This window comes from Pelodiscus sinensis, chromosome 5 (genome assembly GCF_049634645.1).
Source record: "Pelodiscus sinensis isolate JC-2024 chromosome 5, ASM4963464v1, whole genome shotgun sequence".
Classification (NCBI taxonomy): Eukaryota; Metazoa; Chordata; order Testudines; family Trionychidae; genus Pelodiscus; species Pelodiscus sinensis.
This window is the reverse complement of record NC_134715.1, coordinates 19,612,827-20,654,349: the sequence shown is the minus strand read 5'-3', so window position 1 is coordinate 20,654,349 and position 1,041,523 is coordinate 19,612,827. Positions and strand designations below refer to the sequence as shown.

The window sequence follows — 1,041,523 nt, the reverse complement described above, 5'->3', positions numbered from 1 at the left end:
ATGCCTCATTTAACAAGCATTTCATAAAGTCTAAACACAAGACTATACCTCAGTTTAATGTTCAGTGCATGCAAGACGTTCAAGCTAGACTTAGGCGAGGAGAAGGACCGTCAGAAAAACTGAAATCTTGTTATTTGCCAGAGATTGCTTACAGGTCTAACTTTAATACCAAGTAGCCAAGAATTGATACCTTGATGATGCAGTCATGGGTGTGGAGCATATTATGTGGCCATGAATAAATTGTTACGTGTGCAGAAATACGTTCATATTCTTCCACACATTTCCACATATTTCTTCTATCCAACTTTGTGAGCAAATTCCTTTTACTTGTAATGGCCTGACAACCTTTGTAGTGTTTCTAATATTGTTTTCCAAGATGATGAGAAGGAAGCTTAAAAAAAAAGTTTCACAATAATAAAAATATCATTGATGAGTAGGAGTGAATCCAGCTTTCTAAATATATAGTTGTTTTTGCCATTGTGGTACTCATTTTTAAAAAAAGCATATGCAGAGCAAACTCATGCGACTTACATTAAACATTCTTGTAACTTTGGTATAATTTGGTTGTACCACTTCCTGGGACTATACTATTGGAAACTATTGGAAAAAAGTTACAAAAACCCAGCAAATTGAATCTGCCAGTCTAGAGGTCCCTCTGAGGTTTCATGGGTTTCTATCTATCAAGTGGCTATAGTTTTTTTCCACGCAAAAATCACTTTGAGAGAGCAGAGTAGAGCATTGTTTGAGCACAGGATATGGGTTCATATCTGTGATTAGAATCTGATACAGCTCAGTGGCCTTTCCAAATTTTCTTTTGTTTTTAAGAGCTCTAGGGTTAGAACCAAACTCCATTGAAGACATTGGCAAGGTTGTCACTAGATTCAGGGAGCTTGTATTGAAAGGTGTGAGGAGAGAGGTTGTAACATTAGTAGTCACAGAACTATAGTGAAAGTAAATGTTGTCACATAGCTTCCAAAGCATCATGGATATGTGTTCATAGTTCCTAGAGACTGTTCCCATCCCTGAAAGAGAACAGAAGGGCTAAACTTCAGTGACCTTACTGTTTGTGCATAGGAAAGGGGGAGAGGGGTTGGGCAGAGGTCTCAGTGAGTGAGTATTAGCAATGAAATATAGAGAATAAACTGGAAGGGGCACAAAGTCATACTGCAAAAGAAAAGGCAGAGATAAAACTAGAAGGATGATGGATGGATGGATGGATGGATGGATGGATGGATGGATGGATGTGTATATTCCCAAAAATATTAAGGGAATATTTGGAAAAGATTGAAAAAGGGGAGATTGGAGCTAGGCAACAAGGGCTAAAATTAAAATAAAAACTCACTGAAAAATGCAGGTAGGAAAGGGCTGTACATAAATAGACAATATAGTGTTTACAACCATTTGAATATGGTTCTAGATTGTGAATTTCTTTAGAATCTGGCTCCAAAGTCTCAAGACAGAAGACTTAGGGTGTGTCTAGACTTAGGTTGTGTCTAGACTACATGCCTCTGGTGACAGAGGCATGTAGATTAGGCTACCCGGCATAGGAAAATGAAGCGGCAATTTAAATAATCGCTGCTTCATTTAAATTAAAATGGCTGCCGTGCTGTGCTAATCAGCTGTTTGTCAGCTCAGCGCGGTAGTCTGGACGCTCCGCGGTTGACATCAAAGGCATTTGTCGACCTCCCCGGTATGCCTCATGGGATGAGGTTTACTGGGGAGGTAGACAAATGCCTTTGATGTCAACCGCGGAGCGTCCAGACTACCGTGCTGAGCTGACAGACAGCTGATTGGCACAGTGCAGCAGCTATTTTAATTTAAATGAAGCAGCGATTATTTAAATTACCGCTTCATTTGGGTATGTCTAGCAAACTAATCTACATGGCTCTGGCAACAGAGCCATGTAGTCTAGACATACCCTTGGGAGCCCAGTTGTAGGCACCTAATTTTTTATAAAATCTTTACCATAATGCCCATTCCTGCCTTGGGATCAATACTGAATTGTCCCATGCTGGGGAGCCTCCTGGTTAACTTCGGGGAAGAATAACTTAGTATCCTCTAGTCCTGACAAAGTGGCAGCATACTTCTCCCCCCTGCCACCAATACTAGTCCTGCTAGCCAGCAGGAGGGATGGACAGAGGACTAAGCTACTGCTCCACCAACTCCTCACATCCATCCCCCTTTCTGCTAGCCTCAGTAGCAGCCCCTATCTTGCTGGAGTCCAAGGGGATTGATTGTGGATGGCTCTTAATCAGGCCACACAAAAGGCAAGTTCTTATTTTGATCTGTAACTATGCCCCCACATGAGCATGGGGCCAATATTGCCTCATAATCAATGGAAACTAATAAACAACAAAAGAAAACAAGCAAGGGTTTAAAAATTAAAAAAAACTACCAAAACACCAGATCTTTTTTTTTAAAGCTTTTTCCTCCACTTTGTCACTGTGTAGTCCAGTTCAGTCCCTGACCCTGTATAAATACTGACTTAGCACTGAACCATGACCGCTCTCCATTCCACCATTATAAGGCTCTATTTATGTACAGCATCACATAAGCCCTGTACCAACCCTTTGTCCTTCAGGCCATGTCAGCGAGGGAGAGGATGTGTGTAGGACACATTACACCCTAGCTCTCCTATAATTTTCTATCGTGAAAACAGTACAAGTAATTTTGGTACATGCTTAAATAATCTTGTTTATTACCAAACATGCAAATATACCTTATCAACAAAGATGAGAACATATCATCAGAATGACCACACTGGATTAGGCCTAAGGTCCATCTTGCCCAGTTTCCTGTCTTCCAACAGTGGCCAATGCCAGGTGACCCAGAGGGAATGAACGGAACAGGTAATCATCAAGCGATCCCTTTCCTGTCACCCATTCCCAGCTTCTGACAAACAGAGGCTCGGGACATTATTCCTGCCTATTCTGGTTAATAACCATGGATGGACATATCTTCCATGAATGTGTTTAGTTCTTTCTTTTTTAACCCTATGATGATGTTGCCTCTTGAGAGCGAGGGTAAAAAATAAAATGTGAAGAATATTTTTTCCTTCAGAGCAATTGAATTTCCCCTAGAGCAATGGTAGTGAGCATTGCTGCATTGTCGTAAAGCATGGAGGGCCTCTAAAATACTGGAGCAAAAGCTCATCTGTGCATATAAGTCTTTCAGCTGGGACATACATTTTAATTCACTGTGCCTCAGCTCATTGGATTGAATCTTTTGTCTATTTCGAGCCAAGTTAACTTCTTGTAATGCTTTTTTTCCTGTGCCACATGGTAAGAATTTAATTAAATCGATGTATTAACTGTTTGGAAGTTGCAGCTGAAGTATCTATAGTAAATGTCACACTGCTGCATTCTCACCCTAGGTCAGAATTTAAAACTTAAGATAACTTATGATTTATCATATCACTAGTGATATTTATTATGATTATTTATTAGAATGTAAGCTAAGACTTCACAGCATGGGTGCAGAAAAAATGTTTTGTATATAAATGCAAGGTAAGAAATGCTCAACAGGACAGGGAGCATAGAATCATAGAATCATAGAATACTAGGACTGGAAGGGACCTCGAGAGGTCATCGAGTCCAGTCCCCTACCCCAAAGTACTGTCTAGACCATCCCTGACAGACATTTATCTAACCTACTCTTAAATATCTCCACAGATGGAGATTCCACAACCTCCCTGGGCAATTTATTCCAGTGTTTGACTACCCTGAAAGTTAGGAACTTTTTCCTAATGTCCAACCTAAACCTCCCTTGCTGCAGTTTAAGCCCATTGCTTCTTGTTCTATCCTCAGAGGCCAAGATGAACAAGTTTTCTCCTTCCTCCTTATGACACCCTTTTAGATACCTGAAAATGGATATCATGTCCCCCCTCAGTCTTCTCTTTTCTAAACTAAACAAACCCAATTCTTTCAGTCTTCCCTCATAAGTTATGTTCTCTAGACCTTTAATTATTCTTGTTGCACTTCTCTGGACCCTCTCTAGTTTCTCCACATCTTTTTTGAAATATGGTGCCCAGAACTGGACATAATACTCCAACTGAGGCATAACCAGCGCAGAGTAGAGCGTAGGAGCATTCAATTTGACATGAATGTCAGCCATGCTATGTGACTATCTTTCATGACATATTAGCTGGAATAGGCCCAAAAGAGGAAGGGGATTTACAGAACTCAATTTGTTTGACAACTTTTGTCTTAATTTCCTTGAGCCTCATCCTTCCCCCATCTGTAAAATGGGGATAGTGCCACCCCTTCACATCACAGATTGTTATAAAGAAAAGTTCACTGTTCGTAAAGCCCTCAGCTACCAGAAGAGGACCAGAGAAAAGCACTGAAGGAAATTAATAATTGCATATTCAGTACAGGTTTTGCCCAGTTTGCAGCATATAAGACATGGTGAATGATCACGATTAAAAGGAAAAGTGTACAAATATAAATTCAGTAAGCACTGCACATTGAATGAAGCTGGATTCCTGTGGAGGGGAAATGTGGTCATATAATTCATAAACAACCTTAGTTCTGGCATTTCATAACTTTTAATGTTTGGCCTGGCAACCTTAACATTCTTATGTTGTTGTTTGTCTGTAACATATATTTCACTAAATGTAGACTCCATTTAGGAGATGTGTCCCCATCAAATTTCAACCATGATTACAGAGACTAAATTTATTAGCATGACTCTGCTGAGCATGTATAATTTACAGGATGATGGAAATGATCATTGCTATTTATTTGTATTGCAGTAGTACAGAGAGATTCTGAGACTAGAGCCTCATTATGATAGGCCAAATAGATGAATGCACAAAAGTGATGTCGTACTAGTGTCCGCATTTTACAGACACAGAAATAATGTGATTTGTCCAAGACAATCAGCTAGGAAGTCTGGCAAAGCCAGATCTCCTGAGTCTCAGTCCACTGGCCTAACTTTAAGACCCTCCTTCCTCTCGAATGTTTCTGTATTGGTAGTTTTGTGCACTATGAACTATTGAATATGCGTGTTCCTGAAGTGGTGCAGTATCAATTCCTTCTTTTTTTGAATTGTTACAGATTTATTTTGAGAGTTAGTTTGTGGAGGTTGTTAACAATTTTGCATCTTTCAAATAATATAAAATAGGAAAAACTTTTTTAAAAACTCCCAGCATTCCACCGAAATAATTCACTGTCTAAATTTATAAAGAGCGACAATGTTTTTTTTTTTATATAGATCTGGTAGTTTCTCAGCACTGCTCCACTACCAAAACTAATATTTCCTAAGTTGCAGTGCACTGCACATAGAGAAGTTAATTGAAGATACTCAAACTTACATTTATTAAGTGAGGCAGCATTCATAAAATGCCAGAAATCAGCACTTTAGGAAACCTGCCTCACTTAATAAATGTAAGTTTGAGTATCTCAAATGAATTGGTTTGCCTGAAGTGCACTACAGCGTGATATGTTTCCACGTGTAGAAAGTAAAACAACTGTAGCACATAAACTGTCACATGACTTGGAACATGCTAAATTATCTTTTTATAAATAATTGTATATTCTCATTTATTCAATAGAGTAGAGAGAGTTCTCAGATACTTGTGGGGGAGAAATGGAGTTTCATTTAATCCCCAATCGGCAGTAAAGTAGTTAAAACAAAGGAGTAAGAATGCTTTTGGTAAAACCTGGCTTCATTGGCATCAATGGCAAAACTCCCATCCACTTCATTTTACCTCTTCATTCTAATTCTGGTTCTACCACCAATTTACTGTGTGCACTTGGCCAAGTCCTTTAATATCGTTGTATCTTTAACTATAAAATAATGTATTAGTAATAATTAGCTCCTTCACAGTGTGTTGATGTTGGCTTATTAATATTTATCAAATTTTTATGAGATCCTTAGGTGAAGAGTGCTATGGAGGGAAGATGTTACTGTTAATAATAAAAAAAAATCAATATTTTTAGTTAACAAGGGAGCAATGTGGGGCTATCTATACTTACATAATACATTCAGGAGTGGTTAGGTTCTTCATTTTGTGTGTTTGTTTTTCAGTTTTACAAGGGGTGATTGGGTCTTGATAATCACCAAAAATGTGTTAGGTAATTTAAGGATAGCTGCTGCATGTTCAGCAGAGAAGAGAGACAAAATCGTAATTAACTGGGATTTTAGGTTAACCAAAGGACAGCTAGTTACATGTGACTGAACTATATTTAGCTAATACTGCTACAAAAGATTCTGTAAAGGTGAATTAAAAAATTAAAAGCTGCAGGCACATAGCCATTTTCTGAGGGCATGTTAACTGTCAATAAAGTTACAGTTGGAAAAAACACTGACCACTAGAAGCGTAGACAATTCAGCCTTATGGTGGCATTTCCACAACAAGCTTTAAAGTTCTTCTCAGGCAGCAATCACAAGCTTAACTCTGGCCCTGTTGGGGTTTGATAATGCAGTAGTCTCTGATTTAGACAATATGGTATAATATGCTAGTCCAATTTTACAGAAACATTTCACTTTGTCCCCAAACCTAATGTACCAATTTTAAGATAAAATATTTTCAGGAATTTTAAACAGGGAGACAAAAGCAGGGCTGTATTGGATTTTTAGTTGCTGTCTCAAGTATATAGTGGCTAATGTCATTCCATAATAGCTAACTCAAGAAACAGTTTTATGTGGGGTTATGCTAAGTTAGTAACTGTACATAGTGCTAGAAACCATTTTGTGATCATTCTGTATTTCCTTAATGTGAAACTTGGCAAGGGAGGGTCATTAAAGTGCATTGGGCATGCTGCAGACAGCACTCATAACGGGCAGAGTAGCTTAATTTTGGAACAAGGCCATATGCTATAGATTTAGCATTGACTGGTAACTATTTGAAATGATTTAATCCTAAGTTTTTTCCATACAGGGATGATAATGTAGATCATTCCTTAGGGTTTTTGTTTTTTTGTCTCCATTACTTAACTGGAACAGAAATGCCACCTATACAGAGAGGGAGAACGAGAACAAGAAGGAGAGGTTGGAAGGAAGAAAGAGAGAGAGAGAGCAAACAGAAACACACAGTCAACAAACTCAAAGATTTTTGAACCATCAGGATCAAGGTAAAGAGAATTCTTCTATTGGAATCCCCTAAGTGACGATCTAAAGAGATCTAAACAGAAATTCACCAATGTGAATCATTGAATCCTAGGGTTGGAAGAGACTGCATGAGGTCATTGAGTCCAGCTCCCTGTGCAAAGCAGGACCAACACCAACTGAATCATCTCAATCAGGGCTTTCTCAAGCCTGGACTTTAAAACCTCTAGGGATGGAGATTCCACCACCTCCCTAGGTAACCCATTACAGTGCTTTACCACCCTCCTAGTGAAATAGTTTTCCCTAATATGCCACCTAGACCTCTCCCACTGCAATTTGAGACTGTTGCTCCTTGTTCTGTCATCTGTCACTATTGAGAACAGCCTCCTTCCATCCTCTTTGTAACCCCACTTCAGGTAATTAAAGGCTGCAATCAAATCCCTCCTCACTTTTCTCTTCTGCAGACTAAATAAGCCTGGATCCCTTAGCCTCTCCTCGTAAGACATATGCTCCAGCCCCCTAGTCATTTTTGTTGCTCTCCACTGGACTTTCTTCAATGCGTCCACAATCTTTCTATGGGGGAGGGGCAGAATTGGACGCAATACTCCAGATGTGGCCTTACCAGCACCAAATAAAGGGGAATAATCACTCCTCTAGATTTGCTGGCAATGCTCCTCCTAATGCACCCCAATATGCTGTTAGCCTTCTTGGCTACAAGGGCACACTGTTGACTCGTATCTAGTTTCTCATCCACTGTAATCCTCGGTCTTTTTCTGCCAAACTGCTGCTTATCCAATCAGTCCCTAGCCTGTAACAGTGCTTGGGATTCTTCCTTCCCAAGTGCAGGGCTCTGCTCTTGTCCTTGTCGAATCCCATCAGATTTCTTTTGGACCAATCTTCCAGTTTGTCTAGGTCACTCTGGACCCTATCCCTACCCTTCAATGTAGCTACCTCTCCCCTTGCTTAGTGTCATCTGCAAATTTGCTGAAGGTGCAATGCATCCCCTCAACCAGGTCATTAATAAAGATGTTGAACAAATCTGGCCTTAGAACCTTGGGGCATTCCACTTGATACTGACCACCAAATAGATATCGAGCTGTTGATCACTACCCATTGAGACTGACAATCTAGACAGCTTTCTCTCCATCCTACAGTCTATTATCCAGTCTACACCTCTTTAGCTTGCTGGCAAGAATACTGTGGGAGATCATATCAAAAGGTTTGCTAAAGTCAAGATATATCATATACACCACCTTCCCCATATCCACAGATCCAATTACCTTGTTATAGAAATCAGTCAGGTTGGTCAGGCATAGCCCCTGGTGAATCCATGTTGACTATTCCTGATCGCTTTCCTTTCTCCCACACGCTTCAAAATGGACCATCAGCCACTGATTTATTGGTGCTTACTTGGGGCTGGTTCTGAGTCACTACATTTGGAGAATGCAATCTGGCAGCAGCTAGTTCCATGATACCTTCTGTGGGGAGATAAACCTACAGTTGCCTCTGGGTCTTTGTTATGTGAATGATAAGCTGTCTGGTATGCTCAATGAATAACTCGATCACTTCCAGGGTGTAAGTGTATTGTCCCATCTAGTGGCACTGAAACAACTCACAGAGAGACTAATTAGTCTGCTCTATAGCCTTAGCTAATAGCCAACTGACTTTTAGCTTGTGCAGTAGTTCCTCATGTACTAAATTCCAGAGGTCCCAGGTCCGATTCTGTCCACTGATGACCGGGGTCTGTTGGTGTTACAAATGCATTTCATCAGTTGTGTACAGTATAGAGTCATAGACTACCAGACAGAACTGGAAGGGACCTTGAAGAGATTACCAAGTCCAGTCCCCTGCCCTCACGGAAGGTCCAAGTGGAGGCTAGTGGTGGGAAGGGATAGGGTTTATGGGATGGTGCTGGCACACCTACCCCCACACCAAGCCACCAAGTCTCCTGGGCTGGACTGCGAATATACTGCAGCCTTTACATGGCCTGCAGTTTGAGACCACTTTAAGGAGATTCTTCGACAGACTCAACAATGAATTGTAGCTAAATTACTAAACAACACTAAATTGTAGCACAAATTCATGAGGAGACTAATAAGGGCACTGGAATGGGTGGTGATGGGGAGGTGGTAGGTAGTGCTCTGAAAATCTATGAATATATGCTTTATATTCTCAGGTATTCACATCCATGGTTCATTTTTTGTGGATATGGATGTAGATACAAATTTTGCTCTTGAACCCTGCAAATTTGCAGATATTCACTTTATCTGCAGATATGGATATATGAAGATCATTTCTGCAGATGCAGATAGAGATACAAATTTTGTATCATGCATGGCTTTAGTGTAGGGGGCCATGACTATACTCTCCTACTTTTATCCTGGGTGAGTGCCAGGAGGAGTGGGCAGAGAATTTGGAAGGTTAGGGTGGCTTAGGGTGGGGTCATGGTTTGGGTATCTTTGGGCCAGTTTTTAGGAAGCTTTCACTCCAGCTACTAGTATGGGTAGATACTTCTAATCAGCATTGGCTACGTCTCCACTGGCATGATTTTCCGAAAATGCTTTTAATGGAAAACTTTTCCGTAAAAACCATTTTTGGAAAAGTGTGTCTAGATTGGCAGGATGCTTTTCTGCAAAAGCACTTTTTGCGGAAAAGCATCCGTGGCCAATCTAGACGCGCTTTTCCGCAAAAAAGCCTTGATCGCCATTTTCACGATTGGGGCTTTTTTGCGGAAAACAGTACTATGCTGTCTACACTGGCCCTTTTGCACAAAAGTCTTTCGGAAAAAGACTTTTGCCCGAACGGGAGCAGCATAGTATTTCCGGAAAAGCACTGATAAGTTTACATGAGATCGTCAGTGCTTTTCCGGAAATTCAAGCGACCAGTGTAGACAGCTGGCAAGTTTTTCCGGAAAAGCTGCTGATTTTCCGGAAAAACTTGCCAGTCTAGACACAGCCCATGAGTAAGGGCTGAATAATCAGGCCCTAAAATATAAAACAGTGAGCCTATTTCTTCATCAAGATATGGAAAAGCACAGCAATGTGGAATAGAACACATAATCTAGTGGAAGGGTATTGATTCAGACATTAGAGTTCATTTCAGAGCTATAACAAGAGATCATAAAGAAACTATAAAAAAGAGTGAGGGTGGCAGAATCTAACCTATTTTTACTAGAGATAGTTAAAATAACATATCCTTGAATCTTCACACAACAACTAAACCAAACCCAACCCTTCACTTTTATCTACATCTCCATGTTCAGATTCCAAATAAAAGTGGAACTGTGGAAATGCTGTAAGAGAGATCTTTTTCCTCTGAGTATTTTCCATCTGGACCAAAAGCAGACATTCCCAGAAAACATCTGAGAATGCCTGTTGTTATAAAATTTCTTGCCCCATTTTGCAGATACACCAGGTTGTGGTAGTCTGGAATTTATTCAGTCATCTAAAATTTTAATTGTCTTATCTGACATGAAGATTTGATACCCTTGTGTTATTGAAGCTAGTACCAATCAGCAATTCTACAAGATTAAAATTGATAGATGTGATGTTCAATCACATGTAAAAAGAAAAATTCCTCATGCTTATCCAGGAGTGGGAATAATTTTTTGTCAGGGGCCACTTCGGAAATTTTTAAGTGGCCCTGGGCCACACCACAAGGGGCGGGACCTCTAGCGGAAGAGGCGAGGGTAGGATACTTCCCTGCTTCCCCACCCATAGACCATGATTGGTCTTGGGGTGGGGGAATGCCTTTCCCCTCCCTAAGGTTCCTCCTAGGCGCCCATGCCCCTGGCAGTGGAAGGAGACTTTGTATGCTCCCCTTTCTGCCCCCAGGCCAATTAGGGCCTGGGGACAGGGGAGCACTCAAAGCCTCTTTCCACCCTGTCAGGAGCATGTGGTTCTAAACACCGTGCACTTCTTGCATGGCAGGGGCAGGGTGGAGGAAACTTTGCATACTCCCCCACCCCCAGACCCTAATTGGCCTGGCTGCAGGGGAGCAGCAGGGCTTCTGCGGGCTGGATCAACCTGCTTGGGAGGCCCTTTTGCCACTAAGGTAATTAACTTAAAATAGGTTCTTGCTTTGGGCATGAAGATCTAACCCATAGAAAAGACAATTGTGGAAAGCAAATGTGTATCTGAAAAGCCAGTGAATTAAATTTCATTTGTGGTTTTTGTGATCATTTTTTATTTTCAAATCTGTCTATAAGAAAAATCTGTTAATACTATATGTTTATGTCTTGACCATCCAAATGTTGGTAGGATGGCAAATCATTTCTGCTGTTGAATCATAGCAATGTCATCTCTTCATTTCACTCAATTAGCATAATGAAGTTTGTATAAGCTTACTGGAGTATGCTGCTTAAGCCATGCCATTCTTTCCTCTTTCCCTGCTTTTATAAAATGGTGATTATTTTATTTTTTGTTATTTTATGTTGTTTATTTTATTCTCCTGTTCACTACACATCATCCCAGAAGAACCTTCAATTAGGATTCTGTTTGCAAGTATGAATGTAGTCCTGATCTTTAATAATAATAATAATAAAAAAAAATACAGTATGAAGCTGGAATAAAGCTGAATAATTTACAATGCTAATTAGACAGAGGAATAAATTTTAACAATGTGTTTATACGTTATTGGGAAAATAATTTTCCACTTTGTTTCTCTCTAGTACAGTCCTTAATGACTGCAGAAAATCTAAATGTAATTTTCTTTGTTTGCATACTCTCGGCTCCTAATAGTGGTTCACAGGTCTAGACAATGGGGCTATTTTGGGATTCCAGGGGTATCCCGAAATAGCTACCCCACATCTTTTAAATGCGTCTGTTATTTTGAAATATTTTTCGAAATAACAGGTGTGCTATTTCGGCATCCCTATGAGGGTTCAGGGATGTATCAAAATAGCATGTTATTTCAAAACTTGGCACTGTGTAGCCATGCCAAATTTTGAAATAAGCTATTTCAAAATACAGTGAAATAAGATACGCAATTTGCATAGTGCAAATTGCGTATCTTATTCTGAATTTAGGGTGCTGTATAGACAGACCCCATAAATGATTTATTTTTTTCTTATTTATTGTGAGTAAAATGTTGAAGTTCTAAATGGCACTAAAACAACTGTTAGAATTTCCTCTAGCTATCTGATAGTTAAATATAATTATTCTAAACACACATACACCTATTGCAGCTTTAAATTGTGACGATGTAGGCAGAATCAACCTGGGGAGTATTTTGAATTGAGGACTGTTATATTTATATAATGCTGAGTACTGGCCTTTACTTACCAGTTTTTGTACCAGTTTATCTGTAATTACAGCTGTGAAAAGGGAAAGATTTGCAAAGAAAACAAAGACTGTGATTCTGTGGGACACAGTAGACCAGCAGGTTGACATCTGTGAATTATGCAAATTCGGGAACACAAAACTATGACCTAATAAGCAGGCCATATTCAGGCTGGAGTAGGGAGTGGGAGAAATGCTTTTGTCTGATAATTATTAAACTTGGGAGGGAACTTATTCCCATGGTGCTTCTCAGAGAGGAATAGTTTGTTTTGCCTTGCTTTTTCAAGTGGAAACATAAGTGTGAATTAAAAAATGGCATGCTGAGTTTTAGGAGTGGCTTTTTCTATCTCTGCCAGAGAAAAATGCTAGGTATAGGCAACTTGTCACTGTTTTTGAAGCTTGAATGCGCTTTTTATGCCCTTATGGTGAATAGTAAATAATCTAATGCTACTTGTGATAGAAAAATTATGAATAATGCTAATAAACAGCATGTTTGCACTGCTGCACTCCTACCCTGACACATTACCAGCTGCTCCTTGCACTTTGATTTGGTGCGGGATAAATTATTGCTTTATTGAGAATATTAGATGCTAATTTATTCTCAATGGGAACATATTTCCACAAGTATGACTTTATTTTTTATTTTGGCCATGATCCTTTCTAATGCTGCTAGATAATTTATGCTGGTTATATATAAAAGTACTGGCTCAGTATAGGAAAGAGAGCAATCTTTAAGCTTGAGAGTATTAATTTCAGTAGTATCCTTCTCTAAACCCACAGCCAACAGTAATAACACAAAAAAATGCCATCAGTGGTTCCTAGGCTCATCATCAATGTAGATTTGGATGGAAAGTGGATCTGGAGAAAACAAGAAAAATACAACAGTTATATCAACATTATATTTTTGGGGAGGCTGGTCACAAAATTTGACTGCAAGCACCTTTATAGCCTAGGGTAAATTTGGAACCTGATCCTTTAGATCTTAGCCATTGAGTAATCCCATTGACTTCAGTTGGACAACTTAAATGTATATAGCCCAGAGAAACTTCCTCTGATGCCTGGGAGAAGGGATACTAACCAAATACAGTGTTATAATACTTTTAGTAGTAAGAAAAGTACTTGAGGTCGTGCATAAAATACAAACATAGCAATAAATAAATAGTGTTAATTAACAGTGTTAAACCAAAAATATTTATGCAATGCTGTCCATAAAAAGTAGTGCACTCTTGCATGAAATATGATTTAATAAGAATTAGTAAGGAATTAGCACACATGTATATTTACCTTAAACATCAAGTTCTGACCACTTGTAGGTGATAGTAAAACTACAAGGCTCAATGGTCTGATTTGTTATTCCAAATTACTTTTGTTTCTTCTCTTTTTCATAGTTTTATGATCAATAATATCTTACTACAAACAAAAGGGGGAAAATGAATGAGAACTTGAATTCTACAGATTTTTTTCCTGAGAGTTCCTTGTTTTTGTTTTTCGAGAGACACCTTTGCAGTAGTACATACATTGGATCTCTTTTCCTTATCTTTTCTTGTCCTAGAATTTCCAGTCTTAATTGCATGGTAGTTATTTTCACTGAGCAGACAAATCATGAATTGTTCTAGTCTACTTGCAATGCAATTTTGCCAGAAACCTATATTGTCCCCTTGTTGTGTCACAGAAAATGTTTGTCTTGTATTTTTGCTCTTTAAACTGGCATGCTACAAAGGCACTCTATGTAGCAATAGCTCCTGGGAGTTTTTCACTTATTGATTTATATGTTCTATAAAAATCCCTGAGTCAGCATAATCCTTTTTTCTCTCACTCGTGGAAGAATTTAAATAGTGAATTTGTTGACTAGTAAAAATCCCTCTCTATTAACTCTGAGGCTATGTCTTCATTGCACACTTATTTCGAAATAGCTTGTTATTTCAAAATAACAGAGTATGGCTATGTCTAGACTGCAAGCCTCTTCCGAAAGAGGCTTTTTCTAAAGTATCTTTCGAAAAAGCCTTTTTCGAAAAAGAGTGTCTAGACTGCAAGCAGTACTTTCGAAAAAGCAAGCCGCTTTTTCAAAAGAAAGCAGCGAGTGAGTCTGGATGCTCTCTTTCTAAAAAATCCTGTTGGCATTCAAGAACGCCTTTTTTCGAAAGAGCACTTTCGAAAAAAGGCATTCTTCCTCATGAAATGAGGTTTACCACCGTCGAAAGAAAAGCCGCGTTCTTTCGATTTAATTTCGAAAGAACGTGGCTGCAGTCTAGACGCAGGTGAAGTTTTTTCAAAAAAAGGCTACTTTTTTCGAAAAAAAACCCGAGTCTGGACACAGCCTGTGTGTCTTCATACCAAGCCCATTATTTTAAAATAATTTTGAAATAACGGGCTTCTTACTCCAACTTCTGTAACCCTCATTTCACAAGAAGTAAGGGAAGTCGAAGGTTATCTGAACTGCACAAGTCTGATGTGGAAAGACTGAAGAAAATTAACAGTGTAAATAAGTACAATGACATTGTTTATAATAACATCATCCTGTGTGTTCTGTAAAGGAGTGGCTTAAGCTCAAAACTGGTTTTGGATTCAAGTTTTGCCCAGAAAAGCAGGTGGTTGGTTGGCTGTTTTTTGCCAAAAATCTGACTTGGCCTAGGAATCTAACCCCCAGGGAAGGGTTAGGGTTAGGGTTAGGAATAGCTAGGAATATTAAATGGAGATAGGTGTCTCTTCTAGCTTTGAGTCAGGAGCTTTCTTCTTTCTGAGGTGTGAGCTTAGATCCCTTCATGTCCTTGGTGTTTGCTATTGGGTAACTGAGGAAGCTCCCCTCTCAGCATGCTGGTGTTTGAGAACTACAATTTTCATGCTTAACTTTTCCTATGCATTGTCCAGGGAATCTGTACATCTAACTCAGGGTTGTGAATTCTGTTTGGCAGCTGGGAACTAGGAGTTGTTGCATCTTCTAAGTCTCCCAGTGAATCCCATGTGCTATGTTTCATAAAGGCTCCAAATTTCATAAATGTTTTCTGGGTAGAACCTAACTCTGAGGCACTGTTCTTTGCTATCACAAGTTCTGTTGTAGCTCTAGTATAAGATTTCCAGGCTCTGTTGGCACTGGCAGTCTATACAGTCTTTAATGAAAGCAAATTAGAGACTTTCTAAAGTGACAGGATCACTTCAGTAATGTACAGATAAGTGTTCAAGTGAAATCTAACAGCTCTCCTTCTCCAGAAAGAGTATTAAAATAATTACTCCCTTTTTTGCAAAGTGATATTTTATGTACCAGCAATTTCTGAAAGGAAGGTAACCTAAACTATAACAGGAGGTGAAATGTGCCAAGCCAGTGCTTTTCTTCTTTCACTCGAACACACAGAAATCAGAACAATGCAGCAGCCCCAAACTCTGTGTTCTAAACAGAATATGTCTATGGGTAAATGATTTCATTCTCATGTTCAAAAGGCCATGGGTCTAACCAGAGCTTACCTGTGTCTTTTGAATATCATTCAATATGTGAATTTCTTACCTATCATTAGGACAGCAATATGAGATCCTTGTCCATTCTATTTTTTCTAATTTTTTTTCATTTGCTCTCTGACAAATCTGAGTCCATTATATACATTTCTACCACACAAATTAAATACAAGAAAGTGGAAAACACATAATATGATATTAAAGATGCAAAATAAAAATCCTCACAATTAAAGAGATGTGAAAGTTGTATGTCAGTTGGAATATATTTCTTTTCCTGGATATATTATGGGATAAGTCATGACATAGTGTAGTATTTTAATTTTCACATTTAAATCTAGAAGGGTGAATAACAAGGAATAATTTGCTGACTCAAAATATTTCAGGCCAGATGCTTGTAACTCCCTTGGGGTATGTCTACACTGCAGGACGAAGTTGAATTACGCTATGCAACTTCAGCTACATTAATTGCATAGCTGAAGTCAAAGTAGCTTAACTTGGCCTTTGGCGCTGACTACACTGCTGGAAGTTGAAGGAAGAATACCCTTCCTTTGACTTCATTCACTCCTCATGAAAACATTATTAGCAGCATTGACCCGAGTGCCCCTCTCACTTTGTATTAGCTATCTTAACTAGACTGCTAATTTGAACCCTGGAAGATCAACGGTGGCAGCTTCAATCTTCCTCTGTAGTGTAGATGTACCCCTGGGCTGCTACACAAAGATGGTGTAACTAACAGTGTCTCCAGTGGAACTAGATCTCTTTTCCATACCCATTCCAGATCCCAAGATACAGGATACACTGGGGGTAATACAGAGGGAAAGAGAGCATGGCCTGAATCCAGCTGTGCTGACACCCCCTGCTTGCTACAAGTACCTGTGACTCAACAGTGTAGTTGAAGCTACTCTAACTTGACCTGGGTCTGAACTAGTTGCTAGCTGACTCCAGGATAAGGAATTCTACCTTTGTCCACTCTCCTTCAGGGAAAGTTAAATACAAAACATTCTTTTTCTCACAGGTAATTAAAAAAACAGTTGAAAGTAAACAGTCAGTTCCTGTCTCTTACTATAGCTATGGATTCAGAGATCAAAGGGAATATTAATATTTAGATGACTCTTGGGTGGTGTTGTCTAACTGTCTTTAAAAACAAGGAGTTCTGTGGCTTTTTAGGGACTAATCGATTTATTACAGCATACATTTGTTAGTCTCTAAGGTGCCACAGGACTCTTCATTGATTTGCAGATACAGACTAACCCTTCTGTCTCTTTACAGTTTGTAATACACTGCTTAATGGATAAACTACTTTAGGTTAATCCATGTAATTAATTAGTGGTGATATTTGGAATACAGAAGCTTACATGAAAAACCTATTGTTCAGCCAGATTTGTATGGTCAAGAGGCTGCTAGAAAGCTATCTAAAGGAGTCTTGAGACCTGATCCTTTCATCTCAGATGTTCTTGATGCTTCATGCAAGCGAAGCTTAAATCAAGAATGAGATCTCCAGTCCCATCTGGTTCACTCTGAATATGGACATTAGACCATAACTTATGGACTAATTCTGAAAGAACTCTTTGCAATTACAAAGCTCACCATCTCTGCTATGAATCTCATCTCAAACTATACTCATGTCTGTATGTATATTGATCAAATAACCAATTATCTCTCTCTTCTTTTTACAATAACTATTAGTTTAGTTAACAAAACTTGGCTGTAAGTGTATATTTGGGTAAGTTTGGAGTACCTGGGAAGTAATGTGTCCAAAAATTTGGGCTGTGTCTAGATTGGCCACTTTTTCCATAAAAGGAGCCGCTTTTCCAGAAAAACTTGCCAGCTGTCTACACTGGCCGCTTGAATTTCTGCAAAGTGCTGACGATCTCATGTAAGATTTTCAGTGTTTTTGCGGAAATACTATGCTGCTCCCATTCGGGCAAAAGTCTTTTTCCGAAAAACTTTTGCGCAAAAGGGCTAGTGTAGACAGCAGAGATTTGTTTTCTGCAAAAAAGCCCCGATCGTGAAAATGGCGATTGGGGCTTTTTTACGGAAAAGCGCATCTAGATTGGCCCCGGACGCTTTCCCGCAAAAAGTGCTTTTGTGGAAAAGGATACTACCAATCTACACGCGCCTTTCCGAAAATGCTTTTAATGGAAAACTTTTCTGTTAAAAACATTTCCGGAAAATCATGCCAGTCTAGACGTAGCCCAATTGGAGTTGGTAGAACTATCTTCTGTGATTAATAAGATTTTCAGTAATTCTCCTCATATTTGACTTGGGTAGCTGGGTGAAGGCTTAAGGCTTCTGTTGGAGAGGAAGAAATGCTTTCAAACTTATCCTAAGCCATGACTGGCTATGATGCCATTGGGACCACTTGGTTTATACGGTACTGCACAGAGTAGCCACACTTCAGCCCAAGATCTGGGCCTTTATATGTAGGGTTGGTAGAATCTGATTTTTATTTTTGTAAATTTCAAAAGGTAAAAGTGAACATTAATAATAAATAAGTCTTTCTATTTTCTATTTACATTTTCAATTGTTGGAAACTATGGGGGGGATCAGACAATTAAGAGATAATGAAAGTAGATGTTGAGATTCAAGATGTTAAAGCTTTCTAGCAATTCAGACACAAATTGTGTCTTTTGACGTGGTGTTAACAAAGTAAATAGTTTAGAGTTCAATTTAAGGATATCAAGCAACACTTTTCTTACTTTGCTTGACTGTAAATTTGTTGTCAATGGAAATATTTTTTCATCAGTTTGTGTGTGTCCAATGAAATCAACATTTACCCGTTTTAAAAAATCTAATCCTTCCAAGGCTATTTATATTTAATAGAACATAAGTTCTTAAACGATCAGAAATGCTGACAGTACTATATGGTTTTAACGCATAGCAGGCCAAATTCATCCCTACTGTAATTTCATTGGCTACAGAGGACATGCTTGTTCTAGTAAATCCTGAAATGGAATATCATAAGTTCTTAAATCACTAGTAACCTGCTAAGGATTGTGCATTTATGAAAGAAATGTATCCCTTCCAAAACTTGTACATGGTGGTTCAAATCTGAGAAGTGAGAGTGTATAGTGTGGTACCTTCTTACTCAATGGATTTGCTGCCTCTATGCACCCAGAATCATATCAGCTGGTTTTAGTTGCTAAACTAAGGTTTTCTGCTTAATATTTCTATAGAACTGGAGAGCCATCAGACCTTAGACAAGCTGAGTTGGAGTCTATAATCAAAGTCCCAATCCAAAATCAATGATGACAATGGAACATCAAAGAGTGTCATCAGATACAGATAGTCTAATTTGTTCTACAGAGCATTTATTACTGGAAATTACACAATGGCTATAACAAATCCAGCTTAAGGGGAGAGTCATTATTCACCTTTGGGGTTATATTGGACAAGGAACAATCTATTCCAAAGTGATCGCGTTTGATCAAAAAAATTAAAAGGTAATTAACATCATGAGTTTATCGAAAATAGCTCCTGTCAAACTAACTTTATCATTTTTTATTAAATGACATTTGGCAGAAAAGGTAATGGGGTGACTCTAATACACTTAAACTGGTATAAGCCATTTGACTTGGTATCCTGACATTTTTAAAACAAACACGGCAGAGATTAAATGGATTAAAAGATGGCTAACTAACAGGTCTGAAAATGTAACTATAAACTGGGAATCATTATGAAACAGATGTTCCAAATTATGTTCTGCATGAACTGGTTCTTCACCCAACTCAATTGAACATTTTTTATCAGACATGGAAGAAAACATAAAATCATTACTGACAAAGTTTGCAGATGACCCAAACATGGGGGTGGGAGGTGAATAATGAGGAGGACAGGAGACTGGTTCACAGCAATCTGGATTAATTGGTAAACTAAGCATAAGTGAACAGCATGCTTTTTTAATACATGTAAATATAAACATCTAGGAACAGAGTATAGGTCACACTTACAGAATAGAAGACTCTATCCTGGGAAGCAGTGACCCCCTAAAAGATCTAGGGCAGGTTGGTAGATAATCAGTTGAAAATGAGCTCCCATTGCTAATCTGTGATCACAAAGGCTAATGGGATTCTTGGATGCATAACCAAGGGAATTTCATGTAGGAATAGAGATGATATTTTATCTCTATATTTCTATTTGACCACTGCTGGAACGCACTAGTTCTGGTGTCCACAGTTAAAGGATTTTGATAAATGGGAGAAGGTTTCGGGAAGAGCCGAAAGATTAAAAGATAGAAAACTGCCTTTCAGTGGTAGACTCGAGGATCTCAATTTATTGAGCTTAACTAAAAAAAAATCAAGGGGGGGACTTGATCATAGTTTATGACGAGAGCCTTGCATGGTTACAAAATTTGTATTTGCATCCAATCTGCAAAATTGGTCTGTGGATTCTGTTGGAAATCCACAAATATAAAGCAGATATCCATAGATTTGCAGAAGTCTATGAGTACCTAAACTGGGAACTAATATTTGGTAATGGCCTCTTCAGTCTAACAGAGAAAGTTCCAACACGATCCATTGGCTGGAAGTAAAAGCTAGACAAATTCAGAAATAAGGTGTACATTTTTAACAGTCAGCTTATTTAACCGTTGAAATAATTTACCAAGGGTCATGTGGAGTTTCCATCACTGGGAATTTTTAAATCAATATTCAATGGCTTTTGTCTAGTAGATCGGCTTTAGGAATTATATTATATGGCCTGAGCTGTACAAGAGGTCAAACTAGATAGAGAAAAATGATTCATTCTGGCCTTCAATTCTATGAGTAAGATCCCCTATGCAATTTTGACAGAATCAGTATTGGGAGTAGCAATACACTTTAAAGCTGGTGCTTATTGATATGTGCTGAAAAGTGCATACATTTAAAATGATCAGTATATCTTTCTAGCCCTAAATCAACAGTCCATTTTTTATTCAGCAAAGCATGTAAGTATATACTTAACTTTAAGCAAGTGCTTAAGTCCCAATGGGTTTTGCTGACTAGGGATAGATGTAGAAATGTTCTTGAATGCTTTACTCATCTAGAAGACTGAGCTTCCATCTTTCACCAACAGAAGTTGGTCCAGTAAAATATATAAACTCAGGTACTCTATCTTAGGATACATCTATACAGCAGAGGTAAAGCCGAAATAAGCTACAGAACTTGAGCTATGTCAATTACGTAGCTTAAGTCGAAGTAGCTTATTTTGGCTTTTGGCTCTGTCTGCGCAGCAGGAAGTCTGAGAGAGAACACTCTTCCTCCTACTTCTCTTGCACCTTGTAAAATGAGGGTTACAGGAATCAGAGTAAGAAGTCCTCCAGCTCAACATTATTTCAACATTATGTCGAAATAACTGCTTGCTGTGTAGACGCAGACTATGTTATTTCAGAATAACATTCGTTATTCTGAAATAATGCTGCTGTGTAGACATAGCCTTATTGAACTGACACACCTAAGTGGAAGAACAGTGAAATTTAATAAGATTATGCTGCACTTGCACAAAATACACTTTCATATATTTGTAGATGTATTGGCAAACTGGTTTCATTTTGAAAGGTCATGTTTGTTTTTGGTGATTGGGATAGTAACATGACAAGTTTAAAATTGCAAAGTTCAGCTGTTTTGAATTCTGTGTAGGCAAAAAGGTGCTTTCTATTTTAACTTTCCCCAAATTCAAACTCAACTGAATGAATTTTGCCCAAAGAAAAAGATTACAATTAACTGATTGCCAGAAACCCACCCTGGGGCATGTCAACCCCAAATGAGAATTCTCGGAAATAGAGGTGATGGTAGGAAGCTGTTTGTGTGAGAGAATATGTGCATGCTGCAAATAGTATTAACAATAACAAGTGATACCAGGAGCCTGTTGAATTTGCAGTGTAATATGCATGTGAATCAACCCCGTTGGTGTACAGATGTAATACTACAGAGGCTAATAAAAATTACAGAAGTGGGAAATGGATCCACAGCAGGCAAAATCCAGAATCCAGTCCAGCAGCCCCATAATCTCCCTTGGAGGTTGCTCTGTATCACTCTATGCTGCCCATTGACATATCACCCAGTGCTTTGCCACTGACAACAACCTTGATACTACATTTGTCCACTTCTTCTACTGCCATCTTTGTGATTTCTTTTGTGTTCTATGCATAGAACATCATTGGTTCAGCTGGTCTACATGGTCATTTCCCTCTCTGTGTTTGTGTTCCCCCTAAACACCCATATGTGAGAAATCCACCAAGCAAGACATTTTTTATCTTTAGAGGTTTTTGTAACTTTTTCCAGCATGCTATGCTTGTGCCTCACTGAGGCTATGTCTAGACTACCTTCCTCTTTCGAAAGAGGAATGTAAATTAGGCAAATTGAAAGTGCAAATGAAGCGCGGATTGAAATATCCTGATCTTCATTTGCATAGTCATGCCAGAGTGCTTTTTCGAAAAAGGGTTTTTTGAAAGTGAAAGTGCAGTCTAGATGTGGTTCTTTCGAAAAAAAAACCCCTTTTTCGAAAAATCCGGTAGTCCTGAAAAAATAAGTATGGTTTCTTTCAATAAAGGGGGGAGGGGTGAAAGAACCACGTCTAGACTGCACTTTCACTTTCAAAAAGCCCTTTTTCGAAAAAGAGCTTGGATGCAAACATGCAAATGAAGCACAGGATATTTAAATCTGTGCTTCATTAGCACTTTCGATTTGCCTAATTTACATTCCTCTTTTGAAAGAGGAAGATAGTCTAGACGTAGCCTCAGTGAGGTACAAGCATAGCATGCTGGAAAAAGTTACAAAAACCTCTAAAATAGTGTACCTGTAATGTACAAACACAGAACAAACAGGTGACAACATGAATAAGCAGGTGCTTAACTTTAAATATGTCCCCTTAAAGTGATTAAGGCTACCCCCATGCTTTACATAAAGAAAATGTGTAAGTGCTCAGCAGGAGTGGGAGCTAAACCACCACACTATTTCAGTGATGTCCTTCTCCCTTAGACCATTCCCTTCTGTCTTGTTACCCATCCCCCTTCAGTTCTCCCAATTTATAAGCTTGTAAACTCTTCCAGACAGAGATTCTGTTATATTTGTTAATGGGAGATTCCTGTCAGACTTTAAACACATGGGCCCAAGAACTATGCTGATTTATCCTAGCTGTGAACATTGGGGGCTATGTCTACACTGGCATGAATTTCCGAAAATGCTTTTAACGGAAAAGCATTTTCGGAAAAGCTCATCTAGATTGGCAGGATGCTTTTCCACAAAAGCACTTTTTGCGGAAAAGCATCCGTGGCCAATCTAGATGCGGTTTTCCGCAAAAAAGCCCTGATCGCCTTTTTCACGATCGGGGCTTTTTTGTGGAAAACAGCACTATGCTGTCTACACTGGCCTTTTTGCGCAAAAGTCTTTTGGACTTTCGGCATAGTTTTTCCGGAAAAGCACTGATGATTTTCCGGAAATTCAAGCAGCCAGTGTAGACAGCTGGCTAGTTTTTCCGGAAAAGCAGATGATTTTCCGGAAAAACTTGCCAGCCTAGACACAGCCAGGCTGTAGAGCCGGGCCCTAAACTTGTGAAATTTGAATGTCCTCCACAAGAACCCAAAAGTGGGATAAAGAAAAGAGTGTTTTCTCTCTTGCTCATTTCTATAATCTCCCATTTTTTTATTTTTACTTTTTTAAGGGGAAGAGAGAGTGGTTTGAATAGAATGAAAATAAAATCTTATTGTTTTACCATTCTTCCACATAATCAACAGAATTAAAACTTTTTTTCTCCTTATCGTTGCAATCATGTCTAAATTTATCTTTTCCGTTCAGGTTCAGATGGTTTCTATTTGCCTGTCTTCTGCACTCTTCAGACTACACACACCCCATACATACAAATAGACGGATAATGCACAATGTAATTTCCCACTGACTACAACAAGGTCTAAATCATAGACACTGTGACTCCCCGGTGTGTTAAACCACTGAGGAGACGAGACTGTGCACTGCAGGCAGAGTGGCAACCCGCATTATCTCCCTTTCTGACAATGCCTGACCTGTGATTTTTGCACAATGTTGCATGTAAGCCCACCGTAGCCAAAAGCAAGGCCCCGTGTATGCTAAATAATGCGTCTTAACTCATTCCAATCATTTTATTTCCAGTCCTCATCAGGATCCTGGATTAAAACCTACAAAAAAGGAATGGCTTGCATTACACATGATTTTCCTTATTATTCTCTCAGTGGCTCTCCTTTTCACTGCACATGCAGCAGCAGGTGTTTGCTTTATTTAACACCTCATTGGATGAGCCCACAGTACTGATAGAGCAAACTGTGTTACTACTGTGCACCAACAGTGCTGGCAGTTGCTGCTTTTGTCTCCCCCTCCCCCCTTTGCACTGAAGCAGAGAAGGGAATAGCTTGTTAAAGATGATAGCCCTTTTAAAACTGGATGGCCCAGGCATCACAGTGGGCTTTGATTTTTCTCTAGGTTAGAATTCTGGTGTTAGAATCCACAGGGCTCTCTGCATGTTGGTTGCACCTTGTTTGATAGAGCTACTGTCACTGCTGTCCTCCTTTCATTCCTGCAGGTATTCACTGTCTCTGGGGAGCACTATCTTTGTGAGAATGGGAAATATGACACTGCAGGATGGAACTGTAATGTTAATGGGTCACTGACTGACAGCTGAGCCTTCTCTCTGAGGTATCAAGCTGGCTGTCACTGCCAGGAACACACGATCTATGTCATGAAGGGTGCCAATTTAATTTTGTGGCCTGTGTTGTACAGATATAGCAGCTTTTAAAAACAGTCTTTGACAAGGCTAAAACTGACTCAGACATAGTGCAACACTTAATATGCTAATCAGAAAATAATTGCGCTGGATCCTATTAATTTGTGTTAGGTAGCCGTAGAATGGCAAGGTGAGGGAAATTTAAGGTACATTATGTTATCTGTAACAAAATTCATTATTATGCTGCGTGCTAGTAAATAACAAACCACAAATAGCTTTTAAAAGCTAAAATTGGCTGTATTTGTTAACTAAAATGGGTTTGGCAGCTGCTGTCAAACTACTGCTCTCAGTAATTAGCTTTTTGCCTTTTTTTTTGCCATTTTAGTACTGTACATACCATTTGAATACAAGACAATATCATATGTTCTGCATAGGCAACAAGATATCCTTCCTTTGCTCAGAGCAAGTTTCATTGTTTGTCACTGTTTCCTAAAATGTTTATTCCCCACCAGGGCTAAGTAGTCATTTACATATACACTATCACAAATTAGTTTGCCATAAAAACCATAAATCCAAGTTTTTAATTAATGTCAAATCTCATTTTGAATCTATGCAGAATTAAGGAAAAACAGATGAATACTTTTATAAGGCTTGTGGCAGACTTTAGATTTAATTGATTGAAAAAAGCCTAATAAGAGAAGATAGTGATTATGATAATTGTCAGGCATGTCACTATGATATTTTTCATTTTGTGGTTGATGGATTATTTTTGTAATAATTCCTAAAACTGCCTTTAAAGACATCATATGTATTGCCAGGAAGAGTACAGAAAATGCACAAGATCATGCATGAAGAAATAAAATGAAGCAGAATGAGTATGGAAAAGGACAATCAGTGTAGACTTATTTGATGAGAGGTTTTTTTTTAAGTATAATTTAACACTAGAAAAGGTGTCTGGATATGGATAGAAATAATTGATTTATTGGTTATGAAAATATTTTCTCTAAGCAAATTATTGACAAACTGATCCTGACTTCTAACAATATATGTATTCTTCACTTGATTTCCCTTAATTGAATACTCCAGAGTTTGACTGCAAACTATGTATTAACTATTTGGCATCCAATAGTTATGTATTAGCTGCTTAGCCACGTGTTTCTACTTTTTAATCTTATGATTAATATATTTTAAATAAAAGGCACAAATATGATCCAAATTGAAGTCATTAATTTAAAAGGGGATTGTTCCATAATGAAAAGTGAATAAAGCACTTTCAGTATTCTTGGTATGAATTGCTGAGCAGAGCAAATCACTTTTGCTGATATTCATATCTTTTAAGATTTTAGTACTTTAGTGCTAAAGTAATGTTATTTAGTAATAACATTACCTCATAAATAATAGTGGGGTTAACTTCTCAGCTTTATTCACATAAATATTTTGTGAATTACTTCGCTGTAACAACAGAGATGGTTTTGCATTTTTTACTTGAATTTCTCAAAGATTTAATCACTAAAATAACTGGAACCAATCTATGTTTTCCTCTGGCATGAAAATACAGAAATTGCTATAATTTAACTCTGGCCTGCATTAAAACATTTAGGCTACGTCTACATTGGCAAGATTTTGTGCAAATACTTTTAACGCAAGAGTTTTTACGTTAAAGTATTTGCGCAAGAGAGCGTCTACACTGGCATGTGCCTTTGCGCAAGAGATGTGCTTTTGCACAAAAGCATCCATGCCAGTGTAGACGCTCTCTTGCGCAAGAAAGCTCCGATGGCCATTTTAGCCACTGAGTTTTCTTGAGCAAGAAATTAACGTTGCCTGTCTACACTGGCCTCTTGCACAAGAACAGTTGCACAAGAGGGCTTATCCCTGAGCGGGAGCATCATAGTTCTTGCACAAGAAGAACTGATTTCATACATTAGAATGTCAGTGTTCTTGTGCAAGAACTCCCCACCAGTGTAGACAGGCAGCATGTTTTTGCCCAAAAGCATCTGCTTTTGCACAAAATCATGCCAATGTAGATACAGCCTTAGGATATAATAGATGAGCGTCATGTCTTTCATTTTCCATTTATTTCTGTTATTGGCTCTCACAGAAGAAAAAGCCAAAGCCTGCCTGTTCCTTGTGAGCTAGGGATGGGCCAATGCAATGGGCTTCAAATCTGACTTGTGGCTAATGCTCATGTTCAGGATGTTGTTGGTGCTATTTTAATAATAAAGAAACCAATGTTCAATGGGTCAGATAAGTATCTGCACTGTGTCAAACTTCATAATCATTTGATGTTTGCCTTTCCTTATCAGTATCATACTTAAAAATACCAATGACCACGTACTGATTAGCTACTCTTAAGAGTCTTTGGTCCCCTCCACTGCCTTAGTCTAAGGAAGCAATACTGAGGTATAATCCTAGAAATGGTGTCAGAGGGCTGTAATATCAAAGGGTATGTTTACACTACAAAGTTAATTCAAACTAAGAGCCGTTAGTTTGAATTAACTTTAATAGCGGCTATACATGCAAACCGCTATTTTGAATTTAATTCGTAATAGTGGAGTGCTTAATTCAAACTAGGTAAACCTCATTCTACGAGGAGTAACGACTAGTTCGAATTAAATAGTTCAAATTAAGGACTGTGTAGCCACTTAATTCGAACTAGCTGGAGGCTAGCCCTTCCCAGGTTGCCCTGGTGGCCACTCTGGGCCAAACCAGGAAAACTCTTCTGCCTCCCTCCCAGCCCCGGAGCCCTTAAAGGGGCACAGTCTGCCCATGGTGCCCGTGCCAGTTGCAAGCCTGCCAGCAACCAGCCAGCAGACCCTGCACCTGTCACAGCTTGAGCCAGCCACCCGCTGCCACCCAACCCTCCCCCTCTTCCCGGGACCAGGCTGGCGGCTCCCGGGAGCCTGCCCAGGTCCGCAAGAGGCGGGCACCCGCCTGGTCCAGTGCACACATCGTGGACCTCGTCCACGATCTCCGCACTAGGCACAGGAAAGCGGCCATCTAGGGCAGGAGAGCTGCCAGCCTGCCCACCCAGGAGCAGGTTTGCATGAAAATCAAGGTGGTCCACTGAGACCCCCGACCCTGAGCCCTGAGCTTAGAATGGCTGTCCTGGGTCAGACCAAATGTCCATCTAGCCCAGTAGCCTGCTGACAGCGGCCAACCGTAGGGACCAAAGACAGTGACCAAGCCATTTGTCTCATGCCATCCCTCTCCAGCCTTCCACAAACTTCGGGCAGGGACACCACTCCTACCCCCTGGCTAATACCACTCCATGGACCCAACCTCCATGACTTGATCTCACTTCTCTTTAGCCTTCACAGCCTCCTGCAGCAAGGAGTTCCACAGATTGCCTATTTGCTTTGTGAAGAACAACTTTCTGTTATTAGTTTGAAGCCTGCTACCCATTCCTTTCCTTTGGTGTCCTCTAGTCCTTCTATTATGGGAACTAATGAAGAACTTTTCTGTATGCACCCTCTCCACCCCTCTCATGCTTTTATAGACCTCTATCCTATCCCCCCTCCATCTCCTCTTTTCTAAGCTGAAAAGTCCCAGTCTCTTTAGCCTCTCTTCATATGGGACCTGTTCCAAACCCCTCATCATTGTAGTTGCCCTCCCCTCTCCCACTCTCTCTCTTCCCCTCTCCCACCTCCTTTTTCCAGTCTCCCCCAGTTTTGGTCAATAAAGAAAGATTCTATTTTTGAACACACATTTTCTTTATTTTGTACATCAGGAAGGGGGCTAGGGAGGGGTAAGTGGAAGGAGACTATGGAGGAATGGGGTACGCGCCCCCGATGGGGAGGACTGGGCTGGCTCTGTGGTCTTCTGGGGGTGGAAGCTCTCCTGCAGCCCTCTGATTTCCTCCTCCCTCCGGATGGCAGCCTGTGGCATGTGCAGCCGGGGTGATGGCCGAATGCTGTGATGTTCCGCGTGTGGGCACTCAGGGCACTCCAAGCCAGGACTGCTTTGCAAGTGGGGAACCCTGAAAACTGTATGTCCAGGGTGGGGGTCGGGTCCCTTTAAGCACAGCCTGAGACAGCAGCTCCACGCTCTAAGTCCTCATCTGATGCCCTGCCGGCACTGCTTCCGGCCATCCTTAACCTCTGTTCAGGGTCCACTCTGTGTGGACATGCTAGTTCGAATTAGCAAAATGCTAATTCGAACTAGTTTTTAACTCTAGCTGCGCTAATTCGAATTAGCTTCGTTCGAATTAACTAATTCGAACTAAGTTAGTTCGAATTAGCGCTGTAGGGTAGAAATACCCTAAATCCTAATCTGATGCCCTGCCAGCACTGCTTCCAGCCATCCTTAACCTCAGTTCAGGGTCCACTCAGTGTGGACATGCTAGTTCAAATTAGCAAAACGCTAATTCGAACTAGTTTTTAACTCTAGATGCACTAATTCGAATTAGCTTAGTTCGAATTAACTAATTCGAACTAAGTTAGTTCGAATTAGTGCTGTAGTGTAGACATACCCTCAGCTAGTAAGGGCCATTCATGGTTTCCTGTTTGAAGTGTGGACATACTCATATAGCCATAATCCAGTGACATGGAAGGGCAGGAGTTACGGGGTTATCTACTGTGCATCCTTCCAACTCTTACAAGTTGCTTTCCCCAGCATAAGCTACCATCTGCTCTGCTTCCTGGAAAGGACCTGGCAGTGGATTCTAGTTATTATTGATCTTCTTCCAGTCCTTTTGAATAAGCAACAAGGAGAATTTGGCCCTGCAACCTTTTCTTCTGTGATTGACAACTGATAGCTGTTGTCATTGTTTGCACAACGAAAAGCAATGAGACTTTTCCTGAAATAAGCTAGCCTTTAATGGTGCAGAAACTTGTTCAACCACTAAGAAATCTTCCTCTTCATCAGAATGTAGCAATCATTGACTATATCTGAGTGGGAGGTGAGGCCTTTTTGATGTTGTCACAAAAGTACACCAACTCCTACAGGTCTGCAGCTGAAACCATTATCACTTATACACTTTGAAACATCTTGCACCAATGGGCCAGTCAATGGGGCTATGCCACCTTACAACAGCAGAGACTTAGATCCATTATACTGAATGGCTACATCTAGTCTACATCCCTTTTTCGGAAAAGGGATGTAAATTAGACGTATAGCAATTGCTAATGAAGCGGGGATTTAAATCTCCCGTGCTTCATTAGCATAAAAATGGCTGCCGCTTTTTTTCGGCACGGAGCTTTGCCGGAGAAAAGCACCAGTCTAGATGCTGATCTTTCAAAAAATAAATCCTTTTCCGAAAGATCCCTTATCCCTCTTGAAATATCCCCTATCCCTACATCTAGACGTAGTCAGTGTGTTCAGTATAAAATCCCCAAAGGAAACAAAGACCTCACCCTCTGCAGGTGTGGAATGTGGAGAGGGGCATATGGAGGTGGAGGTGGTATGATGGAGAAAAGGTGACTTGTTTAACTTGCTCTTCCTTCTAAATGCCACGCTGCACTTTCAGCCCCAGTCTGTGGCCCTTTCAGTTATTTTTATCCCATCTTCCTGAGAAAAGGCTAAGTTGAGAGCTGTTCAATAGGCTAACTTATTTTTATTAAATAAGAGTTAAAAGTAGCTGGAAGGCCACAAACTGCTGCTGGAAGGGAGGCTAAGTATCTCAGGGCCAAGAAGAGGATGATAAATATTAGTTCAAGAACAATCCCATGGGACAGTCTTTACTGGGTCTCCTGAGGGAGCACAGAGGTACAGGCTGTGAATAATTCCTTAAGATGGTGTCAGAGGTGTCAACAGAATTGCTGGGCATTTGGGTGGGGTGGAGGCCAGGCTCTGTGATCCTAGAAGGGGTGTGGCCTTGGGAAGAAGGGTGGGGCTGAGGGTAGCCAGCCCTCAGCACCACCAGGCGCATACCACATCCCTCCTCTCCCCGCCCCCGACATCCTGCCGGGCACAGAGCTGTCCGGTGCGGACCATGTGCTGCTTTGGTGGCAATTTAAAGGGCCCAGAGCTCCAGCCACTTCCATTGATCCAGTTCACGTGACCAGGGCCCTTTTGAATCACTGAGGCCTAGGGCATCTGCCCCTTTTTGCCTCTGCCTGTTACAAGCCTGGATAGTGCAGATCATGCACCATTCTGCAGCATAGCTACTTTTGTGGGTCAAACTGGCAATAGCAATATGGTCCAGTCTCCTCTTCACCCTTTTTCCAAAGAGAGCAAGAACCAAGCATTTCCTGTATCTAGTATTGTAAACGGATCGTGTATAGCTCCCTCACAAGGTCCTATTGCAACTTGGTCCTAAACTACATTTTCCTTATGGTTTTTTTTTTTAATCTTTAATGGTGAATAGAATTAATGAGCCACAGTATTACAAAAATGTACCATACAGAATTTGAGCACTTCTCAGCTGGCTGAAGGCACTTAGCTTCCAACCTCATGCTTCACCACACACTCAACGTGTGTACAAATAGTCTCCTAATGCACATCCAGTCGTGGCTTATTGCTATAGCAGTTATTCTCAAATGCATCCAGAATATGCACTTGAATAGTCATGTCTTCACATTCCCATACAGTAACACATGCAGCTTTATTACTTACACCCACGCATGCAAACATGCGTGATGGCTTTGTAGTTGGGCAATCATAAAATATCCCAGCAAAAAGTTATATTCATCAAGGAAGTTTACATTTTACAATAACAAAATAAAATCTTCTCTGTGTAAATACAATTTCTCACTCTAATTTGTTCCCAAGTCTTCACTTTGTCATCTTCCCTAACTGCTTGCCATCCACTCTTGCTTGTTATGCTTTTATATCTAATTCTCTCTTTAATGGTCATACATCCCTTAGGGTATGTCTACACTACAAAGTTAATTCGAACTAACAGATGTTAGTTCGAATTAACTTTAATAGGCGCTACACTAGTGCTCCGTTAGTTCGAATTTAAATCGAACTAGCGGACCGCTTAGTTCGAACTAGGAAAACCTCATTTTATGAGGATTAAGCCTAGTTCGAACTAGCTAGTTCGAATTAAGGGGTGTATAGCCCCTTAATTCGAACTAGTGGGAGGCTAGCCCTCCCCAGCTTTCCCTGGTGGCCACTCTGGCCAACACCAGGGAAACTCGTCTGCCGCCCTCCCGGCCCCGGAGCCCTTAAAGGGGCACGGGCTGACTACGGTGCCCGTGCCAGCTGCAAGCCTGCCAGCACCCAGCCAGCAGACCCTGCACCTGGCACGGATCGAGCCATCCACCCGATGCCCCCCAGCCCTCCCCCTCTTCCCGGGACCAGGCTGGCGGCTCCCGGGAGCTTGCCCGGGACCGCAAGAGGCGGGCACCCGCCTGGGCTAGTGCAGACATCGTGGACCATGTCCACGATCTCCACACTAGGCACAGGAAAGCGGCGGGCTAGGACAGGAGAGCTGCCAGCGTGGCCACTGAGGAGCAGGTGTGCAAGAGAATCAAGGGGGTCCACCGAGATCCCCGACCCTGACCCCTGAGCTTACAATGGCCGTCCTGGGTCAGAACAAAGGTCCATCTAGCCCAGTAGACTGTCTGCCGACAGTGGCCAACCCTAGGAACCCTGGAGGGGATGGACCGAAGAAAGTGACCAAGCCATTTGTCTCGTGCCATCCCTCTCCAGCCTTCCACAAACCTTGGGCAGGGACACCACTCCTACCCCCTGGCTAATACCACTCCATGGACCCAACCTCCATGATTTGATCTCACTTCCCTTTAAACTCTGTTCTAGTTCTAGCCTTCACAGCCTCCTGCAGCAAGGAGTTCCACAGGTTGACTCTTTGCTTTGTGAAGAACAACTTTCTGTTATTAGTTTGAAGCCTGCTACCCATTCCTTTCCTTTGGTGTCCTCTAGTCCTTCTATTATGGGAACTAATGAAGAACTTTTCTGTATGCACTCTCTCCACCGAACTCCTGCTTTTAGAGACCTCTATTCTGTCCCCCCTCCATCTCCTCTTTTCTAAGCTGAAAAGTCCCAGTCTCTTTAGCCTCTCTTCATATGGGACCTGTTCCCAACCTCTGATCATTTTAGTTGCCCTCCCCTCTCCCACCCTCTCTCTTCCCCTCTCCCACCTCCTTTTCCCAGTCTCCCCCAGTTTTGTTCAATAAAGACAGAGTCAATGTTGGAAGACACGTTATCTTTATTTTGTACATCAAGAAGAGGGGCTAGGGAAGGGTAAGTGGAAGGAGGTGAGGGAGGAATGGGGCATGAGCCCCCGATGAGGAGGACTGGTCTGGCTCTGCGGGCTTCTGGGGGTGGAAGCTCTCCTGCAGCCCCCCAATTGCCCCCTCTCCACAGATGGCAGCCTGCGGCAAGTGCAGCCGGGCTGATGGCCGAGTGGTGTGATGTGCCCAGTGTGGGTAGTCCGGGCAATCCAAGCCAGGACTGCTTTGCAAGCGGGGCACCCCTGAGAACTGTCTGTCCAGGGTGGGGGTCGGGACCCTTTAAGCACAGCCCTCGGCTAGCCTGAGACAGCATCTCCATGCCCTAAATCCTCCTCTGATGCCCTGCCGGCACTGCTTCCGGCCATCCTTAACCCCGGTTCAGGGTCCACTTAATGAGGACATGCTAGTTCGAATTAGCAAAACGCTAATTCGAACTAGTTTTTTAGTCTGGATCCGTTAGTTCGAATTAGCTTAGTTCGAATTAACTAATTCGAACTAAGTTAGTTCGAATTAACGTTGTAGTGTAGACATACTCTTACTATTGCTTGAAATTTACAGGGGGATTTCCTAATCTTGCTTCTACCTACTGGGGTGGAACTCTTTATGCTTTCTCTCCTTTAATCTGTTGCTGCCATCTCTCAGAAAAGAAAGGGTAGAAGACTCAGACTCAAAACCATGGCCATCCTGAATGACTGTTTCTGCTCATCTCCATATGTGCGTATTCCATATTTTGGCTAACATGTCAAATTATCTATCACTTACTGCATTTCCATCACTTATTACAATAGTTGGTTCTTCCATTATCCTTCCACCTGTTTCTCACTGACATTCCAGCTATTTTTGACCTAACCTATACTCCATACATACCTGCCATTTAAGATCTAACCATGAATTATTACTATACTACTCTTAATATGAATACGCATCACACCCAAACTTCACAAAGTCCTTCACAAACATAATGAAATATCTAGAAAGGTACAATATGGTAACTATTTCCATACAGATTTCTGGAGCATAAATATGTTCCAGTACACTTCCCCATGAGCTGTACTTTAAAGACAAACAAAGCTAAGACAAAATAATGGTATGACAGTTTTGGAAATGGATGAGATGGGATTTTTAAGGAAGATAGGTCAGGAGTGACTTCTGAAAGAAATGACTTAAAGATTTTGCAAGTGGGAGGCTGAGGGGAAAGGATGTTTGATGGACAAGAAGAAAGAGATGTAATTATAAAAGACAAAAAAGCTGACACACAAATAGCAATAAAATCAAAGAACTGGCCTAAGTTTCAGGAGTGAAAGGAGGGGCAGGAAGAAAGATGCAGGTACAGGAAAATGGACACAGTTGATACATGCACTAGGATCTTGAATTCAGTATTCAAGAGCTTCAGCTAAAGTCTGATGTGGTCAAAGCAACAAGAGACAAGGACAAATTGAGGAGTGCCACTTGAATAGACTTGGGTGGAGTAGCCTGACAAGGGAGAAGAAAACTACAGTAAACAAGGTGAAGAAAACTTAGAAGGGGTCAACTGTATGGAATTAAGGAAAAAGGCAATTTTAGTGGATACTAAAAAGGAAGAAGAGACCAATCTTAACATAGATTGGGAATACAAAAACAAAAGTAACATCAATTTTCAAGCCTCCTAGAGGTCAGTGGCAGTGGGGAAGTCAGACACTAGGGCTATGTCTAGACTGCAAGCCTCTTTCGAAAGAGAGCGTCTAGACTGCATGTTGAACTTTCGAAAAAGCGGCTTGCTTTTTCGAAAGAAAGCATCCAGTGAGTCTGGATGCTCTCTTTCGAAGAAGCCCTATTTACATTGAAGAACGCCTTCTTTCGAAAGAGGAACTTTCGAAAGAAGGCGTTCTTCCTCGTGAAATGAGGTTTACCGCCATCGAAAGAAAAGCCGCGTTCTTTCGATTTAATTTCGAAAGAACGCGGCTTGAGTCTGGACGCAGGGGAAGTTTTTTCAGAAAAAGGCTACTTTTCCCGAAAAAACCCCTGAGTCTGGACACAGCCTAAGAGATCCAGAAGGAAAGATGTGGGCTGCGTCTAGACTGGCATGATTTTCCGCAAATGCTTTTAACAGAAAAGTGATCTACAGTGTCAAAAGCACAAACAGAAGCCCACGAATTGCCCCTTTTATTTAGTGATTGTTTTTTCCTCTCATCTATCCAGCTAGCATCTGAACCACTGCCTAACATTAACTCCTCTATAAGCACAGGCTGATCATGTCATCTAGGCAAAAGGGAGCATAAGTCCCCTTCATTTTGAGGGCGTCTTTTATTTAAATATGAAAGCCAAACAAAGGGGAATCAATTCTGACGGTCTAGAGAGGATGTTCCTAGTGTGACTAGATTATTAGACTCATATCACCCTCCCTGGGACTGAGACATCATACTCCAATCTAGCTACAATACTGTATCAGCTGTATAATTCAAAACTTATTTAAATTGTGCTCTTTTCTCTTTATTATGCACTCATCTGATAATGTTTTCTGGAGTAATTGGAGGGTGGAGACAAAGGGAACTACATAGCGGCTATGCACACTGTAAAGAAGTAGCAATTAAGTAAAATGATCTTTTGGATAAAGAAAAATTAGGAATCAAGAGACCTGGGTTTTATTTCCCACTTTATGCCTCACTCTATCTAACTTTGGACAAACCAACTACCTGATCTCTACCCTAGTTTTCCCACCTGCAAAACTGGATAATACTGGCTAACCTCAGAGGGAGAGGCAGGTCATAGGGAATGAGAACTGATGGTTGGCTACACTATCAAGTGACTGGACTTGATAACTTAATCTGGTATGTAAAGCAAAATTAGATGGTAATGATCAAACACAGGAGAGAAGAGAATTTTTATTAAAACTGGGACAAAAATACCTTGGTCCTGCCAACTCAGGCAGAGCGCCCTATCACATTGCTGCTAGTAGTATGCTCCTGTAAAATCTGGACAGATGGCCACCCTATGCATTCCAGGGCAAAAGTCAAGAACTCCTTTTCTTCTCAATATGATTTCCATCTAACAGCATGGATATATGTAGAGCAGGTTAATGTAAGTATTTGAAGAGGAAAGATTTGGTGGCACATCAGGACCCCAAAGTGGCCTTATACAAAGTAGGTTAAGAGACTAATTCTGAGCCAGCCCTGACCACAAATTTAACCTACAGCCTCTCCCTGCTTCCGACTCCTCATACCTTAATAATATCTCAACCTCTGGATCTTCCTGTCCACTCACTGACACCTGTCCACTGATTGTTCTACTGCTGCCCCCTGTCCCAGGTGAGGGCAGTTATTCCCAATCCAATCTGCTCTGTTCACATCCATTATCTTCCTACACTCAGATGTTGTGGGTCAAAGGTAAGTGATAAGTGGCAGTGTGACCTGGCACACAGAGCTGAAAATCCACCTAGGGGTAGCCTAGTTGTCCCTCCAATGTGACTGAGGGGTGACTGGGCCAAACCTAAGTGATGCCAAAATTCTGATTACACTATCAAACTGAAACTGACCAGCGGCTGACTCCAGGAAGTCTGGGGCAGAGCAGCTGGGGTGCTGCCGGATTGGTCCCGCCGCGCTGAGGGGCGCATCCCCTCCACTCCACCTCAGACCCATCATAGCCCCCTTCCAATAGTCTGGCATATTTGATAATCCGGCACCCCCTGGGTCCTAAAGGTGCTGGATTATCGGAAGTTTACTGTACATCTGCACAAAGTAGATGTAAAATGCTACTACATCAGAATTCTCTGCTCCCCTACTCCAGTGGTGTGCAACCATTTTTCAACCACGACCCCCATATTTTATTGTAATCATGTTGCATCCCCCAAGGTAATTGGAGCAGCATGGCACAGCACTTAGATCCGGGCAGCTGGGTCTTATGCCTACCACTATGAAGACCCCCCCAGGAAGACATGTGCAACCCCCTTGAAGGTTGCGACCCAGGGATTGCGCACCGCTGCCCTAATTCGTCTTTTTACGTCCACTTGATACTAGCACTGCAGAAGTGAAAGTGATTCCATAATGTGTAAAGTGCTGAGAAGTCAGGCTCTGTGTGGGCCTCTTTCACATTCCCTGTGGCAGGTGTGAAGCAAACCAGCAAGCGGGGTGCTCAACACAAGTCCCTTAACTCAATGCAGTTTCTCTACTTGAGTATAGTCACTTTTACCTTAATTTGGTTAAGCAACAGTTTTTGCTCAGCCCATATTTGCAGACCTCTAAATCTTTCTCTTCTCCTCATATGTGATTGACATATGAGTATTTCCTAGCTTTCCACATGAAAATTAATGCACAAATAATTAAGATGTACACATAGCCTGTGAGAACAAAAATACACATACATGAAGGGCATTTTTGCTAAACAGAACTTTTAATATTGTCCCATAGTATTGAAATATAATACATTAACTACTACTCATGAACAATATGATGATGGAAATATGTTTCCAGGTTTCCTGCTGCACCTGCAGAGCTATTTTGGATTACTAATTTAAATGAAATCTTGTACCTATTGTGATACAGCAGAGCCAGAGAGCAGTGGGAGAGTGCTAGAGGGGAAATATAAAAGCTGTAGGCTCATTAAGGGGTAGTTCCCTGTAGACCAGGGAAGAGTACTACAGGCTAATTGAAGCACCTGTAGGCAATTAAGGCCCTGACAGGAACCTAATAAAACTTGCCTGTATCTGGGTGGAGTGAGGAAAAGTAGAGGACTGGAGTGTAGGTGGGAAGGAGGGATGTGAAGGACCAGACAATCAAGGTCAGAGGGAGAACCCTATCCAGGGGGAGAAGATGTTGGGTAATTGTCAAGTGTTGAGAAGGGGTAGGTCTCAGGTTGAGACCGTTTCCTGCTACCCTTATCTACCACTCAAATAGCTGGGACATTGGGGTCCAAGAGTTGGGACAAGGGGTGATGTCCTAGTCCCCTGCCAAGAAAAGTAGGCAACTCACCCTAGCAACATCAGCCATTTTGGTACATTATAGAATCATAGAATCATAGAATAATAGGACTGGAAGGGACCTCGAGAGGTCATCGAGTCCAGCCCCCCGCCCTCAAGGCAGGATCAAGCTCCGTCTACACCATCCCTGACAGATGTCTATCTAACCTGTTCTTAAATATCTCCAGAGAGGGAGATTCCACCACCTCCCTTGGCAATTTATTCCAATATTTGACCACCCTGACAGTTAGGAATTTTTTCCTAATGTCCAATCTAAACCTCCCCTGCTGCACTTTAAGCCCATTACTCCTTGTCCTGTCCTCAGAAACCAAGAGGAACAAATTTTCGCCTTCCTCCTTGTGACACCCTTTTAGATATTTGAAAACCGCTATCATGTCCCCCCTTAATCTTCTTTTTTCCAAACTAAACAAGCCCAGTTCATGAAGCCTGGCTTCATAGGTCATGTTCTCTAAACCTTTAATCATTCTTGTCGCTCTTCTCTGTACCCTTTCCAATTTCTCCACATCTTTCTTGAAATGTGGCGCCCAGAACTGGACACAGTACTCCAGCTGAGGCCTAACTAGTGCAGAATAGAGCGGCAGAATGACTTCACGAGTTTTGCTTACAACACACCTGTTGATACAACCTAGAATCATATTTGCTTTTTTTGCAACAGCATCACACTGTTGACTCATATTCAACTTGTGGTCCACTATGACCCCTAGATCCCTTTCCGCCATGCTCCTTCCTAGACAGTCGCTTCCCATCTTGTATGTATGGAACTGATTGTTCCTTCCTAAGTGGAGCACTCTGCATTTCTCCTTATTAAACCTCATCCTGTTTACCTCTGACCATTTCTCTAACTTGCTAAGGTCATTTTGAATTATGTCCCTATCCTCCAAAGAAGTTGCAACCCCACCCAGTTTGGTATCATCTGCAAACTTAATAAGAGTACTCTCTATCCCAATATCTACATCATTGATGAAGATATTGAATAGTACGGGTCCCAAAACAGACCCTTGAGGAACTCCACTTGTTATCCCTTTCCAGCAGGATTTAGAACCGTTAACAACAACTCTCTGACTACGGTTATCCAGCCAATTATGCACCCACCTTATCGTGGCCCTATCTAAGTTATATTTGCCTAGTTTATCAATAAGAATATCATGCGAGACCGTATCAAATGCCTTACTAAAGTCTAGGTATATGACATCCACCGCTTCTCCCTTATCCACAAGGCTCGTTATCTTTTCAAAGAAAGCTATCAGATTAGTTTGGCATGACTTGTTCTTCACAAACCCATGCTGGCTATTCCCTATCACTTTATTACTTTCCAAGTGTTTGCATACGATTTCCTTAATTACCTGCTCCATTATGTAACAGTAAAGCCTTATACTGCCTATTTCCAGTGTAATTGTTCATAATCTGTCCTAATAAAGACAAACTATGGGTCTAAGAGTTACCTTTAAATCAATAGCTTAGCTTTATTGCCTCTTTAGCAGCTGTCCCCTGTCCCTCAGTAATATCATATGCCTTTCCCTCAAGACAAAAGTGCATCATTTTGGCCAAAACTCCCAGCACTGGACATCAGTGCACAGCATGGGATCCAATCAGCTTGTAAACTGAATGCATACCGTTAGAGTCAAATAAATAACTAATGAAGGAAGGAATGCCACTTAACATAATACAATTATAATATTAATAATTGTCTACATGTCTGAAGCCTATGTCCTGAATGAGAGAGGGAGCAGGGTAAAGAGAGATATTCGAAGTCTTTGGGAGTTGTATCAAAATATTTAAGAAATAACATTCTGGGCCACATTTCCTGGCACACTTCTCTAGCCATTTACTGCCAGAAAATGACTGACCTGGATGTCACTAATGCTAAAATACATAAATAAATTAGCCCATTATCTTCTTCATTGATGATAAATTAAATGTTGCAGGGGGTCTGGTAAGTTGTTCTGGGTTTTTAACTAGCCGTTAAAGTAACTAGTTGGAAGCAGTGACTCCAGATTTATAAATTACATTTGTTCTCACAATCTTAACAACTGATGTTATTAAATTGTTTGAAGAAACAAATATTAGAAAGGCCTTACATGTAGCTAATCCACAGACAAACTGAAACTGAGCAAAAACGGTTTTGGTGATATATTTGTCAGCTTCTGTTGAAATGTTGAGAAATATCGAGCAGCTCTAAAATGTAAATGCTGCTTCTGTAAAATGGTATTTTCTAACTTTAAAATGTCCTTATGCTAGCAAAGACAATGAGCCTTCCAAAACAAGACGTGCATCTTTATTGTAATCTCAGATCCTCAGTTGGGAGATGCACTGACCCAGAAATTCATGGCACCTGGCACTTCGTGAGAATGCATAAAGTGGTCCTGTTCTCTATGATTTCTGTGCCTGCTCCATCCCAGAGATGATATGTGATTTGAAACTGGGAGCATTCCTGTTCCATGTGCATTTCAGCTCACAGGATTTTCATCAATTTCAAAGCATAGTAGGTTCCCAAAAGAGAGGGAAGGCAAAGGGATGGCACAGCATTATCATTTGTATGCACAATGGGTGATACTTTTTGGTGCATAGGCCTTGTGCTGGCCTTCTTTCATGGAAGTGAATTGTACTCTATGGAGGTTTCTTTTTTTCTCATCCACAGAAAGATTTGGCATTTTAAGTATGTACTATCATGCTTGTTTTGGTGAATTTAGTTTTGTTTATCTTCAGGACACTTTAAAAAAATGAAACATTAATTGAAGAGAATGTGATCCTATTTTCATGTCCTATTTATTTTACACAGCTTAAAATGTCTTTGCCAAGAAAAAGCTACTAACTTTTTTCTTATTTTATTTCCCAGTGAAATTCTAGATATAGGCCTGAATTAAAGCTATGCAAAAATGAAAACTATTTAGGCATAGCAGCAGTTGGTGTAACAATTTCTAACAAATTTAGAAGTTTAAATTTAATCTAAAAGAATTATGAAAATGCCATTCGGGCTCCTAAATCAGTTTGGCATTGGAACAGTGAGCACAGTAATGCCTAAATAGCTTTACAAAGCTGGGCTTCACTGCTTGCTCTCATGTGAACAGCACAGATAAGACACCCGGAGGTTTGTTCCATACAAACACTCTTCTGCTTCTTTCTCCAAAAAGAAAGGAAGATATAATAAATGTTCTGTAAAAACAAAATGCTTTACTCTTCTAATTATTTAGCTGTTCATAAGATTCTGACAAACATTTCATCTCACATGGGAGGATAAATCCAATTGTTTCTACCACACCTACTGTATATAATTATACACCCTCTGTTGCTTTTGCATTGTTTAGTCTTTAGAGCTTTGCAGGAGTGATGCCAGTGGATATGCTGATGAAGGTGTTGAGCTAATTAATGTATAATAAAGTAATGGCTTGGTTTATCTCTGTGCTTCCACACACCCATCCTGATGACAAGTTCTCTTTATGAATAAGCATCCATGCCGGAAAAAAATTACTGTGTACACAAGGCATTTGGGGAAAGATGTTAATTTGACAAGATTACAAAATTAACTTGCCATATGCTTTCCTTTGAACTTTGTGAAATGTTTATATTTTAGATTCAGTTTCTTAAGGAAGTGATGAAATTTCACCAGAGGGCACCCTCTAAAGATCCTTTTTGTACAGAGGAGGGTTTGGTCTTGGTTTTCTGTTTCAGAGAAACTTCACTATAGGTCCAATGAAGCCTGTATCCATCAAACATGACTACCACAGCTTGAATTTTGAATCATTGACTCCCACGGTTGCCATGGTGTTCAAAGATCACTCAGTACTTAAGCTGCTTGCAAGAGATCTGCTTCATACTGTGTTTGGTCTCACCAGGCTGTGCAGAACAAGAATTTCAGAGCACTCCACCTGGATACTTCCCCTCTGGAAAACACAGCTCTTAAAGACACAGTCCCCAATACTGCATCTTTCCTTCCAAGCCAGAACTTAACAACAGCCACACAAAAAACCACCCTACAAATACTTTTAATAACACTAAATAATAACATTCAGTTAGTCTTTGAGGTGCCTTGCAGTGTTGCCTGCAATGTAGGGCACCCCTAGAACAGCACACTATTGCTATTGCTGAGCCAGAAAGTGTGGTTGATGGTATGGCCTGGTGGTTAGGACACTCACATGGGGGATTGGGGAACAACTATGTTCCAGTGGCTGCGTCAATTAATATTTAATTGTTTATGTAAAATGGAACATCTTCAACAGGAGACAGTGAGAGAGACCTACTCTAGAATAGTCAACAGTCTGGTTTTTAAAGCATTTCTTTGGGATATGAGAAACCCCTAGCCTGCAAGAAAAAGTGTTTCATCCTGGAAAAGTCAAAATTGCCCAGCCTTTGAAAGCACAAGCTCCAAAATTGTCCAATCTTTTAAAGCACCTTTTGAATTTAAGTCCAATCCAAACTCAAATACCCTTGTTCCATCTCCTCTTCTGCCCCTTCTCTGAGACTCCACCCCGCCCCACCCCTTCTGCCATGGCATTGCCGTGAACACTCCACTTAGCTTATGTTTGCATTTCATGGGGGTATATTTACCACTATAAGTCCTGATTTTTCCATTTATCCACCCCTGTCACTTTTTTAGTGCTAATAACACAGTATCTTGTGCATTTGTGTCCAGCTTAAAATAAACAAATGTCCCATTTGCTTTCAGGTTGATAATCCAATTATCTTCTTCTATAATCATCTCTTGCTCCTGTGAAAAGCTCATCTGAGCTAGTGGTACCGTTGTTGTTAATCACCTTTGTCCATGCTAAGCAATGTCTGCAAGTTCATGAAAGCTCTTGCAAAGTGATGTAAATGATGGAATTGCTTGCATTTTTCCCATATACTGCACATTGTCTTGGCTTGTGTTGGTTGCCACAACATAATTAGCTTCATGTGCTGTTTTTGCTGGATTGTTACTTAGAGCACCAGATACTTTTCTGCATTTTGGATTATCTGTCATTGACTTGGTATCTGTGACATGTCCACCCTCTATAAACTTTGTTTTGGACTGGGTGACTTCATTGGCTTGGCAAATTCTAATTGTCTTATCAGGGGTTAATCTTTGATCTTCCAGTAGTCTCTCTTGCTGCCTTTCTTGTTCCGAATCCCAATCATGATCTGGATCTCAAAAAAGATCTACTGGCATTAGAAAAGGTTCAGAGAAGGGCAACTAAAATGATTAGGGGTTCAGAATGGGTCCCATATGAGGAGAGATTAAAGAGACTGGGACTTTTCAGCTTGGAAAAGAGGAAACTAAGGGGGGGATATGATTGAGGTATATAAAATCGCGAGTGGTGTGTAGAAACTGAATAAGGAAATGCTATTTACTTTTTCCCATAATATATGAACTAGGGGCCACTAAATGAAATGAATGGGCAGCAGGTTTAAAACAAATAAAAGGAAGTTCTTCTTCATACAGGGCATAGTCAATCTGTGGAACTCCTTGCCTGAGGAGGTTGTGAAGGCTAGGACTATAACAGGGTTTAAAAGAGAACTAGATACATTCATGGAGGTTAAGTCCATTAATGGCTATTAGCCAGTATGGGTAAGGAATGGTATCTCTAGCTTCTGTTTGTTGAGGGTGGAGATGGATGGCAGAAGAGAGTTTGCTTGATTCAATTCACTCCCTCTGGGACACCAGTCATTGGCCACTATGGGCAGACAGGGTACTGGGCTGGATGGACCCTTGGTCTGACCCAGTATGACTATTCTTATGTTCTTATTGAGTACTACAGCCTTCCAAATTCTGTAGTTAGTTCAGACCTTGAAGTTACAATCCACAATACCATAATTACTGGAACATTAACACCTTACAACAGCAATTTTTCAGGACCTGATTTAATAAAGGACTAAGGGTCCAAATGAAAAAAGCTCTTAAGCATATATTTAAGTCCATCCTATGATATTACACTCCATGTTCTTTATGAAAACGTGCTTGTGATATGAATGTAAATAACTAAGATATGCTTTATGCTAAATAACTCATGTAAGCTATCATTGGAAAGGTTATGATTACTGAATATGATTATGCTAGTTGCTTGCATGTATCATTTTTAAGATAGGAATATTGGCCATTTATCTGTATTTTAATCATGCTACTTTGGGTGACGCTTACTGCTAAGAGTTCAGATACAACAATGGAAAAGATAGATAGGGCAGATGACCCATCAGTGAAGACAATGCACTATGAAAAGGGTTGGCCTTCCTACAGATGTTTCATACTGTCACTGACTTTTGGACTTTATTATGCTATCGAGTCAGGTGACCTGATCCCCTGATGATAACCGGCATCTTGAATGGTTCAATTTTTCTACTCAGAGGCACGGAAATCAAACAAATGATTTCTGCCTTATGGAAAAACTTATATAAGGTGGGGGAGGAAAACAATCAAGTTCTCCACCAAAGAAAAACTTGAAAGCACCCAGAAACAAAACTAGGAGTGGAGGTGAGAGAGTTTCTGAATCCAAACTGTAAAAATACCTGGCCTGTGATGGAATTTACCTAAAAAAATATCAAGGGTGATGAATTAGTATTTGTATCCAATTTATTTAATGAACCAAGCATAGTTTGCATGCTTTGCTTTATTTAAGTAGTAATCTGCTTTGTTCTATTTGCTACATCTTTCACACTTAAAATATACCTTTGTAGTCAATAAACTTATTTTTTGTTTACAGTAATCCAGCTTACATAGTGGGAAGGAGGGGCAGAAAGTTATGTATACCTTCCTCCACATTGAGGGAAGAGGTGAATTTCAGATAATTTGGGGCTTGCACTCCAAAGGGAGGTGGACAAACATGTATGCTGCAGCAAGTCTCTTAAATTGAGCCTGACCACAGATGTTCTTGTTGTCGGTACCCTTCTGCACAGATTGGCAAAAAAGATGGGATCAATGGTATCTTATCTACTCAGGTGACATCGTCAGGGGTCTAAGCCATCACACACCCTATTCGGAAAAACACTGAAGCAAACATTTATATTTTAAGTATGGGCTTCAGGCTTATTGATATCAATGGTACTGAAACACAGGCTTAAGTAATTTGCTGAATAAGGATGAACTACTGTATTGGGGTCTCTATCATGTGCTGAGTTAAATGCATGCTTGAGTTCTTTGCTGAAGTGAGGCCTATAAACAGAAGCTTATAAGAGCTGATTGAGTAATTCATAGTGAATAACTTTGTGAATTTAGTTGTTTTTTCTGTTTGTGAATTGTTCATAAAATTGGATTTGTTTAGTCTTGAAAAGAGAACCGTGAGAGGGGACATAATAGTTTTCAAGTATATAAAATATTGTTACAAGGAGTGGGGAGAAAAATTGTTCTTCTTAACTTCTGACGATAGGACAAGAAGCAATGGGTTTCAATTGCAGGAGGGGAGTTTGTACATTAGGAAAATCTTCCTAAATGTCAAGGTAGTTAAGCACTGGAATAAATTGCCTCGGCAGGTGGTAGAATCTTCATTGTTTGAGATTTTTAAGAGAAAGTGAGACAAACACCAGTCAGAAATGGTCTAATGCTTAGTCTTGCCATGAGTGCAGGGGATTGGACTAGATGACCTTTCAAGATCCCTTCCAATTCTATGAGTCTATAAGCATTATGTGACTTTCTCAAATGTACTTATTTTTCAAAATTTAATCATTAAATAAGCTCTGCAGATAAACGTGATTTATAGAAAGTTCATGAACAATGAGTTGCAAATATCCACAGAGCGTCTATTTTGAACACTAGATTTAAGCTGTGGTTGTTTAGTTGTGGGTGGACATAGAGGCTTCCTAGTACTATTACTGTTCTTTGAGTAGATGATTCTGACTCTTTTTAGAATTACTTTTCCTATTCAAATACTATGATTTGAAAGCTCACAATTCCCTTCCTGCAAATATTTGTCAATATTTACTCAATTGTAATGTCCATGGATATTCTTTCCAGGATGGCAGCTCACTAGTCATAGAAAATTAAATCCACATAGTTTGTGAAGTAAATTCAGTTACATTATTCAAGAAAATATTCATGGAAATTGTTTTTAAAATAACGTCCCAGATTCTGTTGGAATTTTAACTTACACATTTACACTACATTAAAATAGTTCCAGACTTTAATATTTGATTTTCACTATACATACTGCATAAATTGCAATTTTGTTTTCATTACTATAAATATAGTGTCAATTATCCACATATTTTAATCCACCAAGCGGTTATGAATAGACTGATTTTTAAAAAAAACATATTTTAATGTAAAAACTTAAAAACAACATTTTTTTCAGTTAGAGTATGTCTACACAACAGCATTATTTCAGAATAATTGACGTTATTTTGAAACAACAAAATGCACATCTCCACAGCAAGTCATTATTTGGAAATAATGTCCAAATGAAGGACTTCTTACTCCAACTCCTGTAATCCTCATTTCACAAGGAGTAAGGGAAGTCAAAGGAAGAGTATTCTTCCTTCAACTTCCTGAAGTTGTGTATCTTATTTCAACTTTTGCCCTACAGTGTAGATGTGCCCTTACAAACTAACACGGCTACCCTTCTGAGGGTATGTCTACACTAACCCCCTGGTTCAATCTAGGGAGGCTAATGAGGACAACTGAAATTGCAAATGTAGTGTGTGGGATTTAAATATCCTGTGCTTCATTAGCATGTTCCCAGCCAGTCGCCATTTTAGAAATTGACTAGCCCGAAGTAACTGCCCGCGTCTACACAAGGCAGTGAAATGGGATTCTGAATTAAAGCCCTAAATTGAATTAGCTGGTAAACCTCATTCCAGGAGAAATAACAGCTAATTCAATTTAGGGCTTTAATTCAGAATCCCGTTTCACTGCTGCATGTAGACGCGGGCAGTTACTTCGGGCTAGTTAATTTCTAAAATGGCAACCTGCTGGGAACATGCTAATGAAGTGCAGAATATTTAAATCCCACACTACATTTGCAATTTCGGTCACCCTCATTAGCCTCCCTAGATCGAAGTAGGGGGCTAGTGTAGACATACCCTGAGATATTTCAATGTAGGTGTAAAGGAAGAGGTGGGTCTAAGAAAAAATACTTTTAAACAATCCAAGAAGCATGTATTTTGTGAAAAATCAATATTTTATGAAAATATTTCAAGTTAAGCTAAAGCTTTTTATTTCCCTTAATATCTAATAATAAATTATTTTCACAACAGATTCTTCTGCTCAAGGTAGTTTTACTTTATTTTATTTCAGATAGTTCATAGAAATGTCTTGGATCATGATAATAGAATGCTTGGGGCAACTTTCAAATAATAATTTTTAAAACCTCTTTATTGATTTTTACATTTAGACACTAAACAAATGTACATTAAATCTTTGGAAAGCAAACAAATGCCTACATGGAGCAGAACAATCAAACAGCAAAAAACACAAGAATTAAAATATGTCCCTGAGCTAAGGGAATACTAGTACTAGAATAGCACAATAAATTCTAGCCATTCTCTTTAATGAGTTTCTAAATGAGCATTAACATTTTCTTTAATACAAAATAGGTTGATCTGATAACCAGATTCATGGCATCATTTAAATTAGCTATCAACCATCTTCTGTGAATTAAGAGCAGTTAGGAAATGGGTTATTAATAGACTGTGTGAAACTGTGAAGATATTTTCATGGACATTTGTGTATTTTTGCTTTAGATGATTTCAAATGGCATTTTGATTTGTTAGTCCCTGAGTGCCATTGAGCCCCATCTTAGTTCAGTACAGGGAGGAGAAAGGTACTATGTTTGAAAAATATTTGACCTGAAAGCTAATCAAAGTTCAGAGTCATGCAGATGTTCCAGTTGGAAATAGTCTACATCAAATAAAATATTAAATAATTTCTATTGTGTTTATTTACAAAGTGTGTGTAAAGTCTAGCTTCTCAAATACAAGATGAACCAAGAAGAAAAGGAAGAGATTCTTTGTTTACAGCCCTAGTTCTCTTTAGCTAACAGAACCAAAGGCTTTCTTTCTCTCTTTCTAGCTTTTTTTTCCGGGATCACACTGTGCCCATTGGCTACTGCTTTGTTTTCTTGCTTTTTGCTTCTGTCCAAATAATTTACAAATACTTTAGGGACCACTCACCCACTGCTAAAATGCAGGTGCATGGATAACAAAGGATACCTTTTTCAAAGCATCTGAAATTATGTAAATGTCCCATTAACTTTGACTGGGACTTAGTATCCTAAGGGCTAAACTCACAAAGGTCAACTTAAATACCTACCTGCCCCTTCAGGTATCAAAGTGCAAAATTAATGCACTACTAACTTTCACAGAACCTGCACTCAGCTGCCACCTAACCCTGTGGAAGTCTAAAGTTGCTAGGCACTGACGCTTCTAGTGGTAAAGTTCTAAGTGCTCAAATGTCTGCCTGAGCACATACACAAAGCCTTCTAGGTCATGCCACCACCAAACTGATCAGCACCTAAGCTAACACACACCTAAACTCCAGCAGGGTTCACAAATGAAGCATCACTTTTAATCGCACCTGTGTGGGCCAATCCCAGTCCCAATACTGAGATGTCTAATTTCCTCTTATGAATCTAAGTGCCTATGCCAGGATGAAAACGAGATGTAGGCGTCTAAGTCACTTTGATGCTTTTGAAAAAGTTTCCTCATCACCTTCTGACAATTACTAAAAATTAATTTGGTCTCACTGACTGTGAGGGTCCAGGGTGAGAAACAGCTCTGTTTTAAATTTGCGTGCCAAAGTGTGACAAGTCAGATTCCACCTCTGCGTGTTCAAATGCAATAGGTGGCTATTATAGGTAGTAGGGACACTTAATTTGCTGATTTGATCACCCAAATCTTGGGTTGTCATCTTCCTTTAAAGAATTCCCTCTGACATAATGAGGAGTGGCATGGATTGGAAGGTAGATATTGTGTGGTTAGGGTTAAATAGTTAAAACTAAAGGATGCTTCCTTACCTGCACTCAGGGCTCCAAGGCAGACTCACAAAGAAAAACATCTGCTGTTCATTTCCGACTGCTTTGAGCAAACACAGCTCAGCCTTTGCCTCTTCTCTGTGACAACTTCAGTTTTACTTACCTGGGAATGCACAAGACTTGATTGCTAAAGGTTATGCTGAAATAGAACACAGCTTTCTGCTAGGTTTATTTCATGCATCTGCACCCAAAAATGTCATGCTGTAACCTTTTTTTAGCTTGCCTTTAATTTTGCTTTCATATTCTGTACTAATTTGTCCTTTCCCCATACGATTTTGGTGTCCAATATTTATTTATTCATCTAGTTATGACTTTTGAAAATTGACTGCTGCATTCCATTTGCTTTAGTTTGTTCTGATTACTGTTTCATTTTCATTTACCGCTACTAAGTGGAAGAAGCAAGATCAATCATTATTAATTAGAACGGCATTTTGGTACCATTAAGTTTGTAATACAAATGGATAAAACCTAGGCAACTCATTGTAAATGTGTATACACCTTTCTTGGCTTGTTATGCTGACAGCAACTATTTCTGTATGTGTAGATAGAACACATTATGAACTGGGGGGGGGGGGGGAGAATGATGTAATGCAGGGATGGACAACCATGAACAGTGGGCTGCATGAGTGGCCCTCCACCTCTGTGGTCCACAGCAGCCCATGGCCAACTGGGGTTCCACTTACAGCCCTGTGGACCCCATGACACCCCCACCCCATTCTCATACATCTCTAGTACACCAGGGCACTGGTGCCCTCTACTTACCTGCTCCAACACTTTTGGAGTACACGAATCGCTTGATTTGAGCTTGTTACCCACTCTACCCCCTCCCTCCCCGAGCTGGAATGCTGTGAATCAGCTGTTTCAAGATGTTTGAGCTCTGGGAGGGCAGGCTACAAGTTGCCCACCATTCATGGCATGTTTATGCACAACAGGCCAAGCTACAAACAAACTATCAGTTTTAACTTGCTTCTGTAACAAATTGTGAGACACCTGTAAAATTACAAATAGTTTTTATATATATGCCAGTTTTTTTCCCCTTGAGAAACTGTCCTTTGTCTTTCGTGTACTGCACCTTTGAATGTAGAGGAGTCTGTTCCTGCTGCAGAGGCTACTGGCATTTTGTATTTCATTTGGAATGAAAAGTGTATGAGGGTGAATCCCTCTGCCTGCTTTCTTTCATATAGACTTACTGTTTGTTCTTAAATTCTTCCTTGTTTACTTAATCTGAAATAAGTCATCTAAACTGAAAATGCATGGTGAACTGTTTTTGTAGATGAGAAAGAAGAACACTTTGGTCTAGTCCCTGATCTATATATCTAGTTTTGAAGATGAAGATCTACTAAGTTATAATTATTTGCTCAAGGGGTGTTCAAAATGACGTATCATCACTTTATAAATTAGAATAAATCTTCTCCCATATTGTTGGAGTGAAAGTAAGTTTTAAAATGAATATTAATATATTTAATGATACCTTTATTCACATAAGCCTCCAAACTGAAATTGTCCTTCTTCTTAGCATAAGTACTGCATGCCTCAGGTAGCACATGATCAGGCTTCATCACCCAATTTGGTCTGCTGGTTCAATCATTAACTTCCCTGGCTACTCCATGCCTCCCCACATTGTGGTGAAGGAGCATTAATCAATGGGGTTATTTCCATGAGTAAAGGTTTACATTAGATCTATAAAGAGATGAAATGGCCTGTGAGTTCTTTGAAATCTATCTTGGATTCAGTTTAGTTTCTGTTAGAGTACATCTGGGGACACTGAGCCTGTATCTAATGTCAGTTATGCCAGAGAGAATCCATTGTAATACAATTGACTTTAGATATTCTGGATTATACCAGTATTATGAAGATCAGAACCTGGCTTGTTCATTGTGTGCACCCTGATAGACTAAACACACCCTACTTATCTCACAGCCATTCATAAACTCTCAAAAGTGCACTGCTATGACTCCATGACTTACAGATTTCATAAAGAAAGTATTTAGAGAGAATGTCAACCCAGTCCTCTAAACTCGCTTCCCTTCTGCTGTTCACTCTCAAGGTTTTCTCTTTTCCCTTCTCTCACAAGCAACCTCTCCAGGGAGCTGAGAATGCAGGCAACAGTGAGCTGAACTACGTTGCAGGCAGCTGAGAATGGTAAATGGCCAACATCACTGAAGAGGTTTGGGAATCCTAAACAAGATTCCAATTCAGAGGGTAGTTAACTTGAGAAGTATCTCAGCACTGACACTCCGCAGAACCTTTCAAGCAGCCAAGCTGCTTCTAACAGAACTTAGCTGCACAAGGTGCAGTCAGTACTTGCTTGCTGGCCAGCTCCCTTGTGTATAGAGACCAGCTGGTACTTTACAGCGCTGTAGCTTTCTAGCTTAGGGATGTGAAGAAACACATATACCCAGCACAGCAAGTTACAGCGCTGTCAAGCACCTATGTGAACTAGGCTCCAGCTGTGGAGGCTACTCCCCTCACAGATGTGTTTTACATAGAGTGCTGGGAGAATGCCCTCATGCTATGGACATGCTCTCCATTTAAAGTGCTGTGGCTATGCTTTAAACTTTTAAGTGTAGACAAAGCTAGTTGGTGCAGACACTGAAGCTGAAACTCTGGTTTCTTCAACACCAGATTACACTGAAGAGGCTGACATGTCAACTCTCTCTCCTAAGGCTAATCATGTCAGCGCAAGAACCTAGGAAATGTGCCTTCAAGCTTTGGGGTTCGATCTAGATAGCCATGAAGACAGGAGGCAGTGGTCAGGGAGACACTGTGTACCCTGTATAAACAGCTCAAGATAGTTAAGGCCAAAGCAGATTCTGAAGAACTGCAAAAGGATCTCACAAAACAAGGTGAGCGGGCAACAAAATGGCAGAAGAATTTCAGTGTTAATAAATGCAAAAAAAAAGCATATTGGAAAGCAGAATCCCGACCATACGTATAAAATGATGGGGACTAAATTAGCTGTTACCACTCAAGAGTGAGATCTTGGAGTCATTGTGGATAGTTCTTTGAAAACATCTACTCAGTGTGCAGCAGCAATCAAAACAACAAACAGGATGTTAGGAATCATTTCAAAATGGATAGAGAATAAGACAGAGAATATCTTATTGACTCAGTACAAATCCATGCTTCATCCAAATCTCAAATAATATGTGCAGATGTGCTTGCCTCAGCTCAAAAAAGATACCTTGGCTTTGGAAAAAGTTCAGAAAGGGGCAACAAAAATGATTAATGGTCTGGCACTGCTGCCGCATGAGAAGAGATTAATAACACTGAGGCTTTTCAGCTTAGAAGAGAGGAGACTAAGGGGAGTGGGATGTGATAGAGGTCTATAAAATCATTGCTGTTGTGAAGAAAGTAAATAAGGAAAAGTTATGTACTTGCTCCCATTACACAAGAATTAGGGGGTCACCAAATGAAATTGATAGGTTACAGGTTTTAAACAAACAAAAAGAAGTATTTCTTCATATAATGCACAGTTAACCTTGCCAGAGGATGTTGTGAAGGCTCGGTGTTGAAGAGGGTTCAAAAAAGGACCCAGATAAATTCATGGAGGATAGGTCCATGAATGGCTATTAGCCAGTATGGGCAGGAACAGTCTCCCTAGCCCCTATTTGTCAGAAGCTGGGAATGGGCAACAGGGGAAGGATCACTGTTCATTCCCTCTCAGGCACCTGGAATTGGCCACTGTCAGAAGACAGGATACTGAGCTACAAGGACCTTCGGTTTGACCCTGTATGGCCATTCTGACTTCTGATGTATACACTCTTGGCTACGTCTAGACTGGCATGATTTTCCGGAAATGCTTTTAACGGAAAAGTTTTCCGTTAAAAGCACTTTCAGAACAGAGCGTCTAGATTGGCACGGACGCTTTTCCGCAAAAGCACTTTTTGCGGAAAAGCGTCCGTGTCAATCTAGACACGCTTTTCCGCAAAAAAGCCCCAATTGCCATTTTTGCGATCGGGGCTTTTTTGCGGAAAACAAATCTCAGCTGTCTACACTGGCCCTTTTGCGCAAAAGTTTTGCACAAAAGGACTTTTGCCTGAACAGGAGCAGCATGTTATTTCTGCAAGAAGCACTGATTTCTTACAGTAGGAAGTCAGTGCTTTTGCGGAAATTCAAGTGGCCAGTGTAGACAGCTGGCAAGTTTTTCTGAAAAAGTGGCTGATTTTCTGGAAAAACTGGCCAGTCTAGACACAGCCTCTTGATTGACTGGAAGACTTGGACAATCAGAGTTTGTGCTATAACACCTTAGCTGAACCTCTAACTTTATCCGTCTTTAGAATGTTAGCCTAGGAAGAAAAATAATCTGGCATTTTCTGTAGTCAGATGATATTCTAGCCCAGAGGTGCACAACATTTTTTCCACCGTGACCTCCATGGCTAGACCCAGGCGTTGGCACTTAGACCCAAGCAGCTGGGGGCTGGGCCTGGCTGTTGGCAGCCACATGGCGCAGCTCTCAAATCTGGGTGGCTGGGGGCTGGGCCTGGCCATTGGCGGCTGTGCAGCACTGCACTTAGACCCAGGAAGCTTAGCTCTTTGGATGTAGCAATAGATGCAGAACTTTGACTTTGTGTTTCAGTGAATATCTACATTTGTTGTCTCAACTGTTAAACATTGAGTTATGCCAACAGCTTAGCTGCTATTTTACATGCTCTATATGACACTTCAGCAAGAACAATTGGTGGGAAAGGCTGAAGGCCAAGTAGGGCAATGACTTTTATGTAACTGGTAATTAACTACTTGTAAACACCCTTATTGGGGAGCTGACAGTCTAGCTGGGCCCCTGGTTAAGGTGGGGAGGCAACTCTGTGCTCCCAGAAGGACCTGGGGTGAAAGGACCAGGGAGTCATCCCTTGGTGTTGCCCAGGTTATACTGTGTGTCCCATCCCCACAAACCTTGCCAACATCTGCAACATGCCACCCAGGGATCTGGATTGCAATGTTCCAGCAGCAGCCAGGAGCCCCCAGACCTGTTTGAATCACTGGACCCCATGGCAGTCTTTGCCCGTTCCCTGTTGGTGGGCCTGACTCTCATTATTATCTGTACTGTGAGAAATGAATAAATGAAGAAAATAGATTTCTCTCCTTTATTAGATATCCATTGAAGTCTGTGATTTGTCTTGTTTGCTCATCTCTCCCTAGCAGTTCATGGCTGGGAAGCAGGCTTTCACTTTCAGAGTTCTGCTGGGTGCATACTAAGTTCTGTGTTTTCCCTCACACAGATCTACTTGCCTGTTTTTCACTTGTGACTAGTGAGTTCAGATGCCTCCATTTTTGGGTATCCAAGTTAACACACTTTAAAGGAGTCCTGGTTTTTTTCAGCAAATAGCAAGCATGTACCCATGGCAAAGCAGTTTGATTTAAGGTGTCTAAAGTTGGGCATCCAAAAATGAAGGCACCCAAAAAACACTAGTCACATTTGAAAATTTACTTCAGCGTATGTTTCTACAGCAAGTTGAATCCATGTATGGCCCAGTTCAATGTAAAGTTGCTGGTACCCTAAGGAAAACCTGAAGAGATCCAGTTCTCAAGTTTTCTAATCCTATAATTGAAAAATTGAGAGAACTTTTTTTAAAAATCCAAACATAATTTTGGTTTTTAGTTGATATCTCCTATATGTAAAGCTTCATTACCATTCATCATCATTCCATGCCCGGGCTAAGTTCTAAAGCAAATTAGTGGCAGCAATAGAAGAACTTTTATTCAGTATCAGGTAGCTATACCAAGTAGCATACTATGCTAGTAGCATTACTCTACTAAGGAAATTAAACTCAGTCTACATTAATACAATACATTGCTAAAATTCCTGCTAATACCAATGCAAACCAGGACTCTGAGGGTATATTTACACTGTTGAGCTATTTGGGGATACCAAAAGTATCCTGAAATAGCTACTCCGTGTCTATTGAAGCAGCCCATCATTTTGAAATAAATTTTGAAATAACGGGAGACTTATTCTGACATTGCAGTAACCTTCTTTCCATGAATATTAAGGAGAATTTCAGAGTAGCAATCATTTTGAAATTTAGCACAGTGTAGATAGTGCCAAATTATTAAATAAGCTAATTTCGAGCTAAGGGTGTTGTATAGATGCATCCTAAAAGATCAGGCTATATCCTAGGAATCCTGAAAAATAAAGTAAAAAAGGTTAGAGAAACCATTACTCTACCCCAAAGCAGTATTTCACTTTCTTTCATGTCATCTGCCTTCCTTAGAGTTGCCTATGTTTAACTAGGGAAAAAAATGCATCTATTCTTTACATCTTTGTGACTAAAACTGGCCACTCTACATTCTTCTCCTCTTCTTAAAATGAAAAATCCTATCTTGAAAAACACCAAAACTTTATATCTTAAATTAATTTGAGTTTTGATTGACTGATCTAACATACCGCTAGTGCATTTCTACAACTATACCCTAAACCTTTCAAAATAAGTGCTAATATTTCTTCATATGACTCTCTTCCTATCTTTGCACATGCTATTTGTTATGTATTACTTATTTGTATTATTGCAGCACCTAGCGGCTCCACAATTGGATCTGGACCCCACTGTACTAGATAGACATTGTACAAATAGATGGTCCCTGTCCCAAGAAGCTTTCTAATTATAAGACAACATAGAATCCACTTCATGCAAAACAAAAGTAATTAAACCAGACTACATAATGCAAATAAAGAATATACAGCAAAATATTGGGAGGCTAAAAAAGATGCATAGTTAAAAATCATCTCTAGCACTTAAAGCAGGAGCGGGGACCTTTTTTGGGTCAGGGGCCACTGACCCACAGAAAAATCAGTTGGGGGCCACATACAAGTGAGAAGAAAAACAAACCCTCACTAATGTGGCTCTCAACTTAGAAGGAGAAAGACGCTACCCATATTCCCCCCCCCCACACACACACACACACCAGAGCTAGGGAGGGGGCAGCCTAGTAGATTGTGTGTGCTCTGGCCCCATAGTGAGAAGGTGAGAGGACTGGAGTATCAGCGTAAGCTCCTCTATGCTGTGGGGGAGCCTAGAGCCTCAGGGGCCGGATCCAGGCAAGCCAGGGGCCGCATCCAGCCCTAGGCCTGAGTTTCCCCACCCCTGACTTAAAGTGTGGGGGGTGAAAAAGCTTTAGTTGCAGCCAGTTATGTTACAGGGCACTAATGGGTAACCATCTGTCCCCCCCCCCTCCAATTTATACACACGATCCTGTAGCTACTAGTATTCTGTGTGTGAAACTTCCAATGAATTACTTTTGTACAAACATAGAACAACTACAGAGTAGTATGAAATAGTGTAAATGACATACTCAGGACAAACCTAGTGTGAAATCCTGTCTTTTGCATCACTAGCCCATTATAAGCCTCACCCTACATTTCATTGTGAAAATTTGCATATAACTTTGCACATTATTGCATCAAAGGCATCTTTTGTGAGAATGTTATTCCTAAAGAAAGCGTGACTGGTGATGTCTGTTAACCCAAGTTTGTTACATTGACTTTGAAAGAAAAGTGACATGAATGAAAGCTAGTGTTTTTTCAGCATGACCTGCACTATTATCCCATCTGGCTGCTCTGACTCTCTGAATTTAAAAGTTTGGATAAATGGACAATAAGAAAACAAACAGCTATCCGCACATGGTCATTCATGAAACTTTAATTTTGATTATGCATATTGTATGGGCCAACTAAATCAACTTGCATTTATCTAAACACTTTACAGACTGAATCAGAGATTCAATTTTTATAATACTTAGATCTATAAGAAAAGTCACATCTCTAATTTTTTATCTCTGTTATAGTAATATATACCAGAAACCAAGTGAGCTATCAAAATTATCTGCATGATTAAAATTTCATCACTAGCTGGTACAAGGAAAACAGCCTCTGTTCCTAACTTTTTAGCATCAGTTATCTATCTGGCTGCCTATTTCTCAACAATTAAGGAGTCTCTGCACTGTTAGGTTAATTGCTGAGCAAGAGAAAACATCTTTTCAAGCTTTCAATACAGTCCAGTATTGAACATCAAAATTATATTTCCTTTTAATAACAAGAGAAAAGTAAGCAGATATCAAGGTGGCAAAAGAACAGCAAAGTAAACACTAAACACAGAGCAAAGTAAACACCAGGTGAAAGACAAAAGGGTGGAAGAATTGATTATGCCACTTGGCTGCTCTCCTGAGGAAGATAAAAGAGGCCAGGATATGCTCTGCTACTCCCTGCATGTAGAAGTCAGACTTGGAAACAATACTTTGACATCTCTGCCATGCAGATAACTCCAACAAGCAAGCCTGCTGATTTAACTATTCACACTTTGTATTTTTTTTTACCCACTGATTGACAGCTACAGAACATATTCTACTGGCTTGATCTTTGTATACTAGTTTTAATAAAAAAAAGGGACAGAAAGAATTAGAAGAGGAAATGGATGAAACTGAAAAGAAAAATGATTAAAGGAAAGATAGAGACTCTAAGAATCCGGTATTCTGCCAAGATTGTGCAAGAAGAACGTGAGCCTTAGTGTGCAGGGCCGACAGTTGTTAGGCCTAAGAAATCTGAACCTCCTCAAATTTGTGCTTTACAAAAAGTGTTGGGAAATGAAACTTCAGAAGAACTGTGCAGTCTGGATTGGCAGGGTTTCAAATGTGGGGTTACAGATTTGATGGTAACTAACATTCCTGAAAACTCCTAACATGGCAAATGAAGGGACAAATCCTGTAACATGCTGTGCACTCTCAACTGCCATTAAATATAAGGGCAGTTGAGGTTTCCCAGCAAAGAGGCAATGTTTAGCAGCTTGCAGGATCAGACTCTAAATATCTATAAAGCATTTTGCTGATAGTAAGCTCTAAACTGAAGACATGAGTTAACAGTCATCTAAGGAAGGAATGTCTGTCTCTCTGAGATATGAAGTGTAAAGCCTGTTAAATCAATTCAACCATGAAAGATAAAGGACAGCTGATTGTTTGAGATGAGGGGAGGTTGTGTGTGTGTGTGTGTGTGTGTGTGTTGTAAACTTAGACATTGTTTCACACTTTACAATTATTTCTGGGAGCAGTATGAAATAGCAAGCTGCATGGGGGAGCGGGATATTGGACTACAGTCTGATCTGGGAAACCAAAAAAGAGTGAGGCTGCAGCAGAAGCCTGAGGACAAACTGTGCTCTTAGGTATGCAAAGGCAATGACCGCTGCTTTCTCTAGAAGTTGCACAGGAATGTCTGAAGGCAAAATTTGGCTCTAAAGATTAAAAGCTTGATCATGACATCCCAAAAAGCCAAAGAGAATAGACAGACACAAAAAGCCGTACAGAAAATTGGAAATGGGATATGGCCCCAAGTTCTATACAAATATTGTCCACATTACACTCAAAAAATATACTGTCTCTTGCACAGATATGTGACTGATCAAGCATCCATGTGTCAGCATACTTACATGGTTTGTGGTGTGGTAAGATGGTAGCTTCAAATAGATTCAAGTAAGTAGAGTGCTCTAGGAAGAAATGGAAAAACTCATAAAAGGAAAAATGTATTTCTCTGAAGATGGGAAGACAAAATAAAGGAAGATGAAAACAAAATCAAGCAAAAAAACTGCACTATAAGAGAAAAATGCATTATCTGAAGTACCAATTAAAGGCATTACTAGGCTTAGGATGCCCATAAAACAAAAATGCCATTGGAATAACCACAATGAAGAGCTGACTAATGGCAAAGAATTGGGAAATTAAGAAGAAACTCTCTAAAAAGGAGACCAAAAAAAGGAGGGGGGGGGGAGAAAATGGAGATAGCTAGTACTATGGGGAATAGGACGGAGTGCAATAGTAGTAGCGATACCTTACCTTCATCCAAAGGCAATTTTAAAAAAGGTGTGTTTGAATCAGGCACAACCAGTATTAACATCCACAGGAATCTCTTCTTCACTGATTTGTAGACATCTTTGGTGTGAAGCAGGGAGTCAGACAGGCAAAAGACACAGCAAACTGCGCAATAGTGAGCTGGGAAGAGAGTTGTTGCCAGAAGAGTCAGGCATACTCCAGGGGGGAATTGAGCAAGTGTTGAGGAGTCGACTCTGTGATCCTAGAAGGGGCGGGGCCTTAGATAGAAGGGGTGGGGCTGGGGTTAGCTTCTTCTCCAGATCTTCAGTGATGCCTGGGGTTAGGTGATGGTTTAAAGGCCACTATCACAGGGCACTTATTTAGAAAATGCTGTAGGGCACTATTAACTTTTGAATCGCTGGGCCCCAGGACAGTTACCCCCTTAGCTCCCTCTCCTGCCATGGGTGGGCCTGGCAAACTCACACTCCTACAAAAACTGTCATGGGATCTTTGAAGTCTGTTCAAACTAGACAGGACTTCAGTTGTTAACATCTTCTCCCTAACACTCACATACAATTCATTAAAAGTAAGGAAGTGGGGAGTGTCACAGGGTCTGGAGTGATTCACAACCCTGAATGCCAACCTCAGGGAAAATTGTCAAGAAGCAGAGCAGACAGCCCAAACTGGTGGTATGTTCTATCATTATATTTCACCAATGTACCGGTACCAATTGTGAACTCTCAGATCACTGTAACAGTCTTACACTGGGGTCACAAACAGTCTTCTTGTGCATTCTAATTCATCTTGTCACCCAAGCAACCTACACTTAGTAATTGCTTACCTGAATATTTGATTTTTTGTGTGTGTGTTTCCTCCCAGGCCCAAGACACCAGTCATTTACCTCAGATCAATTTGTACATCAGATTCACTCCAAAGATAGAGATGGTAGTCAGTCCCATAGTAAACTAAGGATCCATTAAAAATGGAAGTTCTTTTCAAGTCAAAGCAGGCAACACCAAAACACAGATGAGTTACAGTCTAAGGTTCCAAAATATGACAGAGATTAGTAATCTGTCCGCTGAATGTCTCTTACTACTTATCCATGTTGACTTAGGGGAACTCTGCTTTTGTTTCCTAGCTCTACCCCTATAGAATTCAAATAACAAAGAGATTATTTCTTTTGGTAAACATCTTTGTGTTCTTCCCCCAGAATTCATACTATGGGAGGAAGACTCCTGTATGTAGCTTCTTTATGGGTGGACAGGGAAATCAACAAAGTTTTTGTCCTATAATGTCCCACTTAGTCTTTAATGGTCAGGAAAACCACACTTTCTGCATAGGTCCACAAGTTCAAAGTAGGCGTTTTATATTTATAAAACAAAGCTCACATAATATCTCATGGCATGGGATACAGCCATTATAAGAAAGATAAAAGCACACAGCAAATTACAAGTAATTTAAAGACTCTAAATACTAAACATATTCTTATAAGTCTAGCACCTGTCTTGAACAACACTGACATACAGGTGAATTAGTCTGACTTCCAGCTATGTATTTGACATTCCTCAGCTAACGCCTACAGACTTGAAAAAGCTGGCACCTGGTTTCCCAGCATCACAGGTTTATCACTGGTGAAGAGAGATCCTACACCCAATTAAGTCAAGGAGAGAAGAAATATTGCCTGAGGGTATGTCTACACTACCCCGCTAGTTCGAACTAGCGGGGTAGTGTAGACATACCCTTACTTACAGGATTATCCTCTTACGACACTCACTGCTATTTGACTACCTCACAGCCATCATTAGATTTTTCCCCAGAGTGGCCCCCTAGAGGTATGGAAAAATTATCCCTGTTTCACAGATGAGGACTGAAGGCCAGAGATTAAGGGACCAATCTTTCAAAGTTAGGAAATTGTCATACACAGTGATGTGCACTCTCAGTTCACCTTGGAACTATAGATTTCTAAACACCTCACAGAAGACTTGCGAGCACATTAAAGAATGTGGCCTAAGTCACTGGCCCATTCTCAGGTACTCTATGGCCTTGTTATACTACTCCAATTGTAAAATATTCTAAAATTGATGTAAATATTATTTCATTTCCTCCCACTAAAATTAGTGACTAACTTCCATCATGGTAATGCTCCTCCCCTCTGACAAATAAATGGATACATTTGTAGACACAAGCCTGATAGTATATGAAGTTCCTCTAAATACATACTGGAAAACATCCCAATGTTGTTTGTGTGTCTGTTTTGGAATGTACTGAGAAAAAGTAGCACTGTTAACTGTTAATGATAGTATCATTAATAAGGTGAAATTTTCACAGAAAGATGGGCATATACTGTAGCTCCATTTAGAAGATTTCCTATCACTTGTGTCTTATTCCTTTTACCATTTTTCACATGCAGTCACTGTTCAAAGACTTCTGTGATGCAGGGTGTCCTGCCTTCAAAGATAAAGCTTATATGGAGATCCCTACACAAGGGAAAAAAATTCTCTCTTTGAAATTTCATCTTTCAATAACATGCTCTATCAGATTTTTCTGCTGGAGGATCTCTCCCTTAGATCTGCTGTCTCTACAGCAAAAATGTAAAAAGACTTGGGCTGATCTTCCTCTATCTTTGGGGGAAGAGCAGCTTTCTACACGTGTTTGTGTTGACTAGAAGAAAGAGAACTCATCACAAGCAGCAATGGAAAGAAGGTTGTTTGGTAGTCATGGATCATGCAGTGAGTTGAATAGCAGCTGAACTCCCCTCCAAACTAATGTCACACTAAGGGTATGTCTACACCACAGTGCTAATTCGAACTATGTTAGTTCGAATTAGTTAATTCGAACTAAACTAGTTCGAACTAACGGATCCAGACTAAAAAACTAGTTCGAATTAGCGTTTTGCTAATTCAAACTAGCATGTCCACATTAAGTGGACCCTGAACCACGGTTAAGGATGGCCGGAAGCAGTGCCAGCAGGGCATCAGATGAGGACTTAGAGCGTGGAGCTGCTGCCTCAAGCTAACCGAGGGCTGTGCTTAAAGGGACCCGACCCCCACCCCGGATAGATAGTTCTCAGGGGTGCCTCGCTTGCAAAGCAGTCCTGGCTTGGAGTGCCCTGAGTGCCCATCACAGCACTCGGCCATCAGACTGGCTGCACTTGCCGCAGGCTGCCATCTGTGGAGAAGGGGCAATTGGGGGGCTGCAGGAGAGCTTCCACCCCCAAAAGCCCGCAGAGCCAGCCCAGTCCTCCCCATCGGGGGCTTGTACCCCATTCCTCCCTCACCTCCTTCCACTTACCCTTCCCTAGCCCCCCTTCCTGATATACAAAATAAAGGACAATTGTGTTCAAAAATAGAATCTGTCTTTATTGAACAAAACTGGGGGAGACTGGGAAAAGGAGGAGGGAGAGGGGAAGAGAGAGGGTGGGAGAGGGGAGGGCAACTAAAACGATCAGAGGTTTGGAACAGGTCCCATATGAAGAGAGGCTAAAGAGACTGTGACTTCTCAGCTTAGAAAAGAGGAGAATGAAGGGGGATAGGATAGAGGTCTATAAAAGCATGAATGGGGTGAATAAGGTGTATCAAGAAAAGTTTTTCATTAGTTCCAATAATAGAAGGACTAGAGGACACCAAAGGAAAGGAATGGGTAGCAGGCTTCAAACTAGTAACAGAAAGTTCTTCTTCACAAAGCAAAGAGTCAACCTGTGGAACTCCTTGCTGCAGGAGGCTGTGAAGGCTAGAACTAGAACAGAGTTTAAAGAGAAGTGAGATCAAGTCATGGAGGTTGGGTCCATGGAGTGGTATTAGCCAGGGGGTAGGAATGGTGTCCCTGCCCAAAGTTTGTGGAAGGCTGGAGAGGGATGGCACGAGACAAATGGCTTGGTCATTGTGTTCGGTCCATCCCCTCCAGGGTCCCTAGGGTTGGCCCCTGTCGGCAGACAGTCTACTGGGCTAGATGGACCTTTGGTCTGACCCAGGACGGCCATTGTAAGCTCAGGGCTCAGGGTCAGGGGTCTCAGTGGACCCCCTTGATTTTCATGCACACCTGCTCCTGTGTGGCCAGGCTGGCAGCTCTCCTGCCCTAGACGGCCACTTTCCTGTGCCTAGTGCGGAGGTTGTGGACAAGGTCCACGATGTCCGCACTAAACCAGGTGGGTGCCCACTTCTTGCGGTCCCGGGCAAGCTCCCGGGAGCCGCCAACCTGGTCCCAGGAAGAGGGGGAGGGCTGGGGGGCATTGGGTGGCTGGCTCGAGCCGTGCCAGGTACAGGGTCTGCTAGCTGGGTGCTGGCAGGCTTGCACCTGGCACGGGCATCGTAGCCAGCCCATGCCCCTTTAAGAGGTCCAGGGCCAGGAGGGGGGCAATAGAGTTTCCCTGATGTTGGCCAGAGTGGCCTCCAGGGAAAGCTGGGGAGGGCTAGCCTCCCACTAGTTCGAATTAAGGGGCTACACACCCCTTAATTTGAACTAGTAAGTTCGAACTAGGCTTAGTCCTCGTAGAATGAGGTTTACCTAGTTCGAACTAAGCGCCCCGCTAGTTCTTATTAAGTTCGAACTAGCGGAGCGCTAGTGTAACGCCTATCAAAGTTAGTTCGAACTAACGTCCGTTAGTTCGAATTAACTTTGTAGTGTAGTCATACCCTTACTTCCTTGTACTTTATAGAAGTCATTGGCTATTTATTTTCAGTTTGGGGAGGTATGTTTGACCAAATAGCAACTTTCCCAGACCAAAATAGATTATTTAATAATTCACTTTTTGAAGGCTTGGTCACTTTGCAGATAGAATGTTACAGTTGCCTCACCAGAGTGGTTTGGTTTAGGGGATAACTGCATTTATTAGTAATTATGAATAATAAATTATTATATTATGATTTATTAAATACTGAGCTGGAAGAGTAGTAGAACTTTTTCTAAATAATTCCACCCAATGTGTCAGCTTGGTGCTACAGAAACAGTACGTTTGACTCTAAAGAGTCTGAGAGAAAAGGGAAAAGGTTGGAACTTGCTCCATTCCTTATTGCCAGCATAATGGAGTGGATTAGTTCAGTGGATTAGAGTAAAAGGAGCTTTGATGTTTTAGGATGAAACTAAAGGATATTTTTCACATATACTGTGTGGCTTGTAAATGCTGCTAAGTTTATCTAAGGTTTTTCAAAAAATTGCATACTAACATGAATGCACATCACTCAGATATCAGAGTGAGCATACACGCCATGAGCTAAACTTTCCCTGTAGGTGACTGCAATGGGGTTGCAAGGGAGTAACTGATGGAGAATGTGGTCCTTTATAGCTGTTTTCTCATGTCCTTTCTTGCCATCCATTAAGAGTTCTGTATTTTACCTGCTTATCATTAGATTCTATCAGAAAATTGCGCAGCTTCAGGAAAAGCGGGGAGCAAGAGTGTCTGAGTGATTCTTAATTATCATTCATTTAGAAATATTCATGACTGAATATTGTAACAGCATTAAGAGTTCCTGACTATGGATGTTAAAAAGCATTTATTTGTTTAAAGGTGTAACCATTCAGAGGCTTTTTTCTTTAAAAAACAATGATGATATCGTTGATATCCTGAGTAAGCCAAATTCAGAGATAATGCATACGGTAGTGTAAATTAGACCCTCATAAACTCCTACTTATACCCATTATGCTTCTAGACCTACTTGCACTTCACATCACCTCAGTCTAAAGGAGCTTAAGTAAATGTAAAGGAGATTAACCAAACACACAGAGTTGTAACATATCTCTGGGTTTCGCTGTTTGGGTAGGCAGTTATAGTTGGTGGCAGTAGATCACATTTTGGGTTTTGTAAGCCTGGGATTGTAATACATGTAAAGAGAATATGAAATGTATTACAAATGTATTGAAAAGAAAGAACATACAGAGAGATTGAATGAATATTTTAAAAATACAAGTTGATGTGATGCTATAATTTAATATAATTCTAAAGTACATTGAAATAAACAAAATATATCCCAACTTCCCTACAGAAATAAACATAAATCTCTTTGAAAGAATTCACATGATGCACAGCAGTTTTGGAGAAGTATTGTAAATCACATATCATTGTGGGTGACTGAGATGTCCATTAAACAGGAGAAGTCATACAAGTAGGTGTTAATCAAGCAAAACCAGACATTTTTTCCTTTCTTTCCCCCATGTCTTTGGATATATAGGGCATTCACCAGTCTTTGCCATTTATTCCGGTGTTGTGCTAGTCTTTTCAGGCTTCTAAATGTCAATCTGGCTTCCTTCTATATTGTTCTTTATAATGTTTCACTAGGTTGTCCTCTTTTTCTCAAAAAACAATGAATAGTTTAGTAGCACCTCAAATACTAACAAAACATGTAGATGGTATCATGAGCTTAAATGGACATAACCCACTTCTTCAGATGACTGGAGTATTAAAAGTCCAGATCCAAGAATAAATAGGGAAGGATGGGGGAGGAGGAGAAAAAAGACAGTCAATAGATTGTTCAACTTACAAGAGGCTGATAAGAACAATTAGCACCTCCATTGTTTGGTTGGTTGGTTAAATCATTAGGACAGTGGTCACCAACCAGTAGATCGGGATCTACTGGTAGATATTAGGGTACGTCTAGACTACATGCCTCTGGCGACAGAGGCATGTAGATTAGGCTACCGGACATAGTAAAATGAAGCGGCGATTTAAATAATCACCGCTTCATTTAAATTTACATGGCTGCCGCGCTGAGCCAACAAACAGCTGGTCAGCTGTTTGTCGGATCAGCGCGATAGTCTGGACGCTCCCCTGCCGACATCAAAGGTATTTGTCGACCACCCAGGTATGCCTCATCCCAGGAGGTATACCTGGGTGGTCGACAAATACCTTTGATGTCGACACCCGCGCGTCCAGACTATCGCGCTGAGCCGACAAACAGCTGACCAGCTGTTTGTCGGCTCAGCGCGGCAGCCATGTAAATTTAAATGAAGCGGCGATTATTTAAATCGCCGCTTCATTTTACTATGTCTGGTAGCCTAATCTACATGCCTCTGTTGCCAGAGGCATGTAGTCTAGACACACCCTTAGAGCCTCTGACAGGAGATCTTGACTGGCTTGGCCAAAAGGCTATCAAGCCCAGCACTTCAGCTGTCCCCCCACCCCCCAGACTGCTGCACGTCTCCTGCTCTTTGCCTTGGAGCTGTCCCCTCAGGAACCTCCTGCTTGCTGTGCAGGGCAAGGGAGACAGAGGAGGGTGCTGATGTTAAGATGCTTCCTCTCCCACCCTTTATCCTATCTCCACAGAGCAGAGAGTGAGCACAACAGGGCTTGGGAGGGAGTTTGCTGGTGGCTTTTGGGAGTGGTGCAGGGCTGGGACAAGGATGAGCCTGTCTTAGCCCCCACTGCACCACCACACAGGAGCCACTGAGGTAAGCAGGGCCCAGCTGGAGCCCACATCCCAAAACCCTACCCCAGTCATGAACCCCCTCCTACAACCCAAGCCCCTGCCATAACCCTGAGTACCCCTGCATCCAACCACCTACAACAGCCTGCACCTAGATCCCCCTCCGGCATCCCAACTGCTTGCCCCAAACTCAGATCAGAGTCCCTCTCACACTCCAAATCCCTTAATCCAAGACCCGAGCCTGCATCCCAACCCACTGCCCCTGCCTGGTGAAAGTGAGGGAGGATGAGGAAGGGAGGGAGGATGGAGTGAGCAAGGGTGGGGCCTCAGAGAAAGGGTACAAAGGAGGCAGAGAAAGGACATGTGGGTTTGAGGTAGATCTTAGATTGCACTTAAATTCAAAAAGTGCTTAAAAAGGTTGAAGACCCCTGCATTAGGATGTGGAAGGTAGTGTGCAAGGCAGCCCTTATCCTTGTTCATTCCATTCTGATAAGAATCAAAGTTGTAAATGAAGTTAAGTTCCAACCCTTCCCAGTGCATTTGGCTTGTGGAATTGGCCTGAAACAACACTGTGACTTGGAGATCCATTAATGAGTGCCCAGGCAGGTTAAAGTGTTCTCCAACAGGTTTCTGTGTGTTGCTTTTTCAGATATCTGATTTGTGTCCATTAATTCTTTCCTGTAGAGACTGTTCAGTCTGGCCAATTTACATGGCAGTGGGGCATTGCTGGCATTTGATGGCATAGGTTACATTAGTGGATGTGCAGTTAAATGAGCTGCTGATGTTGTTGGGTCCAGTGTTATCACCTACAGCCCACAACTTAAACCCCTCCAACATATTATCAGCAATCTACAACCCTATCCTGGAAAATGACCCCTCACTCTCACAGACCTTGGAAGAAAGGCCAATCCTCACCTACGGACAATCCCCTAACCTCAAATAAATTCTTTCCAGTAACCATGCCACACATCTCCATCATAATCATCCAGGAACCCATCCCTGGAATCAGTCCCGGTGCCAACTCTGCCCACACATCTACACAAGCGATTTCATCACTGGAGCCAACAATATCAGTCACTACATCAGGTCTTCAGAGTCACAAAACAGTTCATATATTGTTTGTAATAATGTTTTTAATAATTTTTTCAATTAGTTGACGTTGTTTTTATTGTCATAGCAAACTCCCAAACCATTTTAAGTATACATTTGATTTAACTTTCTTAAATTCTCAATACTAACCAGAGCACATTTAGATTTTTGGCACAAATCAGAACATCATCCTTCTTGATTTCTGAATACCATTCTTAAAAGAATATCTGTTTGTTTATTTTGTCTTCTAATATATTATAATCACTTCTTAATTTTGAAAGCTTGGAAGAAACCCTATCAAACAAGTTTTTTTTAGAGCTGAGATTCCTTTATCTTCCCTTTAGCTACACACACATTATGTCTAGTTTTGTAAAATTTTAATTAAAACAAACTGGAGCTAGTGCAGATCAAGTAAAATAAAGGAGCTAAGCAGTTTTTATGAAAGATATATACTCTGACGACAGTATCTTGCATGAAAAGCAAATTCTGTAGATATTCATATTGCTGACATCTTTGTTAATGGAAAAAGATTTTTAAGGGAGCTGAGTGGGAGTGATTGTTCAGTGTATTGGATGAAACTTCTCTGCCCTGACCACTAAGCTTCTGTGCTACAAAATGGAGCACGTCCAAAGAAGATCTTTGTTAGACGTGTCAGTGATGGGCAGTGTGGCCTCTTGCTATTTTAAGATAAACTGGACCTGATTTTCAGAAGTGTTAGGAACCTGCAACTTCCATTTACTTAACTTGGATTGATAGGCCCTCACCTGTTCTGAAAATTGAAACTTCCATGGAATTACAGTAAATCACTACCCAGAGAAAATGTGGATGTGTGTGGATGCTATAATGCTGATCCTTCATGAGCATGAAGGTGGGACCCCTGTCATTAACTTTTCTCAGGGTTTAAAATCAAATATAAGAATATATAAAATCAAATATAAAATCAAATACAAGGAACACTATTCTCAAAAGACCTAAAATTGTTTTCTCTATTTCAGGATTTTATTTGGTATCAAAAATAAAGGCAATACTGTATTTGTGGTTTTAAATTATGGCTTCCAAGAATGTACAAGGAAAATGGAAGCAGCTCCTTTTTCACATAAGGGGAGGTGAAGACTATTTCTTGGGCAGTTCTTAGTGTCTCTAATTCTCACTGATTTTGTCGGGAGCTGTAATGCCACTTCTCTGAATGCCTCCACCGCTGCTCTGTAGCAGCTGAGGAAGCCACCTAAGGGGAGTTTGTATTTTCTAACGGAGCATTAACTCCTGCTCTGATATCCTCTGAGATATCAATATTATACCAGTAGCTAGTGAAATCAGTGATTAATGACCGAGGCCATGGTACTGTAATAGGAGTTCTAAACTTTTGTAGCTTCTTACTAATCTTGGGTGACAAAGGCCAAGAAATGAAGTTTGACGTCTCTGTCTCTGTTTTATTGTATGGTGCAGACATTAGGTTCTATTTGCTCAAATATGCTGATATGTCTAGGTCTGTCTCTCATTCCATTTGTACAAGTACTTCTATTTTTCTTGGATCTGCTCAGATGCCTTTGTCACTGAGTGTGAGTCCTACATAGTTAATTTCATTCATTCACTTTCTCCTGTTCAGTTTCAGATTTTTTGGTGCTTTGCAACATGTTACACAGTCTCTCATCATAATGCTCTAAATATTCTTCTCTCTGCCTCCATTTCCTTCCAATACTCAAAGACCCAAGACATTACTCCTTGCTTTGCTTCAGATACTCAGATAATATTGAAGGGAACTTACTTTAATTTAAAGGTACCAAAAAGGGAGTTGAAGATGCAGGTCCAGATTCTTCCTTCCCTGTTCAATTAGGAATAACCTCTTTGAAGTTAACAAAGTTATATTTCATGTCATTGGGCCATTAAACTGGAATCATGAAAAGTAGATGGAAAGTATATTTTTAGTGGTGAAGACAATTACCATTGGAACAAACTATAAAGGAAGTAGTGATTTCTCTATCTCTTGTAGTCTTCAAATCAAGACTAGATGCCTTTCAGGAAGATACTTTATAGTCGAAAACAAGGAATACATTGGTTAACTTTTGTGGCCTGTCTTATACAGAAGTTCAAGTTAGCTGATCTAACAATACCATCTGGCCTTAACATCTATGAATACTGGAGAATGTCCCAGTAGCTCTCTGAATATTTCTAAATTATTATTTCAGGATTTTTAAAGTGTGTTGGGCTTTTTCATAGAATTTTGAAAAGAGGTTTTTCAGGCTAGATGTAAAAAAAGGATACTTCTTCAGTTATCATGTCAAAGAGCTTCATCTTTATTTCAGTTAAGCTGAATTTATGGCTATTTCGCATTGCAAGCTGGAGGATTCCGGTGAATCTGGCCATATATATACTGCATGTTTAAAATAATTTTCCCATTGTCATGCTGGTGACAATTTATCACAAAAGATGTCTAAATTTTGTTGTGGAAAATATTACTTGCAACGATGCTTGAGTATAACTGCTACGGATGACAAAGCACGCATACTAGAAGGAGGGGGAACTATCTCAAATGTAAATGTTAATGCTAGTAACATTGCATGTTAAGCTATTTATCCCTGAAACAGATAAATTCATGCATCTTTCAACATCATCTGATAGCTCAAGGTCAGTTATATAAAACTCTGACTTCAGTGACTCAAATCAGACTACTGATAGTTCTCTATGACAGTCAATTAGTGTAAACCGTACTGAATTCTGAGCAAATATTAACTACGCAAGTATCTACTATATAGACTAGAGTGAGTGACAAGACTGAGTACTATTTTAAATTTTGGTAACTGAGCACTGTTTACCAGTAATTAATCATATTATCTATGCCATTTTTTACTTAACAATATGCTAATATATTCTGAAGATGTTTACTTTTGATTTCAGTAATTATTGATGTCATCCTTATTGTTAAGGTTTAAAGAGGCTTACCATTATAAACTTTCTTTTTCCTTTTTCTCACAATTGTCTGAACCTCTTTTTGAGCTGAAATTCTATATGTTTTTTCCTAGTCCAAAATTCTGAACAAATTGTACTGTGGCTTTGGTGAGCTGTTGAAATGTAAACAAAAAAAATCCATAATTTTTGTATAATCCAATCCGATATTTTTCAGGTAACTTAAAGGTGGTTTCAATTGGGCCTTTAAAATCAAATCTGAATATTTGTTCTAGTAGTTTTAAAACTGTGAGCATTTAAATATGGCAGTTTTGTGAATGGTCCTTAGTTATGTTCTTCTAACATATTTTAAGGATGCAATTATTAAGGATGCCATAGTCAAGGACACACTATGACTGATATTCAGTTGAGGCACTTCTACAATATTTATTATCAGAATATGGATGCCTTCCACATTTAGGAAAATACATAAAGACTAAGATGTATCAATTAAAGTTTGTGCCTATTCTTATCTCCTCTGAAGTAGAGATAGCCACAGTCTGAAAGTAGCTCCCCCAAAAGTTCTATCTCCTACATATATGAATTTACCTCAGAGGAAGTCTGTTCCATTATTCCCCAAGAGCAGGAAAAACAATGGCAGTTGTAGTTCTAAATGGTGAAAGCCTTTTAGGTATCCTGAGCCCATGCTGCTTAGCACTTTGAAAATAAGACTCAGACTTAAGTTAATTGAGGAGAAAATAAAATCTTGAAAGCTTCCCAAGTTCAGTATATCCAGGTACAGGAATATACACCTACAACTGAAAACTCCTTTTACGCTTTTAACTGTCACATGCTAAATAGCCCTTTATCAAGGAACAATAAGGGTCATTGAGGTTGGTAGGTTAAGGACCCATCAATGTCTCAGCCAAAGACAACTTAAATGCTTGAGTATGCTAAGTTAAGACTGATTCTTTTAATGTCACTGGATTCTAAATCTACTGAGCTGATAAGCTCCACAAGGTAATGAGCCAGTAGGAATATGAACTGTTAGAAAAATGTCAAGGAACTTGCAGACTTCACTGCTGAAGACGACTTGACCTTGTAATGTAAGTGCTACTAGCTGAATAGGCAGATCAAGGACTTAACATATATCTATTGATAACATCTGCAAAAACTCCAGCTGTAATTTCATAAACTCCCCTCCAGATAGTTTTCCCTTTCTTTTCTTCCCCCTTAAAAAATAGAAAAATTAAATAGAAACCCCTTCCTCACCCAGTACTCCCTGGAAATGCAAAAACCTAGCATTAAACATGCAGCATCAACAAAAATCAGGTGGTTCTTAAGGTAAAAAGATTGTCTGCGTTGCTGCATTAGCTAGATTGCACATTGGCACTGTTTTATATTCCTCTTCTCCTTGTTAAATGGTTTATGGTTTATGTTTTAAATATGCTAGTATATCTAAAACTGTTGTGAGGATCCAGCTTCTTCTTTGTCTCTCCTCAGTTCTACCCTTTAAATTATATCTTAATGTAGTTCATCCTGAAAATGCTTGACTTAATGAAAAATATAAATCATTCTAAAGTAAGGAAATTTTGCCTATGGTAACAGTCTTTGATTCCAGGGCTTTATTGCTGTGTAATATCCCTTGCAATTTTTTCAAAGACGCTTGTTGAGATTGATCCCTAGGATATTTTGGTTTGCCTATTAGGTTGCTCCTCAAAAAGAGGCTATATTATTACCCAGGGAGAATATACATTGTATTTTAATCCGCCTTTGAAACAATATGGGCTAGATTTTTACTTGATACAGATGCCTGTACAAAAGAGTAAGGTTTTGTTTACATGGGAATGTTGCACATACCAGTTTCAAAACTAACCTAATTAACCCAATGGAAATTCCTGTGTGTACACTCTTCTTTTGGTTTATGTACAACTTATTCAGGTTTACCTGAAATATGCTCCCAACTGACTTCAACTGAATTGACATAAGAGTGTCCACACAGGGTGCCCAGGTTTAACTCAGCCATTTTCACAGGGTAATGTATCTAATGAGCATATATGCTGTGATAATGAACTAATGATGTTCCACTTATGTTGTTTTAGGACATTATCACCTAGGTACATGTTCACAATTCAATGGGAAAAAATTAGCAGGATATAGATTTTTTTTTCTGTTCTGAATTCTTAGTAGTTCTCTAGACATATGTACTCTTCTAGTGAGAGTATGTTGCATTGTAGTAGCATATGCAAATTGAAAATGCATTCCAGTGATGGTAGTTGCTGCATACAGTCATGCAAAGGTAGTTTGGACCTTTCGGTATCCACAATACAGAGTGGACTGATGCCTAACATCCTTGAGGGGATTTTCTATCTAGGGATTTTGCTTCAAATATTGCTGACTCATGAAACTCATAAGGAGATGTTCTGAGTTCTGCAATTCAAGAAGGCAAACAAATGAACATGTCAAGTGTGGGATGACAACATAGTAAACTTTGTGCCAGATCATGTGGAGGGATGTTCTGAAAAGGAGGACCATGTTTCCATTGATTATTCAACCAGTTCATATTCAGATAATGAGGAAGTCATGCTCAGCCATAGTATTAGACTAGAATAAATAGAGATGAGGATAACTTCTTTGTCACTATTAAATTCGCAGCAGATCCACTGAATAAACATTTGAGCTGTGTTAGAACAATCTGATGAAACTGGACATCAGATCATATGCAATGAAATGCATCCCCATGTCAGCAGAGAAAAGTTGTCGGCAGTGCTCTGGTTTTCTGGGCCACTCACCTGATTTACTATGTTCCGAAGTAGGGCAACTCTGTAATAATGGTATTGGAGCTGCATCATGGCAAAATATAGAAGGAGACAAAGGAAACTAGAAGTGCTATTAAGTATCAGAGAAATTAGTCTGGATCTGCAAAAGTGACAAGAAGCACCTTATAGACTAACAGATGTATTGGAGCATAAGCTTTCGTGAGCAAAGACCCACTTCGTCAGATGCATGTAGTAGAAATTTCCAGAGGTAGATATAAATATGCAGGCCAGAATCAGGCTAGAGATAACGAGGTTAATTCAGTCAGGGAGGGTGAGGCTCACTTCTAGCAGCTGGGGAGGTATGAACACCAAGAGAGGAGAAACTGCTTTTGTACTTGGCTAGCTATTCACAGTCTTTGTTTAATCCTATACTGATGGTGTCAAATTTGCAGATGAACTGTAGCTCAGCAGTTTCTCTTTGAAGTCTGGTCTTGAAGTTTTTTGCTGCAGGATGGCTACCTTTAAATCTGCTACAGTGTGTCCAGGGAGATTGAAGTGTTCTCCTACAGGTTTTTGTATGTTGCCATTCCTAATATCCGATTTGTGTCCATTTAGTCTTTTGCGTACGGACTGTCCAGTTTGGCCGATGTATATAGCAGAGGGGCTTTGCTGGCACATGATGGCATATATTATATTGGTAGATGTGCAGGTGAATGAACCAGTGATGGTGTAGCTGATCTGGTTAGGTCCTGTGATGGTGTCGCTGGTGTAGATATGATGGCAGAGTTGGCACCGAGGTTTGTTGCATGGATTGGTTCCTGAGTTAGAGTTACTGTGGCGCGGTATATAGTTGCTGGTGAAAATTTGCTTCAGATTGGCGGGTTGTCTGTGGGCGAGGACTGGCCTGCCTCCCAAGGCCTGTGAAAGTGAGGGATCATTGTCCAGGATGGGTTGTAGATCACTGATGATGCGTTGAAGAGGTTTTAGCCAAAGACTGTAGGTGATGGCCAGTGGTTTTCTGTTGGTTCTTTCTTGGGCTTGTCTTGTAGTAGGAGGCTTCTGGGTACATGTCTGGCTCTGTTAATCTGTTTCCTTACTTCCTCGTGCGGGTATTGTAGTTTCAAGAATGCTTGGTGAAGATCTTGTAGGTGTTGGTCTCTGTCTGAGGGGTTGGAGCAGATGCGGTTGTACCTTAGTGCTTGGCTGTAGACAATAGATCGTGTGGTATGTCCGGGATGGAAGCTGGAGGCATGAAGGTAGGCATAGTGGTCAGTAGGTATTTGGTATAGGGTGGTGTTTATGTGACCGTCACTTATTTGCACCGTGGTGTCCAGGAAGTGTATCTCTTGTGTAGCCTGGTCCAGGCTGAGGTTGATGGTCGGGTTGAAACTGTTGAAATCATGGTGGAATTCTTCCAGTCTCCTTCCCATGGGACCAGATGATGAAGAAGTGGTGTTGATAACACAGACAATCTTTCAAGAATGTACTCCTGCAAGGGCAAGAAAAATAAATGGCCAATGATTCTTTTCTTCAACATGCTTAATATTGCTGGCATTATAAATTCCATTATTTGGGTCAGCAACAATCCCTTCTTGGCAACACACCTGACTGAGATAAAGAAGGTGCTTGTTTCTTATCAATCAAGAAGAACAACAGATGCACATATTAAGAAAAAAAGCCTTGATTCTCATCATCTCACCATGTCTAGCTCTCATTTCTTGGCTATCATCGAAAACCAGCCACCATAGGAACATCTACCAAACTAGACTGTGGACACTACCACATTTGCACACGGTCAGCTGACTAGAAGAGTCACAAATAATGTGGAGAATGCAATTCATTTATATGCACTGAAGATTGTACATTGATGCTGATGTGCGAACATTAAATATGGGCTCACAATGAGACTCATACAAGTTCTTTCAGTTTGCTAGTTATATACATTTTTTGAGCTAAAATATTAAGGAATTGTTCTTAATCAAATTTCTATTATAGGCACTAATCTAAGAAGTTGTACCTCTAACTGCCTATTACAGGGGCACATGAGATGATTAGAGGATTAACTACACAACTTCATGCCCACACGTCATTTTGCCAATTCAAATTAAAAAAAAACCAGCATGAATTTGGCAGATGCATTACAAAGTGAAAGGCCACATTTCAACCTGGCTGCAATAAAACTCTTAAATGATGTTTAAGCCTCATGGGCCCCTTGTTCTGTGTTTCTGTGAGGATGAAGTAGGCTGCATGGCAGAATGAGTAGTTTTCATAGAAAATATCTTAGCTAGTACAAAGAAGCAACCTTGTCCCCTTCTGTATCTTTTGCTGAAGTTAACATTGTCTTTGTGCTTCTGGTATTTTGTAGCCTTACCGCAAAACACTGAGTCAAAGTAGTGTTTCTTTTGTCTCTTTGTTTTTCTGTCCTTTTTCTCAGAGCCTTGAACTCTAGATTAAATGTGGGCCTTGAATCAACCAGCTGTGCTCTCAGGATTTAAGAAGATGGCACCCTCATTAGGTTTTCAGAGCATATAAGAACTGATTCTTTTCTCATTTACAATGATGTAAATCAGGCATAATCCCATTGTAGTCACTGTAGAAAACTGGTTTAAATGAGATCAGAATTGTCCTCAGGCTTTCAGACAATTGGAAAAGGAGCAGCAGTGTTTCTTCTGATTACTATTAACAAAAGTGTTCTTCCCCACACAGCCTTTTTTTCCCAAAGTAGCAATTTCTTTTGAGCTTTTCTTACCTTTAAGACTCCTCTTGAATGAGGACAAATGAGATTGATACTCACTTTCATCAGCAGCCCTGTGTTGGAGCATCAGTGTTGCTATTGATATGCACTCACTGTTGGTTCAGAAGCAATTGTGCCTCTTTTAGGTGTATGGCTTGAAAACTTCTGGGGAAAAAAGAATTTCTGAAAGCTCAATTCAGTAACACAGAATATGCTATGTGACTAGACTTAAATGACAGATAGCTTTAAAAGACAACAGGGCACTTGATGATTACCTAGTCTGTTCATTCCCTCTGAAGCACTTGGCATTGACCATGGTGAGAAGACAAGATACCGGGCTGTACGGCCCTTTAGTCTGACAGAATGGCTGTTTTTATGTTCTTAAAACAAAATGCTTGGAAAATCAATGCTTCCTCTCTTTTTCATGCCACGTTCTGAGTTCAGGGTATGGTGTTACTTTTGCAAAAGTTGATGATAACATCTAACACTAGAGCAAGGAAATGTTTTTGATTTGATTGTCATCACCATTATCAGATCTTAGATGTGAAACCTGAACTTGGGTCCTGGCATGTGAGTGAAGAAAGGACTACTTGTCACATATTTTGTTCTGCATTTTAACTTTTAACTCTGTAAAATGAGAGCAAGTCCCTAGCCTGGATCACAGACTAAGTAATAGGACTCTGAAATCAAGCATTCCCATGGAGCAAAAAGTAAAATTCCAGTGGTACCTGTGTATCCATTCCACTAGGAAAATGGGTAGAGAATCCACAAGCTCATCTGCTGCATCTTTTCCAAAATATCTTTGCTATGTCCCCAAAATCTTTTATGTTGAGATGTAAGAAGTTCTGCAAAGTACTTTGCTGCAGACAGCAGAGGGAGTGGACTCCCTTCATGGGATCCTAGCATATTCTTTCTCCTTTCCTGCTCAATCATGTACCTTTGGGCTTGTCTAGACTGCATTCCTCTCTCAAAAGAGGAATGCAAATGTAGCAGATTGAAAATTCAAATGAAGCGTGGATTGCATATCTTCATTTGCATAATCGTGTCAGAGCGCTTTTTCAAAAAAAGGGTTTTGGGAAAAAAAAACCCTGCAGTCTAGACGGGGTTCTTTCGAGAGAGAACCAGTGAGATTTGCAAATCCGCGCTTCATTTGAATTTTCGATCTGCTTCATTTGCATTCCTCTTTCGAGAGAGGAATACAGTCTAGACATAGTCTTTGTGATTACCAAGACAGGGGAAAGACTTATCCAATAGCAATTATTCTGTTAGGCTATGTCTAGACTGGCATGATTTTGTGGAAATACTTTTAATGGAAAAGTTTTTCTGTTAAAAGTATTTCCGCAAAAGAGCATCTAGATTGGCAAGGATGCTTTTGCGCAAGAAGTGCTTTTGCGCAAAGCATCCATGGCCAGTCTAGATGTGATTTTGCTCAAGAAAGCCCCGATCGCCATTTTAGCCATCAGGGCTTTTTTGCGCAAAACAATTCTTCCCTGTCTACACTGGCCCTCTTGCACAAGTATTCTTGCTCAAGAGGGCTTTTTCTCGAGCGGGAGAGTGAAAGTATTTGCGCAAGAAGCACTGATTTTGGGCATTACAAAGTCAGTGCTCTTGCGCAAAATCTTGCCAGTCTAGACGCACCCTTACTGATTTGGTACTGGGGGGAGAATTTCAAATGTGGAAGGCAGTGCAAATTAGATTCCTTGGGCCTAATTCTGCCATCACTTACACCAAGTTGAGTGGGGGCAGAGCTATACGCTTGCAATCACTAAGAACCTGATTCTGCCATTCTTTTTAATGGTGAGTCATATCTTATACCCCAAGAAGTCCTATTCAGTCACTCACATCCTTTACTTATGTGCAAAGATGTCCAAGTTGCTTTGTATTGCTTGCTGGTGAGCTGAAGAAAGGCATAGATTAAAGTAGCTTCCATCCTCTAAATTATACCTGCTTCTGACTCTATGGCATGTGATACCCACTTAGAGTGTATTATGAATTAGGAATGTAAAGGAGTAGTTGACTACCTGATAAGCATATACTTATCGGCTAGTCAAGTCAACTACTCATTTCTCCCCCCCTTGCTGCCTCTGTGTTAGAGGCAGCAAGGGAGGGAAGCAGGAGCCAGTGCTGGGGGGAGCCAGATTAAAAGCTGGTTCCCCCCAGCACTATCTCTGTGGTGCAAAGGGGGCAGGAATACAGAGTCTCAGTGTCCCGGAACCGGCACAAGTGTAACTAAGTAGTCCCAGTTTGCACCAGCTTCGGGATGCTGCGACTCTGCATGTTAAATGTAGTAAGAGTCTGCATTTAAAAAGCAGAGTCACAGTGGGGTTAGCTCCCGGGGCCAGCACAAGCTGGGCCTGCTTAGTCACTTCCCGCAGAGGTAAACCCACTGCAGATTTGCAGTTTAAATGTACTCAGAGCTGGGCTTCTGTGTGTGTGCAGCTCCCACTACATTTAAACTGCAGAGCCATAGCAGGGCTAGCGAGCACCTCCCCCATTACTGACTAATTGAGTAGTCGATGGAAATTCCATCGACTACTCGATTAGCTGATTAATTGCACTTTAACATTCCTATTATGAATGTTAGAAAGACAATGTAATTTATACAATCTTATGCATCACTTCCAGATACATTTATTTTAAAAAACCCTGAAGATGTTCTGTTTATATTTAAGGCATTGAATTTTCATCTTAGAAACAAACCCACCTCCTCTAGCAAAACTGTCCATATTCTTGTACAGGAAAATGCAAGCCAAATTATTCTTTACACCAAAATACATACAAGTATCTAAAATTACAATAATTTGTTCTGTCAGCATGTAAACAGATGTCAGCTGACATGCATCTAGCTGTAATCCTCATTCATTGGAATTAGCTGTTTGTACACTGTGTGATTCAGAAGGCCAAGACACAGCAAGTTTAGAAAGAATACATATCCCAAGAAAAAATTAGTCAGTTACAAACTCTGTATGGGTATGTCTACACTTGTACTCTTTTTAGAGAAAGGGATGCAGATGTAGACATTTGAAACTGCAAATGAAGTCGGGATTTAAATACTCTGTGCTTCATTTGCATTATCGTGTCCAGCCGCTATTTTGAAATAGCACTATTTTGAAATAACAAATGTTAAGATACGGTTATTTCGAGAGAAGGGCTTTCTCTCAAAATAATCACGTCTTAACAGCGTCTGTTATTTCAAAATAGCGTCATAATGCGAATATGCAAATGAAGTGCAGGATATTTAAATCCCAGCTTTCATCTGCAATTTCAAATGTTTTCATTTGCATCCCTCTCTCGAAATAAGGTGCAAGTGTAGACATACCCTAGGTTTCTAAATATGATTCATTTATTTGTACAGTAACTCAACTAGTTTGTTGCTTATAGTCCAGTCAGTCACCTTTCATATCCTTCCAAAACAGTGTCTTTGATGATGATATGAAAGATTAGATGTAGATTTATACCAGATTTGCATCAGAGGAGAATCAAGCTAATATGGGCCAATAATGTAAACATTTGCTCATGCAAATAATTAAGTAAAACCATACTGACTTGATTTTCCTCTGGTGAAAATCTGGGAAATTAACTTCACTGCCATCAGAGTGTGAAGGTATTGAGGATTGGCTCTCACAAGCCAAGTTTTATCATCCTTCTTTGGGAAAAGCTTCTAGAGACAGGAACTCTATTGAATGTTTAGCAAAATATACATAGACATTTATATAGCTGGTAAAAGACTAAAGCACAAATACCAAATAATATGGTTAAAATAAGAGAGAGGAAGAAAAACAAAGGTTTACATCACATTCTTTGTGAAATTATTGTTTTTTCTTGTCATGTGTTCTTCATATATCATAGAATCATAGAATACTATGACTGGAAGGACCTCGAGAGGTCATCGAGTCCAGTCCCATGCTCCCATGGCAGGACCAAATACTGTCTAAACCACCCTGACAGACATTTATCTAACCTACTCTTAAATATCTCCAGAGACGGGGATTCTACAACTTCACTGGGCAATTTGTTCCAGTGGATAACTACCTTGACAGTTAGGAACTTTTTCCTAATGTCTAACCTAAACCTCCCTTGCTGCAGTTTAAGCCCATTGCTTCTTGTTCTATCCTCGGGGGCCAAGATGAACAAGTTTTAGCCCTCCTCCTTATAACACCGTTTTAGATACCTGAAAACTGCTATCATGTCCCCCCTCAGTCTTCTCTTTTCTAAACTAAATAAACCCAATTCTTTCAGCCTTCCTTCATAGGTCACGTTCTCTAGACCTTTAATCATTCTTGTTGCTCTTCTCTGGACCTTCTCCAATTTCTCCACATCTTTCTTGAAATGCGGTGCCCAGAACTGGACACAATACTCCAGCTGAGGCCTAACCAGCACAAAGAAGAGCAGAAGAATGATTTCTCGTGTCTTGCTCACAACACACCAGTTAACTTGGATAGAAAGATGATGTCTGTCACAGATACACACCAGTTAATGCATCCCAGAATCATGTTTGCTTTTTTTGCAACAGCATCACACTGCTGACTCATATTCAGCTTGTGGTCCACTATAACCCCTAGATCCCTTTCTGCCATACTCCTTCCTAGACAGTCGCTTCCCATTCTGTATGTGTGAAACTGATTGTTCCTTCCTAAGTGGAGCAACTTTACATTTGTCTTTATTAAACTTCATCCTGTTTACCTCGGACCATTTCTCCAATTTGTCCAGATCATTTTGAATTATGACCCTATCCTCCAGAGCAGTCGCAACCCCTCCAACCTTGGTATCATCTGCAAACTTAATAAGCATACTTTCTATGCCAATATCTAAATTGTTGATGAAGATATTGAACAGAGCCAGTTCCAAAACAGACCCCTGCGGAACCCCACTAGTTATACCTTTCCAGCAGGATTATGAACCATTAATAACTACTCTCTGAGTATGGTTATCCAGCCAGTTATGCACCCACCTTATAGTAGCCCCATCTAAGTTGTATTTGCCTAGTTTATTGATAAGAATATCATGCGAGACCATATCAAACGCCTTATTAAAGTCTAGGCATACCACATCCACCACTTCTCCCTTATCCACAAGACTCATTATCATATCAAAGAACTGAGGATCTCGTAACTGAGGATCTTAAAACAGGTTCTACATTAGATATATAGTTCAATGCTAATCTGCAGATATATTTTTTTAGTATTAATAATTCTTTTAAACAGTACTTATTAATAGAAAAAGGGTTTTACAAAGGAGGTATCAGTAGCCCTTTTTTTTAGAGGTGGGGAAACTGAGGCTCAGAGCAGTGATGTGACTTGCCCAGGATCACACAGCAACCAGTGACAGAGCTGATAATAGAATCCAGATCCCCTGTGTTCCAGTCAAATGCCTTAGCCACTCAGATTTACTTCCCCTCAGTATCTCCAAGAAGTATAAACCCAGAAAAGAGACAACATCTTCCATGAAGATTCATCTATGAGAGAATAACAAGATTGCTACTTTAGTGGTCAGCTTTCAATGAAAAACACCTGGTCCTTTTGAAAACTAGGATTTCCATTGATATCATTCTTATTTTCTGAGTCTCCATTTATTTCAAATATGAAGTTAACACCTGCATTTGGGTGATGATAGCATAAAACAGAAGTTCCTTATATATATAGTTTTAGTATATTTACCTCATCACAATAGAAACATCTATTGATTTATCTACATTAGTAGAAGGGGTTACTGCCACTGTTTATGGGGATTTCATTATAAAGATACTTGTCTGCAGGTTCCTAATTTGATTATGTGATGGGACCCCTGTGTCTTCATGAAGTCCAATTCACTTCAGTGGGGCTCCATGTGGGTACAAGTGTTACGTGCACAAAGTACTCACTTTCTAGAGGCACCCACCCTTACCCATTCCTAGGATTCAGGTGTAACCTCTCAATATAGGCACTCACCCTCACCCATTCCTAGGGCTCAGGTGTAACCTTATACTTTGTGGGTTTGAGGAGTCTTTTACCAGTGAAAGAGTCTTACACTGTAATATCCTACTTAATCTCTATTTATTAACAATCATCAAAAATAGATGCACACGCCAGGCATACAGTGCTCACCACTCCCAATAAGACAGATGAAATCAGGATCAGGTCCATCTGGGGGACTCCAGTCTCTTCACAATGTCATTGGCACAGGGTTGAGATCTGGCAGCTTTGATCTTGGAGTTGTGTCCTGGAGTTGGTCCTCAAAGAATTTCCTTTTGGGCCCTAGTTTACATAGTGAAACCTGAATCCTGCTTACCTATACCGTAACCAATTATTTTAGTATCATTTTACTAACCAGTCATAACATACTGTAACTGAATTACCTAACCAAGCATACCCCACCACCTTCTTTGGGTACGTCTACACTGAAGAGTTTTTTCAGAAAAATGGCAGTTTTTTCGGAAAAATTACACTTACGTACACACTGCAATTGCATTCTTTTGACAGAAAGATTTTCTGACAGCGGTAAACCTCTTTCTACAAAGAAGAAGCCTTTTTCCAGAAGAGCTCTTTTGGAAAATGGCATGTGTGGACAGGGAAGAAGGGTTTTTTCTAAAGAAGAGACCTCCAGGTGCCACTCTGTCCATAGTAATCACAACTTAAATGCAAGATAGTGTTCAGTCAACGTGGACGTGATCTTTCAAAAAAGCAGACCACTTTTTTGATGTGCTTTTGCTGTGTGGACGCTCTCTTTTGAAAGAAGTTTTTCTGGAAGAGATCTTCCAGAAAAGCTTCTTCTGAAAGAAGCCTGCAGTCTAGACATAGCCTTTCACTTATACCTAGTAAAATTAATCATCCAGCAGACAAAAACAATTAAAAACCAGACAGAGACCATACAGACAAACAATAGGAAAGTGAGGACCATAATTATAGAATGAGGATTCTGCAACCTCAAATATTGATAAACAGTTTCTTTGCCAGATGAAATGTTGTTAAACTTAGAGGCTGTGTCTACACTGGCATGAATTTCCGGAAATGCTTAAAACGGAATACTATTCCATTTTCAGTTTTTCCGGAAAAGGAGTGTCTACATTGGCAGGCTGCTTTTCCGGAAAAGCCCTTTTTCCAGAAAAGCATCTGAGGCCAATGTAGACGTGCTTTTCCGGAAAAGAGCCCCAATCGCCATTTTCGCGATCGGGGCTTTTTTCCGGAAAAGACTACTGGGCTGTCTACACTGGCCCTTTTCCGGAACAGTGTTCCGGAATAAGGACTTATGCCCGAGCAGGAGCAGAATAATTTTTCCAGAATAGCGGCTGATTTTGTATAGTAGAGCATCATTGTTTTTCCGGAAATTCAAGGGCCAGTGTAGACAGCTCGCAGCTTATTCCGGAAAATCGGCTGATTTTCCGGAATAAGTGGCCCAGCGTAGACACAGCCAGAGGGTTTTATTACACATCTTGAGATCTGTTTATCTGGTGATAGTGGGTACCATTAGGACAGGGTCTTCTTAATAGCCTGGTGTGACACTATTTTAATGCAATTTAAATGGAATGTAAGTATGTGATTCCAGGCTTTACAGCTAATGGCTGCTGCTCTTCCTTCTGCCTGCAGAGGAAGGCTTTAGGCCTACTAATATGGCTACAGGCCTTCCAATATGGCTATAGAAAAACCATATTGTTACATAAGGGTCTGCCTTAAAGGAACCCAAATTAGTCAGAACTAAGGGCTAGGGATAGGAAAAAGAAATGGAAATCAAAAGTTTCTAAATTGTCCAAGTGAACTATAATTCTTGTATAAGATATATAATTTGGAAACTTCTGATATTAGTTTCACAACTCAAAAGTGAACACAGTTTTAAAAACAAATGTTGGAAACCTTGATTTCCACTGCTGTTTAATGGGAAAGCTGAATCTCCCAATCCTATGCATGTTAATAATGTGCTGTTCCTTGTAGTTAGATGTAGTGATTATAATGTGGATGATGTCACAGTGAAGTTATCTATTCAGAAAACAGACAGAGAAGGCCTAAATATTAAATTCCTTAGATGTTACCAATTTGAAAGTAGGGTGAAGTTTATTTTACCTCTTTATGGATAGCAGTGGTTGAGATCTTAAGAATACTGATTTGATTTTCACTGCTGCTGTGTAAAGCTGAGACAAAAATACCCTGACAGTTCTCCCTGAACAAAATAAAGAACAGGCAGGATTACTTTGAGTGGATTTGCCATGTCTCAGAGGCCTCCTTGACCTTGTTTAGTGGCTCCTTAATGAGACTACTGATAAAAATTTCAGCATGAGCCTTTCAACTATGACAAGACTGACTCCTAACAGCCTCCTCAACTCCATAAAGCACATCTCCAATTCTCTAGTTTGTCTTCCTGATGCTATTCATTGTGGTTTCTGTCCCCTCACAACACCCTGCTTAACTAACCTTGAGAAAAGTAATTATGCACTCACTATTGATTAGTAAGGATCCATATTTAATTATGTGTAACATGTTCCACTCTCAGAGTTTTAGTTCTTTGTTCATTGATGCATGTCAGGGCAGGTTGCTATGTGCCTTCTGCCACAGCAGTAGTGATCCTCACACTATAATGGATTTTCTACCTGCTTTAGGTTGCACAAGGAAGAGAGTTATTTCCTGCTTTCTTCAAGAAGCTAGTGGACCAGTCTTTTGGTGCACATGTCTAACCAGTCATTCCTCCTTCTTGAGCTTTTCCTTGTATTTATTTACTAGTACATTTACCCAGTGTTGCCTGGGTCCATAAGGAGGTGCTCAGGAAAGGGGGCTAGTGATGTGGGGGTGCAGTAGTCAGGGTTGGGGGTGAGGAGGGTCTCAGCACAGGGGACTATGTGTGTAGGAGGGATGGTGGGGGGGACAAGGCCCCCTGACAAGATTCATACCAGGGATGCCTCCTCTTCCCCTTTGCTTCAGAGTGACAGCAAAGTGCATGGCCTGTCTACCTCCTGTACTCCCTAATCAGAGTGAGGAATGCAGGAAACTGTGCACTTTCCCATCACACCGTGACAAAGGGGAACAGCTAGCAATGTCCAGCACCTGAAAGGTGGGAGGGCTTGAAACTGGAGCAGTCCTGGATTGGGGGAGCATGCCCCAATTAAACTCTTTCTCCTTTCTGATGATTGTCTCTTTTCTGTATCATTTTATGAGAAGCCATCCCATTCCAACCAAACCCTGACCCTGCTTTAAGTTAGGATCAGAGAAAGCTGGATACCAGACTTGGTGGTCCTAGCTCTTATTGTCTGAACCAGAGGAGTTCTTAAACAAACAGATGGACAAATTCTCTCAACTGTATAGTAGATTGACCAAAGGGTAATCCTTGTATATGTTGACAAGGCTAGAGCAGTGCTCTAGCATTTGTGTGCAGTAACTGTGGTGAGCACCTGAGGAGAATTAAAATGCTACACGCGGACATTATTTTATTTTATTATATTTTATTGTATTTTATTAGTCACAGAGACTGTTAGATCAAATTTGTATAAATCAGAACTTCTTTCTTTGCTCCTAGACTTGCTACAACAATAAACTTTGCCAGGACAAAAAGAACATGTAATTAAAGCCACCCTTTTCCAGTGCTTACACACCATGGCTACGTCTAGACTGGCATGATTTTCTGCAAATGCTTTTAACGGAAAAGTTTTCTGTTAAAAGCATTTGCGGAAAAGAGCATCTAGATTGGCACGGATGCTCTTCCACAAAACCACTTTTTGCGGAAAAGCGTCCGTGCTAATCTAGACGCTCTTTTGCGCAAAAAAGCCGTGATCGCCATTTTCGCGATTGGGGCTTTTTTTCTCAAAACAAATCTGAGCTGTCTACACTAGCCCTTTTGTGAAAATGGGAGTAGCATAGTATTTCCAAAAGGGGCACTGATTTCAGACAGTAGGAAGTCAATGTTCTTGTGGAAATTCAAGCGGCCAGTGTAGACAGCTGGCAAGTTTTTCCGCAAAAGCACCTGCTTTTGCGGAAAAATGTGCCAGTCTAGACACAGCCCATGTGTTAGTACTTTTTACCCACAGCCTCCTTAGGAGTTAACTACTTGTGGTGTTAACAGTCAATATTGTTTAAAATAATTCAGAAAAGTAACCTTTTTTTAGATGATTGTGATTATATCATAAATAGAGATGGTTCCCAAGCAAATCCCCAAATTTAGCCTTAACCAACCCCCCAAAAAATCTCAAAAAGAATTCAGACTAAGGCCTTTGCATCCCATGAAACCATCCCATGGGTTTTGTTCCAGGTCAGATTGAAAGCCAGAAGGAACTGGATGTTAATTCAGTAACTTACTTTGATCTGTTTTCACTTGCAACCACTTAAATCCTACTTTTATACTTAATAGAAAACACTTATTTTATTATCAAGCCCAGTGTAAATAATTGTTACCTGGGGAGCAACCACTGTACATCTCTCTCTTTCATTGATAAAGGGGACTGACCTCCTTAAAAACTATCTCTGTATAAAACTTTTTCACAGAGTAAGACTAATTTATTTTGGGTTTTGGTCCCTTTGGGGGATTGGTTTCCTGAGTGCTAAGCCCTTGTAGCTGAGCCCTCCCGGAACTGAACTGGTTCAGTGTTTGTGTTGCTCTGTAGTTTGGCTGGGAAAAACCAGAGGATCTGTCCAAAAAGGACAGGGTGCTGGGAAGCCCCAGAGAGCAAGAAAGCAGATGTCAATAGCATGGTCAGCACAACAGAGGACAACCCTTAAGGAACTTCTGTGATTCAACCCAGCACACTTAGATTTCTTTTTACTGTAAAATATACAAGACAAATTACTGTATTTCCAGCCTTTGAAAATTTGTAATCATAGATTTTTTTTCATAGGCGTATCTTTGAAAGAAATGAACACCTAAATTCCACCCAGATATGTATGCATGCACATTCAAACAAGAACTTGATTATATTCTTATAATTACCTATTGTGTGCACAATTGTAGCTTTAATTACCTGTTTGCCTATTCATATGACTATTTTGTAGGTGGTTCCTAGGTGACTGTTCTTTTTTTACACTTAGACCTGAAAAGTATTGTCTATAGAGTATGTATTTTGATTGTTAATTTGTTGTGAAAACATTTTTCTTTCATATCATTTTATATACATAAACATTTTCCAAAATATTTTAACCCCTCCCAAAATTGTAATTTCAGTCTATCAGACGGTAATGAAGAAACCAAACCAGCACACTGTGCTTTTATTATGTAATTTATATTGTGTCCTAAGTACACCTGTATTCCAGAACATCTCACTGAATGCAATACAGATAGTTCAAGAATAGCAGCAAGAGCCTGGAATGATCTTTCGTTTACTTAGTTCAGGTTTCCTTGCATTTTGCTTGACTTGATAGTGCTACATATCTAGTAAATGCCAAATGACAAGAGACATAGGGAAGAAGTATGAGTAAGAGAAAGATGCATTATTTGGGTTTGAGAGTCATCAATCATATCTCGGCTGACAACCACAAACGTAAGAACATGCCAGCAATGCTATGAGAAATCTTGTGGCCTTCTTGACCAATCTATCAAACCTATCAAACTCTTGACTTGTTTGTAATGGGAGACATAACTTCTGGCAACACTAACAGAGAAAGAAGAAATTTTCAAATTTCATGAACTTTCAAAGGTTGATCTGACTTCTGGAAGGCCAATAAGTACTAGAGACAAGAACATATATATACAAACAAATGTTAAACTTACTCACTGCATTGATTGAAACCTAATACCCACTTTGATTGCCCTAATCAAGTTACAGGTTAAGGTGAATGCATGCAAAATCAAGTCTAGGCTCATAGGCCCATCACTTGAGGTAAGGATGGAGGAGAGGGGTAGTGTGTCATAACTGTTCAAAGATACATTGTAAACTTGCTTGAAAAATAAATGTATGGAAAGGGACACAGAAGTCAAACCTTATTGCTCTCTAACCAGTGCTCTCAATTTATCAAAGTACAGTGATGTCCCCCAGCAACAATGCAAGGAATACATTATACTCTGTTTATGTAGAATGTTGTTTTTATGAAGGATTCTTCTGATCCTTCCTCTCAGGTAAATAGGGTTTAAGGTGATATGGGATATGAAAAACCTGGGCAGTGAAGAGCTCTCTCCTTCACTCACACTGTAATCATTGGCACTGATTTGAAACATTCATTAAATAAATCCCAACTGGTTAAAGCAATTAATGACTGTCACATACGGACCTTCATCCAGTCCAAGCTCCTGTGGATCTGGGAATGAAGAAGCACTCTTAATCGTGGTGGTACAAGGGAAGAGAGGATTTCTTGTTTTTTCTTTGGTGATGCCCCTACCCCCAACCAGCTGAAGAGAAAACACTGAAAGGTCCCTGATAGTGATGTAAGCAGTCTCCTGACTCTATCCGAGGGCTGGGGGGAGGTGAGACAGCTGCTGAAAAGGGGTATGTCTACACTAGCTCGGTAGTTCAAGCTAAGTAGGCAAATGAGGGCAACCAGAGTTGCAAATGAAGCCCAGGATTTAAATATCCCGGGCTTCATCTGCATCTTCCCGGATGCCATCATTTTTAAATCCCCCTTAGTCCGAACTCCGTGCCCGCGGCTACACGCGGCATGGAGTAGGTAGTTTGAATTAGGATCTCTAATTCGAACTACCGGTACACCTCGTTCCACTACCTACTCGAACTACCTAATCCGTGCCACGTGTAGCCACTGGCACGGAGTTCGGACTCAGGGGGGATTTAAAAATGGTGGCGCCCAGGAAGATGCAAATGAAGCCCGGGATATTTAAATTCCGGGCTTCATTTGCAATTTTGAATGCCTACATTAGCCTCCCTAGTTCGAACTAGGGGGCTAGTGTAGACATACCCAAGCTGGGTAGCACTCCTTTTCACAGTGGCCTGAGCTGGCCACAAACAAAGGCTGTTGCAACAGCAGCCCCTGTGTGTTGGGAACCCCTGCAGACAGGGACTACTGGCCATGATGCAGCTCCTGTCCGCAGTGGCCTGACCTAGTGCAAACAGAGGCTGTTTTGGCCCAGCATGCAGTTTGGCTCTTGCTACATTTAAACTGCAGAGCCACAGCAGAGGTGGGTCCTGGACCCAGGGCAAGCCAGGACTGAGCCGGGCTGCCTTCCCTTATTGATGGGTCGAGTATTTAATAACAATTCTATCAACTACTCGATTAGCCAATTAACCACATCTTAATGTCTCTAGTACCTGGGGAGTTCTCAGCAGAAAGATATTTACTTTAGGGTTATGTTTGGGAAAAGGATCAGCAGAAAGAACTAGAAGAGGATAAAATGGAAATATTTGAGCCGTGGTCTACACTTAGGAGTTATTTTGAAATAATTACTCTTATTTTAAAATAACAAGTAGGGCGTCCACACTACAAACCCCACTATTTCAAAATAAGGAGCTGGTTCTTTTGAAATAATAACTTGCTTCCCATGAGGAATAATGCTCATTTTGAAATAGTTATGTCGAAATAGCAGTAGTGTGGATGCTCTGCTGCTGCTTTTTTGAAATAACTACTCCCTAGAGTCATTCAGAGTAATTACTCCCCAGTGCTTCCTGGAGGTAGTGTGTCCACATTAAGGGATCCTGTCTTAGACTAATTTTGAGGCTTCCCTGTAGTGTGGATACACTATTTCAGAATAGGAGTTATTATTCAAAATAATGTCCTAGTGTAGACATTCCTAGAGAGGAGTCCAACCAAATCCTTGGAGATAAAAAGTAACAGAACTATTATTCCTTAACAATAGAATGGGAAAGGCGCCGTTGGCTGCCATTTAGGAAAAGCTTATACAACATTACTTAAAGCCTTAGGGCATGGGTCTGCAAGATGCTGAATGACTAGTGCTGAGAAATGCTTAGAGCCCACAGCTCTGAGTAAGACCTGTTCCTAATGTAGCCCGTTAAAATGGCTCCCTCTGAGGAGTGTTTCAATGTTGTTTCTTCAGCTGGGCAGGAGGAGAAACTAGGGAGAAAAAAGTGTTCTCACTTCTCTCTGCATGTAGAGCCAGATGGCAAATTAGAATTCTGATTTGTGAAAAATTTAGCAGTTTTGAAATTTGGTTTCATTCCAGTGTGATACACAAGAGAGAGAGAGAGAATCCATCCTGGACCTGAGAAACCTCCTTTACAAATAAACATTTTTTTGCTGAAAAATTCCCAACCAGCTCTACTTGCATGAGCTCCTTCCCAGATGGAATTAAAAGCTTGAGTCACAGACAAGCCTGTAGAGAGAGCCAGCAAAGTACTGCATGCACCACTTAAAATTTGCATGTTTTCAGACCTTAAATAGGATCTAAAGCAGGGGTGGAGAATAATTTTCAAAGTGGGGGGGGGGCACTTAATGAATTTCGGAATGTGCTCATAGGCCAGCTCTACCCCTGAATGGGGTAAGGCCTATGGCGGAAGGGCTGGGGCTGGTGACTAACCTCCCCCCTAACAGAGCTATCTGGCGCTGGAGGCTATGAATTAAAAATACAGCAAAGGGCTCATGGCTCCCTACCCAGGGTTACAGTGGCTATTTAAATTGCTTGCAGCTCCAGCCCCTGCCAGGGTAATGCCATGACCAGGAGCCATGAGGTATTTAAATAGGTATTTAAAGCACCTGGAAATTCAATGACATGGGATGCAGGATAGAACTAGAAAGCAGTCAGATGCAGTCTATGGGCTGGATCGAAGTGTTTGGTGGTCCAGATCCAGCCCCCCGAGCCACATTTTCCCCAGCCCTGATCTAAATGGTACATGGATTCCAGAGATCTTGTGCTGCCCATGTGCATAGAGATATATTTCCCCAACCCAGCACCTTTCAGGAACTGGACCAAAAATCTTCCAATATAAATAAAGACATAAAGATACAAACGGCACTCAGAGAACATTAAATAAATGTGAGGATTGACATGACATTTAATTTTAAAAAGTGTCCTGGTTAGCTTCTAAATTACAGACCAGGAAGAAATGCTTCTGATGATATGGTAGCAAAAATCAAATAGAAAAGCATTGGTGATAGTTGTGTCAAGTATAGTACACAGTGTGCTTTCAGATTATTCCGTTGATGTCAAATGCCAAGCAAACTATATAATGCTGAGCTTTGAGAAACTCTGAGTGAATAAGTATGTGCCTACCATACTTCATATATAAACTAAATGCTAATACTTCCTTAGTTGCTTTCTGAAATGATATTTTGACAGCAAAGATGCTAGCTGAAAGTAAGTTACTATGATTGGTGCAGACAATGTCTGAAAAGTATAATTAACCCTTTTTATTTAATGCTAAATTTTCCCACTGCACAATGATAATTACAACTGCCAAACTTAGTAGCATACAAACTGCATTTCTCCAATTTCATTGCTTAGTGCTGGTTGTGAAGCAGATCCAAACTATTAATTCACTAGTGTTCTCACAAGTAGTTAAGGCTCAATGTTTTATAAAGAGCAGGTCAACTATGAGCAGCTTTAATTGCACACATTTAGAGTGAAATACTGTGGAATTCTGCCAGCTTTGGAAAGGAAGAAATGTCACCTCTCTCAACATCCTTATTACTGGTGGTGGGGAAACTCCAGTGACATCGAGAAGCCTGCATCTAGTATTTTGGATCCCTTGCAGTCAGGTGTCTAGCTCAGACGAGGAAGCAACACTATATCAAAGTCAAATGTTCATTCTAGTTGTGTTGGACCTTTTGATGGCCTTTGACACTGCAGATCATAATGTACAGCTGAGTTATGAAACATGACAGCTATGGGTAGAAGGAGTTGTGTCCCATTAGCTTAGTGTGGGCATTGGTCTACATCGGGGATACTCAATTTTGGAAGCCCCTGGGGCCACAATGACACCTCACAGCACATACCGAGGGCCACAACTTAACTGTAGTTGCATATACATGCACATATATATGCGAATATATGCGAACAGCGTCTTTCACACTGACAGGCATGAATACAAAGATTAAGGCAAGACTACACAACACGCAGGCCCCATTTACGTCAGTTCTGCTTATATTAATAAAAGTCAATATTTACCTGAATCCCACCCATATGACAGCACTTTTAATGAGCAACGACAGTCCTGGAATTTAACTACAAAAATGAATATCAACAGAAGACCATTATATTGACTACTTTTTTCTTTTGGCTCCCACCTGCGGGCTGCATGTTGAACCCTGCATAAACCCAAAGTGCACCGTGGGGCCTCAAATAAACGGGCTGTGGGCAACATATTGAGTAGCCCTGGTCTACATCATCTTCCCACTAAATGGGCACATTATGCTATGGGTCTGATTCTGAGGTGCACGCCACTGGCCTGTGGGGCTGGGATAGAGGATGAGGAAAAGTTGCCTTTTGAGAGAACTTTTGTGCAGCCCATATTCCTGGGGGCTTTTTAGGGCCTGCTCATCTCCTGGTGTAAGTTAAAGCAGTCTCGGTGTTACTTCAGTTATGCTTTACTTTCCATGCCCTTCCTACCCCCAATGGGCTTTAGAAAGCAAAGAATAGCTGTAATTCAATGGGACCTGGTCATACCTGCAGCACCTACTATAATGAGGCCTGAGAAATGGGCTGGGGTAAAGCCAGTTCTTTATTTGCCAGGAAGAGCCCCAGCACAAAGGGCTGTTTATACCCAGTTTAAGGTTGTTTTGCTCTGCCAGAGCAATGTAAAAGCACCTCAATGTGAATTGGATTCTGCAGTTCCCCAGTACCATAATGGGAATGGGAATGAAGAGCAATTGGCTAGCATTCAGTCCTAATAGGAGGAAGTTTGGGAGAAGAGAAAATGTTTTGAAGAAACAGATATAAAATTGACCTCGCCTGCCCTAGAAGCATGTCCACCCTGAAATGTGTCAGAAATGGCAAATAGTCTTAATCCTCCTTTATTTGTTGCTCCTTTTAGATGCCCAGGTAGAGCAGAGGCTCCCAGGAATTCTCTTTGCCTCCATCAGCTGGCCAAAATGCCATGCTTATTCTTCTTCAGCATGGATTTAGTGACAGTGAACCCCCTCTCACATTCCCTCACATAGTTATTATGGAACAGGGAGGAGAACTGTATTCTTTCGGGATAAATGATGGTCTTTAATCATGTAGGGTGTTGGGACAATAAAGTGATAGTACTAGATAACTGTCTATACATAAAGAGAGAGTCCAAAGGAGACATTTATCAGGGGAAATCGTATATACAGGACTGAGGTCATGACATTTTCTGTTACCTCAGTAATATTGCTCAGGTTTTTCGTTACTTGCTTTTATCCCTGCTGAAGTCCATTTCCATGCTATCATTTGTGTCAGTTGCTTTCTATATGACTTCCCAAGGCTCAAGCTTTCTGGCTTCCTTTCCTTACTCCAGGGGTGAGGAACCTCAGGCCTGGGAGCTGGATGAGGCCCTTGGCTTGCCTGGATCTGGCCCCCAAGGCTCAAGGAGCCTGTCCCCCCCCTGCTGCCCCACCACGGAGTTGGAGCATGCAAAATCTACTAGACTGGTTTCCCCCTAGGCTCTGATGTGCATGGGGAATGTGGGGAGTGTTTTCAGTCAGGGCACTGTGTCAGTGAGGGGCTTTTTTGTTTTGTTTGTTTTGCCTTTCACTTGTGTGTGATTTTTCTATGAGTCCCTGCCCTACTCTTTTCCTTGTAAAAAAAAAAAGTTATAAACATCACTTCATATTCAAATAACTTTAGTAGGTCTCCATTAACTTCAGAGGCCAGTATTTTAAAACTCTCCATGATTTCTCTTCAGCCTATTTCATCGGCTTTTTCTCTCTCCACTCCCATCCCTTGTATTCTATCCTCGTCTTCAGCTGACCTCCTTGCTGTCCCTTCACACGGCTTGCCACCTATGGTTCAAGACATTTCTTTGCTGCAGTTCCTGCCATCTGGAACAACTTTCCTGTACCTCTCTGCCTCATCAACTCCCCCTCTATTTTCAAATCTCGGCTGAAAGTGTATCTTTTCTCTCCTGTCTGTGCTACTTACGTTCTCTCTTTCTCTGTAACTATTTATTATTTAGCATGTCAACTATATTATTTAACTCTGTAAAGTATTTAGAGATGAGATATGCATGAAGATGCTATACAAAATAAGGGTGGGTCAGGCAATAGGAATTTTGAAACTTCTCACAAGAAGTAGTGCCCTGATCCTTCTCTTTGCCCTGTTTTTTCCCCAGTGTAACTAATTCCCTTAACTTTTACAACATTATCACGGATTTATGTCAATGCACATAAAGGAGAATGGGACACAATTTGTGTTAAAAGACTTGCCAGCTGTTCTGGCCTGTCCATAAATGGGCAAATTCTGCTCTCACTTGTCCTGCAGAGTGGACTCAAGGGCTGTGTCTAGACTACATGGCTCCATCGACAGAGCCATGTAGATTAGTGTTGTAGGCAAAGGGAAATGAACCGGCGATTTAAATAATCACTGCTTCATTTAAATTTACATGGCTGCCGCGCTGAGCCGACAAACAGCTGATCAGCTGTTTGTAGGCTCAGCGCGCTAGTCTGGGAGCTCCCCTGCCGACATCAAAGCCCTTTGTCGGAAGCCCCGTTATTCCTTGTGGGATGAGGTTTACCGGGGCTGCCGACAAAGGGCTTTCATGTCATCAGGGGAGCGTCCAGACTAGCGCGCTGAGCGGACAAAGAGCTGATCAGCTGTTTGTCGGCTCAGCGCAGCAGCCATGTACATTTAAATGAAGCGGCGATTATTTAAATCGCCGCTTCATTTCCCTTTGCCCAATAAACAAATCTACATGGCTCCATCGACGGAGCCATGTAGTGTAGACGTACCCAAGATGAGGAAAATGCAGGGACAACCTAAAGCCACCTTTAGTACAGTAAAAAAGCAGATGCTGCAAATAAATCTTATCTACTTAAGTAAAATACTGGCAAATAAATTAGATTTTGTCGTCTTTGAAGTACAGTCTTTTTAAAATGCTCACGGCTATAACTTTTTAATCTTTACAGTATGTTATACTAAGCATCTGAATACAGGCAGTCCCCAGGTTACGTACAAGATAGGGACTATAGGTTTGTTCTTAAGTTGAATTAGTATGTAAGTCGGAACTGGCTCCAGATTCAGCCGCTGCTGCTGAAACTGACCAGGGGCTGACTACAGGAAGCTGGAGGCAGAATTGCTCTGCCCCCAGCTTCCTGGAATCAGCCACTGATCAGTTTCAACAGCGGCTGAATCTCGAGCCTGAGACAGAACAGCTGGGCTGCCAGGTAGGTCCCTGCAGGACCAACCCGGGAGCACCCCAGCTGCTCTACCCCAGGGTCCACAACAAAAGCCTGGTCTGCTGGGGGGGGCGCACTAGCTGCTCGCCCCCCCCCAGCAGACCAGGGACACCGGGAGCAAAGCTGCAGCGGCGGCGGGGTGCCGCGCCTCTGAGGCTTTGCTCTGAGATTCAACCTCAGAGGCGCGGCACCCTGCCGCCGCTGCTGCTTTGCTCCCAGTGCCTCTGGTCTGCTGGGGACGGTCTCCAGCAGACCAGGGACACCGGGAGCAAATCCGCAGCGGCGCCTCCACCCCTCCGCCTCCCCAGCTTTGCTCCAGGTGTCCCTGGTCTGCTGGAGACGGTCCCCAGCAGACCAGAGGCACCCGGAGCAGCTTTTCTCGCCCCGGAGGTCGAGGTGGCGGGACCGCTGTGCTCTGGGCGGTCCCGCTGCCTGCGAGCTCCGGGGCGAGAAAGCCCCATTCGTAAGTGCGGATCCAACATAAGTCGGATCCGCGTAACTCGGGGACTGCCTGTATATTCAGAGCAATCAATGATGTGTACACGTTTTGAGTCATTGAACACTCTAAATCGGGTGGACAAAAGCCTGCCTAGGGCTTTGATCCAGCCCATGAGGCAGTTCCAAGCCCTGCCCCCTAGCACAGGGGTCAGCAACCTACAGCACGCATGCCACTTATGGCACACAATCAGATTTTCAGGAGCATGCAGAAGGGAGCTCAGTCCCACCCCTCCTCCCCCGCGCAGTGGCTAGAGAGCAAGTTAGGCTGCAGTGGGAGGAGGCAGTACTGGGGCTGAGGCTCCTCAGCGGCGCCTCGGCTGGGACTGGCCACACGGTCCGGGGCCATCCCTGGTGGCTAGAGGTGCCACTGCCACAGCAAATGCAGTCTGGGGCCAGCTCTGGAAGCTGGAGTTGCTGCTGCCACAGCCACTCAATCCGGGGCCACGTGACCATGGCAGCGGTACCTCCAGCTTCCAGAACTGGCCCTGGACCATGTGGGCCACAGTCTTGGGACCTCCGGGGCCAGCGTGGCTGCAGCCATTTCTGCAAAGGGGAAAAAAGCCAGGTATGGGACTCTCTCATGCCCAGACCTCCCACCCCAATCCCTTCACTTCCTTCCCTCACCAAGACCCAGCACCCCCAGCTTGCTCCAATGCCCTCCCTTGTTCTTACACCCTATCTCACACACTGCAGCCTCTGTTGCTCCTGCTCCCTCCACCAGGCCAGACACCTTACTCCCAACCTGCTTCTGCACCCCACCTCCGTCCCAGATCCTGCATCCCATTCCTATCCTACTTCCTGGCAGTCCTATCTCGCACACTGTACCCCTAATTTTTATCCCTACCCCAGAGCCTAAGGAGGTCCATAAAATCCACTAACTCTGGTCTACTCTGGCCTTGAATCTCAGTCCTTCCCTTTCTTTCCCCTCATTCCATGAGGCTGGGGCACCAGAAGAGTGAGGTTTCTCAGTTAAGGCCACATCAGTGAATGTTGGGAGTTATTGAAGGAGTTTTCTTGCTTCTCACTTGTGTGGTCCACAGCTGATTTTTCTGTGGACCCCCAACCCAAAAAAGGTTCCCCATCCCTGCCATAAATCCAGAAAACATTGAAACCTTTTGTGTTAGACATAATATTTTACTTTATTTAAAATGAAGTTTGATAAACAAACTTGAGAATATTAAAACACTTAAGGTATGCCTACACTACAAAGTGAATTCGAACTAACAGACGTTAGTTCGAATTAACTTTGATAGGCGCTACACTAGCAAACCGCTAGTTTGAACTTAATTAGAACTAGCGGAACGCTTAATTCGAACTAGGTAAACCTCATTCCATGAGGACTAACACCTAGTTCGAATTAAGTAGTTCAAATTAAGGGTTGTGTAGCCACTTAATTCGAACTAGTGGGAGGCTAGCCCTCCCCAGCTTTCCCTGCTGGCCACTCTGGGCACCACCAGGGAAACTCTTCTGCTCCCCTCCCGGCCCCGGAGCCCTTAAAGGGGCATGGGCTGGCTACGGTGCCCGTGCCAGGTGCAAGCCTGCCAGCACCCAGCCAGCAGACCCTGCACCTGGCACAGCTTGAGCCAGCCACCCGTTGCCACCCAGCCCTCCACCTCTTCCCGGGACCAGGCTGGTGGCTCCCGGGAACCTGCCCAGGTCAGCAAGAGGCGGGCGCCCACCTGGTCTAGTGCAGACATCGTGGACCTCATCCACGACCTCCACACTAGGCACAGGAAAGTGGCCGTCTAGGGCAGGATAGCTGCCAGCCTGGCCACCCAGGAGCAGGTTTGCATGAGACCCCCGACCCTGAGCCCTGAGCTTAGAATGTCCGTACTGGGTCAGACCAAAGGTCCATCTAGCCCAGTAGCCTGTCTGCCAACAGCGGCCAACAATAGGGACCCTGGAGGGGATGGACCGAAACAATGACCAAGCCATTTGTCTCGTGCCATCCATCTCCAGCCTTCCACAAACAGAGGCCAAGGACACCATTTCTACCCCCTTGCTAATACTACTCCATGGACCCAGCCTCCATGAATTTATCTAAATTCTCTTTAAACTCTGTTCTAGTTCTAGCCTTCACAGCCTCCTGCAGCAAGGAGTTCCACAGGTTGACTATTTGCTTTGTGAAGAAGTACTTTCTTTTATTAGTTGAAGCCTGCTACCCATTCATTTCATTTGGTGTCCTCTAGTCCTTCTATTATGGGAACTAATGAAGAACTTTTCTTTATGCACCCTTTCCACACCACTCATGCTTTTATAGACCTCTATCATATCCCCCCTCAGTCTCCTCTTTTCTAAGCTGAAAAGTCCCAGTCTCTTTAGCCTCTCTTCATATGGGACCTGTTTCAAACCCCTGCTCATTTTAGTTGCCCTCTCCGCTCCCACCCTCTCCCTTTCCTCTCTCCCACCTCCTTTTCTCAGTCTCCCCGAGTTTTGTTCAATAAAGAGAGTTTCTATTTTTGAACACACGTGTCCTTTATTTTGTACATCAGGAAGGGGTGCTAAGGAGGGGTAAGTGGAAGGAGGTGAGGGAGGAATGGGGTACGAGTCCCCAATGGGGAGGACTGGGGTGGCTCTGCGGACTCCTCGGGGTGGAAGCTCTCCTGCAGCCCCCCGATTGACCCCCTCCGGATGGCAGCCTGTGGCAAGTGCAGCTGGGCTGATGACCAAGTGCTGTGATGTGCCAAGTGTGGGCACTCAGGGCACTCCAAGCCAGGACTGCTTTGCTGTCCCTCATTGACTTAGACAAGTGAGTGGGGAACCCCTGAGAACTGTCTGTCCGGGGTGGGGGTTGGGTCCCTTTAAGCACAGCCCTCGGCTAGCCTGAGACAGCAGCTCCACGCTCTAAATCCTAATCTGATGCCCGGCCGGCACTGCTTCCGGCCATCCTTAACCTCTGTTCTGGGTCCACTCAATGTGGACATGCTAATTCGAACTATTTTTTAGGTCTAGATGCACTAGTTCGAATTAGCTTAGTTCGAATTAACTAATTTGAATTAAGTTAGTTCGAATTAGTGCTGTAGTGTAGACATACCCTTAATCTGTTTCATAATTTAAATTAAACCATTCTCACTATCTACAGCTGGTTTAGAAAATAAGGTCACTATACCCAGCCTGCCCTTGCCCCTGGTTCCCGCAGCACATAGATCCGTGAATAAGTTAAATTTCAGTACGCCACTTCTGAAAGGTTGCCGACCCCTGCATTAAAAGGTAAGATCTGTATTTTCATTTATTTATTAATGAAGCTGCTGTAAGTAGGACTTTTATTGACTTTAAAAAGTATCATTGGCACTCGGACCCATACATAGAGGCAAGTAAGTCAAATCTCAGCACTTCACCTGATAGGTTGCTGACCCTGGCCCTAGTGCGTTGCCTGGGAGCTGGAGATGCAAGCCCTTTCAACTGCTTCTATTCAAAGGGTTCGTGCTTGCTGGGTAGCTGCGTTGCCTGGCAGCCACCTGATAGGTGCAAGCCCTTGAAACAGAAGCAATTGAAAGGGCTCGCAGCTCTCAGTCCCATGGGCCCATTGCCTGGAAGTTGCCCAGAAGGTGTGAGCCATTTCAACTGCTTCTAGTGAAAGGGCTTGTGGCTGCCAGGCAACAGGTTAGCAGAAGGGCCAGGAGCTGTGAGCCATATTATGTGAATTCTAAGCCTCCACCCCAGACTACTCTGGGAGGAAGCTAGCCCCCAGCACCCTCCCATCTGCTCCAAGCCCCTTCCTTTGACCAGAAGTCACAGGGTAGGGATCCCAGGAGCAGCTGAGCTCCCAGCAGGGTAGTTCTCAACCCTGCCCCTTCTACCCGAGGCTCTGCCCCTTTTGCCTAAGTCCCCACCCCTTCTAGGTCAGTCCACAACCACTTCTGAAATTTGTGAAGTGGCCTCCCTTTAAAAATTATTGTCCACCCCTGCTCTAAATTCACCCATCTATCTTTGTCACACACACAAATGCACACTTTGAGATTTGGCTACACTTGTTGCACTAAAGTCTTTAAATTGCTAAACATGCCTTTATTTCAAATTATGAATCTTTCACACTCCAGAGCTAGAGCTAGAACAAATCAGGCATCAATGAGACATGGTACATGCTGCCCCTGGAGGCTCTGCCACGGGCAAAGAAGTCAGGCATTGTTGATTATTAAAGTGGCTTTCTGTATATGTTGGCTTTAGCTGACTAAATGCCTCATCCAAAAAGCCCATTAAAATAAGGGTCTTTCTGTTTACTTCATTGGGCTTTGGATCAGGCCTGTTTTGCACCATATTTAAATATATCTTGAGGTTTTGCTGGTCTCAAAAACTAGATCAATTTATTCCCAGATGCACTTTTCAAAAAATAATTATTTTCATTTTCCATGTGACCTTTAACATGGACAAGTATGAAAATTTTGTGGGCAGCTGGCTTGGTCCTAGAAACTCCAGACCGCCCATGCATAACCTTTCTTGAGTAGAAAAAAAATTCAAATTGATTTGGATGTGAGCACAACTAAAGGGATTGAAATCTGGCCGAGGAGACACTGGTGACCCTGAAGTGACTTAGAGTAATTTTAAACACCAGTGAGGACAGAGACATAATAAGAACAGAGAGCAGGACTGTGAGCAGGAATTACAAAGTGAAATTCAAATTACAAATGGCAAACTAATAGATCCAGACCAAATTCTGCCTTTACTTGAATCTTGTGTAATCTCCTTGTACTTGATCCTTCTCTTGTGCTGGTTTTAAATATAAAAATTGGATTGGCTTCAGGGAAGCTACTCCTGATTTGCTCCAGTGTAAAAGAGAGAAAAATCAGATCATTAGACTTCAGGATGGTTACATGGGACATAAATTGGCAGCAGAGGATAAACAGCTCAAAACACACTAAGTCAACAAGAAGTCCATTTACAGGACCTCTCTTCCATTCAGTGCACAGGATAAACACACAAGCTGTAGTATTAAGATTGTACAACCCTATATCTGGCCTTGGATTGCTTGATTTTGCAATCTAAAAACAGTTGTGGAGTTTTTATGCAATATTTATATTGCTTGGCTAATTATTAATAAATGAGGAATGTAATTTTTATAATCCTCTAGCAACACTGTAAGTTAAGATCTCAAACATGAAACAGAGTGAGAAATTAGGAATGATGGTTTGGAATTGGATAGAGAAGAGTTTCAATTTAACATCAGGAAACACTTCACAGCAAGTTTTATTGGAAGGGAATCATCTTGATAAAAGTCCCAATTCTAGGACATGTGAAGCTAAACTGGACAGAAGCACTGGAGAAAAAATACATGATAGGAAACAATCTTACATTGGAAGCAAGACAGAATAAGATAACCTTAAGGTGATATATATATATATATATATCTACTGTGAATCCTGCTAGGATTTTAGTAAACCACTTCTTTAACAGGGATAACTGGAGCCACAAAAATGGTTTATGCAAAATGTTATTAGGAGAGTTAATTACCTAACTTCCCAATTTCTTAAGGCTCACTACTCATTTGAAAATTCTCACACACTGATATAATTAGAACCCAACAGCAGCCTAGTTCAGGCTGGCTGTCACACATGTAGGATGGCTGCTATGTACAAATGACAGCAATAAATACACTATTAAAAATAGCTCTCTAAAGTCTAGGACCCAGTGTACTCCTATGGTCTAAGCAAAGAATGAAGAGCCAGTAGGTCCTGCAGTCAACTCAAGCTGCAAAACAAACAAAAAACTTAGTTTTCTTCCACACCCACCACAAGTATACCAAGATGCTGGATCAACATTATGCAGACAAACGAGAAACGTTTTGCATTGTATCGACTCTTGTATGTAATTCATTATGTAGGTATATAAAACAACCTATATGTCATTTTTATTTAACTAAATGGAGCAACTAGGATTAGTGTGCATAAAATGTATGTGTGCAAAATTTACATGTATGTAGTACTGAGATAATTTATGTAGTCAGTACACAGTTATGCATACTGTGCCAATACAGGGACTGATTCTCCTCTTTTGATGGGGTAAATCTGGTATAAACATTATTAGTCAGGTGACTGGAACTGATATATGATTTCTTTACATAGCAGGGGTGGAGAACCTAAGGCCTGAGGACCAGATGTGCCTAGATCTGTTCCCCAATTCTCAGAACTCTTGCCCCCCTGCATAACAGAATCTGCACTGATGCTCCAGCCCCAACACCGTCCCCTCCTGCAGGTCTGAAGCACACAAAATCTACTAGCCTGGGCCCCCTAGGCTCTGGTGTGCGAGGAGAATTTAGGGATTGTCTTTTTCCTCCTCAGTCAGGGGCCACGTCGGTGAGGTTTGTTTTTCTTTTTTTGTTTTTTGCTTCTCACTTGTGTGCAACCCCCGACTGATTTTTCTGTGGGTGAGCAGATACCAAGGATGGAAGTTTCATTCTGTGCATGATCCGGAGGTTTCAGAATTTGGATTTGTTCTGAATCAGACTAAAAATTTCAAAATTCTCCTTGAAGGAAATTTTTTTAAAAAAACCCACCTTATTTCAAGTTGCTAAAAATGTTTTGTTTTGACACAGTCAAAATATTTCACTTTGTTGTTGACTTTTATAAAATACACCACAAAATAAAAAAGTCATTTCAAAATAAAAAAATGTTGGTTTTCACAATGTTAATTTTGTTTTGCTTTTCTAAAAAAGAAATTCCATCTTAACCAACCCAATTTTTCAAAGTGTTTCAGTGTAGCCTCATATTCCATCAGAACATGCTCCAGCCCTGGGGAAGCTGGAGATGGTTGCCTGGATGCTCCCAGGGCAGGTGGACAGACATGGGTGGGACCCAAATCCACAGTCCCAGGTTTTAGAGGGTGCTGCCTTAGCCATTAAGCCACTGGGACCCACCTTACTCAACTTTCTCTAAGTAGCTGTACTCACAATACCAGGTTTATTTATCAAAGCACAGTACGACCCTACTCTATGACTACACCCACGGAGTTTAAAACCCACTAGGGGGCTGTGCCCCCTGTTCGCTATTCTTGCCAACCCTTCTCTCTCTCGGGATAGGCAGCTCCTGATTTCCCCCCACCCATTGTGGAGAGCCAGGCTGAGGTGTGGCAGCCCTGGCCAAACACAGCTCTACCTCCATCCCTCTCCCCCGCAGCTGCTGGGCAGAGCCAAGGCCACCTTAGCCCCGCCCTACCCTCTTTTCCCCGGCCTCGGCAGGGTCTTTCCCCCAGCCACTGGGGGTTAGGCTGGGCAGTGTGGCAGGCCTGGCTGGAGGCCATGCGGCTCCCGCTGCCTCCTCCCGCAAAGGATGGGGAATGTGTGGAGGCCTTGTGACTTGTGGCTCCCACAGCTGCCCCCAAAAAACGGAGGGAGGAAGAGGCCATGTGGATTGCAGCTTCCCAGAGCATAAGGGAGGAGGGAGGCCATGACATTGGAGGGAGTGAAGCATGATGTCACTCTGTAGTCCTGCAGAATTTTTTTTTTATATTTATATATGGATTTCTGAAAGATATCTACTAAAAGAAGCATTTTATATCCATGCTCTGCAAGTTATACTGGCTTCCAATTCACTTCTATTTGTAATATGAGGTTGGTTTAAACTTGAAAAGCCTTCAATAAGCTGGATCCTGGAGCCCTCTGAGACCCTCTGACATTCCTTCTCACTCTCTTGCTCATTCTCTCTCTCTCTGGGTGCATCTAGACTGGCAAGATTTTGCGTAAAAGTGGCTGCTTTTGCGCAAAAACTTGGCAGCTGTCTACACTGGCCACTTGAATTTGCGCAAGAGCACTGACGTTCTAATGTAAGAATTCAGTGCTTCTTGCGCAAATACCTTGACGCTCCCGCTCAGGGATAAGCCCTCTTTCACAAGAATACTTGCCAGTGTAGACAGGCACCTTAAAATGGCCATCGGAGCTTTCTTGTGCAAAAGTGCATCTATGCTGGGCACGGATGATTTTGCGCAAAAGCATCCATGCCAATCTATATGCTCTTTTGCGGAAATACTTTTAACAGAAAAACTTTTCTGTTAAAAGTATTTCCGCAAAATCATGCCAGACTAGACGCAGCCTCTGAGAGGCTAGGTCTACACTACAGAGTTGTTTTTCAAAAACATCTGGACGCTCTCTTGCGCAAAAGCGCATTGCTTTTTCAATGCACCTTTGCAGTGTGGACACGCTCTTGTGCATAGGGTTGCCAGGTGTCCGGTTTTCTACCAGACAGTCCGGTATTTACACCGTCTGTCTGGTAGAAAAATTCAGAAAATACAGGACATGTGCAATGTCCAGTATTTTGTGAATTTCTGGCTCGGCACCGGAGGGAACGCTGGCGGGGCTGGGTGAGCAATTGGGAGGCAGAGTGCAATTTGCTTTGGGAGCCCTGTGGTCACGTGCAAAAGCCAGGTTGGGTAGGGTGGGGCGGGGGCCAGGACTCCCAGCCACTCCCCCCCCGGCTTTTGCATGGGACCAGAGGCTCCCAGAGCCAATCACGGCCCCGCCTCCCAGCTGGTAGCCTCTGGTTGCAAGCAGAAGCAGGGCGGGGGGAATGACTCTCAGCTAGCAAGTAAAGGGAGTCCCTGCTGGGGGCATGGCCGGAAGGACTCCAGCTGCGGCCAGTGGCTGCACGTCCCCCTCGCCAGGTCTGCTTCCTCTGTCCCCCCATCCTTCCCTCCAGTCCCACGACCCCTGGCCCCCCCAGCTCTGCTTCCCGCCCCCTCTTCCTACCGGCCAGCCCCGTGGCCCCCGGACACACACCTCCCCCACCAACCCCGCCTCCCGCCCCCCTTTCTCCGGGCCCCCTTTCCTGCAGTCCCCCCTGCCAGCTCTGCTTCCCACCCCCTTCCTCCCATCTAGCCTACCCCCACCCCCCGCCAGCTCTGCTTCCCGCCTCCCCCTCCTCCCAGCCGGTCCCCCCCTCCGCCCCCTGGACAAGTGTGTCCAGTTTTTTAGCAGTGTCTACCTGGCAGCCTTACTTGTGCACAAAGTTTTTGTGGAAGATCTCTTCCGCAAAAAGCTTCTTGCACAAGAAGCCAGTAGTGTAGACATAGCTAGAGAGAGAAAGACACTAATGCAGATTAAAGTGATTTCGCAGAACTCTTTCAGAAACACTGGTTTAGAGAGTTGGGTGAGGGGTAACTGAGATTGTTGATTATTTTCTTTTTTTACACATTGATCTATTTTTGTTGCTCTTGAGAAAAATTAGTGCAGTAAAAGAAAATGAGAAATGTAAGACTTTTGCATATCTGAACAGGAAAGGTTTGAAGCTCTTGTTACCATAACAGCTGCTGAAAATGATTCTTATACACTCTTTACTGTCTGATTTTTATTGTTATCATTTTACCTGAGAAACATATATTACTTTAGTATTTACAGCATTTGCAAACCTCTGGATGACTAAACGAAAGGAAACAAAGTATTCCACAACAGTTGAGTGGGGGGAGAAGGGAGTTTTTGCATAAAAGCAGCCTAAGATTAAGAAAAGTGTAGGTTAAACTGCAAGAGGTATTTACAGGATTGAGTCAACAAATCAGCTTTAGCCATCACCATACGTTTGCTTTGGGACCATCTGTAACTCTATTTCTGGATTGTTTAATCATATTTATAGGGACTGATTCTCCTCTCATTTATACCAGTGTAAATCAGGACTATCTCCAGTTTAGTCACTGTTTCAGATATGAGTGCTATAACGGAGAGGTGAATCAGGCCTACAGAAAATTAAATACATGCTAATTTTAAACACCGCTTTAATTAAATATAATAAAACAGCTTATAAGCCAAATAAAAATGTGCATAAGACAGTCAGTCCATAGGTTTTGGATCAGATCCACAACTGATGTCAACCAGCATTGCTTTTTTGAAGTCAATTAGGAGAAACTGATTTATACCAAGTGAGGATCTAACCTAACAGTCTCATGGTTGTAATTACTCCCACTATCAGTGAACTGGATAGTACACAACAATTTCTGTGAGTCACCACTTGACTTTGTAAAGTGAATTCATTTTGGCCTTATATGCTGGGCCATGCCATGCCTCTTGTGTGTTTGCACTCTGTGAGTATTGAGATAACAAAATTACCCTGATTTCAGGCTCTCGAGTAACCACATGATAAATTTGCATGTGCATGCATCTATTTGCTTTTATGCACATCCAGAGCATGAATGCGTGCATTTTTCACCAATAGAAGTTGCTCCAATAAGAGAGATTACCTCACCTATCTTGTCTCTTTAGTATCCTGGAGTGAATACGTCTACAACAAGACTGAAAACAGTATATTCGGTCCAGACCTCTCAATAAATTCAATACAAAATAATTTTGGATAAAGAATACATTGGAGAAAATCATGACATGTGGAGATAATTCGTAAACAGGAAAAGAGACTACATCAATTTGATAAATTACTCATTTCACATTACTCAGATCTGCATAAGCAGGAGGCACATTGTGAAAGCTAAGGGACTGAAGGGGGATAGAATTATAAGGTCTATTTCCCAATAGAAATTTAAAGTGAGTCTATTTCCTACCATGTGCAAGAACCCATCTAACAATAATTTCCCAAAGAGCTTCCACTATCACCCAGCTTCCAAGAGGTTATTTTTTTAGTTTGAGAGAAGTCTTCCCTGGTGGTCTAGATAGCTTTAGAGTAAGAATAGTGGGCTGGGCTGGGCTGAGCCAGACATTATCTTTCTGGTGTCTGGCAATGAACAAGACCACACTTGCAAATTGCTCAGTCCCATGGGATGCTGACACCCTCAATTCACATGAATTTCATTGTGGGCTGTAGGTCCACAGCACCTAACAGGGAATACTGAGTGTTTCACAGGAATGACTCCTACATGCCAAACTCAGAATGGAGTCTAAATTGATTAAACTCATACCTGCCTAGCCTCCTTAGCGGTTATAGTACACTAACTTGGAGTCCCGATGGACATACTGAAAATAAGTCTGGACTATACCACAGACCTATATTGGTATAACGACTTTGCTCCAGGATGTGAAAAAATCCAAATCCATGAGTGATGTGGTCGTACAGACTTACCCTCCCCATGTAGACAGCACCACGTGAGGCTACGTCTAGACTACAATGTTTTATCGGAAAAAGGTACACAAATTACACTCTGCAATTTGCGTACTTTTTTCCGATAACTTTGTGGGAAGAAGCTTTTCTGAAATTTGGCCTGTCTACACTGGGCCAAATTTCGGAAAAACCTCCTCTTTTGGAAGAGCCTTTCTTCCTCGTGGAAGGAGGAAGATAGGGCGTCTGAAAGTGCGCGTTTACTCTTCTGCAAAAAAAAAGCGTAAAAGCAGATGCATTCCCTGGATGCAGCAGAGTTTTCCGGGATACCTCTGATATCCCGGAAAAACCCTGTAATCTAGACTTAGCCTCAGGGTGTGTCTAAACTACATGGCTCCGTCGATGAAGCCATGTAGATTAGGCTGATCGGCAGAGGGAAATGAAGCCGCGATTTAGCCTAATCTACATGGCTTCATCGACGGAGCCATATAGTTTAGACACACCCTCAGAGAGAGTTTCTCCTGCCTACATAGAGACTGTCTCTTGAGGCGACAGATTCACTATGCCACCAGGAGAGAGCTCTCACCCATCACGTTGAGCATCTTTGAAGCTCACCCATGTCTATATGTTGTGACGGGGCAGCCCCGCCCGCGGCGGAGAGCCCCGTCTCGGCCGCCCTGTACAGCGGGAGGCCGGGCGCACCCCGCCACTGCCCACGCTGTTCGGCGGCGGCGAGGAACGCGTCGGCCTCAGGCGCACCGGAGGACATCATCCGGGCGCCCCGGAGACTAGGCCCCCGTCGCCCCGGCAACGGGCAGACACCCCGACGCGAGGGGCGGGGACGACGCAGGACGCCGGGGCCGCGTCCCCGGCGCCAACTTCAAAAGGGACCCGCGGCCCCAGGGAAAGGGGGGGAGCCGGACAGCGAGCGGAGCCGAGTGGAGCACAGCCCAGCACAGCACCCCCGGCTAGAGGAGCGACGCAGCAGCAGCTGCCCACCGTCCGGCTTACAGATACACCGGACCGCAGCGAGTTGGTGAGCTCGGGAGCAGAAGGGGAAGGAAGCAGCCCAGGGCAGAGTCAGGGATGACTGGTGGGCTGGCGAGTTAAGGGGTCGTACCCCATCAGCCGGGTTCGGGTCGCTTGGACCAGAACCCTTAGGGCCCTGGGCTGGGGCCCGTGAGAGTGGGCGGGCCCGGGCCCCCCTTCCCCTCCTGCCTTGTTGCGGGGGGGAAACCAAAGACGAGCGTCCGAATAGGAGGGACCTCGGGAACTGGGACTCAAGGACCGCAGTGAGCCCTCAGGGGCAAACGCCACGAGGCGGCTTGGGGGCGCCACAGGGCATCACAGGTGGTGGAGAATGTGGGTGTAGTGGGGGTCCTACCCTGGACGTAAGGGGCTTTGGGAAAAAAAAAAAAAAAACTTAACCCCCCCCCCCTCGGGGAGGGAAGGGGGTGCGAGAAGGGTTAGGGAACACTAACAGAGGGGTTTGTTTCGTGGTGTTTGCGGAAAAAGGGGAGTGGCGACCACGCCGGGACCCGCCATGGATCCGACGCAATTCATGGAATGGGTTAAGGAGACCCAAAGGCAGAATCAACAGCAGCAGGCAGCCTTAATCCAGCAGCTTGCCACCCAGCAACAGGAGCAGCAAAAACAACTGATCCGGGAGGTAGCCGAGCAAATGAAGGCGCAACAGGAAGAGTGGATGAGACGATATCCACCGACGATGGGGACCCCCCTGAGTCCAGTATGCCACGAGGAGGAGGGGCCAGCAGGAGAGGGGGAGGTGGCACGGCTGCCCATACGGCTAACTAAGATGGGGCCGGCCGACGACCCCGAGGCATACCTCGCCACCTTTGAGAGGGTGGCGACGGTAGCTCGGTGGCCAGAATCCCACTGGGCTACACTACTGGCCCCATACCTAACAGGCCCGGCTCAGTTAGCATATAGGGGTCTAAGTGACCGCGAAGCCTTGCATTACTACCGATTGAAGGAGGCCATACTCGACCAAATGGGGATCACGCCCGAGACACACCGCCAGAAGTTCCGGGGTGAACCCTACAGCGCCGAGGTCCGCCCCCGGGCCATGGCCCAGAAGCTAAGGGAGGCCGCCTGGCGCTGGCTGGAGCCCGAGCAACACACGGGGCCCCAGGTGGCGGAACAAGTCGTCCTGGAACAATTTGTCAACATCCTCCCCGCTGGCGGACAGCGATGGGTCCGCCGCCATCATCCCTCCACCCTCCAGGAAGCCGTGGTGTTAATGACAGACTATGAGGCTGCCGAACGGGCCGATGGGCGCGACCGCGGGCGGAAAGCAGCCCCCCCACCACGTACTGACATCGGACGGGGAGTCCAAAGGAGAAGGAGCCCTGAGAGGGATGGACAGCGGAGATGGACCACCGCAGGGAGGTCAGCACCGGGCGAGGAGGGGCCGCGGGAGGCGCCGCAACCCCGGCCCGAACCCCCCCGGCGTCAGGGGCCGGCCACCCCGCCTCCGGCCCGTGGGGCCTGCTTCCGCTGTGGCCAAGAGGGGCATTTCATCAGGGACTGCCCCTATATGGACTGTTCCTACGCCCAGGCCCTGGCGGGGGCCGAACCCGAGGCCAGCGACGGGCAAGGTAAGATACTAAGGACCGTAGGAATAGGGGACAAGACGGTGGTAGCCCTTGTCGACTCCGGCTGCAGCCAGACGATTGTGAGAGCCGACCTACTCCCTGAGGGAGGACCGCGGGGCCCACCAGTCTGGGTACAGTGCGTACACGGCGATTCCCACCAGTACGCAACCGCGTGGGTCCAGATATCCGATGGGGACCATCAAGGGTGGTGCTACGTGGTAGTCGCCCCCAAGCTAGTGTACCCAGCTCTCTTAGGACGGGATTGGCGGGGGTTCCGCCGGGCCCTGAATGCATGGCGGGAACTAGGGCCTCCCTAGAGAGAGGAGGGTATGATCGGGGACTCCCGCCCCGGCCCACAAGAGAGCGAGCCGGGAGGACCGCGAATGCTTGAGCTAGCGGACGGTGACTTTATACAGGAGCAGCGGGAGGATCCGTCACTCCGGCATGCATGGAGTACCGCCCGGGATCCGCAGGACGAGGACGCCCCACAGGCCGAGGGGCCGACCGGCCCATACTTTGAGGTACGACACGATCGGTTGTACCGGGTGGACAGGGGGCGGGGAGGCGATCCTGGGGTCGAGCAGTTGCTCGTGCTGAAAAGGTATCGACAACGCCTCATGGAGCTAGCCCACGCTAACCCCTGGGCCGGGCACCTGGGGGCAGAAAAGACCGTACAGCGTATCATCCGACGGTTCTACTGGCCGGGTATCTTCCGCGAGGTACAGGACTTCTGCGGCTCTTGCCCCGAGTGCCAAAAGGTCAGGCCTAAAGGGGTGCCCAAAGCCCCCCTTGTGCCGTTGCCCGTGGTGGGGGTGCCCTTCGCGAGGGTCGCCATGGATATAGTCGGCCCGTTAGACAAATCTAAAACCGGGCACCAGTATATTTTGGTGCTATTAGACTACGCTACCCGATATCCGGAGGCCGTCCCGCTCAGAAACGTGCACGCCAGCACCCTTGCCGCGGAACTCGTGAAAATTTTCGCCCGAGTGGGGCTGCCGGAGCAGATTTTGACTGACCAAGGGACCAACTTCACCGCGAGACTGACGAATGAGTTGTGTAAGCTGTTGCGGATCGAGCGGCTGAAAACGGCCATCTACCACCCACAAACGGACGGGTTAGTAGAACGTTTTAATAGAACGCTAAAGGAAATGTTGAGGAAGTTCGTAGGGCAAGAACCCCGGGACTGGGACACGTTGTTGCCAGCACTCCTGTTCGCGATACGGGAGGTGCCCCAGTCCTCCACGGGATTTTCCCCGTTTGAACTGTTGTTCGGCAGGCACCCGCGGGGGATATTGGACATTATTCGTGAGAACTGGGAAGAACAGGGGACCCGAGTACAGGGGTCGGTACAGTATGTCTTGAACCTCCGGGAAAAGCTGCATAGGCTAGGGGAGTTCGCGAAAGAGAACCTAGAGCAGGCCCAAGCCAAGCAAGCCCGGTACTATAACCAAGGAGCCCAATTGCGGGTATTCGACCCGGGCCAACGGGTCCTGGTGTTGCTGCCTACCCCCGGCTCGAAGTTGTTGGCCAAGTGGCAAGGGCCCTTCGAGGTCCTGAGGCGAGTGGGGGACATAGATTATGAGGTTAAGGTGTCGGGGAAGAAAAGTGACACACGTGTCTACCATGTTAACCTCTTGAAAGCCTGGAAGCAGCGGGAGGCCTTCTGGATTAACCCAGTGCCCCCCGACCCGGAGTTAGGACCCGGGAACCTAGGCGAGGCTGCCCCGCCCCAGAGCTTCCCCACAGGAGCCGAGCTGAGCGAGACCCAGAGGAAGGACCTAGAGGAGTTGCTACGGACCTTCGGGGATGTCCTGACTGCCGAACCGGGGCAAACCACCCTCATCCACCACCACATAGAGACAGAACCCCGGAAGACGGTGTGTGAGCGAGTACGGCCCGTGCCCCGGCGGATGTGGGAGACAGTGCGAGGGGAGGTACAGAAGATGCTCCAGTGGGGAGTCGTGGAGGAATCCTTCAGCGAATGGCGCAGCCCGATAGTGCTCGTCCCGAAGCCCGACGGATCACTGCGATTCTGCATTGATTTCCGTAAAGTCAATGCGCAGTCGCGCTTCGATGCCTACCCCATGCCGCGGGTAGATGAATTGCTAGACCGGCTCGGAGGCGCCCGGTACCTGTCCACACTGGATCTGACCCGAGGATACTGGCAGATCCCCCTGTCACCAACCTCCCGAGAGAAGACGGTCTTTTCGACCCCGTTCGGGCTATACCACTTCACCCGGATGCCCTTCGGGCTACATGGCGCAGCCGCAACGTTCCAGCGCCTTATGGACCGGGTGCTGAGGGAACAGGGAAGATGGGCGGCCGCCTACATCAACGACATCGTCGTGTATAGCCACACATGGGAAGAACACCTCCAACACATAGGGGCCGTGCTACGAGCTTTGCGGGAAGCCAGTCTGACGGCGAATCCACGGAAGTGCTGCTTCGGGGAGAAGGAGGTAGTCTATCTAGGGTATGTGGTGGGACGGGGTCAAATACGCCCCGTGGTAGAAAAGGTAGAAGCCTTGAAGAGCTACCCCCCACCCAAGACAAAGAAACAGGTACACCAGTTTCTCGGGCTAGCCGGATACTATCGGCGTTTTATCCCGAACTTCGCGGCAATAGCAGCGCCACTAACGGACTTAACTCAGGCCGCGATGCCCCAGAAGGTGGGCTGGTCGGCCGAGTGTGAGGTAGCCTTTCGGCGGTTAAAAGAGAGTTTAAGTCGCGACCCGGTATTGGCCCAACCTGATTTTAACCTCCCCTTTACGGTCCTAACAGACGCCTCCGAGACAGGGATTGGGGCGGTCCTGTCGCAGGGCGAAGGAGAGGAAGAACACCCGGTGGTGTACATCAGTCGCAAACTCTTTCCGCGGGAGCGTCGCTACTCGACCATTGAGAAGGAGGCCCTCGCGGTGAAGTGGGCCTTAGACATGCTAAGATACTATCTTTTAGGGGGACGGTTCAAGGTGATTACGGACCACGCCCCACTTTGTTGGATACAAACTATGAAGGACGCGAACCCGCGCCTGATGCGGTGGTATCTGGCCCTCCAGCCGTACGCCTTTGACGTTGCCCACCGACCTGGCGCGCAGCACCAAAATGCGGACTTCTTTTCGAGAAGGTACGAGGCAGACTCAGAAGAGGAGGGAGGGCAGTTAGAGGGGGGTGTGTGTGACGGGGCAGCCCCGCCCGCGGCGGAGAGCCCCGTCTCGGCCGCCCTGTACAGCGGGAGGCCGGGCGCACCCCGCCGCTGCCCACGCTGTTCGGCGGCGACGAGGAACGTGTCGGCCTCAGGCGCACCGGAGGACGTCATCCGGGCGCCCCGGAGACTAGGCCCCCGTCGCCCTGGCAACAGGCAGACGCCCCGACGCGAGGGGCGGGGACGACGCAGGACGCCGGGGCCGCGTCCCCGGCGCCAACTTCAAAAGGGACCCGCGGCCCCAGGGAAAGGGGGGGAGCCAGACTGTGAGCGGAGCCGAGCGGAGCGCAGCCCAGCACAGCACCCCCGGCTAGAGGAGCGACGCAGCAGCAGCTGCCCACCGTCCAGCTTACAGATACACCGGACCGCAGCGAGTTGGTGAGCTCGGGAGCAGAAGGGGAAGGAAGCAGCCCAGGGCAGAGTCAGGGATGACTGGTGGGCTGGCGAGTTAAGGGGTTGTACCCCGTCAGCCGGGTTCGGGTCGCTTGGACCAGAACCCTTAGGGCCCTGGGTTGGGGCTCGTGAGAGTGGGCGGGCCAGGGCCCCCCTTCCCCTCCTGCCTTGTTGCGGGGGGGAAACCGAAGACGAGCGTCCGAATAGGAGGGACCTCGGGAACTGGGACTCAAGGACCGCAGTGAGCCCTCAGGGGCAAATGCCGTGAGGCGGCTTGGGGGCGCCACAGGGCGTCACAATGTACAGCACTGCAGCATCTGATGAAGACACTCTCTGCCATTGGGAGTTTGCTAGTTGGCATAATAAGTGCACAGAAGCACTTATGTCAATGTAATGTATGTTGCTCATAAATTATGCCAACATAGACTATAGTGTAGACATAGCTTTCTACAGTAGCTAAGCTGCATTGATTCAGCAATACAAGCATGGGTTCAGATCCCTGGTTCAGATCTCAAACACATCAATATAAAATCTATTCACTTCAACTACTGATTACACTGCAATGAATTAAATCTGAATCCATTAGTCTCCCTGAGACTTACTTATATGCGTAGGGTTCAATTAAGAAGTAATGTGCAAAGTGATGTTAGACCCGTAGACCTATTTATACCCACTCTACTCATATGTAAGGAAGTCCACATTGCTGTATCTTGCACACCAAAAAGGATAAAGGATGAGTAAGACTGTGTACTAAAATGGAATTAAGACAACTTTAACATGCTTCTTCCAACTTTGCATTTAATAAGTTCCACCAATTTAAACCCCCTTACATGTGGCAAAATGAGTGTAAGAGACTCTTGACTCCTTTGTACACAGCATCTTTGAATATGGTTGACCAATACTACCACAACAGTCACTACTACCAAATGTAATAAATGAGTTTTCCATCTGATTTTGGGCCTGAGACACCTTTCTGCAAGAGGACGCCTTACCATTATTTTTTCATATTCAAAGGGAAGAATGTTCTGCGCAGCAAGTAATAAGAACAATGATAATAAATTATGGAGGAATATACAGTATTCTTCAGAAAAGCTTACTTTCAGGGATCAGAATATTGGGATTGTTTAAATACTTTTTGGCAGAAGCAGGTATTATGTGTGATGCTTTTAAAAAACACTCATTCCATAGTGCAGGTAGAATAACAATTTCTCCCCCAGAGAATACTCAAGTGACAGACCAAGTAGCGCTAAGAGAAACTTTGAGATGAAGTGTGATTTCCTCAGCCATTATCAGCTGCACTCCTGCGACTAAAATGCATTCCTCAGGAGAGAAAGCAAAGCCAGCCAAGCTTCTAACTAATTTACAGGAAATCTTTTTCTCCTTGGGAAAAGGGCAAGGAAGAGCAGTAGGTGGAAAAATTAACTTTATTGAGATCAAACTCTCAGAACTCAAACTGACATGAAACAGTCAATTATAGCAAAAACATAGTATACCAGTCACACAACAGGAGATAAGGATTTTTGTCTTCGGTGGAGCTATGCCAATTTACATCCAGTGCGGACTGGCCCCCACGCAATAGAGTTTATGTAGTAAGCTAATAAAAAAAATAGTTGCTTTATCTAAATTATGACTCATTCCATCAAATTGCTATTTCTGACATAGGGCAGCTACAACAAATATTATTCAATGCATTGTCACCAATAGACAGTAGTACTAGAATGCATTTCTACAGCATTTTCTGTGAGAGGATAATAAAACTCATTACGGATAGCAACAACCCAGGTTTAGTGGATGATCTGGTCCATTAATTTCAGTAATTTAGTTTCTAATTGCCACTCCCCCAGTCAGATAAATAGGAATTATTATGCTCCTTTTACAGATGGGGAAACTTCTGGAATCCATTCTGTGTTCGCTAGGCCAGTGGTTTCTAACTCTTTTTGTCCTCATGATCCAATTTTGTCTGTGACCCAATATAATTTGTCTTGAGTTTGGGCTCTGGGGTGGGGGTAAGGATGAGAACTTTGAGGTATAGAAGGGAGCTTTGGGAGTAGTCAGGGCTGGAGCAGAAGGATCTTACCTTGACTGGCTCTCGGTCAGTGGTGCAGCGGGGGTGCTAAGGCAGACTTCCTACCTCTCCTGGCACAATAGACCATGCTGTACCACAGAAGCAGCCAGCAGCAGATTTTCAGTCAATGGGAGTACAGAGCTAGTGCTCAGGAAAGGGGCAGTACGTGGAGCCCTATGTACGCCGTGCTCTCTCTTCCCCCACATCTAGGAGACAGGTCTGCAGTCAGCTAATTTTGGGGTACAGCGCAGTCTGCCTTAGCACCCTCTCTGGTCACCTGATCACCTGCAGCAATGAGACCCAGTGCCTGACATTCCATGACCCAGTACTGGGTTGCAACCCCTTGTTTGAAAGCCACTGCACTAGCCATGCTTCCAGATACTCACAGTGTCAGCATTTTATATTGTCGTTCAACTTATGTTCCTTGGGCTGTTTGGTACAAGATTTAGTTGATGGACGATGCAAATGACAAAAAGCAAGTCCATAACTGAACTTCCCTTTTAGAGTTGAACTATATTTCTTATTGTATTGCAATATTTGTAGCTTTAGGCATCTCTACCTAGGGCTGTGTATGTTTTGAAGTCTTGTATTCTAGTTATATCGCACAGTCTCTGTTTCCATATCAGTACAGCACAGTAAAATATCATGGCATTTTGTCAGTATGGATCTTTCTGAATGATACACAGAGACAGAAACTGAGTTACATGATAAGTGTTAAAAATTACCCAGTGGAGCAAAATTGTACCTTAACAGTTCTTTTGGTAAAGTCAGGGTGTTACTCAAAGGGGCATTTTTAAAATTACACTTCTACCTGGATTAGGTTTGGGGTTCATTTTTTCAAACACAACACTGGGAGAATTATGATAACAAAAAGAGATGGAAAAAATACGCCATTTTCCAGTTTGTTTACAATTGTGCATTAGATGGCACGTTGTACATGTGTCACTTTCTAAAGGGTATTTTAGTCACTTTCCCTGATGGAAGTGGTGGAAGAAAATTCCCAGTGTGACAGGAAAGAGAATAGATCTTAATCTTCAGAAATTGGAAGAGGAGTCATGAGTAGGTTTGCGAATACAGCTACAGATTGCATGTGCATCCGTGATTTTGGTGCTTGGATTCAGCACGTCAGTATCTCAAAAACGGAACACATACAAAAACAAACCAAAATGAGTAGCTACATTTGACAATGTGGAAGTTAGTGTTTTAAACACCGAAAAATCTGTGTGGGGGTGGCTGTCTTTAAACATAGCCAGCCTGGTCCTATTTAAGAAGAATCAGGCAATCCAGAGGATTCTAGAAGGAAGAAAGAGGTGTAGGAAGCAGAAAGATTTGTATCCTGATGGGAGCTATGATTTATAATGAAAGAAAGTTTTAATGTTAGAAGTACCTGTACGATAGATAAACTGCACACAAAGAGCTGAACAAATTATCTAGGACTGAGGTAAAAAGATCCCTGTTTTTAAAATGCAAGAGAACATGCCCTGCTGTGAACTACAAGAAGCCAAAGAAACCTGCTCTGAACTACAAACAGAGGTATCAGTAAGAAGAACTCTGCCTTAGCACAGCAGTAAAAGAATTCTGCTTTGAAATACAAGTAGGGGAAGAAATCCTATTGTACTGTGAGATAAAATGAAGTAGGAAATATGCTTCCAAAAAACAAAGACAAAGCTGGATTTAGGAACTTGAAAAGGAACATACACAAAAAAGTAGAACTGTAAATACAGCAAGAGGTTTAAGTTAGAAGTGTGGTCTCATGGATGTTGCATAGGATTGGAAGCCAGGAACTTCTCGATCCTGAGTCTTCATTGAATCATCTCTACCCTTACCAAGTTACTTACTTTACCTGCTTCAGTTTTTCCTTTTGTAAAACATAGATGTCTATACTCCAGCTTCACAAGGATGTTACGAAGCACACTGTTTATACAGTGCTTTCAAGATGTAAAGCTTTAAGTACATTCTAAATATTATTATTATTATATGTATAACTCATGATTACAATACAAAACAGGATATAAAATACTGCTATAAAACAGAAAAGATAAAATAATTTTTATATGGAAACAAAGAGAAACTAACTTCCCAAGAACAAAGGATCCTGTGTTAAAGCAGAAAGAAAATGGATGCTCATTGCGGCTGTGTCTAGACTGCAGGGTTTTTTCAAAAAAAGTAGCCTTTTTTCAAAAAAAGTCACCTGTGTCTAGACTACAGCCGCATTCTTTTGAAATTAAATCGAAAGAACACGGTTTTTCTTTCGATGGCGGTAATCCTCATTTCAAGAGGAATAACGCCTTTTTTCAAAAGTGTTCTTTCAAAAAAAGGCATTCTTGAATGCAAACAAGGCTTATTTGAAACAGAGCATCCAGACTGCCTCGGTGCTCTCTTTTGAAAAAGCAGCTCACTTTTTCGAAAGAAGGGGTTGCAGTCTAGATGCTCTCTTTCGAAAGAGGCTTTTTTGAAAAGAGGCTTGCAGTCTAGGTGTAGCCTCAGAGTGAACCACATGGAACTAACTTGTCACAAAGTTATTTATTGCCTCAGTCCCACCTAGAAACAAAGTTGGCTTCTTGCTGATGTCCTGTCATCCAGGGATAGACATAGCATTTCAAAGGTCAGCAATCTTCCACAACAATGAAGTCAGAAATGTTAAAGGGGAGTATGCAAAATATGATTCCAGAAACAGCATAGCTATGTCTACACTAGCCAGTCTTGCACAAGAACATATGCAAATGAGGTGTGCGCAAGAGCCATTCTACCGCTCATTTTCAGGCAGAACGGCTCTTGTGCAAGAGGGTATTTTTGCGCAAGAAGGAGCTGTGTAGACTGCTCCTTCTTGTGCAAAAGCCCCTTGAATAAAATGGTGGCTCATTAAGTATGCAAATGAGGCACGGCAATATTCAGCACCACACCTCATTTGCATATGCTCTTGAGCAAGACTGGCCAGTGTAGACGTAGTCATGATTAGTTTAGAACAGAATTGGAAGGTTGGGCAGAATCACTTGGGAAATTCCATGGTATCTATGACCATTACAGTATATATAAGCCAGGAAGCTTCATTTCACTGATTTAACAGAACACTCAGTGAATAATAGCACCTGTTTTGATAAGTAGACAAAAGAGACTCGGTCATGCCAAAGAGCTCCTACTGAATACTTCAACACAAAGTAAAATGTTCTCCATAAAAACCAGACATTTTCTATGGGGTAAGCAAATGCCCCAAGATTAAATGCATATCCTGACCACCCAACTACCACTCCCAACTAGTCTTGTGCCTTTGATATTTTCAATAGACCTGGAGAAAAATGACACCAATTGTATATGTATGCATCTTTATATGTAATAACTAGAGCTAAGAGAAGATTTTCTATTGGATGGTCTACTAAGAACATTGGAGTGATATGAGGAATATGTAAAATCAATGTGACACGGAGCAAAAAGGGTCAAAATCCAAAGTAATCATATCCAAATCCAAAGTAGGCACACACCAGAGAAGAGTATACATGAGACTAAAAGGATCAGAAGTGTTAGTGCTCTGCAGAAGCTTTTAGCCAAATTAAAATGAATGTCTAGTCACGGGATACATGTATTGCATCTGCAGCCAAGGCAAATATTTTAAAGAAGCAAGCTAACCCTTATAGACTAAAGCATATTTCCAACAGGGGAAATAAATCTAAATAGGAGTCCAGCTACAATGCACTACATGGAACATGAGTCCATCTGAATATTACCCCATCTTCAGGAGTGAAAGACAATACAGTCAGCTCAACTCAGAAGCCAGATTCTGTGTTTATTTATATCAGTGTAAATTCAGATTTGCTTTATTGTCTTCAGTGTTCTGGGTATTCACAAATGGGGTTTTCTGGCATCATTCAAAGGCATCAAAACAAAAGCCTCTTCAAATACTCATTCTGCCTCTGTTATTTGGTACACTGTTACACTTGAGTTTTGTGGACTGCTTTTGTTCCAGGTGTCCCTGTGATGGATGAATATGCTTATATATGTCTTCTCAAATGTTGTTTCTGTTGTACACCAATTTAAAATGAAATGTTTTTAATCAAGCTGTATTGAATTCCTCTTTTCACAACATGTGGAGATCTTTAATTCTTCTCTCAGTTTGACATTACTAAGGGCTTCAGAACTGCTATAGTGCTACTTACTGGCTCCAAACCAGTTGTTCAGAGAAAGAGCCTAGAGAGCCTTGCTGTGGCTGTGTAAACAACATAGTTCATGCATGAGCTATTACCCCAAATTTCATACCAATTTCTTCAGAGCTCACAAAAGCATTGGGGATCTTTGTTGCAAAATGACAACTGCCTAGGGCCAACACGGTTCTTCTTTGCAGTTCACGATGACACTCAGGCTATGTCTAAACTACATTCCTTTTCCAAAAGAGGAATGTAAATGAGCCCGATCAAAAATGCAAATTAAGTGTGGATTTACAAATCTCATGCCTCATTTGCATAATCATGTGGGAGTGCTTTTTCGAAAAAGGGTTTTTCGAAAAAGAAACTGCAGTCTAGAGAGGGTTTTTTCGAGAAAAAAAAACCCCTCTTTTTCGTCAGAATTTGTTCTCCTGAAAAAATGAAGTATACGAGTTCTTTTGAAAAAGGGGTTGTTTTTTCAAAAGAACCCCATCTAGACTGCAGTTTCTTTTTCAAAAAAGTGCTTTCAAGTGATTATGCAAATGAAGCATGAGATTTGTAAATCCGCACTTCATTTGCATTTTCAATTGGGCTCATTTACATTCCTCTTTCGGAAGAGGAATGTAGTTTAGACATGCCCTTATATTTAACACAGGATACTGCTAAAAATAATAAAATCAAGGCCTATCTGGGTACTCACCAAAAGGCTAGGTGTTCTACTCTTCAAGAGCAAGACCGTGTATCATATGACAACAAAGAGCAACAAGACATGATCTCACTCTGAGGGCTTGTCTATACAATGGGATAGAGTTTGATCTCAGTTATGCAGCTTCAGATATGTGAATAATGTAGCTGAAGTCAATATACTTAGATCTACTTTCCATGGTGTGTTTGCAATGCAGTTTAGATGGGAGATGCTCTCATGTCAACTCGGCTTGCACTTCTTGTTGAGGTGGAACACGAGAGTCAACATGAGAGTGATCAGTTGTTGATTGATCTCATCTATACTAGTTGAAATAAATCAACTTCCACTGCATTGATCGCTGCCCCATTGATCTATCCTATAGTGTAGACCTGCTCTAATCCATCTTGCCTTAAGATTTTGAGGAAGCAATAAAGTATAATAAAAGGTGCATAACAAGGATATGTTGTCACACACTACAAATTCAATTTTAAAGTGATCCTTGCATTATGAGCATTGAAATCTCACCTGCTAACAGTAGGGTTAAATTTGGGCTAGTGATTATACTCTTTGTGCAGTTTCACCTTCCTTGGAAACTTTTGGGATTACACAAGTGCAACTAAGGTCTCCAGAACTGTACATTTACCTGCTTATCTCATGTAACAAGTTTAATTACACTGTGTTAGCTATTTATTTTGGTCTTTTGACCTATTTGGAGGATTTGATATTATTTCTGAACAATTTTCCTGCATGCTCTTTACCTACCCTATATTTTCTAAGAGAGTTGTCATGTTTCTAAATACTAGGGATGAAAATTTGTATATCTTTAAATATAACCCATTCTAGTTAAGAGAAAATCAAAACCCCAGGCAAATATATGAAAAGAAAGAGAAAGAGAGAGGCAGCATCTAGACTGGCAAGCTTTTGCGCAAAATCTTGCTGCCTGTCTACACTGGCCATGAGTATTTGCGCAAGAGCACTGACTTTGTACGGTACAAAATCAGTGGTTCTTGCGCAAATACTCTGACGCTTCCGCTCAGAGATAAGCCCTCTTGCACAAGTATTCTTGTGCAAGAGGGCCAGTGTAGACAGCCAAGTTAATTTCTTGAGCAAGAAAGTCCGATGGCTAAAATGGCCATCAGACCTTTCTTGTGCAAGAGAGCATTTACACTGGCACAGATGGTTTTGCGCAAAACATCCATGCCAGTATAGACACTCTCTTGTGCAAATACTTTTAACAGAAAAACTTTTCCGTTAAAAGTATTTGTGCAAAATCATGCCAGTCTAGACACAGCCAGAGTGTATTAGAAAGCAGTAGCCTGTGTATGCTGACTGGAGCCATTTTAAACTAAAAGAAACAGTTAACAGAAGGAGCAGTAGGTTTCAGACTTGTCTCTACCTGGACATCTACTATGATTTCAGCCATTCTTTTCCTGACTGGTGCTATATAACAATTTGGAGAACCACCTCTTACTCCAAAAAGAAGGCTCCCAGAAGAATATCTTTTTTGATTCTTCAGTGACAATAACCTGTGTCTGCCAACACAAAGCTATTCAGCTAGGACTCCAAGAAAATGACAGCATCCCCAGGTTACATGAAGATTGCTGCCCCATCGATCTAGCTCATAGCGTAAACCTGCCTGAATCCATCTAGCTTCAAGTTTATGACAAAGGAGTAGAATCATAGAATACTAGAACTAGAAGGGAACTTGAGAGGTCATCGAGTCCAGTCCCCTGCCCTCATGGCAGAGCCAAGCACTGTCTACCATCCCTGACAGGAGTCTGTCTAACCTGTTCTTAAATATCTCCAGTGATGGAGATTCCACAACCACTCTAGGCAATTTATTTCTGTATTTAACCACCCTGACCATTAGGAAATGTTTCCTAACATCCAACCTCAACCTCCTTTGCTGCAATTTAAGCCCATTACTTCTTGTCATCAGAGGCCTAGTAGAAATTTTTTTATCCCTCCTTCTTGTAACACTCTTTTAGGGTATGTCTACACTACAAAGTTAGTTCGAACTAACTTTCATAGGCGCTACACTAGCACTCCGTTAGTTCGAAATTAATTCGAACTAATGGAGCGCTTAGTTCGAACTAGGTAATCCTCATTCCACGAGGATTAAGCCTAGTTCGAACTAGCTAGTTCGAATTAAGGGGTGTGTAGCCCCTTAATTTGAACTAGTGGGAGGCTAGCCCTCCCTAGGCTTCCCTGGTGGCCACTCTGGCCAACACCAGGGAAACTCTACTGCCCCCCCTCCCAGCCCCTTAAAGGGGCACGGGCTGGCTACGGTGCCCGTGCCAGGTGCAAGCCTGCCAGCACCCAGCCAGCAGACCCTGCACCTGGCACGGATCGAGCCAGCCACCCGATGCCCCCCAGCCCTCCCCCTCTTCCTGGGACCAGGCTGGCGGTTCCTGGGAGCTTGCCCGGGACTGCAAGAGGCAGGCACCCGACTGGGCTAGTGCGGACATCATGGACCTCGTCCACGATCTCCGCACTAGGCACAGGAAAGTGGCCGGCTAGGGCATGAGAGCTGCCAGCCTGGCCACCCAGGAGCAGGTGTGCAAGAGAATCAAGGTGGTCCACTGGGACCCCCGACCCTGAGCCCTGAGCTTACAATGGCCGCCCTGGGTCAGACCAAAGGTCCATCTAGTCCAGTAGCCTGTCGGCTGACAGCGGCCAACCCTAGGGACCCTGGAGGGGATGGACCAAAGACAGTGACCAAGCCATTTGTCTTGTGCCATCCCTCTCCAGCCTTCAACAAACCTTGGGCAGGGACACCACTCCTACCCCCAGGATAATACCACTCCATGGACCCAACCTCCATGACTTGATCTCACTTTCCTTTAAACTCTGTTCCAGTTCTAGCCTTCACAGCCTTCTGCAGCAAGGAGTTCCACAGGTTGACTCTTTGCTTTGTGAAGAACAACTTTCTGTTACTAGTTTGAAGCCTGCTACCCATTCCTTTCCTTTGGCGTCTTCTAGTCCTTCTTTATGGGAACTAATGAAGAACTTTTCTGTATGCACCGTCTCCACCCAACTCCTGCTTTTAGAGATCTCTATCCTATCCCCCCTCCGTCTCTTTTCTAAGCTGAAAAGTCCCAGTCTCTTTAGCCTCTCTTCATATGGGACCTGTTCCCAACCCCTGATCATTTTAGTTGCCCTCCCCTCTCCCACCCTTTCTCTTCCCCTCTCCCACCTCCTTTTCCCAGTCTCCCCCAGTTTTGTTCAATAAAGACAGATTCCATTTTGGAAGACACGTTATCTTTATTTTGTACATCAAGAAGAGGGGCTAGGGAAGGGTAAGTGGAAGGAGGTGAGGGAGGAATGGGGCACGAGCCCCCGATGGGGAGGACTGGGCTGGCTCTCCGGGATTCTGTGGGTGGAAGCTCTCCTGCAGCCCCCCAATTGCTCCCTCTCCCCAGATGGCAGCCTGCGGCAAGTGCAGCCGGGCTGATGGCCGAGTGGTGTGATGTGCCCAGTGTGGGCACTCAGGGCACTCCAAGCCAGGACTGCTTTGCAAGCGGGGCACCCCTGAGAACTGTCTGTCCGGGGTGGGGGTCAGGACACTTTAAGCACAGCCCTCGGCTAGCCTGAGACAGCATCTCCACGCTCTAAGTCCTCCTCTGATGCCCTGCCGGCACTGCTTCCGGCCATCCTTTACCTCGGTTCAGGGTCCACTTAATGTGGACGCGCTAGTTTGAATTAGCAAAACGCTAATTCGAACTAGTTTTTAGTTCTAGATGCGTTAGTTCGAATTAGCTTAGTTCGAATTAACTAATTCGAACTAAGTTAGTTCGAATTAGCGCTGTAGTGTAGACATACCCTTAGATACTTGAAAACCGCTATTATGTCCCCTCTCTGTCTTTCTCTTTTTTAAATGAACAAGCCCAGTTCTTTCAGTCTTCCTTCATAGCTCATGTTTCCTTGACCTTTAATTATTGTTGTTGCTCTTCTCTGGAGCGTCTGCAGTGTCTCCACATTTTTTTTACATGTGGTGCCCAGAACTGCATACAATACTCCAACTGAGGCCAACTGATTAGTGCAGAGTAGAATGGAAGAATTACTTCTTGTGACTTCCTCACAACATTCCTGTTAATGCATCCCAGAATCATGTTTGCTTTTTTGCAACAGCATCACACTGTTGACTCACATTTAGCTTGTGGTCCACTATGACCCAAAGATCCCTCTCAGCAGTACTCCCCTGTCAGCCAACGGTCAGGGCAGTGTGTATGTGCTATACACCCGAGACTTCAACTGTTGAGACCGGGGTCCCTTGCAGCAGGCAACCTGGAGGAGGCTGACGGTTACCCAATAAGTGTACAGGGAAAGCTTATTACACTTCAGATTTTAGCTGCTAGAATCTGTGATTCCTTTGCAGCGGGCAGCCTGGGAAGGCTGAGAAGTGCCCCAACAGATCTGCCACCTGGGTGTGACACAAATCCAAGCGCCCAAGCTCTTCCTATACTGTGTGTGTACTATACCCCCGAGACTTTAACTGCTGAGACCAGGGTACCTTGCAGCAGGCAACCTGGAGGAGGTTGACGGGTGCCCAATAAGTGTACAGGGAGAGCTTATTACACTTCAGATTTTAGCTGCTAGAATCTGTGATTCCTTTGCAGCGGGCAGCCTGGGAAGGCTGAGAAGTGCCCCAACAGATCTGCCACCTGGGAGTGACACAGATCCAAACGCCCAAGCTCTCCCTATATCTGTCCCTTAAGACTGGCTGAAGTTCTTTTAAATTGTGCCTGGTTCTGTTACAGCAACTGAAGGAGTCAGGTTAAAGCTTAAACAGTTACAGGTTTATTGAGGAAGCTTATAAATCATATGGTTGCAATGGCTATTGTTCTATTTCTTAACTGCTAGCAAAATATAGATCTTAAAAATGGTTACAAAGAAGATAAAGATAGGAAAAACAGAAATAATAGTACCAAGTAACAGCTTAATCTTTAAAGAGCTCTAAGTCTGTGTACACTTAAGACAGAGGACCACATCCAGGTACAATTTTTACCCCCTCTCGACTCCAGCATGTCAGGCCAGGGCCGGTCCATCAATTCCTAGGAAAGATGAAAATACGAGGTGGGCGTCCCCATAGAACCTCCAGAGGTCAAACACCTAACCCGACTAGCAGGTAGAGGGTAGAATGACACTCAAAAGAGAGTATGCTGCTGTACCCATATTTATACCCATGGGGTCACGTATTTCTCTTTCTTGTCTGTCATGCCAAATGGTGCTGGTCTGTCTTTTGTGAGACCAGTTCTTACAAGGGAGTTGTGAACTTAATTTACACTTGTAAGAGAGATAACTAAATTGGAAGTACTGGGCATTCTTTTCTCAGTGGGAAATTCCTCTCCCAGGGACTGTGTGTCCGTATCAACATGGGTGCCAGCCGGGTACTTCTCGCAACCTCGAGGCCAGCTTATTGCCTTAATCGCTCTCTCTCCTCATATCTATGTTTTCAGCTTCTCAGGATCAGATGAGCCAGCATAGACTATGCTGGTTTTATCGCTCCTTCTCTGTCCTGTATGCTTCAGGAACCTCAAAGAGGCAAATAAGATGGATGAGATGGGGGGGGGCTGTCTGGCTACATCCCCCCCCCCCCCCCCCAGACAGTTGCTTCCCATTCTGTATGTGTGAGACTGATTGTTCCTTCCTAAGTGGAGTACTTTGCATTTGTCCTTATTAAACTTCATCCTATTTACTTCAGACCATTTCTCTAGTTTGTCCAGATCATTTTCAATTTTGACCCTATCCTACAAAGCACTTACAACCCCTCTCAGCTTGCTATCATCTGCTAACTTAATAATTGTACTCTCTATGCCATCATCTAAATCGTTGATGAAGATATTGAATAGAACCAGTTCCAAAACAGAGCCCTGTGGAACCCCACTTGTTATGCCCTTCCAGCATGACTGTAAACCATTAATAACTACTCTCTGAGAATGGTTATCCAGCCAGTTATGCTCCCACTTTATAGTAGCGCCATCTAGGTTGTATTTCCCTAGTTTATTGATAAGAAGTTTGTGCAAGGCCATGTCAAACGTCTTACTAAAGTCTAAGTATACCATGTCCACTGCTTTTCCCTTGTCCACAAGGCTTGATACCCTATCAAAGAAAGCTATCAGATTGGTTTGACATGATTTGTTCTTTACAAATCCATGCTAGCTGTTACCTCTCACCTTATTTTCTTTCCAGATGTTTGCAAATTAATTCCTTAATTACTTGCTCCATTATCTTCCCTGGCACAGAAATTAAACTAACTGGTCTGTAGTTTCCTGGGTTGTTCTTATTTCCCTTTTTATAGATGGGCACTAGATTTGCCCTTTTCCAGTCTTCTGGAATCTCTCCCGACTTCCATGATTTTTCAGAGAAGATAGCTAAAGGCTCAGATACCTCCTCTGTCAGAGTATGATGAAAGATGCAAAACAAGGCTGGGTTGTCATCCACTACAAATTCAATTTTAAAGTGATCCCTGTGTCATGATCCTTGATACAGTGCTAGCAATTGCACCTGCTAGAAGTAGGGCTAAATTTGGGCTAGTGATGATACTCTCTGTACAGCTTCACATTCATTGGTTCTACCCCCACATTCTCATACAGGGAGTAATCCAAGGATGTGCAAGGATGTGTAGGAAGAACATGTGTTGCTTTGATCATATTCAGCCCTCCTCACTCAGGGCCTGTGTCCATAAAGTGCAAGATTATGTTAATCATTATTTTTTTACCTTTGATATGGGAAAGAGTCCAGGGTTTTTTTCCTCTATACATTTATTTTTGTTGTGTGCTGGCTTTCTGGACACTGCTCTTACTAGGAGGTGTTTTTCAACATATTTTTTGCTCTGCATATAAGTACTTTAATATAAAATATATACATTAAATGTAACTGTGAATATTAAATTAAAATGTGATGTTTTTGTCAACTGTAAGTGATTCTCAAACCAGTATTTGTACCTCAGATGTCTGTGGGACTCTGCAGGCTTCAAGCACCCAAACTTCCCAATCCTGGAACTGTGCAATCTGATATATTCTGTAGGGGATTTCTTTTCTTATAGAGTGACTTTCGTAGCATAACACTGAGTTCTGGTAAAATCTATTTCCCTTCATACATGCCATGTGGAATTTTAAAGCTCTTGTTAGTCTGATTTCCCTCTTAAAACTCCAATCAGATATATTGTGAGAAAAAATGCAAACTAATAATAATAATTTAAAATTCAATTGTCTTTATCCAGTGGAAATGTAAGAATACAGGGAATAATTATTTCCCGCATATATCTTGTGTAGTCACATGAGCCTATGTAGGGTAAATGCAAAGTAGGCATAAAACCTTACCAAAACATAATGATGCTGTTTTATATCCAGTCTGTGTTCACTTTGCACAAATTCACTATATAAGCCACAGAAAATCAACCCCATTAAATGTCCTGTGTAACAACTTTCCAGGGACAGTTCCTCAGCTGATATAAATTAGTGTTGTTCTACTGTTTCCATTAGCCAAAACTATTTATTGGAGCTGTAATAGGATGCTCTGCCCCTTTGAGGACCAGGATGCCTAGGGCTACCCAGCCCTGTTCAGTTGTTAGACCCAGGCTATCCTGCAACTCCTAGGGAACCCACAGAAGCATTAAGAGGTACAGTTTGCTTCTCAACAGTAGTGGTGGCAGAAGGTCCAATACCAGCAAAAGGTTCCTGAAATGCCTGGAGAAGTGGGCTCCAGGGAGTCTTACTGGACCTAACGAGGGTAACTCAGGCATGCCTGGCTGTAGGTTGCCAAAGCTGGGGATAGAGAATGCTCCTGTGCCCTTCCTTTGTGCCTTTGAGGGAGTGCTGCTGGCTGGGAGAAGCTTATGTGGGCAGCCAGGATGACGACATTTCTGATGGGAGAGGCCCAAGGAGTGTATCAAACCATGAGGGATGAGCAGTCTGGATCATACGATGAGGTAAAAGCTGGCATTAAGATAAACGGGAATCTACTCTAGAAGCAAATCATCACCTGTTGTCAAGTCATTTCTAATGGTGAGCATGCCCCCATCTAGTGACCTAGCAGTTGCAGGACCTTGCTACTCATTTGCTGGGTCCAGAAACTAATTCTGAGGAGAGAATCATGGACCTACCAACCCTGGAACAATTCTTGGAGATCCTATGTAGGCACTCAAAGCTGGGTAAGTGGCTTTTACCTATTGTCTGTGAGGTAAAGTGATGGAGAGAGCAGAGGCCTATGGGCGGAAGTTTGAGTAGCCAAAGTAGGAGTGTCTCATCAAGTAGCGCAAGAAGAGAAAGTGCCCTGAGGCAACCAGAGAAAACTCTCAAAGTCTTAGAGGAAGAACACGACAGACTTAGCTTGTGTCAGTAGCCCTCTGGATTTAAGATTTTTTTAAAAAAAATGATATTTCCATCATGGCTCACAGAAAAGTAAAAAATTCATTTTAAGATGTCTCTCTCTCCAAGAAATCAAAGTGTTTTTCTCTAACTATTCTGCAGGTAGGTTCAACAATTCAAGATACTAAAAGCAACAACACTGTGTGACTCCCATCAAGTACTCAGAATGGCTGGAAACTCAAAATGCATCACAAAAAGCCACGATGATTTTCATTAGTGATGGATAGTATATTGGAATTTGTATTTTACTTCAGCTACAGTTTATCGGGTAAAAAAAATGAACAAATTAGCACAGTGGGTCTCTAGTCCATAACTCTGTATTACTGCAATACACATTAACAACAACAATTAATAGTAAATTGTACCATGTTTGTGAAGGCAGTTCAAATTTGAAAATTTGTTCATTTTTAGATTAATTTCATGTTGAAGAGTTAGTAAAGCTCTATATAAACTGGGTGAGTTATGCTAAATGCAGTTATTCAAAAGAATGAAGAAACACTAGCTATTTGGTTATGATATATAATGAAGAGAAATACAGAAATAATAGCATATTCTCCCTGCTCACACCCTTTAGAAAATGCAGCCTTTACCTTGCAAAATTCATTCTATTCTATTTATATCTCACTGGACAGAGCTATTTATATGACTATTTAATTAGTGACTGTTTTCTGCATTGCAGTCCCCTTCCTTTATTTAGGAGTTCTCTGAATTTACATCAGCTTGACAATTAAAGTTCCAGACTAGTTACAAAAGCCTTTTATATCTGGTTTTCATTAGTTCATATTAAACAATTCATTGGCTTGATTTTCACTTCAGTGGGCCTTCTCATAAAATCAACTTAGGCATGATCATATAAGAAGTGAATTAATACATCAGCAAATACACTTCCTAGGAGACTGTTTTCTCTCACATTTTATTATTGTGCAGATATGCTTGTCAGTCATGTGCAAGATACACTGAGGCCAAGAGGACAGAAAAGACTATGCAATTTTACGTCAAAAAGAATTATTTGAAGTTGCGATCAGACTTCATTTGCTTAAGCAGGTGCATAGTCAGCAAATCTTTAATGGGAAGAAATACCCTTTGCTTGGTGCCACTAATGCTGCAATAATTCAGGGTCCCAGCATTTCCATTTTACATTAATAGTCTCAGATAAGTTTATAACTCTGATATAATTTTTTTGCTTCTTTCAAAAATTTGTCAAATTCTTGGCCTGGTTGTGGATTTTAAAATTTGTTTTACCAATTTGTGGGTCAAAACGGTTTAATTAATATTAAGTTCAAAAAGCCTGGAGGAACAAAAACAATACTTAGCATGTATCAACCCCATAACATTTTTCAAATGCTGTATAAATATTACATCTTTGTTCACAGTGCACCTGAGAAGCATGTAGAGGTCTGGGGCCCCTAAAATTCTCCTGTTTTGCAGACAATGAACCTTTTTCCTTACAGGAACTCAACATTATTCACCAGAAACCCCTGTAGGCTAAGTGGAGTTTCAAGGCTCTGAGGTTTTATTTATTATAAGCCCTATTTAAAAGATAGGGAAAACTGAGAAATAAAACTTACAGCTTGCCCAGTGTTACAGTGTTTGTCAGTAGCAGATGCAAGAATAGTATTTCTGGATCCTAGTTCCATGCTGAGTCCAATAGACCAAATAGACCAACAGACCAAATAGTCTGAGTCCAATAGACCAAATAGTCAAATAGACCAGTAGTTCATGCTGAGCTCAAAAAAGATGGCTGAGGGAGGTTTGCCTCATTTGTTATGTCCCATCTCCATGTCAACAAGTCACATAGCAGTAAGGTCAGAATAGAAAGCCCACCCATGTGTGTACATGGTAAATGATATTAGAACTGTCATATGTCAGGTTGCCATAGCAGACCATTGTGCATGAGTCCCCTCCTCGGATCCCCTGTTTGCTACTTCAGTGTTAGATGGGGAAGGGCAGCTAAGTGCTGATGGATGTGAATGCAGCTAAGTGCTGCTGTATGTTTTCAGATTGTGCTGTAGCACATGATAGCCTGCAACCTAAATATGGAGAAACACATGAACCAGCCTATAATAGTATTTCTAAGAAGAGATCCTGGTATTGTATATACAATATTCAACAAAAGTTGTTCTACTATCTTTGCCACATAATGTACATATTTTATTATTTTAAAATTACCTAAATATTTATAGTTAAATTTATCCAATATTTACCAAAGAAACTTTGTCTGGAACATATTGTTATATTGCCTATAAACAAAAAAGTGGTATAATTACATAGCTACCCAAGAGATGGTTCATGTGTTAATTTATACTGATTTTTTAAAAAACTCAATATTATAGTTATATATTTCCCTGAGAGACCACAAAAGCAATATATTAAAAATACATGCCCTGAAAATATTAACAATTAACTTTATATATCACACAAATGGGACAGAGACTTTCAGAACTTGTTCCATTTGAAGACACATGGCCTTTACACCACTATAATCCATTGACTTAAATGGAGTTACTTCTGATTTACACCTGTGTAACTGAGTGGAGAATTTGATCAAAGGCTAACTTTTTCCTCTCCATAAATCATTCTGTTCTACCTGGTTTTGTCATCCTTGACTTCAAATGTTCTAGCTAAACTGTCAGCTTGTTAGATCCTTGACACGGAACCATATTAAACCATAGACTTTTGTATAGCGCCTGCTGCATATCCAAAATCTGTGTAACTGAAACTCAAATTAGCTGATAGAGTAGTTTCATATGAATCTGTGCCTTTTTGTGATAACCTTTTGCATTTTCAGCAGGCAAAAAAGTCCATGGTGTAGTCAATTTGTGCATGTATCTATACAAAATATAGAAATTCACATATCCAAAATGGGACAAATCCTAGAGCTTTGGTATGGGGAGACACAGCCTTATGATTAAATGAATTTTTTTTTTTTGAATTTCAAGCAGCCGATTTTATCCTACTTAGTTCCATTTAACTTTAATATAATTTTTGCATGTTCCCTTTAATTTGTTTTCAGTATTTCTATCTTTTAATTTTACAAAGGGGAGTAATTTGAACTAAAGTTAAATGTCTTTTCCCTTCCTGTGCATGTAGTGGGATCATATATGTTTGACATCTCTGCCTGTAGCTACGGAAAAGGCTACAAGTCTTTCCCACACGTGCAGAAAGGGGGTCTTTTCATTACTGGGACAAAATGAGGATTGTTCCACCCTCTGACCCCAGTTAATAAATGGCTTGTAGGATTGTACTTATATTCCTTACAGTAATGTTTTTATAATTCATAGCATCAATGTTACTGCAGTTTTGCACAACTCTGACATGGCTGTTCTACTTCATGATATTTTTATGGGAATAAAATGAAAGGTGTCTGCTGGCCAGGTGCCCCAGGTCTGAAGGCAGTGACCTAGGAGCAGCAGCACAGAAGTAAGGATGGCAATACCGCGCCCCTCCTCCCCTAAATATCCTTGCAAGTCCCCTTCAATTCTCTCTTTAGGACAGGACCTCCAATTTGAGACATTCTGGTCTCTCACAGTGAAATCTCTATAATATAGGGTACAAGCACACAAAGACCAGGTTACATGAGAGGGGAAAGACCAGACTTTATGGTCCATGATGTACTTTTCATGGCTATGAATTTGGCAGGGCCCACCTGTACAGAATTAGTAGCAAGGGCAGTTTTCACATCAGCAAGAACATCATCCAGAACCAAGTGGAATTGGTTACATGGTGGAAGTCCTGATCAGTCCAAGAGACAGTCACCAAAATAATGCTGAGTATTCTGCATGACAGAAGAGGCTACCAAGGGGCAGAAATGTTCACACATTCCTCCCCAAACACTGAGGTGAAGGCATAAGGGGCCAACAATCAGAGCCAGAAGACAAGATTCAGGACTAGAGCCTCTCCTTTTCCAACCATACTGTTCAGCACTGCGTCTGCTCTCTCCTGACCCTGGCAGCCTCCAGAACACTGTCTTCTTGGGACCGCAGGCAGGTAGCATGGCCAGAGGCTACTTGGGAGAGTGAATTAGTGGATCCCCATACCATGGAGACCTGGAAGCAGTACAGCAGGAGGACAGAGAATCCACTTCCCCCACCAGGTAATGGTGGAGAGCAGGTGCCCCTAGACTGGGGATGGGGTGGGGTTGAGTCATATGGGGGAGTCACATGTGGGGCTATGTGGGAGATGACCTTTGCTGGTGCTCCGTTTGCATCCCTCCCTTCTACTCACCAGAAGCGCTGACACTCTGCAGAGAAGCCTAAAGGGGAATGGGATTTGCTTCTCTGGGAGAGAAAAACAATACCCTAATTTTACTTACATTATTCATTGCCCAAACAATTAATAGTTTGGTAATGTGACTGCATTTTAAAATAAATTAGTTTCTTTTAAAACTAATAAAAGAAAGTTCTTCTTCACACAGCGTGTAGACAATGGCTAGACTGAAGGCTTCTTTTGAAAGAGGCTCTTTTGAAAGCATCTTTCGAAAGAGCCTCTTTCGAAAGAGAGCGTCTAGACTGCACGGAGAAATTTCGAAAAAGCGGCTTGCTTTTTCGAAAGAAAGCATCCAGTGAGTCTGGATGCTCTCTTTTGAAGAAGCCCTATTTACATTGAAGAACGCCTTCTTTCGAAAGAGGAACTTTCGAAAGAAGGCGTTCTTCCTCGTGAAATGAGGTTTACCGCCATCGAAAGAAAAGCCGCGTTCTTTCGAATTAATTTCAAAAGAACGCAGCTTGAGTCTGGACACAGGGGAAGTTTTTTTGAAAAAAGGCTACTTTTTTCGAAAAAACCCCTGAGTCTGGACACAGCCAACCTGTGGAACTCCTTGCCAGAGGAGGCTGTGAAGGCTAGGACTATAATAGAGTTTAAAGAGAAGGTAGATAATTTCATGGAGGTGAGGTCCATAAAGGCTATTAGCCAGGGGATAAAATGGTGTCCTTGGCCTCTGTTTGTCAGAGGCTGGAGAGGGATGGCAGGAGACAAATTGCTTGATCATTGTCTTTGGTCCACCCTCTCTGGGGCACCTGGTGCTGTCCACTGTTGGCAGACAGGATACTGGGCTAGATGGACCTTTGGTCTGACCCAGTATGGCTGTTCTTATGTTCTTATGCATTCTTTACCTGAACTGATGCTGTTTCATTTTATTCCAACGGGAATTTTATCAGTTAAACATGCTTTCCTTCATGAGATTGAAACATTTCTGTGATTGGGTTTGTAGTAGTTGTCTCGTATTCAGAGTTAACAGCAGTCAGATATAGTGTTAATATATATTTCCTGAGTGGTAATAAAGCATGTGCTCTGAAAGCAAGGGGGTACAGGCAGGAAGAAGCCTTAAAATCTCCTTTCATTATCCCAGATCTTTCTCCAATCTAAAAGCGTAATTTTGTTTTTACCCACTGAAAAATGTGTTCAGAATTTTATACCACCTCAAAATACTTTGCCCCAGAACTTTGTCAAAACTCCTCCATCTTCCTCCTCCTAACCAGCTTTCTTATTGTAGACTGCACAGCAAAAAACGGTATGTAGTATCTTGGGGAAGATTTGTTTCTCCATCTGTATACATAATATATTAGACTAGATTCAAAAATAGTAATAATAGTAGTTGAGATTTAAATCTTTCTATGCACATACCAAGTATTCTCATGAAGTAAACAAATTATTCCCTGCAAGAAACAGATAGTACTGAGGGACTCCACTGTTATAAACAGGGAACAAGAAGTCTGACCTCAGGGGAAGTTTGACGTATGTTCAGTATTGCAAGACACTCTGATATAGGCCACAGGCTGAGCCACCAACTTAAGGTCTTTGTTTAGGGTATAGCCCCAAGAAAGCTGATCCATTTAGGCAGCTTAAGACATTATCAGAAAGATAACCGAGTAATGTGATGGTGTGCAATTTTCCTTGACAGGTAAAACAGGAATTTAGAAGCATTAGAGGAGCTCACTCCAAAGATGCTGAAAACTGAATGCCATTAATATAGTATTTGAGACAGACATCTTTGGATGTAAAATTGACTCTTTCCATCTCATCTGCCAATACTGCACCATCTATTTATTATTTTTGGATAAAAAAAATACTGCCTCTAGAGAGCCTGAAAATGTCTAGAGAGATTGTGGATATGGGCAATATAGAAATGCACGGGTAATTATATTAATTAAATAAGGGCTAAGAAGCTAAGGCTCATATTTTCAGAAAAGAATACTGATTTGGAATGGCTTAACTTGGATTTTGGGGGGCTCAACTTGAAACAAGTAGAGCTTACTAGCCAAAGGTGCTGAGATTTCAGGGAGCATCCCTCTGCACTTTTGAACATCAGAGTATCGTTAGGCATCCAAAAATTTAGGACTACAATTACAGTACTGACCACATCTGGAAAGTTCTGTTTCCACCTGCACGCATGACATTTAGCACCTCTCTACAGCTAGCTAGATGTGCTAGCTAACACCAGGAATAATTTGCTTGTGAGCCATGAGCATGAGCTGAAAATCATTTCTCTTCATAGGCAACAAGAGTCTTCAGAGTCACAGTTTGCCTTTAAATTTAAATTCAAACTAGGATTTTCAAACTAGGATTTTCAAAAGAAAGATATAATGATTGATAGTTCTCTTCCTGTGTGTACCACTTGTATTCACTTCCTAATAAGATATTCCTGACCTGCAGCAGGTTATCACCAACTTGTATATTGTACCATGTTCAGAGCATGTGCCTAATCACTTTTTAAAAAGAAGAATAAAAAGATGATTTTGATCAACTTCAAAAGTACTTGGAACTGACAAGCACAGGCAAAAAAAATCTGTTTGTCAAATGTCAGTTGGATGAAAATATCTTATTTCTTATACCGGTCTGAAATGATTAAAGTATCTTTTACTTTTTCAGTGATTTTTATTGTTATTTTGACTATTAAAAAAGGGGAAAGGATTCTGTTTGATGATCTGTAAAGTTTCAAAATCATTATCAGTTTGAGAGAAAAAAATGTCAGGACTAAAAGGAAGACGGAAAAACTTTTCTGTTTGCTGCAGCTAATTACTGCATCTACCCTGGTAGAATTGTAACTATGCACAGAGCTCTGTGATCGTAGTGGAGGACAGCAGGGACAAAAACAAAACTCTGGGTGCTTATTTTGGAAGTTTTATGCTTCATTTCGTATTACCTTTTAAAGTATAGAAGCCTTTCAAGCATGAGTTAGACCAAAACAGTGCCCTAAACTGTGCTCTGCATTTAAACTGGTGGACAGGAGCCAAAGCTGGTGGTACTGGACAAAAACAACAGAGGGGAAGTAGGAACTCTGCAGCATGTTTCCTTGTCAGCTTGTAGAAACTGTATGGAGGTAAGAGGTAAACCAGGGGGGATCGTCTGCATACTAACTAGCTAATCCACTTCCGTGATGGGGCCATTATTCAGATGAGGAATGAGACAGAGAGATTAAGGCACCAATTCTCCCAGTTATACCCTTCCTGCCTAAAAAGTGTTTTACTCCAAAAACAAACATAAGCTAATATTATCTCCTATTTTAAAAAAATGTAAAAGATATATTAACCAATGTCAACAAGCTTTTCAGATATTTTTTGAATGTATATGTTTAGCTCCCAGTGAAGTCAATGAGAATCATATGTGAGCACCCTGGAGTAGAATTTGGCCTACAGTCTGCAATAGTCTATAAATATTTCAGTATCATTTTAAAATGAATTAGGTGTCCTAAATATACTTAACTATTCATTCATTTAATTGCTGGTAGGATGATTGTTGTGCATTAAATACAAATTGATCCCTATAGGAGGGTAGATGCCAACTTCCCTCTAATGAGCAATTGTTGGGCCCATTATGTAGAACAGAGATTTCAAACTATTCAGCATGCCCCCTAAGGTGGAGTACAAAGAACATTCAGAGTGGAGGGGGATAAGTGGACCAGTAGACCTCCAACACACCTCAATGGGCCATCCAACCTGTGCGTCAGCATAAATATCTGCCGCAGCTACACTGATTTCTGCTCCTGGCAGCCTCTGAGCCCAGTGTTGGCTCCAATCTCAAAGGCTTCCCTGACCCTCAAAAATCTGGGAGGAAGGAGCAGTTATTGTGTCTATCTTTGTCAAGGTTGGAGGAAATGCAACCAAAAATTATAATTCAAAGATCAAAAAGTTTGAAAACTGCTTTTTTAGAGACCATCAGTTTTCCTAGTTCTCTTTAAATCCTGCTTTTAGCTTGGCTATTTCACAGACAGGATATATTTTTTGGTTAATAAACTCCTGCAATTATGGGAAAATTCAGACATCCAAGTTCATTTTCTTCAGTCTTTCTGGTAATAAGAAGGTGTTGTTGATCCATAGGGAGTCTATACTCTCTCGTGCATTGGCTTTGTCCTTTCCTATTTGAAATATCTCCAATTGTCATTGTGGGAAATTGTTTACTCTTAAGGAATCAGCGAAGTTCCTATCTTCTGTTGCCAGATCTGTTTAATGCAATCCTGGAAGATGGGCAACACTGTAGCCTATCAAATTACTTGCCTATTATGCTAATAATATGGTCATGTTGATTTAGATTAATCCATTAATATATTAATGGTTAGATTTAGTATAGAGGGACTAGTTAAGAGCTGTAATGCAAAAAATCTGCTAAAGGCTGGTCTGCAGCACAATGTGGCATGCCTGCCCAATGCCTCAGACTGGAGCAACTAGGGGTGGGAGGAATGGCTTATCTACCTGGCCAGAGGGCTACACTCAGGGGAGTGGGAGGCAGGCATTGCAAAGCTGCTCTCAGCATTCCCACAGGCCCTTTGTGGTAGCTTGACAGATGTCTGGGTTCATGTGTAAAACATGAGGCCTTATGTCTGCCCATTGCAGTTTGGGAAGGCCCACTGAATACTAGCACAACAGCACTCAACTCCTGGGGGCGGGGGGGGGGGAGGACTTTGCCATTGACCAGCCTGGGAACTGATCTGTGCCCTTTCTTAGCTGTGGATGGCATGTTTGTAAATAAGAGTGTACCAAGAGCCCCAAATTAGTGGTCCTGCTGCTTGTAACTGTCTTTGTGCATATGCTGCTTGATATGGTGCCCCTGGCTGGTAAAAAGTCCTGCCTGCCCCCACACAGCCAACCACAAGCCTGTAGATGCCATTGCACTGACTGGGCTGTGTGGCAGTCCAGATGCCATTGGGTGTAGGAGCAGTATGGGTGCAGTACAGCCCAGCCCAACCCAAGGGCTGTCTGGTGAATTGAGTTCCCCTGCAGTGAAGTGGTTCCTGCTCTAGGGTATAACAAAATGGTTCAGCCTCTGAATGCACTTTCCAATGAATGCCCTGTCTGCATTACAGCCAATTAGAGGGCAGGGTTGCACTTGAATGAAAACACAGACAAGCTCACGGTTCAGGTCAAGTAATATGGGGTTATATTTTATCTTTGGTCCAGGCTGTAACAGGCCATTTGCAAAATCAGCAGAAGCTGAGGTTAGTAGATGTCCGTGGTTGAGACATGGTCTCACCCAGATACAAGTCATAGCTTATTTATGGTTTTTCAGGACTGAAAAGGGGAACTTATGTCTGGGACCTTTCACCCACATAGGATGGTAGGAAAAATACTCTCAGACTCAGCAGAGGTATCATTATATAAAAGTCCCAAAATGATTGGTTCAGGCAAAGTTGACTAATCAGGACACAGATTGCGATAGATGACTACAAAGGCCCATAGTAACGAACTGACATATATGATAATAAGTTGAGAGCAATGATACATTGACCTATAGGAAAAGGACACTTCAACATTATAAACATTCCCTACTGACTATGCATCAAACATGTCAGGGTCAGCTCCACATAGTATAGAAGAGGGACCCCAGCCTAGGGGCAATAGGGAGAAGAAGATGTAGTCCTTGGAAGGGCCAGAATGATGGCCCCTGATGATGATGGGGAAGGTGAAAATAATGAGAAAGATGATGGGCTAACACCTGAGATTGTTCTAGAAGGAATGATGAAGTAAATGGTGAGGAAATATGAATGTACATTCCCTGTCTTATGAAATTGGGGTCTTTGTGACTGTGCTAACTGTATTAATAAACTATATTTGTAAATATACAAGAGTTTCTATAGCGTGAGTGTTGCTACTGTGCACATCAGGGCTCCCAATCATAGAATAATTGAATATTGGGTCTGATCCTGGGACAAAGAACCTGTCAACCCTAAAGGTGGGTGTGACTGCTCATCGGAGAGCCCCCGACAATGCACCCTCATCTGCAGCCAGATGTGACCCTCCTCCAGCCAGTAGAATAGAAGGCTTTTCTGCTTCTCAGAGATACAGTGCAGCATAGGCTCGATGTTGACATAGGAGCCGGGGCAGACTGCCTTAGTCCTCTGAGGGGGGAAGGGCCTGCACCCCCTTCCTTAGTCTAAAATCATCCTCCCTTCCTCTAGCCTAGTCAAGACTAACTCAACTCCCAGCAACTGGTCCCTTAGCCCCCAGGCAGCCACGCCCCTTACTTTGTTCAGATAGCCTCCATCTAGCCTGGGTGTCAGGTGGCTGGGCCATTGCTTACACGTCTCCCCTCAGGAACCCTCCCCCGCTGGGCACTGGACACAGACACACACAGAGTCTCTGCAGACCTGCATAGGGCAATAGGGGGTTACCCACAGCACAACACAGCAACCAGTGAATGCAAAACCAGAGTGGATCCAGGGCCACAAGAGTGGGCAGCACCCCCAATACATCACAGTGGGCAATTAGAAATGTAAACATAATCTTAGATCAGGCAACAACACTGCCTTGTGGGTGTTCATACGTGTGTGTGCGTGTGCGTGCACCTCTTCATTTCTCCCTCCCATCTCATCAAAACCATATAGTGCTGTGTATATGTTTTGTCAGTTCCTAGAAGGGATAAAGATTGGATGAGAATGAACTGACTGAAGTGCAATACAAACAAGACCAGAGTGATTCTACTGAATTATTAATTTGAATTCTAAAACAGAGAATATCAATTGAAGTTGTAGCAATACAAGGTATAGTAAGAAAAATATAAAAAAGTAAAGGGTAACTTTTCTGGAACCTCTGAACTCTCCTCATGATGAAACATGATGAAAACTCTGAAAAAAATATCTATCAGCTTTTAAAACATACTTCCATTGATCATAAAGTTACTGTGTGAGACCTGATACAAAGCTCTTAGGGTATGTCTACACTACCACCCTAGTTCAAAGTAGGGTGGTAATGTAGGCAACCGGAGTTGCAAATGAAGCCCGGGATTTGAATTTCCCGGGCTTCATTTGCATAAAGCCAGGCGCCGCCATTTTTAAATGTCCGCTAGTGTGGACTCCGTGCCGCATGGCTACACGCATCACGGACTAGGTAGTTCGGACTAGGCTTCCTAGTCCGAACTACCATTACTACACGCGGCACGGAGTCCGCACTAGCGGACATTTAAAAATGGCGGCACCCGGCTTTATGCAAATGAAGTCCAGGAAATTCAAATCCCGGGCTTCATTTGCATCTCCGGTTGCCTACATTACCACCCTACTTCAAACTAGGGTGGTAGTGTAGACATACCCTTAGACATCAGTGATAGTTTTTCCATCCATTTTAGTGGGTATTTAACCAGACCTTAAATGCCTAACCATGCATTCCTTTTGCACACAAAACTACACCCCTAAATCAATGAGGCTACATCTATGCTGCGATGTCCCCATGCTACAGAGCAGGACTATGTGGTCGCTTTTAACCTTTCTCATTTTTCCTTATTCTTTTCTTTTTAATCAGTTGCTGTTTAATAAATTGTATTTGCTTTGAACTGTATGTAATGATCAGTGAGTCAAGAAAGCATCCAGTGTAAAGAGAGCACCCCGGAGTGGGGATACCCTAGCCCCTGCCCTTATTTTTCCCAGATATGACCTTATTTTTCCCAGACTAGAAAAGGAGCAATGAAGGGAAAGAGGAGAGAATATATATTCACCACAAATTTCCAATTAACATCATTTGCTATATAGAGAAGGGTACTAAACAAGTAGGTAATATATCTTGTTTTCTCAAGTTGCATTGCTCCTTTAGCAAGGACTTTTATGTATTTAGGGGTGGTGTGGAAATCCATCAACTGCCTAAGGAAACTTGCATAGATCCAGCTCAGACACACTCACCCAAGAACCTACAGCTGCAATAAACCCCATTGCCAACTCTCTCCACACATCTCTGTAAGCAATACCATCACAGGACCTAACCATATAAGTCCCAACATCAGAGACTTATAAACTGCAAATCCTCTAATGCAATATATGCCACCAAGTGCCAGCAGTGAGACTGCTTTGTATATTGGCCAAATTGGATAGTCTCTACAATAAAGGATTGACAGACACAAATAAAATATTAGAAATGGTGACACACAGAAACCTGTAGGGGAACATTTTAACCTGCCTGGACGCTCCTTAGTGGATTTAAAGGTAGCTTCTACCACTTGCCACCTAATTTATTCCTGGAGAGGTAAGTATTGACGCTGGATACCAGTTCAGAGTGGTGGAACCATCTTGTTATGGAGCAGTAGGACAACGAGGCTTGGCTCTGAAACCTCTGTATGCGGAAGTCCACGTTCCAGGAGCTGTGTGCCTGGCTCGCCCCTGCCCTACAACAGCAGGACACCCACTTGCAGCCCGCCATCCCCCTGGAGAAGTGGGTAGCTATTGCCCTCTGGAAGGTGGTCACCCCCAACAGCTACCGCTCGGTGGGACACCAGTTTGACATGGGGAGGTCTACTGTTGGGGCAGTCTTGATGGAGGTAAGTCACTCTCTGGGTACAGCCCATAGGCGACTGGATAAGGGGGACAGTCAGGACCGGGCAAAGGGAATGGAGGAGTGGTAGAAGCCTACAAAAACTCATGAGTCTATATATGAGAGAGAGAGAGAGAGAGAGAGAGAGAGAGGGTATGTCTACACTACAGCTCTAGTTCGAACTAACTTAGTTCGAATTAGTTAATTCGAACTAAGCTAATTCGAACTAACGCATCTAGAACTAAAAACTAGTTTGAATTAGCGTTTTGCTAATTCGAACTAGCAAGTCCACATTGAGTGGACTCTGAACAGGGCTTAAGGATGGCCGGAAGCAGTGCCGGCAGGGCATCAGAGGAGGACTTAGAGCGTGGAGATGCTGTCTCAGGCTAGCCGAGGGCTGTGCTTAAAGGGTCCCGACCCCCACCCCGGACAGACAGTTCTAAGGGGTGCCCTGCTTGCAAAGAAGTTCTGGCTTGGAGTGCCCGGAGTACCCACACTGGGCACATCACACCACTCGGCCATCAGCCCGGCTGCACTTGCCGCAGGCTGCCATCTGGGGAGAGGGGCCAATCGGGGGGGTGCAGGAGAGCTTCCACCCCCAGAAGCCCGCAGAGCCAGCCCAGTCCTCCCCATTGAGGGCTCGTACCCCATTCCTCCCTCACCTCCTTCCACTTACCCTTCCCTAGCCCCCCTTCTTATTGATGTACAAAATAAAGATAACGTTTCTTCCAACATTGACTCTGTCTTTATTGAACAAAACTGGGGGAGACTGGGAAAAAGAGGTGGGAGAGGGGAAGAGAAAGGCTGGGAGAGGGGAAGGCAACTAACATGATCAGGGTTTGGGAACAGGTCCCAGATGAAGAGAGGCTACAGAGACTGGGACTGTTCAGCTTAGAAAAGAGGAGATGGAGGGGGGACAGGATAGAGGTCTCTAAAAGCAGGAGTTGGGTGGAGAGGGTGCATTCAGAAAAGTTCTTCATGAGTTCCCATAAAGAAGGACTAGAGGACACCAAAGGAAAGGAATGGGTAGCAGGCTTGAAACTAGTAAGAGAAAGTTGTTCTTGACAAAGCAAATAGTTAACCTGCAGAACTCCTTGCTGCAGGAGGCTGTGAAGGCTACAACTAGAACAGAGTTTAAAGGGAAGTGAGATCAAGTCATGGAGGTTGGGTCCATGGAGTAGTCTTAGCCAGGGGCTAGGAGTGGTGTCCCTGCCCAAAGTTTGTGGAAGGCTGGAGAGGGATGGCACGAGACAAATGGCTTGGTCACTGTCTTCGGTCCATCCCCTCCAGGATCCCTAGTGTTGGCCGCTGTCGGCAGACAGGCTACTGGGCTAGATGGACCTTTGGTCTGACCCAGGACGGCCATTGTAAGCTCAGGGCTCAGGGTCGGGGGTCTCAGTGGACCCCCTTGATTTTCATGCACACCTGCTCCTGGGTGGCCAGGCTGGCAGCTCTCCTGCCCTAGACGGCCACTTTCCTGTGCCTAGTGCGGAGATCGTGGACGAGGTCCACGATGTCCGCACTAGCCCAGGAAGGTGCCCGCCTCTTGCGGTCCAGTGCAAGCTCCCGGGAGCCGCCAGCCTGTTCCCGGGAAGAGGGGGTGGGCTGGGGGACATCGGGTGGGTGGCTCTGTGCCGTGCCAGGTGCAGGGTCTGCCGGCTGGGTGCTGGCAGGCTTGCACCTGGCACGGGCACCGTAGCCAGCCCATGCCCCTTTAAGGGGTCCGGGGCCGGGAGGGGGGCATAGAGTTTCCCTGGTGTTGGCCAGAGTGGCCACCAGGGAAAGCTGGGGAGGGCTAGCCTCCCACTAGTTCGAATTAAGGGGCTACATACCCCTTAATTCAAACTAGTAAGTTCGAACTAGGCTTAATCCTCGTAAAATGAGGTTTTCCTAGTTCAATCTAAGCGCTCCGCTAGTTCAATTCAAATTCGAACTAGCGGAGCGCTAGTGTAGCGGCTATGAATGTTAGTTCGAACTAACGTCCGTTAGTTCGAACTAACATTGTAGTGTAGACATACCCAGAGAGATTATTATTAGTCTCTAAGGCTACATCTACACTGCAGAGTTTTTGTGCAAAAACTTGTGGAGTGTCCACACTACAAGTGTGTTTTTGTGCAAGAAAAAGTACAGTAGATCATCAGAAGACAGGGCTTTATGCACAAGAGTTATTCCTCTTTCTATGAGGAATAAGCCTTTTTGCACAAGAGCTCTTGCACAAGAAACCCCTATCGGAAAAAGCATAGGTGCTCTGATGGCCATTCCTCATGAATGAGATGACTTTATTTGCTTTGCATGGCACAATTTTTTTCCACTATGATCTCGGTTTTCAAAACAATGGCTAACTCTCATTCTCATACTGATAGATTCTGCAAGGAAGTGGCTTTGTAAGAGAATGCTTATTTCAATATTTTCTGATGCGAAAGCAGAAAACATCAGAATCAATTTCCCTGGCTTCTGTTAGTCTGCCTCAGTTCTTCTGGATGGTACTAGCTGTGGGAAAGAATTGTGGGTCCTCATACTGTCTTAAGCATAGCTTTTACTTTCATTTTAATGTATTCACAGTGTGACTCCTTTGCATGGAATGGGAAATCATTTAACATATACTGTATAATATAATAGTCCCTGATATCAGTGGTGCATGGCTGGATACTAAAATCAACAGAAAACTCAGTCACTATATACTGTTATCACATTTTTATCGTATCACTTTTCCATTATGTAAAATTGATTAATGTCTTTGGTTAGCCCAATTTCAGCATAAAGCAAGGTATGAGTTATTCTAATTTCTTGTCTGGACATAATTTAAAATGCAAAAAACAATCTCTTTGTAGATATTTATTGTATTTAGTTACTACAATTCCATATCAGATTTAAAATTTTGTATGGTACAAAGTATATACTTTCATATTGTAAAGTAAAGCCCAGTCTCTGTGCCAAGAAAATGTTTAGGAACCTAAGTGCCAGAGATGTGTACACAGAGCTTTTTTTGTGATGGTGCTGCCTGGTACGCTGTATTGGCACCTCCATACGCAGTACCAGCACCTCCAGTTAGAGCTCGACAGCTTTTCCCCCTGGAGTACCAGCACCATTTTTTTAAATAAAAAAAGCATTGTGTGTACATATAAGTAAGTATTTATTTATTTCCATTCACTGAAAATTATTAGTTTAGAGTCAAGATTTAACATTCCATCTAATGATATTTTAATTCACTTTAATTATTTATGTACTTAAACAAGTTTCAGTTCAGTGTTTCTATTAAACATAGATTTAAAATGCTCAAATAATTCACATGCTAATTTTAAGTTAAGATGGCAATAAACATTGTCTAACAGTAAAATAAAAACAAAAAAACTTCCTATGAAAATTCTAAATACAAATTCATCAGCCCTTTAGAATGTTTTATTATTTACACTAATGAACTGATGAGCAGAATTTTCAAAATCCCTATAATGAAAACCTCAAAATATAATGATCTAAGGGAGATTACCTTTCCCCTTCTTTCTGTTAAATTTTCACTCAGTGGCTGTGTCTAGACTGCATCCCTTTTCAGTAAGGGGTCCCTTTTCAGCTTTTAAGAGGAATAAGGGATCTTTCGGAAAAGGCTTTATTTTCTGAAAGATCCGCGTCTAGACTGGAGCTTTTTTCCGGCAAAGCTCCGAGCCGGAAAAAAGTGGCAGCCATGTTTATGCAAATGAAGCGGAGGGGATTTAAATCCCCGCTTCATTTGCAATTGCGATGTGTCTAATTTGCATCCCTTTTACTGAAAAGAGATGCAGTCTAGACACAGCCAATATGTGTAAGAGGAAGTGCATGTTTAAATTTTCAGTGTGAAATTTCAATTGCCTTAAAATGAGAAAAAAAAAACCAAGTATGAATAGATTTCCAGAGTTCAGTCATTATTCTTGGGATATAAAACTGTTTTTGAACTGTTAGATATAACAAAGCTATTGTTATGATTCTAATATATTTGTGAAGAAATATCAATAGTTAAGGAAAATTCAGTTTCCCAGCTGCATACAAAACTGTGCTCTGCTATATCAAAATGAGCACAGGTGCAATCACTAATAATGCAGAAAGCATAAGTGCACCACTTGAAAGGGATGAGTAATTCACATCCATCATGTTCTTTCTGCTATCCCATTAAAGTCCCACTCATTGTGGCTGCAGTATCGGTTCATTTTCATTTCTAATTTCTTCCCTGTTCCCACAAACTTTTTTCTTAAGGTAGGTCTACACTGCAGGGCAAAAGTAAATAGGTCTACACTGCAGGGCAAATTAAGATACACAGCTTCTGCTAGGTCAATTGCCTAGTTGAAGCCTAAATAGCTTAAATCAGCTTTTCCATCTATACAGCTGGAAGTCAAAGGAAGAACACTCTTCCTTGAACTTCCCTTACTCCTCATGAAATGAAGGTTACAGGAATTGGAGTAAGAAGTCCTCCATCTTAACATTATTAGGCTTGTTGTGTAGACGCACATTTTGTTATTTCAAAATAATGTCAGTTATTCTGAAATAATACTGATGTGTAGACATATCCTTGTAGGTTACACCACTGGAAAGAGAAGCTCTGAATTCAGTTGGCATAACATTTTAGAAGATGTTTACACCACTGATTAGCGTGTAGTGAACATGTAGGAATGGCCCCCCACAAAATCATGAAAGCTACTACTCTATGCTTCCTACTCTTTATCTGCTTGTCTTTATCCAGTTACCCTGCTCTCTGGGGTCCTCTACTCCCAGGGAATGCTCCATCATCCTATATACCGACCTTGCCTCAGTGACTCACTGCCAGTCATCATCTAGCCCCTACCTCAGGGGCAAACAGCAGTCCAAAATGGCCACTCATCATTGAGAAAGGGGTGCTGGTCTGCTGCTTCTTCCTATCCCCACTACTTCCTAGTACTCTCAGGCCTTGCCTCCAGCCCTGCATCCTGGGAGTGAGCTCAGACCAGAGCTCCCCAGTTCTGCCTGCCTTTTCTCAGCACTGCTCTGTCTCATGAAACCTCCAGCTTCCCTAGCAAGCAGGTCCTTCCCGCTCCACAGCTAGAGCAAGAGTATCTGTTCTCCTCTGCCAGGAGCCCTTATTTATACAGCCCCAGCTGGACCCTATTTGGCTGAATCTGCCTCAGCAGTTGACTCTGAACTCTCCGCCCTCTCCCAAAATGGGGTTTTAACCCTAAAGGGCCAGTGTGGGGCAGATGCTCTATCACAGTTGCTTATTAGCAAAGTTGTTTTATCCTGAAATCTCCAAATCAAAAGTGTTTCTTCATTAAATAAAAACATCTAAGAGACATTCTCTGAGACCTTGTAACTCATTTCATATTTACTGGTTCTTTTCAAAACCATTGACATACAATGGCAAATGTGTCAGTTTCTGCACATGCCAAACTTCCTCCCCGTTTATCAAGACTGAGCTTGAAAAGAGTTCTTGACTCATTTTGACTGATACCATATATAATCTTCTGATTTCCTCCCTGATGTATACATCAAGGAGGAAATCAGAAGATTATATATGGTATCAGTCAAAATGAGATGACGAACTCTTTTCAAGCTCAGTCTTGACTCTGTCAGTTTAAATAGATTTACAAAGTGAAAGGAAGTTTATCTTAATTTCATCATTTGATTTTGCCATTACGTTAGAATACTTTTGTTCACAGTTAAGAGCAGATTATTTTCAATATAAGGAACCCAAAAGTAATCTTTGAACTTTGCTCTTGGCTAGATATGCCATTTAAAATAAATGCCGCTTCTGAATTTAAAGGAAGGTTATTTTGTTTGGTCAGCTGTTGTATTTATTCTCATCTGTAAATCTTTCAGCGATTGATAAGTCAAACAAGCTTAGTAATACTGTATTAAGCTTTCTTACAAATATCCCATATAGAGTTTGTAATAAAGAGAAGAAATAGAAATGTTTGCATTAGCATAATCACAAGCACAGCAAAAAGATCATTATGAGGTAAGAGGGGAAAAAAGTAGAAAATCTGCAAACTAGGTCATTCAGTATATGTTAATTCACTATTTTCTTTGGTAAAGGAGATTTTTGCACAACAGCTACTCTTTCCAGAAAAAATAAAACTATGTTGGAAATATAAAATCATTCCACAGTTGTCTTTAACTCCACAAAATATATATACATGTGTAAACAGACACTAAGGCTTTGTCTACACTACATGCTTTTCCAATAGGCAATGCAAATGAAGCATTTTCTCGCACTCCATTTGCATTCTTTTTTTCTTTCTGTTTTTGCACAAGGGGTTTTTTGCAAAAACAAACAGTGTGGATGTTTCCTTTTTGCACAGAATCCCCTTTTTAGCCCAAGATCCTTATGCCTCTCTCATACAGGGGACGTAGCAGTGAAATTCTCTTAATTTCCTTTATTCCACTTTGAAAGAGGTGATTGTCAAGAATATCTGATTTACAGCACATCATAAAATAGATACTTTTGCTTGAAATATAATCAAGAAATTTAATAATTAGTGTATTAAAAACTAATAGCAATGTTTACTTTAAACTAAGGTTTGATTTAAAACTTCCCTGTAACACCAAGTGAATAGGAAAACTTTTTAAAAAAAATAGATTCAATGAGAACTCTTGGGTCAATATTTATATTCCAGGCAGTATTAAATATACAGACACATACTTTTTGACTAAACCATATTGGAATATACTTGTCCAGTCCTTTCCTTTCTGTGGAATTTTCATTCTCCACAAAACTATAAGATGTGTATTTGTTTCACTTAAGTTCAGTATTATTCTAAAAGATTTCCCTGGTGAAAATAAATGGGATTTAGGCTCTCAAGTACTTAAATTGTTTATCAAAGTAAGTCTTAGGCTCCTCAATCACTTAGGCCTTGCAATTCTTGGTGAAGTGGTGCCTAAATATCTTTAAAACCTAGGCCTTATTCTTCCTGTGCCTCAAATGCTCCTTTAAAATGGGAATTATCATAATATGCACTGTGGTAACAGGCTATATAAGTTTCATAGATACAGATACCTTCTTTCACGATGGGTCATGTATTACTCCACATGTAATTTTCTCCACTTCCTATTTACTTCTGTGGGGTATTGACTCCAGAAAAATTGCTTTGATTGTTCATGAAGTAAGGGAGCATGCAACATGAGAAAAGGTATCCAGATCTTACCCTATATGACTCAGCAATAAATTGTTCTAGTGGTATTTAGTTTGCCCTGAGGTTCTATAAAGAGAACAGCTGCTGAGGAGAACTGTAGCTTCTGCAAGAGAGAGACAGAACCAGAACAAAGAAATAAATAAAAGAAAGTAATTGTGTAGAAAACCCAGAATTTGTGCCTTGCCTATGGGCATTCTGACTTTAGTCTAAACAAAGGAAGTCACACAAACAGAAAGAGGATATATGAAAAAAACAGGACTATGTAGCACTTTAAAGACTAACAAGATGGTTTATTAGATGATGAGCTTTCGTGGGCCAGACCCACTTCCTCAGATCAAATAGTGGAAGAAAATAGTCACAACCATATATACCAAAGGATACAGTTTAAAAAAATGAACACATATGAAAAGGAGAAATCACATTTCAGAACAGAAGGGGGATGCGGGGGGGAGGGGGGGGGGAAGGAAGGTAAATGCCTGTGAGTTAATGATATTAGAGGTGGGGAAGGGGAGATGTCTGTGAGTTAATGGTATTAGAGGTGATAATTGGGGAAGCTATCTTTGTAATGGGTAAGGTAGTTGGGGTCTTTGTTCAGCCCCCTGAGGAGAGTGTCGAATTTTAGCATGAATGCCAGTTCAGAGGATTCCCTTTCAAGTGCAGATTTGAAAGTCTTCTGAAGTAGGATGCATGTGATTAGGTCATTGAAACAGTGTCCTTTCTGGTTGAAATGGCAAGAAACTGTTTTTTTCTTTGTGATCCTGTCTAATGTCTGTTTTGTGGGCATTGATTCTTTGGCGAAGTGTCTGAGACGTTTGTCCAATGTACATAGCAGACGGACACTTTCGGCACATGATAGCATAGAGTATATTTCTGGATGCGCAGGAATATGTATTCTTGATCTTATAACTCACTTGGTTAGGCCCAATAATGGTGTCAGCAGAGTGAATATGTGGACAAAGCTGGCAACGGGGTGGGTCTGGCCCACGAAAGCTCATCATCTAATAAACCATCTTGTTAGTCTTTAAAGTGCTACATAGTCCTGTTTTTTGTTTCAGCTACACCAGACTAACACGGCTACATTTCTATCACAATATATGAAAAAGAGGCTTTTTCTTATCAAGAACTTGCTTTCCTTCTACAGACATTTTCTTGTATTTTTATTAGTTGTTTATTACCAGCTTTTGCCAGTCATTACCATCAAATCTCTGTCCTCTAGTTAATTTCTCATAAGGCCAGTAGTGGATATATCTGTCTTCAATTGCATTCACTGCATTTCTTTTTTTCCTCACAGAAATCATACACTTCTGTTTTAAACAAAGGAATAAATGAGATTTGTTCTTTGTGAACATGGCAGACACCTTTAGGGTATGTCTACACTACCCCGCTAGTTTGAACTAGCGGGGTAATGTAGGCATACCGCACTTGCAAATGAAGCCCGAGATTTGAATTTCCCGGGCTTCATTTGCATAAGCGGGGCGCCGCCATTTTTAAAACCCCGCTGGTTCAAACCCCGTGCAGCGCGACTACACGGGGCACGAACTAGGTAGTTCGAACTAGGCTTCCTAGTTCGAACTAGGAAGCCTAGTTCAAACTACCTAGTTCGTGCCCCGTGTAGCCGCGCTGCACGGGGTTCGAACCAGCGGGGTTTTAAAAATGGCGGCGCCCCGCTTATGCAAATGAAGCCCGGGAAATTCAAATCCCGGGCTTCATTTGCAAGTGCGCTATGCCTACCTTACCCTCCTAGTTCGAACTAGGAGGGTAGTGTAGACATACCCTTGGAGATTAAATATCCTTAGACAGTTTGAGATCCAGAATCTCTGGGTTGGAAAATATAAATATTTTGAGCAATACCTCAGTCCTAGTCTAACTGCCTCTTCTGTCAATTACTGTTCTTTCTCCATTTAAATACATTGTTCTTTGTTTGCAGGCAAGTCTGGCCATAATGATTTGCCTGAAGTAGCCAGGAATTCTTAAACTTTTTCTTTTTTGGCATTAGTTTCTCAACTTTTTCTTTTTCCCAAAGCTGGATATTTTCATCATATAAGGTAGCTCATTTGTCTCTGTAACTCCTCCATTCAACAGCATGCTACTGCTGCTTGGCACATAGCCCTTTAGCTAGCAGAGCCAATTAACTTCTCCCTTTTTCGGCTTAAAGATCTCCCTCCTTCCCATTCTTACAATAGGGTTAGCCAAAGTACATATTACCTTCTATAAATGTATCTCTTGAAAAAGTATAAATGTGCCATGGATTGGTTTATTTTTGTCTTGGAAAATCTCAATTAATAGAAAACTATAATTTTCAGCCTTACTTTTGTTATAGCCATATATTTTATTAGTACACGCCAACATTCATACTTTTATTAAAATATGAGGTAGTCGTGTGTACTTGAATACATATAGCCAGATGAAGTGATATTATAGGTTCAACATTCACCTCATTCATTGCTTTGCCTGTTGAAAACCCAAGATCCTGCAACAGTCTGGAATTCTGATCAGTGGGATCCTGCAGAACAAACAGTACCACCTCTGCCAAAAATAATCAATCCCTTATAAAGCACTTTGAAAAGTTATGTGAAAAATTTGTAAGTGAACACTTGTACTGGGCAAATATAATCCTCTTTGAAATTCACCTTAGTACAGACAGACAGGACATAGCCAATTTATACACTAGATAAGTCATAACATTGTTTCTAACATACTATCGAGGGAAGAGGTGATAAACAATATCCAACCATGTATTTGGCAAATATAATATTCTATGTGGTCAACATTGAAAATTTTTTGGAAAACAAATGGGAAAATTTTCAGTAAGTGTTCATGATTTTTAACCCAGTGTTTTGATCAGTTTTTGTTTAATTTTGAAATTCAAAAAAATTGAATTTTAATTACAAACAAGGATAACTTTTTTAATCTTTTGTTTTTTTAATCAAAATTACAGTGTCATTTGTTTTGGTGCTGATTTATCTTCAGATAGCTTATCAATTTTCTGGGCTACAGTCTATTACAAATATTCATCAAGGCTTCCAACAACTTCAGTGGGCATTGACTCATGCCCTAATTGCAATTCATTGTTCAAGTTATATGATTGGGCACATATATCACATGGTAGTAACTGAAAATCACTTAAACTTTGCCAATAAAGGGAATGCCTAAAAAAAAGTAGGGATTCAATTCTATCAAGGAAAGACTAGTCTGGAGAACATAATACCAGATTGAGAACAAGGAATAGTATTTTATTATACTTGGCTAGGCATGTGCACTTCAAATTTTAAAATGACTATGTTCTTTCCTTACTAAGGGAGAGAGAAAGCTATAAACCAGATTTAGTAGCTATATAACAGAATTTTACTTTCCCTATTTTGTCTTATTCATCCAAATGTAATTCACTGTATATGCCAGACTTGCTTTTACTTGCAAAACTTGTAACTATTTCCTAATTCTGCTCATTTAATTTTCTGCATGGTAAGGGTGCAGCTATCGGAATTTAGAGAACATCTGTGTATTTTCTCCATTTCTTATCTCTACCGACTGCAAGCATAAAAATCCATTGGTACCCAATTTATGCCACTGAATCACCAGCCATTCACCACTATCTTTAGTTGCATGACACACAAGAATTCTCAGTGTTCAGAAGGCCAGAATACATCCAGACACACCCCAGCAGCCCATTACTAAATACTACCTATGCAAAGATGCTGACACTTGGCAGACTGTCCTTTCTTTAGGTGAAAAAGTTCTTGGAAGCTAATAACTTCTATGGATTCATCTTTCTAGTACCCAGGGCCATCCTTAGGATTTATGGGGCTCTACGCAGAACTATTAAACTGGTGCCCATATGTCCATCAGCAGCTGGAGGGGGGAAATGACTGATTTTTAGAGATGTGATTTTATAATTTTCAGCAACACACTAATGAAATATTTTTAAAACAAATTTTAAAACTAAGGTCTTGAAAACTAACACAGTAAATTCAAAAGCCGAGTTAGTCTGTACAGGAAAAACTTAAAAAACAACAAATAGTCTGGTAGCACTTTAAAGACTAACAAAACATGTGGATGGTATCATGAGCTTTCGTGGGCACAGCCCACTTCTTCAGATGACCAGAGTGTTGGATGTCCAAAACTAAAATAAATAGCAGAGAAGGGGGGGAGGAAAAAAATTGGAGGGGGGAACATGAAGAGGCAATGGGTATAAAAATACCAAGGGGAAAGCTGAGCTGGAATGTAACAGGAAAGACAAATAGTCTATAAGTACCTAAAGACTAGATAGTCAAAAGAGGCAGATAAGAACCATTAGTAGGCAATTAGGGTACATCTACACTGCACAGCTATTTCGAAATAAGCTATTCCGGAATAGGTATTCTGAAATAACTTATTTCAAAATAGCATGTCTACACTGCAGGGAAGCCTCAAAATAGTCCAAGGCAGACTTCCCTAATGTAGATGTGCTATCTTGATTTAGACCCCCAAGAAGCAATGGAGAGGAATAACTTAGAATGGCCCTGGTGAGGGACTCTTTCGAAATAGCAGCAGTGGAATGTCTACACACACCTTATTTCAAAATAGCTATTTCAGAATAGGCATTATTCCTCACAGAATGAGGTTTACAGATTTCAGAATAAGCCAGCCATTATTTTGAAATTATTTTGAAATAACGGACTGGCTGTGTAGACACTCACACTATTTTAAAATAACAGTGGTTCTCTCAAAACAACAATGCTCTGTAGACGCACATTTAGAGAGGAAGAGTACTAACACCAGTTACTATACAAACAAAGAACCATTGGCACATTGTTTGGTAGGTTGATAATGTCCCAGCCATCCAGTATCTTTATTTAAGCCCACGTTTCTCAAACTGTGGGTACCGACCCCTCAGGGGGTTGTGAGCAACTTAGAGGGGGTAACAAGCAACTCAGAGGGGGGTCACGGTATTACAAAGTTTGAGAACCCCTGATTTAAGCCATTAGCATGAGTATCGAACTTATGAATGAATTGTAGTTCCAGTCCTTCCCTGTGTATTTGGCTTGTGGAACTGGTCTGTAACAAAACAGCCACTTGAAGATCTGTTAATGAATGCCAAGGCAGATTGCAATGTTCCCCAACAGATTTTTGTACGTTCCCTTTATAGATATCTGATTTGTGTCCATTAATTCTTTTCCATGGGGACTGTCTAGTTTGTCCTATATATATTGCAGTGGAGCATTACTGGCATTTGATGGCATAGATTACATTCCTGGATGTGCAGTTAAATGAACCTCGGATTTGGTGGCTTATGAGGTTGGCTCCAGTAATGAATTCGCTTGTATAGATATGTGGGCAGAGTTGGCATTGGGGCTGATTGCAGGGCTGGGTTCTTGGATGTTTATAATGTAGCTGTAGCATGGTTACCAGAGAGAATTTGTTTCGGGTTGGGGGTTGTCTATAAGCAAGAATAGGCCTTTCCCCCAAAGCCTCTGAGAGTGAGGGATCATTTTCCAAGATAGATTGTAGATTGTGGATAATGCATTGGGAGGGGTTTGAGTTGTGGACTGTAGGTAATAACAAGTGGAAGTCTGTTATTTTCTCTTTTGGGTCTGTCTTGAAGTAGTTCATGTCTGGGTACTTTTTTGGCTCTGTCACTTTGTTTTTTCACTTCTCCAAGTGGGTATTTCAGTTTTAGGAATGCTCTATATAGATCCTGTAGGTGTTTGTCTCTGTCTGTGGGATCGGAGTAAATCTGGCTGTATCTTAGGGCTTGGCTGCATACAATGGTTTGAGAAATGTGTCTGGGATGGAAGCTGGAGGCATGAAAGTAAGTGTAGCAGTCAGTGGGTTTCCGGTAGAGGGTCATGTCCATCATTTAATTGTACTGTGGTGTCCAGGAAGTGGATTTCTTGTGAGGACTGGTCCAGGCTGAGGTTGATGGTGGGGTGGAACTTGTTGAAATCCTTGTGAAATTCTTGAAGAGTCTCTTTTTCTGTGGGTCCATATGATAAAGATGTCATCAACGTAGCATAAGTAAAGTAAGGGTATTAGAGGGTGAGAAACCAATGGTGTATACCTGGAGTTTGCAAATGCCTGTTAAAAGGTTTCATTACTGGAATGGCCCTTTCATAGGTTCTATGTCTTGCTAATAGATCCAGTGGTACCTAATTTTCAGGTGCCTTATGCAACTGCATATTCTGCATATGGGTAAGGCTAGCTCTGCCAGTAACTTACTGAGAAGCAAAGGCTGCAGTACATCATTCCCATAACCTGCAAGAGTGGTGTTTGCTGCAACTGAGGATGTGGCTTGTTTTTTGTTATATGGAGTCCTAAGGAGAGGCAGGCTGCTCCAGGAATGGTGACCCTGTGCCTGGGAATGTCACGATTTCTGAGAGTGAAGCACATGATAAGGTGACTGTGTCAGAGAATGAATCCCAACATGCTCCAAATGTCTTTGGGGATGTTGGTTTGGGGGGCTTGTGCCCCCCCTTAATAATCAGGTGGAGTTGGCATGGCTGATTCAGTGGCTCCTGATGCAGAGGCCTCTTGGCCTGAGCCTGACTATGAAATGGTGCTGAGCTCGCCAAAGTGGAAAACAGCTGACACGGGCTGCAGTTCTGAGGGTGCTGAGAGTGGTTCTCTGGTTGAGGTCATGGAGAGCTCTCAGGTAATGATTTTTGGCCCTTCAGTCCCACTGGCTTTCTCCCTTTGGTCTCTTGAAAGTTCCTCAAGATGAACTCACAAATTCTTTGGGTCCTGAATTCTGTGAGGAGAGATACACTCTGGATGCTGTTTGTAGGTGCCTAGATGAAACTAAAGGGAAATGTGGAGTAGTAGTAACAGAGATTTCCTAACCTTAGTCTGTTTTTGTTGGCCTATCAGTATACTGGGAGATGTCAAACTCAGAAAGAGAGACACAAACATGAATGGAATAAATTGAGAGACTGATCAAAGTGTCATCTCTTTGATCAATTGAGATGTTGAGGATTTATGGATATGGGAGAACTTGGTGGTTTTCTTTGACTTTTGGGGGTGGGATCTGTTTTTTTCTATTTTTTTTCTAATGAGTATTGGTCTGATGGATAATTTAGTATGAGGCTCTGTTATAGTGAAGAGAGTAGGTGCATTAAACATTTAACATCTTTTTGAATATCTGTGCAAGAAGAAGGGGGACATTTTGTTTTTGCAAGAGATGCACATAGATGCATACAACCACACTGATTTACTTCTTAATTGCAGAAGGAAGGTATTTCTGAATCATGGGTGCACTGCAAGCATAGGGTTTGCCATTCTCTCTGTGGACAAGGTAAAGCCCAGTTTGGTGGTTGTGTAGAAAGTTGTTCCAGAACACTTGACAGTTCAAGCTACTTTTGAGCAATATCATCTCGTTTGATTAATGGCAGGAAAATGTCTGTGATCCAATGGCAGGAAAAGACTGGTTGGCTTTTCTTTTTCTTCTTTTTGTAGAGCCTTTTTCAGACTTTGTATTTTGTTGCACATTGTCCCATAATTGACAAGTTATAATGACTTTTAAACTATAGAACCTGTATTAAGGATGTTTTCTCACTATGTGAATCAAGCATGTAACAGATTAATTGTGCGAGGGAGGGATCCTATTACCAATTGCTAAAATGTGTTATTAGATTCACACAGTGGGAGGAAAACCTTTAAACAGATTGTAGATTTAAAAACATCATCTGTTGATAATCATTGGACTGGAAGGGACCTTAAAAGGTCATCTAGTCCAGTCCCCTGCACTCATGGCAGTATTAAGTATTATCTAGACCATTTCGGACAGGTGATTATCTAACAGCATTAGACCATTTGTCTAACGGCATGGTATGCAATAAAATGCAGGTATCACACCAGTCATTTGTCACACATTTCCAGGTTTGAGAGGCATAGAATCAGGGATCACAAAGGGTATGTCTACACTACCCCACTAGTTCGAACTAGCGGGGGTAATGTAGTCATCCACAGTTGCAAATGAAGCCCGGGATTTGAATTTCCCGGGCTTCATTTGCATGAAGCCGGCCGGCGCCATTTTTAAATGCCGGCTAGTTCGGACCCCATGCCGCGCAGCTACACGCGGCACGGACTAGCTAGTTCAGACTAGCTAGTTCGGATTAGGCTTCTAATCCGAACTAGCTGTACACCTCGTTCTACAAAAAGAAGAAAAAGAAAAGCCAACCAGTCTTTTCCTGCCATTGGATCACAGACATTTTCCTGCCATTAATCAAACGAGATGATATTGCTCAAAAGTAGCTTGAACTGTCAAGTGTTCTGGAACAACTTTCTACACAACCACCAAACTGGGCTTTACCTTGTGGAACGAGGCGTATAGCTAGTTCGGATTAGAAGCCTAATCCGAACTAGCTAGTCCGTGCTGCGTGTAGCCGCGCGGCACAGGGTCCGAACTAGCCGGCATTTAAAAATGGCGCCGGCCGGCTTCATGCAAATGAAGCCCGGGAAATTCAAATCCCAGGCTTCATTTGCAACTGCGGATGACTACATTACCCCCGCTAGTTCGAACTAGTGGGGTAGTGTAGACATACCCTAATTACTTATCTATAGCATGTGTAAATGCAGCATTGATATAAGAATGCCATGATGTGCATTGTACAGTTGCACACCTGAAGTAATACATTGAATGAATTGTATGCTGTTGCTGATGTGCAGTTGATAGCATCTATCTTCATTTGGTTCTTGATTTTGGATAAAGAGCGATGCAGATATATTGTTCCTTTTTCTTGCGTATATTCTGTGTTGTGCTTTGCCTCTACATTTAGCTTGAGAGGTACCTCTTCTCTGATCCAATAGCTCTGTGCCCACTTTACAGGAGTCATATTCTTTGAAAGATTTGGTTGATTAATGACAGGGAAGTTCATGAGTTAGATCAGGGCTACTCAACTTTGGAAGCCCTGCGGGCCACAATGATACCTCACAGCACGTGCCAAGGGCTGCAACTTAAGTGTGGTTGCATATACATGTAATATACAAATATATGCAAACAGCTTCTTTCACACTGACAGGCATGAATACAAAGATTAAGGCAAGACTACACAACACACGGCCCCATTTAAGTCAGTTCTGCATATGTCAATAAAATGCAATATTTACCTGATTCCCACCCATATGACAGCACTTTTAATGAGCAATAACAGTCCAGGAATTTAACTACTAAAATGCATGTCAACAGAAGACCATTTTATTGACTACATTTTTGTGTTGGTTCCCACCTGCCCGTGGGCCACACGTTGAGCCCCACATAAACCAACAGTACACTGCAGGCCGCAAACAAATGGGCTGCTGGCCATGTGCGGCCTGCAGGCCATGTGTTGTGTAGCCCTGATTTAGATAAAGCATGAGATGGTTTTCCCCTGCACTCTCACCTCCGCTCCCTCCAAAAGTGAAAGGAGTAATGTCATGCCATTTTTTCTAAATTTTCTGTTTTACCCATCTTTAGAGTTGGTAAAATAGCAGATGTGGGGAGAGGCAGATGAAATAACAAACTGTTGAAATTCTTCCATCTTTCTTTACTAAATGTTAATTAAAAAGTCATTACAATTTAGAAATTCAAAAGTATTCACCAATTTTGCAAACTTTCTATCTACATGGCTCCACCAAAAATGTGGCAGGCTTTCTATTGACAGACTAGCAACTAGTAATGACTGGCCCCATTGAAGTCTTCATTGGCAAAGCTCCCCTTGACTTTGTAAGGAGGTCAGGATTTCATTCTCTGCAACACTGGGAGTAATAATGTTTGATGTGGAATAAAGATTTCCAGTAGGGTTGATGCTGACATGAGCCAGATCACTCCACTGGTCTGCCTATTGAAGAGAAAAATGCCTGTGGTGACCACTACAACAAACAAATGACAACGCAAGTCTAGAAGTGGTGTGAGAAATTCTGGGATTCCTGAAAGGAGACCACCTTTTCGGGAAAATGGTTAACAACTCATTGTGATGTTGCTCCACTTAAAATGGACATGATTTCTTCTACCTGCCTGAGAGAGATAAACATAAAAGCACTGGAAGGCATGATGTCTATATTCATTTAGCAGTGCCTAAATGCAAGCTTCAGGCAGTGTTGTGCTTCTTCGAGCAGCACAGGTACATCATTGGCATCACAACAGCCTATGTGTTCACAAATACTTTTTTGCCGTATTTGTCTGACTGAAATCTATTATATCAATTCTCTTCTCTCTCATGCAGCAAATGCTTTTTAGCACTGTAGAAAACCCAGGAACATGGAACCAAGAATGGATTAAAGGGTAAAGTTATTCTCTGTATCTTACTTATTAAGTCTCTAATTTTTACATTTTATGCCCCATTATTCTTTGCTGAATCAGAAATCTTCCTAGAGCAAAAATTAAGTGGTGCATATGCTTGCTTCTATTCCAGGTGAAAAATATCTCATTAATTTATTAGGCTTTCCTCTTCCCCTCCGCATCTTGGAGCCTTCTGTGGAGCATGCAAAAAAAGGGGAGGGAGGAGGACATTCCGGTGTTTTGTTTTGTTCTTTGTCTAACTCTAGCTTTAGCTTTGATCATGCAATGCATATCTTACCCTCTACCCCTTCTGAACACATTAACTTCCACTGTATGCCATAAAAGCAGAAATACATTACAATGCAATTTTACAACTATTTGGTGCTACTCCTTTTATATGTCTCAGCTCCTTGTGCCAGAAATGCTCCTTCTACTGGCTCTTTAGTATATCACAGTGCAATGTATAGAAAATACAGCACTTGCCAGCCTGATTTGCCATTTCCATGCATCTTGAGTAGTCAGTCATTTATAGCTGCACAAAATACTGCTAGTCTTTCTGGTAACATTTTATACCCACTTTATTTAGATGTAAGTGATTAGGGTTACACAATGTTGACTGCAATGGAGAGAAAGGCTGCATTTGTGTTGTTGACTGTCTATTTTTTATTTAGTAATAGAGAGGTAGCTGTGTTAGTCTGATCTTCCTAAAAAAAAAGTTTTTCCTTTTATTTTTTATTTGTAATCCAAACTTCATACAGCTATTAAAAAACCTCTGAACCATGAAACACAAGTTTTTCTAGGCTCACTTACAAATTCCAGGTTGGGACATTCCTTTATATCCAGAGGCAAATAAGGACTTGCCTAATAGTATCTGTATCTACCTCTAGTAAAGTTTTGAGTCAGAATTTCTCCTCCATCTCTTACCTCACTGCTTCTGTTTTCTGATCCTGCCACACTTGCTCAGCATCAGAGTTGAAAAGACTGAAACTCATGAAGCAAAATAAAACCTGCTAATGTTGTGTCCCTTTTGTAGTGTCCTCAGAGGAGTATAGAACAAGGAAAAGCTCAAGTCTCACTCAAGGGCAGTAGAGTAGGAGGAAAATCAGTGTGAAGAGGATGGGTCATTGGGGATGGTGCCGTGGGAAGGTGACAGTTTAAAATGCACTGTGTATTATTTATGGGAACAGGTGGAAAGAGAGGGAGAGAAATGTGAAAGGGGAGGAATAAATGGGTGTGTGATCCCTTTCAATTTATAGTTTCAAAAAACACAAATGAGAAAATAGAGCAAAACTTCAGACTCTATAGGCCACAAAAAAGGAAGATGTATTGAACTACCTTTTTGTATACTCACATACAAAGTGATGTGACTCTCTTAGCAGCATGGTTCAGGCACCAATTTATGAGCAAGCAGTACCGTGAAGAAGTTACATAAATGACATGCTTATTGTGTGTTAATTCCCAAAACATCATCCCAACTCTGCTTAACATAAGATTTAAATATTAGTCAGTCGCCTTTCATCACAATAATTTATAAAAGGCACGCTTATAACTCCCCCATGCCCATCATACCAGCCTTGTTGGTAATCTCAGTAGAGGCAAACAACCCAACGGATCATACAGTTTGAAGAAATATCCTTCAACCTCAGGATTGAGGCAGGTGAACAGAGTAATATAGTGAACTTGTACTACTGTGGCCTGTCTTTACCTTTACACAGATTAACAAAATGTTACTGTCCAGGGTTTATTGTTATTTATTGTTTGTGTTATGGTAATGTTTACATGGAAACATGTAAATGGGCCCCTGTTGTACTAAACATCATTCAAACACAGCAATAGACAATAGAATCATAGAACACTAGAATTGGAAGAGACCTTGAGAGTTCATCGAGTCCAGTCCCCTGTCCTCACGGCAGGACCAAGCACTGTCTTTATCATCCCTCATAGATGTCTAGCTAACCTGCTCTTAAATAACTTGTCAGTTTGACACACTTCATGGATACTCAAATCACATAGCATATTGTTAAAAAATTGCTTAAAGGACAAGAGGAAGGAAATCTTGTAATGCTGGAGATTTAAATGGCTTTGGGAATTATGGAATCTTTTTCTGATAGGCTGGGTTACACAGGCTGGCAGTCCCAAAAGCTCTCCCACCTCCAGTTTGAAAGGAAAAGCTAACTTCACTTGTAGCCAAATGAATTAAAGTCACTTGACCTTAAAGGGGGGGGAGAAATATAACCTGATTCTCTACTTCCAATCCACACTTGTTCCCATGCAGAGACCCTTCATACTCTCCTGAGTGTATTAATAAGCATTTCTCTGCAAGGCATAGTAACAGATCAAAATATGGTATCCAGTCAAAATGGTAAAAATGGACCAATGCAAACAAGATGCCAGTAAGTGAATCAGGTTAATTCTTGAATTTGTGACAGCTGAACTTTGTGACTGTTCTGCCTCAACATAGTCTTATAGACACTGCCCAGGGTGAGGACAGTAGAGTATCTGGACTGCAGGGAGTAATTGGCCACCACTGCACCCTTTCAGGGTGACCAGCCTACTGCTGTGTAAGAGGAGCTGGTGCATGGCTCAGTAGATAGATCACTAAGAAGGAACCAAGTGTTGCAGACAGTGCTGATGGTAACAGAAGTTTGTATCAGCACTGAGGTGGGGGCACTTTCTTATTGGAGGTACTTGTGATGGGCTTTTCACATTCCTTTAGGGAATATGCTTATAAATATGGCATAACTGGAATATGGTTTATGTGAGATACTTCATGTGAGATCATTGGAAAGGTTGTAATCTATTGAATATGATTATCCTATTTATATGCATGTATCAATTTTTTTAGATCAAGTTAGCAATCTTGACCTGTGTATTTGTAATTGCATATTCGCTACTTTGGGTCACCTCCACTGTTCCGAATTCAGGATTGTGATGGCCATTAGCAAGAGACAATGGGCCTAACCTTCCTGCAGAGTTGTGGGTCAGCTTGTGAAGTATGGAGACAGGGGCCTTGCAGAGATGTGTGAACATGACAGCATATGTTGGGATCCATCTTGCATGCTGGATTTTTCCACAAGAACAGAGGGAAAATTTAGACAACACAAATGATTCCTGTCTTTTGCAAAACCTATTTAAAGATGAAGCAAAATACAGGACTATGTAGCACTTTAAAGATTAATAAGATGGTTTATTAGATGATGAGCTTTCATGGGCCAGACCCACTTCCTCAGATCAAATAGTGGAAGAAAATAGTTACAACCATAGGGTATGTCTACACTACAGCGCTAATTCGAACTAACTTCGTTCGAATTAGTTAATTCGAACTAAGCTAATTCGAACTAACGCATACAGACTAAAAAACTAGTTCGAATTAGCGTTTTGCTAATTCGAATTAGCATGTCCACACAGAGTGGGCCCTGAACCGGGGTTAAGGATGGCTGGAAGCAGAGCCGGCAGGGCATCAGAGGAGGACTTAGAGCGTGGAGCTGCTGTCTCAGGCAAGCCAAGGGCTGTGCTTAAAGGGACCCGACCTGCACCCCGGACAGACAATTCTCAGGGGTGCCCCGCTTGCAAAGCAGTCCTGGCTTGAATTGCCCAGAGTACCCACACTGGGCACATCACAGCACTGGGCCATCAGCCCGGCTGCACTTGCCGCAGGCTGCCATCTGGGGAGAGGAGGCAATTGGGGGGCTGCAGGAGAGCTTCCACCCCCAGAAGCCCGCAGAGCCAGCCCAGTCCTCCCCATTGGGGGCTCATACCCCATTCCTCCCTCACCTCCTTCCACTTACCCTTCCCTAGCCCCCCTTCCTGATGTACAAAATAAAGGACAATTGTGTTCAAAAATAGAATCTGCCTTTATTGAACAAAACTGGGGGAGACTGGGAAAAGGAGGTGGGAGGGGGAAGAGAGAGGCTGGCAGAGGGGAGGGCAACTACAATGATGAGGGGTTTGGAACAGGTCCCTTATGAAGAGAGGCTAAAGAGACTGGGACTTTTCAGCTTAGAAAAGAGGAGATGGAGGGGGGATATGATAGAGGTCTATAAAAGCATGAGTGGGGTGGAGAGGGTGCATACAGAAAAGTTCTCCATTAGTTCCCATAATAGAAGGACTAGAGGACACCAAAGGAAAGGAATGGGTAGCAGGCTTCAAACTAGTAACAGAAAGTTGTTCTTCACAAAGCAAAGAGTCAACCTGTGGAACTCCTTGCTGCAGGAGGCTGTGAAGGCTACAACTAGAACAGAGTTTAAAGAGAAGTGAGATCAAGTCATGGAGGTTGGGTCCATGGAGTGGCATTAGCCAGGGGGTAGGAGTGGAGTCCCTGCCCAAAGTTTGTGGAAGGCTGGAGACGGATGGCACGAGACAAATGGCTTGGTCACTGTCATCGGTCCATCCCCTCCAGGGTCCCTAGGGTTGGCCACTGTTGGCAGACAGGCTACTGGGCTAGATGGACCTTTGGTCTGACCCAGGATGGCCATTGTATGTTCAGGGCTCAGGGTCGGGGGTCTCAGTGGACCCCCTTGATTTTCATGCACACCTGCTCCTGGGTGGCCAGGCTGGCAGCTCTCCTGCCCTAGACGGCCACTTTCCTGTGCCTAGTGCGGAGGTCGTGGACGAGGTCCACGATGTCCGCACTAGCCCAGGCGGGTGCCCGCCTCTTGCGGTCCCGGGCAAGCTCCCGGGAGCCACCAGCCTGGTCCCGGGAACAGGGGGAGGGCTGGGGGGCATCGGGTGGGTCGCTCAATCTGTGCCAGGTGCAGGGTCTGCTGGCTGGGTGCTGGCAGGCTTGCACCCGGCACGGGCATCGTAGCCAGCCCGTGCCCTTTTAAGGGGTCCGGGGCCGGGAGGGGAGCATACGAGTTTCCCTGGTGTTGGCCAGAGTGGCCACCAGGGAAAGCTGGGGAGGGCTAGCCTCCCACCAGTTCGAATTAAGGGGCTACACACCCCTTAATTCGAACTAGTAAGTTCGAACTAGGCTTAGTCCTCGTAGAATGAGGTTTACCTAGTTCGAACTAAGCGCTCCGCTAGTTCGAATTAAGTTCGAACTAGCGGAGCACTTGTGTAGTGCCTATCAAAGTTAATTCGAACTAACATCCGTATATACCCATATATACCAAAGGATACAATTTTTAAAAAATGATCAAATTTATAACTATTTTCTTCCACTATTTGATCTTAGGAAGTGGGTCTGGCCCACGAAAGCTCATCATCTAATAAACCATCTTGTTAGTCTTTAAAGTGCTACATAGTCCTGTATTTTGCTTCAGCTACACCAGACTAACACGGCTACATTTCTATTACTATTTAAGGATGAGTTATCGAAGTCATCAGTTCTCTCAGGCTACCTACCCAAGATGACTGCTGGAAACATGTAAGGCAGAACAGGGGGAAAGACTGGACCTAGACTGGAAAGGCATCTACTCTGTTTAGAGATTATTGGAACCACATCAAGGGTGAGACCTTAACTGTAACCAGTTCCCTTAGGCTATAAGGGAAAAACTATTACGTTTTTGTGCAAAAACAGCTGTTTTTGTGCAAAAATTGATGGCATGTCCACACCTCAGGCATGTTTTGGCGCAAATGCTTTGGCTGGTAGAGTTATTCCTCTTCCCATAAGGAATAACTCCTTTTTGCACAAGAGTTCTTGCGCACAAAGGTGTGTGTGGATGCTCAAGAGGGGTTTATTGTGCAAAAAGAGCCTATCAGAAAAAGTACAGGTGCTCTAATGGCCATTCTGTGAATGACAAGCAGAACTTTCTTGCCCAAGAGTGTCCTTACAGTGTGGACGCTCTCTTGTGCAAGAGCACATCGCTTTTGAGATGCGCTTTTGATGTGTGGACACACTTTTGCGCAAGAAATTTTTGCAGAAGATCTTTTCCGCAAAAAGCTTCTTTCGCAAAACCTTGTGGTATAGACAAAGCCTTAGTGCATTAAGTTTAGTTTTAGTTCTGGAGGAATTCTGCAATAGTTGCCTTTGGAGATATAGAAAAATTGCAGAATTCCCCAGGACTGTAGTTTGTATGTTGTTTTATTTTGCTTAGTGACCAACTTTGTTCCATGTGTTATGTCTTTTGATTACTTAAATCCTATCTTTTATACTTAATAAAATCACTTTTGTTTCTTAATAAACTGAGTATAAATAATTATACCTAGGGGCCCAAGGAATCTGTATGCATATCTTTCTTTACATTGACCAAAGAGATCAAATATCATGAGCTTGTACTGCACAGATCTCTAGAATGTAAGAACAGCATAAGTGGGTCAGAACAAAGGTTCATGTAGCAGTATCCTGTCTTCTGACAGTGGCCAATGTCAGGTGCCCCAGAGGGAATGAACAGAACAGAGACTCATCAAGTGATCCCTCGTTTGTCACACATTTCCTGCTTCTGAGAAGCAGAGGCTAGGAACACCATTCCTAACCATCCCGGCTAATAGTCATTGAGGGACCTATCCTACACAAATGTATCTAGGTTTTTTTTTTAACCCTGTTAGGGTGCAACTACATTGCACTGTTATTTCAAAATACCTACCATTATTTCAAAATAAGAATGTAAGCATCGACACAGCAATTCCGTTATTTCAAAATGAATTCGAAATAACAGATGGCAAATTCCGACTTCTGTAAACCTTATTGCACAAGGAATAATGCCTATTCCGAAATAGCTATTTTGAAATAAGATGTGTGTAGCTGCTCCACTGATGCTATTTCGAAATAGCCCCCCAGGAAGGCCATTCTAAGTTATTCCTCCCCAGTGCCTTCTGGCACTCTAAATGAAGATAGCATGTCTACATTAAAGAAGCCCGCCTTAGACTAATTTTGAGGCTTCCCTGCAGTGTAGATGTACTATTTCAACATAAGACATTCGAGAATAATTATTCTGGAACAGCTTATTCAAAATAGCTGTACAGTGCGGTCATACCCTTAAAATCCTGGCCTTCACAACATCCTCTGACAAGAATGACTGTGCATTGTGTGAAGAAATACTTCCTTTTGTTTTTAAACCTGCTCCCTATAAATTTCATTTGATCCCTATAAATTTCATTTGATCCCTACTTCTTGTGTTATGGGAACAAGTAAATAACTTTTCCTTATTGACTTTCTCCACACCAGCCTTGATTTTATAGACCTCTATTATATCCCCACTTAGTCTTCTCTTTTCTAAGTGGAAAAGTCCGAGTCTTTTTAATCTCTCCTCCTAAGGTATCCATTTCAAGCCCCTCATTATTTTTGCCCCCTTCTGAACTTTTTCCAATGCCAAGTTGACAGCATAAAATGGATTCATCTGAGGTTCAGCTCCCAGAGGGATTGTTACTTGATTGCTGGGAAAAGGTCTCATACTGTGCTGCTTTCAGTGTGTTTGCAGCTTTGGGGGTGTGGCCCTATGCCTGTCTATGCTAAAGCAGGCTGGGGACTTAGGTTCAGCAAGATGGGGTTACAGGGTATCCAGGCTGTCAGGGCAAGCAGGCTCAGGAGAATCTTAGCACATTAGGTCACAGACCCAAGAGGATACCAGCCCATCACTGTGCTACCTAGAGACATAAAACCAAGCACCTAACTATTTGTGGATGTTACAGTTGCAAATACACACTGTGAAAAAGTGAATGTTAGTGCCAGCACTTTGCCCCATTTCCAGTTTTGGCAATTACATTCTGCACACCTACAATTCTGCGTGGTTCTGTCTTGGTATGATTCTTCCTCACTCCCTCTACCAAACTGTTGTTAAGAGGTTGCACTAAAAAGTAGCTTAGCTTCTAGGACTAGAAGCTTGTGCCATCTAGCATATCAGAAAAAAAGTTTATTTGGCTTCCAACGGCATTTTATATCCCCCAACATTACAAGATTTTCCCCTCTTGCTGTTTATGAAACTTTTACAAATATGCTATGCAAGAAAACATTTTGGAATCTTTTGGAAAATAGTCTGTGATGTTTACAAGACCTTCTTTTAAGCCTGTGATGTTTAATTCAGGCATAGTACTATGTAATTACACAAAACACGCACACACACAATAAAAGTAACAAAACTACTGGATGGATTCTTTTCAGTATACAGTATTTTGAAAACCTGTGCTGTGAAGAAATGCATTTTTACGCTGATGAGATTTTAATTAGACACAGTTCCCATTAGCTAAGATTAGAAGCTGGATTACATCTCTTGCATTTTTGAAACATTATATGATGAAAAAGATAAGTGATCAGAGAGAATTAACTGGAAAAGTTTTACTGCATCTAGGGATTTTCTAAACATTTGAACAAAGATAACTGACTTTCATCCACCCCTCCTGATGTGTTTGGATTTATCAGCATGTTTATGTATTGGGAGATCTTTGTTTTAAATATTTATAGGGTGCAAGCTCCTTAGGCATTTAGAGGAGGCTTTGTGAATTCATCATCATGTTTGTATTTAGACATATTTTACTGAAACATTTTGGCATCAATGCAAAATGATCCTTGAACCCATTTTGGCTTTAACATCACTAGGTTGTATGAAAAGAAGGGGGTTCAGTAAGACATGCACTGCTGGAGAGAACTGTAAATTTTAAGCAATATGCTGCTGTTAATAATGAGGAGTGTTGTATTAGCCATGTGGGTGTGAGAATATTAGAGAAACATGGCAAATAAGATAATAACTTTTTTTGTATTTGACCCACTTCTGCTGGGGGAGAGACAAGCTTTTGAGCTTGCACAGAGCTCTTATTCAGATCTGGGAAATAATATGGCACTGAAATCCAGGACACCTATGTTATAGGTCTGTACACACACACACACGGGAAAAGCAGGTCACTAGCTACCTATTTATGTTAAAATGACCTATAGACAAACATTTTCCCAGAATCCTTCTGTGATTAGCAATGAAGAGATGGAAACTTCCTTATTCTGCATCTCTCTTTCCATTGCCTTCAGCTTTCTTGCCCTGCTTTTCTCCGTTCCACAATCCTCTTTCACTTCCTATATTGCTTCGCTTCACCTGGTGTCCCTCCACATCCTTCAATCTGAATAAGATGCACGGGCTATCATCAGGCTTCCTCATCAGGCTTCATCAGGGCTAAAGATGTTTAAGGATAAGCCTCAGTTCCAAACTCTGGAATTTGGGATCCACAATATTCACACATGCCAATGTGGGTTTAAGTTAGTCAAGCAGCCTGCTTTCAGCTGAGGGATTCGTTTGTCCTCTTGGGGTAGTTCCTTCCTTGCCTCCCTCCTCCAGTAATTCTGAGAGGGGGAGAAATGAAAAAGAAACGAACGAGAAAGAAACCACCATTGGGATTGTGCCTGCTGGGCCTCTTTGGAATACTAGTCCATGGTGAACACTCCTGGAAAGTACTTCCATGAGGGTCAGTTACACTCTCATGAGTACGATTCCAAGGCAGAGAGATCAGCCTCAGTGTTAATGGTATTTAGAATTCATCTCCCTAGAAAATATGTCGGGATTAAAAGTGGCACAACACTTTAACCACAGACACAGGAACTAAAAATGCACAGCCTGGCTGGAACGGCTGCCCTTTACACCCACACAGGCTTAACGTAAATGCTGCCAACACCCAGGCCCATCTGTTAGAATGGAAGTTAACCCAGTTATATTTTTTTTCAGCCCCTTGCCCTAGGTTATGGCCCAGACAACAAAAGCTTTAGCTGTACAGGTTTGGAACAAAAGTCGCACTTCGTGTGCTAAAAGATTTTTGACAAGCTGACTATGATGTCTTTTGACTGAAGCAAAATGCAATGACACCAGAAATTGCCATTTTATTTGTGCGTGTGCATGCACATGTGCATGTGTGAACTATATTTAATTCTTGTTATGAACAGAAAAGAGCTCATGCTGATGAGATTTTAATTAACCACATTTCTGTGCCAGGACCAACGCATCAGCACGGCATGCCTGCATACACTCTATCACACCTGTTGACATTTAAGTTCCAAAAAAAACTTGTGAGCAAGACAATAGCCAAGCAGCAGAAGACAGGTTCATAAGACACTGAGGTGCCAAAAAGACAGATGGCGTGCCGCAGGCCCTTTACAAAAACCAGGAAAGCCACTTGGTCTCTCTGAGTGTGTGTCACAGTAAAGAACTGCTCCCAGGCAGCCCAAGTACATCTATTGATACCTGCGGATAAACAATAAAAGAAATTAATTAGATGAGACATAAACTGGAGGCTGCTGGCCAAAAGGAAACAATCTCAAATGGTCAGTGACAGGGCATATGATGCTCTGGCACATGGAGCAAGGACTCACCAAACTCTTAGGGTGGTGGTTGATGATGATCATGATGATGATCACATAAGGGCCACATGGAAGATCTAGGTCACCATTTTAGAAAATCTGTACAAACATCTAATACGACAGTGGGCCCTGCCTTGGAGACCTTAGTGTCAATAGACTATATGGATAAAAGGTGAGAGAGGGATGGGGAAAGGGGTAAAGTGACTTGCCCCATGATCACCCATCTTGTCAGTGGGAGCGCTGGGACTAGAACCTACATGTCCTAAATCCCAGCTCCATGCTCTCCACTGGCCCCTGCTGCATCTTCGATTAAAATCTCCCTTGGCTGTGCTGTGCATGCTTATAAATGAAAACAGATGAGTTAGTGCTATGAGCTTTTTCAGAATGGCAGGTGCTATAAAACTAAGATATATTTACAAGCCATCTGTCGTAAAAACAGATGATCAGTTTGGAATGCAAGTTGCACGCATTGGGCAAAGGACAGAGACACTGTTTTGCAGCTATGATCTGACTGTATTTGTCAGCTCTGAGATACTTTTTTTAGGCCTGGTAAGTTTGCTAATTAGCTGTCAAAATGGAAATCTGGACTGACCACAATTCAATTTTTAAGTTTAGGAATGTGACCTTTGTCCTTCATCCTTCTAATTCATTGATTTCAGTGTGAGCTGATGAGTACTGCACTCTTGGGCCTAGCTTTGACCACTCATTTGTGTAAATCTTAGTATTTGGCTCCAGTGCTGCAGTCATTATGGTCCAAAATCCAGTTTTTCCTATAAGAATTTTGAATGGTAAGGACCATAGGCTCTCATGAAGACTTGAATTAGAATTACATGAAGACTTGAATTACAAATTTGTCCAAGAGTAGAATCTTTTGTAGAAGTTTTATTTAGAATCAAAAAAATTAATGTGACAGGCTGTGCTAGGACAAAGCAAGAATCACAAATATGTGATTTTGTCTCTTGGAAAATATATTATCGCAAGCTTGTTTTTAGACTAGCAGTTTTGATCTGGGCAAATTCAATCTAGATATTTCCCAACCAAATATGTTCATCATCCAAACCAGTTTCAAGATCATTTCTGAGAGTGCTACTTATTTGCCATGGGAATACAAACTAATCTGGAGGGGTACGTCTACACTACAGCGCTAATTCGAACTAACTTAGTTCGAATTAGTTAATTCGAACTAAGCTAATTCGAACTAACACGTCTAGAACTAAAAACTAATTCGAATTAGCATTTTGCTAATTTGAACTGGCATGTCCACATTAAGTGGACCCTGAACAGGGCTTAAGGATGGCCGGAAGCAGTGCCGGCAGGGCATCAGAGGAGGATTTAGAGCGTGGAGATGCTGTCTCAGGCTAGCCGAGGGCTGCGCTTAAAGGGTCCCGACCCCCACCCCGGACAGACAGTTCTCAGGGGTGCCCTGCTTGCAAACCAGTCCTGGCTTGGAGTCCCCGGAGTGCCCACACTGGGCACATCACACCACTCGGCCATCAGACCGGCTGCACTTGCCGCAGGCTGCCATCTGGGGAGAGGAGGCAATTGGGGGGCTGCAGGAGAGCTTCCACCTCCAGAAGCCCGCAGAGCCAGCCCAGTCCTCCCCATCAGGGGCTTGTACCCCATTCCTCCCTCACCTCCTTCCACTTACCCTTCCCTAGCCCCTTTTCTTGATGTACAAAATAAAGGACAATTGTGTTCAAAAATGGAATCTGTCTTTATTGAACAAAACTGGGGGAAACTGGGAAAAGGAGGTGGGAGGGGGAAGAGAGAGGCTGAGAGAGGGGAGGGCAACTACAATGATCAGGGGTTGGGAACAGGTCCCATATGAAGAGAGGCTAAAGAGACTGGGACATTTCAGCTTAGAAAAGAGGAGACGGAGGGGGGACAGGATAGAGGTCTCTAAAAGCAAGAGTTGGGTGGAGAGGGTGCATACAGAAAAGTTCTTCATTAGTTCCCATAAAGAAGGACTAGAGGACACCAAAGGAAAGGAATGGGTAAAAGGCTTCAAACTAGTAACAGAAAGTTGTTCTTCACAAAGCAAAGAGTCAACCTGTGGAACTCCTTGCTGCAGGAGGCTGTGAAGGCTACAACTAGAACAGAGTTTAAAGGGACATGAGATCAAGTCATGGAGGTTGGGTCCATGGAGTGGTATTAGCCAGGGGGTAGGAGTGGTATCCCTGCCCAAAGTTTGTGGAAGGCTGGAGAGGGATGGCACGAGACAAATAGCTTGGTCACTGTCTTCGGTCCATCCCCTCCAGGGTCCCTAGGGTTGGCCGCTGTCGGCAGACAGGCTACTGGGCTGGATGGACCTTTGGTCTGACCCAGGATGGCCATTGTAAGCTCAGGGCTCAGGGTCAGGGGTCTCAGTGGACCCCCTTGATTTTCATGCACACCTGCTCCTGTGTGGCCAGGCTGGCAGCTCTCCTGCCCTAGGCGGCCACTTTCCTGTGCCTAGTGCGGAGATCGTGGACGAGGTCCACGATGTTTGCTCTAGACCAGGCGGGTGCCCGCCTCTTGCGGTCCCAGGCAAGCTCCCGGGAGCCGCCAGCCTGGTCCCGGGAAGAGGGGAAGGGCTGGGGGGCATCGGGTGGGTGGCTCGATCCGTGCCAGGTGTAGGGTCTGCTGGCTGGGTGCTGGCAGGCTTGCACCCGGCACGGGCACCGTAGCCAGCCCGTGCGCTTTAAGGGGTCCGGGGCCGGGAGGGGGGGCATACGAGTTTCCCTGGTGTTGGCCAGAGTGGCCACCAGGGAAACCTGGGGAGGGCTAGCCTCCCACTAGTTCGAATTAAGGGGCTACACACCCCTTAATTCGAACTAGTTAGTTCGAACTAGGCTTAATCCTCGTAAAATGAGGTTTTCCTAGTTCGAACTAAGCGCTCCGCTAGTTCGAATTAAGTTTTAAAACCCCGCTGGTTCGAACCCCGTGCAGCGCGGCTACACGGGGCTCTAACTAGGTAGTTCAGACTAGGCTTCCTATTCCGAACTACCGGTACACCTCGTTCCATGAGGTGTACCGGTTCCACGAGGTGTACCGGTAGTTCGGAATAGGAAGTCTAGTCCGAACTACCTAGTTCGAGCCCCGTGTAGCCGTGCTGCACGGGGTTCGAACCAGCGGGGTTTTAAAAATGGCAGCTCCCCGCTTATGCAAATGAAGCCCGGGAAATTCAAATCCCGGGCTTCATTTGCAAGTGCGGTATGCCTACATTACCCCCCTAGTTCGAACTAATGGGGTAGTGTAGACATACCCTCTCTTCTTTCTTTCTTTCTTTCTTTCTTTCTTTCTTTCTTTCTTTCTTTCTTTCTTTCTTTCTTTCTTTCTTTCTTTCTCTTCATAGTACAATAGTTTACATCAACAAGTTCCAAATCACCATGTAATGTAAGAGACAATGGTGGCAGCATACATTTTTCACACAAGTCTATTTCTTCTTGAACTTCATATGTCATTGTATTTCAAACAGAAACTACTTTCCTCTCCTCTTTCCATTCTAGAGAGAATTTCACTTCATTAAATGCGTATGTAGTGTCAAATGCTTATCTGAAGATGCTCCCTTGTTTTGAGACATTCTTTAGATTGCATTTTAAGGTTGATTTTTGTGTATTTTCTCTCTATAATAGAAAGTCATATACGTATAAGAAATGAAGTCCTTCAATTCAAAGTACTGTATCAGCTCACATAACATTTAGTTTTGTGAATTTTCTTGCAGTGAAGTTCAGTTAGGAACTCAGAAGATTATTGTGTCAGTGTTACTATTTGAGGGATGGCCGTATAATAGCAAATGGCAATAAATGTTTTTTTATCTAGATTTATTTTTAGAGATGAGTCAACTTAGGTTTTCCTAATGCCCATGTGTACCTGTCAAATACCCAACAATCTGCGAGCTATTGAAGTCATGTTTGAATATTATTCCAGACATCCAGAAAATACAATACAAAAATGAGTATGAGGGAGCAGAGAAAGGAGGACCCAGCATTCTAGGGGCTAAAGAAAGCATCTGGGCCCAAATAGCCCCGCTCCACTGTATCTGCAACCTTGGTAGCAGCTTTCTTTAACCCTGGGGTTCTTGGCCCTCCTTTCTCTGCTCCCTCACATTCATATTTCTATATTATTTTCTGGACCGCTGGAATTATATTCAACATTACTTTAATATCGGGCCTGAAGGGAGGAGAAAAGAAAGGAGCCCAGCTCAGTTTGGGGCTGACTAGTGAGAAGGCTGGAGCCTAGTTCAGAAGTCTAAGGACACAAACCAGAACCTATGTGCTCAACAGATCCGGGAGCAAGTAAGCCCCACCCTACCTCTCTGGGAAAAGGGGGAACCTACTTAGAATCCGCAACTATGGTAACTCTGGATAGTTGGGGCTACAACCCAGACGTAAGGATTTGAACAGGGAGTGGCTCAGAGTTCCTGGGCCTGGAGCATATGGGGCATGGGGCCAGTGCCCCCTTTTTCCACTCGCTTACTCAGTGACATAGCCACTAGGCTACTTGGCTGCCAGGAACCTGGCCACAATTAATCAATATCCTTCAGTGCTGCACTATAAGTTCTAGGTGTCACACATTCAAAAGCAGCAGTTCCAGGAATGATTTAATGGTGTGATGCTGACAGCAAATTAAGAGATAGCCCAAGTTCCAGTTCCCGGGTACCATTTTGGCAGGTCAGCATCCACCACTGTGTTTGATAGCTCTGCGACTTTCTTTGGTTTTGGTTTACTCAGGAATAGGGGGCAATGAGATTTGCAGTCGAATTGCATCTTTTTGACATTCATACACACAAGTGTGTGCAAATTGTCTTGTTGCCTGCTTTAGATTTCTATTTCCCTACACAGACGTCCTGTCACTATAAGTTCTAGATCAGTTGGTTGTTGCTACCCTTGAAGCTAGGACAGGCTTGCCAATGGTGGGGGGAGGGGCGACAAAGGTAGCACTTTCCCGTGGGCCCAGGTGATTTAAAGGGGCCCAGGGGCCATTGGCAGCACAAAAAGGCTATGGTGGTCTCCACTCCATTCCAAGGAGCAGCCAACACTGACCCTGCATCTGCAGCAGGGTGGGAGGAGGAGCAGCAGCAGATCTCCACATGCTGTCCCCTCCCCAGGTTCTGACTCCGTAGCTTCTTTTATCTAGGAACTAGTGAGAAGGCTGGAGCCTAGTTCAGCAGTCTAAGGACACAAACCAGAACCTATGTGCTCAACAGCTCCGGCCTGTACAGCGACCCCCTGTATTGCCCCACCTAGGAGCCGCTACCAGAGGGGTGTGCTTGCTCTTGCACCCCAAACTCCAGCATCAACCCAGAGCCTACCCATATCACAGACCCCTGCCTCAGCCCAAAGCCTACACCCCCTCCTGCATCCCAACCCATTCCTTAGCCCAGAGCCAATACCCAAGCTCTCTCACAGAGTCTTCGCTGCCTCCTGCACCCACACTCTCTCCCAAAACTAGAACTTACCAAATATCAGGCAGACCATGTCCACCTGGGCATGGCTTCTGCCTGTCTGGTGGCCCAAAGACTGTTCTGCCCCAGGGCCCAGTATTGCTGTCAGAGGCTCTGAGCTGGGATATAGGTAGGATTGCCAGATGGTTTCAACAAAAATGCTGGACACACTTGACATTACATCACAATCTACATTACATCTTATTTAGAAAATACCGGACTTTTCTATTTTCTCAATTATATTTTCTCAATTTGTTTCCCGAACAGAAAGCTCAAATACTGGACTGTCCAGTTCAAAACCAGACACCTGGCAACCCTAGATATAGGGTATTCTCTGAAGTGATAGTGTGAGTGATCAGTCTGTGTGCTGCCGATGCTGTTGCTGAAGTTGGAAAGTGCTAGCAGGAAGTTAGCCAAAAATATTTTAGGAAGGCTAACATCCTTATTTAAAAAAAAAATAACAAAAGGAAAGGGAAGCAACATTGAAGAAATTTAAAAAGTTAGCTAACAAAACCATGCCTTCATGGTTAATTTTTGTTTTATTTAAAGAACAATTTCCATGCCAAATGACAACTTTTCAACCTCAATCATTTTAGCTATAGAGGTGTTTGGGAAAAAAATCAAAATACTTTTCTGATGGGAAAAGGCTGAACCACTTTGGCTCTAATATTGAAGAACCTTTGGGCAGAAGCAAAATATAATGAAACTTTCACCTTTTGAGTTAAAATGTGCTATAACCATTTGTAAACAATTATTGCAGAAGAACCCGATTTGGAAATTTAGCCCCAACCTCTACTCTTGAAAACACATGTGAATAACTTGAGCACTAGCATTATTAGCAGCATTGATTCCAGTGGGACTACGCATAATGTATAATTGTTTCAAGGCTTGGTGCTTTCATTTTTAGAATTTTTTTAAGTGAAAACTTTGAGGAAAAATGACTTTTTTTACAAAAGTATAATTTTACTAACTAATATTGGTGAGACTTTTCTATTTTTAATTAAAAGTTTTATTGATCAGTTTTACTGGTTTTTAGTTTAATTTTTAGATTCCTTTTTTTGCAAATTTCTCTCTGCCATCACCTTACCTTTGCCATTCTAATCACATGAACACAGAATCTGTAAAAACATATGCATATATTTAAAGTATGTGAGTAATTATACTTACATGCATAAGTCTTTCCAATCAAGGATCTTAATGCATTAAATATTTAATTTGTCCTTTATTAATAAATATAAAAATAAAAAATACCTAGTTAACACATTCGAAGGAAGATTATATTTCCTCATTTTCAGGATGATTTTACTGTTGTTATTTCTATAGCACTGCTTCTAGGCATTTTTTACATTTTACTTTTTTTTCACGTTCCATTTTATTTCTTTCTCTTTTTTCCTTTTCTTCTTTATTTCTGGACTTTATGACTCAAGACTCTTTTTATAGTCCAAGCAAAGCACAGTGGTTTTAGCATTCTATTTTGAGTATCATTAAAATGTATATAAATGCAGAACTGCACAAAGTACAACTGTAATGGAAGACAAACCTCAACCAGTCACAAATGTCACTGCTTTACACGGAAAACTCTGCTCACAGTGCATTTAAGAAACATGCTGGATATTGTGGGGTGGCATAACAAACACTAAATTACCCATGTATTTCTTTTATAATTCTAATACAAAGCATGTTGTAAACTTGGAGTTAAGGAATGCAACAGTAAACAGTATAATCCTTATAGAAAGTTCATAAGAGCATTAAATATAATTACATTAAATTTAAAATGCTTAGATCCTAATCCTGCAGACCCCTATGTGTGTGTGACACTTTACCCACTTGAGAATATTTGCATAAAGATAATCACATCTGTACATATGTGCGGTACCATGTCTTAAAAACATCATAAAGAATTAACAAGTCCAGAGTTAGCAAATATTCTATCCCACAGAAGTGCATACCTGGATCACCTGGATTGATCGGTCTTCAGCTGTCACTAAGATTGCGCTGATCACAACACATCCACTATTCTTCTCGCACTCTTACCTTTCTTCTCCACGTTCGTCCAAAACCTTTAACAATGTCATCTTCCCATCTTCTTGGAGGCCGACCAGATGGTCTTTTCTGTTCTCGCGGGTACCACTCAGCAATAATTGCGGTCCACCTATTGTCCGTGAGCCATGCTGTGTGGCCTGCCCATCGCATTTTGTTATGTCTGCTTTCCACGATAATATCTTTCACATCGCTTCATCCTCTGATCATTTCATTTGGAATACGATCCAGAAGGGAAATTCCCAACATAGCTCACTCCATTGCCCTTTCAGCTACCAATAGTCACTGCTCTTCTCTCTTCGTCAGTGCCCATGTTTCGCTGCCATACAATATGGTTGGCAGCACAAGTGCATACATTCAGTGAATAAATCTCAGAGGGACTAACCAATTACAGAGACTGCAGAACTGGAATTCATCCATAAGTTTAATACTGTTACCCTTTCATTAACTGGTTGGTGTATTAATAGCCAATTTTTCCTGTCTTTTTCACATCAAAAGCTATGAATAGGACACTGAATTAGCCTCATTAACACAGGTTCTGCAATTGACACAGGTACTTCTGGGCTGTGTCTACACTGCACCCCTTTTCCAGAAAAGGGATGCAGATTAGACACATCAGAATAGCAAAATCCGCGGGGGATTTAAATATCCCCCGCGGCATTTGCATTTACATGGCTGCCGCTTTTTTCCGGCTTGGGGATAAGCCGGAGAAAAGCGCCAGTCTAGACGTGATTCTCCGGAAAATAAGCCCTTTTCCGGAGGATCTGGCTTGGGGATAAGTCGGAGAAAAGCGCCAGTCTAGACGTGATTCTCCGGAAAATAAGCCCTTTTCCGGAGGATCTTTTATTCCTACTTTCAAGTAGGAAAAAGAGATCCTCCGGAAAAGGGCTTATTTTCCGGAGAATCACGTCTAGACTGGCGCTTTTCTCTGGCTTATCCCCAAGCCAGAAAAAAGCGGCAGCCATGTAAATGCAAATGCCGCGGGGGATATTTAAACCCCCCGCAGATTTTGCTATTCCGATGTGTCTAATCTGCATCCCTTTTCTGGAAAAGGGGTGCAGTGTAGACACAGCCCTGGTGTGATATATATCTTGGTTTCTGTTATTTACACTCTAACTCATCTGATGAAGTGGGTTTCACACACAACAGCTCATAATTCTATATATTTTTGTTAATCTCTAAGGTGACCCAGGACTACTTGTTATAGTCAGTGAATGACATTACAATGTGAAAACTCACCTTACAGATTTTGTTATTCACAAATACAGCTTTCACAATGAGTCATAAGATTTGCAAAGTCGTCAATCTTTAATTGTCTATATCTGAACAAGAGGTTGTGAATCTCCTGAAATTTTTAGGAAAAGAAATCTATTGCCATCAAGACTTAACCCTAATGTTTTGAATTTATAAACATCTTTTTAGCTTACAAGACTGTGAGTATCTCAAAATTGACATGTAATGGTTCCCAGTTTGCAACTATAGTCATGGAGACACTTTCTGCCTCTCCATAATTTGGTTTGTTTATAAACTGTTTATGAAATTTATAAGACTGACAGCTTTGGAAACTCTTCATCCTTAAACAGGGCTACTGTATCAACTGGGCTACTGAAATCTTTCCAATCTTTCTGAACATCATTACATTGGCCTCCCAGCCCACTGTCCTTGGCCCCCTGTCCTCTGCCTTGCATCCCTACCTCCTGCCCTATTCCCCCACACAACCTATATCCTGACCCCCCAAACACACTCCCTGCCCTGAGCCCCCCAACCCTGTCAGCCCCCTGCCCACACTCCTTCACCTCCTTCTCAAACTCTGAGCCCCCGCCCTCTGTCCTGACCCCCCCCACCAAATTCTGTGATCTCACAACAAACAAACAAACAAACAAACAAACAAGACTTCAATTAAAGACCCAAGCAATGCCAGGTACATCTGCTAGTATTCATATATTTTTACAGTTTTTTATAATAATAATAATAATTATTATTATTATTATTATTATTATTATTATTATTTTACAGCATTCATCAGCTCTACATAAGATTGGGCATCCATTATTTTAGGCACTATAGAATACACAGACATGGGCTTTGCCCCCAAAGAACTGAGTTTAACAAATGTATTTGCAACAAACATGGCTTGTAAACTTCAAAAGCAAGTGAATTCCTCATCTGAGACCATATGACTCTCTTCCCAATCTATTATGTCTTTCTGTGTTATGTCAGGCTGTATGTTACCTAGACTCTTCATTCTTTGGGTTAGATACTGTACCTCTTAGGAGTTGTGTGCGTACATCATGCTGTATTTTAACAATGGTGATCATTAATCAGTGGAGCAGTTTACCAAGATTTGTGATGGATTTGACTTTAGAGGGGGTTTTAAAGCAATATTGAATGTTGTTTTAAAGATTGTTTCAGTTCAAATAAATTATTTTGAGGGTGCTTTATGACTGATGTTATACAGGAGATCATGGCAATGGTGGTAGCTTTTTCTATGGCCTCTTCCCTCCTGGAAACGGGGCTCCCCACTAAGTATATTTCACCAAGGCCCCCAGGACTTATTCTGCAATTTATTTTGAGATGAAACTCTCATAGCTAAATTAATAGGATTACTCACTTGAGCAAGTGATACCTAATGTGAGTAAAGGTCACAGATTCACTCCTCTGCTCTGGGAAGGGGGGCCAAAGCTGAAACTCAAGGACTTCAGTCCCAGGCAGGGGGCCAATAACCCTCAGGCTCTGGTTTTGGCCCTGGCAGTGGGGCTTGGGCTTCAGTCTTGGGTCTCAGAAAGTCTAAGGCAGCCTTGGCAACCCCATTCATTAACACTGGACCTATAATTGACCATTTGCTTTTATGTATCCTAGATCCTGTAATGCACTCCAATTCTTCTGATGTAGTAGTTTTACTTACAAAAGCTCATAACCTAATAAATGTATTCGTCTCTAAGGTGCCACAAGACACATGTTGTTTTTAAAGTTACAGACTAACATGGCTGCCCTTCTGAGACAACCCCATTCAAAAGAGTTTCAACGCATTTTAGAGTCTCATCCTGCAGTTTGAAAGCCAGTGTTCTATACTAAAGTTCCATACTCTTGTCTTGGATCAAATATTTCCTTGCCTTGTAGAAACCTTGTGATCCTAGTTGAGCCAGACTTGTCAAATGTTAGGGTCTTAAGTTTTTCAAATTTGTAATAGCACTTAATTTTCCAATTGCATGGTACAAATATGTACTCTACATATATAATCCATTATTCAAACCATTACTTGATTCCAGCAAGAATCTGCAACTAATTGGATCACCATCAATGAAACATTTGTAAGTTTATCCTGTAAGACTAACTCAGCTACCCCCTGAAGCTTATAAATTTTGGTAACTGTGCTTTTTTACATCTCTCCTTTAAAACCTTACAAATCTTTTCAGTTCAGAGATTTTTGTATAATTTAGATGTAAGGAGCCAATTACACTATCTACAGTTCACAAACAAGTAGAAGACAGATTTGGAATGGAGGCCTTGAAGACTATTATCTTTTCTAAAATTAGGAGGCAAAACCAAAGTCTTTGCCTGAATAACTTTATAATTAATGTCTGTCATCAGTTGGATAGAAAACTGATAAACTCTCCAAGTTATGGAACAGACCTCTGATGCTGATAAAGCCAGTCCAGATCTGAGACTAATACTAATCCTTTTTTCCAGACTCTAAGTTTAGCATTGGTTTGGATAAGGATAAATGATTAATGATAGGGTTGTGGTCGTGAATAAACAGATTTTACTCGTAAGTCCATATGTATACTAAGTCTGGGAAAAACAGCTAGGAGAATAAACATACTGAATATAGACTTGCCTTTTGCTCCTAAGATCTTAAACACTGGAGCTTTTAATTCTATTATAAACATTAAGGGCACACAGTATTCCTAATGCACGGGGAACAGAATGGCCTTTCTAATGCAATGAAGGGACTGAGGCCTATGAAAAAACACATTGAGGCTACATGAGAACTTTCTTCTCACTATATAGGCTCTCTATGGCTATGTCTACACTACAACTTTTTTTCAGGAAAAGGTACACAAAACGTGCTCCACAATTTGCATACCTTTTTCTGCTTTTTTTTTTTCGGAAGAGGCTTTTCTGAAATTTGACCGTCTACACTGGGCCAAATTTTGGAAAAAAAATACGCTTTCAGAAGATCTCTTCTTCCTCATGAAACGAGGAAGACAGGGCTTCCGAAAGAGCGCATCTGCTCTTCCACAAAAAAAAAGTGGAAGAGCAAACACATTCCCTGGACGTGGCAAAGTTTTTCGGTATCCCGAAAAACCCTCACAGTCTAGATGTACCCTATGTCTGCAATTCTTGAGCACAGCTCCCACAGAAAGAAGTGGGTGACAAGGACAAGAAGTCAAGGAGCAGCCCTCTATCAAGCGTGACCCTCATACAAGGCAACTAAATTCATAATACAAACTATATTGTAAACCAATACTGTCCTGACAGCTATAACTCATAGTCCAAGTAACTCATCTTACTTTTTCCTACTCCAGGAGAGAGTATGGACAGGTGGTTGGCAAGAACACCCTTTCAAAGGTGCCATGAAATAGACTGCTGTACTTCCTGGTCTGTGGGAGACCTGCGGTGGAACACAGCTGAACCAAGATCTACAGGAATTGACTTTGTTCATCCCATGGGTCCTCTGCAGGAAATAGCTATTACCCGTCAGAGGAGATAATACAGAGGAGCAGGGGCTCAAAATAAGTCATATAGCTGCAAAGGTTAAATTTCACCTATTGTCACACAGAGAGAAGGAGAGCAAAGTCTTAAGAGTGAGCAAAAAATATTTACTGGAAAACCAAACCTAGGGCTTCTAGTCACTACAGTCATTCAAATAATAAATAATTATAATGTTTATAATTATAATATTGCAGTTTTCAGGTATCTAAAAGGGTGTCACGGGGAGGAGAGGTGAAAATTGTTCTCCTTGTCCTCTGATGATAGGAGAAGGAGCAATGCGTTTAAATTGCAGCAAGAGAAGTTTATGTTGGACATAAAGAAAAACTTCCTGTCAGGGTCCATCTACACTGCACTCTATACTCAAAATAAGATATGCAATTTGCTTATTTTTATTGTAATTTGAAATAGCTAATTTTGAAATCTGGCATATCTATACAGTACCAAATTTCAAAATAATGCATTATTTTGACACAACCCTTAAGGCTCATGGAACTAGGCTACAGGGATACCAAAATAGCATGCCCATTATTTTGAAAAATATTTTGAAATAACAGGTGTGTTTAAAAAACGCAGGGTAGCTATTTTAGGATACCTCTGGCCCCACTGTCTAGACATTGGAGGGTGGTGAAGCACTAGAATGGGTTACCTAGGGAAGTAGTGGAGTCTCCATCCCTAGAGGTGTTTACGTCTCGGCTTGACAAAGCCCTGGCCGGGTTGATTTAGTTGGAATTGGTCCTGCCTAGAGCAGGGGGCTGGACTTGATGACCTTCTGAGGTCTCTTCCAGTTCTATGATTCTATGATTCTATATCCTCAGTGTGGTTAAACACTGGAATAAATTGCCTACGGAGGTTACGGAATCTCCATCACTGGAGATGTTTAAGAGCAGGTTAGGCAGACATCTAACAGGGATGATCTTGGCGGTGCTTGGTCCTGCCATGAGGGAAGGGGACTGGACTTGATTTATCTCTCGAGATCTCTTCCAGATCTAGTATTCTAAGATTCTATCATTCTATGATAATAATAATTCTAAGTGCAAGAGCAGTTAATTCTGCAAAAATATAAATTGGCTAACAAACTGAGTGTAGCTCATTTGTTATGTATGTCTGGTGGAAACTAGACTGTCTGAAAAATAAGATTTCAGATACAGAAGGGAAAATGCTAAACTACTTCTTGGTTTATGGCTGTGTATAATTATTATGCTAGTATATATTATTATCCACATTGTTCCAAATAACAAGATTTTGTTGTACAAGAATATGTTGTGTGGCTGTTTTACCTTGTTGCATCCACTATACTCCTCCCAGTTGTTCACCTTTGTAACATAAAATACAGTTCTTCATTTTTAGGTAGCCAAATCTTCCTCCCCTGTTAAAAAAAAGAGGATGAAAGGCAGAGCTGACCTGTGCTTACCAATTGTTTGGGGGAGGTGGGCACAGAGTGAAAGCAGCCAGATTCCGCATAGTTACTGAGCATGCTCAATACAAGCTGAGTAGCGAATCTCGGGATGCATGTGGAATGTGGGATCTTCTTGTAATAAAACAACTCTCCGTTCAGTGCCACCAATCTCTTTCACTTCTGCACAAGATATGCCTCTATTCGCTTCTCTATACATTCCTCCATAAAGCCTGCGGGTATGTCTACACTACCCCCCTAGTTCGAACTAGGGGGGTTTATGTAGTCATACGGAGTTGCAAATGAAGCCCGGGATTTGAATTTCCCGGGCTTCATTTGCATAAAGCCGGCCGGCGCCATTTTTAAATGCCGGCTAGGTCGGACCCCGTGCCGCGCAGCTATACGCGGCACGGACTAGCTAGTTCGGATTAGACTCCCTAATCCGAACTAGCTGTACACCTCTGCCAACAGAGAAGAGCACTGGGTCCAAAGAACTCTTCTTTGGCCTACCTGTTTTCTTATAGTATGCTTCTATGCCTACTTTTGAAAGTAATTTGTTCCACGAGGCGTACAGCTAGTTTGGATTAGGAAGGCTAATCCGAACTAGCTAGTCCATGCCGCGTGTAGCCGCGTGGCACGGGGTCCGACCTAGCCGGCATTTAAAAATGGCGCCAGCCAGCTTTATGCAAATGAAGCCTGGGAAATTCAAATCCCGGGCTTCATTTGCAACTCCGTATGACTACATTACCCCCCCCTAGTTCGAACTAGGGGGCTAGTGTAGACATACCCTCAGTAACCTCAGATGCATTAAATCTGGACCCATGGATTTGTGTATGTCCAGCTTTTCTAAATAGTTCTTAACATGTTCTTTTTCCACCAAGGGCTGTCTACCTCCTTCCCAGACTGCTTTGCCCAAGGCATTTGTCTGGGAGCTCCTTGTCCGTGAAGACAGAGGCAAAGAAAGCATTGAGTACTTCACCTTTTCCCACATCATCTCGCACTAGGTTACCTCCCTTATCTAGTAAGGGTTCCATACCCTCTCTGATCACCCTGTTATTGCTAACATGCCTATAGATACCTTTCTCATTACCCTTCACATCTCTTGCTAGCTGCAATTCCAATTACGCTTTCGCCTTCCTGATTCCTCCCCTGCATTCTCAAGCAATAGATTTATACTCCTCCCTAGTCATCTCTCCAAGTTCCACTTCTTGTAAGCTTCCTTTTTGTGTTTAAGATAACCAAGCTTAAATTTCCCTGGTAAGCCAATCTGGTCGCCTCCCATATTTGCTTTTCTTACTGCGCATCGGGATGGTTTCTTCCTGTGCCTTCTTTAAAATACTGCCAGCTCTCCTGGATTCCTTTCCCCTTCATGTTAACATCTCAGGGGATCCTTCCCATCAGTTCTCTAAGGTAGTAAAAGTCTGCTTTTCTGAAGTCCATGGTGTGTATTTTGCTTCTATTCTTTCTTCCTGTTGTCAGTATCCTGAGATCTACCATCTCATGATCACTGCTTCCCAGATTGCCACCCACATCTACTTCCCCTACTAGTTCCTCCCAATTTGTGAACAGCAAGTCAAACTGTGCATGACCTTAATCGGTTCCTTCAGCACTTGTAGGATGTTATCCTCAACCTTCTCCCAAAACTTCCTAGATTGTCTGTGTACTGGTGTATTGATCTCCCAACACATGTCAGGGGGTATGTCTAGACTACATGGCTCCATTGATGGAATCATGTAGATGAGTTTACTAGACATAGGAAAATGAAGCAGCGATTTAAATAATCGCCACTTCATTTACATCAAAATGGCCGATGCTCTGTGCCCATCAGCTGTTTGGTGGCACAGTGCAGTAGTTTGGATGCCTTTGTTGACTGCTCCATTATGCCTCGTGGAATGAGACATACCCAAGTTGATTAAAGGCCCTTATGAGAACCAGGGCCTATGCTCTGGAAGCTTCTCTTAGTTGTCTGAAGAAAGCATCTTCTATCTCATCCACCTGATCTGGTGGTCTACAGCAGAAACCAAGCATATCACCCCTGTTACTTCCACCTCTAAACTTAACCCATAGAATCTCATTAGGCTTTTCTCCCTCTAAATACTGGAGCTCTGAGCAATCATACTGCTCTCTTACATACAGTGCAACTCCTCCTCCTTTTCTCCCCCGCCTGTTCTTCCTGAACAGTTTATACCCTTCCATGACAGTGCTCCAGTCACGTGAGTCATCCCACCAAGTGTCTGTTATTCCAATCAAGTCATAGTTCTTCGACTGTGCCAGGGCTTCTAATTCTTCATGCTTATTTCTCAGGCTTTTTGCATTCATGTACAAACACCTTAGATAACCAGTTGATTGCCCTACCTTCTTTATTTGAATCTGGGGTCCTCCTTTGTTGCTCATTGTGCCTTGTGTTTCTTCCCAGTATCCTAGAGGATGTCTACATTACAAAGTTAATTGGAACAGCCGTTAGTTTGAATGAACTTTAATAGGGGCTACACATAAAAACCGCTAAACATAGGGGCTAAACATAAAAAACTAGGTGTACAGCTAGTTCGCATTAGGAAGCCTAATCCGAACTAGCTAGTCCGTGCCGCGTGTAGCCGCGCGGCACGGGTTCCGACCTAGCCGGCATTTAAAAATGGCGCCGGTCGGCTTTATGCAAATGAAGCCTGGGAAATTCAAATCCCGGGCTTCATTTGCAACTCCGTATGACTACATAACCCCCCCTAGTTCGAACTAGGGGGGTAGTGTAGACATACCCTGCCTTTCTCTACAGCCTTCAGTCATGGAAAGGAATTTAGCACTACTCATAGAAGCACCAACTCCACAGTGATTTCTGGCTGGAAATGGGGTGGTTTCCCCAGTGAGCATGTTATGGAGTATGTCTGCTCCCACAACGTATCCCCTCCTTTTCATCTGACCGTGGAATTGAGATGGAGGAGTTATTAGAAGCTGAGAAACAGTAGGGATTGCTATACACCTTGTCCCATTTTCTGTACTCTCTGCCAATAGAGAAGAGCACTGGGTCCAAAGAACTCTTCTTTGGCCTACCTGTTTTCTTATAGTATGCTTCTATGCCTAATTTTGAAAGTAATTTGTTATATCAAAGAGTAACAATGAATAATGAAAGATATTAGAGTTGTGGAGTTAACACTAGTACCCTATTTTTCATATTAGATGCCATATCGCCTCTGACAAAAAGTGAGTAAGCCTTGTCTTGGCCATTATAAAAACAATATTTGAATCTGCTTACATCTCATCAACTTCTTAAAGACCCAGTGGATAGTTTTATTTAATTAAAAATGAATATTTTTATAGAGGATAATGTAGAATATTAAGTTTTTATTAATAGATTACCATCACCTAATTTATGAACTCATGTGGTATGAAATGAACTAAGAAATTCAGTGCAAGCTACTTAATAATCCTTGAACATAGATCTACAAAGATTTCTAATAATGGAATATATTGTGTACTATCACAGCCAAAGAACCAACCATTATACAATCATTTATTTGATATTAGTTTCCAAGGTGTGACTCAAAATTGAAACAATATATATATAAGAATTATAAACCTTGAATTAAAGATGTAATAGACTGGACAGCTGCTGATAACCTTTAGTGCTCCAGACCAGATATAAAATACTCTGGACTGTTGTATTTATAGTAAATGTAGTCTTGCAAATAAAAAGACTAAGCCTGCAAAGCTTTCTGCACAAGTTACTTGTATGAATACTCCTAAAGGACCTGATATTGCTCCCATTGAAGTCAGTGGGGCTTAGTGGGAAAAGGAGGCCTAAAATAATTAAACTTTACTCAGGATAAAAGTTTCAGTAATAAATCATGCTGTGATATCACTGAATTGTACATGATGGGTTTATTTATCTATTCATGTGCTAATTCTTGGATTGCAAGGACTGTGAAGCAACAACTGTTTCTTCTTGTGTTTTTATACAAGATGCATCACAATAGGGTCCTGGATTCAAGGTTCAGTTCTAGGACTGGTTTTGTTCAATCTTTATTAATGACCTGGATGAGGGGATGGATTACACCCTCAGCAAGTTTGCGGATGACACTAAGCTAGGGAGAGGGGTAGATACGCTCGAGGGCAGAGATAGAGTCCAGAGTGACTTAGACAAATTGGAGGATTGGGCCACAAGAAAGATGATGAGGTTCAACAAGGACAAGTGCAGAGTCCTGCACTGGGGACAGAAGAATCTCAAGCATTGTAACAGGCTGGGGACTGAATGGCTAAGTAGCAGTTCTGCAGAAAAGGACCTGGGGGTTACAGTAGATGAGAAGCTGGATATGACTCAACAGTGTGCCCTTGTAGCCAAAAAGGCTAATGGCATATTAGGTTGCATTAAGAGGAGCATTGCCAGCAGATCCAGAGATGTCATTATTCCCCTTTATCCGGCTCTTATGAGGCCACATCTGGAGTATTGTGTCCAGTTCTGAGCCCCCCACTACAATAACGATGTGGACGCATTGGAGGGCAATAACGATGTGGAGTCCAGTGGAGGGCAACCAAAATGGTTAGGGGGCTGGAGTATATGAACTACGAGGAGCAGCTGACAGAGTTGGGTTTGTTTAGTCTGCAGAAGCAAAGAGTGAGGGGGGATTTGATAGCAGCCTTCAACTTCCTGAAGGGAGGTTCCAAAGAGGATGGAGAAATGCTGTTTTCATTAGTGACAGATGGCAGAACAAGAAGCAATGGTCTCAAGTTGTGGTGGGAGAGATCCAGGTTAGATATTAGGAAAAACTATTACACTAGGAGAGTGGTGAAGCACTGGAATGGGTTACCTAGGGAAGTAGTGGAGTCTCCATCCCTAGAGGTGTTTAAGTCTCGGCTTGACAAAGCCCTGGCTGGGTTGATTTAATTGGGATTGGTCCTGCCTAGAGCAGGGGTCTGCACTTCATGACCTTCTGAGGTCTCTTCCAGCTCTATGGTTCTATGATTCTATGATTTGATTCAATATACTCCAACTTCTGTAAGTCATATGACTTGGTATCCCACAACATGTTGATTAAAAAGATATAAAATGTGAATACCACGCATTGCATAGATTAAAAGCTGACTAACTGATACACCTCAAAATGAAATTGTAAATGGGGAAGCACCATCAAAGAGTTTTTAGTGGTATCCCTCAGAGATCTGTTTCTGACCCTATACTATTTAATATTTTATTAATTACTAGGAACAAAACATAAAATCATTACTGATAAAGTTTGCAGATCACACAAATGTAGATGGAGTGGTAAATATTGAAAGAGGACAGGTCACTGATACAAGTGATCTGAACTGCTTGGTAAACTGGGCATGAGCAAACAATATGTTTTAATATGGCTACATCAAAATATATACATCTAGGAAAAATGTAGGTCAAGCTTATGGGATGGGAGATGCTATTCTGGGAAGCAGTGACTGAAAAAAATTGGGGTGTTATCAGGTTTTGGGGATCACCCAGACCGGCAAGAGCTTCTCTCATCACAGTGTCTTTATACTATGTTGCTATGGCTTACAACCCTAACACCAATAGCCTACCTACAAGCAAAAGATTCACATTCTGGCTTCCATCAGCCAAATTACTCCTTGCAGAGTGACCTGAACAGCCATTCCAGTCCTGGTGAGTCTCCCCCAAACTGTCTACTCTGAGTTCTAGACACTCTGAATTTTCCCTCCAGTTTGTCATCCCTGACAAAGTGAAATCTATTCCCCAAGATATTAATTCACTTTTGAACATAAACCCCATACAGTTTGCACAATGGAAACCTGCTTGTGATAAAAATAAAGCTTCAGAAGGGTAGCCGAGTTAGTCTGTACTGCAGGGGTTTGTGATACTGCAACCTCCCTCTAAGTTGCTGCAACCCCCCTCTAAGTTGCTCGTGACCCCCTGGGGGGGTCGGGACCCACAGTTTGAGAAACACGGCTGTACAGGATAAACTTAAAAAACAACAAATATTCTGGTAGCACTTTAAAGACTAACAAGATATGAAGATGGTATCATGAGCTTTCATGGGCACAGCCCACTTCTTCAGATGACCAGAGTATTGTATGTCCAGAACCAAAATAAATAGGGGAGAGGAGGGAGGGAACAAAAGGAGGCAGTGGGTATATAAATATCAAAGGGAAAACCGATCTGGTATGTTACAGGCAAAACTGATAGTCTAGTAAGTTTACTTAATAGAAACATCACAAATTCAGAAATGAAATAATAAAGAAAAGCCAGTACTGTTACGCAACAAAGAAAAGACACAATCTCAAGTTTTTCGCTTCCATATTAAATAAATTTCCCTTTCTAATACAAGTGACTTATTGCCTCTGACCAGTTTCCCAACATACCCTTTGTCACAGAAGGCATCCAGTGTTTCATGAACACCACCCACCTTAGATGCTGGCCCTCCATTACTGAATAAAAACTCAAGGGTTTCTTATTTTTTTCTCCTGGTGTGATGACTCATGACCATTCAGTCGGGGAAATGCCCTTCTTTCTAGGTTTTTCAATATTGGGGTTTTTCTTCTCAATGTATTTACATTAACTTTAGTGGTCCACCATTGTCTCTTCCTGGCTAGACAATGGATGCGTACTTGAAGTTATTTTCATGCAAACAACTGTTTTGGGAAGAGCCCCTCTCTGCTGTGAAGTGTATTAAAAATTGTAGCACAGGTCATGAGCATAGAATTCTATATATATAACTTCATAGAATCATTCTTACGATTTGTATACAACTCTTATAGGGTTCAGAACATTATAAACTTTTATAAGACCTTACTTGTGACATATTTTGTATGCAACCAGTTGGTTCAGTTGGTTCCTTTTCAGGGTTCTCCCACTTCCACAGCAAAACTCTCATCAAAAGATCTAATGCAATCCTTGGAGACTTGAGTAGGACTAGGGAATTGATTTCTCTGTGTTTGTCACTGATGCAACCTCTGATGGATAGTGTCCAGTTTTTTTACTATAATGTATGAATTATGTTGATATATCAGAGGATTCAGAGAAGGGCCACAAAAATGATTGGAAAATTAGGAAACTTGTTTTACAATGATAGATTCAAAAAGCTAAATCTAGTTTAACAAAGAGAAGGTTAAGGGATGATTTGGTAAATCTGAAAGAATCTACATGAGGGAAAATATTAATGGGTTCTTCAGACCAATAGAGAAATGTATCACATGATCCAATGACTAGATACTGATGCAAGACAAATTCAAACTGGACATAAAGCATACATTTTTAAGAGTGAGAGTGATTAACAACTGGAACAATTTACCAAAGTTGTGATGGATTCTCCACCACTAACAGTTTTTAAATCAATATTGGATATATTTTCTAAAATATCTGCTCTGGGTATTATTTCAGGGAAATTCTATGGTTGGTGTTATACACAAGGTCAGATTAGATAATCACAATGGTCCCTTCTGGCCTTAAAATCGATATATTATTTTTCAACTCCAGTAAAGATAGTGTATTTTAGCAGAATATATGTCATCTAATTATTGCTAAATAATTGAGTTTGTTAATTTTGTTACCTAATCTAATAATAATGCTTCACAGAAATTATTATAAAATAATAATGAATGATGACTCTGAATATTATAAACTGACATTATTAAAATTGTAGAATAAATTTTAAAGAAATTCCCATTTTCCTGTTGTTTTTACACGTTTGTTTTACTCCTTTATCTCTGAATTTATAAGCAGTCAATATCCTCATAGCTTGCAGTCCTATACAAAAGAATATTCTTCTAATAAGTTAACAGCGAATTTCTAATTAAACAGTATAATATTTGCTTTAAGTACAGGGATTTATTTTTGATTGTGTAATTGAAGTATTATTGTTGCTGCCACCAAGATATCAAAATAAAAAGCCTCCACCTGTAGTTTAAGGATAGATTCAAATAGGCTTGGTCTACATTAGGCACTTATGTTGGTATAATTACATCATTCAAGGCGGTGGATATTAGGGACATGAGAGGATAACCAGTAGAGGCTGTCAGTGGGCCCAGGAGCACCGCAGGCAGGGGCTGCTCTAGCTGGGCTGCAGCAGTCCCTGCCAGTGGTGGGGGGGTTAGGCTGGAGTAACCCTGCCTGCTGCTGTCATTCTTAAATCGGCTAATCAGTTAAACATCACATTTAACCGGTTAACCAATTAAATGGGATTTTACATACCTAGTTGATGTAATTAAATGACACAGTTATTCTAGCCTAGACCCTGCTGAAGAAAGCACTGTGTCAATTAGAGGGCTTCTCCTGTCAACACAGTTACCACACCTCAGGGAGGTGGAGCTCTTGGGTCAATATTTTCACTGCAGCATTACAACAGAGTTGAATTGGTACAGCTACACCTCTACAGCATTGTATGTACAGAAAAGCCTTTAGACTCAATCTTCAAGTCATTCATAGGATTTCCTTAATGACAGCACCACACATTTTGTTTAGGAATTTGATTATTTCTCTAATTACTCTTTTTTTTTTGTATGAGCAATCAGTCTGGCCTTATGGCACCATGACATCTAATCCATCTCTAAAATCACAGCCTACTAAGAAGATGCAAGGGAACCATCTACTCGAGCTGGTCAGATTTTTCACAATTTCAACCTTCCATAAAATAAATTTTGAGTTTTAATTTTAAAAGTGGAGATTTTTTTCAATATTTTTCCTGATTTTTTTTAACCTTAGTTAGATGTTTAGGGCCCACATTGTTAATAACTTTGCTTAATGAATATTTTCTTCACATAGCTGGTGCACAAATTTACAAAGAGATTTTATTATAAGAAAAGTTTGAAAAGGTAGAAGATGCTTTTGAGCAACACAGAGACAAAGAAATGTTTAACTCATTTGTGTATATGTGTATTTTTTCTGTCTGATCTGCACTGCAGCATAATATTCCGATATGTTAACTTTCTTTGCAAGTTCATTTCCTAATAATAAAAACATCTTAGAATCAAAGAATCCAAGAATTGTAGGACTGGAAGCGATCTCAAGAGATTACCTAGCCCGCTCCCTTGTACAGAAGGTAGCACTAAGTATTATGTAGACCTGCTCTTAAAAATCTCAAATGATGGAGATTCCCTAAGCAATTTACTACTGTGTTTAACTAACCTGACACTTAGGAAGTTCTTCCTAATGTCCAATTTAAACCTCCCTTATTGCAATTTAAACCTATTGTTTCTTGACCTCTATCCTCAGAGATTAACCAGAACAATTTTTCTCCTTCCTTCTAGAAATCATGTTTTATGTACTTGAAAACTGTCATCATGCCCCCTGCCCCCAAGTCATTTCTAGACTAAACAAACTCTTTTTTTCAGACATTACTCAGAGGCCATGTTTTAGACCTTTAACCATTTTGTTGCTCTCCTCTGCATTTCTCCAATTTGTCCATATATTTCCTAAAATGTGGCACCCAGAAATGTACACAATACTCCCACTGAGGCTTTATCAGTATGAATAGAATATAGAATTTCTTCTTGTGTCTTGCTTACAATACTCTTTCTGATGCATACCACAATGACATTTGCTCTGTTTGCAATTGTGTTAGAGTGTTGTGTCATATTTAACTTGTGATCCTCTATAACCACTAGATTCTTTTATTCAGTAATTTTGAATTTTAATCCAGTCCTACAAAGCATTCACCTCCTCTCCCAATTTTGCTTTGCCATAAAACTTATAAGTATACTCTCTATTCCATTATCTATATCAATGATGAAAATATTGAACAGAACTAAATGCCAAACCCTGTGGAACTCCACTTGTTATGCCTTCCAGAATGACTGGAAACTGATAACTAACCTCTCAGAATGATTTTCTCACCAGTTATGCACCCACCTAATTTATGGGAAGATCATTTGAGGCAACATCAAAAGCCTTACTAAAGTCAAGATACACCACATCCATCTCTTCTCCTCTATTCATTAGGCTTTTTACCCTGTCTATTAGATTGGTTTGACACTATTTATTTTTGACAAATCCAGGCTGACTGTTACTTGTTATCTTCTATGTGTTGGCCGATCAATTGCTTGATTATTTCCTCCATTATCTTTCTAGGTATAGAAGTAATTCCCCAGGTTGTCCTTATTTCCCTCTGTTTTTTCACTTATATACACAACCGTATATAGGTGAAAAGTTCAAAACCACTTCTGTGAATATTAATATCAATTTTTAAATATTTTTATTTTGACAATATTCCTACCCTCTTTTTGTGTTTATGTTTACTTTATGTGACTTTAGCAAATGAGTTAACAAGCAAGAATCATCACTAAAACAGGGATTCTAAAGTGAAAATTTGTAAAGGGAAATTTTTGATTTCATATCATAAGTACATGCACAGGGTACCTGACTCTTACATGCCTCTTGTCCTGCACAGTAAGTAAAAACAAATTGAATGTTATACTTCAGATGCTCACAGTGAATTAAAAACATAACATAAGAACATAAGAATTGTTCATGAATGAGCTACATGAATTCACAGAAATTATTCAAACAAATTTGAATTGTGAATAAATACAAATAAAATTGATTTGTTCACTGAAAATTTACAAAAAGAAAGAGAGAGAAAACTCTTCAGATACATTAGTTATGAATTATTTGCCCCGCTTTTGCCTAGGGTAATATTTTAAAGAGTGTCATAGTGACCTAGGAGCCTAAGTCCAACTGACTTTCATTTAGATGTAGATTCTTTAAGTACGTAAGTCCCTTTGATAAAGGAACTTAGGTACATTTGAAGTTTTATCTGTAATCACTAAGGGTCTGTTTCTAAGCCTCGAAAAATTCATGCTGGGTACTGCCTCACTCCACAAGTGTTCCCATTGACATCCACAGGACTATTTGCACAGGCTTCAACATGAATGAATGCTTTAGAATCTATTCCTAATGTTGCTTTATGTAGTGGAAGTGCTCCTTTAGTTCAAGTTGCTTAGATGTGTGACTTTGAAGAAAGACCTTGAGTTCTGTCCCTGCTGCCATAGTGAAGCCCTGAAATGTCAAGGTGTTCTGCAGTAGAGTGAGTACTATGAAGTCTTAGGTTGCTATGGATCTGCTACAGAAACCAATCAAAAGCATGTTTCAGCCAAAAAACCCCACTATTTTTAGCACAGCACCCTACTTATTCTTATCTTCTGAAAACTCCTTAATGTGATCCACTTAAGGAGTGATCCACTTACTTCGTTATTAAGTGAAATATTTTACTCTTCCAGCCCTTCTTTGGCTGGCAATGTATGTTTTGGTACACAAAACTATTAATATTAAGTTCCTAGGGCAAATTTAGCACACTAGGACATTATGTATGGACATTCTCAGAAAGAGTTTTGTTCCATAAACTAGCAAACAAAATAATGAGGGTATGTCTACACTAGAAAGTTAGTTCGAACTAACGGACGTTAGTTCGAACTAACTTTCCTATGCGCTACACTAGCGCTCCGTTAGTTCGAACTTAATTCGAACTAACGGAGCGCTTAGTTCGAACTAGGTAAACCTCATTTTACGAGGACTAACGCCTAGTTCGAACTAGCTAGTTCGAACTAAGGGCTGTGTAGCCCTTTAGTTCGAACTAGTGGGAGGCTAAGGCTTCCCAGGTTTCCCTGGTGGCCACTCTGGCCAACACCAGGGAAACTCTATTGCCCCCCTCCCGGCCCCGGAGCCCTTAAAGGGCCACGGGCTGGCTACTCACTTTGTGCCAGTTGCAAGGCTGCAAGCACCCGTGCCTGCACAGCCTGCACCTGCCACACTATGAGCCAGCCATCCGAGGGCTCCCAGCCCTCCACTGCTCCCCACGACCAGCCTGGCGGCTCCCGGGAGCCTGCCCGGGGGCGCAAAAGGCGGGCGCCCGCCTGGTCAAGTGCGGAGATCGTGGACCTCATCGAGGTTTGGGGGGAAGCCTCCAATGTCCACGATCTCCGCACTAGCCACCGGAACGCGGCCGTCTATGGACGCATGGCTGCCAGCCTGGCCGCCAGGGGCCACCAGCGCAGCCGGGAGCAGGTGCGCTGCAAGATTAAAGACTTGCGGCAGTCCTACTCCCGGGCCTGCCTGCCAGGGGCTGACCCGGAGGCCTGCCCCCACTTCCATGCCCTGGACCGCATCCTGGGGCCTCATGCCGTCCCTGCCCCCCGGGACGTGATTGACCCCGGGGCAGAGGGACCGCTCCTGGACACCGAGGAGGAGGAAGAGGGCTCTGAGAGCCAGGAGCCTGCTGCCAGCCTTCCCAGGACCCGGGACCCCCGAGGCACCCCACAGAGCCGCTCGCCTGCATCATCAGAGGCCGGGGAGGCATCCACCTGTGAGTACCCTCGTGTTCCCCTTATGTGTACGGGGGGCTGGGGCGAGAGGGAGCCCCGGGACCGTGCGCCTGGGCCTTGCCCACTACGGAGCAGCAGCTGGGGATCCTGCAGGGGCCCTGGCCTTGCAGAGGGGAGCTGGGTTTCACACACCTGGGCCCCTGGGGTAATTGACCGCTGGTCTTCTTGCACCACAGCTGCAGCACCGGGGACTGCAGGGCGCACCACCCCGCCTGCAGCAGCCGCCCGCGCCCGGGCAAGCAGGACAGCCAGGAACCAGGAGGACTACCAGAGGCGGCATCTCCGGTTCCTGGACCGACAGCTCCGTCTCCAGGACCACTGGGTCCAGGAGGACCTCAGGCTGCGCCAGAGGAGTCTGGAGGCCCTGGAGGAGCAGGGCCGTGCCCTGCGAGGCCACCTCCAGAGCCTGCTAGACCGCTTTCCATTTCCTCCTCCCCCTGCTCCCCCTCTTGCTCCCCCTCTTGCTCCCCCTGCTCCCCCTCTTGCTCCCCCTCTTGCTCCCCCTGCTCCTCCTGCTCCTCCTGCTTCCGCTCCTGCTTCCTCCACACCCCCTGTCCTCTCTGCCCCCCCCTCCACAACCATTCCCCACCGACGCCCCCGGACCCGCAGTGTGGCGAGACGGGAGAGGCACCCAGACTCCCACCCCTGAGCTTTCCTTTCCCTTCCTCCCTTCCCTCCCCTCCCCTTCCAGCTCCCTCGTCCCAGGTTTCCCCCTCCCTTCTCCCACCTTCATTCCTCCCTCCCCCACCCCAGTTCTCTGAAATAAACAGACGTTTTTGTTGGAAAAACAGGTGTCTTTATTTGACAGTAGGTAGGGAGGGGAAAGGGGAAGGGGGGGGTAGGGTGGAAGAAGGCCCCGGTGGGGCATGCAGGGAGAGGTCAGTCCTCCTCCTCCTCCACCTGGAAGCTCTCCCGCAGGGCTTCCCGGATCCGGATGGCCCCCCGCTGGGCTTCCCGGACGGCGGCGGTGCGGGGCTGACCGTAGTGTCCAGCCATGCGGTCAGCCTCAGCCATCCAGGCTGGCAAGAAAGCCTCCCCCTTCCGCTCACACAAATTGTGGAGCACACAACATGCCGCCACCACGGGAGGGATGTTGTGCTCGGCCAGGTCCAGACGGGTGAGGAGGCATCGAAAGCGGGCTTTCAGTCGCCCGAAGGCCCCCTCCACCACGATGCGGGCCCTGCTCAGCCTGTTATTGAAGGCCTGGCGGGAGGGATTGAGGTGTCCCGTGTAGGGCTTCATGAGCCAGGGCTGCAGTGGGTAGGCGGCATCCCCCACCAGGCAGACGGGCATGTCCACGTCCCCGACCCTGATGTGGCGGTCGGGGAAGAAGGTCCCGTCCTGCAGCCGCTGGCACACGGAGGAGTTCCGGTACACCCGGGCGTCGTGTGCTTTGCCGGACCAGCCCACATTTATGTCCGTCAACTGTCCCCGGTGGTCACATACGGCCTGCAGGATGACGGAGAAGTACCCCTTGCGGTTCACGTACCGGGACGCCTGGTGTTCCGGGGCACGGATGGGGATGTGCGTCCCGTCGATGGCCCCCCCGCAGTTGGGGAAGCCGAGGGCGCCGAATCCCCGGATGACGGCATCCGGGTTGGCGAGGCGGACCACCCTGCGGAGCAGCACCCGGTTGATGGCCTTGACCACCTGCGGAGAGAGACACAGCAAAGCGTCAATCAGTGGGGCGCCCGGGTGGCTGGGAGCGTGCGTGCCCTGGCAGTGCCCCGCGCCCCACTCCCGGAAGCAACCCCCCTGGCGGCGTGTAGTACGGCCGGGACAGCCCGACCCCTCCGGTGCGGGGCGCTTTCGCCTCCTCCCGCCCCCCCCTTTGTCCCTGGGGCGGCCCATCCCCTCCTCGCAGCCCCCCTCCCCCCCGGCTCGGTGGCCGACGAGCGCCGTACCTGCATGAGCACTGCTCCGACAGTGGATCTCCCCACGCCGAACTGGTTCCCGACGGATCGGTAGCTGTCCGGCGTGGAGAGCTTCCAGAGGGCGATGGCCACCCGCTTCTGGAGGGGGATGGCGGGCCTCATGCGAGTGTCCCTTCTTTGCAGGGCAGGGGCGAGCCACTCGCAGAGCTCCAGGAAGGTGTCCCTCCTCATCCTAAAGTTCTGGGTCCACTGTCGGTCGTCCCAGCGCTCCAGGACGATGCGGTCCCACCAGTCGCTGCTGGTGTCCAGACGCCAGATGCGGCGGGGCACGCCGGTGCCGGGGCGCCGCCGCGGCTCCTCCACGGCCCCCAGGGCGGCCAGGCGGAGAGGCAGGGGGCTGACGTTCCCCAGGTGGTGCCAGGCAGCCTCGAGCCATTGCTGGCAGGCTTGCAGCAGCAAGTCCAGAACGTGCACCAGAAGGTGCAGGGCGAGCCGTGGCTCCATGTTGCCACCTGCGGCGGCCCCCCCGAAGGGAAGCACCGACACAGACGGGCACAGAGACCGACGCTTTGCTGTCCCTCGGCGAGGTTGGCAAGCAAGCAGGAAAAGCTGAGAACCGGCTGTCCAGGGGGGGTCCCTTTAAGCACGAGCCTCAGATAGCCTCAGACAGCAGCCACACAAAGCAACTGCTGACCTGATGCCCTGCCAGAACCGGTTTCAGCTGCCCTTAAATGCCCCCCTGCGTCCAATCAGTGTGGACGCGCTAGTTCGAACTAGCAAAACGCTAGTTCGAACTAGTTTTTAGTTCTAGATGCGCTAGTTCGAACTAGCTTAGTTCGAATTAACTAATTCGAACTAAGTTAGTTCGAACTAGCGCTGTAGTGTAGACGTACCCCGAGTTTGGCAGCTTGGGAGATATTATCCTGCTCCCGTATGTTTCACTGAATAGAAAACAATTTTTCCTCAAACCAAGACTCCAAAATTTCACAATATAAGTGGTCTCTCTCAGCATGAATTAAAACTTGGAGATATTTATTGAAAATGATTTTACATTAACTTTTGAAATGTCAGGCTTCTGGGATGAACAAAATGAGTGCAATTTCTGTTAGTTATTTACAGTACTGCATGGTATGAGAGAGAATAGAACAGAATGGAGTAGCTTATTCAAACTGTGAGAACATTTACTAGTGTGAGCCATGTATGTCAGTAAAGTGTAGGACATGTGATGCACCTGCTTTTTTCCCATTGTGCCATACCCCAAGGTTCTGCCATAAACTAAGAGCAGCATGACAGAGCCTATGGGCATGGCATAGTCAAAAAGCAGGTGCATGATACACCTTTCACTGGCATGCATGCCATATGCAACTAAGCCTTGCAAACGCCTCATTTAAAAAATCTTGCAAACCCTTATTCAGATACTGAATATTGTTTTATATATTCCTCATTATTTCATATTATGCTGAAAAATCAAATGAAATTAGCGGATACAGAACCTGATTCTGCATCCCTTATTCATAGTGTTCAGAGAGTGATTGTTAAGGATAGCCATGTAGCTCCACAATGGAAATGCATGCCTGTGGAAGCACTAACCCACTCTGCCCACCCCTGGGAGCAACCAGACACAGGATAAGTGGAATATGGGATTCACCTGGGGAGTATAGCATGGTAGGTTTGACTTCAGCCCACCCTGGGAGCACCCAGACAGCCAACACAGGCTGCCTGAGGGATGGACCTACCGCCCACATTAGGAAAGCAAGATAAGGGACCCTTGGGAGGTGGGGTGGCTTCTGGAGTGGCTGAGGGCATAGGGCATTCACCTGGGAAGCATAGGGTGGTGGGCTTGAGCCTTGTCCCACTCCTGACCCTGGGAACAACCTGAGCAAGCCAAGACTGTCCATGCCTCTTCTGTCCAGGGCTCAACATTTCTGAGAATTAGATAGGTGTCTAAATATGATTTTTGGAGCCTTACTTTAGGCTGTTTAAAAAAAAAATCTTGGCCTTCCTCTTTATGTTTGCTATAATGGTCATGGGATTTATTTTTAGTTGTGTAATCATTTCTATTAGTCACATTCATGAACCTACTTTTTTTTAAAACTAAAAACGGATGGTTCAGATAAAAGTTTTGTCAACTTCTTAGATCGAAACCTGTCTCTGATACTGAATCTTTCACTGGTCTTGCCCAAGCTACTTGGTTTCCCAGTCTGAGTTCCCAAATCTATTAAATTGGAGTAATACTTCACTTTCTTAGGGGGGGCGTCTACACAGAAGGGCTTAACTCAAAATAAATTATGCAAATTGAGCTACGTTGATTGCATAGCTTATTTCAAAATAGCTTATTTTGAAATTGGGAGTGTCAACACAGCACTTATTTCAAAATAGAGCACTCTTCCTCTGACTTCCCTTACTCCTTGTACAATGAGGGTTACAGGACTTGGAGTAAGAAGCTTGATAGTATTTTGACATTATTTTTAAATAACTGCCTGTTGTGTAGACGCGGACTAAGTTATTCTGAAATAACATTTCTATGTAGATGTGTCCTTACAGCGGACAATATAAGAATAAGTGAAGCACAGATTGTTGCTGGCTCTTGACATAGAGAAAGGGTGAAAGTAGCCTTCTTGTTCAGGGCCAGGTACAAATGCAGTCCTTGTTATCTGCAGAGTGACTTCTCTGCATGGTCCTCTCCCTGCCAGTGCCTCTTGGGATGGGTGCCATCTCAAAAGTGGAGAAGCCACACTTCTTTTGCCCTTGTCCTGACCCTGGGCCAGCAGAATGGCCTGGGTACATAGGAGAGGCAATGATGCCATGATGCATCTCAAGGGCACACTGTACCCCTTAAGAGCACTCAGATCTCATCCTATTAGGCACAATATGGCCCCAAATGATTTTCAAACACTTTTCAGCTGAAACGCTCTATATAGAGTACTGTCAATGACAAATACCTTTTAAACCACTATACGCCAACATTTTTATGGCTGACCTGGAACAACGCTTCCTCAGCTCTCGTCCACTTACACCCCTTCTCTACCTACGCTACATCGATGACATCTTCATCATCTGGACCCATGGGAAGGAGACTCTGGAAGAATTTCACCATGATTTCAACAGCTTCCACCCCACCATCAACCTCAGCATGGACCAATCTACACGGGAGGTCCATTTCCTGGACACCACGATACAAATAGTGACGGTCACATCAATACCACCCTATACCGAAAACCTACCGACCGCTATACTTACCTGCATGCCTCCAGTTTCCATCCCGGACACACCACACGATCCTTTGTTTACAGCCAAGCACTGAGGTACAACCGCATATGCTCCAACCCCTCAGACAGAGACCTACACCTACAAGATCTTCAACAAGCATTCTGTAAACTGCGATACCCACACGAGGAAGTGAGGAGACAGATTGACAGAGCCAGACGTGTACCCAGAAGCCTCCTGCTACGGGACAAGCCCAAGAAAGAAACCAACAGAACACCACTGGCCATCACCTACAGTCCCCAGCTAAAACCTCTCCAACGCATCATTAGTGAACTTCAACCCATCCTGGACAATGATCCCTCGCTTTCACAGGCCTTGGGAGGTAGGCCGGTCCTTGCCCACAGACAACCCGCCAACCTGAAGCATATTCTCACCAGCAACTACACACCGCACCATAATAACTCGAACTCAGGAACCAATCCTTGCAACAAACCTCGGTGCCAACTCTGCCCACATATATACACCAGCAACACCATCACAGGACCTAACCAGATCAGCCATACTGTCACTGGTACATTCTCCTGCACATCCACCAACGTAATATATGCCATCATGTGCCAACAATGCCCCACTGCTATATACATCGGCCAAACAGGACAGTCCCTACGTAAAAGAATCAATGGACACAAATCTGATATTAGGAATGGCAACATACAAAAACCTGTAGGGGAACACTTCAATCTTCCTGGACACACAATTGCAGATCTAAAAGTAGCCATCCTGCAGCAAAAAAACTTCAGGACCAGACTTCAAAGAGAAACTGCTGAGCTACAGTTCATCTTTAAGTTTGACGCAATCAACTCTGGATTAAACAAAGACTGTGAATGGCTTGCTAACTACAAAAGCAGCTTCTGTTCTCTTGGAATTCACACCTCCAGATCAGCTGCTAGAAGTGGGCCTCATCCTCCTTGATTGGATCACCTCATCATCTCCAGCCTGATCCTGGCCTGTATATTTATTCCTGCCTCTGGATATTTCCACTACATGCATCTGACGAAGTGGGTCTTTGCCCACTAAAGCTTATGCTCCTACACTTCAGTTAGTCTATAAGGTGCCACAGGACTCCTCGTCACCTTTTAAACCATTTTCTCCAATAAACAGTTCTAGTTACAGCAGCTTGAGTTCCATGCTGTGTTTCACACAGTAGCAGAATGTGTTGTCAGGGGGCTGCCTTGTAATGGGATATGCTGGGCTGCTCCCCAGGGAAAAGCCATTTGCTCAGCATTTCCTGTCAATAAGCCAGTATCCAGAAGAACAGTGACTACTCCATATCCTACACTAAATTACTCAGGTCTTGCTCATCCCCTGCTTAGCATCTACTTCGTCACATCTTAGCAGCGAAACAGAGGAGTCCAGCAGCTACTTTACATCTAGACATGGAGTAACTGTCCTTGTGTTACTCTTGTTCTGGGTTCAAAGCAGCTACGTTCCCATACTTTTCCACTGATGGTTGAGTTAGGCTGCTGGGTTTGTAGCTACAGGGGATGCCAAGACTCATTTGAAAGGCTACCTACCTTGTAAGTGGAATAGAGCTATTTCATGAAATCTTCCTACCCACTGATTTCACAGTGAGCCCCAAACAATAAGTATCAACCACAGGTATCCCTGGATCATCAAAAAGAATTGAACTACATTTAATAGAAAACTCTGCCCCTGTTCCTTCCAATAATAGCAGATGTGGCAAGCATTTTGCCCTGAAGTGGTCATATTTTCTATATACCACATTTTTAGGCATTCCGCTTTAATTTCTATCTTTGCAAAATTTCTCCTGGAATTCTAAACAATTGAGATAAAACATCCCAACTTTAACAGATTATACAAAAATGTCTAACCAGTGTCATGTGTAGGAAAATTCTTTATGTACGTGCCACCTACTCAGCCACCAGCATAAAAGCTAGGGCTGATGTGTGGGAAGGAGGGAAAGCGCCATAACTAGGCATAGGGTTATTTGCTGTGATGTGCTTCATGGATAAGAATGTACAGTAAATGATTAGGAAACAGTACTTTTGTGAAGCAATTTTGGGGGACATCTCTGACATGTCAGGTTCAGCCTGTTGATGGAAGGACCTACTAGAAGTAATATAGGATTGTTCGGAAGGGAAGATGAGAACTGATAGGAACCAGAAAGGAGTTAGGTAGCTTTTTATATCCCCTATTTCCACCATGACTTGCCATGCCAGTGTCTATCCTGAGCAGGGCTCAAAAGCTGACATAGTGGCCCCTCCCTCCAATCTGGGAGATTCCACAGACAGATCTCTTTCCCTTCATGCCAGAGTCCCTTTCTTTTCCCCTCCACGCTGCTGCCACACTCCCAGAACCAGAAGTGGGGCTCCCTCAGCAAGATTTCCATGGGATGGGCTTTCTTCCCCTCTGCCCATATGGGGTTATCTCCCTCTCCCTGCATCCTTCCACCCCCGGAAGCAACGAGCTCCTGGCCTTTGCTGCCAGCGCTCTGGATAGCAGCGGCCAGCCTCCTATAGTTCTGACTGTACTGACCAAGTCCTTTTGTCCCTCTCCTAAACCTTCTCCACCTCCCCCCCCCCCCCAACAGCAAAGCAGGTTCTGATCTTCAGCGGTAGCAGTAGCAAAGATGACCAAGTGACCCCCATGTGTCACAGGTTCATGGGTAGCAGAAACGGAGACAAGCCCAAACTGACATACTAATATGTCAGTAACTGCTACCGGGAGCATATTTGGGAGCAGCTGCTTCTAACTCCACATCGGACGTAGCAAGGAGAGTCCTGCCCAGGAATCCAGCGCAGGTTTTGCTGCTGTCTGCGGAAAGGCAGAGCCCTATTGGATAGAAAAATGTGCCTTAGCCGGGGCTTCGCTCTCTGTCTTTGCGTGCCTGCTCCTCGTACAGTGCAGAGAGAGGCACCCAGCCACGGTAGCCGTCTCTGACCGTCTCTCTCTCTCACGCACACACACACACATAGAGTTCGTGCTACATTCATCTATATTAATTTCCGTATTACACAGTCACGCTCTCCTAGACAAAGTTTAGGCTGAAAGGCTCCCGGGTATTTGATTTCACCCAGACAAGCAGGGCTCGAGGACTGAGCTCTTGATATTATTATATCGCAATAGGACCCGAGGGCCTTGAGAGGGAAAAAAGGGGTGCAGAACCCCACTTTGTCGCTTGCTGCCCCCAATACTCCATGCAGGGCCGTCAACACTTTGAATGAGGCAGACTTCAAAACAAATATCGCGAAATCAGGACTTTTCCTTGCATAGCCTACCTGGTGGCAACTTTTTGTTATTGTTGTTCTGTTGCTGAATTAACCGGATAATTTACAAAAGAGTAAAATGCCAAGATAACCAAAATACATACCCAAGAGGGAAGGCACAAGATAAATATATAACAAAAGCAGACCTCCTCTTGCAACATTGTTGTAACTCTTGTTCTTTCCATCACTTCTCCACACACCTTTGGCTGGCATCCACAGCTATGCTATGTCTCATATAGAGTTAGAGTAACTATCTGTTGTGCTTAAAGCAACGTGCACACCTGTAAAACCATAAATAATATGTCTCCATTGGGTGTGCACTGGCAATGGTATGTACGGTCTTATCATATAAATACATATTCTACATATAGCTCAGGATAAAATAATTCTTATTCCCTCTTTTCTCATCTATGGTATGAGCCCAGTAAAGGAAATGACTTTGGGAATACCATATTTAGTTATAAGAGCTCTCTCTCAATGTGGTGGCAACAGAGGCATTCCTCTGTGAATTCTGCAGATGGTACAGTCAGGAGCAAATAATAACTAGGCAAATATCTGATAGTGGGCCTGAGCATTTTGCTGTACTTCTGCCTACTCAAAAATGTTTTTAACACTATTCCCTTGGAATTTAATTCAAAATGTGGGAATCTCCTGCCTAATGAATGAGATTTAAGGGTCTAAGAGGGAGAGAAGTGTCTGAGAAACTAACTGACCAACTAAATGACTGTTTTCCTCCTACCTCGTATGGTAGAAAAAGGCAGAGTGGGTGAAAGGGCCACTATTGCTATCTGGATTCCTATCCGGGCATTCTAACATTTTATGCTGCTTCCTGCGGTAGAGGCCAGATTTGGCTATTTACCCTCCCTCCCATCTCCCAGACCATATCTTGGGATGGAAAACAAGACATCCCTTTGTGCAGACAGAGAGGAGAGGCTGTTCCTTCCCCCGTGGAGAAGGGAAAGGGGGGGAGGGAGAGAAAGATCTATTTGAGGGATGAAACTCATTTCCCAAGGGGTAAAAAATCTGGCCCACTTCCCGATAGCTCAGCTACCTCCAACAGTCTTCCTCCCTATCTATGTCTCGGCTCTCTCTTCTCACCTGGTTGGGGGGGGGGCGGAGCAGCCACCTGTATGGGGCGGCCTCCTCCCTACATTCTGTGAGTCTGTCCCTGCCTTTGAGACGGCTGGTGTGTGGGCCCTGTAGAGCGGAGCTTCTGCCCTGACGCTTCAGTGTGCATAGTCTCCTAGTTCTCGCCCAGCACCGGATCGAGAGCAGGTGCTAGGCTCACTCCTCTGCTGCAATGAAACACGCAGGCTGCAGCCGTGATGGACAGAGAAGCACTTCTTGGTGCATCTGTACACGTCTTGTAATCAAACGGGGGGTGGGAGCGCCCCTTCTTTTCCCTGGCTGGAATTTTGGTACCTGGCTAGTGGGTGAGAGGTGTATTAGAGACAGGCAGATCAATCGATCCTGGCAGGGGTTCTCCTGCCTGCAGTCCCCAAACGGGTGGGTGGGGTCTGCAGAGGGCGGGGGAGCCTCTCTCCCCAATCCCCCCAATGGTTTCTCCTAGCTCTTGTTCTGCCCTTTCAGGTAAGCTGCTAGCAAAAGAGCCCTTCTCCCGCCTCCTGGCAAGCAGTAGCGGGGCATGGTCCAGTCCGGGAATCCGGCGCGGGTTTTGCCGGTGTCTTTGGGAAGGCAGAGCTCCATTGGATGGAGCAATGTGCCTTAGCCAGGGCTGCGCTCTCCCGTGTAACATTCAAAGGAGGGAGCGAGGGGCAGGCGCGCTCTGAGCCTGGCTCCCCCATGCACGGGGCTAGGTGCGCGTGCAGCTCGCTCGGCGCTACTTTGCGCGCGCTCTCTGGCGCACATGCCCATCCACGCACTCCCAGCCGGAGTTAGGATGCTGCTGCCGCCTCTTCCTCCCCTGCCAGACCCAGCTCCCGCAGACTTGTTCCCACGACTATGAAATGACCAGTCCTCTTCACCTCGCAGCCGCCGCCTGGGCACCTGGTCTCCTCAGCGCAACCTTGAGCAGAGTCGGGGGGAGCAAAGGGCTCCTCGCCTCATCTCTCCTGTGCCTGTGCGCGGTGGCCACGCCAGGGGGGCTGTGAACGCGGCGCAGACTCGGGGCCCGGTAGCCGTTGGGCTCCCCACACTGGCTGGACGAGTGGCGGGGCACGCAGCCCCTTGAAGAGGAGAGAGGCTCTTGGAAAGCTGCTCCTCGCTCTTCTCTCCCCCACCCCACCCCACCCCTCCATTGCCCAAAGAAAGTGGAGTGCGGGGCTTGCTTCTTCCCGAGGACTTCAGCTGCTGCTGGGGGTGGGTGGTGGCGCTTTTCCTTGGCTTGCTTCGCTCACCAGCCATGGGGAAAGGGCTGGAAAGCACGGCTGCCCGATGCGGACTGGGACTGGGATACTTACTGCAAACGTTCGTGTTACCTGCCCTGGCTATCCTGAGTGCCAGCAGCACGGGCTCCGCAGCGCAAGGTAAGCCGCTCGGAAGGGGCTTAGCTGCCCACCCAGGCTCTCCTCCTTCAACTCCGCCTTAGCCAGCCACCCTATCTATCTATCTATCTATCTATCTATCTATCTATCTATCTATCTATCTATCTATCTATCGAGATTTGCGGGTCCACACATAAAGGGACAGACAACACCGAGATGTTCTTTCTCGCAATGCGCCCAACTCACTGAAATGACCAGGGGAGCTTTCTCCCGGGGGAAGCACCAGGAGCTGACCCTGCTCTGATCCGTGTGTTCTCTGCGTCTCTCTGTGCATTTAGGCACATTGAGCACAGTTGTGACGATTCCTCTGTGTGTGAGAAAGAGAGAGAGATTGTGATTTCCTCCGCACACATGCACACCCATCCTCCCTGCCCATGCTGGGGAGTAACTTAAAGAGCAAGAACAGGGGGAATTGACAGTATGGACTCTCGGATCCTCCCATTCCGGGAGCAGAGAGAAGAGGAGGTTGGGATCCGCATGGAGTGCAGCCCGCAGCCTACGTGTAGTGTCTACTGCTAGTGCAGAGAAGTCCGAAATCCTCCTGGAGCTAGCTAGAGGCATCCCTCTCTCCCCTTCCCGAGCTGAAATGGCTTTGCCGGATCTTGGGAAGACAGGGAAGAGAGGAGACAGACCCAAGATGGGTCTCCAGTAAGGGGACATGTAAGCTCCGCAGTCCTGGGTGGTTGACTGTCATCAGTGGCAAAGGGAGCGATGGGCCGGGTAGCAGTGGCCGCTGACTCCCCGGGGAAACACCTGGGGAGGGCAGCCCGGAGCTGCTCTGCACTTTCCATACTAACTTGGGCACTCACATCTCCTTGCCTCGGGCCCCCTTTCCTCTCGTGCTTTTCCACTGAGTGATCGGTGTGTGATGTGTGTATAGCGCAGCTGGTGTCCCTGATGGGTAGCTTGGGTAAACAGGTACTGTGATTTGTTTAATCACAATCATTTCTTGGGTCACCTACCTGACAAGTTCGTGTAAACAAATAAAATAACCCTCCACCTCTGTAAGGAAGGCTCCGCTGCCTTATGCTTTTACCCATACTTCCATTTCACACCGAAACTCAGGATATCATTCGAGCTGTTGTTTGCATCAGTTTCTTTGGACTGCAGAACCGCAAGCGTAAGGAGAGAAATTGACTTCAGTGGGAATTTGCTGAGGTGAAAGCCAGGCAGTCAAGAGTACCGTGAATGTGTTGATGTTGGTGTTTTATTTGCAAGCGTCTGCTTGCAGCTCTAAAATCTGTATAATTGGGAGTGCTGGAAAGAGACTTTCTCAACCTGACTAGGATGAATGAGTTTAGCGTAGGTACCAGATAAAGACACATCATGTTCAAAAGGCGGTGATCCGGCGATTTGAGCGTAGAACTCGGCCTTAGGTTTTATCACATCAAATCAAGAGAAGAGATCAATCAACGAACAAAGCAAGTTCGGCAGAAACGTCAAACAGGAAGATAAACTGGGCAGGGCACCACATGAATGGCAAATTGGAAGTGTTCCTCGTGTTTCTTTGTGTATTCCTTTAGACATCTCTGTGTCTCTGATAGTCAGAGAAGATTGGGAAGTTGGTCCTTTCTCCAATCTGTGCAGAGAAGCAGACCCTCCTTTTATACTTTTTTCTTCCTTGCCCAAAATACAATATGCCCAAAGGGAGTTAAAAAGTGTAGAGTGTAATGTCATTATTTTAATTTGCTTGTTCTGTTTTCTATAAAAAAATGTCCCTTTCTAAACTATCATTACTTCCAACCCTTCACAGTGAATGTTTAGCTACTTCTTGAATATGCCATAAAGGGCAGTGAATCCATATGTTGCTAGTCCTGGCCAATTCACTACAGATAGTTTCTGTGTAACACTATTTCTCTCTCATACACAGACTGCACATAAAACTTTGTTTGTCCCTTCCTCCTCTCCAACTCCCTCTCATTCCAGAAGTTATATCAGTAATCGAAAGAATGGACATGGGTTGCTAGTGTGTCAATGTGGTCAATAAATGTTGGGGATTAGTTGCTCGTGTGTGTGTGTGTGTGTGTGTGTGTGTGTGTGTGTGTGTGTGTGTGTGTGTGTGTGTGTTTAATGAAGATGAGGTTCATTAAAGCATTTGAAAAAAAACGGCTCGCATAGTTACCAATAAAAAAAAGAAAGATTAGAAGTTGATACATTTTTGTCACAGCCAAGCAATAATATATTTTAGGACATAGATTTTACTGGGGAGTATTGGCACACTGTACATGAAGGAATTCTTTTAAAAATGTCTCAGTGGAGAGATACTTGAGAGGACTCTGCAGATCTAACACTGTATAATCACTCTGTGAATAAAATCACACTAATTTATGACCTTTTTGACAATACTGTACCAAAGTGTTGCTAATGGCTCTGGGCTCCCAAGGACTCTGATGCCACAGGCTGACTGTCATGAATCTGAGAGCTTGCTTGTTTTTTAGGAAAGAGTGAAGATATATGTGTTGCATATTATGTTTCTCTCTGTAGCCATTCTCATCAATTTTCTGTCAATACAAGGGATCTCTTAATCTATTCTCAGATTCACCCTGAGACTTGGGGTTAGATAGCATGAGTAGAGTACATCAGAAACTTTATCATGAAAAGGAGGTTTACAAGAAAATAAATGAAATAAAATTTGGTGGGCATTGTGTTGCTTTTTTTCTGTTTTGTTGTGCCATCATTTTGTATAATTGGTTCACATCTGAATCAGGCTACATGATATGTGTATAGAGATATTAATGGTACTGTGTGTTGGTAAACCTTACAGAGTATGTAACAACGAATGTTATTGTAGAGAAGGGGTCATGAGGAGAAAGGATCCCCTCACTAACCTCACTTTTTATATCTTACATGTTCCATTTTTGCTACTATTTACATTTTTTCTTAGTAACAAAATTATTTGTAATAAACAGAAAACTCTGGGCATGACTCCTTGCACACACCAGAGTAGGTAAGAAGAGGATCAGGCCTCTAGACCTGAAGAAGGTATCAATGTAAACTATGAAAATACTAGTATACACAGAATATAGCTGAGCTCATGCAGTGAGAGAAAGAGCATGAGAGGTCACTGGCAACTCTTTCGTTTGTGATAGAAAGTTTATTACTTGCCAGGGTGGAAAAATCCAGAGAATGTGGCCAGGATACATTGGGGTTTGTTTGGGATTTCCCCCTCCCCCACAGATTTCTCTTTCCATTCCTTGTTTGTTAGAACCAGACATACAATTTAGATGCAGATCTGGATTTGTGATCTTTGTCAGAGTTTGGGAATCTTCAGATCTGGTATCTTGCTTTGGTGAGCTCTATATATGTCATATTCCATTTTCTAATGGTGCTGTGTGAAAGAAAGGGAGCTACAATTTACCTGCAGCCTTGTTATGAATTTTTCTTTCAATGAAGGATTGGGTAAAACATTTTTCCACTTTATTTCTTTACAAAAAATATTATTGGTTGATTTTTACTCAGCTTTAAATCCAGAGGCCTTCTCTATTTTTGTCCATTCTCTTCCATCCACAAATAAGTTCACTTTGTGTCTACATTGCTTTGATTGTTTGTGTGACCAGTAATAGAAAATGGCCAATTTGGAAATCCTTTCTCTCAAGAACACATAATCTTCTGATCTTTGGAGGAATTGGCACAAAATCAATACTAGTTTTGGGTTTTGCAAAATTCAAACCCAATTAATGCTATTTTTTAAAGAATTTTGTTCCCAGTTTTTCTCTTCTTTAGTATGTAGACTGAAGGAAAGAGTCAGGACATTGTTTTAGTTTTACTTGGTTCTAATACTGTTTATTCATAATTATTAAATGCTTTTGTCCTCCCTGCTCCACCCCTACCCCTTCATCTTTTGAAGAAGGGTAAGGATGCCTTGGGCATTTCTGCAGCCCTCTCTCCTTTTCTCTTTCCAATCCCTCCTGGAAAATAAGTCCTCTAATTGAGTAATTGGTGGATCCCCCCCCCCCTCCCCAAGATGCATATCTCTGTGTCTCAGAATGTCAGTGTATATGCCACTGAATGGAATTACTAACCAGCAACAGAAGAACATACACTTTCTACTTTACTCACTGAAATATTCTTCTCCAGTTGTCATGAAGTCATATGAAAAGCCCACAGCTTTTTAGTTAAGGGGTAATCTACTCCAGAGCTCCCAAATCCAAATATCCCCAAACATTAGAGAATGGGGTTTTAGCAAACCAAACTCAAATCGTGGTCTCATATTCAAGATTGGGGTTCCTCTCTATAGTGGGACCAGTGCAAGATTTTGGAAAATGCCCAGGGCAAGAATTTGACCTATCCCAAATTTTGAAAGAGGGGATGTTTATATCTCAACTGAGAGCTGAATTAACCGACCTAGGCTTATCTCCAGTAAGAGTATTTGTTATTTCCAACTGCCTGCTTGGCGTGACTAGATTGATGGGATTCTGATTTTGCATGTACCAATTTAATCCACATTAAAGTTTTTCAGAAGTTATACTGCAGCTTCTATTATTACTTCTAAGGCACTCGGACATCAGAGTGCTGAGGAGTTACTAAGATTTTTGGGCTAATAACGATGTTGTGAGAGCTGGGCTGCAAACTGAAAGTCAAAGGTGATGTACAATACAGGTTTTGTTTTAGTTGATCATTAACAACAACAAAAAAGAAAAACAAAACCCCAAAAAACAAAAACAAAAAACCCCAAACCAACCAATCAACCAATCAAAAAATGCTAAATCAAACAAAAACAAAAAGAAAAGAGAGAGAAATGTTGTTAATCTTAACCCCCCAAAATCTAATAAAGTTAAAGTGATAATTTAAAAAGAAAACCACAAGAGCTGTATTTGTAGATATTTGTCCTAACTCTGTGTACCCTGTATTAGCAAAAGCAGCAGTCTGAAAATGCTTGGTGCGGAAAAAGTGAAATATAACATGTGAATTTACTAACCTTTTGGGGATGCACTTTTTAATTAAATACCTAAATGCATCTTGTTGCTAAAGGAGTGTGTGTGTGGGTGGGGGGGAGACTTAATTATCTTGATGCATCAGTGAACCGCTTTTATTTGATAGTGTGGATGTACCAGTATTTGTATAAGTAAAGAAAGTGATGAGCAATATTTCACTGTGAAAATTAATTTCTTTTAAAGTCATGTGCCTGTGCAGGTTTCAATGACATTAATCATTTTGGGCCAGATTTTGCTATAACTTGCTCCAATTTTAGTATTGAAAGTAACTTCATTGAAATCAAAATAGCCCATTAAGTGTACTTGCTGAGTGAGTGGCAACACACTCAAATCACAGTAAAATCAATGAGGTCAACTGTGAGTAAGGCACTTCTCATAGGGAATAAGGGATGCAGAATCTGGCCTTTTTTATCACTATTCAATAACTAGCACCAGATTACAACACTTATGAAAAAATATAAACATTGAGCACAGCACCATTTCTGATGTCCTTCCATCTTTGTATGACCAAAATACATGGTTTAATTTAATCATCCCAAAGAGCAACATTCTTGCTTCTCTTGAGTTTAATAATAATAGTATGCAAATCATTGATCATGTGGGATTTTTAAAATCAGTTTCAAAACTTTGTCTCTTTATTGTATTCTGGGGAAAACTTTGTATGTAATATGAATAGTGTAAAACTGAATACATCATTACACATATTTAAATGATTTTCTTAATTTAATTTTCAAAAACATTGTGTGTTCTTGAAAGCACAAGTAAAGCTATGTTTCAAAATGTAAGCAAATCAGTTCCACAGCTGGCCTGCAGACCAGAAAAGAAGAAAATGTGCATTATATTTATATTAAAAGACATTTTCAAGTGACTATGCTGACGTCTGTACATTAGTAAAAGACTGATGTTGTGAGTAGCAGGCTTTTTGGCTCAGTCACACAAAGTGCAGAGAAACCCAATTCCCTCTGAAGTCAGAAGGAGTTCAGAGAGCTTAGAACATTAGAGCAGGCTTTCTTACCATGCATGATAAGGCCAACTGTGCTTTGAAAAAGAACCTAAATGTGGACATTTCATTCAGCATAGTAACAGTCATCTAGTTAGCAGTAACCCATTTTATAATGTATTACATGTTTGTTTCCTGAAGTTGAATTCATTCTGTCGTCTTTTAAGAATTCAAATGAACCCGATGAAATTTTTGAAGAATCAGGTCCAATTATCCTTCTGGAAAATGGTACAAACAGTGCTATTGTGGCCTACTGCAGGAAAAATAGGCTTCAGTTAAAAATTTCTCTAAAAATTATAGTTGTTTCTTTACAATGGGCCAAATCCTATTTGCTTTACTCAGAAAGCACCTTGGGAAGCTGGTTGTAAGTCAGAGAGGAGGATTTAACCTAATGTAAGGAATCAGTTGTACAAAAGCTTAGGTAGCTTTTTAATTTAAAAAATATTTTTATTTAAGCCATCTGAGTACATTCCTCTCTAAAATAAAGGTTAATTTAAGCTTGAGTTCTCTTTCTTGGGGTTGTGATATGTTTCAGTGTAATTGTATGAATGTCAGTAAAGAACAGGAGATACATTTTATTTTTATTTTTATTGTTTTTGAAATTGAGAGAGAAATGTTTTAGTTTGTCAAGTGTACACATTATTAGCCACCCAGTGGAGGTGTTCAAGTTTAGCAGGCAGCAATCTTGGCGTCAGTACTGATAAAACAGTAATTACCTTGCCTGTCATTTTCATTAGCCATTTTTGCCTTCAGAGTCTTCTTGCAGTGATGAAACAGTGTAAGCTTTTAAAATGTAAGTCAGGGATCAAATGCAAGGAATAAAATAGACAGGCAGGGTTTTTCCAGTCTACTGCAACCACCACCAACATAGCCACAGAATAGTGTTGTACGAAAGCATAGTTCACTGCCAACATTTTTCAAGGACTGGGGAAGAACAGTGATGTTGTAATTTACTACATGTACTCCACAGAATCCAGTTTCAAGATCAGATGTCCTTTAAGCATTCCATCATAATATTGTATATCCAACAGGCAATCTTAAGGAAATGACATTAAGCCCTTGGGATGCACATTTCATCCAAACAATGACTTAATTTGCATAATTTGATGTCAGTGTTTTGAATTTAAAAAAAAAATTACATTGAAAATTAAATGTAAACTGGAATGTGTCAAACCAACAATAACACTATTCCTTCCATGATCTGCTGGCATTATAGATACTACATTTCCCTATGCTAAATTTAACTGTCGATCCACTTGCAATATTTATAAGCTATGGGTAAAATCCTGAAGGTTCAATAAGACTTCCCTCTTTTCATTAAACATAGTCATTTTGCAGTGGCACTTGCATCTTTTCTTTTAATCTTGTCACCATACAGGAATACACAGGCAATGAGATTTCAGTAATGTAACATGTGGCTGTAAGATGGCAGGCAGAGACACTATTTGAGATAAATAAAATAAAGTCCCAACTCTAGCTTAGAAAGTCCCTTTCCTCAGGGCTGACTCTGTTAATATAAAGAAGATTAAAAAAACAAGAACAAAGCAACTCAGAACAGTTGGTAACAACCACCAAAAGCCTATCCATCTTTTAGAAAGCTAGAAGGGGAGAGTATATAATCTTATCCCAGATAGTCATTGCTTCTGAAGCTTCTGTAGCTTAACCCCAAATAATTTATTTTATAATCAGGAAAAGTGGCCAGTCCTTGTAACCTATTGCACACCGACATCAGCAGAACCCCTTTTTATGTTACCACACAATTATTAAAACAAAAAAATCAGAGCTGACTAAAATTTTTGTTAACCAATTGGGGGCTCTTCCACAGACTTCCTGCTGTGTAGACAGTGCCAAAAGTCAAAATTTCGACTTAAGCTACGCAATTGATGTAGCAGAAGTTGTATAGTTTATTTCAGCTTTAGTCCTGCTGTGTAGACATGCCCTTAGTGGACAGTTTGGCCCCTGGTGCAAGTTAGAAGTCTCATAGCTACCCTAAGTTACACTAGTTTGTAATAGCTTCCTGAGGACCATAACACCAGCAGGGATCACTGGACCACAAGAGTGTTCTAGCTAATTTTGCTCCTGCCTGGTATTTTCCTTATGCTGCCATGATAGAAAGAGTTTTTGCAGAAATGGGAATGTATGCTGATTGCAAATATCCCACACTGGAGGAACCTTTAATGAAGGGGTGGAGAACTTTCAGCCTGTGGCTCACATGTGGAACATCAAGGTTAGCTGCTGGCTAACCACCAGACACTTTATTTACCTGAGTGTCTGAAGGCATGGAGCCCTACAACTTCCAGTGACCGTGGTTCACCCGTTCCTGGCCAATGGGAGCTGTGGGAAGTGGTGGTCCAGCCAATAGGAGCTGCAAGCAGCAATTCCTATGGATGCTCAGGTAAACACAGCATCTGGAGGTCTGCCAGAAGCTAACCTTAATGAACCATAGGCTTTAATGCCTTTTGGGGGAACTTTTAGCAAACCTTTGCATAACATGGGATGAGATCTCTCCTAGTGCACATTAACTGTTTAATCCCCAGAACCGCTTTCTGAGCTAGGTAAATGTCTGTAATTGTACCCATTCTTGCAGATGCAAGCACAGAAGGAGAGATGTAAGAGGATTTGCTCAAAGCCACAACACAGTATCTTGTATCAGAGCCAAGATTAGAACTTGGGATTCTCAGATGCTGAAGATCATGTTCATTGGTCCAGACAATACTGCTGCTTGTCTGACAATTTGTAAGACAGATTTCACAAAAGAAATGCTACCATGACAGATATAACATTACTTTATGAAATTTGAAATTATCCTTGCTCATTTATGGCTTATTTGTATGCACTGGTAGTGTCTAAAAATTGTAAGTATTAAAGCCTAAGGCCAAACTGTATTTCATAACTCAGAAATAGGAACTTACTAATTAATATGATTGCCTAAAAGCTGTGATAGGAGCCAGAGGCCTGGTTCTTATTTCACTTACATTACTGTAACTCCTCTGAAGTCAATGAAGTTACTCAGAATTTGCAGAATCTGGTTCAGTTGAGTTACTTTGGTGGAACACCTCAGTGTAAGTGGAATTAGAGTCACACCTTTCATCTTTACTTTTGATTTACTAACATATTACCTTACTGTTTTATGCATTTTAATCAGTCAGTTTACACTCATACAGATCTACACAAGTCATATACACTGTGAGGTTGTTTAAGAAATTGAATCAGCACCTTTTTATCTTGCTGAGGTAACATAATCAAGTTTATATGCTTATAATCTTATATGCTTAAAGATGCTTATATGCTTATATGCATTGGTGGTGTCCTTGCTGAGGAGCTCAGAAAGGTTCAACTGACCTCACAACAGCTGAGCATTTTGCTCATTATTTGGTATCTACCAATCTCCTTTCAGCCATTTTCACGAGGCAAAGTAGCTTTATTTTTTAGTCGCATACTGACTGAGAGGTTGAAATGTTAAGCCACGTGGATTAACAGTGTATCCTTTGAGAAAAAGAAAGCTTGGGTTTTTCTTGATCCCCTGGGTGCTGGATGTAATTGTTAGAGAAATCTTGAATTCCATCAGTTATATATTCAAAGGAACATGCAACCAACCCTTCTGAGATCCTTCAGAGGAGATTGATTCTATCTCAAGCTGGTTTGGAAACTTGTTAAAACTAACAGTCTCAAAGATGTTTCTTCACTTGCGTCTGGTACATTTCTGGTACAAAAATGAATAGTGGATACTCTGGGAACATACTTAGTACAAAAATTCTTCGAGAAAAATAGCTCTACCGTAAATTTGCTGAAATGATTATGGGTAGATGATTAATTGTAGTCTTATAAAATGTTTCATTTATTTATTAGCTCTAAAATGCATGGTTTATCCTTGCCCAATCCTAACATATATATTTTTGTTGGAAAGCTTACAGTTGAAAGAAAATAATGTGATAACACTGAGGTTAACTGCTGTTCAGTCAGACAAAATCTGAGGAACAAATAATTAGGACACAGAAATGCCAATATAGCAAATGAGCCTTATTCTGTTCACAGTTTAGACTATCCTTATGTTGGTGTAATTTCACTTACTATATTGGAATTACTCCTAGTTTACACCAGCTAAGTGAAAATTTAATCATGCCCAAGGTCTCAGTCTGCCTTAGCCTACTTTTTCTTTGTAAATTTAACTTACACTTTTGCCAGTTTGCTCTAAACTGGTACAGACACATTCTTCTCTCCTCCCTTAACAACATTAATAATGATTTTCTGTGTCAGCCTTATTTCAGCAATTTTATAAATAATGAGCTTCCAGGAATAGCAAAAAGTAACTACAATTTAAGAAAGTCACAGTGCCACAAAGGTGTCCAAAGTGAATTCTGAGGTTCACATGTAGTTTAGATGAGTGCTATAATGAAACCCACAGCACCTCTTTCTAGGGGATAGGGCATTCGCCTGGGGTGCAAAGGGTGACGGTTTCTAGCCCCACCCCAGGAGCTGCCAGACTTTCTAGTGCTGTAAGGGGAGGCAAAATTGATTACCTACAGGTTTTATTGCCAGTTAACTCTGAGTATTTTCAGGTCCATGATAATATGGTGGGCCTGTAGAGTAATTAAAACATATGGACATGGGCATGGACTGAGGTCCAACCCTCAAGCAAGTTGCCAATACAATTCTTGATGTCTCATGATTTGGGAATCACAGTAATAAAACCCTCGTAGTCCCCAGTATCTCATTATAGCAGGAAGAGAATACTAGCTAAGGGTGCATCTACACAGCAGGACTTAACTCAAAATAAGCACTCTTCCCCTGACTTCCCTTACTCCTTATACAATGAGGGTTACAGGAGTTGGAGTAAGAAGTCCTCCAGCTTGACAGTATTTCGACATTATTTTGAAATATCTGCCTGTTGTGTAGACCCAGACTAAGTTAGTTTGAAATAACACTAGTTATTTCAAAATAATTTTACTGTGTAGACATACCCAAAGTGACTGTGCAGTTCAGATTTCACTCTTTGCCCACATATGTGATGTGAAAGTGTTAAATGGAGAAGAACGTGATTTTCTATTCATGCATTGGGCTCAATACCTTATTCTTTTGGGTCAGAACCTGCCTGGATAGCTACTGATCCTCAAAATGTTTTTTTTTTACAAATGTGTGCCCTGATTTTTTTCAAGCCATCATTCTTCTGACAAACTTATTTCATGAAGTCATCCTAAACATGGCTCCAGACTGCTGCTTTCTGCCTCTTTATCAGTTTCTGATGTCTAGAGCAACTTTTTCATCTCTAGTTCAGTTAAAACTGAACTCCATAGCTGTTCTTGTGTTCCTCACTGCTGAACTGAAATGAAATTAGGGCACTATTTGCTCTATTTTCTTAATTAAATTAACTGTGATCAAAGTGCTAAAAAGTAAGCCAGGAGCTGAAGGTTACATTATTTTCCTCTCTCTCTCTCTCTCTCTCTCTCTCTCTGCCTGCCTCTGGTTGATACTGAAGTGGCTCTCCAGCTTCTAAAAGATTAATGTCATTGTTTAAAAAAAATGACTATTGGCTAAATTTTACTTCCAGTGATTCAGCATGTCCTTTCAAGTCTATGGAGTTACTCCAGATTAGCATCTTAGTATTAGATAGCAGAATCTGGCCAACTACATGTACATGTCCACATAAATATATGTAACATTTAACTGGTTTAATGACTTCCTGCCTGAGCACTCAGTGGGCTTTGAACCTTAGACCTTTGGCACTAAAAACATGGGCTTCTACAATTTGAGCTAAAAGAATATCACAGTAGCTGGTATCAATAGCGGGTTATTATCCTCTATAAGGCTATTCACTAGTGTGCAGTATGACATGGATAAACACTGTACATATGCACTGTAAAATACAAAAGCTGTTTAGCTTTGCTAGTTTCTGTCCATTCCTTCTCCTGCAATGTTTCCTTATAGTTCTTATTTTCTCAGAACAAAATAAATGTTATACGTTTATTTTATGTATTGAGCATATCTATTGGATGAAACCTTTCAGCTGTGCTAATTTATTGACTTTCTTCATAAACATTTCTGTGGTTTGTAGTCTCCAAGGGAAAACCTTACATTTCCACTTATAAGAAATCACAGGATGAAAACTGAATTAAAATGACTAAGTGACACTGCATGGACTATTCATCTGCTACATCTTACTGATGAGCTTTGTTTATGAATATTTGCTTTTCAAGAAAAAGTTTTCACTTCAAAGAGCATTTGATACACTATTTGGACCAACTCCTATTCTCTTTCTTATCCACCTTATCTCACAAACTACCATGGAACTTGCTTGCTTAAATAAGGCAAGCAATATTTGGTCTTCAAAGACAAAAGTTTAACCATCAGCAGCACAAATGCAGAAAATGGATTTTGCTGGGATAGGCTGGGCTAAGGTTAATAAATTGGCTTTAAAGATAACAACAGATTCCAGCGTCCTTGGGTTTGTTTTGCATTCAGTGACAGTCACTAAATCAGAGAAAGGAATGTTCAAACAACACACTTGAAGAAAAGTGAATTTTATAGAAAGGGTCCATTCCTGCTAATAGCCAGTAACTGCACATAACCCCACTGACATTAAAAGTCCATTAGCTAAGCCCAGTTTAAACAGCAGCTGATGCTATGTCAGCTAAATGTACATTAGAATTTTTCATGTAATGCAACAATAGCACTTCTGTAATTTTTCTAAAACTATGTACATTAAAGAAAGCAAATGTCATCTGATAGTAATAAGATGCAGAGCTTACATTAAAGTGGGGAAGGAGCAGTAATCAAACTAAAATAACCATCTGGCTACATTAATTAGAAGCATGAAATGGTAACAAGAAAAGCCAAGGGTCACAAGTTTGAGAATTAATGTTAAATCAATATTGTTTTGAAAAATTTAGGAAATTGTGCTTCTGAAATTGGCATGATGGGCAGAAAGGTGGATCTGAGTTTGGTTTTGCTCATTACAAATATTACAGTATGCCCTAGTTCAAGAAAATTTTCCATTGAAGTCAATAGGAGATTTTTTTTGAACAAGGAGTACTGAATTGGATTCCAAGAAAAAATGGTACTCTCCTAACATATCTGAAATATGTCTGTTTGCAATCATTTGAACCTGTCATGATGCAGTGTTTGTGTTCAAAAGAGCTTAAGTTATGGTTAATCATTATTAAAGCAATTAATGTTTAGCCCTGCTTAAGCTGGGAAATAATTTGTAGAAATGCTTGATACATGTTTTCTAAGAAGAAAATAAAAGTTATAAATGACAATGTAAGGAAAAGTAATGTGTTCTTTATAAAGCTAATTACTCATATTTAAAATCAACCATAAGCTCTTAACATAGAGAGCCCACTAAAGTACAAAGAGCTTAGTTCCCAAATTATATTGGGCACCAACCCCATTTTGATAGATTCTAAAGTTTCCTATGAAAACAGATAATTGTGCTACAACTATAATGCCATTGTGGATACAGACTGAGAAGTTTTTTAGTAAGCTAATGTGAGAGCTGAGAACAGAACAGTAATTAATCACTTACAGTCACATTCTCAACTACTGTGAAGTATTACTATAATCTCCTCCTCCCCCTTTTCTATTATCAGTCCATTAGTGAAATCCTGTACAAGTACCAACAAGAGTAGAGCTGTCCTTAAATACATGGCATATCCTCAGCAAAAACCCTACATATATATTCACAACGGTCACTTAATTTCTCAATGCTCTGTGTTAGAATGCAAACTTCTTTACTCTTCCTTTCATTAGCCTAGCCTTCATTTTTATTTTCCAAATTTGAAGGCATTTTCATCAGTATTGTGCCCAGAACAGATCATGTGTTAGTGAACCACAGAATTTAAGGAGGGTAATTTAATTGCATTTTTTCCCTTCTGGAAATGAACATGTAAACATATTACTTGCACTAAAGTCTGTTTTTAATTATAAACAGTGGCTTTTTCTTGTTGACAGATTTTCACATGGAAACCTTTATTGGATCTGAGAAGACCTTTTTGCCATCATTAGCTCATTTTCCTTAGTGCTTTTATCAAATACAGTAAAATACCATTTGTAATTAATTCTGAGCTTGCATGGACATATTCAATATAATTACCACACAAAAGCCTGTTTACTAACATATTGCTTGGGAAACCTGTCTGAATATAATCTGCTCTGTGGCACATATAAACCAGACACTAATAACAGCTGCAAATATTTCACAATATAGTTAGGGAGCTTTGATTTTAATTCTAAGCTCATTTTAGGATTTTAGGGATAAAGCATAGGGCAGAAGTGACTTTTCCCATGTTTCCCCTTGTTTCTTGGATGATTTCTTCCCTTAGAGATAAATACAAATCATTACTGTATTTTATTACAAAACTAAATACATACACATTTATGAGCTGGGAGTATTATGGAACTGAATTATGTTAGCGCTAACAAGATGATGCTGTTTAGATTGGATCTGGACAATTGCTGCATTATAGTCATGAATTTTTTTCATAGCAATATGCATTGTAATGCCAATACACTTTGTCTTTCTGAAGGTTTTACTATTTGTGTCTCATTGGCTGGGTATTTGTGTATTGTGTGTGAAGGAAGATTTTTGCTTGAGATGTATACATAAACCTGTTAAGTGAAAGTAACTGTGCAAATAATTCCAGACCCCAGCAAGCTATGCAAAATTTTGATAACCACAAGCCAGTTCTTGAGCAGAGTTTACGTGGCATTAATGCACACAAAAGTCCTATCAGGTTGTGCAAACTTACATACTCTGGACCAACTTGTCTAGGAAAGTTTAGGCTTGATGGTAACTATGAAGAGGAGGAAAGGGACCATAGCCACGCCATAGTGAAATTTACGGAGTTTCCTGAGGCCAGCAAACTCACCTTTATGACTTTCTCCTGCATTATTCATGATCCATTTGCCACACATTTCCACCTCCATCCCCCAAAACATATACATTGAAGATACAACTTGTGGGGGATTGGAGGAGGTCAGTGAAGTATTACTATAATCTCCTCCTCCCCCTTTTCTATTATCAGTCCATTAGTGAAATCCTGTACAAGTACCAACAAGTGTACTTTGCTTCTTTTGCTCCTTCTCTTCTCCGCTCTCCAAGATTGCTAGAGGATGGATGTAGACTCTTTCACCTGTTCAGATTCTGGGGTTTTAATGGAATTACGAATTTGGGAGTGAGGTCTTTGGGTCATATGGGCTATATCTAGACTGCAGTGCTTTTCTGGGATACCAGAGGTATCTCAGAAAAGCAATGCTGAGTCCAAGGAACTGTGTATCTTTTTCCACTTTACTGTTGAAAGAGGCTTTTCTGAAATTTGGCGCATCTATATGGTGCCAAATTTTGGAAAAAAGTCCTCTTTCGACACATCCCTTCTTCCTCATAAAACTAGGCTTCAAGGGATGGCAAAAGAGCGCATCCACTTTTTTGGAAAAATTTCCTTAAGCGTAGCAATTTTCTAATTCTCTCTCTCTTTTTTTTAAGGAGCAGAAGTACCAAAGCACATTTGATAGGAATCCAGGCATTAATAAAGAGTCTTTGACACTAAAAAATCATGAAAAAAGTTTTCTATCTTTATAAGATCTTGTCCAACTTAAAAGGACCACAAGAAAAGACATGTTTCTAGAACAGCAATTACTGTGTACAATGACTTTTATGGCTAATAATTGCTTTTATTAATTTTTAAAACAGTACATTTTGTAGATATTTTCTTTTACAATCATCTTCTAAGCTAACCCATCCCCACCTCTGCAAATCCTAATAATTAAAATGAAGACTGTGCGTCAGCATTGCCCCTCACTGCTCAGGGCTGTTTGTTCTTAAGAAAGCATCCTATTTAGGATCAAAAAATGATATGAACTTTTCCAGGCAGGTTTACTGTCTCACCAATACTATGTTTTTACTATGGAAATGATGAATACATTTTGATTATCTTATAGAAATTGCTCATTTAAAAATAAAGTTATATTTCCTTCCCTCCCTTTTCCTTAACTAGACTATGTAAAAACAAACAAACAAGCAATACCTTTGTCAAATTAGTGGTTTCAAAAATGATTTAGAAATAACAAAAAAAAGGTTTATTTCTCTCAGGAACCAGAGATTTCTAAGGGTATGTCTACTCTACCACGCTAGTTCGAACTAGCGGGGTAATGTATGCATACCGAACTTGCTAATGAAGCCCGGGATTTGAATTTCCCGGGCTTCATTAGCATAAAGCCGGCGCTGCCATTTTTAAAAGCCGGCTAGTGCGAACCCTGTGCCGTGCGGCTACACGCGGCACGGGCTAGATAGTTCGAACTACGTAGCCATTCCGAACTATCTGTACTCCTCATTCCACGTTCTACGTAGTTCGAACTATCTAGCCCGTGCCGCGTGTAGCCGCGCGGCACAGGGTTCGCACTAGCCAGCTTTTAAAAATGGCGGCGCCGGTTTTATGCTAATGAAGCCCGGGAAATTCAAATCCCGGGCTTCATTAGCAAGTTCGGTATGCATACATTACCCCGCTAGTTCGAACTAGCGGGGTAGTGTAGACATACCCTAAGATATTGCAGTTCTTCTTTTATTTTTGTTTCCTTCTGAAACATATTAGACATTGTATTGGGCATAAAGACAAGAACAGTCAATTTTTTAATACAAATTATATAGTAAACAGAAAATTCTTTCTCCTCTAATTAGCTATTGTCTGGAAATTTTGGATAGGAATGAGCCTATTTATTAGAGTTGGTTTGTGGGGATTTTGATCCGCAGACTAAATAAAATGTCACCTTGGGAATAGTATAGTATATATTTAATAGATGTTCCTACCTCATGAATCACAGGAAAAAGGCACATAGGCAGCCTTTTTAAGGTCACCAAAACATGTTATGGATTATGCTACTTTAAGCAACAAAGGGAAGATTATAAAGTAACTGCTCCTTTTTGTCAAGGTTCCAGTAAACACACAGCTAACTCATCCTGTGTAATTACTACAGGGAATTGTGCAATGGTCTCTTACTGATAGTTGTTTGTAATCAGGTAGACTGATTCTTGCTGTGAGAGGGCCCACCCTCACTTCAGTAGAGAGGAGGCTTACAAACTCCTCTGGTCTCAGCCAGCACTAACCAGATGTACCTAGAAAGCCTGCTCTGTCTGGAGCGGGGAAACTTAAAAAAGAGAAAGCCTACTCCAGGAAGTGGCTTTGAATAGGAAGACAACTGCTCTGCCTCAGACACTGCTGGCCACAGAGACCAATCAGCAAAGAGTCAGATAGTCACCAACCTTACCTCTCCTGAGACAGCACAAACCAGTGTGAAGCAGGGCGACCCAAAGAGAGGGGTGATGGAGGCAGAATCTCATCCTGATTAAAGACAATATATTCACAAAGCTAAACCCCAAAAGAGTGACCAAAAAGACTGCCGAAGAGACATGCTACTTTTAAAAAAAAACCTCTGATTATACACCCTTTCCTAAACCCTTCCCCTTTGGGAAGGAGAGAGAAAGGGAAGCTTTTGTATATTTTGTTTTGAGAATCTGCTGTGTGCTACAGATGGGGGAATGATATTTTAAACAACTCAAATTATGGTCTAGTGGGGACTTTGAGGAACCCCCAACCTACCACAAGTGGTGGAGAACACAGGCATAAGTATACCTGGTCGACAAGTTTAAAAGAAAAGTCATAGAACAGAATAAAGTTAAGTAGGTCTGAGCAAGATGGAAGTAGAGTGGGGATATAAGTGGCTAGCAGAGATGGAGCATTAGCAAGCTACTCAGCAATAGCAGTTTCATCAGCAGTTGCTGAAGCAGTGGGGATCACCCAGCAGCAAGTTGAGTTTCATGCAGGAACAGAAAAATGATCGTACAGTGAGTTGTGCATATGAACAACTTGTCTCCATAAACAGAGAAATAATGGAGTCTCAGTGTTGGACAAACAGACAAAGACAATCATGGCCCAGCTGCTGGTGCCATGTGGGTACCACCCAACAGGACTGAAGCTTGCATACCTGGACACCTGGAAAAAAGACGGAATTGTCACAGGTATTAGCCCAATTTTACTGGCCAGGCATGCATCAGGAGGTTTGTAAAGAGTATATTGTTCAACCTGCCTGGAGTGTCAGTTAGTCAGCTACAAAGTGATTCTGAAGGGGTCCTTGGTCTCTCTTCCCTTGTTTGAGACAGTCATCAGAACAACCAGAATAGACATGACCAGGCTGCTAGAAAAGACTTCATCCTGGCTCCACCCCTTCTGTTTGAGGCCCCGCCCCTCCAGTGCAACCTGGGGCCACTTCAAAAATTTTTTTGCCCACCTCTGACCTATGCTAAAAAGAGCCAATTTTTCCCTTGAATTCATGCTGAACTCTGACACCTCAAATGTTAGACTTAGCGCTGTCCTCTCACAACACTTCAGAGGGGAAGAATATCCAATTCTCTATCTGAGTAGGAAGCTATTCCTTGGACAAGAAGGAATACTCAGCCATTGAAAAGGAGGCACTGGAGTTCAAATGGGTCTTATGTATTCCTGTTGGGTAGCCTTTCCTCCATCATCACAGACCACTCTCCCCTATGCTGGATTCACACCTGGAAAGACAAGAACCCACATACAGTCTGATGGTATCTTGAACTACAGAGCTCTATGTAGTTTCAGAGTGCAACCCCCGGGAGAAAAGGACTATGTTAAGGTTGATTTCTTTTCACAGGAAATTGGAGCTGGAGATGACCTATACCATAACTACCTTTCAACTTGTGGGTTGGGGGGAGAGGTCTCAGAGAGGGCACACCCTCACTCTAGTGGAGAGAGAGTTTATGAGCTCTTCTGGGATCAACCAGCACTTACAGGTGCACCTGTAAATTTTGCTCTGCATAGAAGGGGAAGCTTAAAAAGGGAAAACCCTGCCCCAGGAAGAGGCAGTGAACAGGAAGAAGCCTGCACTAACTCAGAGACTGCTGGCACAGGGACAGATCTGAAAAGAGGAAGACGGTCACTGGCATTGCCACCACTAGGCCTGGATGGCAGGAGAGGCTGGCGGGAGATCCTAACCATGATAAAAGACCTGTTGATAAGCCAAACCCTAAAAGGGTGACCAAAAAGACTGGTGTATGGGGCACACCTTTTTCTTTCCTTTTTTTCTTTTAATTCCCACCTCTCTCTGGGGAAGGAGGGCAAAAAGGACCCTTTTGTTTCTTTTGTTTGTAGAATCTCTTGTGTGCTACAGACAGAGGAAGGGCATTGTAAACAACTCAGATGACTCAAGGGAGCTCCCAATCTACCATGCTTGCCTTGACATAAAACAGAGGAAGTGGTTAAGAGATAGGCCTGTAATTATCATCAGCAGGTGACCAGAATGGAATGTCAGAGAGTTATTTTAAGAGACAAATATTGCTGTAGGAAAAACTTCAGGACTGTCAAGGCCAGACCACAAGACAGTTAAATGAAAACTGGGTGGATGGTTAAAGAGTGGAGGGATTTCTTTGAAGGCCAAAAGAAGAGGCAAATTTAGTTTAAGTAGACTTTTGGAAAGTTCTTCATTTTACAGTTTACCTACAGCACTCGAGCTTTGTGCAAGTGTTTGAAAACTGATTATGTTATTCTTAAAACTACTAGAAATATATGAGATGTAAAATAAATATACTTAAGAAAAACAGGAAGGCTGCGTCTAGACTGGCAAGTTTTTCCGCAAAAGCAACTGCTTTTGCGGAAAAACTTGCCAGCTGTCTACACTGGCTGCTTGAATTTGCATAAGAACACTGACGATCTAATGTAAGATTGTCAGTGTTCTTGTGCAAATACTATGATGCTCCCACTCAGGGATAAGCCCTCTTGCACAAATGTATTTGCGCAAGAGGGCCAGTGTAGACAGGGGAGTACTGTTTTGCGCAAAAAAGCCCCGATGGCAAAAATGGCGATCGGGGATTTCTTGCGCAAAACTGTGTCTAGATTGGCACTGATGCTTTTCCGCAAAAAGTGTTTTTGCACAAAAGCATCCGTGCCAATCTAGACGCTCTTTTCCGCAAATGTTTTTAACAGAAAAACTTTTTCGTTAAAAGCATTTGCAGAAAATCATGCCAGTCTTGACGCATCCGAAGAGAAAAGGTTAACATTCATCACAGATTGTTTGATGATTTATTTTCTATGAGCCTGATCCTGCAACATTTTCTAAAATCAGGATTCTTTATTTATATGAATAATCTTGTTGAAGTCAAAGAGACTCCTGGAGCAAAAACAGTATTACTCTCAGAAGTACAGATTTTCAGGATTGAGGGCCATCTTTGCAGTGGAACTTCCTAGATTTCAGTAATTCTTGTAAACTTTGAACACAAGAGGAAGATGAAGAACTAAACGAAAATATGTGCAAGTCTCACATATGAGCAAAGAACTCACTAAAGAGAGTGTGTATGTTATATATAATTAGAAATGTCTGTCTGTCTGTGAGTCTGTTTGTTCAAGAACTCCCAAATGATAAGCACTAAGACCACCAAATTTGGTATGAAGATTCTTTTTATCCTAACTTAAAGCAAAGACTTGGTTTAGTCATGCCAAGAAAAGGGAAGCACCTGGAATGGAACGGTTTTCCATAACATGGAAAGGGAGGAGCTCTTTGGAGGTATGCAATATTAAGAGTGACCTCTGTGAGGCAGCCACACAGCAAGCAATTGGCCAGTAGGGCTGGGGCTCACCTTCTTGTCTGACACTACATCAGGTATGTAGCCTCCCTGCTCCAAACCCTCCCTCCGCCCCAACCCTTGAATGCAACACCAGTGGGGGGAGGAGGGAAAAAGCCCTGCCAGCCATGGGGGTAGGGTGTATGAAGGCCCCTGCTGGCTGGGGTGCAGGAGGGCTGGGGAAGAGAGAAAAGGCCCTGCTAACCAGAAGGGGGGCAAGATGAGGAGGGAGAAAAGGCCCCACCAGCAGGAGTGGGAGAGAAAGCCCCTCCAGATGGGACCCCCCACTCTGAGCCCCTCCTTACCCCAACCCTAACTCTCGCACCCCCACATACCCAGCCCCCTGCCCTGAGCCCCTCTTCAACCCCCCCATCCTGACTCCTGATCTCCACATGTTCCCAGCCTTATGCCCTGCCCCCTTCATCACCAAGGCCCTGCCCTGACTCCAGCATCCTCCACACCACCAGCTTCACTTTTATTATATAAAAAGAGAGCGGCACAGAGATCTGTCAGGGTTTTTGTTCAATATTTAACATTGCAGCTGGGGAAGGATCATTTCTTATCAATAACTTTCCTGCATTGATGCTAACATATGCATAATTTTGGTGGAACCATTGGGTACAAAGAGTTGTATGTTATATAAATGATAGTGATAAAACAGATGCAAGAGCTCTTTGGCATCACACCCTGTAAAACTCTCAAAAGAAATGCAAAAGGTTGAAACCAAATTCTGTAAAATCCTTATTTCTGTGAAAGCCCTAATAAAACTTTGAATATGAAAAAACATATGCAAGTGCTCAAATTTAAGCATGGGAATAATCCCATTGAATCTCAGAATGGCTGCCCTTGTGCTTACAGCTTAGTTTTACAGGATTGTTGGGGCCTAAAATGAGTGGCACCATTCAAGTCAATAATAGGTTAAGGATTATTCCCATGATTAAGGGATGTCAGGACTGGGACACAATTTTTGTCAAGAGTCAGGATACGTCTAGACAGTAGGGCTATTTCAGGATACCCTGCATCTTTTAAACATGCCCATTATTTCAAAATATTTTTCAAAATAGCGGATGCACTATTCTGGCATTCTGGTAACCGTCATTCCACAAGGGTTAAGGGATGCCTCAAAATAGTGTATTGTTTCAAAATTTGACACTGTGTAGATGTGCCAAATTTTGAAATAAGCTATTTCAAAATACAATCGAAATAAAATATTTCTGTGTACTGTGTAGATGCACCCTCTGGCTCCCATCATAGAAGTTTTTGATTATCTATGTATTTATATTTTTCTGTACCTTAAAGAGAAATCAAATTTCATTTTATATGGGTACGCGAGAAATTTTATTGATTCCTTTTTATGAGGCATTAGTGAAATCTATAGAAGCCTAACAAAAGCGTATAGTTAAGTTTGGCAGAATTGCCCGTCCTTTTCACATGTGCAAAAAATAAATTACAAAGTGTTCATTTTGGCTGTTTAAATTGTGTGGGAGTAAGTGAATTCATGAGATTGAACACCTCTTAGTAGAAAAAGAGGGCATGATATATCTATATGACCCCATTAATTCCAAAATGTGCTTAGCAGAGATTTTTTTGAATACTTTGTTTTCCTGCCTAATGGCTCCATATATTTATCACTATAAAAACAAGCAATGAAGTCAATCACTCATTACACCTTGCCAGAAATGCCTTCTGCATTCCCAGTGGTAGTATGTCAAGATCTTGTCCTACTTAAAAAGAACATGCAGGATTTACTCTGGAAATGTACCATTATGAGCCAATCCTTCGCAAATATATGAAGCAGAGAGCAACCTTAAAAAGTTAAAATAAACTAGTCACACTTGACCTAGTACACTATAGTAGCAGAGGAAGAGATTGAAAGAATTGGTGTGTCTAAAGAGCTGTGGGGTGAACATAGAATATGGCAAATTTGATTAAAAAGAAACATTGATCTAAAAAATGCATAATAAAATTTGGACAGAATGTGCAATAAAGTATTTCAGGAGGAAATAAAGTATTATGTCTTTTTCCAACTATGACAAATTAATGAGACCCATGTGAAATCTTTAAAGTGAAACTTAAAAGTATGTGAAACTTATCTGACTCCTGTTTTTGGGTTCCATGTCAAACTCAGACCACATTCATCTAGATTAAGTTTACTAAGCTTTGCTAGCCTTTCAAGGGAGTATGATCAGATCTTTCATGCATTTTTATCTACAGAAGTCAAAGCCGTTCACAAAGCTGGGCAAGTATTACTCCATTTTATAGATGGAAAAACAGGAAAGTAGGCAGGCAAGGCCAATGAGTGATGACTCTTAGGGTATGTCTACACTGCAAGCTTCTTTCGGAATAAACTTTTCTGGAAGATATCTTACGGAAAAGCTTACAGACAGTCCCCGGGTTACGTACAAGATAGGGACTGTAGGTTTGTTCTTAAGTTGAATCTGTATGTAAGTCGGAACTGGCGTCCAGATTCAGCTGCTGCTGAAACTGACCGCCAGTTCTGACTTACATACAGATTCAACTTAAGAACCCCAAGCTTCCCCAAGTCAGCTGCTGCTGAAACTGATCAGCGGCTGATTCCAGGAAGCCTGGGGCAGAGCAACTCTGCCTCGGGCTTCCTGTAGTCAGCGCTGGTCAGTTTCATCAGCGGCTGACTTGGGGACGCCTGGGGCAGAGCAGCTGGGGTGCTCCTCGGCGCTACTGGACCAACCCAGCAGCACCCCAGCTGCTCTGCCCCAGGCGTCCTGATTCAGCCACTGCTGAAACTGACCAGCAGCGGCTGAATCAGGACCTGGGGCAGAGCAGCTGGGGTGCTGCCGGGTTGGTCCAGTAGTGCCCAGAGCGGCGCTGCAGGACCAATCAGCAGCGCCCCAGCTGCTCTGCCCCAGGGTCCAAAACAAAAGCCTGGTCTGCTGAGGGGGGGGGCACACTAGCTGCGCCGCCCCCCTCCCCCAGCAGACCAGGGACACGGGAGCAGAGCCGCAGCGGCAGCGGGGTGCCGCGCCTCTGAGGCTTTGCTGTAGCAAAGTCTCAGAGGCGCGGGACCCCGCCACTGCTGTGGCTTCAGTCCCGGTGCCTGTGGTCTGCTGGGGATGGTGCCTGTGGTCTGTGGTCCAGCAGACCAGAGGCACCGAAGCAGCTTACGAATGGGGCTTTCTCGCCCCAGAGCTCGCAGGTAGCAATCCACCACCTCGACCTCCGGGGCGAGAAAGCCCCATTCGTAAGTGCGGATCTGACATAAGTCGGATCCGCGTAAGTCGGGGACTGCCTGTATTTTGAAATATAGAGACCACAATACAGGGAAGCTTCAAAAGTAGTCCTAGGCAGGCTCCCCTAATGTGGATGCGCTACCTCGATTTAGAACCCCAGGAAGCACTGGGGAAGAATAACTTTAGAATGGCCCTGGTAAGGAGCTATTTTGACATAGCAGCAGTGGAGCGTCTACACACACCCTCTTACGAAAAAGCTTTTTCAGAAAAGAACTTATTCCTTGTGGAATGAGGTTTACCACTGTTGGAAAAGCCATCCATTATTTTGACTTTCTGTCTAAATAACACAATTGCAAAGTGGACACTAGTATTGATTTTCCAGAATAACGGCCCTTATTCCGGAAAAACAGTGCAGTGTAGACATGTCCTTAGTCAATTCAATGTGCTGGGTAGTGCTAGGAAATTTGTGCTAGGAAAAGCACTAGTGTATCTTACTTCCAGTCTATAGCAAGCAGGAACCCCTGGCTAGAATGTGACTCTGAGGGCAAGTCTACATTAGGAAATTATTTGAAAATAACTTATTTTGAAGTAATAATTCCTGAAATAACTATTTCAAAATAGTGCGTCCACACTACAAGGCAGCATTGAAATAACGCAAAATGATTTTGAAATAGCACATCTACACAGATTGGAGACTGTATCGGATTTAAAGCCCCCAGAAGCACTCCAGGGATGGCACCAGGAGGGCAGACACTTCCTGTAGCTGCTTGCTGAGGGACTCCTCTCAACAGCCGCATCTCACATGCCACTTCTCTACTGCCTACCCACTCACTGGACACCAAAGTCACACTTTATGCCCTGGTTGCCCTTGAGAGGACACTACAGCACTCACAACATGGAGTTGGAGTTGCTGTAAAGAAGTGCCAGGCTCACAGGCCCCAGGCCCCATGCTGCACTTCATGGCACAGTTCATCCACACTACCCACATGCTGCTTCAAGACGATGATAACCAAACCAGACAAGGGGATCTCTTCACCCAGGCCCTGGCACTCCTGATACAGCAAATGATTCTTAATCCCCTGTACACTGTTGAGCTCTGCTTCTGGCGGAGGGAGACCAGTTCCAACTGGTGGGAGTGCATTGTCCTGCAGCAATGGAATGACCAGCAGTGGCTCCAGAATTTCCACTTGCAGAAGGTCACCTTCCTGGAGCATGGTGAGTGGCTCACCCCTGTCCTCTAGTGACAGGACACCTGGCTGAGACCTGACATTCCTTTGAGGAAGCACGTCGCCATCACCCTATGGAAGCTCACCATGCCAGACAGCTACTGTCCATGGGGAACCAGTTTGGCTTGGGGAAACCCATTGTCTGGGCCATGCTCCTGCAGGTAGTCAAGGCCATCAACACCATATTGCTGTAGACGGTCATCACGCTGGGGAACGTCAACCCCATTGTGGATTGCTTTGCCGCCGTGAGCTTCCCCAATTGTGGAGGCACCACAGACGGCATGCACATCCCCATCCTGGCCCCTGACCACTATGCCTTAGACTCAGGAAGGGGTACCTCTCAATGGTGCGGCAGTACCTGGTGGACCACAAGGGCCAGTTCACAGACATTTACGTTGGGTGGTTGGGGAAAGCATGCAACACCTGCATATTCCGGAACTCAAGCCTACTCTAGAGGATGCATGCTGTCCCATTTTTCCCCAACTGCACCTCAGGGTCAGGGATGTGGAAATGCCCATTTGCATCCTGGGTGATGCAGCCTACCCCTTGCCTACCCTTTGCTCCCTACACAGGCAGCCTGGACCCCATCAAGGAGTACTTCAATGCCAGGCTCAGCAGGTGACACATGATGCTCAAGTGTGCCTTTGGCTGCTTGAAGAGGAAGTTCATAAGTCTCCTCACCTGCCTGGACCTCAGTGTCTCCTCACCTGCCTGGACCTCAGTGACTGAAACATCCCCCAGGTGTTGGTGACCTGCTGTGTGCTCCACAACATATGTGATATGGAAGGGAAGACTTTCCTGCCAGAGTTGGGGGGCAGAGGCCAAGCGATTGGCCAGAGCTTACAAGCAGCCAGACACCAGAGCCATCAGGGGAGCACATCAGGGGGCTGTGCTCATCTAGGAGGCCTTGAGGTAGAGTTTCAGCTAAGGCCACCTATAAGACTCTCCCCTGTGGCTCTCCACAAGGGGCCCCTGCATTGTCCCTGTGTGCCTTTCCTTCTCCATACCTCCCTTCCCACCTTCCCTGCAGACCTTTCTTTGAACAAACAACTCTTAATTTTTTTTATTTGGGGAATATACAACAGGGAAGGCACTGGAGAAATAATCTAGAATGGAGGAGGTGGGCAGGAGGGCTCAGGGATGGGGCTGAGAGTGCTGCCTGCCTCGGGTACTTTGGAAGGCTTTGATTGCCTGGCAGGTTCTACCGCCACATGATCAAAGGCGCTGGCGGCCCCTGGGGAGGCTAAGAGGAGAAGCCAGGGGTGTGGGTGCAGGGGCAAGTGTGGAGAGTTAGGAGGGTGGGGATATGGGGTGGCAAGTATGGGTAAGGGGAGTTGGGCAAGGAGTTAGAGGAGTGGGGATGGGGAGCATGCATCCATGTGCTCCATGACAGACGTTATGGAGGAGCACATGGCCACCTGCTGGCATGACAGCTGCTCCCTCATGGCCTTCCACTGCTTTCAGTCAGCCTGTCACTCCTCACATTCGGCAGCCCACTCCCAATGCTCCTCATCAAACACTCGGATGAGGAACCGGAAGCGAGCCATCTGGTCCCGCAACAGGTCTTCCCTGGTGCGCTTTCTGCAGCGGATCCCACTGAGTCAGGAAGATGGCATGGGAGGTGGTGGTGGATGCGCCATACTTGCAGCTGACCCAGCTGTGAAGAAAAGTGAAGCCCAGCCCTAATCTCTGAGCTGACACTGAAGGTCTTGGTCAGACGATGGCAATGTGCTTTGAGAGGGGCCATCTGTTGCCTACATAGAGGGCACTTACCTGCAGGGGCACAGACATCCTAAGGGAGCCTCGCTTCCCCCCAAAGCCAGGGGACAAGCAGGCATGGGAGTGTGCCAGCCAGGCCAGGAGCTTGGGGTGGGGGGGAAGGGAGAATGGCACTGGTGGCGTCCCACAGAGACAGAACTTTTATTCCTGCCTGCTGGAGCACGAGGGCATGTTGGGGAGGTGTGTAAGTGGCAGAGGCCACTTGCTAAAGAGAACGCTACTGGGGTCCCTTCCTTTTCCTCCCCCCCCCCCCCCCAGCAGGTTCCCATGCAGGGTATCAGTCTCCTCCACCTTGCCGCACTTGACCAAGCAGATGCTGCCCAAGTGCAGGTATCAGCCTGTGCCATGTTCGGCACTACTGTGTGTTTCCATGACCCCAGCCTCCTTAGTGGTGGCTTGTCATGGGAAGGTATACCACTACGGAGTCCGAGGTAAGGCAGGCCTGTCCAGGAACCTTGTGAGAAGGATCAAGGGGTTTCTGCCATGGAGCTGAGTTCTCCGGACTAATGCTTCATATGCACCCATGTGCACAGGCTGCTGTGTGACATTCTCCCCTCCCCCTCAGGTCAAGAAGTCCAAGAAAGGAGCGCGCAGCCCCTTGCAGCAGGCTGCCTTTCCCTGCATGTGTATAGGGAAAGTTATGGATTTCCCCTGAAGTGCCTTCACCAGGATTGTCCAATCCCTGGGAGACATCCTGGAAGTGGGGGGACTGGTTCCAGGCTGAAGATCATCTCCTGGCTGGTGGGCATGGTGTCCTAGCTGGCCTGTTCCTCCTCCACAACCTCACCTTCGTGGGAGCTGATGCCAGGCGTGTCCTGGCTGGAGTCGATGATGATGGGATGAGGGAGATGACCAGCCTCCCTCCCAGGATGGCATACAGCTGCTCAAAGAAGTGGCAGGTATGTGGTGCCACCCCAAAGTGAGAACTCCCTGGGCTTAGTGTAGGTCTGCCAGAGTTCTTTGATTTTCATACGGACCTAGTTGAGGATCCACATGTGTCCTTTCTCCACCATCCAGCCATTCCTCCTTCTGGCGTGGAGATTCTGGAGGTTGGTCCTCTCCCCCCAGACCTCAATGAGGTCCAAGATCTCTGCATCAGTTGAGCCAGTGCCCTCTTTCGTCCCTGGCCTGGGGCATCAGAGGGGGCTGCGGGAGGCTGGCAGCCATGGGTACTGCAGAGGGAGTGCTGGGATACAACATGGCTCCAATGAAGGATGATGCTGTGTGGCATAGGGCTAGCAAGGCTGTCCAGGTGCCACAAGCCTTTTCTTTTTGCCTGAAGCTTAAACTCTGCAGGAGAAGGGGAGCATTGGAGTTGTCAGGGGTGTGGCCAAAGCAGCCACAAGTACAGCTATGACAGGCCCCTGGAGGCCAATTATTTCAAAACAGCAGCAGCTGAGCGTCAGCACTAGTGCTATTTTGAAATAATAATTTCAAAACAAGTGTCATTCCTCATGAACAGCAGAAGTTGTTATTTCGAAATGACCAGACCATTCTTTCAACATAACAGGCTTGGTAGTGTGGATGCTCCGCTTGTTATTTCAAAATAAGGGCTGAGTTACAATCTCTGCTCCAGGATGCTTTTGGTGCAGCATGACTGTGTTGTCCTTTCATCAGGGCTCGTGGTAACTGCATTCCAGCCCTTTCTGATTGCCAAAGCACATACAGTAGGTCAGTCTTTAGAACTTCAGTAGGTCAGTGTCATCATCGTTAGAATTAGAGCTCCAGCCTCCTGACATCCAATCTTTTGCCTTTTTCATTGGAATGAGAAGAACACTGGATGGAACTAGAAACTACAGAGGAAGCGTAGAGTTTGCACAGCCCTGCTGACCTATTTTAGTACTGATCTGCTACTTATTTGCCAGGAGTGTGCATCTTTCTCCAGCACAGATCTCTGTATTAGTTTGTGTGGTTATTTTCTCTTGTGACATCATCAAAACTTTGCTATCTTATCTGAATAAGAATTTACTTTCCCCTACCATCCCCATTGGATTGGAAACCCCTCTCAAAACTAAAAAGCCCAATTTTTTTCTAACTTGAGGCTTTGTCTACTTTGTATTTTTAGCTTTAGAACAACTACATCAATGTAACTACTCTTGTGCCATCTTCTAGACTTGTTGCACTGGTATAAACTAAGGATATTAAATATCAGTTAACTGAATAGTCAATTAACTTCATGAATTCTTATCAGTTAGTCGACTATGCTATAATTCCCAGGGAGCCCCTGTCCAGGAGGAGGTGTCTGAGCTCTGGGATCTGGCACAAGCCGGACCTGATCCCAGCTGTCTTCTCATCTGGCTCCTAATACACTTTAAATGCAGAGCCACGGGGCGGGGCGGGGCGGGGGGGACAGTAGGTCCAGGACCCAGTGCAAGCCGGGACTGAGCTGGGCTGCTGGCCAGCCTGCTAACAAATTTACTGGCAAGAGGTAGGGGGAAAATGTGTGTAGTCAATAGCAATACTCTATATGCTTTTGCTAATCAGTTAATCGACTACACTATTACATCTCTAGTATAAACCATGACTTATATTGCTACAAAATATACTGGTTCAAAGTCAGGGCAAACTGCACTATACTGGAGCAGTGAATCTACACAAGGGGTTTGAACCTGGGATAAATTGTACTGATGAAAGTCATGGTTTACACCAATGCTACACTCTGTCCTAAGAGCTTTTGTTGCCTCAATATGGTTATGCAAGATGCTAATGCTCACTCCCACCCTCAAACAAGTTCTTGCTCTGCCTAACTTTACCCCCTCAGGTCAGCTCTCTTTCCAACTAAAGTTGAGAGAAGCTGGGTTCTCTGCAGCTTGTCAGTGTTGCTTTTGACTTACCTAGAGGGGTCAATTCATAGCAATACAAAGCTTTCTATTTGCCCTTTCTTTCCTGCCCAGAGACTGAAAAGTGCCATCCCTTAGTGCCTGGAAATGAAGGACAAAATCGATTCTAGTGCACCAGTCTCTATCACCCAGCACTCTTGCTATGCAGAGATGTGGGCTAACAATACAGAAGTAGTCCTCCACTCAGTATTACTGTTTTTGTTAGCTACCATGAAGTTAAGACTAGACGTTACTGCATCTCTCAATTACCAACTTCACATTTGTCAAATGAGCATAGATCAATTCTCCCTCTCTCTCACTCTTACTCTCTCTCTCTATTTTGTAACGTAGTTTTACATGCTTTAATGTTTGTTTGGATTTTGAGTAATGGTCACCTTGGTGCTCTGGTGTTTATAAAATGATGTCAGGGCTGGAAGGCAACAGTCTGCAGTGTATTAGACTCCTTTTCCTCTCTTTGAAAGATATGTCTAGAAAGACCATTGCCTAGATCTTTGTGTGTGGGAAAAGCCGTGGAGTCAAGCTGAAGTATTCTTCTGGGCTACTGTAAGTAAACTGTAGGAACTAGCTGAATAATAAATCTAAACCTCTTTACAACTTCTAAATGAATCAGCTAAAAGACAGGCAAATACATCTGAACATCCTCCCAACTCTTGATTTCCTGAAGTGTAAATAGCACAATGAATAGGAGCTGCTGCTCCTTTTTTTTTTAATGGAACATTTTGGATAGATTTCCTCACAGGTTTAAGATGTAGATGCCTTTGTAGGTTTATTTTGACTGAAAGGGAAAGGGATTTTAATATCCTCAAATACCGAGCATAAAGGATTAACCCTTTCCCTTCAGCTGAGCTACTGAAAACACTACTTTATTGACCAAATCAGCATTATTTTATATTATTGTAAAGATTAAAGGATTCCAGGAAGAGTTTGTAAAGCTTAACTATTATTGCATTTTACTGCTTCTTAAATGTAAACAATAATCCTAGCATGCAAAAAAAAAACAAAACAAAAAAAAACAAAAAAAAAACCTTAAAGTAATGCATAGTAGAGGTCTTTTGAAAAAGGCTCAAGACAGGGAGCAGAGGGGAAAAGCCACCTTACCAGGGCAGAGACTTGAACACTAGACCTTATGATTATAAGTCTGATGCACTACCAGGTGAACTAGCCATGTGATGGCATGCCAAGGAAGTCAGGCATAATACAGTTTTGTAAGAAAAATAATTCGAGAAACAGAGACCAAGGGACAGGAAACTAAAGAGATGGATGGATCCACATAACGAGTCAATCTGCCCCCTTTGAATGCATATCATGCATCTCCAAAAATTATGATTAATGGCCCACCTCAGAAGGTGTAGTAACAGGGATCCATTGACCTTCTGGAGTGGTTTCAGAGATAGATATGTGTGTACAGTGAGCAGACAGATTGGTGTTGGGGTGTGCAAGACAGGAGGTATCATGCTGAGCTGTCTTGAAACTGTTCTGCAAATCCAGCTGTTAGGCAAAATCAATGGAAAGAGAGCTGGTTTTAAGCATCAGAGACACAGCTCCAAACAAAGATAGCAGCATATAGCAATCAAAGATGTTTTGCTGCCAGGCATTGAAAGCCAGATTTACATTTCTGATGATTCAGCTTTCTTTGTCCCTGAACTGTGCATAGCATGGTTTATGTGTTTGCAGGTGAGTACACCTACTGCACATTTGTACTGATTGCTAATGATGTATGTAGCTATCAGTGAAACAAAATCGCAATAAGGCTTCTTCCACAGATATTGCTGTGCAGCTGTGAGTCTGGAGACCGACATATGAGCCAGGTCACCATGGCAACCTTAAAACTGGAAAGTGGACCACGATCTTCAAAGGCACCTAATGATTTTGGGTATGCCATTTGAGACACCTCCATGGGTCTTAATTTTCAGAAAATGCTGAGCACCCCATCCTATGAAAAGTAGGCTCTCTGAGGGTATGTCTACACTACCCCGCTAGTTCGAACTAGGAGGGTAATGTAGGCATACCGCACTTGCAAATGAAGCCTGGGATTTGAATTTCCCGGGCTTCATTTGCATAAGCGGGGCGCCGCCATTTTTAAAACCCGGCTGGTTCAAACCCCGTGCAGCACGGCTACACGGGGCACGAACTAGGTAGTTCGAACTAGGCTTCCTAGTTCGAACTACCGTCACTCCTCGTGAAATGAGGAGTAACGGTAGTTCGAACTAGGAAGCCTAGTTCAAACTACCTAGTTCGTGCCCCGTGTAGCCGTGCTGCACGGGGTTCAAACGAGCGGGGTTTTAAAAATGGCGGCTCTCTGCTTATGCAAATGAAGCCCGGGAAATTCAAATCCCGGGCTTCATTTGCAAGTGCGGTATGCCTACATTACCCTCCTAGTTCGAACTAGGAGGGTAGTGTAGACATACCCTGAGTGAGGTATCTCAGTTTGAACAAATCAAAACAGAGGCACTGAAAATCATTGGGCAACAGAGGGTGGATTTCTTGTTGATTACTATTCTAATCATTCCCTTTGAAGTACCAGGCATTGGCCACTTTCAGAAGACAGCATACTGGGCTAGTTAGACCTTTGGTCTGATCCAGTATGGCCATTCTTATGTTCTTAAATTAGTTACTGTTTGTGGTCTTGGCCCTATTGTCAAGCTCTCTATGTATTGGCTTATGAGGAGAAGCTTACTTATAAGAGGAGACTGAGGGAACTGGGCATATTTACTCTTCAGAAGAGGAGGAACTAAAGGAATTTGATAGCAGCTATCAACTATGTGAAAGGAGGTGAGTGATGGAGGATGGAGCCAGCCTATTCTCTGGTGGTGGATGACAGAACAAGAAGCAATAGTCTCAGGTTTCAATGAGGAAGATCTAGGTTGGATAATAGGAAAACTATTTCACAAGAAGGATGGTGAAGCACTGGAATTGGTTGCGTAGTGCGGTGTTTCCCAATTTTATTTGGCTACAGAACCTTTTTAAACTCAAAAGAATGATTAGGGGTTCCACAAAACAGTCTTATATATGAAGGGTGTCAGAGCAATCTGGGAATGAATGCGGGGTCTTGGCCGGGAGAGGAGAGTAAGTGAGGGGGATTTGGGTGTAGGATCTGGGCACGAGGTGGGACGCTTACTTGGCTTGGCATCCTGCTGCAGCAGGGGAAGCCTCCAAGCAGCACGTTCTTGTTCCCCCAAAAGGGGGGCGGGAGAGGAAGCTTGGTCCCCCCATCCCTCCCATTCAGTGAGGATATCACCACAGCTGCAATACCAGGTCAGCCTTCCCGCTGGCGGGGCGGGGCGGGGGGCTGTAGAAACCCTGACCTTCCCTGCCAGACCAGACTCTGCTGCTTCCCCAGCAGGGTGGGGAGGGGCATGAGGGAAAGAGAGTGGCAGCGCATGGGGGGCAGCGGGCTCGAGTGCACCCCGGGGAGGGAAGTAGCAGAACCCAAACGCGCTCCAAAGGGGGGTGACAGAGCCCGAGCACACCTTGAGGGGGAGGGGCAGAGCCCCAGCCGAGTTCCACGTAGCCTCAGCCAGGCTGTAGGCAGCAGTTTAAAAATCCTGAGGCTCAGACCCAGCCACCCCTCTCCTCCTGGCGGCGGCGACTGCTGTAACAAGCTGTCACCTGCACACGTGGAGGAGGAGGCTGCGCGGCACTGGAGTCGGGCAGTCCTGCGGGGTCAGCAGGGGGCCACGTGGTGCATGGTGGTGGGGCAGCCACAGTGGGTGGTGGAGCAGCCAGAGCTGTGTGCTGCCAGAAGCCCACCCCAGCCGGCAAAGCTCTAATGGGAGCTGCCTACGGGCTCTGCAGCGGCTGGGGGAGTAGAATTTTCTCGCAGAAACCTTAGTTTCACTTCACAGAACCCCAGGGTTCTGCGGAACACCATTTGGGAAACATTGGCCTAGCGAAGTGTTGGAATCTCCAGCCTTAGGGTATCGAACTCAGTAGATCCTAATTCGAACTACCTACTCTGTGCTGCGTGTAGCCACGGGCATGGAGTTTGGACTACGGGGTATTTAAAAATGGCGGCACCCAGGAAGATGCAAATGAAGCCTGGGATATTTAAATATCCCAGTTGCCCTCATTTGCCTACCTAGCTCGAACTACCAAGCTAGTGTAGACATACCCTTAGAGATTTATAAAGCCAGGCTTGACAAAAACCTGGCTGCAATGATTTACTTGGGGTTGGCCCTGTTTTGAGCAGGAGGTTAGACTAGATGATCTGAGGTCTCTGCCAACCCTAATCTTCTATGATTTCCTGTACCTATTGGCTCCTTCTCAACCTCCCATTTCCTCCGTTGAAATCCATTAAGCTACACCACTAGCACATACAGCCTTTCGCTCATTCTAGTGTGACATTTATTCCTGTGTCTGAAATTCAGGATGGTTCACAAAATTGATTGTGGGGCTGTCACTGTGGTCCTGTCAATTACTTCTGTGGGCTTCTCTATGAAGTTGGAGGCTTCCCAGACATGCTACGTCTCTTCTCCCCTGTTGTGCTCACGTGCTTTTCTGCACTAGAGGATTTACCATTTCTTGACAATGACTATCAGCTATGGGCAGCTGAAGTGCAGCTGAATAAGGTTTAGCTACAGTTGTAGACTGTGTTCATCATAGTTTTAGAAATGGGGGTTAAAACCTGATTATGTGACATTATATTTTCCTGGATTGTTCTCAGCACAGATGAGGGGAGTGGTTACCATTGCTGCCTATTTCAGCTCCAATATAAAAAATCTAGCTTTTTTAAAAAATGAAGAACAGATGTTCTAGACCCAGCTCTGTAACATTAAATAATTACTGCCTACCGAATCTGAAATTATTACAATGTACTTTGACTTTGTGAACAACTTGTGCTTTTTCCATCATGAGCATTAACAGGAGACAAAGCTGTGCAGGTCAGATAAACACCCCTCTTTTCATGTCATTATTGCCTAACTAAGCCTCTTCCTCTGAAAAGTCCAGTAGCGGTGTTGTACACATGTCAAACAAGCAAGATGTGCACAGAGGATTGGGAGGGACATGCCATGTATTCACTGTATTGCTTTTTCCATGTGATCTTCATGGTCTTCGGTGCAATTTGCAGCCATTAGGACACCCTAATAAACCAAACCAATAACAAGAATTGTCCTAAATAGTGCAGACTTTATATCATTTTTGTAAGAAATTATACTATGATTTTATAGGAGGACAACTGAGCCCATGTAGTTTTCACACTTCCTTTCTCACACAAAAATAAAGGCTGCACATCCACAGCAAAATGGCTCCAGACCAGTAATTGTGCTATTTATTTTGCCTAACTCATTATTTTATTTTGTGTTTATACATGGGGAATGCATTCTCAATGGCATTGTCTCTAAATGGTGTTGTTGTGATTCCACCTGATAGTAGAGCCAATGTTAATAGTTTCTGAAACTGCATTAGCTGAATGAATCAAACATACTGTTGGCAAAGTTGCTCCAGGGTTTTTTGGCATGTGGCATGTACTCACTAGCAGAAGACCTAGTGCTAGATGAGGCTTTCTCTGTGTATTTTGTAACCAGAACTGAATACATTTTTGGTTTCAGAAATGGTGTCTTCAGGAAGCTTTCTAGTTCATCTCATTTATTCTTTTGGTAGCTCATTTCCTGCCTATTATTTTTAATTGGCACAAAATGATTTCTGTTGGGTTTTTTTCATGAAAAAAATCAAAATAAAGTGTGGTGGTCTCAGTTTTCCTAAATGTTATAATAACCCCCTGCAAGTGCCTCAAAAGAGTTTGAGCTCTGAACATTTGAAGGAAGTGATGGAGAGAAGGGTGGGTGGAAATATGGAGATTTATGCACTTTCGGCCTTCATTTCTTGCCTGCAGCTGTCAGGTGGTACAAAGACACAGTTTACAGAATTGCCTTTGAAGAGAACAATATTAAAATCAGAATCTTTTAGTAAATCTTTCAGAATCTTTTAGTGGATCTTTTAGTAAACTTTAAGATTCACACTAAGATTAGTGTGAAAGTTAAGAAATAATAAAGAAGGTGGGAAAATTATAATCTTTGAACTTGTCCTTTGAACTTTGACATTTCTTTCTCGCTGTATTGAACTTACCTTTCTTTGTAGGGTTACCAATGGAATGTGCACTACTTAAGTCTACATAAGCTTTGCTTGGTCCTTTTAGAGGTGAATATCATTCACAAATATAATTTGTTTTAAGAAGACAGGAAGAAGACGTGGGTTTTTGTTTAAATTTTAATCTCTTTAATTATGTATCTTTATACTCTAACTCTCACCTTAATATTGGAATCATTGTATCTACTTTCATTATCTTAAAATCTCTCTTTGTCACTATAATAAATATGCTTCAGTCAGTTAATATATGTACAGTACTCTATACTACAAATAAATCTGTTTTAGCTAATTTATATATGACATATTAAAAGCATGGACTGGGAAAGTGAAATCATATGTTAGTGCTATTGACCACCTTCTGGTAATATGGAGAAATATTCAACGTATTGTATTACTCAGTCCATTTCATATTAAAAATGAATTGAAACTCAATTTTAGAAAAAAAAACAGCTTTGTGAAGTGAAAAGGAAGTAGTATGCCCTACCCTTGGATAATTTACTCTAACATGTTTTGATGGGAAAACAGCAAGTTTATTTTCACTGAAATGGACTTAGCTCATTTATATGGGCATTACAATCAATTGTAGTAAGATAGGGTATGTCTACACTACCCCGCTAGTTCGAACTAGCGGGGTAATGTAGGCATACCGCACTTGCAAATGAAGCCCAGGATTTGAATTTCCCGGGCTTCATTTGCATAAGCGGGGTGCCGCCATTTTTAAAACCCCGCTGGTTCGAACCCCGTGCAGCGCGGCTACACGGGGCACGAACTAGGTAGTTCAAACTAGGCTTCCTAGTTCGAACTACCGTTACTCCTCGTGAAATGAGGAGTAACGGTAGTTCGAACTGGGAAGCCTAGTTCGAACTACCTAGTTCGTGCCCCGTGTAGCCGCACTGCACGGGGTTCGAACCAGCGGGGTTTTAAAAATGGCGGCTCCCCGCTTATGCAAATGAAGCCCGGGAAATTCAAATCCCGGGCTTCATTTGCAAGTGCGGTATGCCTACAGTACCCTCCTAGTTCGAACTAGGAGGGTAGTGTAGACATACCCATAGATATTGTCTGGATAAGCAGCATGGTGAGGAACTTTATAGCCTTCTACTGCAATACAAATTAGTGAAAATGAATGTATTTTTCATATTTACGTATTCAATGTGCCATTTATACCAGTTCTGTGACTCCTTATTCCCCTTAGTGCCCCTTACTCACCTAAAAGGTGCCATTAAAGTCTAATAGCATAATAGTTACTCTCACGAGTAAAAGTTTGCGTTGGACGCCTAGAAAGTGCTTATATTCTGTTCTACAATAACCCTGCATAAAGGATGATAAGAAAAACAATTATTAAAAATCTGTCCAATGAGCAGCTCTTTGTTGTTTCTAAGTAATATCATGCAGAGATGTAAGAGAACAGGCAGGACTTGTGCTGTGAGGAACAACTGACAAAAAGCATATCTAATTTGCAATGTGAGGTATTAAAAGATATAGTCGCCTAACTTGACTCTTTAAAAGAAAATGTTCAGCAAAGAGGATAAAAGAATAAACTTTAGGGAAAATCACTTTCTGAGTCACAGAGAGCACTCAATATACAGGCAAAATTGACTACCTATATATGTGTATTAATGTGATATTAATATGTGTATTAATGTGATAAAAAGAAAGTACACAATGGTCGGAACACATTTTTTCTAATGGTTAAATACTTGCAATTTTACTTCTAACTGAATCCAATAGAACACATATTAAATAGGTTATTTGGTACATTTATACATATGGTTGTTTAGAAAATTCATAATGTGTGTGTGTTGGCGTAAAGATTCTATTGGCAAAAGTTCAGCTTTTCCTCCCACACTAATATCAGTAAATGGGGAATAGAAACCTGGCTACCCAACCCCTCAGCGTTTTTGAAAATCCCCAGCCTAATTTGGTTGCTCCTCTAGAAAGCAGATCTTAATTTCTTTGTCACAGATTTTGCAGAAAAACATTTGTTGACATTTTTAGAATGTTTGTTTGTTTGGGGTGTTTAGTTATGTTTTGTTCTGAATGATGGGCCTGACTACAATTACACTCAGATCAGAGGCAATCAAAAGTATCTCCACTCAAGTCAATATATTTTTAGTGGCGTAAAAGTACTTTAAAATGAGAATTAGACCAAGTGGTAAAAGTGCCTTTTTTAAATCCTGCATCTGTTAACTCATGTGCCTTTGTAGGTAACTTAACACATATGCAGACAGATGAGGGAAATAATAAAATAATAATACATAATTAATAATAATGATACATTTTACAGCCTTCTCTGTAAATGACATTGTCAGATTTAAGGTCTACTATATCGTGTGGTCTTCCAAGACTTAAAACATGTTCGGTGACCTGCTATAGATTTCCTTCCTACTAGTAACAAGGGTGGGCAATGATTTTTGATGGGGAGGCAACTCCAAGAATTTGGTAAGTGGTCGAGGGCTGCACTCTGCCCCGGGCTCTCAGCATTCAAAGACGCATGCATGGCCCTGCAGACGGCTTTTCTGAGTGCTGAGTGGGAGCAGGGCAGGCAGGGAGCTGGCTGAGGCTTTCATATGGGCTCTGGATCCAGAGATTTGGCAGGCCATATTTAGCCTGCGGGCCATATTTTGCACAGCCATTTGCTAGTATAACTCAACTAATTTCTCTGAAGTTGTTCCTAATTTAAATTTAGGATAAGTGAGATGCCAATCAGGTCCTAATCTATACTGTTGAGAAGCAAGGCTTTTAGCTCTCCAGTGTCTGCAGTAAAATAAGGCCAACAACTTGTGTTGCGTAGTTGTTGCTGTGGGTGACTGGAACTATGTAGGAAGCTTTCAGGGTATTTGCAATATCTTTGCGCATGGAAATTTTAATTACTACAAAAATAATTACTTTTAGAAAATTGGCCCTTTTTGCTTAATGTTTTTTCTGCTTTATATTCATGATCGGTAGCTGCCAGTTTCTTCTATTCCCCAAGCAAAAACAAAATGGAAACACAAAACTGAACTGCAAATTAGTTTCACTCTGGCATAAGCTCATACTTTCCTTTTAGTTGCTTCCTCTCTCATAGGGTACGTCTAGATTACAAGCCTTTTTCGAAAGAGGCTTTTTCAAAAGATTCTTTTGAAAAAAACTCTCGAAAGAGAGCGTCTAGACTACAACCACTTCTTTTGGAAAAGCAAGCCGCTTTTTCGAAAAAGAGAACCCAGGCAGTCTGGATGCTCTCTTTTGAAAAAGTCCTGTTCGCATTCAATAATGCCTTTTTTCGAAAGAGCACTTTCGAAAAAAAGCGTTATTCCTCGTAAAATGAGGTTTTCCATGGTTGAAAAAACTGTCGTGTTCTTTCGATTTAATTTTGAAAGAACACGGCAGCAGTCTAGACACAGGTGAAGTTTGTTAGAAAAAAGGCCACTTTTTTTGAAAAAACCCTGTAGTCTAGACACACCCATAGTTAGATGAACCAGTTTTGAAAAATTAACCCCCCGCCCCATCATGCTCTCATCTGATGTCCCCCAATCAAGTCTGAATTTTTTTGTTCACTTATTTTAACATATTTGTAGGTAAGGGGAGAATGGAATAACAAGTCCATTTTCTCAGTATTCTGAAAACGAGGCCAGACAGTTTTATGAAATAAGCTGTTCTCATCAGATTTCCAGCCATATTTTACAGCCTTTGGATTTTCAGCTGCCCTTAGGATACACATGCAAACTTCTTATTCCTTATGTGGACCTTTTGAGGTTTCCTGTCAAAGGCTGTAATATTTTCTACCTCCCAGTGCAAATAGAAATGTGCTAATACTGATTAACGAATATATTTGTCAATAAGTCACTGAGTTTAGTTCACTATGATTTATTGGTTTATATTATTCATTATTTATGAATATTCAGTAAGCATCTAGGTATTATTCAAAATATTTGTGAAACCTGAAAGTTTTCTGAGTTTTAGAGTGAATGATTACTTGTCTGCAAATTCATCTTAGAAGTGTACGATTCATTATTTGCAGTTTCTTGTTTTATGGTTCACAATATTGAAGTCATCCAATCAAAGAGCAGGAGCCATATTATATGACTTATGTGCTTGTCCATGCACTGCAAATATCAAATAGTGAATAGCCAAAGTGAAGAGAGTGAAAATTGTTCATTTAATCAATTCACTGAATACTTAGAAATAGCAAAAATAGTTGAATAAAATAGGGATCAATTTGCAAATTAATCTAAGAAAGAAGTGCTGTAGTATGCATATAGCTTGTAAATAAGGACCTATTCACTGTGCTGTTCATTTTTGTTGCTACTTCTCATTGTTATTCTCAGCCATTCAAAATCATGGTAGTTCTTTATAAAGGCAGATTTGTCTTATTGGATTTCAGAAGACATGAGTTCGAACAGTTCCGTTATCCCCTTTGCATTGTAGATCACATAAAAGAAATAACTTTTCATAAAACAAGTGAAAAGAAAAATTACCTTGCTTGCTGTGGAATAAAACCTTTTGTAAAATAAAACAAGGACAATAGGAATCATGGTATGGATTCAGGATTTCTCATCATTGATGGTTAGTGAAAACTAGTGTGAAGTTATAAGTGATTAAGTCTTGTCCTGAACTTCCTTCACCTGTGCACATTTATTTTTTTAAAAGGTGTCAGTTCCATTGAAAGGTGATGTTTGTATTCTGAAGCATTTCTGTTTACTGTGTTGATACTTCTGAGGAAAGTGGGTCAGTGAGGTATAACGAAAGAGAAAATGACTACAAAATGTTGATATGCTCTTCAATTTTATTTGGAGTCATTTCTACTATTAGATCCTGGCTACAGCATAGCATAGGGTATACTTATATCAATTTACAATAAAGGTTGTTACAAAATGAAACATGCTAAACCAATGTTTAAAGTCTCTCCATGGAAGCAGGAAAGTGTACATTGCTTTCAAGGAGAATTACAGCTCCTAAATTGCACATGAGCCTACAGGGTTGTTGATTTTTTTTTTAAGAGGATCCTCAAAAAGATATCTGGTCTTCTCATCTTAAATGTATTTGAAAGGGATAAAGGAATAAGCAGTGGATGTTCTGCAGCATATGATTTATTGGGAGTTAGAATATGAGCCATGTTTCTTGAGACACTGTCACTGAAGATATTCAGGCCAATCTGAAAGACGATTATGTAACCTCCATTCTTGGAAAACTGGCAGAACAAGAGATTTCCTCTGGTACTGTATCAGAGCTTGTATAGGGAGTGCAGGGTTATCTTAAGTAACACATTTGCTATCACTGTTGATTTCTTTCTCCCTTATGTAAAAGAAAATCTACTCTCAGAGTACAGATAGTATTCTCTGATCTTAAAGCAAATGCAGTTGCTAACATCTTCCAGGATCCTGACCAAAGGAAGAAAAGAGAGTAGTAAAATACACACCCTGGACTTCAGAAAAGCAGACTTTGACTTCCTCAGAGACCTGATGGCAGAATCCCCAGGGATGCTAACATGAAGGGGAAAAGAGTCCAGGAGAGCTGGCAGTATTTTAAAGAAGACTTATTGAAGGCACACGAAGAAACCATCCCAATGCGCAGAACGACAAGCAAATATGGTAGGAGACCAAATTGCCTTACCAGGGAAATCCTTGGTCAACTTAAGCACAAAAAGGAAGCTTACAAGAAGTGGAAACTTGGACAGATGACTAGGGAAGGGTATAAATTTATAGCTCGAGAATGCAGGGGAGTTATCAGGAAGGCAAAAGCACAATCAGAATTGCGAGTAACAAGGGATGTAAAGGATAACAAGAAAGGTTTCTAAAGGCATGTTACCAATAAGTGGGTGATCAGAGAGGGCGTGGGGCCTTTACTGGATGAGAGAGGTAACCTCGTGACAGATGATGTGGGGAAAGCTGAAGTACTCAATGCTTTCTTTGCCTCTGTCTTCACAGACCAGGACAGCTCCCAGACAAATGCACCATGTGATGCAATATGGGAAGAAAGTAGACAGCCCTTGGTGGGGAAAGAACAGGTTAGGAACTATTTAGAAAAGCTAAACGTACACAAATCCATGGGTCCAGATTTAATGCATTCAAGAGTACTGAGGGAGTTGGCAAATGTCATTGAGGAGCCTTTGTCTATTATCTTTGAAAAGTCGTGGAGATTGGGAGAGATCCCAGATGACCAGAAAAAGGCAAATGTAGTGCCCATCTTTAAAAAAGGGAAGAAGGACAATCCAGGGAACTATAGACCAGTCAGTCTTATCTCAGTCCATGGAAAAATCATGGAGTGAATCCTCAAGGAATCCATTTTGAGGCACTTGGAAGAGGAGAAAGTGATCAGGAATAGTCAGCATGGATTCACGTAGGGCAAGTCATGCCTGACCAATCTTATTAGCTTCTATGTTGAGGATATGGGAAAGTCAGTGGATGTGATATACCTTGACTTTAGCAAAGCTTTTGATACAGTCTCCCACAATATTCTTGCCAGCAAGTTAAGGGAATATGGATTGGATAAATGGACGGTAAGATGGATAGAAAGCTGGCTAAAAGGTTGGGCCCAGCGGGTAGTGATCAAGGGCTTGATGTCAGGTTGGCAGTTGGTTTCTAGCTGAGTGCCCCAAGGTTCGGTTCTAGGACCAGTTTTGTTCAACATCTTTATTAATGACCTGGATGAGGGGATGGATTGCACCCTCAGTAAGTTGCAGATGACACTATGCTAGGGGGCGAGGTAGATATGCCGGAGGGCAGGGATAGGGTCCAGAGTGACCTAGACAAATTGGAGGATTAGGCCAAAAGAAATCTGATGAGGTTCAACAAGGACAAGTATAGAGTCCTGTACTTGAGACGGAAGAATCCCAAGCATTGTTACAGGCTGGGGACTGAATGGCTAAGTAGCAGTTCTGCAGAAAAGGACCTGGGGATTACAGTGGACGAGAAGCTGGATATGAGTCAACAGTGTGCCCTTGTAGCCAAGAAGGCTAATGGCATATTAGGGTGCATTAAGAGGAGCACCGTCAGCAGATCTAAAGAAGTGATTATTCCCCTTTATTCGGCTCTGAGGAGGCCACATCTGGAGTATTGTGTCTTGTTCTGGGCTCCCAACTACAGGAAGGATGTGGATGCATTAGAGAGGGTCCAGAGGAGGACAACTAAAATGATTAGGGGACTGGAGCATATGACCTATGAGGAGAGGCTGAGGGAGTTGGGTCTATTTAGTATGCAGAAGAGAAGAGTGAGAGGGGATTTGATAGCAGCCTTTAATTTCCTGAAGGGAGGTTCCAAAGAGGCTGGAGAAAGGCTGTTCACAGTTGTGACAGATGGCAGAACAAGGAGCAATGGTCTCAAGTTACAATGGGAGAGGTCTAGGTTGGATATTAGGAAAAACTATTTCACTAGGAGGATGGTGAAGCACTGGAATGGGTCATCTAGGGAAGTGGTGGAATCTCCATCCCTAGAGGTGTTTAAGTCTCGGCTTGACAAAGCCCTGGCTGGGTTGATTTAATTGGTATTGGATCTGCCTTGGGCGGGGGCTGGACTTGATGACCTTCTGAGATCTCTTCCAGCTCTATGATTGTAAGCCCTTTAGTAGCCAGGAATTCACAAAGCTTTGATACTAAGTCTGCATGATGCAGTAGAATGAATGCAGCTGACACTGTATACAGATACTGTAGTTATGAGACCAATTCTGAAGTCTAATATACTTCTTACCTGACTAGTTTTGAAGTTTAGTTACTGAGTAACAATATTTATAATTCACAACTAATTCCCTACCTGCCCTGAGGAGTATATTTTCAAATACCAACTACATGCTCAGATAAAATGTCTGATTTGCAAATACTTCATAATGCCAAAAATATCTAAAATAATTGAATTTTTTTATTCAGGGAATTCTGTTTATCTGTCTCTATAGAGGGATGAAATATAAGCCCACACATTTGGCTTCTTAGATTAACATTTTCTAAGACTTTTAATGTTCTTCTTCTCATATTATCTTTCATCTCCTAAATCTGAGAAAATGATTATCAGAATGGGCTTCCCTTGTTTTAATTCAAGAAACGATGTTTTGCCCTTATAATTCACAGATTAGTTATCTGCAAATACATTTTCTTTGCCTTGGGAGTATAAGGGAGATTAGGAGGCATGGGGTTTTAAGATATAGGAGTAACTACTGCAATGTAGCTTTAAAGAGGTAGAGAGAGGTGGAATTCTAGTGAGTTGGAGTTACACCCACTTATAGCAGTGCTTACTTTGATCCCTGTACTGTAGCTTGCGTAAATTTCTAGTCTTGTTAGTTTTATGGAAAATGTGTGCAATGCATGCTGGATCATTTGACTGCCAGATTCAGTTAGCTAAAGCACTATATACCAAAGGACATAAAAGCAATATATCTAGCAATGGAAATTGCTGCTATTGATTTTTGTCCCATAAATTGACCTTATTTTTAGTAATAATGGTATCACATTATTACACATAAAGATTCAGTAGAAGTGCTTTTTCCTTATGAGCAGAAGTCACCTGATGATTCCTTATGATCAAAATCCAAATGATGTACAGGGAAAGATTAGGATTTTGCATTGTGAAAATACATCCTGACCTCAGGCAGTGGCATTTAAATATTTCACATTTCCAAGGAAAATATGTTGATAACAGTATTGCTTCAGTAGTTTGAATGCAATAGGAATTTTCAAACTTTGGCCAGATTAAATATAGGTCCTGCTTGTTGTTCAGATCATTTTAATGTTCCTGTAACTTGGCCATCTTTTAGGGAGAGTTTCTGTATTTATTAACCTCTGCAGAGATGCAATTCAGACAAGTGTGGAAGGAGTGCTTGACACGTGAAGTCTCTGCTCCCATTAGTTTACTGATGCTTATTCCAGAATTTTGAAGCGAAATCCAGTTTGGTCATGGGTTTCAGATTCCCCTGGACATGCAGTCTGTTCAGAATAGTTCTCATTGTTTTCTGAATTGTTGTCCTCGATCTGTTACTGATGTGGAGTATCTTTAATCCCCTTGAAACAGCACATATGGCAGCTCCAGGAAAAATAATATAGTGCAGCAAACCAGCCTGACAAAGACTGAGTAATGTGGAACATTTTTTTGTGCAGCCCCTTTGCCCTCCCCGTCCCCAGCTTTTTAGACTGAGGCACGTAAAAGGTGACACCAGCTTACTGCATTACTTCCAGCACCATCCATCAAACAACAGTAGCAGCTTGAGTTCATCCTTGCTCAAGCTGCTGCTGCATTGAGGGCCAGCAGTACGGTGTATGCACTGTTGTCAGATGAAGAGCTGCACACCCTTTCTATGAAAGCTCACAGATTCTGGGTGGCCAGATACGAGAGAAGCTGTCAATGCTACAGAGTGGCTTGTGTGAAAGCCTGTGGAAAATGAGCTCTTAGAATGGTGGTACTGTCTGAATCAGTTCAGATAATGAATCTGTGACCTCAGCTGTCACTCAGAACACGATTCATGCCTGGTTTTCTTTTTCCCACTGAAGATTTAAAACAGCTCATATGGGGAGCAAGGGGGCCTGAATAACTTAGGTGACTTGTGGTGGGTGCCAACTGGATCAATTGGCTTGGGCTCAGGCTCCAAGGCTAAAAAAATCTCTGTGTAGATGCTAGGCTGCAGCTGGAGCCTGAGCTGTGTGGTCCTGCAAGGATGGAGGATCCCAGAGCTCAAGCTCCAGCCTGAGCCCCAACATCTACTCTGCTGCTTTTAGGTTCATGAAGCTGGGTCAGCCATAGCCATGCCACAGGTCTTTTGTCCCTCTGTAGATTAACCAGCAGTTTGAATCCAGCCTGGTTAGGAAGGAGTTTGGCGGCCTTATCAGAAATGAGCTGGTGATATTAGTGGGCAGGTCTCAATACCTCAGAAACCGCCTCTGGCATGAAACAGCAAAGTGTTGGCAGAGAAAGTGAGGACTGCCTGAGCCATAAAGGCTGAACAACTTTTCACTCTTAAGATTGTCTTCATTGCTGTGTTAGCCCACACTCGTACCATGACGTTGCTTCTGACCCCCTCTAGTCCTCATACAAAACCTGAGTTTGGTGATGCTTTAAATCCAGGTTAGTTGGCCAAGTGAGGGACATGAAGTAGAGCCCAAATTTCACTTTCATTCATTCTGGTCACCTTCCCACAGGCTTAATCAATCACATACTGATAGTTCTCCAGAGCACATTCTCCCATGTGCTTGGACAGACAGCTGAGTTATCCCATGAGTCACTTGCAAAAAATTAGAGGGCAGCTCAGCTTTCTGCTACACAAAGAACCATGGGATATGCCCCTCCACAAGAGAAACACTGTGAGGACTCTGTAACTTGGGTATGGTTTTGCAGTATGAATGCTCACACCCAGGCGCAGCTAATGCATGTGCTCAAACCAGGGCTGATGGTCACCTGATCCTGCAGTGAAGACAAACCCTTTCTCTAACTGAGAGTTAGATGCATTAATTGGATAACTGTTGAGAAGCTAGTACTACAGCTGACTGTGCTAAATGTGTCTGTGTATAAACAAAGGACTGCCTTAAATGAACAAATAGGTGTGTGGGAAGAGGGATAAGAGGGTACTCACTGTAAAAAGTGAGTTTACATTAAGTAGTCACAGGTTACCAGTACCTGCCTAGCCATTGTTAATCATTTAACATCAGGAAATGCCAGAAATCTGATCAGCAACCTGATTTTCCAAAATTGCTAGCCTAGTTTTAAGATCAGATTTTACTTATGTTTTGGATATGCTGCCTAAATCCACACCGTGTCTTGGAATTGTTTGAGGATGGCCCAACTCTGAATAGGCTATGGCACAAATCCTGCAGAAACAGGAGCCCGTAATGGGCCCGGGCCTCGGTAGAGTCCATGACATATGTACCAGAGTTAGTTAAGAGTGTATTATTCTGTATTGTGATGTGCAGAGTGGTCTGTCAATATTTTTAAAAGGCTTAGAGATCTGCAGCTGAGAGGTATAATATAAGTACAAGGCATTATTATTAAAGCTGCACAGCAGTTTGTTAATATAACACAGCACCCAGTTTGATCATTATTCTAGTTATATCAACTTCTGAGAAACAATACTCACATTTAAAGATTTGTAGCATTTTTTTCTTTTATTTATATGAAATACTTATGTATAGCTAATGAGACAGCACACTGGGAGTAGAAAACTTTAGCATTACATCTCCCGCTAATTCAATATGATTGTAATGTGCACCATTTCTAAAGCTATTACTGTCATATAACACAATGAGTGACAAACACTACTTAGCATACGGATAGGGGCAGCATCTTCAGCTTTAATCTACCTAATGCCCCCACTGCAAGATATAAATAGATTAAGAGAGAAAATCCAATATTGTCTCCATTCTCCCACCAGAGCGATACACATTAGTTGTTCCTTGCCATCTAATTGCATTACATGGCAGGGATGTGATAAAACATTTAATGGGAGTCACAATCATCTGTCACTTCCCTTTAGATGGATAACAGCAACGTTCAGTATGATTTACATATGGTTCACTTGTACAGGGATCATAGTGCTAACCCACATCCAGGAAGTTGCATTTTTTGCTTATGGATTTTCTTTAATTAGAGTTAAAACAAAAGACCAAGAGTACACAGGCCCCTTGAGGTACTTAAATTAATCCCTCATGAAACAAGCCTGGGTCTTTAAAAAAAAGTCTTGAGTAGCTTAGGCCTGAATTCCCACTATGTTGCTCCAGTGTTATGGTAGTGTAACTTCACTGAAATGAAACTGGAAGACTAGCAGTGAATTCAGCCATTTATATTAGGCTAAACAAACAGTTTTCAGAAACCTTCTTTAGTTAACCTCCACTTTTGTTTGTTATTTAGAGAACTCACACAAATCTCCTTCAAAGAAAATATACACTAAAATATACTTCCCCGTCCTAGTTGGATCTAATAATTGAACTCAATAGCAAATCTAAGCCTATGTCTACACGACAGAGTTTTTTCAGAAAAACGGCCATTTTTCAAAAAAAAACCTTCACTTACATCCACACTGCAATCGCGTTCTTTCGGAAAATAAATTGAAAGAACAGCAGGGTTTTTCCAACATTGGTAAAACTCTTTCTATAAAGAAGAAGCCTTTTTCTGAAAGAGCTCTTTTGGAAAAAGGCGTGTGTGGACGGGAAAGAGGGAGTTCTTTCGAAAGAAGAGGAAAGAAGAAAAAGTGGCCACTCCATCCAGAGTAATCACAACCTAAATGCAAGATAATGTCCATTCTGTTATCTTTAAACTCTCTCTTTCAAAAAAGAAAATCACTTTTTCTATGCTCTTTGGCAGTGTGGATGCCCTCTTTCGGGACAAGTTTTTTCGAAGATCTGTTCCGGAAAAGCTTCTTCCAAAAGAAGCCTGCAGTCTAGATGTAGCCTAACACTTCTTTCAATAGGAGCAGGGCTGGTCCATCACTTATAATCTACAAAAACCACGAAGATCATGAAACACATTTTTAATGTTTAATCATTCAAAAGAAAAGCTAAAGTCCACAGTAGGTGAGTTTCTACTGTCAAAACAGAAAATTCTCTGGCAGGAACACTCATGTAAAAAGAGATAATGGAGATTTCAGAAAAGCTGATAGGAATGTGCATGTGTGTGTATGTGTTCATTTGTCTACTGGTCTAACTCAGCCTGAACCAGAGCCTTGAATATGAACCCTCACACAGTCAGAAAAATTCTGATCGGGATCCAGTTTCCCAGATCACCCCCATCTCTCACTGCAACTCAGTTTGACTCTGCTGTTGCTAATGCTTCCCTCTGTGACAGAAGATGGTCCATTGAGAACTGTAATTGAATCTTGTTGTAACTTGGTTTGTAGAAAAAGTTCCCTTCTGAGATAGTGTCTATATACACTAGGGACAGATTTCAAAATCCCCCTGCTCTGCTAATACCACTTCACCTCCATCAGTGGATACCAGTGTCGGAAGCTCTAAATGGACCACTGGCTGCTGCCACTAATTTAAGCGTTCTGTCAGTTAAGACTTGCTCTGAGTAGGGTTAGATGACAGTGTTTACATTTTAAAACAGGGTATCCAGAGGGGATGTAAAATCCTGCTTAATTGGTTAACTGGAGCAGCCTCTCTTGGTGGTGGGCCTCAAGGGAGGGGAGCAGAACATGGTGGGCAGGGAGCTGCTCCAGCCCCATGGGTTAACTGGAACCAGTAAACATCATCCATTAAGGGTGATGCTTCCTGGTTAATGTTAACTTTTCACATCCCTATTGCCCAGTATTATTGAATTGGAGTTAGCAACTAGGTGACTTTTTTGAAAAATTCTGTAGTGTAGACAAAGTATAATAATGAGATTTAGTGTGAGTTGTGGTGATGGCTTTGTAATTTAAATACTGCCTAAACAAGTATAGGAACGAGACCACCAACTCATTTCACACAGACAACCAGAAAAACCTCAGATAGTAACAGCTTTCTGTCATTATAAATCTGAACTGGAGTAGAAACAAGAGCCTCAAGGTGACAGGCTCTGTAGCCCATTAACAATCCCCTGAGGCCTCTTGTCCCCCCAGCTGAGCCCATTTTTTACTCCTGCTGGGAGCTTATTTCATATTCCTATTTGCTGCACTTCCGGCTCAGGAGCAGTTTGTAGAGAAAGTACATTCTGACACTCTGCATTAGAGCCCAGAGAGCAGTTTGCCATAGACCTCCCCGATCTGACTTTCCTATTGATTCTAAGAAAGATGATCAATGGAAAATATTTTTCAATTTAGTTTTTGCAAGTTGTGCAGGGAGGAAATAAATAGGGAATTTTTTTAATTGAATTTCACTTTTAGGCCTCTTGGGACATTTCATCCAGTGATGGAACAAGAAGAAATCAAGCACTGGGTCTCCCTGCATTTAAAATAACTCCTAACAATTGTGTTCAATAAGGAAGAAAAACAATCTGATATCAAAAAAGCAATGGGAGGGGAGAGATTCATTTATTGATAAAATTGCCTTTGTAGTTTGCCAGTGAGGTAGCATTATAGGATTCTGCTAATATGACAAGGTCAGTTCATGTGGTTACTATCTGCATTGCAAACAATTACCAAAGGTTGTAAGGCAGCTTCTCTTGTATGAATCACTAAATCATTAACTTTTCTGTCACTGAAAAAGTATCCTAGATACTGTGTGTGTCCTCCTCAATCAATATCCCCAGACTGAGTATCTATGTCCTTTATCTCCCACAGGAATAACTAAACCATTCTGCTAGTTCCAAATCACTCAGCTAATGGGCATAGGAGTAGGGACCTTAATTGTCCCTGACACCAACACAGCCACTTTTCTTTTTTGCATATCAATACTATACATCTCTGTCAGAGAGGAGGCAAATTGAGTTACGAAAATGCTAAGGTTGGTCTCAGAGTACATTATATTGAATTTGGGGCATACAGACTTGATTCTGTTAACATACCTCAGAATTTTAATATCCAACTGAAAGCAGTTATTTGTCATTCATTGTTGAGGTTGTCTAAATTACTCTTCTACAAACTCATATAATACAATTTCAGCAAAATCTACCATATTTCAAACTCCAGCTATGAATCACTGACAAACCTAATTTTTATTCTAGGAGGAAAGAAAAATAGGAAAACACAAAAATTGATGATAGATCCTGCATAAACAAAACCTAGTAATACTTTGTGATTTGTTTGCTGAAAAACATTCCCTAGTATACATAAACCAGGAACTTTAGTCAATCACACATGAGCCAGATTGCAGTGACGAGGCCCTCTAGTGGTTCATCCTGCTGAAGTAACTTGAGATCTAAAATTGGATTCTGACCAAAATTTTATTTAGGGTGGTTGTTTTTTTTTCTAGAATTATTGGATAGTTGAGTTTGCTACTTTAGATGTTTGGAGTAGTTGAGAGGAAAAGATGTAATTTTAAGCATAAAATATTTTGTAGTGTTTTATTTTGCTAACATTTCTAATAAAGATTTAATATATTAAGAAATATTTAAGCATTTTTATGATTATATTTACCAGCAACTCTCCATGTCATGATGATTTTTATGGTTGTTATACAAACAATAAATATTATAACTATTATGATTGATCTCTTTGCCATACAGCAAAAGAAGGAATTTAGAAACTGGAACACAGGTTAGTAATGACTGAAAATGTGTTTCTTTTCTTTTTGTTTGTAGCAAAGTCTTTGGATCTGGATTATGTGGGTGTTCTAATTGCAATGTCTAATCTGTGGTTTTTAAAAACAAAAGATTAATTTCCTTATATTTGATATTCAGTGATGGAAAGATTTTGCAAACGATCCAAACCAGTTAAATCAGCCTAGAACACTAAGGATATGCCTATACTGCAAGCTAAAGTCAAGTTAAGATACACAAGATACCTTAACTTGACTTTTGGCACTGTCTATACAGCAGGAAGTCAAAGGAAGAACACTCTTCCTTCGACTTCCCTTACTCCTCATGAAATGAGGGCTACAGAAGTCGGAGTAAGAAGCCCATTATTTCAAAATTATTACAAAATAACGGACTTGCTGTGTAAATGTGCACTCTGTTATTTTGAAATAACATGAGTTATTTCAAAATAAGATTGTAGTGTTGACATAGTCTAATACAACTCCAAAATCCCCATATTTCTAGGTAGTTGGAGAAATAAAATCTCTGTTCAGAACAGTAACCACCTCAGATCATGGATATTAGTGTTTAGCAGCTTCATTGACTTTTCAGATCATCTCTCGACAGTTAAGAACATAAGATCGGTTATACTGGGTCACACCAATGATCCATCTAGCCCAGTATCCCATCTGCCGACAGTGGCCAAGACGAGATGCCCCAGAGGGAGGGAACACAACAGGTAATCCTCACATGATCCCTCCCCTGTCACTCATTTCCAGACAAACAGAGGCTAGGAACACCATTCCTACCTATTCTGGCTAAGGGTATGTCTACACTAGCCCCCTAGTTCGAACTAGGGAGGCTAAAGAGGGTGACCAAAATTGCTAATGAAGTGTGGGATTTAAATATCCTGCACTTGATTAGCATATTCCCAGCTGGTTGCCATTTTGGAAACTGACTAGCCTGAAGTAATTGCCCACGTCTACACGTGGCAGAGAACCGGGATTCCGAGATAAACCCCTTAGTTCGAATTAAGTGTTAAACCTCATTCCCAGGTGGTTCTGGGTGCATATCAGCCTCCCATACTACACTTACTGCTTCCCTTCTGCCCTTCCTCCCTCCTTCAAAGCAATGACAAACAATCATTTTGTGCCCTTTTCCCGCTGGTTATCCATACAGATGTCACAGTATGGCAAGCATAGATCCCACTCAGTGCACACAATTGTGGCAAGCATTGCAAACACCTCACACATTGCAGTCAGACCTGCGCCAGGAGCTGCCTGTGTGAGGAAGAACATGAGGAGGCCATGCACACAGATGTGCAGGGAGCCATTGAATGGAGCACCTGACATTTGCTGGTAACCATTGAGCATGTTGACACAGCAGAACACTGATTCTGGTCCCAGAAAACATGCACAGGCTGGTAGGCAGTGTTCTCTATAAGTTGTGCACGTGGGTGGCCATCCAGGAGAGATTCAGGTGCTGTTCAGCTGACTAGCAGAGCTCCCGCAGCCACTCAGAGTCACCCGTTTGAGTTGCTACTGGTGGTGCACATCCTACGTCTAGACTGTAGGCTTCTTTCAGAAGAAGCTTTTTTCGGAAGATCACTTCCAAAACAATTTCTTCCGAAAGAGAGCGTCCACACACAAAAGAGCATCTAAAAAGCCATGCGCTTTTTCAAAAGAGAGAGTCTCACATAAAAGGCCACCCGGAACCACTTCAGCCAGGGCTTGAGGTCACCAGTTGCTTCCGAGTGCTAGTGCCAGAGCCTTACAGAGACACGTGCTAAAGAGACTCTCCCCCCCCCCCCACCCGGGACAGCCGTATCTCTGCTTCTGCTGTGTGCTTGATACCTCTCAGAGGGACAGCAAAGTTCTCACAGTGCCTGCTGTGGTTTCCCTGCTATTTTGGACACCACAGCTTTTCTCTTGATGCCATGGAGCCGGAGCTGCCCCTGGGCATGTGATGGCCCCACACGGCCATGCTGCAGTTTTTGCAGCACTTTGTGCCAGCTGCCTTCCTGGTCCTGAATAAGCTTGAGCCCCGAGCTTATTCTTGGGACCCTCTAACTGGATGTGGGTGCTACACTCTGGCAACCGCACCCCACAGTGGAGAGGTGTTTCTGGAAGCTCGACACCAGTTTGGTCTGGTGGGACTGGCTGGTCGTGGAGCGGTGGGACAACCAGCAGTGGTTCCAAACCTTCCACATGCGGAAGGCCACCTTTTAGCAGCTATGTGCCTGGCTCGCCCCCACCCTCCGGAGGCACAATGCTCACCTGTGGCCCAACATCCCCCTGAAGAAGCGGGTCACAGTCTCCATCTGAAAGCTCACCACCACAGACAGCTACCGGTCTGTGGGCAATCAGTCATGGAGGTAGGACACTCTCAGGCTGAAGTCCCTGCATGGGAGGGGGGGTGTCCTGGAAAAGGGGGACCCTCGGGAAAGGGGGTTTGGAAGGTGTGGGGGTGGAGTGGGGATGGGAGGGATGCCCCGTCTGGGGGGTTCTGCAGTCTCACCCTCACACAGCCCTGCTGCTGGAGAGGGGGGTGGCTTGATAGGGGTGACTCCTGAGGTGTTTGAGGGGGGGAAGAAATGGGAGGGGTATGGGCACTGCCCAAGGGCTCAGGCTCTCCCTCTCTCATTCTCTGTTTTGTGTGTTTATTTGTTTCCTTCTGCAGGTTGTGAGGTTCCATCAATTCTATCCTACTGCGCAGGGTCATCCTCATGGGAGACCTGGACCCCATCGTGGCCGGATTTGCTGCCCTGGGGTTCCTGCAATGTGATGGAGCCATTGATGGAACCCATATTCCATTCTGTGCACCAGAGCATAGACCGACCCAATACATAAATCGCAAGGGCTACTTAGCTATGGTGCTGCAGGCCCTGGTCGACCACTGTTTTTCCGACAAAACTCTCACACATGCTTTGGTGCACAAAACAAAATTTATTCCACACATAGATGAAAAAAATTAAAGGGAGCTTTGCTGATGGGACTGCATAGTTATGCAGCTATGGGATGATGACCAGTGGCTACAAAACTTTTACATGCATAAGGGATGATAGCCTAAGCTGTGAGCCAAGTGCAGGGAACCTACTAGCTTTTCTTGTAAATTTCACAGCTCTAGCAGCCATGGAATTGACAAGAATTGTAGCCAACAGCCATGCATGAAGGCATACTGCTTCACCTTAACTACACCCCTATGACTCTGCTGGAGGTGGACTTACTATGTCAGTGTAACAGTCAGTAGTAGAGCGCTTAGCCTGGTCTACACAGAGAGGTTAGGTTGAAGTAAGCTGCATTAGGGCGATTTTATAATGAATATGTCTACACCACCAAGCCCTTTCCATTGATTTTAAGGACTTTTAAAATCAACTTCTGTACTCCACCTGGATGAGGGAAGTACAGGCAGTCCCCGGGTTACATGGATCCGACTTACATCGGATCCCTACTTACAAACGGGGTGAGGCAACCCCACACTAGCTGCTTCCCCCCAGCAGACCAGGGAGATGCGAAGCTAGCGCCCCCTCTCCCCCGCAGCAGACCAGGGAGACGCAGAGCAGCTTTTCTCAGCAGACACCTCAGCTTGAGAATAAAGGACTGAGGGAAGTGAGGTGTGGGAGAATAAAACTGAGCTCTGGAGAAATGTTTGGCTAGAGTTTCCCCTACAATATGTACCAGTTCCGACTTACATACAAATTCAACTTAAGAACAAACCTACAGTTCCTATCTTGTACGTAACCCGGGGACTGCCTGTAGTGCTAAATTCGACCTTCTAGGGTCAAATTTAGGCTAGTGCAGATAGCATGTTCATGCCAACTCTGGAAGGTGTCCCAAAGTACCCCAAAGTGACCTCTCTGGCCAGCACGTTCAACACAGATACACAGGAAAAGCCCTAGGAACTTTTCAATTTCAATTCCTGTTTGGTCAGCATGGCGAGACCAGCAGCACACCTGACCATGAATGTCCAGGGTTGCAAACAAGATCCATCATGTGGCAAGCAGGCTCCTGGTTACCCAGACACAAGAATGTCAGTTTCATTGCTAGTAGTTTCATTGCTAGCAGTTTCTGTGCTAAGCAATTGAGCTTATGCAGGGCTCCCAGCTAGGGCTCTCACTTTGGGGTGAATGGGGGCTCCAGCTGTAAGCTCCAGATGCCTATCAGTGCCCCACAAAGCCCTTCTTCAGTCAGTGTAAGTGTTCCTCTTGGTGAGGATGTGCTCCACCCACAGTGTGGGCATTAACAGCTAATTGACTTACACATTGTCTGTATAGGTTGGGCCTCCCGGATCTGGCACCCTCAGGACCTGACTGGTCCCGGATAAGGGAGTTTGCCAGACTAGGGATGATCTAAGAGGAGGTGATGGGGAGGGTGTCAGCTTCTCTTCTGGGCTCCCATTAATACAGTTATTGTTCATGCATACAGTCACATCAATCATTAAATAAAGGAGTGTGAACAGCATGCAGCAGTACTACCAAACTGCTTGAAAAACACATTTGGCTTAGGTCCACTTTAGATGTAAATTAGTATAATTCTACTGAAGTCAGTGGAGCCATGTGATTTACAGCAGCTGAGAATATGGCTCATATTCCATATTCTTGGAGGTTGGGGGTTTGCATTAGGATTTTGCTATTTGGTTTGGTAATTGCTTTTCTTAAGGCTCACATCCAAGAGGTCTACATTCAAAAACAAAACAAAACCCCCCACCGTTCTAAGATCAAACAAATTCAATAAACCAATATAAACAGTTTTAGCCCCATGGCATCTGTTTTTACAAAAATAATACACATTTATACAATATACAAAGCATTTTTGTATGACTCCACCAGTGGCAACAAAACTTTCTTAAGTTGCTGTTTTATACTATGAAAACAGACAGACATAAAACACAGAGTTAGAGGAGAAAAGAATGCACTGAGCAGAACTTATTTAACAGCTACTTCAGGAGAAAAATAAAGCCAACGAACTGAAAGCAAAAGGCATTACCTTGGATGTCTCCTAACATTGTTATGGTAGTGCCATATCAGTCAATAATACTGCTCATCATTTTAAAAGGCTATGCTCCATGTTGATGTACATATAGCCACCCTTCATTAACGTTAAATATGTAAGAAATAATAGCGGTCTCCAAGAAAAGGTAGGCACACACAAAGTTGCTCAAAAATTCAGTCACTTGGATAAATTAGTTCTGGCAGAGAGGGAGAGAGAGTGTAAAAAATGAAGTGCAGAGAGAGACACAGAAGAAGCACAAATTGAGAGACATCCAGAACAACCAGTTGGTAGCACAACCCTGAGAAAAACCTAGCATGAAAGTTTTTTTGGAGTGGCGGAGTGTTCTGGGAAATAGAATATTGAAATTCTTTGTGAATGTACAAGACTGAATCAAGAGCACCAGACTCCCTTGTCAGTTTATTTTCTCTGCTGGAAAAACCTACAAGATCCCAAATTTTGGCTAGCTGCTTTTGTATAAAAGGATAGAGACCCCCTGTTCCCTGTAAGCTGCCACACAACTACCTACTTAGCCTTGCACAGGTGCTCTGGGAGGCTGCTCAAGGTGGAAACCTGAGCCCCCCCCTCCAACCTGCTGCAGCCCTGCTCCAATCCCACTGCGGCTGGAGTGTTGCAGCCCAGCCCCAGGCTCAACTCTGCTCAGGAGGCCCGGCCTCAGCCCCAATCCCACTGTGGCCTGGCCTTAGCCCCGACTCTGCCATGGTCGGCACAGCATGGCCAGGCTCCAGCCTTGAGCCTGACTCTGCTGTGGCTGAGATGGCCCAATCCCAGCCCTGGCCCTGGCCCTGATCCTGGGGTGGATTTGCCCCAATCCTGCTGTGGCTGGGGTGCCCCAATGCCAACCCGAACCCTTCTGTGGCTGGGGAGGCCTTGCCCGAAAAATGGCACAGTGGGATGCTGGGAGGAGAGAGCTGGGGGAGTCCTCTCTCAGTGCAATAGCCCTGAAGCACCCTCCTTTAGCCCAGACCTCTCTAGCGCCTAGTCCTGTCCCAGAACCTGCACCCTCAGCCAAAGCCATAATAGCCTTGCACCCCAACCCTCTGCCCCACACCTGAGCCCCCTCCCATGCTGTGAACCTCTTCACTCCTTGCCACATGAATTTTGTTAAGTGCACCAATATGAAGGTTAAGTGTCAGCATTAATTCCACTTAGTGGTGGGGGAAAGTAGAAATTCTTTCACAAGGACGTCCTATAAGTTTCATACCAGAAGGCCAAAGTTAGAATGGAATACAGTAAGATACAAACAAAGAGATGTCAAAGAGGGTATTTTATTAATAATATACTTTTTGTAAGAACATAATATTAATAAGTGCTTATGGTTTAAAACTTAAAGTGCACTGTTAAAATAACAAATTAATTCTCATCATTCCATTGTGAGTTATATCATCATCCCCATCTTAGTGGTAGAAAAACCAGGAAACACAGGGATCTTATGTGACAAGGCCACGCTGAGATCAATAGAATAAGAATTAGAACACAAGTGATTTTGGTCCTGTTCCTTTGCTCAGTACATCACTGAGAAGTCTTTCATGAGAATTCACAAACCATGGGTGTGTCTAGACAGCGGCGCTATTTCAGAGTAACTTCCAGTATCCCGAAATGGCATTTTCCATGTGTTGCCAATGTGTTGATTATTTTGAAATAGCTTTTGAAATAACAGGTGTGCTATTCCACTGTCCCTGTAAAAGAGTTAAGGGACATTTTGGAATAGCGCTCTATTTCAAAATTAGTGTTGTGTACATAGTGCCAAATTTCAAAATAAGCTATTTCAAAATTAACTTGAAATAAGCTGTGTAATTTGCATAGCTCAAATTGTGTAGCTTATTTTGAGCTAAGGGTGCAGTTTAGATGCACCCTAAATGTGCTCCGACAACAACAGAGAAGTTTCTGGGGATCAGAGTGATATCCAGCTGAATTGCAATCCGATACACAACAGCATGGAGATTGGAACATTTTTGCTAAAGAAGCTGAAGGCAAACATGAAAAGTTCCATGATAATTTTTATATCCATGCAGGGCAGATATAGTTTTAAAGATTTTATCTGTAATCATTTGGAAAGGGTATGCTGGGAGTTGCTAAATATTTTTCTAATATGTTACCAAACCTATCATGTTCATAAGAGGCTGTGGGAGTCAGCTACTCAGTCCTCTGTGTATTCTTACCTTTAGTCCTCTGTGTATTCTTACCTTTCTTTTAATGTGTTCTTAAAGTGCTTAGAAGTTTTTTTGCATCTTCTGTGTCCTTGTACCTTTGGCATTTGTGTTAGTGGGTTTGTAAAATTATACTTCAGTGATCACTGAAGTTTGAAATTGCAGGCAGCATCTCTTTATTACATCACTTTGATGATGTTAAAGGCTGTCAAGTAAACAACAAAAACCCCTTTGCTTAGTGCAATTAAGGTTTCTGCAAGACAGTACATCTCTGGTAGTTTATGCAATCATTGCTCTCTTAATATGACTCAAAGAACATTTTATAAGATACTTTAGGTGTAATTTACCATTGAACAATGCAAATTAAACATTGTCTTTTCACATGCCCAAAAAGCTGACTAAAAACTGTTGACTGGTGAAACCACAGAACACTTACTTAATGTTAGAACATATTATCATAAAACAAATTGATAACTGCAATATAGTAGTAGTATGTTCTCCTTTAGAAAACAACTGGCATGTTGGACATGTGATATCTCTGAGTATCAGGGCTTAAAAATCAAACTATGAGTCAAATTCTTAGAAACATCTGTCTTAGTCCTATGGAAATTAGAACCCAGGTTTGGTTTAGTACATTCATAACTTTATACAAGTTTGACACTTTTCAGAGCAGGCTGTGTCTACACTGGGAAATTTACAAAACAATTCCCATATGAATCATGATTAGCACCAATGTCCTCTAGCACAGTCTATGCTCCCAGAGTCAGACCAGTTTTCAGCTTCATGTCATTTAAACCTTCTGAAAGTGTAATTGGTACAAAGGTAAAAATGAGGTCTACTGCTGGAGCTTTGTCTACATAAGGGCTTCTACTGCCACTGACTATGCTAGTGGTGATGGAATTTTATTTGTTTTGAAAATTCCCCAGGGTGGGCAGCAAAAATGAGACTCAGGACTGCAGATATTTTAATTCTGGTTATCTAGAAAAATGTATGTGAAACAGCCAGTTATAAACCATGGATTAAACAACTATTTACCTTGTTGGGAAATATAAGGACAAGTCACTGAGACTGAATGTGCCTAGCTCACCTTGTTTGTCATTGCTTCCAGCAGGCACAGTTGGTTAAGGGATCCTGAATAGAGCAGAGTGGGGGTAGAGCATCTATATTTTGCTGAGAATGGTCTATGGTTGAGAATTCTTTATAGAGGGATCAGAGGTGTCTGGAATACTTTCCAAAGATGAGCAGAGACTACTATAGAACAGTAGACAGGGCAGAGTTGCGTTAGGAGCTTTGAGGCAGGTGACGTAGAACTGAGGTAGTTTGGGCTGAAGCATTGGGGAGAGCAACAGCCTACCTAAGGACTCTAGTGTGGGTCTCCCTGCCCAGCAGTTAAGGCTGAAATCACCTTAGCTGGCTCAGGTGGAAGAGCTGCTAGAGTAGCTAGGCAGCACAAGCCTTGGACTTCTCCGGATCAGGACAGCTAACTGTGAGTAAGCACTTGGGAAGAGGGAAGTGGCTTGAATACTCCAATCCCTCATTTTTGCTGAAAGGACTGAGATTGGGATTGTGTTTAAAACAACCCAAGGGGGTGGAAGTTTTATTGCATAAAACATATTCATTTAGTAATTGGTTTCACAAGTTTATTCTGTTGTCCTTTCTTCCTCCTCCCATAAAGTTCTCTGTGTCTTAAATCCCTGGATTCAGTATCTGCAAGTGAGGAAGTAGTGCTTGTCAAGGGATCCCAAAGTAGCAAATACAGTTTCCCAGGTCTTGGTGGGGGTGATTTCAAGCTGGTGTTAATTAATGCTTTAAGGAAACCATGTAAACTGAACCCTGTCCTTTGCACTGCCCTGAGTGCCTGACTCCAGGATTACATACAGAACAGGCGCAGCATAGAAAATGGCATTCCATGCTTCCCTGTATTGTCTTGTCACTAGGCCTTAACCCAGACTTAGAGGGTTAAGAGGGTAAGTCAGCTCCTCACTTTGACTCTTCTGATGCTGTCAGTTTTACTAGAGACATGGGGGCTGAGGAGCTCTGTGCTCATATAAACACACCTCCTGTCCCATCTAGTGGCACTTAACCCACTTAGAGAGCAAGAGATGAGTGTGTGCTCTACAACTTTAGCTGAGAGCCAGCTGGCTTTTAGCTCAAATGGTAGAGGCTCATGGTTTGGTGGGAAATAGCCACCAAAAAGCAATTTATTTTTGTTGCTGTGTTTTTTGCAAGGCTGAAGGAAAACAAAATTTGCCAGATTTATTGTGTGTAAACCATTTCCATGGTTATTCTAGAGTGGCTGCAGATTGCGCTGGATTTTAACCTCTAGTAACCAGTTGCCCAGTAAGCATCACTATTAATGGTTAACCATTACTCGGGAGCAGTCCCAGCTCACAAGGGCTAGGAGTCAGCAGCCTTGTGTGGGGCAGGAAGCAACAACCTAGAGAAATGGGGGAGGGGACTGTGAGCCAGCAGCCCAGCACCCACCTGGTTTAATCAATTAACTGGTTAAACTAACATTTAACCAATTATCTAACGAAACAAGATTTTACATCCTTAATCCAGATGGGCATTTTCTCATGTACTGCTTACCCTGCTCCTGTGCAGCTCAGAAAGATGACAATGAATCTGAAGTCTCAGCATTTCCTCTGTGATTTGCATGCTCCTTCATTTCTTTCCTGAAACTGCTTTTACCTCTGGACACGTCTACACAGCATGGCTAAACTCGAAATAAGCTACACAATTCGAGCTACACTAATTGAATAGCTTAAGCTGGCTTCCTCTGACTTCCCTTAGTCCTCATACAATGAGGGTCACAGGAGTTGGAGTAAGCAGTCCTCCAGCTCACCATTATTTTAACATTATGTCGAAATAACTGTTTGTGCATATATGTGGACTATGTTATTTCGAAATAATGTCAGTCAAAATAACTGTTATGTAGACCTAGCCTCTGTGAGCTGTTAAATACCTACTGCCTTCCACCTCAGAGGTGGCTGCCCTTCTGTGTTCGCTCAAATAATTCCTAAATAGCAGGTAAAGATTAAGGCTGCCCCTGCATAGATGGAAGGAGAAGGAGAGGGTGGCTGTGGATGACACTGCAGGCTGAACCTTCCTTGTCCAGCACCCTTGGGACCTGAGTGGTCCTGAACCGTAGAGTTTACCAGACAAGGGGAGGTCAAGGCTTCCTGCCCAGGTGTACAGCTCTGCTGCCAGATGTGGCTGTGCTCTCTGCTGCCTGCTACTGCCTCCAGCTCCACAGCCTTCTAGCCCTGGCTGGAGCTGTGACCCACACTGTGCCAGGCCTGGACAGAGGACAGTCCCACTGCCTCCAGCCCCGGCTGGAGCTGCACTTCCCAGCTCAGCAGTCTCAGCACGGCCGTGCTCCTGGCCACTGGTCCCACCCAGGCTGGGGCTGCACTCCTTGCCGCCAGCCCTGGTCAGGGCTGTGCTCCCCACTATGCCAGCCCCGCTGAGGATGCGCTTTCTACCGCCAGCCCTGCTCAGGCTGCACTTGTGAAACTGGGCAGTCGGGGTTCTCTGGTCCAGATGGTCGTACCAGACCAGGGATGTTTCCTGACCAGAGAATCCTGGATTTTAGAGGTCCAACCTGCAGTTTCATTCTAGCTGCCATGGGCAGTGCTAGGTGTCTGTGAGGTGCCCCTCCCTGCCAGTGCACGTCGCCCCCATTTAAAAGATAGCAGAGCTGCCTCTCAATTACGTTCTTTTGAAGCATAGGGAGGGCTTCTGGTGAATCAGCATGTGTGCTGTATGTAAGAGAGAGACACCATCCCCCCCAGCCCAGTATACAGTGTGTATATTGCTGTGAGAATGTTAATGGCTTTGGGATGAGAAGATCTGTATAGATGTATTACTATTTATAACATTAGATTATTTTTATTTATTTATGAAGGTACTAAAACTGCCTGTTTATGAAATGCTGCTTCATTTTTCCTAAAGTGAAGTGAGTAAGCAGTTTTCAGTAATTAATACAAAATGTGAAGAAGCAGCTAATGGTCTTAGCCCAGTCTTTGCCTGACATGCATAAATGGGGCTTTTCATAAGTGGGTGTGTGTGCGCAAGTGTTTGCTTTACTTCAAATGTTATGTCACAAAATGAGCAGAACAAAAAGTGTTTGTGAGGCATACTGTACAGTGAGGAAGTGAATTCCTGAGCTGTATAGCTAACTCTGCAGCAGGGCTTGAGAGCACAATTTCTGAGGCTGAATTATGGTCTTTGATGAGAGCAGGCTACAACAATGTACTCTTTGAGAGCCTTGCTAAATTTCGGTTTAGTCGCTGAAATATTTCCACAGTTTATTTTTTTAGGCTCTCTTCCATGGCTGCTTGCTCATAAAGACCTGGCTGTGGAAGGAAATTGGGCAGGAACTTTTGAATTGGCCTCTTGTTTGCCCAGCTCTATTGACCTGTATAAGGGGCTGTGGCACTTGAGGGACCTTGAGTTGCTTGTTCGCAACTGCTTTAATCGATACATTGTTCTCAGTTAATAAATAATTAAAAATCAAATTCAGATAATGGACCAGCCAGCCTTGCTCAGGAGGTGAAAATCTTTAAGCGGGGCTGTTGGAAGATGGTACTTATAGCTTACTGCCTTAGCCTTTCATTGTCAATGGGAATTGTTTTGACTGGGAAGGTGATATACTGCTTCTTAAGTTTAACTCATTAGGTAGATACCAAGAAAGTTGGGCCTATTTTAAGGAGTAAAATTTTCTTTTGAGACTTGTTTCATTTTCTCTTAATTTTTACAGAAGACAGAGGATGTATAATCATAAATAGAAATTTTTTTTACCTTTTCCCCCACACATGCATTTGAATTTCAGGCACACAAAAACGAGACATTATTTTTGGTTTAAAAGATCAAAGATGCTGGACCAAATTCTGACTCCTCACTGCTGCACTACAGTAACAAAGAGCAGTTTGGCTCACTGAATTTAAAAATATGCCAAGGAGGTTGTAACTGTGAACTTGACTGTGGTCTCACTTACACCAGTGCAAATCAGGGGTCATTTGTCCAAAATCAGTGGAGTTACACTAGAGCAAGCTACTGTGAGATCAGAATCAGGCTTTGCATCTTTTACAATATAAAACAAAACTCGGTGCGGAAGGCCTGCATAAGTTAGATGTCTTTTGAGAGGTTAAGTGATGAGTATATTCTGGTCCTCTGCAGAGGGGTGATTTTCACAGAGAGCCAACAATAATCTTTTAAACAGCTGTGATGTAACACTCAACAATTCTATAATCAGGGGTCAAACAGAATCCTCTCTTTGTGTAGTTTTGTAAAGGACAATAGCGAAGTCTTTGGATTTCTGTACCAGGAAGAAATTTATCTCCTTTGTCAGTCTAACTAGCTCGAGTGTGTTGTTTCTGTTTTAGAAGAATAATTATTGGCTTTACAAAGAAGTGACTTTTTTCCCCCTGCTATAGACCGTTAAATATTACAAAATTTGGTGCACTGAAAGATGCCTTGTATCAGCTAAAACTGATGATGATGAAAATGTATTGACATTTTTTTTGGCACACTGTTATAAAGCAAAATTCAGAAAGGTGCATTTCAAGCCACAGCAAAAGCATTTATGCTAAAATATTTGCAGCAATAACCAGACAAAAAAGGAAACTGCTGCGGAGAATGGGGGAAATGGAGCTGTGAGTGGTAAGCAATAATAGATTTGTTAAGTAGCTATTTTCATTCTGAAATTACAGTAGGGGGTGGAGGAATCTGGTAAACTATTTGAATCAGGGAGCCTATTTTCTGATATAGCAGGCAGAGGACCAGGGTAGCATGGAAAGAAAGCAAAAGAAATTGTGAAAAATCTTCCAAGATGCTTTACATCAAATTGTTAATACTGGACTAATTTCTAACCAGGGGTTTTCAAACTTTGGGCTGTGGCTGTAAGGGTAAGCCTCTAGCTGGCAGCAAGACTTTTTGTTTATCTGAGCATCTGCAGATATAGCCACTCACACCTCCCAGTGACCGCAGTACACAGTTCTGGGCCACCACTTCCTGCCGCTCGCATTGGCCAGGAACGGTGTACTGCAGCCACTGGGAGCTGCAAGTGGTTATGCTTGTGGACACTTAGGTAAACAAAGAGTCTTGCTGCCAGCTAGAAGCTTACCCTTATAAGCCACAGCTCAAAGTTTGAAAGCCCTCTATTCCCCTTAACAGCATCCCCAAAATCCTGTTGTTTGTGTAAAACTTGTATTCACTTATCCAGAAAGTGCAAGAATAGCACATGGCCTGGGGATAGTACTGAAAGCAGGAGATATTAACTTTTTTTTATGTAATAAAGGAAGAGCTCAGAGGGGCAGGAATCTCATGGGAGGGAGGAGTTAAGGAGTATGGGAAGGATTGAAGAAACAGGTATGTGTGTGTACAGTGTCTAGTGCACTTGAGTCCTGGTCCATGGCTTGGGCTCCTATGTGCTATTGCAATACAAATAATAATTCTAATCCTATAAGCCCTTCTCCCACATCGGCTAGAAAGAAGTACATCCATGCTTGAGCATGCAGAACTGGTAGCTGCTGTCTTGCGCTCATTGCTTTCACAGGTACCTCTTTTGCTGTGTGCCTGCAAAATTCCATGTCTTTATATGCAATACGGTACACTTGTACGTTTTGTTGGTGCGATTGGATGGCCAGTTGTCAAAGGATGGTTGAAAGATAGTACTAGCACTGGATCTAAGTAATGCACATTTCTACAGGTTTTACAGGAAATGAGTGACATCAGAATTCCTGAGGCCAGAATAATATCCTGCCTGCTGCCTTTTATTCTCCTTGACACTCCAAAAAAGAAGAAAAAGAGTGGTTTGGGGTTAGGTTTGCAGAGTGTGGGAATTACAGACTGGGTTGTTTACCAAATTCATGGGGAATTATGATGAGTTTTTTTGCAGGGTTTAGAAAGAATTAAATGTTGAATAGTGTCATTTATTTAAGGTAAGCTAAAAAACTAATGAACAGAAAGTCTTCCTTAATCATACCCTTGGACTTATTGAGAGGAATGTTGAAAGAAGAAAAGAGGTGTATATATCTTTCCATAAAGATATTTATTAATTTTCAGATATATAAATACAGATTTTTTAAAAATTAAACCTGAACAACCCAATGTTCTTGAATCAGCACAAACAGGTGTAAATCATGCTTGCTATAATTTTTCCTGGTTCTGCACTCACCTGCTAGCAGGATGGGATGAGGATGTGGGGGAGGAATAAGGTTTGAGGAAACTTCTCTTATACCAATAGCATGGCAAGAACCTCTCCAGGAGAAAGGGAATATGGTTTATATACCCCAGGAGGAGTTAGAAATTCTGCTGGGTCTGTTTTGAATTATCTTAGGTATATACAGATGCAAGTTATCTTTGTCTGGTGCTCAGATACAGTACTCAGGTGATAAACACTTTAGAAATATTTTAGGTGGTCAGGGATGGCCACTCAAAGTCTATAAGCATAAACATCATAAACATTCCTGCATGGGCAAGGCTATTCAAAGGAATAAGCTAACAGAGACTGTGCCTAACAGAGACTCAGCTCTTAGAACCAAAGCTGTGTCAACACAGTCCTGTTGCTAAAAGTCAGCATGTGTGAATGCTGTTTGTCAGTACCTTTGCAGACAAAATACTTTCCCTTTCCTGCCAACAAAGCAGTGCATACACATTAGCATTTGTCTACACTTACACATCAAGATTTTGTCCGGGGGGGGGGGGGGGGGGCAGTGTTAAGCACCCATGAACAACAAAAGTTTTGTTGATCAATTGCAAGTGTAGACAAACCATAATACAAGACAACTAATTATCTGCCTCTATTTTCAGCTATTGGGAGGCAGTTTACTTAAGGTTGGCAGTAAGGTTTCCTGTATTCAAACCAGTGTCAATTAAAAAAAAAGGCAGTGGATAAAGTTCCCTAGTGAAGTTGTTTGGTTAATGTCAAGCATCACAGTCTAGGGAGGATAATAGCTGATTAGGTAGAAAATTGTTTGGCAAACAGGAAGCAGTGTGGGAGGCTGTACATTGTAAATTGCCAGGTTTGAAATAGGGTTATCCTGAATGGTTAGTTTCAGGAGGCCTCCTTTGGAAACAGATGTAAATAATTTGGATAAGAAGGGCAGATGCAGAGATAATTAATTATGAATAGTAACAGGGAGTAAAGAGAGCCATCAGCGAGTGGAATGTCTGTTTTATGGGAAAGATCCTGGTGGTAATCTGACTTAGCTGTTTCATCCACTTCAGGGGAGTTATATCCTACTGTGGATCTGGCTCTTTAAAGTGCAATGCACTAATAAGGGGGAGGCAGCAGTAATAAATAAGCCACATATGAAATGTAGAGGTAATGTCAGAATAAAAAAATCTTCAGATCATTAGAGCTGGGTTGTAAGATTAAAACAAACAAACATGACTGTGAGATTCATCAGTGGAGAGGAAGACGACAAATGTGAAGAAATTGTTATTATTCAAGGCACTAAGATTCAACCTTATCTGGAATACAAGATTCAGATTCGCTCAAGTTTTCACAGGCAGTCTATTATTGCCTTAGAGACGGTGTGACACATGGCAACCAGGATGAATTTTAAATCTATTTTTATAGAAAATCTAAAGAAACAGGAGTTTCTCTCTTTGGAGAGGAGAACAATTTAGCATGAGCTAACGTTCATTTAAAAATATAAAAACAAAGGCTGAAAAAGCAGAATCAAATAATCTATTCATTTTGGCATTGGGTTAAAAAAAAGTCTGTCCAATCATAACAAAATTATGACTAAACAGGGGAATTCAGAAAACTATTTTACTCAAAGGGAAATAAACATAAGGACTATATTGATGTCCAAAGCTATCTAAGCCAATAGTGTGCATGAGTTTGAGAGACATGTGGCTACGTCTAGACTGCAGGCTTCTTTCGGAAGAAGCTTTTCTGGAAGCAATCTTCCGAAAAAACTTCTTCCAAAAGAGCATTCACACTGACAGAGCGCATCAAAAAGCAATCCACACTGAATGGACATTATCTCGCATTTAAGCTGTGATTAATATGGACAGAGTTGCCACCAGGGCACCTGGTGCTTTTTCCGCTTTCCTCTTCTTTCGAAAGAACTCCCTCGTCCCCGTCCATACACGCCTTTTTCCGCAAGAGCTCTTTCGAAAAAAGGCTTCTTCCTCTTAGAAAGAGGTTTACCAATGTCGGAAAACCCCGTCTGGTCTTTTGACTTTTCTTTTTTTTTTTGAAAGAATGTGATTGCAGTGTGGACGTAAGTGAAGTTTTTTTGGAAAAATGGCCATTTTCTGCATAAACTCTGTAGTGTAGACATAGCCCCAGGGGGAGAGAGAGATTTATGGTAATAGAGGGGAATTGAAGGATACAATGAAAAAAGCAAGGAAGTGGGGATGAGAAACTTAAAGGGATAGACAGGATTTTGTGGGCCCACTGTTCTTTTACCATTGGATGACTCCATGTGTTTGTAAGGGGAGATGTGGTATATATTTTTCAATTAAAGAATTGTAGTTAAAAGAAGTGTGTTTAGAACATTATTGAGAATTTTACATTTTTCACTTTTATTTTACTTTGAACTAGCATTTGATTGAATTTCATTTCACATATTACCTTTACCAGATATGAATAATGTCTGCTCCAGCAGCCCATGGAACAGATCTGCAGCTGATATGAATTGCCAGAGCTGCATTGTTTTCCATGGAGTTCATTGTACCAGCTGAGGACTGGTTCCTTATGTGCACGTGACTTCCACCAAAGTCAGTGGGAGTTCTACCTGTGAAAAGAATCACAGAACTGGAAGGGACCTTGAGAGGTCATCAAGTCCAGCCCCCTGCATTCATGGCAGAACTAAGCACCATCTAGACCAAGCCTGGGCAAAATACCCTCTGGGGGTCAGATCCAGCCCACCAAGCAGCTGGTTCTGGCCCATGGATGCAGCAGGGAACCTCAGGCAGACTCCCTGCCTGACCCTGACATGCTGCTGAGCGAAGCTACTGCAGGGCTCTGTTTGAACTAGAGATGTAAGGGAGTAGTCTCTGATGACTCCCTGATTAGGATTGAGTACTCGACTTCTCACTTCCCCACTTCCCTGCTGCCTCTGTATGAGAGGCAGCAAGGTGTGTGTGTGGAGAGAGGGGAGGAGGAGGACAGGAGCTGGTGCTGTGGGGAGCCAGCTTAAAAGATGGTTCCCCCAGCAGCATCCCCCTGATGTCACCTGCCCGCCCCGCCCTGCACTGCTGCCTCTATCAGAAGGGGTAGAAGGGATATGATAGGGGATGATGCCACGAAGCAGCCCCTGTCCATGGCAGCCCAGAATGGCTGCAGGAAGAGGCTGCTCTAGGCAGATCTTGCCACATTTAAAATGCAGAGCCACAGTGGTCCCAAACCGGTGTGAGCTGGGACTGTTCAGTCCTAGCTCGCGCTGGGTCCATGAGCTACCCCCGAGTGGCTCTTACTACATTTAAAATGCAGAATCACAGTGGTCCTGGCTCGCTTTGGTCTGGGACCTATCCCCAATACAGCATTACAGTTTACATGTAGTAGAAGCTGGGTTGCCTGCAGAGCCGCAGAGGGGGTAGCTCCTGGACTGGCGTTAGCTGGGACAGAACACCTTCCCTTATCAACTAATCCTGTAGTTGATACAGATTGTATTGACTAGGGATGTTAAATGTCGGTTTATTGAATAGTCGATTAACCTCAGGAATTCTCATCAGTTACTCGACTATTCTATAGTTCCCAGTGTGCTGCAGACCAACTTCCGAGGCGCTGCTGCCTCTATATTAGAGGCAGCAGCATGGAGTGCCGTGAGGGAGCTGGTCCCCTCATGGACCAGATGCCTGTCACCCCGCGCTGTTGTCTCTGATACAGACGCAGCAGCACAGGGTGGCAGCAGCCCCTGTCCAGAGGGGAGGGATCTGAACTCCCAGACCTGGCACAAGACAGAACTGAGCCAGGCTGTCTGTCTGCCCGGCTCCTAATACACTTTAAATGCAGAGTCGCAGCAGGGATAGGCCCCATTTGGGCTGCTGACCAGCCTGCTAAAAAATGTACTGGAAAGGGGTGGGGGAAATGTGTGTAGTCTATTAACCAATAAGCTTTTGCTTAATCTACTATACTGTTAAATCCGTAGTATAGAATACACAATTACATCCTCTTAACATCCTTAGTATGAACACTTGTGAGACATAGAAGATGCTTCGTGCACTGCTCCCACCTCCAGCACAATCCCATTGGTTGGTTTCTGGCCAATCGGAGCTGCCTGTTTTCAACAGGCAGCTTGCGAACCACCCTCCTTCCTCCACTCAGGCTTGGAACTGTTAAAAAACCACATGGCCCTGAAACCAGTGAAGGGGTAGGGTAGGCAGGGAGTCTTCTTGAGAAGGTGGCTGGCTGGGAGTCAAGCAGGTAAACCTCCCAGCCAGAGCCTGCCTCTGGCACTCCAATCCTTTGTCCCCCTACCCCACATAACTCAAACCCTCTGTTCCCTCCTGTCACAGTATTCCATCCCAGATCCTGCATCCCAATTCCCTGCCCCAGGTCACAACCCCTTTTTGCCCAAGGTCACAACCCAAACCTCTCCACCCTGGCCCCCTAACCCAGGTCACAACTGTCTCCTTCACCCAAACTCCTTCCTTCCCAGACCATCTCTTGAACTCCTATCTCTTACTACAAAATCCCTTCTGCACCCAACCTCCATCCCAGACACCGCACCTCCTCCATCGTATATATAGTAGCCCAGCGTCTGTGAGTCTGTAATGCTGACGTACATGGCCATGCCCCCGACGATGTACGTCAGCGCCTCACTCCCCTTCCCTCCCTTTGGGGCCCAGCTGAGCAGCACAGCATGAGTGCCGCTCAGCCGGGCCGCAGCAGGGGAGGGAAAGGGGTGGTGGTGACGTACATGGCCCCACCCCCTAGCCATGTACATCACCGCCCTCCCTTCACCTCCCGCTGTGGCACTCAGCTGAGTGCTATAGTGCCCCTCAGCTGGGCCGCTGGGGGAACCAGCAGCGCAAGGGGCTGTTTGGGCTCCCCCGCGGCAGGAAGGGAAGGGGGAGCAGGGCGGTGACATACACGTACATGGCCCCACTCCCTGGCTGTGTACATCACTGCCCCGCCCACCTCCCTCGTGGCTGACCAGGCAGCACTCAGCCGAGTGCCATGGCAGGAGGGGAAGGGGAAGGGGGGCAGGGAGAGATGGAGGGGAGAGAGAGGCAGGAGGTGGAGGAGAGCTGAGAGAGAGAGGGGAAGGAAGTCAGAGGAGAGAGAGAGAGACGGAGTGAGAGAGCTCAAGAGAGAAGACCTGAAAATCCCATCTTATGACAGGCTAACTGGCTAGTTAATATAATGGAAGAGACCAGTCCTTGACCACTTTCTAAATTCCTGGAGTGCCCCCCACCATCAAAAATTATTGCCCACCCCTGACTAGACAGGTGTTTGCTAAGAGCAGGTTAGACAATCTCCAATGATGGAGATTTCACAACGTATATTTAGAGCTCTGCATGGATACAAATGTCTATCTGCAGATAGACATTAGAATCTGCAGAGCTCTACTCCTGAGAGACAGGGCCGAGGCAGTACAGCCACACTGCCAGGAGAAGCTGCTGGCTCCCAGGTGCAATGGGACCACACTCCTCTCTGTTGGCCATAGTGTCTTGGGAGTAGAACCCTGCGGATACTTAAATATATTGTGGATGTTCACACCCACAAGTAGACATTTGTATCTGTTCATGGTTCTCTATATATCTACTCCTGACAGGAAGTTTTTCTCAATATCTAACCTAAACGTCCCTTGCTACAATTTAAACCCATTGCTTCTTGTCCTATCATCAGAGGTTAAGGAGACTAACTTGTCCCTCTCTTCCTGGTAACAACCTTTTAGGTACTTGAAACTTATGTCCCATCTCAGCCTTCTCTTTTCCAGACTAATCAAACCCAGTTTCTTCCCTCATAGAACATGTTTTCCAGATCTTTAATAATTTTTGTTGCTCTGCTCTTGTACGTTTTTCAGTTTGTCCACGTTTCCTGAAAATTTTGGCACCTCTGGATCAGGCCCTACGTAAAAAATACTTATTTAGTATATCTATAGAACAGGCATACTTAGTCATGCATCGGTTTCATTTTCAAAGTGTTTTATAAAAACTTGGTTAAATTCTGCCCATCTTACACATTGCTTTGCATAGAGCAGAAGCAAGTCTCCATCTTCTTGTATGAGTGTTGTTTTGTTCTCAAGTGTGCAGGCTGCAAAATAAGTCTGTGGGTTTAGAATTAGCTTGCCATAGGAAATAGGGTTCTAAATGGGATTCTTAGTCTGTAAGTATCTTAGGTCTAGTCTACATTGTACCTTCCCCACCACGCTGATCAATCTAACCTATGCAACTTGATTGACGCAAATAGCATAGCAGAAGTCGACATATTTGCCACGCTATCTTCCACATGGTAAGGTTGGTGGGGGCTTCTCTCCCATTAGCTACTCTTTTCATTCTAGTGGAGTTCCAAAGTCAACAGGAGAACTCTTGGAGGTCGCTTTGTAGCAACTAAGCAAATGAGGCAAATCAATTTCTGATGGATCAATTAGTGCAGCATCAATCCACCGTGCAGTGAAGACAAGCCCATAGCCCACAGTACTTACTTCCCTTTTTTGGTTTTGATCCTGTTATGAGGTAGGAGTAATTCTGTGGTCCTGAAGCAGTGTTCCCCTTAATTATGTCAATTGTGTTTCTACACACAGCATTCTACTTTTGTGCCATGAAACATTAGGTTTGCAATGAATCAGTTTGACATCCAGATCTGGGATACAGGAATCATCCTGGCTCCTCATCCTTTTCTCCACTAGACCCCAGCATTTTGTGGTACCTCTGTCTTTCATTTGTCCCCACAAATTAGTCTAATACTTAACACATTTATATGATCTAGGAGATAATAAATAAAAGTAAAACAAGATTTCTGGTTGGTTCAGCTTTCTTGTACCTCGTCAAGAAACTGGGCAGGGCATGAAACACTGCATCAGATCCTACCCTGGAAAAATCAGTTTCATAAATACCAATCACCCCCACTCTCTAACAATCTTCTGTGTTTTAAAAGAGGCACTGTTGTCCTCTGAAGCTCAGTCTTGTCATTTTAATCTATATTCTGAATACTTCTAGGTCTGTCATCTTCTAATAAATTGAGGGGGTGTACAAGCACCAATTAACTGCTTCAGCTTTAAGGCTTGTGCAAATGACATGGGATGGAAGTAGTTATAGGCTGGTCTTTTGCCAGAAGTTGTTACTCATGTAATAGACATCTCTATCAGTAGCAAAAGGCCTTATAATAATGTATTTCAAAATAAAAAAACAGTTAAGCAGACATTCATCACTGAGAGCATTTTCAAAGGAAGTGTCAGACTTGTAATTCAAGACCGCTTCGAAGCTGGATCCCTGAGAGCAAGAGAAACACAGCCACCATCCTTTGTGTCCTTTGGTTTTCCCCATTTGCCTTGTTTCTGTCACTGAAGATATATGTTTTGCCTAATGCCTATAAACCAAATGCCTAAACCTGCAGCCCTTAACATTCTAATGATCTTAAATGAGAGCTTTGCTTGAGAAAAGACAACGGGATTAATCCCAAATAAGAAGCCACTCTTCTTATTTATTTCAGTGGGCTATGGATAGGGCTCATTACTGGGAAAGACTTTTTCCCCATATGGTTCTGCCCGTGCACCTCCATTCTGACTTGCAACAGACATGCTGTTTCAGATGCATTCAGTGATGCTGTTTCTAATGTCCCTTTGAGAGATGGGACTAACAGACCCATTTCCATTTGGGAACCAAGGCAGGTTTTGAACATGAGTTTCTATTGGTGTTAAACTAGTGCATTAAGTATCCCACTGTACTTGCAATGGAATGGAATGTTTTCTGACACTCATTTATTTCCTTGTAGCTGTTCATAGTGTAGCATAATGCTTTTTAGTGTCACAGGAGTGAAATACTTTGGTTTTAGTGTACAATGTAGATTGCCAGAATGTAAAAATTCACAATGCCTAGAGACAACACGATCAAGGTACCATTAGTAAGACAACATTTTGTTTTTAACTTCAGATAACTGGAAAATGAAAATTGCTCTCCAACATTTCAACAAGATGTGCTAGAAACTATTAGCTTAAGAGTTTTTTGCCTGACAGCATTAATTTCCTATTCATTTCATTAGCAGGATATTTTTGGTGGGGCTTCTAAATTACAGCGTGCTCCTAACTGTCTAGTAGCTTCAGGAAAAACATGTAATAGCTCTCCTTAATCAAAATAAGAGCAAGAGTCTTGTTTATTCCTTTGAAGAACTGCAGATTACTGGAGCTTGCTTTCACTTTTTAATGCTAAAATAACACCGTTTTTAAAACGTGTAAAGATAAGCAGGAGATATGCAGCTAGTTACTGGTTCCTAACGTATGTGTGCTCTCATTTCCCAGTTGCTTTATGCCAACATCCCTTTGATGGTTTTCACCTGCTTTTCTATTTTGTGACATGTACTACCAAAAAGGAGTTAACCATTAGCTAAATAAAACAAAGTTTTGTCTGCGAGGAACGTTGTGCTAGATACCTATAAACTTTTAATCAAACAGTTATCTTAATCTCTTCCTCAAGAAAAAATTCTGTTTGTTTTGCTCATGTGAATAGTCCAATTGGATCTGATTTACTACTGCCTTGCACTCTGCATAGTTATCTACACCTGTCCACAGTGGATGACAGTCATGACCATTTTTTCAGTCACTTAGCATAAGTGTAAATGATAACACAAAAATGCAAGTGATTGGAGAATCAGGATTATTTATGCTTGTGGGGCTTTTCAGGGAGGATTTGTCTACAAATGGGTATATCTCTTAAAATAAATCTTCTAAAAGTTTCCTCTATGGAACCTTATTCATGTTTGGTTTGACCTGGCCCTATCACTGTTTTTAAGAATCAGATTTTGGAGATGTTTTGTATTATGGAGTTGTAATTTAGAATCTTTCTTCTTATGTTGGATCTTTGCATCTAGAATATTGCTCCTTTCCATTTCTTTGGCACCTGTGTGTACAACTTGACAAACATCAGTTAAGCTATAGAGATGCATTTATTAGAAAATTATTATTTTACAGATAGGCAAAATGAAGTACAGAGAAGTTAAATACCTTTGATACAATCACAAAGCAAGTTACTGGCACAGAACCCAGGAATCCTGCCTCCTAGTTGTTGGCTTTCTATGTTTACATATTGTACTTACATTGCCTCTATTACCATTATACCATAATGTTTAAAATAGCTATCTTCACAATTTTTCCTAAGATAAAGACGATCCCCATTTCAGAGGTATAGAGACCCAATTCCACAAAGGTATTTATGCTCCTAATTTCTACTGAAGTCAGTGGGAGTTAGGAGCCTAAGTACCTTTGTGGACCTGGGCCAGAGAGAATAAGGGCCAGATTAGTTGTAGGTCTGTAGGCACCTAAAGATATACATCAGTTCCCCCTTTTTACACAAGCACCAAGCTCTCCTTGAGTTCATTTGCCTAAGGTCAGACAGGAAATCCTTCTGGAAAGAGGCAATTTGAACCCAAATCCCAGGCTAGCCCCAGGGCCCACTAGTTCAAAGGGGACTATGGCTCCCAGCCATCACTACTGAGGCAACGACGGTGGCTAGAGCCCTGGACCCTTTAAATCGCCACTGGAGGTCCACATGGTGTACTGCAGAGCCCAGGGGCATGGTCTGGGCAGCATTGAGGACCAGCTGCCCCTAAGCCAGCCCTGACTCTTTTGCCCAAGGCCCTGTACCTTCCAGGGGCATAAAGCTGCCCCCTCCCCCCACACACACACCTTGCCCAGAAGCCACAGCATGTCTGTGAGCTTGCCTATTTATTAATATTGCCACCAAGTACATAATGGCACACTGAAAAAGCCAAATATAGAAATTAATTCATGTGCAGTAGATCATTTTGTTTTAGCTTCCTTTGTCTTAGACAATGAGCCTGAAGACTTACTAAATAGAAGAGAGAGGAGTACTGTCTGTGGAAAGAGGTTTGAGCTCCTGTAGCACATATGCTAGAAGTTTGGAAACTCTGCCCAAATTCCATTTGTGATTAGAGTTGTAATGCTGTTGTGCTTTTAAGGGCTTATTAATTACATTTACAAAGTGAAATAAATATTTTGGGGGGGATAATGCAGGGCAAAGGCCATGAAAAGCCATTGTATTCTTGTGTATCAGACATATGGAATGCAACATGTAGCATACATGTTTTATGTTGTATTCTCCATCTGGCTAGTTACTGAAGGCTTAGATTTTCTTGGGCTTCTTTCAGTTATTTACTTTAATCTTCTGCCTTTTATAGAAAAGATTATCTTACAAACTGGATTCTCAATAGTGGATAAGTGTTTTTATGGTATAATCCTGTGCTTGCTATCTAATTCTCTTAAATGTATGTAACCCTTCTGCCAGGCCGAGTAAATAGCAGCAGCAAGGGCCGGGTTCAGTATCTAGGGGTCTCCTCCCAACGAGGTAATACAACACCGGCTCGAGCCCCCATCCAGTGACCTGGGAAATCTTACATACACCTCTGGGTGCCTCAAAAGAGGCAATTCTTCCCCTCTCGCAAGCACAGAGCCTCAGTATAGTAACAAACCTTTAATAACATGAGGTAACCGACATCTGCATTAAATTGGGGAAACACCACAACTCGGATTTACCAACCAAACAATGAGCAAAGGCCCTCCCCCCAGCGACAAATCTCCCCAACGTCCCAAAAGTCCAACACCCCAAGAGTCTCAGCCCTGGGTCAGTGCCGTCCCAGGGTTCAAAAGTCCACAAGTCCACCCGGCAGGGTTTCACCATCCCAACCTGGAGGGGTGGGGATCGATGCACCTTACGTGGCCCGGCAGTGGCTCCGCCTCTCCGTGCCGCCGCCGTCAACGCGAGTCACTCCGCCACACTCCACTTGTCGTCAGGTAAGCCGCCTCCACTGTCCGGCTCCGCAAATCCGCCAACCGTCTCGGTCCACGCTCCGAGCTGCCCGCTGGTTGCTCCTGCCGCTGCTCCGCCAGCTGCTGCTCCTACCAGCCGCAGTCAGCCGCTCTGCTGTCTGCTCTCAGGTCGCCCTGCCAGCTGCATCTACTGTCCGCCTGCGCTTGCTGGTTGCCCCTTGCAAACCGCTCCCCTCAGCAACAGTGATTTCAGCTCTTGTCCACAGCTCAGCAACAGTGATTTCAGCTCATAACAGAGGAGCCTTAGCCTTAGCCCACAGCAAAGTTAGCTCCACAGTTCACAACTAGACTCCTAATGGAATCTAAATTAACTCTGATATTCCACAGTGGAAAGAGGAGGGAGTGCAATCAGTGTTGTTTAGGCCCTCAGACAGGGCCCCACCACCAGATACCAAGACCCATCCCCAACCTCTCTCAATTTGACTGGGTTTGGAACCCATGCCCCTTGTCTAGCGAGTGCTACTTAGTTTATGGCGAATCCCTCTGTCATAAACAGTTCCACCATTCCATTGTCCTTGATTCGCATAATCTGGGTAACAACACTTTTATCCCCTCTGCCTCAATAACAGAGAGACTGGGGCTCCCACAGTGGCCAAAGTGACGATTTGGGCTGCTGTGGCACATACTAGACAGGGTGGGTGTGTCTATGCAAATTGGGCTCAGCCCCTGAAGTCTCTTTGCACCACTTGCCACAGGATAGAGTTTACCCTGACCCTGCTTACATGTAATATTTCCCCTGACATACATAAACCCACACAGAATTTCTTGTCATCTTTTTGTGAGAGTGTCTCACGTAGAAATTCTTTCCTTATTACACTCAGCTTAAGAGCTCAAATGCAGTATCCTTCAACCTTTTCAATATGGAGGACCAACCATTCCATATTCCCCATGAACTTTGTTCCTTTTAGATGGTGCCAGTTCCAAAGTCCAGTTGATTGAAAGTCCACTGAAGAATTTCCATTGACTTAAGTCCTTTTTATGCATCCCATTACTGTAGTATTTGAGCACCTCACGGACGTTAACAGATTTATCCTTGCAACATCATGGGGTAGGAAAGGGGATACCATCCCCATTTGACTGATAGGAACTAAGGTCTAGAGGGTGGGATCTAATTAAGGGACTGGGTATTGCAATGCAGAGCATTACAACACCCAGATTTTTAGGTACCTAAAAAATCACAGGAATACCACAGCAAAGCACGAAGTGAAGTACCTAGGTTCCCTATACAATGAATAGGGAGAGAGGCACTTGCAAATACTAGTCACTTATGCTAGATAAGAAGCTGCTAAGCTAGCCAATGGGAGAAGTCAAGCACAAGTTGGTATATTATTCCCCTCTCTTCTCTCAGAGATCAGTGCCTAAGTCTGGGTTGCAGGGAAGCACCTTGATCTGCTTTGCGATCCATGAATAGGAACCAGCCACCGCAGGCAGGCAGCTTCAATGCCTAAACGGCTTTTTCCAGAATTTGGTGTCTACCTTGCTCTATAGAAAACAGCCAGGGGAGGAGAGGGAGGAGACATGGTATTTATCCACCATAAAACCTTTAGTCCAATGGCTGAGCACACTCATAAGTTATATGAATCAGAGGTTCAGTTTGCCTCTCACTGCCAGAGGGGGAGAATGCCACTTGCAAGAGGTGTGCTGTAACCATATTCTGATGTCTGGATTCCTCAGTCTTTCCAGTTGAATTTGGTCCACTATACTTAAATAATGAGAGTGACTGGAGCTGGTAACTCCCACCTCCCTAGTAGATGCTCTAGTTAGTAAACAGGCTTGTTTGTTCGTGTTCTCTCTCTCGCGCTCTCTCTCTCTGACCCATCTGACTCCATATTTATCCACAATCAAATGCTCACTGGCCCAGAAGGAGGAAAAAAGAGAGTATGAGAGGGACTTTCTCCCTGGGTTCCCATCACCTGCTGCAATGGCATTTTCTTTATTTTGCCACAGTGGACAGGAGAGACTGACAGAGCCCTACAAGAAAATATCTGATAGATCAGTGGTTAGAGAACTTTCCTCAGGAAAAAAACAAACATTTTTTTTTCCCTCTCAAGGAGAGGGGGAAATTGAATGTGGTTCTTCCACAGTGAGGTAACTACACTAATCAGTTGGCTAAAAAGTTACAGGGGCATCACCATCTCCTCTACCTCTTCTGGCCAGATTTTGAATGGAAACCAGTCTGGAAGGCCGGGGCGGATATAGGGCAGGGTGAGCGGGGCAGCCGCCCCGGGCCCCACACTTCAAGAAGCCCCGCGCATGCACCATGGCAAAGGGGGGCCCCGTTAAATTGTGCTGCCCTAGGCCCCGCAAAATGGTCATCTGTCCCTGCTGGCAGGCATGCTCACTCAGCAGCAGCCTGCTGGATTGGGCCCCGCATGCACCATAGGCAAACAAATGGCTATCTTCTCCTAGTTTGTGAATCACATGGGAGCTTAAGGAGGAGAGATGTGCTCAGACACCTAGAGGGGGGCAGCAGTGCACATCCCCAGGGTGTAAATCTTAAGCACTGAGGAAATGTTTACAACAGAAAGCTAGGGGACAGATGATAGGCATGTTTGGGCCCAGAGATTTGAGTGATGGTTGAGCTTGGCTGCCTTGCAGTGTGTCTCAAATTTGGCTTGGCTGCCTTGACCAGCATGAGAGAGTCTGTTGTAGCCATGCACCAGGTATGCCAGAGATATTGCTCCTATGCCGGGTGTTTTCAGGCATATGGCCAGATGGGAGACTTGGCTGTCTAGGTTCCGTAGAAGCACAACACCTAAGTGGAGTTTAGTTTGCTTTGTGCATGGTACCTAGCAGGACTAAGTGTCTTCCTCTGTGATCTTGGGCTACCAGCAGCAGAGCAAGGAATTGAACACTGGGTGGTTTTCTTTGAGTCCCAGGCATGCAAGCACTCTAGCCACTGAAGTGTTCTCCATTAGTTGGGAGGGAATTTAGGTGGTCTCCTTATTGTCTGATACCATCAGGGTTCTGTGCATTGCACAAGAGGAAGTGCTTGTGTCACCAGCCCTGTCATCTCCGAGTCTCGGGCAAAGTGCATCACAGCTCTGAAATTTCCCTGCACTTTATCCGGCCCGGGGATCAGCTCACATCAGTTATGATTTTGAAAATGAACACCACTTCTGCTTCTTCCTTGCATTGCACGTACTAGTGCGCCCCCACTCCTCTGTGAAGGACAAATCTGGTCTCCCCTGTTATCCTAGATTTCAAGCTTGATTTCATGCAGGAAAGAAAAATCTTTTAAAGTGAACTCAGTCCTCTGTGCAAGGGCCACTTAATACCTTACGCAAATCACTTTAAGAAGCTTGTGGGAGTGTGTTTAGTCTTCCTACTAGATTGAAAGGGGTTTAGGTTTCCGCTGATTGACCACTGAACCCCTCCCCTTCTCCCAGCTCCACTCCTCTGGCCCAGATCAATGTCAGTAGTTAAATGGATCAGTTATTTGAAAGCTGTCTGTTGACCTTTCCTTCATGATTGATTGCATAAAAAGTGCACAGGAGTGAGGTTTCCAGCTAGGAGAGCAGTGGCTGCTGACTGCTTTCTCTCACCACTCCCAGAAGACCACTAGGATTTCCCTCAGAGGAATAGCCTGCTTGCCTAGATGGAGGACCTTAGAGTGCTCTCACATAACAATAAAGAAGCTGAAAGCCACATCTAGTCTTCCTCAGTGGCCTAGAGGAATTATTTATGAAGAGAAGACAAGGGTTGAGTGGTTTACTGGCCTTCAAAACGCTCCCTGACCTGAGGTCTGCAATTGGAGAATCACAAGAGCCCTGTATGACAGTTGCCTCAGGGTGTTGGCCTGTGCACTATAAGCGTGAGGAGAAGCGACTGACGGGAAAAGCATAGGACATCTGGTCCCCTCCCTCCCTCCCTCCAATACACACGCGTGCCCCTGCTCTTGTGCCTTGTCAGCCCTGAGAAATAATTAACTTTTCTACCTTTCAGTGTGTATTGAAAATACATTTTTTTCCCTACATGCCTTATAATGTTGAAGGCTCTTTGTGCAATTCTCTTTCCCATTATGCTTTCTCTGTCTAAAACTAAATTTTGTCAGGGCCTTAATTTGCTTTAAATCTCCTGTAACCAGCTCCATGGTAACGATTTTGATTTGTGGTGCCTGGACTGTTTTAGCTGCTAGGGATTATGTTAGCAGTATGAATAATAAACCCACCTTTAGCTCTTAAAATAAAGTTTGACAGTGCAGTAAGTGACGTTTTGTTTGCATGGCGGCAGAGAATACAAATTACCCTAATTCAGGAAACACAAAGCAGATAGACCATGATTATGTTGTATGCATCACCCAGTTATAGTCTCTTCTGCTAGATCAGTAATTCGCTGCCTGAGCTCTCTCTTAAATCACTTACTTAATAAACATGTAAAAATACTAGCCTATCGTAGGGCACAGTGTCACAACTCATCTATGCTTAACCCACATTTTCCAATCCAGCAATGTGCAGCAAGTAATGAAAAGCTTTATAATGGTATTGCTTGAGTCACATTAGAAGGAGCTGCTGTGGGAAGAACATGGTGCTGCATGGATAACTAGAGATGAACCAAAGCAGTGACAAAGAGTTTGTGTACCATGGAAGGGCAGGGTATAAATGCCAGCATCAGTGGTCCCCAAACTTTTTACCTTATAGCCCTCATAGGCTTGCAGCCACAACCAGGTGCAGAGCCCAGGGCATGGCACAGGGCCAGCAATGAGTCATGGAGCCCAAGATGTGGGGCCAGCAGCCAGGGCTGGGCAGGCCAGGAGTTGAACTGGCAGCACTACATCCCTACTGCCTCTGGGGTCTGGTTCAGGCCCCAGCCATGGGGCGCACCCCACTGATTGAAGACCACTGCCCTAGATGGGCAGATCAGATTAAGGTTACATAAATAGCTAGATACGGTGGTGTCAGATATTTTACCAATTGGAGATTGTGTTTTATAACTTGCCAATGAAATATCATAAAAGGCAGGCTATTTGGGCTGCTCCCCTCCCCCGATGATCTTTTTGTAACTTCCCAGTACTGTCAGCTTCCACATCAGCTAGGTCCACTCTAGAATTTACAAAGACAAAACAGAACTGGAAGGGGAGCTGGAAGAGGGAACTTGGGGCAGACTTTTGTAAATAGTGTAAGGAAGATTCAATGCCGAGAGGAGGGTTTGACAGGTGGATGACCCTCCCTAGAGCTTTGTCATCTAGAGTGGTGAACTAGTGGGACTGCTGCTGAATAGGTTTTTGATAAAGGGCCGGAGGGATAGGAGTATGACCTGGGGGCTGCTCAGCAAGCCCAATGGGTTGAGTCCTCAAGACCAGTGTAGAGTGGGGAAGAGGTCATGATGGGCTGAATGCTGGAAGAAATGCTGCCAAACTGGGCCCTCAAAACACATCGGGTTTGGGCATCTGCCTCCTTAGCTCATGCAGAAGACCTGCCCTGCCTTTCAGTAGTCTCATGTGGGCAGGTTATACTTATGTAAGAGCAGGGGCAGATGATCATTTTGCAGGGCCCAGGGCAGCACAATTTTGAGGGGCCCCCCTTTGCCACGGCGCATGCATGGGGCTTCTTGAAGTGTGGATTCCAGGGCAGCCGCCCTGCTCGCCCTGCCCTATATCCACCCCTGTGTAAGAGCGTCCTCAGCAGTTGTGCTGCCTCCTCAGTTGTTCTTTTGTCCTGTGCTATCCAGCTACCACTCTCCATACCCCACTCGCTGACCCACCCTTACCATGCTTTTGATGCTGGGCCTGCTAATAGAGCTGGCACGGGACTCTTGCAGTACCTTACGCCAGCTGGTAAGGCCCCATTTACAGTGTGTATTATTTGTTCCTTTTGATATCCCTTTATGTTCTCAGTGTTGCTGTAACTGAGAATTGGGCTCCAAAAGTTAAATTACAGAGGAGAAAATAACCGCCTGACCTATGTGAAAACACCTCTAACAGATTGTGACCACTAATATTCCCCAGCCCCTGTACTCATCAAAGTCAACAACACCATCCTATATATAGGATCATTTCTGATTGTTTAGGACAGACATTCCCACGACCAGCTGCCCTACTGGGAGCTGCCGCCAGCTCAGAATTCACATTAACACAATTCCATTCTGGTGGTGTTTGTAGATAGCTGATCCATGTCAATGTGCTACTGGCTGCTAATCTTAGTCAACCACAGGTGCTGCTAAGCAGTGTCTAAGGCCTATTGTCCATTCAACATCGGCCACTAAATGATGTTTAAAAATGACCAAGAAAAGATGTAGCTGCGTCAATAAAAAGTACAGGGCTTCTGTTGTGTGATAGCGCTTCTTGTCAAATTCTGGTCCAAACTAATAACTTAGTTATGCTCTGAAGGGTGAGAATCAAATAGTGACTTATTGAGTTAGAAGAAAGTGAGATTGATTCAAGCTCTGAAAGTCATGTAAGAAGTAATGGACAACTTATTTCTGCTCTTCCTCTTTCTGTAACCTAGTTAAACAGGCTCCATCTTCCCTGACTTGAAATAAAAACAACAAAATAAAACCAGCTGTGGCAGCTGCCCTGCTTGCTCCCAAATACAGTCTGAACTGCCTGTGTGCTAAATATGCACCACTGTTTGTGTCTGGCCCTTGCCAATCCCGTTGTAGTTACATATCACATGACAGATAGTTGCTTTTCTTGGAGTGGGCTATCTGAGAGACAACCACATTCTCAGTACCCTTAAGAAACATTTCACTAGCCAGTTTTAGCAAGAGTTTTGTGTGGCACAGGTGATGCTGGTACCAACTCTCCACACTGCAGAAATGATGACAAAAAAATTCACAGACTGAGAGCTTTTTTAATTTAATGTAAGTTGTTCAATAATGTTCTGTTAATTCATGCTAGAGAATAGCACAAAAAAAAAGTCTTTTTGCCCTTCTGCCAGGATCACTCTGACTGTGTTTATACATTACTAACAGAAGAGTAGTGATAGAAATGTAGCCGTGTTAGTCTGGGGTAGCTGAAGCAAAATGCAGGACAATGTAGCACTTTAAAGACTAACAAGATGGTTTATTAGAAAAGCTCATCATCTAATAAACCATCTTGTTAGTCTTTAAAGTGCTACATTGTCCTGCATTTTGCTAACAGAAGAGTGAGTGTCTTTAGTGTAATTTGGTAGCCATATGGACTTCCTCCACTCCCCTGTTTTTGTAGTGGTACTCTCTCTTGTCCTTTTTACTTCCCCCTGATTAGAATTAGGGCACTTTTGGCTCAAAAAGAGATGGCTAGAAAATGATATGAGATGCTCTGTCCACATCAGAGGCTGAGGGCACTGCCCTAGCAGTTCTGCCAGCCCCTGCCAAACTGAGAATATGGACAGCACAGGGTAATCTCATATTAAAAAAGCCATGTACTGCAGATTGAAAACACAGGGAACTGGAACTGAAATCCTAATCACTCAGATTTCAGGCCACAGTGGCCTAGCCCTCCCAACAAAAGAAGAGCCCTTTTAGGTGGTAGCACTAACAGATCTCTTATCCTCTCTGGGAGCTTGCCACGAGGAGCCCATACTCAAAACTACACACGGGCTTTTGGTTTTTTGTAAGCATTTCAGAGCACTGTGAGCACAGTTATAGTGTTTACTTGCATCTTCTTGTGGTCTGTCAATATTACTGGCTTGAGTAGCTATCCCCTGTACTGCTGGCAAGGCATTGGACTAGCTCCCATAATGTCTTACCTAACAATAAAAAGGTAAAAGAAAATATTTTAATGACAGCTACTATGTTTAATGACCTTGGACCCCATCTCTTCTCATGTTGAAATAGTGACCAAGATCCATATCTAACACAGATTCAATACAGTGCAACTCAGGTGCACTCTAGTTAAGCTTCTAGAATTGTTTCACAAATGGGTCCCATCTTTGCCTAATAACTTGCATTTCAAAACACATTTCATGTGAGGTTCTCAGTGTGCTTGGAAGAAATTGATTCATTTAACTTCCCAATAGTTCTCTAAGGTTCTTATCCCCATTTCCCCTACAGAAATATGTCTGATTTAGGTGCCTCCTGCTTCCACCAGATAGTATAGGTAGAGTTGTTTTGCTGGTCATGAGTTTTGTAAGCCTCCAGACCTGGTATAGACACACTCTCTCATGTTCCTGTTTGCTGGCATATCTTCAGGTTTTGTAGTCCTTCTCCTTAATGAATACAATTGTTTTGAATAAACCAACTGTAATTCTTTCTTGGTTTCTTTCATGCTGTCTCAGTGCACACAATGACTTTAGAAATTTTAAAAATTAATGCAGGTCACACCACCATGCTTTCTTATTAAAGTTTCTTGGTGAATTTTGAGTTCATAATTATGCTTTATCATATTGAAATATAGCACCTGCAGTGAGGGCTTGGGGTTTGTTTGTTTATTTTGTTTGTATTAATGCCAAATCTGATGTTTTCAAAAGAGGCTGAAGATGAAATTAAAATGAAAGCAGAGACTACATAGCTGTTGTTAGCCATGAGATTTATTTTATGAATACCACAGCTGACCTGCAGGTTTAAATAACATTGATTGTTACACTTTAAATTTGAGCTAATGGATTAATGACTTGCAAAGCTCTAAGTAGCCAAAAACAATAAGAATCTATGAAAGATGTGGGTCTCAAGCTATGGATTCTGCTGACTTTTTCTTTAAGTGGGCTCCTGCAAAGCATTGCACAGAAAAATAGTACTTATAAGCAATTATTCCAATTTATTGCTTAGAAAAATGCCATTTTATAACAGCATCCATTTCTGTGTTTTTAACACCAGAAGCAGAAAACATTAAACTGATTCCTAGTGCTTTCAATTATAATTTCTCAACATAAGAGGCAAAACTTGCTTCAGTTTATCAGAAGGTAGCTTACCTAGCCATCCTTCTAAATTGTTCAACTTAAGGGAAAGGCAGCTGAGTGAGTAGAGATCAAAAAGATATTAGAAACATCCTACCTCCCTTCCAGCATTGCGTTTGAAATAAATTCTGCTCTCATTTCCCCACTAAAGCCATTAGAATTGTGCACAGTATAAGGGAGGGCAGAGTTTGGCCTTGTGTTCAGTACATTTGTGATTTTAAATGTGCTGTTTGCTTCATGCTTTTATCATCCTGAGTAAAATGTGCCAATATATAAATCCTTTCAAGACTTGAAATATGACTAAAAGGTCACTGTTTAGAATACAGAGAGACAGTACAGCACATGAGACTCTGATTATCGGTTCTATGATGAATATGTTGACAAGCATTAGAATTTAATAATTAATCATGATAAAACAAAGGAGTGTTAATAATTTAAAATCTCCTAATGCAGAGTGGTAAACTACTTGTACACACGGCTTCTGTTAAGTTTTTACTCCTGAGAGAATTATGTGCCAAAAAAATGAAAATCATGCATACAATGTTTTTAAATTCTGCAAAATACGGCAAATTTTATTTGTCAATAAATGTGGCTTAAACTTGGCAATGGGAAGGGACCACTGCCTGCTGGCAGCATTGAAATAGGAGGTTACTCTGAGGCCCCCATGTCCACAAGTACAGGGACTTGGCACTGATCCTGACATAGAAAGAGCAAGAGCTGGGCCTGCCCCTTTGTATAAGGTGCACCAGGTGTGGCTGGGTAGGTTCAGCCCAGCATGATCCAAGTATGGAGGGACTTCATGTGGGGGGGATCCAGGTGTGGGGTTTCTGTGTGTGAGCAGTCTGGGTACAAGCAGCTCAGTGGATGCACAGAAGCTCATTGGGGAGTACCAGAGGCAGCGGGGCAATAGGACTGCAGAAGATCCAGATGCAGCTGGTTGGGAACCAGTAGGGTAGGGATCTGGAGGTTGGGAGGCTTGTTGAAGGGGTCCAGGTGTAGGGAATAGGGCAGGGTGAAATTTTGATGAGCCTGCTTAATGGGAGAGCCCCAGGGCCAGGTTCCCACTTCTGTCTGTGATTCCCCTATTGCCTTTTCTTCTCCATCACCCTCTCCTCACTCCCACATTCCCCTCCTTTGCCTTATTCCACCCTTTTCTTCCTCACTGACTCCTTTCCCTCATTTCCTACACTCCCCTTTCCAAGCCCCACCTCAGGCTCTCACTGTTCCACAGAAAACAGTGCTTTACACTGAAAATGTGGCTATGGCAGGAATGTTGGGGAAGAGATTTCCCAGCGCTCTATGTAAACCATCTCTACAAGGTGAGTCCCTAACAGTAGGCTGGTTCACACAGGTGCTTTTCAGCACTGTAACTTGCTGTGCTTCGGGATGCTTTTTTTTTTTTTTTCACACCCCTGAGCTGGAAAGTTACAAGTGCTCTAAAATACCAGTGTAGACTTAGCCTAAAAGTTAGCTTGTGTGAACATTGTTTTCTGCACTTTTGTCAACAAAATACTTCCACCTTCTACAAGGGCGAGGGGGCTTCACTCCTGCCAACAAAGTAGTGTTCACGCTGTCACTTGCTGCGGCAAAACGTTGTCATTCATGGAGAGAGGGTTAAGCACCTGTGAACAACAAGTTTTGTCAATGAAGTGCAAATGTAGACATACTCTTAGTTTCAGTCCTGTATTAACAACCAAACATCCCACCCTCTCAATGTTTAAAAAATGTTCAAGAGAAAGAAAATGATTTCTTAGAGCTCTTAAAACATCTTTTGACTAGGGATATAACATTTCATTTCATTAGTTAACTGTTTAAATGTTAAATTTAACTGGGAGCAAGCAGGGGGACAGTCCCACCCCATGTAAGCCTGCCCACTCCCAATCTATGAGCTTGCGCTGGCTGGGAGCTGCCTGTCCCCCCTCAGTGCAAGGCTGCAGACTTTCAGCCCGTGCAGGCTGTGCTTGGTAGGGGGCTGCTCCTGGGTAAAGTTTAACAATTCACAACCCCACTTTTAACCACTTTGACCTAATAGAGTGTGTGTGTGTGTGTGTGGCCAATCTAGATGTGCTTTTCCACAAAAAAGCTCTGATCACCATTTTCACAATTGGGGCTTTTTTGCAGAAAACAGTACTGTGCTGTCTACACTGGCCCTTTTGCACAAAAGTCTTTCAGAAAAAGACTTTTGCTCGAATGGGAGCAGCATAGTATTTCCAGAAAATCACTGATGATCTTACATGAGATCGTCAGTGCTTTTCTGGAAATTCAAGAGGCCAGTGTAGACAGCTGGCAAGTTTTTCCAGAAAAGCAGCTGATTTTCTGGAAAAACTTGCCAGTCTAGACACAGCCGATATGACTATAAGGAGTAACAATTTCATAATACTTATATGCTGTAGTTCTTGTTAATAATTATTAGCTTCAATTCTATAAGCCAGAAAGGGCACAATATTATCTTCAAGAACAGGAGAAGAGTTGATGTCATTTGAAGAAATATACATTTTTAGTCAGATTTCAGCTATGTCTCTCTAATTCTATTTGGGGTTTCAAGGTGGTTTTTGTTTCTCAAAATCTGGGACAAATTTTAGAAGCAGTAGAGATTAGTTGAAAGTACAGGATTGAAGGAAAAACCACAAGTCATTCCTACTGCCAATGATTTATCACTTTATTGCATATAAAACTCAAACACTTTTTCTGTCCTGCTTTCTAGCTGCTACATAACATCAATAACTCTACATATATCTTCTGGGCAATCTGGGGACTAGAAGAGAAATCAAGTCTCGCTTGTTCATGATTTTTTTTAAATGGGGAGTTGTGTTTGATTTCTGGCCAACAGAAAGCTCTTTTACTTTAACTGTCTCTGCCCAGTCAATAATATTACAAGTATTCTCAAGACCATCATTTAATGCTTGTAACAGTGAGATCATTCCTTCAAACTGTTGGTCAATTAAAACTGCATCTTGTATTTCAGCTTTTAACCATTAAACACTTTTCTATTTTTAAACTGCAAAGCAATAAAATAACCTACATGATTTAATTATTTTTACATCAAACAGTCTGTTTAGAATTTAGATATGTCAGCCACCAAGCATATATATAATTTTACCTGCTTTCCATTTAACTCTTGGGTGTTCTGGGAGTTACAGTTAATATTTAGTTATGCAGCATACCGTTCTTGCATCATTCTTGCATTTTCAGTGGCAATGGGGACCCACCCTGAAATCCATGACAGTGGGCATTACAGGCAGAAAAGGAAAAAGAGCCCAACACCACAAAGCCTGACTTCTCCTAGGATTTGCTTAGTGTCCTCAAATCATATCTATTTATGGAATTTGTCCCTTATATATTAGACAAAATCTAAAAGCCACCTTCCCTTTTTGTTTGCTTCCACGTCATTATTTCCTAGTTGTAGTTTTTATTTCCAGATTGTTTGGTTGTTGTGTGGTAGCAGTATGATTGATACATAATACCAGCAATTAAATAAATCAGACCAAAAGAATATCAAAGCAGTTCAATCTTCGAGCTTATCTATTTTATATTACTTCCACATAATAACTGAAATTGTGTGCCCAGATAAAATGGAAAAGAGAGCTTCCCCAGCCCTTGAACAGTTTATACTGATAACTAAAGAGAATGTATTTTGAGTTGAGGTGAATGTATTTGTGTGAAAGATCCCACTGACACTGTTGGATAGATGGATTGGTCATTAATGGTAGAGAAAGTAACACAGTGAAGATCATAAAACATAGTTTTCCTAACGAAGACCTCAGACTACAACTAATGTAACTGCCTGACAGTTTCCCAGATTTATCAAAAACACTTCTTGTAGTTAACTGGACTTTAAGTGGTTTAAGGACGTTTTATTATCAACATTTTGGTTTTGTGTGAAATAACTCGAGAGAGAATTTGCAAAGAATGCAGGCAGGTTTTTTTGTTTTGTTTTGAGGAAGTGGATAATAGAAAGGACTGAAATATTCTACAGCATTAGGAACACAAGCAGAATATTGTTACTGTGCATTATTTATTTGTTCACAATAGCATTCACAATTGTTGTAGGAGATTTCTGGACATTCAAGAAGGGACCAACCATGCTCATGATCAAACACGGGGGAGGGGGCGGGCAGGCTGCAAAAGGAGAAAGGAAAGGAAAGAGGAAGGTTCAAGGGGAAAGAGCACAACAAATTGGGATCTTTAAAATAAAAGTTAAGTACATTCACTGTAGGCCAGGGTGACTCAACATATGGCCCATAGGCCACATGTAGCCCGCGGCCCATTTGTTTGTTTCCCATTTATTTGTAGGCCTGCGGTGTGGTTTGGATTTATGTGAGGTTTGACATGTGGCCGGTGGGTGGGAGCCAAAACAAAGAAGTAGACAATATAATGGTCTTCTGTTGACATGTGTTTCAGTAGTTAAATTCCTGGACTGTCATTGCTCATTAAGAGTGCTGTCTGATGGGTGGAAATCGGGTAAATATTGCATTTTATTAATATCAGCAGAACTGACTACTTGAATGGGGCCTGTGTGTTATGTAGTCTTGCCTTAATCTTTGTATTCATGCCCATCAGTGTAAAAGAAGCTATTTGCATATATATTTGCATGTATATGCAACCACACTTAAGCTGCAGACCTCAGCATGTGCTGAGAGTATCACTGTGGCCCTCAGGTCTTCCAAAGTTTAGTAGCCCTGCTGTAGGTAGTATGGCAAAATTGGCTCTTAATGTGGCATGACTGATTAGTTTAACGATTTGTTTAGTTTCACTGTCCAAGCTGAGGGAAACACTTAAAGGCCCTATTTAATCAAAGCACTTAAGCATGTGCTCAAGTCAACATTATTTAGCTATTACTTAAGCTCTCTTTTCTGTTTTAAGTATGGAATTCAGCACATGCTTAAAACTTCGATTCAGGTAAGCACTTATGTGCATAATTTAAGTACCTTAAGCACATGCTCTTTAATGAATAGGGGCCTTTTAAAAATAGAATAAATGATTTAAAGCAAATCAGATTTTTAAAATTATGTTAGCTTTAACAATGTAAGGTGGGAAAAAACAGGTAAATTGAAAGTACAGATACTGGGCCAGGTTCTCAATTAATTTCAGTCTGCCTTCCTTAACTGAGGATTCAGCCCATCATGTTTATCTTGACAATGTCTCTTGAATGTGTTATAAACTATTCAAGCTGGATAATAATTTCCAAAGGGATCTTTTCTGCTTCATCCTATGCTCTGCCTGTGTGCTGCAATTAAGGAATTTAATAGATATTGCTAAATTGTGTTCCTATAGAAATCAGTAAAAAAAAAACCCAATAATTGCATAATTGAAGGCCAGTTTGTGTCCAACGTGGCTTCATAGATTTTCATTTTCTAGAAAGTAGGATCTTCCAATTTGAATTTTTTGATACTCCTGTGCTTTAAATAATGGTTGCTTGAAGGACAACGTAATGCAAGACAATATGGATATAATATTAATTGTCCTCAGAGTTTGAGATCCATAAATATCAAAGGCAAACACAGGGCTATCCTTGTATAGCTCATTTGCCCTCATGTGCCCTTCTCTGAACTCTGGAATCTGCTACAGTCTTTCTACACTTCCAGAAAGCCGTAACTCGTAGGATAAATATGATGTTGTGTGCAGTACATTAAGTAACTGACGATGTTTAAAAAGTACTGATATTTGAAACTGCCTGGTCCAGTGTTTGTTCTCATAACCCTCTTTAATATATGAATATTGTGATTTAAATTATACAAGATTTTGGAACAGTCCTCATTAAAGAGTTTATTTAGTGTCTGTGAGAGAAAGTCTGGTTATATATGTGTGCATTCTTGTTCCCTCTCTTTCGTGTAATATAACATTTTTAAAAGAGAATTTTAAAATTCTGCTCTCTTGAAAATTCTCTCTTCCCAGAAGACATCTAGTCATTTTTCAGGTGAATTAGTGGCAGAACATTAAGTAATTTACACTTTTTATAGGAATTTCCATCAGAGGCATTTCACTAATCGGATTTCATACTGAATTTAAATTGGAATATAAATTTTGCACAGTAAAATGTCTGTGCTGATGGAAGGAGGGCAGAATTACAACTGAGAGATATTCCAATCTGCATCTATTTTAAGACAACTGAAATGTTACATCAGCATGGAGAAACTGCTTAGGGTGGGAATGAGTTTGTTTACTTTGTGATACATTTTTTTTTCTGTGGTTGTCTGACAATACTGAACCTTGAATAGGCAGGTCAAACCTGCTGCAGTCTTTTTCAATTGATTTAGGTCAATATTTTAAAACTCTGCATCAGTTTAGCTGCCAGGATATAGTTGCACCACTGTAGCACTTCAGTGAAATTGCTCCGACACTGACAGGTGCAGTTGATCTATGTATGCGAGCAGTGGTAGTTGCATTGACAGAAGCCATTAACATAGTGCTGTCTGAATAGGGGGTTAGGTATGTACATCCTTGAGTGGTGCAGTTCTATCAATAAGAACTGCAGTGTACACCTGGCCTTACTGTGTGTTCCAGTGCTATTGATAAAGCTGGGAAGTGGCTCATGTTGCTAAAGCTTTTGTCTGCACTATAAGCTTTTGTTTCCACAAACTGCCTTTTGATAACAAAACAGTCTGAGCATACCCACTGCAATGCCGAGTGGGGTGGGGGGGGAAGACACCAGTTTCCACTCCCTTCAAGAGACTTTTTTTTCTTTTCCCCTCCCTTTATTGTGGACAAAAAGCTAGTGTAGACAACACTGTTTGTTTTGTCCCCTGAATTGTCTTGCACCAATATCCCATAACTGGTACCCTGATTGCTCTGCTAAGAGTTTTGATTTTTGCTGCCCTGCAGGCATTTGTGCTCCCCTATCCCCTTCAAAGAGCTGGGAGGTATCTGACTATGCTGGTCTCTTTGTGGCTGAGAAGGCTGAGAGAGAATTCAGAGGGAATCCCAATATGACCTCACTGATCTTCAGACTGAGATTTGTCTCAGGAGATGACTCTGTTTCAGGGGGGACACTGACAGCTGTTTACTTCTGGCACCAGGCAGTGCTCTTTCCCATCTCCCAACCCTCCCACCATGCTTCTGGAGAACTGTTATGTTGCTCTGAATACAGGAGACAAGGAATCACCCCCTGCAGCAGAAGAGAAGCCTTGTATCCCCAAGGCTGGGAGGTCTGCAGTCACCAATGCGAGGAGGAAACATAGGGTAGTAGTGGTTGGAGAGTCCCTTCTGAGGGGATGGAGGCACCCATCTGTCGCCCTGACATATCACAGGAGGTATTCTGCCTGCTGGGGTTGCCAGGTGTCTGGTTTTGAACCAGACAGTCCAGTATTTGAGCTTTCTGTTCTGGAAACAAATTGAGAAAATATAAATGTCCGGTATTTTCTAAATAAGATGTAATGTGGATTGTGTTGTAATGTCAAGTGTGTCCGGTGTTCTGTTGAAACCATCTGGCAACCCTATGTGTCTGCCAGAGGCTTGCATCCAAGATGTTACAGAGGCATTGTCAAGGATTATCTGGCCCTCTGACTACTACCCCATGCTACTCATCCATGTGGGCACAAATGATACTGCAAGGTGTAACCTGGACTTTAGTAAAACTTTTGATATGGTCTCGCATGACTTTATCAATAAACTAGGGAAATATAACCTAGATGTGGACATTATAAGGTGGGTGCATAACTGGCTGAATAACCATTCTCAGAGAGTAGTTATTAATGGTTCACAGTAATGCTGGAAGAACATAAGTGGGGTTCTGCAGGTTTAGGTCTGTTTTGGAGAAGGTCTAGAGAAGAGCAACAAAAATGATTAAAGGTCTAAAGAACATGACCTATGAGGGAAGACTGAAAGAACTGGGCTTGTTTAGTTTAGAAAAGAGAAGATGGAGAAGGGACATGATAACATTTTCAAATATCTAAAAATGTGTTACAAGGAAGAGGGAGAAAAACTGTTCTCCTTGGCCTCTGAGGATAGGACAAGAAGCTTAAATTGCAGCAAGGGAAGTTTAGGCTGGACATTAGGAAAAACTTCCTAATGGTCAGGGTGATTAAATACTGGAATAAGTTGCCAATGGTGGTTGTGGAATCTCCATCAGTGGAGATATTTAAGAGCAGGTTGGATAGACATCTATCAGGGATGATCTAGATCAGGGTTTCCCAACCTATGGGTGGGGACCAAAATATGGGTTGCCATTACATTTCAATTGGGTCACCAAGTGTCTCTCCAGGTGGCTCTGCCCCCTCTTCTTCCTCCTTTTTTGAATTGCTTTGGGTCACCAAGTCTTCCTGAATTGTCAAAATGGGTCCCCATCTGGAAAAGGTTGGGAACCGCTGCTGTAGGGCATTACCCCCAACATGGAGCCAAGCCTCAGGAGGTTTTGGAAGTTCAGTTCTCAGTGGCACATGGACAACAGATGTATAACTTGAACTTAAAAACTCCTGTTGGATATTCGGTTCTCTTGTATGGGTTCCTGGCATTGCCCTTGTGTCCAAGCTACAAATGAACCAACAGTGTGACACTGTTGCACAAAAAGCAAACATGATTCTGGGCTGCATTAACAGGAATGTGGGGAGCAAGACATGAGAAGTCGTTCTTCCACTCAACTCTGCACTGATTAGGCCTCAGTTGGAGTATTGTGTCCAGTTCTGCCCACCACATTTCAAGAAAGATGTGAAGAAATTGGAGAAGGTGCAGAGAAGAGCAACAAGAATGATGAAAGTTCTAGAGAACATGGGCTATGAGGGAAGACTGAAGGAATTGGGCTTATTTAGTTTGGAAAGAAGACTGAGAGGGGACAAGACAGCAACATTCAAATACCTACAGGGGTGTTACAAGGAGGAGGGAGAAAAATTGTTCTCCTTGGCCTCTGAGGACAGGAAGCAATGGGCTTAAACTGCAGCAAAGGAGGCTTAGTTTGGACATCAAGAATACTTCCTAACTCACACCGGAATAAATTGCCTATGGAGGTTGTGGACTCTCCATCACTGGAGATATTTAAGAGCAGGTTGGACAAGACACCTGTCAGGGATGGTCTAGACCAGGGTTTCCCAACCTATGGGTCGGGACCCAAATATGGGTCACCATTACATTCCAAAAGGGTTGCCAAGTGTCTCCCCAGGTGGCTCTCAAGGAGCCATTCACACATTTTTTGAATTGTCCTGGGTCACTAAGTCTTCTTGAATTGTCAAAATGGGCCCCCATCTGGAAAAGATTGGGAACCGCTGATCTAGATGGTGCTTGGTCCTGCTGTGAGGGCAGGAGACTAGACTTGATGGTCTCTCAAAGTCCCTTCCAGTTCCAGAGTTCTATGATTCTATTATTAATGTTTTGGCACTAGGCTATCTTTCTGAAGGGAAAAAAAAAAAAACTTTTTAGTTTGTGATGCTGGCTGACCAGATGGTAGCTCTCACAAAAGTCCCTTGACCTCTCTGAATACTGACAAAATACATCGCTGGAAATCAGTCTGACTCACCTGTGTGTTAGTATTATTAAAATAGGTATTACAGTTATTACAATGTGTTTGTTTATGGAATACTTATAAATTGCTACAAGTATTAATATCATTAATATCTGTACCCCCATATTATAAGTATTATAATATTTATTATATTGAGTGTTTTCATTGTAAACCTCTATAACTGTGTAAATCATCAAACAGAAAAGGAGCATTAACTAATGTAAAATGCTGGCTCCCTCCAGAAAGTGTTAGATTCTGCCCACCAAGAAGGCCCACTGAAACCAAATGAGGCATTGTGAAACAACAAGGAACACAGACTTTTTAATTGCTTCCCCCTACACACACACCCATGTAGAGGAGACTTGAGCTTGAACTTTGGGGGAAGGGAATAAAAATCCTGACAAGAAAGAACTCTACGTTGCTTGGACTTGGAGAGGGCAATATTTGCAGACATAACTGAGGGATCCCCAGCTTAGCCTGGGCTAGCCCTAAAGGGCATATAGAGCTTGCTTACTATAGAGGCTTCTGCTGCCTTTTGGGATGAGGTTTACCTGGGTGGTCGACAAATACCTTTGATGTCAACACCCGCGCATCCAGACTATCGTGCTGAGCCGACAAACAGCTCATCAGCTGTTTGTCAGCTCAGCGCGGCAGCCATGTAAATTTAAATGAAGCAGCGATTATTTAAATTGCCGCTTCATTTTCCTATGTCGGGTAACCTAATCTACATGCCTCTGGCGACAGAGGCATGTAGTCTAGATGTACCCTAAGTCTGCAACTTAATTGTGTGTGTATATTTGCCTGCTTTAATCTTGTAAATAAGTGCAATGTCTTTTTCTTAGTGCATCTTTAGACAGCCAATCCTATAATAAACGATCTTTCGTGTAGAATCATCATGTAATTGGGAGGTAAGCGACTGGCTCTTTGTGCTGGAAGTAACCTGAAGATTACTGTGATTAATTTTTTATTGTTATTTAAGGGACCATCCATCAGAAAAGAAGGCTTGCCTGAATGGTAGGATGGACAGGAGCACAAAAGCAGACTGTCCATAACTCCATGTTAAGCATGTAATAGTGCTTGAGCAGTTCACACACTTGATACTTGGATTGTGAAATCTAAGTCTAGAACTCACAGCCAATTTGGGGTTTGTGGTGCAGTTTGTATCAGTAACCCCAGGGCAGACTTCCTAAGCCTTTATTTCAGGTGAGGCCTGTGTGGTCTCAATAGAGTAAGGGAAAAAGCTTATTCTATAGTAAAGAATAAAATTGTCAAACACATAGATGGACATAATTTGTTGGGGAAAAGTCAACATGGTTTCTGTAAAGGGAAATCATGCCTTACTAATCTATTCGAGTTATTTGAGCGGGTCAACAAACATGTTGACAAGGGGAAGTCAGTGGATGTAGTGTACTTACATTTTCAGAAAGCCTTTGACAAGGTCTCTCACCAAAGGCTCTTAAGTGAAGTTAGTTGTCATGGGATAAGAGGGACGGTCTTCTCATGGATTGATAACTGGTTAAAGACAGGAAACTAAGGGTAGGAATAAACAGTAAGTTTTTATAATGGAGAGAGGTAGCTAGTGGTGTCCCCCAAGGGTCTGTACTAGGACCAATCCTATTCAACCTATTTATAAATGATCTGGAGAAAGGGGTAAACAGTGAGGTGGCAAAATTTGCAGATGGTACTAAACTGCTTAAGATAGTTAAGACCAAAGCAGACAGTGAAGAACTTCAAAAAAATCTCACCAAACTAAGTCACTGGGCGCCAAAATGGCAAATAAAATTGAATGTTGATAAATGTAAAGCAATGCACATTGGGGGAAAAAAAATTATCCTAACTACACATACAAAATGATGGGGCCTAATTTAGCTATAACTACCCAAGAGAGAGATCTTAGTCATTGTGGATAGTTCTCTGACAACATCCACTCAGTGTGCAGTGGCAGTCAAAAAAGCAAACAATGTTAGGAATTATTAAAAAAGGGATAGAGAATAAGACAGTGAATATCTTATTGCCTCTATATGGGTATGTCTATACTACAGCACTAATTCGAACTAACTTAATTCGAATTAGTTAATTCGAGCTAAGCTAATTCGAACTAGTGCATCTACAAGTAAAAACTAGTTCGAATTAGCATTTTGCTAATTCGAACTAGCATGTCCACATTGAGTGGATCCTGAACCAAGGTTAAGGATAGCCGGAAGCAGTGCGTGGAGCTGCTGTCTCAGCTAGCCGAGGGCTGTGCTTAAAGGGACCCGACCTCAACCCCGGACAGACAGTTCTCAGGGGTTCCCTGCTCGCTTGTCTAACTCGACGAGGGACAGCAAAGCAGTCCTGGCTTGGAGTGCCCTGAGTGCCCACATTCGGCACATCACAGCACTCAGCCATCAGCCCGGCTGCACTTGCCGCAGGCTGCCATCCGGGGAAGGCGGTCAATCAGGGGGCTGCAGGAGAGCTTCCACCGCGAGGACCCCGCAGAGCCACCCCAGTCCTCCCCATTGGGGGCTCGTACCCCCATTCCTCCCTCACCTCCTTCCACTTACCCCTCCCTAGCCCCCCTTCCTGATATACAAAATAAAGGACACATGTATTCAAAAATAGAAACTCTGTTGAACAAGACTGGGAAAAGGAGGTGGGAGAGGGGAAGAGAGAGGGTGGGAGAGGGGAGGGCAACTAAAATGATCAGGGATTTGGAACAGGTCCCATATGAAGAGAGACTTAGAAAAGAGGAGACTGAGGGGGGGAATATGATAGAGGTCTATAAAAGTATGAGTGGTGTGGAGACGGTGCTTAAAGAAAAGTTCTTCATTAGTTCCCATAATAGAAGGACTAGAGGACACCAAATGAAATGAATGGGTAGCAGGCTTCAAACTAATAACAGAAAGTTCTTCTTCACAAAGCAAATAGTCAACCTGTGGAACTCCTTGCTGCAGGAGGCTGTGAAGGCTAGAACTAGAACAGAGTTTAAAGAGAAGTGAGATAAAGTCATGGAGGTTGGGTCAATGGAGTGCTATTAGCCAGGGGGTAGAAATGGTGTCTCTGGCCTCTGTTTGTGGAAGGCTGGAGATGGATGGCACGAGACAAATGGCTTGGTCATTGTTTCGGTCCATCCCCTCCAGGGTACCTAGTGTTGGCCGCTGTCGGCAGACAGGCTACTGGGCTAGATGGACCTTTGGTCTGACCCAGTACTGCCATTCTAAGTTCAGGGCTCAGGGTCGGGGGTCTCACTGAACCACCTTGATTTTCATGCACACCTGCTCCTGGCTGGCCAGGCTGGCAGCTATCCTGCCCTAGACAGCCACTTTCCTGTGCCTAGTGCAGAGGTCGTGGATGAGGTCCACGACATCTGCACTAGACCAGGCGGGCGCCCGCCTCTTGCGGACCTGGGCAGGCTCCCGGGAGCCGTCAACCTGGTCCCGGGAAGAGGGAGAGGGCTGGGTGGCTGGCTCGAGCCGTGCCAGGTGCAGGGTCTGCTGGCTGGGTGCTGGCAGGCTTGCACCTGGCACGGGCACCGTAGCCAGCCCGTGCCCCTTTAAGGGGTCCAGGGCCAGGAGGGGGGCAGAAGAGTTTCCCTGGTGGTGCCCAGAGTGGCCACCAGGGAAAGCTGGGGAGGGCTAGCCTCCCACTAGTTCGAATTAAGTGGCTACACAGCCCTTAATTCGAACTACTTAATTCAAACTAGGCGTTAGTCCTCATGGAACAAGGTTTACCTAGTTCGAATTAAGCGCTCCGCTAGTTCGAATTAAGTTCGAACTAGCGGTTTGCTAGTGTAGCGCCTATCGAAGTTAATTTGAACTAACATCTGTTAGTTTGAATTAACTTTGTAGTGTTGACATACGCTATAAAACCATGATATGCCAACATCTTGAATACTGCATACAGATGTGGTCGTCGTCATCTCAAAAAAGATATATTGGTATTAGAAAAGATTCAAAAAAGGGCAACAAAAGTTATTAGAGATTTGGAATGGGTCCCATATGAAGAGAAATTACAGATACTGGGACTTTTCAGTTTAGAAAAGATGAGACTAAGGGGAGATATGAGGAAGTTCTATACAATCATGACTGATGTGGAAAAAGCGAATAAAGAAAAATTATTTATTTATTCCCATAATATAAGAACTAGGGGTCATCAAATGAAACAAAAGGACGTTTTTCTTCATGCAGCACATGGTCAGCCTGTGAAACTCCTTGACAGAGGATGTTGTGAAGACCAGAAATTTATCAGGTTTCAAAAAACAACTAGATAAATTCATGGAGGATAGGTCCATCAATGGCTGTTAGTCAAGATGGGTAAGAATCATGTCCCTAGCCTCTGTTATCAGAGGCTGAAAATGGATGACAGGAAAGGGATCACGTAATGATTACCAGTTCTGTTCACTCTCTCTTGGGCATCTGGCATTGGCCACTGTTGGAAGACAGGATACTGGGCTAGATGGACCTTTGGTCTGACTCAGTATGGCTGTTCTTATGTTCTTAGATACAGAATTACTTTTCCTTCTTTTCTCCAGTCCTTCAAGAGAAAGGCAATGAGTTCTTTTTGAGGCCTTTAGCATATTTCTCCCTTCTGGAAATGCTGTAGTGTGTGAGTTAAGTTTTCAAGGTAACACAGCTGTTGCATTTGGCAATAGCACACCAAAAGTGAACTCCTTAGAATGATTATTCTTGCTTACAGCTCCCATAGAGCATCTGCCTTGTGATAAATCACAGTCAAAAATCCAGTGGTGATGAGGCAAGTTACAAAAAGCCTGAAAAGTGAAAGGTGAAGACAGTGGAGGGAGGGAGCGTTGATTTGATTTTGATAGCTGCTACACAAAGTGGGCTAACAAAAAGCATTAATGCCCCTTTCAGTTTGCTCAACAGGAGATTGACTGTCAAACAAGAGAGAAAAGGGCCTGGGTGAGGTATTTGCTGGCTATAAGACTGATGACTTATTATGTCTGAATGGAACCAGAGTTGCCTGCCGGTGGATGTCCTAGTGTACCAGAACAGAGGCCTGGGCACTTACTCTTGGTGGGAGATCATGAAAGAAAGGCAGCAAAGGACTGTTGTATGCAGTGGGCTGGCAACAGTTGGCATGTGGGAACTGCTACAGCTCCCTGCTGATGTTCCGTAGATTCCATTGTGTTCATCTGAAAACACACTATTCTTGTCTGAGGCACGGCAAGGGGGCACTTACAGCTGCTGTGTGGGATAGCAGAGAAGCAGTGCAGGATTGAGTGAATGTCGTTCTGACGTGGCCTTTTGAGCAGATACTTAGCACAACAATGTCTCCATGCCACAATTGCATTTTTATGATGATGTCTTGTGTCTATGAAGGGAAAAAGGAACCTGTTTCTAAGAAACTGGTTAATGGTTTTATTGACTGATTCATTATGTCAGAAAGACAAAGATAAAGTGAAAGATGGTCTGTATATTTTTTTTGCCTCATGTAATAGTGTTAATAAGCATGGGGGGATAGGTGGGAGGGGAGGGGAGAAGTAGTATTTAACAGGTGGTAGGCCTGGGTAAGACACAGCTTTCAACTGATAGCACTTGCATTGTGTGTGTGTTAGTATTAGTGTTATTTTCACCCCCTTTTACTCAGAAACAAAATATTCCTAATCAGGTCTTTGATTTTGTAAGTTCAGAAGAAGCCACTGGATCATGATGTCCTGTATATCACAGAACACCAACATTACCCAGCATCTGCACACTTAACTGAAATTAGAAGTGGTTTTACAGCCTACAGTAGACATTATGTGTAAATAGCAGAAAAAGGAACAAAGGTGCACAAATGCCTGAAGCTCCTGCAATGGCAGGAAATGATTGTGAGAGACATTCAGATAAGCCTGGCAAGTGACCCACACCCACATGCTGCAGAGGAAGACAAAATCCCCACTCGCTAAAGTCACTGCTAGTCTAACCTGGGGGGAAATTCCTTCCTGCCCCCACATATGGTGATCAGGTGAATCCAGAGCATGTGAACAAGAAGTACCTGAGACAGAGAATGCTCAGGTCCACTTCAGAGCCTTGGCTCATCCCTTGTGTCAAGGGCTATGTCTAGACTGCAAGCCTCTTTTGAAAGAGGCTTTTTTGAAAGATACTTTAGAAAAAGCCTCTTTCAAAAACGAGCATCTAGACTACAACCAGTACTTTCGAAAAAGCAAGCTGCTTTTTCGAAAGAGAGCACCCAGGCAGTCTGGATGCTCTCTTTTGAAAAAGCACAGTTTGCGTTACATAGCGCCTTTTTTTCAAAGAGCACTTTTGAAAAAATGCCTTTTTCCTCATAAAACGAGGTTTTCTGAGGTCGATTAAACTGCCGCGTTTACTTTTGAAAGAACGTGGCAGGGGACGTTTTTTCAAAAAAAGGCTACCTTTTTAAAAAAAAAACTTGTAGACACATCCTGGGACTCAAGTGCTTCATGCATGGTTATCTAGTAACCTAATGAGTTTGGCTGGGCCCATTGAGTTCTTAGTAAGTGACTGTGCTTCCTGATTTGACAGAATTGCCAGCTCATTCTCATTTAAGCCTTGTAACAAGCACAGAAGCAGCTCAATAAATTCTAGGCTGTGCTGTGATGCACCCAATGTATGGCATTTAATATCTGAAACCATATCATGAAGTATACTCCAGCCCTATGAACTGACGTTAAATATATTACATTAAGTCATGAGCCAGGCTGGTGGCTTCCTTCAGCCCTTTGCCTCTGCTACTATGTTCTAGGTTCATTATCTCTGTGGACTTCATTATGGGTTTACTATGCTACCAGAGACACTTAGTTATCCTGACTGTGATGGACCTCTTGATGAAGATGGGCCATTTTATTCCCTGTTGCATGGTTCTCTCTGCCAGTGAAATAGCATAAGTCTTCCTAGATCACAGCATGCTGGTATGAATTACTTTGGATCAAGGTACCCAGTTAATGTCTCATTCTGGCAGGAATTTCTCCACTTTCTTGGCACCAAGCCCTTCAACTCAGCAAAGGCCAAATGGAAAGAATCAGTCAGTACCTCCGCTATTTTCTGAATTTACATCAGGATGATTGGATTCCACTGCTGCATTTGGCTGAGTGCACATACAGCAATTGGCCCATGCTTCAACTCAACAGAGTTCATTCATTTATAATTAATTTTTAGTGAATTTTCATCCAGACTTATCAGAAGACTACCGTCCTGACAACCCTGGACTTGGTCCTTATTTATCAAATATACCAGAAACTCAGAAATCACTTACTTGATTCTAAAGCATTTTAAAAGCACCGTGTTGACCAAAAGCATCAAGCCACTCATAATTTTACCATAGAACAAAGTTTGGCTCTTGATCTAGAACTTGAGAATAGGATAACTATCACCAATACTAGGATAATCTGACAAGTAAACCTAGTGGCCTTTAATCTTCAGCTCCCAGAATCCCTCAAATTATCCCATCTTTCCTGTTTCCTTTTTTCAAGTCATAGCAACCCCTTTCCTGCTTGAGTGAGCTCACCTACACCCTCAATAATAGTCTAAGGGCGAGAAGCATATGAAGTTCATATGGTCCTAGAAAGGTGAGGGGGAATTTCCTCTATCTAATAGTTTGGGCCAAAGGAATGATTCTGCGAAATAGAAGTAAATGTTCATACTCCTGGTATCCTGCAGAAATTTCATCAAAGATATCCAGACAATTAAGGACCACGAGACACTAGAAAGAGCCCTCAAGCAGCTGGAGGAGTGGTGAGTTTCCCTTTGGGTACCACTGAGCCCTCTGACTTAGTAGCCTGGGCTCCCTTTCAGCACTTTGCTGCTGTGATAAGCAGTAGACCACTCCTGGTCCTACATTCCTACCAGCCAGCATCCACACAGGCAGGATCACTCCCAGCTGCAGTTTCATACAGGCTTTGGCCAACCACTGCATGAACCAATAATAGAGAGGCTGCAGCCAAAGTAACCCCAGCTCCCCAGCTTAAGATCCCGAGCTATACCATCCTGCCCTAGTTAAAACTGTGCCAGCATAATTTATTACCCTTAAGAACAGCCATAGACCAAAGGCTCATAGTCCAATATCCTGTGTTCTGACAGTGGCCAATACCAGATACCCCAGAGGGAATAAACAGAACAGGTAAACATCAAGTGATCCATTCCTGTCTCCCATTCTCAGATTCTGATGAACAGAGGTTGTCCAACCTGGCTAATAGTCATTGATGGCCCTATCCTCCATGAATTTATCTAGATCATTTTTGAACCCTGTTATAGTCTTGACCTTCACAACATCCTCTGTCAAGGAGTTCCACAGGTTGACTGTGTGTGGTTTAAAAACTGTTATCCATTCATTTCATTTGGTGATCCTACTTCTTGTGTTATGGGAAGGAATAAAAACTCTTCTTTATTCACTTTCTCCACACCAGTCATGATTTTATAGATCTCTATTATATGCCCTCTTACTTCTCTTTTTTCCAAGCTGACATGTTCCATTGTTAATCTCTCAGTTCACTTGTCCCTCAACAGGGAGAGGAATATAGAACAAGCCTGTGTTAAAACAAGCTGAGATTTTTTTTTCTGCCCAGACATTTTTCTTAAAGGCCCACTGGTTTAGATTAAAACATAAAACAAGACTATTAAATACAGAAATAGATTTTTAAGTGATCACAAACTGATAAAGGCAGATTACCTAGTAAATAAACAAAACCATAAACTAATCCTAAAAATTGAATGCTTGGATGTGAAATAGCAATTTCTCACCCTGACTGATGATATAAGCAGACTTTCAAATTCTCAAGGCACAAGCTGCACTTGCTTTGGGCTCCCCATCTCTATATCACGTCCTTTTCTTTTGGAATTTCTTCCCAGTGTTCATTTTGGGGGAGCGAAGAACAACAGATGATGTCACTCCCTGCCTTATATAGATTTTCCATATGGTGCGAACCCTTTTTTAAAAACTTGGCTCCTAGAACAGTTTGTTGAAAAATACAGGTACTCAAAATGGAGATCAGTGTCATGTGGTCCAGTCACATGCCCTATTGTGTCATAGCACCCATTACTTACAGTCTGTCTGTAACAGTGGTCTCCAACCTTTTTAAGCATGAAATCACTTTTTGAATTTAAGCGCAATCAAGATCTACCTCAAACCCAAATGCCCTTGTGTGGCCTCCTTTGTGCCCCTTTTCCAAAGCCCTGCCCCTGCTCACTGCATCCTCCCTCCCTCCCCCATCCTCCCTCACTTTCACCAGGTTGGGACAGAGGGTTGGGGTGCAGGTTCTAGTCTTGGATTAAGAGATTTGGAGTTTGAGAGGAGCTCTGAGTTGAGCTTGGGGCAGGCAGTTGGGGTGTCAGGAGGGATTCTAGGTACAGGCTCTTGGAGGGCACTTGGATGCAGGGATGCTCAGGGGTAGGGCAGGGGCTTGAAGTGCAAGAGGGGGTTCATGACTGGGGTAGGGTTTCGGGATGTGGGCTCTAGCTGGGCACTACTTACCTCAGGTGGCTCCTGGGTGGTGGTGCAGTGGGCCTAAGCAGCCTCATCCTTGTCCTGGCCCTGCACCACTCCCAAAAGCAGCTAACAAACTCCATCCCAAATCCTGTTGAGTCCCCTCTCTGCTCTGTGGAGAGAATATAGAGTGGGAAGGGGGCAACTTGACATGAACACCCACCTCACTCCCTTCTGCCTTGCACAGAAAGCAGGAGGCTCCTCAGGGGACAGCTCCAAGGCAAAGGGCAGGGGAGGAGCAGCTGAAGTACCAGCCCTTGATAACCTCTTGGCCAAACCAGTTAGGATCATCTGTCAGAGGCTCCAAGATCTACCAGTAGATCCTGATCTACTGATTGGTGACTGGTCTACAGTATTCTCAAGAAGGTTCATCAGATGGGGGAATTACCTTCTGGTAAGGCCTATTGTTTTTCCTAATGGCCCATTACCCTGAAAAGGTTCTTCACAATCAGCTGTCTGGATAGGAAGTATTTCACCACCTGGGTGTCACCCAGGTGTTACCACTTTTGAAATGCAGCTACTTAATCAATGCTATAACTATCATTACAAAAATGACATAAGCACATAACAGGATAACCAGACTCAGGAAATCATAACTTTTCCAATGACATCAACATGATGTATCTTGCACAAAATGTATTATAAGTATGCCATTATCATATCCTAATATTACTTTGACAAATATAGGGTGTAGTGTCACATGGGGACTGTCAAACTCAGCTGGCTCTGGGGATGGTTGCTTGGCAACCCAATGTATTTTGCAAGGGCCCAGAAAGCTTTCACTAAGTGACAGTTCTCCTTGATTGGACAGAAGAGCCAGTAGATCATCATTTAAGCCTCATAACAACAGCTGCCCAGTGGTTTCTCAATGCATTCGATGCCTTCTGCACTGGATCTGCTTCCAAAACCAGTCCTCCTCCTGAACCACCTGATTCCTCTTTGTAGCTAATAAACATGTTTATTGTTTTATCTAATCCAGTGTGTTCAAACTGAAGTGTCAATGAGTAACGCCATTTGGGGTAACAAGTGATGTGCACATTATTCCCCTTATGGAATAAAGGATGTGATATATTTTTACTGCCCACGGAAATGGTTAGCTGTACAGGATGTACTTTTATGGGGAAAGGTCTGGGACTTGGGAGGTGTTGGGGTTCTGCTGCAGCATAACCAAGGCTGCTAAAAGTGAGGATGGGGCTGACTAGCCGCAGCACACAAAAAGATAGCCGGGAATGACGCACATGCTGGAAGCTGTTTGTGAGCAGCCCAGCTTGGAGGCTACAGAAGCAAAGCAGTATAACAGGCAACCCTCAAGGCAGGGGTGACACAGCTCCTCAGTGGTGTGGATTGCACCCTGGTGTTTCACAGTTGCAATGCCTATACCCCGGTGTGTGACAGTGTCCATACAGGGGGTCAGACTAGATGATTTAGTGGTCCCTTCTGACCTTAGAAATATATGACTGTGACTTGGTGACATGGGAGCTGCATCCAAATTTTACAGTAACTAGCCCATATGAAACTTAATTACTATGCATTAAGCAGTCTTAGCTAAGGTTAAGTAGCATTCAGCTGATGGACAGAGGAAAATCAGAAAGAAGAATGGCATTTCCTTTGTATTTTTTTCATTTCACTGCCTCCCTGGATGCTTACATGTTCTATGCTATCAAAAATTGTAGGCAGGCTGTTACATATTTGAGACACAACATATCTCAGGGAAGCTAGTCAGACATGATTTCAACACTGAACCACAGTCAGCCTGTTTACTCAGGGCACGTCTATACAGCAGGGCTAAAAACAAAATAAGCTACACAACTTGAGCTACGTCAATTGCATAGCTGAAGTCAAAATAGCTTATTTCATCTTTTGGCATTGTCTGCTCAGCAGGAAGTTCGAGACAGAGCACTCTTCCTCTGACTTCCCTTACTCCTCATAAAATGAGGGTTACAGGAGTCAGAGTAAGAAGTTCTCCAATTTGACGTTATTTTGATATTATCTTGAAATAACTGCTTGTAGTGTAGATACAGACTACGTTGTTTCGAAATAACACTGCTGTGTAGACATACCTTCAGATATTACATGGTTCACTTTAGATTCAAATCACTTTGGTATTAGAGAGAAATTTGTCTTTGAAGCTTTGCTTCTCAGGAGACAGTCCGTGGAGTGGAAGACCAAGTGTAATCATATTATACAGTAAATGGTATGTATCCCAACTGGGGGCTCATGTATTGCAAGTGAAAGACAGACAAGTGTAAGAAGATTGTATGTGTTCCCAAGGTTGCCATCAGGACATTACCACCCTCTTGTTCCGTTCTTTCTCTCAGGCTTTCCACACATTCCTGCTCCTCACCATTCTGATTCTACAGTAATGCACATCAATTTAATCAGCCGCATGGATGGAACACACACACTTGTACCAACTTGTACAGCACACAATACAGGTGCTTTTATTTTGGCCCAAATGAATACCAACCAGAAAACCTTACATGGGGTATGTGTGAATGCTGAAAATATAAATGGTGCCTGTCCTGATTCCCACTTTTAATCTTTTAAGACCATTTTAGAACCAGTCTTATTACCTCCCTATCCAGGCTCCACCTTTGTTAGGGGCATGTTAGATAAACAGCCTTCACACGTGCAGAATTGCTGGCTCCCAAGACTTATTTCCATTACTTGTGTCAGGACACTACTAACGAGGTATGAAATCATTCTGACCATGAGACATTTTCTAAGCAAAGTCTCCTCCAAAACAAGCAGGCATTATGGGCCTGAGGGAGAAGTGAAAGCTGCATAGCATGAGGAGAACCTAGGAGAGAGATATTTGAAGGCTCTGAGTGGTGTTTCTGCATTTCTTCTCACATTTGGTTTGTTTCTCTGCTTTTTGCTGAGAGGCTGGCTTTTAATGCAAGAGGGCAGCAAGGCTTTCTCTGATGTAAGCAAATTAGCAATGAATATAGTTAAGGAGAAGCAAAGACGTGTTTGGTTTGTTCCACTTGGATATTGTTTTAGCTGAATACATAGGCTTCAAAACCATTTTATCAACGTGCTTTAGAAAAATGCTGGGTTAAGATCCATTACTCGGAATTGAACCAAGTCCTGCAACTTTTTAACTTCCGATCCTATTACAGGTTGAACCTCTCTAGTCTGGCACCCTTGGGAACCTGACCAGTGCCAAACTAGAGAATTTGTCAGAGGAGGTCAATATTGTCTAGCAGCATTACCAACACTTCCACTGCTTACTGGGACATTTAAGGGTAAATTAGAGTTAAATAACAGCACAGAGTACTCCAGAACTGGTGGCTGTAAACAAACTTTATGGGGTCACAGGAAACTTGGCCATACCCATATAAGTGGACATTCGGCTTATTAAAATCATGCCATACTACAGGGCTACGTCTACACTGGCCCCTCTTCCGGAAGGGGCATGTAAATTTCACGAGTCGTCGTAGAGAAATCCGCGGGGGATTTAAATATCCCCCGCGGCATTTAAATAAAAATGTCCGCCGCTTTTTTCTGGCTTTTAAAAAAGCCGGAAAAGAGCGTCTACAGTGGTCCCGATCCTCCGGAAAAAGTGCCCTTTTCCGGAGGGTCTTATTCCTACTTTGAAGTAGGAATAAGACCCTCCGGAAAAGGGCACTTTTTCCTGAGGACCGGGGCCAGTCTAGACGCTCTTTTCCGGCTTTTTTAAAAGCCGGAAAAAAGCGGCGGACATTTTTATTTAAATGCCGCGGGGGATATTTAAATCCCCCGCGGATTTCCCTACGACGACTCGTGAAATTTACATGCCCCTTCCGGAAGAGGGGCCAGTGTAGACGTAGCTCAGATGTTGCCAGACTAGAGAGTTCTGGATTAGAGAGGCTCAGCCTATATTTATGTTATACTAGCACAGAGGTGGGGAACCTAGTACCCACAGGCCAAATCTGGCCCCCTTGCTTCCTATGATCTGGCACTATGGGCCAGAAGTTCCAAGCTTTGGAAACCCCACCCCTGAGCCTTGCTGGAGTTGAGTGATGTGTGTGTTCTTTTTTGGCTTCTCAGTTGGGAGCCAGATCAGTGAGGTTTTTTGTTTATTTTGTTTTGTTTTTGGTTGATTTTGCTTGTTGGGAACCAAGTTAATGAGTTTGGCATTTTTTTTTAATACTCGTGTTTGGCTTCTGACTGATTTTTCTGCAGGTCAGTGGCCCCTGCCAAAAAAAAAAAAAAAAAAAAAAGGTTCCCACCCCTGCTCTAGCACCTATAGGACTTGGTAAGATTGGGGCCTAATTGTGTTCGGCATTGCACATACACCCCTCTGAAGAGCTTACAGCTGAAACAGACAACGAATGAGAGGAAGGAAGCACTACCTGTTTTCTATAGATAGGGAACCTGAGACACAGAAAGATTAACTGACTTGCCCAACTTGAAGCTAATTTGCACTACTGGATATCTGACTGGAGCGACAGATACAGAATCTGTGTTGTTCTTACTGAAACACAGCATGGAATTAACATTAAACTTAAATAAACAAACCTAAATTTAAAAAAAAATGCCAAAGTCATCCAGGAATTTTGTGAGAGAGCTGGCAGCTGAATTTGAATATCTCAAGTCCCACGTCACTGCCTTAACCACAACTTTTCAATAAAGTAGTAACAGCAGATGTATTTGTCATCCCAGAATTGGGGCAGTATTTTTGCTAACCACCCCATAGTGCTGTTAAAAGTTGGCTATTTAACTCTTGCTAACTAAAGCGTAGCCCAAGAGGCTTCTAAAGGAAGTAAGTGCTAGAGCAACAGAACAAAAAGAATGAGACAGTTTACCAGCACAGAAGGGAAATTCTTACTGTTGTAATCTGGATGGAGCCTGAAAGGCACTCTCTCTCCATTTTCTAGAGGAAAGAGGTTTTGGGGGGAGGGGATGGCTGGGGGTAGGAGAGGGCGTCGTTGATGCACTAATGGATTCCTGAGCATATGTAACCATACACAGAGAATAAAAATTAGTGAGAGGAAATCCCCAAAAAAGTCAGCAACTTGGATAAGCACCTATCTTACTTGAAATGTCCCAGTGCTTTGGATTTGCAAAGCTACTCTGGAAATCCTCATAGAATGGAATTCCCTGTGAGATTTCTGGTACTTCCTTTTTTTGCTGAGCTGGAAACATGCTTAAACAATCTCTCACCCTGTATTTTGTCTTTTCTGTTTCCAGATGGACTTGGGAAGAAAGGGAGCACATAAAACTGAAATAATAATTATGGGGAAAGGGCAACTGAAACATTTTGAACCTTAGTTTAGGTTGGGGGATGTGCAAAAAAAAAATACAGTACATATCTTCTCGTATGTGAACTGACAAATCCGGAGCAGCTCCGCTAAAGCAGTGAAATTATCCCAGTATAAAATAAGTGATAAATTAAAGAAGAATCAGGTGCATAATATATTTATTAACCAGCCTTGGATACTTCCTCTATTTTGCAGTGCTAGTCCATGACAAATTAAAATAAGCTCAACATGAAAAATACTAAATAATAAAATGATGGAATTTAATCACCTGATACTTAATCATTGAGTCTGGGTGTAGAAAAATAATATAATATGATGTCTTTATTAAGAGGGAAGGGTATGCCAGAGAAAGGACAATTCTGAATGGTCCATGATTTGAAACCATGACTGTTCTTTAAATAAGTACCAGAAGCAAAGCATTAAACTGAGTTCAAACTACAGGCAGTCCCCGGGTTACATACAAGATAGGGACTGTAGGTTTGTTCTTAAGTTGAATTTGTATGTAAGTCGGAACTGGTACATATTGTAGGGGAAACTCTAGCCAAACATTTCTCCAGAGCTCAGTTTTATTCTCCCACACCTCACTTCCCTCAGTCCTTTATTCTCAAGCTGAGGTGTCTGCTGAGAAAAGCCACTCCGCGTCTCCCTGGTCTGCTGGGGGGGCAGTAGCTTCGTGTCTCCCTGGTCTGCTGGGGGGAAACAGCTAGTGCGGGGTTGCCTCACCCCGTTTGTAAGTAGGGATCCGATGTAAGTCGGATCCATGTAACCCAGGGACTGCCTGTATAGCTGATCTGTGCTGTGGCCCTGTATATTAGACAACTGCTGACATGATATTAAATTTAAAAAAAAACACAGCAAAAAAGACTTCTGGCTACCGAAGGAAGTCTAGTTGCTTCTGTGGAAGACGAAGGTTTATTTCTAATTTTTTACAAGACTTACCACTTCTTTATGATTCCTGGCCCCAGATGCCATCTCCCTAGAATGTGATAAGGAAGTTTCCATAAGACTAGAAACTGGATATTGAGATTTCATCAGAACAATGTGAGAATGTGGTACTGCCTAGGAAATTCAGGAGGCCAATACAATGAACAGCCATACCTAAATGATCCAGCACAAGGGGTTCAATGGAACAGGAAAAAATCAGGTTCGTTATTGTATGACAGTACTTTCCTATCTTTGTGGAAGGCTCCATAAAGCAGTGGATGAGATGTGGTGTATTATGAAACGTAGTAGATCATACTCTAGGTCTGATCAGTCAGGTATACTGATAGGCAACATTGTATTTCCTACCTGTATATCTGTCTGATCAATCCTATAGTATGATCTACTACATTTCATAATACACCACGTCTCATCCACTGCATTTTTAAAATCATTTGGAGCCTTCTACTGGGTATGTCCATATTGTGATTCTGACTCGGGCATATGAATCTATATGCTAAATAGCACTTTAGATGTTGTAGTGCAGATTTGAATGTGGGCTGTACAAGCACTTTGGGAACCAAAGAACTCTGTTAGCCTGCTCTGAAGTGCATGTAATCACATCTATGCTGTGCTAGTGTAGATATGTCTACTGAGCTGCAGTCACACTTTGCATTGCAGTGTAGGAAGTACCTTTAGACCAGGGGTAGGCAATAATTTTTTGCCAGGGGCCACTTTGGAAATTTTTGAAGTGGCCCAGGCCACACTGGAAGGGGCGGAACCTCAAGCAGAAGGGGTGGGGCCAGATTATTTCCCTGCTTCCCCACCCACAGACCATGATTAGACCCTAAGCATCCATGCCCCTAGCAGTAGGAGGAGATTTTGTGAACTTCCCCCTGTCCCCATACACCGATTGGCCTCAGGGCGGGGGAGCAGCAGGGCAGGCTGGATCAACCTGCTTGGCAGGCCAGATCTAGCCTACAGAGGACCTTTTGCCCACCCCTGCCTTAGCTGGCCAAGTAGTCAAAAGAGGTAAAACATGGAGTAAGGCCCCAACTTTACACCCCGGTTCAGTACTGCCCAGCTATGGTGGAGGGAACATGGCTACCTATATGATACTTGGTGTGAGCAAGGTGGAAGGGAAAGATTGGAAGTAATCCTGGATCTGCTCCGCACCACACTCCCATACATTAATTGATCAGAGCATCTGGGCAAGTGCATGGTGGGATGCGGGGTACAGTAAGTAGGTGAGAGCATGTATGAACAACATGAGACATGCAGGGAATACAGTGGCTGACCAAAAAGAAGGAACGACAGCCTCAAGAAATTAATATCTTATTCAGGTTTAATGAGATGAACAACCTGATCACAAGAGACTACTTCTCTAATTTCTTCCAAGTGGATTACCTCAAGGGCATCTAGATAGAACAAGTATTAATAAACTCTGTCATGCATATTCTGGCAGATGTGACATAGAAAATAGGTTATGATCAGACAATGGACCCCACTACACAGCCAGAAAGATTTTTAAAAAATGTAAAAAATGGGAACTCTAGTACAAGGCATTATTCCTGGAGACATTCAAAGTAAAAAGAAATCATCCCTTGCTGGTCATGATGGGCAGCCATAATGTATCTTCCTATGGGAGACTAAAATATGATAATAAAGGCTTATCTGCCAAAGAATCAAGATAGTTATTCCAGTAATTAAAAGCCTTTTATAACAAAATGGAAGAGCAAGGGACAAATTGCACAAACTATGAATTGTTCTCATTTTATTCATTAAAGGAATGCAAAATAGCACTATGGACTAAACCAAAGTACTAAATCTATTAAGTACGGGAAAGGAAATCTAGATCTAAACACTGGCCAGTGATGTAAGACAGCTGTTCAAATTGTCAATATTTTGATTTGATGCACAGATCACATGGTATTGTTTCTGATCCCAACTGGATCTAAATAACTTTCAGAATCTAGTTTCCAATGCAGATGTTCTCAATTATAAATTCAGTTTTTGCTTTCTGTATACCTTTTGCAATACTCTTGTTAAATTGCTGCAGGTAAACTATTTCTAGAGTATATTTTGGAAATCAAATACATAATGGGAGTAGAGAGAGGTAGAGTAAATTTATCTTTAAAATTTTAAAAGAATTTTTTGGAATCTTTCTTTTTCTCTGTATTTAACCACCCAGTTATCAACATGCTGGTGACAAAAAGCTGTGATTCAATAGCTACTCCAGTGCTAACGATTTCTGACAACAGTAAGCAATTAGCTCCCACAAGTCTGACCTTTCACATGCTCAGATAACCTCTATAAAAGGAAAGATGTAACAAGTGATATGAAGACCAAGAGGAGGCACACCAGTTCCACAAGGGAAATATTTAAAGGAATTCCAAGGAAGTAGAATGAGGTCAGAGGGCACGTTTTGAGGTGGGAACTTGAAGGCCTAACCTGAGTTATTTACGTTGCTGTAACATTACACTGACTGAAAACACCCTTTAGTTATATACCAATGTCTTTATTGCAGCCCTATGCTAAGTATATGAAGCAATTAGTACAAATAAGCTACAGCATTACTGAACATGAGCATATATATATTTCTTTAATTTTACAGCAATAGAACAGGCCAGATATCCTTGTATATTATATTTAATGAGAGAGAGAGTCTACTTTTAATGAAGTCTCCGTGCTCTGCAGTGCACTGAATGCAGATTTGCTAGTTAATAAAGCCCTAACAGTGTTTCTGTTCATGGAAAATGAATCTGAAACGATTGTCAGATTATCTGTTTGGCATGCCTGACTGGTGTCTGGAGTGGCTTTGCTAATGTGCTATTACTCAATGTCATTAACCCATAGAAGTGATTGAAAGGTGAATTTATGTTTGCATCATGCTGTTCATAATAGGCGGTGCTCTGGATTAATAGTGTCCTGTGAAATGATGCTGCACAGAATAAAATGAACCATTCATTTCAGAGAGCACATGTCACTACTCCATGAAGGTTCCCTTCTGATGTGTATAGTATCCAGACTCTGAAATGACAGCAACAAAAAGTTTCCTGTAAAAGAGATGCATTTGTTTGCTATTTTGTTGGACATTAGAAACCTGATGTTTTTACTGTTCCTAAGGGAAGCCTCCTATTTTGCCCCTCTGCAGCAAAAGCCATATTAAATACTCTAAAAATATTCTGTGAAGAATATTTATAAAAATGTTCCATTAAAAAAGTGAGGTTGGTGAGAGAAATGCAAAATAAAGACTTTCACATTCCTTTAGCATGACTTTAAATGTGAATGGATTATTTAAGATGGCCATGTCCTACAACAGTTACTCCCTTCCTAAGTATGTGTACTTTTTTGTTCTATTCGTAAGATAAAGCATCAGTATTAATTTGGTTTAGGCTAAATTGCCAGCTGGAGGCTACTTAATGCTTTCAGTCCCATGCTATTTTTAAAAAAATAACATTCCTTTTTTTTCCCCCCAAGGATTATTTGCTCAGTATAAATTAGCATCCATACCATTCCACTTGAATGTTTCTTTCAATTGAAAGGAGTCTGCAAGGATTTGTCCAGGCTTGTAAAGGAAAAAGGAATGTTCTGTTGCCTATTAAAACAAGTAGAATAGAAGGGAAAATAAGCTATGACTGTATTCTGTGTTTTCTGGAGATCAACTTCTTTTGAGTGTACAACCATGTTTGAGGCCTGATGTGACTAATGCTTTGCTTGTACAGCCAGTCCCCAACTTACAAACGCATCGACGTACAACCAGCCACACTTACGACCAGCCTCCCATGAAGCGCGGCCCCGACTTATGAACAGTGATCCACACTTACGACAATGCGGTCCCATTGAAATGAATGGGGTCCAACTTACGAACAAATCGAGTTACGACCAAATGCTTGGAACATAACTCATTCGTAAGTCGGGGACCAGCTGTACTGGTTTTTTAAATAATTTGTGTATTATAAAACGCATAGAAATGAACTGGTAGCTTTGTTTGTGCCACACTTCACAAAGGGCAGAAGAGTATGATACATACAGTATTTCAAGTGCTTTCAAGGACCCAGAGAATGGACTTTGACTTGACAACATTAGGAACATGCTCCTCCAATCAAAACTTCCATTATCTTTAGAAAGAGGTGCGCTTGCCTGATAGTGTAGTAGGAGTCCACCTCAAAATGTTACAGAAGAAAAGTTTAAAGATCTATCATGTAAGTGAAAATTGTGACATTAACAAATTATAGTAAAGGAAATAGCAGGGAGAGAAAACTTGATCTTAAATGAGAGGTGTCATGGTAATAAATGGCATCTGAGAGCTATGTTGACAGGCTAGTGTGTCTTGGATGAGGGTATGGAAAACTGCATGTCAGCAGTATGGCAACACTTCTGTGTTATGCACTTGATTTGGATACTTCTCAGCTACATATATTTCCTAAAAAATGTGTTAGGTTAGTGCTCATTCGTGTAGGAAGCATAATCTGATAAATGATGGCAATATTCTGTAGACACAAAAAATAATAGATCATACCTCCTGATCTTATTAATTACTGTTGTATTTCTTCCATTTAATCAGATGGAGACCGGTTATGTATTGTCATGTCTCATAATAATTGCATTAATAAGTATAATTTTTACAATAATGAGAACTGAAACCGAACAGCAGTAACCCCTAAATTATGTTGCTTAAAAACAGATGCGTGCAGAGCAGTCTTTAATTTCCTTACTTGTGCTGCTTTGCATTACAGCTTAAATATACAGACTCTTCTTTTGTGCATTAATTTATTTTATTTTATGGTAAAACAAAAGAAAAGAATCCTAAGAAGTTCATCCATATTGACATGATAGATTACAACAGCTTCTCCAGGGGCACACATTCATCATAGACATTTAATACATACATTTAATCTCCTGGATTTTAAACAGAATCCAGCACTATTTACCAAATTAATTATCACTGCTCTTTAGGAAAAGAATTATGCTGAAGGCAGTTTTAAAACCTTTTGTATTTTAATTTTTTTTAAATCTAAATATTGAAATCAAAAGGACAGTGTACACTTACCTGCACAAAGTGGATTGCGCCCATATTTCGCAAACCAGAACTGTTCTTTCACTTTAACTCTGGAAAAGATTTCTATGCCAAATGGATTTTTATTTTTGTTAACTAACAGAACACTTTCTGAGCATTGCACACCCAATGGCAAACAAAGTGACATAGTCTGTCCTATAATGGCACCCAGATAAAAGCTGTAGAGGTGAGATATTAATATATGATCATCTAGTTCTGGAAATCATTAAGTAAGCCCAAAATTGTAGTGTTGTTCTTTTATTAAATCATTATGCTACTGAAAAACCAACTTTGTGTAGCTTTAGTATATATGAATTGTAGACAAAAGTCTTGATAATTCAAACAGTTAATTTTTTAAAGGGCAAGAAGTAAATTAGAATTAAAATGCATTTCTTATTTTTATTACTACTGTATAACTTAGGCTATTCAAACCTAGAGAATGTTAAAAATCACTGCTGGAGATGTTAGTATAGTCTTTCATTTCACTCCCAAAGGAGAACAAAATGATTGTCTTTTGTCTCTTCCTGCTGAAGTCTGTGACATTGACTTAAATCTGAGCAGGATCAGGCCCCAAACTGTTCAGTTTCATTGTTGTCTCTAGTCTCTTATGATTCTTTCTTCTCTTTCATTAACAAAATACTGTTGTGTTTCATTCCCAGTGCTGCATGACCCAGTTAAAATGGTAAAAAAAAATATCACAGATTATGAAAATAAAAAACAACCTCCATAAAATATATTTAATGTTGGCTGTGGGTGGAAGAATAAATTATCTTTGGTTTAATAGTGGGAAATGCCTCTGTAAAATCTGTTCAGAACATAACTGTTTGTGTCTACAACAGACTGACAAAGTTCCCTTGACTTTAATAACTTATTTTCATTAAACATATACAATATATTGTGTTTAAAAAAAAACTTGTCAAGAATTCTTTCAAAATAATTTTGGTGACATTTCTAAGTAGGCTAAGATACATTAATTCCTTGCCAGGTTTCTATTGCTGGTGGGAGAGAATGGGATTGAGCCAAAAATCAATTTAAATATGTACCTTTCTCCTACTGTGCACTCTTCTACTCATGCAATCTATTAATACTCCAAACTTAAAATGTATAAGGAACAACAAACAAACTCTTGTTTTGTGTGGAAATGCCTTCTATATTTCATTTCAGGACACATTTAAATTCACTCTATAATTTCTAGGAAACCTCCACTAAACTACTTATGGCAAGATCAGTATACATGTTGAATATCTAATTCTAGATGCATTCCCTTCAGCTAATTTGGGTGCCTTCAAATAAAATAGGAAATTTTGTTTGGGGAGGACCCCTCAGTAGGAATGGAGAAATTTAAGAATCCCCTGCACACCATTGACTCTTTGCCCAAAACTTGAACTAGAACTTTTGGAAAATTCAGACCTGTTCAGTTAATGCTCAGTTCCATATAAAAATAATAAGTGCCTCTGCGGAGAAGGCTTACTTAGTTCACTGCTGAGTGCCAGAAGAGGCAGAGGTGTTGGCTGAACAGTGGCCCTTTGAGGAGGAAACCTGCATAAATGGAAGAGCAGATCTTCCTTCCCTATGTCCCTTAAATCAGATAAATAGAACTCTGGCTTGTTAGAAGAGGTTATTATTCAAGGAGAGGTGTTGAGAAAGCAATGTACAGTGGTGGGAGCTGTTCAAAGATTCACATTATTCAGATACGTGTTGAGTAAATGTCTGAACTTTAGGGTGCTTGTGTGAAGTGTGCCTTGGAAAGAAAAGACTTCTCTCTCTTTCTCATATAATCCAGGCTGTCTGAGAACTGAGAAGGCAGCAAACATGGTAGAACCCTCCAAGGGGCTGCGTTTCACTCTTACTTGGATACATTTTATTTTACGGCTTGAAAGGCCAGCCAAGGGAAGGAGCTGGCACTGATCCTCTTGTCCACATGAGAAACCAACCCCCCCATCACTTTCTCGGAGTGCCCTGGGGGCTTTGTGATTGTTCTATTTTAATTTTTTATTGTTGTGTTAGCTTAACCTGCAGCTGACCCATACAGATTTCATTGGAGCAGCACCACTTAGTAGTAATGCGTTTTCTGACACCCTGTAGAAATTATGCTGCCGGTCTTGTGGTTTCAGCTGTCAGTGCTGGCATAAGTTCTGTCTGGAGCATCCCCTTGTGAGGAGCCTTGTACAGGATTTCTTTCATTATTTAGCACCTTCCTCATGGCATTACATTTGAACTCTAGAACTTTTCAAGTCCACTTACTTTCCTCAAGTTTGATAGGTGCTTGCTAGCCCTTGGAGTGCCTCACAGATGAAGCCAAACAGGTTCTCATGGCTGAAATATGCAAGAGATTCAGCTCTTGGCAGACATCTTTAAAAGAAAAGTGGATGGAATGATTTTTCACTCCATCCTTGACTCCTCCCTCAACACATGCCCCGCTCATATATGCCCAAGAGAGAAAAGGAGAACAAGCTCTTTGTCCAAGAGTGGATGAACACAATTGATGTTGATGACAGCAGTGCACATGTGCAGGGTTGTGATTGCATTCAATTTCCAGTGACTATGAATGTGTAAAATGTCCCAGTAATTTTAGGTTTCTGTGAGGAGGAAACCATTATTTTGGGAGCACATGCTTTAAAATTCATGTAATTCAAGATGTGTTCTAACAAAGCAGTGTAAAAGTGATTTATACAAAGGCATGCAAATCATTCTATACTGAAGACTGGCCACCCCAAAACTCTGCACAATATCCCTAATTCTGCATCAAGAACTATACAGGTGGACCCCTACATCAGCCTGGACCATCAGTGAATAGAGTGAGGTTCTGTGTGAGTTCAGAGTGGTTCTCAGAGGAATTCGAACCTTGTGTCTATTTTGACTGCTTCCACATGCATACAGCTTGTTCATCCTTCACATTTTAGAGATGATAGCCTGAAATTCTGGCTCTCTTAAAGTCAATGGCAAGGTTCTCATTGACATCCGTGGGTCCACGATTTATCTGTCATATCTGACATAATTTCCAGGGATTTGTACTGGTCTTCAAAAGCAGCAGTTGAAGGGCTATTTCATAATGCCTGCTGATACGCATTATGGTTTCTTCAAGTGGGATTTGTAAGAATGACTTAGTAAAATGTAGGTGCAGAAATGCTAACAAAAGAGGCTCATTACCATGCTGATTGCTGATTTATCTGGAATACTTCGCTCCTCCCACCAAACATATTCCTTCAAGAAATCAATTTTAATTTACAAGAAAAAAAATCCAGAAAACTAAAATAAATGTGCCTGTTTCAACTGAACCTGTGGCATAGACCTGGGATCGCCAAAATCAGATGAACTTGGGATATTTTCCATTTTAATATCTTTTAGAAATAGCAGCAGTGTGTATAATTGAATGGCAAGCAAAACAAGTACACGCTTAAAATGTAGTGTTGGTGTTGGGCTTCAGTTTGGAAGGAATTCTCTTGGTTGATTATAAACCCTGCAAAAACACAGGAACAAACTCCTGAGTGAGGTGGGTGGGAGAGTGGGAGTGTGCATACTGGCTAACCCACTCGAAGAGTTCTGTGCGGCTCCATTACACCTGTTCTGTAGTCAGTGTGTTCATTCTCCAGTGCTAGCAATTAGGCAGCTCTCATAAATTAAAAATCTTGCATGAAAGAGGAAGGAAAATGCCAATAAATACTTGATGCAATTTATGCCACAATTGCCAGGGCAAAACTGATTTAAGGGGGCAATGGATGGAAGAAGCTCCATGAGGAGTTCCCCTCCCAGAGGTTATCCACCCACTCCCTCCTCTGCCCTGCCCCGCGTTTATCTAGTTTACATTTGTTCATTGTGGAGCAAACAAAGGGGATTATGGCAGCAGAACTTGTGAATCCTTCAAAATCCACATTGACCCATGGAGCTGGGCTTCTGCAACAGGTCAAGGGATCCTGCTTCCTCTGGCTTCTCAGCATCCTGGCTGCACTAAAACTATGATAACAAGACAATTGCAGCAGCAGCAAATTGTCAGAGGGACAGGAAAATGGTACCATAGGGGCAGTGTCACACACGATGGGAGAAATCAGGATAGAGATCAGGGTTTGGAGAGAGAGGCTAAGAGGCGGTTGTGTCTGAGTAAGAACTGCGATATTGGACCCTAAATATATAGGAGCTGTCCAGGAAATGACACCCTGAATGCCTATGCCTCACGTAAGGAACGGCAACTGCAGCAAAAAAGATTTAATATTTATGGTGAATAAATAAAGGACAGGCTGAGATACCAGACAAGAATGTCTCTTGTTTGGTGATTAATTGAACTATTAACAAAATAGATTGTGATTCAGGCAAGCAGAGACTTTCTATTACACATACTATATTCTAGACAGAAGGTGTACATGGCTTCAACTGGAGCAGCTATTGGGGCTGGCCTGGAACAGTGGGGGTCACGGTGCCCAGCCACCAACTCTGGAGCTATTGGGACATTGGGGACCTCTCCCCTGGGGCATCAGGGTCACACTGCCCAGTTGGTGGCTGCTGGGTGACTCTCTGGGGCTGACGGAGTGGTGGGAATGCATTAGCTCGCTGCTCCCCCCGCCCATGGTCATTCTGGAATATAACTTGTCCCTGCTATCACAGCCCTCTCTTCCTGTTTGCTGAGAAACAATCCATGCACATCTTATTGTCCTGGCACAACCAAACCCTGTTTTGATAAGGGGAAGCTGCATACCAAATTTGGTAGTTCTAGCTCTTAGCATTTAGGAAAAGTTCTTGAACAAACAGGCTGACAGACAGACAGACACACAGACTCTCAAAAAGATATAGTAGATAATATAAGCTCCCTGAGTTTGTGTTGCCTAGTTCACAGGAGATGTACATATATAGAATGCCTTGGTTGTGCCTGGGGCACACAAGGACAAGAGTCCCACTCTGAGGAGGTTGTAGCCTACATTGAATTCAGAGCTAATCTGTGCCTATGAATCACTTAGATTTAGAAGACCTAGAGGCCTCATTTAATACAAGAGGCAAAGCAATGGTAAATGGGTGTTAAATTGTAGCATTTCTCAGTAATTTAGCACAGGAGTAAATGATTACACAAGGGGCAAAGCATGGTAGGCTAATGCCCATGAATGTCAAGGTCACCTACTAGGCATAATCCACTGCATAATCCAGTTTACTGAAATAATTCTAATAGCTTGCTTGCTACTCAAAATTCTTTCAGTCTAGCAGCTCAGCTGACAGACTCAATGGGCCCCTGAATAAGGTACAGGGGAGAGCAGCTCTGTACTCCCAGAAGGGGTAGAACCTAGAACAAAAGAGTAAGGGCCAGGGTAGCCCACCCTCAGAGTCACCTGGACTGCACCCACCCATCCCCTCAGTGTAGTCCAGAGTGCAGCATTTGTGGCTCTGCAGTACACTGTGTGGGGTTCCAGTGGTGAATTCAAGTGAGGCAGCCAGTAGCCCCAGGTCCCTGTGAATTGCCAGACCCCAGGGCAATTGCCCCCTCTCCTGCCCATTGGCAAGCCTGCAATCTAGGATTTCTTTTTCTAGCATCTCTTAGCGAAAACATTGATGTCTTGGAAAAACCTGCCTTCTTGGGGCATGCCTACACATCAGGGCAAAATAGTATAGCTGAATTCGAAATAACTTGATTTGGCTTTTTGGCACAGGCAGCAGGAAATCAAAGGAAGAACACTCTTCCTTTGACTTCTCTTACTCCTCATAAAATGAGGGTTACAGGAGTTGGAATAAGAAGCCCTCCAGCTCAATATTATTTTGAAATAATGGCTTGCTATGTAGGCGTGCACTTTATTTGATTAAAATAATGTCAGTTATTCTGAAATAACACTTCTGTGTAGACATAGCCTTGGTGTTGACTACCAGGCCTAGACTTGCTGAAGTTGAGAATATTACATACTATATGACTGCCAACATTTTCAAACTTTTATGTGCCTGAAGAGTGCTCTGTGAAGTTTGTCAGCATTTCTATTATAAAGCCCTCATTTTCAGGACAAATGTAAGTTCTGACCATGAAAGTTTTCTCCCTACTAAATACAAAATTTCCTTTTGGTAGCTTTTGTAAAATCATTTGACTGCTTTCATAAGATACATAGGCTGGAAATATAAACAACAGAATTTGTGAATTGCTTTTTTGGTGGGGAAATGGGGAGTTGGCTTTCCTGACTCAGAAAAATGGCTTGTACCTCTATATTTGGCAATGACTTTCACCACTTTAATATTAAGTACCTCATTTAGAAAATGTTAAAAACAAAAAAGTGATGCTTCTTTTTCAGAGAAATATTATATGCTTGTTCATAGTTTTTTTTTTTTTTTTTAGAAAAAAAAATCACAGCTCTCTGACATGTCATGGCAATGATGTGCACGCTACAAATTGCTCAAGTCCTTATTCATCCCATATATTGCAGTGGCTCTAGAGCTACTGTTATCTTTTGTAGATCTACAAAGAACATAGTTGTTCAGGCTTTGGGGGAGTGAAGATATGTCTGAGACTTGGTTTGTTTGGGGAAAGGAGAGGCATTAATAAAATCAATAACAAATTGTATGGCTGGTTAACTTCAGCTTCATTTTGTGAGTGAAATGATGCTTGTTGTTATGTAGCATTACCATACACTGAAAGGTGTCAAGTTTCTCAGGGGAATTACTTGTGCCAGAGAAATCCCAAACACAGAGTGGCCTTACAAGAGGACTCATAATATGCTGGTCAGTTCAATTGGATTCATTTAGAAACTAATCCTTATATGGGACATACACAGTACTGTTTTCTTAAAATAAATTAATTTAAAATATTAATTTTATGCACATAATTACTGCATGTTTTGAAAATTATTGTATATAATGAGCATATGCAATAGGTGTATGAGTTATTCAATATTTAAAAATAACTCAAATGCTGAAAACCATTAATTGACACCCTTGCTTAAATTATTTGCTTAAATGGACATGGACATTGCACTAACTTCTCAACCCTAGTGGTGTCTATATAAGAGAGGATTCAGGAACTTTGACCCTGATCCAGCGCTCATTAAAACTGAAGGAAAGCAAACTAGTATAATATACACGGGGCCAGATATTACAATCTGATTCTGAACTATATGGACATTTGCCTACGTTAAGAGTTCAGGATTCAGTCCACATTTGGCCCACTCATGCAAACACTGAGCTCTGTGGTAGACCCATACGTCTGAATAATTTATCATGTAGGAGTTTTCAGGCCCTAGATCTGAGGAACCACTGCATACTGATGCCACAGTTTTGATGAAACCACATACAGATAATAGTCCAAATTCATTTCAAGTGAAACTTTGTTGACTTCAGTGAAGTCACAGCTGAGGTGCCTTTGGCTCAGAATTCAGAACCGGGTGTTTGCTGTCATGCTATTCCCCATCAGTTCCACAGAGAAGACTTCTCTGGCCTCCATTCGCACACAGCTCCCACATGGAGTGAAATTTACCACTTGGGGGGGAGCGGAGGGATTCTCTATTGCTACTTACAGGAGGTTTAGTACAAGGACTGCTGCTCAGGCTTGTAGACTTAAGACTTTTTTTGTGCTTCCTGGATTCTAGAATGCCTCAGGGGCCTGTTTTAACTCACAGTAACTTCCCCAAGGCTACTTATAGGCAGTTCTATAGCCCAGTGTTTCTCAACCTTTTTTTATAAAGTACCCTCCTTTTCAAAAAAAAAAAAAAAGTACCCCTAGTACCTACAATTTTCAGAGAGAGACAATTTTTTTCTACCATTGCAACACATTTGTTTAAACAACTTAATCGTAGCTGGGCAGGCGATGAAATTTTTGGGTGTAAAAAGTACAAAAGTAATAAAGTGCTGCAAAACTTTAAACGAAAATTCCATTTTCTTTAAATTTCAATTGTGTTGACGTACTCTCCAGACTTCTCTCAGCTACTCCTTAGGTTACTTGTACCACTGGTTGAGAAACACTGCTTTAGCCCAAAGTAGCTGGAGTAGTGTCCATCCTTGCCCCCTGAGACACTTTCCAGGGATTACCAGTCCTGCACCTCACTGGAGTGATGTGATCCCAAATGTTGTATTTTTTTAATGGGAAACTAAGTGGGAGTTGGATGATGGATTTTCCCTTATTTCCACTCTCACAACCTCTGGGTAGGCAACTGTGGCCTCTCTGACCAGTCCTTAATATGATCTAACATGGAGCCGGCATTGGCATCATAGAGGGGCTTTGGTGCTTGTGCAGCTGTTCTATCCATGGGCCCCACTATGAGTCTTTGGCCTCACACACAGGGCCAGATTAAGACCTTAAGAGACCCTAAGCACTGAAAAAGATTATGGTGCCCCCCATATGCAATTCAAAATAAAAACAATACTAAACCGTAAAATCTCTTTTTTGGTGTCCCTGCTTTGCTGGTGCCCTAAGCACGTGCTTAGTCTGCCTATTGGGTAATCCATCCCTGCTCACACAGGATCTTTTACTTGCCCCTCTCCAATAGAGTGGATTTCACCTGTGAAGAGGAGACTTGATTTAAATGAGACCTGATTCCACAGCTGTGCCCTGCACAGAAATTCTGTTGGAGTGAATTGGAGTCTCATACACTGAAGGATGGTGAGATCAGGTCCCGTGTTTAGTGTGCTTAGCGATATTTAAATTGCACTCCATAAAAATGTGGTTAGTGACCTTTTCGTAAACCCTTTCATACTTGTTCTTTATCTTTTTTTAATTCTTGATTCATTGTTGTTTCAAAAATATTTAACAGAAGGTCTGTGACTGACATTTCCAAGTGTAACCGGGAGAACAAAATTTCAGTTTGACCCTGGCACCACAGCTGCTGAAATATTAACAGCATTAAATGCAGGTGAATTGGAAATGTGTGTGCAGGCCAAAGATTCCTCTAGGCGGTTTTATTCTGGCTTGCTTGTTCCTTTACTCATTGCCACGAGACTGGAATCTCATCAGCCTCCCTCACCCAAATGAAGAGTGACAGGGGTGATGAGGATCGTGGATATTGCAACAGCATTTCTTTGATAGCAAAAGCTGCCTGTCTGATAAGATTTAACAGGCAATATGAGTTTTTCAGGAAATACAAAGCCACCTTTGAAAAGTGCAGAGAAACTCCACAGAGAAATGTTTGTACAGTTTCTTGCTGATACAGTCTCTCTTTCTCCCTTTCTTTTTTCATAACATATATGTAATTAATGCTCAAATTCACATTTGAATTAAAGTAGGCTTCTGAAGCAGTGTTCTCAAATGATCCTACTTTTCAGAAGCGTGTCTGAAAAAGAACAAATTTTAATCCCTTGAGAATATGTAACTGATACATATGCATTGGCAGATACACAATGGGCCAAATTTGTGTTTGGTGTAACTCCGTTTACAAGGGATGAATTGTACCCAGTAGTTTTAATTAACCTGTTCTTTTAAACAGGGGCTCTCAATCTTTTCAGACTATTGTATCCCTTTCAGGAGCATGGTTTGTCTTGCATATTCCCAAGTTTCACCTCATCTAGAAACTCACAAAATCATACATAAAAATGCCCTAGAATCACTGCACAGTATTACTGAAAAATTGGTTGGTTTCTTATTTTTACCATATAAGTATAAAAAGTACAAATGGAATATAAATATTGTACCTACATTTCATTTAATAGTACATAGAGCGGAATAAAAAAAAAGCTGTACAAAATTTTATTTTGTACTGATTTTGCTAATACATTTTATGTAGCCTGTTGTAAAACCCGATAAACATTTAGATGGATTGGTGTACCCCTGGAAGACTTCTGTGTAGTTTCAGATGTACTTGAGTGAGAATTCCTCTATAACACCACTTTTTCAATGGCACTTTTTTCTGTGTGTGTATAATGGTACTACATTTGCATATGGAAACAGTGTTCTTGAATATATAAGAGTACAGGTCCACCAAGTCAATGTCCACTTACTCTCAAAATGGAACTAGCTATGTTTGTAAAGCAGGACTTTTTGTAAATTTGAGCCCAGTCCCATAAAGGTTTATGCATATGAATAACGTTGCTCCTGGGAGTAAAGTTACTCATGTCTAAAAGTCTTTTGGACATCAGGGGTACACCTTTTTCAATAAAGGGATGTAAATTAGACGTATCGAAATTGTAAATGAAGCTGGGATTTGAATTTCCTGTGCTTCATTTACATAATGGCAACAGTGGCTTTTTTTTTCCCCGAAAAGCTGCTTTTTGGAAAAAAAAACCCGCGGTCAAGACGGGAATTGTTTAACAGAAATGCCCTGTTTCAAAAGATCCTGGAACCCTCAAAAAATGAGGTGTACAGGATCTTTCGAAATGGTGCATTTCTGTCGAACGATCCCCATGTTGACCACATTTTTTTTCGAAAAGCTGCTTTTCGAAAAAAGCCGCGGCCACCATTATGTAAATGAAGCACAGGATATTCAAATCCTGGTTTCATTTACAATTTTGATATGTCTAATTTACATCCCTTTATTGAAAAAGGGATGTAGTTTAGATGTACCCCAGGGCCTTTGTGCCGTAAATGTGAATGTTCATAGCATTGTTTTCAAGTGGTTTTTGCTGCATGGATGTTGAGGTTCATCTATATTAGGGTGCTGACAGAGAATGACAGATATTTCTGTGGGCTTAAGAATCTACCAAGAGATTTTCCTTTTAATTGATTTCTTTGGGGAGGGGAAAGTCTCGGACATTAGTTTAGAAAAGCAAATATTGAAATTAACCATGTTATCTAATTTAGAAATTCATTCAGCTGCATATTGTGAAAAGCAATGTGGAACATTCTCACTATGCTAATATTAGGCAATAGGTACTTGTAACTCGTCTATTTTAACAATACTGCAAGGATTTATATTTCAAAATGGACACACGCCCTTTTTTGCAGCCATTAGGATTGTTAATTTCCATGAATGTCATACAAGCTCTCTTGCAAAACTAGTTAATGAGGTGAAGCAATCATTTTGGCATGACCACATTTAGAGCATTGGAAAATCTGCTGCATACATAAACAGTTTTTTTACAAATGTATTAATTAGCCTGATTTTTTTAATAATGTAAAATGCTAAAATTAGCACTTAAATGATCTATGTCCTAGACATGAATTTCAGTACTAATTGCCATTAGGGAATTAATAAAAAGCCAAAAGCCAACCATTTTCTAAAAAATTAGCTATACAATGGGGTTTACCCCCTCTCCTCCCCACCACTTTTTCCTGACTCTTTCTCTACTTCTTTATCCCATCCGTCTTCCCTCCCCCCAGCCACTGCTGCACATGAACAGCTCTTGCTGGTATTCTTGCAGAGCTGCCAAGAAACTGTGAACAAATTTAATGTCTGAATAACTACTTGGTCTCCCAGTGACCTTGAAAAAATTAGTTTGCGTCATTAAAAATTCATAGAAATGAAATTTTTGTGAGGAGACTGGCACATGCAAAATTAGTACTTGTTGAAATGCAGCTGGAGTAATTCAACCTAGTGAACTTTCCAAATTGTAATTCTTCTGAGAGCTAATTGTACCCACCTTACAACTTCAATTGAGTGTTGCTATTTGACTTTCTAAAATAATATCATCCTGTATATCATATAATATGTATGAATAGGTAAAATGCATGTGCAATTTCATAGGAGCAGAGTGTTTAAATATTTTTAGCATTGACATCAGGATATTATTTTAACGGGATGCAGTGACTGTGGGAGAAAAGGAAATTATAATGGATTGTGTAACAATCTTTACTGTATATCCTTTGGGAATTCTGTATAGATTAGGTTAGCAATGTGTTCTACTTGTGAGGAGTTCCAAACCAATATAGTATTTCCCAAAGACTAGGCTGTTCAAATTAGGTTTTAGATCTAAAAATTATTTCAAACTACTTTGTCACTCAGAGCTATGAAAAATTTTGCACACTGAACACCATAGTAAGATTGATCTAACCCTAACTGCTGCTGTAGGTATGTCTTGCTGGACAGAAAGATTCTTCTGTCAACCTAACTTCCACCTCTCAGAGAGGTGAACTAATTTAATGGAAAAGCCCTTTCTATTGATATAGGGAGCATCTATAATGTGGTATTATAGTGGCTCAACTGCAGCACTACAGTAGTGCCACTGTAGTGTAGACAGTAATTACTCGTTTAACATGTGCCCACTTAACACATTTTCACAGTAACATGATTTTTTTTTTTTAGGGAACGTTTTTCGAATAACACGGCTGTCCCCAAAATAACACGAAAATATTCAAGTGGCGGACTACTTTGTGCAGCAGTATAAGTTGATGAAAACAGTGGTAATATGCATGAGTGGATGAATACACATGGTCACAGTGCTCCTCTGCTCACTCACGTGTTTATCTTTGTGTTTTAACAAACTGCAGCGACTTGTGTTGCTAGATATCTCAGCACCAACAAAAAACTGACTTTGCCAACACCACCTGAAATGCAACCCCCACCTTTCCCATTATTTTTAATGGGAAAATTGACCCCCGCTTAGCATGTTTTCGCTTAGCATGAACATTTTCAGAAATGAATCTATAGTGTTAAATGAGGAATAACTGTACTCTCATTCTAGAAAAGGTCCACAGGTCAGATCGGGATTTAAATCCAAGGTTTTCAGATGTCATGTGTTTTTCTGTTTGGATCGGAGGCTCCAGCACAGACTAGTGTCTGCTGTGACAGAGATATACATGTTGAACTTCTGTAAACTGGGCAACATACATGTCTCCAGCAGGACTACAGATGTTCCATGACCAGAGAGTCCCGGCAGAGGGCTGGTGGCTGGGAGTCCTGCAGGCTGGTGACAGAGAGCTTGGCAGGCTAGTGGCAGTAAGAGCTTGGCATGAGGCAGTAGGCCTACCCAGCAGGACCAGGAGTCTGGCACACTGGGAGCTGGCTGCCCAAATGTGGCCGGGAAGTAGGGCATAGGACCAGCAGAGTAGAGGAACTGGTGGTAGTGGGGAACCAGCCAGGAGGCTGGTAGCTGGTCCAGGACTGGAGGTATGACCGGTAGTAGAGGAGGGCAGGTATGACCTCCCCTGCTCTGGCAAAATCCCTCATCTGGAACCAGTCAGGTCCCAAAGGTGTTGGACCAGGGAGGTCCAACCTGCATACCTGTCTTCATGCTACATGTTCACTGCATGATTTTTTTTAAACAAATAGGCTACGTCTACACTGGCCCCTTTTCCGGAAGGGGCATGTAAATTTCACCTATCGTAGTAGGGAAATCCGCGGGGGATTTAAATATCCCCCGCGGCATTTAAATAAAAATGTCCGCCGCTTTTTTCCGGCTTTTAAAAAAGCCGGAAAAGAGCGTCTACACTGGCCCCGATCCTCCGGAAAAAGCGCCCTTTTCCGGAGGCTCTTATTCCTACTTCAAAGTACTGTACTTCAAAGTAGGAATAAGAGCCTCCAGAAAAGGGCGCTTTTTCCGGAGGATCGGGGCCAGTGTAGACGCTCTTTTCCGGCTTTTTTAAAAGCCGGAAAAAAGCGGCGGACATTTTTATTTAAATGCCGCGGGGGATATTTAAATCCCCCGCGGATTTCCCTACTACGATAGGTGAAATTACATGCCCCTTCCGGAAAAGGGGCCAGTGTAGACGAGCCCATAATGTTTGTTCCTCTTAAATTCTAACAATCATCAGGGGAAAGCTAATAGAAGCAGAACTGAATATGTACAACTAAAACCATAGAATTTTAGCAGTAAGGTTCCTTATCTTCTGATCCAGTGAACAACAAGATACAATTTTTAAAAAGTGCCATTTGCAACCAGTTCAGGGACACAAAGCACAAAATCTATAGAAACTGTTGGAATCTATAGAGCTGTTGGAATACTGTCACTGTGCACACACAGTTTTGATTTTCATTTGGTCCTTACTTAAGCAAAACTCCCAATGAAATCATTAGTCCATAGGCATTGACTAGGAACCCGTTGATCTGGCCTTCTGTTTTTATTGTAAGTTTGTTATTTGGGGAAGAATACTGATACAAGTGCAAGTACGAGTACTGGACTGGATCCAAAGCCCATTAAAATCAACGAGAGTCTGTCCATCAGATAAATGGGCTTTTGATCAGGCTACACATGAGCTACGGGAATAGAAAACTATTCCTTTTTATTATTAAAATTCATGGAAGCTAAATCATGATGTCATTAACACCAGTGTAAATTGGAAGCAAGACTACTGATTTCAGAAGAGTTACTGTGGGTTTACCTTGGGATAACTGAGAGAATGTTGCCTTGAACAGAACAGAACTGAACTGAGAGTCTTTATTCCGGTACTCCATTCTCAGTTGGAGAAAGAAAGCACGTGTCAAAATAATGCTGTTCCACCAATTTCCTCACTTATCTCTCAAGCAGAGCTGGACATTTCTTGAAGGGTGTACTCAGAAGTAGGAATATTTCTCTAACTAAATATTAGTTTGTGCCACCAAGCTCAAAATGTGTCCTTGAACTCAACTAAATTGTACAATGCCAGCTCCGACTCAGTCAACGCATGCACAGTGGTCCATTTTGCTCTCACATCCTAATTAAAAAGTCATTGCTCTCAATAATGTTTACCACCATTGCAGAACTGAAGTGGTAAGCAATTTAGACTGGATACGGTAGAATGAAAATAAGTTTGGCTACTTGATATGTTTTCATGTTAGGATGATCATACAAGCACACATTTGGGGAACCAATTTCAATCCCTATTGATTTTGTTTTCCTCCTGGTTTTTTTTCTTAAAACATAACATGTCATGTTGTGGGGCTGTCTCTGCTGCTTGATGGCATTAACATATATTGGGCCACCTCTTGTGCAGAACTGTCCCGAGGCAAATCCTCTAGTGGTCTGGGATGGAAAGAGACTGCAATTTACGGAGTCCATTATAACCTCTGGATGTGTAGAATGATAATGGAAGTGACAGAGGTGCAGCTGAAAATTGGCTCTTAATATTTTATGTGTTAAAGCTGAGGATTGGGAATCTCACGCTGCTCTTCAGGGAAAATGAAGTGATGTGTGGGGAGGGGTCATCTTTTTTCAGAAACAAAAATTCAACCACTGGGCAAATTTTAGTACTCTATTTTGGAGGGCAAGTTATTTGTATTATTTGAAATGTGCTTCATTAGTAATTTTAAACCAATAATAATTGCATGAAAAATTATGAGAACTGAACACATTTATTCAGCATTTATAAGATGGTAGCATCACTATAATTACTGCAGTGAAGCTTTTCGAAATATACACATAGTGTTGCTTTCTTTTTGCCAGTGTGTTTAATTGAAGGACAAGCTAAAGTGTTTGCCCTGAAGCAGCATCTTAAAATTGCGGGGAGGGTTTCCTGGTTGGAGCTTTGCAACCAGTTCTATTTCATCACTGCTGTATAATGTTTACAAATTGTGCTCTTATATCAAGGCAAAATATCCTCACCAAACTATTAAACAAGATTACCATGCATCCATTCGTATGTAATGGGAAATGGATACAACAATCTAAAAATAAAATAGTTTCTTCTTTTAAGTGATGTCTAATGAAAATAGCAAATTAGCTCCATCACCCTTCACCAATTCTTGCCCACAGACATACTAAATCTTCTTGATCCTGATTACAAGCAATAGCCAATTATATTGGTTCTTGCAGATTGGATTTATAAATTTCTCGTGTTTTCATAGAAGCTGGATACTTAGGGTTGAATGCAGCTGATGAGTGTGTATTCACTGACTCCCATGGAAGGAGAGATCATTTAAATGATTTGGGAGACTTTTCCCTTTCAGATTGATCTGTGTGACTACATCTACACTGCACAGCTATTTCAGGATACTGGAAGTATCCCAAAATAGCTATTCCGTCTATTGAAGCAGCCCATTATTTTGAAATAGATTTCAAAGTAACGGGCAGCTTACCCCGATGTCTCAGTAACCCTCATTCCACGAGGGCTAAGGGGCATTTTGGAATAGTGAGCTATTGCAAAACACACTCAATTGTATTAGCTTCTTTTGTACTCTTCTTCTCGACATTGCGTAGCTTCTTTCGAGGTAGGGGTGCTAATTAGATGCACTCTGTGTGAGCAAACACTTAAGGGTATGTGGAAACTGCCAAAAATATTTTTAAAAGTATTCTTAATGTAAATTTGCTAACGTGGGATAAAAAAGATATGAAGACAAGACCCCTTGGGTAAGCCAATGGGGACGCCTGAGTTATGGCTCAAGCTGCTAACCAGAGTTAAATGCAGAGTTGTGGTAAAGAACATACCTTTTATTTGCGATGTTGTTACATAGAGAATCAGATCATGAGGCAGTGAACAATATTTCCAAAACAACCTAAGATTCCGGTTATCTATTCTGTCCTCAGTAAAAGTGTCATTAACTTTTCATAGCGGAGGTTTTTTTTTTTGGGGGGGGAGGTTTGGATAGAATTGCATCCCTTGAAGAAAAGGTATACTCTGACCAGAGTTGTGCCTTACATCCAGCAATGCACTAACCTACTTTATGACTTACATCTAGCTTCCTTATCATAGAATACTAGGACTAGAATGGATCTCGAGAGGTCATCGAGTCCAGTCCCCTGCCCTCATGGCAGGACCCAGTACTGTCTAGACCATTCCTGTTAGACATTTATCTAACCTGCTCTTAAATATCTCCAGAGATGGAGATTCCACAACCTCCCTAGGCAATTTATTCCAGTGTTTAACCACCCTGACAGTTAGGAAATTTTTCCTAATGTCTGACCTAAACCTCCCTTGCTGCAGTTTAAGGCCATTGCTTCTTGTTCTATCCTCAGAGGCCAGGAAGAACAATTTTTCTCCCTCCTCCTTGTGACACCCTTTTAGATACCTGAAAACCGCTATCATGTCCCCTCCCAGTCATCTCTTTTCCAAACTAAACAAGCCCAGTTCTTTCAGTCTTCCTTCATAGGTCATGTTCTCTAGACCTTTAATCATTCTTGTTGCTCTTCTCTGGACCTTCTCCAATTTCTCCACATCTTTCTTGAAATGTGGTGGGCAGAACTGGAGACAATACTCCTTATGAGGCCTAATCAGCACAGAGTAGAGCGGAAGAATGACTTAACACCTATTAATGTTGGTGTTGTCTCTTATAGAAGAGATTATGTTCAACATAATCACAGGCAACTTTTCATGGTGGGTTTCCTGCCTGTCTGTTCTCTAATCCCTATCTTTGAGATTACTTTTCCTGTCCTGTGCCAGTAAAGTCTGCAGCAAAAAGAGGCTCAAACCCAAAAGCCTGAACACAAACTACTTTAAAGTTGTTCCTGCTTTAAAGGATTGCAGGCTTTGAGGATAATACAATTGGAGTAGGGTTTGGACTGAGCAGTGTTCATTCTAATTTTTTCCAGTTATGTGTGGAATAATTTTGTTATGTGCATCAAGTCATGTGCAGATGTGCACCACCATTAGAAACGCATATTGCCAGCTGTGAGTGCTCTGCTAATAAGTTGGGTGGCATTTGAATCTCTCCTGGGTGTCTGGCCAAGCACTCAGTTTAGAGGGAACACTGGGCCTGGAGTTCTATACCTGACTACACCACAGACTTTCTATGTGACCTTGAGCAAATTGCATAATCTCTTAATGCCTCAGTTCCCCACCTGGGCACAAGAAATAAAACTACATCCTCAAAGGCCTTTTGGGGAGCTACATTCTTATAAAATGTTTGTGATACTCATGTACTACGTCAAGGAGATGATATAAGTACATAGATGGTTTGCTTCTTGTGATACTTGTGTGCATTGTGCTTTACAAATACATGAAGATGTAGACTTTAAGAACTACAGTCTACACAGGCTTAAAGATCTGAAAATGAACCCAGATCCCAGGTGTTGTGGTTGACCCTGTTTCTGTTATGGGTAGAGCTAAAGTCACAAAATCATCTCCAACTCTTGGTTGTTTGTATGGCTAGTTTCAGTTCACGAGGGTCACAATTTGCAGTAGCTGACTCCAACTGAATCACAGTAACAGGACTGTCAGTTTGGGAAATAGGGTAAGTTGTCAGTATAATGCACATCTGACATAATTATGTTACAAAAGGTACAGAGTGTTGGGGGGGTTTTATTAAAAATGTTTGTTGTTGAAGTGAATGACCATGGATACCATATGGGGACAAACATAATATAAAATGAACACCTTCCACATCATTCACAACTCTTTTTTTAGCTTGCTCTGTTTAAGATGCAGAATGGAACACCACCTTATTAAGGTTTTAATTGACTTAATTTGAGAAAAAATCAACAAAGAAAAGAGCAAACAACAACCGCTTTAATCCCAAAAGGAACTTTCTCAGTGTATAAACAAACCACTCTGCTCAGATGGTATTATATTTTAATGGATATATGAATGCCTTATTTGTATGTCCCACTCTAAAACCGTTGTAAGTGAGCAGTCCATTTTTCTAAGAGAAAGCCATTATGTAGATGATGAAAGATGCACAAAAATGTGCAAGGCATTTCAAGGAGCATTGGGGCAAAGGAATAAGGGAAACAGTAGAGAGACCAAGGGGAGAGGGATAATGCATGGGTGGAATGGGGGTGAGTATGGGAAGTTAGGCTATTAAATTCATATTCCATGTCACCATAGAAGTAGGAAATAAGTTGCTTAGAAAAGAACATAGATGCCTTTTTCCTACCTTTTAGAGGTTTAAGACACCTGAGCCACAGCTTCAATATTTGAATCCAGCTTCAGATTTTGAATCCTTCAACCTTTGGGAATATTTGCATCTGGGTTTTGGATCTGGGTCTATCTCTTTTGTTTACTGCTGATAATAAAACAGTTCAGGATATTTTTGCTTTTACCAGATGCGTCTATTGGTGATTTGGAATACCTTTCATGTAATAGATTAATTCTGGTTTCTCAGAATTAATGTGTCAATATATACATACTGAGAGAATTAAGACTTGCCCACGTAGCTTTGGCAGGTAGGAGCTTCAGTGTAACCTAGAACCCCCGCATTGGCTCTTGATATTTTCTGTTGTTTGACATTGGGCTGGTCACTTAACCTCTATTTTCCTCTTATGTAAAATGGGAATATTAAGACTTACTTGCCTCAGAGTAGGACTGTGAGTAAAGATGGTTGAAAAATTTAAAAATAATGATAATTACTGCAGATACAAGTGTTCTATTTGGTGCAAGTCATAGGGTCAAATTCTTTGTTATTTATGATTTTTTAGATAACATCAGAGAATTTATGAAAAATATTTCTAAATCCACCAAATTTCCTGAACTTTAGCATCAAAAGTGTTGATATCTCCTACTTGTTATTAGCTTTTTATTATTCACCCGTTTTAAATTATTTTTAATTCAGTCAGAGGGGAAAAACAATACTATGTGATCTCAGTGATCAGGAATCAGAGGAAGTCAACAGTTTGCAAACAACGCATCATCTAAAAATTATTTTCTCAAACTATCCAGCAAGCACATAAAAATAACAAACGCGTTAAAATTATTTCAAAGTGAGTTCACAAACTATTAAAGCGGGAGGGCAGGGAGGCAAATTCATAAAAAATAAAGTCAGAAGGGGCTCTGCATAGATTAACTGGGATGTTTGTACCTGTATAGTCTTTTGAAAACACAGCTGCTCCAGTGAGATAATATCTGCCACCTACAGCTTGGATGAGCAGAGAACACTGTGTAGTCAAAACTAAACTACATTTTCTCTGTCCTAGGTCTGCTGCTTTTCTCAGAGACTGTCTGGACTACAAAGATCAATTGTATCTTTTTTTGATTTACTTCTGAAAGAAGCTTTTCCAAAATTTGACCTATCTACACGAGGCCAAATTTCTGGAAAAAACCCTCTTTTGGAATGTCCCTTCTTCCTCATAAAATGAGGTATACAGGGATGCCAATAAAACGCGTCTGCTTTTCTGACACTTTTTTTTTTTTTTTGAAAAGCTGATGCATTCCTTGGGGATGAGCGGCGAACTCTCCACTGCTTTGCAGGGAGGTGGGGAAAGCCCCGCGCAGCTGCTGGCCTGTAAGCAGGGGCAGAGGAGAGGGGGCAAGGTGTCAGGCGAGGAGGAGTCAGCGGGGAACAGCGAGGTGAGCAGTAAACCTCCGCCGCTTTGCAGGGAGGCGGGGGAAGCCCCATGCAGCCGCCAGCAACGGGCCAGCTGGGAAAATTGTGTTATTCCGGGGACAGTCGTGTAATTCAAAAAATGTTCCCTAAAAAAAATCGTGCTATCGTGAAAACGTGTTAAGCGGTCACATGTTAAATGAGGAATTACTATAGTTACTTTACTTATAGCCATCAGCTCAAATTTAGGCAAGCCTGGTTCAAATCTTTATTCTCAAGTTAGACATATTGTGCCTGATCCCATAGGGTTTCAATGAGATTGAAGGAATGCACAGCTCTTAGTACAGGGTTGACTTTCACCTTGTGGACACAGGATACATGATCACTATCACCTAGCTACTAATAAATGTTAGGTTTGAATTTTTCTCACATTCAAGAAGCCAAAGCTCAGATAACAAGGTTATTAGAGAGCCAGATGGGTTTAATGTTAGACACTGTATATTCTGTTATATATGTCTTGTTGTATTTGTGAATTTCCTGAAGAGTTTATATTACATGGCACTATAGCTTTGGTACAAACATGTTGCTATCTGCCTTTATAACTGTACAAAAAATTGGAGTATAATATTTTATTAGTTAATAGAATGTATTTATTTAACAAATGAGATAAAATTAATAGTATTGAGATTGTGCCAAATTCTGAGAAAAGATTAACTTAATCCACCAACTAAACAATATTGGAGAATGATTAAACCAATTCCCTCCTATTGAAAAGAGATTCAAAGAATTAACCACAATGCAGACAAAGATACTTGCCTAGGGAAATACTTAGAACAGCCCAAGAGACGTTCCTGACAGATTTAATCCCTCCAGTTTGCTAAGAAACTCTAGGAGCAGAAACACTCTGTGTTGCATCTTGAAGTCCTAAACTGTTGCAATCAATAAATTGCTTTGTGTCGTGTTTTGTTTGTTTTGCAAGTGAAAAATAACCACAGTTCATAATTTTCTAATCAAATCTCTGTCATCTGTATTATTTTAAGCAGTCAAATCCTCAACTGTGCTGAGCACTTCCTTAGGCCAATGTTGAACTCCTCCGTTCCTCAGCCCGTTCTGTGCCAGGCCAGTCCCCAACTCCCTGCGCTGAAAGTAGAGTAGTCTGATGGCTGCTCTAAGTTGTACTGGCTACCCGTGATCCAAAGATAACACCCCCAACAACTTAATGTTTCAATTCCTCACTTTATTTTCCCACCACCAGTGATGAGCATAGAGGTGGTAGTAGAAACAACACAAGGATGGCTTTGTTACCCTAAGTTTTGCTTGTACTGGGAAGGGGATCCTTCAATAGCTCGCTTAATGGGCTTTAGGTTTTAGGCTGAGCTTTGCACCAGCAGTGTGCCAAAGAACTTCCCTAGTGTAGGAGGAAATCTGTCTGTAGTGTTGCACCTTGGATTTGAGCTCTTGTCTCCTGTAGGCAGTTCTTCTGGGATTCCCAACTGTAACTTTGCAAGTCCTGGCTGATCACCTATTGACAGAATAGGTCTCCAGAGTTCTTCCATTGCAATCTTTAGCATGAAGAATTTCTGCTTAGGTCATACTTAAAAGTAGTCTGCTTCCCACCTTTGGCTTCTCATGAGCATCACTAGAGGCTCTCTGCAATGGAAGAAACTAAAACAGGGTTTTAAAAAAGACTCCAAAAGGAAAATGGAAATCCTGCATAATTCCTTAGAATCCTAGGGCTGGAAGAAACTTCAGGAGGTCATTAAGTCCAGCCCCCTGCCCAAGGCAAGACCAACACTAACTAAATCATCCCAGCCAGGGCTTTGTCAAGCCGAGACTTAAAAACCTCTATGGATGGAGATTCCACCCCCTCCCTAGGTAACGCATTCCAGTGCTTCACCACCCCTCTAGTGAAATATCAGAGGGGTAGCCATGTTAGTCCAAATCTGTAAAAGTGGCAAGGAGTCCTGTGGCACCTTATAGACTAACAGAAGTGTTGGAACAGAAGCTTTCGTGGGCAAAGACCCACTTCATCAGATGCACGTCTGACGAAGTGGGTCTTTGCCCACGAAAGCTTCTACTCCAACACTTCTGTCAGTCTATAAGGTGCCACAAGACTCCTCGCCACTTCTAGTGAAATAGTTTTTCCTAGTATCTAACCTAGACCTCCCCCACTGTAACTTGTGACCATTGCTCCTAGTTCTGCCATCTGTTACTACTGTGAACAGCCTTTCTCTATCCTCTTTGGAGCCTCCCTTCAGGAAGTTGAAGGCTGCTATCAAATTCCCCACTCACTCTTCTCTTCTGGAGACTAAACAAACCCAAATCCCTCAGTCTCTCCTCCAGGGGCAGCCCGTGGATGTAGGCAACCTTGGCAGTTGCCTAGGGCACTGCGTTTAACGCAGCACCCAATGATGACATCACGCCATTGAAGGCTATGGAGGCGGGGGCACCAATCATGCATTCCTCCTAGGGCACCAGTTACTGGCAGGTCTCCTTGAGCCGCTCCTGCTCTCCTCATAGGTCATGAGCTCCGGCCCCCTAATCATTTTGGTCACCCTCTGCTGGATGCTCTCCATTTCATCCACATTCTTTCTATATTGGGGAGCTGAGAACTGGACACACTACTCCAGATGTGGCCTCATCAGAAATAGTGTTAATCTCTGGGGCTTTCCCATTGCAAGAGAGAGAAAAGCAGTAGAAGAACAAATGTTTTTTGAAATATGGGATGATAGTCATCTTCAGGTTTTCTCTGCAGCTGGAGTAAGAAGCAGGGAGATAAGGTAAGTGAGCTAATATCTCATCCTGGATCAACTCTCTTTGACCACCTTTAAAAGTTGATCCCATAACAAAATTTACCTCATCCACCTTGTGTGTATCATGTCCCAGGACCAACATGGCTACAACTTTGCAAACAGAAATAAGAAGTGAGTTGAAATTGCATCAAACTGTGAACAGGATGAGCCAGATGACAGCTCTGTCATTATTTTAAATTGGATTTGCTCTTCACCTCATGACTGACATACTCAATGCTTCACTTTCAGAGCTGTCAAGCTCTTCTACCACAAATATCTTCACATCCAGTGAAGTTACCATTAACTGTCCCAGACATACAGTCATAGGTACTGAGATCTGGATTCATACAGGAACCCTGGAACTGGAATTTTGAGGAAGTTTGCACCTTGAACGGGATCTAACCTTTTATAGTTTGAGTTTAGTTCTGTAATGGACCTGACCCAGCACCCTAAGTCCAAAAGACTGAACAGAAGAAACTTTGCATCTGGAATATGATCTCAACTTCACAGCTTGCCCCCTCTGTATTTCCAAAGACATACAAATGGGATGCGCTGTCAGCCTATCTTAGTGTGCACGCACAGGAACAGGGACAGATTTAGATTCCATACACAATGTTAACTGTAGTATTTCTTGACCTGCTTTCCATAAGCACTCACAAGTTCTCAGAGCATAGAAGTTTTGAGAAAATCTGATAGAACTTGATGGATAATTATGTTTAGGGTTTGTTAGTAAGTGACTGTTAGTTTAAATATTCTTTTCCCTCTTTCCATCATAGAAATTCCTATTCTGTATCAGCTTTATGTGTAGCGTTAAAATAGACAACTTAATGGGATGCATGAGTAAGTGAAGCATTGGGTGAGTAAAAGGCAGAAAGTTTCATTATGACTACATTATTGGTGCATGTATTCTCTTCTGAAGAGAAACTAGTAAACTAGAATGTTTCTTTTAATTTTTGTTAATTGGTTGTTTACAAGCTGCGTCAAAATAGTAACTCATACATTGCAAAATGTCATTCTGTCTTGTGTTGGTCAAAGTGATGACCAACAAAAAATAATCATCATTAAGTATCCTAACTGCTGTGGTTAGATGAATCCTTCTTTTACAAAACTGTTTTCCTTATAAAATAATTAAGCACAATTTTGATGCACGCAAGGAACTTTGAGGCCAAAATTAGTATTTAATATGCAGCTAAAGAGTTGAACAATCTTGAGTGCAGTCTTATTGAGCTGCATGGAAGAGATCTGAATAACTAATAGCAGAGTAAGAACCGCACATACAGTTCAAGTTTGGTTCTGTTGGGTTTGCTGGGTTTCCACGCAGAGTGCATTGCTTTTTGCTTTTGACATATAGGTTTGAGCTGCTGGAAGCCCCTCAGGCTTTGGGTGGATTTGACACAGCCTTACTTAAACTTGATTTAACTCTCTTGGATCGAAGATAGCTTTTACTTGATGTTATCCTTACAAGAAGTTGTTAATTATACTTACCATATTCCCTCATTTTTCCCTAAGTGAGTTGGTGCTGCTCTCTGTAGCTTGTGGTAGCAGCAGTGTTTTATTTTCCCTTACACAAATGTAAAGTAGAGACACGTTTTATTATTTGTTTGTTATTTTGGTGCACATCTTGAAGAATACTCAGCATAATGGATTATTTACTGTGAGAATTTAAATGGTTGAAAAGAGGCTTAGCTTGACACGTGAACATTTAACTATGACTGATGTGCATTTGGGAGTGTTATTTGTCTCACCACATGACCATGCAGAAGGAAACCTCAGTCATTTGTAGGATTTTAAGAGCTAAAAAGACACTGAGGAAGTGTATTGGAATATCTACTGAAGAAAAGGTGACTAGAAAAATGTCTATATCCCTATATACCTGAGGGAGAGGAGCTGAGGTTGCCCTGTTCTTCTCAGCCTACCATGGGCTGTAGAGTTTTATCAGGTTGGGCTATGTCTACACGATGGGGCTTTATCGGAAAAGGGTACACCAATTTCGCTCCACAAAAAAAAATTGCGTGCTTTTTTCCTATAGTTTTTTCGGAAGAGGCTTTTCTGAAATTTGGCCTGTCTACACTGTGCCAAATTTAAGGGAAAAAAACCGTCTTTTGGAAGAGCCCTTCTTCCTCATGTGGGAGGAGGAAGACATGGCTTCCGAAAGAGCGTGTCTGCTCTTCCGCAAAAAAAAGTGGAAAAGAAGATGCGTTCCCTGGACATAGCAGAGTCTAAACATAGCCTTGCTGTACAAAAACTGCTTGCAGATAGTAAGAGGGGAGCAAGGACGGCAGCTGCTGGCAGGAGAGGAGGGTGAAAGATATGTTTGTAGCAATCTTTACACCAAAGTCCTTGAGCAATAAAATATAACCAAGACACTGTTAAGTGGTAAAATGCATCCACACTGCACATAGAGCTAGAAGCTGAGCTAGAAGCTGAGCTAGAAGCTCTAGGATCACACTATGCAGGTGTGATCCTAGAGCAGTTCCTTTCATGTCAGTGGACATAATCCTGGATTTGTAGTAAGATACTTGTGAGAACAAAAGTTGAACCACCTGTTCAGGTATTAAGCAGGTCTGTATCGCTCATTGCCTGGGTGGGCCATGCTTGAAGGCAACCGTAAATCACAGTGAGAGTAGAAGAAAGGGAGACAAGGTAAAGGTCTAGCTGTAAAGGTCACAAAATGGAGATGAAGTCTGTCTCACATAATTTTTCCATTTTAATACCAGAAGGGACATTTTGATCATGTAATCCGACCTCTTGTGTAGTATGGGCCAGAGAACTTCCCAAATAATTCCTACAGTCTGTTTTTTAGAAGAACAACCAATCTTCCTTTTAAAATTACCAGTGATGAGGAATCCACCGTGACACTTGGTAAATTGTTCCAATAATTAATTATTCTCATGGTTGAAAATGTACACTGTATTTCCCGTCTGAATTTGTCTAGCTTTCACTACCAGCCATTGGATCATGTTATACCTGTCTCTGTTAGATTGAAGAGCCCATTATTATATTATTCATGTACCAGGGTGGGCAAATACTAGCTCATGGACCAGATTAGGTTCACCAGGGTTAGCCCGGTGGGCTGGTGCTGCTAGATTTGCCTTCACCTCCACAGGTACAGGTAATTGCTGCTAATGTAGGCTGCCAAGTACTGTTCCCAGCCCCCATGTGGAGGAGAGTAAAGCCACTGATCTAGGCAAACAGGTGTGGAAATGTAAACCGCCCCCCCCCCCCCCCAGTTCTATTTAGCTAGAAAAGTCTTTGGGATGGGGACTGTTTCTTGTTAATTATAAATGCAGTGCTGAGCACAGTGCGTTCCTCATCTCAACTGAAGCATCTAGGAGCTGCTATAATACAAACTGTTATTTGTTATAATTATAATACAGATGATAATATTGCAGAATATGTTACCAGAACTGATATAATACCTACTGCTGTACAACATAAGAACATAAGAACGGCCGTACTGGGTCAGACCAAAGGTCGATCTAGCCCAGTATCCTGTCTACTGACAGTGGCCAGCACCAGGTGCCCCAGAGAGGGTGGACCGAAGACAATGATCAAGCGATTTGTCTCCTGCCATCCCTCTCCAACCTCTGACAAACAGAGACCAAGGACACCATTTTATCCCCTGGCTAATAGCCTTTTATGGACCTAACCTCCATTAATTTATCCAGCTTCTCTTTAAACTCTATTATAGTCCTAGCCTTCACAGCCTCCTCTGGCAAGGAGTTCCACAGGTTGACTACACGCTGTGTGAAGAAGAACTTTCTGCTCTATCCTTTCTATATATTTTATATCCCGGTATGATTGTGTCCCACAGATTTTCCTCATTCCACCAGGTTTCAGTGATGCCTATTATGTCTATCTCCTCATTTAATACGAGGTACTCTAGTTCACCCATCTTATTAGTCAGACTCCTAGCATTTGTGTACAAGCACTTTAGAAATTTGCCACTGGTTATTTGTCTGCCCTTCCCTGATGCATTGGATTCCTTTCTATGCAGTTGTTTGTCAGCTCTGGCCCATGGTTTGCCCTCTCCCCTCCTCTCTTTCCGACTACAGCTTAGAGAATCTCTATCAACGGATTCTCCTCTAAGAGACGTCTCTCTCCAATTTACGTGCATCTCCGCACCAATCGGCTTTCCCCCATCTCTTAGTTTAAAAACTGCTCTACGGCCTTATTAATGTTTAGTGCCAGCAGTCTGGTTCCACCCTGGTTTAGGTGGAGCCCATCCTTCCTGTATAGGCTCCCCCTCTCCCAAAAGTGTCCCCAGTTCCTAATAAATCTAAACCCCTCTTCCCTACACCATCGTCTCAACCACGCATTGAGACTCTGAAGCTCTGCCTGCCTACCTGGCCCTGGCCCTGGAACTGGAATCATTTCCGAGAACGCCACCATAGAGGTCCTGGATTTCAGTCTCTTTCCTAGCAGCCTAAATTTGCCCTCCAGGACATCTCTCCTACCTTTCCCTACGTCATTGGTACCTACATGTACCACGACCACCGGCTCCTCCCCAGCACTACACATAAGTCTATCTAGATGCCTCGAGAGATCCGCAACCTTCGCACCAGGCAGGCAAGTGACCATACGGTTCTCCTGGTCATCACAAACCCAACTATCTATGTTTCTAATGATCGAATCACCCACTACTAACACCGGCCTCTTCCTAACTGGCATTCCCTCCCCATCAGAGGTATCCTCAGTGTGAGAATATACCGCAACATCCTCTGGGAGGAGGGTCCCAACTACGGGATGGTTTCCCTCTGCTCCCATTAAATGCTCTGTTCCCTTGAGACTTTCATCCTCCTTAAGAACACTGGGGCTCTCAGACTGGAGGTGGGACAGTACTACAGTGTCCCGGAAAGTCTCATCAACAAATATGTAGGTTACATTTGGTTTTTACTGAGATAAATGTTGAGGTTTAATGTAGAGGTGCAAAGGGGTATAGTGTTGTGGACATGAAGCATTCATGTTACTTTAGTATCTTCCATGGTGTATTTCTGTTACCTTGTATATCTGAGCTGTCCCTTTTTAAAATTGAAGGGAACAGAGTGCACTGGCTGGCAAGATAAATCTGATTTTCCTGCACTGCTGACAGAATTGCTGCAGAGTTGTTCTCTAGTAAGAAAAAGGGTAAGAAAAAGTAAATGGTGTTTCCACATAGTAACGCTCCTGTATTATGTGTGTTGCTTTGTTTCAATGAATGAATAAGGTCTGCATGGATTATTAATGGAGTCAGGGGCACAAGTGAGCTGGCTTTTACCCTGCCATTATCTCTAACGTGCAAATAAACTACAACTAAATTACAGAATTAATCACACTAAAGTCCTGGACCCTGATAAGGGTCCTGCCACTCTATTTTTATTTATTTTGTGCCTGGAAAACAATTTAGTTCTGTTCCCCTGGATGTGCCTTTTGCTTTCATTGCAGTATCATATGGCATTCTGTTAGATCTTATCATTATGGCTACATTAACGTGACAGAACAGTATTCTAGTGATTATATCCACCTTATTCAACTCCATTGCTAAATGAAGTGGGACAAGAAAGCTAATTTGCTGTGGAGGAAGGGTTCTTATTAGCTAATCTACCCAATCTCTTGTCCAAGAGAAATGCATTCTATGTGATACAACCCCTGATATTTTTTTTTAATGTACAGCTTGTTTTCTGAAATCACCAATAAAGCAAAAAACTAAATTCTGATTAGCATCAGACCTCAAGAGACTCTCTGGGTGTTGAGGATGATGAAACTGATTGGCAAAATGTTCAGAACCTTTTATCGGAACCTTGCTGAAATTGGAAAGGAGCCGTATTCCAGTTGTGGTACAGGTATAACTAAGGCTGTGTCTAGACTACACCTCTCTGTCGACAGAGAGATGTAGATTACGCATGTCGAAATTGCTAATGAAGCAGGGATTTAAATATCCCACACTTCATTAGCATAAACATGGAGGCCGCTTTTTTCGACACAGAGCTTTTTCGAAAAAAACGGCAGTCTAGACGCAGATATGTTGAAAATAAACCCTTTTTCAATAGACCCTGTAAACCTTTGAGGAATACAGGATCTGTCAAAAAAGGGTTTATTTTTGACAGATCCGCAACTAGACTACCGCTTTTTTTTTTCGAAAAAGCTCCATGTCGAAAAAAAAGCAGTGACCATGTTTATGCAAATGAAGCACGGGATATTTAAATCTCTGCTTCATTAGCAATTTTGACGTGCTTGATTTGCATCCCTCTGTTGACAGAGGGATGCAGTCTAGACATAGCCTAAGATTTCAGAGAAGCAGCTTACCTTTTGAGAATGCCATCATTCAGGCTGCAGTACTTGTCTGCCTTACTTTTGCAGGGGTAGGAAAGCTGGTTCTGGATCTGAGAACTGTCACTTTCCCTGTCTGGATCTTGGGAAGGGGTAGGGGTGCCTGTCATTAAGGCAACTGAGCCTTGGGGTGGAGGGAATCCATGTGCAGAAGGTTCCTTCTATGTTAATCGTGACTTGGCAAATATTTACATCAAGACTGAATGAAAGCTGAAAAATATTTTAGAACATCAGAGTTACAAACACCTCAGGAATGGAGGCTATTCATAACTCTGAAACATTCATAACTCTGAACAAAACGTTATGGTAGTTCTCTCAAATGTTCAAAACTGAGCATTGAGTTAATACAGCTTTGAAACTTAGCCATGCAGAAGAAAAATGCTGCTTTCCACCACCTTAGATTAAATAAGACTACAGGTTGGACCTCCCTTGTCCAGCACTCTGGGGACCTGAGCGGTCCCAAACAATGGAGTTCACCGGATGAGCGGAGGTCCAGTCTGCCTGTCTGGCTGAGGGCTCTGCTTCCAAGTGGGGCTGTGTTTCCTGCCACCTGCTGTTTCCCCTGCCTCCAGACCAACACCATGCCAGGCGTGGCCAGGGCTGCAACGCCCTCTGCACCAGCTCCAGACAGGGGCTGGCTCCACTGCCTCCAGCCCCAATAGGGGCTGCGCCTCCTTCCCCCTCACTCCCAGCACTAGCCTAGGCTCTGCACCCTGCTGACTCCTGCCCCAGCAACGGCTGAATTCCCTTCCACCAGCCCCAGCCAGGACTGCACTCCTGCAATGCACCAGCTCCAACTGGCCTTGTGTGGGGCTGCATTCCTGGCCCCCAGGCCCATTACCTCCAGCCTTGGCTGGGGCTGCACTCCCTTCCACCAGCCTTGGCCCAGGGCTCTGTTCTCCACCACACTTGCCCCTCTGGGGCTGTGCTTCTGAGCCTGGGCAGCTGGGGTTCCTTGGTCCAACAATATTCGTGGTCCTGCCGGACCAGAGAGTTCCAGATTGTATAGGTTCAACCTGGAGCACAAATTTCTTACCTTGTCAAATCTTTTTTTTTAATTGTCCCTTTCTTAAAAAATAGTCTATGTTTAACACAGTACTGTGCTGCACAGTACTTGCTTTATCTCCCTTTTTCTTCCATGCTGCCTGATTCACTTCTGGTTCAAAATACAGTGCATGGTTGACTGGAAGATTAGTAAATCTGGTGTTCCTATCTTTAAAGTTCTATTGTTCCTAGATGTGGGTGGTGAAACGTGTGAACCATTCTGTGTATTCTACTGATTTTTTTCAGTGACTCTTCTTCAGCCACTTTCATCCTTTTGTGATATTGTTGGTGAATAGTTGAGCAATTTAATTTTTCTTTGAAAATGTGTTCACAAAAGGTCTCTTTCAAGGCTGCAGGAACAAATAATCATTCAAGAATCACTTGCATGTTTATCCAGTCAGGGAACAGAAACATGTCTATGGACCTCATACTGATTTCACTTACAGTGGTTTAAATCAAAGGGACCCCACTGAAGGAAATGGGATCAACATTAGTATAAAACTGGTGGAATATCAGAATCAGGTCTCCTGCAATCATTTGAAACAGCTCCATTTTTAAATATATACACCTATCCCATACGTTGACTGATGCATGGTGGTCCATTAATAGGGCTCAGAGGCACTACAATCATACAAATAAAACACAATAATTAGGAGAAAATATTAAAATACTTGTTTTACAAACTCATGCTCTCCTCCTTGGTGGGTTAGCTCAATCTAATAGAGTCTCTAGAATCATGATGTTGGCACAAGTTCAACAAATAAAATATGAATTTAGTGTATATAAGAGGGTAGAGAGTCATCTGCTTGTGCTGACTCCTCCCCTCCCCCCCCAAAAAAAGCAGTTTTGCTTTTCCTCTGGGCAGCAGTATATCCATAAAGCATCCATTTCCCCTCCAGAAGAAGCCACACCCTTTAATGGGTGTCTGCAGATATACAACATAAAGACCCAGCCAGTTCAGTAAATCTCTTACAATATATTTATAGTGGTCACAGTACAAAGATCAGACAGAAGGAAATTATGATCTGAGTATGAAAAGCCTGCCCAACTATTTCCTGAAAAATATTCCCTCAGCTATAGTTAAAAACTGATTAAAGACATCAGCATTTGAGCCTCTGGAATTACTTACATGAGCCAGGATTTCAGGATTGGGCCTATATAAAGTCTTCTGTAGAAAAATACACTTTCTCCACTCATTTGCATGCTGTTGATATAGAAGGTTTGCACTCAGCTAGGTCTATTTCATGGATTTCATCTGCAGTAGAGAAAACCCCGCAAGTGTGAGGAAACTGAGTGAGACTATTTCATGCTAAAAATAAGCAAAATAAGATATGAAACTTAAACACTTTAGATGTATGCAGTATTGTACCACTCATTCTGGGATTGCTTTATGGTCTAGCTAAACGTAAAAAAGCAGGAAAACCTGTTTAAGTCTGCTAGCCCATTCTGAATGCATGCTGTTGTACCCAAATATGGTAGCTGATAATGGATATGGGCCCATTCACTGATGTAATACACCATGAGAGAAGACCATATGAATTGCAATATCTTGTCACAACAGGGTATATTAAGAACAGAATTGTGGACTTAGCTCTGCATTTCTCTGCCTTTGTCAATTTAAGTCTGACCACAGATGCTGTCATTTTAATGCAATTTTAAAATTTAATATATTTTAAAATTTTAATAGTCTGACTTTCCATTAAAGGGAATAGGGTGTGTGTGGAATATGTTAGTACTGTAGCAAAGATAGTAGATATGGCTAAAACCAAAACATCAGATAATACAACACCTGAAATTTGGAAATTTCAAATTCAGATGTACATCAAGCCTAAAATTATACTTTTAAATCTACATCTATGCATTGGTTTTGATTGTGTCTTATATTGCTAATGGGTCTGATTTAGGGAATCTAAATAAGGATTTAGGGGCATAATTTAGGCTGTTTTAATTCCAAACTTTGTATTTTCACCAATTTCTATTATGTAGCCCATGGGGATACAGACAGACACACATACAAGTGAGTGCAATCAGCAGAGATTGCATATTCAAAAGCATTCCAATACTTTCATGCATCAAAACTTTAGGGAGAGTGCTCTTAGGATTTGCTTCTGATGGAGTACAGTGTCTTTCATACAAATTTTATTTCAAAACACTTCACAAAGTTTCGTAATAGTTACAGAATGATGTGCAGCATCTGCTTAGGGTGACACTGTCATGGTTAATAAATTCAAAGCAGATTCCCCTTCCCACCCACCCCATCCCCACCCTCCTTTTATACCTGCAAATATCCACTACATTATTTCCCATGTTTTAACTCTCTCCTCCCACCATTCTTTAAAGAAATAAATATAATAAAGTTTTGGAGCCAATATAGCCTGAATGAACCAGTACCAAAGAAGTGAATGTATACATATCAGGGGGCAAAAACATTCAGGAAAGGAATAGATACATGTTTCCAAATCGTTACTGCTGACAGCAGTGGGGAAAAATACATATGTTTTTAAATTATCAGAAATACATATCTTGACAGCATGCTTTCAGGTACTACAACTATCTGCACGTAGACTATCGAAATGCCATACTGTAAGCTGTATTCAAACTCCCACTAACATCTCTGAGAGTGTAATTACTAAATAACAGTGCTTTGTATAATATGTATCATTGTTCTACACAATTATAAAAAGCAGAAGTAAGGCAGGTTTCTCTGTAACTAGTCTGGAAAGTCTTTCTACCAAGAACAAAAAGGGTGGCATACATATTATGGACTAAAATCCAGATCCTGACAAGACTTATGAACATGTTAAACACAACACACTGTGAACAGTTACATAGACATACATGAAATTATTTAGAGGATAAAAGCCTGACCACACTGACATCAATGGCAAGTCTTTGGTCGGTTTGAATGGGGCCAACCAACAATTCATCCCCGGGGTATGAAGTGAAATATGTATCTAAACTTTGCAGTTTTGGAGCATTAACTCCACACTGTACTCTCAGGTTCAGCCTTTCCTGAAGTCAATGAGATTGCATAAGTGTAAAGGAGGCACTACCTGTCTGAAATATTTGTTGTCGTTTTTTGCATGAGCCCCTCTTAAGGGCTGGTTCTGGATTAGCACCCAGAAGCTGATTTAAACAAGGCAGCTGCTGCAGCAGTGGCCAATAAATAAATAAATCCTTATTTGATACTTTCTGACAAGATAACTTCTGTGCGAGATAATTTAAAAGCAGATTAGGTCAAGATTTTCAGTCTTGGTATCCCAAGTCAGGCAATCACATTCATATAAAGTACCAAATAAAGTGAACTTTTTGCGGGGATACTATGACTGACAAAGTTGTTGCATAAATTGCTGGTTTCGTCCCCTTGGAGGCTAGTCTGATTTACCCCAAGAAGAGAGTCACACTTTCAGGCTGGGTCCAACTCAAGTTTATTGGTTGCAACCAAGGTACGGCTAAGGAACTCAATGTTCAAAGCAGAGCCGACCCTGAGCGTTGGCTAAGCATCCTTTTTTATACTTTCTTTAACTTTCTTATCTAACTTGGCACGTCTTGATTTGTTACCTTAGCTTCGTGTTACCGCGTTATTGGTTAGCATATTTCAACTCTATTCCATTCAGTAACAACCACCAGTATAGCTTACTTAAGCAATAGCAATTAGCAAATTTCCCTAACTCAAGTAATACGTGTACTCCAGTCCTTGAGAAATGGGTCTAAACAGCTAGTTCCCCTTTTTCCTACAGCTTCTAAAACATGCGCAATTAGCTAAATGATATGTGCTGTTTCAAGCTTAAGTAATGGAAGGGGGAAGAAGCACACATAGTTTTTATTATATTTTACTACAAAGTGAAGTCAATGGCCACTCTAGGTACTTTTCATATCTACAAGAATCCATCCATGCTTGTTTAGGAGCCAAGGTACAAATGTAAGTGCCTGACTTTAGGTACCCAAGTTACAAAATTTTGCCATAAACTATTATTTAAACTAGTGCTGTGCAGAAGTAGATTGTCAGAAGCTTCACTGTTCTGTGCATGTGGATAAAATGAAACATGTAAGTAAATCTTTCCACAGTCAGTGCTCAAGTCAAGATTTGAATCCCTCTGTCTAGAGTTGAGTAGATCCCTAGTCTATTGTATGGATTAAATTTGTCTGCAACATCATGGCAGTAAATGTCTAATTTAAAAACATAATTTAAATAACTTTATTAAAACCAAATTTGCATTTGGACTAATACAACTTTTATGCCAATTTCTGGCCTGATGCTATGCAAAACGACTAAGTTATATGCTCCTGGAAGAAAGGGATTTATAATAGAAAGGTTGACAGACTTCTAATTCCAATTGTCTTTAAAATGCAGTTGAACTCAATTGAAAGTAATGATCTCATGCTTTCATGAGTACTTTTGAAAATTCAACTACTCCTTTATATTTAAATGTCAGTGAGCTCTAAGAGTTAATTTTGTTTTCAATGTTCAATGCACTTTTAATTGTGTTTCATGTTTTCTTTTATGATGCCATCCACCTGCCTGTGATAAGTTAGGGACATCTGCTACCCTTGATTTTGCACAAAACTCTCATTGACAACGTTGTGATTTCAGCATATGAAAAGAACAGAGCATAACCCATGGCATATTGCTAAAACATTTTTGTTGTTGTTTATCTTTTTTCTCATCATTTCTGCGGCTATATAATAATGCTAAAAGGAACACTATAATTTGTGTTTTCAGTTTTGCAAATACTGATTCTGTTTTGCTAATAACTACCCACCCTTAATTTCAAAGAAAAAAAAATATCATTCTCTATTGAAGTCCTGTAAGCAACCAAGTATAAAATCTTGAAATTTAGAGTGTTATCAAAAAGGCTGTATACTGGCGAAAAACATGATGGTTAGACAGACTGTGAGGGAGAAGGGAGAGTACGCTACTTGCTATGCAATACTCATAGCACCAGATTTTACTCTTATTTACAGAAGTGCAAATCCAAAGTAGTTTTATTGATGTCTGGATTTACACCAGTATAACTAAGCAGAATTTGGTACTGAGAGATCTTTATATGGAACAGGAAAAGCAGTTGTTTGAATAAATTGCCTTTTTCACCTTCTCTACAGCAGGACTAGTACAATAATCCAGGAGGATAGGCAAGTGAAAAAATATAGGACCAGCAGTGGGCCTGGCCTACTATAGCCTATGTACTGCACCTAAGGGAAAGAAAAGACTATACTTTGTCTATGCTTGGCTATACTTACTTGCAGATTGATGCTCCAGAGATTGATCTTCTGGGGTTCAATTTGGCAGCTCTAGTAAAGACCCTCTAAATCAAACACTGATGGCAGTGTGGTACTCCCTGGGATCACAAGGAGTAAGGGAAGTCAATGAGAGAGTTTTTCCTGTCTACCTCCCAACAGTGAGGACATCACAGAAATTCAGCTTAAGATATGTCAACTCCACCTATGCCATTTTTGTAGCTGGACTTATGTATCTGAAGTGGACTTTCTCCCTAACTGCAGACCTGGCCTCAGTTCTTTGACACTGTTCCTTCAAAACCTTGCACAAATTAGTACAGTAATTTTTATTTATACTAGTCTTCCTATTGAAATCAATGGGAATACATTTGACATCAGCTAACTGGTTTAAAGTTTCAAAGAAAATATATCATCTTTTGAAGTCCTACAAACAACCAGTTGTGATATCTCAAAATTTAGATCAGTATCAAAATCCCATTGAAATCAGTGGAAATAGTCACAAGTCATATTTTGCCAGATCATCTCATCCATGTTTCACACAATAGGCATGACCAGTTTCCAATGTGTGACGGTCTCCTTTTTTACTTCTACTCATAGGTACATACAAAATATCAGAAAAAATAATATTATAGATGCAGAATATAGCACAGAGACCCCACTGAAAAATGCAAGGAATTCTTAATTTTTCTGCGGTGTGCAATTTAAAAAATCTTTAATAAACAAAAATCTTGTTTTCTTAGATAATGTGTCTTGCAAGCCACTGGGAATGTTAAATTACATACACAGATGAGCTTCAGTACAGTGGTAAGAAGGTTTAAATATAAGTGTTCGGCACTGAAACTCAGTTTGCATTTTTAATAGGCTTGTTTAGTAATATACAATAAACCTATTATGGTTATCAGCATGGTACATTTATGGAAATATAACTATTACAGCTTCATAATTTTTTTTCAATAATAGAAACTGGTGATAAGTGAAGGAATTATACAAAAGATTCAGTTTAGGTTATATTAACTCTAGAATGTGCTTTTCTTACCATAATGTCTGATTAGTTTGGATATTTATATCAGGTTCTTTTCCCCTTTTTATTTAGTTAGTGATAGTACTCAGACCTAATGTCTTGGTATTGAATTTTTAAACTAATCTAAAGAACAAGGAAGAGAAAATCTAAGCAAATGACCTATCAAGATTAGGGGCAGTTTATACAGAGTTTACAGACATTTCAAAGAAAGCTCATTCGGCTCAAAATGAGATTTGGAAATTTTCCATGTGACTTTTGCTTCAGAGTTATACTCAACGATGTATTGGAAAATAAGTTTAAAAAAAATAAAATTGGTATAACTGAGTTTGGCACAATGACCATCTTGCGTAAAATGTTGCTCTGTGCGTGTCTGCTTTAATACAGTTGAATAATACAGGTTGAACCTCTCTAATCTGGTACTGTGGTCTGGCAACATCTATGGTCTGGCATGATTTTATTTAGCCAGATGTCCACTTCTCCTTGGTGTGGCCAAGTTTCCTGTAAGGATTGATTACAGCCACCGGTCTTGATTCTCAGTGTTCTGTGCTGTTATATAGCTTTTAATTTACCCCTAAATGTCTTTTAAGAGCCCAGTAAGAAGAAGAAGTCTTAGTAATGCTGCTAGACAATATTGACCTCCTGTGGTCTGGCAAATTCTCTAGCTGACTACCCGTCAGGTCCTGAAGATGCTGGACTTATTTTAAAGTAGACAAAGTACCACCCTGTTAAATCATTGTTAGAGCAGTAGAGTGTGTCCTGTTACTTTCTCTTGCTTACAGACAGAGGCTTGGTGAAATGGTCTTCTCATGAGCAAGTGAATTAAGCTTTCTCTCTCATTTTAACCCTGTCTCTTAAATAAGAAAAAATACTCATCTTTCTCACAGGGACTTTAAGAGGATTAGCTACTGTAAAATGGTTATAAAATGCTTTGAGGAGATGGAAAAACTACTATATGGGGGGGAAACTACTATATAGGGGAAAAAACTATGTGAAGTATTATTACTTTTCATCAGGATGGCCACCACCTGCTGCAGTGTCTGGGGTGCCAATTTTAATAATTAAAAGGCTTATTTCCTGACACAGCTTTCAGTTTTACACTCTCTGCCCATAGAAACTTCAGGGTTTCTCTGCTGCTGAGGAAATGGCTGCATATTTGTTTCAATGGAAGAGCTTGCTGCCCATCCAACCAACGGGTCTGTGGAATGCAATGCTGGCAGGTGGGAATGCAAATTTCACTGAAAAGCCTAGAGAGCCCTGGGACAAGCAAAGCCTGTTCTGCCTGCTGAGGCCTATCCCTATATATTTCTTGGCAAGTGGGCAAATCTGCTATGATGAGTTAAGACAGCTTGGTAGAATGGGATGATGGGAACAGGAGTTCCTGCAGGGCCCAACACAAAGTCCCAGCTCTAACGGTTGCACTGGCTTTTATGCTGTAGAAATAGACTATGCAGGATTGAGCATGGGGTGGGGGCAGATAAATAAATAGCTTCTTTGAGCTGAAGCTTCATAGTCACAGTGGGGAGACTGATATGCGGCTGCTGTTTTCAACATTATTGCATTTCACTGAACTAGAGTTTGGAACCACTGAGTGGGAGTCACTTTAACATCTTAGTACAACTAGCTTGCCCTCTATGTAAAGCAACACTTCCCATGACATGGTGGGAAAAAGAAGGGCAGGAGGTGAAGGGGATGGGGAAATAAGTTTTGGATTCTGGAATGAAGGCGACACTATAGCTTCATAGTATTGTTGACAAAGCAATCCTAATTCTTCCTCACTGCTTTCATATTGCCAGTTATGCCTTTATGATTTATTTGAGTTCTTTTAAAAATTTATAGAGGGCCTCCTGCCTAGTTCCTCAGTGGTTACTTACAGAGTTAAACAAAACAATAAATTACACAATGGACAGCATTACAGAAGCACTGTCATGTTGTCAGGAAGTAATAACAGATAATCAGATGGAAGACAAATGCCTTGTTCAGTGGTACCTGGACTTGGACTGCCAGGAACAGTGAGTTCTAAAGGCAGAAGCCCTCCTCTGAGAGAGTCACACTGCTCATCACAGGCATTTAATCCTAGGTGCTGACAGCAAAAGCCTCCCATTTGATAAATAGTAACAGTATAGTCACTGATTTTCTTATTACTGGACGTCAGTCATGGTTGGTATCTGCGGGTACTTGTGGTGTTAGCATTGCAATGTAGGTTCTGCTTGTACACATCTGACCTCTTTTAAAGGGTGGCCCAGTGAGATTCTGAGGATTCCCCACACCTCCCCCCCCATTCATTCTGGGGGTCTGCTGTTTCCTCCGTTTATCTATTAGTTGATTGTGAAAATGCAGCATAGTGCTGTTGGTAAACCACATTACCTAACCCCAGAAACCAAGTTAAAGAGCAGTCCCATCCCCAATGTAATGCTTCGGAAGCCAAAGGTGTTACAATGGGGATTAATTTTCCCATTTGAATCTGCATCGTGGCTCAGACTGGATGATCGCACAATTAGCCTTTCTCCACTGAGCCCATTACTGCTGATTAAGCTGCCATGCTCTAGATTATTTTATTCTATTCATGTTATTTCCCTTAAAGGATCATGGCTAGTGCAGGATTAAATTATAGAAATGAAAGTGGCCTTACTGGGAGCCTGTTAAATGATGGTGAGAATGCCAGTCTATTTCATAGCTTAGCTTTTAAAGCTCCTCTGCTATCACTTGAGTAATGCATGTTGATTGTTACAGAAGAGGCAGAGATTTGTTTCTTTGATAAGTTGCTTCCTGCCAGGAGCAAGGTAGTATTGTGTTTAGGTGAGCGTCAAATAATCATGCTAGGATGGAGGTACTTTGTTGTTTACAGTTCTCATACATTTTCAGTGCAAACCTTTTTCCCTTTTCTGATGATTGTTCTTGCTGACTCTCCAATCACGAGACAGGGTTCTTATATTAATCTCTAAATCAGAAGAATTTAGATGCCTCTTATGAAAGGATTTGGTCATGTTCCAATTGAAATATATGCAGCTTTGACCAACCACTGTGGGATCTGCTTTTCTAAGCATGTCACAGAGAAAAAAAATATGTGGATAGCATATTCTTAAGCAGAAAGAAGCCCTTTGTAATTTCAAAGTGTATTCTCTTCTGATGTTGGCAAAAGGCCATACTCAATGGGTTACATATAACAATAATATGTAAGCTATATAATATTTACGTAACATTAGAAAAAAATAGATACTTGTGATGTCCCAAATAGAGGGAAAGTACTTGGGGTTGTAAAATAAAACAAAAATTAAATGTTTAAAAGAGAAATGGGGGAAAAGTTTCTCCCCCTGCCACCTTTAAATAAAATTAAACTCAGAAGGAAGTTAGATTACTGTTTATGTTTATAACTATGCTCAGATCAATGGTACTTGAGGATGATGAAGGCAATGGCTGAGCACCTTTCTAGGGTGCACTGCTGCTAATTAAAAACAAGAGATCAACAGAACAATTGTCCAGGAAATGCAAGTACAGATTGCAGAAGTAACCTAAAGGGTCATTCCAATTTGTAAACTGTCTTGAGTGGAATCAAATTTTTGAAAAAAAAAATCTCCATAGCTGCACAAATATTCAAGTGAATATTTTCATTCACGTGGACATTTCTTTCACTTATACAAGGCTGGCATTCTGAGTGCTTGGCATTCTGAGTGCATGATGGCACCAAGGGTTGAGAGTTGATATGTGAGAGCCAGTAATTCCACACTGTTGGTCATTCCATGTATTTTCCTCCAGCACCAGTTCCTCCAAACAGCCGCACATTGGTTGTGCCTTGAGCCCCTCAATGCTTGTGAATCTGGGTTTCCTTTACTTTGTAAGCAACTCTTTCATGTTCTTCTGGCCAGTTTCCATTTCATTCCAGAAGCTGCCTGGCAAGCTGGACAAAGTCAGACACCAACATCCATATTTAGGCAGCTTACGCCAAGTGCCTGGTGTTACAGGTTGCAAAGCATGAATCCTCTCTGCACTCTCCAGTCTGCACAGACACTCAGCAGACTACACCAGTTCAGCACAGAACAGCCTGCTCTCGAAAATGTACTGAGCCCACTCTGCGAACTGGTGCTTCAGAGCTTGAGTTCATCTTTTCTGAGAACCTCCTCCCAGACAAGTGCATGGCTCTGCAAATTCATGGAGGGAGTAAAGTCCCCGGCACAAAGACTGCAGTTATGACAGGGTAAGCAAGATGGGAGACTCCCTTTGCACCTTTAAAGTTTGTCACAATCTGTATTTAACCTCTGTTATGTGCCATTTTTTGCAACAAGACTGGAAAGGAAAGAGCCTTGAGCCGTCTAGCTAGATTCCTGGATCTCTCACAGAACCAAGCCACCAGTATCTAGTCTCAGCACATGAGAGAAACTGATTTTCATCATAATACTTCCTTTCGCATGAAAAAATAACAGCAGAATGAGGCATGTAATATGGAAAACGTGGGGGAGCAGCTGTACTAGTGTCTGACTGCTGCTTAGCAATTCCCCACTCCACTAGCAATTAAGTGGTGATTAGAACAACCAGAGAGAGAATGAGAGATCGTTTGGAGAAGTGGCAATGTGTGACAAACAAAATAAAACATCAGTAACAAACCCCCTAGACCCCCACACAGCTTGCATTCCCACGATGAAGTCTTTTTCCATTTCAGGTGCATATTAAAACAGGAAAAAAACTTAAAAAACAACTAGTCTGGTAACACTCTAAAACTAACAAAACATGTAGATGGTATCACAAGCTTTCGTGGACACAGCCCACTTCTTTAGATGACCAGAGTGTCACTTGAAGAAGTGGGCTGTGCCCATGAAAGCTCATGATACCATCTACATGTTTTATTAGTCTATAAAGTGCTACCAAACTATTCGTTGTTTTTTAAGTTCTTCCTGTTGACTAAGTAGGCTACTCCTCTGAAACATTAAAACAGAAGTTTGCTTTCACTGTCTCTAACACACATCTTCAAAGAGAGCAGACAGAAAGAACAAGCCAGAGTGTACATTAACCTTCAGGTCAAAGAATGGACAATAGAGTATTGCATGTCTTGTTCAAGTGTTCCCCACTTTTAATCACCAATTCAGTCTTCCTGTTGACTTCTGTGTGTCTGAGCTAATGTCAGAGCAAACACATACCAGAAGCCTATAAATGCAGCTAACCTGAGTTTTTTATATGAGGACTATATTGACTTTACTGCTAAAAGCTGAGTGCTTGGCCTTGCTTTGATTCATATCCGTAAACAAACAACCACCTAAACATTTATGCATAGAACCTGTCAAAAGTGGAGGGATAGGGAAGGAATCTTTATTTTTTTTCAAACTTTAAATGTGGGTGGGTGACATCGATCAGCACTAAAAAGCTGTCATCTCAGTGAGCAACTGGATTTCATTTCTTTTTTGTTTGACTTCTCAATCTGGATTAACTTGCAAAAAAGAGAAACGCTACCACTCAAAGCAGGTAATGGACAGGAAATGGCTTTCACTGTTCAAGTACTTGATCTAATCCAGACAGTCCACACAAAATGATTAAACAATAAACCCCACTTCACTGTTAAGGAATGAGTAATATTTGTTATCTGAATGGAAAGATAAAACTAGGTGCTTCAAGAGGAGACCTGCTTATTTGAAACTCTTCAAAGGAGAATTTTTGAGAAATGTTAATGAAATGTTATCAGTAATATAGCACCTAATGAACTATGAGAAGACGACTTAGCTGGCAAATTTGCTTTAAGTGTTTCTGTCTCCTGTGAAAGGTTTGCTTGGGGCCCCCTGACTACTCTTGCTTAAATAAACAGAGCTAGGGGAGAAAGCTTTTAGATCTCTTAACAAGGAGCCATTACTAGAGGCTGAAAGTGCAGTCCATGAAAGAAACGAACTGTTACGGGGTGGTTTAGGGCTAAGGATCAGGGTAGTGCTGACACTGAATAGTGGATAATAGGCTTCTAGTGGTCAGATTTTACAGGAGACTGAGGCAAACTGTAGCAGCTTTGTCAGAAAAACAGAGTTACTGGGTTTACCCACTTGACCTTTAGACTGAATAGATGGACTTAAGGAGATCACAAAAAGCTTTTGCAGAAAAATGGTCTGCTCCATTCTTCTGATGCCTGAAGCTCTTTTGTGGGAGAAGGAAGTGGTGGGCTACTGCTCTTGTAGACCTTTTGAGTTTGTTTGCCTTTATGGATTCTTTGAAGTCTTTGTATCAAAATGTATGCAAATATAAAGAAATAATTTGATGGAAGATTCAGGAAATGGTGGTGTACCTGTAATTGCTACATTTCTTTCCCTTTAAGGAATGTTATTTTAAATAATAAAACCTATTTAAAGAAGATTCATGTGCAGAACAATATATATTGAATACAAAAGACCCAGGGCTTCATCCTGCAGATTTGAGTCCAGAGAAATCTCCATTACAGTCAGACCATGGTAGCTTTGGCTGGGTAGTATAGGGATAGCAGGATCAGACCCCCTCAAATGTTTAAGTAGCATAGATGATGTGTGTCAAACCAATTTTAGCTTGAAGGTTGTGATGATACATTAGGACACATTCTGTCTTTAATTAAACTTGGTCAAATTTTTGACTGAGATCCGAAGTTGGCCCTCCAAGTGAACTCACAAAGGCTATGAAGTTTATAAACACATGCACGCGCACAGACACTCACACATACACGACACATTAACAGTAGTGATACAGTTAATTCAAACTCTATCTTTTTTTTCAATGAACAATGGCATTTTTTAAAAAACTGAAAACTTCTGCAAAAAACTTTCCTTATTACAAAATATTGTTTTTTAAAATGAAAATACTGCACTATCATTTTAAAACAATTTATATAGCTCTGTTTTGAGCCCTCTAAAATGAAAATAAACTCAACATGTTTAGGAGGGTTTTTTTTTTCAAATTTTCAGACAGCTTTAAGTCATGAATCTTTCATTTCCTGTTTTTCATGGGATTTTTAATATCTTGTTTTTTCCACTTCAAATTCATTTACAGCATGTTTTCAGACATGCCATGATTCTGTTCTTCCTCTACTTGTGTGAATGTATTTCCCAGTAACGCTAATGAGAGTTATGGACACACAAGAAAGACAGAAGAGACTGTACTTAAAAGAGATCTTATTTTTATTTCTAATACTAACATGGGCTCTGGAAAGGAGTGCAGGTGGCATATATCCCCTAGTTTTGGCAGGTTGAGTTTCTCCCTAGATTTGACCTTTCATTAAAAAGCTATACATTTCTAGCTCTTTTTGCTTCGGAGGAAACGCCAGCTTTGAGATGTCATAGGTAATTCATTGTCTCTGTCACAGTCAGCCCAGGACTGGCCTTTGAAGCCCACGGACCGCACAGCTGCAGGTACACAGTTGTATTTTTTAAAACACCTCAACCAACTTGAAAATGAGGAGTTCTGCCACTGGCACACAGGCCTTTGTGATCTCACAAAGGCTATGTCTACACAGCAGCATTGTTTCGGAATAACTGATGTTATTCTGAAATAGCATTGTCCGCATCTACACAGCAAGCCATTATTCGACATAATGTCAAAATAATATTGAGCTGGAGGACTTCTTACTCCAACTCCTTCTAGCCCTCATTTTATGAGGAGTAAGGGAAGTCGAAGGAATGGCGCTCTTCCTCAGACTTCCTGCTGTGTAGACAGCACCAAAAGCTGAATTAAGCTATTTCAAGCTACGCAATTGTTGTAGCTCAAGCTGCGTTGCTTATTTTGGCTTTAGCCTTGCTGTGCAGACGTGTCCTAACTGCTCCATTGAGCTACCAGTTTGGTCTCTAGCTACAAGGGGGAAAGGCAACTCATCTTTACCACCTGGAGTTTTGTACTGGGGAGGGAGGACAATGGAGAATAGCCCAGGAGGTAAAAGAGAGGACTGCAGTGTTGTAGAGTATCACAATTTTATCATGCATTTTGTGGAATTTGGTGGTTTTGCAAGAGCCCATACTTCAGCTTTTCACTTTGAAAAGAAAAAGACAGTTATTAGCCCTTGGGGTGTGCCAGATATTAAATGTGATCTCTAAACATACCCAAACCAGCCAGCAAATAAGAACCCCCAAATTTATCGTTTTTAAATCTCCTGATTTCTAAAACTATCTGATTTTTTTTTGAGGACATGACTTGGGTTTTTTGAACCCTGAGGCTGTCAGTGCAGCGCTTGATCCATGAGAGCTAGCAGTGGCAAGGGGAAGTAGGTCCGTAAGAAACAGAGGAAACGTATTCAATATTTCAAAATTTCTTCATATTTTAATGTTGTGGCTCTTCGCCATTGTTGACTGGCTGGTGATGGGCTCAGTCAGTGAATAAGGGAAGGAGGGAGCAGCCACAAGTTCTGTCCAGTTTTGTTACCTTCTAGAGGGCACTTGCCCATCAGACTTTTTCCTAGGTTGACTCTGGCTTTGTGGTCCACTTTGTTATCCTGTTAACTACAAATGACTTTTATCCCTTCCTAATAATGTCAGTGTTCCTGTGTTGGTGGATTTGAATGTCAATGGGAGTGTGAGTATGTAAGAGGGAGAGATTTTCCCTCAGTGCTACAGATTGGTAGTACCAAAGGTGAAGTTGATGGAAAAATATTTCTTCTGGTTTTGTCTGTTTTATAAGAAAAATAAATAAAACCTGCATTGTGCTATTGTGTCGTGCTTTTGTTTTAAACATTCAGATTATGGTAACTTCTCACTTACGGTTATTAGTGTTTGGTTCTTAATCCCCTGAAACTCCATTATGAATCCTCTTTTCATAACAAGTACCTCACTGTCATGTATGCAAATGTCTTATCTCCTGAGAACATCCAGGCACAAAGGGTGCCTTTATTGAACACTTAAAGGTATGTTCTGAGATTGAGTCTTTCATTTAGCACCAGTCCCTCCCTAGGAAAATCAATAATGTCTCTATACTTGTCAGTGAGTTTTCTGTTTTGTTAGTTTCGTCTCAGCATCAGAAAATCTAAAGATACATTTCTGCTTTCAGAGAAGCATCTCATTACTCAATGTTTGGAGGATCCAGAAAGAGAACAGAGGGAACTGCCCCTCTCTTTCAGTCTGCCTTGTTTGCGATTATCAGCAATGAATGCCTACATCCCAGTTAAAAAGTTTTACAAATTACTAATTCCCCATTTTAAAAAACTACTCAAATGTTTCATATTTACCATCATACATTCAGTTTGTCAGAAGCAGGCTGTAAGCATGCAGGACTCGGGCATGTGTTCTGCTAAAGAGTGTCTTTGTTCCTTTCCAGCAGTGGCAGCTGAAAGAGCTGAATTTTTTATGATGTGCCTCTCAGGCCCATGTTGGGCTTGATTTGCAAGACCCAGCTCCTAAGTATCCATTTATTCAGCTGTAGGTAGCCTTTTTTTTTTTTTCTTAAGGTGGTAAGAACAGTAGTGAACTCAATAAACCATCAATGGCCCTCACTATACAATTAATTGAAGAGACTAGTGTACTAACATATGCAATGTGAAGCCTGTCTGCATCTGCTCCTGAGGTCTTTTTGAGGGAGATACTACGACTTCATTAGGCACACTGCGTCTGACTCTAGACTAATTGAGCTGTCATAAAGAGTAAATCCATTAAGAAGGTCAGATATGTCTGTTTACACAAAATTCTCAATTTGCAAAGCAGCATTCTTAAGAGAAAATGTTGTCCTCAGTCACTAGACCTCCTGACTGATGGAGTGAGGGGGGGAAGGGAAAAGGTTAAGAAGAACCGAAGGAAAGAAAATGAAAGGAAAATTAAAGGAAAAAAGAGCAAGAAAATATAGGGTCTAATTGAAATTAGTAGGGTTTTCATCTTAGAGAATGTATTCTTAACAGATTGCTGCAGCCCTCTGCCTCAAGGTTTTTGATTAAATTAATGACAGTAGAGAGAGGCTCTATTATTGTTGATGTTTCTGGAGGGAAATTTTACATAGTCTCTCCCCTTTCCTCCTCTCCTAAACCTCAGGTACGATGATAGAATCATTAATTGGGGCCACAATAAGCCAAGAGGATGAACTTTGTATTACTATGCAAATGTAAGCAATCTAGGAGATTAATATTTCATGTGTGCCTATTTTAACAAGGAGTGTTTCGATTACAGTCTGCTTGTCACTCAGCTGGGAGGCTGGTTGAGAGGGTTGTTGCCATAAGCAAGGTCTTGAACTTATTTTTGTTTCATGCTGGCTGCTATCTTGGGACCAGTCAGCGAGTCCAACATGCTATGTTATGCGGGCTGCTGCTGAAGCTATATGACCAGTGTAATGAGGGAAGCATCTGGGGGAGGTACACAGTGCCTTTTTGAATACCATTGTCTGTTCCAGTGGTAGAGTCTAGAACAGAGCATCAGCACCTCTTGTCAAACTTGTTTGTCAAGGATGGGGATTGGGAGAGAACAACGGGACCCAAAATGGAAAGGCCAGCAATAATTGTGAGAGCTGTTGAAATACTTTCTTGACAGCCCTCCTAGCAGGTATGTAGGCAACGTACATAACTGTTAATTTGCCAGATCCAAATACTGAATTATCATCTGACACAATGTTTTGTATTTATGTACAAGATTCCTTACAGCTGCCTTGAAAGGAGGACCATGCATTTGATAGTCATCTGCTGCCAGATGTGGTAGTCTGTGGACAAGGAGAAGAGAGCCCTGGGCCATGCCCACAATTTGACATGTCATGATCCCGTAGGACCATAGATTGCCAACAGCCATGTTAGGCTGAATCCACAACCTGGAGTTTCAGAAAATAGTAAAAGTTTTGTGGACGGGTCCTGTGCATTCTTCTTCCACCTCCTTCAACCTTGAACAGGGCAGCTGTAATTATGCCCAAATTAACTAAGGCTCATACAATATTTGTGAGGTGGATAAACATTGGTTTACCACAATGAGTAGGTGGTTAATTTGAGTATTCTTGAGTAGAAAAAACAAAACAAAAATAAACCTACGACTTTAAAAATATTATTTTGTTTTTCAAATCTGGGGTAGTCACTGTTTCTCTTGTCTCTTAGATTATCTCTGATTGCTTGAGTCTATATTCCGTCTTTGTGTCTCTCTCTCTCTCTTTCCCCCCTTTCCCTCTCCCCCCTTCACCTTTCAACAAATGCCTGGCTCAATCAATGCAATAAAACAGCAGGTGTGTGTCAAAAATCCCCACTTATGATTGTGTTCCATACCATTTGCCTAGCTCACATCCCATCGACAAACAGATTTTTCAATTTTCTAAATATGTTAACATGAAATCTTTAACAAAATTGCTAGCATCTGTCCGCTGAGCCCACCTCATCTTTTCTCCCACCAGTGAGTCAATTCCACCCCCAATCTTTGGTGTTTTTTTTTTTTTTTAAGAATTTAGTCTTGTTTAAAATAAAACCATTTTCTTTGTTACTCATTGGCAACCATTGTGTCCTTAGAACACAGTTGCCTCAATCCATGTTTTAATATAGTAGGAATGCTTAGATATGCATTGGCAAGTGATCTAGGGCAATGGCCATTCTCTGCCTTCCATAAATCATTTTTATCATTCGTTTATCCAGTCTGTTATTTGGCTACAGAGCCTCTGAAGTGGGGGGAGGAGGGTTATAAACGTGTAATGGCTGAAAAATTCACCCCTACATGCAGGGGGAGGATATAGAGGCAGCATGTAGGTAGAGGAGGCTCATGTGTAACCATGAAGGTTAACTGGAGCCCAAGCTCATTGATTAACCATTTAAATGACTGTACAATCACATCCCTAGTCTTTATGGTACTGGACAACTAGACAAATGGAAGGGGCAGTGACTGGCAGACAACATAGGTCACAAAATAGTAAGAGCCAGTCTTACTGGGTTAATAATGGGGTTAATAAAGGGTTAATAATGGGGCCCAATGGAAAAAATGTCATTGATCCATGCAGAAGATAAAAAGGTTGATGATATAAAAGGACTCTTCTTTCTAGGTAGTTTGATTGTTACTGAAGTTTGCAAGCAAAGAAAACTAGGATGGAAGAAGAAAGACCACTTTTTAAGAAGTTTATAGATGGCAGACAGCTACATGAAAGCAAATCTGTTGGAGCTCCAAGCACACACAACTAAAGAATTCTACTTGGTCACTAGATGACACAGAGATATGTCAAGCTTTCAGTGTAAGAGTTTATAAAATAGCCTGAACTCTTGGCTTCAATTTAACTTTAAACATTCCAACTGAGTACCAAAGGAAAGAATAGATATGGAGAAAACAGACTAAAAATAAACAAGCTTGACAGAACCTTTGCATTGGGGGGTGCATGTCTTTCACCAGACTTCAGCGTTATCAGCTAACGCCTTCTCAATTGAAACGTTTATCTTATAAGATAAACTATATGCAAGAAAAAATGTGTGATACACTGAGGGGAAATCCTCAGATAAGTGAAGCCTACAGCTGAGAGAATGAACAAAGGGTAGAGCTCAGAACCTTATTATTTATTAAATATTCATATTCTGGTAATCTTCAGAAACTCAAATCAAGACTGGGGCCCCATTATGCTTGGCACTGTACACACCCATTGATTTAAACAGATTACAACCTAGACTATACAAAAAACAGATCTAGAATTAAATCTTATTATGGAAGAACCATATTGCCTGTTATCTCATTGATGGCATGTAAATCTCAGCTCCAGGTGCCGGTGGTGGTGTTTTTATAGCATGCAGATTTGTTTTCCTGCCCAGCAACACTCTCAGCCATCCCTTGTGGGAGTGGAATTAACATTCTATCTCGGAACTGGACATCTTCTCTTCATAGACACGCTTTCCTTGACTTTACATGTTTCAGCCTTAATTTACTAGACTGTGTCGCTATTGTTACACCTTGGACCATGGCATCTCTTGATTAAGCACTTTGTGTTAGGGAAACTTCCATACCCACTTTCTATCATTTATTTTTCATGAATTATCTTGCCAAGTTTTTGATGATATATTTGTGTTTAAACAGGAACTTACTGCATTCACCATGCTTAATCATTCAGGACTTAAGCTGAGGGTCCAGGGCGGGTGGGAGGATGGGGGAATTAATTAAACTTGTATATTATTTCAGGTGTTCTCTAATAGCCTTTGAGCAACTGTGACCAGAAGTTACAGAATATTGGTACCAATTAAGCAATATATCTGAAGAGTCTTTAAAAACAGAAATACATTTGAACCTCTTCAACCTTGCAACTTTGGCAAATAGGCTATGCCTGATTATGGAATTTTCTGGACCATGGCTGTTCATACGTACATTTTGTTTAGAAGGTGAAAATAAAAACATTGTGTAAAGAAATGAATTTTTATTTCAGACATGTGGTCTTGGAGGAAAGGAGGGTGCAGAAGCATGCTGGGGTGGAAGGGCAGGGTCTGGGAGGAAGGGAGGGAGGATGCATGAAAAGAATGTGGGTTTGGGGTCTGGGCATGAGTGGGATAGGAGTGGGTTGTTTACCTGTGGGACACATGTGGCTCTGCACCCCCTGCCACTCCCAGGCACTGCCCTCCACTTCTGTGGCACTTTTGAACTATTCTGAGAGCATATTTACTTAAATGCATACTCCAGAAAGAACCTGGTATACAAGATGGATGTTTCAATTGAACTGAACTCTTTTTCTTTTTCAGACTTTTGAGTCTTTGGGAGGCAGGGAGACAGGCTTGCATTGCTGAGTAAGATGTGTGTACATGTGTTTATTCTAGAAATGACTGTACTTGTTTCTAGTGTTGTTTCATAGGTGAAACAGGAGAAGTCTTCTACTCCCTGCTACACATCAGCTCTGATGGATTGATGTACTGTGCACAGGAAGGGGGGAGGGAAAGGCATGTCTAAAAATTATTTCCCATAGCCTTGAGAAGAACAGGACATATTATTCCCCCCCCCCCTTTTTTTTATAAACTAACACTGAAAACTTTACTTTTACTCCTTAATAGATAGCTGTATTTGATTAAGCTCTTTAAACTGCCTAAATGGTCAGGTGTCAGAGATATATGGGTAGCTGGTGTTTGTTTAGTAAAAGATGTTCATGTTATTATAGTAAAAGACAGGCTCCAGTAGGTTATAAATACACTTTGTTCCCTTGCATCATGCTGCAGTCCAAATATTCATTTCAGTCTTTTGGTTGTTTGCTTTCTTATATTCCTTTTATTGTAGTTCTTTCCTCTCCCAATTATTTTACTGATACAAGAACAAAATCAAACACCCTGGAGACAATACTCCTTGCAGAACTATGGAAACATAGCCATACATAATGATTTTCATTAAAACATTTACAGTCGTCATTTGCAAGTAACTGATATAACTGTGTTATTTGAATACCATGAGTTACAGGGCTGTGTTAATTAGGCAAAAATAGGGATCACTATTCCATATACCCTCTCCAGCCTACAGTGATGTTAAATAGCAATGTCAGGTTTTCAATACACTTTCAATATTGCTTAAATGCTTATTTTTTGAGGGTGGGAAGGGAAATCTATTTGTTGAGGGAGTTGCAGAGTTTCATCAAATGGGAAGCTGATGCTGAAGAAGCATGATATGGATTATTTATCTGTCTGCCCATCTAGATTTTTATACCATGCTGGTCTCAATGACATCTAAGGACCTCTCTATGAATTCCAAATAATTTGTGGTCAGTTCAGATAAGCTCCCAAGAAATGTGTATGTAGATACAAACCCCCTCTGAAATAACCAGACCTCTAAGGCCTTAAACATTGTGTTGGAAATCATAGAATATCATCTCTTCTATGTGATTCACCATTCTTCTTGCTGAAGGGTACACCAGAAATCCCATAAGAACCACTTTTTTTAAGGTAGCTTGGCAATATTCTCTGCATATCTTAATCTCCTGGAATTTGGGTAAATTTGAATCCAAAAAAGATTTGGATTTGGATATTTAACCTCTTAGGTCTCTCTCTCTGCAATATGTAAAATCTGAAAAAGCCTGAACTTTGGAAAGATTCTGGATCTGAGCATCGTAATTTGGAACTATCTCTGCTTTCAATTCTATTGACAGTACCTCTGAGAGAATGACACTTCACCATGGGCCAACATGCAGCCTGTGGAGCATGTAAATTCCAAAATTCCACTTAAACCATTTCCCACTGAAGCATGGGAATTCAGTGCATCTGTACAGTCTAGGGATGTCATCGTGAAGACAACCATGTGATTAACCAATGAGCCTGGGCTTATCGGTTAATCTTGTCGACTACATTCATTTTCCCCTTCCCCCCCCCCCCCCCCACACACACACCACCCTGCCTGCTGCCTCTGTATCAGAAGCAGTGCAGGGTGGAGGGAGCGGGAACCTGTTCTCAGGAGGAGATGGCTTAAAAGCTGGCACCGCACAAGCACCAGCTGTCCCCACCCCCCACCCCAGTGCTGCTGCCTCTGATAGAGAGGCAGCAGCACAGAGGGTGAGGGGGATAGGTGGGTGCCAATACACATGGGGAACCAACTCTGAAGCCAGCTTCCCATGAATATCGGCTCCTGTGGACCTGCAGAAGTGGGGGGACAGGCAGGAGCCAGTGCTGTGGGGAACCAGTTCAAAAGCTGGTTCCCCCAGCACCCAGTTTCCCAGTGCTGCAGCAGCATGTGGGGAGGGCAGAGGATGCTGCCATGAAGCAGACTTTGTCGGCAGCAGACCCGAGCAGCCACTGTCCATGGGGAGCTCACACCCTCCCAGACAGATGCTTCTGCCACCCCACACTGCTGCCTCTGATACAGAGGCAGCTGCATGGGGTGGTAGCAGCCTGGGCTACCATGCAGCTCCCTCGGAGTGGGGCCAGGAGCGCAAATATACATCTAACCGTTAAGTTTTCATGCGGTTAGCTGACTAGTCAATTCTAGCTGAATTCCTTGAAAGGGTGCATAAAAATGGAAATAAAAGGACATTTTTTTTAAAGAGAAGAGTCATGGAAGTGATATTTTCCCCAATTTATCCTAAAAATTTAAAAAAGAAACTGTTTTACCAGCTTTCATAATAGATAACATTACAAGGATGAATTTTATCATCATATTACTATGTAATCTGTATAATTCCTTTGGTTGCCAAAATGGCTCTTACTACATTGTTATCCATACAGATTTCACTCCTTAGAAAAGAAATCATGTTTAATCTCTATCTGGGGATTGATCTATGAATAATGCAACTCTTCCCCAAAGTAAAGTTTAGGTAACAACCTGATAAATTCTGGAAGAAATCATAAAGAGACCACAAGTTCTCATCAGACACAGACTGACATAAATAGAGAAGCACGTACAATATGAAGATAATTGTGTTATGAAGAGAATGTGCCCTATCTATTATTCCATTGACAAGATGAAATTTATCAGCATGACATTGCAGTGACCTTACAATTCACATGTAGATAATAAAGGCAACACTAACATTAGCACATAAAGTTCACATTCTGAGTATATATGTGACCTATTCAGCACAATCAAACTCTGAAGGCCAGATTCCATTGGTGGAAAGCAGGGCAACTGATCTCACAGTCTGCCCAGAGGGGATGGGTACAGAGTACCCTATGGCCTAAAGCTGAGCAGCAACCCCAAAAACGTATGCAGTGGTAATCAGGGAGAGCATGTGGCCAGGGCCCCCAAGGGATGTACGGTTCAGTTCATCACCTTAACCACCTGCATTAGCAGAGGTTGTCTGGAACCTTTTCTAGAAGACAGCTTAGGACAATGGTGGGAAATTGCCCTTAGGATATAGGGAAACGCAGCTTGTTTTCTCTTTGACCCTAGGGGTGAATGAAGCTTCTCATCGCCAGAACTGTTTCTTGATTTTAGGTCCATTTGCCTTCAAATCTATGGTAATCTTGAGAAGAGTTCTATGAACATCATATAGTGACCATGCTCATAAGAACATCAAACAAGCAGAGCTTACAAACACATATGGAGGGAGATACGCAGAATCCACTAGGAAGACTACTATGAACAATACCATGTGAATCTAATTTAGTTTGTGTTTAGCATTAGTCTGCATTTAGCATCAGTGCTCTGAAAGTGCCTATGAGGGTGGGAGGATGGATAGATTACACAACTAAATCTGAAACTGTCTCATTTTAGGCAGAACCCAGAACTCATGCCCAGTCTGTCAGAGTTTGCTCAGACTGGACATCTTTCAACAAATGGATCAAGCATAGCTGGGCTGATTGTCGCGTGGATCTCGGCTGAGTTTTGAGTAAATTTGTGTCAGTGCATGATTTCAGGTGTTAAAGTTTTACGTGTCAGCTAGAGATACATCAAAAATGCAAGTTAGATTTCAACATCCTGAACATCTTCTGGAGTTGGATGGACTCTGATTCCTGATCCTGATACAAAGGTCTAACTAAAACCATAGATGCAGACATGTTCCAATGTTGGGAAAATCAGAATTTGGCTCTATATTTTTGCAGTTGGGCCCATATTGGCTTTTAACCCCAAATCAAGCAAAGCAGGTTCACTTTGTTTCGGTGAGTTATTTGAACACACATAGCAGGGTGAAATTCTGGGGAATACAACCCACAAAGAGAAGCCATTAAAATGTGAAATCAATTGAACCTGATACATTTTTCTGTCTGGTGCCACGCTGTGATTAACTGACTCTTCTGGGGTGAGTGTATCCATAGTCATTGGGCCCTCTAAGTAAGTTATAAAAGAGGAAGGTGCAAGTGTGATAATAAGGCAAAAGTGGATAACAGGAGGGAGAGTGCATGTCATTATCTGAACTTCAAGAGACTGCTACTTTCTTAAAGCTCAGGTCATTCAGGTATTTGAAAATTCTCCTTATTTGTATGCAGTGCCAATTTATTTTAAAATGGTGAATTTGTGTGGGTTAATATGGCCCACGTTACAGAAAGTGTAGAACCAGGACACCTAGGCTGCGTCTAGACTAGCATGATTTTGCACAAATACTTTTAACGGAAAAGTTTTTCCGTTAAAAGTATTTGCACAAGAGAGCTTCTATACTAGCATGTGCCTTTGTGCAAAAGATTTACCTTTGCGCAAAAGCAACTGTGCCAGTGTAGACGCTCTCTTGCGCAAGAAAGCTCTGATGGCCATTTTAGCCATCGGGCTTTCTTGCGCAAGAAATTAACTTGGCTGTCTTGCGCAAGAACCACTTGTGCAAGAGGGCTTATACCTGAGCGGGAGTGTTGGGGTATTTGTGCAAGAACCACTGATTTTGTACAGTACAAAGTCAGTGTTCTTGTGCAAATACTCGCGGCCAGTGTAGACAGGCGGCAAGATTTTGCACAAAAGTGGCTGCTTTTGCGCAATATCATGCAGTCTAGACGCACCCCCAGAGAAAGACTGTCAGAGTCTTACCTGGCTATTCAGATCATTAAGGCAAAGTAAACCACATCCCTTTTGACTCATGCTGAAATTAAGATTATGACTATCGCCAAGAATCCTTGTTCCCCACTACAAGTGTGTGGGAGGGTAAGAAGTGGGAGGAACTTCCATTGGCCAGCTGCAGAGGAAGGTGTAACCTGCTCCAGATAGAAGGGTGAAGTAATTTACTCCCCATGCAGGATAAGGAGGGAGCAAAAGAGGAATTGTAATTTCTCTGAGTTATAGTCCTTTCTCTGGTCTACTCCTGGCACTGTGCAGCTAAAGCACTGCCAGCCCCTTCCTCAGATTATAAAGTTTGATCCTCCTGAGCTTTATTTAAAAAAAAAAAATCCCTCCAATCAGGCCTATTGTCAGCCAGATAATTGCACAAGAAGGATGGAGAAGCATGTTGGAATATAGGTCAGAGACTCTGTCCTATATTCTGATTTTGTTCTCTTCTTTTTAACAAGCACACATTTACCAAGCTGCTGATAAAAAGAAGAGCTATTTTAACAATGTTCCATTTCTGAATGTGCATCTGCCAGCATTTTAAAACTATTTTTACAGAAAACAAGCAAAAATCGATGGGTTTAGAAATGGGTATAAAGCACATGCAGGTTTTCATAAATGTAAGCAGTTCTTGGCTCTATCCTCCCAGAAATTTCACAGGTGCTAGGAAACTATTTTTAAAATGCAGTTTTAAAATGTTTTCTTCCAACACTTTGGTCAGTACAGTACCTGACAACCAATTTTTAGTTAATGATTTTCTTTCCTTTTTTTGTAAAAATAGAATCAGGTTTATATTTGCTCATCGCCTTTTACATAACTTTTTTTTTAGTATGTGTGATGTATGTCTATATATGCATATAAATCTTGGATTAGTAGAACTTAAGTTAGCAGACTCTGGGTTTGTTGATCTAGAGATTGTGCATCTCAACTCATTTGTAGCCATAGGTTAGAAACTATTGAACTCTGGGTTGCAATCTGTGGCTCTGCATTCTATGGTTCAGTCCTCAAAAATGCATCTGTTCTGGCCCCTTTGTTCGTAGTGCAGTGTGGGAAAACTTGAGTTTTCACCCAATTTAACAGTCCAAGGTGCAAAGAAAGTCAGCCCATGGGATAGTGGGGTATGTTCAGTCGACTTCCAGAGCACAAGTCCAGGGAAGCTTTGTCTGCACTGTAAAGCAAATAGGGCTTGAACTTTGGGTTCTGGCTTGACCCAGGTTCAGACCTGTCATACCTAGGATGTCCTGGGATCCTCAGTCTAAGTCCGGTGTTCATATGATTTGTGCATAGACCGAAGGAGGCTAGGGGTACATCTAGACTAAAGGGTTTTGTCGACAGAAATTTTGTCGACAGATACTGTCGACAAAGCTTCTGTCGACAAAGAGCGTCTAGACTACATTCAGTTCTGTCGACAAAGCAAGCTGCTTTGTCGACAAAACCCGTAGTCTAGACACAACTCTACATGCAATAACACCTTCTGTTGACAGAACTCTGTCGACTGAAGGCGTTATGCCTCTTAAAATGAGGTTTACCAGCGTCGACAAAACTGCTGAGTTCTGTCGACGTTATGTCGACAGAACTCAGCGGTAGTGTAGACGCAGGTATAGTTTTGTCGACAAAAGTCCACTTTTGTCGACAAAACTCTGTAGTCTAGACACACCCTAGGTTGCTGAGTTTGAACCTGGAGGGTACATTGCAGTGTGGACGTGTCTTTAGATTCTCTCACCTGTGCACACTCTTCTGAGTGACATTTATTCTACATACCTGCTGCATGAGCATGATATAAATATAAAAAAAGGCAACTATGGTTACTCCTTGAGGATGCACCTTACATCATGAGAAATTGGATCACATTTTGTATTGCTTTAGAGATTCTGAAGAGAACTAAACTCATGTAAACCGCAAACAGCTGAAAAGTCCTTCCTACCCAAAGGTAGATTACTTTATTTTTAATAGCCTAGCCCTCTTGGCATCTGATTCGATAACCTGGGTGTAATAGACACAGATGTGTGCACGCACACATACCTTTGCAGTTCAAGGCTTTTCTTGCCCCCTCTTCAGAACCGGAAACATAAATCTTGTTTCTCTAATAAAGACATTTAAAGCAGAAAGTTATGATAATATTCCCTATATTTCTAAGTTAGGTCTGCCATGGGAAGTAGGAGGCATTTGTCTTTCCTGTCACTTGGCCTCCTTGCTTGGGCCCCTGGGGACAGCAACATTTGGTTTTCCTGAAATTTTCAATAAAGGACAGGCAAATAATGTCTTTCTCTACGCCACTTTTCCAAGCTTAACTCCAGCAATGGTGTCTTGCAGGTACAATTAAACCATGCTGTTGCCTCAGTTTAGGTGGTCATTCTTATTGCAGCATTTGTCCCTTTCCTGACAAATCACATTATTCCTGTGCCCTCAGACCATTAGTGGGCCCTGAGGGAGCCAGGTGGTGATCATGAGTGGCTGATCTTGCATTCCTCAGCCCTGAGGCAGAAGAAGTCTGACTTAGAGAGGTCCTTTGATTCTGTGTATTAGTTAAATGGGGGGATGGAAGAAGGACAAAAAAGAAACTCTGTTGAGTGCTGCCCTATACCTCTGAGCAAACGGCTGTCATCTATTTAATGTTTAGAGTATATCCAGTGCTGTCAGAAACATTCAATAAGTGCCCCACTTTTGTGCCTCAGGCTTGATTTTTTTTCTAGCTGAAGGTTGCCATGTTATACCCTCTGTCCCCCTCCTTCTTCCATCTGTGAAGTATCCTCTTTCATTCACTCTTCAGTCTCCACAGCAGCAGCGGGTTGCACCACAGAGTTGTTTTAACATGAACACCTCCTCATAAACGTCTCAAATTGTGCTGAATTTTTTTTTCTTTTAGAAAATGTACAGCTTGGGAATAGCAGTGAATTGACAGCTCTAGAGATTCTAGATTTCCAGAGGAGGGATGGCAATGGTGGCAGCAACATGGACTTCCTTACATTGCCCCACCCAATGTGTCTCCACATATTTCTGAAGGTGCCACTTTTTAGAGAAGGATAAATCTTTGTTTAGTTGTGGGCTGCTGCAACAAGAATGCTAAGTATGTTGGGGTGTGTGTTTGGGTGAGCACTTGTCCAAGAAGAACTAGACTAGCACAATCAAGCTTAGTTCAAAGGCTACAAAAACAGCCATTAGATAGGAAACTCGGATGCTTCTGAGCTTAGTCACGAAGGACAAATTCATTCTTGGTGCAACTGCATTAAAAAGAAGTAAGTTACACTGAAGAATAATTTCACTTGCAGAGATTACAGTGATAGGGTCCATAAAATTTCAAAAGATAGATAAAAAGCCACTGATCTCAAAATGAAAATCTTCATAGCTAATTTCTAACCTCCTCAGCTGTGCAGTGACCAAGTGCCCTTACAGTGCCTTGAAATAGAACTTTTAAATTTGATTCTGCAATAATCCACTAGTACATCCATAACACACTGGTCAATGTGTGTTACCTCTCCCACTCTGAGCTCAGTCCACAGAGCATGTGAGCCTGTAGCAGACCAGGGCTGTAGAGTCTGGGTTTTTTGCTCGCATTTTTAGAGACTTTTAGCTTGGAAAGCCCTTGGTTCACTCCTTGGTATGTTGGCCAAAGTGGCAGATATCAAAGGTGTCTTTCTTTTATTAATCTAAAATAGCCTAATAGAGAGTGAATTATCACAGAATCATAGAAATGTGGGGCTGGACATCATGTCCAGCCCTCAATACTGTGGCTGGACCAACCAAGCCTAGAGGACCATCCCTGACATGTTTGTCCAGCTTGTGTTTAAAAGCATCCAATGATGGTGATTTCACAACCTCCCTTAGAAGCAAATTACAGAGCTTAACTACTTATAGAGCTTTCTAACTTATAGTTAGAAAAATTCCCCAAAAGCTCTCTTTCTGCCAATTAAGCCCATTACTTCTTGTCCTACCGTTTCTTCTTTCTAATTGCCCTTTACATATTGGAAGACTGTTATCAATTCCCCCCTCCCTCAGTCTTCTTTCCTCCTAGGTCAGGTTATTGAAACCTTTTAACACTTTCAATGCATTCCTCTGGACTTTCACATTTGTCCTAATCTTTCCTAAATTATGCTACTCCGTACACATTACTTTAGCTGGGGCCTCACTGGTGCTGAGTAAAGTGGGGCAATTGGCTCCTGTGTCTCACATTGGACACTCCTATTAATATAGCCCAGATTCGTATGAGCCTTTTTTGTTTTGTTTTGTTTTTGTAGCTGCATCACACTAACAACCCCCGTTCAGGTGTTGATGTACTATATAACACCCAGGTCCTTTCAGCAATTCTGCCATTTAGCTAGTTATTCCCCTAGAGTTGCCATCCATCTAGGATTGGCCGGGAGTTTGAGAATTGTCCTCCATCTCTCAGTGTTTTTTGAAAGCAATCCTGGAGATTGAAATAAGATCTTTTAAGAAAATGACTTTATATAAAAGTTCCCAGAATAGCTTCAGGCAGAGTTGGCAACACTATGTTCCCCATGTAGATTACCACATGGAAGGTGAATTCTAGTACCAGGTGGCATGGTCTTTCTGAGACCAGTGACAGTTTGGATTTACAGGACAAACATTCCCAGGTCATTGGTTTGAGTATTGAGCCACTATGTTTCTAAAGTATCAGAGGGGTAGCCATGTTAGTCTGAATCTGCAAAAGCGGCAAGGAGTCCTGGGCACCTTATAGACTAACTGCAGTGTAGGAGCATAAGCTTTCGTGGGCAAAGACCCACTTCGTCAGATGCATCATTTTTGCCTACGAAAGCTTATGCTCCTATACTGCAGTTAGTCTATAAGGTGCCACAGGACTCCTTGCCGCTTATGTTCCTAAAGTATCCCAGCACATTCAGTATTAAAACTAGATTCACACTTCATATTTCTAACTTCACATATAAGAATGATATGTGCACAGACATAAGATACACAGATTCAGCAGATTGTAACTTTAAAATTGATGTTGCATAATGTATTTTGCATAAAGTGTCTTAGAGCTATGTATTTTCATAACACACATTTTATAAAACGGGAGGGGGCATAATGCCTATTATCCTCTAGGTCAGGGGTGGGCAAGAGAGCCTCCACAGGCCAGATCCGGTCCACTAAGGAGGTTAATCTGGCCCATGGATGCTCTGCCGCTCTGCTGCCCCCAAGTCAATCAGGGCCTGTGGACAGGGGAGAGCACGAAGTCTCCTTCCCTGCCAGGGGCGCGTAGCAGGGAGAGAGAGACTTTGCACGTTCCCCTGCCCAGGCCCTGATTGACCTGTGGGCGGCGGGAGCGTTCACAGTCTCCTCCCACCACCAGGGGCACGGGCACCTAGAGGGAACCAGCTGGTGGTTCTTTCTGGCAGAGGTGGGAACAAAAATTTCACACACTCCTAGGCCAGTCAGGGTCTGTGAGCAGGGGAACACAGAAGTGTCCTGGCCCTGCTCCTTCTGCCCAAGGTCCTGCCCCTTCCAGGACGGCCTGAGGCCACTTCAAAAATTTGTGACATGGCCCCCTTCTAAATTATTGCCACCCCTGCTCTAGGTGCTTACAAACTGATTGCTTAATGGTTGGCTCCAGTATCTTTGCTGGCATTGAAGTTAGGCTGACTGGTCTTTCTCTACTCCACTTTCCCAAGCTTAATTCCAGCAAGTATGTCATGGGGAAAAGAAACATACAGCAATCTATGGCTAATTTTGTGGTGTCATCATTTTGGACACTTAAGAAACATTTGAGTGTCAGTCCCCGTAATACACGAGGTTCGAAGGGATGCCGGAAAGGATGAGACCACAACTGGGGGTTTCAAAAAGTACAAACTGATTTTATTTTGATGGCGCCAGACAATCATCAGAATAAAAATTAAACAGATTGCCAGACAACACAAAACAATTCCCTGAGGCTTTTCTAAATCACAATAATTCCCAATAACTGCCCAGGGGTTAGGAACAGTTGAATTAACACTGGTATTATCCATAGGGCTGACTATTTACACAACTTTATACAAGGAAACAGTAAAAAACTTAAACCACAACTATTTATAAACTAACTTAGTAACTTTTTAGCCACTGTCACTTGGCAAGCAATAAGGACAACTAAAAAATCAATTAGGATAGGGATGATGGCGGGGGGGGGGGGTGTTATACCAGTTCTGGAGACAGCAGGAACACAAGTACCGGTCACACACTCATAAACTGTCTCCACTCGGGTCGACCAACTCGGAGTACGCTCAGTAAGACTCAAGAGCGGGGGGTGCAAGGCGTCTGGGTGATCAGGCCAGGCGTTCACTCAATGCGAATCCCCAGTGAGAGAGGGGCTGCCTGCCTGTTTTATTGCCTGTGAACTTATCACCCCATAGGTTGGTTTTTGCTGCAGTGGGTGGAGTAGCAGGCCTGAGCACCAGTCAGCCCACTGGCTGATCTGTTACTGCAATGGGTGGAGCGAGCAGGGGAAGATTATTAATTTACATGCCCTTATATGGAAAACACTCCACCTCACAGACAGAGCCCCCTATACCAGCCTCAGAGGTATTACAGGCTATGGCTCCCTGCGACGGGCAGTCATTTCTGATGTTCTGTCTCGGACATGCCCCCGTGGCTGTCCGGAGCAAGCGGTAAGGGGGTTGCCTAAGGTGAGAGCGCACGTAAGGGTAATCAGCAAGAAGCCAATTGGGTAAATTGAGGTTCTGGTGAGCTGCTGTCTTCAGAAAGGGGAGAAAGGGAAAAGTAAGCAACAGTAACAGGGAAAGCGGAAACAACTCTGTGGATAAGAGCTTTTGCAACAGCAGTGCCCACTAAAAAGGCTAGTAACACAAGAGCACATACAATCAACCACTGCTTAATGGTGGATGCCCAAGTACTCAGTCCTCAAGAGGAAAGTTTTGTTTGCCACCAGTCCCATTCTTCCCGCTGTTCGCGAATCTGAACTGCAAGTGAGGTCAGCTGTTGGGTGATGGCTGAAACGTTGTTCCACCCGGGCTTGAAACGCAAACGGTATTGGTCCTTAAACCTGGGGTCAAGGTCCTCGAGTGCCATACAAAAGTCCTTCTGCAATATAACCTGTATCATTATACGATTCTTTTCGGCATAATGAGCTAGTACAGTAAGAGCCAAATCGACTTGTCGAAACCCTTCAGCGGTCAAATTAGTGAGGGCTTCGAGATTGCGGGACATTTGGTAACATATCCCCAAACGAAAGATTCAGTGGCAGACTTAAATTTTTTCCATCTTGATGGTTCTCGTCGGCTCCGGAAGTCAAACAGCCGGTGGGGGGCTCGAATGGGTTGGTACCTGAAAAACAAAAAGGGGACAAACAACGCCCTCAAGGCGGGCTAATTAAGATCGAAGAGAAGGCCAATTGTGATGGACTAACGTAGGTTGCTTCAACGCTATTTAATCCCTGTACAAAGACTATCTTTCCAGTGGGGGTGTGGGGCATATCGGGGGGGATGATGGATACCTGTGCCCCCGTGTCTAACAAAAAGGGGATAATTGTCTCGTTTTCGGTAGTCAGGTTTTGATAGGGTCGAGGGTCATTTAAATCAGGCCGAGTGACCGCTAGGCACTCGGCCTCTCCCCGTTTTTTGGCTGCGGGGGAATAGGGCGATCTTCCCACCCCAATTTCACAGCCAAGTCTTTCTGTTGATCACTATTCATTTTCCTAATAGCTTCCTTGGTGAGTCCCTTACCCAATAAAAATCCAAAAATCTTACGCTCGATGAACGAACGCTCGGGGTATTTGGGTTTGGGCACCATTTTGGACCCTTTCACCAGAGTAGAGGGGGTTGCAAGTAGGGCGGCCTTTAGTGTTGCCCACTTCACCCTCTCTACAGCGTCGTATAGTCGGCCAATAGGTTGTCCTGTGTATCCCCTTAGCCACAGAAGAGCCCCTGTGTCGAGATTAGGGCTGTTGTCCACGGCTAGGGTAACAGCCGCATCTTCTATGGGAATCTGAGTGGGATCATCAACAAAACGAAATGGGTTTTGTGCTACCGTCTGAACGTTAGTTAAGTTGAGGGGGTGTGCGGTGGGATCCCAGAGCAGAATAGAACTCCCAGCGATTGCGTACATAAGGGTAGTGGAGTTATTCACACAATCAGGTGGCATCTGTACTGCGCGAAATCCCCCTTGTATTTGGAGGTGCGCGGCAGCTGCGGCCGTTACAGGCCAATGATTATTCGCTGCCAATACTCCCCCCATAAGGCCCCGCGACCAACTCCCGGTACGGGTTAACGTTAAGGCTTCCTCCCGGTCAACCCAGTCACTCCCCTGTTCCAAGGCTAATCTCCCTACCCAGATTATAGGAGGCTCATCCGGACGTCGGGCAGTGTCCGTGATGAACTCCTTCATTTCCGCCTTGGTTCGGGGGCGGGTCTCAGTTACCTGAGAGGTATTCCCCTGACCATCCATTTTTAATCGGGTTACAGTCACAGGGAGGGCCTCCGGTACAATCAGGTCGGGAGCTGTGGGTATGGTTGAACTCAGGGTAGTCAAGCCAGAGTAAATGTTTGGTGGGTCATGAGAGCCTTGGTATGGGGGAGGAAGTTGTGTCTCTAAAGGAGGTGTCTTTGGCGCCTGAGGGGAAAACTCCGGTTCTCCCTCCGACTGCGAGTGCGCCACCCCACGGGCGCAATTTGTAACGGCCCCATGGTAGACGGTAACTTTATCAAGGGCTGTTGCTAGGGTATTGCAGATGGCAGCCAGAACATCCTCTGATTTATAAGAATCGGGGCGTAGTTTTTTAACCTTTTTTATCCCATCTAACCTTTGGACCAATCCTATTAACAGGTGGTGTGCAGGTGATCCATGTGGGGCTCTTGGCTCGGGGGCCAAGATGGAGGGGGCTACCCCACAGAGTTTAATTACCCTGTTCACCTCTTTCCAGAGGCTAAGAGGGTTTGAATTAGGGGCTGTCTCACCCACTTGAGTGAGACACGGTTGAAGGCTATTATCAGCCGGGGTGGCCCTGAAGGTGGGATGGCAAGTTAGCAAGCAGCCCACATCGCTCAACCCCAAAGGAATGGTGTAGGTCCTACAATCATGGCCGTGTCCTATGACACAGACCCAGTCAAAAGTGTTAGGGGCCCCTTCGCGCTGTCGAGTACAGAGGAGGTGGTATTGCAAATGATTAAACTGATCCTCCTCAGAACCTGGGGTCTCAGCTTTAGCCCAGGGGCAACTATCAGAGTTGTCATGGTCTCCGGGGTTCCGGCATCCTGTTCGTGACGCCATGTCAGTCCCCGTAATACACGAGGTTCGAAGGGATGCCGGAAAGGATGAGACCACAACTGGGGGTTTCAAAAAGTACAAACTGATTTTATTTTGATGGCGCCAGACAATCATCAGAATAAAAATTAAACAGATTGCCAGACAACACAAAACAATTCCCTGAGGCTTTTCTAAATCACAATAATTCCCAATAACTGCCCAGGGGTTAGGAACAGTTGAATTAACACTGGTATTATCCATAGGGCTGACTATTTACACAACTTTATACAAGGAAACAGTAAAAAACTTAAACCACAACTATTTATAAACTAACTTAGTAACTTTTTAGCCACTGTCACTTGGCAAGCAATAAGGACAACTAAAAAATCAATTAGGATAGGGATGATGGCGGGGGGGGGGGTGTTATACCAGTTCTGGAGACAGCAGGAACACAAGTACCGGTCACACACTCATAAACTGTCTCCACTCGGGTCGACCAACTCGGAGTACGCTCAGTAAGACTCAAGAGCGGGGGGTGCAAGGCGTCTGGGTGATCAGGCCAGGCGTTCACTCAATGCGAATCCCCAGTGAGAGAGGGGCTGCCTGCCTGTTTTATTGCCTGTGAACTTATCACCCCATAGGTTGGTTTTTGCTGCAGTGGGTGGAGTAGCAGGCCTGAGCACCAGTCAGCCCACTGGCTGATCTGTTACTGCAATGGGTGGAGCGAGCAGGGGAAGATTATTAATTTACATGCCCTTATATGGAAAACACTCCACCTCACAGACAGAGCCCCCTATACCAGCCTCAGAGGTATTACAGGCTATGGCTCCCTGCGACGGGCAGTCATTTCTGATGTTCTGTCTCGGACATTGAGAAGCTCAACATTTTGCCATACTTAAGGATTTAGTCTTCTTTTTCTTTTCTATTTGTTTTACTTACCTGAGGCACACCATGTACCTTCAGACAGAGATCTCTTCACCTATATCACATCAGTAAGTGTCTCAATGTAATAATTCTACCATTCTCTTGGGTTAAATAAGCAGCTAGGTTCCTGTCTGTCTAGGTAATACATTTTCTTACTAAGCATCTAATGTCTAGACTTCCAAATGCAGTCATGCTATTGATTTTTGCATTTGGTAAACATCATACTTGTCACAAAGAAGAAGGTTCTCTTCTTTAATAACTTTCTAGGGGTAACCAGTCAGGTGAGTTTTTACCATTCATTGATATCTTTCATATTTGCATTCATAGATGAGACACACCGTAAAGAAGATCTGAATGTTAATTGAGCTGTGTTGAATTAATTTGTGTTTTAAATGAGAACTATTGCAGTGCTTGTGTGGAAACATTGGTCAAAGTGGTCAGAGAGCTCTTAGATTTCCACAACCTATTGATCTTATATTAAGCTCTTCAGCCTGCATATGTGTACGTGAATTCACATAAGTTACATCATGGAACAGCTCTAGGCCTCTTGCTCAGTATTGGTCATCAGAAGATGTGGGTGTGCCCACAAAAGTTGGTACTATTGTAAATATTTTTGTTAGTCTCTAAGAGCATGTCTAGACTACATGGCTCCATCGATGGAGCCATGTAGATTTGTTTACTCAGCAAAGGGAAATGAAGCGGTGAATTAAATAATTGCCCCTTCATTTAAATTAAAACGGCTGCCGTGCTGTGCCGATCAGCTGTTTGGCAGCACAGTGCTGTAGTCTGGACGCTCCACGGTTGACATCAAAGGCATTTGTCAACCTCCCTGGTAAACTTCATCCCACGAGGCATAACGGGGAGGTCGACAAATGCCTTTGATGTCGACTACGGAGCGTCCAGACTACAGCGCTGTGCTGCCAAACAGCTGATCGGCACAGCGTGGCAGCCATTTTTAATTTAAATGAAGCGGCGATTATTTAAATTGCCTCTTCATTTCCCTTTGCCTACAACCCTAATCTACATGGCTCCGTCGATGGAGCCATGTAGTCTAGACGTGCCCTAAGGTGCTACGAACACATTACTGTGTTTTAAGTTATTTTAGTAACGGACTAACATGGCTTCCTGTCTGAGAGAATTTTTGAACAGGAGATGCATGTTAACACATGAAATGAGGCAAGTTACTCATGTCCAAAAGCCTTGGCATGTTCTGACCCTCAGTACATAATAAAAATGCTTGATTACTGTCAGTAGCATTGAGATAGATTGATAAGTTATTAAATTAGAACAGGAGAAGCGTTATGTTAGAGCTAAGTGTCATGACTGGAATGAGGGGCTGATCCCAGGCCCAAATCCTTGATCTTCTGAGGCCCTGACCCTAGAAGTGACTCCCTGTGGGCAGACTTCTAAGCCTGTGTGGAGCTCCATTGACATGTGTTCATGTGGAGTCACTTGCAGGATATAATTCTCCCCCCAGACAAAAATCTTTTTGAAGTGCCGAAGAAGGGCAAAAATTCTATCTAGCAGTTAGTACTTTTACTAGATGTTCTTTTCAGTGGCCATGGGGGGGGGGGAGAGATTTTTTTTAAAAAATGCAGCTTTCCCCCTACGTTGAAGCCAACAGATTGAAATATTTCAACTCTTCAGTGGATTTAACATTTAGCTTACTCCTGTTTACTGGACACATTGGTAACAAGAAATGGAATAATTTTCTACTTCTCTGTGTTAGTAGTGGCTAAAAAAATGATCTCTCTGTTTATCTCCAAGCTCCATGGATGTGTCCTGATACTTGAAATAAACACATTTACTAGGTTTATATATATATATGCCACAAAAGCAGATGAAAGTTTTCCCTGCTTTGCTCAAAGAAAATTTTAAACCATAGGAAAATAAACTTAGCACTCTTAAGAAATACTTTGGTTGATTGAGGCATTCTCAAGAAACAGATATTCTCCAAATAAAAACAACAAAATAAGGATGTCTTTATGTTCATTCATACTTAGTAGGGCATGTAAGCACATGTTTTCCTGGAACATAGCCTCCTACGTCACATTGTTGCTTTTTGAAAAATGTTCCCTGAGCCACTAAGTGAAAGTGTCTATATTATAATTAAGTCTGACATTCTCATAAAGTTGGTCTTACAAAGAGTAGTGTGACATCAAACTTTTAAATCTGGAAGTTAAGATGGAAGTTACTTTGTAATACTTTTCTCTTCTTAAGGTCACCAAGCTTGTCCCAGAATGAAACAAAAAGCAAAGTTAAGAAACAAGTTACTGAATTTACATGGGCCCAAAATAATCTTGTAACAATGGAAATCCAGCTCAAGTGATTATTATGGAACAGAGTATTTGCAGGCAAGATGCAAAACAGAGATTGACAGGTTTGAGGAAACGTGAAGATCCAAATAGCCAAAAGTATAAAGGGAAATATCAGAAAAATATATAAATGTGTTAGGAGTAGTAAGCTCTCAGAAATAAGCAGGTTCAACCAGCATATTAAAGGATAATCAAAGGGGATAAGGAAATAAGAGTCATTATTGTTGCATTATTTGTTATCATTGGTCTTCACAGAAAACACTGAAAACATAATGGCTACGTCTACACTGGCCACAATTTCCAGAAAAGCCATGCAAACCAGGTAAGTCAGGATAGGGAAATCCGCGGGGGATTTAAATATCCCCCGCGGATTTAAATAAACATGTCCACCGCTTTTTTTCCGGCTTGGGGAAAAGCCGGAAAAGAGTGTCTAGACTGGCGCGATCCTCCGGAATAAAGCCCTTTTCAGGAGGATCTCTTATTCCTACTTCAAAGTACTCCCCCGCAGATTTCCCTATCCTGACTTACCTGATTTGCATGGCTTTTCCAGACATTGTGGCCAGTGTAGACGTAGCCAATCTGAATGAGTTACTCTTCACAGATAGTAGCTGTGAAACAGTGTAATTTGTAGAGGAATCAGAAAAGATCAATTTGGGAAATTTAATCTCAATAAATCATTAGGACCAGATGGCATTCATCTGAGAGTTCAGAAAGCATTGAAGACCAAGGTAGCTGAACTACTAACAAAAAAATATGTAACATGTCATTGACAGCAAGTTTGTATGCTGCATCTGAACACTATAACAATTTTTTTAAAAGACAGGTACAGGCTAAGGAATTGTATATAGGCCGAGTCTATTCAAGTTTATTTCAATTCCTGGAAAATTGTTTTTAAAAGGTAGATTTATAAAGCATTTAGATGATTAAATTTAAGCTAGTTTATACAATCTACTAGAATTCTTGGACAGAACTAATAAAAAAAAGTAGATAGGAGAACATTTCTTCAAAATACTTTATAAAAATTTTTTCACCAGTCTATTAAGGAAATTTATAACTAGAAGGTGAGAGGTAACATCATTTCCTGTCATCAATTCACAATTGGTTGAGAGAAAGGAATAAATACCCAAGTGTCAGAATGGAAGGAGGTTGTTAATAGTATGTTACTGCAGGAATCAGTACTAGAACAGAGGTTGTCAAATGCACATAATATTGTTAATGATTTAGAAAAGCATCAGAGGATGAGATGGCTCATGCCACTATATTAGTCTGTTTAGTCCAGGGCTGGGGCAAAATGCAGCTGGAGGGCCGGATCTGGCCCACCTAACACTTTGATCCAGCTGACAGCCTGCATCTGGCTGCTTTCTATTTGTATCCTGCTGCCCATACTACCAAATTTCCAGGTGGTGACTCAGGTAGCAGGATCCTATTGAAATGGCTCCTGACTCCCGGTTGTAGCACTAGCCTACCTTGGGCCGGAGCTGCGAGCCTTTTAAATAGTGGCAGCAACCCGGGTAGCTGTCAGACAACACAATAGCGGTGGGAGCCCTTTGCTCTGTTTTTACTTCAAAGCCTCTGGTCCCACACAACTCTAGGGGGAGGCTAATCCCCACCCCTGCCCATTTGCCCAGGCCCCATTCCTTCTGGGGGTGGAGACTGCCCATGACCAGTATCAAAATTCATTAAACAGCTCTCCTGCAAAAATTATTGCCCATCCTTGGCTTAGTTGATAGTGGAAGTTGTGAGGTACATTGTCCAATTACCTAGTTTTGTTAGATATTTCAATGTAGTTCAGTACAGACAGGTGCAAAGTAACACTCATTTGAAGGAATGATTTAACATTGCTATTATATGCAGATAGGTTCTAAATTAACTGTAGGGATAGATAAAGGGACAGATTATGGCTGCTGCATTGCAGGTGCACAAGGGAATGTCCCTTGTAATATAATAGATGAGATCAATGGTGCATACAAGTCTTTCTTCTAGAGCAGGGGTTGGCAACCTTTCATAGAATCATAGAATATTAGAACTGGAAGGGACCTCGAGAGGTCATCGAGTTCAGTCCCCTGCCCTCATGGCAGGGCCAAATACTGCCTCGACCATCCCTGACAGACATTTATCTAACCTACTCTTAAATATCTCCACAGATGGGGATTCCACAACCTCCCAAGGCAATTTATTTCAGTGTTTGACTACCCTGACAGTTAGGAACTTTTTCCTAATGTCCAACCTAAACCTCCCTTGCTGCAGTTTAAGCCCATTGCTTCTTGTTCTATCCTCAGAAGCCAAGATGAACAAGTTTTCTCCCTCCTCCTTATGACACCCTTTAGATACCTGAAAACTGCTATCATGTCCCCCCTCAATCTTCTCTTTTCTAAACTAAACAAACCCAATTCTTTCTGTCTTCCTTCATAGGTCATTTTCTCTAGACCTTTAATCATTCTTATTGCTCTTCTCTGGACCCTCTCCAATTTCTCCACATCTTTCTTGAAATGCAGTGCCCAGAACTGGACACAATATTCCAACTGAGGCCTAACCAGCGCAGAGTAGAGTGGAAGAATGACTTCTCGTGTCTTGCTCACAACACACCTGTTAATGCATCCCAGAATCATGTTTGCTTTTTTTGCAACAGCATCACACTGCTGACTCATATTCAGCCTGTGGTCCACTATAACCCCTAGATCCCTTTCTGCCGCACTCCTTCCTAGACAGTCGCTTCCCATTCTGTATGTGTCAATCTGATTGTTCCTTCCTAAGTGGAGCACTTTGCATTTGTCTTTATTAAACTTCATCCTGTTTACCTCAGACCATTTCTCCAATTTGTCCAGATCATTTTGAATTATGACCCTATCCTCCAAAGCAGTCACAACCCCTCCTAGCATGCTATTATCTGCAAACTTAATAAGTGTACTTTCTGTGCCAATATCTAAATCGTTGATGAAGATATTGAACAGAGCATGTTCCAAAACAGACCCCTGTGGAACCCCACTTGTTATATCTTTCCAGCAGAATTGTGAACCCATTAATAACTATTCTTTGAGTATGGTTATCCAACCAGTTATGCACCCATCTTATAGTAGCCCCATTTAAGTTGTATTTGCCTAGTTTATTGATAAGACTATCATGCGAGACCATATCAAACGCCTTACTAAAGTCTAGGTATACCACATCCACCACTTCTCCCTTATCCACAAGACTCCTTATCCTATCAAAGAAAGCTATCAGATGTGGTGTGCCAAGATTTAACTTTTCCCATCTTCTTCAATGCAAGCTCTGCCCCCTGCCATCCTGCCCCTGGCAGAGGGGTATTTCTGGATGGGGTGCAGGTGAAGTCATAGCAGGACTTCATTGGGGGAGTATTGACTTATCCTATTCTACAGTGTTAATAAAGGGCACCGTAGGCTGTGTCCCCCGGTGCCTTTATACAACATCTCAGTTATCATTGTTGAGTCAGACAAACTCCTAATACTTCCTAGTATGCTTCAGGCTTGTAAATATAAATGAGTCCAGGATCTAACCATGAGGTAGACATCTGATTGAAGATGTCTGCTCAGCAGGTAGTGGTGGCTGTCACAAAGTGGATATTAGACTGAATTAAGAAGGGAATAACATTATAATGCCAGTTTATAAATCAGTAATATATCCTCACTTTGAATATTGTATCCAGCTCACTTGTTTCATTCCCAAATAGTGCACATACTCTTTTCAAGTGAAATGATTCAGCTGAGTTTGTAGAGGATGCCAAAATGTTGCCTTACTAATCCTACCTTCCTAACCTTCCCTATCCACACATACAACCTATAACCTTCTCTGCATCTCTTCTTTTCCCAGCATATAGAGCAAGAGAAGGTTAACCAAAGATGAAAGGTATGGATTGAAAAGGGGGGGGGGAGATTTCTTTATACAAAAATAAGGGGCATTCTGTGAAATGGATATCTGTTGATTGTATGAGTCTAGCTAAAGGATTTGGGGAGGGTTAGTGAGACAGCACTTTAGCATCCTCTCCAAATTTAATTGACCCCATTTCACTGAAAAAATGCATGAGAGGGTGGAGAAAAGGAAGGCATATTTGTGTTTCCCACTCCAAGCAGAAACAGAGTCCACTCCAGCTGTGTATTCCTTTCCCTCCTAACATCAGTCTGCATCATTTATATTTTCATGGCTAGTTTCATAAAGAAAAAGACTAGAGACTAGAGATTTTAAAAATCCAGCCTTTTAACAAGGGGCTCATAGGAACCTCTTCCAAATCATCAGTGATTGGTTGAATAGGAAAACTGCCTCCTTGGAAAGGTTGGATTGACAAATTGTTGTAGTAAGTAGGAAGTGTTTTGTTTGCTTTGTTGCTTTTATGCTTTCTTTTTGTTTTGGGTTTTTTTTTGTTTTGTTTTGTTTTGGGGTCTGTGTTTATGTTGTTGGACTATGAACAGCAGTTTCCCTGCTTAGGATTACAAAGCACATCTCTAAAATGAATGTTTTATGTTTTGGAATTTCATGGAGAGACAATATTTTCTTCTATATGATTCAGGGAATTTGAGATGTCAGAAAAATGCTTTAGAATCCTCCAAGTTATTAAATGGATCTATTTCTACTGTGACTTTCTCTAATTAGATAAAAAACAACTTCCCATCAAAAAGGCTATGCCTTCTGCAGCTCCCCCATTCCCAGAATGAACTGTTGGCAGAAAGAGGACATTGCTGAAATTGTTGCTGCCAATTATATAGTAAAAATCATTCCACTGAGAAAGGATTGACCAAACTTTATCTCATTAAGACAAAGTCCAGATGTTTTGTTTATGTGTGGTTTAAAATCAATTCCGTAAATTCTTCCAGCTACATATAATTTGGAACAGAAATAGAGTACAAATGGGTATGGCTCCCCTCTTTTGTTTTAATTTATAAGTGAAATGCTAATTTCTCTTCCAAATACAAACTTTAAGAAGGAAATCAATTGGATGGCATGCAGGAGACATTATAGAGAGAAGTTACAGGAAAGATTGTGAAGGGGGCTCTCTAGTAGGTAGGAGGAATTATGAAAAATGTGTTTCAGACTCAGTAATGTTGGATAAATATGATCAGGTAGCAAATTCTAGTCTTGATTGTCAAATTCTAGACTTGATTGTTTTCTGTTTTAGAGTCATCAAGGTAAAGGGGGGTGAGAAACCAAACACTTTCAAGTCTTCAACAGGGGAATATTTCTTCTTGTGTGTTGAGATGGGAAATAGTTTCTTCTGATTAGCCACTTGTCTGAGAGCACCAATACAGGGTTTGATCATAGACACCGTATCCTTTGTCTCAATTTACACAGAAAGGTGGAAGAAAATGCATTTAGACAATTCTTGCTGGAAAATTGTAGCTCAAAGGTATAATAAAAATGCCAATTCTACGAAACTGAAACTGGCCTTGGACACATTAAACTATGAAGTATGAGAAGAACCCAGACAATTAATAGCGAAACTGCTCTTAAATATAAATGAGAATTTAGGCTAATGTTTTTGATGATAATCTTTGTAATAGTACCATAAAGAGATCTGTACTTCTGGCCGTGAACATAAGAGCTTATTTAAATGTCCTCTATTCCCTCAAGACTAGGCTTAGATATTTGAAGTGCACCATTATGTCAGTCATTATTTCCTGAGCACATTGACAAAGTTGAACTTCATTTCACCTAAGTACTGAATTTAGCTGGAGGCTGTATCGGCACCATATTGTACCAGCATGCCTGTGAGTATAATGTAAAATGATATGAGATATCTAAATGCTATTGGTGCAGAAGCTTCTGCTTCTACTGCAAGTGGATGTCACAAGCTCTCTCTCTTTTTTTTTTTTTTTTTTTTTTTGGCCTGGAAGATACCCTTCATATATATTAATCAAAAGTACACCTCACCTCTCCATACACTGAAAGCTCTCAGCAAAAGCAGTTGTTCAAAAGGAATGTGCTTGTAAGGCCAAGCTATGGACAGAATCCTCTAGTCTCTGTTTTGAGTAATTCCTGTAAGCTCTCTAAAGTTGTCACCACTTCGGGGATTTGAAGTCATTGACTACAAAACTTTGTGGAACATAGGATAACTAGATAGCAAGTGTGAAAAATCAGGACTTTTTTTTGTGGGGAGTGTAAAGGTGGAGGAGAGGAGAAGGCGTGATGGGTATATATGACAAAACCCCTAATATCAGGATGTCCGGTCACTCTAGCATAACAACATTGCTGGAGAACACTCAATACGCTCTTATTCCTGCAAGTATTGGATTCACAAGGCAGTAGAACAAAAACTAGGATCCCAGTCTTCTCCCATTGAAATAGTGCCATTGACTTCCAGGAGTATGATCCTACTCCCACTCTTGTATTTATAATCACTGTTTTCCTCCCTTACGACCAACTCAAAATCCCACTAAAATCAGTGGCATGGCTCCAATTGATATCAGTGGAACTATTGTGATTTGACTGATTTGTATAAGAATGTGCTTCCTCCTTTAAAAAATGAGAGCTGATATCATTTCATAAATCTGGCTTAATTCAACTTTAATGTAAACTAGTACAGACATGATATATATTTAGTCTCAATAAGTGATAATAGAGAGTTAAGAAATATCCAACTTCATGTATTTATTCTGCCCACTTACTGTTACTATGTCAGCTTAAGGAATGAATAGAAGTTTCTTAGGTGGAGAAAAAAAAATTAATGTATTTTTGCTTTCTAGGTGTTGTAAGTCCAGTTGTTTTATAACCGTGTTTTCAGTTCAATTTCTGCATTGTGAGTCTACAAATTGGAAATCTCGGCAGAACTTAGGCACTGGCTTCCACTCTATGTGTTCCATAATTGGCAGTGTAGAGAAAGGGGCACATCTTCATTATACCAGCAGGAGGTGCTTTTTCTAAGGAAAGGGTTAATTAGCTTTCTTAGGACAGGGGAAGAGAAAAGACTTAAACTGCAACAGCTGTTGTATTAGATGAGGCTTTTTAAGAAAGCTTTTGAGATATTGCACCCTCCAGAGTTAACTTTTCCTGCTTGAATTTCACAAGCTCACTTTAAAACTTGTGTTTCAAAAGGTTGTTTTTTTATTTTTAGTAACGTTTTATTAGAGTCTGTGTGGAGAAAAAAATGCAATAACTTTATTTTTATGGTGACCTGCATTTTCTCCTGTCATATAAATAAGAGAATGGCTCACCCGGGAAAAGAAAGAGGGGATTTAAAACAAAATAATAATTTATAAAATACATTACCACAAGATAAATACATTTCTAAGCACATCTCATAATCTGCCAGCCTTGCAATGTATAAAAAGCTTATCGCTGAAAGCCATTAAGGGAATTAGGACTATACAATACCTCAACACTACTTCATATTGACAGAAGGACTGACCAATGCAAATTATCTCCCAAGCAGATGAATTTACTATGAAACTACCTTGGTCCTAATGAACTGCTACAGCAGCGGAAATCATCTATACATGCTCTTGCTGTATTGGCTGTTTTATTTGAAACCTATCTATGGAATTTCCTTCCCATGTTGGTCTGAAAGAGTTCACATTTTTTAGCCTTCAGGGCCTGGTACTAAGGTTTTCTGGCTTTAGCTCTGTGAATGGAGTAGGGCGTGTTTAAGCCCTGATTTATTAGATGGGATTCTAATTTTGTTTCAGTTATATTATAGTTGGTACTGTTTGAATTTGTACCTGTTCAAGAGAGAGCTCTTCAGATTTTGATCCAGGTTACACTGGTGCAAGGCTGGAATAACTCCCTTGACTCTGATTTCACATTTGAGAACAATAAGTGACCCATTTTGACGAGTGCATTGTTCAAAATTAATAAGTCAGTGCTGCTCTCTCCATTTGGACTTGTCAAAGGGTGAGGAGAGGGACATGCAAAGGGGTGGCTGCAGAGAGGTGGGGGTGTGGAGGACAGCAGGCTCAGTTTGAATGTTTGCCCTTTGAATTAATTCTAGCTGACCTACTTGAGCAATGATTGAAGAATTTTTTTATTCAGTTTGCCCTGATCTATCCCCTGGTGAGGATGTGCTTGTTATTTTTTAATGAAACCATTTTCACAGCCTGTTGTTTTAGGTGTTGAGAATGTAGGCGAGTGAGGTTATTTTTTGGTTCACATTCTATTTTCTCTTTCTTCAAGGTTGCCAGCACCACTAAGTTGCTTTTAACTGTATCCTCACAGCAAACTTCACCTTCCTTTCTATCAAAACAGCAGGATTGTTTTCACAGCAAATAAAAATAGAGGAGGAAAAAATCGATTTAAAAAAAAACCCTTTCTCGTATAGAAAAAAACAATTGTACTGTATGCTTCTGTCTTTTCCTATGATTCATATAAAAGTTTATCTGAGGTACAGCGTCTGCCAGAAGTAAACTTTGCTGGCCTAATTCATTCCACATTTCTAGATGAATTGTATATTAAGCATTATATGCCCAAGTAACTGTGAGAAATATTAATAATTCATGCCTTGTATTGTGAGGTTGGACAAAAAGAAGCTGCCATATTGGTTGAAAACATCAATCCAACAGGTCTTTCCTGCCTGCAATCCAAATTTTGTCCTCGGCCCTTTCCACACACTCTAAATACATATGTACTATGCCTCACAACCAACACAACTAGTCTGGTATAACTGTGCACACAGAATTCAGAGAATCTGTGATCCTTGTGTGCTAGGAAGCTGTACTACACAAAAGGGCTACGTCTACACTGGCATGAATTTCCGGAAATGCTTAAAACGGAATAGTTTTCCGTTATAAGTATTTCCGGAAAAAGAGCGTCTACACTGGCAGGCTGCTTTTCTGGAAAAGCCCTTTTTCCGGAAAAGTGTCTGTGGCCAATGTAGACGCGCTTTTCCAGAAAAAAGCCCCGATTGTTATTTTCACGATCGGGGCTTTTTTCTGGAAAAGACTACTGTGCTGTCTACAATAGCCCTTTTCCGGAACAGTTTTCCGGAAAAAGGACTTTTGCCCGAGCGGGAGCAGCATAGTTTTTCCGGAAAAACAGCCGATTTCTTACAGTAAATCGTCACTGCTTTTCCGGAAATTCAAGGGGCCAGTGTAGACAGCTCGCAGCTTATTCCAGAAAAGCGGCTGCTTTTCCAGAATAAGTGGCCCAGTGTAGACACGGCCAAGCTGTATTGACTCCACCAGGTTGGGGAGTTTGTGGAAAAGCAGGCATGAAGCAGAGTTATGGACATGACTAGTGACAAAGGAAGACGACTGACTCCTCACAGATGACCTTAAAAAATCCTAACTTTCATTTAAAAAGAGAAAAGTTTTTAGCCCTCATGGTTACAGAGAAAAGCTGAAAAATGCCAGGAAAACAAATAAAAATGTCCTTGAGTGTGAGTGTGAGTGTTTAAAAAATCATGTTTTTTAATTCAGTCTGCATTGATCTCAGCAAAAGCCTCTGATTAGAATCTGTAAGGAAAATTGATGGAATTCAGAAAATGTTTTTCTTACGGAAGAGAAGAAACCAATCACTCTAGAAAAGATCAGCCTCATATGGTGTTAAATTTATTCCTTCATATTAGTGAGATGCATTAAAAGCTATTAAATAAGCGAATTAATGGTTGCATTGTGTATTTAATACACGTTTAAAAATAAAAAAGAAGTCCTTATAACAGACAAATAACAATGTACTGCTTTATTCCAGCTTTTCAATATAACTAGCCTGGAACAGATTTCATAATGGGACGCGATTATCATAACTTGAATCTTGTTTAAATTCAAAATTCTGCCTACAAGCCTTGAGGCCTAGAAAAAAAGACTCTTAGCAAGTTATCTTAAGAAAGCAGATTGCATGGGAAACACTTTTTATAGTCTGTAACATCCTTTGTAATTTACAGAACAGCTGTCCATAATAAACCAATGGAAAAGCTCCTAGTTGAGTCTTTAAATTGCAATAAACAAGTGCAATAGAAAAGAACTAGTATACCACATACAATTAGAAATGTGCAAGTGCCAATTAACAACTTTGTACCATGCCTCTAGTATACTACACTTTGGGAAAGGGGATGTCAGATCAAATGACTGGTAATGGAAATCAGTCAAAAGTAGGCTGCCCAAAAAAATTATCCAAAGAGAGTGCACCAGGGTTGTCAGAAACTCAGCAGTAAAATGCTGATGGAGAAAAAAATGATGTTTCTAAATACAGGTTTTGTTGGGTCCTTGAACCTCATAATTTTCTATTAGTCTTCCTGTTATGTATACAAACAAGTGCCAGGGAATTTTCACAATAATGAGAGAGGTGTAACATTTCAAAGCAATGGGTACTTACTTAATAATAATGACAACCAATTATTATTTTATTTTATTTATTTATTATCAGCATGAGCACAGTGTTTGTTAGACCAAGGTTGTTTGTAGAACATACATAGTATATTTATCCCAGCCAAATATCTTCATTAATTCATAGTTAAGATGCTCAAATGAAATTTCCCGTCAAAACAATCATTCAAAATACCAGTTAAGGCCACACTGCATCAGTCCCTGTTCACATGCCATAATAGCCATGCACAAACATGTACTCCTCATTTCTGCAAACCTCCTTACACTTGCAGCATATAGCTATCCATAGTTCACTGCAGGGGCCGTGAGAGGAGATTGACTAGCAAAACTTCGTGTGGAGAAGGGTTTGGACCACCACTACTGAGGGAGCTGAGCCGTTTGTGGTTGGCCAGTGCAGAGTTCTGTTTTAATGAACATTAGTGGGTCCATTGGCCTGGAGTCTCCTCTGCCCAATTAATCGGAGTGGGGGGCGGGTCTTACATTAATGGATGGATGTTTATGTGACTTGTCTAAGAGCAGATTTACCAGCCAGCTGAAGAGCTGGGGATACTGAGTTGGGACGGATTTGGGAAAGAGGCTGGGGAGCCTGATTGCCAGAGGTTTACCAGCTAGGGATCAGGGCACTCTTCTGCTTAGCCTATCTCCCTTCATCCCCAGGTTCATGTTGTTCAGAGAGCTTTCTGTGGAGCCGAGCTGGGAGGCAAGCTGAACAGCGATGGGAACAGAAGTATGGAGTGAGTTCAGAGAGACCTATTGGCTAGTATAGTAACAAAGATTATTGTAACTTTAACTATATAGATGCCAAGCTAGCTGGCACCTGTGATGCAGTGGTGATAGCCAGGTGTGTTTTGAATGCATGTGTAAATGTACAAGCATGCAGAGTTTTCAGCATGTGATAATTTTGTTTGAAAATGTATCGGAAGTCTACATACCCACACCCACACCCACCCACACATGACATTGCCAGGGCTACATTTCCAAACTAGCCGTTCAGTTTTCTCCTGAAACAGTAATAGCCAAATAATGTCACTGAAAATTCAGTTGTCCTCTGAAGGAATATGAAGACTACATTTTCTCATTGAACTATGTAATAGAGGAATTTGATTTTTTCTGTGAAAGAAAAGCTTGACACAAAAGTTACTACCAAAATCTAGGACTCAGCTGGTAAACAGGCTGGGTGCCTGTAGGTGACACTTTCTACACTGCACAAATGGGATTCTAGATGCAGGGGAGAGGGGAGAGAATTCTGACAAAGCCACACTCTCTCTTTTCAACAAGCACAAAAGATTATTTTCCCAAGCAGTAAATGGGTTGCAGTAAAATGTAATTAGTGATATTTTTTTCTGTTGCCATTAGTCTATTTCTTTTCTCTTTTCCCTTCTCTCCCCACAGCCCAGTTCAAATCGACACATAGGGTACATCTACACTGTGGGCTAAAGTCAAATTAAGATACAGTAATTGTGTAGCTGAAGTCGAAGTAGCTTAACTTGGCTTTTGGTGCTGTCTACACAGCAGGAAGTTGAAGGAAGAACATTCTTCCTTTGACTTCCCTTACTCCTCGTGAAATGAGGGTTAAAGAAGTCAAAGTAAGAAACCTGTTATTTTGAAATTATTTCAAAATAACGGGCTTGCTGTATACATGTGCATTCTGTTATTTCGAAATAACATGAGATGAGCGTACAGTGTAGACATAGCCATATATACTAACCAGCCTAATCCAGGGCTACTCAACTTTGGAAGCCCCAGGGGCCACAATTATACTCAGAGCACATGCTGAGAGCCACAATTTAAGTGTGGTTGCATATACATGCAAATATATATGCAAATAGCTTCTGTCACACCGATGAGCATAAATACAAAGCACTTCCCACAATGCCCCAGTGCTCCCAGCACCTCTTCCTAGGGAGCTTGAGACGCTGACACCCTGTACCTGTCTGTTCCAGCCAGCCTGGCCGCTTGCATCTTTCAGTGCTCACCCTGCCTGGGAAATGCCTCACTATTGTGAAGCATGTTCTCAATGGAGGCCATATTCAAAGGATCCTACCCACAGTCCACATGTTGAGCCCCATGTAAACCCAAACTGCACCACACGCCACAAACAAACGGGCCACAGGCCATATGCAGCCCATAGGCCGTGTGTTGAGTAATCCTGGTCTAAACCTTCCCAAATGGAGACTGGTTCCTGAAAGGATTGTAAGCATCTTAGAATGGTTGATCCAAACATTTTCAGAAAAAAATTACAGGTATTTAAAAAAGCAAGGACGTTTGGACTCCTGTTGATAGAACTACAGTCACTGATATGTATTGTTACCTCATGTGTGAAAGTATCTCCCTAAAGATGGCTCTGCCAGGAAAGATTAAGCCATGCTTGAGATGATTAGCTCTGGTATGGCATATGTCTTTAATCGCTGAGTCCATCCCAGAGTCTCTCTTCTTCACTTTTATTACATTTCTCTTTATTCTGATAGTGATGATGGTGTTTGCTGTTGGTAAATACAGGCAAAAAGAGAAGGTTGAATCAAGTGAATTACAAGGACCCACATACATAGAAAGAGATCCTACAATTTGGATAGGTATTAAAAACAGCTTTGGGATTTTTAAAAACAATGGCTGCTGAATTCATTGTTTGTTTGAGAGAGTTGCAATAAATCCAGCACATACATGCACTCTTGTCCTCGCCCTCTGATCCCAACAGGATTGTTGTGATAATGAATCCATGCTATGTTTGTGACTCCAGCTGGCACTCTTCAGCATAGGTGGGGGGTGTGCTAAGCAGTTCTTGCCTTCTAAATTAAAAGCGCTGTAATGTATTGTTGTTTTAAAGGTATGTCTTTAGTCGAGCTGGATGCAGTTTTCCTCACCTTTTAAATATTGATGAGATTTCAAGGTCTGAAGAGGGAAAGCTTATCTTCATGTTCTCCCGTTTCTCCTCCCTCCCCCACTATAGTACAGGTTGAACCTCTATAATTCAGTGCTCCTAGTCTGGCAACTTCTGTGGTCTGGCATGATTTTGGTTAGCCAGATGTCCACATATCATGGTTGTGGTCAAGTTTCCCATGGTCCCATAAAGTTTGTTTACAGCCACCCATCCTGGATCTCAGTGTTCTGCGCTATTACCCCTAAATGTCTTCTAAGAGCCAGTAAGCAGTGGAAGTGTTGGTGATGCTGCTAAACAATACTGACTTCCTATGGTTTGGCAAATTCTCTGGTTTGGCGCTGATTAGGACCTATGGATGCCAGAGTTGAGAGATTCAACCTGTAATTAGACAGAATTCTTTTTAGATACATAAGTTCTGTGTGACATCTAATAGTGGTAAGAGAGCATTTGTGAGTCTAGGATGGTGGAAGCAAGCAAAGACTGTGGAACAGGGACCTCAGTGGTAGAAAATCCACAAGAAGAAAGCCTGCAGCAAAGTAAAATAGCCTCTACTTCTCCAGTGCTATGGACAAGCAGTTTACAAATGGGGAATGGTGGTGTAAATAAGGTATATGCTGATCCTGATAACCCCTTTAGCGCTCTCCGCCCTAAAAACCAAATGCAGTGTGCAGCAGTGGCAAATCTGGAGAGAGAATCCTGAAGGAAATAACACTGACCTCCACTCTACCGCTGATGAAATCCCATGTAAAACAGAGGGCAGGCTAGCATCCTGGGGTGTGATTTACAATTCCCAGAACTATCTGAGGTGATCCTGGCCCCATAATGTCAAGGTAACTTTGTATTTATTGTTCCCACGGACCTCAGAAATTCTGTAGTCTTAGCAATCACATTTGGTTTGCTCTATAGAAAGGAATAAAGCAAGCCCCACCTAGCTTCCCCTTCAGCCCTAGCATCATCTGTTTCATTTTTTATCAATTATTTCCTGATAAGACTTTAGTCTGCTCTAGACGAGGTTTCTTTCAATGAACAGGTGAAAATGGAACAAGTTGTCTTGGTGTGTCACACATCTTTATGAATAAATTATTTGGTCTTTTTTTTAAAATGCATTCTAACTGAATGTAGAGGCGGCACAGAACATATGGGACAAAATCAAAACACATGTAAAAAATGATGGGAAGACAAACCTTAAGAATTGTTTTAGCTACAGAGAAAGTTCTGATTTTCCCCAGGAGGACTTTGCCAAGTTTCAACCTTTTAATGTGTTCCTTATGCTCTCTTGGCTCATGCCACCAGCTCAGCCATGCATTGTAGGTTTCTTCATCTTTAACAACCTGCTCTTTTAAAATGACTGCTCAAGCATGGCAAAGCTGAAGTGTTTAGGTATAATAGCATTCCACTGGAAATGGATCAACTAACTGTTTATGAGGCCTCAAGAATCCACTCATGGTGATTTTTAGCAACTTTTGCTGGGGTTGGTAATGGATTGCTGAGAGTAAATAAAACTGCTGTGCTGCTCTGGGTATAGACTAAAGCTATCTGAGCCTAGAAAAATCCACAGGGTGTAAGCAGCATCTCTGGCTTGTATTTCTTTCTGTAAAAAAACAAAAACAAAAAAAAAACCCTCTAAGAGCACGAGCTTGAAGAGGACAGCATTAAATTTCTTTGCAGCTGTTACTTTAAAATATGTCCACTCCTGTTTTGATGCATTGTAAAGTGACAGGTTTAAAATATACCATTCTTCTTATGTTGTCCTCCCGTCCCAGCTGCAAAATTTCATCTTATCCCTGTTATGAACTCCAATAAATGTGTATATAGAATAAAATACTGATTTCTCTTTGCCCTCCCATCTGCAGATTGCTGCCCATATGTTACATTTTGAGACATAATTTAATAACTAGAAGAAATTAATATGTTAAAATGTTTTGCAAGTGCATTTTAAGTACTTGTTGAAGGTGCCAGATGGACAAGCAGTGGAAAGTGAAGCCCTCTTTTTTTATCTAAAACATTGGTAGCTGCTGTTCATACCTCCCCATATGGCTAGTTAATGGTTTTAAGGCTGGCAACAGTCCATTATTACAAGGAATATCCCTTTTGCTGTGTGCTGCAAAAAGAAGCAGGAAATACACCTTTTGAGTGTAGGCTATTATTATTGTTATTAATAATAATAGTTAGTAATAATAAAAATAGGTATGGAATGGGGGGTCTAAGAAAACAGATCCTTATTGTTAAATACCTTGCTAACATTGACCCAGAAGGGACATCTTCTAGTGCTGTTTCAATGCCAATTATTTGAAAGGCCCCTATGTTGGGACTTCTATCAAGGGTAGACTCAACAGTGCTGTGGAAAGTGAGAATAAGATTGAGCCACCAATGAAATTAGTAGCGGGCCATATTGCGTCTAGTCCTTATGCCAAAAAAAGTTGGAAAGGAAGGTGTAAAACCCTTCTTCTCTGCCCCAATATGTAAATTATGTTACTTCTTCTGGGGGTTCCTCTGGGTTAGTTGCTGATAGGCACTTCAGTAGGGGCAGGAACTAGTCAGGGGATTGGCCCTGTCCCTCTTTTAAAGTCTGGCTGGTGGAACTGGCTCACTGTGGTCTGAAGGATACACTGCATCCTTCAAAGGGTGTAGCTGTGGAAATGTTCCCCAGCTTGTGCTGGGAAAATCGGTGACTTGCTAAGACCATGCAGTTCCTCATTGGATCAATATAGGTAGGGCCCTACCAAATTCTAAGCCATGAAAAATGCATCATGGACTGTGAAATCTGGCCTTTTGTGTGCTTTTACCATATACTGTAATGATTTCACAGAGGAGACCAGCATGTCTCAAATTGGGAGTCCAAAAGACCCAAAAGAGAGTTGCAGGAGGTTTTTTTAGTAGAGTCACAGTATTGACTCCCTTACCTCTGTGCCGCATTCAGAGTTGGGCAACTGGAGAGCAGTCATTGTAATGCTGGCCGGGTGCCCAGCTCCGAAGGCAGCACCTTGTCAGCAGCAGTGCAAAATTAAGGGTGATAATGGCATGCCTGTGTCATCCTTACTTCTGTACTGCTGCTATCAGGGCAGAGTGGCTGGAGAGTAGTGACAAAGGGCCCAGACAGAAGCACTGAAGTAAGGGTGGTAATACTATACCCTGGCATCCTTACTTCTGCATTGCTGCTGGTGGCGGCAGCTCTGCCTTCAGAGCTTGATTTCTGGACAGCAGCCACTGCTCTTCAGCTACCTAGCTCTGAAGGCAGTGCTGCTGCCAGCAGCTGTTCAGAAGTAAGGGTAGCAACAGTGTGCGACCCCATGCAATAACTTTGCACTCTCCACACAACTCCTTTTTGGGTCAAGACCCCTACAATTACAAGTATAGCACCATGAAATTTCAGATTTAAATATCTGGAACCATGAAAATTTTTTAATCCTGTGACCATGAAATTGACCAAAATGGACTATGAATTAGGTAGGGCTAGTGTCTTCACAGGCCCAGCCTTAGGGCAAGGCAAGCAAAGAGGTTGCTTTGAGCCCCACACTTTCAGTGTCCTGTGCTGTCTGGCACCCACACTGTTGCTCGCTCGCTACCCTGGCTGGGAGCTTCCAGGCCGCGCGGCGCAGCATGCTGCTTTGGGCCTCACAAACTCTTTGGCTGACTCTGTGCCTTCATGGCACAGTTGAAGCCATAGTGAGCATGAAAAGATTACTAACTTTGTGTTCTCCACTCTCTGTGTTCTCTGCTGAATATTCTTCTCCTGTAGAATCGTTTTGACCTGCAGGTCATAGATTTATTTCACAGAAAATTTCAGTTTTCTCCTCTATCCGTTCCAAACTGTCCATCACTCCTTTGAGTGGGTTCTCATGCTTCGCTCCAGACCCAGATCCTCTCCATCACTCTGTCTGAAGCAGCGAGGTCTGTTTTTCAGCAGGTACAAAAGGACAAACGGAGGAGCAAAGCTTTGCTAAACAGCCTGAGAGTTTATTAAAATGGGTGGACAAGACTGGCAACCCTGTTAGTTTCAGAGGGGTAGCTGTGTTAATCTGTAACTGAAAAAACAACAAATAGTCTAGCAGACCTTAAAGACTAACAAAACATGTACATGGTATCATGAGCTTTCATGGGTACAGCCCACTTCTTGTTTGGTTAGCCTGTAAGGTGTTGCTAGACTATTTGTTGTTTTTTAAGTTTAACCCCATGAATGTTTACTTTTTTCCATGTTGCTGTACCAGGGTACATGTACATACAATTGCAGAGTTGGTATTCTAAGCAGTTAGTCTGTACTGACACTGGCTATATTTCAGTCACATTGCAAAGCAGTGGTCTGTTTCAACCCTCAATTTTTAAACTAGTCCCTTAAAACACTATAAGTTGGGCTTTTAATCAAGGAGTCAACTCAATGTCCAGAAAATTGTTGCAAAAAGTTAGTAATATAGGATCAAACTGTACATTTAAAAATCAGTAGTTCATTATGTTATTTCAGGGGGTTTTTTTTCCTCTCTTACTGTTTCTATCTCTATATTTCCTTCTAGTCTGCTTGGAATGATATTTCTCAGTACATTCTATTAAATAATGGCAGGCACAAGGTCTCTGGTGTTTGTTTAAAAATAGGCCACCTGGAGTAGATGGGTTCTGTTGTAAAAGAAATTCTGCTTACCCGCTGAATGATTTTTTTATTTGCACTAGGACAAATGTGTAACCTTGCTGTACAGAAGCTGAATTCTTCTGGGTTCTATTTATCTACTTAACTGTCTTGTAATCATTGCCTGCAGTAGCTCATGTATTTTTGATAGCAGCCAACCACTTACCTTAAAAGGTCCTATAATCTACACTTTTCCCCCCTAACAGATGGATTATCTCAAAGAATAGGCTCCAGGAAGAATGTATAATGTGAATTCATGTAAAATCCTGCCCACCTATCACTGCTCCATGTATCAGACCCCCAACTTTCAGAACTACAAGTTCTGAAAGTTGAAGTTGAAAACTCTGGCTTCAAGCACGTATGCCTCATGCCCAGGCTGGGGTTTATAGCCAGGTTTGCAACAGAGGAAGCATATGTTTGTGGCATATTCTAGCTATTACTTTTAAATCTTTTGGAACTGAACTTTCAACCAATGCTTTCAAACAATTGTGCCAGGGCTGAGCCACTGCAACTCTAGGCTTGGCAGTTCATAACTCTGTCACCTCTGGACCTGCTGCATCAGTTATGAATGTAAGAAAAATTATTGTTTGAGCCCCACAGTGGTGTAGCAAGGTGGAGGGGGGGCAGCGGTTGCCCCTGGGCACCACACTTGGGGGGGCATCAATTTAGTCCCCCTCCGCTCCCCCTGTCATCCCTCAGCTCTCCTGCTCTTCCTCTGCCTGCTTCCGTCCTTTGGAGCCACCTCTCCGCCCCCAGCCCAACACTCTTCCATCTCTGCCAGAGGGTTAGTGTGTGCAAGGGCCCATTCCTAAATTGGAGGGCTCAGACACAGTACAAGTTCTCCCCCTTCCTAGGGTTGGGTTCAGCCATGTGCCAGGTTCAGGGCCCCGCCATGTCGGGGTAGGGCGGTAGGGGGGCAAATTTTGAATTTGAGAGGGTTTTTTTTTCCTATTTTCACATAGCTCTTCTGCTTGATGGTAAGGCTCATAAGTACATGTAGGTGAGGTAGACCACAAGAGTGTGTCTAGACTACATGGCTCCGTTGACAGAGCCATTTAAACTAGTTTACCTGACATAGTTAATAAAGCGGAGATTTAAATAATCCCCACTTCATTAAAATAAAAATGGCTGCAGTGCCGTGCTGACAATCAGCTGATCCGGCACAGCGTGGCAGTCTAGACACGGGAGTGATCAACAAGGGAAGCCTTTGTTGACCACTCCTGTAAACCTTGTTTCACGAGGCATAAGGGAGCGATCTACAAAGGCTCCCCTTGTCAACCATGCCGCGTCTAGACAGCCACGCTGTACCGGATCAGCTGATTGTCGGCACGGCGCAGCGGCCATTTTTATTTTAATGAAGCGGGGATTATTTAAATCCCCACTTCATTAACTATGTCAGGTAAACTACTTTACATGGCTTTGTCAACGGATCCATGTAGTCAAGACACACCCCAGGAGAGCACATGTATGAGACACTTCACATAAAATAAAAATTAAAAATGAACAAAACAATCAATGTACGTGGGAACAATTACAAACGGCTATAATATAGCACACTTCTTCATCTTGTGTGTTTAAGAAAATCATCTTTGTCTACAAAAGATGCAAGTAATTGTCCCCAGAGTTGTAATTGTCCCCAGAGTTGAGGTCACTCGGATTGTGTCAGGGATCTCTTGTGTTGTTGCCACAGTGGTCTAACACTGTCAGAGGGCTAAAAATGTGAAGTTCAAATATGTCCACCCTTTTTCTTAACTTCTAAGTTTAGATGCAAGCATGAGGAGTAAGCATGGAAGCTCTTAAGTTTCTACTGTAATAGAAAAGGGGAAATGGTGCTCAGCTAAGTAACGATAAAATTTTCTGAGTCTTTAAGGGTATGTCTCTACACTGCCACCCTAGTTCGAACTAGAGTGGCTAATGTAGTCATTCGAACTTGCAAATGAAGCCTGGGATTTAAATATCCCAGGCTTTATTTGCATGTTCCCGGGCGCCGCCATTTTTAAATGCCCCATAGTTCAAACTACCTGCCCGCAGCTACACGTGGCACGGGCTAGGTAGTTCGAATTAAAGCTCCTAGCCCGTGCTGACTTCACTAGGAGTGGGTTAGGCCAATATTAAGCACTTTAGAAAATCCCTCTCTTAGGGTACACCAGGGATGGGGAACCTAAAGCCCGGGGGCCAGATGCGGACCTTGGCTTTCATGAATCTGGGCCCTGAGGTTCAGAGCTCTCCAGCATTGGGGAGACCATGCTGGCACTTCAGCCCCCTACTATCCTCCCGTGGGGCTGGAGCACACAAGATCTACTAGGCTGGGCTCCCCTAGGCTCTGGTGTATGAGGGGACTAGGGGCCGTGGTACTGAGGGTTTTTTTGGTTTTGGGGGGGGGGCTGCCTCTCACTTGTGCGTGGCCCCTGATTGATTTTCTGTGGGTCAGCTACTCCCAACCCAAAAAAGGTTCCCTACCCCTGGTGTATACAGCAGCGTTATTTCGGAATAACATACTACCAGCCTTTATTTCAAAATAATGTCGAGTTGGAGGACTTCTTACTCCGACTCCTGGAACCTGCATTTTATGAGGAATAAGAGAAGTTGAAGGAAGAGTGTTCTGTCTTTGACTTCCTACTGTGTAGACAACACCAAAAGCTGAATTAAGCTATTTTGACTTCAGTTACGCAATTGACGTAGCGGAAGTTGCATAGCTTAATTCGACTTTAGCCCTGATGTGTAGATGTATCCTTAGTGATTTACGCAGAGTTATTCAGCAAGGCTTGAGTCTGCAACTGTCTCTGCTCAGATGGACCTCTGTGCCTGTGTAGGGTCTCAGTGAAGTCAGTGGGAGATTCCAGATGTTCAGTGGAACTCACTGGTCAAAGTGTGTCTATGCTCTATCCACAGAGGATGCAAACCTGTTACAGCTATCAGCCAGAGAAGCTGGCTGTTCAGCTGTGAAGTTGTCGTATTTTAGATGTGTTGCTTACTGCATGCTGAGTTTGGTTCATATCATATACTCCCATTATCCTATTCTGCTGACAACAGAGTAAATGGAAATTTTGGCAAATATGTGACAGCAGCATTGAGAGCATGCTTGTATGTCTCCAGTAAGTTAATCAGCTTTTGATACCTAAAAACTAACTGTAACATGGCCCACAAGACTGATGGTACAATGCTGCAGTAAATTGTTTCTTAGCAGGAAATCTACAGTAGCAGTGTAATTTGGACAATGGAGCGTTTGACAGCTAACCTATCAAGACCGGTGCACCCTGGGGAAGCAGATCACTTTCAGTTTTACATTCAGCCAAGCATTGATGAAGCAGTGCCTAAATAGGAGAATCATTTTCCAATCAAATAACAGAGTAGCTATTTATTCCATCACCAAAAGGGTCTCTGTCAAATACTGCTCTGACGGAGGGCCATGCATTTGGCATGCTTATGCAAGAAAGCCCTGTGCTTGACTGGTTATTCTTTATGCATTAGGTACTGTAGACTTTAAGGCCATGAAGTTAGTGAAGATAATAAAAAGCTTCTTCTGTTATATGGTCCCATCAGATTCATTAGTGCAAGATGGCATAATGACTTACAGAAGGAAAACTCTATGGCCTGTGTGTCTGTGAGAAGATCTTGCCTGTATTTGCATTTCCCAGAGTGTGTGATGGAACAAAGACTATATATGCACAGCCTGACCTGGTTAATCAGTGTTTGGCTCATCCAGATGCCTGAGTATCCAAATAGCTTAAATGGTGATCTGTAAGCAGGGTAAACAATATTATGCATGTACTATTGACTGGTTAATCTGAATTTGTGAAGGCTTTTAAAATCCAAAATACAACTGTGGTTTAAAAAGTGATTAGGATTATCCATGTCTTAATATAGATATTTCTTTTACATAAAATGCATAATCCCTACTTAGCTTCATCCTTCAGTCTAGTCAGTGTATATGATGAATGCTAGGCATTGCTCTTACATATGGGATCCTGCAAGTCAACACAAATTTGTATCATTTCATTTTATGGGAGAAAAATGTTACAATTTTTATATTAACTATTTGTAAAATGAAGGAATGTAGTTGAAATCTATGTGTCACTTTACTTACTTTTGCATGATTCTCAACCTTTCCCTCTATCAAAATATATTATTTTTTCTGCCACTAAAACATAATGTTGTTTAGCTCTAGGACAGACCAGGAGTTTTTAAAACATGTTACTTACAACACAAAGATAATATTCAGTTTGAGAGGTGGTAATCTAGAAATTCTAGAGCATTCCAAAGCAATCAATATTATCACATTCAGCTACACATTTTGCATGCTTTTGAGTCTTTCCTTGGAATCTGTAGAGGTAAAATTCTGGAAACAGCTACTTACTTTATTATCTAATCTTATAACTTCTCCAAATACAAATGTTTTAGATTAAAATTCTTCTTACTTACCATGAGCAGGTCTACACTAGGCAATCATTACAAAATAACTAAATTTTAAAAAAACTGTTTAAAAAAAAAAAGCTTATTACCCAAGGTAATCAGGAGTTATTATTTTGAAATAACCAGCCCCCTATTTTGAAATAATGGGCTTGGTAGTGTGGATGTTCTGCTTGTTATTTTGAAATAAGGGACGTTATTTCAAAATAACTCTCTAGGTAGACCAGAGCTAAAACAGAATATTTCTACTGATGAATGCCAATGGTACTAATTTGGATGTATATCTGTGCAAATACGATTAAATTCGGTCCATTAAGAATGTACATACAGTGTTTTTGAAACACTTCATTAGATGGACAGAAATTACTGACATCTCTGAGGAACCTGGTTCAGGTGTGATGAGGATATATTCTTAGCAATGAGATACCTATTCAAACCACAATCCTTCAAACAGAATTTATCTTTTTCCTGTCCATAACTACGTCACCTTGAACTTACTCAGGTTTTGTCCATTATCAAGTGTTTCCTGTATGTCATTGGGAACACAGCCATAACAGCAACCCACCTATAGGAAATGACCAGATTTTTGCATAGAACAGGGGTGGGCACTCTTTTTTTTTTTTTTACCAGGGGCCACTTCAAAAATTTTTGAAGTGGCCCCAGGCCGCTCCGGAAGGGGCGGGGCCTGAAATGGAAGGGGCAGGACCAGGATGTTTCCGGGCTTCCCTACCCACAGACCATGATTGGTCTGGGGTGGGGGAGCCCCTTTGCTTCCCCCCCCCTCAGGTTCCTCTTAGGTGACCATGCCCCTGGTGGTGGGAGGAGACTTTACATAAAGTCTCCTCCCACCCTGCCTGGAACGCGTGGTGCTTCTAAGTGCCACACACTCCTCACAGGGCGGGGGGCAGGGCAGAGGAAACTTTATGCTCTCCTCCCAACCTCAGGCCCTGATTGGCCTGAGGGTTGGAGACTGTGTGAAGCCTCCTCCTGCCCTTCTAGAAGCTGCACTCCTCGCAGGGCAGGGGTAGGGTGGAGGAAACAAGTAGGCAGCACTGGTGCCTATAAGCACCTGAAGACTGGATAGTTAAAAGTTTATTTTGGGTCTGCACATCCTAAACTCATAACTCTGGTCATCTGAAGAAATGGGCTGTGGCCATGAAAGCTCATGATACCGTCTACATGTTTTGTTAGTCTATAAAGTAGTACCAGACCTTTTGTTGTTTTTTAAGTTTATCCATAACATAGTTAACTACAGTTTTTGTGTACACTGAAAAAGCCCAATATTATGATAATAAATTTCTGTAATATGAAAGTAAGGCATCTGTTTGCTCACTTTCCTCACTACTCTAGCTCAAAATTCTGTGCTTTGGGAACTTCTCATTGTAGCTAATGCCACATCTACACTAGATCCGGAAGGTTGGCTTAAGGAACACAATTCCAGCTACATAGTATGTGTAGCTGGAGTCAGCCTACCTTAATCCAAGCTTGGTGGCATCCACACAGTGGGAGGCCAACAAGAGTGCTCTCCTCAACCTTCCTTACTCCTCATGACTGTGAGGAGTACAGGCGCCATCTGGAGCTGCCCTGAGTGTTCGATTTCTGGGTCTAAATCAAACTCACTAAATCAAATGCCAGAACGTTGATTTCTGACACGGTGGGTCTAGACATGCCCCAAGTGTATAGTATGATAGAGTGACAGTATCTCTGAAGTGCTTATTTGCGGTTGAATCAGTATCACTTCTCATCATGGAAAAAGCAAAATCTTGGTTTTTCATAGGAATTAGGTGAGCTCAGTGAATGAAGTAATAATCTTTAACTGAAAATGATGATGCATCTCAGTACTATTGTTTGACTTTGATTTGGGGGCTTAGCAAAAGTCTGCAGGGAGATACTATAAATATCTTTCTGCAAGCTTGCATGTCCATGCCATGATTTTAGAATGCAACTAAACCTAATCAGAATATCCAAGTTTTCTGTCAACAGTGGCTAATGCAGATTTTCTAGCAACCTCTAAAAGAAAGGTCATCTATTTGAATAATGTTCACATGATTCCATGGGCATTTGTTTTTCAGATGATGTGAAGTTTTGTTGGTTTTGGGTTTTTTTAAAGATATGGACAGGTTTATCTAAACTGTTGCTGCATACTATTTACTATATGTCATAACCTTATCTTCTTAGTGGGTTTTCCAATAGTGCACAGTGTGCATCTGTGACTGAGACAAAATCAATGCTTATAGATTTAGCTGTGTAATCCTATCACTTGTCCTACTAGATATGATTTGAAATGTAAAGTTCGTTAAGATTTAAATGAACTTGAAGGCTCAGGTCTCTAGAGGAGTTTTTAGTTTCTTAGACAATAATCCAACCCTTTCCTTATCTTCCCCGCGCCCGTTGTCACTCTATCTGTCTCTGTCTCTGTCTGCTTCCTCAGTTAACATCCAAAAACACTTAGCCATGGTCAAAGTATTTATTAATGCCTTTTTTAAAGTAACAAGAGCATCCATGCTGCTAATCATATTCTCAATACTTGTACAAGCAAGTGGATCGCTCAAGACTCAAGATCCCTCCACGGGAGTCTGCGTAGTATTGAGCAAGGAGAAAAAAATATTTTTGCTGCTTTTATCATGAAACCAGTTAAAAAATCAACTATAAGTGTCCTGAGGAATAGCCCATTACATGCTTAAATCGTTTCCTTCCCAAAAAATAAACCAACCTGTCTCCAACCTTGTGTTACACTCAAGTACCTTACATGATATGTCTTGACTACAGCATGCAAAGGTTTAACCAGTTAACCAGTGGGGCTAGAGCAATCTGCGTCCTGGCCAAAGAGCCTCCATCTGCAGTGAGTCAAAGGGTACGTCTAGACTACATGCCTCTGTCGCCAGAGGCATGTAGATTAGGCTACTAGGCATAGGAAAATGAAGCGGCGATTTAAATAATCGCCGCTTCATTTAAATTTACATGGCTGCCGCGCGGAGCCAACAAACAGCTGATCAGCTGTTTGTTGGCTCAGCACGGTAGTCTGGACGCGCGGGTGTCGACATCAAAGGCATTTGTCGACCACCCAGGTATGCCTCCTGGGATGAGGTATACCTGGGTGGTCGACAAATGCCTTTGATGTCGACACCCGCGCGTCCAGACTACCGCGCTGAGCTAACAAACAGCTAATCAGCTGTTTGTCGGCTCAGTGTGGCAGCCATGTAAATTTAAATGAAGCGGCGATTATTTAAATCGCCGCTTCATTTTCCTATTCTGGCGACAGAGGCATGTAGTCTAGACATACCCAAAGTGCCATGCAAGCAGAGGCTGTTCTGTCCCACTCATTCCCCTTTCATCAGTTAACCAGTTCAACAATATGTTTAACCAGTTAGCCAATTGAATGGGATTTGACATCCCTAGTCTTGGCACTAAGTCATTTGAATTGCAGGCTTTTTAAAGAAGCATTTAGAAATTTTGGTTTTATTAGATATTGATGTTAATTTTAATTATTTCTGTTTATTAATTTCTGGAAGAACATGGGCATTATACAGTTTTAATTGATGGTGTTAATAAAGCCAGAATTGCTGCATACCTCCATAGAGGAAGTAACATAAGCATGGTGTGTTTGCAAGTATTGCTAGTCCCCCGTTTGTAACCAGCTGTGTTTTTTAGTGGCAGTGCATTGGCAAGAAGCCGCTTTTCAGAGAATCTTAGAAGATTAAGGTTATAAGAGACCTCAGCCGGTCATCTAGTCCAACCCTCTGCTCCAAGCAGGACCAACCCCAAGTAAATCATTCCATCCAGGACTATATCAAGCCTGAGCTTAAAAATCTCTAAGGATGAAAATAGCACCACCTCCCTAAGCAATCCACTCTAGTGTTTCACTGCCTTCCTAGTGAAATAGCTTTACCTATTATTCAACCTAGATCTCTTCCACTGCAGCTTGAGATCATTGCTCCTTGTTTATCATATGCCATCACTGAGACTAGCCCTCCATCCTTTTTGGAACCTCCCCCTTCAGGTATTTGAAGGCTGCTATCAAATCCCCTCCCCCCCCATTCTTCTATTCTGCAAACTAAATAAGCTCAGTTCACTCAGCTTCCTTAAGTCATGTGTCCAAGCCCCCTAACCATTTTCATTGTCCTCCACTGGATTCTCTCCAATTTGTCCATATCCTTTCTATAGTGGGAGGGCCAACACTGGATTCAATACTGCAGGTGTGGCCTCACCAGTGCCAAATAAAGGTGAATAACACTTTCCTCCATCTGTTGGCAATGCTTCTATTAGTGCAGCCCAATGTGCTATTAGCCTTCTTGGCAGCAAGGGCACACAGTTGACTTGTATCCTGCTTCTCATCCACTGTATGTTTTCTGCAAAACTGCCTTTTAGCTAGCTAGTTCCCAGCTTGTAACAATGCATAGGATTCTTCTGTCCTAAGCACAGGACTCTGCAATTGCTCTTTTTAAATCTCAATAGATTTCTTTTGACCTAATCCTTCAATATGTCTAGGACACTCTGAACCCCATCCTTACCCGAGGGATGTTAAATTTAGTTTAATCAACTAGTTGATGGATTTTCCATCGACTAGTCGATAAGCAGGGGAGCCTCAGAGGAGTTAGTTCTTGGGGCTAACCCAGCTGTGTCTCCGCCTTTTAAATGTATTAAAAGTCAGCAGGCTCTTAATGCATTTAAGAGGCTGAAGCGCAGCAGTGGGGACCTGGCGCGAGTTGAGGATTAGCTGTCTCGGCTCACACCAGATTCCCCCTGCTGCACTTCTGATTTTTAAATGTATTAAGAGCCAGCAGGATTTTAACACATTTAAAAAGCAGAGGTGTGGCATCTGAGACTGTAGGAGAGCTGGAAATCAGCTGATTCCCAGCTCGTGCCCGGTCCCTGCTACTCCCCTTGTTCCCCTGCCCCTCATGGAGATGGTGCTGGGGGAAACCAGCTTTTAAGCTGGCTCCCCCCAGCACAAGCTTCTGCTCCCCCCCATTGCTGCCCCTGATAGAGGCAGCGGGGTAGGAGGGAAGTGACTAGTCTAGGGACTAGTTGGCCATCTGATAAGCTTTTGCTTACTGATAGTTGACGAGTTGCTTATATCCCTACCCTCCAGAGTATCTTTCTCTCCCCCGGCTTAGTGTCATCTATAAACTTGCTGAGGTCACAATTCATCCTATCATCCTGATCTTTAATGAAGGTATTAAACAAAACCGGACCCAGGACCAACCCTTGGGGCATTCTGTTTGAGATTGGTTGCCAACCAGACATTGAGCCATTGATCATTACTGTTGACTCCAACAATCTAGCCAGCTTATAGTCCATTCAACCAAGTCAGACTTCTTTAAAGTATGGCTTTTATTTGCATAGGTAGAAAAATAAAATACTGTGGTTTGAGTCTTTTAAAAAAGGCTTTCTGGTTTTACCATTTGGATATTAAGAGTGATAACTAATTACTCTTTTATGTTTTGGTCCCTTAACATTGAGCCTGTCTTTTTACTAATGTTCTATCTTTTTATAGATAAAGCATTTGGATCAGGCCCTGAATTCTCATGTCTGTGCTGCAAACTTGCACTTAACTTATATTTGCTGCAGCCAGAAAGTGATTCTTTCTGTGGTGAGAGATAGTGACAAATTATTCGCTGTCCAACTGGGTAACAAATATAGGACTGTGTCTAAGATCCACATCAAACTGCAACCCACTTCACACTGAACCTAGGTTTTGCATTTTATCTATTGGTAAACTTCAGCCAGGCTTGGAAAAATTTAGTGAATGTGGACTCAGTTAGTTCCCATCAGTTTCTTCCCTAGCTTTATTCTAGCAGCTGATCTCCCTACAGCTAGATCTCTTTTGATGATGTCTAAAGAAAAGAGGATTGAGTGGCTTGTTGAGAAACGGTTGGACTGCAATCTACATGGTGATAGAGAGAAAACTGTGAAGGGACCAACCATAGAAGAATCTCTTTTTGAGTTTCTTAAACTTTAATCTCTAAATGAACCTACAAATGTCAATAAACTTCAGTCTCTTGGGAATTAAGAGGTATCAGTCCCCAAACCTGTTTGTGAACTGAAAGCTTTAATTTTCACATCCTTCAAAATGTCCATGAAGAGCAAAATCCTGATTTCCTCACAGGATCAGCGTACAAGGCAGCCTTGGCAAGGAGTCCCAATCTAATGTTTAAACTGGGAGAATGAGTAGAAAATTCACTTTAATTTTCTTGTGGATCCAAATCTGTTGCTGTAAATCAAGGCTAATTCCAATGTTGTTCGGGTATTTCTCTTCACTTGGCAGGAAGGAAGTCTTAACAGTGAACTTTAGAGGAGGTGACTTGACCTTGTTGAGAGGTGCCCTGTTCAGGAGATGCCCAACAAGTAGAAGAAATATAATCTGTATGTAGATAGGGTCTTAGAATTCTTCTAGTTGGCTTGCTTTTATAATCCAACTAGATAAGAGTAGTAGCAGAAGAGATAAGTGTGTTTGATGCAAGTAGGTGTCTCAGATCATATATATAACACTCCCATCCAGTTCCCAGGTGCAATAGCAATTGCAAGAAGATTACTAATACAGTGATTTTTATGTCTCAGAGTATACTGTTAGCTCAGTAGAAAATCTTACTTTGAAAATCATTATCGGTATGGCCAGATGTCTGCTTACATATAGACAGCCGATGGGCTGAGCTTTGATATAATTCTTTTTCACAGTGGCAAGAATAATCCCTTGAATGACCTTCCCACAGTTCACCAGTTTAAACACACAGCTTGTGTATCAAACACATCTGCCACCAGTAAAGGTTCCCCTCTGAATGAAATTGTGATGTGTGGGGAGATCAGTGTGTTTGGGGAGAGTGTTTTTGCTGCAGCTGGGAGAGATAATTTTCTGCAGCAAATCAGTAAGACCCATGTGGTGTGCATATTTGTAGGAAGGCAGTGAGTTTTGTAGCTGATTTATTAATAGGGATGCATTCAAGATTGCAGATCTTGTTATTGAAGCCATCAGAGTTCAGAAGGAGGAGTTTCTAATTCAGAGCTTTAGTTTTAGGCATATATGTCCAGATAAGAAATATGGAACTGGGTTTGCATTTCAAATCTTAGGAGTCTTCAGAAATATATTTCAGTCTTGGATCCACATGTAGTTAATAACAACATTTAGCACATATACAGAACTTTGCACCTTAACTTATAATCTTTACAACATGCTCTTGAAGCAGGAAAGTATTATCATTCCCACTTTATGGATGGGGAAACTGAGGCACAACGCTGTTACGTGACTTGGTGAAGGCCGATCAGTATGTCGGTGGCAGAGCCAGAAATAGAACTGAGGAGCTTTCTGTCTCCAGCTGTTATGCTCAGTTTAGAACACATGCTATTTCTCCTAAACAATATTTTACAGGAGGATGAGGGTTACCACAACTGCAATTAGTAGAAATCAGGGTCATCCAGGCTATGTCTACTCTTCGGGGTAAACCTGAGTCTGCTGGACCCAGGCTTGTGGACTCAGTGTTTAAGCCCATGCTGGAATGTCCCAGCTACATAATGTACCTGTGTAACTGCTAGACTCAGCTTTCTGTCATGCTAATGCGTCCATGCTGTGCCATGCAGATTGCCTGATGTGGTTCTGAGGCTTGAGCTGCATCCACACTGCAAAATGGCTGGGTTTGGATCCAAGTCACAGTGGGATTTGGGCTCTGACTCCTACCCTTTCCATCAGGGCAGGTACCTGGGTCCTGGGTGCTTGATTACCTGAATTAGACAGACTGATTTCTATGTGGACGGTTCATCTCAAATCTAAGGTATGTCTAGACTGCTGCTCTATTTTGGGGATACCGGAAATATCCCGAAATAGTAACTCTGTGTCTTTAAATATTCCCGCTACTTCCCAAAATAGTGAGAGCACTTTTTTGGCATCCCTGTAAGATTTGTTTGAATAGTGCCTTATTTTGAAATTTGGCACTGACTACGCAGCGCCAAATTTCAAAATAAGCTCTTTTGACGTAGACTCGGAATAAGCTATGCAATTTGCATTGTGGAAATTGCATAGCTTATTCCGATAGAAGGGTGCTGTCTAGACACACACTCAATCAGAGCACAGGCTTAGCGTGCAATGTAGATATACTCAGAGAAGCTTGAGGGTTTAAAAACTGTTCCTCAGAGTTTCCCTCAAATCAAACCAATGGCTGTGTTCTTCTGGACGTTTTTCTGAAAAAATAAAATAGTTGCTGCTGCTGCTGCAGCCAGCTGTAGCAGGATGGCATCTGGGATTTAAGTGCTGTTTAAGACTGTGAAAGTCATCTATTTTAATAATTGATTGTTCAATTAGTAAAGCAAATGTTAAAAAGTTAGACAGCTCTTTTTATCAGTGGCAGCATGGAACAGTTGCCTGCAATTCATTATCAGTCTGAGGCTAAAAAACAGAATTAAAATTCTTATTTGTTATTCCCATTGTTTATGTTTTCCTCCTCCTCTATTGTTCATAGATTGTGTAATATAATCAGACAGCTAAGTACATGCTCTGAATAATATCCGATGGTGATTTAGTGTTGATTATTATAGCACTGGTAATAGCTTTGGATAACATGAGAGCCCACAAACTTGCATACTCGGAATAACACCAGACCCACAAATTCTTCTGAAAACTCTGCGGATAAAAAAACAGGCGAGTAGGAGTTCTTGAGGAGGAGTACTGTGCTGCTATTTTCAGTTTGCTTTCACAATGTCACTGTGTCCAAGGCGATTGCATTTTTGCAAAAGAATGCTGAAAATGCAGTGCAAGCAAATCAACTTTTAGTCAACTCTTAAAGGTGAATTCATATTTATGATGCACTTTATAGTGTACATTTTTTAAAAAGTTTACTAGCTCAGTCGCAAGGACTTTGAGATTTTTCTGGCTTAGAGGGTTACACAAATCCCTTATCAGAAGTTGCACAACAGCTGGACCTCTTTAGAATACTTTGTTGCAGTCTAGAAAAATTCATTTTAAAACCTGCTGTAAAAATATTGTACAACTAATCATCCTTCCAAATTATTGATGACAGTATCTAAGGCTTCTATAGTGCTTTTCATACAAGAGTCTCAAAGTAGGTCACAAACATTAATTAAGCCTCACTACACTCCTGTCAGATTGCATAACAGGTACCATATTATTATCCCCATTTTTCAAATGAAGGCTGCAGTGGAAGATAGGTAGCTAATAAAAGTATCCATATATATGGATCTCTTCTACTTGAAAGAGTACCGATTCTCTTATGCAACACCATGTCAGCCTAAGCATTTTTCAGTCTACAGCCCAGAGGTTTGGAAATCTGAATTTGCAGGGGATTTTTTTTTCTTTGAGTTTAAGAAAAAATGTAAGCTAGAAAGTTAGCATCAGTCAGTGGAGTGGGAAGAAGGGGAATTGGGACACCAACTCACACAGCCATGCATGCACGTGCGCGCGCGCACACACACACACACACACACATATAATAGGGACAGGCCAGTTCTCTTGGGGAAACAACAGGGGAAGCACTTTCATAATTGATGGCATGTGACATTGTCAGAAAAATCTTAGTAAGAATCTGATTTGTAATTCTACATCCATTGAAACTTCTATTGGCTTACGTGGTCCAGGATCAGAGCTAACTGCTTTCATGCAAGTGAATGTTTGGAAGTGGGGCATGAGTATGTAGCTGGTTGGAATAGTAAGAATCTGAGATGGGGTTATTGAGATGCATTTTACCTAAAACTTTTTTAAAGGGACAGTAGAAGGGAAAAAACAAAGTCCAGGTGTTAAATGTAAAAATCAAAGCAAAGGTCAAAGACATAATCATAAAACAAACCCAAAATAAAGAAAGGGTTAAAGTAAAGAATATCTTGGAAGTGCTGAATAAAAAATAAGAAAAAGGCATTTAATAAGATTTACTTATGCATTAGCATGATCAGTTTGCCTGTGTTTGTGTATCACTTTCCTTCTCCCTTCTTTTGTATTTGCCTTTTTCTGGATTCTAAACTCTTTTCATGTGTGTTTCTACAGTGCCTACTACATTGGCACCTAGTCCTGATTGAGACTTTGAACAGTACTATAATATATATATTAATCATTATATTAACAATATGCCCATACACATAAAAATAATAAGTGGTCCTGTGGCACCTTAGAGATTAACCAAAATATATAAAATCATGAGCTTTCGTGGGCAAAATCCTCTTCATCAGATGAATTTGAGTGAAAATAACAGAAACCATGAGTAATATTTAACAGCAGGGGAACTAGGGTTTTGCCAGGCATCTGGTATTGGCTCAAAAAAAATTAGGAAAAATGGCTCTTGTGCAAAGGGGTTTTTTGCACAAAAAGGCACCATCTACACATCGCTTTTTTGCACAAAAACCTCTTGTACAAAAGGGAAAGGAAGAGGAAATGCAAATGAAAGCACGACATATGCAAATGAGCGCTCCATTTGCATTTCCTCTTCCGCAAGAGGATCGTAATATAGATGTAGCCTAAGGGCGCATCTACACTGCACCTGGAGCTCGAAATAAGTGACACAATTTCAGCTATGCAAATTGTGCAGTTTATTTCAAGTTAATTTTGAAATAGTTCGTTGGAATAGCGAGCCCATTGTATTTCAAAATAACGGGTGCACTCAAAAGACACGAAATAGCTATTTCGGGATACTGAAATAGTGCTGCAGAGTAGAAGTAGCCTAAGATGCCACAGGACCACTCATTGTTTTGTGTCTGTGTATATTGTTAATGTAATGATTAGTATATAAAGAATATAAAATATAAAGAATATAGAATATAAAGTCTCAATCAGGAGTTGGTGCCAATATACTAGGCACCTAGGACCACTCGCTGTTTTTAAAGTTAAAGACTAACACAGCTACTCCTCTGAGATTTTAGCATGTCATAAAGTTAAACTAAATCTCAATGTGATGAATTATTGGTCAGGTTATGCAGTCATAGGCATAAGATAAATTGCAGAAGTATGCTGTGTGTGGGAGAGACAGACATAGACACTGGAGAAGTAAGTGAATGTATAAAATATCAATAAATATAAAATATATATTTACCTGCTTCTCCTGTGACCACATAAGAATCACCTCCACATATCTGGGATATAAAATAGCTTTTCTCTACTTGTATTTGTATACATATCCTTACATTGGTGCAGAACTGAACATTGACTTTTCTGTTCTTCAGACTAGTATAATTTTGACAGGAAATTTTCAGAATTGAAGACTTACTTTTAAAGCAGCAGGAACTGTTTGAAGCTGCTCAGACACTTGGAATATGAGACTAAATCTCAGGGCAGATGGATTATTAGATAGAGTGCAAGCCAAGCCATCAAAGGAACTTGATAAATGATCACATAGGTCTATATTATATATCACAGCTCCATATTTCATACATGGATATCGTGCTGCATCTCTTTATAGATCTGTTTATAAATAACAACTATTAGCATTTTTCATCTTTACAATTCAAAGCACTTTACAAAGGAGAGCAGCATCATTATCTGCATTTTACAGATGTGGAAATGGATGCCCACAGACAGGCAGTGAATTAACCAAGGTTACCCACAAGGCCAGTGGTAGAGCCAGGAATTGAACTCCAGCCTTAGCCCAGTATATCCTGGATACATACATATCTTGGAGGGACAAAAAATGTTTTTTTTTCTTTTTCCCTGACAAGTTAATTTAAAATAAAATGGCAGCTGCTTGAAGCCGTACAGGGGGTCAGCGTCTAGATCAGTAGACAAAATGCAGGCAAAGCTGTCAAAGGTGTATGGCAAATATATTTATCACAAACTTCTGTAAGTGATAGCTATCTTCATCACATATAGGGGCAGATCCTCACCAGTGAAGCTGAGATGACTACTGTTTTCTGTTGTCTCAGAGCATAAATGGTGATTCTGGCCTTTTCGTCTTACACTTGATTTGAACTGAAAGTGCAGAGTGGCTGTTCAGAGTGCTGGTCCCAAACTGTATATGGGTAAAGTTTCAAGCTATTTTTGTAATGAATATGCTAACCTGGTTTTGGCTGTGGATAAGAAGGGGTCATCCTATAATAGCCAGAATTTCGGCTTAATGTAAAACTGCAGGTTTCATGGTAATCAAATTCCAAATGTTGATCGTATTCAGTGTAATTAGCTAGCAAGCAGCACAAATGGATAATTACTACCTAGTTATGTGACAGTTGTCTTGCAAATAAATAAGAATTACAATGCATGGTTATAAGTACTGTGTATAGAATAAATTGGTACCCAAGAAAGAATAAATTGGAATGAGTGAGGGAGTCTTGGTCTTTGTCAAAGGAACCTATTAAAAACCACTGCTTCTTTGAACCTGGATTTTATCTTTTAGAATTGGATATAGCATCTGTGATATCCTGGGGGTCTGTCATGTTTGTGGCAGTGTTTGTTATGAAGCTTAATTTAGACCTCAAAAACATGGAAGCCAAACACTTAGAAAGCAGCTGTTCTTTTAAATGCATTAAGCAATTTACTTTAGGTAATATGTAACCTATAAAATTTTAATTTTGGATTAAATAAACCATATCCTTCAGCATAACTATTGCACCTTGATGTTCAAAAGATGAAATATAGGCACGTTTAGTGAATTTCTTCTCCAGGATGCTCAGTGGAGAAGGGTCAATAGTTTCCTAATGAAAGCAGTCAACAGCAATTTCTCTTAGTAAGCTCAAAGAAATTAACATTAAACAACAGGCATCAATGGCTGGAGTTTTAAACGATTATGTGGTTGGATTGCTACCTACTTTAGGAAATAGCTTCAACAGGTAATGCACTGACTAGTTAATTGATAGGAAATAGTTTAATTATTCCAGTGCTGTCTGGGGCATAGTGTCAAAAAAGGAGTGCAAACAACTTGGCATCAAAGGTACAAATATTTGTGCGTCTGCATGCATGTATGTCTGCTTTCCACTGTGCTGATATTATGCATTTTAATCTTAAAGGTGTGAAACTGAACAGATGTTTTGCTATACTAGGATGGTAGTTGAAATCCCCTTCCCGCACAGTAATGAGCTATTTCACAAATCAGTACTCACCCTTAAAAACTTGTCAGTTCTGCTTCAGATGTATTGATAAGCTTGTATCTGTATCAACAACCCTACAGGACCAGATCCTCAGCTGGTGTAAATCAGGGTCACTCCACTGATATCAGCTGAGAATCTGCCCCTCCTGTATTTAATGTAGGGGATACCTAGAAATCTGCAATACTGAGGTAGAGTTATTTAGTTATTTACAGCAATAGCTGAAGCAATTGTCATCCATTAGAGAGACATTTTATGCTCCATGGTTCAAATCAAATTACTATTGAAGTCGGAAAGAATTTTTCCAAAGATGTTAATGGGCTTTTGTACCAGAACCTAGGGTTAGTACAATGAGAGGTTTCAGCAGGGAATACACTTGGTTATAGAAACTGTAATGAAAATATGGTCAACCATTTCAAATTATTTGTAAGGTCTTACAACTCCCATTTAAGGCATGTGAAACAATATGTGGAGCGGTGAATGGGTCAGCTATAACTACAACATTGCAATAAATGCATGTATTTCCTTCCCTTTCCCTGCTAAAAGTCAGTACACACCTGTTAGCATTTGATTATTCATGTTTATTTTGACCTCAGATTAAACTTTTACCTAGGCCCTGTCTACACTGAGAGATAAGGTCAAATTTATTAAAGTCAATTTTCTAACACCCAGTTTTATAAAGTCAAAGGTGCATATCCCCTCTGTGCACAAGAATTCGACATAGTTTGCCATAGTGCATCTCCAGTAGGGGCCTACCACTGACTTTGAGAGTTATGCACTAGGAGTAGTTATCCCACAGTTCCTGTCACCTCTTTGCATTCTGGATTATGCTCCCAATGCCCGCTGGGGCCAAAACAATGCCAGGGATGTTTCTGGGAACATGTTGTCAGCACCCCATAATTCACTCATCTCCTTTCCCCCTACTTGAAAGCAATGGCAAACAGACTTTTCATGTCCTTTGTTCCCCTGCTTACTTGTGCAGACACCATAGGAGGTAAGCATGGATCCCATTCAACAGTAAAGTACTATGGCAATCATATTGACCATCTTACACCTTATCCTGCAATATGTCCTGCAGATTCTTCTGCAAAGCACTTGAACTGAGCAAGTGGCAAATGCTGCTGGCATTTGATCCTATTGCCGCAATGGAACACTGGTTCTGGTGCCATGAGACAAGCACAGACTGGTGGGACCACATAGTGATGCAGCTATGGGATGCAGTTCAACAATGTCTGCAAAACATCCACAGTAATGCCACTTTTGTGGAAATTTGCAGATTCCCCCATACTGACGTGCAGCAATACATGAATAAGACCCACTCTGACAGTTCAGAAGCAAGTGCCAAGAGCCCTGTGCAAGATCACAATGCCAGATAGCTACCAATCAGATGGGTATCAATTGAGTGGTGAAATCTATAGTGGGGGCTGTTGTGATCCAAGTAGCCAAGGCAATCATACCCTTTGGCTACTAAGGATAGTGACTCTAGAAAATGTGGAGGGCATTTTGGATAGCTTTTCCACTAACTCTGCTGGGGCGATAGATGGAATGCATATCCCTATCTTGGCACCCAATCACCTGACTAAAGAGTACATAAACGGCAAGGGGTACTTCTCTGTGGTGCTGCAAGTACGAGTGAATCAGCACTGGGTGGATCACAAGAGCTGTTTCACCGACATCAATGTGGAATGGTTCAGAAAGCTTCATGATGTGTACAGGAAAGCTTTGTGATACTTATCTCTTCAGAAAGCTGGCTTGGCGTGGAAAGGTGGGGTATAGAACAAGGCAGGCCTCCCCAGAAACCTTGTGAGAAGGATGAAAGAGTTCCTCTGAGAGCTTTAGAGAGATGTGCAGGGAAGATTCCCACTCCATCTCCAGCCATGTTAAAAAGCTGTTCTGGGAAGTTCCTGCTGGGTAGGCAGAATGGCCATCACAGATCACAACCAATTGACTTAACCCACTTGTAGCATGATTAAAAATGTGAGCTCACCAGAAGTGCCCACCTATCCATTAGGGCCCAGCAGTGAGAAATTGTGGGAAGAAAGAATAGTCTCCAAAGTTATAAAAAGGTGCTGGCTGTCAGTGAGATCGGATGCTCCACTCATCTGCTGACCATTCTTCTCCTCCTCTTCTTCATCCACACTGTCCACCCCTCTGTTGCCTGAGGCTGCCTGAGGAGTGTCCCATGGACTGCTGAGGGAAATGGGTCAGGTCCCCCTCTAGAATCCTATGCAGCTGCTCATAGAAGAAGCCTGTGATGACCCAGACCATCGGTTTGCTTCCTTTATCTTCTGGTACATCTGTCTTAGCGCCTTTATTTCCATGCAGCACTGGCATGCCCTGTGTGATCTTGGCATAGATATCAGCATTTCTTTTGTTGCTTCAGTGTTCTCCCAGAAGCTCATGATACCATCTACATGTCTATAAAGTGCTACCAGACCATTTGCTTGCTGTTTTTTTCTCCCAGAAGAAATTCCTTTCCCCACACTGCAAAATCTTGTGTGCTGCTGAGTTGTGCTGCCTACTCTGAGGTCTGTTTACCATGCCAGCCACACAGGAAATGAAATTCAAATTTTCCTAGGGCTTTTCCTGTGTACCTTGAGAGCAGCATAGTTGAGAGTGCTGGTTAGAGCAGTCACAGCAGGGCACTGTGGAACATCTCCCAGAGGTCAAGAACATTGACTTTCACAGCTCTGCATCTGCACTACCATGCAAGGTAAAACTTAGTGTTACTCCTTGTGAGAAGCAGTACCAAAATCCACTTTAACAACCCTTAAAGTCAATGGAATGGGCATGGTGGTGTGGATTTCTTGTATAGAAAATTGACTTAGCTGTACTAAGTTCAACCTAACTACCAATGCAGATCAGGCCTTATAGGGCAGTGTCATGTACACTCCAGAAGATCAGAGGAGTGATCAGAATTTGACAGTTTTTATTATTTTATGGATGAAATATAAATGGAAGATTTAAAAAAGATCACACTGTATAATACACTCCTTTGGAAACTCTTCTCTACCCATTATGACAAATATTTATCCTTATATAATCCATTTCTAAGTTTGCATCATCTATACTGTTGTAATGATTTGGAATAGTCCAGGAACTGCACTATTGACAAATTAGGGAATGAAGGAGCATTTTTAATCAACTTTAGATGAGACAGTGCCAAGAACTCTTCACTCATATGGATTCTAGTCTGAATTCATTAGAGGTGAAAACAAACATATGTACACGCAACCAAAAGGGTGAGCTAAAGCAGGTTTTTAAGATCTTGCTGTTTTGACAAGTGTCTTTTTTAAGATGAAAAATATTTCTTGAGAAAATAATTTGGAGATTTGTTTACAGCCACTCTCTGAGTTATGAACAAGTTACGGACCAACACTTGATCCATAACTCGAACTGTTCGTAACTTGGACCCCATTGAGTTACACGTGACCGCGCTGTTCGTAAGCGCAGGTCGCGTTCATAACTTGGGGACCGCCTTTACGACCGCTCCATGGGAGCTTTGGTCATAAGTGCGAACGGTCCTAACTCGACCGTTCGCAACTCAGAGAGCGGCTGTACTTCTCTCTTTAGCTCTTTTAGTGCGGGTAGAAACTTCAGTATTGTCAGTCCCTGGGATAAAATTCCTCACTTTTCCTCACAGAACATAACCTGGATCTTTCCTGTTCTATGGCAGTGCTCCACAACCATTTCAACTCCAAGGATTGAATACATATGTCTAAACCACATTATTGGGTTCCACATAAGGGTACTGAGGGGAAATTTAATGGCCTGTGAGACATAAGAAGTCAGACTAGATCATCTAATGGTCCCTTCTTGCCCTTAAAATCTAAGAAACTATGAAAGAAAAACTCCAGCACAGATAATCATAGTGTGAGCTTCCTCACATTGCTTAACTGCTAGGATGCCTCAGTCTTGATTTGGAGAATCTACTTTTGAGAGAGAGGATTTTTCCTTAGGATCTCTTCACAAATCCTAGGGTATGTCTACACTACAAAGTTAATTCGAACTAACAGACGTTAGTTCGAATTAACTTTGATAGGCGCTACACATACAAACAGCTAGTTCAAACTTAATTCGAACTAGCAGAGAACTTAATTCGAACTAGGTAAACCTCATTCTACGAGGACTAACGCCTAGTTCGAATTAAGTAGTTCGAATTAAGAGCCGTGTAGCCACTTAATTCGAACTAGTGGGAGGCTAGTCCTCCCCAGCTTTCCCTGGTGGCCACTCTGGGCACCACCAGGGAAACTCTTCTGCCCCCCCTCCCGGCCCCGGACCCCTTAAAGGGGCATGGGCTGGCTACGGTGCCCGTGCCAGGTGCAAGCCTGCCAGCACCCAGCCAGCAGACACTGCACCTGGCACGGCTCGAGCCAGCCACCTGCTGCCACCCAGCCCTCCGTCTCTTCCCGGGACCAGGCTGGCAGCTCCCGGGAGCCTGCCCAAGTCTGCAAGAGGCGGGCGCCCACCTGGTCTAGTACGGACATCGTGGACCTCATCCACGACCTCCGCACTAGGCACAGGAAAGTAGCTGTCTAGGGCAGGATAGCTACCAGCCTGGCCACCCAGGAGCAGGTTTGCATGAAAATCAGGGTGCTCCAGTGAGACCCCCGACCCTGAGCCCTGAGCTTAGAATGTCCGTAGTGGGTCAGACCAAAGGTCCATCTAGCCCAGTAGCCTGTCTGCCAACTGCGGCCAACACTAGGGACCCTGGAGGGGATGGACCAAAACAATGACCAAGCCATTTGTCTCGTGCCATCCATCTCCAGCCTTCCACAAACAGAGGCCAGGGACACTATTTCTACCCCCTGGCTAATACCACTCCATGGACCCAGCCTCCATGAATTTATCTAACTTCTCTTTAAACTCTGTTATAGTTCTAGCCTTCACAGCCTCCTGCAGCAAGGAGTTCCACAGGTTGACTATTTGCTTTGTGAAGAACAACTTTCTGTTATTAGTTTGAAGCCTGCTACCCATTCATTTCATTTGGTGTCCTCTAGTCCTTCTATTATGGGAACTAATGAAGAACTTTTCTTTATGCACCCTCTCCACGCCACTCATGCTTTTATAGACCTCTGTCATATCCCCCCTCAGTCTCCTCTTTTCTAAGCTGAAAAGTCCCAGTCTCTTTAGCCTCTCTTCATATGGGACCTGTTCCAAACCCCTGATCATTTTAGTTGCCCTCCCCTCTCCCAGCCTCTCTCTTCCCCTCTCCCACCTCCTTTTCCCAGTCTCCCCGAGTTTTGTTCAATAAAGAGAGTTTCTATTTTTGAACACACGTGTCCTTTATTTTGTACATCAGGAAGGGGGGCTAGGGAGGGGTAAGTGGAAGGAGGTGAGGGAGGAATGGGGTACGAGCCCCCAATGGGGAGGGCTGGGGTGGCTCTGCGGGCTCCTCAGGGTGGAAACTCTCCTGAAGCCCCTTGATTGAACCCCCCCCCCCCGGATGGCAGCCTGCGGCAAGTGCAGCCGGGCTGATGGTCGAGTGCTGTGATGTGCCGAGTGTGGGCACTCAGGGCACTCCAAGCCAGGACTGCTTTGCAAGCAGGGAACCCCTGAGAACTGTCTGTCCGGGGTGGGGGTCGGGTCCCTTTAAGCACAGCCCTCGGCTAGCCTGAGACAGCAGCTCCACGCTCAGAGTCCTAATCTGATGCCCTGTCGGCACTGCTTCCGGCCAGCCTTAACCTCGGTTCAGGGTCCACTCAATGTGGACATGCTAGTTCGAATTAGCAAAATGCTAATTCGAACTAGTTTTTAGGTCTAGATGCACTAGTTCGAATTAGCTTAGTTTGAATTAACTAATTTGAATTAAGTTAGTTCGAATTAGTGCTGTAGTGTAGACATTCCCCTAGTTAGTGCCACCTATGGTAAAGGGGATTTTTGTTGGACATGCTTGTGCACTAGGACCTGGATTTTTTTTTAAATCAACTTATTTAAATGTTTTATTATAATTTATCATTTAAATACTAAATAATCATGGAGAAAATCCTTGAAATCTATAGCAGAAGAGTGATTAAAATAGTTCTGTTAAACTTATTTGCATTTGTAACTGTGCTATGCAAAACTTCACAGCTCCAGTTTTTTTCTATGTGGCTAGGTGGGTGTTTGTATGAAATTTTTAAAATCACTTGATCAGAGAACATTTCTTTGCATGTTTTGGTTCCCACCTCCCCAAAATTCTATGATCAATTTGAGATGCATATAAACTCCAAACAGCTAGAGAATCCTGGGAGAAGGAATCAGAAACCTTTTGTGAGATGTACAGAAAGAGGTTTCATCAGACCCCCCGGGAAAAGTGGGCAAAAACCCATTTATTCACTCCTGGAAGATTCTGTAAACCTTGCATACACCATCACTTTTCCCAAATATGAACAAGAATATGTGATTTCAGGGTTATTACAGGTTTAAAAAGTATGCCTAATGCCACGATGAAGACTATGCGACGGTATAAAGCAGTGGTGCGCAACCTGTGGGTCGCAACCCCCCTGGGGGTCATGACTGTCTTCCTGAGGGGGGTCGCAGTGCCATGCCAGCCGCCATTTTGTTTTCCCAACACAGCGCCCAACTTACATGTGGTGAGGATGGGGGAGAGCGATAGGGGAGCGTAGAGATGCTTTAAATTAAAGGGGACGTGGTTCCCAATTTTTTTTCTCTGCTCAACAAAAAAATGTTCCCAGCCCTGGGGGTTGTTAATTAAAAAAGGTTGAGCACCACTGGTATTGAGAGATATATAGTGTATTAGTATCTACACAGGTAAGAAGAGATGATATTATTATTTATATCCCTATTGGGCCTAGTCCTGGAACCAGATGCTATTGTGCTTTGGCATTGCACCCTAACATTTGAAAGCTAAAAACTGTATAAAAATCATCCCTTCCTCCCCCCCCCCCCCAAGTCTTTACCTAAATGTTGCTGTAGTAGGTTTGACTCAGTGCTGCAGTGCCTCCTGCTGGCCAGTTCTGTGAATGTGCTCTCGCAGCTCCAGAGTGTCTCCTTCCTCTGCTATTATCTTCCTCTCCTTCTCTACCATCTGTCAGGAACCATGTCCCTTCCAGACCATGATACCCTTTCCCCAGGATACTGCTCAAGGCAGCACACACATTCTGGGGCTCCTCCCCTTGTGGGCAACTCAGTTACTTCTAATCCCACAATTTTTCTTGTGAGCCACTGTCATTCTTCATCTAGCCCCTTCCCTCAAGGACAGACTACGGTCTGAATTGGCCTCTCATCATTGATATGCGGGTGGAGCGTTGGACCTCCTGCTTATTCCTACTTCACCTGCCCCTCTGCAGTCCCAGGATCATTTTTAGGCCCCCATAGCAGGGCCACTGCCTGGATATTAGTCTCAACACAGTTCTATTCCAAGGACCTTCCTAGTAGGCAGCTCAGTTCCTTTCCCCTCATAGCTGGAGAGGAGATGGAGCTCCCTCTGGCAACCCATCTTTTGGTATAGCCCAGCCAGGTCTATTTCAAGCCCTCTCATGATTGGTTACTGCCTCCAAGGGCTGTTTAACCATTTATTACCCAGGATGGGGTGATTATCACATCACACAAACACACTCTTCAAGTCTCACCCACCCCTGGGACTAGGGATTCTCCTGCCCTGGGAAACCCAAAGATGTCCCTTCCGGCTCACTCTCCTCTTCTCAGTTTCTTCCAACTGAGCTTGCAGACATTCCTTTTGCCCTATGACAACCCAGTACTCCTTACCCATAACTTTCAGGTTTGCCTCTGCCATGTGGTGGGCCTGCTATGCCCCTGCCAGCCATGCACACAGCCCAGGGTCCTCTTCCCTCAGGGCCTAGGATCCTACCAGGACCTGTTCCACCCTGGTACTAATCTTCTTCTCTGCCCCCTCACCATCTGCTGAGGCCCTGCCCCTTCTAAGGCCCCCACTGGGAGGCAGGGCAACGTACCATGCACATGCCCCCACTTCCAACCATGAGGAGGGAATGGGGGGAAAGGGAGTGGGCAGTCACGTGCTTGCCCCAGCCTTCCCAGCTCTGGAGCATGGGGGGAAGGAGGAGGGCATGCCACACAGCCCCAGCCTCCCCACCCTGGAGCACCAGGAGGGCAGGCATCTGGAGCAGCAACACTCCACCCCCAGAACACCTACAGCAGTCATTCTGGAGGCAGAGTGTATGTGGGGGGGGGGGGGGGGGGGGATGCCTGGCAGTTTGGGAAAAACTGGAGAGGAGACTGAGCTCTTGCTGGCTAGCCACCTTTTTATATAGCCCAGCCAGGCCTCGATTAGATTTCTGAAGCCTTTTGCTGATTGGTTTCTGCCTCGCAGGGCTATTTAATAACCAGAACGGGTGACCACCCCTTCACAGTTGCCGTAGGAAAAAAAATCATATAGAACTCTTAATCTGCTTGTCCATTCATTTAGAAATTTGCATTTGGAGACAGTGGGGTGGGGAGGATAAACAAGTGCCAACTGTATGAGTTAATTATTGAGCTAGAGGCCAATTCACTACACACATTATTGATTAGATGTTGAACTGAAAGATGTGTGAGATCATGAGGCTAATACCAAATTACACGTGTTACTTTTTGCTTGGATGGTTTAAAGATTAGCTTGTTGTCTAATAACAACTCATGAAACTCTAACTCTTTGAACAATCTGAAAATAAGCCCATCGATCAAAATAAATTTGGGATAAAGGAAGAAAAAACAGTTTTATTTATATACTACTACCATACTACAAGCAATCAAGTTATTTTGTCTGTTACTCAGACCTACAATTTCATATATTCCTTTCTTTAACAAGAAGCTAAAGTAACATTATATGTACACTCAAAATAGTTGTTTGATAGATACAGAAATTCTGAGGCTTGAATGAGCTATTGAAGTGTTGATTTTTTACTCTTAGATAGTTTGTTGATCCTGTAGTACTCTAGAGAGCTCATTCACATAAGGTTGAGTCTGGACTATATTTAATCGAGGAGTAGTGGGAAAAATGAAATTGGGCATATTCAGGATGGTTTTTGATTCCACAACCACAGAATTTCATTGTCATCTGTGTTACTGCATGGCATGTTCGCATGGACTTAACAATCATAAACAGGGCTAGAATTCAGCATCTTTCATGTCAAAAACTCAGGCCTCTACAACTTGAGCTAAAGGAATATTTGTGTTAGATGTATTAACATTGTATCACAGTAGCACCTACTGTATAAAACTATACTATATAGAATACTAGAGATCTAATAATACAAGAAGGCTAACAAACAGAGGGAAATGTAGTCATAAACATGCATGTGTATTCTATGCTATATAGGACAGCAGTGGTAAACATTCCTGATTGCAAGTAGGGTTGCTAGATACCTTCACAAAATATATCGAACATAGCAGGAAAAAAATTGGTTGAGCCAAAAAAAACAAACAAACAAAAAAAAGCAGCCACACAAAAAAACCTAGTCACTGCGCCTTTAAATCCCCGCGCTCTCCCCACCCCCACCAGACGTGGCAGTGGAAGAATGTCCCAAGTGGCCTTCCATCTGAGAAAAACTGATTTTTCTGGGGGGGGAGGGGAGGTTACTGGACAGAGGCTGCAAATACCAAACACCTGGCAACCCGAATGGCAAGTACATTGCAGTATGTTGGACTAAATTCTTCTGCTCTAAACTATTGCAGGAAAAATTATTTTAAGGCATTTTCAGACAGACTATGGGCTGATATAAATCAGATTACTGATTACAGAAGCCGAGTTTTGGGCTCTTCATGACTTGGCCAATGTCTCCAAGCTATGATTGGGATTGTGTTTAACAGTACATATCGGTACACTTCCGATTCAATTATCCGAAATCGAGTGTTTTTGAATTGCTGGCAATTTGAAGTTAAGGTAACACTTAAAAGAAAGCCTCATATGTTATTATATGGAAATTCACTATCAGGGTCCACCAGGCAAACTTAACTTTTCCCTACAGTGACACCACATAATAGTGCTATGCATATAATTAAGGCACTTTAGTGTTTGTGATCTCTCATCATTGATTTCCCCCCTCTCCATTACTGTCATTACAGTTTTCTCTCTTTCCTGTAACTATCTACATTCCCTTTATGCCCACACATATATACACATCATATTTCCTTTCCCTCTTGTATTCCCCTAACATCCTAAATTCACAGTCTTACCATCTTTATTATGTATTCCTGGTGTAACTGTTGAAAAAATTACCATTAATCCTAAATATTTGTCATCAATATTTCAGTGAGATTTAAAAATAAGAGAAGTATGAAGCATCTGTGTTATTCAGTTATAAAGATCATTTGGAAGAAAGATGCAGTCTGGCATCATGTGCCAAATTATTTAAAGGACCCATTTTAAATTAAGTTTTAACTCATAAATTAATCAGTTTACTTGCATAGCCTGAGAAAATTAATTCTTTGCTCACTGTGTAAGTTCTATAATTTGGGGGTGGATACACTGTATTCTACATACATTGTAAAATGGGAGAATTCCTACTTTCAGTGTAAAACTCAACTCAACCACTGTACTAGATACTAGACATACATGTAGTAAGAAAGAGTTGCATCAAAGAACATAAGTAGATAAGATGCCTAAAGGATAGGAGAGAGAGAATCATTATCCCCATTTTATAAATAGAGAACCAAGGCACAGAGAAATTAGCTTGCCTGAAGTTTACTTAGTCTTCATGGTTTAGTTTTTATCAAAGGTATGCAGGGAAGCATGTAAAGAATTAACATAATATTTAAGGGCATGATCCACCTGGCTACCACATCGTTATATATAGAATTTACTCGTTTTTATGATGTCACTGCAGTAAGGGACACAGCTGTGAGAGAACTCTTGGTATCTGTAATATAGAGCCCTTTCAAATTTCTTGGCAAATCTGAGATATTCAGTACACAGTTCACTTTACAGCTATGATAATCAGATGTTCCATAATGTTATGTGATTGAAAAATGCTGCCATAACACCCAGCCTCCCTCTCTCTTCTGGCTCTACCCGCCCCCCATATTAATGGGCACCTTTGCTGATTTTTCTCTTTTATTATGTGGAGCTTCATCCAGGCAGCTGGGTTGTATTAAATGCTGACTGCATCATAGCCTACTATGTTTACTCTGGGGCAAAAAGCCCAGCAGTGGCATCCATTTATTGGACTAGTCTTGAGGCTCCTCAGAAATACTTTGGGTGTCCCCACAATGGTTGCAGCCTCTCAGAAGGCTCTGGTTATGACCCTGCCTGAAATAATAGGGGCTGTCACCACCATGTGATACATTAACCACATGAGGGCTTTCTTCTCCTTCACTTTTGTCAAAATGAAGTAAAAACTGTTCTTGGCACAGTCACTGCAAGAATAAATAATAGACAATTCGCAGAGCGCAGTGTTATTATTCTGATGATATTGACTGGCAGTACCAGGACACTGCAGAATTAGCTTTGTCTAGTGAGCAGCTGATCATCAGTGACAGCCCTAATAGTGCTTATGTCAGGAGACAAGCAAAGAGCTGCCTCAAATGGATTGCACATATATATAATTGCTTTGAAAACAAATTTGCTAATAGAATCACAGGAGAGAATTGGCAGAAAAGAAATGGTTTATTGCATGCTGAATTTCCCTAGGTTTTTTTTTTTTTTTTTTTTTTTTTTTTAATTGTAACTCCATCTCTGGAGAATCCCATTTGGAAAGTTTTTGGGGGAGTGATAATTAATAATAATTACAATAATGTATTATGTTTTGCCTAAATAAGGAATGAGGCTTAAAATGAGTATATCCAGCCTAAGTAAAAAATGACTGAAAGTTATTACCTGTCCAATGGCTTTTTTGGGTATCTTATTATCATTTATATAGCACCATAGTAGTGCACTGTGCACTTTGTAGGCAAATGAAAAACAAAGGTCAATGCCTTAGAGGTTATGAAAGTTTGAGATTCCTACTTATTCCTACATTAGAAGGCACTGTTTGCTGAAGCTGAGGATTTTGCACCCTCATCCCAAAATTCCTCAAGAACCAGATAGACAAGGACACCTGTGTAGAGGCTCCATCCCTTGAGCAACAAAGATGGAGGAGTGAATAGGAGTTTGAAAATGGTTGTGATATGTATAATGAAGGAACTGCAAACCAAGATGTCACAGCAACAACATAGAGAAAAGGAAAAACCATAAAACCCCAAAATAAAGAGAAATGCATAGATTTAGCAGATGAGGCAATAAAGCAGAAAATAAATATCGTGAGGCAAACTGTACCAAATACTTGCATGAATCTTACTTTTATTGAAGCTGATAGGCGGTTCTGTATGGGATCAGCAAAGCAGAATCAGGTTCAACATACAAAAAGGCAAAGAACTAGTACTTCTCTGAAAAATAATAAGCCTATCATAGCTCTTTTTCTTTCAGTGGGAGGAATTTAAAGAAAATAATCACATTTAAAAAAATTAAATGCAAACTCCCCCTCATGCATTTTGAGGATGGGTTTGGGTTTCTTTAAGACCCAAGACAAAAAAATCTGTTATGCTGGTTTCTGCTACAGATAGGATGTCTTCAGAATAGTGCTCCTATAACAGATGTTGATATACAAACACAAATATCATGTATACATTGCTAATGTGTTGTTATAGCTAATGAAAGCTATGATGATTTACACCAGCAAAGGTGGACCCAGTATGTATATATATAAGCACATAGCTCTATAAACTCTTGTTTACAGACACCCAGCCAACTCCAGATCAATTAAAAAACACATTACTGGTGCACAGAGAAAGCACTGGTCTGGAACTTGGGAAACCTGGCATTGGCTCCTGGCTCAGCCACAAACTTCTTTTTTGGCTTTGGCCAAAGTACTCAGTGTATGCCTACACTGCAATTAAGAATCTGTGGCTCGCTCATGCCAACTTGGGCTGCAGGGCTGTTTAATTGCGGTCTAAATGTACTGGCTTCCAAGCTGGAATGTCTGTCACAACCAGCATTCACTCTTTTTCATCCATGTGTGGAATAAATTATATGTGCACCAAGGTAAGTGCAGCTGTGCACCGCCAATAGGAACATTGGCTGTGGGTGCTCTGCTAATCAGCTGAGTGGCACCTGAATCTCACCTTGGTAGCCAACCGAGCACTTAGCTTACTGGGAACACTGGGTGCAATTAAACAGCTTTGCAGCTTGAGCCCCACAAGCCCAAATCAGTTGACTCAGGCCAACTATAGGTGTCTAATGGCAATATAGACATGCCCTAAGTCTCCCCTGTGCCTCTGTTCCCCATTTGTAAAATTTGGTGGTAATTATTTTCACCCCATAGGCGTGTGGGGAAGATAAAATCCATTACTGATTGTGACATGCTTAGAAAGTATGGTGATGAGGGACAGAGAGGTAGGATTGGACAGAAATGATTCATATTTGGTGGTGGTTTCACTGGCCCCCTGGTCGTATTTGTCTTGTGGATGAATGAAGAATGTTGGTGTGTCAATCTAGTGTTTTTGCTAGCAAATATTTATATTAAAAAGACATACAAGGATAAAGATGATTGTTAGAGGAGACAATTGTTTTCAAGCTTCTAAGAAGATATTACAAAATAAATAACTATTACAACTAGTGGAAAAACAAAAGGAAATACAGGCAGTCCCCGACTTACGCGGATCCGACTTACGTCGGATCCGCACTTACGAACGGGGCTTTCTCGCCCCGGAGGTCGGGGCGAGAAAGCCCCGTTCGTAAGCTGCTCCGGTGCCCCTGGTCTGCTGGAGACCGTCTCCAGCAGCCCAGGGGCACCGGGCGGGTTCCCGCGCTTCTGAGGCTTTGCCAAAGCAAAGCCTCAGAAGCGCGGGGAACCGCCGCTGCTGCCGCTTCAGTCTGGGTGCCTGTGGTCTGCTGGGGACCATCCCCAGCAGACCACAGGCACCCGGACTGAAGCCGCAGCCGCGGGGGGGTCCCGCGCCTCTGAGGCTTTGCCAGAGCAAAGCCTCAGAGGCGCGGCACCCCGCTGCCGCTGCGGCTCTGCTCCCCGTGTCCCTGGTCTGCTGGGGGGGGGGCACAGCTAGTGTGCTTCCCTCCCCCCACAGCAGACCAGGCTTTTGTTTTGGACTCTGGGGCAGAGCAGCTGGGGCGCTGCCGATTGGTCCTGCAGCGCCGCTCTGGGCACTACTGGACCAACCCGGCAGCACCCCAGCTGCTCTGCCCCAGGTCCTGATTCAGCCGCTGCTGGTCAGTTTCAGCAGCAGCTGAATCAGGACGCCTGGGGCAGAGCAGATGGGGTGCTGCTGGGTTGGTCCAGTAGCACTGAGGAGCGGCGCTACTGGAGCAACTCAGCAGCACCCCAGCTGCTCTGCCCCAGGCGTCCCCAAGTCAGCTTCTGCTGAAACTGACCAGCGCTGACTACAGGAAGCCCCAGGCAGAGTTGCTCTGCCCCGGGCTTCCTGGAATCAGCTGCTGATCAGTTTCAGCAGCAGCTGACTTGGGGACGCCTGTGGTTCTTAAGTTGATTCTGTATGTAAGTCAGAACTGGCGGTCAGTTTCAGCAGTGTCTGAATCTGGACGCCAGTTCCAACTTACATACAGATTCAACTTAAGAACAAACCTACAGTCCCTATCTTGTACGTAACCCGGGGACTGCCTGTAAAGGTGATTTAAACAATATTCCTTCATATTGTTCTTTTATCAAGTTCTTTTAATATGGAAGGTAAATATCTCCACAAATGACTGCTGTGGTTGGTACTGAAACAACTTATGGTTGGATCAGTTTCCACAATCATCATCAACTTGTTTGGGACTTAGCATTTACAATGCGTTATTTAAACACAAAGGACAGTTTCATATTCATGATTTCATTAATTACACATTCTGTTCCATAGCTTGGAGTTCTGAAGAGCTAGTTACCATATGAGCCTTCACTGCTTGAGCAATGAAGAACAAGTTGCTGTACATGACAGTTTATCTCTGATTAGCTAGGGAGAAGTAATGCATGAGATGCAGGTGAAGGCATTAATCTCCTTAGATATCCAGAAATGAACTGTCATGTACTGCAACATGTTCTTTCCTGCTCCTTCTACATATTTCCCCTCCACCCACTTCCAGGTTTCCTTTCATATATATTACACGTATTGTGCAATTGACATTTTCTGACTGACAGTGTTTCATTGGCACTTTGCTTGCTGGCAGGGCAGATTAAGAGCTATGAATGCCAAGGATCTGGGTGCTGCAGTTTGAAGGACCTCAAACAGTAAGTGGTTGGAGACCCAGCTTGTTGCTGTGGATACATAACTGTATCATGGATTGTGGAGGCATTTTCAGTGTTTCAAAATCTCATGAGTCTCATAAAAATTACTGTTTTCCTTAAAGTCCCAGCTCCTGGCATTAAGTGCATACCGATGAGTTCAGCCTTCATTTGGAAAGAAACTCTTATATCTGTCAAGAAAACTTCAAAATGTGACCCCAGTGCACCTTAACAGCACAAAAAGCAGAAGGCAAACAAAAAGAACGCCAAGTCTCTGGATTTAAAATCATGAGATTATGTAAAAACTAATTAATGATTTTGGTGATTTTTAAACATTTGACGTTGGCAATACTGCATTCACTGATCAGTTCCTCAGGTTACATCACCAATGGCACATCTACACAGCAGAGTTATTTCAGAATAACTAAAGTTATTTTGAAATAACAAAATGTGCATCTACACAGCAAGCTGTTATTCCAATATAATTTTGAGATGAAGAACTTCTTACTCCGACTCCTGTAACCATGATTTCACAAGGGCTGTGTCTACACTGCACCCCTTTTCCGGAAAAGGGATGCAGATTAGACACATCGGAATAGCAAAATCCGTGGGGGATTTAAATATCACCCGCGGTATTTGCATTAACATGGCTGCCACTTTTTTCCGGCTTGGGGATAAGCCGGAGAAAAGCGGAAGTCTAGACGTGATTCTCCGGAAAATAAGCCCTTCAAGTAGGAATAAAAGATTCACACAGCCAAGGAGTAAGGGAAGTTGAAGGAAGAGTATTCTGCTGTGTAGACAGTGCCAAAAGCCGAATTAAGCTATTTTGACTTCAGCTACGCAATTGGCATAGCTGAAGTTATGTATCTTAATTTCACTTTCATCCTGCAATGTAGACATGCCCCAATGGAAAGCCTCAGAAAGGCTTATTAAATAACCTGTCTTTAAACTGGAGATGTAGTATTCTGGGGAGAATCCCAAAGGATGGTATCATCCCAGTATAATCTGTCAGTCAGTTGACTGATTTCTAATAAATTGACTCATCTTCGCAGCCAACATCAAGAAGCCACTTGTGCCCCCCGATTTCTGATCATTTTGCTCAAAGCCTACCTTTGGCTTTGCAGAATGTGTGCCAGTGGGATACAGAGGTTTTATTCAAGATTTTAAAAAAAATATAGTTCAATGTGGATTTTTTTATATTGATAGGAGGCAGGTATCAATGTACAACCACTTGCCAAGCGAAAGGCACAGGTTTTGGGGAAAGACTGTGGATTTTGAAAGGACATACGTGACTACCCCTTAGCCTCCTGAGGCAAATGCTGACTGCTTTGTCCTTACAGTACTTGTTTACAGATTTGTCATTACACACCTTGGCATCATTTTAAAGCACAGTGGGAAGTGAACCAAAACACTCCCTTTGTCACAAGTATTAACAACAAGCAAGTATACGAGGTTTCATGCTACTGTATATTTTATATAATAGCTGAATGCACAATGGACTGTTTTAATTTAGGTATTTATTTATATGATGTGCTTTTGCCACTTAGACCAGGAGTGTAAAATTGAATTTTTCTAAGGTAAGCCTTCACTTTCAGTGGCTAAAAATTAATGATATATGTGTTCCAGTTCCTCTGCCCCAAGAGCTAGGAAATCATAAAGTGTGATCTTTTCATCATATAGCTACAGATGTGTGATGTAATACTACTGTGTGTTGCTGACCACGAATTGGAAATCTGCTGAATGAGACTAACTAAGCTCCTATTGAGTTAGTGCTGTTCAAATTAGTATTGCCTAATGTCTGGCAGAAAATTTGCTCAACAGCCACTGGAAAGCCATCTCTGATTGTGGCCATCAATTTGCCACTCTGGAATAAGTCTGAATTCACTTACAGCTTCGTGAATCAGAATTAGTTTTCATTTATCTCAGTGCTGTTTTACAAATGTGTAACTGCGGCGGGTGAGATTAGAATGACACCTGTAGTCTGCTCAATCTGCTCAATAATTCTGTAAATAAAGAATATCAGGATGGATAGAGCAAATTGGTTGCTGGCTTCTGGTGTAGTACAGGTTGCACCTCCCTAAACCAGGACTCTCTGATCCAGCAACATCCATGGTCTGGCCACAAATGTTTCTGGATGAGAGAGTGGGGCAAGAAGGCCAGCAGCTAAGTGCATGGCTTAGCCTAGCAAGGCTGGTAGCTGTGGGGCCAGGGCCACATCAGTCCATCCAGCAGCAGAGCCGCGGCAGCCTGGCAGGGGAAGCCCAGCCAGGGCTGAGGAGCTGGGGCCCCAGCAACTTGGAGGGAGCCAAGGCAGACTGGCAGCCCAATCGGAGCCACATGCTGCCCACGTTACCACAACAGACTGATCCGGGAGCAGGGCCGGGACCATGGCAGCCCTATCAGGGCCGTGTGCCTCCCAGCAGTGGGGCAGGAGTCATGGCAGCCTGATCAGGTCCAGCTGCTGCCCAGAAGTGGGATCGGTCCTGTGGCAGCCTGATCGGAGCCATGTGCCACCCAGAAGCAGGGCTGGAGCCATGGTAGCCAGATCTCAGAGCAGAAAGATAAAATGGAGAGCAAATCATGTAACCCTGCAGCTTTCGTCTGACGAACTAGAAAGCAAAGAACAAATGAACTAGGACTGAGCACTAGAGAACAAGATCACTGAAGACCTTGTATTAATTACATCAGTGTTACTCCTCTTTTACATTTTTCATTAATTCATTTGTGTCTTCATCCCCATTAACAAAAACAAATGTTCCCCATTCCTTATTGCAGATTGCTGAGGGCTCCCATGGAAAGGAATAGTGCTTTTTTAATGGAGATGGCTGAAACTCAAGAAGGTTTAGATGTGTGGATCAAATCAAGACTTGAGTAAGACCACATGTCAGAGCATCACATTTTCAAAACATGGTCAGCAGTTGCAGGTTCACAGTTAGGGTTGCCAGATGGTTGAAACAAAAATACAGACCCCGCCCTTCCCCCCCCCCCCCCCAAAAAAAAACACCCGGAAAAAAAAGGGGGGGGAGAGACCAAAGTTGTTGAGTAAAAAAAAAAAAAAGGACTTATTCAGCCAAAAAAATTAAAATAAAACAGCATTAAAATAGCATGTCCCCTTTAAGACTGAGTGCAGGGATAGGAACAGGGGAGAAGTTGAACACTAAGACCCAGGGGAACCATTCCCTTAGGTCTTTTGGCCAGCAGCCATTTTGTGCCCACAGCCTTGGGGAACCAGGTAAGCATGGGGGCTGGAGTCAGGGACCTGAGGGTGTTGGGGGCCGGAGAGGGAGGCCAGGTGCTGAGTGTTTGTTGGGTTGCCAGGTACCTGGCATTTTCAACTCCTAGCTGGGGAAAGATTCAGAAAATACCAGACATCTCAGTTGTCTGGTATTCTCTGAATTTTTTTTACCAGACAGGAGGTGAAAATACTGGACTGTCCGGGTGAATACTGGACACCTGGCAGCCCTGTGAGTAGTTAGACAGTTATTTATTTGCTCACACAAGAAAGGCAACTGAAGGCACAAATGGATGTGCATGCGAAATTCACACATGTACATTTACAGGCCAGGTTAAGGTTGTCTTTAAAAAGAAAGTATGGCCCTGAAGATTTTTGCAAATATTATTTGAACCTCTGGGATCTGCAAAATTGAGCTAGATTTGATTTGTGCCACTAGGAATGGTCTTTCTAGAAATACCTCCATCAGTCTTTCTCATACTCTATCATTGTGTTGGCTTTCAGCTAGAATTCTTGAAATTGTAATGTTATAACTTTATACTGTGGTGATTTTTATTGGAACCTAGAAAAATCTTTGGGTTGAGTTTTGGGTTGGTTCTTATTTTGCCCAAACCAGGGAACACAGCAAATGATTAAGTCATGGTAGCATAACCTAGTGGCTAGAGCACAAACCTGCAAAGAAAGGTACTTGGACCCTGTCCTTGTAGTATAATCCTCATGGGAAGATTTCTGTGCCAAGTCCTACTGGTATCCATTCATCCATGTGGAACATAGTCTTGAATTACGTTTTTCACTTTTCTCTGTTGAGAACATTTACTATGTACCCTTGCTCAGGGCTCATGATACTATCTATATATTTTTGGTATTCTCTTAAGGGCATGTCTACACTAAGAAATTATTTCAAAATAATAACACCCAAAGTAACTATTTTGAAATAGCGTGTCCACACTACAGAGAAGCCTCAATATTAGTCTGAGGCAGGCTCCCTTAATGCGGATGCATTACCTTAACTTAGAGCCCCAGGAAGCACTGCGGAGTACAGGTAGTCCCCGGGTTACATGGATCCGACTTACATCAGATCCCTACTTACAAACGGGGTGAGGCAACCCTGCACTAGCTGCTTCCCCCCAGCAGACCAGGGAGACGCGAAGCTAGCACCCCCCTCCAGCAGACCAGGGAGATGCGGATCGGCTTTTCTCAGCAGACACCTCAGCTTGAGAATAAAAGACTGAGGGAAGTGAGGTGTGGGAGAATAAAACTGAGCTCTGGAGAAATGTTTGGCTAGAGTTTCCCCTACAATATGTACCAGTTCCGACTTACATACAAATTCAACTTAAGAACAAACCTACAGTCCCTATCTTGTACGTAACCCGGGGACTGCCTGTAATTACTTTGGGGAGTGGTTATTTATAATAGTAGTAGTGGAGCATCCACACTACAGCAATTTCAAAATAACTATTTCAAAATAAACGTTATTCCTTGTGGAAAGCAGGAGTTGTTATTTCAAAATAACCAGCATGTTATTTCGAAATAATGGGCTTGGTAGTGTGTATGCAGCGCTTGTTATTTCAAAAGAAGGGGAGTTATTTCAAAATAACTCCCTAGTGTGGACCAGAGCTAAGGTGCTACAAGACCTGTTGTTTGTTTATTATTTTTTATGTAAAAGATAGTATTCATTATTATGAATTTATCTCTAGTTCTCTGAAGTTGCAGTGATGATAACATATTTTGTACAAGTTACACCAATGGCAATTTATGTTTTCACATGTACTAAATACATTAGACAGCAACAGAACAGTTAACATGCTGATTATTAGTATTTATATCACAGCAATGCCTAGCCTAGCTCAGATTTGGGACCCATGACCAATGTTAGTATCAATAGACATAGTAAGAAAAAGTCTCGCCCCACAGAGCTCTAATTAGTAGTAGGACAGACAAAGGGAGAGTTTTTAAACTCATTCTACACATGAGGAACTGAAGGATAATAAGTCTGTAACAGAGGCAGGAACTAACCTCCCATTTCCTGAGTCTTTGTCCAGTCTCTGAACCACAAGACGATTTGTTCTTCCTCAAAAGGGATAGGCTGGCACTGTTCTTAGCACCTTCAAAGGGTAAGTGTTGGAACTGCTCTGGGGAGCTTCTACTTTCTGTGAGGTACATCTGTGATTGCAATGGGGTATTACTGAACTCGCAATAGTGTCTCCTTTTCTCTTGATTTCCCATATTTGATTTGAGGCCATTTCTGAGAGAGAGGTTACAGCAGCGCAGCTTTACAATGCAACCACGCTGCTGTAAGAGCTCCCATGTAGCAGCTCTGTTCCAAGGGGAGAGAGCACTCCCTGAGCATAATTAAACTACCCATAGTGAGCAGCCATAGCTATATCAACAGGAAAAGTGCTCCTGCCAACATAGCACTGTCCACACTACTACTTATGCAAGCGTAACATTTGTCACATGGATGTATTCATGTTTTTCACATCTCAAACAACACAAGTTTTGCCCGCATAAGTGGTAGTGTAGATGTGACCTTAGAGTAGCTTTTTTTGGAAGGGGCTCTTTGTGCTGTTCAGTAAGCAAGGGCAGAAATAGGGGAAGTTGGAGATTTGCTGGCCAAGGCAGGATAATGTATTTTTTGACTAGCGGCATTCTGATCCTGCAACAGCTTTGCTGTGAATGAGCTCTCATAAATATATCACGAGTTTGTGAATCTTTCTGTTCACAAGGCTGTTTTGTAATACAGTAGATAACTTACATTTGAGGCAGCTTTTGTGTAAGATTGCAAGAGATTAAAAATATAATGCTGCACAAGAACTTTAGCTGAACCCATATAGGGTTGAGGAGTAAGGCAAAAGCCAGTAGCCCACTGGCTAAGGTTTCCCTCCTTGGTTAAGTAAATTGGAGCTGGAGAGTAACAAATCAGCAAGACTTAGAAAGGAAGAGTGGATGAAATTAGTCACTGTAGGGAGAAAATTGCACTCTGTAACCAAATACTGCTATACATCAGGCCTTTCATGAACTTTAGAAATAGGTCTATGAATTTAAATTGTTTCTGAAAGTCATATGAGCTACACTGTATTGTACTGTACCACTGTGAACCATGAAATCAATCCATTTCCATTTCCATTTCCAGCTTTAGAAAAGGATAGGGTGTTAGTATCAATGAACTAGTTGTGTTTTCTTAACATTTTTTGACTGCCAAGTTTGTTGTTGAGAGGTGTGGAGGGGGAGGGGTAATGCAGGGAGAGAAAAGGATATGCTTTTTCATCAATAAGCATGGGTGCTCCAATAGCTACATTGTCTATGTATCTCCTCTAATAAACAAACTCCTCTGCATAGAGGAGACTACAGGTTGAACCTCTCTAGTCCAGTATTCTTGGGACCTGACCGGTGCCGAACCAGAGACTTTGCTGAACCACGGGAGGTCAGTATTCTCTAGCAGCCTTAGCAACACTTCCACTGCTTACTAGCACTTAGAAGATATTTAGGGGTAAATTAGATCTAAATAACAGTACAGAACACTGACAGCCAGGTCTGATGGCTGTAAACAAATTTTATGGCCCCACAGGAAACGTGGCCACACCAAGTGGACATTAAGCTAATTAAAATCTTGATGGATCATAGATGTTGCCAGACCAGAGAGTGCCAGACTAGAGAGGGTTCAACCTGTAATAGCCATTTAAATCGTTGCAATTACTCTCAAAATATATGAGCATTTTGACACTTTCATTTTTCCTCATAGGGAAGAATAGGTTTGAATTTTTGCATGAAGATTTCAGTTGCATGCCTTCTTCTTTCCACTTGTGAGCACCAAAAGCCACAATAGTTCCAACAGTCCTGTGTTTTTCATCTTCCTAAGGCATAGGCACATTAAAGTCTTCTGTAAGTTGCAAAACAAATTGATGGTGTTTTTTTTTTAAAGTCTTCGTCCCATTTCTGATTCCAGACTGCAGTTCATGTTTTTCCATCTAATTGTCTAAGTACCTTGATGTCAAATTTAATAATGACTATTTATCTTATTTTTTTCCCTTTACCAAGGCTGGGAGACACAAACCATCTCTCTTGCCTTCCCCCACCTTCTAGAATTTAGCTAATGGATTTCTAATGCAATCTAAACTTCTGCTGAGATACATCAGTCACACATAAAAGAATTTATGGTTCTTGAAAAATTGGCCATGGATACAATCAGATAAGTAGTGAAAGCCAAATAATAGTGGTCATTAAGATCCAAGGACGAAAGTGGTGAATTGGGTCTTTTTAAAATAACACTTGTTCATAGGAAAGGTGCAGCTGTGTATCTCCCTTTTGACCTGCGGTATTAATAGCTGCTTGTGATGAATTCATATACAGGCAGTCCCCGGGTTATGTACAAGATAGGGACTGTAGGTTTGTACTTAAGTCGAATTTGTACTTAAGTAGGAACTGGCATCCAGATTCAGCCGCTGCTGAAACTGATCAGCGGCTGACTACAGGAAGCCCGAAGCAGACTACAGGCGTAACTCGGGGACTGCCTGTATTTGGGGTAGAAGCAAAGTGGAGAGATAATATGCAGATTTTTTTTTAAGGTTTGGGAAGGTGGTGGTAAAAATGCTGACTCTTGGAAATGCTAGACAACTGAACTCATTATCCTAAAATGTTGGCTTCTAAACCCCAGCTGTTTTCTCATTCTCTTTATTTTACATATGTTCTTATACTGTGCTCACACACCACCATAGTTTCTGAGCTCCTTCTAGAACAGAGGTGGGCAAAAGGGCCTCTGTGGGTTGGATATGACCTGCCAAGCAGGTTGATTGGGCCCGCAGAGGCCCTGCCGCACTCCCGCCACCAGGTAAATCAGGGTCTGGGGTCAAGGGGAAACGCATGACGTTTCCTCCACCCTGCCAGGAGCATACAGCATTTAGAAGCGCCAAACACACCTGGCAGGACGGGAGGAGATGTCGCACGCTCCCCCGCCCTCAAGCCCTGATTGGCCTGGGAGTGGGGGGAGCACACAAAGTTTCCTCTGCCCTGACCCCACTCTGCGAGGAGTGCATGGCATGACCCCTCCCTGTCCATCTGGGTGGCTCTCCCTGCACCAGGCATCAGGTGATCCTGCTTCTAGTAGTCCGTTAAGTAATATGATTATTATGATGTTGTTCATTCTCTCAGCTTCTCATCAGAGGGCCAAATATGTGCAGTGGAGTGTCTTGTTTTGATTGTTTTAATTTTTTTAAAACTATACATGTCATTATGTCTGTTAAATAAGGCAAGGTAAAAGAAATTCACCTAACACGTTGCGAGGAAAGTGGTAAGGTGTGGAGGAGCTTTAGCTCTTGTAGGAGTTTGTTCCCACTCCCCAACAGTTCTTTCTCCTGCGCTGCTGAGCTTTACCTTTATTGCAAAGAGTTCCATTGTGTCAAAGGAATGACGTCACCCAGCATCTTCATCACAGAGCTTCACATGGTCTTTTAGTTGTGTTGGGTCTTCATCATTAAGTGCCTTGAAAATAAGCAGCAAGACCGTGAGCTTCATTCAGAATTCGAAAGGGGAAGCCACTGTAGATAGGTGGGGACCATTGTGATTGCTTACAGTAGTCTGTGCTGCTGAGGAGATGCGCTGCAGCATTTTGTACTAGCTGGAGATTCCTAATTGCTAAAGTCTTTGTGCCCAAAAGCAAAAGTCATGAAGTAAGAAAACATGTAAAGTGCAACATAAATGTACAGGTCTCCTGACTGGGAGAACAAGGTGGGATTCCTTTTTAGCAAACAGAGTTCTCAAGCCCTGCCATTTCTATAGACCAAGATATCAAACTATATTCTGCCATATAGGATGATTTTTACATGTGGTTCCAACATCCACATGTGCACAGAGGAGGACTATTTAGTTTAAGCTGTAATATCTCTTCCAGTATGTTGGTGTATCATGGAAAGTTATATGTTGAAGAACAGTATCAACCCTTTAATTTCTTAGTTTGATTCACTGTAGTACATTTGGTTTATTGACATGACATCCAAATAAAGAACTAAAATCTGAATTTCTAACTTTAAAAGTATACATAGAGTTAATCATCTTCAAATTTTGCCAAAGTTGTGTGCTGTGGAATATTCCCAGGAAATCTCTTTCTTGTGTGTGCTGGGAGGGTATTTTATACGTTATAAAATGCATCCTATCTACTAACCGCAAAGGTTTTGTTAAGTCTTGTAAAAAAAGAGGGGGTTTTCATATTAATATACCAGGAACCTACTTTCATCTTCATGTAAATATGGCGGACTTTGTCCTAAGTGACAGAATGCCTGAAGGGAACTTTAGAATGAATAGTTTTAACAAAAAGTATCTTAGACTAAGCCTTGTCCATCTTTAATTAGTTATCAGGGTTAGAAGAGGGGTCAAGAGCCTGAAGCTACTTCAGGACTAATGTGTCAAAGAAAAGTGAAGCGTAACACTGAAAAGGAAATGATGCTCCTTGGAGGTTTAATAATTTTTTGACCCTGTGTCAACCATTATGACTACTAATGTCAGTTGGGGCAGAAATGTTTCAAATTAAACTTCGCAGGTGGTTCAGATTGAAACCTATTACGTTAACTTTGGGATACAGCCTCTTCAATACTACTGTCCACGTGGGAACAAATATATATTTAGCTACCCACAGAGAAAGAATCCTATGTTGTGACCCACAAACCCTAATACCTGTACTGTTCGTACGTTGTATTACACACATTCTTCCTTCTCAAATATTCATTATTTAAAGGGAGACAATAAAAATATTAATGAGATGCAGCTAAACTGCTCATAATCTCATGGCATGTCCACATCTAGCTTGAGTAGTGTCAGTTTTCTAATTAGATCAAGTGCCTGGAGCTCACACTTTTGGAAGGGGGTATGTGTGTCCTGTAAACTAAATACTTAAATGTTTCTCCCTGTGTTTTTGTTGCATGAGAGACCAAGAGAGATAAAATTTCAGACACAATTTGTGACCCACTTTCTTTTTTATTTTAACTTAAATATTTTATTAGTTTTAAGGCAATAAAAGAGAAGGTGACAGCACAAAAGACTATTATATACAGCACTGTAATAATTAGAAGGATGTTTCATCAGCATCTTTTCTAGTTTGCTCAAGCTTTGTTGTTTTTTTTTCAGATCCTGCACTTTGATAACCTGACTCAGTAACCAATCCAGCTCTGTACAGTAGCACTGCAAAGTCAGACTCTAGCTCGTTTTTCAAAAGAGCGCAAAAAAAAAAATTGATGAACACAACTTCTCAGAATTCACTCACTAGGCTACAATCCTGGGTCAAAAGTTTAAACAAACCCCAACTTTTATGCTTTGCAACTTGGTTAATCCAAATGAAGGGGAATATGACTGTTTTGACTATGTGACTAATCGTAGAATTCTGGTTTTTATTTGGGATGTAAATGTGTAACTGTGTACATGATTAATTGATGAGCCTGGGCTCATCAGTTAACTTGCATGGTTATACGCAGCCCCCCCACTCCTGAGGCACCAATGCTGGGAGCTGGCTATAAAGCCAGGTCCCCCTGTATACTGGCTCCCCTTGTATACTGCCATACCACCGGCCCCTTGGCTGCTGCCTCTATATCACAGCTACAAGTGGCTATACAGAATTCAGTGCAGTGCGGATCAGAAAATGGGCCTGCAACTCGTTATCATAGATTGAAAAAGTCAGTGTCATATTTGTGTTATGAAGGGTTATCTCAATCAACTTTTAATGAAAAAAAATGCCCCAACATATTTTTGATAATCAGCTTTTCAAACTTCTTGGGCCAGGTCCTCCCCTGTGTAAATTAGTCTAGATCCATTGTGGATCCAACTCAGTCTTTTTTATCTATCAATAGCATGAAGGCAATAACACAAAGAAACATGCAGATGTCTTCATTAGTTCCTATAGAGATACAAATGATCATAAATGTACTTCTCCAGAACAATTTTACTCCCTCCTATAATGCAGGCAAGATTTCCCTCATCTTTTATGTAACCTCATTAAGTACTAATGCTTATGTAGGCTGAATGCAGCGCTAACAAGTACATATGGCTAACCAGGCCATCTCTTGCTTGTTTGAGCAAGAGCCTCAGGACTTATGCAATTTGTCCTGATCCAGTGGAAGACCATGTTAACGCAGCCTTAATTTACATAATTGTATCTGTATGAATGCTAATGAGTCTGTCTTAAATTACCAACATAACACCTTCAGGAATGTTCCTCCTTAGAAAGATGTGAGGTACATTTTGAAGGGACAGATTTAGGTTCTGCTTTTTCTGCCAGTCTAGTCAATGGCAAAGCTCCCATAGGCTTTAGTATGGTCAGGAGCAGGCTGTTAGTTATGATGATTAATTAAATGTGATTAGGGAATGACACATGCTTCATGAACAGTATTAATTAACCTTACAAGTTGTCCTATGAAATCAGGATGTATCAAATAATGCAAAAGCCTTTGTCTTCCACTGTTTGGGCCTAACTCTCCTCTCTCTTATGCTGGTGTAAATCAGGGGTAATTCCACTGAAATTGGGTCGTACCTGAGATCAGTGGTCTTACAAGTGCTACATTTCTGTACATGAGAGGAAAATCAGGCCCTTTGATATTTTTTTTCTGGACATTAATTGGTGATAATAAGGCTGTAACATAGTACACTCCAGAGGGAAAGCAGAGAGAAAAAGAAAGGAAATCCAGCTCAAGCACATTTGTCTGTTGAGAAGTACCTACATTGGCAGCATGAGCTTGACTAGTTAACACTGAGTTTCTTTCACTCTGAATTCTTCTATTCTTTGTTTTAAAACCTATTGTGTCCCATGCAGTTTAACCGACAGAGGCAGCTTTTGTGTCTGGAATGAAACGGGACATCTGATTCTCCCGTCTTGCATCTTTGTAAGAGTAAGGAGGGCTTGAGGCTTCTAGCTCAGCCTGGCCAAAAAGCTGCAGAAGAGCCACCCGGGCAGCAGCGGATTTAGGGCAGGGTGAGTGGGGTGGCTGCTCCAGGCCCCACGCTTCAATAGGCCCCGCACACTCACCCTGCGCACGCTACTTCTGGTCGGCTGCTGCCAAGGTGCATGCGCGAAATTGTGCTGCCCCGTGGCGCTGCCCTGAGCCCCACAAAATTATCATCCGGCCCTAGCTGCAAGACCCTTCATCTGCCCTGGTGGAGGGGCCAGAGGTGGAGACACAGATCAGGGGCTGCTCTCGGACAGGGGTGCCATTTTGGGAGGGAAGGAGAGGCAGCAGCCTTGCACTCCAGGATGTGGCTTGCTTTTCATCCTGTTCCCCAAATGTAGCTCACTATCCAGGTGTGAGGGACATGCACAGAATGCAAATACTTTCCCCTTGCTCCCTGATAGTTTGGGGAATGGGATGAAAAGCAAGCTCTGTCCTAGAGTGCACTGCTGCTGCCCCCACCCCAGCCTCCCAAAATGACACCCTGGGTAGGTGGAGTGGCCCAGGCTCCCCTCAGCTGCTTAGGCTCCCTGGGCCAGAGAGGCTGAGCACCAGGGGGAAGAGCTGTAGTATGGGGCTAGGCCCACTGTGAAAAGTAAGTGAGTATTGGCCCGCTCTGTTGTGGTGCCCCCTCCTCACATAGTCTTTTACATCTGTGAAGAGGGAATGCAATGTAGGATATAATGCAATAGGAAATGAACTCTCAGTCATTTGTTCAAACAGTTCTACTGCCCATTGAGAGAACCAGCAATAGACTTGTACAACAACTAAAGCTCTGAATTGTTCAACAAAGAGATCTCAGTGTAACTGCTGTGAGGAAAAACTTCTCTTGCCTTTCTCTTCTTCTCCAAATTCTGTGTTAGGCTACAGATGGCAAAGTAGTGGTAATAATACTAGCCCAAGAGTTAATGAACTTGTCACTTGCTCTTCCCTGGAAACTGCTTCTCTTTGCTCACCATTGATCCAGAGCCCAAAGTCCTCCTCTCATCCAGAGCAGCTTGGAAATTTTTGGATAAGCCCTTCTCTTCCAAAATGCAGCCCTTGAAGCTGCAGAATGCCGCCTCCTGCTGACAATTTGACAGTCCTGGGCCACTAAGAAGAACAAACACACTTGTTCACTTCACTGTTAGATTTCCTCCTTGAAGGACTTTAAAAAGTTCTCCCCTCCGATCAGTAACCTTCAGAGGAAAGGGGGTTATAGTATGGCAGAGATATTACTTCCCTTTTCTTATGGTAGGAGTTTAGTTGAGGTTTGGGGGGATTTTTTGTTTTTGGTGGGTTTTTTGTTTTGTTTTATTTGTTTTTTGCTGAAAAGCCCCCAAGACCATCCAGTGACTTTTAAGTGCATTTGTCCTGTATTTTTCAAGTGTCCATTTACGCGCCTGTGGAAGTCTCCTTTAAATTAATGTGATTCTTTTATTCAAAAACATGGGAGAATTCAGTTTTTTCCTGAGAGTTCATATTTTTTGTGTCTGACCAGAATTCACCCTGGTCAGACTCCCCAAATCATCAGACTGGCCCCCAAATCATGACATTTAAAAAAAAAAAAAGATTGTGTTACGTTTTTTAGGGCATTCTCTTGATTTTTTTTAATGCTCCTGCCCATCCCCAGGGTGTGCACATGTGACAGTTAGTGCTGTCTGCTCTCCCACATGCCCTCGATAATGTGATTGTAGATTGGGTTCTGCCTCAGGACCTCTCATCCCCACATCTGCCCATCTCCTACCCAGCAATTAATTATGTCTCTCAGTCCCCAATCAGTTCTCTCCCCACCCAGTCCCTCTCAGCTCAGCCCCCTCCCCAGTTCAGCCCCCTACCTCATCAACCCCCACCACTCTCAGTTCATCTTTCCAGCACTCACCACATCTGCTCAGAACCTACCATTGACACAGCCTCCCCACGCCATCATCCCCCAACCTCCTTATTTCAGCCCTCCTACAGCCCCATCTCGCCTTGTTAGGTTTCTTCACCCTGCCCACAACCACTGACCCCAGCCTCCCAAACAGGTCAAATATTATTCTGTTATAAGGGTAACTGCTTCTTGAGATTTTTGGGCAGCTTCCATTTCCAAGTATGTCGTGCCACAGTATGAACATGTGCTGGGTCTGCCTGTGCTGGCTCCTCCACTGGTCATAAGGTTTCTCAATGGGGATACGAAGTACATACACCTTTCTTCTCAACATACTGCTCATTACATCTACATTTGCCCTAGATTTGTTCCTAGGGGTAAGATAGAAGAATAGGGGCATATGAAAATGCAACATTATGCACTGGCAATTCCATTTACTGTAGTCCTCTATTTCTATCCCATCCTCATTCCTTCTGCCTTGGATTCTCCTTTTCTTGTTTCCCTATTCCTTTCTCATGTTATAAGGCCCCATTCTCATCTGCACTAAGGGCTTATCTTCACTACAGCTCCTCCCATTGGCTTAGTTAATCCACCTCCCTGAGAAGCAGTAGCTCGCCCATAAACATAGCAGTGTCTACAATAGGGATTGGTCAATATAGGTCTTTAGTAAAGATCTGGCCTAAGACCTATCTTCAGTGCCCTGGCAATATAAATGGGGTGTGAAGTGAATCAAATATATTGAATACAGGGCTCAATTGACACATTCTTTGCCTCCTTGCTTCCCATTGGGTGGTGCCATAATGCTGTGTGTCCTTGACAGGGAAACAGGACTACAACCACAGGAATTACCAACGAGTCTTTTCCTTTATGAAAAATGTTTCTCCCATAAAACAAACGATTGCCACAACCCTGATAAAGTTATCTCACAGTGCTAGCACCTGCTGTTAATTTCACAGTAAATAAGACTTGTTGCTGCAGAAAGCTTTTTAATCATAACATTAAAAACTTAGCAGAAATCCCATCCCTACAGTTAACTCCAGCTGCCTTTATTGTAATGCATCATGAATGATCTCACTGAGTGATGGGTATCCAAATGCAAATGGAATTAGCTTTGCAGCCATTCCTTTCAAATTGCTCTTGAATCACTCTGAAGTAAATTCCATTTGAGAAGAATTTGCTTCAAGACTCAGACAAAGAGATAATGGCCCTATATATTATGATATAAGCAATAATACTTTAAGTCTGCAATTCAGAAATATAGTGAGTTATGTGCTGCGTTGATGAGAATTAAAGCTTGATATATAGTAATAAAACTGGTGATCAAGGGATAAATAGATTAGTGTTCAGAGCACAATATTTTCCTACCCTAAATTAGAGCTGGGATGCTAGACCGTAAAAAGTGGAACATACTAAAAACTCTTCCTTTGTCACAGGTTAATCAAAAAGTGCTATATTAAGTACAATTTCAGCAACAATGCTCCAAAAGAGGGCAGAAGCCTCTTAAAAACAAGAAGGCCATGAGCATGACAAGGATATTTTTGCCTAAAATAAAGATTAAAATGTAATCCTTCCACAGGTCTACTCTGTGTGAGATCCATGATGTAAAATGCTTCAGCTCTATTGATTTCCATAGCATTTTAGCCATTTGAAATAAATTTGGATGTGGCCCACTGTTTTTATTTTCAAATCACTGTTGTAGGATGTTAAAGGAGGGAGGTAAAATAGCATCTCTAAATTGAGAGAAGCCATTGAAGTATAAATCAGCATTAAATTTATAGATGTAGGTAGCTTTGGTAAATTTACTTTCTCGGAGTGAATTAACTGCATGAATGAAACCAGGTTAGCATTTTCATTAATCAGGTATTTTGTCTTCGCAGTGTGGAGCAGTCAATAACAACAGCTGGGTTGTACATTTTATTACATGAAAATAAAGATGAATGTGACATTTTACAGAAGTAAACTCACCGTTTGCAATAATTGGGCACAAATGGAGTCCTGTTATGTAGGAGAGCACTCATGTCTGAGTTCGTGTTCGGTCCAAGGGGCACGTTAAACAGGGTATTGACAGAGTAATTAAAAATCAAGCACATGATTTCCTTTTTAAAGGTGTAATTCTTTTACAGACCACTCTTTGAAAAGGTATTTTCTGGCATTGGCATGGAACATTGAGATAAATCAGATAAGGCCAGGTATGCCTTTGGCTGTGTCTACACTGCCATTTTCAGCACTAAATTTTTAGTCATTAGGGGTGTGAAAATACACCTTTGACTGATAAAAGTTTATACCAGTGTTTTTCAGCATTAAAACAGTGCTTTACTGTCAGGTTTCTGTCAGTGAGAGAGTTCTCCCCCTGTTGATAAGGACTACTGTGCCATGTCACAGTGCTTGCAGAGCTTTGATGGGGGCAGCGTAGACATACCCTTTGTTGCACTTCCAGAGGCTGAATTTTTAAGGGTAAGTCTACACAGCAACATTATTCCAAAATACTAGTGTTATTTCAAAATAACTTAGTCCACATCTATACAGCAGGCAGTTTTTTTGAAATAATGTCGAAATACTGTCAAGCTGGAGGTTGTCTTACTACGACCCCCATAGCCCTCATTGTCTGAGGAGTAAGGGAAGTCAGAGGAAGAGTGCTGTATTTCGAAATAAGAGCTGTGTAGACAATAAGCTATTTTGAAATAAGCTACGCAATTGACATAGCTCAATTTGTGTAGCATATTTCGAGTTAAACCCTGCTGTGTAGACACATCCTAACATATCCAAGAGGTTGTACGTTGGAAGACACAGACCAAATATTGGGTGAGGTTCAGCCCCTTTTACATGTACAGATACAGACTCGCAGACATACACACAAGGTGTTTTAAGTCCCATCTAAATTGTAGGAACAATTATAACTAGGAGACCTGGTTATAACACTGTACTCTCATAACGTGGCTGAATCAGGTCTTATAAATTTAGGACTGAACTGTATTCTAAAGAGTTGGTTAGATAAACTTTTAACTGAACAGATTTCCACAGAAATATAAATACTTCATAGAAATGTTTCAATCTCATTTTGGAAGGGGATAAAAAAGGAACAAGTTATGACAGGGTCAAAATGCTACATGTCCCTTATCCAGAGGACTTTTGTTTTGAATTATTTTATTCAGGTTTTGTACAGGTTTATAAGGGGTCTAAATCTGGATTCTTCTAAGAGGCCTCTATCCACCCCTAACGCAAGGATGTGTCTGAACAACACAATCCAAACATTGGATCTTGGGCTGTGGTATGATTTTGCATCAAGGCTAAAAGCTGCTTGTTTCCATCTATACTGCAAGACCAAACACCGTTTTACCTGTGTCAGGGACTGCTATGTTGTAGTGTGGTTCCCTAACATAGCAGATTCAATACCATAGATGAAACATGTAAAGACCAAGTTTCTCTGTCTGTGGGGCTACGTCTACACTACAGTGCTATTTCGGGATACTTCTGGTATCTCAAAATTGCTATTCCATGTCTTTTAAGCACGCCCGTTATTTTGAAATATAACAGGCTCACTATTCCGATGTCCCTGTAAACCTCATTCCACAAGGAATAAGGGACATTTTGGAATAGCAATTTATTTCAAAATAAGTGCTGTGTAGACAGCGCCAAATTTCGAAATAATCTATTTCAAAATTAACTCGAAATAAGCGACGCAATTTGCATCGCTCAAATTGCGTAGCTTATTTCAAGCTCCAGGTGCAGTTTAGGCACAGCCTGGGAGAATGGAACAATGGTTTTCTTTTGCTTTTCTGCAGCAAGAGATCTAATCACTTCTTGGAACTTAGATGTGCAAACTGAGTTGCAGCTCTGATTCCCACAGCCTGATAAGGCTGTCTTATTACTTCTTAGCTATGTGTAGCAGAGGCCCATGTTAAAGACCCTTAATGCTGATGAAGATGAGGTTAGCTTTGTCATATGATTGCTTTCCTTTGTTGAGTACAGCAAAATCCAAACATGTTTGCATTTTTTCTTTTACTTTTTTGTTCCATATAATGTTAATTCATTCAATCATAATAATCATGGAGGCTGATAAAAGAATGAAAATGCCTCTCTGTGGAAAAAGTAAAAGAATTGAATCTTATCTATTTTGATTCTCTTATATGTACAAATAAAGAGAGAAATAGTATCATTGTGTGGCAGAGCTTCTGTGTGTGTGCTCTAACTATGTGTGAATTGTAAACACCTATCTCACCAACATCTCTTTGAATGTGATTCAGATGTCAGTACAGAAAGAAAAGTGAAATTTGGGCTTGATTGTAACTTTTGTTAAAATACAATAGCAATGAAGAATTATACAGTATATTAAAATTAAATAAGAAAACTGGCTCACAATAAATATTCTCTGAGCTAGTCTTTGGGCATCTGGAGAGATATATAGAATCTGGTATTCCCTCCCAATATTCCAGCAAGCCAGAAGAGGAGCTGAGTTTGTAGTGAGCAGTATTAGAAAATCCACTTGAAAATAAAAACAGTGTTTAAATGCTAGAAACGGGTGCTCTCAGAAGAGCAGCCCAAAGCCTGCACCCATTCCTGAGAGAGAGCTATCAGACTTGTAGGAAATAAGGAAGGAAATTTCTTCCCCTTGGCCCAAGTTTCCTTTCTTCTTCCTTTTTAGAGCTTCTAGTTACATCTTTGATAAGAACTAGTTAATCGTTGAGGCAGCATAAGCATTGTCTCTGATAATGTATTGAGATCTATTGGTGAAAATAAATGCATTTGTTTTTCCAGTCACCAGAAATTAGCGAAGCAATACTTGTTTAATTATAAAACATGTGTGCTTTGTTAGTTTCCATCTGTCTGCTCACCAATTTGCAAATAAATGACCAGAAGAAAAAAGATGCATCCTGTGGCAATTCAAGTGAAATGATTCATCTCTAATGTCTATGTATGTTTATCTGTATGTTTGTATTATGAGTAAGATGCATAGTAGGGATGCACAAATTCCTCTTGCCTTAGCTCAAACACTGTTGTCATGAATGCCAAACTTTGATTCAAACTCATGCATTTTATGTCATATTCCACTTTGGAAACACTGTGGAGGAAAAGGAAGCAGAGAGGAAAATCTAATGGTGGGGGAGCAGGTGCAGAAATAGCGTGAAAAGTGGAACATACAGTGGCTAGAGTGAAAATCACAGAGGAAAATAATGAAAGAGAAAACATTTAATGAAAAATTAAATCAGTTTTTCATATTGTGTGCAGGACACCTGCTTACAAAAGACTAGTTTTTGATAAAGGAGTCCTTCTGTCCTTGTTATTTTATAGAAGAGGCTTTTCCTATGATAGAAAAATACTGGGATTTATTCACCACTCCATCACTCCTGTTTTGTGATTTGACTAAATTTACTCCAGTGGAGTCATGCAGTAGTGAATTGGGCCCATTATTGTTTTTAAACTGAAATACCCTAAAGGAGAAAATGAGAAAAGGTTTGCAAACTCATATTACAGGTTTTAGATTCATAAATAGTTCAAAAGGTTCATAAAACCTCAAACTCTGTAAGATTTGCTAATGCCTAATGAAGATGTACTGTGTAACTCTATACAGCTATGTAGATAGGTACTATATTCTCTTCTCCAGCCTCTTTCATCTGTTATTGTTCTTCCTTATCTGTCTTTCTACAAAAGTGGTTGCAGTAGAAGGAAAGGCTTTCATAGCCTTTGTAATTCCGGACACAAAAAATATAGGTAAAGCTAGAGGAAAGAAAGGTAGCTGTCTGACATTTAATCTTCATGGAAACTGACAAGAAGAGGATAGCTAACCTTCTGCAGTATTTTTAGTTTGATATTCTGTGATGCTTTATTGATCATCACCAGCGTCCATCACTGTGTATAACGATAACTGCTTCAGAGACAGAAAAGAGGAGATTGAATGAGGCCTTCAGGACTGTCAGCTTCTTGCTGATGGATCTGTCAATAGTTACTGTTCCCTCATCCCTTTGCCACTGTGAGCATCTTGAATGTTCTTGCCGGTTGAAAAGAGTTTTGCAAGTCAATGGGAAGAGGAGTATTCTTCAGTGAATTCTCTCTCTCTGATCTTGCGGGTTTTATCTGTAAAAGGGTGTGTAGAGATGATGCTTTGCTTGTAAAAAGGTGTTTAATGGAGGAAGAGGAATGAAGCTGTGTAAATTAGCTGATTTTCAATGTTTCCACTAGTTTATCAGACTGGGTTTTTTTCCAATGAATTCTTCAGTGAATTTACTACTGGGGAAAAGTGCTGGTTTGACAGCACAGAAGAAGACCAAAGCCCTTTATTAATCCACAGAACACATCTGTATGATTTGGTAACTGTTCTGGGCTCTGTGTGAAGTGAGTGAAGTATGACTAGTCCCTCTTCCTTAGAGGGCATTGAGCAGGTGAACATGCTACAAAAAGAATACCAGAATTTGGCACCCTTGTTAGCATTTTCAACAGAGTAGCCAAAGAATGAATGAAGACGCATAGACTAGAAACTGATGCAGCCTTTTAACTCCTACTATTAGTTTCATACTGAAGCTCTAGAGGTAACATCCTAAACCATTACTGGCCATGTGTGCGCACATATATTCAATTGGCATCCACACAAAGTGATATTTGTGCATGCTTATTAGGTGTGCAGAACTGTATGTGTATGATTGTGCATGTTTGTATCTAACAATTATGCTCTTGTACTCTCTAGTGTCAGTTTAGGTTAACCTAATTTTGTACTGGGGTTTAATAAGTGGCAGAACCATGTGCTAAAACTATGTTCTGTCATTACCATTGCCACTGAAGAAAAATAAAAAGGAACCATTCGTAAACACACAGTTAGCAAAAGAACCAGAGGAAACAGAAGGAGCAGGGTGTAAAAACAACTTTTAGGTTGAAAACAACTCTGCATTTAAACTCCACTTCAAGAACATTTCCTGGGGTTTGGTTTGGTTTTTTTCATTTGAAAAGGCATTCTTCTCCCTTGGGATTTTTAGAAATGCTTATACAGGTTGAACCTGCAAAATCCGGGACTCTCTGGTCTGACAGGGCCACAGATGTTGCTGGACCAAAGAGCCCCAGAGAAGGTGGGAGCAACGCAGGAGATGGGGAGCCCTGGCTGGATCAAGAGGCATCTGTGGAGCATCCTCCCTGGCTGGGAACCCCCAGCATCAGTGGGGACAGGAGGCATTAGGGGAGCCCCCACACTGGACGGGGAATACCCAGTGTTAGCAAGGCCAGGCAGCATCTGGGGAGGTGCAAATCCTGGCAAACCCCTGGTGGCAGCGGGGCTTGGGTGACTGGGCAGCCTCTGTCGGGGAACAGCCCCCAAGTGAAGTAGGGCTGGCGGAGGTGAGCAGGCTGGCAGAGGTGGGTGCCTGCCCTATCAGCAGGGTGGGACAGCTGGGCTCCCCATCTGAGGAACCCCCAGCAGCAACAGGGCCAGCTGGGTGGCCCTAGCTGGAAACCTGTCAACCTGTACTGCACTAGCAGGGCTGGCAGCTGCCAAACAGTCCTGCCCTGGAACCCTGGGAGACCCCGGGGCAGCAGGTGGGCAGCAGAGTGGGGAGCCATGCTGGGACAGTGTTAGGAGGGCCAGCGGCAGGGCAGGGAGCCCAAAGAGGAGGAGCCCAGGGCAGCCAGCAGGGGAGCACCAATCTCCCCTGGCCTGGCAAACTCCCTGGTCCGGGACAGCTCAGGTCCCAAGGGTGCCAGACCAGGGAGGTCCAACCTGTAATCTCTTAACTGCCAACATTTCAGCTGCTGCAATTTTCAAAGGTTTCTGTTTTCTTTGTTACAGATGACGATTTTTTTCACGAACTCCCAGAAACATTTCCATCTGATCCTCCAGAGCCTCTGCCTCATTTCCTCATTGAGCCTGAAGAAGCTTACATCGTGAAGAACAAACCTGTCAACCTGTACTGCAAAGCCAGCCCTGCGACCCAGATCTATTTCAAGTGCAACAGTGAATGGGTTCATCAGAAGGATCATGTGGTGGACGAGCGAGTAGATGAAACTTCTGGTGAGGCATTTGTGTGTTTGTGTTCTCTCACCAGGTCATTGGGGGTGACATTAGGACATTAGTGTGTCCAGTTTTCATTTACACTGGCAGAAAGATATAAAATGGACTTGCCTAAAATAAAAAAGAGGCTCAATTGTCTGCTAATTTTAAAAGAGTCACAATGATTTCTCCATTTACAGAATTGGCTTCCTTTCTCAGTTCTCTAATTATTGTTAGTTCTAAACTAATTACAGTGTATTCAGACAGGGCGGGGGGAGGGGCAGAGAGGAGGGACACAATGCTAACTTTTGAACCACTCTTATGTTGAAGGGTTAAAAGGGGAGAATGTGAAAAAGAAGAAATTATTGTTAGCTTCAGGCAGAAAATAATGGGACGATACAATAGTCCTCCATCCAGGAACTATATACTGACTCCAGAGCATGCAACTGGCTGCTGTTCCATTATATTCTGCTGCTTGCAACATTGACTTGGTACTAGAGAGACCTACAGCAAATTAGGAAGAAATGAAGGAAAGAGGCTAAATGTTCAGTCCTAATCCAATCAATGCCAAAACTCCCATCGACTTCCATGGAAGATTAATAGGGTCCTCAAAATATAAAGGAAATAAAGAGGCTTAAAAATGTGATCTATAAACAAGCCGTGTCAAAGATGTGATTGTCCAAGTTTGGAAAGACTGGTAATCTGATAAGGTTTGAGTTCCATGTAAGGGAGAAAAATGGGGCTTATTTCTATCTTGATGGCTATGAAAAATAACTGAATATCAAGCAAGAAAGTAGTTTTCATTTGGGAATTGCTCCACCACTTGGTCTAATTATTCAGAAAAATAACTCCACCAGATGTCTTGAAAGTCTCATGTGAACTGGGTTTTATTTGTTTCAGCTCATTTATTTGCACAGAGTTCAAAAGCATAAGCTTTTAACAGCACCGTGGTTCTCTCAGCTTGAGAAAGGGAAAGATGATTGGAGGAAGGGATACAGAAAGGAAAATCAGCAGGAAAAAAACCTTTGGATCTGTTTGTCTGTTAGTTATAATAGGATCTTTCAATAGGTTGCAAAGTTTATAGAGGAAGAAGACTGGAAAAGGGGAATATTTCTGTTGCTTACTACCTCCCCTAGTTCCATCATTCCTGTAAGACTGGGAATCTGCTATCATGAACTTTCCCTGGCTTTCAGTGGATTCAGTTTTCATTACATTTCTTCCTTAAGCCTTATTAATATTAAACACTGAGAAATTGAATAATGCCTATAGTTACTGACAGTGGTGGCCTGTCAATAAAGGTAAACTAGGCGGTCACCAAGATAAATGGCCATTGAGGGCTTTGGAGGCGGGGGCGCTGATCGCGTGCCAATCGCGTGTTTCGCCTAGGGCACTAGTTGCTGGCAGCTCGTCTAGGGCCGCTCCTGATTACTGATACTGTAAAATGCACTCAACATTCACTTTTTAGACTTAGAGACCTGATTCTCTTCTTAGTTATACTAGGGTAAATGTAACTCCTTTTAAATCAATAGTGCTATGTCCCAAGTGTTCTAAATGTTTGTTTTTAAATTCCTGTTCTTAACTGCTTCTGATAGCAGGAGAAGGAAGAACACTTCACATAAATGTGCCAAATCTAGGTTAGCTTTCTTACTGTAGCAATGGTCTTACAGAAAATAATGGTACATCATTTGCGTCAAATGACAAAATAAATCACTTCCTATTCTTCATTGCAAGACATGGGGTGGATGAGCACAATACAAGGAGCAATATTCATTTGTACTAAGTCAACAAACCAAGCCAGCTAATAGTGTCCAGATATATTTTCCTTTGGTCTTTAATGCTTGTGAGTTCAGATTTACCACTGACATGGCACCTGGAGGTAGAAATTACATATACAGTTAACCTCCATTAGTCCGGCATCCAATGCTCTGGGACTCCTGATGGTCTGGCACCATCAGGAACCCGGAAGTGCTGGACAGGCTTCCCCCATTCAGCTGCTGCTGAAACTGACCAGCAGCTGAATCGGGGACGCCAGGAGCAGAGCAGCTGGGGTGCTGCCGGGTTGGTCCCGTAGCGCTGCCCCTCAGGGCTGCAGGACCAACCCAGCAGCACCCCAGCTGCTCTTGGGGACGCCTGGGGCAGAGCAGCTGGGGTGCTGCGGGGTTGGTCCCGTAGCGCCGCCCCTCGGCGCTGCGAGACCAACACAGCAGGACCCCAGCTGCTCTGCCCCAGGGGTCCCCAAGTCAGCCGCTGCTGAAACAGATCAGCAGCTGATTCCAGGAAGCCCCGGGCAGATCAGCTCTGCCCCGGGCTTCCTGGAATCAGCCGCTGATCTGTTTCAGCAGCGGCTGAATCGGGGACCCCCGAGGCAGAGCAGCTGGGGTCCTGCCGGGTTGGTCTCGCAGCGCCTGGGGCAGAGCCAGACGTCCCTGATTCAGCCGCTGCTGGTCAGTTTCAGTAGCAGCTGAATCGGGGATGCCTGCAATAGAGCAGCTGGGGTGCTGCCGGGTTGGTCCCGCAGCGCCAAGGGGCGGCGCTATGGCACCAACCCAGCAGCACCCCAGCTGCTCTTGGGGACGCCTGGGACAGAGCAGCTGGGGTACTGCCGGGTTGGTCCCGTAGTGCTGCCCCTCGGGGCTGCGGGACCAACTCGGCAGCACCCCAGCTGCTCTTAGGAATGCCTGGGGCAGAGCAGCTGGGGTGCTGCGGGGTTGGTCCCATAGCGCCGCCCCTCCCACTCCACTCCAGACCCCTCATAGCCCCCCCTTCTGATAGTCCGGCATATCTGATAATCTGGCACCCCCTGGGTCCTAAAGGTGCCAGATTATCGGAAGTTTACTGTTCTAGGGCCACCTCTGTCTCCTGAACAGAAATAGGGAAATCTTTTAACCATCTTTCTTATGGCCCCTTTCTTGACAGCATCTATCCAATTGGGTTTGAACTGAGTAATACAACAGGGCATTTGAACAGACTGAGATGCCACTAATACCTGCAAAGTTCTGAGCATACTTTGATCACAACTTGTGTAGTATCCCAGCTGCTTAGCTGGAAAATCCAAGGTCAGCATGTGTCTAATATTAACATCATGTCTCACCAATCCAGTTGATGAGATCCTACCAAATAAAGTGCCAGAGCCTTCACCAGAGAAAACAAAAACCCTAAGACAACATAGAAAAACAGGATCTCAGAATATCTGCAATTACAGCATCTCTGGAGCTTTGGAATGGAAAGAAGTTTACATTGATCAGGGAAAATAGCTTCTATAAAAGTGTTGGACCAAATATGAGCAGTTACTAAATTCCAGAAAGTGAAAATCTGATATTAATATGCTAGCTCTTTCCCAGATGATTTGTAAAAAGCTACTGAAGAAAATTGTTGGAGCTGGTTGACTGTGAGAAAAAGCTGTATGAGTCAATGGGCCTCAATTCATTTCTGATGAATGATAGACATGACTAAAGAAGAACATGCAATCAATAAACATACTAGATCAGCAGCTTAGTAGCTTGCATCCACTAAGCTAGCAAATAGCTTTTCCCAATTCATGTGTCACATTCCACCATGTTTGGGACTATGCAGACTCTGTTACTATACTCCACTGGTCAGTAATGCTATTGGCAGATATTGGTAACTTCCCGGTTTGTTGAGATGGTGGGTTATATTTGTCAGGCCAGCTCCTAAGAATTGTCACCATCCCTTTTTTCTTTTGTAATACAAACAGGTAGATCCTGTCCATAAAGACAGATTGTGTCCTTAGGTAGATATGCAATTCAGGGATGGTACAAGGAGTATGTAACAGCAGATGTGCCCCTATTACATGTGCCAGGGGGCCTCAGAGAGGAATTTTTGTCTCCCTAGGGCAATTTAGTTATCTAAAACCACTAACAGTCAGTCAATGACACAATTAAGCCACACAAATAATAAAAACAAGAGCTTAAACAGATTTCAGTTATACAACATTTTTATTCTGGATGTTGCTTGAGGGTTTTTAGAAGATGCTTTCATCTTTCCATGTCAGTCATATGACCTGAGTGACTGAGAAATAGGTGCATTTCTCTTCACTGTTATTTTGCTATGCTATCTCTCAAACACTGAGCAGGAAAGCCCTGTTGAGTTGTTTTTAAAATGCCATCTGAGAACTAGATTTTCTCTCTTCAGTCCTCTGATAGCTAAGCAGTGACAAGGAGAACAAAAAAAGGTAATGAAATGTGGAAGCAAAATAATAAAGTCTAATCACACACTCAGTACTTTAAAAAAAGGAATCAGAGTACAGGGAAGAAAGAAGAATATGAAATAAAGGTGTAATGCTAAAGGCATTTAGTTCACTAACTTACCTTCCAATTAAAACGTAAAATGTTGAGAGAGAGAAAAATGTTTTCAGCGGTTCGTGGACTCTGAAGCTTTGGAAGCACTGTGAATGAGACTTATACAAAAAGGCTATGTCTACATTGGCATGATTTTGCACAAAAGCATGCTGCCTGTCTACACCGGTGGGGAGTTCTTGCACAAGAACACTGACGTTCTAATGTGTGAAATCAGTGCTGCTTTCACAAGAACTATGATGCTCCCGCTCAGGAAAAAGCCCTCTTGTGCAACTGTTCTTGCTCAAGAGGCCAGTGTAGACAGGCAACATGAATTTCTTGTGCAAGAAAGCCTGATGGCTAAAATGGCCATCGGAACTTTCTTGCGCAAGAAAGCGTCTACACTGGCACAGATGCTTTTGCACAAAAGTGCATCTCTTGTGCAAAAGCACGTGCCAGTGTAGACGCTCTCTTGCGTTAAAAGTATTTGCGCAAAATCTTGCCAGTGTATTCGTAGCCAAACAGTTGTGCTTCTTCCTGATGTGGGAAATTTGTTTCCATTGTTAATAAAAGCTACACAGTATATGCTGGGTGATATGCCAGCAATGACACAGGATGCAATATTGGGGTGCAGTTCTGCTCCTAACAAAGAGAGTTGCTTGGGGGGGAGGGAGTATATGGTGTAGAAGAGTTAATTTTTGTATGAGACAAGGAAACATTTATATCTTTCTCTGTGTAAGATGGGGAAGTTATTACAGTATAACAAAGTCAGGGTGTTATTTAGGTGCTTTGCATCATGGAATATTTTAGAGCAGTAAAACATTATTAGTCTTATAGAGTATGCATATGGACTTAGCCAATATCCATAGAAATTACTGCTACTGATCAAAGACACTGAGAATAGTAAAAGGTGACAGGATGTTCTAGACTACACATTTATTAAATTAAATTAGCCTGGTAATAGAACCATGCAAATGCACTTAGAGTGGATTCCAGGAAAACAGAAGTGTCTTATCTTGAAGATCTTTGAACTCTGTTTTTGATCTTTAGCCCCACTGGAATTTTCTTCCTCTATTAAAAGTTAAGCATTTTCTTAAAGATGTCCAAATGGGTGCTTTGTTATTCATCAGTGCACAGCATATCTGGCCTTGTCATTTCATGTATACATGGAATGGTAAGCCAAAATGCAGTCCTTTTTTGCCTTTTTACTGAAGTATAAAAGTGAACATTGGTGATATTTTGTTTTAAAGAGAGAAGATGAAAGTAGGAAAAAGGGAATATATTTCATTTTACGAGCTGCTATCATACAAGATAACAGCAAGGGAAAGAAACAAATGCTGCAGAACTAATGCTTTTGAAGCCAAGAACAGGATACAGGATACAGCACAGGAAGGGCAAGAGCACCAGTAATCATTAGTGTAATTTGTGCACATTTTTTGAATTATTGTGCAACTGAAACTGATTGTGGATAAGGAATTGTTGGTGTATTTGCTTTTTATGGGAAAGCATTTCCCATTGCTGCAGTGCCGAAAGTGATGCAGATGCACGCACATTGAGTCTCTAGGACTTTATATCTTGTAGAGTGCTTGACATCTCAGTAAAACTAAGGTTAAATGCTATCAAATCAAAATGGACTCTGCACTGGTGTGTGTGACTGCACAACAGAAAAGAATCAGGCCCACAAATAATGTACTTTCTGTTTTTTTATTTTTTTATTTTATTCAATTAGTATATACATTTGAATGATTTCTGCAAAAATATTCAGAAGGGTTATATAGACACTCTATTGTACATTGCAGTGCCACTGACATATACTTCACCCTCTCCTTCAACCAAGGAAAGAACATTTGAAATTATTATTTCCTAATGCTCCAGCTGCTAAATAAATAGGCACTTTAGGTCATTTAGCCAATGTTAGTGTTTTGCCTACAAGTCTCTTGCTCAGGGAGAAGACGACAGTTGGGGCCATGTCCACACTACCTGGAAGATCGACCCTGCCACAGCTGATCTTCTGGGGTTTGAATTACTGGGTCTAGTGAAGACCTCCTGGTTCTAATTAGGAGGGTGCTCTCATCGGTGCAGGTGGTCCTGCTACTCATGAGGAGTAAGGGAAGTTGACAGGAGCATTGGCTTCCATTAACGTGACATTATGTGAACAGCCTGAAAACATAATTTAAGATACTTCGATTCCAGCTATGCATTTAATGTAACTGGAGTGGCATATCTTAAGTCAACTTTCCCCTTTAGTGTAAACCAGGCCTTAGAGTCTGTTTACCCCCTTCTTCAGAGATCCCAAGGAAGAGCAAGGCAGAATAAGGACCTTTGAGTGCTCCTGCACTAGTAGTCTTTGAATGTACAGTGAGGATTGCCTGACTCGTGTGCCTTTTGACCAGTAATACATTTGTGCTAACAAGAAAAATTGTTTCAAGTTCTGAAATAGATCATTTACCGTATATACTTGAGTATAAGCCGAGTTTTTCAGCACATTTTTTGTGCTGAATAATGCCCCCCTCGGCTTATACTCGAGTCAGCGTCTCGAGAACAGCGTCTCGGGCGGGCTCAGCGCGTCTCTGCCACTGGCCGGGTCTAGCCGGGTCTAGCCCCGGAAGTCGGGGCGAGAAAGCCCCGTTCGTAAGCTGCTCCGGTGCCCCTGGTCTGCTGGAGACCGTCTCCAGCAGACCAGGGGCACCGGGCGGGTTCCCGCCCTTCTGAGGCTTTGCCAGAGCAAAGCCTCAGAGGCGCAGGACCCCCCGCGGCTGCGGCTTCAGTCCGGGAGCCTGTGGTCTGCTGGGGACGGTCCCCAGCAGACCACAGGCACCCAGATTGAAGCGGCAGCAGCGGCGGTTCCCCGCGCCTTTGAGGCTTTGCTCTGGCAAAGCCTCAGAGGCGCGGGACCCCCCCGCGGCTGCGGCTTCATTCCGGGAGCCTGTGGTCTGCTGGGGACCGTCCCCAGCAGACCACAGGCTCCCAGACTGAAGCCGCAGCCGCGGCGGGGTCCCTCCCTCTGAGGCTTTGCCAGAGCAAAGCCTCAGAGGCTCTGCTCCCCGTGTCCCTGGTCTGCGGGGAGGGGGGGGCGCAGCTAGTGTGCTCCCCACCCCCCCACCCCCAGCAGACCAGGCTTTTGTTTTGGACTCTGGGGCAGAGCAGCTGGGGCGCTGCCGATTGGTCCTGCAGCGCCCGCTCTGGGCACTACTGGACCAACCCGGCAGCACCCCAGCTGCTCTGCCCCAGGTCCTGATTCAGCCGCTGCTGGTCAGTTTCAGCAGCGGCTGAATCAGGACGCCTGGGGCAGAGCAGATGGGGTGCTGCTAGGTTGGTCCAGTAGCACCCAGGAGCGGCGCTACTGGAGCAACCCAGCAGCACCCCAGCTGCTCTGCCCCAGGCGTCCCCAAGTCAGCTTCTGCTGAAACTGACCAGCGCTGACTACAGGAAGCCCCAGGCAGAGTTGCTCTGCCCCGGGCTTCCTGGAATCAGCTGCTGATCAGTTTCAGCAGCAGCTGACTTGGGGACGCCTGGGGTTCTTAAGTTGATTCTGTATGTAAGTCAGAACTGGCGGTCAGTTTCAGCAGCGGCTGAATCTGGACGCCAGTTCCGACTTACATACAGATTCAACTTAAGAACAAACCTACAGTCCCTATCTTGTATGTAACCCGGGGACTGCCTGTACTGTTTTATTAAAAATATTTAATCTGTCAAACTGCTGAATAGTTTCATATTAGTACAGTAACTTACGCCAGATTGTTAGTGCACTAAACACAAGAAAGACTGAATACTAGGACAATTGTCTGAAGAAATGTATTTAATACAACTGAATATTGGAAGGTACGTAGGAACAATTAAAGGGTTCTACTTTAAAAGAAATTACTGCCCTTCCCTGGTGGATTTGACTAAATGTTGTAGATAGAAATTCATTATACTCTTGGGTCTCGTTTATATACCAGTTGAATGACAATTGGTTTTGCCAGTATTTCACAATAAACTTTTAAAGAGAATTTATAATCCAGAGCATATTAAAAGTGCTCAGTTCAGTTCCTAAAACTTGTGAAAAGAAATGAAATGCCACATGTAGCTTTATAGGAACTTTTTAAAAAATGATATATTAAAAGGGTATAAAACATTTCTAAGATTAAGTTGGAAGTATTTTTCTTAAACTTTCATGTACTTGAATAGCTGCTGTAGATTGGCAATGATGCTACATTAGGTGCTATTTTTACTTGTTGTGGAAGAGGGCAGATTTACTATATTTTTCTTTCAACTTTTTCTACATACTGCATTTTGATGTTCGTAGAGCTGGGACTGCTTCTAAGTGAGTTAAATACATTCCAATATGCTTTCTGAAAAAACTACTCCATAATAGTTTGTCAGTGATGATGACAATGTCTATGCTGATAACCTCACACCAGCTGAAGCTCTGTTTGGACATACAGATGATGAGGAGGAGAACTCCAGTTTTGAAGGATTTTAGCTCTTGTGTGTTAGCTTGGTTGCTGATTGAGCTAAGGTTGTTGTACTTTTAAAGTTACGGTATTTTGATACCATATTGTTTTTGTTGACCCCCTTTTCCACTTACAGAGCTAGGTTATTGTTTTTCTTTGAAATAAATATTCATGTAATTTTATTGGTATCTATCTTCATTTTTTACATTTACCAGTAGCTGCCTCATTTCCTACCCTAGGCTTATACTCGAGTCAATACTTTTTCCCAGTTCTTTGTGGTAAAATTAGGTGCCTCGGCTTATATTCGGGTCGGCTTATACTCGAGAATATACGGTACTTAGATTTCATTCTAGAAATATTTATTTCAGTAGCCATAATATAAAGACTCATTATTTCCATTGTGAAAATAGTTCCAGGGTGGAGTTAATATACACAGAAAATGGACATGAGACCATGTATTGTCATGGTTATGCTTCCATTGTAACTCAAAGAATAGAGCTGAAAGTGGCTTGTCCTAATAAAATCCCAAGGTGGATTTTTATTTGGTAATCGGTGTTCAGGTGTCCTTTTTGTCAACTTGCACATCCTTTTCCATGTATCTTTTCAAGCTTATCTTACTAAATCTTACTGTCCCTCCTCTTGTTCTGACATCACCTCTCAATTCATTGTATTTCTAGGTAGGTCTCTAAGCCCTGGTCTACACTGGGAAGTATTTTGGAATAACCTTTCTTCTTTTGAAATAACAAGCAGAGCATCCACAATACCAACCCCATTATTTTGAAATAACAGGCTGGTTATTTCAAAATCTGTACTACTGCTTTCCTCAGGAAATAATGCTTATTTCAAAATTGTTATTTCATAATAGCATTAGCGTGGATGATCTGGTGCATCTAATTCAAAATAATTGCCCTCCAGAGGCCTACCACAGCCACACTTGTGGCCACGCTGGCCACACCTGCCAGCTCCACTACTCCTCTTCTCCTGCGGAGCTCAAAGCAGCAGGCTGCAGAAGGGCTTGTGGCATGTAAAGAGCTTTGCCAGCCTCTGCAATACAGCCCAGTAGATGGAGCCATGGGAGACTCCAGTGCTCCTCTGAGTCCCCCGTGGCTGCCAACATTCCCGCATCATCCTCAGCTGTCACTGGCCAGGGATGCAGGAGGAAATGCACCTGGGAAGACCTCATTCATGAGCAAATATCTGCAGTCCCTCATCCGGGGGTTCAATGAGGAGCCCTGGGAGCCACCAGCCACCTACCTGCCCCTGCCCTTGCCCCTGTTCCCTCCCATTGCTTCCCCTCTTAGCCCACCCCCCAGGGGCTGCATGGCCCCAGAACATGAGCTGATAGGACCTTAAGGGCAGCCGAAGCCTCCCGAGCTGACTCAGGCAGGCACCAGTCCCAGTCCTCCCTCCCCCTGCCCTTCCCCATTCCAGGTTCTATCCCCAGTCCCTCCTCTGTTTTGTATCGCCAGATAAACAGACTTGTTTTTTCAAACAAAAAAGGCCTTTTTATTTGCTCTGCAGGGGTTGGGGGGAAAGTGGGAAGGAGGGCTGAGGGAGGAAAGGCACACGGGGCAATGCAGGGGCCCCTTGTGGAGAAGCACAGGGGAGAGTTTCAAAGGTGGCCTTTGACGAAGCACTGCCTCAAGGCCTCCCTGATGTGCTCGTTGAATGGTACTGGTGTCCAGCTGCTCATATGCCCTGGCCAGCCATTCAGCCTCTCCCCCATACCCTGGAAAGTCTCCCCCTTGCTCTCACAGAGGTTGTGGAACACACAACAGGCTGCCACCAAAAAGGGGGTGTTGTGCTTGCTGAGATTTAGATGGGAAAGGAGACTCCTAAACCACGCCTTTAAGTGGCCGAAAGAACACTCCACCACCATGTGGCATTTGTTCAGCCCAGTGTTGAAGTTCTCCTTGGTGGGGACTAGGCTGCCCGTGTAGGGCTTCATAAGTCAAGGGAGCAAGGGGTAGGCTGCCTTTTCCAGGATGCAGATGGGCACATCCATGTCCCTGACCCAGATGATGTGGTCAGGGAAGAAAGTGCTGGCATGCATTTGCTGGATCAGGCATGGGTTCCAGAAGATGTGGTTGTTGAGTGCCTTCCCCAACCAGCCTGGAATGTCGGTGAAGCATCGCTTGTAGTCCACAAGGGCCTGCAGCACCATGGAGAAGTACCCCTTTCTGTTGATGTAGTCCAAGGCATGGCGGTTGAGACCCAGGATGGGGCTGTGCATGCCATGTGTGGCCTCCCCCACAGTTGGGGAAGCCCATGGTGGCAAAGCCACATTACCCAGAATGATGATACTCCATAGCAGCAGATGGTTTATGGCCTTGGCTACTTGCAGGAGCTTTGGCCCCAACTGTGGATTCCCTCCACATTCCTCCTAACTGGTTCTTGATGGAGCAATAGCTGTCCAGCATGGCGAGCTCCCACAGGGTGATGGTGACGCGCTTCTGCACGGGGATGGCAGGTTGTTGTCAGGCGTCCTGTCACCTGAGAACTGGGGGGAGCCACTTGCAGAGCTCCAGGAAGATGGCCTTCCACATGCAAAAGTTCTGGAGCCGCAGCTGATCATCCCATCACTGCATGATGTGGTCCAACCAGTCCAAACTAGTCTCCCTTCACCAGAAGTGGCATTTGACAGTGTCCAGGGTATTGAGGGACATTTGCAGCAGCAGAAGCCTGAGGACCTGGTGAAGAGGTTCTCCAGTTCAGGCTGGTCATTGTCCTGCTGGAGCAGCATGTGAGCAGTCTGAACAAACTGCTCCATGAGGCACAGCACGAGGCCCACGAGCCTGACACTGCTTTGCAGCAGCTCTGGATCCATGGAGTCACTGCTGTGGCATCTGTAAGGGCAACCAGAGCACAGTGACGCTGTTTGGTGTCCCGCAAGGTGGAGGCAAAGGGGGAGTGGCTTGTGAGACGGGCTATAGAGAGGGGCCCCTGAAAGCACAGCTCGCAGGTTGCCTGACCAAGCAGCCACAAGAAGTATCCACTCATCTGGTGCCCTCCTCTGAATGCTTCTGGGGGCTCCAAGTCTGAGGCAGACTCCAATCAGTGTAGACATGCTATTTCAAAATAACTCTGAGCAATTTCAATGCTCCCTTTTAGCAAGGATGCACTACTTCAATTTTGTTATTTTGGGAGTTATTTTGATTTTACTTATTTTGAAATTATTTCCTTGTCTAGACATGCCCTAAAGGGCAGAAGAAAAGTTACTTCCATTACCAAATTTGTGGATTTCCCTTATTAAAAATATTAATCACAGAATCATAGAATACTAGGACTGGAAGGGACCTCGAGAGGTCATTGAGTCCAGTCCCCTGTCCTCATAGCAGAACCCAATACTGTCTAGATCATCCCCCAATAGACATTTATCTAACCTACTCTTAAATATCTCCACAACCACCCTAGGCAATTTATTCCAGTGTTTAACAACCCTGACAGTTAGGAACTTTTTCCTAATGTCCAACCTAAACCTCCCTTGCTGCAGTTTAAGTCAATTACTTCTTGTTTTATCTTCAGAGGCCAGGAAGAACAAGTTTTCTCCCTCCTCCTTGTGACACCCTTTTAGATACCTGAAAACCGCTATCATGTCTCTTCTCCATCTTCTCTTTTCCAAACTAAACAAGCCCAATTCTTTCAGTCTTCCTTCATAGGTCATGTTCTCTAGACCTTTAATCATTCTTGTTGCTCTTCTCTGGACCTTCTCCAATTTCTCCATATCTTTCTAGAAATGCGGTGCCCAGAACTGAACACAATACTCCAACTGAGGCCTAATCAGTGCAGAGTAGAGCGGAAGAATGACTTCTTGTGTCTTGCTCACAACACACCTGTTAATGCATCTTAGAATCATGTTCTCTTTTTTTGCAACTGTTAACTCATATTTAGCCTGTGATCCACTATAACCCCCAGATCCCTTTCTGCCGTACTCCTTCCTAGACAGTCGTTTCCCATTCTGTATGTGTGATTCTTCTCCAACTGATTCTTCCTTCCTAAGTGGGGCACTTTGCATTTGTGCTTATTAAACTTCATCCTGTTTACCTCAGACCACTTCTCCAATTTGTCTAGATCATTTTGAATTATGATCCTATCCTCCAAAGCAGTTGCAACCCCTCCAAGCTTGGTATCATCTGCAAACTTAATAAGTGTATTCTGTATGCCAATATCTAAATCGTTGATGAAGTTATTGAACAGAACCGGTCCCAAAACAGACCCCTGCAGAACCTCACTTGTTACTCCTTTCCAGCAGGATTGTGAACTGTTAATAACTACTCTCTGAGAATGGTTATCCAGCCAGTTATGCATCCACCTTATAGTAGCCTAAGGAATTGGCCTCTTACGTTGAATCAGTCCCAAATGCCGGGGTGTTGTCTATTGTAGCCTATTGAGGTTTGGATCATGAGGCTAAAATATTTTAGTGCTGTTTTAATAAGGATTACCACAAATTATAGATGAGGATCATTATTTTCATTACATTATTGTCATGAACTTTTTTTAATGTTCATATTCTGTCAAATCAAACTCTTCAAAATACAGGCAGTCCCCGGGTTACATGGATCCGACTTACCCCATTTGTAAGTAGGGATCCGATGTGAGGCAACCCCACACTAGCTGGGCCCCTTCCCCCAGCAGACCGCCGAGACCCGCCGCGGTCCTGCTGCTCGCGTCCTCTGCAGCGAGAAAAGCTGCTCCGCGTCTCCCTGGTCTGCAGGACTGAGGGAAGTAAGGTGTGGGAGAATAAAATAGAGCTCTGGAGAAATGTTTGGCTAGTGTTTCCCCTACAATATGTACCAGTTCCGACTTACATACAAATTCAACTTAAGAACAAACCTACAGTCCCTATCTTGTACGTAACCCGGGGACTGCCTGTAACCAGTTTTCAGCAAAATACTGCCAATTTTCTACTTTCCCCATCCAAAAACTCTCTTCTAGTCCAATACATTCCAAATGTTGACAAGCCTGAGCACTGTATATAAACTGAGTAACAATACCAATTTCTCTCCTAACTTGTGTCTGAGTGGTGGGTGTTATAACTTAGAGAAAGAGTGAGTGTAAACATAGATGTCCCAAAACATTGTCATCCAGTGACAAAAAACTAGATAGCTGTATTTCTCCAAATGACTGTAATTCTTCAGTAAAATGTGGCGTTTTATTATTATTATTATTATTATTAATAAATACCACACAAATATTTTTCCTTCACAAAACATTTAAAAGTGTTATCATTTTAAACGTCACTCAACCCTCCTCCTTCTTCCACATCACTCCCAGTGGTCATATAGGAACTTCTCATGAGAAAATTATGTGAGAACAGGCATCATTAATACAATAAAAGCTTTATCTACCCCACAGCTTTTACAGCTTCAAAACCAGCTGCAGGGAACTTGGCCTCTCTGTGGATCAAGACCAAGGTAGCAGCTAACAGCAAGACCCCTGTGGCCGTTTTTTTGAAGCAGGAAAAGCTTCTGCTTTTAGCTTGAATGCAGTGAAAATAACACAACTGTAGAGATAAAAAGTAGCTTCTAATGCTTCAGAATTGGGAATAGGGGAATTGCTACATTCTGAGAGACAAATTCAAGATGGTGACTGCTTTTGTAGATGTGAAAGCAAACTTTACACTACGAAAATCCCTAATGCTTCATACAGCAGGGGATAATATGATGATAAAGCACTTTATAATTACTTCAGCTAAATTAAAGGATTTTTTAGGTTATGTGGATTAAAAACATTGGGCTGGATATTTCTCTTCTGTGGTAGAAACGCACAAGAAGAGAAAGGCTTTCCTGGGAACTATATACAGTCATGTCCTAAAGGTTTCTCCTCATCCTATCCTGTAAAAAATTTTTCACTCATTTGTGGGGAAAAGGACTCATGTCCTCAACCCCTATTCATCCTCAGAATCCAAAATAAAGCAGAAGGCAAGCATGAGGATTCTAGAACTGTCTTCTCCTCTCCTGCAGACAACTTTCTGCCATTGCCTATCCACTCCACACATCTGTCCTGCAACCTCTTCATGGGGGCTAGTAACCAATGAGGAGGAGTTAATCCTGCTTCTGTGAGCGGCAGCGAGTTCCATGGGTTAAGATACTGGACCCAGAAGCAGACTTCTCTATTGACTTGTGTGTCCTTAATCAGTCTCTCAGTTGCTTTCAGTTTTCTCACCTGTAAATGGGAATAACAATGCTTGCTCACCTGTGCAAAGTGCTTTGGGGACCTGTGGCTAACAGCTACTATTTATGTATTTTGTTATAACAAGGTTAACTTTCACTCAGCTGTCTTCCCTGTCTGGTGTTCTCTGGCGCTGGTCCCCTGTTTGTCCAGCAGGCTTCTAGCACAGAAGGATGCATGTCACTCATCTCTCTGGCTGTGTGTGGTGGATAAGGCCCAAGATGTGCAGTAATGGGAAAACTAGTAACATGAGCAGCCTGGTTTTTTCCCTCATTCATCTGAGTAATTTGAGGATGCTGATTATGGTTCTTGGTTCAGGGTCAGTTTTGTTACAACTCTGCCCTCCTGTTAATCCTTTCCAATTTGCAGTCCCAAGCTTCAGAGACATCTTAGTTGAAATCCCCAATGAGCCACCACTTGTCATGCCACCAGGCAGAACTGAACCTCAGGCCTCTGTAGCTTGGTACATGAGCCTCTACTGGTTAAGCTAAAAGCCAACTGCTTCTCAGCTGAAGCTGTAGAGTAAACTCATTCTCTCTCTCTGTAAGGGTACATCTAAATTGAAAAAGCCTCTTTCAAAAGAGGCTTGCAGAAGATACTTTCGAAAAAGCTTCTTTTGAAAAAGAGTGTCTAGACTACAAGCAGATTTTTTTTCCAAAAAGTGAGCCGCTTTTTCGAAAGATAGTCTAGACGCTCTCTTTCGAAAAAGCACTGTTTGCCATGATCGAAAAAACTGCCGTGTTCTTTTGATTTACTTTTGAAAGAACACGGCTGCAGTCTAGACGCAGGTGACTTTTTTTGAAAAAAGGTTACTTTTTTCGAAAAAACCCTGTAGTCTAGACACACCCTAAGTGTGTCTTATACTTGCATCACTGATTGGAGGTGCTTAAGGCTGAGGAGCAGTGATTTATTGAAAGACATTGTGTTTCCATTTGAATTTAGGTTTTGATCCTTTAGTGCTTTGTGATGTGGAGAGGGTTTGCTGCTTTGAATAAGGTGATAACAAAGAGTTGAAACTGTGGGTCTTGAACTGGGCACTCAAAAAAATTAAGGCAAACCACATTTCCCGGGACTTCCAAAAAATTTCACATTTATGATCAAAAATGTATTTTTCCACCTCTCAGTGATTTGATTCTGTGGCCCAAATTCTGCACTAACTTACATCCCATGAAGTCCTACTGAAGTCAATAGCAACTCTATGGGTTGAAAATCAGTACCTTGTTCCACACCCAGATGCAACATGACTTCTGTCACCACTTTACTGCCTTTTCACACCCTTTGCTATGATAATTCTTCTGTCTCTTATAAACTAAGAAATATCTCTTGGTGGTCAGGAGGTAGCGCTCTCATTGGCTACATCTAGACTGCAGGCTTCTTTCAGAAGAAGCATTTCCGGAAGAGATCTTCCAAAAAAACTTCTTCCGAAAGAGAGAATCCACACTGGCAAAGCGAAAGATAGCATCCACACTGAATGGATGCTATCTCATATTTCAGCTGTGATTACTATGGATGGAGTGACCACTATGGCACCTGTGCTTTTTCCTCTTCCTTCTTCTTTCGAAAGAACTCCCTCTTCCCCAATCACAGATGCCTTTTTCCGAAAGAGATCTTTTGGAAAAAGGCTTCTTCCTTGTAGAAAGAGGTTTACCAATGTTGGAAAAATCCCTCTTTACATTTTTTTCTCGAAAGAACGCAATTGCAATGTGAACGCAAGTGAAGATTTTGTTTGAAAAACGGCTGCTTTTCTGAAATAACTCTGTAGTGTCGACATAGGCTTGTTAGGCTTGTTGAGGCCTGAGAACACTTTGTATGGGGAACAGGGAGTCGGTTCCTAGAGCCATTGCATGCCTGTCTGGTGAAAGTCACTTGACTGTGCACTCAATAGAAAAAAATAATAAAAAATAAAAAATACCTTTGAAAGCAGTTGTCCTTTGTTTTGTTTTTAAGTTCTCAAGATTTCTAAGTTGACTATGAAATGTGATCCATAACTGGCAAAAGAAAAAAAGTGATGATTTTACATTTCTCTCCAAGACTCCCCGTTCTGCCACATTATATAGACTTAAAAAAAAAAAAAGGACAACTACTTAGAAAGGCTCCCTAGTGACCCCTTGTGTCAGTCACATTGCTGATTGTCATTATTCCTACAACATCTATACCAGCCATTTAACTGTTACACTGCATCAAGATCATGGAAATAGTAGTGATCTTTTACATCACTACAGCTGCTCAAAACTCACTTAAACTAGGTGGTGTGTGTGTGTGTGTGTGTGTACACCCCAAACTGAAAACACTTTGGTATATATACTTAGCTTTTGGGGAGGGGGAATCATATTTATTTTAAATTTCCCCATCCTTCATTATGCAAACACATGGTAAACATGCTTTTCAAAATTCAGAAGCTCTCTGTTGGCTTCCCAGATGGCTGAAGTTCAATAGTTTTTTGTTTTTTGTTTTTTTTTATGATTTCCTCAGTGTCTTCTAGCAAAGTGTTAACCAGTCATTATGCCTTTTGCCTGCACATTGAGATTCATCTGCAGGCTCTAAACTGCCTCAGAAGCGCTTCAATTTTACATGAGCACTAAGCTGGGGACTGGGAAGCATTACCCAGTGCTGAAGGCGCAGATCATTAGAAAGAGCATGTAAATCCTCTGAACCAGAAATAAAAAGTGCATAGATTTTCTTTGAGAAATCTCAACTGCAGCTTTATGTAAAACATGAACCCTTGGCATTTTATTCCTGGCCTCTTTAAAAACAAAACAAAAAACAACCTTAGTCACACATGCCTCAACCACAGAAAAAGCACTGGGCTTCTGTCAGGAGCTGGAGTAACTAATGCAGTCCCTTTCTGTCATGCCTGTCCATCTGAACATCTCCTCCCCCACTCTCCCTTTTAGTGGTACCAGTATTGCTAAGGGACCACCAAACGTGACTACAGCTGAATGACAGGAAGCCCTGAGCTGCCGTGGTTTGACACAAATGCATATATATTCATGGATCAGAGCCCTGTATTATTTCAGAAATTATAGATTCCAATGAACATATAGCTGCACACTTGAACTGAGATTTCTGGAGGGATAAATTGTACTAGGATTTTTAATTTTCATCATGGTGGAGTAAGAAATCCCAATGGCATGAACATACGACACTAAATATGTGAGAGGATTACTCAATTTTGGTGCAATTTGTAGATGTTTTGCACAAGCGGGGGGGAACTGGAAATTGTCTCCATAGAAGGAGATTTATTGTGTATTTCCTTTGTGAAAATATTTTTAACCGAAAGAATAACCAGCTCTGTGTTGTTTTAAAGGTATTTGAACTCACATGTCTCCTAAGGGAAAGGGAATCTAGTTACTGGGACTCCTACTGCAACCTTCAAATCCTATTACTGTCTGCTCGGAGAGAAACCCCCCTGCCCCGTTGCAGATTCATTGCACAAGGGGGAGCATGCAAGACTTGGGGAGGATGAAAGCAAAGGATGGCATTTAGGACTCAGTGTGACTATGTGAGTGGCATCAGAGAATCAGGTGGTACACTAGCTGCGTGACACGAGTAGTCTCTCCAGAGCATTTTCATAGCCATTCTGTCACCTGAGGAGAGAAGATTTCTTTCCACATCCCCTCCGACTATACAGATTCAATCCCAACCACTTGGCCTCTGGATTAGGATTAGAATTTGCACCTGAGATTAGAATGTATCCCTCTGTGCTCCATATGGAACGTGTGTGAGCTCATGATAATAACACTGTGTATATTCCTCTCTTCAATCATGACACAAGATAATATTCCGCTGTCTGGTCTTCTGCAGCAGCCCAGATGTGAATAAAGTTCCTCTCTGTCCCCAAGCAGGCACAGTACAGGTAGATGTTTTGATGATATTATCCCATTTACACAGAGGTTCCTGGCTCTCAGACCAACTAGCTTTGTCTTCAGCAGCTGGAGCATCATTGCTGTTAGAGCTGAGTGAAAGGCTTGAACACAGGAAGAAAAGCAACAGACCTCATAGGCCTAATAGCATTTTTGCCCAGGCACTGGTGTGCACCTGCCTCCAAAATGACACCTGAGGCACTGGAAGGCTTTGCATACCCAGCAAAATAAGTCATTCCTCCTTTTTTTCAGCTTCAGAAGCTGGCAGAGACCCCGGAACAGGAAACATTCCTTCCTTCTCTCTTCCCACTTGAGCAGCGCAGCCCACTGCCCTTACAAAGAAACACTGCATGAAATCCAGCTGCTCTCTTGGGACCTCCTGAGGGATTTCCGTCCAAATTCTGCTCCAGAGTCTGTGGAGCTTATGGAAATTGCCTTTAATTCATTAGGGGAGAGGGAGGACTAAGCTAAGAAATGGGGGGGGGGGGGGGGGAGAGATGAGCCTCTCCTTTGCAGGGCCCTTCCATCTGAGAGAAGACCTGTTACCAGTGATCCTCAGGTTACTTCTATTACAAGAAGGGAGAGAACAAGTAGGGTAGAAGGACAGCCACAAGGATGATCCTTGATTCCCTCCCCAAAGGGAAATATGAATTCAGGCTCTTCAAGGGTTTACCTTCACCTGTTAGCTCTTAGCTGCAACTGCCTTGTCTTCACTAGTAGGTTACTTCATATTAGCTAACTCGAGCTAAGAATGCACCTTTTCCCGTAGTGAAGAGAAGGCTATAAAGGGCACAGACATAGCTGGCAGCTATTCATTTAAAAATCTGACCTCATATTTACAGAAAATTGTTAGCCATCTATATTCACCCAGTTCCTATGTGTGCCATTAGCCAGGCAGACATTATGGGTAAGTCAGAAAGAGCAGATGCATGCAATAACAGAGTGAAGAGTTGTTGGTAGGGTTTTAAGTCACTTAGCTTTATTATTTATTTATTTCCAAATATTTTTATTTTTATTTCTTTGTTGTTAAGGTTTCAATTGATGGAGAAAACAAAGTACTCAGGAGGCATGCCATAATGCAATCATCTCTGTCCCAACAGAATGCAGAGAGAACATTTTTCTCAGTAAGAATCATTATATCTGAAGCAGTTTCTTTGTGCTCAAGCTATTTATTAATTTTTGAAACACCAAGACACCATTACAGAAGTACTTTGAAGCATTTGAAAAGAGTCATTCTATGGCTGTGAGAGACCCATCTCTGAAAAGTGTAAACAAATGATTTAACTTTTCATTAATTATAAAAAGACTATTTCATTGAGTAAAATTATTCAGTACCCACTCCCCCCCAAAAGAGAATGTGTGCTGCGTCTGTGACTGAACAGTAAATCCAATATTCTAAGTCAGCTCTAAGGGTACGTCTACAGTACAGAGAAGATTGACACTGCCACTGTCAATCTTCCAGGATTTGAAATAGTGGGTCTAGTGAAGACACGCAAATTCGAATTGAGAGGGGCACTTCGGTCAATGCCAGTAGTTCTGCTTTCACGAGGAGTAAAGCAAGTCGAAGGAGAGTGTTCTCCCTTCAACTTTCTGCAGTGTGGACAGCACCAAAAGTCGAGTTAAGGTACTTCGACTTCAGCAACACAGCTAACATAACTGAATTTGCATATCTTAATTCAATCTTATCCTGTAGTGTAGACATACCCTCAGTGAAAATGTTAGCCATATGTTGCTTGAATGACTAATTTAACCACAGGACACTAAATGAAATAAGCAGCTCTAGGTGAGCCTTTTATTACATGTATCTGAAGTCATATCTTTGGCTTGTGCTCTTGGCCAGTTTGATAAGATAGGGAAAATTCTGTCTTTTTTGTATGAGACATAAAGCTAATTCAGACTGCCAATTATAAGTGCTGTTGGACTCTTAGTTGGAGTTGAACAAATATGAGTGAAATCATGGCCTCACTAAAGTCAGTTGCAAAACTCCTATTGACTTCAGTGAGGTCAGCATTTCACCTATGCAGGGAGCTATGAAGCATCACAGTCTAGTCTAAGTGGCAAGACCAAGGATCTGGGGATCAGAAAAAAGTGGCTCTATTACAGGCTCTGGCACTAATTTATTTTGTGATTTGAGCAAGTCGCTTTACTCATTTTCACCATCTGTGAAATGTAGATGGACATATTTACCCGCCATTGTAATGCACCTTAAGATCTTTGGTTAGAAGGCACTATGTAAGTGCAAAGTATTACTAACATAGTTACTTACAATAAACATATCACACAATATTTCCTTATCCCAGGCATGATGGGTGACAAGCTGTTATCTCCTGGGAGATGCAATTGATGGTATATTTAATTACTAGTTGAGGAAGTATCTCTTGCTCAATTGAAAGCACAAAAAACACAAAAGAAATTAAACATACAATTTCTCAGAATTTGAAATCTGAATGGACACTTACAGCTTCATACTTTCTGGTTTTTGTTCTGCCAAACAGTCAAACACACACTAATGTAACCAAAAATTGCTCCAGTAAAGTCTTAAAGAGCATTTTCTTGCACGCATGCACACACACACACACACGCAAATGTTACTGTAAAATTTTCAGTGTACTTTAAAGAACATCAAAATAATTTTTGGCATAAAAAAGCCCAGTAGAGTGCAGATATTAACCCTCATGACCTGGACAGATTCCAAGCTTGATAATTAAATTTTGCTTTGCTGAAATTCCTCCTAGACTTCCCAGTGAATACAGTATTCTTCATTGTCTGCCCTAAACTATTGTATAGGGTTATTGTGCCTGATAAAACAGTTGTTAGGTTTTACCACAGGAGTGAATATTCTATGATTCTGTTACATGTATGGACATTTTAAATAAAGAGATCCAGGGCCTGGCTTTGTAAAGTGCATAATCTACCTCATAATGTACTTAACCAGTTAATATGTAAAATATTAAACACTTTAAGGACATCTGCTAAACTGTGTATCTAGAATGCAAGTTATAGTAAAGGGCTACTATATAAGCCATAATTCCCTCCTTGCTCTCCCTTTGCTCTAGGAGGGGAAGTGATTAGCTGTTCTTCTGTAGCAGCTGCAAGTGATTATCCCAATTATTCCTCCAATGTCATGTGCTCACTTAGCTGTACCAATCAGCAAGTAGGCAGATTAAGCCAAGGCTCTATCTGTTCTGTGCCTCTTCCCACCAATTTCCCCACCCACAGAGGTCCAAGTAAACAGTGTAGGAATGTAAGGGAAGTTCTCTTTTTTTACTCACTTGCATAGGTGTGTGGTCCAAGTCATCATCCCTCCCAAAACAAGTACAGTTTTCCATTACAAAGTAATAATGTAGTGCTGGTAAATAGTGACACATCAACAGCCCTGGAGATTGAGGCTTTCACAGAACTGGTGTAAAAGAGGAACTTTCAATGCCAGCTGCCCTTAATCTCCTCATTGATAGGCCTCAGGTAAAGATATCAATATGTCCTTACCTGGAGGGACAAACTGGAGGTTGAATCCTTGGGATGTCTGCTGAAATTTCCAAAGGGATGCCAATTAATGCCAGTTTCAGACTTGCCAAGTACATTGTGTTTCACTTCAGTCTACAGCTGTTGGGCCCTTTCTATAGAAAACCCAGATCCTGGATGCAGACATCCACAAATAAGTGAGTATTGTGACCCATTACCCTCTCCCACTTGCAGCAGGTGTGTGCAGTTTTAAAGTAAGAATTTCACAGATTTAATGGATTTTTCTGATGGTAGGCTCAGTGTTGAGGGTGGATGGATTTCATAAGAAATCAGAGTGATTTCTGTGTGTAAAAAACCCTGAAACTTACTATTTTCAAAGTCATCTTTTCTTTTTCAGACTTATTTCATAATTAGAGTATCCAAATCCACAAGACTGAATTCTAAGCATGTATTTCTCTCCTTTTCTTTATTCTCTCTTCAGGGCTTTCTTGTGTTTTCTTATTTAAGTTTCAAAACTTTGAGCAGTCCTTGGGACTCCCTTGCAATTTTCCAGATTGTTTACTAAGGTCAGAGATCTAATGTTTGTGAATTAAAAATGGGATGCATACTTTTATGGATCCCTTTTGTTCCTGGTTTACTTTCATAGGATGTTATTATTAGTTCTCATACAAAATTGACTCAAATGGCTTGACTTTCTGTTTTGAATTCTTACCTGAAAACTCCACCCACACACACCTGTTGCCAGTGGGGGAGGGTAATGGGTCACAGTACCCACTTGTTCGTGGATGGCTGCATCCAGGATCTGGGTTGCCAGTACGGAGAAGAAATGTATATTTCCCAGGCCAAGGGACAAGACCCAAACTAGGAGATAGTACAAGCAAAGATTCCACCTCCCTCCTCCCCATCAACTTCTTGCTATTTGTTGCCAGGAACGAAAGTAGGAGCTATACTGTAACAACAGCATGGAAGCATTTAATAAAGATAGTATCTTTATTTATTGAATTTACACCAATATATGATGCCTATCAAACATTCTATCAAACGTTTTCCCATAAATGCATTCAATTATCTTCCTACAATTGGGCTTGTTATTGCATAACTATAAAATAGGAAAGCATCTGCTTTTGATGCTTCATGTTTGAATTTATGCAAATATATTAATTTATGCAAATTTGCAATTTACTGGATTTTTGTCAGGCTCCTGGCACGGATGCTGTTGTGAATGGGGTTTTATTCTGTGATGTGGATACTGTATGCTGGGAACCCGACTGGAGCTATCAACTCATTCACTGTAGAAATGAAACAGCTGTGGGGTGGTAACATGTTCAGTTATTACTGATGTGAGGTAGATTTGAATTGGTGTCCTAGAGAATAAGTGCTCCATAATCAACTACTAGTCACCCGAGAGTCCTCCTTTTATGTGTGGTGCCTGTGGGGCAGAGCCATGGGGAAACATTTTTTAATGGTGTCTAATGTTGCATTCACAAGTATGTGTGTCCGTATATGGTCAGGCGTAGACTTACATGCCCAAACAGGCCGCATTCAGAATTTGTATGCACAAATATGCAAGCCCTCTAAAAAAAAGTGTGTGGGGGGGAAATATAAAGTGAGTGGTATGGAGTAAATTTTAGGCTGATTTATATTCTATGCAATCAGTGAGGTTGTATGAGGTGTGAATCAGTGCAGAAGTTGGCCTGGTGTAAGTATAAAGTCTGGACTACCTTTAAATCAGGTTATTTGTAGATCTGTAATAGCAAAGTCCTAAAAAGAGAGGAGTAGAGGATATAAGAGAAATTATTCAGTTGTTTTGGCCAGTCTCTTGGTTTCATACAGTGTTTAATGGGAGGCTTTCAGAATTTAACATCACCTATTGACCTACCTTAAAAGTTACACCACAAATCAATTGAGTCCTTAGAACAGGGGTGGCCAATAAGCAGCCCACAGGCCAGGTGTAATTCTCCCGGGATAGCTCCTGGTAGGCCACCAGACACTTTATTTACTTGCATGTCTGCAGGTAAAGTAGCACACAACTCCAGCTGATCACAGAATGCCATTCTCAGCCAATGGGAGCCACGGGAAGTGGTGGTCTTGACTGCGCCACATCCTTCAGCTCTCTGTGGCCAATGGGAGCTGCAAACTGTCATACTTGCAGATTCACAAGTCAATAAAGTGTCTATCTACTCACCAGGGTCTAACTCTGGCAAACTGTGTCCAGTCCATAGTCCGCTTATTGACCACCGCTGCCTAGTGCAGCATTTGTGATACAAAAGATGGTTCATGAGGAGCATTAAATAAACGAGTTCAGCCTATTTTCTGTGGTTCTAAAGCAGAAGCATCTGTAGTTAGTAGTAAGAACAGGATCTCTCTTAGAAATCCTTTCAAGGTTATCATGCTGTTATTATTCTCCTGTGAGATTTTTTAGCAGTACAGTATAGGATGAATGTGGAGAATCTGTATCAGGTCTTCTGTGGGATATATGTACATTGGGACCTAAAAGCCATTGAATCAGACTGTAAACCCTGTATATTATGGGGTTATTATATTCACTTCAAACCAGGATACCCCCTGCCCTTCTGGTTCCAGTATCTATATATGTACAGCATCATTCTAGCTGATAATAGGTCAGTTGCACTGTATGCTGTCTCAGATTAAATGTTTCCTAACACAATTAGAAAATAACACCATGGTAGGGATTATTTTTAAGTAATATTTTGACCTATCACAACACAGAAGAAAATTACTCCATTCCTAGTTGTATGATTCTACATCCAGATTCTGCCACCTTCTTTTAGGTTGAATGATACTTTACTAGGACAGAAGTTCCTTTTAAATCCCTGGAACTCCTTGTGACCTGAGCAAGCATTACTGAGCATGAAGAAGGCCAACAGAATCAGATCCTTACAGTTTGTGAAAGTTCAGGAGGAATCACAGCGGGTCACCTTAGCCTTATTCATACAGACTATAGGTATAACTTCTCTAGTCTGGCACCCCCGGGACCTGACTAGTGCTGACCTAAAGAATTTGCTGGACTATGGGAGGTCAGTATTGTCTAGCAGCATTATCAACACTTTCACTGCTTACTGGCTCCTAAAAGACATGTAGGAGTAAACTAGAGCTAAATAACAGCACAGAACACTGAGAGCCAGGACTGGTGGCTGTAAACAAACTTTATGGGACCGTGGGAAACTTGGCCACACCCATAATAAGTAAACATCCAACTAACTAAAATCATGCCGAACCATAGATATTGCTGGATCAGAGAGTGCCAGACTAGTAGCTTATTTCAACCCTTAGTACCTTATTTCATGAGTAATTAATGTGGTTCCTAATGGAGTAAGGTGCTACTTAGCAAAAGTAAGGGTTTCTGAATCTGGCGCATAAATATTTACATTCATTACCTTTACATACAGCATGTGATCCCATCTCATGTCTCAGCAACAGATTTGAACTTCTGTATATTCTAGAAAAAGTGTTTAGCGCAGAGATAGATGTAGTCATGTGGTGAAATTGTATTTCTGATCATACACTTTTAAGCAAAGAGGCACCAACAGAAAATGTGCTTCTAGATGACTATCATACAATTTGTGAGACCAAAAAACTTTGAACAAACTGAAATCTATGAACACTTTAGTTATGACCTAGAAAAGCAGTGCCTAATCTAGCTTGCTGTTATTAAAACCAGTGTATTAAGAACCAAGAGATAAAAGTTATGTAAGTGAGTGTATTTAAGGGATGTATTGATATAATGGATATTTCCTATCTTCAGCATATCAGAAACTGAATTTGCATCCAGAATTTTAAGTCCATTTTATAATCATTATTAACCAGTACTCTCCTTTCATTATAAGACTCCTTGCTTTAGCCCTCCAGTAACCTAGCTCTCTGCTCCCTCACATTCCATTATAATCAGCCTCATTGTAAAAACTTAATATTGTAGCATTCAAACTGCTAGGCTCTCAAGGCTATAAAAAGTGGGACTAGTCTGAAGTGAGATCTTTAGACTAGCAGCAGTTACACTGTGAAAACGTGACTCCTTTTGAGCACATCCTGTACATATCGGCTTTTTTTTTTTTTTTTTTTTGCTTATAGACAGTACAATGAACAGCCCCGGACCATTTTTGCAGCTAAATGAACTCCTTAAAGCAGAGCAGTTCTAGAAGGTTTGCTATATTTCCAAATATATATATACACTGTATTTGGTTTTTACTTTGTCGAAGTATAGCAATCAAATTTTGAGTGTTTAGTTTCAAGGCAAAAAGCTAGTTATGTGTATTTGTCAAAATAGCTTACACCATTGCTTTTACACCAGTTCTGTGAAAGCCTCAATCTCCAGGGCTGTTGATGTGTCACTATTTACCAGCACTACATTATTACTTTGTAATGGAAAACTGTACTTGTTTTGGGAGGGATGATGACTTGGACCACACACCTATGCAAGTGAGTAAAAAAAGAGAACTTCCCTTACATTCCTACACTGGGCAAACATAAAAATAAACAAACTACAAAGATGGTAGGCTATATAATACCTACCAGGAAAATTCATCCAATTATAAATAGTTTCTATAGAAAATATGCATGATCTGTACGCTTCAATTCCTGTAGTTATTTTCATTATGTTATGTTGTTAACCGAGTTTTGGATGCAAAGAGTGTGCCACATAGTTGACAGTGTACAACTGCTCATAAATAGCAATTAATCTTCAGCTTCCTGAATGGAGTCTTTATGAGGCTGGGGGCAATATCAAGGGTGTGCTTGGTTTCCAGAGCATGCAGCACACTCTGTGCTGTACTACCGGGAACATTCACGTAATGAATATCACCTTGTAACTCATGTGGCAGGAGGCTGGGAGTAGCTGTCTTGAAAGGGCTCAAGTCTGAAAGACACCTAATCCTGTGTTAGTTATTCAGGAATGGGTACAAACTATGTACACTAGAGATCCGAGTATCTTTTAATTAGATTTCCTGGCATGACAGTAAGGAAAAAGAGAATCAGTCACACTATATTTACATAATATGTGTATGTGGGATTTATATACTTAAGGTCCTTTGTTGGGCTACATTTTAGAAATAGTGATGTATTATGGATGGAAACACTCTGCACGTTTATTGAGACTTTGGCATCTGCAACACAGTGAAAATACATTAACAAGTGGTGCATAGATTGCTCCTCTTCCCTCCTTTCCCCAGATCTTGGCTGTCATTTTAAAACTGAAGTGAAGAGTATTTGCACAGGGCTTGTGAACTTTAAGGGTGAGACTATGCAAAACACCAAGTACGTCAATTGCTGAGAAAAAGTCATCATCTTTCCAACAGGTATTGCAGTGGTATTGGAGATGCAATATTTCCTTGAGCTCAGAATAGGAAAAAAAACATTGCACATGAGGTAGCACTGTGTGTTAACTGGGTGAGTGCTAGGTTTGCAATAGCAATGATGGCCACTGTTGCTGTTGCAGATTTTTGAGGATTGCATTACAGTGGTATTGTGAGAGGATACGTGGGAAGGCAAGTTAGGATCCAATACAGAGCACAGTGGTTGCAGTACTGTAGTGTAGAGCCTTGTTCTGGACAGTCCAAAACAAAACTGCTTACAATAATTATACTAGAGATACCGTTCATGTAAACAATTGCCCTATTTTGTTGAGGGGCGAAGCCATAGTGCAGTATGATTAGTGTTTGAGTGAACAAGAGTTGCTCACTCCACATTTCAGTCCATCAAAATCCCAGACCATGATGGATTTTTTTTTAAAGGAGAAGATGTGAATTTTTACACGGCTCCTGATAGTGTGAGATGGGAACACGTTTCATATCAAAACTATTCTTGTCTGATCCTCACCTAGTGTCAATATGAAATGGAAGCAATGGAGCTTATAGGTACTTTGGTTTACACTAGCTGAAGATTTTCCCTATGCTTTATAGGGTGTGTGTGTATGTCTATAAAAAGGTGCGAATGGACTGAAGTAAGATCTTTAGACTAACAGCAGTTGCACTGTGAAGCATGACTTCTGTTGAGCACATCCTCTACCTATAAGCTATTTTTGCTTTATAGGCAGGACAACGAACTGCCCTTAACCACTTTTGGATCCAAATGTGCTCTTCAAAGCAAAGCAGTTTCAGAAGGTGTTGTTTGCCACAATTCAAACACACACACATACGCATGCACACACACGCTCATGCTATATTTTGTTAAAAGTATAGCAATCAAATGTTGAGTGTTTAGTTCCAAGGAGAAAAACTAGTTATGTGTTTCTGTCAAAATAGTTTGAAAAATTCACTTGTTCACTCACTTTATAATGTTTAGTGAGTAAATGTTATTTTTCTTAACATCCTTCTCAAGTTAAGGGCTGGTGAGTAATTATCAGCGAGGGGTTGTAAAATTTTGTAAGAGTTTTACAAGCATCTCACATGTTTGCTCTCTCTTGCTCTCGCGCTTTCTAATATATTACTTTGAACAATACCTTCACCACCTCTAATACACTTGGGATATTAATTGTACCCTGACAGGTTTGATTGTTCGGGAAGTGAGCATCGAGATTTCCCGTCAGCAGGTAGAAGAACTCTTTGGACCTGAAGATTACTGGTGCCAGTGTGTCGCTTGGAGCTCTGCCGGCACTACTAAGAGTCGAAAGGCCTATGTTCGCATTGCATGTGAGTACCTTTTCCCTGGGGTGTTTGAGTGGGGGATTTTGCTTCTAACCACATACACTGAATAAGCTTTGAATCTTCTCTGGTGGTTGATGAATCATATTAGACTTCAGGCCACCAGCATTTCACCTAGATGTGGCAATATAAGAACTAGGGGGTCACCAAATGAAATTAATAGGCAGCAGGTTTAAAACAAACAAAAGGAAGTTTTTCTTCATTCAACACACAGTCAACCTGTGGAACTCCTTGCCAGAGGATGTGGTGAAGGCTAAAACTTTAACATGGTTCAAAAAAGAGCTAGATAGATTCATGGAGATTAGGTCCATCAATGCCTATTAGCCTGGATGGGTAGGAATGGTGTCCTTAGTCTCTGTTTCTCTGGAGGTAGGTGACAGGAGAGGGATCACATGAGGATTATCTATTGTGATCCCTCCCTCTGGGGCATCTGGTATTGGGCTGCTGTTGGCAGACAGGATACTGGGCCAGATGGACCTTTGGTCTGATCCAGTATGGCCGTTCTTATGTTCTTATGTCAGTTTATCATTTCTTCTGTTTCTTAGAGCAAGACTCGCATTCTCCTCCTTCAAGGTTTTTGAAAAAAAGGTCAAAGATAACAAGTTATTTGTGAAATCCTGCAATGGTTCTGAACCAAGGAAAGTGCTTGCAGCTAATAGGCCAGAATTTGTCAAAGCAAGTCCAGTGATGGGATAAGAACACTTCCTCTGTGTTTCTCCAGCCATTTAATAATGCTTTTTCCTGACAGAGACCAAATTTAGCATATCACCATAATCAGAGGGGAACTATGATAGCAAATATAGACATCTTAATGCTTAACATTTCATCCATGCTATGCATGGTTACTAACCTCAATATTTATTTTTAAAACCTTTCTCCACTCTCAATCCCCCCACAAAACAAAAAGGGCAACCAGTTTCCAGACAACAGATCTTGAGCTGACAGTACAAATATTTAATGTTCATTAATTTTCAAGGAGGAGCTTGTCTTTGTAATACAGGCAGTCCCTGGGTTACACGGATCCGACTTATATCAGATCCCTACTTACAAACAAGGTGAGGCAACCCCGCACTAGCTGCGCCCCCACAGCAGACCAGGGAGACGCGGAGCAGCTTTTCTCAGCAGACACCTCAGCTTGAGAATAAAGGATTGAGGGAAGTGAGGTGTGGGAGAATAAAACTGAGCTCTGGAGAAATGTTTGGCTAGAGTTTCCCCTACAATATGTACCAGTTCCGACTTACATACAAATTCAACTTAAGAACAAACCTACAGTCCCTATCTTGTACATAACCCGGGGACTGCCTGTACAGTATTTGTAGCATGGATTCCCATTTCCCTTTCATGCGGATTAAGCGAGTTTCTATTTAGTTCAATGCAAGCAAGCTGAGTAAATCAGAAATTATTATACCTGCCTTTGCAGAAAGGAACAAAGAAACATTGTTTGGTGAGTGCTCTTCAGCAGCTGGATACTTTGCTAGCTCGTCTATACTGAACATAGCCTGAGATTTTAGAACAAAAGAGAATTCCTTTTCCAGGAAAAAGAATATATGCCTTACCAGGAGAATGGCTCTTGTGCAAGAGGGGTTTTTTGCACAAAAAGGAGCCATCTACACAGCTCCTTTTTGTGCAAAAGCCTCTTGCGCAAAAACGGCTGCTAATTAATTACGTAACTGAAGCTTGGTGATAGTCTACTCCGTGCTTCATTTGCATAAGCTTTTGCGGAAGAAGGCTGCAGTATAGACGTAGCCTTAAAGTGGAAGACTAGAGAAGGCCTATTTGCTTAGCATTTTGCTATGAAATAGTGTCATCTCAATGAAATCACTTGAGTTGAGGCTGCATAGCATTTCTACAAATCAAGCCATTTATATGTACATGTCTAGGTAAAGATTCAGGAGGCTAATTTTAAGTACCCAAGTTGGACACTTTGGACTAACCTACTTTGATTAGAAACGGATCATGCCTACAAATTTTAGATATAGAGATGAATCTGCAGAATAATTTCCCCAGGATTCAGTGGAGCACCCCCAGCAGACCAGGGAGACACGGAGCAGCTTTTCTCGCCCCAGAGGAGGCGGGCGGCGGTACCGCGGCGCGTCTGGACGGTCCCGCTGCTTGCATCCTCCGGGGCGAGAAAAGCCCCGTTCGTAAGTACAGATCCGACATAAGTCGGATCCGCGTAACTCGGGGACTGCCTGTACTATAAATGTATATGTATACAAAATTGGTGTTGAATGCCAGTTTCCACTAATTTTTGAATGTTTCAAATACGGCATATTGACACCTTTGTAGTGGCAAACAAATATTTCTGTGGTTCTCTTGGGTCTATCTGTCAGGAAAGCAGTGAACTTTAACTGCCCATTCCAAATGTTAGCTCTGTGCTTCAAAGCAATGTTTCAACAGCTTTTTCAGATTACAAAACTCGCATTAAATCACCTTTTAAATTTTGGTGCCCTGCCAGTTGGCACTTGACAGATGTCCTTCATATATACTTCAGTGTGTATCGGATGAAGATAACAGGGCAATGTTAAAATTATAGATGTACAATTGTGTAATTGGGAAAAGGGCTAAACAATGAAGTGGCAAAATTTGCAAATGATACTAAACTACTCAAGATAGTTAAGACCAAAGCAGACTGTGAAGGGCTTAAAAAAAATCTCACAAAACTAAGTGGGCAACAAAATGGCAAATGAAATTTAATGTCGATAAATGTAAAATAATGCACACTGAAAAAAATAATCTCAACTATACATACAATATGATGGAGACGGATTTATCTATAACTACTCAAGAGAGAGATCTTAGAGTCGTTGTGGATAGTTCTCTGAAAACATCCATTCAATGTGCAGCGGCAGTCAAAAAAAAGCAAACATCTTGAATACTACATACAGATGTGGTCGTCTCATCTCAAAAAAGGTATATTAACATTGGAAAAGGTTCAGAAAAGGGCAACAAAAATGATTAAGGGTTTGGAATGGGTCCCAGATGAAGAGAGATTACAGAGATTGGGACTCTTCATCTTAGAAAAGAGGAGACTTAGGGGGGATATGATAGAGGTTTATAAAATCATAGAAGTGGAAAAAGCGAATAAGGAAAAGTTATTTACTTGTTCCCGTAACATAAGAACTAGAGGTCACCAAATGAAATTAATAGGTAGCAGGTTTAAAACAAACAAAAGGAAGTTTTTTCTTGACACAGCACACAGTCAACCTATGGAACTCCTTGCCAGAAGACCAGGACTTTAACAGGGTTCAAAAAATAACAAGATAAATTCATGGAGGTTAGGGCCATCAATGGCTATTAGCCAGGATGGGTAGGAATGGTGTCCCTAGACTCTGTCAGAGGCTGGAAATGGGTGAGGAATTGCTTGAAGATTTCCTGTTCTGTTTACTCCCTCTGCGGCATCTGGCATTGGCTGCTGTCAGAAGACAGGATACTGGGCTAGATGGACCTGTGGTCTGACACAATATGGCCATTCTTATGTTCTTACGTAGATGAAGATATAAACAAGCACTGCCAAGAGTCTGTCAATGTTTTCAACATACATTTTTTTTATTTTCAGTGGCTTGATAGAAAAAAATAATTCAGGACAAATATCATTGCTTGTGAGTGATATTTTTGATCACATTTAAGAAAGAGAGGGAGAGAAAGTCATTTGATTAATTTGCTAATGCTTACACGTATTTTTTAAAATGGAGGAACCAAGCCCTATGAACTTTCGGTGTCGCTTTTTGATATTTTTTTGCATACTTTTCCTTGATTTGGGGCAACAGAAGCACAGACACAGAAAAACCATACACTGCAATTTTTTCAGTTGATCTCATAGCTAAATAATAAATATTTATATAAACTCTAAACACCTACAGCATGTACATCAGTGAATGAAGATATTATTGTCTACAAGGTAATAAAAATTAGCTAAATTCTGTGCTCACTAATGTTAATCCAGAGTTTCTCAGTTAATGTGTTGGTTGACTCTGAATTGTACCAACATGACTGAAGCCCTATTTCACCAAGATATTTAAGCACATGCCTAACTTTAGGTACATTCCACTCAACTATTTCACTGCTTAAATTTCCAGCTCAGGGATCAGTGGCCAAAGTTTGCATTGTCCCAAACCTTGGTGCCGTTTCCCAAAAACTTTTCCTATTTTAGCCCTATCAGGCTTCTGCTCTATCACACTTTCTTCAGGTCCTTTCTTCAGGATCCCAGGCTTCAACTGTCCTCTGAGTCTATCCTTTTTCCTCTGTAAGCCCAGATAGTGACTGCTGTCTCCTGCCCCCTCTTCCTGATGTTGTACCAGCTTGCCTGCCCCTGCCTGGCTGGGCTTCATCCCCACTTCATGCTTGATTATCAAGGCTATCTCCCCCTTGGGGTGGCCTTTCGGGTTACTTTACCCACCTTGGACCACAATAAGCCTTTCTAGGATAGTGTGCGGTAAACACCCCATCACACTTCTATAAACTAGATTTGAAACATAACTAAAAATTCAGCTGTAGACATACCCACTTAACTGTGACATCTCAAATCCTATATCTTCTGGGTGTGCCAAGGTAGGCTTTGTGTGATGAGATCAGAAAGACCAAGTGTGACAAAATTTAAGACGGGCAGAAGGCAGTAGGAGGGTCCAGCATTGCTGCATGAGGAAACAGTTATACTCAGTTTAGAGTGGTGTAACTGCATCACTGCTGTAAAATCTCTAATGAAGTGCTCTATGCCAATGGGAGAGACCACTTCCACCACCTTAACTACTCCAGCCCCCTCCAGCCTCCTGCTGACATCGAGCTGTTCACACTGGTACTTTTATAAGTGTAACTTATGTTGCTCAGGAATGATTTATTGATACTGCTGAATTTCACTGTCTGGTGCATGTTGGAGAGCCCTGGCCCAGAGCACCACTGAGCTAAGAGAGACAAAGAATGGGCTCCCTCATATGATGCACCTGTCTGTCCCTTAACTTTGCCTGCAGTAGACACGCAATGCTGCATTTTGAATTAAACAAAACGCAGCTCAACTGTCTTAATATTATGGCATCAAGTTGGACATTTTCATTTTTAATAAGTACAAAAAAAGTGAAGGCTAATATATTTGGGGAAGGCAAACCCCAAAGTGCTCTGTGTGCAGCAGTTACTTCTCCTTAATTGCCATAGCTGGTGATTTTAGCACAAGTTGTGCCATACCATGATGACATAATTAGCCCTTTCTAGCATGTTCAGAAGAAAATTTCATTTTCCCCCATTCTGGCCACGAGTGTTATTGCTGCTACATTGCAGAATTATTGTATTCTCTGGAGGACCAGTTCTGAAGTCCATTAAAACAACAAAAAAAATTGCATTCAACAACTCTGTTCATTGACCGTGTAATAGAATTAACTGAAAAGTAATTTGGAAGTGTGAAGAATGTGGATCCTGGAAAAGCAGCTTGTATTTATTTAATGCAAGGTCAGGCATGTGTCAGAAAGAACATAACAACCTGGTCAATGGGAGTTCTCTGCGAAAAGTCAATAGAAAAATCATGTCAGCTAAGCAGAGAACTTCAGTTGTTCAAAAGAGAAGGCATCTTTAAATTTGGAGTGAAGAGTGGTGTTTTTCCGAGTGATACACATGCTGGAAATTTTAAATTGGAAGTGAAACTGAATCAGAACTCAAGATTGTGACTTCCGTCAACATTGATAGGCCTTGTCTACACTTACTGGGAGATCAGCACTGCAGGGAATTATCCCCTGGGGGTTGCTTTAGCAGGTCTATTAAAGACCCATCAAATGGACCTCTGATCACATTCTCACCAGCTCTGGTACTCCACCAGACCAGGAAGCAGAAGGAGAGTTGACAGGAGAGTTTCTCCTGTCAGGGCCAGTGTGAGACATGTGCAGTCGGTTCCCTCACAGCTGGCCCTGCGCTTTTTTTATTGGCTCTTTCTGCTTACTAGGCACATCCTGTTCTGAAGCTCTTGCCTGCACATGGCGGCAGCAATTCCCTCCCTACCTGGGGGCCCCCAGCCCACAAGAGAAGAGTAAGGTGCTATAGGTGCCAGTGGTGAGGGTGCCCCTGGCTTGCCCAGCCCTCTGCACTGCTGGCTCAGGAGCTCTTTGGGGGAGCAGCTACTGCAGCCCTACACAGGCAGAGCGGGAGCCCTGGGCCTGGTGGGCAGCCAGTGGCAGCCCAAGCCACAGTGCCTCATTCAAACTAGGCCCCTCAAATAATCCTGTGAGCAGGGGCGGATATAGAGCAGGGCAAACGGGGCAGCCACCCCGGGCCCTGCGCTTCAGAAAGCCCCGCACATGCGCCATAGCGCCGCTGCGCATGCGCCGTGGCAAAGGGGGAGCCCCACGGAATTATGCTGCCCGAGCCCCCGCAAAACTGTCATCTGCCCCTGCCTGTGAGTCCTGTCTCCTATTGACACCCCTCCACACACAGTGGAGACACCGCACTAACTCGATCTATGGTTCATTGACTTAGTTCAACTTTGTCCCCTAGTATAGACCTGGCTATAGTGAAGAACTGGGTGGTGTGATGCCTGCAGCTTTGGGCCATTTGTAATTAAAGTTTGGATCGTTCTTTTCAATGAAGGTTATTCCTGAATAGCAGAATGGAAACTCCATGATTTTCCCTGGAATCCTTCCACTGGAGTGTTTGATCTCCTCAAAATAAAAATGCTGGAGGTGGTTCACCTTTGTAAACTGCCAGATTTCCTAGGATCCGTTTAGGCTTGAAAATCCTAGGTATTTTAATAAATTAACAAATGGAAACAGAATAAATAATGTTGGAGCTGATGGAATGCAATTCATTTTCTGGGATTCATCATATTAGATGGTGCAAATACATTTTTTCTCATCATTCCAGGCAGGCCCTAGCGATACTAACTCTATGAGGTGCTCAGATGCTTTGAAATGTTAACGTACACTGGGGTTAATTATACTTTTCTTATTGAATTAAGAGACTGCATCTTTATGGAGAGAAGACAAAGGAGTTAGGATAGTTTTTTTCCCCCCTTTGTTAAAAGTATCCAAAACCACTGCAGCATTTTAAAACTAATATTTGAAGAATGCTGATCTGATTATGTGGATAAAATCCTATATTCTCAGCTTGAGCAAAATTCTCATTGAAAAATCAATGCAAGCTGTGCCTGTGTAACCAAGAATAGAATTAAACCCTGTGAGGGTTTTACTTGATAAAGAGTAATTAAGTACTGTAGGATTTGACCTAAATTATGGGCCAGTTCCTTAACCGGTGTCATTGACTTTAGAAGTGCCATGACAATTTCCCGTAACTGAGGATTATGTCTTATCCATTTACAGCACAACTGAATAAATATGAAATTGGCCTGATTTTCTTCTCATTTGTTCCACTTTTACATTGGTGTGATTTCACTAGATTCATTGATTTGCTCCTGAAAAAGTACAGTCAGACTCAGGGCCGGTATATGTACATCCAACTTCAAAGTTGCTAAAAACTGCTGCAAGAAATAAATAGCTTTCTTCCTAATTTCATTGGAGTAAGCTTTTTGCGTAATGAATCGAGATGCCTTCTTGGTTTTGGATCCTTTCCAGTATCTTGGAATGGAAGCTTGAAAAAAATAATTGCACTTTCCTCTAAGAAATCACTATTTAATAAGGAATTGTGCTTATTAAACTAGCATTTACTTTTATATTAATTTTCTATAGACGTAACTAAATGCCTTTTTTTTCCAGAACTGTTTTCTTTAAAAGAAGGGAGTTTAAATAATAGTTTATATACAAGTCTCATACTATATACAGATAAGATTAATGTGGTACAGGAAAGTGGGTTAGTTTACCTGATGGATTATCTCCACTTATGTTGGACAGAAAGACAGATGTGAAAATAATCATACATTCATTACTTGCACTTAGGTAGTTAACCTTTTAATTCTGGGGTTCTGTGCTCATACATTATGTTGCTGAATTACTTATTTTTCCTTTATTTTCACATCCCAGTGCTCTAGCACCCCAGATGATATTGTGAAGGTCCATTGCCACCAAAATATTAGAGAATAATTATAATAATATTAGACAATTATAAGATTTAGGAGAAAGGGGACAGCTATCCTGGGACAGTAAAAGGAGAGTCAAGAACACTTAGGAACATGAAATATGAAGAATAAAGGGAATAGGTTATTCATTGTGGCTACATCTAGACTGGCCACAAATTCCGGAAAAGGGATGCAAATCAGGTAAGTCAGCATAGGGAAATCCGTGGGGGATTTAAATATCCCCCGCGGATTTAAATAAACATGTCCGCCGCTTTTTTTCCGGCTTGGGGAAAAGCTGGAAAAAAAGCATCTAGACTGGCGCGATCCTCCGGAATAAGAGATCCTCCGGAAAAGGGCTTTATTCTGGAGGATCGCGCCAGTCTAGACGCTTTTTTTCCGGCTTTCCCCAAGCCGGAAAAAAAGCGGCGGACATGTTTATTTAAATCCGTGGGGGATATTTAAATCCCCCGCGGATTTCCCTATGCTGACTTACCTGATTTGCATCCCTTTTTCGGAATTTGTGGCCAGTCTAGACGTAGCCTGTATGTGTAGATTGGGCAGTACTAAAGAGGGGGGCTTGATTCCTCCTTCTTTTCAGATTGAGTAATTCCCAGTCAATGAGTGTTACGTGTATCCTGTGTGGAGAAAACTGGGCCACGTGGTTTTTAGTTGGAATTACTCTTGAAAGAAAGGGGGTAGCCACGTTAGTCTGTACCATCTACATGTTTTGTTAGTCTATAAAGTGCTACCAGACCATTTGTTGTTTTTTCTTGAGAGAAAGATAGACCTCTTCCATCACAAGTCATAGAGAGAAGGCATTTTAGTACTCATAGTATGCATTAGCTCATTTCACAGTTTCACTACATAGAATCATTCCTGTCAAGCAATGTTTTCTAGTAGGTCTTTTTGATACATGTGACTTTGATTCTGCAGTTGATGGTAAATTAGCGCATTTATAATCAAGTGTGATCAAGACAGTTTTAAGTATATTCCATCTTGAAAAGAGACCAAGAACCGACTACCTTTCTCAATGGACATCAAGGTAGACTGGGTGGGATTCATGTTGCATAGGGAGTAACTTAGATTTATCTCTCGTGTATCTTAACCATGTGAGGAGAACTGTAGCTAAAGTAAGGTTATATAACAACCTTCTAAGCAATCTTCATAAGGAGCCAGCATCGAAACTTTGTGATCATCTATTTTAGCCTTCTGTTAGTCTACAACTAAAAAACGTGCTCTGTTGGGCTTCATTTATCTCATTCAAGTTGATTGGCACATATCTGCACTCAACTATGCATGTCATACCACACTGGACCATGGCTTTCTATGATGAATAACATCACTGCTCCACACATCCCTCACAAGGATGTTACAGCCAGATTGGTTGAGAATATCAGGGCAATCTTGAACCTAACACTTTACACAGACCTCTTCGACCACCCAAGAGTATGTTGCAGGCCCATTTGCCCTGTGGAGATTTCAGCTATTCTGACATAACCGCACATGTGTCTGGGTTTGATTTGCCATGCCAGTCATGGGACCTTCTGAACAAATTTCAAACAGGCCAAGGTCAACATACAGACAGCCTTCACCTCTGGGAATATGAGTATTCTACATGCAGTGTTGGCCAAAGACAGATAAAAATATTACACAATATTTGGCTTCTGTCTGATGTTGGTTTGAAGACTCAAAAGGCTGCCACAAATTGATTTGGCATGCTCCACATCCAGTAAGAAGAAGGTTATGATTAGATTTTATAATAAATTCAAGCTTTGGGGTTTCACAGTATTGAGTTAAAACACATTGAATTAAAATGGACATTAATGTCATTGTTAGTGTTACTTTCATTTAACAAATCTCTTAATTTGTGTGTCTTATTAGCGTCAGTGGGCGCCTAGGGTATATCCTGCATATATTGTCATATCTCATACAAATAAATGTCTTGCAACAAAGCCAGCTTGGACCCTGAAGGAGGTGGAAATATAGTAATCAAGTAGTTAACAAAAGCTTTGTGCATGTATTTCTACATATATGTTAGTTCACTGCTAGAGACAGATTAATGAATCAGAAAAAAAAGTGTTTATTCTGAATTTAGGTATTTTGCTTACAGAAATGTCTTCCAGTTCCTATATGGTATAACTTTAGCTTCACAAGCTTAAAAAAAGACCTGCAAACATTGTAAAAAACTCATTTTTGTTTTATGTTTTTTTCCAAGATAAAACTGAATTTATGGATTTTTAAATGCTTTTAATTTCACTTTCACATTTAAATTGCTATAACATAATTACAAATACTAGAAATATTAGTAGTGCAGTCTTTGCAGTGCTGTATTCACTAGGTATTTTTTTTCTCATTCTAAGCGATTTAAATGTGAAAATTGTTGATCAGTTATACAAATGGATAATTGTTGTATAAGAATTTATCTGACTCAGCATGCCTAAAGTGGAAGGAATTCATGCAAAACAAGCAATCTGAGAAAGGGCAGACAATCAGACTCTTCAGATTCTTCTAGCTCAAATAGTGGCCAAGTTGTTGAAGATGCCATCGAAGAATGCAAATGTCATTTTCACAAACAACAAAAATAAAATGAATGAAAGAGGAAAGAAGCTCATAAGTCCATCTTAATTTTCTTACCTCTAAGTATTCTGCATACAATTTAAACCTCAATGAGAAAGGAGTACCTAGCACAGAGTATAGTCAATAATTATTTTGCCACTGCCATCAATCTGGCTGGTTGAAAAGAGGGACTGAGGTTCTGGCTTCCCAATGTTATTCAGTAGAACTCTCAGGATAATCACAGGCAGGATTTTGAACTCCATTACAGCAATTGTGCACTTGTTTGCACAAAACTTTCCAAGGCCAGATGGTCTAGTCAATGGAAGATTCCCCCCTGAAAAGAGGAATCGTTTGGCTTCTTTGCCACTCTTCTACAGGCTGTAAGTGTTGGGTGCATGGCTGAGCAAAGAGTATGTTTCTGTGGTATCCATACACTGCAGCAGAACTTGGGTTTCAGTTGGTGCTATTTAAAGCAGTCTTTATGCAGAAGACTAGGATGGTGCAGAACTGGCTTCAATATTGATTTGGAAGCACAAACAGCTCTTTTATTTCTCCCCTGCCACCCCATCCTCAGCTGTCCCATTCTTCTCTGGGCTCAGCTGAGACCTTGGTTCTATGTCTCTACATTTACATTTAACTAGAAGAGGTGTGCTGAAATTTGCACCAAGTGTGAGGAGGACCTTGATCAAAACACAGTATGCATTTTACACAAGGGGCTCTCCAGATCAAGGCATGAAATTTATAAAAGCAATTGATAGAGGTTTCAGTGGGATGTGCCACTGAGGACAGAATTATCACAGTCTCACTGGAAATTTGGCTTAATCTAAGTAACAACAAAGAACTAGAACTACATACAGACAAAATAAAAAACTAATATATAGAAGCTATGGAACCTTCAAGTTACTCTAGCCACAAGTGTGACTGATCAAATACAAAGATCAAATACTCAGCCCCGAACAAGAGGAAGAAGTAACTGAGATGTGGTGATGAAACATAATGTGGAGTTCCCTTTTTTTCCTCTAGCGCTTGAAATTGAAAATCCAGATTTCACCTCTCTAGTGTGTGTTTGCAAAAGAGGGCATCACAAGTTGTGGAAAATAATAGAAACAAAATCTTCGAAGACAGAACAGCTGAATTCAGAATTTTGCCAAACTATAAAAAGACTTCACTCCTGTCCACCTAACTTGGTATCACTTGTACATAGTTGAAATTGTAAATATAGTATGTCATTTATAGTAATTTGATGAGCTTTTGTGAGGCTGAGAGAAACTAAAACAACATTGGTCGTTTAATTCTTAAGAACATTTGTCTCCAACACGATACAAACTTTATGTGAAAATGTTGCTTACCTTATCTCTCCATTAAAACAGGTTTTTTAAAAAAATCCTCACCAAAACCATATTACTTGTTTCCCCATGTTATGGCTATTGCTTCTCGTGTATAAAAATCTGGAATGTGAGAGGAGGGGGAGATATGCATATATACACAACACATACACTATCTCTTGCAGTAAAGAATTTTCATGCTCTTAAAAATTTATCTGCCTTAAAGCATCTTTGCAAAAAGCTGCATCTTCTACTATTAACATCAGCTCATACTAAATCAAAATTGGGTGAAAAAGAATGTTTTTAAAAGCCCAGCTCATTTTCTGAAGACATTTGTTTGTTTGTTTTAGAGGGGAAAATCCTAGTTAGCGTTACTGGAAAGTGCTCAAAACAGAAGTGAGGAGTCTTTAAGGTCTATCAAGGGCAAAAATCCATCTTTTTCTGACATTAATGCTGCATTGTTCTGTACATTTCTGGTTTACATCTAATTCCTGCCTGACAAGTGTCCGTTTTTCATGCTTATTCATCAGTCACCCTAGCATTAACACTGCCTTGAAGGCATCTGCCCTGCCTCTTATCGCCTTTCTCAGAAATGATAAAGGATATCCTTAAAGTTTTACCCACCCACGCATCACAGTAAAACCCAGAGCTACAATGAAAGAATAAAATACAGTTTGTAGAAAAAAAAAAAGTGTAAAGAAAAGAAAGGTCATTCTTTGCTGACTGCAAAGAAGAAAGCTAAAAAAATGGAAACAGAGTAATGCCAGGAGTTAAAATTACTTGTACACATAAACTGTTACCTTTGGGAGATTAAAAATATAATGTCTGAGGTTTTTTTTAGACTAAGGATGAATTACATTTGGAATTTAAAATTGAGCCACTTAAAATATTTCACAATAAGGGTCTATTTTTCCCTGCCAGAAAAGCAAAGACATTCAGATGTGTGTTTACACAGAGAGATTAATTCTTCCATTCTATTAGTCCAGTTTTACACCGGTGGAAAACCATTATTTCCCACACAGCTGCAAATGAAACCAGCTGTCCTGATTGCAGCAGTTTATCCCTGGGTATTTCACGAGTTTCAGAATGTCGTCTCACCCCAGTATACTCTGTGTCTGTGTATCTTGAGCTATGCCTGTAATACATGGCACAAAAGCAGTCATTGGTTTCTCTGGGACTGCACGTTACTTAGGAAAGTAGGGTTTGGCACACAGTTGCATCCCAGAACTTTAATCCTTAAACCTGAATTTCTTTCAATTACATCGCACTCTGAGAATAAGAAAAATATCTGTTTTGCAGCCTGAGAGTTCTAGCCAAACCAAACCCACTTCAACAGAAGTTCCAAAGTGACTCCCTATGAAGGCTGCACCTTTCAAAGCAGTTATGTAGTGCTTAAATTATGCAGCTGTATGAGCCATTACTTTTTTGATTCTCCCAACCCTGTTATGGCTGCTTATGCAACAGTCAAAGTTCTTAGAAATGACACATAAGAGGTATGCTTATTCCCTAGCATAAGATGTGGATTCTTCAACGTCCAACTTATCAGCCTTGGAAGCAAGGGTGCCATTTCGAGTGTGTAAGAGGGGCAGCAGCTGTGCGCTCTAGGACACAGCTTGCTTTTCATCCCATTCCCCAGGCATCATTTTTTGAGGAGTACAGGAACTTTCAAAATGGGGCATTTCTGTTGAAAATGCCACATCTAAACTGCCAGGAGGGGGTTTCGAAAAAGCCCCGTTTTGAAAAAAAGCGGCAGCTGCCATTATGCAAATGAAGCCCGGGATATTTAAATCCTGGCTTCATTTGCAATATCAACATGTCCAAACTATATCCCTTTATCGAAAAAGGGACGTAGTTTGGGCTACGTTTAGACTGCAAGATACTTTCAAAAAAGCCTTTTTCAAAAAAGAGCATCTAGACTACAACCAGTACTTTTGAAAAAGCAAGCTGTTTTTTCGAAAGAGAGCACCCAGGCAGTCTGGATGCTCACTTTCAAAAAAGCACACTTTGCATTACATAGCGCTTTTTTTTCCAAAAAGCACTTTCGAAAAAAGGCATTTTTCCTCATAAAATGAGGTTTTCCGCGGTCGAAAAAACTGTTGCTTTCTTTCGATTTACTTTCAAAAGAATGCAACAGCAGTGTAGACACGGGAAGATTTTTTGAAAAAAGGCCACTTTTTTTGAAAAAACCGTGTTGTCTAGATACATCCTTTGACACAGCCTAAGGGAGTGAGGAGAAAGTGCTTTCATTCCATTCTTTCCTCTCACACCTGGCTGGTAAAGGGAACTTCCTTGATAGTATCTAATGGCTCCTTTAAGGACGTTAGCATGTTACCTCTCTTATTTAAAGTATTTTTTCAGTTTGCAGATCACTGACCCACTGGAATGTACTAGTGCTTCCAAACTATTACAGTGTATCAGCTCACTCAGTGATGGGGAACTTTATGTGCATTAATCCCACCCAATAAAAACTCTACTGGAACTTTTGATAGAGAAAACTTACTGCTCACACTCCTCTCTGACACCTGCTTATTATAATCAGAAGAAAGCTTGTTTCTATACTAAATGTGATAATTCCACAGCATGGGTAATGTATTTTAATGTACAAGTATTAAAGCTTTGTTTTAAAAAAAGGTAAGTGGACCATCAAATTCCTATGCTGCTGTTTCTTATCATAACTGAAAGCAAGGTAAAGGTTTGGTTGTGCCTGGAATGGGATTGCTTCTCATAAAACCATACAGAAAAGAGATAGAATCACCAGCAGGAGCAGCCAGAGGCCAGCTGCGGCAGCTGGTGCCCCAGGCAGAGTGCACGGTCGGCGCCCCCGCCTGCAGGGCCGTCAAAGGACTGACATCATCGGCAGGGCCCCGGGTGCCCCCGTGACATCATCATTGGGCGCTCCGGGTGGCAGCGCCCTAGGCGGCGGCCTCGTCCGCCTATAGCCACAGGCCGCTCCTGATCACCAGGGAGGTAAAAGGGGTTAGCGGGTGGCACACCCCTCCCTGTCTGGGACTGCCCCATTCCAAACCTCTCACCACCCTTTAGAAAGGGTGAGTGGGGCTAATGCCCCTGCTCCAATTCATACAGGAACATTGCTGGCTGTTTCCCCTTCATCAGGGAGTGTGGGGAAAGTAAAGTTTGCTACATGCCCATAGGCGGCGAGTTATATGGGCTTGTGGTGCCCATGCTCCAGGAATATTCAGAGCCGGGGGCCCTGCTCCACCCATATTTGGAGCTGGGTCTCTCCCCTGGCCCTGCCTGGAGTGGGCCCCGGCCAGGGGCGGACTGGCCCAGTGGAACACTGGGAATTTCCCAGTGGGCCATCGTCAGACAGGCCGGCTGGAGGCTGCCGGCGGAGGAAGGGTGTGACTGGGCAAGCCCGTCTCCCGCACCCCCAAGAAGACGCCAGCGACCGTATCGTCAGAAACTGCACCCCTGGCACACCTCAGTGCTGCTGCGCATGCTCTGGTGGCCCCCGAAGGCACTTCAGCCGAGGCCGCGCAGCTGAAAAAGGGGGCGGAGCACATCACCCTGAGGCTGGTGGAGGACGTGGGAGGCCGGAAGGAGCCAGGGACCCAGACGAACGGGGATGAGAAGCACCCCACAGCGGACGGACCAGTGAGGGGGGCTGCCCAAGAGCCCAAAGGAGCAGCACCCCGGGTAGGGAGCCGGAGGTCTGGGTGTAACCATAGCAGTCCTGGCGGAGTGCAACCGGGAGGTCCAGAGGCACAGTCCAGGGGAAGGGGAGCACCCGACCAGCTGCAGGACAGTGCACCTGTACTAGGCGGCCTCTTCTTCAGCTGAGTGCAGCCACACCCTCTCCCCCTCCCCCGTCCATGTGCCTCCTCCGGCCGGCCACCCTCCCTGTGCACCCCCCCGCAACTCCCCCCCCCCCCCCCGGTCCGGCCACCCCACTGTCTGAGTTCTCTCCCACGCAACTCCCCTGCCTGTGAACCCCTTCTTGTCCAGCGGCCCCTGCTGCCTGTGTGACACTGCCCACTGTCCCACAACCCCCCCCCCCCCCTTGCTACCTTCTCCCTCTCTTCTCCTCCCCTGGCTCGGCCTCTGCCCAGCAACACTGCACCCCACCTCCTGGGCCACTGCAACCCTGCTGGGACCCCGTCTCCTCTTCTCCCTCCCGCCACCTCCCTGCTGCCCACCTGGATTCCCATATCCTGTCTGGCTCTCTAAACAATCCTCCCTTCCCCCACTCTCGGGGCCCTGAACCCTACCCACATACACACTTGCCCTGGAACTCAGCCCCCTTGTGCTGTGTACTGACACCCTCACCAGGGCCGGCTTTAGGCCGATTCATTGTAGTATCTGATAAGCTGAGATTTATTACTACTTTACTATTTGATGTGACTGTATGCAACTATTATTAACACTGCGTTCTCCCATTATCCCCTAGTTTTAATATTAGGGAAAATAAAACCTGTTGCAATCGTTTCTAAAATATGTTTATATACAAATGCTGGATATAGAATCATGGACCTTGAAAGATCATCTAGTCCAGTGTTTCTCAACCTTTATTTATAAAGTACCCCTTTAAAAAAATTTTAATTACTACCAGTACCTACAGTTTTCAGACATGCAACATTTTTTTCTACCATTGCAACACATTTGTTTAAACAACTTAATTGTAGCTGGGCAGGCGATGAAATGTTTGGATGTAAAAAGGACAAAAATAATAAAGCGCTGGAAAACTTAAAACAAAAATTCAATTTTCTCTAAATTTCAGTTGTGTTGACATACTCCCCAGACTTCTCTCGAGTACCACAAAGAATATTCGTACCACTGGTTGAGAAACACTGATTCCAGTTCCATGCACTGAGGCAAGACTAAGTATTATCTTGATCATCCTTGAGAAATGTTTGTCTAACCTATTCCTAATAACCTCCAATGATAGAAATTCCATAAACTCCCTAGATAATTAGTTCAAGTGCTTAACTATCCTTGCAGTTAGGAAGTTTTTCTTAATATGTAACTTATTTTTTTCTCCTTATCCACTGAGTACAGAAGAAGTAGCAATGGGTTGAAACTATAGGAACGGAAATTTATCACACTCTTCTTTACAACAACCTTTTACATTCATGTCCCACCTCAGTCTTCTATTCTCCAGAGTCCAGACTAAACAAATCCTCAATCTTTCTTTGTGGGTCATGTTTTCTAGAGCTTCCCAAGATATGTGTCCTTATACAACACACAGTACTCAAGCTGTGGCCTTATCAGTGTTGAGCAAGGCAGAGGAATTATTTCTTCTGTCTTGCTTACAGCACTCCTGCTAATACATCTCAGAATGATATTTGCTTCCTTTGACACAGTATTACGTTGCCCATAGGATGGTTTGAGATAACAGCTCTGTGTCCTGCACTTTGGAGGATTCAAGGGACCCAGAGTGGCCTGGGACACTACCAGGAGGCCTGGCACCAGCAGCAAGGGTCAGGAGTGCCCCCACGCTTACCAGTAGCCATGGAAGCCTGCTCAGCTCTGTTTTACTGCAACAGCAGGAAGCGGAGTGCCCGATCCCAGCCACTCTGTTTGGCTTCCCCAAGCAATGTAGCTGAGAGCCAGACTCAGGAGAGCCTAGAAAAATGGACCTGTGTCGCTTCACTTCCTGCCACCGTGGTGAGTGCAGTGGAGACCCCTGCTGCCCACACTAGGCCTTGCTGCTAATCTTCTCACACTGCATTGCTTAGGGAAGGGGACTTGAGTGAAGGGATGCAATTGGGGTGATGCTATGGCAGGAATAGGTGGGGAGGGGCAGAGCAGGGGTGGGACTTTGGGGGTGGAGTGGAAGTGAGATGGGGACAGAGATGCAGTGGGAAGAGCCGGGGTTGGATGTGTAGCCTGAAATTGAGGGAGGAATGGCCCCAGGCCCTGTGCCTGAAAAGGAATGGCCCTGCATTGTTGACTGATATTTAGTCTGTGATCTATGGTAGCTCCCAGATCCTTTTCTGCAGTACTCTTTCCTAGGCAGTAATTTCTCATTTTATACATGTGCATATAATTATTCCTCCTGAGTGCAGTATTGTGCATGTGTCTTTACTGAACTTCATCCAATCTATTTCAGGCCACGTCTCCAGTTTATCAAGATCAATTTGAATTCTAATCCTCTCTCCTAAGTTCTTGCAGTCACTCCCAGTTTGGTATCATCAGCAAACTTTATAAGTGAGCTCTCTATGCCATTATCCAAATCATTTATGAAGACATTGAATAGAATATATTAAATATATGTTGCTGTTTGGAGGTAATAAATCTCCTTTGGGAGTGTCTTATAGGTGCACTAAACATTAAACTCTCTTTCTGTATTTTACTCAGCTAAATGCAGTTCTTAATTTGTGCTTTTTTAAAACCAGAAAGAAAACTGACAATGGTGCACACTACAGTAGTGCTCCACAATGTCTTTCCTAATTTTCCTGAGCAATGGTTTGTAGTGTGCACCATTGTCAGTTTTCTTTCTGGTTTTAAAAAAGCACTGGGTTTTGCATGGACCAAGTCAGCAGGAGCTCTGGCCAGAATATGCCACAGGGAGCTCTGAGCACATTGTGTCTCAGGGAGTACAATGCTTCTGGTGCTTACCACCCTGCTTATCAAAGGGATTCATTATCCATCCCCCTCTGCATTGGACAGAGAGGGAGCAGAGCCATAGCTCAGTTTTCTTTCCTCTCAGCTTCCCATCCAGGACAGCAATGTTAGGCTTTGCTCATAATGGGAAAATGTGTCAGTTTAACTAAATGAGTTTAAAATGTGACCAAGTAAGTTACCAACGTAAGCAAAGTCAATATAATCAAGGGCTAAAACGGTTTAAGTACACCTGCATCACAGCTTTGCCCTGATTTACCCAGATTGAAGTTTAAATTCAGTTTATCAAACAAGCACACGTTCTTGGGCCATGTCTGTACTAAGTTGGCATAATTACAGCACTACGGGGTGTCGATTTTTCACACCCCTCAGCTCCATAACTATGTTAACCTAAAGTTTTACTGTATACCAGCCCTGAATTTAGATAAGGCCTTTGTCCAGACAGAGTCCTGGTACTCCGAGAGTGCAGGGATTCCCGTTGTGATTGATGTGGTTTGGTAGGTGGGTGGAAATTCCTTTTTGTTTTGTCTCTTGCTTTCTATAGGAAGATGCACAAAACCAATCCAGCTCCAAATGAGGGTTGTTAGAATCTACTTGAATTATAACCTTCTTGAACCAGGGACCATCTTTCTGTTCTGTTTGCACAGCACCTAGCACTGCAGGGTTGTAGTCTGTGAATGGGGCTCTTAGGTACACAGCAATACAATACAGCATAATAAAATTTCTTATAAATCTTTTCTGACAGAAGTTCTCCACCATGATGAAATGAAGTGAAACATATGTTCCAGTCCATTGACTCTAGGTTCTCTTCAGGCCTGTGATGGTGTCTTCCTGTCTGCTCGGGGAGACCCTATTACACATTCTATGCTACTACAATCATTTGTAAGTTATTTCAGGAATTATTAATGATCTCACAACCTGCTTTTGGTTTTTACTAGATCTCCGGAAGACATTTGAACAGGAGCCCCTTGGGAAAGAAGTGTCTCTGGAACAGGAAGTCCTGCTCCAGTGCCGTCCACCTGAAGGCATACCAGTAGCTGAGGTAAATGACAACAGTTCCCTGCACTAGCAAGTACCAGTTAGTTGTCCTAACTGAGGCCTAATATGTGGCTAATGGTGCAGTGAATTAGGGTATGGCATGATGAATGGATGCTAATGGAGACCTAACTGCCTGCTGCTGGTAGAATAGATTGATTGGGAACTGATTAATGACTTTTGAGTCAATTAAATGCCCCACTGGGCAGAGCCACAGGCAGTTCAGTTTAAGTTTTTTGTTCTCTTTCATGAAATCAGAACACAGCAGTATTATATCTGGCATCAGCAGGACAAATATCTGGTGGAATTTATGAATGCAATCCTGTTATTTTTTGTTCTCTTCTTTAAATGAAGCAATTGCTATCCTTGAAGCAACTGGCTTTCATGTCTTACTAAAACATTTATTTTTAATTTTTAGTATTTAATTTTCCTCACACGTTTGTGCACACAGATTGCATAGTGCAGTAGACGGGCCCATGCCAAGATCTGATAAGGGAGTTGGCAAGCTGAAGCAGGGTGGTGTGAGGGGAGATAATCCATCTTCTAATATGGCTTATCAGTTTTATCTAATAGCAGTTAAAACACAGGAAAGGGTACTCTTGTTTTCTTACTGGCAGGAGTAACTGCCATTTAATAAAAGCTGTGTCTGTAGGCAGTGATGGACTCCTCCTTGAAAAGAAGCACACCTCAAAATGGTGGTGATGCTTGTGGAACAGGACTTTGAACTTATTCCTGGCATGAGAGGGGTCACAGAATCAGCAGGGGACCTCTGAAATTCTAAATTCAGCTCTGCTGATGAGTAGAAAAAAATATTGTTAATGATGGTAATTCTCTCATCAGAAGTCTCATTTTTTTCTACTATGCTCAGAAGAAACTGATGCCAATTTGCATTAGGATAAGTTAGTCTGTCATGGTTAAGTATCAAAGTGGTTGTCACTCACTGTTGATGGCTGATTTCTCAGGAGATCAGGCTTAATGTGTTACATCCCTATCAAACTAGAGCTTGGATCTAATCAGAATTGCAAAAAAGTGTCTACAAACAACAGAAGGAATGATTAACATATTAGATTACTCTCTCTCTCTCTCTCTGTCTCTCAGGCTGTTTTCTTTCCTCTCTAAGATCTCCAAAATCTCAAAGAAGCAGTTGAGTCTGGTGAGCCAGCTCTATGACACCCATGATATTAATCAGTTGACTTTCTTCAAGAACTTATCAACTTTTGTTATTCCTATTGTGTTGTGTCTTGACAAGCGTATTTATAACAGGGCACATCATATTGTAAATGCTCTTGGGTACTGAGGGACTTCATAACCTTCACTGGGAGCTGAGCTTGCTCATGAGCACCAGTTAGTAAGTGCAGATTTACACACAGCTCTGCATCTCTAAGCAACTTAACAGCTGTCAAAAAACAGAAAACCTGATCATGTGGCAGAGAACAAACAGCATGATTTAGCCTGGTAATCAGAAAGGATGAGCTCCTCTCTGTTATTAGCCTCTTTAATTGTTCTTTTTCTTAAATCTGATTAAATCCTTCTTCCACTGAATTGCTTTAAAGGCTAATATGCCCAGGTTTCCATGCATGCTTCATAGTGTAACATATCCCAAGAAACTGATCTGTGAAAAGATTCTGCTTAAACTGACCATATGATAATTGCTCTTTTTCACACTCTAGCATGAAGTAGTAAAAATTCATGGCTACAAGCTAATTGGCTGTGAATCTTATTTGTACTTTGGTCGGGGCAGACACCAATTAACACTTGGCAGGCTTAGGAGTCCTATGTTCAAAAAAAATATTCTTAATGTTTCTTCCGCCCCCTCTTGTCACTTTTGAAGTCAAGAGGGAGATCAAACACCCAGATTGGAGAGACGCCTAATGCAGCTTCTTTGTAGACTCCTTCCAAGACTATTAAAAGAACAAAGACCTGAACATTAATGAATGGGAATACCTTAATGTGACACTTTATTACTGTCACTTGCTGAAGCAGGAATGATCATTTTAAAAAATGGAAAGATGAAAGATAACTTGGTGGGGCTGAAAGATTACATGATTATATTAATTTCAAGATGAATGTGTTCTTTGTTTAAGACTTCATTTATTTGTTCTGAAAACTTTCTGATATGATGATGTAGTTAATTGAGTGAGTAAGAAGGGACTCCAGGAAGGCAGGCAATCAACTGTTAGACTTTCTCACATTACAGAATGAATGTTTTGATTCTGACATCCCAAATCTGGCTGGATAATGTAAACGCAACAGCTATTAGCAGTGTTTCCAGATTCCAGTGAAGCAGACAAGAGTACCTCAAATTATGCCTCATTACAGACTGCTTCTGTGCCCTAGAGACAGATTACCATGCTGTCCCATACAAGCCAATTGATGTCCCACATTTTCCATCTTTTTAAATGATTAATAGTTTAAAAAAACGTATGCTGTAGAAAATGTAATTCACATTGAAATTACTATATAACCCTTTCATTGATTTTTTTTCAGCTTTGTTTTGCTTTTTTCCTTTGTTTTAACCTGTATTATGATGTGCTGGAAACAATCCACCCTTAGGAGGATAGCAAAATGGTCCCTGTCAATGCAAAGGGGATTTAGACCTATAAATGCTAGCATGGTTAATGACAGTTAACCACATCAAGCCCCCATGGATCAATGGCAGGACAGATCCTTTTATTTTTAGTAGGTTGAGCCATGTCACAGTTTTAACCCTCGTTCCAACCCAACCCTCAGAGAGAAAGAAAGACTAAGACAGAGGTGGGGGAGCAAAGCTTTTAAAGCAGCACTTAACAGTTATTCAGCTCCACTAAGGCATCATGCACATTAGAGTGGATTGACACTATAGTCCCCTAAAAAGCGCAAGATCCAAATACAACGGTTGTGTTACAACACAATACTCAGAAGGTCTGAGGTCAAACCAGAAGTCATCCTGCTTGCTCACTGGGGACCAGGAAAGGCAACAAATGATTTGTTCAGTCACTATGGAAATCAAATCAACTTCTCTCTGGCTGTATACCCTGGCCACCATCCAAGAACAGTAGTAATGCCAGCTGCACTCTGGCAGGTTGCAGGAGAACTGATACAGTAGGGAAAATGAGCAGTGAAATGGCAAAAATCTCTTTGTCTCTCTCAGAGAGACACCCCCCCCCCACACACACACACATACGCACACCAGACTTCTTTTGGAAGACGCTTTTCCAGAAGAGATCGTCTGAAAAAAACTTCTTCCAAAAGAGAGCCATCCACACTGCAAAAGCACATTGAAAAAGTGATCTGCTTTTTCAAAAGATAGTGTCCACACTGAATGGACACTTTCACATTTAAGCTGTGATTACTATGGACGGAGTGGTGACCAGGGCACCTGTGCTTTTTCTTCTTTCCTCTTCTTTCAAAAGAACTCTCTCTTCCCCATCCACACACACCTTTTTCTGAAAGAGCTTTTTCAGAAAAAGGCTTTTTCCTCGTAGAAAGAGGTTTACCAATGTCAGAAAAAACCCTCTGTTCTTTCGATTTTTTGTCAAAAGAATGCGATTGCAGTGTGGGTGTAAGTGAAGTTTTTTCAGGAAAATGTCTGTTTTCCTGAAAAACCTCTGTAGTGCGGATGTAGTCATAGAGAGAACACGAGAATACACTGACTCATTCTAGGTTTCCAAAAAACTCCATAAGCAAGATTCGTTCCTGGTGTAACTTCATTGAAATCATCTGGGAGTAGAATGAGAAAACAAGCTACAAAGTCCATTGGTTCTGTATTTGTGCCACATTATATTGTGCTTTTTCCAGTTTCCGCAGTTGAGACACCGAGCTATTCTAAGATAAAAGATGATCAAATAAAAAGCATCTGAGTTGTTGGATGGTTATTTCAACAAGTAAGACTTTTTGAGATTTGTATTTAACCATCACCAAACATTAGAATTAGTAGCCTCATTTTCAGAGATGCGGAGAACCCTAAAATCCAGTCAAACAGTCCCAGTCCTTTGGGTTCCATCTGAAGCTTCAGCATTAATTCTGCCTCGTCTCTGCATGTGGACTCTTTCAAGCATCTCTGAAAAACCAAGAAAGGAGCACATTCTCGATGGGGGCACATACTGGGATTCTCCCAAGGTAACACTGCAGAATTATTAGCAATTAATTCATTTGCTCATTTAATTTGTTCTTTGAAAGATGCCAGTATCATATTGTGAGTGAGACATACACTCTGAGACACACAGCCCCATCAAATTAGCTCCTTGCAATAGGTTATAGATCAAAACATCAATGAGATGTAAGATTAGTTAATATGCTATAAGCAGCTAAATGAAGTTTTGCATTGAAATGTGTGATTTGCTGCACCTTCAACAAGGAGATAATTGCTTTTCTAATTATAATTGGGCACAGCGTACAAACTTGGTGACCTAGCTGAGCTTAAAAACTGGTATTATATTTATCTATATTTGCATTTTTAATTAGGAAGGGAGGGAAAAAAACCCATCAAGGAGTCAAGTGGCAAATGGGGGGTGGTTTGGGGGCGGGAGTTGGTCCAGTCAAAGTGAGTGTGGGGTAGACTTTATTCAGCTGGTTTTGCCTGGGCAAAAAGCTGGTGGCATCCAGGGACTTCTCCAAATGGGCAGCATCAGGTGGCTGCTCTGTCTAATTGATTATTAATGTGACTGTTGTTTGCTTTGTTTCATGAGAGGGTTTATGTTTTGATGTAGTTCCTTAATGGGAACTTGCATTTCAGTTCAAGTTCAAGTTCATTGTCAACCCACTAGTGTCCTACATTCCCTGCAGGAAAGGGAGCTTGTAGAAAGAACAGAGGGGTTGATGGCCAAGAATGTGGACCAGCAGGAAAATGCCATTGTCCTCTGTGGTCTTTTGTGATACATGATGGAATTACCTGTGGGTCAGGTATCAATAGGAGAGAAGCTGGAAGAGGCCACTTGGATTTGCAGCATGTAATGAGGCACATCTCTCCCTCTTCCTTCCTTACAAAATACTAACACAGCCTATTTTCAATTGTGCTAAATAGGTGAGAAGGGCATAGACAGCCTTTCTCCTCCCCAAAACAAAAGACAGGACTATGTAGCACTTTAAAGACTAACAAGATGGTTTATTAGGTGATGAGCTTTCGTGGGCCAGACCCACTTCCTCAGATCAAATTGTGGAAGAAAATTGGCATGACTATATATACCAAAGGGATACAATCAAAAAAGTGAACACATATAAAAAGGACAAATCAAATTTCAGAGCAGAGGAGGGATGAGGAGGAGAGGTTAATGTCTGTGAGCTAATGATATTAGAGGTGATAATTGGGGAAGATAATTAGCATCTTTGTTGAGGCCCAGTCGTAAAGTGTCAAATTTAAGCATGAATGACAGTTCAGAGGTTTCTCTTTGAAGTCTTGTGTTACAATGTCTTTGAAGCAGGATGCAGGTAGTCAAGTCGTTGAGACAATGCCCTTTCTGGTTGAAATGGCCAGAAACTGTTCTTTCTTTGTGAAACTGTCTGATATCTGCAAAAGTGGCGAGGAGTCCTGTGGCACCTTATAGACTAACTGAAGTGTAGGAGCATAAGATTTCGTGGGCAAAGACCCACTTCGTCAGATGCATGTAGTGGAAATTTCCAGAGGCAGGTATAAATATGCAGGCCAGGATCAGGCTGGAGATGACGAGGTGGATCCAATCAAGGAGGATGAGGCCCACTTTTAGCAGCTTATCTGGAAGTGTGAATTCCAAGAGAGCAGAAGCTGCTTTTGTAGTTAGCAAGCCATTCACAGTCTTTGTTTAATCCAGAGCTCATTGTGTCAAACTTGAAGATGAACTGTAGCTCAGCAGTTTCTCTTTGAAGTCTCTTAGAGACCTACACCTACAAGATCTTCAACAAGCATTCTGTAAACTGGGATACCCACAGGAGGAAGTGAGGAGACAGATTGACAGAGCCAGACGTGTACCCAGAAGCCTCCTGCTACGGGACAAGCCCAAGAAAGAAACCAACAGAACACCACTGGCCATCACCTACAGTCCCCAGTTAAAACCTCTCCAATGCATCATTAGTGATCTACAACCCATCCTGGACAATGATCCCTCGCTTTCACAGGCCTTGGGAGGTAGGCCGGTCCTTGCCCACAGACAACCCGCCAACCTGAAGCATATTCTCATCAGCAACTACACACCGCACCATAATAACTGGAACTCAGGAACCAATCCTTGCAACAAACCTCAGTGCCAACTCTGCCCACATATATACACCAGCAACACCATCACAGGACCTAACCAGATCAGCCATACTGTCACTGGTACTTTCTCCTGCACATCTACCAACGTAATATATGCCATGATGTGCCAACAATGCCCCACATACATCGGCCAAACTGGACAGTCCCTACGTAAAAGAATCAATGGACACAAATCTGATATTAGGAATGGCAACATACAAAAACCTGTAGGGGAACACTTCAATCTTCCTGGACACACAATTGCAGATTTAAAGGTAGCCATCCCGAAGCAAAAAACCTTTAGGACCAGACTTCAAAGAGAAACTGCTGAGCTACAGTTCATCTTCAAGTTTGACACAATCAACTCTGGATTAAACAAAGGAGTGGGCCTCATCCTCCTTGATTGGATCCACCTCGTCATCTCTAGCCTGATTCTGGCCTGCATATTTATACCTGCCTCTGGAAATTTCCACTACATGCATCTGACGAAGTGGGTCTTTGCCCACGAAAGCTTATGCTCCTACACTTCAGTTAGTCTATAAGGTGCCACAGGACTCCTCGCCGCTTTTGCAGATTCAGACTAACACGGCTACCCCTCTGATACTTGTCTGATATCTGTTTTGCGTGCATTGATTCTTTGGCGAAGTGTCTGAGATGTTTGTCCAATATACAAAGCAGACAGACACTGTCGGCACATGATGGCATTAATTATATTTCTGGATGAGCAGGAATATGTGTTCTCGATCTTATAACTGAATTGGTTAGGTCCAATGATGGTGTCAGCAGAGTAAATATGTGGACAAAGCTGGCAACGGGTTTTGTTGCAAGGGAAAGTTCCAGGGTTGGTATTAGTGTGGTATATCCTGTTGTTGTTGGTAAGAATCATCATAAGGTTAGGTGGTTGTCTATAGGAGACTATGGGTCTGTCTCCCAGAGCCTCTCGGAGTGTGGTATCCTGTTCCAGTATAGGTTGTAGTTTATTGATAATGTGTTGGACAGGTTTAAGTTAGGGGCTATAGGCGTTCTATTGTTGTTTTTCTTGGGTCTATCTTGAAGTAGATGTTTTCTAGGTATTCGTCTGGCTCTTTCAATTTGTTTTTTTATTTCTCCGGCTGGGTAATTGAGGTTTATAAATGCTTGGTAGAGATCCTGAAGTTTCTGGTTTCTGTCAGTGGGATTAGAGCAGATGCAGTTGTATCGAAGGGCTTGGCTATAGACAATGGATTGTATGGTGTGTTCTGGATGGGAGCTGGAGGCATATAGGTAACTGTATGAGTCAGTGGGTTTTCTGTAGAGTGGTATCTAATTTACCATTGGTGATCTGCACTGTGGTGTCCAGGAAATGAATCTTTCGTGTAAAATGGTCCGGGCTGAGATTGATGGTGGGGTGTAGGTTGTTAAAGTCCCTGTGAAATGCATCCAGTGTTTCTTGGCCATGGTCCAGATCATAAAGATGTCATCAATATAGCATAAGTAGAGAAGAGGTAAAAGGGGACGGGATCTGAGGAAACGTTCTAAGTCAGCCATAAAGATGTTGCCATACTGAGGGGCCATGTGGGTACCCATAGCCGTGCCGCTGATCTGGAGGTATAAGTTGTCCTCAAATTGGAAATAATTGTGGGTGAGAACAAAGTTACATAGGTCTGCTACCAAATTGGCAGTGGTGTCCTCTGGGATAGTGTTTCTAATTGCTTGTAATCCATCTTCATGTGGGATGTTGGTGTATAAAGCTTCTACATCCATGGTAGCAAGGATGGTGTTATTGGGGAGGTTATCATTGTTTTGTAGTTTTCTCAAGAAGTCAGTAGTATTTAAGAGATAGCTGGGAGTGTTGGTTGCATAGGGTTTGAGAAGAGAGTCTACATAGCTGGATAATCCAGTAGTGAGCATGCCGATACCTGAGATGATGGGATGTCCGGGGTATCCAGGTTTATGGATTTTGGGAAGCAGATAGAACAATCCTGGTCAGGGTTCAGAAGGTGTTTCTGTGTGGATTTGGTCCCGAGTAGATGTAGGGAGGTCTTTAAGGAGACAGTGTAGTTTCTTTTGGTATTTTGAAGTGGGATCAGAGGAGAGAGGTCTGTAAAATGTGGTGTTGGAGAGTTGTCTGGTTGCCTCCTGGTCATATTCGGACTTATTCATAATGATCACAGCACCCCCTTTGTCATCTGGTTTGATTATAATGTCCAGGTTGTTTTAGAGACTCTGGATAGCATAATGTTCAGCACGGCTGAGATTGTATGTCGCTTGTTGTCGTTTGTGAATAATATCAGTCTGTGAATTGTTGTGGAAGCTTTGTATATAGAAATCCAGATTGTAATTCCAGCCATCAGGGGGAGTCCATAAACAATTATTTTTCTTTTGGTGTTGATAGGAGGGGAATCTGGTTGGTCAGATTGATGTTCATTGGTAGTTTGGAAATATTCTCGTCGGCGGAGGTGGTGAAAGAAAGCCTCAAGGTCACCACAAAATTGAATCCAGTTCGTGGGGGAAGTGGTGCAGAAAGAGAGACCCCGGGATAAGACAGACAGACTCTTCTGCTGGGTTGAGTTTGTAGCTAGAGAGGTTAACAATATTATCCAGTGGGTTGAGGTAGTTGCTGTTGTAGCCTGTGGTGTGGAGCAGTTTGGAAAGTTTATTGTCTTTTCTTTGTTGTAGGGAATAGAAGTATGTATAGTAGATTTCTTGTCTGGTAGAACAAAAGTCCTCGGTGCAGATGTTTGTCTTGAGATGAGATACTCAAGAATGACATCTCTAACCTAGAGAATCTCATCTCAAGACAAACATCTTAAAGAAGTAGTGAGGTACATGCTGCCGCCATGCAATCCTCTCTCATTACCCTGCAATGTGCTGTGCAGGACAGCTCTGGTGCTGGAAGTACAGCTGCCTGGCATCACTTTCCTTCATGGCCTGCCATTAATAACAGCAGGCTTCTCTGTATAGTTGTAAAAACTTTAAAATAGAGGACAGTGTAAACAAAACAGCTATTAGCAATATCTCCCAGTGCAATATCTCTGGTGAGGCAGACATTCCTCAAACTGCCCCAGAGACAGATTATCACGCTCCCCTCATAAGATTCGTCCATCTGTTACTGCTTTTGGTATGGTGATCAGAAGCTGATCCCTGCAGGACAGAGTTCTCTTGGTCTCTGAAGTATATGAGCTGATTGTCATTAACGTAGCTTGCACAACTGGAACTTTTAGTAGCATTCACAAAGTTATCTAGCCCTGGTATTTGCCAGGATTCCTTCCTGGGGCAGTACGTTCTCCCGGTTTAGTGCTCAGACCATGTGTTGTGAGTGTTTGTTTTAATATCAAAGTACCCAAGCTGTGGTCCATAAATCCCTTGCTGGCAAGCTGTGGTAAAATGGCTCCTCCTTCTTTCTTGCCAGCTGTTAAAGCTATCTAGCGTAAGGTTGCCAAATGTCTAATTGCAGAAAACCAGGGCCCTACCCCTGCCCACGCCATCCCCCCTCACTCCATTGCTTGCTCTCTCCCACCCCTGCTCATTTGACTGGGGCAGAGCAGGGGGTTGGTGAGTGAGAGGGCTCTGACCTGGGGTTCAGTCTCTGTGATGGGGCCAGGGAGGAAGGGTTTGAAATGCAGCAGTGGGCTCTGGGCTAGAGCCCAGGGGATCAGAGTGCCAGAGGGAGCTCTGGGCTGGGGCAGGAGGTTGGGATGCAGGGAGAGGGGGTGAGGGCTCCAGCTGGGAGTGCAGGCTCAGCGATAGGCTGGGGATGAAGGGCTTGTGGTGCAGGAGGGAGCTCTGGGGTTGGGCTGAGACATTTGGAGTGTGGGAGGGGATTCTGGGATGGTGGATGAATTGGAGTTCAGGAAGGGGAGAGGGCTCCATCTCTGTGTGCTGGCTCGGAGGTGGGGTTGGGGATGAGGGTTTTGGTGCAGGAGGGGGCGCTAGGCTTGGAGGTGGGGACAAGGGAGTTCAGAGTGCAGGACAAGGTCTGGGGTGCGGGTTCCAGGATGGAGTTTGAGGTGTGAGAGGGGGATATGGGTGGTGCGCTCCCAAGTGATGCTGACCTGATGCATTTCCCAGGGGCTCAGGAAGTCCACAAAGCTCCTGGGAAGTGGCAGCATGTCTCTCTGGCACTTAGGCAAAGAGGTGGCCAGGGGGCTCTATGTGCTGCTCCTATCCACCAGTGCCACTTTGGCAGCCAATGGAAGCTATAAAGCCAATACTCTGGGTTGCACTTGCAGGCAGGGTCAAGATGCAAGGCCCCTTGGTCTCTCCTCTGCCTAAGAGCCAAAGGGACAATCTACCACTTCTGGGAGTGCTATGATTCTATGAATCAGGAAGCCACAGACACCCCCCTCCCACCAAAGCATGAATACAGTACAGTGCTGTGTTTAGGGTTACCAGATGATTTCAAAAAAATACTGGACACACTTGACTTCAGATGTGGGGGGGCAGCCGGGAAGGGAGCAGGGCTGGCCAGGAGGGGGTCGGGGGGAGCGTGGATGGCCAGGGGACATAGGAGGGGGAACCGGCTGACAGGAAGCAGGGCTGGCCAGGAGGAGGTCGGGGGGAGCAGGGCTGGCCAGGGGAGAATGGGGGAAGGAACCAGCCAGCGGGGAGCAGGGCTGGCCGAGAGGGGTTTGGGGGGAGTGGGGCTGGCAGGGAGGAGGTCGGGGGGAATGGGAGGGGGGAAACTGGCTGGCGGGAAGCGGAGCTGGCCTGGGCCCACAGATTCTGGGGAGCTGTCCGTCCCACACATGGTCCCAGTGGGGTGCCCTGCCCCCAACCTCCTCATCTCTACTGTGTAGTTGTGAACTGCCTGGCTGGTAGACACACTCACACAGTGTGAGCATGTCTACCAGCCAGGCAGTACACAACTATGTACTGATACTCATGATAATAATAAAACTTACTTAATTAGAAAATATTGGACATTTATATGTCCAGTATTTTCTCAATTTGTTTCCCAGACAGAAAGCTTCAACATTGGACTGTCTGGTTCAAAACCGGCCACCTGGCAACCCTAGCTGCGTAAGATGTAGACCCCCTACAAAAATAAAGGGAAAGCAGAATTTTAATTCTGCATGGCAAAGTTTTAAAGCTGCGTTAAGTCATTGTTCAGTTGTAAACTTTTGAAAGAACACCCGTAGTGTTTTGTTCTGAATTATGAACCATGCCCATTGCCAAGCAATGTTTCCTCTAATCTTTTCTGCCCATGTACGGACTTTTTTCATCCATGTGCAGATTAAATTTTTATGTGCATTGAGGCATGTGCGAATGCGCATTACTGATAAAAACAAACCCCTAGCTGTGGATGCTCTGCTAATCAGCTGGGTGGCATTTGAATCTCTCCTGATAAGCTGCACAAGCGTCCAGGTTACAGGGAACACTCTTGCTCAGGTGTTTGTAACTCCAATGTTGTACTGTATCCATGAACCTAACAGTGAAGTTTCCTAAATCCCATTACCTGAACCATCGATCCATCTTCAGCTGTGAGGCTTTTTTAAATAAAAGTTCACCTCTATATAGTACTTAAAGTTGTAACTTTCTCAAAAATAACTAGAATTTATATAGCTTCCACAGCACAAACTATACATTTTAGTACTCAAGCAGTGAGCTGGACATATGTGCAATTAAGGAAGTGTTTCCACAGCAGGAAAACAAATCCCCCTTATTGGCAGTAGAAGCAGAAATAATGACAACTGAATAAAATATCACTATGGTTTGCACTCACTGTTTTATTCCCTTATGTGTTTTGCAATCGTTCACAGTTGTAATTTCAGCCTCTTTGGAGACCACCTTTAAAAAAATGAAGTGTAGAAATCCATTTCCTGTCACTAGCATGCAAAGAATACAGCATTCTATTTAGTGGGCAGTTGGTAGGATGAACGTGTACATTTGAAACCAAATCTAAAAATCAAAGAACAGTACTCTTCAAAGAGGCGTTCAACTCTCAGGATAACTAGAATAGTTGTTAGCTCAATGACCCCTCAGAAATCTGGGAGTATCCTATTACTTACATGGATATTTCAGGCTCTGTATAGACTGGTAGTTTATTTTACCAGTTCATATATATATATATATACACACACACACACACACACACTTATGATTAATATCCGTATGGTACAAGCTAAGTTCCTCTGTGGTCTGACTGTTGTAGCAATTCACACATATTCTATCTTCCTAGACTATAGGACTCCAAAGCTGTGATTAGAATACGAGAAGAAATACAAGTTCAATAGAGATATTGTTCAGCACAGCAGTGTAATTTTAGTCTGTCTATAGGACTGTATAAGAAGGGAGCCTAAATAACTAGTAAGAAATTGCAGAGTTATGGCAGTAGATTGGAAAACATTCAGTAGTTCCTCTTAGGTGCTGTGGAAGCAGGAAAAGGGAATAAACGCAGAGTGAGGACAATGTTTTCTTCCACAGTGCTGAGCAGCTACCAAACCAAACAGAAGTCAAATCTTGTGGTTCTGACTCCGATTTAAGTCAAGCAAATCTCTTGTTGAAGTCAGGAAGCCAAATCTTATACTCCTTGAATTTTGTTCCTGGAAATCACGGAGTTTTGCCTAAGAACTAAATGACATCAAGATCTGGGCTATTCTCTTCAGAGGTATTTGGGGTACTCATCACCTGATAGGATCAGTTCCAGTGCAGATTTGAGGGGAAAATGAAAATGTTGTTTCTGCTGCCACCATTCAAGTGAACAGTCCTGCATTGGCAAGGGTAGAGGATCTATATGACCCTATGTGCCTTTTCCATCCCTTGTCTTCTTATGTTTATGGATTATGCTTCCACCTCTAGCAATTTCTAAACCCGTCAGAAAAGCTTGCCAAGGAGTTTAAGCCTCTAGATAAAGCTAGTAGCTTGGCATGGCTGAGTTTGTATCAGTAACTGGCTCCTATAATAGCTTTTCCCATTTTTATAATCACTTGTTTGATTAATGTACTCTCCATTCTTGTACTCTGCACTATACGCTTGCACTGCTTTGTATGCTCTCGTTTCCATTATTTTAGTCCGCTGCTCAAAACATCCTGATTAGAGCATTGAGATATAGCCATTGTGATTATTGTGGGTTTTTCTTGCTGATGGTGTCACATATCATGTTGGGTGGCATGTGGCAGATTCCCTCTGTTAATTAGAACAAATGTGCCAATTATGTTAATGTATCTCCCGATACCAATCAGTGAATAATTAGAGACTGATGCATCTGTCTCTCACCAGGGAGTAGAATGAGAAAGAATAAGCTGCAAGGTGCATTGCTCTAAATTAATGCCACCTTCAGATTGTGTGACAGGCTCAGTGTCATGCCAAGCTTGCAAGCAACACAATGCACACAGATAGTATTGGTGGCAGTCCTGGTGCTCACAGGTCTGAAAATCACAACCAGAGATCATAAGGAGCCTTAGCCAAAATCAGGAGACCTTTGTGTTCTCTGCACCAAAGCACTTATTTCAGTGTTTTCTCTTCTGATGTAACATTTTATATTGCTTCAGTGCTTGGAGACCTCAAAAAGGCCACACTGTACAAGCATAGAGTAAATGACAGTACTTGCCCCAAGGAGCTTATAAACAGAAAGTGAATTGTTGTGGATTTCATGTCTCCTTTTCTTTGCAAGGCTGATGTTGAAGAACATTGAGTTATATATTATTGTCATCGCCATTGGTATTATCGCCACCTGGGAAAACTTTTAGATGATGGTTATGTCCCACATTGAATGATTTCTGGTTTGATGACAGAAAATTCATGTCACAGTTATAACTACAGTCATCTGAAGAAGTGGGCTGTGTCCATGAAAGCTCATGATACTATCTACATGTTTTGTTAGTCTATAAAGTGCTACCAGACCTTTCGTTGTTTAAGTTTAAAGTTATTTCAGTGATTCCTTGATTGATTTCAACGATCCGTGCACATATACACAAATGTTTATATTTTACATTATATGAGGTTTTGGTTCACACATATACATTTAGGCTACGTCTAGACTGAACACCTCGTTCGAAAGAGGCTCTTTCGAAAGATACTTTCAAAAAAGCCTCTTTTGAAAAAGAGCGTCTAGACTACAACCAGTGCTTTTGAAAAAGCAAGCCACTTTTTTTAAAGAGAGCACCCAGGCAGTCTGGTTGCTCTCTTTTGAAAAAGCATAGTTTGCAATACATAGCGCCTTTTTTTTGAAAGAGCACTTTTTACAATGAAAAAGGCATTATTCGTTGTAAAATGAGGTTTTCAGCAGTCGAAAAAACTGCCATGTTCTTTCGATTTACTTTCAAAAGAACGTGGCTGCAGTCTAGACACAGGTGAAGTTTTTTCGAAAAAAGGCAATTTAAAAAAAAAAAAACCCTGTAGTCTAGACATACCCTTAGTTACTAATGGCCTAATTTTATTTATATATAAAATACTCAACTGTTTGTTGTTAATAGTTCTAGAGACATTCTCTAATTGTAATGTTGCAAGCCAGATATCTATTTAGAGTCATTGTGACTGATGCTAATAAATGTACTTCATCAGCAGAGTTACAAAACAAATACTCTAGAAATGTGTAAAACAAAAAAGCAGTCATATAGCACTTTAAAGACTAACAAAATAATTTATTAGGTGTTGAGCTTTTGTGGGGCAGACCCACTTCTTCAGATCATATTCTGAAAGTGAATAGGCATGACCATTTTATAACAGAGGGATACAAATGGTCATGCCTATTCACTTTCAGAATATGATCTGAAGAAGTGGATCTGCCCCACAAAAGCTCATCACCTAATAAACTATTTTGTAGTCTTTAAAGTGCTACACGGCTGTTTTTTTGTTTTACCAAGGTCAGACTAATACAGCTACCTCTCTCTGTCTAGAAATGTGGTTCACCAGAATAAAGTTAGAGTAAGTGTATACACTTTCTGCATGTATTAGGTTAACAACCTAACTCCTTGAGGAAAGATGGATGGGATGACATGATTTACTAATCAAATAATCGATAAAACTTGAATAATAACAGTATGAATAATTGTTGTCACCTAAGAATTATACCATCTCAAATCTGCTCTGTTGTCTTACTTTGTATATTTGGCAGTTGCTCGATTTACTGCTTCCATGAGAAAATAAGTTGTGCTTTTATCAATTCTGTTCACACACACACACACACACACACACATCGAATTTCAGAGGTGTTGACTGAGCACTGAAGTCAACATCAGCTGCTCAGCAACTCTGGAAAAATTAGGCCATTAGTAACTAAAAATGTGTGGTAGCCAAAACCTTATTTAAATGTTGTAATAAGTTTTTAATTAGTTAACATTTGTACATGGTTTTGAACAAGAAAACACAAGATGTGCTAATTATTATTGGAATCATGTGTTTTTTGTCTTTTACATTACTTGCTGCTGATTACTCAAATGTGTGTGTAAATATAACTTATTTCTCCTGTCTAACCAGCCATCCACTGATCATTTCCTTCAGTGATAATAACAATCTGGTGTTAGTGACATGATACTTCAGTCCCATTGACATAATTATATAATCACAAATAGTGGCATTCCATAAAGAGTCAGGCAGGAAGATTAGAAAGGGCACTGTGCTTATAGATATACACATTGATCAGCAGGGATGCTGCAACAGAAACATGACAGCTGAGGATTTTGGTAAAATATATTTTTTCAAACTTTGAGTGTAACTGAGACTAAGAAATCCTTTCTGCTTTGCATGTTACATATTATGCAGGGAACAAATGTTGCTGGGGCATTTGTGAAGACATTTTTTTCCCCTTTGAGGATTTGGGGCAGAGCCAGAGGCAGTATACAGAATGAAACAGAGAGATCTTTGATTTGTTGGCAGTCTTACATTTGCAGGAAAAGATATTTATGTCTGACTGCTCTTATTTAGTCAAATCAGAATTGTCTTACCGTGAGTCAAGATTGAATAAAACATGCATAGTTTTGTAAGCAGCTGTAAGACTCTCGTAAGTTTGTTTATTAAATTAATTAGTATTTTGGTATTAAGGAAGGGATGCTCTCCTGATCAAGGCATATTTATCTGCACATGAAAACCAAAACTATTTTGTAATTAATCCAGGCCATCATTTTGGCCCAGTCTTCTCCCTCAGAAATCAATGGGAATTTTTCCATTGACTTCAGTCAGAACAGAAACAGATCCTCAGCTTGGAGACCACAGAAAGAGGAGCAGTAAGTGACTCATTTCTTCAACATTACATAGGTAGTGTTTTGTAGAATCTCAGCTTTGCAATCCTATATTGGTATAACAGATATACGTATTTAAAAAGCAGAAAGACCACACTTGTCTGTGTGAGACACAGAGGTTAAGTTGACATCTAAAAGGCAGAGTAGTGTGAAGAAGAGAGCTTTGGGCTTGTTTCTCAATCTAGATGCATGCAGCCTTGACCTGCGGGCGATGCAGGGAACAAACATTGCCACTGACTGAATGGGAAGCTGTCCATCTTGATTATACTTGATTCCTATTAGGACTCAATTTGGCTGAACACTAGGAACACCACGGAAGAAATGGGAGTTTAGGCTTCTTGCCAAGAATTGACAAAAGCTTAAATCTTCCATGGAAAATAAAACATGAATGCTGCTGTTGTGACAGAATGGTTTCCAAAATGTGCCTCTATCTCTGTCTTTTACACACACACATCCACATATACCCACATTTTTCCATTTCACCAACTCTTTTTGCACCACCAAAATTTTTAAACAATAAATCATTAATAAATGTAAAGTCACAAAAATAGTCCAAGAATGTACTCTGAAGATTGACATTTAAAATCAAGCCTACTGCAGGACAGGGTCTTTGTATGCATTACTGGGCCTTCCTTTGGAAACAAACAAAGAGAAAGCAATCAGACACATTCAAACAAACAGCCTTGCAATTGGATTGGAATTACGAACTCTTGTTAATAAAACTGTTACTAACAAAACAGTGTGCTCTTTTCTAAAATATTGACTTGAGACAAATTGAGAAGAACCTCTAAGGAGATGATTTGTCTTTTGATTATTGCAGCTGGGGTGCTAAAATTATAATTCAGAGCTTTCTTATTAATAATGGCAATACAATTATTTAATTAAAGAACATTGTAAGAGGATCCAGTGATTTTGGTCCCAGCCTCAAACAGCTTCTGATGTAATATTGAGAGTGGAACAGGCTGAAAAAATTAAATACATTTCACAATATTTTAAAAAGACAATTTTTAATTTTGTTTGTATTTTTATTTAATTTTAGTGTGTGTGTGGGGGGGGGGAGATAACTCACTTTTAACCACTGTCATCCCCCCCGGTAAACAGGTTGGGGGATTTAAAAAGTGATACTGTTATAATCCCCCACTGGGGGGGAAAAAACTAAATTTCTCTGAAAAATGAAAAATTACAACCAAAAAGAAAAAGTTACATAGAAAATTTCCAGCCAACTCTAACCCAGACTTTTCTGTTATAAAATATAAATTAGATATTGAAGAAAAGTTTGGGTTCTTGCCAGAGAGTCAAGGTACTATTGTGAATGCAGAGATCAGCATGGAAAATGTGCAACTAGCTCTGAAAAAGGCTTTTGAAAGAGAGAGTTTGAAACTGTTTCAAGAGTACAGGTTGGTTTAAAAGGAGATTTAAATGTGCAAGTGGAAAACAGAAAAGGGTGCATTTAGAAGAGAGGCAAGGAATGTAAAAGGAGAAAAAAAATGTGGCTGAAGTAAAGACAGAGTTGTAAAAGAGACAGTAGTTAAAGAGCATTGGAGGTTCTGAACTTTATGCAGAAGCAAGAAGAAGCCAGTGAATGACAATATGACATGGTCTGACTGGTGGAAGAAGATTATCTTGTACATGGGAAAAAAAGTAAAATTGCTAAATGGGAATGAATCAGGTGAATTTCATTATTAAAATTACATTATTTTAATAAAATGTATGAAACTCTAAATAGTAAACAATGAAATTAATTTTCTGAGTGTCTGAATACAACCATGTACATATTTAATCACTTTATTTTTATTCAGCTAGAATAAAACAAAGAAGTGGGAAAACCTGAAACTCTAAAGAGAGTTGTGATCTGAACCTATTGGCTGGAAGTGTTTATATAGATAATAATACAGGTTGAACCTCCTAAACCGGGACTCTCTGGTCCAGCAACATCCGAGGTCCAGCAGGGCCATGGATGTTGCTGGAGCAAAAAGCCCCAGACGCAGAGGAGGGAGCCTTCTGGGGGAATGTTGGGGCTACAGAGCCCTGGGCGGGCCTCAGCTTTAGAACCCTGGCATCAGTGGGGCTCTGTGGGAGCCAGGGACCCTGGCTGGGGAACCCCCCAGCATCAGCGGGACCAGGCAGCAGCAAGGGAACCCCCGACATGGTCAGGAAATACCTGGCGTCAGCGGAGCCAGGTAGTGGTGGGTGGTCCTGGCCTGGTGGGGAGCCTCAGGAAGAGGAACCTGGGAGCAGGGCAGCCAGCAACAGAGCATTGATCTTCCTAGTCTGGCAAACTCCCTAGACAGTTCTCAAGGGTGCCGGGCCAGAGTGGTCCAACCTGTATATTTTAAAGCAACTTTTCACCAAGAAATCTGGAGGAGGAGAAAGAGTGCACCCTCCGTCATAGTCATTTCAGGTAGGTACAATCAAATTATTCATGGTTAGGGGCCTTAGCCAGGGACTTGCAGGTAGAGTGGCATATTTGCACAGGAGCATAAGAGCTATGGCAGCTCTCCATTAAATTTCTCCCAACCATCTCTGTGATCTCTTATTTGATGGCGCGGAATATCCATGGGAAGGCAGATTGGCCTGCCACTCACATCACACACTCCTGGAATAGTGAGCAGTTTCAGTGTATGTCAGACTCTTCATACATTTTCCAACTAAACAGACGTTTGTGTCTTTTTCTTATATCACATTTCAAAAGTTTTTCCATCCCCCTGCACCACTGGGACCATAATCTGAAAAAGAATGGATACTCCTGCTCTCCTAAAAGGGCTTAATCAGCTTTAAATTCTGTCTGGGATTGCAGAAGAGGTATGCTGGCAGAGGCCCCTTGGAGATGCACTTAATCAGTTTTCCAATTAGACCCAGTAGTCATGCACCCTTCCACTCTGTCATTTTTGGGATCCCCTGGTTTTTGTTTCCATGAGCCACACTTGATTCAGACTTTCCCTGAGACTTGGTTCCACAAATTGAACCTAGATAGTAGAGTAGGCCAAATTATTTGTTGGGAATAAATTAGCTAATGAATTTATCCCTATCTTCTGTTTGCGAAAGATTTGCAAACAAATGTTGATACTTACACATGGGCTGTGTCTACACTGGGCCACTTATTCCGGAAAAGCAGCCACTTTTCCGGAATAAGCTGCGAGCCGTCTACACTGGCCCCTTGAATTTCCGGAAAAGCAACGACGCTGTACTGTACAAAATCAGCCGCTATTCCGGAAACACTATTCTGCTCCCGCTCGGGCATAAGTCCTTATTCCGGAACACTGTTCCGGAAAAGGGCCAGTGTAGACAGCTTTTCCGGAAAAGCAGAAAAAACGGAAAAAAGCGGTTTTGATGCCGGGAGACCCCGTAGGAGCTGCGGACTTCCTGGTAAGCCCGAGCTGTTAAAGAGCTCTCAGGCTGCTGGGCGCACGTGCCAGGAGCCTGCCTGGGTCAGCTCTGCCACCTGCTGTGCTGCCCAACAGGTCATCTCACTGTGCCATGGCAGCTCTAGCCGGAGAGCCCCCTGGACCCCCAGCGGAGGAGGCCCCCAGGGGCCGCAAAAGGCGGGCCCCATCCTGGACCCCTAGGGAGCTGGAGACCCTCCTGGAGTTATGGAAGGAGGAGGAGGGTCTCCACGACCTCCATTCCCGGCACCGCATCGCCGACCTGTACACCTGGCTTGCACAGAACCTGGCCCACCAGGGACACCCCAGCCGCAATTGTGAGCAGGTCCGCTCAAAAGTGAAGGAGCTGCAGCTGGGGTATGTCAGGGCCACTGAGGGCAGGGGGACAGGACCCGACGCCTGCCCGTACTTTGAGGAGCTCCACTCCTTTCTGGGCGAGCCCACCCCTCAAGCCCCACCGGTCCCTGTGGACACCTGCCAGCGCCCACCCATCAACCGTCCCACCGAGCCGGAGGAGGGAGAAGAGAGCGGCAGCGCATCTGGCGAGGAGGCCACCATTGCCACCCAGCAGGCCCCCTCCAGCAACTCCTCCGAGACCGGGGAGGAATCCACTGGTGAGTCTGTGCAGTTTGCACTCCCAAAGGGTGGGGGGCGGAGGGCAGGGGGTGGGGAGCCAGGTGCCCGGAGGGGGGAGGGGGAGAGCATGTCACTCAGGCCACGTGAGCTGCACGCTGCGTAGCATGAGGCAGCAAGCAGCAGGTGCAACCACATGCAGCCTGATGACCGAGTGGCACGTGGCCACGGCAGGCAGCTGCAGGGCACGCCTGGGACCCTGCTGCTCATACACATTCGGCGGGACCAGGGGGAAGGGTGGATGCCGGCTGGAACCAGCCAGGGCCCCAGAGACTCAGCCCAGAGCCCGCAGCTCCGCCAAGGGTGCAGCACAGAGAACGGCACACTGTCCCATGCCTGGCTGTGAGGCACAGCCAGCTTCTATTGGGTAGACTGCAGCGTCACGGTCCTGTGAACGTGGCCCCCACCGAGCATCTCGCTTGCTCCCGGTGCCTTGGCCAAGGGAAGTCCCCACTGGGGCCACACATGTTCCTGGGCTACCGGGCTTGCAGGAGGGTTCATGGGAGGGAGAAGGGCCCCTGAGTTGTGCTGCAAGGATGGGACATCCCCCCACCCAGTCACTCTTCTGGTTCCGTCCAGGAGATATCCCACGCGAGGGGATCTGAGAGCCCAGACCGCCTCTGCCAGATGTGCTCCCAGGCACTGCATGGGGATGCATCTTGCTCCCTGTCAAACACCAGTGATTAACCCAAGCTTTTCACAGTCTCCACCGGCAGGGAGTTCCACAGGTGAACACTGCACAAGCACCCTCCCACCCTGCATGGGGCCAGGATACAGACCGGTGCTTACAATACCCTGGAGGGAGGACCCTACTCCAGGGGCAGGCAGGAGGGGAACCGAGTGGGCCCAAGCCACACAACTGTGGGGTCACCTGGGCTCAGGGGTGGAGGGCATGCGGTGTGGGGACAGTGGACGGCCTGCCTGACTGACCCATCCTTTCTTCTGTTCCCTGCAGCGGGACCCAGCACCAGACCCTCCACTGCGGCAGCAGCGGCACCCCCAGCAGGCCAACCCCCGAGGCACAGGCTCCGGCAGAGGGACCAGCTGCTTCGGCGCCACGTCAACACTGTGGAGGCAATCCAGGCCTCCATCGCGGAGCGGGTGCAGGGGGACCTGCAGTGGCGGCAGGACGCCTGGGCTGCCTTCCTGGACAAATGCAGAGGGATGCGCTCCACCATGGACACGCTGACGGCACATATTGTGCATGCTATTCATTATGGCATGGGCAGAGCCCAGGCCCCTGCCATCCCTCCCGTAGCACAGCTCATGCCCCCTCCCATCCCAGCTCCTGCCCCTGTTCCTGCCCCTCCTCCTATCCCAGCTCCTGCCCGTTCCTGCTCCTGCTCCTGCCCCTGTTCCTGCCCCTGCCCCTGCCCCTGCTCCTGGCCACCTCCGCGTGCAGCCTGCCCCGATGCGGTCTGCCCAGCGTGGGCGGGCTGGCCCCCGGAGGAGCGCTCGCAGGGGCCACCCGTCCCAGTAACTGCCCCCCCTCCTGTCCCAGTTGAAGGTCTCCCCCCCCTCCTGTCCCAGTTGAAGGTCTCTCCCCCCCCCCCCTTGTAAATAAACAGGTCTCTATTTTGCTGTTCATTCCTGTGTTGGGTATTGTGTAACTCTAGGTAGTGTACGAAATGATGTGAGATGCCAAGTAGCCACTTAAATGTAACATGGTGGCAAACTGTGGAGAATAAAATCTGTACTCTATCACTGGGGGGGCCCTTCGTAAGTGGTCAGTAGTTTGTGGCGCAGAAATAAATGCTGACACTTTTCAGTAACATGTAAACCACAAACTATATTTACATAGATAACAAACTAGCAAGAATGGTTACAAGATGCACACAACAGATAATTAAACATAGTCTAGGCGCAGGGAGGACGATTGGTGATGTTGCTGGCCACCTCGATTCTTTGGTCCTTCCGGGCCTCAGGAGAGGAACAGCCAGGAGATCCCTCGACGGACGATGACAGTGAAGCTGGCCATGTCAGTCCTTTGGGCCTTCCGGGCCTCAGGAGAGGAAGAGCCAGGAGATCCATCGAAGATGTCACTGATGTGAGCCTTCCGCACAAGTCCCAAATCCTGTTGGCTGTTCTTCAGGACGGCGATGGTGGCCTAAACCCTAGCCTAACTTAAAAGAAAAACCCTAACTATGCCCGACACACCCGATGAACAGACTCGATGACGGCCGATGTGGGGGGGGGGGAGGTAAGGGGAGGAGGTGGGGAAGCGTAGGAGCTGGGACAGAGTACTCTGGGGTGACCCAAGCGACCCTGCTACGGGGCTTGGGCAATCTTGTCCACCAGGGCCTCTCTAATGTGCACCGCCTCCTGGCGCACCTGGCGGATGGCAGCTGTGGCGGGCTGGTCCATGGTCTGTGCCTCGGCTGACATCCATGCAGGGAGGAAGGCCTCCCCACTGCGCTCCACAATATTGTGGAGCACGCAGCACGCGGCCAGCACCTCCGTTGCATTCTGCTCACCCATGTCGAGACGGGTGAGCAAACAATGGAAGCGGGCTTTTAAGCGTCCAAACGCCAGCTCCACTGGGTTTCGGGCCCGGTTGAGGCGGTCGTTGAACCGAGCCCGGTTCTGGTCCGGCTGCCCCGTGTAGGGCCGCATGAGCCAGGGCATCAGGGGGTAGGCTGCGTCCCCGACGATGCAGCTGGGCATCGGCACATTCCCAACAGTCAAGTCCCGCCGGGGGAAGTAGGTGCCCGCCTCCAACCTCTGAAACAGTCCTGAGTTCTGGAGGATGCGGGCGTCGTGTGCCCGGCCGGACCAGCCGCCGTAGATGTCCAGGAAGCGGCCCCGGTGATCCACGAGGGCCTGCAGGACGATGGAGCAGTACCCCTTTCTGTTCATAAAGTGGGCTGCTCGATGCTCCGGGGCCCGGATGGCGATGTGGGTGGCGTCCAGGGCTCCCCCGCAGTTGGGGAACCTGAGGGCAGCGAAGCCGGCCATGGTCTCATTGACGTCGCGCAGGCGGATGATTCTCGGCAGCAGGACGTCATTGATGGCGTGGACAACCTGCAGAAGGGTGCAGAGAAACACAAGGGAACACATTACATACAGCCAGGGGTGAGTGTGCGCTCCCTTGGGTCCCCCCCTTGATTCCCTCTGTCCACACACACACACACACACACACACACACACACACACACACCCCAGGGCCCCCCTCGCCGCAGGCCCCCCTCCCATTGGGCCTGTGCAAGGGAGGGGCGGCCGAAACCCCTGGGCGACCCAGCCGGGAGTCTTGGCTGTCCCTGGGCCTGGAGTGGAGCACCCTCCCCCCATCCCACTCCCCCTGGGACTTACCTGGATGACGATCACTCCAACGGTGGATCTTCCCACCCCGAACTGGTGTGCCACCGAGCGGTAGCTGTCCGGTGTGGCCAGCTTCCACAGCGCGATGGCAACCCTTTTGTTGATGGGGATGGGTGCCCGCAGCCGGGTGGCGGTTCTCTGCAGCGTGGGGGTGAGCCAGGCGCACAGCGTCAAGAAGGTCCGCTTCCTCATCCGAAAATTCCGGATCCACTGGTGGTCGTCCCATTGTCCGAGGACCACCCAGTCCCACCAGTCGGTGCTGATGTCCAAACTCCAGAGTGGCCAGTATACGGTGGGATGCTGATGCGACAGGGTTGCCAGGGCCCCCCTGGTGAGGGAGTCCAAGGTGATCTCTGCCTCCTGGTCCATGAACAGCATGGCACCGGCCTGCAGCACGAGCTGCAGCCACCTGAACAGCCCCAAGAGGGGCCCGACCAGGCACATGGCCACCCGTGGCTCCATGGCAGACAGAGCAGGGCAGAAAAAAAAAACCGCAGGCAAAAGCAGTTGGGGGCCAAAGGGTGGTGTCCCCAAAAGTCAGAGGGTACCCACAGACCCTGCGAAGGGTGTCAGTCCCTGGCAGAGGCCCCAAGGCACAGGAGCAGGAGACCAATGGCTGCCCAGCCAGACCCCTTTAACCACGCGTCTGGACGGAGCTCCAGCCCCGCCCCCGGAAAGGTCTGGTGGCCTTTGCCCTTTTCAAAATGGTTCCGGGCTTTTTGCTTTTCCGGAAAAGCGTGCCGCCAATGTAGACGTGCTTTTCCGGGAAAGTGCATCGTTATCACGGAAACTACGCGGCCAATGTAGACGCTACTTTTCCGGAAAAGCTGAAAATGGAATAGTATTCCGTTTTAAGCATTTCCGGAAAAAGGTGCCAGTGTAGACGTAGCCATGTATATTTGCTGCTAGTCAATGTCAGACAGGTTAAATGAATGAAAGTAGGCTTGTTACCAACTGGTCTTTCACCAAATGCTGTTTGTGGTTATTGGTCATCTATATCTCACAGTATTTCTTTTGCTCTATGGCTAGATGGCTGAAGCATTCTAATATTGAGAATAGAAATTGATTAATAGCAAATATGCTTCTTTGTATATGAATATGCACAATCACCTGAATCGGGTATTTGCACACAAAAAACAAAGATGCCCCTAACATTAGAGAGGACAAAAATCTGCTTGTGCTGATCATGATATTTGCTGATATTTGTACCCACTGAATTGAAAAATGAATGAAGATGACCAAGCTGAACATCCAATCAGTGTTTAAACCTACCTCAAAACAGAATATTTATGAGTATTTTGCCAGCTCTCAGCAGGAATGAATTGAGGTGTGTGTGATTAAAATTAGGAGTGCCCCTAATAACTCACGCCACTGGTCACAGTGATTTGTCTGGTTATGATATGGAGCAGGACTCTATTGGTTTCCAGTCTTGTTGATGGTTAGGCAGTCGTTCAAATATCTTTGAAAAAGTAGAGGTCTGTCAGTACAAGTCAGACCTGTCTTGGCAGTTAGCACCTTTTAGTTCCAGTGGGTTCATTTTTATTTTTGTTTTTCTTTCTTTAATTAAATCCTGGGCACATGCTTTGAAATGGTCTAGTGATGTGAAGGCACTGCTTTGATCCACCAGGGCCCCCATCACTTCCTCTAGAGCACTCTTAGTTCAAATAAAAAGAAGCCACTGAATGTTCAGCCAGATTATGCTAAAGTGGCTCACAGCGTCAGCTATAGGATAATGTGGTGTTTTTTTAGGCAGGCAGTAAAATAAATGTCTGGATAAAAATCACATTTACAAACATCTTTCTGTGTAACCAATGGAATCATATGTTGTTAAACACAGAAATATTTTTGGAAATATACTTACATATAGGAAAAAAATAAGCAATTTTCTATCCTTCAGTATTCCCCAGCTCCCTTTTAGTTTATCCTGATTATATGGGGTGTTTATCATTATTTTTCACTCATAAACCACAACTGAGCTCTGAGTTCCATTATGCTAGGCACTCTTCAGGCGCAGACATCTTGCCCCCAAAGTGTATATAATCTAAACAGATGAGACAGACAAAAGAGTTGAAGAGAATAATTACATGATAGGTGCTTCTTGATTCACTAGTGGGAGATTTTTTTTCCATGTACATCCCCAATTTTAGACAAGTTTTAACAAAAAGTCAATATCTATGTCCTTCCATATCTGCCTATCAGATATTGAAAGCCTACATAAACTATACAGAGGCAACCTTTGAAAACAAATGTAACAATCTAAAGGCAGAATGACCTGTGAGAGGGAGAAAGAAATTTGGTATGTAAAATCCCATGTAATTGGTTAACCAGTTAAACATGAACTTTGCTTAATGTTTAACCAGTTAACCAATAAAGAGGGGAGAGGGTGCTCCAGTACAGCTCGGCTCCAGTACAGCTTCCCCGCCCCTTCCATGGCCAGACTGGAGTAGCCAGACAGCCACCACCAGCTTCCTAGGGCTGGAGCTGCAGTCCAGGCAGGAGCAGCCAGGCAGTCCCCGCACATCTCTCCCTGGCCATGGACCTGAGCTGGAGCTGTGCTGGACTGGAATGGCCCATTGCCCCCACTGCAGACAGGGCCACTCCAGATGCCTGAGGCAACTCCTGCCAGTGACACTCCAGGCACAGATGGGCTGCAATGCACCTGGGCCATCTTCAGACAGGGGCTACTCTAGATACTGCGACCAAAGGGGTCTGTTTTGGGGCCGGATTCTGATCAATATCTTCATCAACAATTTAGATGATGGTATAGAGAGTACGCTCATTAAGTTTGCAGGTGATACCAAGTTGGGAGGGGTTGCAACTGCTTTGGAGGATAGGGTCAAAATTAAGTAATAGAGATGTAGCCGTGTTAGTTGGGTCTTGCTGAAACAAAAGACAGGACTATGCAGCACTTTAAAGACTAACAAGATGGTTTATTAGATGATGAGTTTTTGTGGACTCTACGAAGAAGTACTGCAGTAAGGGATCATTGTGGACCACAAGTTAAATATGAGTCAACAGTGTGCCACTGTTGCCGAAAAAGCAAACATGATTCTTGGAAGCATTAACAGGAGTGTTGTGAGCAAGGCACGAGAAGTCATTCTTCTTCTCTACTCTGCACTGATTATGTCTCAGTTGGAATATCGTGTCCAGTTCTGGGCACCACATTTCAAGAAGGATGCAGAGAAATTGGAGACAGTCCAGAGAAGAGCAACAAAAATGATTAAGGTCTGGAGAACATGACCCATGAGGGAAGACTGAAAGAATTGGGCTTGTTTACTTTAGAAAAGAGAAAACTGAGAGGAGACATGATAGCATTTTCAAATATCTAAAAGGGTGTTACAATAAGGAGTGAGAAAAATTATTTTCCTTAACCTCTGATGATAGGACAAGAAGCGATGGGCTTAAATTGCAGCAAGGGAGGTTTAAGTTGGACATTAGGAAAAACTTCCTAAAGGTCAAGATGGTTAAACCCTGGAATAAATTGCCTAGGGAGGTTATGGAATCTCCATCACTGGATATTTAAGAGCATGTTGGATAGTCATCTATCAAGGATTATCTAGACGGTGCTTGGTCCTGCTGTGAGGGCAGGGAACTGGATTTGAGACCTCTCAAGGTCCCTTCCAGTTCTTGCATTCTATGATTATGTGTTTAAGGGTGCTGCTTACTGGTTAAACCAGGAGTCAGCAACCTATGTCTCACAAGCCAAATATGGCTCATGAGAGATTTAAATATGGCTCTTTCAATGGTTGCACACATGACGTGGAGGAGCAGAGCACAAAGAATTGTACTTCCGCCCACCTCCTCAACAGCAGCACTCACCTTCCTTGCACCTTGAAGGTAAGCTGCTGCTGCTGGTGGGCTTGTGCAGGAAGGAGAAGGTGGAAGAAAAGGGGAACCAGGATTGCATGGTGGGCAGCTGCTGGTATTTACTAAAGAGCTGGTCTGGGTCATTCCCAGAGGAGGAGGGTGGATGCAGTGAGGCTTGCCGCAGGGTCCGGGGCAGCGAGGCCTGGGGGAGGGGGGAGGAGGCTGGGGTACACCCCAGTTCCCTAAGCCACTGCACAACATCTGTCTGTAGCTCCAGCAGCCACCACGTGGAGAAGAGTTTGGTATAGAACCTAGGGTTGCCAGATGGTTTCAACAAAAATACCGGACACATTTGACTTTACATCACAGTCTACATTACATCTCATTTAGAAAATACTGTACATTTATATTTTCTCATTTATATTTTCCCGAACACAAAGTTCAAATACTGGACTGTCCAGTTCAAAACCGGACACTTGGCAACCCTAATAGAACCGTGCTCTAGGAAACCCCCCTCCCCGCCTCCTCTCCCTCTTTTCCCCTGGTTGTATCAGGTTCTTTTGATGTGGTCACCGCTGTGCTGGCTCTGTGAGTTAGTGTCCAGGGCAGTGCTACGAGTCAGGCCCACAGTGTGGGGAAGGTGGTGGGACTTGCAAAGGGGGATAAATAGGTGCCTGGGAGCTGCCGGCTGCAGGAAAACAAGACTGAGAGAATTGCTCGCTGCCCTGCCAGAGGAATAAACCCTGCTTGGGCTGCCAGACACCTGGACTCTCTGTGAGCAGGGGAGGGGAGTTAGGGCTTTAGACCAGAAAGGGACACCTGGGTTCTACCTCAGTCTGGCCAGACTCCCACTGTCTGCCAGCTCTCATCATGTGGGGTGGCCTGGGAAGGCATATTGGGTGTGTGTGTGTGTGTGTGTGTGTGTGTGAGAGAGAGAGAGAGAGAGAGAGAGAGAGAGAGATCACCCTGGCTTGCAGTGTGTGTGTGTGTGTGAGAGAGAGAGAGAGAGAGTGAGGCTACATCTAGACTGCAAGCCTCTTTCAAAAGAGGCTTTTTCAAAAGATACTTTTGAAAAAGCCTTTTTCGAAAAAGAGCATCTACACTACAACCAGTACTTTCGAAAAAGCGAGCCGCTTTTTTGAAAGAGAGCACCCAGGCAGTCTGGATGCTCTCTTTCGAAAAAGCCCTGTTTGCATTACATAGAGCCTATTTTCGAAAGAGCACTTTCAAAAAAAGGCATTATTCCTCATAAAACAAGGTTTTCCAAAGTCAAAAAAACTGCCATGTTCTTTCAATTTACTTTTGAAAGAACGTGGCAACAGTGTAGACGCAGGGGAAGATTTTTCGAAAAAAGGCCATTTTTTTCGAAAAAACCCTTTAGTCTAGACATATGGTGAGTGTGAGTGTGTGTGTGAGTGAACAACAAAATCATTTTACCTATCAGTGTTTCCACTCAAATTTTTCATTGGCCTGTGTTATGCACACTCGTTGCATGACTATTTTGAACTATTTTATTTTAAAAAATTGTTACCCACATTTACAAAAAAAAAGCACTCCTCCCACAGAAGTTTCTGCCTACGGGCCCTTCTTGAATAAAAATTTCTTGTAAGTCAATTATGAGTCCACTGTTAAAGTTGTTTTCTGATTATGTAATTTCCACACCTAATGACTATTTATGCTATAATTAATCATCATGCTGTATTTTTTCAGTCATGCAAATGAACATTCTTATACAGCTCTTTGTTGACCACTTGTTCTGAATTTTGATGTAGTTTGGCTCTTTGGTTTGAAAAGGTCGACGACCCTTGGGTTAACGGTTAACCTTTCACATCCTTAGAAGAAATGAACACTATACTCCACAATGGCTACCTTCTCATTTCAGTGCAATGTTTTATTGGCAGAACAGGCAACATGCAGCAAATGAATCCTTTGTATTGTAGTCTGATTTACAGCAGTTTCCAGTAGGAACAAAGTCATCAAATACTGCACACATCCAGAGGGTAAAGCCTATGCGGATTGGCATGGTGTTGAGTTGGAACCTACAAGGCCCTAATCAGGCAACATTCTGGCTCCAGCCCCGATCTTGGGCCAGGCCCCATGGTCTGGCCCCCATCTGACCATAACATGGGTAGGAGTGGAGGACACTAATCAGCTGCAGCAATCCTGGCCCAGACCTTTGCCTGGGTACAGCAGCCCAGCTCCTGCCCTGTTTAACCTTCTGTGTCTTTTGTCAACTCTTAGGTGGAGTGGCTGAAAAATGAAGAAGTAATTGATCCTGTCGAAGATCGGAATTTTTACATCACCATTGATCACAACCTGATCATCAAGCAGGCACGTCTTTCTGACACAGCTAATTACACCTGTGTGGCCAAAAATATCGTCGCCAAGAGAAAAAGCACTACTGCTACTGTCATTGTCTATGGTAAGTGAGGTATCGTCTGTCTGCCCACAGAGCAAAGTGCAGCCTGTAGATCAGAAGTGCTCTGTGTAGTTCTGTGATGCAGCTGCCACCATCTTTGATGAAGAAGTAAAATCTGTGAAGACTACAAGTTCCTGATTTTTATGCACTATCTTCATTAGAGTGGCCAGGCTGCCAATGAGGCTCTCATCCAGACAAAGTATGGATAGCCCTGTCTCCTCATTCTCTTAGTCTTCTACCTCTACTTTCCCTATTTCTCCGTAAAATAGGCCTGAGCATGAAGGCTATGTCTGCCTCTCATGAATACATTGCTCTTTATATTTTTCCGGCAGAAGATGCCCGCAAGGACAGAAGCTGGTCTAATGATACGCCAGCTGATTGTCCTGGTGTTCATTACAATCAATTTAATTACAGGACAAACAAGTGGATAAAATTCCTATGATTACCCTGAGCATTCACTTCATGCCCAGAGTAGTAGTTATTCTTAATTATAAGCAGTTGCATCCCTAAAGTTACAATTAGGGCTTTTTAGTTCAGTTCTATAGCAAATTCACTGAATGGAGTTGATTAGCAGTGTTCGTGATGCGGGGGGAGGGGGGAACATGGCATAAATGTTCTGTGTTCTGATCGTGGTGAATAATATTCAGACATGGGACAAATTTCATCATACACAACCAGTCTCTTTTCCAAACACACAGAGTTGGACTCTCTAAGCATAACTGAAGCTGTTGCTGAAACTCTCAAAGAGTGGGCTGTGAGAGGTGGTGAGACACAACCTGGAGGCCTGCATTGGGGAGCAGCCATTGGCTGTGTTCTCACTCTCAGAGCTATTTTAGATGAGTGGCATGATGCATAATATTAAAAAAATGCAGAGATTAGGACATTTGAACAGTTAAATGTTTGTCAGTACCCAAATACCCAGACTTCAGTATGGAGCAGTATTGGTCCATCTAGTTCTATATGTGTGACACATAGGGTATGTCTAGACTGCGAGAATCTTTCAGAAAAAGATTAGCAAAATGCGCTCCGCATTCTGCATATCTTTTTCCGATACTTTTGTCGGAAAAGCCTTTTCCAAAATTTGGCCCATCTAGACTGGGCCATATTTTGGAACGCTCCTCCCCTTTCTTCCTCGTGGAACAGGGAATACAGGGGCTTCCAAAAGAGCGCATTTGCTCTTCCACAAAAAAAAACTGGAAGAGCAACCATGTTCCCTGGACATGGTGGAGTTTTTCGGGATACTTCTGGTATCCCGAAAACCCTCTGCAGTCTAGCTGTACCCATACCAAGGTTCCTAACAGAGAGGATAAATAGTAAATGTTTTCCCAGAATTATGGGGCAAACAGTATCATTTGTGGGTTCAGTCTGAGCAGCCTAACAGGCTGAGTAGCTGTCATATGGATTCCTCATCTTCATTAGGCACAGGCTCTAATCAGGACTGTTGAATGAGGTATACAGTAATTCCTCATTTAACACTATAGATATGTTTCAGAAAATGATCGTGTTAAGTGAAAACATGTTATGCGGAGTCAATTTTCCCATTGAAAATAATGGAAAAGATGGGGGATGCATTTCAAGTGGTGGTTTCTGAGGGGAAGTGTTTGGCTCTGGGGAAGGGAAGGGGAGGAGGATTGGTTGGGAGTATGCCCCTGTGATTGGTCTGCCAGGGAACGGCACAGCGAGCGGCGAACCCTCTGCCGTTTTGTAGGAGGTGGGGGAAGCCACATGCAGTCGCTGGCAATGGGCCGGCTGGGGAAACCCAGCTGCCGGCCTGCAAGTGAGAGTGGAGGAGAGAGGACAAGGCATCCGGCGAGGGGGAAGTCAGCAGAGAACAGCGTGGCAAGCGGTGAACCCTCTGCCGCTTTGCAGGGAGGCAAGGGAAGCCCCACGCAGCCACTGGCAACGGGCAAGCTGGGGGAATTGTATTTTTCCGGGGACAGTCGTGTAATTAAAAAAATGTTCCCTAAAAAAAAATCGTGCTATCGCAAAAACGTGTTAAGCAGACACATGTTAAATGAGGAATTACTGTACTCTGGCCTTAGCATTCTATGAACCTTGCTGTAAAGACAGAATAGTAATGTGTTGAATTTGGTATGACAGACCACATGCTAAAAGAGAGGAGCATAGCTGATGAGTGCATCAGAACACTAGTTATCAGAGAGTCACTATACGTAGTGGATTATTTTGCATGGAATATAGTGCACTTTCAGGATGCATCTATTTAGCGTATAAAGTTCAAAATTCACTATTTGACCAATGATAGAAAAATAACTCAGTGCTCAAAAATAACCCAATGCTAGACCATATTGGGTCTATATAGAGAGGACGGCTATTTTAAATTGATTGTAGCCACAGTATAGGAAACTGAAAGGACTTTTAATTCAATTTCTTGGACTTTGACAAAAAGAATGGTTTTGAAAAGGAGATTTGTGTTTTTTTTAATGCTCTTTGTCCCCTGTCACCTTTCAGTCAATGGCGGCTGGTCTACATGGACTGAGTGGTCAGTGTGTAATGGTCGCTGTGGAAGAGGCTATCAGAAGCGCACAAGGACCTGCACCAACCCTGCCCCACTCAATGGTGGTGCCTTCTGTGAGGGCCAAAGTGTCCAAAAAATAACTTGCACCACTCTGTGTCCAGGTACAGTATGAAAGATTCACAGACCAAGATGTGATTATCTAATTTTTTTCAACATCAGGTATTTTAGCAAATAACTTAATCACAACAAACACTCCTTTTATTAATGGTAAATCCAGCATTTCAGTGAATGAATACTAAATTGTGTTATATAAGTAGATAAAACATTGTACATAGTGTAGATCAAACAGCAGTGGATTAAACCCCACTACTGCACAAAGCTTGCACCATCATCTGAGTCTTTATAATTCAGGGGATTTGAGTAACATTTGCAGTTTCAAATCTTAAGAGATAAATCTCTTTTGATCTGTTCAAAGCTGTGGAAATAAACTAGAATTTAAGTACAGAACATTATTTTGACTAAACAGATCTGTAACATCAGTTTCTGAGCATACTAATTTCTCGGTTTACAATGTAAAAATGAGCAGAACATTTGAAACGCCTAAATTATCTATGTTAATCTTGACATTACACATCTGCCTGTCAACAAAGACAAGAACATTCCTGCCCAAAGAATCCACACAGTCTCATATGAAAATAATTTTAAAATGAATCAAAAGCCAGAAAATTAAAATGTGAAATGAACATTTTATCATTAATTCAGTTCTGTTTAAGGGCTCTGGGTAGCCTTTGCAGGGACAAATTCTGCTGTCCTTCACTCATATTGAGGAATATTTTCCTATGCATTGAGCACTACTTACTGTTGGAGTAAAATACTACAGATTGAACCTCTCTAATCTGGAACACTCTGGTCTGAAAATATTCGTGATCTGCAATGATTTTATTTAGTCAGATGTTCACTTTTCATGTTTCCTGTGGTCCCATAAAGTTTTTTACACTCACTAGTTCTAGATCACAGTGTTCTGTGCTGTTATTTAGCTCTAATTTACTCCTACATGTCTTCTAATAGCCCAGTAAGCAGTGGAAGTGTTGGTAATGCTGCTAGAAAATATTGACATCTTGTGGGCCTAAAAATTCTCTGTTTCGGAACCGGTCAGGATCCAATGGTGCTGGACTAGAGAGGTTCAACCTGTACTCAGCATAAGTCAGGAGCATCAACATTTGTCTTTTAATGGTGGGTGAACTCAGAGAACTGGAAGTTCATGTCAAATTCTGGACACTTAGCAGAGCCTCCTTAATCTAAATATTTAATAAATCCAGCTATTCAAATCAGCACTTTTAAAAATGGGATTATCAAAAGGGCCCAGCCTAGGCCTAGTTCTTCTTGCATTGAAATGAATTGAAGTGGTTGTGTTGCCTTTAGTAGGGGCAGAATGGGTTCAACACTAAGCTCTTGTCAAACTCCCATTATGGGCCATTAATTTAGGAACCAAATTGTGGATTTGGGAGCCTAATTTTATTTTAAAATCTTGGCCATAACTTGTATTCTTACAGCATCCCTTTAAAAACATGGCCATGTAGTTTACAAACATGGATTGTAGCATAGGTAATAAACTGTATGCACAGTTTAATTTGGATGCTTTTTCTGATTGTGCCTTTTTCAAATGAAAAATTTCAGTAGCTTTAGTTATTTTTCGGAATACCAGAAATAATGATCTTATAATACAGAATAATTTCTTGCCAATTTTTTGAGTGTGACTGTTATTATCCCCATACATTTCTGGGATTTGGATTTTTTTTTTCCTTTTCTGGAGAAAACTTTTGTTTCCATTTCAAAAAAAGAGAGGAGGCGATAGAAAGAAAGAGTATACTGGGAAAAATATCAGTCTAGCATTCATTCCTATACCAAAGCTACAAATTCTACAAAGCAGCAGCTGCCTGAGTCTTTTCCTTAAGCCAGTTCTTGTGTGATTCAGTGGCTCAAATTTTGTTACTGGGACAGAGAGCCTTAAACATCTCAGTAAACTATTGGAATCCAACCCAGACAGTATTAACTGAAAGATGCAAGTTTCTGATGGGGACTTGTTGGCCCAACTGCACTGAAGAGAAAACTCTCAAAAACCACCACTGTAGTTAGCACTACTTATTAACCCTTACTGGCAATCCAAAAATATATTTTAGGAGTACATAGAGACTGAACTGCCTCATTCCCCTAACAGTAGGTCCTTCTAGGGCTATCCTGAGGCAACAAAGCAAGGCATTGTGGGGAAGCTTGTATTACTATGATCTATGCTGTACCAGATCTGTGGATAATGAAAAAAAGATTTCAGTCCTTAGATCTGTCAGTCTGGCACCTTTCACAAGGGATAAAGTCAAAAAGGTCTTTTAAAAGCAATCATTTTCTCTACTTCAATTGATATTTGCACCACACTCTCTGACCTTCCCTAAGTCATGTTGCTTTCTTATCACAGTGGATGGTAGATGGACAGCGTGGAGTAAGTGGTCAACCTGTGGAACAGAGTGTACCCATTGGCGCAGGAGGGAATGCACAGCACCAGCACCGAAGAATGGTGGGAAAGATTGTGAGGGTCTTGTTCTGCAGTCCAAGAACTGCACAGATGGGCTGTGTATGCAGAGTAAGTGGAAGTATATTAATCTGTTGTGTTGATGTTGGAGTTTAGAAACATATAGTCATTTTAAAAAAGCAAATTCAAGCTTCAGTGTTCTCTCCTCCCATAAAAAACCCTCCTATAAGTAGAAGCTGGTGAATGTTCAGATGTGCCATAACAGCAGAGGGAAGAAAGCTGCATTTAAATGATGACCAAAATAATGATGACCATGTGTGGTGTAGCAAATTTGTGCTAGCCAGGCATTGTCTGAATTGGGGTTGATGCAAAACCTCAGCAAGTGTAGAAAGGGATCGTGTGTAGGCGGCAAACCCCCTGTAGACTCCCTGGAATGGTCCTCCCAGTATCCTATGCCAATTTTTTAGGGGGGGGGGGGAGAGAGAAGAAGGAAGCGAATGGATGATTGTAATGGTCCCTGCCTTTTCTGAGACTCTTTTTCAGTCCCCTCTCCAAGTGCACCTCTCAAATGACAGCCTGTACACTCTGACACTCATAGGCGTAATGGTAATAGCACCTGTAGGACTCCCCTAAAAGAGTTGATGGACAGTAGTATTATGTGGAGACACAGAAGCAGCTTAAGGTTCACAGCACTCAGAGAAATTCCAAACAACAAAGGAACCTGCAGGGAGGGTCTGTGTTACCTATGCTTGGCATCCCCTTCAAGGCCCTCCTAGGTAAGCATAGTCTTGATATCCTCTGTTCTCTTTGGGACCCAGCTATAGCCTGTTGACAGCAGACCCTGACTCTCTGTCCATGTTTACATCTCTGTCCATGCTCATTGGCATTCACTGAACAGCGTTTCTCAGCAAAATCAATCCCCCACCCTTTTCTAGGCCTAATAGAAAATGGTTTATTATCCTCCTCTGATCCTAGGATCAGCCTTGGGAAGAGTAAACAATTCTAATTTGGTTGGTGCCTGGTAGAGGGCATTACCCAGGTAACAGCTTCCCCACTGTTGCCTCAAGGACTCTTTTCTGTGTCATTGTTTTGCCTTTCCTTTTTGGTCCCTCTAGCAACCCCTTCTGCTCTACCCACTGTAAACACGGTAATGCACCACACACATAAAAACAACACAGATATTGCCCAGTTCTCCACAGCTGTGTCCCCTTTTGGTTCCTTTGAGAATAATTTTGTACCCCCCAGAAACAAGGAGGGAGCAGCCTTTCACCTCTCCCTACTACAAGGAGTTAGCTTGTCCTTGGCCTACATGTAGAGTGCTTGGGGGAGGGAGGAAGGCAAACTCCTTCTATTGTTCTTTCCCAACTGTGCACCCATGCAGAGCCAGAGATCATCTAGTCTATAGTGTATATATAATTAAACACTAGCTAGAGACACCTGCAGAATAAATTGACTCCTTTATGGGAAAATGCTGTTTCCGGGGCCAAGATTATATAAACAGACTTGATGCAGGGTTATCTGTTGTGAGGTTGGGGCAAAGTGTCCTTCCCTCTTAATCCACAGGGAAGAAGTAGTCTCTGCATCTCTTGTATCCCCTCCTTTGAGGGAAACAGCTAGTGGATTCATGTCGTTTGGATCTAGTACACTCTCTAAAACTGCCATTCCTCATCCTAATATGCACCAGTGTAGAAGCTGAGGGTCTACATCATAAAAGTGTGCAGTAGGGTCTCTACATCTAGGGTCTTTCCTACCCGCAGAAGAGGGGTCAGGATTTGTGCAGATCTAGGATTCTATACCCACTATAGTCCCATTTGGCAAGAGAGCCTATTATTTAATGATTAATTTGGATATTCATGTCTCTGCCATAAACAATCACACATCCAGGACTCTGGGTGCCCTGGATTAGACACATGACTCATCAGTTACTCCATATTAAACAAAAATCAAACAAAACTTCCAGGAACATATGTAGAAGAAAATACTCCACGCAGCCCCACCAAAGTCCTGTACTATCATTCTCACTGGGCCCATCTTCTGAAGGGCCAGGAAGATAAGATGGATTTTGCAGCTCTCTCTGGAGGTTCATGAACTTGGGCTGCTTCAGACCATAGAGAGAACTGACTTGAGAAGACTTGGGAAGATACTAAACAGTACCCTGCCTGTTGACCTCTTTGTCTCTGAGACCAATGGGGCTCCAGCCCAAGGTATCTGCTGATCACAGACATGGCAGTGTGTCACAGGGAGAGAAACAGTCTCATGGATAGAGAGGTCTCAGGATTGAGAGGGCTTTTGTAGTTCAAAAGTAACATTTCAAAAAAAAAAAAAAACCCAGCCTGGTAAAGCAGACTGTAAACCTTTAGCACCGTACATTTGTACACCCAAAATTTGTTCTAGGTGCGTTACTTTGATTTTTTTTAGACATTTAAATGAATTCAGTGCCAGGCTGAGTGTGCTGGAGACTGAAGCTGTCTGTTTGAAGAACAGATACAGCACTGGCAACCCATGCAAGTTTCAACACACTGATCCTTTCATGTGCCTCAACCTCTAAAACTCAGGGAAGAATTCAGTCTTGGCCACTACCCTATAACTTCCAAGAGGTTGCCAAATATCATCAAGGGTTATGTTGGGGTTTTGTTTGGTTGGGCTGGGGTTTTTTTTTGTTTTGTTTTGTTTTTGGTTTGTTTTTTTCTGAATTTGACACCTGTTGTCAAGGAACTGAACTATCACACTGAGTCCTTCTGATCATATATTAAAAATGGAGCTCCTATCTACAGTGCTGGTTCATTAAAGATCCACTGAACTTTTAATAAAAACAGCAGTTGGCTCCAGTGGCTTTTGCCAAAATTTGCCTTCTTCCTCTTCTCTGAATTGTATGATACCTGCTTTCTGGTTCTCTGCCTGGCTGCAGTTCTTCATCACCCATAGGGCTGCAATTGTATCTGCGTAGTAGCTATCTGTCTACAGTTGTATGTTCATATAGGGCACAGAAATGCCATTAGCTAATATGTCATGATTTTCAGGCACGATCAAAAGGTGATTCTGTACCAAATCCCTGAACTATCTTGTCTCAAAGCAAATTTTTTCTTCATTTTCCAGATTAACCAAAATCCAACTCATCCACATGGCCAACTCCTTCATTTGAGTGTATTGCTTTGAGTGACAGCTGCACAAAACCAGCTGTAGTTCCTCCATTTTTATTTTCATGGGGAGAGAAAAGAAAAACTGAACTTTTCTCTAATATAAAAAAAATCATGCGAAAGGCAAGTGATATTACACCCTGAAAATATGGATTTGTAGTAAGCTAATGTATCTATAACTGCAGTGGTGTGAATGAGCCATTACAGTAAATTAGCAAGCAAAAAGCCACCTTCACTCTAAAGAGCTCTTTATTACCAAATTATATTTAGACAGGTTTGTATCATCTTTGGACATACTCATCAGTAGAGTCATTTAAGCAGAAATCTCATGAAAACAAATGCATAACGCTGTTGCAGAATAAAAGCCCTGTTGGGATCCCATTTTTATGTAGATGATATATTGCATTTTGTTTGTGAAAGTGACTTCTGGGACTGAAGCACAGCTCTTCAAAAGGAGAGGGGGGGATACTAACATGAATCCCGCTTTCCATTTCTGCATGTGTATGGCGTGTAGGGGAGAAATGAAAACTATACATTTGCATATTGATCTTCTTAGACCCAGAGGTGGTGGTTGTCCCTCAGTGCTGCATTGTAATAGTAATGTCTTTATACTTACGGGGTTCATATACCTGTAAAACTTACAATCCCTGTACGTGATCCATCACTGCAAAAAAGATTAATTTGCCATATTTTATAACTTGTTGTCAGCTATTCTCTCTCTCTCTCTCTCTCTCTCTCTCTCTCTCTCAATTCATGTAAATATATTCAGAACACTTTTATTTTTACTTCTGTATGGGGCTGGGTTCCTTCAGATGAACTCATAGTACATCTGTGTGCTGAGCTAAGAAGGAACACAGGACCTTTTCATTGCTGAAACACACTGAAATTCATTACAGATTATTAGATTTTCATCTGGATTGCATCGGAATTATAATTTTCATAACCCAGAGGTCTTTGAATCCAGATCACTCATTTTCCTAGCATTTCCAGCAGCTTTCCCTTGTAGGCACATGGATAAGAGCCAGGGGTCCTAAGATCAAACCCTCTGTGAGCTTGGAATTTTTTCTGATTTCTTCTTGGCTCAATGCTTAATTGCGTGGTATGCAGATTCTACCATTAGAGCAATTTCTCCCTTCCTTCCCAGACTCAGTCTTTATAAAAAGCCTTATCAATTAAGAATAGTAATGTGGAGATCTAAGAATTAGTACATAGCTTCTCAAAACAGGAGCAACTAACTCATTGCTTTGACAGAATCTCATTTAAAAAAAAAAGATATAAAAGAGAGATCCCAGGAAATATTGGATTGAATCAGTCTAATTTACAAGCTCTTTCTCTTCCAGTCTATTATTCACTACACTAACATCACTTGGGCAAATCAATAAGCTCTTTCTTCAGACTGCCCCTACTCCAGCACAGAGCAGCAGTCTGTACTGCCATCGATTTCTGTGGGGATGAAAAGTGTGGAGCCTTCCCCCTCCCTTGTAATTACTGTATTTTACACCCAAAGCTGTAGTTTCTGCTTACTGCTAACCATGGAGTTTCTGGTGCAACTCTGCTGTCACATTTATTCAGACTAATGATCTTGCTAGTATACACACACTCTCTTACTCACTATTTTCCCCTTAACATGTAAGAATGAATAGTCATTAAACGAGCATGCCTGCAGAGAGACAGGAAGCAGACTGAAGAAGAAAAGTAACTGCAGTGAAAATGTAGGACAACCGTTACCACTGTAAGCCTCCAAGTACACCTAGCAGGAGTCTTTACAATAATGTAATAATTTATTGTAATGGCATTAATAAGCCCTCAGCATCATTATACACTGTGTGTGTAATAAAAACTAGCACCACCCACAGTAATTAAATTATTTACCACCATATTTGCAACATATCCTATTTGAAACACAGAGACTAGGTTAAATATTACAATGCTTTCAGATCCTCGCCTGCAAGGCTCTATTGACATTCAAAATACTCCTTACTATTCATTGTTTTAATAATAGCAATGCCAATCTCGGACGAATATATAACTTGTCATCTTTATGCATAAGAGGGTTAACATTCTGCATTTGTCACCTTTTTCCTGCCAGGCATCTATTACATAAGTTGCTTCTTAAGTAGGAAGAAAGGTTAACCTAGTATTAATGTCTTCTGTGTTTTCTATTATAGCAGTTTCTTGCTGGAACATATTTATTCTGCACATGTGCTGCTTGTTCAGTGTAATACACCCGAACCTTCTGATGAAATATGCATTGGTTTCCCTTTTTGGTTGGGTTTGAAAGGAGAGGTGCTGTGAGGAATTGTAGCCCAGAGTAACCTGATGGGAACCACGAGAACTTCTGAGCGACTGAGTGTGCAAAGAGTAAGGGAATGTTTTTCAGAATCAAGGAGGGAAGCAAAATTGTCTCCAGGGAGATGACAATGTTAGCTAGAGTGTGTGTAAAAGAATGAAAGGCAATCCTTTATTAAAAGCATGTGGGTTGAGAAACAACTTTTAATATGTTCAGTCTCTCTGCATACTAATGTACCCCCACCTGGCCAGGCATGCTGAGCTTTTACAAGAAGAGCTGCTTTTATTTAAAGGATCCTCTCATCCTTCCCTTCCAATCCATTTATGGGGGAGGATTTGTGTAGCAGTTGTTGTTTGATATAAAATTCATCCAGATCTACAAGTCTGTTTGTTTAACCTACTAATAAACATTAGGCGATATTTCCAATGCTCTCTATTGAGTCTGAACCCATCTTACATGTGTTTGTATTACATTAATGCGAAAAAGCCCCAAGTCAGAACATGGCCCCTCTGTGCTAGGCACTGTACAAACACTGAGGATGTGTCTAGACTGCATCCCTCTGCCAAGAGAGGGATGCAAATCAAGCACTTCGGAAGTGCAAATGAGCCCAGGATTTAAATATCCTGGGCTTCATTTGCACAGTCATGTTCTGATGCTGTGCCAATCAGACTCAGTGTTGAAAGTGAAAGTAAAGCGTAGCCGCGGCTCTAGCAGAGAGTTTTTTCAGCAGCTCCTGTACTTCTCATTTTTTGATATTTAAATCCCAGGCTCATTTGCATTTCCAAAGTGCTTGATTTACATCTCTCTCTCAGCAGAAGGATGCAGCCTGGACACAGCCTTAGTGAGATAATCCCAGTCCTGATCTAACAAAAGGCTAAAGGGGAAACAAAGACACGGTGAGGTAAAGGGACTTGCCTAAGGTCTCACAGCAGGCCAGTGGCAGAGCTGGAGATAGGAACCAGGATTCCTGATTCCAATGCAATTCCTTATCCATGGGAGCACAATACCTCACCATTAATTTTAGAAGAAGATCTTTTTTCTAAAGCCTTTGGACTTGCATTGGCAATGTCAACTACTGTAATTTTTAATCATAGAAGCATGCATATATGAAATCTCAAATATCTTTCCTCTATGTATCTAATCATTGTAAATTTCCTATCTCTTCCCTTCTTTTCTCTTTTAATAATCCCTCACACCTTGCCAAGTAATATTAATATATAATAATAAAAGAACTTCTTCACTTAGATGAAAAGACAGATGTGTGAACTGATAGTAAATGTCTGGTGGATACATTATTACTGACATAGAAACAGAACACTATAATAAACATATATAGTGCTTAGTTCAGCCATAAATTACCAAGTCTCATGCAGAAATGGGTAAGTATCACTATTCCCATTTTACTCGGTTTACCAAGGCACAGAGAGGTTACGTGACTTTGCCACTGACTCACTATTTGACCAGTGGCGAGTCAGTACAATCTCTTAATTCCCACCCCTAGGGTGTGTCTAGACTACATCCCTCTTTTGACAGAGGGATGTAAATTAGGCACTTCAAAATGTTTTGAGGTTTACAGGATCTTTCGAAAAAGCCATCCCTTTTCGAAAGAACCGCATCTAGACTGCGATTTTACTTTAGAAATAGTGCTTTTTTGAAAGAGCGCCATGATGCGATTATGCAAATGAAGCTCCCGAAATTCAAATCCTGGCTTCATTTCCAATTTCGAAGTGCCTAATTTACATCCCTCTGTTGAAAGAGGGATATAGTCTAGACGTACCCCCATGCTCAACCCAAAGGTTAAACAGCAGCAGCAAGTCCAAAGGGACATAACTCAGTGAACTCTTATAATGGAGGAAGTAGCTTGTAGTTCGGTAATTTAAGAAATCTCAAATAAACATGATGTTGTTCCACTAATTCTGAAGTCATCAGAGCTCTTGGAGTAAGATGCACAAAAACTAGAATAAAAGAATTACTCTGGTCTTTAGTTTACAAAATTGTTTAATTTGGTGCTTGTAGCCAAACAGCTGTCTGAATATCCTCCTCCTGTGTCAGGAAGAGCTTCTTCTCTCATAGAGCTAGCAGCTCATTCTCCTCTTTCACATGCCTCTTCATTTCTTTTGCCGAGCTATCCACCACTCATTTCCACTTGGACACTCCCCATCAACACTTCAGCTCCTGACCACACTAAAAGCAAAGAATACTCCAAGAATTGCCAGTTTAATATGAATGCTCAAATTATTGCAATCCTAGCTTTGTGTGTCTGTGCTCTGCAAATCCAATGTAAAGTGTCTAGACCTTCTGGATTTTCAGGTGTGATTCCAAAAATAGGTGATAAGAATTAGCCAAAAGGGCAAACCACTTACCTATTAATCTCTTAAGTGTCAGAATTGCCTGGGCTAATTCACAGCAAATTTTAGCAAAAAGTTATTCTTCTCTTACATTTCCCCACACATGTGGCATGTGTACTTAAAAACTGAGAGAGGACCTTCCTAAGGATCTCAATGAAGGCCCAGAAATCTAATTCATAATGAAAACATAATTGTAGCCTTATCTATGAAATATCATAATATTTCCTTCAACATCAAGAAGATACTTCCAATTTAACCTATCCTCTTAGTAAATGCCAGAGTCAATAAATGAGTAAGTAGTAGGAGAGATCCACAAAACCTCAAACCCCATACTGTTGGCTCACCCTAAAACTTGTCAATAATTAGACTTTTAGAAGATAAATTATGGTGTGAATTATCTGTAGGATGTCTGAAGTCAGATCTAACCTTTGACATCATTAGTGCAAACATAAAAGGCTTTCTGTAAAACAGCAAGTGTCTTAATAGAAAGAGACTGGACATATTTCTTATGGTTGGCTCCTAGGAATTTGAGACTTTTTTTTCACCACCAAAAACCTCCCCAAAAAACCATAATGCCCTTGTGGAGACTACATTATCCATTTATGTGCGATTGCTACTGGGAAGCAGCAAAGAAGGAAAGTTTATGAACAGCTATTGTAAGAAAAGGTGTAGATTATTCTTACTGTCGGCATTATTTATTCCATAAGAAACCTGTGCTAGGAGAGTATTCCAAGAGCACTCAAAGTCAGATTATTTCTTTTAAGGATCTGCTCATATCCTTAACTCTATCCTCATGTGCAGAGCCAGATGTTTGTCTCCACTAATGTCTCTAGGGGTCATTCTGGTGTTAGTAAGGAGATTGAGACTAGCCCAAAAGGGTAAATTGAAGAGTTTCATATGATAATGTGGGAGGATATCTTTGCTGGTATTCAATACTCCTCCTGGTTTCTCCCCACCCTGATGAAGGGTAAATTATGAGTGCATGCTGGACTGGAAAGGCTCATAGCTGGAAGCCTCTGGCTCTAACTGGCATAATGGTCAGAGGGCCTAAGAGCCATTGCAGCCACCTTGCCCCCGGAATCAAGAAGACAAAAATTACCTTTGGCCACCATCCCTCTGAAATATACTGAGCAGATTCCTGGCACACCCAAGGAAGTGGCCCACAGTCTTTTATTACCTGGCCCCATACCATTGTTCAACTAATACATCTTAACATTATACTGTTTTTTGAACAAGCTTAGATGCATGTGTCTCATGGCCCCTCTTCATCCCTTCCACAGGGCACAAGGCAAGGAGCACACTTTGCAGACAGTTGCCAGGTGCCACATTGACTATATGATAGTTCAGCACTGTTCTGCAGAAAGCCTCAAGGGAACCCAGCTAGGATCGTGCAGAAACCCTAGCTGCAGACATGTAACTCTAAGAGTTTATAGTTCCTGTATTTTATTTCTTAGTACAGGATGTAGTTTAGCATTAAACACTAATAAACAAGCAACCTTAACTATGGCTTTCTAGCTGATTTATAGTGGGGACACCAATCCATTTTCTAATGCTTTCACTTAGTACCCTTTCTACTAAAGTAAACAAGTAAAGATAAAAAAGAAAAACTGAGAAAACAACGCAACAATTTTTTAATGTAAGTATATTAGAGCTTTCAGCATATTTGATTTCATAGAGAAAAGGAATATTAAAGCTTGATGTAGTAGGATTTAGTTTCTAAGAATTTTTTAAATAGCTTATTTTAATGTGTATATATAGTTTAGGATTGATTACTGATTTTAGGCAAATATTTTACTTTTCTGTTCAATTATAATAGAAAAATAGAATACAAAATCTGAAAAGGGAAAAACCTATATCTTCTTTTAGAACGTTACTTGTAAAACCATGCAATTCAGAGACTCCATTTTAAAGGAAAAATGAGATCAAGGGCCAATTCTCCATTGGTATAAGTGGCTGGCATTATGCCAGCAAAGAATTGTGTTGGCTGCATGTGTTTATGTTGTACAAATACTGCACTAATGTAAGGCAATTCCAAATGTTAATGCTGCTCCCTCAGTATTAATTTAATCAATGTGCATATTTAGTGTTGTGCATTAATAACAAACAGTAATATAGTACCATTTATATTTAACCAGGAGAGTAGACATGCATACAGACCATGCATGCCTGCACACATGCAGTATGGCTGAGTTAATGCTGCCAAGGCACCTTCAGCTTTTGCATGCTCCTATTCTTTGAGCCCTGTACTTGATCCTGTCACCTCAAGTTTGCATTAACTAGCAAATTCAGCAGACCGCTATTGAATACTTCATTAGTGGTATTGGTTCAGTGATATATTGTGTACAAGTATTGGAAACATTTCCCTGTAGCAGCTTCCACTGGGGTGGGCTGTGCCATTATGGTGGCCTTTATAAAGCACTGTCTCCCCAATCCCTCCTTCAATTCCTTCTTACCATCCATGGTGACATTGGAACAGTGTCTCTTGATCCCATAGGGGCCCACTTTCACAAGGGCTTAGACAGGCTCTTCCCGCATTCCCACCCACTGGTGCCCATCTGGACCTTAACTTAATCATCACCAAATTCATGGGTGCACCCTTTGAACTAATAGCCACATTCTCCCTTTTACACTTGTCCTGCAAGATGACATTCTTGGTCACCATTCGGTCCTTTAGAAAGGGTTCACAGTTGAAAGCACTTACTTCAGAACCTCCCTATATTATTTTTCATAAGGACAAGCTGCACCTGGCCTTCCTACATAAGGGAATCACAATTTCACTTGGGGCAAGACATATTCCTTCTGATTTTTTTTACTCAAAGCCAAAGGCTGGCACCTGTCAATAAGTTCTGCACATGCTGGTTATATTCAGAGCCGTCGTGTTCTACACTGAGTGCACAAGACCATTCAGGAAAACAACCCAGCTTTTTCTAGGGATAGTAGACCACATGAAAGCCTCCTGGTCTCATTGCAGGTGTGTTTCTTCTCAGACATCTGCATCTGCTATGAATTAGCTAAGATCACAGCAGCTGTGGTCACAGTCCACTCGGCCAGGGCATAGGCCTCCCCAATGGTGTTTCTGGCCCACGTCCCAGTTCAGGGAATTGGTAGGGCAGTGACCTGGTCCTCGGTGCATATGTTCACTGTTCATTATGCCATCAACTGGGAGGCTAGAGATGATGCAGCTGTTGGCAGAGCAGTACTCCAATCAGTGATTCCTAACTCCAACCTCACCTTTAGAGCATAGCTGCATCGGAGTCACCTAGTTGGAATACTCAGAGAAGAAGAAAATACAGCTACCAGCCTTCTCATAACTGGTGTTCTTTGAGATGTGTTGTTGACGTCCATTCTGATACCCATTCTCCTTCCCCACTGTCTGAAGTGGGAGCGGAGGGGTCAGGGAAACAGTGGTATACAAAGGCCACCAAAGCAGCACTGCTCCCGGGGGGGGGGGGAGGGCAAGAGGGAGGGGAGCTCCACAGCTATCTCTGACATAATCTGCTAAGGAAAAAAGTTTTCCATGCTCGTGAAATGAACATGAATAATATGTAATCTCATAACCCCCACTGCCATCAGTGTGTGTCCTTGAGCCTTCTGCTTGTCAGTGCTGTTTGAATTCTCTCTCTCTGATAAAAGTAAAAGCTCTTTTTAAAAAGCTATTCAAAAGTGCAGCTCTGAATTGTGAGTCTGTAAAAATGATTTTAATAGAACCCTAGGTCTCGAAAAGGCTTCAGGAGGTCATCAAGTCCAGTCCCTTGCCCAAACCAGGACCAACCCCAACTAAATCATCCCAGCCAGAGTTTTGTCAGGCTGGGACTTAAAAACCTCTATAGATGGAGATTCAACCACCTCTCTAGGTAACCCATTCCAGTGCTTCACCACCATCCCAGTAAAATAGTTTTTCCTAATATCCAACCTAAGCCTCTTCCGCTGTAACTTGAGAGCATTGATCCTTGTTCTGCCATTCATCACTACTGAGAAAAGCCTTTCTCCTTCCTCTTTGGAACCTCTCTTCAGGATGTTAAAGGCTGCTATCAAATCCCGCCCCCCTCCCCCCCACTCCTCTCTTCTGCAGACTAAATAAGCCTAAATCCCACAGCCTCTCCTCGTAGGTCATGTGCTCCAGCCCCCTAATCATTTTGGTTGCCCTCTGCTGGACCTTCTCCAAGGCGTCCACATCCTTTCCATAGTGGGAGGCCCAGAACCGGATACAATACTCCAGATGTGGCCTCACCAATGCCAAATAAAGGGGAATAATAACTTCTCTAGATCTGCTGACAGTGCTCCTCCTAATGCACCCTAATATCCCATTAGCCTTCTTGGCTACAAGAGCACGCTGTTGACTCATATCCAGCTTCTTATCCACTGTAATCCCCAGATCTTTTTCTACCAAACTGCTGCTTAGCCAGTTGGTCCCCAGCCTGTAACAACGCTTGGGATTCTTCCATACCAAGTGCAGGACGTCCTTGCTGAACCGCATCAGATTTCTTTTGGCCCAATCATCCAATTTGCCTGGGTCACTCTGGACTCTATCCCTGCCCTCCAATTATCTACCTTTCCCCCTAGCTTAGTGTCATCTGCGAAATTGCTGAGGGTGCAATTCAGCCCCTCATCCAGATAATTAATAAAGATGTTAAACAAAACCAGCCCTAGAACCGATCCATGGGGCACTCTACTTGAAACCAACCGCCAACCTGACATCGAGCCGTTGATCACTACCCGTTGAGCCCAACAGTCTAGTCAGCTTTCTATCCACCTTACAGTCCATTTATCCAATCCATACTCCAATAACTTGCTGGAGACTGAATCAAAAGCTTTGCAAAAGTCAAGGAATACACTGACTTCCCCATCTCCACAGAGCCAGTTACCTCATCATAGAAGCTAATCAGATAGGTCAGGCATGACTTGTCCTTCGTGAATCCATGTTGACTATTCCTGATCACTTTCCCCTCTTCCAAGTGCTTCAGAATGGATTCTTTGAGGATCCCCTCCATGATTTTTCTGGGGACTGAGGTAAGGCTGACCAGTCTGTAGTTGCCTGGATTGTCCTTCTTCCCTTTTTTAAAGATGGGCACTACATTTGCCTTTTTCCAATAATCCAGGACCTCTCCCGATCTCCATGAGTTTGTAAAGACAATGGCCAAAGGCTCTGCAATGACATTTGCCAATTCCCTCAGTACCCTCGGATGCATTACATCCAGACCCATGGATTTGTGTATGTATAGCTTTTCTAAATAGTTCTTAACCCTGTTCTTTCTCCACCAAGGGCTGCCCACCTCCTTCCCATACTATGTTGCCCAGTACAGTAGTCTTGGAGCTGACCTTGTCTGCAAAGACAGAGGTAAAAAAAGCATTGAGTACTTCAGCTTTTCCCACATCATTTGTCACTAGGTTACCTCTCTCATCCAGTAAGGGTCGCACACTCTCTGATCATCCTCTTATTGCTAACATACCCATGGAAACCTTTCTTATTACTCTTCACATCCCTTGCTAGCTGCAATTCCAGTTGTGCGTTTGCCTTCCTGATTACTCCCCAGTTCCCTGAATTCTCGAGCAATATATTTATGCTCCTCCCTAGTCATCTGTCCAAATTTCCACTTCTTATATGCTTCCTTTTTGTGTCTAAACTCGCCAAGGATCTTCCTGGTAAGCCAATCTGGTTCCCTACCATATTTGCTTTTCTTGCTGTGCATTGGGATGTGCCTTCAATAAGGCTTCTTTAAAATACTGCCAGCTCTCCTGGACTAGTTTGCCCTTCATGTTAGCATCCCAGGGGATCCTGCCTATCAGTTCTCTAAGGGAGTCAAAGTCTGCTTTTCTGAAGTCCAGGATGTGTATTTTGCTGGTCTCCTTTTTTCATTTTTTCAGGATCCTGACATCTACGATCTGATGACCACTGCTACCCAGGTTACCACCCCCTCTATTTACCCTACTAGTTCCTCCCTGTTTGTGAGCAGCAGGTCAAGCTTTGTATGGCCCCTGGTCAGTTCCTTCAGCAGTTATACCTGGAAGTTATCCCCAACATCCTCCAAAACTTCCTGGAATGCCTCTGTACTGCTGTATTGGTCTCGTAGCAGATGTCAGGGTGATTAAAGTCCCCCATGATTACCAGGACCTGTGATCTGGAAGCTTCTCTTAGTTGTCTGGAGAAATCCTTATCCACCTGATGTGGTGGTCTATAGCAGACACCAACCACAACATCATCTCTGTTTCTCCCGTTTCTAAGCTTAATCCATAAACTCTCACCAGGCTTTTCTCCCTCTATATATTTGAGCTTTGAGTAATGTTTGTGTCTCAATGATTTCCAAAACGGTTATGCTCGATGTATAAGTACAAAAAAATAACTCATTGAGTTATTTTGTTATTCGTGGGTTTTGTTAGCAGACTTCTCAGCAAAGGCAGCATGCGATCTGAAAGTCAAGCCTGGAATAAATGTCATAAACAGGAATAAAAATTCTTCAGGCCTAAATTATGCCCTCAGTGCCACCTGTGCAAGCCAATGTGGGTTTACACAGATGCAGCAAATTGGAATTTAGTAACCAGTTCAGTAGCTGATGCACAGGAGGGAATAGAATCCAGCCGCTTTGTCTTAGATGTGTTGGCTTTGAAATTCATGCAGGCCTAGCAAGTACTAAAGCTTTATTTTTTTTCCATCTAAGTAAATAGATAGGACTTTTAATGCTCACCCAAAAGAAGATCTTCTGAATAAGATGATACCATTATTATGTAGCTGTGTTTCCATGAAAGTTCTACTGTTTTAAAAAAAACCTTTAAAAATAACAAATAGTCCTGTAGCGTCTTAGAGACTAACAAAAAATTTAGATGGTTTCATGAGCTTTTGTGGGCACAACCTACTTCTTCAGATGAATGGAGTTTAAGGAGTCCAAATTTCAAATAAAGAGCAGAGAAAGGGAGGGAATGTGGAGGGAAAAGAAAGAAGAAAAAATGGGAAAAGAATACAGGCAGTCCCCGACTTACGCGGATCCGACTTATGTCAGATCCGCAGTTACGAACGGGGCTCCCCCGGAGGACACGGACTGCGGGACCTCGCGGTCCTGCCGCCCGTGTATTCCGGGGCTTTCTCCGCGTCTCCCTGGTCTGCTGGGCTTTTCTCCAGCAGACTAGGCTTTTCTCCAGACGCCTGTGGCAGAGCAGCTGGGGCGCTTCTGGTTTGCCCCGCAGCGCCACTCTGGGCGCTACTGGACCAATCCGGCAGCACTCCAGCTGCTCTGCCCCAGGCGTCCTGATTCAGCCACTGCTGGTCAGTTTCAGCAGCGGCTGAATCAGGACGCCTGGGGCAGAGCAGATGGGTTGCTGCTGGGTTGGTCCAGTAGCGCCGAGGAGCGGCGCTACTGGAGCAACCCAGCAGCACCCCAGCTGCTCTGCCCCAGGCGTCCCCAAGTCAGCTTCTGCTGAAACTGACCAGCGCTGACTACAGGAAGCCCGAGGCAGAGTTGCTCTGCCCTGGGCTTCCTGGAATCAGCTGCTGATCAGTTTCAGCAGCAGCTGATTTGGGGACGCCTGGGGTTCTTAAGTTGATTCTGTATGTAAGTCAGAACTGGCAGTCAGTTTCAGCAGCGGCTGAATCTGGACGCCAGTTCCAACTTACATACAGATTCAACTTAAGAACAAACCTACAGTCCCTATCTTGTACGTAACCTGGGGACTGCCTGTGGTCAATTAGAGTAGCTGGTGTTTGATTTTTTATGTCATTAGGATGTAGAATGTAGTGGGTAATCCAGTTAAGGTCTTTGATTTAACCTCTATTGTAGGTTTCAAACTTGTAAATTAAATTAAGTTCTGCAGCTTCTCTTTCAAGCTGATTTTTTAACCTGGCTTGTAATAAATTGAAAACTTTGAGATCCATTAATGAGTGCCCGGGCAAGTTAAAATGTTCTCCAACAGGTTTCTGTGTGTTACCTTTTTGAATATCTGATTTGTGTCCATTAATCGTTTGTCAGAGAGACCATCTAATTTGGCCAATATACATGGCAGAGGGGCATTGCTGGCACTTGATGGCATAGATCACACTGGTGGATGTGCAGTTATATGAGAATCTGATGTGGTGGTTTGTGTGATTAGGTCCTGTAATGATGTCGCTTGTATAGATGTGTGGACAGAATTGGCACCAGAGCTGATTGCACGGGTGCCAACTCCAGTGACAATTCTGGCAGCATACATATAGAAGTACAAGTTGCAAATAAATCTTTTTAACAAATAAGAAATCTATAGTATAATCACATAAGGATAAATTTGACACTGAATATATAAAATCATCTCTGTGTTTACTTGCCCATGAAGACCTGAATTCAGGTTGCTTTATTTCCCCAACCACAGATGATGCTTGAAAGTTCTGCACCTCTTTCACAGACTTTGAGTAGCAGTTACTGTATTTTATCAAACATTGCACAGGGAACACTGGACTTAGAACTCAAAACTTGCCATGTTAAAACAAAACAAAAAATAGCTTTTCAGTTCCCCTTTATACTGCTGCTTTTTTTTCTTTTAGGGAGTTTTGCTATTATAGGACATTTTGTAGGTTGGATTCCAGAAGTCATCTTTGTTTACAGCAGGGAGGATATCTAGGACTGAATTTTTCTTTCACTGAGTTTAATAAATCCAGTGCAATGTCACACCTGTGTTACTGAGAGCAAATTTAGTCCTGTATCACCTCCTCACAATAGACCAAGATTACTTCAGGTTTCCATCAAATCGCTGAGGTTTCCATATTGCAAGGTGACACTGGTGCAGCTGCAAACGCTAGCATGAAGTGATGGTTTCCCTACCATGAACTAACTGACTATGCTTTCAATGCCTCATACTTTCAGCAGTTGCTTACCTGACATCTCTCCTTAAGAAGAGCTCTTTGTAAGCCCGAAAGCGTGGGCAGCCGGTGTGCTAGGTGGGGGAAGAACCTCCAGCCTGGCTCCACCCAAACTCTGCCCCCAGAAGGCCTGCTGTAGGCTTTTGGGGGCACAGTGTTGCTGCCCTGAATGCCTGCCCTCCCATGCTCTGGGTCAGGGAGGCTAGAGCCATGTGCCCTCTTCCCTCCCCAGTGCTCCAGGACCGGGGAGGCTGGGGCTGCACATGCCCTTCTCCCTTCCTGGTGCTCCGGGGCTAGGCGGAGCTAAAGGCTGGGGAGGCTGGAGCCACACGCTGCCTGCCCTCCCCTGTACTCCCTGGCTGGGAAGGCTGGGGATGTGCACCGCCCGACCCGCCCATGCTCTAGGACCAGGGAGGCTGGAGTCCATGTGCCCACCCATCCTCCTACCCTTCCCCTGATGGGGGGGGGAGGCGAGCGGGGAGGCAATTTGGCTCCTGTGGGGGGTAGGGTCACAGTAGAAGTGATGGGGTTTGGGGCTTGCCTTCCCCAGCCCTACCTTCACCGACCACCTATGCTCAAAAGCTTGTGTCTCTCACTAACGGAAGTTGGTCCAGTAAAACATATTACCCTCACCCACCTTGTGTCTCTTCTCTCCTTGCATACTTTTCACGTCCTAAACACCAGTGTTTTGAGTTCACGAGTACTAGAGAGAAACAATTATTAGTAAGGACCAAGGCTGTATGTTAAAAGCAAACAGGAACATCTGCCTCAAGGCATCATACAAATGAGTGAGGAATATAATATTTCAAAAAGTAAACACAAGCCCGGAATCAGTGCTGGGAAATAAAGCATTATGCTGTCCCATGGTGCTGTAGCAAAGCACTACTATCATAAAGAATACCTCTGTCTGCCTCTAGTATCTCAGTTAACAACATGGTTATGTGACAGGTAGTTAGCTTTCATAAACACTTGGTATTTTTAGAGTATGGCTTTAAAAGTGCCACACTCTGAACACAGGAAAGGGAGTCTGGATCTGTCAATGAGTCCCTCTGTTGCTTGGGGCATGTCATTTGCCTAGACAGACCTGACTGACTTCCATGAGATTAGTCTTGGACCTTCTGACTTGTTCTCTGCATTGGGAAAGAGGGAATGAAATAAATGCCTACTTCATATGGTTATTGCACAAAACCAGTAAGATCTATGGAAAGAGAAAAAGTGCTATAATTCTATTGTAGGAGATGGAAAAAAGAATCAAGAAAGAAAAAAGACATGTTGTTACTGTTTATCTGCTTTGGAATGAAACTGGATTATGTTATGATTTTATCAATATTACACCATGCCTTCAAAGATTTAAAATAAATAACTTTCTGACCTCAGGTCCTTTATTGATTTTATAATGATTTCAAATAGAACACATTCAGTTTCCAGTTCAATTTGCTTTCACCCTGTGGGATTCCTATTGGATTCCTGTTACAGACAGGATAAAATAATTCCAAGGAAATCCAAAAAGAGGGTGTTCTATATGGGGTTTGCTCAGCAAATGGGTATTTAACCTCTGACCAATGACTACAAGTCTCCTTTAGTTCTCTTAGACCAACAGCAGGCTGCTATAATTAAATAAAAAAACTGTTTGGAGCCCTTCTGAAAATGTCCTGGGAATTAAAGCATATGGCAGGGGTAGGGAAAAAAGACTTTCCATATGCTAATGATGCTTGATGTCTGAAATAAATTAGATCCATTAGAGTTTATGCTCAATAAAAGAAAGACTTTAAGCACTCCAAAGTTAGTGACTCGAGACCGATTTTGGCTCTGAAATTCAATCTGCCTACTTATTAATTCTTAGTGAGGCTCTGGAGCAGACAGGAGATGCAAAATCATAATTCTGTGCTGAATCAGAATTTTAAAGTACCATGGGTTTCTTTTCCTTTTTTTTTAATTAAACCATTTTTCATGCTTTCCTTTTTTTGTTCCCCTCATTAATTTGATTTTGTTCCCATTTTTGTTTAATTTCTTTCTTTTTAAGGTTTCATTTATCCTATTTCAACTGAACAGAGAACTCAGAATGAATATGGATTTTCTTGTAAGTGTAAGGTTTGACTTTATGTTTCTGGATACTGATTTGATGCTCTTACTTGTTTCAAGATTTACGTTCAGCCTAGCTATACGTGCATTAGGAAAGAGGGGCACAATGTACTGCATGTGTTTCATCCTGCTTGTTTAATGGAGGGAGGGAGTGGCAGTTACAATTGTCAGTAGGTTCATGTGAGAAGATAAAGTGAGGGAGTTGATATATTTTATTAGACTGCCTTCTGTGGGTGGAAGAGACAAGATTTCCAGCTATGCAGAGTTCTTCTTCGTACTTCACATCTGTTAAGCTGGAAAGCTTGTTGTGTCTTCCACCAACAGACAATGGTAGGATAGGAGGCATTACCTCATCCACCTTGTGTCTCTCATCTCCTGGCACTTAGCACAGTTACAACAACACTGCAATCAGTTCATGTAGCATAATGTCTGTCCGCATTCATATGTGGATAAAGGAAAGGGGATGATCTAGTGTTTGAAAGCCAGAAACCAAAGGGAAATGCCTATTTATATTTAAGGTGTAGAAAACTATCAAATATGAAATTATTATAAACGTTTAGTTAAAAAGAATACGGAAGATATATAGTATCTTTCAAGCTGGAACTCAGAGATCAGCTTCCTGAGAACCTGTTGATAAATTAAAAATGGGTTGCACTTTGAAAAATTGAGATTTTAAGAATTAATAATTGCTAAGAGCTTATAGGGTTTGATCAGATTCTTTCAACAATTGCCATATCTCACCTGAAAAGTGAAAGGCTCACATTTTGGGAAAGCAGAGAACACAAAATTGCTTTCACATGCTCAAATTAAACAATTGAATATTTGAAAGATTTGATTGTTTGCAGGTTCTTTTCTCGGTATTCTTCATCTAACAATGGAATACTTCGCTACACACACAACACATCAAATTTTGATCATATATTCAAACCTTTTGGAAATATATCTGGTAGAAAATGATGCTAGATATTATCCTGGGACTAGTGCAAAGATTATGATACAGATAGTGAAAATCTCATGGACGGGTCTTGTTCCCAAAGCAGAGCTACAGTGAATTTGGCTTCTTTTTGTAAATTACAATAACACTCTGCGTTGAATTCTGCTCTCAGTAGATGGTGCTTGCTTCAGCATTTGTCTCATTCCTCTAATGAGAGCTCAGCATTTGTTTTGCTCTGTCTTGCAGGATTTTTAACTCAAATGGACTGTGGGGGGAGGCAGGATGTGCTCTGGAAAGAAACTAATGGTTTGGAATATTATACTTAGAAAAATATTCTAACTCAGTACACAACATTACCAGGATGTGCCAGGCATGTCCACAAAAAGTGGCTTTTTAAAAAGTAAGACATGTGAAGTAAAAATGACTTCTGTTATCCAGTGTATCAGTAAATTAGCCTTCAACCTTTCCCTGGGAATTGCTATGGTGTTATACCTTGTTTAGCTATATTTGCTTTATAATTAGAGTTATAAATGGTTTGTTATGCTGCCTAGTTACTAGATAGGTAGATATATAAGGCATAAAAATAGCTAAGAAAAATCTAGGATCATTTTTCTACTGAAAGCCCTGTTATACAGCTCTTGAAATGAATTTTCTATTAACCTATAAATGAGATGACAAATGTCTGAAGGAAACAGCAGTAATATTGATATATACTCTTATACATTCCTGAGACCAGATACCATTGAACAATGTTTAATTCTTTTGTCCCTCCAGCTGCTCCTGACTCAGATGACGTAGCTCTCTACGTTGGCATTGTGATAGCTGTAATTGTGTGCCTAGCTATTTCAGTGATTGTGGCACTGTTTGTGTACCGGAAGAACCACCGTGACTTTGAGTCAGATATTATAGACTCCTCGGCACTAAATGGTGGATTCCAGCCAGTTAATATCAAGGCTGCAAGACAAGGTTAGTTGTCATTTCATACCATCTGACTAATTCAGGCAGATGCGGTAAGAAAATGGTTTCAGGGTTGTATGAATTATATTTTCTGGATTTGCTAGTTGCCTTTTCATAGAAAAAAGAAAAGATTATGCTCATTTGTTTTTGTTTTTTTTTTATAGCCAAGTGCTAAAAGCTTACACTGAGATTTTTTGAAACCTGTTCTTTAGAGCATGAAACAGAGGAGTATAAACTTCAGGAGAATGGGAGTGTGTGACTGAAAGACACACACAGAGATGTGTGGAAATGAGGATCCTGTCCATATAAATGTCAGTAGCAAATATGCCATTAACTACAACAGAAATAGGATTCATTGTACCGTGTCTTAGAATAATACTCTAATGAAATAATTCCATCACATTATATTTCCCATTTTACTGTTTGATAATCATGTTTACTGAAACCCGTGTCTGCCTACATAGAGACAAGTGTGGGAGATGCTTACTACTGAGAGATAAGAAGTTGCTTTGGGCAAACAAGGTACAAGATTCAGTGGATAGAAAATGTAATATAACGGTCAGAATTTCTGTCACCAGTTAATAATAGCATAATTATTTGCAGACATCATCATACAGAAAATGAAAACGTAAAGCTAAGAGTGGCTCTTGGAAACTACACTTTGGGCCAAAACATCTGGCTTTTGATGTCATACTTTGTATATTAAAGTTAAATCAAGAAAAAAAGTAAAATTGGTGGGAAAGTTTTAAAAATCAGACCTTTAGAAGTTTGCTCATTAGTCCCCTCAATAATAGGACATGAACAGAAAGGCCCACCAAATTCTCACCCAAAAGGAAATTCTCTGTGATGGGGATCTGGCAACGTGTAATATCCTGTTATTCTTTCTCATGTCCAACACAGATCTCCTGGCAGTGCCACCAGATCTCACATCTGCTGCAGCCATGTACAGAGGTCCTGTCTATGCTTTACACGATGTCTCTGATAAAATCCCAATGACCAACTCTCCAATCCTTGATCCACTTCCTAACCTGAAGATCAAGGTATATAATACCTCGGGTGCAGTCACCCCACAGGATGACCTGTCTGACTTCTCGTCCAAGTTATCACCACAGATAACTCAGTCTTTGCTGGAAAATGAGACCCTGAACATGAAGAACCAGAGCCTTGCTCGGCAAACAGACCCATCATGCACTGCTTTTGGCACCTTCAACTCCCTTGGTGGCCACCTGATCATTCCCAATTCAGGTAAGTACTTCATTACGTGGCTTTAGAAGTGCCTAGTGAGATTTCAGAAGTGGTGGTTGATTGGTGGTTTTAAGCAAAGCCATCTATCTCTTCTTTTAGACAGAAAAAACAAGGTTACTCCTGGGAATCCACTTTTTCTATGTTTAGCCCAAATGGCATTTTTTCCCATTCAGGTTTACTTGGCTATAACACATATCCTTTCCCAAAAGTCCTGGCCTTCTTTAACAATAAATCAGAAGATGCTGAGCCACTTCTTTCAGCAATATTATACCTCTGAATTTCCCTGACTGAAGTTGGAGTTAGCATCTTTTTCCTTTCATACAGATCCAAACAAAGAAACAAACCACACACATCCTCCAAAAGACCAACTTAAAGCCAGAGAGCCTCCTTATCATACATAAAAGGACAAATTATTAGAAAACAGATCAGTTGTTCTGGTTCCAGTTTCCTGCAGACTGTTCAGTGCTGAAGGAAGACAGCAGAATGCTAATTTTCTGCAGGTGATTAAATAGCTTGCCTAACACATTTTACATGGCAGAGGAAACCAGGGCTTTAAGTGTCTCTTCCATATTTCTTTATTATATGCTATTCAGGAACTGCACAAGTTAGTAATGGAAAAACCTCCCTAAGTTCTGTTAACAGCTTGGAAAATGGCTATGCTTTTATTTAGCAAGATAGTAGGATCTCAGTTAACCAAAATTTTCAGTGTGATTGTCTATGGAGAGGAGTGGGCTGGGGTGGCTGTCCAGATCAAATCTTTATTACATTCAGGACCAGTTTCTCAAGTGCTCAGCACCAGCAACCAGGACCAGATTTAAAAGAAAACAAACAAACAAAAATGCAGCTACTTTCCTATTTAGACCTCAAATGAAATGGTTAGATTTTCACAACCCCACCTGGGGATCCCTATTTTTCTCAAAGGTATGTCTACACAGCAAAGTTATTTCAAAGTAACAGCTGTTCTTTCAAAATAACTTTACTAGCGTCTACACAGCGAAACTGCTATTTTGAAATTAATTCAAAATAGCGGAACGCTTATTTCGAATTTGGTAAACCTCATTCAACGAGGAATAATGCCAAATTTAGAATACCGTTTTTTCCGGCGTATAAGACGACTTTTTATGCTAAAAAACATCCCCCAAAAATCGGGGGTCGTCTTATACGCCGGGTATACAGGCAGTCCCCGACTTGCAGGTACGAACGGGGGCTTTTCTCACCCCGGAGGACACAGACTGCGGGACCTCGCAGTCCCTCCGCCCGTGTACTCCGGGGCGAGAAAAGCTGCTCCGTGTCTCCCTGGTCTGCAGACCAGGAAGACACGGAGCAAAGCCTCTGGCAAAGCCTCAGAGGCGCGGGACCCCGCCGCTGCTGCGGCTTTGCTCCCAGTGCCTCTGGTCTCCAGCAGACCAGGGGCACCGGGAGCAAAGCCGGGGAGGTGGAGGGGCGCAGGGGCGCTGCCGGTTGGCCTCTTAAGGGGGGCTAGTCTTATACGGCGAGTATAAAATGAAAAGCTATCTTTTAACTAGAAAATTAGGGGGTCGTCTTATACGCCCAGTCGCGTTATACGCCGGAAAATACAGTAGCTATTTTGAAATAAGTGCTGTGTAGACACTTATTTCGAAATAGGAGGCCTCCAGCCTTCCCAGGATGCCCTGGTGGCCACTCCAGCCTCAACCAAGAACACTCCTCTCCCTCCCCAGAACTCTTAAAGGGGTAGACTCTGGCCACAGTGCCTGTGCCAGCTCCAAGCCTGCCAGCCCAGAGCCAGCAATCACTGCCCCTGACCCAGTGGCCCCAAAACATGAGCCAGCAAGCCACTGGCAGCAGGCACCTTCCTGGTCCACGGTGGAGATCATGGACCTTATTCAGGTTTGGGGGGATGCCCCCAGCGTCCATGATCTCTGCGCTAGATGGAGGAATTCAGCCGTCTATGACAAGATAGCTGCCAGCCTGGCCACCAAAAGCCACATGCAAACCCAGGAGCAGGTTTGCATGAAAATCAAGTTGGTTCAGCGAGACCCTGAGCCCTGAGCTTCTCCTCCCCTTGTTTCCCCCTTCCAGCTCCCTCCTCCCAGGTTTCCCTGTCCCCTCTTCCACCCTCTCTCTTCACCTCTCCTGCCTCCTCTCCTCCTCCTTTCCTGCCAATCTCACCAGAGTTTCCCTCCCCCCCCCTTTTTGTTAAATAAAGAGAGTTTGTGTTCATGAAATTATTTGTATTTTATTTGACATCAGGAAGGGGGGTTAGGGAGGGGTATGTGGAAGGATGTGAGGGAGGAATGAGGCACAAGCCCCCAGTGGGGCACACAGGGAGACTGTTAGTGCTCCTCAGGGTGAAAGCTCTCCTGCAGGGCCTCCTGGATACTGACAGTCCCCTGATGGACGTCCCAGATGGCAACCTGCAGCAAGTGCAGCCAGGCTCACAGCAATGCATCCAAGAGAAGCACAAGAGCGCCCAGGGACAGCTCTGGCTCCATGTTGCAAAGTGCTGTGATGTCCCATGTGAGGGCAACCAGAGCACACTGAGACAAAAATGCTTTGCTGTCCCTCATCGAGGTAGACAAGCAAGCAGGGAAACCTGAGCACTGGCTGTCCGGGGTCGGGGGGACCTTTAAGCACAGACCTCAGTCAGCCCCACACAGTAAGTCCTGACCTGGTGCCCTGCCAGAACTGGTTCCGTCCAGCCTTAAATGCGATTCAGAGTCCACTCAGTGTGAAAGTGCTATTTTAAAATAGCACAATGTTATTTTGAAATGCATTTTGTGTGTAGACGTGTTATTTCGAAATAAGCTATTTCGAAATAACGCTGTAGTGTAGACATACCCAAAGGCCATTAGTGGATGCTGAATACTTTTGAAAATCCAATCTCTTTCCTTTAGTGGTCTAAATGGGAGCTGAGCTTTTCTTAAAGGGAAAGGGAAAGGGAATGAAAATGAAAATGAAAATGAAATGAAATGAAATGAAATGAAATCTGGCCTGATTGTGGTTTGCTGATCTCTGTTCAAAATCTACTCTGTAGTGTTGTAGAGTCTTCTAGTAAGAGGTTCAGTTCATTCTCTGGTTACTTTCCACCATGCTTTCCACATGTTCTACTAAGCCTGTTACTCATACACAATTTAATTTGCAATATTAACTTCAGTTTATACGTGAAAAAGTGCATTTCCATAGGGGCACTTTAAAAATAATTAAAACAAACTAAACCATCTATAACCCAATACATTGGGCTGTCTGTTCAGCATCCAATAATATTTATCTACCAATTAACAGCAGTCAAAAGTCCCTCATCTGCCTTAGAATCCCTCCCTGGACATCTGAGGAAATACATGGGTGAGGCAGCATGCTCAGAAGCTTAATGTATATGAAAAATCATGGAAGACGGGGGAGATTCCAGAAGACTGGAAAAGGGCAAATATTGTGCCAATCTATAAAAAGGGGAATAAGAACAACCCAGGAAACTACAGACCAGTCAGTTTAACGTCTGTCCCAGGGAAGATAATGGAGCAGGTAATTAAGGAAATCATATGCAAACACTTGGAAGGTAATAAAGTAATAGGGAATAGCCAGCATGGGTTTGTGAAGAACAAGTCATGCCAAACTAATCTGATAGCTTTCTTTGATAGGATAACGAGCCTTGTGGATAAGGGAGAAGCGGTGGATGTCATATACCTAGACTTTAGTAAGGCATTTGGTACGGTCTCGCATGATATTCTTATTGATAAACTAGGCAAATATAACTTAGATAGGGCCACAATAAGGTGGGTGCATAATTGGCTGGATAACTGTAATCAGAGAGTTGTTGTTAAAGGTGCTAAATCCTGCTGGAAAGGGATAACAAGTGGAGTTCCACAAGGGTCTGTTTTGGGACCCGTATTGTTCAATATCTTCATCAATGATGTAGATATTGGGATAGAGAGTACGCTTATTAAGTTTGCAGATGATACCAAACTGGGTGGGGTTGCAACTTCTTTGGAGGATAGGGACATAATTCAAAATGACCTTAGCAAGTTAGAGAAATGGTCAGAGGTAAACAGGATGAAGTTTAATAAAGAGAAATGCAAAGTGCTCCACTTAGGAAGGAACAATCAGTTCCATACATACAAGATGGGAAGCGACTGTCTAGGAAGGAGCATGGTGGAAAGGGATCTAGGGGTCATAGTGGACAACAAGTTGAATATGAGTCAACAGTGTGATGCTGCTGCAAGAAAAGCAAATATGATTCTAGGTTGTATCAACAGGTGTGTTGTAAGCAAAACTCGTGAAGTCATTCTGCCGCTCTACTCTGCACTAGTTAGGCCTGAGCTGGAGTACTGTGTCCAGTTCTGGGCGCCACATTTCAAGAAAGATGTGGAGAAATTGGAAAGGGTACAGAGAAGAGCGACAAGAATGATTAAAGGTCTAGAGAACATGACCTATGAAGCCAGGGTTCATGAACTGGGCTTGTTTAGTTTGGAAAAAAGAAGATTAAGGGGGGACATGATAGCGGTTTTCAAATATCTAAAAGGATGTCACAAGGAGGAAGGAGAAAATTTGTTCCTCTTGGTTTCTGAGGACAGGACAAGGAGTAATGGGCTTAAAGTGCAGCAAGGGAGGTTTAGATTGACATTAGGAAAAAATTCCTAACTGTCAGGGTGGTCAAATAGTGGAATAAATTGCCAAGGGAGGTGGTGGAATCTCCCTCTCTGGAGATATTTAAGAACAGGTTAGATAGACATCTGTCAGGGATGGTGTAGACAGAGCTTGGTCCTGCCTTGAGGGCGGGGGCCTGGACTCGATGACCTCTCGAGGTCCCTTCCAGTCCTATGATTCTATGATTATGACAGACCCACAGGGAAACAAGTTCCAAGGTCAAAAGGTATTTGAGACACAGCTGTACCCTTTTAAAATGGGTGAATCCATCTCAAACACATCCAGGGGTCACAACTATGGATGCACTGCCTGGAGAAAGAGGTGGTTTCATGCAGCCAGGCCCAAACTATTCCAAACTATTCATATGACAGTGAAGCTTGTCCAGTGCAGCATCCTTTTGTAAAGATATCTCTCTCACAACTGTCCAGTGTAGCATCCTTTTGTAAGGTTATCTTTCTCACACAGGCTTTCTCTCTCCTCTCACATGCACACACACACATCCTTAAGAATATTGTGTTCATATGTTTGCTTCAGCTGTCTGTTTTATGGAGGAGGAACTAAAATCCCTACCATAGATTTCTGCCTGCTCCAGTTCAGCAATGGCAATTGGTCCAGAATTGCCCAGCTGTGGGGACAACTGAGTATTTGTGCCTCATGGTAAAAAGAACTGTCCATTTTCAGGGGAACCAAATTCAACATTTATGAAATCTGCCATCATGTAGGCACAATGCACTGTAATCAAACACATCACTAATTACCATTAACTCATGTTTTCAGTGCAGGGTGGACTTGACTAGCCAAGGCAGGGTATTGGAATTCTGGACCACTCTTCCTGAATGGGCATATAAGGGAGGTCAAGTAGCTCCATTTTGTCCTAACTATTGTAGAATTAAAAGTTAAGAACATCTAAATATTGGATGCCGACCACATGACCAGCTCCTCCTACTGTTTCCTGGGAAAGTATTCTGCTGGCTTTGGTTTTAGTTGTTGTTGTTTGTTGTTGTTCTTTACTAAATAAGAAATGCCTGGGGAGAAATGTTCCACTAGAGCTGTTTGAAATTTTAGACACAGTTGTTGGTTTCCCCCACGTTTTACAAGGTAAGCAACAGAGTAACCATCTGTTTGTTCCTTAAATAAAAAAGGGCGAGGAAAAAGTCCAGTTCTACACTCCAGTAGTTCAAAACAAATACATGGGAGGCACTAGTATCCAATCAACTGAGAGATGCAGAAGCCAGGGCGACAGTAAATATTACCATTTTTCTTGGGGGTTGATTGGGAATCTGGTGTTTAGGGCTATGTCTTCAAATCTCCTGTCATTCTTCATCAGAGGCATGGTTGCCTTTCTTTCTTCATTACCTTTTATTTGTCTCTTCTGTTTTGCAGGAGTAAGTTTGCTGATCCCTGCAGGGGCCGTTCCCCAGGGAAGAGTCTATGAAATGTATTTGACAGTTCACAGGAAGGAGAACATGAGGTAAAAGACTCTATTTACAGTGCATTTGCCTGAGTACTAATTATAGAGAAGGGGCGAGGAGAAAATGTACTAACTAAAATCTCTGATCAGCGGATATTTATGCAAAGCCAATTGTGTTGAGGCTGCATATTGGTTTTAAAGTAGACTCAGCTGAGAGCTGAGGATAACTTGGCCACAGAACCAGCTCTTGATATTTTCTTTTTATAACTTCTGCAAAAAGCTTTCAAATTTAGAGGAAGCTGAATCCAAGTTAGAAGTGAGGATAATGCAGTAGCCATCATTGGGCTACTGTAGCCTGTACATTGCTTCCTAAGCCCATTAGAGGGCATAAAGAGGGACTAAAGCACAGTTTTCAAGCTTGGGGTCACTGTACTTCCATGTTACCCCTTCTCCATGGGTGAAGCTATCTACACTTTTAGAATTCTCAAGGAGCTGACTGAGAAGATATCTTAGCCATTAGCAATTATTTTTGAAAGGTCATGGAAGATGGGAGAGATTCCAGGAGACTGGAAAAGGACACATATAGTACCAATCTCTACAAAGAGAAATAAGGACAACCCAGGGAATTACAGGCCAGTCAGCTAAACTTCTGTGACATGGAGCAAATACCTGAATAATCATTTTACAAGCATCTAAAAGATAATAAGGTGATAAGTAACAGTCAGCATGGATTTGTCAGAAATAAATTGTGCCAAACCAACCTGATAATTTTCTCTCCCACGGTAACAAGCCTTGTGGATGGGGAGAAGTGGTAACGTGGCATATCTTCATATTAGTAAGGCCTTCATTTATACTATCTCATGTAACCTTCTTATAAACTAAGTAGGGAAATGCAACCAAGATAGAGCTACTATAAGATGAATGCAAAAGTCATTGGAAAACTGATAACAATGATTCACGGTCGTTCTGGAAGGGCATAGTTAGTGTGGTCCCACAGGGATCAGTTCTGGGTACAGTTGTGTTCAGAATCTTCGTCGGTGATTTAGATAATTGCATAGAGAGTACACTTAAAAAGTTTGTTGATGATACCAAGTTGGGAGACATTTCAAGTGCTTTGGAGGATCGAATTAAAATTCAAAATGATCTAGACAAACTGAAGAAATTATCTGAATGAAGTAAATAGGATGAAATTCAATAAGAACAAACAAATGCAAAGTGCTCCACTTAGGAAGGAAAATGACTCTGTAGGAAGGAGAATTATGGAAAAGAATTTAATTCATAATGGCCCACAAACTACATATAAGTCAACTGAGTAACACTGTTACAAAAAAAGTAAACATCATTCTGGGATGTATTGGGAGTGTTGTAAGGTAGACATGAGAAGTAATTCTTATGCTTTACTCTGCACTAATTAGGCCTTAACTGGGAGTATTGTGTCCAGTTCTGGGTGCCACATTTCAGGAAAGATGTGAACAAATTGGAGGAGGTCCAGAGAGCAACAAAAATGACTGAAGGTCTAGAAAACATGACCTAAGAGGGGAGACTGAAAAAAATAGGTTTGTTTAATCTGAAAAAGAGATGACTGAGAAGGGACATAACCATTTTCAAGTACATAGAAGTTTATAGCAGAGGTGGAGAACTTCAGACCCAGGGGCCGGATGCAGCCCCCTGTTTGCCTGGATCTAGTCCTAAGGCTCAGGGCTCTCCTCCCCCCAGCATCAGGAGCCCGTGCTGTTATTCCTATCCCACTGCCATCTCCCTGCAGGGCTGAAGCTCACAAAATCTACTAGCCTGGGCCTTCCAAGGCTTTGGTGTGAGAGGGGAATGTGGAGAATGTCAGGGGCCATGATTTTTTTTCTTCTGACTTGTGTGAGGCCCCCGATTGATTTTTCTGTAAGCCGGTGGCTTCTAACCTAAAAAAGGTCCCCCACCCCTGGTTTATAGCAAGGAGGAGGGGAAAAAATGTTCTTCTTACCCTCTGATAATAGGACAAGATGCAATGGGCTTAGAATGCATCAAGGAAATGCATTAATAGGCTTAAAATGCATCATTAGGAAATATTTCCTAGCTATCAGGATGGGTAAGGATGAAAAAATTGCCCAGTAAGATTGTGGATCTCCATTATCAGAGATTTTTAAGAGCAAGTTAGACCAACACCTGTCAGGTATGGTCACTCTCTAGATAATACTTTGTCCTACCATGAGTGCAGAGGACTGGACTAAATGACTTCACGAGGTTCCTTCCAGTTCTATAATTCCATATCACAATTAGCAGACAAGCTTGATAACCTGGTGTGCCTATGTTACTCTTCAGGTTCAAGCTATCTTGTCAACTATCACCTCTCTAGAATTAACTGCCACTTTCTGACTGAGTCTCATACACCCCTTACCAGTCCCATGCCCCGTCTTCTTCCTCAGAAGACCTACTCTAAAGCGGGGAAAGGGGCAGCACTGAAAGAGATGCTGTCCCTCCATGGCTCCTAGCTCATTTGGAGGCTTGACAGAAGCCTCTGAAAAGCAGATGTAAAGCTGAGGAGGACATGCTGAGAGTTAAGTCAAGATTATTATGCAGGCCTCTCATGGCCTGTTCAAATAATTAATTATTATTGTACCTATCAAATTTCCAGCAAGTTATCATTTTATGAAATAAAAGCCCATTTTACTATGGAAAAATAAAAAGAACTTGTTATTTAACTTACTAAAGTATGCTTCAAAATGGAGACAGAGTCTGAGGTAAGCTAATTTTTTCAGAAGCACCTTAGAGATTAAAGGAGGCAGACTCATTTTTAAAGAGAATTCTATGTTGCTGGAGTTGTATACCTTAAGCTGACTATTGTAGACTTGGCCTTAGCTTTATAGGTGCCCAAGTTCACCTAAGAATAGATTTAAAAGGTATATAGCTGTCCAAAGATGCAGGTAGCTGCCTAGTAGGATTTTTTCAAAAGAACCTATCCATGTGCAGTGTGCCTTCATAGGCACTGTTTAAAATCCCTCTGGGCTCCTCTCTGCATCTTTTAGATGTCTAAATAGTTTTGTAAATGTGGCTCCTAGGTATTTTTGACAGTTTTGCCCACAACACCGAGTGGCTCTATCAGAGGGCTGAGAATGAGAACTTCCAGTCAGATTTTGTCTTGTCTTCACCTAACCTACTCTGTAATCTAGGACAAGTTACTTATGGTTAGATTATTAGCTTAGGCACAACTTCAGAGTCTGGGGTGAGACATAGGCTACCCTGCCCCAGGAAAAGTGATTCAGCATGGTGATTCTGAAAGACACATTGAATTACCTACCCCTCCTTTCTCCAAGGACAATGTTATCTAACCATGCGCTGGCACAGCTACTCCAGAGAGTGAATAGGGAATGGAGCCAAAGCTCTACCTCTTCTCCACCTCTCTCTTCCCCTGCTCAAGGAAGGGAATATGCAAGTAGTCCTGCTTTCTCCTTGACTCCCAGACACAGGGACTAAGTAACTGACATCCTCATACAAAAATGGGCCTTACTCCTCACTTCCCTGCCTGGGCATGTGGTCCATTTCGCAGTCCAGCGCTCAATGTTGCTGAAAGGAGATCTAAAAGGCCAAGGTATACTAGTAGCAGTTGGAGCAAACCTACTGAATAGCATAGAGAAATCCTACTCTTTAGTCTGGAATAATGTGCACAGAGACTCAATGACAAATGTATAGGTAAGTGATCATTGCACAGTGCTATCCTTCTTTCTCCTTATAGCTAAATCCAGTTTTTAGCTTAGACCTTTGATAGTTTGTGTTGTGCACTTAGTCACAGCTGTTTGTACATCATAAAATACTGTGCACTGCTCTCTGGCATGCTAATCCTTTACCTATGCTAAAAATAATCTTTTCAAAGAAAGATTAAATAAAAAAGCCTTCGTACTTACATTATTCATGCCTTCTGCTTTGAAAGTAACTAATTACAAAAATGGCTGTGTCTATATTCACATTCCCTAATGGTTATTTTCATGTTAGTTTGTGCTATATTTTTAAAAAGACTCGCAACCTGTAGTGAAAAAGTGTCCCTCTTTTGTAAAGGGAAACCCAAAGAAATTTCCCTGTGCCTTCATTGGAACGACGTGTCTAAGATTGTGGCCTACATTACATTTCTCCACCCTTCTCTACTGTTTTACTTCCTTCTCGGAGGCAGCGGTGTGTTCAAATGAATCACCCAGAAATTACTTCTACTGCTACTTCTTCATTTGGAAGGAATCATTGTCTCTTTTCCCAATTAGTCATGGGGACCCAACATAGTCCTGGTTTTTACTTCCCTTCTAGGGCTATAAACCCACTCTACCTGGTTTATGATAGCAGTTGTCCTGCAGGTGGTAGAAACCAGCATAGAGAGAGCATGTTTAAAGTAGTGCCACCTGAGAAGCAGAGTGAATGTGCGGCAGTGTGTATGAAGACATGAATGGAAGGAAGACATCTTATAATTGCAGGAAAGATTTTGCGAGAGAGGAGAACACTGATGTCAAATATGCTATGGAGGAAGCAGAGCACATTGTACTTTTGAAGGTGTCAGTTGACTCTAGGGGGACATGGCATAGACTCATTTCGCCAGATAATCAGATAAAGAGATTATTCGTTCCCAATCTGCTATTATCTTACCTTCTCCGGAAGGGAGATGGCCAGGCATCCACTCAGCCTTTCCAGAGTCCTATACTGCAGAAAATCCTGTGGAGGCTCACTACTTCCTGTGCAGCATGTCACATCAGGCTGGTGCTGGGATGCCTAATAAAGGGACCATTGTGTGACAGTAGATAATTCAGATATGTATTTCACTTAGATTATTTTCCAGCACCTCTTTAGAACTCCAGTCTCTTCAAACTTTCTAAAAGCAACAGCGTATACAACATTTAACATGAGCCATTTAGGCCTAGATTTTGAAAGGTGTTTATACACTCAGTGTTGAAACACTGACCTCATTTAATAGCTTAAGTCTCATTTTCAAAAGGGATTTGGGCATGTTGAAGCTTAAATCCCATTGATAGTTGATGGATTAAAACTCTGAAGTGCCTAAATCCCTTCTGAAAAGGAGCTTCAGATCCCTAAATCAATTAGGAGTTGCAATACTGAACACAGCAATGCCTAAATACTTGAAAAATCTGTGTCTAATTGTATAACTCAGGGGTGGGGAACCTTTTTAGGGTTGGGGGGCACTGACCACAGAAAAATCAGTTGGGGGCGGCACACAAGTGAGAGGGAAAAGAACAAAAAACCTTCACTGACATGGCCCCCAACTGAGAAGGAAAAAGACACTACCCATATTCCCCTCACACACCAGAGCATAGGGGAACCCAGCCTACTAGATTTTGTGTGCCTCAGCCCTGCAGTGGCATTCCAGCACTGGCTCCACAATGCTGGGGGAGCTCTGAGACTCAGTTGCCAGATCCAATCAACCCTCCCCTGAGGTTCCTCACCCCTGGTATAAATCCCTGGGGAGTGTCTACACTACAGGGCTTACCTCGAAATAAGCTATGCAAATTGAGCTACCTCAATTGTGTAGCTTATTTCGAAATTGGGAGCATCTACACAGCACTTGTTTTTTAAATAGAGTACCCTTCCACCGACTTCCCTTACTCCTTGTACAATGAGAGTTGCAGGAGTCGGAGTAAGAATTCCATCTGCCGTCCAGACCTGCAATCTCGAGAAGTGTGCTGCTTACCAGGAGCTCACATTCAGGATGTGACCGAGAGTCTTCCAAAAGAGATTAAACCTTCAGATCGCTACCCCTTCCTGCTTCTCCATGTAGGAACTAACAATATGGCCAAGAATGACCTTCAGCGGGCCACAGAAGATTATATAGTGCTCGAAAGAAGGATCAAGGAATTTGAAGCACAAATGGTGTTCTCATCCATCCCTCCAGTTGAAGGAGAAGATCTGGGTAGGGATTGTCGAATTGAGGAAGTAAATGTGTTGTTGCGCAGGTGGTGTCGGAGAGATGGCTTTGGTTTCTTCGACCATGGGACTCTTTTCCATGCACAAGGATTGTTGGAAAGAGATGGGATCCACCTAACCAAGAAAGGAAAGAGCATCTTCGTGGGCAGGCTGATAAACGTAGTGAGCAGGGCTTTAAACTAGGTATTTTGGGGGTCGGTGGCCAAAGCCCTGAGGTAACTGAGGAAGTCGGACACTGGGAAGAATCACAAGGAGGAACGAGCAAAAAAGGAGGACCCCTGATTTGGATGGAGAAGGTAGGCCGATCAACTGATTATCTAAAGTGTTTGTATACAAATGTGAGAAGCCTGGGAAACAAACAGGAAGAATTAGAAGCCCTGGCCCAGTCGAAAAGCTATGATTTCATTGAAATAATGGAGACTTGGTGGGATGATTCGCATGACTATACCCTTCCATGACAGTTCTTCAAACTGTTCAGGAAGAACAGGTGGGGGAGAAAAGGAGGAGGAGTTGTTGCATTGTATGTAAGAGAGCAGTATGATTGCTCAGAACTCCAATATTTAGAGGGATAAAAGACTGTTGAGAGTTTATGGGTTAAGTTTAGAGGTGGAAGCAACAGGGGTGATGTTGTGGTTGGTGTCTGCTATAGACCACCGGATCAGGTGGATGAGGTAGAGAAGGCTTTCTGTGACAACTAAGAGAAGCTTCCAGATTGCAGGCCCTGGTTCTCATGGGCGACTTTAATCATCATGACTTCTGTTTGGGAGACCAATACAGCAGTACACAAACAATCCAGGAAGTTTTTGGAGAATGTTGGGGATAACTTCTTAGTACAAGTGCTGAAGGAACTGACCAAGGGCCATGCACAGCTTGACCTGCTGCTCACAAACAGGGAGGAACTAGTAGGGGAAGTAGAGGTGGGTGACAACCTGGGAAGCAGTGATCATGAGATTGTAGATTTCAGGATCCTGACCAAAGGAAGAAAAGAGAGTAGCAAAATACACACCTTGGACTTCAGAAAAGCAGACTTTGACTCCCTCAGGGTATGTCTACACTACAGAGTTAGTTCGAACTAACGGATGTTAGTTCGAACTAACTTTCATAGGCGCTACACTAGTGCTCCGCTAGTTTGAACTTAATTCGAACTAGCGGAGCACTTAGTTCAAACTAGGAAAACCTCATTTTACGAGGATTAAGCCTAGTTCGAACTAGCTAGTTCGAATTAAGGGGTGTGTAGCCCCTTAATTCGAACTAGTGAGAGGCTAGCCCTCCCCAGCTTTCCCTGGTGGCCACTCTGGCCAACACCAGGGAAACTCGTCTGCCCCCCTCCCGGCCCCGGACCCCTTAAAGGGGCACGAGCTGGCTACGGTGCCCATGCCAGGTGCAAGCCTGCCAGCACCCAGCCAGCAGACCCTGCACCTGGCATGGATCGAGCCACCCACCTGATGTCCCCCAGCGCTCCCCCTCTTCCCGAGACCAGGCTGGCGGCTCCCGGGAGCTTGCCCGGGACCGCAAGAGGCGGGCACCCACCTGGGCTAGTGCGGAGATCGTGGACATCGTCCACGATCTCCGCACTAGGCACAGGAAAGTGGCCGACTAGGGCAGGAGAGCTGCCAGCCTGGCCACCCAGGAGCAGGTGTGCAAGAGAATCAAGGGGGTCCACTGAGACCCCCGACCCTGAGCCCTGAGCTTACAATGGCCGTCCTGGGTCAGACCTAAGGTTCATCTAGCCCAGAAGCCTGTCTGCCGACAGCAGCCAACCCTAGGAACCCTGGAGGGGATGGAACGAAGACAGTGACCAAGCCATTTGTCTCATGCCATCCCTCTCCAGCCTTCCAGAAACCTTGGGCAGGGACACCACTCCTACCCCCTGGATAATACTACTCCATGGACCCAACCTCCATGACTTGATCTCACCTCCCTTTAAACTCTGTTCTAGTTGTAGCCTTCACAGCCTCCTGCAGCAAGGAGTTCCACAGGTTGACTCTTTGCTTTGTGAAGAACAACTTTCTGTTACTAGTTTGAAGCCTGCTACCCATTCCTTTCCTTTGGTGTCCTCTAGTCCTTCTTTATGGGAACTAATGAAGAACTTTTCTTGATGCACCCTCTCCACCCCACTCATGCTTTTAGAGACCTCTATCCTGTCCCCCCTCCGTCTCCTCTTTTCTAAGCTGAAAAGTCTCAGTCTCTTTAGCCTCTCTTCATATGGGACCTGATCCAAAGCCCTGATCATTTTAGTTGCCCTCCCCTCTCCCAGCCTCTCTCTTCCCCTCTCCCACCTCCTTTTCCCAGTCTCCCCCAGTTTTGTTCAATAAAGAGAGATTCTATTTTTGAACACAATTGTCCTTTATTTTGTACATCAAGAAGAGGGGCTAGGGAAGGGTAAGTGGAAGGAGGTGAGGGAGGAATGGGGTACGAGCCCCCGATGGGAAGGACTGGGCTGGCTCTGCGGGCTTCTGGGGGTGGAAGCTCTCCTGCAGCCCCCCAATTGCCCCCTCTCCCCAGATGGCAGCCTGCGGCAAGTGCAGCCGGGCTGATGGCCGAGTGCTGTGATGTGCCCAGTGTGGGTACTCCGGGCAATCCAAGCCAGGACTGCTTTGCAAGCGGGGCACCCCTGAGAACTGTCTGTCCAGGGTGGGGGTCGGGTTCCTTTAAGCACAGCCCTCGGCTAGCTTGAGACAGCATCTCCACGCTCTAAGTCCTCCTCTGATGCCCTGCCGGCACTGCTTCCGGCCATCCTTAAGTCCGGTTCAGGGTCTACTTAATGTGGACATGCTAGTTCAAATTAGCAAAACGCTAATTCGAACTAGTTTTTTAGTCTGGATCCGTTCATTCGAATTAGCTTAGTTCGAATTAACTAATTCGAACTAAGTTAGTTCGAATTAACGTTGTAGTGTAGACATACCCTCTGAGAACTGATGGGTAGGATTCCCTGGGATGCTTACATGAAGGGAAAAGGAATCCAGGAGAACTGGTAGTATTGTAAAGAAGCCTTGTTAAAGTCACAGGAAGAAACCATCCCTATGTGCAGCAAGAAAAGCAAATATGGTAGGTGACCAGATTTGCTTACTGGGGACATTCTTGGTGAGCTTAAAAACAAAAAGGATGCTTATAAGAAGTGGAAACTTGGACAGATGACTAGGGGGAGTATAAATATATAGCTTGAGAATGCAGGGGTGTTATAAGGAAGGCAAAAGCGCAATTGGAATTGAAGCTAGCAAGGAATGTGAAGGATAACAAGAAAGGTTTCTACAGGCATGTTAGCAATAAGAGGGCGATCAGAGAGGGTGTGGGGCCCTTACTGGATGAGGGAGGTAACCTAGTGACAGATGATGTGGGAAAAGCTCAAGTACACAATGCTTTCTTTGCCTCTGTCATTATGGACAAGGTCAGTTCCCTGACAAATGCACTAGGCAATGCATTATTTCCCCAGCCCTTGGTGGGGAAAGAACAAGTTAGGAACTATTTAGAAAAGCTGAACTTGCACAAATCCATGGGCCCGGATTTAATGCATCCAAGGGTACTAAGGGAGTTGACAAATGTCATTGCAGAGACGTTGGCAATTATCTTTGAAAACTCTTGGAGATCAGGAGAGATCCCAGATGATTGGAAAAAGGGCAAATGTAGTGCCCATCTTTAAAAAAGGGAAGAAGGACAATCCAGGCAACTACTTACTGATCAGCCTTACCTCAGTCCCCAGAAAAATCATGGAGAGGATCCTCAAGGAATCCATTTTGAAGCACTTGGAAGAGGGGAAAGTGATCAGGAATAGTCAACATGGATTCACAAAGGGCAAGTCATGCCTGACCTATCTGATTAGCTTCTATGATGAGGTAACTGGCTCTGTGGAGATGGGAAAGTCAGTGGATGTGATATACCTTGAGTTTAGCAAAGCTTTTGATACGGTCTCCCACAATATTCTTGCCAGCAAGTTAAGGGAATATGAATTGCATAAATTGACTGTAAGATGGATAGAAAGCTGGTTAGACTGTCGAGCCCAATGGGCAGTGATCAATGGCTCAGTGTCAGGTTGGCGGTCGGTTTCTAGTGGATTACCCCAAGGATCTGTTCTTGGACCAGGTTTGTTCAACATCTTTATTAATGACCTGGATGAGGGGATGGATTGCACCCTCAGCAAGTTCACAGATGACACTAAGTTGGGGGAGAGATAGATATGCTGGAGGGCAGGGATAGTGACCAGAGTGACCTGGACAGATCAGAGGATTGGGCCAAAAGAAATCTGATGAGGTTCAGCAAGGACGTCCTGCACTTGGTATGGAAGAATCCCAAGCGTTGTTACAGGTTGGGGACTGAATGGCTAAGTTGCAGTTCTGCAGAAAAGGACCTGTGGATTATAGTGTACGGGAAGCTGGATATGAGTCAACAGTGTGCCCATGTAGTCAAGAAGGCTAATTGCATATTAGGGTGCCTTAGGAGGAGCATTGCCAGCAGATCCAGAGAAATTTTTATTCCCCTTTATTCGGCTCTGGTGAGGCCACATCTGGAGTATTGTGTCCAGTTCTGGGTCCCCTGCTATAGAAAGGATGTGGACACATTGGAGAGGGTCCAGCGGAGGGGGACCAAAATGGTGACGGGGCTGGAGCGCATAACCTATGAGGAGAGGCTGAGGGATTTGGGTTTGTTTAGTCTACAGAAGAGAAGAGTGAGGGAGGATTTGATAGCAGCCTTCTACTTCTTGAAGGGAGGTTCCAAAGAGGATGGAGAGAGGCTGTTCACAGTAGTGACAGGTGGCAGAACAAGAAGCAATGGAGAGGTCGAGGTTGAATATTAGGAAAAACTATTTCACTAGGAGGGAGGTGAAGCACTGGAATGGCTTACCTAAGGAGGTGGTGGAATCTCCATCCCTAGAGGTTTTTAAGTCTTGGCTTGACAATGCCCTGGCTGGGTTGATTTAGTTGAGATTGGTCCTTCCTTGGGCAGGGGGCTGGACTTGATGACCTCCTGAGATCTCTTCCAGCTCTATGATTCTATGACAGTATTTCAATATTATGTTGAAATAACTGCGGGTATGTCTACACTACAAAGTTAGTTCGAACTAACAGACGTTAGTTCGAACTAACTTTAATAGGTGCTACACTAGCGCTCCGCTAGTTCGAATTTGAATCGAACTAGCGGAGCGCTTAGTTCGAACTAGGTAAACCTCATTTTACGAGGACTAACGCCTAGTTCGAACTAGCTAGTTCGAACTAAGGGCTGTGTAGCCCTTTAGTTCGAACTAGTGGGAGGCTAGCCCTCCCCAGGTTTCCCTGGTGGCCACTCTGGCCAACACCAGGGAAACTCTATGCCCCCCTCCCGGCCCCGGACCCCTTAAAGGGGCACGGTCTGGCTACGGTGCCCATGCCAGGTGCAAGCCTGCCAGCACCCAGCTAGCAGACCCTGCACCTGGCACGGCACAGAGCCACCCACCCGATGCCCCCCAGCCCACCCCCTCTTGCCGGGACCAGGCTGGCGGCTCCCGGGAGCTTGCCCTGGACCGCAAGAGGCGGGCACCTTCCTGGGCTAGTGCGGACATCGTGGACCTCGTCCACGATCTCCGCACTAGGCACAGGAAAGTGGCCGTCTAGGGCAGGAGAGCTGCCAGCCTGGCCACCCAGGAGCAGGTGTGCATGAAAATCAAGGGGGTCCACTGAGACCCCCGACTCTGAGCCGTGAGCTTACAATGGCCGTCCTGGGTCAGACCAAAGGTCCATCTAGCCCAGTAGCCTGTCTGCCGACAGCGGCCAACACGAGGGACCCTGGAGGGGATGGACCGAAGACAGTGACCAAGCCATTTGTCTCGTGCCATCCCTCTCCAGCCTTCCACAAACTTTGGGCAGGGACACCACTCCTACCCTCTGGCTAATAGGACTCCATGGACCCAACCTCCATGACTTGATCTCACTTCCCTTTAAACTCTGTTCTAGTTGTAGCCTTCACAGCCTCCTGCAGCAAGGAGTTCCACAGGTTAACTATTTGCTTTGTGAAGAACAACAACTTTCTCTTACTAGTTTGAAGCCTGATACCCATTCCTTTCCTTTGGTGTCCTCTAGTCCTTCTTTATGGGAACTCATGAAGAACTTTTCTTGATGCACCCTCTCCACCCCACTCATGCTTTTAGAGACCTCTATCCTGTCCCCCCTCCGTCTCCTCTTTTCTAAGCTGAAAAGTCTCAGTCTCTTTAGCCTCTCTTCATATGGGACCTGATCCAAAGCCCTGATCATTTTAGTTGCCCTCCCCTCTCCCAGCCTCTCTCTTCCCCTCTCCCACCTCCTTTTCCCAGTCTCCCCCAGTTTTGTTCAATAAAGAGAGATTCTATTTTTGAACACAATTGTCCTTTATTTTGTACATCAAGAAGAGGGGCTAGGGAAGGGTAAGTGGAAGGAGGTGAGGGAGGAATGGGGTACGAGCCCCCGATGGGAAGGACTGGGCTGGCTCTGCGGGCTTCTGGGGGTGGAAGCTCTCCTGCAGCCCCCCAATTGCCCCCTCTCCCCAGATGGCAGCCTGCGGCAAGTGCAGCCGGGCTGATGGCCGAGTGCTGTGATGTGCCCAGTGTGGGTACTCCGGGCAATCCAAGCCAGGACTGCTTTGCAAGCGGGGCACCCCTGAGAACTGTCTGTCCAGGGTGGGGGTCGGGTTCCTTTAAGCACAGCCCTCGGCTAGCTTGAGACAGCATCTCCACGCTCTAAGTCCTCCTCTGATGCCCTGCCGGCACTGCTTCCGGCCATCCTTAAGTCCGGTTCAGGGTCTACTTAATGTGGACATGCTAGTTCAAATTAGCAAAACGCTAATTCGAACTAGTTTTTTAGTCTGGATCCGTTCATTCGAATTAGCTTAGTTCGAATTAACTAATTCGAACTAAGTTAGTTCGAATTAACGTTGTAGTGTAGACATACCCTCTGAGAACTGATGGGTAGGATTCCCTGGGATGCTTACATGAAGGGAAAAGGAATCCAGGAGAACTGGTAGTATTGTAAAGAAGCCTTGTTAAAGTCACAGGAAGAAACCATCCCTATGTGCAGCAAGAAAAGCAAATATGGTAGGTGACCAGATTTGCTTACTGGGGACATTCTTGGTGAGCTTAAAAACAAAAAGGATGCTTATAAGAAGTGGAAACTTGGACAGATGACTAGGGGGAGTATAAATATATAGCTTGAGAATGCAGGGGTGTTATAAGGAAGGCAAAAGCGCAATTGGAATTGAAGCTAGCAAGGAATGTGAAGGATAACAAGAAAGGTTTCTACAGGCATGTTAGCAATAAGAGGGCGATCAGAGAGGGTGTGGGGCCCTTACTGGATGAGGGAGGTAACCTAGTGACAGATGATGTGGGAAAAGCTCAAGTACACAATGCTTTCTTTGCCTCTGTCATTATGGACAAGGTCAGTTCCCTGACAAATGCACTAGGCAATGCATTATTTCCCCAGCCCTTGGTGGGGAAAGAACAAGTTAGGAACTATTTAGAAAAGCTGAACTTGCACAAATCCATGGGCCCGGATTTAATGCATCCAAGGGTACTAAGGGAGTTGACAAATGTCATTGCAGAGACGTTGGCAATTATCTTTGAAAACTCTTGGAGATCAGGAGAGATCCCAGATGATTGGAAAAAGGGCAAATGTAGTGCCCATCTTTAAAAAAGGGAAGAAGGACAATCCAGGCAACTACTTACTGATCAGCCTTACCTCAGTCCCCAGAAAAATCATGGAGAGGATCCTCAAGGAATCCATTTTGAAGCACTTGGAAGAGGGGAAAGTGATCAGGAATAGTCAACATGGATTCACAAAGGGCAAGTCATGCCTGACCTATCTGATTAGCTTCTATGATGAGGTAACTGGCTCTGTGGAGATGGGAAAGTCAGTGGATGTGATATACCTTGAGTTTAGCAAAGCTTTTGATACGGTCTCCCACAATATTCTTGCCAGCAAGTTAAGGGAATATGAATTGCATAAATTGACTGTAAGATGGATAGAAAGCTGGTTAGACTGTCGAGCCCAATGGGCAGTGATCAATGGCTCAGTGTCAGGTTGGCGGTCGGTTTCTAGTGGATTACCCCAAGGATCTGTTCTTGGACCAGGTTTGTTCAACATCTTTATTAATGACCTGGATGAGGGGATGGATTGCACCCTCAGCAAGTTCACAGATGACACTAAGTTGGGGGAGAGATAGATATGCTGGAGGGCAGGGATAGTGACCAGAGTGACCTGGACAGATCAGAGGATTGGGCCAAAAGAAATCTGATGAGGTTCAGCAAGGACGTCCTGCACTTGGTATGGAAGAATCCCAAGCGTTGTTACAGGTTGGGGACTGAATGGCTAAGTTGCAGTTCTGCAGAAAAGGACCTGTGGATTATAGTGTACGGGAAGCTGGATATGAGTCAACAGTGTGCCCATGTAGTCAAGAAGGCTAATTGCATATTAGGGTGCCTTAGGAGGAGCATTGCCAGCAGATCCAGAGAAATTTTTATTCCCCTTTATTCGGCTCTGGTGAGGCCACATCTGGAGTATTGTGTCCAGTTCTGGGTCCCCTGCTATAGAAAGGATGTGGACACATTGGAGAGGGTCCAGCGGAGGGGGACCAAAATGGTGACGGGGCTGGAGCGCATAACCTATGAGGAGAGGCTGAGGGATTTGGGTTTGTTTAGTCTACAGAAGAGAAGAGTGAGGGAGGATTTGATAGCAGCCTTCTACTTCTTGAAGGGAGGTTCCAAAGAGGATGGAGAGAGGCTGTTCACAGTAGTGACAGGTGGCAGAACAAGAAGCAATGGAGAGGTCGAGGTTGAATATTAGGAAAAACTATTTCACTAGGAGGGAGGTGAAGCACTGGAATGGCTTACCTAAGGAGGTGGTGGAATCTCCATCCCTAGAGGTTTTTAAGTCTTGGCTTGACAATGCCCTGGCTGGGTTGATTTAGTTGAGATTGGTCCTTCCTTGGGCAGGGGGCTGGACTTGATGACCTCCTGAGATCTCTTCCAGCTCTATGATTCTATGACAGTATTTCAATATTATGTTGAAATAACTGCGGGTATGTCTACACTACAAAGTTAGTTCGAACTAACAGACGTTAGTTCGAACTAACTTTAATAGGTGCTACACTAGCGCTCCGCTAGTTCGAATTTGAATCGAACTAGCGGAGCGCTTAGTTCGAACTAGGTAAACCTCATTTTACGAGGACTAACGCCTAGTTCGAACTAGCTAGTTCGAACTAAGGGCTGTGTAGCCCTTTAGTTCGAACTAGTGGGAGGCTAGCCCTCCCCAGGTTTCCCTGGTGGCCACTCTGGCCAACACCAGGGAAACTCTATGCCCCCCTCCCGGCCCCGGACCCCTTAAAGGGGCACGGTCTGGCTACGGTGCCCATGCCAGGTGCAAGCCTGCCAGCACCCAGCTAGCAGACCCTGCACCTGGCACGGCACAGAGCCACCCACCCGATGCCCCCCAGCCCACCCCCTCTTGCCGGGACCAGGCTGGCGGCTCCCGGGAGCTTGCCCTGGACCGCAAGAGGCGGGCACCTTCCTGGGCTAGTGCGGACATCGTGGACCTCGTCCACGATCTCCGCACTAGGCACAGGAAAGTGGCCGTCTAGGGCAGGAGAGCTGCCAGCCTGGCCACCCAGGAGCAGGTGTGCATGAAAATCAAGGGGGTCCACTGAGACCCCCGACTCTGAGCCGTGAGCTTACAATGGCCGTCCTGGGTCAGACCAAAGGTCCATCTAGCCCAGTAGCCTGTCTGCCGACAGCGGCCAACACGAGGGACCCTGGAGGGGATGGACCGAAGACAGTGACCAAGCCATTTGTCTCGTGCCATCCCTCTCCAGCCTTCCACAAACTTTGGGCAGGGACACCACTCCTACCCTCTGGCTAATAGGACTCCATGGACCCAACCTCCATGACTTGATCTCACTTCCCTTTAAACTCTGTTCTAGTTGTAGCCTTCACAGCCTCCTGCAGCAAGGAGTTCCACAGGTTAACTATTTGCTTTGTCAAGAACAACAACTTTCTCTTACTAGTTTGAAGCCTGATACCCATTCCTTTCCTTTGGTGTCCTCTAGTCCTTCTTTATGGGAACTCATGAAGAACTTTTCTGAATGCACCCTCTCCACCCAACCCCTGCTTTTAGAGACCTCTATCCTGTCCCCCCTCCGTCTCCTCTTTTCTAAGCTGAACAGTCCCAGTCTCTGTAGCCTTTCTTCATCTGGGACCGGTTCCCAACCCCTGATCATGTTAGTTGCCCTCCCCTCTCCCAGCCTTTCTCTTCCCCTCTCCCACCTCCTTTTCCCAGTCTCCCCCAGTTTTGTTCAATAAAGACAGAGTCAATGTTGGAAGAAACGTTATCTTTATTTTGTACATCAATAAGAAGGGGGGCTAGGGAAGGGTAAGTGGAAGGAGGTGAGGGAGGAATGGGGTACGAGCCCCCGATGGGGAGGACTGGGCTGGCTCTGCGGGCTTCTGGGGCTGGAAGCTCTCCTGCAGCCCCCCAATTACTCCCTCTCCCCAGATGGCAGCCTGCGGCAAGTGCAGCCGGGCTGATGGCCGAGTGGTGTGATGTGCCCAGTGTGGGCACTCAGGGCACTCCAAGCCAGAACTTCTTTGCAAGCGGGGCACCCCTTAGAACTGTGTGTCCGGGGTGGGGGTCGGGACCCTTTAAGCACAGCCCTCGGCTAGCCTGAGACAGCATCTCCATGCTCTAAGTCCTCCTTTTATGCCCTGCCGGCACTGCTTCCGGCCATCCTTAAGCCCTGTTCAGAGTCCACTCAATGTGGACTTACTAGTTCGAACTAGCAAAACGCTAGTTCGAACTAGTTTTTAGTTCTAGATGCGTTAGTTCGAACTAGCTTAGTTCGAATTAACTAATTCGAACTAAGTTAGTTCGAACTAGCGCTGTAGTGTAGACGTACCCTGCCTGCTTTGTAGACACAAACTCAGTTATTTTCAAATAATGGTAGTTATTTTGAAATAATATTGCTGTATAGACGTATCTCTTGTATAACCATCCCTATACTTATGTAACCCACACTCCTACTGGGGGTGGTTCTCTGTGGCTGTAATGGCACTTAGAATATATATCCCAGGTTTACTTCTCCTATACATACTTACTCTCCTTTATTACATGCTGCAAAGTACTCTATTTAGGAAGGATCCATCCATTTCACACATACAAAATGGGAAATGACTGCCTAGGAAGAAGCACTACAGAAAGGAACCTAGGGGTTATAGTGGATCACAAGCTAAATATGAGTCAACAGTGTGACACTATTGCAAAATAAAGCAAACATGATTCTGGGATGTATTAATTAGAAGCATTGTGAACAAGACAGAAGAAGTAATTGCTCTGCTCTGCTCTGCTCTGCTCTGCTCTGCTCTGCACTGCACTGATTAAGCCTCAGCTGGAGATTGTGTCTAGTTCTGGGCACCACATTTCAGGAAAAATGTGGAGAAATTGGAACAGGTGTAGAAAAGATCAACAAGAATGATTAAAGGTCTAGAAAACATGAGCTATGAGGGAAGATTGAAAAAAATGGGTTTAGTATAGATAAGAGAAGACTGAGAGGGGAAATAATAACAGCTTTCAAGTACTTAAAAGATTGTTACAAGGAGGTGTGAGAAAAATATTCTCTTTAACTTCCGATGATAGGACAAGAAGCAATGGGCTCAAATTGAAGGAAGGGAGGTTTAGTTTGGATATTAGGAAAAGCTTCCTAACTGTCAGGGTGGTTAAACAGTGGAATAAATTGCCTAGGGAGCTTTGTGGAATCTCTATTATTGGAGATTTTTAAGAACAGGTTACACAAACTCCTGTCAGAGACTGCAGGGGTCTGGACTTGATGACCTCTCAAGGTTCCTTCCAATTCCTTCCAATTCTAGTATTCTGTGATTCTGTGCTTGGGGACATATGTGAAATTTAGTTCACACTTGTTTCAGAAAAATATGAAGCAATTCTAATAGCTCAAGCTGAATCAGAAAGTCTGTTATTCCTCAAAGTCCTGCAAATCCCTTACTTCTATTTCTTCTCATGCACTTCTAAACTCTTCTCCCAGACTGATTTTGCAGGAATCCTCTAGTAACAAGAATTTGACAAGAGTTCCCTCAGCAATCTACTAGCACTGTGTTTTCATTGATTGAAGGGACTGGGTGCCAGAGCACTCTGAGATGTTTGTTTCATTTCGTCCCTATTAAAGTGTGTGAAAGCAGGAAGATCTCTGAGAAAACATTACCTTTCCCATTGTGAAGTGGAGCTCTAATATTTCATAATATTTTCTGCTTCCCCTTAAAGGTAATCACAAGGTAGTTGTTTGGTGCAAATATGTTAGAGTGGGGACAGGTCTGTAAGTTCATGACAAGAGTGGGTTTCTTTATTTACAGCTTTCTACTGGGATGTTTTTCTATTACTCTGCTTATATGCTTTATTCCTGTTGCTTTGAGCATGCTGCTCTGCCAGCTGGCTCCCACCGGGCAGTAGCAGAGCTGAGTGAAGCTTTCGTGTTGACTTTAAAGCCCATTTGCACTGTCAGAGTTGAATATTTGCTATGTTTTGTGAACGGTTGTGGTGGGGAGGAGGATGCTTGCACAGTGGGGAAATGCTCAGCAAAGCCCACAGGAATGTTCTTCAAAATGCTCAACAGCCACCCTCTTCCCCCATGACTCCCTACATACCATTGTTCTCTTCAAGAGTGCTCAGTGTCCTCTTTCCCTCTTTGTTGCCTCCTGGGGATAGGTGGCTTCCTCCCTGGGCTAATGAAAGTGCTACCTTCAGAGGAATGTCACCTGGGGTTCTTCCTATCTCATGTGTCTTTTTTGAAGGAGAGGGTCAAGAAATATCGTAATCTAATCCCATGGAGTTGCAAGAGAGAGAAATGCTCATGTATTGTAGTAGCTGTTCACTAAGAGGCCGGAGTTTGTAGTTTATCCTAGTCAGATTTCTAGTCAACTATCAGGTCTTCCCTATCAATCATGTGCTAAGGAATTGCTAACAAATTGTTTGGTAGGTTTCTAGGGAATCCATGGGGGATCTGTTGCTATTGTACTGGGTCTTACAGGGAACTGTCTGCTCTGGCAGCTTAGTGCAGAGTTGCTGGAGTGGGAGATGAAGGGTTTTCCTATCCTGTTCTCCTGAGCAAGGCAATGGATGAACAACTTTCTGCCTGATCCCTACCTCCTTAGGACCCACAATGCATGGGGAAGAACTACATCTTGTGAACATTTAAGGGTTTGCTGGGTTTGGGAAGCAGAAGGAGGGGGAAGAGACAGTCTTGTTCCTTCCTCCTCTTAATGGCAAAAATAGATAAGGAGAACATAAGAATGGCCATTCTGGCTCAGACCAAAGGTCCATCTAGCCCAGCATCCTGTCTTCCAACAGTGGCCAATACCAGATGCCTCAGAGAGAGACAACACAACAGGTAATCCTCACATGATCCCTCTCCTGTCACCCATATCCAGACAGACAGAGGCTAGGGACACCATTCCTACCTCTACTGGCTAATAGCCATTGATGGACCTAACCTCCATGACTATATCTAGCTCTTTTTTTGAACCCCGTTAAAATCCTGTCTTCACCACATCCTCTGGCAAGGAGTTCCACAGGTTGACTGTGCTCTGAGTGAAGAAAAACTTCCTTTTGTTTGTTTTAAACCTGCTGCCTATCAATTTCATTTGCTGACCCCTGGCTCTTATATAGGTAGGAATAAGTAAATAACTTTTCCTTACTCACTTTTTCCACACCAGTCATGATTTTATAGACCTCTATCATATCCCCCCTTAAGTCTCCTCTTTTCTAAGCTGAAAAGGCCAAGTCTTTTCTTGCATGCGTATGTATTACAGCCTAGGAAGTTAGAAGGAATATTTCTTTGTGAGCTAGAACTAAGGTAAGCAGACTAAACAATTTCTTAGACTCCCCAAAAGATCAACGAAGTCCCTGACTCATGTATGTGTTTTGAGGGACTTCCTAATTAGATCCTCCAATAGGGATCCTCTTTAGGGTTCACTACCACATGCTCCAAACTGCAGGCTTCTGTAGACCATGTTATTGAATAATTAGCCTTAATACAAGCTTTATGCCTTCTTTTGAAACAGCTGGGACTAGTCATTTCTAGGAACAGGGTTATGTTCTTGATGGGCCTTTGGTTTGATTGTATATGGCAGTTCCTGTGTTCTTATGTGAACCAGTCCTTGTAGGATCTGCACAGATTTAGACAGCATCTATTGTTATATAATCTAGTCAGAGGCAAGAATGTTCTTAAATATGGCACAGCAAAGGATATCAGGATTTTGTTCCTGCACCAGGCACCATAGTATAATAGGTACAACAGGAGACAGTGTGGAGATGTAAATGAGACAGTAATTCACAAAATCAGGGAAAGTGTCTTGTGCTCTTCAGAACAGCTGCACCAAAGTCCTCATTTAAAAATTCTGGGTACAGAATAAGAAGACAATTTTATGTCACTTTTCACTCCAAAGCACTTCATAGCTGCGTACAATATCAACCAAAAAAAATGCAGCTATTGCAGTTGCTGGGGAGAGGAAATATTAGCCATTGACTCTGCAACGAAGACCCACATAAAAAGTACCACTGGAATTCTAACAACCATAAAGAGCAGACAGGACATCAGTTCCGAAGATCGCACCCAAGAGACCCACTTAAACTGAAAGTTGTGTGGATTTCAATTTGTCTATCTCAGAAGAAAAAAGAGGGGCTGAGTCAGCCCCGACAGGATTTGGACTCATGATTCTGGGTAATCGAGCAATTTCAAACCTTATTGTTGAGAGAGCTAAGCCATCCTTCAGAAACCAATAGCTGTGAATTGCTGATTAATTTGTTCCAGGAAAATTTGCTGTTTTCACCAGTAAACTTTTAGTTTAGTGGGAAACGAATCTGCTAAAATCCATTCTCCTCCATTCCCCTCCATACCATTCTCCCCAATTATCCTAGACAAAAATAATCTCCTAGATTTCATAGCTTGCCCATTAATTTCAGTTAAAAATTCAAAACAAGAGCCAAAATGCCCCAACAGCCAGCAAAAGGGAGAGAAACCCTTCATTTCTTCTTTCCTCTATAGAGAGAATTGGACAGAGATACCCTAGGTTCAATCTAGGTCACTAGATTTTAACATAAAAGGGGAAGAGACAGCAAAAACCTAGACTAGCAGTAAGGAGAAAATAAAATATCCCTCTCTCCAAACTTTATGTTAACCTGACTAAAAGGGTGACCAGCTGTTGGTATGTGTTATTTATTTCTCTCTTCCCACTCTGCTTCCTATTTTGTTGTGAGGGTTTTTTTTTTAGAACAACTATGATTGCTATCAGCAGTGCTAACTGTGGATTTTACAATGTGTGCTTGTAGAAACGGGGGCATTTCTCTAAGAGTGCACACATCTGCAGCCTAAATAGAGACAACAATGGCAGTTGGACCTACTTGAATTAATAACTCAATTAAAAGCATAAAGCTGGGTGTGAAAAATATTGTGAATAAATGGGGGATTTTATTAGCAGGTTGTTCACAACTAACAAATGTAAGAGAGAAAAGTATGTGGAAATGTTTTAAGAACTTCCAGTTGCATATTTTTCATGGGCTTCAGTAAACGAAAGCTGAATTCTGCTCTCCTTTACAGTAATGTAAACCAGGAGTAGCTCTCCTGACTTCAGTGGAGTTAGTTCAGATTTACATTAAGACCTTGTTTACACTAACACCCTAAACATGGTTCCATTAGGTTAGGATCATATAGTATTTTAGGCTTAATTTGTACTCAGTTTGCAAACGCGTAAATGTCTGTGTACATTGCAAAGCAGATCAGAATCTAAGCCCTAATGTTTCTTACATTATGATGAAAATTTGTCATTGACCACTGCTGGACATAATATTTCTTTGAGATCACTCTAAGTACTATCATTACTATTTTTATGGCCAATCTTTTTATTCCATACAAAAGTGCTTATATCCACACCAAATGTAACTAATTTTCAGACATTTTTAAGATATTGTAAAAGAAGCTTTACTAAAGGCAAGATGTATTATTCCTCCTGCATTAATTTTGTCCACTAATTTTGTAGGTCAGTCCAAAAATCTTTCATGTTTATGTGACATGACTTGGTCTTTATTAGTCAAAGCTTTTTTTCTGCCCCTCGTGGTTCAGTTGTACTTTAGATGGATTTAAGTTAACTGTATGATTAAGTCTGTGGATTTGCCACAATTGTGACTTTCAGTACAAGAACTGTGATTTTAAAGATTTTCTAATAATAAGTTATAGTCTTTTTAACTTATCAAGAAAGTCTCCTCCAGGAGTTTAAAAAAAATAAAATCTGAATCCACTAATTTCCAAAGCACGGGAGAGAAACATAAGTCTGTGTATGGTTTTTAGGTCATTTACTATTAAATTATGTAAATATTATTTATTGACTAATAAATATTTTGTTGAAAGTATAAACTTATAATTTGTGTGTGTGTGTCTGTGTGTGTGTTTGTTTTGTAAGGGACTTATCCAGTTCCCAGTGAAGTTAATGAAGAGATTCCTACAAAATTCTGTAGGAGTATTATTCCCATACATGATTGTTTGTTCAAGAGTTTATTTGCGTTTTGTTTTGTCTTGTCATGTCAAAACAGCCAGGCTAGAAGATTGTAATTGACAGAATTGCTGTATTTTACTTTTAAGTAAAAAAGTCCATGACTTTACAAATATAATTACCATTGGTTTAGTAAATTTATTAGCTAATTCTCGTAGGACCCGCAGATACATGTAATCTGGATTTGCTGTTTTATATAGATTTCAGCTCCATATCAACCTTCTTTTATCTGCTTTTTACCAATAACTGTACTGACAAGGGGTAGAATTTTAAAAGGAACCATAGGCCCACTTTCAAAAATGACTTTAAAAACTTGGCTTTCAATGAGACTCAGTTCTGGGTCACTTTTGAAAATAGAATTTTCGCTCCTTAAGTACATGGACTTTTCTGAAAATTTTATCCAAGGCCTGCAGACACACACATGCATACTTTGGTTAGTATAAGTAGTTCCAAAGAAATCAATGGCAATGCTTAAATGAATGCAGATCTATTGCATGATTAGTGTGTGCAGAATTGGATCTATTGGACTCAACTGTGAGCCACCCAGGCTCCTGTGAACCCAATGGGTTCATTGCATACTATGTTAAAGTCAAGTAACTTGCCTGCACTAAGCCCTGTTGGTCTCATGTTCTTACTCGGAATTTCTAGAACATGAGTTTGTCCTCTGTATAATTTAGGGATATCTTAGATGATCCTTGTTTCACTATTTTTGTCATCCACCAGATGTTTGGGTCACTTGTGAGTACAGTATCCTATAGTTTTAAAGTCCCCAGTAGTTATTCTGGGATTTTTTAAAATTTTACATTCCTGTCATCTATTCCTGGTGGTCCATTGCTAAATCACTACAAAATTTCCTTTGTTTTAATTTACTCTACCGTTATTGCAAATATTTCACTGGCACCTTCCTCTTTACCACATTTGTATGTATAGTCTTGTATGTATGTGTGACATATTATGCCTATCTATTCACTTTTTCTTCCTCTCATAAACACTAAGGCTACGTCTACACTGGCCCCTTTTCCGGAAGGGGCATGTTAATTTCACCTATCGTAGTAGGGAAATCCGCGGGGGATTTAAATATCCCCCGCGGCATTTAAATAAAAATGTCCGCCGCTTTTTTCCGGCTTTTAAAAAAGCCGGAAAAGAGCGTCTACACTGGCCCCGATCCTCCAGAAAAAGCACCCTTTTCAAAGTAGGAATAAGAGCCTCCGGAAAAGGGCGCTTTTTCCGGAGGATCGGGGCCAGTGTAGACGCTCTTTTCCGGCTTTTTTAAAAGCCGGAAAAAAGCGGCGGACATTTTTATTTAAATGCCGCGGGGGATATTTAAATCCCCCGCGGATTTCCCTACTACGATAGGTGAAATTAACATGCCCCTTCCGGAAAAGGGGCCAGTGTAGACGTAGCCTAAAGGTAGCCCCGGTGGAAACATTTAAAAAGTTCATTCTGGTTGTATGGATATTACTGGTTCTAGCAGAATTCTTCCTTTTTTATTTAAGGGAATACCATTGGATCCAGTAATCATATCAGAATATTGGTGAATCTAAAACCAGAATGCATTTTTTAAAATGTGCCCATAGTAAATGAATGTTCCAGTTATGAAAATCCTCTCATGGAGTTTCTGATATGGTCGTTACTTCATATTCTCCTTGTGTTCTATGATTCTTCTTGCCTAGAGAGTGAAAAATTCTCACTTGTGGTTCTTTCAAGAGCCCATATTCACTTGTTTCCTATGTTAAACACCACTGGCTGCATTTCAATGGTGAGTGAAATGATGCCTGTGTATGTGGTCAGCACATCTTAGGGGATCCTTAGGAATGCTCTGTAAACATGAGATGCTATTTGTTCCTTATTCGCCCTGCCCCAACAAACAAGTGCTTTTTACAAAAATTGTTGTGAAAGTGTGCAGTGTGTTTCCAATCCTTTTGCAAGAAGGACTTTTTTTCCCCCTCTCTCTAGCTGTATCTAGGTCCTTTTGAATTTAGCTAACAAACATGTCTCTCCGTAATCTTGTCAGGCCACCAGTGGAAGACAGTCAAACCCTTTTGACCCCCGTGGTGAGCTGCGGGCCTCCAGGAGCACTGCTGACACGGCCTGTCATTCTAACCATGCACCATTGTGCAGAACCGAACACAGAGGACTGGAAGATCCAGCTGAAGAACCAAGCAGCCCAGGGACAGTGGGAGGTGAGTTCACAGACTGAATACAGCACTCGCATCTTTAGCTTATGGAAACAAAAAGAAAATCCCAAACATATACAGATAACATTGATGCCTAACGTTTGGGATGTTCATGAGTATAACACTGGAAAAATTTACTTGTTGGTGTTTTATAGAGCACACACCTCTCTCAGTTCTGGAGAACTGGGTTCAAATATAATTTAGGCCAAGAGTGAAATGGACGTGGGGATCCGACCCGGGCTCTATTGCACTTTTGTTTATGACCCAAAATGAATTTAGTGGCACAATTCCGTATGACTAGCCAGGTCTGCTCAAAAGAGGCCTGGATGTATGTCAACAGAATTGTTTGGGGAAAACTTGCACAGTGCTTTCTGTTTGACTCTTCTGTGCTATCGACCTTGTGGATTTACCTTTGAGAACCTAACCTTTAGCAGGCTGGTCTCAGGCACAAGAGAAATATTTAACCTTAGGGCTGCCCACTTGCCACAGCAATTAAGGACAATGAGTTTCATCTTGAGTCCTTCTGCAAGGTGGCTTGTATTTTTCCTTAGCTCCTCTCTTCCCCTAGCTCTGCAGTTCGCCATGCACCAAGGCATGCTCCTGGTCGATGCATGCTATTTCAAACAAGTGCACACAATCAGCAAGGATAGAATTAGAGCTGTCTTTTTGGATTTATCTCATCTTCCTTTTCCCTGGCTACCAACCAAGGGAGGACACTGAGCATGCCCTGCACTGCAGAAGGAGCTTGTAACACTTTAGCATGCAGTTTGAGATAGAGAAAGAAATGTTGGTACAATATCAACCAGTGATAAATAGCAAATAGTTTTACAGTTATGTATAACGACTGGTTTTCTATAAATACAGACTTTTACTAATGCTAGAACTGTGTGCTAAAACTAAAATGACAGAAAAACTATTAATTACCCAGTGGAGGGATCCAACTCGTTCTTTAATGGAGATTCACTTTCCTTGGAAGTTCCCTTTAAAATGTTGTAAACTTAGCTTACACCTCTGATGAATGAACCTCAGGGTTAGAGTATGGGCTCAGTGTAGATAAAAATCTAAAGGTTGGATCTTTGGGCAAACTAAGAAGACCTCCTCAGCTGTTTCATGAAGACATATGTTCACAGGGTATTTCTAATACCTCCTGTTCTGGTTGGACTAGATATAGTAGCACAGTGGCCTTCTTTGTGGGATTTTGACCCATCAGGTTTCAGTCTTTAATGGCCAGAGAGGTGAAGTGGTGGCAAGGAGAAAGAAAGGACAAATGAAAAACACTGAGAAAAGTTCAGTTCCGGATCAAATCTAGAAGAGGGAAAATATTTTCTAAGCTGGTTCCTACCTCTCTAGTTTGTAGTGCTGGGTTCACCAGGATAACAGATGATAATAGTGCTGCAAACAATTCTCAGCTGTTGAACTTGGGCTATATTTGTGCATTTCATATTGAGTATATCCTATCTCTCTTCCTTGCAATTCTCAGAGGTACAGTCATTTTCATAGGCTGTTGCTGTATCACTGCTTCTTGATCTGAGTTATGCTACCAGAATACAGCATTGCAGCCTTATAGAGTATTAGAGCAAAACACACCTTGATGAGTTTGACAGAATGCTTGAAGTCAGCACTGGTAATGCTGAAGTAACTGGATCCCAGGTCACTGTTTCCTGTAAGCTGCGTACTTGTGTGGCCACTCAGGAGAAATTCAAATGCATCCCCGCTGATTAGCAGAGCTAGGTGTATTGTTTCTACTGGTGGTGCACATTCACACATGCTCGGTGCACATAAAATTTATTCTGCATTAGTATGGAAAAATACGTACATGGATGGAAAAGATTAGTGCTATCCTTTTCCCATGGTTAGGCAGTGATACAATGATCCTGTGCCAAGATTTTTTTTTATTTTATCAGGAAGAGACACTGAAGGTATCTACATAGTATGTACACTCTGTGAGATGCCACCTCCCCATACCCTTCTCCTGGCAGACTTGTGTGCTTCTGAAAAGCCTGTTTTACTGTGCCATGAAACATGGTACCCCGTGGCTTCTTTCTCTGAGCAGATTTTAATGAGGGCAGTGCAACTGATATGGCATCTGGACTGACAGCCGTAAGGACTCATTTTCAGGGCTATCCTTGAAGGAATATTGCCTGTGGCACCAGTTTTTTTTCCAAAAGCTTTTCAGGGGGTGCTTTCTAGGCCAGTGAATACTTGCACGTCTAGCTGACTAATCTGTACTTCAGCGAAGTATCTCACAGCACTGTACATACGTTGCTCATTCATTTTCTGTTCATTACTAGCATCCCCTGATTTTCTTTTCCTGGAGTCTCCTTTCTTGTCCTTGAAAGAGTTGTTGCCTGCTGGAAGTACTCACGCTGACACCAAACTAGGGCTTGCATGCTGTCTGCAGAGTCCACAAGGTCTCTGGCTCCAGCACAGTGAGTCCCATCTTCTTCCCTCTACTGGAACAATTCTTCCATCTCCATCCCCCAACAGATGCTTAGATTGCCATAGGCAAGGAGTTCCTGCCAGGGCCAGTATAAATGTTTCATGACGTGGCCAGTAGGGGGGGTATAATGAGCATTGCAGATGGCAATCTGTCTTCTGCCCTTCAGGAGGTGATGTTGCCTTTGCAGCTGTGCCTTTCCTCAACCTGGGATCCTGAATCTGCTCCCAAACGCAGGTAGAATCCAGCTGCTCAGTCCACTGCCAGACACCACCTACTCACCTCATGACAGGAAAGATAGTGTGGCTGAGTTCTGCAGAGCCTCAGGCAGCCCAAAGCTGCTTTTGCAGTGCAGAACCACAATCTGTGACAATCACCTTTTATTTCTTTTTTCCAAATCCAGTTGAAGAACATAGTTCCATGTGTAGACTATAATGTACAATGCCGAATAGGGAACATAGCGGGGGGAGGGGGCTGTTTTCTTCTAAGCACAGGGAAAAAAATGAAAATGATCTCTGTTTATATTTGTTTTGCCTGGTCCCTGCAGTGTAGTCATGGGGAATTATTCTGATAAAGCAACAGGTAATATTCTTTGTATACGTGGCACTATCACGTCAGACAGGTTACCTCTCCTGTCTGAATCCTAACAGCCACTGATTATGAAAATTAATAAATTAAGACTTTTTATTATTCACTTAGGGTATGTCTACACTGCACACTTATTTCAAAATAAGCTATTCTGGAATAGTTATTCTGAAATAGCTTATTTCGAAATAGCACGTCTACACTGAAGGGAAGCCTCAAAATTAGTCCAAGGCAGGCTTCCCTAATGTAGACATGCTATCTCAATTTAGAGCCCTAGGAGGCACTGAGGAGGAATAACTTAGAATGGCCTTGGTGAAGGGCTATTTTGAAATAGCATAAGTAGAGCTTCTACACGTGCCTTATTTTGAAATAGCTATTTTGGAATAGGAATTATTCCTCATAGAATGAGGTTTAAAGATTTCAGAATAATCCATCTGTTATTTTGAAATTATTTTGAAATAACACAATGGCTGTGTAGATGCTAGCATTGTTATTTTGAAATAATGGTGCAGTGTAGACTCATCCTTAGATAATATATAGAGTGTTCATGCCTGGAGCTGGTCAAATAATATTAATCAAATGGCTCATTCAACCAGTGTAATTGCATTTTTCTTGCAAAGTTATGGTGGTATTTTTCATTATTTACTCAGCTCTACTCTTCACTCTAAAAGCACCTACGTGCAACATATAAAACAATCATAAGTTTTATGTAGCCAATGGCAGGTACAGACCATCAGCACCCAACTGCATCTTCCTGTTCCTCCAGCTAGGAATATAAGAACATAAGAACATAAGAACGGCCATACTGGGTCAGACCAAAGGTCCATCTAGCCCAGTATCCTGTCTACCGACAGTGGCCAGCACCAGGTGCCCCAGAGAGGATGGACAGAAGACAATGATCAAGTGATTTGTCTCCTGCCATCCCTCTTCAGCCTCTGACAAACAGAGGCCAAGGACACAATTTATCCCCTGGCTAATAGCCTTTTATGGACCTAACCTCCATGAAATTATCTAGCTTCTCTTTAAACTCTATTATAGTCCTAGCCTTCACAGCCTCCTCTGGCAAGGAGTTCCACAGGTTGACTACACGCTGTGTGAAGAAGAACTTTCTTTTATAAGTTTTAAACCTGCTACCCATTAATTTCATTTGGTGTCCTCTAGTTCTTCTATTTAGGGAACTAATAAATAACTTTTCTTTATCGGCCCTCTCCACACCACTCATGATTTTATATACCTCTACCATATCCCCCCTCAGTCTCCTCTTTTCTAAACTGAAAAGTCCCAGTCGCTTTAATCTCTCCTCATGTGGGACCCGTTCCAAACCCCTAATCATTTTAGTTGCCTTTTTCTGAACCCTTTCCAAGGCCAAAATATCTTTTTTGAGGTGAGGAGACCACATCTGTACACAGTATTCAAGATGTGGGCGTACCATAGTTTTATACAGGGGCAGTAAGATATTCTGGGTCTTATTTTCTATCCCTTTCTTAATAATTCCTAGCATCCTATTTGCCTTTTTGACCGCAGCTGCACATTGTGTGGAAGTTTTCAGAGAACTGTCCACGATAACTCCAAAATCTCTTTCCTGATTTGTCGTAGCCAAATTAGCCCCCATCATACTGTACGTATAGTTGGGGTTATTTTTCCCGATGTGCATTACTTTACACTTATCCACATTAAATTTCATTTGCCATTTTGTTGCCCAATCACTCAGTTTAGTGAGATCTTCTTGGAGTCCCTCACAGTCTGCTTCTGTCTTGACTATCCTAAACAGTTTTGTATCATCTGCAAACTTTACTACCTCACTCCTTACCCCTTTCTCCAGATCATTTATGAATAAGTTGAAAAGGATTGGTCCCAGGACTGACCCTTGGGGTACACCACTAGTTACCCCTCTCCAATCTGAAAATTTACCATTTATTCCTACCCTTTGTTTCCTGTCTTTTAACCAGTTCTCAATCCAAGAAAGGACCTTCCCTCTTATCCCATGGCCATGTAATTTACACAAGAGCCTTTGGTGAGGGACCTTGTCAAAGGCTTTCTGAAAATACAAGTATACTATATCTACTGGATCCCCCTTGTCCGCATGTTTGTTAACCCCTTCAAAAAACTCTAACAGATTAGTAAGACAGGATTTCCCTTTACAGAAACCATGTTGACTTTTGTCCAATAAATTATGTTCTTCTACATGCTTCACAATTTTATTCTTTACTATTGTTTCGACTAATTTGCCCAGTACTGAAGTTAGACTTACCGGTCTGTAATTGCCAGGATCGCCTCTAGAGCCCTTTTTAAATATTGGTGTCACATTGGCTACCTTCCAGTCATTAGGTACGGAAGCCGATTTAAAGGATAGGTTACAAACCACAGATAATAATTCAGCAATTTCCCATTTTATTTCTTTTAGAACCCTTGGATGAATGCCATCCGGTCCCAGAGATTTGTTAACATTAAGTTTTTCTATTTGTTCCAAAACCTCCTCTAATGACACTTCAATCCGGGACAGTTCCTCAGATTCATCACCCACAAAGGATGGTGTAGATTCAGGAATCTCCCCAATGTCCTCAGCCGTGAAGACTGAAGCAAAGAAATCATTTAGTTTCTCCGCAATGGCTTTATCGTCCTTGATTGCTCCTTTTATAGCTCGATCATCTAGGGGACTCTCAGGTTTTTTAGCAGGCTTCGTGCTTCTAATGTACTTAAAAAACATTTTGTTATTTCTTTTTGAGTTTTTGGCTAGCTGTTCCTCAAAATCTTTTTTTGCTTTTCTTATTACATTTTTACACTTGATTTGACAGTGTTTATGTTCCCTTCTATTTATCTCACTAGGATTGGACTTCCACTTCTTAAAAGATACCTTTAAGAATGTTACATGTTGATTAATAAAATGACTCAAGCAGGAAGGACTTGAGATAATTTCTGGTTCTTGGGTGAGCATTTAAGTTGATGCTTCAGCAAACAAAGCTCTATCTCTGAGTAGATTTTGTCTGGTTACTAGCCCAATCCTGGGCTTCTCTGTTGACTGGACTTGGCTCTCTAATTCTACTTGTTTATTTCTTAGGATGTAGTGATGGTTGGAGAGGAGAACTTCACCACCCCCTGCTACATCCAGTTAGACCCAGAATCCTGCCATATCCTGACAGAAACACTTAGCACCTATGCCTTGGTGGGACAGTCAACCAACAAAACAGCAGCAAAACGTCTCAAGCTGGCCATCTTCGGGCCACTCTCCTGCTCGTCGCTGGAATATAACATCCGAGTCTACTGCTTGGATGATACTCAGGATGCCCTTAAGGTAAATGCCATATTCTTTACCATCTAACTCTAGCAGACTTGCAGTGAATAGATTCTACATTAACATGTAAAGGCTTGTAATTTATATTCTGTAGATCAGTGTTTCTCAAACTGGGGATTCTGACCTAAAAGGGAGCCTCACCATAAATGCTGACACTATAGGACTCCAGGCTTGGAGCATTCAAGGAAAAAATTGTGGACACTCAGCACCCACCAACAGCTCCGTGGATCAGTGCCTGGCCCTTCTGCCCACAAGCAGCCCTTCAGATCAGCTTCTTCCCTGCCCCAGGCCTCCCACCTGCCATGATCAGCTGTTCAGAGGCACGCAGGAGGTGCTGGGGCAATAGGAGTGAGGACTTGGGGCAAGGAGTAGAGTGGGATGGGGTCTGAGCTTGGGGCAGCTCAGAGGTTGAGTCCCCTGCCTCCTGCCCACTGAACTAAGGAAGTCAGAGCCTATGTGTCTCACAACTATTATACAGCAGGTTGCAAGATGAAATGGTACTGCCACCTTTACCTCTGTGCTGCTGCTGGTGCAGGCACTGCCTTCAGAGCTGGGCAGTTAGAGTGGCAGCTGCTGGCCAGGAACCTAGTTCTCAAGGCAGTGCAGCCACCAGGCACAGCACAGAAGGAAGGATGAAATGATATAGTATTCTTGTACCCATCCCCCAAACAGCTCTCCCCCCAGGAATGTCCTTTACTTGGGAAATATGGAATACTGTGTTTTCAAACACTTTTGTAAAGGTTTTGGTGCTTTTGACAGCAAGGATCATGATTCTGCGCCTCATTTAATGCTTCTGAGATAATTAGGTAATTTCCTAACATTTTTGCAGGGGTCACAGCCTAAAATATTTCCAAAGAGGAGACAGAAAAAATGTTGACAACCCCTGCCCTAAATGATTTTAATCAATTTTAATTTAATTTAATTTAAATTAAAGTTTGATTGGAGGAAGAGTTTGACAACGGGACAATAATTCATAGAAAGAAAAAAACAAAACAAAACAACTCACCCAAAACTCCATGTTGTCTTTGCATAATGATTTCTCTCACATGCTGAACTAATTGTCTCTCCATCATGCTTTGTTCTTCCATACCACAATCTGAATTCTGAGATTTTCCCATTATTAAAGGGCCATAAGGTAACAAGAACCTCATTCATTGTACTTTTAATGGTATGTGCTAGCTCCCAGGAGATGACAAAATGTATAAATATGTCTTTGTAAATAGAAAATAATGATGAAAGAAGTTCCTGTGTTGTTGATCACTGCTTGCTCTTACATTACTTTGATATACCTCTCTGTGTACTATTTTTGTGCTAAGAATTTGCAATTGAAATACATATTTGCTGTTGCTTTGTATAGCAATATACCTAACTTTTTCTGTCTATAACTCGAGTATACATCAGTGTATACATACATTTTGTGAATATGCATAATGAATGTATACATGTGTATATCCAGTATCTGTAGATAGACATAAAAGACAGATGTTCAATAGTGATAGAAATAGAGATGTTCAATATAATAAATACACTAATTCATGCACATATACATATGAATGTAGATTATTGAAAGATTTTCTGTTATCATAACCAGTTCTACAGATACCATGTATGTAGAGTTCCAAGCCTGATACTAACTGATTAGCTGTACTGCCTGAGATGTCTAAGCAGTGTGAATTGTGTGTTGGGTACAGAACATTGTTAACCCCTTTACTTGGAATAGAAACAAGCCACATTTAAATATGTGCACACATTGCCCAACATGGGAGATGTTTGTGTTTCTCAGAGTGCTGACTTCCACTGTGACTGGAAAATTTCATTTTCCTCTTAAATGCTATTTAGTATCCTTTCTTTCTAGACATTCAAGTTGATTTTGTTCGTCAGTGCGCTGGTGGAAGTGCTTTCTAGAGTTAGGAGGAATTTAGCAGCAGTGGACTGAAGAGCAGAGTAGAGACTAGCATATCATAGTCCAGTGGTTCCCAACATTTTTCATACTATGGACAGCAAACCCATTCACAAACTTTTGGTGGACCAGCACCATTATATTTGCATGTTTGCATGTTCATTATACAAATAATGAATATGGAAATACAATGTTATCAGTCCACCAATGGGCCATCATGAATAAACCGGCTTCATTGTGCGGCAACTCGGGACCAGAGTGTACCCCAGCCCTGGCCCTCAGAGCCATCATAAACAAGCTGGCTTCAGATCTGGCAACCACCATAGCCCAGCAGCCAATGGTTCATGGGCCAGCACCAGTCTGCGGGCCAGTGGTTGGGAACCCCTATCATAGTCTGTTGCTTAGCACTGGGTTTGTCTGAGATGGCTGGGAACTGGATCTGGAGAATTATGATTTCTGTCAGAGCTGACCCCTTTGGAAACAAATTATTGTTCTGTCATAGAGCAGTATGATGTATTTCTCTTTAAAAGTTGGGGGAAAGGATTTCTGTACCAACCAGGCTTGAGGATCTCCAGAAGCCAAGACCCCCTAATGTGTTTTTGATCCATTGGTTTATTAAGATCTGAAGTGAAAATATGTAATTTCAAGCTGCCTTGTAGCAAATACTGATGCTGTTTGAATTCTGCTGTGAGTTTCAGAGTAGAAGGCTTGGGCAACAGGAGATAGCTGAATTCAATTACACACTTTTCAGTGAATTTTTAAAAAAATTTTATTTAAGTATTTGTAACTCTGTCCAGTAAAGTTCATCTGAATAAATAAAATTGTGCAAAGCATCACAAGTACAGTTGAGTAAAAGGGACGGAAAATACTTAATACCATGCAATAATAATGAAGGGAAGAGAGAGAGTTATAAATCCCCGTAGAGATTGTGTTGATGTTCGGATGTCAGAATACAAAATTGGTTTGTAATTTAGTGGTTAATTCCACACTTTTTCTCCAGCTCTCACTTATTTATTCATAGTGCACTACAAAGAGCTCAGTGTTGGCAGTGTTGTGTCTTCTAGAGTCAGAGCAGAAGTGTCCTCCTGGCTCTTTTACATGCTTGGACTTACAAGGGTGGGCAACAGTCAACAGAGACTTGTGAACAAGTACATCATGACCTTCACTCCACTGGGTGATATTAGCACTGTCTGCTTTATTCAGCAGAGAGTGAGCATTTCAACCACAGTTTATGGGGGGGGAAAGCATATTTGGAAGGGGAAAAGGGAATAAGCCCTTGCAATGTATTCTGAACTACCACAAAGATTAAGGGAGAAGCATGGAAGAAGCATTAAAAAGAACCAAAATCTGTGTTGTGGGGCTTGGTCAATGGCAGCACTTTGCACAGTCATGCATGGGCTTAATATCTGGGTCTCAATTCTTTGCTCTGTGCAATGAAAGGGGCAGAAAATATTTTAGTTGTGGTAGCTCTTCTGGCAGATTGAGGGGCAACACTGACAGATTGCAAGTGGATTATAAAATCTTCAGGACAGAGGCACTGTTTTTCTTTGTACAGTGCCTAGCACAGTGGGGCCCAGATCCATGATTGGGGTAATGGATAATATTATTATTAATAAAATAACAATAATAATATATAATCCAGTCTGTAACTGGAGGGTTAATGATTGCTGGGAAGTGGGTTTGAGTAGAAAGCTGGTTGGTAGGAACAAGGGCTGCTCAGGTTTTTGACAGAGGTTTGAAAGGTATCTGGGATAACAGTAATTTGGGGTTGGGGTGGAACAGAGACATGGCAGTCTGAGGAGAAGTTGTATGAAATTCCTCACATTCTAGAGGAGAGATTGCTGAATCTGCATTTCTAAGACCTGAATTTGGTAGCACTGAAGAGCAGTGGGTGCTGGAACTGAGGGTATGTCTAGACTACATGCCTCTGCCAACAGAGGCATGTAAATTAGACTACCTGACATAGTCAATGAAGCAGGGATTTAAATATCCCCCGCTTCATTAAATAAAAATGGCCACCGCGCTGTGCCAGCTCAGCTGATTGTCGACACAGCACGGCAGTCAAGATGCGGATCGGTTGACAGGGAACGCCTTTGTGGACCGCTCCTGTAAGCCTCATTTCACGAGACATAAGGGAGTGGTCGACAAAGGCATTCCCTGTCGACTGATCTGCATCTTGACTGCCACACTCTGCCAACTATCTATGCCCCCTTGCTAGAAGTAGTAATAACAAACACCAAATACAATAGCGACGAGGAGTCCTGTGGCACCTTATAGACTAACTGAAGTGTAGGAGCATAAGCGATAGCTTATGCTCCTACACTTCAGTTAGTCTATAAGGTGCCACAGGACTCCTCGTCGCTTTTGCAGATTCAGACTAACACGGCTACCCCTCTGATACTTGACCAAATACAATGTTTCTATAATCAGCACCCCTACTATAAGATTTACCCCCAGTTAAAGAGGAGCATGTGTGGGGTGGGGGTGCAGAATGAAGGCAGTGGGAGTCACGAACTTGTCAATAGACCAACTGCTCTAGGCTGGTGGTACAGGAAATGTTTTGACATTGGAATGTTTGAGTTGGGGGGGAGGAGGGCTTTTCAGGGGGTTATGTATTTATTTCAATAGCATCAAATGCATTGTATTATTATTTAAAAATAAGAGAATCTGACACATCCTGTGTCCATAATTACTAAAGGATGACGAGCAGTTGCTACAGAAAGCACAGTGCTGTATTTATTCCACAGCTTTCCCTTCTAATCATGCAGAGTAAGTTCTCTCAATAGAACTGCCTCAGCAGTCTGGGGAATCTAATGACTTGTCACAAGTAATGGCTTGGTTAGTGGGAAGTCTGCTTGTTTCTTTTTTCCTTCTGTTTGTGAAGCAGAATCACTTTCTCATGCTTTAACATGGATTCATAGTGGAATTTCCTTCACTCCACAATCCCCAGCCGGAAGGCTGTGACCCCCAAAGGAGCTGCAAATGGGTTTCAGGGAGGATCACAACCACTGTCTCTTTCTTTATGAGTAGATGTGGGGGGCACTTGAAACATTTTGGTTGGAATAGCAGGTCACAGAATGGAAACACTTGAGGATCACTGCTTTACTCGTGTCTGTTCATTTAAATGGCTCCTGTCACTCCAGTAGCTGAGCTTCTTTACTCATAGTAGAGACCAGTCCGGTCCGCAAGACAGCTGCCATACTGTAGCAGTGAAGCAGCTCACATGATTTAACAGGCGTGCCACACTGCTTTTACCCTCTGCCCCAGAGTGATATTTGGGTTTCCAAGAGCATATTATTCATGTTCCCTTTTGTTGTCTATGTGGTTTCATGCACATCCATCCTGTCTCATGGAGAAAGGCAAATCATGTATCTTTGAAACCACAGACTTAAGTTTGTTTGGCTCCCTCAGGGATGCACCACTGCAGCATTCCTTTTCCTCCTCCTCATAGACCATAAACCCCCTGAAATGTGTCCCTTTGAAGGGTTCTCCCCTACTGTTCTTCGGTGCCATATTGTCTCGTTCTCCAGTTAATTTGCTTTTCTTGTTGTTGTAATGTGCAAATGAAACTTGCTTTGGGTTGACCTACATAGTACTGGATTGATATTGGAGACACAGGAAGGCAGGTCAATCAACATTCTTTGTCTGGAAAAAACTTGTTTCTCTATGCTGTTTGTTTGCACAGTTTATACATATTTTGATACCTCCCTCCAAGTTGCTGAATAACCCCATATGTACATCTCATAATATTTATGATAGCCAGTATCATATAAGCTTTCATTTCACACCTTAGACAACATTCATTATAGATAAATACTATGACAACCATCTGTTGATGTAGTGCATTTGTCAAAAACTGCACAGGAGTTGTTGCATGATAGGGAATTGTTTTGTAAATGGGTATTAAGAGAAACAAGATGGAAGCCTGTTCTTACTTCTGTGAAAAGGCAGAGTTAATAGCCGGGATTTGGAGCTAAAGATGGAAAGGCACAGTGTGGTAATCCCTCACTTTTCAGTCTGGAAGAAGGCTACTCTGCCTTGTTGTCTCAGGGTTATAGACTTCATCCTGGGGTCACAGCAGGGGGGCCAAGCTTAAGTCTTCTATAGTTCTGGGCCCATCTGGAAGAGGCAAAGGCACAATAATAGGCTGGGGCCCATGTCCCCACCCTTAGACAGGCAATGCCCTGTGGATTCTCTAGCTTGCACCCCTCCCCCACGAACTGGGGCCGCCAGAGCAGCTGCCGCCTGCCATGCCGCCCGCAGCTCCAGCCCTTGGGATGGGCCAGGGCCTTGTGGTGGATGCCTTGCTGCTCCTGCTCCCTCACCATGTGGCCCAGCCCCAGAGCAGCTGAGCAGCCACTGTGTGGCTCTGCTGAGGAGGTGGGAGAGAGGCAAATTGTTGGTGCATGCCCGTGCAGAGGCGCACCTTGAAAGGAATACTGGTTGTGACCTGGGGCAAAGGATTGTGGTAAAGGATGTGGGTATGGAATATGGGGCAGGAAGGGGGGACAGAGGGTTTGGGTTATGTGGGGTAGGGAGGCAAAGGGTTGGAGAACCAGAGGCAGGCTCTGGCTAGAAGACTTGCTTGTTTGACTCCCAGCCACCAGCCTTCTCAAGCAGATTTCCTGCTTGTCCTGCCCCCAAACTTGTTTGGCTGCAGTCGCCATGTGTTTTTGAACAGCTAGGAGGCTGAGTGGAGGGTGCTTTGCAAGCTGTCTGATGACAACAGGCAGTTCTCATTAGCCGGAAACCAGCCAATAGGATTGTGCTGGGGGTGGGAGCAGCACGTGAAGGCTGACAGATGTTCAAACAAAGGCCTGCAGGGGGACAGGCACAGCAGGGAGTCTGCCTGGGGCTCTCCACTGCATTCAGAGGCTGGATCCAGCAGCTTAGTGGGCGAGATCCAGCCCGTGGGGGATATTTTGCCCAGGCCAGTCTTAGCAGGTACGACTGTGTAGAAAACCAGCCAAAGAGGCAAGGAACACAATAAACGGTAGCACAGACAAAGCCTTATGCCTGCTGAAAGACAGGAGATGAACTGGGTATCCCATCTTACCATTAGTTTTCAGCTTCTATAATTTAGCCTGGATTTGAGCCTTAGCTTCGTTCAGCAGAGGTTGACAGTAGGTTTCTCCCATCCGCATAAGTGTCTATCAGGGATAAAGCTCAATCTTTTCAAGCTTGTGTGCTCATCTTTTCAAGCTTAGATACCCAGATCCATAGTGTCCTCTTTTCCCACTAGTCACACTGAGCACCTGCAGCTCCCACTGTAGCCCCTATTCCAGTGCTGAGGAAAGTAGATGAGTGTAATCAAAGCTGCTGTTCACACATAGGCCTTCACAGTGTCTGTTGTATAACCATATGTGCCAGCATGCATGCTTGGTAGCTACAATTACCCCACCAAATACCATGAATCTTCTTTTAGACATCCCAGGGATATAATTTGAACATAATGAAGATCTATAGTAATCAGATAATTACTATCGATTGCTCTTTAGACATCTTGATGAGGTAATTAGGGCATAGTGGAAAGAAACTGGAACTGATTGATTGGCACAACCTTCATCTAAAAGGTTCCTAATTATGTTTCTTTTTTTCTAATAGCTGATAAACAAACATCATTTTAGCTTTAGAATTTGTCAGGTGCCAGGTTCATTGGGGACATCACTTTCTTTATTATGCTAACTAGATCCTGAGTGTGATCAACATCAGCTTATTATGCCTCACAGCTAAAGTAGAGGCAACTTCAATTACCTCATCTTTTACTTTCTCTTCTTGGTTTCAAAAGTGCCTGATTCCTTGTTGAAGTGGGGTGCTTAATGTGCACCTGTGTGTGCATGACACATTTTGTGTGCATGTCAAAGCTAATGCTTGTGTGCAATCATGTGTCTGGCTGGGTTTATACACAAGTATAGCATATGTGCATTTGTATTTTCATCTTTCGTATACACGGCCTCTATCTCATTGTGGGTAGCATGCAGCAAAAATGGGGAGGCCCAGTAATCACTGGAAGTGTCATTACTCATAGTCATATCATTCATTTTGTATATAAAACAAAAGCGTTTCTTCCCTGTCTCTCGTCAACTGTTGATCACTCATCACTGTTCCACTCACACTCTGAACCACGGTGCGTTCACACTTAGATGCACACTATGTTCCCTTTACGGTTGGGCATTTTTTCATTACGTAATAACAGCCCTGTGACAAACAGGTTTCTTATTTCTATTGCATCACTGAGACACAGAACAGTTTGAAATGAGGGATAATTTGATTGGTTAGTGTCTATCACTAGTTGTATATTGATGAGACCACACCTTCATGGAGAGGAGCTCTTGCAAGCAAAATATTAAGACTGCTGTTAAGTGCCCTCAGGATATTCAGTGTCAGGGCAATGCTTTATCAATACACAAACATTGCTTTTGTGTTTGGGCTTTGACCTAGACTCTCACAAGCAATTAAGCAAGCCAGACATGGGACCCAGCCTGTCAAGTAATGTGTTTCCTAATATCAATGTGTGCAGTTCTCCTGGATAATACAGGCTGTACTTGTGTTCTTGCATTAGAAGTGGGATGTAAAACCGTAAGAGAGGTGTGTGTGATTATTCTCAAATCCCTGCATTCAAATGTCTTTCCTGTAATAAATGTGTGTTTACATGGCAGTATTATTCCTTACAATGTACTCCCTGTATACAGATTACCGCATCTGCTGCAGTTGGTCTACAGGGAGCAGAAGTACAGCAAGTCTTTTTATAGCATATTTGTAAAGAATTTTTCTGATCACAAGTTGACCACTTTCTGCTGTTATTACTGACTTTTAGGAAGTCCTACAGTTGGAGAGGCAGATGGGAGGACAGTTACTGGAAGAACCAAAGGCTCTGCATTTTAAGGGAAGCACTCACAACCTCCGTCTGTCCATTCATGACATTGCCCACTCTCTCTGGAAGAGCAAATTGCTGGCAAAATACCAGGTAAAAATCACAGAATGCCTCGATGATGGCTGAAATGCATGGGTCAGAGTAGAGGCACTTAAAATACATGGTGACCCACAACTGTGCAGCATTCTTTTAAAAACAAGATATAGTGACTTTTCAGGCCCCTATACTCAGAAGTTCTTGACAAGTGTTCAGAAGGGTTAGTCTGTATCTGCAAAAACATCAAGGAGTCCTGTGGCACCTTGAAGTCTAACAGATTTATTTGGACATAAACTTTCATGGGCAAAGACTCACGTTGTCAGATGCATTTGAAGAAGTGGGTTTTTTTCCCACAAAAGCCTATGCCCAAATAGATTTGTTAGACTTTGAGGTGCCATAGGACTCCTTTTTTTTTCAGAAGTTCTTGAGGTTATTGACCATAACCAGCCCTTTCCTCTCTGTTACACATATATTATAATTTATTTGAGCAACAGAGAGAAGTAAAGGATTTAGTTTCTTTTAACCATCCTCATTAGTGTAAGGCCACATAACAGGCCAGGGTTTGCTTAATTTTGAATGAAAACCAAAATTCCCTTTTGTCAATGCACTGGGAGAGAAATTTTGATCAGTACACTCAGAGAAACTGCATCTAGCAGGAACATTCAATGCGAAAAGGACAGGACTTAGGGCACAGATGCAGCTGTACCACTGTTGTAGCCTCTCTAAGCCTCTCTAAGCTGACAAGAGAGAGCTCTTCTACTAGTTTAACTACTCCATCCCTCACTAGTGGCAGTAGCCATGTTGGTGGGAGAAGCTCTCCTGCTCATACCAGTGAGAGGTGTGGGCTGCCCTGAGAATTTTAAAGGGCCAGGCCCTTTGTACTCAAGCAGCTGATTCAGTCTTAAGGAAGCAGTAAAACAAATATGCCCACCTTTGTAAAGTGTGTGAGGGCTCATCTAGACTACAGGGAACGGTATCTTCTTCCGATTGCTCTTTTGAAAGCAGAGCTTTCAAAAGTGAAAGTAAGATGCGGCTTTTTCAGCAAACCGCCCCCTTCGTAGAAAAGCCGCTCTTCCTCAAAAAAGGAGGTTTACATGGCTTCTTTCGACCATTTCCTCTAGTCTAGATGAGCCCTGAGAGAACCGCAGAACACCCTGGGATTCATGAAGGTTCCTCAGCATTGCGGGACAGGGGAGGAATTGCTGGGTTTTGATCTGTTTCCATAACATGGTTCAGTTGGTCCAGTGTAGTGAATGCTTTTCACAGGGTGCTAGACTGGGGAGGAGACCACCATCCCAAAGAGCACAGCACATGCTTCTTCCTTCTTCAGAGAAACTGCACAGTATGTCCTCACAACACTCATGATCCTATTCACTGTATTCATTCCACAGCCTTTTGGGAGCTGAGCTGAATGTTCACTGAGATGCATCAAGACCATAGATGCCCAGGATCGGTTCAAATTTTTCCTGCATTTTCCTCCTACAGGAAATTCCCTTTTACCACATCTGGAGTGGATGTCAGAGAAATCTACATTGCACCTTCACCCTGGAAAGATTCAGCCTGAGCACACTGGAGCTGGTTTGTAAACTCTGCGTACGGCAGGTTGAAGGAGAAGGACAGATCTTCCAACTCAACTGTACGGTGTCAGAGGTAAAGGGGCAAGCCATTTCCACACTGACCAGTGAGGAGCAAATGTGGTAGTACTTCCCTAGCAAACATCCCTCAACCCATCAGCATTCCCAATGCTTACTTGCTATGCCCATTAATTCTCTTCTTCCTCCTGAGGTGATTTCCAGCCTCTCTCATGACTGCTCTTGGTACTTTCCCTTCTCATGAATGCTTCGCTCTTTCCGTGTGTCCTTCTTGGCTGTTCTCTTGGCTTCTCTCTGTGCCTTCCTCTGGAACAAAGCACCCTTCCTTGAAAGCAGACAAAAAAGGAATAGTAGGTGTGTTCCGGGTGGCTCTTCTTTCCTCCCTGCAACTCCTTTCTCCTGTGCACAATGTCTGTTTGCATTATAGAACATAGGCTATTCAGATCCTCAGCCAAACACTCACCCTCCCTAAGTCCCATTGTTCTCGCAGCACCAAGTTCTCGGGAGGAGGTGGTGGGGAAGAGTATCAACTGGATTGATGTGAACCAGTTCACTCTGAGCCCTGACAATAACTGATGTGAAATAGGAAGCCCAGAGCTGCAAGTTCCCCCCTCCAAGCTTCAGGCACTCTCCCCACCTCCAGCAGATTAGAGCTGCTTGCTGTAGCTGGGAGCTCCAGGCTCCCACAGTTCCTAGACACCTCAAGCAATGATGAGACCCTGCAGCTCTCAGGCTCTGGAGGCTCAAGTCACAAAGGTCTCTGGAAGTTACAACCTGTGACTCTCCATGACAAAATCGCAGCTGTAAGCATAAGACCTTTGATGTGGAATCAGTTTTCCCTCCCTTCTTTCTTCCTGGCAAGTTCCAGTGGCTTGGCTTGCTGAACAAACCTGCCAACAGCTAACTAAAGATACAGCTGTATCACAATGCAAGGGGAATACCTAGCAGACCCTAATGACCCATGCTCCTGAAAGGCAGCAGCCTTCTTTTATATTTAACTATATTATAGTTATTTATAGACGTTTAAATATATCAATCAAATGTGCCTTGAGCACCCACAAGTTCTTTAAAAGTCAGCACATACCATTTACCAAACCGGTGCCAATTTTCAGAGTCCTCTAAAACACGTACCTGTCATCACACATTCAAGCAAATACCTGAGGATTTTGGACTTACAGATCACTTTACAGATATACATCATGACTTTTATGTAAAATCAGACTCCTTTGGTCACGAGAGGAATGGAGAAATGTAGAAGGCACAGAAGCATTAGGAATGATAATCCCCAGGAGCATTAGGAATGATAATCCCCAGGAGCATTAGGAATGATAATCTGTAAATTTGAGAGTGGACGAGTGCATTAGCCTAGGGAAAAGAGCCTGAGTCACTAGGTCTTTTGCTTTGTTGTGTCCCAAAATTAATATCCCAGGGAAAAAATGTGTTGGAGATGTTACAGGAGTTTGGCAGTGATGTACTGCTCTGGTCCCTCTGTTTTGATGACCTTAAGACTTGAAGGACATCAACTCTTGAGGACAGTAAAACTTAGGCCAGGTCTATACTAGATCTGAAAGGCTGACTTAAGGTATGCAACTCCAGCTATGTAAATAAAGTAGCTGGAGTTGACATACCTTAAGCCACACTTGGCATCATCTTCACAGTGTGAGGCTGATGCGAACAAACACTCCCATCAGCTTCCCACACTCCTTGTGACTGTAAGGAGTACCAGTCTGACTGGAGGTGTCCTCAGCATGTGATTTAGTGGCTCTTTACTAGACCTGTTAAATCGAATGCCAGAAAATCAATCTCTGGTGCATAGGTATAGATGTGACCTTAGTGGTAAGTGATGCTTGAGGATAAGAGCAAATTCTACTACTCTGACCAGCACTGGCAGCATCTGTGAGCCATGTTACTCACAGAGCCAGAGCCCCTTGATAGGGAGTTACACAAAGGAGGAGACTTGCTATCCATCTGGATTTTAACAAGTTTGTCTTATGTCCTATCAGCTGGGTGCCTGGGACACTCCGCGCCCTGCAATAATTTGAATGATGCAACATCACAACATGACATATGAGTCAGCATGGGAACCTTGTGAGGTTACCTCAGGGAATCACAACAGCATAATGAAACAGAGAGCAATGCTATTATTTATCTTGGAGGCAAGTATATGGGGCAGTAACAGGGAACTAGGTAAAAAAAAAAAGTGGTTGCAACATGTTAGTGTAATATCATCTCTTTATGATTTGAACTTTACAAGTAAAGCTAGTCTTGCAAAGGTTCAGATACAAGAAACGGATGAGGAAACCCACTGTAATCACCAAAACAAGTGCCATTTTGCTCCTCTGTCCTTTGTCTAGAACACAATATGAAATGAAAGACTGGTTATGTTTTGGTTCCCTGGCTAATAGTTAAGGATAGTTCACCACTATAGAGCAATAAGCTTGGCCTGCAGAGCCCTACTCTCTCTTTTCCTACCGCACAGTCACCATTTCTTCCCAGACTTTCATGAGCCTTTTGACTTACAACTGTCTGTAGTCAATGGCTCTGCTGACATTAATAAGGAATGTCACGATACCATAGCAACCACCAGCACTTTCCCAATCCACAGGCCATATCTCTGAGCCACACAGCTTCACCCCTGCTGGTTTTTGATGGCGTTTTCACTTTCCAGGCCCAGCAGGCCTTCAAAGTTCAATAACTGTACAGCTCCAACAACAACAGAAGCAGCAGAATTTGGGAGGGGGGAGCTGTCCCTTTGATGATTGCCTTCTGTCTGGAGTGTACATATGCTGGCTGATGAAAAGGATGGTGGATCGGGCATAGAAATAAATGAAAAGGAAGTTAAAATCCCCCCTTTGTGAAGAAATGATCCTTCAAATAGTGTGGCTGCAACATAAAGACTTTCTGTCAGTTCCCTCCGGATAAAGAAATTGAATTCTTTTCATGGTTCTGCTGCAGTATGATACCTCCAGATAGGCATGGATGGGAGAAATGTCTATGGGGTTTCTCCACAAGCAGCTGACAGCTTAGATAAATAAATAATTAAATCAGTGTAAATGAGATAGTTGTGAGGGTTGGTAAGGAAAATAGAGAGGCATTTATCTGTAAGTCACCAGCTGAGCTTCACACCAGGTTGTTAGTGACCCAAAAAGTCACTGTTGTCATCAAGCGGCTGCTGACCTATGTGAACATGTTGCTAGCCTTCACAGACATCTCCCATTCCTAATGAACAGTGCCTTAGATAAACTTGACAAACAACAAATAGTCTAGCAGTAACTTAAAGACTAACAAAACATGTAGATGGTATCATGAGCTTTCATGGGTACAATCCACTTCTTCAGATGAACAGAGTATTAAAAGTCCAGATCCAAAAATAAATAAGGGATGAGGGGGAAAGAAAGGGAAAAAAATAGTGAATTAGAGTGTTCAAGTTACCAGAAGCTGATAGAGAAGGTGCAAATTTGTCTTAAGTTCCCATTGTTAAATTGGTTAAGGCATTAAATGGTGAAGGTAATGTCTTTATCCTTCATACCTTTTTGTTGGCTCCCAAACTTCTAAGTTAAAGTTCCAGTGCTTCCCTGTGTATTTAGCTTGTGGAATTGCCGTAAATGGTATGGTCATTGGCACTCTATTAAAGCATTGTTAGATCAGAGAGTATACAGCCCAAAAGCCCCCTCGCCCTTCAACAGGCACTAATTACATCCTAGTGGCAAGGATTGCAAGGTATGAAAAATGAGCCCTAAGATGCTTCTTTCCACTTTTAAGAACTGACACACAGAAAAATATTTGCTGGAAGTTTTCATTGAATCTTCCAATGCTGTACATGCTCATGGATAGACAGCTGACTTCAATCTCCATGGCTTGATAAGCTGGCACCTTAATGAGTTGCTACATTAATTTTTAAAACTTACCCCCCCCCCCAATTATTCCTCAATTATTCTCCCTTTCATATTCCGTATTATCAATCCCTATAAAGGAATCAGACAAAGGGTGAAGATCAGCCAGGAACAGTTACACTAGAGTAGGCATCTTTACTATATTACTAGAACAGCTACTCAAATGTAACCATTATGTTGGCAGAGAAGAGAGGGACTTTGAACTGTGAAATCATGGAAAGTGAATTCTTGGGGGTGACTTTTAGAAGGGCTGTAAGATGACAGCCAAAAGTTACTTATTCTGCAGGGCCCTGACAATGTGCACCATTACCCATAACATCTGCTTGGTTATTGGGTGTAAAGTTGCATATTCAACAGGGGACAACATAACATTAAAGACAGATGGTAAAACTACTATCACAAACAATTACTGTATAAATGCTGTGTTGAGGTAATCTCTTATTTAACCTAGCAGAGAAGGGAAAGAGCTGGTGGTAGCTTTAATAAAACTCAAGTACACACAATAATTATCTGCTGCTGCTTATATGTAATAAGATCTGGTAATAGTTTCAAAGGAAACAGAAATAACACCATTGTCTTGTGCTGTGATTCTATCCATCAGGGATTAATGCAGTGAGAGAGTAGTGCTCATTAGTGAGGCTACGGATCATGAGAATTGTTTATCATGGTTGGTACATAGTGACATTCCCACATCTACTGTGGAAGGGGCAGGAAAAGCAGTTGGTGCTAAGAACTAACATGCAGGACTGTGTCACAGGGGCGCAAGTAACTATTTGTGGAGGAGGGAGGAGAGATGCAAGATATGACTTTGGCTCACCTCTTGAACATTACTGCTTAGCTAATGTAAATTATTTTGCCCCATCTTGTCAGTGTGTTAATGAGCAAGTAAATAAGTTTGTGTAGTTTTAACTATGCCTAGTATTTCATTTAAAGAACAAAAACAGTGATTTTATGCAAGTCAAAAATCAGCACTTCCCGTTATGAATAAAATTAAATGTCCCATAATTTAAATTTGAGCTCAATCACTTGCATTGCTTAATATCTCATAAAATAATCCTACAATTATTCAAGATGGAGATTTGTTGAGACATACATTACATTGCAAACAGCAGCATTACAAAACTTACAGTTATAGACTCATGCATCTTGCTTTCATGCCAGTTTATGTGTCCAACATTTCTGTGAAGGGGGTGACTTGTGTAAGCTTGGGCTCAATTGATATGACTGCCAAGATTGTGAAAAGCTCTTGGTCCATTATAGACCACGGGTAATTTGAGGATGGGGGGGTCAGGGCAAGAAGCTGATGGGGATGGGGAGCTCAGGGTAGTGCGTTTGAGGGGTTCAGGAATAAGGGCAGGGATATGGGGTGCAGGAATCAGGGCAGGGAACTGGGAGGGGGTGAGGGAAGATTTATCACCTAAAAATGACTCAGGTGTGGGAATCTTCCCCATCTCCTCTGCAGAGAAGACTGATGAAAAGAATTCATTTAGCTTTTCAGCAATGGCCTTATCTTCCTTGAGTGTTCCTATGTCATCTTTATCATCTTAGAATCATAGAACCATAGAGCTGGAAGAGACCTTAAAAGGTCATCAAGTCCAGCCCCCTGCTCTAGGCAGGACCAATTCCAACTAAATCAACCCGGCCAGGGCTTTGTCAAGCCGAGACTTAAACACCTCTAGGGATGGAGACTCCCCTGCTTCACTACCCTTCTAGTGAAATAGTTTTTCCTAATATCCAACCTGGACCTCTCCCACCACAACTCCCTTGTCACTCCCTTGCCTGTTCAGCAAGCTTCCTGCTTCTCACGTTCTTTAAAAAAAATTTAGTTAGTTTTTGCAACTTTAGCAAGTTTCTTCTTAAACCTTTTCTTGGCCTGCTTAATTATACTTTTCCCTTAACTGCCCAGAGTGTGTGCTTCTTAATTATCCTCACTAGGTTTTGACTTCCATATTTTAATGGGTGCCTTTTTGTCTCAGATGATCCCCATTACTCTGCTGCTTAAGCATGGTGATGCTCCTTTGGTCATCTCATTATCTTTTCTGATTCAGGGGCGACATTTAGTCTGAGCCTCTCTTATGGCACTTTTAAATAGTCCCCATGCTGCTTGCAGGCATCGTGACAACTCCTTTTAATGTTTGCCTAAGAAGCATCCACATTTTGAAAGAGTTCTACTTTTGGGAGTTGCCATGTTGAGGTTTTTGGGCATTATCGCCCCCCCCCCCCCCCCCCCGCGCCCAGAAGAATGTTAAATGTAATTACAGAAATTCCTCATTTAACACTATAGATGCGTTTCTGAAAATGTTTGTACTAAGTGAAAACGTGCTATGTGGAGTCAATTTTCCCGTTAAAAATAATGGAAAAGGTGGGGGTTACATTTCAGGTGATGGTGGCAAAGTCAATTTTTTGTTGGTGCTGAGTCATCAACATCAGCATTAGATAGCTAGCAACACAAGTCGCCGCAGTTTGTTAAAACACAAAGATAAACACGTGAGTGAGCGGAGAAGCGCTGTGGCCATGTGTATTCATCCACTCATGCATATTAACACTGTTTTCACCAGTTTATACTGCCATGCAAAGTAGTCTGCCACTTGATTATTTTTGTGTTATTTTGGCGACGTTCATATTATTCGAAAAATGTTCCCTAAAAAAAATCATGCTATTGCAAAAACGTGTTAAGCGGGCACGTGTTAAACGAGTAATTACTGTACATTATGGTCACTGTTACCTAGCGCTTAAGCTACAGTTACCATTTGAACCAGATACTGTGGGGTTAGGACTAAATCAAGAATGTCTTCTCCCCTTGTGGGTTCCAGGACTAGTTGCTCCAATAAGTTGTTAATGGTGTCTAGACATGTTATTTCTGCATCATGCCTTGAGATGACATATGTCCAGTCAGTATGAGGATAGTTGAAATCCCCCATTTCTGTATTCTTACTGTTCAAATGTAGTATCCATACAGATACTATGGTACAGTTTGTTTCATTTAACACTTTTTCTTTATTTAACTGTTTTCTTTAACATATACTGCCACTTCCCTACCAGAGTGACCTACTCTGTCATTCCTAAATATTTCACAGCCCGATATTACCATGTTCCATGGATTATCACCATTCCAACAGGTTTTTGTGCTCAATATCCCCAGTTGATATGAGAGACTCTAGTTCACTCATCTTAGCAATTAGATTTCTAGCATTTGCAGGTAAGCACTTGTAAGCATTGTCAATATTCAGTTGATTGCCTTTGTGTGCTATATTTGATGGTTCCTCACTAATTCCTACATGTACTTTATCAACTTCTTTCTATCTTGTTTATGAGGCTATAGAGATCCTCCTTTTAATAAATTGATCTGTAACGGACATCTCTGTCTGAATTGTCTGCTCCTCTACACCTCTTGGCCTTCCCACATACATTTCATTAAAAAATATTCTACAGACTTTTTAATTGTGTGGGCAATAACCATGTTGATATGGGTGAAACATATCTCTCCTCTGTAAAAAGAATCACCTATCTTCTGAAAGGGTGATCACATTACAATTATAAAAAATCTGAACCCAGCGGAGCTTTCAAGAGTGGCTGAAAGATTCATCTTTCCCTTCCTCTTTTTTCACTTATGCATCTTGCCCTTCTGGATTGTGACTGGGCCTGAAAGCAAACGGGCCAGAATTCTTCCAGAAAGGATGTTCTTGAAGTGTTTCCAGACAAAGAAACTCAGATCTCAGATAGGCCAGCAACCAACATTTAGTCTCAGGATTTGTTTGGGTGAGATCCTAAAAAAATGTAACCTCCAGTTTTTGCAAGATTAACCTGCTGTTTTAAATTGTTATGGTGGGTTTTCTCTATATACAACACATGATAAGACACTTTTCAGGCAAGGAGATGGACAAGGTCCCTGCCTAAAGCATCTAACACTTGTTGTTCATAGATTCTTCAGTTAGGTATGTCAAATGTGTACCCCATTCCTGCAAGCCAGATGGCAATACAAAGAGGAGTAAAATGTCAAAGAAACCCACCAGGGGTAGGTGAAAGGTGACTGCCAGGATGTGTAAAGCCTATGTTATTTGTTAGCCCCTGACTTGGTGTAAAAGAGAGAGCAGAGGAGGAGGGTTACAATAGGAGTTGGGGAACAGCATGTTCCATGTCTCAATGCAAACTGAGGTCCGCATAAAAATGAGGGATCAGCTAATGCCTATAGAGACGTAAACTAAGTCTACATGGATTGTATCTCACCAAAAAACTCCAAGAGCTCAGGTGCTAGCTGTAAGATAATCGCAGCTTATCCACTGAGCTGCTGTGATGCCATTGATCTATATCTGTGTCTCTCCATGTGTGTCTCCTCTTGCTGCTGGCACACCATGCCTGGCCCCATACTGAAGAAGGAATGGTGCATCAAAAATACTCCTTCTCCCCAAGTCCCATACAACTCTGAGGCATATATGCTTTCCCCTGAACTACATATTTTCATTTACACAGGTAGAAAACATAGGGTCCCTTGACGCATTTTCTGTCATCTGGCTTGCTCCCCTCTATTTGTAGTTGCCCTCTTCTCTGTATGGGAAACTCTCGCAGAAGACACTGATATCTGCTTTACAGCTCTAAGGGTAGCATTTTGCCCTAAGAAGGAGCTTGTTCTCTTTCCCTAAGCAATCACATTAACTGAGGTTTTCTTCTAGACCAACCTGGAGAGGTGTGTGCAAAGTTAGCTATAAATATTTTTGTTCCTTTCCATTAACTGACATAAAGTGCATGTACAACCTGATTAGCTGCTACTCCCCTAACATGAGTAATAGGATTCTGCATAAATGTTTGGTTACTGTTTTTGTGTTCAGTAATAACACTGATTTATTTCCACCCCCGACCCCTTCTACAAAACTTAGGAACCTACCGGCATCGATTATCCTCTCATGGATTCAGGAAGTACCATCACTACCATTGTGGGACCGAGCGCTTTCAGTATTCCCCTGCCCATCAGACAAAAGCTTTGCAGCAGCCTTGATGCCCCACAGACCAGGGGCCATGACTGGAGGATGCTAGCCCACAAACTGAAATTGGACAGGTGGGTGTGTTGCTTGTGTGAACTAAACAACTTGGCTGAGGGACTACCTAAGAGCTGTTCTATAATACAGCATTATTCCAGGTGTCCTCACAGAATGAAGGGGAGGGAGGTGTCATTCACCACTGTCATTGTTAAAGGCCTAATCTTGATCCCAGTAAAATCTGTGGACAATTTGCCATTAATTTCCATGGGAGAGGAATTTCTCAGAGAACTTTTTACAGAGTAAGTGGACCACAAAAAAGCAGGTTTGGATGAACCACATAGGCAAGAGTACCACTGTGAACAGGTGGGGCAGATCCTCATCAGCTGTCTAAATGATCCCAAGTGTATGCAAGCAAGAGTGGGGGGGAGGCAGTCTTGATTTACACTAACTGAAGATTTGGTGCAGAAGGATACAGCACACAAGTACAGTGCAAAGACCTACAGATTAGTCACAGCGAATGCTCATGAAAAGTGTACATAGTGGGTGTGGTTTGTGAATAGTTGGAATCAGCATTGACAGTGGCAGTCTTACAAGAAGATTTCCCTTTGTTCTGCTGCAGGTACCTAAATTATTTTGCTACAAAATCGAGTCCGACAGGTGTGATCCTAGATCTTTGGGAAGCCCAGAATTTTCCTGATGGCAACCTGAGCATGTTGGCAGCAGTCCTTGAAGAAATGGGAAGACACGAAACAGTTGTTTCTTTGGCGGCAGAAGGAAAATATTGATGCAACCTTGGAATGAAAAAGAAGACATGGAAAGAGGGTAGTGAGAGTGCCCTGCCAACTATGAATAAGAAACGTAATGAATACCCAGACCAATGAGTTTCACAAAAGACATTTCAAAGAAGAAAACAACAGCCCTGACTTTCACATGTGTTTTCCTTGTACATTATCACAGGATCTAAAAGAAATCATGCAAAGTTGTACCTTGAAAATATAAATCAACCTACCTTTCCCCTCAGCTTGGCTGTACACTGCTTGGTACAGGATTTTACAGTTTCCTAGGAAACGCTTTTTATTGCTATCCAGATGTATGGATAAACTTTCTTAACAATCCCAGTTTCTATGGACATTGTTTACATCAAATACCGGACAGGGGTAAGGAGACTGTCCATGGCTCTTTATATTTTTATTTAAAGCCATTCTAGACAAAGTTGTGGACAGTTGGTTGTGGCTATTTCAGATTATCAATTTCCAGTGAAATTCAGCCTTTGGCTACAAAGCCATGCATCAAGAGTCTCAAAATAATCCTCCCATCGTTGGATCTGGTTGTAAAACCAGTGTTTTGAAATGTGTGCATCTGGAAAGCAGATAATCCGGGTGCTAGGCAGGAATGCATGTTCCTCTCGCCACCTTCAAGGGAATTCCACAGGTTCTTTGTGAAAAATAGCTATAGGATTGTAGGGAAGATAGGGAGTCATTTTCAATTCACAATACATATATCAGATCCCTTCTTAAAGAAAGTGTGTATGAGAGAGAGAGATGCAATGTGGAATGGGCGTGGGATAAGAGGAAACAACCCTGCACACAGATTTTGCTATAATAATTATTTACTGATAAGTATCTAGTGCAAGGATTATTATTATTTCATTTTAATTTCTAATTTTGTCAGAAGCCTTTGTCCGCATCCTCCAACCCTTGGTTAGGCAGCAGAGCATGCTTGCCTGGTTAGCATGCACTAGACCCAATTCTCCATAGCAGAGAATCTAGTTTGATGAGTGCCAACTACTGCATCACGTGAGCTTCTGCAACACCCCCTATTTACTAATGATTTGAGGAGCAAACATCTCATTGTTATGCTGGAAGGCAGGGCTGCCCCGTGCCAATGCTGTGAATGCACCCTCCCAAACCAAACACACAGAGCCCTTAATTTTCAGAAGCATGTGTAGCACCAGGTACTTCCCCTCGATGACTGACTTGGATAGTCTGGGATGACATCAGGCAGTGTGTATGCAAAACCAGGCATGCGTGCTCTGGAAAATTAAGACCTTGAGGTCTGATTTTTTTTGCAGGGGGAAGGAGGTCTTGAGCAGCCATCAGTCCCATTTACTTTCCTTGGGATGGTGAGTGCTCAGCCCAACTGAAAACCAGCCCTTTGGTTTTAATCACGAGTTATGATAATGGAATGAGGAGACTGCTCCATTTTATTCTATAGGCAGGTTCTGCCCTGTGATCCATAAAGTGGTTCGTTATTCCTGCTCTCCCTGCATGCAGGGAAGTGCCATTGGAGGCCAGGAGAGTTCCACCAGGCAGGGTAGTGTAGGGCAATGGGGTTGAACAATGCTATTCAGCAGAGCTTTGTCCTTGCTATTTCCACAGCCAAGAAATGCTCTTCAAAGTTGTCTGGCTAGTTATGGCTTGAACTCATTCCCACTGTTGTGGAACTCACTCGTTTGTGTTCTTCTCCTGTCTCTCTTTACCATTTTGATGCAGCTGATGGGGGGAATTGTTAGTCAAGTGAAATTAACTGTTGTTATTCTGGCTGTCATTTCTTTGCAGACTTATTTTGCTTGTGCGTAGTGGGAAGAGTGTGACTCCTTCGTATGATGCAGGGCATATCATTTCAATATTTCTTCCTAATCTTTGCTTTCCCTTCCAATGCTAGGAGAGTGTTCTCACCCGTGCTATTTGCTCCAAGCTTCGAGCCAACCACTGACACTTTTATTTATGTTCTCACTTTGTATTCTTCAATGGGATATTTTTCCCTTCAGGTTTTTAAAGTCTGCATTTTTAAATGTAACTGTGGAAATGTCATTGGTCAAAAAGGAAGGCGAATTTCATCTGACCTTTTCCCCATCTTGACATTTCTATAGGCTTTTTAGCTTCGGCTCAGTGGCACCCAACTGTGTATTTATTAAACACAGGACAATGTTCATAAATCATTCCCTGGGTGGAGAGCAATTTGCTAGCAACTCAGAAGTGGTGAAACCCATCCTCAGGGGCTGGTGGACACATGTTCTTATGTTCGGTATCTGCCTGGGTTTTCATGTGGCGTACTCTCTGATGCATTCCAACCTGATTGTACTTTTCGTACGCAGCATTATAATCCTGTTATTTTAAGGTCTAATCGAAATGCTATGGAGCTCAGTAGAAGTCTTTCCATAGAGTCGAGTGGGTTTTGTTCAGTCTCACCCTTTCCTCTAGTTTTCCCCGCTACTCCCCTCTTGTCTCCAGTATGCTTTCCTAGACTCATCTATCGGCTGCTGACACCTTCATTTCTCCCTCTTTAGGGAAGCCCAGTTCCTACATTTCAGCAGCAGTTTAACCATTTCCCCCACTTTGTTCCCTCCAAAGGTATAAAAGTGAAGCTTAAAGATGTGTGTCCCTGTTTTCCACCCTAAATTACAGCTTTCAGCTCCAAGCAGGTGCAGCTTTGATGCACCTTCTGCTGGGCTGCTCTGTCAGGACAGGCTGATGCCCTTTTGCTATCCCTCAGTTCTTGCTGTCTACTCTGAGTAGTTTGTCATATAAACTTCTAAGGTCATTTGACCTCACTACTGAAAGTTTTCACTCAGTGGGAAAACCTGCAGCCTTCTCACCAGGAGAGGGAGCTTCTGTTAGTCATACCCTTGGGGTTGGAGTGCTTTTTGCTGACAGCAGCTGTTCCTGGATTAAGAAATCTACAGCTGGACAGTTTTTATGAGCAGTTCTTACCGAGGGTCAACAACATTCTTTACTTCCTTGCTAAGGAGATTTATCACTAGGAAAAGCTTAGCCAATATTCTGAGGAGGGAGAGTGGGGTAGAGAACGATTGCCTATCCAAACAAATATTGCCAATTGTTGAGAAAGTGGATGGTCCTTCTGACTCAGAACCATAGCTGTTCTTGTTCTTGTTCCAGCCCATTTGCTCGGGTGTCCAGGAATTCTAAAAGACCCCAAGTAATCCAGTGTAAGATCAAAGGTTTCCTTGCCCTTCTCTTGCAACAGCTTCACATGAGCAGCAAGGTCTAATGATGCGTCTAATGATAGGCATTTGGTGTAGCCTAAATGACTCTGTTGAATGGTCCAATGTAAATTAACACCCAAGATTAATGAAAGGTAACTGGTTGTACTTTGCAATTGCACCTCCTCAATTGCAAATTGATAATTGGTTCAGGACTCAGGTGCCCCTCTAAGTTCCGTCCAAACCAGATTCTTTCTCCACTGTTGTTTCCACTTCAATTCAAGCTTCTCACATTTTTGGAGTGGGGTGGGGGGGTTCTTTCCACCCCTGAAAAGGCCTAAGTGGTCCGTGGATGCCAGAATATGATGATGAATTTGCAGCTGAAAACCCATCTTTACTAATCTCCACTTGGCGTGCTCCATATTCAATTTGTATCTGTTCCATTGAGGAAACGGAGGGGTGGGTGGGTGGGGGGACTTGTTTTTTGGAAATAGATTAATTTTCAAAATCCCTTGGATGAGAGAAAATAGAAGCAGTCTTTCCCTCTGTATGTTTGTACACACTGCCATCTAGTGCTATGGACCACACTCTATATAATACTGACACCAGCTGAAAACTAATAGAGATTACCTTACCAGAGGGAAATAAATTTTGTGAGCTGGCTGTTTAGAATGGCAATTCAGTTGTGAAGACAGCACTGACTCTTAAGAAAACTGGCATAAAATTTACAGTGGGTAAATCAGCTTGTTGGGAAAAAAATGACTGCACACTTCTTAACCTCAACGTAGTGACTTTAAAAAAAAGTTTAATATTTTCATTGGCCACGCCATTTTTTTTTTTAGTTATTGCAGTTTTGCTGCTCGTTATGCCGCCTCTTTATGTGTTGGTTGATAATGATATAAATAAAATGTTATATATAAATATATATAAAAATATCTACAGCCTTTGAAAATCTGATTTAAAATCACTATTGGATGGAGTTGTTTTTGCCTCATTGCTTTGAGTTCTTTTGTGTTTTTCTCGTAAAGACCACTGTCAGTGTAGTCAATAAGTCCTTTGTAAGTTTTACATGCATACCAGTGGAATCATATTGAACAGTGTGAGACCAGATTATTATTTTTATGAACTATGTATAGTTCTGAAGTGACTGAGGTATTCTCAGACGGGATTTGATTTTGTAGGCGTTGGTTAGTGACCAAGATTCCTTAAACATTCACGGGACATTTAGCTGTTTGGGCGGCACATCATGCAAAGATATTTTTATTAACCTGAGTGTCTTGGCGTTTCTGTTGCTCATCTATAGATGTGTTTACACAGAGCTAACCTAATATTATGGCCAGTGTACTGATGAGATTCAGCTTGCTTCCTAAAATAGGTTTGGGTTGGTTTTTTTTAACATTGTAGACTTTGTTGTATGTTTTAGCTGAGTAGTGATTACAGCACTTAGCTTGATTTTATACGAGATAACACAGTTGAGTCTGTTTGATCCTAAGTTCAGGGCACTTTGTAAACTACCTTATTGAGCATTTGAAAAATCTTTTCAGGTATTATTGTGATCTGGTGGCAGGCCCTGAAGTGACTAGTCACCCTCAGAGGTCAGTCACAAGCTGAGGATGCAAGTGGTTTATGAATGAAAAGAGAACCTTTACAGCTTCCTCTGTGAGGGACTCCAACCAGGTATTCACTTCAGGGTCACCTTTACTGCTTTTTCTAGTCTATATTTTGAGCATTTAGTTTGTGAAGTTTTGTAAGGCGCATTGCAACTTTTTAATCATAAATATTATGTTCCTATCAAGGTGGGACTTTCACGTGAAGGCAAAGTTGAAGGGGAAGGGAGGCAAAAAAGGGTATTTATAATAGCTTCTGGAGGCCCTTAGCTATTATGTCAGGTAACTTTGGTTGAATAAGTGATACCTCATCCCTATTTCCTCACAGCCTAAGATGCTTTGGAAATGACTCTGCAGTGAAGTTACAGTCCCTTGTCTGCATCCTCCCTTTCATTCCAATGAAAATAAACTATCACGGTGGTGTCCAAAATTCAGCATTTAGCATCACCTCAAGCTCAGGTAAGCAGAGCTGTAGCAGATGGGAGGCAATGGTTTCAGTACCAAGAGTGTTGTTAGCTGGCAAGACAATGCATGGAACAACTAGAAATTGGCCTTCACTAACTCACCAGAACTGAACTCTGGATAATGGTGGGTGTACTTCTCTGGATATAAACTCATTCACTTATCACCCATTTAAACTTGATATGTCTCAAAGTCCCCACTAATCTGACATATGAAAGGCCCTGTTTAGGTAATGCCTATAAAAAAAAAGATAGATTTCACTCATCTCTATAGATGAAAGGTATTTAACATTTCTTATGATGTCAGTGAAAGTGTACATTACATTAGTGGGTTAGTCTTCACTTACTGTTTACAGAGAAATTAATTGCTATGTGTGTATTGTACTCTGGATTTCACCTTCTCATTGTAGGAAATGCAATAGTTCTGGTATCAAGCTAACTCTGGGTTTTCTTTTAAGAGCCCAGATGTTACATTTCACATTACTCCAAAGCAGGATTGTGATTTCTCATTGAATACAATCTAAGCTATGCCTATTGGCATCCAGTGGCAGAACAGGCCTAAAGTAAGACCTATTTATAGTAAGGTGTAAACCAAGTAGCTTAAAAAGAAATAACCCTACAAAATAAACAAGATTACAAAGAATGAACTACACTGTAGGGTTTCATTTTCCAATCCATGCATCAGCCACCACCCACCCCGTCAGAGCAAGGCATATAACACAATCAGTATTGAACATTATTCTTTCCAGCTGTAGTGCAGGATGTACATGTTTGCCTTCACTTGCTAAAATGCCCTCTTTCCATTCAGTACTGAACAGTGACATGCAGATCTCACAGTCAATGCCTTTTTAACCCACAGAGGTCTCTAACAAAGGAAAAGCTTGTGTAACCCATGCTTTGAACGTGTGTCACAGTTACAGCACAGCCATGTTACTTAAGGTTCTTGGGATTTTGGATTTTTGGCATAATGTATTCTGTTTGGTTTTCATTTTCCTGTTGCTGTATCTTCTATGCAATTCCTTTTCTAAAGAATTACTAACAGAGAAGTGCTAGCCATTGCATTATTTGTATTGCTGTACAGTGGAGGTGTGGTTTACTAGTTCTGAGTGTGCCTCTTATCCCTTTTTTCTCCTCCCCTCTGTTTGTAAATGCCTGCATTTATTCTGTCAGCCTGACATGTACAAAGTGTAAGAAAGAATTTTTAAACAGGTAATAAATTATATTTATAAGCAACTAGAAAAAAATAAGATGGTGTCCAAATGTTTGAAATGAGCTTCCTTTCTTTCTTCTGGAACTTCGTCCCCATGTAAGGCAGAAGGCACTACTTGTTTCTATATATTTTTGCAAATCCGTGTTCTCAAAGGAAGTGTTCTTGCATATAAATATATGCCAGGACCCAGTCTTTGTCCGAAGATGCTAAACACAACAGCCAGGACCAGCACCACAAACATATGGAGTGACAGCCACATCCTGCAAGTTAACATTAAAACTAAGTTATGGGAAAAATCAGTGAATAAGATGCTGTGAACTACATTTTTATTCTAAATATTCCTGTCATTGTGATTGTTGCTCCCCTGCAATTGCAAAAGACAGTAGAAGTAGCACCATGTGGTTACTAGTCCATTTTGGGGAGTCAAGCTGTTGAATACCAACATTTTAATGTATTTTTGGTTATTGTACCGGCACCAGATTTTCATGAGTAAAGAAAGTTTTTAGCACAGTTGGACTATTATTGCAACATTTTAAGTGCTGTAGGACCTAGTCATATGAATAAATGTTGGGAAGTTTGCATCCATATTTGTCAGCTGAATGTGTAAGGGAGGGTAAGAGTTGATCTGACATTTAGGAAACACTGGCCTCATCTAATTTCTCCACCTCTCAGACCTTTTCAGTCTTGAAAAAGCTCACAGGAGCAGAACCTATAGTAATCTTTGACATTATTTAATGTGAAACCATTAGATCAGAGTTATTCAACTTTGGAAGGCCCGAGGGCCACAATGCTATTCACAGCACATGCTGAGCCATGCTTCAGTGTGGTTATATGTACATGCAAATAGCTTGTGTCACACTGACAGGCATGAATACAAAGATTAAGGCAAGACTACACAACAGATAGGTCTCATTTAGGTCGGTTTTGCTGATATTAATAAAAGGCAATATTTATCCAATTTCAGGAACAGCCCCTAGATGAGCTGCCAGCAACTGGCGCCCTAGGTGAAACGTGTGCTCAGCGCCCCCGCCTCCAAAGCCCTCAACAGCCATTTATCTTGGCACCCTAGGCGACCACCTAGTTCACCTGTATTGACAGGCTGCTGTCAGCCGATGGTCAGGGCAGTGTGTGTGTTACACCTGCGTTTTCAACTGCTGGGACACAAGGTCGCATCACAGCGGGCAGCCTAGGGAGGCTGACGGGTGCCCTGAGAAGTTTAACGTCCGTGTCGGGCAGCCAACAGGCTGACAGACACCCCACAGTTTAAAGGGAGAGCTTATTACACCTCAGATTGTGACTGCGAGGATACATGATCCCTTCGCAGTGGGAAGCCTAGGGAAGGCTGAGAGATGCCCCTACGGATCTGTCCCCTGGAAGTGACACAATCCAAATGCCCAGCTCTGCCTGTATCTGTCTCTTATGACCGGCTGGAGTTCTTTTAAATTGTGCTTGGTTCTGTTACAGCAACTGAAGGAGTCAGGTTAAAACTTAACCAGTTATAGGATTACTAACAAGGCTTATAAAGCATGTGGTTACAATGGCAACTGCGCTATTTCTTAACTGCTAGCAAATATAGATCTTAAAATGGTTACAAAGGAAAAGACTGATAGGAAATAATGGTACCAAGTGACAGCTTAATCTTTAAAGAGCTCTAACCCTAGGTATATACTTAAACAAAGCATCCAGGTACAATTTTTACCCCCTTCTGTGCCTTTCGACTCCAGAGGGTCAGGCCAGGGTCGGTCCCTTAATTTCTTGGAAAGACAAATACGAGGTAAGCATCCCCATGGAACCTCGGGATGTCAAACACCTAACCCGGCCAGCAGGTAGATGGCAGCTCGATGCTCAGAGTGAGGGTGCTGCTGGACCCATCTTTATACCCCTAGGGGCCCATATCCTTTTTTTTTTTATCTAAGATGCCAAATTGTACTGGTCCGTTTTTGTGGCACCAGTTCTTACAAGGGAGTTTCAAATAATTTACACTTGTATGAGAGAGAGAACTAAATTAGGAGTACTGGACATTCTTTGCTGGGCAGGAGATTTCTCTCCCCCTCTCCCCCCCCCCCCCCCCCCGGACGAGTATGTGATCATATCAATATGGGTTTCAGTCAAGGGCACTCCTCAGCAGCCTCTTGAAGTTTGATCAGCCTCTTGGTCAGCGATTAGTTTGACCACCCTCTTATCTCTGCTTACAGTTGTCCAGGGTCACTGGGTGAGCTGGCATATCTGCGCCGCCTGTCAAGGCTTCGAAGACTATGCTGATTTTACTGCTCTCTGTGCCCTGTATGCTCCAGGTAAGCAAAGATGGATGTGTCTGGCTACAGCCGCCACTGTCTGATTTCCACCCACATGACAGCACTTTTAACGAGCAATGATAGTCCAGGGATTTAACTACTAAAATTCATATCAACCCCAATTGCACCATGGGCCGTAAACAAATGGGCTGCGGGCCACAAGCGGCCCATGGGCCTTGTGTTGAGTAGCCCTGCATTAGATAGTCCTACTCTGAGCTGTCTAGCCCCATTGTATTACATTTTACCCAAGGCTGTTAGATGGACTAAACCATATCAAACTTCAAAAGACTAAACTGTAGTGTACCACATGCAAAGAATAGACCAATCCACAACCACAGACAGGGAATGAAGTTGCTAAAATAAGCCCAGCTGAGCCTGCACCCCTCCAGCTCTCTGAATTGTGGCCACTCCCATTCCTATTGGGAATGAAAAGGACAATGGATGAAGGGGAAGGCTCATTTTCCAGTGTTTTCTTCTATATGGGACGAAAACAACTTTACCTGGTGCAATTCCATTTCTTCGTAACAGCAAAGCACTGAAGGGTTAAGCACAGAAAGAGTTCCATGGGGGCAGGGAAATAAGCTCACATTCTTGGCCTGCTGACATTGGGAAAACTGAAGCGCCTGTGATGAGGTAACAATTTAAATTGTTGTCCCCATTGACAGACAGGCAAAATCATGATCAGCAACACTTTCCAGGAGGCATGTTTCACACTTGTTAGAATGAGAGGCATCGCACTCTTATAGTAGGTTTTGCACACTATTTACACCAAAAGTCTTTAAGGTGCTACTAGACTATTTAGTGTTTTTTAAGTTTTTCCTGTTACAGACTAACTTGGCTCCCCCTCACACTATTTACACCCACAAGCCAACTTTTTTTAGTGGCTGCTCACTCTTGCAAAACCTCATTGCTTGCATTATTCGTGTTTACTTACAGGCACTGCTCCTAGAGTTAGGGGGGGTTACATGAAAACACAGCTTCAGTTTTATAGTAATTTTCTAGCAATCAGAGTTGCAGAGCCATGTCTGAACTTATGACCTGAGTACAACCCAACAACTAAGGTTGTCAGGTGGCTGATATTGACCCAGCTAGTCCAGCATTTTCACCTCCTGTCCGGTAAAAAAAATTCAGAAAATACCAGACACCCCAGATGTCCTGATTTTTTTTTCCCTGCTAGGAAACGAAAATACCAGACACCTAGCAACCCCACAACACACTGAGAAACTGGGTCCAGCCCCCCCCCCCCCACTCACACACACTTATCTGGTTCCCCAGGGGCTTGTCTTGTGTCTGGAACAGAAAAACAAAATGGCTGCTGGCAAAAAAAGCCACTGCTTAAAGGGGCCATGCTGGTTTTTTTTTTACTTAACTCTGTCTGGGTCCTGTTTTTCTTCTCTCAACTTTGGTCTCCCCCTTTTTATTCCTCAACAGAATTTTTTCCCCTTTTTTAGGCAGGGGGAGCGGAGGAGGGAGGTGTTCGGTATTTTTGGTTAAAACAGCTGGCAACCCTACCAAAGACTTAAATAAGAACGTAACTAAAAGACCCCAACATTTTTTTGAAAATGTTTAAAGTCCCGTGATTTTTTTGTTGAATGCGTGGGGTTAGATCCTACCTACTTCAGAGAAGCAGTTCAGGATCCCCTGCTGATACATTCTTAGCCCAATTGGCTTCTCAGTTACCATATGCTGGTATAAAGTCAGGAATAACTCCACCACTTTCAATGGAGCTAAATCGACACAGACAGATGTGAGAGTGAAAAACGTAACCAATACCCCAGCTGCCCAGGTTAAAAATCATAGCCCAGGTCAGACATGATGCTAGTGAAGTCTCAAGCCTCCCCCTGAGTCTTCCCACAAGAAAACATCACACCACTTAGCCCAGTATCAAGCAGATGCTTGATTAAGAAAAAAGCTAGAACCACTGCGGGACCCACCACAGCTCCTACCTGCTTGGTTTGAGCTCCTAACACAGCTCAAACTACAGCTCTTACTTTAACCCACTGTTTCTTAAAGCAGTGGATTACCTTGGAAGGCAAGATTCATAGACTACTAGAACTGGAAGGGACCTCAAGAGGTCATCAAGCGCAGTATCCAGCCCTCATGGCAGGACCGTGTGCTATCTAGATCATCCCTGATAGATGTCTATTGGCCCTGCTCTTAAATATCTTCAGTGATAGACATTTCACAGACTTCCTAGACAAGTTATTCCAGTGTTTAACTATCCTGACTGTTAGGAAGTTTTTTTCTAATGTCCAACTTAAACCTCCTTTGCTGAAATTAAAGCCCGTTGATTCTTCTCCTATCATCAAAGGTTAAGGAGAACAATTTTTCTCCCTCCTCCTTGAAAACTCTTTTAGGTGCTTAAATGCTGCCCCCTCTCGGTTTTCTCTTTTCTAAACTAAACAAGCCCAATTCTTTCAGTCTTCCCTCATAAGTCATATTTGCTAAACCTTTCCCCATTTTTGTTGCTCTTCTCTGGACCTTCTCCAATTTCTCCACATCTTTCTTAAAATGTGGTGCCCAGAATTGGATACTAAAAGTCCAATTGAGGCCTAATCAGCACACAGTAGAGCGGAAGAATGACTTCTCATCTCTTGCTCACAACACTCCTGTAATGCATCCCGGAATCATGGTTAGTTTTTTTTGTAACAGTGTCACACTGTTGACTTATAATCCACTATAAATCTTAGATCCCATTCTGCAGTAATCCTTCCCAGACAGTCGCTTCCCATTCTGTATTTGTGAAACTGATTGTTCCTTCCTAAATGGAGTATTTTGCATTTGTCCTTATTAAACTTCATCCTATTTATTTACCACAGACTATTTCTCCAGTTTGTCCAGATCATTTTGAATTATGACCCTATCCACCAAAGCACTTGCAACGTGTCCCAGTTTGGTATCATCTGCAAACTTAATAAGTGTACCACCTATGCCAATATCTGAATCGTTGATGATGATATTGAATAGAACCGGTCCCAAAGCAGACCCCTGTGGAACCCCACTTGTTACACCTTTCCAGCATGACTGTGAACCATCAATAACTACACTCTGGGTACGCCTACACTTGCAACCTAGTTCGAACTAGGGATGCAAATGTAGGCGACCGAAGTTGCTAACAAAGCGTGGATTTAAATATCCCGTGCTTCATTAGCATGCTTTCTCCAGGATTAGCATTTTTTGAGGAGTAACGTTAGTTCGAACAGTTATGCACCTACCTTATAGTCATCCCATCTAGGTTGAATTTCCCTAGTTTTTTTTAATAAGACGGTCATGCAAGCCCATAGCAAATGCTTTATTAAAGTCTAGGTAAATCATGTCCACTGCTTCTCCATGTCCAACCGATTGGTTTGACATGCTACATTCTTTACAAATCCATGCTGGCTATTATTGTTATCCAGATGTTTGCAGCTGAATTCCTTAATTATTTGCTCCTTTATCTTCCCTGGCACAGAAGTTAACCCAGGAAACTACAGTCAGTTTATTTCCCTTTTTATAGGTGGATATTACATCTTCACTTTTCCAGTCTTCTGGAGTCTCTCCCGACTTCCATGACTTTTCAGAGATGATAGAGGAGGTATCTGAGCATTCAGCTATGAGCTCCTTGACAATTCTAGGATGCATTTCATCAGGCCTTGGTGACTTGAAGACATCTAATTTTTCTAAGACATTTTTAACTTGTTCTTTATTTATTTTAACTTCTAAACCCACCCCATTTCCACTAGCATTCACTATGTTAGGCATCCCATCACCATCCTTCCTCTTGGTCAAAACCAAAACAAAAAAGTCGTTATACACCTCTGCCATTTCCAAGTTTCCTGTTACTGTTTCTTCCTACCCTATCCTTGATCTCCCTCTTGTGAATTATGTGACCCAGCACAACTGAAATACTGACCCTAAGCTAACCTCCTCCTCTATTATTTTTCCATGACAACTTGCAGCCATTGTTAACTAGGTGATTTTATAATCCCCATCCCTGGCTTTTCAGAGAAAGGGCTCAAATTTAAATTGGTTAGCCTCAGTGATTTAGCAGGGATGAAACTGGATCAAATGTCTTCTCATACTTTGTGCAGCAGTGGAAGGGAAAACCCAGCTTCTTGGATCATTTTCAAAAAGTCACAGTCATCAATTTGATTAAAAATTATTTCATGCTCCTTTTTTAGTTTCCCATAAACATGAATATATCCTCTAATAGACTCTTTTTCATACACAGGCTCATTCTTTTGGCACTCAAAGCAATCCTTCCAATCCTAAGCCACTGAGCTACTGTATAGTGTGTTAAACAATTAATAATTCTCTTACCCTGCAGTTGTTGAGAATAGTCCCCTTGGAATAAAAAGACTGCTAATGCTCTGTCTCATTGGACACAGAACCAGGCCCTGCACATGTTCATTTCTAAAGCATTTTTGCAAATATAGGCGTTTGTTACTGAACTACTAATGCTAGTGAAGTAACGTGTACAAATTCAGCGGGATAGCTCTGTTAGTCTGCTTCAGCAACTACAATGAGGCTCTTAAAAATGAATACATTTATTAGGGCATAAGTGTTCATGGGCTGGAGCCCACTTTGTCAGCTGTAAGGATGTTAAAGACAGCTTAGTTGGCTAATTGTGAACAATTTGTATCAACTACACGATTAGTCTATAAGGGGAAACCGTTCTGCAGAACCACAGCAGGGGTAGCTCTCAGAGCCGGCACCAGCCAGGATTACTCAGTCCCGGCTGGCGTTGGCTCCAGACCACTGCAGCTCTGCATTTTAAATGTAGGAAGAGCCTCATGGCTTTTGGCTGCTGTGAACAAAGGCTAATCCAGCAGCAGCCTCTGTTTGCAGCACCCCAGAGCTGGCTGCATACAGGGGAGGCGAGGCAGCACTGGCTCCTGTCCCTCCCTCTTGCTTCCTCTCATACAGAGAGAGGCTGCAAGGGGGGGAGCAAGTAGTCAAGTACTCGACTTCCTGATAAGCTTAGCCTTAGCGGATAGTCAAGAAGTGGACTACTTGCTTACATCCCTAGTCAGCTGCATTGAAGAAGTGGGTCCAGCTCACAAAATCTAATAAATGTTTTAGTCTTTAAGTTGCCACGGGCAGCAGTTCCTACAAACTAGAACTCAGGAGGGCTGCAGTATCATTTGTGCACCAAAAGATCACAGATCTTGGGTGAAATACAAATCTGTGGGTAAACACTTGACTATGCGGATATCAGTTTAGTTTTACCATGAAGTGAGCACATGCTGATGTAGGTTGCCGAATCAAGACCACAGTAGCTCCATCAACTTTAGTGGAACTCAGTCATACATAAAAATAGGCATGGAACATAAGGTAGAAATACTTTCTAGCAAATTTCATTCAGGGCTCCTAAAGGACCCACTGACATCAGATAAATTTGGCCATCACTTTAATGTGTTTCAAAGAAAATGGAGACCTGCATGATCTGACAGTGCACCAAATACAATAGTTGGCTCATTGTGTTTCCTTCAAAACAGATACTTTTAATGTTAAATGCCTTTCTGTGGTTGAAACAGTAGCCCTCCAGAGTGATGAGGTAGAATAAAACTGACGTACAAGGTGCTAGTGGTATTCTCATTAATACACTTTTTTTGGAGGCACAAAATCAAATGCTTCTTAAAGAAAAAACGGGTCCTAGTAGAGTGTGGCAACCATCTTCAGCAGAGATGGTTTGACCAAAACTAGAAAAGGAAGCAGGTAGCTTCCATCTACACCCCTTCATCTTTCTATAAGAACATTAGGTTTTTTTTTTAAATTTAACCATGGGGTAGAGAGACACTGTCTTAACTGGGGAAAGCTCAGAATTTCTTCCAATCTATATAGACAACATCTGAAATTTGCATCCCAAAGGAAGCGGGGGAACTAGATGAACCCCCACCTCAAACACATTAATAGTAAGTAGAGAGTCCATAGGGAACAGAAAAATGGGCTGATCAGAAAGAAAGCTACACTGTAGAGGTTAGAAGAGTATAGAAATAAAGGCCACGGCTACACTGCAGGCTTCTCGCACAAGAAGTTTTTTTCAGAAGTGTAGGGGTTAATTGCAGAAGAATTTTGTACATGAAAGCATAGCGGTCGTGAGGCACAAATCCTCCCCCGTCCTCCTATATCTGATGAGCCAGAAAAAAAGCCTTCAGGAACATACACCATTTAAGATAGGTGGTGGTGCTGCTATTGTAACAAAAACAAGTTATAGATAAGAGTAGGGGAAAGGACAGGACAGGAACACGAAACAATATTGCTTAACCAGATGTATTAATCATGTAAACAAGGTCAAAGGACAAGCAGTACCAGATCGATAGTCAACAGCCAAGCCATACTGTAACATGTGATAAGTAACCCCCTGAAAGTTCCAAACTGCAAAACAGGATGAAAAACCTGTATATAAACTTCCAATAGTATGGCAATTTGGACCTCACCAATGGACTCTGGTACCAATGCCTCAGAAGCCTAGACAACTTCCCACTTGTCTGCAGCTGAATGGGGTTCCCAGATTGCAGAAGAGACATAAGAGCAACTTTTCCTATAATGTTTTTCTTTTAGTTAAGGGGTATAGCTGAAATCTGTCAGGAAATAAACTGCTTGTGTTTGACAGCTACTGGTGCAGCCTGTTTTGTACTTAGAGAACCCAGTGTCAGACCTAAGAATTACTCTTGCCAGTTCTTTAAAAAGAAAGCTCCGATGGCTATTCTCAGAATAGCCAGCAGAGCACCTGTGCTTTTTTCGATTGGCTTTTTTTTTTGCACAAAACCCCCGTTACTCGTCCACACACACCTTTTTGCGCTAGAACTCTGGCGCAAAAAGGAGTTATTCCTCCTAGAAAGAGAATTACCTATACCACAAAGCCCCTCTGTTCTCTTGATTTACTGTACATTATCTTGTGCAAAAACACGCTTGAGCTTTGGATGCTCCGCGGGGTTTTGTGCAAAAACCCTGTAGGGTAGACATAGCCAACGTGAGAATTGCTAAATGTCAATGAATGTTGCTGGACCAGAAAGTCCTGGTTAAAAGAGTTGTAACCTGTATTATAGAGCAACTGGAAAGAAAAAGGTTAAAAACAGTGGAAGGTGTGGGGGAGTGTCACATGGGCTCAGTACAATCTTTTGTTTCCCAGGTTTAGTCCTTCCTTCGGTATGGATATTGCTCAGTATGTTCCAGGGTCAGTCCATGACTTTCAGCGCTCCTCTGGTCACACACAGAGGCTCTCTAGGACCCACTGTCTGAGAGTTTAACCCTTACAGGCAAAAGACAAGCCATGTACAGTGCTTGTGTTAACAGTGTGTTACAAAACTGTTAACATCCGTCACTGCAATTTAATAAATTAAGTGGCAGATATTGTGGTGGGCACAAAGCTTTGTTGCAGGAAATAAAGGCTAATAACCTGTTACTCTGCACTAATTCTATGGTTTCAGGGAGAACATTTGGGAGTGTCCTCCCACAGCATTCCAGCATGGTTTTTTTCCCCAATTGCTTTCTATCTTCTGCTCTGCTTTGGTTCAAGCCGGAGCAGAACTTAGATCCAACTGAAATTGGCTATTAAAAACAAAGTGCAATTCAGGGGGGAGTTGGCTAGCTGAGGAGCAAGTGGGCAGGGAGAATGCTCCCGGCCCAGCACAAGGAAGCGTCCTGCCCTAAGGCAAGCGGTTTGTTTGTTGCAGTTTTTCCGTCAGTCAGCAGGATTGCTGTCACTCATAGGGTTGCTCTATTTGCCTTTATTACATGCTGGTCTGTTTTCCAACCCACTCAAAGATGCTGTTTTAATTAAACATTCTAATTTCTTTACAAGTTTCGTACCATGAGGTCTGAACGTACCCACATGTAACAGTAGTGCTTCTGCTTTGATTTCGACTGATTTGGATAGCTGGAGGAGCCCCACACTTTAGTAGGTTGTGTAATGCTGCCTCGTGTATGGAACACCACACCACCTTGGTTTAGACCAGCCCATGCGAAAGCCATCATGTGTCTATTCTTTGGCATAAGAAAAGCAGCCAGAAAAAAAATTGTCTTGGCTTGTTTTCATTCATAAAGTTGGTGCCTTTCATAAAAGTGAGAAAGAAATAAAAGGAAAAAGGATATCTTTTAAAAGGAGACTGAACCATTTTTATTTGGGGAATGTTAAAAAAAACAACCACAACCATATACAATTCGAATAAGTACACCATAACCGTTTGTTCCCTAGTTCTTAGAATTACAGTATTTACAGGTTTCATAAGGCACTGGTTCCCAAAAAAGAACACAAATTAATCTCTGAAAAATCCTTATGTTGTCAACCTTTCTTCAAAACAAATAGTTTTATTTGTGCTAGAGAAGGGATAACAGTTGTTGCATGCTCTTTTCCTCCACGTTTTCTTCTCCCATTGTAGCTGCTATGCAGATAATGTGCAATGAAATCAAGAGGATTTAAGCCACTGACATGTAATAATGGACTCTGTTCGTGTTGGCCACATAGCACTTACAATTTGAATGTTACTTGCATACAGCTAACCAAACATCTGGTAATTGTGGTTTGAGGGCAAAATGTGGCCAAGTCTGTGGGAAAAGAGCATCTCCTCACACTGTTATACTTGTCAACCTGTGCATTTTCATAAATAAATAATGTTTCATTTAGTGCTTTATCATTCATAATATTTTACTCAATCCACATACTGGAGTTATTCTGACTTTCAACTAAATATATATTTAACATATAAACCTGAACATCTTAACATACACAAATGATCTGGCTGAAAAGAGGCCTCTCTCTTTTGTTACAGTATGGCAAGGAACACCGCCCCTGGAAGCTGAACTCCAATTACATTTATCTAGGTGCCACAAATAAATCAGGTTTGTCCACAATGGGAAAAGAAGAAGCATGTGAATGCTGAGGATAAATCCAGCACGCCAATTACAATCAAAACAGCATTTGTACCAGTTTAGTTCAAAACTAAACTCAATATAATCGCACAAAATAAAAGACAAAAGAAGGATAAGGAAGAATCCCCATTTCCAGCTAGATTTTGACAATAAATCATATGAAAATTAGAAGAAACAATACTTGTTCTGACTAAAATATTTCAGAGTATTATACTCTCTCTCAATCTAGAATTTCTCAAACATTTTTAACCATGAGATCTATGGAAAGAAATGAGAAATTCTGATAATAATATTTCAAACTGAAGTAGTACAGGTTGGACCTCCCTGGTCCGACACCCTCAGGACCTGACCGGGTCCCACATGAGGGATTTTGTTGGACCCCCTGCTGCTGGCCCACCACGTTCAGCCTGTGGGACTCCCCGCCAGCTTCTTACCTCCTGCTGAACCCGTTGAGCAGCCGAGGCTCCGGATTCTGTAGGGCAGCCATCCATACCACACTGGGGTCTGGGTCCCACAGGGCAGACCTGCTGCCATGTGCTGGACAGCCCTGCCATCACCTCACTGTGGGCAGCTTACTGCCTTGCTGGCTCCGCAGGAATCCTTGCAACTGGCCGCCACTGGGATTCTCTGGTCCTGCAACATCTGTGCTGGACCATGGATGTTGCCAGACCAGAGAATCCTGGTTAAGAGAGTTTCAACCTGTACTTTAAAATTCCTTTATGAACTCACAGTGATTTACCAGTCCTGGAGTGGAAGATTCCATGACTGAGCAAAACCACCCAGGTGCGTAGAGGTTACTGCAAAGTTTAAAGTAATAAAGCTAAAGTTTCACACCATGTTTAAAAAAAAATGCGAGCCTAACCTTAGGCTCGAAATCCACAGTTTGGTGGTCTGGTCCAAAAGTGCTAAGCCCTCAGCTAATCCCAATGAAAAGTTTCCCACAGTTGTTGGGTGTGCCGCACTTCTGGAACTCAGGCCTCTTGGTTGAGCATCTAAGCGCAGATTTAGGGAACTAATTTTAGTCTTAGATTTTTGTTAACTTCCTCCCAAATACAAACATATTGTGGAAAATGTTCCTAATGTTAGAACTGTCACTCCTCAGATGCAGTTTAAAAAATTAATATTTATGCATTTCTGGGCTTTAAAACAAAAGTGATAGGACCTGATAATGTTCAGAAGTAATTTGAATAGCAATTCCCAAGTGACTTGGAGGAAGAGTCCAAAACAAATACATTGTCCCAATGGTTTCATGTTTCTGTAGCAACCATGGGATTTTTCTTCATCATAAACAGTAAAACTTAGTATTTTCTATCTATAAAGACCACAAACTACTCTCTATAACCGGAGAATGCTTGGACCAGATAGACTTATTCCACTAACTGCAGCTCGAGGTTTGGGTTGACAGAGAAATGCAGAGGGTCCAATGCTGCATAATATAAACCCAAACCACGCACTCAAATTTTAACTACCATCAGCTCTGTCCTTTCAGGCCTTATCAACAGGAAATTAAGACGAGACACTTCATTAAAAAAAAATCCTCTAGAAAAAACAGGACTTTTTCCGGCCAAAAAAGAGCTAATGTTTCATTTAAATGCTGAAGGGGAACTCACACTTGTCTTGTGTATGAGTGTCTCATATTCATATGAACAAAAGAATACAACACTTATCTGTGCTGGTAATATTCACGTTATAATCCAATGCCTTTCTCCTATGCAATGTTTGTATATACACCTCATAGCAGTTTCACTCACCAGCGGTTTCTCTGGTAAATGAAAGGCTGGTAGGATGAATCAAATTGGTTCTTCAGGAAACCTGGTCTTTTCATTTGCATTTCTATAAAAATGCTTTATTTTTCAGTAAGAAAGGCTAGAAAAAATGTGCTTTTGCTTATCATGCTAGAACCTATTCCAAGCAAGCTCCTAACAGAACCAGAACCCCAAGGGCGTATGAAGAACAAGGCCTATAGAACTGCCATTGATATATGGCTTCTGTTTATCTTCAATACTGTAAGTTCTGCCTGCAACAGGCTACTGGCAGAATGTCAGGAAAGTAGTCTTTCAACAACGGAATCTTTCTAACCAAGACACGCCTACCCTGTGAGAACAGAACACACAGGACTATGAAAAGTGGTCTCCGTAGGACGGTGGCATTAAGACAGTTACCTTTATCGTTTCTTTTAACTTCACAGCCTCTCCTGAATATTTTTGTTCTGTATTGTTTTGTTGGAGTGCAAATCTTTTTATAAATGAAAAAAGTCACTTTACTTTCATCTTCAGGCACAGTTTCTTCTGCTTTTTAATGTAACAATATAGGTCTTTACATCTAACCATAAGTTTCATTTTCATAAAATTTAAAGCAGTATCTTCTTTTAAACGGTCAAAAAATAAAATAGTAACAGGCTTTCACAGAAAGCAACATGCATAATCTTGAGCCAGTTACTGAAATGTTATTTCCCCGTGCCAACAGGGAGCGAATGAGCTTCTTCCAATCTTGTGGGTCCAAGTCTGCTGTTTTTGCAAAGGATCCTCTCCTCAAAAGATGTTAAATCTGTATTTGCTCTGAAGTATGACTGTGTTCAGATTATATATTAGTGAGGCTTCAGAATCCTCTTCGTGTCCTCTGATGACCAGGGAAAGTCAGTTTTTATGGGCTCTGGCAAGGGATGTCTTTTGCTGAATCAGAGTTTAATGTCCTGTGACTCTGACATTTTGGCAAGTGTTTTCTTTACTCTCAGGGCTGTGAGCCGAGAAGCAGGGTTGTGAGCCCAACACTCTGTCATGAGTTTCCCCATTTGTCTTAGGCACTGTGGAAAGAAAACATAAAAAAGGATTACCCCTGGGCCAGCTGGAATGCAAGACTGAAGTTGATGGCGGTCCTGAAAAACTCTAGGAAAAAGGCAAATGTCCTCTAAAACTGACGCCAGGTGCCATGCAACAAATAAAGGCGCACACACACAGTGGGATGACATTTTCTGTATATCGACTCCAGTTCTCAACATGTCCCTAAATCTGCATACTTAAGGACAAATTGGGCTCAATATTTGGCTCAAAAATCAAATAGCAGAACAACATTTCCTCCATCTCCCTTACCTGATGCCTAAGGAGAACTTCTCTGATAACTTCCCTGTGGTGTGGGCTGTAGATGTGGAAAGCAGCCCACTAAATGGGTCATGGGTAGAGTTGACTCTTCCCAGTCTGCAAAATGATGCTAGTGCTCCAGTACAGGCTGGACACGGTCACTTTTACAGCTGTTGCGCTGGAATAGTGGCTGCTGTCCTTCCCAACCCTCTTGCAGGATTTCTCATCCACCTGATATTATTCTGTATTACCCTCAGCTCCACAGTATAAAGGAGTCTGGTAGACGGATGTCTCCTGACTCTGACAATTTCTTTTTTTGTACCAGCTTAGTAGGGGATAGTCACTGGGCCTGTCATCGGAAAGGAAGTGCAGAGGACATGATGCACAGACTATTTTTCTGTCTATTCTTTGTCCATAGGCACAGAGGGCTCTTGCAGGCCATCTGTACTTGAGCAAATGTCACCCTGTATGCAATAGGAATGTTAGATACTGTGAAAGTAAATAGTTGTGAAATAGCATCACATTTTAGCAGTTACACAATTATTTGATAGCCCCTGGGAGTGGAGCCTGGAGCTGGTTGTGCCAACCACTTGGTGAAGAGTAGCCCACTCAGCAAGCATGCCCCATATGCAACGCATGGTAGCAGCCACACTATATTCTTTATCCCCTTGCACCAAAGCCTTTCTAAGCAACAACACTACAAGAGAACTGTTCATTTGCCTGTCTCACGAGATGAAGTCCTCTTTAAGCTTTGGTCAGTGGCAGTGCCAGAGAGATGGTCCCTTCATTGTGTGAACCACAAGTATTCAAATTTCTAGGGATGTATGCGTTTTTTTTTCTTAAACCCATGCTTCACTCTAAGATTGCTTACCACTCTTGCATCTTAAATCTTTGATCTAATTGCAGGATACTCAAACACACACTGTTATTCCCAAATCACAGCTGTCTTCTACAATAATAGCATTACACTGTACCCCTTAACAAGATTAATGACCTCTGCATAGCATCACTGTAACAGTCGGCAAGTCTGTCTGCAGTACGTCAATTATTGGTCTACTAATCCAAAACAGAATTTCAATCCATTATAAAATCTCTCAGGAGTGAATTCAGATCCCCTATTCCCCTCAAAACCAGTTTCCATAAAAGAAAATACAAGTACACTTGGGAATGCAGTTTCTTAGATCCCATTTTTAGGGGAAACACCCAAATTTAGAGGTAGAGATGCATTGTTACCATTTGTAAAAGGTATACTGTAAAAGCAAGTGGACCCACAATCAGTCTATTTGTTGTGTTCAGGGAAACCAGTAGACTTGCCAGTGCTCTGGGCAAAGTGTGTGTGGGGGACGGAGATGGGGGGGGGAGGTCCCTATGCTCCCAAAAGGGGTGGGACAGGACTGGGGCAGCCAGTTCTCAGGGTACGTCTAGACTGTAAGGCTACTTTGGGATATCCCATATCCAAGGAATGCGTCCACTATTTCAAAATAATTTTCGAAATAACGATCGTGCTATTTCAGTATCCATGTAAACGTCGTTGCACAAGGAATAAGGGACGCCTCGAAATAGTGCTTTATTTCTAAATTTGGTGCCGTGTAGACATGCCAAATTTCGAAATAGCCTATTTCAAAATAAAATTGAAATAAGATATGCAATTTGCGTAGCGTAAATTGCGTATCTTATTTTGATTTTAGAGTTCAGTCTAGACATACTCTCATTGCTGCCTGGAGCGCACGATGCTGGTCCCCACAACTTACCCTGAGAGTCACCTGGAGTGTACCACTAGGTTCTCCGGTAGTAATTTCCCCAGGCCCTTTTGAACTGCTGGGCTCTGGGGCAACTGCCCCTTTGCCCGTTCCCTCCTCTCTGTCAGCAGGCCTGGTTGTGTTTAAAAACAAGTGTATGCAAGTAATGTTTTTGTCTGCTGTCCCTGCATGCTGTGGTGTTGTATGCAAATAGCAAAGTTAAACTTACTAGAGTCAGGACTGTACACGTGTGATCATAAGCAAAAGCTGTACATTGATTAACTACCATAGCAACAGAAACAATGCTCTTATAAAAAAGGTTAATGACAATTAAAGGCCTAATTTAAAACAAACAAAACTGACACCAGTACACCCTGTATAGCATGTCATTTTCAAAGTAGGCTGAATTTCTGGCTAGCCACTCCTTAACCATAATTAATTCTGACAATGGAAAGGGAAAACAGGCTTAAGAGAACAGCAGAACTAAACATACAGTCTTGAGTGCATTCAGTTCTCACTGTGTTATCTTGGTAGGTAGTAAAAACATAACACATCTTTCTGAAAAGACATCAGGTCAGATTCTCCAAGAATCAAAGCATCTACTTCAGTGGAAGCACTTCTTACAATACAGCCTTTCCGAATAGGCACAGTGCTATGAATGAAAATCCCACCTGTTTATTCTGAATGAAATCATCACAGGTTGGGGGACGGGGGAAATAAATAGTAACATAATAAAGCATGTGCTTTATTTTAGAGGACTTCTTACCTCGTCACTGCTCCATCTATTGGGGAACGAGGGACGGAGCTTCTTAATGCACACAATCTCCCGCATGTCCTCATAGGAGGGGTCAGTGGGCACAAGATCATGGTATGGAAGCTGATATTCTTCAACTATTCCTGAAAGAAACATTTTCCAGATGCATCATAACTGCAGGGTCAAAATCCCAGAGGACTAAGTATATCTGGACTACACCAACTACGCCCTCTTGGACTCTTATCTGTCACACCTAGCGGTGTCTTGCTCAGCATAGACACTAAGGGTATGATCCATGTGAGCTATTAATTCAACTTTGCTTTGGGGAGGGAGTCATCTTTTTGAAGAAAATGAAGTAAAATATAGGCCAAATGGCACAGAAAAAAAAACCAGGGGCAAACAGCTGTGTAAGTAAAAGAAACTGACTCCTCAGCTCCAGCCTCCAGTTTCTCAAGTTAATACATTCAGCTGTGATAAACATACTTCTGTGGCTTACCAGAATAAGATTCAGAAGAAAAAAAAAAATCCCTTGAAAATAAAGAGTGTGTATACTATACACATGCACACACACCCCCTATAAATCACAACAAAAATTAATGAACTAAATGAAAGTGCATGTAATCATAATGATCAACAATTTATATGCCTAATTTCTCTAGTCTAAAAATAATTTTAAAAAAGCAGCATCTCAGATGCTTGGTGTACTAATTGTTGGTAAATTATGACTTTTTAATGGTGATCATTCTAACCGCTAAATATTAATAACAATTTTAATAACATCGCCATTAGCAATGAAGGGGAATTTATGTGGTTTCTTACATATTACACTATAGTAGTAGCTGGCAAATATTGACTCTCATGATAATCACTTTTAGTGTTTACCAAGAAAGTATTTCTCAAACAATTAATTTTGTATGCTCTTTATAAAATGTTACAATATGCCATTTCCTTTACTTAAAATATAGTGGTTTGTATTATTGTAACTGTCTTCACCCAGAAGCATTTTAATGTCCTTTATAAGCTATAAATACAGAGATCAATTGACCCACAATGTACACGCAGCTCCTCCCCTGGGCTAAAAACCAAGCAGGCATTCCAAACCAGTAACATACAACTGCACTGAAGAGTGAGACAGACCAGCCATGTGTTCTACTCCCAGTCTAACACTGACCAGCTCAGTGACTTTGGGCAAATCTTTCGCCTCTCTAATGCTTCAGTTTCCCCAACTTCCCTTGCACAGCTCTTTTAGATATACAAGTGGAAAATCCTATCTAAGAACCAAATATTATACTTATTCTAACTTCTGAAGCAAAAAAGAGTATCTGCAAATGAAACAGCAGGGAGAATGCAAGAAGGGAGAATGGAATCATCCAATTTGCAGCTCTAAAAGTCATATTAAATCATGTCCGTAAAATATGCAACTATGAATCTAAACCAAAAACACTCCGCCCAGATTAAATTAGGAATAGTATGGGTGATATAGCTATTGTTGTGAGTGTTTTCTAGGCTTGTGGCCTGACTAATACCATTTGGGATCCAGATCTCATAATTTGAGCAGGAGTGGATTTAGGGCCTGATCCTGCAATCTGAGCCACATGAGTGTAATCACAGGCCTACAAAGAGCCTCAGTGACTACATATGGCCTCCGACTGCAATATTAGGGCCTCATTCCATACTTGGATGGCAGATGTCCAAAAATATTCAGGATGTTGTTGGAATGATGACAACACAGTAGATGCCAGTCTTCCCTCTTACTAATTCCTCCATCCTGGCTGTATTTCTACCTGCCTGGTAAGGAACTTGTGTTTCTTCAAAGATGACAGAGAGGATAACTGTCAACTCCATAATAGTTGTCAGTTTAAATCATTTGTTAACTGTAACACCCAAGCAGTAACAAGCCCCTTTTCTGCTCAAGTACCAGAGCGTTTATTCTCCAGCTTAAATTTTTACCACTCTGAAAGAGCCCTCAAATTATCTCTATATTCCCACTAAAATGATGACTCAATCACTGCATCTTTAAATCAACTATTATACATGGTGTAAATATTTGCTGCTACATTATGATTGATTGAAGCTTGAAATAAGTAGAAATTAATAAGCTTTGGATTGCCAATGTGTTTACCCAGCTTAATTTATTGCAACAGAAACTACTACCCAGAAAGACGGGATGGAACTGAAGCTATGGTTTATTAAGGAAGTTTGTTGTTACAAAGAAAAGCCATGCCTCAGTTACCAACAATATGTTTGCCATTTACCTCCTGAGACACATCTCCTGGCTACCTCCCAAAGGATGAGTCCAAAACTGTACATATCGGCCATGATATATGACTGAAAGTGATTCCTATTCAAGCTTTCATCCAGCACTTCAGGAGGCATATAGCGCTTTGTTCCGACCCGGGTGTTTGGTGGTATGTCTACTTCATTTGTATCACTAAAAGAAAGAGAAGAAAGAGAAGGATCAAACATACAAAATAGCTTGAAAAAAAAGACCTCTGAAATCCCAACCAATTGTAGGAAAAAAACAAATTCAAACAAAATTTATTCTTGAAGAAGGTAAAAAATAATGCATAATCTTAATGGGACAATTCTTACAGGGAAAACTACTTAGTGAGAACAGTGATCTTTCTTAAAAGGATTACTTGCCTGAGGCTATATTACTCTTTCGAATGTAGAACCCACAACAGAGATAGGACTCAGCAGGGATGCTGGTAACATTTGTGAAATTTCATTGTCATTAGGCTCAACTCTAATGCAGGCAATAACAATCAAATCTTCATTAATGTTGCTTTCTTAACATACTATACTACCCACTGCATTCATGTCTTAACAATTAATGGAGACGACTAAAAAGCTGGGGCAATAGTATTTAACTCTGGGCCAAGCTGGGCCTGAGAGGAAGAAGCTAATCTTGCCTAACCTTTCCTCATCTCAAATGTAAAACACTTAGGCTGCGTCTAGACTGGCAACTGCTTTTGCAGAAAAACTTGCCAGCTGTCTACACTGGCCGTTTGAATTTCCACAAGAACACTGACTTCCTACTGTCTGAAATCAGTGCTTCTTGAAGAAATGCTATGCTGCTCCCGTTTGGGCAAAAGCCCTCTTGCGCAAATGCTTTTGCGCAAGAGGGCCAGTGTAGACAATGCGGTATTGTTTAGTGCAAAAAAGCCCCGATCGTGAAAATGGCGATCCGGGCTTTCTTGCGCAAAACCGCGTCTAGATTGGCACGGACGCTTTTCCGCAAAAAGTGCTTTTGCGGAAAAGCATCCGTGCCAATTTAGACGCTCTTTTCCGCAAATGCTTTTAACAGAAAACTTTTCCGTTAAAAGCATTTGTGGAAAATCATGCCAGTCTAGACGTAGCCTTAGATATAATGCAGGACAAATCTAGTCAAATGTGTCACATGTCACACTGATAATGCTGTGAAGAGTGGAGATATAATTCATAAGTAGTACAGGTTGAACCTCTCTAGTCCACACCATGGGGACCTGACCAGCACAGAACCAGAGAATTTGCCAAACCACAGGAGATCAATATTGTCTAGCAGCATTACCATCACTTCCACTGCTTATTGGGTTCTTAGAAGACATGTAGGGGTAAGCTGGAGCTAAATAATAGCACAGAACACTTTTAAAAATGAGTAGTCCTGTGGCATCTTAGAGTAACAATAATATATCATGAGTTTTCATGTAACAGTGGAAAGAAAGAATTAAGTATACCTAAGGTCCTACCAAAGTCATGGCTCATTTTGGTCAAATTTTAAAACATAATATATTTCATGATTTCACAGTTTTAAAAGATATTTTATAATTTCAGCTATTTAATCTGAAATCTCATGTTATTGTAATTGTATAGGTCATGCCCCAAAAAGGAATTATGTATATGTGTGTGTGTGGGGGGGGGGGGGGGGGAAGAGCCAAGATTATTGCAGAGAGGATTGTAATACTACTATCCTTACTTCTAAGCTACTATTTGTGGTGGTACTGCCTTCAGATCTGGGCAGATGCTGGCCAGAGAGTGGCAGTTTCTGGCTGGGAGCCCAGCTCTGAAGCCAGAGTTGCTGCCAGCAGCAGTGCAGAAGTAAGGATGGCATGATACAATTTTGCCACCTTTACTTCTGCACTGCTACTAGCAGGGTGCTACTTTCAAAGCCTTCAAATAGTTATAAAGGTAGCACTCAAGTAAGGGTTGCAATACCACAACCCCCTAAAATAACCTTGTGACCTGCAACTCCCTTTTGGGTCAGGACCCACAATTTGAGAACCAGGTCTCCCCTGTGAAATTTGTATAATATAGGGTAAAGACACATACAAATCCACATTTCAGAGAAAGAAACCAGAGTTCATGGTCCATTATGCGTTTTCATGGTTGTGACTTTGGTAGGGCCAAAAACATATGAAATAAATGTTGGTTGGATCATAATAAAAGAATGGTATTACTGTGTCCTGTTACAGAGCAACAAATGGTTGGTTCTATTTCTTCTTGATTTATACCCTTTGGGCGTGTTACTGTATTTAGGCGAGGCAACACATACAGGAAAAGGATAAATTGCTTTCCTTTACATTTACACATTGTAAAGCTTTACTTGGATACAATTCCAAGTTATTATTTTCCAGATAATTAGCAACAATTACTTATTTTTCTCTAGGAAGAGTCTAAAGAAGGACATTTGTACAGATGAATCTATTGATAGAGGAAAATAGGTTGCCTTTGCCTGTACTCTAAATCGTATCAATTTAAAATCTTGTATGGAATCTTCTTTTAAACACTTAAGAAAAGCCATGTTTTCCAGTATGGTCTCTTAAAATGCAACCCACAATTTACTTTGATTGGAAGGAAATGAAACAAAGAGCAGCACAACGAGTCTACTTTTCAATACATGTACAGATTATTTCAATTATTCTGTATGTGCTGTCAATCAATTATTCAGATGTTTGATCGCACATATGGTCACTACTTTAAACCCCAATTCCCATCTCTACAGTCAATAATACTGATCAGCTGTCTATTAAATACAGCTTACGCTAAATTGAATACATATGCAAATACTAGAATGACCATTTAGATACAAAATAGCTATTTACAAGCATGCAATACATAGTATACATGCCACTACTATATTATAAGGATGTGCCACGCACACTCTACATACACAAAATGATACAGAAAGAGCAATGGTGTCTCTCTGAACCCTTGCAATTAAAAACACCCATTTTTCTGCTGACATTCACAAGCCTGGGGCCAGGAAAGAATTCATACACAAAGAAATGCACTTAATTTTACTCACCTAATAAATTTAACTGCCAAGCCCAGGTCTGCTATGCAGCAGGTTCCATTCTTTTTCACTAGAATGTTCTTACTTTTCAGATCACGATGGGCAATAGCTGGTTTGCCTTGAGTACTGAAGATCTCAGTGTGCAAGTGGCACAAGCCACTAACTGAGGAATAGGCCAGTTTTAGCATGGCTTTGGTATCTAAGGTAGTAGATTTGAGATAATCATATAGGGAGCCATTCTCATGGTAGTCTGTGATAAGATACAGTTGGGTCCAAGACCCTGTCCCTTTAATGTCTGCAGCAATGAACCCTATAGGAGGGGAAAGATTTTCAGATTAATATTTTTTCGGGGCTGTTAAACACCACACACAACTATAACTTATCTCTCAGCTACCTATGTATTTTAGCTACAAGCTCAAGTTCTTTATTCAGGCTCTACTAAATTCAGTTATTAACATCTCATACTAAAGTTAATCAAAATGGGGATTACACTGCATGAAAAAATACACAAGAATTACTTTGAGTGATTATATGCTATATTAAAAAGTTTGTAAATTCTTTCTTTCTAATCCCCAGGTTAAGGGTTAAACTGTGAATAGGAGCAGAAGAAACTACACACAAATATCCTTCTCTGTCTTTGCTTGCAGAACGATGGAGTGCAAAAGCAGTTTGCGTAATCAAGGTCTACTCAGTTCTTGGTTGCTCCAGGATGTAATTTTCCAGTGAGGGATCAAACAAACACCCAGCAGCCATAAGAGAGACATCTCTCTCAAATAGAGAGAGAAACATTTGTGTTTAACTACAAAGCATGGCAGATAACAAAAGGCATGAAGAAAAGGACACCAGCAACTACAAAGTTATTAAACCTAAGAAACTTAACACAGTATTATCCCTTATCTTTTATTTCATTCACTTACCCAAAATGTTTTCGTGTCTCATCAGGACAGTTTGATAGATTTCTGTCTCTCTGAACCAGCTGGCCTCCTCTGTGGTGAAGAAGACTTTTACAGCTACCTTTTCTCCACGCCATTTTCCCATCCAAACTTCTCCATAGCGACCTTTACCTATCTGTTTCACCATCTGAATCTGCTTTGCTATAGTCCTTTGTACCTGTTAAATCCCAAGAAATGCAGTTTGAATATACTCTACAACATACATTTTATCCCTCTTTGTCTTCTCTCTTTCTCACATGCTTAAAACACAGGAACCCTTGCACAAGGCTAGAATTCACAGGCCTAGCAGAGAGTTGTGGGAGATGGAATCTCCCGCTGCTTCCCAGAGAATGGAACACTAGTGCAGGCACTCTTGTAGTGTGGGGATCTGCAGGAGGATCTGGCCACTCCTACAAACACACATGGCTTTATGCATAGGCACAGATACATCTGACAGGCCAAGAGTTTCAAACAGAAGAGCTTACAGTTAGGGACCTAAAACCATATTTAGGTACCTCAATAACCAACAGAGCTGTCAGAAAAACATTATTACCATCCTAGAAAAGGTTGAGGCTAAGTGAAAAGTTCTGGAAAAGAATCAACTTTAAAATGTTGAAAAGCAGTATTTTGATATTCCCAAACCGAAATAAAATATTTTGGTCCAGTATTAATCTGTTGCTATCTGAGATGCCATTGTGCCTTGTGCTCCCAATTTCCCCTAGGGGCTAGACTCCTCAAGCAAGCCCTCTTTTCCATTACACATCAGGGACTTCCATGATGACTAAGATAGAGGGGAGATCCTGGTATAATCCAACCAGGGATTCTAACCCTTAAGAAAATTGAAGAATTTCAGCAAAATCAACATTTCCCCCAGGAATCCACACTTACTTTTGAAAAAACAGTGACAGAAAATTCCCAGACAGTTCTAGAAACTACCCCATTTTTCCAAAATGCTGTGTACCCAGCAGTTGTCATTGACTTTAATAGGAGACAATAGATGCTCAGCACCTTTAAGAATCAGGGCTGGGATTTTCAGAAGTGACTAAGGGAGTTTGGTGCCAAACAGCTACTGAAGTTTGAGTCTCTCTAAAAAAACAAACAAAAAAAAAAAACTACCCCATTTTTTATTTATGAGCCCATATTGGAGTTGAGAGCGTAACTCTGGGTTCTTATTGGTGAAAATGTTAGCCATGAGTTTTTAGTTACAGTTTGCTAGTGTGCAGGAGTTAGGAGGCCAGGGTGGTTACAAATGTATCATTATCATTTATAAAAAATATTTTCCTCAAACAATGTTGGAAGCATAGCTTAAAATCTGCACTGACATCAGTTTTGTCAAGTAATTTCACTCTGAACAAAAGCTACATTCAAAGCACTTGTTGACTTATACCAGAAGTTTACTGCAGCCAGCAGCACTGCAGAGTAATCTCAGATGAGGATGACAGATCAGACACAGAGTTAAGGAACACTGACTGTCCATACATTAAACAACTAAACCGGTTATGACTAAAAAATCCACTGTGAGCAAAGACGGACTAACTTATCCTATTGTGAATAAGACACGTCGAAGGCTTCATATTCCTAACCATTCATAGAATCATAGAATACTAGGACTGGAAGGGACCTCGAGAGGTCATCGAGTCCAGTCCCCTGCCCTCATGGCAGGACCAAATACTGTCTAGACCATCCCTGATAGACATTTATCTAACCTACTCTTAAATATCTCCACAGATGGAGATTTCACAACCTCCCTGGGCAATTTATTCCAGTGTTTAACTACCCTGACAGTTAGGAACTTTTTCCTAATGTCCAACCTAAACCTCCCTTGCTGCAGTTTAAGCCCATTGTTTCTTGTTCTATCCCCAGAGGCCAAGATGAACAAGTTTTCTCCCTCCTCCTTATGACACCCTTTTAGATATCTGAATTCATAGAAGAAAACTACTGTAAAAGTTGTTATACAACCTACAAAACATGGATGTTCAAAGCCGAGGAGATAACCAACCTCTATTTCCCAGTCACAAGATAGTACAATAGGATGTTGAAATGACAACTGCTTGTACCAGTTCAATCCTGAGCTGAAGCATTTTTTATTTCATATTTAAAATAAACATTTTTTTTTAAAAAAAACCTTGAGTTCAATGCATTAATTAGACCTTGGTAATTAGCTAGAATTTTCTAGATATGTAAATGTGTAAGTCTAGATTTCTGCCTTCACCCACATAAAAATCGCATAAAATGCAATGCACTCAAATAGCAGTGTTATGTGAATCCTTAATGGGTCACATTAAGTCAATGTTTTCCCAACACTAAAAAAAGCTGATTAAAATAAATATTCAAAACTGCATTTCAAAAACATTTGGTACTCTCATTTTCTCTGAAACTGACTGGAACCCGGTGAAAGCTGTCATATTACTTATGGTCCCTGCAGGTGGTCCTTTTGATTATGCTGAACAGGACTGAAACTGTTCAGCTCCAGTTTGAATGGATGTGAAAACAAGGGCACTCCAAACCTGTCAGGCCAGGTCTATTTTCCATTTATGCTAAACTATTATGTTTAGCCTATTTTGAAACTGTCTAAAATGTAGGGGTGGGAACCTATGTAACAACAACTTTGCAAGTTCTCTCTTATTTCCATATAAATGGAAGCTGAATTTTTATAGCTCTAGTATGTTTTATCACACTATCAGATGGTGGCTTCAGTGCAGTTATTTTGATTTACACCAGTGCAAGCCAAGAAAAAAATGGAGCTTAAGTTGTTTTTAAACTGATTTTTTCTCCTTTATACTTTGAAGTAGTGATTGAATAGCTGTATTACACTGAAATTTTTCTTTAACATTTTCTAATGTAATTTTAGTATTGTTGCTTTCCAATTTGTTCATTTTAAAGAATGCATCCTGAAAAATCATTGAATTACATTAAATAACTTAATTTGTGTAAATTTATGTAATGGCATGTTAAAGCACATGCTATTACAATATGTAATGATGAAAAGTTGCTTATTAAATTACATTAAGAAAATGAAAATCACATTTCTGTTATGAATTTTTAAAAGGAAGACTACTACATGGAAGACCTTAAGTAGCTTTCTTTCTGCTAGAGCTGGTCGACCTATTTATTGCATGCCACTTATTTTATTTTCTATATTTAATTTTTTTGCTGTTCATAAACAGCTTGTGATGTTTAAAATATGCTTGATATTGAAAACTGACAAACAGTTTTTAAAAACATTTTTGTGTTCTAGATTGATTGTAAACTGTTCATGAACAGTCCATTATTTTTTCAATTTTTGTATTTTTCTATGCAACACTGACACTGGTCTTCTAAGGAAATATAGCTTTTCACTTCTCTGACTATGCTTGTCACAAAAATGGTTTTGCTTCTTGAAGGAAAACATCTTGGCTAAAAGCACAAAACTTGCAGTTTGCAAAATTCATACAAAATTTTGGTTTCACAAACGGTGGTGAAAACACAATTTTATGATTACAGTTGTGATGCAGTCAAAACCTTATAATTTTTACATGACTTGATTAGCTTCATTAACATAAGCAACTTCTTCCATATATATATATATATATATATACACACACACACACACACACACACACATATACACATACACACACACACACACACCTGCTTCCTGTAACTTTCACTCCAATTCATCTGATGAAGTGGGTTTTACCCACAAAAGCTTATGGCCGAATCTATTAGGGTGTGTCTAGACTACAAGGTTTTGTCGACAAAAGTGGACTTTTGTGGACAAAACTATACCTGCGTCTACACTGCCGCTGAGTGCTGTCGACATATTTTGTCAGCAATTTTGTCGACGGCAGTAAACGTCATTCTACGAGGAATAACGCCTTTTGTCGACTGAGTACTGTTGACAGAAGGCGTTATTGCATCTACACTGTCCTTTGCGTCTACACTGTCCTGCCGACAAAGTGGCTTGCTTTTTCAACAGAACTGGCTGTAGTTTAGATGCTCTTTGTCAACAGAAGCTTTGTCAACAGTATCTGTCGACAAAACTTCTGTTGACAAAAGCCTGTAGACTAGACATACCCTTAGTCTCTAATGATATGTCTACACTACGGGACAAAGTTGAATTAAGATAGGCAACTTCAGCTATGATAATTGTGTAGCTGAAGTCAAAATTCTTTAAATTAACATTAGGCATTGTCCACACTGCAGAAAACTGAAGGGAGAACACTCTCCCATTGACTTTCCTTATTCCCTGTGGAAGCAGGACTACCGGCAATGACCAGAATGACTCTCTCAGTTCAAAGGAGCGTATCTTCACTAGACCCGCTAATTTGAACCCTGGAAGATCGACAGCGGCAACTTCAATCTTCTCTGTAATGTAGACATACCCTAAGGTTCCAAATGACTCCTAACAGTATCTTGGTTAAGGTTTAGCTTTCTTGTAACCTTTGTATCCAGTAAAATAAATGAGCTACAAAAGACAGACAATATTGTTGATCAGAAAGTGACATTTTATGAGTTCTATCAAAAAATATGGTTTGCTTTCTCTAAAGCAATTTCAAATGTTTTATACTGGAAATAAATAAGAAAAACTGGAAATAAACTCTTAAAATGAAGGAATGTGTATTCCACTACAAATTATTGTACATATTTGTTATGGGAATGGGCATCCCCTTTTGGACAATCCATGCACTTGTAAACTGATTATTGCTGTGGTTACTATCTGACAAGAATAGCATGGATATATTACTGTGTTCACCACAGTAAAAGCGTTAGGTCTGCAATGCAACTTCCATTATGAACCTGTTTTCACTGTGTTAAATTTTTCTTTAAAAAAAAAATCACTGGATGAGCTATAATTTTGAGGAAAATCTGTTTATGACTTTTTAGTTAGGCACAGGGAGCAACAGGAGTATTTCCTGATTTATAAAAGGAAGTAAGACTCAATCAAGTGACTACAAGGCTAGCAGGTATGGCAGAACACAGCTGGGGCAGGAAAGATCCTGCAACCCACTGAGCAGATTGGAGCCCTGGCTGCCTGTAGTATCTTAGGACCTGGACAGTTTGATAGGATCCACCCTGCTTATGCCCAGTTTAAATTAATACTTGGGGAGGTGAGTAAAAACACATATGGAAAAAAAACATATTCCTCCAAACAACTTTGCTTTCCTCCATTTATTTCTGTTTTTAAAAGCTTTAGGAGACTAAGCGCAAAAATCTATGTTAAGGCTGTGCTAAGGCTATGGAGTACATGGTAATATTCTGTGTCCTGATTCGAAATGCAGAAGCCTGTCTGCTTAACAGTCTGGGTTGCTGTGAACACACTTGCCCCAGTATTTTGATCTTTGCACTGGATCCCCCATGAATATAGAAGACAGACAGACAAAGAAAAATTTGAACGTTGCTCAAATACTACGGGGATGCATGCTTTAAATGTAGGTAGGCAGGAACAATATGTAACTTCTCAGTTATCCATTTGGAAAATGACAAAGAAAATAAACGAATAATTTTCAAATGCAGTATTTCAAATGCAGACTTTTCTTGAGTCTTCTGCAATGTCATAAAGTGCAGCAGGTCCAAGGTTATCAAAAGCTTTAGAGGGGTAGCCGAGTTAGTCTGTAACTGGAAAAAGCTTAAAAAACAACAAATCGTCTAGCAGCACTTAGTCTTTAAGGGGCTGCTAGACTATTCGTTATTTTTTAAGTTTTTCAAGGTTATCAAGTTATCTGAAAACTAAAACACTGATTCATGTAAATTCCCTTCTTACCAGCAGAGGGAGCCCAGAACCACTCCCTGAGCTCTGAGACTGTTCAATCAAGTCTTTCAGGGATTCCCCTGGAGGAATGTAAGTCTCATCTTGTTCAAGTCCAATGCTGTATCGAGGTCTGGTTTCTTGCCTTTTATGCCTATGTTTTAGTGAAAATTAAATTAGTTGACAATACAATGAGGAACACACGCTAAGTAGAAAACATTTATTTTTTAGTCATGCACAAGTTCCCAGAAATGATCTGAAGTACATGCTAGATTCATCTATTAATATTTTCTAATCTATTTGCAGAATTAAAATGCTTCAGGTCTATGAAAGGGGCTGATTATCATCCCCTATAATTTTGCATAGCCAAGTACAACTTTAAACTCAAATTCAGAGAATAGTTCTAAAAACAATGCCCCACCTTTTTGCTATGAATGTTGTGACCCTTTTATGACCAAAGAAAGGGAGAAGTTATCCAGGGCATATCTGGCTATTTTGAGAATTGTTCATATTGATTATAATCACAACCAGGCATTTTTATGAATTTGCCTACACTTTTCTGTCTCCCATTTAATAGAATCATAGGACTGGAAGAGACTTCAGGAGGTCATCAAGTTCAGCCCTCTGCCCAAAGCAGGACCAATCCCAACTAAATCAACCAAGCTAGGACTTTGGGAAGCCGAGACTTAAAAACCTCTAGGGATGGAGATCCACCACCTCCCTAGGTAACCCATTCCAGTACTTCACCACCTTCCTAGTGAAATAGTTTTCCTAATATCCAACCTAGACCTCCCTCACTGTAACTTGAGACCATTGCTCCTTGTTCTGCCATCTGTCACTACTGAGAACAGCCTCCCTTCAGGAAGTTGAAGGCTGCTATCAAATCTCTCCCCACCCCCCCCACACTCCCCTCTTCTCTTCTGCAGACTAGATATGCCCAAATTTCTCAGCCTCTCCTCATAGGTCATGTGCTCCATCCTCCTAATCATTTGGTTGCCCTCCACTGGACCCTCTCCTACGTGTCCACATCCTTTCTGTAGTGGGGGGCCCAGAACTGGACGCAATACTCCAGATGTGGCCTCACCAGAGCCGAATAAAGGGGAATAATCACTTCTCTGGTTCTGCTGACAATGCTTCTCCGAATGCAACCATTTAGGTATAGTTTGTGTGCACCCTTATGTGCACTGCGTAAACAGGCTTATGCGCTTTATTTGCTATACAATGTCTTTACACCATTGTTTTCTTTCATTTTCACTGTATACTACTTTGTGCTATTTCCCACTAGAAAGCTTTTTAGGACATACTTTTTATCAGGCCTGGTGACAGTGGGAGAGGAGGGTAATGGGGGCAGCTGCCCCAGGGCCTAGTGATTAAAAAGCACGCAGAGCTTCCAGGCACCACTACCACTACAGTGGCAATGGGAGTGGCTAGATCCATGGGCCCTTTAAATTGCCACCGGAGCCATGGGCAGAACTGAAGGACTGGCTGGGGGAGGCTAGCCCTCCAGGCCTGTGCCTTCTGCTGGAGGCCCCCACTCCTCCTGGGACCCAGAGTCACCCCCACCAACCCTGCCCAGGGCTCAGCCGCCCTGCTTACTATGAAGGATGCTATACAAAAGACATTATGGAGCATTTTTCTGATGCCTTTACGATTTTAATATTAGCAAAATATACAGTTTTCCCTACAATAAAAAACACAGTTTTGTTTGTAATCGTTCCCCAACTTCCTCCTGTTCTTTTTTTAAATGTTACAGCTGAAAAGTGAGAGGGGAAAAGTGATGTTGAGAAGAAATGTGAAGCAGACAAAGCTTAAATACTTCAGACATACCTGAAGTAACAGAATATGATGACAAGTACCAGGAGTATACTGCAAACAGTCACTGATATCAGCAGGGCCTTATGGTGAATGTTTCCTTCACCAAAATCTGGATTAAAATAAAATAAAAAAATCCTCGGTAAATGGCTGTATTTTTGTGTTAGAAGCTACCACTACTCTGTTAATACACCTCAGATGTCTTTCACCTTAGGTCGGGTGTAAAATGCATTCTGCCTTTCTGGGTGTATTTTCACATGTAAAAAGACACAAACATACAGAGCACCAGAATTGTTTCCATTCTCTCCTCCTGAAACATCGTGTGATGTATTACTTGTTTTCAGATTAGGGCAAACATAGTACATGGAACAGCAATCAAGGGCCTGACTGATCCTGCAGTCTTTATTCAGAAAATGTTATCACTGGTAACAACACTGGGGCTTTTGACTGAGTTTGCAAGGGAGCAAACTCTTCAACCAATCCACTGACCCATGCCCCCTCAAACCTGGGATTTATAAACCAGTATTTTACGTATCTTGCCAGCTAGGAGACAAATTAGCCAGGTGCCCCTTTATTTTAATTATATTTTATTAGTTTCAGAAAACTATGAAAGTCATAACAAAAGCTATTAATATACTCAACTGTATCTATCCTAGCAGAGAAGACATAAAGGGATGTCTAACAGTCCTTAATGTTATATTTACATCAATTTAAGTATCTCTGAATCTCTCAGCAATATAGCAGGAAAATTATTTGTTCTTCATTCTTGCACTTGTGGAAAAAAAATCTTGCAGATGAGCCATTCTTTTAAACTCCTTGGAAATGCAACATTAACAACCCACATGTAGAACTGTGAGTATATAAAAATAACTGAAAAGTGTGGATTAATCTGTGCATGCAATACCCATTTTCTGCTCTCAAATTTCATGATCACCTCCAAATTTGTATCTTCATTTCAAAAAGAAAACTAAAGAAATCCTGAACCATCTTCTTTTGAAATTACACAGTCTCAAAACTGTAATACTTTAGTATAACCCCCGCCTCCTAGCCTGGTGGTCACTGTAATGCAGATAAGGATGAGGTTTTCTGAAGCCCTTACCATCTGATTGTCTTGCATCTTCCATACAAATGCTGAACATACAGTAAACTGTGAGAATTCTATCCTTATCGACTCATCCTGGAATAACACTATTATGTTTCAGATTTACTACGATAATGAGACCAGGGGGAATCCTAGGGGATTCTTGGCTTACTGTCATGCACTTTTATTTTATAGATCCAAGTTTCTGTCCCATCTTTGCCTCCAACTATTCCCTTTTCTTCCCTATCCAGTATGAACAGAGATTACCTACCATTATCTGCCTTGTGAGCACATTGGTCATGTTTTAACCTGACATTACCTGCTCTTGGAGCATTAACAATGTAAACATTTAAAACATGGCCATCGCCTTTGAAAGGAGACACTGACACAGGATCTATCAGGAAAACACTAGAGCCCATCATTCTCATCAGATTTGTACCTGGACTGTCACTCCAAGTGTGCCTGGAGCTGAACCTGAGAACCCACTGGGGAGTCCGGTTCTCTCCGTGAAAGAGGCGGTGGTTAAGGCGGGGGGTGGGGGCAAGGTTCTATTTCATGGTTTATTAGCAGTCTATGTCTGCCAGTCACTTCTCTTTAAAATGTGTGGTTTGTAACAGTTTAAGATGTCATTGCCTATTAGCCCAGGAGAGGCTAAACAGAGCATGCAGACAGTAGGGGAGAATTCTTCATACTCTGGAGACTATGAAAACACATTTACGGCAAGGGGGGTTCTGGTTTCATAGAATGCATGACAATAAAAACTGGACTTGGCAGTTTTTATGCTTTTTAAGCACAATGACTGTTGAGAGCTACACATACAGGGCTCAGTTCTGATCTCGCTTATACCACAGTAAACCAAGAAGTAACACTATTCAGTTCAATGTAGTTATGCCTATCAGAAACGGCAAAGAGCTCACAATCACGCTCCCTATCCTTTAGTATTATTAATGGATTATGTGTGTGTATAAAACGGTATGAAAGAGACTGAAATCATGAATCCTGAAAATAATTCTGCAAAGAACAGTGACTAGCATTCTATACACTGTGGCTAGTATTCCCAAACTTGGGAACCCAATTCAGACCCCTAATATCCCTATTTGGGCACTGCCATAAAAGTTCTGAGTATCCTCAACTTCTACAGAAGTTAAAAAACTGTGAGAGCTCTGGCAACTCTTAAAATAAGGCCCTTTTTAAGAGGACCAACTTTAAGAACCCACACATGAAAATTCTGATTGACATTTTTTATTCTGTGATCAAAGACATTTGTGTGGGAGGGAAAAAAAATCCCAGAAAGCACTTGAAGATAAAAGGCAATTTAGATGTGAAAGATAGGTTCTGCATTTTAGTCTACAAAATTGAGAGGGCTAAACTAGTTACAGCAAAGAAGGTTACACTGGGTCACAAAGTTGTCTTTACAACAGTACTACATGTGGCTTTATTAAAGACATACCATGCATACGGTAGGCATGAAACTGGCCCTAATATTAAAGGAAGGCAAAACGTTTTTCTTGAGTCTTCATGCTTACCAAAATGTTATACCAGGAAATAAAGATGGCAAATAAGTGAGTTATCAGCCCAGAATTCAGACATGTTTTCAAATTATTTTTGGAGGGTTTTCGTTTGCTCATTTTGGGGATTTGTAAACCAGTCGGCAAATGCTCAGCAAAAACGAAAAGGAAAGTGCTCAGAATTCTTTATTTTTTAATGTAAAAAAATAATCACCAATAGCTCTCTGTTGAACTGGGAGGACATATCACTGGGATGTCCCATAAGGGTCAGTCTCGGGTCTGATACTATTCACGGTTTTCATTAATGAGATGGATAATGAGGTGATGAGTTATGCTTATAAAATTTAAGGATTGGCACCAGATGGGCTAGGATGCAAGCACTTTGGTGGGCAGTGTTAGAATTCAAAACAACTTTGACAAATTGGGAATTTGTTCTGAAATCAAAAAGAAGAAATCAGTGAAGACACGTGCAAAGTACTTCATTTGAGAAGAAAAATCACATACCTAAAAAATGGGGAACACACAACTAGTGCTATGCGGTACTACTGTTAAAAAGGGGTCTGAGATTATAGTGGATCACAAATTATACATGAGTCAACAATGTGGTACAATTGTAAAAAAGTCTAAGATCATTCCAAGGTGTATGTTAAGATATGGCAGGTAATTGTCCTGTGCCACTAGACACCCATGTGGTGTCAGCTGGAGTTCTTTGTCCAATTCTGGGTGCCACACTTCAGAAAAGAGGTGGACGAACTGCAAAGATTTCAGAGGAGAACAACATGAATGATAAAAGTTTTAGAAAACCTGACCTAGAAGTAAAGGTTTAAAAAAAAAAAATCAACTGGGCAGATTTAATCTTGAAAAGAGAAGGCTAAGGGGGAGACCTGATCACAATCTTCAAATATGTTAAGGGCTCTTACAAAGAGGCCTGTGATCAATTGTTCTCTGTGTCCATTGAATGCAGGACAGGAAGTAATGGGCTTCATCTGCAGCGAGGGAGAGTGCGAAATGTTTTACTAATATATAACCTAACTATAAGGATAGTGAAGAAAATTGCCTTCCAAGGTAGGATTTGGAATCCCCATCACTGAAAGTTTTTGAGTAAGGCTGGACTTGGATGAGCTAGATTTACTTAAGTCCTATCTCAGCACAGGGAGCATTCTGTTTAAGTTGGTGAAAGGTGCCAGACTGACATTCACTAGTCATCAGCCTAAACAGGCCACTTTGCATCCAAGCCCGCTCATTGGGGCTTACCTCACTCTGCCCCGGTGTTCTGGGCAGGGAATGGGGATGGTGCACTGAGGCTTATACCGCTCTGGCTGGAGAGTGGGCGGGGTTTACTCCCTCTCATTCCTCCTGTCTTGCTCCTCCCTGCCCCCTATTCTTTCCCACCCCCTATTCTTGCCAAGCCACCCAAAGTTAGGAGCCACCCAAGTGGGCCCTTCTGGCTATGCCATTGCTAGACACTGAAGTCCTCCCTTTGTCCACAGAACAGGTACTGCACACAAAAGCAGCCATGCAAGCTTCTCCATTTACCTCAGTACAAACTTGGTGGGGCGGTCTGCAAACATATTCAGTCCCTGAACTGCAACCGAAAAGCGTGTCAATTTGCATTAATTTTTGGGATATGGGAAGTGGACTGAGCCCCCTACTTTCTAATATCAAATGCAGCTAAGCCAAGCTGTGAGGTTATAAAATTAAGCAGGGTTTTATTAACATTTAGACATATTATGAAGTTGGGGGTTTGTAACAAAGAACCGGTACATTACCGAAGCTCTGGCTGAATGGGAGTTTTAACCATTGTCCAATGCTCCGCATGCAAAGCGTGCACTTTATAAGACTGCACACTGCGATGTTATTTCAAGGCACTGCACGGGAGTGGTATTGTTGTATTCAGCATAGGCAGAGAGGGATAGAAGAAACAAGACAGGAAAACATTCTCTAGAAAATATCTTACATTCAGACATGTCATTGTTTCCCTACAGCCCCATCACTTCCTTAACTCACTTTGTCATGTACAACCCACTGCTGAAATGTGTATTTAAAACTCAGGAAAATGGGTTTCAGGCAGAGTCAGCATATCAAATGCATTGACGGTTCTCCTGACTCCCCTGTTCCTTCCAGTTCACAGTATTTGTATTATCTGGGTAAAAACTGCAGTGAAATCTGAGGCTTGGAGACTTGTATGCACACATCAGACCCCATCATCATTCCTCCAATCATTCCCTTGCCCATTCATCACTAGCTCTACAGGCAGGGAGCCAGACATGGTGGCACCACCACTTCTGCTTATAAAGGCTTTAAATCAGTAAAGACATATTTGTTCTCATCTGCTTTCAGTCGGCACTTTCACTGGGATTTCCAGTAATATTTTTATTGTTTATAAGAGGTGTCCTTTCAGACTCTTATTATTATTCTCATTTCCTTAATAAGGCGGCTGCTTGACTAGCAAGGGGACTCCATGTTATCTCCAGGGTATTTTTATTTTACTAGTACTGCAGGATGCACCAGAACACTATCCAGAAATGGATTTAGCTGCTATTGTGTTTCTTCTTCATGCTTGACACAAAGCCAGTTCTCTGGGTTGACTAATTTTAATTCTTCTGATATTTTCATGTTTATGTTGATTCATTCTGTTCACAGTTAAAGAGTGAGTCCCTTTCAGGAAACGCTAGGTATGGAGAAACACTTACAGAACACAAATTGCACGCATCTGTAGATAATAATGCTGTATACAGGTTAATTTCTAGTTATCAACCTTTGACCTATGGATGAAAGATTCTGCAGACCCCAGTTTCCCCCTGAGACATGACCTTGGTCAAAAAGTTCCTGATCAGAAGCTAACATTTTGTGTTTTAAAAAACCAAGCAACATACTTTTTCATCAAATCCAGTGAAGTTTTTATTTTAACAGGTCTATTTTTATTTTTAGTTATTTATTTTAACATCACTGTTTATGTTATAGCTTGATAAGAATTCTGACAGTCGCTGCACCATACTTAAAGACAATCCGAGACTGTTAAGAATGGCTATAAACATAGGACCCCAAACCTTATATTAGCTGCATATTCTTGGATATGGCTAGTGGGAGAATTCAGTCTTTAAATTCCTTCCCCTTTTGGTGAGAATTCAGACAGCTAGGCTACGTCTAGACTGCAAGCCTCTTTCGAAAGAGGCTTTTTCAAAAAAGAGTGTCTAGACAACAAGAAGATTTTTCAAAAAAGCGGCTTGCTTTTTTTCAAAAGAGAGTCTAGATGCTCTCTTTTGAAAAAGCCTTGTTTTTATGCAATAGAGCCCTTTTTTTGAAAGATGACTTAAAAAAAAAAGGCATTATTCCTCGTAGAATGAGGTTTACCGCTGTCGACAAATTTACTGTTGACAGAACACAGCGGTAGTCTAGACTCAGGTACAGTTTTTTTGAAAAAAGGCCACTTTTTTCAAAAAAACCCTGTAGTCTAGACACACCCCAATAGAGGTAATCATAAATTACCCTGGCTTATGGCACCAAGAATCAAAGCTGATCATGCAGCTTTCAAAAAAAATTCTGACTTTTGGGGCTGTTCCATAGCTACAGATCATAGGGCCACATAATCTGAAGCAGTCTCCAAAATTACAGCCACAATTTGATGTCTAGTTACTAGGAATTATTAACCATAAAGTATGTATTAAATGAACATACTGCCATTTGTTTGTCAAACAAATTAAACAACTAATTTTTCCAGTATTTAAGCAGCTACAGAGATGCTCAAAAGCTATTAATCTAATAATGTATTCAAAATAGTATCTCTGTTATTTCATGTTTATTAATCTTAGCTATCTGTTTCTTTAGTACTTAAATGTCTTCTGCCCCAGCAAAAAGAAAAATGGCATTAGCAAAAGAGCATGATTTTTTGCATAAGCAATAGATAGATCTATGACTAAGCTAATTACCCAATTTTTACATTGCCATTCTGGAAAATGTAATATAAAACCAAGGAGAGAGACTGGTTATAAACAAGGTTACTGCATTTTGAATCAGCAGGAGTTTATTTAACCACTGAGGGGGTGGGGGAGGGAGGGAAGGCACAAATCATGGTCTTTATTTTCCAAAATAAAATTATATTAGTATACAACTTGGGGATATTCTCTCTATTCAAGTATTTTTTTCTCTTAATAAAGACCAACAAAATTACATCAAGCTCATAAGCTGGAAGTCAGAATCTCATGATCTCAGAATATCAAAGCCAGGATCTCATGGCTCACCAGTCAGCGCGGAACTATTTTATATAGTATATACTATGGACCCAATTCTGTAGTCCTACTGCATGGAATCTCAATGAAGTAAGCCCTTATACATGTAAGGACTGCAGGAATAGCACCTTTCTGTACACATGCATGGGTAGTTGGGTTGGGTAGGAAATTAAGTAAGTAATAAAAATATCTGTGTTTAACCTGAGATATGAAACAGGTATTAACTTACAGGTCAACATTATAGTCCAAATTTCCTTCTCAGTTGTAAACAGGAAATATCACCCTCCCCCCTAAAAATTAGAGAGACTTTCTCCTAGTACCAAATGTTATGCTGACCACACAAAACTGGCACATCCCTTATGCCAAGGTCTCTAAATATCACAGGAACTACTGTATTTTCAAAACATAATTGCATGATTGTGCAATTACCAATCAAAATTGTGAATGCATTTGTGTGAAGTGTTACGCCTTTGTTTGTTCTATACGTCTGCAAGACAGAACTCATAGTAATGCCTAACCCTTATTCTCTGAGGACCAGATTATCAGCAGCTATAAATCATCATTAGTTCCACTGGCTTCAGGAGAACTTTGCTGATTTATAGCAGCTGAGGATCAGGTCCCAAATGTCACATGGAAACTATTATATTCCTACAAAGTACAATCTTTTGCAATGACGGAGGTCATTCATTATTGTTATTTTATATTTGTATGGAATGAGACCTAAAGGCTTCAGTAAGTGACCCCCCTTCCCCTCCAAGCACTGTACAAAGACGGACAGTTCCTGCACCAGCCTGACCAAGACTGTGAACTCTTTAGGGAGGAACGATTATTTTATTACACACAACACTTAGCACAATGGGTCTGTGTGTCTTGACTGATCTCTACAGGCATAATGGGAACATAAATACCAGCAACAACCAAGCTGATACCATTTCTATATATTACTAGAACAGTTACAAGATACATGAAGTTTTGTTTTTCCATACAGCTCATCCAATTCTCATGTCTGTACCAGGGAAAAAATATTCACCTACTGCTTTAAGTCTAGATTTTCTTCCTCCTCCTTACCTCTGTTTTTCAGCGGTGGCAGCGTAGGGTGAAGATTTTCATTACAGAAATCTTTGTCTGTGCAGCATGCAATTGTTCTTTTGTGATGTATTATGGGTGTATCCTGCAACAGAGGAATTCAGACAGAACTGTATGAGCAACTTTGTTCTTTTAAACAGAGACTGTTATTTTGGCGCTGGGAAGGAGACAGACCAACGTGGTAAACAGCATCACAACCAGTGAAGGATATGACTACAATAAGGATTTGAGACATCCTAATAAATTCCAGCAACACTTCATTTAAACATTTAAGAACAAATTCATGCTTTCTGAAATTCCACTGAAGCCATTACAATTATACAAGGCCCTAGCAGCGTACGGAAGAGTTGTGAGAGTCTGTATGTTAGTGTTTCATTATTCAAGCATTTGGGGGCAGGCAGATTTCACATTTATGTACAATGAGACAAGGGCCTGATCCTCTGTCTCACTTTCCAGAGCAAAGCGATATAATTTTGCCCCCATGGCCAAGATTCCAGAAATAGATGCCTAACCTCAGGTTTGAATTCAGAAATTGTAGGATACTCAGCATTTTGAAAAATCTGGCTACTTATTTGGGAAGCAATAAGGAGCCTCATTTCTCTCTCTCTCTGTGTGTGTGTGTGTGTGTGTGTGTGTGTGTGTCTCTGTGTGTGTGTGTGTGTGTGTGTCTGTGTCTGTGTGTGTGAAAAATGTCCTGTAGGATGACAGTGATGCCATCACATCATTCTGCATCCAACAGCCTCCTCTGCCCTCAGCCACCCTGCCTCCCCCTCACTCTCCAGTGCCCTAGGTCAGATGCCACATGCCCTCCCCTCTCCAGGGGGGCTGAGAGCTGCATGCTCTCCCCCCTCCCCAGGGGAGCCAGAGCCACGTGCCCTCCCTCTTCCCCCAGCCCTGTCACACACCCCTGTGGCCGAGAGCCCACACCCTCAGTCACATCACACAACCCCTTGGCTGAGACCCACACGCCCAGCCACCTTACCACACCCCAAGATTCCGACTGCCCGGCCCGTTCGTTCATAACCCCAACCTGAGACCATGCATCCCCAACCCCCCTCACTCACCATCCTGCTGAGACCTGCACCCCCAGCCCTTTCGCATACCCCTTCCACCAAGATCCCGTACACCCAGCCCGCTCCTGCACCCTCCCCCTGACCAGACACCTATCCCCAAAGAGAAGGGGGTTGGCAAGTGTAGGAAGCAGGGGGCAGAGCCCCCTAGTAGACTCTTATTTTCAGAAATCTGAGCTGTAGGAAAGTGGTTTTCAATGACCTAGTTAAAGAAAACTGAGGATGCTTGCAACCCAACATAATTTGACTAGAGTGTGGGCTCCGGGGTGGGGCTAAGGATGAGAGCTTTGGAGTGTAGGAGGGAGCTTTTGAGGGGCATGGAAGAGGTTCAGGGCTGGGACAGGAGGGGCTTCCTGTGAGCGGCTCCAAGTCAGCAGTGGCACTAAGGTGGGCTTCCTGCCTCTCTTGGAACCGTAGACCATGCTGCACCCCAGAAGCAGGCAGCAGCAGGTTTTCAGCTAATGGGAGTGCTTGGGACAGGGGTAGGGGCAGTGCGTGGAGCCCTGTGCACTCTCTTCCCTCCCACCCCACCATAGGAGCCGGGCCTGCAGTACACTGAACACCTGATGCCCTGCAGCAACTACACCTAGTGCCTGACATTCCATGACCCAGTTCTGGGTCACAACCCGTAGCTGGAAAACAACTGCTTTAGGGCATGACTTCCTTCATGCAGGGGAATCCTCAGATGGCTTAAAGCCAATGTAGTTGGCTCTGTCATCTGTTCCCTTCAGTGAAAGAGATTTGTGAAGAGCATTACAGGGAGAAGAAAGGGACAGAACACAATGCACTATACTTTGGAGATACTCCTGAGAGTTTATTACAAGTGGGTGCAAATAAGAGCAATTCTTAGGCTGCGCTAAGTTGAAAAAATAGTTTGGTTTTGCACCTGGACAGGCCGAGATTTGGGCATAGGAGTGGAAAGATTACTTAATGTATATCTATACTGCAAACAAACAAATCGTGGCAACCAGCTCAACTGATTTGGGCTCAGGCTTATTGAACTAGAAATGGCAGTGCAGATGTTCCTGATTGTGCTGGAGCCTAGGCTTTGAAACCCAGCAAGAGGGTGAATGCCTGTGCCTAGATTCCAGCCCAAGCAGGAGCATCTACACTGCTATTCTTAGCCCTGTGGCACGAGCCTAAGTCAGCTGAGTGAGGCTCATGCCATGATTGTGGTTTTTGGTTTTATTTTGCAGTGCAGCTGTACCCTTAGAATCTTTGCTCCATCTGCTGTCCTCCCTCCACAGTCACATTGAGTTTTGCACAGAACAGCTGGGAATCGAACCTCGCGTGACTTCTCTGTGTTAAACATGCAAGCACACTGCTTTTGCAGCACACAGCAATTTAGGAGAGGAAGTAAAGAATGTTTTACCTAATTGAAGCTGCAAGGGGAATTTAGAGAATTGGGATGTAATTACCCAAGTCGTACTTTTAGCAGGTCAGCAGAGTTTAACATTAGTTAACTAGCAGCATGGCATGCTTGAAGCAGTAGCAAGAGTTTTGGGGAGAGGATGTCATTTCCTCAGCATTCAATACAGAAGGCACATCTCCTACACAAACAAAATTCAAAGCAGCAGATGTAGGCATTCCTCCTGACAATGCTGCAGCTGAACAAAAACTATCACAACAGCCAGACCAAACTGATCACAACCACTTTCTTACCCGGCACTGGAAGTCGGAGCCTTCTAAACCTAGACATCCTGAGGCAATTGTACGTCCTCCAGATTCATCTTCTTCTACCATGGTGAAACAGTAGCCATCAGTCCTGAAGATTGGAAAGAATGAGGCAGAATTCATTTTTTTAGATCAAAGGTTTTGCTTATTAGAGGTGGCCTGATATACTCTGCCCCACAAACATACAGTTGACAACAAAATGCACATGAGAAAGCTATTATCACATATGTAAATTTTTGTTTATTTACATAATCTTATATCAATATACAAAACAGATGAATGTTTAAAGTTCTTAGCACCTCAGCATAATTAAAATTAATGCCAATAAAGACAGACAGTAATCACAAAACAGTAACTTTTCTTCAAACCAAAGCAGGCAGTCCACAAAAGCTGATGTTCTCATACAAAACTCCAACCCCCACAATTAAAAATCGTCACCCCCAGCCCATTCATATGTCTATCTCAGAGGTTCTCAACCTATAGTCCAATGAGCACACAGCTGCTGCCCATGTGACATCCACAGGGTCATGAAGATAGATATCTAGTGTGTAGATGTGACCCACGTAACACACAGAGAATTGCATACAGTGGGACCAACAGGCACCATGGGACCTGGGAGAAGGTATGTGTGGAGGTCTGGCAATGTGCCCCTAAAAAGGGCAAAGCTTGAGATGGAAGGGGTGGGGCATCATGACACTCCAGTGGTGATGCAAAAGGGCCTGGGGCATCATTGCTGACCTATCTTAGAAAAAGCATCAATGCCAAAGCAGGTCCTCTTGTGCATGCATGCATACCCTGTAGAGAGATTTGCTCCATGGTGCAGACCTGAAGAGGCCAGCATCATTGAGATAATAACTGTGAAACACTATTAAGAGTGATTTGTGGTCTTTACTTTAACCATATTACAAACTGCAATGCTCTGTTCTGTACATGTCCTTGAGTTATCATCAACATTCTTCATAACTGTTTACTTGGGTTATAAGCCTGAAGTGATCCATAATACGTCAGTTTACAAGAACATGTTCAACAGAGGACAAGTACACTAACAGATGGCTAGATGGTGCTAGTGATAAATGTCCTTCCCTAATGAAGGTCAAATGCATGAATGTTATCAGGGAAACAAAGAGTGCGCCTGCATCTGACAGTATTTTCTGCTATTCTCACATCACTTTCTGGAGATTCAAGACCGTCTCAAAATGAATACAAAAAATCTTGATCATAAGAAATAAAATGAGTAATAAAAATAACCTTTTATCCTCAAACATTTACGTCATGTAAAATTAAAATGTTTGATTAACTTTTTTTCTAATATTAATGTTTATTAAATATTTTCATAGCATATGAACAAGAACAATAAAAGGAAAACAGATAAAAGAAACAACTCAATGGATTTAAAAGGCCTAAAGAAAGCAGAATTTCAGGATTTTCTTTATAAAGGAAAACCTAACAAAACAAAACAAAAAACCCAGTGTCAATGGAGAGGTTGTAGGAAAAGGGGAACATTCCATTATACTCTGAGTGCATACACACAATCTGTATTAACTGTAGCATAATATGCCTCTGGATAGGGAAGCACCAAACATTTGCTGAAGCACATTTTTAATTAACTGTGTGTTTTAATTAACTAACCAAAGTAAGCCTGCTTCATTATTACTTTGAACAACAGTATACGTAACTGACTGCTGGATTTCAAAAGTAACCAACTGCATTCCACAGATTACTTTCTCATAACAGCAGTGATTTACTTTTATATTACTTAGATGTGCCTGAGAATAAGGTAAGGAAGACAACCCTCTTGGGCAGCAAATCCCACAACTTCATTGCTCAGGCTCAAGATAAGAATGGTAAAAAGACTGCCAAGAAAAGAGACTGGAAGGAATCCCTTAGAATACAATATTATATTACATTTTGTTGACTATGGTACCCTACATTCAAAATAAGAAGTGTAACTAAGAGGGTGCATCTACACTGCACTGTAGGTTAAAATAAGACATGCATTTTGAGCTATGCAAATTGTGTATCTTATTTTGATCTGATTTTGAAATAGCTTATTTCAAAATTTGGTACTGTCTACACAGCACTTATTTCTAAATAAATTGCTATTCTGAAATGTCCCTTACTACTCATGGAATGAAGTTTACAGGGATGTCAGAATAGCAAGCCCATTATATATCGAAATAACGGGCGCACTCAAAAAATGGTATCTCGACATAGCACTGCAATGTAGACGTAGGCTAAGAGAGCAATAAATTGCAAGCAACTGAATAACAAAAGAAGTTAAGAACTGTCTCTAGTAAAGTCAATATATGAATCATATAATTAGAAAAGGTACTATGAAGAAGGGAAAGAGACAACAGAGGCTTTGGCATTCTAGTGACTTTCAACAGGGCACAGACTCAAATCATTTCTGAAAATGGGACAGACTCTTAAGTCACATCAGTGCTTGTGAAAATTTTACTCCCAATTTAAACTGACAGAGCACGTTAGATCAAGGAAAGCAGAAGGGCAGAGAGCTCAGAATCTTTGAGGGACAGAGGAAACCATTCTTTTTAGGGACAGCAATAAAAATGTCCCATAAGCTTCAGACCATGATAGAATGAAGGAAAAACATAGAATAAAATTAAAAGGCGAATGTGGCTTTATTTAGTGAAAATGAGATTTGAGAGAGAATTTTCAATGTAAAAATGACCATCATCACTTGGAAAGCCTCCCCGAGATCAGGGCAAGAGGATAGAAGAGACAGTGTTTCCTAGAACTCCTATAAGCACTCTACTGTGGTGATAGGGAACAGATCCTCAATGGTCAAATATTGTACATAAAGAGGATCGCATACTCAGTTCAGACATGCCAGAAATCAAAATCTTTCCTTCGTTACAATTTCAACAAGCGTGTACCACATATATAATATACTGCATATATAACACAGAATGATGAATACATATAAAGCAGCATAAACCAAACTATTATTCATTCTCAATAGTGTAATATTTATGGATTATTAAACAAAATTATATTTACTTAAAAATATAAAACCTCCATTGTGTAAATCTGGAATTAGATTGGGTGTTGTAAAATGTTGTAAAAAACCTCCTCCAGTGAGGCATTGTATTATACTGCAGTACAGAAAAGATATTAAGCAGATTTGGGATGTGATAATTCACAAGCAGAGATCTGGTATGTCACATTTTAGCAAGGGGGATTTTTTACAACCAGGTCAAATGTTGGGGGGAGGAGGAGATGAAGGAGGAGGAAGGTTTATAGCAGAAATGCTGAAAGGTCCTGAACTAGAAGGTGCTGCTATAATAAAAGATTGCTATAATAAATGAAATAGCTAAGATTTTATACTAAATGTCAGAGGAAAGGCATAAGAGCCAAGAGCTCTGAAGCTGTTCGAGCAGATGTCCTGACTGGAAAAGCTCCATTTCTCACGAAAGATGCAACGCCTTAGCTACCAAACCTTGACTGTTGAGAATTTCCTCCCCTGGCTTCCACAGTAGCATGACATCAATGTCTGTTTTACTTTTTTTTTCTCTCTCTCTCTTTCACAATAAAAAACAAACATGCTTTAAATACTCATCCACCACTGAAGGACTTCGAAATACTAGGCATAATAAATCTGTAACCGTCCTTCAATGAATATGCTAAGTAATGTGGGATGGCAAAAAAATAGATCTGTACAAATGAAATGCTTCTCTCCTTCATTTGCTACAACCTGCAGGTTGACTGAATTCCCTGATGACTAAACCAGAAACCTGTTACTTTTCAGTACATTACCACCACCTTACTTTGGTCTACAATGTAATCTGTAGGATTTTATTTCTTTAAACTTTATCTCTTGTGCACATTTCTGAATATACTAGCAGCATAAATTATAGCTATTGTTTTTTAGTAATGTTTGGGAAACGTCCATCATGGCCTGTATAGAAACCTTACCATTCAGATGCTTCTGTGAAACTTTACATACTTTCTCTAATTTGGAAACTGGACTTAATCTCTCAGCATAGATCTATCTGCTTCCTACATTATATCCCATCCATCAAGCTTGGATATGTTCATAAATGCCAAGTTTAGCAGAACACTGTCCATAAAATAAAGAGTCACTGTCAATTGTTCAACACAAACTCATTTTCGAAAAAAATACTTTGATAACAGTAACATGAAACCCAGTTAGAAGAACTGCATTACACTACCGCTGAGCCGAAGTCGGCTGTCAGAGATGCATGCAGCCACGTTGAGTCAGTGGGAGCCATGTATATGCAGCAAAGCACAAAATCTGGATCATAATGGTCCAAATCCTCTGGCCTGTAAAAGGACCACACCAGTCTCACAGTTAGAAAAACTGATCCTGTTCTGCTATGTGGGACACATCCTTTCTCTCCTTTCTCCATCAGTGACAGCTCTCTCTACAACAGAAAGATTTGAGGATACTGAAGCATGGAATGGAGCATTCTCCCAGTTCCTATAGAGAACCCCTTTGTATACAGGCCCTCTTATGGGTGTTCTGGTTTCAGACCTGATGGTGACTTTGGCATGGCAATAATACCAATAGAGCTATTCCTCTATATTTTTGCACAGACCTCATCACATGCAACGTTCACTTTAACAGATGCTTGCTTGGGTTATTTACCCAAATAAATGGTCAAAATACGGATAATTTATTTTCTAGTTTTATGGTTAAAGAAACAAAGCATGTTAAAATAAGTCATTTTCTGTGCATAAATGCTAGAGCTTAGGCTGAGCCAGTGAATACACTTACATGCTGGTCAATGTAGCCCAATTTTTTTCAATGGAGCAAAATGAAAAGACAAATGCAAAATGAGTATTTTCTAATCTGGAGTGTTTTCCTGGTTAAAGCGAATTCAATTTACTCTGGAAACTTCAAATATTCTGAGACTTCCACTCTGAAGCTCGCTGTGTTAAACTGATGCATAAATAACAGATACTGTGAGCGATGCAGAGGGCTCAGCAAAGATTGTAGCATTGTCAGTAGTTATTTACCATAACATATACAACAACATAAAGGTATATGGGCCTATATTTTTTTCAGAAGGTGACTAGTGATTTTGAATGACCCACTTGAGACATTTTAGTAAGGCATCAATTTTCAGAAAATTTTGCATTCCTGCACTCTGAATGCCAGTACATATTGGGCATCTAAAAATTTCTAGACACCTTGGAAAATTTAAGCTGTGATGCTTTAGAGATACTAGGGTTACCATATTTGAACTTTCAGAAAAGCAGATATTCCTGAGAGGGAGTGTATATGTGTCCGTATCTACCAATATTTAACACCTTGATACAAAGTGAGTTAGTAGATATGGATACAAATACGCTCTCTCTCAGGAGTGTCCCCGTTTTTGAAAGTTCAAATATCGTTACGCTAAAAGATACAGCTCCTCAGCTGGGTAACAAAATGAGAATAAAGTTGCTTGAATATCCATACAAACATCCCTTCTGCTCGTTCTGGCAAAGATATTTTATTCTCTTATTCCATTTGATAAAACAAAGCTAAACATTTTATCTTTTAGAAAACATAGCTCTGTGGAAACACAACTTGTGCTGTACATGGCAGTCAGACTAAGGGACAGACTTTTAAAAACTGATTGAACATATCTGTGCACAGAAAATTATAAATACTACCATGCACCTAATCAGTGAATATGAGTACTCTTATCGCAGTGTGTACATGCCCAATTAAATCCATTTAAAAAAATATGCAACTGCCCTATGGGAATGCATGACTGCAGTAACTGTGCATGCATTTTACACAGTCAAATGCATCAATTCAATTTTTATAAGGAGGCCCAATGTGTTTTGAAAGCAGCTGTAATTTTTTTGAACTGTAGATTGGAAAACAAATCTGTTTTGAACCCCACAGCATAGAGAGGATTAACGTTTCAAACAGGTTGTGAATGAACAATCTTTACAAGTATAGACATACGAAGTTCTTACAAACACTTCCTCCTCTTTCTGAGAAAGGTCACTGTTAATCAATCAGTCTGCCAAACACCTGTGTGCTGAGCCACTGCTCCCTTAGTTAGACTGACACTATTTGCATATCTTTTGTGATAATGTAAGGTAACAAGGATACACAATATGCAGAGCCTTGAAAACCTATCAGAGTCTAGGGAATTCATGCTGAAGTCCAAAGACAAACATGAAACTAAGCACCCTACTCTGTCTCTGAAATCTAGATTCAAAACAACCATTTTTAGGACCAAATTACTAGTTAACTACCTAATATAAATGTGACCCTTGAAAATCTGCCAATTGCCTTAGATAGCTAAGTCAATATTTGTAGTTGGATAACCTCATGGGTTTGCCGTATTAAAGGTATTACCTATAGTAAGTATAGGCAAGTAGGAGAGGAAGACTGCAGATAAAAACCATTGTTGCTATAAACAATAGTCGTAATTTTTTGATTGTTAAAATCATGCTACGTTTAAGAGAAAATATTTAAATGTCTTCTTTACTTATCTGTAGGGCTAAAATACTGCTGAATAAATGTTATATAAAACTGCCTATTGTTCACACTACTACAGAGCGGTTATGAATGCAGCAAGTAGTTGATGGATTGATACACACTTGATTTGAAAAGGCAGTCATGCATATATGATGTAGTCCCTGCAAAAATTACAATACTATCCTGATGTGGTTTCCAAGTGGCCACAAGATGTCCTCATTTTTATACAAACACCCTGATGGATAAAAGTACAGCTAGTTGGCAGCCAATTGTGTCATACCACCCCAAGTATATACCTGTCAAAGCTGACCAAAATTGTCTGGCAAAGAATTAGACTACTTTTTTCAGAAAGAAATTCAATACAGTTCCTCAGTGCGGTTACTACGGGGCTGTGCTTTATATCTGAGTGCTTAATTTGAATACACCTGCAAATGCTTTCTGACTGAACTTTCAGAAAATCTGTTCCCTGACCCGTGAAAGGTCCTATGCCTTTGGTAATGTTCCAGCAGGAGAGATCTCAAGCCTGAAATTTTGCTGGGATCTGGCCAGTTGGGCTAATAAAATTTCATTTGCATTGTTGGGTTAGGGGTGCCCTAGAGTACACTGCTCCAATTCTATGCAAAATGAAATCTCATAATTTATGAGATCTAAAGGCAGTCAACAGCTTAATAGGCTGATAGGGCTGCTGAGAGATTAAGATGGATTTCATAAAAGATAGGACCCCTCAGGGGAGACAGAGTGGAGATAATCAGCTGAACACTGAAAAGAAGATTTTACCAGAAACACTTCACCTATACATCATACAAATGCAGCAAAATCAACTTAATTTGAACTCTGATGAGAAGAAATATTCTTTACCGAGAAGTTCCTAATTATTTTAAGTCACTGCAATGTGCCAGCAGTAATTCAGATTACAGTGAATGGTGAAAATAAAAGGTATTATGGTATGAAGATCCCCAAATAAAAGGAGTCCCAGTTTAGCAGGGAAGGCTTGGCTATATCTCTTGAGAACTGGTTACAACACAGTCAGCTGACTGGTAGCCTATCAACCTCTCTCAGCTCTATCTCCTTTATCCGAATAATCCCTTGGCCCAGATCTGTAGAAGAACTCTATGTAGCTTGAAAGCCTCTCTCTTTCACAAACAAAAGCTGGTCTAACAGGAGCTATTACCTCACCTATCTTGGCTCCCTAATATTGTTTACTTATTATAACCCAACTTTAGAGACTGGGCACCTTTTCAATACAGGGATCCCTATACATTTCTCTTCTTTGGTTCTGAATTATGTCCTGAAGATTTTAGAAAGAAAAAATATTAAAAAGTAACAGGATTCTGCAAATGTAAGGAAAATCAGTTTCTCCTGATGCTTATAATAGCACCTAGATTCTACAGTGTTGGGCACTGTATAAATATTAAATCATCATCCTTGAGAAGCATCCTTTTAAATTATGCTCCGAAAGAATTATATTTTACTTTATTGCTGCTAAATCATAGGATAACTTTTAAAAAGAAATATAGGACAAGAAATATGGTACAAACTTCTATTTTGCAGGTACTACACTCAGCTATTTTTCTTGCATATGAAATTAACAAGGGGTAGTACTGTATTCAGATGATCCATGAAAAGGCAACTGATGTGGAAAAAATGAAAGTTTTTTTTAGGGACAGAAGGATTGTGCTCGGCTGAAGGGAGAATAAGGTTTTGTGAGGCAAATTCCAATTTAAACTGACCACCTGACCTTTTAATTAAAACTGGAAATAAAGCTGCAGAGATGTGTCACTCCAATAAGAATGATTTTGCAACTGGGCGTTTAACAATGTGATAATCGTGTTAACACAACATAAATTTAACATTAATTTCCCCTCTCATTTAGACTATTATTACATCATTCTCTTGTATTTTACTTTTTTTTAACTGTTTGTATGTGGTTAACTTTAGACACACCTAGCAGAAAACTGTTACAGTCTGTGATTTAAAGCTAAGGGGATGGTTTCAGTGTGCCATGGTAAGACTCTGCGTAAATCCTGATGGTTATGGGATTTGTGCACAGGGCTCCTGAGCACTGTTAAAATACATCTCAGGGCTGGTCTACCCTGAAAACTTCCATTGACCATACCTGTGCCTCTCTCAGGAGTGTGAAATATCACACCCTGAGAGACATAGTCATGATGACCTAAACTCTGGTGGAGACAGTATTAGATCAACAGACAAAACGATTATTCCGTCGACTGAGCTACTGCCTCTCAGAGAAGAGGTAGATTAACTACAAGGACAGGTGAACTCCCTCCCATTGTTGTAATGAGGGTCTATACTAGAGTGTTGCAGCTGTAGCAATTAAGCATAGACTTCGCCATAGCCTAGTCTACACCAGAAAATTAAACATGTTTAACTAATGCCAGGTATTCAAGGGGGCATAAGTTCGAATTAAGATACTCAACTCAAGCTACATTAATTATGGATCTGGAGTCGACATATCTTGATTCAAACTTTAGTACCGTACCCATAGCGGGAGGTTGACAGGAGAAATACTCCTGTCGACCTCCCTTACTCCTGGCGTGTAGTAGGAGTACCATTGCCAATGGGGACACCCGTAGTATTTGATTTAGTGGGCCCTTACTAAACCCGCCGTATCAAATGCCAGAAGATCAATCTCTGGAGTGGCAATCCACTGCTAAGTACAGATGTGGCCTATGTTGCTTAGAGGTGTAATAAACTTCCACCCTGAGCAGCACTGTTAAACAAACCTCAGTCCCTGCATAGACAGGATTAGGTTGATGGAAAAATTCTAGCTGCTGTGGTTACTCCTCCCATTGACCTAAGAAGTACCTACTTTGACATGCAACTGCGGCACATCTGGTGCCACTGTACTGTGTTAAGTGTAGATGAAACCTCAGAAGCCTCACTGCCTTTAATGGGGTGTTAGCTTAGTAGCAGGTTCTGCTTACACCAGCCAATTGAATCGTGTTTCCAAAAAACTTTTGTATTTTCTAATTTTCTATTCGGCTGCAACTTTTTACTTACTGCTTTATAAGACCTCTGCTGTAAAAGCTGGCATAAAAAAGAAAAGCAAGTGGCTATCCTTAGACATGAACATGAAATGGCTGAATCATATAGCAGGCATCCTGGTAGCCAAGTGTGGAGTTTTAAACTCTTAAAACAAAATACAGTATATGCACTAATAAATAAATGCTACTTCTAGACAGAGCACTAGGACTTTGAGAAGGAGCTGAAAGTGGGACAGAAAAATACTACCCAAGGCTTTTATCAAAGCTTTGGCACTTTTAAATTTGACAGTCGTGAAATTGCAGGCTGTGCAGAATACTGTGAAACTGAGAAGCAACTGTTTAATAATAATAAAAAAACCCACCACCAAATCTCTATCAACATCTTGAGCAACCCCGGAGACTTCTCTCATACTGTTCTTTTATAACACGTTGCCTTGAAAAGTAGTTCCGTATTGTTAAAATATCAAACTCACTCTAACCTTCTCAGATTGAACACATACCCAATTGGAAGGTCCAGTCACAGTAATATACTCATGTCACAGTTCTATAATTATGCATATCCAAAACTTCACACTGGACTTTGATGAAAGCATAAAAGCTGTAGGAGCAGCATTAAATTGGAAAATCTTCAATTGTCTACATTTCTTACAAAAGTAGAACTTAAGAATCCCACAAACATCCAGAAGACGGAATAAGAGAGTTGAAATTTGACACACCAATTTGAGAACAGCATTTTCCCCTCATGATGTTATGAGAAAGGCTAACCACTTGAATACCTAAATCTAGAGTGTGCCATTATTTAGTAACTACCACCACAGTCCTCCAAACAGGGAGTGCATTATACACTATTTCAGGAGAAGCACAATTCCTCTAATGCTGGTCTTCATGCATGGGGAAGAGAAATTTGCTCCGTCCATCCATGAACTATGGCTTACTCATAGTTCAACTATATTTCATATGCAAATTATTAAAACAGGTATTGGCCTAAATTTGCAAATGTGAATGCATCAAGTTAAGCATAAAAAAATCTATATTTAGGCATCTAAATAAAAATGGTCTGATTTTTAGGGTGCTCATACCCCTTCCCTACTTAATTTTACACTGATTGTATTGATAGTACCTAAACAGATTTAGATGCCTAATTTAAGGCAACCAGGTTTTAAAATGCTGACTGGTGTATGTAACCCACCCCCACAAAATATATGAAATACTAGTTGTCCCATCAACCTGCAGGTGCTGTCGACTGAGTCCTCTGGACAGTGGTGATTGCAGTGACACTGCAGTGGCTTCTGGGGAGGAGCAGATGCTGTACTCTCACCATCTTCCTTTCTGTTCTCCATGTTCAACTTTCCAGAATTCCGCAAATACGCATGCTCTAGACCATTGGCTACAAAAGAAAGAAGACGACATAAGTTTCCAGATTAAGGGGTATATGTGCAAGACACTGAAAAAGTCTTCGTTTCCCCCCTCTTCTTTAAAGAATTCTAGACAGTTTTTTGTTTGTACTGGAGATCAAAGTGCAGTTTTAAGCTGAAAGGTGACTCTAAAATGGTGGGGATTTATGTTTATTGTGCCTCAATGATTCCATATAACATTTACTTATTTTATACATTCTAAACAACCGTCCATACAACCTCAAGCAGGAGCTGAGAATCAAACTGTTTCCCCCCTTTTGATGCATCATTAGTTACCAGTACCAGATTCTGCAAACTGAATTCAATCCTTGGTTACACTTTTACAATTTCCCTGTCACCATACTTTGTGCTTACTTGTACTACCTTTTCAGCAATAGTTTATTGACGATGAATTGATGAAATAGAATCAAATTTCCTTTCTGATAACTACGCTGCCTCTTCAATAAAAATAGTTAAAAACTCATCTTATTTTGTCATAGCAGCAAATAGTTTTGAATATACACAGTATGCCGTAGTCTAAGGGTGTGTCTAGACTACAGGGTTTTGTCGACAAAAGTCCACTTTTGTCGACAAAACTAAACCTGCGTCTACACTACCGCTGAGTTCTGTCGACATAACGTCGACAGAACTCAACAGTTTTGTCGACGCTGGTAAACCTCGTTTTACAAGGAATAACGCCTTTTGTCGACAGAGTTCTGAAGGTATCAAATTTAGATAAATAAATGTCTTCTTCACTATAAATGCATCCTGATGTCATTCCTTTTCTCACAAATATCTGAAGACCATCCACAGGCAAGAGACTGATGTGCAGATAGCAACGAAGTGTGACAATCAATTTTAATCCAGGAACAGCTACTGTATAATTCACAGTGAATCCAGCAACCATGTGCAACCTAATGAATTAAGTTAAGGCTCAAGAAATATAACACAAAACTTTTAATATTTTTCAATATGACACTTGCTTATTCACTTACTGAATTATTTTTCAACTTCATTGTTATAAAATGTCTATTTTTATTAAAAAATGAAAAATTACATAATACCCTAATGCACAAACTGCAGAAAAATTACATCTGAACAGACCAAAATTACAGCACTGAAATGATTGTTTTATGGGAAAGGGAAACTGTTAATGGCTATTACAGTCAATCATCAGACAAAAGAATTATACTGATTTTTTTTTGGCAAACAATCAGCAATGACAATGCCGCACTTAAAGGAAGTCATAATATATTATGCCTCAATACAGCCTGATATATACTACATAAAAAAGGAGGTAAGAGTAAAATCACTGTATTGCTGATGAGATTTTATTGGTGATGAAGAAATACTGAAGAAAAATAGAATGATGAACGAGCTTCCGTTATCCAATACTCACTGTTGCCAGAAAGTATAAAAGGTCATGTTAAGTACAACATATTTTTATTAAAAAAGTGAGTAAATTAAATTTGGTAGGAAGAAAAATAAGCCTCCCCTTTTATATTATGATGCAGCATTACAAAGACCAAACTTAAGGTTGTGATTTTACTTGTAAATTAATTTAATGTGGTATGTATGTGATGGAATATTAATACATTGGAATGTCAATGGAAATGTAATATGTTTGGATTTTAGGGATGTTAGCAAAAATTTAGTTTTGTAAACTTATAACTGCTGAATTTTTCAGTGGTTACAAGTTTACACACCCAGGGTTAGGCAGGAGCCAGTGCTTGCAGGGGAAAGCACCAACTCCCGCCTGTCCCCTCCTTACAGCCTTGTTGCCTCTGATACAGAGGCAGCAGCATGGGGGGAGAAGGGACAGGTGGCTCCGGGGGAGTCAGCGTGCGCCAGAAGCTGGTTTGAAAGCTGCTTCCCACATGTACTGGCTCCCGCAGAACTGCAGCCCCCCACCACACACACACACACACATCTTGCTGCCTCTGATACAGCGGGAGAATGTACATGAGGGAAGCCTAACCAGAACTGTCTGTCTGCTCTCCTCATCTATTTGTTCCTGATGGAGTTCAGGTTCCTCTACCCTTCCCCCTCCCCAGGACTGGATCAATACAGGATAACACATCTACAGGTACCAAGGTCCCCAATAATGCCGGTCACGAGGTTGCATAATTTTTGAATCAGCCCCACAGCAAAGGATACTATTGGTCCCCAGAATGGGACATTTTCTTACAAAAATGGGAAGGAACACAAAAGACTCTGAATTCATTAATTGGGCAAACCTCCTGCCTTGGCAAAGGTACGATGCTCTCTCACTGATGTAAGAGTCACCCAAGGAGGAAAAGGTTGAATCCAATTCCATGGGTGGTGCCACTGTTACCATGAATCTTGTGATGTTATGGCTGGTGAAAGGGACTGGAAAGTAACTATTTCACATATTCTCTGGACTGGGGCTGTTATGATCTCTCTTATGAGGACTGGATGCGAGAGGATGGCAGACTCCAGATTTGGGAGGATGATCTCATCTGCAATTTCTCCCTAACTAGCCATGATGAGGTGTGGAGGTTATGGCCTTTCATATCAGCAGAGATGACTCAGAGTTATCTATCTTGAAGATTCCTTATTGCAGTGTGCCAATACCACTGAGGTAGGAGTGGTATTTCTTTTGTTGGCACCATGTATGGTCTTCACTTGTACAGATGATGCTGGTCTTCAAGAGTTTTTTCTTTTCAGAGGTGGGAGATTGGTACTGTGCCCCGTGTCTGTTCCAGGGTCCAGAGTCTCACCTGTCTTTGATGGTATCAGGGAAGAGATCTTCTTGGAAGAAGACTAGGAAGAGGATTTTGCTCACCTCTTTTGAAAGTGTTTTCTACCCTCTTGACATTCCTGCATGAAGGACTCTTCTGCTTTACTTGTATCATTCCCATAACTGAAAGTCACCATGCTCAGAAGCACACTTCTCACTGCCTCTTCATTGTACAGGAATGTCTGCATAAGTTAGAACGGGGCATGATTCATAAGAAAACTTTGGAGCCTACAATCATGGTCCTGGTCAGTTCTGCTAGTGAAGGATCAACAAATGGTACAGATGTAATTTCCCCTGAGGCAATAGAAATTCTTCAAGAAGTTGTTGCAACCAGGAAGGCCAAGGTAGAGGCTAGAGCAGTAGCTCCCAACCTTTTCAAGCATCTGGACACCTTTTCAATCTATTGAAATTTTACGGACCCCCTCAAACAACATAGCTGTGCCTGCATGTCCCTCAGCCTGCGCAGGAAGCAGTATGGGCTGAGGGACTTGCTGGTTGCTGGCACGGAGCCTCTCAGCTCAGCAGTGGTTCACAACCAGTGGTCCACGATGGTACTGTCTGGGAGCCGAAAGGCTCCGTGCCAGCAGCCAGTATGTCCCTCGGCCTGCGCTGATTTCCGAGCTGCAGGAAGCAACGTGGGTCAAAGGAGGTGCTGGCTGCGAGAGGCTATGTACATTTATTTTAATTTCTATTTTAAACTTTCTGCGGCCCCCTGCAGTACCGCGCAGACCACCAGGGGTCCGCAGACCACAGGTTGGAAACCATTTGAGTTGAGCATTCTTGAGTCCCAAGGCCTTGGCATTAGGTTTAGGGACAGACCTTCACGCCCCAAACTTATCCTGACTAGCTAATTCTAAGAAACTATCTAAAAAGTAGCAAAAAAGGAAACAATTACAGGAGACAGACTGAAGGTATCGATTGTTGCAGGCATGGAAAGGTTCGGTCTCAAATCCCAGGCACAAGAAAGGAAATGGAGATGTAGTTGGCCTGCACTGGTACTTATGCCCTCAGTGTGGAGCAAAAGGACAAGGGCACAGTTACAGACTTATGGACAATGATCTCAGTAGCATGGAGTGCATGTGCACCCACAGTGGAATACACCTAGAGACCATCACTTGAAGAAGAAGCTGTAGTTATTTCTATTTTTAAGTTCCAACTCCTGAAGCCTTTTCCAGTGTTGGCTGGGTCATATAGCAAATTCTGAATGCCGCTAGCTCCAGATTAAATAAATATCACTGCAAGCAGAGTCCTGAAAACCGTTCTGAACACTAGCAAGCAAAGAAAATATAGACAAGAAACAAGGCAACCTGATGCTCTTGCTACTAAACTATGCTTTGATATCTGATCTTAAGGAAACATCAAAGATTGCAACAAGCACATCACAGCATTTTGCTGATTATCATTTCAGACAATGATATACCAATTGGCAAAGGTGTTAAGACAATGACATTTGAGAGTAAAAGCAATATGGGACCTGGAATCTCTACTCTTATTACATACATCAGTATAGCTCCTCTTTTCTGTTCCAATAAAAAAAGGAATCCAGGACCATCTAATATTCACGAGAAAATACTAACTATAAAATCAAAACATCAACTGAATTTCTTCCCCAAAAGCAGAGACTATACCTGCATATTAAAATATAATTATGACATGCGACAAGCTTACAAAACACTGCGCTGACATTGTAAGTGCCACTACCCTTTCAACTAATTTTGTTTTAGCTGTTCATTACTAGAACAAAAACCACTTGTTATAGGTTCAGATTACACTGCAGAGTAACGAGGCCTTTTAGAACCAGATTTGTATTCAGTACATTTCTTTTTCAGGTCCATGACATGAGTTGTTTCATCTGACCTCTCAGAAGGACATATTTTCCAATGAATCCCAAGACAGCTGCTAAATTCATGCTTGCAGAATTTAAAAACATATTGCCTTAGTTTACACAAATTGTGTCCTCTGTAAGCAAGTGATTGATTATAATACACACTTGACAGTCCATATTTACAGGACATTTCTGAAATTTGGCTCTGAATGATTCATACTAAACCTTTCCACAAACCCCTACTGATCTCCATTTTCACTTCCACTTCCTTTGGTGACCGAAGTTATAGCTACACGACAGAGCTTATAGGGATGCAGCTGCACTGATCCAGCTGTGTACCGACAAATTTAAGCTCATGGAAGAGAGTTCTCCTGTCAACTTAGTTACTGCAGACCGACTGAGTGATGGCAGTTATGCCAGCAGGAGACGCTCTTCTGCTGTCCACACTGATACTTAGGTTGATTTAACTTATGTTGCACTAGGGGTGGAGTAAAGTGACTTACTCACATCACTGAGTGACATAACTTATAGTGACTTAAACTGTAATGTGTATTGTACACAGCATGAGATTGGTGGGCGGATGGGTTCATCTCTCCAGAGAATATCATTACAATGTGTTGAGTAATTTGATGGGCAAGTGACATCCAACATCCAAAAATCTCATGAACTTTTGTGATGTGCTGAATATGTTACTGAATTAGCTGCTCAACCATTAGCAAGAATTTTAATTTTTCTGAGGCAAATGCCAACCTGCCAAGTCACCAGGCTGACTATCAAGTCAGTGTTTTAAATAACTGAAAGCTAGCAGCATAAAGTCTTGTACTATTTAGCTGCCAAAATAAGGAGTGAATTGAACTGACTCCAGCTCCCGTTGGGCTTAACCACACACATGCTGAACAAGGGATGCTGCTTTTTGACAAACAATAAAAGGTTCATTCTCTTACCTCCTACTATAACCACTCTCTGGACTGCATGTGTGGAAAGAGCAAGCAAGGAAAATAATCTTTAAGTAGTCAGTGAGTGCTGAGGTAAAAACCTATCTCTGGTTGAAAAGGTGGATGAATTCAAGAGCATGTGCCACTAACTTACTCCATTTGACAGGAAGCAACTACACATCATGTTTCAACTCTAGGGAAAGCTGCTCTATTACACACTGAAATTAATTGCATACACGAAACAACTATAAACAATTTTGACCACAGACAGCAGGGGTATAATTTGCTAGAAGTGTTGGAGAAGCCTGAAAGCATTTCTGTGTTTGAAAACCTTAGTGCATCTGTGCAGTTCGGCTGTGCTAGAGTGGAAGTACATTCAGCCCTGCATCTTTTGACAGTAACCTCACAGAATCAACTGGCTCTTTTGGCAGACTGCCATGGTTTGGGTTCTGGCTTTATTCAGTGGAAGATGCTATATCAACTGTCTGCTTCTCAGATTTTATTTTAAACTAACCCAGGCAAGTCTTTTGAGGTATATAGCACAGCAGCATTTTAACCCCTTAATATTAAGAAAAAGAAAGAAAGTTACGCAGGGATTCATAACTTCTAACCAAAAATCAGTCAACATTTAATCAAGCATGAAACTATTATGAAGGACATGATTAACGGTCAGGAAGCATGCCTTATAACAGATGTTTCAATTATGCCTCATTCTGTTTGATAAGACAGCCAACTAATTGTCAAAGATGATAATTTAGATTTAAAATTTCAGTGTTAATTTTCTATAGAATGGTTTTATTAATTCTTACATATTCCATGGTAATAACTGGAGTCCTAATTACTTAATTAGATATTCTGCTCCCAAATCACAGGGAGAAGCAAGAGGGACCGCCATCCCAAACCAAACAGACATAGTAAGGTACATCAAACATCAAAGTTAACACAAAAATAATACACATTGTATTATATTTCACTAATAAATGAAGGGACCAATCTTGTTTACAGTGAAATTAATGAAAATTTTGCAACAGACTACAATGGAAGAATATCATGCCTTTTCTCTATTGATTTGCCTCTATTATATTTATAACCAGCAGGTGAGAACCAACGTTAACCGGGCAGTAATTTTGTGTCAATTACACTTACAGGCACTTATGTCCGATCCACAGTTACAAACGGGCTTTGCTCCTCGTCTCCCTGGTCTGCTGGTCTCCAGCAGACCAGGGAGACGGGGAGCAAAGCCTCTGAGGACGCCGGCAGCAGGACAGCCGCAGCGCGTCTGGGCTGTCCCTCTGCTCGCATGCTCCGCAGCTTTGCTCCGCATCTCCCTGGTCCGCTGGAGATTTTAGGTCCTCAGAGGCTTTGCTCCCCGTCTCCCTGGTCTGCTGGTCTCCAGCAGACCAGGGAGACGCAGAGCAAAGCCGCGGAGGACCCGGGCAGCGGGACCGCGGTGCGTCCCAGTCCGCCGCCCGCATCTCCCTGGTCTGCTGGGCAGAGGGGGCGCAGCTAGTACACCCCCCCCCCAGCAGACCAGGCTTTTCTCCAGACGCCTGTGGTAGAGCAGCTGGGGCGCTGCCGGTTGGTCCTGCAGCGCCGCTCTGGGTGCTACTGGACCAACCCGGCAGCACCCCAACTGCTCTGCCCCAGGCGTCCTGATTCAGCCGCTGCTGGTCAGTTTCAGAGTTGCTCTGCCCCGGGCTTCCTGGAATCAGCCGCTGATCAGTTTCAGCAGTAGCTGACTTGGGGACGCCTTGGGTTTTTAAGTTGAATCTGTATGCAAGTCGGAACTGGTGTTCAGATTCAGCCTGTTGAAACTAATCAGCGGCTGATTCCAGGAAGCCCGGGGCAGAGCAACTCTGCCTCGGGCTTCCTGTAGTCAGCCGCTGGTCAGTTTCAGCAGCGGCTGAATCTGGACGCCAGTTCCGACTTACATACAGATTCAACTTAAGAACAAACCTACAGTCCCTATCTTGTACGTAACCCGGGGACTGCCTGTATAAGAAAGTCCAAAAAATTAAATATATGTAATAGAATGTTTTATTAATATGCTTGCAAACAGAAAGTAAAAGAAGAGTTTTAAATTTTCAGGATTTCAACTTCGAACATTATTCATTTTGTTGACTAATTTCCATACATAGTAAATTTGAATTAGAAACTTGTAACGCTTCCATTACTCTTTTCATAAACATTTGTAACAGTAAAAATTTTCTTTGCACTAAAATGACAATTGAATAAGGTGACCATTTAAATTTTGTTAGCAAATATTTTTATGCATTGTAATTATAATAGTCATAACTTTTTTCTGATGAAAACAGAATTATTTAAAGTTTTCAGCCAGCACATTCCGGTGTAAAAAGTAATTTAAGTTCAATTAAGTGGCAGAATTGTTTATGCAAAATTTAGCATCTGTACGCAATCATGAAGTATGACTTTATTTTGCACAAACAAATTCAAACAAACTCTTCAAAATATATAATATAACTTTATTTCACACAATGCTGCCTTTAACCATTTGAATTTAGAAGGAAGTTGTAAAATTTCATATAGCAAGAAATTGCTTTGAATTTAAGTTCTGATGAAAATATTCTTTGAAAGTCATGAGGACAGAATGCACGTAGTGTCTATATACAATTGGAATTAATTCTTCCAACGTTCAGAATAATTTCAATGGGAACACTGATAGAATAAGAGTGAGGTTTGTTTGTGCTTTTGGTAATCTTTTCCTGTAATGCTGGTTCCTTTAAATATGAAAAGGTAAACACAATGGTTCCCTCATATTTTGAATGCAGTTGGACACTTCTACCTCAAAGTTTCAGAGTAATGCAAAATGGAGAAAGCTATGGACAAGAGTATTTGGACTTCCTTTCAACCAGAACCAGCATGAATCCAAGTACAGGCAGTCCCCAAGTTACGCGGATCTGACTTATGTCAGATCCGCAGTTATGAACGGGGATTTTCTCGCCCCGGAGGACTGGAGCGGCGGGACGCCGAGTCCCGCCGCCCGCCTATTCCGGGGCAAGAAAAGCTGCTCCCCGTCTCCCTGGTCTGCTGGGGGAGCCAGCAGACCAGGGAGACGGGGAGCAAAGCGGAGGAGGACCCGGGGCCGGACCCGCGGCCGCTTCCAGATCAGCTGGAAGCGCCGCGGGTCCGGCCCCGGGTCCTCCGCCGCTTTGCTCCGCATCTCCCATATCTGCTGGGGGGGGGACGCAGCTAGTGCCCCCCCCCAGCAGACCAGGGAGACGTGGAGCAAAGCCCGGGGCCTGTGGTAGAGCAGGTGGGGCGCTGCCGCTTGGTCCCGCAGCACCGCTCCTTGGCGCTACTGGACCAACCCAGCAGCACCCGAGCTGCTCTGCCCCAGGCTTCCTCAAGTCAGCCGCTGCTGAAACTGACCAGCGCTGACTACAGCAAGCCCGAGGCAGAGTTGCTCTGCCCCGGGCTTCCTGGAATCAGCTGCTGATCAGTTTCAGCAGCAGCTGACTTGGGGACGCCTGGGGTTCTTAAGTTGAATCTGTATGTAAGTCAGAACTGGTGTCCAGATTCAGCCGCTGTTGAAACTGATCAGTTTCAGCAGCGGCTGAATCTGGATGCCAGTTCCGACTTACATACAGATTCAACTTAAGAACTAACCTACAGTCCCTATCTTGTACGTAACCCGGGGACTACCTGTATAGTAATTCAAGTCTACAAATCTAGACAGATGCCTCCTTGATTTTATGCAAGAGAAAATTCTAGGCGTGTGCAGCATAAGCCAGGTCTGAATGTTATATGTTCACATTGAGTCCCACATGTAGGTCTATTTACATGAGCAGATCTCCCATTTATATAAATTCTGACTCCAATTTCATTAAAAAAATTAAGAGCATGGTCTTTTCCACTTTGGTTATAATAAATTTCTACTCAGAGTCATATTTAGAAATGCTATGAAATAACATGTGTTATGAGTGTCCTATTGCACCTCTTGCCTATTTAAACATCTTGGAAGAGGGCACAATATCAGAATCGAAGTGTGAATAGCACACACAGATCAGCCTCATTATTTCATTGATTAAAGCACTTAAATCAAAAGTCAGGAGATTTACGTTCAGCTCCTCTATGCCACTGACTCACTGGGGAATGAACAGCATTCTGTCCCTCAGTTTCCATATCTGGAACATGGAATAAATAAGTCATACTTAATCTTTGTAAGACACTTTGAGGTTTATGGTTAAGTTTATAAGTTTTGAGCAATAGTTTCGTATAACTGTTACTACTATTTTTAAAATATCATAAATGAAAGATATAAGACTAGTCTATTTCCAGCCATATAAAAACAGACAGATTAAAGGGACACTAAATAAAATTGCTAAATTATCTAAAGTTAAAATAATTTATGGTGTTATAATGAAAATGGTTATGTAACTTTTAATATTTATTTTTCCAAACATACCCCATTCTCCTCACGCACATTATCCCTCTCTCTATATATTTAAAAATTTCCGGCGGGACAAGAGAATGATGTCATCTGCATCCATAGGAGCCAAGCCCCTCCCATGCCCAGCTTGGCCCTCCCCAGGGGACACGTGCAGAGCCGGGGCTTTGGCCCTAGTCCTGGCCCAGCCCAGACCTCCCCTCCCCAGTGGCTGGGGGAAAGAGCTGGAGCAGCCACGTCCTCAGCCCGGCCACGTCCTCAGCCCGGCCTTCCCTGGCGGCCAGCTGGGGGTGAGGGGGGATGGGGAGAGACACGGGGCTGCCTACCACTAGAGAGAGGGGGTGTTGGCTAGCATAGCAAGTAGGGGGCGTAGCCTCCCAGAAATAATAATGTTCCTTTAAAAATGAAAACCATTGTTATTTTCACCTGTCACTATGGCTAAATATAACAATTCCAAACACTATAGTGCATCAATAAGATATACACCATCATAGCACTGCAACACCTAATAATTATCCTTTCATATTAGAAAGGCTTTTAAATTTACAGATATAGAGATATCTTCTAAAAGTCTCTTACCTGGACTCTCTTGTACCAGAATGTGAAAGGCGTAACTTTATATCATTTTTACAATATTCTCTCTTTAAATTTTCTCAGCCCCCCCTTTTTTAAAAAGCACCAGTGGAAGTGTGGCTGTATGCTTGTTACTAAATAGTTGTGAATTCCTAGTAGTCTGACATACATCATAAAATAATACACTAAAATTCAAAATGGAGGTAATTTGAACTCTTAAATACTTCACTACAGATCTAACACATTTGGATTCTGAAAATAAAGTCTTACTTTTAAAATATTTTAGATCATATCGATATAATCATCTTTGGGCAAGTTCACAGAGGAACTACAGAGAAAGTTGTAAGAATACATGTATAATAAGTACCAGTCTATCCTTCCCAAGGGATAGCTCTGCATCTACACACCACTTAAACTAAGCTGCATTCTCTGGTCATGCGTTTCTATGTTTGATCTTTTGCCAAAAACCACTGAACTTTCTTCCTTTTTCAAAAAACAGCCAAATTCTGAAAACTTCTTCAGATTTCAGCTTGAAACATTCTTTTTTTTTTTAAAGAGCTTTGTAAGAGAAAAAGCTGACCCTTTTACTTACATTCAGTTTCCATAGGTTTGTTATATCAATGCCAGACTCCCCCCTGGATAAGAGTCATGTGAGGAGGCACAGAGCTGCTAGTGGGTTCCACTAACGAAACATAGCACCCTATGCTGAGCTAATCCTGCACCTGCGATGTGTTATTCAGCAGGTAAGAAATGTAGTTCAGATGGTGGTTGCCTAATACAGCTCAGCTGTTTTTCCTCAGTACTCTCTTTGATTGTAAGTTAGCAAGCAATATTATTCCAGCCAGGCACAAAGCTATATTCAGAATACACAGCAAATGATCGTAGAAAGGTGAAAGAAAAAGAAAATCCTAGATTTTTTTTTAAAAGGTTTCTGACCAATACAGGTTTTTTAAAAGGTTTCTGACCAAAAGGTTTCGTTACCATTTCCAGATGGTTAAAAGCTGCCTCTGATTTCTATGTGATAAGCTGTACTGTAGTCCCGCTGTAACTCTTTGCTATGCCTCTTTTCACACTGATAAACTACGTGTGATATATAACATAATTCTCTGTTCTATATCTCACAGTGTTTAACTCCATAGATTTTTCAGTAACAAGAGCTATTGCAAGGGATCAAGCTTTCTTCCGCTTCCCTTTTATTTACTTTTTGGGTAATATTAAAAATGCAAGTTAAAAACTAAAGCAAGTTAAAAACGAAAAGACTAACAGATTTATGTAGGTATAAGCTTTTGTGTGCATGTATCTGACAAAGTCAGTCTCGGCGCACAAAAAGTTATGCCCAAATACATCTGGTCCTCTTTAAGGTGTCAAGTACAGGCAGTCCCCGGGTTACGTACAAGATAGGGACTGTAGGTTTGTTCTTAAGTTGAATTTGTATGTAAGTCGGAACTGGTACATATTGTAGGGAAACCTCTAGTCAAACATTTCTCCAGAGCACAGTTTTATTCTCCCACACCTCACTTCCCTCAGTCCTTTATTCTCAAGCTGAGGTGTCTGCTGAGAAAAGCCGCTCCGCGTCTCCCTGGTCTGCTGCGGGGGGGACGCTAGCTTCGCGTCTCCCTGGTCTGCTGGGGGGAAGCAGCTAGTGCGGGGTTGCCTCACCCCGTTTGTAAGTAGGGATCTGATGTAAGTCAGATCCATGTAACCCGGGGACTGCCTGTACTCCTCATGGTTTGTATCTGCAGAAAACAAACATGGCTATCCCTCTGATAACTTATGCCTGGAAATGGATTTACACTAAAAGATCATTTATACACTTCATCTTTTAAATCCAATAAATAGCCTGTATCACTGCAAATGAGTCTATAACTGTATGACTGTTTCAAGTAAGCAACATTTTTCTTGATGCTGTTCATCTGAGAACTTCTGACATTTCACCCAGAACAACCCCTTACACAGCACTTTGTGCTTAACTGTTATACTTCACAAAATGACAATTTGATATCGGCTCCTCTTATCTAATCTAATTCCAAACTTGGAACACAATAATTAAAACAATAAACATCTACATAATCAGAAAATGTACCACTCCCGTTGGTTACACAGTGGAGCCTTTCCAAAGACACGTTTTAAGCTTATTTCCCTCACAAATCATTATTAGAGTGCCTAGTTTTCCCAAGAGCAAATGTATGAATCTCAACTAAAGCACATAAACTACAACCAAAATTTGAGATTGAAAAACCATAAAACTTCCTCTCTCATTGTCTTTGGCTGATCTGGATCAGGATTTCTTTTGATGTACTTGGCAATAGCAATGCAGTATTATCAGCACTTTCATCCTCAGTCAGAATCTAATAGTTGCATAGTGTTAGCCAAAGTCACTAGTTCTGCCATGTCTCTGCTCTCCCTACAGGTCAGCCTCGCCATTCATTTTTTTCCTTTGCAATTCCGGCATCCAAGGCTCTCTCTACCATCTTAATGAACTTTCTCAACACAATCAAGTGTTGCTCACATTGAAACACGTTAACTCACTGTGTTTGACAGCCGAAGACACTTTCTAGCCAGACAGATCAGGAGACACAGTAGTGGACTGGACAATTAGTCTGATAGTTTACCTCCCACAGAAATAGAAAATACAGAATTTGGGAATTACCCTTCTTTGTATGCAACACAAAAATGTTAATTTTCATTTTTTTTAAAAATGGGGGAATTCCCAGATTCATAAATTTCAGTTTCAATTTCATGTAACTTGGGTAACTTTAGCTTGTGGAGGAGCAATAATTTTTCAAGGGGGCCACTTCACAAATTTTGGAAGTGGTCGTAGGGCACCCCAGAAGGGGCGGGACCTCAGGTGGAAGAGGCAGGTCCAGGAGACTTTGTGCACTCTCTTGCCCACACTTTCATTGGCCTGGGGGTAGGGCAGCATGTGAAGTCTTCACCCCCACTCTGCCAGGGAGGTGCAGTGCCTAGAGAGTGTCCTCTAGTGCCATGTACCCCTGTCAGGAGAGGAGACTTAGAGCAGTCCCCCTGTCCCTGGTCTCAATTGGCCCGGGGGCAGGGGAGTGGCGGGGCAGCCACAGACTGGATTAACTGATTTGGCAGGCCAGTTCCAGCCTGCTGATACTGTCTTGCCCACCTCCCTGCTTTAGTTTGAGGTTGTTTTTTGGTTTATTTTACTAACTTCAATCAAGTCATATTACTGTACAAAAATTATGAAATTTCTAAATATTTTTCACAATTTTAATGAGTATATTCTAATTATAATTTCCCCAGTTTCCTGATTTAAACCAATATTTGCCAGTGCTCTGTCCTAAACTTGTTTTTCCTGAGAAACTGGCAACCCAGAAGAGATGTCAAAATCCATATTTTGGAGAGAGGTAACTAGTGGGGTCCCTCAAGGGTCTGTCCTGGGACCAATCCTATTCACCTTATTTATAAATGATCTAGAGAAAGTGGTAAACAGTGAAGTGGCAAAAGGCAGATCTTCTACTTGGGCTTGTAACTCCTTGGGGACCACTGCCATCTGAAGCCAGGAGGACCTGCGCATCACTACAGAAGTGTCTGTAGTACATGCTGCTGTATCCGCTATATCTAGGGCAATTTGTTGCGCCACTCTAGATGTAGTATAGCCTTCTTGTACTATGGTGTTCAATTGTTGTTGTTTGCCCTCAGGGAGAAGTTCAACAAGCGCTATCAGTTTAGTAAAATTGTCGAAATTATGGTTGGACAAAAGGGCTGCATAATAGATCGAGTCGTTTCCCGAATAGATCGAGTCGTTTCCCTTCTTTGTCAGATGCGGGATTCCTATATTGGGGAGCTTTTATTCTCCACTGAGCGGCATCCATTACTAATAAGTTGGGCTGAGAATGAGTAAAAAGAAACTCGAAGCCATTTGATGGCACAAAGTATTTCTTATCTGCCCTTTATTTGTTCACTGAGAGGAGGCTGGGGTTTGCCATATCTCATTGGCAATCTCAAGGATTGCATCATCCTGCTGCAAGGCCATCTTGGACTTCTGCGATGGCTGAAGGTTTTTCAATAGCCTGTGTTGTTTCCATTGCACTTGGAGGAGTTGTACCTCCTGCAACTTGTCAACTCTTTTAAAGAGTTCGTGAAACTGCCACATGTCATCTGTGGGTGATGAATCGCCAGGAAAAACAGCATCATCTGGTGAAGAGGATGACTGGTCTGTGGGTAACTCCTCATTGGACTGATGTTGTTCCTGTGCCTGAGCGCTCGGCGGTAGTGGTGTATCTCCTGAGGGTGTAGGAGGTTGTGTAGGTGCTTCAGAAGATGTGCGCAACCTACTATGAGAATGGTGACTAAGTGATCTGAAGCGTGAATGCTTGGTAGGATAATGACAACAGCCGTGACGTCTTGGAGAGTAGTAGGGAGAGTATGTTCTCCTAGTGGAATGATAATGTATGGAGCAGGAGGACCTGGTTGGTGATCTTGGTGAATGAGATCTGCTCCGTGAGTGAGATCAGTATTGGGATCTCCCGTAGTATCGATAAGGTGAAGGCGAGTATTGGCGTGAATAACTGTGGTGTTGCTCCACTGGTCTGGCGTGAGTCTCCTGACGTGACTGCAGAGAGTGAGGGGGATGGAGATTACGGCTGTGGGGAGAAAGCTGAAGGTGCTGGACTAGGGGACGGTGTTATCACCCTCCTGGACTTGTGCCTAGCCTTTTGAATTACTGGGGAAAATTGCGCTTGTGCCTGCGGTGAGATGTGCACCGGAGCCATTGCCGATGTTGCAGCAGGGGAAACTGGTGCCGTAGGACTCTGTGCCGGTGTTGTGGGCAGGGCCATGGGGCTGCGTGCCGAGCTACCAGGTGATGAAGGAGAGCTCAGTGCCACAGCCGGTGCCAACGACCTCATGCCGCAGCTGGTGCCGATGATCTCGGTGCCACAGGCGTCATCAATGAGATTGGCACTGCAGTTCGCAGTGCCAAATGAAGCGGTATTGGGATAGACAGTGCTGGTGTTAAGCCTTGTCTTCTCGGTGCCGGTGCCGAGTCTGCTCTGGGCACCGAAGAAAGAGTCTGTGCTGCTTCTTTAGACAGTGCTGGACTTGGTGCCGAGGTACTCCAGCTCGGGAGATGCTTTTCCGTACTGTAAGCAGAGGCTGTTCCCAATGTGCTGGGCTTACCTCCCATACTCAGCATTTTTGATAATGAGTGGTAGGGAGGGAAAGGCTTATTTTTCGCCGAGGGTGGTTCATTATGTCTCACCTGCTCTGATGGCTCGGTCTGGGAGCACTCGCTTTGTGGAGGCTGCAGGGCCTATTGAAGAGCAGCATTTTCAGCCGCGTTTCTCCATCTCTTTTGGCCCAGACCGTGAGCTTGGTACAGTGCGGGCGTTTTTGGGGAATGTACCCCTCTCTCAAGCACTTTATATAGCTTGCATGCCCATCAGACGCGGGCATCAGTTCTCGGCACTCCGCACACTTTTTAAAACTGGGTGATCCCGGCACGATTAACAATGTAATAGTCAACTATTATGTACGTAGAAATTTTTAAAAAATAACATACTATAAACAAAAGTGAATTAACTATGACTAAAACTATGAGTAAAACTATGAGTACAGCTATCTAACTAACTTATTTTCTTTCCTCAGGTCTGAGGAGACACAGTTCACTCCGCTTGCGACCATGGATGGTTAGGAGGATCTGGCGGAAGCCGGACCGCACGCACGCTTAGAAACAGCGCAAAGGGAATGTGACGCCTGCCGAGCATGCGCGGTCCAGCTGGATTATGGCTGACAACTATCTGACCTGCGGCTCTCGGACAAGCCTGACACCTGTAGTGGAGCACCGATGGGGACACTACCCGATTAAATGCATCCTAGAATACTCAAGGAGCTGATAGAGGAGATATCTGAGCCTCTAGTTATCATCTTTGGAAAATCATGGGAGACAGGAGAGATTCTAGAAGACTGGAAAAGGGCTAATATAGTGCCCATTTATAAAAAGGGAAATAAGAACAACCCAGGAAACTACAGACCAGTTAGTTTAACTTCTGTGCCAGGAAAGATAATGGAGCAAGTAATTAAGGAAATCATCTGTAAACACTTGGAAGATGGAAAGGTGATAGGGAACAGCCAGCATGGATTTGTAAAAAATAAATCATGTCAAACCAATCTGATAGCTCTCTTTGATAGGATAACGAGCCTTGTGGATAAGGGAGAAGTGGTGGATGTGGTATACCTAGACTTTAGTGAGGCATTTGATACTGTCTCGCATGATATTCTTATCAATTAACTAGGCAAATACTACTTAGATGGGGCTACTATAAGGTGGGTGCATAACTGGCTGGATAACCGTACTCAGAGAGTAGTTATTAATGGTTCTCAATCCTGCTGGAAAGGCGTAACAAGTGGGGTTCTGCAGGGGTCTGTTTGGGGACCGGCTCTGTTCAATAGCTTCATCAACGATTTAGATATTGGCATAGAAAGTATGCTTATTAAGTTTGCAGATAATACCAAGCTGGGAGGGTTGAGACTGCTCTGGAGGATAGGGTCATAATGCAAAATGATCTGGACAAACTGGAGAAATGGTCTGAGGTAAACAGGATGAAGTTTAATAAAGACAAATGTAAAGTGCTCCACTTAGGAAGGAACAATCAGTTTCACACATACAGAATGGGAAGCGACTGTCTAGGAAGGAGTACGGCAGAAAGGGATGTAAGGGCTATAGTGGTTCACAAGCTGAATATGAGTCAGCAGTGTGATGCTGCTGCCAAAAAAGCAAACATGGTTCTGGGATGCATTAACAGGTGTGTTGTGAGCAAAACAAGAGAAGTCATTCTTCTGCTCTACTGTGCACTGGTCAGGCCTCAGTTGGAGTATTGTGTCCAGTTCTGGGCACTGCATTTCAAGAAAGATGTGGAGAAATTGGAGAGGGTCCAGAGAAGAGCAACAAGAATGATTAAAGGTCTAGAGAACATGACCTATGAAGGAAGGCTGAAAGAATTGGGTTTGTTTAGTTTAGAAAATAGAAGATTGAGGGGGGACATGATAGCAGTTTTCAGGTATCTAAAAGGGTGTCATAAGGAGGAGGGAGAAAACTTGTTCATCTTGGCCTCTGAGGATAGAAGAAGAAGCAATGGGCTTAAACTGCAGCAAGGGAGGTTTAGGTTGGACATGAGGAAAAAGTTCCTAACTGTTAGGGTAGTCAAACACTGGAATAAATTGCCCAGAGATGTTGTGGAATCCCCATCTCTGGAGATATTTAAGAGTAGGTTAGATAAATGTTTATCAGGGATGGTCTAGACAGTATTTGGTCCTGCTATGAGGGCAGGGGACTGGACTCGATGACCTCTCGAGGTCCCTTCCAGTCCTAGTATTCTATGATTCTATGAGCAACACATCATGAAGAATAGTTATGAAGGTAAGTAACCATTTTTTCTTTTGATTGCTTATGTCCATTTCGTGTAGAAACCAAAGCAGAAACCGTAGCAGCCAGTGACCTCCCAGTTGGGGTGTACCGGGCCACTGACTCCGGTTTCCCCCAGTGCCGGGGAGGATGCAGGAGCATGGCCGGTGGCGGTGCCAGTGTGCCTGATGGAGAAAGGCTGGTGGTCACAGGATCCGGTGTTGTGGTCGGTGCCGCCTGAGGGCTCTGTGCCAGAGACTACTCCGATGCCGGGGTCTGTGTCAGTGCCGGTGCACGGGAGGTGGTGGGTGCAGCCTGCACTGAGGCTGGAGGCAGTATCACACTCAGGAGTGGAATTGAAGTTTCTAGCACCTGGGCAGGGCAGTGGTGCGCTCTCACTTCTGGGGCCAAGGCTGCAGGGCGGTACCGTCTGGACTCATGCTCCTTGGCTGGACCCAGTGCTGAGGTCGAGGAAGAGGTCAGCTCACTCAAATCTCTTACTTCCTCAAAGATATCCTGAGTGGAGGGCTCCAGGATGTCCCTCATTAGGCTGGGGTCTCGGCACAGACTACAGTGGTGCCAACCTGAGCACAATGGTCCAGGTGCAGCACTCGCCAGTACCAGGTGCCCCACTTGAGGGGGCATGGAGAGCACATGCTTCAAGGGAGACCTGCCCCTGCTTGGTCTCTTCTTTTGGGGCACCAGGGACTGCCACCGGAGCTGAGGCCTACACAGTGCTGGGGAGGTGCACAAGTGGCTGGGTGACTCCCACTCTGAAGCTGGTGTGCTCTGGGTTGTCAGTACGAGATTGGAACCCGGTGCTAGGCATAAAGCCATCTCCGTAAGGATAATCTTCAAGCAGGACTCTCTTTCCCACTTGGTAGGTGGCTTGAAGTCCTTGCAGATTTTACAGGCCTCTGACAAGTGGGTCTCTCCAAGGCACTTAAGGCAGGCTGCCTGAGGATCTCCACAAGGAATAGGCTTCTGGCACTGCTCACAGGGTTTGAAGACCTGGGGCACAGGCATGCTCCACCAGATGCACAGGGGATACAAAAGCAAGCCCCAGACCTGAGTACTTAACTCTAAGCACAATACTTAACTACTAAAAAGTTGAGATAAGGTAAGAAAAATGAACTGTGAAACTTTAACTATTAGAATAACTACATGTTTTGTTAGTCTTTAAAGTGCTACCAGACTATTAGTTGTTGAAGTTTTTACTAGACTAGAGAGCAAGTGCTGCTAAAAGGCATTTGCATAGCAATAGCGATGGCACATTCCAATGACCATCAGGAACAGTAAGAAGGAACTGAGGGGGTGGAGGACCAGCAGGGCTACATATTAGCCCATTTAGTGGTGCCACTCCAGGGGTCTCCCCTGCTGGCCTAACGGGTACTGCTAAGAGGAAAACTTCCGACGGCTCTCTCACACAGTCTGAGCACACCTACGTGGAATGAACATGAGCAATCACTCAAAGAAGAACTTACTGAACATTTTTTTTCCCTCAACTGAATCCAAACTTTGCTTTTTAAAATCTGGGAATTAGACAGACACCCCCCTTGGAAACTTAAAAATTGGCATTAAAATACCTCACTTCAATCTCCCATCCCAGATTGTTATGCTTAATTACTCCCCGACCCCCGAATCCAAGTCCTATCCTAGAGCTGGTTCTTTTCTTCTTCCACCCAACTGCCAGCTTAATGACGGTCTACTCACCTTGAAATCCTATTACTTTTTTGCCCCTTTCAGGGACAGAACTCTCCACTTGCTTCAAGCATCTTTCTCTAGGCTGGATTGCTAGTGTCTCCCCACTTTGAGTTCTCAATGTAATCTATGACCAGAGAACTGAAAGTAGAGATCTTGTATGCCCCAAAAGAAACAAGGGGATGCAAATACGGATCTTTAAAAGCAGAAGAGACATTGCCAGGCCCCACAGAAAGTGGATTCTTTGGGAACATATGACATGACAAATGCTTGAGGGATGTTCCTGGAAGACAGTGATATGAAAATGTGAACACATGATCATGTATAGAGTAGGCTTAGGACACAGCAGTGAATCTTGCAAGACAGAATCAAGGTGGTTACTGAGAACTGAAAAGGAAAGCTTCAAAACTTAGCTTTGGATTAACATTCAGCCTTATGCAACTTAACAAAAGTGAAAATTATAGGTTGTGTGATTGGTAATTCAGAAAAGATCCTTATAATTGTAAAGTAATGCACTGACACCAACACTTTAAACTCTAAAGCTAAGGTTAACATTTCAAAGGTATTCTTCACGATAATACATTTATGTTAAAAGTAATTCCATTACATTGTCAATTCCTGTTATATCATTTTTCACAATTTGGGCTTTAACTGCATTTACAGTTGTGTGCATCACTTGAACAGCTGCAAAATAATGTATATTTCTTTATTTTATTACTATATAGAACCAGTTTCCAGGTTCTAAGCACAGTGCAGAAATGCTTAGAGAAACTGAAACAGCAATTAGGAGAACCAATGGGTGAACCTGCAAACATTTAAGGTTTTAGCCTGATTAAGCATTCTACTATTTAGATGCTTATCCAAACCTATTTTGTCAGTGGGACTGGGCTAGAATTCTCCTTAAAGTTGAAATTTGGCATACTTTCTATTTCTGTTTAGACTCAACCATGCCATTAAGCAAGCTCTTGTTGCTATGCTTTCAATCCTCTTACAGTACTTTAGTCCTACTTTTGGAATTAGGATTCTCAAAAGTATGCAGAAAGGAAAAGAATTACTTAACTGAACTGTTTAAAGCTTCATGAAAATTTGAAAGGTTTGGGTCAGTTTCTATTGTGTACATACAGCATCACAGTGCATACATAGTGTGAAGTAACTGAAATGATGCTTTGCCACAAGTAAATCATCCTTTCCCCCCCTTTCTTAGACTATACACATGCACACACATACAGAATATATGCACCCATTTACTGTAGTGTCTGAGCACTTCACAATCTTTAATGTACCATTAATGCACCGCCATTGAGGGGGAACAGTACTTTTTATCTCTATTTCACAGATGGGGAATTGAGGCACAGAAAGGCTAAGCGACTTGTCCTCTGAAATAACTTGTTCTATGGAAAAGCAGGGACTTGAGCTCAGGTACTGCATGACTTAGGCTAGTGACCTAATGAGTTGATAAGCCATTCTCTCTCCTCCACCCTCCTGCCTACACAGGTTAAAGGAGAACATCTCATGAATTGTAAAGGGTCTCACCCTATTTTTTAATTTAGTACAACATATGCTATGTAGACAGAAAGACTGTTGCAGACTGTGTTACACATGTTGTGATTAAGTAAAGGCCTTGTTTCTAGATGTATCAATGTGACACTTCTCAGAATTAAGGAATTGACTTTTTTTTTTTTTTTTTTGATGAAAGCTCCTTCACTTGGGATCCACTTTACTTTGTTACATGCAGAAGTCCCTTGACCACACTCTAAAATCAAGCAAAAGGCTCAGACAGGGAAAAAATAAAACTTCATCTTATGTTCATTAATATATTAAAATGTCATTAAAGAAAAACTAGCAAACACACCGCCTCTGCCAGCTGCCTAATTATTCTTTCCAACTCCCAATACTCAACCTAATGCATCCTTCAGGATCTTGGCCAGCACTGTTCAGAACATTCACGATATCCCCAATGCCGGCAGAGAGTGTATATTGCAGCATGTGCAATGACAAAACTGAATCAAGTTTAAAAGCAAGTTGATGCTACTTACTTTAAATCCTAAAGGAGAGGAACGTGTGTGAATTCTGTTACATGGTTTACTTCAGCTCAGCCTTGTATCCATAGTCATAAGCAGAACAGTTCAATGACGGGAGGTTAGAGGTGACTGAGAAAAATTTTCTGTTCCCAATTAACACCACTGAGCAATGAAAGCCTTGACTGCCAGGCGCCATCACATACAAACTATCCTCCCTTTGTACAAGGCCCTTGCTCTCTGTAGAGTTCAGTGTCTCCTGAACGCTCTACAGTGTAAGCAGAAGGATCATTAGTTATGACTAGTAGAGTCTAGCAGATAATGTTGACTCTTATTTCAGGAACTATTAAGCTATAAACAAAGCTCTGAAAGCCATTTATCTGCATTTTTGGATAAACAGTAGAAGCTACTCAATTAAACAGATTGCAAGAAATAAGCTATATATGCCAAAGCCAGGGACATTTATATTTTGAAAAGAAAATCTGGGCATTTAATAAATGAAATTTTGTACCACAAAATTATTAACAAGGAAGTGTATATGCTATTAGAGCTTACACTTTTTTGCAATATATGACAAAGAAATCCAATTCAAAAAGCAATTATGAAAAGCTTAATTCAAAGCTGTGCTTAATTGTAACCGAGAATTCACAATGTTCTCTCTTTTAATATCAGTTCCAAACTGTAAAATTCTGAAATGGAAATCCTCATAGAAATGTACATTTTTATGAACACATTATTACCATTTAAATATCTGATCTGTGTGAAGCAGATAAATATTTAAAAAGTCATTCCTGAATCTGCAATTATTCAAAGAATTTGTCTACAAGCAATAATATATAAAATTGTTTTAAGGAGAGGGAGTAAGAGTGACTTAACCAGATATTTATCAAATGGTGGTTCTTCTGCATATGTTAAGACTCTAAAGAAAAACATCAATAAAATAAATTTACAAATAGAGTGATTTTCAGCAGCACAGCCCTTTTGCAAAAGGCTGGGGTAAATCATAAGGATACTTGGGAACTCATTCAATAGAGGAGGAAAGAAACAAAAAAGGCAAGTATTTTCTTCTTGTGTCACAAAAACCAAAAACATGCTTTCTTCACACTTCCAAAAGTTGAGAGATTTTCAAAACAATATAGAGGTCAGGGAAGAGAACACACAGGTGTGCATTATGCCAGTAATTCAAAGCAAGCAAGGTCAGGCTGGAATCTGATCCAGCCACTGACACATTCCTGAGGGCATTATAAATGCTCCCTGAAGGAATATTACATTAATACTGACTAATTTTCACAAATATCACCAATTAGGGATATTAAATAGCGGTTAATTGAATAGTCGATTAACCTCATGAATTCTTATCCCTTACTTGACTATTCTATCATCCCTGAGGGTGGGGGCAGCCAGTGCAATCTGGCCCCTCTCCCAAGGAACCGCTTGCCACTCTACGCTGCTGCCTCTGTATCAGCTTGGCAGCAGCATGGGGTGTCAAGCAGGAACTGGTCCACAAGGGGAACCAGTTTAAAAACAGAAGCAGCGTGGGATGGCAGCAGCCCCTGTGCAAGGCGGGGATCTGAGCTCCCAGACCCAGTGTGAGGCAGAACTGAGCCAGGCTGCCTGTCTGCCAGGCTCCTAATACACTTTAAATACAGAGCTACAGTGGGCGTAGGTCCCGGACCCAGCACAAGACAGAACTGAGGGGTCTGCCTGCCTGCCCAGCTCCTAGTAAACTTTAAATGTGGAGCCACAGCAGGTGTAGGTCCTGGACTCGGCACAAGATGGGACTAAGCCGTGCTGCTGGCCAGCCTGCTAAAAAATGTACTGGCAAGGGGGGGAGAATGCGCGTAGTCTATGGCATTAACCGATAAGCTTTTGCTTATCAGTTAATTGACTACACTATTACATCCCTATCACCAGTCTCATCAAACTTCGTCTTTATCAGCATTATTCAAGGCTGCTTTACTAGCAACGTTGATTACTCATTTGTACCCATGCAAAAAAAAAAAAATCCTTTCATGTTCTCTCCAACGTCATTTCTCCTATTCAGTTCCACAATGCATAATGGGTTTAATAATATTATTTGGTTTCATCATAAACTAGTCTTTCAACCATGTTCTAAAGACTATAACAGACATTAAGAGAGATGATGTTCGCATAAATAAATATACCGTAAGACCATTCCCCAATCAGTGTTTGATAGATGTAACGTGGGTAACTCCTCACAGCTATCAGTCAGGCACACCTCCCAAGTGAATTAGTACATTAGTGCTCCTCAATATGTGGGATGCTTAGCTAATAGAGTAATTTATATGTGGTGATATTGATCCTGTCTTCTTTCCCCAAATAGTCACCCACAACCTCTAATAAAACAAATGGCAGATTAAACTGGACTGCTATTCCAATGTATTTAAAAGTTAGAAATACGGCTTCATTATGTGATTTTCTCTAGAAAAAAATTCTGCTTATCTGAACATCATTCATTTTCATTTAAGATATCTAAAAAGTATGGTACCATCTGCACATGGATTGATTGATGCACAGAAGAATCTCATCTGTGCACTTTGAAGAGGGAGAAGAAGGTAACATCCTGTATACATATATGTGGAGGGTAGTGTTGTATAATGGTAAAAGCATGGGATGAAAAAAACAGAAGAACTAAAATTTATTTCAGACTTGACCACTGTTTTATTATGTGACGGTAGGCAAAATTCTCTGTTCCTCAGTTTCTCCATCTGTGATGTTAAAATGAAACATATTATACGAAGATTAGTGCAAAAATATTCTTTGCAGAAGCTCTTTCCATCCCCCCCTTTAAATTATATTTTAGATAACTAAACCCTAAATACAACACAGAATAATCACACCAAGTAAGTATAAGTAAAGGGCATCTCTGATTTTCATAGTCACAACAAATTTTTAAAAAATGCATACCACACCAAACCCTGAAATTATTAAGACAGTTTTACAGCATTTCTGTTTTTACTAAGGAAAGCAGTATACTTCATAATACTTCTTTCCCTATCGATTCTGCTGTCATCCACTGACCAAATAGCTGAGAGAGAGAGCACTTGTAATAGGGATACTATTAATAAGGAAATTCAGGAGCATCAGACTGGAAAGGCCAGTTCTCTCTGGGATACTAAAAGTTTATCATAATGAGTAAAACTATAAGCAGATACCAAACACTGTAATTTTAGCTCCAAAGTTGGAAGGCAAAGAGCTAGTTTCACAGATTATTTTCTCCTATTCCTTGCCACTGGAGGCCCGGAATATCAGTAAGTCTCTCTGCCTTCCTTCAGAACAGGGGCCCTTGACATATGTACTAACAGTTGAGGCCAGGTGCTTTGCCAAAAAGGTCTGAATAACTCCAGCTTCAATTGTAGTTACTTGCATCCTACAGGGGAATGGGCTCCTGGACATTAACTTCTTTCTCTCTCATACACACCATCCCCCCCTCACAATAAACACTTTGTCCCTAAAATCTCTGCACAACTAAACATATGGTCATCTCACACGTCTTTCCACTAATGCAACCTCTCCTCTTTTGCAATGCTTACATCACCTCAGTCTATCCCGTTCAAAGCACAGTTACTAAAATAATCTTCTTTGCTTTGACTAAACCACTCTCTTCTCAAATCCTTCCATTGTCTCCTCCTTTTACATTGCAATAAGTTCAACTTCTTGTTCTTACCTTCCAGATCCCTTCAACATGAACGCTGATTAATAGGTGACCAATTTTCTCTCATCTCCTTCCCTCACTTTCCTCTTGGTGAAGAGCAGAGCAGGAATGAACTGAGAACCTCCAATGTTCTCCTCTGCTCTCCAGGGGAAGAGACTCAAGAGCTTCTGGGGTTGGATCCCAGAATGGGAAATGTGTGCACACGGGGCTCATTATGTTTTCTCCAAATATACTACTGTAGTCTCAGGTGATGCCAAGCCAAACGCACAAGAGAATCTTTCCTAATATACAAGTGCAAATTGATACCTATAATATAAGCAGGAAATCCTTGCTTATCATTGGCTGATAAGTGTCACATGATACATCCGGGGTCAATCATGCTATGGTGATAAGAACATTATGACAACCAGAGAAGGGACCATGAGCAAAGGACAGGAGGAAAAGCTTTATTCCTGTTAAGGTCATCAGCAAACTCCTAGTGGGAGCAAGATTGGGCCAAAAGGAGAGTACTGACTTCAAAGGTTTTTAAGCTGTTCTCTCTTTTGAGATGTTATGCAGTCCCAGTTTCTTTCACACTTAGTATTTTGTAACTTTGCATTAATGTACTTTTATTGAAAATTTCTTTGTTTCCTTTTCAAGGAGCGAAAAGCCAAGGCAATGTCTTTGCTGTTGGCAAATAACTTGATAGCTCAGATTACAGGAAATAAATAGACCAAAGGGATTATAATAAACAAGTTAAAGATATTTACATATTATTAGTATAGTTATTCAGAAGTAACAGCACAACGATTCTTTGGATCCTTGAACTCTGATTGAGTAAAAACTTTGACGTAGAGTAAAAGTGTTTTGTATACTGAATGGTTCTTGGGAAAGAGAATTAGAATGAGTGCGACACACCCAGACCCAGAATATAGGGAAATGCATTATAGAGCAAAAGCATAATTATATAGTTCAACAAATGCTCAGCATCCCTGCATTGTGACTTGTTGAGACAATTTATTTTAGCACAATTCAGCAGTAATACAAAGAACCAGACACTGTCATACAAATATGCGATTGCTCATCTCAGTAAAAATCTGTTTGCTTGCTCTTTTAAATATGATTTGTCATCTATTTTCCTTTATTTTCTTGAAACATAGGGGCTTTCCTTGTGGGGGGAGGAGTGTATATTTTTGGTGAGTGATAGATATAAAAAAATGTTCTATTTGAACAATCATGCCAGGATTTCAATCTGAGCATAAAGTTAATGGAAGATCAATTAACTTGTAGGCTCATTTGAAGTTACAAGATAGTTACTCTCACTGATGCAAATGAAAAAAACAACAACCTGCATTTCCTTTCCCTTTTCTGGTTGTTATATAAAAAATGAATATTGTTCCCTGACAGCAGTGTTATTTAAAATATCCAAACTAAAAAAATGTAATGAGTAGCAAGACTTAGATGCTTAAACTAAATATGTGCTTTATGCTAGAATGCTGTACACTTTTTGAGAGAAAGAAAAATATTTTTGAAAGCTTTTCAAGTGGTATAAAATAGCTTATTTTATAGTGAGGCAAACCTGTTAAATTAGAGTAAACTTCTTCATTAGTGTAATGTAGTGACTTACTATAAATACTGTAAGCATTAGTAAATGCACTGTGCAATGTTTCACATCAGAATATATAAATTAAAAAAGATGGTTGGATATCTATATAGATGCAAAGGGATTATTTTTCTAAAAGCTGTTCAATTCTTTCTTCCCCAACCCATTCTGCATGTTTTCACAGCCCAAGTCTTTATTAAGCCAAAATTCCCAGTGACTGCACTTCAATTGCACAGCTGAAGTAAATCAAATTAGAAATGTACATATTGAATTCAGTTCTCCCTTTATTTACATGGGATGCCTGCGGCCACTCAAGGAAACTGGGATGGCAGCACTGGGCTTAGTCTGCACAGTCTAAAATCTGTTGGTTTCCTTCAGGCTTTCACCATTGTCACTATTCAGTACATCATGACCTCTTAACAATTGCAGGGAAGTCAGAATCTACTGCTCTTGAACCCCAAGACCCAGCCACATGACTTAAAAGAAAGTCTTGGAGGGTAGGAGAAGGGCAGTAGTGCTCTAGCCAGTTCATTATCATATTTCTAATTTGCTTTACTATTACAGTACAGCATCTTTTCTCAATTAGCAGCAAAAATAATAAAACCATGTTAGGGTCTATATTCCTTCCAACATAACCCCCTGCACTAGCAATACCAAGAATTAAAAGCACAATATGGACTACTTTATTGGACTAGCTCACAAGAACTACCGCAAAATACAGTAAAATTAAAAAGAGGTTGGTCAGACAGGGTCAGAACATTTTTCTTCTCATACATTTATTTTAATTATCCATTTATCTGTCTCTATTCAGCAATTTGTATACTATACAGGCAAGTTTGATAAATCAGATTAGTACTCTGACTTGTTTCAATTCATTGGAAATCTACAAACTATTAAATCGGCAAACTAGAGGAAAGAACCCATCATGTCCACAAACATACTTTATGACCACTATACCATGCTTCACACGTCACACACCAATTTCCTTCCACTTTTTTGTGAGGGCACGAATGGAAGAAAATTGTCTGCAACAGGGCACAAACCAGAAACCTTAGTTAATAAAACACAATGTTTTAAATCCATTTAGCCAATATCACAATCCGTTCATCTCGAGTTTGCTGGACAGCAGTTCATTTATCAGTCCCTCAACTCTCTCTTTTTCAACAGAGACAGAATAAGGGCATCAGCTTGTAGGACAATCACAAAGGACTACCTGGCAGACAGAGGCAGACACTTTTCTGCATCCAGTTATCCAGAAGATTTTAAGGAGCGGTAATGCTGGATGTCATCTCAATGAAAGGTTTCTAGAGGTGACGCATGAAGAAACATAGGACAATGACCTCTGCCATTAATCCTGGTTATTTGCTTCTTGAAACTTAGCAATTAGTGTAAGGAGAGAGGACTTCATTCCACTGCTCCCCCATTGTTTGCCTGTAGGAAATGCCTTATCTCAAGAAAAAAACAGTGACCACAAGAAGTATTCCTTGTAAAATTCATTGGCAATCATGGGTGAACATGGTAACCCAGGTATTTCCTAGGCCATCGGTTGGGGGAGCTATCTATTGTCCAATCATAAACCACATGTGCCATGGTTTATTAATGGATAGTGTTCTAGGTATTACTGTGGAGTCAAAGTTTGACATTTCAGATTAAATCATCACAAGTAATCATTTACTTTTATAACACCTATTTTCAAGTAACAAAACAAATGCCCTACAGCCTATGCAAATTCATCATTCTTTATACTGGTATGATTGTGTGCCCTTGAGGCTCTGAATTAGGAAAAAAAGGATAATTTCCTGTTAACTTTTTTTAAAATGAAGCTAGTCCATTTTTTCCTTGAAATTCTCTAATTCCTTTCACTGTTCTGACATGCATTGCCTAAACAAATTTAAAGACTACTGCATGGTCACCTGCTAAACTCGATCAGCTTGTTGGTATGACACATACAGATGTCTCTGCTTTCAGAGTAAAAGATACTGAATAAAGCAAACGCCCTATCTATCCAGAAACAATTGTCTTCTCATTATCAAGGATAAGAAATGTGAACCTTGTGCTGTGACACATTTGTTTGTTTCAACTAACAAAGCCATGATGCAACCCAGAATCCTAAGAAGATGTAAACTATTTACCATGTATTAGTGTAAATTATTTTTTCAGGCAAGCTTCCACAGACTTTTGTTTATTTATATTTCAAGTATGCTAGTGCTTCTTTAGGGGCACTAATAGGAGAGGAAGCCTGAAAGTTTCTATTTGAGGAAAACCTCTGATTTATATTTCTTGTGTAAAAAATGTCTTGTTTAATCTAAAAATAGTTTTGGAAGGGAGAAGTGCATCTTCACACACAGCAAGTGTCTGTTTTTCTTGAAGAATTTAACATTACAAATGGTCGAGTAATACTAATAAGAGGAAAGGTCAGAGCTATCATGCAACACACTAAGTGTTTAGATAGTACATTTCAGGTACAGGTTGGGACCTCTCTGGTCTGGCAACCTTGGGACCTAACCAGTCCCGAATGAAGGAATTTGCCACATTAAGGAAGGTCCTCTGCTACCAGTTCCCCCAGATCACCATCTTTCTCCACTGCCAGTCCCACCCACCACCCCTGCTGGGCTGCCACGACCCACCTCTTTTGCCAGACTGCCATGCTGCTGCTGCTCCGGGGCTCCGGCCCAGATCCCCGCTCTGGCCCCACAGCCACCAGCCCCTCCTGCCACTTGGCTTCCAGCCAGTGTTCCCTCTGAACCCGGCAGCAGCCCAGCTTTACAGGTGATTAATGAGCCCTGACCAGTCAGCCAGTTCCATCCTGGTTTTGGGAGGTTCAATCTGTACTATACCTTTCTTTAAAATCTCTGGTTTTATGTAGATTTTATGTGCTGCACCTATCAGAAGGTGGTAATGCCTAGTTTCCTTTTGAAATGCTTGAAACACAGTGGGATCAGCCTAATACCTATCCTAACCAGTACTTTTTATCCCAGGAAACAATATGAAAACAATAATGTAGGAGCTAGGTGGTATCTGCTTGTTTCTACAAATCGGAAAAGCTGTTCCTGTCAATTACTAGACCTTCCATAGAAACCTAAATTAAAATGTGTTTCTTCTACAAACACAAATAGTTTGGAATTAGCACAGAGAAAGTTTCCAGCAATTCACAGCATTGCCTTATTACAAACAAATCAGGTTGACATTTAAATCCCACAGATTTATTATAAAAATCCAAAAAAAGCCAGATAAATGATCAACCACCAGATACAAGCACCACATACTGAGTCCCACTGGAGGTGTGTCCACTTTTTATTATACTGTCAGTATGCCAAGTATTTTAACAGCAGACACTGTAATGCTTCCAAGCATCCCGATCAGAAACCGAACCTTCAAAGGTGAACTCACGAAGATGCCTATGACTTCTTTAGCAATCATCTTGTATTTTAATAGCATGTTCAGAAAATGAATCTTTCTTCTATATAAATAAGGCTGTCATTCCACAAAACTGGTTAACATGCAAGGGTAAAACAAGAATTTCAGCCACAGCTGGGTCAATCGAGTTGAACAAGAAAACTCAAAATATTGCCTTTCCATGATTCTATGGAAAAATATTAGTTAAGAGAGAAGAGCTATTTTCTTATAGCTTTGCTTCTCTGGGAAATGATCTTTTTCTACCAATCAACCAAACCACCTCAAAATACTTTAGTAGGGCAAGGATGACTTGCCCTTTCTTGAATGTATTTACAAAAAGCAGCAAAATTGTTTTTAAGATAAACAGTCAACATAAAACCCATGTGTATAAAAAAATCCCACAGTTCACCCAAGAGTCTCCTTTTTTGATCCATTTCTGCTGGCTGTTTCTGGTCTGAATCATTTCACTCAACTTTCAAATTGACTAGCTGGCATCCCTTTTGATGCTAAGGCAGTTTTATTTTCTGGTGCTCAATCATCACCACAGTCATGGTTAGGACTGTATTCTTCAATGCCAGAGACTGTTCACAGCTGCCAAACTCAGAGCAGCTCTGTGTGACAATTAATGCAAATTATCTAATCAGCTAAATTTCTCATTAAAAACATTCCCTATAACAATAAACTTCAGCTTCAAGTACTGTGTAGATTTTGTGCTGATGAAAGGACAGCATTGGTTATAAAGTCTTCTTCTAATCCACCACCCAACAACAGAGAAAGCTCTGCTTTTTCTAATTTTTTTTAGGTACTTTCATATTGTTTTTGTCTCACTAATACTCAGAATTCATTCTGAGTGTTTTCATTAACATGTTGTTTACTCCCTTTAATAGATTATTAATATGTTAAAGAAGACTGGACTCCACCCTAAATTTTGCAATACCCAGTATAATGGCTCTCAACTTTTGCAGACTACTGAGCCATTTCAGGAGTCTGATTTGTATCCCATACACCAAGTTTCACCACACTTAAAAACTACTTGCTTATAAAATCAGACATAATACAAATTCATCACAGCAAGCTGTTACTAAAAATTGCTTAATTTCTCACTTTACCATACAATTAAAAACAAATCAATTGGAAAATATACTTACATTTAATTGTGATATTTGAGCTTGTGTTTCACTTGTGAACTTTGTCTGAAGTCTGAGCCCACCCATGCAGGGTGTAAGCATGTAATTTAGCTTTGTGGGAATCCCCTATGGCATGGGACCCAGGCAACTGTCCTTCCTGCTACCCCCTAACACCAGACCTGCACTTGTGACCCCCTCAGGTTGAGAAACACCGATTTAGATGAGTTAAAAAAACGTAAACAATAAATAGTCTAGTAGCACCTTAAAGACTAACAAAACATGTAGACAATATCATGAGCATTTGTGGGCACAACCCTCTGAAGAAGTGGGCTGTGCCCACAAAAGCTCATACCACCATCTACAGGTTTTGTTGTCTTGATGGTGCCACTAGACTATTTGTTGTTTTTTAAGTTTTTCCTGTTACAGACTAACTTGGCTACCCCTCTGAAGCTTTAGATGAGTTGGTTACTCCCGGAAGACCTCTGTGTAGCCTCAGGGGTATACATACCCATAGTTGAGAGAACACCATCATAATAGAACTTGCCTAATATAGTACATTGTTGTTAATAATTACTGTTAATTTCTAGTTTTCTGCTAACTTGCAGTACACATGCCAAAGTTTATATTCAAGCCAATCTGAAACAATTTTAAGTAAGATTTTGTGATATAATATCAAATGCCTTATTGAGATTGAAATATTGGTACTTAATAATTAGTTAAGTCACCTCTTAAACATTATTTTTGTTAAACCATAATCTAATCCTTTAATCCTGAGTAATCCAAAGGAGTTAATAGGATTTCTTAGAGTAAAATGCACTTTTCTTGGCAATAAGTGTTTACTTCTAAGTCTAAGCCCTTATTATGCAAGATTCCTGACTTATGTCAAATAAGTGTGGACATGGATTACACACTGGTTTATCCTGTTCAGATAAGATTTTAGGATGTGAATGGAAAGAGCAGACATGCACCTCTCTGCCCAGTTAATGCCAAAGTGTTTTTGAAGAATGAAACAAATGTTACCATCTTGAAATGTTAAATGGCTTAAGAGTTCTCATATACAATACATTTTCCCATTCCAGGACAAACATCATATCTGATTCATATTAACTTTTAACAAAAGTTGCTACCTTAAAGTTTTGTATAAAATAATTAGTTTTGTGACATTTGTTGGCCCGTATTACAATTCTATTATTGAACGTGCCTGTACTGTAAATATTTTTGGTTTTTATAAATTAGTTATGTCACCCCTTTTCATTTGATTTTTGTAATATGCAGATTGCAAAGAACAATAGCTAAGGGACAAGAAGAATTAAAGGGCTTGGATTAAAGGCTTTCATTTTATGGCAGAGAGATTAGTTGGAACTGCTTTGGTGGTAAGATTTTTTCCATGCTATAGAGGTCAAAGGTCAAATAGCTCAGGATTTTTTTTCATTCATACCACCTTCTTTCTGTCACTGGAAGCACTGCCTTTACACACAAAGAGGATAACTACTTGGATTTTGGGCAGAATTCCGTTCTGAATGACTTGCTCAAAACACAATTAGAGCATGTGTATTTGGGGGCACAATACTGTCCTTTGTTGGGATTTTATACTATGACAAGGGTCTCAACTTTATGACTTTAACAAGTTTAAATAAAGGATTACATTATTTTAGGTGAAAAAAAACTTTGAATTGTTATGTGTGTGGATAAGATGTGTTTACATGAGTTGGAGTTCCAGTCCAGATATATTGCTGGATGATGAGATCCCCAAATCAAATACCCTTTCCTAGTTTCTAGAAGCTGAATGGACACTATTAAAAATATCTGTGATGTATAGATATGTTTAATTGCAGAGCAATAGCAAGACTTACTATGTGAGTGCTAAATATGCAACTCATGTCCCTGGAATTCCTTTTGTAATGGATAAAATAACACCACAGTCTTAGCAAGTATTATTGTGGTGGAAGAGCATATTAGAACCATGCTGTGTGAACAGCTTTAGACAAATAACCTCTGCTCATTTAAAGTTAGATACAGTGGGCCTGACTCTCTAACACTAAGGCCTCTTTGCATTTCTCTGCCAATAAGGTCACTTTGCAGTACCAGAACAGTGTAAAGGGGGCCTTAGTGTAAATGACAATCGGGCCCAATATTGCTAAAGAAATCCTTAAACAATTATTTGTAAATTCAATTTTACGATGAGAACTTTCCCTTGGGAGAGCTCTGTCTTACTATCCAAATAAACATATACAAAACATATGCCTATATCCCAATGCTCCTGAGGGACTGTGGAGGGCTGTGCATGAACTTTACACCTCCCCTCTGCTTGCCTCACAAATTGGGATGTTGCAGAGGTAGCTGGAAAAGGAGTCTAGATTTTGTAGTCATCCCATATCAGTGGCTAAATTTAACTGTGTAAGGTGTTTTGTCTCATCCCTAAACATCCATCTAATCCTACCAACTAAATTTACAAAGAACAGAATCCCGATAAGGTCTAATATTATCCAAAGTACATTTATGTTCATGCTGGGAGGTCCAGGATCACACCAGTTAATCCATTCTTGTAAAAGCTTCAGGAAAATTAGCAGCCAAACCCACAAAATCTATCATCCCACTCCTATCAGGAAAAAGCTTTTGGGAGGGGGAACCCCAATATTTAACTTGCTGCCAAAAAACTACTTATTGAGATAGGCCAGAACATATAATTTTTAAGACTTAATTTGAATCTTTTTAAAGAAGCATAAATTTTACAAAAATGTCCTTATAAAAGGACCTTGAAGGATTCAACTGAGTCCATGTGATTCTTGATATGGTTGTTTAGTTCTTTGGAGGGGGAACCCACAAGCCCAACTAGGCAAAGCCTTCTGGGGAAGAAGTTTACCTATATTAGCTAGACATTTGTTGTACCAGAAAGAAGAGTGGGTTGTACCCCTCTGTGAGTTCAGCCAAGTTTGATAGTTCATTCCCAATGAAACACAGAGATGAGGGAATCAGATGCTAAAGTCTTGAGTGTTAACAAGAACAAGATGTCAATGCATTAAGCACTTCTTGTTCTGACTTCACTAGCATTTCTACATTAGTGGTTGGTCCTCGTGGCTGTCCCGGTTCTCATTTTATTTTTACATACAGCTGTCACGCATATAGGGTTGCCAGGTGTCCGGTATTCTACCGGACAGTCCATTATTTGCGCTCTTTGTCCAGTAAAAAAAAATCAGAGAATACCAGAGAGGTGCAATGTCCGGTATTCTCTGATTTTTCTGGCTGCGCACCGGATAGAAGCCTGGAGTGGGTGGGGGGAGTGGCTGGGAGGTAGGGCCACCATCAGCGCTGGGAGCCTGCGATTGCGCGGGAGCCTGGTGGGGGCGGGGGGAGTGGCTGGGAGTCCCAGCCACTCCCCCTGCCAGGCTTCTGCACAATCACAGGCTCCCAGCGCTGATGGCAGCCCCGCCTCCCAGCCTGAGAGGCGGGGCCACGATAGTCGCTCTGGCACTTCGGAAGCCTAGCTGGGGCGGAGGGAGTGGCTGGGACTCCCAGCCACTTCCCTTGCCCTGACTAGGCTTCTGAAGTGTCCAGAGGGGCGATCGCGGGCCCGACTCCCAGCTGGGGACTCCCAGGCTGGGAGACGGGGCCGCCATCGGAGCTGGGAGCCTGTGATTGCGCAGAAGCCTGGCGGAGTTGGGGGGAGTGGCTGGGAGTCCGCCCCGTCAGGCTTCTGCATAATCACAGGCTCCCAGCAGTGACTGTGGCCCCACCTCCCAGCCTGAGAGTCCCAGCCAGGAGGTGGGGTGGCAATCGCCACTTATCCTGCGTTCCTCTTTTTTTTGTTTTTTTTGTTTTGGCTCGACCAAAAAATACCAGTAGTTCAGTATTTTTTGGGAGACCATCTTGCAACCCTAGTGAACTACTAACTCCGGTCTGACTGTAGAAATGACTGAGCCTCCTCACCCCAAAGGGCTGCTATGCACATTGTTTACAATTAAAATGTTACACCACCCTTTGCAGGTCCACCAGGAAGATCTGAATTCTGTCCCCATTTTCAAGGAAGGAGCAACTACCATTTTATAAGCATTCTGGCTTGGCTAAGGGATCCTGCCAGGTGAACTGTGCTGATAGGAAGCAGAAGTTTTCCTTCTGCTTCATGACTCAGCCACATGTACCTGACTGAACTTATAGTAAATGGTTTTATAGCCATATAAACAGGAAAACAAAAAAAACAAAACAAAACAAAAAAAAGAAGTGGGACCGCTAATCACTGAGGATGGTGTGGAGGTTAAGGATAATCTAGGCATGGCCCAATATCTAACAAATACTTTGCTTCAGTCTTTAATGAGGCTAATGAAGAGCTTAGGGATAATGGCAACATAACAAATGGGAATAAGGATATGGAGGTAGATATTACCATATCCGAGGTAAAAGCCAAACTCGAACAGCTTAATGGGAGTAAATCAGGGGCCCAGATAATCTTCATCCAAGAATATTAAAGGAACTGGCACATGAAATCGCAAGTCCATTAGCAAAAATTTTTAATAACTCTCTAAACTCAGGGATTGTACCATTTGACTGGAGAATTGCTAACATAGTTCCCATTTTTAAGAAAGGGAAAAAAAACGACCTGGGAAACTACAGGCCTATTAGTTTGACATCTGTAGTATGCAAGGTCTTGGGAAAAATTTTGAAGGAGAAAGTATTTAGGGACATTGAGGTTAATGGCAATTGGTACAAATTACAACGTGGTTTTTACAAAAGGTAGATTGTGCCAAGCCAACCTGATCTCCTTCTTTGAGAAAGAAACAGATGTGTTAGATAAAGGAAATGCAGTGGATCTAATGTAACTCAGTTTCAGTAAAGCATTTGATACAGTACCACATCGGGATCGATATGAAAATTGAGAGGTGGATAAGCAACTGGTTAAAGAGGAAACTACAGCGGGTCATACTGAAAGGTGAACTGTCAGGTTGGAGGGAGGTTACTAGTGGAGTTCCTCAGGGATCAGTTTTGGGACCAATCTTATTTAATCTTTTTATTACTGACCTCGGCACCAAAAGTGGGAGTGTGCTAATAAAGTTTGCACATGATACAAAGCTGGGAGGTATTGCCAATTCAGAAAAGGATTGGGATATCATACAGGAAGATCTGGATGATCTTGTAAATTGGAGTGATAGCAATAGGATGAAATTTAATAGTGACAAGTGTAAGGTTATGCATTTAGGAATTAACAACAGGAATTTTAGTTATAAGCTGGGGACACATCAGTTGGAAGTAACTGAAGAAGAGAAGGACCTCAGAGTCCTGGCTGTTCAAAGGATGACTATGAGCTGCCATTATGACATAGCCATGAAAAAGGCTAATACGGTCTTGGGATGCATTAGGTGAGGTATTTCAGTAGAAATAAGGAGGTGTTAGTGCCGTTATACAAGGCATTGGTGAGACCTCATTTGGAATACTGTGTGCAGTTCTGGTCTCCTACGTTTGAGAAGGATGAATTCAAACTGGAACAGGTACAAAGAAGGGCCACTAGGATGATCTGAGGAATGGAAAACCTGTCTTATGAAAGGAGGCTCAAGGAGCTTGGCTTGTTTACATTAACCAAAAGAAGGCTGAGGAGAGACATGATTGCTCTCTTTAAATATATTAGAGGGATAAATACCAGGGAGGGAGAGGAATTATTTAAGCTTAATATCAATGTGGACACAAGAACAAATGGATATAAACTGGCTATTAGGAAGTTTAGACTCGAAATTAGACGAAGATTTCTAACCATTAGAGTGAAATTCTGGAATAGCCTTCCAAGGGAAGTAGTGGAGGCAAAAGACCTATCTGGCTTCAAGATTAAGCTAGATGGGTTTATAAAGGGGATGGTTTGATGGGATAACATGATCTTGGCAACTAATTGACCTTTCACTATCAGTGGTAAAAAGGCCAATGGTGGGATGATAGGAGTTACTATAGAGAACTTTTTCCTGGGTGTCTGGCTGGTGAGTCTTGCCCACATGCTCAGGCTTCAGCTGATCGCCATATTTGGGATCGGGAAGGAATTTTCCTCCAGGGTAGATTGGTAGAGGCCCTGGAGGTTTTTCACCTTCCTCTGTAGCATGGGGCACGGATCACTTGGTGGAGGATTCTCCGCATCTTGGGGGTCCTTAAACTATTTGAGGGCTTCAATATCGGAGATATATGTGAGAGGATTATTCTAGGAGAAGGTGGGTGAGATTCTGTGGCCTGTATTGTGCAGGGGATCAGACTAGATGAGCATAATGGTCCCTTCTTACCTTAAAGTCTATGAGTCACCTGTTCCTGATGCCCCAGGACTGCAACCCTTAATACTTTTCTTTCTTGTAATCTAGCAAGGTTAAATGCCTACATCTACAGCAAAACTGTTCTGAAGTGACCTCTGCCTCTTACCATGTTACTGACACAAAGCGGGTTGTAAGGTATGCTTCTGCAAAGGAGGAGATGACCAGGGAAATTACAGCAACCCCTAAAGTTGGATGCCACATTCAGTGGGAGCTAAAAGCAGCAGCTCAGATTCCTAACTGGTGGGCACCCTGGTGGAAACTTATATTATTCAGGATGCTGTCTTCTTTAAATTAGGATCTTTAACATCTGAATGTGGTCAAGAACAAGCACTCAAGCCAAACATAGTATTAACGTGTCAATCTGTATAATAAATACATGACTTACTGTACAAAGAAATATAGCTAAATGGCTTTGGCCATGTTTGAGACTTATTTATTACAAGTTTAAATATAAGTCCCTGTAACAAAGAATTGTATAATGTCTATAAGATAAAAACCAGCACTCTTTGTTAGCTACAGAATAATAGGCAGAAGCTTCTACTTAGTGCTTTATTGGCTGCCAGCCATTCACAGAATGGGGGCAATTTTGAAAAAATTAGCACATGACTTTAATAAGGTATACCCAGGTTGCTGGATAAGAAACACAGACCTTGTCAATAACCTACACTAAGCGTGACTCCTTCTACTGGGAACACACGTGTTACTCCAAGAGATGCACGGCACATGTTTGTCATATGTTAAGTAAAGAGATTAGAGAGAATACGAACATGCATACCTATGTATGACATAAATGATTCACAGAATATAAGATCTCCTAAAATATTGGAGATATCAGACTAGGTCTTGATTCACTTCTCTGTGCTAGTGATGGGATTCACACACAGGGAAGAGCAGAGATTGCACCAAGGATGGGCAACTATAATGAGGGCCCTACCAAATTCATAGCCCATTTTGGTCAACTTCAGAATCAGAGGATTTTAAAAATCATAAAATGTATTATTTCAAAAATTAAAATCTGAAATGTCATGGCGTTGCAACTGTGGGGATCTTGACTCCAAGAAAGCATTGTGCGTGTGTGTATGTGAAGGGGGGTTATGGTGCTGTATCCCTACTTCTGTGCCGCTGGTAGCAGCACTTCCTTCAGAGCTGAGCAGTTGGAGAGCATTGGCTGCTGGCCAGCAGCCCAGCTTTGAAGGCAGAAGTAAGAATGACATAGTATGGTACTACCACCATTATTTCTGTGCTACTGCCTTCAGACCTGCACCCCCAGCCAGCAGCTACCACTCCCTGGCTGCCCAGCTCTGAAAGCAGCATTGCGTAAGTAACAGTGGTTTAGACAAATTGCAGAGAAGAAGGAGAGAAATAAATATTTTGTAGATGACGTAATTTAAAAAAGTTTCCACAATTTTGGCTACTTTGTAAAATACTCTACCAATTCACTATAATGTAAAAATAAAGATTTCTGCCATTTCCCATTACTCTGATACAGTTGTTGTTGGCAATATAAACAGTTGGGTTATTGCTACCCTGTTAATTCAGGGCTGCAGGTAACTTTTCCTATACAATTACCAGTATCAGAAGATGAAATTTTATTCTCCTTCTCTATCTTGCTTTTACCCTATCACAGGTTTGAAATTCAAATTCTACTGACGGTTGGAACCATTTAGAAGTTAACATATTAAGCACAGGTATTTCTTCTACCTACCTTAATATTTAATACAAAGAAAGCAATTAAATTCCACAAACTACATGAATGCAACATTAAAGCTGCACGTTTAAAATAAAACTAAGAATTAAGAAATCCAAAGAAAGCTTCCACACCAATTGTTTCTATTAGATATATTTGATATGTTTCCTACACCTGTTTCTTTGCTTAAGAATATTGCTTAATATGGTATTACTATCTGGATCATAACACACCATGCCACACCACAAAACATAGGATATATGGCCAACTTATTAGCACTATTGAAACCTTTTATGTTTTTTGCCTTTGTGATTCTAAATTGATTTTGTAAGATTTTATATAGAGAATGATTTCACAAAATTCCACCCATTTTACTTCCATTCCCCCCAGAAGGCTATGTGTAGACGGCACGATGGATCATGTGCTCCCAAACACTGTGGGCTGGAGAGGTGGCCAGCAGACAAGCAGGGGGGACCTGGTGCCCGCAGAAAGGGTCCAGCCCCTACCCTACACTTACTGGCAGCAGTGGAAGGTGGCTCCAGCTACTTTGCTCTCCTGGTGCATCGCTCTAGGGGAGGGGGCAGGATTGCCCTTGCACTCCCCAGTTGGAGCAGAGCAAAGCAGTTGGGGCCACCATGCTCTGCTGGCACGAGCCCCACTAGTCCCTTGTCCGCCTCAAGGAGGGGAGGTTGCAGAGGTGGGGAGAAGTGGGGCCTGAGGCCGAGGGAGGTTGTTTCAGCCCCACACTGGGGAGATGTCATGTGGCCGGTGGCTCCCTTGTGTCACTCCTCAACAATCACCTCTGATTCTTTACTCCTCAACCCTTTTGAGAAATTCATAGATTTCAAAGTCAGAAGGGACCACTGTAATAATCAAATCTGACCACCTATACAACACAATCTATAGGAATTCCTCAAAATACATCCTCAAGCAGATCTTTTAGGAAAACACCCCATCTTGACAACATAACTTCAGTACCAGACAAATTGGTTGAAACTATAATAAAGACCCAAATCATCAGATAATTATATGTTGGGGAAATGTCAACATGGCTTTTGTAAAGTGAAGTCACATCATATCAACCTATTAAAATTATTTGAAAGTTGTCAACTATCATGAAGACAAGAGTGATCCAGTTGATATAGCATACTGGGACTTTCAGAAAGTCTTTGACAAGGTCCCGCATTGAAGGCTCTTAAAGTAAGCTGTCATGGGTAAGAGAGAGGGTCCTCGCATGGATTAGTTACTAGTTAAAAAGTGGGAAACAAAGGTTAAGAATAAGTCCATTTTCACAATAGAAAGAAGTAAATAGTGTGGTTCTCCAAGGATCTGTCCTGGGACCTGTAGTATAGAACATATTCATAAATGATCTGGAAAAGGGGATAAACACTGAGGTGACAAAGTTTGCAGACAATACAATTCTCTAAAATTGCTTTGTTCAGTGTGCAGAAAGTTAATATGGAAGTGTTATTCATCTCTTCACATGACACAAAAATCAAGCATCACCCAATGAAACAAACATGCAGCAAGTTTTAAGTAAACATAAAGAAGGGCAACACACAGCCTATCTGTGGAATTTGTTGCCAGGGCATATTGTGAAGCCCAAAATTATAACTGGGTTCAAAAAAAGAATCTGATACGTTCATGCAGGATAAGTTCATCAAGAGGGTCAGGGTTTCAACCCAATACTCTCATCTCAGTGTCTTTAATCTTTTAAATGCAAGTAACTGGTATTGGATAATGGGGGTGTCGATCAATTGCCCTGCTCTGTTCATTACCTCTGCAGCATCTGGCCTGGGTAACTGACAAAAGACAGGATACTGGGCTACACAGACCAGTGCCCAGACTCAGTCTGGCCATTCTTATGTATTTCAGACTCCAGCTAGTCCTTGTGAGTGGAAAGCAAACAGAAGTGTGATTTTGAATGACATTGGCCTTGATTATGATGTCAATAGAAGCAGTGTTTAATTGCTTAATTTCCTCAGTTAGGATAATAAAGCTATTCCTCATTGAAAGTTTTAATTTTTGTCAACTGAGAATGGTTAGACTGACAAATATTTCTTCCTTAATTGTTCTTGCTGGCTGGTGTATTTGGGATAGGTAATTAGTTTTGGAGTGTTTTAATTTCAGCTACTGAAGTATAACTAACAAACACCATGTAAAACAAATGAGTTGTACGCAATATATTGCAATTATGGAGGCAACTTATATACTAACATGCAATTTTCCCTATATGTTGTTTTGCTTTATTATTTAAAAGTTACCCCAGCAACGGTCATACACAGCAATTTAAATATGGAATCCAAATGCCTCATTTAATTTAAAAAAAAAATCTAATTATAAGAAAGTCATGCTTTCCATATTGTTTTCAGAGAAAAATATACATAGAGAGCAGTTGAGGGTAAAAATTCAACTTGATGTCCACTAAACAGTTCAGGAACACTGATAAAGCCGAGACAGTAGCAAGAAATATTTAAAGTTTGCAAAAAGTATTTGTTTTGTTTATTTTTAAGAAGTGTTGTCTAATATAAAATTTAGAAATAATGAGAGATTAAAGTCAATCTCATTTGGGTTTTCTTAATCCTGCAGATTAAAAGTACAGATGCTAGCAAACTGCTGGCATATTAAAAATGTATTTTGTTAATTGCATTCATTTTTCTCCGGAGTCAGATTCATCATTACATTGACTTTGACTTTATAAAAGTGTAATTCTAGCTGAGTAAAAGAGTGCTAAAACCAGCCCCATGACTTAATACTCAAGTTATCTTTTCAGCATCTACATGGTATTTTTAATGAACCACAAAAATAATTGTTTTTCCAGATCAAGTAGCTTACACAATCTCATTATTTCCACAATTTAGATTACTCAATGCAATTTAGAGGCTTCTGTTTTTATACAGAGCTTAGTTTCATATGCAGCCTTTTTTCCCCAATATTAAAAAGAAACAAAATATATTGTTGTTACATCTCACTTTAAAACTACAGTATATTGAATAGAGGAGTATAATATTAGTTTACACTGACTTCGCTAGAGCTTCTTATGTAGCTTGTTGTAAAATGAGGAAAATAGCTAGATGAATTAATGTAAACACTAGCAGGCCTCTGTGTTTCCACAGAGGTACCTATATCCCTGGTTAAAAATCACTGTTCTAATTTCCAATCCTTCTTTTATATTTTATGCATTTTTTTGAGTTTTTATATTAACAGAATAGCCTAGACTATGTAGTGAATTGAACTGTGGGTTATTTAGGGGTGAAGAGGAGATTATTTTCTTGTAAGCACTATTTTATTTTTAAAGAGGTAATGACTGTCATAGCCAATAGCGGCCAAGTTGTGTGCAGGAAAATTGAAATCAGTGCAAAATGAGTTGAAGGTGTGGTGAGTGTAGGAATGTCAATAGTCTAGTCACAAAGACAGAGTAAGTGAAATTCCTTCTGTACCAATACTGGTGGGAAAACAAAAGGCTAATTTTCCATTTAAACAAAACTGTTTTAGCAACAGAATTTTTTACCAATTATAAAGATGTTACATACACTCAAGTGAAGTAAAACTACATAAGCAACAAACAATTTTTTTTCCTGAGAAAGTTAAATGAATCAGACGCCATGTGTTTTCAGCTTTGCAAAAATGTCTTGAATTTTCTTTTGGTGCATGTTGGTTTTCAGTGACAATTCTAAACAGTGAACTCCTGGTATTCTGTTTGGAGAGTCTTACAGGAAGGACACTGAAATTCAACCTTAGGCATTGGAAAGAGCACACAGGTGTTTTGTCAGAACACTTATCCTAAAACTTGCCTTTTGATTATGCTATTTTGGGAATCTTGCTGAAGAAAGAAATCTGACAACAGTTCTGGGTTTTGTTTAGAGAATTTAATCCATGTTCTCCTGGCTGCTGACAGGAAGAGATGATGTTTTACTTAACACCAAATTCCTTATACAAAATCAGACACAAGAGGCTTGGGAACAGCAGACAGAGATTTTCCCTTATCCAGCACAGTTAAAAACATTGTAGGTGTTTAATCCTGATTTCCCATTCTCCCTGACTCCAAAAAATAGCTATGTCTCTGTTCTACAACATACGTCAAAGTAAAAAATCTCTAGTAAAACAAATGAGGTCTTAAGAGGCATAGAAAAAGAAAACATCCATCTGACAGCCTGATCATGTGAGATACTTAGCATCCTCAACTCTCACTGAAATGAAGGAGAGTATAAAGACACTCAGCATCTTGGGAATGGGCCCTTATTCACACATTGCATGGTGTCAAGTATCAGAGGGGTAGCCGTGTTAGTCTGAATCTGCAAAACCTCTCCAACGCATCATTAGTGATCTACAACCCATCCTGGACAATGATCCCTCGCTTTCACAGGCCTTGGGAGGTAGGCCGGTCCTTGCCCACAGACAACCTGCCAACCTGAAGCATATTCTCACCAGCAACTACACACCGCACCATAATAACTCGAACTCAGGAACCAATCCCTGCAACAAACCTCGGTGCCAACTCTGCCCACATATATACACCAGCAACACCATCACAGGACCTAACCAGATCAGCCATACGGTCACTGGTACGTTCTCCTGCACATCTACCAACGTAATATATGCCATCATGTGCCAACAATACCCCACTGCTATACACATCGGCCAAACTGGACAGTCCCTACGTAAAAGAATCAATGGACACAAATCTGATATTAGGAATGGCAACATACAAAAACCTGCAGGGGAACACTTCAATCTTCCTGGACAAACAATTGCAGATCTAAAAGTAGCCATCCTGCAGCAAAAAAACTTCAGGACCAGACTTCAAAGAGAAACTGCTGAGCTACAGTTCATCTTTAAGTTTGACACAATCAACTCTGGATTAAACAAAGACTGTGAATGGCTTGCTAACTACAAAAGCAGCTTCTGCTCTCTTGGAATTCACACCTCCAGATCAGCTGCTAGAAGTGGGCCTCATCCTCCTTGATTGGATCCACCTCTTCATCTCCAGCCTGATCCTGGCCTGCATATTTATACCTGCCTCTGGATATTTCCACTACATGCATCTGACGAAGTGGGTCTTTGCCCACGAAAGCTTATGCTCCTACACTTCAGTTAGTCTATAAGGTGCCACAGGACTCCTCGTCATAATCACACATTGGAGCTTACAACCTCAAAAGACATTTTCATGTCGTGTTCTGAGGCTTATCTTCAACCTTTGTTTAAAAAAACAAAACAAAACACCAACCCGCCCCCCCCCCCCCAACCCTGACATTACTCACTTAGGCCCAAACTCAGATCTGAGATGTATAGTATGTATAGTGCACACACTTCTATGCCAGTCAAATTACTACTACTATGTTGACACATGCAGACTTGGAGTAACAGATTTTTCAAGGTACATGCCAAAGCGAGTTTTCTTTAATTAATTTAAAATAAATCACCAACTCTAAATATACTATTAAATACACTTCAAATGGGCAGCACTAGTATGTTGTTTTGTCCATATTAAAAAATTGTGTAAACCCTTTCTTTAAAAAATTATCAACCATAATAATTTGGGCTACTTGCGTGTCTGTCTTAGAATTCAATCTTCAATTACATGATCACACATTATTTTTCCATAAGTGCCCCACCTCATTCACTGCACAGGATGGATGTGTAATAGGGATGAATCACTGTGTTGTGGTAAAAGAGGCTACCTGCCTCACTTGTTGTGGAAAGTTGGAAAGTGTGTAATGGATGAGGCAGGGGATTACAGGAAGACACAGGAAAGTCTCATAATTAAGGCAGCCGTATACTGACCTGAAGAACTGGACACTTTCTCTGCCTCTAATTTCAGTGTGATTCTGGTAAAATAAATTTTTCACAGATGGTCACTAATTGTATTACATAATTTCTTCAGTGCCCGACTTTAGAGAGTGCATACTGCTCGTAGAAGTTATCATAGAATCATAGAATACTAGGACTGGAAGGCACCTCGAGAGGTCATCGAGTCCAGTCCGCTGCCCTCATGGCAGGAACAAGTACTGTCTAGACCATCCCTGATAGACATTTATCTAACCGACTCTTAAATATCTCCACAGATGGAGATTCCACAACCTCCCTGGGCAATTTATTCCAGTGTTTGACTACTCTGACAGTTAGGAACATTTTCCTAATGTCCAACCTAAACCTCCCTTGCTGCAGTTTAAGCCCATTGCTTCTTGTTCTATCCTCAGAGGCCAAGATGAACAAGTTTTCTCCTGCCTCATTATGACACCTTTTTAGATACCTGAAAACTGCTATCATGTCCCCCCTCAATCTTCTCTTTTCCAAACTAAACAAACCCAATTCTTCCAGCCTTCCTTCATAGGTTATGTTCTCTAGACCTTTAATCATTCTCGTTGCTCTTCTCTGGACCCTCTCCAATTTCTCCACATCTTTCTTGAAATACGGTGCCCAGAACTACATCTAGAACAGCGGTGGGCAATCATTTTTAATGAGGGAGGAGGCCACTCCAAGAATTTGGTGAATGGTCGAGGGCTGCACTCTTCCATGATATTTCTGGAGGAGGTGTGTTATATGGGATGGAAGCTAGGTGCAAAGGGAGCTTGGGGTAAGAGACTCGGGAGGAGGATGTGAAGGGTCCAGAAGGAAGGAAATAGGACAAGATTCTGACCTGGAGGCAGGGTGCAGGATCTGGGAGGGTGTATGGGTACAGGAGTAGCTGTGGTTTGGGATACATGGGGTAGAGGTGCAGAGGGTTGGGAGGACGGAAGATCTAAGGTGCCAGAGGCAGACTCTGGCTGGGAGATATTTACCTGGGTGGCTCCTAGCCAGCAGCCCAGCAAGTTCCTTAGCCAGGCTCTCTGCCTTTCCAAGTCCCCCCACGTGCTCAGAGCAGCTGGCTGCAGGGGCCACGTGTGGTGCTCTAAATGCTGCAAGCCCGGGGGGGAGGGGGGGAGGAAGAGGAGTACTTCACATGCTGCCTGCTCTACAAACTGGCAGCTCTATTGCCCGGAAAGCGGCCAATGGGACCTGCAAGGTTATGCTGGGACAAAGGTAGCATGAGAAGCCTCTCCCTCCTCCCCACGGGCTCCCAGTGTTCACAGAAGCACATGATCCCCACAGCTGGCCCCTCAGACCACCAAGTGGACGAGGGGCAGGCAGGGAACCTGGCTGAGGCTCCCACAAGCCGGATTCGGTAGATCCATATTTTGCCTGGCCATGATCTGGAAGTATTTATGTGCAAATATAGTCAGACTCTCTTCTGACTTCATTTTCTATTACACTCAACTAATTTTCCTTTCTTAAGCCTTAGTCAGCTCTGCAGGAGTATTTTTGAAAGGCCTGGATATTTGTCTACCTTTGTGTGAGCCTCTCTTAGTTATGACCTCTCTTGTTTTTCTTACCAGCTCATAAACCTTTCACAAATAATACCCCTCTGCGTACACATTCCCAGTCCTGCCCAGCATTCCCTGGCCCCAAGAACTACTCCTGCTTGGAGCATAAGGCAGAGGTTCACCTTGCCTCAATGAAGCTCTTTCACAAGGCTCCACACACAGCTGAATGCCTTCAGTTTCCTCACGACTGTATATTGTGTAGTTACAGCACTCCACACAAACCATCCTGGAGGTCTACACTGTGTCTCTGGGTGTGGGATGCTCAACTCCTAAAAGGTTTCTTTTGCAATCGAATTTCATGTATATAGATTGTGCAGCACCATGAATATAAGAAAAATCCTCTTCCAGTTCCTTGGAAAGAAAACAGCAAAGATATCATTTCTGCCTAAGAAAGCCACCACCGTAGCATTTAACTTCCAAAAGGGGCACTCACAAAAAAGAGGAAGCGAGTTAAACAGAAATTTAAAAGGCTGAAAATGCCTGCAAACTGCATGGAGAGTATTTAACAAAGGCACAAACAAAATAGATATGCAACATTAAACAACTGTAAGAGGACTGAAAAAATGACCGATTTGAGGGCTTGCAGCTACAACTGAAGTCTTTGGAATTGTGCTTTAAATATTAAGCGCTTTATAATACTAAACAGTCTAACAAATCAGGTCCTAAGTGTCTCAAGCTGAACATACAAAATTAGTGAATACTTTTGATGTTTGTCTATCTGTGCCTCTGACAAATGGGTAGGATACCATTTCCTTGCCTCATTGGGATGTGGTGAAGATAAATTAATGTTAGGAAGCCTTCCATTATTATAGTGATGACACGGAGTGAGGAGGAGACGGAAATGGTGAGAGTCTCTGGGTTAGGCTAAAAGGGATTAAAAACAAAGGTGATGTCATGCTAGGAGTCTACTACAGGCCACCTACCCAGGTGGAAGAAGTGGATGAGGCTTTTTTTAAACAACTAACAAAATCATCCAAAGCCCAAGATTTGGTGGTGATGGGGGATTTCAACTATCCAGATATATGTTGGGAAAATAACACTGCGGGGCACAGACTATCCAATAAGTTCTTGGACTGCATTGGAGACAACTTTACTTCAGAAGGTTGAAAAAGCTACCAGGGAGAAAGCTGTTCTAGATTTGATCCTAACAAATAGGGAGGAACTGGTTGAGAATTTGAAAGTGGAAGGCAGGCTGGGTGAAATTGATCATGAAATCATAGAGTTCACAATTCTAAGGAAGGGTAGAAGGGAGAACAGCAAAACAGAGACAATTGATTTCGGGAAGACGGATTTTGGTAAGCTCAGAGAGCTGATAGGTAAGATCCCATGGGAATCGAGACTGAGAGGAAAAACAACTGAGGAGAGTTGGCAGTTTTTCAAAGGGACATTGTTAAGGGCACAAAAGCAAGCTATTCCGATGTGCCGGAAAGATAGAAAATATGGCAAAATAGCTGGCTTAACCACGAGATCTTGCATGATCTAAAAATAAAAAAGGAGTCACATAAAAAATGGAAAGTAGGACAAATTACAAAGGATGAATATAGGCAAACAGCACAGGAATGCAGGGGCAAGATTAGAAAGGCAAAGGCACAGAATGAGCTCAAACTAGCTATGGGAATAAAGGGAAACAAGACGACGTTTTATAAATACATTAAAAGCAAGAGGAAGACCAAGGACAGGGTAGGCCCAATGGTCAGTGAAGAGGGAAAAACTGTAACAGGAAACTTGGAAATGGCAAAGATGCTCAATGACTTCTTTGTTTCGGTCTTTACCGAGAAGTCTGTAGGAATGCCTAACATAGTGAATGCTAGTAGAAAGGGGTAATTTTAGAAGGTGAAATAAAAAAAGAACAAGTTAAAAATCACCTAGAAAAGTTAGATGCATGCAAGTCACCAGGGCCTGATGAAATGCATCCTAGAATACTCAAGGAGCTGATAGAGGAGGTATCTGAGCCTCTAGCTATCATCTTTGGAAAATCATGGAGAGAGGACTGGAAAAGGGCTAATATAGTGCCCCTCTATAAAAAGGGAAATAAGAACAACCCAGGAAACTACAGACCAGCTAGTTTAACTTCTGCGCCAGGGAAGATAATGGAGCAAGTAATTAAGGAAATCATCTGTAAACACTTGGAAGATGGAAAGGTGATAGGGAAAAGCCAGCATGGATTTATAAAAAATAAATCATGTCAAACCAATCTGATAGCTTTCTTTATTAGCATAACGAGTCTTGTGGTTAAGGGAGAAGCGGTGGATGTGGTATACCTAGACATTAGTAAGGCGTTTGATATGGTCTCGCATGATATTCTTAACAATAAACTAGGTAAATACAACTTAGATGGGGCTACTATAAGGTGGGTACATAACTGGCTGGATAACCGTACTCAGAGAGTAGTTATTAATGGTTCACAATCCTGCTGGAAAGGCATAACAAGTGGAATTCTGCAGGGGTCTGTTTTGGGACCAGCTCTGTTCAATATCTTCAACAACAATTTAGATATTGGTATAGAAAGTATGCTTATTAAGTTTGCAGATGATACCAAGCTGGGAGGGATTGTGACTAATCTGGAGGATAGGGTCATAATTCAAAATGACCTGGACAAACTGGAGAAATGGTCTGAGATAAATAGGATGAAGTTTAATAAAGACAAATGCAAAGTTCTCCACTTAGGAAGGAACAATCAGTTTCACACATACAGAATGGGAAGCGATGGTCTTGGAGTGAGTACGGCAGAAAGGAATCTAGGGGTTATAGTGGACCACAAGTTAAATATGAGTCAGCAGTGTGATGCTGTTGCAAAGAAAGCAAATACATGATTCTGGGATGTATTAACAGGTTTGTTGTGAGCAAGACACGAGAAGTCATTCTTCCGCTCTACTCTGAGCTGGTTAGGCCTCAACTGGACTATTGTGTCCAGTTCTGGGCACCGCATTTCAAGAAAGATGTGGAAAAATTGGAGAGGGTCCAGAGAAGAGCAGCGAGAATGATTAAAGGTCTAGAAAAAATGACCTATGAGGGAAGGCTGAAGGAATTGGGTTTGTTTAGTTTAGAAAAGAGAAGATTGAGGGGGGGACATGATAGCAGTTTTCAGTTATCTAAAAGGGTGTCATAAGGAGGAGGGAGAAAACTTGTTCATCTTGGCCTCTGAGGATAGAAAAAGAAGCAATTGACTTAAACTGCAGCAAGGGAGGTTTATGTTGGACATTAGGAAAAAGTTCCTAACTGTCAGGGTGGTCAAACACTGGAATAAATTGCCCAGGGAGGTTGTGGAATCCCCATCTCTGGAGATATTTAAGAGTCGGTTAGATAAATGTCTATCAGGGATGGTTTAGACAGTATTTGGTGCTGCCATGGGGGCAAGGGACTGGACTCAATGACCTCTTGAGGTCCTTTCCAGTCCTAGTATTCTATGATTCTATGACTGTCAGGGTACGTCTAAACTACATGGCTCCGTTGACGGAGCCATGTAGATTTGTTTATTTGGCAAAGGGAAACGAAGCCGCAATTTAAATAATCGTGGCTTAATTTAAATTTACATGGCTGCTGCGCTGAGCCGACAAACAGCTGATTAGCTGTTTGTCAGCTCAGCGTGCTAGTCTGGACGCTCCCCTGCCGACATGAAAGCCTTTTATCAACATCCCCCGTAAACCTCATCTTACGAGGCATAAGGGCTTTCAGGTCGGCGCGGAGCGTCCAGAGCAGCACACTGAGCCCACAAACAGCTGATTAGCTGTTTGTCGGCTCAGTGCAGCAGCCATGTAAATTTAAATGAAGCCGCGATTATTTAAATCGCAGCTTCATTTCCCTTTGCCTATCTGTCTAATCTACATGCCTCCATCGACGGAGGGTGGACACACCCTCACAGAAACACTCTTGAGAAAATTAACAATTCTGCCTCCAGATCATTGTTTAAATAGTGAGAATATAAGGTCAAGGGTCACACACTGAACAATGAGGAGGAAACAAAATACTGAATAACTGCTCACTAAGGGTGTGTCTACACAGCAGGGCTCAACTCAAAATAAGCTATGCAAATTGAGCTAAGTCATTTGAGCAGCTTATTTTGTAATAGCTTATTTAAAAATTGGGAGCATCTACAAAGCACTTATTTCGAAATAGAGCTCTCTTCCTCTGACTTCCTTTATTCCATGTACAATGAGAGTTACAGGAGTCAAAGTAAGAAGTCATCCAGCTTGACAGTATTTCAACATTATTTCTAAATAACTGCCTGCTGTGTAGACGCAGACTGTTATTTTGCAATAATGCTAGTTATTTCAAAATAATGTTTCTGCGTAGACGTACCCTAAAAGTGAATACCCGCCTATTTTGTACACTGAATAAGGCAAGGGAGCCATGAAAAAAATAGCATGCAATCATATAAGATTCTATAGCGATGCAGTTAAGGTCATATTGACATTGCTTGACTTTTGAGTGTTTGACTTTTTAACTATCAGAGGGGTAGCCATGTTAGTCTGAATCTGCAAAAGCGACAAGGAATCCTGTGGCACCTTATAGATTAACAGATTTATTAGAGCATAAGCTTTCGTGGGCAAAGACCCACTTCGTCAGATTCATGTAGTGGAAATTCCAGAGGCAGGTATAAATATACAGGCATAAGAAAAGAGTACCAATCAAGAGTAAGGCTAGAGATAATGAGGTCAATTCAGTCAGGGAGGATGAGGCACACTTTTAGCAGCTGATGTGGAGGTGTGTACACCAAGAGAGGAGAAACTGCTTTTGTAGTTGGCTAATCATTCACAGTCTTTGTTTAATCCTAAGATTATAGTGTCAAATTTGCAAATGAATGTAGCTCCGCAGTTTCTCTTTGAATCTGTTCTTGAAGTTTTTTTGTTGCAGGATGGCTACCTTTAAATCTGCCACTGTGTGTGTCCAGGAAGATTGAAGTGTTCTCCTACAGGTTTTTTGTATATTAACATTCCTGATATCTGATTTGTGTCCATTTATTCTTTTAGGTAGGGATTGTCCAGTTTGACTTTTTAACCTGAGTCATGTTCTTTCAATACATTTTGTGTGCGTGTTCTACTAAATCATTATTTAGAATTCAGCTTACCTAGGGATATGGCACATTCTCAATCACTCACAGTCTTTAAATAATCTTTCTAAAATATATGTTCTAATTCCACTAAAAGTTATTGGTCTTGATACAAAAATCACTTGGTGAAATTCTATGGTTCAGATTGGATTATTGGGATGGATCTCTCTTGCCTACCAATCTAATTTGGACTATTATAATTATTATAATTTCCTCTTCACTGTTTATATTGTGTGTTTAGCTTTTGGGATGGTGTCCAGCAGGTTATTGCCCTGATTTTCCAAATGTGGGTCAGTTCAACTTCATAGCCAGACTTGGGTGTGGGAAGGGTTCTGGTGGCAGAATGAGCAACAATACCTCCAAAAGGCCCTAGGGAGAGACTGATTTGATTATAGAGGAAGCTGCCATGTTAAACTTGCAAGAAGAGAGAGACAGACATGTAATGGGGAGCAAGCTGGTAGAAACAGATTGAAGTCTGCCATGAATGTGCTACTGCAGGGCTGCAAAATACCCTAACATGCAGGTTGGGATAGTTAGCTCAATGAGATATGCAGAAAGGAATAGCCCAGTAATTGGGCTTTTATTTCTTTAGATATGTCCCTTATCACTGCAGTATGTGAGTTCCATACAATTAATTTATCTCACAATAAATCTATGAGGCCAGGATATATTATCTCCAGTTTATAGATGGGGACCTGAGTCAGAGAGAGACAGACTTTCATAAAGAAATGTAGGAAGTTGGCAGAGCTGCAGATTGGGCTCCTAACACCCACTACAATGTCTTAACCACAACAGCATCCTTCCAAGATTGCTAGAAAACTAGAACAGAAATTCATGCATTCAGGAAGTGAGGCAGTATGAAGATTTACTTCCCTGGATAAAGGTCATTCTACAAAGAAGGTTAACCATAAACAGGCAGGTAAAATTTGAAAAGCATTAACATTGGCTCACTTACGACATTTGGTTCTTCATTGAAAATGATCACAATAGACATGGTATTTTCCTTTTCCCACTTTTTATCTCTTTTTTAACACTACCCTTGAGCAAAAGCAATAGCTATAGGAGCATAAAACAAAGAAATTTTTAAGCCTGATATACAACAAGGCATGCAGTATAATACACAAGACTTAAAGCTAAACCACAGAATCAACGAGAATACATTCCTACAGCTGTTCATATCCAAAGCCGGGACTTGCACTCCCATTAGACATAATGTATAAATTTGTAGAGACAGTGAAAATAGTACATCATTTCCGTTAATTTGCTCACTAAAGCCATTTGCCAAATGTTCATAAACGTGTCTACAGCAAGTGTACCATGCTGCTCTGAAACCCACTTATCTAAATCTGTGGGATCCAAATACAGCTTACCAAAATAAATAAATAAAATACATCAGATATCTGGGGGCACTCTCCAAGCGAAGATACAAACTAAGAATGTATTTTTAGCATTAAGAAATAAAATAGAAAAGGTCCCAGTGCAAATTCTGCTACCTAAGCTTTTAGAGCTGCAAACGTCGTATCCTGCTTGCACGGTAAGTAGTTGGAAGAATTCACAAATTAATCCCTTTCAATCTTACAGTATTAGTGGGAAAACAGAAGGTTACTTCTCCATTTAAACACATCTGTTTTAGCAACAGAATTGTGTTGTCCTTCACATGTCCACCAACACTCCCTGCCATCTTCCCTATAGCACCTAAAATAATAAGCAGAGTTATTTTTGGCACAAAAGGTATTTTACTGCATTTTAACTGTGTTCGTGCTCATAGAACAATGGTTCAGTATTTGTACAAGATTTAAGTAAAATGCTTTAACTAGCAACCTATTTGGGGCTGTAAAAATAACTAATTAAAACAGAAATATTCCAAGACATTGGCTGTGCACTTTATAAATTATCATAACCCTGTGGCATTGTTATTTATTATAGTTGTGCACTGATTTGTTGTTGACTGGTGATGATACTTGGTTATCTACAGAACATGTCCAATACACAACTACAGAGCAAAAAACAGTTTAAGTTATTCCTTTTCTAAAGGAACTCTTTCAGTAATACATGAAAAAGCCACAAAGCCATATTTGAAAATCTAAAGTGACACTATGAAGTTAAAAATCAGGGGCCAAATCCTCATCTCGTGTACAGGAGGCCCCCGCTTTGCGACAGCCCAATTTACGACCCTGGCTTATGTCCTCGGCCCCGCATTTATGACAGCATACGACGCCTGTCGTAAATGCAGACTCGACTTGCAACGCAATCTGCGGAACTGATCGCAGAGCAAGTCGGGGCAGCCTTTAATTAGTGCAGCATCATTAACTTCATAGGTTTGCCGATTTATGTTAACTATGTATCTGGTCTCATAAGTTAAAAAACTAAGAATGAGATTTTCAAAAGCATGCAACAGTGGTCTAACTTTATCTGCCTGTACTACCATTGAATTTATTAGGAACAGAGTGCTTTTGAAAAAAAAATCACATACTAATGGTTTACCTACATGGGGAAACTGAATGGTAGAACTACAGTTGTGTACTTCTGTTGTAGATGAGCCCGTTCCTATCTTGGATCAGAAACAAGGCCTCACAATATTAATAAATAAATATCACTACTATAATTTCCTCTTCACTGTTTATATTGCGTGTTTATCTTTGTTGGGGTTTTTTTTTTTTTTTGCCTCTTGATCTGATAAAAGTATAGACTATTCACTTTCACCTTTTATTTATAGCAGGGGCAGGCAAGATACATCCTGCAGGCCAGATCCACCCCACAAAGCCTTTTAATCTGGCCTGCCCACTCGTCTGTGCGGCATGGAGCAGCTCTGCTCAAAATAGCTAGCTGCTCCCTTGGAGTACGATCTGAGGCATCTATTGGCTGTCTCCCTGCTCCCCACAGCTCAGAGAGCCACATGGAACAGCCAGCTGGGTGCTGCTGGTAGGCAGGGAAGCCTGCCTGAGTGTGCTGCTGGTCAGCAGTAGGGTTGCCAGATAGTCTCCCAAAAAATGCCGGAGCTCGGTATTTTTTCATTGAGCAAAAAAAAAAAAAAGGAACGCGGGATAAGGACGGATCGCAACCCTACCTCTGGGACTTACAGGCTGGGAGGCGGGGCCACGGTCGGCACTGGGAGCCTGTGATTATGCAGAAGCCTTGCGGGGGCGGACTCCCAGCCACTCCCCTCACCCCAGCTAGGCTTCTGAAGCACCCAGAGCAGCGATCGCGGCCCCACCTCTCAGCTGGGGACTCCCAGGCTGGGAGGTGGGGCCGCCATTGGCCCTGGGAGCCTGTGATTGCACAGAAGCCTGGCGGGGGCGTGGCTGGGACACTGCACATGTCCAGTATTCTGTTGTTTTTTTTACCGGACAGAGTGCAAATACCGGACTGTCCGGTAGAATACCAGACACCTGGCAACCCTAGGAGCTGGTCAGTAAGCAACTCACAGCCATAGCCTGCCTCTGGCACCCACGCCCTCCAGACTAAGGATGTTAAAATGCTGTTACTTTCCTAATCAAGTAGACATTAAGGATCGCCATTAGAGCACTCAGTCTGGCTTGCGGGTCCTAGTATAACCTCCCCCGCTGTTGCTATGCATTACAAAGGACAGGTGAGCCGGCACACAAAGACACCAGCCGCCCAGTCCCTTGCAATGCAGAGTGGCGGTGGGGGAGTTTGAGGGCTCACCATGATCTGCGGGAGGAGGCACTGAGCCAGCATCTTTGCACGCTTGCTCCCCTGTCTCTTAGTATTTCAAAGCTGCAACTGGGGAGGTGGGGGAATGCAACTAGTCAATAGTGCTAACCGATAAGCTCCTGCCTCTCCCACAGGCTAGAATCTTCTCTTGCACCCACTACTCCTCCTCGACCCTACACCCCAATCTCTTGCTCCAGGTCACCACCCAAACCCTCTGCATACTCCTTCCTCCCAACCCCAGGTCACAATGCTCTCCCAGACCCTGTACCCACTCCTACATACCTCCCCCAGGCCAGGATCCTCTCCTGCACCCATATCCTCTCTTGGACCCTGCAACCCAATCCTCTGCCCTAGGTTACAAACCCTCTTCACCTATACTCCCTCTCTCAGACCCCACACCCTCTCCTGCACCCTAGGGCTCTACCCAAGCTCTCTTCTGCAACCAACCTCCATCCCAGACCCAGCACCCCATCCATAGAAAAATGTGGCTCTTGGAGTGATCCCCCCCCATCAAAAATTATTGCCCACCCCTAGTTTACAGTCAGCTTCCAGTCAATTACACATTCCTGTGCTACAAATAGGTAGGAAAGTCATTAAATGTTTCAGTTAGTTTAGGATTATTCATCTTAGAAAATATAAAGTTTAGACCAAACTAGACATGACTGTATCTAATTTTCCTCAGTGTATTAAAAACGAAAATATATTGTACACTCTCACCAATCCAAATGCACCAATAACCTTCAAAACATATATAAAATGACCAAGATAAAGAATGCAAAATCAGAAATAACAAAGATCTATAGTACAAGGTCATGATGTCCATTCTTCTTTGTGCATGTGTTCAATTACATAGCAAATTTTCATATGTTCATTCTAGTAAAAAAAAGTGGGGAGTCAGGTGGATGGAATCACCAAATTTGTCTGTAACGGGGGAAATTCAAAAGAGCCAGAATGACTTAGGTGTACAAGTCTCATTGTCACTCCATGGAGTGTACTACTACCGACGCAACTTGAAAATTAGTGAACATAAGTAAGGCAATACTTTTGCTACATTGGAGTCCTGGAATATTTCAAATTGGTAACTTTCAACAGGTGGCTTATCTATTCAATTTGCACCAAAATCTGCTTTACTGAGGAAGGAAGGACGGAAGGAAGGAAATTTGTTCAGTGACACAGATTTCATCTCTTATCCTATCACACAGGAAATAGTAGAATAATGTGATAATGATTTAAAGAATGTGCATTCTGACTTAAAATTTGTGCAAAAGTATTCAGGTTCCGCTTCCAGCAGCTAACTTGCATTGTAGTTGATTAAACCATAGAAAATGCTAAGAAATCTCTGTATCCCTGTATGAAGGGCATATGGGGTTAAATCAGTCTAACAAAATAGCAAACTCTATGACCATTAAGAAGTACCCTGTTGGGTCAATCTGATGACAGATGCTACTTCTCTGTAAGAAAATGCTGCTTAATTACTGCTGGGTCAAATTAGCAGGTAGATAGTAACTTCAATCCCATTATAAGGTTAGCAGTATCCATCTGGGGAGAGAGAATGATGATAAAATGAAGCAGAAGACCAAACTTAAGATTGTGGGTTTTCCCCCCTTTTTCCTTTAATTTCCAATATTAAAGCCAAACCCCAAAAAGGGGTGAATTTGGACGATATGTATTTTGTGCATATTCTGTTCAGAGCACAGTGGAAGCTACACCTGATTGCACCCAAGATTTTTATTTCTTAGGTAATGCATTTAATTATAATGCAGAAGTAGCTTCATTTTTTAATATTGCATAACAAATAGAATCAGACCATTAATGCATTTTAGAAAATGTACATTTTGTTTATCGTGGCCACTTCTGGACAAAGTTAGCTAACACAAACGGCAAACTAGGAATTGTGGAGCTCTCCCTTTCTGGTTAAGGTCCATGTGAAGGCTAGTCCAAATGAGTTACTTAAAGCGCTCTCACAGTTTACTTCACCATAAACCATCTTCTTCCATGAACCCCATAGCTAGCCATTATAAAACTGGTCAGACATTATTGCTACTTTTACTGGTCAGGAGGAGGAGCCAATAAGCCGCTATATATAATTGCTCATATTTCCAACATACACTAAAACAGTCTCCATTCTAAGCTTGATTTTCATCCACCCAAAAGAGACTGAGACACTTGTTCCTGAGCCTTACATACTGCACCTCCCAATGCTACTGCAAAGCCACCAAACCAGCTACAATTCTGCTGCTGGCAAGAAATACAAATTTTGCTAGAAACTCCTTGCAAATGAAACCCAGCTGAAGTCTGAGTCGAAGCAGAATACCAGATGTCTCCTATGCTCTCTTGCTTTGATAGATTAAATTGAGCATAAGAAAGAGATGAAATATTTATGAAAATTAAATTTGTAAGATGCATGTTAGTAAGCTTGAAAAATGCTTTTTCAAATGATGTCAGGAAACCACATTTTTCACCCAACAGGTTAGGTTATAGCACTCGGATTCATATGAATTGCTGAAATGCTTATGTTTCGTGCAAGCTGCTTAGCTTTTATTCAAACTAGGCATTCCAGAAAAAAACACCAGAAATACAGACTCTGATCCTAGTATGTCAAGCATGTCTAAATACATGCATAAAATAAATTTCATGCATACCCTCCCTTTTTTGCACAAATGTGTAGTTTTGGGGGGGGGGGGGGGTTTGGCATAAAGTCATGTAACTTGGAAGTCATGATGCAATACTGTACATTTGACATCCAGTAGTAATGAAATGAAAAATGAACTGTAAATGTAAGGGCTCACTAGTTAAGCAACTAATCTGATCAAAATGTATACACTTGACTTTCAGATCCTCTCTTCTTCAAATGTCATACAATTTTCATTAAGTGACTTCCTCAAAATACCCATGAAACCCAGAGAGAATATTGGGAAAGGGTACCATGACAAAAATACCAATTTAATTGAAATAAATTATAAGATAAAGTCACTTAGAGGATTGATAATTACATATAGAATATATGTTTAGACTTTTTAAATTTTAAAGCACCTTTTCAAAGATTAGCAATTTACCACCCAATTGCTTGATGGCATCAGTCAGAAAATGTTCACATTCAAGGCCAACAGACGAACTGGCAGATCTATACAGTCTCAGTCCTGCCTCTCTCAGCCCAACCTCTCTACCTATGCTAAGTTTTATCAGTGAAGTTGAATGATAGTTCATATATTAATGACCCAGATTTGAACTCTCTACACTCTTGCTGGAAGGTCTTCAGCAATGTAATTAATTTCCTTTATTAGACTGACAGAGACCAGAATTTTTGACCTTCAGTGTATGCTGGTTATTTCTCCACTCAGATTTGTGCTTTAGTTCTGGCTTAATTGAGTTAAATATCCACAAGGATTAACTCCCCAAGCATAATATCAGCTGATGTTATCCTTGGGGAGTTAATTTTTGTGGCTATTTAGCAATCTGTTTTGAAAAATGTGCTTAGTATAAACGTTCACGTGCTTAGAGAAGAAGGAGTGCAGTTTTATTTAAAAAAATAAGATACGCAATTAAGCCAAAACCAAGAACTTAAAAGGAGAATGTAGACAGAACTATTCTCTCACCTTTTAGTGGTCTTTTATATATAAGGCACAATAAGGCGGAAGTGTGCTTAAGAATGCAATGACACTGCTAATATTTTAGCTATTTTGTGGATTAACAAAGGGCAGCAGTTTCCAGGGCAGGCAGTGTAAGGATGTTAAGAGGCGGGTAACTGGGTAATCGTGTAGTCGATAGAATTTGTAACTACATGATTAGATGATAAGGGAAGGCACTCAGAAGGAGCTACTCCCTCTGCGGCTCTGCAGTTAAAATGTAGTAAGAGCCAGGCATGTAGGCAGCACAACTCCTACTATATTTAAACTATAGAACTGCAGTGGGGGTAGCTCCTGGATCCAGCACGAGCTGGGACTAAGCCAGGCTCACTCAGTCCCAGCTTCCACCAGGTCCAGCAGCCCCTGTCCGCAGGGGGTCCTAAGTAGGGAGCTGGGACCCACCCTCTGCGGACAGGGGCTGCTGGAACAGCCTCTGTTCGCGGGCAACCCCAGCCACTGTGAACAGAGGCTGTTCCAGCAGCAGCTGCCTCTCTTTGAGAGGTGGCCATAAACAGAGGTTGCTCTGATAGAGGCAAAAGCAAGGAGAGGTTGGGGAGGGGGAGGGAAGCAGCACCGTGGAGATGGTGCTAGGGGGAACTGGATTTTAAACTGGCTCTCCCTCCCTCCCCCCAGCACTGGCTCTTGCTTCCCCTGATATAGGGGCAGCAAGGTAGGGGGATGGGGGAATGCAACTAATTGTCTACTCTTTTACATTCTTATTATGGTCCGGTATTTTTACACAGAAACTAATAGGCCCCTGAACTCAGTGAACTAGAAATGCATAAAAATCAAACACTTCCTCCTGAAATTCCAACAATAAGTGTACTATCAAAACTCCTTCCATTGTCTACATTCTTTAGGTGAACCTGGCCAATGGAACAACTAAAGTTCTCTCCCCAAAGAGGTCAGCTATTTATATCAAGAAACACAGTAGGCAACATACTCCATATTTTCCCAATGTCTTTCAAAAGAAGGTACAAATGCTTAATTCCCATTTGATGTAATGTTTATGTAGTAAGAATTTATACTGCCAGAGCAATAGGGTTGTCAGGATTCAGCACCATTAGAATGATACGCATTCATGCTGCACATTTTCCATTCTATTTGCATTAATGTTTTATGGGTCAGGCAATATAATAAACTGTTGATACACCATCAGGGATATTTTCATGATACCATACTAACTGCATTCCAACTAACATATCATGGCAATCAACATGATGTTGTGTAGTATGCTGAAATGTGATGGAATGTTGAAATGTATTGAACAGAAGCCAGTAACTATACTCATTTGGTTTCTTTCCCCAAATATTTGACTCTTTTGTGCTCTTGCTAAACAGTAGTACACATCGTTCCTATTTTAATAAGAGCTAAGACTCCATTTCAATAAAGTACTTAAGCAAGTGAGTAGTAATCTTCTTGGTTTCAGTGGGACTACTCACAGATTTAAGATTATGTATGTGCTTAAATACCTTGTGGAAGCAAGGTCTTCATGGATATCTACAGCAGAATTACCAAGAAAGATTGAGGCCATATATAGACATTCTAATAACAGTTAAAGGTCAGATTTTAAAGTGGCCTTAACCTAGCTTCTTTGTTTTCGCTTACAATTGTAAAGCATGTAAACCTAACATTTGTTATTTCAAGACTTGAGATAGCATTAAGCGACTTAATTTATATGTGACGAAGTATGAAAATTCAGATGTGACATGATACAGCAGCCTTAAAAGAGCAAAAGTGATAAATATTCAACATGATTGATTGTACACTTTTGTACAAGAAAGTTAATCTACTAAACTACCCATTTGAGTATTTAATAAAAATAAATAAATAAATAAATAAATAAAGATAGATAGATAGATAGATAGATAGATAGATAGATAGATAGATAGATAGATAGATAGATAGATAGATAGATAGATAGATAGATAGATAGATAGATAGATAGATAGATAGATAGATAGATAGATCGATCCTTTCGGCTCCTTTGTCTAACAACTTATATGTCCAGGTTCAGTCTAGGGATCTTAACTATAGGTTATTTTACTGGTCAAGTAGTCGATGGAAGTTCCATTGACTACTCAACTAGTCGATATGCACTTCTGCATTCCCCCTTTGAAATGTACAAGAACCCCCGCTGGGGCTTCTGTACATTTCAAAGGAGGAATGCAGAACTCTGTGTACAGCCTGGGACCAGTGGAAAGTCCTGCTGACTCCTGGCTGCACGCGGCGTGTCAGCTCTGATATGTACAAGAGTCCCCAGTGGGGGCTTTTGTGCATTTCAAGACAGCAGCACGGCATGGAGCCCAGAGTCAGCGGGGGACTCTGAGTCCCCTGCTGACCCTGGGCTCCATGCCACGCTACCACTTTGAAATGCCATGCCATGCCAGAGTCAGTTGGGAACTCCCCAGCTGATTCCGGCTTCCGCACGGCATTACAACGGAACCTGGATCAGCTGGGGACTCCCCAGTTGACCGCAGTTCCCTGTGGCATTTCCCCAGAACCCAGGGTCAGCTGGGGACTCCTCAGCTGACCCCGGGTTCCGTGGAAAAGCCGCACTGGAGCCTGAGATCAGCTGGTGAGTCCCCAGCTGACCCCACTCCACATGCCACAGCGCCAAACAGCTGATTCCGGTTCAGCTGTGCAGTGCTGTCCCTTTCAAAACACTGAGGCTGTGTTTCAAAGGGGCAGGACTGCACAGCTGAGCTGAGGATCACTTGTGAGGTACTGCACCTTTGAAGTACCCTCTCTTTCTCCCCGTTTTTTTCCTCTATCTGATAGAGGCAGCAAGGGGGGGGGAAATCGACTCGTGACTAGTCAACTGACTATCTGAAAAGCATTTGCTTATCGGATAGTCGACTAGTCCTTAACATCCCTAATTCAGTCCACTGTAATTTTTCACGTTCAAACCATAAATTGCTAACAAACATGGCTTCAAGTTGAACTTATATGAATGTTTGCTACACTACAACACATCTTTGGGCTTCAGATTCAGTATTCTGCCCTTGACAACATCAAATAACTAAGTACTGGACACGTCTACACTAGGGAGAAGATCAACACTGCAAGTGTCAATCTTCCAGGTTCAATTTCACAGGCCTAATGAAGTTCAGCTAATTGGAATGGAGAGGGCACCCCTGTTGGCACTGACACTCCTGCTCTTCACGAGGAGTAAGGCAAGCTGAAAGGAGTGTTTGCTCCTGATGACCTCTTGCTGCGTGAATGGTGATTTAAGTTGACTCCAGCTATGTAATTAATATAGCTGGAGATGCATCTGTTAAGTAGGGATGTAAGCGACTAGTCACTTCTTCCCCCTTGCTGCCTCTATCAGAAAAAGGCAGCAAAGGGGGGTGGAGGGAGAAAAATGGTGGGACTGCTGGGGGGAATCAGCTTAAAAGCCAGTTCTCCCCAGCTCCAGCTCCATGGGAGAGGGCAGGGGCGCCATTTCAAAGGTGGAATGCTATGCTAGTCCTTATCGACTAGTCAAATAGTTGATAGGAATCCCATTGACTATCCAATTAGTTAATTAATCGAAATGTAACATCCCTATTCTTAAATTGACCTCCTTTAGTGTAGATCAGGCCTCAGTGGTACGATAACAGTGGTGGGCAATAAAATGGCAGTGGCTCACCAAGTTAGCCCCCAGTGGGCCACTGCCACTATATTTACTGGCACCTCCACAGGTACGGGTGACTGCAGCTTCCATTGGCCAGGAGCAGCAATCCACCACCAACGGGAGCTGTGATCCCCCGTACCTGAGAAGGTGAAGGTAAATACAGCGGTGTGGATGCCTGCCAGGAACTAATCCTGGCAGCCTTGATCCATTCTGCAGGTCAGTATTTGCCTACCCCTGAGCTATATGCTTGCTCAGGAAAACTGAGGTACAGGGAAAGCAAAGCATGTTTAGTCTAAGGGCATGACTTCACTACCCGCTGGATCAATGATCGCACTCCTCTTGACGCTCGTACTCCACCAAAACAAGAAGAGTAAGCAGAATCGATGGGAGAGTGGCAACTGTTGACTTACCGCAGTGAAGATACCATAATAAGCAGACCTTAGGACATCAACTTCGGCTGTTATTCATATAGCAGAAGTTGTGTAACTGAGATTGATGGCCTGCAGTAGTAACAAGACCTAAGCCAACTTTCTCCCTGCTTTATCTTGGGCTGAACCAGCATCTGATATCAATTCGGTCAGGTGCAAAACTAATCTAACTTAACACCAGTTGTCATAGTCCTCAAGAGTAGGTCTTCAAAGCTGAAGGCAGCGATCCTTTCAGCCCAGATCAATAGACTTGGGTTTGCAAAGCGTGTGCTTGCTAGTGATCTAAAAATAACTCTAGACAGTGTTTGAAGTGGTGGCCCAGGCTGGAGTTCAGACCATGAAGCTAAACCCCCTCACAGAGCCTGCAACTTCCTCCTGAGCCGCAACTTCAAAATTCTGTCCATAAAGCTATTTTCAGAGCTCTAGTGCAAGTCTGCTGACCTGGGCTGGGAGGCATGCTGCTGTGCCCTGCAGACATACCAGAAGGGACTACTTCAGGACTGCTGCAGTGCTGAGTATTCTGACCCTACCCCTTCCAATCCCCATCATACATCAGACATGGGATTTTCACCAGCAGGGAATTCCACTACATCACCGGAATCCCCACACTGTCTCTAGAGCTGCAATAAGTCCCTGTTTTATTATTAACACAACATAAATGGGACATCCTGAATCAGTGATCTCACCATGAGGTTACTTCATCTAGCCAGGAATAAAATGGCCTTCTGATGCAAGTGACAGACTTACAACTACCAATGTGATTTGTGTTGCAATCCAAAGAACACCTCAAAACTAAGAAATAAAATGGCAACCATTATTTATAACAATATTTTTCACTTTATTGCAGCTTTCATTCAAGAACTGCCAAATATGACGCAAACATGAATTAAGCCTCATAATACAGTAGGAAGGAGAGAGACAACACATGAATTGTCCAAAGTCATTCAGCTACTGAGTGGAAGAGCTGGTCCTTTCTAGTCTTAAAATATATCTCCACACAGCAATTGCACTCCTGCAGGTAGCCTGGGTCAGCTGGAGTCACGTGGTTCAGGCTGTAAGGCAGTAAAATTCCTGTGTGGTCATTTGGGTTCAGGCTGGAGTCCAAACTCTATGATTCCACTATGGGCAGAGGTTGTTAAGCCCAGGTCTACAGAACTTTTGAGTTCCACATCCCAAGCCCTACAAGCCCACGCCAGCTGACCCAGGCCAGCCATGAACGAGTTGCAGATATTTTATTCGAGTAGACATACCTAAAGTTCATGAGTTTAAACGGAACCATCTTTTTCTTAAACTCACAATTTGTTATACACAAATACTAATGTATCTAATTATTTTTTTATTTAAAGACCTAACTATTTGACTATGACTGTGCACACACAAAAAATAGTCTGGGTTTTTAACACTGCATTTATGGGTTCCTCTATTAGTACTTCTCTTGTGTCCCTTATTTTAGAGTATTCCCCTGCTCCCTTATTTCTGGGCCCCAAAAGGTGGAAAAGCACTAAACAAATCAAATCTACACAAGTGGAGTTGGGATTCCTGGAAGTTTTCTGATAAGGTATATAGGAAAGGTGAGGAACCATCAAGCCCCCAGCTTGCCTGGATCTGGGCCCCAAAGCTCAGCTCCCTGCCCCCAGCATTAGGGAGACCATGCTGGCGCTCCAGCCCATTCAACTGGTTCACCATGGTGCTGGAGCACACAAAATCTACTAGGCTGACCCCCACCCCAGGCTCTGGTGTGCAAGGGTAATATGGTGAGTGTCTTCTTCCTTTTTAGTCGGCAGCCACGTCAGTGAGGGTTTTTTGTTTGTTTGTTTTTCTCACTTGTGTTCAGTCCACGACTGATTTTTCTGTGGGTCAGCAGCCCCCAACACCAAAAAAAGTTTCCTTCCCCTGCTATGTAGTAACTGGTATCACAAAGCAGCTAAAGAAATTATGCACTATGGAGAAAAAAGGAAAGAATTGTTTTTACTCGTTTGTTTGTTGAGTTTATGATAGATAATAGAAACATACTGAAACCTGAACAGCATAGAAGTTTATACTGAAAAAAAATTCTGAAGAACTGAAGCAACAGAATAAAATCACATCAATACAATTCTTAAAGTAACATATCCAAATGCTATAGTTAGAAATTAGCACAAAACAACAGACATTACATTCATTGACTTAATCATAATTAAAACATTTCATACTAGCCATATTGAATTAGCCTAAATATCAAAATTTGCTTCAACTAATGTTTCATGTGGAAAATTTCATTGTGACAATGAAAAAAATCCCACAAGTATGCCATTGTATTGTCTACAATGAACTGTTTTCAGAATAATATCTATATTTAAAGGAAGGGAGAGGGAGGGAGAAATAGAGGAAGGAAGGAAAAAGTACAAAATGTTGAGACAAATTTTTTTTTACCATTCCTTTTTTACCATTCCTTGCCCCTCCCCCCCACCCCACATAAAGTGCAGTGGAGATCAGATTTCGAGCATCTGTGATGCTCACCACAAGTAGCTTTTACTGCCGATTAATAGCTGGAGATTAATAGCCGGGAATGCCACATAATTGCTGTAGTATAAAACTCTTAAACACACAACCATGGTTATGCATTAAACAGCTGTGTCAGCCTTAACTGTTCAAACTTCTAGTATATTTTGCCATATGGTAACCAGGATCATTTTACACTTTAAAATTATTACTTTAAATGCATGTCATATAAATATACTACACATGTACTTCTAAAGCAATATATTCTAGGGACCAATTATCCTCATGTTCCTTGATTCATCCTTCAGTTTTCAGATTACTGAACCAAGTTGACTTGTATATCATGACTAAGAGTTTCTGGGTTTTAAACAGGGCAGTTTTACAATACACTCGCTATGAGCAAATATTACAGTTTGGGAAAAGAAGGTCTGGAACTTCGCCAGACAACATCTAGGCCAGCAGGTGAACATGAGTTTCTTGGATCAGACTGAAGTATGGCACCGCCTGATAAATCTCTCAGGCAATGAACTGCATGATAAGTTTATACTAAGGAATTTTTTTGCATCAGGTTTATATAGTCACCAGATTGCTGTTGTAATTAACAACTGGTTCCCTAACTGAAATCTCTGGTTGAACACATATGCAGTACAGAACTCTGCATCCTAAAGATGGTCCCCTTCAAACCACAGGACCTACCAACAGGGAACAATGCAGAGGCAAAGCCTGGACTGCCAGAGCCTACAACACACCTGTCTCCTGGACTTCAATCCCACATTTTTCACAAACACTACATTCATTTTAATTCATTTTTAAAAGCAATCCTGCTCCCAATTTCTCCATGGCTTCCAAAAAAACGATTCAGGACCAGAGTGTGGCATCTCGTGAATGCCTGTGCAGAGAAGTAAGGCACCACTGCTTTAGGCTCTTATGCAGAGTATCATCATCACAGGCATTAGCATGGATAAAAAAGCCTCTGTGAGCCACTATTTTCCGTATACTCCATGTGAGTGGGTGGGTGTGGTAGCGCTTAGAGCTTGGGCTCCCCTCCCTCAGTGTGCTGGGTGTTTGTGTGTGTAACAGACTGTGCCTACTGGAGTGATGCAAGGTACCTCATCCTCTGGCGCACAGAGAACACCACAATAGAGTCACGATCAGCTTTTCAGTCTGTTTCTGAGTCACTTCAACTACGTATTGCCTTCTTCACATGGAGCCACTCTGTAGTCCATAACATATCTAAAAACTCAGCCTCCACTGTAGTTATTTCTTGTAACAGCTTTGTTAGAATTACTGGGTGGTCTGCACTTTTTCCAAAATACAAAGCCATGGCGAAGAGAAGACTCTTCATTATTTTTCCCTTTGCAGAACAATCTCTTAGTTCCCTTCATACAGCTCAGTAAATATTTTCTCCTCTTGGTGTCCAATTAGAATAGTTGGGTGCTCAATTTACATTCTTGAATTTTCAATGACCAAATTCATTTAGTTTCCTAAGTCTCTTTCTGAAAAATGAAAAATTCTTGCCAAGCAGGCTCCTGAGGTTAAAACATCCTCTCAAACAGACTCCTGAGGTTAAAACGTCCTCTCAAACAGGTCTATGAAAGATTTTAATACAAATTTTAAATAGTACAGAGTACAAATTCTGGAAAACAAGTTCTCCAATTTGATTTGATGAGCCACTTTCCCTTCTAATTCAAGATGACATTTTGGCTCTCTGTACCTTATCATAGAATCATAGGGCTGGAAGAGACCTCAGGAGGCTATCGAGTCCAGCCCCCTGCCCAAAGCAGGACCATCCCAACAAAATCATCCCAGCCAGGGCTTTGTCAAGCTGAGACTTAAAAACCTCTAGGGATGGAGATTCCACCACCTCCCTAGGTAACCCATTCCAGTACTTCACCACGCTCCTGGTGAAATAGTTTTTCCTAATATCTAACCTAGACCTCCCCCACTGTAACTTGAGACCACTGCTCCTTGTTCTGCCATCCGTCACTACTGAGAACAGTCTCTCTCCTTCCTCTCTGGAACCTACCTTCAGAAAATTGAAGGCTGCTATCAAATCCCCTGCCCCCACCCTTCTCTTCTGCAGACTAAATAAGTCCAAGGCCCTTAGCCTCTCCTGATAGGTCATGTGCTCCAGCCCCCTAATCATTTTGGTTGCCCTCCATTGGACCCTTTCCAATGCATCCACATCCTTTCTGTAGTGAAGGGGCCCAGAAACTGACAGTACTCCAGATGTGGTCTCACCAGTGCCAAATAAAGGAGAATAATCACTTCTCTAGATCTGCTGGCAATACTCCTTCTAATGCACCCTAATATGTCATTAACCTTCTTGGCTACAAGGGCACACTGTTGACTCATATCCAGCTTCTCATCCACTGTAATCCCCAGGTCCTTTTCTGCAGAACTGCTACTTAGCCAGTCAGTCCCCAGCCTGTAACAATGCTTGGGATTCTTCGGTCCCAAGTGCAGAACTCTGCACTTGTCCTTGTTGAAGCTCATCAGATTTCTTCTGGCCCAATCCTCTAATCTGTCTAGGTCACACTGGACCCTATCCCTGCCCTCAAAGGTATCTACATCTCCCCCTAGCTTAGTGTCATCTGCAAATTTGCTGACGGTGCAATCCATCCCCTCATCTAGGTAATTAACAAAGATGTTGAACAAAACCGGCCCTAGAACCGATCCTTGGGGCACTCCGCTTGAAGCCGACTGCCAACCTGACATCGAGCCATTGATCACTAAACGTTGGACCCGACAATCTAGCCAGCTTTCTATCCATCTTATAGTACATTTATCCAATCCATGTTCCCTTAACTTGCTGGCAAGAATATTGCAGGAGACCATATCAAAAGCTTTGCTGAAGTCAAGGTATATCACATCTACTTACTTCCCCATAGCCACAGAGTCAGTTACCTCATCACAGAAGCTAAACAGATTGATCAGGCATGACTTGCCCTTGGTGAATTCATGTTGACTATTCCTGATCACATTCTCCTCTTCCTAGTGCTTCAAAATGGATTATTTTATTTTACAGTGCATTGCATTACTAAATAAAATAAATCAAGCAACCCTAACGGGACACGTCTGCTATTAGATCCATGGCACAACTGCTTCTGAAATTAGCAACAGTGGGCAAAATGAGACTAGCTAATATTGACAACTATTAGACTACAGGACAATCTTGCAAGGGAAGCAGTTGAAGCACCATCTCTTGAGATGTCAAATTAGATTGGACAAAACCCAAGATTGGCAGGGAAAAACTCTTCACCATCCAGATGCAGAATTGCTTTCCCCTTAGGCTATGTGTATGGTGCAAATAGAGGTGTTGTTGCAGTTCACACTGGCATACTCAAGAATTAATTTATCTAGCACAGCTAAAAATAGCAGTGAAGATATGGCAGCACAGGCTTTAGCAAAGGCTCTGCAAGTCCACTCAGAACTGTGGGTAAACACATTACCAATCCATGCACTAATGTCATCACTAATTTTGCTCCCCTCTCCACAGCTAAACTAGAGCTAGTGGGTGGGTGCCTATGTGAACTGCAATCACAACTCCAACTAAAACAGAGGTACTTTTAGACTATGCTGTTTTTGTTCTCTGGTTGGACGATACCTAGCACAACAGTCCCTGATGTGAGACCAGGGCTACCACAATGCAAGATAAAAGTATATTCTTTATCATACATTCCTTACTTCTATAAACTTCTTTAAAATATGTTGCCAAATAGCCTCTCATATTTTCAATTTGTTAAAGATCTGGGGACAGCCCAGCCCACATGAAAGACCCTGTTCATTGCTACAGTAGCCTTAGCTTCCACATTTAAAGGAAGAGGGCAATGTTCATACATGGGGGACTGAACTTAAACCCTTGAATCCATATTTAAACAACTAATTAGGAAAAAAACCATGTGAAATTTATGGGTGCTCCGCACAGATGAAAATAAGTTCACATGCCTAGGTAATTACATTTATATTAAAGAGACTAATTTCGGGCACCCAGGTCTGAATATTTTAGGCACAGACAATACAATGTTTAAGTAATAAAGAGACATGGCAGTAAAGTCTAAATATTGGCAGCACAAGTGTACAAGAAGTAAAGACAGGAAGGCATTGCTACACAGAAGAATAGGTCCAATGACATCACAATATGCAATATGTCAGCACCTATGATATGTAAAGGAGAATATGCACCAAGGTATAACTTAGGTGTGGTTTTGACCATTCAATAGGTTTGTGGTGAGAAGTTTGGTAGGTGAGTGAACTTGCTGTAATGAGCATGACATGAGCACTCACTGATAAAGAAAAGCTACCCCAAGGCATGCTGCTTTTGCTCAGAGGAAAGCTAACAGCCAAACAGTCCTCTAACAACCAACCTGGCCTGAGACAGCAAGATGCCATGAGTTAAACAAGCTGCTGGCTACTAATCGCTACAAATATTGCATGTGTATCACCAGTGAAGACAGCATTTGAGCCTTATCTGGCAAGACGTGGAGACAATGTTAGTTGTGTTTGAGACTATGGTATGAGGTGGTCTCCTTCAAACGTAGAATCATAGGACTGGAATGGAACTTAAGAGAACATCTAGTCCAGTCCCCTGCATTCATGGCAGGATTCAATATTATATAGACAGTCCCCAAGAGATGTTTTTCTAACCTGCTCTTAAAAATCTCCAGTGATGGAGATTCCACAACCTCCCTAGGTAATTTATTCCAGTGTTTAACCACCCAGATAGTTTGGAAGTTTTTGCTAATCCAAGCTAAACCACCTTTGTTGCAATTTAAGTCCATTGTAATTATGTTATTGATAAGCTGAATGATTCCATATTTTTATTTTCTTTTTCACTAATTTTTAAACATTTGAAATGCCCTAGTGAGAAGGGCAAACTGGAGCATCTGTGGCTGAAAAATGGTGTGCATATCTTTCACCAACTCACTGCAAGTTTCTCTATTATCTGTTTGTGTCCCTACAGATGCATGTATTCAGAATACATGTTTTCCTTGAAGATTCTGTGTGTCTTTTATAGAATGGCCAAGGATCTGGCCCTAAAATATGGTCCATGTAACCAAAAACTATTAGGGACTGCTTCAGTAAAGTTAAATGCTTGCTTTTTTAGAAAAAACAAACCTCCTATACTTATGAGTAACTCAAAAAACCCTTATTTTTTCCAAGAGGTCATCAGAAATAAAGAATAAAGGAGCAATTTGTATTTCTATCCCCAAAATTTTAAAATAATTGGGAAAAAATAAAACATCAGACACAACCTTACTCAGGTTCTATACTGGATGAACAGTTTTAACTCAGCGCTTTTAACCAAGATACAGAACTGGATTTTGAAGCTTGCAACCCTAAGTCTACAAGATTTACTCAATTATTATGCAGAATTTTTAGCAGTAAGATAGCTGCTCTGTCTCATAAATAATTGCCCCAATATAAACTGAAGAAGGGGACAAATCACTAAGGGCACATCTACATAGCTAAAGCAGAAATAAGATGTGCAACTTGAGCTACAATAATTGCATAGCTTAAGTTGAAATTGCTTATTTCGGCTTTTGGTGCTGTCTACACAGCAGGAAGTCTGAGAAAGAGCACTCTTCTTCCAACTTCCCTTACTCCTTGTAAAATGAGGGCAACGGGAGTTGGAGTAAGAAGTCCTCCAGCTCGACATTATTTTGACATTATGTTGAAATAACTGTAGTGCAGACGTGAACTACGTTATTTTGGAATAATGTCGGTTATTCCGAAAAAAATTGCTGTGCAGACGTACCCTAAGTTAAGAACCATATTTTGAGATAGTTGTTAATAAGGAAAGTGGGGGCAGGGGCTGAAATGCACCATAGTTCAGAGTGTTGGGATCCAAAGTTTTATTTGAGCTCAGTGCAGACTCATGAAGTTAATTTTCTCCTACTAATTGCTACCTTCTTAGCACCTATTACATCGTTGAGTGCAAACTGTCTATACAAGGGTGCTACTATTGTTTCTGTTGGGCATTAGGTTTAACTGTATCATGTCCTATTAGAAAGCCAGAGTAAGATTCTCTAAGGCATCAAAACACAAAACAAATCACATGTCCAAAACTGAAGGACTGTAGGTGAGGTCACAGAAAGTTTAACTGTTTAATAAATGGAAATGACTAATACACGGGAAGCAAGAAAAACCTTCCTTACTGTGAATATTTATTTTTCTTTTTAGATGTGATAGACCGCTTGCTAGCTAACTGCCATATGATGAAAACAACCAACCAAAGGAAAACGATCAAGACTATTTCATAACATTATTTGCCATCTTTTCTGAAAGCATATTACTTCAAAAAAAGTCTCTTGAAAGATGGTATTAATTTTATAAAGAGTGACATTATGTATATAAAGCAAGTTACTGTAAGCACATTTTCAGCTATTAAAAAAATCCTCCCAATTATTGCACTTGATTTCATATGAAGTGGTATTGTAAACACATGAAACTCATGTAGCTTCCTTATCTCACACTCTACAATTTATAATGCTATTGTGTTTCTGATGTCATTCATAATTCTCCCTTATTACAATTTCTGTTTATTATGCTTTTGACTGGTAAAATAGTAAACTACTATAATTAGCCATGTTTTTCATTTTTGCCTTTCAAAAGTAAAAATACAAAAGCTGTCATTCATCTTATTCAAAAGAAAAATATATTTCCTAATCTTTGGTTAATGATAAATCCTTGCTGTTAAATTGAATGAAGTAAAAGAATACACTCTTAACATTGTGAAATGTTCAAAGAAAAATATACAGTGCTTCATTTAATAATGCTACTGTTTTAATTTAATGCATTTGTTTTAAAAAAAATCTTTGTTTTACCTGTGCAACACATTTCTCAAATGTTGCATTCAAACTAACAGAAAACATCAATTGGAGCAGATATGCACTGCATCCCTAAACATGTTGGTTGATTCTACAAACTGTGTCTATTGAGAGCATCAATTGCATATTCAGGGCTAAATCAAATTAGAAAGTAATTTAGACAATGGTAGTCCCCTTGCCCCCCAAAAAAGTTTCTATTGTATCTCTCTGTAACTACTGGACCTCTCTGTCCTCAACTATCCTTTGAAATTCAGTTTCCAATTCAGGCATAATATTCACATATGCCATATAGACAGCTAAAATACTATACTTCCACAGACTGCACTGTGACTTGGAAACTTTTAAGCTGCGATTCTCCATGCTAAACTTTTCCTTTCGTAATAAAATTGAACAGCTACCGATTATCTTTCAGTTCATCACCCTGTCGTCATTACACTGCAGACGCTTTTTCTTCTTACCCCTGGCGTGCACGGAGAGTAGCACGATCAAAGAAATGTGAAGCTGCCAGTTTGATTCTTCCAGCCAACCCATTGCTGCAGGACAGTAGTGATTCTGATTTGCCCGTGTTCTTCTGCTTCTTTTTCTTTTCTTATTTCACCAATAGTCTTTTGCTTCGTCTCCGTCAGATCCTCAGACAAGCCTGCCAGCAAGCCTGAGATGAGAATATGAAAGACAAGCCTGTTACAAACTGGTTCTGTCACCACATAGACATCAATTGATCACCTCGTGGGGAAGACAACAAAAGGGCAGCAAGGATCCCAAGCTGGAGTGGATTCCTGAGACGGGAACATGGATTGACTGCCCACACAGGGATTTGTGTAAACTTAGAAGCTGCAGCCGGAGTCTTTAACTCCCTCTTTACTTTACACACTTTACACATACAAAAAAATAACACCCTGAAAATTCACATGAAGTTTGCATTACATTTTTTCAATTAGATGTACACAAACCCCTCTTGCCAAACTATGTATAAATTGTTTGCTTTATAAAAAGAGCTCTGCCTTCAGCTGTTTTTTTTTTAAAGTCACACCAGCATTTTCCTGTGCACTTCCAACATTAAGAGAGAAATAAGGATTGCTCTGAAGCAATAATAGAAAACAGCTAAGAAAGATAAGAAATAGTCTGGCTCTGCACACTGTGTTATTCAAAATAAACTCCTCCTCCCCCCGCGTATGAGCAATGATTTATAGAAATATTGCTATAAACAGATCTTTTAAAGGTCATTAGATTCCTCATGTAACTGGATTCCTTTAAATTTATATAAATTATATGAAACTACTGTAAGTACATTAATTAATTATAAATGCATATAGATTTAATTACATTTCTCAACTGTTTGCCATTGGCCACAGTTAAAATACATGCTTTTTGTACTCTGACAGAACTACTAGGCTACTCTATATGTCAGAGTTCTAAATTACTGCGGTCTCCATTTTTATTCAAAGTTTTATTTCAGATTATTTGGGTTTTTTATTGCGACAATTAACAGATTGCACCCACTAATGACCTGCTGCCTGGTTTTGGTAAATGGAAACAGGAAGCAGATGTACAAACAACCAATATTATGGTATCAAATATTGAAAGTTTGTGATCTTCATTTCTGAATAAAATTCAATAAAAACACTAAGTATTGAAAAGAGACTGTAACAGGACTTCACTAATGCATACACACCAAATTAATTGATCATCTCTCACCATCTCTAAGCAAAGATTAATAGCTAAGTACTCTAATCAGGGCTCCTACTGGTAAAATATTTTTCCAAATATCTTACAGTACTGTACAGTTAGTAATAGATATTGAGGTCTTGTCATTAATATTTAAAATATATTATAATTATCTAAATAAATGAGCAAAGTACGTTGTGTGGCGCATTAGCCTTGCTTTTCTTCTGTAGTCTTTGTTCACTTAAGACCTGACAATGCCCACACTGAATTTTTCTACTGATCTCGAAGGGTCAGATCCTGTCACCATACTTGAATAGCACCTTATTCCACAAGTCATCCCACAGAAACTCTTTGGGGGCAGGGACCATATTTTGTTGAATTTTTGCACATCACCTAGCAAACTGGAACTTAGATCCAATATTAGGACTCCAAGGCACCACCACTATACAAATAATCAACAACAAAGCAATGAAGTGCTACTTAGTGTAAGACAAATATATCCCACTGCTAACAGAAAAGACCCCTGCTGGCCAATTTAAAAAAAGTGTCTGCTTTCCAGACATTAATCTGAATCAGTGGAATCCCACTACATTGTATTTACTTTTTCTGTCCTTGTATTTTTATTTTAATTCTTTAGTGACTAGCTACATTATATCAACAGGGTACAGGCAGTCCCCGAGTTATGCGGATCTGACTTATGTCGGATCAGTACTTACGAATGGGGCTTTTCTCACCCCAGCAGACCAGGGAGACGCGGAGCAAAGCCGCGGAGAATGCGAGCGGCGGGACCGCGGCGCGTCCGGCAGTCCCACCGCCCACATCTCCCTTGTCTGCTGGGGGGGGGGCGCGAAGCTAGTGCGCCCCCCCCCAGCAGACCAGGCTTTTCTCGCGGACGCCTGTGGTAGAGCAGCTGGGGCGCTGCCGGGTTGGTCCCGCAGCGCCGCTCCTCGGCACTACTGGAACAACCCGGCAGTACCCCCCCAGCTGCTCTGCCCCAGGCGTCTTGATTCAGCCGCTGCTGGTCAGTTTCAGCAGCGGCTGAATCAGGACGCCTGGGGCAGAGCAGCTGGGGTGCTGCTGGGTTGGTCCAGTAGTGCCGAGGAGCGGCGCTACTGGACCAACCCAGCAGCACCCCAGCTGCTCTGCCCCAGGCGTCCCCAAGTCAGCCACTGCCGAAACTGACCAGCGGCTGACTACAGGAAGCCCGAGGCAGAGTTGCTCTGCACTGGGCTTCCTGGAATCAGCTGCTGATCAGTTTCAGCAGCAGCTGACTTGGGGACACCTGGGGTAGAGCAGTTGGGGTGTTGCTGGGTTGGTCCCCGCAGCGCCACACCTCGGCGCTGCGGGGACCAACCCAGCAGCGCCCCAGCTGCTCTGTTCCAGGCATCCAGATTCAGCCGCTGTTGAAACTGATCAGCGGCTGATTCCAGGAAGCCCGGGGCAGAGAAACTCTGCCTCGGGCTTCCTGTAGTCAGCCGCTGGTCAGTTTCAGCAGCGGCTGAATCTGGACGCCAGTTTCGACTTACGTACAAATTCAACTTAAGAACAAACCTACAGTCCCTATCTTGTACGTAACCCGGGGACTGCCTGTATTCCAGCTATTCCCATCATTTTCCTTCATATAGAATTGGAAAGTGCAGAAATAAAAGGACAGTTATGGTTGTGCCTCATGACTGACTGTTCTGAGATTTGCTCCACATTTTACACCATATTTCCTGGGAAAAACATGATCCTACCTCCGTGTGCGTGTGCATGTGCGTGTGCAGTTTGCTTCAAAGGCATCACTAAAGTTTCTATCCAGGGCTTATACACATCATTCACAAATAGAGCTTGGAATAATGGTTCATTAACTACTGACATTTTAAGCTTGTTTATTTAAAAAAAAAGCAAGCCAACTCAATCTTGAACATATCACATCCTTCACCAAATGTCTACAAAACAGCCCAGTCGAACAGTGAGTGCCCAGATGAAAGGGGAGATTCAAGTTCAAGACTGGTGCACTGCCCATAAGAGGAATGACTTGAGCTATTCTATATTAACTTCTTGGGTTAGAAGAACATGGGGAAGATGGAGAGGATTCAGGGATGGGTGGGGAAGGGAGTCAACCCGTAGTCAGCAGTATATACAAGTTTTTGAAAGTGAAGAGGATGTTGTGTGAGAGGGAAGGGAATGAAGCATGGGAGCTATAGCACTGTACTCTCATTAGCATAACATGCTTCAAATGCAGCCATGCAGCCCAGAGGTATGTATAGCTGTGAATCAATCTGAAAGACAGCTACCAAAGAGGGAGAAGCTCATTTAAATATTTCAGAATCCAAGGGGACACTTTTCACCCCAACTCCACTAACATCAAAAGGAGTTCCTTATGCAGACTAGAAGGAGCATGTATCCCGAAGATCAATGTTTAAGTCATGTTGGCACTAAGGCATAGATATCAACTCAGAGGAATCTTGGGCTGCCAAGCTATGGCTGAAACAACCTTACCTGAAGCAGCAAGGCTGAACCACAGATGGGGTCGCACTGGCCAGCTGAGCTCTACTAGCAACCTTTTGGGAGGGGCTTGAGGTAGCCGGACTGCCTGACTGAGCAACAAGATCAAAGATGCAGAAATAAGGAAAACAGAAAAGTTCAGAGAGGTGGAGGGCTATGATGAATAGCTTGCCTGAAAGCCCTCACCCCCATTTTTTTAATGTTTCCAAGCACCATTAAGCACTAGACCACCCTTGCCTATTCCCTTTTTGAATAATTAAAAGTCATAGAGATTTTTAGTGTATCATTAGGGAAGGACTGATTCTTTTTGTGGCTAAAACACAGAGTGGGGAGCCAGTAGATCTCTCTGTCTAAATTAGGATAAATTTAAAAAACAACAAATAGTCTATAAAGTGCTACCCGACTAACAAAACATGTAGATGATATCATGAGCTTTCGTGGGCACAGCCCACTTCTTCTAGATGATGTGAGTTCTATTCCTGACTCTGCTACAGATTTATCCTGTGGCCAAAATGCTCTAGGTAGGTGGCTCTGATCTGTGAAATACGAATAATGTCATACAGTATATCAAAGGGAAGTTATGATAGTTGAGCTGTGGGACACAAATGGAGAGGGGGCTGTGTTGGAGATCCAAATTTTCTTTAAATTTTTCTGTTTCAGAATATTATTAGCAAAAGCTGGAGGCTGTTTATACGAATTACAAGGATGCTCTTTCTGATAGTTGAGTGCAAGCCAAATTTTATGCAGCAATAAATTACAATAAATACAGGATTTCTCAACAGATGTTAGAGTTTATGGATCTTCCATTCTATACCAGATATTTAACTGGCATTATACACTTATCCTTTGCACAACATATAAGCATGCAAAAACAGTGCAAAATGTTGTGTGGGGGGGTCCTTATATATCCAAGAATGGAAAGAAACTTTTCAAGGTATCACAAGGGTGGAAAAATCTCAATTATTTCTATAGCCTAGAGAATGACATCATTGTTTCCATAGCGGTTAATGTCATCAATAGTCTACCTCCAGATTTGATTTCTTTACTGCTAATTATCCTATTATTTATACATTTTCTTATTTTTAAAAGGCTGTTACCTATAAAGTAAAATTCCTTTCTAAGTGAAACCACCAATCCAAAGTGTCAGAGTTGCAACATTTCATTGAAAGAAACAGGAAAACTGCTCTCCTTCCCAGCTTAAGAAAACAACTAAGCAACTAAACTAGAGCAACCAAGCAGCACCCACAGGCACCATTCCCTACATTAAATCTGGATGATTGTTGTTTGGGTATTTTAGATAAAGATTGGCAGTGAATTCCTGAAAATAATTTTGTTTCATTAATTATACTGAGATACCCATAGAAATCCCAGTTCTGGGCCAGAAGTCAATTGTACTAAATTCTGTGTAAACACAGAACAAGAAGATGGTCCATGCTCCACAATAGCTTACATTCTAAGTAATGGGCCCTCTTAAATGCTATGTTAAAATTCTACCAGAACAGTGTGAACTTGGAGAATACTTTAAGACATATCCTTAACTATTTTCAGCATATTAGCCCTAAACAAGTGGAGCTCAGAAGCCCTAGTGGCAGCCGAGTGTGGGTATTTAAACAGCTAATTATATAGGTGTTAGCAATAGGCAGAATTTTCATTATAATTTGAAAAAAACCCAAGGGAAGGTAGCTCTGAAGAGAATTTGTTTTTTCAGTTTTATCTCCAGAGCAATCTTAACATTTTTATTTTATTTTATTAAATTCAACAACAAAAGTTGTGAAGCACTAAACTTCTGCAGGAATTTGGAGATTTTTAAAGAACACAACAGAAGGGAGTTTGACATGTTTTCCCAAGTTTCTTTTCTTCCCACTCCATTCCTAGCTTGCCACATTCCACATCATTAGACATCAGCAACTCAAAGAAGAGAAAGCTCATTTCAGCCACTCAGTGAAAAGACTATCACTTTGTTACAAATAAACAATCCCCAACCCCTCCCCCACCCCTTGCTTATTTGAATGAGAAGTATAGTATTCTGAGCACGTATTCCTTTGGCTTTCGGAGCTCTGCCAAGGTTCCCCTCTCCTCCCCCACCTCCTTGCATAGAAAGAGAGGGGAGAAGGGAGAAAATCCCATAACTTGTCTCAAGCATGCAGAGGATGATTTGTGTTCTCATTTACAGAGTCTGACTGTCACTGATGATCTGCTCTCAGGCTTAGATTACATGTGATAAGGGCTGACCTTATTTGAGTATTCACACATTATGCACTCATGGAGAGCAAGCTGGACACAAAAGTCCCTCACATGTTCTGGGCATCAATCAAGCTCACAGCATGGAGGCTGCCAAACTTTTCTTCCATTTAAATCAGTAGAGGAAAGGCTAGTCCAAGACAGACTTAATAAAGTTTAAAGCTGTGCCACAGTATATTTGGGGTCCATTGTCTTCTAAAAGCGAGCTTTTCAACAAATTCTCCACAGTTACCACAGACAACATCTTGCCTTTAACAATTTTTGGGGGAGAGAAGGGTAGAGAAGACAGGGGACAAAGGCAGAGCCAATTCTTAAAAAACCAAAACCCTCTTATTTCCAGCTGTTTACAAACTACTAAATTATTCCGCAATATATGAAAATATTGTTCGTTATATAGGATTTTAATCCCATGTTTGCCACACTTTCCTGAAAACCAGCACATGCTTAAGGGTGAAAGTGTAGCACGATCATAACCAATTTTAACACTAAAACCTTTTACTGCAGAAAGACTGACATCTAACACATATTTTCTGTTTGCACCAGCACTACAAAAATGTTTAATCAACCCTCAGAGTACTCACATTCTGCTTAAAACCAACAACACATAAACAGCAGGCAATAGGGTGCACACAGCAGAGGGAAATGTGTGTGTATTTATAGAACGCACAGCAGGGCTCCAAGTGAATCCAGATAGGCCAGAAAGTTGTCCCAGTATTACTTTTATGGCTGCAATTAGTTCTACGGAATTTAAGCTTTCACTTAAAAATAAATAAAAATTCTAACCCTTATAACGCTGTTAATTTCCAGAATCTGTTGGCAACCGGATACAATAACTTAATGAGAATATGTGAACTGCTCTGCCACCACATATTGTTAACTCTGGAGTATAATTATGACAATGGGTCTTCCTTTGCAAATCATTTAAACAAAAACCTACCGCTTTTCTGGCATGCCAGGAAATAATGTAAATTAGAAAGGAAAAAATGCTTATCCCCAAGACTTATGCTAGATTGCTCCACACTGTATATTTTCTTATGCTTTCTCCAGTCTAGTTTTAGATGGCCTGCATTATGCTGCCGCTACCACTTCCTTGGGGAGACTCATCTGCAACCTGAAAGATCTCACTATGAGGAGGTTTTCTGCTTTTTCCAGCTGAAGCTTTTCATAATTAAATCCCAGTTATACAATGGTATGGGGGAGGGAACATGGAGAAGGGTTAGAGAACAGCAAGACACCAAGAGAAATCAACAGACCCCTATGATATACACCACAAGATGTGCACAGAGAGAAGTGGCTATCATGCACAAAGAGATCCAGTAGCTTCCAAAGAAGACAGAGAATGAAAGAAAGAGGACAGACTCCAAGAAGAGGAGGAGTGGGAAAGTGAGAAAGGAGCAACTGTACATCAAGAAAGAATTCCACCAGACTACTTCAAGGGCCCAACACAACCACAACTACACTGCAAACATGTTTTACATAAAATATAAATGTTATGGCCTCTAAGGGCTTTAGTGCTGTACATGGCATGACACAACTGAGTTATCAGAAATAATGATTCACAGTAAGAGAATATCATGATTTTACAAACACTCTCTCTTGACCCCAGACATGTAAGAACGGGATACTTTTTTGTTCAGAAATCTTCACTTATGAACAATACTGAGAACTTCCTATCACATGCTTGAAAACAATTTTGTAAAACAAATAAAATTTACCCAAGCATAAGCACAGGGGCGGATATAGGGCAGGGCAAATGGGGCGGCCGCCCAGGGCCCCGCGCTTAAAAAAGCCCCACGCATGCGCCGTGGCACCACCGCGCATGCGCTGTGGCAAAGGGGGGCCCCACGGAGTTATGCTGCCTGGGGCCCTGCAAAACAGTCATCTGCCCCTGCATAAGCATAATATGAAATGAAACAAGGTTCAGTTATAGACCTGAAATGTAACTGTACATAGTCCTACCCTTTAAAACTTGCAGTTAAACCATATTCAGCATTAAATCAAATGTTGGCACCAATTGTCAGTGACAGATACTGGTTTAAAGCAGGAGATGGTAGATTAGTGTGCTAGTGAAAGATTAAGAATTCAGTTCAAATGTTTTGCCTTGATTAAAGTTTTCTTTTCAAAGAATAAGATGAATGTCATTTGGATAATGAGAATACAAGAAATGTTAGGTCCAGAAAAATGTGTGTCTAACTGGAATAAAAGACCAGAGACATGGCGGCAGCTGGCCCAGGTCAACTGAAACAGGCTCAAAGGCATTGGGCTGAAAGTCTAAAAAATGTCTGTATAGACCTTTGGGGTCAGGGACCATCCCCCTTCATGGGGTCCCGGATTTTGGGCTCCAGCCCAGACCTTCACGTCCACACTGTAATTTTAGAGCCACTCAGTCTGTGCCCCAGGAGCCTGAGTCAGCTGACCTGGGCTAGACACACGTGTTTAAGTGTCCTGTAGCTCAATGTTCCTGTGTTTTTCCCCTCTGGTGTGGAACTAACATATAAAAGATAATCTGAAATTTCAGTTTGTAGTTGTTACATTTGTACCGAAAATATACTCGTCTCCATCCAGCACTAAAATTTTGTTTGTCAGCTTCTCAGGCATGACTGTTTCATGGAGTGTAAAACTAAAGTTTCAATGTGTTTCAATGGGAAACTAACATCATAAAATAGTGCCTGTTCAGAAAAGTTAAATGAGCTGAGAAATGTGTTTGACTTCAGGCTCACAGGTGTGACGGTTTATACTCGTTCCCAAAACCAAAAACAATTGAGGTCTGGAACCTGCAATGGGATTTGCCTGCACCGAGCTCAGGGTGGGATTAGGATCTATGTTTACTTGTTTGTCATCTTCTTGGGAAAATCGCCTAAGCTGCTTTATTTTGCACCTTAGTTCCCCATCTGTAAAATGGGGATAATGCTGTTCTAACTCCTAAAGATGCATAATCCCTTAACAATTGTGAGGATCTCAGACACCACAATAATAATAACCGTATAAGTATTTAGACAGATTGGAACTTAAGAACAGACATACATGATCAGAGCAACTGCTCCTGGTTCCACAACAAGATATTTTCTTCTCTTGATTGAAAATATGTTGCTTTATCATTTCAGTCAGCTGTTGCTGTTCCTGTATAACATGAAAATTTAAATAGGAGAACCAAATTTGCCTTCTCTTTCTATATGTATAGATTTTTGTTTCCCTCATCATGACTCCTCTTATTTATTTCCTTTCTAAATGGTCCCAGTATTTTAAATCCTCCATCAGAGGTAAGTCTTTCCATATATAATTTTAGTTATAGGTCTCTGATTCCTTCTATATCTGGTGTATTTTTTTGGAAGAGAGTTACCAGAAATGAACACCATGTTCCAAGAGAGGATGACCATTGATCTGTATATTTAAATATTTGCAATAACTATCTCATAGTTTATACAGCCTAACATTTTGTTTGTCTTTTGCACTACCCATAGAACAGAGGTTTTCACTGAATTTTGCACAATGACAGCAAAGTATTTTCTTTATATGTTTACAGTTAATTTAAAAGTCAGGAAGGTGAATGAATATTATTCTTCCAATATACATTACCTGGCATTTGTCAAGAAAATGTCATTTGTCTACTCAGAAATGAGTAGTCCCGTGGCACTGTGAAGACCAACAAAAATACAGATGGTGGTATGAGTTTTCGTGAGCAAACCCACTTCTTCAGACGAGCTTGGATGGAGTTCTTCTCATGAGCTGAGAGTCTACTCATTTAACTTTCAGTGCCTCTAAAGTTCAGCATCTAAATTTCTAAACTAACAAATAATTTAGTCACCTGCAGATTTTTCCATCTCTCTTCTCAAGCCATTTTCCAGATCATTAACAAACACATCAGATACCACCAATTCCAGAAGTTGCTTATGGCCCCCTCCTGAGGGGCAGTATTTCTACAGCATACTTGCCCTCTTACTGAATATACCAAAGAGTAAGGCTATACTTCTACCAGCACCTTGACTTTTATGAGACACCCTCTCCCCCAAAGATATACAGTTTAATCTTGGTCAGGGTAGTTTTTTGCATACACGTATATGTTGTCAGTATATATTGTATATATTAATACTGATGTTTGCACCCCAATCATGTGGGGTGTAAAACAATCTGACTTGACATAAGCAGGAAGGGCTGAGACTCATGCTATGGGGCTAGAAATGTTAGTTATTCAGTACCTGCTCATTTTGAGTGAAAGCTGCACTACAATGACAGAACTCTACTCTGATCTGGGACATCACCTGCTTTCGTACAGCAAGGAGATTGAGCAGCTGCTCTCCAAACTCCCCATCCCGCTTGCAGCTCTTTACCACCTGGTTGCCATAATTCAGCCCTTTAGCCATGACCAGAAGAAAGAGTAAAAGTTCTAGGCTCAGAACCCCAGCATACAGTTTTCTATGGCACATTTGGAGGTGTATCCAGAACGCACATGTCCCTGGGAACATTCAACCCTGCATGGCTTTGTGCATGTGCTACCCTAACCTGTTGATACAAATGCCTTCTCTTCAACTTTGGCTTGTGAGATCCAATTCAAACATTGACATCTGAAATATTGGGCCAATCTATTATAAGTTGAATATGAGTCAACAGTGTGATGCTGTTGCAAAAAAAGCAAATATGATTCTAGGTTGTATCAACAGGTGTGTTGTAAGCAAAACTCGTGAAGTCATTCTGCCGCTCTACTCTGCACTAGTTAGGCCTCAGCTGGAGTACTGTGTCCAGTTCTGGGTGCCACATTTCAAGAAAGATGTGGAGAGAAATTGGAAAGGGTACAGAGAAGAGCGACAAGAATGATTAAAAGTTTAGAGAACATGACCTATGAAGCCAGGCTTCATAAACTGGGTTTGTTTAATTTGGAAAAAAGAAGATTAAGGGGGGACATGATAGCGGTTTTCAAATATCTAAAAGGGTGTCACAAGGAGGAAGGAGAAAATTTGTTCCTCTTGGTTTCTGAGGACAGGACAAGGAGTAATGGGCTTAAAGTGCAGCAGGGGAGGTTTAGATTGGACATTAGGAAAAAATTCCTAACTGTCAGGGTGGTCAAATATTGGAATAAATTGCCAAGGGAGGTGGTGGAATCTCCCTCTCTGGAGATATTTAAGAACAGGTTAGATAGACATCTGTCAGAGATGGTGTAGACGGAGCTTGGTCCTGCCTTGGGGGCGGGGGGCTGGACTCGATGACCTCTTGAGGTCCCTTCCAGTCCTATTATTCTATGATTCTAAGTTTTGGGGCCCTTGAAGCTTTTGGAGAAAGGATATTTGGTGGGTGAGAATAAAATGCAGAGACAAACCAGTGAAAGATTTTTGAAACTATTTCCATAGCTTGCAGCAAGTTCGATCAGTTATGTGGAAAAAATTAATGTTTGATAGAGCATGTTTCCATGTTTAACGAGATCTTTCAGTGCAATTTACATTTCAGTGTTCAATTTATTATTCCACATAATACAGCAAGCTGAGAAAATCCAATTATATTTGACACCTTCACTCATAACACACTTTAATTAAATTAAAGTACAAGTATATTGACAATGCTGGGATAGCTTTATTTTGATATACCCAAAGAAAAGCTATATGAAGCTTGAAAGCTGTTGGACCAAAAAAAGAATTACCTCAGCCACCTTGTGTCTATCACTAAAGTAGTCCTGGAACATAATTTCCTTACATATCTCTGTTGCATTCTGGTTAACATTTTCCCGCTTGAAATCATTTTTTAAATCATGCACAATAGTTCAGTTACTCCATACGCAATTAACATTACTCTGTGGCCTGGGTGATTAGAATAGAAGATTACAGATCTGCTTCTGACCTTATAAACTGGAGGTGTGTGTGTTTGGATTCTGTCCATTTAAATTCTCTGAAAGTCAACTGTGTAACTTACAAAAAATTGTTCATGTCTTTGCTGTAATGAAGGGAATACAGGCATATATTAAAATGGTATGCAAACAAACAAGTGGCAAATGCAAGTTGTGAAGTACAAAGAGCAGTAAATATATTTAGTCAAGCTAAATACTGATTTCTGCCATGTTTTTAGATATTACGAAAACATTTAAAGACAATTTCCCCTCCACTGTTAGAAAATATTTACGTATTATAATTGATTTAAAATCAAACTTATGCTGATCTGGATCTTAACGTCAACTCTTTTGCCCACATCTAATTAATGCATTAAACTTTAAAGCAAATAATACTATGCTGGCCTAGAAGATGCTGCAATAAGATTTTCAGTACCATGTCTCCTTAGCATGAATGGGCAGAGAAAGTAATATATCAAATAACAAATAAAATTATTTGAGTTCTACTGCATGACAACATTCACTATACTTGGTGTAGTCCTGGAAGATTAAAATAAATGTTAACCAAAGCACTGACTGTCTCTTTAAAATATAGACCGTTTATTTCCTCAAATTCCTTCACCTGTCCCTAGTCACACACACAGCTGCTCGGGGGGAGGAGAGAGTTTAGAATTTTTTGTGAGGTAACAGTTCAGGATAATCTCATTAAATCCTTTCTAACACTTTCCAGTTCATACAGGATTTCCTCAGCCTGAGCGACTGCAACATCGATTGGTTGTTTAAACAATCTCCTTGCAAAAGAAAGTAAAACAAAACCCTACTTGCAGAACAAACCATGGCAGTGACTGACACAGTACAGAGAGAACAGAGGGTTAGCTGAAAGTGTGAAACCAAAACAAATACTAAGATGCAGAAATTGTCTTCGCTGGCCCAGCTATAACCCAGCATTAGAGACAACTGTGCGCAAAACAAGTCAAGCGATAACCATAGATTACTTTATCTGTGAATAACTTTGTTTTAAAAGAGGAACCTTGATTTGTTAAGTTATGAAAGCCTCATCTCAAAGTAGCAATGTGAGATGATATATAGGAAAAAAACGACAACTGTACTTTTTGCTCACAGAAACAGGCCATATATATTAGACTGAACAAGAAACATGTTTTGAAGAGAAAAAGATGGTGAAATCAGAGAGGTTAAAATGGTCAGAGATGGGATCTGAATAAATATGCTCTGTATCAATCTTGAAGACAGCCTCAAAGGAATTTCTGCAGATATTTTCAAGCAGGGAATTCCATATACAGGATCCCTGGGTACTGGAAGGCCTCTTCTGTGACCATATTCAAAACAAGACCTTTGGAAGGGAGAAGAAAAAAGGCCAAGATCCCATCAACTTCACCACAGGGACAATGTATCCAACAGACAATTTTCAGAATCTATTGCAAAAGTATTTTAGAGGTACTATTTCTACTGCTATTGGTGGTCACATCAAACATCTCATAGGAGCACAGCCTCATGTAACAGGTTAATGAATAGAATATGTTTCGTTTACACGTACTTTAACGTTAAAACAAATTTCCTTCACTAAATTCAAGAAACACTATTTTCTGTCTGTCTGTAAAAACATATATAATATATAAACTATTCCAAAAGCATAGTTTTAAGTTTAAAATATATAAAGGTGAGGGAAGAGTGGACAATTCAGCGATCTGGTCACGGGATACAGAACTTTTCAACAGCTCAAGTCCAGAACAGGTCAGTAATGAGCAACACTAATTTCTATCTAATGGCATTTTAAAGGCCATAAAAAAAGTAGTGGTGGTCTCAGTCTGTTTTTAGAAGATACTCTCCATATCAGCAGCAAGTGGAACCATAGCTATCAGTCTCAGAAAAGAGGACAAAGATTGACAGGGCATGTCACAGGACTGAGTCACAATGATAAACGAGCTTTTCTGAGGCATCTCTTCCATTCATAAATATAGGAGGTTAATGTTTAGGAAGGGTCATCTAGCACCTTTCATCAGCTCTGTATGCAGTTTCCAAAAGTTACGAAGTTTGCCTTCTGGAATGATGGAGTATTTTGTTAGAAAACATATCCATGGATGTTGTGCAAATTTGAGACCGACAATTAACTTCCCCGTCTCATACCTGATGAGATGGATATGTCATCCTTTGACATATATTCTCTTGCCTTATAAATCTTGTGAACTTACCACTTTTATAACAAAGGAGTTTGTTATGATTATGGAACATGATAATTAGGAACAATTTTTATTAAGGATGTTCAATTTAGATTAATCAACTAATCGAATAGTTGGTGCAATTTGCATCGACTATTTGATTAGTCAATAAGGACGCCTCTGCCTTTGAAAGTAGCAAAAGCTCTCCCGGATCTTGCTACATTTCAAAGGTGGAAATGCTGCAAGGAGCATAGAGCCGGCAGGGGACTCAAGCAGTCCCCTGCCCCATGCTCCCTGCTTTCGAAACGTACAGGAAGCATGGGGGGGGGACCAGCAGGGGACTGCTTGAGTCCCCCACTCTCCTCTGGCTCCCTCAGTGCTTCTGTTTTTGAAATGTAGCAAGCGCCCAGGTCTTTCTACATTTCAAAGGAGGAAGTGCTACCAGTTCATAGCTATACTCCTGTTCCCCTCCACGGAGGCAGTGCTGTGGGGAACCAGCTTTTAAGCCAGCTCTCCCCAGCACCAGATTCTGCTGATAGAGGCAGCAAGGGGCAGGGGGGGAGGGGGGGACAAAGCAACTAGTCATATGCTTAACAGATAGTTGACTAGACGCTTACATCCCTAATTTTTATAGCTCTGCTATTAATACCCTCTACTTCACCAAAGCCAACCTGGCAATTGTTGTTAATAATATGGCTATATAATAAAACAAAAGTCAAGTTACACTACCAAATAAAAAGATAACAAGACAAACTCAATTTTTGAAATTTGGTTTGTAGATATTTTTGTAATGCAATCAGGGTTTGATCTTCCCAGTGTTTCCTAATTACTAAAATGACAAAGAACAGAGTCTTTAAGTTAATAATATTTTACCTAGCATTAGAGAGAAAAATAAGAATGGTCTATTGTAATTCTTTAATTGAAAATATATTATTGTGGAATTGTTACCTGGATACCACTAATATTCTTATGGCAACATGTTTCCTTTTATTTGCAGCGCTATTTATTTAATATCATATAATTGCAGGTTTAATTTTAATCTAATTATTTTATGTCAGAGTGACAATCTCCAGCAGCATGTTTAAAGTAAATTGGCGGCTTCTAGTGTCTTATGGTTATCCCTTGTTTTACATCTGAATATTTGCAAATGCTTGGATTAGTGTATTTCTTGTCATTGTCCTTGTATGCAGGGCTCTCGTTTGGCATAATTACACACACACACACACTCTCATACACACACACTCTCTTACCCACATTAATCTAAACTAAAGTAGAAAAACAAAGATTGGACTAATCACGAGGTACTCACTACCTGCTGAAACTGAAGTCAGTAGGAGTTGAGACTATAACAATACTTTGATTTTTGTAGAACTGCTAAAGGTACATAAGGATACAATAAATGCAATATTGTTGTGTCCAAGTGGTTTCACTGTTTCAGTACTGTCAATTTTGGTGGGATGGTGTTAACATAACAGTATGACAAGTAACACAATTCAATGGAAACAAAAGGCCCCTGGACAAATCAGCAGAGCGACTCTAGTATGCATTAACTAAGGATCTAACCATAAAGATATGTTGATGAACCATCCAAAACAAGCAGGATTTATGCATATTACTCTTCAAAAGCATGCTTTATGAAGCACAAGCATACTCCCTATCTGTCAGGGAAGATTTGGCAACAGCCAGAGATGGGTTGAATTCACTGGAGGCAGGGAAACAGTTCCACCTTTCCATATATTCAGTGGTAGAATTTTAGCAAAGAGCTAGCAGGAGCCTCCTCCACATCCCAAGGAATGGAATGTATCCAGGCAATGAAATTTCATGAGCTAAATGAGTGGAACTGCTCGATGGATAGACAAGTATCTGAGTTGCGATGAGTTTGGAGGTCCATGTTACAAACTCACTACAGCTTGCTTCTGTTTGAGGGCAGAATCCACCTTTCCCATTAGATGAAGATACATTTTTATTGCAGCATGCTTAAAGATTAATTCAACTAATTTTACCTGAGATGACTATGGAAAAGAATGTTTAACCAACAGACCACTGATCTCAGTGGCCTCATAATACATTATAACATTTTTAGCTTTAACCCTTATTTCAGTAACCTACTAATGTCCTCTTCTCCAATCTCATCCTCACAGATCACTGTGAGGTGAGCTCTTTCAAAAAAAGGCGTCTTCCTCGTAAAATGAGGTTTACCGCTGTCGGAAAAAAACACCACGTTCTTTCGATTTAATTTTGAAAGAACGCAGCAGCAGTCCAGATGCAGACGAAGTTTTTTCGAAAAAAAAAGCCACTTTTTTCTTTAAAACCCTGTAGTCTAGACATAGCACTAGTGTCTGTGAAGTCTCAGTCAGCAAGAGGCTTTTGAATGGAGAACAGATTAAGCCATATGTGTGTGCGACACACAACCCACAACTCTCAGTCCCGAGGCGGCGGGGGCTATATGGTCTACCTAAATTGTGCCTGCCTGTCCTTGGCTGCGCAGGGGCTACAGCACTTCAGAACTATATGCTGTGTCCCTGTTCCTGACATACCCTTCCCATGCCAGCTCACCCTCAGAAAGAAGAGCTATATTTTACTGTGAATCTTCCTATCAGATTCTAGGTCTTAGAGAACTTCTTTAAGCCATTTCAATGGGTGATACAAGTGCTTAATTCCTCTGAAAATCAGGCCCTTTTTATGTAGGTGCTTAAATATGGATTTAGGTGCTTAAAAGTTAGGTACAAAAGAGTAAAATGTTGGGCTCCCAGATGAAATTCTACAGATGACCTTCATCTCCAGTAAGACGTGACAATGCATGAAAACAAAAGAAATTAGAAAATTACTTCTTATGCTTGTCAAATTTCCATTGCTATAACCATATTTATATAACTTAATTACTCATTAACATTCACAAATTTCTTAACTTTAAAATTAAAAAAATCCTCAGTTTGAGATAGATTTATTTTGATATTTAATCATAAATATATAGTTAAATAAAAACAAAGCCTGAACCAAAGAAATGTTTTCCTCCTATAGCACTGAAAGATTATTTCTGAAATTAGAAAACTATCAATATATGCACGATGACCTGTAATTTTTGCTTCCCATGAAAGCTATCTGCTCTAAGTATTCACATGGTTTAAAGGACATTCCCAGCATTGTGTCAAGTCAAAGGAATCCCCACTCGAGTTACAGAAACACAAGCTCTCTTCACTCTGGCAGGAGAGGGCTCTAAAATGCAACTCTTAAGACACATACAACACAAGCCTAAGGACCACAGAGTTCTGCTGACATGTTAAAAGTTTATCAGGATGTTCTCTTCAAAGGACAGTGACAGTCCTGTTCTGTGTTTGTACAGCACCCAGCACAATGGGGTCCTATGCTGTGATTAGGCCTCCTAGGACCAACAGAAGTATAAATAAAAAAACAAACTCAAGCAGGAGTATCATTGACAATACAGGTTAAATCTTTCTTACCCGGGACTCTGGTCTGGTAACCAGACCAGGGATGTTCCAGGACCAGAGAGTCTCAGAAGAGGGCAACTGCCAGGGCAACAGGAGCCCCATGCATAGTAACAGGAGCCTGCCACAGAGGGGCTACCCGGAGCGGCAGAAGGAGCCAGGCTCTGCAGTGGGAACCTGGCACTCAGAAGCAACAGGGCTGCCGGGCACTGCAGCAGTAGCCCAGTGTGCACACAGGTGGTAGGGCTGCCTGGTGTGGCAGTGGGAGCCCAGCGTGCAGAGGCAGCAGGGCTGCCCAGTGAGACAGCAGGAGCTGGGCACAACAGCAGAAGCGCAGCGTGTAGAAATGGCAAGGCTGCCTAGTAGAGCAGTGGGGGCTGACAGAGCAGCAGGGCCAGCAAGAGGGGGGAGCCAGTTGGGAGAGCAGCTGTCGGGCCAAGGCTGGAGGGAGCAGGCATCGGGGGGCCAGAAATGACCACCCCTAGTCCAGCAAAATCCCTTCTCCGGGACAGGTCAGGTCCCGAGGGTGCCGGACCAGGAAGGTCCAACCTGTACTTACCAATAAGAAATTCTGAGGGTAAACATAACAAAGGGTTTTTTGCTCCCCTTTGCTGTAAAGTGGTATTGTCATCAAAAGCGTTCTATTTCCCTCTGATCACGGTGTATGTGTTTCATGGCTAGAAAACTTCACAGTGGGCTTCATCCCTTAATGCAAGTTTTGTCACTGACTATAGTGGAAGCAAGATTGGGCTCAGGTTGACATAAGTACTCCATATCATTTTTTCATCTCTGATCAAACCCAAAAAATATTTGATGGAATAAAAGAACCTGGGATTAGAACCAGAATGCTGTAATGCCTAATAAGAGAGAAGAATAGATTTGTATCATATGTGCCAGCCCTGTATTTCAACAGTCCCTAGTCTACTGTATGAGCAAATTCAGACTGCAATTATTTTTCCCATGGAGCAATTAAATGTTGCATCCAGTGTTAAGAATAAACACAATTCCAGTAACAGGCACTCCGATGACCAGTTCAGGTTCAATGGTTCAGTGCACATGAATATCCATCAACACCACTGACAATCTTGGCAATATAATGAATCTTGCAGCAACCCAGGCAAGCAAGCTGTGCAATAAGTGAACATAATGCCTTCTACCTTACAGCATGTCATATCTAACAAGGAATTCAGAGCAACTGCTACAGCTCATATAGGCACATATTCATGAACTATTTACAAAATTAGCCCTACTCTGTCTTTAAAATGTTTTGATCTGTTTCCTAAATATGTATTTATGCATTTTGGAAACACACTGTAAAAATCAATGCTACGCACTCCATGTGATATTCAGTTCAACTGAATTGCCATGCTAATTAGCATCTTATTCTTACATCAGTTAATTCAAGTGTGATCCATAGAAATGAAATACACTTCCTCTTTCAAACAAATGCATAATATTTTATTATATTAAAAATGCCTACTTATTTTTTTTAATTTTCAACCACTGTCAAGAGTGCTATATATTCCCTCCACCACAGCATAACATTTTAGCACTTATTAATGTGCACTCCCTGTTTCCAGCTTTATAATCATATGCTTATTAAAGGAAAACTGTCAATTTGAATTCTAGTGACTTTTCTAAAAAGTTGGTTCAAATAAGTTTTATACACTACCTCATCCCTGAATTCCCATGTCAAAATGAATGATCTTACAATTGCATATTCCTATTTTAAAAATGTTTTTCTTTTCCTATGTCTCTGTGAAAGACTAACAAGCAAGAGAAGATACCAATTAAATGACCATATGGCCTAGCAGATAAAACATTACGCTGAGGTTCAGGAAGATTGAGGTCCTATTCTAGCATCTGCTGCTGGCCTAATGGACAAACTTGGGCAGGTCATTCGTCCCCTCCCATACTCCTCTCAGTTTCCCCATATGTAAAATAGAGGTAAAGCTATCATCCTCTTCTGTAAAGGTCTTTGAGAACTAATTGTAAAGTACTATATAAAAGGAGTCTTATAATTAAAATACACCTGACTATTCAAAAACTTACATCAAATGCATAAAGCAAGCAAACTGAAAATGGTATTTTTCCATAGTCTCTCAGTACAATAATTTAACTTGGAACAACTGTAAATAGTTGTAAATTCAGATAGGTGAGTTTTAAGTTAATTGTGTCACTAAGGAAGACCTTTGAAGATGGTCCTACTTCAGCAATTCAACATTTCCCTCTCCTTTTCTTGACTAACCTATCCTATGCTGCCCCATTCAGCACTGCAAAAGGCTGAATATTGTTTCTCATATGTTTAGCACAGACTAAGAATTCCAGTCAGGACTTAAATGAAGTGGATTGTTCAATGCACATTTGTTCATACAATATTTCAACAACAATTTTAATAAAGCTCATGATACCATCTACAGGTTTTGTTAGTCTAAAAAGTGCTACCAGACCATTTGTTGTTTTTTTCTGTGCAGACTAACTCAGCTACCCCCTAAAGCTTCTACTAAGTTGGTCCCTTTTAATTCTGAACCTGTATTACCTGTTGAAAATAATTAATCAGCTCATCTCAACAGCTCTAAAATGGGGAAATAAAAATAAAAAGTTTGTCCTCTGAAAAGTCTGGAGACCGTTTAATCATAAATAGTACTTTATTTTTCCTCACCCCATAATATAACACAATAGTAAAGAGAACTTAGTTCAAAACTCACATCCACACAAGAGGCACTTTCGAGACATAACACCACCTGACTATCTATAAGAGTTTATTTTCCCAAAAGCAAAAAATTACTTGCATTAAGGACCCATTCAACACTGGGCAAATGTTAATAGTTTGTCCATAAAAATAACATTACAGTCACAGGGTAACTGTAAGGAAGCCACCCTGCAAAGGGCTGAGTGTCCTCTGTTTCAATTGGAGTGGAGGGCACTCAACGTCTGAATTCCCTTAGCTTTACAAATTCCACCAAATATTTCCACAGAACAGAAGAAAAAATTAGAGGACTTGCAGCACTGAGATCCTAGCCTAAATCAGCTCCTAAGCAAGCTCACTGCCAAGTTAAAAATAAAATACAGGCAGTCCCCAGGTTACGTACAAGATAGGGACTGTAGGTTTGTTCTTAAGCTGAATCTGTATGTAAGTCGGAACTGGCGTCCAGATTCAGCCGCTGCTGAAACTGACCGCCAGTTCTGACTTACATACAGATTCAACTGTCCCCAAGTCAGCTGCTGCTGAAACTGATCAGCGGCTGATTCCAGGAAGCCTGGGGCAGAGCAACTCTGCCTCGGGCTTCCTGTAGTCAGCGCTGGTCAGTTTCAGCAGCGGCTGACTTGGGGATGCCTAGGGCAGAGCAGCTGGGGTGCTGCTGGGTTGCTCCAGTAGCACCGCTCCTCGGCGCTACTGGACCAACCCAGCAGCACCCCATCTGCTCTGCCCCAGGCGTCCTGATTCAGCCACTGCTGAAACTGACCAGCAGCGGCTGAATCACGAACTGGGGCAGAGCAGCTGGGGTGCTGCCGGGTTGGTCCAGTAGTGCCCAGAGCGGGTGCTGCAGGACCAATCGGCAGCGCCCCAGCTGCTCTGCCCCAGGGTCCAAAACAAAAGCCTGGTCTGCTGGGGGGGAGGGGCACACTAGCTGCGCCTCCCCCCCCCCCCAGCAGACCAGGGACACGGGGAGCAGAGCCGCAGCGGCAGCGAGATGGTCTCCAGCAGACCAGGGGCACCGGAGCAGCTTACGAACGGGGCTTTCTCGCCCTGGAGCTCGCAGGTAGCAATCCGCCACCTCGACCTCCGGGGCGAGAAAGCCCCGTTTGTAAGTGCGGATCCGACAAGTCGGATCCGCGTAAGTCGGGGACTGCCTGTACTCAGTATTGGTCATGGCTTAATTTATACAGGCAGTCCCCGAGTTACGCGGATCCGACTTATGTCGGATCCGTACTTATGAACAGGGCTTTTCTTGCCCGTGTCTTCCGGGGCGAGAAAAGCTGCTCCATGTCTCCCTGGTCTGCTGAGGGGGGGAGGAGGGAGGCAGCAGACCAGGGAGATGCGGAGCAAAGCCGCGGAGGACCCGGGCGGTGGGACCGCGGTGCGTCTGGGCGGTCCCGCCGCCTACGTCCTCCGCAGCTTTGCTCCGCGTCTCCCTGGTCTGCTGGGGGGGGGGGAGCGCAGCTAGTGCGCCCGCCCCCCCAGCAGACCAGGCTTTTCTCGCAGACGCCTGTGGTAGAGCAGCTGGGGCGCTGCCGGTTGGTCCTGCAGCGCCGCTCCTCAGCACTACTGGACCAACCCAGCAGCACCCCAGTTGCTCTGCCCTGGGCTTCCTGGAATCACCTGCTGATCAGTTTCAGCAGCAGCTGACTTGGGGACACCTGAGGTAGAGCAGCTGGGGTGCTGCTGGGTTGGTCCCCACAGCGCCGAGGTGCGGCGGTGCGGGGACCTAGCTGGCAGCGCCCCAGCTGCTCTGTCCCAGGCATCCAGATTCAGCTGCTGTTGAAACTGATCAGCGGCTGATTTCAGGAAGCCCGGAGCAGAGAAACTCTGCCTCGTGCTTCCTGTAGTCAGCCGCTGGTCTGTTTCAGCAGCGGCTGAATCTGGGCGCCAGTTCCGACTTAAGTACAAATTCAACTTAAGTACAAACCTACAGTCCCTATCTTGTACGTAACCCGGGGACTGCCTGTAATGCACAGATGTAGTCTTCAGAAAGATACTACATATAACAGGCAAAATTACCATTACATTTAAGAGTAATTACCATTACATCAAACAGCCTGGTGACTAAACCATCTCTTCAGACAGAAGACGAAAGCTGTGAGAGTAGGCTATGGAGTAGCTGGTCAAACAGGTATACTACAAAAGCATTTCAAAACATTACTGTTGTATTTGCTCATTATAATCTCTGATTCTCTATCACTATTGCATTCCTGAGGGAAATGGGTCTGTACAAATATCATGCTGTAGTACACCTGCAAGAGGAACTGGTGGAGATACATGAACAAAATATAATTCCCAAATCTAGCAGTTGTCTGATCCGTGATTTAGGGTTACTGGCTATGACATCCTATTCTTCCACATGCCAGTCTTTTTAAAGAAGATACCCAAAAGAAAAAAAATCTAAATGAATTTGCCACAGTCCTCCCAGCAGGTAGCCTAATGAGACAGTAAATTATCTCACACCATTTACTAACTTCTCCTCCTCTGCCAGCTACTTCTGCAGTATGGAGCTGTTTCTAGATCATGTGACAAAGTCTGGATGAGGCCACCGTGGCTTGGAAACACTAAATCCGAACTGGTTCCATGTGTGGAGAAGGAATTTCCATCCACTACTCGATTAATTGATAATGGGAGGCTATCCCCACTGCACCTCTGCCTTTCAAATGTAGTAAAAGCCCCCTGCAGCTCTGCCTCAGGCAGGGGAAGGGATAAAGGGGGAAGGGATAGCTCAGTGGTTTGAGCATTGGCCTGCTAAACCCAAGGTTGTGAGTTCAATCCTTGTGGAGGCCATTTAGGGATTTGGGGCAAAAATTCATCATGGTGGTACTTGGCCCTGCTGTGTAGGCAGGGGACTGGACTCAATGACCTTTCAAGGTCCCTTCCAGTTCTAGGAGATAGGAAATCTCCATTATAAATAAAAAAGAAGCTTTTACTACATTTAAAAGGCAGAAGAGCAGCAGGGACTCTACATTTCAAAGGGAGAGGCACAAGTGTCATACTGGCACAAGTGGGGACTGCTTCGCCTTTACTTCCCCTACCCCTCCATGGAGACAGTGCTGGGGGGAACGGGCTTTTAAGTTGGCTCCCCACAGCACTGGCTCCTGCTCTTTCTGCTTCTCTCTGATCAAGGCAGCAAGAGGCGGGAGCACCATATGCTTATCGGGAAATTGACTAGTTGCTTACATCCTTAATATCCAGTACATAAAATCTTAGATAAGACAATTACATTTGCAAAAAACAACATTCCATTTTTAAATAAATTCTCATCTGCTATCACGTGTGACATATCAGTAACGTTTTTTATTTAGAAATAAGAAAATTATAACCTGCATAAAATATTTTGTGGCATTAATACAAACAAAGGGTGAGTACTTCAGCTCTGGAATGCCTTTTTCTCAGGACATGTTTAATCAAAATAGCTTAAGCAACTGTGGCTCAGAGTATTGCTTTGATTTTATACTACTCTTTCACCACTGCAAGATACTTCTTGCTGCTCTGAGATGAGTTCTGATAAAGGGGACTCAAGGTGATGAGAAGGGATTTTTGCTGTATGAAGTTTGTAACAGCAGCACACTCACACATGGGCCACATCATTCAATAAATTAATAAAAAGGGGAAGCACTATGGCCTTGTGGATTAAGTTTGGAATGGAACTCCTGACTGGATTATATTCCCAGCTCTATCACTAGTCTGTTGGGTGACCTTGGGCAAGATATTTCAACTCTTTCCATCTCAGTTTTGCTATCCATAAAGTAGGAACAATGATACTTTCTTTGCAAAGTGCTCGAGATCTACAGGGCAGCACAGAGGCTTTGTCTCCACTGCAAGGTTTTTGCGCAAGAAGCTTTTTGCAGAAGAGATCTTCCGCAAAAACTTTTTGCACAAAAGTGCGTCCACACCTCAAAAAGCACAAGACAGTGTCCACACTCCACGGACACTCTTGCGCAAGAAAGTTCTGATTGCCATTCACAGAATGGCCATCAGAGCACCTGTGCTTTTTGTGATAGGCTCTTTTTACGAAAGAAACCCCCTGTTGAGCACCCACATGCACTTTTTTGCACAAGAATTCTTGCGCAAAAACAAGTTATGCCTCGTAAAAGGAGTAATACTTACATCGCAAAAAGTCCTTTTTTCTGTCGAATGACTGTAGATTTTCATGTGCAAAAATGTGCTTGAGGTGTGGATGCTCCACAGGTTTTTGCACAAAAACCCTGTAGTATAGACGTATACTAAATAAGAGCTAGCTATTAGTGTTCTCTCAGAAAATGCACCGTTCTCCAACAGTAATGATGTAAAAAAGGCTTTTCTTCCTTTCAGTAATGTGACTTGTTTCCCATTTCAGTCAGAATTCTTCTAGCTAATGAAACAAAGCAGTCCTTTTAAAAGCCATATGGTTCCTAGCTCTAGAGATAGTCATTTAGTTTCTATTTTTACAAGTTTTATTAGAAAATGCACTTTACCTACCAAGCTGCCATGACTGTGAATACATAGTCATTGGAAAAGGTGAAGTTACTTTCAACTAGAGCAGTACAACACTGCTCTTTCTCTGCCTCACTCATCAGTGACTATTTTAATAATCTATATTTCTAGAAAGATTTAAGACTCTACCTATTTATCAGTTAGCACAGAAATCACCACAAATCCAAAGTTGTTATGTCTCAGTCTCTTTTCTGTTTTTAAGCTCCACCTGAAAGGGGTCAAAGAGGTCTCCTAGGACAGTCTACACAGAAGGGCTAAAGCCGAAATAAGCTACGCAACGTAAGTTACGTCAATTGTATAGTTTACATAAAATAATTTATTTTGGCTTTTGTCAGGAAGTCTGAGAAAGAGCACTCTTCCTCCGACTTCCCTTACTCCTAGTAAGATGAGGGTTACAGGAGTTGGAGTAAGGAGTCCTCCAGCTCAACATTATTTTGACATTATGTTGAAATAACTGCTTGTAGTGTAGATGCAGACTTTATTATTTCAGAATATTGTCAGTTATTCCAAAATGACACTACTGTGAAGACATACCCCTAACAGAGGACGCTAACAGCCTTGCTGGGTCCCTTGGCAACGTGGGTCGGGATGACCCCATGGTCCTGGAAGGGGTAGGGCCTTGGGTAGGGGGGGCAGGAACAGGGCAGCCAGCCCTCAGTTCTGAATGTTCTCTCCCCATCCTTCAGAGCTGCCTGGAATGCACCTTCCAGTGGCAATTTAAAGGGCCCTGGGCCATGAGTGCTGCTGCTGCCAGCAGTAGCAGCAGCATTCAGGAATCCTAGGCCCTTCTGAATCACTGAGCCCCAAAGGAGTTGTATCCTTTGCCCTCCTCTGTCCGCAGGTCTGCCTCCAGACATCCATGCAACATCTTGACTGTTCCATTTCTATTTCACTGGACTCAGTGAGCCACCCTTTAAAATTCAATCACAGAATCATTTGTAAATACTGATTCCTGTCTTGGTGTCTTTTGTTGCTTCTGCACAATTACTGTTTTGGAATCCAGAAATAGCTAATTTGAAATCACATGCTTCACATGCTTGGCATAAAGCACTCCCCTATAGCAGCTTTTATGACAGGATCATTATTTAGCCCAATTTTCCTTTAAGTAAAAAAACTTAAATAGAAAAAAGAATGTAGCTGATCTTCAAGATGAGTGTTCTATTAGCCAGAACAAATACATGACCTATTGCCTGACTCCCTACCTTCCTTCTTCCCTCCCAGTGTTTCAATCACTTGGGCTATGTAAGGTCTTTAGTGACCTAATTCTGCAAACACTTTCTATTCATGATAACAAGCACTGTACCTGGTAAAATACCTCTAAAAACCAATGGGACTATCCATGGGAGCAAGCACAAGGGCTGTCAGGATACGAGTCTTACACTGCATCCTCTTGTGGGGTAGTATACGTCCATGAAGCATCGAGCATATTTATGTCATTATATAAACAACAACAATGCACCAGGAAGAACCAATCTATTCTGGGGCTTTTGCCAGGGTCATCACTGCGGAAACTGATTCTTTACCCCAGTAAAGAATCCTTATAGCCAGAAAGTAAAGGTTTCCAGGCACAGTATTCTGAGTTTAAATGATTTTGGTAATTAGTCAAAGTTTCTTAAAGCACCTTAACTGCATGTAATTAGTGTATCATTAGAATTGATACAGTGCAAGCCCACAAACATACCTAACCTCTTGAAAAAACAAAACAAAAAAGGACACAGTTCTACACATGAATGCACATACATATAACCTGGTCAGAGGGCATTTTATTAATGAAAGGGAAATATTTATTTCCATCTAACCTACCCTTTTTGGAAGTTGCACGAACACAGTGTGCGGAATTACTTGAATTAATAACCCTTTTACATGAGTCCTCAGTTCCTGTTCCCCTCCCCCCTTCACTTCAAATGAGAAGCTGGTGCCCTCTCATTTATGTAGAATTCCAGTGCCTGGAAGAGGTTGAACAAGTCCAAAAAGGGGAATTATAAACACATCATTTACACATTAGATCTGAATATTCATGAGAAAATTAGCATAGACAGAAATAATTTGCATACTAACAAAAGCATGCATGATGTTTACCTACTTCTTCCACTAGACCACTGATGGGAAACCAACAATAATGGATGACATGAGTGGCCCTCCTTCACCTCAGTGGGCCACAGCAACCCACAACTCACTGGGTTCCACCTGCGTCCCCCTACCCCCCATCTGCTCTTTTCTCCACACATCTCTTGTTCACAAGGGAACCGGAATACAGCTCTTCCCGTGTCTCCCAGCACTTTCAGAGTGCCGCTCCTGCTCCTCCTCCTGCTTCCCAGAGCTGGAGCACTGTGAACAGATGATTTATGGCTATTCAAGCTCTGGGGATAGGCAGGGGGAAGTGATCTGAGCCCTCCAAAAGTGCTGGGAGGAAGGAGGGAGACATAGGAAGTGAGGGGCTCCATGCTCCAGTGTGCAAGATGCACATGGTGAGGGGATACACAAGCAGCCCACGGATCACAGTTTACCCACCACTGCATTAAATTGTTTGAGCCAGTAATACTTATTGTGCTGTAACTACAAGATATAAGCACCTGACCATAAAATCTGAGAATTACAATATTTAAAATGTTTAAAATCTTTATTCTAAAAATCATTTGCTTGAAATATCATTTCCTCGAGTTGACTTTGTTACTAAATATGTTACTACACCACAAAACAAAAATAATTATAAAAATCACATTTGCTTTTCACTATTTATGCACTGTGAACAAACAGTCTATATACTTTTTCATTGGCTTTTTGGGGTTTCAGTCTGAAGTTTTCAAGCTTGTTCCCACGCTTCACCAGAAAAGAACTAGAACTTCCTTTTGTTTTTTAAGTCAGCACAGAGTCTCTCAGGTGATCACTTTATTCTGCGAGCTCAGGCTTTTTTCAGAAAAAACACCAATATCATGAGACATGATAAAATTACAAAGAGGAAGCAAACATATGGTAGGTTTGTATAATTTTTGGTGGTGACCAGAAAAAGTCCAAGTTCTACTCTCCCCATAAGCATGTAACACTCTAGGGGTATGTCTACACTAGCCCCCTAGTTCGAACTAGGAGGCTAATGTAGGCATTCGAAGTTGCAAATGAGGCCTGGGACTTAAATATCCTGAGCTTTATTTGCATGTTGCCGTCCAGTCGCCATTTTGAAATTCCACTAGCCCGAAGTAACTGCCCGCGGCTACAAGCGGCACTGAAATGGCAATTCGAACTAAGTCCTTAGTTCAAATTAACTGTTACACCTCATTCCAGGAGGAGTAAGTTAAGGCTTCATTTGCAATGTAGAATGCCTACATTAGCCTCCCTAGTTTGGACAAAGGGGTTAGTGTAGACATACCCTGGGAGGGAAATGAGATGCAAAGGTGCAGGCTCTGGGAGGAGCAGATTGGGTGCGAGAGGCATATGGTTTCTGGACTTGCCCAGCACCTACCCCCACAAATTCACAATGCCCTAAATACCACCACTACTGCCCATCATGCCCCTGCCCTCAGCCCCACCCCAAATGCCCTGTATCCTTAAGTCCTCACTGCCCAGCACCCCAAAACACACAGGTCTCCCCCACCTCCACTCCCAGTACCCTTCTCTATGGCCACGTCACACAGTACCTTCCACAATCCCCCTACTGCCCAACACCCCAAAATACATTTTCCCAACTGCCCAATGACTCTCTTTCCCCTCCCCCCCCCACCAATTCTGGTATCCTCCCCTTCCCCACCGAGATCAACTCTCCCCATACCATGCGGCCATGCCCCTACAGGGATCCCTTGTCCCAGCACAGTGGAAGCTGGGAGCACAGATCAGCCTCATCCACCAAAGCCTCATGCAGCCATACTCTCCTAGCACGGGTGCTGCTTGCATGAGCAGGGGAACGGTGAAGGCAGTCTCCAACTTTGCCAAATGCAACACTTCTGAAGAGTGTCAGAGAGAGGCAGCCCTGCCCCTCGGAACCCAAAGTCCACGGCCATTGGGCTGGCCCAGTGCAGCAGTGCTCAAAGGCTCCTTTCCATGCCCCGCTCTGTTGGTGGCTGCCTGCTGATGATGGAAGCAGAGAGGAGCCCTCAGCTGGCCACTTGCTGAAAGGAGCAAGCAGCGGGCTGGGAAGGAAAGATCAGGAGGCGGAGAGGAGCCAGGAAGCGGGGCCAGAGTCAGAGAAAAGTCCTGGCCAGCCAAGAGGCGCCAACGTGGATTGGAACCAGAGGTGGCATGGGGGAAGGGGCAGCAGGTGGGGTCGGAGGGGAGACCAGGTTCCAAACTTCGGTGGAACCATTCCCCTGAACCTAGAATATTCCTGGTGGCTGGGATCACGGGGCTCATACAACTGTCTGCCCCTGGGGACAACTCTTTCTTTGGGGCTCACAACAGTGCAGGGAAATATGCAGATGTTGCTTGCTTACCCATTACCCCACCTCCCTAAGAAAATAGTGAATTTACATTTAAATACATTTTAAGAAAACATTTATGTAACAAATATAAATTTGTGACTGCCATTGATAGAGAAAGCCTGGTGTGTTGTCTGTCCTCTTAGCCTGAGGCCTCCGTGCCTTTTAGCTTGAGAACAGGAACACTCCCTTCCATCTGTGCCACTGGCAATCATGCCACAGGAAAACTAGTTGAATATGTGCATTCGACCAAAAACTGAAAGGAAAAAGTTAAAATTAATGGGGGTAGAGGGAAAATGTGGGTCCTAGAGAATCTCTGAAAAGATAAAATGTAGGCCACAATCTTTTCATCTGTTGGAAGAAGCACCAAGAGACATTACCTTTTGGAAATTTTCATTGAGTGACCAATGTCTGTGAAAGTAGCAAAAAAAAGTACGTGTGAGTGTTCCATTGCACACTGGATCCATTAGTTTGTGAACAGAGCACAGATTCACAGCATCATTTATTTACTTTACTCTGGAAATGCCACCCACCGCTTACTGACAATTAAGGCCTTACAAAAACACAGGTTGTTTTTCATGCATAGCTTTGCTACAAGCTTATGAAGATAAACTAGGGTAACATACAGCCACATTCCATAGAGGCTAGTAATAGCAACCATCAAAGATGAGACATGTCAGACCATTGCAGAAGTTTAATTCCAATTTGCAACGGTGCAAGATATGAAAAAATGTGTATATTAAGCCAAATTCTAGCATTCACTTTCATGTCTTTGTAATATGTTTGTGAAACAAACTTTGTATTTTGTTCTAGCTTCAGCAACTTTGTGTTTTCTGACCAAGTATGCCAAGTTTAGCTAGACAAAATACTAGCAAGAATCCCCGTGGAAGCAAGAGACCTTTTGAACCCCTCACAGAAATTGTAAGGTAAAGTCTGTGATCTTAAAAATACCAAAAACATTTACATTTTACAAATGGGACTTTCATACATTAATAAACTTTTGGCAAGAAAAAGTTACCACAAAAATTTATTTTGCTATTTGCTCCCTATGCTGCTATGGAATATATTCCACTACTCTAAAAGCATCACATGAGAACTCCTTTTCCTGCTTGATCCTGCATTGAAGTCAAAACTAATGAGTAACACACATCACTGTCTAATACTATGGAAATTAGTTTAACCTCACAAATCCAGCATTAATGGTGAAATGTAGACCTTCTATTAGTGGTTATAATACCCCTAACTCCACACAGTTTTGAACAGCAGTGTCACACATAAGAGGTGTAGGGGAACAATCTCTTATTTAAGTAAAGACAGTTTGTAACTGTAAAAAATAACAGGCAGGCTTTAAGAAACCTATCAAGAAAAACTATTAATGTAAGTTTTATCTCTCTCAACATGCTTTTAAAAGTTTAGCTTGCTATATTTGAAAGCCCTTTGTGACAGGGCAATTGTAAAAAAAAAAAAGATAACAAAATAATAATTTTATTATTATTAAATTGTCCCATAACACTTGTATTTTGCAAATAAGAAGGGCTTGGATTTGTTTTTGGTTTTTTAAAGTTTTAAGTAACTTTTTTCGTGAAGCATTAAAATTTGAGCAACAAACTCAGTTTCATTGGCAGTCATATAAAAGCAACCCATGAGCATTCTCTAAAACTCCTTCCACCATGTCCATGGCACATATGTACTGGATCTTTTCATAATTTGCTCAACTCCAAATTTCAGGCTTCCATTAAGATTTTTTTCTTTTAAAACAGAGAAATTCATCCTGTTAGAAACTAAGAATCATATTTAAGCCTTAAAATTCAGCATCGTGCTAAAACAAAAAAAGATGGAAAGTTTATCTCAAACTGTAGATGTCTACTTTTATATGGGATAATTTTGTCTAGTTAGTACACAAGTGAAACCTACAAATTCTTTCTGTTTTTAACCCTAGCCAAAATTTCTCTTTGAGAAAACATTACAGTACTATTTTTCAACCATTAAGTACTTTGGTTTTAAACCAAACAATGTTATTTGTCAATGCTTCTCGGTTTCTTTATAAAAAGGAAACAAAAGGTTTAGTTTATTCATTTAAGGACTTGCTGAAGAACTGTCTGTTTAAAAGAGGAGATTTCTCAGATAAATAGCATACTTTTTGGAGGATGTTTTTGAAGATTCAGGAACACCACACAGAGGTGCAAGACTGGCAACAGTATCTGAATCATTATGTGGTAGTAGTACAATTGCTGAGCTGTCCCTGACTAGGGAACTCCTAACGGAACAAAACAAAACAAAAACAAAACAAAACACTGTCAAAAGTTCATGCACTCCTATTACACTTTCATTTTAATTAAACAAAGAGATTACACAGATGCTGCTGACAAGAATTATCAAAAGAGAATGGGGCCACCTGCCCCTTACAATCCCATTAATTAGTACAGAATCTGAGGTGCCAATTAACACAAAGAACCAAGGGGTCAGTAAACACCACACCAGGCTAACTTGAGAATTAACTCTTTCTGCTTAAGCTTCACAACTTCATATACATCTGCTATGGTATTTTAAAAGCATTTTGCATAAAAACTAGAAATCAAGTTGTGCTTCTGCATGCATAGTATGAATTTGTGAAGGATGGGAACTGCTGCTACGTGGTTTTAAAAATGCTCACAAATTTAACATATTTCTAGTGCTTAGATTTACACAAGGTATTATAAAACATTATTCAAGGGGGGAAATGGCCTTGTTACTAAAGCATGGGATGAGGAGTCAAGGGAATTCAGAATAATTTCTTACTGTGCCACAGGCTGTGTGTAATCCTAAACAAGTCACTAAGGGCTGATCCAGTTCCCAACTGAAGTTAATAAAAAAGACTTTCACTGAGTTCCCTGAGAGTTGTATCAGGCCCTTACTTAACCTCTCTCTGTTTTAGTATCCCCCAGTGTAAGGTTGGGATAATGGGCTTGGTTCAAGTCTGTTTGGTGGATCCCAGTGGCAGCCCTCCAGCACTGAAAAGTTCACCTGAAAAGAGAGAAAGAAAAGGTACAACAGTGCAACACTGCAAGTTGCCCGAAAACACTGTCCCAGTCCAGTGTTTCATGGAGCATCCCAATGTGCTGGCAAGCAGCAAGCCTGCAAGGAGGGATAACAGGGCACCTGGGAGCCACAATGATTCACTGCATTGCCTTAGCAGAGTTTACTTCATTGTTTGCAGGGAGCGCTGGTGGTGCCACTGGAAATAAAAACATCATCTGAAGAAGTGGGCTGATACCATCTACATGTTTTGTTAGTCTGTAAAGTGCTACCAGATTATTTATTGTTTTTTAAGTTTATCCTGTACGGACTAACTCAGCTACACTCCTGAATCTTCAGTTCTGTTTCCTTACATTCATCACCGATGAATCCTCCCATCCCTTTAACAGAGCTGTTTTGCTAGTGCAGGAGAGTCAAAGGTTAATTCACAGCTTAATTCACTACTGTTTAAAAACTCGTTTTTTAACCTTTGGATGGAAGAAGCTCCACAGTCACTACACATTTTCATTTCTATAACTGAGGTGCGCATTTATTGATAAAACAGTAAAACACTGGCCTCTTTGGGTAACATGAGTCATATGCTTTTCACAACCACACAGCCAAAATACAAGTCCACCACATAGTTTCCTGAAGGTCACTCAGCATATGTGAAATGAAAAAGTAACTGCTAGCTTACATTAGCCCATTTAAGTTCTGAAGTAATGTTGCCTTTGCTAATGTCAATGGTTATTGCCCTGAAGGGTGGCTTATTTCAGAGACTGTTAATTCCTCCCCTCCCCCCACATATATACAGTAACAACACAATTACATTCATAGCAGTCAGAAGTGTGATGCAGAATGAAAAACTGACCACTACTTGTGTCTGTTAAAATATAGAGAGGACTTGGGCCAACTTCAGACTGAAATATATTCCGTGTTGCTAAATTGTCTTTACTAGAGTAACTCCAGATTTACATTGCTGTTACTGGGAGTAGAATTTGATACTTAATCTTGTCCAATTCCTTTTCTGTAAATATTGATAAGACTTTTGAGAAAAAAAAACATGTTTTGCAGGACAACACAATAACATTTTGGATGAATTGGTAGTTAGGTACAATCTTCATTGATTGAATAAACATCATTTGCACTTTTGACAATTCCATTACCATTTTCAAAAGCATACAACTGTGCAGATGTCAGAGGCAATTACAGGAAAGCCTGCAAGCAGAAACCAAGAACTTCACTCTAGAACTGTAGGTTTAGATTTCGAACAACAATGGTGTTACATGAGTTAATTACATTTCAATTTCTGTTTCAAGCATTGCTGTGCAAATACAGAATAAATTCCTAGAGATTTCATTGAGTGTAAAAGGACAGTTTAAGTGTATTTACAAAACACTCTGTCTAGGAGGCAACATTCAACTGTTTTCATTATTTAACATCCAGGAAGGCAGGTTCAGATTCAGGCTTCTCTTATCTGTACAAAGCTCAGAAAAAGGAAGTGAACAAGATAGGAAAAAATGGGCATATGATTCACTGCACCAAATAGCTGGCAAAATGCTAGCGGTGCTTAGAAACCTTCCATACACCTGTGAGGTGTGAAAAGGCCATCTGAGCTCATCACTGCACATCAGGATTGAGTTCATCTCATCAAATGGGTCTTTGAGTGTATTGTGAAGTAATTTACCAACTGAAAAAAATTATTATTTTTTCCACATCATTTACTTCAACAGTAGCTATGTGATGTCAATAGTTTTAAACATTTAATTAGACACACCATGTGTTTTATGCTCTACTAATTACATAAAATCCTACCCAATCATTTTCTTCCCATTCAAACAAACTTTAAGCAGCTGTTAAAGCTCTAATTGGGCAAATACTTCCACACACTGCATTTGATTTGATTCCAAGTACCTTCTCTCCCCCCCCCAATGGTGAGCAGAGATTTTTCCAGTATTCATAATGGAATTGTAAACACATGTCAATCTGTACACTACAGTTAAGGCAAGAAATGAATTCAAAACATTTATTTTGGCTGTTGCCTTTAAAAGCTAACATAATGTGTAAAATGCAACAGTTTAGAAAAAATGTTTAATTACATTAGGTTTTTAATTTTCCCTACTCCAATTTCTGCTCCTCCCAGAAAGGACTTTAATGTGATACAGAGGTTGTGTGTGTTCAGGGCATTATTTCTGATCATTTAAACTCAGACTTTAAGCCATAAGGGACCATCACAAAAATCTAGTCTGACGTCCTGCACATCACAGCCCACTCCTTCAATAGGCTCATAAACTCTCGTTGAGTTATTACAGTAATCAAATCTTGATTTAAAGACTTCAGATTATAGAGAATCTACCATTTATTCTAATTCAAACCAGCAAGGGACCCCTGCCTCATGCTGCAGAGGAAGGTGAAAAATTCCAACAGTGTTTGCCAATCTAATTAGGGATAAAACTCTTTCACAGCCCCACATATGGGGTCAACACATTTTATTACATCAGATATTCACTACAAAGCTTAAAGGAAATTAAATGTGCACTAGGATATATCCCCCCCCCCCCAGTTTACCTGTGTTACTCATCAGGTTTCTAAGATATTATGCCTGTTTTATACTTTAAATGCTCAGTTCTTTACAAACACATAATATTGTGGACTCTAAGCAACACTGGTATGGATGAGGGGGTGGGGGAAGAGAGGTGTATGGGATGCATGTGGATGAAAGAGGATAGAAAAAAAGTATTTCAGGGATTATACCTTTCAAATAAGTTATTTTCATTTCTCACTGATGCAAAATTATTACCAGCATCCTTAGAAAGCCATAAATAACCCCCATTGACTTGAGACAGGGTTGAACTGATGTTTCTCAGGTAAGATTTAGACTTCACAGATCAATTTATTCTAGAGTAATTTCACTGATTTTAATGAAATTATACCAGAGATGCATTTGGTCCTGAGAGTCATTATCCACGAGTATACAACTGAGGGCCAAATGATGTAGTCCATGTGAGGAATGGGTCCTAGCAATGAATAGGAAAGAGGGCTACCAGCTGAATATAGCTAACTTTTCTGATGTGAGCAGTCCCAGGATTTGGCTGCTATATCAATATCTAAAAATATCTCCCCCAAGCTGTAATTTTATTATGGATCCCTGAGTATGGGACTTTATTAGTTTCTCATGCATTGAATTCAGCAGCCATTACTGCTCAATACATCAGGAACCTTAATATTCTGGCCTTTCCTAACTTCTAAATATGACTTAACATTAATGTTCTTTTACTATTACGTGTTTTTAATGTAAATACTGGTTCATAATGCAAGCAGTATCTAGAAAATATAATTAAACACAGAAAAAATATTACAAGCACATTTTTAAACTGCAGATTATACAGACGTTGCACAATTCTTTATAACCCTGAACTTACTTACAGATTTGTGAATTTAATTGTATTTGTACACACAATTAAAAGCAAAACATAATTCTATTAAATAAAAACCTAAACAAACAAAAAAAAAACCCCACAAGGATAAAAAGGTGGTTTAAAAACGCATTGTGGAGTGTTACTGAAGTGTGGAAGGTCAAATGGAATTCAGTCTACAAGGACTCTATTCAATAAAATTACATCCTGCTTCTCTTTTGTTAAAAATCTGTGCCAGGCACACAGAGTCCATGGAAAAAATTAATTGAGGGTGATCTTCCTTGACTTTGTGCTTTAAATGCCTAGACTTGGTTTTAAATGTATAGAATACTGCTTTTTCCCTCCATATTATGTTCTGCTCTGTGTCATAATATACTTTGAATAGAGATAACAGAACAATCTGTGATCTGACTTGATTATTAAATAAGAATGTTAGTAAGCAATGACTAGCATATACTGCGGCCTTGAAGCAGTGCTAGCCAATCATAACCACTATGCATATTTTTCTCTATGTATACAGTTACGTGTATTGTCCTCATCCTAATAGTGGTAGGGGGACCATGTATCTCACTTCCATTTACCTAAAAGGAGGAGGGGATGGAGAGGAAGTAGTTGGAGAAATTTGCAAGAATTGCACAGAGTATGTCAAACAAAGGGTAAAAGAAGTGTGAAAAAGGAATCTTGGGATGTGCGGTATTTAGCAAAGGAAGATCCAGAGCAAAAGCAAAATTTGTCATTCATAGTTGTACATCTGTGTACTAGCAATCTCCTTTACCTGTATACAAAAGCTTTGAAAAGTAAAATATTTTAAAGGCACTCCCTGTTAATAATTATGAGCACTACTGATGATATAAACTTTAAAAGAGCTGTGTGTTCCAGCTGCAGCGTGGCTATGTATCTGATTTTTGGGAATGTGTATATAGCACCCATTAGAATTTGGCTATTGATGTCTGTCATCTAAAATTGACTTATGAATTCTTAGACAGGCAATATCTTTTATTGGGCCAAACTCTCTTGGTAAGAGAGACAAGCTTTCCAGCTTACACAAAGTTCTTCAGTTCAGGGAAACTTAATCAGAGTGTCACAAGTAAATACAAGATGGAACAGATTATTTAGCGTAAGCAGTTAACACATCTAAAAGGACCATTCAGAACGAAGTGCCCTGTTAACACCCCTTCAGGCAGAGGGAGGAAAGGAAATGTGTATGTGGGGAGGGGAGCAGATTTGCGCTAATGGTGTTAGCGGGTTAGAGATTGTTGCAATAAGCCTAAATCCAGTGTCTCAATTCAGTCGATTTTTGGTTGTCTAACCAAGCTATGAATTCTAAACACCCAGGGCTCCTCTTTTGAAAGTGTTGTCCAGGCTTCCTTTGAGAACATGGACAGATGGGTCAGCTCGCGAGTGATTGGTATTTTGTCTTATCATTTCTGTGTGTGAGTTCCTTCAAGAGCATAATGAGGGTCTGGTTTCACCCACACAGACATTCTGGGGCATTAAGAGCACTGGATAAGGCACACCACATGTTGTGGTAGGCATTTATATGACCTATGGCTCTTGAAAGATGTGTTATGAGGGTTGTTGATCATTGTAACAGGGTGAAAGACATTACCTCACCTACCTTCTCTTTCTAATGCCCTGAGGTTGACATGGCTATAAGGATACTGCAATCTTTATTCTTTTCATTTACTGCACACAGCTTTTCTCTACAGCATTCCCCTCTCCTCACTGAACACCTATTATTCTATGCAAGATGTTCAGTAGAAGCCAGAGGCCACATTGCCATTCTCCATTTTTATATTTCTCTACTTCTTCCTGATTTGCTTCAGGAAAACTCCCCTATCAGCCACATTAATATTTTTAAGCATTTTTGGCAAGTGCCCAAGCATCAGTAATTTCAATAGGGTGACTCTTTACTTTTATAGGATTTATAGCGTCAATGACCCGAATCCTATAAATTGTTTAAAAAAAATTCTAATAGAAATTTAACAGTGCAGCTTTCTTTCCTGCAGTAGCAGAGACAGCATCTTATTATAAACAGTTATATTTTTGCCCACACCAAAAGTCCTGCATTTCAAATATACTAAATGAGGGACAGCTGTTTAAAATAGCGGGCCTACAATGAAGTACTAAATACTGTTGGCATAGCAAACCTTTTAGTACAGTTTAGTCTGTTTTCGCAATAGGCATGTTTTCACAGCTGTAAAAGCACTAAAAATACACTCTCTGTTCCAATATTAATATAAAATCAATGAAAATATATACCAGACTGCTGAATAGATTAGACTATTGTTCACGTACCATGCTATTAAAATCATTTACTTTAAAAAAAATAATTCTAAGCAAGATCCATTAAGCAGTTAAATGCTCTAAGGTTGGGTAAGAGGAACACTATCACTAAAAGTAGTCTATATATTTCCATCACAAATATTACAATACAGTTTTTTGTTGAAATAAAATTGTGCCTCACTTCCAACAACTAGTTTTCTGATGCTGCTGCTAAATTTAGATCCTCTTCCCTCTCTAAAGTTTGCATAAAAAACGGTGTCATGGGAAAAGTCAAGTTCTTTTCCACAAGAGCTGGCACTATTCTTAGAGCTCAGCAGTGTAGCTAGGAGAATTTTTTCAGTCAAAACTTTTTTTTTCTGTGAAAAAAAATACATACACAACTATGCTGAAAAGTTTATGAATTTATGTCACTTTCACTTAATTGTTTCTGCCAGAAAAAAAAAGGAAATTCCAAAAAAAATTAAACTTTTTATGTCAACATTTTCTAAAAAGAAAAAGTTTTGGCTAATTTTTTTTTAATTTTATTAACAATATCAAAAAAATTAGCAATCCTTGATTTCAAAACTAAGCTTGCTTTGTTTGACCTACAATTATTTTTTTCAGCTTTTCAATTAGCAAAAAAATTGATTTTTGGTTCACTCCAAAACAGTTTCCCCCCCACCATTTATTTTGAAACTGCCAGAGAACAGAAAAATCCATTGTCGACCCAGCCCTAATTTGTAATTATATGACACAAAAGTGCAGATTCTGAGACAAATAGGAGAGCGCCCCACAAACATCCAACACCTTCCAGATCCGCTGCTACCACATGAGGGACCAGAGGGTGGATTATCATAATCACATCCTTTCCTACTCTTCCACTATATTAAGGATTCTGTTACTGACCCCAGTTCTGAATTTCAGACCTACAGAACCAACAAGTCATATGAGCTACTGGCCAAATTCTATCCCAACTAACACCACTTATGCAAACCTATTTATTTCAATATGGTTGAAAAGGGCTAGCTAAGGGAAGCATAAAGAAACCTCTCAACTTTTCTCCATAGTTTCAGCTTTCATTTGATTTTAAAATAGGTATCCAGCTGCTATGGCTGGAAAGACACCAAGAAAACATTACTGCAATGTACTCAATGCAACAATGTTTACTTGAGTTTGTAAAGAGCCTAAAACAATAGCTTTGAGATGTCAACTGCCCCATTTAGTTTTCATAGGTGCTAACTCAAATGTCAACATTAACTTGCTGAGAGCAAAGCCCCGAATTTCTTTGCTTTCTTGATCCCAACAGTGACAATGATGAAATGCGCATCAATGGCTTTCACATTAATGACCAGGCTCTGGACCAACAAGTTGTCCAATCTAGTCCCATATAATACTGACTTCTTACCGAGTGGAGAGCAGTACCATGAGCTGTCACAGTATTAGACTTGCTATTTCAGCAAATCAGAATACATGCATCTCCTCCTCCTACATCAGCGTTAGGGATGTAAAATCCCGGTTAATCCTGTAACTGGTTAAACATTAGGTTAACCCAGTATTGGCTCAGGATCTGGGCAGGGGATCATTCCAGTCCTGCTCAAGCAGACCCCAGCCCACGGGGCTTCCACTCTTAGCCCCATGCTGGGCCTGGCTGCCAGCTCCCACTCCTCATGCTGGGGCAAGGATCTGCCACTGGGATTCGCAAGAGGCCAGGCTCCCCAAGGACAGAGGGTGGTGCTTAGCGGTTAACCTTTCACATCCTTAATTGGGGTGGGAAATATTTTCTCTCAGAAAGCCACTCCAAGAGTGTTGAGTGGTCATGAGGCAGTGTTCCCTCTAAGCTTCCCAGCAGCACAGCTTCACAGGTGATAATCAGCCCCTGAGCTTCTGACTGGGTAGGCCTGATTAAACATCTGTGAAGCTGTGCTGCCAGACAGCTTCGAGGGAACACAGGTGTCTTTCACTTTTCTACTATATTAATGGAGGGGATGTGGCATCTGGAAGGGAGTCTGGGTGCAAGAGGGGTTCTAATTTAGGGAAGGGTATTGGGATGTAGGAGGGGCTGACGGGTCTAGGATAGAATTAGAGGGCAGGATCGGGTACCAGGTGTAGGGTCTGACTGTGAGGTGCTTACCATAGGCAGCTCCCACTGAGTTGGCTTGGCAGAACCCGCAGGCAGGCTCCCTGGCTGCTGTGACCCCATATACTGCTCAATGTGGCCGGCTGCTGAAGTAAGCATGTCACATTAACATCCCAGAGTGTCATGGTGGACCATATCAAAACATTTTTGGCAAGCTGGATCTGGCCCGTGGGCTCTATTTCACCCACCCTAAACCTAAATGTTCTGAAAGACACCAGAGCAATGCAGTCATATATATCAGAGTGCTGTAGCTCCTTTGATGGAAAGCTGGTGTTGGAACCATCCTTGATATAAAAAAGGGATGATTTGCTCACTCAGCCACATCTCTCTTCTTTGACAGACTAATGAGCCTTATGGATAGAAGCAGTAGAAGTGATATATCTAGACTTTGGTAAGGCTTTTTGATACAGTCTCACATCACCTCCTAATTAACAAAATAAGAAAATACAGCCTACACGGAGCAACTGGATTCTCAATAGGGATGTAAGCAACTAGTCCCAGATTGAAGTGTCAATAGAAGTAGTGTTAGAATCAGGGAATGTTAAATTGTGTTTAATCAGCTAATCGAGTAGTCAATGGAGTTTCCATTGACTACTCAATTACTTGATCGGGGGGAAACCGCAGTGGGGTTAGGCTCCAGGCCCCGGGAGCCAACCCCGCTGTAGCTCTGCCTTTTAAATGTATTAAGAGCCTGGCGGCAGAGATGCAGCTGAAGGGACTGAGCGCAAGATGGGAATCAGCTGCTTATTGGGTAGTGGCTCAACTAGTCGCTTCTCCCCTTTGCTGCCTCAATCAGAGAGAGGCAGCAAGGGCGGGAGAATAGAAGCAGGCTTAAAAGCTGGTAACCCAAAGCACCATCTCCAAGGGACGGGGGCAGGGGAGGCAGAGGCACAGCAGGGGGACCGGACGTCGGCCATTTGCTCCCAGTCCCCCCGGATGCACCTCTGCTTTTTAAATGTATTAAGAGCCTAAAGGGTCTTAATACATTTAAAGGGCAGAGACGCAGTAGGGTTGGCTCCCAGGGCCTGGAGCTAACCCTGCTGCAGCTCTGCAGTTTCCCCTCTTATCAAGCAATTGAGTAGAAATTCCATTGACTACTCAACAGCTAATTAAATGCAATTTAACATCCCTAATTCTAAAACTTTTTCTATTGACACTTCAATCTGGGACAGTTCCATAGATACATCACCTAAAAAGAACGGTTCGGTGTGGATATCAACCTCACATCCTTGGAAGTGGAGCCCAATGCAAAAGCTCATTTAACTTCCTGCAATGCCCTCATCTTCCTTGTGGGCTCTGTTAGCTCATCGATCATCAAGTGGTCCCACTGACTATTTGGCAGGCTTCTTGCTTCTGATTTACTTTAAAAAGCTGTTAGTTTTTGTCTTTTCCTAGGTGCATTTCCAATTCTTTTTTGGCCTGCCTACTTATACTTTTATATGGAATTAGACGGGAGTGAAAGAAAGAGTGGGGAAGGAATAGTAAGGAAGTCAAGGTAAGTGTCAAAGGGTAATTTCCCATTGGTCCAAAATATACTTCATAGGAGGAGTATCTTTCACACAATTTTGTTCCACTGAGGTCCTTTCTGATCAGAAATGGGACAATAAGCTCAATTCTCTTGTATTCTCAATGAGAGAGAAAACCGCACATTTAACTTTAATGCTAGGCAACTCGATTTCACACTAATTAAATTCTCCTTGCACAGCATGGTCTAGATGAATCAGAAATAGTACTTCAAGCTTTTTGGGGCAAGGAGTAGGCTATTGTGAGCTCTGGAGAAGGAACAAAGGTATTCTACAGCTCTGACACTTGGCTTACTCAAGGCTAGTATCTCAAAGAGAAAGTGAGGACACAAAAAAAGCCCAACCAGCAACATTTTTTTTTATTTTAGATAGAGGCCATATATTATCTTGTATGTTAAAATCTCAAATATTAAAATCAGCTTTGTCCTGCACACAGGAAACACTTGCAATGGGAACCAAATGGGAGTAATGTGACCCATCTGGTTGGAATAGGTACAAAAAAGGACATGGACAGCAGTGTATTATACAAATTGGAGTTTAGAGAGGATTATACCTGAAACCATCCAAAATAAAGCAGGGCTGCAAACTAGTGTAAAGAATGCACAGTAGCTCATCATCTGAGGTGTTAAGAAATAGAAAGGTGTAGTTACCAATACATTCTTGAAGTGTTCATGCTGTAAACACATCACAGTTAGGAACATCTAATATAAACATATTTGTAATCATGGTTTAGACTAGGGATGTTAAGAAGCATGTAATTCATTAATCGACTAGTTGACAAAAAATTTGACGACTACACAATTTATCGATAAGGGTTTGCATTGCAAGCGCTCAGTCCTTGCTCGCGCTGGGTCGTAGCTACTAACCCCACTGCAGCACTGCATTAGAAGCCCTTTAAGAGCTGCATATGGGCAAGCGGGCTCAATCCCAGCTCGGGCAAGGTCCCAGCAACTAACCCTGCTGTAGCTCTGCATTACAAGCCCTTTAAGAGCTGCATGCTTGCAATGCAGCACCATACCAGGGGTAGTTGTGGGGACCAAGTGCAAGCCAGTACTAAGCCAGCTTGCCCATGCACGGCTCTTAAAGGGTGTGTAACACAGAGCTGCAGCAGGGGTAGTTTCCAGGACCCAGCATGAGCCAGGACTGAGGCAGCCTATCAGCCAGCCCACTAAAAAAATATACTTGCAGTGCACAGAGGAGGGGGGACTGCATGTAGTCGATAGCATTAACCATTAAGCTCTCACTTATTGGTTAATTGTTTAATTGACTACATTACTACATCCCTAATTTTAGGTGAGACCAGAAGAGAATTGGCATGGTTCTCATCTCACACCAGCCTGTCAGCTCCGCTGAACAAACTTTAATTCGCTTTGGATTTACACAGATGTGGGGAAAGAGTTGGGCTCCATTTCTTTCCTGCCCATCTGCATTACTCTGTAGCAGGAAAGTCAGTAAGAGAGTTACAAAATCCAGAGCAGCCTCTATCCATAGCAGGTCCCACAGTGCTGGAGTAGCCCCCTGCCTGTGGCAAGCGGCATGCTGCTCCAGTCCTGACTGGTTAACTGGAACCCCTTACTTACTAGTTAACTTTTCATATTCCTATTGAACACCAGTGTTAAAAAGCTAGAGATGTTAGATTTCAAGGTACCGTATTTTCTGGCGTATAAGACGACTTTTTACACTAAAAAACATCCCCCAAAAATCGGGGCCGTCTTATATGCCGGGTATAAACATACAGGCAGTCCCCGACTTGCAGGTACGAACGGGGCTTTTCTCGCCCAGGAGGACACGGACTGCGGGACCTCGCGGTCCGTGTACTCCGGGGCGAGAAAAGCTGCTCCGCGTCTCCCTGGTCTGCAGACCAGGAAGACACGGAGCAAAGCCGTGGAGGGGCTCCAGCAGCGGGGCAGCCCAGGCGCGCCTGGGCTGCCCCACTGCCCGAGCCCCTCCGCGGCTTTGCAAAGCCTCGGGGGAAGCCGGCAGCGGGACAGACCAGACGCGCCACAGCTGTCATGCTGCCAGCGTCCTCAGAGGCTTTGCTCCTGGTGTCCCTGGTCTGCTGGAGACGGTCCCCAGCAGACCAGGGGCACCGGGAGCAAAGCCGCAGCAGCGGCGGGGTCCCGCACCTCTGAGGCTTTGCTAGAGCAAAGCCTCAGAGGCGCGGCACCCCGCTGCCGCTGCGGCTTTGCTCCCCGTGTCCCTGGTCTGCTGGAGGGGGGGGGCGCAGCTAGTGCGCCCCCCCCCCCCAGAAGACCAGGCTTTTGTTGTGGACCCTGGGGCAGAGCAGCTGGGGCACTGCCGGTTGGCCTCTTGGGGGGGGGGGGGTAGTTTTATACGGCGAGTATAGGCGAAAACCTATGTTTTAACTAGAAAATTAGGGGGTCGTCTTATACGCCCAGTCGCCTTATATGCCGGAAAATACGGTAACTGAATAGTCGTATAACCGCATGAAATCTTAGTGGTTACACGACTATTTGATAGTTCCTGGGGGGCAGTGGCAGCAAACTGTGCACTCCAGCCCCACTCCTGGGGAGCCCCCTGCTACCCTGCACTGTTGCCTCTGTACCAGAGGCAGCAGTACAGGGTGGCAGTGGGAGCCGGTCTGCGAGGGGAGCCAGTTTAAAAACCAGCTCCCTGCGCAGACCAGCTGCCTGCCGCCCTGTGCTGTTGCCTCTGATACAGAGGCAGCAGTGCAGGGTAGCAGCAGCCCTTGTCCAAGGTGGCTCTGAGCTCCCCATAGACAGAGGCTGCTTCATGGGATGCAGAGCAGTTTCTGTCTGCGGGGTGCTCAGACCCTCCCCCCACGGACAGGAGTTGCTGTTGTGAAGCAGCCTTTGGCCATGGAGGACCCAGGTTCACCATGAACAGAGGCTGCTCCATGGGATGCGGAGCAGCCTCTGTCCGCGAGACGCTTGGACCCGCCACAGACACACTGCTTCGCAGTAGCCCTCCCCTGCTTTTAAACAGGCTCTCCCAGCACCAGCGCTCCCCCCCTCCGCCTTGCTTGCATCTGATGGGGGGGGGGGGGAGAGAGAAGAGCAGGAGCTGGTGGGGAGGGAGATGCATGTGGTCAACAAAATAAACCAATAAGTCAGGTACAACAGGATCTTGCATATGAGCTGTCAGTGCTCCAGATGAATGCTGTAACTACCAGGCTACTGGCCTCTCTTACTTTTCATTAAAAAAAAATCCATAAGGTCTCTGTTTCCGCCTCTGGTTAGCAGAATAGAAAAGCCATTTCCTGCCCAGCTTTACCTTAGAAAACTTATCAAGTCTTTTCTACTTCAATTTTGTGTTCTGTTCTTCTACATTCTAGTACTTCTCTATGGTGTGAAGAGCACTCTAGATCCTTTGTAAGTATTTGCCAAAGATGCATACAGAGGATGAGGTGTACAAATTTCTCTGAGTGCCTCAGGGCAAACTTGTGAATCCTACACTAATTTCTACATCGGGAAAAATAATTTTCTCCCAAAATGCATGATGGGATAGGAAGTACTTTGTGCATATTTTCCAACGTACTCTTTTTAAAAAAAAAAAAAAAAACAAACACCCCAGCTATTCTGGTAGCATTGGAAGCAGTGGGAGTGGGAGTCCTATATTTAAAAAATATCCCTGAAACACTCTTCGATTCAAGTGCCCAGAGTGGAAAATGCTTGGCTTGCTGTTCAGAAAGGAATGCACACATTGCACTCCTCTGCAAGTTCACAGGATAACACTGATCATAGCTTCTGAAGCTCACCTCATCCAGCTGACCTCTGAGGAGAATGCACTGTGGATAAGAGCAGCTTAAAAGGACTTGTACAGAGAGAAATGATAGTCCTGAATTAGAAGCTTATAGATTATGCTTTGCTACCATGAAGTGAATGAGAAGGGAAAAAGAAGGGTGCAAATACCATTTCACTTAGGCTTAGCGCTACAATCCAGCTCTGCATTGTTTCTGATGGTAAACACTCTGAAAGAAATAACTGGCATTTTCTTTAGGGAGAGAATGAGTCTAAGTAAACCCCATCTGACATGGAAATAAAAAACATCTGCTGAAGACAAAAATCGTTTGTTAGTTGATGTAAACCTTGGGAAAGCCTCCAGAATACCAGCTCTTGCTCACCAGCAGGTGTTGCTGCAATTATGTGGAACAAGCAGAGGTAACATTTCCAAAAGCATGGAAACTGAGTAACCAATAATCCAGTGTTTCATATAAACTCTTTTTCTTTTGCACAGCAAATAACCCCCCTTTTCAATCATATTTCTAAATCATGAAGGATCAGATTTTGCCACATTTATTTGCACTGAATAGGATCTTTCTCCTTGAGCAGTATCACTCAAATCAATGGGATCATTCATGAGGAAAAGATAGGGATGTTAGATATAGTTTAATGTAATAATCATGCGGCCACACCACATCTTAGTGGTTACACAATTATTTGATGGTCCCTGGGGACAGGGTCAGCAGCCAGTAGACTCCTAGCCCCACTCCTGGGGAGCCCCTTGCCACCCCAGGCTCTGTAAAACCTGCTCCCTGTGCAGGCTGGTTCCTGCCTGCTGCCCCAAGCTGCTGCCTCTGATACAGAGGCAGCAGCATAGGGTGGCAGTAGCCCCTGTTCCTGGGGGGCCCAAGCTCCCCGCGGACAGCAGCTGTGCCAGCATCCTATGGAGCAGCCGCTGTTCATGATGAGTCCAAGCTTCCTGCAGGCGGAGGGAGGGGGGATGCTCTGGCATCCCACCTGTCCCCCCGCCCATGCTGGTGCCTCTGATACAGAGGCAGCAAGGGGGGAGAGTGCGTGTAGTCATTTGGATTAACCAGTAGTCTAGCTAACACCCCTAGTAAAAGGGCTACTCAATATGTGCAAAGGGGGAGAATCTCATCCTGACAAAGAAATAGATAAGTCATCAGCATTATAGGTGTATACTAAGTTTTCCAGTTCTGGCTTCTAACTCTGAGCCAGTATGATTGTGCTTATGCCCTTATTGTTAATAAACACATTTTTTTTTTAATGCTGAAATTCACATTTGGTAAATGATGTTTCAACACATTTTTTGCCATCTCCTCCACTTCTCTGGTGAGAGCTCCATAAATCCTGTTATCTTTCAGCAGATCTAGCCTTTGGTCTAAAGGGTCATATAAAACTGGTCCTGAGGTCCATATAATGCCCTTCAAATGGATTGCTAGGTAACACTTTGAAAAACAACACTGACACCATAAACCTTACTAGTAGTAAGACCTCGCCTTTGTCCTGCAGAGCAAGGTTATCACCTATGTCCAATTCGGTAAACACTGCAAGAATCAGAGGCTGTTCTTAAACTCAGGTTTCCTTTGTGACATGTTCTGCTTGTCTTGTAGTCGATCAGATGAGTTCAAATGACACTTTGGATTCATTCTCTGCATTAGATTAAAAAAATGTATTTGTTTTGAAGCAATTCAGTTTTTTATTCAACTGACACTTGAGGCAGAAAAAGCCCCGTTTCTAAAAATCAGCCATTATAATTTTTGATTTTCTAAGTAGAAAAAAAATGGAGTCACTAGGAAGTGCATAGGCTTCACCCCTTTGCCCTCACAGAACTGAACCAATGCAAAGGGTGCAAAGCAGTCCCAATCTGCTAGTGTAGTGCCTCATCCTGCCCCACTGCAATGCTACTTGGGGCACGATACCCTGAAGCTTTTAAAATGGAGGTAATCCTGCCAGCGTAGTATCTGAGCACTGCCAGACAGGGATTTATGTTAGCTCTTTCCCTGTACCAGCAGTGGCTCACCGCACAGGCAACATACTCAATGAGGTGTGGGGAAGGAGGAAGAGAGTTGAACATTTTGCTTCGCTTAAATGACCCCATTAGTACAAGTCACTTGCAAGTATTGCGATTAAAGCAAATCAGAATTAAGATTCTACTTAAATAGTAAGCAGATATAGCGGAATCTCTTGAGGAAAAGAGGGGAGGGATTAAATAAATACATCTCCAGTTTTATTAATTTTGGACCAAGGGTGGAGTTAAGCACGTTAGATTAGAGTGATAGGGCAAATTAGAGTGAAAGAGGCAGAACACCCAGTCTCATCTATCGCTATTAAAAGATAAGGATTCCTGAGCAGAGGTTTTATAGCTCTTTCTTAATATAACATCATACAGGTGATATCATTATCCTTTTGTTACATTCTAACCTATAACTTTGCAGAGTGAAGAGCACAGTTTAACATTTCAGTCATACCATACCTTCTAAATACAAAAGGCCTAGAAGCAGCCCTCTTATTGATTCTCAGCACTTTGTCTCAAGCTGCAAAATACAAGGGATGACAAGCAATGCTTCCTACAGCAACACAGTTCCTAACTTTTCACTAACCACTAGAGGGTGCATGCATTATTAGTTCACTCCTGAAAGAAAGTCTAACTTGCACAATATTACTACAGAGGGTCAAATCAGTATCCATGACTCCAAATACTAGACGATTTAGCTAAAGAGACACTGAAGATCAGGAGAAAAATCTCTAAAATAAAAAATATGCCACTATAATTACAAGAGAGTTACAAGCCCAAAAATTCACTGGTTCCACATTAATGATTAGCTTCTCTCACAAAGTAGCCTCTCAATTTGTGATTTGATTCACTCCAAAAGAAAAAGATTTTCAAGAGCATTGCAAGATTTTAGCAGAACTATATGTCCCAGGTCACGCTGCTTTCCCCAACTTTTCCTTCTGATTGTCAAGCTCAATTTGCTGGCAGAGTTCTGGCAATAAACATAGAAATATGTTTCAAGTCCAGCAGACAAAACTGCTACTGGATGTAAGGGCAGATCATTGTAGTGATGAAGTTAAGGAGATGCAGCAATGGAAAATTTAAACAAAAAAAGATTTTCATTGAGAATTGCATACCTTTTTCGATTATTGCACCTTGGCGATTAATACCGAACATATATCTAACATTTTTCAATGTGAAGAAACATGGCTGGGAAACTGAAGGATATTATTTATAGTTACTAGGGAGAAAAGAATGGTCTGCTAAACAGTACATGTACTGATATCTAATTTTCCAAGCCAAAGCTCTGGTACAAAGACCTTGTTAATTAAAAATCATACTTTACATTTGAGCTTTCTGAGGTGGATAAAATACAGTAAATAAACTATAATTCACTGGTTTATTCCAAGTTCTGCTAATGCAGTGTGTCCTGCTCCAGTGCTCTGGCACACAGAGCAAAGTCCAAGCAAAGGCTATGCTGACCTTAAGAGACAGATTTTAAATATATGGCCTGTGGGGCCAAGAAACACATTCTAGACCACAAAGGATTAAGAAAAGTCAGTATACTTTGTCCCCTGCTGAGAGGGAATGCTTTCTAGAGTGCCAACTCAAGGCGGTAGGCAGCAGGCCTTTCATCATCATATTTATGGTTTAGAAAGCAGGGTAGCTGGCTCACTCAAGACAGTTAATTTCAAATGTGCCATCTGAATGAGGTTACAGACTAGCCCTCCACTTTTCTATCTTCTCAAATTCAGAAAGCAGAAGAGAGCAGGTATCTTGAACTCAAGGGCGGCTCAGGGGACCTAATCTCTTCCCCAAACACTTCCTTTTGGGAATTCAAACAAGTTATTTGCACTCCTGGAGACATACCAGCAGTTCAATCCACATTAGAGTTCTCCTGTAACATTGTTGTGGCACAGTCACTGACTTTTGATAAATATGATTTTCAAGAGAGGGATGTTATTTTAGAAAAAAATCAGGGAGGACTGCAAAGTTGCGTCAGTATATAAAATATATGTGACTATGTAATATCCTGCAAAGTCAGAGGGGGGGCATATGAAGAGGTCGGGGAGTGTAGCATATAGATCAGTGGGCCTCAGTCAGATTACTGTACCCCAGTCATGAGGAATTTCTTGTGCACCTCCAAGTTTCACTTCACTTGAAAACTACTTGCTTGCAAAATTAGACATAAAACTACAAATGTGCGACAGCACACTATTACTTAAAAATTGCTCACTTTCTCATTTTGACCAGGAAATATAAATACTGAATTTACATTTCAAGGTATCATATATATAGTAGCCCAAGTGTCTGTAACGCTGACGTACACGGCCATGCCCTCTGGCTGTGTATGTCAGCGCCCCGCCCCCTTTCCCCTCTCGCCATGGTACTCTGCACCGCTCAGCTGAGCCTCGGCGGGGGAGCTTGCCACCGCTTGCTCCCCTGCCGGGGCCCAGCTGAGCAGCGCTCACACTGCGCCGCTCAGCTGGGCCCCGGCCGGAGGGGAAAAGGGGCGAGGCGCTGACATACACGGCCAGGGGGCGTGGCCGTGTACGTCACTGCCCCCTTCCCCTCCCACCGTGGCACTGAGTGCTGCGCCCCTCAGCCAGGCTCCGGCGGGGGAGGGGAAGAGGGTGCAGTGATATACACCGCCCCACCTCTGGCCATATATGTCACTGCCCTGCCCCTCCCCCCCTGCAGCAGCCCAGCTGAGCGCACAACACTCACCCCAGCCACCACGGAGGGAGGGGGGAGGTGGGGTGGTGACAAACATGGCCAGTTGGCGGGGCCATGTACGTCACCGCCCCCCCCTTCCACTCCCGCTGTGGCGCTCAGCTGAGTGCTGTGCCCCTCAGCTGGGCCGTCAGGGGAGCCAGCAGTGCAAGGGGCCGTTTGGGCTCCTCCGCTGCGGGAGGTGAAGGGGGTGTGGGGCGGTGACATATACAGCCCCGCCCCCTGGCCGTGTACGTCACCGCTCCGCTCCCCTCCCTAGCAGAAGCCCGGCTGAGCAGGCAGCACTCAGCCGGACACCATGGCAGAAGGGGAAGGGGAAGAGGAGTAGGGAGAGACAGAGGGGAGAGAGAGGCAGGAGGAGGAGGAGAAGAGAAAGGGAGAGTGAGAGGCAGGAGGGAGAGAAGAGAAAGAAAGACGGAGAGAGAGGGAGGAGGCGGAGGAGAGCTGGAGGGGAGGGAGGCAGTAGGAGGAGAGAGAGAGAGACGGAGTAAGAGCGCTCAGGAGAAAAGACCTGAAAATCCTGTCTTATGACGGGCTAATTGGCTAGTAGTATATAGATTAGTATAAACAAGTCATTGTCTGTATGAAAGTATAGTTTGTAATGACTTCACTAGTGCTTTTTATGTAGCCTGTTGTAAAACTGGGTAAATATCTAGATGAGTTGATGTACACCTTGATCTACATACCCCAGGGTACGAACCACGAACACAGAGTAATGAAAAGTAGGGGGGAGACGGGGTTAAGGTTGAAGGAGGGGAATAATTGCCCTGCCTTGCCCCATTGCAAAATAGCTTCTTTCAATCTGTAACAAGAGTACCTTCCATGCATGCAGGACTTCAGTCCTTTTCTTGCTCCTGGGGCTCTCTGTGGGTTTTTGACTTTGCTTGGCGGGTCTTCAGTGGTTTGGCCATCAGAACAAGGACTCAGTCAAAAATGAACCCCTTTTGAGGAGCAAAGAATTTAAGAAACTGTCTGCCTGGTCTCATAAGGGCTTTCAGTTCTATCTCTGGGATCCTTATACTGAGCCCTTCACTGAGCTCAATGAGTCTCTTGCATTTTCTTCTCAGGTGTTAGACCATTCTGCCAGCCTACCCACTCCGGTGGGTTCCAATCAAAGGACCCTATAAACAGCACCCATATAGCTGCTCACTTCAATTTACTGCTGCTACTTTCTTACCACCTGTCTTCATCTGCACCCCTCACCATAAGATACAAGTTCCCATTAATCTCCATTGGACAAAGAGGCGCACCTATCCTTGTCCCTCTGGTCTCAGCCAGGAACCAGTCACAATAAGGGCCTAGAGCTCCTTTTATCAGAGCCTTCTGGACCTCTGACTGCTTCCATCCAGCCTCTCTAGGTCTGAAGGATCCACATTCACTGCTGCTTTCTGGGGATGGGAGGGGATTTACTTGGACTTCAGCAACTTCCAGTCAGGAGTCATAAATGGCCTGGTACAAAATCTCTCCAAAAGTAGAACAGAATAATCAACAAAACAAACTTTGTTCTGTTCTACAGAAATATGGAAGTCTGAGATAATGACATTCATTGAACTACTTGATGTTCATGGAAAAGCCTGAATAAAATGCAATGGTATGTTTGACACTGCATACATTATTTCCGAAGCAGGAAGCATTAATGTGTAATCCTTTGTATCCTTGATGTGACCTAAATGAGCATTACTTCAACAACTGGTTAAGTGAACAAGGCTTAGTCACATAAGAACAGACTTCCTATGTGAAAGAAAAAAAGATTAAGGTTAGTGATCAAGGAAAATTGGTGCCCACAAATACTGCCTTAGGTAAACGTGCAGCCCATTAAATGTACACTTGATGGTTGCTGAGTAATCTTTTACTCAAGTATTAAATTCTTTTATTGTATCAGCATGTTAACACTGCTGTTACAGACTCGAAAATGGAAGTTTCTATTTGTTTCCATATCAGAAGGAAAGTACTCTGATAAGAGACACTTTGTAGTGATGTCTAAATGCAGGTCTGACTGCCGAATACCCTTATATTTTCCATTAAAAATTCCAAAGTTAATTCAGGTTGCAGTCATTCAGTGGTGGGCAACCTATGGCCCACAAACCACATGCAGTCCACTGGGGTTTTATGTGTGGCCCATGAGATATTTTATTTACTATTGCCCACATGCACAGTTGCCAGATTCTACTGGTTTCTATCTGCCGAGATTTTTTCCTACCCATATTTGTAAACTGACATGCACATAAAGCAAAGGCACGTGAAGCGCAGTATGTGATAATTGCACAGAACAATGACAGAGAGACGTGTGCTCCCTCTGCATCCAATGTGCTGCTATAGTTCGATTGCCCAGCCCACAAAGTCTAGGTATGCAAGCGCAGTTAGCAAAACTACCCTATCCTGGGAGATCATCTGGTTATAACAATCTTATGGCCCACAGAAATGAAGGAGAGCTGGATGGAACAAAGAGAACACATAAGCAAAAGAAGTAGGAAGGGCTGAAATCACTATGTTAGAGGCTGCCACATGGGGCTCATATGCTATCTGGGAGCAGAACATCAAGTCAGTCCACAAGCTAAACTCTTCTTCCCATGATATGCAGTAGCATGAACTCTCTTTTCTATGCTTTGCCGTTTTGCTCTCAACTGGTCACAAAGTCTCCCTCTGTAAAAATGCTCCCAAAGTCATAGGCAGACAAACTGAGGAGACAGAAAGAGGCAGGTGCATAGACATTTCTCTGGAGTTAGGCAGCACTCAAATTTGTGTGGTCATTTGTTCAGGTGCATTATGAAACATCACCTCGCAACCTTCCTAAGGCTAAACTTCAGGTCCAATTATGAAGATCGGCAGTTCTCAAACTGGGGGTCAGTACCCCAAAGTGGTTGTGACACTGTTTCACCAGGACTGGTTTAAACTTGCTGGAACCTGGGGATCTAGCCAAAGCCTAAACCTGATTGCCTGAGCCAAAGCCCAGAGGGTGGCAGGGCTCAGATTATAGGCCACCTCTCTGGGGCTGAAGCTCTTGGGCTTCAGCTTTGTCTCACCCCCTTACCCTGGCACAGTGGGACTCAGGTGTCAGTCCCCCTCCTTGGGTTGTGTAGTAATTTCTGGTCTCAAAAAAGGGTACAATAAAGTACAATAAAATACAATAAAGTTTGAGAACTCTTGATGTGGACTGAGCTGAAGATATAGTTTATGGAACAAACACTAAGAATACTGAACTACCGAAGATCATTACAGATAAAAGAACAGATAAAAGAAAAGAAATCTGAACAGAGGAGGCCTGAGAGTCCACTTCTACAGATGCTACAGCGGCTTTGCCGGACCCCCCCAGCAGACCAGGGGGACAGGAGCAAAGCCGCCCAGGCGGCGGGAGTCTCGCTGCCTGGGCGGCATTGCTCCGGGGCAAACGAGCAAAGCCGCCCAGGCAGCGGGACTCCTGCCGCCTGGGCGGCTTTGCTCGGGTGTCCCTGGTCTGCTGGGGGGGTCCAGTGACTTTGCTGGACCCCCCCAGCAGACCAGGGAGACCGGGAGAAGCTTTTCTCGCCCCGGAGGACACGGGTGGCAACTCACCGCCCGTGAGCTCCGGGGCAAGAAAAGCCCTGTTCGTAAGTGCGGATCCGACATAAGTCGGATCCGCGTAAGTCGGGGACTGCCTGTACGTAAATTTTTCAAGGTATTTCAGCAGTGCCTAGCAAACAGTGTGAACAAACTTGTGAACTGGATCCCAACCTAGGACATGTTTGGAAAAAGAGTCTTATTTTGCATGTACAATGTTAGGCTAATCAAAACACAAAACTATCAGTAATCACAAGGAGTTACATGAGGCTTTGCATTTAGCAGTAGCTTGCACTGAGAGATATAACCAAATGGATATTAACCACTGGCACCAAAAGCTTTAGCAAAACAAGCACAAAAAGCTTCTCCAAAGAAAGGAGGAAAACGGTTCAGACATATCCGTTGATGTTTCATGTTATAACTGCAGTCACACGTAACTACACTGCCAGGAACAAAAGGTAAAGTTCTAGCGGGGGAATTACTAGGAGAAGAGTATGCACATATAGATGCTTCAATGGAGCTGCTCTTCCTTCCCAATCAGCTAGTTATATAACCAATTTATACAACAAAAGCCCTATAACTTTACACAATCCTAGTCTACACAATAGGGTTGCCAGATGGTTTCAACAGAAATACCGGACACACTTGACATTACATCACAATCTACATTACATCTTATTTAGAAAATACCGGACATTTCTATTTTCTCATTTATATTTTCTCAATTTGTTTCCCGAACAGAAAGCTCAAATACTGGACTGTTCGGTTCAAAACCAGACACCTGGCAACCCTACTACACAAATGCTTTAAAGCCTCATAGGATACTTGATCTTCCACATGACCAATCCAGAGACCAGGCTGGCCTGACATTCAAAAGGAAACAAAGATAATCCAGATCCAAGTCTAAGCATTATAGAGCTGTAAAGAATTATTGCAACACCCAGTGCTGGCAGCTCTCACAAGTTTATTGCATGTCCCAAAATATTTGGTGTTCTTTATTTTTACAAACTCTCAGCCTCTAGAGTCAGTTAATTATGTGAGAATCTATGTTTTCTTTGAAAACGTAAGTTTCTAACCCCTCCTGTTTGCAGAGGAAATTCGGAAAACAAACTCGCAAGGCAAGAAAACCCATAATCCAAATAGAAGAAACTTTTTTAAAATATCAAGATTTTCAAGAGTAATCTTATGATTTTGAGATGCGAGCTCTAGCACTGGCAAAATCTCATACACAGCACAAGCATGAACCCGACAAGAACCCGGTGGTCTTGGTTCTTAAAGCTAATAAAAATAAAGTTTAGGGTTTTGTTTGAGGAGCTTTACTCTTACACTGCCCCCCTGATTCCTAGAGACTGGTATAAGGCCAACCATTACAAAACCAGAAAACTTTCTTTTCTGTCTACTCTTGTTGCCATTGGTTTGGTAAAATTGTGGGAGGACGGCTTGTAGTCTTCCATTATATCTGTTTCAGGAAGCACTCCTCCCAGTCCTCCAGGAGGGGCAGGAAGGAGCAAGGGAGCGCTCATCCCCCTGCCCCTTTCTGCGGCTGCACAGGAACCAGGCAGTGAGGGCTCCCCCTCCCAGAGGCTGGTGCTTCCTGCTCCCCCGCCCCTTCCTGCGGCTGTGGAGGAACCTGCGGGATGAGCGCTCCCCCACCCGGAGGCTGCATTAGAACCTGGGGCTAATACCCCCCCCCACACACACAAATATACTCCTGGCACAGAAAAGTCTTGTATACCCCGCGGGTTACATTTGTGTGCGGGGTATATAAGATTTTTTTTTTTTACTCAAATAGAAAAAACTGTGGGGTATATTTGGGTGTGGGGTATATTCGCTAAATTATGGTACTCTATGATTCTATTAAATCAATTTTCAGTAGTTGGTGTTACTAGGTCTAGAGAAATATGAGAACCTACTCGCTCACAACTTGTGAAATTCTGAGGCTGCTGAGTCCCATGACATGTTGTGCCCACTGATAGGATACGTCTAGACTACCGCGTTTTGTCGACGGAAGTTTTGTCGACAGATACTGTCGACAAAACTTCCGTCGACAATTTGCGTCCAGACACATGGAGTTCTGTCGACAAAGCAAGCCGCTTTGTTGACAGAACTCCGTAGTCTGGACGCAACGTTACAGGCAATAACAACTTCTGTCGACAGAACTCTGTCGACAGAAGGTGTTTTGTCTCGTAAAATGAGGTATACCAGCGTCGACAAAACCGCGGAGTTCTGTCGACGTTATGTCGACAGAACTCCGCGGTAGTGTATACGCTGGTATTGTTTTGTCGACAAAAGTCCACTTTTGTCGACAAAACTAGGTAGTCTAGACACACCCTTAGATTGCAGACACTCAAAATATCCCCTCTCACCCCCAGTCGGATGGGAATAAAGGGGACATCTGCATCACCACTAAATGGTCAAATACATAACCATATTTGTAGGGAATAAAATTGTGATAGTTGTATTTTTATAAACTACAAAAAGCAATGCAATTCCACTGTGTTTTATTAAGCCCAGCGGCTACCAGACAGATTTGTATATGTTTATTTGTAACACCACTCCTTCTACAATAGCTTCTATACTGAACAGTATTTATTTCTGCCTATCTACTGATCATTTTTCTTATTTTTAATTGCCTTCATACTATAACACATTCCCTTCTTCTTTGCTGGATTTACCTATACAGCCTCTCAATATTTCTAGTATCTGTAATGTCAAGAAGTGTCCCAACACACACAGTATGTTTGGACTTGGGCACATCCAGTATATATAAAATCATGATTATTAACCATGCATCTTTTTTCTGCAAGTTGCCATTCTTCTTCTGGAATTCTTGAAAGCCATTGTAGATCATGGCTAACTGAATATGTCAATGAGATTTTCATTTTTTCCCTTTCTAATTTTCCTTCTTGTGACACACTGTACCTCATATAAGCACCCTGTAACTTCCAATCCATCATTTATATGTGGTTGTGATACAAGATAGCATCATCTGCTGATAACTATATATGTATTTTGACAGAAATATGGGTAAGTAGGTCTGAAATTATGTGATTTTTCTATATATCTGTTATTGTAATAAGTTGTAAGTTTAGGAGTTGTGCACTGTTAGTTCTCTAGTGACAACAAAGGACGTGACCAACATCTGGGCAGGCGTTGAAAAAAGCATCATGACCATTAATCAGCAGGAGAATTGTAAACAAGGGATTTGTACTTCTTCAAGAGAATTGTCCAAGCTTTACAGCATGAGAGACTGTTCAACTCTGCACAGCCCCCTAGGACATGTTGAGGTTAGTATTTTCCATTTTCTAGGCACATGGACTAAGGGTATAAAACAGGGAACAGTGGCATCATACAACTATTGGTCTCCTCCCCCATCTACAGTGGAAGTAACATGAACACTGGGAGAACAAAGACTTGAACTGAGGAGACTGGTCCCAGACTTCAAGGGGAAACCTGTATATTAAGAAATGTACCTACTTGAGACATCCAGTAGGGTAAAAAAAAACCCTGCTTGATCCGAATAGTGCCTATTGTAATAAGCTTTAAGATTTGGACTATGCACTTATCTTTTTTTTTCTTTGTAGCACTCTCTGACCTTTTGTGCCTCCCATATATAATCTACCTTTCAGTAGTTAATCAATCTGTTTTATATTTTATCTAAATCTGTGTTTTAGTTGAAGTATTTGGGAAATATCTCAGCTCAATTTACAAACGCTAGTATGTGTCCTCTCTACATCGAGGGAGAAACTGGGCAATTATCTGGAACTGGCTAGGCTTCTGATGAGGGCAGGATGGTATATTTTAGGGGTGCAAGGTTGGGGGCCTGGGAGATTTGCTGGTGCCTTTCCCTGTGTGATTTATGAGTGGCTTAGGGAGCATTCATGAAATTTAGCTTGGTGTGTGGTTCCACGCGATATTGTAATGAGTGACAACAGCACCTGAAGGGTTTTCTGCTTGTCATTACCCAAGCATTGTGAGAGATAGCCCAGGCTGGAGAGTTAAGAGGGCACAATGGTATCCCAGTTCCAGGTTGTACCTTGAGGATCCCATCACATCCACTCAAACCAACTTATTTTTATTTCACAATAAAAAATTAAGCAACATTAAATAGTCCAAACAAACCAAATAAACACACATTTGCTCCTTCATCTTTAACTCACTTTGCTGTCCATAAGAGTGTCAAAGTAGATGGCTGATGATGTTATATACTCTATGTGTTGCAAAGAGTTAACAGGTTGTGTTAAGGATGTAGTGTGAGACTTAACCTTCCAGTGCCTTGTATTTGTTAGCCTGTCTGAACCTTACATTTCTTTAAATAAATTTTATTTTTAAACACATAATCACTGTGTGTATGTCTAAAACTCTCTGGAGTTGCAAGTTACTTTCCCAGCCAATCTTCCAAAATCTTAAAATAGTGCCAAAGTCTATATTTTTTTTTAACTTAAAGGAATAATTCAGGGTTGTCAACTGATAAATTTCATTCAGGAAAACGCTGTGTTCTTTAAGCAACATATTAATCTTCACTGAGCTATGAATGATAAACATAAATGTCTAAATGCACTGTTTTTACATGTCACTGCCAGGAAAGAGGTTTAGAAGTATTATCCCCTTTTTAGGTAATCCAGCTTTAAAATTACACCTGGCAATATGCAAACAAAGAAGACTAATGAACTGAGTAGTCCATATGTGAGATGGAGGCTGCTAAAAAGTTATGGCATGTAATGGAAAGAGACTAATTTTTCAAAAGTCCTATGTAATTGCCTGTGCGGGGCACGAAGGGAGAGAATCTTTCTTCGACCATCATTGTAAGTTTGTAATGAAAGCTAATTTCCTTTCTGCTATCAGAGAACACCCTATAAAGCTTGTAAGCGCCATCCAAGCATCAGGGAGAGTTTCTCTCCTTTTAATCAAATACGGTGTTTTACATGAGATGTTTGAGCATTGCCATTAGCTATTACCCTACTCTTCCTGCATCATAGCAATGACTCTGACCGTCAGTACCCAACCTTTTCATTCTGCTGTCCTATATTAAAAAGAACACAGCATACACAGGATGACATAACAGCTTATGATGGAAATCCAGATACTGCAAGCAATAGTATAAATTAATATAAATTAATAGTATAAATTAATAGTATAAAATAGCAATTAATAAATAGTGTTCTCATTCCCAAGTTATGACTTTCTGTTGTGAGGGGAGTGTTCCCAATCCAACAGCAATTGCCCTTTTCAAGCACATTCCAAAATAAGAATCAGCATGACATTTCCCTATACACAAAATAACTACACTCCCAAGAACATCTTAAACACCAGGCAGTACTGCTTCATAACCAGAACACATACCCCAGGTCTTGCTCAGTGATGCAGCTGCCTCAAAGGGCAGCAAACAGGCAAGGACACAAAGTAAATGTGATACTGAACTAGCTAATTACTCACCTTCAAGCTTCTTGTTTTAATTCTGCTTCCTCCTAGTCATAGCTTGGAGCAAGACTGTTAGGACTAGCCAAGAGGAGATTAAATCTGACTGAAAAAAAACCCCACTTTGTTTAAAAGCAAAAATCAGAAATAAAATTGCCTTCAGTTCAACCAGGGATTTCTCTCTTGTTCCCTCCCCCCGGGGCTGCTACGTAGTGGTCTATAAATATTGGCCCCAACACTTGCTCAGTGCTTTACTTGATCATGGCACAGGTCTGTGTTACTGTATACCATGGTATTACTCAAATGAAGTTCTCAGCTGCTCAGACAAAGCCATGGATTGGCTCTCTACCCTGCAACACTCTGTCTGCCTGGAAATACCATTTTGCTGCCAGCTTTACAGATGCTGTAAGGCCTTTCCTGGAGGCCCAAATACTGCACAGAAAGGTAATTATGAGCCTTGTCTGAAGATATACAACTTTCTGTAAGCAGGTGGAAAAAAGGGGAGGGAAAAGAGGAAGGAACTACCTTTCTTTAGGCCAAACAAATTAGTCTCTAACCCCATTTATAGTGCTTTATATCCAAATATTCAGCTAGGATCATAAGATTTAATTACTGCATAATATGGATATCAAATGTTCTGGAAAAGTATTTTCTTTAAAATTATAGCTTCTTAAATAAATAAAAACAACAATGTGTTTTTCATCAACTTAAAGGTGTGCAAAGGTTTCACAGTTGGCGGTAAAGCAGCAAAACAACATGGAGTATATATTTTCAGTGTGATGGAAATATATATCTTAAAATACTTCTGAAAATATTTACTAATCCAGGACAGATGCTTGGTACCCAAAATCCAAAGTTATATTAGTATGCAGCCTGAAAGAATTAACAAAAGATACCAACTAATGTACCTAAGAGCTGGGTGAAGAATGGCATTTTCATTCCTGGGAGAATTTTAAAATCTGCTTTCATTCTCATTAGGAATGAAAACACCACTTCTACATTCTCTGGGCAATACACTCAGCTCTCTCCATTCAGCTCTACTGAGTGTCCCAGCCTTCCAGGTAGATTGCCCTAGAGTCAGGAGTCCTGGAAGCCCTAAATTTTAAGAAGCCCATCTGCCAGGATGTCCCAGTCAGGTAGAATGGTCAGCCAAGAAGCTGGAACCTTGACTGCCAGAACTTGCAGACTCTTGGTCCCCTGCCATTTGCAAGGTGGGCTGCCGAGGAACTAGGTGTATGAGTTGGTAGGAAACCAGGCAGGTTTTGAAACCTAGTTTTCACTGAAAGCAACAAGATTCTGCAGAATTTTTTGAATTTGATGGTCTAGCCAATTCCAATCAAAAAGTTGTTGACTACATTTTTATCACCAGCTCTAATATATAATTGTGGATATTATTTTAAAAAAAAACAAGCCAACATTGATAGCGACACATTATTTTACTTTACTGCCTTCATTCTTTATGACTTCATACAAGACCATGATTCCTTTTGCACTGCTGTGCAGGGAATTTGGAAGATTCAAAAACACCCTAATGCAGGAGCGGGCAAAGAGGTCTCCACAGGCCAGATTTGGCCCGCAAAGCCAGTGGATCCAGCCCATGGCCACCTTACCACTCCATTGCTTCCAGGCCAATTGAGACCTGGGGACGAGGGAGCGGGAAAAGTCTCCTCCCTCTACCCACCACCAAGGGTGTGAGGCAGCTAGAAACACTGACTATTTTAAAACAGCTGGGGTTTCTCTGTAGCCACTGCATGCCCCTGGCAGGGCGGAGGCTGTGGATGAGATACTTCATGTGCTCCCCTTGTCCCCAGGCCCTAATTGGCCTGGGGGACAAGGTGAGTGCACGAGGTCTCCTCCCACTGTGATACCTAGAGGCAGGGGCAGATGACCATTTTGCGGGGCCCAGGGCAGCACAATTTCGTGGGACCCTCCCTTTGCCACGGCGCATGCACGAGGCTTCTTGAAGCACGGGGCCCGGGGCAGCCGCCCCGCTCACCCTGCCCTATATCCGCCCCTGCCTAGAGGGAACTGCCAGCTGTTTTAAAACACCTGGAGATTCTTTCGGAGGGGGGGGGGGACTTCATATGCTCACCTCCTCACCTCAGACCAATCAGGGTCAGTGGGGCGAAGGGGGAGCATGAGAAGTCTCCTGGCCCCACCCCTTCTGCCCAAAGCCCCCGGCTTTAGAAATCTATTACATGGCCCCCTTTTAAAAATTATTGCCCACCCCTGCCCTAAGGTTTGGCATGCACCACTTCTTGAGCACTGGATATGAGCTATACTGCACATCCCAAAAGTGCAAGGACCAAGAAGGCTGGGGACAGGGCTAGGAAACAAGTGCTTCCCATCTGCTAAGGCATGGAGGCAAACATGAGAAAACAGTCATACCTTAAGGTCACAGCAGTCAACTCCAGTACCTTGAGAGGCATTTTGCCTGTCTTTGCTATGTGCAGATACTTTTCCAATCACTACAGGCTAAGTGCTACACATCAGACCATACAACTCAGTGCACCTCCAGCAGTATGAAGCCATAATTCAGTTTTTTAAAATGGGAAATATCAGATTATGCCTAAGTAGCATGTGTGGTGGTGATTGATTTGCAATATAAATATTCTCCCCACTATCATGGTCACCACTTTTCCACAAAGCACTCCCAAGTTTCAGCTGAAGTCAGTAGGAGTTTTAGGAAGCAAAACAACAGGCCCAGTCTGACTAGGCCTACTAGAGGTAGTAATAGACCATAACTAGTAACAGTCTGCAGGATTTTAGTTTACCTGGCCATCGTGATGTTTGACATAGCTTATGAGCACAGAATTTTTATTACCCATATTCTCATACCACCTTCACTTTTCTGAGATGCAGCTCAGAAGATTGGGCTTTTTGTGCGCTTTCATTCTTGTCTTACTACATGGGCATGAACAATTAGGCTCTCATTAGTCACTTTTAGGTGTGATACACATATTGCTTTTGTTTCTTAGAAACCCTCCCTTGAGAAAATTTGTCACTGAAAGCACAGAACCATTTTCCTTTTAAAAAAGTGAGCTATGCTTACATTAATAATCACTAAGCCCCGGTGCAGTGACAGATGGAAGCTCTCAAACTAATTTGCTTTGTTATAGGTTTCTCAGCGCTACTCCTACTGCACAGAGCACTCATCCTAAATGCATTTAACTGAATGTGATGATATCTCAAAGCCATGCAGTCAACCTTTAAGCAGCCACAAATAACTCCCTGGATAACCAGAAAAACAAACAAAATGGTTTAATAAAATAAAGCAAACTACTAAGCATAGCTTGCCCTGTACTGTAAGAGAGAATTTGTTTTGAACTCAATAGTTATAGACTGGCCTTCTTGATCAACTGTAACTTTAGAAAGATGTATTTTTTTAGGGACTGACACAAGAGAAGCTAGCATTCACACAACATAAAGCATCCAAGACATTTACACTTCTCTACCACTGGAAACTACAACACAGGCCTATTAACTATTAACATGCCACTCCAAAGATAAAAATGAGATATATGAACAAAAATTAAGATCAGGAAGTCATAAAAGTGATAGAAATAAATTGTGTTAAAGCTTGTTTTTTTTTTTTTTGGATAAAATGAGTAAATAGCCAGGGAAGCTGACAGGATTGCTAGGCCTTTGGGAAATGTGGGGGGAGGGGACCAGCTTCATGCTCTTGGAAGGGGTAGGGTCTCAGGTGGAAGGGGCGAGGCTGGGGTAGCCAGTACCACCTGGACAGCCTGATGCCCCCTCTACCCCTCAGTCCTCAGAGCCCACCGGAGCATGTGGCGCAGGGCTCTGGAGCGCCACTCAGCACTCCCAGCAAAGATTCTAAAAGGCCTGGGATCTGGGGCAGCTTAGAGGAAATCTTGATGACAGGAGATATCTTGTTCACTTGATGATGACCTGTTCTGTTCATTCCCTCTGGAGTTGGCATTGGCCATTGACAGAAGACAGAATACAGGGCTAGTTGTGCCTTTGGTCTGACCCACTATGGCTGTTCTTATGCCTTTTCTTATTGAATTAAAGAAGAAATAAATAATGTATTGGCTTTTATGTTACACTCAGTTGCTGCATTCAAATCTGCAGTGTGCACAACATATCAATTAGATATTCACTTGGGTACTACAAGAATGCTTCTTGGAGCTACTGAATACCTCAAAAAAATCGTTACTAATAGAAGTTATACATGTTATAGGATAATAATGAGATCAAGAAAACACACTGAAGGGAATCTCAATAAATTGACATAGTTATGTACTGGATATCATCATACATCAATCTTCACTTGCTCTAAGTCAGTTGAACTAACCACATTGCACGGAGTTGACATGTGCACAAGTCACTGCCCAATCAAGGACATTCGTTTGTATAAGTAATATAGTGTAGTAATCAATTACATTAGAAAAGAAAAGCGAAGGTTCCATTATCTTTCACTTGCATTTCTGAAGCTCAAATAAGTTTTATGATTTAAAAAGTATTAATCTTTATGACAATGCTATTACAGTAGTTGAAGACCTTAAAATGTAACTCTGTGACCCAGCACCTAAACCTGAATTCTACCACCCTTAACAGTTTAACTACAGACACTTAAAAAGTGATCAATAGTTTCAGCACTTCAAGAAAGAAAATAATGAAAGAAGAAAAATGGAAAATGAAATAAATTAATAACTTAAAATCATATAGGTCTGCATATTGTGTCCAGTATTGTGCCCAGTATTGTGCCCAATTCTGGGCACCACATTTAAAAAAAAAATGTGGAGAAATTGGAGAAGATCCAGAGAAGAGCAACAAGAATGATTAAAGGTCTAGAGAACATGACCTATGAAGGATCTGGGCTTGTTTAGTTTGGAACGGAGAAGACTGAGAAGGGACATGATAGCGGTATTCAGGTATCTAAAACAGTGTCATACGGAGGAGGGAGAAAAATTGTTCTCCTTGGCCTCTGAGGGTAGGACAAGAAGCAAACAGCTTAAACTACAGCAGGGGAGGTTTTGGTTGGACATTAGGAAAAACTTCCCAATTATCAGGGTGGTTAACCACTGGAATAAATTGCCTATGGAGGTTGCGAAATCTCCATCTCTGGAGATACTGAAGAGCAGGTTAGAAAGACCTCTTTCAGCGATGGTTTAGACGGTACCAGGTCCTGCCGTGAGGGCAGGGGCCTGGACTTGATGACCTCTCGAGGTTCCTTCCTGTTCTAGTGTTCTATGATATATGCAAAATTCTCAAGTTATTCATTCCTTCTGGGTGCTGCAGTCTTTTGTGGGCTTCTACAATGTGGAAATCTTTTTAAAATCTTTTGTACAAAATACATCATGGTTCTTGTTGATTGCTTTAAGCAATATTTTTAAAATGGAAAATTGGCGGTATATAGATTTTGGCTTATTTGGGAGGGGAAAAGAGGAATCATTTGCATCACTAAAAAAAGCAATAAAGAATGATTGTTTCAAGCAATATTATAAAACCAGAAGACTAACAAAGAGTAAGAACAGGATTTTAGCCAACAAGTCTGGAGTTGGCAAATAAAAATTAGTCAACAACTGAAAAATTTAAAATATTCTATATATTTTTGAAACATCTTATTCCATTTTATTACCTTAGTTATGATGCTGTAAATTCATACTAAAAATTCTAATATATTGAAAAAGTACAAAATTTGGCAAGAACAAAAGCACCCATAATATCTGCTTGAAATTGTCTTTACAAACAGGGAAATTATATTTCCTTCAAGTTAAATATTCCTTTGTGCATGTGCATCTGCCTTTCAGAGTGGAAATGGCTAGCTGGATCTTCTTCTCTGGAATGAAATAAGAAAATAAAGAAACTACATTTTTAGCTGCCTTTAATTAAGAGTCCCACCCCAAAAAGATTCCTTTTAGAAAGAATCTCTTAATAGATTTAAAATGATTGGAATTCATTTGGAGATATCTAATTTAAAGACAGTTACAGTGAAGAACTATAGTGCTACCTACAACATTTCACTATACTCTGGTAATTTAATAAGTATAAATTGGTCTAGTTTAGTTACCCTGAATTTATTTCTGATCATTGTATTTTACATTTGTAGAAGCCAAAATGCCCACTAGAGTTACAAAAAAGTTAAGGTATCCAACAAAAACTGTATAGGACTAGGGCTTCTTACCTGTAACAGTCAGTAGCCACATTTGGTTTTAAACCAGGAGGTTAAACAAATATGTTTATGTACAATTTGATCATTAAACAGGATATGTTGTACAAGAGATCTGATGTTCCTTCACAGCTATAAATCCAAAATATTAATCTTCCACAAGTCATTTTGCTGTTTTCTTTGATTAATTCATGTTGTAGAACCTACAGTGGAAACTCCAGGGAAGTTCCTTGAACAGGCTATTGAAGGAAAATGACCAACCACTATGATATTCCATCATGTTACCTTGCAATCAGCCAAGAAAAATAAGAAAATAAGTGCCCCTCAGTTTTTTCGCAATGTAGTGGAAAACTTAGGAAAGCATGTTTTAACCACACAAGCACATTTGTCATCTAGAATGGATGCATGTTCAGTTGCAGAGGATGTGTAACTGTGATTAATCTTTGAATTCTTATGGTCTTCATCATGGCCTACCTTTATGCACATATTACATGGCAAGAAAAAAGTTAAACAACTAGGCAAGGTATTCAGGGAACACGAATATAGCTATGGGTTTGAGGAATTGAAGGACAAAACCCAAGAACTGGTTGTCCAACTGATCTGAAACAACTGCTTCAAACAATCAATAATTCTATTGATTCAGCAGCCAAGTACAATAAATGTATAATGTAATGAATCATGCACCAGCTTGAGAAAGTAGTTCTGTCAATGGTCCATCCATATCAAATTGCTATTTTTTATTTATCCAACTTCTTGGCACATTCCTATGAATAGAAGGGGTACTACTATTTACTGGATATTCCAGCCATTCGGTTAACTAAGTTATCTGTAAGGGTTAAACCCAGAGACAGTGGGTCTCCAGTGTTGGCAGTGAGCCAGGAGAGCCAATGAAAAGAGTGTACATTTTTGAAAAAGCAGGATCTGCCTGCTGCAGTCTTGTGCGTGGGAACTGAGAGAGATGAGTTAAGCAGTGTGTCATCCAAGGTTAGGAAATCTATGACTTTGGGGAGCTTAAGCAGAATTCTTTAGTGGCAGGGTATTTTAAAAGTCTCTTGCAGACCCCCACCTTCTGCACTCGAAGTGCCAAAGTGGGGAACAGCCTTGACACTCATGACCAAATAACTTTGATTCTGAAAGGACAGTGTAGGCCTACTGTTCAGTAAGGAGGAAGAACAATAAGGAGGAAGAACGAACACACACACACACACACACACACACACACACACACTAAAAATTACTTAGAAAAGTTAGATGTCTGCAAGTCTCCAGGGCCTCATGAAATGCATCCTAGAATACTCAAGGAGCTAATAGAGGAAGTATCTGAGCCTTTAGCTATCTTTGAAAAATTATGGAAGACAGGAGATATTGCAGAAGCCTGGAAAGGGGAAAATATAGTTCCCATCTATAAAAAAGGGAAATAAGAACAACCCAGGAAACTACAGATCAGTCAGCCTAACATCTGTGCCAGGGAAGATAATGGAGCAATTAATTAAGGAATTCATCTGTAAACATCTTAAAGAAAATATGATAACAGCCAGCATGGTTTTATAAAGAACAAATCATATCAAACCAATCTGATAACTTTCTTTGATAGTATATCAAATCTTGTACATAAGGAAGAAGCGGTGGACGTGGTATACTTAGACTTTACTAAGGCATTTGATATGGTCTCACATGATCTTCTCATCAATAAACTAGGTAAATACAACTTAGATGGGTTACTATAAGGCGGGTTCATAACTGGCTGGATAATCACTCTCAGAGAGTAGTTATTAACAGTTCACAATCATGCTGGAATTGCATAACAAGTGGAGTTCCACAGGGGTCTGTTCTGTGACCAGTTTTGTTCAATATCTTAATCAATTATTTAGATACTGGCATACAGAATATGCTTATTAAGTTTGCAGATGATACCAAGCTAGGTGGAATTGCAACTGCTTTGGAGGATAGGGTCATAACTCAAAATGGACAAACTGAAGGAATGGTCTGAGGTTAATAGGATGAACTTTAATAAGGACAAATGCAAAGTGCTCCACTTAGGAAAGAACAATCAGTTTCACACATACAGAATAGGAAGCAACTGTCTAGGAACGAGTACTGCAGCAAGGGGTCATAGTGGAGCACAAGCTAAATGAGAATCAACAGTATGACACTGTTGCAAAAACAGCAAACATGATTCTGGGATGCATTAACAGGAGTGTTGTGAGCAAGACACGAGAAGTCATTCTTCCGCTCTACTCTGTGCTGATCAGACCTCAATTGGAGTACTGTGTCTAGTTCTGGCGACCACATTTCAAGAAAGATGTGGAGAAATCAGAGAAGATCCAGAGAAGAGCAATAAAAATTATTAAAGGTCTAAAGAACATGACCTATGAGGGAAGACTGAAAGAATTTGGCTTGTTTAGTTCAGAAGAGAGAAGATTGAGAGGCAGTATGATAGCAGTTTTCAAGTACCTACAAGAGTGTTACAAGGAGGAGGGAGAAAAATTGTTCTCTTTGACCTCTGATGACAGGACAAGGAGCAATGGGCTTAAACTGCAGCAATGGAGGTTTAGGTTGGACATTAGGAAAAACTTCCTAACCGTCAGGGTGGTTAAACACTGGAATAAATTGCCGAAGAAGGTTGTGGAATCTCTATCTCTGGAGATATTTAAGAGCAGGTTAGATAGACATTTATTGGGGATGATCTAGACAGTGGTTGGTCCTGCTGTGAGGTCAGGGGATTGGACTTAATGACCTCTAGAGGTCCCTTCCAGTTCTAGTGTTCCATGATTCTATGAAGACTAAGTTTAATTTTAGTAGGTACTAGTGTATCTCTAAAGTCACAGGGATGCTAAACACTTACAAAGAAACAGAAGGGGAAAAAACTCCTGAAAGTCACACACTGATTGCCTGGCCTTACTTAAGGAAAACATACACTGGAGTCTGCAGTAGTGTGATCTGAATGGGGCGTACGGAAAAAGGATTCTGGTACTTCAACTAACTGTCTCTTCACCTCACAGTGGACTTGAATTTTAAATTTTTATAATTTTTTTTTGTCTGCTTTTCTTGAATAAATGCCTACCACATATATTAATATGTCTCACTCATACACACAAAATACACATTGACCGTTCTGTGTTATTTTCACGTCAGCGAGGGTGGCGAGAATTGAGAGAGAAAAGAACTGAAAGTCACAGAAAGAACATGTGGAGGATTAAAGGGGAAATGAATTAAAAATGAGAGAAAAGGATAAAGCAAAACAAGTTCAGTAAGATATGCCTTTATTCATTCCTACACTTATAGGTTAACTGTCTTTACTGAAAAAGAAGGCACTTCAAGAAAATGGAGGGCCAACCACCGTGATGATTCGTGAATATCATAATCACTTGCCATGGTACAAAAGGTACAAAAGTAAAAAACACAATCATGAACCAGCATGTCCTGACAGCACAGCAAGACAGAAATACTTTTAAAAGTGCATATCAATCCAAAGCAGCACTAACACTGCCCCAAAATGCTAATCTCCAAACTCCCTGAAGAGCTTGCAAGAGATTACATCAGATCAAAGACGTTATCAGTAAAGAAGTGGTTTTTAAAACAATAAGGACCCAAGCCATTTAGGGCTTCATACACTAAAGGGAAAAGAGGTTACCACATTAATCCCAATGCACTGTTTTACCAATATACACATCGCACATTTTTCCTATTGCATGTTTCCATGCACTCCTGTCTCTTGCGCACTTGTGCAGGTGTCCTTCCAGAATCTATCGCCAAAAATTTCTGTGGGCCTACAAATAATTCCTAGCACATATCTAAGCTAGGAATGTGAGCAACTAGTCGACCAATCGTCTATCCGATTAGCAAATGCTTATCGGATAGTTGACATGCTATCAGAAAGAGGCAGCAAGTGCTGGGGAAGAGAAAAGGGTGCTTCAAAGTAGCAGCATCCAGGCTCCACATGACATTTCAAAGTGACAGCACTGCCTGGAGCCCAGGATCTGCTGCTTTGAAATGATGCATGCAGCCTGGGGCCAGCTGGGAGTCAGCTGGGGACTGGACTCCCAGCTGGCCCCAGGCTGCACACAGTGTTTCAAAGCGGCAGAGCGAGACATACACATGCATCTAACGAAGTGGGTCTTTGTCCACGAAAGCTTTTGCTCCAATACATCAGTTAGTCTGTTAGTCTATAAGGTAGGTGCTACAGGACTCCTTGTCGCTTTTGCAGCTCCAGACTAACATGACTACCCCTCTGATACTTCCCCTCTGATTCTTCAAAGGCAGAGGCTTATTGACTAATTGAAGTGTCGATGCAAATCGCATTGATTATTTGATTCTCCAATTAATCTAAATTTAACATCCCTAATCTAAACCTAAAAATAATGTAAGCAAATGACATTATAATTGTTAAAAGTAAAGGTTTGAAGCTGGGTAAGCAAGAATAAAATCTTCCGAGATCGGATGAGGTAATTTCTTCACTTTAACAACCAGGAAAATTTACAGAACTTATACCAAGGATTGTGGTAGAAATGTAGCCGTGTTAGTCTGGTGCAGCTGAAACAAAAAACAGGACTGTGTAGTACTTTAAAGACTAACAAGATGGTTTAATAGGTGATGAGCTTTCGTGGGCCAGACCCAGTTCCTCAGATCAAATAGTGGAAGAAAATTGTCACACCCATATATACCAAAGGGTACAATTAAAAAATGAACACATATGAAAAGGACAAATCAAATTTCAGGACAGAAAGGGGATGGGGGGGAAAGAGGGGAGGTCAATGTCTGTGAGCTAATGATATTAGAGGTGATAACTGGGGAAGCTATCTTTGTAATGGGTAAGATAATTAACCTCTTTATTCAAATTTGTGTGTAAAGTGTCGAATTTAAACATGAATGATAGTTCAGAGGATTCTTTCAAGCGCAGTCTTAAAAGGTCTTTGAAGCAGGATGCAGGTAATCAAGTTGTTGAGACAATGTCCTTTCTGGTTGAAATGGCAAGAAACTGTTTTTTCTTTGTGATCCTGTCTGATATCTGTTTTGTGGGAATTGATCCTTTGGTGAAGTGTCTGAGACGTTTGTCCAATGTACATAGCGGATGGAACTTTCGGCACGATTGCATAAATTTTATTTCTGGATGAGCAGGAATATGTGTTCTTGATCTTATAACTCACTTGATTGGGTCCAATAATGGTATCAGCAGAATGAATATGTGGACAAAGCTGGCAACGGGGTTTGTTGCAAGGGAAGGTACCAGGGTTGGTGTTAGTGTGGCATGTCCTGTAGTTGTTGATAAGAATCATCTTGAGGTTAGGTGGTTGTCTATAGGAGACTATGGGTCTGTCTCCCAGAGCCTCTCGGAGTTTAGTATCCTGTTCCAGTATAGGCTGTAGTTTATTGATAATGTGTTGGACAGGTTTAAGTCTTTTATAGTATATTAATTGTCCATAAATTAGACAAATTGATTCATGCTTCATGGACGCTTTCCACTTTAAGAAAAATAAAAAATAAAATAATGTTGGTGATCTCACACAATCAAAACTACATTTGCTTGCCTCTTGCCTTCCTTTTCTTTATGAGCAAGAATTCACCTTTATTCAATCCTTAAGGGGAATGAAGCATAACTGAGAATGACAGTCTGGACTCTGGAAAGGTCAGAATCTTCTTTAAAAGTCTGCTCAAGCGACCACTGAAATCAACAGTAGACGACCCTTAGACACAGAGTATAATGAACCTTAGCACATAATTAAGTATATAGAATTTTGTGTTGGATAATGGAAAGGAAGGCATGACACTAGAATACTCACCTGAACTGAAGGGCAATGTTAGAAATATTACTGGATAACACAAAAAATTAAAAATTTCAGAGTAACAACTATGAAGCTTGTAACTTTCCATGGATTCATATATTTTAAAGAAAGCCAGGATAATTATAAGCATCTTGCTTAGCACAGGTCACAGAATTTGACCAAGTGATTCCTGTATATAACTCTATAATCTGAGGTTGAACTAAACCATAGCTTTTAGAAAGGCCTCTAATCTTGCTTTAAAGATTCTGAGTACACATAACTGAAAGCCCAATAAGTGTGTAGGATAAGGTGACTATGTCACCTTTGTGCCCTCCAACTACTGAACTGCTCCACAGTCCACTCGCAAGTATAATCCAGACAGACCTAAGGACCTAAATTATGACAGATTCTCATGGCTGCTCATGGGCCACAGTAATGACTGAAATCTCCTTAAAACTATGTGCTCTGAACTCAACACCATCATGCCTATTCTTCTCCAGGACTTGCAAAGAGGTCCTTGAAAGGCATCCTCATGGCCCTCTCCCATAGCACCTGTATTGGAAATTTTATCCAGAACTGGAGATAGATTTTTGGAGTCCATTTACATGTCTCTAGACCTTTCATATCGCACAAAAGGGCTACAGCAAAAGTGAGGATCTTGCTCTCCTGGCAATGGCAAATGTTTAATACAGTAATTCCTCGCTTAACACATGCTCTCAACATGTTTTCGCAATAGCACAATTTTGGGTGGGGGGGACATTTTTCGAATAACACGACCTGTCCTGCAATAACACAATTTCCCCTAGGGCCGGCCGGTGACTGACAGCTGTGCAAGGCTTTCCCTGCAAAGCGGCGGAAGTTCTCCGCATGCCGCGCCATTCCCTGGTGACCCCCTCTGGCCGGCACAAGGCATCTGGACAGAGGGGGTCCCCGGGGAACTGCGTGGTGAGCAGAGAACCTCCGCCACATTGTAAGGAGGCAGATGAAGCCCTGTGCAGCTGCCAGTGACCGGCCAGCTGGGAAAACCCAGCTGCCGGCTGCAAGCGGGGAGAAAGAGGAGAGGGAGCGAGGTATCTGGCCAGAGGGGGTCGCTGGGGAATGGTGCTGCGAGCAGTGAAGCTCCAGAGGCAGGGTAAGCCCCACACAGCTGCCGGTGACCAGCCATGGAGAAACCCAGCTGCAAGCCCCCTCCCCTGTCCTTCCCCAGAGCCGAACACCTCCCCTCCCTGCTATAACCCAGTTCCCTTACTCCCCTTATGTCCTGGTCCCAGCTGCAAAGAAATGCAGGCTGGAGCTGCAAGCACACGTGCGCTTGAAATGCAACCTCCGCCTTTTCTATTATTTTCAATGGGAAAATTGACCCCACATAACACGTTTTTACTTAGCATGATCATTTTCTGAAACTTATCTACCGTGTGAAATGAATTACTGTATTGCCGGATAACCTTTTCCAGTAATTAAAAGCCCTTACTGTTAAAAATTTACTTCCAGATTGAACTTTACATACTTCAAATTACATTCACTGATTCTTTTTAAGACTGTATTCTCTGTCTACAACAGGAGTGGGGAATCCAAACTCCCCTCCCTAAGCATTGGGGAGCCTGTGAGGCTGGAGCACACAAAAATGCTCCCCGACCCCACTAGGGTTCTGGTATGCGAGTGGAATGTGCAAGGCACTTTGGGGGCCATCTCAGTGACAATTTGGGGTTTTTTTTCTTTTGCTTCTCACTTGTGTGGGTTCCGACAGATTTTTCTGTAGGTCGGTGGCCCTTGACCCAAAAAAGATTCCCCACCCTGGTTTACAGCCACTCTGATATGAGTTACCACTTGCAGTATAAATTGCATCACCTCTATCACATAAACCTTATTCTCTGAAGTAACAACACACTTCATATAAGCACAGGAATAATTCTGAGCAAGCATGCACACGGAGCTAGGTGAGGGAGGGGACCAGTGTAAAATACACAAAAATTGTAACATTGAGATCTGGACAAATCTAATGAAAAGTCATTAGTATTACTTCCTTCTTTGTTTTACTGAATTGTTTTCTTAAACATGTGTTTCTAAAACAAAAATCCAAAATTCTAAACATGTTACACATATTTTTATAAAATTTCCAACCCCGAGGTTCATAACTGAACCCAATAATGACAAGACTATCTTGATTTTAATCCTGCACCACCTTCCTGACCTACCCATTCACTTGGGCACAAATGATACTGCGAGGTGTGACCTTAAGCAGATCAAGAGTACTACATGGCTCTGGAAGTATGGGTGAAGGAGTTTAGAGTGCAAATGGTATTCTCTTCATTCCTTCCTGTCAAAGGTAGTGGCCCAGGCAAAGACAAGTGCATCCTGGAGGTGAATACCTGGCTGCGAAGTTAGTGTCACCACAAGGACTGCTAAGCAGGGATGGAGTTCACCTTTCAAGGAAGGGGAAGAGTGAATTTGGACACAGACTGGCTAACATAGTTAGAAGAGTTCAGTGGGGGCAGGTGACCAAAGTCCACAGGTAAGTGAAAAACATGGAGATCTGGGAGATGCCTCAGAAATGGGAGGGAGCATGGGCTACAATAGCGGAGATTAAAGAGTGACAAGACAGAAATGGGTGGCAAAATCAAATTAGTATCTTAGATGCCTATGCACAAATGCAAGGAGTATGGGGAATAAGCAGGAAGAATTTGAAGTGCTAATAAATAAACACAACTATGACATAGTTGGTATCAAAGAGACTTGGTGGGATAATTTACATGACTGGAATATTGGTATGGAAGGGTACAGGTTCCTCAGGAAGGAAAGGAAAAAAGTAGGAGGTGCTGTCTTGTATAGTAAAAATGAACACACTTGGACTGAGATGGACATATGAGACAGACTTGTTGAGAGTCTCTGGGTTAGGTTAAAAGGGGTAAAAAACAAGGATCATGTCATACTAGGGGTATACTACAGAAGAGGCAGATGAGGCTTTTTTAAAACAACTAACAAAATCATCCAAAGTGAACGATTTGGTGGTAATGAGGGACTTCAACTATCCAGACATATGTTGGGAAACTAAGACAGCAGGGCACAGATCATCCGACAAGTTCTTGGACTGCATTGGAGACAATTTTTTATTTCAGAAGATTGAAAAAGCTCCGGGGAGGAGGGACGGGAGAGAGAAAGCTGTTCTTGATTTGATTTTAACAAATAGGGAGGGACTGGTTGAAAATTTGAAAGTGGAAGGCAGCTTGGGTGAAAGTGATTATGTAAACAGAGTTCATGATTCTAAGGAATGGAAGGGAGAAGGGAGAACAGCAAAAGAGAGAATGGATTTCAGGAAAGCAGATTTTAAGTAAATTCAGAGAGCTGGTAGGTAAGGTCCCATGGGAAGCAAGACCGAGGAAAAACAACTGAAGAGAATTGGCAATTTTTCAAGGGGGCATTATTAAGGGCGCAAAAGCAAACTATTCCACTGCGTAGGAAAGATAGAAAGTATGTCAAAAGACCACCTTGGCTTAACTAGGAGAACTTGCATGACCTAAAAATCAAAGAGGAGTCCTATAAAAAGTGGAAACTAGGTCAAATTACAAAGAATGAATATAAGCAAAAAATATAGGTATGCAGGGGCAAAATTGGAAAGGCAAAGGCACAAAATGAGCTAAATCTAGCTAGAGACATCAAGGGTAACAATAAGACATTCTATAAATATATTAGAAGCAAGAGTAAGACCAAGGACAGGGTAAGCCCATTGCTCAATGGGGAGGGAGAAACAATAACAGGAAACTTGGAAATGGCAGAGGTGCTTAATGACTTCATTTCAGTTTTTGTCAGTAAGATGGATGGTCACAGGATGCCTAACATGAGTGATCATGGAAATGGGTTTGGTTTAGAAGGTAAAATAAAAAAAGAACAAGTTAAAAATTACTTTGAAAAGTAATCTCTGAAAAGTCATGGAAGTTAGGAGAGATTCCAGAAGACTGGAAAAAGGAAATAAGGGCAACCCAGGAAACTATACACCACTCAATTTAACTTCTGTGCCAGGGAAGATAATGGAGCAAGTAATTATGGAACTCATCGCAAACATCTGAAAAATAATAAGGTGATAGGTAACAGCTAGCATGAATTTGTAAAGAACAAATCATGTCAACACAATCTGATAGCTTTCTTTGATAGGATATCAAACCTTATGGATAAGGGCGAATTGGTGGTTATGGTATACCTAGACTTCGACATGGTCTTGGATGACCTTCTTATCAATAAACTAGGCAAATACAACTTAGATGGGGCTACATAATGAATGATCATGGAAATGGGTTTAGTTTAGAAGTTAAAATAAAAAAAAGAACAAGTTAAAATTATTTTGAAAAGTCATGGAAGTGGGTGGGTTTGCAACTGGCTGGATAACTGTCTCAGAGAGTAGTTATGAACGGTTCACAGTCATGTTGGGAGGGCATAACAAATGGGGTTCTGCAGGGGTCTGTTTTGGGACTGGTTTTGTTTAATATCTTCATCAACAATTTAGATGATGGCATAGAGAGTACGCTTATTAATTTTCCAGATGATACCAAGATGGGAAGGACTGCAAGTGCTTTGGAAGATAGGGTCATAAATCAAAACAATCTGGACAAACCAGAGAAATGGTCGGAGGTAAACAGGATAAAGTTTAACAAGGACAAATGCAAAGTATTCCACTTAGGAAGGAACAACCCATTTCACACACACCGAATGGGAAGTGATTGTCTAGGAGGAAGTACTGATAAAAGGGATTTGGGGGTCACGGTGGACCACAAGCTAAATGTGAGTCAACAGTGTGACACTTCTGCAAAAAAGAAAACACGATTCTGGAAAGTATTAACAGGTGTGTTGTGAGCAAGACACACAAAGTCATTCTTTCACTCTACTCTGTGCTGATTAGGCCTCAATTGGAATAGTGTGTCCAGTTCTGGGCACCACATTTCAAGAAAGATGTGAAGAAATTGGAGAAGGTCCAGAGAAGGGCAACAAAAACGATTAAGGGTCTAGAAATCACAACTTATAAGGGAAGACTGAAAAAATTGGGCTTGTTTAGCTCAGAAAAGAGAAGACCGAGAGGGGACTGTGATGGGGTGTAGTAGCCCCGCACTGGAAAAGCTGAGCCTAACCAGGCTCACTTGATTGAAGAAGCCTTGCCAGGCATGCTCAGACTGCAGCCCAGCTATAAAAGCCTGGATAGAGGCTCAATCTGGGCTGGTCACCAAGGATGAAGGAAGTACTTCCCGAGCTCCTGCAGATGAACCACCTGAGAGACCAGGCCTGGAAACCAGCCAGCGAGACACCTACACTACTGAAAGAAATTAGGAGGAAGGCCTGAACAGAGCTCCTGCAAGGGAACTGCCAGGAAGACCAGACCAGGAGGCCAGCCAACAAGACATCTGTGCTACAGAGGATATGGAGACTGGTAGGAAGTACCCCAGAGTGAGATATCAGAGCCTGTGGCTCTCAACGTGTTGTGGTGGGATTCCCTGCTAAGAGAGTAGCGGATTTGCCACTTCTAATAGGGCCCTATGCTGGGACCCAGTGGAGCAGGGATGGCCTTGGGTCCCCTACCACCTCCTCAATCCTAAAGCCAGGGGAGGGGGCATCACCAATTTCCTAGACTCTAGCTACGAGGCCACACTACCCTGGTGTATAACTACAACTGTGTTGCAAGAGATGCGGGGTTGGTTTCAATCCCAAGAAGCCAGAGACTCAACAGTGCACCCTGGGAGATGAACGAGTGCACTACCCCATGATAGGGACATGATAGCAGTTTTCAAATATCTTCAAAAGGGTGTTAACAAGGAGGAAGTAGAAAAAAATGGTGCGTTTGAAAACTATAGGTACTGGAGGTACTTATAATTTTTTTTTTTATATGAGAAAGGTGTACTTTATTTAAAAAAAAGTTGAGAAACACTGATCTAGATGGTACTTGGTACTGCTGTAAGGGGACTGGACTTGATAATCCCTTGAAGTCCCTTCCAATTCTAGTATTTTATGATTCTTTCATAGCACTCAGCAATATGTTTTTGTCATTAAAGATGAAGATACCAAAATTTCATACGTGTTACTATGATAAAGTCTGAAAAGCTTGTTTGCTCCATTATCTTCTAGTTCATTAAAAAGATACTGCCCACAACTGCTTGTTTTGTGTCTCTTTTTGTTAGAACTTATTTGTCGTCATAAAAATCACACCACTACTTGATTAGGATTTTCTTTTAAACATTATGAGCATCATCATCTTGCCCTTGCATCAATTAAATCAACAGGGATTTTGCCATTTTTTGGAACAGGAGCAGGACTAAGTCATATACTAGTCATTTCAATTAGCAACCTCATTAAGTCCCATAATTGTCGCTCTCACCATTTTATTGCACAAATATGCTTGATGCAGAAGAGTGCAAAAGGAACTTATCAAGGAGCAAATATTTCGAGGAAATATGAAAGTCAAAAGGAGACACATACCTATATATACAATGGATGTATTGGGCCTCCAGCATAAGTAGTTGTGAACTGTGGGAAACACAAAGCATTGTTTATGGCTTCAAGTTCAAGCATAAAGAGTATTTTTTTTAAACAAAGCTCATTACAACAGGGCCATCACTTTTTCATCTTTCAAAAACTATTACTTTATCTCTTAAAACTGGTTACTAGCAGGTCGAAATGTAAGTGAGTAGTTGACTTCTGCCAAGCACCCTCTCCCTAGTGCCGCCTTACCCCCTCAAACTACTGCCTCTCTAGGGGGAGGAGAGGCTGCCGCGAAGCAGCAGTGGTGGGCCCAAGGTGGGCTGAGGCTGTTCCAGCAGCAGCCCCTGTCCGTGGCCAGCCCCAGCTGCCACGGATAGGGGCTGCTAGACCTGGCGCAAGCAGGGACCGAGCAGTCCTGGCTCAAGCCGGTCTGCGCCACTGCACCTCTGCATTTTAAATGTAGTACCCACGAACAGAGACTGCTGGATCCCTGTCCGTGAGCTACCCCCACTGCAGCTCTGCATTTTAAAAGTAATAATTTTAAAAGCAGTAATCTTACTACATTTAAAATGCAGAGGTGCAGCAGTCCCAGACTGGGACCTAGCCCCGCTGTTGATCTGCAGTTTAAAGGAAGTAGAAGCTGGGCTGTGCGTGCACCCAGCTCATACTACACTTATCTGTAGAGCCACAGCAGGAATAGCTCCTGGACCGGTGCAAGCTGGGACAGAGTGCCTTCCCTTATCAACTAATCGTGTGCCTTCCCTTATCAAATAATCGTGTAGTCGATACAATCTGAGTAGTCATTTACCCGCCTCTTAACATCCTTACTAGCAGCTCAATGGTTTAACGATAGTTTAATCCAGCAGTTCTCAAACTTTTTGGGCTCCGGAGCCCTTTACATGCATAAAAATTTATGCGGAGCCCCAGCGGTCCACTGATTGTATGTGTTGTACCTATCGATGTTTCCAGTTTGTCAATCTTGCAGAGCCCCTGGAGATGTCTCGCGGAGCACAGTCTGAGAAAACTGGTTTAATCCAATAATGCTTTCTGATTTACTTATTCCACTTAATACTCTTTGACATGCATACAAAAAAAATTTTTTAGTCAAAACATCTAATGCTTAACTTTCTTTCAATCCAAATTTTACTTAGCTGCATAATAAATGATGTATTCCAAATAATTCAAAAATAATATCCTAAATACAACACTGTACTTAACACAGAGTCTAAAAACAGTACTAGAAAGTAAGACATAACTGTAGCAAAATCAGCAATCAGTACATTACACAGTACATTTTTAGAAGTCGTCTGCTTCAGAGATAAAATGTGCTATTTATTATGTATTTTGATGTGCTGAATTCAAATATGACAATTAAAACAAGTGATTGGCTACTATTTCCAAGATATTTAAGTTTTTATATTTTACGTGTGTAGATAGTAGAGTTTTAATCATAAATTGTAAACCTAGGTCTTTTCATGTGTTTATGGTTGCTTTACATGATAATATTTCACCTGTCCTGTTTATGTAACACTTTAAAAATCAGCAAAAGGGTTATGTAAATAAAATTTATTATGAAACAAAAGGCAAAAAACTATTATGTATGTAGTTTAGTCCTATTCAGTGTCTACTCGGCGTTTCTTGGCTTGTCTCTTGTATTCATTAAATGGAGCATCTCTTGTCACTGTCCAGCAATAGTCTGCAAGCATTGATGGGCTCCATTTGCCCTGACAGCGCTTCTCCACTGTTGCAATGTCCTGGTGAAATCGCTCGCCGTGCTCATCACTCACTGCTCTGCAGTTCGGTTGAAAAAAAATCTAGATGAGAGTGCAAAAAATGTATCTTTAGCGACATGTTGCAACCAAGGCTTTTGTATACCTTGAGGAGGTTTTCCACCAACAATCTGTAGTTGTCTGCCTTGTTGTTTCCAAGAAAATTTATTGCCACTAACTGGAAGGCTTTCCATGCCGTCTTTTCCTTGCCACACAGTGCATGGTCAAATGCATCATCTCGAAGAAGTTCACGAATCTGAGGACCAACAAAGACACCTTCCTTTATCTTAGCTTCACTTAACCTTGGAAATTTTCCACTGAGGTACTTGAAAGCTGCTTGTGTTTTGTCCACGGTCTTGACAAAGTTCTTCATCAGACCCAGCTTGATGTGTAAGGGTGGTAACAAAATCTTCCTTGATTCAACAAGTGGTGGATGCTGAACACTTTTCCTCTCAGGCTCCAATGACTGTCGGAGTGGCCAATCTATCTTGATGTAGAGGGAATCTCTTGCACGACTAATCCATTCGCAGAGAAAACAGCAGTACTTTGTGTATCCAGTCTGCAGACCAAGCAAGAGAGCAACAACCTTCAAATTGCCACACAGCTGCCACTGATGTTGGTCATAGTTTATGCACCTCAAAAGTTGTTTCATGTTGTCATAGGTTTCCTTCATATGGACTGCATGACCAACTGGAATTGATGGCAAAACATTGCCATTATGCAGCAAAACAGCTTTAAGACTCATCTTCGATGAATCAATTAACAGTCTCCACTCATCTGGATCATGAACGATGTTGAGGGCTGCCATCACACCATCGATGTTGTTGCAGGCTACAAAATCACCTTCCATGAAGAAGAATGGGACAAGATCCTTTTGACAGTCACGGAACATGGAAACCCTAACATCACCTGCCAAGAGATTCCACTGCTGTAGTCTGGAGCCCAACAGCTCTGCCTTAATCTTGGGTAGTTCCAAATCCCTGACAAGGTCATTCAGTTCACCTTCTGTTATGAGGTGTGGTTCAGAGGAGGAGGATGGGAGAAAATGTGGGTCCTGTGACATTGATGGTTCAGGACCAGAAGTTTCATCCTCTTCCTCGTCTGACTCAAGTGAGAATGATTCTGGTGCATCAGGAACCGGCAGTCCTTCTCCGTGGGGTACTGGGCGTATAGCTGATGGAATGTTTGGATAATGCACAGTCCACTTTTTCTTCTTTGACACAACTTTCCCAACTGGAGGCACCATGCAGAAGTAACAATTGCTGATATGATCTGTTGGCTCTCTCCAAATCATTGGCACTTCAAAAGGCATAGATTTCTTTTCCTGTTCAACCACTGGCGATTTGTTGCACAAGTGTTGCAGCATATGTGTGGGGCCCACCTCTTGCCCTGATCTCCAATGTTGCAGCCAAGATAAAGGTGATAGGCTTTCTTAACCATAGTGGTTATACTGCGCTTTTGTGATGCAAAAGTCACTTCACCACAAACATAGCAGAAGTTATCTGCACTGTTCACACAAGTACGAGGCATCTCTGCTCACTTTGGCTCAACAGAAATGTGTCCCTTTGCAAAATCAAACACTGACAGATAAAAGAGCACGACACTGTATGATTTCTAGAGCTGATATAGGGCAATTTGATCAGCAGAGTGATGTAAGCGTCATTATGATTGCATCATCCATGACTTCTAGGAATAACATGATGCAATTCATATCATGTATGACGCAATACCAGCTTCAGATTGTGTTGCCAGGGAAAAGACATTTAAAGCTATTATGTTCAAGATGGAGCCTCTTTAGATTCCATCTTGTTTTCCTTCTTCTCCCTGTGTTACCCTTTTCCCGCCAAAACCTAAGTGCACACGGTCATCTGCTCGGTGCACCCCGCACTATAGTTTGCACTCAGTCCAAAACTGTGCACTGGGCACTAAAATGAGCTGTACACTGCTCAGAAATTTTCCCCCCTTCCCTACTGGAGTGTTGCACACAGCACCATTTGCTGCACACCACCCTTACCACCCTTTCCCCGCCTTGAAGGGCTTATAAGCCCTGACCAAGGAAGGGTTCGGGTTCGCCTCTGTCCATCCGTATTGTAGCCTGTCAGTCACTGTCTGCCGTCCCAAGTCCTGTCAGTGTTTGTTCGTCTCCCGTGGTGCTCCATTTTAGGTCATGGGACCGGGTATAAGGATTTTGTTCGAGCTATGGGAGAGAGAGAGAGAGCCTCGCGAGTGTGGGAACGCCCCACTTAAGGATTACTGGCTTCTGCCACATGGACTTGGACTCATTTACCGTTATCCTTACCTGCTGGATTGGACTGGAAGTCGAAGGGCTATCAAGTACTAACCCCAGAGGGAATCTACCCGACCCATTAGAGGCAAGATCCACCCGCAGGAGGGCCGTTCAACTGGACTACCTTTCCCTGTCAGCGAGGGACTCCCTGCCGTCCTCCCCTAAGGCTTTACATTAGCTGCAGGGTAGAAGGTCGCAGGCATCAATTGCCATCTGCCTCTGACACTGTAAAGTATATTCCCCTTTGTTGTATCCGGGACTTATCTAGCTCCTTTTCTTCTGGGATAGGGTGAGTTCACGCTGTTGTTGTTGATATATGTTACACTGTTCAAAAATATATGGTTTGGCCCTAAACATTGGTCTAGCCTGATTTGTGGTTAACCAATCCAACGGTGATTAGATACGTAACACAGGCTTCTGGGAGGGGGACACCCGGCTTTTAGGCCGTGGGCTCAGTCATTGCCATTAGCCTTAACTCCCACAACAATTGCTTACCTCAGTTCCCCAGGTAACAATTGCATCATTCATTGTTTTGCCTAAAAAGCAAGTACTGTCCAAACCCAGTCATAGATTTATTCATAGATCCAGTCAAAGATGTATTTTAGTCATTTCTGGTTTAAATTGAAATCCCTTCCCTTTATAACTCACTTATCCTCCGCCATTCGCAAGTCAAGGGTCGTATATACTGACCCAATAGCCTATCTTGAAAACTAGAGCCAATCAACAATTTTAAGCATCATTTTCGTTCTCAGTGACCCAGAATTAGTAAAGTTTGACTACATTTATTTCAGAAGCATTTTGGCTGTAGAGCAGTGTTATTAGCTTGGAAGCAATCATAAAAAAAATCATGCCTATAAATTGTAAAGTCGTTAAATAATTTCAGCCATTGAGACTAAACTTCAATATCATAATCCACAGTAACCCAAGCAGCGCCTCTTCTTTTCATTTGGTGTCTCACCTACACCATCTTTTCATCTCTGATTGTGGCAATATCCGAGGCTACTTACATTTTCAAAAGCAACATTAAGTTTCCAATTGTAATGTGGAAATTAGCAGGCTCACACAACAGAGAACAGATAAGTACTCCCCTGCTTAACATATCAAATCTCCAGTACCAGATTTTATAGGAGTGACTGAGTCTCAGTTGTTTATTTATTGAAAGCTGCTACAGAGTTACATTATACAATGTTACTACTTACTAATGAGCTCCTCTAATAAAAATTAGTTTCAGTACTGAAATGAAATCCAATAGCTCCTCCACATAATTTTAGGGTTTTAAAAGCTGAATTTATCAAACACAAGCATCATTGTTTCTTAACCTCCTGTTCAAGTTTAAAAATCACTACCATCCAAACTGGGGAAGGGAGAGGAGAGAAATGGGTAGTGACAGACTTCTTGCAAAAAGGTATACAGTATGTGTTCAATATATAATTGAGATAGCTCATACTACACACTATATGTACATTATATATTTCTGTGATATACAGTGTGCCCTCTGAGCATATTCTGCATACTGTAGTTACACAGTAGAAAAAAGGAAGACAGAGATAGAAGCTTGATTATACTATGGTAATGTCTATATGCTCATGTCTCAACACTGGTGATGACATAGCAGAATTTTCAGAAGCCTTCTCTGCCCATTGCTACCTTCACAGACTCAGCAGATGATTTATCAGTGAAATGTTGCACACTATGTATCATTTCCCTGCTAGTTATACTCTTCTTCGATAACCTCTCACCACCATTCCTTCCATGGTCATTTCCTCAAGTCTATTTCCATCTCTAAACCTGATGTGACCAAAATACTTATGTTTGCGCCCTTGGATTGCTTATAAACAAGTCAATTCCTCTACAATAATATTTCTAACATGAGAATTCATCTTCCTTTCTGTCCAAAAGATACTCAAGAGTCTCTCAGCATCACTTCTAAAAGGCTTCAATTTTTTACTTATCAGTGGTATTCATTTAATTGATCAACGCACCTCCCAAAATCCAAGGAAAGGCTGCTATGAAAGGGCATTCCTGGTGCATCTGTACATATCCTCCCCACATCCATCAATGGAAAACATCTGTTCCTCTTCCATATTAAGGATTATAAAATAATCTAGACAAACAAACAGTCTTCCAGAATACATCACACGATACATGTTCTATAACCATGGGCTAAAATACAATCACATTTGCTACAATCCTTCAGATAGAGAAACTCCTACAGGATCTTTATTGAGCATTCTTAAAACTACAAGAATCACCTGGAGATATGAAGAAAAACAGATTGACAGAGCCAGGCAGGTACCCAAAAGCCACCTACTACAGGACAGACTCAACAAAGAAAGCAACAGAATGCCACTAGCTATTAATTACAGCCCCCAACTAAAACCTCTCCAATCTATCAGCAAGAACCTACAACCTAGATGATGATCCGTTGCTCTCACAGGCCATGGAAGGTAGGTGAATTCTCACTTACAGACAGCCCCCCAACCTGAAACACATACTTACTACTAACCACACACCCTACAAGAACCAATCCCTGCAACAGACTCTATTGCTAACTCTGACCACACATCACCCTATCAGCCATACCATAAAAGGCTCATTCACGTGCACATCTACTAATGTGACATATGCCATCAAGTGCCAGCAATAGTCCTCTGCCATGTACATTGGACAAACTAGACTGTCTCTATGCAACAGAATAAATGGACACAAATCAGACATCAAGAATGGTAACATCCAAAAACCAGTGGGAGATTATAACAACATCCCAGGACACACAGTTATAGATTTGAAAGTTGCCATCCTCAAGCAAAAAAACTTTAAAAAAACAGGCTGCGGCATGGCACTGCTGTGCTGGAGTTCATATGCAAATTTGATACCCTCAGAATAGATCTGAATGGGAACTGGGAATGGCTCTCATTACAATAAGTAATTTTCCACTTTAGTTATCCTCTACTTATTATCCACACTGAGGCTCTATCTAGACTGCACTCTAAAATTGAAAAAAGATACGCTATTTGTCATAAGAAGAGCTTTACTCCACATCCTACTAGCTTTGCATACCAAATATTTCAACATTTTATAGCATCTTTATTGAACACCACAATACCTTAAAGCTCAGTATCATTAAAATGTTGCTATCAGCAGGTGAAAAGCTGCAACCAACTGGTGCAGCAGAAAGGGGAGAAAATGTATGATCAATGCTGTCAGGGCAAGACACTTATGGACAAGGCCAGGGGATTTTAGTGTTCCTTCAGACAAGAGTTATGGGTCTAACCATATAATTGGAAAATGAACAGCATAGAGGCAATTAATTCATCTATTCCAAAAGATGAACACGTGAGTCAAACTTAGTGACATTTGCAACTGTGGTTCTAGAGATTCTAGTTATTTTGGGACATTCAGCCTGTTGTCCATTATATCCTTGCCCTCCTGACATACCTTCTTACAACTATGCGGATTATAAATTTAATCAGGTGTTTTGTTTGTATAGTGTGTACAGCTCTACCTTGGCAAAGAGGTTCTGAAAGGAAGATATTCTCATGCCACTGTCACTGCATTAGATTTTGCATACCTCAAAGAATGTACAGATCTTCAAATGACAAAAAATAGCAGGTATATTTGCCACCTTTACTTTTCAGAGTGTCTATTTCTGATACTTAACTAGGTGTTACCCGATACAGGGAGGTTTAGAGTGTTTCATGAAGGAGTGTTAAATTTAATCTACTAATTGACTAGTCGAATTTTCCATTGATTAGTCAATAACTGGGGGAGCTGCAGCGGGATTAACTCCCCATCCCAGAAGCTAACCCTGCTGCGACTCTGCATTTAAATTTATTATGAGCTGGCAGCCTCTTGATATATTTAAAAGGCTGCAGCACGGCCGGGGGGACCCGGTGCGAGCTAGGACAACTGATTCCTGGCTCACGCTGGGTCACCACGCTGCACTTTAGCCTTTTAAATGTATTAAGAGCCTTCTGGGCTTTTAATACATTTAAAAAGCAGAAGTGCAGCATCTAGGACTGGGTGCAAGCTGGGAATCAGCTGATTCCTGGTTCATGTCTGGTCCCCACTACCCCCCCCTGCCTCCGCTGCCCTCTGTAGAGACCGTGGGGAGGGCGTGGGGAGAACCGGCTTCTAATAGAAATAGAAAGTCACATTTAATTCATAAACTTGTTAAGATGTTCTCTCTGATAGAGGCAGCAAGCAGGGAGAAGCAACTAGTCAAGGGACTAGTTGACTATCTGATAAGCTTTTGCTTATCGGATAGTGAATTAGTTGCTTACATTCCTAGTTTCATGCCTTCACACTTCTAGCCTCAATCTTATAACTTTAACTCATACAAATAATCTCACAGCATTTTAACAACAATGGATACAACATCAGAAGACAGAAATGTTATATGCAAGGTCAATGCTTCCTTGTAAGCTCTGCGTGTAATATTTGTCACATTTTGCTTACAGAGTTAATACAAATAGAAAGTCACATGTAATTCATAAACTTGTTAAGATGTTCTCTCGCTGAAAATGTCCCTGATTGTAAAGCAGACAAATATTCCCTTCTACATAGCAGACTATGATGAATTAAGTTTTAAAACATGCAATGTGACTTAAATTACATTCTTATGCATATCATGTTATCAGTCTGCGATACAAGTGAACTGTCTCATACACATGCATCTGACGAAGTGGGTCTTTGCCCACGAAAGCTTATGCTCCTACACTTCAGTTAGTCTATAAGGTGCCACAGGACTCCTCGTCGCTGTCTCATACAGCTGATTGTTTACTGTTACTGCAGTAGCACCTACATGTCCCAAACAGTTTGGGGATCCCAGTGTGCTAGACACAAAGGAAGACAGAGCTCTTTAAGTTTCATATTTTATAAACTAAAAAAAGAGTTTATAATCAAATGAGACTCATAGACTAAGGTCAGAAGGGACCATTATGATCATCTAGTCTGACCCCCTGCACAGTGCAGGCCACAAAATCTCACCCACCCCTCCTAGAATAATCCTCTCACCTATATCTCAGATACTGAAGCCTTCAAATACTTTGAAGACCCCAAGATGCAGAGAATCCTCCAGCTGTGATCTGTATCCCATGCTACAGAGGAAGGCGAAAAACCTCCAGGGCCTCTGCCAATCTACCCTGGAGGAAAATTCCTTCCCGACCCCAAATATGGCGATCAGCTAAACCCTGAGCATGTGGGCAAGACTCATCAGCCAGACACCCAGAAAGTTCTCTATAGTAACTCCTATCATCCCTCCATTGACCTATTTCCCACTGATAATGAATGGTCAATTAGTTACCAAGATCATGTTATCTCATCAAACCATCCCCTTCATAAACCCATCTAGTTTAATCTTGAAACCAGATAGATCTTTTGCCCGCACTACTTCCCTTGGAAGGCCGTTCCAGAACCTCACTCCTCTAATGGTTAGAAACCTTCATCTAATCTCAAGTTTAAACTTCCTACTACCCAGCTTATATCCATTTGTTCTTGTGTCCACATTGGTATTAAACAAATAATTCCTCTCCCTCCCTGGTATTTATCCCTCTAATATATTTAAAAAGTGCAATCATGTCCCCCCTCAGCCTTCTTTTGGTTAATGTAAACAAGCCAAGGTCCTTGAGTCTCCTTTCATAAGACAGGTTTTCCATTCTTCGGATCATCCTAGTGGCCCCTCTTTGTACCTGTTCCAGTTTGAATTCATCCTTCTTATACATGGGAGACCAGAACTGCACACGGTATTCCAAATGAGGTCTCACCAATGCCTTGTATAATGGCACTAACACCTCCTTCTCCCTACTGGAAATACCTCGCCTGATACATCCCAAGATCATATTAGCCTTTTTCACGGCCATGTCACAATGGCGGCTCATAGTCATTCTATAATCAACCAGGACTCCGAGTTCCTTCTCCTCCTCCGTTACTTCCAACTGATGTGTCCCCAGCTTATAGCTAAAATTCTTGTTATTAATCCCTAAATGCATAACCTTACACTTCTCACTATTAAATTTCATCCTATTGCTATCACTCCAATTTACAAGATCATCCAGATCTTCCTGTATGATATCCCAATCCTTTTCTGAATGGGCAATATCTCCCAACTTTGTGTCATCCGCAAATTTTATTAGAACACTTCCACTTTTGGTGCCAAGATCAGCAATAAAAACATTAAATAAAATTGGCCCCAAAACTGATCCCTGAGGAACTCCGCTAGTAACCTTCCTCCAACCTGACAGTTCACCTTTCAATATGAACCGCTGTAGTCTCCCCTTTAACCAGTTGCTTATCCACCTCTTAACTTTCATATTAATCCCTATCTTTTCCAATTTAACCAATAATTCCCCATGTGGTACTGTATCAAATGCCTTACTAAAGTCGAGGTAGATTAGATCCACTGCATTTCCTTTATCTAAAAAATCTGTTACTTTCTCAAAAAAGGAGATCAGGTTGGTTTGGCACGATCTACCTTTTGTAAAACCAAGTTGTAATTTGTCCCAATTGCCATTAGCCTCAATGTCTCTAACTACTTTCTCCTTCAAAATTTTTTCCAGGATCTTACATACTACAGATGTCAAACTAACAGGCCTCTAGTTACCCGGGTCGCCTTTTTTCCCTTTCTTAAAAATCGGAACTATATTAGCAATTCTCCAGTCAAATAGTACAACCCCTGAGTTTAGAGATTTATTAAAAATGTTTGCTAATGGACTTGCAAGTTCATGTGCCAGTTCCTTTAATATTCTTGGATGAAGATTATCTGGGCCCCCCGATTTACTCCCATTAAGCTGTTCAAGTTTGGCTTTTACCTCAGATATGGTAATATCTACCTCCTTATCTTTAGTCCCATTTGTTAACTTACCATTATCCCTAAGCTCTTCATTTGCCTCATTAAAGCCTGAAGCAAAGTATTTGTTCAAATATTGGGCCATTCCTAGATTATCCTTAACCTCCACTCCATCCTTAGTAATTAGCGGTCCTACTTCTTTTTTTGTTTTTTTCCTATTTATATGGCTATAAAACCTTTTACTATTGGTTTTAATTCCCTTTGCAAGGTCCAACTCTACCTGACTTTTAGCCTCTCTCACTTTATCCCTACATGCTCTAACCTCAATAAGGTAACTTTCTTTACTAATCCCTCCCATTTTCCACTCCTTATATGCTTTCTGCTTTTTCTTAATCACCTCTCTGAGATGCTTGCTCATCCAGCTTGGTCTAACACACCTGCCTATAATTTTTTTCCCTTTTCTAGGGATACAGGCTTCTGACAGCTTCTGCAACTTTAACTTAAAATAATTCCAGATATGACAAGTGACTGTAAGAAAGAATGAACAGGAGCATGAAAAACAGAACAAAAATAAAACTCAACGGTTACATGGAAAAGCTATTGGACCACTTGAGAGCACCACAAAAGTAGCAATTGCTGATGGCTATATGCCCAAACCATCATTAGTTGCCTGACTTTGTGTAGGCTTTACAACAGTGTTTTGACTTGAGGAGGGATATAAACATAGTGCCTTACACCATGGTCCAGGAACTGTTACATGAGGTACAGCACTGAAGAAAGCTGAGAGGTTGTGGAAAACAAGGCTGACATCTTGAATAAAACTTAAAAAGGGTATAGTTTGTATCTAGCTTATAGGCTAACGTCCCATTCCCACACAGTAGCGGACGTATCCCCTCTTAGAAACTCTATAACTGTCCAAAATGATTGTGATTTGGTGCCACACTCCTTGCAGATTAATGAAGAGGTAAAAATATATATACAGGCAGTCCCCGGGTTACGTACAAGATAGGGACTGTAGGTTTGTTCTTAAGTTGAATCTGTATGTAAGTCGGAACTGGCGTCCAGATTCAGCCGCTGCTGAAACTGACCAGCGGCTGACTACAGGAAGCCCAAAGCAGAGTTGCTCTGCCCCGGGCTTCCTGGAATCAGCCTCTGATCAGTTTCAACAGGCTGAATCTGGACGCCAGTTCCGACTTACATACAGATTCAACTTAAGAACCCCAGGTGTCCCCAAGTCAGCTGCTGCTGAAACTGATCAGCGGCTAATTCCAGGAAGCCCGGGGCAGAGCAACTCTGCCTCGGGCTTCCTGTAGTCAGTGCTGGTCAGTTTCAGCAGCGGCTGACTTGGGGACGCCTGGGGCAGAGCAGCTGGGGTGCTGCTGGGTTGCTCCAGTAGCGCCGCTCCTGGACCAACCCAGCAGCACCCCAGCTGCGCTGCCCCAGGCGTCCTGATTCAGCCGCTGCTGAAACTGACCAGCAGCGGCTGAATCAGGACGCCTGGGGCAGCGCAGCTGGGGTGCTGCCAGGTTGGTCCAGTAGCGCCCAGAGCGGCGCTGCGGGACCAACCGGCAGCGCCCCAGCTGCTCTACCACAGGCGTCTGGAGAAAAGCCTGGTCTGCTGTGGGGGGGGAGGGGCCTACTAGCTGCTGCTGGGGGGGGCAGACCAGCAGACCAAGGAGACGCGGAGCAAAGCCACGGAGCACGCGGGCAGCGGGACAGCCCAGACGCGCCGCGGCTGTCCCGCTGCCGGCGTCCTCAGAGGCTTTGTTTCCCGTCTCCCTGGTCTGCTGGTCTCCAGGGGAGCAAACCCTGTTCGTAACTGCGGATCCGACATAAGTCAGATCCGCGTAACTCGGGGACTGCATGTACTCTAGGAGCATGACCACAGAGAACTGTGCCTTTCCGATAAAATGGCTTACATAGGAATGGGTGGAGGGAGAACTCTCAATATGAAGTGGGCCCTGCTAGAAGTTCATTATTAAGTGTTTTCTACCATGCTCCAGTTTATGGGCATGTGATCGCTCTTTCAGCACACAGTGGTTTACCTTTGACTCTAAGGTTCTTTGTTTCTAAGTAATAAATACTTCAGGCTCCTGGGACTAGACAGGAAGATCATATATGGCTCCAAAAAACCTTGACTGTTGACAGATTATTTTAAGTGCTTATTCATTAATAGCTGAAATAGTGTTGACTGAACACTTAATAAATAGGCTATTTGTTCTTTTCAACTAGACCGATACTGTAACATAACTACTGAAGAAACAAAAACATTTTAAAAATAAATACCCTCGAGGAAATAATCCATGGAATGTATTTTCAGTTTTCCATTTATCGTGGCTAAATTAATAAATGGTCCAGTAAGCGAAACTGTGTTGCTGTTAAACCAATAGACTAAGGGCATGAAGAATATGCATAATCACAAGTGATCTATATAAAAATGAGGTGTGTACATTATTATACAGACCCTGGTACGGTGTTATGGGGAATGTGGCACAGAAATTGTAGTCTAATGGGATACACATATCAACAGAGCTCTTCTTCCAGGGAACAAATCCAGTCTGCAGATTTTATCAGGATGATTTAATTTTAAAATTCCAGCCCCTGAACTCCATTAGGTGCACTACTGCAGCACTTCCACTACTATCTTTCCTTTTACTGCACTGTTCATCTGATGGGGCCAATGCACAGCAGAGGTCTCTCTGGTCCAGATCAGAGCAAGCGCTCAGCCTTCTCCATAGAAGTGTTTTATTCATCTAAGCTAAAGAGCTTTGCAAGTTCAAGGCAGAAAAGAGCAACAGGTGGAATGCACTATGCAGCTACATGCATCTTTTCAAAACAGTAGAAATAGCGCTGATGATCACAGTTTACAGCACGGGGTCTCAGACTCACGGCCCATGGGTCATCTACAGGCTGAGCATGTTCAAAACCCAGCCCAGGAAGGCCAGGGAATGTCCATACTTATCTCTCCCAACCCCATCACTTTCTGCCATGGTCTGGCCTCTTTCTCCCCCATTGCATCCCTTTCCCCAAGAGAGACAGCTGTGGGGATTACCAGAGGGGCCTGGCATGGGGGTAGCAGCAGCAGTTGCCTCTCCCCATACTCACTGCAAGGACGTATGGAAAAGGACTCAGGGCAGGAGACAACATTCCTGAACACAGAGAATCTGGGAATAGTGCTGACAGAGGGATGTAGTCTAGACGTAGCCAGAGTGTCCAACTCAGGCCATGTAAGAAGTAAGTGGAAAGACTTTGGCCTGTGTTGCTTCTTATGCCGCTGGTCTGGAGCATGATGTGAACTACTGTGCATGCATGGGTCAACAGACCCTGCTAGTTAGAATTTCCAGACTCAGGAACATGGCATACATGTAGAATCAGCAGTCCATGAAAAACAGATATTATTATTATGTTTTCATATGTTTTTAGGCGGTTTGGGAGAGGTGGAGGCCATAGAAAAAAGGAAGGTTGGCCCAGTGGTTAGCCCAGATTTTAGGAGACAGAGGTTTAAATTTGTTTGTTCCACACAAACGTCCTGTGTGACCTTGTGGTAGGCACTTAGGATATGTCTACACTGCAACAATGGGATATGATTACAACACTTAGAAATACCTCAGCTAGGTTTGATCTAGCTAGCTCACGTATCAGTAGCTGCATGGATTTTAGCTTGCTCGGATATATCTGCATGAGCGCCAATCAGACCCTGTGATGCAGAACAGACACACCCTTAAGTCTGCTGGTGACTCTGTTCCTATCTGTAAAGTGAGGACAGTAATATTACTGTACCTCACAAGGCTACTGTTAGGCTAAATACTTTCAAGATTGTGTCATGTTGAGCTACTATGGTAATGGGAGCCATATAGGGACCATAAGATGGATACATGGAACTTCCTTCCCACCAACAAAGGTAATTCTAGTGATCAATACTACTACAGTATTGCTAACATACAGCATACGTATACTATGTAAATACTATAATAGACACGTTATATAGTAATGGTTTCACCTTTCTATGCAGAATTGCCTCCTACCCACCATCTTTGACAGAATTCTCAAAGCAATCATATGGAAGACTAATTTGAATCTTTGAGTCGTACAACTACAATGATTCAGAGAGGTCTGAATTACTTGGTAAACTGGATGAAAGCAAACAATGTGTAGCTTTAATCCAGCTAACTGTAAATGTATACATTTCTATCACTGGACATTTTTCAAACGAGACCAGATGTTTTTCTAAAACATCTGTGCTAGGTGTTACTTTGGGGAAGTAACACAGTCTGTATTATATAGGAGGTCAGGTTAGATTATCACACTAGTACCTTCTGGTGTTGGAATGAATGAATCCAAAAGATTAGTAGCATATTAATGAAAAATATATCAGTCTTACCCTGACAAAGTGCCTTTTATTGTGAGAGATCCTATATTTCAGCCACCTCTGACATATAGCCACCTCTAAAGTGAAGCAGAGCAGCTATTTAACAGTGCAAAGCAATGCTTCACATAGCAATTTAGGAAAAGATAGTCTCTCTCCAGAAAAGCAGTTTCTAGATATAAACTGCAGCATAAACTATAGACATTCCTTGTAAATTTTTCTTCCCTTCCTTAGGCTTAACTTCTCCAATCTTCTTAGTGATTCCTCAGTCTCCTTCACAGAAGCTTTAGTTTTCTCCCTGAGTATCTCTTACAAGTAAAAAGTCCAACTGGTCATCTTTCTTCCTTTCATTCTGCCATGCATCTATCCATCACTGTTTGTAAGAACCACTGGAACTAAACTAAAACAACCACTACATAACTTATTGCTTTGCCTGGGCGCTTCACCACAGCTTAAGTGTTGAGCACTAAATGCTCAACCAAGTAACTATGATTTAACTACTTTTGTTAATTAATATTTCACTATTAAAACATCAGTCATCTCCTTACTGCAAAATTATACTAAGTAATGATAGTTCCAATTATGCTAAACTGTAGTAAAACCAAAAAAGCATACATTTTACTTAGACTTATTTTATGGAGGTTAAGGTTTTACACCTTTATATAAGATAGCAAAATAGTTTAGAACCCAGATATTTTTTCAATAGTAAAACTGTGTGTAATTGACGCCAAATATATAAAAGATTCTCAAAACTCCCACAGGTAGCCCATCCAACTTTCCTAAATAACTACTTGCCTGCCCTCCCAGCTGGATGAACACTGCTGGATATAGTGCTCTTGGGTTGAGGGAAAAACAGAAGTAATGATACGCACTGAATGGGGTTCAGTTGAAGCAGACTAAACATTTGGTTTAGAGTCAAATTCCTTCCAAAACACATATTGCCAGCATATGCACTGACAGTCAGAGGACAGAATCATTGGAGGAAATAATAAAATAAAGCCCTAATTAAGCAGTCCAATTTCTGGAAAAGACAAATTAACTCCTTAAAGTACATCAGCTTCTTAAACACATTTGATTGATTGATTTTTTCCTATAATAAATAGTTTTACTTGTTCCAGCCCCATCTCACTGAAATGTGCATTGACGGCCAGGCACAATCTATACAGAGCAGTTAACAGAGCCAGAAAATGCTCTGTCTTGTTTCTCCAGGTATACTCTACTTGCTTGTCTCCCTGCTTGCCATTCTTAGAATTCCACAAGCTAACAATAATAGTAATAAACTGAAGAGTGATTGAATGACCTGAGTGTACAACTAAGAGCCTTTGGGACAGATTCTACCCTTGCTTATATAAGCAGAAACCCAGAGTGATTCTGATGATGAAGACCCATGTAAAGTTAGTCTGAAAAGCAGAGCCTGTGTAGCCAGACACAAACCCCCACCTTGTTTTTCCACAAACCCCATCTTGTTTCCCTTCCCCCCCCCCCCGCCCAGAGAGCAAGAGAAAGGCAGTCAGCCTTTGATGCCCTGGGAACGCAGGTGTGGTGCCTTGTCCCTGACTCTACCATAAACAGAAACCAGACAGTAAATGGGCTAGCTGACGACTGGGAGGCCTCCCGTCGCCGTGATGGCTAGTATCAGTAATTGACATGCCTGCACTGTCTCAGGAGAGGAATCTTCACCCATCACATACCAGAGGTGCCCATTGTCTGCATCTTCCCAGGTGTGAATTATGCTTTGTACCCTTCGTGGGAAACTTGGCATTCAAAGCCATTTTTCCTAATTGGCCACTTGAGACCAGGAAGAAGCCCATGTGACCCAAGGGGTATAAAGAGGGTTTAGTTGCCTGCCCCATTTGAGCTCCAATCACCTACACCTGCTGGCAGGTATTGATTGTCTCCCGAGGTCCGTGGGATGCCCAACCTCGCTCTACTTCTTCCCGAGGGATTGAGAGAAAGACACTGGCCACGCCAAGTCTGGAACGCAGGGGTGAGAATTGTACCTGCAATGTGTTTTCTTTATGTGTATACTCTAATTGTCTCTCTGTTGTAAGTTTAGTTACTTCATTATAGTTTTCTTAAGTCAAACTGCTTCATTTCTATTGTAAACTGCCATTGGTAAGGTGATTTAGCTATAAACTTTGGGAATAAGTGGGGTGCCCTCATTCACTTATAAAATATATATATACACTGAACCAAGTTTCTTTATTTCTTTTCTCTTTCTTTCTCCTATAAATAAGCCAGTGCGTGTCAAGCTTCTGACTTGAACCCGTGCTGCTGTACCCGAACCGAACACAAACAAAAGAACTTCAGCCGGTCAAAAGGGACAGGTATAGGAAGAGCTTGGGCATTTTGGATCGTGTCGCTTCCAGGGGACAGATCCATTGGGGCACCTCTCAACCTCCTCCAGGTTGCCCGCTGCAAGGGACCCCGGTCTCAGCAGTTGAAGTCTCAGGTGTATAGCGCACACACACACTGGGGCATCTGAGAGCCTGTTGGCTGCCCTCTGCAACAGGACCCCGGTCCTAGCAGTAAAGTCACAGACCTTAAACTATTTTGGGGGGCGCCCTCCAGCCTCCTAGGCTGCCCACTGCAATGAGACTTTGCGTCTCAGCAGTTGAAGACTTGGGTGTAACACACACTCACACACTGCCCTGACCATTTCGGCTGACAGCCTGGCACAGGAGCTTTCATGTTCTAGTCTTTACTCTCGCATGGCCTCCTTGCAAACTGTGGGCAAGTCATTCTGTGTCCCAGTTTTCCCATGTGTAACATGGAGATAATGCTCACAGGGATATCAGGAGTGTTACACTGAAAGTGAAAAACCACTATCAAACGGCTTTCAAAATCCACAGTGTTATCCACTTCCATTAAAATACTACTCTACACTTGCTCTCCACCTAATCACATTTATAGAAGGTTCAGAGCAAGGTGCTCCAGTACAGAGCACTGGTTTTATATTATGAATCCTGTAAGCCAAAACATGTAAATGTATTCAGATGTTAAAGCATAGGAAAATGGGGAAATGATGGCTCCACAGTGCATCATACTGGATGCTGGCCATAATACAATAAACTCTAATGACACTTTTACTACTCTTTAAAGATCATAAAAATCTTTAAACAGGGACACACACAGAGAGTAATTCATTCAAGTCTGCAAGTACTGTTGATTTTTTAAAATAATGTAGGGACATCTGAACACTCTAATGCACAGATGAGCAAATATGAAAGTGGTTCATATAAAGGGGCTAGTTTCAATTTAAAAAAAATACTATATATTAGTCCTGTGAGTTGTTCAACCTATCCCAGTAATAAATATAATAGCAATCTTTCATAAAACAATGAACCCAAGCAATATTTAATATGATTTCCTTTTTCACCTTTTCTATTTGTGCAAAGGATTGTCTCCCACATTAACTACATAAAATACATATTACTAAATTCATCTAAGTACAGTTACAGTGTCATTTTCCAACACATTCATTAATCAACCATAAATCTTATTCAAGAAAAGGAAGCAAGACCATAATGGCTTTGGTGTTTTTCAATTTTTGGGGGGAGGGGGAGAGGGGAGAGAGATATTGATTAGATTTTTGGCAAACTTGTGTTGAAATATCTAGGAGTAGGGCAAAAACTATTGAAACCACCAAAATTAACCATTAGGACTCAAGAATATGTCTGTCCAAAATCCACTTACTGTAGATATCAGGCAGTGTACTAAATAGGGAACAGTAAGAAAACGAATATTAGGAATGCAGAGAAAAGATTTTAAGCGAGACTGGCAGTTGACTAAGGACCATAAATTACTCAGAATCAAGTCAAGTTGTTTCTACAATTATTCATAGCCTTGGAGTCTGTTCAGATCTTTTTCTGTCACTCTTCACAATAATTCCTTTAGAAAGTGCTAATATTTAAAGATAAAGAGCCCACGTACCACAGTGCAAAGTTATTTAAAATGAAACTTCAAACTTTGAAAAACCACTGGTCATTTCCTTTAAAAAACAACCTTTTGTTGAAAACTTTCCTGCTCTATGCCTAAATTGCTACCAAATCTTTGATCCGATGGCTAGTAGTTGAAAAGAAAACAAAAAAGGAAAGTATTTTCAGAACTCCGTTCCACACAGTTGCAAACCAATTTTATGACTGCATAGCGAGGGCACACAGTGTCTGGCCAGAAAGCCAATTATGGTCCATGAGTTTATAAAAATCTTTCCTCCTGTAACTGTGTGATTGATTAAAAGCTGACTAACTTCAGGTTATTACTTGTTAACACAAGAAAGAAAATTCTATTCAGCTATCAAGAAAGCCAGCAGCTCAGGAAAATATGGCTGTGACTTGCTTGTGGTTTAAAAAAAAAAAACTTAAAGGGAAATGAGGGGTTTGATACAGCAAGTCTTTTATGTGTGGGTTTCCTCGTGATATCAGTGGAACTCCTGCACTGTGAAGGCCTGCAGGTTCAGGACTTCAGAAATCTGTGATTACAGTATAAGGCTTAGTGCCCCTGATCAATAGGCTTCTCTTATCCCTTCTTTACTGTATGTTGTGTGACTTGCTTCTAAGGAGCAGGCTAAAAAATTTCTCATCACAAACCAGACACTACTGCTTGGGAAAGTTTCTCCAACACTGGAAGCATAAAAACCGGCCTCTTAAAATATTTCTAGCAAGTCAAAATAAATTGGACACTAAAAAACTGGGCACTATTAAAATAGCTCTTTTCTATTTTTTGTTTTACTATTGAATGTTAAACACTGCATAAGATGTATCAGAAGTCCTTCTCTCACTCTCTCTGCAGAATGGTGAAATTTACAGTTTGTATCAGAGTAGATGTGCCCAAGGATAGGGTTCACCCTTGAAAAGGAAAAGTGGTGTTTATTTATAATCGGTAAATTAACAGTTATATTAATTGTATTACTTCTATTACTTTTCCCATATAAACATTACCCTAAGTATTTAAACAAATCACTGATTTGGACCAGATTACTCCTAATGCTGTCCAGTTTAAAAACACACACAAAAAATACAACTTCAGTTCCATTCAAAATCTCCATCCCCATCACAAACTTCCCCTCTGCCCTTCTTGCATATGTGCTGAAAACAGGAAGAAGAAATTAGAATGATTTAGTTTAATCTTCATTTAAAGAAACCACAATAAGTCCAATGCTTTATAAGCAGAACTCAAGTAAACATGCTTTGAAGGGTAAAACTTACCCTGTTTTTGTAGCTGCTAATGTCTAACATCAGATTGTAAAAACAGCAGATTTTTAGTTGAGTCACACTTGTTCTAAGGACCCTCTTAAGTTTACAAAAGACTCTTCTGCAACTGGAAGCTGAGATCAAGTAAAAAAATCACTTTAGTCATAGTGCTTAGATATAGAACAGGTCTATTAGACCGAAGAGCCTGACCCTCAAAAAAAGGACAAAATATATAATCCAGATAGGGACATATTAAATATCAAACTTCATCTGAGCCAAGAGCCTTCAAAACCCAAAGAAAAGTACTCTGCATAATATCATGGGATTACTCAAACCAATGGTAACATATTATATGATAGCAGGCCCACCAATGGAGGGGGCGGGGGACACACGAGGCAATTGTCCAAGGGCTCAGGAATTCAAAAGGTAATAGCAGCAGCCAGAGCCCTGGACCCTTTTAATTGCCACTGGAGCTCTGAGCAGCGAACTTCGGGAAACCGCCAGCCCCACACCTTCCATCTGAGGCCCCATTCCTTCCAAGAGCACAGATTCAGGGGCCCTCTCACACCTTGTCCAGGGGCCTGGCCTTCTGTCAGCCTCCCTCCCTTTCTTCCCTTCCCCGACTTGTATGATAGTGAGAGTGACTGCAAAACTTTCATTTATCTTCCTGATGTTAAGCCAACTAGATCTGAATAACTTCTTTGTCAGATGAGACTATTGCATTTAATACATACCATTCTCTGATCTGCAACAAGCTGTTTTTTATTTTGTCTGCGAAAGCTCCATACTTCTTCTTTGGGGGAAAATTGTCTTTAGAACATGCTGCTTGTGTTGAGGTGGAGTAAGTGGCAGAATGAAACAACCAGATATCTTAATTTCACTTAGTACTGCCACCTGTAAGGTCACAATTTAAAAATCATGACACTGCTGCAGAACCTAAATATTCTTCAGGTTTTGTTTGTTTAATCCCATTACTTGTCTTCTTTTTTCAGTTTTGCAAAAAGAGTGAGATTGAGTTTCTTGAATGCAAGCTGTGGCAATTTTATAGGCCTGATCAAACTGAGGGATCTCAGCATCTCAAGCATCAGACCCTTTCACTGCTACATACCAGTGCTCCTTTTCAATCTAAGTGGCTAGGCAAATTTCGGAGCCCTGTGGATGTTCCAGATGGAAGCAGAAATGGATGGACATGCAATCTTGTTTATTTGGAAAGAGTGCACAAAATCCTGCTTTTGTGAACACAGGAGGAGAATAAAAAAAGGAGTTTCTTAGCTGGAGTCACAAATGTTGTTAGAACACCACCAAAACCAAAGTTCTCCCTTTAGATTTTTCCAGGTCAAACTGTGTTCACCAGTTACTGGTTGGCTTTCTTGCTTTTTGTGTGCCTGTCTCAGTTCCTGTCAGTTTTGACTGCTATGTTTTCTCTCTCTCTCACACACCTCCTTCCCCAAAACAGTGGTTTTCAAACTTTTTTCTCATGACCCAGTTGAAGATTGTTGATGCCAATGGCCCAACATAATTCAACTGGAGTGTGGGCTCCAGAGTGGGGCTGAGGATGAGAGCTTTGGGTGTAGGAGGGGAGAGGGAGGGGCTCCAGCTTTGGGGAAGGTCAGGGCTGTGGCAGGAAGGGCTTATCTTGAGCAGCACCCAGTCATCAATTTGGGGGAGATGCTCAGGGAGATTTCCTGCCTCTCCTGATACTGCAGACCATGGTGCGCCCCAGAAGCAGTCAGCAGCAGTTTCGCAGCCAATGGGAATGTGGAGCTAGTGCTCAGGGCAGAGGCAGCTCACAGAGTCCTGTACGCTACCCTCTCCCCCCGGCATACCTAGCAGCTGGGCCTACTGCCGGCCAATTCTGGCGCGCAGCCCAGTCTACAGTGCCAGGACAGGCAAATAGCCTGCTTTAGCAACCCCAGTAGTCACCTGATCACCATCCAGTAATGAGATGCAGCACCTGACTTTCCACAACTCAATACTGGGTCATGACCCATAGTTTGAAAACCGCTGCTTCTTAATATCTAGTGGAATTCTCTTCCCCACATAGTACAAGCCAGGCTTCATGAACTGGGCTTGTTTAGTTTGGAAAAAAGAAGATTAAGGGGGGACATGATAGCGGTTTTCAAATATCTAAAAGGGTGTCAAAAGGAGGAAGGAGAAAATTTGTTCCTCTTGGTTTCTGAGGACAGGACAAGGAGTAATGGGCTTAAAGTGCAGCAGGGGAGGTTTAGATTGGACATTAGGAAAAAATTCCTAACTGTCAGGGTGGTCAAATAGTGGAATAAATTGCCAAGGGAGGTGGTGGAATCTCCCTCTCTGGAGATATTTAAGAACAGGTTAGATAGACATCGGTCAGGGGTGGTGTAGATGGAGCTTGGTCCTGCCTTGAGGGCGGGGGGCTGGACTCCATGACCTCTCGAGGTCCCTTCCAGTCCTATTATTCTATGATTCTATGGGTACGTCTAGACTACCGCGTTTTGTCGACGGAAGTTTTGTCGACAGATACTGTCGACAAAACTTCCGTCGACAATTTGCGTCCAGACACATGGAGTTCTGTCGACAAAGCAAGCCGCTTTGTCGACAGAACTCTGTAGTCTGGACGCAGCGTTACAGGCAATAACACCTTCTGTCGACAGAGTTCTGTCGACAGAAAGTGTTATGCCTCGTAAAATGAGGTATACCAGCGTCGACAAAACTGCGGAGTTCTGTCGACGTTATGTCGACAGAACTCCGCGGTAGTGTAGACGCTGGTATTGTTTTGTCGACAAAAGTCCACTTTTGTCGACAAAACTAGGTAGTCTAGACACACCCTATGATACTAGATATTGGACAGACGTTAATAGTCTTTATTTTAGGTGTAACCCCTTATCTGCCTCTAGGAACAATCTTACAATAAAAGGTGCATTCACACATCAGTTTGAAGGAGTGTAAAAACTTGACCCATAACAAGGTTTCACCCAGCCCATAACTATGCCTCAGATTATACAGGGAGATTCCAATTTAAAATTAACCCTGCTCTGAGAAATAAAATCTATTAAATGTGATCTAGAACCAGAAATTATTCCAAATCCTTCTTTAGGTAGAGAAATAAAAAGTATAATATCTAAATAAATATGCAAATTGTTGCCATATTCCTCAAGTCCACTAGAGACTTTGCTATTGATTTTACATGGAAGACACTCAGCTACTGTAGTGACAGGCACCTGTATAAAATCCTAACCCGGATAACACAAATCATATTATTTCCAAAAGTAACATCACCAGTAAACCTACTCAAGTCCAAAAGGAGTTTGTCTATTATATCCATATGTACTATCTGAAAAGCATGGCAGTGTCAAATATCTTTTCCATTAGAACAAGATTTAAAATTGCACAGTGCTGTACCTAGGAGAAAGAGGGAAAATTCCATCCTGAGCTCTGAAAGTGATAATTCCTCCTCTTCCCCCAAAATCAGGGTAGGCCTCATTGGCCTGTCAAATATGCTAGAGTAAAACAGAAGTACATCTGCAGAAGTTAATGCAATTACTCTTGGTTAAGAGAGAAGAGAATCTGGCCTATTGGATCTGTACTTATCTAGATTATAGAAATTACACTCACAATCTGTCATTTTCCTTTGGATGTTAATCCTCTCCAAGCCAAACAGACACAAAACTGACATTTCATTAGTCTAGGACAGCTCTCCCCTTACATTCTAGATGGAGGGAAGAAAACTCCCACAGCTATTTTATTCAAGACCACTTCTCATAGGTAACTATTAACAGGGAGAGGCTCCTTCACATTTACATGGGAATCAATCCAGTTTGTAGCACAGAGGGAAAGAAGGAAGAGGTACATTTAACTGTTGATGAGCACATGAACAATGGTAGTAACCCCACTCCCTCCTTTAATCTGAGATGAGGATTGCCCCTCTCCTATGACCTCAAAAGATCGGAGGACAAGAGATGCCAAATTGGGAAGTAGGCATGTTCTCTTTTGCTGTGGAAAGTTGCAGCACGGTCCTGTGTCTCACCTCTGATGGCACAGGTTTAGAGAGCTTACTGAAGGAGATGAGTTTGGGAGACCTTCTGTGTGTGTATGTGTGTTTGCATGGCATGAGGGAGGGAAACATCAACACATTTTGGGGGAAACATCAATGTTTACTCAAAGTCCAGACATTCTGAGGTCCTGGATTAAGGTATTTGTGTTAAAAATCATGTAAAACTCACCAAGTTTCACTGAAAGGAAGCCTGGAAGACTTTAGACCACTAATTTATTTGGAGAAATTATCCCTGACAGGGAATAAATACAAATGGAGTTAGTATGGGGAAATGATTGTGCAGAGGATGTTTGCTACAATGTGAGGTACTACTGAATCTACAAGCATGGACTGAAAAATTAAAAGCTATTTGGTGCTAGATCATCCCTCCAGAAAAGCCAACCCATTATATTTCCATTGCATTTATGGAAGAGCACACACTCATGTTTCACTTCTGTTATAACAACATTCAAGAAAGCTGATCTCTCATAAAAGGTGTCATGACACTGCAGATGGCAGAATTACTTTTCCCTTCAAGTTAATGTCTTTTCCATTTCCCAAGCAGCATTTTATAGTTAGCACTGAAAACCAGAAACTCAAGAGCAAAAGTTATTTGCATTCATTAAAAGCACATTATTTATACTGTAATAGTTACTAATGACAAGTCACTTAGTCTTTCAGTTATTATGTCTTCAATCTAGGGAAGATCTTGAACACAGATGAACATTTAGCCAACCAAGTGTGAAAAGGAATCCAGGTTTCTGAACTCCCAAGATTTCAATGCCCCTACCCACAGTAGTTCTCAGGACTTTTACAGTCTAGAGTCCTCTGCATCATTTTCTCCCACAAAACAACTTCTCCCCCATTTCTCCACCCCCTTCTCCCAAAACACTAGCAGTGATGAGCCCTGCAATTATTATTTCATTACAGTGGTAAAAAAGTTAGCAAGTCTACATCGTACGCCACATTTAGAAGTGGTTTGGGGCAAATCCCTGTCATCCAAGTCTCTCTAGTGTGACTTAACAACAACTGAAAGTTCTTTACAGGATCACTCACTGATATATAATTTACATAACCTTTTCAGATGGTCCCCTATATGCATTCACTTTTTTTTTTAAACAGATTTAACAGGATGATTGACCTCCAAAAGGGAACCTCTGGCTGAGTCTTTATACATTATTTTGTGCTTCATCTATCCATCGATCTCACACAATTTTTCTCCTTTTTCCTTGTACTCATTTGCAGCTTTAATAGAGCTTGGTCCAGTCGCAGCTGTTATTTTGTTCTTCAATATCTCTCCTAATTTTCTTTATCTCTTGGACTCATGATATTTCTTCCTGATGCTCCAACAGCCTTACTGTAAGTCTTCTACTACATTTCCTTGCTTTTTTCTTTGCTGCTGCTAGGCAAACCTATTCATTAGTCAGAAATCCTCAAACATTGTAGGAAGGGTAGAGTAATGAAGGCACCATCCTCACCCACCTTTGCAACAGCTAAAAGACTCAAGATTGGGAAAAGAGCATTCACTTCCTCATGCTATCATCTAAAGTGGTAAAAATGGTTTCAAATGCAACAGTCACTTGGTAGCTGATGGCTAATATGAAAACTGAGCCTCTCTTGTTCCCTTGTCCTTGTTCCAGGGACAGCATTCCAGCAGAAATCCTACCACTTGATCTGCAAGTTGTTACAGTGGTAGGCTTTTCATCTGGGTATTGCCATGTGGAGTTTCCCTCTCCCATCTAATGTGTTGGAATTTGGCTAGTAGGCCTACTCTTTTCGCCACCAGCTGTCAGGTAAAACTTACAAACCCTATGCAAATGAGTGTGATAGGTTAGAAAAGAGAAGTACAGTACCAAGAGAGAGAAGTTTGGAAGGCAAGGAGAACAAAGGAAAGACATAAAATACAGAGGAGGAGCAAAGCATCCAGCATTGGGACAAATATTCAAGGAAACTGAGGATGCAACAAGAAAAAGGAAACCAATACTGACGCCACCATAAAAGATTTATAGGGGGAAAAAAGTGAAGGGAAACCTGGAAGGACAAGAAGGTATATTTAAATAATTAGTCAACACATTAGCCGAAAGAGTATGAAGCAGAATGCTGACTGACATTATGTCACAATTAGATACAGTAGAGTGCGTGCAGTTTCTTATTCCGTGCATTTCAAAGGGAGTGGTTCTGGGAAGGATGGCAACACATGCATTTTTCAACCTGGCTATTTGGCATTGGGTATATTTCTCAAGCATTGGCTTGAACTTCACAGAGGTCCCCTGCTCCAGCTCCTCGGAAAGACATGAGAGCTCATTCTCACCTCATTCCGCAATATGCAGAGGGAACTGTTTGTTCTTGTGCTCCAGCAGAATAAAAGGCTGAACTATTCAAGACTCTACTGAAGCCCAGCTGCATCTATAATCTATGCAACAGCCTGGCACTAACACACAAAACTAAAAAGAGAGAAGAAACCAAAAGGAAAAAAAATGAGACCCAGCAACAGGCTCTCTATTGGATTTCATTGTTTAAAACTATTTGTTTCCCCACAAAACCTAATGGATCCAAGTTTCAGTGTACACCCACAGTTGTTATACATGGTTCAGGCAATGGCAGAAGGAAATAATCCTACTGCACCTGACAACTCACCACCATGTTAAACAAACAATGAGGAAAAGATAGTTAAAGAATATCAGATAAGCTGGGGGTGCTGCCACCTCCTTTCTGCCTTTGCCTTACACAAAACTGAACAGGTTTCACACCAGGGCCTATGAAGGGCTTGAGGGATATAGGAAGGAAGGAAGCCATTGTTCACTCCCCATATCCTTGGAAAAGTCCCTCAAACATACCGCTTGCATGCCATGCATCCAAGTTGTCCATAGTGTGGGCTCTTCACAACTTGCCCATCCCTGCATCAGGTCCACAGACGTTTCTCTTCCTTTAGGCCTTCAGGGAGCATATAGGGGATTGGGAACAATATTTGGCGCTTAATAGCAAATGAAAACTATGTATTACCTACACAAGTCCCTCACTCCTTCTAGCAGAGGGACTTTTGTTTTGCCCATTGCTTGATAACCAACAAAAATCTCTTAGTCCCTGAAAGTCCTTCAATAAACTGTTTTCCTTCAGTCTGTAGTAATAAAACTATACAACACTATAAACATTTTCCACATTTGACTCCAAAATATTTGGCTCTCTGGCAAGAAACACTGCTTCTTTTGTTTTTAAGTTACAGCAGACCCCTTCAGAGCTAATTTACCTCAGAATGCCAAATATTTTTGTCTTCTGTTTTTCACTATTACAAATGTTTCTAAAATCTACATGAGAGACTTGAATGCACGTTGGACCAAAGCCATCCATTTGAGCTAGGCACATCAGATACACCAGAAAAATAAAGAGATGCCCAGAGAACAATTTTCCTTAACAAGTACTTCCCAATAGTCAAAAAAGCAAGGAGAAGTATGCTTTTAATGCTTGAGAAGAGAACAGATCCCAAGGAGAACAAAATTTACCTTCAATGCAAAGATCAATTTAAAGTTAATTAAGGAGTTGAGAAAGCTGTCAAAAGACTATCAGCATCTTAGGTAATCTATACTGAAGTACCTATTTTTGAGACTTTAGACGTGTTCTTTGTGCCCTGTATCCAGTCAGCCTGACCAATTTGGAAAGAGCCCATCTCTATAGGCAAAGAAGCTAACGTACCATGCACATTTATGCCACTTTAACTCTAAGCCTTCCTGCTAAGGCTGCCAACAACATATTAAAATGGCAATTTGCAACGTAGACTTCTCTTCATGCAATTTGTTTCATATAGCACAGGCCACTGGTATTACCATCAGCAGTTCATAATACATTGTGTTCATTGCTTACCAGAGCCATCTTGAAACTGGCCCACATAAGTAGAGGTGAACAGCTTCCACTTTGATTTACCTGAGCCGTCAGTATTCCAAGCATCACATCATTAGGAAAGAGAAACAGGACACAAATTCTTAAAAGGTGAGAAATAAAGCAAAATGGCAAACTCTGATGAAGACAAATAAAAAGAATGACTATGTTTTATCAAAAAATACTATGATAATATGAAATTGCTCAAGTGTCAAAATGATAGATAATGATATTAGTAAATGCTATTCCAATAAAGATGTGAACAAAAAGCCTTATTCTGTCAATCTTCAGCTAACTGTATGGTATGTGATTTATCATGGGGGGAATGTGGATTTATATTTTAGGGTAAAACATAGCTTTCTGGAGATCATGGTGTCAGGAATGTCTCGTCATCATTAAAAAAAACCATGTAGTCCTGTGGCACTTTAAGGGTACATCTAGACTATAGGCTTTTGTCTACAGAGGCTTTATCGACAGATACTGTCGACAAAGCTTCTGTCGACAAAGAGTGTCTAGACTACATCCAGTTCTGTCGACAAAGCAAGCCGCTTTGTCGACATGAGAGTGTAGACGCAAAGGACAGTGTAGATGCAATAACGCCTTCTGTCGACAGAGTTCTGTCGACAAAATGCATTATTCCTTGTAGAATGAGGTTATGTAGACAGAACTCGGCGGTAGTGTAGATGCAGGTATAGTTTTGTCGATATAAGTCCACTTTTGTTGACAAAACCCTGTAGTCTAGACACACCCTAAGAGACTATATATATGTATATGTATGTGTGTATATATATATATAAAATCATAAGCTTTCGTAGGCAAAACCTAAGATCATCTGAAGACGTGGATTTTGCCCACGAAAGCTCATGATACTATAGATATCTTTGTTATTCTCTAAGGTACCACAGGACTACTTGTTTTTAAAGTTACAGACTAAGACAGCTACCCTTCTGAGACTTATCATCGCTGTAATTTGGAGTTCAGATTTATTAGTTTTTGAGGTACATCTTTCATATAGTTGGACCAAAATGTGACCTGGCAAATGTGATCAAGATCTGAAAACACACTTTCTATTAAAACATGGGAATTTCCTATTTTACAATATTTTATAATCAGCAGCTCTAGTGAAAAATATGAATAATGTAACACGAAAAATAATACTAATCTTTACTGTATTTATGATATTGATAACATTCTGATTTTCAATATTCTGCCTTATGAGTCTTCTCAACCAGAGAGCAATAGTTTCACTAGCTTAAGTATTTCATTTTCTCCATGATTAGGGGCATTCTCTAATGGGCCACAAATTAGATCAGTTTTAGAGCATTATCTTATTTGCATTTATTCTGCTACAAAGTTCAGTACTACATAAAGGAATGCATTTAACAAACAATTATAGAGATGACACTGCAGCTGATGCTTGGAAGTCTAATATTCCTGTTCTCTTGGAGTTCAAATTGCTAGTACAGTAAACTTCCGATAATCCGGCACCTTTAGGACCCAGGGGGTGCCGGATTATCAGATTTGCCGGACTATCGGAAGGGGGGGGCTATGAGGAGTCTGGGGTGGGGAGGGATGCCACCCCAGACCCCTCATAGCCCCCCCTTCCGATAGTCTGGCTCTGCCCCAGGCGTCTCTGATTCAGCCGCTGCTGGTCAGTTTCAGCAGCAGCTGAATCGGGGACGCCTGCAGCAGAGCAGCTGGAGTGCTGCGGGGTTGGTCTGGTAGCGCCGACCCTTGGCGTGGCGAGACCAACCCGGCAGCACCCCAGCTGCTCTTGGGGACGCCTGGGGCAGAGCAGCTGGGGTACTGCCGAGTTGGTCCCACAGGAACGAGGGGCAGCGCTACGGGACCTACCTGGCAGCACTCCAGCTGCTCTGCCCCCGGCTTCCCCAATTCAGCCGCTGATCAGTTTTAGCAGCTGCTGAATCGGGGAAGCTGGGGGCAGAGCAGCTCCAACGGTCCGGCTGCCCGGAGCACTTCCAGGTTCCTGATGGTGCCGAACCATCAGGAGTGCCGGACCATCAGATGCCGGACCATCGGAGTTTTACTGTATATGGTCACAATTTCATCTAATGTAAATGTGAATGAACTAGATTAATTTCAGTCAAAATACTCCAGATTTAATTGGTGTAACAGTTCAGAATGTAATCTATATCATCATTAAATTGATTTTGTAACAATAGTATATAAACTGTAATTATAAATAACTAAAATATTTTTGGTTACTCCAGTGATCATCATTAGCAAATAGTTTTAGATTTTTCCTGTTTCTTTTATGGAATCAAATTTACTTTAGTGAGTATCTTAATGACTGTTTATATTTCTCAATGGATACTTTATTCAAAACCTATTATATGAATTTATTCAAAAAAGATAATTGGGCATGATTTTTTTGGAAAGGGTATTTTAAAAATAGGTTAAGATTGTTATTTATTTAAATAGTGCAATAAATAATCCACAACCAATTTCCACAGTATAAATCTGCCAAAACTAGTCTATAATACAGGTTACCAATGAACCATGGTTTCTATAACAAGGCTTGACAAAAACGCCAATTCCTTGACTGTTTTGTACAAATAGTCTACAGCTGGTACAAAACTTGGTCCTGATCATACATCTTTCTCCGTATGGGTACACTTCAGAAGAATACATGCAAGCACAAAAAACCACTCTGCGGAATCGGTTCATAGTCTGAAATTAAATCCGAAACATTTAGGATTTTCAAAGAATAAATTACAGCAATAAACTTATACTTTTGCATAATAAACTGATATTTATGAGTCAACAGTGTGCCCTTGTAGCCAAAAAGGCTAATGGCATATTAGCAAGGCTCGACAAATAGTGTAATCTATTCTCCCGTGATGAGTAGATTACACCCCGGAAGAGCCGGAGCAGAACGATCTGCGCATGCGCAGAACGCAGAACTGCGCGGCTGGTGAGCAGGGCTTACCACCGCTTGGCGAGCCCTGCATATTAGGGTGCACTGGAAGGATCATTTCCAGTAGATCTAGAGAAATAATTATTCCTCATCTGGAGTACTGCATCCAATTCTGGGCCCCCACTGTAGAAAGGATGCGGACACATTGGAGAAGGTCTAGCAGAGGGCAACCAAAATAATTAGGGGGCTGGAGCACATGACCTATGAGGAGAGGCTGAGGGATTGGAGCTTATTTAGTCTTCAGAAGAGATAAGCGAGAGGGATTTGACAGCAGCCTTCGACTTTCTGAAGGGAAGTTCCAAAGAGGATGGAGAGAGGCTGTTCTCAATAGTGATGGACGGCAAAATAAGGATCAATGGTCTCAAGTTACAGTGGGGGAGACCTAGGTTGGATATTAGGGAAAACTATTTCACTAGGAGGGTGGTGAAGTACTGAAATAGGTTACCTAGAGAAGTGGTGGAATCTCCATCCCTAGAGGTTTTTAAGTCCCAGGTCACTAGCCCGTGACTCAAGAAAGGTTCTAGGTTGATACAAGTCAAAAGCTATCTACCCCTTTTTTTTTAAAACCATAATGGTCCCTGGGATACCTGTGTTGCCAGGGAAAAGACATTTAAAGCTATTATGTTCAAAATGGAGCCTCTTTAGATTCCATCTTGCTTTCCTTCTTCTCCCTGTGTTACCCTTTTCCCGCCAAAACCTAAGTGCACACGGTCATCTGCTCAGTGCACCCCGCACTATAGTTTGCACTCAGTCCAAAACTGTGCATGAGGCACTAAAATGAGCCGCACACCGCTCAGAAACTGTGCACCCCTCCCTACTGGAGTGCTGCACACCACCCTTGTCACCCTTTTCCCGCCTTGAAGGGCTTATAAAGCCCTGACCAAAGAAGGGTTCGGGTTCGCCACCGTCCGTCCGTATCGTAGCCAGTCACTGTCTGCTGTTAGTGTCTGTTCGTCTCCTGTGGTGATCCATTTTAGTTTGTGGGTTCTGGTAGAAGGAATTGTTCGAGTGTGGGAGAGAGAGCCTCACGAGTGTGGGAACACCCCACTTAAGGATTATTGGCTTCTGCCACATGGACTTGAACTCATTTACCATCATCCTTACCCGCTGGATTGGACTGGAAGTCGAAGGGCTACCAAGCACCGATCCCAGAGGGAATCTACCCGACTCACTGGAGACAGAGATCTACCTGCAGGAGGGCTGTTCGACTGGACTACCTTTCCCTGTCAGCGAGGGACTCCCTGCTGTCCTCCCCTAAGGCTTTAAACTAGCCACCGGGTAGAAGGTCGCAGGCATCAATCGCCATCTGCCTCTGATTTGTAAAGTATATTCCCCTTTGTTGTATCCGGGACTTATCTATCTTCTTTTCTTCTGGGATAGGGTGGGTTCACGCTGTTGTTGTTGATGTATGTTACACTGTTCAAAATATATGGTTTGGCCCTAAACATTGGTTTAGCCTGATTTGTGGTTACCCAATCCAACGGTGATCAGATACGTAACACCAGGCCGAATCTGGCTTCTGGGAGGGGGACACCCGGCTTTAGGCCGTGGGCTTAGTCATTGCCATTAGCTTTAGCTCCCACAACAATTGCTTACCTCAGTTCCCCAGGTAACACCTGGATGCTACATAGTCCTGTATTTTGTTTCAGCTACACCATACTAACATGGCTACATTTCTATCACTATTCTGGATGCTTCACACATTTTAAAAAGTAGCATTTAACTTCTGATATGTACTGGCTCATGTTCTGCACTCACTCACTCCCAATGACGGAAAGTTCCTCCGTTGTAACTCAGTACAAAATTTTGACTCCCTGTCTTCAAGTATTACAATTCTCTGTAGCAGTGTCCCCCTTCAATTTTGCCCATGGTCCTGGAGTGCAACTCAGAGGAGATCAGCCACTCATTGTTTTCCAGTAATGACTCCTTGTCAGTCGAATGTGTGGCTTTTACTTGATATCACAAAAGGTATCAGTTATTCCTTTTATAAAGGATTACGTGGACACTCGCACACGCATAAACCAAGCACGGGCATGGGAATATTCATGTGGATGGGGTACTCTGGTTTGTCATCCAAGTCTGTCTATGCAACATCAGTGCCAATCACTATCTTTTCAGGTACCTACTGTAACCTAAAAGAGATCCAAGTAGCTCTCTGACATGCACACCAAATAGAAAGGATAGATGCTGCAGAATTTAGACCTTTTCCTTGGGGCGGGAGCAGGCAGAAGACAAAAAGAGGAGAGGGACAGGGACTGGTGAATTGGAATTCAATGTTACATATCACGAATTCAACCCTGATTATTTTGGGCAATATTGTTAATTTAAGCTAACTAGGAAGGGGGTCCACAGGGAGTCGAGCAAAATGCGCTCAAAAATGAAGACCTGAGTTGTCCTTGTATTTCATTCTACAGGACACTACCTTTTTTAAAGCAGAGCACAGCAAGCCCGTTCTCCTTCACCTCTCTCAGCTGGCCAGTACAACGGCGGCGGAGAGTGAGGGGGAAGAGGGTCTACAGAACCACAGTGCCATCCTGCCCTGTACATCCAGTCCTTTGCATCCAGTCCTTTACTCTTTCAGGGAGTCTAGTACCATCGTCAACACTAAGCTGTCCCACCAGTCCTTGCACTCTAGAAGCACAAGGACCTCTGCCTGGACTATTCATAGTAACATCAGCATGAAAAGAAAGTACTTTGCTCCCTGTCTCTCTTCCCCTACACCCCCACAATCTATTGCTAAACTCTGACTATATGGCTCCTCATTTTCTGAGCTGGAAGAGATCTGAAGAAAAGGTGGGGGAAACAACAACAGACTATCCGACTTTGCTCATAGAATTAAAATCTGCTTCTCAAGTAGACACTTTGATTTTAGGAATTTTTCCCATTACAGCTTGTTACGTCTCCCTTCCTAACCCCACACTCCATTTAGAAAAAAGTTATATTCATGCTGGCCTAAATAATATGCCTTAGAGAAGATATAATATGCCTTAGGGAAGAAACACATTAGCCTAAGGAGATGCTTAACAAGACTTCTGAAAGAGAAACACAACAAGTTGCAAAAGGGTTCCATGAAGCATGGGTTTGCAGTGTAATCTTTTCCCATTGACATATTTAAGCTCAGAATGTGGGTTTATTTTTTACAAAACATTATTGAGAAACTCCCTCTTTCGATCTGAGCTTCAGGGAAAGAACTGAGTAGGATGCCATGTGCAGGTAGCACTTCTCCAGGTGTCTCAGAGAAAATTCTATGGCACATAGAAACTGTAATTCTTTACCAAACGAATATTTAAAATACTCTTAAATATTTAAATATCTGAACATTTCTTATGCCAGCATTAGAAGAGATGAAACTCCTAATCAGCTAAACTAGGATATAAATGGTGCAGTAGAGTGTACAAGGTCTACATTCTCTAGTTACAGGATTTCCCCAATTACATATTGAGGCAGAACAGAGATTATTCTTTCCAGCTGGGCTGCTGACTACACAGTTCTATCTATTTTACGATAATGAGAGTTTTCACACACTTTTATTGTGTGAACTTCAAAGGCATATAAAAATACATTTTCTGTGGACTGGGTAAAGAGTTTAAAGGAACTGGCTATCTATGCAAAATCTGAGCAAAAACCAAGATTATGAACACCCCAGTAAAATACTTCAAGTGAATGGCCATCTGTGCCGAAGTCTGGCTGCAATATTATTTTCATCTTCTTAAATCATACACAGTTTAGCATAGAGAGGAGACGAAGGAACAGGACCAGCCTTTAATTGATGTGAACTGACTCTGCAGTTCTGTAAGTTATCCCCTACTGCATTATGAAATGCTTCGTACATGGGGACCTGTTTCATTACCGGTCTGTTAACAACTTCACAGCTCTGAATTTGGCTGCATTCACTTTGTTTTGAATGAAGCTGTCCTATCACAGTCATTTGTGAAAAACTGAAATGCTGCTACAGTTTGTAACCTAAAACACAGGGAAACAAAAGTACACAGCAGCTGTTCATATTTTCAAGGAAGTCTGTTATAATGATGTCATGGAAAAAGGCTGGAATCCAGTAAAACATGTCAGACAGGCAGGCCATTCAAACCCTTTAAACAAAGTGTGTACACATGCTGCACCATGTACATTACATTAGAGCACAAAAAGGCAAAGACTGGAACACTTCAGAATATTATTGAGGACAGGCAATTAGAGTCTTTATATAGATTTACTTTAATAAACTAAGTTTAGTACTGGAACTGACCAATAAAGCAACATACAAAAGCTACAGGACTCACTCCATATCAAAGAAGCCCATTTTGACCCATCAAACACTATTTTGAACTCACTAGGTAGTTGGGACTAGTAAAAGAATTCAGAACATCTCTCAAACACTGATTGTGTACACAAAAGTAAAAGTAAAAAATTAAACACAAAGCATCTACCTGAGCATTCTTTAAGAGGTCAAAAGAGCTGTGGCTCAGGCGTTATACCTATCAATTCAGAGCTCACTACAGTCAATGGGAGCCCCACATGTACGTCCAATTTGACCCATTCCTAGCAATCAGACTTTCTGCAATGATGTGAGATTTACTGAGAGAATTTAAACAGTCACGCTCACACTCTTGCATATTTAGCAGCTGGATAAGTAAAACAAGGCTGGTCCTGTTTAATGCTTGTAGCCACAACATAAATACATAGACCTAAAAGAACTACAGGCTCGTATGTATGGATGCAAGATACACAAGACACATATATTGGAATACACTCAGTAGCTGGAATATAAAATGAATTAAAATGGTGCAAATTAGGGATAAGCTTAAACGTAAATCTTGGATTTGCCATCCTTAATTTTTGTTGTTGTTGGGGGGGAAAGGTCAAGAACCCAAACCTGAAACCAAATCACAATTTCTGAATGGTCTGTATTTCTACAACGGGCTGAGCGAAAACTTGAAAGCCAAACACATTTTCGGCTATGGAGGATTCAAAACGCAGATACAAATACTGAAACACAGAACCCTTTCCTTTCCAGTTGGAAAAAAACTTCACACAAAGACACACAAAATCAGGCCTCTGTTCTAAATGACTTGTTAGGGTCTTCCAACCCTAACTATGATTCTCAGAAAATCAGGCTGAGCTAGCTACTGTAGATCATCTCATCATAGTGCTGTTTTCCGCAACCACAACTAGCAGCCATAGTTTATAGAAATACCTACAGGACTGGTGAGAGGTTACTCATATGTCTAAGTGTTTGCAAAACTGAACTCCAAATGAGGAAGGTCTTCACAGACTACAAAAGTATTGATATCACTGGTTATGATTTATGCTTTTGTAATATAGATAAACTTGGAAATGGCCTGATATAATCTTGTAAATCTGGAGTTACTGAATTTAGACATGTGTATGTGGGATTGAAATTGGCCTTATGATTTATAGCAAAGACCAGATGTAATTTGTACAATACAATGAAAAAGGTATTTAAAAACAGTAACTTTATAAAAATGTCTCAAGATGAGTTACACAAGCCTGCTGAATTTTACCTTTTTGGAGGGAGAACAGATTTCCAAATCTGTTTGTAATGGATTGGCTTGTAACTACCATCCTATTTGTAGGATTCCTGCTGTCTTCTTCCCAATTGTCTTGTAGGACTTTGTTAGCACATGCTATGTGCACTAAAACATTACATAACTGAATACCCGATGAACTGTGTTCAGAAGAATTGCATTACAACGTAGTTCCTCCAAGCATTTGATATACAAGCTCTGTGTCATAAATGCTGCATAATATAGTTCAAGTTGTAGGTGAAGAGGATGAATGTGTAAATGCAGTGGCAGAATGAGGGGGTAAAACCAAACACTTATGTCTCTGCTCAGAGCTTCCTATTTATGCTTCAGTGATATCTTACATCTAGTTTGCCATCACTGAGACTATACATTTAATAAATACTGAGCACACGATCCTCCAAATCAAAATAAACAAAATCAGCAGCCCCTGTAGGAGGTCTCTTGCATACTGGGAGCTCAGGTTCGATGAGACAATATAACAGCAGCTACACCAAAACCACCTTTGCTCCAGTACCTTCCTACACTTCAGCAAGCCTTGGGCAGTCAGCATAACACAGAACTACCAGAGGACTGGACCAGCATCAATAAGCTCTAGCCTCTGAGTTGATATAGGGCTTAAAGGTTGTTTAAAGACAACTTTGCACCACAGAGCTGCACACAGAGTGGGTCCCAGGGTCTAGCTGCATATGATATGGGACAAACTGCATGGGAAATATAAAGAACTCTTCCCTAATTAATAAAATGTGTATTTGAGGCTCAGAGTTTCCCAATCACAGTGTCATTGTTCTACTGCTTAGCATAACTTGGACCATGGACCTACAAATACTTCTGATAGCTAGAAGTGGGTACTGGAGCTACTATCACTTTGCTTGAGAAAGTTTAACCCTTTAATAGATCTAATTTTTACTTGACAGTCAGCTTGTTCTTTATGGTTCCTGTCCTGCTAGCCCTGCTCCCATACTGATGTGAAAGGCAAAACTATCACTGACCTCAGTGGTGCAGGATCAGACCATATTTTCCTTAATTTTGCACACCCGTATATTAGACTATGCTGGCATGGGTCTCTCCCCTAGAGATCAGAGACTTTTGTCAGTCACATGGTTCTTGCTATGCTTGTGTATGAAAAATGACCAAGGGGGAGACCAAAGACTCGGTACATAGACCGGATATCAGCAAACCTCAGAGAGATCAAGCTATGAAACAGCCTGGTAGGTAACCATGAATTTTAGAAGAGTGCTATAAAACTTGTTGGCCTTGAATAGGGAAGTGGCAAGAATGGCAATGATCATGCTTAGTAGGCTTGATCCTGCAATCAGCACCATGTGGGCAAACCCACATAGCATTTACTGTAGGACTGGGACCAGTAATACCACTTCGTAATATGCTAAGCATTTGCTCTCCTTTGTTAATATTTATATACTTCAACAACTTCTAGACCATTAACATGATTATTTCTTGAGTAAGTAAACTGAATACAATTAACTAATACACAAACTACATAAAATAAATGCTTGTTTAGATTAAAAACTGAGCTGTACAGTTGAGGAAATCTCCTCTGAGTATTTCATAGTAGGTCAAATTTGAAAAAATATATTATTTGTGCTAAATGAATTTTAGAAACAGCACCATATTGCTTATTGTCAAATAACCAGTCGACTTCTTCCCCCTCATACTTTTGGCAACAACAATAATGCTAGTACCACTGATAGAAAGAAATGGCCAAGAGCAGTATAGCCAAGATGCTGGTCACACTATTAGAAACCCAGCAAAACATCATGAGCCTGATTCTGTAGTGTCTGCATCTTATGTAGTCATTAACACCTGTGTAAAGTAAGTTTAAAATGCTACCCACTCAGAACTCTCCACCCAAATTGGTGGTAGCATTTCACACCCTCCTCCCCACAGAAGTAAATGAACACATAAAGAGCCAAGTAATAGAGAATCACACACAGTACAGGCAGTCCCCGAGTTACGCGGATCCGACTTATGTCGGATCCACAGTTACGAACGGGGTTTGCTCCCCGTCTCCCTGGTCTGCTGGAGACCAGCAGACCAGGGAGACGGGGAGCAAAGCCGCGGAGCATGCGGGCAGCCCAGACACACCGCGGCTGTCCCGCTGCCGGCATCCTCAGAGGCTTTGCTCCCCATCTCCCTGGTCAGCTGGTCTCCAGCAGACCAGGAGACGCGGAGCAAAGCCGCAGAGGACCCGGGCGGCGGGACCGTGGTGCGTCTCGGTCCGCCACCGGCATCTCCCTGGTCTGCTGGGGGGGGGGGGGGGGGGCGCAGCTAGTAGACCAGGCTTTCCTCTGGACGCCTGTGGTAGAGCAGCTGGGGCGCTGCCGGTTGGTCCCGCAGCGCCGCTCTGGGCGCTACTGGACCAACCCGGCAGCACCCCAGCTGCTCTGCCCCAGGCATCCGCAAGTCAGCCGCTGCTGAAACTGACCAGCGCTGACTACAGGAAGCCCGAGGCAGAGTTGCTCTGCCCCGGGCTTTCTGGAATCAGCCGCTGATCAGTTTCAGCAGCAGCTGACTTGGGACGCCTGGGGTTCTTAAGTTGAATCTGTATGTAAGTTGGAACTGGCGTCCAGATTCAGCCTGTTGAAACTGATCAGAGGCTGATTCCAGGAAGCCCAGGGCAGAGCAACTCTGCTTTGGGCTTCCTGTAGTCAGCCGCTGGTCAGTTTCAGCAGCGGCTGAATCTGGACGCCAGTTCCGACTTACATACAGATTCAACTTAAAAACAAACCTACAGTCCCTATCTTGTATGTAACCCGGGGACTGCCTGTATTCGGTTTTTTGGCACCCAGGACTGTACATAAATAGAAAAAACTTTTAAAATAAGTTTAGGGTCTTAAGCTCTAGATTCACAACAGCATTTTAATTTGCTTCATAACTGATGTTAAAAAGGAAATATTTTGAAATTTTTGCCTTTGGAAGATACAAAATTTTGGGGGGTGGACGAGGAGTTTTCCTAGCAATGTGAAGATAATGGAGTTTGGAAAGAGAAGAGAAAATAAATTATTGTTGTAATGATCTCAAAAATGTCTTTTACACTAGATTGCTATACAGTGTATAAAGTTACAAAGCAAGCACCCTCTTAAAACAACACTGACTGCAAACACTCTATTTACTTACAAAAAAGGTCCTCAAGATAGGAACCATCCTATGTCTGAATACCTTCAAGCATTGCATCAACATTTAAATAAAAACATGCCTATTTTTAGGCTTTATTTTAAAATTAATAGACATCCACTTTTTCCTTTTCAAAACCTGAACCTAGGTAACAAAGCCCCAGAGTACTATAAACTTTCTAAGACCAAATGCAAATTAAGCAGTGAAATTGCTCTAGGAAAAGCTCCAAGAATGTAAGCCCGATGGGGTCTCAGTATAATTTCTGTATCTTAGGATTTGACTTTTCATCACATTCAAACGACATAAAATATCAGACTGTCAGGAATCATTACTTCACTAAAGAAGATTTTCATTTCTTTCCCTAGTTGTGAGAAACTCCTGGCCCTTTTCATGTAGCATTCAGATTAGATGATAGAGGTCCTCTTGATAGAGTAACTTAGAAACTGCTGGTTTGCCTGAGATGATAGACTTTAGGGTTCATATCTCACAAACCCTCACAGCATATAATGCAAACTATTCTGAAATTTGTCACTGCATATGCTGTTGGCTAGAGAAGAGAGCATGCTAATAACCAGCATTGAGCCCATCTGCACCAAAAAATGTCAGTATTACTAGTGTAAAAAGATGGGATTGAGTTTTGTTTTCTGTGGCAGCTGTCATCACAGGAGTTTATAACTGCATCTCCAGTGGGTATGGGACCAACATGCTGAAAAGCTCAAATTTCTTCCTCCCTTGTACAAATCAGGGTTTTAACTATTTAAACAAAGAACTGCTGGTTTTTTCCAGTAGAGAGCTGCTGCTTGTTCATCTCATGTGAAAGATCAATGAATGACAACCTCATTCTGTACAAATGTCATTATTCAGCAACCCCAGAAAAGTAGAGGAAAAGTTTCTTGAATACAAAGTGTAGATCTACCAATTCTTGTCTGAAAATCTAAAATGGACAATGACAGCCAAATTAAGTCACGCCTGTGCCATCAATATTCCCAGTGCTAAATGCAGAGCCACAGTACTGATATTTACACTTTGTGGATTTAAAAGTGCAACTTCTCAGCTGAACACAACATTCTACTCTTCATTATTTGGATGGCAGCCCATAAACACCAACATCAACCACTTTTCTCCAGGTTAGAGTGCTAAACATAAATTTTCATTCCATTACAAAAGTGGCATAGTTTCAATTATTCTTGTTTCGTTTTTCTTACTACAATTCATGAAGAATGGAAGCTGTGAGTTTAATCCTTCACTTGTCATGCTGGACACATTTCTAGGTATTTAAGCTAGTTTTCTTAATATATATATATATTTAGTTCCTGCTAAGGTGCACAGCTGTGCAGCCGCACACAAAAAATTCTTCCCCAGCCCACCTCCTCTAGAAAGCCAAGCAGCACCACTCACGTGACTGTTCCATGGGCAGGGCCGGCTGAAACAGCATGGTGAGGGAGCCACTGCAGAGGGAGGGCTGGGACCTGCCGCAGCTATGTGGCGGGGGGAGGGAGGGAAGGAAGGGAAGGCAGGGAGGCCTGCCCCAATGGCCAGGGCTGCCACTTGGGAGGGGGGGGGGCTGGGGCCTGTTCTGGTGGCTGGGGCTGGGAACGGGACTTGCCACATGGCAATGGGGGTGTCTGCTCCAGCAGCCGGGAACAGGACATACCACATGGCCGGGGTCTGCTCCAGCGGCTGAGAATGCAACATACTGCATGGCGGCGGGGGATGTTCTTGCTCCACTGTGCATGTTAATTAATTGGGTGCCATGGTGGTACACATCCAAACCAACGCACATGACCTCAATATTGGTGCACAAGCCAAAACTCACTCTGCTCATGGTTAGAAAATCTGAGTGGGAACACTGCTCTTGTATACAAAAATATTCCATAGATTTTCAGTGATGATTTACCATTACTTAATGGACATTTTAGCTGACATGCCTACTACAAAGTCATAAGGGACTTGGTCGAGACACTTACATTGTGATGATGGTTTGTTTTTAAGCAGACAACTAGGAGCACACATGCTGCTGCATTATTTAAAAAAAACCCGCATATGTTCCAAGCACTAGAAATAACATATAATAGTTAGGACCAAAATGCTCTGGAATGCTAACAGAAAAACCTGAGAGTCCATTCCACATGTAGGCTGTGTCTAGACTACATTCCTCTTTCAACAGAGGGATGTAAATTAGACACTTTGAGTACAGAAGTATAGGAGTACAGGATTTTTCGAAAAAGCCTGCCATTTTCGACAGAACCACATCTAGAACACAGTTTCACTTTCAAAATGGCGCTTTTTTGAAAGCGCGCCATTACATGCTCAGGCAAATGAAGCGCAAGATATTTAAATCCCCGCTTCATTTGCGATTTCAAAGTGTCTTAATTTACATCCCTCTGTCGAAAGAGGGATGTAGGTAGTCTAGACAATTTTACAAGATGTGGCCTCTTAGAGACCATCTGAGAGCTCAGTTCTTCCACCTTAGTGTTGAATAAAAGCTTAGATCTTGATCCTATAAACATTTCATCATGTGCCCAACCTTAGCCATATAAGTAATCCCACTGTAGAAACGAAGTAAGAGTTTGCAGAACACAGGCCTTAGTCTGCAAGAACTCCACTGAAGATTTATTAAATAATTCAACAGTAAGCTAGTAATAATTTTAAGGAAAGTGGAGCTACTCATTGTAATACAGTTGAAATCAATTGGAAACATATGGGAATAAGTATCTACTCAATGGGACAGAGGGTAATGACAAGGCCCAAAGTACTGGAGCTCAAAGAGTGCTGCTGGAAGCACAACATACTCACTTTCCATTTGGAGAGAATGAAGTTGAGGAGATATGGGATAATCCAATTGGCTCTTGAATAGTAAGATACAAAACCGAATTAATAAAAAAGCATAAGGTGCAAAATTAAAAGTTTCATTTATAACAAAGTATGGCAACCCACCATCTATCTGGAGTTCAAAATGAGTGATGATCTAACATTACTCCTGGACTCCGAAAGAAGTGTAGATGTAATGCCAATACAAATGCCAAAGAAAAGAGCCATGGAGCTAAAATGACACTTCATTCCTTCAGTATGGTTGTATATTAGTGAAGTCCAATTTTAACTGCTCATCTCAGGGCAAAGCAACAAGAACAATGGAAGGCCAAAGTTAATAGTGTACTATTTCTTTTCTCCAAGAGCCACAATTTTGGTTGGCCTATTGAATATCTAGGAGGGTCACGACATAAAACTCTCCTGAAAGTGTTCTTTCCAGATAGATATCTGCTAAATATCTAATACAACTTCAAGTCTTATTCAAGAAGGTATATTTACAGCACATTAATGTAAGGAAAAGCACAGTATTGCTACCTAGACTGATATCTTTACATTTCTATACAAATCAAAGCCCTATTGTAGGCACATTTAAAAAGACCTAAAAAATACTTTTGGCAGGATAAATTATTTTGCTCAGGAAACTGATATAAACTACACTGGCAATAGCACTTTTTTAGCAAAAGAAATACTTACTAGTATGGTTTGACAGGCTAGCTATACCAACATTTTTTAGTGTAGATCTGGCTTAAGTCCACTAAACTATTAATATATTTTCTCTTCTCCTTCCCATTTCCTTTAGTTTCATGTCAGTAGAGCTGTATACCCTATGTAATTCCCAGCCCTGCCATTCACAAGACAAATTAATTAAGCTGTTAAAACACCAGTTATATCCTGGCACTACAATTCAGGTTAGCACCTTCAGAAACTAAGTTCTGACTCTATAATTATGCTGACATTTGCTCCTGGAAAGTATGGGAAATAATTACTACAAAGCCCCAGTTGAGTTGAAGGCTAAACTAACTATTCAAGTCAAGATCAATTTGATGGAATTAAGTAGGATCCAACCTCCAGTCAGTTATCTCTACACTCCTCACTAGATGACCTCAGAAGAACTAGAGGGGGAAAAATAAGTCTAAACAAGGCAACATAAAGTAATTATTTACCCATAATGTTCTTTAAGGAGAAATACACTATCCTATGAATCTGGATTTATATTTATTTTCTGGTAAAATGTGCTAGATTAAAACAAATAAATATAGGTATCCATTACAAAAATTATAAATCTTTGAGAAACTACAATACTATGCTCACATCAATTAGCTAGCTGAGGGAGGACTAAAAGCACATTTTAAAGAAAAAAATGATTTTTATATTTAACAAAGCACATTCCTAGAACATTGGCATATAAAAAGCAAATATCTACCTTTCCTTTAGGAAAAAAATTGACTTAATTTTCAGTAGGATATTGTCAGATATTGGCAGATTGTTCATATTGTAAAAATTGAAGGAGATATCTCAAGACCATGAATGAGGCTGTTTTCCAACTAGCTTTTTGCCTTTGCTAAATTTTAGAAGGAACCTTAAACCTGCCTGTACATTTGCAACAGCTATTTTGCAAATACAATCATCCATATCCACAAGACAGGATTTTTATATACAAATGCTATACTGAACAGTCATGAATGATTGTACATACAAAATTGTGAGAAGAAATGTTTTGGAGAAGAGCACTGATGCCGAAAATGTTAATTTAGAGTAGAGGTCAATTTTTATATTTGTGGCTTTTTAATCTTAAGAACAAAAGAAAAATTAAACTGGTAAACATGGTGTCATTTCTGTCTAAAATGAACTGAAACAAGATAATCAAACTACATACAAGTCACATTTTTCACACTTGCATGCAAGCATTTGAAATGGAAGCTGGAAGTATGCTCACTGCCATTTTTAAATGATATTTTTATAACTCTGAGAAAAAATCTAGAATAGAATAGAATAGAATAGAATAGAATAGAATAGAATAGAATAGAATAGAATAGAATAGAATAGAATCTTTTGCAGACTCAGTGACTCAAGAGATTAGTAATAGGATTCAGAATCTTCCTGCTCTATTTGCCACTTGAAATGCAAGCCAGGCTCATAGTGACTTACAGCTGCAATCATCTACCAGCTATTTGTTGACATATATGAAATGAGTTAGTGGTTACAGTTCAGTTCTTATTGAAACATACCCACATCACAAAACCCACTATCCCCAATGGCTTGGCAGGGAGAGACAGTATTACATGGTAATTTACAAATGAACTTCAGTAAAACTTCAATTGTCTGGCATCCAGTGGTCCGGCACTCCCGACAGTCCGGCACCAATTGGAACCCAGAAGTGATCCAGCCAGCCGGACAATTGGAGCTCCTCTGCGCAGCTTCCACAAGTCTGCTGCTGAAACTGACTAGTGGCAGACTTGGGGAAGAGGCGCAGAGCAGAGCAGCTGAGGTGCTACCTGGTTGGTCCTGCAGCGCCGCCCCTCACCCCCCTGCTCAGTGCCCAGCAGCAGCCCGGCTGCTCTGCTCCACGACGCTGCTGAAACTCACGAGTGGCAGACTTGGGGAAGCTGCAAAGCAGAGCAGCTGGGGTGCTGCAAGGCACCGAGCAGGGGGCTGAGAGGCCGTGCTGCGGGACCAACCGGACAGCACCCCAGCTGCTGTGCCCCGCGGCTTCCCCAAGTCCGACACTGCTGAAACTGACGAGTGGCGGACTTGTGGAAGCGGGGGCAGCGCAGCTGGGATGCTACCGGGTTGGTCCCGCAGCGGCACTCAGGTGAGGGGCAGCGCTGCAGGACAAACTCGGCAGCACCCCAGCTGCTCTGCCCCGCTGCTATGCCAAGTCACTGCTTCCGCTTGCAGCCCCATATCCCTCCCCCCCCCAACCCTTCCAGAGTACCTCCTGATACTCCGGCATATCTGATAATCCGGCATCCCCTGGGTCCCAAAGGTGCCGGATTATCAGAAGTTTACTGTACTCTCATTTCCAGAAAAGGTACTTTCCGGTCAGCATTCAGGTACATTAACAGCTCTGAGGACACTGGAAAAAAAGGAGTTCAAATTCAAATTAGTTTTCTTTCAAACACTTTCTCCTGTCATTAAACCTGCTCCTGTACTGTAAAGGTCCAGGTCAATGGGTTAGTTCTTAAGTCTGAGGCATCGGTAGGGGAACCCCATGAAGTGATTTGGACTAGATGCCTTCTCAGGGATCTTGGGCCTGCGGAATCAAGCCTCAGCTATGTCCTGAGCCCCTTCCTACCTCCTTTGGCTCTGGAAGCTTCACCAGCCTGTGGCTCTGGTCATCTCTTCATTGGGTGTTGTCTCTGCCAGTTTCTCACCAGTTTGCTAGCAGGATTTTCCTTCACCAGCTTGGTTGCTCATCTGGCAGCCAGCTACCCACTCTCTCTCTCAGCTCTCCTATTCTCCCTACTGCCATGAGGCCGACAATCGGCACTGTCTGGTATTTGCTGTATTCATTCCATGGTTGCCAGGCCAGGATGGGGTCTCTACAGCCCACTGCAATTACCTTAAAGGGGTTTTGTGGCACACATCTGAACAAGCACACATGACCTCATTATTGGTTTATAAGGTAAAACTCACTGTGTTCATGGATGGAAAATCTTAGAGGGAACACTGCTGCCAAACAATATATTTAAGAAAGACTTCAATTACTCACTTAGAATGACCTGCGTAACAACTGGAGTAAAAAAAAAAAAAAGTAGATATATTATAAATAACAAATCTGAGAAAACTCCAGGATATACTATCTGATCGAAGATATGCTCCAGACAGCAAGTTACTCACTTGGAGTTAGTCTTTCTGCTCTTGTTCGTCAATGCTGTGTTCACCAGACTATACAACAGCCTTAATGTTGATCAAATCAGCATGCAACCAAATGAAATGTGGATATTTAAATAAAATTATTTTTAATTAGCAGCAGTTAGAGACCTCAGCTTCAGAGATTGGGGCCCTGCTATGCTAGGTAAATGCAAAAAATAAGAGAAAGGCCAAAGTCCAAAAAACTTACTCTCTAGTCTAAATAGACAGTACAGACAATGGATGGGAACCCGGAAGTAGTATAATACCACCATTTTATTTTAGACATAGGGAACTGAGATAGAGGGAGATTATGTGTCTTGCCTAAGGTCACACAAGAAATTTGGGTACCCCAGAACTAAAATCAATTCTAAGTCCCTGGGTGGTGCCTTAATCCCAAGGCACCTAAACCCATCATTTCAGTCAAAGTAGGATGCTCTACTTCAGTCAAAGTAGCATTTTGTCATTACAGAGTGGACCACCCTAGTCCAGTACCCTAGGGACCAGACCCGTTCCAAATGAGGAATTTTTCCAGACCAGAGGAAGTGAACTCCCGTCTCTTTACTGATGGACTCTGGGCTCTCCTGGGGTCCATCAGCAGACTTCACTGGGCTCCCCACCCAGCTCTGCTGCCAGCTGATCTGGCTCCTCTCCTATCCCGGGGCTCTGGGGGCTGCTGGGGCTTGGCAGCTCCACTGCCCCATGGCTGCCAGGGTTCTGTGCTTCCAGGGCCTCCAGGTCTCTGCTCCTGGGGGGAGCTCTGGGGCTGCTAGGGCCCCACATCTACGGGGCCGCTGGAGCACCCCTACCCTGGGGCAGCCACAGTTCAATGGCACTGGGGCTCTTCTTCCCTGGGGCTGCTGGAGCTCTGCTGCCATGGGGCAGCCAGAGCTCTGCACTTCAGGGGTAGCCAGAGATCTGCTGCTCCTGGGGTCACTGGAGCATCAGAGCCACTAGGGCTCCACTGCCCCGAGTTGCTTGAGTTCTGTGGCTCCAGGGCTGCCGGGATTCCACAAACCTAGGGCTGCTGGGGCTTTGCTCCCCAGCCCACTACTCAGCCCCGTGATATAGGGCTTCTGGCTCTCTGCCTGCCACTGGGGTTCCCAAGGATCTCTGGTCTAGGGGTTCTCTGGTCTGGGAACATCTGTGGTCTGACAGGACCACTGATGTTGCCTGACCAGAGTCCTGGAACAAAGAGTTTCAACCTGTAGCTAAGATGGCCAGTCACAAGATGGCCAGCACTCACATTCAGAATGCATGTGCAGATCTGAAGTGATTCAGCTCCAAACACTGAGGTTTGAGGAATCCTCTTTTATCTTAGCAACTGATTAAGAGTTGAGAGCTTTGCTTTCATTAGTGTTAAGCCTGGTCTATGCTTACCCAGAAATCATTACTGTGGGGATCAATCTCCCGGGGGGTCGATTTAGCAGGTTTAGTAAAGACCCACTAAATGGAACTGTGATCATGCTTCTGTCAACTCTAATACTCCACCAGAGCGAGAAGGGTAAGGGTGTCGATGGGAGAGCTCCTCCCATCAAACACCCCACAGTGGAGATGCCACAGTAAATCAAACTAAGGTACATTGACTCCATGTACCTTGAGTTGAGTACCTGAGTTCGACATTTCCCCCTTATGCAGGCCTGACCTTATATGTGTATCATGAGCTTCACAAAAGATACACTGAAGACAAATTTATTAATTTTATATGGAAATACAAATTGGGTTTTGGGGCTTGGAGGGTGGGGGTTTTACTTGAACTACTAACCTTAAAATCTACACAATTTTAGAGACAATTTTTCAAGAAAACTGGTATCAGGGACAACTATCCTTGGTTCTTTTTAGTCAGCCACATCGGGAAAGTGCACAGGCCATTACACACATTTTGCAACTATACTTTACTGATGATAAAGTTATAGAATCCATTATTAACATTTGCCAAAATACACCATAAGATTACTACAGTTATTTCCTATTCTAAATAAGGGGGGAAAAGGGCATCACAGATAACATTTTGTTATAACTGTTGGCTAGGGCGGCTTTAAACAAAGGAAAACCCTCTTCAAGTGTTCGAGGGAAAGTGTAGTATGTTTATAAACACAGACAACAGATTGCACATTTACCCACTAACAGAAGTACTGGTCACAAATCAAAGGAGTTCTGCAGCCTGAAGTATCACATTTCATTTTATGTGACATTGCCATCCAAATAAGGCCATATAGTTTTATTCGGCATATGATGACTAAACAATAATAATTTCAAATTTCCTAACTAAAGAAATATGTGAAGAGAGAAGTAAGTTCTTGTGACCCTACTGTGGCATGCTGGCAGTATAGCAGTAGGTTCCAGCAGAAGAGTCAGAAGAGTTAGAAATTAGGCTGGGATTTCTTTAAGCTTTCTTTAATTCATTAAAAAATAAAATGCAACTGTTTTATCATCAAAAACAGTTCATTCAGACAGATTCTGATTTCACCCTGCATTTATCCCAGCATATCCAAATCACCACTACTGGGAGTTGCAGCTGTCCTCTTGTTTTGATTTGGTTTTGCTGTGAGCTCAGACCCCTCATAGATGACTCACTCTTATCTTAGTCTCTAGTTGCATAAAAAATGTGAGAAATCATATGTAATAATGCTTGCATCAACTGAGGTTAATTATAAAGACATAATTTTATTAAATAATAATGATCAATAATTCTACCTAATAAGAATACCACCTAACTCTGACACTCTGCTTTTCATCAGTAGATCTCAAAGCCCTTTACAAATAGTTAGTACTACCCACCCCATTTTACTGATTGGAAAACTAAAGCACAAAGAGGTGAAGTGACTTGCCCAAGGACACCCACAAGACCAGTTTCAGAGCCAGGAATAGAACCAATATCTCTGAGTCTCTGTCCAGTGATCAATAAGCCTTCCCCCCAACCCGTGCAAAATGAATCAATATAAATAAAAGGGATAAGAATTTCTACATGCTAGCAATTGTGCCTAAAATAAATAAACTGGTATCTATAATAATCAATGCTACATATAAAATCAACTACAATTACATAAGAAAACAAAAATGAAAACAAATTTAAAAACATTAATGTTTAGGCCATTAGAAGGAATAGTATTTACCTTGGGAGACCGTTATTTTTTGAACTACATTTAATACAACTCAACAGTGCAATCCATTTTCCCCACGTCTTTGTTTCAAATAGTTGACAAAGATTCTACTGTCAAACTGCAAAATATCTGGGCTGCCAAACCTGAACAAGTTAGGCAGACTGCTCCAGCAATAATCTACAATAACAAATTCTAGTTTTCTTGCTCCAAGGTTTTCTTTAAAAGCAACTTTGTGAAGTCATCACTAATGCTGCTCCAATTTGTAATTTATACTCTATAATTTTGGTCACTTGAACATGGCATCCATTAAATGTTTACTTGAAATTTTTTGAATTGTCATGTTTATGGTTGAGGCTATAAGCAATTTACTCCAATTTCATAAACTTGGCAAACAAGCCCATCTACCAATGTATTACAAGAAGCGGTGTTCAAATTTACAGGCAGATTAAAAATTCAGTTGGAAAAAAATGGCTTATTTGTTGTGAAATGTCTGAGCTCATTCCCTTCACCACGCTATTTACTCCAAAATGTTCAAATCTATGTGATTTTCTATGTTTGTGTAAACTCCACAGATTACTTGCTCTCCCATATCATACCGTCACTTTCTTCTTGACATTCAGAGGCAGGTATTTCACTCCTTTTGATATAGATGGAAATAGCGTAGCTAAAACTCCTGCGTGTTAGGAAAAACAAATCAATGATCATGACACTGAAGTGCTTGTGCAAATCAGTGAACAAAAAAAAATTGTTTTTATTTCAAGCATCGAAGTTTCTCCAAAGCAGGAGTCTTCTTTCACAGCACAGAGTAGCAATCCGTAATTACTTGGTAACATGCATGGTAGATGCAGGCATGCTAAATCATGTTAGACCACAAATGAATGCTCTGGCATTTGCAATTATGACGACTCGCTACCAAAGATGTCAATATTACATGGGCCACTGCTGCCTTCTGTTCTACAGGAATTACTACAGCCTACTATCTGCAGAGAAGCTGGAGCTGGGGCAAGTCTTGTCACAACTCCCAGACAAACTGGATGGGGGTACATACTGATACATTTTTCACTAAATACTGAGGGGGGAATAGGAGAGAATTACTGAAGGATGCAGAACCTTAAGGGAGGAAAGGGATGTTTTAAGTTAAGATACACTTCTGATGCTTATCCAGACCAATCCCAACATAAGATACCTTAGGGGTCAGTCAACACTTGCCTTATATGAATTTTCACAGTGGTTTAGGTATGATTCTGTATATTATCTTATGTCATTTTCCAATGCTGTGCCATTGACACAAAACATTAATATCATAGTGCAGGATGCTACATAATCAATAACTTCATAATCTCTAGATTGCATTGTGATATCAACATGCCATTTTGCCACAAAAATATATAACAATAACTGTCCCCCCAAATACCACAACAAAAATAACATCAAAGAAGTGTTGATGGATTCTGACAGCATTCTTTGTAAATCAGGAGTTGGTGAAGACTCAGGTAGTGTTAATTGGAAAGGAGATTAGGGCCTACCTCAGACCCAAGGCCATTTGATTATTTAAAAGATGGTCCCTTGAGAGAAATTTCATTATCTTGACAAATGTGGACATCTGTTTGAATTGTGGTGACTGGCCTGAGCATTTTGTTCCTCAAGTCATTTTAGGAGAAACCGACAGTATGCTTAGAAATTCCTTAAATTGTTGTTGTCATATATAAAAGGACAGGCAGGGCAATAGGTGACACCATCAATCGGCATGCCATGATCAACTGACTGTGGGTATGTCTAGACTAAATGCCTCTGCCAACAGAGGCATGTAAATTAGACATACCGACATAGTCAATGAAGTGGGGATTTAAATATCCCCCGCTTCATTAGAATAAAAATGGCTGCTGCGTTGTGCCGGCTCAGCTGTTTGTTGGCACAAACCGGCAGTCAAGACGGGGATCAGGCGACAAAGAAAGCTGAGCCAGCACAATGCGGCAGCCATTTTTATTCTAATGAAGAGGGGGATATTTAAATCCCCACTTCATTGACTATGTTGGTATGTCTAATTGATATTCCTCTGTCGGCAGAGGCATGTAGTCTAGACATACCCTTAGAATGTAGCCTTCAAGGAGCTCAAATCAGCATTGAGAGCGCAAAATCAGATACAGACTTGAACTTTCCCAATGCTCACAGGCATTCAAATACAGTTCCTGCCCATCTTCAATTCCACTATCACCCCTTACCACTTCCATTTCTTTACTCTGTGTATCTGATTCCACTAGTCAACTGTTCCTTTTACACACCAACAGAGGGGAAAACACTTTTTAAAATAGATGGGAAATGATGGAAGGGAGGAGGGAAAGACACTTTTTATTTATTTTTATTTTTTTTAAAGTCAATGAAATTCCAAGTTGACATTTCCTTTTAAGATTGTCCTGCTGGTTTTTAAACCATACAGGCCTTTTATATCTGAAATTCATTCTAGTGATTATCTGTGCTTACATCTCCAGATTGACTATGAAATCCAGTCAGACCTAAAATTAAGTGATCATACATTTGCTTTGGTGGTCCCCATGGTATAGAACACGTTGACCGACTTCTTACTAAGATATCTCCCTCGGCCCCCTTGTAAAAACACTCCTAGAAGTCTGATTTAACTTGATCACTATCTGACATTTTATTGAAGACTGTGTTTTGCTTCTTTGGCTTTTTAGTATTCTGTTCTTCTGAACAGGGAATTTAAAAAAAGAAATGTGTTGGATTTTAGCTGAATGGTGTGTTCAGTGTCTCTGAGGGGGAAATGCTTTATACTGAGACGTCTATAATAGTTACTTTTGTCACCCTCCTTTTTTATTTACCCACAGAAACAAAAATATATACACAACTCTGTCTCTACTAATTAGTTAGAAACAGACATGCCTCCATTCTGTGAAAAAGTGACACCAATTTGTCACTGCATGGTGTAGTTATTTACACCTATCTAAAATGGATATAAAAAAAGATGATTCATCATATTTTTTACATCTGCGAACAATGAAGTGTAAATTAGGCAAGGCAGTGGAAAAGCAGTCCAAGCTATATTATTTCCATTCCATTAGCTCCTCTTATACTGACTGGCTCAGACCTTGCTCTAAGCCTTCTTATGCTTCCTCAAGTACATTTTCTGCTACTTCTAACCCAAAGAGAGCTAGGCCACAGTAGTCCACATTTTGTGGCTCAAGGTTCAAATTAGAGATGTGAACAAGTAACCAGTTACCTATTAAGCATCACCCTCACAAGGTGATGTTTACTGGATAATGGTTAACCAGTGCCCGGCAGACTGTGGGCGGAAGGCTACTCCAGCTTGGCCCTCATGCAGAACTAGGAGCCAACAACCCCTGCCCCAGGCCCAGGCCCAGGCCCAGGCCCAGCCCCAGCCCTAGCCCCAGCCCCAGCCCCAGCCCCAGCCCCAACACCAGGCCTTAGAGCCAGCAGCAGCAGACCCAGACCCAGCGCAGAGCTGGGAGTGGGAGCCCTGCAGGCTGGGGGTCACTCCAGATGGGCTAGAGTAGTCCCAACCTGGAAACCCACTTAGTCGGTTAACCAGTTAAATGTTAGGTTAACCTAATGTTTAACCAGTTAACTAATTAATCATGATTTTATATCCCTAGTTCAAATTGCTTGGCACAGGGGTAGTCAAGTTCTAGAATCCAGAGAAAATACTAAAAATAATAACAATGATGATTACAACAAGTAAATAAAAAGATTTTGGGATCCATTCAAAAGTGTCTAGCAGTCCAGATTTGATCCATGGTCTGCCTATTGATTCCCGCACTAAGGCTGTCAGTTATCTTTCCATCTCCAAAATATCCTTTTCCCAACCCCTAAAAAGTAGCTTTACCAGTACCAAAAGCCATAACTCTAGGGTTCATACAAAAAGTGGGAGGTGAAGAGAAGGCTCCTTTTTACTCATGTTCTGCTACGTAGCTTTGTTGTTATTACTTCAGCTTTTTAAACATAATGAAGTGTTCTGAACACACTATTTCAGAACTGAATGTTCAGGGACACAGATGAGTTATCTTGAATCTGTGGGATGACATTACAAAATATTTGGGTGCCTGAAATGTTATCTACTTCAGGAATAATAATATACCCAAAGAACTGGGAAGCAAACAGACCTTCTCCTCAGTGAAGCAGTACTTGGGTTTTAGTTTTAAGGGCCAAATCTATAAATCTTTATTCAGGCAAAAACTTCCTTTTTAAACAGTAAGGTGCAGATAAATTTCAGATATTAGCATCAGATTATTCCCAGTTCTTCTTTGTATGTGTATTTAGAACAAGAATGTATGAAGCTCTGCAATGGTTCATATTTTATTCAACAAGTAGGTTATGTTTAATTTAACCAGGCAAAAAAAAAATTCATAATTTTAATTGGAAAATCCCTCACTCAGACACCACTAGAGAAGGACTACCCAACCAGGAGGTTCAGAGACTGCAGGGAGCCCATAAATCTGTTATTGGAGGGCCCTGGCATTGTATTCAAAGCCATCTGTAAGAACCAATATGGTAAGCTGTATAAGATATGTCTGGAAAATCCCATAAAACTCTTTAATAGAAACAGTGGATGTCTACTGGGACAAAAAGTTTGAGAAGCCTCTAATGCCAGTAGTATGTGTAACACAGTTTGCTAACAACATATAAAAACAACCCAAGAAAACAGAATTGTGAGGAACTCAAAAACAAGTCAAACCATTTTGTGTACTGCCACATTCAGTCAAAGATATAAAACGTAAGCAGTCACAACTCAAACAAATGGCATCTATAACTTCTCGTTTGAGGAATTCTTCCCTTCCCCACCCATTCCTTCCCCTGAAGCTGGGAAGGCAACCTAAGTATAAAGGTTTAAAAGATAACATCACCACTATCTCTTCTTCTCGGCTGCTCCTTTCCCTTTTCAAGTATGTATTCTCAAAAGGCCTCTGTCAAGTACTGAAGGGGCATTGCTACTAGAAATACAACAGGCTAGCAAGGCAGCAGCAGGTACATGGAGCAGTGGCATAAAGTGAATCAGTAAGAGATTAGTCTAGAATGAATTTCCTAGATTATGGGCAAGTGAGACCCAACAAACCTAATCGGGAAGCACTGACAGCACCTACATATTCAACTTCAAAATCCTCTCAGTAAAATACTTTTCATAATTAACAATAAGCAAATCCATACCAGACAATGGATTTGAATACATTTGCAGTTTTTGTTTCCATTACTTTCTAATGTAAGCACCTTTTTTTCATAAGCAAAAGCTTTGCAACTTTTTAATTAATTATTATTAACAGTGCAATAGCACCTACAGTCTTGGAGGTAATTTCAGAACACTAGAGAAGATACAATCCCTGCTTGAAAGCATAAATGGGAATGAAATGGCTAAACTGTGCATTCCCAGCTCCAATTTTTATGGTTGCATAACAAATAATTAAGACATAGTGAATATTAAGAGAAACACAAGTTTTGCCACTTTAGTACTAGATCATTTCTTTATATTGAAAATATCATCAAAACCTGGAACACCAGAAAGCAGTACTTGAAAGTAATTTTAGTATCTATACACAGTAAATATACTCATCCCTACTTTAAAAAAGAAAAGAAAGAACATGGTTACGAAGGAATCACCTGATTCAAAACCAGAAAAAAATGGATCCACTGAAGTTAATACACGCCTTTGCTCATTGTGTGTCAATCCTGATGGATCCCTTAGTTTTCTAACACAGAGAAACAAAAATTGCCTTTACACACAGAAACAAAACGCGTGCTTTTATAAAATTATAATCACTTCTTTATGTCAGAATAGACAGTTTATATTTGCAGCTGGGGGAACAGATTCTTCTAAAAGGGCCCTTTTCCCTATTGACAAAAAAAAGTCTGCAATTTTACAGTAAAAAGTAAATAGCATCCTCTACTGCTCTAATTCACTGAAATTCACCATAAAGCCACATTACTCTAAGTCCTAAATTAACTCCAATTAATAGAGTTAATAGAACTGCAATTTACAAGTTATACTGAAACAATGTGAGATTACCCAATTAAGGTAGAATATACTATATTACACTGTAGGCCAAATCCTGATCCCCATGGATACCCAATGGATATAAAGCAGATATTTATATCCATTTACAGATTCTAGAAAAAAAAATTGTATCTGCATCCATATCTGCAGAAATGAGCCGTGGATCCACATCCACGGAGGTGGATATCTGTGGATATAAAGCAGATATCCACAGATCTACAGAGTTCTATCTATAAGTGGTTCGGCTTTATAGGAAGACATGACTTATTGGATAACGTCCATCAATAATTATCGTGGTTGTGGTTCTGGAATTAGTTTTAAAACCATCACTAATTTTAAGGTGATGATTGATCTAGTGAAGGGGTGGGCCATAATTTTTGAAGTGGGTCCATTTCACAAATTGTGGAAGTGGTCTCAGGCTGCCCCAGAAGGGGCAGGGCCTTGGGAAGAAGGAGTCTGATCCGTCAAGGTGGAGCCCACCCTGGCGGGACGGGAGACTTTATGGGCTCCACCACCTCCAGACAATGAGTGGCCTGGGGGTGGGGGAGTACATGAAGTCTTCTGCCCGCCCCGCCTGAACCCTGCCAGAGTCATGCAGCATCTAGAGAACCACTAGTTGTTTTGAACAGCTGGCAGTTCTCTCTAGGTGCCATGCAAGCCTAACGGAGCTCCCCAGGCCTATTAGGGCCTGGGGACAGGGGAGCTCACAAAAGCTCTCACTGATGGTTCCCTGTGGTGTGTCACACCCATGACAACAGGAAGAGACTTGATTGGCCTCGGGGCAGGGGAGTGGCAGGGCAGCCGCAGGCCAGATCAAATGGTTTGGTGGGCTGCATCCATCCCGCAGATCCCATCTTGCCCTCTCCTGATCTAGTGCCTATCATTTCAGGGGCACAGAGCCAAACTTCCAGGGAAACAGAATCATTAACATGTAAATAAAGAATTCCTATAATCTGACTGAGCTTGCCTATATCTTGAAGGAACATCTGAATTTCCTACTTTTGGGAAAAGAAATTAGCAAGATAATTCCATGGCCCCCAAAAGGAGGTGTATTTATTAGTACACAATACAGTAGTTACTGTCGTGAGAAAAAAAGCTTAAAAAACAACTGGTCCTGTAGAATCTTAGGGTACGTCTACACTTGCCTCCTACTTCGAAGTAGGGAGGCAAATGAAGCATACCAAAGTTGAAAATCAAGTGCGGGATTTAAATATCCCGCGCTTGATTAGCATATTTGCAACCGGTCACCATTTTAAAATGCCGGTCACCCAATGTAACTTGCCGCATGTAGAAGCAGTAGTCCGATTTAAATGCCTCATGAGGAGTACCAGTTATTTCGAGGGAAGGGATTTAAATTGGACTACCGCATCTACACGTGGCAAGTTACATCAGGCGACTGGCATTTTAAAATGGCGACTGGCCACGAATATGCTAATCAAGCACGGGATATTTAAATCCCATGCTTGATTTGCAACTTTGGTATGCTTCATTTGCTTCCCTACTTCGAAGTAGGGGGCAAGTGTAGATGTACCCTTAGAGATTAACAAAAAATATAGATCGTATCATGAGCTTTCGTGGACACAACCCACTTCTTCAGATGACAGATAGGGAGCAAGAGGCACAGAGGGTGAAATATAAAGCAGAGAAAGAGGGAAGAGGGGAAAGAAAAAAACTTGTCAGTGTCTGTGCTAAATGAGGCTAATAGAATGACTGCAAGTGTCTGATACTTAGTTTATGTCATTTGAGAGTTGAATATAATGGCCCAAGAAAAGTCTTTGTTCAGTCCTTGGCGAAATGTGTCAAATTTGCATATGAAGGACAGTTCTGCAGTTTCTCTCTCTAGTTGGTTCCTGAAATTATTTTGTAAGAGAATGTCCACTTTTAGATCCATCAGTGGATGTCCAGGCAAGTTAACATGGTCCCCTACAGGTTTCTATGTTACTATTTTAAATATCTGATTTGTCCACATTAATCCTGTTGCAGAGACTGTCCAGTATGGCCAATATACATGGCAGAGGGGCACTGCTGGTACTTGATGGCATATATCACATTAGAAGATGTGCAGTTGTATGAGCCTCTAACATAGTGGCATATGTGGTTAGGTCCTATGATGATGTTGCTTGTACAGATGTGTGGACAGGGTTGGCAATGGAGTTTATTGCAGGGGTAGGTTCCTGGGTGAGTATGTTTGAGATGTAATGCATGGTTGCTAGGAAGAATCTGTTTCAGATTAGGGGGTTGTCTGTAGGTGAGGCCTATGAGAGTGAAGGATATTTTCCAGGCCAGGTTGTAGATTTAAACAAGACAGAGATCAATTTGTTTCTTAAGATGGGACACCTGAAGAAAAGTTCTATAGCCTGATGTGAATACAAACGAAGAAGTCTAGAGTTTATATGCTAACATACCCTACTTCAAAGACTCCCCTAGGCCATGTCTACACTACAGAGAAGACTGTAGCTTTGAAATTCTGAGGTTCAAATTAATGGGTCTAGTGAAGAGACACTAATTCAAACTGAGAGGGCACTCCCGCTAGCTCCGGTAATCCTGCTCCTAAGAGAAATAAGAGAAGTCAAAGGTAGAGTGCGCTCCCATAGACCTCCCACAGTGTGCCAAAATTTGATTTAGGATACTTTGACTTCAGCTACGCCATTTTCATAGCTAGAGTTACGTACCTTAATTTGAAATTATCCCCCAGTGTAGACCAAGCCTTAGAAAACCCAGGGAGGGGCTGACACCAAGCAAATTTCATGCCAAGCAACACAGGATTCACAAGTTATGGTGCTGGAAGGCAAAATGGCATTTTGCAAATATAGCATTTCCCATTTGATTTCTGATGACACTCATATACCCCTCACCAACCATTATGTTTACTAAGAGGTATATAGATTTGCTATCTATCATTTTGGGGTTCTTCTGGAAGGTCTCTTTTTGGGAAGAAGGAAAATGAACTCATAACCTCTGACAAAAAAGGAGCGCTCAATAAAAAGACTAAGGGCTTGTCTTCATTGCAGAATTAACATGAGATCCATCAGCACTCAAAAACTCTAGAGTGTGGTGGAAATTTGAATTCAAGTTGTCTGGCCCATCACACATGGGAGAGGCTAATGCTTGAATTAGCACAACTCATCTGCTATAAACACAATCAGTCCGTGCAGCTCAAATATTATTTTGCAGTGATGCTGTTTTCACTTTCGCTCAGTTCACTTGAGATGATTTTGCTTGAGTGATAACTTAACTCTGTAGTGAAAACAAAGCCAAAAGCAAAACTTGTTCATCCCCAAGAAGTACTGCCAAAATATTTGCTAACTTCCATAAGGTGCATAGAGAAATTTGGAGGCTGACAGAAGCATAGAGGAATAAATCTGACAAAATCAGACTTTGCAACAAGCTACCATATTCATTCCAAACTCCAAATATGCATTCAATGCTGTCATATGGAGTCAGATAATGAAAATTGTATAAAGCCTACTAATATTTTTGCAATGTTTTGCACTTGTTTTTTAAAACAAATTATTGAGTTGAAGAGGTTAAAATTATTTGTATATTACAATTAGTGGATCAAATTCAGTGGTGAAAAAATGGTGTTCATCAGACTGTAGGAAAAAGCACTCTTTAGTCAGTTTAGAGATAATAGTTTAACAAACTAATTTTGAATTCTTAATGGAATTAGCCATCATCTAAACAATGTAGTCAATTATATAAGAGCTGAATTTACTCTGGGAGCTGTAAGCTGAGGGACAGGGGAAGGATGCCCATTTTACATGTTGTGACCTTCTGTAAATGTCTGCATGCCTCTCTTCTGCATTAACAATTTACAAGCTACCCTCACTTGTACATTCTGGTACAACTTTGCCACCTAATTTATGACTATTCTGCAATCAGTGTACTATTTATCTGTACACCACTATTTAGTCACCACTGAATTTAGATTTTTATATTGAAAACTGATCATATTCCGGGGGGGACGACTCTTGATTCACTAATTAACATTCATAGCTGCTGCTTAACATCTGGATGAATACCAGATTCAGCAGCTGTTGAAACTGATCAGGCTGATTCCAGGAAGCTGGGGGCAGAGCAACTCTGCCTCTGGCTTCCTGTAGTCAGCCCCTGGTCTGTTTCAGTGGCAGCAGCTGAATCTGGAACCAGTTCCAACTTACATACAAATTCAACTTAAGAACAAACCTATAGTCCCTATCTTGTACGTAACCCGGGGACTGACTGTAATGACAGTGCAGCCCTAGATTTCAGAGAGGGCTAATGAATAGAGTATGCTTGTTAAAGCCTGTGCTTTGCTTTGTTCATGATGTGACCTGCATTAGCTGGAATCACTCTAGTGTGGGTAGGCTAGGCTGTGCTCAGTTTTTGTAGGTTAGAGTGAGTATTCCTGTGTGCTACTGTCAGAAAAAAGGAGATCTCTTTGTTGCATTGCTTCCACAGAACTACCACCTGCATTAGGAGTTGGACATTTTCTCCTCTCTCATGCAATAGCAAAACATATTCAGAATAAGACTAAAACACTTGCCACTACCTGATAGCATTAATAGTACATGGGTGCTTCCAAAAATACTGTGTATTCTGCAGTATTGCTGATGCTGCATTTTGCATGGGATCTATATCCTGCAAATTAAATCTCTTCCATTTCCTCTGGTGCCCACATAAACCCCAATAAGACTGGTTGCCATGTGATATATCAGAGCTGAACAAATCTATTAACCCCAAAGTATTTTTTTTTCAGGAGATATGTCATTTCCTTGGGTGATTTGCCACTACCTCCATCCACCTTCCAGGTTTTCTAGTATTAGCATGGTCTTTACTCAGCACTCAACATGTTGCCTTTGCTTCGTGGTCCAAACCATAGTACTGTCTTTTAGATCAGACATGAAACCGAGGACATAGACCATGTGTGGCCATTAAATATGATGCAGCACACTTCACAAGAGTACGTGGGCTAGTCCCGATTCTTTGGCCAGACTTCTACTTGTGTAAAATTACTTTCTGCATTCCTGTTCTCTAGACTTGAATAGACTATTCTTCACTTCATGAATTAATTACTGCCTACTATTATTTTATATAGATTCCCATGCAAGTCTTCGGAGCTGTTCATAATGGAATATCTATCAATTTGTTTCTTAATAAGCAAACTTCAAAAATTCCTGTATGAAAAGTCCCCACAAGTGAAATAAACTCTAGCCATGAATAATCACAACACTTTAGCCCAGCCCCGTATCAAAGCATTGTACACAGGAGGTAAATATTGCTCTGCCAGAGGAGAATCAACCTGATTAAGGGCCAGAAGCAAATCAGCAGCACACCAAACATGCCAATGTGATTTTTATAGCTCTATAAAAAACACAGAACAAGGCTGAACTACATAGGAAACTACATAGAAAACACAATCATGATGGTACACAGTTACCTCATCTCAGCAACATTCCCATCGATAGTATACACTTTATCTATGAGAAGCCCACAGATCCCCAAAATCCATATTATTAAAAGTGCTATCTCCCATGCTTCAAACCCATCCCTGAAAAAGAAGCTCTTAGAACGATCCTTTGGGTCTTCCAAGATTCTCTGTGTTATATCAATCTACTTAAGAAGCAGCACTTGGTTTTACCAAATTTAGCTTTCATGGAAAATTTGACTTGACGCTTTCCATTTGGAGTAATATGCACATAAAAACATGTTGGTAGTAAAGAATATCTACTTAGTGTGCCTGTTTCAAAATACCATTTGATTTTGCACTTCTAGGGTAAAACACATTAAAGAATTATAGAATTTATATTATATGTTCACTGATATTAATATTCTCCTTGACCAGTTTCCAAAACTAAAAGGTAGTTTTAATTATATATTATAAAAAGGATACTACAGAATTCAGTAAACATGTTGAAAATCTGGATTATTTGCACCTTGTAGTCATGTTTCAAGATACAAAGAAGTAGTTTAACTCTATCTTTTGAGTGAAATGTTTAAGAATTCCCTAGTAGATGAAGGATCTCCCAGTTTATAATTCATACTGTTTTGTGTATAAGGATATATGCTCCTCCTGCTGAGCATACACATAAATGCTGATTTAACAAAATTTATCACTTTACATGCATTGATTATGATGTTCACAACAATACAAATGGTTCCCATTGCAAAAGCTGCCACATTTGGTGAAATATGAAGGCAGGTGGTTTTTATATGAAAAGAAAACATTATGGAACATTTAATATAATGAAAAAATACAAATATTTAAAGTTAAAAATCGGAAGTGTCCAATGGTCATTTACATGCCACAGACCAGTCACTATTATTTTCCCCATTATTTGATATTATGTAGTTTTGTTTTGTGAAAAGTGAAATACATAAAATTCTGAATAACCTGGAAGATCCTAGTAAGAAACAATACAATCCTTTCATTATTCATTTTACAAAAGACCATTTTGCGAGCAATCTTTTAGGACTCTGTCCTCAAATATCTGATTATGTGTTTTTTACACACAAAAGCTTATACCCAAATAAATCTGTTAGATCTTTAAAAGTACTACAGGACTCCTTGTTATATTTGCAGATCCAGACACAGCTACCCTTCTGAGAGTGCTCAAATAGAAAGTTAGCAATGTGAAAATATACAGTATGTGAGTACTTGTACAAATTGTTGTCTGTGTACCTGAAACCACGTACCTGACTTTTACAGTCCAAATTTAATATAATTATTTATGACCCAATCCTACAAGGCACTAACTGATTTCAAGTCTATGAACTTCAAGGGCATTTGCAGATGCTTACTACCTCACAAGAGGTACTCAAGATTTGGCAGCATGTAAGAGTACACTTGGATTTTTTCTTCAATACTCTTTCATCTGGATTAAATAAAACAGCAGCAGCAAATAGAAAAGATTAACTGTGTTTAATTTCAAGTAATGCAATACATTTAATTTCAGGCTTGCACAACAGTGATGGAGTGAAGGCTGGTGTGATCCAAGAACCAGCTTCCTCTTTCTGACACAACATTACCTCAGCTCCTTGTCACACAACAAGCTCAATAATCACCTGGTTTTTTTCTAGGGTAAAAATGCATTTATTAAAGTAAATATACAACTGCTGAAATGTTTAGCGATTACATAGTTATACATGGGGGGAGGAGCTATACTGCTTGCTTCATCCCTGTACTCCTGCATCTGATACAGAGGCAGCAGCGCAGGGGCAGGGGCTTTGTGTAACCGTGCATGTTCACCGATGAGCTCAGGACCATCGTTCAACCATGTAAACAGTTACACTTTCACTCTACCTTTTACATCATATTTTATAACTATCAAAACATTTGCCTCCAACACTCGTCTCCCACCCCACTCCCATTAAGTCAACAAGCCTCAATTCCCTCTATTTTTCTTAACATGCTCGCAATCAATGAGTAAAAAGAAGAAAGAAAATTAAAAGCTCACAACCAACAAGAAGTGAAAACCCTTTTACCTCATGCATGGGTTTAGTCTCTTAATTATTCCTATCACTAGGAATAAAATAATGCCTTCAAATCTTATAGAATTAATTTTTTCTAACAGAACAACCTAGCTTATTGAGATGTACAGCATTTGTGTCTTCAGCTGCAGGTGCCCTTTAAATGATCTCTGCTTTAAACGGCTATGAATACCCGCCTTACAGGAATGAATGTCTTGCTTCTCTTAGAGCATTTATTACAATGTAAGGGCCCTTGGGGACCTAATGAAAATACCAAAGGTCACAGCAGTACCAAAGTTGACATCTTTCACCTCACATGTCAAATGCTCCAATAAGCATCACGCTTCCCAATTAAATAAATACTGACAAAAAGATCTGACGTTTATCTGTAGGCCTCCATGTAACTGATTACATGGTATTTCAAGCAAGTGGGTGACTCAGAGGTCAAATTCTAACAAATTCCTTTACTAATTGAAATTAAAAAAAATAGAATTTGTGGATAGAAATTGATAACTAAAGCCCTGAAAAATAATCCAGTTGCTTTAACTTAGAATAACAGTTCTCCCACCCCACCTCCAACCTATACCAAAAGCTGTCGTACTGCCTGCCATGCTAACTAAAAGTACTTAAAAGCATTCCCAGTGTAAGCTTTTGGATGAGAGAGAGACCATGTCTCAAAATTGTGTCAGTGAAATCAGAAAACAGGATAATGTACTAAATAAGACTGAGGAAAGACCTTTCTTTTGCTTAGCTAATGTATGAAGCACTATATGTGCTATGCCAATGGGTAAGCTGTAAGACATGAACTTCAGAAACTGGAACCCAAGAGCACAAGGGAGTTTTGAGCTAGATGCCAAATCACTTCCTTTTCAGAGAATAAACTACTGGACTTGAGAAAAGTCATTTATTCTATAACACTTTTTTGTTCACAAGTGATAAGTATTCAGAGTGACTTAGGCATTAAATAGCCTCTGTTTCGCTTCTTTTAAATGCTTTCATCATGTTTGAGAATGAGATTCAGATTTCCAGGTGGATTATGTGGAAAATTTTACCATCAGGTAAAATGATCATCGAGGAGACACTAGGATGAATGGGAGTTCTGTCAGAATTAAGCCCGCAGGGTTTGGTCCCAAGTTAAAAACAAGGGGGAAAATATATTACATATACATACTAGGGACGTGAACTCCAGTCAGGGCAGCCAGCTCTGCACAGCTGATGGCTGGAAGCCAGGAACCCCAACCTTAGGGCAGAGGCTGGAAGTTGAGGATTCTGTTTTCTTCGCAAGGGCAGGGAGATGGCAGTAGGCCCAGCCCCAGCACAGGGGCTGGGAGCCAGCAGAACCAGAACAGCCCCAGCCTCAGCATGGGGGCTAGGTGGAGGAGCCCCATGGGCTGAACAGCTAGAGCACTGAAATGCCACAACAGAAATTACAGATGGATATTTGTGGTTTATTAAGGGACAATTTCATGTTTTTGATCCATAATACTTCTGTATGTTTAATTTGCATGAGTTCTGTCTCAACACAAATGAGTATTATTTCATAAAAGTCAGCTTTTAATAGCAGCCTAAAATATGCAGCCTATTAACAACCACTCAAATTGCTTTATTTTTACTTCTCCTCTCCCAGAAAAGCGAAGCAACTTAACATTTCATTACATTTAATATTTCTTTTGCTGACACATAGCTATAGCAGTCAAGATTGTGGCTGCTGAAAATATTAATATTAAAATGTACACATACAGGACCCAGTTCAGATGAACATACATCCAGCTTTTATGACACTTGGCTCAACCCTACAGGGAGCTGATTTTTGCATTTTGTCCTGAATCATGCCTTAAATTACATTTTCATATTTTAAACAACTATAGCATACATAACTGTGATTTTTAATAACTGCTGTATTGCAACAGTGCATCTGTTTAGGTACATTTATTATACCCACTATTAGTTTAAGTACCATATCCGAGAAGAAATAATAAACCTCTCTTCAGTGAATGTGACTCAAGAATTGTGTTGGCAATGGAGTAATTTGTTTAGTAATGAACACACAGAGTGTCCCTGGAGAAAAAAAATGGGGGGTGAGGAGCAAAGGGGGAGAAACGGAATTTAGAAGTGGTATGGCGCTAACATGGAGAACTATTTTTTTTTCCACCAAAGAAAGCCTACTGGTCTCTGTATTTAGGGTTTCTTTTAGATACTTTAAATTAACAGAGACCTTCTAAAATCCTGGAAATGGATTGCTTTGTTTTAAATGCTGCTTTTGCCCCTAGCATTCCATTGCATATATATGGGTGGATGTTTTTAGATTAAGGATTAAAGAAAAAAGAAATATACTTATTTTGAAATGTAGTCCACAGGCGCTAAGTGATAAAACTGCAGAGGAAAAGCAAGTTAAATTCTGCAGCGATGACTCTAAGATCATATAATAGGTCTCAGGCTCTCAGATATTTCATACAACTCCTGATAACCTCCAATTTCTGCAAGATCCCAGGAAGTTGTTTTAGTTCTTTCTACCCAAATATTCATGCAAACTTCCTTCTGTCTTACAAGTTTGCAACCTCTGGTATCAGGACATTTATTTGTGAGAAGAAAGCAACTGTTCTACACTATGGTGTTTCTTAGAACAGGTGTCTATCACTACATAGTTAGCTACTATTGACTCATTGCAGGTGACATTACTGAGGTCTTATTTTCAGCTGCCTTTCAAACTAACAATGAAAGAGTACCTTAAAAAAACAAAACCACCACCACCACCCTGGAATGGGAACTTTCACATTCAAGTGTCAATTTTTTATTTCTTCTGCTCAATAAAATGGATCTAGTTTACCACCAGACAATTATAACCCAATGACATTTATTAATGCATTTCAACTTCAAACGAAGTATGTGAGCCAAAAGAAAAAAAAAAGGAAAATCAAATCTCCCAGACTGTATGGGTTAGGCAAGTCATTTATCAAAATGAATAGCAAACATCAATTTTTCTAAGAAATCCTATTGTAAAAACACAATTACACAAAAATGGGAGCATTACTTTTCCTGTAATTACATTGATTGTCTGTCAACTGTTTTTCTAGAAAACATTTTTTCCCTAACATCACTCCCAAAGGCCTGCACAGCCCACATGCAACATAAGCTAAAGTTTCAGCATTTCTGATTATAATCACAACTGGACACTTTGGGGTTATGCAACTGAGGGAATGACAGAAATGAGCCAGCCACATGCATGGGTAACAAAACTCAATGGCTCCAACTCAGCCCTAAAACCAACAAATACTGCAATGCCCCTCACCTTTGGGTGCTCCCATACATAAGGGAAGACCTGGGCCTTCAGTTCTTCCCTCTACCCAGGCAGCTGCACTCTCTGCTCACTGCCCCTCCTCATCTGTACAAGCAAGAGGTCTCCAGCTCGGGGCTCCCTGTAGCCTAGTGTTTCTTAAACTGTGTTCCATGTCTGCGAAGAACAACAGAGTTAAAAATGGCCACCCTTAAAGGGGCAGGCGACGTGTGTGTCTGTAGCTCAATAACTTTCTCCCAGACCCTATTTTTGTTTTTTGCTCAATAACTTTTCCCAGGCCTCTTTTTGGTGTTCCTCATAAAAAAATTATTGATCTGGTGTTCCTCTGTCTTAAAAAGTTTAAGAAACAATGCCGTAGCCCTTTCTTCTTAAAAGGACAGTGACTCAACGGCAAGAAATAACAGTAACCTCAGCTCCCTTATTCTCCCACCCATTCTGAAAATCAACCATCAGCACCACTCCTTACTTCCCCTCCTGTGAAAGAAGCATGGATCTTAGGCTGCTAATGAAACCCATGCACTTAATAGGGAGTTATCTCTTTAAGAGACTCCTGAGGGAAAGGTAGGAGTGAGTTGAGTTTCTGTTGCTGGACAGATTCAGCACTCCACCCAGCAGCTTCTGGAATTGGGTCCTGTAGTTTTGGGTCAGACTCCATGAGCAAGCAGGCAGGGCAGATGCTTTTCTAAGGCCTGTGTGAGCTGGAGGAAGCTAAGCCAGTAGAAGAGAACTGGCTGCTGTTCCTCACTCTACAGCACTTTGCAGCAGGTAGTGATGTTGTTAACCCTCTAGCAGGGATCAGAGGCAATGCTACTTAGAGCTAGGAGAACTTCTGTGTTAATTGTTGTTAATTGTCTGCTGTAAATGCTGTTTTGATTTTAGCCAAACTGTTCTAGTTCACTTTCTCAGTGTGACTCTTCAGCTTCTCTGTAAATGTAGCAATGAGGAAAGAGTCATTTCTATTTTGTTATTCTTAGTTTTTGTATTTTCTTGTAACAGGGTTTTCTTTAAGCCTGTTCACTTGTGAACTAACTGACTAGTTAATCAGAGAGCTGACTTTCTAGCAGTGACCATAGCAGAGAAAGAGTCTGCCTGGACTCCAACTGAGGATTCCCTACAAGCAAGTGGAGAGATCATTCAGACTCAGCATATGGTGCAGATTTAATGATCAGAGGCACAAACTGAGATTTTGGTGAACTAAATCTAAGCTTTTGGGACCTCTCGGTCTTTTCTTTCTGTGTTTGTGTGGACTGAACTGTTCAAATTTTAATTTTAATTTTCTCTTTACTTGTGTTTACTGTAACTATGAACATTATCTGTGGGTTATAAAATAGCTGTGTTCTGTTGTAACAATTAGATTATGTATTTCTTCATAAGGTTTATGAAGTTATTTAATTAAATTTGTTTCTTTAATTTCTTTTGGAACTTGAACGTAGGGAGGCTGACGCTGGACAATCCTTGCTGAAATTCCTTACTGACTCAACTCTGGGTCTCCAGTACTGCTGTGGGAGTGGGTGTTTTAGACACTGGAGAAGGGCAGTGAAGTCTAGCCCACCCAAGGTTACACTTAGCTCCCTGAGGGAGATAACCAGATGTTTTGAGATTTTACCAAAACTGGTTTGATGCCTACATTTCATGAAAACCCACCAGAGGAGCTGAGCAGTCCCTCCAAACTATACTGCGCTATTTGGTCTCTGTGAAGGCCAATCCTACAATGGTTCCTTGTGGTTGTATCCCACCACAGAGCCCTACTGCAGTCCGTAGTGGTCCTCGTTTGGTAGCACCCATGGATAGGGTGCCACCAAATTGACAGTCATCAACAGCATCTCAGACTGTGAAATCTGTTCTCCTTTTGCCATATACTATGTACGTACTACTCAATGTAAAGTGTAAGGTAGATGCACACAAGATCAGAGCTCACTGGGGAGGCCAGCATTTCTCAAGCTGGGAGTCCTCACCTAAAACGAAGCAGCAGAGGGGTTGCAAGGTTATTTTAGTAACGTCACACGGTATTGCTTACTTCTGCCCTGCCTTCAGAGCTTGATGGCTAGAGAATGGCAGCTGCTGACCAAGTGCCTAGCTATGAAGGCAACACACCAGCAGCAGCACAGATGTAAGGGTAGCAATACCATCCCATGCCATCCTTACATGTGTGTGGCTGCTGGCAGTGTCCCTGCCTTCACAGCTGGGCTCCCTGCCAACAGCTACCTGTCTCCAGCTCTGAAGGCAGAACAAACACCACCAGCAGCAGCAGCAGACAGAAGAGTAGCAGTATCACAATCCCCCGCCCCTCTACAAACACAATAACCTGGTGATCACTCCACAACTCCTTGTTGGGTCATGAACCCTACAATTACAACACTAGGCCATTTCAGATTTAAATAGCTGAAATAATGAAATTTATTATTTAAAAAAAATTCTATGATCATGAAATTGACCCAAATGAACTGTGAACTCATGGACACAGAGATCTCTCCTTAAAGAACAATCTGCATGATCTGGAGCTAAGATCCATGGGAAGTGAACTTTTTAGGTGATCCACAAGAAGGCTTACTAATGTTACTGTGGTTTTTCCCCTCCCTTCCCAAATTAGATGAAATCTATTTCCCAGTCTACAAGCTACGATTGGCTGGAGATGGGGGAATGGAGGTTAGAGAATTTTGCTAATTGTGCTGCCCACCAATCTTATATAGTATGCAATATTTTATTGTATGAGCATTGTGTGGTCTGATCCTGCAGAGTGCTGAGCTCTGTGGGAGTTAAATGCTCTGGTACCCCATAGCACTGAACTCTGTAGAAACTGCAGAGCCTAGGGACAACAACTGAGTTAAAGCATAGCATCAGTTTTAACTCTAAATGTCTTTTCTATTGAAGGCAGAATCTTGATATGATTTTAAACATAGTTATTTTATAGTCGACATAATTGAAACTCGGTGTACTGCTGACTTTTAAAAGTACTATTTTAGAGATGAATAAAAGCATGAATTGGATCCCTTTACTCTTTATCAGAAACAGATACCTATCATTCAGATTTAAACATGAGCACTGCTATTCCAATTTATTGCTGTTATCCCAGCTATTATACACACACGCAGAGCGCGCCTACTCCCTTAACCTCCTTTATGGCTGCAGGGTAAAAATATACTTTCAAGCAGACTGACGTAAAACTGTACACAAAGCAAGCAGTGAATAGAGTTGTAGGCCTGATCTACTACACTGGAGTGTCTTTCTAAAACTGTGCATGTAGCTCAGCATGGAATGTTATGATTGGATATGCTACAGGTTTCCAAATAAAAAACTTTGTTTTCATTCCAGTCTGTTTATATAAAGGTTCTGAAGATTACAACTGGCAGGTTATTTCTAACCCCCATTTTCTCTTTCCCTTCCAGAACCCATATCCCTCCCAAGCCAGCCCACACTCTAAGCCTGTCATTCTCCAGAGCTGTTACAGTAAAATACCTGGTAATAAATAGCCAGCACTGTACATGCAAAGTCATAACAGTGCATTATAACGGGAACAGGCACAAAGGTTAATTATATGCAAGTCCCATCATGACTGGGTGTGGCAAATTTAGCTACTGCATCATCATTTGGCATCCAGAAGAAATTGGCCTGTTTCCACTTGAGTTTCAGTAAATGTGTGTAATGAATTAGCCACTAATTGTCTGCCTGAATCTAATACAAGTCAATGAATATCAGCCAAATTTTTTCTTACAAAAAAATGTGTGAAGTATAATCTGGAAATCTCTTGTACTATTATACATTATCACTTATGTGACACCATATTTATCAGGAGACTGAACTGAACACTGGATGGCTCCTGTGGAATAGCCAGAGCAGAAAATGCTTCATTAAGCTATGTGCTAGGATAGCATGTAGGATGCACAAAAAGTGAGTCCAGTCCCTGGAAAGAGAGTAACTGTTGGACTACCTGACAAAGTCCAATGGTTTCTGGCCAGCAGCTGGCAGATACAACATAAAGCAAAAGAAAAAAAATGTGAAGGGCAATCAGTAATGAGTCTTCAGTAGCTGTTAAGTTCATGGTGTACAAACGTAATGTAGATAAAAACAAAATGCTTTCTGTAATGTAGCAATATAATATTACTTCTGTTTTTATACTCCATAACCCACATTAACCAGAGAGAGAGAGAGAGAGAGAGAGAGAGAGACTACTCTGCAAGGCAAAAAGGAACAACTCATTCACTCATTCCACCTTGTTCTAGGCTGGCTTTTCCCAAACTAACTGCCACTCCCAGATTAGATCTCATGCTTCACTACAGAGCACCCCAGCCTGAAACTAGGACCAGGAAACATCCCTTCCATTTCTTCCAGCAATAGCTTACAATTCCAGTATGTAGTTCTCAATACACCACAGTAACATTTGTAAAAATATATTTTTAAAGTAAATAAATATGTCACTGCGAGGAATGTAAATATATACATTTGATTTCTAAAGGCATGAATCAGTGCCCAATGAAGTCAATGGGAGTATATTAACCTTACGGGCTTTGAATCAGGCCCTTGGTCATTAAATGTTTAAAAGGAGGTAGGAATTTTTGGCAGGGTATTTTCCATGAGTGGCCCTTAAACCTGGAAGTCACTTGCTTGGTCCAGGAGAAACTTAAATATGCAACCTGCAAGGCTCATCTGTTTTGGGGGCTTTAGAAGAAGGTCTGGATTGAGAGATGTGGAGTGTGTGTATGTATCTGGGTGGTGGTAACTTTGGGTATTAACATTATTCTTAATGTGGGCATCTTTACATATTTCTCAATTTTTAACATTTATTTGATATATTTTAAATATTAGCCTGCAGCTATTAAGAGAACATGCTTTTAAAAGAAATACAACTATAAAAAGATAAAATAATTTAAAAAGTTATTTAGAATGTTTTAGGAATATTTTCTACACCGTGTTTTAGAAACTAATTACTTCCAACTTCCATCTACAGCACATTTTTCCATTTTCACTTTAAGACATTGTCTGATGTTTGATGCAACAAGCCTTACACCTAACTGTGTGTAGCTGGAAGGAGAAGAGTAAGAAGCCTCCCACCCTTGTGCAGCCAGTGCAAGGACCAAAAAAAACTGCAGTCCTATAACAATGTCACAGCAATTCCTTGTCCTCTCTCAATCCACTGCCAAAGATGAAGAGTATCTTTTCTGAGGGCCATGGCACTCTTTATTCAGGGTATCAAGGCAGTTAGCCATTTTAATTCATTTAAATTTGCTGACAAGCCATATTCATACAAATGTTGGAAAGGCAGAGGACGATATCATTCTGAGATGCTGAATAAGCCTTTTTCCCCTATAAAGACTTATCTACACAGGAGCTAGAAGGAACGATAATCCAAATTAACTGAAAGTGATCATCTGATGTGGCCATAATTTCTTATCTTAATTCAGGAGAATTAAACTAAACTGAATTACGGCTTCTTCAGTTCTGAATGACAGTGTCCACATAGGGATGGGAATGCAGTTTTCCATGGTTTAAACTAATACACTTTAAATTCATATGTATAGTTCATTTGGATTAATTTTCCTGCATGTACCTGTGTAGATAAACCCTAATTTGTCCAAAATAAAATTAATTGCTGTAGTATAGTTAAATCTGTTTTGTTAGAGAAGTCAGTCAATATCTAGTTTTTCATTTCCCCGTTAATGAGGATTCTTTTTATTCAAGACTATTAGAGACTTCATTCACCTGTACCCTATCAAAAACTGGATTTCTGAACACCATTCCCCGCATACACGTAAAATTAAAAAGTTGTCCCAAAGAATGAATGCAATTTCTAAAGTTATAACAAGCTATATCTTTTCATTCGACTATATTAAACTAGCATTCCTCAGAAGTTACTTCTAGCAGAAAACAAGTGTAACAGAAATGTTACCTTAATACCAGGTTTATATTTGAAATTGCCAATTCATTAGTAAAGTGCCGAAGATCCAATTCTGCAATTTACATTAACAGTTCATTCTTCAATCCATAGTTCACATATTTATTACCCCAAACAACAATACTTTTACCTCTCTTTTAAAAAAATCCCCAGCATTTAAGGCTGAAAGTGTCCAACCGTGCTATATTTATTTGTCTCCTATGCAAATTGTAAGCTTTTCATCAGGGGCCTAGTATGCATATTTGACTATAAAATGAAACTGGAACCAAACCTGGGACTTCTGGAGCTTAGTGTATGAGCTCTACTACTTGAGCTAAAAGTCAGCTGCTCTCAGCTAAGGCTGTAGAGTAAGTTCATTCTTTTTTGGGGGGGGGGGAAGGGGAGGAGGTCTAAACTACAAAGATTTTTCAAAAGAGGATATGCAAATTCCATGGGAATTTACATATCTTCCAATCACATTTCTGAAAGAGGATCTTACGAAAGTGAAAGTAGTCAGGCCTTGTTTTTTGGGAAAAAAAAAACCTTAAAAAACCCCCGGAGGTTTATGTGGTTTTTTCAAAAAAGGATTTTTTTCCTACTTTCACTTTTGAAATATCCTCTTTTGAAAATGCGATCAGAAGAAGATATGCAAATTCCCATAGAATTTGCATATCCTCTTTTGAGAAATCTTTGTAGTTTAGAGATGCTCTAAGTGTCCTATATGAAGTGTGTGAGTAACATACACACTTAGATCTGGTCCAAACTGCTCCACACTCACAAAAGCTGTACCTATGCTCATCTAACCTTATGGTAGATGCAGCAAGGTCAATGGAAGAAGTGTCCTGTCAAACTAGCTGCCAATGCTGAGGGAAGGGGGGTGGTTCCTTCAGAAATGGTAAATCCCCTTCTACTGCAGATGCACTGAACAGCAATGGGTTATGCCAGCAGAGCTGTGGCATCGTATTTATGCTGCTATAGTCCCTGACAGGGATATTACATTTAGATTAATGGGATAATCAAATAGTCAGCATCAAGCTCCACACAACATTTGAAAGAGACAGAGCCACATAGAGCCTGGGGTCAGTGGGGGATTCCCCAGCTAGCCCCGGGCTCCACACGGCGCTTCTGCTTTGAAACCCTGTGTGCAGCCCGGGGCCAGCTGGGAAGTCCCCAGCTGGCCCCGGGCTGCACATGGTGTTTCAGAGCAGCAGACCCTGGGCTCGATGAGGCACTGCTGCTTTGAAACACCATGTGCAGCCCAGGGCCAGCTGGGAACTTCCCAGCTGGCCCCAGGCTGCACACGGCATTTCAAAGCGGCAGCACCACATTAAGCCTTGGGTCTGGCGAGCAGCTATCTATTCTTCACATCATAATCCTGTATAAAATCCTTTCTTTCAATCTAATGAGTTTCTTCTCAAGGAGCTCATTGGAGGTTCTTTGAATTATTCGTTTGTTTTAATGAAATGGAAAGAGAATCTCTCAAATTTTACATGGAGTTGGTCTCCTAGATAAGCTTCTTATAGCTCTCCTGACAGCTAGTCGATAACACTCTTGCTAATTATTTTTTTTGGCTTCGATTACAGTGTTTTCTTTATGTGGGTCTTTTTTATGTGTCTATTAGGATTATGAACTGAGGAGGAAAGTTTTTTGCTAAATGGAAAGTGCCTCTAAAATTGGAGAAGGTACCTAAAAATAAAAATCCAGGCAGATGGCAGATTCTGGCCTTGCAGCTATCACAAAATTATTCAAGACTGCTAATTAAACGGACTTTTCCTTGGGTACGACATTTCATTCCACGGGTTCAGTAAGACTGCTGCAGACAAATCTGTAAATGCTCAAAAGATGTTTTACTGCTCATGTCAGGACTCACTGGGTTTTACAGATATTCCATTTGAGCTTTGACCTGCACTAATTGTTGATGTGAAGCATTCTTAACAAATGTCTGACTGCTCCAAAGGTCAGGCAGATGTTTTTAGCATTAGGAATGCACCACTGGCCTTCAATCTGTTCACAGGAAAAATCTAGGGATAAGAGACATCCATTCGGAGGCAATGTGCATGCAGTGAGAAGCTGTCACAAAGTACCCAAAGAAAACAGTCCAGAAAATCCATGTGGCAGCATGCAGGGTACATGCAGCTACGTATGGAGGCGAAAAGCAGACTGTAGCTGCATTGCTATGTATAGTAGCTACACATGGCAGTGAAACACCTTGGAGGGGGGAGATTGCACAGAAAGGATCTACTGCTACAGAGCTAGGCAAAAGGGCCTCTGCAGGCTGTATCTGACCCGCTGTTGCCCTGCTATTCCCCCGCCCCCAGGGAGACCTGAAAAGGGAGAGTGCACAAAGTTTCCTACTTCACCAAGGGTGCACAGCATCAGAGGGAACTGACAGCTGTTTTAAAACAGCCAGCGGTTCTCTCTAGCCGCTGCATGCCCCTGAGCAGGGCTTGTCTAGGCTACATTCCTCTGTCGAAAGAGGAATGTAAATGAGCCCGATTGAAAGTGCAAACGAAACGTGACTTTAAATATCCTGTGCTTCGTTTCCATATTTGCATCCGAGTGCTTTTTGAAAAAGTGTTTTTCGAAAGTGAAAGAGCAGTCTAGACATGGTTCTTTAAAAAAAAAAAAAACACACCACACACACTCACCTTTTCCAAAAGAACCCATACTCCTGAAAAAATGAGGAATGCTCGGATACGAATATGCAAATGAAGCACGGGATATTTAAATCCACGCTTCATTTGCACTTTCGATCGGCTCATTTACATTCCTCTTTCGACAGAGGAATGTAGTCTAAACGAGCCCACGGGGTGGGAGTAGGGGAGCATGGGACATTGCTTACTCCCCACCCTATGCCCCCCACGCCCTGATTGGCTTGGGGGCACAAGGAGTGTGCAACGTCTCCTCCCACTACGGTGCCTAGAGAAAACTGCCAGCTGTTTCTATAGGCACTTGGGGGGCAAATACTTCACGCGCTCCCTTATCCCCAGGTCAATCAGGGTCTGTGGGTGGGGAAGCATGAAGTCTCCTGGCCCCATGCCTTTCACCCAAGCCCCTGCTCCTTCTGGGGCAACTGGGGCCACTTCAGAAATGTATGAAGTGGCCCCCTTTTAAAAATTATTGCCCACCCCTCTACTACTACTACTGCCTCCCCACTTCCAGAGCTTTTAACTGCAGTGGGGAAAGGAGTCTGGGACACAGAACTGCTAAAAATAGATAGGAGACTCTACTTAGACATGTAGAGAGCTGTATAGGGTCTACATTCCATGGTTCTGGCACGTTTATACTCTACTTGCCTAAGCAATGTGTTACCATCTACACTGCTTTTGATATTTGTGCTAGATGGGCATGCAGGGTCCGTATTCTACATTGCAAATGTAAAAACTGTTCATGCCAAAATATTGCCAGGGAATTTATGGCTATTTCTTTCCAAATTAACAGATGAACGAGCCAATGAAAAAATGTACAGTAGAAGAAATGTTAAGGTGAAACACTCAAGAGTCAGGAAATAAGATTCCCCACACAGCTTTTATTCATATGAAGATGGTCGTTAAATTACACCATCACCTGATATTTTTTCCGTAATATCGTGCCTCATTCAGAGCCTAATCCAGCTCCTATTGAAATCACTACTGATGTCAAAGAAAATGAATCAGGTTCTCAGAGCACAGAAAAGGGGTGGCTCAGGGAAGGAAGCTGCTCAGTATTTCGTTTTGAACCTCAGCCCCTTATTTAATGCCGTACAAATGCACTGAAATCAAGATTTTTTAAAACAAATTTTTGTGGTGCTTCTTTCAGTGCAATCACACATTAATGAATGAGGTCAGGAGGTCCCTCTCAGAAATATTCATAGGTAACTGACTTTCCCAAAGGAACACGAGAGATGGCAAAATGGAACCCTAATTGCCTGGGTCTCAGACACCTTAACCTCAAGACCATTCTTCCTTTTCCAGGGGCTCCTAAGTCAGGAGGTGACAGTACACATTTAAATGGTTAACTGATGAGCCTGGACTCTTATGCTGTTGCCTCTGATACAGAGGCAGCAGTGCAGCGGGTGAGGGGGTGGCACGTGGCTCCATAGGACCAATACATGTGAAGCCATCCCCTCCTCCCCCTCAACATGTACATTTCAGCAGTTACATGTTTACAAAGAGCCCACCCATTTTAACATGTCTACACCTAAGCCATTCACTGCACCTCGTATAACATCTGCAATGAATGAAGCAAAATACTCTGCACCCTGACTAGTTCGCTCTTCAACCCTTTCTGTCCACTAACTGAGGTACTTCTGCAAAACAAAGCATAAGAAACATAAGAACATCCATACTGGGTGAGACCAACAGTCCATCTAGCCTAGTATCCTGTCTGCTGATACTGGCCAATGCCAGATGCCCCAGACGGAATGAACAAAACAAGGAATCATCAAGCAATCCCTTTCCTATCATGCATTCCCACCTTCTGACAGAGGCTAGGGACACCATTCCTACCCATCCTGGCTAATAGCCATTGATGGACCTAACCTCCATTAATCTATCTACTTATTTTTTGAGCCCTGTAAAGTCCTGGTCTTCACAACATCACGTGGCAAGGAGTTCCACAGGCCAACTATGTGTGTATGTGTGAAGAAAAACTTCCTTTTTGTTTGTTTTAAACCTGCTACCTATTAATTTCATTTGGTGACCCCTTGTTCTTATGTTATGGAAAAAAGTAAATAACTTTTCCTTATTCACTTTTTCCACACCAGTCATGATTTTATAGACTTCTATCACATCCTCACCTTTGTCTCCTCTTTTCTAAGTTGAAAACTCCCAGTTTTTTAATCTTTCTTCATATGGAAGCTGTGACAAGCCTATAATCATTTTTGTTGCCCTTTTCTGAACTGTTTCCAATGCCAATATATCTTTTTTGAAATGAGGTGATCACATTTCTACGTAGTGAAGAAGTGAGAAGTGGGCATACTATGGTTTTATACTGAGGCAATAAAGATATTCTTTGTCTTATTCTCTATTCCTTTCTTAATAATTCCTAACATTCTGTTTGCTTTTTGATGGCCTCTACACATTGAGTGGATGTTTTCAGAGAACTATCCACAAGACTCCAAGATCTCTCTCGAGTAGTTATAGCTAAATTAGTCCCCATCATATTGTATGTATAGTTGGGATTATTTTTTCCAATGTGCATTACTTTACTTTTATCAATATTAAATTTCATTTGCCATTTTGTTGACCAATCACTTAGTTTTGTGAAATCTTTTTTAAGCTCTTCACAGTCTGCTTTGGTCTTAACTACCTTGAGCAGTTTAGTATCATCTGCAGATTTTTCCACCTCACTATTTACTCCTTTCTCTAGATCATTTATAAATAGGTTAAATAGGATTGGTCCCAGTATGGACCCCTTTGGGGACACCATTAGTTGCTGCTCTCCATTCTGAAAAGTTACCATTTATTCCTACTCTGTGTTTCCTGTCTTTTAACCAGTTATCAATCCATGAGAGAACCTTTCCTCTTATCCCATGACAACTTGCTTTACTTAAGAGCTTTTCATGAGGGACCTTATCAAAGGCTTTCTAAAAATCTAAGTACAGTATATCTACTGGCTCCCCCTTGTCTACATGTTTGTTGACCCTCTCAAAGAACTCTAGTAGATTATTAAGGCATGATTTCCCTTTACAGAAACCATGCTGACTTTTCCCCAAAAAACAACGCCGGCTTTAGGAAGTGCGGGGGCCCAGTTCGAACAGTTTCATTTTTCAGTTCAGTTTTCGTTGAGCGCAAAAAAAAAAAAAAAAAGTCACAGTCCCTTTGGGAGGGGAGCAGCCAGCACGGGGCCCTCTTAGGCACGAGGCCTGATTCGGGGGAATCGGTCAGATCTGCCTAAAGCCGGCCCTGCCAACAAATTATGTTCATCTGTGTGTCAAGAATTTTAGTCTTTACTATAGTTTCAACTCATTTGCCCAGTACTGACATTAGATTTACTGGTCTGTAATTGCCAGGATCACCTCTAGAGTCCTTTTTAAATATTGTCTTCACATTAGCTATCTTCCAGTCATTAGGTACAGAAGCTGATTTATAGGATAGGTTACAAGCCACATATAACAGTTCTGCAATTTCACATTGAGTTCTTTCAGAACTCTTGAGTGAATGCCATCTGGACCCAGTAACTTGTTACTGTTAAGTTTATCAATTTATTCCAAAACCTCCTCTAATGATACCTAATCTGGGACAATTCCTCAGATTTGTCATGAACACATAATGGAAAGACAAACAATACTTCTGCATTAGAGCATAGCGTTAAAGCTGTACATACAACTTCTACTTCATTATTTCCTCACCTTCCATTTTCATTCTTAACATTTTTTCAGTGTAGGTGTTTCATAGAATTCCATATGCCTTTAGAAAGAAAAACTGACTAAAAGAAATCAAAGTGTTCTGTACAAAGCAATATAGGCAATGCATAATACAGGAGGTCTTGCTTCATTTGAGGCCCACCTTTCTGTATCATACAACACTGATCCCTTGACCCGTTTTTTCCCCCCCACACACACACACCTATATTTATTTTCTGAAGAAGACAGAACTCTTTCTAGGGCTTCTCTACTCACCAGTCATAAAGAGGTCAAGATGCTTACACTACATATGCCAATTGAATGTTGGCAGTCTGTTAATAGACCACATTAAAAGAATTCAGTGCACATGCCCAAAGTCCTTTTCATAAACGCATATAATTTTCACAAATTGCAACCATACCAATGAGCCTCTCACACCTGTGACTTAGGGATTATCTCCCTGCCAAATTCAGAAGTATAAATCAAACCACTGAAGTACCGTAGTCACTGAAAAAAATAGGTCGCAATTTATCATTATGGGAAACATTTATTCACTCTTCGTTCTTTAAAAAAATAACACAGAAATGAAAACACACACAGCTGAAATGTTTTTGTTCAAACTTTCAAAATACTGATTCCTGGGTTGAAAATAAATATGCCAGATTTCAGCCAGAGAAAGGCAAAAAAAATAATCAAAAAAGTCATACAAAGAGACTGAAAAATTGCTACAATGGAAATGCATTTGTAACTCTACGCATCCATACAATTCCAATAAAACTAAACTAAAATAACAACAGGAAAATTAAGTGAATCATGCAGAAACACAAACCTCCACATATCCTAATTAACACAAAAATGACTTTGCCCACCTCAATATTTAGATGCCACAGATTTCATACTAAAGTTCTGCCTGTGAGATGGGAGTTTTTACAAGACTTCTTCCATCCAGTTCAGTTAATCTCCAGTCTCTTCACTTGGGTTCCTTTATTTGGCATATATGTATGTTTATTTAAAAGAAAACAGAGTGCTAGCAAAAAATGACCATGAAGCCTCTGCATTAGTAACTATCTCTTGATGTTTTCTATGGCGCCTGCTGTATGCAGTGTTGTTATAGCCATGCTAGTCCCAGAATATTAGAGACACATGTTGAGTGAGGTAATATCTTTTATTGGAGCAACCTCTGTTGGTGAAGGTAGACAAGCTTTGGAGTTTCACAGAGTACTTCTTAAGGTCTGCGAAATGTGCTCTGATAAGGGGTGAAAGAAACTTAAAAATCTTACCAGTACAGCAGCTTGGAGCCAGATCCCTGGAAGGGGCGGGGCTGAAGGTGGAAGGGGTGGGGCTAGAGGCCAGCCTCTCCCAATCAGCCTCCCCCAGCCCACCCATTAGTGCTGCCAGCCCACCACCACTAGGGACTCCATTAGCAATTTAAAGTGCCCAAGGCCATAAGTGCCAACATCTCATTTTGCTGGGAAGTGCTGACCTCCCACCCTGCTCCAGGCCCCGTCCCCACTCCACTTCTTCCCCAAGCTTCTACACCACCTCTTCCCACCCCTGCACTCACTCCCCTTCCCTCACCTCTTTCCCTGAGTGTGCCCTGTTCCTGCCTCTCCCACTCCGTCCTGGAGATTGAGAACAGCAGATCAGCTGTTCACAATGCTCTGGAAGCCCAGGAGGGAAGGGCAGCAGTTTGTAAGCATGGGGACATCAGTGTGAGAAAGGTGCAAGGGAAGGAAAAGAGGGTGGAGGAGCTTGGTTCCAGTGGGTGATCTGCACCCACTAACTTTTCCCAGTGGGTTCTCTGGAGAACCAGTGGAGTTGGTGCCTATGCTTGGGACTCTGATTGCTATCATGGTAGCAGCAGCAGTTTCGACTGGAAGATCAGGCCCTTTTAAATTACTAGACTTGGGACAACTGTCCCTTTTGCCCACACCTGTTGGCAGCCCTGTCAGTAATAATTTAAGGTCAGCTGTATACAGGCTGGGTACTTTCTTAGTACACCGCACTGGCCCATATCAGCCCACTTTCACCTCTGGATCAGAGGCTTTATGAGATTTCTTGCTAGTACAGGCAGTCCCTGGGTTACGTACAAGATAGGGACTGTAGGTTTGTTCTTAAGTTGAATCTGTATGTAAGTCGAAACTGGCGTCAGCCGCTGCTGAAACTGATCAGCGGCTGATTCCAGGAAGCCTGGGGCACAGCAACTCTGCCTCGGGCTTCCTGCAGTCAGCCGCTGGTCAGTTTCAGCAGTGGCTGACTTGGGGACACCTGGGGCAGAGCAGCTGGGGTGCTGCTGGGTTGCTCCAGTAGCGCGGCTCCTCGGCGCTACTGGAGCAACCCAGCAGCACCCCAGCTGCTCTGCCCCAGGCGTCCTGATTCAGCCGCTGCTGAAACTGACCAGCAGCGGCTGAATCAGGACGCCTGGGGCAGAGCAGCTGGGGTGCTGCCGGGTTGGTCCGGAGCGGCGCTGCGGGACCAACCCGGCATCCCCTAGCTGCTCTACCCCAGGGGTAGGCAAGAAAAGCCTGGTCTGCTGGGGGGTGGGGCACTAGCTGCACACCCCCCCCCCCCAGCAGACCAGGGAGACGGGGGTGGTGGGACCGCCCAAGTCCTCCACGGCTTTGTTCCGTCTCCCTGGTCTGCTGACCTGGGAGACGGGGAGCAAAGCCTTGGAGCACGCCCGCAGCGGGACAGCCCAGGGGCACTTGGGCTGTCCCGCTGCGGGCATGCTCCGCGGATTTGCTCTCCGTCTCTCTGGTCTGCTGGTCGGGAGACGGGGAGCAAAGCCTTGGAGTACGCCCGCAGGGGGACAGCTCAAGCACGCCCGGGCTGTCCCGCTGCGGGCGTGCTCCAAGGCTTTGCTCCCCATCTCCCTGCAGACCAGGGAGACGGGGAGCAGCTTTTCTCGCCCCGGAGGACGGGGGCGGCGGACCGCGGTGCATCTGGGCGTCCCGCCGCTCCCGTCCTCCGGGGCAAGAAAAACCCCGTTCGTAACTGCGAACATAAGTCAGATCCGCGTAACTTGGGGACTGCCTATACTGCACTATCCTTTAGACAGGCAAAACCAATCTAATCCAACTGTAATACCTTCCCAGTCTCATTTTACTAACCATAACCCAGCCAAAACTCCCTGGCATATCCATGGCATCTCTAAGAAAAACTTACCAACATTCAACAAGAGTCAACATTGGAAACACATCTGCCCTTATAAAATGGTGTGAACCTGATCTGTCTTGTTCAAGAAGAAACTGGTCTCACACTTCCTTCAAGGCCCATGGCCTGAGGCAACACCTGCAGCTTAATGTGCATACCAGATGTTTTTAAAATTAATGCATTATAAGAATGCAATGCTATAGTGGGCAAATGTAAAAAGTGCCTTCCAGTTTTAGCAGTCTTACCACGTCAAGTGATAGTCACTGTACTTAAATGAGGAATGCTATTTGAAGTAGCAGTACCGCTAAAACTAGAATGAGCTTTTTTGTGTGTACCCACTGTACTTAGCTGCTTGTTGCTTTAGATAATCCCTTCCTATGATTCTTTAATTCTATATTATTTTAATATACATCATTTTCTTTTGGTCACTAGCACTGTTTCAAGTCAAGTCTTTATCCAACAATTTTTGCTTCTTTTTTCTTCCTTTTTAAAGCTGATGCTGCCAATTCAATACAATACTCGCTTATGACAGACTCATTGCAAAGGATTATTTAGAAATTTTAGACTGTTGTAGAAAAATATGGCGGAAGAGAAGATACAAGCTCTAATGTCAAAACAAAGACCATCTGGGCCTATTACATTGGAAAAAATGTTGAAGAATAGTTTATCCATGTGCTATGCTCAATGAAATCTAAGGTGATCTGCAGCATGCAGTATGTGCCAGTTGCTCACTTGAAAGCTGCTTGTGGCTTTATTTAACTTACATTAGTATCGCAGATCAAACCTTTTGGCAAGGAAGAATGCTTATTTTCTGTTCTCTCCTCCATTTGCACATCTTATTTTGCATGCCTGTCAACTTTCCCAACATGCACAGTATAGCTGGGTGGAAAAGACCAGTAGTGATTTACTGACATATAAGAGCCTCATTACAGCAGTTTATAGATCAATCTGAGCTATAATTTTATAGTAGATTTGTTATAGTGTGTTAAACACTGAAAAAGGTAGAGTAGGTAGTAGCCATATTGACACAATTTAGTTTAAGGTTTGACAAACCGCCTATGACATATAACAATTTATTGTTTTGCTATTATTATATACTCAAAAGTATGTATTATGAAAATGAGTACCTCAGGCATTTCTAGTTAAATCTTATCTTTATTTTTCAGAAGACGACAATTGATAATATTGCAAATAAATTTCAATTTTTTTTTACAGACTTTTTTGCACAGTTAGCTCTTTTGCCATCTGATCTCAGCAAAATCATTAGCATCTCTAGAAAATGTCAGTATCCTTTTAGCCATTTTAATAATGTGAACTAGAAAAAATATATACATGTTTCTCAAGATTATGCACTTTATATCGTTTACAAACATCTGGTTTTGAATTCACACAGATCTTGATGACTTAAAGTACCAGATTGAGGACACACAGTATAAAAGTTTAGACAGCTTAAAATGCAAGTTTCCAGATAAAGACATTCTGCTTTCCTCTGCAGCAGGAGGTACATTCTGTTAGGCCAGGGGTGGACAAAAAGGCCTCCGCGAGCCAGATCCGACCTGCCAAGCGGGTGGATCTGGCCTGTGGAAGCACTGCCGTTCCCCTGCCCCCAGGCCAATTGCGGTGTGGGGCGGGGGAGCACACAAAGTTTCTTCCACTCTGCCAAGAGCATGAGGCACTTGGAAGCACTAGGCGCTCCTGCCATGGCAGGAGGTGGCTTTACACACTCCCCCGCCCCCAGGCCAATCTAGGCCTTGAGGAAGGAGGAGCATGCAAAGTTTCCTCCGCTCTGTCCCTGCCCTGCAAGCAGCATGCGGTGCTTAGAAGCACCACGTGCTCCTGGCAGGGCAGGAAGAGACTTTGTGTGCTCCCCCCACCCTCAGGCCCCAATTGGCCTGTGGGCGCGGAGGAATGTGGGAAGTCTTCTCCCAGCCAGGGGCATGAGTACCCAGGGGGAACCTGGAGGGGTGGGGGTAAAGGTGTTCTCCCACCCCCAGACCAATTATGGTCTGGGGGTGGGGAACCGGGAAGTATCCTGGCCCCGCCCCTTCCGGTGCAGTTCCAGGGCCACTTCAGAAATTTTTGAAGTGGCCCCGGGCAAAAAATTATTGCCCACCCCTGCTATAGGCACTAGGCAAAACCGGGGGGAGGGGGGGGGTTCCCCAAGCAAGTGCAGAGACTGCTCCCCCTGTGCACTTAATGGGACAGGCGGTATTAAGGTTATGCACACCCACCAAAAAAATTCACTACATACAGCATATTACGGAAATTTGTTTCCACCACCAACCAGGACAATGCAGCCTCCACCCACTCCATCCTGTCTACCAGGGAATTCAGTTATCAATGGAGTTTGACTTTTTCTAACAGTGATCACCCACCATTGGAAGAGAATCAGAAACCCACATGCTGTCCATCAGGGAAGATTATTCAAACAACTAGGGAATCTTGCCTGTTTTACTTAGCAGTATACACAAAACTCTCACTCCCCAAGCCAGGGAAACAATGATAAATAACAGAAGAAAATCATCATGAAGGTGGTAAGATTTATTTGATTGGACTAAATCATCCTAGGCTCATAAACTGCACAACTGATCCACAAATTTTGGCAAAGGAACTACTTGTTTTTTGAAAATCAACCAGAAAAGACGCAAGTATTAGGTCCAACAAAACTGAATTGGAGATCATTCTAAATGATGTACAAGACCTTTTCTGTGGGCTTATGACACAATGTTTAAATCCGACTATAAACAAGAAGGAGGATGGTTTAGGTTTTTTTCCCCTGACCTCTAAGTTCTCTGGGTCAGATTCTCAGAAGTTCCTAATGGATTTAGGAGTCCATGTTCTGTAAAAAGTCAGTGGGTCATGGTGCTTTTGAGCATCTCACTATTTCTTTTACTTTAATATACATCATTCTTTTTTGGTTGCTGCTTGAAACATTAGTATGAAAGTGGCTATCCAACTATTTTTAAAGTTGATGCTGCCAGTATTTTTCAATATTAAAATCATATCATTATTACAGATTTATTGGTAGCAAATCAGTAACATACTTCTTTACTTTGACAAAATACTGCCCACACCTTCTCTATCACACTGTTTTAAATATTAATTATGGTTCAGCAAACCATCTGTAGATCAGTTCACCTTCTGTGTATGTCTTCTGTTGCCCTGAACGAGCAGCACCAGAATCAAGTCTAGCATTTTAAAAGATTTTGGCCATACTGCACACTAAACGTTCTATCCACCTTCATTCCATTATCTGAAATACACCAAAAGTCTGAGTGTGTCACACTGAGATCACCTGATGGCTTTGGGATTCACACTCTGACCTCAAGAGGAGAATACAGTATCCCTCACCTCGCTGTGTCTGCAGAGAGAAAGACTAATCGTATTAGACAGCAAAGATTAAAAGGTATTTTTTTTTAAACTGCAAGTACTATAAAAGTGTGAAAAAGAGAGGAAGAGATTGTAGAAAGGATGGGCAAAGGAGGCTTGCTGTTTTGTTTAAGAGTTAACTGTACAGTTTTACTTAGCATATCTATAAAAAAATCAACTCCAGAAAATAAGCATACTGTGGAAGTCATACACACAGCTATATCCAGTTCTGAAATCCCAATGAATAACATTCTTCCCATTAATATTTTGTCACTATGTTCTTTAAATATTCCTACATACCTCTACAAATGCTATTTGTTTCATCTTCGATAATATGAAGCTTTGTCTTCAGGTCTTTAAAAATTTCAGTATCTAGCAAGGTACCTTTCAACTCTGATCTGTCTTACTTTACATGCATGTTTCACATACACTGAGAACAGCTCCTCAACATTTAGTTAGAGGACTTAAACTGGTACAACTACATAGTGATTACTCTTTCAGACGGTTATAAAAAAAATCTAAAAAGGAAACCATCATTTATCTTAACCGAGTTAAACAACAGAAAACATAACACGTCTGTTTGGAAGCTCATTAGCACCAAGCGCAGACATACAGACATTCTAACACAAAACCTCTTTCAGCAGTCAGAAATAGAACACTTTCTGCATTTGTCACCTTTCGGGTCCGAGTTTCCAGCACGCTTCTTGTTATACGCAATTAGCTCCATGCCAAGATTTGGTACATTTCGTAATAAATCCCTTGACCACATTTGCTGCAGGCTTGGCAGCTGTGGAAAGGCTCTATTCATTAAGGCAGCAACCAAGCCGCAGAACTTACCACACAGCACAACTCACTTGCAGAATTCCAGCACGCAACAAATTTCAACAGCCATCATTCCCTCCTTTCTTGCTTGAAAAAGCCTGACATATGACTGTGATTAAGTAGGATATGAAAAAAACCTCCAAATAACTTTTCTCTTTTCATCCCTCACCTCCCCCTTTCCACCTCTCCCCCCTTCAAACACCCAAAAAAAAATCCTCCTCTCACAGCACTACATATTAGGTAGAACTGGGGGGCTTGCCTGCATTAAAACAGTAACCATCTGTTTCTTTCAGGAAGGCTGTCTCCCCTTCTCCGGTTTCTTCAGTTTTGGAACACTCACATCATGGCACAATATAAAGGTTGCTCTAGGCTGGGAAAGTTCTCTAAGAGGCAAACAAGAGCAGCAGCAACCACTAGCCATGAGGCCATATGTTCAGAGACAAAGCAAGCAGAGAAATCTTACATTTTTCCAGCTGCTGCTCTTCAGCATTCCAACAGCTACAGCCACAAAAGCCAGTTGGGGAGCAGCCGGAGTACATGCAAGTTCTGTGAAAGTGTGGGAGAAAACAATCCATACCTAGACTTCATGTCTGCACCTCACCACATCTCCCAAACTCATTTTCTTGCATCCAGCACTGGGACGGAAAATCCAATTCTCGGACTGAAGAATTAAAGAGCAGCAAATAGCTAGTGACCTCGGTAAAGAAGTCTGACCATATTGTGCACATATATTGGAGGTGTCTGGCAGTATAGGTTAGGAGTCTGTAGGGCATTTATTATTACAGAGAATGGACAAATATTTTCTGAAAAACTGTCTCTAATCTCATCTTTTTCTGAATCTTTCCTTCCTTTTCCATTTTTGAATTGCTCAATGAAGGAGACTGGATTATTGTAATGAACTCTACATAAGTGTACACCATAAACATATCCCAAAACTTAAGCTACTGCAGAACACAGCAGCCTCCTTGATAAGCAGAGCCCTCTCGTGTTACATAAATATGCTCTGTGAGATTCACTGAGTGCTGTTTTTCAGGTGCAGTTTAAAATGTTGGTTTTAACCTACAAAGCCCTAAATGTCTAAGGAATGGCAGATAAATTGCTGTTGACCCAGACATGCTGATGTGGCTCGTTAGACTTCCTCTTCAATATAAAGGACATGTGAATCTCTCTCTAACAGGGGAAGATAGGGCCTTGGACAGACAGGACCAAGCAAGAAGTTCTAGGAGCCACCAAGGCAGGGTAGAGAGCTGTGCCAGCAAAAGGAACACTTAAAAGTTAGTCAAACTCATGGAGGAATCTTTGTTAACAAAAATGTCTCTTTTCATGGATTCATCCTGTGTCTCAGCTGGAGTTGGTGGGGCAGCCAGCTTACTCTTGTTCATTGCTGTCTTTTTGTTATAACTATTCTGCCAATTTCTTTGCAGTCAGACTCAAAGTAGACTTTTCACAGATATCCCCATTCATCTACTCTATTGCAGCACAAAGCACACAGCGCATGGCAACTGCTAAGGTGACTAAAACCAGTCTGGTTATCGTCAATAAAATATTGAGATAGTAAAAACTTCCCTATGAAAGAAAGTAAAACATAGCAAAGTCAGCAAGTCTTTTGCTATGTAACAACAACAACTTCACTAAACTAAGAATAACAAGAGTAGATATTCAGATATAATAATAGGTATTATTCACTTTAGATGCTTACAAATACGGCAGATGGATACCGTAATTCTTGGCCCCAATTTTAGACAGTGGTAACTATCTTGGTATTCCCCAGCTATGCTGTGAGGCACAGCTAGCACGGAAGCACAACAGTTTGGGCCAAGTTTGCCTCTGCCTGGCCCTTTGTATACACATTGATTTGGTATTGTTTAGCTGCCCATTTTGCACTCTGATCGCAGGAATAAATGACTACATAAAGGCAATGGAGAATAGATAGTGTAGGAGCGAGCCGGAAAGCCATACAAAGCCACTCAAGAATCATACAACAACTCAATTTCCTTTCTGGTAAGTTTGTTTCAGTCTTTCTGTTACAATTCGAAAGGAAAGAAACAGTTGGTTTTACTTTGACATGCTGGTTTTATGCCCAGTCCTGATAAAATAGTTGAAGCTCAGCTCTGTGAGCTTCTACCCACTTTTAACCTGTCTTCTGCTAGAGCCACTTGCAAAGCCTTTGTAGGATATCAGAACATCCCTGTCTCCATCCTTTACTCGTTAGCCCAACTCTCCCTTAAAGCTCTCCCATAATGATGGCCTGTTTGATGTTTCCTGTTGATGCCATGAGAGGTTACAACAAATAAGTGAAACCACTCAAGCAGTAACATAATTACTCCTAATGACACTCCTTTAAATAGTGGGGGAGTCAACGTCCTCTAAGGAAAATAAGAAATGAAATTTTGGGGAGTGAAACTGAAAGGAAGACTATGATAAGGAGGAAGTGAGGATGAGGATAAGTTAACCAAAGGAAAAATTTGCCAAGGGATGTGGTAAATTCACCATCATTCTCAGCCTTTACATCATGACCAGATGTCTAAGAGTCTGCTGTAGTTCAATAAAATGCTGGGTGAAATGAGGAATAATCTACAATACTTGCATTATACAGGAGGTCAGACTAGATCATCATGATGCCCCCAGATAGCCTTAAAATCTGTTAACCTATTTTCTCATATCAAGATCTTCTGGGAACACTCCAGAAGAAAAGAACAGAAGCACCCAAGAGTTACATGATCAACATCAACAGTATCAAAGAGTAATGGGTATAACCAGACTGAATTGATTTAAATACACTGACTTAAATAACCAATTTTCATCAGATTAGCAAGGAGAAAACCTTGATTTAAAAAACACTTTACTCATTTTATATTTGTACTTTTAGTTATTTTACTAAAGAAGGTTTCTCTCTCACCAAGTGACTTCCCATTCCTCTTCAAACTTATGCAGAAGAAAGTAACTGTTTAAATTAAGATTTCTTTATTTCTTTGTTCTTTTCCTACAAAAACGTTGGCACTATGAGGAGGCTCTGTATGGTGTTCTACAGCTGGATGAAACATTCAAGTGATTTTATTGCCTTCATCCTCTTCTATACAGCCAGCAGTACTTACAGTAGCACTTACAGCAGTAAGCAGCTGCTTACAGTGTTAGCTTATGTAATGTTTATTTTTTCCATCAAGCAAACTAGCCTGTGAATTGCTATAACTTATTTGCAACTACTTCATAAACAGATTCTTCACAAAACTTATGTAATTAGACTTATGTTTATGATATAACTACACACCGTATAGCGGGAGCTGAAGGACTGTTTTATGAAAGCATCCACTAATGACAGCTATTAAAAAAATATAATAGAGGTGGAAAAACAAAAATCTTTGCTCAAAATCTAAGGATCTGATGGCCTGATATTCTAGTTCTTACTTGAGCAACACACCATATTAACGTCATAGGCTGTATCAGCATTATATGGCAAACTTGTATGACGACGTTAAGAGTGGTGCTTGATAAAGAACTGCTGTTTCAGGGCCTGAAAAAACCCACACTTTGGAATAGAGATGTAATAGTATAGTTGATTAATCAATAAGCAAAAGCTTATAGGTTAATTCTATATACTACACACATTACCACCCCCCTTGACAGTAAACTTTTTAGTAGACTGGCCAGCAGCCCGGCTCAGTCCCTGCTCACCCCAGGTCTAGGACCTACTCCCACTGCAGCTCTGCATTTAAAGTGATTTAGGAGCTGGGCAGGCAGGCAGGCCAGCTCAGTTCTGACTCGTACCAGGTCCGGGAACTCAGACCTCCTCCGGACAGAGGCTGATGCCACCTGTGCTTCTACGTCTGTATTAGAGGCAACAGTGTGGGGTGACAGGCAGCCGGTCTACAAGGGGAGCTGATCTTCCCTCACAGATCAGCTCCCACCTCGCATCCCAGGTTGCTGCCTCTAATACAGAGGTAGAAGCATGGGTGGCAGCAGCCCCTGTCCGGAGGAGATCTGATTCAGAATCCTCAGAAGCTAATGGAAGTCATACAGTCAATGCAGTGATCATGATCTTAACCTTATCTGAAGATCCATTCACCCTTCTTAAATGTTGTTGTTCACCTGGCATATTCCTGCCAACTTTATTACCTAACCTTGTAATCTACTGTGCTGAGTTTAATCTGATTGAACACTGGAACATTTGAGGAGTCTCGGTAATGTTTGTCCTGCTTTGTGCAGTGCACTCAAAAGTGTGAAAATTGCCATCATTTTAAACAGGGTTTCCACATATAACTGTGCAGCTAACTGGGGGCATACGTTACACCTGAAGTACCCATAATCATTTTAGTTTTTTGGTTTTTTTTTAAGTTATGGGAATCAGATCTGAAAGGCCTCAAACAAGTTTGCTGCTCACCTACCTCAAACTGCATTTTAAATTTATCTTTTACCTATGCACAGACTAATGGGAAAAAGCTGAATATAAGGAACATTAACTCTAGAGACACAAGGTGGGTGAGGTAGTATCTTTAACTAGACTGAATCCTGTTAGTAGGAGACAAAATTCTGGGCCACACAGAACACTGAGTAGCTCAATTGCTTGTCTGTCTCATCAACAGAAGCTTGTCCAATAAAAGATATTACCCCATCTGTCTTGTGTCTCTCACATCCTGGGATCGACATGCTACAACTGCACTGCATAATAAATATACTAGAGTCTTAACGGAAAGCAGTTTTCTTACCGCTGCAGTAATGTACTTTTCATTAATTTCTTTTATGACTGCAACATTAATCAGTGGTGTTAAACAGAACTGGAAAGAAAACCCTTAAAATTAACTTAATGGACCTCATAAAAGACTCTTTAAAGCCTCAATCAGTTTATATGTGGATTTTAAATGCTTATCATTTCAAGATGCATGGTGTTTTTTGGGATAGATTCCCAAATCTCTATATTTTCTAGCTCTAATTTTTTAAGACTAAAAATACTGTTTATCACAAGGACATTGTGGTATGCTGGCCCGAGCTCATAAACCTCTTAGGATTATCTGGCACCTGTTGTAGTACTGGACATTATCCTCCCGCTCAGAGGGTATCCCCCAGTACTGCTGCCCTTTGTCAAGGACCCATGAACAGACTCTGACCTCTGTTTATGATCATCAAAACATTTTGCATCCCTCAAAAGCTGGAGCATGTTGTTAAGCACTGCAGGGACCCAAATGCCAGATCCTGACATCTACGTGAAATGAAAAGGATAAAAAAATGGTTGTTTATGAACCTGAAATTTCCCCACCTGATCCCACACTTGCTAAAATATGAATTGTCCTTCCTCTCTTCTTTCCCAGATACCTCACCCATTAGAGGAAGTAGTCTTTACTCAAGATGTAAGAAACCATATTTAAGAGCAATGCCCCCAAAACCTTCTGTAATTTTTTTCAAGAATGCTAATAATATGCTATATGCTGTTTGTTTTCCACCTCAAATATGTTTAACTAAGTAAATGTTTTGTCTAAATTGTTCAGGACTAGAGTGTATTATAGTTTCACATTGAGTTAACCTCGTGAGTTAAAAATGTTTTAATTAGTTGATTATGTTGAAAGAAACCATAACATTTTCAGCACAAAGATTATGTTTAATATTAGAAACACCTGAGTTGAACATATTTTGTTGACTGGATGATGTATAGTTAAGAACTTTATAAGTTCTATATAGTATGCCACATAGGCTTTTAAGATCAGTTGGATCATGTGACTTCAGTGCTTACACCTTCAGATGTTCAAATTTTAATATACTAGTCCTCATACAACAGTACAGCTGCCATATAGAACCCTCAGTCTCCTAAACACCAATGGCATGAATCTACCCTCACACTGGCGCAAAATCAGGAGTGATTTCAGTTATGTCAATGAAAGTGCATTAGGATAAGCCCAGTAACTGAACGGGATTATCAAGCTTGATCTCTATAAAGAAGATTTCTAAAATGAGTATTAAAAGATTGCTAGCCATGGCCTACCGCATGTTTTAAAGATATGAATTTCCAAAGATATTTCTTACTATCCTTAAAATGAGAAATAAATGACTAAATCTGGAAATAGCTCACAGAACAAGTGTTCCCAATTAAATACTAAAAACAGACAATTTCAAGTTCCTCAGTGCAATGCATTTTATAGTGCCTGTTAATTTGTGTTTAATCTAGTTTTGAGGTAGGTCACAACATTTCAGCAAAAAAAAAAACAACCTAACAAAGCTGTATGTGTAGAGAGAAGTCTTATTTACATATAATAATTAAATACAAAGCTATATTTCTCTGGGTACTGTCAACATAATTAAAATGTTAGTATTTTACAGCTACTGGTTGTGAGCATGATATGGCTTGAAGGATTTATGTAGTGTCATAACAAATAGCTATAGTTACTACCGATATGCTAATGCTTTCAAACAGAAAGCTAGTATTATTGACCTTTCTACACACTGAAAAATGAAGTATCATGTTTATTGCCATTGCCTGCGGTCAAAAATTAATGTATTGTCTAAATTTCACATTTCTAGCTTTGTGTTGGAGAATGCATGTAAAATAAGGATAGTCAAAATTTTATGTGCATCTTTCCATATTGTTGTTAATTGTTTGTCATGTTTTTTAAATCTGTAACATTTTGTATTTATCTTGAAATTTTAATTTTACATTAATCAGGAGCTTCAATTTTAAAACTAACTCATTTTTAGGCAGGAAATAATATTACATATGTTATTTAGGTTTAGTAAATGACACAATGGCTTCAGTTTATGGGTACTGTAATACAGTATTGTCCTTACATTTGTTATTTGTTTGGGAATGATTATGACAAATCTCTAATTATTTAAATGCTAGTTACAGTTGAAAAGTCACTAAAATCCAAATGATGAGAAACATATATTACATCTGCTTTTCATATAAAAACTCAAGACAGGGTAAAAATTAAACATTAATTCCTGTTTGTTTAACTCAGTGCTCCTAGTATTCAAGTCTAACTTCTGAGTTTAATTGGTTATTACAAAAACAGATTACTCAGTGGCATAAAACTTCATACTGAGATAAGATTGCAAACCCCAAGCTTCAGGGAAAGGTCTGAAATAAAATTTCTTAAAAGTACTAAAGCTGATCTTTAAAAAAATGCTAAGAAAGAAAACAAGAACTTGAAAAGCGGTTAAACCTTTACAACCATGTTTTAAGTGAAATGCTGAAGATAAAGAAACTCAAACAATTTGATGTCTGATTAAAAAAACACCTGTAGTGTTAAGCTTGTCTAACCAATGGAACATATCTAAAGTCAGAAAACTGACACTGTTGGTATATATTGCTTTGTACGTGTTGCTGCAGAAATTAAAAGCAGAACCTTTCAGAAAGTGAGACTGCAATAAATACACACAGGACACCACTATCACTCAAAATAGTAAGAAAAACAGCAACACAAATCAGTACAGCTTGTCTTTACAAACTCATCAGCACCAAGCGCTGTATATCCAGTAAGTCCTCAAAAAAGTCCACTTAAGTCCTCAGAAAGGAGCTTCTGCCCAAGCCTCACTGTGTCTACTAGGTAAGCAGCGCTTTTCAATGAAGCTGCACCAGGGACACGTTTTATGGAACCTGTGACCAGATAATCTGAAGAAAATTGGCTAGCACTCATTTTAAAAGTCAGAATATAGCCACTTATTTCTTAGGACCTGAGAATCATGCCTTTTTACATGAGCCAATGGCAGTTTGCTTAGGAAAGAGAAAGATTCAAATTTAAAATACTAATTTAAACTCCAATTTTCCATTCCAATATCTGATTTCTGCAATCTTCATACCCACTTATATACTAGAAGTTATTTAAAAATTTCATTGTCATATTACAGGCAAGAAACAGCCTGAAAATATTACCCACAACCTCTTGCTACATGTTTTGTTAAGATTCATGTTGTATTACTAGAAGCCATTTTCACTAATTTGCTTTAATAGGGGGGGCCAAACTTTTCAAATGGGCCTACTGCTGTCAAGAATCCAATTCCTATTAACTTTCATCAGGCTGTAGATATGCAGACCCCATAAGCCTCTTTGAAAATCCCAATAATAATCATTGTAATTGTAACCTATGATAGCATAGGCAACATTCAAGTCTAATTTTAAAAGAGGAAAAAGCAAAAAAAGTTTAAAAAAAAAGACTACAAATTGAAATTCACTTAACCTGAAGTCTCCAGTCCAGCAACATCCGTGGTCTGGCAGGACCACAGATGTTCCAGGACCAAAGAGTCCCACTGGAGGGCTAGTACCTGGGAGCGCTGCAGGAAGGCAGGGCTGCAGGAACCTGATGAGTGGCAGCAGGGCTTCCCGGCAGGGCTGTGGGAGCCCCAACCACTGCAGCAGGAACTCAGTACAGAGACTGCAGGGCTGCCTGGAGCAGCAGTAGGAGCCAGGTTCTGCAGCGAGAACTCAAGTGTGCAGAGGCAGCGGGGCTCCACAGCGCAGCACTGACAGCCCGGTGAATGGAGGTGTCAGGGCTGCCTGATTGGGCAGCGGAGGCCGATAAGGCAGTGGAGCCAATGAGGGGGAGAGCCAGCTGAGAAGGAAGTAGTTAGGCCAGGGCAGGAGGGGGCTGGCAGCCGAGGGGCTAGAAATGATAACCCCTGGTGCAGCAAAATCCCTCATCCAGGACCAGTCAGGTCTCAAGGGTGCCGGACCACTACCTGTAGTAGATTAACACTGTAAAGTCTGACACAGGAAGAAAAAATAAAACATCATCTAACTAATAGAACACTTTGATAGCTACACCAAATAAACTGTATGAGGATCCCATTTTTACAAACTGATGCTTGTCACAAGAGAAAAAACACAGATGATTGTAATAAGGTAAATGCAGGTCTATTTAAAAAAACACCTTTGAAATATTTAAGAAATAAAGCATGTTAAAACTTACTTTTGAATGCCACTTACATCCAAGATAAAACTTAGCTAGTCTTTTCCACATAAAAACCTCTAATATACTAAATAAACATTAATTGTTCAATAGATGCTTAAACCTCTCAGAAAACAGAGTATTTTGAGTGCTATGAGTTGCATGGTTACTATTATTTTCCCAAAACAGTAATAAGCTTCAGGTGCACTTTATAAAAGCTACTGATCATTTAATATTTCTCACTATCATAAATAAATTCCTTCTGAAATTACTCCAAAATGACTTAAAGAGCACGGGCATTAGTCATTCATTTTATAATGAATTTGTTCATTACAATGAAAGCTTGATTATTTACAGGAGTCCTTTTTGGGTTGGTTTGATATCACCATTACAGATGTTTTTTAAATCCATTTGTGGGTACAGGTCAGGTTTAGCTTCCTTCACCACTCTCATAATGGTAATTAGTATCCTGAAAAAAAGACATAACTTTGTTCTTGAGTCATTACTTCTGAATAATTAATTTGTTCCTGGAATTTAAACTAAAATCAACATACATACAAGTATATAATTGCTTACCCTTAATTTTAAAGGGTGCCATTACCACAAAGATAGAGAGAGATTATATTACTCAGAACACTTTGAATGCCTTTTAAACAGATGTAGCTACATTTTCAAACATCTGTGTTTCACAAGGGCATCAAATCCTATTGCTCAAATTACTTGTTTCTCTGCACTTATTTGAACAATTGTGTCTTAAGAAAATAAATATGTTTGAGACTTTAATGTCTGCTGGAGAAGAATTATAAAATTAACTGATTTTAATTAACTTGTGGAGTTTAAAACAACAAAATACCATAGTGAGCCCCCAGTTGAAATAAAAATCCGAATGGTTAACCATGGGTTGGCTCATGTACATGAGACTCTGATTTTCTCAATCCAACAATATGTCGTCTAAGGAAGGCTTTACCCAATTAATCTGAAGAAGTGGGTTGTGCCCATGAAAGCTCATGATACCATCTACAAATGTTGTTAGTCTCTAAGGGTATGTCTAGACTACACGCCTCTGTCGCCAGAGGCATGTAAATTAGACTACCCGACATAGTCAGTGAAGCTGGGATTTAAATATCCCCGGCTTCATTAAAATAAAAATGACCGCCACGCTGTGCCATCTGAGCTGATCGTCAGCCCACCGTGACAGTCAAGACGCGGATCGGTTGACAGGGGAAGCCTTTGTCGACTGCTCCTGTAAACTGCTCCTGTAAACCTTGATTCATGAGGCATAAGGGAACGGTTGACAAAGGCGTTCCCTGTCGACCGATCTGCGTCTTGACTGCCGCGCTGTGCCGATGATCAGCTGAGCCAGCACAGCACGGCAGCCATTTTTATTTTAATGAAGCTAAGGATATTTAAATCCCAGCTTCACTGACTATGTCGGGTAGTCTAATTTACATTCCGCTGGTGACAGAGGCATGTAGTCTAGACATACCCTAAGGTGCTGCAAGGCTATTCGTTATTTTTTAAAGATTTTTTTTAAGGAATCCTTGGCTTTTGTCTCAATTTCATAAACAAATATTCCCATTTTTCAGTCTCCTGAGAGTCCTTTATTTATTCATCAGAGCAACAAACTACATATTATATAAATAGTTACATGAAAAAATATGAATCAGTAATAATTACAATATAAAATCTTGACTCACAGGCCAAGTCTTAATTTCATAAGTTAAAATATTCTACCCATACACCTAAGCAACAACACACACACAAGAATTTTGGTTATCTAGGACACCACAATGTTTCAAGTCTATGACATAGGGTTATCAGTATTTAAAGATTCCAGTTCAAGCAAGCATCTCCACAAGTATAAGTATACAAGCCTTGCTCAAGTAGATACAGCTATTCAGAAAAGCATGTGCTTAACTTTAAAAGTATGTGCTTCAATCCTCCTGACTTCAATTAACCTAATTCTAAATTATGTCTTTCAAGAAGCAAAATCACCACACTATCACTCTGATTATGCTGTGGCACCTTGACGTGGCACATCAGGTATTTGTGGTAAAGCAGTTATATTCCAAGATAAGTTCCAAGGAATGCCAGTGATAAATTATCCCAATATAAAGGAATATTTGAGAAAGACAGTATTATAATACTACCATGCCAAAGTCCAATAAAAAAAGTCTCAATCAATTGAAATCTTATTTCTCCTCTCTCTCTTATTCCAGATCTTCCATACATTCTTCTCAGTTGCTAGCTTGCATTCTTCTAGCATCTTTCTGATAGTTCGCTATCTTCCTTCAACCTCTCCTCCTCAAGCCGCCAACTCCCTGTGATATGGCAGCTGTCCCTTACTGGTGGAAAGGGGATTAAAAAAATCCTTAAGGAATCTGTGCTGGAGCCAGTCAGAGAAGGGATGAAAGGAACAGCCAGTCAGGGCCAAGAAGGCCCATATAAAATGGGTGCTGCAAGGCAGAAAGGGAAGTTACTCACCTTGTGCAGTAATGACGGTTCTTCGAGACATGTGTTGCCGTGGATGCTCCACTGGTGTCAGGTCTCCCTGGCACCGCAGATTGGAGTTTTTGCACAGCAGTAACCGGTTGGATGACACGTGCACTAGGCGCCTTGTGCCGTTCGCACCTGTTTTGCACACATGGTCTTCCTCAGTTCCTCGCGCATGCCCAAGTATCTAGATAGAGAGAAAATAGAGAAACACCTCTGAAGAAAGAGGGGAAGTAGGATGGGTAGTGGAGCACCCACAGGGACACACATCTCAAAGAACTGTCATTACTACACTAGGTGAATAACTTCACTTTCTTCTTCAAGTGATATCTCCATGGGTGCGTCACTGTAGGTGCTTCATTGTAGCAGTTGCGAGTTATAAGCTGGACCAGTGGGTCAAGGGCTGCAAACCAGTCTCCTTCATCCAGTGCTGGAATAATGGTTGTTAACGTGACCATCTTGCATCACTGCTTTCTGAGATATCTGTTGAGCTTTCGTAAGTCTAAGCTAGGTCTCCATCCTTCAGTTCATTTCTCTGTAAGGAAGTAACTGGAGTAGAACCCCTTGCCTCTGAATTGGTCGGGCACTCTATTGATGGCTCCAATGGCCCAGTGATGATAAATCTCTTGATGCAGAAGGTCGTCCTGAGAGGGGTCTCTGAAGATGGATGGGAGAGGTTGGGAAGGTGGAGAAAGCGAAAGAAACAGGATGGAGTAACCAGCTTTGATTATTTCTAAAACCCATTCAGCAATTGTGATGGAAGCCCACTGATGATAAAAGGAGTATAAGCAATGATGGAAAGTAGGAGAGCGATTCTGAAGATGGTTGTGAAAGAGGTCGTGCATGGCCCAACCAGGATTTCAAGCCTGCTGCTTGTTATTGTGGGGAGCAGAAAGCACAGTTGTTTTGTTGCCTATTCCTTTGTATTCTTGGCCTGGAGAGGACCTTCTGATCAAAGGATCTGTTGAGACTTCTCGAATATGTGACATCTCGTTGCCGTTAATATGGAAGGAAAGATGTGTATCATTTATATCTGTAGGCGGGGTATACATCCCCAATGTTCTTAGAGTGGTCCGAGAGTCCTTACTGGAATGAAGAACCTCATCTGTTTTGGAGGCAAACAATTTTTCTTTATTGACAGGTAGGTTCTCCACTTTTCCTTGTAGTTATTTAGGAACCCCAGCAGTTTAAAGTCAGGAGGCTCGATGCATAACAACCAACGTAGCCATAAACTTTGCCACAGTCTCCGTGACATCCAATGATATTTGGAGGAATCTGCAGGCAATTGTGTATATCTTTATTGCACTACAGACTTGAGTACAGGCCTCTTGTTGTCTGGAAGATGTTCCATCAACTCAGTTAAACAGGAATTGTTATCAAAGTCGTGATTTGAAAGAAGGGCGGCATAGATTTCAATACAAAGAAGCAACATGGACGAGGAATAAACATTGCTTCCAAATATGTCCATGTGTTTTGATTCATTATCCTGTGGGATTTTCTTGTATTGTGGAAGCTTAGATCATTGTTGTGGAGCATCAACCACCAGGGTAAGTAAAGTGCAGGCCCTTAGGAGGGACAAAATATTTCTTGTCCATTCGCTTATTGGTGGGGAGTGCAGAGGCCATATTTCATCAGTGGATTCCATGACGGGTTCCATCAATAGGAAGTGCTATCTTTTCCCTTTGGGTTGTTGAAGATTCTTAAATAATCGATTCTACTTGCCAGCAGCCTCTGTGACTTTCATTTTCTGGGTCGTAGCCACCCTCTTGAGAATCTCTTGAAATTGTTTGATGTCATCGACAGGGGAAATATCCTCTGGTACGACTGCCTTGTTTGGTGAGGAGGAAGATTTGTATGTAGGGGAGGTGCCTGGCTGCTGAATGTCCTCCTCATCTGTAATCTGGCCCTCTTCTATGTCTCGCTGAGGTGGTACTGGTTAAGTGTGTGATTGCTGAGAGGGAGGCAGTAGCCTGGAAGGTGGCATACAGGAAGCACTCGAATAGTGGCAAGGAGCGGAACACCTGCAACATGGGGACCAGTGATGGTAATGGCCTGGAGGGTTCACTTCCATTTGGTCCTCCAAGTTGGCAGATAGTGATAGGAACGAGAGTGCCTGCACCTATCATGATACGACCTGGTTGGAGAAGAATGCCTAGAGGAGAAGACACTGTTCCATTCATGAGAAATACTTCAGGCCGACAGCAACGGTGATAATTGAGAACAAATCGAACCCCTGGAGGATGGGGGAGGAGATGAGGAAAACTGCCTTGAAGTTCTAGTTGGGGACATATGATGACAAATATTACAAGAGTGCAGCAGACTTTGCCTGGGGGTTAGTGAACATAGCACCTGTGATGTTGATCGCAGTGCCAACAAAAAAGTTGGTTCTGGGCTTGGGGGGGACAGGCATGCTTTGACTTTGCCTGAACCTTTGTTGGCACTGGTTAAGTAGTTGGTGTCACTGGTGCCGTTGATGAGGGCTTGTTGGTATCCTTCTTTTTGCTGGGTGCTGAGGATGTCGGTGCTGATGTTGGTGCCCGTGCTGCTGTAGTTTCGCCATGGTCCTACAGTTCAACTGTTTTGGCTTGCCAGCTATGACCGGTTCATTGCCAGAGCTAATACAGTTTGATGTCAATGGCAGAAGAGACCTGGTGAGGGAAGTCTTTTCTTCAACACTGGTTTGGGTGCTGGTGAACTTGCGTGCTGTTTCTCTGCTCAGGGTGGCTCAGGACGAACAGTGAAGAGCATCGTCAAAGAGGAGCATGCAGAGCCTCATCTTCCTATCTCTGCAAGCCCGGGCTGTTAGCTTGCTGCAGTGAGCACATTTCTATGTTCCTCGCCAGGGCAGCAAATGCATGAGAAGTGTCCATCGGAGGCTTGCGTGGCCTCTCGGCATGTGTCACATTTCTTGAAGCTCATGGAGAGGGCATAGTTCATCGTATTATTATTATTAGTTTTAGATTTGAATATTGCATTGTTTGTTTGTTTTTTTTATAAGGCCACTGGTGGCTGGGTCTTGGCAGCATTCGGGCTTGCTTTCTGCCCCTTCTCCCTCATTTTTTTTTTAAAAAGAGATGAAAAAAAGATATTGTAGGAGTAACGTTAAAAGGGCTGAAAATGTTAACTAAGGAGAAAAAGGACTGACTGATGCAGTTAAATTTCTGAGGTAGCTCTCTGAGGAGAGCAGCTCGAAGTTCCATCTGCAGCCAAGGGTGGCAATGAAGGAACTAAGGAGGGGTTTGGACACGCACAGAAAACAACAGGCGTGAATGGCATGAGGCACCTAGTGGGCATGTGCAACCCAACTGGCTACTGCTGTGAAAAACGCCGATCTGTGGTGATGGGACGAACTGACACCTACAGCGGAGCACCACAGGGACATCACTCAAAGAAGAAAATGGCAGTTCTCCGCAGGAAGCCCAAGAAGCTAGATAGCCATTGATGGACCTAACCTCCATGAATTTATTAGCCAGGATGGGTAGGAATGGTGTCCCTAGCCTCTGTTTCTTCAGAGGTAGGTGACAGGAGAGAGATCATGTGAGGATTACCTGTTGTGTCCCCTCCCTCTGGGGCAACTGGTATTGGCCACTGTCAGCAGACAGGATACTGGGCTAGATGGACCTTTGGTCTGACCCAGTATGGCCATTCTTATATTCTTATGAAGGAAGAACTGTGTCTCTGGAAGGCTGAGAGAACTGCCAGTACTCTGGACATACTCTAGAGCAGTGCTGCTAACAGGGGCAGAGGGAGTAAGAGTAAGAGACAGATCCTGGCTGGCTGCCAGAGTTTACAGACTGAACCTCTGACACAAGGGCAAAGAGGGTGCTGGTAGGAGGTGGCCCTGGAATAACCAGCAGGTGGTAGAGTGGTGAGCAAATCCCATTATATCCCCCTTCTCTCTCCTCCCTCCCTCCACACACCACAATTGTCACTACTGAGTTGAGGAACCAAATAGTGTTCTATACCATTTAAGTTCATGGGAATTTGATCACTAAGTGAAAACATAAAAAATTAACTTGCTTGCAAGTTACTAACAAAAATATTGGTGAAAACCTGCCCATTGAGGTAGACATACTATACTAAAACTGAGCAATTTGATAAATTGAGCTGACAATTTGCAGCTACTCCTTCTCTAGCTAATGTCCCCTTCTCTGCTCCTCCCCCAGGCTGTACCAGTTCCTGCATAAACTCTAATGCAAAACTTCAGTTGAGATGAGTGGCTTATGCTTCTTTTTAGTACAATAGTATTACTAGTCTGGATGAATTAATTTACTATCCATATAGATGATATGTCACATACACTTCCAAAGTTATTCACTACTCCAACAGGTGGAAAATAAACATTTTAAAAAGAAAAGCATATGTGGTACCCAATTTACACTTATTCCAACCATGAAAGTGCATACCGTCCATTAAATATTATAAACCCCAATTTTGTTATCACTGCTGTCAAGGCACAATAATGGAAGTTTCATTTTCATACTTTTGTGACAACTAAATGAACTTATGTGAAACAAATAACGGTGACTGATTAAACGCAGGAGTATTCAACTGTGTTCTTTTTGGGTCTTATAGCTAGCAAAGTACTGCTACTCTGCACTACTCCTCTGCAGAGCAACTCATACTAATCTTATGGTTCTTTTCTCTTTTTTCCACTCCATACTACGGATGTGAAAGTTTAACAGGCCAACCAGTATGTACCACCCTAAATGGTGGTAATGCTTTCTGGTTCTGATTAACCACAGGGGCTGGAGCAGCTCCTCACCCGCCCCGCAAAGGAGACTGCTCTAGCCCCAATGGGGCCCACTGTGGGAAAGGGCTGCTCGAGCCAGTGGCAGGCCTGGCCTGGACCCTCACCACAGGTTACAAGCTGGCTCCGTGGAATCAAAGCTGCAGAGCCTGCAGTGAAACTTCCACTGCAGGCCCCACTCTTGGGGAGGTAGTTTCTCTGCAGCAGGGAAGCCTCCTCCCTGAGAGTGGAGCTGGCAAGGGCTTATTTAACCTTATTTAGCCTTAATTAATCTTTATACTGAAGAGCCTCTAGGCCTCCCCCCACTTCTTAAAGGCGCCATGCTGGGTTGTTGGGTTTTTTTGCGCTTTACTGCTGTCAGGGTCCTTTTTTTTTGGGGGGGGGGGGGGGGCTCAACAACTTTGGTCTCCCCCTCCCCCCCCCACCAGAATTTTTTTCCTGGTGGGGTTTGGGGGGAGGGGCGTATTTTTGGTTAAGCCATCTGGTAACCCTAAAACTAATATAAAGGTTTTTTTTTTTTAAAAAAAAAAACCTTTGAATGCTGATGCTTGAGAAAAGGCAGGTTTAATGAGAGGAGGCTGAGGAAATGCTGGAGAATCTGAAGGGATTTTGCGCTGGCTCCTGTGTCCAGTTCCATCCTCCAGCTACCACGACCCTTGTGGGCTGGTCAGCCTCCACCTACCAGGAGGCAGTGAGCGGTGCAAGCACAGGCCAGGGGACTATAGGAGGGCAGAGGGTGGCCAGGCAGCCAGCAGCTGGAAAGAAGCAGCAGATTCTCCTTCAAAGGGCCACTTTTCTCAAGCCACTGGCTGTGCAACTACCCCCTGCTCCTCCAGAGTCCAGCCAGCAGTTGTCCCGCTCGCCGCCACCTTTACCTCTTGCCTGCTCCACTGAGAACCTTCTCCTTACCCACATACAGAATACACAGCTGCATAGGGCATCAAAAATTTGAGGCACTGCTAGGTCTTAATGTCACCCACCTTTTATTACCCCTGTTCTGTGGCTTTGCTTCATCCGGAGAGGATCTAGTTAACTTAGAAGTGAAAAAGCCTGCCAGATCCATTAGCAGAACATAGAACCTGTGAAAGAGCCATTCAAGTAGTAATGAAGCCATTTAACATGCATTTGCCAACTCCAGGTATGTACTGCCCATTTCTGAATTTACTGTGTTAGTAGACCAGATCTTGGTTTAAAACTTGCTTTAAAAATATTTCATTAGTCTCTTGCCGAAGATTATAAAATCAAATCTCTAAAACAAAATTGTCATCCTCCTGGGCTGCCATTGGGCACATGGGCCCTAGTTTAATAAATCCTAAAGAGGACCCTGCCTGAGGCTGCAGGTGAACTTTTGTTTGTAAGTGAGGATGTTCATAAGTCGGATATTTGTAACTTGGAGAGTGCTATATACAGGAAGCTTGTTATAAAATGACTTGGGGTATTTTACACAGCAGCTAGGAGAGGACCACTCATCCCAGAGAGACAGACCCACACTACCAGGGCTCAAACTAGCGTGCTAAAAATAGCTATGTGGACATCGAGACCTAAGGTTGAGCTTAGGGTCTCAAGCCCTGCAGGTCAGATAGGTTTCAGAACCGGAGCTGCAAAATCCACACTACTATTTTCAGCTTGTAGCTTGAGCCCTGTGCAAGTCTATCGGGGGCAGGAGGCTTACTCCCACCTGTAGTGTATGTAGTACGCTCCCCACAGGGGCTTTCAAGAGTTTGGTGGAATAATTGCTAATCTGTTAGGTGGGATCCTTTCACTGCCAATTAACAAACATGTTCATCCCTCTCCAATTGTTTCTGTGTGTCTTTCACTGCTGATGTTTTAACACAAGAAAATGTTGATTCTCATACACTATTATAATCCATCCCAATGGGCATATTTTATCCATTCACTTAAAATTAAGACCTTTTAAGTTAATAAACTTATTTAAAAATACAGAACCACTATATGCACCATCTGAATTGTACAAAGGAGCAAAATCCTGCCCGTAACATTGTCTAAAAATTTCCTGCATGTGTAAGTTCCTGTACTCAACATCATTTTAGGAGATGTGTTTGGGGGCAAAATTTCTCTCCACGGCACTAATCTTCAATTGGCATATGACTGTTTGGTACCAGATGCCACTGGTGTTAAACAGTGTAGGAAAGAGGCTCTCACATGAAAGCCAGCACAGATTAGCCCAGATGATCAGAGAGTAATAAACAGCATAAAGGATATGTTTGGAGAGTAAAGAACCCTCCTGTATCAAGTAGCTCTTGGACATATGAGAGAAAACTGCTTGTATTTTAGTCATAAGATTCACATTTTCAAGTTCAAGTTATGGTAATTGTAATGATATTAGTGAACTGCTGGATTCTAACTGCCACATGAAGCTCTTAAGTCAGAAAGCATTGCCTGTATCAGAAAATTTTCTTTTAATATGCTGTCTTCAAACCCAACTCCAGTAAATAAAAATCAAATGGCACTCATATTTTAAATCTATTATTTAAACAGCGATACACAGTAAAACTTAAATTGGAGCCAATATTTGTTTTGTGGGCTTGAACGATCACTCATCTAGAGCTAACATTTAAAAAAGAGTTGAAAAAATATCAAATATCCTGTGAAGTTAGTCTTCCCAAAAAAAACAAGCATGTTAGTTGTACTAAATGGATGTGCAGCGCTGTCCATATTTTGGGAAAACTTCATCCTTTGCCTTGCTTCTTTGTAATAGACTGCGTGTTTTATTTTGTTTCTAAAAACATTACAATTTCTTTGATGAAACTGGGGATACTGTTTGGTTTCTGACATCTTTCTACTCAATTATTATTAAGCTCCAGTCATGAATTCTATGCTGCAAATGACATTAATATAGAGCAAGGCTGAGCAAAACATATGCACATGTGGGGGCATGGAAGGCAGGGACCTGATAGTCTTCTGCTCAGGAGCCACCCCGTTAAGCACCTCCTCACCAGAGCCTTCCTCTGGCAACCCAGCCCCTCCTTCCCCTCCAACCCTCTGCCCCGTTTCCTTAATCCTGCTCCACATAACCCAAACCTTCTGCACCCATACGCCTTCCCAAACCCTGCATCCTTCTTCTAGACATCTTCTCCAGATCACAACCACCTCCTAGGCCTTGCACCCAATCCACTACCGCCAGTTACAATCCAAATTCTGCATTTCTGTCCCAGGTCAGAATTTCCTCCCAGACTCTGCACACCTTCCTGCACTCCTCCCCCGCACCCCGGTCAGAATCTTCTCCTGCACCCATATCCCCACCCAGACCCTGCACTGCAATATCTTGCCCAAGGTCACAACCTAAACCCCTGCACCATTTCCTACATCCATCCTCCAGGTCAGAATCCTACCTTGCACCCATATTCCCTTCTGAACCCTGCACCCCCTCTTGCGCTCCAGTCCCCTCCCCAGATCACAACACCCTCTTTTACCCAAACTTCCTTCCAGTTCCCACACCCCTCCTGCACACCAATCCCTCACCCCAAACTCCCTTCTGAATCCAACCTCCATCCCAAACCCCAGACCCCGGACTCCCCTTCCCCCACTCCATTAAGAGTGCGGCCTTTGACAACTTACCAAATTCTTGGAGTGGCTCCCCACCAAAAAGTATTGCCTACTCCTGATATAGAGACTGTCCCTTTCCCCAAAAGTTTTTGATTTAAAGGACAGTCAGGGAAGAGGAAGTTAATACTGGGCGATCACAAGTGGAAGTTTATTAACTAAGAGCAGAATACTGCTTTTGCATTGAAAGTCTGTGGTTGTTCTCCATTATTTAATGGTATCTAGAATGTTACATTAATTTTTACAAGCAGTGTTTTTTAAAATGACTTTTTTCTGGGAAATCTCCCCAATCCTGCAGCTGCTGTCACTGCCATTGTAAAAATGATTGCTACCAGAAAGGATCAAATGTGCTACTTAGATGCTTATATAAGTCTTCTCTCTCAATCAGCTGGCTGGCATTGAAGTCTGTGAATTATGCCAATTTATCCCAATTCAGGATTCAGTAAATAGATATCCAAATGACATAAATAATGAGCCAGGATTATGTAGTGTAAGATTTGGCAACAGTGATTACATTTCTTTACATTTGAGATAAATAAAATCAACAAAAGCACAACTGACTAGTTTGATTCTTCATTGACTACATAATATTCTAGAGATTACAAAAGAACAATACTATGAATAATTCATGAAACAAATGTATATAATCCTTATTCAAAATGCAGTGAACAATTAGAGTTGAAGATTGTTTAGTCAGCATCTTCTTGTAGAGATGGCAAATACAAAAAAATGAAAAAATATAACACTATATTTTTTGTGTTTTTTTTATTAGCAAAAGAAATAATTGTATATCCACAGTACTGGAGTGCAATTTAGTGATTATGGCATTATTGTTCTTTATAGGTCTATTTGAGGGATTACTTAACTTCCCCATAAGTGTCTTGGTCCTTCCAAAAATGTCAATTCAATTGTTTCCTCTAAAGATAGTCTTAATAGGCTGACAGAAATGCTGGACATAAAACCAAGTTTAAGCCTGTGAAGTTTATTTATGGTTTCAATTTTTCTCCATTTAACGTCATTTTTTAAAGACACAGAAGTAGTCGAGAGGTGCTTACTGTAAATGCTCTCCCTAAGACATAAGAACTACTCTCTCTGTATGCATCCCATGGGGCACATAATGCTTCAAAGGGAATACAAGCAAGCAGGAGCATTGCTTTACACCTAAACAAGCAAACTGAATGCACATGGGAAAGTATGCTGCAACCTCTCAAATATTTCTCCCACTGTGCATTAAATGGTGTAACTGAATCCTGCCCATTAGACACGTACAAATTATTTGTTACACTAGGTACCAAATACAGTTAGTAAATTAGGTACTAGAATTTATCAGTAAATAATCACATCATATACTCTAGCCAAATACATGCTATGGGCTCAATTAACTGACTTCGGCAAAACTGTCATGTAGTTCAACATGAATTCTGCCTGAATGAATCTAGATTTGAGCCATATTAGTTGTATTCGTAGTAATCTGCATTTTTATCAAGGTACTATCAACAACTCTCTCCTCTGCACTAAAGTAACGCTTGAATTTATCGCCTTCCAGTAGGTTACAATGCTAAAGACTGAAAAAACATGTTACCGCCATAGTGGGAGTTTCCTTCCTCCTCTTCCTCAACTGGCTACCCTTAATTGACATTTTACTAGATTGCAATTTAACTCTAAACATTTTGGAGCTATTTTTAAGTCAGACTAAATAAGTACAGTGTCAGTATTTTGAATGAATGGCTGTTGTAGGCCAGCAGCAAATTACAAGAGCTCTACCAAGGCTCTGCTGATTCTGAAGGTATGAAGTCAGAATCAAAATATAGTCCGATGCACCCAAACACAAAGGACTGGAACATGTTTCTTATAGGACATGGATTTTTAACTAAGGAGTTCTTACAGTCTATGCAAATATTTGATGAAGAGAACCACAGCTGAACAAGACAATATTTTAAATTCAAAGGAATACAGGAAGTGCCACAAGTTACTAATCATGTAACATATTTATATCTACTCCACCATGTTAATCTACACCTACTTTCTTATCTCAGGGGATTTGACTGATACTTGTGGTAAAGGTACACATTCCATTAATTTTACACAGTATGTTATCACATTTAATTTTAACTTACTACAAAAGCACAAAGTTAAACTCATATCACCCACTTCTACTGACAAACTTATAATAAACTTATAATAATTATTATTAATTTATCTTTACTAACAGATGTCTTACCTTTATCAAGTTAACCTGAAATGTCCCTTTCTCCTATTCAGTTCCCAGGAACAAAAGAAATCAACTCCACCCTACAAACAAAGAAAATTTTACAAATGATTGGCAATGTGCTGAAAGTAGTTTAATTATATTACTACCATTAAAAAGAGACTCTGTACCGGGGTGTCAAGAACATGGCCCATCAGCCAGAGGCACCCATTGTCTGGATTCCCAGGAATCTTTAGGCTTGTCTGCACACTGCACAACAGTTATCTGGTCTGCAGAGCATATCAGACTCTGACACCCTTGCTAGCATGCACTGGTGTAGCCTCTGTTTGAAATAAGACTATATCAATGTGCACTAAGGAACATTTAGATGTAGGTGAGCAGGATCCAAACAGGGGAATGGGGGGAGCACACACTTTACCACTTTACAGATCACAAGATAAGTCATCAGGCCCACCATATGAAAATTGTTTGATCACCGTCCCATCCAATACCATTGTATTGTAGCTATAATGTCTCCTGTGGGAGAATGTAAGGACTATACATAGCTACTTATAATAGAACTTGAGTTACGAACACCAGAATTATGAACTGACCAGTCCAGCACACACCTTATTTGAAACTGGAAGTACACAATCAGGGAATGGCAAAACAAAACTAAATGAAACAGACCAAAACAAAACAAAACAAAAATACAGTACAAATCTGCATTAAACATAAACTACTAAAAAAGCAAAGGGAAAGCAGTATGTTTTCTTCATGGTAAAGTTTCAAAGCTGCATTAAGTCCATGTTCAGTTGTAAACTTCTGAAAGAACAAACCATAACATTTTGTTCAGAGTTACCAACATTTCAGAACTACAAACAACCTCCGTTCCTGTGTAATGCTGAAGTTCTAATGTAAATACACATCACAATGTTTCAGATGTGACATTTGAGGAACTGAATTTGATAAAATGCAGCACATTGACATAGTATTGTTATATATTTTGTTACTAATTATGGGGGGGAAGCAGTTTACATTTTGCAACTTAGGCTTATTATCTCATCTTCCAAGACAACTTGGTACTGCAACTCATCGGCTATGTCTACACTCGCGGCTTCTTGCGCAAGTAATATGCAAATGAGGCTAAGCGTGGAATATTGCTGAGCCTCATTTGCATACCTAATGAGCCACCATTTTTTTCAGAAGAGGCTCTTGTGCAAGAAAAACCCTCTTGCGCAATGCCGTTCTTCCTTGAAAAGTAATAGGTGTAACAGCATTGCGCAAGAGGGTTTTTCTTGCTCAAGAAGGGGCAGTGTAGATGCTCCTTCTTGCGCAAGAGCCTCTTCTGAAAAAAAATGGTGGCTCATTAGGTATGCAAATGAGGCTCAGCAATACTCCACGCTTAGCCTCATTTGCATATTACTCACGCAAGAAGCCGCGAGTGAAGACACAGCCATCCAGTATTCTTTGAATGGATTAGTGTTACTTAAATGCCTCAGGTCCTGTAGGTCCAGAGGACACCTCTGTGTGTGTATATCTTTAAAATAATTTTTATAGCACTGATAATTCACATACTTTACAAACCTAGCCCTTCTCTGGGTCCCATGGTAAGAAGTGGCAAAACCCCACAGACCTGGCTAGAAGCTGGATCAGAACTTTGTAGCAGCACAGGTCACGAGTCCCAAACAGCTGTTTGGTCATTGTGCACACTTCTTAAGCTACAAGTTGGTTCAAAAATCTATCTAGAGAAAACATACTACTTCCTCTCCAACTAATCACCAATAAAACAGAGGTTTTTTCTAGACTATAGTTTCGCAAGAAAATTGTGACAGAACATTACCAGTGCTTAATTTGTAATGAAAGAGATTCCAGGGCTTGAAACATTTGTTAAAAAAACTTTCATAACTGACACAGCTAGCCCATAAGTGCTGGAGCTATGAACTGCCAAGTCTAGAGGTGCTGAAGCTTATCCCTGGCACAAATAAGCACTGATTATTAGTACTACTGTTGGTATTACAGCAGAGCCAAGAGGACTAATCAGATCATGGCCCCAAACTCATAGTACATTGTATGAGGAAGTCAATTCCCACAAGAACACACACAGAACAAGGCAGTTAGTGCAATCATGGGCATAGAGTTTACAGTAAGTTACAACATGACACTGAAGTGTAACAAAATGGAGGGAGTTGCAGAAGGTGGCCAAAGGTAACAGTGTAGTTATAGAAGCTCACTATATCAAATTAAAAACTAAATGCAATGTAAATCAAACAGGAGATACTAGTATCAGTAGTCCCTACCAGCCTAGTCATTATCAGTAGTCAGTTTACCTTAGGCCTCTTGACAGAAGTAGGTCTGGAGAAAGGATCTGAAGATTACAGAAGTGGCTTTACATATGCATTTGGGGAGTTGTTGTCCCTTGGCTGTGGACCCGTGAAAGAAAACATGAAGTGGGAAAAATGAACAAATGAGAAATTTAGACTAGTATCATTTGTGAAGCTGAATCAATGGCAGGTCTAAAAAGGAAATGACACAGAGCCACAGACCACCCATATTATAGTAACAGCATTTTGAGAAGATGCCTGAAATTGATCAGGTGGATGTAAGGAAGATTATAAGGATGTAAGGAAGTTTCTGCACACACATTTTAGTTCTTTAGAAAAAGGCAGCATCTCAAAGATGTTATAACAGAAGCAAGATTTGGATATGGCTTTTGCATGCATGGGCTAAAATGGGGCTAAAATGAGGGCAAACTAGAAGAGAACATCTGGGTTTACAGTTCTGAGTAGGAGATGAAATTGTCAACAGTAACAGAGAGGAGAGAGAGGGAGAACAGGACAAGTAGCTTAGTTTTGGCCCTGCTAAATATAAGTTGAGAGCAAGATATCTGCAGTGAATGCCAGAGGCCGGATGGGCCGCAGGCGTAATGTCGGGACTCAAACCAGGAGATAAGAGACAGATGTGAGAGGCACATGGAGGCATCTGAGCAATGCAGTCACCTAAAGAAATACAGCAGAGCAAAAGCAGAATGGAGCCAAGGAGGGAGCCTGCAGGTGCCCCAAAGAAACTGAGGGAGGTCTACTACAGTGAATTCTTAAGAACGGTCACTAAAGTATACAGGAAAGAAATTAACTGTGGACCCAAGGTAGTCAGAGAAAAATGTTTTAAGAATTATGGGGTAACTCAAGAGCATCAAAAGCAGCACAGAGATCAAGGAAGATGAGACTGGAGAAGTGTCCAAAGAAAGGAGTCGAGGTCCATAAACAGGTTACTGGAAACCTAAGCGAGAGTGTTTTCATTGGACTGGAGAGAGTGAAAAACAGTTTGAAGAGTGTCAAGGGCAAAACTGGAGAAAGATGGATCAGTCAACGGATGTATAAATGATGCGAGGGAGATGGAGTAGAAATTTCAAGTGAGGGGACATGATGAAAACCAGAGCATGCTTCTATTCTGAAGACAAGCATATTGATGAGAGCATGAGGATGTGGAGAAAGGAGAAGTAGAGTATGGTAGAGAGATTGCCAAGAGCAGTAATACCAAGGCTTTCACTTCTTTTGATTGGTATAACTATTTCCTGTACCATTACACTATTGCCTTAGAAAGCTGACATTACTTGTTTAGCCTCTCTAAAACCTTTCACAATGCCAAATGCTTATCTTATCTTAGAAGTAGTGCTATGCATATCAGAATACAGTCAAAGCCAGAGGATTGGTTCTCCTTCATTTCTACCCCAAACCATTAACCAAATATTTATCATCTCCTTCAAAATATTGAAAAAGCCAGAGCTACCACAAAGGATGTGAAAAGAAGTGGCTTTCTGAGAGTCATTTAATCCAAACAGCATGTCCTTGATTTTAAAAGGGTATGTTTTGAAGTCTGAGTTTATCGCTTGGGTGCCCAGCAGCTGTTCTATTATATTGTTCAGAAGAAGAAATTAACTTTGCTACAACTGGGGCTGGGAGTGCAAAAGTTATAAATTGAGCTAACAGCTATGATTATAAAATCTCTGATACAACTGTCATTTTCATACAGAAATTTTAAAGTGCTACAACTAGTTTATAACCAGTTTATAGCTAACCCTTAGTCCCCATGACTGGTTTCCATACCCTACTTTACATAATTTAAAGAAAAAGTACCCATTTGGCTCATGTCAGCTATCTGAAAATTAAATGAAAAAAAAAAAACCCTTTGCTTTTTACTACATGTAGAGAATAATCTGTTGAGATGAGTTTGAAAGTGGGTTTTTCTTTCTTTTCTTTTCTTTTTTTTTTTTTAATAAAGGCAGTTACCCACTTATGGAAAGTCTATCTTGCTAAAAAGTGACCTCATTTTGTGATTGTAGCAGTCTCGGAGATATGTATTTGAGGCTGTAAAATAGCTTCCAGCCTCTGTTAATCAGAAGAACAACTAACGACTTACATTTTAAAAAGTAATTAGAAGTGTTGTGCGCCTTGATTTTGGGCTGTTGTTGAAACTAACGGGCCTGATTTCCACAGTAGTATTCAACACTTTCTGAAAAAAAAAAAATCAAGTCTTTTAGATGCGTCACACTGGGCACCAAGATCTCTAGCCCTTCATTAAAATTTAACATGCTGAAACATCTTCGTTTATTGTTATTGAACTGCCAGAGGTTTTACACTTGTATTTACATTTATTCACTCTGAATATTTTATATCCTCAATGTGTTAGCTGATCTTAAAGCAAATTTGTAACACACACCTAAAATAGGAACCTTCACAAGCACCACAAAGCTTCTTAGACTGGAAAAGCTCCATTAAAATCTGCTTTTGCAGCTTCTCACAAACTCTCTCAGTATCACTTTGTTGCTCCTCCCCCCCCCATACTGAGCTGAGCTTGAGAAGTTGTGTGTATCTTGCAGCATGATCTAAACATTGTTAAATCCGGGCTCTGGTGATTGAATTCCATGCTTTCTCTGAGAACTCTCATCTGAGTCCCAGCTGACTATACCAAAGGCCACTCACATAATCATCTCAACAGAGAGGATCCAAATCATTTAGGGCTATGACTAAGAATTACAAGTTCGGAAGAAGGTAACTGACAGTGCAAGACCTTCAGGGCAAAACAGCCATTCATAAGCTTATAATAAAAGCAATATAGAGTAGATTTGATTTTTCAGTTTATGGGGAAAACTACTGCTCTTTGGTCTGAACAGTGGCCTCTGGCACACAATAAAGACCTCAGCTCCAGTCAATATAATATGCATACATTGGGGCAAAAGTATCTTCTCATGGAAAATGTGCAAGATGAAACCAAAGTTTTCCCAAACATCCCATGAGCTCCAACTCAGTTACTGCTGCATTCTCACCTTAGCCAGGAGTGGGCAGCAGCTGCTCAAAAGAGACAGAAGGTGCAAACTTCAAGCTCCACAGAGAGCTTCTTTAGGCAGCCACTCCACACTGTTTCCTAGCCTCCCTATGCTCTCCTACCAGCAGAGCTCACCAAGCAACCATGGATCTCCCTGCCATGCCTGTGTCCGTGCACCCCCCAGAAAAGAGGGCAGAAGACATGGAGCTGAAGCTATTGTTTACATGAGTAGTGTAATTTCCATAGACTTGTCTGGAGGAATTTAAATTGAGTTACTTAGGAAACAATTGCTGATGCCTGGATCACCCATTTCACCTTCCTCACATGGAATTCCAATAATGTGCTGCTCACACAAAATGTGGTTCCACAGCTCATGAGCAGGAGCAAATTTGCTGCACAAATTGCAATACTGTTCTCCCCCATTCCCGCCGTTCCTGGGATTTCCTGCACTTTCCTTCCTCTCCTCCACAATGCAGAAGCCAGCAATTGGCATGGACATACTATGATAGGGGGATGGCTTCAAGATTTAAGAAATGATATCACAACTCTTAAGTAGTGGGATGAGCCAGACTACAGATTAGCTCTGAATTCATCTGTAATAAGTACAAGTAAAATCCACCATGAACACTGAATCTATTGTATGTATCTTTAAACAACAAATAGCTAAGTTGGTATCTTTAAACAAATATAGCAGAGTGATGAAAGGGAATGAAAAACTATAAACTGTTCTGCTTGATGCAGGATGGTGATTTTTTTTAAAGTGTTGAAATAAAACCTTTTCTATAAAGAGAGGATTCAGATATACTATTTCGTCACTTTCAATGTGAATAAGATAAAAATTCCTCAAGCAGAATTTATCCATAGTACACAAGAATAAAGTTATGTGAACAATTATGTATACACTGCAAAAACACTGTGTAATCTTTCATTCCCTTGATACTGGGTATTCTACATCGGGACTTTCAAAACAGGTAACTTCTGAAGAATGTATACACTTGTTTTATTGAGTAGTTCTCCATTATTAGCCCCACACAGGTATATCAAAAAAGTTGGAAAAACCTTCCTGAACCATTAAAATGTCCTGCTTCAAAAGACAAAGTTAATGACTGAAAAAGGTTAATATTCATTGTACATTTAATTTGCTATACTTCTCAATGTAGCTGAATAGTATTTTAATTATTTTCTTACTACATATTTCCCATCTTTCAAAAGGATTCCATCCATTCAAAAAATATGCACTGAGAGCCAGACTACAGGTCCAAAGACCTTTCAGACAATAATAGGAAGTTGGTCTTTTTCCCCTTTTCATCCTTTATCAGCCCTTAGAGGCAAATACTAAGAAAGGGGCACAGCTTGGAATCATTACAGAGATAGCATTAAAATAATTAAACACATTACTCAGAATCAGTGGTACTTAGTCTATTCAGAAAATGAATAGAAAGCATCAGGAAACTTCTTGAAGTGAGGCAAATTACAGAAAAGTGCTACAATATGAGGAAGATGAAATTTCATTGGATGTCTCTTTTGCAAGGCAAAGAGACTTTGTCCTTCTTGAGAAGACGTGTAAAGAAAAAAATAACTTTATGTATACAAATTCCTAACATGACCCCACAGAAATCCACATGCTATCTTTCAGAGAAGCCTAACTCATTTTTAAACAGCAGTTTGTTGGATCCCTGGTTCTTTCTAAGACACAAAGCTATGATTATTTGAATACATTGCGGAAGAAAAAAATTATATTCTGGACAAGAAACTGAAGCAGACAAGTGCTTCTAATTAAGAACCAACAAGCTGGTTCCGTTAAAGAAGAATTTCAGCTGAAACTGAATCAATGCCTCTATTCCTCTGAGATTAGCTGTTCTCACAGGAAGGAAAATGGGTTTTCTCCTGCTGTGGTGCAATCTGGAATACATGCTTTAGTCTAGAGTGCCTTTTAAAGTGGCAAAACCAGGCCCATTGACAGAAACCTGGGGTCCTTGTACCACTTGCTTGCTAAGGCCCTCCCTTCCCATTTAACTTTATTTACATAGATGTTAGACTTGGGAGGAGCCCTGAGTTCAGAACCCCAGTACAACTTTGTCCCCCCTTTTATTACTCCCTCATCTCTCTCTCTCTCTCCTGTATGTATTACAGTTTTTCCTGTATGTATTATTCTACTACTCCATTCAGGCACACTCACAAACTGAACCTTTTCTGATCTCAGTTGGATTAGAGTGATGAGTACTCATTTAAAACATTCAGTAAGAAATATGAACCTTTTGTTTGCAACGGAAAGCCACTGAAAAGGAGAACTCAGACGGTTTTGTGGAATGTTATAATACAACACCTCTCTAATACAAGGGGGGAAAAAAAGACAAAATGCCTTCCTACTAGGGAAATCTCAAAAGCCTCAACAGAGAAAAAGCAGAATTATATTCCAAAAAAATATAGCAACCAACACAGCTTTGCACTTTGTTAATATTTATTGTGACTATTCCAATAGCACTTAGAGGCTCCAGTCAAGACTAGGACTTCCTTGTGTCAGATGGTACATAAACACACAGGAAAACAATGCATCTTTTCCCTGCCATCAACCTCATTTGAAACATACAAGTGTCTGTGACAAACACAAGATGTGAAGGGTAGAAGTAGGGCTGAATTAACTCTTCTCCAGGCCTGAGGTTAATAGATACTGTGGGGATCCCAAGGCTCCGGGGTGAGTCAAAAATAAGGAGCTGGTGTCTGGTTGGTGAGTCTTGCCCACATGCTCAGGCTTCAACTGATTTGAAGGTCGGGAAGGAATCTTCCTCTAGGGTAGATTGGCAGAGGCCCTGGAGGTTTTTCGCCTTCCTCTGTAGCATGGGGCATGGATCACTTGCTGGAGGATTCTCTTCATCTTGGGGTCCTTAAACCATTTGAGGACTTCAGTATCTGAGATACAGGTGAGAGGATTATTCTAGGAGAGGGTGGGTGAGATTCTGTGGCCTGCATTGTGCAGGGGATCAGACTAGATGATCATAATGGTCCCTTCTGACCTTAAAGTCTATGAGTCTATGAGCGGAGTGTGCACCAGAGGGCTGCCAGGGAGCAGGGTATAGGTGCAGACTCAAGAGAGGCAAGATTCAGGAGCAGGATAGGGGTGTAAGGGTATGGACAGGAGGGGGCAGGAGATTGGGACACATACCTGGTACAGCTTCAGGGGGGGAACAGGTGGCTCTGCACAGCCTAGAATCCTTGTCTGCAGCCCCTAAAGCCTCTTTCATAATCCGGCCATGAGTAGAATGAAATAATTCTGTGAGGCTGCTATAATTTGTAATAGCCCTTAGGGCTACACTAACTTACTCCATGCCAGCCTCCAGAGAAGCCAAGCATTAGGAAGGAAACAAATGTGTCTTAGAGCCACCTTCACTTTTCTTGCCTATGCTGTGCATTCTATAAGACGCTTAACACAGAATCTGGATGATTGTTTTAGAAGATCTGCATAAACAATCTATATTGCAGATGCTGTTTAGTTAGGAGTAAAAAGTATGAACTAAGACTTGCTGACATTAATGACACTTTTCTCCCACTAATTTCAATGACTTTACATGAGTTCCCAAGAGAGGAACTGGTGAAGAAGTAGGGTTTCACTCAGGCCATGTCTATATTTACCAGTGGATCAATGCTCTGGAGGTAGAACTTCTGATGTTCGATTTAGCTGGACTAGTAAGGACTAGGGATGTTAGCAGCTAGCCGGTTAACCATTTAACCATGTGGGGTAGTAGGCAGGAGCTGGTACATGCAGGGAACCAGTTTAAAAACCAGCTCCTGCCTGCTGCCTCTGTCAGCGGGGGATCTGAGCTCTCTGCGGACAGAAGCTGCTTGGGCCCCCGTGGACAGGGGCCACTGCTGCCCTGTGCTGCTGCCTCTATAACAGAGGCAGCAGCACAGGTTGGCAGGCAGAAGCCAGTCTGCACAGGATTTTTAAACTGAGGCAGCAGTGTGGAGTGGCAGGGCCCTCCCCTAGGAGTGGGGCTGGGAGCGCACTGGCTGCCCCACCCCCCGGGGCCATCAAATAACTGTGTAGCCTCTAAGAACTCTTGCTGTTACACAATTTCTAAACAATTTCTAATATCTCTAGTAAGGACCTGCTAAATTGAATGCTGAGTGTGCCCCCATTGATGCAGGTACTCCTACTCCTCACGAATAAGTAAGTTGATGGGAGCATGTCTCCCATCAACCTCCCACTTTGGAGACTGCGCCAAAGTGCGAATCAAGTTGACTCCAGCTACACAGTTAACATAGCTGGAGTTGTGTACCTTAATTCAAACTTCTTCCCTAAGGTAGACCGCCACCTAGTGTAGACACTACTTTCCAGGCACTATAAACCATCCATTGAGCCTAAAAAAGTAACACTGCCTTTAAACAAATACTGGTCAAGACTATCAGCTGACAAAAGAATTGAAGAGACCAAACATAGATAAGGTATTAACAGCTTGACAGTCAATTTTTAAACCTGTTATATAGAGTCAAGTACAAATGAAATTAAATAAAGCAAACATCATTTTAATGGATAAGATTCTTTAGTGATCAAATTAATTAAATAGCATACTTCATCCAAAATTGTATCTATGGTTATATCTGATGCATGTCACTATTTCCCTATATTTAGAATAAGGAAAAAACCAGAGGCATCTCTGACACACAGGATAAATGTAGATTTTTGTGAATGGCAACCACTATAATTTCATTTTAAGAACTCCTTAAGTTGTAATGTGTGGCTCTTTAAATAGAACTGTAGAAATCCATATTTATTTTATTTCATGGTAATTCCAAGATCACCTATGCAAATAAAATGACTAGGTTTTTTTTCCAATTGCCATGCATACAAACCCTAGGATACAGATTAATCAATGTTCTTTTGGTTTACAGTGTCTCGTAGTCAGTAGTTCTGGGTCATTTAGGATGAATGAAGTCTGAAAAACAGGCATCTGAGATACAATCACCTGTATACCTAAATTCTTCATTTGGAATTTACACTAGTTAATAATCTTTTTGATTATGCATAAGTCAGAAGAAGAATCCAACTCTTTTGATTAGCTGTGGTGTCTTTGAGACGCTAACAAGAATAATGTTATGTATCAGATTTGTTTACTTCTGTAAAATACACTTAAACTAATCAGAGGGAGAAGACTGGAAAAATAGCTATTACTTATTTACCCATACTACCATTTGTGACTATTAGGATCCATGATCAATTCAGAGATGTGGAAAAGCCAAAGGAAGAGGAAAGGGGAAAACAGCTTTCAAAGCTCAACTACAAAATGACTTAATTAGAACTAAAAATGATTGTTCTACCAACATTCTAAATGCCAGCTACCAGACAGAAAACATTTGGCAAAGGACAGATAGAAAGACAAAAAGAAAGAAAACCCAAATACAATAATTCATTGATGGTTAGGCAGCCGAAAAGGATCACTAATGCTAGAAAAAGGACCAATGCTCTTAACAGTCTGTGTAGAAGAAAAACCGTGAATAGCCTGAATACTCTGGCATTTTACATACTAGGAGATCTGCGCTGCACTGGGAAGACTGCACTGAGAGAGTATAGCAATACTGCTTCAATATGCTAGGTCTTGGAGCAGGATGAACAAAGAGAAATTTCATGATTGATGAAACAATGAGGAGTCCTTGAGGAACCTTAGAGACTAATAAGACTCATTGTGTTTTGGCAGATACAGACTAACACAGCTATCCCTCTGAGAGTACATCTACACCACAGAGGAAGGTCGACGCTGTCACTGTTGATCTTCCAAGATTCGAATTAGCGGTCTAGTTAAGACCGCTAATTCCAAGTGAAAGGGGCACTCCAGTCAATGCCAGTAACCTTGCTTTCATGAGTGAAGAAAGTCAAAGGAAGACTTCTCATCCTTTGACTTCCTGCTGCGTAGATAGCATCAAAAAATGAGTTAAGCTACTTCAACTTCAGCTACGCAATTAACATAGCTGAAGCTGCGTATCTTGACCTATGAAGGAAGATTAAAAGAATTGGGTTTGTAAAGTTTGGAAAGGACAAGATTGAGAGGGGACATGATAGCAGTTTTCAGGTACCTAAAAGTCTGTTACAAGGAGGAGGGAGAAAATTTGTTCTCTTTGGCCTCCGATGATAGGACAAGAAGCCTTGTTCCAAAAGAGCTCTTTCGGAAAAAGACATGTGTGGACGAGGAAAGAGGGAACTCCATCCATAGTAACCACAGTTTAAATGCGAGATAGCGTCCATTCAGTGTGGACGCTACCAGATCGCTTTTTCAATGCGCTTTGGCAGTGTGGACACACTCTTTTGGAAGAAGTTTATTTGGAAGATCTCTTCCGGAAAAGCTTCTTCCGAAAGAAGCCTGCAGTCTAGATGTACCCCCGCTGGGGCAACTCAGCTAGTTTTCCCTGCCTTTCCTCAGTCTCTGCCACAACTTCCCATTCTTCACTCCTCTCTTCTGCTTCCTGCTGCCCTTCATAGGTCAATCAGCTGTCTTCCATCAGATGCCATCAAGTTTGTTAACAGAACCACTAGTGCTTTCAGAAAGCAAAGTCGACTGGCCCCAGGCCTCCACCCCCTGAAGGTCAAGCCTCCCCCTGTTACTCTACTCAGTATAAAGCAATATGTAAATCAGCTGGCAGAAAGAATAATGTTTATAATACGATTTTGTTCCTTAAAATGAACGACAGCTGACAAATTTTGTTGCTTTCTTTTCCAAATCAAAATACTTGGAGAAAGTTAGTATCTATTGAAACAAAAAATAATTTGTGGATTGAGTCCTATAGACAGGCAAATTTCTCTCTCCTCCTCCTCCGCTAAAGGTTTATTTTGAGGTTTGAAGGTATCTGAATTTTAAGGGCTCCAAACAAATTAAGTCAATTAAAAGTAAGTAAATTAAAATATATTGAAATTGTTTGTAGATTGGAAAGGTTTAGAATCAAGTGATATTCCATTAAAGTTTTCCATGGGTACAAACAGTGTACATAATATTTCAGCTAAATAATCTGGTGTCAAAAGCTTAATACATGTGTGCAGCTCTTGCTCATCAGACAAAGGTTACAAAAAATGACCTATGCAAAACTTCTTGATGCTTTTTTGCCAATCTCTATTCCTAAGGTTTTCCATACAGTTGGAATTCAGCCCGTAATCTCCATATACCCAAATAAATACTCTTTCCAGATGAGTTCCCCAGAACAGAGCAGTGTTTCTTAGAAGGTAAAAGGATATTTATAAAAAGTAAAACATCCTGAAGGGTGCACCAATTGGCTCATATATAATTAATCTAAAATCTGGTAGCAATTTACAAACATTACTAAGAGGCACCAATGTTCCAACTATAAGGCTGTTGAATAATAGAGGATAAACATTTAATACTTTTAAATAAAGGGGGTTCTCTTTGTCAGATTTCTTCTTTTTGTCTCAGTTCAGATTTTTATTTTTAAATAAAATCTATGCTAATTTACAGCCTTTGAAGTTTCATCCAAGCTTTTATTTTAATGTGACATTCTAATGCCCTCTAATAAACATGCAGAATGGTCCAATAACAGGGCAGTTCCTTTTCGTGATGTTTTATTATATTTGTTGATGTTAATGATTTGCTAGTTTTATTCCTTTTCAAATGCAGCCTACTCGTTTCTCAAAGTTCTATTTTAAAAAGTTATTTACTGACCGTGGGCTTTTGTCTGAAAAATGCATTTTGACACAAAGATGAAAAGAAAGATAATTTAGTATATTATTTACCAGTTGAAGGGTCACACCTCAACATATGCAGCTATGCCCATAAACTCCCATCCAGCCCTACACAGCACAACCACACAGATTTACACCCTTCAACAAAGTAAACCCCTGACTAAAAAATACTGTTGTTTTGTTCATGTTCCAATTTTATCGATTCCTCTTTATACATACACTATTTCTCAAATAATCTAATCTATTGCTTTGTATAAGCAGAATTGCATTATACACAAGCAAAACCAGGATCTTCTAACAAGAAGTTTTGTAACATTAAATTCAAATTATAAACATAACCAAAGGGATATGACTTTGTACCCTATCACTGCATAGCCATAATTACTGTTAATGCAACTGCATTCTAAAAAAGCATGAATAACTACTCTATTTTTCAAAACGATGTAACAGTAATGGAAATGAAAGTGTTGCATTTGAAGAGTTGTTTTACACAAATTAATATTACAAAACATTTTAAAGGGAGATTGTCATATGGATGAGTGATTGCCAAGGGAAATTGATGTAAATCACCATTTTAAAATCACAATTTCTATCAGCAAGCAGGAAATATTGATTTAAATCATCTTATTTTGCATTTGTACTTTTTAGTTACTTTCTCTCTCATTGCGTGGAAGTCATTAAAGTACATGGCTGGCATGATTCTGTATGTAACTAAAAAAAGTCACATAATTTAAACTCACTAAAATTGGAGTTTTTATTGATGCAGTATATTACATTTGTCTACATTATTTTAATAGGTTATAATAAGTATAGGTGCTACAAGTTCTCATAATTTCAAATTTAATTTAAAACAGGTATATTTTTAAAAGAAAAATGTAACACTGTATTTTCAAAAAATCATAGGATTTGAAGGGACCGCAGGTGTCAGCTAGCCTAGCCTCTTGCCAAGATGCAGGATTCATTGTCTCAGCAATCCAAGACAATCCTAAGCCATCCAAGACCCTTAGTTGTTTATCCACACTAATGGGAGTTACGACCTTTCTATTATTCAGTTGCAATAAGAATTTGGTGGCTAACTTCCCTTTGTGGGTTTTTTTTCTCCCCCTTTAGTACGAAAATTGGAAGCAGTTTAAGATCTTGGCACAAATGCTGGCTCTCTTTCCTTTGTGCCATCCTGGCACCAATGCCAGGTGGTGAATTTAAAACTTACCAGTAAGTCATGGGTACACAAAAATTTGGGCTGATCTGGGTTGTCAAATGTCATGGAGGAGGGACAGAATTCTGGCCTCTTAATTCCCAACCCTTTGTCTTAACCACCAAATCATTGCTGGTCCTATGTCTATATGACAGGAAACACAACTGGAAGTTGGGAGTTCCACATGGACAATGTGAGAGACTGGGTAAGTCACTCAGCTTTTTCATGCCTCAATTTACTTATCTATTAAGTGGAATATTTACTATATCTGCCATACTATGAAGTTTTGTCAGCTACTAAATTATTTGAAAACTTTTTGAAAACTTTAAATAGAAGGTGTGAAATACACTTTATATATTTTAAAAATAGAGCACGTACTTTCCTGGATGAGGGAGATTAAAAATTTTCAAAAAAGTTACATGCAACTGAATAATCACTAGTGAATAAATGTAAATTTAGCAGGCATTTGCTAAGATTGCACACAAGGCCATTGCAGTTCTGCCCATTTGTAACTTCACTGACACATGCTCTCTTCTCCAGAGCTGAGGAGTTGATGAGCAAATGCAGCTTTTGGTAGAAGTGACATGAGAAACATTGTAAATACCTCACACAAAAATTACTTTAACATCTGCTACACACACACACACACACACACACACACACAAAAGTTTTGCTGTCTATGAGAAGAACCCACTGATTATCTGCATGAATCTTCAGTTTTTCTTCAAATTCCAAGCTTTCATTAAAAAAGGGAAGATTCTATCTTTTTTTGAGAATGAGGGAAATCATTCAATATTCCTTTCTTTACAAATCAAATCTGTTAATTTTTCTGTCAAAATCAGCTAACAAAGTTTCACTGCTAGAACATAATGGATTAAGTATATATTGATCTGCCAGGGCAATGTTAAAACAAAACAAAGCCAGAAACATTTGAAGTCTTTGAGCATTAAACTTATTCTTTTAATTCTCTTACAATTCATCAGTCACATTGTTTAATTATTTTTTCCATGTCACTCAACTTGGACAATGAAAATAGATTAGTGAGTTTCAACTTTGTTTGTTTTCTCACCACTTGGAGCCTCCACTGCTCATGGTCTCATGCAATATCCTAATGTCTGGGTAAAAATGCTGCAAGGCAATGTCTAAAAAATAAACTTTATTTCATGTAAAACCATAAAAACAATTCTATTACTATTACTTTCTTAAAATAAACAAAAACCCCTTTTTGTTTTGCTTTAAATAGAACCAACTTTGGGGGCTAAACATCCTGGCAGCATCACTCTAATGTATATCCTTATGCAACAGTTTACAGAACATAGCAACCTGTAAACATCACTTCTTTCTGAAAGGTATACTTCAGCAAGTGAGAATTACGAATCATAGAATGATGGTATTAAATGTTGTCTGTGTTTGAGTGTCTAGAGAAATCATATGAATTAAACATATGGTAACAGTAGCTTAAACTAATATCATTAATGTCTAAGAATAAGCTTTTCACTTGGCCATTTTCACATCCTGTAATTATTGCAGAGGAAACACAGGTTAAGGGTTCAACTAGCGCTTACAATGTGTAATTACATCTACTAGACTTACCCTAAGGGTAAAGCTTCATGAACTAAAATGCAAGGTACCTAATTCTTCTTACATATGGTGTAAAGTCTAAGGTTTCAATGTATATTTTGATTATTAATATTCAAGAATCTGTCATCCTCAAACAAAAGATGTTATTTATCTGCAATGATTAAAACAGTATCATTAATATATTTCCTCAAATTCATTCAAGGACAACATCTTGAAAATGTATCAATAGCTGTAAATTCCTCCATGTGTAGTACCTGAAATATTTTAAAACAGAAAATGGATGGGTACGTATTTTGAAATTCAAAGTGTATGTCAGGTAAATTGCAATTGACTATGACCATTACTTTTATTTGCCTTACTACCAGTAAATACTGTACAATAAAGTCTCAGTTTTCTAACAACTCATTTAACCAAAACTAATTTAACCAAAACAAAAAAATTAAGATCCTAACAACCACATGGATTCAACTTATAACAACAAAGGAACAAGAAAGCATCATGAACTTTACAGTGTTTTGAATTCTAAGTCAGACAATTTTGCAATAGACGTTGGTTTATAGTAGTAGCAACTGCCATCTGCGTTTATCAAATACCCACTGTGGTTTCACATCACATCAGTGTGCTGAGTTTTATTTATGTATTCATCTGCAGACAGTACACGGAAAGAGAGAACTTGCAACCTATTTACCACAATTAGTACATATTTAGCTTAGTTAGATCTAATAGGGATAGACTGGAGCCAAATCAGTGCTATGCCATAAGTAGAATACGAGTGTAAGTAGAGTAGACGCTAACATCATGGTCTCATTTAATAAAAGCCCAACCCTGAAATTCTTACCCAGACAAATTCTCATCAAATATAGAGTGTACTGTATTGATTGCCAGAGGGAACACATTTTTTATTTTCAGCAAATTTCACTTCAAGTCAAGATAACTTGTAATAGCTGGGTTACAAAAGGTATGTGTAAAGAATGGCTTGTTTGCTTTTCCTTAGATTAACAGGGCTCTGATAGTGTTTGATTAAGGCCTCTACAACTCCTATTGAACTGATGCTCTGTATCACTGGGATTTTTTTCCTTTGAGCAAGGCTTGCAAGAGCCTATTCAAAAGGTGCACACAGAAACACAACTTCACTTCTCACTAAAGAGGTGTTCAATGATAAGGTGAACAAGGTTTTCAGGAGATACCTTACTAAGCAAGTTCCAAGATTTTACAAAAAGTTATATATAAAACATACCTAAAACAAGTTAAAAGAACATTAAGGTTATAAAATAAAGCACTGAAAAATAAGTAAATGCCAGAATTAAAGCTGCCCCTGGAACCTGAATTTGGGAAGGGGGCGGGGACAGAGGCAGGCAGGCAGGCTGGATAATGATACCCTTGCACAGCATTACATGGGAAATCTTCTCAGCAGAGACAGGAAGAGAGCATTGCACAGAACCCAGTTTTCCAATGACCAAGTTCAATTCCTTAAACAAGTGCCCGTTTTCTTCTTGCAATCCTCTGCTTTATTTCCTGACCAGCCTGCCTAATGAATGAGGCATGGATCCTGTACAACAGAATGTATGTTCATGTTATCTTAAAACCTTGAAGGTAACCCTATGTAAGGCAGCTGAATTAAGATTACATAACATTTAGATTTAGCCTGTTACAGAGAGAATTTCAGTCTTCAAATGTAGATGATCATTGTTCAAGGGTTTTGGTTAAGCTCAGTTTCTAATTAATTTACTGTTAAAGCATTCAGTTTACATTTAGAAAAATAAAGCCTGAATAGAAAACCAACTAGGGGATTTGGATTGTAGAAGACTACCACATTGATTTATTGGGCTCTATTGCACTCTTGAAATCTTTCAGAAGTAAAGTGTATATGAAGTCTTCCAAAGACAATTTTGGTACAATACAACCTATGTTATCTGGCACACTCAGGGATTAGGACATTCCAGTTATCTAAAAATTCAAGTTATATGAGGGTCCCATCAACCTAGGAAAACCCAATGGACAATTATAGTAAAACTCAAATTTTTAATATTGGTAGTTTTGTAGTGAGAGGCAGCTGGTCTCACATTTCTATTTTGAGTTAAAAATGATTAGTAGTACTGAAATAAAAAAACTGTTAAGCTATTCGTGGTAAACCGAGCCAGGCCTGTGCACCTGAAGACGTGACAGTATTGTGGCTGGGGGCAATGGCGGTTAAAGTTTTGTGGTTAACAGAGTGTCAGATAAAGGTTTCACTGTATTTGTCTTATTTAAGGAAAATACATTTGGAAACCTAAAAGCTTACAGAGGCCTTAATATTTAGGCACCTTTAATTTCATTAGCTTTTACAAACTTTAACCACTTCTCCCAATTTTCTCGTCTTGGCCATTTTTTTTTACAAGTTGTTTTAGCATCTCTCTCATCAACAAGGATACTTAGCAGGCCCTTGAATGCATTTGCTAAGAAAGGCAGGACCTAACCTATATCAACAACACATAATGCAAGATGTTTTCTGCTTCAAACATTGCTAACCAACCAAACATGCAGAGCAATAGTGAAACGATCAATAACCTTACAAGATTCTTCAAGCTGTGCAAGGACTTAGACTGCTCAATGTATCAGTTCTAAGAATGATTCCCCACTTCTTATTATTTAGATCGATGATATTTTGGAAAAATAGACATAGCAAAGTGTTCCTTTAAAAATTATGTCAGGAAATGTTGTCCATCAGCTCATAAAGCAGCAGATATCTTCAAGGTCTGCTTGACCTTTGCAGCATTATAGGACAATCTTTACACAAGGACGAACTGTTCTCAAACAATTCCTCCAGTGTACAAGGCACTGATCTTTTCGTCAACACTTGGCATGCAGGTCTTCTTGTTCTACTTCTTTTTTCCTGAAATAAACTATTTATTATGGACAGAATCCCAGGGCAATGAGCAGCACAGGATCCCATTCCAAACTCAAGGCTGGCTTTCTGGATCTCCTTTTCAAACCTTTACTTCTAAAGTGACTGGGAATGTAGAGTGACTTTTTGCACCAGTGATCTTATTTTGGCAGTAAAACTGATCTTCATTTGTGCAGGGTTATCTCCCACCAACTGAGAATATGAGTTCCACCAGTAGAAAATGAAAGTGTAAGTAAAGCTTTTATTTCGATAGAAAAGAACACAATATTGGATGAGATCTCTTCCCTTTACCTATATTTTAATACCAGTATTTTCTGTGAATTACACATGAATGGAAACAAATTATTGTTACTGAACCCTCTGGAAGTCTACAGTTAGCATTAGAGCAATTGGTTTTCCCTTCCAAGTCAGAAAAGAGGAATTCTTTGGCCATATTGGAAACCTGAAGAGGGTCAGCCAAAGTCCAGATAGTTGTTGTGAACTACTGAAGTATATTAAATTATATTATTGCCAAAAGACCATATAATCAACACACCTCTCCTTTCTTTGAAGGCAGATGCCTACAGAGGAAAAGATGCATCTACAGAATCATAGCTAGTCCTACAAATGCCCAACATCTGATCTTGTACAGCCGGCAAAAATGTTATAGAAATAAATGGCCTTCAAATTTAAAACAATAAAATGGAAGAATTTTCCTGTTTACCAAACAGTATTTTGATTTGCAGATATATTTGAAGGCAGGATCGGGGGTGGAAGACATTGTCACAGCATTGTTAAAGTTTAAAATGCAGCTCATTAGAACCAACTGGAAAGCAGGAATGTGAGATAGCATGTAATTTACTAGCCATGTAACCACACAAAATTTTAGCAGTAACATAACTTAGAGGCAGGGCCAGCAGCAAGTGCACTCCTAGCCCCACTCCCAGGGAGCCCTGTGCCACGCCGTGCTGCTGCTTCTCTATCAGAAGCAGCAGTGTGGGGTGGCAGACAGAGCTGGTAAACAAGGGGAGCTGGTTTAAAAATTGGCTTCCCCTGCAGACCAGGGAAACAAGGGGAGCTGGTTTAAAAATTGGCTTCCCCTGCAGACCGCCTGCTACCACACTCTCCTGCCTCTCATACAGAGGCAGCAACAGCCCTGGAAGTAGGGTTGCCAGGTGTCTGGTTTTCTACCGGACAGTCCGGTTTTTCCACCCTCTGTCTGGAAAAAAAATTCAGAAAATACCAGACATGAAATGTCTGATATTTTCTGTTTTTCCGGTTGGGTGCCGGACAGAAGCCTGCCAGGAGTGGAGGGGAGTGGCTGGGAGAAGGGCCGCTGGGAGCCTGTGGTACCATGCAAAAGCCTGATGGGTGTGGAAGGAGTGGCTGAGAGTCCCAGCCACTGCCCCGCCACTGCCAGGCTTCTGCACATGACCAGAGGGAGTCCCGGGCTGGGAGGCGAGGCTGAGATTGGCACCTTGAGCCTCTGGTTGCATGCAGAAGCCGGGGCGGGGGGGAGGGGGAGAGAAGGGGTGTGGAATGGAAGGCAGGGGGCAATCAGCACTGGGAGCCTTCAGCTGATTTGGCTATGGGTGAGTCAACTTCCCACCCATGGTCAGCCCTCCCCCATCCTGCCATTGTGTTGCCCTGGGGTCTGCCTCTCTCTGCTTTGGGTAGCAGGTGGCTGCTTTGCAGAGCAGGCTCTGCTGCCTCCCCCTTTGTTCCCAGCTTGGTGGCTCTGGGTAGTAGCCACACAGGATGTGTGTTCAGTGTTGGTGGGGTTTTTTTTGCGCTCCACAAATTTTTAGCCCGTGTGTTCAGTATTTTTTGGGAGACCATCTGGCAGCCTTACCTGGAAGATGGCAGTCCCTGTCCACCGGGGGGTGGAGGGGTCTGAGCTCCCAGCGTGTAGAAGCTGCCCTGCAGCAGCAGCCCCTGTACATGGAAGTCTGAGCTCCCCACAGACAGGGACTGCTCCATCATCCCATGGACCAGCTCATCTGCAGGGAGCTCGGACCTTCCGCAGACAGAGTCTGTTGCCATAACGCAACCTCTGTCCATGGCAGGCCCAGGCTCACTGCAGACAGAGGCTGCTCCATAGGATGCCAGAGCAGCCTCTGTTCGTGGGGAGCTCAGAACCTCTGCGGACAGGGACTGCTACGACGGAGCAGCCTCTGTCTGCGGCGAGCCCAGGCCCACTATGCACAGAGGCTGCTTCACAGCAGCCTTCCCTGCCCCCCACTGCTGCCTCTGATAGAGGCAGCAAAATGGAGTGGATCCAGTGCTTGTGGGGAGCCTGTATGTCTGCTTAAGCATTTGCTGGATTAGAGCCACAACCAATGTCCTAAAATCTACCAAGTAATTTCTGACACAATATAAATCAGGTCACCACTTGGAGTGTAATGCCTGTTTGTAATCGATAAAGTGCTAATTAGCTCAGAAGTTGCCTGTTTGAAAAACTCTTACCCCATGTGACGGCCAGGATTACGAGGAGCAGGGGTTCTTAAATTGGAGCTCTCTTGGTTTCTACAAGAGGGCGCTAATGGCAAGGCATTCTCCATGAAGAAAAGAGTTTCTTTGGCTGGAGAAGTTTCAGAGGGATAACCATGTTCCTCTGTTTCAGCAAAAACAATGAGGAGTCTATGGCAGCTTAAAGACTAACATATGTTATTTGGTCACCAGCTATCATGGGCTGGAACCCACTTTGTCAGATGCATGAAGTGGAAACTTCAGATGGGCAGGTATATATATGCACGTGCAAAGATGGGTGTGTTACATTATAATGCGGAGGACTGATGCCAATGAGATCAATTTAATCAGGGTAGATGTGGCCCACTCCCAACAGTGGATGAGAAGGTGTGAACACCAAGATGGCTCATCATGCTAAAAGGGATACAGTCAGAGTGCCATGCATATCATGCCAAGGGTCATGACAGTCTTGACTGAAAATTATGTTCTTAAGGACTTGGAGTTAAAGCAGGTCACCAGAAGGTGACATACCTTGGAGATGTTCCTTTCAAACAGAAGGTAATTGATACCTATTTTCCTGTCTGGCCATTTGTGTAATACACACTGTGGCATACACACTGTATCCCTATTTGCATGCTGGGCCAGATGCCAAATGAAAGACTGCAAAATCTACAAGAAAGGAAATCGATAGGAAGATACAGCACAGGGGTATTCTTTTTATGAATAATGACAAATGGACTGGTCTGGTATATATTGGAGTGCAAAGAGATGCACTGTATCTTTCACTAAGTAAGCAAATTAATAGATGTATATCTCATGAAAGAAGGGCCATAGTCAGCCTGGCTACAACATGCCTCAGGGATTTTGAGTGGACAATACTCTGCTAGACATTAACTCTAGGCTCTAGAATGCATGCTATGATTTTATTATGTACATAATCATTTGTTTCCAATACTTTTGCTTACTACGACTTGAAACACTATGTTTTGTGAAAGAAACCTAAATTTGATTATTTCTATTTAAACAATCGATCTACTGTGTGTTAAGTGAAGTGGTGATTGGAGGTGGAATGGGTAAGTTGAGCCATTCTGGTTCTTTAGATGCAGTGAATCTGTGAATGCTTCATGAGACCAGGGGAGTAGGAGCTGGCACTCTAGGGAGATCTCAGAGGGCTCGAGGGTTAGCATCTGCTAATCACTAACCCGCAGAGTGACAGTCGGACCAGTGATACCTAGCAGGGAGTGGTTGCATTGCCAGGGCCAATAGGGTTCAGGTACTGACCCATGGCAGGTACAGACAAGGCTTCCTTATAGTAAGGGCAGGTGGTAGTAACGAAGGTCCTCAACTCTGGGTAACCTCACAAAACCTCAAAATGGTTCTCTTCATTTACATACAACACTCTAGCTGAGTCTCCTATCATTTGTGCAAGCAATGTATAAAAAAAATATATCTGCAAATGAAACATACAACTATTACCCTAATTCTAAGTACAGTAATTAGAAGGGGGGAAAAAAGAAACACTTTGTTCAGTACGTACATGCAGGTATTTGTGCCTGAACATTTCTATAATTACTCATCAAGTCTTCATCACCGTTTTCACCAAGATACTTTAATTTCATTGGGATTCCACAGGAAAGCACAGGCTACCAGTTCCTTTTTTATGGTTCCCTCTCTCATCTGAAGGAAATAAGCAATCCCACCGAGCGTCCAAATGAATAAATGGTTATCCTTGTCATAAGTTCTGTTCAATATTTTAAAACTCTTCAATGCAATGTTGTGTGCCTAGTTACTGTAGCAACACCTGATGTAAGTTCTAGAATGTCTTTCAGCTGTTTAAATCAGTTAAGTATTACTGTTTTGGAAATGCATACCTTAAGTAGGAAAAATAGAAACCTGTTAGACCTGTTCAAGTTAATTTTACCTTAAATCCTTCATCACTAATAAAGGACTGTTGGCAGCATATTTAATTCCTTATAGCAGATATTTTTAATTAAAAAAAATACAAAACTAGTAGTTATTCAGATCTGCTCTATACCACTTACAAAAAAAACAGATTTCACAAGTTAATTATGAGAGAGGTGTAAAAGTAATATGAAATCTTCTCGTATATCATTTTTCAGAGGAGACCTGTGATGGAAGGCATTTCCTGTAATTCTGTACATGGCATAATATTCAAGACTACACTATAAACTGGTATGATTCACATAGAACACTGCATTTACAGCTTCTCTATCATAAAATACTTATAGTCTACAACACATAGGATATGGAGATACAAACCATTATCTGTTTCTCCACTCTATACTAGTTTTACACTTGTGTAATTCCATTATAAACAGTGGTGTAAAAGAGAGTTAAGAATCAAGCCACATATCTCTTGCATAAGAATATATTCCATAACACTGCCAACATTACATTAACAACACTATAGGTAAGATTGAAAAGTGTTTTCCAACATACAAGAACTACTCCACTAAGTCATAACTGTGGCAAATTACTCTTAAACTGAAATTTCCCATGTTTGAGGACAAATTTTGTCTACTTAATTTTGACTAAGATTTTCAAAATATAGCTTGGCGATTTCAGTTTTACCTAAACATGGACTAACTTTGCTTTATTTTTAAATTACTTCTCACAGTGTCTAAAATGAAAATGATATCCCACTCACATCTACACACATACATACACATGTGCATGGTGGCATGACTATATAGGTGATATAAACAGCAACTTCATTTTCATAAAACTAAAATTTGCTTGCCCTTATACTGCTGTACTATGCGGGTGGAAGGAATCTTCCTCTCCATATAGCCTTCATAAGGGACTGCACCCCATGGAAAAGCATGACTGGCTCAATGGAGGAGTAAGCTGCACACTGTAATGGCATACTTGTGGTAGTAAATCTTGTGCAAACATGCTGAAAATAAATGTATAGACATTGCTTGGACATCCTAACTTGGGCTGTAACTTGGACTCTCCATCAACGCATGCACAGCTCAAAAGCTTGAACTCCAGTCAGGATTGTAACTTCAACGCAACATCTACACAGATTTTCAGGATGCTAGCGGGAGCAGCTAGATTTGGACTCAGCCAGGAGACTCCCTCTCAGAAACAATGTAGAAATATCCTAAGACAGTGGTCCCCAACACGGTGCCCGCGGGCACCATGGCGCCCGTGGGGCCATCTGTGTGTGCCTGCCAAGTGCTCGGGGCTGGCCTGGCCCCGGGCACGTGGCGCACGGTAAGCGCCGGCCCCAGGAGCGCCGCAGATTGGCTGCCCCCACTCTGGGCACGCGGCGCATGGGGGGAGCGCCAGCTCCGGGCGCGCAGCACTTGGGGAGCGCGCCGCGCTTGGGGGGGGCGCCGGCCCCGGGCACGTGGCCCTTGGAGGGGGCACTGGCCCCGGGCACGCGGTTATGGGGGGCCCCGCCCCGTCCTCTGGCGCTAGGCGGATTAACGGCCACGCCCCCTGGCGCCCGGCAACCTTAAATAGTTGGGGACCACTGTCCTAAGAGGTGTGGCAGTAGGCCTGCCACACCTGCATTCTGGCAAGTATTGAAAGAACGTCTGACTCAACTTAAGACTCAAGCAGCGAGGAGTCCTGTGTACCTTATAGACTAACTGAAGTGTTGGAGCATAAGCTTTCGTGGGCCGTTAGTCTATAAGGTGCCTCAGGACTCCTCTCCACTTTTGCAGATTCAGACTAACACGGCTACCACTCTGATATTTAACTTAAGACTCAGTTAGCCTCAGGATCTCTTTCCTCTCCCACATACACTGGAAAGATTATTGGTCAGAGAAAGCACCAAGTTCATCTCAATAACAGCTGGGGAACAGAAAAGTCTTAGTGAGAGAAACGTGCTTGTTGAACTACCACAGGGCATCAGACTGAGACCAGATCTCATCAACTTATATATCCATTTAAACATATGTTTAAACTCATGTTCTCTCAAACAGTCAAGCCAGATAACACTGAGGTACAGCAAACACAAAACAGTACAGCAAAATAAACCACAAGCACTCTATAACTGTCAAGTAACCTATACTTAATTGGACAAAGTCCCTATGAACTGTTATATTAAAACTGTTCAATTTAGCTAATAAAATATATACTATGTTTTCAGCTAAGTCATCTAAAAACTACATGTTTTCAGCCATCTAGTACTAAAAGCCCACTAAATGCAAAGCAAAGGCAAACACATAACATTACAGATACAGTATTTTACATTGTATGTGGCTCATCAAGCACACTACAATTAAAATCTCTTTGGCAAGATGATTTGACTTGTAGGAGATGAACAGGAATCGATCAGATTTGGGAATAGTTTAGTAGTCCCTTTTCATTCAGGTTCTGCTCACAGTTCCAGAGTTCCTGAATGCAACACCTAAAATGATCAGCACTTACACTATGTTATGAATGTCATCATTAGGCCTCAATATCAATTCTCCACTTGTATGAAGTGGGGCAGATTTTATTTAAATGCTCATTTTAAGATGACATTACCTTGGCTTATATTTTCATGCAAATGACTTAATGAACAGGAGAAAAAGCAGGGATGCACTGGAGGACAACATGTAAAGAACTACATCTAGAGATGCTCCTGCCTCCACTGAGCTTTTATGTATATTGAAAGAAGGAGAAAAGAACTGAACAATTGCCAAACATGCAGGGATAGACAAAAAAAATCTGTAATATCACTTCCACATCTGTTCCTTACCCCTGTGCATTCTTTGTGATGTAACCTTTATTAAGGATAGACCTGCACACAAACATCCTTGTCAATTCAATCAAAAAAAATTAGAATGGGTGATATACAGGCAGGCAGAACAGTCCTGTTGCCTCATCATCATCAGTTTGGGGTAGATTACGTCAGTCCCCAAAAATAGTTACTCTATGTTACTCTAAAATGGAGATAAACAGAGAATCAGGAAACAGTAAAAAGGTCGCTCCTGGCCCATAAACTCTCGCTATAAAATTCCCATAGGGGCAGCTGTTTTAGTCTGAGACTTAAAAAACGAGTAGTCCAGTGGCACCTTAGAGACTAACAAAAATATATAAAATCATGAGCTTTTATGGCTCAAATCCACTTCATTAGATGAACTGGGCTGATAGCAGCAGGGCCAGAGCCTAAGCCCAGGGCCAACAGGGCCAAAGTCTGAGCCCCAGAGCGGAAAGCTGGGGTCAAATGTAGCGCTTGCAGCAAGCAGTGTCAGCAAGCCGGGTGGTCGGGGGCAGGTGATGTTCCCTAGCCTGGTAAATTCTCTTGTTTGGGACCCATCAGGTCCCAATGGGGCTGGACCAGAGAGTTCCAACCTATGTATAGTAGAACTTCTCATTTATAAACTAATTTGGAAATTGAGTAGTCCATAATATCACAAAGTTAATACAATTTCACATCTCAAATTTGCAGAAGAGAATGGTGTATAAATTGCAATATGATGCAGTGCATCTTTTTTCTTATTCCTAGAATCAATGCATTGAAGGCATCAGGTTGTGAAGTATCAATTTGTTATTCGGCATCTTTTTCACTGTATGTTTCTTCCCAATCTCCCTCCTTTCCCCCATACCCTGAACCTGGTCAGGAAAAAAGATTCCTGTAACTGATTATTCATAAATCTAAGTTTAATTAAAAATAAAGTTTTGCAGAAAACAGTAATCTCGTGTTTTGTTTTTAATATAAAAAAACCTTCAAAAATTCCCAAAAATGTACAAACATAATGGATTTTGAGAAAAATTATATTATCTGCAAACAAAAGTAATTTATGATTTTCCCTTTACTAGTCTAACTCCTTGTAGATCTGGATTATTATACAGCACCCGTGCCAGAGGTTTTAACAATACATTAAATAAGAACTGTGATAGAGATGCAGCCATGTTAGTCTGGTCTAGTTGAAACAAAAGACAGTCTTTAAAGTGCTACATAGTTCTAACAAGATGGTTTATTAGGTGATGAGCTTTCGTGGGCCAGACCCACTTCCTCAGATCAATATGTGGAAGAAAATCGGCACAACCATATCTACCAAAGCGATACAAGCAAAAAAATGAACGCATGTGAAATTGACAAATCAAATTTTAGAACAGAGTGGAATTGAGGGGGGAAGGTTAGTGTCTGTGAGGTAATGACTTAGGGGAGATAATAGGGGAAGTTTCTGTGATCGTAGGTGGAGGCAGCGAAAGAAAGCCTCAAGGTCACCACAAAATTGAATCCAGTTAGTGGGGGAAGTGGGGCAGAAAGAAACTTCCCCTATTATCACCCCTATGTCATTACCTCACAGACACTAACCTTCCCCCCCTCACTCCCACTCTGTTCTAAAATTTTATTTGTCAGTTTCACAAGCATTCATTTTTTTGATTGTATCACTTTGGTATATATGGTTGTGCCGATTTTCTTCCACATATTGATCTGAGGAAATGGATCTGGCCCACAAAAGCTCATCACCTAATAAACCATCTTGTTAGTCTTTAAAGTGCTACCTAGTTCTGTCTTTTGTTTTAAATAAGAACTGTAAAAGATACAGTCCTGTAAGGACCGTGAAGTGGGGCTCATGCCATTGGCAAAAAAGCTGATGTTCATAGTGATCCACAAAGGGAAGTGATCCAATACTGGAAAGTTCATTTAAACATTGGACCAAGAATAAACAAAATAGTATTACTCAGATGAAGAGTGAAAGTTCAAATTAATCCCACCACTTACCATTTCTCCTGTAATAGGAAATGTTTAAAATGAATATCCAATGCCAAAGCTTAACACAAAGTTTTTATTCATCGGGATAAAACTTTACTCTCCTAAAACAACCTCTCAGTAAACTCCTTGTAGTTAGCATGATTTAGTACAATAATTTCTGCCAAAATTATAGGAAGAATTACTCATACACTTAATAGGAATTACGTGGATTTTCTCTTAATAGGTACACCTTTTAAAGCAGAGGTAAAACTCAAACTAAAAGCTACCTTGGTCCCTATAAAGAAGGATCAAAACATTAATTTGCCAGGAGCCTTTAGGCTACATATAACCAGCATGCAAATTTCCCTTAAAAATATATTTATTTTAATTCTGGTAAGAAATTCCTTATGGACTGGCCTGGAGTGTGAAATCACCTATTCATCCAGAAAACACAGAGCTAGATTGTGCCCACCTTATCCGCATATGGAAAGGACCATCCTTGAAGCAGGGGTCCCTGTTACCACCCAAGTCCACAAACACATATATACAAAACTAAATTTGTGTCAAGAGTAGATTCAAATACTAAAATATTTGTTCTAAAAAAACCCAACAACAATCACATTTAGAAGGGTCAGTTGCACTTCTAGAGACCAGAAAGTGGACAGAAGTGCATTCCCACAGATACTAAGCCTTGAACTAGGATGGAACCACAATTCTCCCACTTACCTCCATCAGACACCCCAATAAGTTTCTGTTTGAGTTTCACAAAAAGCTCAATAACTACCTTCCCTCCGGAAAGTGAGGGAATCCTTTATATCCAGATTCTCTTTCTTGTATCCAAGGTGACCAAACTGTGGCGCAAGAATCACATGTGGGTTTTTTTCCAACCCTCTCGCAACCCTCTCCACCTCCCATTCTCCATTTACCAGACTAGGGTCAGGAACCTCAGGACTCTTACCTTGCAGCGAGTGATGAGGTTGGAGCATCCGTCCAGAAGAGAGAAGGTTGTTGGCATTTTAGCCCTGTAAGACACATCTGCTGAACTTCAGAACTTCAACAGAAATGGGGCTGAAGCCCAGAGCTCTGGCTTCCACCAGGTGTACCTATGCTCTTGAATTTCTGAAGATTGCCATGTGTGGCTTAAAGGACAAGAAGTTAGACCATTCCTGTAATAGGCTTTTGTCACTGATTGGACAAATCTACACTGTATGCTCAGCAGGACATTAAGCCATAGTCTGCAGTACCGATGGCTCTTCCATTACCCCACAACAACCTTCAAGCTTTTATTCAGGGAGATGGCTTATTTTGAGCCATTCTCTCTTTCTGATAGCATCCTATTAAAAAAAACAATCATAGAATACTAGGACTGGAAGGGGCCTCTCGAGAGGTCATCAAGTCCAGTCCCCTGCCCTCATGGCAGGACCAAATACTGTCTAGACCATCCCTGATAGACATTTATCTAACCTACTCTTAAATATCTCCAGAGATGGGGATTCCACAACCTCCCTGGGCAATTTATTCCAGTGTTTGACCACCCTGACAGTTAGGAACTTTTTCCTAATGTCCAACCAAACCCAGTTATGCACCCACCTTATAGTAGCCCCATCTAAGTTGTATTTACCTAGTTTATTGATAAGAATATAAAGCTAGACCGTATAAAACACCTTACTAAAGTCTAGGTATACCACATCCACCGCTTCTCCCTTATCCACAAGACTTGTTATCCTATCAAAGAAAGATATCAGATTGGTATGACATGATTTGTTCTTTATAGAATCATAGGACTGGAAGGGACCTCGAGAGGTCATCGAGTCCAGCCCCCCGCCCTCAAGGCAGGACCAAGCTCTGTCTACACCATCCCTGACAGATGTCTATCTAACTTGTTCTTAAATATCTCCAGAGAGGGAGATTCCACCACCTCCCTTGGCAATTTATTCCAATATTTGACCACCCTGACAGTTAGGAATTTTTTCCTAATGTCCAATCTAAACCTCCCTTGCTGCACTTTAAGCCCATTACTCCTTGTCCTGTCCTCAGAAACCAAGAGGAACAAATTTTCTCCTTCCTCCTTGTGACATCCTTTTAGATATTTGAAAACTGCTATCATGTCCCCCCCTTAATCTTCTTTTTTCCAAACTAACCAAGCCCAGTTCATGAACCCTGGCTTCATAGGTCATGTTCTCTAGACCTTTAATCATTCTTGTCGCTCTTCTCTGTACCCTTTCCAATTTCTCCACATCTTTCTTGAAATGTGGCACCCAGAACTGGACACAGTACTCCAGCTGAGGCCTAACTAGTGCAGAGTAGAGCGGCAGAATGACTTCACGAGTTTTGCTTACAACACACTTGTTGATACAACCTAGAATCATATTTGCTTTTTTTGCAGCAGCATCACACTGTTGACTCATATTCAGCTTGTGGTCCACTATGACCCCTAGATCCCTTTCCGCCATGCTCCTTCCTAGACAGTCGCTTCCCATCTTGTATGTATGGAACTGATTGTTCCTTCCTAAGTGGAGCACTTTGCATTTCTCTTTATTAAACTTCAGCCTGTTTACCTCTGACCATTTCTCTAACTTGCTAAGGTCATTTTGAATTCTGTCCCTATCCTCCAAAGAAGTTGCAACCCCACCCAGTTTGGTATCATCTGCAAACTTAATAAGCATACTCTCTATCCCAATATCTACATCATTGATGAAGATATTGAACAGTACAGGTCCCAAAACAGACCCTTGCGGAACTCCACTTGTTATCCCTTTCCAGCAGGATTTAGCACCGTTAACAACAACTCTCTGACTACGGTTATCCAGCCAATTATGCACCCACCTTATCGTGACCCTATCTAAGCTATATTTGCCTAGTTTATCAATAAGAATATCTTGTGAGACCGTACCAAATGCCTTACTAAAGTCTAGGTATATGACATCCACCGCTTCTCCCTTATCCACAAGGCTCGTTATCTTATCAAAGAAAGCTATCAGATTAGTTTGGCATGACTTGTTCTTCACAAACCCATGCTGGCTATTCCCTATCACCTTGCCACCTTCGAAGTGTTAACAGATGATTTCCTTAATTACTTGCTCCATTATCTTCCTGAGCACAGAAGTTAAACTAACTGGTCTGTAGTTTCCTGGGTTGTTCTTATTTCCCTTTTTATAGAGGGGCACTATATTTGCCCTTTTCCAGTCTTCTGGAATCTCTCCTGTCTCCCATGATTTTCCAAAGATGATAGCTAAAGGCTCAGATACCTCCTCTATCAGCTCCTTGAGTATTCTAGGATGCATTTCATCAGGCCCTGGTGACTTGCAGGCATCTAACTTTTCTAGGTGATTTTTGACTTGTTCTTTTTTTATTTTACCTTCTAAAACTACCCTCTTCCCACTAGCATTCACTGTTAGGCATTCCTTTAGACTTCTCCATGAAGACCGAAACAAATAAGTCATTAAGCATCTCTGCCATTTAAAAGTTTCCTGTTACTGTTTCTCCCTCCTCACTGACCAGTGGGCCTACCCTGTCATTGGTCTTCCTTTTGCTTCTAATGTATTTATAAAAAGTCATTTGGTTTCCCTTTATTCCCGTAGCTAGTTTGAGCTCATTCTGTGCCTTTACCTTTCTAATCTTGCCCCTGCATTCCTGTGCTGTTTGCCTATATTCATCCTTTGTAATTTGTCCTAGTTTCCATTTTTTATATGACTCCTTTTTTATTTTTAGATCATGCAAGATCTCATGGTTAAGCCAACGCAGTCTTTTGCCATATTTTCTATCTTTCCAGCACATCGGAATAGCTTGCTTTTGTGCCCTTAACAATGTCCCTTTGAAAAACTGCCAACTCTCCTCAGTTGCTTTTCCCCTCAGCCTTGATTTCCATGGGACCTTACCTATCAGCTCTCTGAGCTTACCAAAATCCGCCTTCCCAAAATCCATTGTCTCTATTTTGCTGTTCTCCCTTCTACCCTTCCTTACAATTGTGAACTCTATGATTTCATGATCACTTTCACCCAAGCTGCCTTCCACTTTCAAATTCTCAACCAGTTCCTCCCTATTTGTTAGGATCAAATCTAGAACAGCTTCCCCCCGGTAGCTTTTTCAACCTTCTGAAATAAAAAGGTGTCTCGAATGCAGTCCAAGAAAAATTGGATAGTCTGTGCTCTGCAGTGTTATTTTCCCAACATATATCTGGATAGTTGAAGTCCCCCATCACCCCCAAATCTTGGGCTTTGGATGATTTTTTTTTAGTGCTTTAAAAAAAGCCTCATCCACTTCTTCCACCTGGGTATGTGGCCTGTAGTAGACTCCTAGCATGACATCATCTTTGTTTTTAATCCCTTTTAGCCTAAACCCATATATTCATACAGTTAGCATCCCAATAACCAATTTAACACACAGTATTCATAAATGGTTATTGGGCAGCTCCATCCCCAACACACTATACTCCCTTTAATCTCATTGAAGCTATACAGACCTGTGGGCCTGATTCTCATTTTCTGTAAGGCAGATATTGACAAACACCAGGTGAGAAAGAGGCTTGTGTATATTTACAGCATGTGTCTTAGCTTGAATAAATTACTCCTAGCTAATAGTCTTATCCTCTGTGTGGACTCAAATTAACACGATCAATAGAAGGTTTTCCTGCTCAGTCAGATCTTGATAAAAACTGATGGAGAGGGGTTACTCCTTTACCATCTGCCTCTTCTCTAGAAAATAGTATTTTTGGACAGTCTGGAGCATTTCTGCTTTAACACCATTCCACATTTTATAAATCTTTTAATAAAGGCTCCCCATGGACATACTACAAGAATCACTGCTACAATAGCTTGAGAGGCAATGAAAGGATTTCTTCTGCACTTTTATACCACAGACGGGTCTGTTAAAATGGCTGTGTGCCGGTGACTTTTCCACCACCTCTGTAATAAGATGACTAAGACCAGGTCAACACATCAGCACATTTATTTGGCACGGCCTTCCCAAGTTGGCAGAGAAGGGCAGCCAGAGCTGAACCAGCTGCTCGTTTAAAAGCTGTGCAGTGACGTGGCAGCGAGCTTCCTCACTGGCTGCCAACCAACATAATAATGTGCAATCTGGGCATAACAGGAAAGGTCACATGTTGCATAATCAGCAAATGGGAGATAGTCCGTAAATAGCAAAAAATGCAAGGATATGCAGCCACATATTTTCATAGTCTGCACTTACATACATAAGGTAGGTGCCTTTTTTGTTTGTTTTTTTGTTAGAGGGCTGCAATATGAGTGGTCCTGCAATGCAATGACTACAGTATATTAACTGACCTGTAACTCACCTGCACACAATGCCAGCCATGATATGGCTCCCAGCTCTGAAAAAATGGAAGGAATGCCAGTGTCCCCCAAAGAGTACACTTCTGGCCAGCATGATGCTTGGCAGTCTTATTTCCTGTCTGCACATAGGATGCAACATTGTGGAAGAGCTTTGGCTAAACTGCTAAAAGGTATAACACTTATGGTGCCTCATTCCATACACTTTTACAACAGCTGTGGATTGGAGTAAGTGAAAGTGCGCGCCGGGACGCGTTAGTTCGAACCAAACCCCTTGGTTCGAATTAACGTTACTCCTCAAAAAATGAGGAGTAATGTTAGTTTGAACCAAGGGGTTTGGTTCGAACTAACGCGTCCCGGCGCGCACTTTCACTTTCGAAACAGCTGTTTATCGGAGTAACGCGCCGTCGAGATCATGCTAATGAAGCACAGGATATTTAAATCCCCGCTTCACTGATTATTTCAAATGCCTACATTTGCATCCCTAGTTCGAACTAGGGTGCAAGTGTAGACATACCCCTAGAGTAGTCAATGAGCAATGCTAACAGCAGAATCTCCCACAGTGAGTGTCATTGCCAGGAGAATCAAATCATCATGAAACGTTCCCATGGAGCCATTCGTTTTCTAATGGACAAGATGAAAACAAGTATATACAGCACGCTAGATGGACAAAACTAAATAAATAAAAGATGCTGCCACAGAGCACACAATGTAAAGCCACTACAGAGGTTACTGGTCTTTTTACCAAAGATTCTTTAAATACGTGGCAGAAAAGGTAAATACTTGGAGATGGAACATGGTCAATGATGGGTTCAAAGTAATTGAGTCCTGCAGCCAACAGTGATGATGCAAAAGAAGATATGAAACCTGGACTGGATGGAGACAAATGAAGTGGTCAAGAGAGGACTATGAGATGAATGCAGGTAGTCGCATGGGTCACAGGAGGAAATGACAGAAAAATATATATATAAGGACTGAAGTTATAAGGCGTTTTTGAATGAGAAACTTGACCTTTACAAAAAAAGCAAGGAAAGCCAGAGACTATAGGAGGAGGTAAACAGCAGGACGGGAAAATGATCCTGACAGCAGCAGCATTTTGGACAGACTAGATTGGAAAGACACGAGAAAAAGATTAGCTTGCATAGAGAGGCTTCTGATTTTATACACCTTAATGTTAAAGAAATATTAGTTAGCAACAGATTAAGCCTTCCTAATAGAAAATGCAAAAAGAGAAATGACAGCTCGTCTGCCAAATGATTACTTGCCCAGAGATTTTAAATTTCTGGGAAGTGCGCTTTATTTTTTTACTGTCAGCTGGCTTCTGTCTTTTATAGCTCCTTTAGTAAAGTTAATGGGCAACTGAATAATACAGACTTTTCAAGCCGCCTTACCAGGTCTTTTCCAAGATTCCTGGGGAATGCTAATAACAAAGGCGTATTTTAAATGTAGTAGGTTAACATACAATTATGAGAGGGAGGGAGGGTGCAGGAGCACACTGTAGGTGGGGGGTGTGGGGTCTGGGAGGAAGGGAGCATGAGGGAGATAGTGGGAGGGTGCTTACCTGACACCTCACTCCCAGAGGCACATGTGGTTCCACAGACCCCATCATTTTCATGCGCCATTCCAGAGAAAGGCTTCTCTGTGCTGCCATTCCCCCTGCTGGGGAGTGGGGGGGAAGCAGCAGCACTAAGAGGCACTTCCTTCTTCCCTGGCTAGGGTCTGAACTACAGGTGCGGAGGTTCAAGTGTATTAACTATGACAGCCAAAATTTTCTAATTTGGATGCCTCCATTTAGGTTCCTAAACGCATGTTTAAGCACCTATATAAAAGTGGACTCATTCACAGAATCATAGAATACTAGGACTGGAAGGGACCTCGAGTCCAGTCCCCTGCCCTCATGGCAGGACCATATACTGTCTAGACCATTTATCTAACCTACTCTTAAATATCTCCAGAGATGGGGATTCCACGACCTCCCTGGGCAATTTATTCCAGTGTTTGACCACCCTGACAGTTAGGAACTTTTTCCTAATGTCCAACCTAAACCTCCCTCGCTGCAATTTAAGCCCATTGCTTCTTGTTCTATCCTCAGAGGTCAAGATGAACAAGTTTTCTCCCTCCTCCTTATGACACGCCTTTAAATACCTGAAAACTGCTATCATGTCCCCCCTCAATCTTCTCTTTTCTAATCTAAACAAACCCAATTCCTTCAGTCTTCCCTCATAGGTCATGTTCTCTAGACCTTTAATCATTCTCGTTGCTCTTCTCTGGACCCTCTCCAATTTCTCCACATCTTTCTTGAAATGCGGTGCCCAGAACTGGACACAGTACTCCAACTGAGGCCTAACCAGCGCAGAGTAGAGCGGAAGAATGACTTCTCGTGTCTTGCTCATAACACACCTGTTAATGCATCCCAGAATCATGTTTGCTTTCTTTGCAACAGCATCACACTGCTTGTGGTCCACTGTAACCCCTAGATCCCTTTCTGCCGTACTCCTTCCCAGACAGTCGCTTCCCATTCTGTATGTATGAAACTGATTGTTCCTTCCTAAGTGGAGAACTTTACATTTGTCTTTATTAAACTTCATCCTATTTACGTCAGACCATTTCTCCAATTTGTCCAGGTCATTTTGAATTATGACCCTATCCTACAGAGCAGTCGCAACCCCTCCCAGCTATGCTATCATCTGCAAACTTAATAAGCGTACTTTCTATGCCAATATCTAAATCGTTGATGAAGCTATTGAACAGAGCCGGTCCCAAAACAGATCCCTGCGAAACCCCACTAGTTATACCTTTCCAGCAGGATTGTGAACCATTAATAACTACTCTGAGTATGGTTATCCAGCCAGTTATGAACCCATCTTATAGTAGCCCCATCTAAAGTGAAGAGGGAACAACAAGAAAAAAAAATAAGTGGGCGGTGATGAAAAACAACAAAGGATAAAGGGCAGAGGAGAGAATAGAACAGATCATTGTAAAGGAGATAGAGAACATAAAATAGGAAGACAATTTCTAGCTTGTTTGTCAAAAGAAAGTTTAAGGAAGGAAAAGGCGACAGAAGAGATGAAAAAGGAGAGAAGAAAAAAAGAAAAAGTTAAGTACAAAAAATAAACTGCACACAGTCAAGCTCTACTCTGTCAGGCATATGCAATTTTACAATTGCGCACACAGTTCAGGTTAGTGACAGTTATTTTTTTCCAGACATCTCTCTCTACATTTTATTGTACTTCTCAAATCTATGGGTTCATGAGTAGAAAAATTATGCCAAAATGCTCTTGCAGTGAAAAGCTGGTGCCTCGTTGTGAATGTTGTCATCAGTGGGACTGCCTGAATTAGCAGTATTGAACTGGGGATTTAAATTGCTACCCATAGCGCTGATACTGTACATTAAGAGAGAAGAAATGCTTAAACATAGACAGCCACAGTGACAAGTAAGTACTGCCCCCAATAAACTCTGCTCACAGATTAAGGATGCAACATGTTCAAACCTCCTTTAAAAATCAAATCTGAAATAAGCTTGAAAAAAAAATGGTAACAAAGTTAGTGTGGTAGCAAATTTACACGCCTCAACAGACACATCACAGTTAACTACATTAATTCTGTTTCTTTAAAACTCTTTATTTTAAGCCAAGCAGCCAAGAATGTGTAAACCTTAGAGCTAGAAAACTCAGAGGGATAGAACTGCTTCCCATTAGCAAAGAGGAAAAGCTAGTTCTAGCAGTTTTGATTTACTCTGTACAATCTCACCCTATTGCATTTTCTGTAAAGCGTTTTTTTACTATGTTATTTGCAGTTTGTTAGTATACTTTCTGGAAATTATATTAAATGAGGCACATAACAGTATTTATGTAAGGAGGGGATAAACAGAAATGTACAGCCTGGAGAGAGCAAGTCAGAGATAATAGAGAGGCGGTCCTTTATTTGGGCTCTAGTTAGGTAGAGAAAGCCAAATTCGATCTCTCAGTTCTGTTTGAAAGCCAAGTGGGTTCTATATAGTGTTTCTCACAAGAAATTTTAAGCCCCGGGTAGAGCTGACTGCAGGACTAGACCATCAAGAGTGAAATGGGCTGTGCTGTGGGTGTGAAGATCCCAGCACATTCAAAAAGGGGGTGGGTTTAAAGCTTTTACTCTAAGGATAACTTGGTCATACTAAGAAAGCCCATCTTTTCCCTTGTTGCTCTCAAAGGGAAAAGGCTCTAGGTCAGTGGTCCCCAACCTTTTGGGGCTGCCAGGCTCCCGGGGGCGGGGCCGCACACACGCCAGGCACGCGGGGGCAGAGCCACGCACGCGCCTGGAGGCAGGGCCACCCATATGTTGTGTGCCCAGTGCCAGTGACATCCATACGCTGCACTCCTGAGGCCAGTGCTGCTCCTGTGCCACACGCCAGGAGCCGGCATCACCCACGCACTGCGCACCTGGGGCCAGCGCCGCTCCTGCGCTGCGTGCCCAGGGGCTGGGGCCGTCCATACGCTGCATGCCCGGTGTCAGCGCCAACCATATGCCGCACTCCTGGGGTCAGTGCCGCTCCCGTGCCACATGCCCAGGAGCCAGTAGCGCCCATGTGCCACGCGCCCGGGGCCAGCAGAGCCTATGTGCCGGGCTGCCCATGTGCCACGCGCCCGGGGCCAGCAGAGCCTATGTGCCGGGCTGCCCATGTGCCGCGCGCCCAGGGGCCAGCAGCGACCATATGCCGTGTGCCCGAAGCCGGCACAGCCCTTGCACCGTGCACCCAGAGGCATGGCCACCCATATGCTGCACACCCAGGGGCCAGCACCGCCCATGCATCACATGCCCAGGTGCAGGACTGACCCCAATCACTCGGTGGGCGCACATAAATGGCCCGGCGGATGCCATGGCACCCGCAGGCACCGCGTTCGGGACCACTGCAGTAGGTGGTTTCTTCCTGGTTTTCACAGTTTGTAGTTCTCTTTATTTTGAAAGCTTTATTTGGCAAGTGCAGCAACCTGACCAGTCAATTTCTGTACCAATTGTGATAATGCCACCTTGGAAATCATTCCAGCGATCTAGCTCAGTGGTCCCCAACCTTTTTGTGGCCAATAGCACATTCATGTTTTCAGAAGAGCGTGGCAGGCGCCAACAATTTTTCAAGACTTATTTTGTATTTTTACATTAAATAATACGAAAAACATCATATTGAAATATTTAATATGTGAATCCATAAGATAAAAAAGGTAATTTTACATGTAAAAAGAATTTATTAAATTATTCTGCAATTACTCTTTCACCTTACCATGTGAATTTGCTCTTTTATCTACCTGTAAGAAAAATTAAGGAGTTTTTACAAAATAAACAAACAGTTTTCATCTTATTTATTTTAAAAAAGTAAAACATTGTTGAACTGCTGGTCCAAATAGATTTATTATTCTTACTTTAACATAGATAGTCGGTTATGGTTAATTAAAAAATATTCTTTGTATTGTTACTTGTATCTGGATTTCAAGAAACAAACAAACAAACAAATATGAAAAAAAGTTAAACACAAGTTAATCATACGCGTTCATCAGCACTTAATGGAAAATAGGTATAATTAATTCACATGGTTTTTCAAAAGCCCGTCAGCGGGAGGTCCCCAGTCCAGAGGGGAGAGATGGAAAGGATTACCCAGAGGACATTGGTAGGAAGTAGCCAGGGTGGGGAATTGAACCCTAGAAGCTTGGCGTGCTGAGGTGGGATTCCCAAGTGGGGGTCCATTCCACCACTGACAGCGCCCTGGGCACTACTTTTAGTAACTCTTCTTTTATGGTGAAGTCATTAAATACCATCCTCACCATAACTGCCAACTGCGCTGTATCTGATATATCTGTCGATTCATCGAACTGCAGTGAAAACCAGTCACATATTTCCAAGTCATCCTTTAGCTGAGTTTGCATGTCACTTGAAATTGCATGTATCCTCCTTGTAACTGTCTGATAACTGCAAGTCTTGCATTGCCGACAAAATCTCACGCTTGTTAGAAAACCCTGGAAACAGGCAATCAGCACCAGTCAAAAATGCTTCCTTCAACAATTCACCATCTTGAAAGGGTTTTTTCTTCTTTGCGAGCAAATAAGCAATTTTAAAGGAAGCAATACAAGTACTTTTAGACTTTACCACTTGTCCAGTGAAAACAGATTGCTGGACAGATAGAAGAAAATTAATCCACTCAAATCAAACCTCTCTCAACTCAGATTTAAGTGGATGGCTAATGTCAAAAGAGCCGTGATTAGTTTGGAAGTGGCATTCAACATTATGTTTTTTTGGCGCTACAACAGTACCACCGCACAATAAGCGAATACATTTCCCTTTATCATCAATAAAACAATAGGATTCTTCCCACTCTGCGTTGAAATAATATGTACGTTGTCTTTTATTTGAACCACTCATTTTGGGGCAAAATGTTACCTCTCCCTCCTCATGTTAGACCTCCCAGCTCTTTCTTTTCACTGACTCCCTCCTTCCTCCTGTGCACCTCCCCCAGCCATTTTTAAATCCCCCGCCACCCGTCCCAGTTCCAGTGATATCACCCCCGTCGCTCCTCAGTACCCTACCCCCTTTTGTGTAGCTCCGGCACCAGCGCCATTTCTCGTTGTCTGCCCTCTTTCTCCCCCACTGCTTGCGCTCCCTGGCACTTTAAAATGGCACGCCAGACTCCCGGCATGCGAATAGCCAGCATACAGCCAGCACCTAACCCCTTGTGCCGCGAGCAGAGCGGTAGCAGGGGGGCCCGGAGTGCAGGGTCGCAATGCCCCGTCACAAGCAGCAATACATGAGTGACGAGAGGTTGTCACTAGGCGGGCGCACATAAATGCCCCGGCGGGCGCTATGGCGCCCATGGACACCACATTGGGGATCACAGATCTAGCTGGTTGCACAGGTAATGTACTCACTGGCTCAAATGACTTTTGGCTGACAAACATCTTTGATTGCCCACTTCTCTTCTTCCTTAAACACTCATCCACTGTAAGGAGTTAGAAGAACTCCTTGGTTGTTCCCTTATTTGATATCTAAGCAGCATCAATTCATCCTCAACACATCCCCCTCTACACGTGGAAGACTCTTAACTTGATCCATACATTTGTGAATCACTGCTCCTTTCACAACATTTTCTAATAGTTTCTCCAGCCTTTATGGTGATGGACAGATTTTCCCCTACTGTTGATTTGAGTTAGGAAATCTGTTGTACAGAACCTGAGCACTCTCCATAATACCAAGCATATTCTCCAGTGCAACAAGTCATTCAGATTGATCTTCAGATTGAAATGTCCACCAAGCCTTTCTTGTCAGCCAGTGTGCTGTCCTCTCTTTCCAAGACAAATAACCTTTTACATGCACCATTTCATATAGCAGTCCAAAATAGAACACTAGCAAATTCCAAACTCCATAATACATTGTGCAGAAATGCAACAGTTAAATATATGCAAATGAAGTCTTTCTGAATTCTCTCTTCTCCTCTATCTCAGATAGGAAGGAGAGAGTTCTGTCCTCCAAGTGTGATTTAAAAAAAAAAAAACACACAAAAGGAACAGCATGAAAGAATAGGCAAAAAAACTAGTTTCTATTTGCCTTAAGAAAAACATTGCCAAAAATCACTATTATAAATCTATGCAATACTCCCCTGTACTTTTTGTTTCTTTCATTTAAACCAGTGAAAACAAAAATAATACTCTATTCATACATGAGAATGCTTAAAGTGTATTTTACTCAGTTACACTAGTGTAGCAGTCTACAAATCAAGACTCCAATTCAGTTTGCAGTTTGGCTTTGCAATCCTGGATATTTGCTATCTTCACGGTTTTGGGTCTGTCCATGAATTAAGCCAGGATTGAGTTTACACCACGGAAATGCACTCCAAAGAAAGATATGAACTTACCTACACAGATGCAGAGTGTTTTGGTTTTTTGATTGTTTAATGTTAAGGGACCTAGGGACTGGATTACAACTACCAGGGAGCACCAGTGGTTAAAGACTGAGGTGGGAGATTAAGAAGGGTAATCTTTCCAACCCAATTTTCAGACTGCAGATATTTGAAAAATTCAGATAAGCATGTAGAAATTTAGATACCTATCTTGAATAAACTTGTGAACCTTTAACATTTTCTCTCACCACAAATGCCCATGTATATGGGTTCCTCATTGTTAAAATGATCCACCGTGTGAGCAGATGGAAATCCACACCAAGGACAATACTGCACAATTAGGTTTATAAGTATATATTTATAACTCTCTTGTGTGAATAATTGAAGACAAGAGTAGGAGGAAAGATCTGTATGCACGATGGGGACTGGACGACCTTCCAGTTCTAGGATTTTGATGTAGTGAGTGAGCTGTCCTGAAAACTAAAAATTCTATTGCATGGAACTGATGAGTTAGAATGGTGCCACAAACCATGCAAAAAGAATAGCAGAATGACACTAGGATAATGGTGCCATTTCTTGAGGGAAAGACAAGCTGATCCTGTGACAAGTAAATCCCCTGACTTGCTAAAGAGAGAAATAAAAATCCAATGAGGACTGTGCAGTGTGCTAGTGCAATGAAAACACGCAGTATAAATGAGGTTGCTGAGAAGAAGTTACCTCCTCAGAAATAAGAAAAAACTCAAGGGGGGAAATATCTACAATGAAACATTTTTTTCTTGGAAACACTGTTCATTGAGTTTGTGTAACGCCCGACCGAAGGGACTTAGTGCACGAGCCACTATAGCTTAAGCTAAAAGGCAGCTGGATCTCAGCTAAGACTATAGAGCAAACTCATTCTTTCTCTATGGGTATGTCTAGACTACATGCCTCTGTCGCCAGAGGCATGTAGATTAGGCTACCAGACATAGGAAAATGAAGCTGGCTCCTATGCCTAAAGGAAGACACTATTTCTAGTTTCATAGGAAATGGATTCACTCCGTCTGAGAACTTCTGATAGTAGGTGGTACAAAGGCTTCCCTGCAGAAGAGATGTTTACATTACAGACTGTGTGCCAAATTTGTTCAATAATGGGCACCAAAAGTTAGGTTCTTAAATCCATATTTAGGCAGCTAATAAATGACCTGATTATCAATTAGATCTGTTAGGTGGCCAGGGCATTTACAAATCTGGCCACACATTTAGGCACCTAAAAATCTTTGCCTATTTGATGGTAATGGAAACCCTGAAGATAGACTTTGAAGATGAGGGTTCTCTGAGCTGATCTTCAGGCATTTTGACCACTGGGTGACTAGAAGAGACTGATCATGGCTCCCTAAGAAAAAAGAAGGTTAATTGAAAATAATGGAAAAGGTGGGGGTTGCATTTGAAGTGGTAATGTCTGTTAGGGAAAGTAGCGATCAACATATTGAATATGCCACCAACAATGGCAGCAACTGAAAGAAGTTTCAGTACTTACAGTATCATTCATAATGTAAAAAGAAACAAGTTAACATAAGAAAGGGCAGGCAAGCTGACATTCATAGCCCCTAATATAAAGTTTCTTAAAAACCCAAATGATGCTCCATTGAAATCCCCAAGAGAAAAAGGGAAACAGAACCAGAGTAATGAGGAAGAAGAAATGGATGATGCTGAAGAGAAAGAAGTCCAAGAAGAGGATATGTATGAGGAAGAAGAAGAGATAGAAATATATGGGTCAGATTCAGAAAGTGCAGATTCTGATTAGACTTGTATTCAATCCAGAATGTTAAAAATATTTGTATCCTGCAATAGAAGATTTGTAATAAAAGTTCTAGTAATTTAAACCTCTGTCTTTTTTTCTTTACTTTCCCAAATTTTCATTTTAGCAATTGGAAACTTTCATGAATCTTGAAGTTTTATTAAAGAAATACATTATCATAAATAGTAAAATTCTTTAAAAACTATTTAACAAGTATTTAAAAGAAAATTCTCAAAAATTTTCGCATTGGAGAATATTCCCAAGAACATTCTTGAGAATATTCTCCAAAATTTTATTCCCAAGAATTTAACATCACTAACCCTGACTAATGCAGCTATGTCATATAAATGTTAAATGAAGACCAAGCCTTAGTGGTCTGCAGTTTACTATTACCTGTCTGTCGTCGTATTTTTCTGCTAAATAATCATTGCAAAGCACCGTATCACTGCATTCACTATACTTTCTGTACCTTACAAAACCAAGGAAATCCTAGAGTATACTTTGTATCTTCTTATCCTTAGAGCCCTGCACAGATACAAAATTTGTATCCACTTCCACAAAAATGAGCCATGGATATCCACACTGACATCCGCAAATGCCCACAGACATGAATTGGGTATCTGTGGATTTGCAGGGCTGTACCTATCCTTATAGCCCAACTATTCCAATCTTAATTACACAGATTTGAGCCATCTCTTCCTGGGATTCAAAATGCTGAGTAATTGAAAAAGTAATTTTCAACAACTTTCTCTTTCATTTTGGACACAAGAAAGTGTATAAGCAAGCCAGTCAGTCTTTGCATTAGACTAAAAAAATAAGTAACGTTAGTGCACTAAAAACTAGGGATGTTAAGTAATATTTATTTAGCTAATCGAGTAGTTGATGGAATATCCATCAATTACTCGATAAATTGGGAGGGGGCACCCGCTACCCCCACTGTGGATCTGCAGTTTAAATGTAGTAGGAGCTGGACATGCAGGCAGCTTGGCTCCTACTACATTTCAACTGCAGAGCCGCAGCAGAGTTAGCTCCCGGGGGCGGTGCGAGCCAAGTCCCAGCTCACACTGACTGAGGGACCACTGCACCTTTGCCATTTAAATGTATTAAGAGCCGCCTGGCTCTTACTACATTTAAAAGGCAGAGACGCAGCAGTCGAGGACCCGATATGAACAGAGACTGAAGGAGTTGTTGGGGGGAGAGACACCCGTTTTCTTTTATGTCCTCCATTTTGTTTTCCCCTTCAAGATATGGATTAATCAGAGGGTTCATAGCTACATAACTCCAATCTGCCTGGTAACCAGAGGGTCCATGGTCACATGACCCTAATCTGCCTGGCAACCAGCAGGCTCCTAAGGGGAGATCACCCTCCCCACAGAGCTCTCTGTGTGCATGCCCTGTGTGTTTTGGAAACCTGCCCACGTGGCATATAGTTCCAATGGGAACCAAAGGTATGTTCTATCAAAGTAGCAGCAAACACATCACATACATCACAAAAATGGCAGTACTACTTCTGAGCAGCAAAAATGTCACGAGCGCGGAGGGTGCAGCCCTAAACACTGTTAGAAGATAACTGGAAGTTCTAATAGTCCCAGTCTTATTTTAAGATAATGAAAGGGAGGAAGAAGAAATCAGTTGTTACAACAGTTCTACTTATCATACTTATCCATAGTTCCCTCTAAGCTGTGCGCCTGCACAGCCGCACAAAATAATTTAGGCCCGCCCACATTGTTTGCAGAGCCGCACAGCAGCGTTCACAACTCACTTCCCTGCTGGACAGTTTCCAAGCTCCAGTGCTCTGAATCATATTGGATACAAGACGACAAGCACTGAAATATGTGCACTGCAGACTCATCAATAATAGAACTGAAATCATCCTGTTAAAAATAGATATTCTTCTTAATAAATATTTTACATACTGTCTATAGGGTATCAAACTCCCCTGCCTCAAGTGTTCAAACAAACCCCACTGTTAGAACACCAGGTGTTTCAAACAACCCCACTTCTAACTTTTACAAACAATAAGCAGCCTTCTGGATCCTTCTGACTATTTTTCTCCTTCCCAATCTCTCCCAAAATCAGAGGAATGACTTGAGGGCACAACGTGGCAACTGTGAGACATAAGTGAAGACAACCCACAAATAGAAAGAATTTAAAGAACCTTAACTCCCCAAATGTCACCAGCGGCCCACTAAGATGGCTGTGTCAGCCCTGAATTCACATATTAGAAATCAGTTTTCTTATCTCTGTTCCCAATAGCTCCTTCGATTATTTGGCAGTCTTATCAGCTTGATTTTGCCTTGCTATTTATGCTGGGTATTTTACCATTTGCTTGCCATATAGCGTTTGAATAATGAAAACAAGGTGGCCAGATTCTCGTTTTTCCTAGTCAATTTCACTCTCTGGTGTTCATGCACAGGGGCCTGACTGCATATTTTGGGATCACAGCACTTTATGGGTTTGATTCAATCCCTCCTCTGTCTGCTCCTCTACACAAACACCCCTCTATACCCTCACATTGCTGTAGCTAGCTGATTCCTTTTTTCTAAATGTCTGTTGATATTAGCTTTTCTAAAACCATTTTTAAATGTAATTGATTTGCCTAAAACTAGTCAATATCTTTATCTACTTTTCCAGATACTTGACTTTTTTTCTCTCTCTGGATGATCATTCAGGGTATGTCTACACTACCCCGCTAGTTCGTACTAGCGGGGTAATGTATGCGTACCGAACGTGCAAATGAAGCCCGGGATTTGAATTTCCCGGGCTTCATTTGCATAAGCCGGCCGGCGCCATTTTTAAATGCCGGCTTGTTCAAACCCCGTGCCGCGCGGCTACACGTGGCACGGGCTAGATAGTTCGAACTAGCAAGCCATTCCGAACTATCTGTACACCTCGTTCCACGTGCATTGCTTGAGAAAAAAAAAACCTCTGTGACTCGTTTCTCAGTGCATTGCTTGAGAAAAAAAAAAAACTCTAACTCACTAGATCCTTGGCTCTGTGTTTCACAATTACAGCAATAGTGTACAGCACTAGCCTTCTGATGCTTCCACTGGAATTCTGATTATGGCACATCCACACACATGCAGCACACAGACGCACAGAGCCAATTAACCTTGAAAGAAAAAAAGAAACAACATAAGAAATTTTCTGATCTGGCTCTGGACCAAGGACTGTGGCCTTAACATAAATCTTTGTTTTGCAGTGCCGCTCCCCTTGTGAAAGCCATAGTCTACCAGCTGCTGCAGTCTCATTCTCTACACTACCACTCTCACTGACAAGCAAACGTCACTATAGAAATCATCTCACAGTGGGCTGCAGCAGCTAAATCTTACAACCAAATAAGTAAAAACATATGTGAAACCTGATGCTGGTCTTGTCTGTCAGGGAAAGACTAAAGTAGTGCATGGGGAGCTGCAGTATAACTGTACCAGTATGGAGTCTGTGACACAAAGAGAACCAACAAAAAAAAAGTGGGGTTTTTTTTCCTTCTCTCATCATCACGTCTTAACCCCTCATGTGGAACATTCAGGGTGCATCTACACAGCAGTGCTAGCTTGAAATAAGCTACACAATTTGAGCTACACAAATTGTATAGCTTACTTTAAGCTAGTCTATGTCAAAATTTGGCTCTGTCTACATGAGGCTATTCCAATGTCCCAGTAAAAAAGCCCGTTATTTCGACTGCATTTCAAAATAATGGGTGTGCTGTTAAGACATGGAAAATGCTATTTCGGGATACCGGATGTATCCCAAAATAGCGCCACTGTCTAGATGAACCCTCAGTTTCTAATCACTGTAACTTTAGAAACTGAAAAGTGTCACAGCTTTTGGTTATTTATCATATCTACTTAATTTGTTTCATTCTTCCACAAAATAATTGCAGACTCCAGCCCAGGGCACAATCTGACCAAATATCTCCTCATCCCACCCACTTTTCTCTTAAAGAACAAAAACTTAAGACATTTGCCAGGAGTTACAAACACAGGAACCTGCGTAAGTCCATTATGTTTACCCAGGGAATGGAAGATTAAATATATTGAAATCTCTACTTTTCCAAATATCAACATTCAGAATTACTAACAAGAGGTAACGAAAGTTCACAATTTCTGCTTTGAGTTACAACAATATAAACTGGAATAACTCCATAGAAGACCATAAATGAATTCCCAAGCTCCACTGAAGACAATGGGCATTTTGCCATCAACTTCAGGACTAGGATATTACCTAGTGTGAGGACAGTGTATATAAGTTCACATTAGGTCCAGTGCTTTCATATACAAATATAACCATGAGCACATCTGGATGAAGAGTTATTTTAGGGTCATATTCTTTCCTGTACTTCAGTTCTCTCTCTTCAGTTCTCTCACCACCTTCACTGCACTTTCAGAAACAGCAACAGCTTTTCTGAGGTAGTAATTTCCACTGTCATTCATTAGCTCTTAGAAAAAAGAGCTGTTTGAAAATGCAGTGGGCAGATTTGTTTGTTTCAAACAAAACTAACTACACTTTGACTGCTGTGGTGACAGCACTAAGCAATGCAAATCAACAATGGGGGGAGTAAGGGGCAAATGAACATGTTACTGCCCAATGTTAATCATTTGCTGATAGCCCAGGAGTGAGAGGGGCATGAATATTTTTTTAAACACAGCATTGAAGAAGCAAACAGCACACTATTATAAAGGGCTATATGGGCTTTGTAAATTGAATAAGGCAAAAGGGCAGTGAGTGATGGTGCAAATAGCTAAGTAGTCAAATTGTGGGCCTGCCAAACAGAATTATAATCTATTTGTTTTTAATTATATAAACATTAAGACTCCACTGACAATATAAATGTTTTGCAATAGAATAAACGGGGTTGTAAATGACAAAACCACTGTCAACTCGGGCATTATTAAAATCTTTTCCTTTTCCCCCAGCAGAACGTAAAATGCTTGCAGGAAGATCAAACAGCAGCATATCCTAAACACTAGTAATCCTTCTAAAAAAATAATTAAGCACCTTTCAGGGCAATGTAGGACCACTCATACCCATGCCAACATTAAACAAGTATAGCAGTCAATTTTCCTTTTGATACTCATGCATTACTCCTATTAATATCATTATATACTATGCACAAGTTCTTGGAGCTCTTAAGAAAATCAAAGAGCAGCATGACCATTCAGCAAACTCCCTGAGCATAGAATTTGTACAGTACGCTACTCAAAGTAGTCTGCAAGTTAAAAGGACTATGTCAACATAAATCTTGTTTTAGCAAAGATATAAAAGGGCATAAAATTTAAATCTGCATAACTTCACTGATGTTTTCCAAAATGGTTAAATGTTGTAGTCTACAAAAGACCCAGTTAATCCTCTGCTCTCTGCTGTGAGTCCCTCCTGAACATGAGTTGGCAGCAGCATAACCTACACCTGCCTGCATCAGCATATGTGAATTAGCATAGGTGAACCATGGCCAGGGGACAACAGTGAGGCAAATGTCCCTCCTACTCACTATGAGGAGAGCCTGTAGTAGATCATGGGAGAAGTAACCCAGCATATAAGTAGAGCTGTCAATTAACTGCAGTTAACTGACATGATTAGCTCAAAATTAATTGTGATTAATTGCTTTATAAGATGTTTGTCTACATTTTCAAATATATTGATTTCTATTTCAATACCAAATACAAATGTACAGTGCTCACTTAATATTTCTGACTGCAAATATTTTCACTGTAAATGAAAAAAGAAACAGTATCTTTCAGTTCACCTCATACAAGTACTGTAGTGCAAGTGCAATTTACAAATGTAGACTTTGTTACATAACTGCACCCAAAACCAAAACAATGAAAAATGTAAAGCCACTGGGTCCTACTTCTTATTCAGCCTATGACTAAGACAAACTAGTTTGTTTATATTTACAGGAGATAATGACTAGTGCTTATATACAATATCACCTGTAAATGAGAACAGGTATTTGTGTGGCACTTCGGTAGTCTACGCTGCAATGCAGGTATGTGCCAGATGTGTTACCTCTTCATGTTTCGGCCACCATTCCAAAAGACATACTTTCATGGTGATGATGCTCCATAAAAAACATATTCTGTTAATTAAATTGTGCTCCTTAAAATTGTGTTAATTAAATTGGGGGAGAACTGTACGTCTCCTGTTCTGTTTTACCCACATTCTGCCATATATTTCCATGAAGTAGTAAGCTCAGATGATAACCCAGCACTTGTTTATTTTAAGAACACTTTCACAGCCGATCTGACAAAACACAAAGAAGGTACCAATGTGAGATTTCTAAAGATAGCGACCCAAATTTGAAGAATCTTAAGTGCCATCCAAAACCTAAGACGGATGAGGTCTGACACATGCTTTCAGAAATCTTGAGAGAGACTGATGCGGAAATTACAAAACTGGATGGTGGTTGAAACATAAAGGGACATCTTTAGGGCATCTGGCATATAAATACCTTGTGATGTTGGCTTCAATCGTGCCATGTGTTCTCACTTTCAGGTGACATTGTAAACAAGAAGCTGGCAGCATAAGCTCCTGCAAATTGTAACCAAACTTGTCTGAGTGATAGGCTGAACAAGTAGGACTGAAGGGACTTGGTCTCTAAATGTTTACATTATTTTATTTTTGAGTGCAGGCTTTTGTACATAAGTCTACATTTGCAAGTTCAGCTTTCATGAAAAAGATTGTACAACAGTATTTGTACTGGTGTACTCAAAAAATACTGTTTCTTTTGTTTTTGATGGCATAAGCATTTTTAATCAAAAATCAATATAAAGTGAGCACCTTGTATTCTGTGTTCAAACAGAAATCAATATATTTGAAAATGTAAAAGAAATATATATATTTAAATAAATAGTATTCTATTATAGTTTAACACTGCGATTAATCACGCAATTAACCACAATAATTTTTTTTAATCACTTGGCAGCTCTAATTCAGAGCAGGACAGGAGCATAAGCCATCATGACAGCACTTCCTAATAAAATATTTAGGATTTCCATTAAAAAATGGTAAAGTTGCTGCCAGAGGGCTATTTTTTTCTATAGAAAACTGACCATGCAATTTCCTTCCCCACCTCATCCTCCAAAATTTCCACAGGGAAAAAAGAACATTTTTCAACCAACTCTATTAATGCCTTTTAAATTATTTTTTTTTTAAACAAGCTAATTTTAAGAAGATTAAAAAGTGAGAAAAATTCCGCTCACACCCATGCACATCAATGCATTTGCACAGATGCAGCTGACAGAAGAATATAAAAGATATTTTAGAATTTTTTTCTTCAGATTCTTAAAAAAATTAAATTGTTTTATTTCTCACCTATGAGTTTAAAGCTGCCACTGTCAGCTTGTTACATTGTATACAAATGTACTACAAACGCTTGAAATCACTGAAACCAAAATAAATGTTTAAAAACCAGATTACTTATCACAGTCTGTGCTGTTGGTCTACATTTTTGCATTTCTCCCAGCTTGCATAGTGTCATTTCACTTTTAGGGTATTATAGTTATGTTTTGGTTTCATGGACTACTGTGAAATATTTGAAGCAACTGCTTTTACTGATTGTTTATTTTTTAAGTTGTGGAAACTTTCTAATATTCTTAGGCTTTATGCAAGCCAGTTCTTGAAAAACTTAAGTTTTGGGCCATATTTGAATTGATAGTATCTCTTTAATGTCAAGAGCGGACTTAAACCAACTGTAGCAATAGTCTTCTAAGTCATACCACCTTCCCTGGTACAACTCTGCCACTGCACCTCAGTCTGACCCATAAGATCCCTGTCATTCTGCTCCTGGCCTCTAGTGCAGACTATCAACACAAAATACTGTCCAAATGTGGCTACAAGGATGTGAACGTGTACCCATGTACACAACTAACCAATGAGCCCAGACTCATCCATTTATCCTAATGGTTATACACAGCCCCCTCTCTTATAAATAAATTAATTAATGGAGATTTCCTATCTCCTAGAACTGGAAGGGACCTTGAAAGGTCGTTGAGTCCAGTCCCCTGCCTTCACAGCAGGACCAAGTACCATCCCTGACAATTTTTTGCCCCAAATCCCTAAATGGCCTCCACAAGGATTGAACTCACAAACCTGGATTTAGCAGGCCAATGCTCAAACCACTGAGCTATCCCTCCCACACTCTGTCCCTTCTGAATCAGAGGCAGAAGGAAGAGCTGGAGCCAGTGTGCATGATATAGAAGCAGAAGCACAATGGGGAGGGCAGACGGGAGCCAGTATGTATGGAGAGCCAGCTGTAAATTACAGTGGTTACATGTTTACAAAAATAAACACAGGTTAACATCCCTAGTGGTTACTATACCCCTTTTATAGATGAGGAAAATGAGAACAGGCAGTTTAGTGGCCTAGCTTTTTAAATTGCTGGGCATCTACAGCCCCCCTAGATTTGGATGGGTTCTTGGCACCTTTGAAATGAAGCAAAAGTCAGTCGTAGAATGGACAGAAACTTGGAATCCTGACTCCTGGGCTTTATGTTTTAAGTAGCAGATCACTTGCACCCCATAACTCACATTATACAAGAAAGATATTAGTACTCTAATTTGACTTTTCTATTTAACCCAACAGTTTATATTGGCTCATCAGGTACACTGAATCAGAAAAGCATTCATTGTTCTTAGCTGCACCTACATTTTGCTCTTATGTTATCATACGATAAATCCATTCAGCTAGCTCTATTTTATCCCTTCAGGGTTTGAGGCATATGTGTAGAATTACTTGAGATCTCAATATCTAAAGTAGGTTGCGGTTACAGGCTTTGTAATTGTCACTCAGCAGCCAAAAATGTTAAAAATACAGACGGATGAAGGATATTTCCAACTCAAAGCAGAACTGAGAAGAACTGTCACTACAGCGATTCTGGAAATTTCAAATAACCAGGTATACAAATAATTTTAGTTTTAGGGGGCTGTTGTGGCACAAAGATTAGATAAGGAAATTGATGCATTTAAATTTTGACACCTCTTGAGCTTTTTAGTATTTCAAGCAATGCTGCTCAGTTTTAATGGAGTGTACTTTAGCATCCAGCAGCACATGTTATGGCTTATAACCCCTTCTTAGTAGATCCAACATAGGCAGCTTGTTTGCAATGAAAACCAAGACTTGACCCCAAAATGGTACTGAAGTCAGCCAGAGAGAGGAACTTTAAATGGAAATTGGTAGCAGTTTCTAACATTTAGGACAGATATCTATCCAGCTACAAATCCATATGGCTTGTTGGTTTACACAGTTAAATGAAATTTTAATTTTGGTTCTGTAAGAAAGAGTGTAAACCGAACATGTCATGAGACTGAACATTTGCTACTAACAACATCTTTAGTGCTTGCACCATAGCAAGTGTTCACCTAGCCTTCTCCACACCAAACTGAGGCAAAATAAATGCAAAACCACCACATTTTAGAATTTTAAAGATGAGAAGGAACAACTCTGCATAAATCAACAATATACAATCCTGATTTTGGAGACACGAGATGCTTCCCCCTCCTTTGGCATTGTGATACTGCAAACATCTTTAATAGAATCTTTACTTTCTTCCTAGAATAGTAATAGAGACGTAGCCGTGTTAGTCTGGTCTAGCTGAAACAAAAGACAAAAGTCTTTTGTTACTGTCTTCCTGATACTGTTTTTCTTTCTCCAGGATAGCTTTGTTTCTAGTTGTAAAGGCAGGTGAGCATACCCTTTCCCAGTATTAAATACAAACATCCTTCTTTGAATTCTAAAAGGTGTTTCAAGGCATTAAGACAAGATCCCTGAGTGAAAGATACATCTTTTTCAACTTTTCTTTGGTCTAACTAAACAATATGTTTTCCATGCATTGGTATCAAATGCCTTAATACTTTGAGCCCAATAGCAGCCAAGTAAAGGAGGTAAGAAAGATTGCTTCATTTTCAGTGATTCTCAGCACTCATAATGAGCACTGAAGTACATTGGAACTATGGGTTCTCATACCTTTTGGAAAATGAAAGGTTAAAAAAAAAAAGAGAGGGGCCAGGCCTACACCAGAAACTTTTGCTGGCACAGCAATGTCAGCTAAGGATGTGATTTTTCTGCAATATTTCTATGCCAACCAACCAAAGTGAAGATGCATTTATACAACCTTAGCTGCTCTGGCTTATTTTGCTCATCAAAGCAGTACAATCTATACCAGAAAAAGTACTTTTTCAAATATACACTAAGAGACTTTTTGCCAGTATTGGTATAATCAGAATACTTACCTGGCATTGTTCACGTCCTTCCTGCAGGGGACTGGCTGTGTGGGGATGCAGAAGTCAGGGCAGGAACTGGGGGGTTCAGAGCAGATAATAGGGGGTGCAGTCAGAGCAGAAGTTTGGAGGTGCAGGGCAGGAGGGTACAGGATTCAGAGCCTGGTGGTTCAGGCTACAGGGCTCAGGGAAGGGGGCTGAGGAGTTGGGGAGATTCACTGGGGCCAGCCAGGGTGAACGTCACTAGCAGAGTGAGAAACGGAAACAAGGACTCCTGTGCATTCTACCTACTAATGCTACTATTTTTCCATAAATCAATACATATACCATATCTCAACACTTTTGGAACATCGCACATTGCTATTGCGATGCCTCACTACTGCTGAAATCCTTATACAGAGCAAAAAGAGGTGAAGGCGTGTAATTCTTTCAAGCCTACAATGTTCCAGCACTTCATTCTCTTCGGAGTGCTACTTACACACCAGCTTTCACATCCAAAGAAGCATAACAACATCACTACTCATCTTCAGAGAATACCAAGGATTCATTTCAGGGTACTGTTCCAAACTACCCTCTCTTACCCCAATCCTGTAAAACCTTATGCATGAATTTGACTTTATAACCAAGAGTAGCCTCATTCAATCCAATTAATCTATTCATGAACATGCTGACGACTACTACCGCACGTAGTTTTATTTCATGGAGACAATTCACATTAGTTAAATCAAAAACATATGTGCATGGCTTGGTAAAGCTAAGCTTTTGTTTGTAAATTCTCCTTGGATCTTCCCTCACTGAGCCAGTCTCAAGACATTGTCAATACAAAGGCCTTCCGCAGAACACTGGAGCTGTTGAGGGAAGAGCCTTTTTCCATCTTTCTGTTCATTTGACTTTTTATGTCTCACCTCATAGTTCATTATTTTTTGTATTACTGTACTATGAACCCCAGTAATGGACCAGTCGTACAAAAATTGAACAAAAAAATTGAACAAAGAGCTTACCAAGTATCCTGACTTAATTCTTCTGCAATCGTTAGTGTTATTTCTAAGTATTTCTCAGTGTTTAAATATGAGTGTCCAGTAAAGCACCAGAATTAGACACTGGGATTTTAACGTAGGGATGCGTGTGTGCGCCACAACAGCAACAACACTCAGCTCACTGACAGGAATATTTGTTCTCCTCTCCTTCTGCCAAACAGAAATCTTGAAAATTCATATCTATAGAAGTGGTCCCACTATACTGAACTCAGCAGAGAATAACTGTGAACTTGCACACCGTACATAACAGTTCATTGGGTTTAAGCATCACGCTTTTCCCAAGGATCTCAAAATGCTTTACAGAAAGAATGTTACATTTTGCAGAAATCAAGGTGCAGAGACCTTTAGGTCCCAATCTTGTGGAGACTCACTGAAGTCAATGAGATGGCACACAGGCTTAAGGGCTGCCCAGCAGAGATCCATCATTCTGAATTGGCCCCAACTGCTACCTCTGGACAAAGTGAATCAAATGGTTTTGTATGTGCTTCAATGACATTCCTCAAGGCTAACAATGCCTGTTCAAGACAGTTATAACTGAAGTTAAATGCCTTTTTTTTAGAAAAACTTGTACAATCGATCTTGGTAGCCAATACAGATAATTAACGTAATCTCAATTATAGTATCGTGCCTTCAATATGCACCTTGTGCAGAAGATTAACTATATTTTTCCTGCCTAATCTCTCATGTATGCACACAGCGAGTCTATGAGCACAATATTTTAGAGCTGATTTAGCTAGGAAAGATGTAACTTGTAAAATGTTTATGCTCTCTGCCTGGAAAAGTAAGATGTACATGCATGCATGTGAGAGAGAGAGAACATCTCCTGGTGGGGAAAAAGAGAAGTCCTAAATCAAAAACTGCAGACACATAAAGGAAGAACTTATTTTAATATCTGATTATAAATGTGATTTGTGTGCTTTAAAATTACCGGTACCTAAGCAGGAGAAATACTGTTCATGTGTCTCACAACTGAACATGTAACAGAGGCAAAGGGAAGCACAATTTATCCCAAATTCTGTTTGTAAACTGGGGTCTTTAAATGTTTTACAAGACATGCTTTGGAGTTAAACGTAAGAACTGCCACACAAAGCAATTTACTTCAATCTTACGCAAAAAAATCCTATTAATCCTCCAAAATTGAAACGCAAAATAGCAATTTTTAGCAGTACAATCTGCCTATTCCATTGATCAAATGGCCACTCACCCCGTCCCCCGACCTCCCATTTCAGCCTCTGATACAAAGGCAACAGCACCAGTAGGCAGGCTGGAGCCAGGTAGCCAGCTTTTAAGCTGGCTCCCACAGAGCCCCCTGCCCCCACCGCCCCATGCTGTTGCCTCTGAACCAATATGTGCGAGAAGCCAGCTTTTAAGCCAACTCCCCACGAGCACCAGCTCTTGCCTGCACTCCTATCCTGCAGTCTCTGATAAAGAAGCAGCAACGGGGAGGGAGAGAGACAGGCAGTTCCCACAGAGCTGCCTTTCCAACCCGCGTCCATGTAAATGTGTAACCACTGAAAAATTCAGTGGTTACACATGTATCCAAAAAAACCTCACATTTCAATATTCCTAGCCTGTAATAAGCCCCCCACCATGCCCTCACCCTTTTGTCCTTACCCAGAGACTTTCAACAAGTCTGTCTCCTATTTCCATCTCCAGCTCAGTCCAAGTGTATACATTTTTTTATATATAAGACAATACCTCCTCCCTCTTTTCCCTGCCTGTCCTTTCTCAGCACCAAATCTCTGATATTGACACATCTAATGACAACAAATTTCTAACTCCTTAAGTGAAATAATGATAGCAATGTGTCATCCAAGTGGATTAGTGCAATATTCTGCCCCTAGAATTGCCTGATTGAGAGAAAATACCTTTCAGATGTTTAATTGAGGTCTTCAGAAACATCCAAGGATTAATTAAATTTGAATCCATGTACTTCAAAATGGTTTGTATTACTATGTGTATTGTAGCAATGGCTGGAGATGCCAGCCCCATTGTACTATGTAATGTACAGGTGCACAATAAAAAATACCTCAGACCCAAACTGCTTGCAGTCTAACAGATGTATATCTATTTCAGAAAATACTGAGTTGTTAGTTCTATTAGGAAATGGAGAATACTCTTCTCATTCATAGTCATCTTATTTCTCATTAGTAGGAATTTTCATATCCCACCTGAAAAAGTGCTTTCTTCTAACTCTCACTGTTTCCACACACCTGGCAAAAAATGTGATCATTTACATATTGTTCTTCGTTTTTCCTAGGAAATAATGAATAGAGAAGAAATCCAGACTCAAACAGGCTAGAAAGCTGTGGCTTTGTGAACTGTTCTTCATGAATCTATCACTTGGTATCACCAAGTGCTCTGTCGTAACAGAGCTCTGAGGGCTCAATCAGGAAAAATAATGAGCATTCTGGTCTCCATCCAGCAAAGGACATAAGCACATGCTTAACTTCAAATTATATAAGTAGACCCATTAACTCCAATTGGACTACTCACATGCTTGAAGTTCAGCGTGTTCTTAAGTGCTTTGCTGGCTCAAGGCCACAACCTCAGCATACTGCAGGCCTGATGCATATTCCAAGCCTGCTCCTCACAGGGGAAATCATATTACACACAAAGTAGAAATCTGCATATAATGGAAATACCTACAAAAATTACACTTGGAAATCCTGATTCTTCTCACATAGATGTAGATCAGGAGTAGCTCAGCTGGAATTAATAAAGTTACAAAATGTGGCATAAAAGTCAAGCCACAAAATATATTATTCTGCATTTGTCCTTTTAAAATAATGTCAAGATCTTGTTAATAACACACACAAAATTTAAATATGGTGACTCAGATGACTTAAATACACCAAATTACCTAATACTGAATGTATTGCTTTCTAACCATTAAAAAAACTCTCTGGGTAAAAGTCACCCTTGTGCACCAATACTAAGGTGGGATTCAAGTGGTGCAGAGACCTCTTGCTGGCCCTTTGCATGGCATAAATTTTGCCTTCTATTAACAACGTCCAACTAAGTCAATTAATTTGAAAGTGAAACACCTCTGTGCATTATTTGGCTTTTCCACACGCCATATCTAGTCTAGTGTCACATTAATTTTTTAAAATCTGTTAAAAGTTGTTCAATATGATGATTTGTTAGGAAATGATGCTGGGTGCGGTGAGGTATGTATTTGTTCTGAATATACAGTTTTAACTATCGGTTGAACCTCTGTCATCCAGGATTCTTTGGTCTGGCAACATCCATGGTCTGGCAGGACCACAGATGTTGCTAGATCAGAGCTCCCAGCCCCAGAGGTTGAGTGTGACTGGGAACAGACCTGGTTTGACCAGTGGCAATCTACAGAGCCTGTGACCTGGGGGAAGATAGCTGCTGGATCAGCTGCACCATGTGAGTACTGGGGGAAGGGAACCTCGGAGCAGCTGCTGCTGCGTGCATAGAGCTGGGAGCAGGGAGCAGAGTGTGGCAGGGGCAGCAGAGCCAGGCAGCAGCAGGAGGTCAGGCCTCCGGATTCTCCCAGGGCAGCAGCCAAGAGAGGATCCCTAGGAGATCCTGGATGCCTGACCTCCGCTGGTTCAGGGACCACTCCTTGTTCGGGACCACTCCAGTCCTGAGGGAATATGCTGAGCCAGCGGAGGTCAGGCATACAGGATCTCCTAGGGATCATCTCTAGGCTGCTGCCCTGGGAGAATCTGGAGGCCTGACCTCCTCCTGCTGCCTCGCTCTGCTGCCCCTGCCACACACTGCTCCCTGCTCCCAGCTCTATGCACGCAGCAGCAGCTGCTCCTAGGTTCCCTTCCCCCAATACTGGACCAGGGAGGTTCAACCTGTATTTACTTTTTCCTCTAATAATTTAAATCCTTTCAAGAGGCTCTTCAAGTAGTTAGTAATGAGTTGCGGAAGCATTGTTTTCAGAACAGAACTTGAGAAAACTGAGCACTGTAATCTGACTGATGGATCAACAATGTATGTCAGTATTTTAACATGGGACAAAACCTATTTTTAAACAATGTAGGGAAGCACAACAGAGAAAGGTTGATTACTTTTTCATAAATGTACAGCATTCACTATTATCTTCCACAAGAAAACAAGTTTTATCTTGACAGACATTTTGATTTAAAAGCACATTTCAATGTAATTAAAAATTCATCAACAGCTTTTGACACGAGTAATGAGATCATATCAAACTGTAACATGTGACCCACAAGGAACGGATCCAGTGGCTTACTGAATGGCCTTTCAGATTAGACAAATAACCGTCTCAAGTTTTCTTGCACAAAGTTAAATCTAAAAGAGCACCCTACATGATTGTAAAAATATGTCTGACGTCATGGTAAATTAAATTTACTGTGTAATTTTAAGTATGCTTTACATGCAAAACATACTACAATACCAGCAGATTTACAGAATAGAAGGCAATTGTTTTGCATTTTACAATGACTTATCAAGTGACATTAAAGCACTTGAAACCAAAATACCATAGTCAACAAACAACTCTACAGCAATGTTTCTAACGGGATTTGAAGAACTTTTTTCCATGCACAAAAAAATCTTTGCCTGTTTTTTAGAGCACAGTTATATGGCCACTAAAAATGTCAGAGTAATAGAAATGCAGCAAGAACTTGGGAGATGAACAAGAGTTTTACATCTACACTTTGTCTTATAGCTACTTAAAAGATTAATAGATGAGACTTCTGCCTCTTTTTCCAAATAACAAAAAGTATTAAATATTTCACCAATATAGTTGCAAAATGAAGAAATGTACTGTATATTTGGTGAGTATAGAGATAGGAATCCCATTATTATCCGTCCACTGATTTAAAATTGCAGTAGTAATTTCCACATAATTGCCTAAATTAACGTAAACATTTTTAGCCAATGGTCTGTCCTTTAACAACCACCTTTGCAATGGAGTCCAATTACCTCTCTTCAGCCCATTGTTCTTCACTAACATTACAGATGTTTTTGCAATTTCAGTAAGTTTATTTGTAGATGGTTTTGGATAGCTTAAAGACTTTTCTCTCTGTGTTCTTTCACGAGCACCTTTGAATGCATAGTGAGTCATTCATTCTTCACCTTAATAATGCTGTCCTTCCAAGAGTCCAACTCAGCGTTAAAGGGAAAGCTCTCCCTGCTAAATCCCCGGGAGCCGCCAAAAATCACTCCCTGATCTGATGCAGTCAGAGAGGCAGCTCAAAGGCAGGTTAGACAGCACAGACTATTCTCCAGTACTAATTGAAAACACTGTACCCAGTTCTACCCAAAACTAGCTGGGGCAGAGCGGGGGATGAGAATAAGCAGCACAGGTGCAATTAATTTCTGCAGTCTCTAAGGTCCCTCCTGTGGCATGGTTCAAGTGCAATTATGAAGCTATCAATAAAATCAGATGAATAGCGATAGGATAAGATTACGGGGCGGCGGCACAAGAACCCATCTCCACTTCTCGTCAAACCAGCCCCTGGGCAGAGGACGCCGCCAAGTACCCACGAGCTAACCTAACAGCCGAGGTGCCCACAGCGAAACCCCGCACTGTGCCTTTGCCCGCCAACATTTCCCAACCGAGCTCGGTGCCTGTCGACAGGGGGGCTCCTAACTCCGCGTCTGGGGCCCTAGGGAGACTCGCAGCAGCGCCTGGGAGAAGCAGGTGCCTGGACAGGGCAGCAGCGCAGGCTGGAAAACTTCATCCCGAGTCCGTCTCAGCCCCCGCCCCGGCTGGCCTGACCTCCCGCTCCCGGCGCGCTGACAAGCCCCGACACGGGCACTCACGGGGTGAGGGGCGCTCAGTCACCTGGTCCCTCTGCTGCACCCGCTCGCTGCCTCCCCTCCCGGCCCCGGCCGCCAGGAGCCGCCGCTGCCTTTCCTGAGCGGCGGGGCGCCTCGGCCACGGTCCCGGCGGCAGCAGCATCCCAACCCCACCGCGGCGCTGGGTGGGTGCCCCGGCACAGGTACCGCACGCGAACCCCTGCCCGCCCCGGGAGCAGCCTGCCCCGCTCCCCTGTCGCAGCCACCCTCCCGCGCCGGGCTCCTGCGTTTGCATCCCCGCCCGCCGGAGCTCGCCAGTCCCAGCGCCGGGCTCCCTTACCGCCTGGCGGCCGCCGCCTCCTGCTCCGCGGGGCCCGGGTCCGGGCAGCCGGCGCGCGCTCCGCTGCAGGCTGCTCAGTGCCGCCGCTGCCCCTGCGCCTCCACGCCGCAAAGTTGGATCAGCTGCTGCTGCTGCTTCCCACCCCACCCCCTCCGAGGCGCTGCAGATTTTTTTTTTTTTTTCCGCTTGCCCTCTCCAGCTCCCACTAGTGATTGCACCGCCCGGGAGCCAGCGGCGGAGCAAAGCGGGATGAAGCTTCACACCCGCCCTGCCGGCAGCCAGCGCCGAGCTGCCGCCGGGCCAGGAGAGGGCTGTTGCCTAGCCCTGCCCAGCTGGGGCCCACAGCCCAGCTCGTTGGCAGTTGGAGGCGGGAGTCATTGACTGGGGTCATAAGCTTTCCTTCAGCCGCTCGAGCGGAGGGATTTGGAAAGACCCTTTCTCCTTATCATACAGCTTTGTACATCTGGGCCCTAATCCTGAAATATGGGGAGAAGTTTATTAGGGCCTGTGATAAGCAAATATGGTGGCAAGCTTTCCAGAAAGCTGGCTCAGGAAAGATTTGTAACCCACTTTTGTGAACTCCAGGAGTTACCCCCAAAAGCTCAAATTTCACGTTTTGGGCAGTTTCCTAACCCTGGCCCACCATCACGCTGGTGGAACCCAGAATGTGAATCTGCATGTCCCATCTCAGCAAAGAACTTCAGCTCCATGTTTTTTGGCATTCTCTTCTTTTTCCCTCTGCCCAGATGCTACAGCAAAAGGAATTGAAAGGATATGCTATTATGGGAAATGCATAAGCAGCTCTCCAAAGCAAAAAGGCCAGGGAGACCAGGAGAAAGCAGAGCAAGAGGAGAGGAGAGGGAAGAGGTGAAAAAGATGGAGGTGGGATGCCTGGAAAGAGGGGAAAGATGTAGAAAGAAATGGGACGGTCAAGTACTGACACAAACAAATGGAAGGGGAGGGTGAATGATGTATAAAATTATGCAGGCCAAATTGTAGCACAGGGAGGATGACAGTGCCTATCTCAACCCTGGGAGGTAATTAAATGGTTGTAGGACAACTGGATTGGTAAGTATAAGGGTTTTGCCCTTAAATAGGGATGGGATGCAGCCACAAAACAGCAGGGAACATTTATGATTTTTTCCCTTGAAAATGCAAGACTAGTATCCATAGGGAAGGAGCCCAAGAGGGTTTACCCTCCCTAGCAGATATGAGCTAGCTGCACACAAACTAGTAACTGCTGCACTGAGCTGTAAGAGAGAAGGATGATGGTTTTTCTCTTATTAGCATCTCTGACTTGTCTTTTCTGAGGATATTACTTAAGACACCAATTATATCAGATGTTAGTATAACAAGAGTTCTATAAAACACTGAAAATATAACTCCTAATAAAGGACATGTATATTTGACAAGACATTGTTTGGGGCCTGCAGCTGCATGAATAGAGGATAAGTAATTGTCTAAATCTTCTGTCACTGCTAAGGTAAACAGATGAAACCACTAGTGTCCTGGCAAAGTTCAAGCCTCCTGGCAAAGTTTGCAGCATGTTTTCACCTCCCTGACCTCAAAGTGCCAAACACCACAGTGATCCTCTTCAGTTTGTCAAGACACTGTGTTTGTCAGTACAGGAGAGTTTCCAATAATCACATGTGAATAAACACTCAAGGAGAGGCAAAAATATTCCCGGTCTCTGCTTACAGAAGATAATAACCCTCACTCTCGTAGAAGCGAATATTGTGCATTTTTCCAAAACAAAACTGTTAGCATTCTGTCATCTGAAGAGCTAAGTGATTCTGAGATTTGTGCATTGCTTCCACTTAAACAACCTGATCAAATCTATTTGTTATTTGATAGCCTTACTTCACAATGGGAAGTCAGTCTGCACAGCCAATTTATTAATGTATTCCTAGTTGCTCACTGAAGATGTCATTTTCATACTGCTCTATTAAAAGTAGTAGACTTATTTTAGGACCCTTTTATGCAGCAAAATATTTGTGGTCAGACCAGATTATAATAAAATTTAGTCTTTCATAAGCAGGTAGCCTCATACTATTTTAACATAAAATATGCTACAAAACAGGTTACCTGGTCGTCCTATGGTTTCACAACGGCTATGTCGAGACTGGCATGATCTTCCGCAAATACTTTAACGGAGAAGTTTTCCGTTAAAAGCATTTGCGGAACAGAGCATCTAGATTGGCACGGACGCTTTTCCGCAAAAGCACTTTTCCGCAAAAGTGTCCGTGCCAATCTAGACGCGCTTTTCTGCAAAAAAGCCCCAATCGCCATTTTCGCGATCGGGGCTTTTTTGCACAAAACAAATCTGACCTGTCTATACTGGCCCTTTTGCACAAAAGCTTTGCGCAAAAGGACTTTTTAGCAGCATAGTATTGCCGCAAGAAGCACTGATTTCAGACAGTAGGAAGTCGGCGTTCTTGCGGAAATTCAAGCAGCCAGTGTAGACACCTGGCAAGTTTTTCCAAAAAAGCAGCTGCTTTTGTGGAAAAACTTGCCAGTCTAGACGCAGCCAACATGTTTTTTTTTCTCATCTAAAGAAAACAATACCAAACTGTGTTCTCTATAACGTATGTTATAATGCAGTCTCCCAAAATAGTACCTTTTGTTGTTTAGAGCAGCCTTTAGTTCCCAACGAATAGAAAATAAAGAGGTTACATCACCCACTTAGAAAAAGCTTCTGCTGCTTAGGGAAATGACAGTTACCATATGCACTTTTTCAAATATCATTATTTTATTTAGCAGAGATACTGATCACCCACTTAATATATATTATAATCTCCTCATTAAAACTCTCCATAAAACAAGATTGAATGTTCACAACTCTGGGCCAGATTCAGCCCTGATGTAATCTGGCACAACTCCATGAAATAAAGACTACATGGTTAGTGTAATAGCACACATAATTACTGCTACATTTTCTGTATGTATGTATATGTGTCTACCCATGTATATATATTATATATTTATTTGTATAGTATTATATACATAGGAAACACTATCAACAAATCTCAATAAGGGGAGAGGAACAAGAAGAGAGGGATTTCTACACTTTGACCATAGAAGATCGCATGAGGATTGTGAGATAAAGCGTCAGACAGAACATAAGCACTATATTAAAACAAAATTATTTAAGTCAGAGGTTCCCAAACTGAGGTCCAAGAACTTACTTCCCTCCTGGGAAGAGCAACTGGCTGGCTGCCTCAGCCTCTTCCACCAGCAAAAGGAGACAGCAAGCAGTTATGACATCTTCTGAATGTTTTGATCCACTTGGGGCCCCTCAGCTTGTAAAGTTCTGGCACTTTCAATTCCCACTGATTTCACTGGAAGTTGAATTCACTCTGAATCGGGCGCTATTAATCTTTTATCACATAAGCAAGTTTAATATAGAGAAATCTTTTCAAGGAAATCCAAAAGGATAATAAAAACAAAGTATAACTTTCTCCAAGACAATGGTAGTAAAACAAATAACATTATTGAGTAAAAATAGGCCCTTCAATTGACAATAATGCTCTCAGTATTTAACCATAGGCAACATGCCACAGATTTAGAGCATGTTCCAAAATCACATATGCATGTGTGTTATCTTGCTGATATGAGCAGCTCATTTGAGTTCAGTGGGATTAAAGTAAAATTATTTATATCTCTACATGCTCAGTGTTTCGGCTTTTGGAAGCTGTGTATTTTGGGGCAATATTTTATTTCTTTTGCCCTCTGGGCCACTCACTAGTTATGTAATAGAGACTAATCCTTTTTTCACTGGGGAGGAAACAGCTGAGACAGCAAACTAACAATTTCATATTCTGAACTCTAATTAGTTTAATGTATTATTATTTGTTCAGGAGTGCTCCTTCTTGAATCAGGTTTCAATATAATCTTAACATAATCCCAATTTTTTTCCCTTTCACATCTTTCACATTTCATATTTCTCCAATATGTTTTTGAAATGTTTTATCTACAATATAAACACTTAATAGGTGATTTGTTTTGTGGTGTCATATTTTGTTTATTTTTAATTTGATCTGACAGGCAATATTTTAATTTCAGGAAAGAATATCCTTCTATACATTAATATAAATGTTATATATTATAATTTACAATATCTAATAAACTTAAGTGATTTTCTTCTTCCTCATTCCATAATTTAGGATTGATCAGAATAGTACGATTATAGTATATTTCATGCTCATTACTGTTCTGGGCATCCTACAATATTTTCCCTTGTACTTGAACTGCTCTACAGTTGAGCTGTTATTTAATGTACAGTTTTTGGAATCCTCTTTCATATTTAAATACCTTGAGAAGTATCCCCTAAATCTCCAGCTCTTCTCTATCCTTGTGGCTCTGTTTCAAATCATTAAGTTCTCAGCAATTTTCCCATTGTTGTCTGCGGGAGCTGGTGGGTGCTGAGGATTTTTGAAATTGTGGCTACTTTATTTGGATGAAATCCAGCCATTATTCTTTCTGTTTTAAACAAAAAAATTACAGGGAACATGCTCAGATACTATGGCAAGGGGGAAGGGGAAAGAGAAACAGAAGTAGTTATTAGCTTTGTATTGATTTGTTACTTTTATTTCTATAATATCTAGAGGCTCCATTGTGCTGAGACTCAGGGTGTGTCTAGACTACTGAGTTTTGTCGACAAAAGTGGACTTTTGTCGACAAATCTATACCAGCGTCTACACTACCGCTGAGTTCTGTCGACATAACGTCGACAGCTTGCTTTGTCGACAGAACTCAATGTGTCTAGACGCTCTTTGTCGACAAAACTTCTGTCGACAAAACCCGGTAGTCTAGACGTACCCTCATTGTGTTGCTGACTCAAAGAGCTTGCAATGTATTTCCCAAACCTGCAAAGATACACATAGGTGCTGAATTTTTTGAACTGGGGGTAGTGCTATAGACATTAATGGAATTATTCCCAGTGCATAAATTTAAGCACCTATATAAGTCTTTTTTCCGCATCAGGTTTCAGGGATTAATTAAGGGAATGAGCTGATGAAGTACAGTGCCCTCTTCGAGTACATCATTGTGACTAATAATTTTTACACATTTCAAACTTTCTACCCTGATAAGTAGTCTCCACAGAATTACATGAGGCATGAAAAAGCATTGGGATGTGCTATCAATAGTGCAATATCCAGAAAGAGCAAGCATGTTTGTTTTGTTTTTAATTGCTGAATTTTGCATTTAACTACAGTATTCCTGTAAGAAATGCATTTTATGCCCAGATTTGGTGTATTAAAAAAATATCTGGGGTTCCAGCCTCATTTTCTTCCTTTCATTTAGGAGATTAATGGTCCCAGAAAAAACATTTTCCCCTCCTGAGTCTGTAACGGTGAGGCCAGCCAACAAAGCAACTGAGAATTTATCCCCTTTTATTAGCAAGGCATTCTTATGCAAAGCAATTTCCTTTTTTTCTTATCTAGGTGGCTAGGCTAATGTGTTTGGGCATGAAAATGGCTTGTAGTTGATACAGTTGAATTGTGTCATTTAAAAGTAAGTAAAAGCTCTATGCAATTTCTTTGTCTAGAAGGCCATCTGTACATCCCTCAAAACAAACATGCTCATTTTTTTTTCTTTCTGAATCACACTGTCTCCTTTCCAGAAAGTAAGCTGTCTTCTTATTTACTGTAAGAAAACATGTTTTCCTCCTCCTATTCACACAGGGATTTATAAGATTTAAGGTTTGTCATAAGACTCTGTAGGCTCTTTTCCTTTCCATCTTCTAGTTAAAGCCTATATATTTTCATACAATACACATCAGGAACTATGAGCCTGATTCCATTCCCACCTAAATCAGTTGTATACTGGGTTAGTTCCACTAATTTCAAGAAAATTGCTCGTGATTTACAACAGTGTAAATGAGATTAGAATCGGGCCCTCTTTATTTTTAACCAACAGTGTGATTTCTTCTCATTCTCTGTGAATTCACTTTATCATTTGCACTTACTCAGAAACAACCATAACTCCCCGATGCAGGCCTTCCAGTAATTAGTGCTTAGAGTAAGTATTGTTGTTCAAGGCTTTGCCACTGAAGACAAGATATTTATCACTCTGATTGTAAATATAGTAGTGGTGGGCCCTGCTCACAAAGTTCATATCTGGAATCTAATCTAACACTGAATTTCTCCAAAGACTGGGGACTGCTCAGAGTTCTAGAATAGAACACTTGTGCAGTGTGGATCTTATAGATCTTACCTCTTTCAAAGTTCAGGGTATTCAGTTTGGTACTCCATTTTGCTTCAGCCACCCTTTCACTGTGTTACTCCGCCATCACACAGAGCAGTATGGACACACAATAGCAGATTTCCCTGCAGTGCTCTGTGAGCAATGCTGTAAATGCCAGTGCTTTACATAAGCTGAGATGCTCAAGCTTCAGTTCTCTGCTGAAAACTGACATTGTTATGGTGAAGCTATAAAACATGGGAAACCACACCAAGAAAAAGTGACTTCTTCCCACTCACTGCATACCAAACAAATTTTGCCAGTTTTCCTTTATGCAGAGAACACTTTTTGGAAAAGAGTTTCCAATGTTCCACCCATCTCTATTTGTTGCACGTAAATCTCTTAAGAGCCTAAGGAACACTCGTTTACTGGGGTTATAATACAAAAAATGAATCTGTACAGCAATGTCAGATTAATTTCAGTTTTGTTCAACCTTAAAATGACCAAATAATCATTTGGCAAAATTTGTACATACCTTTCATTTTTTGACCTGAAATTTAAAGTCCTTTCTATTTCCACAGCAGCATCATTTTTAGTCATCATGTCAAAGGAACACTATTGGGATTCCTTTCAAAGGTGTTGACAAATCACTGACAATGCGTCTATGTATGTTGTCTTATTTATCCGAAACATACAATCTCTCCTCCCCCTCCCCTTTTCTTTCTAAAAACTGCAACTTCTTTGTGGTCTGAATTATCTCTAAGAATAATGGCAACACCAAGGAGAAAAAAAAAAAGAATTCTATTCTCATTTAATATTATGATCGTATGTGAATACCAGAGCCATAAAACTTAAGCCAGTAGCGGCTATTCTATTTCAGTATATCACCGGATGCAGTTGGCTATGGGCAAATACTTAACTCATATAATTTGTTACTTCTTACATTCTTTTTGAATGAGGTGGTGTGCCATTGGGATAGCTACTTTTTCCACAATTGTTATTCACCAAACAAGGGCATCATTGAGCTTTTGATTCTAGACATATTATTTAACCAAATGTTTATCTGACACCTGGAAAATCAATCTCTTGAAAATTTTGTGGTGGAAAAGCTATTACATTTTAAGCAGTGTTTCAGAGTCACTTCCCAAGAATCCTCTGGAAGCAAACTTGAGCTTTCTTTGCTGTTTAACAACCTGTTTCATCCCCACCACCATATATATAAGCTTTTTTTTTTAAGGCTTAATAAAGAACCGAATATGACAACATGCTGCACATTCCAACACTAGTCAGTGATTGGAAGTTGGAAAGAGATTAGAATGTGGTTAGTACCATATTTATTTTGTCAAGATTAACGTTTACATTTATATGCAATTTATAGGTCAAATATGGCCTAAGTGTTATGTTTTTCCATATACTATGAGAAAAAATATATCCCCCAGATGTTCTAGTGTGACAGATCAACTTCATCCTTTATTCAGAGGTATGACTAAGACCCTGCATGTGAAGTGTCCTGTTTATTCAGCCTTCATTCAAAGATGATACTTCGCGTGCTGGAACTTGCAGTCTCCGTAAGCCGCACCTTTGACTTTTTATTCATATGAAAAAAGGGGTTGTCTGTCATCTATTTTATATAAATATAGACTTAGTCACAACACTGACATTGACAACAGGCTTTGAATACCTCGCACTGGGGGGATTTTCTCATAGGAGATTTTGATTTGGCCAGAAACAGGAACTTCTGCATAAGAATTTCATCACATTTTGATTCTCACCTATTGCCTTCCTTTATTCAACAGTGTTGACATCTAGCTTTACTTTTAGCATTATTTTTGTTGTTGATGTTAAAGGAACAACTGTAATTTTACACAAATTAATTTAATTCCTCTGGCTTCTGAGTAGTAGCCAAGATTGCCCTTAGTTGCTACATGGTCAGTCAAAATGAAAAAAAAAATGGGTACAAGAAACTATCATTAGGAGACTTTGGTAGAATGTCCTTGTGTATTCTTTATTTATAATAAGAGGATCTAGAATTAAATTCTAAGTTGGATATGGAACGAAGGCAACTCTATCTGCCAAGCAAACCAGTAATAAATACATATAGCAGAATGCCTTTTACTAATATACACATATACATAAATACACCTACACAAAGTATTGAGATTAAAGGTAACAGGTACATTAAAGGCCAGCTCCCCGTCTTCTGCTCAAAGCAGGAGAGCTCCTCTACCTGATGGGATTACCCACTCTCCCAAGACTGCCACCCCTTCCTGTTTGGTGAAGTGAGATTTATCAGACAGGAGACTCAAAAGTAGGAGCAGCAAGATAAACTAGTGTCTGATTGGGATATTTATAGGTGTAACCCTCTTTTTTCCTCCCTGGGTTATTCAGGAGCAGGTCACACTCACATGTATGCCTGGGCACCTGGGCTACGTCTACACTGGCCCCTTTTCTGGAAGGGGCATGTAAATTTCATGAGTCGTAGTAGGGAAATCCGCGGGGGATTTAAATATCCCCCGCGGCATTTAAATAAAAATGTCCGCCGCTTTTTTCCGGCTTTTAGAAAAGCCGGAAAAGAGCGTCTACACTGGCCCCGATCCTCTGGAAAAAGCGCCCTTTTCCGGAGGCTCTTATTCCTACTTTCAAAGGGCGCTTTTTCCGGAGGATCGGGGCCAGTGTAGACGCTCTTTTCCGGCTTTTCTAAAAGCCGGAAAAAAGCGGCGGACATTTTTATTTAAATGCCGCGGGGGATATTTAAATCCCCCGCGGATTTCCCTACTACGACTCATGAAATTTACATGCCCCTTCCGGAAAAGGGGCCAGTGTAGACGTAGCCTTGATGTTTTAACATAAAAGAAAATCCTGAGTACCCCAGTGGTGCTGTTGTTTAGTTGGGGATTCCTTGCTGCAGTCCCTTGCTTCTAAAGCAGTGGTCTCCAACCTTTTAAAGCATGAGATCACTGTTTAAATTTAAGTGCATTCCGAGATCTCTCTCAAACCCAAATACCCTTGCCCTGCCTTCTTTGTGCCCCCTCACTTTCATCAGGCAGGGGCAGCAGATTGTGGTCTTGTCTTGGATTAAGGGATTTGAAATGTGAGAGGAGGTCAGAGAGCTGATCTTAGGGCAGGCAATTGGTGTCCTGGAGGGGCTTTTAGGTGCCGGCTCTGGGAATGTGTTTGGATGCAGAAGTGCTCAAGGCTAGGGCAGGGACTTGGGGTGAGGAGGGGGTTCATGACTGGGGTAGGGTTTCAGGATGTGGGCTCCAACTGGGCACTGCTTACCTCAGGTGGCTCTTGGGTGGTGATGCAGTGGGGCTAAGGCAGGCTCACCCCTGTCCTGGCCCTGCACCACTCCCAAAGGCACCCAGCAGACTCCCTCCCAAGTCCTGTTGTACCCCTCACTCTCCTTTGTGGAGATAGAATTGAGTGTGGGAGAGAGGGGTATCTTGGCATCAGCACCCCTCTTCTCCCTCCCCTATCCTGCACAGTAAGCAGGAGACTCCTGGGGGTGGGGGGAGGCAGCTCCCTGGCATAACAGTGGCGGGAGGGGCAGCTGAAGTGCCAGCACTTGATAGCCTCTTGGCCAAACCTGTCAATATCACCTGTCAGGGGCTCCAAGATCTACCAGTAGATCCCAATCTACTGGTTGGTGACCACTGTTCTAAAGAATATACAATGGCAGTGCCTTTACCTGGCTAGCCCTGTGCACACTTATGGTGTGCCTTGGGAGCCTCCAAGAATAAAATTATTCCAGTAATAACCTGGAACTAATGCCAAGACAACAATTATAAATAAGATATATCTAATTGATTACATTACAATTATCACACCTTTGCTTAACAACTTAAGGAAACAGGGTTGAACAGATTAAAAGTGAACAAAATCAATTAAGAAGTACACAGAAAGAAAGGGAACTTATCTATCTGGCATTTGCACTGCCACCATTTATCCACTCCAGAGTGTGCACTCCTCTGGATTCAGAGTCCCAGATGCTTGTGTGGGCATGCTTGAAGACAGCACTGTGCATGTTCTGTGTGTGTCAGTCCAAGATAAGCAGCCAGCTGCAAAATCCCTCTGCCACTGGAGCAGGCTCCACCAAATGCCAGCAGCTGTGGTTCAATGGGGTGGCCACTTTGCTTTGGACCCAGAGTTAGTCTATATCTCTGAGGTCTGTCCCAGGCAGCACTTTCCTAAAGAGCCCAGTAACTCACAGTTTCCTCCTGCGTGCAGGTGTATGTAGCCCTTTTCAGCCAGAGGCACAGCTGGAGTCTCTTCCCTTTAGGGACAATCAGCAGCCTCTGAGGCAGCCTGCTAGATCCAAGCCCCGTAGGTTCTCAGTCTCAGGCTCTAGCTGCAACACAACAGCTCCTGGACTGGACAAAGGCTCCTCCACAGCAGCTTGGCTCCTCTCTCTCAAAATGCCTGGATTAGCCCCCATTTCCTCTTTTTTCTCAAGGGCTCATGGAGTTGTCTCTAGGGCTAGATTGCAGCACAAAGAATCCTCCCAGAAAAAGTCAGGGACCCCTTTAATAAGGGGACTACATAGGGTATTTGGTCTTTCCTGCCGATAGGTGGAGAAGCACCAGATATGATGGGGAAGAAGAGTTTTTGCAGCTGGGATTCCCCTTTTCCCTAAAGCAAGATCTATATCTCTCACCCATCATATTGGTTCCTCTTCTCCATACATGGGAGAAAAGACAAAGAAAAAGCCGTGCTCCCCTCCCCCCCCCCCCCATTTTCCTCACATACAGGAGCATACGACATAATATACAATGAATTTGATTTTCCATAACATTTATCCACTGAAATATATTCTACAACAACATTTTCAGGGAGAAGGACTCTCAGATCTCTTACTTCGTTTTTAACATTAAACACAGATTCTCCAGCCCAGTAGCTATTAGAGCAGAAAGCATCACTAACAAGCTCCACAATCAAATACACATTTTCTTGGCTGGCCAGGATCCTCCCTGAAAACATGGATGCCTTTCAGATACACTTCTATTCCTGTCTTCATTCTCTTTCCCTTGATGCATCCTAGCAGAACAAGAGGATGTTATATAGCAACCCCATATGACAGCAAGGCATATGAAGACAGCCACCAAAACTGGTGTTAGAGCAGGGTCGAGCCCATCACTACTTTTATAGAAGAAAGCAAAATCCTATAAAAGAAAAATGGGAAAAAGTTGAGAGAACAGGTGCATCACCTCACAACCTATGGGCCCAATATCCTGGCTCAACTGGGAAAAACTTGGATGAACTTGGCCATTGGCACTGACTCCAAATATGTCTGAATTGTAACCTATTGACTGTGAGATGCTCTCTCCCCCTTTCTTGGTCTTTTGAAGAAAGTGGATTTTAAATATTGCAGCTATCAAGGAATCAATCTCTGAATCGTCAGAGAAGTCTAGTTGGAGTTTAAAAAAAAGGCCCCAGGATGAGATTTTGTATGTGCTGTGGGAGGAAGTCTCAATTTAAAAGCAGATGGACTCATTATAGTGGAGCAGTGAAAAGAACAGAGTGTACTAAGTAGACTGGCATACATATGCTTGGGTGTTTTACAAAAGACATAAGACAGATTCCAAATGTTAAGTTACAGCAGGTGCAGGATTCATGGCCAATTTTTGTGGTTTATCAAATCTCTTTTACGGGGTTGGGGGAGGGGAGGGGAGCCATGACTTGATCAAGGTCAAATGCTCTTGTAATACATTGCAGAACTAACTGTCTAACATTCTAGCTCCTGGATACATCATGAATAAACAAATTACCATCAGGATTAGTTAGTTTCTGAAAATAACTTTGCACTGTGTCCATGGCAAATAGAAGATACTAAACCACATGCTCATTAGAAAGCACTATTATCAATAATGGACACTACAGTCCCCAAGTTCTCTAAAGGACTGATCCTTCCGCATACCTGTGCCTAAAGTCCTATTGAGTCCCAAAAGACAGTAACAATCTTATAGCTTCAATATTTTTAAAAACCCTTTGAAAGTTGTCTACAGGAAAGGTCCAAAATACTATAGTTTACAACAGCAATAATAGTGTTTTTGCTATCACTATGTGGATGAAATGTTTACGGTCTGCACAATATTTCTCATGTCTTCTGCTTGGAAAAAAAACTCTCCCCTGTAGAAATTTCAGTTCTCTCCTTAATATTTGGTTCACTCAGACACCTCCTTGAGCTTTCATTGCTTGCTAGCTCTGTGGAGTGAGGTAGCAAAAATAATGAGGGATGCCCAAAACTCCATGGAGTTCAAATTTTACGAGTTTTAAAATCTGGCTGTGGGGGTACTGTTGCCAGCCACAGCTCTGCTAGTAAATTATGTTATTTTAAGTAAATGCAATTTCTGATCCAGAGTGGTTCTATATGGAAAATGGCATTTGTTAGAGAAGGTCATAAATGAGTCATTGTGCATTTAAAATGTGTCTTGTTAAACAGCTTGCTAAGAACTAACACACTGAAGTATCCATGAATTAATCCAGTCCCATGTATGCGGGAGGCATTAACCTGTTAAAATTCTATTAAATTAATTGAGATTCCTGTTTGCTCCAAAATAGATGGCAGAAATAGTATCAGCAGAAGCAGTGGATGGGATATGACATGTTCTGAATCTGCAGATTCACTATCATACTACTTTGTCACCACATGTGACTCTGTGGATCTAGATTGGAAGCAGGAAAGGTGAAGAGGACAAACTAATAAGGCCAGACAAGGTAGGCTGGAACTTTCTGAAATGGTCTGTCCTGAAAGGCCTGGAAATCTTGCCAGGAACTAGACCAAATTAGCAACTCTCCCTTTTCTTCTTTTTATCCTAAAGACTGAGGCCCAGAATAGAAATTCTGAAGAGGAATGGTGAATACAGACATTTATCTATGGCTATATCTACACTGCACCTCTCTTACGCAAAAGCCTAAGAAAATGAAGCATGAATTAGCAAATTGCCGCGCTTCTTTTGCATAATTAATTAGGGGCTGTTTTTGCACAAGAGGCTTTTGCACAAAAAGGAGCTGTCTAGACAGCTCCTTTTTGCGCAAAACCCACTCTTGCGCAAGAGCCAGTCTTCCTCATTTTTTCAGGAAGAACAGCTCTTGCACAAGAGGGGGGTTTTGCGCAAAAGCCTCTTGCGCAAAAACGGACCCTAATTAATTATGCAAATAAAGCACAGCAATATGCTAATCCACGCTTCATTGCACAGGCTTTTGCACAAGAGAAGTGCAGTGTAAACGTAGCGTAAGAGTGTACAGATGACACAATGCATCCATGGGTTAGACAAAAAGATGTTGGATACAGTGTTCAGGTACTAGAGTGATTGGCTATATAGAGAAAAGGAAACTGGATCAATCCAGATAAACTGTGCACTGTGGGAAAGGAGCAACTCAGCTTGGAGAAGAGCTGTTGCATGCTGGGTATGCACAACAGAAAGGCAAAATGCCAGCCACTGTGTATTTATAGAATGAGTGGAGAGAGTGAACTGGGTAAGAGAAAGAGAAATGGAATTGCTGTCTTTAAAAAAATGGATGACGTGTGGTGAGATTGCATTGGGAAACAGCTGGATGAGGATTAGCTCCACAGGTTAGTAAACCCATTTCCAGCGATGCCTCATCCACTCCACTGTTCTCAGACCCACATCACTCCAAAGACTATAGTGTTCAGCATGATCTGTGCCCCCTGTTTTGGAGGTGAATGTTAGAGCCCAACTGTCCTGCCACTTCCCCACTGACAACTGTAGCCAATTGTCCAGCCACTTCACTGTGGCACTAGCACCCTCTTCACCCTTACCAAAACCCAGCAGCCAGCAAGTATCTCTCTTCTAGCTCTTCTGGTCTCTGTTAACTGCACTACTCAGGCAAAAGTTATAGCTTCTTCTGCCTGCCAGGGATCTAGTTCTCCTTCCTTGAGCTCTAGGGGATAACTGACCCTGTTCTGATCTGCGGCTCTTTTTATAGGGACTTGCTGAGTTCTGATTGTATGTTCCTCACAGCTCCTCTCCTATTGGCTACTTCCTATGCAGCCTCCTTATAGCCCAATTAATCTCTTGCTTGCCAGTGCAAGATGCCCATCACAGGCACACATTGGGTTGATCTTGTCATGCCAGTTTAAATCCAGTTGTGAACATTAATACTTATTAATGAAGGTTATCAGTGAGTAATGTATGTAAACAGTCACAACAGTGCTATCTCATTCTGATTTTCTGCCTCTAGGCTACTAAAAAGTTGGCTGATAAGTTTCTAGTTTCAGAAGTCTTTGATATAGTAGGGAACTTTGCACCTACTTTCCAACAAAGGTGCAGCAGCACCAGTTCTAGCATCATAAATGCTAGTACAGATTGACTCAACTATCTCCACTGCTGTATCATGAAAATGTGCTCAGAGTAGCTCAAGGCTTTCAGTATTAGGGACATGTGATTATTTGTATTTCTGCAATTTATACTTGCAAATATCCACTGCACATGCATGAAGCATCTTGCAAAGCATCATACAAATGCAGCAGACAACTTGTAGTATCAAACCAGTAACCATTTACAGCAATGTCTCAAACCTATGATTTGACTTAGACCAGCAAGTCTTAACTGAACAACTTAGCCAGTGAGTTCACAAAACTCAACTTTCTCCATGATATCAGGCTAGAAAGCTGGTGAGCCAGGGACCTCACAAAAGTCTGTCTCAATTTCAATGTGGAAAATTGACACAATACCAGAAGTGCTTTCACCAGGATGTTAATTCTTGCTGGACCAATAAGAAAAGAAGTGTTAAGACTGAGGTGAAGCAGAGGCTAATCATAGTTCCAATATCAACCAGCTCTGGTAGCTGTCCATGGTAAGCTAATACAGCTATACCACAGAGATAGTACTCTCAAAAAATGAGAGTTCCCTTTGAAGGTAAGGTCATAAGGGTAGCTGAAATATATATAACCTTAGTACTTTGGCTTCAGTATAATAGCCACATTGACAGTAATAGCGTGAGGTGTTTTACCAGATTCCAAAATTGGCAGGAGGTGTTGATGGCCTTAACTCACATGGACTAGGTTTCTGGTGATTCTGGGAAGATTGGTGACATTTGGTGGCTGACACTCCTCTTTTCACCTGTTGTTGCCTACTCCAGGGGAAAAATACCCAATACACTGCATGAGAATTTTCTTTGTTTCAAGCCCCTACTATACTATTAATGTACCAGTACACACCCTGAATCATGGACAGAAATAAAAATATTTGAACAGTTAAAACAGAAGTCCTCACCTGAGTCTGGGAAACATAGGGTTCATAACCTTGAGGATTGTAAACTTCCTTAAGGGGCTAATTACCAACTCACAAACATTAATGTCTATGCATAGACTGATGCATATTGTATGATGGTTGGTTTGTTTGCAGTGTCTTTTAATAGAATAGTGAACAGAAGTCTGTCTTCTTTTCCATCTCTAATGAATTAGCTGTGTGGCTTATACCATATATAATACTAATTCCTTGATTTTGCCTGAAATTTCACTCAAATATCTTCAGTTTACTCATGAAGTGCATCATAATAGGAATTGTCTGAAGCAAAGGCTCCCGGTAGCCAGAGAAAGGAACCACACATTGAGAAAGTTATAAAATCCTGAGACCTATGAAATGCATGAAAAATCAGATGAGACATCTATTTCCTCTAATATAAGTGCTGCACAAAAAAAAATTGTGAACAGTCTATTAGGACCTTTTGTGAAAGCTTAATTATTTCAGCTAGCAGCTAGAAGAAACTTTGACTTCCCAGGGTAGTCGTCATCCATGCAATATTTTTAGCATGAAAAATCCGAAAGCACTAGTCATTCGAAATGGACTTCATTTCAGATCTGCAGAATGTGAAGAATTTCTGAAAAGGAGAAATGTTAAGCACAGATGTTCTTCCATTTATTGTCCCCAAGACAATGATTAAAAATAAAGTGTTGAAAAATCTCTTGTCAACTACTAATGTAAAAGAAAAGCCTGCAGATAATTTGCCATAGGTTTCTTTACAAGCTAACTGACCTATATATGTATTGGTATCGCTGCACAACTGGTTGCATAGTAGGAGACAAGGTTACAAGCTTATTTATATCTGCTTCTCTATAGATACACTGGTGGAAAGGCAAGATGCAGGAAGCCTTCCCGGTTAGCATGCCCATACAAACAGGTGTGTTATGTAGCTTTATTTGGGTCATTGGAGACGAGAATATATATCCAACAGTTTTATATAAAGCACAAAGTAAGTAAATGGTGTAACTATGAATGCAATGAAATACATAGGATCTGATTGTTGAAATAGATAATTTTAGGGTTAAAATATGTTTTATTTTTAAGTAACTTCCAAAGATTGCCTTCAGAATCTGTATTTTCCCAATAAGATATCTTACATGGAATTGTTTTGAAAAGTAATTACATCCTATGTAGAATAGCGGTTTTTCAGAGTTTACTGTCCTGTCCATTTATACTTTTTACAAGCTACTAAAGATAATTAGAACTATACTATTCATTAATTCAGTGGCAAATCTGGGTTTGATCCTGCAGTTCATACTCAGGCAAAATTCTCATTATAATTAGGGGAAGAATTGCATTAATAAGAACTGCACAGTCAGTCCCTTAATTTTCATATAAAATGTGTTCTTCCATTATTCTTGTAAAAGTGCACAAAAAGTGTCTGAAAATAGATCCTGTGTAAATTAGAAGCAACCAAGCCAACTTTTTTTACACTTAATTAAAGAAAATAATTTGTGCCTCAAATTTGTGCATGCATAAGGAGATTCACCTGGGAATGAAGATCATAAATCCCTAAAAATAGGGACATAATGGAAATAGTACTAACATGTCCTTAATTCTAGTGGTATGACAGTGCCAATGTAATGAAAGCCAACACCAAAAGGTTACAACCATATAGCAAAATTATAAAAAAAATAAATAAGAGCATGCTGAGAAATTATACAGAAACCTTATTAAATATTTTAAAGGGTAATAAAAATACCTTAGACTCATTAAAAGTTCTCTGCAGAGTACAAGAATCAGTGCCAAAAAGTATCAAAGCTTTTATAATGAAAAAGAAATTTAAAAAAAATCCAAGAACTACAGTATAGATTCATGTTTAGTAATTAAACAAATGTATTGGACAAAGACCAGGATAACCCTCCCCCCAAAACCTCCAATCATTTGTGTGTAGGTGATCTCCATGTGATATTTTGATGAGAACATGATACTCTGTCCTTACCTGTTCTCTGCCCACTAATCCACCTCCCTGGAATTTATCCAAAATTTCAAAGTGTCTAAGCGAAGTCCAATTCCATTAAAAAAACACCAACCCTTAACCTGCTACAAAACATGTTTCCTTTTTCCTCTCAATGTGGGGAATGTTATAGTATCTAACCAAGACAGACAATAACAGTTTTGCTACCGGTTTCAAATATAGCATATTATGGCTCCATAGGGCTAGTAAACAAAGGGTTAGGGGAAAGCCAACACATGTGGAGCAGAACATAGATTGGACAGAGACATCCCTTAGGGGAGGGCTTATAAATGTAGTTCTGTATGTCCCAGTAAAAAAGGGAGGATAGAAGATAAGTGTAAGATCTGATGAGTAACAGTCAAATGAAAAAGAGTCCCGTTTAATCACATCATGTAATGGCTACCAGCCAAGTGACAAGTTTTTAAAGTGCATACATACAAATGCTACAAGTTTAAATAAGATGGGTGAACTACAGTGCCTCGTATTGAATGAGGATATTGATATAATCGGCAAAGAAACTTTGTGGAATGAGAATAATCAATGTGACAAGTCTAAACGGGATAGCCAGGTTATTCTGTATTCTGTAACTAAAAAAAGACTTAAATAGCAATGGTCCTATAGCACCTTTCAGACTAACAAAATATATAAAGAGTATCATGACCTTTCATGGGCACAAACCACTGTAACAGTAATACCAGGGTACCAAATATATCGGGAAGGCAGAACAAGTCATGCTGGTTCAGAAGTGACACTGTATGTAACAATCAAATGAAGTCAAAATTTTAAATGAACCAGACTGTTCCATTGAATCTCTATCTCCATCTCCATGCTCTAATAACCTGATATAGCAATCGGGATCTATTACCAATTACCTGACCAGGATGGTCATAGTGACTGAAATGCTAAGGGAGATTAGAGGGACTATAAAATTAAAATAATAATAATAATAGCAATAATAATGATAATGGGGGATTTCTTCTCTCTATGTGTGGACTGAGTTCATGCCACCTGAGGGGACAAAATGCAGAGATAAAGTTTCTTGACACTTTAAATGGCTGTTTCTTGAAGCAGATAGTTTTGGAACTCAGAAGAGAAGAGGCAATTGTTGATTTAAGATCTGGTTCAAGAGGTGAATATAGCTGGATTACTTAAAAGTCGTGACCGTAATATAATTAAATTTAACATGTCTGGGGCAGGAAAAACACTACTGCAGCACAACAACATGGCATTTAATCTCAGAAAAGGGGAACTACACAAAAATTAGGCCGTTTTACACAGAATAATACAATGCCAAAAGTGAAATCCCTGCAAGCTGCATGGAAACTTGTCAAAGACATCATAATAGAGGCTCTACTTAAATATATACCACAAATTAAAAAACACATAGCAAGAGAACCAAAAAAGTACCACCGTGGCTTAACAACCAAGTAAAAGAAGCAGTGAGAGCCAAAAAGGCATCACTTAAAAAGTGGAAGTTAAATTCTAGTGAGGAAAATAGAAAGCAGCATAAACTCTGTCAAATTCAGTATAAAAATATAATAAGGAAAGCCAAAAAGGACTTTGAAGAACAATTAGCCTAAGACTCAAAAAAGTAATAGCAATTAAAAAAAATACATCAGAAGCAAGAAGCCTGCTAGACAACCAGTGGGACCACTGGATGTTCAAGATGCTAAAGGAGCACTCAAGGACAATAAGGTCATCGCAGAGAAACTAAATTAATTCTATGCATCAATCTTCACAGCTCAGGACGTGAAAAAGTTTCCTAAACCTGAACCATTCTTTTTTGGTGACAAAGCTGAGGAACTATCCCAGATTCAGGTGTCATTAGAGGTGGTTCTGATAAACTAAACAGTAATAAGTCACCAGGACCAGATGGCATTCACCCAAGAGTTCTGAATGAACTCAAATGAGAAATTGCAGAACTAATTGTGGTTTGTGACCTATTCTGTACCAAGTGACTAGAAGATACCTAATGTGATGCCAGCCTTTTAAAAAAAGGGCTCTAGAGGTGATCCTGGCAACTACAGACCAGTAACCTCAATACCAGGCAAATTGACTGAAACTATACTAAAGAACAGAATTGCCAGACACACACAGATAAATATAATTTGTTGGGGAAAAGTCAACATGATTTCTATAATGGGAAATCATGCCTCACCAATCTACTAGAATTCTTTGAGGGAGTCAACAAGCATGTGGACAAGGGGGTTTCAGCTGTTATAGCATACTTAGATTTCCAGAAAGCCTTTGACAAGAACCCTTACCTAAAGCTCTTAAGCAAAGTAAGCTGTCATGGGATAAGAGGGAAGATCCTCTCATGGACTGAAAATTATTGAAATGATAGGAACCAAAGGGTAGGAATAGATGGTTAGTGTTCAGAATGGAGAGAGGTAACTAGAGTCTGTGTCCCCCCAGGGGTCTGTACATAAATGATCTGGAGAAAGGGATAAACAATGAGGTGGCAAAGTTTGCAGAGGATACAAAACTGCTCAAGATAGTTAATTGGAAATAGATGCCGTCACCTGTGTACATATGTGTTTGCCTCATCTCAAAGAAGATATGTTGGCACTGGAAAAAGTTCAGAAAAGGTCAACAAAAGTTAGTAGGGGTATGGAATGGCTGCTATATGAGGAGAGATTAATAAGTCTGGGACTTTTTGGCCGGGAAAAGAAATGACTAAGAAGGGATATGATAGAGATCTATAAAATCATGACTGGTGTGGAAAAAATGAATAAAAAAAGTTATTTACTCCTTCTCATAACACAAGAAATAGGGGGGGATGGTCACCAAATGAAATTAAAAGGTAGCAGGTTTAAAACAAACAAAAAGTATTTTTTCACACATACACAGTCAACTTATAGAACTCCTTTCCCAAGCATGTTGTGAAGTCCAAGACTATAACAAGGTTCAAAAAGGATAAATTAATGGAGAATAGATCCATCAATGGCTATTAGCAGGATGGGCAGGAATGGTATCCCTAGCCTCTGTTTGTTAGAAGCTGGGAATCAGTGATAGGGAATGAATCCTCTGGGGCACTTGGCATCGGCCATTGCTGGAAGACAGGATATTGGGTTAGATGGATTTTTGGTCTGACCCAGTAGGGCTTTCCTTCATCATAGAAACATTTGTTCAACTTTTCCTCTTAACCCAAATCATTTCCACCCTCACTGCTGAACACTATTGCTTTTTAAGAGAAGATGTGGTAGCTTGAAATATTTTTATGGAAAACCAGAACATATTAACATGTACTTCAGCGCTAGGGCTAGGATAAATTATTTATTTGCTTGGAAGTGAAAATATGACTTCTTCCCTTAATGTCCTATAATCAACTTTGGCTAAGAGAAATAATATTTTACTGGGTATTTTGAAATATAATGAATGGAATCTAGCATCAATTTTCCTTTCATAAATTATAATATTGAATTCTTGCTTTAATAATAATGCCATATGAAGTCATCGATAGGAAAAAATTCTGTAGTGAATTTAAACTACACAGAATTAATCATGTTGGAAAAGCCAAGGATTAAAATAAAATAAGATAGAACTCACAATTTAGTGGGAACACTTGGTAATCAGTGTAAATCTTTGTCTGAATCGATGTGGTAGTCTGACTGTTCCAAGTCTGTTACTAGTCCATATTATAAGAGTTACCAAAGAGAAATAAATGTAAATCTCAGTGATGGTGTTAACTTTTGGAACTTATTCTTGTGGTAGAATCCCAATGTTTACCCCATTATGTTCTAGTATTAGTATAATTTTACCATACTGCTTAACTGATATATTATGTTACTTAACAATGTTTTTCACCTTATTCTAAATTAAACACATTTCATTGTCTGTAACCCCAGAGTCTTCAACGTTTATCCCACACAAAATATAATCAGAAAGACACATAGCACAATGTCCAAAACCAATACTGTTCACATTGGTGTGTTACTTCTTTTGCCAAGCTAGCCAATCATTAAATACTTTTACTTTTTCATGATTTATTTAATTTCCATGTTTCACATGCACAGCTAAAAACCCAGGGAAGTCTATTAATGAGAGGAAGGTAGTTTAATTTGGCATTTTTAGCATTATTTCTTGAAAAAGTGTGCATGAACCAGCTATGCTATTCTTTTGCATAAAAAAAACCTATCCAGTGTTGCTAGAACTACAGGAGAATATAATCTTTCAGTTTTACAACCTGAGAATACAGTCTTCCAGTTATACAAGTTTGTTAGACTTGACTATAGGCAAAATAAAAAAAAGTAAATTTAATTGTATAGAAGGAAACTCAGGCTTTTAGTTTGTACACAGAAAGAAAATAAAAAACCGTGTACAACCTTTTAACAGTACATGACTGCTGTAATTTGCATTATTCACTGAACAAATCCATATGTGATCCACAGACTGTGGGGGAAGAGAATGAGTTTTTCTTCCAGAGATGTCCCTGTGGGTGCTCCACATCAGGTCGCTGTGCTGCCGCTGAGCCAATTGGTGTCCCTAGCCTCTGTTTGTCAGAGGGTGGAGATGGATGGCAGGAGAGAGATTGCTTGATCATTACCTGTTCGATTCACTTCCTCTGGGGCACCTGGCATTGGCCACTGTCAGCAGACAGGATACTGGGCTGGTTGGACCTTTGGTCTGACCCAGTATGGCCATTCTTATGTTCTTATTCTCTGGAGCCTTCAGAGCAGTGTCGCTGAGGCTGCGCATGTGTGCGCATCTCGCCACGTGCTCCTACTGTGCAGGCATCATGTGTACGCGAGTTCCCTCCCTCCCCATTCCTTCTCTACCACCTCCAGTCACAGACAGAGCTTGACAGTGTCCCCAACCTCCTCTTGCATTTCAGATAAGTAATCCCAGTTATATAGTTCTGACCTGTAGTTAGTTAGCTAGTTTTCCCTTCTTAACTGTTTGTTTTAGGGTTTTCTTTTTTTAATTCCCTCCGAATTCTTTATTCCCATAATAAGATAGTGTTAGTCCACACCATGCCCAGCTCCCTGCTGTTAAGTGTCATTCCTCATGTAAGAATCCTATTCCTGTCTGAGACAGACACGCTCAATGTGTCCCCTGCCTCAGAGAGGCACATGTTGCACAGAAATGTTCTCACTGTGCTAAACTGAAGGCCAGAGCTCAGCATGACAGAGATCTGCACCTCAAGCTGATTATGTTTGAGAAGTTAAGACCAGATTCAGACCTGGGTCAGCTGCCAGAGAAACTCCACAAAAGGAGAAAAAAGTCTCACCCCCACACCCCAAAACCACTTTCTCCTTACCTCAGGAGGCTCCAGCTCCTAAATGCTTTTCTCCGGTGCCAAGAGTGGCTTCAGCACCACAATTAAGTACTTCGGATGCACTGGGCGCATCTGGTATCACTGGCATCACCATGGAAATGGGTCCTGTCAAATCCCATTCAGAGGCTTCACACTTCAAGTTGCCTGCCTCCAATGTCGCAGCATCTATCAGCATCGATGGTACCTTGCTGGCACCGACATTACTTTGCTGGCACCACAGCCAGCTCCGGTGCAGTGCACAACTTCCGGCACCACCAGGACATGGACTATATTGCCTGGCTGCTCAGTGCGGAGACATCATATGGCATGCAGGTGGCAGCGGTGCAGCCGACAATGGCACCATTGACACTGGCGCAACAGTACACATAACAGAGAGATCTCCTGGTTTCTTCAACTTTCAATTCACCCTTCCTGAGCACTGACATTTCTCCTGGCACAAGACCAGATGTATCACTGGAGAGATTTTTCTACTGACTGATGAAAAGATGGATGTATTGTTCTCTCCTAACAACTCCCTTCCCCCCCGCCAACTGACTATTCCATGTATTCAACCAGGATTCATTGTCTACACTCCAGACACCAAAACATGCCAGCAAATACAATGAGTTCAGAAACCCCGGTCTTGGTTCAGGGCAGGCAACAAACACACACAGATATTTCGGAGACCCTGGCCCTAGGTCAAGGCGGGGCAGCAAACAAACACAGTTCAACCAGCAAAGAGTCCTGTGGCACCTTATAGACTAACCGAAGTGTTGGAGCATAAGCTTTCGTGGGCAAAGACCCACTTCATCAGATACATCTGATGAAGTGGGTCTTTGCCCACGAAAGCTTATGCTCCAACACTTCGGTTAGTCTACAAGGTGCCACAGGACTCCTCGCCGCTTTTGCAGATTCAGACTAACATGGCTACCCCTCTGATACTCGACACCATGTAGTTAGTTCAGTGGTCTTGGTTCAGGGTGGGGAGCACATGAACAAAGTCAGTTCAGAAGCCATAGCACTGGTTCAGGGCAGAGCAGCAAACAAACATAGTAGTAAACAGGGGTAAGTAGTTTTTCTCTTTGTTCAGGAGAGGTTCAGGCAATTCGCCTGTGGTGGTGGAGAGAGGGAGACATCCATCTGGCAAGTGGGTGGCAGGGGGGTTGCAGGACTGCCCACTCCACTGCATCTCAGCCCAGGGTCCTAACAGCAGCTGTATGGTCTGCTGCTGAGTCAGCAGGGATCCAGCCTGCAACACCTTGACCCAGGTGCCCTTAACTGTGGTCAGTGTTCCCTGGGCTACTTCCCTTCTCCTCCTTTGGGCTAGTCTGGGCTTTGGGCTAGTCTCTCAGGATTCGAGGGTCCAGCTGGGATCCGGGTGGTCCAGGCCAGTCCTTGAGTCCTTGAAGGTCCATCTGTCCCAGCCAGCCCTCAGGTGCAGGCCAGTGCAGCTGTCTGGGCTGGTTCTTATGGTCAGGCACAACTGGTGGTCCAGGCCAGTCCTTGGGCATGGGCCTGCACAGGGGTTTAGATCTGTCCTCCAGGTCAAGCACACCTGGTGATCCAGGCCAAACCTCAGCCTCCCAGGCAGGGAGCACCGGGGAGACCTCTGGTCCCTCTGGAGGCGGGCCCAGACTGAGCTCTCAGGCTGGGCTTTTATTGTCCTGGCCATGCCTCCTGGCTTCTGGTCAGGTGACTGGGAGGGGTCAGGCTCTTCCCAAAAGGGCTCCTGAAGGTGCTCCTCCACCTCAGGGTCAGTGGGCGGCTGCTCTGCCCCATTACAAACACCCACGAAGACACTCATCTTGAAGAACATAAATTACTGCAAAGATGAGTAACCTCTTTTGCCTACAAGCTAAGATGTACAGCATCCCACTATGTTCCATCCAAATCAGGAATAAAGGTGAAAAACATTTCCTGTCTCACACCTTTAACTTCTGTTTGAATTGGTGTGTAATTATTCACTGCCCTAAAACTTAATTACAAAACTTTAAGCACTTGAGATGAGTGGGCTCAGTCCATCGATTTCACTGGCCATTAGCACTAATGCACCTCTTGAACTCATATTACAAGATTTCCAGTTCATTAGTTTTGAATTCAGTAGTATGTACTTTAATAAACTAGGCAGTCAAATTTGGTATCTAAATTTTTCAATAATGCTTTAATTTTTCACATAAAATCTTAGTAGTGTATGCTACCCTAAATTATTAGACCCAGGAGGGTAAGGCATCAAACCAGGATCATGAGATTGTTCCTGGGGCTCTGTTGCATTTCCTTACTCTCAGGTTCGGGCAAATTCTATTTTTTTGGCATCATTAGAAACATAGAAAGATGCCCTAAAATGAAGTCCAGGCATACTGACCTCACAAATGGTTATAATGCATTTTTAACTTAAAACTGCTCATCCCCTTCTAATGTTCATCATTGAATTTATTTATTATTGTTTTTAAACAAACATTCAGTTGACTCTAAAGTAGTCAAGTGGGTTTCAGTAAAACTTGCTGAGGTGATTTGCTTTTGAGCTGAAACAAAGCATGAGAAATTTCAGCTGGAGGGAATGGCCTTTACAGAAAGTGGTTGAAAATTAGAATTTAGAATTAAAGCATCATTTTGTTCTTAACTACAGTGTCATTTTGCTTGGGCAATCAATGGCATTTCTCAAACAGAAAACTTTTTTTCATTGATTGACTGTGTTACATAGAATCTCTGGTGAAATCTGTTTTGATTTCCATCCTGTGTGGAAAAAAGCCACCTCTGTACTCATGTCAAAGCAAGAATGTGTGTAGGCATCTAGCTGGTGATTCCTCTTGCACATGTCCGATCACTTCAAGGGCACATTTGTTGGCAAAACTCTTTCATGCTGCATGCAAATGCAATCACTTCAAGTCACTAATGAGCATCTCCTGGGATAAGCAACAAGTGTTGAAATGTGTTTGACAGAGCTCATTGTTGAATCATTGCCTCTGTATTCTTTACAGCCCAGAGCTATAACTTCTTTTGTGTGGGCACGGCACTGCATCTACAGAGAGAACACGTGGAGTGGCAGAGAGACTACGCTACAGGTAGAAACAGCTATAGAGAGCAAAAACATGCAGTAATCTGTTGTCAGCATGGAGAGCTGAAACAATATTTCTGCGAAACTCATTACCTCTCATTTGCAACGGTATGTATTCCCAGAAAATCCCAGATATAGTATCCATTGGATACAAAGAACAAATCAGGCTACAAGCAACAGCTGAATTAATCTTTTCTGCCCTTTGGGGCAAATCCTATCTCATCTGCAGATGCAGAAAATCCTCATGTAAAATTGAAATTGCTCTGCTGTGCTGGGGGTACGCGGAATTCAGAAAGTGCATGCAGGAAGGACACATTGTGCATATGTTTTGCACTAGCTGTATAGAAGGGTGGGTCACAGAAGCAGGTGGGCATAAGCGGTGATGTGATAATATAAATTACTTGTGAACAACTTCTGTAACAATTTTAATGGCACCAACTATACAGCTCTGGCATTTTCATAGTTCATAATCTTTATTCAGACTGGAGGATCTATTAGAAATAAAATACATAGGATTTCAGGTTGATCCCTTTCACCCCAGACTGGGAGCGATGGAGAGGTTAAACATTCAGCACATAAAGGACCGGGCACACACCCCTTTAGAACACTTTTGGTTGAGTGGCAACTGTCTCAATGACAAACACGTCCATAGTTAATGAGCAGGAAGTACAGATCATCTTAGCAGTGATATTATGAAGGTAACTGGTTGGTATGGAAAGCAAATAGACACAGGGAAACTGGAGAATGTCTCTCTCATCCCGAACACACAGCCATATATATTTAACTTACAATTTATCACTTTTATCGATGTTCAAACAAAATTAAAGTTCTGGAGTAGGAACTGCTTCTGCATTTCCATATCACCCAGCAAGATGGATGTTCAGAAACTTTTGGGCTATGCTATACTAAGGTTGATAATAATAAACCTAAATGCTTACTTTGTTATATGGCACTGTGTGAATATCAGACAATAAACAGGGCAGAAATCATTTTACATAGTTGTTAGGAAACATGTTCTGAGCTTGAGATTTAGTTTCATTAGCATTTGACAAATACATATCAAGGACCTTGTCCATTCTCATTTATTATCCACATAACCCTGAATTTATTATCCACATAACCCTGAATTTTGTGGTTTTTAGGAATATGACACACAGAAACATTTTTACATTAAGCTATCTCAATAATGTCTAATTAAAGACTCTGCCAATGGACCATTTGTAATTCTGGGAGAACATAATCGAATTTTGCAGAGTCCTCCCTTATCCTACCATAGCAGGCCCATTGCCTACAGAGTGCTTACTCATGGCATGGGGGGGGGGGAGGGTCCTGCAGTGTTTCTTCCTTGTATTCCCCTCTAATGTTGGTATACTCAGACTTCTTCACATGAGTCTGTGTGATGATGCATGTTAGTTCTCTGGCCAAGTCACTAAACAAATTTAACCTCTTCTGGGGTAACAAAAGTCCAAACAGACAGACAAGCAAAAGGTTCTTCTACCCTTCTTGGGCTGTTCTTCAGCCTGGGCTTAGTTCTTGGTCTATATGGGCTACTGTCACTTCCTTTCTATGCTGTTAAAAAAAAAAAGCCATATCCACACTATTTACTCTGGAGTCCCACACACAGTAGCTCCCAGCTCTTTGTCCTTCCTCCTGCAGAGTTCCTCATTCTTTTAGCTGAGCACAACCTCCCAGAGATTTCTCCATGGAAGTCCTTTTTGCTAGGTGGGCCTCTACCAGGATATTCTGGTAGTTTCTTCCAGACACCTCCTTGATTCTTGCACACCCTATCTGAGAGCCCCCCACAGGAGCCTAACCTGCATTTCTGTAGCCCCTTATATCTGAGTTCTCTCAACTGCTCTCATGAAGCCCAAGTAGTCATTTGATTATCACCTGACCCCATTAATTCTACCCTTTCAAATTAGAAGAAAGCTAATTATGGCACAGCGGGGGCTGGCCCTATTTCCCCATATGGCCAGCTCCCCGTGATACCTACTATAATTTGTCCAGGACCACAAAGAAATGTTTATTCTGTGACTAAACTTTAAAAAATGGCCAACAAACCTTGTACTAAGTGATATTTCCTCAGTACTTACCAAGTATTCCACACACTTAGCATAAGGGCAGTATGCTGGAACAGTATCTCATTATCTAACAAAACTAGAAACTTTTAAAGAGAAGTGTAATGAAAGCTCTGTAATGATTCCATCTTTACCAGGGGACCACACACTTTATTCATAAGCTCTACCTAGAGGGAAGATAGCAGGAAAAGCTACAAGACAGGCTCTCTTTTTTGCGGAAGAGGCAATTCAAATGAAGCGCTCATTAGTAACTTCTCTCGCTTCATTTGCATATTCTCTTCCAATGCTTTTTGCAGGGAAGAGGATTTTGCTAAAAAACAAAAGAACAGTGTAGATGGGTCCATTTTGTGCCCAAAAAACCCCCTTTTGCACAAGAACTCTTATTCCTCAAAACATGAGGTTTACAGGTTCTTGAGCAAAAGGGTTTTTTCTGGGCAAAATGGACTTATCTACACTGCTTTTTTGGTGCAAAAACCTCTTCTGCAAAAAGCATGCAAATGAAGCGTGCAAAGTTGCTAATGAGCGCTTCATTTGCATTGCCTCTTCTGCAAAAAAGAGGCAGTATAGATGTAGCAACAGAGGAGAGAGTGTCAGTTTAGGGCTGGCAGCCAGACTCTTGTGTTAACTTTCCTGTAAACACACTTAGGGCAGCCTGAACTTGCAGGGCCTACTAAGAGAAGAGAAGTGGGGCCCCTACTGGATGAAAGAGGTAACCTAGTGACAGAGGATGTGGGGAAAGCTGAAGTACTCAATGCTTTCTTTGCCTCTGTCTTCACGGACAAGGTCACCTCCCAGACTAATGCGCTAAGTGACACAAGATGGGATGAAGATGGATAGCCCTTGGCGGGGAAAGAAGAGGTTAGGAACTATATAGAAAAGCTAGAAGTACACAAATCCATGGGTCCGGACTTAATGCATCCAAGGGTACTGAGGGAGTTGGCAAATGTCACTGAGGAGCCTTTGGCCATTATCTTTGAAAAGTCGTGGCGATCGGGAGAGATCCCGGATGATTGGAAAAAGGCAAATGTAGTGCCCATCTTCAAAAAAGGGCAGAACAATCCAGGGAACTATAGACTGGTCAGTCTTACCTCGGTCTGTGGAAAAATCATGGATGGGATCCTTAAGGAATCAATTTTGAGGCACTTGGAACAGGGGAAAGTGATCTAGAATAGTCAGCATAGATTCACAAAGGGCAAGTCGTGCCTGACCAATCTGATTAGCATCCATGATGAGGTAACTGGCTCTGTAGACATAGGAAAGTCAGTGGATGTGATATACCTGAACTTTAGCATGCATTTTGATACGGTCTCCCACAATATTCTTGCCAGTAAGCTAAGGGAATGTGGGTTGGATAAATGGACTGTAAGATGGATAGAAAGCTGGCTACAAGGTTGGGCCCAGCGGGTAGTGATCAACGGCTTGATGTCAGGATGTTGGTCGGTTTCTAGTGAAGTGCCCCAAGTTCCGTTCTAGGACCGGTTTTGTTCAATATCTTTATTAATGACCTGGAGGAGGAGATGGATTGCACCCTCAGCAAGTTTGCAGATGAAACTAAGTTAGGGGAGAGGTAGATATACTTGAGGGCAGAGATAGGGTCCAGAGTGACTTAGACAAATTGGAGGATTGGGCCACAAGAAATCTGATGAGGTTCAACAACAGAAGAATCCCAAGCATTGTTACAGGCTAGGGACCAACCAGCTAAGTAGTAGCTCTGCAGAAAAGGACCTGGGGATTATAGTGGATGAGAAGCTGGATATGTGTCAACAGTGTGTTAGCCAAGAAGGCTAATGGCATATTAGGTTGCATTAGGAGGAGCATTGCCAGCAGATCCAGAGAAGTGATTATTCCCCTTTATCTGGCTCTTATGAGGCCACATCTGGAGTATTGTGTCCAGTTCTGGGCCCCCCACTACAATAAGGATGTGGACGCATTGGAGAGGGTCCAGGGGAGGGCAACCAAAATGATTAGGGGGCTGGAGCATATGACCTACAAGGAGAGGCTGAGGCAGTTGGGTCTGTTTAGTCTGCAGAAGCGAAGAGCGAGGGGGGATTTGATAGCAGCCTTCAACTTCCTGAAGGGAGGTTCCAAAGAGGATGGAGAAAGGCTGTTCTCGGTAGTGATGGATGGCAGAACAAGGAGCAATGGTCTCAAGTTGCGGTGGGAGAGGTCCAGGTTGGATATTAAGAAAAAGTATTTCACTAGGAGAGTGGTGAAGCACTGGAATGGGTTACCTAGGGAAATAGTAGAATCTCCATCCCCACAGATTTTTAAGTCTCAGATTGACAAAACCCTGGCTGGGTTGCTTTAGTTGGGATTGGTCCTGCCTAGGGCAGGGGGCTGAACTTGATGACCTTCTGAGGTCTATTCTAGCTCTGTGATTCTATGAAGTCCCAAACAATGTGGCTACGTCTACACTGGCCCCTTTTCCGGAAGGGGCATGTTAATTTCAGAGATCGCTATAGGGAAATCCGCGGGGGATTTAAATATCCCCCGCGGCATTTAAATAAAAATGTCCGCCGCTTTTTTCCGGTTTTTAGAAAAGCTGGAAAAGAGCGTCTACACTGGCCCCGATCCTCCGGAAAAAGTGCCCTTCAAAGTAGGAATAAGATCCTCCGGAAAAGGGCGCTTTTTCCGGAGGATTGGGACCAGTGTAGACGCTCTTTTCCGGCTTTTCTAAAAGCCGGAAAAAAGCGGCGGACATTTTTATTTAAATGCCGCGGGGGATATTTAAATCCCCCGTGGATTTCCCTATTGCGATCTCTGAAATTAACATGCCCCTTCCGGAAAAGGGGCCAATGTAGACGAGCCCTGTGAGTGGTTCAAATTAACCTTAGCAAACATGACTCATGAACTCAAGAAATTGCCCTGAGATTTTGTAAGGTATGTCCAAGGGACCTACTAACTGGTGAATTATCTGAGTTGCTGCTAAGGAGCTCCTCCATAGATCATATCAGCCTGTAAATAAAACAGTTATTTCCTGGTGTGCTTTCTGTGCTGCAGCTAGAAACTCCTGTTTCTCAGCGAGTTCTTAACATGTCCATGTCCTATTGTATAATTTAGCCTCAAGTTAGCAAAAATCCTGCAGCCTCTGGGATGTCCTCTTCATTACAGTTACCTCCGCTTAACATTTCATTTAAAGTCTTCTTTTTCTTACTGTGCCTTTGTGTATTGGGGCCATCTGAGACTCACTTGTTAAACTACAGGATACTGATTTCTTACACACAGTACAATTTTTACAATGGATATTTAACATTTAAAGCCAACTTTCCTACCTGAAGGAGGTCTGGCAGCTGTGTTTCCTTCTCAAAGACACGTTCCCCTCCACCCATTTGAATGACTGGTTGGCATTATCTGTTACTGGGTTTGATCCACTTTGATATTTACTTTGAAATATTTCCATAAATAACTTAAGACACTGCTTGTTACTCAGCCAAGGTTCAATATAGTCTGAAAATTTCTGCAATAAATAGACTGATGACCAGAGCCAGTAACATTGTGTATAAAAATCTGTGCAACGCAAACACTGAAAATGTGACAAAACACAAGGCATGATCTGTGTCCTTTGGGTTTTGCGGCACATTGAAAGTTCCCTTAGAAAATGGCATCCGTTTCCTTACAAAAATAAAGCTGTACCACTGTATGTCAGCCATGTGAATACACAATTTATCAGATAATGGCATGCAGGACATGGAAACTCTTATTTCATTTCAAACCAGCCTCATTTTGTTTAGTTTAAATTGACTAGGAATTGATTAAGATAACTACAATTCTTAAAACCACAATAGAAGCGTCTACATGGGAGTTTGAGCCAGTTTAACGAAACCAGTTTGGAAACCAATTTAAGTTGAAGCTTTGCAATTTTCTCATATAGGCCATATATAGTGGTGATAGCCAGGTGATAAATTGAACTCGGATGTCTCTTTCACCGTTTTACCAGTTCCCTTTCCAGTATCTCCCCTGGAGCCACGTCTAATATTTCAACACCCGGAGGAGCTTCAAATAATCATTTTGTATCTCTCATAGCCAACCCGATAAATATTTCCTCTCTGTACCTAAATGTGAAAAATTTCCCTCCAAGTTACACCCGAGGCCCATATTTGTTTTGGGCCAGAGACATGATGAGCATTTGACAATTGAAGGCTTTTCAGAACTAGTAACTTGGTCTCTCACTGGCCGGGGCATGTTCCCAACAGGTTCCACAAAATGCTGAGATAATAAGCTTTCCATGGTTCTTGGATGCTTACCCACCTTGGTAATCCTGTTGATTTCAGTGGTACAACTCATATGATAAAGGACTCATCAGCTTGAGCAATGACTGTATGATCTAGCTCACAAAGAGTAACAAAAATTATTCATAAAATTCTGAGGTTATGACTAATTTTGCAAATAAAACTATTACAAGTGACAAATGTGAAAAGTTTTAAGCATGTAAAATTTGTACCACTCTGTAAAAAACAAAAACAAACAAAGATTGTTATATACTAGGGCTATAAAAGTGATATAACAAGTATTCTACTTAAATTCATCTGGGTCATGATGATTCAAGTCTCAACTCAGCAAAGCTTTTATCTTCAGAGACTCCTCAGAAGGAGGCCTAAATGTCACACAGTGACCAGCACTTCTACGAACTCTCATCTCCTGCTTGTTCCTACTTTAGCCTCTGACCTTGCGCTCATCTATCAGTCTAATGACCATACAGATCACTGGGAAAAGATACCTCTTTCCGTGCCCCTTGACTAAGAAGGATGTGTAGTTTGCAGGAACTCTTTACTCTTCAGTATTTTTCCCCGAAGGTTATAAGGTTCTCTTTTCTTTGATGACATCTGCATAAAATGATTTATCCAAGAATAACTGTAATAAAAACAAGATTAATCAAAATGAAGAGAAAATGGATTTGAAATAAAAGGAATGGTTTGCTTAATGTCTCTAGATTTATTCTTCCTTTAAGAGAAACTAGCTCCGGCCTCACAGCTTAACTATGGGAGGGGAAAAAAAGAATCACATCTGCATCAGTTATTATTCATATCCATCAGCTATTCTTGTCCATTGGATCCATTTTCCCAAGTCCATACATTTAATTCAGCTTGCATCTCTAGATCTTTCTCATCTTGTTGCCTGTCTCTCTCTCAGATGTGAAGATGCCATTAGTGTATCAGAATGAGGTTTCATTATATCAACCAAAACAGTGTTTGATTAGAAGTTCTATTTAGGAGGAAGGGATACATGAGTATTGTCTCACAATTGCACCTAAGAGTTTCTCTCAGGCCAGGATCCCTGCCTCCAAGGTTGATACAATCCAAAGTTTCAGCAATTTACATTTCTTTAGGATAAGTATGTGAACAGCTTTTGATAGGTACTGCTGCTCTTTTCAACAGGATTTTGCTCATACACTCTGGAGGAACACCTCCCCATGTTCACAGAATCATAGAACCAGAAGGGACCTCCAGAGGACATTGAGTCCAGTCCCCTGACTTCATGGCAGGACCAAGCACTGTCTAGATCATTCTTGACAGAGGTCTGTCTAACACCTGTTCTTAAATATCTCCAGAGATGGAGATTCCACAACCTCCCTGGGCAATTTATTCCAGTATTTAACCATCCTGCAAGTTAGGACGTTTTTCCTAATGTCCAACCTAAACCTCCCTTGCTGCAATTTAAGCCCATTGCTTCTTGTCCTATGCTCAGAGGCCAAGGAGAACAATTTTTCTCCCTCCTCCTTGTAACCCTTTTAGATACTTGAAAACAAAGGTTATATGGAATAGGTGTTGAAATGCTTTGTAATGCAACCATATATTACATTATATTCATTCCACAAGAAACCATTACATTAATGAAAATAAAGAACATAGTCCCAGATGAGGCATGCCCTCTGGCACAATATATTCTATTATTTATTCTATTTATTAGCATCAAATGTATTTCCATGCAACAGAGAGAGAGATTGATTTTGAAATTGAGGAACAGAGGAGAAAAGCTTTAGGGTTATTATAATGAATGATTTATCATAGAGGGCATTAGCCCAGAGGACTCTGATTACCATCTCTTACTCTTCCACAGGGAATTTATACACCTCTTCTATTCAAATTTATAATAGAAGGACTTCAATTACTTTAGAAATTATAGATATAAACACATTATACACAAAACACCACCTTAAAAAATGACTCCACCCTATTACTATGGTGCGGGAGGGAGGGGAAGGGATAGGACATGGATGAAATTTGATAATATAGTATCTAAGTCTTCAAAGACAATATCGTATCTTTCACATTTATCCTGTTCTGCTGTTGCAGAGGCAGGGCAAGAAGATTCAGCAATGTCTGATTTGTAGGGATTAGACCGAAGAGGTTCAATCATGAATATTAGTTATTTGGTATGGAGGCCAAATTGAGCCAGGCTATTTTGGGGTCGGGGGAGGCAATTACAAATGAATAAATGTGTGGCTTTCTGATTTAAAATCCATCCTTTCTGTGTTTTACTTTCCTGCACATCCTGAAATATGTACCCCCCTCAGAGGTGAAACTCAGCTTTCATCTAGCAGCATACAGCAATGTGGCATAACACTTTTGAACAGAAAGTGACCAATAGTGTAATCCATCTGAAAATCAGGGAAAACTTTGACAGAGAAAATGCAGTTATTTGATTTTCTCCTTCCTATCCTATAGACCTGTAAAAATTGCTATAGCTGGTAGAACTTCAAAGAACAGAGAATTATCCCAGCTGAACAAAAATTCCCAAACTATTCAGCATTACAACGAAATGACAAGGCATGCATCGAACTGGAGAGTCAGTCTATGGATCTTGAAGCAATAATTCAGCTCCGGCTGTCATGAAGTAACAAATGAAATCTCTGATATAGGGTTGTAATGGATGAAGTGCATAATCCACATACCAGAACAAGCTATAGATATGTTTAACATTGAGCCATGGCAACAAGCTTTTGGAAATCCATCAAATCCCAGAGCAGCTATATTACACTCCTACTAGAGTATTCTATGTTGCTCAAGAGTTTGCTGTGCCATTGTATTTCATTCAAAAAATAATAATTACAGCTGTTGTGCTTTGTATCACAGTAAAAATAAAAGTAGCCCCAAATCTCTGCATATGACAACAGGTAAATATCTCATTTTTAAAATGATGAGTGACACTTTTGCCCTCGTTGGAACCCCTGTATGCTGCTATGATGCTGTACGAAGACCCTAGCACCTGATGAAGTATTTCCCCAGTGCAGATATTGTTTAGAATAGTCAAAGGCTGTTTTACACAAGTTTCCTTGCAAACCTTAGCACAGCAATTATGCCAAGGGCAGGAAGGAGCGTGTGGGATGGATAATATTGTGAGGACTCTTGGCAGCTCTGCTATTCATAGGCAGCAGGGGACAGGTGGCTGAAATTTAGGAAGGTACAAAGATTAAAAAAATGTCTGCCCTTCCTCCCTCAGGTCTGTGTGTTCTGGATGGCACATCCAAGAGCATAACGTTGCCAACTGGCAAGCATGTAGACAATCTACTATATATATCTTTGTATGTTTGACAAACTGTGAGGACACTTAAAATACCAGTTCATCAGCACCAAAGACTTTTCATCTGCTTTATGGTCCCTCTTCCTTTTCTTCCATTGATATGGTTACTGATTCCACACTTCACTCTCCTCCATTCTTTACTCTTTTGCCCCATCTTCTATATTACAGTTGTCCCAGCCAACCTCCTCCACTTCCTCTTCCATTCTTACTCTGAAACTATAAAATGTCTCTGGTGGAAATCCTGAGACTGGGCTGACTTCCTTCATTATAAATTCTTTCCCTTCTTCATTTCTGCCAGCCTCCTAGCTCAAGAACACTGCTTCTCCAATTTAACTGAATCTCATGCCCACAATCTCTGCCCCCTTTTTACCACTTGATTCATTCTTCAAATCCTGCCTTCTTCCTGCTTCCATTTCTGTGTCTTCAATATCTTTCTTTCAAAGGAAGACTGACAAAATATATAACCTTTCCCCTCGGCTTACCTTCCTTTATTTCTTTTCTTTTTACAGTGCTCTCCTCTTCCTTTGTCACAGACACAGAGGTTTCTTGTCTGCTATCCTCTAACAGGAAGTGGAGGACCACTTCCCTCAGTGACCCCAACTTTAATCATTTTTGTTGCTCTTCTCTGGATCTTCTCTAATTCCTCCACATCTTTCTTGAAATGTGGTGCCCAGAACTGGACATAATACTCCAAGTGAGGCCTAATCAGTGAAGAGTAGAGCAGAAAAAAATCACTTTTCATGTCTAATATTTTCCTATCAAAGTTCAGAACCCGTGCATCATCCCTCTTCTTTATTTGTCAGAATCCTCTAACTCCTCCAGATGATCCTCCAACTTTCTCTGCTTATTCCACAGAGCTCTGTTGTTGATCTCCTTCTCTTCTCTCTCCACACCTTCTCTCTGGGTAATCTCACCCACAAATACAAATTCAACTTCCATCTCTAAACTTGCAGATTTACCATAGTTAGAAGTGCTATCTTTTTCTAAACATCCCAGCATTCAGCTTTCAGTAACTATAGGGTTAAATCCAGGTAGCTAAAAAGTGTTGGCAGAGAGCCAGGAGAACCAATAGGAAGAAAGCACTGAGATTTGAATTGACAGGGGTACCTGCATGCTGTTTTCTTTGAGTTTAAAGCAGGAGCTGGGAGAAAAAGATGTATTGAACTGAGCAGGAATACCATGCCAAAAAATAAATACCTGGGCATAGAAATGGACTGGACCTTGAAGTACAGATATGTGAGTAGATATGGAATGTTCACTTAGACTCAATCAGGTTATTTTCTTTGTTTTGTTTAGTTAAACTCCTCTGTGCTAAGTAGATATGGAATGTTCGCTTAGACTCAATCAGGTTATTTTCTTTGTTTTGTTTAGTTAAACTCCTCTGTGCTAAGTCCATTCTGCCCCACCCCATCTATAACTTTAAATCTGGATTTCAGGGATACAATTCTCTGTGTTTAAACTGTTCTTTTCTCAGTTGCTTTATAACACCTTGGGGCACTCCTCCCAAGCATGAGTGCCAGGTGTGCCAAGTATATCTTTTTGTTTTGTTAAAAACATCATTTTTTTTAAAGACTATGATCTGATTCTTTAGAGAACATAAAGAATGGCCATACTGGATCAGACCAAAGGTCCATCTAGCCCAGTATCCTGTCTTCTGACAGTGGCCAATGCCAGATATCCCAGAGGGAGTCAACACAACAGTTAATCATCTAGCGACCCCTCTGCCTCTCGTGATTCCTCTCATGATTTTGTGTAGCTTATTTCGAGCTTAGTGCCAGAGTGAGGAATAGGCTTGATACCTACCTACTTCAGACTGATCTACTCTGTCAGTGCATCTCTGAAGTTTCATGGAAATCTAGCTGTCAGCTCAAACTCAACAGGGCTAAAACAAAGCACAACCTTCCATCCCAAGCCCTCCCAGTGCTCTTTTCTCAATCACTCTGGACAACATTGCCATCCTTGCTGAGCTTGCAGATTCTTTCAGCATAATATATCTAAAGATAAGGCCTTTTTTATCCAGCCAAACAGCTCTTTTCCTGTTTCTCGTCATGTTGCATCTTCATTACTGCAACACTCTTTTCTCTAGCTTTGTCAAATGCAATGTTGCTCTAATCATATCCATTCAGAATAGTGCTGCAAAAATCAGACTCATCTATTACTTTGACTATGTCACCCTACTCCTTCCATCCCTTCCATGACTCCCTCTTCTCCATCACATTAGACATAAGTTACTTGTCTTCACTATCAAAACCCTTCATGCCCATCTCTCATTCACTATCCAAGTGTCACCTCCCACCTCTGATTAGCCTATGATGCACACCATTGCCCACTTGTTAAGTTTTCAAAAGGACACCTTGTTCCCCCCCCCCCCCGCCCCCATACACTGGTGCTCATGCTTGGGAGGAGCACCCCTCTGCATGTACAATGCTATGAAGCTCATCATCCTCTTTTTAAACCCTCCCAACAATGTTCCTTTGCTGGAAGACCTTCAGACTGGTTAGGCTGCTGGTGCATGGATCCCACTACCTTCCATGCTGATGAATGTCATCTCAAAGTTTCCTTTTACTCCCATTTGTCTTCAGCTGTTGTGTCTTGAGTTATACTGAGTTTAGAAGCCCTTTGGGGCCCTATTTTGTTCTGAATTGTTTTAAAGCACCTAACACAGTGGGACCCTGGGTCCAGGAATAAGGATCCTAGGCATTAATACACACGATAAAAAAATAAAAGTTCCATTAAGCTCTGGCAAGGTGTTGGGCAACCTTCACCATGGATGGTGATAGCTACATATAGCCCATTAGTGTCGGCAGAGGGATGCAGATTAGGCAGGTTGATATTGCAAATGAGGCAGTGATTTAAATAGTCCATGCCTAATTTGCATAAAAATGGCCGTGTTTTGCTGACAGCATTTTGTCTGCATAAAGCGGCAGTCTAGACGGGGATCTGTCGAGAAATAAAGCCTTTTTAGACAGGTCACTTATGCCTCCTGCAAGGATGTTTACAGGATCTGTCGAAAAAGGCTTTCTTTCTCGACAGATCCCCCTCACTGACGCTTTTTGCCGACAAAGTGCTGAGTCGGCAAAACATGGCAGCCATTTTTATGCAAATCCCTGCCTCATTTGCAACGTCGACCTGCCTAATCTGCATCCCTCTGCCGACAGAGAGATGCAGTCTAGACATACCCCTTCTGTTCGAAGTCTGTCAGAATTAAATGATTCATCCTCTAGGGCAGAAACCATGGTATTGTTTATATCTGTCTGGCTTTTATATAGCTAAGTTTCTTTTTTAAATGTTCAGTAGGAATTTCTGAAAAGAAAGTTCTGAGACTCTCCATAGTCCTGGGAAAATTCCAACTGGAGGGCATAATTTCTTTCCACTAGTCAGAGACAATGGTTATCTTCAGGAACTATATACATCTTTCTACTTTGAGACTAGCTCTGAGGATCAAAAACTATAAAATAGAAAATGAGAAGAGTAGTGACTGAGCTCTAGGCTAGAAGTCACGGAATTCTTCAGCACTGTATAATCAGATAGTCAAAGAATCTGGCTCTGTACTTTCAAAAGAGAAGTAAAATTAGAGATTTGCAGACCATGTGGGGTATTTGCCTCTTCACCCTGTCATCAGAAATTTGGGTTATTCATCCAAATTTGCCATGGAAGAGGATGACTTCCAACAAGAGGGAGCCCTTGCATCAGAATCTTCCCCCAACACATTCTGTTGCTGTCACACAGGCAATGCAAAAGGGCCATATGTTGTCCATCTCTGGTCTACTGATGATTGTCCTAGAAAGGCTGCTCTGGACTGGTATAAAGCTGTTATAATGGGATCCGCTGCCACCCATCCAGACCATAGCATAGGGGCATGTGAGAGTGGCTGGGGCATGTATGATACTCAAACAATTCTCAAATCCCCTTAGGCGACTAGTGCCAGCTGTCAGAGATCAGAGTAGCCCCTACACCAAAATCAGCTCTGCTGCTGAGGAGATCAGAGAAATTGTGTTTCCCTCTCAGGTCAAACCCATTCACTCCTGTGCCAAGTGAATCTTGGCAAAAGATAACCCAACCCATGATGCTTAAATAAATCCATTCCTTCATTTCATGAGCCACTCCTTTTGTTGCTTGCATTTCCTTGTAACATTACATATGTAGCCGTGCTTTCGAGCATTTCTGATAATGAAACATGTAGTGTGATTTGCAGTGCGGGGAAAAGGAAACAAGAGCAGCAGCTAGTAAATTAGTCTTTTAGCTGGGAAAATCAAGGCTGAAAGTATATAGAACTCAACAAAATCTTTCCACTGACTTCACGGGGAGAGGGGGTTCAATCATACAGGGAAGTGAGTTTGTCACTGTCTAAATATTATTCTAAGAGCCATTTGTCCATTTCACAAAGCATTGCACAATTTCTCATAGATTTGGATTCTTTTTTGGACAGCGTCAGGGTTGGACGAGCAAGAATATAGTTATTATAACACTGGAACAGTTGTATGAGGAAGGTTGTGAAGCGTTCCATTTTTCATACCCTCCGCAGGAATCATTCACACCGATGATGTAAGGAGGAGGATACTTGGGGGAGATTTGTTGTCATATTGATCAACAGACTCATATGGATAGGAGAATAGTTGCATACAATCTCAGCACTCAGCAGTGATTCACCTTTACTTGCATAAACTCAAAATCCAATTTTTACTGCAAATGTTTTGAATGATAACAGTTTTTTGCATTGGTTGCAGGGGCAGGATCATTGGACCCAAGTGAAAGGGACTGTAGAGGGAGAAGTGTTGAATTTCAATGAGTCAGGACACAACAGTAACCAGTTATTGCAACAATGTCACTTGCTAAGGTGCACTGGTTTGGTTGGGTTGCGTCCTTTGGGAGAAAGAGCAATATGTCAGCAGTGGGTAGACACAACTAGAGTCCATACATGGTAACACAGAACAAGAATCTCCAGGAAGAAATGTGTGATGGTCCCCAGTCCAACCAAATTCAGGGGAAAGACTTCTGTTCCGTAAGAGCTAGTTTGGGCCCTGCATTGAGAAGTAGTATGTATCAGGAGGATGGGATGGAATTTGAAGATTTCGTACTCTGGCTTTATTTAGCCTGATCATACTCTTGGGTGGCAATGATTATGGGAGGGATCTGTGTGGAGAACCCAGATATATCTAATTGTGTGATGACTTGTGTACAACCCTCCACCCCCACATCCCTGCCCAACTGCCTCAAATAAATATGACAGCTTTGGTACATACTATGCACGTAGAGTTACTGCCATAAAATAACGTGAAAAATCACCACTCACCACAGTCACCATACAGTGGTATCTGAACTAGTGCAGCTATTTCCAGTCATAAGTATAAGGACATTTACACTGAGAACAAACTACTTTCTTCATGACCACCACTTTGCTTGATTTATAAAATGCTCTCTTCGGCAAGAATGGTAAACGCTGGACATTGTAGAAGCTGCCCTATTAAACGATTTCAACAGTTTTCAAAAAATTTGGTCTGACTCCTTAAAAAACCTCTACATTTTGGCACTTAAAAAAAAGTAATTGAATCTGGCCTTTAGGTTTCTAAGTAACACACCCAATATATCAACTCACTACAATTCATGACATTATAAAGTATAAAGATATAAAAGCCAAAATATTTTATAAGCCATAGCATTGGCCCACATATTTTACAATACAGATCGTACAATGTAAAAAAGTTAATACCCTGAGTACAGGAAAGCAGGTGTGATTGCTAATGGTGGTTATTGGCTTTTAGCACAGCTTTCTCCTGCTTGTAATTTCTGGGCACAAGACACAGCACGCATGGATTTAATTTCACTATTGCATAAGCAGCAGTATTCCAAAGAGAAACATATCCATCTCATACTCACACATTAATACATTAGACATTATACTATTGGCTAGAGAATACACTTCAAATGCATGCACACAAATTATGCTATGTAAAGTTGTGTTGCCGAATATTATCCCCCCCCCCATTGGTTTGCCAAAGCACACCTTTGTAGACTTAATGGTGGCATGTCTAGTGCATGTGACTCCAAGCATTGTCCAATCAGGGAGCTAATGTCTTTATGGTATACTGGAAGCCATCAACATAATTGTCATTAAGCAGAAAAATATGAATTACAAAATGCAATCACTTATTAGAGTCTCATTATATTCTGGAAAAAGAAGCCATTGTTATGGGTCCCCATCAAGGGCTCTGCAGGTTTTGCAATATTGAGTAGCCCCAGAATAAAGCATGTGATATTAATGGGTTTTGGCAAGTATCCCTGAGATACTGTCAAGAAATACAGCTGCCCCAGCAGTTGAGTCATCCTAGTGCCAACATGTAGAGGGCCCTCCAGTAAAAACCAAAAAATGACAGGAGTTAGAAGTTAGGGAAAGTATCAGTAACGTAAGGATGCTTGTGATTTGCAGACAGATTGCAATTTGACTTGCATCAGTTTACTACCATCAGCTTTGGCAGAGTTGCTTCTGATTTAGGGAAGCATGCCTGGAGCACCTGGAGAGGGAATTTTGCATGGTTCCTTCCCCAAAGTGGTCAGAGCTATCAAATAATTTCCCATCAACAGGCAAAGGATAAACACCCTGAGAAAACATACACCCTAAACACACAGCACTTGGATTGTTCAAAGCCATTTCTAAATTTCAGCTTATTTGCACAACTCTCCTGTAAAACAGGTGAAGTTTATGCAAGACAGCAATGTCAGCATTACCCAGTTACCCTACAAAGGTATCTCAGGCATTAGAATATTGACCTCTCTTTAGCTGGCACCTCCCTTACACAGTGACTGGGAGGATAGATTAACTTTATAAAAACAATGCCCACCATTGTTAATATTATTTATATTCCAGAGGCAGAAAAACAGGGAGGGAAACTGTCTTTTGTAAGGAAGGCGGTAGCAAAACTGGGATTAGAGCTCAGCTACTCCTGACTCCAAAAATCTGTGTTCCCGCTTCTAGATCAACCTTCCTCTCAGACACAATATAAAAACTGAGACACACAAACAAGCCATAACAAGAAAATTCCATTCCTTAGAACTCCACTTTGTTCTTCACAGCCAGTGAGGACTGAATGATTGCAGTCTGTTTTCTCCTAAACATCACTTGAATCCTGGTCATATGAATCACTTGTGGAACTGTTTGCATGAGTACATCTTGAAATAATGTCAGTGAATGTCGAATAATGCTATCAAAAGTAGTTTCATTTGCAGATATCTGAACAATTTCTCCATCTGCCCTAAAAAATTGATGAGTTTTCAGATACTTCCACCAGGTTGTGTAAACCACCACCAGAATCTGAATGTGTGATGAAGTGAATAAGGTCATTGTAAGTACTGTACGTCAGAGACGATAAATATTGAAAACTGTTATATAGGCTAATGTTAATTAATGAATATTTGATCATCTGGTTTTCAAACTACATGATAAAACATAAATGGTATGTACTTACTGGGTTGTGAATATGATAATAAAATTAAATGTTACTGAATCAGTATCCCCAAAACCACCACAACAGCTACATATTACATATGTACAAACTTTGCTCACAAATCCATTTCAGTCTGGCTTCTGGCTTGATTTTGGAACAGAAACCATCTTGATTGCCCTGGTAGACGACCTACTTTGGGAATAGACAGCGGGCGTGCTCCCCTGTTGATTCCCTTGCACCTCTCAGTGGCTTTCAATACCATCAGCCATGGTATCCTTCTGGAGCGCCTGGCACAGCTGGGTATCAGAGGCACTGTTTTGCAGTGGTTCCACTCTTACCTGTCAGGATATTTTCAGACGATGGAGCTAGGGGGCTGCTGTTTGACCCTGTGGCAATTGTGCTACAGCATCCCACAACGTTCCATCTTTTCCTCTATGGTGTTTAACTTCTACATGAAACCGCTGGGAGAGGTCGTAAGGAGATTTGAAGGACGGTGCCATCTATATGCAGATGACACCCAACTCAATTTATCTGTGACATGGGATGCAGGTGTTGTGGCAACTGATCTGAACCAGTATCTGGAGGTACACAGTTTGGGAATCCTCCTGGATCCTTTTCTAACATTTGATAACCAGATTTCCTCAGTGCCCAGGAGAGCTTTTGGGCAGCTTTGGCTGATCCGCAAGTTGTGACCCTTCCTGAATAAGAATGACTTAGCCACAGTGATTTATGTTCTTGTCACATCCCAATCGGATTACAGGCAGTCCCCGGGTCCCTTACTTACAAACGGGGTGAGGCAACATCGGATCCCTACTTACAAACGGGGTGAGGCAACCCCGCACTAGCTGCTTCCCCCCAGCAGACCAGGGAGACGCGAAGCTAGCGCCCCCCCAGCAGACCAGGGAGACGCGGAGCGGCTTTTCTCAGCAGACCCCTCAGCTTAAGAATAAAGGACTGAGGGAAGTGAGGTGTGGGAGAATAAAACTGAGCTCTGGAGAAATGTTTGGCTAGAGTTTCCCCTACAATATGTACCAGTTCCGACTTACATACTAATTCAACTTAAGAACAAACCTACAGTCCCTATCTCATACGTAACCCGGGGACTGCTTGTATTGCAATGTGCTGCCTTCAGTCTTCAGAAATTTCAACTGGTTGAGAATGTGGCTGCTCAAGTTTTAACTAACATTCATTATACGGAGCACATTATGCGAGTGCTCCAGCAGCTGCACTAGCTTCTGGTATGTTTCTGGATACAATTCAAGGTCTTGGTTCTGACTTATAAAGCCCTAAATGTGTTGGGACCAGAGTATTTGAAGGACCGTCTTTTCCTATATGAATCTGCCTAGGGATTGAGGTCCCCTAGGGGCTCTACTCTGTATTCCTCCACTTATAGATATAAGTCAGACAGCTACATGAAGCATGGCCTCCTCAGCCCTTGCTCCCAGCTTATGGAATTCAGTACCAACGCTGGTACTGTTTCGGCACCAGGCTAAAGCCATCCTTTTTACCTGTGCTTTTTGTTTGAGTTGTGTGTGCGTGTTCCTCCTCTTGAGGTGTCTTAGCAGGTTTTATGCTCCCGCCCTCCCCCCTGAGTATTGTACTTTACTTTTTTATATATATTTATATTGTGTTTTTAAAATGTTTTAAGCCACTTTGACTATTTAAATATTTTAAATACATAAAAAAATTTTAGAAGCTGTCTACAGAAGTCAGAATTCAGAGTTTCAGGAGATGAAATATGCTATGTGAGAATTTTTACATCTTTTAAATGACACTGGAAAGTGCTCTAAGTACCATGGGGCTGAGATATTGGTATTTTGTCACCTAGTCTTAAAGTGATGTCATTTCCTTGAGGAAATTGTTAGTGTGGATCCTGATAAGGTAATGGGCCAGATCCTCTGCAAACATAAATTGGCAAGTCTAAATTTACCTAAATGAAAATACAGTAATTACTTGTTTAACAAGTTTTCGCAATAGCACTTTTTTTTTTTTAGGGACCGTTTTTGAATAACACGACCGTCCCTGAAAAACGTGAAAATAATCAAGTGGTGGACTACTTTGCGCAGCAGTATAAGTTGGTGAAAACAGTGTTAATATGCATGAGTGGATGAATACATGTG

General features: G+C 41.9%; 3 protein-coding genes across 16 annotated transcripts; 1 reads left to right on the top strand and 2 right to left on the bottom strand.

The window, feature by feature from the left end:
- Positions 1-203,417: 203,417 nt before the first annotated feature.
- Positions 203,418-627,833, top strand: UNC5C (unc-5 netrin receptor C). Of its 2 annotated transcripts, XM_006111943.4 has the most exons (17): positions 203,418-204,171; positions 458,115-458,336; positions 487,043-487,186; positions 506,587-506,690; positions 536,413-536,593; positions 539,060-539,227; positions 541,537-541,701; positions 560,210-560,266; positions 561,977-562,168; positions 563,060-563,404; positions 569,411-569,498; positions 593,900-594,068; positions 600,143-600,376; positions 609,094-609,243; positions 610,672-610,836; positions 619,546-619,724; positions 620,267-627,833. In XM_006111943.4, exons 1-17 carry the CDS (start codon positions 204,048-204,050, stop codon positions 620,430-620,432), a joined length of 2,853 nt encoding a protein of 950 aa, XP_006112005.1. In that variant the 5' UTR covers positions 203,418-204,047; the 3' UTR covers positions 620,433-627,833. The 2 variants fall into 2 exon arrangements, with proteins under 2 accessions (XP_006112005.1, XP_006112006.1); XM_006111944.4 differs by lacking the exon at positions 560,210-560,266.
- Positions 627,834-637,237: 9,404 nt separating this feature from the next.
- Positions 637,238-996,929, bottom strand: BMPR1B (bone morphogenetic protein receptor type 1B). 12 transcript variants are annotated; one of them, XM_075929631.1, is made up of 16 exons: positions 959,253-959,489; positions 941,021-941,113; positions 936,635-936,705; positions 911,310-911,424; positions 828,767-828,814; positions 751,707-751,900; positions 678,673-678,832; positions 667,966-668,068; positions 665,216-665,318; positions 657,345-657,441; positions 655,533-655,671; positions 649,775-649,967; positions 648,870-649,167; positions 645,841-646,016; positions 643,598-643,728; positions 637,238-640,818 (listed from the first exon to the last, which is right to left on the bottom strand). In XM_075929631.1, exons 6-16 carry the CDS (start codon positions 751,777-751,779, stop codon positions 640,693-640,695), a joined length of 1,599 nt encoding a protein of 532 aa, XP_075785746.1. In that variant the 5' UTR covers positions 751,780-751,900; positions 828,767-828,814; positions 911,310-911,424; positions 936,635-936,705; positions 941,021-941,113; positions 959,253-959,489; the 3' UTR covers positions 637,238-640,692. The 12 variants fall into 12 exon arrangements, 11 of the variants coding, with proteins under 11 accessions (XP_075785746.1, XP_025043277.1, XP_075785745.1 ...); XR_012904029.1 differs by lacking the exons at positions 911,310-911,424; positions 941,021-941,113 and having other exon boundaries at positions 637,238-638,335; positions 638,366-640,818; XM_025187492.2 differs by lacking the exon at positions 911,310-911,424.
- Positions 974,871-977,150, bottom strand: LOC112546707 (zinc finger BED domain-containing protein 5-like). Of its 2 annotated transcripts, XM_025187512.2 has the most exons (3): positions 976,561-977,150; positions 975,463-975,654; positions 974,871-974,949 (listed from the first exon to the last, which is right to left on the bottom strand). In XM_025187512.2, the coding sequence occupies exons 1-3, from the start codon at positions 976,588-976,590 to the stop codon at positions 974,908-974,910; spliced, it is 264 nt and encodes an 87-aa protein (XP_025043297.2). In that variant the 5' UTR covers positions 976,591-977,150; the 3' UTR covers positions 974,871-974,907. The 2 variants fall into 2 exon arrangements, 1 of the variants encoding a protein (XP_025043297.2); XR_003090432.2 differs by lacking the exon at positions 974,871-974,949 and having other exon boundaries at positions 974,997-975,654; positions 976,747-977,150.
- Positions 996,930-1,041,523: the final 44,594 nt, after the last annotated feature.

Excerpts from the sequence above, each read along its gene's own strand:
- UNC5C (XM_006111943.4), top strand. The coding sequence starts at position 204,048 with ATGGGGAAAGGGCTGGAAAGCACGGCTGCCCGATGCGGACTGGGACTG. Across the intron at positions 609,244-610,671 it reads AATTGCTGGCAAAATACCAG|GAAATTCCCTTTTACCACAT; the intron begins GTAAAAATCACA and ends TTCCTCCTACAG. Across the intron at positions 619,725-620,266 it reads CACAAACTGAAATTGGACAG|GTACCTAAATTATTTTGCTA; the intron begins GTGGGTGTGTTG and ends GTTCTGCTGCAG.
- BMPR1B (XM_075929626.1), bottom strand. The coding sequence starts at position 751,779 with ATGGGTTGGCTGGAAGAATCAAACTGGCAGCTTCACATTTCTTTGATC. Across the intron at positions 678,833-751,706 it reads ACTCTCCGTGCACGCCAGGG|CCAATGGTCTAGAGCATGCG; the intron begins GTAAGAAGAAAA and ends TTTCTTTTGTAG. Across the intron at positions 646,017-648,869 it reads TTGGCAGTTAAATTTATTAG|TGATACAAATGAAGTAGACA; the intron begins GTGAGTAAAATT and ends TCTTTCTTTTAG.
- LOC112546707 (XM_025187512.2), bottom strand. The coding sequence starts at position 976,590 with ATGTTTGTCAGCCAAAAGTCATTTGAGCCA. Across the intron at positions 975,655-976,560 it reads GCCAAAAGTCATTTGAGCCA|GGTTTTCTAACAAGCGTGAG; the intron begins GTGAGTACATTA and ends GCCTGTTTCCAG. Across the intron at positions 974,950-975,462 it reads CAGCGCAGTTGGCAGTTATG|GTAGATAAAAGAGCAAATTC; the intron begins GTGAGGATGGTA and ends TTTTTCTTACAG.